The sequence below is a fragment of the Dermochelys coriacea genome, chromosome 3, assembly GCF_009764565.3.
Source record: "Dermochelys coriacea isolate rDerCor1 chromosome 3, rDerCor1.pri.v4, whole genome shotgun sequence".
Lineage (NCBI taxonomy): Eukaryota > Metazoa > Chordata > Testudines > Dermochelyidae > Dermochelys > Dermochelys coriacea.
In genome coordinates, this window is record NC_050070.1 from 57,776,367 (window position 1) to 58,929,799 (window position 1,153,433).

At 41.5% G+C, this 1,153,433-nt stretch overlaps 7 protein-coding genes and 7 long non-coding RNA genes across 24 annotated transcripts; 7 read left to right on the forward strand and 7 right to left on the reverse strand.

Annotated features, from left to right (window-relative positions):
• Positions 1-87,397: 87,397 nt before the first annotated feature.
• Positions 87,398-601,059, forward strand: KCNQ5 (potassium voltage-gated channel subfamily Q member 5). The gene is made up of 14 exons (XM_038397155.2): positions 87,398-89,860; positions 448,864-448,954; positions 489,665-489,791; positions 538,550-538,725; positions 539,987-540,112; positions 547,798-547,908; positions 552,986-553,081; positions 558,959-559,053; positions 561,342-561,368; positions 570,425-570,645; positions 578,459-578,567; positions 593,560-593,691; positions 594,952-595,078; positions 595,538-601,059. The coding sequence occupies exons 1-14, from the start codon at positions 89,499-89,501 to the stop codon at positions 596,483-596,485; spliced, it is 2,748 nt and encodes a 915-aa protein (XP_038253083.1). The 5' UTR covers positions 87,398-89,498; the 3' UTR covers positions 596,486-601,059.
• LOC122459271 lies at positions 224,353-249,599 on the reverse strand. Its single transcript, XR_006279832.1, has 3 exons — positions 249,588-249,599; positions 238,260-238,901; positions 224,353-224,394 (listed from the first exon to the last, which is right to left on the reverse strand). It is a non-coding gene; the product is annotated as an uncharacterized LOC122459271 (long non-coding RNA).
• LOC122459272 lies at positions 238,302-260,593 on the forward strand. Its single transcript, XR_006279833.1, has 3 exons — positions 238,302-238,446; positions 246,808-246,813; positions 260,581-260,593. It is a non-coding gene; the product is annotated as an uncharacterized LOC122459272 (long non-coding RNA).
• Positions 601,060-606,097: 5,038 nt separating the features above from the next.
• Positions 606,098-668,852, forward strand: DDX43 (DEAD-box helicase 43). 5 transcript variants are annotated; one of them, XM_043510509.1, is made up of 17 exons: positions 606,098-606,546; positions 608,210-608,265; positions 610,964-611,096; positions 613,383-613,535; positions 614,134-614,215; positions 617,198-617,354; positions 617,449-617,567; positions 617,918-618,028; positions 620,537-620,678; positions 624,741-624,841; positions 638,627-638,714; positions 641,352-641,479; positions 649,110-649,219; positions 649,974-650,112; positions 654,664-654,751; positions 667,789-667,930; positions 668,280-668,851. In XM_043510509.1, the coding sequence occupies exons 1-16, from the start codon at positions 606,165-606,167 to the stop codon at positions 667,900-667,902; spliced, it is 2,103 nt and encodes a 700-aa protein (XP_043366444.1). In that variant the 5' UTR covers positions 606,098-606,164; the 3' UTR covers positions 667,903-667,930; positions 668,280-668,851. The 5 variants fall into 5 exon arrangements, 3 of the variants coding, with proteins under 3 accessions (XP_043366444.1, XP_043366443.1, XP_038252108.1); XM_043510508.1 differs by having other exon boundaries at positions 667,789-667,926; XM_038396180.2 differs by having other exon boundaries at positions 613,386-613,535; positions 667,789-667,926; positions 668,280-668,850.
• A 1,812-nt stretch (positions 668,853-670,664) lies between these two features.
• CGAS (cyclic GMP-AMP synthase) lies at positions 670,665-691,971 on the reverse strand. The gene is made up of 5 exons (XM_038395837.2): positions 690,924-691,971; positions 682,916-683,138; positions 675,175-675,429; positions 673,149-673,251; positions 670,665-671,103 (listed from the first exon to the last, which is right to left on the reverse strand). Exons 1-5 carry the CDS (start codon positions 691,560-691,562, stop codon positions 670,749-670,751), a joined length of 1,575 nt encoding a protein of 524 aa, XP_038251765.1. The 5' UTR covers positions 691,563-691,971; the 3' UTR covers positions 670,665-670,748.
• A 1,941-nt stretch (positions 691,972-693,912) lies between these two features.
• Positions 693,913-706,380, forward strand: MTO1 (mitochondrial tRNA translation optimization 1). Of its 3 annotated transcripts, none has more exons than XM_038396737.2 (12): positions 693,913-694,570; positions 695,904-696,103; positions 696,968-697,085; positions 698,188-698,477; positions 699,032-699,144; positions 699,303-699,493; positions 699,807-699,937; positions 701,791-701,995; positions 702,076-702,247; positions 702,995-703,113; positions 703,623-703,780; positions 704,038-706,380. In XM_038396737.2, the coding sequence occupies exons 1-12, from the start codon at positions 694,375-694,377 to the stop codon at positions 704,221-704,223; spliced, it is 2,079 nt and encodes a 692-aa protein (XP_038252665.1). In that variant the 5' UTR covers positions 693,913-694,374; the 3' UTR covers positions 704,224-706,380. The 3 variants fall into 3 exon arrangements, with proteins under 3 accessions (XP_038252665.1, XP_043366445.1, XP_043366446.1); XM_043510510.1 differs by having other exon boundaries at positions 694,177-694,570; positions 699,270-699,493; XM_043510511.1 differs by lacking the exon at positions 693,913-694,570 and adding an exon at positions 694,630-695,103 and having other exon boundaries at positions 695,901-696,103; positions 699,270-699,493.
• LOC122459274 lies at positions 702,051-731,358 on the reverse strand. The gene is made up of 3 exons (XR_006279837.1): positions 731,348-731,358; positions 714,385-714,815; positions 702,051-702,065 (listed from the first exon to the last, which is right to left on the reverse strand). It is a non-coding gene; the product is annotated as an uncharacterized LOC122459274 (long non-coding RNA).
• LOC122459275 lies at positions 706,915-709,662 on the forward strand. Its single transcript, XR_006279839.1, has 3 exons — positions 706,915-708,197; positions 708,359-709,255; positions 709,512-709,662. It is a non-coding gene; the product is annotated as an uncharacterized LOC122459275 (long non-coding RNA).
• Positions 716,052-720,969, reverse strand: EEF1A1 (eukaryotic translation elongation factor 1 alpha 1). Its single transcript, XM_038394684.2, has 8 exons — positions 720,479-720,969; positions 719,460-719,649; positions 718,428-718,607; positions 718,032-718,328; positions 717,650-717,800; positions 717,207-717,463; positions 716,786-717,020; positions 716,052-716,450 (listed from the first exon to the last, which is right to left on the reverse strand). The coding sequence occupies exons 2-8, from the start codon at positions 719,601-719,603 to the stop codon at positions 716,326-716,328; spliced, it is 1,389 nt and encodes a 462-aa protein (XP_038250612.1). The 5' UTR covers positions 719,604-719,649; positions 720,479-720,969; the 3' UTR covers positions 716,052-716,325.
• LOC119853717 lies at positions 727,359-731,340 on the reverse strand. The gene is made up of 3 exons (XR_006279838.1): positions 730,761-731,340; positions 729,691-729,781; positions 727,359-727,889 (listed from the first exon to the last, which is right to left on the reverse strand). It is a non-coding gene; the product is annotated as an uncharacterized LOC119853717 (long non-coding RNA).
• Positions 731,359-744,321: 12,963 nt separating the features above from the next.
• LOC122459120 lies at positions 744,322-745,116 on the forward strand. The gene is made up of 2 exons (XR_006279587.1): positions 744,322-744,371; positions 745,038-745,116. It is a non-coding gene; the product is annotated as an uncharacterized LOC122459120 (long non-coding RNA).
• Positions 745,117-781,386: 36,270 nt separating this feature from the next.
• Positions 781,387-823,526, reverse strand: SLC17A5 (solute carrier family 17 member 5). 5 transcript variants are annotated; one of them, XM_038396699.2, is made up of 11 exons: positions 823,217-823,526; positions 813,248-813,444; positions 811,573-811,806; positions 810,851-810,938; positions 806,174-806,260; positions 804,260-804,378; positions 800,776-800,934; positions 795,241-795,373; positions 791,289-791,436; positions 785,148-785,238; positions 781,387-783,088 (listed from the first exon to the last, which is right to left on the reverse strand). In XM_038396699.2, the coding sequence occupies exons 1-11, from the start codon at positions 823,299-823,301 to the stop codon at positions 782,951-782,953; spliced, it is 1,479 nt and encodes a 492-aa protein (XP_038252627.1). In that variant the 5' UTR covers positions 823,302-823,526; the 3' UTR covers positions 781,387-782,950. The 5 variants fall into 5 exon arrangements, 4 of the variants coding, with proteins under 4 accessions (XP_038252627.1, XP_043366447.1, XP_043366448.1 ...); XM_043510512.1 differs by having other exon boundaries at positions 813,248-813,474; positions 823,217-823,345; XR_005292115.2 differs by lacking the exon at positions 781,387-783,088 and adding an exon at positions 785,726-786,040 and having other exon boundaries at positions 785,174-785,238; positions 823,217-823,404.
• LOC122459276 lies at positions 796,688-797,274 on the reverse strand. Its single transcript, XR_006279840.1, has 2 exons — positions 797,117-797,274; positions 796,688-796,931 (listed from the first exon to the last, which is right to left on the reverse strand). It is a non-coding gene; the product is annotated as an uncharacterized LOC122459276 (long non-coding RNA).
• A 52,891-nt stretch (positions 823,527-876,417) lies between the features above and the next one.
• On the forward strand, positions 876,418-1,016,285 carry CD109 (CD109 molecule). The gene is made up of 33 exons (XM_038397201.2): positions 876,418-876,802; positions 881,814-881,974; positions 916,728-916,756; positions 922,638-922,868; positions 922,986-923,111; positions 942,098-942,137; positions 943,187-943,271; positions 946,068-946,164; positions 947,406-947,544; positions 947,948-948,057; positions 950,259-950,498; positions 953,849-953,950; positions 954,052-954,114; positions 955,360-955,536; positions 957,546-957,698; positions 958,437-958,511; positions 959,078-959,138; positions 960,738-960,870; positions 966,968-967,085; positions 968,640-968,753; positions 969,339-969,557; positions 971,129-971,273; positions 972,143-972,319; positions 976,263-976,344; positions 981,266-981,494; positions 982,137-982,302; positions 983,163-983,353; positions 988,012-988,167; positions 988,256-988,321; positions 995,910-996,052; positions 1,001,724-1,001,880; positions 1,002,292-1,002,394; positions 1,010,665-1,016,285. Exons 1-33 carry the CDS (start codon positions 876,609-876,611, stop codon positions 1,010,868-1,010,870), a joined length of 4,488 nt encoding a protein of 1,495 aa, XP_038253129.1. The 5' UTR covers positions 876,418-876,608; the 3' UTR covers positions 1,010,871-1,016,285.
• Positions 1,016,286-1,153,433: the final 137,148 nt, after the last annotated feature.

Sequence of the window (1,153,433 nt, forward strand, 5' to 3'; positions counted from 1 at the left end):
CTGCGGAAGCGTACAGCACCCGGAGAAAGTTCACAAATCTGGGTCCGAAGCCAAATGCCTGCAGAGTGCTCAGGAGATACCCGTGATCCATCCTGTCGAACGCCTTCTCTTGATCTAAGGACAGGAGGGCGAACGACAGACCATCCCTACACCCAAGTTCCAATAGGTCCCGGACCAGATATAGGTTGTCGAAGATACTGCGGCCCGGGACGGTGTAGGTCTGGTCTGGGTGGACCACGTCCGCCAGCACGGACCCTAGCCTCAGGGAGATGGCTTTTGCCACGATTTTGTAGTCCGTGCTGAGGAGCGAGACGGGACGCCAATTTCGTAAATCGCGGAGGTCCCCCTTCTTCGGCAATAAGGCCAGCACGGCTCGCCTGCACGAAAGAGGGAGGACCCCGCTCTGCAAAGACTCGGCCCAGACGGTGACTAGGTCTGGGCCCAGGACGTCCCAGAACACGCGGTAGAACTCCACGGTCAGCCCGTCCATGCCCGGAGATTTATTGGTGGGCATGCGACGGAGGGCTTCCGAGAACTCGGCCAGAGTGAGAGGCAGCTCTAGCCGGTCTCGGTCGCCCACGCTGACCGTCGGGAGCTCCTCCCACAGCACTCTGCAAGCGTTAGGATCGGTCGGCTCCGGGGAGAAAAGGCTTGCGTAGAAGGCTCTCGCCCTCTCGCACATCTCCACCGGATCCGTGAGGGGGGTGCCATCCTCAGTCAGTAGGCAGATGATATGTTTCTTAGCCCCCCTCTTTTTTTCCAGGGCATAGAAGAAGCGGGAGCCGCAATCCATCTCCCGAAGGAGACGGATGCGGGATCGAACAAAGGCACCCCGGGCCCGATGGTCCTCGAGGCTCCGGAGCTCCTCCCGCTTCTCCCGGCACGCTCCGCAGAGGGGTGGATCCTCGGGGCTGGCGGCCAGACGCCTCTCCAGCTCTAAGACCTCCCGTTCCAACTGCTCTATCGCTGCATCCCTCCGTCGGCTGGTGCCCCGGGTGTAGTCACGGCAGAAGAGCCGGGCGCGCACCTTCCCTACGTCCCACCACCGCCGTGCCGAGGGAAAGGCACGCCGCTGCCCTCGCCAGGCCAGCCAGAACTCCCGGAAGGACGCCACGAAGCCCGCATCCTCCAGCAAGCTGTTGTTAAAATGCCAATAGGCCGGCCCCGGCCTCTCCGCGCAGAGGGAGGCTGTCACGGTGGCTATGTGATGGTCAGAAAATGGGGCCGGCCGGATGCTGGAGGAGTGGGCTCGTGTAAGATGAAAGCGTGATAAATAAATGCGGTCCAACCGGGAGTGGCGCGACCGATGGGCCTCCACCCGGACAAAGGTGAACGTGGAAGCGTCATCCGGGTGGTGGTCGCGCCAGACGTCCACCAGGGAGTGGTGTTCGACTATCTCCTGGAGGACGGCCACGGCGGCCTGGCTCTTCTCGGTTCCCGAGCGGTCCCGTTCCTCAAGGGTGATGTTAAAGTCCCCTCCCAGGACCAGGCACTCCTGAGGATCCAAGGTGCCGAGGAAGGCGGATGCCTGCTGATAGAATTGCAGCCGCTCCGGGCTCGCTGCTGGGGCATAGATGTTGACGAGGTTGACTACGAGCCCCTCCATTTGGACCCGGAGGTGCAGCAGGCGACCCGGCACAGCCTCGGCGACCCCCAGCACCTCGGGCCGTAGGTCGGGGGAGAACAGGGTCGCCACTCCACCCGTATGAACTGTGAGGTGGCTAAAGTAGACCCTGTCCCCCCAATCCAGCCGCCAGCTGTCTTCGGCGGTCGGATCCGTATGGGTCTCCTGCAGGAAAACCACAGAGTACCTCCCCTCTCGAAGGAAGGAGAGCACCTGGGACCTGCGGAGACCCATCTTACAGCCACGGGTGTTCAATGTTGCGATGGTAAAGGGTGCCATGAGGAGGGCTGGGGGGGATCCTCGCCGGCAGGGATGCTCGTGGCTCCCGGCGGGCCGCGTAGCAGTCCGTGACCCACCCCGTAGGTGAGTAAGGAGTCACGGAAGTGGCGGACCCGCTGGTAGGCCGCGGCGCCCTGTCTCCCGGTCCTTTTCCCCTCCCCCATGAGGGCCCTTGCGGCCCGGAGGATTTGATTAAAGTCCCCCCATCGCTGGAGGGCAAGCTGGACTTTGTTGCGGGAGCCACGGACGTCTTCTAGGAACTCCCGCAACTCCTCTCGCAGCGCATGGGGGGCTGGGGTTATGGTCTGGTTGCTTCCCGATGGGGCCCTTGGTACAGCCCCCTGGCCCAGCGGGACGGGCAGACAGGGTGCGGACCCCCGACGGGGCTCTTGATGGGTTGACCTGAATGCTGGGGTGATAGGGGGCGGCGGAGGGAGGATAGCAGCCCCTGGTGGGTCGGGACGGGCAAACACAAAGGCCATTCCCTGGGAGTCATCTGTTGGAAAGGGGAAGGAGACTGTCCCAGGGGTGGCAATAATATCTCGGGAGGTGGGCGGGAGAAGGGCAGGGGCAGGGGTAGAGGTGAGAGTCTGGGTCGGGAGAGGGCTCTCACCGATGCCGGGCGCAAGCTGTCTGGTGGATTTGGCAGCCACGGCATCAGGAGGTGGACTTTCTTCTGTAGGGTCCTCTCCCGGAAAGGAGGTCGAATGCTCCTCACCAGCGAGGGATGCCCCTGGTGACTCAGGTTCCAGCCGCGTGGCACTGGCCGTCGCCTCAACTGGCTCGGTGGCTCTCAGCAGGGTGCCTTCTGCAGCCGGGTTGATGGAGGAGTCCAGGGGCTCCTCGGAGGTGGGAGCAGAAGCAACGGTTAGGGGGAGGGAGTATGGGGAAAGGGGGGCTGGAAAGAAGTCGCCCAGATCGAGGCCCGCTGGCATAGGATCGTCCTCCCCCTGGGTGACCGGGGTCAGACCCAGGGCCTCGATCTCCTCATATATAGAGGGGAAATTATTTTCCGCTACCCCAGGATTCTCCCCGCCGGCACCTGACGCGATGGTTACTTTGGGGCACACTGGGGTTTCAGATGGTGCCTCGGGGGTCTTGGAGGGGAGGGACTCCCGTGGAGGGGAGATACCGCCTTCCAGTGCTGCCACGTCTTCCCCAGCCGGCTCTGGTGGATGGAACACACCCGTGGGTAGAGCGGAAGGCTCGGCATCGGTGCCCCCCTTCCTGGTCTTCCGGGGGGCCTCCGCGTCAGATGGGAGGAGCGGAGCTCGAGCCTTCCGCTTGCCCCGCTTCCCCTGGACTAAGGCCCAGCCCTCCATGGCATCATCCGGGGGCTGGCTAGCAGGGGTTGTGTCAGGGGGCAGAGGCGATGGCTCAGGGACTCGAGGGGGTAACGGTGGGGCAGCACAAGGGAGGGAAGATTCCCCTTGGGGCGGGCCCTCTCCCATACTTGGCGGTGTCCCTGCTGCACCCTCCTCCACAGGCCCCGCCAGATTGCAAACAGCGGGGGCGGGGTTCTCCCGCTCGGCTCGGCATAGTGCGGGGGGTGCCCCTTGGGCCTGAGCGGGAGCAATGGTGGACTGGGAAGGAGGAGGGGCAGTTTCGGGTGCCGGGCAGCCAGGGGCGTCGGCGATGATGGGGCCGGTGCCCTGCCGGGGCTCGGGTGTCCTGGATGCCCCTTCTTCCCGGGCAAGGGGGCAGTCCCTCCGGACGTGCCCCATCGCCCGGCAGAGGTAGCACCGGGCCTCCCCCGTGGAATAATGCACCCTGTAATGGGTCCCCTGGTAGGGGACTAGGAAGGACCCCTCGAGTGCCTCTCCGTCGCGCGCCGCCGGCGGCAGTTGAAGCTGCACTTGCCGGCGGAAGGAGAGGACGTGACGGAGGGTGGGGTCTTTGCAGCCCAACGGGAGAGGGCTGATGACAGAGATGGGCTTCCCCAAGGTAGAAAGGGCGGGTAACAGGGCGGCATTGGGGAGAAAGGGAGGGACGGAGGTCAGGACCAGGCGGACGCCCAGGTCCTCTAGCGGCTCTAAGGGGACGAACACGCCCCCCACCGCCAGGCCCTTCTCCACCGCCTCCTGGGCGGCGGCCTCCGATGCTAAGAAGAAGACGACCTTGCCATACATTTTGGAGGCCGCCACAATGGCCGTGGGCCCCACCACCCTCGCCAACGCCCGCACATAGGTCTCCACGTGGGGCGAGGCGGGCACCAGGAGGCAACGGACGCCGTGCTTCCTGGTCATGGTGGGAAAGGGGCCCCGGCCGCTATAGATGGTAGCGGAGGCGGTGGGCTGGAGAAATGATGTAGCGGCAGGCGGGGGGGCTGCCGCCACCTGGGCGTATGCTCTAGGGGCCGGGGGAGGGACACCTGCAGAGCTGGTGGAGGGAACAGCGGGGAGGGGCGCCCCAGCTGGAGATGGGGCCGGGGCATTGGGGGCAGCCCCTGCCATGGAGGGCCTGGTCTTTTTAGCGGGGCCCTTCCCCTTCTTCTTCCCCTGGCCCTTCCCGCCGGCTGGGAGGACTCCCCCCAAATCTGAGGGGGTGATAGACGTGGCAGCAGTGGAGGTCACCCCGGTGCCCGTCGCTGCTGGTGCCCCAGCGGGGGCGATGGCAGATGGTTTGGCAGCGGACGTAGAAGCTTGGGGGGGTGACAGAGGGGCAGGCGGGGGAGGGAGAGCTCAGGCTACTGGAGAGGTCTCACCCGTCTCATCCCCCGCCATCATGAGCAAGGAGGAAAGGGAGGACATTAAAAGGAGGAGGGGAGAGGGGAAGCAGGTCGACCACTCCTCCCCGCTAGGCTGCAGGCAGGGGAGGAGGGCGCCAAAAGGGGTGGGCTGGACGGGGGGCAATCAGGGGTTAGGGGTCAGTCACCGACACAAGGTGGAAATTCCGGCTCCTCTTGGTGCACTATGGGGGGGGGGGATTCAACAACATTGAAGGTGCAGTGAAGAGGGTTGCAACTGAAATGGGGAGTTGCACAAGCGCATGGGAGGGGGCATGGGCACACGGAGCGAGGGGCTAAGCGGTCTGGGGGTAGAACAGGGAAACCAAGGGGCTAGCTTCAGAGGCTGGGGCGGGGCAAACAAACAAAGGCTGCAGAAGGAAATGGGCGGGGCAGGCAAACAAACTGAAGCTAGTAAGGGGGGCTGGAGCAAAAGAGGAGGCAAAGCAAGTGGCAAATGGGGCAGGTAGTAAAAGGCAAAGCTGGGGGTTAGGCAGTCCGGGGGGGGGCACATGTGCCCATGTGCACTTGCACAAGTCTTTTTTAGCTTGCTGCTGCTTCTGGCCCAAATGGTGGAAATAGGGCGTGGCAAGCCAAGCAAGCAGCTGAGTCCAGAGGCAGGAGCTGAGGCAGATGGTATACAGCCAGTGGGGGTTGTGGAGGGGGCAGCGGTGGTGGTAATAGTGGTGGGGGTTGGGGGGGGGACACACAGATGGATCGGGGGGCAGCTCCACGCCACACCCCCCGTGTCCCTACAAACACAGTCAAAACCCCCACCACAAGAGCACAGTTTGAAAATTACTCAGTCTTAGGCCCCCTCCACGGTGGTCTGCAAAGTCTCTAGGTGCTGCCCCACTGGCAGATGATCCTCTTCTTCTCCTCCTCGGGCTTCAGCAGCTCCAGGCAGCGGCCTCTGCAGCAGCAGCAGCTCCAGGAACTCCAGGTTGTAGTCCAGGCAGGCAGAATGGACCCCTCTCAGGTGGTGGTGCTGGTGGTGGTGTCCACAACAGCAGTGGCTGGGGTCCCTCACTCCTCCTCTCTGAGGAGTGGGCTAGCAGCCCCCTCCCCACCCCAGGGCTGCAGTTGGAGCAGTAGCAGCACCCAAGAGTGGGGGGTCCAGCAGCCAAGTAGCAGAGAATGGGGGGTGTCTGGCCCAGCCAGGGGAGCAGCAGGGAGAGCTTAGGGCCTAGTAGCAGCTTCCCATCTCCCTCCAAGATGGAAGGCTATGGGAGAGCGGTGGGAGGGAGAGAGAGAGAGATTCGCTCCAGGCTAAACCAATCCCTGGTACCACGATAAGTAAAATGGCAACTGCTCCAGGTCAATTAAGACACCTGGGGCCAATTAAGAACTTTTGAGAAGGCAGGGAGAAGGCTAGGTTGATGGGGACACCTGAAGCCAATCAGACACTTGCTGAAACTAGTTAAAAGTCTCCCAGTTGGTTGGGTGGGTGTGGAGGTCAGGAGTTGTGGGAGGAAGTTGCACTGTTGGAGAGAGTGAGCAGGACACACCATATCGGACACAAGGAAGGAGGCCCTGAGGTAAGGGTGAAGTGGAGCCTGAAGAAGTGGGGGCTGCTATGGTTGCTGACCTTTTAGAATTAGCCCAGGGAATTGTACATGTCATGTTTCTAAAAGGTCAGCTACCATAGCTGATATTATCTAGAGCCCGGAGTAGAGGGTGGGCCTGGGCTCCTCACTTTGCCTTCTCCCCCCCCCCCAGTTAATCACTGAAACTGGGAGACAACAGCGACTGTGCAAGGAGAATAGCTTCTCCTCATCTCCCTCACTGGCTTATGATGAAAATGGCTCAGTAAACTGTGACCCCCCCCGTATCTAGAGAGAGACGGGTTACCTGGAGGGTCACAGTGAGCCTCTGAGGCTAGCAAAATTCACCAGGAAACGTGGGACTCACAGAAACAAGGACAGAGCTTTGTCACTAATATATATAGTATCACACACTTTGATTGGTCTAGTAATTTTTGTAACCACTCCTTGTACCGATTGTGAACTGTTCACAAGCTGGAAAGTATGCTAGTAAGCAAAGCAGCAGCTGCAAGCTTACCACACATTACTCTACTCTTCTTACTATTTCTTTACCTACTAACTACATGTTATTTACAAGGTCACTTGTGAGCTTATGCTTTGTTTATTGTTAATCTCTGTTCCTTACTTCTGTTTTTTTAAATTGTTTATGACAGGCCTATATACGTACACTTAAAATGCACCTCTTATCATGACTTGAATGCATGTTGCCTTTTCGGTATGGTCAGAAGGGAAAAGATGCACTTTTCTGTATTCCAGAATGTAATAAAGACCAACATTAATCAGTTCCCAGGTTTCAAATGTAGGTACCCAACATTAGACACTCAAATCCATATTTAAAAACTTAAGTCAACACAAGTGTCTAATATGAGTATTTGGGTGCCTAAAGATAGACATCTATGTCTGAAAATTAAGCCTTATAAAAAGGCAATATATTTCATCTAATTCTTATCTCCTCTTCAGGGAACATTATCCCACTGAAATCAATGTTTAGTTTATTTATCCTGTTATCATATACTGGGCATAATATCCCTACTGTCCAAATCTGAAAGCTCCTTTTGACTTTAGGTAAAAAAACAAACCATACATTATCTCAAAATCATTAAGTATTGTAATAATTCCCTTTTATATAGTAGCTGCTTTTCAGATAAAATATTCATAGAAAAATCATCCCTTTAAGTCCCTAATCTTCTTCATATATTAATGCATTGCTTTTTCACACAGCTAAGCATGATCTCCTCATGAATTCCACAGAATACTTTCTCATACTAGCAGCAAAGCAGAATGAAAAGTATAAAATATGAGAATTCAAAATACAATATCAATGATTAGACTAAACATAAAGGCCCAGCCACCTCCATGGTTTATTTCCATGGAAGTCAGTTGATTGTGGAGTTGCACCAAAAGGAATTTGACCTACATAGTCTCCAAAAATCACTTTTTATAGAATATTACATAATGAAAGCAAATTTACAGTAAATTCCCACCATCTTGGCTTAATTTCTTTTGAGCTGTAAATGGAAACATTAAATGCATAGGTTGGTAGCACATTAAATATTGTAACAGTCTACCATCTATATGTATTTGTTTAAGAGACTGTATTAAAGCACTCAAGAGCCCTTAAAATACCCACCTACCTCCCAAGGAGCATCTGAGATGTTTCCCTGACCTTGCATGGGGAGTTTGTGGTAGGGGCCCCACAACAGTCCCTACCACGACCACTGCTCTTTGGGGAGCCCTATCCCTTCCACAAACCGCCACTTCTTGCCCTCAGGAGGGCTCAGGACAACTCAGACCCTCCTCAACTGGGCAGAGGATTCAGAAGTGGTGAGGTGGGAGACAGTGGTGATAACACTTTTCAGAGAGACATTGGGTTGGCACCAGTGAGGTCCCCCCATCCCTCCTCCACGCACGCACAGAATCCTCAATTGGGGCAGTGTTGACAGGAATTCCCTGCCCCAGAGATGTGGTTTCAGAGTTAACTCATTGCGATAGATACACTGTTCAGCCTCCCGGGATACTGTTTCAGATTGTCTGCAGATCCAGGCAGACATCACTTCATTTTGCTGGTTATGCTTTAGTTACATTTTCAAGCTTTTTTTTGCAATTGTGAGGGCTACAATTTTTTTATTTTATTTATTTTTAATGAAACCTGAGGTTGACTTCAGGAGCAGGTGCCCCAGGTACAAGCCTATAGTACCTGTGCCTTCATTCAGCCCTGATAGTCTGCAGTATGTCACTTTACTAAAATATATCATTAAGCTAGGTTTCAGAGTGTGCATCTGATGAAGTGAGCTGTAGCTCACGAAAGCTGATGCTCAAATAAATTTGTTAGTCTCTAAGATGCCACAAGTACTCCTTTTCTTTTATCCTTAAGTTAGTTTTACCTATTCTGCTGTTTCAGATATGTTTAGCCTAAACACTTATAAGAAATATCATCTGATAGTTTTCATACTAGTTCCACTCAAGTATATAATAGTTTATCACACAGTCTATTTATTCTTTACTGGTTTCCTTAAAATATAGTTAAAAATGTAATTCCTTAAAATATATAATAAAGGAACATTAAAAATACACCCTATTAAATGGTCACCAAAACTACCTCTTATTATTCGTCTCATAATCGCAAAGAGAGAACTTGAAGTACACAACATGTGAATTCAGTTTCCCAAGAGGCTTTATCTCTGGAAACGCTTCAATATGTCTTCTTGACATCTATTTGGTAACAGCACTAGTGAGGCAGAAAAGAATTGATTTTTGTAAGAATATTAGAGGCTACAAGCACTCCTATCTTCCATTTTTTTGAGTAGTTCTTTTCTTAGTCTGCAAGTGGGTATGGTGTGTTAACATGATTTTGAGGGAAGTACTGGGAAGAATTTTATTTTAACAAATCTTTTCCCTATGGACTAATTCACCAAGGCATCTAAATCAATCAATCATATATCCTATGTCAGTATCTTTTTTTTTTCTTTCCTATACATAGCACCCACTTCAAAATACATTCTTTCTCAGATGACTAAAATCTGCAAGTCCTACTTTAATTTAAATTTAAAAAGCATGTGTGTGAACTTTTAAAATGCTAATCATTATATTTGTCATTCTGGGCTTGCAGCACTGGAAGACCATTACTAGAAGATTTAATGTAAGCTATTGTGATTTGATTTTGCACATCATCCAAACTCAAAACAAAGTGCATGGTAGGAGAAATGGTCTTATTCAACGCAGTTCATATTTCAAATGATTTCATTTATGCAAATATATACATATGAGTGTTCAAAGCCATATATGGTTTGAGACATTTAATGTTCTGATTGATTCTATCAGTAATATTGTCTACTAACAAAATGAAAGTCTATGAAATGTAGCATATGTGGTTTGATGCTAATTTTGTGTCCAGGGGCCTAATTAGAGTGTTCAGAAAATGTTTCTTAGATTCAGTCTCTGTACTTCTTGGTCCTGTTTGTGTCTTATGGGTCATGTCACAAACTGGAACTAGGGCAGTCTTGCCTAGTGGTCAATGCAAAAGCAGAGAAGTCTAGTGCTCAGAGCTGGAGTCAGAAGCCAGGAACAGCAGTAAAGGTCAGAGGTGGATACAGAGCCACAGGTCTGGAACTAGTAGTCAAGAACTGAGCAGGGCTGAAGGAGAGATCGCAGCTGCAGGCATATTACTGAGCAGCCAGAGATCAGATGTAGCTGTTGGGCTTAAAAGCAGACTTGCTAACTTCCTCAGCCAATTGGGTGGAGAGCTCAATCAGATGGCCCTGCTGTGCTCATAGGCTACGTGGACACTTGGCAGGTGCAGCTGCAAGTCGAGTCCTTGTTCCTGACAGCTGGCAGGGCAAATGTAAAAAGCTGGCAAATTGAAGGATTTAAGGGAATTGACTGGGTAGAAGAGAAGTTTGGATAATTACTAGATTTTTTTTTTTAAAAGAACAATTGCCTTTTCCTAATCACCCCTTTGGCCCAGCAGAACAAGCATCCAGAAGTGCTTGATGTTATGAAGATAGTCAGACAATGCAAGTCTATATGTAAATTTAAAAAAGAAAAGGAAAAGTGGTGCTGGAACAAAGAAAGCTACCCAGAGTTGTTCCGCACCCTCCCTCTCTCCCTTTTACCAAGTGATGCAGGGAGTACAGCTGGCAGCCCATGGGTCACTCTAGAAAATATTCTGCAAATCTTTTTTCTGCAGTGGTTCTCCACTTTCTCCACCCTAGTACCTCCCTTTATACACCACATGAAAGCCAATAATTCTTTGGGGTAGAAGAGCAGCTGTTGATTTGGAGTGCCCATTTCTTCATCTAGAACAGCAAAGAGGCATTCATTGTCTGCCTTTCAGTTTAAGGTCTTGCCTTTATTAAAATTCACAACATTAACAGCTCTACTCCCTGAGAAATGTGTGCACCTCCTCTCCACCATGCCAGGCTCATTCATGCCCCTGTCTCCTGGGACATATTAAGTCTGAGCAATTAAAGTCCCAGTCTGAAGGACTTGGCAAGGTCTGTTGGATGAAGGCAAGCACCCCATACCCATGCCCATCCCTCTTAGAGAATGGCAGGAGGTTTGCCAGAGTGAAAAGCTGCCTGCAAATCAAAATCCCTTCTCGTGCAACCATGGATGCAAATGTTCCAGTCTCTACTCTCATCCCTATTTTGAGCTGGAGAAAGGGAAAGGGGGAAGGCTGCAGGCAAAATTGCCTGAGAAGCTGCTGGTGTGGTTCCAGCAGGGAGACTGCTTCTGTACTTGTGAACTGCTTAAGGCTCGTCAAAATAGAGCTCCGATCCAACACATTGCGGCTAGTCTGTGCTAGTGGGACACATACTACCTAACCTTAATGCATCCCAGAGAGGTTGGTGGGGCGGAGATGAGAAGCTGTGAAGAGCTGTAGATGCAGGTGTCCCGGAGTCCCTGGGTGATGCTCTGGAACTGCTCCCTACAAAACCAATCAGGACTCTGGTGAAGTCTCCTCTTTGTGAGCAGACTGTCTGCAGGGCAAACACCTTCCATCTTCCTGGGTCTGACCTTGGAGCATTCAGCATCCTCCGCCCCTCCGTGCGTGCTTCCCACAGTGAGTCCGCCCAGGTGGGGTCCTGAGGAAGCCGGGGGGTCCTGCACCCCAACTTCTCAGTCAGACGTGACTCTTAGTCAGCCTTAGTCAGTCAGTAAAAAGAGGTTTATTAGATGACAGGAACATGGTCTAAAACGGAGCTTGTAGGTACAGAGAACAGGACCCCTCAGCCGGGTCCATTTTGGGGGGCAGTGAGCCAGACAACCACATCTGCACTTCACTCTACGTCCCCAGCCAGGCCCAATCTGACTCCCCCTCCAGCCCTTCCTCCTCTGGGCTTTGTCCCTTTCCCGGGCCAGGAGGGCACCAGATTCCTTTGTTCTCCAACCCTTTAGTTATCACCTTGCAGGGGGGAAGGGCCCAAGCCATCAGTTGCAAGGAGACAGAGTGTCGGCCATTTATGTACACTGGCCCTTTTCTCTGCAACAATTACACCCCCTTATTCCACCATCTAGAGACTTAAGAAATGAATAGGGGAAACTGAGGCACCCCTACAGTATTCAGAGGAAACATTACGATCAGTCCCACTTCGTCGCAGGACAAGTGGAGTTGTCAGGGAGCCAGGAAAACAGTAATGGAGAATGGAAGTAGCTGGTGGATGTTCGCCAATTTCATCTTTTCTTTTGTGCAGCAAATTTTGGTTGAGACAAATTAAGGGAGTTATTCGTTTTGTGTCCATGTGTTTATAATTTTAAAAAGGCTTGGGCGGGGGGGAACCCAACACAAACAAACCTATTTCATTTTCTTTAGCTAAAGGAAAATGAAACAACTTGAGACCCTTGGACAAAAAAAATCCCAAAAGATTACTTTAAAATTTCCCTGAAAAAGTTGGTAAATATTTTAACAAAAATTGTGAGAAATTAAACTGTCCTCTGAAGAGCTATTGTGTTAGATTTGAAATTTAAATTCAGATATTAAAGCATGAAAGCAATTAAAGCCAATACCTCTATAATTCCAATAAAGTGCTGCATAAGTTGTGTTAGTAACTGGTAAACAGTCTGTAACTAATAAACAAAGATAAAGCCTTCAGTGTCTTTACATGTAGTAATACTTTCATCTAATATGCAAGACAATCTTCTTTGATGTATGTTTCCAAGCCTATGATAACAGAGCATGCTCTTAAATACTTAGGAAAGATTCTCTGAATGACCCAGGTGAGTTACAGACTGTTTGCAAATCTCAAGACAGGCCTTTCAGAGAGGGGAAAGGGTGTGACCAGAACATAGAATATCAGGAGTGGAAGGGACCTCAGGAGATCATCTAGTCCAACCCCCTGCTCAAAACAGGACCAATCCCCAATATCTGCCCCAGATCCCTAAATGGCCCCTTCAAGGATTGAACTCACAACTCTGGGTTTACCAGGCTAATGCTCAAACCACTGAGCTATCCCTCCCTCTCAAAAGACTAGATATTCATAGAATATCAGGGTTGGAAGGGACCTCAGGAGGTCATCTAGTCCAACCCCTGCTTAAAGCAGGGCCAATCCCCAATTTTTGCCCTGGATCCCTAAATGGCCCCCTCAAGGATTGAACTCACAACCCTGTGTTTAGCAGGCCAATGCTCAAGCCACTGAGCTATCCCTCCCCCCATGATGCAGTCTGCTAATTCCCAGCTGGTAAATGATCATTTGGAGACAGTTGGCAGCTGGTGCGTTTGAAAACCACCCTCACAATGGCCTTTACATTCAAACAATTGGTGCTAACTTTGAACCAGATTTTAAACTGTTCATTTATTACTGGGGGAAAAAACTTCCCTCAGGTTTGGGGAGAAAGGGCTAATTTCTAATTTTCTGTTTGCTGTCCTAGCTCTTTGAGGTTAGTGGGCATTACAAAGATGCCATTTCAAAAACACAGGTTCTAAAGCTGATGGTAGAACTGGTGGAGCCATATAAAGAATATAGAATTTGTGCCAGTGTCCCTGCCTGTTTTGTGTGTGTGGGGGTGTGTGTGTGGTTTTTAAGCAACCTTTTGTTTCATAGCCTCCTCCAGTGGCCAACTGAAAGCCGTGAAATGCTCTTTCTCGGGCTCTCCCCATCTTGTGCTGAGGATGGTTTTCTCTCACTATGCTATCAACAGACTGAAAGGTTCAAACCATCAGTAAACAGCACTGCTTCATGGATCGTGGAATAGATCATCTGTGCATCAAACACATTCGGTTGCTGTGAAAGCAAACATCAGCCAGTGCTGATTCGACACTCTGATCATACATATTTTTTGAAGTTACTATCTCTGAAATGGATGTGGTCAAATGCACTACAGGATAGATCAGCCTGTGGTGATCTATAATAGTTATAAACAAAAATTCTTGAAAAAGCTATTTTCCCCTTAGCTCAGAAATAAGACAATTTATCCACTTTTATTTTTCGCCTCGCCTTTAACTAGACACCAAGCTAAAGGTGGGCATTGAGTTGACACTGAAGGAAAGCACCAATTTCTTTTTTGCTTTTGTCAGGCTGCTGCTTCTGTTCTCTGCACTCACTTTGGCCCTGAAATCACCAGAGATTAATGCTATGCACATTCTGTACTATACCAGTAGCAAGAGAGTGGTAGTAAATGCCAGGACTTTGATATCCTGAAAGCAGCTGGGGAGTAAGTCTTTAGACAGCAAAAGTGTTATCCTGGGTATAAAAGTGATCACTGCAATAAAGAGCCTTCAAGCTTGCCTATAAAGTTCCAAAAAGAAAAGGAGTACTTGTGGCACCTTAGAGACTAACAAATTTGTTTGAGCATAAGCTTTCGAGAGCTACAGCTCACTTCATCCGATGAAGCCGTCAGGAACAGTATCCCCGATAATGTCACGGCTAACCTGGTGGCTGAACTTTGACTTTGTCCTCACCCCTAACTATTTCACATTTGGGGACAATGTATACCTTCAAATCAGCGGCACTGCGATGGGTACCCGCATGGCCCCACAGTATGCCAACATTTTTATGGCTGACTTAGAACAACGCTTCCTCAGCTCTCGTCCCCTAATGCCCCTACTCTACTTGCGCTACATTGATGACATCTTCATCATCTGGACCCATGGAAAAGAAGCCCTTGAGGAATTCCACCATGATTTCAACAATTTCCATCCCACCATCAACCTCAGCCTGGACCAGTCCACACAAGAGATCCACTTCCTGGACACTACGGTGCTAATAAGCGATGGTCACATAAACACCACCCTATATCGGAAACCTACTGACCGCTATTCCTACCTACATGCCTCTAGCTTTCATCCAGATCGTACCACTCGATCCATTGTCTACAGCCAAGCGCTACGATATAACCGCATTTGCTCCAACCCCTCAGACAGAGACAAACACCTACAAGATCTCTATCATGCATTCCTACAACTACAGTACCCACCTGCTGAAGTGAAGAAACAGATTGACAGAGCCAGAAGAGTACCCAGAAGTCACCTACTACAGGACAGGCCCAACAAAGAAAACAACAGAACGCCACTAGCCATCACCTTCAGCCCCCAACTAAAACCTCTCCAACGCATCATCAAGGATCTACAACCTATCCTGAAGGACGACCCATCGCTCTCTCAGATCTTGGGAGACAGACCAGTCCTTGCTTACAGACCGCCCCCCAATCTGAAGCAAATACTCACCAGCAACCACACACCACACAACAGAACCACTAACCCAGGAACCTAGCCTTGCAACAAAGCCCATTGCCAACTCTGTCCACATATCTATTCAGGGGATACCCTCATAGGGCCTAATCACATCAGCCACACTATCAGAGGCTCATTCATCTGTGCATCTACCAATGTGATATATGCCATCATGTGCCAGCAATGCCCCTCTGCCATGTACATTGGCCAAACTGGACAGTCTCTACGTAAAAGAATGAATGGACACAAATCAGACGTCAAGAATTATAACATTCAAAAACCAGTTGGAGAACACTTCAATCTCTCTGGTCACTCGATCACAGACCTAAGAGTGGCTATCCTTCAACAAAAAAGCTTCAAAAACAGACTCCAACGAGAGACTGCTGAATTGGAATTAATTTGCAAACTGGATACAATTAACTTAGGCTTGAATAGAGACTGGGAATGGATGAGTCATTACACAAAGTAAAACTATTTCCCCATGGTATTTCTCCTCCCCACCCCACCCCCCACTGTTCCTCAGATATTCTTGTTAACTGCTGGAATTGGCCTACCTTGCTTGTCACCATGAAAGATTTTCCTCCTTCTCCCCTCCCCCCCGCTACTGGTGATGGCTTATCTTAAGTGAGATATGATAAACCCATTGTTTCATGTTCTCTGTGTGTGTATATAAATCTCTCCTCTGTTTTTTCCACCAAATGCATCCGATGAAGTGAGCTGTAGCTCACGAAAGCTTATGCTCTAATAAATTTGTTAGTCTCTAAGGTGCCACAAGTACTCCTTTTCTTTTTAAAAAATATGGGGGCACTCATAGAGTGTAATGTTGAGCTAAATGGATTTAGTTCCTTGATTCTATCACTTAGTATCAGGCATGATTAATCCTTTAATCATTCTTGTGGCTCTTCTTTGTACCCTCTCCAATTCATCAATATCCTTCTTCAATTATGGACACCAGAACTGGACACAATATTCCAATAGTGGTAGCACCAGTGCCAAATAAAGAGATAAAATAACCCCTCTACTTCTACTCAAGATTTCCCTTTTCTAAGAGTTCCTACACAGGCATATGTCAAAGATCCCATCCTTCTTTTTTCCTGGTCCAGTTTGAAAATTTCTGTCCTCCACCCCCCAATAATTGCATATTTGCTTTGCACCCACAAGAAGTAATGGTGGATACTAATCTGAAAACTTGCAGTGTTAACTGCCTGATTGCAGACATGAACAGTAGAAAGATTTGTATTGGCATATCCATTATGGGTGCACGTTTAGTGGCTGCAAACTGTACCTTTTAAAAAAAAAAAAATTGTCCAAAAAATGTTTCAGTAGGAGTTAAGTATCAGAGGGGTAGCTGTGTTAGTCTGTATCCACGAAAACAATGGGGAGTCTGGTGGCACCTTAAAGACGAACAAATTTATTTGGGCATAAGCTTTTTTTGGGTAAAAAACCCCCTCACTTCTTCAGATGCATTTTTTACCCATGAAAGCTTATGCCAAAATCTGTTGGTCTTTAAGGTGCTACCCGTCTCCTCATGTTTCAATAGGAGTTAGGCACCTAAGTGCTTTTGAAAAGCCCACCGAGTACTTAGATGTATACCTAAATACTTTTAAAAATATAGGCACTTTAGGCACTTGTGAGTCTTCCATTTAAAAAAAATAAATAGGCACTTTTGAAAACTTTACCGTAGACCTAAAGGCAGACTTTGTAACGTACCATATATAAATACTAAAGATAAGAAATTGGTTTTGGACTAATTTGTGGCTTTCTTTTGACATCTAGTTCAAAATCACGAATGTACAATTCAGAATATTTTTCAACTATCAATTTTGTACCTAGCATGTTTAAATTTCAGTGGGGGCTAAATTCTGCCCTTGAATGCACATACATACAACTTTCCTTGTCTCTAATGGGAATAATGTGTGTATGTGCGTATCTCTTCAAAGTCTTACCACCAGTTGTAATTGCCAATACCATCACATTTTGTGATTACCATGTCAAGAACTAGAACAAACCTCACATTCTGCAACAGAAAGAAATTCTTAAAGTTCTGTCTGTTTAGGATATTACTGACTCAGAGTAAAAGCCCAAATATCAAACCTGGGTGCCTAACATTAGGCACCTTCTCTCCTCCCTTCCAATTTATTTTTTATTATTATTATTTCTTTACGGGGAAAGCAGGATCTCCCAAATTCAACCCTTATTTTGGCTTCTGAGTTGGCAGGATGGAATGATACAGATTCCAGATGAGGAAGCTCGATATAATGAGTTTTCAAGGTAAACAGAAATCATGGTAATGTCAGTTTGGGACTAAATTAAAAACTCCTTTGCAGCCCTTTGAGATATGCGATTTCAGTGTTGGTGACATGGAACGGAGACAAGTCAGGGGCTAATAATTAGGAGTTAAAGCACTACTTGGAGACCAGTTCAAACTAACTCAGTTATTGTGTTACACTAGTGCAGGTAGACGCTTTTTTGTTAATATCTCTAAGTACAGTTTCTTTTTGTCAGCACAGACTGGAGAATTAAGGACAGGAAAAACACAGGAGTAGCGATGGGATTGCATGTTCCAAAATGAAAAAGTTCGGCAAGTAAAACAATATTGTAAAGGCAAGTAGAAAGTGTCCAGTTACAAGAACAGTTGAGAGGCAGACAAATAACAGGATATGGCTGGTAGAATAAATAGAAGGAGACAAGTCTTAAGGAGTTTCCATGACTCATTGCTGGGCTACGGTAACCAAAGCGGCACAGAAAAATTATTCAAAGGGATGTAAGGAAAATGGATGCAGAAGAAATAAAAAGGAGGATAAAAGCTTTGTAGGGCTGAAGAGACAGGGAAATGGATGAGCTGGAATGATGTCATGGAGAGATACCTTTCTTGGCCAGACATGTGGAAAATTGAGGCACATAGATTATAGTTCTGTTTATGATCCTTTGCCAGCAACTTCTTGTTTACAGCACTGAGGGTTAAGGAAAGATGACAGCTGTACCTTAATGTGACAGGAAACCTTATTTCGCAGTAAGTCTGGTTGGCCTGGCAAGGGGTCAGGTCTGGTAGAAATGGAGGCATGCAAAGGTTTTAAAAATCCAGTAGGCATGTGAAGAGAGCTGATTAGTTTCAGAAAATGAGATGGAAAAAAATCTCTTCTTTTCCAGCCCGTGACACAATAATGAGAGAGAGAGTTCTGTGAGAGATCAGTGCTAGACGTCCTTAAAAATATAAATTAAAATCAGCAACAAGGAAATCAGAGTATTTTAGGAAAGGATTTGTTTTTATTCTCACCAGGAGCAAAAGTCAGAATAAACCTGAGCCTACAGTAGCCATTTAAGTGAAATAGAACAATTTTCTGACTAAATAGATACCTTCATATTGCCATGGGGATATCTTGCACATTAAAAAGTAAAAGGAATGAACAGATAAGTATGGTAGATCCTGGCAGAACTCAAGATACAGTGTGTATCTTTAGAAATGATCTGTAAAGGATATACACAGGGGAAACAGTCCCAGCATTTCAGGATTCATCAGTAATGTGAGATGAGATTATTCTGGAAGTCAGATGAGGACAGAAGAAAACATTACCCTCGTTAATTTTAGAAACCCTGGGATTACTGGCTTTTGCAGTAAAGGAGCATTATTTAATGGGTATTCGAAAACTTTTATTAACTCATCCTCAATTATATTTATATTTTATTCCCTGGCCCAAATTCAGCCTTGGAGAGTGACCAGGTAGAACTTCCATTGAAGTCAGTACGAGTTGTGTGCTTACTCCAGGGCTGAATTTAGCTCTATGATTCCAGCTCTTAACTAGCTGAATCCCTTGCAAACTCAGGGCCAGATTGAGCCCTTGGTTTACCTGGCCAACAAAGCGAGGCCTCCCCAACCATCTTTTGTAGCTCTCTGGGCCCAGGTTCAGTGTAAAATTCACCAGCTCTGCTAAGGATAGTCCCCACTCAGCCAGTCTCCCTTTCCCAAGAAAAAATAGGAGGAAAGAGGATGAGGAGCAGGGAAAAATAGGTTGGTGCAAGAAAGCGAGGAAACTGGGGTTTCACAACTTACTGACAGTAACTTGCCAATCCCAGGCTTGCCCTCCACACTAGTCCTCGGCAGATCTCACTCACCCCTCTCTGGGGGCCCATCTATTCCCATGTTGCAGCGTGATGGTATCCTCCAGCCAAGTAGCATGTAAGGTCTGGGATGGGGGTTGGGTGGAAATCACTTGCCTTAAAATTAAATTTTTATAATATAATAAGTAAACTTAAGAAGACCTGGAACTAACCACATGCATATGCTGGCCACCATCATGTTCACTTTGCTTTTATATTGTATCCCCTTCCTCCATTCTTCATCTGCTTTCTCTTTTTAGTTTGTAAGTTTGCCCACTCCCTGCACCAAAAGATTTCTCTCCCAGATGGTTTAAGAGGCTTTCATGCCTCCTATACACTGATACAGGCAATGTGCAAAACAGTCTCCAGCTCGTATGTAGGGCCCTTTACAAGCTGTAGCATAGGGGCTGGGGTTGGGTGGATGCAAACATTGCTAAGCCTATCCTGAGCCCGTGCAGTTTGGCTTCTGAAAAATATACACTGACAGTGTGCTGGGTGTAATAAATGTTTTTTTTCTGTTTTTCTGAATTCAAAATCTGCTATTATTGCTCAGACTTTCTCGAAAGTGACATTCTTTGACAGAGACCAAGCATGAATAACTTTAGCCCAAAATTCCAGAATCCTATGGAAAGTTCTGCTTTGTATTTAAAACAGAGGGTTGCTCTCTTGTGAAAATGTTTACAACCTTAATTGTTTGAGCATTACCATGTACCTGATATAGAAATGTACCTTGTATATGAGATTTCAATAAACTTTAACTTCAGGTGCAGCAAAATGGAAATAAAGTAGAATTCTCAGGCCAGCCAAAGAATAAGCTGCTTAAAGAATATGTTCCTCATCCATCAAATAATAATAAAAAATACAATTAAATCCTTGCCTATCATAGACATTCCTATTGCTGTAAATAGATCTGCTTTATTAATATAAATATCTAACTCTTATAGTGCTTCAGTTGATCTCAAAGCACTTTACATGGAGGCAAGTATCCCTATTGCTGTTTGACAGATGAGGAAACTGAGAAAAAGGGCATGAAGTGACTTGTCCAAGGTCACCTGAATCTCAGTGGCAGAGTTGGGAATAGAGCCTAGTCTCCTGTGTACTAGTCCATTGATCTATCCACTAGGCCACATGGCAAATCCACTAAGCACCATGCCTTTAGCACCACATTATTAATGTTTTAGTTTTAGTAACAATCTGTATGCTGTTGGCTCTTGGGACCCCAAAGATTGAATTGGCAGCTGCAAGAAGAATGCTTTTTAATGGGTCATGCATTTAATATTTACATTAATAATTTGTATCCAGTCCTCACATTGAAGAATGCAATACTTATAATCCACTTTGCATTTGTTCACAGGGTTTTTGAGTTGAGGGTTTGCCTGCTGGAGTGATACAAAGGTATGTGAGAATACATCATTATTATTACTAATATTCATAATAGCATTTTCCATCCTAAAATCTAGGAACACTTTGCCAGTATTATAAATGGAGAAAGTGAGACACATGCAGGGCAATTGACTTGCCCAGCTCACACAGCAAACCAGTGGCAGAGCTGGGAAAAACTCTGCTTTCTTGAGTCCTGGTATTGTGTTCCAACCACTAGATGACACTGCCTTCCATTGTTTTTCTGGAGATGATGCAGATTAATGGACGACTAGCTACACATCTAATATGAAGCCATGACATATGCAAATTTGCAGTGAGCTTTTCCAAATCCTTTGTAGCTTGAGGTGAAGCTGTGAATCTGGCCCTGTGTTTTTTGTATGTTTAAAATCTGTTAAAACCATTGTGCCATGCAGAATCCACTCTATTCTTGGGCATAAATAACCTAATTTAATTTGTATTTTGACTTGTTAAGAGAACAAAAGTTAGACCCAAAAAATGGGAGGGGTTGTATTTGTAATGTTTCTATGGACCAAATAGTTAATGTTCCAAGACCTTCAAAATTATGGCTATTTGGAAGCTATGACCATATCAAATATAATGCCATACTAAATGCATGATAAACCTTGTATGTAGATAATTATTAATCTGTTTGTTTTGTTGAATGTTCTGGACTTCAAAAAAAATCCTATCACATGAAATTTTTAATGATTTTCATTAATTTTTGTTTACTATGAAAAGGTTTTATATTACATAAGTACACAGACTGCTATGAGTATAAAGTTTTTTTTAATTTAAAGCACTCTATTTTCTGTCATTTCTAGCTGTTAGTGGGTCTTATTTATGACTTTAATATAAATGTGTTCCTCTGTATATTTATCACTGTAATCTTGTTGAAACTTTTGATTTAAACCATAAGAAATCCCTGTCTGTGGAGGAATTATTTTGTATTGGAATTTTGTCTCTTGTTCTATATAATATTAAGCTGCAATTGTATATTAACATTCTCTCCACCTTTACAATCCTTACTGATAGCAGTGGAATTCCTGTATTGTTAAACTTTCACAATGTCTTGGCTTTCTGAAATTGCTCAGATCAGTTATAGCCTCTAATCTAGGGCCAGCCTTGGGGGCAAACAGGATGGCTGTCCTGGGCACCAACATTTGAGGGTGCCAAATCCTTGGTTCCCCCAGATGCAAATCCCCATTTCTGGTTTATAGTGCAACCATTTTTCTTGAAAACTTTTTTTTAAGTCTTTTTGGGGAAAGTGGAGCTGAAAATCTTTTCTGTCCTGAGCAGCAAAACACCTTAAGTTGGCCCTGCTCCAATCCTGCAAAGACTTATGCACATACTTAATATTACACACATTTTGTAATTCCATTGAAGTCAAAGGGTGAAATCCTGGCTCTGTTGAAGTTGATGGCAAAAAGAGTGACTTCAGTAGGCCCAAGGTTTCACCCAAAGCACATACAGTTTAACCCAAGTAAAAGAATCCGGGGCATAGATATTGAAGCCATTTTAAAAATCTATTTTAGTATTAGGAATATTTATCTGGGTCTTCACATTTGTTAAGCTACAATTTGTGTCACTTCAGATTTAATTTTCCATTTGTTCTTCATTCTTTTTGGAAACAAGTCATTTCTTTGGGGTCCTTTTTGTGACAAATTGTAGAATAATGCAGTAAAGAGTGGTAAAAGAGAATTTCCTGTACTATCTAGATAGCTCTGTCTCTCTGTTTTGGAATCTGGCCTTTTGGTGATCTTCCTGTGTCACTCCCTCTTCCTCCTACTGGGTAAATAGGTTGGAGGTAGGAATTATACCAGAAGAAGTATCCTTATTACCTTACCTTGGCCACTAATGATACAATTAATTTGAAAAGACTTTTTTATTATCCCTTCCACAGGGTTCAGTCGTGGTTCAGGACCATCTCTGGACATACATAGTTATAATTTGAAATAAAGCTATTCTAAACTCTGAAACTATTTATCAAGCCCATCATTTGACCTAATAACATGCCTAAAGTAAAACACGTCACCTTTTGAAATTAAGATTTTAATTCTGTTTGTTCGGAGGGAATTACTTCCCCTCTCCCCCAACATTGAGTGTTCACATGTCCTTTTAAAGCAGGTGGTCATCAGAGTTTTTGATGCAGACTGACTTGGCGTTTGTGTAACAGATTTCTGCTTCCCTTAATCTGTTGATGCATTATAACCATGACAGGCATGTAAAACATGGTCATCCAGATCTTGTGTAGTCATGTTAATAGGTATGATTCTGGGTTATTAACTTTAGAAATATTACTTTGGACTACTAGAAGAGGGGGGGGAAATCAGGAGTAATTCCAGAGAATTGGGAATGCTTCTAATCCCACCCCATTCCCAATTCTCTGGATTTACTCCTGATTTCCCCTCTCTCTCCTAATAGTAGGTGTGCTCCCAGCTGTTGGAGCCAGCAACAAGTAGGAGACGCCTTTTTGAAGCTCTTCTCTTGCTAGCACTTTCACACCAGTGTCAGGAAACTGGCAGGGCATCCGTAGGTCACGGTGGACATTTCAATGACAGATTTCCTGATGAAGCTGCAGGAGGAGGAGGCGGCAGCAAAGGAGAAGGAGTACCCTGGCATGGCAGACTCTCCCTGGTAAATGCTGCTCAGTACAACTGGCAACGCTGCCAATGCCCGTTACGTGGACAGCTGCTTCTGGCACAGTGTCAAAAACACAGAGTGGTGGGACCACATCCTCCTACAGACCTGGGATGACCAGCAATGGGTCCCAAACTTTCACATGAAGAAAACCACATTTCTGGAGCTTTGTGAGCAGCTTTCCCCCCATCTGCCAGCATAAAGAGACACAACTGACGTTACTCTTACTGGTCCAGAAGTGGGTTGCTATAACCGTCTGGAAGCTGACTACCCCGGACTACTACAGGTTCATTGCCAACCACTTTCAGGTTAGAAAGTCGACTGTGAGTAAAGTGGTGGCAGAAGTATCTGAGGCAACCACATGTGCGGTTTATCCCAAGGCGGTTGGCGTTAAAGATATTCTGGAGGTAATTGCTGACTGTGAGAGAATGGGGTTTCCTAACTGCACTGGGCCATTGATGGGACTCATGTGCCCATAGTTTTCCCTCCTCAAGGAGCACATAAAATGCAAAAGGTACCACTCCACTATTAGAGCAGGCCCTCATAGATCAGAGAGGCAGATTTATGAATCTCAGTGTGGGCTGTACTGAAAAAGTTCATGATGCCAGAGTTTTCACCACTTGGGAGTCTGCATTCATGGACAGGTTGATACACTATTCCCATCAAATGACATTGACAAAAATGGTGTTACTCTTATTCTGGGAGACCCCACATACTCCCTTTTGCCTTGGCTTATGAAACTGTACCCTGATTTTTCAGAGGCCCTGGCAAAAGAAGGTTTAATTACACCCTTTCAGAATGTGTAGAATGGTTCAATGTATTTTTGGCAGATTAAAATCACTTTGGAGATGTCTACAGATCTGTTTGGATGCCAGTATCAATGCTGTCTGCATTACTGTGGCTTGCTGAGCTCTACACAAGCTTTGTGAAGCCAGAGGTGAGCCATTTTCCCGCTTAATGGACCTAGGACAGCGAGGGGACTCTGGATCGGTACCCTCAGGCAAAAAGTGCAGCTACCACTGAGGGAGCTGATTGCATCTGGGCAGCAGAAGTCAGGTATGCTTTGTGTTCTCACATTATGGACCTATATGGCCCAATGGAAGAGGGAGAATAATACCAGTATGAATGTGCTTGTGGGAGGGGAGAAGTAGCTCACTAATTTTTTTTTAGGGGGTAGGGGCAGTGCTTGCGAGGAGTGTGGGTTTGATTGCCATGCCATTTAATTCTGAACGACATGATGAGTAATGAATCTGGTTGTTGAGGGGGGTCAACATGGGTTTACAGCTGGAAATTATTGAAATGTGAATTGCTATACCTAGTTAATTAGAGGAATACCATTTGCTTTCTAAGGCATAATTGCTCCTGAGCATGTGTTTAGCTTTATTATCTCAAATCATGATTATATTGTTACTGCATCACATCAAATAAACTTTCTTGAAAACATAACATGCTTTATTTGTAAACTGCTATTAAAATAGCACAACATTCACATTCTTGGGCAGGCCACCTGTATGACAAAACCACAAACCCATAAAAACGGGCAGGAAATAATTAATACCCAACACAATAGTTAATATCCCCACTGCTATATGTTCCCTGGCTACACGTTCTTCTCTCCTCACTTGGGAAGGGGAAAGTTGTTTCCACAGGAGTGGGGTGGAAGAATGGAGGCTGTATGGGGGTTCAGTTGCCCTGCCCAATCAGTCATGAGCCCTGAATGCTTGGGTTGCCCCGATATGGCGTTGAAGGTATGTTGCGGGCTGATCATGGCATAGTGTTGGACAGGAAGCGCGAGACGGTGCTCTTGCAGCCATTATGAACAGGAGTTGCTGAAACGGTTCTCTGAGCTTTGTTCTCTTCCCTTAGCCGCCGTTCCTGTACCAGGAACTGCTTTGCAAATGCCTATTCCCTCATTGAAACCTGTCCTCCACCTGGGCAGCGAGCCTCAGTGTTTTCTCCCTGCCTGTCAGTAGGCAGTCGTTCCAGTCTTTTGTCCCTCATTCTGGTACTAGATCTGCAGGTATGCCCTCTCAAGAACATCAACCATAACTTCATCACAGAAATGCTTCATTTTAGAACAGTCCATGAGGGTATGTTGGGCCAGGGATCAAGTACCTGAAGAACAGCAGGCAGTAGAGGTTGAGGGTTATTGTCTAAACTAGCTCAGTGGAGGAGCAAAGAATTAATTATTGTGGAATCCTGAGGACAAGGAAATGTTCCATTTCCAAAGTGAACCAACATGTATTGTGAAGGGGATGTTTTAGTCCTAACACTGTCTGTGGACACAAACTTGTTAATCGCAGTTACAGAAGTGCTGAGGTTAAAATATAACCTTTTTTCTGTTTCATAAACACTTCATAACTTATTGCCATATAGAGCATGGTATATAGATAGCACCCTCACTGCAAAAGGCTTTTCCTGTCATTTCAGCCCTGTCCCATTTTGGAAGACATAACTATCTTGGTGGCTGGAGGGAAACCGGCAGTGTATGCAGCTGACACATTCAAACAAATAGAGACCCAACAGCACATTAGTCCACTCTACTCACAAGTCAGCTATACGGGCAGGGTTGGAGGCCCTGGAAAATATGCCCTTCCCTGCAGTGTAACTGGCTATCTGGACTTCTGTTTGCAGCTATTAGCAATCAGGATTGGGTCAGAATCCATGGGGGAATTAACATGATGCTGTGTTAGTTCACACATGGCTTTCCCTATTATTGCTGCACGCAAACTCCCTGAAATTGGCCACTTTCCTCCACCCAATACAGTTCTTGGAAAAAACTGACACCCTGCTCATACTTTGGGGAAACGATTTTTGTGACCTGAAGACTGAATGGATTACCTCTAACTGAAATGGACTAGATTTGAAAATAGAAGACCGTTTACCAAACACACATACGCACTATTCACTGTTTACAGGCAGCTGCATAGACATAGAAGGAGTGATTACAGAGTGGCAAATTTCTTATTCCTAAAAGGAAAACATGAATGCCCCTAGCAAATATCTGTGACTTTACAGTTAAAATAACCTTTGACATCTGTATAGGAATGTTTGAAATTCAAGATCACCATGTTGAACTTCACATGGTGGGGGAGAAAGGGAGGGGTGATGCCAAGGCACTGTGATACAATCGGCCATTAGTGTCTATACGCTGGTAGCCAGGGCTTAGCATTTTCGCATTGCTGCTTACAGCAGAAATCCCTCCCATTACTGGTGACTACAATTTACAGTGTATTATTACAATCGGCTTCTTAGGTGGCTTCTGTCTCCACCATGTTTGCTGCAGTCTTGGCAGTGGGCTGCTTCTCAGGGGTGGGGGCTGATCAAACAGCTCTTCCAAGTAGGGGCTGAGAATTTGCTGTTGATTCTGATTCACCGTCTGCTCAGGGATCAGTTTCATAAACAGAGTCACTTCATGCTCCTCCCTAGGACTCTGCTTCTGGCTCTCATCAGTCCCCAGGCTGGATTCAGAGGCCAGCAGGGCACCATCCCAGCTGAGCATGTTGTCATGAAGCACAGGTGGCTCCGTGTTGTGTGCAGTGCCAAGAACCCGGTCAAAGCCCTCATAAAATGGGTATGTTGTTGGCGAGTTGCCTGAGCTGTGATTCTTGTCCCTAGCCTTCTGGTACTTTCTTTTCAGCCTCTTAATACACTTCCTGCTCTGATCACCTGTCTGGGAAGTCTGCAGAGCTGCCAGCTTTTTTGCTAGCTACTGGTACATGTGGGTGGTTGTTCCTGGTGCTTTTGCTCAAGTCCATAGTTTTATTGGTCTCACGCCAGAGATTCACCAAAATCTGGCTATGCTCCCATGACCAGGAAGCAGCTTCCTTTGCCAAAGTCTTGTTCGGGTCTGTCTCCATTGCAAACCCAGGAGGCTCTTTGACAGTGTGTTTTGCAGATCAGTGATCAGAAGAGAATGGGTTAACGCTGACCTGAGCTGCTCTGTTTGCCAAGGGGTGGGGGGTGGCTTTCATTTTCAAGAGTAGATTGGAGATTGTTGGAACAGAGAGGACTAAGGAAGTTGTCCCATGGAATTGTGGGATGCTTTGGGAAGACTACTGGGACATGAATCAAGCAGAGGTGTGTCTATACTGCAAAGCAATAGGGTTTGAACCCTGGGTCCTAGCTTGACTCATGCTCAGACCTTGCAGAGTCCTGGGACCATTAGTCCGAGCCCTGGTTAGCACAATTGCAGAGTAGACACAAGGGAGGGTTAGGCTTGATCCCAAGCTTAAGCATGGGCTTATGATGCAGTATAGACTTCCCCTAGTAGACTGTGAAGCATTCCTGCTTGTCATAATGGTGAAGCCTCTGTCAGTCTTCAAACAGTGACGTTTCCTGCTAATTGTAATCTAGTCCAGACAGAGATGACATGTAACTCTGGGGAGGCATGTGACTGACCCACACACAGCCTCTGGGCTGAGGAGAAGCAGCAGCAGAGCCAGGAGCACCAGAGCAGTAGTGAGTGCCTCAGTGAGCATCTCCTGGCAGCTGGGCTCCATAGGCAAGGGGTGGCTCCAGGGGATGGTGCCAGCCAGTGCCAGGCTCCTTCCAGGGAGAGGCAAGAGTACATCAGAGATCAGCTTGGAGCCGTGCCACCCACCCTGCCTGGGGAGCACCTGGCCATGCAGAGGTGACATGGCTCAAAAATCAGGGCAGGGAGGGCTTTTGGGCAACCAGCGCCCCAACTCCCATAGAGCGGAGATCCAGGGGCCTAAGTGGGCTGGGTGGCTCCCAACAGCTTCTGATCCATCAACTCCGGACAGGAGGAGATAGTTTTCAAACTGTGGGGGTGTCTCTCTGTAGGGGAGTGCAGCCACAGATTGAAAACCTGTGCTAAATGGAAGGCAGAAATATGGGGGGTTATATGCTCCTTTTCCCCCTGCCCCCCACTATGCATCATCTCATTAGTGTGATTGTTTCAAGCATTTCTTTGGTGTAAATTAATCATGATCAAACTTGCAGAAGACTCCAAATTGGAGAAGAAAGCAAACACATTGGCAGGCAGGGCCAAACCACAAAGTGACCTGGAGAAACCAGGGCATGTCGACTACATGAAACAAGGAGAGATTAAGCTACAATAAATAGAAAGATCTTTACCAAGGGAAGGAAATGAACAAAGATAGAGAACAGAAGGATGTAATCAAACAACCATAATCCCTTTACAAAAGTTCATTTTCACCTTGTGATCTTGCTGTCCTGCTATTACTTTCTCAAGTAACCAAGTTACTGCAGTGAAGTGTGCAATGAGAACTGGAAGATGCCTCACTAAATGTATCTATGGGGCTGGTCTAAACTTTCTGAAGTTTTGATGAAATTTTAGTGACCGCTTTCACTGAAACAATTTTGACAAAATAAAGAAAGGAGGGGACTACAGAGAAACTTTCATGAAACACTTTTATTTTAAGCAATAAAGGGACAGACATCTCTTCCTGAAACTTTAGTTATTTAATTCCCTCTTATACGTACAGTGTTTTGAATAAGAGCTGTGCTGATTACTATGAAACCCATGCTATCTAACATGGAAGTGGGTGTTAGAATAGAATAGTTTTTCTTGACAAGAAGCCCAAACTTATTAACAGATTTGCTGTGGCTGAGATATGCAGCTTTAGTATTTAACTCTGACTGCAGCAATCAAGATACCATCTAAGTAAAAACACATTTTCCCTCCCAGAGAATTTAGGAGATGAACAACTGCTCTCATTTATCTCATGATAAATACACTTGGAGTTATGAACAGACCAAATACCTTCTGTGAATAAAGTTCCATTTTCCAGAAAAACCATGGAAATTTCCTTAAAAAATCACCTACATAGAATTATATCTGTACAAGTTACCTGAATGACAAACTTTATAACTGAATTAGCAGCATATGAAGATTTATTTCAAGAGAAATTATTTAGTAGAATAAGCCCTATAGGCCTAGCCTTTTCTTGTTCACATTCTGACATTTATTTTCTGAAAAGATGTGTGTGACTAGCTTGCTTTCAGTCACTGCAAACCACAGCCACTGGAAGTTGTGGGGGGGGGGGGCCATGCCCGTGGAGTGAGTAAAAATGTCTCATGGTCCGCCAGCGGATTGCCCTGATGGGCCACGTGCCGAAGGTTGCCAACCCCTGACAACCTATAGTTGCCGACTATAAAATAATGAATGGTGTGGAGAAAGTGAATAAGGAAGTATTACTTACCCCTTCACATAACACAAGAAGCAAGTCGCCCAAAGTCAACAAAATGAATAGGTAGTAGGTTTAAAATAAACAAAAGAAAGTACTACATCACACAACTGCCAGTCAGCCTGTGGAACTCCTTGCCAGGGGATGTTGTGAGGGCCAAACTATAACTGAGTTTAAAAAAGAATTAGATAAATTCATGGCAGATAGGTCTATCAATGGCTATGAGCCAATGTGATCAGGGATGTTGTCAGAAGTGGGTCACAGTGCAATGAAGTTTGAGAACCCCTGGTCTAACCTGTTCTTAAAACTTCCAATGACAATTCCACATCTTCCTGAAGTAATTTGTTCCAGTGCTTAACGTCCCTTACAGTTAGGCTAGACATTAGGAAAACCTCCTATCTACGCTTACCTCCAGCAATCAATCCAACAGGGGTCGATTTACTGTGTCTAGTGAAGACGCGATAAATTGACTGCCAAGCGCTCTCCTGTTGACTCCGCTACTCCACCGGAGCAAGAAGCGCAGGCGGAGTCAATGGGGGAGCATCAGCAGTCGACTTACCCCAGTGAAGACACCATAGTAAGTAGATCTAAGTGCTTCGACAGCAGCTACATTATTAACCCTTCCTGCAATTTAAGTGCATTGCTTCTTGTCTTGTCATCAGTGGTTCCGGAGAACAATTTCACCCTCCTCTTTATAACAACCTTTTACATACTTCTTATCGTGCCCCTCCCCTCTCAATGTTCTCTTCTCCAGGTTAAACAAACACACTTTTTTCAGTCTTTCCTCAAAGGTCATCTTTTCTAAACCTTTAATCATTTTTGTTGCTCTCCTCTGGACTTTCTCCAATTTGTCCACATCTTTCCCAAAGTGTAGTGATCGGAACTCGACATAGTACACCAGGAAAGGCCGTATCATTTCTGAGTAGAGTGGAAGAATTATTTCTTGTACCTTACTTACAACTCTCCTGCTAATACATCCCAGAATATTTGTGTTTTTGCAAGAGTGTTACAGTGTTCACTCATATTTAGCTGTGATCCATTATAATCCCCTGATCCTTTTCTTCAGTACTCCTTCCTAGGCAATCATTTCTCATTTTCTATTTGTGCAATTGATTATGCTTTCCTAAGTGTAGTATATTGCATTTGTCCTTATTGTATTGCACCCTATTTATTTCAGACCATTTCTCCAGTTTGTCAAGATCATTTTGAATTCTAATCCTGTCCTCCAAAGCACTTGCAACCCCTCCCAATTAGCTATCGTCCACAAGCTTTATAAGTATATTCTCTATGCCATTGCCCAAATCATTTGTGAAGATATTGACTAGAACCGGCCCCAGGACAGATCCCTGCAGGACATTCCAGCTTAGTGGTAAACCATTAACTACTTTCTGCATATGGTTCTCCAATAAGTTGTACCTACTGTATACTAGATTAATCTAGGCCAACAGTTCTTAACCAGGGATCTGAGATCCGGGGGGCCTGTGAGCAGGTTTCAGGGGGTCTGTCAAACAGGGCTATCATTAGACTCACTGGGGTCCGGGGCAGAAAGCCAAAGCCCCGCCACCCCAAGCCCCACTGCCCCAAGCCCAGTCTCCCAGGGCTGAAGCTGAAGCCTGAGCAACTTAGTTTCACAGGGCCCCTTGTGGTGTGGAGCCCTGCGCAATTGCCCTGTTTGCTACCCCCTAATGCTGGCCCTGGCTTTTATATGCAGAAAAACAGTTGTTGTGGCACGGGGGGCCATGGAATTTTTATAGCATGTTGGTGGGGCCTCAGAAAAAAAAAAAGGGTGAGAACCCCTGGTCTAGGCTATATTGCCCTAGTTTGTATATGAGAGGGACATGTGAGAAACTGTCGAAAGACTCACTAAAATCAAGATATACCACATCTAGTGCTTCCTGCCCTATCAACAAGACTTGATACCTTGTCAAGGAAGGCTATTAGTCTGTTTTGACATGATTTGTTCTGGACGAAATCATATTCTCTGTTACTTATCTTAATATTTTCTAGTTGCTTACAAATTGATTGTTTGCTCCGTTATCTTTCCAGGTACTGAAGTTAAGCTGAGAGGTCTATAATTCCCTGGGTTGTCCTTATTCCCATTTTTATAGTTAGGTACTATATTTGCCCTTTTCCAGCCCTCTGGTATCTTTCCTGTCCTGCATGAGTTCTCAAAGGTGTTCACTAATGGCTCAGAGATCTCTTCAGCCAGTTTCTTAATGTTCTAGGATGTATTTTGTCAGGCCCTGCTGACTTGAAGACTTCTAACTTATCTAAGTAATTCTTAATTTGTTCTTTCCCTATTTTATTCTCAGATCCTACCCCATTTATATTGATATTGGTTGTATTAGTTGTCCAATTACCATTAAACTTTTTGGTGAAAACTAAAACCAAAAAAAAGACATTTAACACTTCAGCCACTGCTGCATTTTTTGCTGTTGTCTATCCCCCTTCCTTGAATAAGGGGCCTACTCTGTCCCTGGTCTTTCTTGTGCTTCTAGTGTGTTCGTAAAATGTTTTCTTTTTACCCTTTATGTCCATAGCTAGTTTAAACTAATTTTGTGCCTTGGCCTTTCTAGTTTTGTCCCTTCGTGCTTTTGTGTGGTTTTCTTTTAGTATTCATCCTTTGTAATTTGACCTAGTTTCCACTTCTTGTATGACTGTCTTTTTTGAGTTTTATGTCATTGAAGACCTTCTGGTTAAGCCAGGGTGATATCTTACCATCCTTCCTGTCTTTCCTATGCAGTGGGATAGTTTGCTCTTGCACCCTCAATAATGTCTCTTTGAAAAACTGCCAACTCTCCTGGACTCATTTTTCCCTTAGACTTGCTTCCCACCTACCAATTCTCTGAATTTGCTAAAGTCTGCCTTCTTGAAGTCCATTGTCTTTATTCTTCTGTTTTCCTTCCTATCATTCCTTAGAATCGTGAACTCTATTTCATAATCACTTTTCACCCAAGCTGCCTTCCACCTTCAAATTCTCAATCAGTTCCTCCCTATTTGTCAGAATCAAATTAGGTAAGTTCTTGGAGGATAGGTCCATCAATGTCTATTAGCCAGGATAGTCAGGGATGCAACCCCATACTCTGAGTGTCCCTAGCTTCTGATTGCCAGAAGCTGGGAACGGAGGACAGGGGATGAGTCACTTGAGGATTGTCCTGTTCTGTTCATTCTCTCTGAAGCACCTGGCACTTGCCACTGTTGGTAGACAGGCTACTGGGCTGGATGGACCATAGGTCTGACCCATTAAGGCAGTTCTTATGTTCTTAGAACATCGTCTCCTCTGGCTATTTTATCCACCTTCTGCAATAAAAAGTTGTCAACACTGCATTCCAAGAACTTGTTGGACAATCTGTGCCCTGCTCTATTATTATCTAAACCAATGTCTAGGTAGTTAAAATCCCCCATCACCACCAAGTCCTGTGCTTTGGATGATTTTGTTAGTTGCTTAAAAAAAGCCTCATCCACCTCTTCTTCCGCTTAGGTAGTCTATAGGGGACCCCTACCATGACATCACCCTTGATTTTTACCTTTTATCCTTACCCAGAGACTTTGAACAAATCTGCCTCTCTATTCTATCTCGACCTCAGGAAAAGTGTGCACATCTTTGATATACAAGGCAACACCTCCCTTTTTTCCCTGCCTGTCCTTCCTGAACAAGATGTACCCTTCTATATCAATAGTCCAGTCGTGAATTATCCCACCAGGTCTCTGAAATGCCAATTATGTCACAACTGTGATTATTCACTAGTATTTCTAGTTTTTCCTGTTTATTTCCCATACTGCTTACATTAGTATACAGATATTTAAGATGTTCATTAGATTTTCCCTCTATATTCCCTCTTGTCTCTCCTTTCTTCCTGCTCCTGCAGGTTATTATTAAACATTAAGATTGTTTTTCATTCTGCTGAGACTGCTTCTCATTACAGTTTTATGGATGTGGGAGGAGGGACTTTGGTCAACTGAGCTACATCAGTCGGACTAGCCCCCAGTGTAGAAAGCACTAGGTCAAAGTAAGAACTTCAGCATCAACCTACCTATCCCTCTCAGGGAGGTGGATAACTACAGCAATGGAAAAACCCTTCCTGTCGCTGTTGTGAGTGTCTACACTGAAGCACTGCAGCTGTGTTGCTGTAGCAGCTTAAGGGTAGACATAGTCTCAGGGTCTTTAGCATTTAGCTCTCCAAGAACAGGCCATCAACAGGGGATACAGTGCTTGGGAAAGAGAGTGGAAGTACCTATCAGGTTCACTAAGGCCCTGATCTTGCAGACATCTCATTGTTTAATTTTACACACATGAATAGTCCTACTGAGAGTACCCATGTGTAAAATTACTAATGCCTAAATGTTTGCAGCATTGGGGCCTTTGTGCTTGTTTAGAGTAGAAGAGCAGAAACTGTGGAAGTGGAGGAAAGTACACTGTGTTAAGCAAGTGAAAGAAAGACGCTATGTGATGCAAGCTTACCTCTAAGGCTAAGAAAACAAACCTGAGCCTTGACCAGTCTCAATCTGCTATTGCAATCTTGGAGCTTTTTTGAGCAGAGACTACCAAATCATGTATCAAATTGTCTCCAGATTTTGTCACTTGATGAAAGTTAGCACAAATACGTGTATGTGACTAGAGGAATCAGGCCACTAGTTTGTAGCATAGATGTAGCCTTGAAGATGAACCAAAAAAACACTTAAAGGTAAAGGGTATTCTACAAAGTCATAGTGCTACCTTGCTCTCAACACCTGCATTTTACTCGTGATAGAGGAAAAAAAATTATGTATGTCTGTGCCCTACAGAACCTGCATATTTAGTTTGAAATCTTTTTATACATCTAAATATTTAATTACCATTGAAAAACTGCCTAAGTTAGAGAATCTTTTAAAAGACTTAAATGTTTATGGTACTGTGAAAGGGTATAACAACCCCACACTGACCCAGCAAGGGCCAACAAGCTACTGTGGCCAACTCAGCCCTGCCCTACTACTTGCACTCACTGTCAGGTAATGAAGGGTCAGTTAAACAGGGAAGAGAACAGCTCAGTAGTGGGCTGACCAGGGAGGAGTAGAGATCTCCTATCGCCTGGGAAAGGACCCACCCTGAAATTCCGCAGAGACTGCTGACTACCAGAGTCCTCCAGAGGAAGATAGGTAGGCCTGGCACCAGGACTATTGAGCTTGTTTTGGGGACTATCTTTGCTTTACCACAAAAAGGGCAGTCTGTGTTCTCTGAGACAGGCTTATAGGACCTAAAGACTATTGGGCTCTTCTCTGCTGTCTAGGACAGGCCTAAGGAGACTGGCAGAGAATTCTGAGGTTGGCACGTGTCATCCCATTTGCAGGGCATTTCAGTAAGGAGGAATTGAAAATCTTGAGCCAGTTTTTTTTGGACTAGAATATACAAAGAGGTAGCAGACTTTTGTGCCTCTTGTCCTGAGTGCCAATGTGTTATCCCAAATGGAGTTTAAAAGACTCCTTTAGTCCCCTTCCTGTTGGTGGAAAACCTCTTTGAGAAGATAGGAGTGGACTCTGCAGGGCTTCTTGAGAAATATGCAGTTGGATACCTCTATATAATGGTAATTGTAGATTGTGATTCCCTTACAATGGTGTTCTCTACCTGGACCAGTCTTGCTTAACACAGCACCACATTCAGAGAGAGCCAGAGCAACCCTCACCCACTTCTCCAGAAAATGCATGAAGTGGCAAAGCAAGAACTCCATACCATGCTAGAGCTGGGCGATATTGAATAATCCTACCATGAGTGGTGCAACCCCATTATGTAGTTCCTAAATCAGATGGGACCACCAGTTTTGTATCAGTTTTCAAAAAGTAAATGCCATTTCCAAATTCAAAGCATATTTAATGCCCTGGGTAGATGAACTAATTGACTGACTGGCTGGGGGAAGCCATATAGATTATTATGCCAGACCTGACAAAGGGGTAGTGGCAGATTCCACACACACAAGTATCCTGTGAGAAGATGGCTTTTGCCATGCTATTTAGATTATACCATCTTCATATGATGCCTTTTGGCCTACCTGAGGTACCCATAACCTTCCAGTAACTGATGGATCAATTCCTACAGACCCATGGTGCATTTGCAGCTGCTTAAGTAGATGATGCCAATATTGATAGCCAAGACTGGGAGATCCACTTTAGTCATGTATTGGATGTCCTCTAGTTGCTGGTAGAGGCAAGACTGATGTCAAAATACAAAATCAGAAAGGAGGAAACTACCTATTTTGGGTACACATTAGGAGAGGGCAAAATTTGACTGCTCACAGACAAAGTGCAGGCCTTAAAAGCCTGCCATGCTCCAACAATGAAAAAATGGTTGCAAAATTTCATGGGGCTCACAGAGTATTATCGCCAGTTTGTACTGAGATTTTTCATGGTGGTAGCCCCCTTCACGGATCTGACCAAAGACAACATCCTAAGAAAAAACAGCTGATTCAATGTTTGGGAAAGAGCTTTCAGGTCATTAAAGCAGTGCCTGTGTGAGGAAATGATCCTGTATAGGCCAGAGTTCTCAAAATTATTTATTTTGAAAAATCAAAGCTGTGGAGGGCAGATTGGGAGCAGTGTTGTCCCGGGAGCTTCAGGGGGAGGAACATCCCAGTGCTATATATTAGGCCTGTTCCCAAGGTAACTTTTTTCATATGGCTTAGAACCAGCAATGTTGGCAGTACCTACAATCCATAAAGGACAGTTGTGTCAAAAGTGACTGAGCTGCCCACACTTGAAGAAATTGCCTGCAGGTAAGGCTGCTGTCCGTCTCCACTGGGGGTATCGTGGATTGGGGATCACTAGCTTTAGTGCTCGTCAGCTCCCTAAGCCTCTGTGTCCTTGTGATGACTGTGATGAGATTGCTTCCTGCTCCCTGTTCTTCTTTGTTTCCTGATTCCTGAACTCAATGTTCCATTTCCTGTGTGTGTCTGTGTATGTGTACATAGCATTGTGTGTCTGTGGTGTGACAGGGTCAGGGTCAGGCCAGATGGCTACAGGAGAGTGATAGAAGGTAGATATACCAGAATCAATTAGGACAGGTGGGCGAATCAGGGCACCTAGTTTTAAAAAGGACCTCGCTTCAGTTAGTGAGCAACTGGGTGCAAGAGGTGCGCAAGAAGCTGAGAGTGAGTAGGCGTACTCCTGGAGGACTGAGAAGTACAAGCATTATCAAACATCAGGAGGAAGGTCTGTGATGAGGACAAATAAGGTGTTGGGAGGAGGCCATGGGAAAGTAGCCCAGAGAGTTGTAACTGTCACACAGCTCTTACAGGAAACGCTATAGACAGCTGCAATCCACAGGGCACTGGGCTGGAACCCAGAGTAGAGGGCAGGCCCCGGTTCCCCCTAAGTCCCTAGTTGATATAAGAGGAGTTGATCTGAACTATCTCTGGCCTGTCCCTCGACCCATTAGGTGGGCCAGCAGAGACTGCGAGGATTGTTCTCCTCCTTTTCCCCATGCTGGCCAGTGATGAGTTTAGCCGAGTGAACGGCAGGTTTGTGCCACTAACAAAAGGAGCCAAACTGAGGACTGCCGTAAACTTCTGAGGCAAGCAAATCCACCAGAAAGCACAGAACCCACAAAGGCAGAGAAGGAATTTTGTCACAACGGGGCCTGCTGCTACATACCTGTCATCTGGATTGTTAGGTTTTGTTCAGACTGTTGCTGACTTAACTGGTTCATGCTTATTACATGTATTTGATTGACCATCTACCTGCATGTTTTGCTTTGATTTCCTTGTGTTTGGGGATTGCTGTTCTGGGATGCATCAGAACATGCCATTATGGTAATGAATGTTTCTATTTTGCAACCCATGCTGCCTGCACATCCTTTGGCTATTTGACTGGAATTGATATTTAAGATGGACTCCTAGAGCCCAAGTCCTCCTTTGATGTGGCTGTGCAGCATCTCAGTGAGTATTTTGGGACTGAACATTCTGTTCTGCTGAACAGGAAAATGTTTTTTGAAGCTGCCAGCAGCCCAAGGAAACTATACGGGAGTATGCATGTCATTTTCAGTGGTTGGCCCAGGACTGTGAATTTGGGAATGTTCTGATGATCATGCTCAAGGATATTTTTGTTATTGGCATAGCCAATGACCAGCTGGGTGAATGGTTACTGACTGAAGATGCTAAACTCTAACTTTTGATGCTGCAGTTGCTAAGAGTCAGTCTGAACCCTCTCAAATGACTTAGAGGGGTTCTATGTCTCAGACTGCTGCTATCTTTGTGCCTACCCCTAAACCTCAGCTGCTCCTCCTGCTTCCATCACTCAGTCATACAATGCTACCTACTCCCGTTCCCCAAACTCAGGAGCAGAAGTTGCCAGCTCCTCACTGTTTCCGCTGTGGTAGGTAGTCCAGGTCACTTGGTCAATTTTCCTGCCTGCCTGGCTAGACCTGCTATGTGTCAGGCTTGTGGGAAGGAAGGACACTTTTAGTTAGTCTGCCAAGGTATGCTGGCTCACAACAATGGGAGGCCAGAATTGCGTACCGTAAATGTGGAGCCACATGAGACTACCTACCAAGGACCCTGATGTTTCCTTTAATACACTCTTCTCATGTGTCAACAAAGTGCTGGAGCTGGTATACCATATTGTAGAAATTGATGGTGCACTGCTGAAGTGCATGGTGAATATGGGTGCTGAAGTTAACAATCTCCCCCTTCTGGGTTAGTTGTAAATCCTGGACATTTGGACAACTATAGTGGTTATAAAAGTTTGGGATTTGTATGCTTTGCAGACAGTGGGTGAAGATGTATGCTCTGTGCTTTACAAAGGCACAGCCTTGACAGCTAAGTTTTATATTGTGACAGGTACTGCTGTGAATGCTATTCCATTATTGTCCTATGATCAGTGCTTATTCTGCATGAACTCGGAGACACCATGGTGTCTCCAACAGTGATCATGTTCTGTCCCTGAGATATTGTACTCTCTGCAGTGGGATTCAAATGTCAAGCTCTTTACATTGCCTGCAGGTCCTGTTCCTCCTGCACTTATGGATAAGCTCCAAGCAGAATTGCCACACCTGAAAGATAAAGTTATCATCTGAGAGGTGGAGGGGCCTATGGACAGGGCCCACACACAGTGATTACAAGAAGAATGCACCCAGATTCTAGGGCACTTAATAAACGTGTGAAACATGATCCGTTTCAATTGCCAGCTTCAAAGAGGTGACATGCCAAATAAGTAGATCCCAGATTTTCTCTATTTTTGGATTACCAATCTGTTTATTGGCAAATACCTGTGGCTGAAAATTTGCAGTTGTTATTAACTTTCAGCACACACAACTCCCTTTTGGTTTAGTTTCTGCTCCTTGGGTATTTCAGAGAGTTCTCTCAGCTCCTGGATAATATCCAAGGCATATGTTTCTATTTGGATGACATTCTGATCTTTGCTAAGACCCTTCCTGAGCATAATGCTATTCTGGACCAGATGCTAACCCAACTCTAACAAGCTGGCATAAAGTTGAATGAGTCAAGTATGGTTTTGCCAAAGATGCTGTAGACTTTCTAGGGCATTCTCTGTTGGTCAGTCATGTGAAACTGATACCTGAACAGCTACAAGCTGTTGCTTCGCTACCATTACCCACTGATCATAGCAGTTTACATCCATTCCTTGGTCTAGTTCAATACATAGGTGGCCATGACCTGCCCATTTTAGTATCCTTGCCAAGCCGTTGTGGGATTTAACGAAGGGCCAGTTGGCTTGAACTAAAGAGGCAAAGAAGGGTTTTGAAACCCTGCATCAAGCCTTGTGTCAGGTCCAATCCTGTGCTTATTTTGATCCAAGGAAGCCAACAGTGATTCAGACCAATGAATGCAATTGAGGCCCGGGCACAGTTCCGCTCTAGGAAGGATGGCCAGTTGTATTTGCATCCCGTACTCTCACCCTGTTGGAAGCAAAAGTATTCCCAGATTGAGCTAGAATTCTTGGCAATGGTTTTTGCTATTGTACGTTCCAAAGTCTACATAGTGAGAAGCCATTTTACATTAGAAACTGATCATTTGCTTATTTTTGGCCTCTATCAGAAAGCCATTGACCTGCTCAATGTGAGGCTGTAGCATTTGCTTATTCAGTTGTAGCAGTGTGACTTCAATGTGGTACATATCAAAGGAACATGTAATTTATTTGCTAATGATCTTTTGAGAACTTCTGCTGGGTTGGTGCCCTCGTATGCAGAAATGGCAGAGTACATCAAATACTTTTTAGTAAAAGATATCTCAATTGACTTAAAGTGAACTACTGACTCCACCATAGGCAATGCGTAGGGAGGGAATGCGGGGTCAAGTCAAGATTTCTGCTTAGTCTGCCAGGATAAGGGAGAGAGGCTCTTTTCTTCTCCTGCCCCCCGCACACTCTGCCTCTCTCCCTGGTAGCCAGGCCCAGGCAGGAAGCAGAAGGGGCAGGACCAGCCGCTTTTCAAACTTGCCACTCCAGGTTGCTGTTCTGTGCAGTGCAGCATCTGCCTTCAAGAGCCTGGCTGTGGGGAGCAAGGGCCAAGTGAGCCAAAGTCCCTTCTCCTCCCCAGCATGTTTCCAGCTCATGCAGCCCCTGTCCCCAACAGCTGGGAGCAAGCCACTGCCTCCATCTCTCCATCTGGGCTCTTTCTCAGGCAGCTGCTGCGCTGCACAGAGCAGCAACCTGGAGCAGCGAGCTTCAGCTGGCCTAAGAAGCGACTCCATCCTGCTCCCCACCCTGGGGTGCCTGCCAGGGACAGGGACTGAACGTACCTAGGGGGAAGCGCAGTGGGAGAAGGACAGAGCCCTCTCACCCCCACCCCACAGGTAACTCTGGTAGGGTGGGGAGAGTGTGGTGGCCCTGGGCTGGGCACAGGGGGCGGGGGGCGTCACTGGGCAGAGGAGACACATGGGGTGGTCACATGTCCTCCCCTTTAGATTGAGCCCCCCGCCCAGTATCAGGAGAGCACAAGTCATAGACACCACTCTTCACAATGCTGAATTGTGCAACATACTTGCTGTCCAAGTGGATTAGACGACCCCAGTCTTTAAGAGAACTTTGTCTACATTCTAGAAAATTCGTTCCAAGCTCACAGTGAAGACACATGCTACTCAATACATCTTAGGCAGGAGCCAGGGTGATTGTTCCTACAGTGTTGCGACAAACAGTCTAGGATGTGGCTCATAAAGGACGTTTGGGAGTTACGAAGATGAAGAAACTCCTGTGTAGTTGTGATTGGCATGCATGGCTGTTTTTAGTGTCTAAGTATCATGTAAAGGCATGCTCAGCCTGCGTAGTGCATAGCACTACTACTCCTCCAGTCCCTTTGAAACTGGTAGTCGTAGATAAACAGTGGCAGAGAGTTGCAGTGGCAATTACTAAACCCTCAACTGCACTGCATGGCTACACACTAGTTTCAGACTATTACTCACGTTACCCCTTTGCATTCATAATTTCACATAGCACCTCAGTGGAGTTCATTTCTTGCCTAACCCTTTTATTTGCAATGTTTGGCCTACCAGAGAGCCTTGTTTCAGGTAATGGGACACCTTTTGTATCAAGAGAGTTTGAAGACTTTCTGACAATACTGGTACAGTACATTATAAATCTGCTGTGTACCATCCCAAAGGCAACAAGATGGTGGAGAGACTGCATGGGATTCTGAAGCAGACTGCAGCTCATATAAGAATGCCCATACTGGATCAGACTCATGGTCCATCTAGCCCAGTATCCTGCCTTCCAACTGTGGACAATGCCAGGTGCTTCAGAGGGAATGAACAGAACAGGTAATCATCAAGTGATCCATTCCCTGTCACCCATTCACAGCTTCTGGCAAAAACACTTCAGAGCATGGTTTTGCATATACTGGAGGAATATCAAGATAAACCCTTCCCTATTATATTGAGTCATAGTTTTATATATAAAATTCAGAGTACACCTCATGAAAGTACTGGGGAAACCCTCTTCAGCCAACCTAACTAGCTATGCTGACAGAAGAGATTCACTTCATTCCTTTGCCATCCTTGCAGCCAACCAATTTAACTAGCAAATATGTGATTTTTCGAGCAGTGTATCCATGCATTCTGTGCTGGACAAGCGGTGTATGTTAGGCAAGGGTCTGGAATAATTTTCGATACTCGTGGCATGAGCTAGTGGGCTGCAGGGTACAGAGTGTGGCAAGTATGTTTACTACAGAGAGAACATGTTGTTAACTGCTGACATATACTGCTTAAAAAAGGGGAACAGATAGGGAAGAGGACATTCCTTCTGTATATGATGACATCATATGGCCAGTTGGGGAAGTTGCACCACTGCAACAGCATCTACCCCAAACTGACCACCCTGGGATCACCTGGTGTCTCCAGCCAGGTACCACTGAGCTTTTGGGGAAAATAGAGGAAATTATTATGACTTTGGGGTATGGAGGAACCTTTCCTGCTTATTGCTTCCTGTTCGTGTGTGAGTATGTACATAGCATTGGCTGTGTACAGTTATTCAGGGCCTGCTACTACATACCTGCCATTTGGACTGTTGTGTGTTGGGTTTTTTTGTTTTTGGGGGTTTTTTTTCAGATTGTGTTGCTGACTTAACTTGTTCAAGATTATTACATGTTTTGATTGACCTGTGTGTCTTGCTTTGATTTTCTTGTATTTGGGGACTGCTATTCTGGGGTGCATCAGAGTTTAACAATCTTGGGGCCTTCTTGCTCAGGCTTATAGTGTCTGCCACGGAAGTAACTTGGGTCTCACTACAGCTGACAGTCTCCTGTGCCCCATTCCCTCCGCTGTGCTCAGCCTTCCAAGGATGAGGGTCCTGAGGTTAGGCCATCGCTGAACATGGGAGTCTGGGTGGGAGGCACCCCTTCGGCTGCCAAGCAATTTTCCGTGAGGCCTTCTGTATCTGCCTGGTCAGCATCTCTGTATCTATTCCCAGCCACTGACTGGGAGAACATGAATATATTGCTCAAGAGCAATATTCTCCACCACCTGCACCCCAGTTCACTTTTCCAGGGTTAGCCAGTAAAGCAATAACCCTTGAGGCACTGGGCTCCGCAGTGGGTGTCTTTCTCTCTGTAAGCACTGCCTATACGTCTCCAGGGAGATATCAAAATAGTCTAAAATGGCTGTCTTGACTTTCTGTTAACCTAGAGCATCCATGGGATCTAGCACCTACAGGCTGCCTGGGCCAATTGTCAGATATTGGTCTGCAAGTGTGGCCCAGTGATCCAGCAGCTACGCCACCAGAGTGGCCGCATGCTCAAATGTCTCCAAGAAGGCTTTAGAGTCATCTTCTAGACCCATCTTCATCAGCTTCACTAGGATCCCTGGTATCGGAACCCTGTCAGAAGACTCTGGCCCTAAGTTAGTAGCAGCTCCTGGAAGACTGTAAGAGAGCTGCCATTCTCCTGGACCAGGTGTTGTTGCTACCCTTAGTGTTGGATGGTCAGCCCTTGAATGAATTTCTGCTACTGTTGTTGTTGATGCTGAGACGCTTGCTGCTGGTGTTGTGTGATAGGCCTCACTGAGAGTACTTGACCGGCTGACCTGGTTATGAAGGAAAATGCTAAACCTAGAACAGGTCAAAATTTCGGGAAGAATTTCATTGTTGCATTGCATGGAATATTTTTGCTGGCTATCGGGAGAAGGACATTATTCCATACCTGCTGTAGGCTGGTATGCTGTAGGCAGCAGGTAAATCTAAGAAAGCTGCCCCAGTCTTCAGCTTTTGCTGCATTGTGTGCTGTTTAGGCTAATACTTGGTTGGTGCAGCTGCAGCCTGATCAGAAACCCATTTGTTCATTCTGTAACATTGTTTGTACAAGGGACACAATACTTCCCAGTAATAATCACTCCATGAGTTTGTATGATGTGCAGAGGAGTGATATGGGACATAACAATGAGGAATTACTCCTTGGCTTCCCAGGCCTGGCAGTGGCAATGACCATAGCCGCACACCAGATCCTTGAGATGAACCCTGTGGAATGGATATTAGAGATAAGTGCCACCAGCCATTTCTGTCCCTTGACTCCAAGGTATTTAAGAAATTCTAGAAAGACCCAATAAGGTCCTTCAGCTTTCATGAGTGAGAAGGCCTTGTTTGCCTTCTCAACAGGGAAGGGCAACTCTAGGGAGGATGAGGCAGATACTCAGCTGACTATTTGTTGGAGAGCTTGCACACTGCACTTTTGAGTTCACAAGGAGTTTTTGCTGGTGCTTTTAAGTTCATAAGGAGCATTCTTGCAATCACATCAGCTGAGACTTCAGGATTTTGATGTTTTCACTGGGTTTGCAGCCCCAAACTAATGCAATAATACCCATGCTTAGTGGCTGAAGAGAGCGAAGTCCAGAATTTCAACCATGTGGATCCATCTTTGACATTGCTCTAAATTCAGTGATGCTAGTAGGGGTGTTGCCGTGTTTGAGTCACCAGATGTTTGGTGCTCCTTTAATAGACTTTCTGTTTCTGGATTTCCAGCATGGGGTGTATCCATTTTGATTGCTGCAGGAACTGTTTTTTCTTGTGGCTATTCAGATGAGCCAGGCAAAACAACTGAAATTTTTGGGCCTCAGTGGAATTATGTCAATGGTGGCCTCAACTGTCACAGTGAATTCTCACCAGTTTGCCTTTCAGAAGTCACCAGTCAATGCTGACTGTGTGAAGAGTTACCAAGAATTGTTCTGGAGGCATTCTGAGGGATTCCTAACTGGTTTTTGCTGAAGAAGCAGAGAACAGATCTCTGTTCCAGCAGAGTGTCTTTTGCATCAGAAAGAAGGTATGTGTCTTTATGAGATGACTATTCCACAAGTGCCTCACCCACAGTATTTATTATACTATTATAACCCAACATCGTGTGGTGGCTATAGAAATAAATGACATATCTAGTCAGGTGAGAAGTTGTGGGTAATGGGGGAGAAGGGCAATCTGTTTTCAGTGGTTTATATGATTACTACCTTTTTGTCTTGATTATTCTTATTTAGATGGTGAGGATTCTGGAATTACTCCTGGTGTCTACCATGTTAGAATCCTTAATGCCTTCCTTGATGTAGTTGTCAAAGCCATGATGCTCGAGACTGTTGCAGGGAAACCCTTCCCAGGGTGCCTAATTGAGCCTGTGCTATAGTTTTTGCCTTGGACAATGAAGAAAAGTATTCAGTTTTCATTTCAATATAGGGCTAGGTTTGGGATTTTTTTTTTTTTAATTTCTGACCTAAACTTTGGTTTATTTAATTATTTATTTTATGGCATGGGATGACCCAGGCTTCAGTTTCAAGACCTGACTACTTCCTTACTTCAGACTTGTGTCTCAAATCAAATTATCTGAAAAAATGCTTGAGGGGACTACAAAATCTCTTTTCTTGCAAATAACTGCTGAAATATTATGAAAAATTGTGCTTACTGTCTCAAGTAATTGTACAAAAATCAATGGCTCCTTCTCACCGAAGATACAGAAATTACCAGAGGGTTTGGGTTTTGTTCTTTTTTTTTTTTCCCCTTTTGTTTTGATTGCATTCATTTCTTAGCACGGAAAGAAACCTGCATAATAAGCCTAACTACTAGGGCATTTTTGAATCCGTTATTATTTTGCCGAGTTCCTTGCATCCTTTGGGAGCCTAAATAGTGTCCAGTTCCAATTTATATCACAGCTGCATCATGTCAAATTAAACAGTACATTTCTTTGTTCTCCAGTAAGTTGAGTCTACAGGTTGGTTTGTTTGTCTTTTAATTTTTTTCACATTTAGGCATGTGGATGCCATAACTAATCTTCATTCCCTAATTTTAAAATTAAATTTGAAAAGCAATTTTCATAGTGGACCTAATTAGCAGATCACCTAGTGCAACCTGACACTACTTTTGGCAACTGGCTGTGTTTCTAAATCACTACAGGTAATAGCTGTCTCTCTATGTAAGGTTGTTTTTAACTTTAAATGGAGAAAGAGGATCCAGGTGAGGTAATTGCCTCCTTCAGTCAGGCACTCTGGATGGATTCACAATGAGGATTTTGGCACCTAACATCCACTACAGAGGCCTAAATTCAACATTTAGGCACCTCTGGCATTCCAAAATCCCTACTCAACTGCTGCCTAATCCTGTACTCACTGAAAGTCTCTAGGCACGTAAGGGTACATCTACACAACAAAAAAAGACCTGAGGCAGTGTGTCTCAGAGCTGGGTCAATTGACTTGGTCTCACGGGGTTGGTGCTCAAGGACTAAAAGAAGCAATGTAGGCATTCAGCCTTGCACTGGAGCCCAAGTCCAAGATAGTCCCTCATTGCCAGGTTTCAGAGCCCAGGTTCCAGCCCAAGCCCAAAGGTCTATACTGCTATTTTTAGCACTGCAGTGGGAGCCCAAGTCAGATGACCCAGGCTCTGAGACTCACTGCTGGGGGAGATGGGTTGTTTTTGTTTTGCTGTGTAGACATACAGTACGTTTCTGCTGTTAAAGTCCCCTAGGCACTTATATTTGGGCAGCTAGGTGCACATCCAGCTACCTCCTCAGTGGGATTCACAAACTAGGTGTTCCCCCATATCATCTTTTGGGCCCAATACTGTAGCATGCATTCCAAATGTCTCCTCCACATCAGGTAGGAGAAATTCAGCTCCAGCCTCCCACAGCTCAGGTGAGTGTCTTATCCACTGGGCTAAATGTTATAAGGGGAGGGTGGCACTACCTTTTTTTTGGTGTTCTTTTTAAAAGGGTTGACCTACTTTAGGTGCTGAACTCTAGGAAAGGGTTCATGGCTCTAAAAAAGGGTTTATGAATCCAACTGGAGATAAGTGAATTAATCTATACCAAAAGCATCCTCAATGGGATTTAATGCAGTTAAACAAATCCACTTCAAATTTATTCCTTCAGTTAATTCAGATTTTCTTGAGTGTTCCTGTTTAGAGAAGCTGTCCGAATTCAGAAGCAAATGCATTTTAGAGTCCTTCCATCACTAAGGTCCATATTCTGCAAATACTTACACATGTGTATAAATCTAAACATTTGAGTAGTTCCATTAAGGTCAGTGGAAATACTTATGTATGTCACTGTTTGCAGCATCAGTAACTGAGCTGTATTCTGCTAAGGAAGAAATAATGTAATTGATCTATACTCCCCTGAGGAAGATAGTTTGCTTTCTAAACAATAGGAAAAGCAGATATACTTCTAGAGGTTACCTACCAGGTTAGCCACTATTGAAGAGTGCTACGGGTATCTAGCTTTTGTCTTTGAAAAATCAGAAAATGATGTCTACAATACAATAGCATACGTCCACACCAACTTGATCTTACTAGCTAGTATGAATATGGGTCCACAAAGCTCCTCAAAATGTTTATAATGTATTGTAGTTTATTAAGTTATTCCTTAGAGTAATTTTATATTTTACCAGCTATAATCTGGAGGGCTAAATTTTCAGTTTGTGCAAATGCACTTTTTGAGTAGCAATATCTGTGCATGCAGTTGATTTTTGACATCTGAGTATTAAGATGTTAGTGCTCAGCCAATGTATGCATTTGTTTGTGTGCACCTAGTATATATGGCATGGATAGGTCTGGGAATTTTTATTGTCGAAATAAGACAGTGTGAGTTTTGTCTGAGTAAGGACTCAGTAAAGACCAAATGGCCCTTTGTTTTCTCAATATGCTCCAGAAATCCCATTGCTGGTACCCAGAACTACATGATAATGGCTTGAAATGTGAGTCTTTCTGCTTTTGTTCCAAAATAACAGACACAGGCTGAACGTCAGCTTGGAGACGCTTCTTATTCTGACCAGTGGAAAACACAGAATGATTTAAAATGTATTAATAAAAAAAATATAAACAAATTGAGATAACTCCCATGTTTTCCTTAGTTTCTGTTTATTATGAAGCACGTGGCCAATTTCTTTCCTTTCTCTATTTCTCCCAATAAGCTGGCTAAGTAAACATTTTTCTGACATTATTTATAATACGTGTACATAGGCAAGAACCAGGATCTCACATCAATAACTCATGTAACCTTTATGCACCAAAACAAAAAACATTTACAGAGCGTATGAAATGGTGTGTCGCTCTCTTTTGTGTGTGTGTGTGTGTGTGTGTGTGTGTGTGTGTGTATTGCTCAGGCATGTGTGGAACTCTAATTGGTGCACTTAACATGCTTTTACTGGTTTGAAAGTTTGTCTGGTTTGAGAGAGAATGGGGAGCAAATTGAAATAATAAGCCAATAAATACTTTCATACTGGTAGTTTGCCTGTTGTAATAGCATTGTCCTGAACCAGCTGTTGAGCAATTTTCCACACATAGTTCTGCCAGTGAAATTGAATCCTGATTTGCAGTAATCATTCTTCTCCAATTTCAAGTTTTACTGGAGCAGACAAAGTGAGAGAGGCTTATTCCGTGCCACTGCTTCCTCCTCCTCCTCATCATCAGCACTTCCCAGAGGGACGTGGTCTCCTTGCAGATTGAGTGTCACATGGCTTTCCTTCGTATACCTGCTTCAGAATTCATTGGTTTGCCATTCTAATATTTTCATTCCAAGAAAGCCTCAGAAACCAGATCTAAAGGCAGTTGCTGGATTTGGCTTCAAATATTCTTATTTCTGATCTTGTCCTGCCATTTGATATAGAGTAGCTGACAAGGATGACAAGAATTGAAAACATCAGTGGGTGCTCTGCAGCCTTCCTCAGCACCAGTGTTTCCCTTCCATACAATAGAATTGGTACAACCATAGTTCTATACATCCATGGCTTCATAGCAAGCTTGATGTCACAACATCCCCAGAGAGGCAGCTTAAAGGCCCAAAGCGTGGCAGCAGCAGCTGCTGCTATGAGTGTCCACATCTTTCATCTATGATGCTTCCCAAATATCTGACATTTGCCACCTGCTTGATGTCCGGTCTCATGCTAGCCATAATCTGGAGCTGGAGGCTGCCTGATGATAATGGTCAGGGACTTGGTGGTCAACAGTCATAGAAGTCTGAGTTCGCTGAAGAAGTACTGAACTTGACACTGATCATTGGCTTTTGCTGACAAAGGTGGACTGACATTAGTCCAATTCAACCAAAAGCTCTTATTACAACCACACTATCAGACGGCTTTTTGTTCTGAACTGCTTAAGGTCATTGAAGCATTAGAGACTGAGTGCTCATGCCCCTGTTATCTGACAAGGAATGATGTCGTTCCAGGTCATCCATGCTGATCACTGCTAACTCAATGATGAGGCCTCCGCTCTTCAAGCATCATCCATGATCAGTGAGGAGACTCGCATTGGGGTGGGAACTAGTTACAAGGCAAGTCTCCAAACACAAGTTTATTGATAGCAAAAGCAAAGACAATAGGTTTGTCATCTAGTCATTGTGTAAGAAAGATAAGGAATCTTGGTGGTTGACTCAGGCAACCAATTTAGAACAGGCTGCTGCCAGGCATGATCTCCACACACTCCATTCAACTTTGTTGTGTTTGCAGGAGAAGGTGTTTGTGGCACAGCCATCCCAATTCTTTATCAGCCAGTCTGCAGGATCATTTGCAAACTATGCCTAAGTGTAGCCAGTTCTAGGTTTGTTTGTTTATGTTGATATATGGGGAGTAGGATGCAATCAACAAAATAATTTTCTTGTGTTTTGTATAAACAAGGGATTTGAATCAAGATCTGCAGAGGTGAAAAGATGGGGTATTTTAAACCACTTCACTATTTGGGTGTGTCCAGACCCCTCTAAATTGAAATTTCTCTTAAGCATAACTACTAGTACAGTAAAAGAATAGAGAATGACAGGATACTGGAAAAGCAAAAATAAGAATGAGATTTAATATAAAGGGACTATGTATTTTAAAAATAAACTGCATCTATGATGAGTTGTAATTAAAATAATAGCTTACTTCCTACCATATTTTGCTTAAATCAGTACTCTTTGTTTCCAGTATTGTCCCAATGAACTTAGGCCCAATACTTCAAACTAGAGTATCCAAATCCATTTTTTCATTTGGCTGGATTTTCAGAGGAGTTGAGTACCTACCACCTCCCATAAAGTGAATGAAAATTAATCTTGTGTGTTTAAATTTGAACGTATTTGACTTAATTTTAGTCATCCATGCTGGAAAATGTTAGCCTTGTGTATCTGTGATACAGTGGGCTAGCATGTTCAATGGCTACCCAAAATGTTGATGATTGGTACCTCGCCTTCGTAGCAGCTAGATACTATGGTGCACAATGTCTTGTCTCTCTACATATATCTAGTGCTTTTCTGTATTATGGCCCACATCCTGAAATCTAGTGCATAGGCTGAATATTGGGCTGTGTTCTGGTAGCTCTGCAGGGGACATGAGGAAAATAATCCTTCCCCCAGGCTATGGAGTGGCTACAGAACTACCCTGCTGCTTACAGCTACAGCCCCAGAGCACTAATGTATTTTCTGGCTGGCGGGGAGGGACTAGAGGGGCAGAATAGAACGATCCACATTAGCAGTGAAACCTCCAATACTGACTTTCCCTATGCACGGAGCCCTCATATTAACTACCTGTTTGTTATATTAAATTAGACAATAAGCAGGTCATTTCTTCAGCTGATGGAACCATCAAGATTCGTTTACAGGACACATAAATATTAATCAAGTGGACCTTTATCTGGAATGCTGCACATCAGATTCTAGCATCGCCCACTGAAAGGAGCAAACAGCATAATTTTGTTTTAATGTGTGTCCAATCCACTTTTTTATCTATCTTTTTCTATTTTTTTTTAAATGGAATAATGTTTCATTTGGTAAGCTTATTTAAAAAAGTATCTATGCAATAAATGTTGTGTTAATGAGTGAGATTTTAAATGCTAGGAAAATTTAATTATTTGCATGGTAACTGAGTCACTTTGATTGCATGTGTGTAGTAGCACACGGTTAACAGCATTATACGTCAATACAAAATGTTACAAATTTTCAGTGGAAAAGAGTTGTATTAGCTATGAGAACCAGAACTCTGAATCCACTTCCTTTTGTGGTTTTAAATTCTTATTGTCAATGGAGCATTAATATAGATTTTTGCATTGAATCTCAGTATATTATGCAGTGAAGCCTATGGAGAATGCCACACTATTAGGCAACATTTTATATTATAAGCCTGACCTCCAGTGCAATGAGTAGAATTCTGCTCCACCTTTAGTAGAATACCACCTCCAGTAAGCAATCAGTTTTTGTTGGTTCCTTGAGTAATTGCTTGAGTGGATTTATTTATTTATAGGCTTAGGTATGGTGCTAAACGTGATGGCACTTGTCTTGCACTGAAAAATTTATCCTCTCACCAACCCTGGAAAGTGGGGAAGTATCATCCCCATTTTACAGATGGGGAACTGAGGCACAGAGATATCATGTGACTTGGCCAGAGTCCCACAGGAAGTCTATGGCAGAGTTACAAAGAGAACCCTTATCTTCTGCCAAGCCAGTGCCTTAGCAACAAGACCATCCATCACTATAGTATACACTCTGTAGCTGTGGTGCTCTGCCAAAGAAAGTCAATACCAGTTACATTTGCAAATCACCATTCTTCCATTACTTCACCATCACCTGAGCACCTCTTGCCTCTCCCCGGTCAAAGGAATACAGTTCTACTGTCCCCTGTACCAAAGCTTGATCTCTCCTAAGGTAACTTATTCCTCTACCTAAACTTGCCTTAATGACTCAACTTGCAAAGTCCTTCATTCTTTGCATATTCAGGGCCTCCCTGACATCTAAGGAAGTTTGAGACATGCAAATTTGAGCCCCTGTAAGCAAGGTATTGATATTTTTCCAGGTAACTCTCAAAGCTTGATGAGCTTTATTAAAATATGCTATAGATATTGGATAAGACAGAACAAAAGATTACATTACACAGTTAACTAAATTTCTTTTAGAAGTTTCTCTAGAATTATTGATATAATTTTTACATCTATGCCATGCCAAATAGAGCAGTTAATAACAGTAGACAGAACTAAGAGTTTGCAGAAAAAATTGAAATGATACCCAAAACAATAACTTATCCCTTCCAATAATTAGCTTAGATGCATGTTTTTTCCAATACAGAGCGTTTACTGACCTAATATAAAACTGTTTAATACCAATGCAAAACTCTCTTCATTACAACTTTGTAAAATCTGTGTCATTAAATGTTGTTAAACATACTATAGAGAAGAGCTACTCTTAGGCAGAACTAAGTAGTAACTGTTGTCATAAATTAATGTTTTCATATCATAGTAGAATATTGCTTACACTCCAGCTTAATCATTTTCTGCTCTGTGTGCCTTTACAAGGCATGGTGGTGCCTGTGAATAGGCACCATACCTGCTCCCATCCCCAGAGGCATTCTGTCTGTGGAGCACTAAGGGATATATGTTTGCAGCAGACTATACAGGTACTGACCTCTGCTCTCAGACTTACTACACATGGGTGAAATGATGCAGAAAGGGTGTGAAGACGCTTCCAATTAGAAGCACTAATATACACCCAGTCTTTCTATTCTGGAAGTGTTGCTGTCCTCTCACCCAGTGCACAAAGTTGGGGAGAGGAGCGGAAAAAGCTGGTTGGTTGTCCATATCTTTTTGCTCCACCCAGAGCCATCTAAGACCTGTTCCTCTTTATTTCACTTGTTTAGAATTCCTGCTTCCTTCTTTTACAAAGCTGAGTAAAATATAAAACTATTACTGAATGAAGTAAGACATCTCTTGACTACATATAATGTGTGATAAGAGGGAATCAAATGACATATTCTAATTGCATTGTTCAATGCATAAAAATGTGATCTGGACACTTGATCACTTTCTGCCAGGAAATATGGAAAGTCTGCGTCTCTGTCATCCCATATTAACTCGATTGTGGAAGACAGCAGGAGTCTGAAAGGCTGGTACTCATGCTCGTTGAAGGATTTTTTAAAAAAAGTGCATGTATAAGAAAAGTGTGCATCTAAACACTGCCACTTGCACATGTAGGTTCATGCAGATTTTAGAATCTATCAACTGTGTGCACTGATATCCATGCCTAAAATGTATTTGCACATACAAAATTATGTATGCATAAATGGAGGCCAGGCTGAGGCCCTTTGGAAAGGTGACAAAGGTAGTTGTCATGAAGTTCTGTATTGAACCTAAACAGATAAACCCTTTACTTAAAACCAAAATAATCCATAGAAATGGATCCATAGTAATGTATACTTATCTCTACGACTGACAGTTAAAATTGAATATGCTAATGAGGATTTTTGAAACCTGATTTCAAAGCTCTATAACAAGGAACTGAACTAATGGTTCCAGGAGACAAGAAAAGTTGTTCCACCAGGGAAACATGAGGAAATATGTGCAAGTATCTGTTCCACAATGGCTCAGCAGTTCTTTCTCATAGACATGCCCCAAAAGTGAGTGTGTCCATGCTGTATACTATGTTTCTTCTGGCTCCTTAGGGATTTATGCTGTCCATCATTACAGAGACTGTGTGAAGATCATAAATGGATGGATAATTTCCTGTGCACTATTGGGCTTGCCTACACTACACAGTTTTGTCGACACAAGTTACACCGATAATCAAAAACTGGTATAATTACTTTGCTTGCGCATGTTCACACAATGCTCCATCTGTCGGCAGAGCATGTCCACTGTTGGTGCTCTAGCACTGTGGGTAGCGATCCCACTGTACTACTCACCACCTTCTGCAACTAGGAGTTGTGGGAAGGTGGAATGGATCACAGTGCATCATGGGTGCAGGCTTAAAGTCCTATGATGAAGTTTTTTCCATCCCATCATTCCATGAGTTTCTGATTGTGTTTCACGGCATTTTCCAATGGCCCCTGTTTACTGAAGGGATGGATCCCGCACTACTCTCTATTGCTATGGTCACTATTATGAACACATCGCAGATGGTCATGCAGTATATCATGAACTCCCAGTCTGAACAGGAATCAGAGTTGCCTAACATGCTGTGTGCCATGGAAAGAAACAACACCAGAAACAACACTTTTTGTATTCACAGAACAGCTGTACACAGTGGTCTGTCTCTGTTGGGCTTGGGGAAACAAGCATTGAGTGGTGGGTTTGCATCATTATGCAGGTCTGGGATGATGAGAGTGGCTGCAGAACGTTCAGATGTGGAAAGCCACCTTCCTGGAACTTTGTGCTCCAGCCCTGCAATGCAAGAACACCCAAATGAGAGCTGCCCTCTCAGTGGAGAAGTACATGGCAACTGCAGATTGCTACTGGTCACTCATAAATAAGTTTAGAATTGAGAAGTCCACCATTGGGGCTGCGTTTAATGCAATTGTGCAGGACTATTAATCGTATCCTGCTATGAAGGACTGAGTCTTGGCAATGTCTGTGAACTAGTGGCTGGCTTTGCAACAATGGGATTCCCTAGCTGCGGCGGGGTGATAGATGGCATGCATTGTCCAATTTTGGCCCTGAACCATATTATGATGGAGTACATCAATAGAGAAGGGTTCTTCTGCATGGTATTGCATGTGCTTGTGGATCACCAGGGTCATTTCACTTACATCAACGCTGGGTGGTGAGGGAAGGCACATGAGTCATGCTTCTTGAGGAACACTGGCCTGTACAAAAAGCTGAAAGCAGAGACTTCGTTTACACACCAGAAGATTCCAGTGGGGGATGTTGAAAGGCCCACAGTGATCCTGGGAGACCCAGCATACCCTTTACTCCCACGGCTCATGAAGCCTTACACGGGAAACCTGGACAGCAGCAAGGCATGCTTCAATAGGCTGAGCAGGTACACAATGACCATAGAATGTGCCTTTGACAGATTAAAAGCACATGGGCACTGCCTTTATGGCAGGTTAGACCTAAATGTGGAAAATATACCCATGGTCATAACAGCCTGCTGTGCGCTCTATAATATTTGTGAGGCTAAGGATGAAAAGTTTCCTCTGGGGTGGATCGCCTGGTGGCTGATTTTGAGCAGCCAGAGACCAGGGCTATTAGAGGGGCACAATGTGAGGCTATTCAAATCAGGGAGGCTTTGAGGCAACAGTTTGACAATGAGCACCAGTAATGTGTCTTTCTATACAGCACTCTGCCATGCTTTGTTAACTTGCCGCCTTGATTGAAAATTGTGATGATTCCTGACGGGGATTTGTTAGTCAGCAAGTGATCTAATTGCCACTATGTATTTCTACCAGTAGCAACCACCATGTGCAGGAAATAAATAAAGATTGGGTATCATTAGAGGGTTTTTTAAAATTAAATACTGATTAACAACACACACAAAAAGCTTGGTGGGAAGAGAGATAAGAGTGCAGTGCATGTAGGCTCTCACATCTGTGTGTAAGTCCAGCTATCACTTTGGAAGCTGCCCAAATTTGGTGGAATGAACAGGATACTGAAACATTCCAGGAAGTTGCAAGGAATGCATAGGAGGAGTTTGGGGAGGGCGTGGAAAACAGTTCTGTATTAGCTGTAGGGAAGGGGGAGGTGAGCACACGTATTCTGCCTGGAGCATGATAAAGGACTTTAGCATCTCTGTTTGCTCCTCCATCACTTTTATCATCCGCTCCTGGCCCTTTAGAATATGCTCCTCAATCTCTTTTCTGTCCTGCCTGTCTATTTTAAATTTTTCCTTCGGGGTTCCTGTCCACTCCCTACACTCTTTTTTCCGGCCTCTGAGGATTGGACCACTTCTTGGAACATGTCCTCCTTGCTCCACCTTGGTCACTTCCTTATCTGGCAGAGGTGTAGGGGGTTCCCTTGAAGGCCACATCTGCAGAGGCACAAAAAACAATAAACAGAAGCATTATTGTTAGTCCACTCCCAACATTGAATCATTATAGTAAAATACACCTCTTTTTACATGCAAATCACTTGCTCACTTTCCCTTGGCAAGCGCACATTTCAATGAACACCCTAAACATGGTGAGTTCAGCCTGGGAAAGGAGGGCTGGCGCCAAGATGGGCCAAAGGATCTAGATGTTTTTTAAGAGGATCACTGCAGGCAACCGGGGACAATATTGTAAATTCTGCTACCATTTTCCAAAGGCGGGGGTCATTGAAGCAGAGATCTCACTCCTGAGGATAAGCAAGGATGCATCTCCTACAAATGTGAAGTTTCAGACCTGGACCCTATGCTATTCGCCTGTGTGCCATTTTTGTCCCTGTGCAAGTGATTGCTGATTGGCATGGGAAAGTTTCCTACAATGGGGGAAGAAGCAAAGCAGGTCTGCCGAAGAACTGTTGACAGAGGATTGGCATGTACCTTCAGGAAAGTTTCCTAGAGAGCTTTGTGGAGGATGCTCATGAAATCTCGGTGTGCATTAACACACTGTTCTGCCACACTGCTTAACTGCCTGGGGAATATGGAACACAGAAACACAGCTAGTCTTGTACATTTTATATCCCTTCACCCACTTCTAGAATATACAAATCAAAGGACAGTTCTACCTCATATAACCAAATAGCATCAACTAAAAAAGCTCATTTACCAGAGCTCTCCTGTCCTGCATCATGCACACCTGAGACAGACTTCTGGGACTGAATAAACCCTTCTGGAGTGGAAAAGAGTTCCTGCCTCACTGTTCTACCAGATGACCTTGACGTGTCCTCCACATCGTCCTCCAACTCATCCTCCTCAACCACGACATCGCCTACAGGGTTGAGTCCACAATCCGCCATCTCCAGCCCACACCACCAAAGTATCCACAGAGTTCTTGGCAGTGGAGGTGGGGTCACTGCCGAAGATGGCATCCAACTCCTTATAGAAGCAGCAGATCTTCAACACCACACTAGAGCGACCGTTTGCCTCCCTGGCCTTCTGATATGCCTTCCTCGTCTCCTTTATCTGCACATGGCGCTGATGCGTGTCCCGTTCATAGTCCTTATGCAACAAACCACAAGAAATCCTGTGGCTGGAGCAGAGCTAGGACTGCACAGCCACCTCTCCCGACAGTGCCAGGAGATCCACCAATTCACGTGTGCTCCATGTGGGAGAGCATTTGCTTTATGGAGCTGCCATAATCAGCTGGGTGAGATACGATGTGAGTTGTCCATGCCAAGCAAACAGGAAGTGGAATTTCAAAAATTCCTGGGCCTTTAAAGGGCGAGGGGCAGATGCCTGTGTACCTGGGTGCAGGACAGTGGAATTCAAACTGCTGACCACATTGGGCATTGTGGGATACCTCCTGAAGGCCATATTCAGCGACCTAACCAAGTGCAGTGTCTACACTAACATTTTGTTGATATAACTTTGCCACAAAAAGCTTGACGCCTTAGGTGATTTTATTTTGTCAGCAAAGCAGGAGAGTTTTATCAACAGAAGGCTCATTACAGTGTGTATACATCTACTGTTTTGTCAGCAAAACCTGACTTGTGTAGACAAGGCTTTAGTATGAGAAGGTTAAGCGAATGTGCTAATATATTTCAAATGAATATAATTCTTTTGGGCCTTAATTTTTAGTTACACTTAGGCCCCTTTACACCATTCTGGCAGCATAAAGGAGCCTAAATGTAACCGAGAATTCAGTAATTTAAGAAGGGGTTGTCTACATACAAACTTGGATGGGTTTAGTTTTTTGTTTTGTTTTTGTTTTAGGGTTGGAAGAGACCTCAGGAGGTCATCTAGTCCAATGCCCTAGTCAAAGCAGGACCAACTCCAACTAAATCATCCCAGCCAGGGCTTTGTCAAGACGGGCCTTAAAAATTTCTAAGAATGGAGATTCCAACTTAGGGTTAGGGTTAGGTAAGCCATTCCAGTGCTTCACCACCCTCCTAGTGAAATAGTTTTTCCTAATATCCAACCTAGACCACCCTCACTGCAACTTGAGACCATTGTTCCTTGTTCTGTCATCTGCCACCACTGAGAACAGCCTAGCTCCATCCTCTTTGGGAACCCCCCTTCAGGTAGTTGAACTAATCCATTGTGTAAACACTCTCATTTTGGCTTGAGTAGTTTATTTTGATTAAGTTTAATCCTGTTCCTAATCAACTTAAACTAAACCTAAAAGCTTGGTTTAAACCAAAGTAAGTGTCTAACCAACTGTATGCATCAGTTTAACTAAGGGTATAGCTACACTGGAGCCAGGGGTGTGACTGCAACACATGTAGATGTGCCCAAACTAGCTTAAATCTAGCTAGCATGAGTACCTTGCTGTGAAGCCTCATCCCATCAAGCTTCAGCATGAGCTAACTTCCTGAGTAAGTTCTGGTTGGGCTTGTTCATAGATCCCTGCAAATCTGCGAACGTCTGCATTATATCTGAGGATATTTGCATCTGTGGATGCGGATATCCGTGGACCGAGGATCGTGGATTGAATGTGGATACAAATTTTGTGTCTTGCAGGGTTCTACCTGGATAGCCCATGCTGCCTTGGCTTCACAGCAATTGATATTCACGCTAGCAAGATTAAATCTAACCCAGCTATGTTTACACATGCTGCAATGACACCTTCAATTGCAGTGCAGATATGCCTTAAATCAGTTTAAAATAACATCTAAAGTGGTGCAAATCTGCATGTAGACAAGTCCTGAGCAATAAGGCCCAGTTCCTCAACGCTATTTAGGCTTCTAACTTCCACTGATTTACACAAAGACGATCGATAAACAATGGCTAGCCAAAGTGACATATGTTCAGAGGAAAGATCCAAGGAGACTTGAATCAATTTAACTGTAGTTGACATTTAGGAGACTAAGGAATCAAAAGGTAGCTTTATCCATGAAAACTTTTTTTTAAGGCGGCATAAGCACATGACCTACTGCAAAAATGTGACTGATGACCAATGCACCCTGTAAAAGATATGGAGTCTTGTGATTGCATAGCCTAACACCTGTCAGAATTTTACTGCTCTGCTGTATTTATTTAAACTTCTCTTGTAGGAGTTTGCATGCTAATAAATAAAACATTACAATAATCAATTTGAGAGGATACAGCAATGAACCAGAAATTCTATGAATTATTTTCAGATGGGAAGTCAGTATACAATATAGAAAAGAAAAGTGAAGTGTTACTGAACCTTAGGAGAAATAAACAGAATAGTGCAGTCATGGTAACTGCTGCTACAGTACATCTTTTTTTTTGTTTTTGTTTTATGTAGCTGGGAGCTACATGCAGCAAACCTGCACCACTTTCCCACCAACACCCCTTCCTTTTGTTTCGTGATATGAATCATTATCAATACTCCTCTCCACGCTCAAGAGATCTGCTTCTGAAGCTCTTATCAATGGAGAAAAACATGTCATCTCTTGGTGAAAAATGTATTGGTCTCTAGCTGCTTAAAGCTCAACACTGCAAGACCTTTTGTCTTTTTTCTTCTAAAAAAAAAATCGAAGTCCCACTTGAGAGCAATGAGCCAATATATGACAGTACCATTACAAAAGAGTTCTAAATGTCAGCTACTCTGCTTCCTGGGACAAACTGCAAAAATTGAAGGGACCATGTAAAGGTACAAAAGACAACAAATAAATAGAAAGGATACGAGCTGATAAAAACAGTCACTAGCAAATAAATAGAGACAGACTTAATTTAAAAAAATGGCAGCTGAGGTGGTCTATTTTTCACCTATTCCCTGTCTCATTCATTAGAGGCATACATGCCGTACAGAAACCTTAGCTGAAAGAAAATGAGTCATAGTCATCCCTGATGTAATTCCACTGAAGTTAATAGGGACACAGCTGGGAACTGAATTTGGCTCAATGTGTCAAGTCCTAAGTACCTTAGTTTATTTAAATTGGTACTCAACTAATCTCCATTCTGCAATTCTATCCATAAACATTAATCCTCTTAATATATAATCATGTTAAGAAACTATTTAAAAACCCAGTTGAATAAAACTTAAATATTTTAAAACAACTTTAAAATATAATACAAAAAATGGCATCCAAAGGACATGTAATACCCAAAAAAGGAAAATATGGAAACAAAGCTATTGCACATACCATTTACCAATATAAGGTCAGTGGTGAGTAAACTTAATGTATAAATATATCATAGTAGAAATGAAATTTATTTCCTTCCAACAAACACAACTGATAACACTTTCAACATTCAATTATGTAGGAATCATCCTGTCAGTAATTAGAGAAGTAATTGCTTTAACATAATTTCAGTAATTTCATAATTTTATACTCTTTTATATGTGTGTTTTTATACCCTTCATCTCTAGGGATATTCTGTGTTTCAAAAAACATTTTGAAATCATTGTAGGAGTTGATTCACAAGTATTTAATCACAGTGCTAAACTATATTATCCAAATATAACAAGACCATGTTAATGTAATGTGTAAATACCATAAGTGAAACATAATCCAATAGCAGTAGTGATGGCAATTAAAGGAATGGACTTCCCAGAGAACATATGGATATGGAAATACTATTTATATTTTTTTCCTGATTGAGTGCATCCCTAAACAAGAGCACATTTATTAACAGAACCAAATTCTATGTGTGAATATAATAAAAATGATAAACAGCACACATTTTTAATATAATAATCCGTCCTGGATTTATTCTTTGATCAGTCAGTTGGAAAGTTTCATTTGAAAGGCTTGTGTTGCCATTGGTGGTTGAGTCTTATTTATTTTATTATCCTTGTCTGATCCTCATTTTCCCCAGGTGTGGGAAGGGAGCTCAAGGGCACTGCACAAAAACTCAGACAGTCTCTGTTGAGGAAGTGATTTCCTAGAGGTTACATTTTTCTGTAAACAAGTTGCCAAAAATGCAGCCAGAGTGGCCACTGCTGCAGTACAATGGGGTGCACTATCACGCACCAAGGATAAATAAAGAAGATGTTTCCTTGGCTGGTTGCTGAATGTTCTTAGTGCCACCTGCTGAATAAATTTGGCTATTGTAGTTCTTAGTTTTTAAAGGACGTTTGCAAAAATGGCAAGTCTTAGCCTAGCATGAGTCTAAAGAACTGCATGAAAGAAATAATTCAGTAATATAAGATCTGATTCTGTTCCCATTGAAGTCACTGACATAACTTCTACTGACTTCAGTTAGACCAGTGTTGGGCCTAAAATTCCTGGAACTTTGACATGATACTTATATGTTTCAGCTATCCTATGTAAACTGCATGGGGCAGGACTACACAACTGATCCCACTTCTGGTATTGTATAAAGAATAACTTGAAGGCTGTGGTATTTTTAATGTACAATGTCTCAGATATTGAAGTTCTAAATTAAGATAAAGTTATTATCCCCAGTATTGTCCCCTTTACTCTTCCACAGTACAGCTGTTTGTTCTATCACTTCTGCCCTTCCTCAACAATAGCTAATTTTAAAGTTGCATTTCCAAAGTCTTGACAGACAGACTAGTTAGTTCCCGAAGAGTTGTGTAACATAACATGCAGTATGCTGTAAATTTTTTTCCATTGCAAATCATATAGTTTTCAAAAAATTATACAAGAGGTAATAGTACATTGTGGAAAATATTTCTTGTAACTAAAGTAGTGCATTAAACCAAAATACCTTTGAAAGGTCTCTTGAGCCAGAAACAGTATACGAAATTAATGCAATATTTGACAAGCTAAGAAAATAAAATCTTTGCTCTGTAACCTGAATCAATGCTACTCAGAATCCTGTACGCCTGGGAGAATTCTATGCCACTGCGCAAGCACAGAATTAATGTCCCCTGTAGATTTTTTTTCACCACAGAATAATTGATTCTGACAGGGAGGCAAAGGGAAGCTGCAATTACACCTTTCACCAACCAGGGGCTGATGTGGCACCAGAAGAGAGGGCAGTAGGCTCACAGGTCACAGTAGCCAGCTATGGAGAGGAAGAGGGCAGACACTGCCTTCCTCACAGCACCCAGCTCATGATGCCAGGTGAGGAGGCCCGGAATGTGGGAGGATGGACAGAGTGGAACACCCGGGGCTACTGGGGGGGTCTCACAGACTATTAAGGGGGTGAACAGACTGGAGAAGGGGCACAGGAGCTAGTGGGGTGACAACATTGAGCCAGGGGCTGAATGGGAGGTGGGCAAACAGGGACAAATGGGGACACAGGGAGTGAGAGTGTAGGGACACATGGGGACAGGGGCAGCTATGCCTGGCTAAATGAGGATATAGGGACACATGGGAACAGGGAGAAGCAGGGGTTCAGGACCACATGGGGAGATGTTCAAATAAGCCTGGCTGAATGCAGAGTAGAGGTTCAGAGACACACTGGGACAGGAGCAGATGTGCCTGATTGAATGGGGTCAGCCAGAGTCTTCATGGGGTAGGCTCCCCAACTACCTAACAATCCCTCTCCCCCCAAAATAAAACTTCATACTTCTCCAACCCACACCCAACAACCCTTCAGGTTCACTCCCAGGCTTCTTCCCAGCAAATTACTTCCCACTCCCTCAACTCCTCCATTACCCCTGACTCCTCCGAGCCTTTGCAGTGCTTCTGAGGGGAGCAGGAAATATGTTTCTGTTGTGTAATTAAATGAATTATTACTCAACATTCTGTATTAATATGCCTTGAAAGGAATCTATTAGTCAAAAAACATTTCCTGAATCTTTTTTGTTATCTGTATTGTTACAGACATAATTCCTGATAGGAATTTTTAAATAAATTACCAAAATAATTGAAACCTGCATGATTATATTGTGTTATGTTGACAAATAAAATATGCAGAATTTTGCAGAATTTTAAAATATTGTGCACAAAATTTTTTTTTGGCATGGAATTCCCCCAGGAATAGTCCTGAATATGACTTGTGATACAGCATGGCTAGAGGGCAGCAGGAGAGTGTTAGAAGGCAGCCTTATTCCCTGTAGAGGGAAGAAACTTTGCTATAGATTAATTAAAGCCCTTGAAGCCAGTTAGAGCACCTGATAACCCCCCCCCCCCAACTTCAATCAGACAAGGGAAGGAGTTGAAGCAGAGTGGATTGGTGTTGAAACAGAGTGTAGCTTGGAGGAGTTGAAGCAGAGTGGATTGGTGTTGGAGCAGAGAACAATTTGGAGGGAAGCAGAGGAGAGTGCTGTGGTGAGCTTAGAAGACCAAGACCCTAGGTAAAGGGACACCTGGTTTGTGCAGAGGGAGGGCAGGAAGCCCCACAAGCTGAAGGGCAGGAGAGGGAAGTAGTCTAGGGGAAGGAACCGCTAGTTCAAGCGGTTTACTGCTATCCCTGGGCTGGGACCCGGGGTAGAGGCGGGCCCGGGTCCCTCCCTCTCCACTCCCCTCCTCTCGGACACTAGTGGGGCAGTTAATACCCAAGTTCAAGGGCAAGAAACGGTGCCCTGAACCCTCCTCAAGAAGAGAAAGCGCAAGATCCATCAAAGTAGTGCCAGCAATTTGCCACAGACTGTTCTTCTGAAGTTGCCATCATCAGCCTTGCAAGTGCTCACCTCTTTAGAAAGCAATGTGACTAGCTCCTCACCACTTAAACAAAATAAGAAGAAAAAGTCTTGTACTTTTCCTGCTTTGTTATTCAACATGTTCCACTGACTAGTTTATTGATCTTTTAGATTTGTATGATCCAAATGTCCTTCTGTATACTCAGACTCTCCTCTCAGTGGAGGGATCTTGGCTTGCCACTCAATGATGCGAGCATCCTTCATGTTGTCTAAAGGAGGGCTCTTAAGTATGCAGATATTCAAAAACCTCACAGAGCTGGCCTCCTTTTGTCGGGGTGAAAATAACTTAAAGGACTTACCGGTATGCAGGGCCATGATCCTGAGCAGGGGGCGGGGCCTCAACCAGAAGAGGCAGGGACTTTAAATCCCCAGGCCCTTAAAACCGTGATCCTGGGGCTCCTGGACTAGGGCTCTGGTGCAGATTTAAAGGTCCTGGGACCCCCACAGCTGCCAGGAGCTCGGGCCCTTTAAATCGCCGCTGAAGCCCCAGGGTTCCCGGCTGCTGCCATGACCCCGAGGCTCCGGCAGCAATTTAAAGGGCCCAAGGCTCTGGCTGTTGCTGCCTGGAGCCCAGGGCCCTTTTAAATTGGTGGCCTGGGAAAGCTGCCCACTGTGAGCTCTTGCCGGTATGGCATACCAGACCGGCTTACTTTCATCTCTGCCTTTTATTACCCTTTACAACATTTTATGGCTATAGCACTGTCTGCCACTGCTCTTCTCAAACCTTTATGAAAAGATGCCTATGGCTGAAATCAGCCCCTGTACAACCACATTGCCTTCCCCAAGGTTGCACTTACTTAAACCAGAGATGAATTTGCTTCCTACAATATCTGATATTTATCCATTACTAGTATTTTTAATGTGAGGTTGAATGTGGAGAGCAAAGGTTTGGGCTTTTGACACTGACAGCTATTAAGGGTTGTTAGTTTGTGTGTGTGCGTGCGCACGCGCATGTCGATGCGCACTCTGATGGCCCCAAAATTTAATAATCTTAAAAACTGGATGAAAGCTAGGCTTCATGGAACTCAGTGACAAAACTGCCATTGACTTCACTGGGGCCACAATTTCACTCATGATTCTTTAAAATTGAGTTTGTGTAGATATCCCATTCACAATGCAATAATCTTAAAATAGTTAATGATATTTTCTCCCCACCATTACATAATTCTGTACTTGTGACCAAAATGCATGTTCAGTCAAAATAATGCATTTGAGATTGTTGATCAGATACCTGTAATTGTTTTTCTTTTTGTATCTTTCTCATCCTTAATTGATAAATGTCTCTGTTGTTGTTGGGTTGGTTTGTTTGTTTTTTCCTTCATGTCACTGAAGGCACTAGCAGTTAAAGCAGCATAGTAATGACTCAGCATTCCTGCTCTACTACTGACTATAATAGTAGCCACTGGATACTGCCCCCTGCCAAAGATAGGGGTATAACCGTGTGTAATCCTGACTCAAATAGAGTCAGGAAATCTTAACAGCATTCCTGTGACACTTTTATTAGAGTGACCAAATCCCTTAAGGCCAAATCCTAGACCTCAGCGTTCAGCATAAATAGATGTACTATCTGTAAGCTTCTGTTTTTCTGCATCTATTTTTGGCAATTTTTGAGTTTTATGTAGATGTCCAAAAATCGGGGGGGGGCTGAGGCTTTCTCTTTGTATATGTTGTCAGTCCATTGCTGCTGATGACGATATTATTGCAATTATCATCTTTGGCTGCGCATATGACTCTGAAGTCCAAACCCTGATGCACAGAGTTGGCCGACCTGAGGGCATGGGAAGTCCATATCTATTATGTTTGATGATGCCGTTCTGTCGCACCTTTCACATGCAACCTGGAGACGATTTTGTCGATCCCACTCAAACCAGTTGCATGCTGACTTTGTCGGAGACTGCCAGTGAGTCCTGGTCTGAGCCATTTGCTTAAGTTCTTTGAGATTGATGCCAGCCCACTGAGGACTGCTCTTCAGGTCATCTTTGAAGTGCTTATACAGATGACCCTTCTTTCTTTTGGCTTGCCTCAGCTCCCCATAGAGGATCTGTTTTGGGAGGCAGTAGTCTTCCATTTTGACATGTCTGGTCCACCTAAGTTGTGCTGTCAGTAGCATTTCCTTGATGCTGGTTGTGTTTGCTCTCTCAAGGACCTTAATATTGGTCACTTTGTCTTGCCAATGAATGCTCATTGTTGAATGGAGGGAGTGCATGTGAAATTGCTCTAGCTGTTTAATTGCTCTAGCTGTGCCATCTAGAAAGAGTCCGTGTCTCAGATTCATTCAGGAAAGATGTTAGGACTTTGTATACACTGTAATGAATAATCTCTTTGTAACATTCCCTAGTGCGCTTTTAATGTAGTACTGTTTCAAACAGCACTATATTAAAGCTCACTAAGGACTCTTTAGTGCTCACAAGCAGGGTCTACACTGATGGCTAATGTGCAACACGTTAGTGCAGTGTAGAAAGTACACCCCTGTAGTCCGTATTATTGTTCTGTATATGCCCTTTTCTTTCCTGGGAGTGTTTTATCAGTGTTCATCAGTTAAAACCTAAAAACAGAAGCCCTAAATATGTGCACTGCAGGGATCACTGCAGGGTATGGGGGGAGCAAGAACCGAATACTTTTCCACAGCCACAAAGCAGCAGTGATTGTGCTCCCAGTCTCCTACATCGCCCCCCAAGCCTGTACATTACCATTGCAATGGTTGCATAGTCCCTAAATACTGCCTCAGTTTCCACTGGAGAATTTCCAAATCTGTAACTAGGCATTTTAGCGCCCAGGATGAGCAAGCATATTTGTGCCACCTACCAGAGGCAATGCATTGGGGGTGGGGGGGGGAAGGAGAGAGGTGGCATGCAGGGTCACATTCCCTCCCTCCCCCCTGAATTTTTGGTTGCGCCCCACCAACCCAGACAGGTTGGGTGGCCACTGAAGTGAGTTAGGGGATGGAGCTGGCCCTCCCTCCTTGACCCCTGCCACATGGAGCTAGCCCAACTGGCCCCTGCTGTCCCGCAAGCCAACTGTCAAGGAAAAAGACAGGCCCTGTCCCAAAGAGTTTACAATCTAAACAAGACAAAGAGTGGTGGCTCTTCAAACAGCAAATTTTACCTATGATAACTAGGCCTGGTTATTCAGTATCTCCAGTAGTTCTTCATACTTCTCTATATTTACTACAGAAATGCTTTGGTTACTGAAAATACTGACATTGGCTGCCAATGCTTGCTCTCGTTATCTAAGGCAATGGATGAGATTTTAAGAATCCTCCTCTAAGAGAAGATGTTAAGAACTGGGAATTCCAGAGCAGTCAATAACTTGTCATGTTTGTGTCCAGTTAATGCTCACAAAAGGTGAAATTCAGCTTGGCGCAGAGGCCCAGCAAAATGCCTCAGCACTGTTTAAGTCATCATTTTACATTACACAATTGCGGGGGGTGGTAGGGTGAATTGAGATCTTCAGCCAGTCTGAAAACTATATTTTTAATTTTCTTCCAGTTCTGAAAAACCTATCACCTTTCCCGACTGAGGGCTGAAACAACATTTCAACTTTCTCCACAGTGGCAATCTGTGAATAGCTGATTTAGGTCTTTGGGTTTTCTTGCAATTGCACCCTCTGCTCTGCTGGACCTTGCCAATCTTATCAACTGAGTGGGTATTGAAATATAGAAAATCCTCCTGCCTTAGGTACTTGAAGAACTTGATTCTGGTATGTGTTGCTACACTTACTACTTCTAGAAACAGAAAATGCTATAGATCAACAGAGCAGAGAGACAGCTGCGGTGCTCATGTGTGCCCACAAACCAAAACACAACTGGCTGGTCTAGTTTTAGGCGGTCTTTTCAGCAGCTGAAAACAATAGTAATGTGAAAGATTACACTGATAAGGAGGAACACAATAGAAAAAATTCTCAGCTCACTTGCACCAGTGGAGTAGTTACCCTGGATTCACAGCAGTGTAAAATGAGTCTAGGGCTAGGTCTTCAATAAGTAATTAATCCACTGTTTATGTTTTACATTTTAAATGGAATATGTATGCTTTGGCCATGGAAGATGATGAGGAGTAGCATACAGATTAGCTCTGGAAAAACAGAGGGATTCTTATCTATATGAATTTAATTAGGGAGAGACACATAAATGGAAAGAATGGTTTCTTCAATCAGACATCATAATTGAGTTGTATGTATACGTACCAAGACAATGTGTTTTGTGAAATGTTCCAAAACGTTCATCTGCAAGCTTTCAGCCATTTCTCATTTCTCGTCATGGAAGCATTTCGAGCAAAATTAATCAGGGTTCAACTCAAGGAATGTGGAATTATGAGGATAACTACTTCCAGCTGAATTATGGAGCAGCTGGAAATAAGTTTGTTGTTTTTATCATTCTCTATAATTATCTTCTAAGCCATCATTTTTTGTGAAAGGTATAGGAGTTCCACAATATGCACAATATGGAAAATCATATGGGAACTGGGCACTTTTAAATGCCTCACTTCTCCTCTCACCATTCCAGTGACAAGATAATTGGCTATGTAACCCATTAGCTATATATGCCATTTCCCCCTCTAGTGGCTAGTCTACACAGAGAATAAGAACCTACTCCTGCTACCAGGAGTTCTTTTAGCTTAAATGGTGGAGATGTGTGCTGTGGTGCTCAAGTCCAAGTTTACAATGCTACTGATGACCCATTCTGGAAGCTCTTAATGATAACTCTTTGTTTTCATTAAAAACATACCATCATATAGGGCTATATTCTCTTAGGTTGAGTAGTTCATTACGCTGTGAGTAGCCCTATTGAAACCAGTGGGATTATTTGCAGAGTAAACTACTCTACAGCATGACTATAGGAGGCAGAATCTGGCCCTTATTTCAATTAAACTATTTGAATGGCTTTAATATAAATTTTCTATCAATCGTAGACATAAAATGAGGCCAAGATTTTCAAAACTAATTTGAAAGTCTAAATGTTTGGGTGTCCCAAATGGAGACACCTTAAAGAGACCTGATTTTCAGATTGGGAGTGCTCAAAATGTTCTAAAAATCATGCCTTTATATGGCATCCCAAGTTGAGCACCCAAAAACTGAGGCATCAAAAATCACTGGTTCCTTCTGAAAAATCTTGAATCAGAAATGATGTGATTTTTATTGGGGGAAAAAAAGGTTAGTAACTAAGCCCCAAATATCTTTTCCCAAAGAAAAATCCGATGCCAGCTCTTGCCCAGACTGTAGGCATCAGATGAGCTCTGACAAATTCATAGCTGGAAACCAGACCAGATCACCCATATGTTTGTATTGTTCAAGATAGGAATTAGACTTATAACAATGTGTTTAGTCTCTATGGAAAGCTTGTAAGTGACTTCACGCATTAATTTCACTTATAATGTCTGTATCTCATGCTATAAGGTGATATATAATTTTTGTTTTTTAATTGTAAAAATGCTTGCTCTGAGCCTGTGAACCCAGTTAGGAGGAATGGTCCGCCGCCCATCAGGAAGGACAATCAAAACTAAACGTGCCCTTGTGGAACATCACAATACAAAGGTGTGGTTAACGGCCCTGTCAAACCCATGAAGGTGCTACATGTAAGAAAGCTCATCCCATCAGCTTGAATGCTGGAAGAAGGGGATAAAAGAGGAACAAGAACATTTTCTGTTTCTTTTTTGCTGTTTGGACTCTCACATGGCTGGATCTATGAAACAGAAGCAGATATGCCCAGGATCAACCTGGGTTAGCCCTCAAAGAGATTCAGTGCTGACAGATTACTACAATTCTGTCAGTTTTTGGAATCATAGACTGTAACTCATTTGTGCATATATGTTGCCTGTTTTAACCTGTAAATAACTCTCTCATTTATTTTTCCTAGTTAATAAATCCTTAGTTACTTTACTAGAGGATTGGCTACAAATGTTGTCTTTGGTGTGAGATCTAAGGTGACATGGGGGAAGTGACTGGTCTCTTGGGACTGGAAGCAACCTGAATCTTTTGTGATCTTTGGCAGATATAGCAACCATCTATCACTAATTCCATCTTGCCTTGGTGCCAAGATAGATGGGAATGCCCAAGGACACTGTCTGTGACTCCATGGTAAGACTGTTATAGTGCTTTAGGAGTTAACTTTTGTTACTGAGTTGGTGAAATCTAATTACAGAACATACCAGCAGTTTGGGGTGACTGCCCTGCTTTTTGACAGTCTGCCCTGAAGTCAGCACTTATGGTCATGAACCACTCCAGACAGCGTGATGGGGGAACTGTTGCAAAAAGTCTACCAGGTTCAAACCATCTGATATGGAAGGAAGGGGTTTGCAGCTCCACAAAGTAGGGGTGGAGAAAAGAAGCAGCATTGGCTTGCAAAGCCCACAAAACTGAAATATGTACAGGGAAGACAGAATACAACTGCATGACTCCTATGCCACTCCCAGAGATTGTTTTTGCATTGGTGCTAGCCTTAAGGGCACCTCTGCTAGTGGAATTGATCCAGCTATGTCTCCATGTGATGACTGGGGAAGGGAAGGGGTGTGCATGTGTGTGTATGTATTGTCTTTCTGCTTCCTGGTTTTGTTTCCTGCTTCCTGAATCCAGTGTTCCTGTTCCTATTTTTTTGGGGGGGGGTTGGGAAGCTGTGTCATTGAGTGCAGCCTTGGCCACCAAGCAGACACTGAGCATTGTGTGAAGCCATGCTTGGCCTGCACAATGCATAGAGCTACTGCTCTTCTAACCCCTTTGAAAGTGGTAGCTGTAGACAGCCCATGGCAGAGAATTGCAGTGGATACTACTGTTCCCTTGATTGCACTGCACAGCTACACGCTGTTGAGTGTTTTAGACGATTACTCACATTATCTCTCTGCATTCATAATTTCATAAGGCACCTCAATGGAGCTCATTTCTTGCCTAATCACCTTATTTGCTGTTTGGCCTACCAGAGAGCCTTGATTTAGGTAATGTACCTCTTGTATCAAGAGATTGATGACTTTCCGACAAGTATTCGTACAGTACACTATAAATCTGATGTATCCCATCTCCAAAGAAATGGGATAACAGAGAGACTGCATGGGACTCAGAAAAATTGTGTAGCTCATGTATTAAAGGAACATCAACATACATCCTTCCTTATTGCATTAAATCATGGTTTATATGATATCTGGAATACACCTTATGAAAGTACTGGAGAAACCCTATTCTATCAGCTCTTCAGATGACCTATGAGGACCACATTGTCTATGCTGACGAAAAAGTTCATCCTCCCCCTTCACCATCCTCGGACCTCACTGATGTGAGTGAATTATGTGAGTTTCAACAAATATATCCATGCAAGACTCCATGCATTTTATGCTGAACAAAGTGTGTACGTTAGGCATGGATCTGGAAGTGTTTTTTGACACTCATGGCATGATCTTGCGGGCTGCAGGGTTTGGAGTGTGGCGAGTATGTTTACTGCAGGTAGAAGTGGACGCTCTTACTGTGGATGATGTCAGTGGCCAACAGAAAAAGATGTGCCACAGCAACAGCATCCACCCCCTGAGCTGCATCAGAGGTCTAATCTACAGCCCTGGGATCCCATGGTGCCTCTGGCCAGGTACCACTGAACTTTTTGGGGAGAAGGGAAGAAAATTGTGATTGTATGTGTTGCCTTCCTCCTGCTCCCTGAACTCAGTGTACCAGTTTCTCAGCCGGAGGGACGGGGGTGCATGTGGGTGTACCATTGGATCTGTGCAGCTACTCGGGGCCTGCTGCTATGTATCTGCTATTCAGACTGTTGTAATATTTTGGTCACTGTAGCTAACTAACTGATCCATGGTTATTACATGTTTAAATTGACAATCTACCTGCATGTCTTGCTTCATTGGGAGGGGGATGTGGGGAAGATTGCTGTGCATCAGGGCATAACACTCTATTAGCTTCTTTCCCCATGTGTATGCATTGCCCCCTTTAGAAGATGCAGAGAGCAGTTATTTCTACAAATACACATTTTGCCACTCCTCCTCTGTCTCTGGGCTCCCCCTGCATATACACATCTCTCTCTCTCTCTCTGTCTGACCTACTCTACACTTACCCTCCCTCTTGTGTCTTGTCTTCCTTTCCCCTCACACACAACTTCCTCATCTAACTCTGTGCTCCTCCCCCACCTTTCCTTGGGCCTCTCTCTCACACCTTCCCATCTGTCTCTGGGCCATGCCATATATGCTGCCTTTCTCCATTTTCTCCTACCATGCACTTTTTCTGTTCCTCTTTCTGTGCCCCCACAGTTTCCTTTTCTCACTGCACACTCGCATACCTCACTGTCTTTCTCTGGGCCACTCGCTGTGCACCTCCCATCTCTATATTTTCCTTGTCTCTCTACTCTTCTCCTCTTTATTTACCCATACATTTCCCTCCTGTTTTTTTTTATTATCACAGACGTTTGCACATATACTCTTTAAATCCATGTGAGCATACCCATCACTTCCCCTCACGTACACCCTCCATCACATACAGAGGTATAGACTTCTTTCTCTGAGATTACAGACACACACACCTACAGGTACCTACAAGTAACTCTGGCCTCTGCCACTTCAGGAAGCAGCACCCATTTCCCTCTCTCCAACCTCCTAGGATATTTAAAAATCCTTTTTGACTAATAAGTTGTGTCTCAGACTATGGTGTATATGGAAACATAATAAAAGTAATAGCTGCCTTCCTCTTTATAGCTATTGCTATATTTTTAATAAAAGAGCTATCAAGTCTCTTACATATAAAACTGTAGGAAAGTCCTTTAAGGCTCCTTTCTGAATAAAATCTTTCCTCTATTAATAACTTATACCCAGTTCTTATTATTTGTATTTGCCTGTTACAGATTTCTGTCTCGTTGTTGCTATTGTCACAGCATTACTGTTACTTCTGTACACCTCTTACCCCTTGCTTTGTCTTCTCTCCTGACTGTTCATATCCTCCTGATAGGATGAGTTTTAAACAAAAGAGCTTGAGTATGAGATTTTCAAAAATAGGCAACTAAAGTTAGGCTCCTATAGACATATTTATGCACTATCACAGAGGAGAGTTCCCTCCTCCTGCACTCCTTGTTGCAAACCGTGCTCACATACTCCTGTAGCAATTTCAAAACCATGGTGCTTTATTTACAACATGCTATACAAGTGCTTGTTCTCCATAGCATACAGCTTTTCCCTTCACTCCAGACACTGCAGGAGGGGTAATAAGAGCTCTCATTTCCATGAAATCCTGAGCTTCTCGGCCCTACCCTCTAGCCTTCCACTCTCTCATCCCTTCCTAGCCTCTTGTCTTTAGTTAACCAAATGAATCACCTTAATTGGTTAATCACCTGGTGCTTAATCAATTTGGACCATGTGGGGACCCTTAAAAAGTGCACAGAGAGGTGAGTCAGCCTTAAGCTACCCATGCTTTGTTACAAGTGAGGCACCCAAAGAAGTCATATCCTTCTCAAAAGTACTAAGCACACAACAGCTGTTGATGAGGTCAATTCCTCATCCAATGAGATGTAAGCCTTCCAAGGGTCCTATTATCTCCTGCATTTTCACCACCTACCCTTCCCAGAGGGTATGAGTTATTGAAGTCAATGGGAGTTTTTCAGTGGGAGATAGCGGGCCCTAGATGTATAGGTCTTATTGGTTTCAAAGGGAATTTGAAATGAAAAGGACTTACAGAAAGTAGTCTTTATTATCATTTATAAAAATATAAACTGTCAAAATTTTAGTATTTTGATCCAATATTTTGTGATGAATGGGCTGCAATATATTACTTAGGGAATACAGGGAGGCATAGCTTGTGAAATTTCCAAAGGATAATGAATATTGGAAAGCTCTTTGAACAGGAAATGTGCTACAGAAAAGCTAAGTATTTTTCTTTTATTATTTATTAAAGGACCAACTGCAAAGCACTTGTTTCACAATTTCTATATTAGCATATGGCTGTAGAATATATTAATTTCTTGATTGAAAGTGGCTGAATGAGTCTGTTAATGTAGTACAATAATAATGAGGCATTAGAATAGGGCTCAAATGCAACATGAATAACTGATATTCATAATCTTGAGAATAGTGAATTAGTCTTTACCTCTGAAACTTTTTATAATCCTTTGGAAATACAGTTTTACAAGGGTGTAACTTGACTGAAATGAGGAGGATTACACTGTTTTATTAATTTAAATATTAACATCATGAACTTAGAAGTGTTTGCCAGCAACTCTTAGCAAAAGTATTTTTGAAGGCAGTAAAATGGTGAGTTGGGCCCAGATCCTCAAAGGTGTGTAAATCTTGGATTTAAGTACTTAAGTCCCAGTTTTAGGCTCTGCTGTGATCCTCAAGACTCCTATTTGGTTGCCACCTAAACTTTGCAAACCTAAACTCCCCCTTGGCACCTAAATTTCCTCTGTAAAATTTCCTTAGCTATGTTTCTGCTTCTGGGCAGGATCACTGTTTTCTCACTGGAGGCATCTGGGTGCCTATCTTCTTCCAAAACCCCAGTATGATCCCTGAACTGGGGGAATATAGACACTCCTCCACCTATTATACCTGCAGGAGCTAATACATCAGGTTGCCTCTAAGCATGCTTGCCAGATTGAGTCCTATTCAAAGTGGTGGTGGTGCCTATTTATAATTTTTAGCCCAGTGGCTAGAGTGCTCACCCAGCATGTGGGAGACACCTGTTCAATTTTCCTCTCTGTCTGAGGGAAAGGAAAGATTTGAATAGGGGTCTCCCATCTCTCAGGCAATTTCTCTAACTGTTGAGCTATGGGATATTCTGATATGGGTTTTCCTCAATCTGTCCTGCTGAAGCTGTTCCACTGTGTATAAATACTTACTTAAATAGTCACTTGGCCTGAAAAAGAATGACTATAGTCTGGTTATTAGGACACTCACATAGGAGGGGGAAGACCAGTGGTCCGGTCCAGTCCCCCTACTCCAGTCGCTATTTAATTAGTTACCATGATGGAAGAGCTGCAACAGGAGAGAGCGAGAGTATCCCCAGATCAGACCATCCCAAACTCAGTGGTCAGAGCACTCTCCTGAGACGCACTGGAGAAGAAGTGGGACCGCTTAACACTGAGGATGGAGTAGAGGTTAAGGATAATCTAGGCATGGCCCTATATGTAAATAAATACTTTGCCTCTGTTTTTAACTAGGCTAATGAGGAGCTTAGGGATAATGGTAGGATGACAAATGGGAATGAGGATATGGAGGTAGATATTACCACAACCGAGGTAGAAGCCAAACTTGAACATCTTAATGGGACTAAATGGGGGGGATAATCTTCATCCAAGAATATTAAAGGAACTGGCACATGAAATTGCAAGCCCATTAGCAAGAATTTTTAATCAATCTGTAAACTCAGGGGTTGTACTGTATGACTGGAGAATTGTTAACATAGTTCCTATTTTTAGGAAAGGTAAAAAGCTTGAGGATGACACAAAGCTGGGAGGTATTGCCAATACAGAGAAGGACAGGGATATCATACAGAAGATCTGGATGACCTTGTGAACTGGAGTAATAGTAATAGGATGAAATTTAATAATGAAAAGTGCAAGGTCATGCATTTAGGGATTAATAACAAGAATTTCTGTTAAACTGGGGACGCATTACTTGGAAGTAACAGAGGAGGAGGAGGACTTTGGAGTAATGGTCAATCACAGGATCGTCAAAAAAGCTAATGCGGTCTTGGGATGCATCAACCGAGGTATTTCCAGTAGAGATAAGGAGGTGTTAGTACCGTTATACAAGGCACTGGTGAGACCTCATCTGGAATATTGTGTGCAGTTTTGGTCTCCCCTGTTTAAGAAGGATGAATTCAAACTGGAACCGGGACAGAGAAGGGCTACTAGGATGATCTGAAGAAGGGAAAACCTGTCTTATGAAAGGAGACTCAATTAGCTTGGCTTGTTTAGCCTAACTAAAAGAAGGCTGAGAGGAGATATGATTGCTCTCTATAAATATGTCAGCGGGATAAATACCATGGAGGGAGAAGAATTATTTAAGCTCACTACCAATGTGGACACAAGAACAAATGGATATAAACTGGCCACCAGGAAGTTTAGACTTGAAGTTAGATGAAGGTTTCTAACCATCAGAGGAGTGAAGTTCTGGAACAGCCTTCCAAAGGAAGCAGTGGGGGCAAAAGACATATCTGGCTTCAAGACAAAGCTTGATAAGTTTATGAAGGAGATGATATGATGGGATAGCCTAATTTTGGCAATTAATTGATCTTCGACTATTAGCAGTAGAAATGCCCAATGGCCTGTGATGGGATGTTAGATGGAGTGGGATCTGAGTTACTACAGAGAATTCTTTCCTGGGTGTCTGGCTGGTGAGTCTTGCCCACATGCTCAGGGTTTAGCTGATTGCCATATTTGGGGTCGGGAAGGAATTTTCCCCCAGGGCAGATTGGCAGAGGCCCTGGGGGCTTTTTGCCTTCCTCTGCAGCGTGGGGCACAGGTCACTTGCTGGAGGATTCTGTGCACCTTGAAGTCTTTAAACCACGATTTGAGGACTTCAATAGCTCAGACGTAAGTTAGGGGTTTGTTACAGGAGTTGATGGGTGAGATTCCGTGGCCTGCATTGTGTAGGAGGTCAGACTAGACTATCATAATGGTCCTTTCTGACCTTAAAGTCTATGTGAGCTGTAGCTCACGAAAGCTTATGCTCTAATAAATTTGTTAGTCTCTAAGGTGCCACAAGTACTGCTTTTCTTTTTGCGAATACAGACTAACACGGCTGCTACTCTGAAACCTATGTTTCAGAACCTATGTTATGAAATCCTTTCTTCCCCTCAGGCGGGGGGGGGGGGATTGAACATGTCTCCCACATCCTGGATGAATGATCTGACCAAGGGGATAAAAGTTACTAGATATGCACCTCCTGCTCTAGCTATTTTGTGCTGAGTGTGGTAAGTGCCTTATTCTCACAGGAAGCTACTTAGGCACCTAAGCCATCTGACTCCAGGAAAGGAGTTCCCAGTTCTGGGTCAAAAGCAGAGATAGGCAGCTCCCTGCAGCCTCGACTTAGGCTCCCAACTCCATGATAGGGGAGGGGCTTAGCACACACACCTCTCACCAGCATCTCCCATAGGGTAGCTTAACTTGACTCCCCACCTAGCATTCTGTTCTCTTTATTATTTATTACTCCCCCAGTTGTTATTTACAAACTTTAACAGTGATGATTTTATGTTTTCTTCCAGGTCCTTGATAAAAATGTTAAATTAACCAAACAAAAAGTTGTGTGCTACTAAATCAAATACCTAAACAGAAGTGTAAGTATATTATGTCAACACTATTACCTTTATCAACCAAACCTCTACTTTCATTTTAAAAAAAAAAAAAAGTCAAGTTAGTTTGATGGGATCTATTTTCCATAAACCCATGTTGATTTACATTACATTCCCTTCTTTGATTCTTTATTAACTGAGTCTCATATCTGCTGTTCTATTATCTGAGATCAATGTCAGGCTAACAGGCCTATAATCACCTGGGTCATCTCATTTACCTTTTTTTGAAAATCAACAAAATATTGGCTTTCTTCCAGTCTTCTGGAACTTCTTATTGAAAATAAACATTAATGGGCTAGCAAACTCTTCAGACAGCTCTTTTAAATCTCTTGGATGCTAGTTATCTGGACCTGCTGATTCAATGATGTCTGATTTTAGTAGTTTCTGTTTAACATCCTCCAGAGATACTACTAGAATGGAAAGAGCATCATCATCACCATATGATGAGACTGTATCGTCTGTTTTTTCCCCCAAATACAGAAATATTTATTGAACATTTTTGCTTTGTGGATCCCAGTGTTGTTTCAGTGATTTTTCTAGTCACTTAAAAGTTAGGTATTATGATGCTCAGCATCTTCATAATAATTGTAATAAAGTGGTCCCCTATAAGTGTGAGCAGGCACTATGGCCAGTAAAACTTTGACCAGGTGATTTGGAACACATGTGGGGATAAAGTGGTCTCAGGCTGACTGTTAGTGTCTGGGTGTTTACAGGGGACTTTCTTTAATGGACCAGAACCAGGCGCCTTGTAGTGTCAAGCGGGACAAGGTTCCTCCCTCTCCCAATCAACCAGGTTGAGTCCTGGAAAAGAGGATGTCTGATTACCAATCTTTTCCCTCATAATAGGAGTGAGACTTCTGTCACACTTTGGGGTACAATCCATATTAGTGAGTGTCACCTCTTACCCTGAGTTCCTCACAATGGTTTGCGACTGTAGCTCTCTCCCTGGGAGGCTCTCAGTCAGCAACAAGAATGCAGGTCACATCCTGAGTGTCTGTGTGCTATGCAGCAAGCCCTGGTTCAGCAGCTCTGACCCAAGCACCCTGTCTGCAGCCCCACTCTCACTTCCACCATCCTTGGTTACAACCAACAAGGTGATCCCAACACACTTCCATCCCAGAGTTTTCCCAAACTATGTGCTCTGAAGTGTCCAGCCCTGTCCTGGACCACTCAGAGAAATAATACAGATCATTTGCTCCTCTAAAGACACAATGTACACAGTACCACTTTAACTTGAGTTTAGTAATGCTTTAATTCAAACACAACACAGTTTAAATTAAAAGTAAAAAGTTTCTTAACAAAAGAAAACAGGGTTTTAAATGCGACTGAAATGATTACAAACAAAAAAAAAGTGAAAAACACTTTCTAGTGATTAAAATCGTAACCTAGCAAGATACAGAATTTGTCCAAGATGGCTTTTCTCACCCACAGTCCAGAAAAATGACTGAATACCCCCACTCCTTGGGCCCTGGTGCTGGTTCTTTTGTTCTTTTAGGTGAAAGAGATAACTTGGGGTTTTCTGCCCCTTTCTTTCATAGTTCAGTGAACCTTTTGAAATGAAACTCTTCTGGAGTTTACCCCACAGCGTAAAGTTTATTCAAACTGATGAAATCTGGTGGTGAAGGAAGCTCCATGCTGTTGGTGTTGTCCCCTGCTGGGGTTTGCTATAATGAAAATTGTTCTCCCCCTGCTGTCCTGATGGTCCCATTTACTGCTTTTATATAGATTGAGGTAAGCCCACATTCCTTTGTTAAGGACACAATTATTTAACACTTTTACCGAGACAGTGCCATCTGGTCCTGAACATGTTCTAGTAATATAATTGTAACACTCTCCACCTCAAAGTAGCACTCTGGAACTCCATATTCACCATGGTGATATGATTATGATATGTTTTGTACAAAGTATATCTTGTGAGGTATCATTTTAAAAGTCTTGCCCTGTTGAACATTAATATCCTGTTGGATTGTATGTACTATCATGATGTTAATAAGTATTGCTATATGTGTTACTGAAATATGTTGTGAGGTTGGGAACAGCCACAACCAACCTTTCCATTACAACAAAGGAGTAGCCATCAATAGCCAGATGTTCATTAATGGCTCAAGAAAAGAAACCGCTATCCCAGAGACTCCCAAGAGAAGACACACATATGCAATGAAGACTGCTTGACCAACAGGGACTACCTGATCCTCCCTTTGCAGCAAGGATCTTTCCAGCAAGCTGGAAGAAAGTATAAAAGAGGGGAAGTGACATCATCACTTGGCTCCCCCCATCTCAACACCTGGAAAAATGTCTGGAAGACAAAGATTTTGAACTGGGGAAGGGTGGTCCCAGGTTGGTAGGTTGTCCCAGCCTGTGTATTGAGGAACTGTAACCTGCCTGTACCATCTGTCAGGGTAAAACATTGTTTGATTCAACTCTTGCTTAGACTAAAAGTTTAGGATTTAAATGTGTTTACTTTTCATTTTCTTAAGGTAACTATCTCTGACCTTTATGCCTACTACTTACTTAAAATCTACCTTTCTGTAGTTAATAAATCTGTTTTATATTTTACCTAAAACAGTGTGTTTTGGTTGAATTGCTTGGGAAATCTCAGCTCAGGTTAATAAGGGCTGTTGCATGTTCACTACTGTTTTGTTTGAGTGGCGAACTAGGTATTGAACTTACACTGACCAGGCTTCTGACCATTTCAAGCTGGTACCGTTCAGGGGTGCAAGGCTGGGGAGCTGAGGGCAATTGGCTGGAGCCTCTCTATTGATGGTTCATGAGTGACTGGAAAATCATTCATGTAAGTCAATTGGTGTGTCCCTACCTGTGGATGTCTGTAAGTGCAGTGGCTGTCAGAGGCTTGTAACTTGGCATTAGCATCACAGTGTGAAGGCTACCCCAGGCTGGTGGCTTTTGGAGGGCTCAGTGGTCCCACAGTCCAAATTGCACCTCGGAGACCCCATCACAATCATACAGGGGGAATTCATAACTTGACATATAATGTTGCTACATACACGTCACCATGATATTATTGACCTGCGAGTTATTAGTTCTTAAAATGATACCTCACAAGGCATATTTTGTACAAGATTATCACAGTAGTCTGAATATCAGGATGCTTTGGGCCACAACTTCCTCCTCAGGAAAGGAGGTCTGCCTGCTGACCTCTCTCGTTCCGCAGAGAAATAAAGAGTGAGAAGAAGTGGCCAGCTGAGAAAAAGTCAGATACAGGTGGACACCATGATTAATGGTCAAACAGTAGAGGCAGTAGAAGAATTCAGTTATCTGGGATCAGACATATCCAACCAAAAATGCTGTTCCAAAGACATTAGAAGAAGAGTAGGAATGGCTTGCTCAACTATGGCCTCCTTTAAGAGAACAATAGCACCTGAAAATGTATGAAGATTCAATTGGTGAAAAGCTTTATTTTGGATTAAGTGATTTATGGGTGTGAATCATGAGAAATTAATACTTTGGACAAGAAAAAAATAGAAGCCTTTGAGATGTGGTGGTGGCAAAGATTCTTGTGCATCTCCTGTATGGAAAAGAAGATGAATATGTTAGAAATCTTATTGGAAAGAAGCATACCCTAATGTCAGAAATCAACAGGTGCAAACTAATGTACTTTGGTCACATTAAGCATAAAGATGGAAATATCCTTGAGAACGTTATTATGGAAGGAATAGCGGCAGGTGGCAGGTCAGATTGGCAGGGGATGACCAGCAAGGAGATGAATAGAGGGCAGTTCACCAGATGGTCCTCTGCAGAGTGCTCTAAGATAGCAATGGTTAGGGAAGGCTTCCAAAAGTTCTGCTATGATGGCACCAATATTCAGACATGAATAAATGTATTTGACTTGCTTAATCATTCTTATTACTTGTCTTGAGGCCCTGTGGCTGGATCAGCTCCTTTTTGGTATTCTTGTTAAAATATTTATCTGCAAGTTTAACACATACCTCTCCTTGCCCAAGTGAAAGATAACTCCCTCAACCTCTAGCACTTCACATTTGTGCCTGAAGTTGTTGATAGTGAATAATGCCTCTCATGAAGTATTTATAAATCCCTGTGGAAGTGGATCCTACTGGAATGAAAGGTACTTCTTTGTTGCTGAGGTAAATCATTTTACTCTTTTATCCAAATGGAATCCAGAAATACCAATTAAGACAATATGCTATATAATTGACATGACTTTACTCTTAGTTACTTAATATCTTGTAATTGGAAGCACAACTAGTCCATATAATATGAACCTTTTTATTACCAAAAAAAAATGGAGATGTGTAAATTGTACCCTTCCACAGACCAAGATCTGTAATGTAGGCTGTACATAGTTGGGATAATGCAAGGTGGTCACAAAAACATGAGTTTATAATTTTGAAAGATTATCTTTTAGACATTTATACTAGAGCATAACATTGGATACTGGCCAGAACACACTAATATTTGAGTTCAAAACTTTCATGCTGGGACTAGGTATCATAATACCTGCAGTTACTCTTACAGTCTATGAGTTGTCCAGAGCAGCACAGTCATCCAACATTCATTCAAATATTCTTGTCTTCTCAGAAGTTATTTCAAGTAGCTCCTACTGTTAGATTTCATGGACTAACTTGGTATGCTTGAACTGCATACAACTCATCATTGCAGTTGTCATATAGTCTGAAGCTAAAATACCATGAGAATTTGTTGGTTTACAAATTTCGGCCCTCATCTTACATTGAGAACTACATGAGCACAGAGGTGGGCTTTATACTACAACTTTGAACAGTCTTACTTAAACCGAGGATGAGATATCTACATAATATAGGCTTTTTGCCAAACACTGCACAATTGGATGCATTTGAATGCTGTCTAATCATAGAATCACAGGACTAGAAGGGACCTCAAGAGTCCCCTGCTCTCATGGCAGGACTAAGTATCATTACACCATTCCTGACAGGTATATGACTAAGCTGCTCTTATAAATCTCCAATGATGGAGATTCCACAACCTCCCCAGGCAATTTATTCCAATGCTTAATTAGTTCGGAAGTTTTTCCTAACGTACGACCTAAACCTTTCTTGCTATAATTTAAGCCCATTGCTTCTTGTCGTATCCTCAGAGGTTAAGAAGAACAAATTTTCTCCCTCCTCCTTGTAACAACAACCTTTTATGTACTTGAAAACTGTTATCATGTCCTCTCTGTCTTCTCTTCTTCAGATTAAACAAACCCAATTTTTTCAATTTTCCCTCATAGGTCATGTTTTCTAGACCTTTAATCATGTTTGTTGATCTTCTCTAGACTTTTTCCAATTTGCTCACCTCTTTCCTGAAATGTGGTGCCCAGAAATGGACACAATACTTCAGCTGAGGCCCAATCAGCACAGAGTAGAGTGGAAGCATTACTTCTCGTGTCTTGCTTACACTCCTGCTAATACATCCTAGAATGATGTTCACCTTTTTTGCAACAGTGTTACGCTGTTGACTCATAAAAAGAAAAGGAGTACTTGTGGCACCTTAGAGACTAACAAATTTATTTGAGCATAAGCTTTTGTGAGCTACAGCTCACTTCATCGGATGCATTTGGTGGTTTAGCTTGTGGTACATTATCACCCCCAGATCCCTTTCCGCAATACTCCTTCCTCGGCAGTTTTTTTCCCATTTTGTATATGTACAACTGATTGTTCCTTCCTAAGTGAAGTACTTTGAATTAGTCCTTATTGAGTTTCATCCTATTTACTTCAGACCATTTTTCCAGTTTGTCCAGATCATTTTGAATTTTAATCCTATCCTCCAAAGCACATGCAACCTCTCCCAACTTGGTATCATCTGCAAACTTTATAAGTGTACTCTCTATGTCATTATTTAAATCATTGATGAAGATATTGAACAGACCCAGACCAGATCCCTGTGGGACCCCACTCATTATGCCCTTCCAGCATGACTGTGAACCACTGATAACTACTCTCTGGGAACAGTTTTCCAACCAGTTTTGCACCCACTTATAGTAGCTCCCTCTAGGTTGCATTTCCCTAGTTTGTTTATGAGAAAGTCACGTAAGACAGTATCAAAAGCTTTACTAAAGTCAAGATACACCACATCTACAACTTCCCCCTCTATCCACGAGGCTTATTATCCTGTCAAAGAAAGCAATCAGGTTGGTTTGACATGATTTGTTCATGACAAATGCATGCTGACTGTTACTTATCACATTATTATCTTCTAGATGTTTGCAAATTGATTGCTTAATTATTTGTTCCATTATCTTTCCGGGTGCAGAAATTAAGCTGACTGGGCTCTAATTACCCAGGTTGTCCTTATTTCCCTTTCTATAGATCGGCACTGTATTTGCCCTTTTCCAGTTTTCTGTAATCTCTCCTGTCTTCCATGACTTTTCAAAGATAATCGCTAATGGCTCAGATATCTCCTCAGTCCGCTCCTTGAGTATTCTAGGATGCATTTCATCAGGCCCTGGTGACTTGAAGACATCTAACTTTGTCTAAGTAATTTTTAACTTGTTCTTTCCCTATTTTAGCCTCTGATCCTAATTCATTTTCACTGTCATTCACTATGTTAGATGTCTAATCGCCACCAACCTTCTTGGAGAAAACCGAAACAAAGAAGTCATTAAGTACCTGCCATTTCCACATTTTTGGTTATTGTTTCCCCCCTCCCCCCTCGTTGAGTAACAGACCTACCCTGTCCTTGGTCTTCCTTTTTCTTCTAACATATTTGTAGAATGTTTTCTTGTTATCCTTTATGACTCCAGCTACTTTGATCTCGTTTTGTGCCTTGGCCTTTCTAATTTTGCCCCTACATTCTTGTGTTGTTTGTTTATATTCATCCTTTGTAATTTGACCTAGTTTCTACCTTTTGTAGGACTCTTTTTTTTTTATTTTTAGATTATTGAAGATCTCCTGGTTAACCCAGGGTGGTCTCTTGCCATACTTCCTATCTTTCCTACGCAGTGGGATAGTTTGCTCTTGTGCCCTTAATAATGTCTCTCTGAAAAACTGCCAACTGTCTTCAATTGTTTTTCCCCTTAGACTTGCTTCCCATGGGATCTTGCCTACTAACTCCCTGAGTTTGCTAAAGTCTGCTTTCTTGAAATCCATTGCCTTTATTTTGCTGTTCTCCCTCCTACCATTCCTTAGAATCATGAACTCTACCATTTCATGATCACTTTCACCCAAGCTGCTTTCCACTTTCAAATTCTCAACCAGTTCCTCCCTATTTGTCAAAATCAAATCTAGAGCAACCTCTCCCCTAATAGCTTTCTCCACCTCTGAAATAAAAAATTGTCTTCAATACATTCCAAGAGCTTGTGCCCTGCTGTGTTATTTTCCAAACAGATGTCTGGGTAATTGAAGTTCCCCATCACCACCAAGTCCTGTGCTTTGGATGATTTTGTTAGTTGTTTAAAAAAAAGTCTCACGCACCTCTTCTTCCTGGTTAGGTGGTCTGTAGTAGACTCCTACCATGAAATCACCTTGTTTTTTACCCCTTTTATCCTTACCCAGAGACTTTCAACAAGTCTGTCTCCTATTTCCATCTCAACCTCAGTTCAAGTGTGTACATTTTTAATATATAAGGCAACACCTCTTCCCTTTTTTCCCTGCCTGTCCTTCCTGAGCAAGCTGTACCCTTCTATACCAATATTCCAGTCATGCATATTTTCCCACCAAGTCTCTGTGATGCCAACTATGTCATAGTTGTGTTTATTTACTAGCATTTTGAGTTCTTCCTGCTTATTCCCCATTCTTCTCGCATTAGTATACAGACATTTAAGACCCTGATTTGATCCCCACCCCCACCCGTTAGGTCTTGTCTCTCCCTTATCCCTGCTCCCCATAAATGCTCTCCCAGTCCATGCTCCCCACCAAATTCTGACCCTTCTCCCAGGTCTCCATGTTTTTGACTTACCCGTGGGCTTTTGTCACCTGCCCCCTTCAAACCTAGTTTAAAACCTGCCTCACTAGGTTAGCCAGTCAGTATCCAAATATGCTCTTCCACTGCCTCCATGGGTGGACCCCATCTCTGCTTAGCAGTCCCTCTTCCTGGAGTCATCCACATGTCATGCCCTGAATGCCCATATTGTCCATCACATAGATAAGGAAGAATCAGATTAATAATTGTCTTTTTGTCCTACATGCTTTTTCTCAAAGCATTATTGGATCAAATAAGAATACTGGCAAAGCATGATCGTTCACATGAAATGCAAATAAAATATTCAACTCATCAGTACCCTACTGCATTTGTGTGCTTGACTTGCTATGCTTGTGTGACTTCATTTGAATAACTGGCCTAACTTTTTGCTGTTTCCCAACTATTTCTTATATAATACATAATTTTCAGTACCACTAGGGGGCACAGAATTATTACAATATTTCCTACTGGCTCACAAAAAGTTCATCAAGAACAGGACATTGTGTCTGCTAACTTTAACAGTTTTACTTTATTTCCCCAACTCTTAAGCCTGGATCCTGCAAATACTTATGCACATGCTTAATACTACTGCTGTAACTAGTCTCAATGAAATCAATCCAAATAACCACAGAAGTAAAATTAAGCACCTCCAAAACAGAATTTATCTCCAAGGACACACAGTGATGCAGTGGGATCTATGTGGTGGACATTGGGTGCAATCCACAAAGGTACTGAAGCACCTAAGTCCCATTTTTAAGGACCACTGCTATTGGCAATATACCCATTTGGCGGCTGTCTAACCCTGTAGGCATCTAAATTTACTCAGTTCCTAACTTACTGTCTCTGGGTGTATATGCTGCAGCCATAGGTGCCGACTCCATGTGGCTAGAGCACCCACAGAAAAAAAAATGGTGGGTGCTCAGCACCCACCAACAGACCCCCCCAATCAGCACCTCCCCCTCCCCCAGCGCCTCCCACGCAGTGATGATCAGCTGTTCAGTGGCATGCAGAAGGTGCTGGGGGGGAAGGAGTGAGAGCAGGGTGCTCTCGGGGAAGAGGGTGAGGCAGGTTGGGGTGGGACAATGGGGAAATGGGTGGAGTGGGGGCAGGGCCTGGTGGAGTACTCCCCAGCACATTAGAAAATCAGCGCCTGTGGCTGCAGCCTTACTGTAGGTATCTAGACACTTATTCCCTGCCAAAGGGTTAGTCTACACTAAAAGTACTACATTGGCACAAGTGAACGGATGCAGCTGCACTGCTGTAGCACCCCTGCTAAAGACATTCTGCTTTCTCCTGTTAGCATAATAAATCCACCTCCACCAGAGACAGCTATGTTGGCAGGAGAAGTTGTCCACACCAGCACTTAGGTCGGTATAACTTACATTGTTCAGGGGGGTGATTTATTCAGACCCCTGAGTGACATAAGTTATACTGAAGTGTACAAGGACCTGGCCTAACCCTCTGAGCGATTCACAAACTGGGGAAGATAGGTGGTAAGATGCTTAAGTCATGTGGGAGGCTTGATTTGGTAGGTGTGCTCAGAGGCCATCATCGAATTGGGCACCTCACTCAAGTTCCCACAAAACAGCTGAGGGGAGGGAGCAGGGAGAAGACCACCTCTCTTTATAACCATTAGCCTAGTACTCACCCAGGCTGTAGGAGCCGCTCTGTTCAAGTCCCCCCTTCTCCTGAGCAGGAGAAGAGATTTGAACAGGAAGCTGCTACCTTTCAGGTGAGTGCACTAGGCTACAGAGTTAATCTAACTCCTTCCCTGGCCCAACTAATACTCAATTATTTAAAATAGAACAATGTCAATAGGAGAGATTGAGGGAGCCACACATCAGAATATTCCATAGCGCAGTGGTTAGGGCACCCACCTGACTGGTGACAGATCCCTGCTCAAATCCCTTGTCCCCTCCCTCAGGAGGAGGAGGAGGACTTGAACCACAGGTCTCCCATGTCCTAGTGAATCTCCTAGCCAGTGGCTAGCCTTTACAAGAGAGGTATAGTTTTTCCCTTGGCTATCTTGGTTCAGGTCATGCAATTTGGGTTTTAGGCCACCTACCTTCCCCATTTTGTGCTCACAAACACCAATAGGCCCCTCCCTGCAACCTGAATTTAGGGACCAAACTCTGGGAGGGGGTGAGGCTTAGCACATAATCCTCTCAGTGGCAACTCACATGGGCTATCTTAAGCTGCTTCCTTACCTAGCATGCTGGCTTTCTAAATCTCAATTTAAGGCACCTATCTTTCCCCATTCCTTATATAGGAGCCTAGCTGTCTAATTTAGGCTTTGTGGATTGCAGTGTTCCTGTAATTTTCTATGACGTTCAGAGTCACAACACCTAATTCCCTTGTGGATCCCACCCCCTGTTCCTGCAGAGATATGACTGTACACTGAGGCTTTCTAGAATTTAGGGACCAACCCTGCCAACACTTTACTAATGTGAGTCAATGAGACTTATAACATGTATGAAGTTATGCGTAAGCGTTTACAGGATCAGGTCTTTAGTAACTTAACACTTATTTTACATACCCATTGCTAAATGGCACAAAGGGGATGAAAGAGGAAAATGAAATATTGTCTTAAACACTTGCATCAATGCAAAGGGGGAGTGCAAATAATTAGTAAATAGAGAACTTACTAAGCTCAATTTACAATTCAAATAGAGAGGAGTGAAATGAACTTGCAATTAATAAGTTGCATGAACTTTTTAACATTTATTTTAATTTGTGTGTGTGTTGTATTTCAGTGTATACAGTTTCTGCTCCCCTCTCAAGATCTGTGTTTCCACTATGTCTCACTTGTGTTTTTTAAAGTTCCTGTTTGCTTACAAGAGGAAATCTAGTGAAGAAATGAAGCAGATCAAATTCTCCGATTAAAGAGCTTTGGAGACATTTTGTAACACTAAATAAAATATTTGTTAGTTGCCTGTTCTTAACTTTAACCTTAAATTTCTCATAACTTATTTTAGCATCCATTTTGCTGTAATCTTCTAAACAGTTAAAAAAAACAACACAACAACCCCAAACTCTCAAACTTTAAACTGGCCTCCTAGATCTTACATGTTGATTTTCTTTGAAATATTTGATCAACTGAAAACAACTGTATTCTTGAAATATCAGTATCTGTGCTGAGTTTGCTGGTTATAATAGACAGCAGAAGTTTTTCATTATCTCAATATGAATTAGTCTTTCATATTAATTACTAAACTACCCTTATCTCATCGCAAAACACCACATCACCTAGTGGATAGGTAATCAAGCCCCACATTCTTTATAATTAATGGGATGGTGCAAAGCATAAATGCTCTGTCCAGCTTCCTGTTATTTTATCCTGCACATGTGAAATGATTTGTTTAATATGCTGCATCTTCTTTGGAGAAGTAAGGTAACATCCAAGGAAGCTGGTCATAACTAAGACCTTTTAACAGAAGGTTTGCTTAAGTAAAGACGGCAGGAGCAATCCCTCAATGATCTTTTAATTGCTTTGACATTAGTTAATTGTTCTCACGTGCACATAGCCTTTAACAGTATGTGGAACTAGTCAGTAAGGGCCTAAGTTTAGAGTTCCCAAACTAGTTAAAATCAGTGGAAACACATTTGAAAATTAGCCCTAAACAATTAGACTCCAGAGAGACTGCTTTCAGGAGACGCTTGATTAAGCATTTCTTAATTTAGGAACGAGACTTACCCGGGAATGCATGAATTTATTTTTGTTAGCATTTTTCTTAATGCAGTGTTAACAGAACAGTCCACAAGCAGAAAACCAACCCAACTATGGCAATTAATATTCAGCGACATGAACAAAGTGCCCATCAAAGCACTAAAAGAAGGTTATGGGGGTTAATGATTTGAACAGGTTTGAGACTAAACCCTAAAGGGGGGGGGGGAAGCCCTGTAAGCCAGGGGCGTTTCCGGTTGCACTGGAAGTAGGCAGAAAGCCCTGTGCCCATTCTTAAGGCACGTGTCACGGTGCCCTTTGGGGAACTATTTATTTTCCAAACAGCCTGCATGTGTCGAGGGCGGGCGGCGGACAGTTGACTTTAGGAAATGGATACGATGATGAGTTTTAGCTGCAGTATGCAAAGCAGCAGCAGGCTCGGCTTAAGAGGAAATGAGTAATGTCTTCTGGTTTACTACAGCAATACATGTGCTGCTTCAGAGAGAGAGAGGCCAAGCAGTGCCCTGGGGCTCTTGCAGATCCACACTGATCTAGCTTGTAGCCAGGATGACAAGCCCTGACCTCTCTCGGCGAGCAGATTTCCCCCCCCTCCCCCCGATCCCTGGGGCGGCCGGTGTCGGGTGACCGCCGGTCCTGAGCGACTCTCCTCGCCGGCCGGTGTGTTCAGTGCTGGGGGGGGAGAGGGGGGCCGTCACGTGGGACTCCTGCCGAGCGCACGTGGCTTCAGCCCTTCCCCGGAGCGCGTGGTGGCTATGTCTGGGCGAGAGGCGCTCCCGCAAGAGACGGCTACGGAGGGAGCCGCGGGCGCCGCGGCCGAGAGCACAGCTAATAAATAATAATGAGCCGCAGCCAGCTCGCGCAGCCGCCTGCGTGCGTGTGCGCGCCTCAGAGGCGAGGGACGCGGGGCAGGTTTTCTGCACACTCACCTTGATACGCTGGGAGAGGCCAGGAGCCAAACGCCCACCCTCGGCGAGGGGGGCTTTGTTTTCTCCCGTCCCGCTCGGCCGCCAAGCGCCGCCCAGCAATCTCCGCGCTCGCTGACTGACCGTCCTTTCTTTCGGGGGTGCGAGTCCCTGGCACTTGCTGGGAGTTTGCAAGCACGAGAGAGAAGGACTTTCTTTCCCTTCGGGCTTGGATTGACTCTCTTTCCTATTGGTTAATGCCCAGCGCCCCAATCAACGAGGACCCGCCAGGGCCGTTTATTAGGATCTGCAGCGTGGGGGATTATTTGAGACCTCAAACCTGAGACACATTTCTGTGTGTGTGTAGAGGTGTTTACTGTGTACATCGTGCCACGCTATGCGATTGGGCGGAGGAGGGAAATCTGAAAAGCTGTTGGGTACCTACCGAGGGAGGCTGCTTCAGCTGACAGCTCTCCCCTCCGGAGTCTCCCAGGAGCTGCTGCTTGGGAGACTTCAACTGTTTTATTACTTTCGCGGATTTAAATGGACATTTCCCGACAATGTCTATAATCTCCAGGAGCTGCGTGTAATCAGCCGTTTGCTGTTTTCACCACTACGGTCATTGCCCGGGCATGGTGGTGTTTACCATTGAAAAGTGGGCACGCTTTGGAGCATTTTTTCAAGGGATGTACAATTACTTGCTGACTTTCTCATGCATTTGGAATTAGAGCAACAGCTTGTTAGGTCGACTGAGGTCCCCGTGAGAGCAAAATGTACTGGCCAAGCCAAGGGCAGGCGCCCTCTATGTTAATTTCCCCCCTAAAGCTGCCCTGGCTTTACATTTTTTCTCACTTCCCTATATCCTAATAAACGAAGAGAGCTTCTCCCAAGAGATGCATTTCCCCTTCACTGCTTGATCCCCTGTTGGTCGGCTCGCTCGCTAGCACGTTGAGTGAGCTGGGCTGCTGAGAGACCATATTATTGCAGAGTTGTTGTTGGGTGTTTTGTTTTGTTTTTTTTTATTAAAGAAGGCTGAAGGGGCAGAAGAAGCCACTCCTGCCTTTTACGGGAAGGTGCGGGCACCACCAGGCTTGGGGAGCTGCTCAGGAGTCCCACCCTTTGTCTGGGGACCCGAGGGGCGAGTCGGGGGGTTTGGGGACCGCTGGGCTCCTTTCCTGCCAGAAGCTCGGGAGAAAGGACCCTGCTCGATCAAAGTGGCCCACACGGCTCCCCCTTTCCCGCTCCGCTTTGTTTCCCTCCTCCGGGGGCATCGTTTGGACACTGTGCCCCCCTCTCTCTTCTGCCTTCTCCCCTGCTCCGCAGGCCGCTTCCCTTCCGCCCCCGGGGAAGCTGATCGCGCGGCGGCTGCCCGCGCCCTGTTCCGGTGCTGCTCTTGCCCCGCTCTCGGCGCCCGGGGTGATGCCATGCCCCGCAAGCACAGCGGAGGAGACGAGGGCAGCTCCGCCGGGCTCCGGCTGAAGAGCAGCCGCGCGGGCAGCGGCATGAAGGATGTGGAGTCCGGCCGCAGCCGGGTGCTGCTGAACTCGGCCCCCAGAGGGGACGGCTTGCTGCTGCTGGGCACCGGCAGCGCCATCGGCCGCGGCGGCTCGCGGGAGAACCGGCGGGGAAAGCAAGGGGGAGCCCGGATGAGTCTGCTGGGGAAGCCGCTGTCGTACAACAGCAGCCAGAGCTGCCGGAGGAACGTCAAGTACCGGAGGCTGCAAAACTATCTGTACAACGTGCTGGAGAGACCCCGCAGCTGGGCGTTCATCTACCACGCGTTCGTGTGAGTACTGCCCCCCCCCCCCGCACCTGTCCCCGCCAGCCCGGCCGCCAGGCGCCTGCTCGCCCGGGCAGGGGGTGCGCGGCGAGGCGCGGAGCAGCGGGGCGGCCTGAGCGGTGGCACGGCCCCGCCCCGGCTCCTGGAGCATCTTCCAGGAGCGGGAGGGACGCGCGCGCGCGCCCGCCCGCCCGCAGCCTTTCTCCGGGGGTGGGAGGCAAAGCGGGGGAAAGCCCAGGTGGGGAGCGGGGCTTGTCGGCCGGTGGCAGCCCCCGGTGGAGGGCGGGGGGAGAGGGAGTGGCGCTCCCCAAAAACCCGCCAAAAAGTGACTCGCAAACGTCAGCGTTTGGGGTGGTCTGTGCACGCCGTAAGCAGCCCTCCCCGCCCCGCCCCCGCCCCTCCGTTTCAACGCGGTGACAGCAACCGGCCCAGGGAGCCGCTGCCAGGGGAGACGGGGAGCTCCGCGTGGGGTGGGGGGGGGGAGCGCGCGGCCCCCGGGGAAAGGCCCGCGCGGCCCCCGGGGAAAGGCCCGCGCGTTGGCCGGTCGTTTCTGCAAGGGACTGCGCTGGGGCTGGGCCGCCTGGGCCAGCCACCGGGCTCCTTGTCACTCGGACGGTGGGCCCCGGCAGCCAGCTGGCAAAGGCTGGTCTGGGCTCGCTCGTGGCGCTGTGGGAAGGTGGGAAAAGAGAGGCAGCCCCGACCTGACCCCGAAGCGGAAAATGCCCGACGAGGAGTTGATTGGAAGCAAATGCTGACTTTCCCCTTCGGGCCTTTACACCCTTTCCTTGGTGAAAGGCTTTGAATGCTGGTTTCCCACCGCGTCCATTCACGCGGTCGTGTAGCCAGGCTCTGACTACAGTTTCGTCCCGTTGGTTATTTTCAGATCCTTTTATACGTGCTGCTTCGCGGAAACTAAACAAAAAGCGGAGCTAAGGGAGGGAAAGAGGGCAGAGTGTTGGTGCACAGCTTTTCGACCGTTTTCGATCTGTTCTGAAATGTAAGTCTGCAGGTGCCTGCTCATGTCAGCGGCAGGAAGCGCCGAGCATCTGCTCGCAGATGCGGTTGTATCTGTTGCTTGGGAATTGGAATTCTTGGCTGCAATAACTTTAAAAGGACAGTGGGGCGATTGTAAAAGGCCAGGATGCAGAGATGGTTCATGAGCTACGCATGAACTCGGCTCTAGTCAGTTCTCTTTAATATCACCCTTGCACTTAAATATCCGAGTTTTTGATTCTTACAAACCAGGAATGATGTAGTTTAAGGTGTTTACTCCATTTAATTATTATTGCCCAGTTTCTCCTTTGCATCCTGCAGTGCGTTGTTTCCATCATTATGAATTCATTAGGTATTATAAGTAATCGCTTTGATCATTATGAACTCATTTAGTGTTTATGCAAATTGCATATGTATTTCCAGTTGAGTTCCATAGCAGCAGTAGTTAAAGGACATAGTGTTACTGATATGTTTTTATTGAAATGTTCAATATTTAGGATTAATTCCAAACTGATTCCTTTTAGTAATGATCATAAATTCATTTGAGACTTCCAAGAAGTTCCTTACTATTTCCCTTATAATTGGGCCTTTTTTAGGAAGCACTTAATAAATTATCTTGTTGTGTAGTCTTAATTTATGTTAATGTCATTTCAACTTGTACTAGCAAGTTACTCTTCTCTTTTGGATGTGTGTGCAGTGTACATAGGTTTAGTAGAGGATGTGACTAAAATGTTTCTTGTGATTCTAGAGGTTATCCTTCAAAGAGAATTCAGGTGTATCTTGAATTGGCTCCTTAAGACAGGGTGTTGCTTATGTGTTGTAGGCTTTAAAACCCTACTTTAAGCAACCTCTTTAAAGTATCCCCAGGGTTTCCAAAACAAATTAGTTCAATATTAGTCCTCTTTTATTGTTATGTATTCTGTCTGCATCCAAATACACTTCCCTACACCAAAGAGCATTCAGTCTAAAGACATAGTTTGTGAAGAAGTCATTGCAATACACCATAGTTCTAACCCCAGAAAGCTGCAGTAAACCAGATGACCTATGACTGACTAGTTAAGACTAGTCAAAGAAATGCTTTTTCTTAAAATATTGTGCTTTACATTTGTAAAAGTACAGAAAATTTATCTTTGATATTATAAATTTTGTGTGAGCATGAGTCACTATCTTTAATCATAGAAAACTAACATACTGCACAGGATAGAGCAAATGCAAGGTAGTTTGAATGGTAGTTCCAGTAATTTCATTGAAAAGATGATTATGTATAGTGAGCAAATGTCAGTTGTAACCCTTTCAGTAATAAAGCAACTATTTGTTAAAAGCTGTCTTTGGTAACCTATGATCAAGTAATGCTTTGTATCACACCAGCATGGGAATCCCCAAATCCTTCTTTAATAACAGTTTTCATAGCCATATAGAATATTTTGCCAAGAACCACTGCACTGTGATTAATGAGGTACTTCAGGGATAGATTTACTTAGTAGACCAAAATTGCTATAGACAAAAAACAACAGAAATGGGTTTGAAGTGACATTTCATTTAGTGAAAGATTGCTGTCAACAAAGTAGAACTACTTATTCCCCTCTAAATGGTTCATTATGAAAATCTACTGTGGTAGACTGAACTTTTGTTATTTTTAGTCATTTATTGGGTACATTTTGCTATTTGTGTTTTTAATAGGACATATTCTGGCATAGACAGTATTTTACCAATACTCTGAAAATCACTTAAATACTTGTTAGGACACTTCTTATTGCAGTCATCATGTAAATACCAAGAAATCATACTTTGGTACCCTTCTGTTTAATTTGGTAGCATAATGATAATTATTGATTAAAATAATGTTGACAGTATTAAACCTATAAAAATGAATTTCCAAACTGAGTGAAGTCATGACACAGCAACACTGTAAACAAGGAATATTTCCAGATGCCTTTAGATAATTGCCTGCATAGAATGAGTGCCAATTTTAGATTTTAATTACAAATGGCAATTCTGGCAACTGGAAATGCCAGCATAGTATCTTTTTATCTGTTCAAAGCTGTGTGAAGCATTTTGGAAACACTATTGTATTATAGGTTTCAGAGTAGCAGCCGTGTTAGTCTGTATTCGCAAAAAGAAAAGGAGTACTTGTGGCAACTTGGAGACTAACAAATGTATTAGTCTCTAAGGTGCCACAAGTACTCCTTTTCTTATTGTATTATAGAAGCACCTAGTAGTACCAATAGTTTAAGGATTTGTCAGTGTTTCTATTTTCACTCCCATTTTAATGAGCTTTTTAACTTGGCCATGTGAAGCTCCATTGGGTGAAAATTTGGCAAAGAGCTCATTACTTTGGATGCAATTTTTCTGTATAAATTATTTTTATCTATTGAGATTAAAAGAATATATACGGTTTTCAGTGTTTCAGATGCATCTTTTGAAACCATCTGATTGAACATAACTTCTTCTTGGCAAATTTTCTACATCGGTATTGTAATGTTAAAAATGACAAATCTTTTGGAAAAAAATGTGTAACAATCAAGTTGTTTACTTTTGAGATGCCTTTTTTGAGCTTTGTTAATGCATATCTACATTACCACGGAGTCTATTATTGCTGTTATAGTTGGGGGCTATAAATTGTTAAAGCTTATTTTCAGGAGAATATAACTGGATGTAAATATCACTCTGATCTGCAAGATGGCGTAACCACAAATTTTATTTCCTCCCCCAAATTTTTGGTTTTCTTAATTTTTTAGAATTCGAAGTTTGGTCAGTTGGGGTGGGGAGTTGCGGTATTTATAGGTGGCATTAGCTAATCAGGAACCAGTCCTGCAGTGGAACTTTCATGGAGTTTTTCCATGCAGAAGGACTTTAGATCAGGGTTTAATTTAATATTGTCCAATTTTATTGGAAATGGAAAAACTTTTGCCATTGTAAATAAAGGAGTAAGGGGAGCTAGCCATTTAGGAGCAGGTATAGTAAGTTAAATTTTAGAAATCAATGAGTCTGGTTATTTGTGTTTCATTCCTAGAGTTTTGTAATTTTACACAGAAAGGGTACCATCCTGTGACCTTCTACTGCTGGATTTAGTGTCTGTTATTGGGCAGAGACAGTCACTTAAATAGGATTATACTGGGTAGTAAGGGTTTGCCAGATCAGACCCACAAAGTATATGTTTCTTCACTTACATATTACTTGTGTGCATTTTATTAGTACTTTATGACATAGAGGTCCTAGGTAAAATCTAAAACCTGTATTGTAAGTCTAGGGAAAATTGCCTTTTGAATGGCCCAATCTTCAACTCTTAATAGTTTAGGAATAGTTCAAATATGAACATGGATAAAATCAGAATGTCCAATACTAATTGTGAGTAACGAGGCTGGCCTCATAAAATCATGCTGGTAAAATCTTCATATCACACCACCTAGTCATTTGTGTTTGTGCTAATATTTAACATACAAATACATTAACAACACTAACTTTTCTAAAAGTGTTTTCTCAGAAAGCCCCTAGGATCCTGATTCTTTTTTTTTTTATCAGTTTGTGCAGAAATACAGTGAACTGTTGTTTGTGTGGTATGCTACTGTAAGTGCTTCCAACATTAAAGCTGAATATTGCTCAAAACTGTCTTCATAACATATTATCTGCTTGTTTTGTTAAGGCGACTGTTGAGTACTGATTTAATGTTTATCAGTGACAATAAATATAATCCAACACATGAAGTTACTGTGGGGGAGATTTTTCAAAAGCACCTAACTGCCACTGAAAGTAAATGAGTGCCTAAATGTAATTTGTGCCTTTTGAAAACATTTCCTATATCTATTTTTATATATGGGTTACATATCTGAATGTCTTTACCAGAAATATTTGGAAATCTCTCTATGAATTTTAGAAGTGTGTGTGTGTGTGTGTGTGTGTTTAGTTGTCTTTCTGGTGAGCAGCTGGAGTGGCAGGGGGGAAGCTTTGCCCTTTGATATAATTATGGGTATGATGCAATTATTTGTATATATTTTTTAATTTGTTAACATTGTTTAATCTGTTGAGGTGCAAATATTCTATTTCTTATTAACTTGCTTGTGATATGGCAGTAGGGTTGCCAGGTGTCCGTTTTTTTGACCGGAACGCCTGGTCGAAAAGGGACCCTGGTGGCTCCGGTCAGCACTGCTGACCGGGCCATTGAAAGTCTGGTTAGCGCAGGGCCGGCAGGCTCCCTACTTGGCTCCGCGTGGCTCCCAGTAGCAGTGACATGCCCCTCCTGCTCCTAGGCATGGGGCGGCCATTGGGGATCCACATGCTGCCCCTGCCCCAAGTGCCAGCTCTGCAGCTCCCAGTGGCCAGAAACCATGGCCAATGGGAGCTGCGGGGGCAGCACACAGAGCCCCTGTGGCTGCCCCTGTGCCTAGAAGTCAGAGGGACGTGCTGGCCGCTTCCCAGGAGTCGCCTGAGGTACGCGCCGACCAGAGTCCGCACCCTGAACCCCCTCCCATGCCCTAACCCCATACCTCAGCCCTGAGCCCCCTCCCACACCCAAAATTCCTCCCAGAGCCTGCTCCCTGAACCCCCTCCCATGCCTGAACCCCCTGCCCCAGCCTTGGGCCTCCTCCTGCACACAAACTCCCTCTTGGAACCCACACCCCAACCCTCAGCCCTGAGCCCCCTCCCACACCCTGAACCCCTCATTTCTGGCCAGTGATAATTTTACCAGGAATTCTGTTCTTCCGGCTTTGTTCTCCAAACACGTTTGTTGTTTGAATATTTTTCTCAGATGTCTATTTAGTAGTGATTTCTATAGCTAATGACACTGATCAAATGTCAAATATCATGCCATTGATATTTAGGCAGAACTCCCCATTCTGATTATACATTGATGGCATGATATGGCCTAATATGTTTTGGAATTAGACATTATGCACTTCTCCAACTCTTTGGCTGTATCATTTCTCTGATGAACTTGTCACAAAATCTGGTAAATAGTATTTTATTTCTTTTTCTCCTCTTCTCATTGCTGTTTTACTTGTTGGAGTTCTCGTTTCCTTTTTTCTGATTTTGAAAGGTTCTAGGGAGGGACAGTGTTTGGATTAACTGTGGTGTTGCCTTATGTTAAAGTGATATAAATATTGTTGTATCAGCAATCAGAGGTGTACTTCAGGGCATACAATGAACATATGTGGCAATCCTCTGGCGCTTGTTTCAGTCCACTTCCAGGATCAGGGTTTGCATTTGTAAAGCAATGCAAATTTATGCAAAACTCAATTCTATCGGGAACTGAGGAGGTAAACAATGGAATCTCTATGACCTGTCCATATATGACCATATAACTTTCACCTAAATACAAGACAGAGATTTTTTTTCCTTCTATATAACAATAAAAAGGTAGAGGCATTTCAGCATAAATCTGCCATGGATATATTGTGCTGGGACCAAACTATACATAAGCATGAATGCACATACCTGGGCAAATTTGTTTTCAGTACTAGGATGTATAGTGTAATTTATATGTTAAATATTCATCCAACTTAAAAAGTGGTACACCAACAGTAATACCACAGCAATTAAAAATTGCCTTCGTATCATTTATTACCTATGATGATGGAAGAGAAGGAGCAGACAACAATGCTTCATTCCCCCTCTTCTCTATAGTGTTCCATGGGCAACACTTTTGCTGGAGAGCTACTGAAGACTCTGAAATTTTCAGGATGTTATGTGATGAAGGTTCTTATTACTTACACATCCAGAGAATAAATACAAGTGACTTTCACTTGCCCTCATTCAGTCTCTGATCCAGAGCTGGGCCTGATCCAGCTTAGTATGGGCCGATCATACATGTTATATCTTCAGCTTTATGGCTATGTAAGCTCCATAAGGCTACAGATGCTGGCTCCACAGCAAATGATTTATCCAGGGGAAACACTGGGTTGCCACAAAAAGCAGAACTTCTCCCCACCCTGTAGGGAAAAAAGAACAAAAAACATTCCTCCGGAAAGAGTTACTGAGAGTCCTGGACCTGAAAGACTGTGCAGATGAGCTGCATCCTGTTCGTTCCTTCACATGGGTGTGTACCCCGAAGGAATTATGAACCCTGCATGACCGCAGGAGAAAAGACAATTGTTTGGAATAGATTTTTAAAGTGAAGGTAATGCCTGGAAGTACAGTATGTCTCCCATCTCCATTTACTGAGAAGTGGGTCAGGTCTCATCTTGTGATTACTATTTTGCCAGGAGGAGTCCTTCTCCTCTCCCCCGTATTTGGTAAAGGCTGGGTGGAATGAAATATATGATCCATGAGAAAGGACAGCCATGAATGCCTAGTGTAGCATGGTATGCTGATTACAACTTGGAAGAAGGAGCAGCTGTGGTGGCTGCAGAGGCAGAGATGTTTTGGCTCAGTTCTGGGACAGCATTTGTGTGACACATTTTGACCAGTTTTGTAATTCTTTGTGAGCTAAAAACAATTTTTTTAAATATACTGGAAATGTAAATCCTCTATTTGAACAGGATTATCACTATGTCCTGGTGTACCTTCAACCTGGAGTGGAAAAATATGACTAGTTTATTAATATGCATCAGCATTAAATTACTGCTGTTGTTTTGGGTCTGAATTAAGTATTAATTTTCCAACAATAATGCAATGTGAATTATGTCTAACATAATTAAATTGGTGGCATTTTATGTTCAATATTTAATCATTACTGCTCTCAGTATTTGTTTTAATAATACTAATCATAATTAATATATTTTCTAGTATCTATGAAGTCAGTGAATTTTTCCACAAGAATGTCACTATAATGAAGATACATAGTTTATTATTAAAATAAGTAACATACCTTGTTTTTATATAAACACATTGAAAACAAGCGGAATAATTTCCTTTTAAATAATATAAGCCACCAAAGTGTCACAATAAACCTTCAAATATTAGCTCTCTGGGACTTAATGGGTAGTATCTTGCTGTATTTTAGTGACCCCTGACTAAGATGGGAGATATACTAGATGACTAAAGTTTAATCATGTCCTGATTTTACTCAGGTTCATGTTTTCATTACTGTATGTTTGGGGCCTGATTCTGCTCCACTGAAATTAAGCTTTATTAAAGCTTATGCTCTAATAAATTTGTTAGTCTCTAAGGTGCCACAAGTACTCCTTTTCTTTTTGCGAATACAGACTAACACGGCTGCTACTCTGAAAACTGAAATTAAGGGAGTTTTGCTATTAATGGGAACAGAACTGGGCTCTTCATATGTGGGTAAAAGAGCTGAGCTTTAAAAAACCCCAATATTATCTCATGGCAAACCTATACCATATAAATACAGCAGACCCAGTTTCAGTATCCCATTTTTCTAAACAAGACAAACATCTCTTTACAATATCAAATCTTTACTTTTCAGAGGGGAAATCTGTCCCTTGTGCAGACGATTGAAATAAGCAACAAACTGATTCTCCATATTATTTTCTTGAGTATTAATGTTAGTATGTCTGTCTAGATAACCTATCCGATAAAAGATTGCCTATGGGATTACCCCCACAGTTCAGTTAAGAAAGCAAATTCAGCATCTAAGCCAGAGTTCCTTCATCAACTGCAAAATGATCATAAAGCAGTTGCCTAGCTGAGGTCAGAAAAAGCTTCTTAACTCCCTTAAATGGCAGTCCAAAGGTTCTCTCACAGATTAGATGTATGGTCAAGCAATTTTGTCAACTTCCTGATAAGAGGTTGACTATTTGCTGGTGCTAACTGCCTGAGTACAGTATGGCCAACATTTTCAAACTTGGTGCCTAAGTTAAAACCTAAATTCATATTTGGATACTCCTAGTAGGCCCTTATTCAGTAAAACACTTAAGTATATCTGTAAGTGCTTTCTTGAATAAGGACTTCAAAATGTTGCCTAAATGCTTTTCTAAACAATTACATGATTTGCTGTAGCTCACGAAAGCTTATGCTCAAATAAATTTGTTAGTCTCTAAGATGCCACAAGTACTCCTTTTCTTTTTGCGGATACAGACTAACACGGCTGCTACTTTGAAACCAGTTTGAAATGTAAAGACATGAAAATTTGGATTTCAAGGCTTTCATTGACTTTTAATGACTTTATTGTAATCCTGCTTGATGTCATATTGTAGCAACACATCAGTGCTGATTCTCACATATGATGAAAGCAAGAGGGAAAAATACTTTCCTGGTTCAAGAGAATGAAAAAGTTGGCAATTATACAGTTCAGATACTCAAACTAGTGTACTAATAGGTTAGATAAGATAGTTTGGTAAGTTCCCTTCCTAGGTCAGATAGTCAGAACTACTCGTCCAAATCTAAATTCTTCTAGTACCTTAATTTTAATTTTTGTAGATTTTTTTTTTTAAAGTCACAGATCACTATGGTATCTGAGCACTACTAAAGAGAAGTAAATGCACAAATATCTCTTAAATAAATAAAAAAAAGCTTAAAGTTTTTGTTTACAATAAGATGGATATTTATTCATTCATTTAATTTTATTTCAAGTTAGAATAAATAATAAAATGCCACCCATTCACATGATCTAAGTGGCTTGCTGGTCATTTGAAATTACAAATCCAAAATGCAATATAATATGCCATACAGTCAACTTACCCGTTCTACTGAGCAGCAGCCTGTAACCAAATACTAACGTCCCTATGTATCTGCCTGCACTTCAGCCTCGTTAGATTTTCCTCAAAGTCTAGATGAAACAAATAAGCTTTACAGCCTGCCCTTAGAACATGTGCTCTCTGAAGGGTGCCCTGCTTACCAAGTGGGTGGCCGCCTTTCTGCACCAGTTCCAGCTTCCAAATTGATTCAAGATGTAGCCCCATGTGGAATGCATTGAAATAATCAAACCTTGAAGAGACAAAGGTATGGATGATGGAAGCAAGATCTGAATCCGAAAGAGAGAGCTGTCTGGACGGGCCTAGGTGGTAAAATGACCTTTTAACTGCAGCTGTCACCAGAACTTCTAAGGCTGGATTCCCACAGATCAAGGAAGGTGGGGGAAGTTGTCAGCAAGCTGTTCTGTGGAGAATAGACTGACAAGGACCCAGACACAGGTCCTGCAGGAGTGTCTGAAGCAGCTGGGGCCTTCCCGAAATTCCAGGGGATGGTAATCCAAAAGGAAGCCTAGCCATCCATATATCCTGTTTATTATTTTAAGATATTTTTCTTGCTTTGGTGCTAAATAAAAAATACTTTGGTTTAATAAGGTTGTTTGGTCACTGGGTACAACTGGTCATTGCTCCTGGAGGAAAGTGATCTGCAGGTGCCGAACTAAGTTGGACCTGCTGAGATACTTGTGATTAGTACTAGGGCCTGGACTGAGAATGAGAGAATCACTTGATTCCACCCCAACAGAGTGTACAGCTCGAGCCTGGAGCAGGAGGAGTTGCACTCAAAGAAATTAGGAGGGCTAAGAGGTGCTGTTTGCCTGGTGACCCTTTAATTCTCTCACATACATAAATGTCAGAAACTGTACAGACAACCACAGTTGGCTAGATCCTGTGAAATATTTGCCCATACAGAGCTGCTAAGTATATCAGTTCTGAGTTACTACTTTGTTGAGATTCAAGCCTTTGCCCTCTGTGAGGCACACTGCCAATTTTTCAAAGCCGTATAGTAGTTCTGTGGCAGTAAGAAATAGACTAAGAAGAGATAATATTTTTTTACTTGTGACCTAGGATAGATTTGGAACTCGGGTCTCCATAAATGAAAGCCCTGTATTTTACACAGTTTCCCAACTAGCCTATAGATGAGAAGGGATTCTTTTATTTAAAAAAATCCCCAAAACACAACAATAAACAAACTTTTGTAGGTCAGGCATGTTCAATCTATTGGTCCAGTTCTACATTGTAACACCACTACATTGTGCTTATTAATATAGACTTATCCATTTGTTTGTTTTATTTACAGTTTATGTAACTGTGTGTTTTCATTGCCAATTTAGTGTACTATGGAGCGATCTGAGGGAGATGGGAATGTGTGGACATTCAGCTGAAGGAACTGTGGCAAATCAAGAGAAAAGAAAAGTTCTTTTGAGGGCTTACCCTGTCTAATCTCAAGGTTCCCCTCACCAAGGGTCAATGCAAACAAGAGTCTCAACTGCCTTGTTTCAGGGCAAAACAACATAAGGTCTTGCAATCTTCCTTTTCTTCAGGAAAGATAAATCATGTAGCCCCTGCCCCCCTATTCCTGTGTTTGTTAAAATCAGATGCCTCTAACTTCTTAATCCTTCATGAAAGAGAAGTAGAAACATTTCAAGCCCCTCTTAACAGGCTTTAAATGAAGTCTGTGGTCCCTCCTCAAGTTTTTAACAAAGTCATCTGTGGACACCTGATTTCCCTTAACATGGCTGCTTGGCTGTTCTACCTCCAGCAACAGACTTCCTCTTTCTTTTATGTGTGCCATACAAATCTAATGCCGGCCCTGTGTGGTGAACCCCTTGAAACCTGCTCATTGCCCCCCAGACCTCTGGTTGAGAACCACTGCCATGCTCGATAGCTAAGAGGCTAATGAACCCCATCTGCTTCTGTGCCCTGCCAGTTAACCCTTGTCTCCTTTCATAGAATCCTGGATTGGAACCTCCAGGCTTCCTGATGAGGCCACCCTCGTGACTTTCCAGGGCCCCAAGTGAACAGTATACCCCATCACAGGGTAGAGGTGATGAGTAGACCTCTCGTTACAGTATTTCATATCCTGGAAGGTTGTAATAATGTCAGGATAGTGGAGTTTGCATTATTTTGGCCTTATAAATGGCTGTCTGTGGCATGTAAATATATTTAGGTTTATCTGAATAGTGAGCTATTTGGGCATTTGCAGAAAAAGAATATGTGGCTCTGTTTAATACTGGCATAAAAATGTGCTGTCTACTGAATCACCAGTACCTTTCTTCAGCACTTAGAAAAGGGAGAAATATTCTACAAAAGGAATTACAGAACATAATGGTAAAACACCAGTGATTTTACATGATATTCTCAGGTGGCTCAGCTTCTGAGCAGGAGGCATAGTTTGACCATAGCTATGGAAAAGAATATGGAATACCAGTAAATAAATGCACATGCATTTTTATTATGGTTTCTGCAGCATATTTCAATTGAAAGAGTATGATTTAATGTTTGGTTGATTCAGATATTAATAGTAAAGATATTTTTGGATCGAAAGATATTTACTGTGTATTAGTAGCAGGCCAAATCTTAAGGACATTTACTGGTTTTTGGTATTGGACTAAATCCTGAAGTCCTGACTCAGAATAAAACTTCCACTGATATAATAAGTAAGGTAAAGCATTTTTTTAATTCTTGGATTTACTGAGGGTTCTGAGTGTATGCAAAAGTAGTTTAAAACAAATTCTGATTGGATTTTTGCCAGCATTGTGTCATCCATTGCTGCCTATTTCAGTTTCACTTGTGCTACATAAACTTCAGGTCCACTGCATTTCTTAAAAAGGCAATCAAAAGGTGCCAGAATACACCTTGGATTGTATCTTTAGATTTTTACTTCAGCAGGCAGCAATAAATAAAATGGGTTACAAATGGGGAAATTATTTAAAAAAAAAATTACATTTACTGTTACAAAAGGAACCTAGAGTTTCCAAAATACTGTGCACTAAATATCTTACAAGTTATTTACTACATAACATTTTATCCATAAATGGAACAATGGAACAGATAGTTCTTTCTAAGGCATGGAAACCTGGATATGTTCCTAATCTAAAACCAACTGTAAATAAATCAGTTTTTCAAGAAACTCTTTGATATTTCAGTTTAGTTTGAAAGCTGTTCATGTATTATGTTCCAGCACTAATGCGATTCAGTGTCTAATAGCATAGTTTTTCATGATAAATACTGAAAATGAATTCTGAAAATGAATTCCACCATTTATGGTTTTATAGACCTCTATCGTATCCTCCCCCTTAGTTGTTTCTTCCCTAAATGGAACAGTCTGTCTTTTTAATCTCACCTCAGACTGAAGCTGTTCCATACCGCTAATAATTTTTGTTGCTCTTCTTTGTACTTTTTCCAATTCTAATATACCTTTTTTGAGATGGGGCAACCTGAACCGCACACAGCGTTCAAGATGTGGGCATGTCATAGTTTTATATAGAAGCATTATGATATGTTCTGTCTTATTATCTATCCCTTTGCTAATGGTTCCTAACATTCTCTTAGCTTTTTACACTGCTGCTGCACGTTGAGCTGATATTTTCCAGAGACTGTCCACAAAGACTCCAAGATCTCTTTCTTGAGTCATAACACACAATTTAGAGCCCATCATTTTGCATATACAATTGGTGTTATTTTTTCCAATGTGCATTACTTTGTGCACTTATCAACATTGAATTTCATCTGCCATTTTGTTGCCCAGTCACCCAGTTTAATCCCTTTGTAACTCTTTGGACTTAACTATTTTGTGTAATTATGTATCGTCTGCAAATGTTGCCCCCTCTCTGTTTACCCCCTTTTCCAGATCATTTATGAATATGTTGAACAGCACAGGTCCTAGTACACATCTTGGGGGGACTCAGCTATTTACTTCTCTCCACGGTGAAAACTGACCATTTATTCCTACCCTTTGTTTCCTATCTTTCAACCAGTTACTGATGCATGAGAGTACCTTCTCTCTTATCCCATTATTAAGTCAAAGTGTTCACTTCCTAATCCTGCAGTGTGCTGAGAACTTGCCACACGATGAGTTCCTCCACCCACACTGAAGCTGGCATAGCTGAAATTTAGTAAAAATGGTTGATGAATACATCAGGTTATGAACTGGGAATTTTTCCTTAGTGACCCATAATGAATGAGTGTACCAAATGTAAAGATATGAGCTCTGTTTTTAAAGTTGTGTTGCTTTAATTGGTACGTTGCTGTTACTTGAACAGTGATACATTCTTCTGAGAGTTTTTGAAGGGACCCCTCTCCACATAGTTATCTGTTGATGAGTAGAATGGCATTTCCAGTCAAGCTACTAAGATACTCAGATGGGGGTGGGAGGGGTTGTTTGAGGGAGGAGGGGAAAGGATTTTTAGAAATACTGAGCCATGGTCAGCCCGATTTTAAATGGACACAAATCCATTGACTTGGGGAGCAGAGGAAGAGAAACAGTTAAAAAATGTCTGAATCTTTAAACTTGAGATTATACAGTATATATACAGTAATATACACTTAGAAAAGTTTGTAAACTTTGGCTATGCAATATGAAAGTTACAGTATGAATGCTTGAAAATGTTAATGTGTACATTGTATATCACGAACTTTTCATTAGTGAATTTACTAGTGATGTGCATGCCTGGATAGTTCGTTTAAATGTATGTAGTAGAATTGTTGTTCAACTGAGCTGCTCTAAAAAGCATGAAGTTTTAAAATAGTCAACATCCGCCTGTTGCATACAGCTGTTAGACTATTTAAAATGTGAGTGCAATTAGTATCGTAAGTCATACGCTTTAAGGCCAGAAGCGACTACCAAGATCATCTAGTCTGGCCTCCAGTATAACACAGGCCACAGAACATCACTGAATTAATTCTTGCTTCAAGTCCTGTAGCTGTGGTTGACCTAAAGCATAACTTTTAGGAAAAGCATTCACTCTTGCTTTATAAATTTCTTGTGATGGTGAATTGTTCCAATGGTTGATTACCCTTACTGTTTTAAAAAAAAAAAATAAAAAAAAAATTGTGACCTATTTCTAGTCTGAATATGTCTATCCTCAACTGCTACCCATTGGATGTTATACATTTGTTTGTTAGACTGAAAAACCCTCTGTTATCAAAATTTTGTAATAAGAGCAAGTGCACAGTGGGGCCACTAGGAACTCACAGTGAGATTGGAATTCAAATCTTCCATATTCAAATTCAGGCCCCTATTACATGAAATAAAATCTACTTTTTGTTGTTAGCAATATGACACCCAGTTGAGCAGCTCTGATTCCATTCAGTAGCTGGTAGCGGTACACATAAGATAATTACTTACACTCTCTCAGACTAAACAAATCTTTTCTTTAATACTATGATGTCTGCACTAGTTCAAGTCTTGCTTCTGCTGAAACCAATATCACAACTCTGTGGCTACACAGAATAGTTATCTCTGTGCTTTTGGAACTTCGTGGCTGTAGTGAGGATAGAACTCAGATCTTCCAGCTGCAACAGTACTGGTTCCTGACATTTGACCTCAAGGAGAATCTTTTTCAACTGTTAGTAGCACAGGTCTTAAGAAACACAGGCACATTGTTCTTATTCTTGGTACACATTCTCACTAGCCACTTAAGTATAACATGTATATTTGAAATCAATAAAAATCTTAGCATTTGTCAAGGGTTACCACTTGGTTACTGCTGTCTTTTGATTTAAGAATACAGGAATATTGTGGTAAATTCAGATACCATTTGGTAACTTTTGGTAAATGCTCTTTTTGTTTTGTTTTAAATGGCAACCCCCAATAAATGCATAACATGTATAGGGCATAAATACCTATGTAGCTAGGAATCTATTGCATGGATGTCATTTGCTTTTACAGCTATGCAGTAAACTACAGGGTTATGTGATAAACTGTATTTTTTTGGCAACATTGAATACCTGCACTCTGCCCAATGATTCATCTTAGCCACAGTTATTTTTAACATTCCAAACTTCTCAGCCATTATTTAAACCAAACTAAACCAAATCCAACCCACCAACCGGAAAACAAACAACCAAAAAATCAAAACCAAAGTACAAAAACAAACAACAAAAATGAAAATAAAGAAAAGAACTTGGCTCTTGGTCACCAAAATATTTTCTTTGTCCCTGTAAAGGTAGTTCTTCTCCCTGAAAATCATTCCTATTCAAGGAATAGGATAGGCAATATTGAGTCCTGAACCTTGAAATGTTTAAGGTTTTTCCATTTTGTTCAAAAATCAGATCTAGAAACACTTATTTTTTCCCTTTGAAGAGCTGGGAATTCAGGATATCTAATGTTAGAGAGTATTTGTATTTAGCTTTTGCAGTTTGGGAGGCATCCAGTCTCTGACATGTTTTAAATTTGTGAGATCATTTTTAGAAGTTATATATTACTATCACTGCAAGACCTGAAGATGGTACTTAAAACAATTTGGTTTTACAGGTAGGTGGATGTGATATAGTGCCAATAAATAAAATGTAGTTTTCAAAATATTCAGGGCCATAGTCTGCACTTATTTAAATCTTTTGCAATCTACATAAACAATTTAAGTCATACTTAATAGAGTCAGCATGGAATTTGTCTCTCTTTATGTAGCATAAGCAAAATATATTATGATGAGGTCTAAAGAGTTTATCAGCCGTAGTTCGGAATGACCTGCATAATTAGTTTACAGCTTTCCCACTAATGAGCAAGCAACCTTCCCAAATTCATGTTAATGATACCTTTAGATTACCATGTATTATTTCCACCCCCCCCAACCCTTTGCCCTTTTTTGTAGCTATGTTGTACATAGTGAGAGACAGATGTTTTTAACTTAACCTTAACTGTCATTATTATTATATTATTATTCTCAACAGGTATTTTGTCAAAATGAAGTATTTATAGGGTTAAAAATGTGATTGATTATAACAGACTATATAGTAGGCCTCTCACTTTGGATAATGATATTTATTAAGATTGTGAAACAAAGCCTTTATCCTCACTTTATGCTTGATCCATTATTATGAAGTGTGGCTTGTTTTCTGACTGAATAAAATGAGTCCCCAAGTAGTGATTTGTGAAGATATTCATAACATTAATAAATAGAATTACTATTGTAAACTTATGTTTCCTGGTCAGGACCTCTTCCTTGTGTGAAGGTATGCTGATAAATGTTCCAACTGGTGTCTTTTTGTTTAATTTAACTGTAGCTGTTGTCTGTTTTGTGATCTGATTGTCTGGTTAAGTACACAAAAACTCTGAGTCATGTACACCTATTTCTGGATACCCTCAACATAATTAAATGCAGCCCTGCAGCATCACATTCTAAACAACTTTCCAGCCAAATAAAATGCAAGAAATACAATTGATATATTTCTAGTCCTAAAATAACTTCAGAGAAGATACAATCATGTCTAATTTTCCATTGTATAGTGTATTTTTAATTATGATGAACCTATGCTAAAGTTAACTAGAGATTAATGCATTTTCTTGCAGCTCCCTATTTCTAAATGATCAGAGAAGATTTCTTCTCTTTAATCTTTTTATCATGCATTTAGTTCCTATGAAAGAAAAAGAGCACTGGCACCTTAGAGACTAACAAATTTATTTGAGCATAAGCTTTCGTGAGCTACAGCTCACTTCATCGGATGCATTCGGTGGAAAATACAGTGGGGAGATTTATATACACACACAGAGAACACGAAACAATGGATTTTATCATACACACTATATGTCTGATGAAAGTTCTTGTTAACTGCTGGAAATGGCCCACCTTGATTATCACTACAAAACATTTTCTTCCTCCCCCCCCCCCCCTCCTTCCTGCTGATAATAGCTCATCTTAAGTGATCACTCTCCTTACAGTGTGTATGATAAAACCCATTGTTTCATGTTCTCTGTGTGTGTATATAAATCTCCCCACTGTATTTTCCACCGAATGCATCCAATGAAGTGAGCTGTAGCTCACGAAAGCTTATGCTCAAATAAATTTGTTAGTCTCTAAGGTGCCACAAGTACTCCTTTTCTTTTTTGCGAATACAGACTAACACGGCTGCTACTCTGAAACCTGTTAGTTCCTATGGAATGTATTCGATGGACATTCCTGGAAATCTGTATCCTATGTAACTACAGATCAGGTACAATATATGTATCTGCATACATTGTAAAATTTCATAAATTGGTTTGCCATTGTTCGCTAGCCCTCTCCTGAGGCCTCTAGAGGTGAAATAAACAGAACTATATATTGTGTGCTAATTAGTGACATTCGTGTTAGGTTTCTGATGTCCATTGGGAACAGGAACAAACGCATCAATTCATGTCCCATGGTGAGCCAGAGTGCAGTCAAAAATGGTAACAATTTTCTGTCTTTTTAATGACTGGATTTGAACTCATCAGCTAGATATGGAAATAGATTTATTTGACTATAAAAGTTTGAATAAAATATTCTGCACAGAGTGGAATTATATGATCTTACATTTTCCCTTCTTGACAAAGATTATATTGGATTCACTGGTAACTGCATTAAACTCTCTTAAGAACACAATCACTTTTGCATACATAATGGACCAAATTAATCTTGAATAATAATCAAGGGATTGATTGAATATAGAAGTGTGTTATAATATTTTGTTCCCTCAAAATGCAATAAATAGAGTAGAAATTTATTTATTTTCACATAACATGACATGCTTGTATACAGTAAACATCCTTCACATTTGTCTGTTGGAAAACCAGGCAGCTGAAGAACTTCAAGTTGTTTTAAATATATATATATATATAATTATGCAAACCTGTCAAAATTTTTATAGGTTATCATAAACCAAGAAGTCTCTTTTTAATCCTTTCCAGAATTGTTTTGTGAGATCTCCTGTTGTTTTCCCTTTCCCCTACTTTCAGAACTGATGCATTGCAGCAACTCCAACTTTGGATGAAAGAGGCTGGGCATGTTTCCCACCAGTGTCTGTCAAGGCAGTTCAGAACGTTAGGGAGTGGGAGGTATGGAGCTCAGTCTTAAATGCTGATCTCTTGCTTGGCCTCCTATTGTTCCATTAAACCTGACCTGTTAGTAAGAATTTGTTACTAATTTGTATAGTCTCTTCTGCTGTTTATAGAGGTGTAAATATTATGTTTGATTAGATAACTGTTAGGTTTGGAATTTCTCTCCTAGCACTTTCTGACGCATTATTCTCTCTCCCCTCTATTTTGAAAAACAATTTACTTTTAAATTGGGATGGTGTGTGAATCTGGGCTCTTTAATTGGTGGAGATTCCTTTTTCCTCACTAAAACTTGTCTGCATGTGAAATTGTCAATATAAAGCCCTGTCTACCTTAAAATTGCATAATTCTGCAACATAAACAGTAAGTTTCCTATTATATGAAAATGAACTACAGTACCTAGTTAAATAAAAATTTTATAAAAGTAAAAGGCACTTCATAATATCTGCTAAATACCAAGGAATACATCTTTAAGTTACCTAGAAAGGAAAATGAAGCAACACTGCAGACACAAGAGAATGCAAACCTACAGCTGACAGCTGGAATTCTGGGAAATATCTGTGGTGTTTTCGTTCTTTTTAAAGGGGAGGACATTTTTCTATTACATTGTATTATAAAACATCCCAAAACTTTACCAAATATGTTTTTTTACAGTATTGATATAAGAAATGAATCAAATGAACATTTATTTCTTGCTGTATTTATTTTGAAACTTTAATATTTCTTTTAACCTTGCCTTTCATTTCTCTCATTTGCTCCCTGCTTTTCACAGTGAACACATGTACGCTGCTCATTATGTGAATGTAGGCAGTACAGTATGGACCTGTTGAAGTAATTATTAGTATATACACAAGTTTATCCCCCTAATAAGTATTTGCCAAAAGAGGGTTTCAGTATTAAAGATAAGTAGTGTAAAAGAGGCTATTCTCAACTAGAGCTAGGCAGGAAATGATTTTCCTGCCCAGCAAAAAATTTTGAGATTTTGTTGAAACTTTCTCACATTCTGAATCCGTGCAAAAGGTCAAAATCTTCAAAATTTTTGCGAACAAGGGAAATGGCTCAGGTCAATCAAAATGTTTTGTTTCAATTTTTAACATTAAAAAAAATTCCCTAATTTCTAAATAAAAGTAACTTCAAAATGGACTTTTTCAAAATGGCAATGCAAAAAGTTTCAACTTCAAAACGTTTTTCAACATACTTTTGAGTTGAGAAATTTGTTGGAAATGCCCCCAAAAAGTCAATTTTAATTAATTGACATTTTCTAATGAAAAAACATTAAGTCAAAAAATCCCTGACCAGTTGTACTCTCAACCCATTTTCTATCCTTTCCCCCTTTCACTCTCTCTCACACACAACCAGCATTAGAAAACACTGATTAATCTTGCTAGAGAACCTATGCTCAAGATTTCCAGCCAAGTTTCCTTGCTGCATTTTTGTTCTAGCTCGCCATTTCAGAATAGGATTCACAAAAGGAGGTTGATTCTCAAGATTTGAGTGGTCATATTATTTTCTGAGGCAACAACACAGCTACTTAGCCTGAAAAGGGGGCCAGGCAGCACAAAACTGCATTAAGAATATTTTAAGTAATTCAAGAGAGAGGAGAAAGAGACAGAGACTGCAACTATTGGTAAGCACTGCTTAAGAGCAGCACAAGTTATTAAAGAGGCACTTGTGACAGGCACATTCAGCCCATACACACCTATTCTTTCCCAGAAGGGAAATTTCAATTTCGGTTGATTTTTTCTCAGGGCCAAATCTGAGAAAAGTTGAGAAGTGTTGAGTACCTGCTCTCCGCATTGAAGTCAGTAGGAGTTTCAGATGTTCAACAAGTGTTTGGCATCTGTTGGGGTCTGGCTGAGTGTGTGTTTTGTTAGTATTTTAAATTTATATTTCACTGTTTTTTTCTCTATTAGGGAGACAAGGTTCAAATCACAGTGCTCAATATACTGTACTTAATTATCATCCTTCATGTTGGCTGGCTGTATTGTGCAACACAACTTGCACTGCACACAAACGAGAAAAGGCTAGCTTTTGTTTTTGTTGTTATGAAGGGCTCTGTTCTGTTACAAAGGGCTGCATTCTGCTCTCTCATCCTCACAAACATATCACTAAATAGTGGGATAACATGCAACTGCAAACTTCTAAGCTAGCAGCAGACTTCCATACTGGCAGCCCCTGGTTATTGCTTTCCTATTAAAGGTGGCTTAGAATAGATCCTAGAAAAAGGGATGGTTTGACTAAAAATGAGATATTTAGCCCTGCATGTATTAGTTACAGTATTTGCAGATTCCTTGAAGCTTAACATATCTGAATAGTATTTCCTGAGTTCAGCATGTTCTCTTACTATACAATATGGAAATAAACAGTGCACATAACTCTTCCTATTAATTAGAATCTTTCTACCTTTTTAAACATCTTTAATGGAAACTTAAAGATCCAAATACAAAATCCAGCATTTGCGGAAATTCTGTGGATATCTGATATTCTCGGCACGGATTTGGGTGTCTGAATGTCATTCATACATATAGGCAAGTATTTTTAACCTGTGGTTGATACAATGTAAGATGAAACAGACATTTTGTTTTGAAAATAATCAAAGTATAACTCAAAGTTTCTATTGTGAGTTAGAAATATTTCTTTAGTTTATTTAAACATTTTAGAACTCCATATTTGAAAGAACATAAATGAAAGAGGCATGTTCCTCTGTGAAGAGAAGTTAATGTTACACTCTCATATTGCTTACTTTTTTGTCTCTCTTTCTTTGGTCTAAGACATGAAGTAACAGTCAAAAATCAAGCTTTTGATATGCTTTCCCCTTTCTGAGAGTTGGAATGATTGCTGCAACCCTAACTGCAAAATGTTGTAATACAAGACAAAATTAAACACAGTGAATATCTTTGGATCAAGTTAAAGCTGCATTTAGGACCCAGTTAACTCCAGTTTATTTGTTTTGTTCATGAACATAGGCATGTGGTAAGGTTACAGAAACCTTGCCCAAAGCTGTACAGACAGAACTAACACAAGATCATTGTTTGTTGTAAGTTGTGGTACCTGTTTGGCATGCATTTTTCTGAGATATTTAGGGTAATCGTATGTCAAGGTTCCTTCCCCATTCTGAACTCTAGGGTACAGATGTGGGGACCTGCATGAAAACCCCCTCAACTTATTTTTTCCAGCTTAGGTTAAACTTCCCCAAGGTACAAACTATTTTACCTTTTGCCCTTGGACTTTATTTCTGCCACCACCAAGCGTTTAACAAATATATAACAGGGAAAGAGCCTGCTTGGAAATGTCTTTCCCCCCAAAATCCTCCCCAAACTCTACACCCCCTTTCCTGGGGAAGGCTTGATTAAAAATCCTCACCTATTTGCATAGGTGAACACAGACCCAAACCCTTGGATCTTAAGAACAATGAAAAAGCAATCAGGTTCTTAAAAGAAGAAGTTTAATTGGAGAAAAAAAGTAAAAGAATCACTTCTGTAAAATCAGGATGGTAAATACCTTACAGGATAATCAGTTTCAAAACATAGAGAATCCCTCTAGGCAAAACCTTAAATTACAAAAAGACACAAAAACAGGAATATACATTCCATTCAGCACAGCTTATTTTGTCAGCCATTTAAACAAAACAGAATCTAACGCGTATCTAGCTAGATTACTTATTGAGTTCTAAGACTCCATTCCTTTTCTGTTCCCGGCAAAAGCAACACACAGACAGAGAGAACCTTTATTTCTCCCCACCTCCAGCTTTGAAAGTATCTTGTCTCCTCATTGGTCATTTTGGTCAGGTGCCAGCGAGGTTATCCTAGCTTCTTAACCCTTTCCAGGTGACAGGGTTTTTCCTCTGGCCAGGAGGGATTTTAAAGGTGTTTACTCTTCTCTTTATATTTATGACACCATATTTTCACAATACAGAAACACTTCTGTGGCATCATTTTCTATGTCACAACATACTCATTCAAAAGACATACAGCTTTTAAAACTGTGTTCTGATGTTATTGCCTGTTTCTGACTCAACAGTGGCATGTACATGTTTCTTGGACTGGAGAATTTTTTCCAGTAATTTAGGACTTGTCTACACTGTTCTGTATTTTGGACTACAGGTATCTGAATTGCAGCGCACACCAAAGAGTTGCATTCAAACTGCCCCATGAGGATGCTGCGGGTATGAACAAAAAGGTACCTAATTTGCTATAATGTTTGAAAGAGGAGTACATTTATGCAAACGAGGTACCTGTTAACTGGTGCCAGGAGTGTCCCCACGATGAAGCTAGAATGCAACTCTTTGGTGAGCTCTGCAGTTCACATGCCTGTCATCTGTACTATGGTGCAGTGTAGACCTAGGCTTAGTGTTCTGATTGAATTAATCATGAAATGCTGAACAAGGGTCATCAAGGTTCACTCTGAGCAAAAGAGCAGTTTTGATAGTGTCTAAGCTCCTTTTGAGATTTCTCTTTGCTTCAGACACTGTTAATCTTGCTGAACATTCATTCTACTGAGTTAACCAAGGAAATCTACTTGTAACAGCAACACATCTTGCATCAAGCTGGCCATAAATTCTGATTTGATGGAATTGAAATTTTTCAGGGGAATGTGTCTTTTAAAACTTTCAATGGAAAGCAGGCAGGCTTCCTCCTAGCCTACCCGGCTCCCCCTATCTCCACCTGCAGGGATGTCCAGCTCTTCTTCTGACCACCTGGCATGCTGATGAGCTGTTCAGCTCCCTGGGATGCCTACATCATGTTCCATTCTGTCGACTTAGTAAGCTGCCCTGCTTCCTGAATTGCCTGGGTTGACCAGCTTCCAGCCTGCCTGGTTGAAGGGCTTCCAGGCTGTACAACTTCCTGGGCTCCCTGCCCCACCCTCTGTCTGCATGGATTGCCCAGGTTCCTGGACAGCAAGGTGACCTGCTACATGGTCAGAAGGGAAGATAGGGTAGTCTGCCAGCCTGTGAGCTGGGCATCCCAACAGGCAAGAAGCAGGGGACTTCAGCGAGGATATTTTATTTGATGTTTCCAAAACACAGTATTATGATATTTCAGTCCCATGGGGGAAAAATACATTTTCAACTTGTTCTGGTATAGAAAAATATTTGAAAATGAGACCTTTTCATAGAATGGAAATTCTGTTTACTGGGCAGCTCTAATCTTGAACAAACATTCTGGAGTTATGTAAAAACCCAAATGTTTTGACTGAAAAGAAGTCTTTGATGTTTCAAGTACCTCTGCAGAAGTTCCAGGAAGATCATATTTAAAAACTGGGACTGACCCAGTAAAACTGGTTCATTTGGTCTTTGCAGAGTGTCTAGGCTTGATTGTATGTTATCTCTGAGCTCTGCTCAGACATGAGGGGACCACAAGAACTGCTTGGAGGTCTCTGGTCCTCTGCCCCCCAGCGCTAATGTAAGTTAAAACTTCAGTGGAAGAGATTAGAGACCTTAAGCCATGGGAAAATCAGGCATGGGGGGAGCTTAACTTTGTTACACCTCCTTCCCTCCTAGCTACTGGAATGCCCGTGACAGATCCCCCTTCCTCTCCTTATGTAGGGTGACCAGAAAGGTGGCCGAGGAGCTATCTGCCAAATTTCCATTAGTGGAGCATCCCCCAACACACAGGTAATTCTCAGTTGGCGCTATCTAGCTGTTTTAAGGATGCTTTGGACCTCTATTTTGTATACAATATATTTATAAATATATATCAAAGATCAGAAACTAGTGCTATGTCTCAGCACTGACATTTCTGGATTCCTCTTTGGTGTGTCTCACAGAGATCGGGATTTTTAAAAAAGCACCCAACTCCCATTGAAATTCACCTGTTACTTTGCAGTGTCTTTGAAAATCCCATGCAAGACAAATAGTGTTGTTCTGTTTGTAAAGGACCTCTTACTGATATGGTATGCAGGTTAATAGTTGTATCCAATGAGCAGATAAATGAGATTTCTATCATGCCAGCTATTGTAACTTAAATATAAGACATGCAATTCTCTTCCCATCATCCCACTTCTTAATAAACCAAACACATGCACACAAAGTAGCAGAGCAAGGTGAACATATTTGTTTTTATTTTTGGATCTTACAGTTAAACCAGGATCAGCTCCACCATCCTTGAAATCTGTTTCCTTATGTTTAGAGTCAGAGTTATAAAAAAGAAAAAGGTAAGATGGTGGGTGGGAAGAGGTATACAACCCCCAGTTTGGCCCTGAAGGGGCTAAAAGGCAATACTGGGTCCAGGTAGCTCCTTGCCCCAGACCTACTGAGCATGCAGTGGCTAGATGAGCTGGTTAAAAGAAGCCAAGGCAAAGGGTTGTGGACAGGCTGCGGGAGAGAGGAATCCTTCTCCAGGAAGCCAGAGAGAAGGTTGAGCCTAACAGGGAACACACAGCAGGTAAGGCCCACTGGTAGAGGCTTCTCCAGCCATACCCCATTTGCAAACTTGCAGGTCTGGAAGCTCTGCTCCTTTAGACTCTTTTGTTGTATGAAGAAAAGGAGTACTTGTGGCACCTTAGAGACTAACATTTTTTAGAGCATAAGCTTTCGTGAGCTACAGCTTACTTCATCGGATGCATTGAAGTGAGCTGTAGCTCACGAAAGCTTATGCTCTAATAAATTTGTTAGTTTCTAAGGTGCCACAAGTACTCCTTTTCTTTTTGCGAATACAGACTAACATGGCTGCTACTCTGAAACCTGTCATTTTGTTGTATGGTAATTGATTGTTTGGACTGTAGAGGCCATGCCTCAAACTGAAGGGATCTATAGGTAGGAAGTAGCTCAGGGAAGCAAGTCAGACTCTCTACAGAGAGGACCCGGCTGGTGTTGCTTCCCACAGGGCCCTGGTCTGGCGCCCAGTGAAGAGGGAGAGTTAGGGTCCCTCTACCACACCTTTCTAAGGGCCTAGACCCAGATGTAGGTGGAAAGCTGAAGGTTCCTGGCTTAGGGTCAGGAACAGGTACCCCTACTTCCATAACAGAGGCAAGGGGTTGGAAGCTGGATGCACTAACCACTCGGCTGGATGGCCCTCCGAGTGGTCCCTATCACAGTGGACTGAAGATTTAGTCTCTCCCCCCCCCCATATAAAAAGCACTAGATGTGAGTTAGAAATGTGATAACTGCATTAAAAAGGCAAATAAGATTCAAACTGTGTAGTGGAGGCATCATGTCACTGAGCATTGAGGTGATAGTCTGAGTCTGTATGGCACTACTGAGAATTCACTTAGTTTTGCCTGAGTAAGGAGTGCTGAATAAGGACCTAAAAGGGTGGCAAAGGTGGCATTATTTTTCTTGTACCATACTTGTGCATGATCCTTTATAAAGAAAAGGAGATCCTGACCCCAAAGAATTTACAGTCTAAAACACGGTGCAAATTAGAATATTTTAGAATCAGCTTGTCATTTAGGTTTCATCCAACTGAAATTTTGGATTAAATAGAAGATTTACTGTATAGGATACAGCATTGTTCTCTCTCCTTCCCCCTCTCCACCCCCTTTTTGTTCTACCCCAGCAGTCAAAGGAGGGGTGGGGATAGAGAGATGAGAAATCACTCCCTCTTCCCATTCTGGAGAAGTGCTGATATTATGTGATGATGATGTTGTGTGCATAGTTGTCAACATTTAGAAGCGTTATCTGGGGAAAATTCTCTAAATAAACTGTGTGCCTGCTAGGAGCAGGAAGTGAGTGAACATAGGGAAGCAGCCAAGAATGCAGAGCATAGTGTATTCTGTAGCTGCTATTGGGTGAGCTCAGACCTGTAGGATGATGGATGAACTATAGGAACGGGAGGCCCTGTGCCTCCCAAAAGCAGCTTAGCGAAGTCCCTGCTCTGAAAAAGCTTGGTAGAAGCCCCCCCATTTGAAACATTTAAAATTACTCTCCAGTGCTTTGCTGAATCTATGCAGTAAGGAACTACCTTACACTGGATGTGCTACGTAAATTAACGGGTATTTTCCACCCCCCACTATTAAATAAAAGAGTTAAAAACAGTAAAACAAAGACTGGGTAAAAATTTTCTCCTAAACATTAAGAGCCCAGCCTAATGAAAACAGAAGCTTCTTAATTTTGTGTGCCTTCGTTACTGAAATTTTTTTAAATGAAGTTTTACTTAGTCTAGAATGTGCATGGTGCCTTGTAATTTTGTATAGAATAAATGTTTGAGTGATTAATGTTTGCAAACTGGCTATGCTTTATACTGAGTGAAATTGTTTTGCTGGTGGAAGTTTGTCATATTTAATCTGCATGTTTTATTGTAAATTGCTTCGACTGCTTTTTTTATATAGCCCTGTATAAAGAAAATGTATCATTCTCTGCACAACAGTACGTAGTAATGTCTTTTCATGAGACTTTCAGCAGGGCTTTACAAATTATTTGAAATAAGTCTCCTTTATTATGAAACATTGGAGGTAAAGATGGGCCATACCAGAGATTTGGTTTTGAATCCCTGGCTTACAGGAAAATTATATACTTTAAAAAAAATTGTAATGTTCCATTTTCTCTTTCTAATTTGCAATTTTAATAATTTACAAAAACGGGAAGGGAATTTCTGTCTTGCTTATAGGGCTACCAGATGAAAAAATCCACCATCAATACTTCAGAAATACATAGGACAGCATGCTCAGAATCAGCATTCAGTATTACAAAAATACATATAAATACTAGTGATGGGAGGGCGCCTTTAAAAATTCAGAGCATCCAGATTTATAAATGTCCGATGGAGCACCCACAGTGGTTGAGTGTTTCTGAATGCATTGTACTTAACATGTTCGGTACGTAGTCTTCCATGACTACAGTAATTGAGTGTATGTACACAGTCATTCTGCCTGTATGTAGTTTAGGCCTCAGCCTAGCAGAGTATTTAAGCACATGGATATTTCCATTGACTTCCGCAGGACTGTTAAGATGCTTAAAGTTAGCACATACTTAAGTGCTTTGCGGATCATGCCCCAATCACATACATAACTGAAAGTGTGTGGGTGCAAGTGCTGGGTGGCTGAGAGAATTGGTGATGTGACTAAGAAGCTTTCCACTTCTGGGCTGCTTGTTGGAATCCAGCCCATTCAGTGACTGAAAGTTGTTACTATATGATGGTGGTGTGTTTGCCTGTAAGAGTTGGATGATTTCTGCCTTTGGACAGATGTCTACATCATTTAAAAAAAAAATCCCCCATTGTTGTCACTCATGGGCACCATTGCTGATATCTAAGCAGAGAGGCTAAGAACTTAATTTACATGGAGACTAAAATAGCTTTTCATCTTACAAATGGTCATTCTAGAGCTGAGGTTATTGGGAGGGTGCCGTATGGAAGCTTGTATTGGCACGACACATGCTATATTTGTTGTTTGCACAATCAGAGGTCCGCAGTTCTAGCAGTTTGGTTCAATTTACAATAAAAAGCAAAAACAAGCTCACATCCTCATTATGCCTGAGAGAAAACCCCAAGCTTGTGTCTTTAGTTTGCATACATTTTCCTCCTCCTTGTTTTCTACAGGTTACTATGGCCCTTTTAACAAGTCCTTTTGGGGTATTAAAGTGAATAAAGTAATGAGAAAGCATTCTTTTTAATTAAGATAATCATTTAAACATTGATGATTGCTTGAAGGATGTAAACAAATTCTGAAAAGCTAAAATGAGTGCCAAATCTGCATCAACTGAAAGTGGGCAAAGCAGTTTAAATCTTCACCTCTTTTTCATTTCTAAGAAAATTTGTAGTGTTAGACATTCTAGCATAACAGCAGAATGCCAACTGATTTCTATTAAAAATATTATTGTAGGTTTTTTACAAAATCTTTTATTCCAATTTATGTTTTTGCTGGCACTCAATAGGATATGGTTCATAACCCAGGCATAATCAGTTACACTCTGAAATTAGAAATGGGAACAAAGCCATTTTTCCACAAGTTACACAGTGACTGGTCTTTCTAAGTGCCAGCAAAAATGCAAATAATGGTTGTTTCCAAAGATGCTAAATAGAAGTGATAAGGGAGGTGAGGTAGTGATATTTGAAAATGTAGTTGTTATCTTGATTAGATTTTAAGAAGCCTCCTTTACAAATATATTATAAATAAATAAAAACTTGTAGAAATTAAACTTGCATTTAATGTTAGAAGTATTCACTATCTCCTTTAAATGTAATATAAAATATTTTCTGAAATAGTAAAAACATTTCAGGTATGAACCAAATATTAACTTTTTAAATATTGTTATTTCTTGCAGTTTTTAATTTTTGTGCAATTCTAAAATAAGTTAAGAACAGATAGTAAGGGTTGTAGTTATGAAAAAGTAATTGATTATTTCGGATTATGACAAGATCTCCTCCCCACAGTGGCACCTCCTCCTGGCCATCCTGGGGATCAGTTCAGCCAAGTGCTTTGCCCTCCTCAGCAGTCTCCCTACCTGTCGTCTTCTCTGTCTCCTAGGGTTGCCAATTTTCTAATTGCACAAAACCGAACACCCTAGCCCTGCCCCTTCCATGAGGTCCTGCCCCTGCTCTCTTCATTCCCCCTCTGTCAGTGGCTCACTCTCTCCCACCCTCACCTATCTTCACTGGGCTGGGGCAGGGGCTTGGGGTGTGGGAGAGGGTGAGGGCTTTGGGGTGGGGCCGAGGATGAGGGGTTCAGGATGTGGGAGGAGGCTCTGGGCTAGGGCAGGGCATTGAGGTGCGGGGGGGTGAGAACTCTGGGATGGGGCCAGATGAGGGCTTTGGGGTGCAGGAGGGGGGCTCCAGGTGTGGGCGGTGGGGCACAGAGGTGGGGCATGGGCTTAGCTTGCGCAGCTCCCGGGGTGTTGGGGGGGGCAAAATGGCAGGCTGCCTGCCTCTCCTGAGATCATGTTGGGTATGTGCCAGAAGCAGCCAGCAGGTCTGGTGCTAGTAGGTGGGGGGAGGGGAGAGGGACAGGAGGCTCTGTGTGCACTGTTCTCGCCTGCAGGCACTGCTTCCTCCTGGCCAATGGGAGTGCAGAGCCAGTGCTCGGGGTGGGGGCAGCACATGGAACCCCGTGCCCCCCCCCCGCCTAGGAGACGGATCTGCTGGCCACTTCTGTGGTGCAGCACGGTGCCCCAGGACAGGTAGGGACTAGCCTGCCTTAGTGCCGCAGCACCACCGACCAGACCTTTAACGGTCCAGTTGGCGGTGCTGATCAGAGCTGCCAGGATCCTTTTTCAACCTGGTGTTCCAGTCGAAAAACTGCACACCTGGTCACCTTCCTGTCTGCAGCCCCTCTCTCCTTCTTGGAGTGGCAGCTTCCGGTTGGTGGGTTGGCCCTCTGGCCAGGTCATTGTGTTCCTCCGCTTCTGGGAAAATCACAGTCCTTCCGGATCAGTTGTCCAGCTAATGCCGCCAACACCCTACTTGCTGGCAAGAGAACGCAGGCCCGCCCTCTACACTGGGTTCGAGCCCAGGGCCCCTATAACATGTAGCCAAGGCCTGGACTTGCTGTTGGTTCCCTTGGCTTTTTCATATCTAACTGGTTCCCCTCTCTCGTTGGGTTGGGTTGGGTTGGGTTGCCAGCCAGCCAGCCAGCCAGCCCACTCTCCCTCCTCAAGGAGTGACTGTGGACTCCTTCCCTGAAGCCCCTCCTCACACTTGCAGCTCCTGGGCTTTTTATAGGCCTCTCCAGTTCCTGCCCAGCTGTGTCTGCCTCTAATTAGTGGTCTCCTTGTAGCATATCTCTCTCTCCTCTACTGGCTGCTTAATTGGTCAATTAGGCTCGCCTGGCCTAATTTATCTTCTCTGGCCAGTGTGGAACATGCACCCCATCATAATAATGCACAATGTAAGTCCATACTTTCCCAAATGTTTTTTCTGAATAAAAAGTAGAGACAAGTGAGCTATATAAGAAGATGGAAAGGTGCATTCCTGTGTTGAATGTACTAGGTAAGCCCTCATCCTGCAAATACTTACACATGTGCTTAATTTTACTACCATATATTAGTTAATCATGTGCATTAGTGTTTGCAGGATCAGAGTCTTAGTGAAGAGTGTGCATTCAAAAGAAAATCCAGTTTATATTTTTCTTTAGTCTTCTCCACAACGAAATTAATGAGGGATTTAATTTTAAACAAAGAAAGTCTATTTTGATTCTGATGCAAGTTTTAAATGAGACAAAATAGGAAAACAATCCATTTCAGAATTGCATTTTTTTAAAAAAACTGATGAGAAATCATGTATTTAATGCATAGTTTATGAAAGATTATAGGTAAGTATTTGTATTATAAAACATTGATTGATTTGTTTCCCATAAATCTATTTTATTCTAATATACATAACCTTACTGTGTTTTTTATCTGTTTTGAAACATAGGAATGCTCAGGGTACAAAACTCAGTGGCCAACCATGTAAATGTTCCTCATATGAGTAGTCCCATTGAAGTCTTTAATGTAATTCTTGCATTTTAGATTATTTTTAGTCCATAGGACTACTTTCTTCACTAAGGCTTGTGGTCCTCGATTGAAAGCCCATTCAAGTCAATGGGAAGGCTCCCATGAATAGAAGATGAAAGATTGGGTCTTGTATTTTTTATTTTGGATGTGGATGATGCCGTTTCTTTAAAGGAGCTATGTTGGAACCACCATTATGTGACGACATTCTTTCCAGTACTCTGGATACATATTAAAATAGCATATTGCCTTTTAGAATATGAATATTCTATTAAAACAAGCATTGGGTCGCTTAATTCTCAGTGCAATAGAACCTCAGAGTTATGAACACCAAAGTTATGAACTGCTCATCAACCACACACCTCATTTGGAATCAGAGGTACACAATCAAGCAGCAGAACAGACCAGTCCTGGCCCTAGCTCTGGGAAGAGGGGGTACAGAAAGAGATAAAGGAGGTGCAAAGTAAAAAGTTTGGGGACCATTGGCTTTCAGCTCCTTCATTGTAAATGTTCCAGCACCACTAACTGCCATTGGATGTAGGGGAGACATCCATTCATGCTCCTCCTCCTGCACCTTTCTTTAGCATTCAACAGTGTTGACTATGAGATATTGTTGTCCCATCTGAGAAGTGGTAAGTGTCCATAGGAATATGCTAAAATGGTGTGAGCCCTTTCTTGAAGGGATATACCCCGATGGTGTTAATGAGGAAACTGCACATCTACCACTAGACCCTTCATTTGTAGAGTAACCCAAGGATCAATTCTCTATCCAGTCAAACTCAACATCTACATGCAGCCATTAGGAGAAAAGATGAGACAACTTGGATTGAAGTGCCAAGGATTATGCAGATGACACATCACTCTACTTATCCTTCACTACATATGACAACACCACTATCAGCAAGATGAATCAGTTCTTGGACAAAATCAGTGGATGGATGGACAACAGCTGGATTGAATCTGAAGAAGATGGAGTGGTAGAGGAACTATTGCTGGTTGGTAGAGGTAAGCACTTTGGAGAGTTAGGAGCTGTAATGCAGTCTCCTTTGGTTGATGGTGCACACCAATAAAAATTCAGTTCAGTCAGTAGAGTTTTCTTGGATTCCTCATGGATGCTAAACTTTCATATAGCAACATCCACAAATAACACTTTCTACTATCCATCCATGCTCGGCTAGGGAGACTCCTGGTGGACAATGAGCTGGCCTCAATAAATTATAATGCATGCCTTTGTCACATCCTGTCTGGACTTCAGCAATGCAATATATCTGGGCATAAAGCCATCAGTCCTTAAGAAACTCCAACAAGTACAGAACACAGCAGCATGTCTCCTCAGCAATGTGCACCACTACAAGGGCATAAGACCTGTCCTCTACACTCTTTGCTGGCTTTCCATAGAATATAAACTCAGTTTTTTAATCTTCAAGGCACTCAGTGGAGTGGGCCCAGGATATGTAAAAGATTACCAGGATCTTATATATATCCTGCTTTAGAATAAAGACTGTTTTCAACAACTTCACTCCTCTAGCATAATGGAGCTTTCTACCACAAAGATAAAGCTTATTTGTGTAAGAGCAAGAGCTTTCTTGGGGCCCAGTAAGAGAATGTGGAACAAGATCCTACGGGAATTAAAAACCAGCAGAAGCCTCATCATCCACTCCAAGTGCCAGGCACATTTCTTCAACCTTGCCTTCTCTAAAATAAACACATTAACACCTTGTACAGATAATTTATAATTAAAAACAAACACAACACAACCCCCCCACCAAACAAAACGCTACCTGTCTGCGTACACTATTTTCTCCCTCAAGCAGAATTTGAGACAGAATGAACCACACATAATGGATGTTAATCACATCACTTATTGGGTTACTGGAAGGCACCCATATACTATGCTGATGAGGGCAATATAAGAACCTGAACAGAGTAGTATATAAAAAAGTGCATATTGCTAAAATTACTGTTTGTCATAGCATTGTTATAACATTGAAAACCAGTTGCTTTTCACTCTAATAGTTTATTTTTATTTTACTTTTGATGTGCAGTACCACATGAAACTCTTGATTAAACAATTTTTGGCTCTCTCCAGTCCCTACTGAGAGAGTGGCCAATTGGAAGATTTGTTGGCTCTGCTTTGCTCCAGAAAACCCCAGAAAGAGATAATGCAGAACTTATTAGCACTCCATTACTCATCAGGGGATTCTGCTGTTTTGTGGGTGTTCAGTGTTGCTAGCTTGAGAGAGGATAGCAACTCAGAAAGGAATCTGTAGGCGAGAGGTAGGAAAACAGCAAGATGGCATCCAGCTGTTCGGGAACCACTGGGCTTCCCAAATAAAGGATATGCCCAAGCCTAAATTAAAACTGAATACAAAAGAAAGATAAACGAACCTCTTCTGAGGCCGGGAGCAGAGAAGAAAGGTTAGCTTCTGCTACTTTAATCATAGAAGAAAATTTACATTATGTAGTCAGAATGATTATGTAATTTTCCCATTCCTGCTGCTCCTCTTCTTTGCCCTGTCTCACCCACACCAGAAGGTTTGTCCCCCACTTTGGAAAATCTTCTGTCGATCTGGTAGTAGCTCCTCTGTGAGTATCCAGATCTATGGTTTAGGAGGAGACAAAGGTGAAAGGCTGACTGCTCTTCAAACTCATAGACCAAACAATAAAAACTAGTTCAGAACGAGTCTTCAGTAACTGGTATTATTGGATTGATGGGTTTTTCTTTTGGTGCTCTGGAATGCTTTTCTTCTTCCATTGGGACTGATTCTGTAGGGATGCAATTGGAGGCTTCCCTGGGATCACAACTCCTTCAAGGGACCACAGAGAACCAAATGGGGCTGGGAGAGTATTATGTAAGCAATGGACTTTTGAGCAAATGGTTCTGAGCTCAAGTAGATCTCGGAAATCCATGTGAATGGTATGGGAGCTGTGGATTTAGTGGATTGAACTCCGGTCTCCTACAGAAGAATGATGTTTCCTTATGTTGAAACTGATGGAATTTCTAGTCCCTTGCATAAGAATAATTGCCATAAGGTTGGGGGAGGGGGGCCCAATTATTCATACCTGAGAGTTAAATCTCATTGATATAATGTTTTTGCTCTCAAATATACTAAAGCAAATCAGTTAAGAGAATGCTGCAGGTTCCACTTATGCACTAGATCATGTATGCATGCATTCTTGGAATTCTTTATGAATATCTGCAAAGCATAAATCGGCAGGAGGAACACTCTTTGCAGAGGAAGCTTAGTTTCTGGCATGTTCATCAGTGGGGATTATGAATTCAAATTAGCAAATTTGCTTGTGAGGTTTGGGAGTGTTGTGAAGTGCATTATGAGTGGAGAGTATCAGATGGGTAGCCGTGTTAGTTTGTATCCACAAAAACAACGAGGAGTCTGGTGGCGCCTTAAAGACTAACAGATTTATTTGGGCATAAGCTTTCGTGGATTAAAAAAAAAACTCTTCTTCAGATGCATTCTTCCATGCATCTGAAGAAGTGGGTTTTTTACCCACGAAAGCTTATGCCCAAATAAATCTGTTAGCCTTTAAGGTGCCACCAGACTCCTTGTTTTTATGAGTACAGACAGACTGTTGCATAATATTGGTCTATAACCCATTTGTTTCCAATGCATACCTAGATATCAAATGCAAAGCACCCATTTAAAGATGAGTGTATAGCCTGTAATAATTCATATGTTTATATGGAGCAGTATTAGGTGGTCTTAGAAGAAACATAAAATAATGTGATACTATGCACTGCATTTTGTGATGTCCAAAATCTACTCGTGTTAAATTTATAGCAAATTTTCAGATTTATCTCTTTTGGCTGTATTTGGTCTTCTGGCACACTGGATTAAAGAAATTATTTCAGAATAGTCAAGAGTATCCCAGAAAGTTGAAGTGGATTTAAAGTCTTCACTTAAGTAATGACTAAAATCAGTTAAAGAAGTTTTGAACTGAGATCACAAATCTGACTCAAACCTCAAAATATGCCAAAATGTGACAAATACCAGTAAGAAAGAGAGAGCTAGTATAAATAAAAATATTAAGTATAATATAAATATAGCAGCTAGAATTGGTACTAAAGTAGAGAATCTTCTTCCTTCTTTTTTTAAGGTAGCAGATGTGTAAGTCATGGGCAGACATCATCTTGCATTTGGGAGAAATATTTGTTTGGTACTGATTGGCAAATAGCTTTTTTTTTTAAAAAAAAAAAAAAACAAACTACTTGAATGGTGATCAGCATTCCATAATACAGCTGTTCAGCATTCTGCATCTGAACTTCTTTGCTTGCTGGTGTGGGCCTCTTCCTGTAACCTCACCCAAATATGCACATTTCATGATAAAAGCTATTTCTTGATAGCAATAAAGTCAGTCTCTGATATCTTTGCTAGTCCTAGTAACATTTAAGATTTTTTGATATGTGGCATGCTACATTACGTGCCTGGAGTGCGTGGAAGGGTGTGTGTGTGTGTGTGTGTGAGAGAGAGAGAGAGAGAGAGAGAGAGAGATCTTTTTATGCTTTCAGAATATTTCCTCTTCCATTTTGTCTTATGCCATAAGAAAAGCCTTCATATATTGTGATCATGCTTTTAATATTAAAAGGTTGTGTAAATTCTACACCAAAAAGGAAATAAAATAATGTGTATGAACATGAAGCAAATAATCTGGCTAAAAATCTTCACCCAGAAGATTCATTATGTTTACCTCAATGTTTTTCAAATCATGCCTTCTACTTGCAGGACAGCATTATACTACTTATGCCCCAAATGAGACTACATTATGGGGTAGATAGGTATATTTGCACTTGGAACTACTGCATCCACTCTGGTGTTCACTACAGCTGCTTACTTGTTCCTAAAGCAAATTTTGTATGTTTAGTTATCTGCTGTCGTACAACAACCTCTCGTATCCTTGTCCTATTAAATTAGTTTGAACGTAATTGTTTTTCAGGAATGATTCCTCTTGGCAGTAATGTTTTTTTTTTCTTCCTCTTCTCAGTGTATGTATATATCTGTGTCCCTTTCAGCTCTTTATTTCCTCTTCTTTGGTCACTCTCTTAAACCCCCTCCTCCCCCATTGTCTGTTGACTAACTGATGCCCTTTTTCTCCCGTCTGTAACCTAATATCTTTTCTCACTACATCTCTTATTGTCTTCTCCTTCCTCCCCCCACCCCTTCTTCAGGCTCCTTGTAGCACTAGTAGACAATGACCAGGGCTGTGTAATCCCAACTTTAAGCCACCAGTGCCATGGGCACCATCCTCATAAATTTCTAACTGTCACAAAGAAACTCACACCATTATGGGCACACACTGTATTCCAGGCACCTAAAGCAGATGCATCTTAGAACTGAGTAGAAGTACAAAAATAATGGAGGTGATCCCAATACGTTTATTGTATTTGAGTTTATCTCATAATCTTTTGTTGGAGTCAGAGTTTGCAGAAGCTACCGAGATTGTTCTAGTTTTTTTTAAACTGTATTGTTTGATCACCATAAATATGTCAAACTCCAAATTAGGTAGTGAGGATTTAAGAGTCGCACAGTGCCTTTTTTGCTAACTAATGGGGTACCAAAATATTTTTGAAATACTGTAAATCAAGTTAGGATTTCCAGTAACACTTCAGAGGAAGTGGAGAGCATAATATATATATATTAATAGATATTAGATAAAATTAGTGGGACTTGCTTTGTTTTTCAAAACTCTTGTTTTATTTTTTCAGACAGTGTTCTGTGCAGCTGTGCAAACATGCTACCAGAAGTAGAGTACTGCCAGATTCACAAAAGTAGTGCTGACATCCTTCTTTATACAATAAAAACGACTGCTTCTAATTACTATTAAACACTGTTAAACTTACTGAGTTACTGAGAAGTGGTAATCCAAGGATACTATATAAATAAGACAGTGCAGAAAAGCAAAATAAGGTGTCATGATCTTGCTAATGTTACCCTTTATCGTTACAATAAACATCCAGAAATATGGCACTTATACAGAAATGCTATACATTGTACAGAGTCCTCATTTTTTCCTTAACAGAAAATAATGTGGTTCCAGTAAATAATATAAAGGCTGTACCTATTTAAAACAAAAAGACCCACAAACGCGCACACAGTGCGACACTGCACACACAATTCACACTCTGTGGACAGGATCAGAGACAGATCAAACTGTATGTAAGCGGGGGAGTAGTCCTGCTATTGTGGGGAACTTTCCTGGCTTCTGCACTACCCCGGTGAAGTGGGCTAGCAAAAGGATCTGAGTCCTCGCTCCCACTTCCTTTACCCAGTGGTCTCCCTGCCCTTGAGGACTCCCCTTCCACTCTCCTCTCTGGCAGAGTCCTCGTAACCCCAACAAGACTGGGCCCAGGATTCCTGGGGGGCTCGACCCCCAAACCTGCTGTGGTCACCTAGGACAGGGGCTAGGGTGTCCCCACTCTGGGATACTCTTTCTCCCTGGGCACTTCTCTGACCCAGTGACCATTACATACAAGTTAAAGCAAATGCAAGTTATTTAATCAACAATTAATTTTAAAAAGAATAAGGGAAAATGCGAAAGGTTAAAGGAAACACATCACCCCGCTCTGTGGCAGGGAACATCACAAACAGTGTCTCTGGAATGTCTGGGCAGTTCACAGTCTGCTCCTTGTAAGTCCCAGGCCTTCTTCTCAGGCCCTGGCTGTGCTGCAGGGATGCTATGGGTTGGACACTCGCTCTGGTGGTGACCACACGCTCTCAGGCTCTAAGTGGTAGGACCCTTCTTCCCAGTGTCGCCCCCACCCTGTCGGGGTTATGATCCACACCTGGCCTGCAGAGCCTCTTGCTGAGGTATCTCCCTGTGCTGGGCCTGCTGCCCAGGGTCCCCCCTCGGTCTCCCCAGCTGCTCACCGCACCCAGCTCCACCACTTTGTCTCTACACTGCAGCTGCTCTGCCTCCAGCTCCCTGGGCTGCTTCTTTGGCCCCTCTGGCTCTGATTGCTACAGCTCTGCTCCCAGGACAAGTCTGTTCTCTCTGGGCTGTGCCTCTAGCTTTGGGGCTGCAGCTCTGTTCCCAGGACAGGGTCTGCTCTCTCTGGGCTGCTTTTTTGGTCCCTCTGAATCTGGCACAGCTCTGCTCCCCAGCTTAGCTTGGGCCCCTGCTTTCTCCTTAGCTCAGCCCCACTCTGTCTGACCCAGGCAATTCCAGCTCACACAGAGGACGAGACCTCCCTGGCCTCCTGATTCCCTGATGAGCCTGCCCTCCCTGTCATTCAGGCTGACCTGGAGCATTGGCCTCTCCCCATTGTTCCTGGGGACTATCAGTCTCAGGGTCTTGGTTTCCCATAGACCCTTCCCCTTTTAGTACTGGGAGCTAGCCAACCAAAACACCCCCACTGAATGTTAGTAAGGGGGCAACAGTCCCCTTACATGTACATGACAAATACTATGTCACTTAATGCACGACTGGAAGGTTCTTGGATTGTATAGTGATGAAGGCACCGAAAGACCCCATGTAGAATAGAGTAAAACTGATGCACCTAAAACTACTACCTGTCCAAAAAAAAAAAAAAAAATAACCAACCCCTCACCTAAAAAGAAAAACTTGCCTATAGTGAGTAGAAACTTGCAAGGCTGCTGTAATATATATTTGTACTGGTATGCATAATAATTTTATATGCAACATGGGTGAGTTACAGTTGCTGTAGGAAATAAGTGTGAAACTACTGGGCCCAAGTGTGAGTAGAATAAGGCCTAGTAGTTTCACACTTATCGTTTTCTACAGCAACTTATAAGGAATAGTTGTATTGAAGTCAATGGTGCAGTACAGTTACACAGTGCAATACAGGTGTAAGCAAGATTAGAATTAGAACGGCTAACTGCCATCTCAGTGAGAAAGCTGCATCATTTTAGAATAAATTGTGCCTTTCTGACCCAGCTCTCAATAGCATGAGGCATGGGGGTGCCCTGTCCTAGCTGGAGCTCCCAGTGGCACTGTGCTTGGAGCAGAGTCTCCGGGAGCACAGGGGGAATGTCATTACTGCAGTACTACTTAAAAGGTTGTGGCATGTGATCTTCCTTGCGCACGGACAGTTCTATTGGCTGATGCAAACTGTTTGTGAGAGCATTGTTCCTTGGCCTGCCCCACTATATTTTGAAGAGGCCACTTTGGAACCTGGAGCAATTCTCTAACCTTGAAAAATGGGATTGTGTTTGACCAGTGTTCAAAATTTAAAAGAGAAAATCTAGATGTCACAATCACATTTCTGGTGTTTTTTTTTTCCAGTTTGAGATGTTATCTTTTGTAGGTTACCTGAGCAGTATCTCATCATAACTTATTTTACACCCTACTGAAACAGTAACTTCATAAATATAACTGTGTGGCAGGGAGAAAGAAGAGTGATTTATTAAAATTACCCAAAAGTGTCCATGTGCTTACCTGCAATCCTTAGGATGAGACTTGGTGCAACAGACGTCACATGAATAGGGTTGTGCCCACTTCCCTTCCTACAAATATTTCCCACTGTCTCTTGGAACTCTTTCCATTGCCAGATATGCATCTTGCTGTTTTTCAGGAAGGAGATAGAATGTAGTTGGAACATTTTCCACCATGCACAGAATTTTTCCTCCTCACAAAAGGAAGTCACAACACTGTAAAAACATACAGGATCTGGTCCTAAAGTTAAGTGATGACTTGAGACATGTTGTTTGATTTCTGTATTTTATAGCTGATCTAGGATTGTCTGTATCTTTACCATAATGAGTTATGTTTGAAGGATTTCATCATTAGAGATCAGATAGAGCCGTTTCACCACAGGGTATTATGTTCATCTTTGAGGATTACAAAGATGCTCCTTCCTGCATAATTAAACTTTATTAACCCATGCTGTCTTATGCATATTTGGAGCCAGACATTTTAAAATATAGATGACTCTGCAGGGTCAAAAGAAAAGGAGTACTTGTGGCACCTTAGAGACTAACAAATTTATTTGAGCATAAGCTTTCGTGAGCTACAGTGAGCTGTAGTGAGCTCAAATAAATTTGAGCATAAGCTCAATATTAGTCTGCAAATACAGACTAAAACGGCTGCTACTCTGAAATCTGAAGGGTCAGTAGTGCAAGTTTTTTAAAGAGTACAAGTTCTGTTCAGACGATGCACACTTTGATCCTGTGTACATGAATGAACAAGATTAAAGGAATACTGTCAAGCTATTACTAATAATGTGATTTACTTGCTCTTTTAAACCATTGTAAGAATGAAACTGCCATCCTTACTCCTTACTTTTCTTTACCCCTTCCATTTACCCAACTTGTTAATTTGCTGTTTGGTGCTGTGTTTCCTGATTGGTGTGTTTTTAATATGGTGACATCTGTGGCTCAATCAGTATGAATAATTTTTTGTTCTGGGAATCCAGAGTGCATCATTCTGTACATTTTTTTTTAATTTACTGGTTTTTGTATTCCCATAGAGCTGGCTTCTTGAAACTTTCCCCTTATTAACATCTACAGCTTATATTACCATATGAGAATAAGAATATTCCCTTGTTCTTTATAGATTTTTGGCTTATTTTGCTTGTGAGTTGCTTGTTGGCTAGTTTGTGGCTTGTAGCTTGTTGCTTCTTTTTTTTTTTTTTTTGATTGGCTCCTGGCAAGCAGGGGAAGGGGTGGCAAGCAGGGGCAAGGTGGGGAGAGAGTCGGGTGCACAGCAGGCCCACCACAGTCCCAGATTGCACGCTGTGGTGGGATCTAGTTACATAGAGTGTTGGAGTCCTTAGGGATTGGCTTGTTTTAGCCTTGTTTTGAAATGGAATTAGCTTGATTTTTGGTTTATTGTAAAAGACATGATGCTTGTTTGCTGCATGAAAGTTGGCCACTGTGATTGTTAGCAGAAACAGCAAGTTGTAAGTGACTATTGAAACTATTTGTAGAAAGCAAATTTTGAATTCATAATCATTAATTGCTACCTGTACTCCTGGGGAAGACCTCAGCGTATGATGGGGGATTTTAGGATTACCTGGCTTTTTCATACAGCCCATACTTTGTGGTTGGCTACCAGAGCCTGTGAAAGTGTTTTCTGATGGCATAAACCCAAGTGCTTTGCTTTGTAGGATGCTCTGATCCTGGAGCTAATGTGTTGATGTCACCTTATTAGTTCCTGGGGCATCTGGCAAAGCAAGGGATTTGGGGATTTATTGGTATGGGTTGCATCTCAAATATAAATACATAGTGGATGGGCTAGTAAGGTTAGTCAGATTTGTGAGCTAAACTTTCAGTTGCCATAACTAACTACTATATCCCCCAAACATATACATGTTTGTCTCAGTTTTCACTAAAGTCAGTTGTGGTTCTGTTTCTACTAAGATCCAAATTGTATCCTCTGATACAGTTTCTGAATGATATGTATTCAAGAATGAGTAGTATTCAAGGCAGGAAATTCTGTGCAAAAATTTTCAGCTACAGTATCAATAAACAAGGGTTCTCAGATAAGATGGTTTACATTTTATAATATTTTACATCTTTGTGTTTATAACAAAATATTAATTTGAAACAACAAATTTCATATAAACATTGGAGAATAATAATTATTCAGATAATTTCCAATTGTAAACCTTTAGTAGCAGGTGTGAGAGCATACTACAGAACAGTAATTTGACATGAATTTTATACATTGAACAAAAACTTAATTTAGTACCATTCATATTATTTTACACATGAATCAGAAGTCCAATTTCAATTAACAAAGCAGACAGGTGAAGGTACTGAGAGCTGCAAGGAAGAAAGATTACTTGTTACTAACATGAATCAATAAGTGAGCTCCCATGGAATTTAGACCTTAGTGAATTTTGGGAGATAAAATCACATATAGTTGAATTTAAGATAGTAGTAAGTAATTTTGTTTGTTTGTTCTTTTAACATAAACATGCTAGTAAATTAGATGAAAGGTAGACATTTGTATTTGTATTGGTTCTAATCTTTTTTAAACTGTAGAACATTTGTGTGTAATTTTCTTGGTGTAACTAAGACAAATATGTGTTTAATGTGCTAGTAGTTACAAGCCTGTTGTATCTTCTAGAATCACAGCTGGAAGAAGAATTAATTGTTTCATTTCAATCTTGATCAAACTTTTCAATACAAAACAAAAGTTAGTACTAAGAACTGGCATAAAACATTACTAAAACACAGTATAGTAAATCTGTAAAACTGAAGCAAAGGTATTTTTGTTGGTGTGGAGATTAAAAACAGCACTAAAACTGTTTAAAATAATTTCATTTAATTTATTATTAATATTTGAGTTACATGGTGTTTGTTTTCATTGTGAAGTTTCTAATAAATATTTTTGTTTAGAAGATTTTGTATGGTAGATAATTGCCCAGACTGCTTAACCCCCTACTCACACAAATAGACTTTACTACAGGAGGAGTCCCATTGAAGTCAATGAATAAATAAGTCATGTGAATAAGGACTATCTATTCATGCGAGTATGGATTTTCAGAATTTTTCCCTAATCCTTTGCAACTTTTAACTCAGAGAAGCGTTGCAGAAGTTTCCTTTGGGATGATAAGTTTACTCACATACAATATTGTGATTTCCTTATGTTGCAATGTCATCATTATCTTCAAATTGGTAAAGATACAGACATTCTAGGCTTTTGGGTTGCCATGGGTTTCTTAAATTGTACAGGAGTTTGTTTAGGAATTTTATAAATATTTGGTAAATAAATACAGGGATACAATAACGATTGGATTTTTAAATGGTCAGTCATGTTAAGAATGAGCTGAATTATATGTTTATGCTAAAGATAAATACAAACATACTGGAAATCCTAGCTCTGTGAGGTTATACGGGCATAGAATTTTAAAATCTCCTTTATGATTGCAGGGTAAATAAAAATAAAGCAGATCTTTAAAATGTAATTACTGTAAATGAGAGGAGCGTTACTTAGAAAGCTCTATTGAGAGACAGTATCTGACAATAAATTGAAAGCTTAGGGAAAGCATCAGGCTCTCTAGTTGATGAATTGGGGAAAATAAGATCTGTGGGAAAACCTGTGAAAGCTGAGTCTTGCTTTAATACTGATGACTAAAGGCTAGGCTTATTCATCAGGTGATAAATCAATGTGTAAGCAGAGTCAGGATGAGCTCTACCCTGACATCTGGTGGCGAGTCATGGTGGGTTGTGGAAAAGAACTTCAGGGGCTGATCTCATTTGCATAGGCACACCCACCCTGCCTAGATGGTCACTTTGGCTGCTGTAGGAGCCCCAGTTTCTCTGTTATTGGGGCAGGAATAAACTGTTATCCTGATTATGTGAATCAAGGACAGTGGAACTGTACTTGGCCTTTTGTTATGCTGGAGGGACTCACCATCAACTAAGCAGCACTCGCTATGCAAGGGTCATGGGTTCCAAAACCCAGTGAATGGAGAGAGGCTGGGGATAGGTATTAATACTTGGTGGAATGGGCCCCTTGGTGAGGGCCTTACATGCTAATTGCATTTCTTCCTCTCTCCATTGTGGAATATCAGAGCTAATTTTGATTCCATTAGGAGTCTAGTTACAGGCTGCTGAGCTGAATTCACTTTGGGCTAAAGGCAGCACTGAGGCTCCCTTACTACAAGCTGTTATCACAAAAGAGCTAAACTTACTAAGAGCTGAAATCACTGAGTGCTGTGTAGCGGGGGAGCCTGAAGATATATGGTGGAGCAGTTTGCGTGACGGTGAGCAGAGCAGAGTGGCTGGTGGAGCAGAGCAGTTTACGGGACGGCGAGCAGAGCAGTTTGCGGGGTGGCTGGTGGAGCAGAGCAGTTTGTTGGATGCTTGGAGTAGCTCATGGGGGCGACTGGCAGAGTGGAGCCCCATGGAGAGGTGGGGTAATCAGCTTTGGATCACATAAGATGCCCCTTAACCCCTTCCCCCATCTCCACCCAGGTTTGGAAGTAAAACTCTGTAGATACACTTTCGAACTCTGGGGCTGCCCTGACCAGGGACAGAGACTTTTGCGTTGTTGGACTTTTGGGTGATTTGGGGTTGCTGGACTCTAGAACCAAAGGGAAACAACACACCCCAATTTGCTTGGGGTGGGTTTTTGCCCACGAGTTGTGTTATGAATCCTGTTGGTGGTGTTTCCCCAGCATAATGCCACATTGTTTCTCTCTGTTGTTAAAAGGCTTTTTGCTACACTCAGATTATGTGCTTGCGAGAGGGGAAATATTGCCTCTTGGAGGCGCCCAGTGGGGGTGGTATATATTTGTCCGAGGTCACTGGGTGGGGGCTCGAGCCGGTTTTGCATTGCGTTATTGGAATGGAACCCCTAGATACTGAACCCGGCCCTTGTTGCTGCCAACTCTGACGGGCAGAAGGGTTACAAATGAAAGAGGTTATGCTGCCAGTAGGCCATTTTTTGTTTCGCTTTCGGGTTACCCTCTCACTCTTCTGTATTAGCAAACATAGAAATGTACAGGGGAAAGAGAGACAAATGTGGTTACCTTTAATTTAAGGATTGATGTGCACATTTATTTGAGATTGTATGAATGGTGTCATTCAGAAATTCTCATACTTTCTTTTAACTGTTCATTTCTTTAAATTTTAAATGCTTTAGTTTCATAACTCTAATGTTCCTTACTATGCATATGGTCCAATTTACCTGTCAATGTGCAGCATTAAGTTTAACAAGTTTGTTTAATTTCCTTTTCATTATAGTGGGGATGTAAAATATTAAATAGTTAACTAGTAAGCATTAGTCTTACCGGTTACCTCAGCTTAATCATTAACCCCAGCTGGCCAGCTGACCCCGAGCCCAGCCCCAGTCGGCCGGAGTGGCCCCAGCCCCGGGCCAGCCAGCCAACCCAAGCCCCAGCCACACCATAGAGGCATAGGGCTTATGTCAGCGGAGTTAGAGTCTGGGTAGACACTGGATTCTGTACATTGGGTGCTGTGCAGTCTTTGCTCTAAGCTGGGCTGCCGCCCAGGGTCCCAGTTTGGGCTGCCACCTGAGGTCCCCACTGAGAGCCCTGCTGAACCCCCCCCACCCGCTTCCCCCCACCTCCTCGGATCACTGCTCCGACCAGACTTCTGGTGTGGATCTCCCTGCCTGAGACGAGAAGCCCGAGGTGGCTCTCACCCCCTCCGGGCTCCGCCCCCCCGGGCTGGGAGTGGGAAGGCAAGACGCTCCAGGGGGCATCTGGGTTCCTGGGGGGGAGCTGCATGGAGTTACCCACACTGCTCCTCTTCAGTTGGTGGAAACGCTCCTGATGAGGACACACACCACCGATAAAAGGGTAGCGTGGACATCCACCACCGCATTAATTACTGTGGGGGCTGAAGTCAACCTAACATAGGTCGACTTATTTTGTAGTGTAGACATATTCTAATAGCAGGAGTGGCTGAAATTTAATATACTCCATTGTGATGAAATGTTACCACACATAAGGGGCCCTTAATGAGTGTGTAAAGAAGGTAGCATGCAAAGAGCTTGCATCCACTCTCTCCTGCAGGCTGGACACATTGTAGTTTGACTAGCACTAATCCTTTCTCAAAAGTGTGGTCGCACTGCATTGGCCAATAGGAGTTGGCGAAGCACGGAATTCCAAGTCAAAGGACGTTGCCCCAGAGATATGCAGTGCAGAGATATGCAGTAAAAAAAATTCCAGATACGGTTCTATTGCATCAAGGAAGCTGCCCTTTTTTTCTGGAGGCATTGTCTTTCATTTCCATACTTGAGGACTTGTCAGCAGTTTTATTTTTAAAGCCCTGTCTCAGAGGTTTATCCCTTGGTTGTAAAATTTTGCTTACACCTAAATATTTTGACTAAAATCCATTTTTGCTTTAAATAGCTTTTAAAGATGTTTGGTTCTTTTTAACCCTTTGGAGGTGGACAATACTGTGTTAAGTTATTAAATGGAATGCCAGGAGTTTGGATTCATTGCAGTTGCACATGTGTCTATGTTGGCACATATGCCAATAAATCTGATATACAAAGTTATGGTGTTAGCTTGGTGCCCCTTTTTGGTCTCTCTGAATGTGCCCCCTCAGGTGAGAAGCCTCTTGCCCTGACCCGTCTCAGTATGCAATCTTGTGATTATTCGTCTCTTAGATCAGGGCCTGGATACACTACCTTATGTGTAACAACTGCCTATCACTCTACAGGTCTGACAAGATTTCAAGCACCTATATTTCCTCCCTTCAGGAATCTGTGACGAATGAGATTGACCAACCCCTTCTTAACATGAAGTATTTTTATTTAGCATTTGGAATAAAGAATTTTAAAACAAACAGCCAACATGCATATTTAGTCTCATGTAATCTTAACTTAACCACTAACTAAATTTAAACAGGCTTTCCTCCTAAGATAGAGAAACAGGATTGAACCAACTTAAGTTCTCTTAGCAAAACCCAGATGCTCCTTTGTCTGTGGGGACTCTGTCTGGTAATCTATCTGACCCATCCTGTTCAAACTGGCTTCAGTGCTCCATGCAAGAATAGAATAGAGCCGATGAGGCCACTTGGTCTGTAAGCAGTTAGGAGACTATCAGCAAGGGCTTCCTCCCTCTATCCCCATGTGGCTAGGTTCTGCCACCCAAACAGACTGATTGGGTGAAATTTACATTACATGGAACAGAAACAACATACAAGTGACGGGTCCAGATACCATATTAATAATTATTAAAGTGCACTCTAACATTGGTTACAGAAGTGTACAGGGAATCACTTGGGATATGCTAAATGTAGCACAAAGTTTAAACTGTGAACCTGAATTTTTGTGGCTTTAAATCAAAACTTTAACGTAACTTGAGTGTGCATTTTTGTTATATAATATCCTTTTAACTTTTAGTGAAGCATGAATACTTCCCAAAAGGACAGTAATAGTCATTAAGGTTTATTGTGTAATTGTATAAAATACAGTTAGATGTGTTTAAAAATCACGCCAAAATAAACTATGCAACCTTAATAATGGTCTTTTAACAAAGTCAAGCATTCGGAAATTAGGAACTGTCAGAATTAATGTTGTCTGTGCAACCTTTATTTCCCATGTCCTGTGGATGCATTATGTTAGTCTTTAATTACATGACCATATGTTATTTTTTCCACATGCTCAGTGTGGATGGAGTCACTGGGGAATTCAGCTGTGGCTCGGTAGCAAGTCTACTTAGTTAAAATTGGGCAAATTTTCATGGGGACTGTCAAAGGCCTATCACACAGGCCACCCTATGCCAAATTTCAGGTCCCTACTCCAAAGCAAAGTTGGCAAAGTTATAAGTAAGGCTGCGAATCTTTCACGGAAGTCACAGATCCTGTGACTTTCTAGGACCTCCATGAAATCTGCAGCAGCTGGTGCGGCTGACCCTAGGGCCTCCTGAGCAGCTGGGGTGCTCCAGAGTCAGCCTCACTGGCAGCCCCAGGCAGCTGGTCCCAGTCACTGCTCCCGAGCAGTGGTCTGACAGCAGCAGCGATGGGGCCCTGGACAGTCCCCCTTCCAGAGCAGTGGTGGCAGCGGAGCCCTGGGACCTCCCCTTCCCCTCTCCCAGCCGCGGCAGAGCCCAGGAGCAGCAGCATTCCCCAGAACCCATCCACCAGAGCAGCAGTGTCCATGGGAGCACACCCCCCTCCCCCAGCACCTCAGATTTAGTTAGGGGTATTTTTAGTAAAATATGGATAGGTCATGGGCTGTGACTTTTTGGTTATTGCCCATGACCTGGTCCTGCTTTGAGCAGGGGATTGGACTAGATGATCTCCTGAGGTCTCTTCCGACCCTAATATTCTATGATTCATGACTTTTACTAAAAATACCCATGACTAAATTGTAGCCTTAGTTATAAGCAACTGAAAACAGGGGCTTATAATGGTAAGTGACACGCAACCTTAATAACAGATTAACAACGCAAGCCTCTGCTGCACAATGACCTTTTAAAACCACCATCTGCACATTTGCTGTCACATCTCCCGTTATGGTCTCATCCACCACACCAGGATGTTGAGAATGAATATCTGTTATAATTCCCAACCAGTCCCTCGCTGCTGATCCACAATTTGCCCGCTTGGTTTTGGCCTGCCCCATCGCCAATGGTCCCTGTTGAACAGGTTTTGGACCGGGCAAGGTCTCTTGCAGCCAACCAGTATCTCTGGGGCCTTCGTGACAGACCTTTGTGCAGCTGTGGCGCAACACAGACGATGATGCATCACGCCACTGAAGATGCCATCGCTTGGCTAGACGACTATGCACACAATAAATAAAACAACAACAGATGGTGTTACACGTCCCACTTAAAATACAGATCTACACTTAAAAATAAATTTGCAAAGTAACAGGTAGAGAAGAAATAGGGTATATGGCATTCTACAAATACAATAACTGAACACTGAAAGATATTTTTTGCAGCCATCTAATAATGGAAAACATGTAGATTGCACAGCCAGAGAAAACAGAAAATATCCAGTATTGCATAATGAGGACAATACAGCAACAAAACTCCTGAATACTAAGAGTCTGCCATAAACACAGAAAGAATGACTGACACAAGAGGTAATGAAATAGAAGGTAAGAGGCAGGTAGACTTTTCAATTTAAGTGAGAGGAAAGGGGCTTTCCTCCTTTTGGTATCACCTAAGTGATCATCTAGTTGTCCACGGAGCTGCCCCTTGTCCTGGTGCACATACTCATGTACTAGTGCCTACGTTGTACTACACAAAGGAACTCCATAGGTGAATTTGGTTTCTAGTCCACGATGGGAAAGAGAGTTTTCCATCATGGGTGGCGGGTATAATAGGCAAGGGTAAGCTGTTCCTGCCCTAGCACAGCTGCCCGTCCTGCCTGGCACCTGAGCCATGGTGCTCCCCTCCCCCCCGCCTCTTCCCCTCCCTGCTCTGACCCTTCTCGGAGCTCTGGCCAGCTGCTGCTGCCTGGTGAGTCTTCCTCCTTTCTTCCACCTCACCACCTTCAGAGGTCCCCACAGCTGCTGGCTGCATCCCTCATCCTCACCACCCCCATCCCCAAGGGGCGCAAGGTATGTGAGGATGCCAGCCACAGGCACGGAATGCGGAGACAAGGGGAGGGGATCTCCCCGAGTTAACTTTACACAAGAGAAAAAGCCTTCCAGAGACCTAGTAGCAGAGATCACTGAAACTGTTAAAGGGCCATTAAGGTGGAAATCAAAAAGAAAAGGAGTACTTGTGGCACCTTAGAGACTAACAAATTTATTAGAGCATAAGCTTTCGTGAGCTACAGCTCACTTCAGTGGAAATGAAGCCATTTAACAGGCATTTGCCAACGCCCAGGAAGCTTTTGGCCACATTCAGCTGGGTTTTATATTGTAGGAGAATGTGTTATTGGGGTTAAAAACTGTTTCCAAACGAACCATCAGTTATTCTCTGTACTCAGCAGAAGTATTTTTGACTAACCTCGCTCAAGGAGGAGCTGACATAGCCAGTGAGTTTATTTCTTGATCTAGTTGTATTATTCAAACCCAGTTTAAGTTAATGAGTCTGGCAGGAAATTGTGTGTGAAAGGTTAGTAAACTACTGCCTTAATGAAGCAGGCTGTCAATGATAAACACTTTTTCAAAAGGAGAGATTAGGCTTCAGCTTGGTGCAGGTAGCCTGGCTTTTCATCTCTCTCTATACAGTATACACCGAACTCCCTGCCATACAGAAGAGAATCCATCTGGCAATTGATCTATAGCTGTTGCCTATTCAGTTTCCTTGGGGAATGTTGTTAGTGTTTTAAGGTTTAAGGTGGGGGGGGTGTGGCAGCAGCAGGGTGAGGAGCTGAGCTGTAAGCCAGCTGTATGGCAGGTGGGGGGTGGTCTCGTGGCGGGTGGGGAAGGGGTCTGGCAGGGGGGATGACTAGGTGAGCAGCAGGTGGGCAAGGGAGGTGGTGAGTGGAGGGGGAATCTCTTGTGGGGGTGAAGAGGTGAGTGGTGAGTCAGCGGCAGGCGGGAGCGGAGTCTGGGGCAGAGTGTGTGTGTGTGTGGGGGGGGGAGCCTGTGGGCAGAAGAGGTGGGACAAGGAGCTAGCCTTCCCCTGGGGAAGTTTCACCCACCACCCATGCTTTCCCAGAAATAACTGGGAGATAATGAACCATCTTTCCATTTTAGTTGCTTAGCTTTTCTCTCTCTAAAAATACTATCTTGTTGCACACTTGTCTATATGCCAGCACTTATGACATAGTGAACAACAGGTTTCAGAGTAGCAGCTGTGTTAGTCTGTATTTGCAAAAAGAAAAGGAGTACTTGTGGCACCTTAGAGACTAAAAAATTTATTTGAGCATAAGCTTTCATGAGCTGCAGCTCTCTCACGAAAGCTTATGCTCAAATAAATTTGTTAGTCTCTAAGGTGCCACAAGTACTCCTTTTCTTTATAGTGAACAACAGTTGCAAATTTGCTGAACTGCAATTTTCCCCATTCTCCCATAACTGTAAGCCTGGGGCCAGGCTTTAAGACTCCCTTTTCCCCAAACTATGGCTTGATCTTACACTATCCTTGGCCTACTGTCCTCCATTGCACTGTTGTGGAAACTGAACTCCTCTACTAAGAGAGAGCACATGGGACTGTTGAGTTGCTGAGCTGGGGGCAAATAATTATAACTTGGGTCATGACTTGACTTGTCCATTAGCACTCAGACAGGTAGCTGAGAGGTAAGAGTCAGGGCTTGTCTACATTTAAAATACTGCAGCGATGCAGCTGCAGGGCTTCAGTGAAGATGTTACCTGTGCCGATAGGAGGAGTTCTCGCGTCGGTGTAGGTAATCCACCTCCTTAAGTGGCGGCTCTGTCTGTATTGGAAGTTAGGTCAGTTTTAGAGGTTCTGGAGCAATTTGTATAGTGGGTGTGCTGAGATCAATTAAACCAAATTGTAAACCCTGTATATGATGGAAACCACTTCAAGCCAAGATGTGCGGTAGCACCCCTAGTTCCAGCACCTATGGTTGGTTTAAATGTGTTACTCGGGGTGTGGATTTTTCACACCCCTGAGTGACGTAGTTATACTGACCTAATTTCCTAATGTAGACCACACCTTTGTCAGCTGGAATCCATTGCTCCAACCCCTTGCTGGTTGAAACACACTGATCCAAGTTTCACTACCTCCCTTCTGCTCATGTCAGCTTTTCTCTGTTTTTTTCCCCTGGACTGATATTACTTTTTGGCTTTGTATAAACATAAGAATGGCCATATTGGGTCAGACCAATAGTCCATCTAACCCAGTATTCTGTCTTCCGACAGTGGCCAATGCTTCCGACAGGTGCTTCAGAGGGAATGAACATAACAGGCATTCGTTGAGTGATCCATCCTGTCGTCTGCTCCCAGCTTCTGGCAAACAGAGGCTAGGGACATTCAGAACATGGTGTTACCATCCTGGATAATGGCTATTGATGGACCATCTTCCATGAACTTACCTAGTTCTTTTTTGAATCCTTTTATAATTTTGGCCTTCACAATATTCCCTGGCAACAAATTCCACAGGTTGACTGTGTATTGCGTGGAAAAAGTACTTCCTTCTGTTTGTTTTTAAATCTGCTGCCTATTAATTTCATTGGGTGACCTTTAGTTCTTGTGTTATATGAAGGAGTAAATAACATTTCCTTATTTACTTTCTCCACACCAGTCAAGATTTTATAGATGTCTATCGTGTTCCCTCTTAGTCGTCTCTTTCCAACTTGAAAAGTCCTAATCTTTGGGGCTTGGGGTGGAGGTTGACAGCTCATGACCCCCCCCCATGTAATAACCTCACAACCCCCTGAGGGGTCCCAACCCCCACTTTGAGAACCCCTGGTTTAACCTGTTCCCTGTCGAATTAAACTACTCTAAAACCAGAATAAGAGTACACACCCCTGTGTGGACAACTAATATAGCATCCACACAGAAATGTAATGGAATCAGTTTAAATGCACATTTTAGATTAAACTAGTACAGTTTTCTATGTCATAAACCCTTACCCTCTGCAAAAGGCTTCTCTTTTGTTCCTTTTCTCTGCTGAAAAGAAACTCCCTGGTCAGAGACTAGGTATTAAAAATAAATCTTTGTTCAGGTGCTCTATTAAAGCCTTATCATTGGGTTGATAGACTGTAGTATCTCAGAATAATTAGTTTATCATGCAAATTTGACATACAAATTTTAAGTTACTAAAAGCTCCAACACTGTACATTTTCCCTTAAAACAAGCCATTTTGATGTCCCCATAAAAAATTTCAAAGTAGGCAACTTCTCATGTTGACAGTAATATAATTATTCCTTAGAATACTAGCATAATTTTATAATGTGAGCCTAATATATGTATATAGGGATTTATATTGCCTCAAACCAGCTGCCAAATTTGTACCAACATTCATTTGTACAAACAAATAATAGAATTTTGTACGCAGTTGGGAACTGTGTGTAGACCTGGTAGCAAATCCAGTTTGCAGATGTAAACTGTGTTTTCACACAGATGATTTTGCACACACAAAAGGTGATCTCTAAAAATGTAGCACTATGTGTTTACTGTATGTTGTCCATCTCTAAAGGGCTTGAAAGGTTTAAACTTAAAAAAATATTAAAAAATTCTAGATTTGAGTTTAACTCTTTTAGGGTGTTGTTCAGTTTTGCACAGCCAGCCAATAAATAAACCCTGAAAATAAGATTTAAAAAAAAATAAAAAATGATGACATATATAGTGGCACAAAATAGAGCCTCCAAAATAAATAAATAGAACAGATGATAGCTTCAGTGCTAGTGTAAAAATGTATCTTATCTGGGGAGATGCATATTTGGAAGGCAGTATGCTTTGACTTGGCCAATTCAACTTATCAAGGCAAAACAGCATTATACTGAATGTTATTTGTGGCTCATATCATCAAGTACCCTGGATTTTGAACTCTTTATTGGTGCAGTTATTTTCAGATTCTGATGAAATGGAATCATTTAGAAGAACATTAGTAATCAAATTAAGGACCTGTCACCACTGAATATATCAATAGTACAAAATCTTAATATAGCATAACCAGCAATTTTATGTAGTACATAGGTTAAACTAAGTATACAATATTTTATTTTAAAATGCATCCATGTAACCATGATAAGTCTTTTGTTTCATGTACATTTACTATTTCAAAGCATGTACATTCTTACCTGCAGAAGATGGGGAAATACTATATAAAAACATGGAAAACCAAATACGTTTTCATGTTAACCTGCATTAGGAGATTAGGTGGGGTAGAAATGCACCATCTAAGGGAGAGGCTCCCAGACGTTTCTTATTGTCTACCCTTTCAGATCTACCAGCTGCATACCTCATTCTTCTTATCACTGTTACTTTGTGTGTTCTTATTAACACTACCTGTATTTAACCATCTGTCCATACTTCACTGTTAAATACAGATATAGTATGATATATACACAATAGAAAAAAAAAACCTGACTCAGTTCTGAGCTCAGTTAGACTGGACAGTTGCTGGGCAATTGAACTTGTGCTGCACAGTGATTGGAGGTGAGAGGTCTGTGTGTCAGCATCTTTGTGTATGTGTTCTCATTGGTACATCTTGAAGTAAATTAACATATTTTATATAACAAATTCCCACAGAGTTATAAAGCTTCAATTGAATACCCTATTATGAAAATGCATTAAATAAAATTATTAATAATAAAATCCACCATTACACAATATCTCCTGCAACCCCCCAGAGATACCTTGCGTACCGCAGGGGTTGCATACCTCAGTTTGGGAATCCCTGATCTAAGGGGTATTACTAGGGACATTGACTGAGATTTTGTTCTCAAAGATTTTAACACTTTCTGATTCACAAAGTTATATCCAATGTCCAAGTTTCAAAAGCTATCTTTTTCCTATATCATATTTATTTAATCAGATATTTCAACAACAATACAGTGCATCAAAGTCTGCCTTCAGTTATGAATCTAATCAACAGCAAACTTTGGTCCTTTGATGTCTTTTTATTTTTATATATGCTATAAGTTATATTTTTTTAGTTTTACAAAGGTGATGTAGTTTTTTGAAACAGAAGTAAAATGTTGAGACAGAACCCAAAAAATGTTATGTTCTTCTACAGAGAATGTTTCCTGTTTAGTTTACACTGAATGCTTTGGTTTTAAAAAAGCTTGAATTTTTCAAATTTAACTTAAAATGTTAAGTTGATACTATGCTTCAAAATAATAGTGACAACGATGAACCTAATAACAGAATATATATATTATTTTGGTAATGATAATAGCTAGAGGTACTGCATGTAGTCTCTAGAGAAAGATTTTAAAATGTGTTGACCGCAAACAAATGTATTAACATTAAATAATTTAAACCTATTCACATGAATCAAAATGATTCGGTGGCCAGCAAAGACAAGACATCACAATATATTCTATACCACAGAAATGTAAAGAGATGGGAATTTCCAGGAGACAGACATGTTTTTATGTCAAAAGAGAGTCCTAACATACAATAGAAGTGCCAGTAACACTGATCCTACAAAATTATTCTTTCACAGTCTTGCTGCGTGAGAAGGCTTTTGCCATTTTGGCATACTCTTTGCATAATAAATCTCCTGAACTAGTTGGCAAATTATCAAAAAACAATGTCCTTATGAGTTCAAAAAACTCACCAGATTATTTCTTTACTATGCTGTGAAGTTTTTCCATTACTAACAAATTAAGTATTAAAACCAAAACAACTTGAGTGGGGAGTACATTGTCCACATATTAAACTACATGTTTCCTTCAGAGCAAGCAGTAACAAGGATATTGTGTTATTGATTTTGTTTTTTCCTTGGTCAAATGAAAACTAAAGGACAAATAATATCACTTTCTACTGCAGTAACTAAGACGGCATGAATCTGATGTAAAAACAAATAAGAAATAACTTGGTAACTTATAAATAGGTCAGATTGCTGAAAGTGATCCCATTTCCCCCAAATCCATTATTATTAATTATTTATATTACAGTTGTGTTCTGAGGCCCCAGTCAGGGCTCTATTGTACTGTGTGCTATGCAAATATAAAAACAGAGGACAAATATAATATTATATTATTTTGCTTTCTTTTATTTCCCACAGATGTCTTAAATTGTAGATTGGTCTTTGACTTCATTTAGAGTGTAAGCTCCTCTGGAGAAAAGGTGGTGGATTTGTATGTATTTGTACAAAGCATGAAAGTGACTGAAATGGTTCAAATCTTGGGAAAAGTCTCTATCACTACTTACAAAGTAAATCAGATTTCGAGTCAAAAGCCTTGAGTGTCCCAAAGACATCGAATTGTTGCAATCCATAGTTCTCTAAAGTATTGTTCAGAGGTTCTTTGTTACCATTCTCAATTAAGTAGCATCCTGATCCTTTATGTGGGAACATGAAATTTGCTACATTACATTATTGTTGGTTCAATCTAATGTCCAGTTGTCTTGCCTCTAGCATTATTCAAAGTTTCTAAGCTAGAGAACTCCCCACCTTCAAAAATTTATTTGGTTGTGCAGCGTTGCAGTGAGGGTGAAGGGCTTTTATTGATTGATTGGTCGGTCCTTTTTTCATACTGTGTTTCTAAAAATATTCCAGTCAGTTTTGACAAATTAAGATAGATTTAGAACTGTAAAACATGTAGTAACTGTCTTGCAGAATTGAGTAAGCTGTCCTGTTCGCCTTCATTTTTGCAGGCCTGATTGATGCTATATGTCTCTGTGAGGTACATTTTGGGGGTAGAGGGGATAATTATTGCCATTGCTGTCAGTGATATAACAGAGCTTTTGATACACAGTATTCTGCTTACAATCAACTGAGTAAGATGTTATTTTTGGCGTTGTTTACGGAAAAAAAGACATTTTTGTGAAATTGTGGACAGTCTGTGTAGCAAAAAGATGAATAGTTTCTTGGAATTGTAACTTTGATCCTAGAGAAAAATAGGCAGAGGGAATACCTCTGCAATCTTATGACAGCCTGTGAAGGTGGTGCCAGGGTTTGAAAAACCAGGTTGCCATATGCAGCGTCTCACAGAACTTATTTCTTGGTGATGAATGAATGAATGAAGGGGGAAGAATGCCTGGTAATGCCATGCCATTAGTCTTCCTCTGAGGCTTTAAATTGTGCATCTTTATGTATTGTTCTTGATGGAAGGGAAAGTTTAAATCAAAATTATGACTTAATAGATGCCTGACCCAAATTTCTGAGGTATAGAAGATTTCACGCATGAAAACTTCCAGCACTAAGGGGAAATGGCTCATACACTGGTTGGATAGCCAACTAGTTCCCTGCAAGCAAGCAGCAGAAGGTTAAAAAAAGACAAGGGACAGCTAGGAACACCACAAAAGCCTTGCTGAGCAAATCCATATTAGTGGGCTATCAAGTTCAGAGTTCAATACAATTTAATTTAAAAAAAAAAATCAGCCAAAGAAAAACCAGAGGTGGTTACCTGGGCAGGTGGAGATAATATCAGAAACAAAGGTGTACCTGAACTGACACTAAACTGGGAGGAGAGGTAGACATGCTGGAGGGTAGGAATAGGATACAGAGGGACCTAGACAAATTAGAGAATTGGGCCAAAAGAAATCTGATGAGGTTCAACAAGGACAAGTGCAGAGTCCTGCACTTACGATGGAAGAATCCCATGCACCGCTACAGGCTAGGGACCGAATGGCTAGGCAGAAGTTCTGCAGAAAAGGACCAGAAAAGGAAAAGGGGTCACAGTGGACGAGACGCTGGATATGAGTCAACAGTGTGCCCTTGTTGCCAAGAAGGCTAATGGCATTTTGGGCTTTATAAGTAGGGGCATTGCCAGCAGATCAAGGGACGTGATCATTTCCCTCTATTCGACATTGGTGAGGCCTCATCTGGAGTAGTGTGTCCAGTTTTGGGCCCCACACTACAAGAAGGATGTGGAAAAATTGGAAAATGTCCAGCAGAGGGCAACAAAAATGATTAGGGGACAGGAACACATGACATATGAAGAGAGGCTGAGGGAACTGGGATTGGTTAGTTTGCTGAAGAGAAGAATGAGGGGGGATTTGATAGCTGCTTTCAACTACCTGAAAGGGGGTTCTAAAGAGGATGGATCTAGACTGTTCTCAGTGGTAGCAGATGACAGAACGAGGAGTAACGGTCTCAAGTTGCAGCAGGGGAGGTTTAGGTTGGATATTAGGAAAAACTTTTTCAATAGGAGGGTGGTGAAGCACTGGAATGTGTTACCTAGGGAGGTGGTGGAATCTCCTTCCTTAGAAGTTTTTAAGGTCAGGCTTGACAAAGCCCTGGCGGGGATGATTTAGTTGGGGATTGGTCCTGCTTTGAGCAGGGGGTTGGACTAGATGACCTTCTGAGGTCCCTTCCAACCCTGATATTCTATGAAGTAGAAGATAAAAGAAACATGTTATCTGTCTACAACCAGTGTCCTGTTGGCATGCTGACAATACTTTATCACAAGTAGCAAATAAAACTGGGCAAAGAGATACCCCTGTTTTGAATTTTTTGAAGTGTTGATCTTTTTTCAAAAATGGATTTTTTCGATTCCTTTCAACAAATCTCAAATGACAAAACAAATTAGCCTGCGTGCAGCATCTCATTTTGTCTCATTGCTAATAGATGTTTCTGGGAGTACATATGCTAGATCCCCTTATGTAGGATCCCCATTGAACAGAGTCTGGTTAAGGTCACTATGCTGATTTTCATAGTCCTTTATGGTGTTGGCTTAACTTCCTGTGAGATTGCCTCTCTTCGTGCAGTGGTGACTTCTTATATTCCACTGGAATACAATTCTATAAAAACAGGGAAGACTCTTATCCCCAGTAAGCAGATATTATACAGGAGACAAACCAAGACTGTGGAACTCAATGCCAGATGAAATAGGAATAACCACCATGCTCACAATGGTCAGAATGAAATGAAAACCTCATCTCTTCCACTTAGTTTAACCACAATGACCCTCTCAAACAAGTCAACATTCAAGCCTATATAAAAAGCAAAAAGTGAACCTAACAATTTTAAGCTTGTTCCTGCCAGCAAGATGGGAAGAGAGATTTTTGTGATTATTTCTTGTGGAAAGCACTCGGATATTGTGATGATGGGCAAACTTATAAATACCAGGACAGACGGAATGTGTAGCATTTGCAAAGTGCTTTACAGCATCAAAATGTGGACAAGTGTTACCTGAAATTAATTTTAGCACTTTGCACTGTAGCAAACTTGGCAACTAGGAATAAGCCTTTTGGTTAAGGCTGTGGGCAGTGAACATGGTGTCAAAACACTTTCTGAGTGGCTTTTCCCTAAGGTTGTTGATTGAACAATGCCAGAAACAAAATCTGTTGTGTCTTATTATAAGTCCAGCTTTCGGCAGCTTTTTTTTTCTTTGATTTTAAACTTCAGACATCTTCTAAAAATGGTAAATCCGAACAAGAGGATAGGAATAATTTCCATATCTCCATGTTTTCATTTCACTCACAATACAAATGACAAAGGTAATGGATGTTGCCCTCTCTGTAACACAGTTCAAATGTACGCATGGCAATGGGGTTGACTTCCTTATGATGAGGAAGGGAAGACAGCGAGAGTTCAGGTACAATTTATTTGCCTATTTGTTCCTTCCTTTAGCAGGTTGGCGTCTCAATAGTAATTCACGTGGATACTATAAACAGGTTTTAAAGCAATGGCAATACAGAATCTATTGACCAGCATCTAAAAAATGTTTTTAAAAGTGAAGCAGCAGGTCATTGCACAGAAATCAAATGCATGTGTCTGATGCTTGTGGAAAATGGATCTTACTAGGACAGAGGAGGAAGAGCAGCATACTCTTTTAATAATAAAATTCTTAGGGACAAATTTTGGCCTTACATGTTGGTCTCCCACTGACTTAAATGGGAGCTCCATGCATGGATCTGTAGCCAGAATTTGGATCTTCTGTATATTCCCTAAAAATATTTATATAAAACTTGTTCTATTTCATATTGTGACAAAGTTCCTCCTCTGCCTTGGTGGGTCCTGTGCTTATTGGTGGATTTTCTCGCCTCAGAGGTTCACAGCAGCCCTCAGTTTGGCCACATTCATGGCTCAAATCTGCCATTCACTCAGTTAGCCTCATCACTGGCCAGCATGGGGAAAGTAAGAAGAACAATTCCCACAGTCTCTGCCAATCCACCTAGTGGATCGGGGAACAGGCCAGAGACCTTCCCTTCTGGTGGAACCCACAGTCCAGTTCAACTCCTCCAGTATCTAGTAGGGGGATGAGGGAACCCAGGCCCGCCCTCTACTCTGGGTTCCAGCTCAGGGCCCTGTGGATTGCAGCTGTCTACAGTGGCTCCTGTAATAGCTGTGTGACAGCTACAACTCCCTGGGCTACTTCCCCATGGCCTCCTCCCAACACCTTCTTTATTCTCACCACAGGACCTTCTTCCTGATGTCTGATAATGCTTCTACTTCTCAGTTTTCCATTTGTACACCTTCTCACTCTCAGCTTCTTGCTCCCAGCTCCTTGCATGCACGCTGCAAACTGAACTGAGCTCCTTTTTAAAACCCAGGTGCCCTGATTAGCCTGCCTGTCTTAATTGATTCTAGCAGCTTCTTGATTGGCTGCAGGTGTTCTAATCAGCCTGTCTGCCTTCATTGTTTCCAGAAAGTTCCTGATTGTTCTGGAACCTTCCCTGTTACCTTACCCAGGGAAAAGGGACCTATTTAACCTGGGGCTAATATCTGCCTTCTATTACTCTCCTGTAGCCATCTGGCCCGACCCTGTCACAATATCCTATTCACAGAATGGAGTGAGTTAGTTACCTGTTACTCCATTTTCAGCAACTCTGACAATGACTTCAAGATAATGACCTTTAGATCTGTCTTTTAGGAAGTGTTGATGGGGTTGGTGAGGACAGGGGATCTTGTCTTAAGTGTGGTTTCTCATTAAAATTGAATCAAATTTGATACAAGGTTAAAAGTATCAGTTTTGGGCCTTGCCTTGCACCTGTAATGAGACTTACAAAGAGGTTTGTAAAGTAACAGTGGCATCTTCATTATGATGAAATGGATAATTATTAGTACAAGATAAATAATCAGTGGCCAAATGTATACAGATGCTTAAAAATAGCTTTGTGCTGTTAATCAGTAAGCATCTAAGAAAATAACATGTTCATAGTAAATCCTTTTCAGTTTACTACAAAAATGGAAATGTTATTACGAAATATGTTACTTTTGTTTTCTTCCTTGTCTTTTTCCCTCTTCCTGGTCACAAACAAGAAAAAATGTGTATGTGGATTTTTTTAATTAGTTTTTAAAGTGCATGTTTAGTGAGTGGCAATAGAAAAAACAACTCTAGACTGCAATTACTTACTGCAAATCACAAGTTGCTAGAAATACAGCTTACTAATTGGGGTACTAAAAAACCTGAAGGGGAAAAATCATGAAAATAAAAACGTCACATGTCCTCTGTGACTTGCTTATGAAAACAATAATGTACAACATGGTGTGTAGATATGATCTGATTCTGCTTCCATTGAAGTCAATGCCAAAACTCTAATGAAAGCAGGATCAAGCCCTGAATTGGTGTCGTACACCTTGAATGTGGGGTGAGGTGTAAGGTCAAAAGCTGTATTCCTCCAGCATCTAGAGTTATTTAATGTTTCTTGCTGAGAAGCATTGACCTATGCATGCATGGTCTGTAATTACAGCCCTTCTCAACCAATAAAACTTTCCCTCAGGACAAGCTAGTTAATAACTATACGACACATACATATGTGTGTCTATATATATTTATGTAGATTAATATAACAGTAATAAAAATCCTCTGTCCCTTTCCCAATAGCTTTTTTGAGAAATCCTTAAAAATGCAATCAATACAAAATTACAAATCCACCAGAATACGTTCACCAATGCAGCCAAAATCGACTAGTTAAAACACAAATCTTAAAAAGATATGATATAATCCAGTTTCCCCCCCAAAAAAAATTCCCAACCCTGTACTCCCCACAAAGTGAGAGCAATGTACATTAAGTGTAGTCTCTAGATAACCTGTATATAGTGTACCAATGAGAGTCAGAAGTCATTTTTGCGGGGTCCTATTGAATTAAAAGAAAATAATGTACTTATAATTTACATGTATTCTCTTAGAACAAATTATAATTTAACTTACATTTGAAGAAAATAGAAGGATTCAAAATGTAGGAACAGGTGTATTAATAGGATTTTATTAAAAAGAAAAGGAGTACTTGTGGCACCTTAGAGACTAACAAATTTATTAGAGCATAAGCTTTCGTGAGCTACAGCTCACTTCATCCGATGCATCCGATGAAGTGAGCTGTAGCTCACGAAAGCTTATGCTCTAATAAATTTGTTAGTCTCTAAGGTGCCACAAGTACTCCTTTTCTTTTTGCGAATACAGACTAACACAGCTGCTACTCTGAAACCTAGGATTTTATTAACTCTGATATTGTGTAATGGAGCAGCAAGTGTAGTCCAAGCAGAGTCAGAAGGACGGCACTGTGACCTTATAAAATTAGGATGGAAAGTGTTGAAAAAGTTTTTGAAGCAGCCATGCATATGGCAGACAGTAAAACCCAACTGATGGGCCACATGATGCATACAGCCCTGATTGTATCTCATGTTCTGTTTTGCACTTTTCACTCTCCTTTTTGTGCAATCTGTACTTTCTGTGCATACATAGCAGCTGCGATCTGCAGGTCATGTAGTTCTGAACCTCAGGGCAATGTCTTATTCCTTTTTTGACCTGCAGTCTGACACAAAAAAGCTGGGAAGACAGGACCAACATTTATTTTGATGTTTATTCTGCTTCAAGTCACAAGAACAGTTTGTCTACGCAAAATATTTAGAATGTACCCCAAAAATACTTCAGATATTATTTGGACACAATAATAAGAACAACATTGAGCCATATTCATTACATTACACATGCAATTTTTAAAGACTAATGTATCTTAATTCCCAGATTTTGGAATAGAATGTATGATTCTGCTATATAACAGTTGATACTTTTCTCTCCTGCCTCCCCAGGGCCTCTGATTATATGGTTTTTAAAATATAGCACTGTGCAGTTGAAGTTTAGATTAAAATTAAGACTTAGTTATTGAGAACATATTCAGATACAACATTTTAAAACGTACCTCTGAACTGTTAACTATCCATATTGTGACAGACCCAGTGGGGTACAGGAGTCTAGTAGAAGGCAAATATACTGGACACTGGATGAATAGTTTTCTATTCCCTGAGTGACCAGAGCAGGGGCTGCACTAAAGCAATCAGGAACCTGCTAGAACCAATTAAGACAGGCAAGCTAATTAAGACACCTGGAGCCAATTAAGAACATACTAGAATCAATTATGGCAGGCAGACTAATCAGGACACCTGGTTTAAAAAGGACCTCTCATCAGTTAGTGGAGGGCGTGCAGGGAGTGAGGTGTACTGCTGGAGGATTGAGGAGTACAAGTGTGATCAGGCCTTGGGAGGAAGATCCTGTGGTGAGGATAAAGAAGGTGCTAGGAGGAGGCCATGGTGAAGTAGCTCAGGGAGTTGTAACAGTAGCTGTCACACAGCTGATACAGGAGATGTAGATAGCTGCTATCCACAGGGCCCTGGGCTGGAACCCAGTGTAGAGGGTGAGCCCAGGTTCCTCCCCATCCCCCCAATTCCTGATCTGACACAGGAAGAGTTGACCTGGTCTGTGAGTAACACTGGAAGGGAAGGTCTAATTTGGAAAGGGATCTGGCCTGTCCCCGACTATGTGGGACAACAGAAACTGTGGAGATTGTTCTCCATTTCCCCCATGCTGGCCAGTGATGAGGTTAGCTGAGTGAACAGCAGGTTTGAGCGTCTAGCAGAAGCGGCCAAACTGAGGGCTGCTGTGAACCTCTGAGGTGAACAAATCCACCAAAAAAGTGCAGGACCCACCAAAGCAGAGGAGGAACTTTGTCACAATACATTGTCATTGCCTTCTTTTATGTCCCTCTTTTCACAGAGAATAGTAATTCCCCAGATAATTAATTTAATATGGCAAATGAATAGAACATGTTGGTTAATTTATTAAATCCATTTTTGCAAGCACATTGCTATTAAAAATAAAACTGTATTATTGCAACATTCAGGTTGCACAGTTAAAATCACATAGGGCTAAATTTTCCCTGGCGTTTGCTCAGACACACAGGGAAGGAAGGAAGAAAAGTAAGGCGTCCCTTGTACCTCTTACAGAGTCAAGCAAAGGCTGCTCACTGACTTCAGCTGTGGGCATGGCAGGGGAGAGCAAAGACTTTTGGCCCAATAGTCTGTCTGCAATAGTCTGTTTGGAGCATTTGATCCAATGTACAGTGGGGAGGAGAGTGAGCTGGATTGCTAGAAGGTGTGAAATAAGGCCAGGTCTACACTACAACCTATATCGGTATACCTATGTCACTCAGGGGTGTGAAAAATCCACCCCCCTGAACAACGTAAGTATACTGACCTAACCCAGGGCTGGCTCCAGGCACCAGCTTTCCAAGCAGGTGCTTGGGGCGGCAGTCCGTGTCCTGCGGCGGAAATTCGGCGGCAGCTCCACCATGGTGGCTTTTGGGCGGCAGCTCTGCCACTCTTCCGGGTGTGGCGGCAATTCGGTGGCGACTGCTTGAGGTGGCAAAATTGGTAGAGCTGCCCCTGGACCTAACCCACCATGTAGACAGCGCTTTGTTGATGGGAAAGCTTCTCCCATTGACATAGGTACCACCTCTTGTGGAAGTGGATTAACTATGCTGATGGGAGAAGCTCTCCTGCTTCAGTGGCACTGCTGTAGCACTGTATGTGAAGACAACAAGCCTTAAGGCTTGGTCTGTGCTAGAGACTTAGGTTGATGCAAGGCAGCTTACGTCGACCTAACTATGTAAGCGTCTACGCTAAAATTTCGCTCCTGCTGATGTAACTGCTCTGCTACGCTGACTTAATAACTCCACCTTCACGAGATTCATAGAGTCACTGTTGATGTGGTTAGGTCAATGCAGTGTCAATGTGGACATTGTGTTTCTTACATTGACACTTAGTGGCTTTCAGAAGCCTTCCCACAGTACCCGACGCTGACAGTACAGTTGATACAAGCGTTCCTGGTAAGGACGTGCAGCGCTGACAAAAGAAGCAAAGTGTAGATACGCACTGCGATGTAATTACTGTGGCAGCTGTATGCCGACATAAGTTAGGTCGATGTAATTTTGAAGTGTAGACATGTCCCAAGTAACCCCCTCCTGGCATAAGGGATAGCAGGGCAGAATAGTGCCTCTCTCTCTGTTTCTTCACAGAGCTCCTCCTGTGGCTGCACAGCCACATGCTGCTCCTTACTATGGGTTGAGCCTAGTGACTCAATCTAGTCCTAAATCAGGAAAAGCAAAAGTGAAGGTTCAAACAGCAATGCTGTTGTGTCACACACCCTGTATATTTTACAATATACCTTTAATAATATAAACAGTAGTAAACTTCAGAGTTAGCCAGAAAATGCAGGATATTGCATTTGTATTTCTTCATTAGCTGTAGGACAGAAGAACTCTAATATATGGCCAGATTCTTTTGCTGTTAATTATGTGCCTTACTCTATGAACAATCATGTTTTATTTCAGTAGGTGTATTGTGGGGCTAGACATTGCTCATTGTGAATGAGGGTGACAGAATTGGGCCCATAATACATTTTGTGTAAAGATTTCAAGGATCTTTCTCCCCAGATCTCTCCATGTTGGCTTGGTGCCTGTAAAAATTCACGGTCATAAACCAAAAAGTAGCCTTTTCGTGTAACTTTTGCTTAGGAACAGATTTTTTTCAGTCATGTGACGTAAAAAGAATTTTAAAAATACATATCTTGCTTTGTCAATTGAATTGTACAAATGAAAGTAGGTTGTGTATTGAACATTTAGAAAACTTAAGACCTGCATTTTGCTACTGCTTTGCAGTTGACCCTTCAGGCCTATTTTGCGTTACCAGATGAAAATAAGGTTTCCCTTCAAGTGGTCGTTGCCAAGGGCAACTGGCACTGACGCTAAAAGATGAATACTCTACCTACTTAGTATAATGCCTACTTTGTGAGCTAAATAAAGAGCTAAATTGCAGAGCAGGAAGTTGGATAAATGTGAAATATCAAGGGAGCAAAACCTAAGATTATTAAGGACCCAGAATTCAGAAAGGATTATTGTCAGTAACTGGATAGTTACTGGCTGGCATACAGATTCTAGGCGCAAATCTGTTGCTAGGCACTTTGCTGTCTTGGCCCTACTGTTCAAGACCTGCTCCAGTGAGTAGTGCCAACACAGTTTCTCTGTCTGTGTACTAAACAAGGCTGTGGAAGTTTGGCAAGAGAAAGGAAACCTTTCCTGCAGTAGTTCTTTTAGCTTCTGTAGTAGAAATGAGTGTTCAGGTTACAATCAATTTAGCTTCTGTGAGCTTGCAATTGATAGGGTCAGCTGTCACTGAGAGGTGTCATTGTGGTCACTCAGAATTTTCAGGTTAAGTTTATTACTAGTTTGTATAAAATTCTGCACCTAAAATTTATACCATGGAAAGCTCAACATTTCAATGGGTAAAAAAATCAGAAAGCAAGCTTAATCCCCTTTCAAAACAGAATAGCTAATTTTTGTACGTGGGAAAGCTCTTATTTGTGGTTCAGTGATAAAATGATTAATATGTGCAGAACTGTCATATGTCTGGGCAACAGGAAAGGAATCATGAGACAAGAATAATTTAATATCAAAAGAGAGAAAAGCTGCTGGTATATTACAAATTAGCTTGGCATGTTAAAAATTATTTTTAGTTAACCAAAAATAAACATTAATGGATACACTACACATGCCATACCTACAGTTAGATACATATGTGATCCAAGGACTGTTTCTTACATGACGTTGCTACAGGAAATATACCTGGAAGTGTGGCACATTTCTCCGTTAGTGATTCACCACATTGGGCAATCAGCTTGGTTTAATATAAGAGTGATCCAAAGCCCATTGAAGTCAGTAGGCATTTTTCAGTGACTTCATTAAGCTTTGCATTGATTCCAGTATGAAGACACAGAAATAATGCTTATAAGGGTAGTGCTTCGTATAGTGATATAATTCAAAATGGCTATGCAGAATGTATTGGAGGGTTGTTCAGGTACATATTTAGCTGTGAACGTATATTACCTAACATTTTCCAAAATAAGATATTTGTCATAAACGTTGTGTGTGTTTGCTTAGCTACTAAAGGACAGTTTTCCATGGTGGAGACAGTTGATTAGTCTCAGGCCACTGCTTGAAGCTATGAACTTTTATAACTTTTATGAAAAGAAGGATGTTGATGATTGAGCAAGGTTTCAGAGAAGAGCCACAATAATTATTAAAGGGTTGGAAAGCATGCCTTGTAGTGAGGAGCTCAATCTATTTCGCTTAACAAAGAGAAGGCTAAAGGGTGACTTGATTGCAATCACTAAGAACCTACATGGGGAATAAAAAATAATAATTGGTTCTTCAGTCTAGCAGGGAAAGGTATAAACATGATTCAATGACTGGAAGTTGAAGCCAGACAAAATCAGACAGGAAATGAGGTGTAAAATTTTTACAGTCAGGGTAATTAACCGTTGGAACAACTTACCAAGAGTTGTGGTGGTTTTTCCATCATTGGCAATTTCTAAATCAAGATTGGATGTTTTTCTAAAAAAAATCTCTAGTTCAAATGGGAATTACATTAAGAGAAAATATGGTGGCGGTCAGACTAGGTGATCACAGTGGACCATTCTGGCCTTATTTATGAAAACTGATGTAATATTAAAGTGTTCAGTCAATTCATTGGTGCTTTCTAATACAGAAACAGATATAACATACAATCACTAAATAAGACTGCTGGCCTGTCAGCCATTCCTATTAGCAAGGTGACAACTCAAAGAAAAAGCCATCTGTTGTATGTCAGCCATGGAGTAAAACAATAAATGACAGTCTGGTAACAGTGAAAGGCATGTCAGTTATGCTTCTAAACTTTGAATCTTAAGGCAATATAGAAGGCCATCCCTACATGCCATATAATTAAAGATGACCTGCAAGTTGTTTGCACAAAATTTCTTCTGCTGTAACACTATGGACTGAATAAACCCAACAGGTTAAGAGGAGTGATAAAAAGCTTTACCTGCTAACACTTTCAAACCTCAACTGCATGCTCCTGTGGACTTCCATGGTTGTTGTGAAATCACCAGCGTAGCATAAATAATCTTTAAGAGATGTCATGCATTATAGGATGAGCGCTTCTCAAAAGCAACGAAGGCCTATGTGAATATGCTGAAATTTCGTTCTGTGAATTTCACTAGCTATCCATTCATTTCAAAACATAATTCAAAATTCTGGTCTGAATCGATAACTCTTAACACATTGGGACCTGATTACCTTGAAATCCCACCTCTCCTATGCTCCACATAGTATAGTGCAGCTGGAGACAACCAGGTTCAGGTTATCTGGGGCAAAGCATTCTCAGAGGCAGGACCACAGCTCTGAACTTCTTGCCAGAAGAGATCAGAATGAGCCCGAGATAAGTACAACATGCAGTGCTTCAATGAGACTTTCCCCAGGATTGACAGCTGTCAATACATTTTTTAAAAATCTATTGACATTTTAAATTATCCTTGAACACACAAACGTATCCACCCAGGTGATAAAATTATTTGCAATGATAAAACAAAATTTTAAATGACTAGAATGTGTCTGATCCTTGATAGTAGATTGTAAATAGTCAATGTTCTGGGCTTGCTGAGCAGAATGATCTAAAATTATTGGAACTATTCAGAATTTTTCAATAGTTTGTGTAATACAAATGGAACTACTGTATTTGTACTGTATTTGGAGTTTTAAGTACTTCAGAAATGGATTTTTCATATATGCTAGAAATCTGATTTATTTTTATGTTAATTAAAAACTACTTTACAGGTGCACGCTTCTAACATAAAAGTGCCTTTTCCAAGTCAGGATTTCAAAATTAAGTCTTCACCTTCTTGAATTCCAGATGCCAAATTATTAATTGTTTTCGGAAGTCTCTACTTTTCTACTTTCAGCAAATTTTGATCTTACCTTGGAAAATAGTGATCTAATAAAACAAATTTCCCTGACAATACATAGATTTATCAAATGTATGGACATCTCATTAAATAATCTACCGAAATATCATGCATTTAAAAATGAGAAAAACAGAATAGTTGCACAGTGTCTTTCTGCAATGAAACATTTTTAACTTAGTCTTATTCTACTACACATTAAGCAAACTCTTGAACTATACAACATTTAACAGGATTCCCCTGTTTGGTGGGACTGTCCTTGTTCTAATGGGATTGTTAAGGGTTTGTAATGGATTGCAATTTCACATAATCATAAAAGTTTTTAATATATGTATAATGCAGTATATATATCTGGTGAAAATTATAACTATAAGGCCTGTTGTCTTACTGATTTTGATAATGCATTTTGGCTGTAGGGCTGCCAACTGTCTAATCACACAAACGCAAACACTTTGCCCCGCCCCACCCTGTCTGTTCCCTGAGACTACGCCTCATCTCTCAGGCCCCGCCCCACTCACTCCATCCCTCTGTTGCTCGCTCTCCCCCACCCTCACTCACTTTCACTGGGCTGGGGTAGGGGGTTGGGGTGCAGAAGGGGCGTGGGCTCTGGGCTGGGGCTGAGGGGTTTGGAGTGTAGGAGAGAGCTCCGGGATGAGCCTCGGGTAAGAGGGGGTGTGGGATGCAAGCTCTGGGAGGGAGTTTGGGTACTGGAAGGGGGCTCAAGCTGGGGCACGGGATTGGGGTGCAGGAGGGGTGAGCAGTGTGGGCTCTGGGAGGGAGTTTGGGTGCCGGAGGAAGCTCAGGGCTGGGGCAGGGGGTTGGGGTGCAGGAGGGGGTGAGGGATGCAGGCTCCGGCCAGGAGGCACATACCTCAGGCAGCTTCTGGTCGGTGGCGCAGCGGGACTAAGGTAGGTCTCCTGCCTGCCGTGGCCTTGCGTTACTCCCAGAAGCGACAGGCACATCCCTTAATATATTTGAAGACTATCGGGTCCCCCTGGAGTCATCTTTTCTAAATAAATTTTTTTTTAACCTTTCCTTGTAGGTTAGGTTTTCTAAACCTTTATCATTTTTGTTGCTCTCCTTTGGACTCTCTCCAGCTTGTTCACATCTTTTGTAAAATGTGGTTCTCAGAACTGGACACTGTACTCTAGTTGAGCTCTCAACAGTGTTAAGTAGAGCAGCATAATTACCTCCCATTTCTTGCATATGGTACTGCTGTTAATACACCCCAGAATGACCTTAGGCTTTTTCATAACCACCTCACACTGTTGACTCATATTCAAGTCATGATCCACTATAACTTCCTTTTCAGCAGCATTACTACCTAGCCAATTATTCCCCATTTTGTAGTTGTGCATTTGATTTTTCCTTCCTAAGTGTAGTCCTTTTGCACTTGTCTTTACTGAATTTCATCTTCTTGATTTTAGACCAGCTTTCCAATTTGTCAAGGTTATTTTGAATTCTAATCCTGTCCACCAATGTGCTTGCAACACTGCAGAGCTTGTCATCATCCACAGATTTTATAAGAATACTCTCTACGCTATTATCCAAGTCATGAATGAAAATATTCAATGTACTGAACCCAGAACTGAACACTGCAGTATCCCACTAGATATGCCCTACCAGTTTGACAGAGAAGCATTGAACTCTTTGAGTATGATCTTTCAATGAGTCGTGCACCCACCTTTCTAGTAATTTTATCTAGACCACAATTCCCTGGTTTGTTTAGGAGAATGTCGTGTGAGATAGTGTCAAAAGCTTTACTAAAATCAATGTCTATCATCTCTACTGCTTTCCTCCCATCCCCTATCTGCTAGACCAGTAAACTGTCTGAGAAAGAAATTAGATTGGTTTGGCATAATTTGTTCTTTCCAAATCCATGCTGTCTATTCTTTATAACCCTATTATCCTCCCAGGAGGTTGAAAATTGATTGTTTACTAGTTTGTTCTAGTCTCTTTCCAGATATTGATGTTATGCTAACAGGTCTATAATTCCCAAGGTCCTCTTTGTATTCCTTTTGAAAGACCGATACTACGTTTGCACCTCACCCATCCTCCATGATTTCTCAACAATAATTGCTAGAGGTTCTGAGATTGCTTCAGCTAGTTCCTGAAGACCCTGGGATGAATCTCATGAGGCCCTGACAACTTGAATACATCTAACTTATCTAAATCGTCTTTCTCCTGTTCTTTCCCTACTTTGGCTTGCATTCCTTTCCCCCTGTTGTTGTTGTTGTTGTTAATTGTGTTGAGTGTTTTGTCACCATTAACCATTTTTCGAGAAGACTGAAGCAAAACAGGCATTAAAAACCTCGGCCCTCTTTATACCATGAGTTATTAGCTCTCCTTTCCTGGTAAGTAGAGGACATACAGTTTCCTTCATCTTTCTCTTAATGTACTTAACGAACCAATTCTTATTGCCTTTTATGTCTCTGCTAGGTGTAACACATTTTGTGCTTTAGCCTTTCTGATTTTATCCCTACATGCTTCCTTAGCAATTTGTCCACATGTCCACTCTTTGCAGGATTCCTTTTTGATTTTCAGGTCATTAAAAAACTCTTGATAGAGCCATATTGACCTCTTACTATCCTTCTTATATTTCCTTTGCATCAGCATAGTTTGTAGTTGTGCCTTTAATATTGTCCCCTGGAGAAACTGCCAGCTCTCCTGAACTCCTGTATCCCTTAGATTTTCTTTTTCTGGGACCTTACCTACCAGCTCTGTGAGTTTGTCATTCCTTTTGAAATCCATTGTCTTTATTCTGCTGCTCTCACTCCTTTCCTTAGAATCATAAAATTTATTTCATGATCACTTTCACCCAAATGTCATCTTCTTCTTTCAGATTCTCAACCCATTCTTCCCTGTTGGTCTGAAACAAGTCTAAAATGGCTGTCCCCCATTATTTCCTCCACTTCCTGGAACAAAAGCTTTCCCCCTATGCATTCTAAGAACTTAATGGAAACTTTGTCTTTTGCTGTATTATTTTTCCAACAGATGTCTGGGTAGTCAAAGTACCCCATTACTACTAGGTGTTGTATTTGGGATATTTTTGTTTGTTCTAGAAATGCCTCATCCTCCACCTCTTCCTGATTTAGTGTTTTATAGTAGATTCCTACCATGATGTGACCTCTTCCCTCCCCCCTTTTATCTTTACCCAGAGACTTTCAACTGGTCTGCCTCTCACCTCCTTCTGTACCTCAGACCAAGTGTATATATTCTTAATGTATAATACAACGCCCTCCTCTCTTTTTTCTGACTGTCCTTCCTGAACAAGCTATACCCCTTTATACAGGTGTTCCAGTCGTAAGATTTATCCCACCTAGTCTCTGTGATGCCGATTCATAGATACTAAGGTCAGAAGGGATCATTATGATCATCTAGTCTGACCTCCTGCACAGCGCAGGCCACAGAATCTCACCCACCCACTCCTTCGAAAAACCTCACCTATGTCTGAGCTATTGAAATCCTCAAATCGTGGTTTAAAGACTTCAAGGAGCAGAGAATCGTCCATCAAGTGACCCATGCCCTGTGCTACAAGAGGAAGGCGAAAAACCTCCAGGGTCTCTTCCAATCTGCCCTGGAAGAAAATTCCTTCCCGACCCCAAATATGGCGATCAGCTAAACCCTTAGCATATGGGCAGCCAGATATTACAGAAAATTCTTTCCTGGGAACTCGGATCCCACCCATCTAATATCCCATCACAGGCCATTAGGCCTATATATCATGAATATTTAAAGATCAATTAATCACGTTATCGCATCATACCATCGCCTCCATAAATGTATTGAGTTTAATCTTAATGCCAAATAGGTCTTTTGCCCCCCACTGCTTCCCTTGAAAAGCTATTCCAAAACTTCACTCCTCTGATGGTTAGAAACCTTCGTCTAATTTCAAATCTAAACTTCCTGGTAGCCAGTTTATATTCATTTGTTCTTGTGTCCACATAGGTACTGAATTTAAATAATTCCTCTCCCTTTCCGGTATTTATCCCTCTGATATATTTATAGAGAGCAATCGTATCTCCCTTCAACCTTCTTTTAGTTAGGCTAAACAAGCCAAGCTCCTTGAGTCTTCTTTCATAAGACAAGTTTTCCATTCCTCGGATCATCCTAGTAGCCCTTCTCTGTACCTGTTCCAGTTTGAATTCATCCTTCTTAAACATGGGAGACCAGAACTGCACACATTATTCCAGGTGAAGTCTCACTCGTGCCTTGTACAATGGTACTAAAACCTCCTTATCCCTAGTGGAAATACCTCTCCTGATGCATCCCAGGACCGCATTAACTTTTTTCACAGCCATATCACATTGGCAGCTCATAATCATCCTATGATCAACCAATACTCCAAGGTCCTTCTCCTCCGTTACTTCTAATTGATGCGTCCCCAGCTTATAACTATAATTCTTATTAATCCCTAAATGCATAACCTTACACTTCTCACTATTAAATTTCATCCTATTACTATTACTCCAGTTTACAAGGTCATCAAGATCCTCCTGTATGATATCCTGGTCCTTCTCTAAATTGGCAATACCTCCCAGCTTTGTATCATCCGCAAACTTTATTAGCACACTCCCACTTTTTGTGCTGAGGTCAGTAATAAAAAGATTGGTCCCAAAACTGATCCTTGAGGAACTCCACTGGTAACCTTCCTCCAGCCTGACATTTGACCTTTCAGTAGGACCCGTTGTAGCCTCCCCTTTAATCAATTCCTTATCCACCTTTCAATGTTCATATTGATCCCCATCTTTTCCAATTTAACTAATAATTCCCCTTGTGGCATGGTATCAAATGCCTTACTGAAATCTAGGTAAATTAGATCCACTGCGTTTCCTTTGTCTAAAAAATCTGTTACTTTCTGAAAGAAGGAGATCAGGTTGGTTTGGCACGATCTACCTTTTGTAAAACCATGTTGTATTTTGTCCCATTTACCATTGACTTCAATGTCCTTAACTACTTTCTCCTTCAAAATTTTTTCCAAGACCTTGCATACTATAGATGTCAAATTAACAGGCCTGTGGTTACCTGGATCACTTTTTTCCCCTTTCTTAAAAATAGGTACTATGTTAGCAATTCTCCAATCATACAGTACAACTCCTGAGTTTACAGATTCATTAAAAATTCTTGCTAATGGGCTTCAATTTCAGGTGCCAATTCCTTTAATATTCTTGGATGAAGATTATCTGGGCCCCCCGATTTAGTCCCATTAAGCTGTTTGAGTTTTGCTTCTACATCAGATATGGTAATATCTACCTCCATATTCTCATTCCCGTTTGTCATGCTACCGTTATCCCTAAGATCCTCTTTAGCCTTATTAAAGACTGAGGCAAAGTATTTGTTTAGATATTGGGCCATGCCTCTTTAACCTCCACTCCATCCTCAGTGTTTAGCGGCCCCACTTCTTCTTTCTTAGTTTTCTCCTTATTTATATGGCTATAGAACCTTTTACTATTGGTTTTAATTCCCTTTGCAAGGTCCAACTCTACTCAACTTTTAGCCTGTCTCACTTTATCCCTACATGTTCTGACCTCAATTAGGTAGGTTTCCTTCCTGATCCCTCCCATCTTCCACTCCCTGTGGAAATGGGATTTCTGCTTCTTCTTAATCACCTCTCTAAGATGCTTGCTCATCCAGCTTGGTCTACAACTCCTTCCTATGAATTTTTTCCCCTTTCTTGGGATGCAGGCTTCCGATAGCTTCTGCAGCTTTGATTTAAAGTAATTCCAGGCCTCCTCTACCTTTAGATCCATAAGTTCTTCAATTCAATCCACTTCCCTAACCAATTTCCTTAATTTTTGAAAGTCAGCCCTTTTGAAATCAAAAACCCTAGTTGCAGATTTATTTTTGTTAATCCTTCCATTTAGTTTGAACTGAATTAGCTGATGATCACTTGAACCAAGATTATCCCCTACAACTATTTCTTCTACGAGGTCCTCGCTACTCACCAAAACCAAATCTAAAATGGCATCCCCTCTAGTCAGTTCAGCAACTACTTGATGAAGGAATCCATCAGCTATCACATCTAGGAAAATCTGAGCCCTATTATTATTAGTAGCACTGGTCCTCCAGTCTATATCTGGGAAGTTAAAGTCTCCCATGATCACGCAGTTTCCATTAGTATTTACTTTATTAAAAACATTTAAAAAGGGCTCTATCCATATCCAAATTAGATCCTGGTGGTCTATAGCACACCCCACGCACTATCCCAGGGGAGGCTGTAGTAGTTTTCTTCCCCAATGTAATTTTTGCCCAGACGGACTCTGTCTTATCCATTCCATTGCTTCTTATTTCTTTACATTCTACCTCATCATTGATATACAATGCTACTCCACCACCTTTACCTTCATTTCAGTCTTTTCTAAACAGCACACACCCTTCGATACCTGTAGTCCAGTCATGACTACTATTCCACCATGTTTCTGTTATCCCTATAATATCTGGTTTCACTTCCTGCACCAGTAGCTCTAGTTCCTCCATTTTATTACCTAAGCTCCTCGCACTGGTGTACAAACATCTTAATTTTTTCTTTTTGGCCTCACTCGCATTCTGTATTAGGTACAGTCATTCTACAGCCAGTATAATGTATTAGACTGGTATCATAATTTAGCATATGTACTAATACTGTCAGTTCTTCCTGTTTATTCTCCATACTCCTATAAACAAATCCAAAACTTTAAGTTGTTGAGCAGATACCACGACTGATTTCCTCTTGTTGCTCCTATGACCCTACTGTAATTTTCCATGTCCCCCCCTTCCAACACAGGTTGCCTTTTTTATGCTTGCCTCTGGGCTTTTGTCACTTGCCTCTATGAATCTAGTTTATAGCCCTCCTCACTAGGTTGGTGAGTTGAGCAAAGATGCTCTTTACTGTCTTGGTCAGATGGACCACATCACTTCAAGCAGACCTCCTTCCTGGAACAGCATGCTATGGTCAAGAAAGCCGATTGACACCATATATGCAACTATGCATTCATCTCCAGGTTGCACATGCCCCTACCTGGGCCCTTACTCTCAACTGGGAGGATGGATGAAAACACAACCTTGCTCCCAGGGCTCTGTAGTCACTGCTGATCTGATCAGGTAGTATCACTAGTGCCCACATCGATGAGCAGCATGAGATAGTGGTCAGAGGATTGGACCCTCTCTGTACTTGTTGGACATGGGTTCCAGGCAGGCAGCATGCCTCCTGGGACATCATGTCAAGTTGGCAGATGGATGCCTCTTCCCCCCACAGATGACAGTCACTGACCTCCACCACCCTACAACTTCTCCCCTTGGGTGTGGTTACTGTGAGCCTCCCAGATGTGGGGGACAGGTGATTCTTCCTCTTCAGCCACTGAGCGCTGCTCCTCATCACCTGTTGCCAGTACAGCATACCAGTTCTTGATGGTGATGGAGAGGTGACCTGGGAGAAGGAGCTCTGTCTACTGCCCAAGATGGCCTGCAGCCAGTCTCTTCCCCTTAGAGCAGCTAGTTCTCTTTCCTCCTCTGGTGCTGCTGTAGCCATCTGTAATTGGCTTGCATCCTATGCGCCAGATGTTTCCACATGTCTCCTGTTGATTTTGTCCCTTGTGCTCGTGGATGCTATGCAGATGAGCCGCTGCCTCCTGCAGCTCTTATCTGCTTCCCAAGGGTCTTGACCAACAGACACCTCTTAGACTGAGTGGTTCCCCCTGCCTGGCTTTTGTCAGTGGGGACATGCAGGCCACATTCCCAGCAAGTCAAGTACAAGACCTGGGTAGCAGTCTCCAGGGTCAGGATGCCTTTCTGGTGGGGGACACAGGTGCAGGCAGAGAAAAACCTAGCAATGGTGTTGGCTACACACCGCTTTTTTCCCATTGTGGGCTCTTCCTTGTAGAGTACCTGCAAGTTAAGGAAAGGAGAGGGGGGAAAAAGCACTCACTCTTACCTCATTGCATTCCTCTGCTGGCAAACTCAGCTGCTTTAACTCCCTTAATCTCCCAGCTGCCTTCGTATCACCAATCATGTGGTCCTTTAATATATTCATTTTATTATACCATCATGGCAATGACATTTTAGTTAACTGGAATACCTATTTCATCCTTAACATCTTTCTTTAGTCACCCATCACTTTCTGAAAAACTATTCTATGCTTGCTGAGAGAGTGGAACTCAGCTATATAATGTGCTTGCTTTGTTTGGTTGGTTTTTGGCAGAAGCATAATCTGTGTAGAAAAACACTGTGCCATCTGTTCATTGAGATTTGCCTGACTGCAATATGAAGGTTACATTGTGTTTTTTACTTTCACATCAGGTTGCTAACTATCAAGTTACAAGGCTGTTGCTTTATGGTATTGCTATAGAGAAGATTATCTGCATATGTGTCTAATGTTACAGGATGCTGAAATGTCAGCCACACTCCCTGTAATAACTTGATTGCTATTGTAACACTTTTTTTTCATTTCCTAAAGTATGAATTAACTGGCAAAAAACCAATTTGCATTAGCCTAAGAATATTTAGGTCCTAATTCTGCATATACTAATGAACGTGCTTAATTTTAAGACCGCAAGTATCTTCATTATGGATAAATATTTTTGGGGTCAGACCCCAAAATCATGAGATTATGTTGTGTGTTCTGATCTGTATTTTAATTTTTGAGCTACCCCTGCCTATCCCCTGTGCGTTTGGCAGTCAGTGTTGCTCACTCTCCCAAATGTATTGGATAAGATGATTTTTGGCATCTGCTGCAGGGACTCTTACCCCCACACCTGCTTGTCTCCTGCCCCGCAATTAATTCTTCTTCCAACCCCCATATCAATCCTGCCCCCTCTCCCAATACATTATTAGTTCTAACCCCAGCCTCACCTCTGCTCTTCTTTGGGTTCCTCTCCTCCTTTGCCAGGCCTAGTATTGCAGGAGAGAAGAGGAACTTCCCTGTCCCTGTTGCTCACAGGAGGGGAGGGGGCAGGAGAAAGCCCTTCCTGTAGCCGCTCTGATTGGTTGCTCAGCTCCAGGAGGCACACCAGGTAGGCATCAGTCAGTGAGATTTTCTCCCAGGCAAGGTTCAAATTTGCTAGAGGGCTGGCATTTCTCAGTCACTGCCAGAGGGTCTCCAGCCCAGGCCAAAATCCCATCACTTGTGAACAAATCATGAGAATTGGTATCGCTGATGAGCTATAAAGTCATCCAGCACCAGGTGGATAAAAACCAATGATTTTTTTAAAAAGAAATTTAAAAAATCAGATTTTTTTAATTTTAATCAGAATTTTTTGTTAAAAGGTTTTCTCCTCAAAAAACATATCTAAAGATAGAATTAAATTTATAATTCCTCTTCCATGATGAGATATCTTTGAGCTATAATGTATCTTAATTAAAACTATCGTATATATTCATGTAATGTTTAAGAAAAGTTTTGTAAATGAGTTCCAATAGTTCATGGATTACGGACCCAATCTTATGGGGTTCCACAAGCTTTTGTGTAGGTTATTTAGGTTAATCTTTCTATCTACCCAATGAGACTCAGTGATCAGTCTAGAAGATACCATCAGAAATGCTTAGTTTTGCAGTTCTCAAACTGTGGATTTGTGTCTCCAAGGGTAACATGCTTGTTAACAGGAAAATGTTTTAAAATAAATAAATATATAGAGGTGAGAAATAACAGACCTCAACTCTCTTGTCCCTCTGCAAATTTGTGCATACAGACTCAATCCCTTACCTCTCTCTAAAAGTGCAAAGTTTCAAAAAGTTCAATGAACAGAAGATTTTGGGGTTGGAATAGATCTGGACAAGGAGAAGAAGTCTGTAGATAAATGTGAGAAGCGAGGGACATATACTTTTTTGTTAAAATATTATGTTTGCTGTTGAAGAAAACAAATCCAGAATACTTTAACATTGTTGTTTTAGTTAAATAAAACAATTTAAATGTCTGTCTGGTGGTGATCTCCTCCTAATACAGCATGCAAGAAAATCCTCCAAATATTAATGATTAACCTGTTTATTTGGATAGTTCACCTCCCAATGACTTCATAAATATCTGCTTCAATTACCTTTGGTAAATGAAATAACCAAATAATCATTCATTTTCTGATATAGCTGTAAAACTCATCTGAAAAGTTTTCAAAATAAATCACTGTTTAAAAATGTATAGTGTGTACCTTCTAAAAATGAAGCCTACATCTGTGTCTGAGATGTGAAGAATATGTATTAAGGTTATAACAATCAACAAGACTGCACTTTTATGTAGAAAACCATGATTAAATCGAGTCTTCCTGACTAGTGATTTAAATCGATTTGATTTAAATCAAATCCACCCTGTCCAGCACACTGGAGGGGAGTGAGAGACAGGAAATAGAGCAGCTTTACTTCTAATCGCTATTTAATATTAGCACAAAAACAGGAGCCAGTAGTGGTTATGTGCTGGAAAAGGCTCTTGGAACCCATTGTTAAATGTCACCAGCAAGCTGAAGGAAGAGTAGAATTTAGTTCCCTGGTCTCTGATGGAATCTACCCCATTTGAATACTGTATAATCATTCCAGTAAAAAATGATGTACCCTTTGGCTTTTTGACGAGCAATATTTTTGCTTTTGGAATGCACTACTAGATTGTACCTTGGGACAGGTATTTTCAAAGTAATGTCCCAGCAGGAGAAGATACCCCAGACTTCCCTTTAATCTTTTTATATGTTCACCTCATGTTTCAAATGACAATACAAATGGAACACTGTTCTGTATTGTCAAAATACTCCAGGAATAAAATGTAAATAATTCTAGAAAATAGAATTTTCTTCCATCCACCTCCTCAAGAGGCAGTGGTTAGGTCAATCGAAGAATACTTCTGTCAATTTAGCGCTAACTACCTCAGGGGTTAGTTCAGCTTAACTGCATGTCTCAAGAGTGTGGATTTTTCACATCCCTGTGAGACAAAGCTTTGATGATGTAACTTTTCAGGGTAGACCAGCCTGGAGACTCAGCACTCCTTAACTCATTTCTGCATGTAGAAAGTAAATTGCATGTTTAACATTTTACCGGACTATACCTTCCATGATGATAAAAATGTTCTGGAAAAAGGAATTAAATGTTTTCACTACCTATATGATTTCTAAGAAAAATATATCATTTGGACTTGTGTTCCAATAATCAAAACAAATCCTGGCTGAAAATGGATCTGTGTATATCACGTGTGTCTAGTAGAGCTAGCCATGATGTAATCAGAAGGAAAAATAGTAGATTGTGCAAACTGTACATTTATTAAGCTATGAAGGAGAGCATTAGAGGATCCAGAAAGAACTCTGGAAAAAACTGCTTTACTTGAGCTAAACTATACCACTCTCCTAAGCACATGCATCAGGAACTGAGATCACTGTACAGAAAGGTTGTCAATAATGCATATAAAAAACATACAGCACAATTGAGAGCAAGCAACCACAAAATGCAGGTGTGGAGAAATCACATACCTACATGCAGAGGCAAGATGGCATATCCTGTGTCTGAGAGAGGATGCCAAAACTGGAAAAAAAAAAAAAAAAAAAACCCTAATAGTTTTTCAGCCTCGTGTAGATCTAAACTACAAAGCAATGCAAAGGAGAGTGTAAAACATTGCCCACACATGAACAAGGTATGCAGACAGCAAGATCAAACAAGTACTGATGAAGAAGTGTGTGTGTGTGTTCACTCTCAGCATTCATTTACAGAGGTGTCTTCAGTGCAGGCCTGGTCTGAGTAGCTGAGCTGGGAAAAGGCTTGGGCCAGGCTGTGTAAACCTAAACTGCTGTAGTCTCTGTGGAGATATCTGTACTATGCTGAGGTTGTGTACTCCACAGTGAACCCCTGCTTCAAGTTCTGCCCCAACCTTGAGCAGCTGAACTGTACTATTTCCATTTTGGGGTGGGACTAGACCTTGATACAATATTTTGAAGCCATCAATCTCTGTTCTGTCCTTAAAAAGAAAAGGAGTACTTGTGGCACCTTTGTGTTTTCCACTGAATGCATCCGATGAAGTGAAATGTAGCTCAGAAAAGCTTATGCTCTAATAAATTTGTTAGTCTCTAAGGTGTCACAAGTACTCCTTTTCTTTTTGCGAATACAGACTAACACGGCTGCTATTCTGAAACCTGTTCTATGCTTAGTTCTGCCTCAACACCCAAAATTGAAACCCTAGCGTAAACCTAATCCAGATCTCTTCCTTCCTGGATTCAAACACTGTCACTTTGGTTCATTTGTACTAATAGCCTTATAACCATTATAGCAAATTTCGGTGCCAGTATTAATGTGATAGCTGAATCAGATTTTCTGAATTTTCTTCATCCGCTTCGAGAACAGCGTAAAGATGTTTCTGTGTAATTCTCAAGGCAATAGAATTGCTGTGTTCTTCTGATAAAACTTTATGGCATCATTTGTGTCTTGTAATTTTGCTGGTTTCAGCCCTTTGCTCCAGAACAATTTGTTTCCTTATTTTTTAAAAAATTAACTGTAAAGGACACAATATTTCTGACAGTCTTTAGTCCTGCAATAACCTATAGTTCATGCAGATATGTTTTAAGTAACTATATAATCTGCTGCTGAACAAATTTCTCTTTGCCACCTCCTGTGTCATACAATACAGATGTTAGTGTGCATCTGCATTAACCTGTCTTGTTGGATTCCTTTGCATTACAAACTTATGTGGGAAAATATTGTTTCTACTAAATACTCTTTTAGGACTTGCTTGCGGAGGATGGTCTACCTTATGGCTGAAACAAGGGTATGTGGCTCAAGCTCTTTACTGCTTCAAAGTAAATTGGATTTATATTGCAAAATGCTCCTTTTCTTTCTGCTAGCTGTGTGTGTAATGCCATTAAGATGTTTGCATAATTATGCTTTAGTAATTCATTTTATGCTACAATAGTATGCTATTTTGTAACTTGTTGAGGTTTCTGGTAGCATCAACTCTATTTTAGAAGATATTTGAAAAGGAGCATCATCCCATAGCCAGTAGCCATATTACTTTGTTCTGTGATACAGTCAATTCCTACAAATTAATTAGATTTGACCCTGTTCAGTTCTTTGATTGGAGACTTTGATGAGAAACCAAGGAACAAGCTAGGCCTTGCAGGAAATAGTACTGATGAACCTGTAGGTGGCTTAGTTAATTAGTAAAGCTTTTATAAAAACTATGCATTAATATTACGTGTGTGAATGTAAGATCTGATCATTATCAGCTGTCTTTCTTTTCCAAAAGAAAAACAATTAGGCAAATTATACTCTGTTAACCTGGTGTAACATGTGAGTAGCTCTATTAGTAGCAATGGCATTACTCTTGATTTACACTTGTATATCTTGGAGCTGAATTTGGCCCACTAACTTTATTACATAGTCCTGCCTTGAGTGCAGGGTACTGGACTAGATGACCTACTGAGGGCTCTTCCAGTCCTACACTTCTATGATTGTATAGTAGGCAGAAGAAAAAAAGTTAGATTTCATGCAATGCAGAAGTTCTTCAGCACATACTGTGCATATTTCTGATTGAAGGTGGGAGAAGCATTCTTTTTCTTCTTATAGCCCTATCCTGTAGTTTTCTACAAGTACAGTATAGTTCTTTTTCTGGCATGAAGAGACCCAAGACCTGCATCTGGATTACTTGTTGGATCGGGTAAAAAGGATGTTTAATGTAGCAACCATTGCCCTCCCTGGAAAAAACTACCCTGTCACCTAAACAAAGCACCTGAGCTCTGCTAACCAAGTGGAACAGAACACTATTAATTGCTTCCATTATAGGTCTCAGGATTACAGCCACAATGATATTGCCAAATCCCAGAGCGTATACTGCTTTATTTATGCCAGAATTCAGACCTTGAACTGTGATCCGCTGAGATCTCACAAGTTATGTTAAGAGGTCTTCATAGAAAAATCATGTGGTGCAAAACTCACAAGTGTACTACTGTTGGTTATTCAATCGGTGGCTCTCTTTCCTATGGGGCAGCACTGAGACAAGTTCCTGACTACTTGTGGCACTTTTCACAAGTGTAGCTCAAGTTTTGCAGTTCAGATCCCAATTTGGATAATTATATTCTGTGAACTCAGTAGCTTGAGCTCAGAACTAAGAACCAGGAACTCTTGAATTCCAATCCAGTCTGGGGCACAGATGTCTGCTGTGCTCTTGGGCAAGCTGGTCTGCCTTAGCTTTCTCATGTACATTTCAGGAACTCCCCTTGGTGGGCTACCAAGTTAAGTTCCTGCTTTACCCCGTTCATAAAATTCTGCCCTCCATTCTCCCTTCCTCCCCATCTGCCTCCTACGTGGCCTCCTTAGGAATCCTTTGTGTCTCCTGGTGTACCCTGCTTCTTTCTCCGATTGCCTCCCAGCTGTTGCTACCAATTCAGTAGCCTTTTCATTCCTGAACGTTCTATACCCACCTGTAAATAATAATTATTAATCAGGAGTTGAAGGGGCAAAAGTTTAATAGCTTCCCCCACCCCCATATATGAACAAGTGAACAAATACATTTTACCACCTAATCCCATGCTCTAATTAAAGAAGCTTTCTAAAAGTCTGTATGTGGTTCCAAAGGCTGAGATACTCATGAGACAAAACAATAGGGCCCAGATACCTTCCATGGATAAATCATTCCCTTCCTTCACTGATGTTATGTGAACTCTGCTTCCTTTGGCTCCTCTCTGTCCCTGGCTGTTAGGGGAGATAGAGTTCCTGCTTTACTGGTTGTCTTCAGGCCCTGATTAAAAAGACTGCGTCTGCTTCCTAGACCTCGGGCGTCCACCAGTTCTTCTCACCCAGGGGATGTGTTAAGTCAGTAGTGTGTAGCAGATCTTTCTGGGTATGTCATAGCTGGCCCTTGTCAGCTGGCTTGGGCTGGCAGGGCTTGGGCTCCGATGATGTTTAATTGTGGTATAGAGAAAAAGTTACCAGGTTTTGGGGCGAAAATGGCAAGACATCTGCGTGGCTCATGTAATCCGCTGCAAATACTTGCACTGTGAAGTTCTTTGTTGTATTTTTATAGGCATAGCCCTACTTACTGGCTTATGCACACTGGTTACTCATTCTCAAAATAACACTACTATTGCAAGTCCTTTTAGGGTTCCCTGGATATTAACTATTTAAATTATCTGGCAAATACTAGTGGCTACTCTTTAGTATTCTGACAAACACCAAAAAAGTGGATTTGACACATCACTTATAATGCATCAGGAACTTTTTTGGACAAATCAGATCCTTCCTTATGTCTTCCTGGCCAACATATAAATGTATAGAAAAACCATGCAATACATGGTACTATTAAATTCCTCTGTGAAATGTAGTTCTGATTACTTTTCACAGGATGGGCAATGGCAGCGGTGGCCAAACTGTGGCTCTTTTACCGTTAAAGGGTGGCTCATGGAGCACGCCCCCCCCCATTCTCCACCTACTAGACTGGGAAGGGGGAGCTTGGGACCTCTGCCTTGCACCAGGGTGGTGGGATACAGGCTTCTGCCCAGCAGGGAGGGGGGTCTTGGGGCTTCAGCTCCACAGGATGTGCCTGAAGTCCTGAGCCCTGGTAGGTGTGCTCTGGCTCTTGAACTTTTGAGGATAGTTAGTTGTATGCAGCTTGGAGGGTCAGTAAGTTTGGCCACCCCTGGTCTATGGGATACTACACTGCATTAGGATTCTTTAACTTGTCAAGTATATCAGAACCTATTTTCCCAGATGTGATCACTTTGTTTTAACATGTGCATCAGGTAAACTTGTATTATATATTGACAGCAAAGTAAAGTTAATGGACTTGACTCCCTAGGCGAGCATTTTTACAACATGATATCTGTGCTAAATTGTGTGTTTTTAATTCTAGACAAATCACAGGTGGTCAAGTAATAATTTAGTAGGTCTAGAATATTCTGTAAATGTCTACTGCCCACATTACTACTTTACTGAAAACACACAACATTAAAGAAGATTTCTGACTTCTTTTTTTTTTGTTTTCTGTTTTTTATCAAAAAGTAATTTCAGAATCTAAACAGCACTAATTTTAGAAATTAAATGTATTTTGTCCTTTAGAGTTTGCAGTGAAAATCAATGGAATACTTTTATAATGTTACTAATATTGCAAGTATTGGGGATTTCCTGAAATCAATCATTTACAATAGAAATAAAAAAAATAAAATTTCAGCTGTTCCAGCAGTCTGGTGAAACCACAACTCATTGTCAGATGGGAATCCAATACTAAACTTAAACATGAGCTCCCAAAATAAAGAGCTGGGAATACTAAGGAGACAGCATGCTCAACTCAGACAGTCTAGTAGTGGCAAGGAATGCAATTGACAGATTTTAGGAGAGAACTACAGCAAATCTGCTTCTCTCAGAAAGATGTTTTCTATAATATTGATGTTTGAGAAAAATGAATAAACAGGAGATCCATTTGGAGGTCAGAGTAATAAAATAGTGTAGTTAGTTAAATTTTTCCAAAAGTAACATGTAGAATCTGAGAGTTGCCTTTACTTACTGTATGTTGTTAATATTCCCATAGCTGAAGGTAATAAATTAACTGAATCGTTCAGTAATACCACCAAAACATGGAAGGAGTGTAATTTACACAGAAAATATCCTTTCAGAATGAGGTTTAATTCTGTTCCCTATTTTTCTCTGCGGGCTGGTTTTTAATGGTGTTCATCCATGTATATGTGTATTTCCTACAATGTGACCTGCACTGGCAATGATTTTCAGATAGGCCTTCACTGTGGTAAATAGCCATGCACACTTTAATTTTCTTGCCAGATAACAACAATGCATAGTATACGTTGCCAAATCAGGGAAGAAAGCTGTTGATAAAGTGTATTGGGATGATGTGGGATATTATATCTAGCGTGCAAGAATGGGAAGAAAGTTATTTTGTTCTTGTATACGTGATCCTCTGTCATGGTTAAACATTTTCATAACATCCTGCAGTTTTACAGTAAGTGAGTTTAAGGGATTATTTCAGATAGAACTCAGTGGGGAACTGATAAAAGTAGTTTTGCTAAATGCTTTAAAGTTTTACAAAGTACTTCAATTGAATGTAAGATCATTTTATTTGCCTCTATCTCAGAGAAAAACAGTTGAAGTAAGGATAAATGTTTAAAGCACAAAGAAAAGCTAGTAAACATGTCTATGATCCCAATCCTGCTGAGATTTAAGCATGTGTTTTACTTTACACAGAGGGAGCAGTCCTATTGGTTAAAGTGGGATTGCTGCCTGTGTGTAAAATTATGTACACATATAGATCTTTGCAAGATCAAGGCCTAAAATAAGTCATAAATGAAAACAGTCAAATTCTGTAGAGTTAACTGTATAGTGACTAGACATGCATGAAAATGTAGATAATACAAATAGAGATGCAGAGGGTAATACTACCAGATAGCCAGGATCTTTTCAGAGATTCATGGGAGATGCCAAGCTGTATGAGGGTTTTTTTATCCTATAGAAGTTGTCTTTAAAATTTGTTTAGGTTATTAAAGAGACTATCAGCGTTAGAATATTCATTCTTAACAAATAGGTAATCCTGGGATTTATATTCACTGTGGAGATTTTGATTCAGTTTAGTAGGGACAGAGGGAGCTGTTGCTATCTTTCTGCAGCCTTTGCTGGTTGTCTTGTATTATAATTGAAACTCTGAATTTTTTTAGCTATGCATATTTTCATTTCCAGCTAAGTGATTTATTTACAGTCTTTAAACTGGAATTGCTGATACTGGTGGTCTGTATTTTTTGAGACATCCATTAAGTGAGAGTTGTCCCAGTTTACATGATATCCTGACAGCATACCAAATCTATCAATTTGCCATAGAAGCAGATTGACTGAGTTGGTAGGATTTTTTTGGTATAATGAGAGTGCCATCAGCATACATACTCCCATTTATATGTTTTTCTGTCATGCTTCTATTTTTTAAAATCTCTAGATGGTTGTTTTTCTTTGAAATACTTGACTACAATGGAGCTTGATTTTGGAAAGCAAAGATGGGGTGTACTGGATACTTTACATTTATTACTGGAGTGAATTGAAAATAATTAGTTGTGAAAGAAATTCAGTTATTTTGACAGACCGTAGTATTTTAATTTGCAATGCAAGGGTTTGATATTTCATACCAAACCCTGAAGAAGTCTTTAAAATACACTTACCATATTAATAGAGATTTCACACCATACATGTCATGCAGTGTTAGATATTTTACAATGAAATGTAAAATACACACCTGCTGAAGTGAAGAAATAGATTGACGGAGCCAGAAGAATACCCAGAAGTTACCTATTCCAGACAGGCCCAACAAAGAAAGTAACAGAACGCCACTAGCCGTCACCTTCAGCCCCCAGCTAAAACCTCTCTAGCACATCATCAAGGATCTACAACCTATCCTGAAAGACGATCCTTCACTCTCACAGATCTTGGGAGACAGGCCAGTCCTCGCTAACAGACAGCCCCCCAACCTGAAGCAAATACTCACCGGCAACCACGCAACAAAAACACGAACCCAGGAACCTATCCTTGTAACAAAGCCCGTTGCCAACTGTGTCCACATATCTATTCAAGGGACACCATCATAGGGCCGGAGTCCTTGTGGCACCTTAGAGACTAACAAATTTATTTGAGCATAAGCTTTCGTGAGCTACATCTCACTTCATCGGATGCATAGGACCTAATCACATCAGCCCACGCTATCAGAGGCTCGTTCACCTACACATCTACCAATATGATATATGCTATCATGTGCCAGCAATGTCCCTCTATCATGTACATTGGCCAAACTGGACAATATCTACGCAAAAGAATAAATGGACACAAAACAGATGTCAAGAATTATAACATTCAAAAACCAGTCGGAGAACACTTCAACCTCCCTGGTCACTCAATTTCAGACCTAAAAGTGGCAATTCTTCAACAAAAAAAACTTCAAAAACAGACTCCAACGAGAAACTGCAGAATTGGAATTATTTTGCAAACTGGACATCATTAAATTAGGCTTGAATAAAGACTGGGAGTGGATGGATCATTACACAAAGTAAAAACTATTTCCTCTGCTAATTTTCGCCCTACTGTTACTCACACTTTCTTGTCAACTGTTTGAAATGGGCCATCATGATTATCACTACAAAAGTTTTTTTTCCTGCTGATAATAGCCCACCTTAATTGATTAGTCTCGTTACAGCTGGTATGGCAACACCCATTTTTGCATGTTCTCTGTGTATTCCTACTGTATTTTCCACTGCATGCATCCGATGAAGTGGGTTTTAGCCCACGAAAGCTTATGCCCAAATAAATTTGTTAGTCTCTAAGGTGCCACAAGTCCTCCTTTTTTTTTTTTTTGCTGATACAGACTAATATGGCTACCATTCTGAAATGAAATGTTAGTTATGCTTGTGATAATTTATTAAATATAATTTGAGCTAAATTTTATCAAGATAACTCACATCAACATCATGAATTGACAAGGAAAGATTATAGCTAAAAGCCCTGCACCTGAAGATCTTGCATTGATCCCTAGAAGTCTGGAAATTTCATATGACTTCAGTGAACAACTTGGTTCATAGGTTATAAGGGGATTAGTAAATAAAGGAAACCAAGCTGGTACAATGACTTGTGTAGTTCAGTAGAACCTCAGAATTACAAACACCAGAGTTACAAACTGACCAGTCAACCACACACCTCATTTGGAACTGGAAGTGCACAATCGGGCAGCAACAGAGATGGGGGGAAAAAAGCAAATACAGTACAGTACTGTGTTAAATGTAAACTACTAAAAAAAAAAAAAAAAAAGGGGAAAGCAGCATTTTTCTTCTGCATAGTAAAGTTCCAAAGCTGTATTAAGTCAATGTTCAGTTGTGAACTTTTGAAAGAACCATAATGTTTTGTTCAGAGTTACGAACATTTTGGAGTTGAGAACAACCACTATTCCTGAGGTGTTCATAACTCTGAGGTTCTACTGTATATTAAAAGAGAATTTTTAAACTTTAAACCCCAGGCTGGATTCAGGAGACAGCAGGGCACTGTTCCAGCTAAGCATGTCATGAAGTACAGGGTGGCTCCATGGTGAGCGCAATGCACAGAAACCAGTAATAGCTATCATAAAATAGGCATGTTGTTGGCGAGTTGCCTGAAGTGAGGTTCTTATCCCTGCTCTTCCTGTAATCACTCTTTAGCCCAGGGATGGGAAACTTTTCTCTATCACAGGCCATTGACCCACAGAAAAAATTAATTGCGGGGTCACACAAGAAAAAGCAACTCAAATTAGATTTTTTTTTGAGAGAGAGAGAGAGAAATATAAAACATTCAACTCATCCACCTGCAGGGCGGGGGAGAGGCGCCGAGGCTCAGGGCTTCCTGCCTGCGGTGGGACAAGCCTGCACTTGCGGCTCTAGCCCCATGGGGGAGGGGGCACCTAGGCTCAGGCCTTCAGCCCCATAGGAGGGCACCTAGGCTTGGGGCCTCCTGCCTGTGGCAGAGCAAGCCAGTGCTCATGGCTCCAGCCCCATGGGGGGAGGTGCCAAGATTTGCCACGGGCTGGATTAAATTAAGCAATGGGATGGATCCAGACTGTGGGTCGTAGGTTCCCTACCCCGGCTTTAGCCTCTTAATATGCTTCCTGCACTGATCACCTATCTGGAAAACAGGTTCCACTAATTTGGGGAGTTTTTGTGGGCTGCAAGGAGTCTGTTTTTTGTTTTGCCCCATAGCCAAAAGCAATGCAGACTTCGTCAGCATCTAGGACTTTCACCACAGCCACTGATAGTGCCACAGTGTTTGTTTCTGTGGTTTTGATGGCTATTTTGTGGTGTCCTTAAGCAGTTACCTAGTTCTGGGTTCTAACTGATACAATATTTTGTTCATTGTACAGTTTTACTGGCAGAGAATTTGTAGGAAGCACATTCTTGTCAAAGCTGGCTGAAATCAAAAATGGCAAAATTTTGTAATTAAAAAATGAAAATTCTGTAGTTGGTGGAATTTTTTTAAATTGTTTAAAATTTCAAATTTTTCAAATTTGGAAAAAAGATTTTGTAACATTTCACGACCTTCTGTAATTATTTTATTCTATGAGTTTTAATGCCTACAGACAGCAGCACCACATCTTTCTCTAATTCAGGTTTTCTGGAAGGCAAGTGTCCTGAGCCACATTAACTATTTTACAGTTTCTAGTTGAAAACAGAAACACTTCTTCATCCAAAAGTGCACTAATGAGATTAATTGTGATAGCTAATAACAAATATGTCATTGAGAGAGGAGGTTGAGGGACAGGAGCTACAGTATTCAAGACTTACTAAAAGTGTGCTTTTCTTTCCCCCAATCTCAGTAGTTGGTTTCCACACACAGCAGAGACAGAATGACTATTGCTTGCCCTGGTCCAGCTGCCTCTACTGAGATTTAATCTACTACAGCTTTTAAAAATGTCCTTTTTGTTGTGCAGGAACAATGTATAAATTCCACTAAAACAAGATGTCCTACATGGATTTGTCCAGTACAATTGTAAACCAAGATCACATACTGTAACAGGTTTCTCTCAGAACCTTTTGACTAGTTTATGGTAACAGATATTTGAAGAAATCTTTATTTTTCAATTCATTTAAATACAGACCAGTAAAATATATTCTTTGGCCATTCTTCAAAATTATAATGTGTTAATAAAGGGTTAAAATATTCTGGTCAGTTATGATAAGTACATTTGATATGCAGCTAATCACAATATTTGTCCTAAAGTATCTTAATAACTGTGGGTCTATGGAGTCTACATTGAACAGATCTAAAATTAATTTGTCTAAACACCTTGATTCATAATATAACATAGTAAAGTTCATAGAGTCAGACACTGGTAACCTTCATCAAAGGTATTCTCAAACTTGCATAATAGGCCACAGGAATCAGTCCTTTGTCAAAACACATGTTAAACAATCTACCTACAACCTCTTGGGGACATTGTGGGACAAGGCTATTTTTGCTGCTATGTATGCAATATGCTGATGATACACAGTTCAATGTATCTTTCTCATGATGCAGATATAGTGTTGTCTCCCAGATATTTCAGTGCACAGAGAACAGCTGCTTCAAATTTGACCTTAGGAAATAACTGAAGTGATGTTAATTGGAAGAAGAAAAAGCTTTGAGGAAATGGTGAAATCCACCATCACTTTCCATTAAGGTCCTCTTACGTCTCATGGTTAAAATTTATAGTTTTGAAGTCGCACTGGATTCATTTCTGTCCCTGGACACTCAAAGAGCAGCAATTACAAGCAGTGCTTTCTTCTGTCTCCTGTTATCAAGAGAACTCAAATAAAAACTATTGCACAGTTGACCAATAAAATCCTTATGGCCAAAACTTTCAGATTTAGATACCTAAAGCTAAGCACCTACGTCCATATTTAAGCACCTAAAAGAGTGAGCAGACTGCTGATGCTGAGCACGCACAGTTCCTGCTGGAGTTAACAGAAATTGTGACTTTTCCGAAAATCAGGTCACTTATATAGAGCGCTCAATTAAAATTTTTAGTTGGTGGATTTCACAACTAAATTCCAACTAATTCCTCTTTCCTTCCCAGAAGGACACTTCTATGGAGACTGCTGACCCTAGATCTTGAAACAGTTTATGCAGCATTCTCTTCCTTATTTATTTGGAAATCCAAACTCCCAGCAGTTTGGATGTCTTTCCTGCTCTCAGACAGGATTCCTCCTCTCATCTTGAAGTGTTTTAATGGCAGAAATTAGGCCAGTTTTTCATTCTTCTTTAGGAGTAAAAGGGGTCCGACAAATCCTCCATACTCTTGTTCTTATAATGCTGAGTCTCTTGTTTCTGGCTAATGGAAGATTCATAGATTTCAAGGCCAGAAGGGACCATTATGATTATCTAGTTTGACCTCCTGTAGAGGAGAAATTTGTGATATTTTTGAAGGAGTTAACCTTTTTTCACATCACACTGTAATCTGTAAATAAAATGGAAACTGTATATGATTTAGTTTTGAAGCTTGGGTTAAGTAAAATTAGTCACTCACCACTTCTTTCATGTCTGATATTCTTAATCAAATCCATCCATCAAACCCCATTTAGAACAATAGGTGATTATTGTGAATGGTCATAAAAATGATTTAAGTACAAAGGAGATGAAGCTAGCTATTTTTTTTCTATACTGAACTGCTGTGAGAATACAGTCAGAATACCATTTTTTGGTCATTATCTAGCCTCTTAAAGAAACAACAATTTCACCCCGTAGGCAGTAATTTTTAATGTGAATTTTTGAATAAATAAGCTTGAAGATTCTTATATCAAAGTAATCGGCATATAAATTCATATATACTAAGGTCAGAAGGGACCATTCTGATCATCTAGTCTGACCTGCACAACGCAGGCCACAGAATCTCACCCACCCACGCCTACGAAAAAACTCACCTATGTCTAAGCTACTCAGTTACACTCCGAATATACTGTTTTCATAGATGAATAGAATTTAAGACCAGAAGGGATGGTTAGAGATCTTGTTTGACCTCCCATATATCATAGACTATTAAATTTTACTCATTTACATCTTTGTGAATCCTGGTGTTGGCTAAAGTTTATCTTCCAGAAAGATAAAGATCTGAAGATGTCAAGAGATGGAGAATTCATCATTTTCCTTAGTTGTTTGTTCCCCTGGTTAATCACCCTCGCTCTTAAAAAATTGTGCCTTATTTCTAATTTAAATGTGTCTGGCTTCAGATTCCAGCATTGATTCTTGTTATGCTATTCTCCACTGAATTGGAGAGCCCAATAGCACCTATTTTCTCCTGGAGAAGGTAATTGTACACCATAATCTTTTTGATAAACTATAAAAAGATCAAGCTCTTTAAATCTGTCATTGCAAGGAATTTTCTCCAGCCCTTAAATAGTTTTTGTGCCTGTTTTCTGTACTCTCTCATATTTTGCAACATCTTTTAAAGAATGTGGACATCAGAACTGGACACAGTATTCCAGCATCAATCTTACCAATGCCGTATACTGAGATAAATTCACCTCCCTACTCTTACTCATAATTAACTGTTTATACAGCCATGGATCACATTAGCCCTTTTTGCTCATGTTCAGTTTGTTTTTCCACTATGACCCCTAAATCTTTTTCAGTGTCACTGCTTCCCAGGATACCCTGCTAGTATGGCCTGTGTTCCTTGTTCCTAGATGTATGACTTTGCATTTGGCTGTATTGAGATGCATTTTGTTTGATTGGCCCCAGTTACCAAGCAATCCAGATCAGTCTATATGATTCTTTAACACGCTACCAATCTTTGTGTCATTTTAAAGGATTTTTAATCTCTTATAATATCACAAACTTGTTTTTTTAACTTATGGCTTTAATGTCAAGTGTACCTTCTGGTTTGATGTTACAAAACTGAACTGTATTATTCCAAGGTTATCTTCTCCCACTTGTGACAAAGTAGTAGTCTTTTTAATCACAAAGAAGCCCAGAACTGATTCAGTATCAATGCATTTAACACCTTCTTTCGTAACTCAAGGATTGCATCCACATCATGCAAGGAGTGTTCATGGAATATATTCAAGAACCACCATCTCTGCATGTAACCTTGGCCTATGCTAGCATTTGGTGTGCCTTTTGTAACCCACACACCTCCTGGGTGTGGTGTTCTTTCCCATCTACTGGCACCAAGACCACTTAGAGAGAGAGAGATGAATAAGTCTGTTTTACAGCCTTAGCTAAGGGCCATATGGCATTTAGCTCATGTGGTAGAGGCTCATATACTAAGCTCCAGAGGCTCCAGATTCGATTCTGCCTGCCAACAACTGTTGGTGTTACAACTTCATGAATGATTCTTACACCACTATAAGGAAGTATGTGAGCAGGACAATGAGGGGGAAAATTACAGGTACCTTTACCATACTAATTGGTTGCTTCAGCAGACACTTTTTTAAGTGATCATTAGAACTTATCATTGTTGCCATATTTTTTTATATTGGATTTTTAGCTCTAATAGGGGAGGAAACAATAATTGTACGAGAATATGAGAAAAGAAATTTGGGTCATAAGAAATGTTTAGAACCATCCAGGACATAGTAAAAACTTCAGATTACTTTCTAAATAAACTAAATTAAAATAAATTATTTGAGAATGCTCAGGTTCCTTTACTTTTGTAACCCTGAATCTCCTTGAATTAAATTGTATATTAACTTCATGATACATTACATAAAACAGGATACACTGGGCATCAATTTGAGCTAAAGTTTCTTGCAGTTCAAGAGTTCATCTAGATTACTGAACAACCTTGATGCACACTTTTATATAGCACTGGGAAACACAACTGAATCAATTAAGGTTTCATGTCATTTTTTTCTCAATTAGTTACCAATTTTTTAATATCCTGAGTTTTACATATAGTAGTTCTGCAAGAGATTAAACTTGATGGCTTGTTAAAGCCATGACTTAATGTTCAGATATGGGTACTTCATTAAATTGGTAGGTAAATAATAGAAGCTTTACTGATGAGCCACTTACAGTATAGACATCTTTTTATAACTTTCTTCTGGCCACACTTTGTTTGTTGAGTTACTAGCTGAATGCTTATACATTTATTAATGCAAAATGAACCATAAAAAGTTTGTGAAAGTAAGCTAGAATGTAATGTTTTATTATGTTTATTTTAATATTTAAAAAATGGAAATAACAGTCTGTGGAATTTTGGTAATTTTCAAGAAATGGACATGGACAGTCTTTTTAGTTTTCCAGCAACACAGTAACCATGTAGTGAAAAGAAAACATTAGAGGATGTTTCCATTTATGATATGAAATAAGTGAAGGGTTTTTTCCCCTCCCTTTACTTAAAAAGGAATTTTGTTGGCAAGAGCATTATAGTAACAATTGCTATAGTAATCACTTTGGCACATGTAGTTTTTACCAAGTATCCTACTAGGACCTTTGAAGGGAAAAGAGGACTGACTAGAGAGTCTTTGCAGGCATTAAATTGATTATGCCTTACTATGTGAATACTTAAATTTTCAGAAAGTTCCAATCCAATAAACCTTATATAATAGCAGATTCTCTCTCCCCCTCTCTTTTGTGGGTTATTTTCAGTATAAATAAAACAGGCATTGAGCACAGGTGCAATAGTTTAAGAATACTTGTTTTGGACAGGAAGCCATTCTGAGAGTGCAGTTTATTTCACCAGAAAGGCTTCTTTCCAAAGTCCTTTTATTTCCATTCACGTAAAAAGGTACAAACGATGAAAAAATGCCCTTTTACCTGGGGGTAGGGTGATCAGGTGTCCGGTTGTCGACTGGAGCCCCCAGTTGAAAAAGAATCCTGGCAGTTCTGCTGACTGGGCCATTGACTGTCCGGTTGTGGGCACCGTGCAGCGGGGCTGGCAGATTCCCTTCTAGCCGCCACGCCACTCCCAGGAAGTAGCCGGCATGTCCACACTCTGGCTCCTATGTGTAGGGACAGCCACGGGGGGTCCCACCCATCCTCTCCACCTCCCAGAGCTGCCACCCACATGTCCTTCACCCCTCACAGCCCATGTCAGGGTTCCTTCCCCTCTCTGAACTCTAGGGTACAGATGTGTGGACCTGCATGAAAGAACCCCTAAGCTTTTTCTTACTAGTTTAGGTTAAAAACTTCCCCAAGGTACAAACTTTGCCTTGTCCTTGAACAGTATGCTGCCACCACCAAGCGTTTTAAACAAAAAACAGGGAAAGAGACCACTTGGAGACATCTTCCCACAAAATATCCCCCCAAGACCTACACACCCCCTTTCCTGGGGAGGCTTGAGAATAATATCCTAACCAATTTGTTACAAAATTATTAAAGATCCAAACCCCTGGATCTTTGAAAAATGGAAAAATCAGTCAGGTTCTTAAAAGAAGGATTTTATTTAAAAAAAAAAAAAAAGGTAAAAATCATCTCCGTAAAATCAGGATGGAAAATACTTTACAGGGTATTTAAATTCAAAACACAGAAAATCCCCCTCTGGGCAAAACCTTAAAGTTACAAAAAACAGGAATAAACTTCCCTCTTAACACAAGAAAAATTCACATAAAACAAAAAATAAACTAATTTGCCTTGCCTGGTTTACCTATACTGGTTGCAATATTAAAGACTTGGATTAGGATAGGTTGGAGAAGACGGATTTCTGTCTGGCCTCTCTGTCCCAAAAAACAACACTTAAAGAGCACAAAACAAAAGCCTTCCCCCCTTCCCCAAGATTTGAAAGTATCTTGTCTCCTTATTGGTCCTTTGGGTCACGTGCCAGCCAGGTTAGCCTAGCTTCTTAACCCTTTACAGGTAACAGGATGTTGTCTCTGGCCAGGAGGGATTTTATAGCACTGTATACAGAAAGGTGTTACCCTTCCCTTTATATTTATGACAGCCCAGCATCCCTTTCACCTCCATACACTGCTGCACTCCCATTATGGCCCTATATACCCTTGTGCCCCCCACATCTTCATACAGCTGTAGCCTTCTGCCTCCCTCTGAATCCCCATCCACCCCACATACCTCCCACCCTTCCTCTCGCCTTCACTGATACCTCTCACCCCCACCCTGCTCTCAGGAGACACACACCACCCCGCATCTTTTCCCCTCCAGCCCACCCTCTTTCCTTTGTGTCTGGGTGTCTCTGTGTAGGAAAGTGTGGGCATGCATGCATTGTATGTGTGTAAGAGACTGTGTGTCTTTGTGTAGGGAGGTGCATGTATTGCCACGTGTGTGTATACCTGTGAGAATAAAATTTGCAGCCTAACTCTTTGACTTTAATGCCTTTTGCTGGCTTGTGTGCAAAAAAAAATGATGACATAAAATATGTGTGTATTCTTTTCATAACAAATTTTTGAAAGAGAAGGGAACTCAAAAAGAAATGTATTATTTCTTTAAAAGTGTATGTTGACTAGTAATTGCAGAAGAGCTAAAGTATCATACATTTCTCCTCACCTTTGTCTAGCTATATTATAAACTCTCTGTTGCAGACTCTCTCTTTTTATGTGTATGTCCAGCACCTATCACCCTGGAGCCTGAACTTAGTTGGAGTCTGTAGGCACTAAACAACAATTGTAATAATAAATAATGTGGATATATGTGTTTAGTATATGCTAGATGTGTACACATGAATTCACATATGTATCTGCATGTAGATATGGGAGTCAGTTTCTATAGATTTATTTATATAGGTATATGGACAGGTGTGCATTTCTGTGGTTGTGCTCTATGGATTTGTATTTGGGCTTCAGGAGTGGGCCTTTAATGGACCCATTGCAGCTGTGATAATTTGTGGTCCTAATTCCACACATAAAATTACAATAATTTTAATGAACGAAAAACATGGAGCTGGTTATGAAAAATGGGAAGAAGGGAGGGAAAGAATCATGAAAATCTTTTTGAAATGTCATTTTTTTTTAAAATGACCCTTTTTGACCATTTTGCTGCCAGCTCAAAATGACTCTCACACTTGTAACAAATAAAACCTGAAATTAGCATCATACATCTGTCAAAACAATAAATATGCCTGTTTGGGTCTTGCAGTGAAAATGAGCATGTGAGCGAGGTTGGGGGAAAGCAAGCGACAGAGGGAGGGGAAATGGAGTGAGCAGGGGTGGGGCAGTGGGTGAGGCAAGAGTGTTCAGTTTTCTTGAATTAGAAAGCTGGCAAACCTACCTGGGGATCGAACATTTTACACAGAGTGATCACGCCATATCTGACCTCTCAGTCCTTGTCCTCAAAGGAAATTTGCACAGTACCTTCAAAAGATGGGTTTAGGAGCTTAAATTCATAACTCTGCTAGACCCCAAAAATCAGGGACTCAATAGGGATATTGGTTTTATATCTCATTACAATGACCTATAAAACCACTAAGACTACGTCTACACTACAATTTAAGTCAGCAGAAATTGTCGCTCAGGGGTGTGAATAGACCACCCCTTGAGCAACCTAAGTTACACCGACATAAGCGCTCGTGTGTACAGCACTATGTTGGTTGGAGAGCAGTAGGCATGTAAACGTGCCCTAAATCTCCTCTGTCTTATGACTGCCTACTTCATTTTGAATGGTTTCTTGCAACATGTGTCAACTCCTTATGCCTAACAATCTGAGTATTTAGCTATGACACTCTGATTACCTTTCCCAGACCTGAAAAAGAGCTCTGTGAAGCTTGAAAGCTGGTCTCTTTCACTAACAAGTGTTAGTCCAATAAAAGATAATACCTCATGAACCTTGTCTCTCTAAAAGTTTTCAGCACAGTTCTGCTCTGTCCAATCAGTAATTTGCCACCTTGTAGTCCTTACCGTCCCATCAAAAAGATGAATACCCTGGAAACTGCAGCACTGCATTTGATAAACTTTGCTGTTGGATGTGTAGTTTCTAATAATTGAAAAATATTGAGCCTATTGTTGGAGTCCAATCTTAGACAGCACCTCGATCAAAGTCAGTGAATCAATTCTGGCTTTGTTTAAAAGTATCTTAAATCTTTGAAAATAGAAAAAATGTATGAATGAATTTTTGAGATTTTCCAGGGAAAGTTCATTTTGGGGACCAAACCAAGCATGGAAAATCTCAGCCCAAATGTTGCCTATATGAGAAAGTTATCTGCATTTGAAAACTGGGTTATAATGAAAGTTCCAACCAGTCACTTCCAGGTGGTCACTACGGATATGTCCACACTGTAATAAAAGACCTGAAACATGGCCATGGCTGACCCTGGTCAGCTGACTCAGGCTGCAGGGCTCCAGCTGCAGGGCTAAAAATTGCAGTGTAGAGATTTGGGCTTATGCTCAAGCAGAAGCCCAGGTTTTGAAACCCTGCAATGGGGGTTGGTTTCACAACCCAGGCTCCAGGCCAAGTGTGAATGTCTATGCCAGGGTTGGGCAAACTTTTTGGGCTGAGGACCACATCTGGATGGGGAAATTGTATGCAGGGCCAGGGCAGGGTGAGGGAGGGACTGCGGGGTGCAGGAACGTGTTCAGGGCAAGTGATTGGGGAAGAGGAGGGCTGTGAGGGGCATATGAGGGGGCTCGGAAGGGGGTTGGGGTGCAGGAGGGATGTGGAGTGCAGGAGGGGGCTCAGGGCAGGGGTGCAGGAGGGCTGCAGACTGCGGGAGAGAGCTCAGGGCAGGGGTTTGGGGTGCGGGATGCGATGGGGCTCGGGGCAGGGAGTTGGGGTACAGGAGGGATGCAGGGTGCAGCAGGGGGCTCAGTGCAGGGGGTTGGGGTGCAGGAGGGGTGTGGCAGGGAGTTGGGGTGCAGGGTGCAGCAGGGCAGGGAGTTGGGGGGTGGGGTGCAGGAGCGGTTCGGGCCCTGGGGTGGCAGCGGTGCACATCGGGGCCGGAGCCAGGGCAGGCTCCCTACATGCCTCCCCTGGCGCCACGCCACGCAGGGAAGTGGCCGGAACCATGTCCCTGCGCAGCGCAGGGGCGGGCACAGGGCTCTGCATGCTTCCCTTGCCACGTCTCCAGGTACCTACCCCGAAGCTCCCATTGGCCGCGGTTTCCCATTTCCGGCCAATGGGAGCTGCGGGGGGCCGTGCCTGGAGGCAAGGGCAACACATGGAGCCCTCTGCCCCCCTCGCCGGGGCCCTGCAGGCTGTAGTTTGCCCACCCCGGTCTATGCTGTAAATTTTAATCTCGTAGCGCCAGCCTAAGTCAACTGACTCGGGCTCTGAGAATCTATGAAACTATGTATGTATACAGAGATGATTGCGGTATTTATGATTTGGATGATATATTTAAGGAATTTGGATACAAATGCCAAAGAAATTGCTACTATTACAATGTAAAATACATTAGACTAATAATTACCTTCTATATACAAACTAGTATATGTTATTTTTTTAAGCCACAAGGCAGATGTCTTTCTGGTTGAGTAATGGAAAAATGAGGCTGACAAGTTCATTGCTGTTTGTACTGCCATTTCAATTTCAGATTGCAGCTGATGTATGTCAACAGTCCTTTCCAAGACTAGCTAATTTCTGTCACTGGGCAAATAACTGATAATGTTAAAACGGTTCAAAATAACATTTTGATTCCTCCCACGCCAATCATGTGCAGGAAGACCAAGGTCTCAGACTGCAAACCAAATGGAATGTTGCCATCACAGATATTGGTAAATAAAATTATTCTAAAACCAAAACTTCAGGAATAAGATTTAAAAAATAAGAAAAGGAAAACCAAAGAAAGAAACAGTGTGGTTAAGAAGAAAAGAATAGTAAAGAGAGTGGGCTAAATATATTCAGTGAGCCAGATAAAACTTTAAGAGTGATATACTGGAATGTACTCTTGATTTTACAGTTTGTACAAAAAAAGTTAAAGCTTATTATATAAAACACTATCCTACCAGTCAATGTTGTTGTTTTTCATTGTGGGCATGAAGAACTACTATTATTTTTTTAACCAGATGATAGCTGAAAAATGGATTTTAGGGCCTGGTCAAAGAATAATAGGTTTACCTCGTACATTGTATAGTACAGTATTTCAGATCAGAGAGTGAGAATTGGTTAGTACCTGTTTTTTTATACCAGAATAATATTAATTTTCACTTTTGTTCATTGTAACTTTTATGCATCCGTCTTACACCAGTCCTCATAAGCAGAACATCTTTTAGTGATGTTGCTTCATGCACAGAAAACAAAAAACTGGATAGTGATTCACTCTTATCTTACTCCAATCTATTACTCACCCTTTCTGTTAGTCTTTTTGTTTTCTCTCTTTCAGAAGCACATTTCATATGTTGCCATCACAGATATTGGTAAATAAAATTATTCTAAAACCAAAACTTCAGGAATAAGATTTAAAAAATAAGAAAAGGAAAACCAAAGAAAGAAACAGTGTGGTTAAGAAGAAAAGAATAGTAAAGAGAGTGGGCTAAATATATTCAGTGAGCCAGATAAAACTTTAAGAGTGATATACTGGAATGTACTCTTGATTTTACAGTTTGTACAAAAAAAGTTAAAGCTTATTATATAAAACACTATCCTACCAGTCAATGTTGTTTTTTTTCATTGTGGGCATGAAGAACTACTATTATTTTTTTAACCAGATGATAGCTGAAAAATGGATTTTAGGGCCTGGTCAAAGAATAATAGGTTTACCTCGTACATTGTATAGTACAGTATTTCAGATCAGAGAGTGAGAATTGGTTAGTACCTGTTTTTTTATACCAGAATAATATTAATTTTCACTTTTGTTCATTGTAACTTTTATGCATCCGTCTTACACCAGTCCTCATAAGCAGAACATCTTTTAGTGATGTTGCTTCATGCACAGAAAACAAAAAACTGGATAGTGATTCACTCTTATCTTACTCCAATCTATTACTCACCCTTTCTGTTAGTCTTTTTGTTTTCTCTCTTTCAGAAGCACATTTCATATGCACAGTATGGTGGCCCCAAACCTCTAGTGGACCTTGCTATTTCTGTCTTTTCCAAACATCTTACTATCTCAAAAAGGAAGAGCAGAAGCACACAGGAGAAAAACAGAAAAGGTCTGATTCTCCTCTCACTTGACCTGTTGTGAACAGCGGCTTTCATTAACATATAATATATAATATAATATAATTTATAATATAATAAATTCATTATAATAAACAGTGCCACTTTAGGGGTTTACAGCTGAAGGAAGGAATTACAGAATTGCCTTAAAATACTACTTACGGATCATTTTAATCACTCAGAAATAACATAAAAAAGCAATGAATTTATAGTAGCTCACTAGACCACTTCCTCATTACAGAGTATCACAAAAGACACAAAGAGCTTCCAAATTCATGGAATTCTAGAGGACAGTGCATGACAATGTGTGGAGCAGAATGTAGGTTAAAGTTACAACAATTGTTATCACAGCCCAGGGTTGAGTGGACCATTAAATATAAAACTAACAGTTATAAATAAGCATATCTCCTTGCTCCTTCCCTATATTTCTTTTCCATAACTTACCTTTTTTTTTGTTGCACTCAGCATTTGGTTTTTTGTTCCAGTGAAGCACTTAAAGGTGTCGTAAAGTCCCTCTTTTTTTTTTTTTTAAACCAAAGTGCTGATGTGGTTTGTAAACTACTTTCTAATTTGAAGTGTAGTGCATATATATATTCTACATATATATACACCATTTACTGTTTGATCCATATGTTTATATTCTGTTTGTGAATATGCATGAATACCAGGAAAAATACACTTATATTTTGGGGCAGAGTGCTTTTTCTTGTGTTTGTGCTGGTCACTTGCATGGCTAGTCAAAAATGACTGTTATCTTTTTTTTGAGCCATGTATGTTGAAGCAGAGCAAAAATACGTTCTCCTAAAAATCAGTTCAGCAATTTAGGCTTAATTTGGAATATTGGTCTTCCAAGATGGAAGAAAATAGAAATTGGGGAAAAAGGAATCTTTCACCTAATGTGAAATAGAGGAGATAGAAGAAACAGATGGGTAGAGTGAGTTATTTGCTTACCTGGGCTTGAGGGAAGTAAATGTTGTAGAGAGATTCCTAAGATATTATGCATTTGTCACAGCTAATGTCATACTATATAAATGGAAACCCTCTTTCTATATTCAAATACAAATTATGAAGTGTTTACTAATTTTTGACAGTAGTAATGATTATGATTAAATACGTGCCTTAAGATCACTTCAATATTTATCTGTACTGTAAGCAGAAAATACAGAACTTATTGCAAACATAAGTAATACCAAGTCTTTTGGATTGGTCTCAAAGCTTGGATGCTAAAATCAATCAGTCTTGTCCCTGATCTCATTCTGCTACTTCTCTTCAGATCCTTTGGATCAAAGATGACCGTGGGAAAGCTAGGTGGGGTGACTAGGTAGATTTTGTTGTTGTTGTTGTTGTTAAAAAACCTCTCTTCCATTAGTTCTCACAAACCCTCTTCCTGGTCCTCTGAGTGAGAAATGATAGAGACGCTCCAGCTGCAGTTCTTCTGCGCTGTGGTGAAAAAGACAAGGAAAGATGACTTACAAATCAAGGGTTCTTTTTGCTTAGGGATCGCTGGGTGGCATGGACCTTGTGTAGCAAGTTCTATGGTACCTACTCCGGGCCCTATTGCAGGGGGCATGTCCAGAGGTGTGGCTGGAGCATTGTGCACTCGTGGTCCTGGATCAGTGGAACAGCCTGTAGGGGCCACTGCAGGGAGCAAAGCCCCAAGGCTGTACAAATGTATGCCTGTAGGGGCCCCTAGGATCAGGGAAGTGCGAAGGTGGCAAAAGAGTGCCATCAGTGCCCTCTCCTCTGTTCTGTCCTGGCTACAACTGAGCTAGACCCTGGGATGCAGCCGTGCCTGTTAAATCACTTATTTTCCCTGGAAGACTCCCAATGTCTCTACTGTCTCCTGGGATCCCAACTGAGAGTTTTCCTCTCCCAGGGGAACAAGGAGACTTAAACAGGCAGTGGGGGTGAGGGTACCCACAAATACTACTGGGGTGAGATTCTGTGGTGTGCCTTTAAGAGATGGTTGGCCTGTCTAAGTCATAGCAGCCTCCCCACGTTATCCTATGGGCAGCAGCACTGCCAGGAATCTCCTGCCTGCTGCAGCCCTGCTCCAACAGACCTCTCTTGGCCCTTGCCCCCTTCCCCCCCATACACTGGGGCTTGTGAGGGGGGAGACTTGGGAGGCAGCACCGGCAGGGCTGGCAGCAGTGGCAGAGAAGGGCCAGGAGACAGTCTTTGTGATCCCAGCTCTTTGGGGACCCCTGAAACAGCCCCTAAAGACAGCTTCCCTCTGAAGGAATCAAGAGGCTCAGGGTGTCCAGGCACCTGATAAACTTTAAAAAAAGAAAAAAAAATCTGGGTATTTTTGGAGGATAGCTTCAGGTAGCTGAGTTTTTCACTACCCATCTAGTGTCTTCACTAATGCCGTGTAAAGGAGGAGAATAACTATACGCTTCATACTTCATGTTTCTATAAATACATCCAAATAGTATTTGCTTCTTTTATTGGTTCTAAATTGTGGTAATGGGCTTCTGGGGTGAATTAATCATTTTGATTTGTCTTTTCTTGGTTTGTATCTTTTATAGCAAGCTGTCTGTTACTTGAGAATCAAATGTTGCTTCATACTCTTCTAATGATACAATAATTTCTCTTGCATCCAATGAAGTGGGCTGTAGCTCACGAAAGCTTATGCTCAAATAAATTTGTTAGTCTCTAAGGTGCCACAAGTACTCCTTTTCTTTTTGCGAATAATTTCTCTAACACAGCTTTTTGGTCTGAGCCACATATGGTTATGGAAATTGTATGGCGGGCCATGAATGCTCATGAAATTCGGGATTGGGGTGTGGGAGGGGGTGAGGGCTCTGGCTGGGGGTATGGGCTTTGGGGTGGGGCCAGAAATGAGGAGTTCAGAGTGCTGGAAGGGGCTCTGGGCTGGGGCAGGGGGTTGGGATGTGGGAGGGTTCCGGCTGGAGGTGTGGGCTCTGGGGTGGGGTCAGGGATGAGGGGTTTGGAGTGTAGGTGGGGGCTGCAGACTGGGGGTGGAGCAGAGGGGTTCAGAGTATGAGAGGGGGCTCTGGGCTGAAGCAGGGGGTTGGGGTGTGGGAGGGGATATGGGCTGGAGGTGCGGGTTCTGGGTGGGGCCAGAAATGAGGGGTTCAGAGTGTGGGAGGGGGCTCTGGGCTGGGGCAGGGGATTGGGGAGTGGGGGACCGGGCTCCAGGCTGGGGCTGAGGGTTTGGAGTCTGTGTGTGGGGGGGGGGTGAGGGCTCTGGCTGTTGGTGCGGGCTCTGGGGTAGGGGGGGATGAGGGGTTTGGGGTGAAGGAGGGTACTGCGGACTGGGACTAAGAGGTTCAGAGGGCAGGAGGGGGATTAAGGCTGGGGCAGGGGGTTGGGCATGGGAGGAGGTCGGGGTGAAGGCCCTGGGTGGGTGGCGCTTACCTCAAGCAGCTCCCAGAAGCAGCGGAATGTCCCCCCTCTGGCTCCTGTGTGGAGGCATGGCACCAGCCAGGTGGCTCTGCATGCTGAACCTGTCCGCAGGTTCCAATGGGAGCTGCAGAGCCGGCAGTTGGGGTGGGGGCAGAGTGCAGAGCCCACTGGCTGAGCTTACACGTAGGAGCTGGAGGAGGGACATGCTGCTGCTTCCAGGAGCTGCGCAGAGCCACAGCACATGCGGAGTGGGGCAAGCTCCTGACCCCGCTCCCTGGCTAGAGCTCAAGGGATGGATTAAAAGGTCTGATGGGCCAGACGCGGGCCATAGTTTGCCCACCCCTGGCTTAAAGGCAGCTCAGTGTTACTCCTTTATAATTTTTAACTGTCATTAAAAAAATTGTCTTCTGGTTCTAGCAGTGAAAATGAACTATTTGGGTGTGCAATTATTTTACAGTAAATAGTTTATAGAATGTTACAGTTTTTTCACAGGACTGGTTAAATATACTGTTCAGTAGTTCTGCAGTTTCCTTTCCTTTCCTTTCTTAAAAACAAACACACACAAAATTAATAAACAAAGAATAGTGAATCTGAATCTCTTATTTTCGTCTCAATTTTGCAGGAAATCTGTTTATGAACTAGATTTGGAAGTCTGGAACCAATCAATCTTGAGGAGAAAAACAATAATTACATTCACTCTCAATTTATGGTGTGTATCTGCACTTTTCTTCATTAGAGTTTTTGAAAATTCAATTGCATTGAACCTAATTTTATGTGACAAGTAGCAGGATCATGCAGACAAAGAATGGAAGAAGTTTTAATTTGTGTAATCAAATAAATACTCCTTAACTTACCTGGAGCAAGCTACCAGAAATACACTACAGCTTTGTCTTTTTAACCACAAATAACTAACTTGCTAGAATTAAAAAGCCACTGCTACTGTGCTGTAAACACATTTTCTCACTGATTTTATAGTAGATTTAGAGCTATGGATCTTTCTTCTGCTACTAGTGCAACAAACTCATGATGTTAACTATTAGTGTTAGCGTGTTTTTTTGAGAATTGGAATTAAGGCTGTCTTAACCTTGTTGCTGAGGTGGTTATTCAGATATTGTGAGTCAGAATAATTTCATATAGTAGCATTTGCTCAGAATATATAGGACATGTAATAACACAAATTTTTATGTTTGGGATGGAAGTAGCTTATATTCTTAGACAAAAAGAGTTCTGAAGTAAAAGTTCCCATGCACACATGTTGCCTCCATCCTATTAATTGCTGTGGATCAATTTGTCCAATTACTGAATAAATAAGGGACCCATAAGTTAATGGATGTGTTATTTGTTGGCTTTTTCCTTTACAGTTATTTATTAAATGCACAGATGCAGATCTGTATTAAGGAAGGATTTCATATCTTCATGAATTTTACTCAATCTAAATATTGCCTTTGGGAATAACTATATTTCCTCTTACATTGCCATGGCTTAAATTCAAGGACATATTTAATATGTTATGGAAATCACAGTGTTTATCATTGACTTTATTTGGTACATGTTTAAACAGGAAAATCTCTGAGAAAGGTAAGTATTTTCCCTTAGAAAGTCCAAATAGCATGCTGGGTTTCTCTTCCTAATTAAGAGTTGAAGAAGAACCTGGTGGTCCTGTGGGTAGTGCTTTCCTTTACCATATGAGAGAGATGGATTTGATTTCTATTTTTTCCTGCACCTCATGGTCAGTCTCTTGTTCCCCAGGCTAGAAGCAGTACACTCAAACCCTACATGGTGAATGGTTTGTGTTGCTCTGCATCAGTCTCTGGCTGATGGAGAGGTATTGATGGATTCAGCAGTGTGCTGTTATTTTACATGTTTGCTTCAAGATAGTTTGGTAATGCTGTTATGAATAGCATAAAAGTCCTTAGGAGCTTGCACTCTTTAAAGAATGGGATAGTTTGGAGGAGCTGTTTGTTTGTTTGTTTTGTTTTGTAAAGGTCTAGAAGGGGCTGGATTGATCTGGTGTTCAGAACTGCATGGCTTAGTGGTTAGAGTAGCTTTTGGTCTGTCAGTGGATATTCTGTTGTTGGATATCTCCATGTATCATAACTTGGGAGATTTAAAGTGTTTATTTTCTGGCAATCTCATTTTCTGAACGGAATCCGTTAGAATATGTCTACTCCACTTTCATGATATTTTTGACACTTTAGAAAAGAATTGGGTGGGGACCTTTAATAAAGACCTATCTTATGATTCTGCAGCTGTTGGAATTCAAACATTTGCATCTTGGCTCTGCCCCGTGCTCTTGACATTTTCCAGAAAATTGTAAGTTTTGGAAGGTATTTAAGAGGGAGAAATTGCATTTTATTAAATGTAACCTTTCAAGAGCAGGTAATGATATTTCCACAGATTTTTCTTTCAAAATTGTTGTAGAAATGCATCTGTGTTGTGCTATTTTTATTTTTTTATTAGAAAAAAGTGGGTAAGGGCACAGTATTGTGTAGTTGTAGTTTAACACCAGATTTAGCTATGCTGTAGGATCATTGTGGATGAATAATAAATGACTCGTAAATGTTAAACAGATCTTAAAAATACAGTCATATACTTATTTTGAGATCCACTATTTATTGAATAAGATTCAAATCCTATCTTTCTTCCATGATGCAGAAGGCTGATTGGTGGGGGAACCCTGTGGTTTTACCATGCAAGAGTGGAAGGCTGCATATGGGAGGGACACACTTAGGGGTAAACTCCTACGTGCCTTGGAACTCAGTTCTGTGGAAGTAATTTGTTTGGCAGCGCACAGGAAATAATGGGAGAGTAGCCAAGGAAGGAGGAGAGCCTGAGGTTCTGCCATTGCGTGGATACTGTAGTCCTTCCTTACTGTTTTCTCTTGCCACTTCTTTCAGGTATTAGATTAATGTCCTAGGGAGCCATGTGCAACCGCGCTCCTTTCACATCTGTAGGAAGAGCTATGATTAGGAGTATCCATGCAGTGCTCATCATGATAGTGTTAGTTTGAGTGCGGGGGTTGAGGTGACTTTTGAAAAAGGAAAACAAATAGCACCTTCTTTTTAGAGAGGAAAGAGGAGTCTGGTTAACAACAGTTGTATTTAATTCTGAAATTCTACTGTCCATGAAAGAACTCTCTGAAGTGAACTACGGTTTCAAAGGGATGTGGCCAATATTGCACAGAGAATAACATTCCTCTTGTATCACAGGTGCAGAATGCACCGTGCAGTGATAAATTATAAATAGAGCTACTAATGCAGAGATAGTAATATCTACAGTCTGCACTTTCTAGCAAGGTATTCTTTACAGCAAAATAAATTGCAAATAAAGGGGGTTGTATGCAATGAGATAAATGGAACTGTGATCCTATGCCCTGTAGGGTGACTTTGTTAGAAATGCTATAGGCTTGTCAGAGCAAATGTGGTGAGGTTGAATTTTATTTTAAAATGGCATCCTTTGCTTTTACAGAATGTCATCAAAGAAATATGATACTTAAAGTAAGACAAATAGTTTTAATTGAATGGAAATGTGTGCATCAAAAGATATGCAGAGTTCCAGCAATTATTCATTATTCTGAGAGAAAATTGCAATACAATAGTATAATATATTGTAATTTAGTATCCCGTATCTTTTTTCTATTAATATCAATTTTGATATTTCATGTGAAGGGTTAATCTTTCACTCAGTGAAAAATATGTCAGTCCCATTAAGCTTAGGAGTCAAAAAGTGAATATTCTGCATAATTAGCTATTTAATGTAGTTTCCAGAAAACCTGGGAATTTTTGTTCTTAATGTTAAATGGTGCCAGACTACCCAGGTGATCCTAATGATATTATTTTCTGCACTATAAAGGAAGAATTACAGCACTTGATAGGCCAGAGAACTGTTAATGAGAGAGAGATAATTTCTTCTTTGTGTCACTGATTCAAATACTACCCAGGCCAATAGTAATGGAAAGTAACTATCATATTTCGGGTGGTCTGTATTAAGTGATTTGTTGGCCTCAGTTTTGTTCCTTGAGGACAGATATCCACATGACAGAAAACACCATTATAATAATAGTTGTTAGCTGTCTCAACAGAGAGGCTAAAGACTAGGCATGAAGACTAAATTACCCGTTCACCCCAGAGTTGGTCCAGCTAGGTTAGGATTGACGCAAAGAATGGGACAATGTGCAGAAGCTTGAACTTCCACTGTCTTATGGATAAATCTGTTTCTCACAGTTTTTTTACACTGTCACTCCTTTCATTTCAGTACAGACACTCCTTTTTTACACTGGTGCAAGTGACATGTGAATCCAGCTTATTGCCTTCAGGACTGCTAATTGAGAAAAATATTGCACTCTCTTATTGCTAAGGCATTTTCAAAAACCTTAGTCATCATTTCAATTATACGTTCCACACAGTTACTCTATATGTTTGGTCAGGTCTACTCTATACTTTTACATCAGTATGATTGCGTCACCTAGGGGTATGAAAAATCCACATCCCGGAGTGACGTAATTAAGCCTCTCCCCACCCCCCGGGTGTCGTCAGCTTTCCTGTTGATGTAGCTCGCCCACTGGTATAACTACCATCTCCTGTAAGGGTGGATTAATTACACTAAGGGGAGATGTTCTCTCACTGGCGTAGTAGCGTCTTTGCTAGAGCGCGACAGCAGCGCAGCTGCATCACTGCCACTTTTTAGGTGTAGCTCTCTCCTGTATGCCTCTTATGGGGAATGACTGTCATTGGTGCCCAAAACGACAGAAGACACAGCAATGTAACAACAATATAACAACTATTTAGTGCTGTCAACAGGCTTTAGTTAAAGGAAAATGATTACAAGAAAACTGACTTTATTTTCTGATAGACACCATTTTTCATTGTTTTTTAGAGATCAAGCTGAATCGTCAGAAATTGCAGAAAAAAAATCAGTCTTTGAAACTGAATATCTCTATTTTGTTCATTAGCATCTATCTCTAGTTCCATTTGAATGTTGAAAGAAAAAGTGTACAAATATAATGGATTTGTTGTATTATTATGGGCTAATGTTCAGGTTAGTCTACAGAGACTGTGTAACAATTCAAGGTTATCCAGAAAGACAGAACAGTTACTATTTCTTGAATTGAAATGAAATGACATAACTACATTTTGAAAATAAAGTTTTAATTTTAATTGGCTTTTCAGTCAGCTGCTGATGACCAATAAATTGTGGTGTTATACCTTTACTGTATTATACACTAGTTATTATAGGGGCTCAATGTTAGGATTGTTCAAACTGGAAGAAAAAGCATAACCAACTAATGAATGCAGGATTGGGCCTTAAACGTGCTAATCTGTTTTTTTTCCTCCCAAACTATCCCTATTTATAGCTTTCCAGTGTTGGCAAGTATGTAAATTGCAACATTATTATTCAAAAGTACACATGCTTAGTTATTTTTAATTTGTTTTCAAAGCCTAGAAAAGTACTTGGCATAGCACATCTTTGAAGCGTCTGCTCTGGAGTCTTTCATTAAGGGATATTTATGTAATTCTGACATAGTAAAATCAGAAAGCTGATTTTATTCCTTTTTGTTGTAGTTGAAATACTTTCTCCAAAGAGAGTGCTTCAACAGCTCCTTCCGTTTCCAGGCAGAAATATTGTTCTTTAACATCTCTTCTGCTGGGATCTTGTTTCTTATACACAGTAAGGCTATGTGTACACTACACAGTTATGTTGCCACAAGTTATGCAGACGATCATAAACTGCTATAATTAAATCGCTAGTGCGTGTTCACACAACACTCCTCGTGTTGGCGGAGCATGTCCACAGTTTGTGCTCTCGCATCAACAGAGAGAGCAGTGCACTGTGGGTAGCTATCCTACTGTGCAACTTGCCACCTTCTGTGGCTAGAAGTTGTGGGAATGGGGAATGGATTGCAGTGCATCATGGCTTCAGGCTCAGTGTCCCATGATGCAGTATTTTCTGTCCAGTCATTCCATGGGGTTCCGACTATGTTTTGCAGCATTTTTCAAGAACCCTGTAAACTGTGCGTCCGCCATTTCTGCCTGAAAGCATGGATCCTGAATTGATAGTCTTGTGATAAGTGTTATGAATACAATGTGACTGATCATGCAGTATTTCATGAGTTACTGTGTGCCATGGAAAGAAACAATTCCAGATTATTTTTAGCATTCACAGAGCAGCTGCACAAAGTGGACCATTGATTTTTGGATTGGGAAACAAGCACAAGTTATGGGATCGCATCATTATACAGGTTTGTGATGATGGCTGCAGAACTTTCGGATTTGGAAAGCCATCTTCCTGGAACTGTGTGATGCTCTCCCCTGCCTTGCGGTGCAAGGACACCAAATTGAGAGCTACCCTTTCGGTGGAGAAATGCATGGTGATCACTGTATGGAAGCTGGCAACTCCAGACTTCTACTGGTCAGTTGCAAATCAGTCTGGAGTTGGGAAGTTCACTGTGGGGATTGCGTTCATGCAAGTGTGCAGGGGCATTAATCGCATCCTACTACGAAGGATGGTTACTCTTGGAAATGTGTGTGAAATATTGGATGGCCTTGCAGCAATGGGAATCCCTAACTTCAACGGGGCGATAGATGGCATGCATATCCCTATTTTGGCCTTGGATATCTTGCGATGGAGTACATCACTAGAAAGGGGTACTTCTCTTTTTGGTCTTGCAGATGCTTGTGGATCACTGGGGTCATTTCACTGATGTCAACGCTGCGTGGTTAGGGCAGGTGTGTGACACACGCATCTTGAGGAACACTGGTCTGTACAGAAAGCTGCAAGCAGGGACTTATTTTCCAGACCAGAAGATTCTTGAAAGGCTCCTATAGCTGGGTGTAAGCCCAGCTATCATTGGGTAACCTGTCCAAAGGGGTGGAGTGAACAGGGTACTGCAACGGGCCTGGAAAATGCAAGGAATGTGTGGGTGGAGTTTGGGGAGGGCATGGCAAGCAGTTCTGTATGGGCTGGAAAGTGGGGTCGAGCATGCATGTGTTCTGCCTGCAGCACAATTAGGGACTTCAACATCTCTGTTTGCTCCTCCATCACTTTTAGCATCTGCTCCTGGCCCAGCTTCCTCTCCTGGCTATCTGTTTTTAATTTTTCATTAATTGACTCTCTCTGTGCCCTATGTTCTTGTTCATTTCCTCCTTGCTCTTCCTGAGTCACTTCCTTATCTGGCAGAGGTGCTTTGCTGATTTCTAGGGGGTTCCCCACATCTGCAGAAGCACAACAAATAATAAACAAAGCCCGGATTGTTAGTGCACTCACGGCATTGAATCCTAATAGTAAGATACAATTCTTCCTCACTATCCCTTGTGAAGCACAGAGCTCGGTGAATGCCCTAAACATGGTGAATTCAGTCAGGGGTGAGGATGGAGCTTTCAAGATGGGGCAAAAGATCTAGGTGTTTTTTTTTTTTAAGGCGATCACTGCAAGCAACAAGCGACAACATTGTAAATTCTTCCACCATTTTTCACAGGCAGGGGTCACTGAAGCCAATATCTTACTCTTGAGGGTATGCAAGGATGCATCTCCTGAATGTGTGCGGCTTTAGACCAGGTCCTTATGTTGCTCGCCTGTGTGCCGCTTTGGTCCCTGCATAAGTGATTGCACATTGGTGTGGGAAAGTTTCCTACAGCAGGGGAAGGAACAAAGCAGTTCTGCCAGGAACCTTTGGCAGAGGATTGGCAGGTACCTCTAGGAACGTTTCCTAGAGATCTCCGTGAAATCTCGGTGTCCATTAACACGCTTTTCCACAAGGCCCCCGCTGCATAGGGGAATGTGAAGCAGATGCAAACACAGCTAGTCTTGTACATTTCTATCCTTTAACCCACTTCCAACATATAACGAAGCAAAGGACAGCTCTACCTCGTGTAACAGAGCAGCATCAACTCAAAAAGATCATTTATTAGAGCTCCCCTCTCCTGCATCATGAGTGCCAGAGCCGGAGTGCTGCGACTGGCTTGAACCCTCTGGGGTTGAGAAGAGGTCCTGGCTCACCATGGTACCAGACGACCCTGTCACCTGTGTCATCTCATCCTCCACCTCCATTTCCTCATCCACACTTCATGATTAGGATTGAGTCTGCTGTTCACTGTCTACAGCCCGCCGATGTATCCATGGGGCTCTTGGTGGTAAAAGTGAGGTCGCCACAGCGGATGGCTTCCAGCTCCTTAGAGAAGTGTCATGTCTTCGATGCAGCACCAGAGTGACCGTTTAACTCCCTTGCCTTCTGGTATACCAGCCTTAACTCCTTGAGCTTCGCACAGTACTGCTGCGTGTCCAATTTGTAGCCCTTATCAAATATGCCATGAGATAAGGTATTGAAGTTCCTACAGCTGGAGTGGAGCTGGGACTGCACAGCCTCCTCTCCCCACAGTGCCAGCAGATCCAACAACACTGTTGTACTCCACATAGAAATCGTTTAAGTGCATAAAGCTGCCATGGTCAGCTGGAAAGATGTGATGTAAACAGTCAACTCTGAGTAAACAGGAAGTGGAATTTCAAAAATTCCTGGCCCTTTCGAGGCGGGAGGGGCAGATGTCTTTGTACCTGGTTGCCGGGCTGCAGAGTTTGAAATGCTGACCAGAGCAGTCAGGATGGGCATTGTGGGACACCACTTCTGGGAGCATAAGCAAGTGCAGTGTCTACACTGATACTGTGTCAATCTAACTTTGCTGCAAAAGCTCTGCACCTCTCATTGAGATGGTTTTATTTTGTCAGTGTAGCAGGAGAGTTAAATTGGTGGGAGGAGCATTGTAGTGTGTACACCTCCACTGTTTTGTCAGCGAAAGCTGACTTTTGTTGACAAAACTGTTTAGTGTAGACAAGGCCTAATATTCACATATATGAAGCCAGTAAATCATGGGGACAATCTTATAATAGTGCCACCAGTCTCCAGAAAGAACGCAGTGGAATGCAAGCAAACAGAATTAGTGTTTCCTCAATGTTCAGAGAAATCAGTTGCTCAAAATTCAGTACCATCCAAAAACTACAGTGAATGCTCAACTTCACCTCTATTGCTTTGTGCACACGCCTTTAAATATTGTCTCTCTTTATATATAGTTTGTCAAATAATACATGGTATTAAACAAACTGGAGTTTCCTACACAACCTTAGATATACTGCAGAAGAAAGCTGCTGATCACCATGCAGGATTGAGTCCATAAAACACAAATAAAAATGCAAATAAGTCTAGCAATACACCTTTTTAAACAGTTTTCCTCATATATTAGTTAGATGGATGTACTTACTTATCATAAAAAGAAAAGGAGTACTTGTGGCACCTTAGAGACTAACAAATTTATTAGAGCATAAGCTTTCGTGAGCTACAGCTCACTTCATCGGATGCATTTGGTGGAAAAAACAGAGGGGAGATTTATATACACACACAGAGAACATGAAACAATGGGTTTATCATACACACTGTAAGGAGAGTGATCACTTAAGATAAGCCATCACCAGCAGCAGGGGGGGAAAGGAAAAAAACCTTTCATGGTGACAAGCAAGGTAGGCTAATTCCAGCAGTTAACAAGAGGGGGGTGGGGTGGGAGGGAGACAGTATTTCTCCCTCCCACCCCACCCCCCACCGTTCCTCTGATATTCTTGTTAACTGCTGGAATTAGCCTACCTTGCTTGTCACCATGAAAGGTTTTCCTCCTTTTCCCCCACTGCTGCTGGTGATGGCTTATCTTAAGTGATCACTCTCCTTACAGTGTGTATGATAAACCCATTGTTTCATGTTCTCTGTGTGTGTGTGTGTGTGTGTGTGTGTGTGTGTGTATATAAATCTCTCCTCTGTTTTTTCCACCAAATGCATCCGATGAAGTGAGCTGTAGCTCATGAAAGGTTATGCTCTAATAAATTTGTTAGTATTTAAGGTGCCACAAGTACTCCTTTTCTTTTTGCGAATACAGACTAACACGGCTGCTACTCTAAAACCTTACTTATCATAAGTAGTAAGCTTTTACTGTTGGGGGGCATGGTCTTCCTGCCTTGTTACTAAACCCAGCACTCCCACTGAGGGAACTGCACAGAGTGAAAAATATATACAACTGGTCTGAATGTAGCATGCAAAAAAAATGGAGGAGCCTGGGTTTATCAAAAATATGACACTAAAAGGCTGTAGTTATCAATAGTTGTTCCCATACTGAAAGTGTAACCATATCCCCTTGAAATGGTTTTAAGAAACTGATTTACAAGCCAGAATCTAATACTGGTAAGCATCTAAATTTGAGGGCCAATTCCATACTTAATATGAAAAGGCTCAGCAGCCAACAATAGGAACTAGTTTCCCAATAAAATGAACTGAAAAAATCAAAAGTAGTTCTTCCTGATCCATGAGTTTTTACTTCTCTTTAGTAGATGACACTCCTAATAACCAGCTATTCATGGTTTAATTCTTGCAGGCAAAATTACATTGCCAATTAAAATATAGTAAAACAGATTACATGAAAAATATACTTTTTTCTACACCAGCCCAAAGTTTTCATCTTCTGATTCAGAAGTTTACTGGTTCCCATGACCCTCAGTGATACCATAACATCTGTGATTATACCACTGGAAATCACCTTCACCTTTCAAGACAGTAAAGGAGTACGATGATTAAGTGGCATGGACTCTCCTGAGAGAATGTTTTATAAAAGGAGAAAAGGACTCCAAAACATTTAAGCCTTATGTTTTTATTACTTTTTTTTGGGTAGGAAAACAGGAACCACCATTTTTTTTTTAGGGAACCATCTTCATATCTTATGTACTGATCTTAGAGTACTGATATAAGCATTACTTCAGAGAGAGATCTCCCAAATTTCTATCTGTATGGTGGTCGAGAAATGTCTTGATTTGCTGAGATTAAACATAGGTGCCTGTTTAGAATTTTGCAGACGACAGTCAGTAAATGTATTTAATCACAATGGCCTTTATTTTTAGAGTTGTTTGATTGACAGATAACTCTGCAATAATAATGCATACAAGAACTATCTTGATGCTCCAAGTAAAACAATGCTGAAGACAGTTATGAACTGAAGCATGATGTTCAATAAAACATAGTTGCCTGATAATTTTCTGGTGCTGACTGGTATTTCTTCAGATTGTCGTTCTATGATCCCAGTGCCATTTTTCCTTTAATTTCTTGTCTCTATTTTCTCTTTTCTCTTTGCTTTGGTTCTTTTTCTTTGAGTTTTCTTACAACAAAAAGCAGGGAACAAATGTGGAACATTTTCCAATGTGGTGGTGATGATGGATTTATACTGTATTTGTGTTTTTTCTCATTTCATTGTAACTGTTAATATTTTTTGTTTTCCTACCCAAAAAAAAGTAATAAAACCCCCAAACTTTGTCTTCCTTTGCCATAATTAAAATTCACTTCTTGCATAGTAATCCAATTGTATACAGTAAATGCAAACAAAAAATTAATGGAAACGATTGATAATATTTAACCATTAAAACAAACATAATATCTAACCCTTTCTCTTGTAAGTTATTTGTCATCTTTCTAACGTATGTTTTATTAATTTAATAGTTATTAATTATTTAAGTGCCAGTAGTGTTCTCTGTTCATGACACATAGAATCATAGAATATCAGGGTTGAAAGGGACCTCAGGAGGTCATCTAGTCCAACCCTTGCTCAAAGCAGGACCAATCCCTAACTAAATCATCCCCACCAGGGCTTTGTCAAGCCTGACCTTAAAAACTTTTAAGGAAGGAGATTCCACCAACTCCCTAGGTAACGCATTCCAGTGTTTCACCACCCTCCTAGTGAAAAAGTTTTTCCTAATATCCAACCTAAACCTCCCCCACTGCAACTTGAGACCATTACTCCTCGTTCTGTCATCTGCTACCACTGAAAAAAGTCTAGATCCATCCTCTTTGGAACCCCCTTCAGGTAGTTGAAAGCAGCTATCAAATCCCCCCTCATTCTTCTCTTCCGCAGACTAAACAATCCCAGTTCCCTCAGCCTCTCCTCATAAGTCATGTGTTCCAGTCCTCTAATCATTTTTGTTGCCCTCTGCTGGACGCTTTCCAATTTTTCCACATCCTTCTTGTAGTGTGGGGCCCAAAATTGAACACAGTACTCCAGATGAGGCCTCACCAATGTCGAATAGAGGGGAATGATCACATCCCTCGCTCTGCTGGCAATGCCCCTACTTATACATCCCAAAATGCCATTGGCCTTCTTGGCAACAAGGGCACACTGTTGACTCGTATCCAGCTTCTTGTTCACTGTAACTCCTAGGTCCTTTTCTGCAGAAGTGCTGTCTAGCCATTCGGTCCCTCGCCTGTAGTGGTGCATGGGATTCTTCCCTCCTAAGTGCAGGACTCTGTACTTGTCCTTGTTGAACCTCAACAGATTTCTTTTGGCCCAATCCTCCTTCTTCCCTTTTTTAAAGATGGGCACTACATTAGCCTTTTTCCAGTCATCCAGGCCTCCCCCGATCGCCATGAGCTCTGCAATCCACAGTGTGTTTTGTGGATATATTTGGAGTAGAAACTGGATTGAGGTAATAAACTCATGGTATGGTTTCACTATCTGGTGATAATTTTTAGACATTATCAACATGGATAGATTTGAATTGAACCAGAAGTTTAAAAAAGTTTAAGAAAATACTAGAGTGAATAACCTGAATAGACTAGAATTGAAAAGAGATAGTGGTGCAAATCCTGGGAGCCATCCAATCCTTGAAAGCTGTTTGAAGTTATGAATGTAAACAGACAATGGTGTAAGAGAAGGGAGAGGGGAACAAAGGAGAAGTATGTTAATTTTTATAATTCTCCAGAGGGGGCCAATCTCTTAACTTCAGCATAAGAGGGGCATTTTCATCGGTGTATTTCCAGTGACAAGTCTTAAAAGGCTATTAATAATGAAACTGTGGCTGTAGATGCTATTGCAAACATTATTTCATCTACAGCACTTCTGAAAACTTGATCATGGAGCTGAACTCCACATTTTCTTGATAAATCTTTCACAGAAAGTTATGCAGTAAAATGCTGGATTAACAGAAATGTGGCAAAAATGTATAATTCACATTCCTCATTAAATAATATTAACGTTACCTAAAGTAATAATGTTAATAAAATCTTAATACATTTTTAATATATGTGAACATAAGTAAAAGTCAGCAGAGCTTTGTTTCTCTGAAAGGAGCAAAGTGCTAAAATAATACCTCTTGCCCAAGCCAAAAGTAATGGTGTTTTTACTTCAGTCTACTTGGTGTTATGCTTATAATTTCAATAGTAAACCTTCATTTTCACATCCTGCTATGTATGTAATGAGTCAAGGAATGTTCCATCCCTACAGCATGCCAGCCCTGCCACCCTGTTCTTTCTTGCATGCTGATAATGCTAATAATGGGTGAATTTGTTTGGTGTATATCAGGGCAAGGAAAAAGAAAAGGAGGACTTGTGGCACCTTAGAGACTAAAAAATTTATTTGAGCATAAGCTTTCGTGAGCTACAGCTCACTTCATCGGATGCATTCAAAGGAAAGACCATTCTGTGTGAATCTTTCCCTTCCTGCATGGTGGGGTCTGCTGCCTCTGCAGCACCTTCAGCCTCCCCATTTGCCACGGGCTTTGAGGAGTTGGAGATCTACACAAGAGGAAGGTGCCTGTTGGGGGGCTAGGGTGAACACAAGGATTATGTGGGGGCAAGGCACCCCTCCCCTGCCACATAGACGTACAGAAGACCCGGGGTAAAGGTCATCCAAGAGTTAGTGCACTGTGCTACTATAGGGATGCTTCCAAAGCGCTTCTGTGCTTGGGAAACTTCCTTAACAGTGCAGTTCTGGGAGGTAGAGTCCCTGGTGGGGTAAAGGTAGAGTCCCTGGAAAAATCATGGAGCAGGTCCTCAAGGAATCAATTTTGAAGTGCTTGGAGGAGAGGAAGGTGATCAGGAACTGTCAACATGGATTCACCAAGGGCAAGTCATGCCTGACGAACCTGATTGCCTTCTATGATGGGATAAGTGGCTCTATGGATATGGGGAAAGCGGTGCATGTGATATACCTTGACTTTAGCAAAGCTTTTGATATGGTCTCCCATAGTATTCTTGCCAGCAAGTTAAAGTAGTATGAGTTGGCTGAATGGGCTATAAGGTGGATAGAAAACTAGCTAGATCGTCAGGCCCAATGTGTAGCGATCAATGGCTCGATGTCTAGTTGGCAGCCAATATCAAGCAGAGTGCCACAGGGGTTGGTATTGAGGCCGGTTTTGTTCAACATCTTCATTAATGATCTGGATGATGGGATGGAGTGCACCCTCAGCAAGTTCGCAATGACACTAAGCTTGCGGGAGAGGTAGATATGCTGGAGGGTAGAGATAGGGTCCAGAGTGACCTAGACAATTTGGAGGATTGGGCCAAAAGAAATCTGTTGACGTTCAACAAGGACAAGTGCAGAGTCCTGCACTTAGGACGGAAGAATCCCATGCGCTGCTATAGGCTGGGGACCGACTGGCTAAGCGGCAGTTCTGAAGGAAAGGACCCGGGGATTATAGTGGACGAGAAGCTGGATATGAGTCAACAGTGTGCCCTTGTTGCCAAGAAGGCTAATGCTGTATTGGGCTGCATTAGTAGGAGAATTGCTAGCAGATCGAGGAAAGTGATTATTCCTTTCTATTCGGCACTGGTGAGGCCACATTTGGAGTACTACTACATCCAGTTTTGGGTCCCCCACTACAGAAAGGATGTGGACAATTGGAGAAAGCCCAGTGGAGGGCAAAGAAAATTATTAGGGGCTGGGGCACATAATTTATGAGGAGAGGCTGAGGGAACTGGGCTTATGTAGTCTGCAGAAGAGAAGAGTGAGGTGGGATTTGATAGAAGCCTTCAACTACCTGAAGGGGTGGAGGGTTCCAAAGAGGATGGAGATAGGCTGTTCTCAGTGGTGGCAGATGACAGAACAAGGAGCAATGCTCTCAAGTTGCAGTGGGGGAGGTCTAGGTTGGGTATTAGGAAAAACTATTTTACTAGGAGGGCGGTGACACACTGGAATGGGTTACCTAGGGAGGTGATGGAATCTCCATCCTTAGAAGTTTTTAAGCTTGACAAAGCCTTGGCTGAGATGGTTTAGTTGCGGTTGGTCCTGCTTTGAGCAGGGGATGGACTAGATGACCTCCTGAGGTCTCTTCCAACCCTAATCTTCTATGATTCTATGCTATGATTCTCTATGATTTAGGAAATAATGTAGCTTCAGGGCAGGTACATTATTATGGAGCAAAAAGGGCACTTGGCGTTTGCATGGGGGGCTCTTGCCTCCTGCTGATTCCGCTCTCTTCCCAGGTGCTGTGGGGCATGGCAGTGTAACCTCTGGTGGTTCCACGAAAGAGGAGGTATCAAATACCGGTCCTGTGACAGAACAATCCTAGGAAATGCTCAACTAGGAGAGTTTTATGGGATTTGCCATCTCTGCAGAGCCTCTTCTATGGATGATTCTTGCAGGAAAGGCTGATCTAAGCACTAAAATAAGTTGTTTTTTTCCCTAAAAATACAGCAATAAGAGTATTTGTCTGGTTATAGACAGCCATGTTTTAAGGGGTCAGTGCTGTATTTCAAATTAGTAAGGCTTTTCTGTTGAAATATTGGTTACTGTGACAAACCAAGTGACATTAGATATGAAGTGCTTTTTAATGAATTTAGTATAGCAGAAGGATACTATAGTTGTATTATTGAAGTAATTTTGCTTTCAATATGATATTATGTTTTTGGGACTTAGAGGCAATTTTAAAGACAGAAATAAAAATACAGTACGGGGGCATCTGTTATTTTGGGAGAGTTAGTTTTCAAAAGTCTTGATCATGGCTGACTTCTTAGCCTGGTAAGTTTTCATGTTTTTTAAATCCCCTATTCCACCTTTCACTCTGCAAGTAACTTTCAAATTGCTATTATTTTTCCCATTTTGCCACAATATTCTCCAATTTTGTATTGTGTTTTGAACATACTAGGAGGATGCCACAATGCTCAGACGATTCACACTGTCCCGAATATTCTTCTGAAATTTTCATATTCTAAAATTAGCAACTACAGAAAGCAGTGATTGCATGAGCAGCATTTGGTGTATTTATAAAAAAAATAACTTTGAGTATTTTTGAAAGCACTCTGATATGTGTGACAGAAGAAAGTGTGTATTTAATTGTAGTTAAGAAACACTATTTAATTAGATTAGATATTGGGAAACCTAAAATTACCGCTCATTAATAAAAGGTTCTTGATAATTGCTTCTCTCATTTTTCACTCAGTGGCATTTCTCAGATGAGGTATAATTAATCACAGGATTACAAATATTTTTTTATTATGGTTGAAGTACAATTATTTTTATACCCAAATTTGGAAGTATTCAATAGCTTTATAGAAGAAAAACAGTAATATCGAACATTAGATATGAAATACAAAGTATCTTCAGCCCATTAAGACAATGTTGGACTTATTTTTCTTTATAGTTTTTTAAAATATTGAAATAACAATAAAAAGTATCATACATATTCCTACTAAATCTAGCAGGACTTGCGATTTTTTACAAATTTGGAGCCCCACAGAAGCCGTTCAGTTGACTGCAGTGAGAGTTGGATCAAGCCCATAGGAAGTACAGTTAAAAAATAAGACCAAATTCTGCTTTCATGATGTACCTGTGCAATATCATAGAAGTCAATAGAATTGCACAGGCTCAGATTAGGAGCAGAATTTTGTCTATAACCCATTTGATGTTATTGCCAAAGGTTCCAAATTGTTTGAATTAATTTATTGTTCAAATAAAAATGAAAAAGCAAGATTTTCAAAAGTGACTTGTGCCTTCGGGGCCGTCAGTTTTTGGGGACCCATCTTGAAACTCCTCAAAGGGGCCTGATTTTCAGAGGGTGAGTGTTCAACGTTTCTGAAAAGTAGGCCCTTTTCTAAGTCAGCCCAGGGAGGGAGGAAGCAACAGGGCGGCTGGCTGCTGACTGAGCTGCTCCTCCCCCCAGTCCCACCGCTGCAGCGTGATGCTTCTCCTTCCCTGCTGCTGGAGTCCCACCTGTTGCCTATGCCTCCAGCCCGTGACTCACCTCAGTGGGCCTCTGCAGAGCAGGCAGCAGTGCTGGGACTCCAGCAGCAGGGAAGGAGAAGCAGCAGGCTGCAGCTGTAGGAGTGAGGGGAGGAGGAACTCCACGGATAGCCAGCCGCCTTGCTGCCTCCTCCCTTCCCCGGGCTGGAGGGACATAGAGAGTGCCACTGCCATAGGAAGTTGCTGTCTCCTCGCTGCTGGGTGTCTCCGCCAGAGGGGGGCAGGTCATGCAAACCTTTCGTTTGTGTGTGTTTAACGTGCCCTTCCAAAAGTATTCAAATTTAAATTCCTACGCACACCCCTGGTCTGTATAACTCCTGTGTTTCTTACAGCAACTATTGGCTGTCTTGTCAATTTCACAGCTCTGCTGGACAAGACATCCTGGCTCCTGGTTCCCCAGCTGGGCTGCTGCCAAATCTCCGCTCCAACCCAGGCTGCCACACAGACTCTCGGCTTGGACTGCCTCCCAGGCTCCCCACTGGGAGCCCGGCTGCACTGAGGCTCCCGGTTCCTGGCTCTTGGTTCCCTGCCGCAAGCATGGCAGCCGACTGGATTCTAGACGTGGATCTCCCCACTGGAGACAAGAAGCCTGGGGTGGGGGGGGGGCACCTGGGCTCCCAGCAGGGAGCTGTGTGGAGCAGAGAGCCCTGGCTCAGCCTTTTACACTGTGGATTTTTCACATCCATGAGCAACGTAGTTATACCGAAGGGTGTAGTGTGGCCTAAGTTTCCCAGACCTGAGGAAGAGCTCTGTGTAAGCTCAGAAACTTGTCTCTCTCACCAATAGAGGTTGGCCCAATAAAAAATACCTTGTCTCTCTCATATCCTGGGACTGACTCAGCTACAGCAACACTGCATACAGGATATTGTCAGTCTGTCACAAAGTGCATCTAAACTGCAATTAAGGAATTGTTGACATGTAAACTAAAACAAAATGGCTCATTGATACATTTCATATTTCCCAATAGTATCTTACATTTCAAATATTCATGTTAGATGGAATCATGCTCCTGTTTTAATAAGACAAGTTTTATTGGAAAATACAGTAAATCCCTTTTACAAATACTTACTAGTTATTGTTATTCTGCTTGAAATTGAACAGCTATTTCTGAAAATACTTCTTTATAAGTTTCTTCAATGAAGGGGAGATAAGTTATTTGAATTAGGATTTACCTATGCGGTTTACATTTACATTCACATTTGCCACATTGTATTGATGTAAATCATGAGTTTCAGGTAGTTCACTGAAGGTAGAATGCTAGAGGCTCCTTTACCACTTCATTCTCTCGAGTCTCATTTTTCCATCAGAAACTTTGTTTTGCAACGGATTAATTTATAGACCTCTTCCTCTGATTGAGAAGGCAGATGAGTGGCAGTCTCCTCCAAAGCCAAGCCCACAGCTGACTGAGTTCGGAACAGTTGCCTATGTATCAATCAACCATCTTCCCCTAGAAATCTGTGTGGTTCACCAGTCTAAAGCACAAGTAGACGTGGAAGCAAGAGATACGTTTTTTAGAGTTGAGTAAATATTTTGTAACTATTTGATTAGATTTGTCTCTTTTTCAGCCTGTGGAATTACTAGGTACAGATAATTATTTCTTGACATTTTATATATTTATGTATGTTGTTTGAACTTTTTCTTTTGCAGTTCATTTTTAAACCTCTGTATTGATTGTGAATAGTTTATTGAGAGTATTCACTGTTTGAACTGTGCCAATTATTTGTGCTAGGTTAGATGTGTGATATGGTATTGTTCCCATCAATCAACTAAATGAGCACACAAGCCTCTCTGATACTAATATTTTTGCATACAAATGTAAAATACACTTTTTGCTAATATTTGTGCCAGACTCTCACAATTGCTGGAATGTTTGCAGAGAACACAAAGAGGGAAAACTTGACTGAAGTGAATTTAAAAAACTTTGAACCAATTCTTTGCACTGCTCACCTAGCCCTCTTATTCTCTGAGCCCAAGCCACTTACACTGCAGTACACAGAACTAGTGTCAAATTATTGGAGTGGCCAATTATGTGGGCTGGAATGCCTCAGTAAAAATCTTGCTCCAGACATTACATGGACATACCCATAGGACCACATCTCAGTCTGGTCTGACATGGCTTGGGTATTAAACTCCCATCCTGGAGTTAATAATAAAAATTATGAGAGCTCTCAAGCACAACAGCATGAATAGTGCTGCTATCATTAAAAGGAAACTGTGCTTGCTGCATTTAACACTCTTGTATTATTTCCACATTTTCAGTGCAAATTGAAAGAGCTAGAAAAAAATCTGCCATTGCAGATTAGAGTTTATCATCTTGCTTGCTTCACTTTGAACTCAGCTGAAATTGGACGTAACTTATCACCTGGTATGTTCATTTACTCTAGAAACTAAGTTAGGTAATGTCTGAGTAAATTAATGGACATTCTGACTTTGAATTCTGGGTCAGTCCAGGATTTAGAATTTAATTGTAAAATTCAGCTTGGATCTTGATTTTCATCCCACATCTCACAAACTTGGAAGGTCAGATGGTTTATCTTTGTGGTTTAAACCCATCTCTGTTCAAAGCCTACTCAGTTTTTCCCAAAACTTGTTGAGATTGTTTCTATGAACTATGGAATAGTGTTTTATATAAGCAATTGCTTTCTCTAGCATGTCTGTAGTTTAAAAAGCCATATAGTACCATCAAAAATACAGCGTTGGTCAGCAGTTAAAAATGTTAGTTACTTAGTCACTTTTTAAAAGTGTAAATGAAATTACAGAATTACTAACTAATGCATTAGATTTGTGATAGATTATGCCAACATATAGTTGTTAATATTGTTAATTGAAGATAGTGCTGTCTGCTGATAGGGGACTCCTTTTATCAATTATATCTGTGTGTCACTCACTCATTCATACCAAAAAACAAAGAATATCTGAATCCTAATTCCATGACATTGCAATCTGCATAGCAAAACGAACAAACAAAACAAAAAATTAGACAACATCAGTTGGTGACATGCTTACTATTAAATCTGTAACGTTTTTTATGGTTGGAATGCTATTGAGAAGTCTTGAAAAATAGGATAAGGTATAAGTGGTGGGAATAATGTTCCCACTATATTTGTATGGATCTTGCCAATCCACTCTGTAAGGGTAGGAGGAGAAAGAAGGAACACCTCAATTACCTCTGTTGCATTCTTCTCCCCTGGACTCTCCACTGCACACATCCTCCACTGGGATGTACCAGGAAGAGGGACAGGAACAGGAGGAGCGATCCTGATGGTGGATGATGTTCAGAGGGAACTCTTCAGAAGACTAAGTTTCTGTGGCCACTTAATAAAAGTCCTGAGGCCGTCTATGGCAGAGACCTGTATACATGGTCTCCATGCATATGCTTCTGGCGTCAAGTGGATCCCCTAAGATCCTGGGGTTTGAGCTGAACCAGGGGGAATGGGTGGGCTACCCATGTCCCATCCTGCGGCAGAATTTGGAGAAAACTGTGTGTGGGAGTTTCAGCTCCCGTTTGTCTTTTTTTAGGGTAGGAGGGCACAATCTAACCCAGAGTTCTTACAAAGACTTACAACTAAATATAACATTGGTGGTTTATGGAGGTAGCAGTGAATGTTTGTATGATGACACTTTCATTTGGGGTATTACTGCTGTAGCTATTGAAATGTTGTAAGCTTTCAGTTTGTTGTTGAATGAATCTATAAAGTATCATCAGACTCTCTTGGGTACTATCTTGTTAACTTGTGTGTCTAGACAGTATTTTTTAAAGGTTGCCTTCTGTTAGGCTTCCTGATGATTAATAAATATTAAAAGTGCAAAAAAAATTGAGGGGAAAAAAAAGTAATCATCAATATGACTTGAAGTGGCAGGATGTTAAAAAAAATATAATTTAGAAAATTCTTTTCTACTCAGTCTGAAGCACCGTTGTTTTAACAGGCCAATTTAGTTTTCTGGCCTGTCAGCTTAGAAAGAATGTTTGACCTTCCACTGACATATTTTAACCACTGGGTTGGTGGTAGCGACTGAAAATGTATTACCATCTCATGGGTATCCAGTGCCCTACATGGAATGAACTGATGCTCTCCATTGTTAACAGTAGACAAGTGTCTCCAACAAAAATGTCATTCTTTGCAGCATGAGCAGAGAGGTCAAGTGACCCCTCTGGCTACATATTGGAACTCCAGGTTTGGTTTGAGACATATTCATGGTGTGTTACTGGAAAGCTCTCAGCAATGCTGCCTCTGATGTACATATTCAGTACATAAATAGGAGACTTCATTCTTCAGAACTGTCAATTCAACACATGCCCACCATCAAATGTTACAGTGTAGCAGCATTTGTAAAGTGTTGCTTTGTTTGCACATACGTTTGCCACAAAACAGTAATATTTATGTTAATAGTCAAAAATAATCTTCAGCATACTCATATACACACTTTGGTTTTCTTCAGAGATATACAATGGGGGGAAATGGGTTTTCATGTGTGCAGTTTCAAAATCGGCATATTTAAGAAATACATTTACATTACTAATGCACACTTGGCACTTTCCCTCTCCTTCCTTGGTACCTTTTTTTGCCATTTTGTCTCCTATTTGGCCAAGCTAAAAGGTTTTGCTTTGACCCTTTCCAATTAGCTGATAATCTCTTGGGAGAGTAGGAAAGAGAAATGTCCCTTTACGTCCTTTTGGTTTTGATGTAGGATGACTGCTTCATTGTCACGGATATTCCTGTTTTTTAAATTGATTGAGGAATCAGAAAACAGTTGTGATAATAGTGCCCTTTGCTTTATTTTTAAATGTGACATAGCCCTTCAGAAAATTTAAGCCCCAGAAGAATAAGTCAAATTAACATACAGATCCCTACCTCTCTGTGGCCCATTGATTTTTTTTTTCTCTAGATGAGTAATCAAAATATTACCCATCTTCTTCTGGCTATATTCCCAGTATGGAGAAAGACAAGTATAACTCTTTCCTAGAAAGTTTAATGTGCTTAGAAACTCCAAAGCAAACACATTTAAACTAAAAGAAAAGGAGTACTTGTGGCACCTTAGAGACTAACAAATTTATTAGAGCATAAGCTTTCGTGAGCTACAGCTCACTTCATCGGATGCATTTGGTGGAAAAAACAGAGGAGAGATTTATATACACACACACAGAGAACATGAAACAATGGGTTTATCATACACACTGTAAGGAGAGTGATCACTTAAGATAAGCCATCACCAACAGCAGGGGGGGGAAAGGAGGAAAACCTTTCATGGTGACAAGCAGGTAGGCTAATTCCAGCAGTTAACAAGAATATCAGAGGAACAGTGGGGGGTGGGGTGGGAGGGAGAAATACCATGGGGAAATAGTTTTACTTTGTGTAATGACTCATCCATTCCCAGTCTCTATTCAAGCCTAAGTTAATTGTATCCAGTTTGCAAATTAATTCCAATTCAGCAGTCTCTCGTTGGAGTCTGTTTTTGAAGCTTTTTTGTTGAAGTATAGCCACTCTTAGGTCTGTGATCGAGTGACCAGAGAGATTGAAGTGTTCTCCAACTGGTTTTTGAATGTTATAATTCTTGACGTCTGATTTGTGTCCATTCATTCTTTTACGTAGAGACTGTCCAGTTTGGCCAATGTACATGGCAGAGGGGCATTGCTGGCACATGATGGCATATATCACATTGGTAGATGCGCAGGTGAACGAGCCTCTGATAGTGTGGCTGATGTGATTAGGCCCTATGATGGTATCCCCTGAATAGATATGTGGACAGAGTTGGCAACGGGCTTTGTTGCAAGGATAGGTTCCTGGGTTAGTGGTTCTGTTGTGTGGTGTGTGGTTGCTGGTGAGTATTTGCTTCAGATTGGGGGGCTGTCTGTAAGCAAGGACTGGTCTGTCTCCCAAGATCTGAGAGAGCGATGGCTCGTCCTTCAGGATAGGTTGTAGATCCTTGATGATGCGTTGGAGAGGTTTTAGTTGGGGGCTGAAGGTGATGGCTAGTGGCGTTCTGTTGTTTTCTTTGTTGGGCCTGTCCTGTAGTAGGTGACTTCTGGGTACTCTTCTGGCTCTGTCAATCTGTTTCTTCACTTCAGCGGGTGGGTATTGTAGTTGTAGGAATGCATGATAGAGATCTTGTAGGTGTTTGTCTCTGTCTGAGGGGTTGGAGCAAATGCGGTTATATCGTAGCGCTTGGCTGTAGACAATGGATCGAGTGGTATGATCTGGATGAAAGCTAGAGGCATGTAGGTAGGAATAGGGATACAATTGGATACAATTAACTACTCTGAAACATTTAAACTAGAATCCATAATTGAGATTTCTCCCACAATGAAATGTGGGAGCTGACATACAGTTCCTAATAACATTTTCTTTCAATTGATATAGCTATGCTTTTATACCTCATTACCTCAAAATAACAGCATGAAACATCAATTTAAACATCAGTTAGACTTCTGCTTAATTCGAGACTAATTCTAATTCCATCCATCTACAATCACTCTTTTGCTTAGCTTAATGTAGAAATGCATAATGGCATCCTTGGTAACTCATCAAATGTCTTATTTGCCATTGGAAATTTATAGAAAAGTACTGAAAAACAGAAATGATTATTCTAAACCTTTAGGTTACCACTTCTGTTCACAGCTTCTAGAATGGTTGTATATGCTAGCTACATGAGAATTTTATCTGTAAAGCTGTGCACATGAATTTTTACAGGTCAGGTATTTTCTCCTAATCTAGATGAAGATCCAAGAGAACAATGAGACCTACATTTTCAATAATTCCATGTCTTGAAATTTAGGCAGCTACTTGGGGAGGGAAATCAGCAGTTTTATTATTTACTTATTTATTATTATTCATCCACTTCATGGGTGATCTTATTGATGCAGATGCAGCTGTTGTCGGTTTCCTGTTGGTAATCGCAGTTTTGACAAGCATAGAGCAGGATTCTGTTTTCCTTGTCTTGCTTGGGATACAGCAGGTTGTTGCACTCCTAAGCTGGTGCAGTGATCTAGGAACTTTTACTTCTGCTGATGCAGTGAAGGAAGCATCTTGTGTTACTTTATGGTGATCTGCTCTGGCTGACAGCAGAACTGACAAGCTCCAAAGGTAGCCACGGTCAGCCCCACCTGTGGCAGAATTTAGTTCTTGGTATTAGTTTTAATAGGCTAAACAATCTCGTTAAGTCTAAGTAATATGCCCTTAATCATTATTTTATAAAATGATGTCATACAAAGCTACTATTGGTGTCAAAATTTGTTATGCTCTAAGTCACTGGCTGTCGACTTTTTTGGACTCAGGACCCATTTGTAAATGTTTGTGGCCTGTTACAATCCAGTAAATAGTCTGGGGGGACAGGCTCTGGGGCAGAGCATAATTAGGCATTTTAGTGCCTGGGGCGAGCAAGCATATTAGCTCCCCCTACCAGGGGCAGCATGCAGGGTCATGTGTCCCCCTCCAGACGTTTTGTCTCCCTCCTTCCCCCCCCCGATGGGCTGGGTGGCCTGCTGAGGTGAGTCAGGGGATGAAGATGAAGCTCCCTCCCAGACCCAGCCCTGCCATGTGGGGCTGCCTCGACCAAGCCCTGCCACGTGGGACTAGCCCAACTTAGCTCCAGTTAGTCCTGCTGCCCGGCTGTGCGGAGCTGGCCCAAGCCACCTGATATTGTCGGCCCTTGTCGCCCCGCGGCTTTGTGCCCTGGGCAGCTGCCCTGCTCACCCCGCCCTGGTTATGGCCCTACACTGGGATGGTTACAGTTGGATCCTGCCCCTGGGGGAGTTGGGTCTTTCCCAGCACTCACCCCACTTGCCCTATTGCAGATCATGTGCTGTGGGGATGGCTGGGCTTGGCTCTCACTCTGGGCATTGCAACCTCTGGGAATGCAGCACTGTTCAGATTTTGCCCTATCCTCTTGACTGGACCAAATTTGTGTGAGTGGTGTTGTGACCTGGCTCATGGGGTTGCAGTGCCACTCACTCATATTTTGCTTACTTGAACTCCCATCGTCATGATGGTTGGGCCAAACCTGAGTGGCTCTGGGACCCCAGAGGTTGCAGTGCCTGGAGCAGGGAGGCGAGCCCAGCCTGCCCCATGGGACAGAAGCCACAGGATCTGCCGTGCAACCATTTGAAACATTCTGGTGACCCAATTTTGGGTCCTGACCCAGGGGTTAGGAAACCCTGTTCTAAGTCATATATTTTGCTTCTTTGAGGGGAAAAATGTCTGGTAAAAATGAATTAAATGAAAGTTTCTTATGGAAGAAAAGTGGATATGCATTTCCAGATTTCAGAGTTTCCCAAGACAATCGATAGGACACTTTTTCTGTTAAAATATGTCATCTTACTTAAGCATCTTCTTGATGTGCATTCATAGATAGATACTAAGGTCAGAAGGGACCATTCTGATCATCTAGTCCGACCTCCTGCACAGCGCAGGCCACAGAATCTCACCCACCCACTCCTATGAAAAACCTCACCCATGTCTGAGCTGTTGAAGTCCTTAAATCATGGTTCAAAGACTTCAAGGAGTAGAGAAGCCTCTCTCAAGTCAACCATGCCCCATGCTACAGAGGAAGGCGAAAAACCTCCAGGGCCTCTCCAATCTGCCCTGGAGGAAAATTCCTTCCCGACCCCAAATATGGCAATCAGCTAAACCCTGAGCATATGGGCAAGATTCACCAGCCAGATACCCAGGAAAGAATTTTCTACAGTAACTCAGATCCCAATTTTGCATTGTTTTGATACAAAAGACAAAAATATAAAGCTATAAGTATTTTTCTGGGTCTTTAACATAACTGAGTGAAGATAGGAACAGAAAAAAAACCCTCTAAATGGATAATAGTCATACTGTTTTGCTGCCCTGTCAAATTAAAGATGATTTATATAACTAAATGACTGGAGTGTAGTTTTACTGTTCTGTAAGTCAGCCTTTGCTTAATTATACCAAGACTGGAAAGTCCATTAATAAAATCTGATTCTAATGTAAATAATGTATTGATTTTGATTAATGTTTTACATGGTTTGTTTTTTGTAGCGTTAATTCATAATTTCATGCATTTAGCCAGTGTACTTTAACATTTAAATTATTTAATAGGGTGCTCCCAGCTTTTAAATATATTTTTATAACCCCCATTCTACTTATCTCTGAAGTTGTTCTAACTATATTAAGGATATTAAGTTATTCTGTACATTATATCCAATTATATATACCAATTTGGCCCTACCAAATTCATGGTTCATTTTGGTTAATTTCACTGTCATAGGATTTTAAAAATTGTAAATTTCATGATTTCTGCTATTTAAATCTGAAATTTCAAGGTGGTGTAATTGTCGGGGTCCTGACCCAAAAAAGGAGTTGTCGGGGGGTCGCAATGTTATTGTAGGGGGGTTTGTGGTACTGCTACCCTAACTTCTGCACTGCTGCTGGCGGTACCACCGCATTCAGAGCTGAGCAGCTGGAGAGCAGCAACTGTTGGCTGGGAGCCCAGCTCTGAAGGCACAGCCACCGCCAGCAGCAGCACAGAAGTAAGGATGGTCTTTATGGTATTGCCACCCTTACTTCTGTGCTGCTGCCTGCACAACTCGTACCTTAGTCAGTAGCCGCCACTCTCCAGCTCTGAAGGCAGCAGCATTGTATGGTATTGCCACCCTTAACTTCTGCACTGCTGAAGACAGGGTGTTGCCTTCAAAGCTGGGCGCCCAGCCAACAGCCTCTACTCTCTGGCTGCCGAGCTCTGAAGGCAGTGCAGAAGTAAGGGTGACAATACTGTCACCTCCCCCTTAAAATAACCTTGTAACCCCCCCTGCAACTCCCTTTTGGATCAGGACTCCCAGTTGGAGAAACACTGGTCTCCCAAATCTGTATAGTATAGGGTAAAAGCACACAAAAGACCAGATGTCACTGGGGAAGATCAGATTTCATGGTCCATGATGCATTTTTCATGGCTGTGAATTTGGTAGGGCCCTAATTATATATCAATAGAACCATTAACATACTTAGAGCATTACAAGAAATACAAGTAAAACATGCTTTTTCAAACTCATTTAACTATTAATTAAAGGCTTTGAATTATCTGGACTCATTTGAAAGGGGATGCAAAGTACTAGGATAGAAGATAATAAAAAAGAATAGTGCATTTGAGAGGTTTGTAAAGAGTTCAGGTCCAATTTTAATTTATGTAGATAATAGAATGTCATAAGCAACTGCAGACTGAATGCTGTTGTACAGCATATTTAACAATTCAGAAGCCAAGTGCATTTTCATAAGATTCTTTCCATGTTCTTTTGAAAGTGAATGTCTACCCTCTATGGCAAGTCTATTAAAAAAATTATTATGCTCTTAGTTTCTGACAGCAGAAAAAAAACATGCCTTTTAATTCACAGGGGAGATAATTTGGAATGAAAAATCTCAGTAAAAGGAAAACATTGTTTTCATCTGGGTTAAGATTTTTCTTTTAAAAATTGTAAACCACTTGAAAAAAATGTTCATATTGTGTTGTATTATCTGAGTTTTCTTGCACACTTCTTATTCTTTGCATAAAATACAATATCTATACAAATGACATAGAAATATAGTGGACCCTCTACCTACTTTCATCTGTCAAACGTATCTGCTGTGTCCTAGCAGCAGCCCTTTCTCACCGGGCATTAACTATGGTTCTGTTGACTTTAGTGAAATCTCATTTAAACACTGTGGTATAAGAGAATGGTCCAGCAGTAGCCAAAGGATTCTTCTTTGAGTAGTGTCCCTATGGGTGCTCCACTGCAGGTGCATTTGCGCCCTTGCACTGCTGATTGGAGAACTTTGGTAGCAGTGTCTGTTCGGCCCACACATGCGCTGTCCCCTCCTCGTGGACTTCCATGAGGCTAACCAGCATGGGCAGGCAGACCCCCGTCAGTTCCTTCTCAACCACCCTTGGCTAGAGATGGAGTTATTAGCAGTCTGTTCATCGGATCGTTCTCTCTTTCTTAGCACGTCAGTAGTTAGTTAATCCTTTTCTCTTAGGGCTAGTCTACACTGGCAATGCTAAAGCGCTGCTTCGGCCGTGCTTTAATGTGTCTTGTGTGGTCGTGGGGCAGTGCTGGGAGCGCTCTCCCTGCTCTCTAAAAGAACCACCCCAATGAGGGGGATAGCTCACAGCGTTGGGAGCATGGTTCCCAGCGCTAGGGCACTGTTTACACTGGCACTTTACAATGCTGCAACTTGCTGCGCTTGGGGGGTGGTTTTTCACACCCCTGAGTGAGAAAGTTGCACCACTGTTAATTGCCAGTGTAGACAAGCCCTTAGTTGTACAGCTTTCTTTATTTTCTTTCCCCACACACACACACACACACACACACACACACACACACACACACAACTTTTTATTTTTCCCATTGCCTGGGATTGTCCCAGCATGGTGTATGTCTGGTTCACCGGACTTTAAAAAGTGCCTCTCATGCAAGGAGGCCATCCCTGTAGTGGATAAACATTCCCGCTGTATCCACTGCCTCCGGGAAAGCCGCATTCCCCATAAGTGTGGTCTCTGCCAACAATTCAAGCCCAGATCTTGGAAGGATAGGGAACTGAGACAAAAACTCCTCTTCAGCCTTCCCTGGACCTGCACCAGGAGTCATCCAGATAGCACAAATCTTTCCCACAACCCTCAACATCTAAGGACCTGGGTTTAAAAAAAAAACAGCTGCAGACCCCTCACATGAGGCTTCAAAACACAGAGCTGTGATTCCCCAGAGTGAACCCTGAGCTAGCCGAAAAAGATCACTAACACATTCAGTATCATCGGTACTGTCAGTACCGAGACAGTCCAAAGAGTACTCGGAGCTCATGAGGGTCTGAAGCATCACATGCCATTAATGCACCTAAAGACCTGATGGTCAAAGGCACAGAAGCAACATTAATGACTAATAAAAGCAAGGACAGAGATTATACCACCTCTAAAAAGATGCTGCCGATACAAGCAGTTCCATCTGCACTGTCAAAAGCGAGCCATCCAGCCTCAGAGTGCTTGGGATGGCCAAGATCCCTGATCCCTTCCATGCCACTGGCCCATAAACAACCACCATCAGTACTGGTTAGGTTGGCACTGTAGGAATTCAGACACTCTAGACATCTCACGGTATCTGACAAACCAAAGTCTCTCTTTCTCGGTATTGGGGATCCAGTACTGAGTTTACTTCGGACATGTGAATCTTCACTAGCACCATGTCATGCATCTCCATTCTCCAGTGGTGAATCAGGTAGCGAGCAGGAGGAAGTCATTTCTCACCACTTCTTCCACGCTCCTTACAATGTCCGCTATCAACCTGGGCCCCCTCAGTCATACCTTCCGCCTGTTCCTCAACCACTGTGGTATGGCCAACTATGGGTGCCACCCTTAGGACTTCTTCCACTGCCCAAGTGACCCTACTAGGATCCCTGGGCAGCATACAGACTCCATGCCTCCCAAGCATCCAGCGTGACCCACCATGAGTCCTTGAGGCACTCTCCCTCACCCACAGCATCCAGAGCCTCTGAACCTCCAGAGGAGATCATGTAGAAACAGGAGGGCAGATTCGAGGAGGAAGTTACACCACAGACCAATATCTCTTCCTCCTCCCTAGAGGAGACAGTGATGCCCCCTTCGCCATCCCTAGCCGATGACTTCAGGCTATTTCAAGATCTAGCTAAAAAAGTGGCAAACCTGCTGTGGGTACCCCTTGAGGAATTAAAACACACACATCGTAACCTTTTGGACATCTTGCACTCGTCTTCCTCCAGAATAGCCCTCCCCAACGAGGCCCTTCTGGACCCAGCCAAGCTTGTATGAAAACCCGGCATTAGTCACACCTAGCTGCAAATGAGCGGATAAGAAATATTACATCCCAGTTAAGGATACAGCAGTGGCCAACAGCAAGTGAGGTCCACCTCCTATGATAAGGATTGGAAATGCCTCAATCTATTCAGGACAATCTATTCCTCTGCCACTCTGCAATTCAGAGATGCAAACTATTAAGCTCTGCCAACAAAATATGACTACATCAATTACACCAAGCTTAATACTTTTATTGATCTGCTCCCAGAGTTGCACTGTGAACAGTTTTGAGCTATTGTTAGTGAGGGACAGCTGGTGGCCAAGACAGCACTCCAGTCATCGCTTAATCCAGCCAACACAGCAGCCCAGTCCATCTCTACAGTGGTGCTTAAGTGGCGAATGTTCTGGTTGCACCTCTGGCTTCCCTAAGGAATTGCAGACTACAGTAGAGAACCTTCCCTGCTAAGGCACCAAATTGTTCACCATGAAGACTGACTAGTCTCTCCATATGCTTAAAGACTCCAGGGCCACTCTCTCATCGTTAGGGATTTATATACCTAGAGAAAAAGAGATTATTTAGTCCACAACCTCAACATAAATCCCACACTCCGCATTTTCCAAATCACTGCTATTATGAGCCTCTCAGGAAAAAATCCAGATTTTCCAAACGGAAGCCATCAGGCCTCCAGTCTTCCTTGTCACAACCATCAAAACATGAGTTTTGACATCTTGGTCGGCGTGCTGACATACCCCTGCCCCCAACACCAACTGCAGCTGACCAACCCGTCACGCCCATTTGGGTACCACCTTGCTTTGTGCCCCAACAACTGGGAATGAATAACATCTGACTGATGGGTTCTGGAAATCATCCACATTGGCTACTCTATCCATTTCAACTCCCTCCACCCCAACACCATTACCCTTCCCTCTTCTGGAACTCTGCTCACGACAGTTTATTATGACAAGAAGTAGATCACCACCTCCGTCCAGGAGCCATAGAAACTGTACAACAACATCTGTGAGGTTTCTACTCTTGTCACAGGCACCGGCTTCCAATCTTCCCTGGATGTGCTCAGCCCCCAGCCCTGCCCTCACTACACCTCTTCCCTCAAGCCTCCACCCGCGCACCGCCTCTTCCTGCCCCTGGGTACACTATTCGAAGAAGAAGAAGAGGAAGTTACTCACCTTGTGCAGTAACGATGGCTCTTTGAGATGGGTGTCCCTATCGGTGCTCCACAACCCACCCTCCTCCTCTCTACTTCAGAGTTCTTGTCAGGGACTCTCTGATAGAAAAGGAACTGATGGGGGGGCAGGTGTGCCCACAGGTGCTGGTTAGCCTCATGGCAGAGCACGAGCCGGGGACAGTGCATGTGCAGGCCAAACAGACACTGCTACCAAAGTTCTCTGATTGGCAGTGCAGGAATTCAAATGCACCTAAGTTGAGGACCTATAGGGGGACACATCTTGAAGAACCAGTGTTACTGCACAAGATGAGTAACTTTCTCTTCACTAAACATTTAACTAAAATGTAGTAGGGGGAAGCTCTGGCTTGTGTTGTCCTTCAGTACAGCGGTATATACGTTGAATGAATACTTATATCGAAACCAAAAATAATTCCCCTCTTGTCTTCTGTGGTGCTGTGTTTTGCTCATCAGAAGCAATGATTTATGTGAGAACTAGAGCTGTGGTTGGTAGTGCCAATTTAGCCTGAAGAAGAGACAGACAGACAGCTGAGCTACATTAAAGTCCATACATTCTGTCTTACCGTTGGTTGTAAACTGTACATTGCCTTGTTTTCTAAAGTAATGTGTTATTAAAGGAGCTCTTCTATCAAGGGTTAGCAATAAACTTTTACCTCATTCAAATAAGTCCTTCATCTGACCAAAAAAATTTTTTTGGACATTCTAGAAGACTAGAAAAGAACATTTAACTGGTGATATGTAAATACGTAATCATCAGCTGGAAAACTCTGGGAAATGTGGTATAGCACCGAGAGTGTACTCTTGTAAGCAATGCAGATAATATTATGGGGTGGAGAAAACTGCATAATGGAAAGTTGAAACCATGTTCCGAGTCACTCCTGCACAACTCTTTTTTTCCCCCATGAGGTTTTGCAAACCCTTTCCAAAACGCCCTCTGCCAGATGGTGGCAAGTTGCACAAGGGGATAGCTACCCACAGTGCACTGCTTTCTGCATCAGTGCAAGCACTGCTAGTGAGGGTGGACACCGCCAATAAGAAGAGTGTAGTGTAGATATGGAAAAGTGATTAATTACTGCAGCGGCTGTACGTCGACATAACTTAGGTTGACTTAATTTTGTAGTGTAAAGATGATGGAAGAATTCTTCCATTGATTAGCGCTGTCTACACCAAGGGTTAGGTCACTATAGCTACATCTCCCAGGGGTGTATATTTTTCATAACCCTGAAAGATGTAGCTACACTGATGTAAATTCTGGGTGTAGATCAGGCCAATATCTTTTATTAGACCAACTTCTGTGGTTGAGAGAGACAAGCTTACACAGAGCTCTTCTTCTGGTCTGGGAAATATACTCAGAGCTAAATACAAGGCGGAACAGATTGTTTAGCATAAGTAGTTAACACATATTTCAAGAGACCATTCAAGATGAAGTGGCCTATTTAACCGTTCTCCAGTCATAGTGGGAAAAGGATAACAAAAATCTGGGGGAGAGGCTTAGTGGGTTATAGATTATTATAATAAGCCATAAATCCAGTGTGTCTATTCAGTCCATGAATTTTAGTATCTAGCAATGTTCTGGCTTAAATTCATAACTCAGAGGCCCTGAGCAAGCCGGGGACAAACAGAAGGGACTTAAAAGCTCTCCAGACAGAGAGGCATGGGAGAAGGAAGAGAAACATTTATTTGTTGGACTTGTGGGACTTTGAGTTTTATTTTGAGTTTGTTTTCTGTAAATAAACCTCCCAAGAAAAGGAGTATTATGACCACAGAAAATGTGTGTGGAGTCTGTGTAAAGGGCCCTAAAGAGTGGGAAACAGAGGCAGGGTGCTGCAGCGTGACCTCTAGCCATGAGGGGTGACTAAGGAGGCAGCAGACCCAGTTACATGGCCCTTTAATTTGTTAATCACCTTTCTTATCCCCATTTCGGTGCATATAACAAAAATGTTAACTTTTTGATGGCAAAGCAAGACAGAAAGAACATCGTGTTGTTTGATTGTCGTGACATGTTGCCTGCATCAGAATCTTGAAAGCAATTAATTGCTATTCTTTAAACTTGTATTGTGCCTATGTGGGGAAGGGAAAGGACATTCTTGGGAAAATATGTACTCTTGGTGGTACAAGTATTATCTCTGTGCTCTCATGACTGTTAATAAAAAATAACAATGGGCCTGATTCTCCTCTGCCTTCATCTTGCTTATGATTGTGCAAGTGAGTAGAAAGTGGATTACTACGTTGCATCTGATGAAGTGGGCTTTAGCCCACAAAAGCTTATGCTCAAATAAATTTGTTAGTCTTTAAGGTGCCACAAGTACTCCTCATTCTTAATGCTACCATTCTGACTGTTGTTAATTTCATGCCCACTTCACAGATGTAAATAACTATACATACAATATGCAAGGTAGTGGAGAATATTCATTTGCATATTCACTTAGGCAAAATGAGCGTAGAGTAGGTGTAAATTTCTACCACCCTTATAAGTGAGTGAAGGATTCTGATTTAGTATTTTTAAATCCTTTTTGTGTAACCATTTACACCAATATGTGCAGTTTGCTCATTGTAGAAACTCGTGCCTCTTATCCTTAGCTATCCTTTTTCTAACTCAGCTGTTCTACATGTATGGTATGTTTTAGTTAAGATAGCATTTAGTCCTAAAAGGCATGAATATATGAATACAAATATAATTAATTCAGAAAAAGAAAAGAGGATTCCAGGACCAGATTTATAAGAAGCATCTTAGAAACAACTTTAAAATGATCTCTTGGACAATACACTGGAGGAGGTGCGAGACAGGTGAGGGTGGGATTTCTTTTTGGGGGAAAGCATGGCGAGTTTTAATCCATATTGGGTAGACTGAATGTTGGGATGTGGTTAGGGAAGAGGGAAGGAGAAGTGCTGCTGCTTTGGTTTGTTTTGTAACTCTGTGACCCAAGGACTCTTGATGCCAATTGGCAGAGGATAAAGGAATACCTAAGTGTTACAGCGATCCCCTAAGTCTGATATCTACATATAAGTCCACAAAAGTATGTCATGCAAGGTCTCTCTAATGAACACCTGTGTCACGCCAGTAGTTGTAATCATTGCAAGATGTAGGTGCAGAAAATATGTGAAGAGTTATGTATAATAAAAAATATTGTGGAAGAAAAAGAACTCCACTCTCAATATGTTCTTTAGGTCTGAGAGTTAAGGCAGGTCACCAAAAGGTGATACACATACTCCTGTCGGGGGGAGGAGAGACACTTATCTCTCTCTGTGGCTGGTCATGTGCAAATTGAATATTGTATGGTTCACAGTGGATGCCCATTTACAGTCTGAGCAAAGTGCTAATACATAGATTGTGGGGACTGCAGGAAAAAACAAAAACAGTAAGGGTTATCCTGTTTAGGAGTAAGACAATGAACTTTTGGAACTATATTTGGGGCACAGATTAATCACCAGTTTTTCTTCGGTCTATGAGGACAAGCTTGCCAGCAGGCTTGATCTTATGAAGGGGAGGATTTCAGCCCACCTGGTTGAAAATCCTTGGGAAAGGACTTGGGGTAAGCTGTCTTGTAGAAGATAGGGGAATACTTTATGAGTTAAGTTTAGGCTCTGGAAAGCATGTTATGATTTTGTTTTATGTGCAACAATTTGTTTCCAATATTCTTACTATCACCTGACTCTCTGTTCTTTGATAATAAACATATTCTTGTTTTCATTTTATATATTATATATAAAAGTGCTGCGTGTTAAATAGAGCAGTGACCCTGACTTGAATCTTATAAACTGGTGTGAACTTTTAAAAACATCAAAACAGTTTACAAGTTTGGTTGATAAAGATAATCTCATCAAAGAGTAAAATCAAGTTTATTTGGCAGGGCTTAGTTTCCATGAAACCATGTTGACTGTCATTAGTTATTGTTATATACATTCATAATTTATTAATTGAGTTCTAGATCAGCTGCCCCATCATTTTTCCTGGGATCCATATCAGGCTAAAAGGCCTATAATTACCCGTGTCATCCTGTTTATTCTTTCAAAATATTTCCGCAATACCAGCTTTCTTCCAGTCTTCTTGAACTTCCCCAATTTTCCAATATTTATTTAAAAATTACATCAACAGCCCAGAGAACTCTTCCGGGATCCCAAGATTGCTTGCAAGTTTCTGTTTGCTGAATTCAAACATCTGAGAGGAACTCCTTGAAAACCATTCCCACTCATCCTCCACACTACTGCAACAGTGAATCCTCTCTACTTCCACAGTGAATTCCTAAGTAACTCCTTCCTCCTCAAACATTGGGGAAGGAAAAAGCTATTTGTGAGGAGTCTCTTCCTTGCTTGTGATAACTTCCAGTCCATTTTCACTGAAATTTCTCGAGCATGGGTTGAAATCCACAAGAACAATGAACTTTGAATCCAAACCTCAGTTTTGCCAAATAGTAAAGCTCTTTCAACTGGATTTTATTAACTAGAACTAGAGTTTTGAAAAATCAGTGTTTGTGAATCAGCGTGAATATTCAGCACAGCCATAGTTCTAACTCATTAAGGTACTGTTGAAATAGCATTACGCATTTTGCTCAGCGCAGCATTGACCCTGAGATGAACTGGGACCACAGCTCCTGGCGTGGGGATCTTATAGTGTTAAGTACAATGATTAGCTAAACTTACTGGAGACAAGGAATGAAAATAACTCTTTGTTCTTTGTTTTTTATAATTTCATGGTGATGGTGTCAAGATGTGTGTATGGACCTTTGTATGGAAGTAGGTGTTCAGGAGGGATTTAAATGAAGAAAGGGTGGATGCTGGCAAACTGAGATAGGGAGTTAGATACAGGTTTACATGCAGAATAAAATTTGGGACTGTGACAAGGTGCAGAAGCCCAACCTGATTGGTGGTAACCAGGGGGTTATTCTGTATTTGGACCTTTCATGGGTGTTCAGAAGTAAGTACCGCAGCGCTGCTGAGGACTGGAGGCCCTGTCATTTTCCCTGGGGATTAGGGCATTATGGGAAATGCTCTTAGAAAACCTCTTTGATATTGTAGGTGGAAGTGGAGTACTGTTTTTTGGGGGGAGGAAAAGTGCTTTGTCCATTGGTCACAGAGCTGGGTTCGATCTTGATCTGCACTTTTGGCTTTTTCTGTCTGTTACATAAATAGATGTTTTTCATCTTGTACCCCCATTGCATAGAAATAAAATTCAGAGCCAGCTGATCTGCTCTACCAGTTTATTTGGCTTTTAGTTGAGCATGTAAAATCTTGGGACTTGAAAGGAAAAAAGCACTAGAGTGCCATGATCAGACAGTGTTAAAAACAGAGATATCTCAAAGTATTCATTTACTTATAAAGCAAAGGTCCATTTGAAACATTTTTATATTTACAAAATAAATTCTGGCCCTGCTTCTGTCTGCTCTGCTGGGGGCAGAGATTGGGAATTGCTTCACAGACAGCTGAAGCTCCCTGAGTCATTCCATCTATGTAGCATTAAGGGCAGAATTGGGGATGGAAGCTGAAAATAGAAAAATTCAAACTGGAATATGCAACTTTTTAACAGTGAGGATCATTGGAACAGCTAACCCAGGATTAGATAGACTATAAGTGATTTTGTTTTGGCAACCTAGGTTATTTGAAAAAAGAAAAGGAGTACTTGTGGCACCTTAGAGACTAACAAATTTATTTGAGCATAAGCTTTTGTGAGCTAAAGCTCACTTCATTGGATGCATGTAGTGGAAAATACAGTGGGAAGATTTTATATACACAGAGAACATGAAACAATGGGTGTTACCATACAGACTGTAACAAGAATGATCAGGTAAGGTGAGCTATTACCAGCAGGAGAGCGGCGGCGGGGGGGGGGAGAAGGGGGAGTTAACCTTTTGTAGTGATAATCAAGGTGGGCCATTTCCAGCAGTTGACAAGAACATGTGAGGAACAGTGTGGCGGGGCTGGGGGGAGGGAATAAACATGGGGAAATAGTTTTACTCTGTGTAATGACCCATCCACTCCCAGTCTTTATTCAAGTATAAATTAATTGTATCCAGTTTGCAAATTAATTCCAATTCAGCAGTCTCTCGTTGGAGTCTGTTTTTGAAGTTTTTTTGTTGAAGAATAGCCACTTTTAGGTCTGCAATCAAGTGACCAAAGAGATTGAAGTGTTCTCCGACTGGTTTTTGTATGTTATAATTCTTGACGTCTGATGTGTGTCCATTTATTCTTTTACATAGAGACTGTCCAGTTTGGCCAATGTAGATGGCAGAGGGGCATTGCTGGCACATGATGGCATATATCGCATTGGTAGATGTGCAGGTGAACTAGCCTCTGATAGTGTGAGCTGATGTGATTAGGCCCTGTGATGGTGTCCCCTGAATAGATATGTGGACACAGTTGGCAACGGGCTTTGTTGCAAGGATAGGCTCCTGGGTTAGTTTTTTGTTGTGTGGTGTGTGGTTGCTGGTGAGTATTTGCTTCAGGTTGGGGGGCTGTCTGTAAGTGAGGACTGGCCTGTCTCCCAAGATCTGTGAGAGTGATAGGTCATCCTTCAGGATAGGTTGTAGATCCTTGATGATGCGTTGGAGAGGTTTTAGTTGGGGCCTGATGGTGATGGCTAGTGGTGTTTTGTTATTTTCTTTGTTGGGCTGTCCTGTAGTAGGTAACTTCTGGGTACTCTTCTGGCTCTGTCAATCTGTTTCTTCACTTCAGCAGGTGGGTATTGTAGTTGTAAGAACTCTTGATAGAGATCTTGTAGGTGTTTGTCTCTGTCTGAGGGGTTGTATCATAGAGGTTGGCTGCAGACAATGTATCGTGTGGTGTGGTCTGGATGACAGCTGGAGGCATGTAGGTAAGCATAGCGGTCAGTAGGTTTCCAGTATAGGGTGGTGTTTATGTGACCATCGCTTATTAGCACCATAGTGTCCAGGAAGTGGATCTCTTGTGTGGACTGGTCCAGGCTGAGGTTGATGGTAGGATGGAAATTGTTGAAATCATGGTGGAATTCCTCAAGGGCTTCTTTTCCATGGGTCCAGATGATGAAGATGTCATCAATGTAGTGCAAGTAGAGTAGGGGCATTAGGGGATGAGGTCTATGTGGTAACACCCATTGTTTCATGTTCTTTGTGTATATAAAATCTCCCCACTGCATTTTCTGCTACATGAATCCGATGAAGTGAGCTGTAGCTCACGAAAGCTTGTGCTCAAATAAATTGTTAGTCTCTAAGGTGCCACAAGTACTCCTTTTCTCTTTGTGGATATAGACTAACATGGTTGCTACTCTAAAGCTTGTAGGTTATTTGAGAAATTAAAACGAAGTTGCCATAGCACAGTTTTTACTCTGATAGTATAAAAATATAAAAATTGTTTTATCACTGAGATGGTGCACTTTCATGGTCCTTGTGAAATGTGTTAGATGTGGGAGGATAGCATATGCAAAGAAAGGTGTGAGGATCTTGGGTACAAGAGTTTAATATGCCTACTTGAAGAATAATTTACTCTTCCAAACAGTGGGATTATATCTGGACAAATTGTTAGGAGGAACCTGAACAATGACAATAACATATCATTCTGTCTTTTTCCCCTTCTTTATAAACATTAGGAGTGAAAAACTCCCATTGATTTTAATGGGGGCATGGTTTCCTCCTAGATATCTTAGGTACTGATATGATCCCCACTAGTATAGTATCTAAGATCCCCACAATCTTTCTTTCCTTGCAACAAACCCGCTCTGAGATACCCATTTTACAGACTTGACCAAGGTTGCACAGGGAATCTATTTCAGAGCAGGGAATTAAACGCAGGTCTCCAAGGTTCTAAGCTAGCACTCAAGCTCCTGACCCATCCCTCTGATCTGTGAATTAATACACAGGGATCTGTAATGAGTTGTATAAACTTTACACTTTGTGGGACAGGAAGGGGCTAATATCCTGGCCTGTAGACAGGAGCTGCCGTTAGAATCACCTCTTAATTTCTGCCATAAATGTCAGGATACTTCAGGAGAACAGAATAGTTTGGAGGACAACAGGATGTGAAAGGAAGAAGCAAAGGGTGGTGAACTGATGAAGAGATGACCTTTCTCTCTTACGCCTGAGAGCAGTACCCTGCTGAAGGGAAGAGAAGCCCTGCAATCCATGCAATCAGAGGGTACCCCAAGGCAGCAAGGGTGACTCTGTTACTTGTTCTTGTGATGACAAAGTGAAATGCAAACCGTGCCCAGCGTGACAACGCAGGGACCCAAACACTGCCCTGCATGGGGGGCAGTAACATTGGCAGGGGTCCCAGGATAGAGCTTTGCACCGTAGGACAAATGTCTCCACTGGAGAGAAGGAACATCAAGGTTTCCCTTTCAAGAGAAAAATATTCATTTCAGACTCGGAGAGACCAGAATTGCCCGGTCTGAGGTCTGCAGCTGGACAGTGCGACAAGGGGATTCCCTGGGGAAGGTCCATGGCAAACAACCATAGGATACTTTGATAGCTGTCCTACTGTCAAGGAGCCAGGGCCACTTTGCTTTCCTTTAATATTACAGACCTCAGAGGCTGCAGAGTAAAACAATGTATATTGATTAATGTAAAAACAGAAGATAATGAACTATAATGGTATGGTAAAACAAAAACTCGCTTCATGTTGGTGCTTAAGAGTATGACAGAGTCAGGCTTAATCATAGCAAACCAACATAAGTGGAAAGATGTGACTCGGAACCTGTCAGGCAAAGAACCATAGAAAAATAATAAAAGGCTGTATGAGGAGAATATAAACCTCTGGTACTTAAGAGAAGACCTGACGGAGAACAATAATGAAAAGAGGCATTTTTAAAAGCATGAAAACATCATAGGTCCTGACCTGAGCAGATCCCCAAAGATCTACTACTTTGGGAGAGATAGGGGTGGCAGAACCTCTCCTGCTCATTCCGTGAACAGGTAACTCTCCACATCTTCAAAGAAATTATTCCAAGGAAATTCCATCTAGCAAAACCCTTACGTGACTAATTCTTGTGTAGGAGATAATTCAGAAGGTTTAAGGCCAGAAGGGACCGTTAGATCATCTAATCTGATTTCCTGTATATCAACAGCCCATTAAATTTAACCCAGTTAGCTCTGTATTGAGCCTAATAACTTGTGTTTGATTAAAGCATAACTATGTTTGTTTAAAGCGTATCTTCCAGTGTTGGCTTAAAGACCTCAACAGTTGGAGAATCGACCATTTCCTTTGATAGTGTTCCAATGCTAAACTCACTCCGGGTTAAAAGTTTTTGCCTTATTTCTAATTTAAATTTGGCTGGCTTCAGCTTCCAGCCATTGGTTCCTGTTATGTCTTTCTGTACTATATTAAAGAGCGTTTTTGTGTCCAATGTATTATCTCCATGAAAGTTCACTGTAATTCAGTCACCTCTCAATCTTCTTTTTGATAGACTTCTTGAAATCTCTCACTGTAAGGCATTTTCTCAAGCACTCAAGAAATTTCTGTGGCACTATTTCTTTTCTGCACTGTTTCATATTTTTCAATATCCTTTTAAAAATGTTGAGACCAGACTTGTACATAGTATTCCAGTATTGGTTTCACCATTCCATATACAGAGGTGAAACCATCACCTTATTCCTATTCACTATCCCCATTTATTCTAGAGCTGGCTGAAACATGGAATTCCCATTCCATGGGAAATTCTGGAATCAAGATTATTTTAATCCAAATCGGAATGAAAAGTAAAACTTTCCTACAGAATGAAATTCTGAATTTTTTTTAAAGTATATTGAAATGATATTCCTTATTAGTCAAAATGAAAATGTTTTATCAACTATAATATATATTCAAAACATTATAAATCTATTCTGAAATGACATAGTTGAAATGTTTAAACTTTTATATTATAAATTAAAATATTTTTATTTTTATATTTTATAAATTGCTAATTGGTATTCTAATTGGTAAGTGATATTCTAATTGGTACTTGGTAGTCTAGTTGATAATTGTTTTGTAATTGGTGCCCTAACTTGTCTGGTAATTGGTGGTTGGTTTGCTCAAATGGTATTCTAACTGATCATTTGTAATTGTTTTTCTAATTGATAGCAGGTATTTGGTTTAGTAATTTCTTTGTAATTGGTAATTTCCTATAATAGTCTGTATAATGTAAAAAAATATAAAATAAAAGTAAAATAACAAAATGAAGGGAGTTGGCTAGCTGGGAAGCCAAGGAACCATGCTGTCCCTGAAAGTTTAGTCAGAATCCATGTGTTCTCGCAGAAAGATTCCATTCCATCAATCACCATTTTCTTGGGGAGAACTGTTCCTTTGGAAAATTTTTGACCATCCTTTATGCATTGCATAAACTTTTTGCCACAACATCACACTGGGAGCTCATGTTGAGTTGCTTGTCCATTATGATTCCTAAATCAGAGTCACAGTCTGCCAAGATACAGTCTACCATTCCATAGGTGCATGCAAACAATATATGTTTTAATACAGCTAAACATAAATGTATATACCATGAACAAAGAATGTCGGCCATACTTACAAAAATGGTAGATTCTATCCTGAGGGAAGCAGTGATTCTGAATATTTCGGGTTCATGGTGGATAATCATCTGAACATGAACTCTCAGTGACATGCTGTGGCCAACAGGGCAAATGGGTTACTTGGATGCATAAACAAGGGAATCTCGTATAGGAGTAGAGATTATTTTACCTCTATATTTGCTATTGGTTCAACTGCTGCCAGAATATTGTGTCTCAGTTCTGGTGTCCACAATTCAGGAAGGATATTGATAATTGGAGAGCAGGTTCAGAGAAGACTGCAAGAATGATTAGAAAAAAATGCCTTACAGTCATAGATTCAAGGAGCTCAGTCTATTTAGGTTAACAAAGAAACGGTTATGGATGACTTGATCACAGTCTATAAGTATCTGTATGGGGAGCAAATATTTGATAATCAGTTCTTCAATCTAGCAGACAAGTGTAACAGGATCCAGAAACTGAAGTTGACAAATTCAGACTGGAAATAAGGTGTACATTTTTAAGAGTGAAGGTAATTAACCATTGGCATAATTTACCAAGTGTTGTGGTGGATTTGCAGTCACTGACAATTTTTAAATCAAGATGAGATTTTTTTTAAAGATATGCTCTATTTCAAAATAAATTATTTTGGGGAAGTTCTGTGTTATACAGGAGTCAGACTAGATGATCACAATGGTGCCTTCTGACCTTGCTATGTTATTTCATGGGAAAACAGGAAGAGAGGCAGTTAACATTAGATATGCTCCTAATTCCTAAGCAGCCAGTGAAGTGAAAACAATTCATTTTGGTTCTTCCAAAATGAGACTTTTCTAGACAAATCTTCCCACCAAAAAAATTTGTGATTTTTGGCAGGTCATCCCAGTTTGGGATGAATTTTTTTCCCCAGAAATGTGAGCTTTTATACATTTTCTGGCCAGCTCTATCCTGAAAGAGCATTGTTACTGGTTATTTGCAGTGAGTATATCATATCAATCTATTAAACAGATTGCTGAAATCCAGCCAAGGAAACTGGATCCATGAGTTTCCTCTGTGGTGGAAGGAGAGGTGTAAGGAGGAGTTATTTATAAGTCCCACTCCAGGGAAGTAGAAAGTATAGTGCTTTGAAGAACCTTTTAGTTGCTAGTAATTAGAACTAACTAAAGAGATAGGTACAACTGCTACTCAGTGCTTGGATTGGTAAAGAAATTTTTGATTTAATATTAAAAACAACTAGTTGAAGATGAACACAAATCACTATTAAAAAAAATTTCCAAATAAATTTCCTGTATATGAATTAAAATGACAGAAGCTCTAGAAGCTTTTAAATTCTCCAAAAATAGCCCTAAGCCCAAAGATAGAGTAGCCAGAATTCCTGTTGAAAGCCTTTGGCAGGAGGCACTTGCACAAGTTATTGTTTAAACTTGCCCTGCTATACAACTGTGTCATCTTGTATGAGGAGGCTGGTTTTACTTTTTTAATTAAAAGATGGCATTCCTACGCCACGACCAAATTTCTCTGAAAGAAGAAAAAAAAGAAAAGAAAAAGAACACTTTACTTAACAGAAACTGAAACTAAAAAAATCTCCTGAGCAGTATGTCTATCTGACTTTTATCTCCAGTACCTCTCTCTATAGTGTCTAAGGTACACCTACACTTCCAGCAGCATGCAGAGGACAGACACTGCAGGTGTCTAGCAAAAGTATTAGTAGCAGCATAGATGGTGAGGAAGGGCTTAGGTGAGTAGAGTTGAGTGCCCTACACGCCTGAACACCCAAAGTATATATCCTACATCCTCTCTACATGCCCAAGCAGTGCCTTCCATGTCTCCACTGCTATTTGTAGCAGTGTAGTGCTCCGCTGCCTCCTGCTTGCCAGAGTCTTTCACTGTGGCATGTGACTATAGGTATAGCGCCTGTACTCTATATCAGTGGTTTTCAAACTTTTTTTCTGGCGACCCAGTTGAAGAAAATTGTTGATGCCCACGACCCAACGGAGCTGGAGATGAGGGGTTTGCAACGTGGGAGGGGCTCAGGACCGGGGTAGAAGGTTGGGATGCAGGGGTGAGGGCTGCAGGGTGGGGCTGGGGATGAGGGGTTTGGGGTGTAGAAGGGGGCTTCAGTTTTGGGGGAGGCTCAAGGCTAGGGCAGGGGGTTGGAGAGCAGGAGGGGGTCTGGGCTCGGGGTGCAGGCTCTGGGGTGGGGTTAGGGATGAGGGCTTTGGGGTGCAGGAAGGGGCTCTGTGCTTGGGGGGGGCTCAGGGCTGGGGCAGGGGATTGGGGGCGTGAGGTTGGGCCGCAGGCTTACCTCGGATGGCTCCCGGTCAGCGGGGGGCTGTGGGGGAGCCTAAGGCAGGGTTCCTATTTCTGATGCAAAGAGAAATTATAAAAGTCGGGGGGACACTAAGTTTGTGTACAACATTGGTAACTGTAGGACTAACATGAGTGATAGCCCTCAAATCGAAGGCCATTTGACAGGCATGAGTGCTCCCATACAGCTGAGGCCAGAGCTTTAAAGCTGCCCTCCTAAAGTGGTGACTATGGTTGCTCAACCTCCTGAAGAGTGAATCCCCTCATGAGCAGAGCCACTTCGGTGGGTGTTATGTTGTGTAGCCACAGCTTTTGCCCTGGGGAATTAATCTGTCCCTGTATCGATATATTTTGCATGCCTTATGTTTTAATATTCCTTTTTATTAAGGGGATATGACACTCATGGATGGTACAGTAATTGGTTTCCATAACAGTTTGATTAGTACATAATAAGAATTGCATAAAATGAATATCTTGTAATTACGTGGAAGCAAAATACCATCTGTGTTCTTCCTCTCTTTATCTTCAGTTTATTTTTAGACACCTCTTGCTAGATGATTCAGTAAGGCTTGTGTGTAGTTGCCCAGATTGCATATTATATGATGGTCAAAGTGAATGAGGTAATATATTTTATTGGACCAATTTTTCTGTTGGTGAGAGAAGCTTTCAGGCTTACTCTCTCTAATATCCTGGAACTGACATGGCTACAACACTGCATCCAATATTGCATGATGGTCAGATGCTAAACAGAATTAGTAAGTCAAGGTGGGTGAGGTAATATCTTTTGTTGGACCAACTTGTGGTGTTGGTGAGAAACAAAGTTTCGAGCTTACATAAAGCTCTTCTTTAGGTCTTCTTCGACCAGCCTGTTTGAACACACTAATTTTTTCAAAGTAAATGCTTTGGACCCTCAAAACACTCAGTTAAGAGCATCAAGGGAGCGCCAAGAGGCAGGGGCTGGGACAGGCAGTAGCTTGTCTTGCGGCGGACCGCCAGCTTGATCCCAAGATCCAACTACGAGCTTTTTAACTGCAGCAACTTTAATATATGCTATTGGAGCTGGAATTACCGCAGCTGCTGGCACCAGACTTGCCCTCCAATGGATCCTTGTTAAAGGATTTAAAGTGTACTCATTCCAATTACAGGGCCTCGAAAGAGTCTTGTATTGTTATTTTTTCGACACTACCTCCCCGGGTCAGGAGTGGGTAATTTGTGCACCTGCTGCCTTGCTTGGATGTGGTATCCGTTTCTCAGGCTCCTTCTCTGGAATCAAACCCTGATTCCCCGTTACCCGTGGGCACCATGGTAGGAACAGGAAGTACCATCGAAAGTTGATAGGGCAGAGATTTGAATACATCATAGCGGCCACTAGGGTGTAAAATTGGCCCGAGGTTATCTAGAGTCACCAAAGTGGCCGGGTGAGCCTAGGTTGGTTTTGGTCTGATAAATGTATGCATCCCCGGAGGTAGCACTCATCAGCATGTATTAGCTCTAGAAATACCACAGTTATCCAAGTAAGGGTTGGAGCAACCAAAGGAACCATAACTGATTTAATGATCCATTCGCAGTTTCACTATATAGGCCATGTGTACTTAGACATGCATGGCTTAATCTTTGAGAAAAACGTACGCTACTGGAAATGATTTAGTAAGGGGACATGCTGGATAACTCTCTGCAAAGACAGACATAATCCATTGATGCTAATGCAATTTACATTCTTATAAGGGGAGGTAAATGTACATGGGAGTATAATCCTTTTATATATTATATAAAGCCCCTGAACAAAAACCCAGACCTTCCTCCATTTTGTCAAGTATTGTACTATCTTTGGGGTACAAAGTGGTTTGATGAATTTAAAAAATCTTCATTGCTACTTTTGTGTTATCTCCTGTTTTGTGGCTACTTTACTTGAGTTAACAGAATAATAATTATGCTGTTTTAACAATATGGTCACTGATTGAATTACACTTCCCTCATATAATAGAAAAATTATCTGTAATAATAATCAGCTTTTTGTTTCCCAAAATGAAGAGTGTGGAATTATCTTCCTGCACTCCGCAACTCTGGTGGCAGAGTAAAGTGGTACTGCACTGTAGATGGACATTGATCATTACTATAGTATACAAGAAGCTAATATTTATGCCAGCAATCTCTTTTTGAAAAGGTGCAGTTTTTCTATTTTTAGAAAAAATGTTACAATTTTTTCCACAATCACTCTAAAATATATGTACAGTCTATTTGACTTTATGCAGATTTCCTTCAAAAGGCCTTCATAATTGCTTTCAAATGTTAGTAGAATGGGTGCAGACAGCACCAGCAATGTAGAAATTTTAATACAGTACCTAATACATTAGATTAAAGGTGTCAATCTCAGATATGCATCTTAAAGTAAGTATTATGGGGTAATACTTAGTTGTGACACATAAGTGGAAATCCTTGAGATTCTTCTATCACAGACCAAGTCTAGCACCCCCTCTTGGCCACTCACCAGATTGCTGAATCCCCATGTGCTTGAAAATACCTTAGATCTCAGTGGGTTGCAGCATTATTTCCTCCTTTGGTCTTTCTGGATCATTTCCTGGGCATTGATCCTCGTTCTGTTACCCCTTCACAGAAATAGAGCCCCACAGGCCCCCAGGACCAGCACTGACCCCCAAGAAACTCCAGTACATTATATACACCTTCTCTCAGAACTCCATCCAAAGGTTTGAGCCTTCTTGTTTACCTCTCCAAGTGACCACATTACGTGTAACATAAACACAAAAATACTTTGCACAAAATTCTTGCACCTTATTGATCTTTACTTAATCACATAAGAAATGCACAGATCCATACACACATGTCCCTACATTAGTTTCCTCACCCTACAGAGCATTCTTTGTGCAAGGGTTAGGGTGTTCTAGGGTCATCCAGGGATCTTCCAGTGCATGGCTTGAGTTCTGAAACACATAACTTCTTTCCTCAGCTTGCCTTCTGTGACCTCTGTGTCCTATCCCTTCCTCTCTCCTGCCCTAACTTCCTATAGGGCCCTCCAAGAATCCTATCCCTGTAAGTCTTCTTGAAAACCCTGCTTTGTCATGTTTATTGTGTTGCTTGTGGAACTGGAATCCCTTAGGATGCAGTTACTATTTTGTTCTCTCAGGTAAGGCCTATTCAGGTGATGATAATTCTTGATGATTCGATATTGTCTCTGGTCTGGCAGAGAAGTATTTCCAGGCTTCTAAACCATTGTCGATACACATAAATGGGGCAGCATTCATAAGTGGTACAGACAGATCCTCCAAATCATCACATCTCCCATACTCTACGTTGTGTATTACATCAGATCTGCACCACCCATAGGAGACGGCATACTACATTACACCGTTGATTATACCTGCACCTGGTAGTGAACAGTGCCTTAAGCTTCACAAGAAAATAAACAGTAGGGCTAGCAGCTTTTCCAACTGTGCATTGTTTGAACAATTTTATACAATGGCATTTTGTTCATATATAAAAGTGCACCTTTTATTTGGATTATTAATTTCTTATTGTTTTCACTACCGGGATAAATTGACCTAAATTACATTATTCCAGCTACATGAATAATGTAGCTCAAGTGGACGTAACTTAGGTCGACTTACCCAGGTGTCTTCACTGCGCTGCGTTGATGGGAGATGCTCTCTCATTCATTTACCTTACTCTTCTCGGGGAGCTGGAGTGCTGGAGTTTACCAGAGAGTGCTCTGCCGTCAATTTAGTAGGTCTTCACTAGACCTGCGAAATTGACACCATCTGTATCAATTGCAGCAGCATCGATCTCCCTGGTCGTGAAGACAAACCCTCAGGGTTGGAGTAAATGAAAGCTAATTCAGTACCATATTTAAGACCTGTTCTCTTACCATGAGCGTACATGCTTAAGCACAGTAATTGTCTCATTGAAGTCAATGGGACTATTGATGTGAATATTAATTGTTTTTATCGTTAGGTTCATCTATACATGGAATAAAAATAGGATGCAGAATGTACGGTCCTGGAGCTCCTTTCAGCTACAGACCTGAGTACACAATATTACATAATATAGCCGTTACATCCATCAGTTACACAATAGCATCAGTTACAAACTATTTAGAATTAGCTGAAATTTTGCATTTTTATTTTTCTTTTGTAATAAGAGTGCACTGAAAGTAGGCTACAGATACAAGCATAATTGCCAATGTATGCATACCTCATTTTTATTATGTACTTATAATGGATTTTTTTCAGTATAAATGAACAGCTTGTTTTTCTCTCAGAAACCACTTCATGCATTCTGGACCTAGGAAAACAACAGACCATACCATATTAAATCTTGTATAATCTTGTATAAACATTGTACTGTTTTGTTTGCCACAGAAAACAAGCTTAATATTTACCCACACTGAGGATATGTGGGCCTTGCTGGGATGAGGTATTATGAACATTATCACTACAGACAATTGAAAGAAACAGTGTAGGAGTCACAATTACAGGTTCAAGAACCTATTTTTCTTCTTTCTCCCACACACACTCATCTGTTGTCATATTCTCTTTCAATGGTTTGCAAATTCCCAGTGTTTTTCAGAATGTCCTTCGGTTAACTAGATTCATAACAACAACACAACATCTTTTATCATCATCCACTCAAACCTTCTTCACGAAATGGTACTGCAGTATTATTTACAGCTTAGATACATAGATGGGATTTAAGAACTGAAATGCTGATAGCCTCATGAATCAATACATGAAAGAAGAGCTTAAATCAGAGGATAAAGCAGCTGTAGGTTTTTAATTACTGGGGGTGGGGGGGAGGCCGGGGTGTTGGCAGTCCACTGCTGCTGCTGCTATTGTTGCAATTATCATCTTCAGCTGTGCATATGACTCTGAAGTCCGAACCCTGATGCACAGAGTTGAGGGCATGGGAAGTCCGTATCTGTGATGCAGATCCATGGTGCCTTTCACGTGCAGCCTGGAGATGATTTCTCCAATCCCACTCAAGTCTGTTTTATGCTGATCTTGTCAGAGACAGTCATTGAATCCTGTTCTGAGCCATTTACTCAAGTTCTTTGAGACGGATGCAAACCCACTGAAGACTGCTCTTCAGGTTATCTTTGAAGCGCTTATATGGATAACCCTTCTTTCTTTTTGTAGTGTAGACATACCCTAAAAGGAGAGAGAGGCACATTGCTCTCAGTTCAAGTATACCAGCAGCAGTGCAGCCCTCCAATTGTAGGGAAAATCCTGCTCTGCACCACGTGGAAGCATGCTTAGTGTGATGCTGTTTTGGGGAATTTACCTGCTAAAATCTAAGAAGTCTCTACTCAGCATGTGTGAAGTGTTATTTGTCAAAGGCTTTTAACTTGTCCAGATTTGTGTAGATTGTCACACAGACAGCAAAAGACACATCTCTGACACAAAGGCCACCCCCTACCAAATCTTAAGTCCCTGCTCCAAAACAGGGCTGTTCAAACAAAAAGTCACCACCAGTTTTTCATGTGGACAAAACAGTGTATTTTTCCCTAGCCTTGTTCTTGGAAATGGCTGAACTGTTTTGAACATTTTTCAAAACAATTCAGCATGGAGCAGACACCAGGCATGGAAAATTTCAACAAAAACAATTAAAGTATGGGAAAGCATAAGCAACTGAAAATAGAGTCTTATAATGGAAAATGTCAGGCAACCTTAACAATAGGCAGTGTTGCCAGCTCTGCCTATAATCAAGAATAGTGGCAACATGCCTGAATTCTGCTGCTTCTGTTATCTAACTTCTGTATAAAAGTACTGAGTTAAAACAAAAAATATGGGCTAAATTATCTGATTGTGTAATTCTAATGAGGTAAATTGTCTTGCGGTAGCAGAGAATTTGTCCTTGTTACTTCCAGTCTGCAAATCTAATGTACTAAATTGAATTTGCTTGCAAGGCAAAGTGGGCCTGAAAGTTGTCAACAGATTAATGATAATTCAGTGAGCACTTTTTTTCAAAAAGGGAAGCCAGTGAAATCATACGCAGAACACCTGTAAAATAATAGGGGCATGAATATATGTGAGAAATCTGTATATGGTATAATCATATGCAAGGAAATAAATCATAAACTGTAGGTGTTCAAATTAGGATTAAACCAAGCAACGACTTTGTGTTTCAATCAATCTAATGTCTACAACTAGACATTAGATACATGCAACCAATAAATGTAACAGAATAAGTGCCAAATTCTGTAACCTTACTTGAGCTGAGTACTCAGCTGTTTACTCAGATGAGTAGTTTCATTGCTAATTTATATGAGCATGGATTGCAGAATCTAGCCTAAAATATTAAAAAGGCCCCAGAATCAACAAAATTATTTTAATCTTTTCCAGGAGCCATAGCCATCCAGTGACCATGCCTGAAATCAAATTGAAATGTGTCATATCAACTATGATTACAATTATGGAGCAACAGGAGAGTCTTTTAAATTATACTGCTCTCTGTCTCTCTCGTCTCTCTTTTTTATTGGAATAGGAAATTAGAGACAGGATAATTCAACAACTCATCTAGTAAAACAGTCAAGAGGAACAGCTGCTAATTTGATTGAAATGGGAATGAAGCCAGAGGCCTGGAGCAGTTATTCTGGCAATCTCTATACTCTTCTCCACAAACTGCAGAAGAAGCCATGAATGGAGTGGTGACAAACCTCAAACCATTTGCAACATGAGATACAGTAACCAGTTAAAAATGAAAAGGAGTACTTGTGGCACCTTAGAGACTAACAAATTTATTAGAGCATAAGCTTTCGTGAGCTACAGCTCACTTCATCGGATGCATTTGGTGGAAAAAACAGAGGAGAGATTTATATACACACACACAGAGAACATGAAGCAATGGGTTTATCATACACTCTGTAAGGAGAGTGATCACTTAAGATAAGCCATCACCAGCAGCAGGGGGGGGAAAGGAGGAAAACCTTTCATGGTGACAAGCAGGTAGGCTAATTCCAGCAGTTAACAAAAATATCAGAGGAACAGTGGGGGGTGGGGTGGGAGGGAGAAATACCATGGGGAAATAGTTTTACTTTGTGTAATGCTTCATCCATTCCCAGTCTCTATTCAAGCCTAAGTTAATTGTATCCAGTTTGCATGAAGCACGAAATTTAAATCAATATTATTTTACTTTTTATTTGAAAGCAACAGTGAGGTTGGATGATGCATATAGCTTAGTAATAATTATTACAGGGTTAGAATAAAGCAGATTAAAGTTATGTTGGCAAATGTTATAAATTAGAAAGTGAAAGTAATGGTTTTCTGTTCATTAGACCTTTAAAAATCTGAAAATAACTTCACAAGTCTATTGACAAAAATTGGGTTTTCAGTTAAACAAAAGTTTTTGCAAAAATATCTGTTTTCTGTGGAATTTTTTTATATTTTTCCATTGAAAAACCAAACGCGCAAAGGACCAAAGCATTTCAGCCAAAACCTGAAACATTTTGATTTGGATATGCTGCCACAGTGTTCCATGGGAGCTGATTGGCCTCATGTTCCCATTGGACCAAAACTCCCTGGCCAGACTACATCTCCCGTGATGTACTCTGGTCAGGGACTTCCATGATGCATCATGTCTCCTCTTCAAGAGGGGAGACCATGATGCATCCGGAGATGCAGTCTGACCAGTGAGCCCAGCCTACAGAGGAGAATGGGAGCATGAGACACCTGGGCTGTAATACCCATGAGGCACTATGGCAGCATTTCTGAATTTAAATATTTAGGTTTTCAGCTAAAATTTTTCAGTATTAAAATTTTCACTGAAAAATCAAAATTTTCCATGGGGCAAGGGAGAAGGACCAATTTTCCAACCAGCTATAGTCATGATACATTGGGTTAGATTACACCTTGGCCTATGTGCTTATGTAGAGGCATAAAGCTGAGGAAGAAATAGCCTAACAGCTCTGGGCAGATTACCCAGGCTTGATTCCAAGTCTGCAGGGTTAATTGGGTGCTACTCACCGGCTACTTCTCCACCAGAGCAGGTCATCAGGGAATGAGTGGAATTTTTGGAAAAAGAAAAGGAGTACTTGTGGCACCTTAGAGACTAACAAATTTATTTGAGCATAAGCTTTCATGAGCTACAGCTCACTTCATCGCTCACGAAAGCTTATGCTCAAATAAATTTGTTAGTCTCTGCCACAAGTACTCCTTTTCTTTTTGCGGATACAGACTAACACGGCTGCTACTCTGAAACCTGGAATTTTGGGATTTACCTCCCAAAGCACTGGCCGGTGAGCGTGAGTTTGTGCTGGATAGGCCAGCAGCAAATTACAACTCCTATAGACAAGGAAGAGCAGGGAGAGAGCTGTGGCCCCTGGACCACATTTCCTTCCCTAGGATGCTCCTGGGGCAGCAAAGGAATGCATTGCCTCTTATTCTGGGCTGTGTTTGTGACACTATTTCAACCATTAACTTAAAATATTTAATGAGATTTCACATAACTTGATCCAAAAGTGAACGTGCATTCAGTTATTGGTAGAGATAATGGTATTCCAAATATTGGAATATTTTCTCCAATGGACAAGGTCAAACTTTAACTATATATATTATGGTTTACTTTTTACTTCGAAAACCCCAAGTAGAATTTGAGTTGGAACACAGGTTGTCTTTGAAAACCAGTAGCTTCCTCAGGGCAAATGCATTAGTACTTCATAAAGGGAAATACGTGAGAAATTGGGATGTCAGAAGTACCAGGTTAGAAAGAAGCTGGTTAGAAAAATAAAGCTTAATTAGTGTTAAAAATCTTTCAATCAAAGAAAAGTTATATATTATAGGTTTAAAAAATCATATCTTGCAAAGCTGTACATTTATTACAAAATTGTGAGTTATCTATAATAACTCCTTGATGTGAATGAGAATAAATATATTTTATTCTGGAGTATGGCATCATGATCTCTTTGACAAAAGAGCCAGTGTGGATATTAATATCCTGAATAATTAAAAGATTATGACAGGTTTCAGAGTAGCAGCCGTGTTAGTCTGTATCCGCAAAAAGAAAAGGAGGACTTGTGGCAGAGACTAACAAATTTATTTGAGCATAAGCTTTCGTGAGCTACAGCTCGCTTCATCGGATGCATTCAGTGGAAAATACAGTGCGGAGATTTATGTACACAGAGAACATGAAACAAAGGGTGTTACCATACACACTGTAATGAGAGTGATCAGGTAAGATGAGCTATTACCAGCAGGAGAACGGGGGCGGGGGGGAAACCTTTTGTAGTGATAATCAAGGTGGGCCATTTCCAGCAGTTGACAAGAACGAAACAGCACGGGGGGGGAGGGGAGAAATAAACATGGGGAAATAATTTTACTTTGTGTAATAACCCATCCACTCCCAGTCTGTATTCAAGCCTAAGTTAATTGTATCCAGTTTGCAAATATTTCCAATTCAGCAGTCTCTTGTTGGAGTCTGTTTTTGAAGTTTTTTTGTTGAAGAGTAGCCACTTTTAGGTCTGTAATTGAGTGACCAAAGAGATTGAAGTGTTCTCCGACTGGTTTTTGAATGATATAATTCTTGATGTCTGATCTGTGTCCATTTATTCTTTTACATAGAGATCTGTGAGAGTGATGGTTCATCCTTCAGCATAAATTGTAGATCCTTAATGATGCGTTGGAGAGGTTTTAATTGGGGGCTGAAGGTGATGGCTAGTGGCGTTCTGTTATATTCTTTGTTGGGCCTGTCCTGTAGTAGGTAACTTCTGGGTACTCTTCTGGCTCTGTCAATCTGTTTCTTCACTTCAGCAGGTGGATATTGTTGTTGTAAGAACGCTTCATAGAGATCTCCCCACAGTATGCCAACATTTTTATGGCTGACTTAGAATGCTTCCTCAGCTCTTGTCCCCTAATACCCCTACTCTACTTGCGCTACATTGATGACATCTTCATCATCTGGACCCATGGAAAAGACGCCCTTGAGGAATTCCATCATGATTTCAACAATTTCCATCCTACCATCAACCTCAGCCTGGACCAGTCCACACAAAAGATCTACTTCTTGGACATTACAGTGCTAATAAGCAATGGTCACATAAACACCACCCTATACTGGAAACCTACTGACCACTATGCCTACCTACATGCCTCCAGCTTTCATCCAGACCACACCACACGATCCATTGTCTACAGCCAACCTCTACGATGCAACTGCATTTGCTCCAACCCCTCAGATAGAGACAAACACCTACAAGATCTCTATCAAGCATTCTTACAACTACAATACCACCTGCTGAAGTGAAGAAACAGATTGACAGAAGAGTACCCAGAAGTTACCTACTACAGGACAGGCCCAACAAAGAAAATAACAGAACGCCACTAGCCATCACCTTTAGGCCCCAACTAAAACCTCTCCAACGCATCATCAAGGATCTACAACCTATCCTGAAGGACGACCCATCACTCTCACAGATCTTGGGAGACAGGCCAGTCCTTGCTTACAGACAGCCCCCCCAACCTGAAACAAATACTCACCAGCAACCACACACCACACAACAAAAAAATAACACAGGAGCCTATCCTTTCAACAAAGCCCGTTGCCAACTGTGTCCACATATCTATTCAGGGGACACCATCAGAGGGCCTAATCACATCAGCCGCCCCATCAGACGCTCGTTCACCTGCACATCTACCAATGTGATATATGCCATCATGTGCCAGCAATGCCCCTCTGCCATGTACATTGGTCAAACTGGACAGTGTCTACATAAAAGAATAAATGGACACACATCAGACATCAAGAATTATAACATTGAAAAACCAGTCGGAGAACACTTCAATCTCTCCGGTCACTCGATTACAGACCTGAGGGTGGCTATCCTTCAACAAAAAAACTTCAAAAACAGACTCCAACGAAAGACTGCTGAATTGGAATTAATTTGCAAACTGGATACAATTAACTTAGGCTTGAATAAAGACTGGGAGTGGATGGGTCATTACACAAAGTAAAACTGTTTCCCCATGTTTATTCCCACCCCACACACACACCCTCGCTGTTCCTCAGACGTTCTTGTCAACTGCTGGAAATGGCCCACCTTGATTATCACCACAAAAGGTTCCCCCGCCCCACCCCCTGCTCTCCTGCTGGTATTAGCTCACCTTACCTGATCACTCTGTATGGTAACACCCATTGTTTCATGTTCTCTGTGTATATAAAATCTCCCCTCTGTATTTTCCACTGAATGCATCCGAAGAAGTGAGCTGTAGCTCATGAAAGCTTATGCTCAAATAAATTTGTTAGTTTCTAAGCTGCCACAAGTACTCCTTTTCTTTTTAAAAGATTATGGAGATTCAAAAGAAGATTTTTTTTAAAGTAAGATTCAAAACAAGATTAGATCTGGAAAGTCACTGATTAAAAGACTAGAAACTGACAGTATACAAAAAACAGCTAAATCAATTCATTGTGACAGTTAACTCCTTTTATGGATTCAGATCAATTTCTAAGCTCATGAATGCAGGCATATAGGCATGTGTACACATGAGTGTAGATAGTGAATGTAGATTAAGGACCTAGTATAGAATAGAACGTACCCTTTAAAATTGGCATGTTTGGCAAATTATAGGATACGTTGCGAAAATGAAGTGAACATGTATCTTTGAGAATTTAATATATTAGAGGTCATTTCCAGCCTTATGAAAATCTACATCTTTCTTTATAGAATGAATTCAAGTAAAATTTACAATTACTTCTATTATATGTTCAAAGGCCCCAGTTAGAATCAGTGCCCCTTTAAATTCCTTGGGCTTTCTGCTGAGACTGCCAACACGAGTGTCAATTGTGGAAGTTTAGTGATGTGGGCATTTTCTACTAAATGCACTGAGTCCATAAACTCACTTCACAGAGGCACCAAAAACTGCTCATTCAGTAAAATATTAGTGACAACTTACTTGAGCTGGCATAGAACTGATGAGGCAATGATTATATTGTTGTACTACGTACACTATCTAGTTCCTTTGTAAATCTGAGGGAAAGTATTGCTCTGGGATTAGTAGTATTTCCAAATTAAAAACCGTCATGGTCAGTGTTTAATTCATATTGTACACAGGACTTCATGTGGGTCTACATTTATTTTTTGTAAAGTGCTTCAACTTGGCTTCTGAACATCAAATGTGATACCTAGTTATTTCTTCCTGGACATACATCAACCATTTTATGAATTTGGAATTGCATTAGCTGAAGTAGGTCCTTATTTGTTCTTATAGCGATTGTCTGGCACCATGTTCACAATGATTTCCTTATTGGCTGCATATGTGTGATGGCTCACTCAGTTTGGTTATTGCTTATAAAATTGGCTGTAGTTATTTTTACTATATTGGCTTTGTCAAGGTTCCTTCCCCACTCTGAACTCTAGGGTACAGATGTGGGGACCTGCATGAAAACCTCCTTAGCTTACTTTTACCAGCCTAGGTTAAAACTTCCCCAAGGTACTAACTATTTTACCCTTTGTCCTTGGACTTCCACTGCCACCACCAAACGTTTGACTGGGTTTACTGGGAAAACGTTGTTTGAGTACGTCTTTCCCCCCCAAAATCCTCACCAAAACCTTGCACCCCCCTGCCTGGGGAAGGCTTGATAAAAATCCTCAACAATTTGCATAAGTGATCACAGACCCAAACCCTTGGATCTTAAGAACAATGAAAAAAGCATTCAATTCCTTACAAGAAGAATTTTAATATAAGAAAAGGTAAAAAGAGTCACCTCTGTAAAATCAGGATGGTAAATACCTTACAGGGTAATTAGATTCAAAACATAGAGAATCCCTCTAGGCAAAACCTTAAGTTACAAGAAAGACGCAAAGACAAGAATATTCATTCTATTCAGCACAGTCTAATTTTTCAGCCATTTAAAGAAATCATAATCTAACACATATCTAGCTAGATTACTTACTAAATTCTAAGACTCCCTTCCTGTTCTGTCCCCGGCAAAAGCATCTCACAGACAGACCCTTTGTTTCTCCCTCCCTCCAGCTTTGAAAGTATCTTGTCTCCTCATTGGTCATTGTGGTCAGGTGCCAGCGAGGTTATCCTAGCTTCTTAACCCTTTACAGGTGAAAGGGTTTTTCCTCTGGCCAGGAGGGATTTTCAAGGTGTTTACCCTTCCCTTTATATTTATGACAGGCTTATGATATGCCTGTTTCAAATAGTAGTTTGCAAGCAAATTATGCACTTTTCTAAATCTGCTTACATTGGTCTGATCATGCCATTCTTTTTGAGATCCACCATAAAGAAAGATGACAGGCAGCTCTTTAAGGCATGCTTTTCAGACAAAGAGCAACTCTCAGAGGATCAGTGGATTGAAGCTGCCTGCAGTCCCTCTAATCACAAAGCCACAAAACTGAGACACCTGAAAGTTAAATCTGAAAATGTAGGACCTTATGCTCTTCTTGAGTGTCTGATACTCTTTTGGCTTGATTAGGTCTTGGTAAAGAGAAAAGGTATCTAGGAAGAGTGTGATCCAAAACCCATTGAAGCCAATGGAAGTCTTTCTATTGACTTCAATGGGCTTTTGATACAACCCTAAGTGACTTGAAACCTGAGACTTTTCAAATCCACAGTTTACATTTTAATACTTTATTGATTACATCAGATACAGTCCTTCCCAGGAGTACTCAAACAGCCCAAGAAAACTGCTCTAAAATGTTCAATAAACTTAATGTTAATTATTATGGACATTTGTTTTTTGTTTTGTTGCTTTTAAAACCTGTTAAAGGAACAAAACTGCCAACTAAAACTCCACTCTTTTCCATGTCTAATGCTTTTTTATATTTATTTTCCTCCTGTGTGTATGTAACTAATCAATTAAGGACATGCATCACTAGACTCCATAGTGTGACTTGTGTTCTTGGGGTCTTATAGTAAATTCTCTGAATTTGCAGTGATTCATATAATACACCTCATGTTAAAAGTGAATTAAACTGCAGAGTCTGACCTGATATTAATGACAAAATGGCATTTAGGGCAACAGAAAATTGATGTTTTTAATCAAAAAGCTCTAAATCTGAGGGGAAAATGTCTAACTCTTCTTTGAGTGACTGTTCATATCGATTCCAATTAGGTGTATGTGTGCCATGGGCACAGTCGTCGGAAAGTTTTTCCCCTAGCAGCACTTGTCAGGTCGGTTGTGGAGCCCGCTGGAGTGGCACCTTCATGGTGCTCAATATATGACCCTGCCAACCCGGTGCCTCCTCAGTTCCTTCTTACCACCAATGACGGTTGTTGGGACTGCAGTGACTTGCTTAGAAAACTCTCCTCGTTTTCCAAGCTTTCAGTTTAGTTTAGTTCACAGTCATTCCTAGCCTCATTAAGTTTAGTTTTAGTGTTTTCGGTTGTTACAGCAAATAGCTGTTGGGAGTGGGGGGGTTTCCCATTCACCCTGATCGCATTCCCCACTGGGACTCGGGGTAAGCCTGAGACCCAAGGGTTCAAACCCTGCAAGTCATGCAATGAGCCCATGCCAATGGGCAACCCCCACGATACTTTCTTAAGAGCATAAGTGCAGGCTTTGTAAAGGGTTTTGCCCCAGAACAAAAAAGGAGCAAGACTTTCACCTCAAGGAGCTCCTTAGACTGCAACCTACATCGGCATGGCAAGACCCGGCACCAAACTCATCAGTGAGCAGCGCCCCAGCGGCAGAGGTAGAAGCGGCATCGCGGAAGGACTCTGGGAGAGACTTGCAGCACCACCGCTCCCCAACACCAAAACCGACACGATCGACCCAGCACTAGTCCCATTCCCCGATGCAGAAGCGGCACCAGAAGCAGGGGAGGAGTGGATTTCTGACTCAGAGACCCACCCCTTTGGAGCCGGCTAATGGGGTGTGTCCCAGAGAGGAGCACCCAGGGCCAAAGACTTTGGAGCTGGCACTGTCGACTTTGGGCCCCGCAAGAGGGACTGTCAAGTCCGGTGCCGTTGGAATCCCTGAGCCAGGTCATTGAGAAGGTGGAATTGCCATTGACCCTAGACACCATTGAGGCTGTGAGGGACCTCATCACCATGACGGCATCGCAGTCCCTGGTCCTTTGAGTCAAGTCTCCTGTACCACACTGGTATCGCACTGTCTCGAGGCAAACTGGCAATGCTTCGTCCCTCAGCACTGCTCGGAATCCCAGCACCGCTTGGAGTCTCAGCGCCATTCGCAATCACGGCACCAGTTGGAGTCGCAGCACTGGTCAGACTCGTGGCACCGTTCCAGGTGGTGCCAGCGCTCCTGATTGCAACACCAATCCTCACCCTGATCCTGTCATGCAGCAGCTCCCACAGCCAGCACCAGTCATCCTGGCACCGGTCAGCATCCCCGCACAGACCCCAATCTCGGTACTGCTCCAGATGGCCGCACCACTCCAGATTGTAGCACTGTGCCCCAGACTCGTGGCACCGCTCCCCAGTCCAGCTCTGCTCAGCACCGCCCTGGCCATTGCGGTCCTGGGCCCCATCTTCAGACTCAGAGACAGGGTCTAGATACTCAGAGTGGGGCCAGCACTGGTCAGGCCATGAAAGGCCTGAAGTGGGTGCAGGGCCATGGCCTGCGCAGTGGCAGAGACCAGCACAGTGGCCATTTTGGACCCCGTGGGCGTACCACCAAGTCCAGGGCGTCCAATCCAAAGGTTTCTGTTCAGCTGCCTCTGTACCACAGGTGCCGGAGGCATCAGCCAGTCGCCCCACCCCTAGGAGTGCCGAGGAGGTACCCAGTTGCACTACCTCCCCTGGAACCAACCTCAGTTCCTGAGCCTGATCCAGGTGTGATTGGCCCCGACAGAAAGGTGGGACAGGAAGTCCCTGGAGGACCCTGTTCTCTCATTAGCCTCCTCCTCATCCTCCCTGGATGAGGTGGTTGCAGGCACCTCTGTCTCTGGACTGCCTCCCATGGACAGCCATGCCCACCAGGACCTCCTTTGCGGGGCGGCGTGAAATGTGGGCCTGCAGACTGAAGAGGTGGTGGAGTCGGAGGGCCCGATGGTTGACATCCTGGCCCCAGAAGGCCCATCGAGGGTGGCTCTACCTCTCATCAAGACTATACAGGCCAATCCTAAGATCATTTGGCAAACCCCAGCCTTCATCCCCCACACCGTGAAGGGTGTGGAGAGGAAGTATTTCGTCCCACCTAAGGGATACGAATACCTCTTCGCGCACCCGCAGCCTTGCTCATTGGTGATGGCTGCAGTAAATGGAAAGGAGAGGCAGGGACAACAAGCCCCAGCACCTAAGTCCAAGGACGCCAAAGCACCTAGATTTATTTGGGCGCAAAGTGTATTCCACTGGGGGACTGCAACTCAGGATTGCCAATCAGCAGGCAATTCTGGGTAGACACAGCTTCAACTCCTAGATCTTGATGCTCAAGTTTAAGGAGCTGGTGCCAACGGAGTCCAGGGAGGAGTTTGGAGCAATAGTGGAGGAGGGCAAGGCGGTAGCACAGACCTCTTTACAAGTCTCATTGGATGCTGCGGACTCAGGGGCGTGCACCTTGTCTCTGGTATCGCTATGACGCATAGCTCATGCCTGCAGGCCTCAGGACTCCCTCCCAAGGTTTAACAAACCATGCATAGCCTACTCCATTCACCTGGAAGCATCCTTTCTACCAGGAGTTCAGAACGGACTGGCGGACCACCTCAGCAAGTCCTTTCACAATCATGAGGGGTCCATCTGGCTGGATGTCATACACTTCATCTTCCAAAGGTGGGGGTTTCCCCAGGTCGACTTGTTTGCCACTCGACGCAACAGGAAGTGCCCAGTGTTCTGCTCCTTCCAGAAACACAGCCCAGGCTCAATCACGGATGCATTCCTGTTACCCTAGGGAGGCTACCTGTTGTACCTTTTCCCTGCCTTTCCCCTGTTCCCTCTCATGCACAAGGTCCTACTCAAGGTCCACAGAGAAGGGTCAGAGATAATTCTGGTGGCACCAGCATGGCCTCAACAACATTGGTACACCACACTCTTGGAACTGTCAGTGGACACTCTGATCATGTTTCCTCTCCTCTCCGACCTGATCACTCATGACTGTGGTCATCTTCATCACCTGACCTGCGGTCCCTCCACCTCACGGCTTGGAAGCTTCATGGCTGAACTCCATGGAGCTTCTGTGCTCAGAACAGGTAAGAGGGGTCCTAGTTGGCAGCAGCACATATCTGGCAAAGTGGAAAAGATTTACCTGTTGGTGTGACCAGTGTCATACACCCCCTCTTCAGACACCTATATCTCTCATATTAGAGTACCTTCTGCACCTGAAACAGCAAAACCTGGCAACATCCTCCATAAATGTACACTTTGCTGCTATCTCAGTTTTCCACCCGGGAGCGTCTGGACGCTCCGTCTTCGCCTACCCTATGGTTGGTTGGTTCCTCAAGGGTCTGAAATGGCTACATCCCCAGCTCAGACGGTCTGTCTCTGCATGGGACCTTAACCTGGTCCTCTCCAGGCTAATGGGGCCCCCATTTGAACCGCTGGCAACTTGCTCTCCTCTCTATCTGTTGTGGAAGGTAGACTTTCTGGTCGCCATTACATCAGCAAGGAGGGTGTCTGAGTTAAAGGCCCTCACCTCAGACCCACCTTATACGGTTTTCCACAGGGATAAGGTGCAACTCAAACCTCACCCCGGCCTTTCTTCCTAAGGTTGTGTCACACTTACACACTAGTCAGGATATTTTCCTCCCTGTTTTTTATCCTAAGCCTCATACCAGTAGCCGTGAGCAGAGGCTGCACTCTCTGGAAGTTTGGCAGGCACTAGCCTTCTGCATTGAGCACACTAAGCCATTCAGGCAGTCGAACCAGCTGTTTGTGGTGGTGGCAGACCTGATGAAAGGACTCCTGGTCTCATCTCAAAGAATATTTTCCAGGATCATGTCATGCATCCACATGTGCTACGAGCTGGCCAAAACACCTGCCCTGGCTCTTACGGCACACTCCACAAGGGCTCAGGCCTCATCGGCGGCATTCCTGGCCTAGGTCCCGATACAAGAAATCTAGGGCAGCAACTTGGTCTTTGGTACATACATTCACCTCTCATTATGCCATCATCCAGCATGCCAGAGATGATGCAGCTTTTGGCAGAATGGTGCTCCAATCAGCGATGCCATACTTCGACCCCACCGCCAAGGTGGGGCTTGGGAGTCATCTAATTGGAATCAATTTGAGCAATCACTCGAAGAAAAAACGGTTACTCACCTTCTTGTAACTCTTGTTCTTCGAGATGTGTTGCTCATATCCATTCCAAACCCACCCGCCTTCCCCTCTGTTGGAGTAACAAGAAGGCAAGAAGGAACTGAGGAGGTGCTGGGTTGGCAGGGTCATATATTGAGCGCCATGAAGGCGCCACTCCAGGGGGCTCCACAGCCCAACCTGAGGGGTGCTGCTAGGGGAAAAACTTTCCCACAACTGTGCACGCGGCGCGCACACACCTAATTGGAATGGATATGAGCAACACATCTAGAAGAACAACAGTTACAAGAATGTGAGTAACCATTTTTCCCCCTTTGTTTAATTAAATACTCTTATGGAATACCTTTGACTGAACTAATGCCTTTTAATTAGTGGTTTTTCAAAGTGGCTTAGTTAGTAGCAGATATTTTTAAGACTAAGCACTTATTTTATATTCATACAGCAAAGTTTTGAAATGAAATAGAGACTGTGATTTTAAGTATTCAGACCAGGAAAAATAATAATTCCATGGCATTTCTGTATCAAACAGCATGCATAGGTAATAACAAATTTTTGTACTTTGTTCCTTTCCTTTCTCAGGCATAAATGCTGACAATTTTTAGCATTAACATAAAATGATGTTTCTTATACAGCATTTACTTTTTAAAATGATTGCATCTGGGTGTGTAGCTAATAAATTGGTATTCTACTGTCTCCCTACAGTTTTGATAAGGTAAGAATATATCTCTGTATTTTCTTCAGAGGTTTACAACTCACCCATAAATACAGGCTCTAGGCTGAAGTCAGTACACAAGATCTCTGCCAAATCAAGGGTTTTGGAAGTTTTAAAAAATGCTGTCTGTTTTTCAGTTGGAAGGGCCCAATTCTGCTGAAAATAGCCACAATGTAGAAGCCCTAGAAGGCTCTCAGATCCAGACTCCTGACAAGATTATCCTTTTCAAAGGAATACTAAAGAAGCCCATAAAATATAAACCAGCTCTGTAGTCACAAGTTGAACTCTCACTTGGGAGTTTAAAAATGAATACATATGAGTTCCCAATGTCCTGTGCTGCTCTACTCTTTATCCGCAGGACTGTCAAACCTCTCTGTCTTTAGCTGTGAGGCAAGAGAGAATTAATTCTGTGGGAGGCTGGAGTAATTCACCTGGGCAGTCAGGATAACAGACTCAGAGTAATTCAGTCCTTTCATCAGCTGTTTTTCCTTAATTACCTAGGGACTGCTGCGAAGCAGGGTCCTACCGCTAGCCTTTCTGCTTCAGAAAGCCCCTATACTCCATGTTTATAATAATAGTTAGCAATTATATAGTGTTTATAGTTATATAAAACACTGTATAGTCATTAACTAATACTCACAATAACCCTGTGAGGTAAGTCGTATAATCCCCATTTTTCATACGGAAAAACTGTGAAAGAAAGGACAAAGGGCTTTTTTCAAGGCCACACAGCAAGTAGTAGAAGAGCCAGGATTAGAAAGGAGGACCTCCTGATTCCCAATCCCATGCTCATTCTTCCAGATGACACTGCCTTCTGGGAAAGTTTGTAGAAGGTCTCCACAGATGGAAATTGGGTTTGACATAATGAGACAAAGGAGATATGCTGGGATAACACAGAAGGGGATATTGTAAAATGCCTAATTTGTTTTTTGGTGGGTGTTAAAGATGAGCATTTCCCGTTCATATTCAGATACAAACTCAAAAATTAATAGCCTAAGAAATACACGGAGCTTTCCTGAGCCAGTAGTCATGGAGATTACATTTATTGGGTTGTTCTTAGAAATGCAGAAGAAATAAAAGTTTACTTGTCTTGGGTGCATTTTTATCCTTTGAGGCTATTAGAAGCAAAACTTTTCTCTTACTGCAAGGAAATGCAACAGTAATCACACCAAGGAAATCAAGAGATAAGCAAGTTACCAAGACTATGATAATAAGAACTGAATACTTTAATTATTAATTATAATATGTTTTATGAAAAATCATTTATTAATTACTATTATCTAAGCAGACAACCACTGAAGAAAACAACAGTATTTATTTTGAATAAATCCCAGTAGGAAATTGTTTAGCTTGTTTGCCTCTGTTGAAATGATTGATTTGCTATTCACATACAATAATGAAAAGAGTGAAATATTTGAGTTTGTTGGTCTTTGACTAAAACAAATCCTATGACCATATTACCATATTGTGAAAAACACATATGGTGGATTATACAAACTTCCAAAAAAATCAAGCGGCCAATATTTAAAATCCCTTGGGCTTCACAGCTTAATAGGTTTCCTAACTCATATGATGAGTGAGCTTGATGAAAATAGGCAGGAGACGGAACAATTAAAATTCTAAGTAAAATGCTTTTTAATAGGTAATTAATTCCATTTTTACTTATATAGAACTGAAATTCCACTACTCTTTCTGCTAAGTTATCTGTAAAACTCTAATTTGTGTCACTTGTTTTTTGTAACATTGGTGAGCCCAAACTTGCATCCCTTGTGGACTCACAGCTCCCAATGAAATTGATGGCAGATTTGAATGCACGTGGCATGCTAGGCCCTTGGAGCAATTTACACTTCAGAATGCAGTTTTGGCTTTCATTTTGTAGTAGTTATTGTTGCTAGATGCCATTAAAAGGAGTTCAGGATCCTATCTCAAAGAATCCTTAATAATAGCAATAAAAAAGTCAATGCATTTTATTATATTGCAGAGTCCATTGAACATGAAATATTCTGCTTGACTTAGTGAAAAAAATTTAGTATTTGTAATTTTATTTTAATACCATCTCAAGATTAACTAACAGCGCTTCAGGTCATTAAACCAATACTGTCACAAAAGTAATCATGATCAGAGTGCTTCTGATAGGGATACTATTAGAACAAATGGTTCTCATCTTTTAAAGGAAGACAAGTGCCGCCTTTCTAGAAATCATTTTTTAAGATGTCTACATTAATATCAAATATAAAAAAACTTTAATTGTTTTTGGGAGGTTAAATTGTACATTGCGGTTAAATTGATAGGTATTGGAATAGCAATTACACTTTACCTCCTGTGGCCAATGTCTTATATTAGAAGGTTGCTATTCAATAAATAAAGCTCTAAATTCTGTATACCTTTCCTGCCTGATGATGAAAATCCTTTTAGCTCCACGTTGAGAGAGAGATTAAATGGACTCCGTAATTGTTTGTATAACCCATACACCTCCTGGGTGTAGTGTTCTGTCTCATCTAGTGGCACCGAGACCACTGGGAGAGAGAGAAAGAGAGAGCATTAGCAAACAGCCAGCTGGCTTTTACCTCATGCGGTAGAGGCTCATTCACTGAGCTCCAGAAGTCTGGGGTTCGATCCCGCCCGACAATGACTGGGATCTGTCAGCATTACATTTGCATAGACTGTACTTTCATATCCTATTTATGGTGATTTTCTGCAATTTTCTGCACTTGCACAAATCTGGATGCACAATGATTGTTGAAACATTTTCAGATCTTACTGAGCTACATTTAGCAGATCAAATATCAAAGAGTAAGAAATTTTCTATTAATTTAAAACATGATAGGTAGGGCCCTACCAAATTCGCGGTCCATTTTGGTTAATTTCACGGTCATAGGATTTTAAAAATAGTAAATTTCATGATTTCAGCTACTTAAATCTGAAATTTCACATTGTTGTTATTGTAGGGGTCCTGACCCAAAAAGGAGTACTGGGAATCATAAGGTTATTATAGGCAGGGGTTGTGGTACTGCTACCCTTACTTCTGCTTCAGAGCTGGGCAGTTGGAGAGCGGTGGCTGCTGGCAGGGAGCCCAGCTCTGAAGGCAAAGCTACCGCCAGCAGCAGTGCAGAAGTAAGGATGGCCTGGTATGGTGTTGCCATCCTTACTTCTGTGCTGCTGCCTGCACAGCTTGATCCTCAGTCAGCAGCCGCCATTCTTCGGCTGCCCAACTCTGAAGGCATTAGTGCAGAAGTAAGGGTGGCAGTACCACGATCTCCTCTAAAATAACCTTGTGACCCCCTCCAATTCCCTTTTGGGTCAGGACCCCCAGTTTGAGAAATGCTGGTCTCCCCCGTGAAATATGTATAGCATAGAGTAAAAGCACACACAAGATTTCACGATCCATGACACGTTCTTCATGGTCCTGAATTTGGTAGGGCCCCAATAATAGGCCATATTCACGATAGACCATGTTAATTAAAAACCTGATAAGCCATGATGCAAGACATTCAGATTTGAGAACCCAAAGATTCTGGCACACTTACACTAAGTCAGAATTTGGTCCTATCATCTGTTTATAAAATGTTCTATTCTAGCACACTGTGCAGGTGGATTTAGTGTATTTTATTTGGAAGGAGGTACAAGTGCTGTACTATACAATGTTTTTTATTCCCGGTTATTGAACAAACTAAATTTTAGGGACTGACCGAGTGCTAACTGTAGCATAAACCTAAATGCAGTTCTGATATAAAACAGTGCATAATTTCTACAAGAGACATCCAGCCCAAATCAAAGGAATCTACAGTATCTGAGAACACCTTTGTGCACTATATACCCTTTAAAAATTTCTGCTTCGAAGTCCTCAGCTTCTCTTATCTTCTTCCAGAAACCTCTAACTAGAAACTGTTCTGTGTCTTTTGACCAGGAATGAATACATTTTATTTGGATGTAATTTTATTTCTCTAATACATTTTTAAGTTAACTTTTATTTTTATAAACTAAGGGAGTACAGAGGCGACTGCAACTAGAATCTCCCAAAACAAAGTGTTCCCTTCAAGCACACATTGATGTGAGAGTCTTGCATAAAGAAATCATTCACAGATGCATTGCTAAGCTAAAGTTCACTGAAATGACACTGTGCTACTGTAGCAGTTATATCCCACAGGCAAAACATTGTTTTCTTGGCAAAACGCTAAACAATTTCCCACTGATTCTGCTCTGTTGAAGATCAGTTCATAAGTGCTGTGTTTTTGAATAAGCAGAAAAGCTGGCATTTTGAGATGTTCCGCACCAGGTGGGATAATGTGCTTCCCTCAAACATCATTGAGTCTGGCACAGGTTACTTTCACTTAGACTTTTTCAAAATATTTTTGTTGATAATAAAACATGCTGTGATTATGAATTCTGTTTGTGAAAAGTTTGCACTGTATTGGGTTAAAATATAAGCTGGCCTCCATGTCTGTCTGTGTGACTAGTTACCATATGAGGAAGAGCACACATAAGAGAACACAGCATGAGAGAACTCTCCCATAGATGGGCGTTCATCCAGCCTGGTGACTGGATCAGAGAGAGATGCTGAGGATTGGGTGCTCCTTCCTCGAACCCCACGCTTTCTCTCTATTGGGTGTGTGGGCACAAGTTTTTGTGTGCCTGAACACTCAGATTTGCATGACCAGAACATGTAGTTAAACATCTAACTCCTTGGTTTACATTCACATGTGCTTGTATTTAAAAATCTTAGTGTGCAATTAACTTACTCTTGCAACTTGAGTGTGCAAGATTGTGGGCACAATTTAGAAACTGCTTTTGGGAATTTGGTTTCATAGGCTGGTATGAAAAAAGGAGGTTAAGTGATTTGAATGAATAAGTTTATTGTGGTTGTAATAATGAATAGTGGAGAATTTTTATTTCAGCTTTAAAGCTGAAAGACAATTCAGTATACTCTGTAATTTCTTTTAGAAAGCAACAAGGAGCTGAAATGTTTTCAAGTTTGAAAAACTTGAATGACATAAAAGTGCTATAGAAATATCAATAGTATCTCAGCTTGGAGAGAGATAGCAAGACATTCATACAGGAAAATCCATCAACGTTGTTTAGATTTTTTTGCTTTTCTGCAACATCAGTTGCTAGGCCTTAATATCGAACTGTAACTCTCATAATTCTTTAGTTTTGTGCATTTAAATTTCTATCCTCTACATTGCTTTAAAAAAACAGCAGGTTGTAATATGTACAAAAACATCACTGTTCCTATCATTTCTGATTAATTGACGCAACATATAAAACTGTAAGAGTATAGGCCCCAATCCAGCACTTCAGTACATGGCTAACTTTAAGCATGTGAGTAGTCCCATTGTAGTCTACCGAGATTTCCATTTATTTTAATGGGAGCTCTATGTACATGTGCGATAGTAGAATTTCACTCCCAAATGCTTTAAACTGTTTTTTTTTGGTACCTCTGAATATTTAATACATTTTGACAAAAGTCACAAATTTTAGCAAATGCAGGAAATAATCTGCTATGAGCATACATATTGCAGTACAAAATTCATATAAGATTATAGAAAATGATGTCTCCCTCAATCACAGTAAAGAAAATCAGCACTTAGAGACTACATTGATTGGAGTTATTAGTAAAACCTAAGAGAGAAAATAGTCATAGATTTCTTAGACTGCAGTTTACGTGTTCTATGTAAATGTTAGATTAGCCAGTTTAAGAGAAGCTCATTTCCCATTTCTGATTTCACACATCATCTGCTTTATCCTGGGTTTCTTTATACGTTTTTTTATGCTGACTTTAAAGAAAACACTCTGGACCAAATTCTAATATGGTATAAATTAATGTAGCTGCACTGAAATCTAGGGAGCTATTTTGACATGCTCTGCCCCTCAAAGTGCAGTGTTATGCTTTTTAGGGGTGATTTTATTACATTAAAGTATTAAAACAAATTGTAAAGCAGTTTTGTGAAATATTTTGTCAAAATGTTATGGTTCTCTTCAGGAAGTTTAAATATTAGTGAACATCAGGGCTGGCCTTACCATGAGGTGAACTGAGGCAGCTGCCTCAGGTGCCAGACTATGTGGGGAGGAGGCTGCCACTAGGACCCAGAGTGTAGAAAATTGTGTCTGCTGCTGGCGCATGTGTATTCTCTCTGCTCTAGATGCACAGAGATGGTGGAGTGCTGTGCTGGAGGAAGGCAGACACAAGAAACATAACAGGCAGGCAGGAGAAAAGGTGAGAGGGAATAACAGAAAGCAGCAGGAGCTGCAGGGAGAAAGAGGAGGACGAGCCTCTTATGTACCTCTCTAGCACCCCCCTGGAGCCTGGACTGATTAACACCAGCTTCTCGGGGAGCTTCTTGTTTCCTGCTGCTTCCCTGAACCCACGTGAGGAGAACAGGCAGTCAACTGAAGTAGTAGGAGCCAGTTAAGCCCTTAAGATGCTGATATCTTCCCTCACTCAGGCCCTGCTACCAGTCTGCTTATTTGTCCCCTTCAACTAAGTGTTGAGAGCCACTATAGCTGGCACAGAACAGCAGTCATGAGTGAAAGAAGAAAACGCCTCTCTGGGGCAACATTCAGAAAAAGCAAGCAAGCAAAGGAAGCTTTTCTATCTAAGCAGGAAGGAGCTTGAGATACATAGACTCAAATACCAAAAGGACTGAAGGTAAAAAATCCATTACAATCTACATACCACACAGAAAATTTGTTAGTCTCTAAGGTGCCACAAGTACTCCTTTTCTTTTTATAGACATAAATGTTCACGGTGAGCCTTCCGGCCCCAGTGAGGATGTGAGTGGTGAGGAGGTGCCTGATCTTCCAGTTAGTCAGAGTGCAGGTAACCTGGCAGCTACTGCAGCATCCATATGTCCATCTCAAATGGATGTAACCATGCACATTCCTGAAGAAAAGTGTAGATCAGAGAAGAGTGTGGTGGAGGCGCAAGAAACAGCTGCTGCTGAGTTTAGTTCCTTAAGTCTAGATGATCCAGGACTGTGGACCCACTTGAGCACTAGCCTAAGGGACTTCCTTGTACTGCATGGGCCACAACAAGTGAAAAACTTCATGTTCCCCAAAGACAATGAAAATAGAAGTTTCCATCCAACACATTACTGGCATGAAATCCCCAATGGTGACAAAGTGGAGAGGCCATGGCTTATGTACTCAAAACCCCAGAATGCTTCATCCTGTTTTTGTTTCAGACTCTTCCAATCTAATGTTCCAGCCACATTGGGTTCTACAGGAACAAAGAACTGGAAAAATCTGGCTAGAAATCTGGCATGCCATGGGAAGGCAGCAAATCACCAGAGAGCATTCCATAGGTGGAAAGAGCTTGAGATGAGACTAAGGTTAAAGGCCACCATAGATGATCAGCATCAAGAGAAGGTTGCATCAGAGTCTCTTTTACTGGCAAAATGTTCTGAAAAGACTCATTGCCATTGTGAGAATGCTTGCTACCCAAAACCTAGTACTGCATGGCACTTCAGATCAGCTGTATATGCCAAACAATAGAAACTTCCTTAAAATTGTGGAGCTGATGGCTGAGTTTGATGCTGTACTCCGGGAGCATCTAAGAAGAATCACCACCCCAAGAAATGTACACACACCACTACCTTTGAAAAACTATTCAAAATGAGATCATACAGTTACTGGCAACAAAAGTCAAACAGAAGATTGTGGCAAATCTGAAGTCAGCAAGATATTACTCTGTTATTCTGGGATTGGTCCTGCTTTGAGGAGGGGTTGGACTAGATGACCTCCTGAGGTCCCTTCCAACCCTGATGTTCTATGATTTTATGCACAACTGACATCAGTCATATGGAAGAAATGACTTTAATGGTGCGTTTTGTAATAACAACAGAAGCTAGTGAAAATGTCCCTGCAGTGGTGACTGTCAGAGAGCATTTTCTAGAATTTGTTGACATTGATGATACTACAGGAGCTGGTATGACAAATGTGCTTCTTAAAAAGCTGGAAGATATGGGAATTGCGATAGCTGACATGAGAGGTCAGGGCTACGATAACGATGCCAACATAAAAGGAAAGAACAGGGGAGTGCAGACACTGATCCGAGAGTTAAACTCTCAAGCTCTTTTTGTCCCATGTAGTTCTCGTTCATTGAATTTGGTGGTCAGTGATGCAGCATCAGCTTCTAGTGAGGCTGCTGAATTTTTTAATGTAATTCTAAGCATCTATGCATTTTTCTCTTCATCAACTTATTGATGGCAAATTTTGAAGCAACATCTGGGAGCATCCTCTCTGACACTGAACCCACAGAGTGCCACACGATGGGAAAGTCGAGTGGAGGCGATAAAGCCTCTCAAACACCAAATTGGGAAGATAGATGATGCCATAGTTGCCATTATGGAGGATAATGCTATGACAGGAACTATTTGTGGGAGAACAGTGGCAGAGGGAAATGGAATCATCAGAAACATACATAACTTCAAATTTCTGTGTGGCTTAGTGTTGTGGCATGACATACTGTTCGAAATAATTGTTGTAAGCAAGAGAGTCCAAGGTGTTGACCTTGATATATCTGGAGCAATGGAAAAACTGGACAAAGCAAAGGCATACTTACAGTCTTACCGGTCAGATAAGGGATTTCAAAACTTTCTGAAGAAGTTGGCAGAGGAACTTCACACTGAAGCTATTTTCCGACCCATTCAAGAATACAAGAGTCACCGAAAAAGAAGACATTTTGATTACGAGGCACGAGATAATTCCATAAGAGACTCCAAACAACAATTCAAAGTTGAATTCTTTAACCAGGTGCTAGATTGTGCTATACAGTCACTTGAAAAATGTTTCATGCAGCTCAAGGAACACAGCCGTATATTTGGGATGTTGTATGATATTCCCAAACTCCTCACTATACCTGAAGAAGACCTACACCAGCAATGCAGGGCACTAGAGACAGTTTTGACACATAATGACATGTGCGATATTGATGCGAGTGATTTAGGTGATGAACTTAAAGTCCTTTCAAGATACATTTCAGCCAGATCAACTCCAAAGGCTGTTCTGGAATATATGTGCACAAATAAGATGATCACCCTCTTTCCAAATGTTTTTGTTGCTCTGCGCATACTTCTAACACTTCCTGAAACAGTTGCCAGTGGAGAACGCAGCTTCTCCGAGCTGAAGTTAATAAAAACACATGTACGCTCCACAATGACACAGGAGAGGCTGGTCAGCCTTGCAACCATCTCAATAGAGCATGAGCTGGCCCAGACTGTGGACCTTCAGGAAACAGTTCAAATCTTTGCAACCAAGAAGACACGGAAAGCACCACTTTGATTATTCAAACAGATAAAAATGCCAGTGTTTAGTATGCAGACAAGAAAGTTACATTTGCTGTACAGGCATTTGAAAGTTAAGTGTTACTTAAAATTATTGAACAAGGCATTTTAAGTTGTTAATTCTCCTTTATTGGGGTAGGTTGCAGAGCAGTACCATGGGAGGAGTAGAACGGGAAGAAGGCAGAATTGAGACCTTTCAAAGCCCAAGCGAGGGAGCATGGGGGCATCATTTGAGCTCCCCGCCTCAGGTGCTTAAATGTTGTGGGCCAGCCCTGGTGAACATTCATCTTTAAGAACAATATTTCCTCTCAGATTTGAATTTCAGGTCTCATATTGGCATATGCATTTTGTATATTCTGCAGTTATTTTGTATGTGAAACGTTCAGTGATGTGAAAAGAAGTTATTATGCTTGCAACAATACAAAATAGGGAACAGAAAATTACTGTGCAGATAAGGAATCGAGAGTGGACATACGAGAACAAAATTTAGTGGCTTTAAATATGTTAAAGCTTGTGTTTTGCAGGAATGGTCTATGCTTCTATCAATTACCTTCTACTTTGACGCTAAGCAATTTATTAAAAGTTCCATCTTAGAAAGAAAAGCATGGTTGGAAAAAGAAAAAAGGGACTCCAGCTATGATTTTGCCATCTTTCACCAATGTAACTATGGGACAAAATACTTTGGAAAGTACTTGCTTTATGGTCATAAGGGTCATTGTAAGTACTTTTGTAGATAGAATTGTGACACTGCATTGCGGTAGAACACAAAATAATTTTATTTTTAATATTTTGGGTTCCTAGAAAAAAGCAGTTGATTTCAATGGGCCAGGATTTCATCCAAGGTCCTGCCTCAGGAATCTTGAAGTATAAAAAGAAAATCAACAGACAGAGAGCTAGAATGCAACAGAAGTGATGAGAGTATTTTAAAACAAAAAATATGGTCCAATCAAGAGAGTACTGAATATCACTATCTGCTCAGCTGCTTGTTCGTATTCCATTGCATTGTTGCTCAGAGTTGTTTATATTATGAACTCCTTAAGGCAGGGACTGCCTACCCTCACTTATCTGTTACATACCTAGCACTCTTCATGGACTGTATCTGTAATAACTCCACTTGCTACTCAAGGGGATAGTAGGAAATGAATAAATTACTGGTCAAAAAGGATGTTTCAGGGAAAAAGTCCCACTAAGCCTGTCCTGTGGTAGGGTTGCAGGTGTCTGGTTTTCGACCGGAACACCTGGTCAAAAAGGGACCTTAGTGACTCTGGTCAGCACCGCTGATCGGGCTGTTAAAAGTCCAGTGGGCAGCGTAGTGGGGCTAAGGCAGGCTCCCTGTCTGCCGTGGCACCGCACGACTTCCAGAAGCAGCAGCACGCCGAGACGCCTCTCTGGGACCTATGTGTGGCACCCAAGCACTGGCTCTGCAGCTCCCACTGGCCGGGAACTGGACCAATGGGAGCTGTGGGGGAGGCATCTGTAGATGGGACAGGGCACAGAGTCACCTGGCCGCACCTCTGCATAGGAGCCGGAGGAGGGACTGCTGCTGCTTCCAGGAGTTGCCTGAGGAAAGATCCACCCGGAGCCTGCCCCCTCATCCCCTCCCGCATCCCAACCTCGTCACCCAGCCCTGATCCCACCCTCTGAACCCCTCGGTCCCAGCCCGGAGCACCTGCTGCACCCCAAACCCCTCATCCCCAGCCCCACCCCAGAATCCGCCCCCCCAAGCTGGAGCCATCACCCTCCCATACACCCTAATCCCCACCCTAGCCCAGAGCCCCCTCTCACACTCCAAATCCCTCAGCCCCAGCCTGGAGCCCTCATCCCCCCTGCACCCCAACACCCTGTCTCAGCCCGGAGCCCCCTCCCACACCTTGAACCCTTCATTTCTGGCCCCACCCTGGAACCCGCACCCCCAGTCCATACTCCCACCCTCACCCCAACCTCCTGCCCCAGCCCAGTGAAAATGAGCAAGTAAGGATTGGGAGAGCGAGCGACGGCAGGTAGGAGTGGAGTGAATGGGGAGAGGGGCCTTGGAGAAGGGATGGGGCAGGGGTAGGACCTCGGTTATGGGGTGGGGAAAGGGTGTTCGGTTTTGTGTGAGTAAACAGTTGGCAACCCTATCCTGTGGTAATGTGAGTAATTGGACCACACTGCCAGAGGCTTCTGAGGGTACACGCTAAATCAGCACTACTCTTCCCTCTATAGTCATCTCATGGTCAATATCTGCCACTTTTGGGCCTGCAGGTTGACTACAGGGTCCCCACGCCAGAAGGGAAAGTGTGTGCCAATAACTCCTACACTCTAGCTTTCCACTGCAGGGGCCTCTTTGATCTCTCAATATTGTATTATTCCAAGTTAATATACCCTATAAGATATGTTACTGAAATACATAATTCATGTATGCTCAAAATATTTTGTATGATTTACATATTATGATTGGAACATGAGGTTCCAATTCTATATGTTTAATGCATTTTCAATAGACAATGCATTTCAAATAGACAATATTTATTTTCTGTATTTTTATATTAAATATATTTCTCCAGAATAAGGTCCTTTGTAGAGCTGATCTGGCAATTTTCTGATGAAACAATTTTTCATTGGAAAATGCCAATTTGTCAAAAACGAAATTTCTACTTTTTCTTCCAAAATGGAACAATTGTTTGTTTGTTTGGTTTTGTTTTTTGAGAATTTCAGAATTGTCCATGGAACAGAAATTCTAACTTTTGACCCGCTCTAGTCCTATGGTGTTTTAGGATTGCCTCTGACCCTGTGTGAGGTTTCTTTATTCAATAGCCTGAGCAGTAGGCATGGCTCCTATTTTGTAGAGTTGGTCAAAATTTTTCCAATAACGTGTTTGCATTGGAAATTTTATCAAAATGGAAACTTTCTGCAGGAATGTTGCAATTTCAACAACATTTCATTTCAGAAGAAAATTGAACCAAGTGTTGAAGTTTACATTATTTGCATGGAACATTTTGATTTTTTTGTTTAGAAATAAAAACTTTTTGTTTGGAAATGTGTTTATATTATAACATCATATTAAAAAGTCAGATTCAGAACAAAACCATTTGATTTGATCTAAACAGAACACTTGACCCATTTTTTTTTAAATTTCACGTCATGGAAAATTTCAGGTTTTTGTGTGTGTGTGTTTTCTTTCAATTCAGAATGAAAACATGAAATGGAAATTTTAGTTTTTCCAGCCCTGCTTTGATGCCTGTGAGTTTAGGGGCCTGCGAGATCTGATTACTGTGTCAGTGAGTTATTTTCCTCTGTAAAATGGGATGTGCAGAAGTAGTAGCTCATTACCCAAACTGTTCCAGCCTACCAGCCTGTTACTTTGTACATGCTGCACAACAGAATCTCAGTTTAGATTTACACCTGTGAAGTTATGCGATAAGCATGAATTAAACTTTCATCAGGTTTTGCATTTCCAAAAGAGAATTTGTCGTTAAGCTTTTTATCTTGATTTGAGGATTTGTGAATTTATTTGATTTTAGAGGCTGCTGTTATTATTTAATCTGTCCAGATTGTTTTATGTTCTTTAGCACTTGTTACAGTAGTAGAGTAATCAGAGTATAGTTGCTGGGTTCCACTTGCTCTGGAATAGGCACCTCATTAGATTGTCCCTAACTAAGCAAGTAATTAATGGGTTAAATTCAACCATAAGTTACACCGGGGTATCCGCATTTTAGTCAAAGGGTCTGCATTAGTGTAAATGCAAGAATAAGTTCGCTAGTGACTTTATTTCATGGCAGATTTGAAAAGAAAGTTACATGTAAGTGTGGGGAGTGGGGGAGTATGAGAAAAAGACTACAAGATAGAGAGAAGAGTGATGTAAGAAATATTTTCACAGGTTAGAGATGACCTTTAAGAAAGCTGAGACTCCACATATGGTATATTTCAAAATATCTATTCATTAAATATTTATTTAAATGTATAAAACTCATCTGTTAGGTGTTCATCTTGTGTCCTGGGTACTTGTATATTAAAATACACCTACAAAATACAATATCATGGACTGCTTATCCCACTTGGACACTTACATAAATATTAGAACTGGTCAAAACTCAGAATTTTCATTCCATGTGAAATTTCCCACAGAATGAAAGTTCTGAAAAAGATTTGTTTTAGAAATATTAAAATGACTATATTGAAATATTGTGTTTCCATAAGGCTAAAGCACTTCATTTCAATAAGGTTGAAATGCTTTTTTTTTTTTTACTTACTTACATAAGCATAAAGAAAAGGAGTACTTGTGGCACCTTAGAAACTAACAAATTTATTTGAGCATAAGCTTTCGTGAGCTACAGCTCACTTCATCGGATGCATTTGGTGGAAAATACAGAGAAATGCATCCGAAGAAGTGAGCTGTAGCTCACGAAAGCTTATGCTCACGTAAATTTGTTAGTCTCTAAGGTGCCACAAGTACTCCTTTTCTTTTTGCGAATACAGACTAACACGGCTGCTACTCTGAAACCTGTCATTACATAAGCATAAAAGTCAAAATGAAAAAGTTGAAAAGAAGCACTTCAACTTTTCACTGATTCAGCATTTTCTGATGGAAAGCTATTCTATAGGATTTTTTTTCACCAACTTTAATAAATATCCATCTGCTAATATGAGAAAAATAAACCCAACCTCCTCTAGGGCTCAGACCACTCTCTTTCCAAAGGCCTGGGAAAAGATGAGCTTTGCAGCACTCCTGAAAGGTTAACAAATCCAGGCTCTGGTATCCCAAGTAGAAGCGTAATTATAAAAGTTGAGATCCCCTCATGAATAATGTCATCCCACCAGCATGCTACTATTTCTAATGAGGGAGCATGAGAGTTTCCACCAATCTCAGTTGTAGCAGTCTGGCTAGGGGAGAGAGGCAATTCCTCAGGTAATGATACGCAAAACTGTTTAGGATTTTATAAGTTAAAACCAACACCTGAAACTCAGAAAGGTATTGGAAGCCAGTGCTTATCCTGGAGCACTAGTATGTTTTGCTTCCAATATCACCTCCACCCACCAATAAGTGGTCATCATATTATGCACTAGCTTTTGTTATCGAGTGGTCTCAGTTTGTATTGATCTTCACAATATGAGGCAAGACATGTTCTTTTGGTCAAACACTTGCTTTGTTTATACGTGGTTGGTTGAATTGATACGTGATGTCTTAATTTAAAGAAATGCTACATTTAATCTATGTAATGTGCCCAGAAATGAGAGGCACATCAAAATAAATAAATTCTAAAATGAATATATACACGCCTATGTTATTTCTATTTATGTATAATGTATGTTATCCACATGGCTTGTGATTGTCTTGTTGTAATGATTTAAATGAGTTGCATATTAAAAATTTCCTTGGAATGCATAACAAAATACTTAATCTCAAGAGTGAAATGCTTTAAATTAATCCAGAATGAGTTAGATGTACTCCTAAATGAATGAAGATGTAAGGACTGACATAAATATGATAGGTAAATAGTATAATGATATGGAAGTAATGTACATAATATATAAATATTGCAAGCATATGCATATAGTATAATTTATGTAGTTTGATAAATTCAATCTTAAATTATATAGCAGCTGTTCTATTCTATTGACAAAGAAATATTTGTAGTGCTTTAAAATGCAGCAAAAGCTAGACTGCAGACATATGGTAGATCAGCAGTTTAAACTACTTTATGAAACTGTTAGCACAGCTTACCCTATGAAGCACATTTTCAAAAAAGACATTAAAAATAGATTTCCTACACTGTGAAATATAAAATCATTTTTAAAACTTTGTAAAATATAAAAAAAATCCCAGACTTCCAGACGAGAACCATGTTCCAGTAGGGCATCATGGTAATGTAAATGATATCATACAATGGTGTCTGTTGGGGAATAAGAACAGGGCAGGAACATTTGAGGCTTGATTTCTCGAGTCTTAGAATAGGAAAAAAATTAAACCGATTAATAAATAAAACACTTGTTAGTTTTTCCATAGCAGTCAGAAGTTAGAGTGACTCTTTGGTTAAGGGAACACATATGCAGCATAGGGAGAAACATTATGAAAGCTTTCTGATACACAAACCCTTTCTCTTTTTGCCATTAGAGTGTGTGAGAGAATTCTAGGGCTAGAATGATAACCTGGACAATTCTGATAGGTGTGGCTTTTGGCATCATTCTGTTCCTGTTTACAGAAATGTTTGTCTCAGTTTAGTTTAGTATTTTTCCTAATTGTGTGTGTTGGTCTCCTTAGCTTTTCATTCTAGTAATACATTAATATGGACATGTGCCCATATATTGGTACATATATTGTTAATCATGCTGGGCAGCTAAATTATCATCCACCAGAAAACTGATACTGTAGGTATAGAAAAAGCACACGCTTCTACTCTTCCATAAGTGGGTTTTCCTTACTTATGAAAATGGTCACTTTTCAGCATTATGGAAATGTTCGTTCTGAATCTGATGGATGGACCTGAAGAATGAGCAGTTAACACACGAGGGCCTGATTCTCGATTGCACTAAGGTCATTGTACTCCATCCTGGTGGTATAAAACAGCTTTAAAGTAGAAATAAATTATATTTACAACTATTTCAAGGCCCCATTATGCTGTCATAGTGGTGTGAAGTGACCTTAGTGTAAATGAGAATCAGGCCCCCTGGTTTTCAGGTTCTCTTTTGACTCACCGCTGGACTTTAGGAGATGGAGCAATAATTTTATCATCATTATTTATCAATGGTTATTATCAGACTAGGAGGGTGTAGCTAGGGGCATGTCACAGGGGGTCAGTCCTGGCTCTGGTACTATTCAATATTTTCATTAATGACTGGGTAGAGAAGTAGAGAGCATGTCTATAACATTTGCAGATGACACCAATCTTGGAGGGATTGCAAGCACTTTGAAGGACAGGATTAGAATTCAAAAGGACCTTGACAAATTGGAAAATTGGTCTGAAATCAGCAAGATGAAATTAAATAAAGACAAGTGCAAAGTACTACAGTTAGGAGGGAAACGTCAAATGCCCAACTATAAAATGGTGAATAACTATCATGGTGGTAGTACTGCAGAAAAAGACTTGGGGGTTCTAGTGGATCACAAACTGAATATGAGTCAACAATGTGATGCAGTTGGGAAAAAGGCAAATATAATTCTGCTTATATTAACAGCAGTGTCCTATGTAAGACCTGTTCCATTCTATACAGCAATGGTGAGGCCTCAGCTGGAGTATTGTGTCCAGTTCTGGACACCACACTAGGAAAGATGTGGACAAATTGAAGAGAGTCTAAAGGTTTAGAAAAACCTGAGCTATGAGGTAGGTTAGAAAAGCTGATCAAGTTTAGTCTTGAGAAAGGAAGACTGAGGGGTACTGAAGATTACTGTCTTCAAATATGATAAGGGTGTTATAAAAAGAACAATGATCAATTATTCTCCATAGCCACTGAAATCTGCAGCAAAGGAGATTTAGATTCAATATTAGGAAAAAATTTCAACTACAAGTATAGTTAAGCTCTGTAATATGCTTCCAAGGGAGGTTGTGGAATCTACATCAAGGGAGGTTTATAAAAACAGGTTGGACAAATACCTGTCATAGATGGTCTAACTTTACTTGGTCCTGCCACTGCACAGGGGGCTGGACCCTACTTTTTTAGGTCCCTTCCAGCCCTACATTTCTACCATTCTCTATAGTAGTTAAAATGTTTCATCTGAATTAAGATCCGAATTTTTATTCCAAAAAATGAATCTGATTCATCCAGTCCCTCCCATATAGCCTCACTAAATTTCACATTACTATGTCATTGTTAAAATTTCCAATAACTATTAATTATTCAATAACGGCAAAATCCTGACACCTTTCTTTTGTGGGAATAAGAGATGCATGACTCCCATACTCCTGAATATGGAGACTTCCCACCAGTCTAATTCTGAGGTCATCAGCTCATATGGAAGCAGCATGCAGTAGATCAGGGGTTCTCAAACTTCATGGCACCGCAACCCCCTCTGACAACAAAAATTACTTCACAACCCCAGGAGGGGGGCACTGAAGCCTGTGTCCACCCCAGCCCCACCACTCTGGGCAGGGGGGCCAAAGCTGAAGCCCTCGGGTTTTGGCTTTGGCCATGGCCCTGGGCAGTGGGGCTCTGGCTTCAGCCCCGGACCCCATCAAGTCTAAGCCAGTCCTGGCAACCTCATTCAAAGGGGATCGTGACGCACTTTGGGGTTCTGACCCACAGTTTGAGAACTGCTGGAGTAAATCCATAGTTGAGACCCATAGAGCTGCTGAAGGGATTGGAAGCTCATGCAAATGAGGTCCAAGCTCCCTTCAGATATTTCATAACTGTTTATGCTGAGCAGGCTACACAGATACAACTGCAGTGCAGGTACTACTATGCCCCACAAGAGCAGATCGGGAGGAGAGATGAAGAACTGGGATTGGTAGGAGAGGAAAGAAAAGTGTTGTGGTTATTGCATTGTACTGGGACTCAGGAAATTTGGATGCAATTCTTAGCTCTGCCACAGCTTTCCTGTTTGACCATAGTCAAGTCACTTATCAGTCTTTGCCTCAGTTCTCAATCTGTACACTTCCCTACCTCTCACATGTGTTGTTTAGTACTCTTTTTTTGTTTTTAAGATAAGGGTTTTTTGAATTTTAAAGGCAAAGATTCCACCTGCTGCTAAGTCTAACAAATGCTTGGTGAGTTAATGTGTTTTATAGAGCCTCTGCAAATATAGGAAGGATAAGGGCCATGGAGAACTTAACTAATTAACTCCTATCTTTGTTTTGTTGTCACTAAGTGCATGAGAGGAGTTGTAGCAAGGGTTGTGGTCTAACTGAACAATCACCTGCTGAGATGATAGGCAAGATATCTCATTTACATTTGCTGGATCAAAATATTTTTCTTTCTACATTAAGACCAGAATTACATGCATGTACATCTGCCTTAAGTGTCAGAAGAAGTTAATCAAGACACAGAACAATATTAATTGAATATAACACAGTAATGAGCTGCAATTTTATTCTAGAGGTACAAATATTATATGCACAAGCAGGTACTGCAATAGGATTAAAGTGCCAGAGGGGCTAATACTAATACTGGATCTATTCAGCGGGCTGTAATGAGATTGTTCTCAGCCAGATAAGCTTTTGCAAAGACCCTGGATTACAAAGAGTGGATGTGTAGTATCAGTAGATTCTTTCAATTCACTGCTTCTCTGTGTCGTAGAGATACATACTAATCCTGATTTGTCGTTGAATAACTCGTAAAAAGCTGCTTGTCACATACCTTCAGTGAAGCCTTTGTAGAAGAGAGTGAATTTCTACATGTCTGCCCTCTTAAAGCCTTAATGTATTTCTAGGTATTTGAATAATGTGGTACCATGTGGCATTCTTTACTGAACACCGTTGTGGAAGAATATGTAGGTGATTTTTCACCCTAAATCTAATTTTCTTCAGAAGCTGTTACTTGATCTTCTTTCTACGTGGATCTCCATAACTGGAGGTTTGCAACCGTGGTAGACCATTCCGTATGATCCTTTGCTAATTTCTTTGTGGATGAACCATTCTTTTGATATACCCAGGATATCATGTCATCCATTCAAGATTTTCCTTTTTCTGCCTTGTGTTCTTCTGCCGTCATCTTTCCCTTCTAGTGCCCGTAAATGTGCATCGTGTGCTGAACCCCTTAAAATGTGCCCTGCAAATCGAATCTTTCTTCATAGGGACCTTATAATTCGTCCTCTACATGTATGTATGTATGTCTATAACTCACAGAGCTCTATTTTGTCTGGGGCAAGGGGTTGTAATGTGAATTTTTGAATGTGTTTTTATGAATAGGATATGGCACCTAGACTTGCAGATAGGTCCTTTTTGGGAAATCTGTATAAATAATAAATTAATATTCAGGACCAAATTTTGCCCTGACTTACATCCCATGCAACTTTATTGAAGCCACTGAAGTTCTGCATCAATTGGGATTCAGGGCAGAGTTTGATCTTGGATTTCACTAGGACAACAAGATAAAGGAGAAGAAGCTATGCATTACAAAGCTATAATGCTTTTCTGGTGACATTTATATACTACGTGTGGATTGTGAATTTTCTAGCAATCCCAGATGGAATTTGTTTGCAAAGGATACTTGTTTTAGTGCATGGATTTTAATCTTCCCTTCACTTCCTTCTCCTGTCACTACACCCTCTATCTTCCGTCTTCTCACACCTTCTCCACCTCTCGTACCTCACTGTTGTCTTCCTCCACCTCTTTGTGATTATTTTCCCTCCTCTATCTCCCCCTGACTTTCCTGTTCTCCTCTGCACACTTACAGTCTCCCATTTCCTCTCCTTAGATTCAACCCCCCTAGTTCTGACCTTGTTCTGCAGCTGCCACTTTTTAACTTAAAAATCTCAGGAAGTCTTTTTAATACTCACTTTTTTTTTTAATTTTCCTGCACACCAAAAAAAAAACTTTAATGTAAAGTTGGGGTTGTTTCAGTGATTAAATATTAATCTTTAATCAAACTGTGTGTCAAGAAGATAATTACAAAAAATCCTAAGCATTAAAATGTCTGGAAGACCATTAAGAATTCACTCATATTTGTAAGGTACAGCCCTGCATTGAGGTGATGTGACTCCACGTAGATACCAGGAACATTCAGCCTCAAGGAGGCAGATACAGAATGTCACCTAAAGTTCCCAGGAGCACAGAGGCAGTGTGATTCAGGAGTGTGGGATACTTTGCATCTCTGCATGCTGATGTTCTAAAGTGTCCCCACTGCCCCCTTTCCAGGGGAATAGGCAAGGATCAAGCTTTCTTCTGATCTCAGAGCATATAGCCTTCCAGTGTTGTACATTCCAAAGCAAGAATAGATTCAGCTATTACTGCTGTAAGTTACTTTGCATAAAAATCATTTCAGCTTCTATCAAGGAAAGCTATACATTTCTCTAAATTACAATGAAAAATTCCCACAGCTATTAACATTTAATAGAGACTATTATACCATCCAAAATCAAATTAACCTCTGTTTTTACAAATAAAATGCTATTTTACAATTAAAATGCACAGATTTATCACAACTAAAACTCCTGACTTTTAGTGATTTTACTCTTCAAAGGCATCTTTTTTGCTGTCCTGAATGATTTTCCCTTAATTGTGCTTACAAGTCTATTCTTACATTGAAATAAGCAATTTTTTGTCAGCAGGGACTGCTTTACAAGATGATCTGTTATACATTGTTTTTGTTGTTCTGGGAAACCTAAATGTGTCCTTGTTTTTAACCCTTAGCAAATTATATTTTATTAGATGCCTCTTAATTATCCCATTTGAACTGCAAACACGTAGAAGTAAGAAAGAAGACATGCAAGAAATATCAAGTAGATATCTCATAAATGTATAAACAGCTGACTTCATCACTTTTTAATGAGTGCAATCTTCTGATCATGTAATCATACTAGCTACAGTAATTGTGAATTAATCAGTAGGATACATTGAGTGCCAAAAGCCTGATGAATGAACTTGCCCTCTTTATTGAGTTTCAGTTGTCTAAGAGTTAATTCTTTTATTGTCCATTTGCAGGAAATGGTTATTTGCCTTATCATGTATAAAAGAAAAAATGCTGATTCTGTCGGCCTAGAGTTTCTAGAAAATGCATGATTGATGTTCTTCTCACTCCATCTCCTGATGGAAGTAACGGGTGATTCAATTTCCTTGGGAGACATAGTGACCCACTATCTAGCATAATTATTAAGCAGGAAGCTTTCTGCTTATCTCAGCCTTCTGGTATAGTCATTTCAAGACACAAGATAAATAGCTGGGGAGATTTTTGAAAGTGGGAGGGTTTTTACCTACACCCCAATTTGTTTGCTTACTACAGGTTTTGTGGGAACTTTTTCCTTTTTCACGGTCTGAGACCGTTTTTATTACTGTTTAGTGTAATTAATGCCAGATGATAGGACACTTGCCTAATTGAACAAAACAGTTCTGTGCTTTTAATATTTTTTTTGTTGTTTTTGGCCAGCCAGCTACAACAGACTGTTGTTGTTTTATCTACTGCAAACATCAGCTCAGATAACTGACAAGACCTACAGCATCTTAATAGACACTATCACTACAATCTTGCATTTTCATCATTTTTCTTTACTCCAGAAAACAGGAAAATATAACGCAGCATAGAAAGGTTTGTAGATATACACCCAATGGGAAAGTGTGTAAGAGACAGAATAATGAATATAGAATAGGGGTGGGTAAACCCAGACTCTTTCATGTTTGGTAATTAGCTACAAAATCGGTGAATCCTAAACCCATACTTGGTTGCAATACATTGCAATATAAACGTTGTGTAAACATCACATGTTGAATTGCCTTCCCAGTGAAACTTATGTTCCAGTGATGGACAGCAGGAGTCAAAAAAGGGGACGCAGCCAGACTTCTCCCCACAGGCTCCTGGAGCATGGGCCAGTCTTGACTAACTACTTCCCCTTGTAGCTGGCCCTCTTCTGTCAAAAGTGCTCTGAGGATTGGTTCATAGAGTCCAGATTCTCCGCTGGCAGCATTTCAGCATGATGTTCCAAGTCACAGTCTTCTGGAATCTGATCTATAGCACTTGGGATTTAGTTTTGCTGATGCAAACTCATCCATTTGGGTTAGTCTGTATATTTGGCATGACAATATAATCGATCCCTAAAGACCCAACGTGAAACAAACATTCAGGAGGTCATATTGTGATATCTAAATACTGATGGAAGTACTGTATTTGGTTTTTTATGAAAAATCAAGTTTTGATGTATTTACTATAGGTAGTTAAAAAAGAGCCATTCCCCATAAATCAATAGCATTATTATACAGAAAATAAATTGTAAACTATTATTTGCATTAGTGAACAATTTTGTACATTCATTTTAATGAGCATATGTGCCTTAAAATCTTCTTGACTCTCCACTTCCACCTAATCTGCCCCCCCCCACACTTTTTACTTCAAATGGCTAGTTTACTTTTGTTATAAATGGCATAGCATAATAAATGTGATTCTTATAAAATCATCTAAAACCTTTAAATAACTTGGCCATGGTGCTGATAACATAGAAAGCATGGACAAAAATATATGTACCTGTATGTCATTATTGAACCAATGACTGTAATCATGGGGATAAAAAATACAGCCCATTCTTATTTCATGGGATATGATCATTATATCATTCACTAATTCTACTCCCTCTCCAAAAAAATGGAGTTTGACTGGAGGAGCAGGCCTGCCGCTTCCTTCAAGTATCAGCAAGGGAACACTGCTCTAGCCCCTTCCTTCAGCTCTCCTTCCACTCACATAAATGTGAAATTAGTGTCAAAGGAAATTAAGGTACATTGGGTGAAATTGTGGCCCAACTGAAGTAAATGGCAACCCCCCGTTGACTTCAATAGGGTCATTATTTCACGCAATATGTTTGAAAATGGCAGTGCTTGAATGAAAGAAGTGATGTATCTTCTCAAAAAGTGGAAAGTTTCAAGACCTGCATATCAGTCCATCAAACACAAGGGGTTAGCTGCATGCCAGATGTTTCCTTAGTTCAAGATACTTCATACGCTTGCTGGAATGACCCATACAAAGCATCTCCATTAGTAGAAAGCTCTCTGCCTAGTTGTGATTTTACACATCTTGCATCCTACCAGAGATCTAAATATAAAATCCCTCACTCCGGGACACCACATGGATTTGTAGGACATACTAGAGGACTCTGTAGATCCATAAATGAATGAATGACATGCTTGTATGTATAGAGATTTTATTCCTTGTGATAGCTGTAATAATGCTAATTTTCATTTTATAAGCAAACTCATTCTAATTATTTAGCTCAAGCTTTTGATGTAAATTAGAAATATTCTTCTTTTCATTTTACTATTTCAGACCCTCATCTGCGAGAACACAGCTGAATGGCAATTGCTCATACAGCAATGTGTGAAGGGACTGCAGCATTTTGTAACATGTGGCATGCCACTGGTAGTGAATTGCAAAGCATGTCATACATTGATTTTTCTGCTCAGGCATGCATGCTGCAGACAAAATGCTTGACAATAAGAGACATGTCCCATGTCATGAACCTCTGCCACATTAACAAACAGCATAAGGACACTGGTGGCAGAAAATAATGCCATTACATATTACATGTAAATGTGCCATTTGTAACATCTTCAGGTCATATAAACATGTAAATGGTTAGAAAGCCATCTGATAAGGACTGGCCAAAACCAGGTAAAAAAACGTGTGGACATGGCTCTTAATTGAACATTCACTATAGTTTACAGAAACACGGAGATGCATTTTTCTGCTCAGACAAACAGTAACATGTGGGATACTCTCTGTTGCCATTATGGCACCCAGTGATACTGGTTTGGGTTGTTTTGTTTGTTTTGTTTTTATTTGTTTTCTCTAGCGCTTTCTCCCTCAACAAAATCCAGATGTTCAACCCTTTTCATTATGAACAGCTGGAAAATTTCACATACACTAATGACTCCAATGAACACAATGTACCTCTTCCAGAGAACAGCTGGTAAGTGGTATTTTTATAGGTATATGTCACATTTGCTGTTTGCCTCTGTTGTGATGGTTAATGATATTTGAATGTCTGGAGAAATAACTTTCCAATAAAAACCTTAGAGCACTACTTCATTATGCACTATATGCAATAAATGTTTACTAGAATTATATCTGAAGCTTACATATCATTTTAACATATTCTGCAGTAGTTAAATGATTTACTCTATATAACTCCCTTGTATAGAATTTGGCATGCAATGCATGCAAAAACCTTAGGGCACTACTTCATTATGCACTATATGCAATAAATGTTTACTAGAAGTATATCTGAAGCTTACATATCATTATAACATATTCTACAGTAGTTAAATGATTTACTCTATATAACTCCCTCATAAGAATTTGGCATGGTACATTATTGTTTTCTTATTCTGTAACACTGGCTGCTAGAAGTAATGTTATTGTAAACAGAACTTGATTGACTGAACAGTGTTATTAGTTGTTAGTACCATCTACTTATATATTCTTGACATTGGACAAGGAGTACTTAAATGTTAGAACATCTATTTTATACATTTTCAATTAAAGCTGAAGTTGTATGTCATCCCATAATGGGGAAAACACTAAAATGCTATAGGCCATGGGAGAGAGAATCACTTTTCATACATTCACGTTTTTTTCCCCCATCTACCTCTTTCTTTCCATCTTTTTATTACACTGAATGTAACATATTCCACTCCCTCGACGATGTTAAATTGAAACTGAATGTGTAAAATGCTGGGTATTTGTTCTGCATTCTTCATTCTGACAAGACGTGAGAGGAAGAAATAAAAGGAAAGGGAGAGATCCAACACCGTTTGATCAATTCTTGTATTTTGCCTCAAGTTGCATGTTTGTAAATAGTAACTTAAAAATGAAGCTTAGTGACTTATGAGGGAAACTCTTCAACCTTTATGGGCAGCTAGTTCACCTATTATCTTTGTGGTGTATGTTATTTTTTTTAAGGTTAATGCTTGTAGCAAATAGCTGGACATAATCTTTTTCTTTCCTGATGGGCACCCTTGTTCCTATCCGTAGGCTCTACAAAATGGAAATGTATTATACAATTATAGAAAGCAATGGACAAGTTCGCTTTCACTAATCCAGAGTCACTGGTGATTCCCAGTAACTAGCCAAATTTAAAATATGTATGAACACTGAGAGATCACTGACACAGAAATTTTCATTTGAGGACTGGAAATGAATCTAAATCTGTGATGATCTGATAATGACCCCTTTTTTATACTTAATGGGTGAGATTTTCAAATGTGCGTAAGTGATTTAGGAGCACGAATTTGACTGGAAATCAATGAGACTTGTGTTCCTACGTTAGTTAGGTGCTTTTGAAAACCTGTTTTTGTGTCACATACTGTTTCAACCATATGATTAATTCGTCCATGACTATTCAGACATTTCTACACAACTTTTACTATTTTTAAACACAAATGGCACCCAATGATTCTTCTTTAGTTTTAAAAATAATTACACTGTATAGCACTTAAGATATATAGCATGGATCATCTTCAGGTCGCTTTGCACACATAAACTAATTAATCTTCACATCACCACTGAGAGGCAGGTAACTAAGGACTTTTTATCCTCATTTTACGGAGGGGAAGTTGAAGCAGAGAAGTTAGGTGATCTTCCCAAAACCACAGAACAAATTAGTGTTAGAGCTATGCGTACGAGTCCCCAGATCTTAGTCCTATGCTCTAATAGTACATGTCCCTCTTGAACTCTCTCTTTAATCTGTTGCTCCTGTGAAACTGGAGTTAGGTAATGATTTTCAAACCAGTTATGGGTAGGAGTATTTTTAGATACACGTCTCTATCAGTTTTTCGGATTGAGACTCACGACATGTCAACATAATCTGATTTCATTATTCAGAAACTTTAATTTTTCCCTATTTTAGAAACTCTATTTCCTGTTTAGATTTTTCTTAGTTTTTGTTGGGTTTTTTAATTATTATCATATATGCAAACGTCTGTTAATGCTAACGCCATATTCACAGATGCTCTGCATCCATTTTGCACCACTCTAGCAATGCATGGTTCTCCTACAGTCAGTTTACTGAGCTGCTTGAATAGGAGAGTTCTCAGCACAGAGCAACTACAGTGACTCCTATGCTACTCTGTCCCAGGCCCCTGGTACAGGAGGCATGGCTGGTAGAAGGGGCTATGACCTGGATGTCCTCGATCTCTTGAGGCCTACTGGCAGTCAGTGCAATTTACAACAGCTTGCAGGATGATCTAATCTCAGCAAGGACCCAAATCAATGCTGAGCTGGCTGAAGACTGCAGGGCGGAAATGGCACCTTTGTATACCTGTCCTGCACTGCACTACATGCTCATCAGCCCCAGCTCAGGGTCTGGCCCTAAGAGTTCCACATGACTGTGACTGTTTGAGGTCCTAGGACTACTAATTTGTAACTGAGTAAAGAACCTGCTGATGAACTGAATCGGTGTATGGCAGTGGTCTCCAACCTTTTTACATCCAAGATCACTTTTTGAATTTAAGGGCAACCCAGGATCTACCCCACCCCTTCCCTGAAGCCCCGCCCCCTCACTCCATCCCCCCTCTCTCTGTCACTTGCTCTCACTTTCACTGAGTTGGGGTAGGGAGTTAGGGTTCGGGAGGGGGTACAGGCTCTGGGCTGGGGCTGAGGGGTTCACAGTGTGGGAGGGGGCTCTGGGCTGAGCCTGGAGCAGGGGTTGGGGTGCAGGAGGTGGTGAGGGGTGCAAGCTCTGGGAGGGAGTTTGGGTGCAGGAGGGGGCTCTAGGCTGGGGCAGAGTGTTGGGGTGCAGGAGGGGGTTTGGGGTGCTGGCTCTGAGAGGGGGCTCAGGGCTGGGGGTTGGGGTGTGGCCTCCCACTGGGCAGCACTTATCTCTGGCGGCTTCCGGTCGGTGGCGCAGAGTGGCTGTTAAGACAGGCTCCCTGCCTACCCCGGCCTCATGCCGCTTCCAGAAGGGGGCAATGAACCCCTGTGGCCCCAGGGAGCCTGGGGGGGCAGCATGTGGCTCCAAGCACTGCCCCTCTCTGCAAGCACCACCCCCTCAGCTCCCATTCCCGGCCAATGGGAGCTACAGGGGCGGTGCTTGCAGGCAGGAGCAGGCTGTGGAGAGAGATCCCTGCCCCTCCATCCCAGGGGCTACGCTGGGTGCTTCCAGGACAGGTAAGGAGCCTGTCTTAGTGGCAGCCGTGCTGTGCTGCCAGAGATTGCGATTGACTGGGAGATCCTCTAGGACCACAATCAACTGGTTGGTGACCACTGATGTATGGTATTGTTATTGGCACTTGTTTCAAGAGGAATATCCATATTTGCTATAGAGTAAGTCACTACTGAATTAAGAAAAAAAACACCTCACATCTCCTTTTTTGAATGATTCCCAGTTTACCAGCAGTAACATTTGAACTAGAGATCACATCCTAAAGTATAACCATGAATATATCACACTGCAGAATCTGCTCTGAAGCAGATAATATCTGTATCACATTACCTAATTCATTTGAAACTCATCTTATAAACTTTAGGTTTTATCCTGCAAAATGCTGAACACTCTGGCCCCAGTTCAGTAAAGCGCTTATCCATGTGCTTAACTTTAACCATGTGTATAGTCACATTTTATGTATGAAAATTTGATGGCACAATTAAGCTTACATTTATGTGCGCTGCTGGTTTGGGGCCAAAGTACTCAATATGTTGCAGGTCAGAGCCCTATAGTCGTAACATTGCTGCAAATTCCTTGTTACTTAAGGGAACAATTTCATTCACACAGTGTCGTATTCAGAGAAGATCTGTTAGTTAAGAGCCCCAGAGACCTGTGTCAAACCATTTCATTTAGTACAATAATCCAAATACTGCAAGTGACCCCACTTTAACAACATCTTGTATTTCTTTGTGAAAGGAAGAAGAAATGGGATTGTTTATAGATTTTTTAAGGCAATTGTATACCTCTTTCTTCAAGGGAAGGGAAGGACAAAGATCTCATTACTTGATGTATGCAATTGTTTGAGCACCTTGAGCATGAGAAGTGAAGTGTGCATTTCTTATTGGGAGTCATAATATTGTTACAGAGGGGAAAAAATGGAAAAATTATTTGTTTCTCCCTGTCCTCCTCTGTTAATAATAATTTTATTATTTAGCATTTGTTCTTTAGGGTCCTTTTCTGCTGGAGAAGCTTAGGAAATGTGAAATATTTGTTAAAAGGCTAATGAATAAGTACTGTCTAATTATTGACATAGAAAACAGAACTGTCATTGGGAAATTGTTTTAGCTTGTATAGATTCATATGCAGTAGCTGCACACTCCCAGATAAGTAATAAAATAACGCATATGATGCATGCCCTATATTTCTCAGGAGCAAGGGCCACAACATTTGAGGTCAAGTATCTTATAGCTTAATTCTGAGAACAAAGTACAATCTCTGCCTGTAATACAGCAGGTAGATATAGAAATTAAAAACAGAAAAGACCTTTTAAATAGAACTGGTGGAGAATTTTCTGATGAAATAGGTTTTTGTTGGAAAATACCAATTCATCAAAACCAAACTGTTGTGGAGAAACGTTTAGATTTCAACAAACCCCGCTTAGAAACCAGCCAGCTTTCCTCGCTGGCTGTTGGGGACTACCCTGAGAGTTGTAGACCCTGGGGATTCCAGAGCTTCTAGGCTTTCTGCTGTGGAGATGGGAGCCTAGAAATCCTGGGGTTGTTGTGGCTTCCAGGCTCTTTGCTGTGGAGACAGGAATCTTGGAGGAGGCTCCTGGCTCCTCATCAGTCAATTAGGGCTGATGGGAAATTGGAAGCCTTGGAGCTTGGGCTCCCAGGCTCAATTTCATTGTAGTTTTCTTAATGAAACATTTGGATTATTCCAAAACAAATGTTGTTTGGATTTTCTCTTCCATGGGCATTTTTATACACATCCTTCTTAAAAGGGATGATTTATTTTTCCCCCAGAATTTCCTGTGAATCAGAAATTTCTACATTCAACCAGTTCTACTTCTGAGTCTCCACACTCACCTACCTGCTTGCTTGGGGTGCATTCCCCACTGCTTTCTCGGGTCTTGTTTTAAATCTTACAAGCAATGGACCCCCCACCACCACCACCACTTCTCTTGGGATGCTATTCCACAGTTTGGTAGATTTCACTGTTCTCCTGATAGTCATCTTAAATGTATTTATTTACCCGTTCTTGCTTTCATCCTATTACTATTACCCTTTGCATCTCCCTAAACAATTGTTCTCCCTTTTTAATGTTCATGCATCAAATACTTGCTGCTGTTAATATATCATCTCTTAGTTGTTTAGCCAGACTAAACAGATTTAGCTCATTTTATCCTTCCTTGTAAGCATTCTCCCCAGACACTTGATCATATTTGTTGTTTTTCTCTGAATGCCCTGCAGTTGTGCACTGCTTTATTGTATTATTGTGCTTAGAGGTGAACACAGTATTCCAGCATCCAACAATTTATCTCACCAGCTTTGTATATAGAGGCTTTGTATATATCATCACCTCACTGGTCTTTGAGCCTCAAACTGATGAGTTTTTGTTTTATTTTATGCCATATAACACTTCACTTGCTGTCCACTGTCACCCCAAGTCTCTATTTTTGACATTGCTACTTTCAAAGTACTCGTGCCGTCTTCTTGTAAAATATGTGTTGTAATTTTTCATCTTAACTTGCCTTTCTCAATGTCAATCACCATTTTGTTGCTTTCTGCTGATGTCTCCAATGTCTCTTGCTCACTTTATGTTATTTCTCTGTCCTTGCTGCTCTTCACAATACCTTCCAATTTAGTAATAATCTGTGAAATTCATCAATGTACTTTTTATTTCTTCTTCCCGATCATTTATGATAGAGATGCCACAAGTTCACAACTTTTGTATATCAGTTATCTGCTGGCATATTGTTAGTCAGATATTACACACTAGTAACAAACCCAGTATTAATGGAGGTACAACTTGATCAGGCTACTAATGTTTTGATCTTGTTTTGATGACATGAATATTAACTATTCTGATGGATGACAGCTGCATACAGTTGTATGCTCACAGTCTTTTAGTCTTTTCTTTCTATGGCAGGTTCTTCATTTGGTTTTGTGCCAGGGATCTTGAATTTTTCAGTTCCTCAGCCACCAAAAAGCTGCAAAGTTATTAGTTTTGCTGAGCTATCCATCCTTGGCCTAGGAAAATAAAGAACGAATATGTATTCACCAGCTTTACTTATCATAGAGAAACCAGTGTTAATCATAGAATACTAACTCCAATGGTCCACTTATACCAAACTCTGACTCAGTCATGCAGCGGTACATTTCAGTACAGAAAACAAATGTATAATGGAGAAAAAGAGAGGAGAGTGGGAGTCAATGGGAATGAAGGGAAAGGAGAGAAAGTTAATGTTGTTCCTACATTGAAAATTGGATTTCTTTCAATATTTCCCATAAGCTAGGCACCAGAGTTTCTTCTTTTCCTTCTGAATTCATGTGGTGCAGTAGAAATCATTAAAAAACCATTCACCAGCTATTACTACCTGACATAGAAAGCTCTTATTTTAAATGCAAGTATAAACCTGGTAATTTCAGTGACACCCTGTGTAGTAACCATTGGCACATGCTGAGTTGTTAATGGTAAGTATCATATCTCCACCAGTCAGCTGATCAGACATTTTCATGTTTTTCTGTCCCTCCCTGCAACACTCTCTTGCTCTAATGCACTGAATATTTCCTTAGCAGTCTTAGCTCTGGAAATCTTATATGTTTTAGGAGAGAGCTATATACAGAACCCCAAGGGCTTTCAGAATATTGGTGATCTTGTAGAAATCAAATTTTCAAGATAGAAAAAAAAAAATCCTGTTCTTTCTTTTCTTCCTCCTTTCCCGCAGAATGTTGTCTCTTGTTTTTAAAAACAACAAAAAAATGGTGATAGTAGATGAACACAAATGATCATGACCTTTCTCTTTCAGCTCATTGCAAACACAGCCCCAGCAGTGTAGTCCAAGCTAATTTTTGTGACTCAATCCTGCTGAACCCTCAACACTGCTAAAATCATCACTCTCACTGATTTTTTCTTGAAGCTCTTCCCGCTAAGTAATGCTTCTGAGATACAGAGATTGCAGCTCACTGTAGCAGCGCTCCAGAATGTTAGCAGCTGGAGTCTTTATTGATGAGCAAATTAAGCATTCCCTCTCATAAAGGGGTGAATTGTTACCTGGAGAGAGAGAATTTTGTTATCTTACCTGGAAAAGGCAGGGAAGAGGAATGGTTAGCTGAAGTGCGCATTTCCTATTGGTTTCCAGCTGCCTGACTGATCAGAATAACTGAGAGGAAAAGAAAATAGCTACTGGGATTTAGTTAAGTTCTGGTAGCCTTGAAACTGGTAGCCAAGTGTTGCCACTATGCATATGGGATCAACTCCCACTCCCTTCCTCCACTATGCTGCGCCCAAGAAACAGCAGAACTGTGCTGCAGTTTGAGTTAGGATTTGGGGAGCCTGTGCACTGTAGGTCTCCCTGTGTGGTTCTCAGGTAAGCAGGGGTTGGCTGGGAGAAGAGCTGGGCAGGACCAGTGTACCTGTTACCACACTAGCAGCCTTTGACTCCTGTAAATGGAGCAGAGGGAAGAGAGAAGCAGTAGGGGATAGTTATAGCGTTAGGACTGCAACTGTGTCTGTGGAATGTAGCCTTCTTTCCCTCCCACCTAAACCCCTTGGACTAAGCTTGGTTACTGAGGCAGAAAGGTCCAGGGAGAAGATGTTAATTTGGTGAATCTAGGTAATATTTTAGACAAAGTATATTTAAATTACTGTTACATAAACCTGAGACAGTTTATTGGCTCCTTCATGTACTACTGGTAACTATCGCTGCATGAGTATTTATATAGCACATGGACAAATAAAATCCCTAGGCATCAGTGGGTATCAAATACAGTTTCGTTTAGCATGTTGATCTTTGCCCGTCTGTTAGATGAAATTGAAAATTTCTAAGTGGAATGGAAGCTTAATGGGAGTTGAGACATAAATATAAATCTGTCAGTATTCCTCATGAGAGCAAGAGTTTAATTTAACTTGGAAGGGATCTATATTTAAATAGATTTCATTGTGTTAGGATTAAAATTCCTTTAATAGGCAATTACAATTAATGGGGAGAATGGAGATGGAAAAAATCAGTTAACTTAAAGGGAAATCTTTAAGCAAAATTTGACCCAAAGTTCAGGTTTTGTATACAAAGCTTTACAAACCTAAGACTGCTTCCGTATTTTAAAAAAAATAATTTCAGTTAAAACTATGTTCAAATATACCTCTATAGTGTATTTGCAAATTTAACATTATAGCATTGTACTTGTGCATGAACATTGACTACAAACTGATTAAAAATGACTATTTTCATTGACCAAAAGAGAGAAATTAAAAGAGAACTCAAACAGCATAAATAGTGAAAAGTAACTAAGACTCATAAAATTCTTTTAGTTTTAATAATCAAAGGTGTCGGTAACACAGGTAAGTAAATGTTTTTTTTTAATATATTTTACCTAATGGTATTCATTTAGCACAGGATTTATTAAAAAAATATTTTTTCATTCTAGATTTACTTTGTAAAGCTCTTATATTTGAAATCCCTGGATACAGTTTGCAAGTGAAAGTTGAAGCATGATTTTTTAGAAAATAACTGTTTAGCCTAGTTTTACACCATTATATTTCTTCAATAAAATAATTTGAAAACTTATTTTATACAAACATTTGCACATCTTATTCTTTGGTACAACATCTGTAAAATAGTTTTAGCTCTTAACTCGTAAAGTCTAAAATAAAAATAAAAAGAAACTCATATCTGTAGGACCATTAATACTTAACGGAATTTCTTTGTCTCATTTGCACAGCTGTGAAAAAGGGTGGTGTTTTGATTTAGTTGGTATTTTATCTAAGTGGTAGTGTTGTATTGTATGCTGTGGCCAAAAGGTCTAATGTGATCCTTGGCTGTATAAAATGGGGACTATCAAGTAGGAGTAGAGAGGTTACATTACCTGTGTATTTGGCAGTGGTGTGATGGCTACTGGAATACTTTGTCCATTTCTGGTGCACACAATTCAAGAAGGATATTTGTAAATTGGAGAGAGTTCAGAGAAGAGCGATGAGATTGATTAAAGAATTAGAAAACATGCCGTACTGTGGCAGACTCAAGGAGCTCAGTCTATGTAGTTGTCAAAGAGAAGGTGTGATGGTCATGGAACTGCTATGTAATAATCTGTGACTGCTGAGATGTAATTATGTGACCTCATCCGGGAGGTAAAGTTACTGTGTAACTGGGATGGGTTATTAGAATTTCATGTATGATTGTGTATAGATCTAACTTATATATTATATTGGGGGTAGTGGAATGTTTTATTATATGCCTATAATCCTTTAATTCAGTGGGTCTGTGCATAAAGGCAAAACAATGGCTTCCCAGGTAAGGGCATGCAGGCATACACTTGAAAGAAAATGGCACACACTTCAGCTTCAGGGATCCTGTATTCTGTCTCCAACAGTTGCAAGCCTGGAGATCAAAAGAATACTAAACAGTCAGAGGAAGAAGGTGGGGAGGTGTCAATTGTCCGAAGCTGGAGAGAGAGAGAGAGTCTGATGGAGAAGAGAGATATTGCAGAGGAGTCTGGAGGAGCTTGGCCTTCCCAATTCCAGGGAATGTTAAGCTTTAGGGAAAAGCAGGCATGTATATAGACTGATTTATTGTTTTTAAGATATGTGTTCTCTGAAATGCTGTTCTAATAAATAATAATCTGATTTAAAAGGCTGTCTAGTTACTAAAAAGAAAAGGAGTACTTGTGGCACCTTAGAGACTAACAAATTTATTAGAGCATAAGCTTTTGTGAGGTACAGCTCACTTCATCGGATGCATTTGGTGGAAAAAACAGAGGGGAGATTTATATACACACACAGAGAACATGAAACAATGGGTTTATCATACACACTGTAAGGAGAGTGATCACTTAAGATAAGCCATCACCAGCAGCAGGGGGGGGGGAGGAGGAAAACCTTTCATGGTGACAAGCAAGGTAGGCTATCATGCATTCCTACAACTACAATACCCACCTGCTGAAGTGAAGAAACAGATTGACAGAGCCAGAAGAGTACCCAGAAGTCACCTACTACAGGACAGGCCCAACAAAGAAAATAACAGAACGCCACTAGCCATCACCTTCAGCCCCCAACTAAAACCTCTCCAACGCATCCTCAAGGATCTACAACCTATCCTGAAGGACGACCCATCACTCTCACAGATCTTGGGAGACAGGCCAGTCCTTGCTTACAGACAGCCCCCCAATCAGAAGCAAATACTCACCAGCAACCACACACCACACAACAGAACCACTAACCCAGGAACCTATCCTTGCAACAAAGCCCGTTGCCAACTCTGTCCACATATCTATTCAGGGGATACCATCATAGGGCCTAATCACATCAGCCACACTATCAGAGGCTCGTTCACCTGTGCATCTACAAATGTGATATATGCCATCATGTGCTAGCAATGCCCCTCTGCCATGTACATTGGCCAAACTGGACAGTCTCTACGTAAAAGAATGAATGGACACAAATCAGATGTCAAGAATTATAACATTCAAAAACCAGTTGGAGAACACTTCAATCTCTCTGGTCATTCAATTACAGACCTAAGAGTGGCTATCCTTCAACAAAAAAGCTTCAAAAACAGACTCCAACGAGAGACTGCTGAATTGGAATTAATTTGCAAACTGGATACAATTAACTTAGGCTTGAATAGAGACTGGGAATGGATGAGTCATTACACAAAGTAAAACTATTTCCCCATGGTATTTCTCCCCCCCACCCCACCCCCCACTGTTCCTCAGATATTCTTGTTAACTACTGGAAATAGCCTACCTTGCTTGTCACCATGAAAGGTTTTCCTCCTTTCCCCCCGCTGCTGCTGGTGATGGCTTATCTTAAGTGATCACTCTCCTTACAGTGTGTATGATAAACCCATTGTTTCATGTTCTCTGTGTGCGTATATCAATCTTCCTTCTGTTTTTTCCAACAAATGCATCCGATGAAGTGAGCTGTAGCTCACGAAAGCTTACGCTCTAATAAATTTGTTAGTCTCTAAGGTGCCACAAGTACTCCTTTTCTTTTTGCGAATACAGACTAACACGGCTGCTACTCTGAAACCTGTCTAGTTACTGGTTACCATTGTCGTTGCTTATACAGGGAACAGATTTGTAGGATCTAAGTCTAAGTCAGATCTGCTATAGTAATCACAGTTCATCACAGGGGACTAAAACCAGGTTCTGGCCTAACAGGGGGAGATTGTGTGATTCCAGCCCAAGAGAGGTGACAGCCAGAGGCTTGGGATGAAGCTCAAAGAGATAAGGCGGGGACAGAGATGCAGTGAGCCCGGTAACCATGACAGAAAGTGAATCTAAAAGGGCTGGAAATTGAAGCTAGACAAATTCAGACTAGAAATAAGGTGCAAATTTTAAAAAGTCAGTGTAACTGACCGTTGGAACAATTTACCAACAGATGTAGTAGAATTTCCATCACTGGAAATCTTTAAATCAAGATTGGATGTTTTTCAAAAGTTATGCTCTGGTTCAAACAGGAGTTAATTCTGGGGAATCCTATGGCCTGCATTATACAGGAAGTCAGGCTGCATGATCACAATGGTCCCTGCTAGCCTTATAATCTATAAAAAAATTTTGCAGAAACATATTAGATCAGAAATTCCTGAAGTGGGATGATGTGTGGATTGTTGGTGGTCCAGGTAGCACTTGCTGGTCTATGGAGAGCTCACTGGCCACATTCTGCTGGTTCTCCTCCTTGCTAAGAGGAAGAGAACAGATGGGAAGGGGAGATAGTAAAAAATGTAAAAACTTACTATAATTGACCCAATAAAGTTGTATGATTATGAATAGAGTGATTCGTACGATCACATATGAAGGATTCATTCTGTAAAACAATTTGTGAATTTTTGTAGATGTGTATATGTGTGTATTTGTCAGGGCTTAGAGTGTAGTTTGCCCTTTCAAGATAGGGGGTTAATTTATTATACAGTACAATAAGTATCTCTTCTCAGGAGAGTCTTTTAATTCCTGCTGCTCTTCATTTGCATCAGAAACAACAAGTAATTAGCAGTACACTTTTCGCTATTGATCTTCTGGGCAATGAGGCAACTCAGAGAGCAGTGACCTTCAGGAGAAGAAGAAAATAGGAATGTTGAAAAGAGCTAACCAACTGCACTGAGAGCTATATATTATAGAATGTAGAGGTAAATATATCAAGTCAAATCATCAGCTGTGCTCCTCGCCGTGCAGGACTGTTCCCAAGAATATATTTATTGTTGTTCAATCTATTTTTAAATGTCCAAGTGTTGGAACTTCCCCTTCCTCCCTTAAGAAAGGACTTGCAGAGATAGCAACGGTAACCAGGAAAAAGGCAATACCTACCGACAGTTAATACACTGGCATCTGAGTGAGAAATAATATAATTACAGTATCTCAGGTAAATGTCTTTATAAAGGTGACCCTGTACTTCTGTATCTTTCATTTGCATGAACAGAGCATCCTTTGGAGAGCCTAAGTTTAACTAATGTAGGAGTTGAAAGTTAGTTATTACAATTCACTAAATGAAAAATATCTGTCTGTGAGCACTTGAATGAATTGTATTCTGTATGTAGTCAGTTTCTTTTGAAATGTACCTTAGAAAGCTAAATAATCTGTAAACTTTAAGTCTGCAATGTTGTTTATGCATTTATTGCACTATAATTTAGCATTTGACTTCAATGGGACTGTGATAGGGCATACAAACCCCACCCCAGGAAGGAAGAGGCTAAGCACCAAGCATGCAACGCTTGGAGGAGGAGTCTAAAAGAAGAGTAGGCCAGCTCAGTTGAGGCAGATAGTAGAAGAGTGCAGATCTGTCCTCTTGGGAAGCAGTACTACAGGAGCTTTGTCTGCCTGAGACCTATCAATAGTGACCCTACCAAGCCTGCAAAGGAGGGACTGGGGATTGTCCCCAAAGATTGCTTTTGTGTTCAATTCTTTAACATAGCCTGTGGGAAAAGTAGGCTCTTGTAGGAAATGATCCAGAGAGGCAGGTGCATAGCACCCCAAGGTGCAGGAGATAGCTGCGCACCACTGGGCCTGGATAGGAGCCTGGTGGAGAGGATGGGCCCAGACTCCCCTACCAACCTTTAAAGAGGAGACAATGATAGAAGCCTATCCGTCGGCAGGGAACCTAGTTGGGGAAGACTCTGAAAGTCCAGACCCTGAGCTCAGGACTAAGCTCCAAAGTCCTGGCAGACATCAAATGACTTCCACGTTATTGGACTTCTGCATACCCCAAAAGGAGTGGACTGGAACACATGACCTGGCTGGAGGACCGAGTAACAGAAGGGCCAGATCACCACGGGATCAGGGCAGCTATCTACAGGGGCACCCAGGAAAGCTTGGGCTCCCGGGCTCAATTTCATTGCAAAATGTTATGAATTAAACATTTTGATTATTTCAGAACAAATGTCTGGATTTTCTCTTCCATAGGCAATTTAGAAATGTATACTCTTCCTTCTTAAAAGGAATGATTTTTTCCCCCCAGAATTTCCTGTGGAACATTAATTCCAATGTTTGACCATCTCTACTTCTGAGTCTCCTCACTCACCCACCTGCTTGCCCAAGCACATTTCCTACTGCTTTCTCAAATCTTCTTTTAACTCTTACAAGCAATACCCTCCTGCCACCACCACCACTTCTCTCGGGATGCTGTTCCACAGTTCTGTAGATTTTCCTGTTTTCCTGTTAGTCATCCTAATTTTATTTATTTACCTGTTCTTGATTTCACCTTATTACTATTATCCTTTGCACCTCCCTAAACAATTGTTCTCTCTTTTTAATGTGCACATGTCAAATACTTGTCGTTGTTAATATATCCTCTCTTAGTTGTTTAGCCAGACTATACAGATTTAGCTCATTTTATCCTTCCTTGTATGAAACTATGGGCTGAGCAGTGTGTGTTTTGTGGTGGTGATATTTAGTAAGTACAGAGAATTGATGTGCTTGCTCGGATGGGTCCTCTTTGGGCTTTCAGTAGAAAGTGATTGATATGCTGAGCTTCCCACACACTAAGATGAGAATAAATGTCTTCACATTCAAATAAATAGCAATTGTTACTTAAGAATGAGTGTCAGGAATTATTAAAGTTTAATGAACAGTTCTATTCCTGAATAACCCTTGCTCATACAAATAGCACCTATAAAGTGAAACTCTGGCTTGGCAGTATTTTACAATATGGCCTTGTGGCACCATCAATACAACTTTAATTATATTGCAAATAAATGTTTTGTTCTTTCTGCTCCTTTATTTCTGGCAAACTGTTATTGCTGGATGACTTCATCTTCTTACCATGTTTTCCACCAAGGTACCATTATTCATTCTGCTCTCCCTCTGGAATAGAGACACCAATCTGATTTTGAATGACTCTCTGGACTGCAGTGCCAATGTGATATGCCAGTTCAGCAGTTCAAAGGCACACAAATATGTAAAATGGAAAAAAAATAAGAATAAGAAAATAAGCAGCAACTTGGGAATCAGAGGCTGGTTCACTTAAACTAGCTTTTAGGAAAAAAGCTTTCGTAATTTCTTTGTAATTATCTCTATTTGCTGATTATGAATCTTAACATTTAGTTGCTGGCTTTTCTGACTAGTGGGGGGTGTACTGTGCAACAGAACATGACCTTTCTGTTTAGCAATTAGTGGCTTCTTAGGAAGCAGTTGATTCAATATAGGCAGCTTTCCGGAACAATATATTAAAAGTAGAAAAAAGTTTCTTACATTAAATTTTTAAATGTTTCATTTTTAAAGGACATTGCCAAGTTATTTCTTTTAGTTTTTTTAAAATATGTTCTCGGCATTTTAGTACTTTATTTGAGGCTTGAAAATAAAACCAAAAATATTCTACAGGCTTTGTCCTTATCCCTTTTTTTAATTTACTAGATAACAATAGTAGGTCATTTAATATATAATGTCATTTTTCTGCAACAATATCAAAGTTAAAGACAACTTCAGGACAGCTTACAATCAATTTTCAATCAAGTTGTCTTTGAACGTCAGTAACTCTCTGCTGAGAAATGTGTACATTCATTTTACAAAATACTGTTCATAAATATAAAAGTGCTACTAGGATGCCAGTGAATTGTTTAACTGCAGTTTGTGAATGAATGTAAATTGAAGCGAAGCAGATGATTTTCTGATGCAGTTGTGGGCAGCTTTGTTACAGAAATGAGCAAAAATAATTAACCTATATGACAGTGGCTTAATGAAACTGATACATTGGTCACATGTATACGTATTACATACAGCATTAGGGAAATGTTTAGTCACTGGTCATTTTTTTCTCTAAGACTAGATATTTATTAGCTCTCTTATTATAATTAGCCTTTTTTAAAGCAATAGAGAAAACCAGATAATTATCATATTCTAAATTTAGGCACCAGTCACTGTTAATGGATTATTAAGTAGTGAAAATTAGTGCATTTGTATCAGCCTTTTCACTTCAAAGGTTACAAGTGAATGTGTTATGAAAAATCCTGCAGAGAAAAATATCTGAAAAGCTGAATCATTTTGAATTAAGCCTGTGTTTAAAAACTCGTCAATGGAAAGTGTGACTAAATCCATTTTAAAGTGTGTGGGACAGCATTGATGTCAACGGAGTTGGACCTGTGTGTGGGCGTATGTGGTATTTCCTTCTAGTCTATCTGTGATCTTTAAAAGAGCAGCTGCTTGTCCATGTTAGCACAAGCCTAAATTATTCTTGTTTTAAAAGGAAAAGAATAAACTGAAATACCTTTGTATATTTTAAAATATTAATAAAATTCCTATGGTAGAGGCTTTTACCAATTAGAAGACTTGTCAGGGAGAGAGAGCTGCTGTTTGTGACATTGTCCCAACCAGACCTTCAAAGACGAATCAGTACTATGAGATTTGAATCTCATAAACTGTTATGATTCATAACCTCCGAGAAGGAGGTGGTTCCTGGTATCTCATTACAGCCCTGTAATAGAATGTCTCCATGGTCTGGCCAACCTGGCCTCCCTAGGACCTCTGCTCCGATGGCCCTGGCATTTGATGGTTGTCGAGAGATTCACATGGATCCCAGGACACCCATTGGCTTTGAGAACTGAACTATCTTCACATCCCCAAAACTCCCGATGAAATGGTTAAAAGGAAATTTCATGGGTAGGGCACTGTAGAGTTTCTTGTCCCCCTTGCAGTTTTTGCCTCTGTGTGTAGCAGCCTGGCCCTAAATTAATGTTCCACTTATATTTTAGCGGGAAGAGTTATGAGAGTTAACATAATAAGATCATTTCATAGTGTGGGTTAATAGTGTATGTGTCTTAAATGCTGCATGTGGTTTTTGTTTGGTTGGGGTTTTTGTTAATCCATATGAGATTATATTTCTGTGTTTATGTGAAGAAGTACGGAGAGGGAGGAGCTATTACATTTAAGCACATAACAGTTAAAAGAAACAATACATGAGTGAAACAATGAAAAAATAATTATGGTTCATCTATAAAGAAAAAACTGAGCTGCTACCTACTCTGAGGACATTCAAGATCTCATGGCACTTTATGGCTTTGTCTCAGTGTTCTTGGACAAGTTTTCCAAAACTACCCACTGTTGCGCAGAGTTCTATGTGCCAACTGACTTCTCCAGAGGGGATTGCATTTTTAAGAGTTGAAGAGCTTTGGGAGGAAAGGAAAGCCTGTCTGTCTGTGTCCATGACACTGTTATGCTGAGAGGTACTGGTGACTGGATGAATCACAACCTTTTTGAGATAGGGTGTGAATGCACCCTTCAATTAACATAACTGTCAGGATGAGTTAATCAGAAGCTCCTCCGCCCCAAGAATCTAAAACTGAAGGGGTTTGTGAACCCAACCAGGAGTTTGGACTGAGTAGGCAGGGTTTTTTTCTGTGTGTGTGTGTGTGTGTTATACACACACCTAAACACATATTATACTCTACATTTTAAAAATCCTTTATGTTTAATCTTGGCAGAATTTGATTTTTTTTATAGTTTTGATGGATAATGGTGGTTATTTTTAAACATTTACGTCTATTGTTGTATATTTGAATTTTCGGACTTGAGGGAAATTATATGGGGAGTGTAAGACAATAATTATTTAATTACAGTAGATGTTGAGATTCACAAAGTTAAAGCTTTGTAATCATTAAAATACAGATTGGCAGTGTCACATGTCCAAGTACACAAAGTAAATGGCCTTTAATCAACCTTTAATAAATTCTGACACATCATTCTTCTTACTTTGCCTATATGTAAATGTAGGTTATTTTTGATGGAAATAGTTTTTTGTTGGTTTGTGTGTGTGTGTGCAGTGAAATCGATGTTTATCATCGGTTACTGATAAAAATCGAATCCTTCCAAGACGATTTATATTCCAGCCAACAATTGCAAACACAAGTTATTTTATGGGATTTTAAAAAAATTACTAAGCACCAGATGTGCCAACCCCATGCTGTACTTTGTGTGAAGCAAATTACGAGTTAAGAGATAAAATGGAATTTTGAACATAACCATACTTGGCAGCTCAAAACTCATTGCTGAAAAACCCTCAGTCTCCTAAATAATACTGCACAGTGACAAAACCAACCATGTTTCATTGCATTTTCTCTTTGGATAAAATGCTATTGCCTGGCAATACTCAGTATTTAGGCTTCCCTTTTTCTACAGCCCTCCTATAGTGCAGTGCAGAATGAACAAGCATATACCACAGACTCCTCTTCAATCCAGAATGTGGGAAACTGATGCACAGCAGTGATGGCAGACTATGCAGGAGGAACTGTAGTGGTGAGTGGATGGGCTGTATAACATGATGCAGAGTGCTTTCTCATTCCTATAATTCACATGCCCAACAGTTATGATAGTAGCTCCTCCTGTTTACTAGAATTCTAGTCTTGTCTTTTTCTCTAGAGGTTCTTATACCATGCTCATCACCATAGTATCTGAGCATTTACAGTTCAGCTTTTTTTCAGTACTGCTATGCAATATGGAGGGTTAATGGCTGCTGTGTAGTAACCAGTTGTAACAAAGCCAAGAACACTGATAAATAGAGATAAATATGTTTACTGTGCATCACAGAGTTCATCGTTCCTTCTGCTCCTTTCCCCGTTATTCCCTTTTAGAACTCTCTGGGCTTTAGAGTTCTCTGGGCTTTTGTATTTCTATCCACTTGCTACCCAATTAATACTCAGTTCAGTTGCATGTGTCTGACTTTAAAGCCACTGCAGCTAACTGCATTGGCAACCACTACTTCGTATATGATTTGTCCCCCTGCCAGTTTAGTGTAATGTGTTGCTCACTCAAATAATGTACAAGATAACTCTTGCAGCTATTATGTGCAGCTAACTTCTATTGCAGTCAGTAATAGATTTATTTGTGTGTTTTAAAAATTGTGATGTTATCTTTTAAGAACCACTTCATTATACACATATACACTCATAGCCTTTTCCCTCCCATCGTTGATTTGCAGAATTTTCCTGTTTCTGATAGGTTTTATCCTAAGTTATATTTACCACATACTCAGTGTAGGAGTCCTATATCAAAGAAGTGACATATCAAAGAAGATACCTTAATATAATCATAGAGGCTTGAAGATCCAGATAGCTATACCCTTAGGTCTCATGTTTCCATATACCAAGGTCAGATGGTCCTTAGCATTTTAAATAAAAGATTCATAGATTTATAAATTCCAAAGCCAAAATGGACCATTGTGATCATCTAATGTGACCTCCCATATTACACATAGACCTCCCCACAAATAATTCCCTTTGAATAGAGCATATCCGTTTATTAAAAATCAATCTTGATTTAAAAATTACCAGTGATGGAGAATCCACCACAACCCGTGGTAAATTATTTCAATAGTTAATTACCCTCACTGTTAAAAACATGTCTTATTACCAATCTGAATTTGTCTAGTTTCAGAATGATAGGACTCTCCTATACTATGTGGCAGTTTGGAGGCATACTACGCACTCAGCACATCAACTCTGTTTCTTTTGAAAATGCATTATAAATTTGAATAGTAAAACAACATTGTTTTATTGAAATTAACCTGGAAGCCTATAAAACTGACTAGGGTCTGGTATCCTTTTGATACATTTATTTTTCTACCCATCCTCTAGAAATCTATAGCAAGGATATAGTTCTCTGTTACATGTTGTGGGCTATTTTACGTCACTGTTTACTGAAGCAAAATCCCCATTATTTTCAATGGAAGATTTTACTTTTATAACCCTAAACAATGATCAAAACACAAACAAAGAAAGCAAGGCTCTTCCACGTGACTGTACAACAGTAGAGAGACAGAAAAAGAGACAGGTTTCAGAGTAGCAGCAGTGTTAGTCTGTATTCGCAAAAAGAAAAGGAGTACTTGTGGCACCTTAGAGACTAACAAATGTATTAGAGCATAAGCTTTCGTGCATCCAATGAAGTGAGCTGTAGCTCACGAAAGCTTATGCTCTAATAAATTTGTTAGTCTCTAAGGTGCCACAAGTACTCCTTTTCTTTTTAAGAAAAAGAGATGTATTTTTCCTCTTACTGTAAGATAACTCTCCAATTAAGCAGAATGCAGTATTGTGAAAGGATAAGGGATAAAATTTTCAAAAGTAACTAAGTGACATTTTCAAACAGGATTTAGGCACTTTGGAGCCTAAGGACCAGATTTTCAAAAGTATTTCATTTCCTATAGATTCAGATAGGTGCCTAGAGGGATTTTCTAAAATGCCTCAGCAGGTTAGGTATCTAACAATGGGAGCTAGGTGCCTAACCTGCTTAGGTGCTTTTATAAATCCCAGTAAGCACCTGTCTGAATCTGTAGGTGTCTAAACACCTTTGAAAATCTGGCCTCTAGGCACTTTTCAAAGTTTTAGCTCATATCTTTTCCTGAAATTTGTGGTTGCTAGTTTATAAATCACCTTTCAGCCCACAGGATCCCAAAGCACTGTACTAGCTTCTATACTGTATGCACAAGGATCAATTCACCCACCATCAAAATGCAGTCACCCAAAATGGCAACTGTTTAATATGCTATACAACAAAGAGTGTCGGACATAAAAAGAAGAATCTCATCTCCAATTTAAACTACATTTGAAACATAGGTATGCAGAATGTAATTACCAATTTTTAAATTTGTCCAGATCATTAGGGTAAACACTTCTGTAGTACTCTTACTAACATGGGGTATTTCATGATTGCAAATGGTGAGGACATTTAAAAAAAAAATCCTCATCTGAAAGGTAAAACCATCAATAACTTCAACTCTGGATTGAAAGGGTGTGTAATTTATATTTTCCTCAACCTCAAGGGGATGAATCAAGCACATCAACTTCATTGAAATTACTCTGGATTCACTGAATGTGAGAGCAGATTTGGACCAGTATAAAAATAGAAGGTTGGTCACCAATCCTTAAGACTGAGCAGATTTTTGACAAGCGTCATACATATTTTTTCCCCAAAGAAAAAATTCCCTCCTCGTGGGAAATAAAAGTGAAGGAAATACTTAAAATCATATGGAAATATTAATTTAAAATGTTGATATTTAGGTAACAGCGGTGAAAAAAATTGATAAACTCAGCATATCAGTCTATCTGTAATAATCAGTATACAGTAATTAGTATGTAATCTTAAATGCTTTACCTACCAGTGGATTCAGATTATATATCTTAAAGTGAGTAACTCTGAGGCTAGACATGAAATGTACAGATGAGTGACAACATATTTATATAATAAAAACCAGCCTGACAGCACTGAAAATCAACACTGAACTCAAAGAAATGTTATCTGCTCAGCATAATATATTGAAATGTGATTGAAATATAATGATGTGAGAATTTTACATTTAAAAAAGAAGAAAATACCTTAATGAATTGATCACTAATGTTTGAGGAGTAAATGCATCCTATAAAAACTTCTTCCACAGGAATGGAAAAGTTCTCGGTCTGAGCTATGTTACTAAAATTGGGTCAAACCTTTTCCACCATCTGTTCCAGGAGGTTTTGTCATTGCAATTAGTGGGACTCCTTCTTTGTAGAAGCAGCAGTTTGGCACCCATACTGAAAATAGATTTCGTCACAATATAGCTCTACCATGGGAATCATTGGCTGGTGACTTGTTTAAAATTGGTGGGGGAAGGAAGGGCAGAAATAAGCCAGGTGTTGGTTTATGAATCAAAACTCCTTCAAAAAGTGGTTTAGTTTATCTTACAATGTTTATGTAATGAAAATCCGTATAATCATTACCCCTTCCAAAAAAAAGAAGGCATTTTGGAGTCTAAGGGTAAGATTTTCAAAGGTTGTAACACAGCCTAAAGGTGAAGATAGGCACCTGGTGGGACTCCACATAGGTCTAGCTATGCAGCATCACTTGCAAGACCAGTGTCTTAGTGCTGAGTTCTGTTCTAGAATCCTAGTCCGAACCATCTTGCCTTGGTCCTGGAGACAATTTTCTTCACTTCTCATTATCTTCTGCTAATCTATCTCCTCCATTTTTCCATGTTGCTTCCTGCCTGCTCTCCCCCGCCCCGATTGCCACTCATGACAACACAAAAAATAACAGATGAGTTAGAACAGACAAAAAAACAAAAACTGACAAACTATTTGCTCGTTTCACCATTTATATCAATGTGAAGCTGCAATATTGCATTCCTGCATTTCTGTGCTGTGAGAAGGCATAAATCAGCAACATTATCAAATCTATATATGTAGTCAGAGATGGTGTCACCCAGCACATACTGCTGGATTATGCTGGATGCAGAGGAAACCCAGAATAGTTAAATGCAAAGACACAAAAACCAGACCACTCCCCTGAGGTTGTCACACCCCGATGGCCCCCTCCTTCAAGGGGTCCCCTGGGGAAGGCAGATCAGCATTGTATATTGCTAACACTGTTGCAAGCATTGCAGGATATTTTGGGAAGGGTCAAAGGTGTGAGTGAGTGTGGAATGGAGGATTCCTTTGCAGGGCATGAGAGGCCAGGGTGAGGGGGAGACAGAAGAGAGCAGAGAACGGGTTAACTCCATGCTCCAGCTAGGCCCGAAGATAAGATGCTGACTCCAGCCAGCTCAAGGACACAGCACAGATCTGACACTCTGCTGCCTGCCAAGAAAGAGCAGGGCCTGGAATCCACTAGCAAGCCGTGAGAAAGGAAGATCAACTGAACAGACCTGCAGAGCCAGCCCATAACAAGCGAGACAAGTGAAGGCCAACATGGAGGAAAACAAAGAGGACAACAAAGTCTAGCCGGTGTGTTTTGGGAAAGTTATGGGGACCACAGAAAACCGGTTTAGACTGGCATGAAGAGCACCAGGAACAGAGGTCGTGGAATGGAATACCCCCAAAGGAGCCCAGGACTTAAAACCCTCTTGAGAGCTGGAGCAATTTGGAGATCACAGTGGACGCCAGATGACCTGGGCCCAGGACAGAACTCCCGTCCACCCTTCCCCCTCTTCTTCTTACGTTACACCCAGGCTTGGTCAGCTTTGGGTAGAGCATGTGTGAGTATGAAAGTGGGTTAGGGCTTGGCACACTAGCACTTTCTTCCTTTCTCTGAGTGACATGGGGAGCACCCATCACTGTTCGCTGTTGTTTTATTATTTTATCAATAAAGTTTTAAAACTTAGACACTTGGTATGTTTCCTCATCTCCCCGCCTCCTCCCCCCAATGATCCTCTGGCCTCAGCCTGATCACCTGATGCCTCAGGCAGATTGGTAACAGAAATATGTCACAAGGTAAGGGTACCAAGGTATCTTTTTATATGCTGTACAATGTACCCTGCAGTTGATTGCTCTATATTTCTCTTTGGGGTTTTCTGTGAGATTTCAATGCAGGATTTAAAAAATCAGGTTATCCTCCTGTATTAATCCTTTAAAAGCTTTTTCCTTTTTCCTTTGAGTTCCTTCTCATCCTCCACCACACAGCTATAGAAATAGACTGTAGGTATAATGTCTGTAGAAAAGATGGTGGGCTAGATGTGGCTGCTCAGATTTACAACAGTTGAAGATCTAGCTCAATATATTTATCACATATTAAAATTAATAATCAGAGTAATAGTAACCCCAGCTTCAATAATAGCAGTACCATACATTCCTGTACTGCAAAATCATGCACACTAGCCACTCCAACATTTCTGGAAGAGAGAAACCATTTTTGGTAGGTGCAGTGGAGTAGCTCAGAAAACTGAGAGCAGATCATCTGAGAATTCAGATAAATCACCATAGGTTCTCCCATCGCTGTGATAGGCAGCAGCTAGGTCAACTGAAGAATTTCAGTGTAGACAAGCCCTTGGAATGTGAACTAGACAGAGGTCCTGTTCTAGGAGATCAGTTGTCTTAAAAGCTATTTATCTGAAGGAGAATTTATCATGATTTCTATTACTCAGACCATATCTACGCTACAAAGTTAAGTCGACTTCATGTAAGCCTCTAATTCAAGCAAGTCGATCTTGCGTGCACACTACACTCGTGGTGGTGGAGTGCATCCTCACTAGCAAGGCTTGCATCAACGCATGGAGCGCTGCACTATGGGTAGCTATCCCACAGTGCACGTAGCTGAGAAGAATTTTGGGTTGGGCTTGCAGTGCCTTATGGGACCAAAACATCGATGTGGGAGTGTGATACAGCATGACCAGAAGGCAGCAGGAGAGTGATATACGAGAGATATGCAAGTCCCAGGATGAGGAGAAGCCTTATTCCCTGTAGAGGGAAGAAAGGTTTCTATAGAATAATTAAAAGCACCTGAAGCCAATTAGAGTACCTGAAGCTAGTCACCTAATAAAACGCCCCTGCTTCAATCAGCCTGGGGAAGGAGTTGGAGCAGAGTGGTTTTGAGTTGGAGCGGAGAGCAGTTTGAAGGAGTTGGAGCAGAATGGTTTGGAGTTGGAGCAGAGAGCAGTTTGAAGGAGTTGAAGTTGAGGAGAGTTTGGAGAAGTGCCGTGGCTGGCTAGAAGACCAAGACCCTGGTTAAAGAGACACCCGGCTTGTGCAGAGAGAGAGAAGGCAGGAAGCCCCGCAAGCTGAAGAGCAGGAGAGAGAAGTAGCCCAGGGGAAAGAAGCACTAGTTCAAGTGGTTTACCACTATCCCTAGGGCCCCTGGGCTGGGACCCGGAGTAGAGAGCAGGCCCGGGTCCCTCCCTCTCCACTACGCTTCTCTGGATTACTAGTGGGACAGTAGATACCCTAGTTCAGGGGCAGGAAACTGAACCCCGAATCCCCCTCCCAAGGAGAGGAAGTGTGGGACACATCATAATTGTATCGGCAATTTGCCAAACATAGTATCAGTAGTGTGATCTCCATGCTGGGAAATTAAACCAGGGTTAACCAAACCATCCCCTCCCCAAGATGGACGACGTGGTCAAGGCTCTAATACAAGCCACCGCAGCCCAGCAGAAGGCTACCTGGGTCCAAGCAACCGCCCAACAGGAGGCAACTCGGATGCAGTAGGAGACTAATCAGCTGTTGATGAATCAGGCTGCCCAGGGCCGAGCCCTGCTGCAAGAGCTAATGAACCAGATGAAGGCCCTTATGGTGCTGAACCTCAACTGCAACGGGACCCGAACCATACGGGCCAGCCACTGCCTACAGAAAATGACATGGGAGGATGATGTAGAGGTGTACCTCCTGGCATTTGAGAGAACAGCCCTGCGGGAGGCCTGGCCCTGAGATCAGTGGTCTGGTATGCTCGCCCCGTTCCTGTGTGGAGAGGCCTAGAAGGTTTACTATGATATGGCTGCAGAGACTGTGGAAGATTACCCTCAGCTGAAGGCAGAGATCCTGGCCACATCCGGAGTAACCACGGTGTTGCAAGCCCAGCGGTTTCATGAATGGCAGTATACAGAGGACAAGACACCCTGATCGCAATTGTTTGACCTGATCCACCTAACCCGGAAATGGCTGCGCCCTGAGACCCTCAGCTCTGAAAAAATGATGGAGCACTTGGTACTGTATTGGTATATGAGGGGGCTACCATCAGGCCTTTGGGCTTGGGTTGGCCAGAATGACCCCTTTACCTACGATAAGTTGGTCTCCCTCGTGGAAAGACAGCTGGCAGCCCATGAACTGTTCCAGAACCCAGGGAGTGAGACACGGCAAACCAGGAAGACAGCCCCAAACCCAAGGCCCCAGATTGTCGAGAATGACAGAAGAACCATAACTGGGAGGAAAGACACTGAGGAATGGCCTGAGCCCAAGAAGGGACCTGGGGGTTTGGGAAGAGAGGGCTGGGAGGGCCAAGCAAATAGCCCCAGGCAGAGGGCGGCAACCAGGATAAGGGGTCGGTTATGAGTGTGGGGAATTGGGGTATACAGCAGCCCAATGCCCAACAGGGAGGAGCCTATGCAGTGCAATCTGGGGGATCCTGGGGAACAATGTGGCCTGACTGGCCTGGTATGGGTCACAATGACCTCACATGGGTATACAAGATCAGTGAAGATGAATGGTATTGTGACCATAGCATTAGTAAGATTCCGGGAGTGCTGTTACACTGGTCTCAGGGAAGTTGGTGGGGCAAGACCAACTAACCGTGGCCAAAACCACAGGGGTAACGTGCGTTCATGGCACTGTAAATTTCTACCCCACAATCCCAGTATGGATTGAGATCCACGGAAACACTACCAGGGTAAATGCAGGAGTGGTCCCTAGGCTTCCCTACCAGGTCTTAAGTGGTACGGACTTCTCCGGGTTTGAGAATTTACTCCCCCCAGTACAGCCAGGGGAGGACAGCAATCCCCGGGCTGAGACGGAGGCAGCTACAGATAGCCTCACCCCAGTTTTTGCTGAATTTGTCCCAGAGCTATTTTCATCCCCTGGGAAACCCTGAAAGTCTAGGCGGGAAAAGAGGGCAGATAAAAGGTTAGGGACCAGGATTCTAGCAGAGAACCAGAAAGCCTCCCTTGTTGGTAAGCGAACCCGTTCAGGAGGCCAGGAGACAATTCAAGTCAGTGAGGACTCAGAGGCGATTCCTAGCCCAAGTAGGCCAAGCCAAGGGGCGAAGAAGAAATAGGTCCCATGGAGTTAGGTCAAATTGGTACCGCACGTGAGAATTTCGAACAGGACCAAGCCAATGACCCGCTATATGCGAATGTGAGGGAGGAGATAGTGGAAGTAAATGGCGTATCCATGGAAGGAAAGACCAAAGGCCCAAGGCCTTATTATGTGGTCAAATGTGATCTGTTGTACCGAATAGTGCAAATTTGAGGGGAAGAAGTAGAACAGCTCTTAGTCCCACGGAAACACAAGGGCAGTACTAAAGTTAACGCAGAGTCATTTATTTGGGGGACATGTAGGAGTAGACAAGACACTTGATAGAGTCCTAAGAAGATTTTATTGGCCAGGAATACACGTGGAGGTCCAATGCTATTGTACCTCCTGCCCAGAATGCCAGTTGCATAGCCCCCCGACCTCACTTGCAGGCCCCATTAGTACCTTTGTCTATTATTGAAGTCCCTTTCAAAAGCATAGCCATGGACCTAGTGGGCCTGCTGGAAATATCAGCATGGTGTCCCTGAAACGTAATAGTCATCCTTGAGTATGCCACACGAATGGCTTCTGGATTCCCTTTAAGAAACCCCACATCCAAGGCAATAGCAAAAGAACTACTCCAGGTTTTTGCCAGAGTGGGCATCCCCAAAGAGATCCTGACTGACCAAGGAACCCCTTTCATGTCGAAATTAATGAAGGACTTATGTACCCTGCTCCACATCCATGCCATATGGACCTCACTCTACCATCCACAAACAGATGGACAGGTCGAGCTATTTAACCTCACCCTTAGAGGTATGATACGGAAGGTGGTAGCACAGGACGGAAAAGACTGGGATACCCTTCTACCGTACCTAATGTTTGCAATACAGGAAGTCCCCCAGGCATCCACCAGTTTCTCTCCCTTTGAGATTCCACCCACGCGGAATATTAGATATCGCCAACGAGGACTGGGAAGAACAACCCAACCCAGGAAAGAATGTCATTGAGCATGTGAAACAGATGAGAGAGTGAATAGTTTGAGTAACCCCTATAGTACGAGAATCTTTGGAAAAAGCACAAGAGACCCAGCGGACATATTACAATCGCTGGGCGAAAGTATGGAAATTTCAGCCTGGAGAACGGGTGATGGTGCTAGTGCCAACAGTGGAAAGCAAACTCCTGGCCAGCTGGCATGGGCCATATGAGATAGTGGAAGCCATTGGGAAAGTGGACTATAAGGTCAGACAATCAGACCGCCGAAGACCAGAGCAGATTTACCACGTAAACTTACTGAAGCCCTGGCGTGACTGAGAGACATGCCTGATCATTCAGAGAGCTCCACCTCAGACGGACAACCCACAGGGGCAGGAGAGGATATCCCCTAAGTTAGCCCCAAAACAATGAACAGAGGTCATTGATATGATACAACGGAATCAAGGAACCAACATCATATTGTCACCAGGCCCGGAATAAGGGTGACGATAAGACCGTACCGGATACCGGAAGCTAAAAGAGAGGAAATTAGGACAGAAGTGAAGAAGATGTTGGAACTTGGGATTATTGAAGAATCGCACAGCCAGTGGTCCATACCTATCGTCCTAGTACCCAAGCCTGACAGCACCCTGAGGTTTTGCAACAACTTCCGGAAGTTGAATAAAGTATCCCAATTCGATGCCTATCCAATACCACGTGTTGACGAGCTAGTTGATTAGTTAGGCAAGGCCTGATACCTAACCACTCTGTACCAGACCAAAGGATATTGGCAAATTCCCCTGGCCAAGAATGCCAAGGAGAAGACTGCTTTCTCTACACCTGATGGCCTGTTCCAATCCACTCTCCTCCCTTTCGGACTCCATGGGACTCCATGTCCCAGTTCTCAGACAGTGTAATCCTCCGTGCTCTGAGTTCCATCTTGTCACGCTTGGAGGCGCGCCATTAACTCATTTAACATGTCCTCCCAAGTCTTTTTCTGCCTTCTAATCTGGGAAAGTCTCTGTCCCAGTGTTGAGGATGCAAGGTTTTAGCTGCAAGGAATGCAAAGCACAAGGGTACCATTGGCAGTGCACACATTCTGGTGCAAGGTTAATTTTTTTTTTTTATAAAAAAGACACCCCTCAATACACTTCAGTGCAAGTCACAACGTAATCACAGTGGCTGGCTATTGTAAGAGTCAGTTTGCTGCTCCAGCCACGGTGCGTAAGGCCACAAGGCATGGGCAAGAGGTCTTGTGCTGCTGCTTTTGTGAAGACATCCTTGGGATCACAGGTTGAAACTTGAGAAAAGCCCCCTTTCCCCCAGCAGGCTGGATGGTGCTTGAGGACAGTGTAAAGTCCCCCAAATAGGTTGTTTTTTACAAAAGCAGCACCAGGTTGAGGGGGAGGGGGGAGTGAGACAAACAGGAAGCCGCCACCCTTCCCTTTATTTTTTTTTAATGCTGCTTGCAATACATGGTGATACCTTCTAACCACAACCATGGCATGTGTGGGAAAGCGTGGTTGTGTAACCAAGATTTCACCAAATAGAGGGCGGATTACTTGTTGAATTGTTTGTGGTTTAAGGGCTAGCATTGAAAACTTCCTCTGTTTCCCCTAGGTGACCCTATGCGATATCACTCTCCTGAGGGTAACAGAGGCAGCAAGGGAACAGATGCTGCAAGTGTCTGGGTACAGACCTGATCCTTGTACTGCAATGCCATGTGCTGCAGTGATGCCAGCAGAGTTAATACTGGAGTAGCAGGGGAAAGTATCCTACCGTGGTGGATGAAATAAGGCAGCCTTCCCAGAAACCTTCTGCAAAGGATGGCAGAGTACCTCCATGAAAGCTTCCTAGAGATCTCCATGGAGGATTCGAGGGCCAACCCCATGCACATAAACAGTATTTCTCAGTGAGCACCCTTTGTGTAGCTGGAGTGGCCATCGATACCCACTACACCTACTTTTTTGTTCAGATTAAACATAAAAAATAGTAGCATGTAATCCCTACAGTTTGATTGGAAATGGGTACTCACCAGAGGTGCCTTTCCCAGCATCACGCTCCTCCACCAACTGATCCTATGAAGGGATGGGCTCCAGGGTTAAAAGCAGTTCTTGGCTGTCAGGGAGAATGGATCCTCCACTTGCCTGCCTCACATTCTCCTCCTCCTCCTCTTCATCAACAATGTCCTCTTGGTTGTTGCCTGAGGTCACCTGGGGCTCCTGGAAGGTATCCATGAATCATTTTGTGGTACTGGTGTGATCACCACCAAGAATCACATGCAGCTCCTCATAAAAGTGGCATGTCTGTGGGGCAGAACTAGAACGACTGTTCACCTCGCTTGTCTTCTTTATTTTTCTTTATTTCCAAAGCTCCTTTATTTTTACGCAGCACTGTCCCTGTGTAGTTCTTCTTCCCCAGGCCCCACGCAATCTTGGCATAGATGTCAACGTTTTTTCTGCTGGATTGGTGCTCTGCTAGCACAGACTCTTCTACCCACACAGGAATAAGATTTACCACCTCCTATGTACTCCATGCTGGAGCACTTTTGCGGCCTTGAATCTCTGTGATCAGCTGTGCTGGCGAGCTCTCCACGCTGATCAAACAGAAAATGAAAATTCCAAAGTTCCCGGTGCTTTAACAGGGGAGCAGCTGTTTCCTGTGTACTTGGCTGACTTGCAATGGAGTTGAAAGTGCTCTCCAGAGCAGTCACAGCAGAGCACTGGGGGACACCTCCGGGAGGCCAGTTCATTCAACTTACACAATGCAGTGTCTACACTATCCCCATGTCGACCCGTGGATGTTGACTCAAGTGCTATGCCTCTCACAGAGGTGGAGTACAGAAGTCGACTTTAAAGGCCAGTTAGGTTGGTGGAAGGGATTCGGTAGCGTAGACACATACATTATTAGATCGACTTAACACATCTTATGTTGACCTAAGTTTGTTGTGTAGATCAGGCCTCAGATAATGCTGGTTTTCTTACAAACCAAAAAATCATTACATCATCAAGATAGGTGAAAACTTTTGAGGTTGGATTCAAAGGAGGGAAAAGATGCAATAGTTTCTCTAGAAACGAGAAATAATCTAAAAATTTTAACCAGGGTCAAAGGTTCATAGCTCTATCTCAGATTTGCAATATTCAAAACAGATTTGAGTTTTCAGTACTCACTGCTTCAAGCAATTTAGGAGAGTGTACACTTCTACTTAATCTGCAGAGTCATGTTCTCAATCATCATAGAGAATTGGCTAACAAGAATCTTATGTTCTAATCCAAACCCTAATTTAAAGTTTTTCCCATATGGGCAGATTAATTCTATGTCTTCCTAGTTAAATAATATTTGACAATAATATTAAACATGTCAAAATCATGAGATGATAAAGTTAGAGGAATCCCCAGTAGTAATGATTCATCAACTCAGTGTCATTACTTGAATGTATGGTCTGTGAGATGTCTTTACATTGGAGCAGCTTTTCCTTCTCCAGCTGTATTCTTTAATTATACTTAGTCAATATATCCCTAGAATGGAGAACCCTGCACAGAAGGGTTTTTTATGCTACCTGAAATGTTGAATTATACTTAATATTATAGACCATTTATAAAGGATTATTAAATGATTAATACATATTTTAATAATTGTTAAAAGTTGTTATACATAATTATAGAGTCTAGTAGGAGCTGATGTGCTTATGGCTCATACACTATGCTCCTCATATCTGTAACATTCTAATAATCATTTATAAACTATATATGTTTCCTTAGTATAAAGTTTGTCTTTGCAAATTCATTTAATGCCATCACAGGATATGAGCCAGTAAAATTTTGCTTCTGTGAGTAGTACTAAATCAACAGAACAACTTATATCAGTTAAGTATTCAAAGGAACATGCATTTAGATGCCAAGATTACTTTCTTCTAGTAATTCACTTAAATTTCTTTGTTGCTAAAAATAGGGACAGAAGCACCAAAAGTGCAACAAATTTAGGCATCCATCCTTTAATGAAATCTGTTTAGGCTGACAGTAAGTATGAATCTCTTACAGGGGCCTTAATTATCCGTGGCACAAAATAGCCCAATATATTTAATCATGCATTCGGAGCTGTGTGAATAACTGATTCTTTGCTTCACTGGGGATTCTGGAAAAAAATAATTTTGGGTCAACCTGAAAGTAAAATTTTTAGTGAATTGAAAAGTTGAAGGGGAAAAAAATTGTTTCAGGTCAAATGAAACATTTCATTCAGTCCTGAAACAAAATGTTTTGCTTAGAGCATATTTTAAACGTTGTAGAAATAAAATTAATCAAAATTTTGAAAAAAGCATTACTTAAAACTAAAATGTTTCATTTTCAAAATGTCAGAACAAAATGTTTCTATTTTCCAAAAAAAAATTCCCAACACAAAAACAATTTAGCAAAACCAACCCATGAAACATTTTGGTATTACCAAATCTGCATTTTCCGCCAAAGAAATTTGGTTGAACGTTTTTGCCCAGATCTGCACACATTACGTTTCATACTCAATGGCTTGTGGTGGCACTGGTTATGTTCAGATGATTTTGTGAGCTAGTGAATGTCACAGCAGCAGGCTTCAGTGTGTCAGTCTTGATTATAAACTCTATTCTCAAATAGGTTTCGCACATTGAAAGCTGGTAGAACTAAGACAGTGAATCTTGCTCCTGGTCTCCACCTGCTTGGAACTGTGAAAATTTTTTAAATGATTTTAAAATGTGATTGATGTCAGAAGGTGATATGTTAAAAGACTTACTTGCCAGAGTTTATAGTTTATTTTCCTATTATTTTGTTTTTTAAATGATGGATTTTAAAATGACAGTAATACATTTCCAGATATGGCTCTATAATTACAAAAAAAATCATGTCCTCACCTCAAATTATGCAGTAGGGGCCCTTTGTCTACCTTAACGGAGAAGTTGAGTTGCCCCTTTAATTGCAAGGCTGGCTTTTCCCTTAAGGTGGTTACCCCTTAAGGAACCTCTCCTGCTTCCCCGACAGGAAGCAGTCAGCCTGACCAGGCTGATTGGGAGGGATAGGGGACTGGAAGAAGGGGGTGATATAAATACAACCAGGGCAGTTCAAGGAAAGCCCTCTTTAATCTGGACCAGGCTAGCAACTCCCACCCATGGAAGTAGTTAAAATTCCAGGTTTCATCAAGATCTACCGCAAACATAGCGCTCCTTTGTAGGGAGTTGGGAAGGAATTTTTCCCTCACGGTCAGATTGGCTGAGGCGAGGTTGATCTTGTTTGCCTTCCTTCAGATTGGGCACCCAAAATTAGTGGAATCTTTTGACCTTAATCTCTGTGCCTCAGGTTCCCATTTATAAAGTGAGGATAATATCCACTCATCTCATAGGGATGCTTTGAAGATAGATTAATTCTGTCTATTAATTCAGGGCAGAAAAGGTGGGGGAGTTGCATTGTATGTAAGAGAGCAGTATGACTGCTCAGAGCTCCAGTATGAAACTGCAGAAAAACCTGACAGTCTCTGGATTAAGTTTAGAAGTGTGAGCAACAAGGGTGATGTCGTGGTGAGAGTCTGCTATAGACCACCAGACCAGGGGGATGAGGTGGACGAGGTGTTCTTCCGGCACCTAATGGAAGTTACTAGATCGCAGGCCCTGGTTCTCATGGGAGACTATAATCACTCTGATATCTGCTGGGAGAGCAATACAGCAGTGCACAGACAATCCAGGAAGTTTTTGGAAAGTGTAGGGGACAATTTCCTGGTGCAAGTGCTGGAGGAACCAACTAGGGGCAGCGCTTTTCTTGACCTGCTCCTCACAAAATGGAAAGAATTAGTAGGGGAAGCAAAAGTGGATGGGAACCTGGGAGGCACTGACCATGAGATGGTCAAGTTCAGGATCCTGACACAAGGAAGAAAGGAGAGCAGCAGAATACGGACCCTGGACTTCAGAAAAGCAAACTTGGACAACCTCAGGGAACTGGTGGGAAGGATCCCCTGGGAGAATAACATGAGGGCTAAAGGAGTCCAGGAGAGCTGGCTGTATTTTAAAGAATCCTTATTGAGGTTTCAGGGACAAACCATCCCGATGTGTAGAAAGAATAGTAAATATGGCAGGCGACCAGCTTGGCTGAACAGTGAAATCCTTGCTGATCTTAAACACAAAAAAGAAGCTTACAAGAAGTGGAAGATTGGACAAATGACCAGGGAAGAGTGTAAAAATATTGCTTGGGCATGGAGGAGTGAAATCAGGAAGGCCCAATCACACCTGGAGTTGCAGCTAGCAAGAGATGTTAAAAGTAACAAGAAGGGTTTCTTCAGGTATGTTAGCAACAAGAAGAAAATCAAGAAAAGGGTGGGCCCCTTACTGAATGAGAGAGGCAACCTAGTGACAGAGGATGTGGAAAAAGCTAATGTACTCAATGCTTTTTTTGCCTCTGTCTTCACAAACAAGGTTAGCTCCCAGACTACTGCACTGGGCAGCACAGCATGGGGAGGAGGTGACCAGCCCTCTGTGGAGAAAAAAGTGGTTACTATTTAGTGGGACTATTTAGAAAAGCTGGATGAGCACAAGTCCATGGGGCCGGATGTGCTGCATCCGAGAGTGCTAAAGGAGTTGGTGGATGTGATTGCAGAGCCATTGGCCATTATCTTTGAAAACACATGGTGATCAGGGGAGGTCCCGGATGACTGGAAAAAGGCTAATGTAGTGCCCATCTTTAAAAAAGGGAAGAAGGAGGATCCTGGGAACTACAGGCCAGTCAGCCTCACCTCAGTCCCTGGAAAAATCATAGAGCAGGTCCTCAAGGAATCAATTCTGAAGCACTTAGAGGAGAGGAAAGTGATCAGGAACAGTCAGCATAGATTGACCAAGGGCAAGTCATGCCTGACTAATCTAATCGCCTTCTATGACGAGATAACTGGTTCTGTGGATGAGGGGAAAGTAGTGGACATGTTGTTCCTTGACTTTAGCAAAGCTTTTGACACAGTCTCCCACGGTATTCATGCCAGCAAGTTAAAGAAGTATGGGCTGGATGAATGGACTATAAGGTGAATAGAAAGCTGGCTAGATTGTCGGGCTCAATGGGTAGTGATCAATGGCTCTACGTCTAGTTGGCAGTCGGTATCAAGTGGAGTGCCCCAAGGGTTGGTCCTGGGGCTGGTTTTGTTCAATATCTTCATTAATGATCTGGAGGATGGTGTGGATTGCACCCTCATCAAGTTTGCAGATGACACTAAACTGGGAGGAGAGGTAGATACGCTGGAGGGTAGGGATCGGATACAGAGGGACCTAGACAAATTAGAAGATTGGGCCAAAAGAAATCTGATGATGTTCAACAAGGACAAGTGCAGAGTCCTGCACTTAGGAGGGAAGAATCCCATGCACCACTTCAGACTAAGGACTGAATGGCTAGGCATCAGTTCTGCAGAAAAGGACCTAGGGGTTACAGTGGATGAGAAGCTGGATATGAGTCAACAGTGTGCCCTTGTTGCCAAGAAGGCCAATGGCATTTTGGGATGTATAAGTAGAGGCATTGCCAGCAGATTGAGGCACGTGATCGTTCCCCTCAATTCGATATTGGTGAGGCCTCATCTGGAGTAGTGTGTCCAGTTTTGGGCCCCACACTACAAGAAGGATGTGGAAAAATTGGAAAACATCCAGCGGAGGGCAACAAAAGTGATTAGGGGACTGGAACACATGACTTATGAGGAGAGGCTGAGGAAACTGGGATAGTTTAGTCTGCGGAAGAGAAGAATGAGGGGGGATTTGATAGCTGCTTTCAACTACCTGAAGGGGGTTCCAAAGAGGATGGATCTAGACTTTTCTCAGTGGTAGCAGATGACAGAATGAGGAGTAATGGTCTCAAGTTGCAGTGAGGGAGGTTTAGGTTGGATATTAGGAAAAACTTTTTCACTAGGAGGGTGGTGAAGCATTGGAATGTGTACCTAGGGAGGTGGTGGAATCTCCTTCCTTAGAAGTTTTTAAGGTCAGGCTTGACAAAGCCCTGGCTGGGATGATTTAGTTGGGGATTGGTCCTGCTTTGAGCAGGGGTTGGACTAGATGACCTCCCGAGGTCTCTTCCAACCCTGATATTCTATGATTCTAATGTTTATGAAGCGCTCAGATACTCTAGTGATGACAGCCATAGAAAAGCCCATGATGAAACTAATAATTCTGTCTTCAGAGCAGCGTTTGAGTACTGTGCAGTAAAGATGGCTTGGGGCCACACACTGAACAATGGGAAGAAACCAAAATATTGAACAGCTGCTCATTAAGTGAGCACCATCTTTCCTGAGCCCTGATTAAATCAGGGGTCCTGTGGAAAAAATAGTATGTGATCATGTACCATAATGCACAAACAAAAGAGGATTGAAGTATGATTGCACAGGCACCTTCATTCCAGCATTTCCTAACTTTTGAATGCTTGACTTTGCAAAACGATTTGTGTGTGTGTATATTTTCACATATAATTCTAAAGGTATTGTACAAGCAGTCAAAATAAAAATGTAACTGTAAGCTGCTGTAGAAGATAGTGTTGGTTGGTGTTTTACGTATTATAGAATTATTTTGTATGATTTTAAATGTTATGTACATTGTCATCGTTTTCTAATTTTAACTAAACTAGACCTTTCCTCAAAAGATGACAATGTGCTGTAACAATCACATGGCCAGCAGTTGTAATTAAGGAAAGTCAACTCTGTGGCATAGCTTGTTATTTGTCTAGTGTGTTAATTAGAATAGAATTTCACAGTGAATGGGAGTAGTTGGCTCTCCTTAGAGTCTAACAGCTTTATATATCACCAGTCCTAATAAGCTGAGCAAATATGTTCCTTGTTCATTTGTAGTTAGCAAGTTACATGAGTATAATTCAGCAACCTGTACACTTTATAGTAGCACAACATGTATTTTTTCTTCTACAGATTTGAAAGGAACAGTCTTATGCCTAGACAGGTTGAGGAAGACTGTTTTTGTAACAACCTTAAAAAATATATTCTCTGTGTCCAGGAGAGTATGAGAACTGCTGTCAGATACACAGGGGCTGATTGTATATGCATTATGAACACCAGGGAAATGGATGTTAGGACATAAAAAAAGCCGTTAAGTTGTCATAAAGGAAGAAAAATTGGGAGTTATTAGTGGAGTAGCTATCACTACTGGGATAGTTAGTTGAAAGGCCAAATACAGCTTTGCTGTAGGTAGCTTAATAAAAACAGAGCTTCTGTTAAATAGGTATCACTAAACAATAAATTTGGCTATATCAATGTGATTGTTAAAAGTATTTAGCTTTGTTATGTCATTTAGCATAGTTACAGTTACACTGATTGATTTATTTATTTATTTGGTTTAGAACATCGTTCCTTTTAAATAGCTTTGGGTCTAGCAAATCCCTCATCTCTGGATCACCGAAATAGAAATATCAATATCTTTTTAATGTATAATTCATCAGAGGTTGCTAGTGCCTATACTTCTTTTTAGGAATGCAGACATTCCAAGTCATGTTTTTATACATTGTTTAGTAGCAGCTTCACTATTTTAATGACCAGCTCTTACCACGCCTTGCAAAACTAGGAAAACATGAAGAAAAAAGAGAACTCAAATGAACATATTTAAAATAACTTGAATATATTACCTTTGAATTCCTGCAAAAAAGGCACAATTCCTCAGTGAGGTAGTAATGCAATTAGATTACTGTAATTTTACTCTTTCTAAAATCTGGAAAGAAGTTGTTTCAGCTCTGACCTAGAAATCGAACATAAATCTAAAAACAGGAGCAAGCAGCCAGTGGAAGTGAAAGTGATGCTGTGATTCTTCGGAGTTCTGTGAAGATTTTAGTGCTACCAAATCTTAAACAAGAACCAAATGAACTAGATATTTTGTGTCCTAGGAAACAAATTTCTTCAACTTGGGTTCCACACAAGTAAGCAGCTCTAATCTGTTGGGAAAGGGATGGCTGTTTTGTTCCTCATCCTTGGCGAAATTGATGCACTTTTAATTCATGCAATGGTGCCCAGGTGTTTGGGAGATGAGTATTTTTTGGAATACATAATAAATTATAACAATAAATAACTTATTTGGACCTATGCATATGAATTCTATAAGACAAGAAATACCTTAAATCAGTGGTTCTCAAAGCCGGTCCGCCGCTTGTTCGGGGAAAGCCCCTGGCGGGCCGGACCGGTTTGTTTACCTGCCGTGTCCGCAGGTTTGGCCGATCACGGCTCCCACTGGCTGTGATTCACCACTCCAGGCCAATGGGGGCTGCGGGAAGGGCGACTGGCACGTACCTTGGCCCATGCCGCTTCCCGAAGCCCCCATTGGCCTGGAGTGGCAAACCGCAGCCAGTGGAAGCCATGATCGGCCAAACTTGCAGACGCAACAGGTAAACAAACCGGCCTGGCCCACCAGGGGCTTTCCTTGAACAAGCGGCGGACTGGCTTTGTGAACCACTGCCTTAAATAACAACAATAACTTCCCAGAACTGACTCAGCGTTCTCCACCAAGTACAGCGTGGCCAGATGGACTGTTTGCTAGAGACTGGCCTCCCACCAAAATACTTCAATGTTAAGTCAGATGCTGTGGCAATACCCAGCAGGTGGACAGTATTTTGAGCAACAGAAAGTCAAATACATTACAGGGATTGAATCATACCCACAGTTTTGGAAACACATGAAAGAATATCATCTGAATAGACTGTATGCTGCAGCAAATAAACAACCCTAACAAAGGGCCTGATCCAAAGTCCATTGAAGTCAATAGGAAGACTCCCATTGACTTGAGCAAGCAGTGGATCAGCCCCTAAATACACAAAAATGAAGACTCAAAAGCAAAAGCCATCAGTTGCTAGGCAGTAATGCACCTAGGACATATCCTCAGGAAAGAAGCTCCACCCCAATGACTTGCTCTGCCTTAATGAAGATGAAGCCCAGGTCTAAATAATCTTGTAGGAAACAACAATGTTCATTCCAGACCCAGTACCTTAAGACTGTGTTTCTCCTCCTCTTAGCAAACATGACTAAATCATCAAGATATAGCTTGGGTTTATAATTTTTGTGAACCACATCTTCAGCAAAGTTGACAGTTTCATCATTTTATTTCAAAGCAAAGCTTAAGCAAAGGACATCAGTTTTCTTGTAGTATTCTTTTTGTTCTACCACTGCTTTAGAAAGTGTACAACAGCAATACAGAGTTGAATGACAGAAGGAAGGTTTCAAGGCAGATCTCCTTATTTCTGATTTGGTTTGTCCAACTGGACTTTGTAGCATCATTATGGTTAATTAGCTCAAAACCAAACTGAGCTATATTTTCCCTCAGTGTTGTAAGTGTAACTTCCATTAACATGTAACTCAAAGAAGGTTCCAGAGATGCTATTTTAGTTTGATAGTTGTTAAGTGGAATGTGTAAGGGTAGCCAGGAATCTTGGTATTTTCATCAGATTCCAAGTTCACTTTAACTTTATATCATTTTCCAGCTGCAGTAAAAACATCAAATTATAATCTAAGAAATACTGCTGAATTAGGCACTTTATTTTGCTACTTGATTTAGAAAATGGTTTATGTTTTTATGTTTGCTCAGCTGTGAAGCTATAAAGTTATAATGGCCTTTTAACAGACCCATCTAACTAATTGACTAATAGGTTTCAGATGTCAGTATGAAAGCCCCAGACACAAAAATATGATCATATTGCCCTATTTTTAGTTTCAGTTAATGCCATCTGCCTGTGAAATAAAGAACTGACTTTAAAATTTTACTCCTAACATTCAAGGCTTTATATAGTTTGACTCCTGATTTCATTATGGATCATACCCAGAGTGATCTGCCCGCCTTTTATGCTTTCTTTATTCCCAAGGTTAGAGTGAATCATTGGCAAGGTCTCCTGTATTATATTCCCTTTTCTCTAAGACGTTAACTTCTGATGTCTAGGAGGTGAATTTGCTCTTGGCTTTTAAATAACAGTCTAAAACAAACTGGATGTGTTTTCAGTGGTGTCTCATTAAGTAATTTGTAATATTTTATTCATTGACAGCTTGATTTGTGAGATTCTATTGAACATGTTATTTCATATTATTGTAGAGCATTGTGTAGGCCTGAGGCATTGCAGAGAAAATTCATTAAGATTATCATTAGAATTTTCATTATGGTAGTAAATTAGATTAGAATTAATGATGCAGAGGGAACACCATTAGGGAGTCCACCTATTTTATAGGTCATTTATGCAAAACACGATTCTCCCCCTCCCCACTACATGCACAGGGTTTTCTGGAAGAGCAGAGTAGAAGAGTAAATTCGCCACTTTAATTCAGAAGTTGAGGTAAGAAAAAGAGCTGGAAAACCAGCCCTATAGGGTGGCCATAATATCAAATTGTTCTGGATATCCCTTCGTAGGAATCTGTTATTCCTGTGCATAACTCCTACTGTAGTACAATTTGAGCATGGTGTTTGTGCAATGCCAATTTCTGATTAGTCACAGTCACAACTGTGCCCCAACTTGGAGCAAATAGCCAGTTGGGACAGCATCACTGAAAAATTATGCAAACAAACAGGAATCTTTACTCTTGTGTTTAAATTCAGCAGGAATGTTTAGCACACCTTCGCCTCCCCCCCCCCCCCCCCCCCCCACTGCCCACCTCCTATCCTTAGTTGTCTGGAGCCATTTGTTACACCACAAAAACACACAGTTAAGAACTAGCAGCTTCTCATTACTGAATTAATAGCATGTATTGTATTCAAAGGTGAGCTTTTCTCTTAAAAGTTCTAATTTATCTCTTTACCACAAATCTCACTAAAGGCAGAAATACTGTTTTTCAATCAAAAGTCTCATTTTGTTGTCTTTTATAATTGTAAGGGTAAAAACAATGCCACCAATAGGAGGATACTAACAAGATAACGCTCTTCTAAATGTATACATATTAATTTAATTTATATATTACATAGAGAGAGAGATCACACAAATAAACTTTACTGAAATCTTTATTGCTGACATTTTCAATTATGGCTGTTACCAGTAGAGCATTGAAGTTAATTTTCAAACTGTGGGAACTGGCTTCTTTAAGAAAATACAAAGAGTTACAAATGTAAACCACATACATTCTAAGTATACCACTGAGGTGGGTCAAATAACTTGTCTGTACTGGAATATAAGCAGATAAGCCGAAACATTGTAATGGACATCTCTGTTCTCTGACACAGCTCAGCTGGTAGTTTTAGTAGTATATCGCAGGTTTCAGAGTAGCAGCCGTGTTAGTCTGTATCTTTTTGCGGATACAGACTAACAAGGCTGCTACTCTGAAACCTGTCATTATGTAAGGCACTGAATTTAGCCGTATGAAATGGAAATCCATCAACTTCATGAAAAAACTCGTGCAGGTACAGACAGACATCATCGTCCTTTCCAAATGCAAGCAGATGGACATCATACCAAAAGGACTAAAGGTAAAAAATCCATTACAATCTACATATCACACAGACTATGTTGAGAGATTGTGCCACACACTCTCAAAGAAACTGCGAAACCACCTGATCAACATCCTATATAGCAAACAGGGAAAGATTAAGAATGAGCTCTCAAAACTGAATACTCTCATAAAAAAAATCAACCTTCCACACAAACTTCCTCATGGATAGATTTTACAAAAAACTAAACAAGCAATTTACAACACAAACTTTGCTTCTTTACAAATGAAAAAGGACACTAAACTATCTAAACTGCTACATGCCACAAGGAGCCACAACAGTAGTTCCCTTAACCCACCCAACAATATTGGTAATCTTTCCAGCTATGCTCTTAGCCCGGCAGAAGAGTCTGTGCTATCTCGGGGCCTCTCCTTTTGTCCCTCCAGGCCCACAACATGATACAGTTCTGTGGTGACCTAGAATCCTACTTTTGACGTCTCCGACTCAAAGAATATTTCCAACACACCTCTGAACAACATACTAACCTACAGAATCCTTCCTATCAACACTACAAAAAGAAGGATTCTGCGTGGACTCCTCCTGAAGGTCGAAACAATAGACTGGACTTCTACATAGTTTTCTTCCATCGACGTGCACGGGCTGAAATTGTGGAAAAGCAGCATCACGTGCCCCATAACCTCAGCCGTGCTGAACACAACGCCATCAACAGCCTCAGGAACAACTCTGACATCATAATCAAAAAGGCTGACAAAGGAGGTGCTGTCGTCATCATGAATAAGTTGGAATATGAACAAGAGGCTGCTAGGCAGCTCTCTAACTCCACATTCTACAGGCCATTATCCTCTGATCCCACTGAGGATTACCAAAAGAAACTACACCATCTGCTCAAGAAGAAGTACTTCTGGGGTTTTTTTTAGTAGTATATGTATAGCTATGTGTACAGAAATAAAGGATGCTTCATTTTAGGGGTGACGAACTTGAATTCCTTATTGGGTCTGATTTTCAGCATTTGTATGTTCAGTGCTTTTCTGAAAATCAGAGCCCTTCAACATATCACAAGTTGAGGACCCCCAAACTGAGTCACCTCAAATCCCTAGTATTTTTAAAAATCTTGGTCTCTGACTATATACAATCTACTTTTTTCATGTAAATTGTTGTTTCTTACTATGTATATGGATGTTTTTTTCTCAGAGGGTCTCAAAAATGTAAATTAAAATGGCAAATTTAACCTAAGCAAGAGCAGACTAATAATCCCAAATTTACAGTTCAAATAGTGAAATATCTGATTCTGCTCTCCACCAATCCCTATCCTATTGAGCAGTGTCTTACCACACATGCTTGGCTCACATCATAACATATCTCAAAAAAACCCACATTTTCTTTTGATCAGATTGGAACAGTCCTTTTCTGCTTAATTTTTCATATTAAGTATGATAAAACCACTTGTCTTCAGTGTTAGATGCCAAAGCCTTGTCTATGTCCAAAGAGAAGTGTGCAGGATTTCCACTCAATTTGTTGTTCTAGAGTGGCAAATGAGACATTTTAAGAATGGCCTTATAATATCTCCATGCAAAGCATTGAAATGTACTGGCTTGGAGAGCTTTTCTGGTGAGCTCATCAGTGTAAGAGCTCAATTTGTTTAGTTCAAAGCCAACACAGCTCTTTTTAGTTTAATGTGAATGACCAGAAAAACAGACTGAGCAAATCAAGTGAGTCATGCTGGCAGAGGCTGAAATGATTGCAGGTATGCTAGGTTCATAAAGCTGGAGTGCCAGACTCTTCTACCATACAACGTTTTCTCTCTCCCCCTCAGCCATCCCCTGCACACAATTTCGAACTTAGCTATGTAAGCAGAATGGAAGATATTGCTAAAAAAACAAGGCAATATAAAGAGAATAAGAAAGGCCTTCCTTCCTAGATAACATGGTAACTTGGTTTACCAATAAAATCCTTTGGGGGGTCAGATAGGTCTGTGTTTTTCCCAAATTTCCAATTCAATATTTTAATAATTGTGATTTAGCTAAGTAATTTTTTACCTTATAAACCCCCCTATAGAAAAGGATTGTTAAGATTAACAGAATTAACATCATTATAAAGGTAACATTAATTATAAGGAAATCTGCTATGTGTAGGAAAGATATTCTTAACCTCGTCCTAAATTGCATCATGCCTCTGACACATCTAAATATATAAAGGGCCAGATTGTCAGCTGGTGTAAATGGTAGCAATTGATACTAGCTGTAGATATGGTCCTAGTTTATTTTGAATTCTGCTTGCAGTGCTTTCATTGGCTTGAACAATTAAAGAAACGTGTTTCCTTTGCAAAACTACAGCTCCATGAAGAATTAAGAAAGCCAGCCCAGTACACTAGAAATTATTTTTGCTTGACAAACTCTCAGAAGACTTCTAATAAAACATTTAAATACAGTAAACTGTGGGCTTGATACAGCTCCCACTGAATGTCACTGGCAAGATTTCCATTCCCTTCAATGGGAGTGGAATCAGGCCCATACTATAAATGCAAGTGCCACAATGACAGGAAATCAAACCTTTGGTAAGATGAGCTGAGGCACAAGTCTATATTAATCTACACACAAATTATACTTTGCACAGCAGTAAAGAGACTAAATTAACCTTACTGTTTCTGAACAAACATGTCTCCTAGTGTACTGGCTGTTGTGAAGGAAATAAGAGCTGTTAGAATTGTGCTTTGAGACATTAGTCATGTGAATTGGTAATTTGTTAGCGCTAAAGAATTTTTTTAAAAAATCCTTAGTCAGTAATTTAAAGTCTATTTTTATATTTAAAAGTCAATAAATGTCCATTACATTTTAGAGCAGTCTTATGATAAAGAGCTGTAATAATCATGATTAGCAGATGGCATTGCTCTCGTTACCGAACATAAGAATGTAAGAATGGCCATACTGGGTCAGACCAAAGGTCCATCCAACCCAGTATCCTGTCTACCGACGGAGGCCAATGCCACGTGCCCCAGAGGGAGTGAACCTAACGGGTAATGATCAAGTGATCTCTCTCCTGCCATCTATCTCCATCCTCTGACAAACAGAGGCTAGGGACACCATTCCTTACCCATCCTGGCTAATAGCCATTAATGGACTTAACCTCCATGAGTTTATCCAGTTGTCTTTTAAACCCTGTTATAGTCCTAGCCTTCACAACCTCCTCAGGCAAGGAGTTCCACAGGTTGACTGTGCGCTGAGTGAAGGAGAACTTCCATTTATTTGTTTTAAACCTGCTGCCCATTAATTTCATTTGGTGGCCCCTAGTTCTTACATTATGGGAACAAGTAAAGAACTTCTCCTTATTCACTTTCTCCACACCACTCATGATTTTATATACTTCTATCATAACCCCCCATAACCCCTCCTCTTTTCCAAGCTGAAAAGTCCTAGCCTCTTTAATCTCTCCTCATATGGGACCCGTTCCAAACCCTTAATCATTTTAGTTGCCCTTTTCTAATGCCAGTATATCTTTTTTGAGATGAGGGGACCACATCTGTACGCAGTATTCAAGATGTGGGCGTACCATGGATTTGTATAAGGGCAATAAGATATTCTCCATCTTATTCTCTATCCCTGTTTTAATGATTCCTAACATCCCGTTTGCTTTTTTGACTGCCGCTGCACACTGCGTGGACGTCTTCAGAAAACTATCCACGATGACTCCACAATCTTTCTCCTGATTAGTTGTAGCTAAATTAGCCCCCATCATATTGTATATGTAGCTGGAGTTATTTTTTCCAATGTGCATTACTTTACATTTATCCACATTAAATTTCATTTGCCATTTTGTTGCCCAATCACTTAGCTTTGTGAGATCTTTTTGAAGTTCTTCACAGTTTGCTTTGGTCTTAACTATCTTGAGCAGTTTAGTATCATCTGTAAACTTTGCCACCTCACTGTTTACCCCTTTCTCCAGATCATTTATGAATAAGTTGAATAGGATTGGTCCTAGGACTGACCCTTGGGGAACACCACTAGTTACCCCTCTCCATTTTGAAAATTTACCATTTATTCTACCCTTTGTTCCCTATCTTTTAACCAGTTCTCAATCCATGAAAGGATCTTCCCTATTATCCCATGACAACTTAATTTACATAAGAGCCTTTGGTGAGCCTTTACAAAGACTTTCTGGAAATCTAACTACACCATGTCCACTGGATCCCCCTTGTCCACATGTTTGTTGACCCCCGTCAGAGAATTCTTATAGATTAGTAAGACATGATCTCCCTTTACAGAAACCATGCACAACAATTTATGATGTTCTATGTGTCTGACAATTTTATTCTTTACTATTGTTTCAACTAATTTGCCCAGTACTGATGTTAGACTTACCAGTCTGTAATTGCCAGGATCCACCTCTAGAGCCCTTCTTAAATATTGGCATTACATTAGCTATCTTCCAGTCACTGGATACAGCAGCTGATTTAAAGGACAGGTTACAAACCATAGTTAATAGTTCTGCAATTTCACATTTGAGTTCTTTCAGAACTCTTGGGTGAATGCCATCTGGTCCCGGTGACTTGTTACTGTTAAGTTTCTCAATTAATTCCAAAGATTACTCACAAAGTAAGGATGGGGCTCTTATAGTTTTGTAATTAAATTTAATCCATTTTTTACAATGCATGTTTGGTGCATTTTCAGGAAGGTCAGTAATATTCACACTCTAACGTGGTTCTCTTTTTACAAAAGTACAATTGGTACAAGCAGTTTTTGGATAGGATTGCCAGGATCACCTTTCACCTCTCTAGAGCCCAGTTCCACAAGGTACTGACACATATGTTTAACTTTAAACACATGCTTATGTACCTTGCTTTAAATAAGCCAAACAAGAAACTGATCTTGCTCTTCTCAGTTAGAACTCTGCATACACACAATTATTTTTTGTTAATGTGGTGAGAGCAAGTTTGATTTAAACTAGTTTGCACCCACTGAGTAAGCTTTAGAGGAGTTTAATATTTTAAATAATTTTCTGGTGAAGCCTATGTGGCCCACAAAGGCAAAAGAGTAACATTTTTGAAAATTCCCTCATCCTCATTATCTTTTGCTTCCAGCTCAGAAATTCAAAGTCCCAGAGGTTCATTGAACTCTCAGTTCAGCCACGTACTAAAGCATATGCCTGATTTTAAGCACATGATTACTCTAATTGCAAAGCACATGAAATCAGTGCTTAAACTCAGGCATGTGCATAAGTAACTGGCTTATTCGTGGTTCTATAACAGTTATTCTCCTCCAGTCAATGAGCAGGAACAGTAAAATGTGCCCTACTTGACCTACCACATCTCACCTAGATAGCATTGTCAAATGTGAAGTATTTAATACTCATATCAAACTGTTCAAACTCAGTCCATGGAATTAAAAAATAAAAAATATTTACAGTGATTTATTTAGTCAGTTCTAAAATTTTCACTTTTTTTAAAAAAGAGCAAGTTGTTCCATAGTTAAAGTTTGGCATCGTTGGCAGGATTAGTTCGTTTTTAATTCGATATTGAATATTTTTTGTTGCCTTTTGGACTCTATTGTAAAGCTGCAGAAAAATAGAAAAGTACCCAGCTATAAAGTTCTTAATGGCCAAGAAATTCAGAAATCTCTCCTTTAAAGCTATGAGGTTTGGCTGAATTCAAAACAATAAAAAGAAGCAGTTCTTTCTGTTCTCCCAAGCATGCGTCACTGCAGACAACATACATATTAGTGTTATTAGCTTGAGTATTTAAATGATGAGCATAAAATAGCAAACCAGAGTGGAATGTAAAAATTCCCCTGAGTACTATTGCAGAGAATAAAGTATGTCGCAGATTACCATCTACAATAAGTCCTTTAAACTACAATTCCAAAGTATGTAGCATACATATTAGCCACATATCTTAAGATAATGGATCTTAATATGTTTACATTTTAAATACACCATGTTTTTGCATCAAACTTGCTGTAAATTTAACATTGGTGTTACCATTAAGATTCCAGATTTTGGAATAGAATACATGCGAGGGAGTCTGTTTTAAAAGATTAAGAACTGGAAAAACTGTTGCATTTGCCACTAAGGATAATTAGTAGCAGTGATTCTCATTGCAGTTAACTTTAAAACATGCGGGTGACATGCAGGCTGTGTTTGTGCTGTAAGAGGAGTAAGGTGGAAGAAAGTGTTCCCAGACAATTGTGACAATTAGCTAGAACATTACGTTACCATAGGTTCTATTATAAACATCATATTTCTCTTGTTTCAGAATTACGATAGACAGTTATAACATATGCTTGAATAGTCATTGATCCTTATAAAGGTAAAATTTACCAGTTTTCACCAGGATACCAATTGTCTTTCTCCGTCAGTGAAATTTTCCCACTGCAATTTTTTTATTTCTAATGGTAGTCTTCCTTGCATTCCTTCACAAATTACTTGAATAACCAATTGCTGACTTATTTCCTGGGCCTGAATATGGGCTAATGCTAAGGACATTTTCTTGTATTGATTCCATAGTCCCTGCTAAAAGTAACAAATCCTTTTCACCTTGCTGTTGCCATACTGGCAGTATTTTAGAAAATAATTGTTGCCCCATTCTAATTTTGACAAGGATGCACTGATGGGCTTTCCCAATTCTTGTATTGCAGCTGTAACATAACTTAGTTATGTTATTACAAAAAGTAATTTTCCCTCTGCTGATACTTACACCTTTTTGTCAACTATTGAGAATAGGCCACTTCCACCTTAATCGAATTGGCCTTGTTAGCACTGACCCCACCCCCACCCACTTGGTAAGGCAACTCCCATCTTTTCATGTGCTGTAATGTTTATACCTTCTTACTGTGTTTTTCAGTCCATGCATCTGATGAAGTGGGTTTCAGCCCACGAAAGCTTATGCCCAAATAAATGTGTCAATCTCTAAGGTGCCACAAGGACTCCTCATTGTTTTTGCTGATACAGATTAACACGTCTACCACTCTATAACTTAGTTTGTTTGCTATTACCTCTATGTTAGTAGCATTCAGTACCAGTTTTACCCAGAGCAGTTTTCAATACACCCTTTGGGAGCATTGTTGTTGGTTTTTTTATGCTACCCACCCCTCCTAGCTGTCAAGCAAATCCAATAATCTTCAGTAGTTCACATTGAGATAGTGTTAGGACAGCTATACTTTCACTAGACCTTTACAACTGTGTCTCTTTTCTTCCTCTTGTTCTGCTTTTATTAACTTTATCTGTGCCTATTTGTTAACCACAATATTGGACAGCTCCACACAACAAATGCTGGACCACACCAGGAGCTCCTTCTGTAGCTGACATGAATCAGTTTATCTTCCAGTAGCCACTGTCCTCTGAAGCCACTTAGGTAGTGGATTGTTTCTCTAATCTTGTCTGATTTCTGCTGTACTCGACCCTGCAATCTCAAGTGGTCTGCTGACATTTTCCTTCATTTGCATTCAGAATTGTGACCCTGAATTATGAATCAGATGTACTGTAATAGGAATGGTTCCTTGAAGTGGATTCAATCCAATTTATTTCTTGTTTGTCTTGGTCTGTGTAAATTTTTAGGGGAGGTGGGACTTTAATAAAATTAGAATTGAACCAAACCGTCCATCTCAGATACCTCAAATCTGAAGGGTCTTTGTGGCTCAGTCATTTCAGCAAAAATAATAACGTGAGAACTAACATCATGTGTATGTGTGCTTAACCAACAGCAAATGAAAACAATGAACATTTTGGGGAAAAAAGTCAAAACTTCATGGAAATCTTGTTCATTTCTGATAGCTGACAATGAAACTATAATATTTTTATTTTAGAGGCAAGGTGGGTGAGATAATATCTTTTACTGGACCAACTTCTGTTGGTGGAAAGGAGAAGCTTTCGAGTTTCACAGAGCTCTTGGTCAGGTCTGGAGAGGGTAACCAGAGTGTTCAAGCAAAATATGGATTGTTAAGTACAAGTGCTGTAGGGTTGTCAATTTACATCTCAAATTGTTAGTTTACTGACATTTTCTCTTTGGTATAATGCTATGCCTCTTTAATATGTCACCAATTAGGAACATGAACTAGCACTCAGCTGCTAATTTCAGCCCTCTCATCAAATTGCTGTATGATTTATTCAAATCCTAGCACATAATGTTGAGCAAGAAAGACTCATTAGATTCTCTTTTAACGTTCTGTGTACATCACAGTCTGTCACTTTTTTTTATCATCACACACTTGTTTCCACAACTCTAAAATTATTGTAACTGCAAGTGGTAGGAATAGACCGATTCAGTGAGTGTAAACTGTGCATCTGGGGAATAGCAGTGAAAATAGAATAAGCACTATCGGCAGCTTAGTTTTCTACGTGGCCTTTAAGGTTTTACTACATATCAAATGGAATTCAGCTCTTGTTGTAAACTCCCTAGGTGGACAGAGCACATCTAAAAATAACAGCTAATTTGCAGAACAGAAGAACATGTTGGTTATGTGAACCTTTAAAAAGTATTTACAGGTTTCAGCAAAATTGGGAAACAGTTTTCTGTATTTTAAACAATACATTTTGTTGCAAGAAAGGCCTCGGGGAAACTGCATCACTCTCTTCATTTTATTTTTACACAGAGTTGACTTAAACAGATTTTTAAACTTTGCAATGTAAATATTCTTTAAAAAAAACTGTACGTATGCAACATACACGAAGCAGCCCCTGGAGTTTTACACAGGCTTTGGGTGAATGGGGTTAGAAATCATGAAACAGATTTCCACCGTCATCCTTTGGATTTTGTCAGTAGAAATTCAGCTGTATGGAGCCTTCGGCTGGCGCTAAAAATGAAACAAAGGAAATTTAGTGTGTCTAAGTAATGCAGGATCAGGCCCCAAGTGGCAAAATTAGCCGAAACAGGAGGAGTGTTATTACAGTTATATGAGCTTAGCATGTTAGTCGTTTAAAGGTGAACACTTTCTGAGATGTCAAGAGAACTGAGGTTGTTGAGGACTGAATAACATTGTGGAAAGGAGCTTTGGAGAAATTGTGGATGATGCTCGGTAGTAAATTAAGATTTCATCACATAACTCCAGAGCTGCAAATAACTGATTTCTGAATATGAATCATGTTAGGCTGCAGAAACCATGAAAGCAACAGAATGGGATAATTATCTGTCACTTTAATTCTTTTGGCTAAATTGTTTCCCCCCCTACATGGAGTCACAGGAGGAAAACCACATAGAGGCCAAACACAATCGTTTCCACCACTGGGAATAACAAGGCAAGAAATATTAGCTTATTAGCGGAAGCTTGCTTTGTAATGTAACATTTCCAGACTGTTTCTGCATTCCAGGACAGCACCTATTATATTGCATAGGTGTCACGTGAGCGTCCTTTGGTATTCCCACACCTGTCATCTAGAAGTATTGCATTGCCACTTGGACTGTGCACCTTTCTCTCTCTCTCTCTCTCTTACTATAATCAAAAGGCTGACTTCAGCCAGTTCTTCCTTCAGTGGAACTGTCAGCTCCAACTGAAATGATATGAAAATAAACAGTGGCATCGTGAAATTGTTAACTGAAATATCTAAATTTAACTAAAATGTATAAATCACAATGAACATCAAATTGAAGGTATGCATATCATGCTCTTGAGACTCATACATAACTCCCATTAATTATAGTAGAATTATTATACACTTTTCATCAAGACATCATTCCCATAATTGTTTTATTTATGTATTGCAAGAAATGATATACAGTAAAACAACATACGTAATCCCTGTTGGATTATTTGCTTTCAGATTCTATTAATATTTAACATTATTCATGTAGGTTTCATTCCATTATTGTTTATTTTCTTTAGGAAACAAGCCTTCACAAAATGCACCTGAAACGTGTACATAGATTTAAGTAGTATGAGAGTACATTTTAATGATTTAATTTGATACTGGTGCATGGTGATTCTCCTGTGTGAGCTGAATTTTGTATTCCTTTTGAGAACTAAACAGGTTGACATTACTTGGAGTCTATGAATCAGAGGGTGGATCTTGAGATAACTACAGATTTAAGTTTCTGCTTTATGCATATGATTTATGTGGGCAGAGGAGGTTGTATCTTGACACGGCTGTATATTTACTTAGTACCTGAAGCACTCTTCATTGGCGGAACAATGGGAGGTGAAAGCTAACACTCCTTTAACAACAGTGGGGAAGGGATGAGAATGGATGCTGCAGTCTCAAGATCACATGGTTTGACATTTGGATTTCTAAGATAGATAGCTAGATAGATAGATATAATACACACACACAAAGGTGAGTTACTTGGAAATGAACTAACTGATCTCTGCACAGAACTGCAGTAAACTCTTCTTTCTCTGACTTCTCCAGAGGAAGGCAGGGGATCAGGATTTAAATGATAAAACTGACCCAAAAATGTCTCATAGAAAAGTTTCTTCTCAATGTATCTAACACTAATGCAAATACATTCTAGTTTTACATTACTGAGTTCTTGCACTGCCCCTATAGGCAAGGTCCCCAAAGGATGTAGGCTGGGAGAGCCCTAAGGCCCTGTTACAGTCATTAAGGTTATTTTTATCTTTCTCTGTAATAAAGCTTTCCAATAGCATAAATCATTCTTTCAGAGTAGCAGCCATGTTAGTCTGTATTCGCAAAAAGAAAAGGAGTACTTGTGGCACCTTAGAGACTAACAAATTTATTAGAGCATAAGCTTTCATGAGCTACAGGTCACTTCATCGGCTGCATATGCATCAAATAAATTTGTTAGTCTCTAAGGTGCCACAAGTATTCCTTTTCTTTTTATAAATCATTCTATTACTGTTTTTAGTAATATGGTTTCTGTGTGTTTCTTCTTTCATATACTGTATAATTTTGGATTATATAAACAGGGTCAATAAACACAATAACTATCATTCTGTTTGACTGCATCACATTTACAAGTGTATAGTGTCCATTCAGAAGATCCCTCAGAAACACATGACTCACAAGAAACTAATCTATTAGCTGTCCAGGTAGGACATAGGAGCTCCCAGAGCCTCGGGAAGCCAAATTGTCATTTCAGTTCAAAGTCAGAAGACTGTCCCAGAGAGGTGTCCTCCAAACTTCAGGCCATTTCAAATAAGTACTGTGATGGATCCATTGCAGCTAGAACAGCCAGAGCAGAAGATTGCGATGTTAGCCGTTAGATTTTGCTCAATTAGGCAAATCCAAAGCTTCAAGCAAATTTGGTTCAAAAATATGTTAATTGTTTTTTGCACAATCAAAAAATTATAAAAAATATAATATTAAAAAGGAGTCCAATTGCTTTTTCCCCCTGGAATCTTGGCAGCACTATTTTAAGCAGCACTGCATTTTCTTAAAGAAAAAGACTCTGAGTAAGCACTAACAGCATGCTAGGGCAGTGTAATTAACAGAAAGAATGGCTTCTGACTCATACCTCCTTTTCACAAAAATATTATGGCAATAACTAGAACTTGCTGCATTACAATTATTACACAATTATTCAATATAAAAGAATATATTCAGTTATAATTTTTGGAAGACCGAGATCTTGTGGATAAAATTCTGTTTAAACTATACATCCTCAGTGTCCTTTGAATCCCAGTAATCCATATCTCCAGCTCCATAGTGCATCTGCATGTATATGCTAAATATATTTACCATACAAGATTCTGGGGCACATTTTCCTAAGTGACACTCTGGCTGAGTACTTAAGCTTGATCGAGGAGGAAGAGCAGGAAAGGAAGAAGGAGGGTTGGCATGGTTCATAGTGCCCATTGGGATGGCAGCAAAGCCATCAAAAGAACTGTTGCAGGGTTAGCATCACCAGCAACCCCATTCCTTGATTTTTGTACATTTTAGGAATTTCCTTCTGAACCCCAGACCTAGTTCATGCCTAATGCAGGGAACATGTGACTGTTGAGAATGCTAACCCTGTTTCATTGAGTATGTCAGAACTGGTGAATTCCCCAAACACGAAGAGCCTTTTGTGGTCTCTTCTTTTCTTAGTCGTCTCTTTAGTTGTGCCAACTAAGATTTCACTGGGCTTTATCATCATTATTTCAGCATTCCATGAATCTGGAAATCTACATGTAACACTGGAAGAAAAGGATTAAACAGTAACTGGCCATGGGATAAGGGCTCACATAGTCACATGCTAGTCACATGAATTCAAGTGCTGAGAAGAGAGAGGCTCCAGAAAGGGGGCTTCTTCATTCACATCAAGAATGAAAAGTCTTCCATAGAACCAGAGACATTTTTCTCCCAGCACCTGGGGATTATGTTAGATTAAACTAGTGTCACCTGACTTGACTGGAGCTTCTTAGAGAAACAGTTGGAAACTGAGAAGGTCTGAGGGTTTAGAGAGAACCACGTTCTTGTTGTTTCTCATCATTCTGCAGAGGCCAGGACCTTCTAAATGAGATTTCAGAGAGATTGGGCTGTACATGGTAGTAAAGTATCATTGCCACCTCCTTCAGTAAGCAAGCTTCCTGTCACATTGCCAAAACCTTTTGGCTCTTTGCTAGTAATACATTTGCTGTGTGATTGGCTTATTGCATATATTTATTTTGTTTCTCAGTAAGCACAGTATAAATAAATTCCATCCTGTCTGTTGTTATGAGAGTGGTTTTTCAGGCCTCATTTCTAGCTGTTTTATAAGGGTGAGCATGGAACAGATGTAGGATTGGGGCATCTAGGAAAGGAGTTTGTGACAGTTGCCTTAAGATTATCTCAATAGATGTGCTACAAATCCAAGAGACACACAGATCTCAGAGATGACAGGGTAGTGACCCAGACATGACTATATTGTTGCTAGAGTGAACACAGAATTGCTTTCATGACTTAGCTTATTGATGTATAGGTGCTGAAAGACCAGATTCCAAACATCTCATCTCATCTTTTTATTCTTGTGTCCATAAAACGGCAAATAACTACAGCCATAATTAGGTACTTAGACATTCAAATGGTATGGATTGCAGGCACAAAACCAAAACCAAACAAGCCAAATAATTAGAAATATGAATTTCTGAAAATGATAGGTTGTTAAAAGATACGTCTAAAGACTGTCAGTACAATTCTTTTTCTGGAACTTATAAATCATCTTTAACAGTCAGGGGTCACAAACATTTCAATACCGCAGTCTCCTGCTCTTATCCAATCCTACTAGAGACCTTCTTTCACCTGAACAGAGACTTTTAAATTTTGAGGCAAATAGCAGCTATCAGTTTTACACCAACCCCTTAATTCTGGTCTGTTTTCTTTTACTACTAAGTACAAACACATATGCATTTAATTCAACTTTTCAGCTGCATCTGCGCTGGGCAACGAATGATAACAATGAAGATGAGAGGACTAAAAATCCACCAGGAAGATTGCCAACCATGTGCAATTTGGTGGCATTCTTCTGAATCAGCACTGAGCCGATGCACCAACATTGAAAGTCTATATGCAGCTCGCCGTGAAATATTTGGCCAAGAAGAATAACCAAGGTTACCCTTTGAATAGGTATCAGTATGGATCCCACTGAATGTATGCATGTATCTCATGCATGTGAGATCAGATTCTTTTGAATAGTAGTGTCCATCAGGCCTGCACATGAGCCCTGTGTCTCCTTGGATTCCCATACAGCATAGCCGCTGTAAACTTCCCTCAGTTCCCTCTTACTACCTGTGACCGAGAGACATAGTCCAGTAAGTGTCTGACCAGTTCTTAAGCTTTAGGTAAACCATCTACAAATCTTCTAAATCCTTTCAGAACTCTTCTGATGATCTTGATTTATGACCCCTATGATCATACCTGCCTGTCTGGACTGAGCATTGATGGTTAGATCCCCTGGTATAGGGCTCTGTAACATGGCAGACACAAAGACTGCAGACTTCAAGCTCTGTGCATCCTGCGATTGTCTAATCCCCTCAAAAGATGAATACAACAGGTATCTCTTCTGCCCCGGAGAGCCAAGTAAACCGAACACATTTGGTGTCCGTATCATATTCCACTGGGACTTGTCAGTTGTTAGATGCCAGACTGTAGCGCCATCTTCTGGAACAATTCAGGATCTTGCTAGTGAACAAGTCAGAATCATCCAGTGTCCTGTTTATCAGACAAGCTAGACACCAAATACTGGTGCAGAGAAGATGATGCTGAGAAAAGACCCAGCACTGATGCTCCCAGTGCTGAAGCTGACCCCAATATAAATAGCACTGAAACTGGCACCTACTCCTCTGGCAGGCCCAGTGTTGCTAAGAGAGCAAAGTGGATGTTTGCCACCCCCCAATGGAACTTCAAGGGGCTCCAAATTATTTTTAGAAAGATCCAAATTCATAGAAAGTTATCCAGTGTGAAGCAGTGGAAGAGCAGCAGATTGGCAAGTCTTCTCACCCTTTATATAAATTATAAATCTCAGAAAAATACTGACATGGTAGCCAAATTTTGCTTCTTTAAGCTTTTAAAATCCAAGATTTTCAAGATGTCTAACTATCCTGTGGAGTCTTGGAAGTTTTTTTTTAATAGTGATATCCAGGTCCCCCAAAATACCCACTTGCCCTACCCCCAAAACAGGGACCCTAGACCGAGCTGTGGTGTTGAAGTCTGGCACTGAAAGAGGCTGCTCGGAACACAGAGGCAGAGACTCCAGGAGGAGTTCAGCATCCTCTGATAAGGTCAGACAACATAAATCCTATAGAGATAGATCCACCAGGCTGCCCACACCCTGAGGGACTGGGGAGAACGAACAGGCTGCAGCATAAAGGACCCAACCAGCACCAACCCCAGTATTGCACCCCTTGGCATTGATACCTATCACAGAGGATGAGTCCAGGAGAGAACCAGAATAGTCATTGGTGCCAGAGTACCTACAAGTACCCGTTCAGACGCCAGTACTGGGAGTGCCATACACTTCAGTGCCACCCTTAGAGGAGATCTACTCATTCTCACCCTCTCTGGGGAGTACTTTCTCCTGTCTTCAAGTACAGAACCCTCCCTTCTGAGGTCTGTGGTGGCACCCAGAGAGATCTGCTGGCTTCCCTTACAGGGCTCTGCACCACACAGCTCAACCGAACTGGCACCAATCTGGCCAATAGTCCATCCCCCTCCAATATTCCACTAGTGCAGCACAAAGGTGGGGAATGGAAAAAGAGAAAGAAGCAGCTCTTCCTCCCCACACACACACATGCTGAAAGGAAAGGGGAGGAGGGAGAAGCAGGAGCATAAGAATCCTACCTGCCCCTGCTTGTGCTCTCATCACCCCACCTCCGCTGAGGGTGTCTCCACTGCTCCTGGCCCCATCGAACCTGCACCTAGGCTAATGAGGTAAGCACTTTCATTAGAGCAGAGATGTTAACCCTGGATTGTTATAAAATTCTAACTCAGATAAAATAGTTCAATAAAATTATCTTTTTAGGATTTCAGTTTAATAATTGGTTTCAGAGTAGCAGCCGTGTTAGTCTGTATTCGCAAAAAGAAAAGGAGTACTTGTGGTACCTTAGAGACTAACAAATTTATTAGAGCATAAGCTTTCGTGAGCTACAGCTCACTTCATCGGATGCATCCGATGAAATGAGCTGTAGCTCACGAAAGCTTATGCTCTAATAAATTTGTTAGTCTCTAAGGTGCCACAAGTACTCCTTTTCTTTTTAGTTTAATAATTATTACCCTTCACCTCCTGATTTACAGTTCTGTGTGGTGTTACTATGTACTGGTACACAGATGGCTGGTTTTCAGTGGCTGGTGAAGGTATCCATATTGATAGTTCGAATGTCACTTTAAGTTTGTACATTTTTATGGGATCTTTCAGGATAAAAGCTTCTCTATAGATGCAGTTGTTGTTATTAGGTTCAATCTAGAGGTTTTTATTTAATCATTATGTAGGCAAAACTCATTGCCCTCAATGAGAAAAGACTGGCATTTGGCCAATTATTATTTATCATCTCTACAGCCATGTCTCTCCTCCCAAGATCCGCGAGTCACATCTTCCCTCTGGAACCTGCCTCCTTGAGTGTGGGATTTCCAAAAGTGCTCGGGTCTAACTCTGCTCTCATGGGCATCCCTTGTTAAGTGTCAGATTGGAACTGTCCCTACAAGAGGATGCTGGGGACAAAGTGCCTTAGGTGTCGTCCCAGAGATCAACCACGATCATCGTGCGCAAGTGCTTCCAGCCCATATGGACTCTGAGCCAGGTTCTCAGCTAGTGTAAATCAAAGCAATTCCACTGACTACCCCACCTAAGAATCTGGTTCTGTAAGTCTAGTGCTGGCTGTAGGAAGGGAGGAAGCAACTGAGCATGCATGAGCCAGTACAGTATCTCACTTTCTTATTCTCTTTGCTTGACATCTTGTCTGCAGTGCTTCATTAATATATTTCGTAGGGCTGTCGATTAATCGCAGTTAACTCACGCGATTAACTCAAAAAAAAATTAATCGTGATTAAAAAAAGTAATCGCGATTAATAGCAGTTTTAATTGCACCAATAATAGATTACCAGTTGAAATTTATTGCATATTTTGGATGTTTTTCTACATTTTCGTATAATTTTGTATTCTGTGTTGTAATTGAAATCAGCATATATTATTTTTATTACAAATATTTGCACTGTAAAAATGATAGACAATAGAAATAATATTTTTCAATTCATCTCATACAAGTGCAGTCTCTTTGCTGTGAAAGAGCAACTTACAATTGTAGATTTTTTTGTTATATTTTGGTTTTTTGTTGCACTCAAAAACAAAACAGTGTAAAACTTCAGAGCTCTCAAGTCCACTCAGTCCTACTTCTTATTCAGCCAATTGCTAAGACAAACAACTTTGTTTACATTTACAGGAGATAATGCTGCCCTCTTCTTCTTGCTGGCACTCCAAGATATTTACTTTTCAGAAATGCTAAACATTCATATACTCCTTCATGCTTTGGCCACCATTCCAGAGGACATGCTTCCATACTGATGACGCTTGTTAAAAAAATGTGTTAATTAATTTGTGACTGAACTGCTTGCAGGAGAATTGTAAGTCCCTTACTATGTTTTACCATCATTCTGCCATATATTTCATGTTACAGCAGTCTCGGATGATGACCCAGCACATGTTGTTCATTTTAAGAACACTTTCACTGCAGATTGACAAACACAAAGAAGGTACCAATGTGAGATTTCTAAAGATAACTACAGCACTCGACCCAAGGTTTAAGAATCTGAAGTGCCTTCCAAAATCTAAGAGGGATGAGGTGTGAAACATGCTTTCAGAAGTCTTAAAATAGCAACAGTCTGATGTGGAAACTACAGAACCTGAACCACCAAAAAAGAAAATCAATCTTCTGCTGGTGGCATCTGACTCAGATAATGAAAATGAACTTGCATCAGTCCGCACTTCTTTGGATTGTTATCAAGCAGAACCCATCATCAGCAACAATGTGTGTCTCCTGGATTGGTAGTTGAAGCATGAAGGGACATATGAATCTTTAGCACATCTGGCTCATAAATATCTTGCAACGCCAGCTACAACAGTGCTATGAGAACATTCTCACTTTCAGGTGATATTGTAAACAAGAAGTGGGCAGCATTATCTCCTGCAAATGCAAACAAACTTTTATCTGAGCAATTGGCTGAACAAGGAGTAGGACTAAGTGGACTTGCAGGCTCTAAAATTTTACATTTTTTTTATGCAATTTTATTTTTGAATGCAATTTTTGTACATTTTTAAGTTCAACTTTCATGATAAAGAGATTGCATGACAGTACTTGTATTAGGTGAATTGAAAAATACTATTTCTTTTGTTTTTTTACAGTGCAAATACCTGTAATCAAAAATAAATATAAAGTGACCACTGTACACTTTATACTCTATTTTAATTGAAATCAATATATTTGAAAATATAGAAAACATCCAAAAATATTTAAATAAATGATATTTTATTATTGCTTAACAGTGCGATTAATCGCAATTAATTTTTTTAATCGCTTGACAGCCCTAATATTTTGTAAACTGATTTGTCCTCTGTGGGTGGGTGGTAGGTAGATAGTCATCTCTGTGATTTACATGGTTTGACATTAGTAAGTTTATTTTATGCTTCATAGATGGATGATAAGGAATCTATATACAAATCCCTACTGTTACAAGCCCAGGCCATTCTTATCACATTTTAATTGTATGTTGGCTAGAAAGAGTATACATCGGAAATTAGAGGTAGGAGAGTCTAATACACAGGTAATATGCTAGAGTTTAAAGATTTAGGAGTTGAGCTGAGTGATTTTTTTTTTTTTTGGTGAATAGTTTATTTGCTGAAAATGCAGTTTTGTTTGATCCAAAACTATTTGCAAATTCATGTCAAATTCACTGAATAGTTTCCACAGTTTGACTGAACCAAAATATCAAAACATTTTGGAAATGTTGAAACAATATTTTGTTTTGACTGACTTGACATTTTTCAGTCTAATTTTAGACAATTACCAAAAGCAATGGAGGACTGGATTCACAAACGAGGAGGAGAGAAGTGGCCTTCCCCTATGATCTTTTAGCCCAGTGCTTAGGGAGCTCATCTGATTTATGGGAGACTCAAGTTCAATTCCTACCTCTGCCTGATGTGGCAAAGGGATTTGAGTTTGGGTCTCCCACGTTGCAGGAGAGTGTCTAGCCACTGGGCCAGGAAATGATTTGGAGACATTTTTCTTAGTCTCTGTTTTTGAAACTCTTCAACTTTGTATAAAGGTTGAACTACAGGTGCTGACTTCCCAATGTGCTGAAGGGTGCTCGACCCCTGGATCTGCCCCAGGCCCTGCTCCCACTTCACCCCTTCCCCGAAGGCCCTACTCCCACCCGCCTCTTTCCAACCCTGCCCTGCCCCTACCCTCCCTCTTCCTGCCCCCGCTCCACCCCCACACCACCTCTTCCCTCCACATTCTACCCCCTCCCACAGAGTGGGCTGCATACTCTCTCCCCTCCCCCCAAGAGCTTCCTGCATGACATGAACAGCTGATTGTTGCAGCTGGGAGGCGTGAGGAGGGAGTGGCAGGCGCTGATCAGTGGGGCCTGCTGGTGGGCAGGAGGCACTGGGGGGGAGGGAGAAGTTCTCATAGGGGGCTGCTGGTGAGTGCTCAGCACTCCAGCCCCAAAGCCCCCACAGAGTCAGCGTTTATGGATTGAACAGTTTCAAAAGGAGACACTGAGAAAGCCCCATACCAGAATATCCCATAGCCCAGTGGCTAGGGCCCTTTTTTGCAATGTGGGAGATCTAAATTCAAACCCCTCCTCCATTTCTAGTAGCGTGAGAACTGAACCTCCATTTCCTATAAGCCCAGAAAGTGCCCTAACCACTGGGCTACAGCTTGTAAAGGAACTTCTTCTCCAATTAATTCTTTTTGACTTGTTGATTCATTGGAAATTTTTGGGTGGGGGTGTCATTTTTGGTTTCAACGTGAACCAAACTTTTTTTCTAATGTTTTCAGAATTGCCAGCGAACAGGAAACTATATTCTTTGCCCTGCTCAGGCTGGGAGGTCTGTGATCTAGAGATGCTGAGCTTTCCAAATGTACCTTTGAAATATTTGCATCAGGAACCAGTTCTCTAAGAGATATTTCATAGGACAGGGAGTTAGGAAACTTGGGTTCTAGTCTTGGCTCATCCAATAAGGTCACTGTATGACCTGGGATAAGTCACTTACTTTTTCTCTCTTTCTCTGTTTTCTCACTTATAAAAAAAGAGGAATGATACTTACTGAAAAATCCATCCATGAAACAAATCAACCTTCATAAAATCATAAATTAGTGAGGAGGGAGGATAAAATCAACAACAAAAAATCCCTACCCCAAGCAGACCTCTTATCCCACAAAGGACAGAGTGCCAGAGACTTAATGAAATCCGCTATGGCTTTTACATAGAAGGTGTTCGGATACTATGGTGATAGAGAACTGTATAGAGGCCTTAAAGGCATGTCTACACATCAATAAAAGACCTGCGGCATGGCTCTGGCTGGCGCAAGTCAGCTGATTTGGGCTCATGGAGCTCAGGCTGTGGGGATATAAAATTGCAGTATACACTTTTGGGCTCAGGCTGGAGCCCAGGCTTTGAGACCCTACCCACTAGCTGGGTCTCAGACCCCGGGCTCCAGCCTGACCCTGAACATCTACACAGCTATTTTTAGCTTCACAGCCCATGCCCCAGGAGCCCTAATCAGCTGCCCTAGTTTCTGAAACTTGGTGCCATGGGTTTTTCATTGCAATGTAGACATACCCTGAGATAGATTACTGTACCCTCCTTTGTAAAGCTCTATGGTATCTATGCATTAAAAGTACTAAAACAGCTAATGGCTTGTGCTGAATCCCCACAACTCCTATTGTAGACAATTTTCAGAGTAGCAGCCGTGTTAGTCTGTATTCGCAAAAAGAAAAGGAGTACTTGTGGCACCTTAGAGACTAACAAATTTATTAGAGCATAAGCTTTCGTGAGCTACAGCTCACTTCATCGGATGCATTTGGTGGAAAAAAAACCACCATGCATCCGATGAAGTGAGCTGTAGCTCACGAAAGCTTATGCTCTAATAAATTTGTTAGTCTCTAAGGTGCCACAAGTACTCCTTTTCTTATTGTAGACAATGGATCTGAGAGAGCAAACCCCTCTGAAAATCAGCCCAAAAGAAGTAGTACTATTATGGATATCCATATAGATTGCTTAATATTAGTAAGAAAGATCTTTATGATCTAGTGACAAGTGAATTGCTCCCTTCCTATTCATCCTCCATTTTCTCTACTTCTCTTATGTTTCTCATTGCCTTAATTTACTATAGCATGGTGAATTTATATTAGGAAACATTCATCATGCTTAATCTAAGTAATACTGAGTTAATGTATTTTTGATCTTCCTGAGGAGAAGCTCAGCTTTCTCTCAGTTCATACAGTTATAAATTTTTTATCTGTTCTGTCTGTAACGAAGACATGAATCGGTAGTTGTTTCTTATTACAGAATAAATACATTTCAATGACAAGGAACAATATTCCATGGAAATGTCTTAAAATAGAAGGACTTATTGCAAAGGATTATTATCCAGAGTTTAAAATGCATTTAGTTTACAAAACAAAGTAACATTTACTGACTATACCGTTTCTCAATTTTCCAAGTTATCAATATAGAGCAAAAAGAGCAACTCCACTGCTGTGATATTAATAACATAATATGAGCTTTGAGGATTTCATAGGAAGCCACATTTTGTTGTTCGTGCAAATTACAACTTTCAGCTAAACTGTTATCCCCATTTTGTTTGGGATGCGCAAAAACAGTGCCAAATACGCTGAGACTCTTATTCATTTATCTTTCTGTGGCAAAACTAATGAAGTTCCTGGCTTCCCTCCTGAGCAACCTTCTTTATTTTTGTGTTTTATAGGATAATCAAAGTAGCAAAATTGTTGCCAATGCAGCAAATACCATGTTTATAGTAAAAAGAAAAGGAGGACTTGTGGCACCTTAGAGACTAACAAATTTATTTGAGCATAAGCTTTCATGAGCTACAGCTCACTTCATCGGATGCATGTCTATTTTAAATTATTTTGTTTGTAAAATCATGCAGAGAATGTTCCTATGCTACATACAGAAGTTGCCCTATTAGTTCATTATCCTGTCTCTCACAGTGGCCAGCACCTGATTCTTCAGAGGAAGGTGCAGAAAACCTTGTAGTGGACAGCTCAGAAATAACTTGCCCATAGGGATTTTTTAAAAAAATCTCACTGATGAGTGGTAAGCTTCTGCCCTGAAACAAGAGGGTTGATATCCTTTCTAAAAAAAGGTTTATCCTGCCCAATGTAACGGTGGATGTTATCAGTATCCTCATAAATGCTGAAGCCTTTTTTGACTCCTATGAAGCTCTTAGCCTCAGTTATATCATGTGGCAATGAATTCCACAGATTAATTATGAATTATAGCCTTACTAGTGCCACAGACACAAAATGCCATATATCAGCTTTATTCCTGACTCAGGGGCATTTGAGTTCACAAGTATCTTTATCTTCATCTTTACCAAACAAAACAGCCCAGCTAATTCTGTTATTCATTTAAATCTTGTATCTTGGATATGTAGTCTTTTGGCTTACTATGAATGGGTGGAGACAGCAACAATGCTGATCTATGCACCGCATTTTCTGAAGGGCTTCATGTGTTTATTGTGCTGAAAATCAAATCCAGTTACATGTTCCTTTTCATAATGAAGCCACTTCATCACAATTCTGTTGGCTTCACTAAATTATATTACAAATGTGAATTATTTTTCATTCAAACTGTGGCTCAGTTAAAAGTTTTCTCTGATAAAAGATTTATAGTATGCTGTTTGTCATGAGATGAAAAATGTTACCAATAGAGAGTAAAATTACTTTCTGGAAGAAAATGTTTTAAAAAATAAAATCGTAAAAATATGTCATGGGCCCCTCTTGCACTAAAAGTTCTTTGTTTATTCTAGGCATTTTATAACACTGCCAGGTTATCTGGAGGTACAAAATGCACTAATGCTTTCATTAAATGGCTCCTAAACTATAGTCTGCCGGTGACCAGGGATCCACAAAGCACTTGCTTGTGGTGCTTAGAGAGTTGGCTGGTCACATGGTGCGAAGTCTCCTCCTTGTTTCCAACTGTTAAATCATATTAAAAGACATTAGAAATACATTAAATACTTTCCTAATATTACCTTCTGATGAAAACAACTGCTACAGGCATGGTATTTGACTGCTAGCGAGAGGGGACATAGTATACAGGATCATGAATGAGAGGGGAGGTGCCCACAAAAAAATCTCTTTATTAAAATGTGGCTCATGTTATAACAAGTGTGAGAACTCTTGTTCCAGTCAAACATTAGAGGTGATTGGGAATTTTCCAACGAAACAGGATTTAATCAGAAAATGCTGATTTGTCAAACCTGAAATGTTTTGCAGAAACATGTTGGGTTTGACGAACTTTCAGTGAACAACAGGCAGGAGTCTGATGGAAGCCTACCTGGTTCCAGCTCACTTGGTGGACTGCTGGAGACTCCAGGTATCAAGATCCATGGTTCTGGGGCACTCCTGTTATGCAGACTGCTCCAGGTCTCTAGGACTTCTCGGCTCCTTGACCTGGGGCTGAAAACCCTGAGAGTCCCATTCTGGTCAGTTTCATAGCTACTATTCAGTGGTGAGCTGCAGTGAAACTGACAAGAATCATATCAGTTCCAAAAAGCAGCTGCCAGGCATCCCAGGAATGTATTTCATTGGGAAATGCCATGTTTCAGTGTTTCAAAACTGTGTTATTTCAGAATCTCCAATTTATGGGAAATTTTGAAGAATTTGGTTTCCTACCAAATCCTGAAATCTTGAAATTTTCCACATACAGGAAATTCTGAGTTCAGCCAGTTCTCTGTAATATGCAAGTATTTATATTTGGCTACTGTTACAAAAAATATAAATCAAGATAAATAATTACCATAATGTTTGCTAAGCTTCATAAGGACATTAAACATACAAATGGATCCCTGATATATCTTTGGCTTTCTAGCCTTTGAAATGAAATGCATTCTGGTAATTTTTTAAATGGGTTTTATCTTGGAACAAGCATTTTTGATCCTTTTTGTGAATTTTTATATAAGGTTTTCATTACATAATCATTCACTTTAAATGCTGACAATATAAGGATAAAAACTTGCCAAAAAGCAATTGATGTTAATGGACCAAATTCTGTTTATCTGTTTTGTGGAGTGTAATTTAACTCAGAATATTTTTATAATTTTAGGGCCCAGTCCTGCATCCTTACTTTACTCATATAAAAATCTAAATTTATTTATTAGAAATTTTGTCTGAAAAAGGAAACCAAGACTAAGTCCTTTCTTTGCATTTTCCATATAGGCACAATTGTAGACTTGCAAACATCAAGCAAAAGTAGGTAAATATACATAGCACCTTTTGTTAATTTCAGTATTTTTATAATATATGACTGGACACATCATAAATAACGGTTAAAATATTAAATTCTTGACAATATTTTTTCCAACTTTTTTGTCTCCTCTTTATGAACTCAATACACAGATTTTATATTCACCAGAATATTAACAATTTATTTTGAAAAATAAGCAGACCTGTCTGTTGGGATTTACAATCCCAACTCATGTAACAACCTGTCAACAAAAGTTGGAGATTTATCTGAGTCCAGCATAATGTTCTATTCCTTATTAACCATACTGTTACAAAATGTTCTTGATATAAACTTAACTGATGGCTTTGGTTGTAATAATTTTGTTATCCAAAAAACTATATACATAATGAGGTCATATTCTGCCCTGAGATATATGCATGCAACTCCTATTGAAATCAGTGGGAGTTCTGAACACAGAACTGTGGAGCAGAAATTTCTCCTTGATCTCTAAACTATTTTTAACTAACTGGGGGAAAAAGCAGTAAACCAGCATTCCGAATCCTGAGGTTCTTACTCAGGATTTATTTTGTGTTTATGCAGATCAAACTTGCCTGCAAGTCCACAATAATTTACCTGAGAGAGGACAGAGTAAAACACTTGCTACTAGGTATTCATAGTGCTGGGATTACACTCAGTAATAGTTTACTAGATGGGTACATTTTAAAGTGATTTATGTGCCTAACCCTCCATTTTAAAAGTGATTTAGGCACTTAGGAGTCTAAGTCCCATAAAAATCATTTACGTGCCTAAGTCATTTTTTAAAATAGGGCTTAGACTCCTACGTTAGTTAGAATCTTTTTCAAATTTTACCCTACATCTGGTATTATGTACATGTGAGTATTTTAGCTATTATTTGTATTGGAGTAATGCCATTGTGCTAGATGCTACAGTCAAAAAACAATGTTCAGAATCATTGAAGGGGATAGATAATAAGAGAGAAAATATCATATTGCCTCTATATAAATCTATGGAATGCCCACATCTTAAATACTGCGTGCAGAAGTGGTTGCTCCGTCTCAAAAAAGTTACACTGGAATTGAAAAAGATACAGAAAGGGCAACCAAAATGATTGGGGGTATAGAACAGCTTCCATATGAGGCGAGATCAATAAGATTGGAACTTTTCAGCTTGGAAAAGAATACTAAGTGGGGATATGATAGAGGTCTATAAAATCATCATGGTGTGAAGACCGTAAATAAGGAAGTATTATTTACTCTTCAAAACACAAGAACCAGGGGTCACCAAATGAAATTAATAGGCAGCGGGTTTAGAACAAACAAAAGTAAGTATTTCTTCACACAGTGCACAATGAACCTGTGGAACTCTTTGCCAGAGGATGTTGTGAAGGCCAAGACTCCAAGAGGATTAATAAAAGAACTAGATAAATTCATGGAGGATAGGTATATGATGGCTATTAGCCAGGATTGGCAGGGATGGTGTCCCTAGCCTCTCTTTGCCAGAAGCTGGGAATGGGTGACAGGGAATGGATCCTTTTACCTTTTCTGTTCATTCCCTCTGGGGCATCTGGCATTGGCCACTGTCGAAAGATAGGATACTGGGCTAGATGGACCTTTGGTCTGACCCAGTATGGCCATTCTTATGTACATCTAAATAACATATAATCACACATTTAATGATTCAGGAGGAGGTGATCATTTAGTATATTAAATATTTTAGAATGTTTATTGTTGTTTTCCTTTGTTTCTTATCTGAATAATGTTGGGATGGGTGAGGAGGGACTCACCTGCGGAGCCTGCAGCTGCCTGATGCAGGTAGGAGGCGGCCCCGTCTGAGTAGGGGCTGATGTGGGTGATGACTTGGCATCTCCTTGCCTGCAGTAATTGGACTTTGGGTATCTGGTCAGTAGATCTGATCAGACACTGCTAGGTCCCATTTTCGATCAGACTAGCCAGTCAAAAACTAGGCACCTGGAAACCCTAGCAGAGAATCTTCTGCTGACTTTTTAAAAACATTTTTGGTTTGGAACTCATAGGCCTCGAGTCTGCAATGCATGTCTTGTGAGCACAGGGGCCTACCTTTAACTAACTCATTGCAGGATCAGCGCCATCATTTATAGGAACATATACATGCAAGCACTGTTTTGTGCCCACAATGAATTGCAGCTGCAAAATTGCAGTGCTATTATTTGTGCCTGAGAGTGCTGAGCTGAAAAGGCAGCTAATAATATTTTCAAATAATCTCTAAGAGAATTGAATGTGTTGATTTACCATTTTTACCATAAAAACTCTGGGAATAATGATAGAATGTAGATTATCTTCTCTCTTAATGCAGGAGGATACTCAGGTCACATACTCTGTATGCCACAGTCACTAAAAAGGATGAAATCTTGGCCTCAGTGAAGTCAATGGGAATTTTGTCATTGACTTCAATGGGGCCAGGACTTCACTCAAATTTCTTAAAAATCCATTAAATTCATGCCAGTCACCACTCCTGCAGTAATCTTAGATTGTCTGTAAAAGGGGCTGTCAGGTTAACTTTAGCAACAGTTGCCCTTTTTTGAGTGAGCTCCCACTGAGCAAGAAATCAGAGTGCTTTTAACTATTTTATACTTTAATTCATTTCACAACATTACAGATATGAAGCATGATTGTCGTTATTTGTATTAAAGTAGTGCCCAGAAGCTCTAACTGAGATCAGATTCAGAACCTCATTGCACAAACACACAAAAAATAATAGTCCCTGCCCCAAGGAGCTTACATTCTAGAAAAACAAAAGTGATGGGACTGTGTTGCTTTTTCTGCACTTGAATGTGAAGTACCTCAATCAAAGGGAAGCTGGAAAGCTGGTTGAATGGTTAAAACGCAGCAGAGGGAGTCAAGAGATCTAGGCTCTTTCTGGCTCTACTTCTTTCTTGCTGTGGGAATTAAGCAACTAGATTAAATTCTTTTTGCCTCAGTTTCCCCATTTGCAAAATGAGAGTCATACTTGTAAGGCTTAACTTATTAATGTTTATCAAATTGTGTTAAGATCATTAGATTCCTCACTAAATATGTTCAAAAGGGCACACATTCATGAACTACAGTGCAAATTTGGCTAGTTTAAAAAAACCAGCAAAAACCAATAGTAATAAAAACAACCCACAAGAGGAAAAGTACAAATCTCCCATCAAGAACCACATAAACAGACATTAATGAATTTTATTTTGTTAATGTTTCACTAAAAACAAAGGCACTTTTAAAATCAACAATAACCAATAAGGACTATAATATACCTTTCTGTTGTATAACTTTTTCTATACAACCAGTGAAGAGAATGAGATAAGTTAACACTCAAAGAAAGGGAGGCAAAAGGTTTTCAGAAGCATTTTGAAAGTAGTTGATGAGGCAGGAATCAAGGGCATGCCACTTGCAGTAACTGTGGCATGAATTCTGTCATATGCATATTTACATATACACTAAATCTTCACTCCTGTAATTATAATAGGTGGGCTTTTCCCTTGCACTGCTCAGCTGGAGGTTTCCTCACACCTGGGGTTACTTTCAAATTGTACTTTAAAAGATTTCTCTCTGAGGCTGTTTTTTCTTTACAATATAAAGAAGACAAAATCCATTTTGTTCAGCCGTAACAGCCATTTACTCAGAAGGCAAAGCAAAATTAAATTTCAAACAACAGTGAATTTAAAACCAAACCTAGAATAATTATTTTCTATTGTAAAAATAATAAAGGTTCTCTTCTCTGTGTTCTGGCTCTTTGAGATTCACAGTACTAGAGCTGTTGCCAGGAGACCATTCAAATGTCCATTGAAGTCAATGGAAAGATTTCTACTGACTGTAATGGGCATTGGATTAGGCCTGAAATCAACCATATATGCCAATCTAAGAGAACATCTGTCCTTAAATAAAAAAATTACACTGCAGTACTTCACTCAGTATTCTACATAAATATCTTATATGAACAAAACTACACATTACTTTTTGTGGTTTTACAGAATGATCGCATATTAAACATTGGCAATCAACTAATTCCTTCCATCCCTCACAGGATCCCTAGTAGGCCATGTCAGGGAAAGGATAAGTAGCCTCGAGTGACATCTACTAGAGCAGGGGTAGGCAACCTATGGCACGCACATATGTTCTCTGTGTGTGTATATAAATCTCCCCACTGTATTTTCCACCAAATGCATCCGATGAAGTGAGCTGTAGCTCACGAAAACTTATGCTCAAATAAATTTGTTAGTCTCTAAGGTGCCACAAGTACTCCTTTTCTTTTTACATACAACACTAGTTTAGTTATATTTTATAGACTTACAGAAAGAGACCTTCTAAAAACACTAAAATGTATTACTGGCATGCGAAACCTTAAATTAGAATGCATAAAATGAAGACTCGGCACACCACTTCTGAAAGCTTGCCAACCCCTGGGCTAGAGCTTAACTCGCAGCTTGACTCAGTTTTCTGATTTTAGAAATATGGCTTACCAGAGTAGTGCTGGGATTTCAGTAGTTAGTGTATTTTTAAACAAGGGAGGTATAGAAGGAAACAAATGTAATAAGTGTCTTGCCTGTGTGCTAAGTTCACTGTTTGTCAAAAATCCATTATCTGATGATTAATTAATAACAAAAGGCAGCGCTTCTGTGCCGTTTTATGGCTCCTGTGCTGCTGATTGTGAAATATAACACATAATACAGTGGGTTTGTGGGTAGTCTATTTTAGGACTGAATTATTTTGGTACATTTTTGCTGGTAAACACAAAGCTTCAGTGCAACCACTGAAATAAATGAGTGGGAAATTCCCCCCCACACACACACACACACTTTTTACTATACTTTTAATATTCTTTTCTGCATGACTTCAGCCTCATGCGTTTTCTCGTCCTAGCTCACTCCCGTAGCAGTTTCTCATGTAGTTGCATTTCCAACATAAAATATAAGAATCTTCTTCCCTTCTACCCTGTGCAATACTATTACGGTCATCAGTAGCAAGCCAAAAAAGAGAGAGAATCTTATGATTATTTCAGTCTTTCTAATTGCTGATTTAGGAACAAAAATGGTTGAATGTGCATTTCTAGTCTTAAAAATGACTGTAAAGTAGGTTTTGAGAACTCTGTATGTATTATCAATCAATCATATCACACTTGTTCAATTTACACGCAAAAGATGTTTATTTCTAACTGCCAGCCGTACACATGTGACCTAGAATCTGAAAGTCAAGCTGGATCTTTTCTATTACCATCAACTTCTCCAACATCTTTGAACCCTTGACTTATAAGGTCAATGGGAGTTCATGGGAGTAAGAGAGGACAGAATTTGGCCTGGCAATTTGGAACTCAGATAAAAAGAAATGTAACTTCTCTTGATGATGTGTATCCTGATAGAATTCAGCTCTCTGTCCCATGCCTGTATTGGCTATGCAGCAGTGAAAAGAGTGAAACAGGACTTGAGTTAGTGAGGATGTCACTCTGACTGTACAGAGGGAGCAGGTCTGTTGAGAAAAAAGGATGCAACAAAGGTTTGACAGAAGCTACAGACACAAACGTACAATATTTTCCATCGTCTCCTTTCTAACTATAACCCCTGTTTAAAAACATAGCAGATTATCTTATAGTGTATGTTGATCCTGTGCACTGAGAGCCCAAGTATCAAACAAGCAAAACAGCAGTTGTTCCAACAGAGGCAGAGAGCTCGGGAGTCCCTTGGGAGCCCAGGAGATTAGAAGCTGGGCCCATTAGAAATGGACTTTTCCTGGGTGAACCAAGCTGCCTGGTTCAGGCCCTCTCTATATATAGTATATAACAGCTTTTACTATCATGTTTTACAGAGAAGGAGAGAAAGATCAATGCAGTTCCTTCGACCCAGAGGTAGAGCTAAGAGATATTGCGCTGCAGGTTATAAATCTAAAGTTAAGAATTATTCTCAGGACACTAAGCATTTTAGAGACTAAGAGCATCATGATGGTGATTATTGATTGGAATTTCTGTGGAGCTTATTGAAGAATCTGAGCAGTTCACTATATTAAAAAATACATCCAAATGTCTCCACAAGGTAAAACTTCCTTGACTTCTTTTAAGCCAGTTTCTGCCATTGCTAAGTAATCACAGTATCACTTGGGAATACCCAACTCCCCAATTATATTGCAAGGTCTGAATAACATAGGTTCAAGAAAAACAGAAGGAAAATAATCATTAATATTGACAGCAGCATTTCTTTATTATACTTTGTACTGCAAAGAGAGTAGTAATAGTAATAGCTGATTGAAACAGACAGATCTGCATATAATCCATTGATTCAAAAAATAGGTTTTAAAACAGATGGTTTTTTAAAAACTTATTTTTTTTTACTGGAAGTAAGTTTGCTGTTGAGGGCTTTAATAGCAGTAGACCCTATGTTAAGCATACCTCTCAACTGTCACCCATTGTGTAAAATATCACATAATTCAGACAGTATTAAGAACATGTTCGCTGTTCTCGGTAGTCCTCTATGGCTAGAGATGTTTGCCTGTTGCAGCTGCTGTATGCTAATCCCAACTGACTGCATTTGCTATACAACTTACTTCTTGTGCTCTTGCTGCAAATATTGGGTTAACTGGCTGGTGCTGCTTTTCCAACACTTGCCTTGAGTGTTTACTCAGTGCTCTTCTTACTCTTAATGAGAGCAGCCGCTGTCACCATGGAGAGAGGAAGGAAAGATAGGGGTAGGGAAAGAAATATTAATGAGAAAGATGAAGGAAGAAAAAAGGGAAAGGTGAGACACGGTGGGGTAGGGAGGGAAGGAGATAACACCTAGAGATGGTGTGGGAGAAATGGCATCCTATAGACTGTCCCTCATTTCAGGGCTTACTGCCTCACTGCCACTAACTTTGAGAGTCTATGTCTCACATTGCAATGGGGGTTTGAAAGCTCCCTCCTTGCCCAGTCCATCAGTGTAGCCAGGAGTTTAAAATACACATCATCAGCTTGTTGGATGGTCAGTAAATAACCTTGTGGTTTTGGTTTTCTCAGGTTGCTAGACAATAAGATTGTTCATAGCCTGCACTTGTTCTTTCATTCACAGGTGGCCCTCATCTACATTAAGGTGTTGAGGAAAAATAATTATTTTCACTGCCACATACGGTGTTTCCAGACATCTTTGTCCAATCTGTATTGCTGTTGAGAGTTAGCCAGGTTAATCTATCCCTTTCTTAATGATTCCCAACATTCTGTTCACGGCAATCAAAAAAGCAAACAGAATGTTGGGAATCATTAAGAAAGGGATAGATAATAAGACAGAAAATATCATATTGCCTCTATATAAATCCATGGTATGCCCACATCTTGAAAACTGCATGCAGATGTGATCGCCCCATCTCAAAAAAGATATATTGGAATTGGAAAAGGTTCAGGGGAGAAGAGTAGGGGAGAAGTTTACAGATATTCAGCATCCTAAAATTTTTCTGATATATTATTATTTATTAAGCTATTTATTTGTCTTAATCAAAGATCATAGCCTTGCTGTGCTAGTCTCTGAACAAACAAGTAATATGACCATTATGCTACCACATAATGAGTTATTTTAGTCTAATCGGACAAAACGCAACAGGTGGATGAAAGAAATAGTGATGGGAGTAGGTATGAAGGAGAGGGCAGGGAGAAGAAGACAGTAACTGTACAAGTAGGATATTTTTCATAATAAGCAGGAACATTGACTCATTTTGTGGTCATACTAATAAGAATATGGCTGCGTGCCATTAAACGAGGATCTTTATAGAAGCCCAATTAAGTGTGAGTCTCTGTGGACTTTTCTCATATTTTGAATGACAAATATTTTGCATGAGGAAACTCCCTTCCCTTCTTAATGTCTTTTTCTTTTTTTATTAACCATCTGATCCCCATTACCATAATATCTGAGCACTTCACAAACATCAAGGACTTTAACATCACGTTACCCTGGTGTGCTAAGAAGATATTGTAATCCCCATTTTCTAGGTGTGGAACTGAGGCAGAGAGAGAGAAAGCTCATCAGTGAGTGTAAATTGTCATAGCCAGGAAATGAAACCAGCACTCAAGGGTCCCAGTCCAGGACCTTATTACCACACGATCACAATTCTTATGCTCAAATAAATTTGTTAGTCTCTAAGGTGCCACAAGTACCCCTGTTCTTTTTGCGGATACAGACTAACACGGCTGCTACTCTAATTCCTTTTTGGACCATCTTTCCTCCACTAATAACTTTGTTAAAAATAAGACAGCTGCATTTCCTTAAATTCCCTTGAAATTTAAGTCCTGTTCTACAATAGGAACTATGTCCAGAATTGTTGTGATTAGATAGTCTCTTCATCTGTATGTGCTATGATACCTTCATTTTCAAACTGGTCGCAAAAACTCCAGAACAGATGTGTCCTTTTCTTTTTTCTTTTTTTTTCTTCTTTTTTTGTAATGAAGTAGGGTCTGATCTGGAACATTTTTTCTTTAATAAACATAGTAAATCTCTCGATATTTAGTGTGCATGTACATTTAAATAACTGAATAAATGAAAGCAGGGACTTTGAGCACCAGCAGACAATTTATCAGTGAGTTATAAAGTAAATCCACAAATGTATTTTTCTCACATAATGCTTCTAAATATACCTGATTACAGAAACACACAAATTTATTCAAGCATAGTACATCCTCTGCTCATAGATTGTCAGCTATGCTGATAGATTTGGGTGTCCCATAGAAACAAACTTATTTCATTTCTAACCTAAAACACGTTAACACATAGGCTGCAAAGGTAAAATCCCAGTAGATCATTTCCTGCTTTTATTGTTGTACTTTCAAATTTTTTTTTAGATCTCTGCCCTGTATCTCTCTTAGAAGCACATCTCTCGGCCAAGTGTCATTGCAAGATATGTCACTCATGTTAGAGGAATCTACCCATGACACACGTTACTGTAAACTGATAATTTATTGCTGATGCATGAAATCAAAGTTAAAAAAATTTCCTTTAGTTAAAGAAACTACTCCAAGATTTCTCGTTTGCTGTTTTCTTTTTGGCTCCTTTTTGAATCTTTGTCAGACACATTATAAAGGCCAGTGACACATTGTAAGCCTGTCTAGTGTCAGGTCATCTTGGCTCTCCATGTGTCCATGTGCCTCACCCACCTGACAGCACTATTGGAGGGGTAAATTGTAAAACACAAAAGCTCAAGCCATTGCAGTTTTATTCCCTCAGTTTATTTCTCTGAGGTACCCACAATGGTTAACCCCTAACCACAATAAATCAGTACATGCAATTCCAGTTACCATAAATAAAAGCAATTCCAGTTACCATAGATAAAAGCAAAAGCTATAGATTGAAATGGAAAAAAAGAAAGAGAAAAGCTTAAAAATAAAAGTTTTGTGCCTGTAAACAGATTGGGCCTAAGTCTGATCTCACTTATCCTGATGTAAATCAGGTGAATTTAATGGAGTTGCAATGGTGTATAACAAACGTGAATGAGATCAGAACTGGATTCATTTAGTCTAATCAAGGAAAGATTAGTGGGATGTAAAAAAGGCTGCATTTGTGGTTAAAAAGGAATAAGAAGTCTTGGATTCTCTCCCAGACTTTACTATCAACTTTTATTTTGGCCTGGGCAACTCACTTAACCTCGCTGTGGTTCAGTGTCTTCATATGTTAAAAAGGGATAACACTTGCCTATTTCACAGAAAGCTAAATTCATTTGACATGAGGTCCTTACATGGACTTTCAAAGCGTAGTTATACATCAGTATGAGAAGTACAGTTAGCTAGGCTATAAGCTTATTTACATAGCATGGTTAAAGAAGGTGACACCTTACCTGTTAACACTCTTTGATTCAGCCAGGTGCTGTTAGGCTGGCTGTTATCCTTCCCATCTCTTTCTCTCTGGAAGGCCCTGTCATGTTCCAGAAAGATGTGTGACTTGCCTTAGATTCTGCTTCTTCCTCTGCAATCCTTGCTATATCCCTCTTTCCTCTGTAGCTTATATCCAGAATTCAGAGGTAGAGAGAGATGTAGATCTGCAGGAGCAATGGTCAATAGAAACCCACTGACTGTCTATGCCACATTTGGACCAAGCTACATTGCAAGCTATGGTAGATGATGAGGGGCTAGAAACTTCTATTGGCAGTTTAGAAGCTGATGTGTCAGGCTGTCATATTTAGTCAGATATGCCTATCAAGTTTATTATAATCCCAGATCAACAAAGTGCACCCTCACGTTTTTCTACTTCAGATCAGCACTCTTCACTTGGCAAAACCCTTTTCAGAAGTGTATCATTGCCAGGATTCATTAGTTACTTCCATGTTTAGTATAAACTACTATCACCTTTTCTTGCCTTTAACTTGTGTGGATGCAGGTAGTGGTTGTCTTGGGCAGCTAATTCAAATAATTGGTTACATCACGTTCCTTCACAAACAGGTTTTTTTTCATTTGTATTTTCTACTTTCCTCAGTGCATGCTGTAATATCTGATGTCCACAATTACCAGAAAGTTCCTTAAATCATTGAAACTTTATAGTGAGGTGCATATTTACCGATTTAATTAATCATGTCTGGATTCTGTGACTATCCACTCAGCACAGACCAGTCTCCAAAAGCACTGCCTCAGCATTCAATGGGCTCAGTCTAAAATCTGGGATTGGTTCACTTGGGACAGTCTCTTCTTGGTTATTCCAAAGTCCTGATGGGGAACATTACACAACACATACCTCTTTAAAAATTATTTATTTTTCTCTTCTGAGTAAGTGTGTGTGTGTGTGTGTATGTGTGTCTGGTTCTTTTATTTAATAAGCAAGGGGCTTTGGTTGTAAGTAGCGAGCATTAACCTAACACAATCTCCCCTCAACTGCTGCAGTGACTGGGACTTCTGGAGTAAGCAAATAGTCATAATGATAATGTATGTGGTGAGAATCTTTTCCAAGATGGAAAATAACCTGATTTTGAAATAATAATAGCTGAAGAGTTCAATAAATACATTGAACTAGAAACTTCAAATGATTACTTTTGCCAACATGGTGGCTGATACCACACTACATCCTTCTACAACACAGAGTTACAGGGCCCATATACAACATCTTTTTCTGTGCTGAAAGGGTTGGAGGCATCACAGAGCCTTAGTTGGCATTGAGGATTTCATCGATAGTCCTCTGTAGGTCTGGAGTCACGTCAGGGAAAGTGTGTGTGGACTGTGGCAAGAATTTGTGAGGGTTTGATGTAAAAGGCTTCCCTGGAGGAGGAATGCTTGTTATTGTCAATGTAATTGTCTTTCTGATAACACATTTCTTTTTTATTACTTTAATATGCACTAACTTAACTTGCAGCTTCCAAAAAACACAGCTGCGTTGCTCCAGTGTTGCCATGATATAGATTCCTAGAGTACAGCGGAAGTAATGGTGATTAACACTTTTTATGGAGCAAAATAAACATCTTTGATTTATAGGCAGGTGAAGTAAAAGATACTTCATGGTTTTGTGTTAAGTAGATAGTAATTACTATCAACAGTAATGAAATCAGACTGCAAAGTTCTGAGGTCAGGACTTAGGAGTCTGGCAAAGACCTGAATTTTATTAATGGAGGCACTGAATATACTGTTTGTTATTATAAATTATTTGAAGTAAGAATCAGTTCATCTAACTTTATATTCACACCCTTTTTTTTCCTACAAGGCCTTTAAGACAGTACTACTAAGAGTCAGTTTGACACATGAAACACTAAACTTCTGTCCTAATGGGCCACAAATGTGAAACTCTCACAAGGTGTCTTGTCACTGTAAATATTTATGGACAAACTACTTGATATCTTTTTCACTTCCGGTCCTCAATGTTTGTGAAGTGCTGCTTCATGCTATTATCCAGCTGCCTGTATTCCACTGCAAAAAGTTGGCTACACACCAGTGGTGGGTGAAGTGATTCCTGTATAATTTGTGAAGTGGTGTAGGATCCTTCTGGATAAGAGGTGTGCTATATCAATGTAAGATAGCATTGGGTATATTTATTACAGTGAAATGTGCTAATAATTAGAGATGGGTTCCAGGTGCAACATTTGGAACTAGAACTGGATTTTGAACACTTCAGAGCTCAGTCATACTTGGGTCTTTCAGTTTGATTCAGGCCTATTTTATTTATAAAAATCACCGATAAAGAAATAACGCACTTATAGGGATTAATTCAGTACTGCATATCCCAAACCATGGCATATAGCTCCTTATTAGACTGTTAAAAGAGTGGGGTTGATAAATTGTTTGTATTCATCAGTTTGCTTCTCCCTGTCAAACTCCCTATCTTGAGCATGAGTACTGAAGTTGTTTATCTATACAAAACTTTGTGGGGAGGGACTGGTGCTCAGGAGGTTCTAGAAGAGGTGACAATAAAAGACCCTTTGTTCCGGGACAACAACCCTGGATTCCAGTGAGCAAAAGAGAATCTGCAGGCCATCTGGCACTGAAGATCCTGGTCTCTGTTGTTATTCAAACTCAGTACACTACTTAGGCTTGATTTTGCTCCCAATGAAATCAATGTCAAAACACCATTGAATTCAGTGGTCACAGGACCTGGGCCCCATCATAGCAGTGGTAGAGCTAAGTGTCAAAGTTCACGTCTCGATCCAAACTTTTTCAAAGTTGGATACTGTTGGATCTAGAGTTCAGATTTGGGCCCATCTTGTAAATAAAAATATATGTTATAAAACATTGACTATAGATTGTATTCTTGCATTTGTTTTTTACTGTACTGTCTAGGGTTGCCAGGTGTCCGGTTTTCAACTGGAATGCCCAGTTGAAAAGAGTCCCTGGTGGCTCTGGTCAGCACCACTGACTGGGCCATTAAAAGTCCAGTCGGCGGCACAGTGGGGCTAAGGCAGGCTCCCTGCGTGCCCTGGCTCTGTGCAGCTCCCGGAAGCAGCAGCATGTCCCCCCTCTGGCTTCTAGGTGTCGGGGCAGCCAGGGGGCTCTGCGCACTGCCCCCACCCCCAGTGCTAGCTCCGCAACTTCCATTGGCAAGGAACCATGGCCAATGGGAGCTGTGGGGGCAGTGCCTGCGGTCGGGACAGTGCACAGAGCTGCCTGGCCTCTCCTCTACTTAGGAGCAGGAGTGGGGACATGCTGCTGCTTCTGGGAGCTGCTTGAGGTAAGTGCCACCTGGAGCCTGCACCCCTGACACCATCACCCCCATGCCCCAACCCCCTGCCCTAGCCCTGATCCTTCTCTTGCACCCCAAACCTCTTATTGCCAGCCCCACTCCAGAGCCCACACCCCCCAGCCGGAGCCCTCATTCTCCCTCCATGCCCCAACCCCCTGCCCCAGCCCTGATCCCCCTCTGAATCCCTCGGTCCAAGCCCATAGCACTCTCCTACACCCCAAACCCCTCACCCTCTCCACAATGTTCCCTCTAATTTTTGACAGTCCGTGTGCACAAAAAATTTCTTCTGTGCAAATTTTTGATAGGCCGTGTGCGCTAAAAATTTCTTCTGTGCAAATTGTTGTGCTTCTGTGCTAATTTTTGTGTGCACGGTGTTTCACCATGTGCGTGGGGTTTAGGATCTGTGTGCGCGCACACACACGCACAGCTTAAAGGGAACAGTGACCCCAACCCTCTGAGCCAGCCCGGTGAAAATGAGCAAGTGAGTGAGTGTGGAGAGAGCAAGCGACGGGGCGGGGGGGGTGGAGTGCATGGGGGCAGGGCCTTGGAGAAGGGGTGGGGCAAGGGTGGGGCCTTGGAGGAAGGGCGGGACAGGGCAAGTGTGCTCCCTTTTGTGCGAGTAGAAAGCTGGCAACTCTAGTACTGTCTACTGTACCTTTATATTGTATAGAATTAATGTAACAAAAAAAATAATCAGTTTCATTAGAATCATAGAATCATAGAATATCAGGGTTGGAAGGGACCCCAGAAGGTCATCTAGTCCAACCCCCTGCTCAAAGCAGGACCAAGTCCCAGTTAAATCATCCCAGCCAGGGCTTTGTCGAGCCTGACCTTAAAAACCTCTAAGGAAGGAGATTCTACCACCTCCCTAGGTAACGCATTCCAGTGTTTCACCACCCTCTTAGTGAAAAAGTTTTTCCTAATATCCAATCTAAACCTCCCCCATTGCAACTTGAGACCATTACTCCTCGTTCTGTCATCTGCTACCATTGAGAACAGTCTAGAGCCATCCTCTTTGAAACCCCCTTTCAGGTAGTGAAACCCCCTTTCAGGTAGTAATTAATATTAATAGTCATGCAGTTAGAGAAATGCATTGATCTGGTTATTTGAAATAATACCATAAAGGGTCAGTAATAGTTTTCATATCACAGTCTCCTCAAGTTAAGGGATTTTAAAAGTATTATTAGTAAGAAAGGTAAATCCTATGAATTCAGATATCACTTTTGTGCCTGTTAATCCATATTCTGTGCATAAGCAGATATGATTATTTAATTGGGCTGTCTATTATAAAGACTGCTTTTTATTGTAATCAGTATTGAATATGCAACAGAAAAAATTGACTAGGTGATGTAGATGTATCTATTGAAAAATAAAAACTCAGATTTATATCAATATGGAAACCTCATTCCAGCGATATTTTCCCACTGCACAGGGAAATAGTAGAACTGCTTACATGGTAATTCTGCTTCCAAAAATCAGATGTGATTTATTACTGAGCAGGACAGCACATGCAATGGCTTTAATAGGCTCAGTAATAATCTTATTGCATTTTCTTTTTAATCATGTTAGTAGTCATTTGAGCATTTAATTACATTTCCAGAGATTTTAATATGAGTACCAACGTTAGTTTATTACATTTAAATGAACCTGAAAAACTCAGATCATCTCTTTCCTTGTGCAGTTAAAATAGAATCTCACAGTTCTGACACCAGCTTTGACAATTATTAAAGTAATTATTATTACTGATTAAAGCTGTTTTCAGTATCACTGAGCATGTAAGCATAGAACCTAATGAAAATGTACAATACAAACCTTAAAAGAATTTTCAGTAGTTCCTCACTGTAAAATCTGAAAGGAGAACAGCATAAACCAAAAAAGTAGGGATATAATACAGTTTTCATTCAGTAATATTTATCCATCTGATAGATACTAGGGAACACATTTGATATAACTCTATTGGAGTCGGAAGTCAGTGGAATTGTTCCGGATGAATCTTGCTGAGAGTGTCTAAAATTAAGGTTCCTTCATGGTTTATTTAATTATCAGGATAAGAGATTTTAATCACAGAGACAAGGTGGGTGAGGGAATATCTTTTTTGGACCAACTTCTGTTGGTGAGAGAGACAAGCTTTCAAGCTTACACAGCGCTCTTTTTCAGGTCTTGAATAAGCTTACACTGACCTGAAGAAGAGCTCTGTGTAATCTTGAAAGATTGTCTCTCTTACCAACAGAAGTTGACCCAATAAAACATATTACCTCACCCTCTTGTCTCTATAATATCCTGGGTCCAACACAGCTACAACAACACTGCACACAACAATGGAAGATTTTAATCATCACACTTGTCAGGAATTCCTGTCTATTATTGGCTCTGTGTTTTTAAAAAGGTGCTTTTTCCTCTAGTTTAAGTTAATAAATGCACTATGGCTAAGCTCTAACTGAGAAATTCAGAGCCTTTTTTATCAAAGTATCAAACAAACAAATATGAATCCCACTGAATTTTCTATTTGGATGCTTCCGACTTTTCCAAAACAAAAATTCTCTCTAAGCTCTTGAATATGACCTTTGCTTAGTCTTAGTCTTGAATACCTGAAAATTAGGGACCGATGAACAGGTCTAAGTAAAATATGAACTGATCTGATACTCAATCTGAGTCTTAACCAAACCAATTTGAGGGTCAGAAAGGTATTTTATTTCATTTATTGGTGTCCTTGCACTTCCTGGTTCTGGCTGCAGTCTGAAGCAGAAGTTCTATAATATATCAAAAATGTTTGTTCTCCCTGCTTCTAGAAGTTGAGTTTGTTTGGATAAAATCCAGATAGACATTCATATTTATCCAAATGCAACCTCATGAATCTTTAGAGGTTCATGTAAACCTGCCATGGGACTTTGATTGTATTCTACTTGTGTATTCTATTTATTTTTTTTTAATCATCTTCACTATTTAAAAAAAGCAATTCGAAAACCTAGGGCTGTTTGCTCAGCTGATGTAAATTAATATAGCTCCATTAAAATCAATGAAATTTACATCAGCTGAGAATCTGACCCAGAATGTCTAAGGGGAAAATATAGACCTCGAGCCCTTTGAGTATAAAAAATGAATGTGTCATGGAAATGATAATCAATGACCATAAAGTCTAATGGGAGCCCTGGCAAACAGTGATGAAAGCAGTGTTGGTGAAAGACCATATGAAGCTGGCTACTAGCCATAAATAAAACATACCATAATAGATAGGCGAGAGCGAGTAGATATATAAAAAGGGAAATGGATTTGTAAAGCAAAGTTTTAAATTAATGAAAGACAATAATAAAATGTAGTCAAGATTAAATTTTCTGATTATTTTAACACACACCTGAGGCAATTCTCTCTTTCCTCAATACACCAGATCAGTTTGTATGCTTTCTGTGGTGTATGTGCTTTTACTGTTGCACGTCAGATAAAATATCCAAGCATAATTTCAAGGGCTTCATGTTTGTAATTGATACTGTACTGTAGTAAAATGACTATTATGTGTGTATCCCACTGTCTCCTGAATAAAATCAGTATGGATCAACTGTGTGTCATAGGCCGTATATGGCTAACTGCTGAAAGAGATTCTCATTTCCTGTAGGGTAAGTGGTAGAGACCTTATAGCACAGGAGGGTCTGAGTTTGATCTCTGATGCCACTGTGACACGCTGAATAGCCATTGTGTGCAGCACAGTATCCATGAGGTTAGAATTGGCCGTGGGTTTATCACAGTATGCTAATAACAACTGTTTGCAGGATTAGGACCCAATAGCAGCCTTGCAAAAAGTAAACTTCTAAAGGCAAGGGGCCCTGGATACATGACAGATTTGAGCTATCTAGAGGTCAGGTCCACCTTTCCTGGTTACTATTTTCTTCTACCCTTATCCCAGAAAGAAAACTCTTCTCCATGGCTGAAAACTGTAGACCCTCCCAGGTGTAAGAGAGTTTATGCAAATGGATGTGGGGCTTTTTAATTATTCTCAATTGTTTTGTGTGCAGTAGTGGCCAAAGGTCCCAATCAGAGTTCAGGCTCCATTGTAGTAAGCACTGAGAGTATGTCTACACTTGGAGCTGGGGAGGGTGTGTGATTCTCAGCTTGAGGGGACATACTTGTGGTAGCTCTCATTGAATAGCGCTAAAAATAGTAGGGTAGCTATGGCAGCCTGGGCAGCAGGTCAGGCTAGGCACCCAAATACATACCCACAGGGTCTGGACAGGTTTGTGCCAATGAGACATGTTTAATGCCAATGTCCCAGTCCATTAAAAATAATGCTCTTGAAATATATATTTGCCACTTCTGCTCTCCTTATCGCCCAATTTAAATGTTTAAAAGGCCAGTGCCACTTCAGATGCATGTACGGACTACACAAGAGTTTTGTTTACAAAAAGAGTTTAGCTTTGTGAGTGGAATGTAGGTAGCTTCAAGGCTAGTTTGTATCAGGAAACACCCTTTAAAACAGCCTGTACTTTCCCGCAGAAATCACAGATGGCCTCATTTTTAAATAGACCGAGGATGCAAATTCCTTCGAAATAAACAGAAGAGCCAAATATAATGGTGTCTAGGAAACCAGACAGTCTATCATCAGACGACACCCTCAGAGACAACACAAAATACCACCACACAACTGCCTGTAAATTATGGATTCAATATTATAGAGTCAGTTCCCCCTACTGGATTAATCTGTTTCTATCCATGGAGTCACATTTTTTATTTTTGTTGAATAATTAATGTATATTTTGAAATCTTGTTTCTGATTTGCTCAGTTTTTGCGTTGTGGAATATTTCTACTTAAGGGTTGTAAATTATTAAGCAAAGACATATTGTAGACACATTCTTAATCATTGGTTGTCACAGAGGGCTGGAATCTGCAAAGTGCATGTATAAGAGATCCTTGATAAAAGGGCAGTGAAGAGCACAAAAATTCTGTAACAACATAGAAGACACTGCATTATTTCACCAGTGGTGTATGTGTGCGTGGTGTTCAAAACTCTTGCCGTTCTACATTTTTTCTCAGTACCATCCCACCCCCTCACCCCCATCTCAGCCCAGGAGCATGGAGTCCATGGCAAGTCTTAAAATAAGGTGAAATGCTGCTATGTATAGGTGTACATACAGCTGCATATAGATGTGGCACAGGACTCAGCTTCAGGTAACCCAAAAAGGTAAAAAACAAAGAAAAAGAAACACACATTTCAGCTTGCCACTTCAGGTGCATGTACCTCTGTAAAGATCTTTTTCTTGTAAAGAACAAAACAGGAAACAGAGTTTGTCTCACTTCAGCTAGGGGGGATGGGACAATAGTTATTATAAAAGAATCTTGTAAGTGATGTAATACTTTTGGGTAAAATGATTCCAGTTCCTCTGTGCTTCCTAACCCAGTTTCCTTTCTGGGTTCTTTATATCTCTGCTCTAATGACCTCTTAGTTAACTCCTCCCTGCCTACCTCACTGAGGATAATGGATCCCCAAGTTCTTCATAATTCCTCAGGTAGCCCATGAGAAATACCGAAAGGTTCCCCTCCTCAGCAAAACCAAAAAAAAAAAAATTGTAGGCCAAGCTGTTTTGAAAGTATAATGAGCCAAGAAAACTTTCAGAAAAGTTTGAAAAATTCATTAAAATTGACCTTTTTTAAATTCTGTGATATTAGGGTGCCATTTCTGATTATTTTTCCCACACTTCCCAGGAAAATTCTACAGTAGGATGACATGCAGCATATGAAACATCGAGGGTAGAAGTTACTTTTTGGACAGGTTAGAGCATGGTTTGCAAGTCTGGTGTTTAATAGGAATATAGTTTTAACCTCAGCTATACAGTGGTGGTACATTTTAATAAGAAATATTTGCAAGATAAACTGTTTCCTTTAAGAAGATGTTTTGGGAACAGCCACTGCTGGTGATGGATAAAAATTAAAACCTAGTGAAGCAAAAAGTTTAGTCAGAAGAAATAACAGAACATTTTCACAAAGCTAAAACCATTCTGAGCCAAATCAGCCAAGAAGAAGAATTTAATCAGAAAGATATGAATTATAATTGGTAATCAGAAAGATATGAATGATAATTGGTAATTGTAAGAACCTAAGTAGATGCCCAAACAAACAGTTGAGGAAGAACACTTTGCTGGTTAAAAAACTAACCTGGTTTAGGGGGGGATGAAGGTAGCTATAAACATTAAAAAAAATGTTTAACAAATGGAAGAAAGGGGCAGTTGATAGTAATTAATATAAATCAGAAATTAGGAACTGTAGACATTTGAAAAGTAAAGCAAAAGATCACAAGGAGAATTCTCTGGCCATAAGAGCTAAGGACAAGAAGGAGGCGTTTTTAAAATATATTAGGAATAAAAGAATCCTGACAATGGTTTTGATCCATTATAGATGGAAATGGTAGAATTATCAATAATAATGCAGAAAAGGCAGAAGTGTTCAATAAATATTTCTGTTCTGTATTTGGAGAAAAACAGCTGATATAGTAAGGATAGCACTCTTTCCATTGCAATAGCATCTCTGGAGGATATTAAACAAGAGCGGCTAAAGTTAGACATTTGAAAATCAGCAGGCCCAGATAACTTACATGCAAGAGTTTTAAAAGAACTGGCTGAAGAGAAATTCTGGACCATTAATGTTGATTTTCAATAAGTCTTAGAGGACTGAGGAAATTCAGAAAACTAGAAGAAAGCTAATGTGTGCCAATTTTTTAAAAAGGTAAACAGGATGACATGGGTAATTATAAGCTTGTCAGCCTGATATCAATCCATAGCAAGATAATGGAGTGGCTGATATGAGACGTGATAAATAAAGAATGAAAGGAAGGTAATGTAACTAATACAAATCAACATAGGTTTCTGGAAAATAGATCCTGTCAAACTAACTTGATATTTGTATTAACTTACAAGTTTGCTTGATAAAGATAATAGTGTTGACATAATATACTTAGACTTCTGTAAGGCTTTTGACTTGTACCACATGATATTTTGATTAAAAAACTAGAATGATATAAAATTCGCACATTAAATAGATAAAAATGTGGCACATATTTATCTAAATAGATAAAAATTGGCTAAATGATAGGTCTCAAGATGTAATTATAAGTGGGGAATTGTCTCCAGTGGGATTCCACAGGGATCAGTTATTGTTCCTGTGCTTTTTAACTCCTTTACCGATGACCTGGAAGAAAATATAAAGTCATCACTGATAAAGTTTGCAGATGAAACAACAATTGGAAGAGTGGTAAATAATGAAGGAAACAGGTCACTGAATCAAAGTGATCAGGATTGCTTGGTAAATTGGGTGCAAGCAAACATATAGCTAAATGTATACATCTAGTAACAAAGGCCATACTTACAGACTGGGGGATTGTATCCTGGAAATCAATGACTGTGAAAAAGCTTTGGGGGTTGTGGTTCATAATCAGCTGACCACGAGCTCCCAGTGTCATGCTGTGGCCAAAAAAAGGCCAAAAAAGCTAATGAGATCCTGGGATGCATAAACAGTAGGAATAGAGCGGTTATTTTATTTCTGTATTTGGCACTGGTGCGACCACGGCTGGAATACTGTGTCCAGTTCTAGTGCCCACAATCCAAGAAGGCTATTAATAAATTCGAGAGGCTTCCATTGTCTGGAAGTTGAAGCTAGACAAATTCAGACTGGAAATAAGATGTAAATTTTTGATAGTGAGGGTAATTTTACCTTTGGAACAGTTTACCAACAGTGGTAGATTTTCCATTGATGACAATTTTTAAATCCAGATTGAATGTTTTTCAAAAAGCTATGCTCTAGGCATTATTTTAGGGAAATTTATGGGCTGTGTTTTACAGGAGGTCAGATTAGATGATCACAGTGGACCCTTCTGGCCTTGGAATGTATGTAATCTCTGAATCTATGAGGCAAGTTGATACCCTATTGTGAAAGTGTTTGTTGCTGTAAATGAGCACGGGGGAAGAGACAAGGAAATATTATTAGAACAGAAGTAGGGAATGATAAAGGAAGGAAGAATTTTCTGTATGTGTGAAAACAGTGATTAAGAGACTATTGGAATAGAGAGATGCCTGTGACTTTCAGCACAGCAAGTAATGAGTGAGTATGGAGAGATGATGAGGTAATATGAGGGACCATGAGGGAGATGACACTGCAGGAGACAAAACAGGCAATAAGACAAATCAAACCAAATAAATATCTACAATCACTGCTGGGGCTGAGGAACTGGAGCCGCCAAAAGGTAACTCATCCTATTCAAACTTCTGAACTGGCAACTGTAATCCTGTGCTGGAGAATCGGAGTTCAATGCGCATGATTGCATCAGAACACCATTCCACCTCCATCATCCATCCCAATCAGCTTTTGCCTCAGGCTCAAGCCAACTTCTTCCCCCATCTTCCTTCCTTCTAGCCCCCAAGTTCCTTTCTCATCTCAGCCTATAGCTTGCATGTTTGTCTCGATTCTCTTCTGTTTGTAGTTTTCAGCATCCTACATAATTCAATGAAACACCTTTAGATAAACCAAAAACATCACGAAAGCTTATGCTCAAATAAAATTGTTAGTCTCTAAGGTGCCACAAGTACTCCTTTTCTTTTTGAATACAGACTAACACGACTGCTACTCTGAAACCATTAACTGATATGTTACAGTAAAGGTAACAGTTTCATCAGATATTTGAAAGAGAAACCAAAATACTGTAGCAAAGGGCTATGTATTTGGTTTAAATTCAAAGTTGTATAAGTGGCATATTTGCAGGGAGGCTACAGTAATATAACAGGAAGTGCCTCCTTTGTAAAATGGCTTTGGGGTGTTTTTCAGAAATGTTGAATAATTTTTTGTGTAACAAATTAAAGCTAGAGTTCTAGTGAGTGAGACAGGAAAATAACGTAGTGCACATTGTAAAAGTTCTGGTAATTATCAGAAACTACCTTAAAAGCATGTCAAATGGAATGGAGTGGTAACTGAAAAATGACCTAGTCAATAGTAAATGCTTATGTGTCACAAACTGTGGGTATTTTGCTTCCAGTCTTCCCATAGGCTAAGGAGTCTTCAGTGTTCAGTAGGGTTTTCAGCTGTCTGCCTTCCACCAACTATCAGTCTCTGCACTGTGTGTGCGGAGCTCAGTCAATAGCACTTCAAGGCAGGAGTGTTGGCAACAGAGCAAAAATGGCCTGGATGGCACTGTGACAACTGTGGCAATTTCCTGTAATGTCTTTGGGAGATCTTACTGTATTAAGTTTAGGTAACATTCTGAACTAGAGATTGTATGTAATTCCATGGGGAAAGGTGACCACTGCTCCTCTAGGAATTACGAACAGTGAGGGATGATTAGGCAAATTCACTTAGGTTGTAACACCTCCAGAGAATTACCACCACTTGGAGAGAGGCTCACATATACTGATTCAAACTGGATTCTCCAGAGACCAACAGATGAAGAAAGGATTTTTGAATAAATAGCCTGAGTCTAAACTGATTCAGGGTCTTCTTTCTGATCCAACAAACAGGTGGAACCTTCTGTTTAAGGGGGGGCCTCAATCCTTCCTGGGAAGGGTTGGAAGGACTTTGGCCTCCTGAGGACACACAAGACTGATGGGTGACTTCTGTTAAGCTTTTACCATGCATATAGGAACTTTTATTGTTTTTATGTTTTCTCTAGAATGCTTTCACCTTGAGAATAACTGTACTTGCTGCTAAAGGGTTATGTGATGACTTATAACTGCTGGCAATTATGCTGTTCATAAAACTTTGATGAGAAAGCAAAGCACAGATGGTGGCCTGTTTAGGCAGTCTAGCTTCCTGGGAAAAACACTGAATAGGTAGGGAATTGCACAGCCTGGGAAAACCCTGGTTAGGAGGTAGAGATACAGACAGGTGATGGCTGTGGAGCTGGGCATGGAGAGGGGTGCCCTCAAAGGACCATGGAGGGGAATATAGGTGAAGTTGTCCTGAACTGTGACAGGCACAATCTTTTTCTTTATTTTTTAAGAAAGATTTAGGCTAACATTGAGGCTGTGCTGTGGCGGTGAGCAGGGAGTGGGATGAAGAGGTGGAGAGCCAAAATATTTGTGCTTCCTGAGGTTTGTGTGGCCAGAAGTGCTCTGCATTTCAAAGTAGATGTGGCTGAGGGGAAGGGGATGAACTTTGCCTCCTTCTACTAGCACCCTGGGGATCAGAGCAAGTGGGAGCAAGCAATGCACCTTTTGAAAATGGTTCAATACTTGCTGCTTCTGTGCATCCTTCTCCTACAGTCCCAGAAGCATTGTGCGTACCACCTTAGCATTCTACAACTGCCTGTAGCAACTGCTGTGCAACGCCTTCCACTCCCTGCTGCTATGGGTTGAAATGCCAAATTCTGGCCCTTATATTTTAAATGGGTATTTTAATCCTCTTTGTTATATTTAGGCCTTCTCTACACTAGAAAGTGTTTGCCAGTATAGCTATGCAGGTAGATCAGTGCCAGCAAATGCTCCAAATGGAGAGACAACTTACACCTCAAACAAAATAAGCTATGCCAGCAAGAAGACTTTTTTGCTCCTACTGTGTCTACACTGGGGCTTTTGCTGGCATAGCAACGTTTTTCATACTCCTACCCAATATACTTCTGAGAGTAAAACTTACGTGTAGACAAGGCATTAGTCCAGTTCCCCTAATATCATCAAGAATATCAGTTCATTTGTTCATGGACATTGCTAGCAAAAAGCGGTGTGTGTTAACGTGCATGAGTATCCGCAGGTGTCCACATCTGACAGAGGAAACCAAATTTGGTGAAGATTTCCATTTCAAGTTTCTAAGCTGTTTAATTATCTTCCAGTTGTGAACAATACCTTGAGGTGGTGGTTTGAATATTCTTGATGATCACTTGTAGCTAGAGGTAAGATAATGTGCTAAAATAAAGGTTGGTCTACAGGAGCACACTCAGAGAAATTAAAATGAATTAACTCAAGGAGTGACATGAAAGTGCATTAGTTAAAGCTCATTAAACCCCTGCATGTTTTCATTCAAAAGAAAAGTAGCATTAGTTCGCTGTGGCTTAGATTATTGGAGTACGCACACAGAGATATCATGTATTTCAAGTAATGTGCTCTCACTTCATATCTTTAGTTAATTTGTCTTAATTTTCCTAACTTCCCCTCCTCCCCCGCAGACATGCCAGAAGGGACAGAGAAATGCAGTTTTGCAGAGACTTCTACAGTTTCTTTCTCTCAGCCCTGGTCTACACTACAGAGTTAGGTCAATGCAGGCAACTTACATCGATCTAAATCTGAACTGTCTACACTAAAATGTCACTCCCACTATGCCGACTTAATAACTCCACTTCCGCGAGAGGCGTACACTTAGGTTGACGTAGTTAGATCAACGCAGTGTCAGTGTAGACACTGCATTGCTTATATCGACTGTTGCTGGCTTTCAGAAGCCATCCCACAATGCCCACACTGACAGTTAAATCACAGTGAGGATGTGCACCGCCGACACAAGGAGCATAGTGTGGACATTCAGAAGCAATTTAATTTCTGCAGTGGCTGTACTTCGACATAATTTAGGTCCACATAATTTTGTAATTTAGATATACCCTCAGTGCTGACAGGATGAAGAGGGAGTTAATTGAAATCAGGTTTTATTTTTGGTGAATTCAAACAATAGGCAACTTTTCTAAGGGCTTGTCGATAAGGGATAGACAGAAAAGTTAAGCCATATTTACTAAAAGTGTGAAATTAAAGGTTTCAGAGTAGCAGCCATGTTAGTCTGTATTCGCAAAAAGAAAAGGAGTACTTGTGGCACCTTAGAGACTAACAAATTTATTAGAGCATAAGCTTTCGTGAGCTACAGCTCACTTCATCGGATGCATTTGGTGGGAAAAAAAAATCACCAAATGCCCACCAAATGCATCCGATGAAGTGAGCTGTAGCTCACGAAAGCTTATGCTCTAATAAATTTGTTAGTCTCTAAGGTGCCACAAGTACTCCTTTTCTTTTTGTGAAATTAAAGTACATGAGTGAGGCTACTAAGTCTGTGTCTATGCTACAGAGATTTTACCAGCATAGCTGTATCAGCTGTATCACCATAGCTACGGTGGCATAACCCCTAGTATAGACACGGGTTTTTCCGTCAGTGTAGGAACACCACTTCCCGAACAAAGTTAGCGACGTCAGTGCAAGCATTATTCTATCAACATAGCTGCATCTGCACTGAGGGTTAGGTGGTACTTTTATAAATACAAACAATGGAAATAGAATAAATAGTAATTAGAGATGCTGGGGGAGTGGGGAAGGGAAGGGGAATTAGATTAATGATATTTTACTATGAATCCTGGTTTATTCTTCTAGGATGTTTCATGTTTGAGGAATACTGAGGAACACTGTGGCTGTACCACTTATTTCACCATGATGTTTTTCGTGTTGCTATGCTGACAGTTGTGCTGAAAGGTTGCAATGAATTAATGCTGTTTTTGGACAGAAATTTAAGGCAGTGCTCTGATCTAAGACTGTTCTATGAGCCTCATACATGGGTGCTTCATTTTTTCAAGTTGCAGTTCATTTTCCTCAAAGAGTAAATCACAAAACCAGTTTATTGCTAAAATGCTGAAAGAGCTATTTCATCACTAACTCTAATAATCACTACATGCTTTCTCACTCTTTGCTGATAACACCTTGGGTTTCCAATTAAGCCAACGAAAGATAATATTTGTTTGTGTTGTGTGATCTTTATCAGAACTTTGTATAAAGGGGAGGCTTATTTTAAAGAAGTCAAAAATAAATTTCATATAATTGTACAAACAAGTGTCCCTGCTTTCAGTTGTTTGAGAAAATAATTGGTCTTTGAGACAGAGAAATGCCTGAAGAATCCTGCTAAATAGGTTGCAGCTGATCATGCATCTTTGTTTAGATTATTTTACATGAAATGATAGGCACAGTGTTATGATAGCCACTGAGTTTGATGTATAATGTATAAGGATGTCACTGATAGCATGGTTTCATGGGATATGAGACCACTTGTTGAAGGAATCAGAGCCGTGCTTTATTATTCTTGCTTTAACAGGAAGGAAAATGTCAAAATAGCAGAAACTCTGGCTGCTAAGATATTAACAATACATTGTACAATCTGCTGTAGATTTTACAATAAAGTTAAACTTCTCGAAATGTCAATCATGCAGCTATAGTGCAGTGTGTTTTAAGTGTTAAGTGGAGTATTTTATGAGTCTCAAGAGCAAGTTTCAAGTTTTTGAACTCCATACTCTTATTTAATGATCCATTAGTCCCCTTCCTCCTTCTTCATAGCCTCCCTCGTCTTTCACCTCAAAAGTAGTGTAAAAAAAAAATCTGCAGGGAAGCAGTGCTGTAGTCCACAATAAAATAGTGTAATTGTCATTGTACAATGCTGTTGAAATGTCTTCTCAGAGAAAGATAGTCCAGCTAAAGAACCCATGGTAGCAGTTCCAACATGGTGGCATTCTACCTATGTTTGACTGTGTGTCTTAATAAACTATTAATCCCACATAATGCAGGAATAATAATTTATCTGGAAGAAAGAATGTTCTTGTGATTAGGACATTAGGGCTAGAAGTCAGGAAAACTGATTGTGGCACAGATAGCTATAGAACCAATCTTCTGTGTCACCTTGAGCAAGTACTTTAACCATTCCATGTCTCGGTTTCCTCATCTGTAAAATGGATCTACGGCTACCTACTTATTTCACAGAGTGGCTGATTTAAATCAATTACTGTCTGTAAAGCATGCCGTTTCAGCCACCTTGGCAGATGGTGGTTGATGTTGTACATGTTCCTTTTATGCAGAGCAACTAATCCTGTCATTCCAAAACTAAACTGATAATGACAGAAAATGTTAAAGTATAACTACTTTATGTATATTTTGTTTCCATAGTTGGATTTCTTCCTCTCTCTTTATTTATTATTATGTATTTCTAAAATCTTTGTGAGGTTGTTAGTATGGACTTTTCCTTTTTCCTTGTCAAGTGTTACACATGCATACTCTGCTATGGGAGAACTGATTATAGTGACCCTCCAGAGCCATGGTGTATATGAAGGTTACTATACTGTTATTTTTAACAGGTATCCTCATTCTGGACACTGAGATGAGCTTTTTCTTGTATTAGAAAAGAAAATTGACCAGTCAAAGTCCAAGGCCAAACTCTACTCTTGCTTACACTCAGTATTTATGAACTCAATGGGGTTACACTAGTGTCACTGAAAGCAAAGTTTAACTTGTTCCCATAGTGTAATCAGAGAATGCTATCCCATTGATAAAAAGCTTTATAAGTAGCTGAACCATTCTTCTTATAAATACACATTTCAAAATTTCAAATCTTGCATTCCTCACGATGGATTTCAAGCAATCCTGAAGAATACCTTCGCACAGCTGGATTTAATTAATCTTTTCAAATTGTCCTCACTGAAATTAAAAGGGCTTACTTGTGGAGGCCTACATAACTGGAGCTTTTGAAATTCAGAGAATTTCTGTGGGAATTTGAAGTGCATGTGAATAGAGTACAACATCAGGTTAATGTGGAATAAATAATCCATATTTCAGCAGTCAAAGGGGATGGGGAAAAGGGTTTTATTGCTATCATCACTAAATTCAACTAAATAATAGGATGAACTATTTGGATTTATTGCTGTAACTGGATATGGTATAGTGTAGGTGTAGATCAATTCAGCGTGATCTTACATATCTACTGCTTTTTTACTTTTAAAACCAAACTAATCGTAAATTTTGAATTACATGTATGGATGCTGTATTCATGGAAACATGTCTTCTATTCTTTCTATGCTGTGTAGAAAATGTAACTTTAACCTGGAGATCATAGAGACTGTACTAGATGTGAGTTAGTTATTACATAGGAAAATATGATCAAGGACTCAAATATAAGCCAGCATTTTTTAATGTTTCATGTTAAAAATAAAACAAGTGGGATAATGTAAGCTGAGGATCCAGAGACTATAAACAGCACAGATAATGAGTTCTGATAATATATAACAGTAAATCAGTGTAACTAGTAAGAAAGGGGTAAGAGAAAAGATTATAGACAGATGGGGCTTAATGGGTATCGTAAATATTGGAGGAAAACCAATAGGGGCATTTGAGGCATGGCAACATGCAAGTGAAATCAGATGATCCAGAGTGAGGCTGGGGAAAGGAAATAGAACTAACACAATAGCACTGAAGAAACAAGGGGGGAAAAGAGGAGAAAACAGGAGGAGGAGGAAAGAAGGGTTCACAAATTCTTTTCTTGGCCGGAACTGTGGAAAATGGAAGCACAAAGAATAGTTTTTGCTTAAGTGCAGTTTGTGATCTTCTGCCAGGATTGGTTACTTTCAGTGACGGTGGCTGAGAGAAAGTGACAGGTGAGGCTTATGTGAGGAAATCTACAAGGCAGCACACTTTTCAAGCTGCAACATGGCACTAGCCCAGGACTGGTATCACAGGAAACATGAGTGTAAAACGGCACTGACGAATACATTAACCACTGTCACTTTTCCTCCTTACCCTTGCCCCAACAAAAGGAAGTCAGATCATAAAAACTGTGAGCAAAAACAACCCCAGCAAAACAAAACTCGGGTTGAGTTAGAAATAAAAACCAGACACAAATAACAATATATTGTGTGTATATATAATAAAACATAAACTTTTCTCAAATGCCAAGCTACCCAGCATTTTCTGCATAGCTCCCTCTGCTTCATACCTAACACATCAAAAAAAAGCACCAAATTAAATGGAACTTCTTAAGAGGAAGCATCTGACAGATTTAGTTAAAAGCCTCTTCATAGAAGAATCGTAGTTAACCCCTTCCTTGCTGTCTCATTTCCCTGCAGTAATACTCTGAGGAATAGGAGTACTTGTGGCACCTTAGAAACTAACAAATTTATTTGAGCATAAGCTTTCGTGAGCTACAGCTCACTTCATCGGATGCATTCGGTGGAAAATACAGTGGGGAAATTTATATATATACACACACACAGAACATGAAACAATGGGTTTTATCATACACACTGTAAGGAGAGTGATCACTTAAGATGAGCCATCACCAGCAGGAGTGGCGGGGGAAGGAGGAAAACCTTTCATGGTGACAAGCAAGGTAGGCCATTTCCAGCAGTTAACAAGAACATCTGAGGAACGGTGCGGGGTGGGGGGGGAAAATAACATGGGGAAATAGTTTTACTTTGTGTAATGACTCAGCCACTCCCAGTCTCTATTAAAGCCTAAATTAATTGTATCCAGTTTACAAATTAATTCCAATTAAGCAGTCTCTCGCTGGAATCTGTTTTTGAAGTTTTTTTGTTGAAGGATAGCCACTCTCAGGTCTGTAATCGAGTGACCGGAGAGATTGAAGTGTTCTCCGACTGGTTTTTGAATGTTATAATTTTTGATGTCTGATTTGTGTCCATTTACGTACAGACTATCCAGTTTGACCAATGTACATGGCAGAGGGGCATTGCTGGCACATGATGGCATATATCACATTGGTAGAAACGCAGGTGAACAAGAATTATATACAGTATATACAGTAAATGGCTATAACAATGAGGAGTCCTTGTGGCACCTTAGAGACTAACACATTTATTTGGGCATAAGCTTTTGTGGGCTAAAACCCACTTCATCAGATACATGCAGTGAAAAATACAGTAAGTAGTATAAATATTACAGCACCTGAAAAGATTGGAGTTGCCTTACCAAGTGGGGGGTCAGTGCTAACAAGGCCAATTCAGTTAAGGTGGAAGTGGCCTATTCTCAAGAAGGGGTGACTATCAAGAGAGGGAAAAGTACTTTTGTAGTGTTAACAAGGCCAATGCAATCAAGGTGGATGTTGCCCATTTCCAACAGTTGACAAGAAGGTGTGAGTATCAGCAGAGGGAAAATTACTTTTTGTAGGTTTCAGAGTAGCAGCCATGTTAGTCTGTATTCGTAAAAAGAAAAGGAGTACTTGTGGCACCTTAGAGACTAACAAATTTATTTGAGCATAAGCTTTCGTGAGCTACAGCTCACTCACTTCACCGATGAAGTGAGCTGTAGCTCACGAAAGCTTATGCTCAAATAAATGTGTTAGTCTCTAAGGTGCCACAAGTACTCCTTTTCTTTTTACTTTTTGTAGAGACCCATCCTCTTCCAGTCTTTATTCAGGCCTAATTTGATGGTGTCCAGTTTGCAAATTAATTCCAGTTCTGCAGTTTCTCGTTGAAGTCTGTTTTTGATATTTTTTGGTTGAAGAATTGCCACTTTTAAGTGTAGTTATGTAATCCATCTGTGAAGTGATCAGGATTGGTTCTCCATTTTGAACAGTATAATAATTGTCCTCTGAGTAACAGATATTCAGGTGTTTCTCTGAGTGATATAAAGGAAATGCATTTGTATGCTATTCTAAGCAGGGGAATAGTCCCGCTATTGTGGGGAACTTTCCTGGCTTCTGCACTACCCCGGTGAAGTGGGCTAGCAAAAGGATCTGAGGCTTCACTCCCACTTCCTTTACCCAGTGGCCTCCCTGCCCTTGAGGACTCCCCTTCCACTCTCCTCTCTGGCAGAGTCCTCGTAAACCCAACAAGGCTGGGCCCAGGATTCCTGGGAGGCTCGATCCCCAACCCTGCTGTGGTCACCTAGGACAGGGGCTAGGGTGTCCCCACTCCGGGATACTCTTTCTCCCTGGGCACTTCTCTGACCCAATGACCATTACATACAAGTTAAAGCAAATGCAAGTTATTTAATCAACAATTAATTTTAAAAAGAATAAGGGAAAATGGGAAAGGCTAAAGGAAACACATCACCCCGCTCTGTGGCAGGGAACATCACAAATAGTGTCTCTGGAATGTCCGGGCAGTTCACAGTCTGCTCCTTGCAAGTCCCAGGCCTTCTTCTCAGGCCCTGGCTGTGCTGCAGGGATGCTGTGGGTTGGACACTTGCTCTGGTGGTGGCCACACACTCTCAGGCTCTAAGTGGTAGGACCCTTCTTCCCAGTGTCGCCCTGCCCTGTCGGGGTTATGATCCAAGCCTGGCCTGCAGAGCCCCTTGGCTAAGGCGTCTCCCTGTGCTGGGCCTGCTGCCCAGGGTCCCCCTTGGTCTCCCCAGCTCCAGACTGCTCCAGCCCCAGCTGCATCACTCTGTCTCTGCACTGCTGCTGCTCTGCCTCCAGCTCCCTGGGCTGCTTCTTTGGTCCCTCTGATTGCTACAGCTCTGTTCCCAGAACAGGTCTGCTCTGCAGGCTGCTTCTGTGACTCTGCTCCCAGCACTGACCTGCTTCGTGGGCTGCTTTTCTGGCCCCCTAGCTCTGGTTGCTGCAGCTCTCCTCCCAGGGCAAGTCTGCTCTCTCTGAGCTGTGCCTCTGGCTTTGGGGCTGCAGCTCTGTTCCCAGGACAGGGTCTGCTCTCTCTGGATCTGACGCAGCTCTGCTCCCCAGCTTAGCTTAGGCCCCTGCTTTCTTCTTTGCTCGGCCCCACTCTGTCTGACCCAGGCAATTCCAGCTCACACAGAGGATGGGACCTCCCTGGCCTCCTGATTAGCCTGCCCGCCCTGTCATTCAGGCTGACCTGGAGCATTGGCCTCTCCCCATTGTTCCTGGGGATTATCAGTCTCAGGGTCCTGGTTTCCCATAGACCCTTCCCCTTTTAGTACTGGGAGCTAGCTAACCAAAACACCCCCCACTGAATGTTAGTAAGGGGGCAACAGTCCCCTTACACTATTTTAGTTTTAGTGTTATCAAACGGTTGCTTGATTTTTATTCCCTCTTCCCCCTGGGCATCAGGAAGGCTTCTGCTTACTGCCATTTTTAGTGAGCTAGCGTGGGTACATCTATACAAGCTACAGATCACACCTGTGGCTGCAGGATAGACATAGCCTTATTCTGTGCGTAGCCTTGGGCAAGTCACTTAATTTCTCCACATCTCAGTTTCCTCACCTCTAAAACAGGATAAGCGATGCCTCACAGTGGGATTGAGTGAAGTAACAGCTGCAACATACTTATAGAATTTAAAGATATGAAGCCTTTGATCAATGCTAAATATTATTTCAGACATTTCTTATAGCAGGTATTCCCAGAAGAACAATGAAAATGTCATGTTTTCAACATGACTTCTACATGCTGTCTATGTACCTCTTTTATAGACATACCGAAGTTAGGGTTTCTTCATAGCTGCCAACATGTGGGCAAACCCTCACCTGTCATCCACTTTTGCTGTGTGGTTAAATCAAATGAAAGTGAAGGGAAAACTCTAGAGCTAAGGGAATTATTGATTGATTTATTTTTTTGTTGGTTTGGAGGCCAAAATGAAACAAACAAACAAAAATCAGGTCGAACAAAACATAGTCTTCTACCTAAGATGATTCCGTATTTTTTTCAGTGTGTGATGGTTTGCTTTTTTTAAAAAAAAACAATAAACAAAACTGGCTAAATTTCTAAATGAAACATTGTTTTGAAACAAATTCAAGAGAGTCAAAACAAACCATTTCAGCTTTTTATTCTCATTTTTTATTTGGCTGAAACTATTTGAGGAATCTGAACACAATTCTCAAATAGTTTTGGTTGCCCCAAAACTAAATATTTCAGTGAAATTACTGTTCAGCCAAAAAAATTTCACCCAGCTCTGTTCCATATTTCATTTAGGACAACAATATTTGATCTCAAGTTTGTTTTTCCATAAAGATTATGCACTAGTTCAACATTACGTCTCTGGCAGTTTTGCTGATGGCTTCTGTGTTTTGAAAGTATTGCTTGAGCATTATCCCCTTGATTTTGGCAGTTTACGGTCCTCCTGTCATTCTTCACTGCAGTGAGCAAATATGTAAGTGTTCTAATTGCCTAATTGAAACCAGCCAAAGATAGCATAAGTTATAGAGAAAAAAATGTAACAGTAAGCTGAAGTTTAGAGCCTCATGAATTATTATAGGTAATTTCTGTTATTAGAAGTTTAATATACTTGCCAACATTCTAATTAGAGATTGGCCGGAGGAGTTTAGAAAGTCTGGTAATTCAAAAATTGGGAGCTCAAGACTGAGATGGTGATGGTTGGTGTCATGACCCTGCAGTTCTTGAACCTGAGTCTGCAGAATTCCCAGTTGATTGTCACCACCCTGCTCCTACCCAGTGACTTGCTATTAACCAACTAAGTAGGAGAGACTGTGAAACCTGAAGTTACATCACAGAGGGCTTCCTTAGGCTTGACTGGAGGAACACCATGAGCTATGATTGGTCAGGGCTTCCTAAAGAGAGGCACAGGAAGTTGTCCACACAACAGGGCTCTACTTCGCTGTTATGTTGGGCCCTTCCTTCTTGCCCAACTCCTGATTCCTGCTTTCCTGACACTTGCTCCTGGTGTCAGACTCCAACTCAGACCCTTGGCTCAACTCTGACCCTTGGTTCCAGCCAGCCACCTACATCCCAACCCTGACAGTTTGGTATAGTAAAACAATTCAAGGGACTATGTCCTAGAGGCGTATTGGCTTGGTAAAAGTTTCTCCTTATTTCAGAAGCTAATTTTGCTAATCTTTAGGCTTGTCCAGACTATGGAAGTTCACTAGTGGGACAGGGGTGGGGGGAAACTCCTACAGGTTGTAACGCCGGTTCAGTAGACCCGAGGATAACCTTACAGTAGATCAGACTCTTTTAGATAGACTTGGTGACTTAATTTAGACTCGTTTTCACCAGGTTTAACTGGAACAATAAGTAAAATTGGATCAATTTGCCAGACCCTGGTCTACAATAGTGGATACCTCAGGTTCAGAGGTACCAATTTTTCTGGAAGTACTTCAGGTAGGGATCCATCCTTCTCAGCTAGGTCTTGATCATAGCACTATGGTCCCAACCCAACAAAGCACCTATTCACAGGCATACCTTTAGGCATGGCAATAGTCTCATGAAGATGAATGAGTCTTCAACACATCACAAGATTGAATTCCTAAGCACTAACTAAAATGCTAGGACCAGTGGCTTGGGTTTGGTGGGGTATTTTTTGTGCAGGGGAGAGGTTGTTTTGTTTTTGCTTTTCTCATGGTAAGGTCTCCAGTGTAGAGAAGGCTATAGAGAGTGGGAACTAATTTCTGAAATAAGGAAAAACCTCACTGAACCGAAATTCCACCAGGATATGTTCACACAAGTTGTGTGACTGCCCAGCCCAATGTGACTTGAATCTTCAGTGACATCCCAACATTCTTGGAAACAGTTTCAGTTTGTCTCTGGTTTAACAGAGTGGTAATAATGCAGCAGCGGTATCTGTAGAAAAAAAAAGCAGATACTCATATATCCTTGAAGTGCTTGCTATCCGCTGTTGGTAGTTGGTGGAGGGCAGATTGCAGAGTAAAAACAGAAAAAAAAAAATTTTAAAAACACAAAAATGTTGTTCCTGTGGAAGGGGTGTTGCTCTGCTTACTTACCTGTGTGCCTTTAAATGAAATTGGACATTGTGTCCTGTGTACACAACAAATAGCACAGAACAGCAATGATTGCAGTACTGTCTCTATGAATGGGCAGTGACTTTTCATTTCATACATCACTATTCATGGCCTGTCACCACATGGGCACTGACTCCGTGGATGCTCCGGGGCTGGAGCACCCACGGGGAAAAATGAGTGGGTGCTCTGCACCCATTGGCAGCCAAGCTACCCTCACCCCCTGCCCCACCTCTTCCTCCCCCCGACCACACTGCATCCCCACTCCTCCGCCTACCTCCCAGTGCTTCCCCCCCGGCCGCCACCAAACAGCTGCTTGGCAGCATGCTGGGAGGATGGGGAGGAGTGGGAACTTGACACCCTCAGGAGAAGAGGTGGGGAAGAGGCAGGGCCAGGGGGGGATTTGCGGAAGGAGTTGGAATGGGGGGGTAGGGGTGGGAAGAGGCAGGGGTCATATGGAAGGGGTGGAGTGGGGGCAGGGCTGGAGGTGGGGGGGGGTCGAGCATCCAGGGGAAAGTGGGGAAGTCAGTGCCTATGTGTCACCATGGATCCACAGAATCAGGAGCATATGTATCCCCAGTGCAATGTAAAGAAAAAACATTAATCAAAGCTTGAGCCTGTCTATATTTATCAGGGTATCATCACACCCTTAAATCTGTGTCAAGCCAGTATCCCTCCATTATTTATGTAGGACCCTACCTAACGGTTTTGCTATAAGTGGACAGTAACAATGCACATCTTGAAGTGGGCTACAGAAAGTGAGAGTGATTAGGAGTATGGAAGTGAAGTCATAATGGAGACTCTGGCACTAGAAAGGAGGCAGACTATTAATGGAGTAAGTGCATATGGACTCCTTTCTTCATCTCAATAACAGTTGTGACCAAATGTTGGCTAGTACTGGCTCACAGGCAAATACAGAATAGAACATCTGTACACCAGATACTTGCGTGTCTGTGTTCTGTTGCTGATCCAAATGAAGTAAATTCCACATATTAATTACTTTAGACTGTTGGGGAAGAGTCCATGAGAGAGAAACCAACTCTATATTCCCCAGCATAACTGGAAAACATTTGCTCACAGATAGTAGGTACAAATGGAAACATTAAACACCTGCTATGCTTCCCATGGCATTGAAAGCACTCACTATTTGTTTCCTTTTGTGATAATTATAATCTTAATTGATTAGGAGGGCACCTTAGTTCCGCTAACTCTATCCTTAAGTTACTAGAAACCTTCTATCAAAAATCTGCATCCCATATTATCCTCACACTGCTCAATGTGTTCAATATAAACTGTTTGTTTCAATTTTCTTCAACTATTGTCTGAGACTTTTTTCACTTGCATGATATGGCTATATAAAATAATGATCCTGAACACATACTTGGTCCATCCTCTGCCATTTTTCCAGCCATTTCTCTGTGTAGTGAACACTAACATTTTGGTTCTTTCTGGCTCCATCAGGCATGATTATCAAACTTAGTGCAGGAATCTTGATGGTTTCAAGACAGGTAATGACTGCCAGTCACTATTTTTAATTTCATTTTTTGGCATGGGAGCTTTTAAGGGGAACCCAACCTTGACTGCTTTCTATAGCACACGAGGCCAAAATATTTAAAGTGCAGCTTGTTCCCTGATGGAAAAAATTTTCAAAAACATTCCATTTAGAAACAATTCTGGCTCTACATCATGCATTTTCCATTTTTATCCTCTTGGGTTGTTATTTTTTCCCCTTCTCTTCTTGTCATGGAGATAGATTTTCTTTACGAGTTCATTTGCTCCTAGTGCTAATTCCTCACTTGAAGTTAAAGTCCTTTCAGTAATAACATTTTCACTGCAACCAGCAACAGTATTACAGCAAATTGTGCCTATTTTAAGAAGAGATAAGGATAAACAGCTAAAGCAAAGCATAAAACAAGATTCTATATCCTTAGCAATGAAAAATTCAGGAAGGAGAAACAAGACAGATTGATATGTAAGAGCATTACAGCTAGATCAGCACTGCTGTGATTGACGCAGCGGTGTCGATTTAGTGCGTCTGGTAAAGACCCGCTAAGTTGATGGCAGAGCGCTCTCCTGTTGCTCCTGTCCTAGCTCCCGAGAAGAATAAGGAAAGTTGGCGGGAGAGCATCTCCCATCAATACAGCATGGTGTAGACACTGTTGTAAGTCAATGCAAGTTACATCAACTTCAGTTACATAGCTTACGTAACTGAAGTAGCGTACCTTAGGTTGACTGACAGCTGTAGTGTAGACGAGTGGTTCTCAAAGCCGGTCCACCGCTTGTTCAGGGAAAGCCACTGGCGAGCTGGACTGGTTTGTTTACCTGCCACGTCCGCAGGTTCGTGGCTCCCACTGGCCGCAGTTCGCCACTTCAAGCCAATGAGAGCTGTGGGAAGGGCCAGTGGGAACCACAGCCAGTGGGAGCCATGATTGGCCGAACCTGCAGACATGGCAGGTAAACAAACCGGTCCGGCCAGCCAGGGCTTTCCCTGAACAAGCGGCGGACCGGCTTTGAGAACCACTCGTTTAGACCGACCCCAAGTGTAGTCATCATCTGCATCAGATACTATTTTATCCATCTGCATTCCTCAGTAGTGTAGTTCTGCTGGTGTTTTGTTATTTTTAAGTGACTCTCAAATTCCTTCTTAGTACCCAGAAAAGCAGATAACATCCTGTCTTCCTTTTAATACAGTGGGTACACAATCCCACTGTTTTGGAGCATAGGGCTGTCTTGAAAAGATTAACTAATTTTATTACACCAAGAAAACTATCAGTTTATGAATATCTGAACCACAGTAACAAATGTTTAAACTGTTTATAAAAAGAATTAGTCCAGCAGTGTTCAAGCTGGCTCACATTAAGTCCTGAGGAAAAAATCTTTTAATGAGAAGTTATTGTGGTGTTGGGGATCTGTGACATGCAGGAGGTCAGAATAGATGATCTGGTGGTACCTTCTTGCCTTAAACTCTATGGGCTAGTCTGCAGTGAAAAGTTACACTGGCACAGCTACATCTCTCAGGGTTGTGAAAAATCCAACCTGGAGATGTAGTTAAGCCGATTTAACTACCAGTGTAGACAGCACTAGGTCAAAGAAAGAATTCTTCTGTCAGCCTAGCTACTGTCTCTCAGGAGGTGAAATAACTACAGTGATGGGAGAACCCCTCCTGCTGCTGTAGTGTCTCCACTGAACTGTACCGTTTTTAAGTGTAGACATAGTCTATGATTATGAACTATGGCCATAATTCAAGTTTGGAAAGCATGATTAATGATCCTTCAATTGACTCATTTAAATTACATTAATAAAAATAATCTTGCGTAAGGATCAGCTGATACCAACAACGTAGCTACTAACCATAATAAATTCATTGGATCACATTCTGAATGCATCTCTCAACTCTGTTGTCAGTACTGTCCATTTATATGTGCAGCATAATGGAGCATGGGTAGAGGAGTCACAAAGAGGTGATTGTCATCCCAAAAAAGCTGCCTGGACATGCTGTATCCCAGGGGCTCTCATCAACTGTAGTGGTTAATTTTTTTTGAGAAATATTAACAAACTGCTTCAGAGTTTAAATTTTTTGTTTAAAACCACTAGCATAAGAAATAAAAGCTCTAGAAAGAGTTGAGCACTGGGACTCATTCCAGTGAGTGAATTTTATGGCTGCTTTAGTATGTTGTGAACCTCTGCTAGCTACATTGGGAAAACGCTAAACATCTTACAAACTAAGCATTCTTGCTGTAGTAATGTGTCAGAAATCTCTGGCCAGAATCCCACTGAGATTCTCACGCACTGCTGCTATGACAAATGAGTTTAAGGAAAGTTTCTACAAAGTCTGTCTTATTCACATCTTGCTTTTGCAAGTTAATTTTGGTTATATTTGCATTTTAGATGACCTGGTCTCAACCCCCACCCAATTGCCTCTCATATATATTTCTCTATAAAATATAGGGTTATGGGTGCTGGATTTACCTATGCCCTAGAATATCATGGGTTCAAAAGTTTGACTGAAATTCAAGCATTATCGAATTTGCATCCTACTTAGGAGAGGCTGTGCAAAAAGGAGAGAAGGAGGAGAAGGAATTTCTAATAAAAAAAATATAGTCACAAAACTTGAAACTCTGGCATGAAATTCATTGCATCAGATTTATGTATGCAAAATCAGATGCACGTATGCATAATTACATATGTGCATACATTAATAGCTTCAATGCCCAATAGTTGACTTGCCAACATGCCCATCAGATTTGTATAGAGGCTACCCTCTTTTTCCAGTTTAACTTTTGATGGGTGGTAGCACAGGACTCCCTTAAGATAAAAAGGGCTTTTTTGAGTAAAAATAGTCAAATTACTGTTCTTTACAAGTTCTTTACTAGGCTGACTCTTATCTATAGAAGATCCATGGGAACTATTTTTGTACATATATCTTGAAGAACATCAGTTTACTTTGTTGACCCTGTTTCATGCTAAAGTGTAGACATGTGATCTAAGGTACTATGGTAATGGGGGCTATTTAAATATCTGATGAGCACCTCACAGTCTTTTGTGTTATATTTATCCTCACAGTATCCATATGCAGTAATTACGCCCATTTTAAGGAAGGGAACAGATACAGAGAAACTAGGTGTCACAGCTGGGTCATGGGCAGCAAGACCTAGTGGTCAGAGCCAGAATCCACAGTCAGGAGTTGAGTCAGGATACCGGGAGATCAGAAGCAGGAGACAAACTTGGGATCAGAACCACAAATCAGAGGTCAGGAACTGAGCTGAGCCAAGTCAGGTTGGGATGCCTGGAAGTCAAGCTGAGGGGGTGGAAGAAGGGTGGATCCCAGGTGTTCGGACAGCTTCGTGTTCCTGTTGCTGGCTTACGTGAGGCCAGCAGGCCAATCAGCTGCTCTGGGACTCTGCCAATAGGATGTCAAACTGGGGCTGAGCTTCATGAGTCCTGGGTCAGCAGGTGGCTCTAGGCCGCCAAAGGGAGAGTTGTAGCATGGCTGCTGCTGTGGACTGGGTCAGTAAAATAAAAAAGCTAGTTAAGATAAGAGGGAAACACCTAGGAAACCATTTACTAAGAACTATTAGTAAGAACAATGGACAAGAGAAGGTGGAGTGTAAAGATGAAGTAAAAAGTAAAGTCAAAAGTGGACAGCACACGGAGAGAGCACGCGGTACAGGGATTGGTTCCTGAAAAGTAACCAAGCCAATCCCAAAACACGTAATGCAATGTATAGCGAATGCCATGGGATGTGTTAATGTATATAAAGGAAGGGGGATTCTGTGTAGCTTTGGATGTGTGGTATGGCCTGTATCCACCACCTACACTTGAGCCTGATAAACTCAAGTATAGTTTGATTGTATGGCAATAAAAAAAAAAATCTCAGTGGTGAGTTCGATGTCAAGCTGAGTGAGGGCTCAAAAAAACTAGTTCTGAGTTCCCAGACCTTTTATTTCAGTCACTTAAAACCCTGTTTTCTTCCAGAGGTGATCTGATTTTATTATTTTTTTTTAAGTATTTGGATAATAAACTTAAATTTCGATGCCTGCTGTAATATGAAGGGCCAGGTGATTGGCTCGAGTAAATTGGCATGGCCCCATGGACATCAGAATATGCCATTTTATATCAGTTGAGGATCTTGCCTCAAATCCCTCATGAGCATCCTGAAAAGAAAAATAAGATCCAATGAGTGTCTCCGATTGGGTGTATAACGATGCTGGTTCTGACGGGACCCAACTAAGACTACCAAGTCAGGACACATTGTTTAAAGTAGGGCAGTCATAGCCCAAGGCTGGGGTTTTTCCACCTCTAAGGCAAGGCAAACCAAACTAGCCCAACAGAGCAGACTTTGGTCTCACCCCACTGGCTAACCACAAGTCACACAAGCAATTTCCTTACACATGCCAGTTTCCCAGCATCTCCACCAGTGCCACTCATTATGTGGATAAATGGTTATGAAAACCAATACCCCAGTAAAAGAAAAAAGGTTCTCTCGATCCCAAAGGATCAAGCCCCAGACCCAGGTCAATATACAAATCAGATCTTACCCACAAATCAGCCAATCCTTTAGAATCTAAAATCTAAAGGTTTATTCATAAAAGGAAAGAAATATAGATGAGAGCTAGAATTGGTTAAATGGAATCAATTACATACAGTCATGACAAAGTTCTTGGTTCAGGCTTGCAGCAGTGATAGAATAAACTGCAGGTTCAAATCAAGTCTCTGGAGAACATCCACAGCTGGGATAGGTCATTCAGTCCTTTGTTCAAAGCTTCAGTGTAGCAGAGTCTCTCCAGAGGTAAGGAGCAGGATTGAAGACCAGATGGAGGAGCTGCAGCAGCTTTTTATATTCTCTTGCCATGTGGTCTCTGCTTTCTTTGTTCCAGAGACAAGCTGTCCAGCACATGGCAGGAAAAAAACTTAGAGTTCTGTCCATAGGCATGTCCCTACATACCTTGCTGAGTCATAAGGTAAGTCTGCCTTCTCTCAATGGGTCAATTGTATAGCTGATGGTCCTTAATAGGCCATCAAGCAGACTAGGCAGAGCTGACACCAACTTGTCTGGAATGTTCCCCAGAAGCATAGCACAAGTTTGAAATACAGACAGTATAGAGCCAATATTCATAACTTTAACTATAAAAATGATACACACATATAGACAGCATAATCATAACCAGCAAACCATAACCTTGTCTTAGACACCTCATTTGACCCCCTTTATACAAGATTTGATGCCACTACAGGACTTTGGTTGCAACAATGTTCTATACAGTCCCAGTTCAAGTCAATAACATCAGAGGGTGAAATTCACTTCAACATAAAATCCAAATAACCCTTACTCACACTGAGAAGGCTCCTCTCTATCTTGGGCTACTCCTGCTGCAGCAGCACCAGACCTCCCCTCCTCTGAAAAAAGGATACCTCCATCCAGTTTCTGCCCTGTCATCCACAAAAAAGCCCTGGATTAGCCACTCACTGATTAATTCAAACCAGTTTTTTTTTTATTCAGGGCAGGTACATTTAAACAGGATTGCAAAAGGGCGTGCTGCAGAGTAATTTGACTTTATAACATTCACATGAACGAAGTGGTGATAACTCTAACTTGTCTACTAGGAGAAATTCAAGCTTTTCAGTCTTGATTGCCATGGGAGAAATGGCATGTCATAGTGAAAGGAAAATTGTTCAATAAAAATCAAGCACCTTAGGTATAACCTCTGTATTAAAGAAACTATAATAGGTTCCAGGAAACCTGAGCTCCAATTTTTGAGCTTTGCGTTTTAATAATGCTTGACTTTCTACATTTATGCAAAAATAAACAGAGCATTAAAGAACATGTTCACTGTCCTCTAAACAGTAAATGCTGAGGTTTTAAGCTGCTTTTTGATGTCATTGATAATATGCAGAATCACTGTAGTGAAGACATCTGGCCAACGTATGGGAAACAGGTGCCAAATGGTATTTGAAATAAAGTTAGATGGTCCAATTTAAGTGTAATCTAATTGGCCATGTGTGTTTCTACATGGTAATACACATACTGCTTATGTTAATTGCTTTTAAGGTAATGAGTGTACCATTTAAATGATGTACAGAGATGCAGGTCTTGTGCTTCTGTTCAGTTCAGTTTGAAGTTGGGAAGTTCTTTACTTTCCCAGCAACTGCATGAATGATTGAATACATTTAAGTGAGTGAGTAAATCAGCTATTTGCTTATTTAAAATCATATCTGCTTGTTTCAAGCTGTGATATACTGTGCCTTAATAAAATCAAACTTTATGCATCTGATGATGGTAATTGGATCAAAGGTACATTTTTAATAGCTGTTTAGTGATCATTATTGGCTGGGTCATGGAGTCAATGACCTGATATTTGATGACTGACCTCTTTCATTTGAGTATACTGGGTAATAATTGACTCTAGTTTATTCCCTGTCTAGTGAAATTGATCTCTGCTTTCACATAGTCAAAGGTGGAATTGGCCCTTGTGCAAAAACATCTAGAATATATCTGTCCTGTTACTTTAAGTGTTCCCAGTGATGAAAAAGCATGTACAGTTTTAGTTATCACTTTTCCTATCGATTAAGAAAGTTCCGTGGTCTTAATACAAGGTTAAGAAAATGGAATGAATCAATCAGAACAGTAGAGACACTGCAGATTATATTGCATCTTCCCATTTTAATGTTCTTTGGGACTAAAAGATCTTATCTAGCTATATACTTATATGATCATCATAGTGTCTGAGTGCCACTAATGAGTTTATTCTCATATTACCCCCATTTTACAGATTGAGTTCAGTCATGGAAAGTGATTTATCCCAGGTGACACAGGAAGCTTGTGACAGTCAGAAGGTGAACTCAGATCACCAGAGTTGCAATCCAGTTATTTTAACCACAAAGCCATCCTTTCTTTTCTCTGAGATTATAAAAAGAAGTACATATGTTTGTGATGGCATGAAGGATATCAACTAGAAACTAAGAGAGGTTACAATTTTTCAGGTAAACAGCATTACTAGCAGCAGGAAGGTAAAAATGTAAATTTATTTTGTAAATTTAGTACAGACTATGGCTGTTAAAGTTGCTCAATAGTTTCTTTTCCACACCTTGTTTTCATTTTGTGACATTGTGGGGTGCAGCCAGACCAGTGAGGGGTTGTGTCACTGCCTGCCTTCAACCTGCGGTGCTCCATAATGCTTGCTGTCGTAGTTCCCTACCTGGGCCACTCACAAACAGCATGCAGGTCACACCCTGAGTGTCTGTATATAGCTACAGCCCTAGTCTAGCAAGTCTGACTCCAGCAGCTGTGGTTACTACCTGAAGGAGACTGCAATACACTCCCAGTCCTAAATTTTCCCCAAAAACGTGTGTTCTGCACTGTGTAGCTCTCTCCTTGACAGTTCAGGTATTAGAAGTCCGTTGCCTTTGTAAGGGGTCAATATTCAACAGTTCAGTTTAAACACAACACTGGATTAGTTTTGATTAAATAAAATAAAACAAGTGTATTTAACTACAAACAGATTTTAAGTCAGTACAAGTATAAAGTATTAAAGTCAGAAATTGTAACAAGAGATAAAAGATAAAACACTGTCTAGTAGCTAAAATTAAATCAACTAGATTGGTTCAAGGTAAAAGCCTTTGCACAGGTTCCTGGCAACATATCTGACCAGATTCTCAGATCAGGAACTCCCCCAAAGTTAAAGGGCTGGTTCCTTTGTCATCTTAGGTGGAAAAATAGAGAGGGGGAGAGAGAGAACTTGGGGTGTTTTGCTCCTCACTTTTATAGTCCAGTCACCCTTTGAAATGGTTTTTCCTGAGGGTTGCCCCTACATAAAGTTCCTTGTTTTGAGAATGGAAACATGGAGTCTTGTGGTAAAAGAGGTTTTATGTTGCTTGCTAAAATGCAAATTGGTCTGTTCCTGCCCCACCTTTTTGCCAAAGAATGGCCACTTGACCAATGATTGCCAATCAACTTGATTAGAGGCATCAGCTTGTCCTTTGTCTTTGAGAAACCGGTTACCCCCTCTTCAGGCTTGTTTTTTTTGTTTGTTTTGTTTTGTTTGTTTTTTAGAAAAAGATTTTTGAAAAATATTTTGGGAATGTTTGCACAGAGTCCCTTCAACTAGTTTTAAGTTATGGAAGATTAAATATACTCTTTCAACTGTAAAAAAAAATTCCCATGATAGGGCCTAATTCTGATCTCCCATCAGCGTTAGATTGACTTTAATGAGTTACTCCTGATTTTATGCTGGCCAAAGTGATATCAGAATCAGGCCCACACATTTTTAACAGGGCTACAGAAAAAAATGGCCAAAGCCCAGAAAGCATAACTGAGTGTTCTTCTTTGAGTAATGGTCCCTATATGGATTCCAAACATGGGAATGCATGCGCTGGAGCCAGAACAGTTTTGTAGTAGTAGTGGCCATGACCTGAACAAATGTCATGCATCATCCACATGCTGACATTTGAGGTTATAAGAGGCCACGCAGGTGGACACCATTCCACTTCCCTTTTACCATTGCATGGCCAGAGTCGGAATCCCTGTTCCTCAGTGCTCTTAGTCTTTCACCCCATTGACCCTCCTGCCATGTCAATCAAAACAGCCATTTTTACTCCCCCATTGAGACTTGTGAACCTCCTCCTACCCTTCCCATAGTGCCCATGTCATCTCTGGGGATTGTCTTGCCCTGTTCATCCACAATTGGGGAAAGATCACCACAGACCACTGGACATTCACCAGGGGTGCTCTATAGAATTCCTCTTGTTTCCCCCTTGTCACCCACCCTATGGTGGGCATTGAGATCTCTTCTGAGAAGAAGCAGACACCCTTTTCAGAAAGGTGCCATAGAGTGCGTCCTCCTCTGTTACCAGGGCTGCGGGTTTTATTTCCTGTATTTCCTTATTCTGAAAACAGGAGGCAATCTCCCCGCCCCCACCCCACCCATTCTGGACCTCCAATTACCCAACAGGTTCACACTAAAATTCAAGGAGTACATGTGGCACCTTAGAGACTAACAAATTTATTTGAGCATAAGCTTTCATGAGCTACAGCTCACTTCATCGGATGTAGCTCACGAAAGCTTATGCTCAAATAAATTTGTTAGTCTCTAAGGTGCCACAAGTACTCCTTTTCTTTTTGCGAATACAGACTAACACGGCTGCTACTCTGAAAACTAAAATTCAAGTTCCAGATGATCATGCTCCCCTCATTATCCTTTCCCTTCCCCCACAGAGCCTGGTTCACAGCTCTTGATATGAAAGATGGATATTTCCGCATCAACATTCACCCGGCTTATTGGAAATTTCTCCGTTTTACAGTTGGTCATTCCCATTATCAGTTCCATGTCCTCCTTCGGTATCGCCACCACTCCCCACGTATTCAAAAAGGTCTTCTCCATTGTCACAGCCTACATGCAATGCCTTGGCCATGCCATGTTTTCCTACCTGGATGATTGGCTCCTTGTTGTGATGTCACACAACCACCTCCTTTCAGCTATCCAGACCCTTCATGATCTCCTCACCAACCTGGGAATTTGTGTCAGAGGACAAGTCCCTACCCAGCAGTTATACTGATAGCCCCCTTTTGGCCTCACCAATATCAATTCACAGACCTCCTCCACCTCTCTGTTCTCCTTCCGACCTGCCTCTGCACCCACCCAGATCGCCTGACATAGGCACAGGGACACATAGGTGCTGACTTTTGCTTTTGCTCATAGGTGCTTTTGAAGAAGTGTGTGGAGGGGTGAGCTCACACCAAACTGCGCACTGAACACTGCTTGCTAATCCCCAGGATTTGCAATCCATATAGGGACTGTCATTCGAAAAAGAAGAGGAGGTTGCTTACTGTCACTGGAGGTTCTTCGAGATGTGTGGTCCCTATTTGGATTCCAATACCCACACTCCATCCCCTGTGGTACAGACTCCATTGCTTGCTAGTAAGAGAGATACTGAAGCAGCATCGACCCACATGGCCTCTTCTAATCTTGGAAGTGAGCATGAAGATGACGCACGATGCCCATGAAGGTCAACGGACACTACTACTGTAAAACTGTTATGGCTCCGGCACATGGCATGCATGCGCACCCACATTTGGAATCTAAATAGGGACGATGCATCTTAAAGAACCTCCAAGTACAATAAGTAATCTCCTCCTTTGTTAGGCGAATGCCTGCTTTGTTGGGTTGGAAGAGAATCACTCTATATGTATTCCATCAGTATCTGCTGAAAATTTAGCAGAGCTAGTATAGTCCCACCCCTATTGTGTCATAACTTCACATTCACTTTCTCTAGCTTGCACCTATCAGGAAGCTGCTAGGATATAATTTGAATGAGGAATATTATATCACTGAAACACACCCAACAAATTCCTCCATGAATATGACCCTCATCAAGAACAGGAAGTTACAGGTACAAAAACAAATTCTGGCTTTGATTATTTTGTTTTTCTCCAAGTATCCTACAAATTCTGATCTTACATTTCGAAATAGGTTCAGAACATTTCTCATTGTACAGAAATACCTATCATACTACAGCCCTATCCTGCAGAAAGTTATATATTAGCCAATCAGAAGCAACATTATAGGTGGCAATCTACCCTTCCAGTACCCTAAACACCTCAGTTAGATGCGCCCTTTATTCCTTAATTGGGATGACTTAAATATTAAATTATCAAGCACAGACACTTTTTTTCTTTAAAATAAACCTAGGCAGATATACGCAGCACTCTCCACCAGTGATCAGTGCAACATAATTGCAGAGTTTATATTCACGCAAGTCAAGAAATGCAAATATTAAAGTCCCATTAGCAATATTAATGTATCAGCAATGCAATGTATATTTAGTTTTCTGTCCTTTTTCTGCATAATATGAAGCTTACATACTTGCTTATTGGTTATATTATAAAATGTGTATCATAAAATATATAAAAAGGTGAATTCTTTAATCTGTTATTTAGCATGTGTCATTAAACAATATTGAGCAATCCATTTGTCTGCTTTAAGCACTTACTTGTTACTAGCTAGTCATTTATCTAAAATTCAAATGTGTATTAAAGGGAGCTGCTGTACAATCAAGATTGACTGAGATGAAAATTGTTTGTCAAGATTAACAATTTATATATATACATACATACATACATACATAATATAAAGTTGTGTTTATATATTTATATATTTATTTATTTATTTTAATTCACATCCAGTGTCCTGCTAATGCTACACAAAGCAGCCTTTAACAGTACAACACAGAAATAACATATTTGCTGAGTGCTTATCTGTCATGGAGCATAATTTCAATCACATTATAGATACAAGATAAAGAGAGAAAAATTTATCCTATTCCGTATAAGTTTTTATACCATGTTTATTGTAGTATCTGAGCACCTTCCAGTAGTACATTAAGCAATGTTACATGTTTATTCTCTCATCCTCTCCCCAGAGAGAGAATCGTGTTCAGTGGTGTGTCTTGTTTTGGCATAGATTTTTGTAAGTTGAAAAATATACCAGTTGCTATGTGTTTACATTAGAGCAGGCAAGGTCAAAGAAAGGTGCCTTGCACTTGAAGTAGGAAGTGGTGAAGTTTGTGATGGTCCTTGGATCCTGGGGGAGTTCATTCTGTCTCCCACACAAATGAGCTTTGCTCTTTATTGTTGAGAGTTCTGTTATGCCAGAGGAGCCCGTGTCTAAAAAATTACCTCACTCACCTTGTCTCTCAGATTTTTAAAGGCATTTAGCCACCTAGAGATGTCAATAGTTACAGTTTCAGCCAATTTATTGAAATCAATGGGATTTAGCACCTAGGTGCTTTTTAAAATCCCACTAGGCACTTGAATATATTTTGACACCTAAAGATGCAGTTAAAAATCTGGCCCTTAGGCACCTAAGTGCTTTTTTTGAAAAATGTATACATAAGTATTATTTTTTTCAAGAAGAGCAATGGAATAGGTTTATTTAGACCTTGTCCAGCTGGATGCTGCATCAATGTGCTTTCCAGTTAGTGAGCAGAGAAAGAGGAAGATTTAATGGCCTGTGAACATCAATATGTCTTCATTTCAAGGCAGAGCTAATAAAGGCAAGGATGCTTTGAGAATTTTTTAGCTACAAAATTTCTTTTTTAGAAACAAAAAAAGAAACTCTTAACAAAATGTGTGAAGCAGTCAAGAACTGCTCAAATATAAGAGTCAAGTATTCTAATCTGTTGTTGTGAGAAAGGAAGTGTATTACAGAGAAGATGGGAGCAAGGAAAGGGAAGATGAGGTGGAGAAGGAGAGAGAAACAGTGGTTTTGAGCATTGTAGCTCCCAGATAGTACCAAGCTATCTCACTATCCTGGTTATAAAATGTAACTTGAAAGGATTTTCATCAACACCTCCCAATATCTATGGTGCTCAAATAGGCGGTAAGTTAAATCAGCAGCTCTTTCAAAAATTTACATTTTAAGGAGAATTGCAAGGCCTTTAATAGGACTATGTAGTCTAAGGAACTTGGGCCAGATTCCTCACCAGTGTGAAATTACACTAGGGATGATTTGGACACCTAGAGAGCAGTTCTACTATGATAACGTAAAATTGGCACCTTCTTACTCAACAAGTAAATCTATTTGTGTATTCAGAGACCCATCTGCTCACTGTACTAACAAATAAGTTTTTACTGCCAGCATAGCTAAGAGCAAGCAAACTGGTGATTCTGTTCTATTTTGTGCATTATCAAGAGACCGGTTTGCTGCCAGTTGGATAATAGGGCTTCAAAGGCCATAACTTGGTGTTAGTGGTGCTCACCTACAAGATGAAAGGAACCCAGCTTACCTCTGAGGCCAGATTCCAGTTACAGCCATGGCATTTAGAAATAACAGAGCACCTTGGATTTGGAAACAGAAATGTAAGTGTGGAGCCCCACCCAGCTACTTTTATAACATCTTTTTCAAAGTAGAAGAGATGATTACAGTGTGGCACTGGGATAGTTAACATGGGATCACAAAAAACTGGAAAAGGTCCATTTATCTAATCTAAGCAGTAACAGGATGATGCATGGGCACAATTACATAGGTAACAAAATAAAGCTCTGGTTGATTTTCTAGGGGAGTGGAGGCATTTCATCTCATACCTTGGGACTTGGAAAATGTACTTTTGTAGAATCTATGAAAAATTTGACAGTGACTTGGACCTATTCAGCATGAAAAGTAACCGTATATAGTAATACAATAAAAAAAAACTACTGTTGTCTGTGCGAGACTAGTGGGGATAATGTTATAGTTATTGAACGTGACACAATTTTGAGTTACTTTTATATAAAAAAAATCTTAACCATATCATTTCATTCATTGTTTTTCTGGGTTTTATATTAACTAGCTACTAAGGAGCTGATTTTCTTGTCGTTGAAGTCAATGCAAGTTTGTCATAATTGGGAGCAGGATAGGGTCTTGAACTAAATATAGCAAGTTGGGACAAATTCTGCTCTGATTTATACATTCTGCAGGGCCAGCATCTGACTATTGTTCCTAAAAAGTCTGTTAAATGTTTAAAGAAATAGAGTGAAATTTTACAAATATATCAAAAGTTCAAGATCTAATCCATACTCATTAAAATAAATGATAGGTCTGGTTCAATCCCCTAATGTTTTGAAATTCAACAAACATCTGAAATATGATATGGATTATAGTTTATTTAATCATTTCTAAATTTACTTTAATTTGTGACAATAAAATGCAAAATAGCTGCTAGTTGGGTGAAATAATTATCCCAGTAGTAGATGAAGCCTGCTTACTATATACATATATGAGTACCAAGTTTTCTAGGCATATCTAATGATTTGAGCCTTTACCCAACTAGTTCATTCAAATAGTTCATTAACCTAATGGAACTATTTTATATGAGGAAAGGTTACAGAATCAGGCCCAGACATAGGACGTGTTTTTAAGAGTTCCATTAAAGAATGAAATGATATTTTCTATATTTAGTGGGATTTAAATCCAAGAAGTCTATCCCATTCTTTCCAAATGGTTTCATACATTAATATTATGAGACAGGCATATGAAAGTATTTGCTAAACTTCTGGGCAGCTTTATATTGATTCACAAATAGGTCCAAGTTCAGCCCTAATGCAAGCAGATAATACTTGTATCAAGGTCCAATTTGTCCTATAATCTTCTGGTGGTATGGTTTATTGTATCCTGCTCTAATTATTATTAATTAGTTAACCTTGGTTTGCTTACTACTAATATTCTTGAGTACAACCATATAAGGACTGATAGAGGCCCTTCTCTTTAGCTGCTTTAGGATAAAATTAGTATTGGATAAACCTCTTTTATATATGATACACTCTAAATGGCTGGCAAAGGAGGTATTTTAAAACCAGTATCAAAGAAATGGTTGTATTAATTGGTATGACCTGGGTCCTAGTGGGGAGCCAGCTGTGGTTATCAGTTAGGGTGAAGTGAAAAGAATGGGACAGACAATCCCCATAAAGCTGATGGATATTCCAATACTTAGATTCACCAAGCCAGAAGAAAACAGCTTCTTTATTACCTTACTGATTACTCAGAAGTCCAAACAACACAGTTCCCTTAAAGTGATCCAGCCTCAGGCCTCCATTCAGGGACCATGTCAAATATGATGATTTCTGAAAATTTTATTTCATCACATAAAATAAAAGACTCTACCAATCCCAAAGATCGGATACATTACCTCTTAGGTTAATGAATGTTTCAGATCTTACCTAAATACATGCTACAGCCAATTCTCATTAACTAAACTAAAATTTATTAAAAAATAAAAGAGAGAGAGTATGGTTAAAAGATCAATATACATACAGACTTGAGTTCAATTCATTGAGGTTCAGATTCACAGCAGAGATGAGATTTATATACACACACAGAGAACATGAAACAATGGGTTTATCATACACACTGTAAGGAGAGTGATCACTTAAGATAAGTTTCAGAGTAGCAGCCGTGTTAGTCTGTATTCGCGAAAGGAAAAGGAGTACCCGTGGCACCTTAGAGACTAACAGATTTATTAGAGCATAAGCTTTCGTGAGCTACAGCTCACTTCATCGGATGCATTGGTGGAAAAAGGAGAGGAGAGATTTATATATACACACACACACACACACACACACACACACAGAGAACATGAAACAATGGGTTTATCATACACACTGTAAGGAGAGTGATCACTTAAGATAAGCCATCACCAGCAGCAGGGGGGGGAAAGGAGGAAAACCTTTCATGGTGACAAGCAAGGTAGGCTAATTCCAGCAGTTAACAAGAATATCAGAGGAACAGTGGGGGGGGGGGGTGGGAGGGAGAAATACCATGGGGAAATAGTTTTACTTTGTGTAATGACTCATCCATTCCCAGTCTCTATTCAAGCCTAAGTTAATTGTATCCAGTTTGCAAATTAATTCCAATTCAGCAGTCTCTCGTTGGAGTCTGTTTTTGAAGCTTTTTTGTTGAAGGATAGCCACTCTTAGGTCTGTAATCGAGTGACCAGAGAGATTGAAGTGTTCTCCAACTGGTTTTTGAATGTTATAATTCTTGACGTCTGTGTCCATTCATTCTTTTATGTAGAGACTGTCCAGTTTGGCCAATGTACATGGCAGAGGGGCATTGCTGGCACATGATGGCATATATCACATTGGTAGATGCGCAGGTGAACGAGCCTCTGATAGTGTGGCTGATGTGATTAGGCCCTATGATGGTATCCCCTGAATAGATATGTCCCTGAGGAGGGAGTCTACATAGCCAGACAACCCTGCTGTCAGGGTGCCAATGCCTGAGATGATGGGGCGTCCAGGATTTCCAGGTTTATGGATCTTGGGTAGCAGATAGAATACCCCAGGTCGGCTATGTAGACTCCCTCCTCAGGCCCTTCGTTACCAGCACTCCCAGCTATCTTCGAGACACCACTGAGTTCCTGAGGAAACTACAGTCCATTGGTGATCTTCCTAAAAACACCATCCTAGCCACTATGGATGTAGAAGCCCTCTACACCAACATTCCACACAAAGATGGACTACAAGCCGTCAGGAACAGTATCCCCGATACTGTCACGGCTAACCTGGTGGCTGACCTTTGGGACTTTGTCCTGACCCATAACTATTTCACATTTGGTGACAATGTATACCTTCAAATCAGCGGCACTGCGATGGGTACCCGCATGGCCCCACAGTATGCCAACATTTTTATGGCTGACTTAGAACAACGCTTCCTCAGCTCTCGTCCCCTAATGCCCCTACTCTATTTGCGCTACATTGATGACATCTTCATCATCTGGACCCATGGAAAAGAAGCTCTTCAGGAATTCCACCACGATTTCAACAATTTCCATCCCACCATCAACCTCAGCCTGGACCAGTCCACACAAGAGATCCACTTCCTGGACACTACGGTGCTAATAAGCGATGGTCACATAAACACCACCCTACATCGGAAACCTACTGACCGCTATTCCTACCTACATGCCTCTAGCTTTCATCCAGATCATACCACTCGATCCATTGTCTACAGCCAAGCTCTATGATATAACCGCATTTGCTCCAACCCCTCAGACAGAGACAAACACCTACAAGATCTCTATCATGCATTCCTACAACTACAATACCCACCTGCTGAAGTGAAGAAACAGATTCACAGAGCCAGAAGAGTACCTAGAAGTCACCTACTACAGGACAGGCCCAACAAAGAAAACAACAGAACGCCACTAGCCATCACCTTCAGCCCCCAACTAAAACCTCTCCAACGCATCCTCAAGGATCTACAACCTATCCTGAAGGACGACCCATCACTCTCACAGGTCTTGGGAGACAGGCCAGTCCTTGCTTACAGACAGCCCCCCAATCTGAAGCAAATACTCACCAGCAACCACACACCACACAACAGAACCACTAACCCAGGAACCTATCCTTGCAACAAAGCCCGTTGCCAACTCTGTCCACATATCTATTCAGGGGATACCATCATAGGGCCTAATCACATCAGCCACACTATCAGAGGCTCGTTCACCTGCGCATCTACCAATGTGATATATGCCATCATGTGCCAGCAATGCCCCTCTGCCATGTACATTGGCCAAACTGGACAGTCTCTACGTAAAAGAATGAATGGACACAAATCAGACGTCAAGAATTATAACATTCAAAAACCAGTTGGAGAACACTTCAATCTCTCTGGTCACTCGATTACAGACCTAAGAGTGGCTATCCTTCAACAAAAAAGCTTCAAAAACAGACTCCAACGAGAGACTGCTGAATTGGAATTAATTTGCAAACTGGATACAATTAACTTAGGCTTGAATAGAGACTGGGAATGGATGAGTCATTACACAAAGTAAAACTATTTCCCTATGGTATTTCTCCCCCCCCCACCCCACCCCCCCCACTGTTCCTCTGATATTCTTGTTAACTGCTGGAATTAGCCTACCTTGCTTGTCACCATGTTAGGTTTTCCTCCTTCCCCCCCCTGCTGCTGGTGATGGCTTATCTTAAGTGATCACTCTCCTTACAGTGTGTATGATAAACCCATTGTTTCATGTTCTCTGTGTGTGTATATAAATCTCTCCTCTGTTTTTCCACCAAATGCATCCGATGAAGTGAGCTGTAGCTCACGAAAGCTTATGCTCTAATAAATTTGTTAGTCTCTAAGGTGCCACAAGTACTCCTTTTCTTTTTGCGAATACAGACTAACACGGCTGCTACTCTGAAACAGCAGAGATGGTGAGCTTTGTGGTTGCAAAGAGTTCCTTTAGAATTCAGTTCATAGGTCATAGTCCAACGTCCAAATATATTCAGTGCATACCAGCATAACTGGCGCCTCAGTCTTGCAACTCAAATGTCTCTGATAAGGCTAAGCAGATCTGAGATGACAGAATCAGGACGCAAGGATTTTTTATACAATTTCTTGTCTTCTGAAAAGTTGGAATTCCTCAGGGAACAAAAAGTAATTAGGATTACTTTGAAGGAGGTCCATCACTGGTACTTACGTATACAAATTAACATAAGGCCATTTGCTTGTTCCTCCACCATTCACAGTACATTTCAAAGAGAGATGAATACTGAGCTATCTGGTGTTTATAATTCATTTACTTGATAGGATGTTCTTTTGACCTCTGAATTATCAGAATAAAGCATAGACCAGGACTGTTGATTACATTGTTGATGCTACTCATACATATGTACATACACAAAAAATGCAAACATTATCTCCCCACATGTCTTCTGTAGGTTATTTATTTCGCAGGCTGTTTAACCCTTTCTAGCCATGCATCACAATTGGGTAACTCACGAAAGCTTATGCTCTAATAAATTTGTTAGTCTCTAAGGTGCCACAAGTACTCCTTTTCTTTTTGCGAATACAGACTAACACGGCTGCTACTCTGAAATTGGGTAACTGTTTCATGATTCGCAAAAAGAAAAGGAGTACTTGTGGCACCTTAGAGACTAACAAATTTATTAGAGCATAAGCTTTCGTGAGCTACAGCTCACTTCATCGGATGCATGACAATGAAGTGAGCTGTAGCTCACGAAAGCTTATGCTCAAATAAATTTGTTAGTCTCTAAGGTGCCACAAGTACTCCTTTTCTTTTTGCGAATACAGACTAACACGGCTGCTACTCTGAAATACATCTCATATGTTCAACATTATGCACAGTGAGCTGTTCACTTCAGTAGAACTATTCAATTTGTAAAGTTAAGCATGTGCACAAATCTTCAAGGTTTCAGGACTACAGAGTATAAATTTAATTCTTTATTAGCTCATTCCCATAGGTATTTTATGATTTCTCCTCCAGGCAAAAATACTAAACAGATCATGCAAAGAGAAGAATCTCCTAACCAAAAAAGAAAAGGAGTACTTGTGGCACCTTTTCTTTTTGCGAATACAGACTAACACGGCTGCTACTCTGACTCCTAACCAAAGTGACTGTGGAGATTATTTTCTAATGGGGCATTTGCTTGATGAAAAAATTATAACTTTAAGACTTAGACGTGGTCTTCCACAAGTAGGCAGGATTTGTTCTGGGGCTACATTTATGTTTATTTTTGTTTAGCTACTTTGAAATCATCTTAATTATTGGCTTATTCAATAAAGGCTTTTTACTACTTTAATTTCTATGATAAACATTCTCTTCATTAAAAAGAAAAGGAGGACTTGTGGCACCTTAGAGACTAACAAATTTATTTGAGCATTAGCTTTTGTAAGCTACAGCTCAGCTCACGAAAGCTTATGTTCTAATAAATTTGTTAGTCTCTAAGGTGCCACAAGGCCTCCTTTTCTTTTTGCGAATACAGACTAACACGGCTGCTACTCTGAAAAAAATTCTCTTCATTGTTTCATAACTGTATATGATAAACCTCAAATTAATGCTAAATAACTTAAAATAGGCCTTTGGTGCAGGTTTTGGTTTGTTCTAATAGGGAAAAAATATTACACTATATATAGAGTTGAGATAATTATGGGGGAGGGCATATAATCAGTAAAAGTGTTCTGAATTGGAAAGTGCTCTGGTTTGTATTTTATGAGATGTCATGGTCTAATTAAATGCAGAGCTGCTAAAGGAGAAACTGCCTAGCAGTGTTCCGAAGTCTCACAACTGTCAGGGGGCTCAGAGCACATAAGCAACTCTGAGCCATTAACAGAGGAGTTCCATAATAGTAGCTGCATAAGAATTCTCTTCTTAGGAGCCTTTTCTGCTTTTTGCAAAGACTTCTTCAATCTCTGTCTTGATTAAAAAGGATACCATCTGGAAAGAATTTCCATTTAATGTAGATTACACATGGATAAGGCTGAGATATTTAAATGTTGTCCCTTTAAATTTACCTGTCTCAGAAAAAGAAATAAATTACTTCACATCTCACTTTGAGAAAGATCATTTGAAGCCTAATTAGCATTCACAAGCATCTCAGCCAAGGAAGACAGAGATCCTCTGGGATGAGGGAAGAGGAATGTTAATGTGTGCTGGGATTAAAAAGAAAAAGATAAGTAAACGAACTTTAGTTTGAACCAGATCAAATCAAAAGGTTTGTTAGAAAATATGGAGAAGAAGCTATTGTTCTTGCAAGGGACAAGGATGGATGACACACAATTTCCTTCACGATAAAGGGCCCCTTACAATATTAGATGAAACTTGAATGGACAGTAGACCACAATGTTCTCATATGCACCTTTGCAAAGAGGTGAAAAAGAGGGTTTTTCTGTTCCTGTCAAAAATCTGAACTTTCAAAGATTAGAATACATGTATGGACTTGTATTCACTGACAAAATGGTTTTTATTGAAGGATAACTAGTGTGCATTAGCAATCCCCACTGTAAAAACAAACTGGAGACAAGAGACTGAAAGAACTGGTTGAGGTCAACCATTGGTGGGGTTATATGGCTACTTCAGAGTAAACAAGTGCTTATCTCCATGTAGGATATGTAGGATTTTACATGGAGATAATGATTGTGCATTTGTTATCTTGCTGTAAAGAAAATCACACACACATACTCCATTTGAAGTAGTGAAGACAAAGTCTGTGAGAGTATAACAAGAGTAATTGGCTCGGGGTTGACGCTCTGAGTCCCTGGAAATCTGATTGATAGACAGACTGACCAGCCCAAATGCTAATGTGAACATTTTTCATATTCTGTTTTCTCTGTGATGTAATTATAAGCTTACTCAGTAAAGAATATATGTTAGGCTTTCCCACCATTTACAAAAAGAAAAGGAGTACTTGTGGCACCTTAGAGACTAACAAATTTATTAGAGCATAAGCTTTCGTGAGCTACAGCTCACTTCATCGGATCCGATGAAGTGAGCTGTAGCTCACGAAAGCTAATGCTCTAATAAATTTGTTAGTCTCTAAGGTGCCACAAGTACTCCTTTTCTTTTTGCGAATACAGACTAACACGGCTGCTACTCTGAAACCCACCATTTACAGTAATTCTGATACGATTTTTTTCTCAGGGTTGTTCTAATAAGTCTTGTTTTCCTTATGTATGCAGCATAGTAGTAGCTGTGTTGGTCCGAGGATATTAAAGAGACAAGGTGGGTGAGGTAATATTTTTTTATTGGATCAACTTCTTTTGGTGAGAGAGACAAGCTGTTGAGCCACCCAGAGGTTGAAAGCTTATCTTTCTCACCAACAGAAGTTGGTCCAACAAAAGATATTACCTCACCCATCTTGTCTCTCATTTTCTTTATGACAATTGGGTCTCAAACTCTTTTGGGGAATCCAGAGCCACCCTGAAGAGTAAGAGAGCATCAGTCCCCAAGAGCAAAGTTAGAGTAATTGGACCAATTCAAGTTCAAGAGAGATTGTTTGCTCTCTCTGCTGCTGTTCACACTCTCAAGGGAGTTATCAGGCAGGTGTTACTGGGATGACAGTCATTTTTTCCAGTGTTTTTACAGTGCCTAGCACACTACAGTCTTGGTCTATGACTGTGGCCCCCAGATGCTACAATAATACAAACTATTAATACTACTGCATTGTATGGTTGGAAAGAGACTGAAATACCAAAATGTTTGTACGCTAACAATACACCTTCTCTTCACTAGAAATGCTGAATCATCTGCCCCCATATATTCAGGGAATCTGACCTACTTGATATCTCATTTGGTTTCCAACTTATTACAGCAGAATATGAGCCTTCTTAGTAAGCATGCTAGATCCAGGCATTAACAACTAATTTGTTTGTTTATGGACATTCCGATAAGGTGTTGTTATTACTTCAGTTCAACCCAAAAAAAGAAATTTTCCAAAACTTTTGGTGAATCAAAAATATCAGTGGACCTGAAATGAAATGTTTTTTTCAATTGAATATTTTTAACATTTAACAAATTTATAAAATTGAAGGAATTTCATTTCAAATAAGAATTTCAAAACATTTCATTTTGAAAATGTAAAAGTGAAACATTGATTTTTTTGGAATTGTTAGAGGGAGCATTCAACGTGAACAGTTCAGCCAAATCTACATGAATTTGCTAAGTGATGCCAAATCTGCATTTTTTACCAAAAAAAAAAAAAATATTTGGACGAAATACTTCACTCAGTCAGTTCTACCAATAAGATCTGGCAAAATTCAGGATTAGAACAAAACAAGTATAGAGCAAAATCTACAGTTTTTCTAGTGGCCCATTCAAGTAAAGTCTGATCTGCTTTGTAACCTGTATTGATAGATGTTCCTAAATTGTGTTCATTACCAAATCCAGTAATGTCTCATTCAAATTAAATTTCTAAAAAAGATTAATCTCTATTAAAGTTTAAAACAAATCTGACAAGATCTTTGGAGGACAGGATTACAATTCAAAATGATCTGGACAAACTGGAGAAATGGTTTGAAATAAATAGAATGAAATTCAATAAGTACAAATGCAAAGTACTCAACTTAGAAAGGAAAAATCAATTGCACAAATACAAAATGAGAAATGACTGCCTAGGAAAGAGTACTGTGGAAAATGATTTGGGGATTATAGTGGATCACAAACTAAACATGACTCAACAATATAATACTGTTGCAAAAAAAAGTGAATATCATTCTGGTATGTATTAACAGGAGTGTTGTAAGCAAGACATAAGAAGTAATTCTTCCATTCTATTCAGCACTCAAAAGGCCTACACTGGAGTATTGTGTCTAGTTCTCGGCACCACTCTTTGGGAACAATGTGGACAAATTGGAGAAAGTCCAGAGGAGAGTAACAAAAATAATTAAAGGTCTAAATAACATTACCTACATGGAAAGATTGAAAAAACTGTGTTTGCTTACTGTGGAGAAGAGAAGACTGAGAGGGCACATGATAACAGTCTTCAGATACGTAAAATCTTGTTATAAAGAGGAGGGTGATAAATTGTTCTCCTTAACCACTGACAGGACAAGAAGTAATGGTCTGAATTTGCAGCAAGGAAGATTTAGTTTAGACATTAGGAAAATCTTCCTAGAGTTAAGTACTGGAATAATTACCTAAGGTGGAAACTCCTGTCATTAGAGGTTTTTAAGAACAGATTCGACAAACACCTGTCGGGGGTGGTCTAGATAATACTTGGTCCCCTTCAATGCAGGGGACAGAACTATGTGATGTAAATGGAGGTCCCTTCCAGTCCTACATTTCTATGATTCAATGTTTCTAAGATTTCAGAGACTTATTTAAACAATCTCTTAAATGAAATAATCAAGAGTTAATTGAAAGAAAAATAGGTTTTAAATATTAACTGAAATAGTACAATTTAATAAAGAGAAAGCACATGCTGTTCTAAAGTTAGCATGCCTTGTTAATGAAAACCATTAACTGGGATGGAGAATGTCAACATAAGAAATGGTTAGCTAAAATAAATGAAGTGTCAGACTGACTTTTTTTTATTAGTTGTCAACAATCTTCCAACAACATTATTATAGAATTTAGCAACAATTTTCAAGTTCTTTGAAGTAAGCAAACAAATAGAAGTCTTATTAATACTTTGTAGTAACATCTGTAATTCATAGATTCATAGATACTAAGGTCAGAAGGGACCATTCTGATCATCTAGTCCGACCTCCTGCACAGCGCAGGCCACAGAATCTCACCCACCCACTCCTATGAAAAACCTCACCCATAATTATGTAAAGTAAGTCTCCAAAAAATGAATCATAGAATCGTAGGTCTGGAAGGGACCTTGAGAGGTCATCTAGTCCAGTCCCCTGCACTCATGGTGTGACTAAATATTATCTAGACTAGGGGTGGGCAAACTTTTTGGCCTGAGGTCCACATCTTGGTATGGAAATTGTATGGTGGGCCATGAATGCTCACAAAATTGGGGTTGGGTTGTAGGAGGGAGTGAAGGCTCTGGGGTGGGACCAGAAATGAGTTCAGGGTGTGGGAGTAGGCTCCGGGATGGAACGGGGTTGGGGTGCGGGAGGAGGTCAGGGGTGCAGGCTCCGGGCAGTGCTTACCTGAAGCAGCTCTGGAAGCAGCAGCATGTCCCTTCTTCAGCTCCTATGTGGAGGTGCAGCCAGGAGGCTCTGCACTCTGCCCTGTCCAATTGGCCACAGTTCCTGGCCAATGGGACCTGCGGGGTGGTGCTTGGGGTGGGGGCAGCACAGGGATCCCCCGGCTGCCCCTAAACATAGGAGCCGGAGGGAGGACATGCTGCTGCTTCCAGGAGCCTTGGCACATGTGTGCGGAGCAGCCTCCAGCCACGCTCTCTGGCTGGAGTGCGGGAGCAGGGCAAGTCCCAGACTCCACTCCCCAGCAGGAGCTCGAGGGCTGGTTTAAACTGGCTGGAGGGCCGGATGTGGCCCCCAGCTCATAGTTTGCCCACCTCTGATCTACACCATCCCTGACAGGTGTTTGTCTATCTAACCTGTTCTTAAAAATCTCTAGTGATGGAGATTTCACAACCTCTATAGGCAATTTATTCCAGTGCTTAACCACACTGACAGGAAGTTTTTCCTAATGTTCAACCTAAATCGCCCTTGCTGTAATTTAAGCCCATTGCTTCGTATCCTTTCCTCAGAGGTTAAGAGGAACATTTTCCCTCCTTCTTGTAACAACCTTTTATGTACTTGAAAACTGCTATCATGTCCCTTCTCAGCATAGGCAACTCGTCTGAGGAGCATGAAGGGCCAAGTGCCTCCCCCCAGCAGAGCCAGAAGGGAAGGGGCGGGGCACACCGCCTGGGACGCTGCCCGGTGCTGCACAGTGGCTGACTGGGAGAGCACCTGGCTGGGGCAGCAGCAGGCTGCCCTCTGGCCCAAGCTCAGCTTCTGGGGACAGTAGCCGAGTGAGCCAGAGCCCCCTACTGCTCCCCCGGCGGGTTCGTAGTCAGCCCCTGGCCCCACACAGACACACCCCTAGAACACCGACCAGGGGTATTCTATCTGCTACCCAAGATCCATAAACCTGGAAATCCTGGATGCCTCATCATCTCAGGCATTGGCACCCTGACAGAAGGAATGTCTGGCTATATAGAATCCCTCCTCAGGCCCTACGCAACCCGCACTCCCAGCTAGCTTCGAGACACCACTGACTTCCTGAGGAAACTACAATCCGTCTGTGATCTTCCTGAAAACACCATCCTAGCCACTATGGATGTAGAAGCCCTCTGCACCAAAATTCCACACAAAGATGGACTACAAGCCGTCAGGAACAGTATCCCCGATAATGTCACGGCTAACCTGGTGGCTGAACTTTGTTACTTGTCCTCACCCATAACTATTTCATATTTGGGGACAATTCAAATCAGCGGCACTGCGATGGGTACCCGCATGGCCCCACAGTATGCCAACATTTTTATGGTTGACTTAGAACAACGCTTCCTCAGCTCTCGTCCCCTAATGCCCCTACTCTACTTGCGCTACACTGATGACATCTTCATCATCTGGACCCATGGAAAAGAAGCCCTTGAGGAATTCCACCATGATTTCAACAATTTCCATCCCACCATCCAGCTCAGCCTGGACGAGTCCACACAGGAGATCCACTTCCTGGATACTATGGTGCTAATAAGCGATGGTCACATAAACACCACCCTATACCAGAAACCTACTGACTGCTATTCCTACCTACATGCCTCCAGCTTTCATCCAGACCAATCACATGATCCATTGTCTACAATCAAGCTCTACAATGCAACCTCATTTGCTCCAACCCCTCAGACAGAGACAAACGCCTACAAGATTTCTATCGAGTGTTCTTACAACTACAGTACCCACCTGCTGAAGTGAAGAAACAGATTGACAGAGCCAGAAGAGTACCCAGAAGTTACCTACTACAGGACAGGCCCAACAAAGAAAATAACAGAATGCCACTAGCCATCACCTTCAGCCTCCAACTAAAACTTCTCCGCACTATCAGAGGCTCGTTCACCTGCACATCTACCAATGTGATATATGCCATCATGTTCCAGCAATGCCCCTCTGCCATGTACATTGGCCAAACCGGACAGTCTCTACGTAAAAGAATAAATGGACACAAATCAGACGTCAAGAATTATAACATTCAAAAACCAGTCGGAGAACACTTCAGTCTCTCTGGTCATTTGATTACAGACCTAAAAGTCACAATATTACAACAAAAAAACTTTCAAAAACAGACTCCAACGAGAGACTGCTGAATTGGAATTAATTTGCAAATGGACACCATTAAATTCGGCTTGAATAAAGACTGGGAGTGCATGTGTCATTACACAAAGTATAACTATTTCCCCATGTTTATTTTTCCCCCCCTACCATTCCTCACACGTTCTTGTCAACTGCTGGAAATTGCCCACCTTGATTATCACTACAAAAGTTTTTTTTTTCTCTCCTGCTGGTATTAGCTCACTTTAACTGATCACTCTCGTTACAGTGTGTATGGTAACACCCATTGTTTCATGTTCTCCGTGAATATAAAATCTCCCCACTGTATTTTCCACTGAATGCATCCGATGAAGTGAGCTGTAGCTCTCGAAAGTTTATGCTCAAATAAATTTGTTAGTCTCTAAGGTGCCACAATTACTCTTGTTCTTGTCCCCAGAAGGCAACCCTGGGCAGGGAGCTGGCTGCCGCTGCTGCTCCTCCCCAGCCAGAATCTCTTGGAGCCAGCTGCTGCTGTGCACAGAGCATGCCGGGGGAGGAGGGGGCCTCCAACTCGCTCAGCCATTGTCCCAGAAGCCAAGCCTGGGTGGGAGGCAGCCCGCCAGCCTTGCAGCCAGGCGCTCTCCCAGGTAGCTACTGCACTGCACCAGGCAGTTTCCAGGAGCAACTCTGTCCCATTCCCTGTCTGGGTCTGGCTGCCAGGAAGAGCAGCCAAGTGTGCTGGGGGTGGGCAGAGGGAGCTGGGCAGCGAGAGGACAGAATCTGCCCCCCCCACACACACACACAGATAATGTCGCATGTGGAGAGCGAGGAAGAAACACGTGGGGAGGTCATGTGTCATCCCATTTTGCTGGTGCTCCCAGTATGGGGGGGGATACCAATCACCCATGACTCTCAGTCTTCTCTTCTTCAGACTAAACAAACCCAATTTTTTCAATCTTTCCTCATAGGTCATGTTTTCTAGACCTTTAATCATTTTTGTTGCTCTTCTCTGGACTTTCTCCAATTTGTCCACATCTTTCTTGAAATGTAGCATCCAGAATTGGACATGATACTACAGTTGAAGCCTAATCAATGCAAAGCAGAATGGAAGAATTACTTTTAATGTCCTGCTTACAACACTCCTGCAAAACATCCCAGAATTATGTTTGCTTTTGTTGCAACAGTATTACATGTATCACATTACCATTCCTTTGAATACTCTTATTTATTACTTCACAGCTCTCAAAATATTTTCTGAATAGTTGCAGAAAACTCTATTTTAATAAATCTGTGTTGAGGATTACCCACCAATCCTTTTAGTGTCTTATTGTGATCTTTCAGGATTTATAGCAGGGATCAGCAACCTTTGGCACCTTTGGCAGGGAAATCCACTGGCGGGCTGGGGCAGTTTGTTTACCTGCAGCGTCCGCAGGTTCGGCTGATTGCAGCCCCCACTGGCCGCGATTCGCCGTTCCAGGCCAATGGGGGCTGCGGAAAGCAGTGGCCTGCACATCCCTTGGCCATTGCCACTGCCCCTGATGGACCGTATGCCAAAGGTGGCCGATCCCTGATTTATAGGCACCAGTGTAACAAAACACATTGTAACGGGCTTAGTAGGACTCCCAATAGAGATTCCTCTTCCACTTCAATAAGATAATTTAATAAATTATATATTCATTTAAAAGTCTAAAATAGACTAACTCCGGGTCCAGAGTTGATTTGCTACATTATTTAGTTTTCATCTCTCTTTCTTTCCATTAACTACTTTCTGTATCATTCATTCATATATTCATTGACAAATTGATCTGTTTTGGAAATATTCTTAATATTTTAGATATATCATGTGCAGTAATTTCTTTGGCAAAAACTTGGTTAATGCAAAATTAAATTTGAGAATTTGAGTATTCATGCAGAAGTCAGGAGCTTGCCTCTTGGGAATGACGCTGGATGATTCTTCCGTAGGTGAGCCAGAAAAAGAAGATGTAAGGGGGCTGTGAGCCTGACATTAGAGCCATTCACTGGTTCAGATCCTTTCTGTTAATCAGATAGCGCACGTGTGGTGACAGCAAGGGTTAGATTAGTTTCCTCGGTAGGCAATGAATTGTATGGTGGAGTTAGCTCTCCTAATTCCACAGTGGTTGGAAGATGTCCTTTCTAGATTAGGTATCAAATTACCTTGGCATGCTGACATCCAAACTCTCAGTTTAAGGTTTGTTTAATTCAGTGTAAAAGCTTTACAGGCCTCCTTTAAAGTTTGGGATTAAGGGCCATTACTGCCTTGGAATTCAGAAGGCTGATATAAGCCTTAAATATTCAGTGCTGGAATATTAAAAGATGGTCAGAGTACTATGCCACTGTCACTTCTCCTCATCTCCCTTCCCTACTCTTTTCTTTCACCATTTCAGGAGGCATTGCCTTTAGATTGTAACTTGTAAAAATATATATGTATATTGTAATTTTGGCCAGGATTTATTTAAATTGGTGTTTTTTCTCATTTGTCCCTCAGCAACTAGCAAGTTATAAGAGGAGAAGGGAAAGTAGGAAACAGTAGGACGAGAACAGCAATGTGGAAGAGACCCTCTTCTGCATTCTTTTTCAGAAATTTGGGGAAGATAGTCCCCCATGCACTGACGCTTGAGGGGAGAAAGGGAAGTTAATTCTAGATTAATTACTTGTTTTGTTATAATGGACAGGGAATCTGATGGAGCCAAAAATTAAGAGTAGTTGACCGTACAGTGGGGACCTCAGGAGATGTCAATGAACTGGGCGGCTCCACAACTTGTATTTGTAAAGATGGGTTTTTTTCTTTTAATTTTGTTCATACAGTAGATACATTATTATCCCAGTACATAACTACATTTTGCTTACACCATTAAAAATTGAAATATACTAAATAAACCTATATTCAGCAATAATTGTTACCTAACTCGACCAGCATGCTAATATTCTACATCTTACTTATCAAATGTAAGGATAAATGCTACACTGTTATTTTCATGATAAAATAGTGAAGGTACCTTGGAACAAACATATACTTTGTTTTTGTTTGCTCAAGTTGCTGAGACACTATCACCATTATTAAAGAGATGAGAGCTGTAAACTGAGTATTGTTGGCTTGTGCATTAGCAGTTAAGCATACCACTTTGATTCCTTGTTAAAATTGGGCATAGTCCCTTAGATAAAAATATCCATTCTGCTGAACATAGTAAAAAATTCTAGATATTATCCTCTAAAATTAAAAATAAGTACCATATTGGAATTGCAATAAATGTCCAATTTTATATAATAGAGAGTGCATGATTTTATACTATAAAATAAATAGCAAAGATTCAATATTTAATTCTGCATTATGTATCATTGACATAAGTGGCCCATTTTTGCTCCCACTGAAGTCAGGAATTTTGCAATTTACTTGGTGAGACCTAGACTGGACCCTGCTGAATGTGTACGTAGGACTTGAATTGACATGCTACTTTGGAAAGCAAATATAATCTCAGTCATACAATGCACATTTTCTATTCAAATGCCAATTCTCAGTTCAGTACAGTTGGCTAAAGCAGTAGCTGCAGATGAGAGTGAGAGGATTAAGTGAAAGATCAATATTTTTTCCAAAGGGATTATTTGCCTTGAATGCAGAGCAATAAACTACTTAGGCCTCTGTATTATGTTTCATGTACTGTATTTACACAAAATGCAACATGGTAAATGTGATTCGATATTAATTGTACCACACTACCATCTTATTTTTTACTTTTTTGGAATGTGAGACTAGTATTCAGCATTAGTCCATTGAGGTAAGATACAATGAGTCTGGGAGAAAGGACGGAAAGGACTTTTTTGCCTTTGAGAGGACAGACTAGAGGCTTAGTTCTTTCTCCTTCTTGTGTATGGAATCTAGCGACACCAAAAACATGAGTATAAAACCATCTAAATGTTTTGCATGAACCTTTACCAGGGTGGCTGATAGAGAGAAACTTGGAATTTAATTTTGAACGTTTCATACAGGGCTATTTGAGATCCGTCTGTGATAAGGGCTGCATAAGTGAGAAGTGCTTTAATTATCAATAGCAATTAGGTTGTGTGTGTTTAAAGGAAGTAGTTTCATTGACAGTGGGTTTACTTTTTACACCTATTATCTGGCAGTTTAGATTACATGTATTTGTTTAACAAGCTCATGCTGACTGGAAAAGAGCAGCAGTTCTACAGTAACCAGTTAAGATAGGCAAAAACACTTCACAGCTGCTCCATTGGAAAAAAATGGCTAAGAAAGGGGTGTTTTCCCCTTTATTGTGGAAAAGAATCCACTTGGGATGGCATATGAACATTCGGGTCATCATGTTCTCAAGCTTTTTTCAATTATAGTTATTAAAACCTTTTTGCACGCTCCATGAATGAATTATTTGTTTTTAAATGTAAATACACTTTTGAGGTAATCACCTTGATGAGAACAGCTTTGATTGTTGAGAGAACAGCTTTGACCAGAGTATTTTGTTGGCTCGAATCTACCATGACAACTATGTACAGCAAAATGTGCCTTATTAAAAAGTACTGGCTCTCCAAAAAGGCTTAGTACAGAGAGAAGGTTTGGATGGTTGGCTCCACTAGTGCAGTAAAATCATGTCTGACATCTGTTTTATACAACTACATGAAGCTTGAAAATGAAGGGCAAGTCTGAGAATTAAAGCTGATAGAAACCTGCTGCCAATGTAGTGTGTGTGCTGGTGTAGTTTATTAATCTCGTCAGCTGTTATTATCTTTTATCTGGATCCTGTTAACTTAGGATTTGTATTTAACTCATGGAAAAGATCCGCTTTTGTTTTCTTTGTTTGGATATGAAAAGTCTTTTGGCGTGCATCTTCAAAGGCATTTAAATCAGTAGCATCATGGAAATTTGGCTATGATTTGAACACTTGAACAGCTATAAAAATTAGGTTAGCTTATTTTAACAAGCAATTGTTTCATAATTTTATATATATATAATTTTACCTTTTAGCCAACTTCTTTAATAATTTATAAAATAATTTCTCTCATTCTGAAGTCTATCAAAAGTCAATAATCATCAGTATTTGGTCTATAGTGTTTTATGGGTAATTTCAACAGTATATCTCAATTAGATACATAAACACTAAGCAGGAACATAATCCAAATATCGGATGCCAGAGAAAAACACCCACTTCTAACTGTCTGCACTGCACTTTGCTTAAGCTCCGTTTCTTAGCGAAAAATACAATAATAAAATATGCTGATGCAATACACCATGAATCAAAGAAACAAGTTTGTTCATCACATCCCCAGTTATTTGATCACATATACTTGATTCTTATTGTATTGTTGGATGATCTCCTCTCAGCCATGGACAATAGACAAATGTCAGTGCAGGTATGAAGGAGCAAAGGGAGTGAAGGAGCTGCCTGCAGGAGACTTGAAGCCTCAAGCAGGCTTGCTAACTGAGCCAACAAGAAGAAAAGGAGTACTTGTGGCACCTTAGAGACTAACAAATTTATTAGAGCATAAGCTTTCATGAGCTACATCGGATGCGTCCGATGAAGTGAGCTGTAGCTCACGAAAGCTTATGCTCTAATAAATTTGTTAGTCTCTAAGGTGCCACAAGTACTCCTTTTCTTTTTGCGAATACAGACTAACATGGCTGCTACTCTGAAACCTGAACCAACAAGAGACACTTCAACCAGCTTGTTCCTTATAAAGAGAGCTGAAGCAAGTCAGGGACCCTAGTCTGCTAGGGAGTCAACTACAGTATATTATTCGGATTATATAAGTATAAGACAGAAGCCAATGGAAAGACCTAAGAATGTGAATGACATGTTAAGACATTCATAACCTATTTAGAATTCAGGCACCTGCAGTCTGAATTAGGTAGAGCTAAAGGAAGGTACCTGAGCTGGCACCTTTTCACTCACCCAGGATCCGAGGTTCAGATTTTTGGGACTTTGCGTTTTACTTTTAAGTGTATTTTGTCTGAATAAATTCAGACGCCCATAAGGGTGTTGTGACTGGCTGAGCAAAGTGTTTGGAGTCTGTGTAAAAGGACCTGGAAGAGGGAGAAAAAAGAGCAGAGCAGAGGAGAGGGCCCACTGGCCACTGGGGAAGGGGGCACACAAGGAACAGCCAACGTATTTACAAAGAAACAGATCTGCTGGCTGCTTTTGACACTGTTGATTATGACCAACCTGAGGGGAGTAGAGAGAGGCCTTAAGTAGAGACCAGGCCTAAGTGTGTTTCTTTCTGCGAGGCCAGATAGTGTCATGATAAGTTTCTGCTCCCAGAGTTCTCACCTGTGGAGTCTCATTAGGTTTGATCTTGTCTGTGGTCTCTAGTGCCAGCATCACAATAAACATTCTCCTGCTGTCTCATCAAATGCAGATAGCACCATCTCGCAGCTCCTCTGGTGCCTGAAATAAGAACCTAGATATAGAACAAATGTTTTTAAACCTAGTCCAGATAGGACAAAAAAGATGTTGCCTGGAGGAGTCCAGATTGAAGGCATAACCATGATCTCTCTCAAAGGTACCTACCATCCAGCTGTGAAGATGGTGTGCAGTTTTGGAGTCTTACAGGACACCTTGCTGCTCCTGAATGCCCTCAGAACAGTAGCCAGAAATGTTATCTTCTTTAGCTGGGCAAGAGGCTGCACTCCCTCCCATCAGTAAGGACTTAGTCATAGTGATTAACAGGATCATAACCTCCAGCTTGACTAATGTAATGCTTTTGCCTAGGGAAAAAAACAGAGGCCACAAGAAAATTCCAACTCTTCATGCAGCTGCTTACTTTCTGAGTAGCACAGATCAGCAAGAGGACATCACTCCAGTGTTCTAGACCTTACAGTGCCCCTATTCTACAGTACTTCAAGGTCCTGTTAATCATCTACAAAGCCTTCCCAGGATGTTAAAGAACCATCAAGCTTTCCTTTCTGTTATAGCTCTCATCTAGAGACTCATTCTCTTGCTGTCTTCATTTCTGCAACCTCCTCCTCTGTGGCCTCCCTGACACTCACATTGTCCCCTGCTATACAAAATAAAAGACAAATATAGGTGCTGAGAACATCCACCCTCATCTTAGAAATCTTCCACTTGCTCACCCTTCATCAGAAATCAAGATAAAACCTTTTGTTCTCTCCTTCAAAACACTACATAACTCAGTCTCTGTATCCATAGCCACCTCATAAGCCCTCTCTCTCCACCCTGCCGGTATTGCCAGCCTTGATGCTCCATTTGTCCTCCATTAATTTTGTTTTAAAGTCATTATTCATAATGCTAGGCACTGACTTTGGCTGAGTTACTGAATAATCTTCCTTTATTTCATCTCTTTCAGTCCCTCTGTCATTCTGTGCCCGTGTCCAATTGTCTCAGGTCTGAAATTAGTTTTACAAGCTCTTCAGCAGTGGGATCATGTCCTCTTGTATTCTGGAAACATATTCTGGAGCTCTGTAAAATATTTTTTTTTATTACCTGTAGTGTGTGATACTTGCCGATATCACCATATTCTAGGCAGATAACGTGTGACTTTGATATGTGTTATCATATGTCAGGTTAACTGAGTGAGACCAACTTGACTTGAGTTTCCCAGACTTGAGAACTGCTGTTAGACTAAAAGGCGGATCCTGTGGTAGTCTAATGTTTTGGTTTTTTTTAATTGTACATTATGCACCTGTTACTGTTATGTATTGGTTTATCAAACTAGCAACGTAGGGCCCAAGTTAGGATCAGGGCCACATGATGTGTTTGCATCAGTTTCCTTCAGTTTAAGTTTTTAGGCTGTCTTTGTAAGGATATGTGCCAGGGCCCTTTTTATTTTTTAAGTGAAAACTGAGGTGGTTCTTTACATGGCCCAATTGCTGTCTCAGTTAACAAAGGGACTTGCACTATCCTCCTCCAAGCCATCTCCAGCTTATCAGTGCTTTTAAAATTTTGAGTGTTGCCATGCAAATTTCCTCTCCAAGATAATAGTCACAATGTTCTGGCAAATCAGGCCAATTTCCCACCTGCACTGTTTTACTCTCTTAATAACTTGGGTAGGAGCCAGTAAGATCAATGCATTTCTATGGCCCATTTTCTAATTAGCACTATTAAATGTTTTAGGATTCTGGATACAATTAGAGTTTTCTGATTGGCTGTTAATCATGAATATCTTGTCTAAGATGTCCAGTCTGTACACAGTTCCATAGTGCCTATGACGTGTGAAGCATTTTACAATTGTATGTAGAGAAATAGTCCCCATGCCAATGAGTTTACAATCCAATGCCCAACTTCTCTTCCATAATTTGACATAAAAATTCCATTTCTTAACACTGAAAAGATATGCTGAACAATACATTTTATTGCCCTTCTTCGAGGTTATGGTCACTTGACTTCTGACCAGTGTCAATGGTGTATCACTGTTCAAAACATTAGTTAAATAATGAATATATATATTTGAATATCATTACCACCCAGAATGTTGTGTTCAAGGGTAAGATTTTCAAAAGTGCCCATGTGACTTGATAGTCAATGGGACTCAGGCTCCAATAAAGTTATTTAGAGCCAAATATTTAAAGGTATTTACGTGCATAAAGATGTAAATAGGTGCCAAGCAGGATTTTCAAAATCCCATTAGGTGCTTATCTGCATCTTTAGGCACCTAAATATCTTTAAAAATTTGACCTTTTTGGCTTTGAAAATGTTTCCTTTAGTTCTTTAGCATGTTATGCAATCATCATAACAGGACATTTGGTTTCTGTTATAAAATCTGGTTCTGCAAGTTCTGTCTGCATAGAACTTCCCCTGACTGAGGTTTCCTTACACAGATGGGGCCCGTGTACACAAGTACTTGGTATTTCAAACTGCAGAGAATTCTCAGAAGAGAATAGAAACATTACTAAGGAAGTTGCTTCCCTTCTAAACAAAAGCTGATTAGTCCTGAGCTATCTTTAACTCAGTACCTGTGTTATTCATCCCAACTAACACAACAGACATGCTAACAGGAAGAAGGAAACATTTGGAGGAGCAGGCTGAGACTGTTCCCAGTCTGTGGAAGGCATTTGCTTTCTGATTATCAAGGTGTGTAGTATATAGTCTTTGGTTACTTTTGGTCACATCACTTCTTCTGGACTCACAAGGAACAACAGTGGTGTGAAATGCCTCCTTCCATATTTGGCTAGCCAAATGTTTGCATTTGTTCCTCTTGGATAAAAATCTGGCCCCTGATCTCTTCTTTTTTTCACCTCCAGGTTGGGTCAAGATTGTTGATGATTCAGTTTTTCATTATTGAAAATCAGATAAATCCAACTCTAGCAGAAGCCAATACAATTACAGCTCACATTATCTGGGAATGATTGAAGAAGCTACATGGAAGCTCCAGTCTAGAGATCTTTTGCATAAGATTTTATTATGTGGTGCCTAGTTTCCATGGTGATCTGCACATAGAAAAGAGACACAAAAGGTAGAAGTGATTAAATAATATCACTACAGAAAAAAGGAAAAATTATATCTTTGTTTTTATAAGTAAAGGGCTTTACTCTGCTGTTCTCAAAATAAGAACTAAAGCCAGTAAAGGTGCACCTATAGATTTTTTTTTTCCCTAAATTGATCTTTCAGCCCAGTGGCTGAAACAGAAAAAGTGTGGGAAGGTGTGGTGGAAAGCCACAAAGGTATATATTTTTTAAGATCGCTGATTATTGCATTTTTCATATTAAAAAAGCAAATAACGCCAACTCCATGCAGAAAACAATACAATTACAGGAATAAGAAAAGGAATACTTGTGACACCTTAGAGACTAACAAATTTATTAGAGCATAAGCTTTTGTGAACTACAGCTCGTTTCATCGTATGCATCCAATGAAGTGAGCTGTAGCTCATGAAAGCTTATGCTCTAATAAATTTGTTAGTCTCTAAGGTGCCACAAGTACTCCTTTTCTTTTTGCGAATACAGACTAACACGGCTGCTACTCTGAAACCTGTAATTACAGGAATAACATCCCAACAATGGGGCAGTGAAGTTTGGCCTGGAGAATGGTGGTTGTTACTAAACTGTGTCTCTCAGTAGCAAGTTTTCATCATCTAATACTGAAAGAAAAATGAAAACAATATTTTATGCCCCTTTTCGAATTTGCTGACAGTTCGAAAATATGCTAGTGTACACTAGACTACAGCTGCAGGTCAGAGGATGTGAGATGCCACGATGTATAGAATTTTGTAATGTTTCATAGTTTAAAATTCTGCTTGTGCTTAGCCTATGAATATGTATAAGACTTCCTGAACCTGTATTCCAAAGAAATGTAAAAGTTTTTCAAACTGAAGGGACACCGGCAACTTTTTAAAGCCCAAATTTCACATGCCCTATGTGAAATTTTCTGATTGGGATTGAAGGTGAAGATTCCCCTGGTGTTCATTTGTAACCAATTAGTGGGGAATAATGTTATCTTGAAAATAATATAAAGTCAAATTTTGACAGCCTAATTCAGTTTTTACTCAGTTCTGACTCAGGCAATATCAAAATCAATGCGAGATTGCTTGAGTAAGGACTGTGGGGGAAAATTGAATGCCATAAGAAATAGCCTATAGAAAGGCCAACAATTGAATGAGCCCAGAGAAGGAATTAGCTGCTCACTCACTAGATATGATATATCCAGGAAAAGGTTGAAACACACAGGATTTCCAAACCCAAGTGTTCAAAAAATCATGGGTCACACCTATAAAATGATGGGATTGTCTAAAAATCATGAGATTTAACAAATTAAAATTTTGAGGTTCATTTTATTTGCCTTTTGGGTTTTGAGCTTTTAGGACTCATAATATTAAGCTTTTCTTAGCAGCCAGGAAGGCCAGAAACTGACTTTCTTTTTTTAAATGAAATCTGAGATTCTCACATGTCTCCAGGAGTTCCAGTTTTAATTGAAACTCCAAACATTGCAGTACAATTGCAGAAGTTGGCAACAGTAAGGAGAAGCTTACACTACTACTGTCTTCACTTGATCTGACCTCTGGCTGTAAATCCAGCACCTTTCACAAACACCAAATTTGCTTCACAGAAAAAATAAATGTTAAGGGTGAAGTGCTTAAAGTGCATTGAAGTAAATGGCAAAACTTCCATTGACTTAAATGGGACACAGTTTCATTCTAAATATGTATATGAAGTGAGCTGTAGCTCACGAAAGCTTATGCTCAAATAAATTTGTTAGTCTCTAAGGTGCCACAAGTACTCCTTTTCTTTTTGTGAATACAGACTAACACGGCTGCTACTCTGAAACTTGCCTTTCTGTGCACCCTAACAAGCAGAGCATGTAAGCAAACCTGCACACCCAGGTTCTGTGTACCATAATACTGCATAGGGATGGATTTGCTTATATGCAGACACAAAAGGTATTCCTTTCCATGCTACACCAGTAGGATTGAAAAGGGGATAGCACTGATGAATCCATGCTGTGACAGATCTGACCATCACAGGCATCTGTTTGAGATTATTGGATCAACTTTATAAAGGTTATCTGTAACTTTTGTGTGTCAGGCTTTGGAAGCATGAAAACTTCAGTCTAGTATATTCAGATGTGCCAGATGCTATGGGCCTGCAGATTATTCACTGTATAGTTCCTAGCTCACTGGGTGGGTCTCCTGTGGCATGTGGGATGAGGGGATGACTAATGCTAAATCCCAATGCTCATTATGCAGATACAGAGTCTTTAAAGCTTCACCATGGCGGAAAGGGGCATTGGCTGGTTTTACCTGTCTCAGGAGTCCTGAGAACCAGTGGCCCAAAAGGCTATACAAAGGGTCAGCCAAACGCACTGAGAGGCTCTCGTTCTGTCTAGACAGAACCAACAGACATGAACCTTTAACCTAGAGGACAACGTCTGCTGAAGGGTCTGGAATCCCCCAGGGTCTTCACAGGAAGAATGTGGGACCTCTGGTTAGCTTAATTATGCTTCTAGTGTTTTGGCTGTTTTATTTACATGTAATGCTTTCGTCTTAAAATGAATGCATTATGCTTTGTGAAGGCTGTTTGGTCATTGGTAAACGACCCTCTTTATCCCCCGAGAAATAAAGCGAAACTGTGGGTCCTGAGCTGGGTCAGACCTGCTGGGATAATCAGTAAAGTTCAGGGGAGCTGCAGCCTAAACCACTGGTATGGAGGGATTGGGATTTGGTTCCCTGCCAAAGTGAGGTGACTGCTAGAGGTCTAAGACCGAAGGGGGCATCCCCTGAGCATTCACAAATGGGGTCAGAAGTGCAGCTACCCTGAAACTATGACACGTGCCTCTGTGCTTGATAGGAAAATAATCTTTAATGGAAGAGGTTGCATGGGCCTAAAAGGTTAAGTTTTCCTGTAACTCTTCTAGCATGAGTAAATGGAAAGGGTATTTCTGGTTGATTAACTAATACATAACACTTACAGTATCTTCATAGAAAAATATTCAAGGACCTACTTTAGTATGGACCATGCTGTGTCAGTTTTGGAAACATGGCTGTTGCTTCAGTCAAAAGTGAAATGCATCCAGCAGCTGATGAGTTACAAAACTAAACTGATCGCTTGTTTATCCAGATGTTACAAAATCTCTGATTTTCAGTTTTCCTTTTGTGGTGATTATTGCCTCAGCTATGTAAGCGTGGCTTCCAAACTGTGGTAATTATAAATGAGGGATAGAGTCTTTGGTGATACTAATGCAAAATATGCAAACAGCTTTGACTAAACATAGCTGAATTTAAGTGTTATGAAAACGTGAGCTTTATCTTTATGGACTCTAGTGCTGCATGGTTACAGTTTTCTCAAGTACAATTTACATTTATGATATTGTTTAAATGTATTTCATCCACACTATGACTTCCATGCATAAATGAATAAATTTTTTTAAAGCAAGCTATTTAAGGTATTTTGCACAAACTCAGGGTGCAAAGGCTATTTGCACATATGCATGTTGAGTTCCTGTTGACGTCACTGAGAGCTGGACATGTAGAAATTGGCACTAAAGACTTGATCTTGCAAAGGGGTAAGGTGCTGAGTATGAGGGAAATATTCAGCAGGCTACAAAATTCAATATGATGAAAGTATCATTATTTTGTACATTATGACCCAATTTCATTGTACAATACCAGATTGGGTAGCTCTATTTATATTAGATATTTTGCACTGCATGGAGCCCTCATAGGAATTGGACACTTCCCCTCATTTTCCCTAAGCACCAACAAAAAATGATCTTGGCTTCCTTTGATTGTGGCAAAGGACATAGTCTGGAAGCTATATACTTAGAAAGTATAATCCAAGGTTTGTCATTTTCCTCCCTCCTTTAGTTGACTATATTCTTTCAGATTGGGTTGAATTTTGACGTTTTTATTGTATTACACCCTGCAGCTATTTTGCTATTGCTTGACAACAACAGAATGTGCTTACGTTTAACCTAAAGACACGTTAAGGCCATGAAGCCATAGCCACAAAACATAATGCGTTCCCCTTATACAGAGAGCATGGGGAATATATACAATATGGAGAATCATGATAATGACTTAATAATAATGGTGCTTTGTCTAATGGTGACTATGTGTGTGGGATTTGTATCGGACTTTTGCCTGGGCTGCTTATAACATTGATATAATCTGCTTTTGTTAAGATACCTAGAAGCCTTCAGGCACTTTTATTTATTTGTTTCTTTGTTTATGTATGTATGTACTTATTTATTATGTACATGACCCAATTTGATGGAGAGTGTGTCTCGTTGCCTTGACATTACCAAGCATTGAAACTTTTTTCTTTGTGTTTTTTGCATAATCCAATGACTGAAGACATACAAAAAGTTATTGAAAGGTGCCCTACTTTTGAGATGTTTATTTCCAAAACACAAGGAAAATGTTTCTCTTATTTGTTTAGAAGCAAAATATATCACTATATTTTTGAAATTATCATTTATGCATGTAAGTCATAGTGTGCATTAGGGATGCACTTTGTGCTCTTATCCACATGTTATATTCACAAATTTTTTCAGTTGTAATATTAGAAAAATGGAGGCCCTCTGGTGGCCAAAATAATGTGCCAAATTTGTGTCTGTCATGATTCTACCCTTGGGGTAGACTAGAGTTCATTCTAGGTTTACTCTCCAAAAACCTGGTGGAGTTTCCTGGCCCTGGAGAGCCCAGTAGGGGACCAGACTGCTGTGGGGCAAAGTGGCCACTAGCTCCCTCATACCCAGGTCAATGTAGTGGTCAGCACACAAAAGGAGCAATTTGAGTGGAAAGGGACATAGCCATGTTGGGTGATTCAATGTTTTGAGGTTAAGGCATTGGACTAAAACTCAGGAGATCTGTGGTGGAGATGGCCATTGAACTCAGATTTCCTGTGACCTTGAGCTGAAACTCCTTGGCGTTTGTTTGTTACATTATAAATGCTTTTATCATTGAACCAGTCGATTACAGATTTGGATCCTTTTACCAAAGCAAAATTAAAATAATAACAAAAAAACTGAACCATTTAAAAAAATTAATGAATGGGAATGAAAGATATTTCAGATCATGATACATGATTTCAAGTGGTTTTTAATGGCAATTACTAAGGGCTTAATTGTGGCTCTTAGCCACTGCCTCATATTGTGAGTGGTCGCGTGCATGGAAATATTGTCCCTTGGGGGAGATGGTCCAGTGGTTAAGGCACTAGCCAAGAACTTCAGACACCTGGGTCCAATTCCCTGATCTGCCACAGATTTCCAGAGTGACCTTGGGCAAGTCACTTAAGGGTCAGATTTTTAAAGGTATTTAGTTACCTAAAGATTCATATAGGTGCCTAATGGGATTTTCAAAAAACATCTAGGTGCCTAATTGTATTTTACCCCTTCACACAACCTGTGGGTGGCTGTTTCAGCTGGGGTCACTAGAAGGGAGCAGTCCCAGTGTTCAGGGTGATGCAAAGTGGTAAAGGCTCCCTGTGCCCTGCCCCCTTCCCATGCAATGAGCATCCATAATCGAGCCCTACAGTATAAAGAGACGTTAATAAATATCAAATTGTGATGATATCAGTTTATGGTATATTTTTCTATACCATATTGAAGTATCATTATTTGTTTACAGTAGCAGCAGGAAAATGAGTTGACATGCATAAAGAGTCTACTAAAGGATCCCAAAACATGACACCAGCTGTGGCCCACCTCCTACAATACTGCATCATACAAACAATCCTCACAAATGCATGTGGTTCCATTGCCTTCAATAGGATTACTTTCATGAGGAAGGGCTGCACAATCGGGAGCTATATACATATAGCACCCTGAAAAGCCTCAAATTGAGCGGTAGGGGACAGCAACTAGCCAGTAAATAGTGTTATGCACAGCAATGGGTGGAGCAGAAACTTTAGCAAATTCACTGGAACAACCTCCAACTCTTATTAAATGTCCCACAGGTTCTTTAATTTCCATGCAGTGTAGACAGAACCAAAGTTTTTGTGTTCTCATCTGAGAGGACATGTCTGTACGTACAACCCTGCAGTGGTGCATCTGCACCAGTACAGCTGCGCTTTCTGCAGCGCGTCTGGTGAAGACGTTCTATGCTGACAGCATAAAAAAACCCACTTTCGCAAATGGCAGAAGCTATGGCAGCAGAAGCTCTCCCACCGACATAGCACTGTGCCAATGAGCATTTATGTCGGTGTAACTTATGTCAGTCCGGGGGTGGATTATTCACACCCCTGATCGACATAGGTTTTGCCGACATAGGCTGTAGTGTAGACATAGCCAAAGAAACTTGGGCACAGATCCAACTGAAGGACTTAGGTGCCTACTCCCTAACTTTATTATAATCTATTAATATAATTAAAATACAGAAAAAATAAGGAGTACATGTTTGTTGTCATGTTTTAAGACGACCAAACCACTGAACTGGTGGCTGTTGCTGGCTAAGCACATGGAACCAGAGCTTGTTGACGTGTTAAACCAGCTTTTGAGAGCAGTAACCTTTTCTGCAAGTACAGAATGAATATTATCCTCATTTTAGTTTATGCAGCTAGTTCATTTCAAGGACCCTCTTTCATTCAAAGAAGTCAATAGGGAGATGAAAAAAGCAGGAAAGCTGGTTTTCCTCTTCCAATCTATTAATAAAAACTAGGCGTGAGAAGGGAAGATTTACTGGCTCTAAAATCTTGAAGGCTATGATGACCAGAAACAATCAGTTCAATTAACTAACTAAAAATACTTCCTTTGTTTAGTAATTTGTTTGTTTTAAATGCTGCGACCAGTGTCCTAGCGGGGAGCCAGCTGTGGTCACTCAGTTCGGATGAACTGCAAAAAATGGGACAGCCAGACCCCAAAAAAGCTGGTGGATATTCAATACATAGATTTACCAAGCCAGCATAAAACAGCTTCTTTATTACCTGACTGGTTACTCAGAAGTCCAAACAACACAGTTCCCTTAAAGTGATCCAACCTCACTCCTCCATCCAGGTATCCATGTCAAATATGATGATTTCTAAAAATTTTATTTCATCATACACAAGAAAAGCTTCTACCAATGCCAAAGGATCAGACACATTACTCCCAGTTTAATGAATGTTTCAGATCTTACCCAAATACACGTTACAGTCAATTCTTGTTAACTAAACTAAAATTTATTAAAAAAACAAAAGAGAGAGAGTATGGTTAAAAGATCAACATACATACAGACTTGAGTTCAATTCATTGAGGTTCAGATTCACTGCAGAGATGGTGAGCTTTGTGGTTGCAAAGAGTTCCTTTAAAATTCAGTTCATAGGTCATAGTCCAATGTCCAAATATCATATTCAGGGCGTACCAGCATAATGGGGATCTCAGTCTTGCGACTCAAACTTCCCCTGATGAAGCCTTAGCAGATCTGAGATGACAGAATCAGGACGCAAGGATCTTTTATACAATTTCATGTCCTCTTTGACAAGTTGGGAATTCCTCAGGGAACAAAAAGTAATTAGGATGACTTTTGAAGGAGGTCCAACTGTTATACCAATAAAATAAAAACCAGCAGGATCTTATTAAAGGGGAAAAGGCAAAATGCCACATTTATTGTGAATACAGAAAGAATCATAGTAAGCAGTTAGTTATATCTATAACATTCCATTCAATTTCATATTTATTCACACATTCATTCATACACACACACACAGGTTCTGCAAGGTTGTTATCATAGTTACCAGTCTTAGAGTTACTCATGCCAACCCACTGGCCAGGTGGCCTGGACATGAGGAGGGAGCAGGGTCAGATGCTCATCCGATGCTCCTGGAAGTTGGTTTGCAGAATCAGACCCCAAAGTTCTCACTTTCTAGAGTCCATTTTTATAGGAATTTCTTCCTATGCCAGTCTATGGGAATTGCTTCATCATGCTGTTGCTGAATCAATCAGCAGATGGCACATTCCTGACAGCTCTGTGCTGCCAGATGTTATCTTGTTCTTTGGTTCTCCCATTCTTGAGGCTGCTGGGTGGATTCCAGTCTGCCCTCCGGAGGTCCTCTGGTTATTTCCACTTGATGCCTTCTTCAGCCGATGGACACTGGATTCTTAGGAAAAAGAAAAGGAGGACTTGTGGCACCTTAGAGACTAACAAATTTATTTGAGCATAAGCTTTTGTGAGCTACAGCTCACTTCATCAGATGCATCCAATCGGATGCACGAAAGCTTATGCTCAAATAAATTTGTTAGTCTCTAAGGTGCCAAAAGTACTCCTTTTCTTTTTGGAAATACAGACTAACACAGCTGCTACTCTGAAACCTGTTGTTACAAAGCATCGCTTTCAGTCTCTCTCTTTGTGTGAGTAGTTGTTGTTACAAAGAATTGCTTTGAGAACAGACACTGTCTTAGAATGTACTAATACAATTAGCAGCTTGCAAATTTCACATATAGAGGGAGAGAAACAAAACCAAGAGACCTCTTAATTAGTAATACCCTGGAATTTTAACTATGGGGAATCAAACTCGTTTGTGATTTTAATACAGAACTTCTTTAATATGATCCAACATAATAGCAGTAATTAGTTATATGAATTAACATAAAACCATTTGCTTGGTCCTCCCCATTCACAGATTATTTGCTATACATTTAAAAGAGATATGAATACCGAGATATCCCATGTTTACAATTCATTTAAATGCTAGGATCTTCTTTTGACCTCTAAATGATCAGAATAGGGCATAGACAGGGATTGTTGATTACATTGTTGACCCTACTCATACATATGTAAATAAACAAAAACACAAACATTATCTCCCCACATGTCTTCTGTGAGTTATTTATTTTGCAGGATGTTTAACCCTTTCTAACCATAGGTTTCAGAGTAGCAGCCGTGTTAGTCTGTATTCGCAAAAAGAAAGGAGTACCCGTGGCACCTTAGAGACTAACAAATTTATTAGAGCATAAGCTTTCGTGAGCTACAGCTCACTTCATCGGATGCATTTGGTGGAAAAAGCAGAGGAGAGATTTATATACACACACACAGAGAACATGAAACAATGGTTTATCATACACACTGTAAGGAGAGTGATCACTTAAGATAAGCCATCACCAGCAAATGCACAACATGTTTCATTTATTTTTGTATATTTCCATCATATTTATGAAATAAAACTACCTTAAACAAATTAAAATGCAGTTTTTGTGCATTTTAATTGAATCTGAAATTTCCTCCAAATACAGCTTGACATAAATCACAAGTAAAAGTTAGTCACCTGGTAAACAAGAAATGACTTATCCACCATTTTCTAATATAAAATGTAAAAATTAAAAATATGAATAAAGGCAAGCTATATAATTGCTTAAATAAACTGTATAGATATAATGTACCCTCCTAATTGGAAAAAGCACACCAAATTTAGTATAATAGCTATATTTAGTTGCAAAACAATATGTTTTAATGGTTACCAATGGGAATCAATCTTTCTTTAGGAAAATAATTGAAGTATAATATGAAACAGTTAAAATCAATTATTTAAATCAAGATTTCCTGCTTGCTCATTTTTAAATCATGATTAAAATAAATGATTTTAATCAGTCCACCCTGTGGGTTAATAAATGCCTCAAAGCTAGATGCTACAAATCCCTTTCAGAGTAGCAGCTGTGTTATTCTGTATCCGTAAAAAGAAAAGGAGTACTTGTGGCACCTTAGAGACTAACAAATTTATTAGAGCATAAGTTTTCGTGAGCTACAGCTCACTTCATCGGATGCATCTCTAAGGTGCCACAAGTACTCCTTTTCTTTTACAAAACCCTTTGTAGATTTTTGGGCATTGGTAATTGAAAAGACATCTCTGATAAAACTGCTAAAGTAAAAAGCACAGAGAAATGGCATTGATTCAACAATATTTCTCAAAAATGTGCACCTATTGTGACTCTTTCATATTCCATTCATTCTTAAGTACCATAGTCCTGGATTCCTGGCAGGCAGTGCAAACAGCTACAAGGTGAAATATTGGAAGATCAAAAGCATGTGCTTAGAGTGTCCCAAAGGACACAAATTGCATCTTGAGGGTGTTTGAGAAGCTCAAGGAAACAGCTGGAAAGGGCAGTCTCTCCTAATATCTAAAGTAACCACAACGAGTTCGATACTGTATTACAAACTGGTCCAGAACCTGTTTGCTACTCTAATCAGCATTTAATAAAATAACCCATTATCAGAACAGAATTGTTATTGCTGCTAAAGGAATGTGCAAATATACATGGCACGAGGAAACCAGACATGCTAGCAGAAGCTGACTTCCTCACAAACATTGAGTTGCAGCCTTCTTAGTCTGTATTCTCAAAAAGAAAAGGAGGACTTGTGCTACCTTAGAGACTAACAAATTTATCTGAGCATAAGCTTTCGTGAGCTACAGCTCACTTCATCGAATGCATTCAGTGGAAAATGCACTGTAAGGAGGGTGGGCGGGGAGGGGGCGAGGAACCTTTTATAGTGATAATCAAGGTGGGCAATTTGCAGCAGTTAACAAGAACGTCCTGAGGAACTGCGGGGGAGGGGGAATAAACATGCAGTTTATCCCTGACATGCAGTCCCTGCTGTTAGGTTTCAGAGTAGAAGCCGTGTTAGTCTGTATTCGCAAAAAGAAAAGGAGTATTTGTGGCACCTTAGTGACTAAAAGAAAAGGAGTACTTGTGGCACCTTACAGACTAACAAATGTATTTGAATTTGTTAGTCTCTAAGGTGCCACAAGTACTCCTTTTCTTTTTGCGAATACAGACTAACACGGCTGCTTCTCTGAAACCTGTCATTACTTACAGACTAACAAATTTATTTGAGCATAAGCTTTCTGTGTAAAGAAAAGATGCTACAGTTCTACATTGCAACCTGCAACAAGTACACAGATACTTGAGGTTGTACCTATTAACGTTTCACAGTTGCATGCTGGCAGAACTTTAGATTATATTGGCTAATGTAGAAGAAAATAAGGAAGAACATTAATGTATCCCCCCAAATTGCCTAGATTTTAAAATGAAAGTCTCTGCAAAACTGAGCATTTCTGTAGATGGGCTTTATGAACATTGCTGATTCTACAGGCTGCTTAGAGACTAACAAATTTATTAGAGCATAAGCTTCGTGAGCTTCATCGGATGAAGTGAGCTGTAGCTCACGAAAGCTTATGCTCTAATAAATTTGTTAGTCTCTAAGGTGCCACCGTACTCCTTTTCTTTTTGCGAATACAGACTAACACGGCTGCTACTCTGAAAACAGGCTGCTTGAAAGCAGTTTTGAACAGGGAGTGGCAGGGGGATGACTCAATGTGGGAAATGAGTGCTGTAAAATATTTAAGCCCCTTCATTTCAGTTTAAACTGATTTTTACAAAAAGTATTATTCAATTTTTTCTGATTTTCACCCTACCTTTGCATTATTCAAATATATAAAAAGCCCTTGTTTTATTAAAAAAAGAAAAGGAGTACTTGTGGCACGTTTAGAGACTAACAAATTTATTGAGCATAAGCTTTCGTGAGCTACAGCTCACTTCATTGAATGCATACCGATGAAGTGAGCTGTATCTCACAAAATGCTTATGCTCAAATAAATTTGTTAGTCTTTAAGGTGCCACAAGTACTCCTTTTCTTTTGCTAATACAGACTAACGCGGCTGCTACTCTGAAACTTGTTTTATTAGGAAAGCACAATACATGGCATGATATATATGTATTATATAATACTTTAGTCTGTGTGTATATGCAAAGCTGCCTGTTGAAGTAAGGCGATGTATAAGTCTAGAAAATACACACAATAAACAGGCACGCACGCAAACTCTGAAGTGTCTGGGCATCTGAACATACTGATGAACCTCATGCCTACCATGTACATATTCAAGCTGTTAGCAGATAATAGTTTAAAGATCTGACACACTAAAATGGGAAGAAAACAAAAACCTGTATCAGAATACATTCCAAAACACAAGAAAGTAATCGAAAGTTTTTTAAAAAAAACAGAAACTGGAGAAAAGGATGAAGTTGAGTGTATGCTCTGCAAATGGTGTGGCCCAATTATGAAATGTAAATATTTATAGGCTAATAGTTTCTAGAGTTACAACTGTTTATTCAAATGAAAAGTTTTATTTGGGAATTAGAGATATATTGTTTTCTTAAACTCAGAGGGTGGCATTGTGTTTTGAGTTTCTCTGTTAGTTCTGCAGCAAATCACATGGATTAATGGAATTCAAAGCATTAATCTATTGAATACCCCCCCCTCATCTTTCCATCCACCAAAATAAGCCCAGATATTAGCCAGAAAAATTAATAATAGTTTTTGCACTGATTTTCACCTGTTTTTGTAATTATGAAACCACTGATAAATTCCTGGGGAAAATTAAATACAATAAAGCTGAAAATGAAGGGCCCTAAATATCTCAACATTGTGGGGGTTTTGTCAGACAAGTACAAAATCATTAAAGATTGTATCATTTGCCATAATCATTTGAAGCTTGAGGACACTTAATTGTTCTGTATTTTGCCCATACATTCAGATGATAGGGGTAGTGAATACTTCTTTACAAAGTTGTTAAGATCACCTGGATAGTTTTATAAAATGGAAAAAGCAATATAACACCTATTCCAGAGAATAGGACCTTTTGTCTCACTTCTTAGCTATCTTCCTTCTTTTCTGTTTTTACCATAAGTAATATTAAATCAAAAGAAGAGAGGGTATAATACTGATTTGCTTGTCATGCACTGATTCTGTTTGGTATAATTAACTTTTATGCATTGATAAAAATGTTCAAAAAGGGGTAAAATCCTGCTCCTAATGAATGCTGAAAGTCCCCTTGACTTTTGCAATGATAAATATCTAGCTCTTATAACACCTGTCATCACTCATTTTCCAAATGTTTTAGAATGAAGCTAAGTATCATTATTCCCTTTTTACAGATGAGGAAACTGAGGCACAGAGTGGCAAAGTGATTTGCCCAAGGTCACTCACCAGGTCCGGGTTCCAGTCCCGTGCCTATCCACTAGGCTAGGATTTTACCAGAGATGCTACCTAACAGTCTAATCACCATTGATTTGCATTAGAAAACACAAATCACCTGAAAATAGTAGCTAACACCAACAGCTCCCCACCCCCCGCAAAAAAAATTGACCTACAGCACAAATCTTAGCCCCCTTCCCAGACCCTGGGAAACAGAAACTCATTACAGTGTATTGAAATATAGAATAGTCTTTTTATAACTCTCTGCTCTGGAGAATGAGGCTGAAGGTGAAGTCTGTTCCTGAATGAACAATGACAATTGGCTAATGGAACATAAAGGGTAAAGAAAGTAACTTTTCTGAAAAGCCCATACAGGTTACACTCTCTTGTGGCTGCTCCCTGCAGCAGTGACAAAATAGAAAGTGTCCTACTACACTGGAAGAAAGAGAGGGATGTGGTTTAAATTATGCCACAACTTTAGTCACTTAATATATCTAGGATTGCCTATCTATACATTTTAGAGTGCAGTCATCACCATTTCTACCTAATACTCAACCTGTCTCAGCCATGCTGTTGCTGGGCCCCAACACCCTCTCCTAGTATGACGGTTAAGAGGGCAATAAAAGGAAGGAGGTCAGCTCCCCACATAGGAGCCCTGACACCCCCTTCCTCAGCTTCTTTATGGAATACTTTCCTTTAAATCCTTTTCCAATCCATTTATCTGATAACTGTATCCCTTCCAAATGAGTACCTGCTCTGGAAATCTGCCATGAGTTTTACATACTAAGTTGTGAGGTTAGAACCTAACCCCTGCCTGGGTCCGAAACACACCCCACCTTGGGCAATCAGACAGTGAGGGGAAAATTGCTTCCCAGACCCCAAGGGGACAAAGGACAACTAGCATAATGCCTATGGCAGGTCATAAGGAAATTCGGTCCTTTTTCAGATTGGGTGGGTGGGTGCTGCCAGCCCAAACCAGGTAAAAGAGGGCTTCTCTGGGGCTGCACGTGGTATAAATTCCCTCCAATTCTTCTGGTCAGCAGAATGGGCCCTTCTCCCCTGACCTGTTCCAGCCACTTCCTGCTCTGACCCCCTCCATCCGGGGACATTTTCCTCCTCTTTCCCCCTCTGCTACCAGTTGCACAGGGAGCCCTTAAAGGTTAACAATGCCTTTTCTGCCAACCACTAGGCCAAGGACCCACCATACTGTTGTGGTGAGCGCATTTGTATTATCACTTAGTATGTTTAAAAAAATAAAGATATCTTAATGACACTATCAACAGAATGGGCATGTTTACTGTAGGGCAAGGTTAGATGCCGTGGTGACTGAGTATGTTATAAAGTCCCCCATACAGCATAAAGTACATAACTTTAAGCCAGGGCTGGCCTTACCATGAGGTGGACTGAGGCGGCCGCCCCAGATGGCAGAGTGTGGGGGGGCTGCCACTAGGACCCAGAGTGTAGAAAATTGTGTCTGCTGCTGGCGCATGTGTATTCTCTCTGCTCTAGATGCACAGAGATGGTGGAGTGCTGTGCTGAAGGAAGGCAGACACAAGAAACATAACAGGCAGGTAGGAGAAAAGGTGAGAGGGAATAACAGAAAGCAGCAGGAGCTGCAGGGAGAGAGAGGAGGACGAGCCTCTTATGTACCTCTCTAGCACCCCCCCTGGAGCCTGACTGATTAACACCAGCTTCTCGGGGAGCTTCTTGTTTCCTGCTGCTTCCCTGAACCCACCGTGAGGAGAACAGGCAGTCAACTGAAGTAGTAGGAGCCAGTTAAGCCCTTAAGATGCTGATATATTCCCTCACTCAGACCCTGCTACCAGCCTGCTTATTTGTCCCCTTCAACTAAGGGTTGAGAGCTACTATAGCTGGCACAGAACAAGCAGTCATGAGTGAAAGAAGAAAACGCTTCTCTGGGCAGCATTCAGAAAAAGAAAGCAAGCAAAGGAAGCTTTTCTATCTAAGCAGGAAGGAGCTTGGAGATACATAGACACAAATACCAAAAGGACTGAAGGTAAAAAATCCATTAAAATCTACATACCACACAGAGGACATCATACCAAAAGGACTGAAGGTAAAAAATCCATTACAATCTACATACCACACAGAAAATTTGTTAGTCTCTAAGGTGCCACAAGTACTCCTTTTCTTTTTATAGACACAAATGTTCACGGTGAGCCTTCCGGCCCCAGTGAGGATGTGAGTGGTGAGGAGATGCCTGATCTCCCAGTTAGTCAGAGTGCAGGTGACCTGGCAGCTACTGCAGCATCCATATGTCCATCTCAAATGGATGTAACTATGCACATTCCTGAAGAAAAGTGTAGATCAGAGAAGAGTGTGGTGGAGGCACAAGAAACAGCTGCTGCTGAGTTTAGTTCCTTAAGTCTAGATGATCCAGGACTTTGGACCCACTTGAGCACTAGCCTAAGGGACTTCCTTGTACTGCATGGGCCACAGCAAGTGAAAAACTTCATGTTCCCCAAAGACAATGAAAATAGAAGTTTCCATCCAACACATTACTGGCATGAAATCCCCAATGGTGACAAAGTGGAGAGGCCCTGGCTTATGTACTCAAAACCCAGAATGCTGCATCCTGCTTTTGTTGCAAACTCTTCCAGTCTAATGTTCCACATTGGGTTCTACAGGAACAAAGGACTGGAAAAATCTGGCTAGAAATCTGTCATGCCATGAGAAGGCAGCAACTCACCAGAGAGCATTCCATAGCTGGAAAGAGCCTGAGATGAGACTAAGGTTAAAGGTCACCATAGATGATCAGCATCAAGAGAAGATTGCATCAGAGTCTCTTTACTGGCAAAATGTTCTGAAAAGGCTCATTGTCATTGTGAGAATGCTTGCTACCCAAACCTAGCACTGCGTGGCACTTAAGATCAGCTGTATATGCCAAACAATGAAAACTTCCTTAAAATTGTGGAACTGATGGCTGAGTTTGATGGTGTACTCCAGGAGCATCTAAGAAGAGTCACCACCCAAGAAATGTACACGCACCACTACCTTGGAAAAATAATTCAAAATGAGATCATATAGTTACTGGCAACAAAAGTCAAACAGAAGATTGTGGCAGATCTGAAGTCAGCAAGATATTACTCTGTTATTCTGGACTGCACACATGACATCAGCCATACGGAACAAATGACTTTAATGGTGCGTTTTGTAACAACAACAGAACCTAGTGAAAATGTCCCTGCAATGGTGACTGTCAGAGAGCATTTTCTAGAATTTATTGACATTGATGATACTACAGGAGCTGGTATGACAAATGTGCTTCTTAAAAAGCTGGAAGATACGGGAATTGTGATAGCTGACATGAGAGGTCAGGGCTACGATAATGGTGCCAACACGAGAGGAAAGAATAGAGGACTGCAGACACGGATCCGAGAATTAAACCCTCGAGCTTTTTTTGTCCCATGCAGTTCTCATTCATTGAACTTGGTGGTCAGTGATGCAGCATCAGCTTCTAGTGAGGCTGCTGAATTTTTTTATGCAATTCTAAGCATCTATGTATTTTTCTCTGCATCAACTCATCAATGCAATATTTTGAAGCAACATCTGGGAACATCCTCTCTGACACTGAACCCACAGAGTGCCACACGATGGGAAAGTCGAGTGGAGGCGATAAAGCCTATCAAACACCAAATTGGGAAGATAGATGATGCCATAGTTGCCATTATGGAGGATAATGCTATGACAGGAACTGTTCATGAGAGAACAGTGACAGAGGGAAATGGAATCATCAGAAACATACATAACTTCAAATTTCTGTGTGGCTTAGTGTTGTAGCATGACGTACTGTTTGAAATAAATGCTGTAAGCAAGAGACTCCAAGGTGTTGACCTTGAAATATCTGGAGCAATGGAACAACTGGACAAAGCAAAGTCATACCTACAGTCTTACCAGTCAGATGAGGGATTTCAAAACATTCTGAAAAGTGCACAGAAGTTGGCAGAGGAACTTCACACTGAAGCTATTTTTTCACCCATTCAAGAATACAAGAGTCACCGAAAAAGAAGACATTTTGATTACGAGGCACGGGATAATCCCATAAGAGACTCCAAACAACAATTCAAAGTTGAATTCTTTAACCAGGGGCCAGATTGTGCAATACAGTCAGCTGAAGAACTTTCATGCAGCTCAAGGAACACAGCCGTATATTTGGGATGTTGTATGATATTCCGAAACTCCTCATTATACCTGAAGAAGACCTATACCAGCAATGCAGGGCACTAGGGACAGTGTTGACACAGGATGACATGCACGATATTGATGCAAGTGATTTAGGTGATGAACCGAAAGCCCTTTCATGATACATTTCAGCAGGATCAAATCTCAAGGCTGTTCTGGAATATATGTGCACAAATAAGATTACCACCCTCTTCAAATGCTTTTGTTGCTCTGCGCATACTTCTAACGCTTCCTGTAACAGTTGGCAGTGGAGAATGCAGCTTCTCCAAGCTGAAGTTAATAAAAACACATCTACGCTCCACAATGACACAGAAGAGGCTGGTCGGCCTTGCAACCATCTCAATAGAGCATGAGCTGGCCCAGATTGTGGACAATCAGCAGGAAGCCGTTCAAATCTTTGCAACCAAGAAGGCACGGAAAGCACCACTTTGATTATTCAAACAGATAAAAATGCCAGTGTTTAAGTATGCAGACAAGAAAAGTTTTTGTTCAGGCATTTGAAAGTTAGTGTTACTTAAAATTATTGAACAAGGTATTTTAAGTTTGTTAGTTCTCCTTTATTGGCGTAGGTAGCAGAGCAGTACCATGAGAGGAGTAGAACAGGAAAAAAGGCAGAATTGAGACCTTTCAGAGTTTTGGCCCAAGCGAGGGGAAATGGGGGCATCATTTGAGCTCCGCACCTCAGGTGCCAAAATGTTGTGGGCCAGCCCTGCTTAAGCCCATACTTATGTGTTCTGCTGAATTAAGGCCTATATAGGTTAGGGGCAGATCCTCAGCTGGTGTAATTTTCCCCGTAGATACATACCGATTCAAAGAACACAGTCTATAACGCTATTGCACTTGATGCAGCTGTTTCCTTCTGCTGTCTGAAATTCTTCTGCCGTAACAGCTTCTTAAGTGGGTGCCACTGCATAACATCAATAGATGGGGTTATACATTTCAATTAGCAGAAAATCAATTTAGATTCCTAAAAGACAAGACTACTGCTGTGGAATGTAACCAAACCCCTTGAGTGACTGTGTGACAATGGATTTTTAATACTAACAATTTAGTAAATTGGAAAATTATTCTATATTCCATTTATATCCATTTTTGCTATCAGAGAATTAGTGGAGAAATCATGCAAATTAAGAACAAGAGTTTCCTTGCACTGGCAACATTAATGGACAAATTCAATACTCCCCAACACAGGCCAAACTTCTATTTACCCAGTAGTAATTTTGCAGCAAGGGTTGGAACTGATTATTTGTTAAAATGAGAAAAATAAAACTATAGAAAGAAGACAGGCATCCTGGTACAATAGAGAAATTTTCAGTAACCATTTATTCTTCTATAAAGACTATGCCTTTATTCTGGCCCATTTCAATCCTTGAATTTTGTGGCTTCTTAGATTGATGCTGCTGCCGCCAAGAGGAATGGTGGGGCTGTAAAGTGTATTGGCCTTTTAAAAAACGCTATTGTCTTTACATTTTTAAAATCATTAATCAATGTACATTGTTTTGTTCAAAATTTCACCTGTATCCTCATTCTCCAGAGCAGAGTGTTTTAAAAATAGTATTCTGTATTTTATACTGAAAAGACGATGGATTGTCCCTTTCCTATTAAAGCTGTAGTGTAAAAGCAGCATAAAGTTCACAGATTAACTGGTGTTTGTCACTTTAAATGTGATTGTTGTATCAGTTTTATACCACCACTACTACAGCAATCATTTACCAGGATAAAGCAAAGTGAAGTACAATACACAATTTAAAACCAGTTATACTCTGGTTACAAGTCCTAAAATGTTTGGTTAAATTTGTTACTCAGTATTCAGATATGTTACTAAAGTTACACTGTTCAGCTAAAACAATGAAGTGGAATCCCTGTACTAGACTGTATTTCCCACTGAATCTTATATTGTCTTAATTATTATTAATTATTGTAACTTCTAGAAGTCCGAGCCATGGATCAGGACCCAGTTGTGCTAGGCAAACACAGAAAAACAGAACAAAAAAGTGGTCCCTACCCCATGGAACTTACAATCTAAATATATAACAAGAGAGAACAGGGAGATCTAGGTGAGGGAGTACAAGGACACAATGAGACAATATTGGTCAATACTGAGAGGCTGTGATCTCAGCACATGGGTGGCCTAACAATTGTCAAATTTTTTGTAGGCATCATGGCAGGAGAGAGATTTAAGGAGGAATTTGAAAGAGGATAATGAGGTAGATTTTCTCCCAAGCATGTGGGGCAGTATGGGAGAAAGCACAAAAGTAGTTGTGTTTTGCCCCAAGCAGAAACTCAGCATATGAGGATTCCTCTAGGAACCAGGTTTTTAAAATCAGTTTTCAATACAGCTGGCTTCCTTGTCTTAACTTAAACTAAGTTAAAAACAAAATTGAAATGTACTAGTTTTGACAGGGGTTTGTTGCAACCATTTCAGGTCAGACTTGAAATATCCTAGCTTGGTAGTGCTTCAAACCTGGATGGGGATTTGTGTGTAATAAAGACCTCTGACCCCTCCTTAACTGGTACCAAGTGTCTGCTGCATCCCTATAGACAGCAGAGGGAAAAGGGGTCCTCAATCCTAGGGCTAGTAGTAGGTCTATCGGAGAAGCCAAATACTGGAAATGTTGCAAAAGAGGTGTCTGCTTTGACTCCATCCACAGCCACGAGCATCCTGGCCACCTGAAACACAGGGCACCAGACATCTCACAGACAAGGAGCAGATGTATCTGTGTCTCCTACCGAGTAGCCACATGTCATGATCCCCCATGGCCTATTCAGGGTCCTCCAGTGTCCATTCATGCTGAGTGGGAGTCACTCCAAAAGTCTCATCTAGGTCAACATCTTTTCTGACTCTGCACAGCTACCATTGTCTCAGTACCTCTGCTTGGCCCTCTGCCATTGCTGGATCATGGGATGGGGGTAATAGAGACATAGGGTGAAATCCTGGCTCCATGAAGTCAGTGGCAAAACTCCCAATAACTTCACTGGGGTCAGGATTTGACTTATAAATTACCTGGAAGAGAATCCTTTGTCACTTCTGATGAACATAATGTATTATCAATGTGAGTGTGATTATTCCTTGGTCCCTTCTTGTTTCTTCTCCTTAAGCTTACAATTGTCAATGATAGTTACTGTGACACTATGCACCCTGGTATTCACACCCTACACACTACCGTAATAATCTTTATACAAAATATGCCTTTAAAAAATAACACCACACTGATTATTAATATTCTTGCATGATGTATGTATGTGACAGGTATTTAGTTATAATTCCAGCATGTGTTCCTAGCTCTTAAGTGTGTGAACCAAGGTAGGAGCTACAACAGCAAAGCATTGTGAGGCTCCCAAGGTTAGAGGGCAGGCACAGCCCCTCACAGGCTGGATTGCACCCCAAACTGACCAGAACGTGACTGTGGTGTCGTTATGTAGGATTTTTACACAGTTTGCTATTTTAATGGAGGTTTACCCTCTAAGCACTGGTGAAATAGTTTTAAGTGATTCTCAAATGCAAGGCTGAGAACAGTCAACAAAGGTTATAGTTTGATTATTTTCTGTTTGTTTATTTTGGGCAAGGGAAACAGAAGAAAAGGAAGTGTACAAATGAGTAAGAAGCAGAAAAGGTAGGAAGAGCAAAGAAGCAGTTGCTGAGCTCATGAAGCAGCATTAAAAGAGCTGTGAGCACAGTGTTGTCTGTCAGCAGCTGATCATAAGCAATTGGAACTAGTGGCCATGTTGTCCACATATGCCATAAGGCAGGATGGGGCACCTGCTCCAAACCTAGGGGCCAGAAGGGGTCCCTCTTTCTCCTACGGAGCACATGCAGGAGATCAAGCAGATGGTTCCTCAGACGATCCAGCAGAGGCAGTGGCAATGGTGAGAGATCCAGAGCTGTGGAGGCTGGAGTGGAAATGGCTATGGGTGGCAGGAAGACAGATAGAGCTGGAAGCCAGAGTGGGGCTGTAAAATGGCTGCGGGGTTCAGAGCTGCTGAATCAGGGCTGTCTAACACCCAGACATTCAGGGTGTGACCTGCATGCTGGAAGGCTGGTTGGGAGCAGCCCAGGTTGGGACCTACAGCAGCAAAGCATTGTGAGACACCCAGGGTTACAGGGACCAACCCCTCACTATTCTGAATTGCACCCCAGAATGTCACAGGGAACATGATCATATTTCCATATTAAATTGTAAAGCATAACATTCTGAGCTAGAAGTGAATTTAGCTGACAATCTACTTTTTATGTTTTCATGAAATTTGCAGTATACAAAAACAAGTAGAATGAACTAGTAAAAAATGTACATGTTTTTTAATCTGTTTCTCCTCGCAGTAGGCTGAGGGACAACATTAGTAGAGTTAGCTGAAAATGGAAAAGTCATTCTACAAAAAATGTCTCAATGAGGGCTATTAAAATTACTCACTGAGAGACTGGGGTAAAAGGTACAGTGGTGCAGCACCAGGCAAGAAAAAATCCCTATGGACTTTAAAAGTGAGTTAGCTGTCTAGGCAGAGAAGTGGTTCAGCCATACCCAAAGGTGTCTAATCATTTTAGTGAATGAACTGAGGCCAACATTTCCAGACTTGGGTAGTTAAATTTAGATACCTAAATCCATATTTTGTCACTTACGTAGCCTTAAAGACAGAACAGAGGTTTCCTTTTGAACTGAGCTCCCACAGATCACCTTGGAGACCAAGGCTAAATATAGATTTTGGTACCTAACTTTAGGAACTCCCATTTGAAAATGCTGGTCTGCATATTCACCTCCCTTTGGGTCTAGTACAGTGAAACATCTGGCAGTTTCCATAGATTTTAGGAGGCAATGGGTACAAAGTTACATGGAGTTCCATCAAACCTGGTTCCTAATGAAAATGGACATTGATTCTGGTATGTAAAAATTACAACACCCCTGTTCTTACTAGGCTTTTAGAAAGCAGCTACAGTCTGGAGGAAAAACACACACTTCCAAACAAGTGCATCCTAATGGGATGATTGAAACAACAGTTTCAAATGAAACCATTTGACTCAATCCAAAGAAATCTTTAAATACTCTCTCATTGTTTTGTTAAACATTTGGACATGGCAACATATGCCATTGAAGGCTAATTCCAAAAGGGTTTCCTTTAGCTATTGTACATGTTTGACAGAGAATGGTGTTTGCGCTTACTGTTCCCCGGAGAAATTTATCTTGGTGCTTTATTTTCTCTCTGTAGTGAACCAGATCATGAAATCTGCTGCCAGTAACACACACACTTTACTGGGTGTCTGAAGAGCTCTCCTGCTTTAGCCACTTTACTGCTTTACCTCTGTAGGCCAAATACAATAAGCTAATCCTGGAACACAGTCAGTTGGCAGACACTGACAGTTCATTTTCTCACTAAAAATATAACAAAAAAGATTGATTTAGGTCTACAAACATTTGTGTCACTGCTAATTTAAACCCTTTCATATCATGTGAATTGTTGTTCTGTTCTGTTCTGTTCTGATGTTTAGAGCAGTGAATGTACAATATATAAATTAACAAGGAAATATTGTCTGAATAAAATTGTATAGCAGAGCCTAACAAAACAAAAACAACTTTTCAAATCAGTTTAAGTTGATGAGTGTAATCAGCAGCAAAACCTCGTTTTTTGGCGGAAGTTTAATATTCTCAAAAGTTCTGTGTTTCTACAAAAGTTTACAGTTAATTAACCAGAAAACCAAGCTTCTAAAATAGTTTTGTCACAATTTTATTTTTTTCGTAACACACACAAAAAACATTTTGAGTGCCCTAGTATATGTATTTTCACACTTTAAGAGAGTTAAGAGCCCCATCCTATAGACCTTCCATGCACAAGCTCAGTGGGCTTTCCATACAGAGAGGGTGTGCAGAATCAGGTCCTTAAGGTTTTACACTCTTATAGTCCTGGAAAAGGTTAAAGAGCAAGTCATTTTAAATGAAAGTTTACAGGATAAATTTATGAGCCTTTTTCTAGGGGAGAGCGCTTATGGTCTACACAACTCTTGTCAAACAATTTTAACAAATTGTCATAACCTTTGTCATATCTCATTTTCTTGCATAAACAAGTCACATTGAAACTATAAATGATGGAAAATTTAATCCACATGGCTTGCATTATCAAAACTGTTAAACTGTATTATTTTCCACCGTGTCAGCAGTTGCATTATCTGTTTTAAAGAAACATTGAAAAGATTACTTTTTAAGGGAGATACCATAGGACCTGGGTAAATATCTCCCCCCTCCCAGGTCTGTACTAGTTGATGTTTTCACTTTCAGTTATTTCTGAATACCCTGGAGCTTGTTATTCCATATCATTATTAGAGACATTCTTTCAACTGACCTCAGGGAATTTACTAATCAGTGATATTACAAAGTGCAGTGGGACTCACTGGTACTGTTAAGATTCTCCCGTCATCCCTACGTTGACTGTGTACATTTGCTCCAGGATCTAATTTGGCTCCCAGCCTGAGAACATTATTTTTCCTATACACAAGCCAGTTGGGGAGTTTAATGGTGTGCATGTGAGGGGATGTATGCTTGTGTCTGTGCTTGCGTGCACACTCCTGTGTCTATATAAAATGAGAAATTTCAGGCCAGAAAAGAAATGGAATTCCTTATGAAAAGTAACTTCCTTAAATTATATAGAAGTTAAAGATGTTGAACTTTTTGCTGATACTGGCTTATCAAACTAGGGGTCAAATATTTGTATTTTAGCCATGTCTTCCCCACTGTTCTAGTTGCGTGTCTGTCCATCTCTTACTCTTCACCTGGCATGTTTTCTGGGATATTTGTTCAGACAAATGATCTGCTGCTCTAGCCCTGAAAATGCTCTTCTGTCTTATTCTCAGCATCACAGTACACTAAAGCCATAAACTAAAATTCCCCCCTCCCCTGCTGCCACCTTCTTGTCGGCATCAGTCCCAAACCCAATGGTCAAATGCAAAAAAATAAAAAAAAACTTATTAATGACTTCCTTCCTTCCAGTGTTTTTATTGGCTGTGTGAAAGGGATCCTGATATGCTCATTCATTGTAGAGGGAGATCATCCTATATATTTAATTTCAGAATTGTAGACACCAAGATCTCCATGTATGATTTAAAGCTGATTTTCTTGCATCTGCTGGTTGTCCAACATCCTCATATTTTTCAAGCTACTTGATACGGTGATCACTTATTAAGCTTCTTTTCATGATTTTTTTAGAAAGACCGTATTGTTCTAGTCCATGACACATCAGAGTCTGCAAATTAGTTTGTTTTCTCTGCTTACTTTTTTTTCATCTAGTCCAGACGGATCTTTAATAAATTAACTTTCAAGGATATTCTTTCCATTGCGGCGTGCAGTGAGGACGTGGTGCTTTGTATGGGTTATTTGCTCCAGGAGAATGAATGGCTGGTTGTGTTCCACGAGAGTGAGAGATTTAGGCTTCATGAATTCCATTATGATTGATTGTATCACCTTTGCTTTACTGTCTCCCAGTAGCCCTACATTTTTCCCCCATATTTCAAAAAGTAATTGTTAGGTTACAACAAAGCAGATTGAGAAGGAATTATAAAATATTCTTGATCTTATAGGCTGCCCATCCATTTGATATCTTGGACACGAGTTACTTTTGATTTGAAAACAACACAATGTATTAAAACTAAAAGCATTTATCTGAGCATTTTCCTTATACCCCAGTAAGACAGTTCCATGTCTACTTTAGACCCATAATATCAACTTCAGCAACAACAACTACATAAAATTAGCCATTTAGAATATCCATTTGGTAACGCCGTCTCCCAACCAGTCCCCAAAATAATAGTCTCACAATCTTGCGTGCATCATTCAACAGAGCCCTTGCTAAGTAACTGTGCAGCCTTTATCTTCCCTTACTGTTGTCTTGCTTATCCCTCACTATATCATGTGATCTCTGCATATGAGATGATAATTGGAACTGGGTTAGATGTGGCAAACTTATAGGGCCATATATTCAAACATTGTTGTCTGATCTGCTATTATACCATTTGCATGTGCACTAAATTAGTTATTGTGTAACTAAGGAGGTATGTATATGTGTAGTTATCCATCAGATGCCAGAAAGTGTGGGTTTTCTGCATCCAACAAATACCAAACCATATTTTAAAAGTGCCATTTGGAGGTTAATTCCTGCAAGATACTGAGCCCCTCCTCGGAAGCGCTCAGCACCCTTTGTTGACTTTGGTAGAAGCAGGTATTGGAGGCCCTCAACTCAGCACTTTGCAGGATTAGGTCCTAGGTATCCACATTTAAAAATCTGAATCATATACAGAATTGATCTAATAATTAATAGGTTCCTGGTTAGTTGGGTACTGAATACATATTACAAGGACAGAGGGAATTAAAATATATATATTTACAGGTGATAATTTAAGGTCTCATTTAAACCCTCAAAGAAAGGATATTCAGAATTAGGGCCAAAACTCCATTCTTCAATCCACTGGTTCAAACTCTGCTCTAAGTTACTTTTGTGTATTCTCTGAACAATGGAATTAGCTCTGAATTTATACTAATGTAACTGAGACCAGAATTTAACACTTTGTTATAGCTAAGAATTGCTGGCGTTTTCAAACTTTTGATCATCTTGCATACCACATACAATATGCAGCACCACCTAAGAAAATAGAGTGATTTAAAGATACAACCATGATTCTGAGTATCCTCACTTTTATAGGGTTTATATTAGACCCCGAATAATAATTTAACATAACTTTGGTGATCTAATTATCTAATTATGTCACTTTAACAGATATATTTTTATTATTTACAAAAGAGGTAGTAAAGCTGTTTACAGATGTTTTGTTTTCTGATTACTAAATTAGTACTAAATTATGTAGCGAATTAGCTTTTAAAGGTCTACACTGAGTACCTATTTCATTTATATGGTGATGTTACCTGGCTAACGTTTTAAGCATATTTTTAAGTTGAGCATGGTTGGATTTACAAACTACCAGTAAAATGTCAAGATAAAGTAGAGAGCTCTATTGAAAATTAGATAAATACCGAATTACTGGTTCCTAATTAGCCAACACAAAAAGTTTGAGAGCTGGCTTGAACAAATATGAACACATTTGAGATTGTTATCTTTCATAAGTTGGCCCTTTTTCCATTTAGTATGTACTTTCAGAAGAAAGGAAATAAAATGAAAGGGTCTACATCAAAACTTATTCTGCTGAAACAAAATGGAAGTTGCTGCTTTTGATAAAATACCACCCTATAGCTGTGGCTGAATAATTTTATGGTAACTTGCTGCCTAAGGCATATGTTTTACTGTCTGAAAGTAAATGCATGAGAGACTAGACCATCTGTTTCCTTCAGTTTGAATCAATATATGGTCCAGATTGAACCACTAGAGGCTGAATATAATTACAGTGCATTTTGGTGTGTCTGTCCTGCACCTGCAATAGCATTCTCTAGACTAACCTCGCTATTCCAGCTCCATGTATTTCAGAACACAATTCAAATACTGGCATCTGAAAGTTCCTTTTTCATCATATAAGGTGTACAAGATGATTGTTCAAATCCTCATGCAGATCCATTATTCTGTACTTAATCCATCAATGTAAAAATGGGGTATATCAATGCATAATAAATGAAAACAAGTTCTTATACATTCTGATTATTGCAGTGTTCTGAATACTTCTACCTTACCTGGCCTTAAAGCTGCTCTTTTGCTGTTTTCTGTTGTTGTGAACACTGCAAAGATTTCATCGGACATTCTGTCTAAGTTTCACGTAGGTAATGTATCATGGTCAGTGGAACTGGAGTCAAAGGACCCAGGTTCCCTGGAGGGACTGTTTATTGGACACCAGTGAAACAGGGAATGTAGGGACATTAGGCTGGTAGCAAGTCAGCCACATAGACAGAGCAGTGCACATCTGAGTCAGTAGTAAAGACTGGGTTGCCAGATGTCCAGTTTTCGACCAGAATGCTTGGTCGAAAAGGGAATCTGGCGGCTCCGGTCAGCACTGCCGACCGGGCTGATAAAAGTCCAGTCTGCAGTGCAGTGGGGATAAAGCAGACTCCCTGCCTGCCCTGGCTCTGCACGGCTCCTGGAAGCAGCCGGCATGTCTGGCTCCTAGGTGCAGGGGCCATTGGGGCTCCATGTGCTGCCCCCACCCCAAGTGCTGCCTCCGCAGCTTCCATTGGCCAGGAACTGAATCCAATGGGAGCTGTGGAGGCAGTGCCTCTGGATGCAGACAGCACACAGAGCCACCTGGCCACGCCTCCGCGTAGGAGCCAGACATGCCGGCCGCTTCTGGGAGCTGCCTGAGATAAATGTCCACCAGTGCCCGCACCCTGAGCCCCCTCCTACACACAAACTCCCTCTCGGAGCCCGCAGATGGAGATCACATCCTGTTACCATAAGTCCTTAGTCCATTTTATTTTGCCTTCCCTGACACGTCTTAGGCTTAGTGTAAGCAACTTATATTACTACATCTCTCAGGGTTGTAGAAAATCCATTCCCGTGAGAGACACAGTTATACTGACCTAACTAACACCTGGTGTAGATTACGCTATGTCAATGGGAGGGCTTCTCTTGTCAACATAGCTACCACCTCTTTGGGAGGTACCTACAACAGGAGAAGCCACTGCAGCTTTTAAGTGTAGACATTAGCAAAGAAAGCCATTAGCAAAGAGAGCCAATGCTTCCACAGCTCAAAGAATAGTCTTGTCAGCTACGGGATGTAATTACAGTTGGTTCACATTTCAGAACAGCAGCCGTGTTAGTCTGTATTCGCAAAAAGAAAAGGAGTACTTGTGGCACCTTAGAGACTAACAAATTTATTTGAGCATAAGCTTTCGTGAGCTACAGCTCACTTCATCGGATGCATTTGGTGGAACCGATGAAGTGAGCTGTAGCTCACGAAAGCTTATGCTCAAATAAATTTGTTAGTCTCCAAGGTGCCACAAGTACTCCTTTTGGTTCACATTGATATGCTTACTCAGGCAAAACTTCCATTGATATCAGTGGGACATTTATCTAAATAAAGACAGCAAGCAGGGCATGTGGTGGATTTTTGCCTCTTGAACATCACTCTCTGAAGGTTGAAATATATATCTGTTTATTGGTTTGGGGGTTTTGTATGGTGGCTGGAAAACTGCCTGCTGGCTGAGTGTGTGAAATGGGCTATTTTGTCCTTCTGCATGTCATAAAATTCTATTGCTTCGCAAATATTTGCTTTTTCTATACTTCAGAAAAGAGTTTATGTGCAGGTTCCTCCTGGAATTGATCTTCAGAGTGGAATTTGTTTTCATTGAGTGTATTAAATGCTATAAAAAGGTGTTTCCTCATATTTGATTAACAAACATGAAAAACATTTCAGCATGTATCATGCTTGAACACCAGGTTTTCTTAATATCAGTAAACACAGGACACAGTGTAGCAGAAGAGCAGTGAAGTGGTTAATTAAAAACAATTTTCAATATGAAAAGATGCGTAGTGTGATGTTATTGTTTATATCCTTCATCTCTATTACTTTAGAATGCCAGTATGTCTTGTATAGTCCAAAAAAGTCACATACCTGTGCCTATTCTCTCTAGAGTCCAAACAAACATGTACTTTCTTCCTTGGGTTTGGCTTTATTTGTAACTCAAACAACAATTAAAAAAATATATAAACCTAAGCTATCTGCTAAGCTTGGTTGTTCGCTCATTTTCCCAGTAGAACATCCTCTGTCCCAGGCCCTGTTTCTCTCTTCCCCTGAGAGAGGCTTTAAGCCCCCTCATGGCCTGGGGGAACTGACTGAATCTTCCTGCCTGTATAACTCAGTATTAATTGCACTGCATCTTCACTCAGGGTCACTGCTGACCTGAGAGCAGGATGAGTCAGCAAAGAAACCCTGCATTCATATGCAGGGTCCTTTTTCAGCGTGCTGCAGTACAATGTGATTGACAAATGTTCACAGAAGCGTGGGCTATCGATAGTATTGAGGTTGATCACTTAGCAAAACAGTATAAGCGCTAGTATGCGAAATGCCCAAATGTCTGTCATTTTAAATTATGGCTGTAGTGGCTGTAGCTAGTTTATGGTTGTATGAAGTGAACTGTTGTCTTGATGCATTTTTTAGGGCTTGTCTATGTGATGGGGGAGTGAGCTGCACAGGAGTGTGATTCCTAAAGTGCACTAACATGTTGTGCATTGATTGGTGTGCTTCAAGCACTGTTTCAAACAGCACTATGATAAAGTGCATTAGGGAACTTTTAGTGTGCTCCAGCAGGGTTAACGTGGACCAATTAGTGCAGAGCACATTAGTGCGCTTTAGAAATCACATCCCTACAGAGCACATTGCTGCAACGTGTGAACAAGTCCTTAGAGAACAGGTGTTCACATAACAAAAAATACCAGCCTAATTAACAGTCTTAGTAGCAAAGTAAGGATCACAGAGAATAAATTCCCTCATCATTCCTGGCAGAGGTCCCTGGGGCCAATGCTGACCCTTTCATGTACCGTATGTTTTAAGGAACACACCTGGAATATGCAAGAATTTCCTTAACTGTATACGTTCATTACATATATCTTGAGTAATAGATTTGTCCGTGCCTTGCACCATCTATGCATTCTCATTGATATCACAAATTAAAACACATAAGCTGGGTGTCACAGGGTGGACTGGGCCCTTTAAGAGGGAACTGGTCCAGCCCATCTGTGCCTCACTAACAGCATCTACAGGGGGCCTGATAGAGAGCTGCTGGTCTCTATAAAGAGCCAGAAGGGAACTGTAAATAGAGGGAGGAAACTTTGGCAGAGGCTGAGAGAGCTGCAATGAGCAAAAGGCTCCTTCAGGAGACCCTTGATCATGGGGAAAACTTTGGGCCTGGAAGCCAGAGAAAGCTGTAGATACAAAAACCCATAGTAAGAAGCTTGCAAGGAGTGGGACAGGGCTCTTTATGGAATCCTGAAACAACAGGGGAGCGGCAGAGTGGAGGTTTTGCCTGCTGATGTCTCGGAGCCAGACTCCAAGTAGGAGAGGCTGCTTGAATTATTTTGGGACTTTGAGGACAGTGTGAATTATTTTGAACTTTATTTTAATAAACCAGACCCCAAGAAGGGCTGTTTCTGTTGGACCTGTGAAAGGTTTTTGTGGGTTATTGAGGAGGCTGAGGGAAAACTGAGGCAGGGTGCAGCAGAGCCATCCCTGGCCATGGAGAGTGCTTGGGAGGCAGCTGGGCCCTGGTACATTGGTCAATCTGCAGAACACTGTACTGATGTTTTTACCAGTGCTGAACTAGTTCTGGATATAAATAGAGGGCTTGTGTTTCTAGTCCTGTCAATCTGGTAACTCATCTAGATTCCCTTGTTTTAACTGATAGGCTTAAAATCATACAATACACAAAGTGGAAACTGGTCATTTAAGAAAGTAATGTCCTAAAGTCTTTACAGTATTGCATTTGGACCATGTTCTCGAATTGCATCTGTACTTGAGGTTTGTTGCTTTAAACGAAAACATTTAATACAACAAAAAGTCACAAATCATCCATTTGCAGCAAAAGATCAGAAAATTACATGTTCAGTATATGTGAATATAGAATAACACGGGGACTACAGTGCTAAGCATAGTGGAAAAATACTCTTAATTCACAGCTACAGTTTAGCCTGTTGCTTGCCAAATATCTAGTAACTGTCATCAGAGTAAAAGGGGAAAGATGTTCCAGCAGCAGCTGCATCAGTAGTCAAGGCCAGGCCACTAGAGAAGGAGCAAAGGCTGCTTTGGTGATGAACAAACATTAAGAAGAGGAGATGTACATAGAAATGGAGAGGTAGACCACAAGAGGAAAATAAAGGTGGAAAGTTGACAACAGGAAGGGGAAGCTCAGGGCAGCAGTAACAGACTGTAACAAAGTGAAGGAGAAGTGCAGTTCCAACAAGGGGAAGGGAAGGGAAGTAAAAACAATACAGAAATGTAGAAAGCAACAGCCAGGGCGTATTCAAAGATGTACAGTTAGGCAAATTTCGAAGCGGAGGCTGTGAACTTGATTCTCCACTCACTCACATTAGGTTTATGCAGTGAGTGTAACTCAACTGATGAGCAGATACAACAGAGATGATAGCCAATGCCATATAAACATCTATACAGACAGATGTCTGGAAGAGTTCAATGACGTTATTCCTGATTACACTGCTTGGACGGAGAATCTGACCCTATAAATTCTACTGTGGGGCTACACAAACTACTTGAACTTTGCAAAAAGAAAAGGAGTACTTGTGGCACCTTAGAGACTAACAAATTTATTAGAGCATAAGCGTTCGTGAGCTACAGCTCACTTCATGTAGCTCACGAACGCTTATGCTCTAATAAATTTGTTAGTCTCTAAGGTGCCACAAGTACTCCTTTTCTTTTTGCGAATACAGACTAACACGGCTGCTACTCTGATACTTGAACTTTATTCTTCTGGTTTATTACTTACCCAGAACATCCAATAGAACTCCATCAGTCATATGCAAGGTAGTTGTAGCTGTGTCCATCCCAGGAAATTAGAGAAAGAAGGTGGGTGAGGTAATATCTTTTATTGGACCAATTTCTTTTGTCTCTCTTACTCAGAGAAGTTGGTCCAATGAAAGATATTACCTCACCCACCTTGTCTCTCCATGAATCATAGTTATGTTATTTATTCTGCTTATACAGAGCCAAAACCTGAAGTTCTTACTCTGTTAATAATCAGACCTTATTCAGGAAAAGCTCCATGGAAATTCTTATGGAATAGGGTCTGAGTGTTAACATAGTAAGGACTTCAGAATTTGACTCTTATTCAATATCTACTTAAAATGCAATACAAAATTTCATTATAGAAATACTAATACAACATTTTGCTTAAAAATACCAATTGCAAAGAAAAATATAGCAAATTATTTTTGTGAGTCAACAGTTTATAGAAAGACATCTTATTGTTTGGATACATTTTGTAGAGAGTTGTCTGCATCATTAAGATCATACTAGCTCACACATAATATATAATTAGCTTCTTGTACGTTAATTTCATATGACATATAACTCAAACATATACTCTACATTTATCTGTATCATCTGCAATAAAAAAAAATCTCAGAATACACTGCTGTTCAAAATCTCATAATGTGCAGTAAGCAGGGGCTGCCTATTTGTCCTCTAGAAATCCATGTCTTGGAAATGGCAATCCAAATTTCCCCTGCAATTTTGCCATCATTTTGTTATACTATTAAATGTAATCGTTTCCTTCCTTGAATCTTGGTCTGTGAATACTCAGCTCTGACTTGAATAGTCAACTTGTGGCCAAGATAGATCTTTCCTTTCTTTGACTGGAAAAATACTTAGTGAGGATTTTGCATCAGGTTTTATTTTCTCTTTTCAAAATGTGATAATTTTCAAAATGACACCTTACAGTCATAGAATCAGGGGATGTGCCCAGTTGCCATACATGGCAGTGAGACGCAGAGTCTGTGACTTTGTTCTCTTTGACCTACCTTAGGTGGCACTGGAGAAGTCTTGTGGCAAAAATCAAGGGATCTTTCAGATTATGGAAAAGCCTAATTGATAGTTGTTCTTCAAATCCCCTAAGACTAGTAGAGCTGTGTGAATAAATGATTTTTTTTTTTATTGAGACAGTGGCTGAACTGGAAAAAAATGTTTTGGTCAAACAAACAAAATGTTTGGTTTCTTTTGGGAGTGGTTTTTTAACTTACAAAAAATAAAAATAAAATGGAAGTAAAATTTGAAACAAAAAGTCATTTAGAATCAAAGTGGAAATATTCAGGTTAAAAAATGGTGAAACAAAATGTTTGACTTTTTCAGAATTACTTTTTTTGACCAGAACAGTTTGGCAAATTCAACCCACATTTTAAAAATATTTTGATCAACCCAAATCAGTGGGGGGGGGGGTTTCCCATAAAAAAACATTTTGTTCAAAAAAAATCACCCAGCATTAGACACTAATTTAGAATGGATATATTTCCCAGATTGGAGCACTAAGAGATAGCTCATGCATCTCATCGAGAAAGATTCTTGTGTTATTTCCTTTAATTCTATTACCCTTTATTATACTTCTGTTTAGAAACTTGTAAATTTATAATTACTGTATATAATTCTACCCAAATTCCTTTGTTACTTAACATAATATAGTGCCATTTTATTAAATGCTCCTATTTTTGAAATGCAGACTTGATGGACATATTTATTCACTGTTCTTAATTCTTTAATATTCTTTTCTTTTTCAGTTTTCTTCTTGTATTTGGTTGCTTGATTTTGTCAGTGTTTTCTACCATTCCTGAGCATGCAAAACTTTCCTCTCGTTGCCTCTTCATTCTGGTAAGTGAAATTTATGAATACAAGACAATTTCATAGCCACATTAAGTATGTTAAACTCTATCTCATTTTAGACAGAAATTTATGCTTTAAAAATTTTTTTTCATCAACAAGGTGAAAGAATCAAAATAGGCCCATCATAAACAAAAAATTGACAGGTTTTCCACTTTTTCCACTCAATGCATCCAGTGAAGTGAGCTGTAGCTCACAAAAGCTTATGCTCAGATAAATTTGTTAGTCTCTAAGGTGCCACAAGTACTCCTTTTTTTAAAAAAAAAATTGACAGGATGACCGTTTCCCTTGGTTATCCTTATTCTACATATGAAGTGTTAACAAACACTTGATTGTATCTTTGTTCTTCTCTTGAGAATTGCCATACTTCACTAATAGTTCTTCTGCAGCTTGGCTGATAAACCTTTGATACTGCTGTTGTCACTGAAAGTCAGTATGTGACAAGAGATACTGAGCTACTACAATCTATCTTTATATTTAAACAGGAAATAATTTTTGTACTTTAGATATTTTAGATAACCAATGTGTTAACTGTTGGTAAATACTGACTTTTTAATGACAGGGTAGGGTAGGGTAGAGTAGCTTCAGGACTTTCTCATTAAGTGCTTTTCTATTGTATTTTCCTCTTGTTTCCTTTTCCTTGTGATTTAAGTATAATGAATTTAATCTAGAAAACTGCTTAACATTATTATGATTGGTAAACTGGTGCAAGCAAATAATGTTTTAATATGTCCAAATGTAAAGTTATACATCTACAGACAAAGATTGTAGGCCATATTTACAAGATGGGAGACTCTATCCTGGAAAGCAATGATTTTGAAAAAGATTTGGGGGTGATGGTGGATAATCAGCTGAACTTGGGCTCCCAGTGCAATGCTATGGCCAAAAGGTCTAATATATGTATTGGATGCATAAACAGGTGACCCTGTTGTAAAAGTAGAGAGGTTATTTTATCTCTGTATTTGGCACTAGTGTGACGGCTGCTGGAATGTTGGGTTCAGTTCTGGTGTCCACAGTTCAAGAAGAATATTGATAAAACTGGAGAGGGTTCAGAGAAGAGCTACAAGAATGATGAAAGGATTAGAAAACAGACATACAGAGCAAAATCTATTTCGCTTAACAAAGAGAGGGTTAAGGGGATGACTTGATCACAGTCTGTAAAAACATACAGGGGAACATATAATTCATAAAGTGATCTTCAAACTAGCAGTTAAACATATAACAAGATTTAGTGGTTGGAAGCAGATGCTAGACAAATTCAGACTGGAAATAAGGCACACATTTTTGACAGTGGGGGTAATTAACTATTGGAACAACTTATCAAGTGTTGTGGTAGATTCTCCATTACTGGCAATTTTTAAATTAAGACAGACCATATCTTTTAGAAAAATATCCTATCTTAAACAAGCATCATTTTGAGAAAGTTCTAATGCCTGTGTTATACAGGAGGTCAAACTAGATTGTCACAATGTTCCCTTCTGGCCTCTAAACCCTTCTTGCTGGGCCAATGATAGCCAGTGGGAGTACACTGGTGTTCATTTAAAAAGTCAGCAGACATCACAGAGTTACCATGGTTATTTTGTATTCAAGAACACAGACATATTGCGGCATGTTAGGTGGGCTCCACTGCATGGCAACTGTTGACAAATGTCGACTTTTTGATGGCATTCACTGTATGTGCTCATTACTAATTCTCATCATAACAATTCTTAAGTAGTTAAGGAGCGGGCTGGCTAATTGATGCATGGTAATTTCCAATGCAGTTACTTTAGTGATTTCAGATATCCTCAAAAATCAGTTAATAATGATAGCATTCAGATCCTGTTCCCTTATTTACTGATTTGAGCAACACCATTGTAATGACAGGTTTCAGAGTAGCAGCCGTATTAGTCTGTATTCGCAAAAAGAAAAGGAGTACTTGTGGTACCTTAGAGACTAACTAATTTATTTGAGCATAAGCTTTCGTGAGCTACAGCTCGCATCCGATGAAGTGAGCTGTAGCTCACGAAAGCTTATGCTCTAATAAATTTGTTAGTCTCTAAGGTGCCACAAGTACTCCTTTTCTTTTTGCGAATACAGACTAACACGGCTGCTACTCTGAAACCTGTAATTATTCAACTACTCTTAAAACAGTCTCTGTTTGCAATGAGTTCACCCTGAAATGTGACTGTAGAACATCTTTGTGGGGTCCTACATTTACTCTCAGTGATCTGTTCAGGTGCAGTGAGATCTGCTCATAAGATTTAAGCATATAGGCCAGATCCTCACTGGTGTAAATCATTATAGATTCACTGATTTGGACTACTGTGTGTAACTGTCCAACCCTGCAACCCCTCCTATTGTTTCGGATTTTAGAGTCTAACCAAGTCTCTCTATCTCTCGTATGATCCTGAACAATTCAGAATGTAGAAATTAGGACATCTGTATATTAGAGTGATGAGCTTAATAGAAGTGGATGGATAATCTGTGAGGCATTAATACTCGTTGTAGTAGACTGATCCAACATTTCTATAGGTTTCAGAGTAGCAGCCGTGTTAGTCTGTATTCGCAAAAAGAAAAGGAGTACTTGTGGCACCTTAGAGACTAACAAATTTATTAGAGCATAAGCTTTCGTGAGCTACAGCTCACTTCATCAGATGCATTTGGTGGAAAAAACAGAGGAGAGATTTATATACACACACACAGAGAACATGAAACAATGGGTTTATCATACACACTGTAAGGAGAGTGATCACTTAAGATAAGCCATCACCCACAGCAGGGGGGGGAAAGGAGGAAAACCTTCCATGGTGACAAGCAGGTAGGCTAATTCCAGCAGTTAACAAGAATATCAGAGGAACAGTGGGGGGTGGGGTGGGGGGGAGAAATACCATGGGGAAATAGTTTTACTTTGTGTAATGACTCATCCATTCCCAGTCTCTATTCAAGCCTAAGTTAATTGTATCCAGTTTGCAAATTAATTCCAATTCAGCAGTCTCTCGTTGGAGTCTGTTTTTGAAGCTTTTTTGTTGAAGTATAGCCACTCTTAGGTCTGTGATCGAGTGACCAGAGAGATTGAAGTGTTCTCCAACTGGTTTTTGAATGTTATAATTCTTGACGTCTGATTTGTGTCCATTCATTCTTTTACGTAGAGACTGTCCAGTTTGGCCAATGTACATGGCAGAGGGGCATTGCTGGCACATGATGGCATATATCACATTGGTAGATGCGCAGGTGAACGAGCCTCTGATAGTGTGGCTGATGTGATTAGGCCCTATGATGGTATCCCCTGAATAGATATGTGGACAGAGTTGGCAACGGGCTTTGTTGCAAGGATAGGTTCCTGGGTTAGTGGTTCTGTTGTGTGGTGTGTGGTTGCTGGTGAGTATTTGCTTCAGATTGGGGGGCTGTCTGTAAGCAAGGACTGGTCTATCTCCCAAGATCTGTGAGAGTGATGGGTCGTCCTTCAGGATAGGTTGTAGATCCTTGATGATGCGTTGGAGAGGTTTTAGTTGGGGGCTGAAGGTGATGGCTAGTGGCGTTCTGTTGTTTTCTTTGTTGGGCCTGTCCTGTAGTAGGTGACTTCTGGGTACTCTTCTGGCTCTGTCAATCTGTTTCTTCACTTCAGCAGGTGGGTATTGTAGTTGTAGGAATGCATGATAGAGATCTTGTAGGTGTTTGTCTCTGTCTGAGGGGTTGGAACAAATGCGGTTATATCGTAGCGCTTGGCTGTAGACAATGGATCGAGTGGTATGATCTGGATGAAAGCTAGAGGCATGTAGGTAGGAATAGCGGTCAGTAGGTTTCCGATATAGGGTGGTGTTTATGTGACCATCGCTTATTAGCACCGTAGTGTCCAGGAAGTGGATCTCTTGTGTGGACTGGTCCAGGCTGAGGTTGATGGTGGGATGGAAATTGTTGAAATCATGGTGGAATTCCTCAAGAGCTTCTTTTCCATGGGTCCAGATGATGAAGATGTCATCAATGTAGCGCAAGTAGAGTAGGGGCATTAGGGGACGAGAGCTGAGGAAGCGTTGTTCTAAGTCAGCCATAAAAATGTTGGCATACTGTGGGGCCATGCGGGTACCCATCGCAGTGCCGCTGATTTGAAGGTATACATTGTCACCAAATGTGAAATAGTTATGGGTCAGGACAAAGTCACAAAGTTCTGCCACCAGGTTAGCCGTGACAGTATCGGGATACTGTTCCTGACGGCTTGTAGTCCATCTTTGTGTGGAATGTTGGTGTAGAGGGCTTCTACATCCATAGTGGCTAGGATGGTGTTTTTAGGAAGATCACCAATGGACTGTAGTTTCCTCAGGAAATCGGTGGTGTCTCGAAGATAGCTGGGAGTGCTGGTAACGAAGGGCCTGAGGAGGGAGTCTACATAGCCAGACAATCCTGCTGTCAGGGTGCCAATGCCTGAGATGATGGGGCGTCCAGGATTTCCAGGTTTATGGATCTTGGGTAGCAGATAGAATACCCCAGGTCGGGGCTCCAGGGGTGTGTCTGTGCGGATTTGTTCTTGTGCTTTTTCAGGGAGTTTCTTGAGCAAATGCTGTAGTTTCTTTTGGTAACTCTCAGTGGGATCAGAGGGTAATGGCTTGTAGAAAGTGGTGTTGGAGAGCTGCCTAGTAGCCTCTTGTTCATACTCCGACCTATTCATGATGACGACAGCACCTCCTTTGTCAGCCTTTTTGATTATGATGTCAGAGTTGTTTCTGAGGCTGTGGATGGCACTGTGTTCTGCATGGCTGAGGTTATGGGGTAAGCGATGCTGCTTTTCCACAATTTCCACTATTTCCCCATGGTATTTCTCCCCCCCTCCCCACCCCCCACTGTTCCTCTGATATTCTTGTTAACTGCTGGAATTAGCCTACCTGCTTGTCACCATGGAAGGTTTTCCTCCTTTCCCCCCCCTGCTGTGGGTGATGGCTTATCTTAAGTGATCACTCTCCTTACAGTGTGTATGATAAACCCATTGTTTCATGTTCTCTGTGTGTGTGTATATAAATCTCTCCTCTGTTTTTTCCACCAAATGCATCCGATGAAGTGAGCTGTAGCTCACGAAAGCTTATGCTCTAATAAATTTGTTAGTCTCTAAGGTGCCACAAGTACTCCTTTTCTTTTTGCGAACATTTCTATAGGCTATCCCTATGTGTTTGTAGAACCTGTTAGCAAGAATAGGTCCTGAGATGAGAAATTTTTACAGTTCCTGCTGTGGCTCTCTAATGGAGAAAGTATAAGGTCCAGGAGCAAACTGAAACTTAAACTAGTTCATTTCTGTTTGCTGGACCACATGTTCTTTCCTTCGTTTGCTGACTCATTAGTTAAAGTTAGCAAGTCTAGCAATGCAAATTTGCAACGACATAATAATACTACAATTCAACTCTAATGTTTCAGCAATCATTTTGATGACGTAAACACACTGATTGCGGTGTTTAGTGCCACCAATTCTCACAACCCCTTTACTTGTAATGATTCACACAGTTCTTGCAAATGTTCCGCTTACACAATTTACCACACAGTTATATTAAATATCAAAGAACTGTTTCTTTCGTTCTGAAGAGATACACCATCCCATATTTCTTTTCTAATGAAGTAAAGTACAATACTCTGTGGAGCTGCCTGCTGGAATTGCATGAACAAACTGTTTCATGCACTTATTCCAGATGGTATTGAAGAGCCACCCTAATTTGCTACCATAAAATAAAATCAGTAATGTTCCTCACACTTATATCTGTGGTTTTTGCCTTATTCTGCCTTTCACTGGCACCAGTTTTTTGTTTTGGTTTGGTTTGGTTTTTTTACTTAGTTTAGCTGCTACTAACAAGGTGAAAGAGAAGAGGTAAATGTAGGTAATCTTTTCTACACTGGCAAGTTTTGTCGCCAAAAACTGCCTTTTGGCGACAAAACAGCAAGAGCATACACACTACAATGGGACTTTTGTCACGAAAAATGCCCAGTTTTGGTGACAAAAAACTTCCACCCCTAACGAAAGACTTTTTGGTCTTTTTTTTCCCTCCCTTTATTGTCAACAAAGAGCCAGTGTAGACACTGCTGATTGTTTTGTCACAGAACTGGCTTCCGTCAGTATCCCACAATGCCTGCCCTGATTGCTCTGCTCGGTGTTTTGATCCCTGATGCCCTGCAGGCATATGCCCCTCCCCTTTCAAAGCTCTGGGAAGTAAATATGTGATGCTCCATTTGGGGAACAAACAAAGAGCAAATCATTGGAATGCTCCTGTCCTGCCCTGCATAGCAGCAGGAACATAGCAGCAGGCAGACTGCTGCTGCAGGGGGAGGGGACAGACGGCTGTGCTGCTTTGCCATTCCTCAGCATGGACAGCTCGCAGAGCTACTCATGATGCTGCTCTCGGCAGCTGAGAGGGCTGTGGGAAAACTGGGAGAGAATCCCAAGATGTGCAGCGATCAGTTCTTCCTTCCCACAACACTGCACTGTGGGATATGTACCCATGGTGCATTGTTCACCCTGTCGATGATGGTGTCCCCAATGTGGACATGATCTATCAACCAAGGGAGTAAGTGTGAACACCCTTTGGTGATTTTTGTTTTGTCGACTTTGGGGTGTTGACATAAGTTTTGTCAACAAAACTTGGTGAAGTAGAGAAGGCCCTAATCTCCACCTCCTCACTACAAGGGCCAGAGATACTAAGAGACTTGTCTTCTTTCCCACTCCTCCTACATGGCTGAGATGGTATGACTATCTGCTAGGCAGAGGTAAGAACAAGTTGACATCTATCACAGACAAGAAATAGCAAGAAGAACATTGCTATATACATTTACACTCTCTCTCTCTCTCTCTCTCTCTCTCTCTCTTTTAACTTGGGACTCCTGAAAACAGCAGCTGGGTTGGGTGGGCTGAAGATTTAAAACATCTCCACTGACATCAAGCTTCAAAAATTTTTCAAGAGAATTGAAAATCTAAAATACACAAGTCTCCCCAAACAGCTCTTATTTACTTAACTTTCTGGAAATAATAAGCCTAAACAAAGGAAAAGAAAGCATCAGACATCTCCTTATACTTCCTTATCACAATCATCCTTTAATCTCCTCTCTGTACACAGTTTATGGCACTTGGATCTGACTACTGATGTATTTCACACAGACAGTAGAATAAATTCTCCTCCAACATTAAAAAAGCCACAAGCAATTTAAGAATCCAACCAACACAGCAGGAAAATAATCCTTGGTGTATTACTAGTCTTCTACAAGCACAACAACTACTGGCACTGTATCAAATAGCAAAAGTTGAAGAAGTAAAACTGAGCATGAGAAGGCAAAAGTCAAGTCTTTTGGGGAAGCTAGCCAAGAAAATAAATTTGGCACAGAGAACTGTTCTCTCTCATCACCAAACTCTATATATTTTAAGAAATCTTACAACACACAGCAAGATTTTGTCACCGGTATTTGTAGAACTAGTGGTTGATTTTCTCTGTGAATGACTTTTCAGCTGAAAATGAAGTTTCCACTCTACAGCTGAACTACATCTCCCATGATACAATGCAGTCTCCCCTCTAATTGAGCAGTGTGGTGCATCATGGGAGTCACAAAGCTGTGGGGGCATCCTGGGAGATATAGTACAGCCAGGGAGGGCAATCCCTAGAGGACAATGGGGGCATCAGGCATCTGAACTACAACTACCTATGAGGCAATGTGCATTTTCAGGAAATGGAAGTTAATGTTGAACTTACTGGAAACTAAATGTTTTGGGTTAGTTCAACAAACCAAAATGAAATATTTCTATTCCAGAATATCAAAATGTTTTGATTGAAAATGTCAAAATGAAATGTTTAATAACTTCCACATCAAAATTTTGGAAAGTTTTATTCTGCCAAAAATTTCAGTATTTCAACTTTTATCCCAATTCTGGACAAAAACAAATGTTGAAATATCAAAATTTCTCATGCAATGGATATTCCAATTTGCACTCAGCTCTACTTATTCACTTTCATTAGTGCCTTCCTACAAGAGTAGTCCCATTCATGTCAACGAAGGGACTGAACAATCAGAGCAACAAAAATATTTTTTAGAAGTTTTAGTGAAAAATAATGTTGCAAAAATTGTAAATCTGTGTCTACGCACAAAAATATATATATAGGACCACTGCACTGAGTGCACCTCTGGATGAAATAGCATTTATAACAAGCTGTAATATAGAATTTATTACTTGTATTTATCTTCTTTCTGTGACCTGTGGTATATAACTAATACACCAACCATTATTAAACCATAATGTGATATTTAATCTGAATATTAAACTCTTAGCTCCCATTACGTTTCCTTTGCATGATAAAATAAGTCATCTTGTATTAGTGTTTTCATTCTATATGTACATATTGTTTGATTCTTTTGTTGTTGTTGTTGTTGTTGTTGTTATATAAGGCAAAATCATCTCTAACCCTAATGTGGCCATGCCAGGGCCTCATCCTGCCTCCCTGGGCACAGTACTGCTACATAGTTCACAGCTGTTAGTCCCCTGTAGAATGTAGCTTCTGCACTTTCACAGCTCCCCTTGCCCCCCGCCCCCCTGAGAGCCAGTGTGCAAAAGGAGGCAGATGTGTATTGTGATGTAGGCAGTCAAACTTAGTGATCAGGGCAGTGGTGGTCAGAGCAGGAGTTGGAAACAAACAGGGTTCAAAGCCAGAGACAGAGTCTGGTCTAAGCCAGAGTCAGTTGCCACTGGTGTGGGTACAGAAGCAGGGATCTGGAGCAAGGCAGATGGGCAGGAACTAGGAACAAGACAGAGGTTTGGAACAAGGCAGGAAGGCTGGGCTCAGGAGTTAGGTGAAAAGTCAGGGTCCAATGTAGTAACCAGCCCAGGATATTAACTACTTGCTCATACAACTTCTTGTGCCTCCTTCTGGCTTAAATAGTGAGTTTGAACCAATCAGAGAGGCCAGATATCTCCTCCAATAGTAGGTGGTGCCTTTGGTGAGCTCAGGTCAAATAGCTCAAACTCTCTACGGCTGCCAGCGAGCTGGTAGCTTCTCTTTGAGGACTGCCTGGGGATCAGGGGACATGGCTTTAGACCCACAATCCTTCACAGCAGAGAGCCAGGGCTCAACCCCCATTACACTCCTGTCACTGGAATGCGCTAGGCACAAATGGAGAAGTTACCTACCCTTCAGAACTACAGTAAGTTATTTACTCCACCAAAGTAAGAGCTGAGGAGGGGAAGAATTGTGAGCTGGAGTCATAATCCCTCCTCAGTGTTCCTTCTGGGATGGCACAATGATGGGCTGTCCCATATTCAGGGCTAAGCCTAAAGACAGCATCTACAGTCTCTGTCTGGAAGTGTTTGCAGTCTAACTTGTGTACTGGAAGTTTTAAATGAAGGTCAAATGTTACGCATAAGGCTAGAAAAAATTCCCCATTCTTACATGTTCAAAAAGACAAGCATCATTCCACAGGGCAAAGATAAAGATGGGCAGGAGAGCCAGGAGTCTTGTGTTTGGGCTCTTGCACTAACTTGAAATTACTTTACTTAACTTCCCTTTAGCAAAGAGCCTGATAATGCTCATTAATGAAGTAGAAAAGTCTTCTGACTTTAGCAAGGCTGAAATGATGTCCAGAAATAGTGCATCTGTTAAAGAGGAATGTAGGTAATTTTTTCAAGTTTGTATTTACTAACACTTTTTATTAGGATATTTCAAAAAAAATTTTATATAGCACATCACAAGCCTTCTCCTGTATTCCTTCCACATTTAAAATTCCTATCAATTTAGTTTGGAGTTACAGTACAAGAAATGCTAGCTTAGGCCTGTCTTTTGCATTGTTTGTCATACTTTACCTAACAGATATCCATCTGTTTTTTCCAGGTGGATCTGTATAAGAAATTAATTTGAATCTGTTTCTAGTAGTGTCTGTATTTTGCATTTACCACAAATTAGATGTATTTATACATCATACAATGTTAAAATTAGAGTCCCAAATTAAGATGCCATTCCTGCAAAGATTTATGTATGTGTATAACTTTGCAAATGTGAGTAGTCCCATTGATTTTAGTGGGGATACACATGTGCTTATGTGTTTGTAAGTTCGGGGCCTAAGAAAATTATTTTGTGTCCTAGACACAAATTCTCCAGGCAGAAATAGCTCCACGAGAGGTGAAAGGGAAGCTGGCAGATACAGGTTGTTTGAGGCCACCTTCTTCTCAGACCAAGGTCACTTTATGTCAGTCCTAAAGGAAAGCCAAGTAAATGCTTCTGATATTGTGGCTTATGCTATTAAATGCTAGTAGAGGTTGTTTGTCCATCATGGGAAAGTACAAAGAGGATGAGCATTGATTAAGTAATAGTAGAAACACTGACTACAAACTATTTAAGATGGAAGAGTGGGTAAAAGGGGAGAAGGATGGTATTACATATGAAAAATACCATTACCTGTTTTAGATTTATTGCCAGCTCAGAAGCAACGAATCTTGAATTGTTATAGATCAATGTGCTAACTGATAAAAACACAAGATGGGGTCTGTTACAGGCCACCAAATCTGCCAAGAAATCAGGATGAGTGGCTCTGTTAGTATCTATAATGTGCAGAAAGAAAACATGAATTATCATGGAAGTCTTCATCCTGCGGAACATACATTTGAGATCACATGTTGCCACTAGTAAAATGTCTTTGGACTTTCTAACAGGAAAGGTATTGTACAGAACATAGGGTAATTAAATATTAAACCTGTTTCTGACACATAAAGATGAAATCGATCCCTGGACTAAAAATTAATTGTCTGTATACAACCAAGGATGACTTAAACTGGTTGAAATTCACAATTTCCTGCACAACACAGATTCCAATATTTGCTTTTGTCACAAATTAGAGTGAAAAGTTGAAGATTCAAAGTTACCCGCAAAACAACATTTCTGAAAAAATGTTTTAGAAATATCAAAATATCAAAATGATTTGTTTTGATAAGGTTGGAGCACTGCATTTAACTTTATAATATGCTAGCCAAAATAAAACATTTTAACATTATTGAAATGAAGCATTTTGATAACTTTTTGTCAAAAATATTGAGGAAATCAACACACTCTTATGAAATGTTTAGATTTCAGCGAATTAGCATTTCCAGTGCAAAAAAATGTTCCATCAGAAAATTTTCAACCAGCTTTAATCCTGACTTCATTATAGCCATCCTATGCAAATAGAATACAGGCCCCATTATTAATATACAGACTTAAAAGGGCCGATTTCCCCAAATTAAAAATAATTAGACGCAATGTAGAGTAGGAGAAAAATAAACAGAGAAGTGTAAATAAAAATTTGGAGTTTCCTAAGGACACTCTAATAGATGCACCAAAAGCCACAATTCCTTAGTCATGACAAAAAGACTGCTTTGGGAAAAAAAAAAACTATCAGCCTGGTTAACAAGGGATGCAAAATCAGCAATTAATAAATAATAATAATAATTAAATAAATCCATATATAGAAAATAGAAAAAAGGGGAGGTTGATGGTGCAACATCATTGCTGTCAGTTGACAAAAGGGTCTGACTGAACAAATAACTGCTGTCTCAGACCTGACAAACTCACCACACTTAATACACTGCATTCATGATATTTTCCATAAAGGGTAGCATGCGAGGTCTCTATTGAAAGCTTGTAACTTGTCAATACTCATAATTAAGGCAAAGATTTATTTTTAGTATTTTTAACAGGTATTTTTAGTAAAATTATGGATAATAAACAAAAATTCATGGCCCATGACCTATCTATGACTTATACCATAAATACCCAACTAGATCTTAGGGGGAGAGCAGTACTGCTAGGGGGAGCCGGCAGGGCAGCTACTGACAGGGTGTCCTGGGGGGCATGCTGGTTGAGGATGGCCAGGCCCTGGGAGGCCTGCAGCTGAGGTGGGGGCCGCGTCCCAAGGCCGGTGGCATCAGCTGCTCAGGCTGTTCCCAGGGTCAGCCGCATTGGCCACTGCTCGGGCGGTCCCCAGGGCCACCTGAGCAGCTTGGATGGCCCTGGCATCATCACATTGGCCACTGTACAAGTCACAGAGGTCACGGAAAGTCACGGAATCTGTGACTTCTGTGACCTCTGTGACAGACACAGAGTCCTACTCATAATCATCACAAGGTGTGTACAGGTAATATTTAAGGAATAATGTAACTATGCTGAAAACTATGCCTTATGGTTTTGGAGTAGAAATTGGTCACCAGAGAATCATATGTCTCAGTGATGGGCCATTCAAGTGGGAGGGATCTGTTGCCCCTCCCTGATTCAGTTTATCACAGGGTGGAGAAAGACACTCTGCATCCATTTCACTGAGGAGACATCTTGCTGGGTAGGAGTGTTTCATAAAAGATTGGATCCAGGCTCCTGTGAAGCCAGCCAGCTCTACAACAGGCTGAACTTTGGTGTGGAAGTGGGGGACCTACTTTATTGGTAACTATCAATAAGTGTAGGCCCTAGTTATGTTTTATGATTTTATTTTGTATTGTAACCATTTGTTTCCATCACTCTTGCTTGTTTCTAGTGAAATCTCTGTTTTTTCTTAAATAAACGTAACATCACCAAGATAAGCCAAGTGACATCATTTGTACTGTTGGAATCAATCATTTGACAATAAATAGATGGTAGAAACAGAACACAGTATGGACTTGGACTTGGAGGTGTTATTCACGCACAAAGTAAAAAGTAATCAGACTTGTTGGAGTCCTGAATATCATTCTTGGTCACGCTCCTAATCACTTTCTTCCCAAAGCAGGAAGGAGTAGGAGTGTTGTGTGGGCAAGATGCATGTCCCTGAGAATGAAGGGACTGTCATGTGTTACGCAGCAGAAAATGTTCTAGCCATTCAAGGAGTGGTTTTGAGGGGAGATTTACCCTTCTTTGTCCAGACGGATGGTGGCCATAATATGAGGCTTTAAGGTGGTAATGGAAAGGGACAGAATCAGGTGGTACAGGTGGAAATATAAGGGTTCCAACTTGGATATAAATATTTCCTTGGAGGACAACAGGGTGTCACCTTTTAAAACTAACAATTGAAAAAAAATCCCTTTTAAGTAAAGCTGGCCAAAACTCAGGATTTCAACTTTGTAAGAAATTTTGGGTTTGTTCCAAATTAGAATGAACCCAAATTTCAAAATACAGACATTTCTCACAAACACTCTGAAATTTGGGTTCATTCCAATTTGGAACAAATCCAAATTTTCTCACGAACCAGGAATTCGGAAAAAAACCTTCATTTCAGAAACACCAACACACACCGGCATTGTGTTTCTGAAAGAAAATTTGCTCCCCAGAACTGGCAGCTGCTGGGTGAAATTGACATTCTTGTGAGACTAACAAGAATGTCAGTTTTACTCAGCAGCTCTGAAGCAGCCCCAAGATGAGGACTGTCCCAAGGTCAAGGACCCAGAGCTTCCATATCCATATACCCGGAGCTTCCAGACCCCTGGCCAGTGAGAAAAAAGACTACAGAAAATAAAATAGCAAAAACATGCCAAATAAGGCACAACATAAGTTATTTGAAAGTTTAGTATGAGCACAGAAAAAGTCCTGCATCCGGACAACATGCAGAAACAGAAATAAGCCTAGCCAGATAGCAAAGATATACAGACAAACCATGAAAACACACAGACAGACAGAATGCAGCAAAATCAATAAAAATAAGCTGTAAATCCAAAAGAATGGCTAATAAAAATGCATAAATGACATATATGTGTCTTACAAAATAGACAAGGCCATAAATGTCTGAAATACAGCAATCCAAAGAGATTATAAAGATCAGTGGATCTGACTAAAATCATGTAGTGAGAAACAAATTCCAGTCTTGAGAGAAAATGTGAACTGTTACGTGGGTGCAGAGGTAAAACAGCCAGCCAAGAAGTTATGATATAGCACATTGAGGGACACAAATCACACACAAAATACCTGACCTTATTAAAAGGGTATATGCCATAGAGTGTCAGAATAATGGTATCAGACCTGAACTAAACATGAATGAACTGATCTGTATAAAAATATGATCATAGGACATGGATGTATATACATTTGGGGGGTGGGGGATGCAAAGTCTGTTTTACATGACAGTCATAGTTAGGGCCCTACCGAATTCGTGGCCATGAAAAATGCGTCACAGACTGTGAAATCTGGTCTTTTGTTTACTTTTACCCTTTTACTTTTACTATATAGATTTCACAGGAGAGACCAAGGTTTCTCAAATTGGGGGTCCTGCCCCACAAGGGAGTTGCAAGCAGGGAGGTCACAAAGTTATTTTAGGGGGGGGTCACTGTATTGTTATCTTTACTTCTGCGCTGACTTCAAAGCTGAGCAGCTGGATAGCGGTGGCTGTTGGCCGGACACCCAGCTCTGAAGGCAGCGTTCCACCAGCAGCAGCACAGAAGTTAGGGTGGCAACACCATACCCTGCCTCCCTTACTTCTGCACTGCTGCTGGTGGTGGCTCTGCCTTCAGAGCTGTGCTCTCTGCCAGGAGCTGTCGCTCTCCAGCTGCCCAGCTCTGAAGACAGTGCCACTGCCAGCAGCAGCACAGAAGTAAGGGTAGCAGTACTGCAATGGGCTTGTGACCCCTCCCCAGCCCCGACAACTCCTTTTTGGGTCAGGACCCCTACAATTACAACACCTTGACTTTCAGATTTAAAAGTGAAATCATGAAATTTACAATTTTTAAAATCTATGACCATGAAATTGACCAAAATGGACCATGAATTTGGTAGGGCCCTACTCATAGTATTCCGTAAGCCTTGAAAAAGAGATGATAACTGCAAAACATGACAGCGGATGGCATCATTCATAGAGTAGAAGATCCAATAAACTGGGTTCATTCTTTAGTTATTGTAGAGGGAAAAAGGGGCAGTCAGCCTTTTCACTGACCCCAAGGAGTTGAACAAAAATATCCAAGGAACATTTCTTCTTGCCAACAAGTAACAAAAGTTTGAGATTACAGGAGCTAAATTCTTCAACAAACTAGATGTATTAGCAGTTTTTGGCAGTTTGCATAGAGAGAGCTCCAGTACTTGCTCTGTAAATTTACTGTTTGACAAATACTGCTTTCTTGAGAGTGCCTTTCTGAATATGTTTGGCACCAGAAGTATTTCACTGGACAGTATCCCAACTCCCAGATGCTAGAAGGTCTCACAGGAGTCAAGATGTACATTAATAATATGATAGTCTAGGGCAGTGGTTCTCAACTATTTTGGGCTCAGAACCCATTTGTAAATGTTTATGGTCTGTCATAACCCAATAAATAGTCTGGGATGGTTTTGTTGTCTGGTCCTGCCCGGCACTCACCTCACAGTGGCAGCTCCTGCAGCTCCTGAGCTTGGCTCTCAGCTCCAGGCACTGCAACCTCCAGGATTGCAGAGCTACTCAGGTTTGGCCCCGACCCCCGGCTAGACCAAATTTGTGTGAGTGGAGTTGCATCCTGGCTCATGAGATTGCAGTGCCACTCATTCAAATTTGGCCTACTTGGACTCCTGTCATCATGACAGTTGGCCAAACCTGAGTGGTCCTGGGACCCCAGAGATTACAGGGCCTGAACCAGGGAGGCAAGCCCAGTCAGCTCCGTGGGACAGGAGCCACAGGAGCTGCCATGGAACCCTTTGAAACATTTTGGTGACCCAATCTTGGATCCTGACCCAGAGGCTGGGAAACCCTGGTCTAAGGCAGCACTGCTAATATACATGAGGAATGATTGCAGAGAGCACTGAAAGAATAAAAACTTAAAACTGAACAAGGCAAATGTCATTTTCAAAACAAATGAAATCACCGAGCTAGGAGAGAAATTAACCACAAAGTAAATATGTCTGATATTTCTAAGATCCAGTCAATTCCAAACATGCTGAGACCCAAAGATTAAGAAAAAGAGATTGCAAGCATGTTGGGTTGTGTCTGTTGATTCAGACCTAAGTAAACTTCTTCACAAAGATACAGAATGGACTGTGGATACCAGAGCATGAAAGAAATTTAAAGGATTTAAAGCATGTACTGGCCTTGCCATCAGTGCCATATTTCTTTTGGACACAGTAAAAGAGATCAGACTCTCCACAAATGCGTCAAAAGAAGAGTTGGGAGCTGTACAGACACATAGGGCTGATTGTCTGCCTGTAGTATATGACTTCAGTGCTCTGACTGCAGAAAAAAAAATGTGTAAACAAATAATAAAAGAAAGCTCAGACTTGCATATATGGCTGTACAAAGCACCATGATTTTCTCTACTGTCATAATTTCAAAGCTGAAACACATAAACTACTGATTTTTTACTACATAAGGAAAGGAGATGGAGGAGTCCCATCGGATACTGAGATTACTTTGGAAAGAAGAAAATTATGATATCACAATGATCCCTTCTGGCCTTGGAATCTACTGATATGATCTTGGTCTGATGGACATCATCTTATTATTACATAGCACTGTTAAGAGCATCCGTTGTATTTCTCACATATTCCAGATCTCTTCTTCATGCAGTATAAGTAAATGTAAACATAATAAAAGCTATTATGTGCTGTGTCACTGGGAATATGGGATGAACTGGAAAGTGAAACAGTTAAGGATTCAGACAGCTGCAGCGGCACAGGAGCTAGCAAACAGAGCTGTAAACAGGGGAGTTTGAGTGGGAGTTCTGTTGGAGGAGAAGGTATTTGTACTTGGTTTTGTATTTTTAGTATTTGTGTGTGTGTGTGTGTGTGTGTGTGTAGAGGCTTGTAGGGGCTTTGTGCTGGGAGAGAAGCTGCACCCTGATTAGGGGGTGGGGCTTCTAACTAGAGGCCCTATAAAGGTAGCCAGCCAGTCAGGCAGCGGCACAGACAGCTACAGCGGCAGAGGAGCTAGCAAACAGAGTAGTAAACGGGAGTTTGAGTGGGAGTTCTGTTGGGGAGTTTGTATTGTGGTGCTTGTTTGGGGTTTGCTTTTGCTGGGGGGGTGTGCTCTTTTTGGTGTGGCTTGTGTTTCCCAGATTAACAGGATTTAGGTGGGAAGGCGATGAGAGATACGGAGGCAGCTGTGGGAGTGACTCCTGTAGTGGAAGACACAATGAGGATGACTGAATGTGGAAGCTGTGGTATGTACATGATCCTGGAGGGGGGAACCGGTAAGAGTTTTTTCTGCATGAAATGCCATCTGATAGAGCTGATGGAGGAAAAGACCCGAGGTTTGGAGATGCAGGTGGAAAGTCTCGTTGAGTTTAGGAAGGGGTTTGAGCAGATGATGGAGCAAAGATATGAGGTATCTGAAGGGAAAAGCTCAGACTCACAGATGGAAGCAGGGCTGGGGAATTTTGAGGGGAGACTGGGTGAGGAAAGTGGTCAGTGGAAGCATGTGACTAAAAGAACCAGGCAGAGGAAAAGACGGGCTAGTGAAGGAGTAATAGAGCTTAGGAACAGGTTTGCAGAGTTGGAAAATGAAGAAGGGGCTCAGCAGGTACTTGTTGAAGGTGGAAGGGGAAGGAAGAAGAGAAGAGAGGCTAGTCCTATAGGAAAAGCGGAAGAGTCAAGGGAGACTACACCAAGTATGAGCCCCAGGAGGATACAGGATGGGTTGAAGAAGATTATAAGGGAAAATAGGAATGGAAAGAATTTGCAGCCAGAGGGAACAGGGGAGAGACTGGAGAATAGCACCGTCACCAGGAAAAGGCAGGTCTATGTGATCGGGGACTCTTTATTGAGAAGAATAGACAGGCCTGTAACTAGAGCTGATCCTGAGAATAGAAGGGTGTGCTGTCTTCCGGGTGCTAAGATACGGGATGTAGACCTGAGGTTGAAAAGAATCCTAAAGGGAGCGGGAAAGAATCCCCTAATTATCCTTCATGTGGGAACAAATGATACGGCTAGATTCTCGCTGGAAAGTATTAAGGGAGACTATGCTAGGCTGGGGAAGACGCTTAAGGAAATTGAGGCTCAGGTGATCTTTAGCGGGATCCTTCCTGTTCCTAGAGAAGGGCAACAAAGGTGTGACAAGATTATGACTGTCAACAGATGGCTTAGGCAGTGGTGCTATAAGGAGGGCTTTGGGACGTATGGCCACTGGGAGGCATTCACAGAGAGAGGACAGTTCTCTCGGGATGGACTTCATCTGAGTAGGGAAGGAAATAGACTTCTAGGATCAAAGCTGGCACAACTGATAAAGAGAGCTTCAAACTAGGAATTAGGGGGAGATGGTTGGGAGATGTCCAGGTAATCTCCACGCCAGATTTTAGCATTGAGAGGGAAGAAGACGAAGTAAGAAAGGATACAGCCGTGGGTAGGAGAATGTATATAAGGAGCGAGGGCGGTGTGGATACTAGTCTAATAGGTTATACTGGGTGTAGAATGACTGTGCCTAATAGGGTACAAAATGTGAGCGAGGCCAAACAGCAAAAATTAAGATGTTTGTACACCAATGCGAGGAGCCTAGGTAACAAAATGGAGGAACTAGAGCTACTGGTGCAGGAAGTGAAACCAGATATTATAGGGATAAGAGAAATATGGTGGAATAGTAGTCATGACTGGACTACAGGTATTGAAGGGTATATGCTGTTTAGGAAAGACAGAAATAAAGATAAAAGTGGTGGAGTAGCATTGTATATCAATGATGAGGTAGAATGTAAAGAAATAAGAAGCGATACAATGGATTAGACAGAGTCCGTCTGGGCAAAAATTACATTGGGGAAGAAAACTAGTAAAGCCTCTCCTACGATAGTGCTTGGGGTGTGCTATAGACCTCCGGGATCTAATTTGGATATGGATAGAGCCCTTTTTAATGTTTTTAGTAAAGTAAATACTAATGGAAACTGCGTGATCATGGGAGACTTTAACTTCCCAGATACAGACTGGAGGACCAGTGCTAGTAATAATAATAGGGCTCAGATTTTCCTAGATGCGATAGCTGATGGATTCCTTCATCAAGTAGTTGCTGAACCAACTAGAAGGAATGCCATTTTAGATTTAATTTTGGTGAGTAGCGAGGACCTCATAGAAGAAATGGTTGTAGGGGACAATCTTGGCTCAAGTGATCATGAGCTAATTCAGTTCAAACTAAATGGAAGGATTAACAAAAATAAATCTGCAACTAGAGTTTTTGATTTCAAAAGGGCTGACTTTCAAAAATTAAGGAAATTAGTTAGGGAACTGGATTGGACTGAAGAATTTATGGATCTAAAGGTAGAGGATGCCTGGGATTACTTTAAATCAAAGCTGCAGAAGCTATCGGAAGCCTATATCCCAAGAAAGGGGAAAAAATTCATAGGAAGGAGTTGTAGACCAAGCTGGATGAGCAAGCATCTTAGAGAGGTGATTAAGAAGAAGCAGAAATCCCATTTCCACAGGGAGTAGAAGATGGGAGGGATCAGGAAGGAAACCTACCTAATTGAGGTCAGAACATGTAGGGATAAAGTGAGACAGGCTAAAAGTCGAGTCGAGTTGGACCTTGCAAAGGGAATTAAAACCAATAGTAAAAGGTTCTATAGCCATATAAATAAGGAGAAAACTAAGAAAGAAGAAGTGGGGCCGCTAAACACTGAGGATGGAGTGGAGGTTAAAGATAATCTAGGCATGGCCCAATATCTAAACAAATACTTTGCCTCAGTCTTTAATAAGGCTAAAGAGGATCTTGGGAATAATGGTAGCATGACAAATGGGAATGACGATATGGAGGTAGATATTACCATATCTGAGGTAGAAGCGAAACTCAGACAGCTTAATGGGACTAAATCGGGGGGCCCAGATAATCTTCATCCAAGAATATTAAAGGAATTGACACCTGAAATTGCAAGCCCATTAGCAAGAATTTTTAATGAATCTGTAAACTCAGGAGTAGTACCGAATGATTGGAGAATTGCTAATATAGTTCCTATTTTTAAGAAAGGAAAAAAAAAGTGATCCGGGTAACTACAGGCCAGTTAGTTTGACATCCGTAGTATGCAAGGTCCTGGAAAAAATTTTGAAGGAGAAATTAGTTAAGGACATTGAAGTCAATGGTAAATGGGACAAAATACAACATGGTTTTACAAAAGGTAGATCGTGCCAAACCAACCTAATCTCCTTTTTTGAAAAAGTAACAGATTTTTTAGCTAAAGGAAATGCAGTGGATCTAATTTACCTAGATTTCAGTAAGGCATTTGATACCGTGCCACATGGGTAATTATTGGTTAAATTGGAGAAGATGGGGATCAATATGAACATCAAAAGGTGGATAAGGAATTGGTTAAAGGGGAGACTGCAATGGGTCCTACTGAAAGGCGAACTGTCAGGTTGGAGGGAGGTTACCAGTGGAGTTCCTCAGGGATCGGTTTTGGGACCAATCTTATTTAATCTTTTTATTACTGACCTCGGCACAAAAAGTGGGAGTGTGCTAATAAAGTTTGCAGATGATACAAAGCTGGGAGGTATTGCCAATTTAGAGAAGGATCGGGATATTATACAGGAGGATCTAGATGACCTTGTAAACTGGAGTAATAGCAATAGGATGAAATTTAATAGTGAGAAGTGTAAGGTTATGCATTTAGGGATTAATAACAAGAATTTTAGTTATAAGTTGGGGACGCATCAATTAGAAGTAACGGAAGAGGAGAAGGACCTTGGAGTATTGGTTGATCATAGGATGACTATGAGCTGCCAATGTGATATGGCTGTGAAAAAAGCTAATGCGGTATTGGGATGCATCAGGAGAGACATTTCCAGTAGGGATAAGGAGGTTTTAGTACCATTATACAAGGCACTGGTGAGACCTCACCTAGAATACTTTGTGCAGTTCTGGTCTCCCATGTTTAAAAAGGATGAATTCAAACTGGAGCAGGTACAGAGAAAGGCTACTAGGATGATCCGAGGAATGGAAAACTTGTCTTATGAAACAGGTTTCAGAGTAGCAGCCGTGTTAGTCTGTATTCGCAAAAAGAAAAGGAGTACTTGTGGCACCTTAGAGACTAACAAATTTATTAGAGCATAAGCTTTCGTGAGCTACAGCTCACTTCATCGGATGCATTTGGTGGAAAAAGCAGAGGAGAGATTTATATACACACACACAGAGAACATGAAACAATGGGTTTATCATACACACTGTAAGGAGAGTGATCACTTAAGATGAGCCATCACCAGCAGCAGGGGGGGGAAGGAGGAAAACCTTTCATGGTGACAAGCAGGTAGGCTAATTCCAGCAGTTAACAAGAATATCAGAGGAACAGTGGGGGGTGGGGTGGGAGGGAGAAATACCATGGGGAAATAGTTTTACTTTGTGTAATGACTCATCCATTCCCAGTCTCTATTCAAGCCTAAGTTAATTGTATCCAGTTTGCAAATTAATTCCAATTCAGCAGTCTCTCGTTGGAGTCTGTTTTTGAAGCTTTTTTGTTGAAGTATAGCCACTCTTAGGTCTGTGATCGAGTGACCAGAGAGATTGAAGTGTTCTCCAACTGGTTTTTGAATGTTATAATTCTTGACATCTGATTTGTGTCCATTCATTCTTTTACGTAGAGACTGTCCAGTTTGGCCAATGTACATGGCAGAGGGGCATTGCTGGCACATGATGGCATATATCACATTGGTAGATGCACAGGTGAACGAGCCTCTGATGGTGTGGCTGATGTGATTAGGCCCTATGATGGTATCCCCTGAATAGATATGTGGACAGAGTTGGCAACGGGCTTTGTTGCAAGGATAGGTTCCTGGGTTAGTGGTTCTGTTGTGTGGTGTGTGGTTGCTGGTGAGTATTTGCTTCAGATTGGGGGGCTGTCTGTAAGCAAGGACTGGTCTGTCTCCCAAGATCTGAGAGAGCGATGGCTCGTCCTTCAGGATAGGTTGTAGATCCTTGATGATGCGTTGGAGGGGTTTTAGTTGGGGGCTGAAGGTGATGGCTAGTGGCGTTCTGTTGTTTTCTTTGTTGGGCCTGTCCTGTAGTAGGTGACTTCTGGGTACTCTTCTGGCTCTGTCAATCTGTTTCTTCACTTCAGCAGGTGGGTACTGTAGTTGTAGGAATGCATGATAGAGATCTTGTAGGTGTTTGTCTCTGTCTGAGGGGTTGGAGCAAATGCGGTTATATCGTAGCGCTTGGCTGTAGACAATGGATCGAGTGGTATGATCTGGATGAAAGCTAGAGGCATGTAGGTAGGAATAGCGGTCAGTAGGTTTCCGATATAGGGTGGTGTTTATGTGACCATCGCTTATTAGCACCGTAGTGTCCAGGAAGTGGATCTCTTGTGTGGACTGGTCCAGGCTGAGGTTGATGGTGGGATGGAAATTGTTGAAATCATGGTGGAATTCCTCAAGAGCTTCTTTTCCATGGGTCCAGATGATGAAGATGTCATCAATGTAGCGCAAGTAGAGTAGGGGCATTAGGGAACGAGAGCTGAGGAAGCGTTGTTCTAAGTCAGCCATAAAAATGTTGGCATACTGTGGGGCCATGCGGGTACCCATCGCAGTGCCGCTGATTTGAAGGTATACATTGTCACCAAATGTGAAATAGTTATGGGTCAGGACAAAGTATCCCCGATACTGTCACGGCTAACCTGGTGGCAGAACTTTGTGACTTTGTCCTGACCCATAACTATTTCACATTTGGTGACAATGTATACCTTCAAAGGTTTAGCCTAAGTAAAAGAAAAGTAAAAGAAAGTTGAGGGGAGATACGATTGCTCTCTATAAATATATCAGAGGGATAAATACAGGAGAGGGAGAGGAATTATTTAAGCTCAGTACCAATGTGGACACAAGAACAAATGGGTATAAACTGGCCACCAGGAAGTTTAGACTTGAAATCAGACGAAGGTTTCTAACCATCAGAGGAGTGAAGTTTTGGAATAGCCTTCCAAGGGAAGCAGTGGGGGCAAAAGATCTATCTGGTTTTAAGATTCTACTCGATAAGTTTATGGAGGAGATGGTATAATGGGATTTTGGTAAGTAATTGATCTTTAAATATTCAGGGTAAATAGGACTCATCCCCTGAGATGGGATATTAGATGGATGGGATCTGAGTTACCAAGGAAAGAATTTTCTGTAGTATCTGGCTGGTGAATCTTGCCCATATGCTCAGGGTTTAGCTGATTGCCATATTTGGGGTCGGGAAGGAATTTTCCTCCAGGGCAGATTGGAGAGGCTCTGGAGGTTTTTCGCCTTCCTCTGTAGCATGGGGCATGGGTGACTTGAGGGAGGCTTCTCTGCTCCTTGAAGTCTTTAAACCATGATTTAAGGACTTCAATAGTTCAGACATAGGTGAGGTTTTTTGTAGGAGTGGGTGGGTGAGATTCTGTGGCCTGTGCTGTGCAGGAGGTCAGACTAGATGATCAGAATGGTCCCTTCTGACCTTAATATCTGTGAATCTATCTATGAATTTATAAGGATGACACACCATATGCAGTAATACAACTGATAAGTAATGGATGGAGAAATCAGCACTTCCCACCTGCATGTTGCTAGTATTAAAGGGAGCTTTCAGTGATTTCAGGAGTAATCATGAACACTACAAAAAGTTGGAGAACACTTCTATCTCTCTGGTCACTCGATTACAGACCTAAGAGTGGCTATCCTTCAACAAAAAAGCTTCAAAAACAGACTCCAACAAGAGACTTCTGAATTGGAATTAATTTGCAAACTGGATACAATTAACTTAGGCTTGAATAGAGACTGGGAATGGATGAGTCATTACACAAAGTAAAACTATTTCCCCGTGTTATTTCTCCCCCCCACCCCACCCCCCACTGTTCCTCAGATATTCTTGTTAACTGCTGGAATTAGCCTACCTTGCTTATCACCATGAAAGGTTTTCCTCCTGCCCCCCTCTCCTCCCCCCCTCCCCCCGCTGCTGGTGAGGCTTATCTTAAGTGATCACTCTCCTTACAGTTTTCAGAGTAGCAGCCGTGTTAGTCTGTATTCGCAAAAAGAAAAGGAGTACTTGTGGCACCTTAGAGACTAACAAATTTATTAGAGCATAAGCTTTCGTGAGCTACAGCTCAGTGTGTATGATAAACCCATTGTTTCATGTTCTCTGTGTGTGTATATCAATCTCCCCTCTGTTTTTTCCACCACGTGCATCCGATGAAGTGAGCTGTAGCTCACGAAAGCTTATGCTCTAATAAATTTGTTAGTCTCTAAGGTGCCACAAGTACTCCTTTTCTTACTACAAAAATAGTAGTTCCATACCTACCAAAATCTGGGGGGGGAAGTAAATAGATTTTAAACTTGCATAAATTTAGGTATGTTTTTCGCATTTTCATAAAGTTACTTAAATTATATCCCGTAGTGTCTGATGGTGGTCCAGCTCCTCCCAAAACACACAAATGCCAAATAATTCTTCATCCTTCAGCCCTACAACTTTTGCAGCCCCCTGCCCCCCATCAGTCATTCTGCATACCTCCAACCCTACATCTACCCCTGCCTTCCAGCACATCGCAGCTCTGTCTGCAGCTCTAGAAGTTCTTTTTCTTCCTTGATCTCAGACCTGGGGATGGAAGCAGCTTCAGAGATTCTTCCCCCATTCCCCCCCCCCCCCTTTAGGCTGGTAGGAAGCACAAGAGCTCCAAGATCAAAAGGCTGAGCGCTCCAGCCCTTTGTGCAGAAAGGAGAAGGAGAGAGGTAGACGCCTGCTTCACATGTGGAGAGAGGGAGATGCCTCTCAGTGTAGGAGTACTTTTTGGTTGCAATTCTCTACAAACTGGAATAATGGTGAAAAACAGTCACTCAGAAGTGGAGTTCCCTTTAAACTGATGGGTTTTCCTCACAGACTCATAGGAAGGTTGGGAAATCCACAGTCAGTGGGGAAAACTCATAGCGTTGGCAGGTCTGTAGTCCCCACAGAGATAAGGAAAATGTTGTAAAGAATATAGTTAGGGCACCTACGAATGACTAAGTCAAAAGTGGAGCTGGAGAAATTTTATTCTGACCGGAGAGGAACAGTGATATTGATAGAATGGAGAGCAGCTGTGGACGTAATTGAAATACCAAAATACACATTGGAAACAATATCTGATAATGCATGGGACAAAATCAGAATTTATGTGTTTTGCTGGAAAAACATGATGATAATGCACTGTTTTAGCAACTTCCTATGAGTAGTGACACAGAAAGGTACCACAGCTTCAGCTATGATCTGGCATGTTAAATCCATTGTTGCTCATCATAGAAATCCAAGAATTGTAATAACAGACAATGGACCACAGGTCATGAACAAGGAATTCCTGAACTCAGCTGAAGCTTACAAATTTCATCAAAAGAGGTCCAGTCCTAGATACCATCAATAAAACAGACTAGCAGACTATGCAGTCTATGTAGCAAAGAACTTGCTAAAAATGATATAGGCATTTACAGTACATTCATCACTGAAGTATCTGACTCCTATGCAATTGAACCAGCAGGACCCTCCACAGACAAGGGTGGATACCAGAACCATGGTGGCTGAGAAGTGGGTTGTCTGGTGCTCTGTGCTCTGATTTGAGGAGGGAGGAAGGGATTCTGATCTTCCTTCATTACTGCTGGGGAACCTTATCTCAGGCCTGCTGCAAGAAATCATGATTTGGTTCACAGACTAAATACTTGATATAAATACAATGTAGTAAAAACAGTTATTAAATTTTCAAAGAAACAAAAGAAATACAGTATGTGTGTTAGGTGTCAGTATAGTGCTACTTGAGTCAAGATCACTGGCACTTAGGGGTCTACTTCTTGTGTGATACATGATTTGTGACACATTACCAGCTGATCTTATGCCATTTCAGTTAATTAGCACAAAAATATTAGAGAGATTGAGATATAAAAAATCCAATAGAGAACATATTCAGAGATCTATAGATAACAGCTGAAACTGAGCATGTACCTGGGATTTAAATGTTATTGCTAATAAAATTGTAGCAATATGTTAGAAATAGTTGTTTGGTAAGTAATTTGTCTTTAAATAATCCATCTATTAACACAAAATCAAGATGCAATATCTCAGTCATGATTTGAAAAAATAAACTTGTAAAAGAAGTGTGTCTATTATATAACTGATGGATGCACATTTTTGGCACCTATTTCCATGTTTATCAGATATTCAACTGGGAGCTGATTAAAAGTCTCCAATTTTTTTCCCATTAATAAGGTCTATTCTAGACTTTTTTTCAGATTTATGACTCTACATCTCCCACTATTAAAAAAATCAGTTGAATGGAATTCATTCTAGCTCTGAAACTCTGTGTGTGTATGTAATTTGTCTGCTTCTAAAATGCTACTTCCTAAAGTTGATGCAGGGATCATACTTACTATCCAAGTTATAACTTCACTTTGAATAGTAAAGTGCACACATTATATTACCTGTGTCCATTGATTTTAATCTGGAAATTGGACATTGTAGCAAAAGTGTTAAAATTATACAGCTCATAAATATTTGAAATAAACTTCTTTATTAAAAAAAGGAAAGCTGAAATCAATAAAAAAGTGGTAAAATAAATTATATCTGATATGGAGAAGAATGTCCTGTAAAGGGAAGTACATTTAAAATAATTACAGGAGACCACATCAGCAAAATAACATTAGCTAGCACTTAAATGGAAAATTAACCAATTTTTCTCATCTGAAAGGAAGTTCAGGACACGCGTCTCAAAAGCAGACATTCAAGCACTTGAAATGGGGCTGCAATTGGCTTTGTTTTATTTAACAGGACAGAAGCCGATGCTTAGCACTAGCACAGAAAGAAAAGGAGGACTTGTGGCACCTTAGAGACTAACAAATTTATTTGAACATAAGCTTTCGTGAGCTATAGCTCACTTCATCGGAGTGAGCTGTAGCTCACGAAAGCTTATGCTCAAATAAATTTGTTAGCCTCTAAGGTGCCACAAGTCCTCCTTTTCTTTTTGCAGATACAGACTAACACAGCTGCTACTTTGAAACCTGACACTAGCACAGAGATGGTCTTGAGTAATGCTTGTGGGTAGATAGGGGTGTTCCTAAGGTGTCAGATGCCGGGTAGTTTTATTCCAGAAATAACTAAAAATGTATAGTTTATAGAAAGAAGAAATGGGGACACTCCTTTAAGTATATTATTTTCCAAAGTCTGTAGTGAGATCTGTCTGTGTATCATAGCTAACTAAAACATTTTATAGATGGTCAAGGGAATTTTGTTTAAGGGTTGGTGAATCTTGTTTATTTTATCAAGGATAACATAAGCAGTTTATAAATGGGCAGCAGTAAGTGATGTTTGTGATAATTACCAGGTGAACAGCACATCTGGCCGCCCACCCTTACTATAGCAATGGAAAGGATTCTTCTGTTGCTGTAGGTAACCCACCTCCCCAAGCAGGGGTAGCTAGGTCAGCTGAAGAATTCTTCCATCAACTTAGTGCTATCTGCACTAGGGGTTAGGTCGGTTTAACTACATCACATGGGTGTGGATTTTTCACACCCTGAGAGATGTAACTATGCCAATGTTCAGTGTAGGCCAGCCCAAAGTTCTATGAAGTGACAATAGTATTAAACTTAGAAACATAAAGAAGCCATTCAAATGAAATAGTTTTTTATACACCCACTAGAAGGGACCAGGGCATAGGTAGTCTGGCCTAGTGTTCACAGCTGAGCTGGTGACCACACATCAAGGACACCAGAAAGACATTAGTCCATGAGCAGAGGTCAAAGGAATCACTAGACCTAGGTTCAATAAGCAAGAGTTGGGGTCAGAGTCTGGCTGGGGGCGGAGACTTGGGACCAGAGGTAGTACCAGGCTGGAATCTGGAGTCAGAGTCAGGCTGGGGTTGTACACTGCTGATCAGAAGACAAGATGTGGTCAGGAGTCACAGCAGGCCAGAAGTCCAGGGTACTTGACCAATCAGAAGGCTGCAGGGTACTGTCATTCTGGACCCTTTGGGCGGTACTTCCTGCAGTGCCCAGTCTCTGCAGTGTTCCCTGGATGTGGCTGGTGCCTGCCCTTCCAGTGGCAATGCGAGAATATCAACCATTATAGGCTCTCCAGATCTGGGTTCTAATCCCATGGATCCTTACTCACAAACTCACTTTAAGGTAGTGGTCCCCAAACTTTTCATGTCTCATCTCCCTTGCCTCTGTATGCACCCTCCCACCCCCCACCCCCGGGTGCTGTGGTTGGGAACCAGGGATGGGAGTGGAGCCGTGGTTCCCGGGGGGGTGGGGAATGTGGATGGGGTAAGAGGGCCAAGGCTGGGGGTGGGTCTGGGGCTGGGAGTGGAGTCAGAGCCAGGAGTGGAATTGTGGCCGGGGGCCGAGGCTTAGGGTAGGATTGGGGCTGGGTTGCAGTTGAGGCCAGCAGCCAAGGCTGTGGCCGGGTACGGAGCCGGGCCAGAGCCATGGGAAGATGCCAGGGCTGTAGCTGGGGGCATGCCAGGGTTGGGAGTGGAGCCACAGCTAGGAGGTGGGGCCGCTGCCAGGGGCAGGCCAGAGCAGAGCTGGGGGCAGAGCTGGGCTGCGTGGCACTCCCTCCCCCGCGGGGCCTGGCACAGGCCCCATCGTACCCCCCTCCCCTCGAATGTTTCTGTGCACCCCTCTGGGGGGCATGCCCCACAGATTGGGGACCACTGCTTTAAGGAATGGTTTTGAGACAGGCATATTAATGAATACTAAGAATCTTAAATTCAAAGTAATTCCCATTAGTTCGCTGTTTAGTTTGTTTCCTCTCGAGGACAATGCAATCGGTACAATTTAGTGCTAACATGAGAAGTGCCTAACAGTGTTTCAATATCCAATGAAAATTATTGCAAGAGCTGATTAAATGTAATTCCTTTGCAATGCTTTTCAAACATCATGTCACCAATGGTGCTGAAGTTTTGGTAGTGTCATGTGGCATAAGCAGTGTTGGCCTGGAAGAATGCTTCTTCTCAGTACCAGGTTTACAATGGTGCCAATGATGCTCTGGTGCTGGCCCCACACTCAGAAGGGGCCCTGGCACCTGCACTGTGGCCCTGCCCCCTCCCCTGATGCCCCACCCTACTCGGTCTCTTCCCCAAGGCTCCCGCTTGCTGCTCACTCCTCTCCACTCCCTCCCCCGCTGTGCAAACAGTGGGTGGGGCTTAAGGGGGGAAAGGCCGAGTGGGGGGTGAGGCCTTGGAGCAGAGCATGGACAGGGCCTCGTGGGGAAGAGGCCAAGCAGGGGCGGACCTCAGGCAGAGTGTGGCTGGAGCAGGGGGCAGGGCCACAGTCCAGGTGCTGGGATTTACAAAAGATTAATCTGGCCCTGCTTCTTCTTTTGGACTAGATGACCTTCTGGGGTCCCTTCCAACCCTGATATTCTATGATTCTTCTTGGTGCTGTTTTGTGGTTTCTTTTTTCTTTGCCTTTGTTGCTGTTTACTTACTTGGATGAGATGAGATTAACAGGCTCAGAAGAGATCAGAGTGCTGAGTTGGTATGTCAATTTAAAGAGAAAGACTTTTTTTCATCCATAGTCTCCGAAGGTGGAAGATGGACCTCTTTCATCAGAGGCTTAGCAGGATCCAAATATCAGCTGTTGTCACCCTTTCATTGGTTGAGTACGTTCATGGAAAGATCTTGGTAGCATCTTTAGCTCCTGAATATGCTCCTAATAATTCATATGCCACAGGATTGTAAATCTTCAACTTCATGATCTTCAGTGCCACTCACTTAAATTCGGCCCATGCCATGTGAGCACAGGCCTAGGATAGGAGTGATAGGAGCAGCTGGCATTGGGAATGCTGAGCCAGGAGTGGAGTCCTAGTGAGCGGCCAGGAAGGACTCAGGGGCAGTGGGTGAGAGCCTGGCATCGAGGATCTCATCATAAAAACAACTAAGCTAAGTGGGGAGTGTTGGGGGGCTGCAGGGTGAGGAATTGTGGGGACTGTGCAGGGGGAGGATGTTGGTGGGAGCGGGGCATGTTCGGGACTGTGGCCTATGGGGCTGAGATGTTTGGAGCTTCTGTGAATGAGAAGTATGTCAGGGCTCTTGGGATGTGCTGGGGAGGGGGGGCTGTCAGGGTAAGAGGGTGGCTGGTGGAGGGTTGTTGGGGTATATGTGGGGTGGCATGAGCATTAAGGGAGGTGTGCAGGATGAGGAATGTATGGGGTGGAGGCACTTTGCTGAACAGCCCCTATTCATGCCATACAGGGCTGGCAGCAGCTGGAGCAGAACTGGAGCGAGGTCGAGTGCTGCTCAGGTTTGGCCCAGTAGCCCCTTCATCATGACGGAGGGACGGCTGGGCCAAAAATGGGTGAAAGTGGGGAGCTCCCAATTTCCATAGTGCATAGGCCCCAAAATTCTTTAATCACCATTAAATGGTTACATTGATGTTTTGTGGATGTGATGTCATGAATTTGGCCTTATCCTGCAAACAGCTCCAGGTGGGCAGACCCTTGCCCCCTCCCAGAGCCTCACTGAAGTGACTGGGGCTTAACACCTTACTGAGGTGGTGAGCAACAGCTATGCTGTGTTCTTGCCACCTAATATATTTGTTCAAAAATGTACATATTGTAAATAAATCAGTAGTAGCCTGTGTCTGCATCCACTCATTTCCTTCCCACTAAGGAATGAAGAGACTTCTTAGGTGAAATTCTGAAATTGTCAGAATTTTTTTTCATTGACATCTGCAGGGCTAGGATTTCACCCATGGAGTTCAATTTTTTTGCTAAGTTTATTATTATTATTATTTATTTTATTATTTATTATAGCACTTAGGAGACTCAGTCATGGACCAGGACCCATTATGCTAGGTGCTGAACAAACAAAAGAACAAAGTGATGGCCCCTGCCCCAAGGAGCTTACAATCTAAGTATAAGACAAAACACAACAGATGGATACAGACAGATGGTGAAGCACAATACTGATGAGCACGCTAGGCAATGGTCTCAGCAAAGCAGCACCCTAACCGTTTCCAGTTTTTTGTTGGCATTACAGAAGATATTATTATTTCTAGTTGCACTGCCAGCCGCTCATCCCGATCGGGAATCCTTTATGCGAACTGCTGAAAAAACAGGTAGACACAGTCCTTTCTCACAAGAATAATTAGATAGTGTAACATCACAAATATTTAATCCTTTATTTACCATAACTGTTGTATAGAAATAGGGTATATATTAATCACTGAGCAATTGTTAACAAAAGGAGGAAATGACATCATAGAAAACCATATAGTAACACAATATAGTTTCGGTTATTAGAATTGATAGCACAAGAGTTGTACATTTAGATCAAAATGTATTAGGCTGGGAGGATTGGGGAACTGTTTCTATGATATTCCATTAACTGATGCATTAAAATTAGCATTTATTGTTAAAATTTCCGACGTTTCAGCATGAAGCACAGGCATACTTTTGCCTTGAACCAGAATTTCTATGTGAAATCTCTGATTTTCTAATACTTAACAATCCCTGAATCATTTTAATAGAAAATGTAGGGCATTATCACAGGAATTTAGCATGTGTTGAATACAAAGTAGTAGAAACAGTGCTTTTAACCTGAATTCCTCATATTGATTTGTGAAAATGAAATGACAAATAGATGCAAGACCTAAAGGCTTTAGGATATTATGAACAGATAAATGGATAACGAATATGTAAAAGAACAACTCACAAGGAAACAAGTAAGGCTTTATACTGTAAAGAATTGAATTAAAGGAAAAATATCCAAATAAGGCAGAGTTTTATACTTCACCTTGTTTGACACAAGTTGCAATTTGCATGAATTATAACGGTTAAGAAAAATGTCTCCAGAAAAAAATAACTGTTCTTAATATCATCTCTCTTCAATATTTAAAAGTATATGGATGACTTAACTGTAGTAACTTGGGACAGTAGAAACAAATATTAAACAAATATTAAGATATGAATATTTATATATTGAACTAATATCATGGCATCAGATTTTAAGTTGTGTTCCCCACTGCCAAGCAGATTCAGGGTTTGGGGCTGACCTGTGATCCAGAGGGAGGCCACCTGAAAATTCAGGTCTGGCATTTGGGCTTTCCTTTCCTCTGGGTGGCAGTTGTGACAGTATGGGAATATGTCTGTTTCAAATTAGGAATTTCATTGTGTTTTGTGGATGCCATTCTGTGTTTGTAATCTTCATTGTGGATGAAAGCATCCATTTTGTACTAAGAAAAGGAGTACTTGTGGCACCTTAGAGACTAACAAATGTATTAGAGCATAAGCTTGCGTGAGCTACAGCTCACTTCATCGGATGCATTTGGTGGAAAAAACAGAGGAGAGATTTATATACACACACACAGAGAACATGAAACAATGGGTTTATCATACACACTGTAAGGAGAGTGATCACTTAAGATAAGCCATCACCAGCAGCAGGGGGGGGAAAGGAGGAAAACCTTTCATGGTGACAAGCAAGGTAGGCTAATTCCAGCAGTTAACAAGAATATCAGAGGAACAGTGGGGGGTGGGGTGGGAGGGAGAAATACCATGGGGAAATAGTTTTACTTTGTGTAATGACTCATCCATTCCCAGTCTCTATTCAAGCCTAAATTAATTGTATCCAGTTTGCAAATTAATTCCAATTCAGCAGTCTCTCGTTGGAGTCTGTTTTTGAAGCCTTTTTGTTGAAGTATAGCCACTCTTAGGTCTGGGATCGAGTGATCAGAGAGATTGAAGTGTTCTCCAACTAGTTTTTGAATGTTATAATTACGTAGAGACTGTCCAGTTTGTCCAGTTTGACATGGCAGAGGGGCATTGCTGGCACATGATGGCATATATCACATTGGTAGATGCTCAGGTGAATGAGCCTCTGATAGTGTGGCTGATGTGATTAGGCCCTATGATGGTATCCCCTGAATAGATATGTGGAAAGAGTTGGCAATGGGCTTTGTTGCAAGGATAGGTTCCTGGGTTAGTGGTTCTGTTGTGTGGTGTGTGGTTGCTGGTGAGTATTTGCTTCAGATTGGGGGGCTGTCTGTAAGCAAGGACTGGTCTGTCTCCCAAGATCTGTGAGAGTGATGGGTCGTCCTTCAGGATAGGTTGTAGATCCTTGATGATGCGTTGGAGAGGTTTTAGTTGGGGGCTGAAGGTGATGGCTAGTGGCGTTCTGTTGTTTTCTTTGTTGGGCCTGTCCTGTAGTAGGTGACTTCTGGGTACTCTTCTGGCTCTGTCAATCTGTTTCTTCACTTCAGCAGGTGGGTATTGTAGTTGTAGGAATGCATGATAGAGATCTTGTAGGTGTTTGTCTCTGTCTGAGGGGTTGGAGCAAATGCGGTTATATCGTAGTGCTTGGCTGTAGACAATGGATCGAGTGGTATGATCTGGATGAAAGCTAGAGGCATGTAGGTAGGAATAGCGGTCAGTAGGTTTCCGATATAGGGTGGTGTTTATGTGACCATCGCTTATTAGCACCGTAGTGTCCAGGAAGTGGATCTCTTGTATGGACTGGTCCAGGCTGAGGTTGATGGTGGGATGGAAATTGTTGAAATCATGGTGGAATTCCTCAAGAGCTTCTTTTCAGAGAGGTGTTTCTCTACAAACTTTTGCCAGTTTGATGGGGTGTGATGAGGTGTGCTCCCTGACTGACATAGCTGTGCTGGCCAAAACCCCTAGCACAGACACAGTTATAATGGCAAAGTGTTGCACATGGCTAATCCAAAAGGGTCAAAGAGGATGTGGGGCATATTTGCCACTTATCCCTAAAGCAGTCAGCTGTAAAGGAGAAGTGCAGAGTGCACTCTCTTAAAGGAGAGATGCAGTAGCTGTTATCCTCTGGAACTCTGAAAGCCTTTGGATTGTTTGAGGCACAATGCCTCCCAGATTTTCAGAGATGGGGCAGCGCAGCATTCAGGGGTCAATGCATTAATGACACAATTTTATGTCATTCTGAAAAGAAGAACTATTAATTGTAGGACCCAATCCTGTACTCATCGCTCAGGAATCAGTAGAGCAGGGGTTTAGAAACTTCATTGCACCGCACCACCCATTCTGACAACAAAAATTACTACAGGACCCCAGGAAGGGGGACCGAAGCCTGAGCCCACTCAAGCCCTGCCACCGTGGGTGCGAGGGGGCAAAGCCAAATTCCTACCACCCCAGGCCGAGGGGCCAAAGCCCAAGGGCTTCAGCCCCAGGCAGGGGGCCTGTAACCTGAGCCCTGCTACCTAGGGCTGAAGCCCTCGGGCTGTACTTGGGCTTTGGCCCTAGGCCTTAGCAAGTCTAAGCCAGCCCTGGCAACCCCACTAAAACGGGGCCATGATCCACTTTGGGATCTTGACCCACAGTTTGAGAACCACTGCTAGAATTTTACCTGACAAGGGGTGCAGGGCATGGTCGTGGAACCAAGATAAACTGTTATGTTCTTCTTTTAATTGAGTGAGCAAACATTTCAACTTCCAATAAACTGTGAATCATAAAGCACTATTATTATTATTTTATTTGCATTACGCTAGCACCTAGCCATTATTATTTGGATGATGCCATTTATGTGTCATAGAAGTTTTACAGGTTACCAAACTGAAATTGCAGAAGCTGATGCAAAGTCATCGGGAATCAAAAATGTGAGGAAAAATTAGTTCTTTCTTTTTCTGGTAGCTTGAAAATAATAAATACATTTATTTTCAAGACTTTCTGGACCAGAGCTGGTGTAAATTGGCATAGCTCCATCTGACCCACTGGAGTTAAGCTGATTTACACCAACTGATAATCTGGCTCTATGTGTTTCCATTAATATAGAGATGCTGGTTTTATCTGATGTTTATATTAACATTTATTTCACAGAGCTATTTTGATAGATTCTGGTTCACTTTCTGAGTTCCTGAAAACCATTGGCACAGAGACCCCAATCTACAATGAGCTCTGTACAAACAGGGCCTATACCCATTAGATGCTCTATTGCAAATAATACCTTAGTTTAGTGCTCAACATAATATTATGAAACTTTATTTTAAGTACAGAAAATATGAGTAAAATAAGAGAAGAGCTATTGTTTTGAATGCAGATCTCTTGTATGCGATAGCTAGTGTAACTAATTAACCATGACTCTCTTATGACTGGGAAATATAACCCAGAATTTACAATATCAACATTTTTGCTTTCCGTAAATACTATCTGATTCTGTAAAATAATGGTCTGGAACCAAGGGAACCTGATGGCCACAGCAGGTATGCAGCAAATTAACCAAAGGTTATTTAGAGTTTTAATGAATAATTATATTAATTAATGCAGAAACTAAAATAGTTTTTAGCCATTTGAATGTTATATTAAGGGAAATTTCTTATCACAGAAAATCATCTGAGAAGCATGCTAATTTAATAACTAAGTACAGTTTGAATCCTAATTAGAGAGACAAAAACAAACAAAAGCACTAACAATATCTGTTACCCTGTTTGAGTTCATTAATTATCAGCCCAGTTCACTGAAGCCCTATATAACCTTTTGTTTATTTCATATTTGATCTGCTTTCCTGGGCCAGATATATTATATATGTGCAAGGGCTGCAAGACTGAAACACACATGCTTATCTCCTACTGATGTTAATGGGAATTTTGAATGTGAAAAAATGTCAGTTCAGATGGAGCTGATACTATTGTGTCCTGTTGAGCAGAATTAATGGCATTCCAGGAAGTAGTGAAGACTTTTTTCCCATCCAAATGATGTTTTATCAATTACTGGGGAAAACTTGGGCTTGGTTACTCACCCCCTCTACAAAAGGCTACCATTTGTAGTGTATATGTAGTCACGGGTGAAGTCTACCCTTTGAGTTCCTTAAAGAGGCCAGATTAAAGAACAGCGCAGTCTTATTCTGATTTACGTGTGTGTGTGTGTGTTGCTTAGAATGACATATTTACAATGCCTTTTAAAATGATATGAAGTCACTATAAGGAATCCAATAACTGTCCAAATTATTACGTACATTTCCAGTTATGTTTGGTCCTTGTGTCTCCATCACTGAGGGACAAAACAAAAAACCAACAATATTCAAGGTATTTAAAAGTCTGGATTTTGTTCTCATTTTTGTAGTAAGTAGGAATTTTCTGTAGGCTTATAGCTTCACCTGCTTTCATATATAAAATAAAAATCCTGAATTTCATTTGTTTTACACAGGAGTAACTCCATTGACCTCAGGGAAGTTAATCTAGGCTCACACTGGTATAAGAAAAATCAGAACCAGGTGAACGGTGTCTAAGTAGGTGAGCAGCCACACATAAAAAACATTTGTAAAGTATCCATATGAGTCTGATCCTGCTCTCTCTTGCCAAAAGTACCATTAATGTCAATGGTTTGGGAGGAGTAAGTAACTGGGTCCCAGAAGTCCTGACTAGACATCAGTAGGACAGAAAATGGAAAGGGAAATCTGAAATTCTATCTCCAGCTCCCTCAGTTGCTCCCTTGGTATTGAAGTACCTGTAGCGTTTAAAGTCTTCCAGTGGTTTAAGGCATCTTACAGTAGTAGCTCGTGCCAGCTGTAATAACTGGCACAAGCACTGGGTTTCATTCTTGACTCTGATTTTCCTGTCCTGTGGTCTAAGGCAGAATTTCAAATTTATTCAAGTGTAGTTTATGACCTATGAGCTTCTTATACCCTTTAAATGATGATTTTTTAAAAAATCTCATATAGAAATTGTTATAAATATAAAGGGAAGGGTAACCACCTTTCTGTGTACAGTGCTATAAAATAACATCCTAAAGGGTTAAGAAGCTCAGCTAACCTGGTGGGCACCTGACCCAAAGGACCAATAAGGGAACAAGATACTTTCAAATCTTGGGGGGAAAGGCTTTTGTTTGTGCTCTTTGTTTATGTGTTCTCTCCTGGGACTGAGAGAGGCCAGACAGAAATCCATCTTCTCCAACCCATCCTAATCCAAGTCTCCAATATTGCAACTAGTATAGGTAAGCCAGGCAAGGCGGATTATCTTTTGTTTTATGTGAATTTTCCCTGTGTTAAGAGGGAGGTTTATTCCTGTTTTCTGTAACTTTAAGGTTTTGCCCAGAGGGGGATCTTCTGTGTTTTGAATCTGAATACCCTATAAAGTATTTTCCATCCTGATTTTACAGAGATGATTTTTACCTTTCTTTTTTTTTAAATAAAATCCTTCTTTTAAGAACCTGACTGATTTTTCCATTATTCCAAGATCCAGGGATTTGGGTCTATGATAATTTTGTAACAAATTGGTTAGGATATTATTCTCAAGCCTCCCCATGAAAGGGGGCGTGCAGGGCTTGGGGGGATATTTTGAGGGAAGACATCTCCAAGTGGTCTCTTTCCCTGTTCTTTGTTTAAAATGCTTGGTGGTGGCAGCATACTGTTCAAGGACAAGGCAAAGTTTGTACCTTGGGGAAGTTTTTAACCTAAGCTGGTAAGAATAAGCTTAGGAGGTCTTTCATGTGGGTCTCCACATCTGTACCCTAGAGTTCAGAGTGGGGAAGGAACCCTGACAGAAATATAGGTTAAAAATGTGATTCTTCCAGTCATTTAGCTAAAGCATTGACTACTGGAGACCTGATCCTGCAAGGTAATAGGATCATTTGCCAAGTGGTTGCACTTAAAATTTATTTTATTTGTGAAAAATTCTACTGGTTTGAGAGAGATTCTCTATACTTAAATGGGCTATACTGCTAGAAATGGTGATATGTCTCAGAATAAAACTGAGATGTTTCAATTTAATGTATCCAATCTAAAAAAATTCATACTCTTGCGAAGAATGTCTGAAAGCAAATTCTTTATCTCTTTTACTCCCTTGACTTAAATATGCCCAAATGGATTTTTTTCTTCAAAGTGTGTGTGTAAAAGAGATAAATTGTGCTTTCTGACAGAAAAGACCTTGTACCACAGGACACCGTATATCACATACAAGATTTCAAGACACAATGAATTCCCTTACCCCACTCCCTCCACTTACTATAGCTATGAAAACACTGGGAACAGGAATTCCTAATGGTAATATTGGAAGTGAACTCTAAACAAAACGGGCAGTAACAGGCACCAGTGTGAAATTACATAAAGTTTAGTACACTTTATCTCATTCATTATATCAGCAATATATGCTATGAGTTTCAGCCAAATGGTTAATGCTGTAAAATAATACTTCCATATAGTATTCATGAATGAATTTCATTCTTGCCTATTCTAGCTCAGAAGCATTAGTGGGGCCCGGAACATTAAGGAGAGCATCTTTCTATGTGTATGAATCAGATTCAATACATGGGATCAAGAGATTATGACAGTTTCAGTGTGCTTCCCATGCATATGCATACCCCGTTTGCCATACAAACTAGTTTTGTAGTAATTCATTTAAAATGTGACTAGATTGTAATAAGCAAGAGATATTTAAGGGAATCAAGACAGTGACTGGAGATCTACCATATGCCCTTCCTTCCACCACTCCCAAAGAAAAAGTAAACTTCACCAAGGGAATCAAGTGTAAAATGACTAGATCCCTTCCATGAACACACACAAAGTTGGAAACCTCATCTGACCATAAGTAAGCTAGATTTAGCCATTTACAATATAAAAATGGTAGCTAAATAACTAAAATACTATTTCTCTAATTTTTCCAACCAGATTGTATTTCCTTTTTTCATTCTTGGCCAACAGGGAATTGACCTGTAGGGAATCTGCCACATGCTAAACCACTATTGAGAATTATTAGAAATAGGAAGTATTTTGCAATATAGTTAATGAATTGATTAAGCAAGAAAATTAATAAGGAACATAAATTCACTAGAGTACTGTGCGGTAATTCTGTCCATAGACTTACCTCAGTGCTTGCTGAAATAGTGTAATTAAAAACCCCACTAATCTATAATGTTAATTGTTCTTTGGATTTTCTTTAAAACAAAGCCATGCTGGGCCTTTTCTGTTACTGTGTTATGGATAAGGAAATCTTATCTTAGGTTTATATGTGATTTATGAATTTAAATACAAGGATTTACAAAGATGAAAAAGGAAGCTTCCAGAGGGGCTTGTAAGTACAGTTTAATAAATGTGATAAATTTAAATCAAACTGACACATCATTTTAAGAAGGGATTGCATCTTTGGAAAAATCTGTATGCAAGGATAGGCAAACACAGTACAGAATATATCAATATAAGGCCATTAATTATAAGTTAAGTGGGCATTATTACACACCACAAAACTATGTATGCCATTAGTTCATGTAAATGAGTCCTTGAGCTAACCATAGCTGCTGTCTGCAACTGACTTGCTTTCAGGAGTTTTAGGCTTTTATTGTGTGTTTAAAAAAAAAAAATATGAATGATTCCTGGAAAAAAATCAAAGGTAGGTCAACCCTTTTCCTGCAAATATTCCTCTGTTTAATTTATTTGTAATGCTTACTTACTGGTACCATGCTAGTCCTCATCCTGTAAAGATAACAAATTAATTGGTTGACATAGAACAGCTTTATTCTGGACAGAGAAATGTTGTCACCTGCCAAATAAAATATAATTTTCGTCCTTCGTTTCTTGATAAACTGCTTAATAAGTTCCTTCAAGTATTTTTCTCTTCCATTTGCAAGTTAACCAAACTCTCATTTAATCATTTTAAAACCAGTATACCATATCAATGACATTTTGGGAGTAAATCTAAATGAAGATTATAATACCATGCCTGTATTCAATGCACTATTTCACATCATGTCTTTGAATTCAAATCACTTTAAGAAATAGTGAGCCAAATTCTACTTAGTTAAACTCCATTGACTTCACTGGTTTAACTGAAAGCAGAATTTGGCCTTCCATATGTGCCGCAAATATAGGTTGAATCTTTTGAAATGTGTAGACCAGGAATTGGCAACCTTTGGCACACAGCCCGTCAGGGATATCTGCTGGTGGGCTGGGACAGTTTGTTTACCTGCAGCATCTGCAGGTTCGGCCGATCGCAGCTCCCACTGGCCGTGGTTCGCCGTTCCAGGCCCATGGGGGCTGCAGGAAGCGGTGTGGGCCGAGGGATATGTTGGCCGCCACTTCCTGCAGCCCCCATGGGCCTGGAACGGCGAACCGCGGCCAGCGGGATCTGTGATTGGCCGAACCTGCGGACGCTGCAGGTAAACAAACCGTTGCTGCCCACCAGTGGATATCCCTTATGGGTCCCGTGCCAAAGGTTGCCGATCCGTGGTGTAGACAATTGAAAGACAATTTCAACTTGAAAGTAAAGAAAACAAGGCCAGATTTTCAAAGGTTTTACACACACAGTTGTATGTGGAAAACTTGCACACAATTTGCACATACATTGACTGGGACACAAACTGTGTGTGCCATTGGCCAGTTCTCTTACCTGACTTTAATGAGAGCAGGAACCAGCCCTAAATCATAAGGACAATACTGCTAACACATGCTGCACCAGATGAGCACATGGGGGTTTTATCTTAGACTGGTACAGAATAAAACAGTGTTTCCTGAATTCCTGTGTGTGGCCTAAATTATTTCACATGCATATCATTACCATGGAGTAAAATGAGAATATACCCACCAGAATACTAAGCTTTCAAAATAAGAGCCCAGTTTTGAATATATATATTATTGGGTAACTTGTAAAATCACCTGGGGCCTGATTGTGGAACTTTGAAAGTCACTGAGAGTTTTGCCATTGACATTTATGGTGCAGGATTGGATACTTAATTCTTTCACATTAAATAGCTGACTTTAGAAGATATTTAGTGATGCACAGATCAGGACTGTGCCCTTAATAGGGACACTTTTGGGTGTTTGTATTTACTGTATGGACATGCAAGTTCTAGTATTTTGATGCCTTGCAGAAGCAGTTTGGTTTGATTCAGGAAAAGGAATACAGTTGCATTAGATGAATTGACTCGTCAGGCATAATTGTCAAGTATTTCTTGCTATTTTGTTTCTGGACCCTGCAACAGACATCTCTTATTTTCCCTTTCCAGGAGTTTGTCATGATTGTTGTGTTTGGTTTGGAATATATCATTCGTATCTGGTCAGCGGGCTGCTGTTGTCGCTACCGAGGATGGCAAGGAAGATTGCGATTTGCGAGGAAACCATTCTGTGTAATAGGTGAGTTTCCCAATTAATTTCAATGTAAATTCCAAAAGTTACAACCTAGCCATCACTTGTTGGCTGATTTCTTGCATGCACAATAACAGATTCAGTTTATTTACTTGATTTTACTGTAATTCTTTAAAAAATGTCTGATTTGGAACCAGCAGGTTGGTGCAATAGTGAACCTGTGTAACAGCAGGATCTCAGCTTCATTACCCTCATCCTCTGACTTCCTTGTTCTTTCCAATTGCTATTTGCACTCACTTGTGGCATCTCATTTCAAATTAGATTATAAACTCCTAGGGGCAGGAGACATATCGGCCTGAGTTTGTACAACACCTGGCACCAGGGGTCCCCAACCTGATTGCAGTAGCACCCAAAGGCCCCAATGCAAATAACAAATAATTTACTCAGAGGTGTATCATCTATAAAAGCATCATTATTAAGCACTTTACAGTAATTCCTGTAATTATCAGTTGTAGGGGCTGTTTTTCCAATAAATACAATAGAACTTGGAATCCCATATCCAAACCATGGTTAGCCAGATCTAATGTGACCTTAGGGAACAACATGTCCCCTGAGGCTTACTGCACAGTTGGCTAAAGAGGAAAGCATGGAGAGGAAGTTACCTGTTTCCCCAAGGCCAGTTAGAGGAGACAGAAGGGACTTGTGTGTAGAAACTCCACTCTCTCCTGTCTTCCCCAGGCAGCCTTTATTGGGGAAGCCAGCCCCTCAGACATTCCCTCTCCCTGCATTCAGCCATATGACTCCCCTGATTAATCAAACCCATGGGTATTTGCAGGTTTTTGGTACACTCAACTCTTTCTAGTAATCAAGGTTCTACTGTACATAATTCAAGATAACAGAACCAGACAGTTCAACACAGGTGGTTTATTAACGATAAAATAAGTCAAACATTTAAATAGCAGAAACATGTTTAACATCCCAGATTACTTGCTGCTGTCCTAGAACTCTTTGTTTGGAGATAGCCACAATTTGTTCAATCCAGCTTCAGTTTATCTTCAGTTTTGTTTCCTCCTACTGTGTGCAAGCTTTTCGCTGCTAACTAACTTCATTTTGGAGGTGTTAATTCCTTGCATAAAGGAAGTTCGTTAAGGGACACAGTCATGCTCAAAGTTACACATCCAAACCTACGTTACTTATGAACCTGTCAATAATTAAAGAAGGCCAGATTATGGCCCATTCTGGGCACTAGCCGAAGGGAATGAGAGGGGCATAAAGCACCCCATGTACCCTAACGCAGCTTCCAGTACCTGGTGGGTAGCATGCTCCACAGTGCTGCTGTGTCCCCGCCTGTGTGCCAATGAGCAGGAAGGAGTGAAGAGTGAATACAGCTTTGACTCCGACCCCTGGTGGTGTTATCTACACCAGTATATCAGGAAGCACATTCTGGCAGTCAGTCTCCCTTCTGGGCCATTCTAGGAGCAACACTGCAACATAGACTCCATTGCATGGGGCTAGGTCACAATCTAGACCAGAATTTTAAGCAATCGTTATATATTTTTCACTGTTTTCACTGGTTGTTTCTTGCTCTTTGCTTGTTTCTAACTATTAAAGTGGCCCCATTTGTTCCTATCTCTGCTTTTTCTCTTGGCCTATAGTATTCTCATGCTTCATGCCTCATGCTGCAGCATTTAAAAAACGAACTAATGGAAAAAAACATAAGGAATGCCTTTTTATTTGTTAGCATTTGTAAAATGTTTTTCCTGGGTGGGGACTCTAAATGTTGGGCCTAAATTATCTGACAGTATTGCTCTAAATACTTAGCAATTTTCCTTTATGGGTTATTTTATTTTTACTTTTTGAATCACTTGAAAACTAGCATTCTTTTCTTTTTTTTTTAATAGGTCTACTAATAATGGTGAGTCATATGACTTTATTAGCTGAACTCCCCATTAAAGTCAAAGTAGAGTTCCTCTAAAATTCCATGACTAGATTTGGCTTTTTGTTTTTTAATCCTTATTTACAGTTTATTCATTCTACTTCCCATTTCAATGTAATAGTGATATCTTTACAGCCAGGGTCTGTTTGCCCTTAATTTAACTTGCCTGTATATCCTCACCAGATCTAACTACTTTTGCAGTCAAACACAATTACTTAGGTCATTGGCCTAAGAGGTAGAAATAATAAATGTTCGGATTACCAAAAAGGTCAAGTTCAGAGAGCCTTTGTTTTGTTCAGATTTCATTAATGACCTATCAGTGTGTACTACTCACAACCAAAGGCCAATACTTACAATAATGAGCCTATGATGTCAGTAAATCTGACGTTAGTTTACAAACAACTCTGTGTGCTCCTTGAAAAGAAAAGATAATTCAGTACATGTTGTCCAGCTTTGCACCCTATTCACTGTCTCAGAGGATATGGGAAATAGAATTGTTATTCATCCTGGCTGTGTATTTTGTGTTAGATTGAGAGCTGCCTGATATCCCTTATTTTACCTAATTACTACTTGGCCAGTGTATCTCATCCACAGAGCACACAAGCGCTGACCCGTGTACTAGGCATATCAATTTGAAGCTGGAATTTCAGGACTGCAAAGGAATGTTGCCATGTTGTGTTGTAGAGGCCCACAGCAGTGAAGGGATCAAGGCCTTCACTTCCTAGCTTCTCTTTATTGGGCCCCAATGACTGTTGATTTAATATATGATCTGTCCTAATTTTTACATATCTGTCCTTTATTTAGAAGAATGATAATTTGGGTTCCAATACTATTTACATGGGTCTTTAATTTATCCTCTTCACTAAGGCAGTCAGACTGGTCAGATTGTGTCACTGAAGCGCAGAGTTGTGTATGAGGAAGTGCACAGCCATACAGCCCTTGGAAGAGCTTCCAAAAAGCAGCATGCCTCAGGAGGGAGAAATGCTCTCTGAAATTCTCCAGTATGCGAAGCCATACTGAATCAGACCAAAGGTCCATCTAGCCCAATATCCTGTCTTCCAGCAGTGACTAATGCCAGGTGCTTCAGAAAGAATGAACAGAACAGATAATCATCAAGTGGATCCATCCCTTGTTGCCCATTCCCAGCTTCTGGCAAACAGAGGCTAAGGACACCATCCCTGCCCGTCCTGGCTAATAGCTATTGATGGACCTATCCTCCATTAATTTATCTAGTTCTTCTTTGAACCCTGTTATAGTCTTGGCCTTCACAACACCTTCTGGCATAATTCCACAGTTGTGTTGTGTGTGAAGAAATACTTCCTTTTGTTCATTTTAAACCTGCTGCCTATTAATTTCATTTGGTTATGAGGAGTAAATAACACTTCCTTATTTACTTTCTCCACACTAGTCATGATTTTATAGATCTGTGTTTGTGCAGCACTTAGCACAATAGAGTTTTGTCCATGACTGGGGTTTGTAGGTGCTATTTCAATATTTAAAACAAGAAATGAGAATAATAGCAAAAAACTATCAATTCTGTTAGGCAATTCATTGACATCCCAAAACAAAAAGTGCACTTGAATGGCAAAAATACACTTCTTCCTTTAAAAAGGCATTGGCTTTGTAGCTAGCATAGGGAAGGATGGTGTAGTTATTAGAGCTGGGTGAAATGTTTTTTGGAAAAATAGTTTCCTTGTTGAAAAATGCAGTCAACCCAAAACTATTTGCAAATTTAATCCTATAAATTTCATCTGGGAAAAACTTTTCCAGGGCCAGATTCAGAGTCTGAGCATCCCCATCTCTCCTATAACCTTTAGCACAGTGATTAAGGCACTTGGGATGTGGAAGACCTCACATATTACAGGGTTAGAATGGAAAACCCTCATACATCCACATTATTATTTTTAAAGAACTTTCATGGACATTTTACAGAAACACATGGCTATAAAGCCACTCTGATATTGGAGTGTTTCAATTATTGGTCTAGCCATCACTGCTCTTAGAATCTGTCTCCAGTGTTTGTGGTCATTTGCTTCTGTGTTTGAGGTATGAAAATTATGTGTTCCATCACAATGTAACCATAGTCACACATATCACTTGATACATGGAGTGAGGAACAAGAAATTAATCACTCAAACTTATGGTCAAACTCAGAGATCTGCTTTGTACAATTTCCCAAACTTCTTGAGTTTCCACCAGTTTTCCTTCATTTCTTGGCCTTCCAGTGTGCCTAGTCCCATGAAATACTACCCTCTTCTAACTAGAGAAGTTACCATCTTATCAATGGATACTTTTGTAAGGACATTATTTATCCTTTAAATCTGCAATGCTCCTTCTAACCAGAAGTATCAGTAAAGTATTAATGGTCCAATGGATGCACCAGTAGCAAACATGCAAGCTATCTAGATCAGCTCCCACTTTGGTTTGGTGTTTGTCCTGATTTCCCAAGTCTGCTGAAGTATGTCTACAGTTGCTGGCACAGTAGTGTGACACAACTCACTGTGTTTGTAACCAGAATGAACTGGTTACTGAAAAGCATGCTTCCTATAGCATGAGAAGACAGCAAAGAGCTGACTACCCCAGCCAACCATCTTTCTCCTTGGTTTTTTTTTTTTTTTTTTACTCTTCAACAAATCCATATTAACCAGATAACTCAGGCAAGGGTGTTCAGACCCTGAGAAGTCTGTCCTGTGAGAATTACCATCTTGTGCTTTCTGGAGTCTTAGTACAGGCTGGAGTAGCTGGAAAACTGCTCCATGTTAGATCTTGTAGAAAATTAATCAAGGCCAGGAATAAAAGGCACCACTAAAAAACTTATCATTTGGTTCTATATAAGAATTTTGCTTTTGTACTCTCTTATTATGTCACCACCATCTCTCAGTAAATTGTTGCAGACAGCAGAGAGAAAATTTAATTCTTGAACTTGTGTTATACCAATAAAATAAAAACCAGCAGGATCTTATTAAAGGGAATAAGGCAAAATGCCACATTTGTTGTGAATACAGAAAGAAACATAGTAAGCATTTAGTTATAGCTATAACATTCCATTCAATTTCATATTTATTCACACATTCATTCATACACACACACACACACACACACACAGGTTCTGCAAGGTTGTTATCATAGTTACCAGTCTTAGAGTTGCTCATGCCAAGCCACTGGCCAGGTGGCCTGGACATGAGGAGGGAGCAGGGCCTTGTCAGATGCTCATCTTATGCTCCTGGAAGTTGGTTTGCAGAATCAGACCCCAAAGTTCTCACTTTCTAGAGTCCATTTTTATAGGAATTTCTTCCTATGCCAGTCTATGGGAATTGCTTCATCATGCTGTTGCTGAATCAATCAGCAGATGGCACATTCCTGACAGCTCCGTGCTGCCAGATGTTATCTTGTTCTTTGGTTCTCCCATCCTTGAGGCTGTTGGGTGGATTCTAGTCTGCTCTCCAGGGGTCTTCTGGTTGTTTCCACTTGATGCCTTCTTCGGCTGATCGACACTGGATTCTTAGGCTGGCATCTCCCTGATCATTCATTTATTATAAGCATCCATCCACATACATCCTCTATCTCTATTTTAATCACAATTGTTAACAAAGCGAGATGAATACAACAAAAGGGCAGAGAGTCTCTGTGTGCTGTTCCTGTTGTTACAAAGTATTGCTTTGAGTCTCTCTCTGTGTGAGTAGTTGTTGTTACAAAGTATTACTTTGAGAACAGACTCTGTCTTAGAATGTACTAACACAATTAGCAGCTTGCAAGTTTCACACAGAGAGGGAGAGAAACAGTAAAAATAAGAGACCAAAAACCAAGAGACCTCTTAGTTAGTAATACCCTGGAATTTAATCTATGGGGAATCAAACTCATTTGTGATTTTAATACAGAACTTCTTTAATATGATCCAGTATAACACTTGCATACACAAAAGTAATACTTAATGTATATGTCAGTAAGTGTGCGATTCATAGTAACTGACTGTCTACAAATACAGGGTATACTCTCGTATAATTTTTGTACAGAACTCTCATTATAATGCTCCTTCTAAAGCTGAAGTGATAGTTTCAGGCTTTTAGTTGGTTACCAATAAAGTTTTTAAGTTTGTAGGCAATCTTACTACCCTCCCAGTTCGCAAGGTGTCTTCTTTCTACGGATGGTGAGAGTCAGGGAATTGTGCAACTGGCAAGATAATTATATTCTGGCATCCTTTGCATCAACTGTGTGTCACTGAGCTTCCTCCCCAGCTGTCACCAGTGTCTCTAACAGCCCCTGAATCTGGAGTTGCAGTGTGTGATCTATCTAGCTCTTCCTTGAAGGACAGTTGTTCCTCAGTAGTTCTTATGAAACTATGATTGTGATAGTAGAGTTTTCCATTGAATCTGAATGCCCCAACCTTGTGCAAAGTCCAGATTTGAATCTGGGTTTTCAGCCCCTTGTTTGGGAACGTTTTGATCTAAGGTTTTGTTTTGAGCCCATTGTGACAGAATATACTCCTGTATTCACACCCTACACACCATTGTAATAATCTTTATACAAGGATGCCTTGTAAGGTATCATTTCAAAACTCATAATTTGCTGGTAAGTATTGTCCTGATAAAATATGTGTGGTAACATTGTATGTGAAGGTATAAGACTGCCCTGTATGGTGTATGTTCCTAACCCCACAGCCCTTCCCCAACAGAAGGCAAACAGGGCTGTCCTAATCATAGAATCATAGAATATCAGGGTTGGAAGGGACCCCAGAAGGTCATCTAGTCCAACCCCCTGCTCAAAGCAGGACCAAGTCCCAGTTAAATCATCCCAGCTAGGGCTTTGTCAAGCCTGACCTTAAAAACCTCTAAGGAAGGAGATTCTACCACCTCCCTAGGTAACGCATTCCAGTGTTTCACCACCCTCTTAGTGAAAAAGTTTTTCCTAATATCCAATCTAAACCTCCCCCATTGCAACTTGAGACCATTACTCCTCGTTCTGTCATCTGCTACCATTGAGAACAGTCTAGAGCCATCCTCTTTGAAACCCCCTTTCAGGTAGTTGAAAGCAGCTATCAAATCCCCCCTCATTCTTCTCTTCTGCAGACTAAACAATCCCAGCTCCCTCAGCCTCTCCTCATAAGTCATGTGCTCTAGACCCCTAATCATTTTCGTTGCCCTTCGTTGTACTCTTTCCAATTTATCCACATCCTTCCTGTAGTGTGGGGCCCAAAACTGGACACAGTACTCCAGATGAGGCCTCACCAGTGTCGAATAGAGGGGAACGATCACGTCCCTCGATCTGCTCGCTATGCCCCTACTTATACAACCCAAAATGCCATTGGCCTTCTTGGCAACAAGGGCACACTGCTGACTCATATCCAGCTTCTCGTCCACTGTCACCCCTAGGTCCTTTTCCGCAGAACTGCTGCCGAGCCATTCGGTCCCTAGTCTGTAGCGGTGCATTGGATTCTTCCATCCTAAGTGCAGGACCCTGCATTTATCCTTATTGAACCTCATTAGATTTCTTTTGGCCCAATCCTCCAATTTGTCTAGGTCCTTCTGTATCCTATCCCTCCCCTCCAGCGTATCTACCACTCCTCCCAGTTTAGTATCATCCGCAAATTTGCTGAGAGTGCAATCCACACCATCCTCCAGATCATTTATGAAGATATTGAACAAAACGGGCCCCAGGACCGACCCCTGGGGCACTCCACTTGACACCGGCTGCCAACTAGACATGGAGCCATTGATCACTACCCGTTGAGCCCGACAATCTAGCCAGCTTTCTACCCACCTTATAGTGCATTCATCCAGCCCATACTTCCTTAACTTGCTGACAAGAATGCTGTGGGAGACCGTGTCAAAAGCTTTGCTAAAGTCAAGAAACAATACATCCACTGCTTTCCCTTCATCCACAGAACCAGTAATCTCATCATAAAAGGCGATTAGATTAGTCAGGCATGACCTTCCCTTGGTGAATCCATGCTGACTGTTCCTGATCACTTTCCTCTCCTCTAAGTAATCAAAGGGGGGTGTGCTCTGCTTAATTTGCATGTAAGTATTAAACAGAGGCATCAAGCAGGAAAGGAAGATAAAGGAAGTTCATGCTTTCTGATGGTGTATTTCTCCAGTCCAGTAATGCTTTTCATGCATCTTTTAGTCCATTAGTAGTTTCCTTACAGCTGCTCCTACTTTATCACTAGACTAACTGTAGTACAATGAAAGTTATACAAGTTCAAATTCTGCTGATGTTTCAACTGTGCAAATTCCCAACAAGGAAACTTAAGTCCATTCTCCATAATCAGTCTCTTGGATGTCATGTTTGGCAAACCTTGCTTTGGAACATTCAGTGATAGCAGGGGCTATCGTGTGTTACAGGATCTATTTCTCATTAATCAAAGTAGTAATTACCATCACAGGATATTTTTGTCCACTATAAACAAATCTACATCTAGCTTGTTGCAAGGTCAGTTGGGGGTTTAATTTATTTATGAAATGATATGTTATGCACCCATCACCATGGTATTTAGGCACATTACATAGATTAAATGCAACTAGACAGTAAATCTACTGCCCTCAATAAACAGCATAAATAACCCCTTTCCTGTACTCCCTGAACTATGAATAGCCTAATTATGGTCCATAGTTAAGTATATGCTTAACCTAAGAGATGTGCCTTGCATTACATTCTAAAGGTTGGCAAAGTGGAGGTCTGGAAGGATCAAGCTTCACAGTTGGAGGCCAGCTGCTAAAAATGCCCTGTTATAAACTTCAATCAAACACATTCAGAGCCAAACCCTGTTCGCCTTCCTCCAGAAGTAGTCTAGTTATAGCCAACCAGATTACTCACTTGAGCAAAATGAACAGGATTTGTCCCTTAGTGACTGTTAGTGAAAGTGCCTCAGATGATCTCAGTTGGCACAGTGAGGGGCAGAGGAAGAGTGATGTTTTTTTAAGGTAAATAGGTCCCAAACCCGGTACGGCTTTTTTCACAAATGTTTACTGGCATCTCTTCATGTCTGGCAGTCCTGACAGAACAATTGTTTGGAGTGTGAAACAACTACCTACTCAGCAGGTAGCGGGCCTACTGGCAGACTAAGGGACTGCTTACTGTGTGTGAGTAAGGATGACAAAGTCTGGTCCTCTATTTTATGAAGCTACTTACCCACCATTCAAAGGAAATCTGTTTGATTGATACACTCCAGTTCCTGGTTACATCTTTTTGGCATAAGCTGAGATATCAGTAGTCACTTCTTTTTGGTGATCTGATTCTGCTCTGTGTATGTTCTTATAGCAGCCTCATCACCACAGTATCTCAGCACCTTCCAGTAGTACATTAGGTGACGTGATTAACATCTGTCACATGTGGTTCATTCTCCCTCTCTCATTCTCTTTCTGGGGAAAATTTTTCGTGGCATGTTTTGTTTTGGTAGGGTTACTGAGTGTTTATATTAGAGCAGGCAAGGTTGAAGAAGTACACTTTGCACTTTAAGTGGAAGGTGGTGAGGTTTGTAGTGGTAGTTAGCAGCTGTGGAAGTTAGTGCATTGGATGAGGTATACCATATGTTGAGACAGGCATGCGTAGAACCCACAGATCTTGAAAGGTGTGTTGCGTGGAATATTGATCATGATATTAGTGGAGATATCTCTGAAGGTTTTGCATCTTTTGTTATGGCAGGGTCCAATGCCACTTTGACTTGGTCTGTGGGGAGTTTGCTTCTGATCATGAGCTTGGCAACATTGTTGTTTGAAGGCCAGAAGAAGAGGTTTAGGAAATATTTCTTTCAGGATGTGGTCCCCATTGTGCATGCATTGCAATTGTTTAATAATGCCCTTTATGGATTCCAGTGTGGGATGGTGGGTGACAACTAGAAGTGTATGGTTGGAGGGTTCTTTTTCCATGTTGAAGCAGTTTCTCTCAGGATATTTGGCTGGCCAATTCCATTTTGTGATCTACTTGTCCGATGGATTGTCCTCGTTTGGTGAAAGTGGTTTTAAGTGTGTTAAGGTGTGTACCCCAGACTAGGTGTGTACCCCAGACTTTCTCTTCGGAGCATATACAGCTGAGTGCCTGGCTGTAGATAACAGATTTCTCGGTATGTTTGGGGTGGTTGTTGGATCTCTGAAGCTAAGTGTGGTGATCCATGGGCTTCTTTTAAATAGTTTTCTGTAGAGTTCCATTATTAAAGCTGAGCATGGTGTCCAGGAAGTTGATACTAGTATGGGAGTGTTCTAGAACTAGTGGTGTGGTTCTCAAAGCCGGTCCGCCGCTTGTTCAGGGAAAGCCCCTGGTGGGCCGGGCCAGTTTGTTTATCTGCCATATCCACAGGTTCGGCTGATCACGCGTGGCTCCCACTGGCTGCGGTTCCCCGCTCCAAGCCAATGGGGGCTATGGGATGGGAGTCCAGCACGTCCCGTGGCCCACACCACTTTCTGCAGCCCCCATTGGCCTGGAGTGGTGAACCGTGGCCAGTGGAAGCTGCGATCGGCCGAACCTGCGGACACAGCAGGTAAACAAACCAACCCAGCACGCCAGGGGCTTTTCCCAAACAAACAGTGGACCGGCTTTGAGAACCACTGTTCTAGAGAGAAGTTGTTGGATGGGTGGTGGTGGTTGAAGTTGTGGTGGAAATCTCTGAGGGAGTTTAGATCATCTTTCAAGAGAATGAAAATATCGTCAATATGTCTCAGATATATCATTGGTTTTGTGGTGAATTTGTCCAGAAATTCTTCTTTGACGTGGCCCATGAAGAGGATGGTTCCCCAATATGCCAGCCTCAGTATCTATGGCTGTTCCAATGGTTTGGACAAAGTGTTTGTTGTTGAATATAAGGATGTTATGGGTGAGGATGAAATGGATGAGTTTGGTGATGTATTTGAGGTGGATATCTGAGTGTTGTCCAATGTCTTGTAGATGTTTGAAGTAGGCAGCAATGTAAGGGATGTTGGTGTATAGGGAAGTGACATCCGTGATGCCAAGAATTGTATTCTGAGGGAGTTTGTTAATATTGCAGAGTTTCTGGAGTCGGTTGTGTCATATTTCAAAGATCTGCATAACCTGTGTGACTGATATTTGATTGTGGGGTCAACTGTGTAAGGCTTGGCAGAGTATCACCACTTATTTTTTCCCTGACCTCGACTTGCATTTCAAAAAATCCTCCTAACATCCAGACATTACACTGCACAGTTCTTGATCACGCAGAGCAGGGCTTCGTAACCTGTGCAGTATGACAGGCAGGTGGATGCAAGAGAGACCCCACTGGGTCACATTCCACTAGTAGAAAAACAAAATGCAGCAAAATCTTAAGGTTGCTAAAACCAAATGGGACCCAGGGTTAGGAAAGGAAGTAAATGATCTTTTATCTCCATCCCCCCTCCTGCTGCTGCTCTCTGCTTTTTCCCTGCCCCATCCATTTAAAAAGTGGCTTCTCTCCCCCACGCTTCCCTCCAGCACAGTGCTCAGTTGTAAGGTAAGTGGTACTTCATGAGGCCCTGGAGCTATCTTCACAGTTTCTTGAAGTGGTGCTGCCTCACAGTTGTGTGACCAAGGAGAGGAAAACAATCCCCATCCCTCACTCCATACCAGTCCCCCAGTCCAGCTACAGCATCTTCACCAACAACACTATATACAAGAACCACCACCTCCTATCTAGTACACCCAACTGTCTCCTAGCAACCCCACTACCCAGCCAGCACCCCTAGCATTCACTGGCTCCTGTGACCAACCCAACAGTAGTCTTATCAGTATCCACAGCCCCAACACCCCACACCTGGCACCCCCACAAAAAATAACCCACAGCTTCTTGCTAATACCCTAAACCCACAATCTTTTGTAGTTTTGGAGAGTGGATTAAGGCAAAAGAAATAGGTGGTTTGGGAGTCCTGGGTGAAGAATGGTTGGAACCTCCAACTGGGTCTCTTTCTGTACAGTATATATCTACAGTATATAATGACATCTGTGCCCCAGACCTCCTCTCCCCAGACACCTGCTCCCTCAAACACCATCCCCTTCATCCCTCTTCCCTGCTGTCCCCCAGAGACCTGCTTCCTGAATCTCTTCCCCGCTCTCCAGTCCCATTTATTGCACTTACCAACCAACTTCCATATTGAAGGCTGGTCATATTTTCCTACTCCGTTTTTCTATGTCTTAATAAGTTTGTAATCCAATAGATCTTGACATTTAATATATTTATAGTCTATTCCAGCAATATGAAGTTCACTCACTCCATTTAAAAAGGTTGAACAGATGACCCAGATAATTACAGGCATTTCAGCCTGACTTTGATCCTGGGAAAAATAATGGAACGGCTGATATGGGAATCAATTAATAAAGAATTAAAGGAGGGCAATATAGAAACGCCAGTCATCATGAGGTTTTGGAAAACAGATCCTGTCAAACTAACTTGATACCATTTTTGGTGAGATTACAAGTTTGGTAGAGAAAGTTAATAGTGTTGATGTAATATACTTAGACTTCTTTACGACATTTGATTTAGTACTGCACAATATTTTGATTGAAAAAACAGAATGATACAAAATTAACATGGCACACGTTAAATGGATTAAAAACTGGCTTACTGGTAGGTGTCTCTATCACTGTAAATGGGAAATCATCACTGAGCAGGGGTCTAGTGGGGTCTTTTGTGATAAATGGACCTAAAAATTTACCTTAAGCTCAACTGTGAAAAGTATGTGAAAATTCATAAGGTGTTACAATAACCTTTGCCTTTTTGCCTACCTAAGAATTAACCATACAAAACAGATCAGGGAAAGGAAACAAGAAATGTTAAAATAAAAGCCTTGTTTAATACTATACATTTCAAATGCTTTAACTGTTTTTTCCTTCTTTTCTATCTCTTTATTAAAAGGTTTATCTGCCATGGTACAATGCAGTCTGATGTCTCTATAGACCAAACTCCAGATCTTGTTTAACACTAAGGATATGTCTATACTACCCGCCAGATTGGCGGGCGATCGATCCAGTGGGGGTTGATTTATTGCATCTAGTCTAGGTGCGATAAATCGACCCCCGAGCACTCTCCCGTCGACTGTACTCCACTGGCACGAGAGGTGCAGGGGGAGTCAATGGGGGAGCAGCAGTTTTCGACTCACTGCAGTGAAGACACCACAGTGAGTAGATCTAAGTATGTCGACTTCAGTTACAGTATTCACGTAGCTGAAATTGCGTAATTTAGATCAATTCCGGCCCCCCTTCCCCACACAGTGTAGACCACACTTTAGGTTGGACAATGACTGGATTATGTTAACAACTTTGGCCCATATATTCAATCTAAATTAATACAACAGTTCTTGGCCCTATAACATTTTTATCAATGACCTGGAAGAAAACATAAAATCAAGTTTGCAGATGACAATGATTGCAGGAGTGGTTAATACGAAGAGACCAGGTCATTGATGCAGAGTGATCACTTGGTAAACGAGGCTCAAGCAAGCAATATGCCTTTTAATATGGGCAAATGGAAAGTAGTACTCGACAAAAAGAATGTAGGCCATACAAGTAGGGGACTCTATCCTGGGAAACAGATTTGGAATTCATGGTGGATAATCACCTGAATCTGAGCTGCCAATGTGATGTTGTGAGCAAAAGGGCTAATGTGATCCTTGGATGTGTAAACAGGGGAATATCAAATAGGACTAGGGAGGTTATATTACCTCTAATTGGCTCTAGTGTAAGTGCTACTGGAATACTCTGTCCAGTTCTGGTGTCCACAGTTCAAGAAGGATGTTAATAAATTGATGAGGTTTCAGAGAAGAGCCACAAGAGTGATTGACCGACTGAAAAACATGCCTTATTGGGAAAGAGTCAAGGTGCAAGATTTTTCATGCAAAAATCATGTGACAAATTTTCACGTCACTTTTTTAGATTTCAGACTGTGTTAGTTGCTTGTAATTGATAATAAAAGTCACGTGATATTAGTTCTGGTTCCCTGATTGGCTGGGACTCCATGGGTAGTTCACAGAAACCAGACTGGCTCACTTTTCTCAGAAGAGAGGTTGCTTTTGTGTGTTCTGTCTGAAACTGTCATGAAAAGCTGACTTAGGGCACAGCATATTTGCACTGAGCTTTTCCGTGTACAGGACCGGCTCTAGGCACCAGCAAAGCAAGCCTGTGCTTGGGGTGGCACAATTCCAGGGGCGGCATTCCGGCCCTCATTTTTTTTTTTTTTTTTTTTTTTGCTTGGGCAGTTGCGCTCTTGGAGCTTGGGGCAGCAAATTTTTTGCTTGGGTGGCAAAAAACCTAGAGCCGGCCCTGCCCGTGTAGTTCAGTTATGCACAGCATTAATATTTCTTGTAAAGTTTTATTTTATTCCTCTTGAAATCATAACATACTGGTCATAAGAATCAAGAATGCTTTGGTAAACAGATTCTGGTGGGAAGCAGGATGAATCTGCTGCAACACTAACATCCACCAACAGTAAAATAACCGTTATCCTAAAACTCATTGTCCTTGCCCAGCCTGCCCAAATTTGAATATGGAACCTGAGTGCATACAGGTTTCAGAGTAGCAGCCGTGTTAGTCTGTATTCGCAAAAAGAAAAGGAGTACTTGTGGCACCTTAGAGACTAACAAATTTATTAGAGCATAAGCGCTCACGAACGCTTATGCTCTAATAAATTTGTTAGTCTCTAAGGTGCCACAAGTACTTCTGAGTGCATACATTACACCTCTGCCTGACCTCATGAGTCTCCGTGTATATCCTGTGTGTGTGAGAAAGAGAAACACTGTCTCTTCATCCTTGTCTTCTTTCCACTAGCCAGTTTCAAACACTTCTCAGTAATACTCTATCCACTTTTTCCCTGAGATTTCGGTAAACAGCTCTGACACCACCCACTAGAAGGCAGCAGATACAGTTAAGTGGCCTGCCAATACTGCACATTTACATTGCCCATTAGTTTTTCTCCTTGTCTAATAGATTAATAATTCCCTTTAAAATGTAGATGAAAGTCTTTGAGAATTATCTGCTAGTCTACCTGATGCTACAAGGCAATCATGGCTTATTTCTTTGCTTCATTGCTTTGCTGCAGAAGGCTCTTTACACACTTTACCAGATAGCAATGATACATAGTCTTCTTCAGTTTCTGTGTTACAGACTGAGTCTATTCCAAAGATTTACTGCCGAAAGCCATAGATTCTGTCAGCTGTCTCAAAAGCCAGATTAAAGTACTACTTAAAGCACAGTGGTCTGTTATGGTAGGTGCATATGAATTTGATCAGATTAAATGTTTAGAGAACAATTAGTGGAAAAGACTAGTAATGCATGAATCCCTGAAGAGCTTCTACTTGAATCTAATCTTACTTTGAGAAAGCTTGCAAGAGTAAGGGCTGTCTTGAGTCAGCTATTAATGATGCAAAGATGCTTGCAATCAAGAATAAGGCCCTGCAGTTATAATTGCTCCGTTTCCTGATGGCGTAATCATAGAATTGTAAGACTGAAAGGGACCTCGAGAGGTCATCAAATCCAGTCCCCCGCACCCACGGCAGGACTAAATTAGACCATCCCTGACAAGTGTTTGTATAACCTGCTCTTAAAAGTTTTCAGTGATGGAGATTCCACAACCTCCCTAGGTAATTTATTCCAGGGCTTAACCACCCTGACAGTTAGGATTTTTTTCCTAATGTCCAACCAAAACCACCCTTGCTGCAATTTAAACCCATTGCTTCTTGTCTTATCCTCATAGGTTAATGAGAACAATTTTTCTCCCTCCTCCTTGTAACAACCTTTTATGTACACCTCTACCCCGATATAACACTGTCCTTGGAAGCCAAAAAATCTTATCACGTTATAGATGAAACTGCATTATATCGAACTTCCTTTGATCCACCGGAGCGCGCAGCCCTGCCTTCCCGGAGTGCTGCTTTACTGCGTTATATCTGAATTCATGTTATATTGGGTCGCATTATATCGGGGTAGAGGTGTACTTAAAAACTGTTATGTCCCTCTCTCAGTCTTCTCTTCTCCAGACTAAACAAACCCATTTTTTTTCAATCTCCCTCATAGGTCATGTTTTCTAGACCTTTAATCATTTTGTTGCTCTTCTCTGGACTTTCTCCAGTTTGTCCACATGTTTTCTGCTAGTATGTCCCAAAATGATGTGTGCTTTTTTTTTAAACAGTGTTACACTGTTGATTTATATTTAGCTTGTAATCTGCTATAACTCAGGCTACGTTTTAATCATGGGTATTTTTAGTAAAAGTCATGGACAGGTCATGGGTAGTAAACAAAAATTCTTCTTCAAGATGTGTTGCTCATGTCCATTCCATTCTAGGTGTGTGCATATCCACATGCACAGTGGTTGGAGATTTCTGCCTTAGCAGTATCGGTAGGGTTGGCTGCAATGCCCCCTTGAGTGTCGCGTTCATGCGTTGGTATATTAGGTGCCACCAATCCTATGGCCTCTTAGTTCCTTCTTACCGCCCATTACACTCATACGGTTGGTTGGAGTACTTTGTCTTGCAGATCACAAGAGCGTTAGTAGTTCTTTATAGCTTTTTTTTCTCTTATCTGTATATAGTTTGTAGGTAGGTAGTTAGTCTTTAGAAGAGTTAGGTTAGTGTATGTACAGTCCCGGATGGGACTTTGTCCCCGAGGAGTGCACACCCTGTTTGCCAGGCTTTCAGTCGTGCTCAACATGCAACAGGCTGATGCCTGTCAGTGATCCCCATGACAGCTGCCGTAAATCTTTGGGGGAATCCCATAAGAAATATGTGTCAGATCTGTAAAAACTTTTGACCTTGAACCCAGAAGGAGCGGGATTTCTGCTTGAGGGACCTCCTGATGGAGGCTGCACTTCGCCCTGTGTCAGAGCCTTCCACTGTGGACCCCACTGCCGGCATCGGGCTGCGCGCAGCACCATTCCCCTTTGTTGGTGACAAAGAAGCAGCAAAAGAAGAGGAGCCCTTTGGTACCAAAAGACAATGGGGCTTTGGGCAAAGGACCTATGTCAGGCCACTTTGGGGTTTTACAGAGATACTGCTGAGGGCAGAGCCCTCAGCCCGGCCAGGGATCCTCCCCTGACTCCAGGAAGTGGCAGGGGTCCCCGGCCTCTTCCAGGGCCATCAGTGCCCGAAGCAGCCCCTGTGGTAGAGAAGGAACTGATGATTCCAGGTTGCACATGCACTGCTTGAAGCACCAATGGCACATGAGGCAGATACTGTGTGTGCCCGACCTGTATGGGCACTGCTGCAAAACTCTCCGAGCAAAGGTGCAGGGACTCACCATCACCTGGAGTGGAGCATGCACAGGGACACGCATCTGGGAGAACCTCAGTTACTGCACAAGGTGAGTAACCTTCTCTTCTTGAGCTCTGCAGCAGCAGTAGCTTGCTGGCTCCTCAGTGCATAAACCTGTGGATTCTTTCTCCCTTGCTTGCCTTGCTTTTTTTGTGCTCTAGCCTAAACTCTGCCCTGCACTTGGCATTGTTCCAGTCTTCTCTGAGTCATGCTCCTGCCATCCCTGACTGCAGATAATCTGATTCTGAGCTTTGGCTCTGATTCCTGGCTCTGATTCTGCCTTCACTCCGGCATTCAGACTCTGACTTTGATTTTGATCTTCAGCTCTGGCTCCTGCTCTGACCTCTAGGCCTGACACTTGCTGATGGACTTGTTCAGCGCATACAAATAATTCAGTCTAGCCAGGGCCAAATTGCTAAATTCCAATAATATAAATCAATGTTTAATGCTCCCACTACAGGCCTTACTTTTGGCGAGAATAACATGTACATGCAAATAAAAATTCAACATTCATGTTTCAATTGTGATTTTCATCTCACTGAGGAATTATTCTGGAATGTGCTATGTGAAAAGTAAAAATGTCATTATTAGAAAATTGGGCAATATGGCATAGCAGTGTATGGCTATATGCAAATGAACACTCAGCATGCAATATTACTTCATGAACATATTAATGAGCTGTAGAAGCTGCTCCCTATATAGGGATTAAACTAGCTTCACACAATAAACCTGATTTTAAAAAAACAAAAAAATCACCTGACTTTCCCAAAAAGAAATCAGTCTCCTGAAGTTTTATATGCCATGACTCAAACAGTGGTAGAATTTTTTTTCCTGGAAACAGTCAATTATGGTGTCTAAAAACATTTCTGTCACTGACTTTTTGAAATTTTTCTGTTTTGGCTCATAATTTCTCCTGAATGACTTGGGCTACACAGTTCAAGTTTGTTTTACTTGGTTTTCCCTACTGAGAAGTGGCTTATAGGTTGGGGAAAGGGTTGTTTTGAGGTTGTTGGTTTTTATCTGTATTTCCCTCCAAAACAACTATATAATACAGTGTAATCAGCTTGTGATGGGGTGTGCCTAACCAGACTCTAAAATGTAGAACCGGTATTAACTAGGGGCACATTAGAGGTAGGAGATATGGAGGAGACACAAGAAAGATCTATTTCTTCTCAACCTGAAAATGACTCCAAATCCAGGCAGTTAGGAAGAGCTGGGAAATTGTAAATATATGCCATCATGTGCCAGCAATGCCCCTCTGCCATGTACATTGGCCAAACAGGACAGTCTCTATGCAAAAGAATAAATGGACACCAATCAGAGGTCAAGAATTATAACATTCAAAAACCAGTCGGAGAACACTTCAATCTCCCTGGTCACTCGATTACAGACCTAAAAGTGGCAATATTACTACAAAAAAACTTCAAAAACAGACTCCGAGAGACTGCTGAATTGGAATGAATTTGCAAACTGGACACCATTAAATTAGGCTTGAATAAAGACTGGGAGTGGATGTGTCATTACACAAAGTAAACGTTTATTTTTTCCCCCTACTGTTCCTCACACGTTCTTGTCAACTGCTGGAAATGGCCCATCTTGATTATCACTACAAAATGTTTTTGTTTTCCTCTCCTGCTGGTAATAGCTCACCTTAACTGATCGCTCTCGTTACAGTGTGTATGGTAACACTCATTGTTTCATGTTCTCTGTGTATTGTGATGGGGCAAGGCCAGATGGCTATAGAAAAGTAGTGGGAGATAGATATATTAGCTCCAGGCTAAATAAATCCCTGGTACCAGGTTAAGTGAAATGGCAGCTGCTCCAGGTCAATGAAGACACCTCGGGCCAATTAAGAACTTTCCAGAAGGCAGGGAGAAGGCTAGGTTGATTGGAACACCTGAATCCAATCAGGGGCTGGCTGAAACTAGTTAAAAGCCTCCCAGTCAGTCAGGTGGGGGTGCATGTCAGGAGCTGTGGGAAGAAGTTGTGCTGTTGGAGAGGCTGAGTAGTACACACCATATCAGGCACAAGGAAGGAGGCCCTGAGGTAAGGGTGAAGTGGAGCTTGAGGAAGTGAGGGCTGCTGTGGGGGAAGTAGCCCAGGGAATTGTACATGTCATGTTTCTGAAAGATCAGCTACCATAGCTGATACTATTAGGGTTCCTGGGCTGGAGCCCGGAGTAGAGGGTGGGCCCGGGCTCCCCCCCACCACCACCTTTGCCCCCTGTTTAATCACTGAGACTGGGAGACAACAGAGACTGTGCAAGGAAGGATAACTTCTCCTCACCTCCCTCGCTGGCTTATGATGAAAATGGCTCAGTAGACTGTGACCCTTGTCTCTAGAGAAAGAAGGGTTACGTGGAGGGTCACAGTGAGTCTTTGAGGCTAGCGAAATCCACCAGGAAACACGGGACCCATGGAGGCAAGGACAGAGCTTTGTCACAACTGGTGTCAGGAGTGGGACTTCGTTCACAGCGTGGCGGAAGAAAGAGTTTTTTTTTTTTTTTAAAAAAGTGCACTGGGGTTTTAGATTTTTTTGTTTGTTTGTTTGCTTTATACCACAATGGAGGAGGTGGTAAGAGCTCTGGTACAAGCCATGGCAGCTCAGCAGAAGGCCACCCAGGTACAGGCAATGGCACAACAGGAGTCTATGTGGCTACAGCAGGAAACCAATCAATTATTGATGAGTAAGGCGACCCAAGATCATGCCCTCTTGAGAGAGGTGGTGGACCAGCTGAAGATCCTCACTACCCAGGCCCGGGGGTCTGAAGGGACGCGAACCCTGAGGGCCACTGGTTGTCTGCCAAAGGTGACATCAGGAGATGACATAGAGGCATATCTCCTCTCATTCAAAAGGACTGCTCAGCATGAGGCGTGGCCCCAGGAGACCAAAATCCTTTCGAACAGATAGCCATGGATCTGGTAGGGCCCCTAGAGAAGACAGTTCGGGGCCACCAACATGTACTTGTTGTACTGGACTATGCAACCCGGTACCCGGAAGCTGTTCCCCTGCGCAACACAGCTTCCAAGACAATAGCTAAGGAGCTAGTACAGATCTTTGCCCGGATTGGGCTACCCAAGGAGATATTGACTGATCAAGGGGCACCTTTCCATGTGCAAGTTGATGAAAGATCTCTGTTCATTGCTCCATGTACAAGCCCTACGGACCTCTGTATACCACTCGCAAACAGTTGGCCTTGTGGAAAGGTTCAATAGGACCCTCAAGGCCATGATCAGTAAAGTGGTGAGCCGGGATGGGAAAGATTGGGATACCTTATTGCCTTACCTCATGTTCGCCATCCAGGAGGTTCCGCAAGCCTCCACGGGTTTCTCTCCATTCGAACTACTATATGGGCGCCATCCTCGGGACATATTAGATATAGCCAGAGAAGCCTGGGAAGAGGAGCCAAATCCTGGAAGGAACATAGTTGAGCATGTACTGCAGCTGAGAGATCGGATAGCCCGAGTTACGCCCATTGTACAGGAACACTTGGAGAGAGCACAGGAGACCCAATGAACCCATTATAACCACCAAGCGAAGCTTCGACGGTTCCAACCAGGGGATCGGGTGATGGTACTGGTGCTCACAGCAGAAAGTAAACTGTTGGCCCAGTGGCAGGGACCCTATGAAGTAATCGAAGCCATGGGAGAGGTGAACTATAAGGTGCGGCAGCCAGGCTGCCGGAAATCGGAGCAAATTTACCACATCAAAACCTTCTAAATTTACCACTTCTAAAACCTTGGCACGATCAAGAGGCGTGCTTAGTCATGCAGGAGACCCTTCCCCAGGAGGATAACTTACACGAGCAAGTGAGGATATCATCCGACATGACGCCGATCCAAAAGATCAAGGCAGCCGACATGATTAATCGCAACAGAGATGTGTTCTCTACAAAACCAGGGCGGACGACTGAGACCTATCACCATATCCGCACGATCCCCGGGGCCAAGGTAACATTGAGACCCTACCGAATCCCAGCAGCCAAAAGAGAGGAAATCAAGGCCGAAGTAAAGAAAATGTTAGAATTAGGGGTTATTGAAGAATCTTGCAATCAGTGGTCCAGGCAGGCTAAGCCTCACCTGACACAGGCTGTGGCCCCACCTATGTTGTGCCCCAATGCCTTGTCCTGAAGCTGGCTGGGGCTCAGGAGTGGGGCTGGGGCCAGTGGGGGAGGGAAGGGGTCAGGGTGGCGCTGGGGCCAGCAAAGTGGGAGGGGGGTCAGGCTGGCGGCGAGGCTTGGTGCTGGAGGGGGCTGGCATCTCAGCCCGGTGCTGGGGGGGGCAGCTGGTGGCACAGCATGGCACTAGGGCTGGTCTGGCACGGGGGGGGGCTGGCAACGGTGCTCAGAGGGCTGTCTGGGGTGGGCGGGCAGGGCTCCTCAGGCCACAGGTGGGGGGCACTTGGAGCTCTGACGGGTGGAGCCTCAGGCGATGGGGTGGGGGCTAGCCTCCCCAAAGGGGGTTCACTCATCACCCATGGCGCTGACTGATGGCTGTCACTGCATCCTTGGCTTGTGCCAGCAGCCCTGCCACCATGACAGAGGACGAGCGACACTGCCCCTACCGCCAATGAGTGCCCCTGCTGCAGATACTCCCCCTAGCGTTGCCAACTTTCTAATAGCACAACACTGAACATACTTGCCCCGCCCCTGCTCCACCCTGTTCCGCCCCTTCCCTAAGGCCCCGTTCCCCACTCACTCCATCCCCGCTCCCTCCATCGCTCGCTCTCCCCCATCCTCACTCACTTTCACTGTGCTGAAGCAGGGAGTTGGGGTGCGGGAGGGGGTGCATGCTCTGGGGTGGGGCCAGAAATATGGAGTTCAGGGTGTGAGAGGGGGCTCTGGGCTGGGGCAGGAGGCGGTGAGGGCTCCAACTGGGGGTGCAGGCTCTGGGGTGGGGCCGGGGATGAGGGATTTGGGATTCAAGTGGGGGCTCCAGGCTGGAGCTGAGGGGTTTAGAGTGCAGGAGTGGGGTTGGGGCAGAGGGTTGGGGTGCAGGATCTGGAAGGGAGTTAGGGTGCGGGAGAGGGTTCCGACCTGGGGCAGTGGCTTGGGGCACGGGAGAGGGTTTCGGGTGCGGGCTCCTGCTGGGCAGCGCTTACCTCAGGTGACTCCCAGTCGGCAGAGCAGTGGGGCTAAGGCTAGTTTCAGAGTAGCAGCCTTGTTAGTCTGTATTCACAAAAAGAAAAGGAGGACTTGTGGCACCTTAGAGACTAACAAATTTATTTGAGCATAAGCTTTCGTGAGCTACAGCTTCACTTCATCGGGCTAAGGCTGCCTCCCTGCCTGCCCTTGCTCCGTGCTGCTCGCGGAAGTGGCCCCTAGGTGGAGGCGTGTCCAGGCAGCTCTGCATGATGCGCACTGCCCGCATCCACAGACACCGCTCCCGCAACTCCCATTGACTGCAATTCCTGGCCAATGGAAGCTGCGGACTTGGCACTCAGGGCAGGTGCAGCGCGCAGAGCTTCCTTGATTGCACCTGTGCCTAGGGGCTGCAGCGATATGCTGGTCGCTTCTGGGAGCTGTGAGAAGCCATGGCAGACAGGGAGTCTGCCTTAGCCCAACTGCACCACCAACCGGACTTTTAATGGCCCGGTCAGAGGTGCTGACCGGAACCGTCAGGGTCCCTTTTCGATCAGGCATTCCGTTCAAAAACTGGATGACTGGCAACCCTAACTCGCCCTTCAGCTCCCCCTCCCTCCCCTTTCCCCCCTAGGTTCCCCTTCCCCAGATCCTCTTTTTGGGAACCTGAAATATGACAACCCTAGGTATGCGGAGGCATGGAGGAAGGTCATAACAAACTGGCAGGCACAGTGGATGCCAGGTAAAGTTTGCTGGCTGGGTTCTCTGGTCCATCATATTCATTTTATGTTCCTTGTGCGGTTGCAAAGTAAACATAAACCATCTGAAGATTCCCACATGAGAATTCTCACTGTGCAAGGGGAATTTCCCCTGATATAAAGCTAGCAGAGGTGGCATAGTTGCCTCTCTCTGCTCAAGGGGGAGCAAAGTGCTCAGCTTTGACACTCCATATTACTTTTTCTTTACAAAAATTCTTTACTTCTTTTTTTTTTTAATGGAATAGTTAACGGATCCAAACAATTCCCTACCATATAATATTTCATCACTCACTATAACTTCACCCAATTTACACCACCCACTCTGTCTTATGTTTGTCCCTGGTTTGTAAATATGCCCTCATGTGGGTGGCACAAAGTAGAGGGAGGAAAAGGGAAAGGACAATTCTTTGCATGCTCCCCATCTGCCCTGTGACAATCTAGCCCTGGGGTAGACAGGGTGCTGTTGAGCAAGGTGCCATTTTTACATAGTTACTTTTTAGAATACAACTTCACTTGTACTCTTGAGTTGCAACAATGCAAATAAAACTATTTTATAACAGATGTTGTCCCCCTTACAGTATGTTTACATCTCTGAACTCACTCCTGGGACCCTATCACAGTTTCCATCCAACTCAGTGGAGGGAATTGGGAGGTCACAGCATTGTAGTGTAACTAATCCCCCAAACACTTGCAATTTTATAACCCTTGGACTGATATCTTATCAGATTCCTATTGTTTCATGCATTTTTATTGGTCATGGCATGAAGATACTTTTGGCCAAACTATTTTTATGTTCCATTTTATTGACTTTCTCCTATTTTCTCGTTGCCAAAAATAAGTTTCTGTACTCAGTGACGAGCTAGTTCTCCAAATAGACCAGACGTGTCTACTTACAAATAATTGCCAGTCTAAAACAAACAAGTCTGTGTTTTCAGTGAATCACTCTGACTTTTTAAAATAACTTCGAGATCATAGTATCATCTATTTAGATGATTCCAAATACATTGATGATAAGGAAAAGAAAGGAAGAAGAGAACGCCAGATAGAACTTGTATTATTTGGTATTTTCACAGGAGTTTCTTAAGGCCAGCTTTGCACAGTTTAGGAGTATGGAAATCCAGAGTTCTGTGCAAATATCACTTTTATTGGCCTCCAAGTAACTGCAGTCAGTAATTAAAGTAGTCATTTGCCACCCTGGTAACACCCTCAAGACCACCTGGTGCCACACTCAAGACAACAGGATCAGTAAGATTAACAAAAGAATCTTCAGTTTCCAATCATAATTATACATTTTTACATGCCATCCCTTTTCTGTAATCCACTACCTCATAGCACCATTGTTCTGTTTTTCAATAGTAATAAACCTGCTCAGGTGTGAACATTTACTTTCCTCTCTGAGGATTATCTTGATTTCTAAGCCATTTCGCTTTCTTATTTCTGATAATACCATGTTATTTTGCACCTTGAACGAGACTGTAAAAGCAAGTTAAACCAATGATTCTTTTAATGACAATTAATATGGTTCCTATTCAGAGGGTGTTATATACTTGAGAACTCGGAGACCTTTTGGCTAGAGTGATGGCAACATCTGTGAATATCAAACAGCACCATGTATCAAAAGAATTTCCTGAAGGGATCCTGCCAATTACTTTTACTAAGAGGTGATGATTAATCATAACCTGTCTGGCATCTGAGCAGAGAGATCAGGTTCCTTAGCCAGGAGAAATGCTGTATGTAAACACTGCTGAAAGCAATTTTTGCTGGGACTCTAGAGCCTAAGTACTGTTCAGATATTTTTAGGAAATGCAAAATCAGGATATCTGAGTGTGCTTGGTTTTTATTTTGCAAAACTAGTGCCTGATCCTGCCAGGTTGCTGAGCACTTCCTGGGCGTGCTGAGCCCCCTTCACTCTCGGATTGGACAATCATGCTAAAATAGTATCATTTGGCAGATGACATTGAACTAAGTAGTTATGACACACTAATATTTAAGAATATCATATTTCATTGGGCGGTGCTTGAGGATCTTGAATTACTATGTCGCTCATAATTGATTTGTAAAAATCCAATTTGGGCCAGATTCGGTCACTGTAACTCATATTGAGGAGCACTGTATTCCACAAATAGTTCTACTCATTCCTATGGGAGTACTTACAGAGTAAGGTACGGTAAAGCACCTGGCATTGGCCACTGTCAGAAGACAGGATGTCTTTGGTCTGACCCAGCATGGCTGTTCTTATGTTCATCATAAGCATATCAGACTGTGGCCTTTAATTAAAGAACCAAGATTTTTTTTCAGTCCTGTAAAATTTGTGAGGTTTAGGATACTTTTAAAGATTCAAAATATTGAAAAAATTCCATCATTTGAGCTTAAAAAAAATTGAATGTTACCAGGAACTCCTGCCTAATATTGGACCAGATTCTGCTATCCTTACTGTATGAGACATCTCGTTGATTTAAGATGAGTGGGATTATTCACAGAGTAAGGTCCTGCCCAGTGTGATAAAAGCATCAGAATCTGCTTCTCTTTAAATCATTGCAATATATTATAGTGATTGGTTTTACTCTTCCCCTTTTTAAACTAATGTTTCTGCCAGTGAAGGGGACCAGTCAGGGGGGCCCTTATTTGAAGTTGAAAGCATTTTCATGGACAGCCATGGTTTGATGTTTCCCATTTTCTGACTTCCCAAGAAACGCTCAAGGAATAATGATACCATTGTGCCGTCTACTGAAAAGTTATGACTTTTTAAACTGCTTTGAAGCCCTGTTTTTTAGCTAGCCAAAAGAAGCAAAGAGCAAAATGCAGCTGGAATTCAGTGACTTACAAGGTTGTTTCAAAAGGCTTCTATTTGTGCAAGCATTTTTAAAGTATCTATGTGAACAGACCTCTTCTGTTAAAAATCTGAACACCCTAATACACATGCTTAGAACTCAAACTTCATTCTGATATACTGGTAGCGTGACCACCTCAGCGGTAAAACCAGGCATATCCTATAGTCATTAGGCCAGTTCCTATGATGGTGTAAATGAGTTATTTTACCCCAGTTTAGGATCTAGCTCATTAAATATATTTTAAGTGTTGTGCTCATGTATAGTGCTCTGTTAAATCTGTATTTAAAAAAACATTGTGCATTTGTCTGATAAAAACCCTAAATGCATGTATATGCAAATTAAGTGAAGCCCTCAGGTTGTGCATCTATCATAAACAAATTGGAGGGAGTTCTGAGAAGATCAGTGAAGATGAAGAGGGATTGACATGTGAGGAAAGATTAGAAAAACTAAAGACCAGATTCTGCCCCAAATTAAAACCCCATGCAACCTTGTGGACTTTGGAGATGTGAGAGGAGTTTTAAGTAAAGGTAGATTGTAGCCAAACTATAATATTTATTTAGGTCCAATGCACTGTGAAGGAAAGTATATAACTATCCTTATAGAGCTGAATGATGAATTGTATAAAATGTTAAAGTGAGAGAAATTGCACTGGGCACATGCAGACTTGCCAGTACAACAAATAGGCCCTTGGGTATCCATGTCTACTTGGCTCTCCTAATTGTTCATGGAGTCCAATAGCTTCTCCACAGAATCAAGATCCAAAACTATGTAGTGCTTTTCTTGGTGTGTATCTTTCAGTTTTACAGAGATTGAATTGTTGGTTCTGTTTGTTTGTTTGTTTGTTTGTTTGTTTGTTTGTTTGTTTGTTTGTTTGTTCTGGAGGAGAGATGACCAGAGTAAAAGAAAAACCTTCCTTTTGCCTTGTTTGTAGGCCCACATTTGATAAAAACAAACAGTGCTGAGCTTTTCCTGATCCCAAAGTTCCTGTTTTCCATTTACCAGCACTGTGTGTCTGTGTATCTCATCCATTAACTGCACAGATATGGGGTGAAAAAATTTGTGTCCAAGTGACTTAGGAGCCTATGTCCCATTTTCAGAAGTGACTTTAGGCACTTAGGCCCAGATTTTTAAAGGTATTTAGGCACCTAATTTCCATAGAAATAAATGGGTGTTAAGTGCCTAAATACCTTTAAAATCTAGGCTTTAGGAGCCCATGTTTCATTGAAAACCTTAAGTGTTCCTAAACCCTAGTCATAAATCCTAAGCCTTAGGACTTAGGCTTTTTAAATCACTTAGGTAAAATTTTCTGTAGTGCCTATGTTCTTTCACCCTCTAGGCACTGGCTTTTTAAGGGTTATCCATTTGGGCCCCTTTGGTTTTACAGGTGGACTTAAAGCTCAGGGAATCCTTTTTATAAAAACTGTAGCACATATTAACTTTCATTTTGTGTGTACATTTTGTAGTATCTTCTTTACACACCGTCTAATTTTAATAGTATTTAAAGAAACTATAATGCAATAGTAAAATACAGGGACAATATGTATTTTGTCTGTGTATCAGACTGATATCCTGTAATATCCTGAATACTGAATTAAGTTAAACCTTATTGAAATGGAGTTAATACCGTTGGGGTACCTTGTATTAGAAATGCAAATGTTTACGTACTATTGTGACATTGTATGGAAGCTCTCTAGCAGAAAGGCAAGATTAGTGCAATCTCTAGATGTTATGAGGAAGTTCAAAGGTCTTTGGCACAATATATGTGAATTACCAAGAAGTATCTTGAGGTGAGGGGAAAGCAAATTCTCCCCTATGAAGCCAACCTTGTGAAGATGTGCAGAGAGACCCAGTGTATACTAATTACCTGCTTCTGGAACCTCCAGATCAAAGACTCCTGATCTGTATAAAAGGGTGGGCTACATTTGTCATGCATGTGCTTGTTCTGAACTGAAGCTGTAATGAACTTGTAACCACAAAGAAACCCCTCACGGTGGATGACAAAGTGAAAGATTGCTCTGCCAGAGCCCATGATGGAGTTCAGGTGAACTCTGGTAAGCTTATTAGCATGCGTGTAGGTTCTTTTATTGTTTTATTGTTTGCTGTTTACCTTAAGAATGAAGTAGGCTTGCATAGAAAGAGCTGTGTGGTAATTTATATCGGTAGCAATCACTCTGTTATCAGACTCTGCAGAAAAAGCAAGGAGGTCTGTTTAGGCAGATTTTCTTTGCTGGGATTAACATAGTAAAGGCAGGGAACTGTTCAGCCTGGAAATACCGCAGTGATAAGAAAGGCAACAGCTGCGGAGCTGGAAGCCTGAGGGTGGGTCTCCTTGCTGGACACTGAAGGGGAAATACAGGTACAGTTGCTCTCAACTGTGACAGTCTGAATCCACTATGAACATCAAGCCAGGGCTGGAGTTAAAGCACCCAACCTCTCGCAGACTAATGTATCCCAAATGGATATATTAAGAGGAAAATAATCATAGTTCTTCATTTGTGATATGTTGAATAAATTATTTTGTGTAGAGCTGTCAAATAATTAAAAAAGATCATCGCAATTCATCACGAGGTTTAAAAAACGCTATTAATTGCAATTTTAATGACACTATTAAACGATAATAGAATACCATTTATTTAAATATTGATGTTTTCTACATTTTCAGATATATTGATTTCATTTACAACACAGAATACAAAGTGTACAGTGAAAAGAAAAGGAGGACTTGTGGCACCTTAGAGACTAACAAATTTATTTGAGCATTTGTGAGCTACAGTTCATCCGATGAAGTGAGCTGTAGCTCATGAAAGCTTATGCTCAAATAAATTTGTTAATCTCTAAGGTGCCACAAGTCCTCCTTTTCTTTTTGTGGATACAGACTAACACGGCTGCTACTCTGAAAAGTGTACAGTGCTCACTTTATATTATTATTATTATTACAAATACTTGCACTGTAAAAAAAAGATAAAAGAAATAGTATTTTTCAGTTCACCTCACAGAAGTACTGTAGTGCAATCTCTTTATTGTTAAAGTGCAACTTACAAATGTAGAATTATTTTTTTTACATAACTACACTCAAAAACCAAACAATGTCGATGCCTGGCTCTCTCAGGCAGAAGCAGCTCCATCCCACTCCCCACCCAGTTGCCAGGGAGAGCAGCCAAATGTGCGGCAGGGAGGCACAGGGAAAGGACAGAGAGCTCCCCTCCGCCCGCCCCGGCCCATCCCCACTGCAGATAACATGGGGCAGGGGAGTGCTGTGGCCCCAGGCTGGGCTCAGGGCAGAAGGGGTCACTGGGCAGGGGAGACATGTGGGGTGGTCATGTGTCCTCCCCTTTAGCTTGTGCCTCCCACTGGGGAGACACCAGTTGTCTGTGGGCGGGAGCAAGGCAGGAGCCAGAAGCAGAGCAGGAATCAGGAACAGGTTTGGACACAGGAAGCAGGGTCTAGTGCAGCCACAACAGAAAATCTCCTTGTTGCTCAGACAACTTCCTGTGCTTCCTCCTGGCTTAAATAGAGCGATTGGACCAATCGGTGAGCTGATCAGTCCTCCAATCAGGGCTCCTGTGGGTAGTACCTTGGCTGAGGCCTGTAGTCCTACTAGCTTCTAAGCACATCTGGTTTCTTCAGACATTGGGTGGAGGCCAAGATGTGCACCTGTTTTGGAACGCCCCGGTCTGGGTTCAAGACTGGGAATATCACAGTCTGCTTCACTGATAAACTGGAATTAAAATCAGGATTAGGAATTAAAATTAGGAGAACGTGGGAGAAGGGCATAACTTCCTTAATGCCTGGAACAGGCAGTCCCTTTTCCCCATACCCTCAACCCCCATATGAAGGGAGTGTGGTGGTGGGGTCCTAGCTATAGTTGTCAGACCAGGTTAAAGGGGGGCAAAGGGAATGTGGGCAACCCTCCCCCAGCTAGTGTAGATTTACAGAAGGGAGGTTGGCCTGCACTGGGTAAGTTGTTACTGGCTAGTTTCCTTGATGTGGTCAGTTAATAAAGTTGCAGCCTAGTTAAACCACATTCTTTTGCTGTCTTGTCTTGCCTGTTCTCCTACTCTGGAATAAATAGCTCCGTGGGCCTGTCATTGGGCAACTATGCATCACCCTCACTCACAGCAAATTAGCTGACAGTCTGTCCTCCATGTTTACCTATACATCTTTAAAAATATTATAAACAGGAATAATTTTAATGTAATGTGCCCAATAATTATTTCAGTGATCAAAAATGAATTAATAAGATGAAATGTGTTCTCTGTTCTATCCAGATAAAAAATAGAAGATGAACACAGCAAAACTCATATCAGTCCACCATGTCATTTTATTTGGAAGAATAAGATATTCTAACACATCAGTGGTGAACATGGGCAATAAGAATAGCTATCTGTTAAATTTCTGATATACCTGAAATGTGAGTAGTATCAAACAAGCATAGATAGCACAGACCTGACTGACACCAGCGCTACAGTTTAAGCATGCTCAAGTCAGGTGAGAGACAATCATTATCCATAGTTCCTGATCACATTTTCACACTCCTCCTGTAATTTGTAGTTAAAGAAAAAATGCATTAGTAGCATATCAGCTATTTTATTCTACACTCTAGAGACATGATTGCATTCATCCATTTCCTTGTTCTAGGCAGGTTCTTAAACTGCACCCATCAACATGATACCTTTGAAGCTTTTAGAATCTCACAGCATTCAAAGCATTCATAATAGAGACATTACAATGAAAAAGTCTTTCTAAGTAAACCAATCCATTAAGGTGATTTGCAATACCTCATTTTTTATTATTATGGAACTTTTAGTATTAAATAATCCACTATTATATTGTCACCATTTGAAGCACTTATAGTTTAGGTGTGCCAACAGCATTTTATTATAAACCCCTGTTTCCAGGAGTTCATAAATAAACTGTAAAAATTTGCTTTGGCCTGAACTGTGAAAAAGGCAGCCTGCAATCAGCTTACATCTGTTTGACTGTTAAATTCAGGTTGTCATATCTCACATGAGTAATTTGCTGTGTTTGCAGGTGGTTGGCATTGCTGGACCTCAATCACTCATCTCTACTTTCATGTTTCTATTTTAGAGGTTTGTGATAGTATTCCAGGTTTGCTGAGTCACACGTTTCCTGGGCTAATCTGTTGTATTTTTCAGCCTCCGATGTGTTAGTCATGGTTGTCAACTAACAGCATGCTGCTGTTTCCAGTGCCTAAAGCCATGTCTACCAAACCACTTACGTCAGCAAAACACACCCACGAGCAACATAAATTTTGCCAGCATAAGTAGCAATGTGCACAGCGCTATGTTGGCGGGAGAGCTTCTCCCACCGATATAGCTACCACTACTATTGAGGTGATTTTATTATGTCGACAGAAGAGGTCTCTCCTGTCTGCATAGCGTGGATACACAAGCGATCTTAGACCATCGTAGCTTCACTGGTATAGCTGTGCCACTGTAAGCTCGCTAGTGTAGACATAGCCTAAGATCTATCTTCATTTCAGCTCACTTTTCCATGAGATGTACTGGAGTCTCTACATCCAAAATGGAAGAACCCATTGTTTGAAATTAAATTTGAAATGATGTATTCAAAAGTTAATATTGCACAAGGGTTTTTAGGAGATTTATAATCTCTCTTGGAGCTCACACGGGAACACAATACGTGCAGGGAAAGTAAAATGGGAACATTTTCTAAAAAGCTGGCTAACCCCATCATCATATTTGAGGGGCATCTTGAAGTTTTGGATAAACAAATACATATGCAGGATATTGGCTGGAATGAAGCCTTGTGAAAAAAACTCCTGGAAGCAGACAAAGGATACCATCTATGTAAAACGTTAACTATAGTTACTGTAGAGAATGGAAGTACCTAATAGTAAACCAGGGAGCAATATAATTACAACCCTTTCTGGTATTTCAGTGCAAAATATAAGGATAAATCTTAGCTCCATTGAAGTAAATGGGAATTTTGCCATTGACTTCAAAGGAGTTGGGATTTTACCCATAATCCCTAAAGCAACTAGCGAAAAGACACAAGGCAACACAACCCTCTATCTGTTTTTTTCCTTCTGATCTAAGTTTCACTACTGAGAATAGGAGGAAAAACTTGGCAGAACTTTGTTAAATCTTTTAAGAAGAAAAAATCGAGGTGGAACAGAAAAAACAATTCAAGAAAATATTACTTCTCTTATTTAAATGGGAATAGTGGAGTGACGTGAGTACAAAACTGGAGTTAAGAGAGTGGAGAATGAGGCCTTTAGGTTTTAAGGGTTCTACTAACAAGCTTGACTACATGATAAAATTGTACTAGGTTAACGTAAGGTGTGATTTTTTTTTAAGGTGAGATAATTAAACCAGTGCAAAAGGCTGTGTGGGCACTCTTATTCCACTTTAAGTGCGAGTTATTTCTGAAACCCTGTTCCTGATTAACTTAATCGAGTGTGTGTCTATGCTACAGAGACTATACAACCTAGCTCTGTCGGCAAAGGGCCCTAGTGTAGACACAGCCTATACCAACAGGAGTTTTTCCTTTCGGTGTAGGAACACCAATACCACCTCCCTGAATGATGTTAACTATGTTGCATTCTTCCATCAACCCAACTGCATCTATACTGGGGGTTTTCTCGACATAATTATGTGCATCAACGGTGCATGTTTTTTCACACCCCTGACTGATGTAGCTATGTCGCTGTAACTTTTCAGTGTAGACCAAACCCTAGACTAAACTAAGCCTCGTTAAACTGAAATAGGAGTGGCTACATAGCCTTTTTCACCAGTATAACTCTGTAGGTTGAAAATCACACTTTAAGTTAAATCTGTGTGTAGATATGGCCTCAGTCTTTAGACAGAGTAATAATGGAGACTTCTCATGGCAGAAATGCCCATAGTGCAATTTGTACATGAATGTGATCTAATAAAAGACAAATTCTGTATGAATTTACTCACTGTTTTCAATTTGGTTGCTCATTTTGAATTTAATTTCACTGAAATCTGACTGTCCTGCCCAGAATCACAATGAGATTATTCATAATTTTACCTATTTCTATGGCATTTCATAGAATCATAGAATATTAGGGTTGGAAGAGACCTCAGGAGCTCATCTAGTCCAACCCCCTGCTCAAAGCAGCACCAATCCCAGCTAAATCATCCCAGCCAGGGCTTTGTCAAACTGGGCTTTAAAAACCTCTAAGGATGGAGATTCCACCACCTCCTTAGGTAACCCATTCCAGTGCTTCACCACCCTCCTCATGAAATAGTTTTTCCTAATGTCCAACCTAGACCTCCCGCACTGCAACTTGAGACCATTGCTTCTTGTTCTGTCATCTGTCACCACTGAGAACAGCCTAGCTCCATCCTCTTTGGAACCCTGCTTCAGATAGTTGAAGGCTGCTATCAAATTCCCCCGTCACTCTTCTCTTCTTCAAAGTAAATAAGCCATTTCCCTCAGCCTCTCCTTGTAAGTCATGTGCCCTAGCCCCCTAATCATTTTCGTTGCCTTCCGCTGGGCTCTCCAATTTGTCCACATCCTTTCTCTAGTGGGAGCCAAACTCGATGCAATACTCCAGATGTGGCCTCACCAGTGCCAAACAGAGGGGAATAATCACTTCCCTCGATCTGCAGGCAGTGCTCCTACTAATCCAGCCCAATATGCTGTTAGCCTTCTTGGCAACAAGGGCATGCTGTTGACTCATATCCAGCTTCCCGTCCACTGTAATCCCCAGGTCCTTTCCTGCAGAACTGCTGCTTATCCAGTCCGTCCCCAGCCTGTAGCAGTGCATGGGATTCTTCTGTCCTAAGTGCAGGACTCTGCACTTGTCCTTGTTGAACCTCCTCAGATTTCTTTTAGCCCAATTCTCCAATTTGTCTAGGTCACTCTGGAGCCTTTTCCTACTCTCCAGCATATCTGCCTCTCTCCCAATCTTAGTGTCATCTGCAAACTTGCTGAGGGTGCAATCCATCCCATTATCCAGATCATTAATGAAGGTGTTCAACAAAACTGGCCCCAGAACCAACCCCTGGGGCATTCTGCTTGACAGCGGCTGCCAACTAGACATCGAGACATTGATCATTACCAGTTGAGCATAATGATTAGCCAGCTTTCTATCCACCTTATAGTCCATTCATCCAATCCATACTTTTTTAACTTACTGGCAAGAATACTGTGGGAGCCCGTATCAAAAGCTTTGCTAAAGTCAAGATATATTACATCCACTGCTTTCTCCATATCCATAGAGCCAGTTATCTCATCATAGAAGGCAATCAGGTTGGTCAGGCATGACTTGCCCTTGGTGAATCCATTTTGTCTGTTCCTGATCACCTTCCTGTCCTCCAAGTACTTCAAAATGACTTCCTTGAGGACCTGCTCCATGATTTTTTCAGGGACTGAAGTGAGGCTGACCAGTCTGTAGTTCCCTGGATTTTTCTTCTTCCCTTTTTTAAAGATGGGCACTACATTTGGTTTTTTCCTGTGGTCCAGGACCTCCCCCGATCACCATGAGTTTTCAAAGATTATGGCCAATGGCTCTGCAATCACATCAGCCAACTCCCTCAGCACCCTCTGATGCATTAGATCCGGACCCATGGACTTGTGCATGTCCAGCTTTTCTAAATAGTCCTTAACCTGTCCTTTCACCACTGAGGGCTGCTCACCTCCTCCCCATACTGTGCTGCCCAGTGCAATAGTCTGGGAGCTGACCTTGTCTGTGAAGACCAAGGCAAAAAAAGCATTGAATACTTCAGCTTTTTCCACATCATCTGTCACTAGGTTGCCTTCCCCATTCAGTAAGGGTCCCACGCTTTTCCTGACCTTCTTATTACTAGCATACCTATAGAAACCCTTCTTCTTACCCTTCACATCCCTTGCTAGCTGCAACTCCAGTTGTGTTTTGGCTTTCCTGATTACACCCCTGCATGCTCGAGCAATATTTTTATATTCCTCCCTAGTCATCTGTCTTGTAAGCTTCCTTTTTGTGTTTAAGCTCACTGAAGATTTCTCTGTTAAGCCAAGCTGATCACCTGTCATATTTGCTATTCTTTCTGCACATTGGGATGGTTTGTTCCTGCGCCCTCAACAAGGCTTCTTTAAAATACAGCCAGCTCTCCTGACTGTATTGCACAGTTTAGCACCTGGTTAAAGAATTCAACTTTGAATTGTTGTTTGGGATCTCTTATGGGATTATCCCAGGCTTCGTAGTCAAAATGTCTTCTTTTTCGGTGACTCTTGTATTCTTGAATGGGTGGAAAAATAGCTTCAGTGTGAAGTTCCTCTGCCAACTTCTGTGCACTCTTCAGAATGTTTTGAAATTCCTCATCTGACTGATAAGACTGTAAGTATGACTTTGCTTTGTCCAGCTGTTCCATTGCTCCAGATATATCAAGGTCATCACCTTGAAGTCTCTTGCTTACAACATTTATTTCAAACAGTATGTCATGCCACAACTCTAAGCCACACAGAAATTTTTAGTTATGTATGTTTCTGGTGATTCCATTTCCCTCTGCCACTGTTCTCCCACAAATAGTTCCTGTCATAGCATTATCATCCATAATGGCAACTATGGCATCATCTATCTTCCCAATTTGGTGTTTGATAGGCTTTATCGCCTCCACTCGACTTTCCCATCATGTGGCACTCAGTGGGTTTAGTGTCAGAGAGGATGTTCCCAGATGTTGCTTCAAAATTTGCCATTGATGAGTTGATGCAGAAAAAAATACACAGATGCTTAGAATTACATTAAAAAATTCAGCAGCCTCACTAGAAGCTGATGCTGCATCACTGACCACCAAGTTCAATGAATGAGAGCTGCATGGGACAAAAAAAGCTCAAGGGTTTAACTCTTGGATCCGTGTCTGCACTCCTCTATTCTTTCCTCTCGTGTTGGCACCATTATCGTAGCCCTAACCTCTCATGTCAGCTATCGCAATTCCCATATCTTCCAGCTTTTTAAGAAGCACATTTGTCGTACCAGCTCCTGTAGTATCATCAATGTCAATAAATTCTAGAAAATGCTCTCTGACAGTTACCATTGCAGGGACATTTTCACTAGGTTCTGTTGTTGTTACAAAACGCACCATTAAAGTCATTTGTTCCATATGGCTGATGTCATGTGTGCATAGAATCATAGAATATCAAGGTTGGAAGGGACCTCAGGAGGTCATCTAGTCCAACCCCCTCCTCAAAGCAGGACCAATCCCAGAATAACAGAGTAATATCTTGCTGACTTCAGATTTGCCACAATCTTCTGTTTGACTTTTGTTGCCAGTAACTGTATGATCTCATTTTGAATTGTTTTTCCAAGATAGTGGTGTGTGTACATTTCTTGGGTGGTGACTCTTCTTAGATGCTCCTGGAGTACAGCATCAAACTCAGCCATCAGCTCCACAATTTTAAGGCAGTTTCCATTGTTTGGCACATACAGTTGATCTGAAGTGCCATGCAGTGGTAGGTTTTGGGTAGCAAACATTCTCACAATGGCAATGAGCCATTTTAGAATATTTTGCCAGTAAAGAGACTCTGATGCAACCTTCTCTTGATGCTGATCATCTCTGGTGGCCTTTAACCTTAGTCTCATCTCAAACTCTTTCCACCTATGGAATGCTGTCTGGTGAGTTGCTGCCTTCTCATGGCATGACAGATTTCTAGCCAGATTTTTCCAGTCCTTTGTTCCTGTAGAACCCAATGTGGCTGGAACATTAGACTGGAAGAGTTTGCAAAAAAACAGGATGCAGCAGTCTGGGTTTTTGAGTACATAAGCCATGGCCTCTCCACTTTGTCACCATTGGGGATTTCATGCCAGTAATGCATTGGATAGAAACTTCTATTTTCATTGTCTTTGTGGAAGTTTTTCATTTGCTGTGGCCCATGCAGTACAAGGAAGTCCCTCAGGCTATTGCTCAAGTGGGTCCACAGTCCTGGATCATCTAGACTTAAGGAACTAAACTCAGCAGCAGCTGTTTCTTGCACTTCCACCACATTCTTCTCTGATCTACACTTTTCTTCAGGAATGTGCATGATTACATCCATTTGAGATGGAGAAATGGATGCTGCAGTAGCTGCCAGATCACCTGCACTCTGACTAAGTGGAAGATCAGGCATCTCCTAACCACTCACATCCTCATTGGGGCCAGAAGGGACCATGAACATTTGGGTCTATGTATCTCAGGAGAGCTCCTTCCTGCTTTGCTTTCTTTTTTTTTCTGAATGCTGCCCCAGGGGGGCGTTCTCTTCTTTCACTCATGACTGCTGTTCTGTGCCAACTATAGTGGCTCTCAACACTCAGTTGAAGGCGACAAATAAGCAGGCTGGTAGCAGGGCCTGAATGAGCGAAGATATCAGTGTCTTAAAGCCTAACTGTCTCCTACTACTTCAGTTGACTGCCTGTTCTCCTCAAGTGGGTTCAGGGAAGCAGCAGGAAACAGGAAGCTCCCTGAGAAGCTGGTATTAATCAGTCCAGGCTCCTGAGGGTGCTAGAGAGGTACATAAGAGGCTCCTCCTCCTCTCTCTCCCTGCAGCTTCTGCAGCTTTCTGTTATTCCCTCTCACCTTTTCTCCTGCCTGCCTGTTATGTCTCTTGTGCCTGCCTTCCTCTAGCACAGCACTCCACCATCTCTGTGCATCTAGAGCAGAGAGAATACATATGCACCAGCAGCAGACACAATTTTCTACACTCTGGGTCCTAGTGGCGCCCCTCTACAGTCAGGCACCTGAGGTGGCCGCTTTAGTTTGCCTCATGGTAAGGCCAGCCCTGCTGTATGGAATGAAGGAAAGTTGACTTGCAGGCTGCATAATTAATGGCTGAGTGATGGGCAGATGTGGGAGTTGGTGGGAAAGCTGATGTGGGTGTTTGGGAGGTACATAATTGCTGGGCTCGGGGACAGGCAGATATGAGCCGGTGGGGCACAGAACTAATTAGCATTTGGGAAGAAGCTGAAAGCTCTGCACCGATAGGCAGGCAGCAAAAATCCCTGTAGTGAACACCAAAATCACCATACCCTAATGGTTTTGGAGAGCTATCAAGACATGAGGAGGAGCACAGGTTGTTAGAAAGTAAAAGACAGACCAAAAACCACAATATAAACGTTGTCCCCAAAATTGAGATATTTTTTAAAATCTCATCTTTTGGGGGGCATCTTACTTTCGATTTTTTTGAACTTTTGGGGTCAGCAATGCTGCACACTGTACCTTCTTAAAGGGTGCTAGAATGTCTTAGCAGAGCTCCACCTCCCAAAGGGACCTACTGGGTCATTGCTGTCCCAATCCAGGATAATGCACAATTGTGCCCTAAATGCACAGCAACATGAACATATTTTTGTACTCATCCAATGATATTCTTTGTTGAACATAGTTCGTTTGCCCCCACCTTTCCCTGCCTCTTAACACACTCCATCTCTTTTCCTGATCTCCATCACAATTTGTGATATCCTTCACATCTCCTTGAACTCAAGCACTCTTCCTCTGATCACTAGGTTCTTCTCCCAAACCTCAACAAGCTCTCTGCTTCCCAGATTTCTCTCATTCAACTGAAACAGGCCTTCTACTTTGTACCATGTTTCCTCTGAGGGGAATATTTCCTCTGACACCATATCTGCAGAGCTCTGGTCAGTTGTATCCAGCTCTTGTGAATTTGGGGGCTTATATTGTTCAGAGGTGCTCTAAGATGCATTGCCACACTCTGCCTTCTGCAAAGCTCTAGAACTTCTTGGAATTTTAGAGCAAAAGTGATCCAAGGAATGTAGTCAGTCCTGAGGAGACTGAAATGAACTGAGCAAAGGTAGGAAGCCTGTTGGCAATTGAGAAATGCTGTCCATGTTGTTTGTAATATAATAATGCTTTTCAATTTGGTTCCGTATGAGATTTGGGCTACTTCTTACTTTTGCTAAACTAATCCATGGTAATTATGTGGTCACTGGATGCATATATTTGGGAATGGATTAAACATATAGAGGGAGTGGGCCCTATACCATCCATACACGAAAAAATGTGTGGGGAAAGTTGGCAGTATATACAAAATATTGCAAGCAACGATACCTGGGACTGTTCTCCCCTTGACTTACTGGCTGTGCAAAAGGAACCAGGGCTAGCTCTTCAAAATTGTGCTATATATATATAATATATATACTGGTGGCGCTGAGGAAACTGGGACCATGCTTATAGATATAGGGGTTTACAATGAAAGAGTCTGTTTACTCTTCTCTGTATTCTTTGGAGCATGGTTCACTTTTAGGAGTTGTGCTGCCACTGGGTGCTGATACACAAACTCACAGAGCTGCAGAATAGAAGCTGTGCATAGGATTCTGTGTGAGTTAATGCTAAATGCAAAACTAATTGCTTCAACATAGCTTTTCTTAGTAAATTCTTAACATACACAGAGAGAGACAAACAACCTACTCACATGCATATAAATATACACACAAAACAAACCCCTTATAAACTACCCAAGCTATTTCTTCTGTAGGATGTGAAGGAAGAAAAATAGAGAAAGCTAATGTTAGTTATTTCTGTTTTAAAATACTCGGGAAGCACACTCAGATGCTACAATAATGAGTGGTATATAAGTCGCTAGATTGATAGACTGGAAGGGAGGGTAGCAAGTGTTATATCTGTCTTTAAAAAGGATGAACATGGAAACTGCAGACCAGGGAGCCTTACTACAGTACCAGAAAAAGGGGTAGAAGTGATCATTCAAAATAGAATAATAAAATACCTAGATAAACAAGATGATATTAGTGGCAAGGGGAAACTGCAAGGAGAGCCGTGCTTGAAAAGACTGGTACTGCTTCATTAGGAGTGGACACATGATAGAGGAATGGACTCTTCAAAGGAGAGTGGACACATGATAGAGGAATATAAACTAATGAATAAATGAAACTGGAAGATTACAAATTTAAAACTGAAAAAAGGAAATGTTTGTTTACATAATGCATAATTAATCTGTAAAAAGAAAAGGAGGACTTGTGGCACCTTGGAAACTAACAAATTTATTTGAGCATAAGCTTTCGTGAACTACAGCTCTCTTCATCGGATGCATTCAATGGAAAATACAGTGGGGAGATTTATATACATAGAGAACATGAAACAATGGGTGTTACCATACACACTGTAACGAGAGGGATCACTTAAGGTGAGCTATTACCAGCAGGAGAGCGGGGGTGAGGGGGGAGAGACTCAGCCACACTATCAGAGGCTCATTCACCTGCACGTCTACCAATTTGATATGTGCCAGCAATGCCCTCTGCCATGTGCATTGGTCAAACTGCACAGTCTCTACATAAAAGAATAAATGGACACAAATCAGACATCAAGAATTATAACATTCAAAAACCAGTTGGAAAACACTTCAGTTTCTTTGGTCACTCGATTACAGACCTAAAAGTGGCAATATTACAACAAAAAAACTTCAAAAACAGACTCCAACGAGAGACTGCTGAATTGGAATTAATTTACAAACTGGATACAATTAACTTAGACTTAATAGAGACTGGGAATGGATGGGTCATTACACAAAGTAAAACTATTTCCCCTTGTTTATTCCTCCCCCCTTCCCCCCCCCACTGTTCCTCAGACATTCTTGTCAACTGCTGGAAATGGTCCACCTTGATTATCACTACAAAAGGTTCCCCCCGCCCCCCCCGCTCTCCTGCTGGTAATAGCTCACCTTAAGTGATCACTCTCCTTACAGTGTGTATGGTAACACCCATTGTTTCATGTTCTCTATGTATCTAAATCTCCCCATTATATTTTCCACTGAATGCATCCGATGAAGTGAGCTGTAGCTCACAAAAGCTTATGCTCAAATAAATTTGTTAGTCTCTAAGGTGCCACAAGTACTCCTTTTCTTTTTGAGAATACAGACTAACATGGCTGCTACTCTGAAACTCGTCATAATTAATCTGTGGAATTCATTGCCACAAGATGGCACTGATGGAAAGAATTTAGTAGGGTTTTTAAAAATCGGTATTCCATACATGAGAACATCTGCAATTAGATACATCTACAAAAAAAAACCTCTTTTAAGGCACTTAAACCCTTATTTTTTCAGAAGGGATATAAACCCTCATAGCACAAGCCAGCCACTAAGTGAATGGGGGATGAGAAAGAAACTTCCCCATTGAGCACGTTATTCCATAATTATCCACTATGGGTTTCTTACTCCTTCCTCTGAAGCATCTGGTACTGGCCACAGGCAAAGATAGGATATGGGGTAAACAGACTTCTTGTTTGGCCTGGCATGGCAATTCATACATTCCTATACATAAATTTAATCTGAGAATCCCTATGGAGTTGGGGAATGATGCCCTTGATAGCAGCCATTCCTTTCATCTGCAGACCCCACCAGGGAGGGCCTTCTATTGGGTCAGAAAGTAGAGGGGAGAATGCTCGAAAACTGACACACACTTTTGTGTCTCTTCTTCCTAGAATCATTAGCTTCCCCTGAGTAAAGAATGCAAAATCTGGCCTGAGGTATATTTTGACTATATTAAATTAATGCAGGCTACCTCTTCTGGCCAATCATAACACTTCTAAATTCCCATGGCTGTGAACTAATGTCTGTTTAACATAGGGTCTGCCTTATGCTTTAAAGATACAATACAGAGTTCAAATCCTATTGGGAGCTGTGTTTTTAATATTTTTAAACTCCCGTCTTTCCTGTCAGTGCCGTATAGCTCACTGCATTTTCACCATTTAATTATCTGTTCCACGCCAAAATACTCTGGACCAAATTATGGCAGCTTCAGATCAGGTGCATTAGGGAATGGTCAGAGTTGGCTGGATGAGGGGAAGGATGGTCTCTAGTGGTTAGGACACTAAGCTAGGACAGGGGAGACATGGCTTCAATACCCTACTGTACTAGGAACTTTGGTCTTTGGCAAGTCACTTAGTCTCTCTTTGTCTCAGTTCCCCATTTGCAACATGGGGCTAATAGCATTTCCCTATTTCACAGAGGTATTGTGAGACTAAATATATACATTAAAGACTATAAGGCACTAGATTCCATCCTGAGGGGAGTTATATGGGTACTTCAGATAGACAGAGCACTGATAGTCTATTGCTGACACCTGCATAGAAAGCAGCCCTTATACTGCTGCCTTGTGCTCCCTTCCCACAAGGGAGCTACTGCTAGTACTCCAGATGAAGTGATGGAGTGACCATGGCTAAGCTCACACACAGCTGCTAGGCTGTGCTTGGGGGAGTACAAGCTACACTGTTTACAAACAAGTAGCAAGGGCCACTGGTGCGTATAACTGCCCCAATGTTGCTGAAGGTACTGTTCCTTCCTCTGGTGGAGAGACCTCAATATCAATATCAACAGAGAAATGATAGTTATAAAATTATCACTTTTTAAAAATATTAGGTCGTTGCAAACTTGTTTGTACCTTTACTGGGTATTATTCAGATATAGCTACAAGTATGTTATAGCCAGGGTGCTTGAGAATATAATAAAACCTGTGTATGTTTTAGTTATTTATGTTACAAAATGTTCAGGCTGATTAAAGAAATTGCAGGAGGTTTCTACTTTCTATCTCCCAAGGACGAGCAAATGTAAGGAAGATAACCCCTTCTTAGCCATGAAATCATGTTGATTACCCCAAAGAGTATTATACAAACTCCAAAAAGCTGCATTTTAAACTTTACTCTGTTTTCTTTTGTGCTGTGTTTAAAGATGTGTTGGTTATTGAAATTTTTACTTTGTACAAAATATCTAATAGAAGTTTAATTGCTATAACAAACAGATTGTAACTTTAAGGAGTGTGGGTCAATAAACAAACAAACCAAAAGAGTGTCTTATCTAGGCCAGGTTTCAGAGTAGCAGCCATGTTAGTCTGTATTCGCAAAAAGAAAAGAGTACTTGTGGCACCTTAGAGACTAACAAATTTATTTGAGCATAAGCTTTCGTGAGCTACAGCTCACTTCATCGGATGCATTTAGTGGACAGTCCACTGATACATCCAATAAATTTGTTAGTCTCTAAGGTGCCACAAGTACTCCTTTTCTTTTTATCTAGGCCAGCGCATCTCCCTTTATATAAGATACCAGTGTGGGACAAATGTGATCCTTATCTCAAGAAAACAAGCCATGTAAAACATTCTTGTTTTTGGAAAAAACCTGAATGTGTGCAAAAAAAAAAATGTGAGGATGTTCCTTATGCATGGTACCTCAAAAAGGAATGTAGGAATGTGTTATCAGAGCAATAAATCCAGGTGTTAAGGTGGGCTATACCACCTCCCCACACACACGTTTCCTCCCCTTACCCCTCCTCCCCCCAAATAACCTCTGCTTGTGTCTTTGAAATTCCAGAAAAACATGTTAGCTGGAAATGTTTTAAACATTTTGTTTCTTAAATGTTGAAATGGCAAATACCTTTGTGAAATGCTTACTTGCAAATACGTCAACTTAATGCAAAGCTCCAAATATAATTTCCTAATGTCACTGCTATGTAAAAGATAAAATGCTTTATGTACCAACATTGAATCTACTGAGCTTGCTAAACTTATTACTAATGTAAGAATCCATTTAGGGATATAATATTTATATTTATTGGGGAATTCATTATTTACTGGCAGTGCTCAAGCAATTCCCTCATCCAAATCAGGAAGACAAGAATCATCTTTCCAAAAATTGCATGTAGAATCAACACCTTTTTTAATAACTATTTAAGCTGAAGACTCTCTTTAAGAATGACTTAATTTTAAAAAGTCGGTTTTGAGAACTAAAAGTCTTTCTGTAAAGAACAAGAATGTTTAGTCTTTTTGAAAACAGAATTTCATTTCCTGTTGAAGTCTAGTTAAACTAAAGAAATATCTCAGAAATGTATTGAATAAAAAGAAGGTGTTAAAACTCTAACTTTAGAGATGTTCTGAGAATCTTCTGCCACAAAGACACAGGAAATGCAATCCTCAAGAAAGAATTAAAACTCCAACACATATGTGCATTAACAAACTGCATATTCTAAAGATGAAGAGGCACCTAAAGACAACCCACGATGATACTGAGCCAGTGAAAGAAGGACAGCAATCAACTTGAATTTAAAAAAGCCTGAAAGAGGTGTGTTTTATTGTAACTTCATGGAACGAGGAAGGAGAAGAATATAAAAAACTCTCAGGTAAGCTCCCCTCACACATACTCCCTACTACTCTGCTCAACGAACCCACAGCACTCATCGGCTTATCCTGCCCATCTCTACGGGCAAACTACCACAGAGAGCTAAGAAAACCAGAGAAGGCTCAGGAAGAAACCAACCCAAGGAAAACCTCTGTAAGACTTCAACATGAATTAGTGAGAGGAAGTTAACTAAGGCCATGTCTGTACATACAGCGCTGCAGCGATACCAATAGAGCTGAGCTGCTGCCGTGCATCTGGTGAAGATGCTCTGTGCCGACGGAAGAGAGCTCTCCCTTCAGCATAATAAAACCAGCTCCGCGAGCGGCAGAAGCAATGTCGCGAACATTGGTGTAACTTGCGTCACTCTGGGGAGGGGTGGTTCTGATGTGCCTCGGCTGCTGCTACCACTGCTACTGCACTAGCATCCGATGAAGTGAGCTGTAGCTCACGAAAGCTTATGCTCTAATAAATTTGTTAGTCTCTAAGGTGCCACGGGTACTCCTTTTCTTTTAGTGTGAGTATGTGTACGCAAATAGGGGTATCACATCCCGAGCTCACAGTATAGTCATAGCCTAAAACAGTGGAAGTCACAGCCCTGATTTGGTGATAAGAGAAGCAATTAGTAAGAGCTAGTCTACCGTTTCTTGTTTTTCTGGGGTAACTATTTTTAGTAATTTTTTAAATAAAATTGCTTGGAATCCAACAATTTAAAAATACCCCTTTCTATTCCATACTACTCATAGCTATTGCAGGCCATAATGCATCTAGCTGTCTCTGCTTGAACAGTGTTTCTTCTCCTCATCCTCTCTTAAGCATGGCACTGGCTCCAAGAGTTATAAACAAGCACACTACACTTAACAAAAAATTTTAAATCTTTGTTGTGAAGAAACAAACTCTTATGCAAAGTATTAACACTCGGCGTGCCGGAACTTTCCAGCTAAATGAATGCTTAGGAGGGCATTTATGCAACGAAGTTTATTTCTGTTTTTCTCCCAGGAAAATGTATATAAGGGGAGCTTGTATCCAGAAGCTCATTACTGCACAATTGCATCACATAGTATTTGCACACATAGGAAAATAAAATGTATATTTATAAGTCTAAATACTTCCATTTGACTCATGTAACTGAGAGGGTTCTGTTTTCTGTTACTGGTTTTTTTAATGCCTTTTCATAGAAATCATAGAATATCATAGAATCATAGAATATCAGGGTTGGAAGGGACCCCAGAAGGTCATCTAGTCCAACCCCTGCTCAAAGCAGGACCAAGTCCCAGTTAAATCATCCCAGCCAGGGCTTTGTCAAGCCTGACCTTAAAAACCTCTAAGGAAGGAGATTCTACCACCTCCCTAGGTAACGCATTCCAGTGTTTCACCACCCTCTTAGTGAAAAAGTTTTTCCTAATATCCAATCTAAACCTCCCCCATTGCAACTTGAGACCATTACTCCTCGTTCTGTCATCTGCTACCATTGAGAACAGTCTAGAGCCATCCTCTTTGAAACCCCCTTTCAGGTAGTTGAAAGCAGCTATCAAATCCCCCCTCATTCTTCTCTTCTGCAGACTAAACAATCCCAGCTCCCTCAGCCTCTCCTCATAAGTCATGTGCTCTAGACCCCTAATCATTTTCGTTGCCCTTCGTTGTACTCTTTCCAATTTATCCACATCCTTCCTGTAGTGTGGGGCCCAAAACTGGACACAGTACTCCAGATGAGGCCTCACCAGTGTCGAATAGAGGGGAACGATCACGTCCCTCGATCTGCTCGCTATGCCCCTACTTATACAACCCAAAATGCCATTGGCCTTCTTGGCAACAAGGGCACACTGCTGACTCATATCCAGCTTCTCGTCCACTGTCACCCCTAGGTCCTTTTCCGCAGAACTGCTGCCGAGCCATTCGGTCCCTAGTCTGTAGCGGTGCATTGGATTCTTCCATCCTAAGTGCAGGACCCTGCATTTATCCTTATTGAACCTCATTAGATTTCTTTTGGCCCAATCCTCCAATTTGTCTAGGTCCTTCTGTATCCTATCCCTCCCCTCCAGCGTATCTACCACTCCTCCCAGTTTAGTATCATCCGCAAATTTGCTGAGAGTGCAATCCACACCATCCTCCAGATCATTTATGAAGATATTGAACAAAACGGGCCCCAGGACCGACCCCTGGGGCACTCCACTTGACACCGGCTGCCAACTAGACATGGAGCCATTGATCACTACCCGTTGAGCCCGACAATCTAGCCAGCTTTCTACCCACCTTATAGTGCATTCATCCAGCCCATACTTCCTTAACTTGCTGACAAGAATGCTGTGGGAGACCGTGTCAAAAGCTTTGCTAAAGTCAAGAAACAATACATCCACTGCTTTCCCTTCATCCACAGAACCAGTAATCTCATCATAAAAGGCGATTAGATTAGTCAGGCATGACCTTCCCTTGGTGAATCCATGCTGACTGTTCCTGATCACTTTCCTCTCCTCTAAGTGCTTCAGGATTGATTCTTTGAGGACCTGCTCCATGATTTTTCCAGGGACTGAGGTTAGGCTGACCGGCCTGTAGTTCCCAGGATCCTCCTTCTTCCCTTTTTTAAAGATGGGCACTACATTAGCCTTTTTCCAGTCATCCGGGACTTCCCCCGTTCGCCACGAGTTTTCAAAGATAATGGCCAAGGGCTCTGCAATCACAGCCGCCAATTCCTTCAGCACTCTCGGATGCAATTCGTCCGGCCCCATGGACTTGTGCACGTCCAGCTTTTCTAAATAGTCCCTAACCACCTCTATCTCTACAGAGGGCTGGCCATCTCTTCCCCATTTTGTGTTGCCCAGCACAGCAGTCTGGGAGCTGACCTTGTTAGTGAAAACAGAGGCAAAAAAAGCATTGAGTACATTAGCTTTTTCCACATCCTCTGTCACTAGCTTGCCTCCCTCATTCAGTAAGGGGCCCACACTTTCCTTGGCTTTCTTCTTGTTGCCAACATACCTGAAGAAACCCTTCTTGTTACTCTTGACATCTCTTGCTAGCTGCAGCTCCAGGTGCGATTTGGCCCTCCTGATATCTTTCCTACATGCCCGAGCAATATTTTTATACTCTTCCCTGGTCATATGTCCAAGCTTCCACTTCTTGTAAGCTTCTTTTTTATGTTTAAGATCCGCTAGGATTTCACCATTAAGCCAAGCTGGTCGCCTGCCATATTTACTATTCTTTCGACTCATCGGGATGGTTTGTCCCTGTAACCTCAACAGGGATTCCTTGAAATACAGCCAGCTCTCCTGGACTCCCTTCCCTTTCATGTTAGTCCCCCAGGGGATCCTGGCCATCTGTTCCCTGAGGGAGTCAAAGTCTGCTTTCCTGAAGTCCAGGGTCCGTATCCTGCTGCTTACCGTTCTTCCCTGCGTCAGGATCCTGAACTCAACCAACTCATGGTCACTGCCTCCCAGATTCCCATCCACTTTTGCTTCCCCCACTAATTCTACCCGGTTTGTGAGCAGCAGGTCAAGAAAAGCGCTCCCCCTAGTTGGCTCCCCTAGCACTTGCACGAGGAAATTGTCCCCTACGCTTTCCAAAAACTTCCTGGATTGTCTATGCACCGCTGTATTGCTCTCCCAGCAGATATCAGGAAAATTAAAGTCACCCATGAGAATCAGGGCATGCGATCTAGTAGCTTCCGTGAGTTGCCGGAAGAAAGCCTCATCCACCTCATCCCCCTGGTCCGGTGGTCTATAGCAGACTCCCACCATGACATCACTCTTGTTGCACACACTTCTAAACTTAATCCAGAGACACTCAGGTTTTTCCACAGTTTCGTACCGGAGCTCTGAGCAGTCATACTGCTCCCTTACATACAGTGCTACTCCCCCACCTTTTCTGCCCTGCCTGTCCTTCCTGAACAGTTTATAACCATCCATGACTGTACTCCAGTCATGTGAGTTATCCCACCAAGTCTCTGTTATTCCAATCACGTCATAATTCCTTGACATCACCAGGACCTCCAGTTCTCCCTGCTTGTTTCCAAGGCTTTGTGCATTTGTATATAAGCACTTGAGATAACCTGTTGATCGCCCCTCATTCCCAGTATGAGGCAGGAGCCCTCCCCTCACAGACCTTCCTGCCTGTGCTTCCTCCCGGTATCCCGCTTTCCCACTTACCTCAGGGCTTTGGTCTCCTTCCCCCGGTGAACCTAGTTTAAAGCCCTCCTCACTAGGTTAGCCAGCCTGCTGGCAAAGATGTTCTTCCCTCTCTTCGTAAGATGGAGCCCGTCTCTGCCCAGCACTCCTCCTTCATGGAACACCATCCCATGGTCAAAGAATCCAAAGCCTTCTCTCCGACACCACCTGCGTAGCCATTCGTTGACCTCCACGATTCGACGGTCCCTACCCAGGCCTTTTCCTTCCACGGGGAGGATGGACGAGAACACCACTTGCGCCTCCAACTCCTTTATCCTTCTTCCCAGAGCCACATAGTCCGCAGTGATCCGCTCAAGGTCATTCTTGGCAGTATCTTGGCTATGGGGGAAAGCTCTAATAAATTTGTTAGTCTCTAAGGTGCCACAAGTACTCCTTTTCTTTTTGCAGTTTTAAACCATCAGATGATTTATACAGTTCTACACATAGGGCTTGAAAATACCTTCCACAGGGCGACTAGTTCCTTCCGTACTGCCTGCCTTATCAGTATGTGTTTTTAATATTTCTAATGTAGCTAATGATTTTCATCCTGAAGGGTCTCTATGCACTTTTTAGACTCTAGTCTTGATCCCACAGTCCTATCTCAGGCAAAATTCCCAGGGAATTGAATAGGAGTAAGGACTCCTCTTTATGCACAACTCCCTTCACTCAGCATATGTATGTCTACGTTCATGATCACTTTATGTACATTAATATATTCTGTAATGTATTTCTTTCAGACACCATTGTTCTCATCGCTTCAATAGCAGTTGTTTCTGCAAAAACTCAGGGTAACATTTTTGCAACATCAGCACTGAGAAGTCTTCGTTTCCTACAGATCCTTCGTATGGTGCGCATGGACCGAAGAGGAGGGACTTGGAAATTATTAGGTTCAGTAGTTTATGCACATAGCAAGGTAACTGTCATGGCAGTTTATTTCATTTAATTCTTCAGTGGGATTCAACAAAACTCTATGAATCAACATCACCTCATATATCTATCAGATTCCAGTGAATACCTAAAACTTCCTAAAGTAATGTTGGCTATGTAATGCATTATCAAAAATACATCTTTTCATGTTCATTCAGGTTTTTGAAAATATGCTAAAAATATTGGCCCTGATTCACCACCAGTTGGATGCTGGTGTAATTCCATTGAAAGCAGTGGAGTTACACAAGTGTCAAACTGAACTGGGAAATCAGGCCCATTGTTCAGGCTGGCCAGAGAACAAGAATTCTTTTTCATGAAAAAATATGAGATTCCACACTGGAATGAAAATGAAGCCTTTCAAAAAAAAAACGAGAGAGAGAAGAGAGAAAGAGATCCACCCCACAATAGAATAGCCCCGTAGTGGATATTTGATTCCAAAATACAGGACACTACCACATAAAGTAAAAGAGAATCTCTAATTAACTGCAGTAGCATTAAAGCATATAATCTCTGGGTGTCACTCACTAGATAGTGGGTAGCATATTTGAAAAAATGTCAGAATATGTGACCAGCTAGCAGAGGGAAGGGGTAAGTACACACATTAGCCATTTCATTGCCTACTCCCTTCATTTAGACAAAGCTCCTGAGCTCTATACTTGTTTACAACTTTGAGATCCATGTAGTATAGTTAATGACCATGAAGTCAGTTTGTTGATACAATCACAGGCATGAGCTCTTCAGAAAGAGATAGTGTAAATGAAAGAAAAATATCCCTCTGGCACAACAAATATTTAATGATTTATATTAAGTGAAACAGCTCCAACAGGAAAGACTGAGAAGGAATGACATCGTAGCCCACTGGTTGTGGCCCTCACCTGGGATGTGGGACACCCAGCTTCAAGTCTCTCCTCCAAATCACACTGAGCAGGAGCTTCAGCCTCAGGCTCCAACATCCCAGATAAGTGCCCTAATCACAAGTCTATTGGCTGTTCTGTGTTAGCTCTTTTCCCATCTTGGACCTGAGAAACCTTTTAGATGAATCAGCATTTTCCAACATTCGGTTGAAAAATTCCCAATCACTTCTACCCATTGTTTAGAGATAATTTATGTGAACTGAGAAGGATTTGATTTTTAACTGCTAAAATGCCAAAAGAATATGGACTGTTTAATTATTTTTTCTTCAAATGCCACTCTACTTTATGTTTAATCTTTTTAATACAGATTGATATTTATTTTCTTTTATCTAGGAATTAATCACAGCCTGGTACATAGGATTTTTAGTACTCATCTTTTCCTCTTTCCTTGTCTATCTGGTGGAAAAAGATGCAAATACTCAGTTTTCTACATATGCAGATGCTCTCTGGTGGGGCACAGTAAGTATAGAATGATCAGTTGAACTATTTAACTAATACTGTAGAATATTTTGTATTACATGAATGCACATATTAAAAGATGTAAACTTATAGTGGTTCTGAGTATCCTAGTGCTTGTGTCTTGAATAGGAATGTGCATCTGTGAAAAATGAGTGTGAATGCTACCCTTATATCCTAATTTGGTAGCATTTTTACACCCGCTTTACACAGATGTAAAGCCCCGATCCAGCAAGACCTTTAAGCACATGCTTAACTTCAAACTTCAGTGCAGCTGCATTGTTGAAGTCCATCGGACTTGAGAACATGCTTGTATGCTTTGCTGAAAGAGATAGGATTATTCACGTGCTTAAAAGTAATCATGTGCTTAAGTGCTTTGCCAAACCGGGGATTAAGTAACTATACGTGGTATAAGAAAATGGAGAATCAGTTCTAGATGTTTGACATTTATTCAGATTTCTCCTTTTTGATCTTGAAATCTAGTTAAAAATCTCACCAGAACAAACTTTCTTACAAGATTCTGAGTTTTTCTGTTTTCAGTGGGAATACAAATACTATGCAAATAGTGAGATAGATCCTTGGTCCATGCTCAACTGCACTGTTCTGCTCAGATAACTGGAAGGCTGCCCTAATAGGGAAGCTGCTTATTAACCTCTTGTAGGTGTATCCCCCTCTAGGGGATAAAGCAGCACTCCTATTCCCATAGGTTTCAGAGTAGCAGCCGTGTTAGTCTGTATTCGCAAAAAGAAAAGGAGTACTTGTGGCACCTTAGAGACTAACAAATTTATTAGAGCATAAGCTTTCGTGAGCTACAGCTCACTTCATCGGATGCATCCGATGAAGTGAGCTGTAGCTCACGAAAGCTTATGCTCTAATAAATTTGTTAGTCTCTAAGGTGCCACAAGTACTCCTTTTCTTTTTCCTATTCCCATAGTAGAACACCTTGTGCTCCAGTAATCCCAGCCAGTCAGTGGTGCCATTAGTATCACCATAATTTAGAGCATCGCTTAGGCTGACTAAGGGAAGCCTGGGGGGCTGAACCAGCCTCTGGCATGCTCCATGATCAGAGGACTAAAAAGGTAACTTCCCCACCTCTGGTGTTGCGCTGACAGGAACTCAACCGGACCCAAGTCTGTCTTGTGCTTCGACTCACAGACTAGTCAAAACCTGAACTTGCTTAGAGAAACAACGAAAACCAAAAAAAATTCCCAGACACTTCTGAACCCAAAAAGAATATGCATTTGGGGGTTTGTTTACTTTTTGGGCAAAAGGTAGGTTTCCCAAACCTTTTTATTTGAACCAGTTCACTCATTCTTAGGCCATAGGTTACCCTTCCTCCCCAAGGGTTGTATTTTTGAACGATCAGTGAGTAGAATTGTGAGCTGGGAACATGCAGAACCCAAAGTATCTGTTGGTTGCACAGAAACAGTTATAAAAAATACAGAAGTATTTTGCATGATGAGACTTGTTTTAAAATGTCAAGAAAAAATGTCTCATAAAATATTTAATATTGGATCCTTTAATCCTAATGCAGTTAAGAGTCCAATTGACTTAAAGTTAAACCATCATATCAAACACTGCTCTCAGTTACACTAATGTAAATTGCTCTGGGTTTACTGCACTGTAACTGAGAGCGGAATGGCCTGAAGTCAGAAAGAGTTCTGACTGCTTCACAATAGCAGGATCAAGTTCATAGTTGAACAGTGGGGCTTTGACAAAGTCAGGCCTTGACCCTGTAGTCAAATCCACAGATCCAAGCAGATTTAACTGCATGAACAAAAGCTTAATTTTATAATTTGCTTCTCCCCTTCTTGATATTTTAGAAGGAAAAGCCTTGCTAGGGAGCAATCATTTTATAAAATGGTGGCCTAAAATACTTTGCATACAGTGAAAATGAATATGTATGACTCATAGGTCAGATAATTTGTGCAAACTGAGAAAACAGGAATTTTTTCTTGCTATCAACAGGAAAACAAATTATAATCAAAAACCTGAAAACATTTTTTTTTACTCTTTAATTAACCTGAATTCATTTAAATTCTTAATATATTCAGGTGCATAAAATTACTGAAAATCAGCATATCCCCCTAATTCGTTATTTTTGTTGTTTCCCTCTTAATAATGATAATTGCTGTATTATCTGTAAAACAGTATGTGGGAAATGTAGTCTTGCTTGTTCTGATTGCCAGAATAACCCACATGCAGATTCTGAAAAGGTCAGATCACATGACATTCTAGGGGGCGTCAACCCTTAGTCTCATTGATTTGTTTATTTGCAACAATTATTCTAATTTACATTCCACTGTATACATCAAGTCCCAGAGTGGTTTTGTGATGTTCCAGTTTAAAAAAAAAAGGGGGGGACTAGCCATGAATCATCTTCTGAAGTTCCAGGCTTCTAGAAACACTCATAATGCCTTCTCATCATAACCAGTATGCTGTAATTAATTGACACTAGCACACTCATTCAATCAAATTATCTAAGGGCCATATCCTGCCATCATTCCATATGTGATACTCTTATTGAGGTCAATGGGAGTTTTTCACTGAAATCAAAGGCAGGATATGATCTGTTAGTTTAAATACATCTAGATTTCCAATCTGCAACTCTAACATAACATAAATGCCATCAATGTGTATTTTCTTATGGCTGAAGCTCCCACAGTTCTGGTTTATGTATGCCAACCAAATTAATAGAGAAGCAAGGTGGGTGAGGTAATATCTTTTATTGGACCAACTTCTTCTGGTGAGAGAGACAAGCCTTTGAACTACGTAGAGCTCTTCTTCAGGACTTAGACCTTACCCACCTAGTTTCTCTAATATCCTGGGACCAGCGTGGCTACAACAACATTGCATACAAACAAGATCAATGGGTGCCATGCAGGGCTCAAATAGCAAGAATACTTGTAGAGGATGGAAAATTAATTAAATAAAATAATTATTTTACTAGACCATATATAATGTGGGAACAGGAAGGGAGAGCATTCCTTGGCTTAAATATTTGTTATTCAAGCCCCTAGCACTTCAGTGCTGTACAAAAGTGTGTGCTTTTTGCAATTATCATATATAGTAATTTGTTTTACCTGAAAACATAATTTAGTATGGTGTAAAAAAGATACTTGTATAGCTGGCATCTTTTCAGAGTTTCTCTCAGTAATATTGTCTTTTCCTTTTCTAATAGTACATTGTAATTACAATAAAATAATGAAATATCTACAACAACTATGTGAATACCAAATGAATTAATCATGGATAATATTATTACAATGGATATGAAATACTGATGATAAGTTTCCCATTCAACGCTATCAGAACTTGAACAAATTTAATTCTTTCAATTAACCTCATAGTACGTGGAGATTCAAAAGGGAATTATTTATTAAGAAACGTATAAATGCATCTGATTAAAGAACAAACTATTGGAATGTTAATTAAACAGAAAGGAACTTCTGTCCTTCGGACTCTTGCTTTAATATGGTCCTGTTTTTTCTTCAGATAAATTCTGTGCTGAGTGATTGCTCTTCTCTCCAGAGGGCTTTCAGGTGTGAAGATTCATAGAGCTCAAAGTTTGTCTAACTTTTTGGGAAGACTTTTACCCTACAATGTCATTAACATGCAGACAACACTAAATTCGACATCTCCTTTTCCGCAGCCCAACTGGAGACATCTCCTCGTTCTCCAGTTTCTGGCAGAGACAGGAAAATTGATGAAAGCCAGTTGATTTAGGCTCAATGCTGAAAAAAGAGGTTGATGCTGATTGGCAGGGGGAAGCACTTTGAGGAATTAGCAAAGTCAGTAATCATTCTGCCAGTGGAAGGCATCTACGGACCTTTTGTCAAAAGGGTTTAGAAGCCTCGTAGCTGCTCCTGGCTTCCCATATGGCAACAGTCATTTGTCAGGCCAAGAAGCCATTCCTTTTGGAGGTAGACCCCATCACAGGCATGCTAACATTACTATGGGTCACTCTCCCAGAGGCTAGCCTTGACAGCCACTTGAATATTTCAGGTTTCAGAGTAGCAGCCGTGTTAGTCTGTATCTGCAAAAAGAACAGGAGTACTTTTGACCTTAGAGACTAACAAATGTATTAGAGCAAATTTATTTCAGCTAGTGTAGTGAATGACTGCTTCCTTTTTAGCTAGCCTGCCTTTCTCTAAGACATCACACCTGTGCTTTGTCCTCAACAATGGAAGCAGTCAAGGTACTGCTTACTACCTACGAGCCCTAAATAGCTTACATCCCATTTACTTAAGAAACTATTTCACCACCTTTGCCCAGTGATGACCTCTGCATTGAGCTGCACTGCTTTGGCCACCTTTCCCAAGAGTGACCTTTGAGAGAATAGCAGGCATTTTCCTTGGAAATTCTCTTCTGCCAGACAACTGTCTAAGCCTGAACTTGGCCATATTTAGAACATTAAGTAAAATAGTTCTTTTTGTCCAAGCTTTCCACTAATCACAAGCTCTGGAATCCTTGGCATTTAGCCTACTGTTGTCCATCTTACCCTTTAAAATTAACTTTGTTCTGTTGTGGATGTGAGCCGTTCAGTGTTCCATTTGGAGTTAGTAAACCCACTTGGTCCATAGGTGGGTGAAAGTCACTCTACCTGCCTAAAGCTGCAGTATTCATTCTTCTATGCAGGGGATGTACAGGGAGGCAAAATTCCCCCACCCCAATCCAGTCCCAGGATGCAGTAGCAGTCTCTCTCACACTCCTTTGCCAGGGGTTTTATTCCAGTCTGTGGGCAGGAATAGCACCACAACCCTTTCGTGCTGGTTTGCTGGGGTACTGGAACACTGTAAATAGGTACCTGTGACCCCTCCTTTGGCCAGAGCTCCAAAGTAACTTTTTGTGGCAGGGTATGGAGAACTGGCATGGAGGCCATTTCCCTGGCAGGTGGAAACCCGTCCCCCATACAGCCCCTGATACAGAGGTGCTGTCGCAAGACATTCTGCACTGGAATGAACTCTTCCCAGAGTGAGGAACAGGTCTCTTCTGGAAATGATTTCTGTGATCTATTAACTCTGATGGGTATTAAACAATCTTTTCCTGATAATGTGCCCTACAGTGCAAATCTGTTCCTCATGCTCCATCCTTAAGATACTACAAACTTTTGGCTTGTTCTGCCTTTGAGACATCTTAATAAACTGCATTAGACAATGGGGCAACATTTGGGATACATACTGTAGTCAGAGGTGGCATGAATTCATTGAGAGGTGGTAGCAGCTGATTTGCACAGGCAGAGCCTTCCAGCACATCCTGAGCACTGTCATGATCTGTATTTGTGATACATGACAGCGACCCTGGTCTCTACAATACAACTTTTTCTGCGTATATACACTGTCTCTGATTACCCTTTCACATGAAGGGGAGTTCTGAAGAGTGTTTTACAAATGCCATCTTTCTTCACTTATACTATCCTCATACATGCCCGAGCTGATATTACCTGATGATTTGAGCTACTTCTTAGTAGTGTAACAAGGATAGCTCACTCCAAAGCTGAGTGCTACAACTAGGTGCAGTCGGCTCTGGGCTGAGTCTCATGGAGCCATAATACACGTTTTTACTTTAATTTTGACTTTCCCTATGCAATCTTTGCTTTCAGAAAAGCTATAGCCAATGATCAGTGTTGACGTGACAAATTCCTCTGAAGTCATTGGGACACTAATGCCAGGTTGACACTAAAAACTTAGCTTGACTGAGCGCTGCAGCCATGTTTCTGCCATGTTTCTAGTGAAGAAACATCTCCGGTGCTTTTTTACACAGCCTTGTTGCAGTTAGTTAGTTGCAGTTAGTTTTTAGTGCATCTTTTCATCCTGTGTGCTTGGAGTTTTTATACTGCAACAGATGACTCAGCTCTAATTGTCCAAATGTGATCATAGAAAATATAACTTTTTTCTGCACTTCCTTTGACCTTGTCCTTATCTATGAACTTATACTTCTTTTTTCATCACTGGAATATTAAATCTTTGCATTGTAGTCTTTGGCACACATGTAGTCTGTTGTGCAAATTCCTGCAGTGTATTCCTGATTGTTACACTAAATGAATGGTACAATTACATGCGCACAAAAAAATGACAATGCCATCTGTATGATTTCCACCTGCTCAGATCCACTTATAACATCTTCATTGTCAGAGACAACGCATAAATCTCGATGGGGCGGGGGACACTGACCCAGGCATTGCCTCTGGGCTGAGGAGCAGCAGCAGAACAAGAAGTGCCAGGGCTGTGGCAAGCGAGCGCCTCAGGGAGCATGTCATGGCAGCCAGGCTCCACAGGCAGGGTCCGGCTCCAGAATGCATCACCAGCTGGCGCCAGGCTCCTTTGCAGGAGAGGCCCAAGTGTTATACCAATAAAATAAAAACCAGCAGGATCTTATTAAAGGGGAAAAGGCAAAATGTCACATTTATTGTGAATACCAAAAGAATCATAATAAGCAGTTAGTTATAGCTATAACATTCCATTCAATTTCATATTTATTCACACATTCATTCATACACACACACACACACACAGGTTCTGCAAGGTTGTTATCATAGTTACCAGTCTTAGAGTTGCTCATGCCAAGCCACTGGCCAAGTGGCCTGGACATGAGGAGGGAGCAGGGCCTTGTCAGATGCTCATCTTATGCTCCTGGAAGTTGGTTTGCAGAATCAGACCCCAAAGTTCTCACTTTCTAGAGTCCATTTTTATAGGAATTTCTTCCTATGCCAGTCTATGGGAATTGCTTCATCATGCTGTTGCTGAATCAATCAGCAGATGGCACATTCCTGACAGCTCCGTGCTGCCAGATGTTATCTTGTTCTTTGGTTCTCCCATCCTTGAGGCTGTTGGGTGGATTCCAGTCTGCCCTCCGGAGGTCCTCTGGTTATTTCCTCAGCCGATGGACACTGGATTCTTAGGCTGGCACCTCCCTGATCATACAGTTATTATCCACACCAAGCATCCATCCACATACATCCTCTATCTCTATTTTAATCACAATTGTTAACAAAGCGAGATGAATACAACAAAAGGGCGGGGAGTCTCTGGGTGCTGTTTCTGTTGTTACAGAGTATTGCTTTGAGTCTCTCTCTGTGTGAGTAGTTGTTGTTACAAAGAATTGCTTTGAGAACAGACTCTGTCTTAGAATGTACTAACACAATTAGCAGCTTGTAAGTTTCACACAGAGAGGGAGAGAAACAGTACCAAAAACCAAGAGACCTCTTAATTAGTAATACCGTGGAATTTAAACTATGGGGAATCAAACTCATTTGTGATTTTAATACAGAACTTATTTAATATGATCCAACACAAGCAGGCCAGGTGGCTCCCACCAGCTTCCGATCCACTGGCTCTTGGAAGGAGGTGATGGTTTTTAAACTGGAGGGGACGGGGGGTGATCTCCAATTTGAAAACCTCTGTGCTTAATGGAAGGCAGAAATCTGGGGGGGCACATGACCCCTCATGCCCCCCCCGATCCCCTCTGTTCATTGTTACAAAGTTATTTATATCCATTTATTTAAATAATGTTTTTCCTTTACAGATGTGTTCTAAAATAGAAGATTGTGTTATAAGAGCAACATTTAGATTTTCATGTGTCTTAGTGAATGATTATTTACTGGAAAAGTTCTTGCATACTGTGTATCTGATCTGTAGCTTTTCTCTCAGGTACTTCTATTGCACATGGTATTTATTCATTGCTTTTAGATCACATTGACAACAATTGGCTATGGAGACAAAACTCCTCTTACTTGGCTTGGAAGGCTGCTTTCTGCTGGGTTTGCTCTACTTGGAATTTCTTTCTTTGCACTACCTGCTGTGAGTATCTTTACAAAAATAAAAAAAAGGTAATAGGAACTTCAATAACTCCTAAGGCTGACATGATGTGAGAAGCTGCATGAAGCTTTCAGCATAAAGAGTCATTGTTTGAATATGTAAAGCTCCTTCACTAATGTTCAAACTTTTCTCAAGTGCCTTTTCATAGAGTAAGGAAATCTGATCATGCAGTTGGATCATCTACATAAAGCCCCTTTTTCTGTGGTGTTAGCCTGGAACACTGGGTTATTATGACTCCAATGTTTCTAAAACTGTACAGTTACTCACTTATGAGCTAGTAAGTCAGATATGGCCTTCTATTACCTAACCACAGAGTTTAAGTAGTACATTATTCAGTTAAAAACAAGTATAGGCCCATATGGTCAGTTTTGAAGCAGAATTCTACATTGGTTTAATTTATTCACTGTCAAAACTGATGGGATGATATGGCCCAAATGAAAGTGTCATTGCAAAGACTTATCATTGTATTTGTGTGGGGGTTTGGCCTGAACAAAAATGGAAAATATCTTTTTTCCAGGATTTACTCCTGTTGCATTTTGAAAGACAGAAATTCCTCTCTCTGCCTGTGAATTGTGCCTCATACCCTAGCAATACATTTCTCTCAGGGTTTTGAAATGATGGAGCAGATATGTTCTTCTGGATTTATTGCAGTTGGAAAAATTAGGACATTGCGAGTGGATGGTCTACAATGACCATGTAAGATCTATCAATTGACTGCAGTAGAATGCATTAAATCACACAGAAGCTGTATACCATACTGGACACACAGGCTCCAAGCTGCTTTTTATCCATTGTGTCCAAGGATTCGAACTGGCTCGTTTTCCTCTTGTCTTGTTCTATTTCCCTTAACCCGAAATAAGAAAAAGAAAATAATAAACGATATGCTTGTACTTTGCTCACTCATATTTGAATCTGTCATATAGGAGATCCAGCATTTAACATACAGCTTCCAGCTTAGACGCTGCCCCTCATTTTTCGTAAAAACTTGAGTTTCAAGTCTCCTTTTTTAAGGGCTCCCCACCTCCCCCTCTTCCCCCCCCCCCCTTTTCTCCTTGCATGGCGACTCTCAGTTATTTAGGGTGGGGAAATTTGAGCTGGGATGTCTTAATGTTTTGCCATTAACTCTACTGGCCCATCATTTGTCTTTTCCTGGGTTGTACCATGCTAGGTGCTTGGAGCTAGTCTCATCGAGTGGGGAGGCAGCCTCCCCCTGCCTGGCTGACTACTACCTTGTGATAGACTCATAGATTTGTCAGAAGGGACCATCATGATCATCTAGTCCAGTGGTTCTCAATCTGTGGGTCGGGACCACAAAGTGCATTGTGATCCTGTTTTAATGGGGTCGCCAGGGCTGGCATTAGATTTGCTTGGGCCCAGGGCTGAAGCCTAAGCCCCACCATCTGGGGCTGAAGCCAAAGTCTAAGGGGAAGAGCCCTGGGCAGCAGGGCTTAGGTTACAGGCCCCCACACCTGGGGCTGAAGTCCTTGAGCTTTTGCTTTGTCCGCCGCCACTGCCCCAGGTGGTGGGGCTTGGGCTTTGGCCCTCCACCCAAGGTGGCGGGGCTTAGGCAGGCTCTGGCTTTGGTCCCTCCTCCTGGGGCCATGTAATAATTTTTGTTGTCAGAAGGGGGCCACGGTGCAATGAAGTTTGAGAACCCCTGATCTAGTCTGACCTCCTGCACGTTGCAGGCCACAGAACCTCACCCACCCACTTCTGTAATAGACCCCTAACCTCCGGCTCAGTTACTGAAGTCCTCAAATCATGATTTAAAGACTTCAAATTACAGAGAATTTTAGATAGAGCTGGATGTTGCAGCACAAATTATCAGCACAGTTTTATAGCTGCAGAAACACATAAATTCATAACCACAGTCTGTATGCGTATCTCACAATGACGATCAAGTTCAGAATATTACAAGTTTTCATAGAAGGCCTTACTTGACATACCTTTATACACAATAACATTGCACAACCAGTTGATTCAATTACTTACTTTGGGGGTTCTGCACCCTGTTCTCCCCTGAGGGTGTCTGGCCCCTGATTGTAATAGAAGTTCACTCTGTTAAATGAAAAAATACAACTATTTTTATCCCATAAATGACTACTTGATAAGAAAGACACAAGAGCTTATGAGATTTACAGACATTAAAGGAACATTAATGGAAATGAGAATAATCTAATGAGTACTGGAAGTGGTAGAAATATCATAACATTTAAAGTGTGTATACAAATGGTGCATTTAATAAGCTTGGATCCAAAGGGCACATTTACTTCCTCTTGTATTAAACCTATCACTGTACATATGAAACATCAATATTTAAAAATTTATTTATTCACTAACATATAGATCATTAAAAAAATTATTTTAATTGGAATTAGAATAGTTTTATATTTAACCATATAGACTGACCAACATTAAAAAATCAGCATTTACCAACAACATTGCAGCATCTGTGATTCCACAGTTATTTTCTTTGTTTAAATACGGTAACTCCTCACTTAACGTTGTAGTTATGTTCCTGAAAAATGCGACTTTAAGCGAAATGATGTTAAGCAAATCCAATTTCCCCATAAAAATTAATGTAAATAGAGGGGGTTAGGTTCCAGGGACATTTTTTTTGTCAGACAAAAGACTATATTATATATATAGAGAGAGAGAGAGTATTTTGTCTACATGTCTTTTGTCTATATATATACACACACACAGTATAAGTCTTTTGTCTATAGTCTTTTGTCTATATATATATATGTATATATACACACAGTATAAGTTTTAAACAAACAATTTAATATTGTACACAGCTATGATGATTGGTTTCATAGTAGCAGCCGTGTTAGTCTGTATTCGCAAAAAGAAAAGGAGTACTTGTGGCACCTTAGAGACTAACAAATTTATTAGAGCATAAGCTTTCGTGAGCTACAGCTCACTTCATCGGATGCATTTGGTGGAAAACCAAATGCTATGATGATTGTGAAACTTGGTTGAGGTGGTGAAGTCAGAGGGTGGGATATTTCCGAGGGAATGCCTACTGCTCGATGATGAGCTAGCAATTGGTTGAGCCCTCAAGGGTTAACTCGTTGTTAATGTAGGCTCACTCTACAAGGCAGCAGGAATGGAGTGAGGGGAGACAGCATGGCAGACAGAGACAGAGACACACACCCTGTGTGAGAGAGAGAGATGTGCATTTCCTCTTTAAGTACGCTGACCCCACTCTTAGGTATATTGCCTTGTTAAGTTAATCAGCAAGCTGAGACCGCAGCTGCTGCCAGGAAGCTCCCTTCATCCTGAGCCCTGTCGTGTGTCCCCCCTGCTCTATGGAAGATGGGGTAAGCAGGGTGCAGGAGCTGGGGGGAGGGGGACACCCTGACATTAGCCCCCCGCTCCCCCCAACCCCTGCACAGCAAGCAGGAGTCTCGGGGAGCAGCTCCAAGGCAGAGGGCAGGAGCAGCACACGGCAGTGGGGGGAGGGACAGCTGAACTGCTGGCAATTGATAGCCTGCTGGGCGGATGCCACACAGGGAACTTAGGGGAGTGGGGAGCTGATGGGGGCTGCTGGTCTACCCTGGTTCCAAGCCCCCACCAGCTAGCTGCAACGGGCTGCTCTTCCCGCAAGCAGTGGATAAAGCAGGCAGCTGCCAAACGACGTTATAGGGGAGCATTGCACAACTTTAAACGAGCATGTTCCCTAATTGATCAGTGACGTAACAACGAAACAACATTAACCGGGACAACTTTAAGTGAGGAGTTACTGTACAGTACAGAGCAATACTGCACTATCTCAGATATTACAGTGGAATACCTATTGGCAAATGTTGACATCAATGGTACCCACTGTATTTGAATCAATGTAATATATAATTATCCCTAGCAGAAAACATACTCTTAGAGATGACTAGGGAGTAGGATATTTATATCTGAAGATGAGTATCTGAAAAATGAATACAGCCTTAAAGTAAATATCAGAAAATGTATTCCTCATGTCATATCCATGTAGCCATTCATTTTCTTCATGAGCAACATTTGTGTTTAGTCAGACTATGGAGAAATATATTAAGATGTGTGTATCTTTCATGGATTTTCTTTTATTTTTCTTGCATAAGAGTCAAGTGGAATCTTTCCTCCTTATAATGCAAAATTATTCAGCGGAATAACACCTCTTGCAGAAGCTTAGCAAGCTAGCATCTTTGCACTTTTGGCCTGTTCAGCAGAAGAATGAATAGTCTTACCCTCTAAAAAGCCAAAAGTGGTAAAGATTTAATTATTAACTTTCTTTCAAACCCGGTATTCCCAACTCCAAATGTTCAAAAATCATGAGTCAGGCTTTCCAAAAATCACAAGACTGGCTTTATAATCATGAGATTATGTAAAAATAATAGATTTTGTGCTCTTTTTATTTACCTTCTGCTTTTTGAGCCTTTAGGGTGCACTGGGCTCACAATTTGAAGCTTTTTCCACAGCCACGAGAACTAGAAACTTACTTTTTCATTAAGAATGAAGGCTGAAATCATCATATATCCACTTGACTCCAGGAGCTGGGGCTTTAAGGAAAACAATAATTATCATGGGACTCAAGACAAAATCATGAGAGTTGGCAACACTGCAAACTACATAGAATTAATACTACAGATTAATTAGTTAAACTGAAAAACTTGGTGTATACAAGCTATTTTTGAATTTTCTAAATTCAAAAGTTACAACACAGGGTTGTGACTATAAGTGAAGTATATACATGATTGTTTGGCTGCCTACACAGATACCTTATTTGGAATATCAGTAGCACACCATAGCCTATAGCATCGAAGCCATTCATAACACTGCAAATGTTATTTCTTATGTAGGGATTCTCATGTCTTACAGTGAATGGACATTGTCTATTGTGAAACTTTTGTACTGTAGTAAATGTGGTTGTTTGAAATAATCAGACAAAACAATTCCTATTGTGAATGGTGGTGCTTTATTTTTTATCATCCTCAAAATAACTTCATAGCTGATGTATTTAAATTATTTTTTACAATTACCTTCCTAATGATAAAAACTTTTGTGTTATATTTTACTCTAGGGCATTCTTGGCTCAGGCTTTGCACTAAAAGTACAAGAACAGCACCGTCAGAAACATTTTGAGAAAAGAAGGAATCCAGCTGCCAGTTTAATTCAGGTAAATATCAAAACAGTGAGAGGATTAAAATAGATTACTATCTGCTTGTTAAGTAAATTTTACTTCCTGTATTATGCAAAGTTCTGCAGAAATATTGTTTAATTGCCACAATTTGAACATTTTGTTAAAATGAACTGTGTTCAATAAACACCATGCATTTGCTGAATGTTATATTCAGCTTTTCAGTGCATGGTTGATGCGTTGTTGAATTTCAGATTAATATCCATGCCAAAATGGCCAGGCAAGGATGCAAATTATGTGCAGTCCTGCTTGACATTTGATTATATAAATTAGTTGGGAAAACAGGTTTGATCAGTAAAGGACAGGATTAAGAGCTACACAGCACTCTGGCCCATATTCAATTACTTTTCAATACTAGAGAGTTCACAGTGCTGAGATGAATAATACATTCCTTTAAAATGTAGAGTTTCCTGTCCAGAAAATTGCTTTCAGTATCACCCAATCTAGGAGCTGGAAATATGGAATTGAATAGTTCAGTGTCTTGAAATGATGAGCATCTTTTCACCTGTTGTATTGAGGTGAAAATGCAGATCAATGTTTTAAGAGATAATTTTTGAGTATATTGGATCATTTAAACTGTAATTTTGTACAATTATTTTAACTTTCTGATCATAGTGGATTGAAATGCTTGCTGATGACTCTCATACCGGAGGTCTCTATCTCTAAACATACGAAAAAAAGAAAGAATGAAATCAGTTTCCTACTGAACTTTATTGTATTTGATGTACTGGACTGAAATGCAGATATCATCTTTATTTACTTGTTTTGGAAAACAACTCTTTTAAATGTGTGCCATATATTGTCTTTTTTCATACTGCTGTGGCAAGTGAAAACAAAGAACCTGAGCAGTTCATATAACATTGTTTCGCTAAGCTCAAAACGATGACAAAGATACCTTTGGAATGTTCAGGCAGTTAATAAATTATTAATTGACAGCATAAATAAGTACTTTGTCGTTCCTTTTGCACCTGCTGTAGGATGAGTGAAACTCTCCAAGATATATACATTCTGATTGCATTCTTTGATGAGATTACAAGTTTGGTTGATCAAGGTAACTGCATAGAAGTAATATACTTAAACTTTTGTAAGGCATCTGACTTAGTACCGATGACTAGGGCCAGGTCATGGACGGACAGCCTAGTGGCTAGAACCAGTGTCAGACATCAGGAATCGGAGTTGGGAGGGATCAATCTTAGGTTAGGAGCTAGGAGTCAGCATCAGGAGTGGAGGCTAAGTCAGGAACCAGGAGTCAGAAGGAGGAGACAAAGCCAAGTCAGAAACCAGATGTCAGAGGTAGAAGGTAAAGCCAAGATCAGGAACCAGGGATCAGAAGCAGAAGACACGCCTACCCAGAAACCTGGTATCAGAGCCAGGAGGAAAAGCCAAGGTCAGGAATCAGAGAGTAGAAGCAGGATGAGGAAGCAGGGTCTGTAGCAGCAGTTGGCTGGGGTTCTACATAATTGCAGAGACAAACTTACTGAGTAAAGTAACATAAGACAGTACATCTTAACAAAAAAGCATTTGTGAATCAGAATAGTCACATTAAAGAGAAAATAATAAACACTACTCATCCCCAGCAGATGTTACTTAATATGTCTAGACCAATTGGGAATGTCCTTCCAATCATACCCTCTGTGGGGGGATGTCCTGTGATGTGTGTGTGTCCATGACGCTCATGACCTGCTGAGTGTTTTCACTACCAGAGCTGTTACATGGTGGCAAGGAAATGGTTGCTGCCCAGGGAATTTGCAAGCCTAGGTTCTAGATCTGCTGCTCTTAAAATCACCTCCCTGCCCAAGAGCACATATGTAGTATCACCTGCCCTGGCTTTTTGGGGGTTGCCTTTGTGAAAAGCCTCTATAAGTTGGGAGCTTGTACATGGTGGGCTGGTTCCCAGGACTGCTCCTTGGGGCCATATCCCTCCCAGTTCACAAAGTCCCAGCTTGATCCTGGAATCCAGTATGGTCAGGACTAGGTGTTCTTCATAGTGCTGGACATGGGTGGCAGAGGTGGTTGCGTTCAGCCCAGAAATGAGCCATTCTGTGAATGGCTTCAAAAGAGAGATTGGAAAACAGGGTGTATTTTGAGTGACCTCGGCAGGCAGAGTTTAATGGTGGCAGGGTTAATTAGTTGGTGGATCTGAAATGGTCCAAGATATCAGTGATCTAATTTATGGGGTGGTCTGGTGTGGAGATGTTTGGTTGTGAGCCAAACCTTCTGGCCTACCTTGAATTCCGGGCCATGCTGTCTCCAGTGATCCCCATGTTGCTTGTAAGCATCTGCCATGGGCTCCACTCACCGTCTCCTCCTGCCGCTCTGGGGATTAGCTCCTTTCAGGTGCTGCGCCCTCCTCTGGCAGTCTGTCCACCTGTCTCTGCAATGCCAGGTGCTCCTTCATGACATAGCTCTCAGGTCACTATGCATGTTTCTCCCTTCCAGTGTGTCACAGTCTTTAGAAGCAAACTGTCCCAGGCAGTCCACTCTCCACTGCCGGGTCTGTGCCACTTCCCCAGAGGCTGGTAGGAGAACCTGGGCCTCATAGTCATAACTTCAGATACACTAAGAGTTTGGTTAGGGAATGTTATCTCAATCAAGACCTCCAGGGGCTGCATGTCATATGGTGTGTGTGGGCTCATGAGTTGACTTTTGTTTTTCCCAGTGACCCCAGCTTTTCCCTCCACACTCAGCCTTTTCCCCCAAGGCCCCACCCCACTCTGCCTCTTCCCTTGCCCGCTCCACCCGCTCCCCAAGTGCCTACTGTCCACTCCTCTCTGCCCCCACCCCAAGGCTCCTCCCCCACGCACCACTCACTCTTCTCTGCCCCGAGACCCCGCCTGCCCACTGCTGACTTCTCTCCACCCCCAAGACTCTCCTGCCACTTGCTCCTCTCTGCCCCTTCCCCCGAGTGCTTCCCACCCATTCCTCTGCCTCCTCCCCCGAGGCCCCCCTGCCCACCACTCACTCCTTTCTGCCCCCTCCTGCCTGAAGGGTGGGTAATGGGGGAGGAGACGGAGAAGAGTGAGTGGTGCAGACCTTGGGGCAAGAGGCAGAGTGGGGGTTGGAAGAGGCACAACACAGGTGGGGCACAGTCCATGGGTGCTGAGCACCCCTATTTTTTTTATCCGTGGGTGGTTGAGCCTCAGAGCACACATGAAGTCAGTGCCTATGTGTGTGGTGCCTCTGACTCATGACCTGCCAAGTATTTCTGCTGCTAGCTGGTGGCATAGGGACAGTTGCTGTCCTGGGAGCCTGCAGGCTCAGGTTCTGGACCTGCTGCTCCTAATACAACAATATTCTAATTAAAGGATTAGCACTATACAGTATCAATAAGGCACCCGTTAAATGGATGAAGGACTGGCTAACTGACGGATCTCAAAAAGTAGTTGTCAGTGGAGAATCACGCTGAATGCGGATATTTCTAGAGCCGTTCCACAGGGATCAGCACTAGGCCTGACACTATTCAACATTTTCATCAATGATCTGGACGTAAATATAAAATTACAGCAGATAAGATTGGTGGATGACACAAAAGTTGGTAGAGTGGTAAATATTGATGAGGAAGAGGAAGTCATATAGCGTAGGCTGGACTTTTTTGGTAAAATGGGCCCATTCAAACAAAATGTGTTTTAATGCAGCCAAATGCAAATATTCATCTATGAAGAATAAATGCAGGCCATACTTGTAGAATGGGGACTGTATCCCGGAAAACAGTGACTCTGAAAAGGACTTAGTGAACAAGTAACCCAGTGTGATTCTATGGCAAAAAGGGATAATGTGGTCCTTGGATTTTACCTCTGTATACAGTAATGGTGAGAATGGTACTGGAATAATGCATCCAATTCTGGTGTCCACATTTTAACAAGGATACTGATAAATTGCAGAGAATGAGGAAAATAGTCATAAAAATTATTCAAGCATTAGAGATAATGCTTTACAGTAAGAGACTCAGTCTGTTTAGTTTATCAGAAAGAAGACTGAGAGGTGACTTGATTGCAGCGTATAAGTCAGGGGTGCCAGAATAGGGGAGGTTTCCGGCGGCCTTGGTCCTCCCACTTCTTATGGCCGTGATTTCCGCATCCTCCTTGAGAGAATCGCAGACTTAATAATAAGGTATTCAAAAGCTCTATTTATTTTTTCACACATTCAGTAACAATAAAAAATGCACATTTGCAACTGAATAGCTGCAAAACCTGTTGTTAGTTTCAAGAGCCCTGATTTTTCAAGTGTGATGGCATTGGAATTAGCATTCAGATCCTCCCCTGTCATGCCCTGATGTAGTAATTCACACATATGCAAAGCAGGTGTGAAATGCTACCAAAGGAAAATGGTAGCATGTTACACCTATTTTGCATTCTCTTCACACAGATGTAAATCATTAGATGGGATGCAGAATAGTGGAGAATCAGGCTTAATATTTCTATTCTTTCATTCCAGTTGGTACTAAATATGTCCAGGCAAAGGGCATTGAAAGGACTATATAGACATAGATTCTAAGCTAGTGTAAATTGGTGTCTCTCTATTGATGTCAGTGAAGACCTGGCCCATATTAGTATGGTATGACAGTACATATTGGAAATGATGGAACAATATCCAGGAAACCTTTTAACCTAACTGGCTAGATCCTCAGCTTGTGTAAGCTGGTGAAGGCAAGGTAGCTACAATTTAACTACACCACCTTATACCAGATAAAGGTCTGGCTCACCATTTTTGTCCAATTATAAATCTGAAAGTTGAAAATACTTTTGATACTGTATATTTACTTTCCACCCTCCAAATTATTTGTTTCGTAGCTTTATATAGTCAAAAATGCCTGAGCCAAGGAGAATATTCTACCTTTCCTCTTAATTTTTTTGTGGTTGGTTTTCATTATCATTTGCAAACTATATTATGACTAGAGCTGGGTGAATATTTTTCAGAGAAAAGTCAAACAAAACTATTTGCACATTTGGATTGAATTGGGCAAATAGTTTCAGCAGAATGAAAAATGAAAAAAATTGGAAAAAGTCTCAATGGTTCATTTTGATATTTTCAAAACAAAACATTTTGACTTTTAATTTTGAAACAAGGTTTCATTTCTGTATTTAACTAGGTTTGTTTAAAAAATATTTTAAAGGTTAAAAAACACCCAAAACAAAACATTCCCCTCGCCCCCCCCCAAAATATCAGGTTGAATGATTGGGGGAGGGGGGTTGTTTTGGTGAGAAAAACTGAAAAAACTACATGAATTTTTGAACCTGAAACAATTTTTTCCTCATTTTTCAGTTTGGCCCCAAACCAAAAAAAAAAAAAATTATTTGGTGAGCTCTAATTCTTACACCCTTCTTACTTCAGTCTGCAACTTTGTGAAAGTTTCTCCCGTGGGATTTTTACAAATAAATCACTGCACTGCTTACTATGCACCTTCTGTTTACTGGTTGTATTGTGATATTTACCCAGAGATTATTAGCCATATTTTACTATGTCCTGATTAGCAATTTTTGTTAGATTTTGTTGGTATTAATGTTTATTTAGACAGCCTAACAGGTAATGTTCTTGGTTTGAAAAAAGTCCAGACTTTCCATAATCAATATGGTGGCATTTTCATTTCACATATTGTTGGTTCCTTTGTGCTTTTCTATTGTTTCCTCATACCAGGCTGCTTGGCGGTTTTATTCCACTGATTCCAGCCGAACAAACCTGACAGCCACCTGGCGATATTATGAAAGTATTCTTCCACCCCTCAGGCATGTATCAGTGCTATGAATGATAAAAAAAAGCCATGACTTGTATTGGTTTACTAATCTGCTTTTCAATTTTTGTTTCATCCCCTGCTCCCTCTTGCCTTGTTTTTCTTTTTATCATATATCCTGCACGTAGTGTGTATGGCGTAGTTATGCGGCTGATGAGAAATCGGTTTCCATTGCTACCTGGAAGCCTCATTTGAAGGCCTTGCATACCTGCAGCCCTACAAAGTAGGTACAAATATGGCAGCTGGTGCTGTTCTTGATGTCTGTTCAAGCTTATAGAAAATTAGTATTTCTGTTTGGTTTGTCTCTCTCTCTCTCTCTCTCTTTCTCACTAATTCCTTTCATTAAGGTCTCAACTAACAAATCTGGCCAGTATTATAGAGACTCCAAACACAGTGAGGATAAATAGAATCCATTTCCATTTATCTATGAAATATTACTGTGCTAAAGTATTCAAAGCATTTTCTTACAAACCCTCATCTGTCAAGGTTAATATTTTACTCGTATCCATGCACTGTACCAGCTATGTTTTAACTGTAATCAATACACACATTAATAATCACAGCCTCCATTTCCAAGTCACACTAATTCATCCTACTTCTGTAGTAAAGACGTGTTACTATTTATAGGGCTCATACCTATTGGTTTCCATACAACATGCTTTCTTCATAATTCAGCGAATGGTGCTTACTGATTGACTGAAGAACTAGCAGCTACCGTCGATCTTGGAATTTGGGATTATGTACCAGCTCCTCAACTGTAAATGTAGTGTAAATCAGATTAGCTTCACTTAAGTCAATGGAGCTGTGCCACACAGCTCAGGATCAGGCCCATAGAATTTTTGAGATCAGAATCAGATAAATTTGGAAGCTCATGTAATCATTTATCCACTACAAGCATTTCCTATTTCTCTAATTATATTGCTTTATACATAAACTACATTTCTCTGAGTAGAAATTTAAATTTCTCTTTGTTATCCTTATTAATCTTTTTAAATCAGCATGTTTACTTTTCCAGTGGCAAATCCTCTGTAGGGGAGCATAGGCAATATAATTAATGCAGGTTTCAGAGTAGCAGCCGTGTTAGTCTGTATTCGCAAAAAGAAAAGGAGTACTTTTTATTTATTATATTTATTAATAAATTTGTTAGTCTCTAAGGTGCCACAAGAACTCCTTTTCTTTTTATAATTAATGCAGTGACTACTCTTTATTCTCATGGGCAGTATTATTCTACATTGCACTGTGAGGCTTTAGAAACATCTGTGCTTCCAAAGTGGCAAAGAACTTTATGACATTCCACCTCTTGGGAATGTAGCCTTTAGTTATAACTTCAGATATACTAAGAGTTTAGTTAGGTGATATTATGTCCTTGGATATACACACATGTAATCAATAGAATAAAACCATGTATTGTACCTCTAATGTAAGAATTTGGCCAATAGAGAGTACACTGATGTCACAACCTGGATGAAAATTCTCAGTGCTTTGGCAGAAATTCACCCTTTAAGAGGAATGGTCCAAGATTGTTCCGTAGCTCTGAAAAAATTTAACACAAGGCAGTATGTCACTGCCCCAAATGTGGGGCATATACTTTGGAATGGAGGGTACTAAGTACAGCTTTGAAAGATACACAATGATAACCTTGCATGAAAGGTGTAATAGAAGTCCTAAGTATTATTATTGTTGTTGTTGTTATGGCCAGTGCAAGAGACCAGCTGTTCATCTCAAACGTGTGATGAACACCCACGCAACCGTAAAGAGAAGATTATGTGCCAGATAAATTTAGCCAAAAAGGGTTGGCTGACTACAGAAAGCTGATCTGTGAATTTCAAAGAGTTGAGAAGAACTGAGCCATAAGTGATCCATTACCACAAGTATTCATCCTGAATACTTCAAACTAAAAGTAGCTTTCAGATTAAAAGTTATCACAGAATTCACAAATATTGATTTTAATAAATGTGAAATTTTGTTTGAGACAAATAGATATTCAGGTATAGGGCAACTTTTGCATAGATGAATTAATATGAAGCTATATAAATAAGCTATATCCTATCTGAAATAGTCTAGAATACAATTATAGCTCAAGAAAAATAAAGTATAATAATCATTTTAAATAAATCCATTGCTGTGCTATCACAGTCCTAATTAAATCAAACATGTTTCATTACTGCAGATAACTTTATCAAATAAAAAGTCTACAGCTTTCTGTTATATATGTGTCACCAATGCATTTTGCCTAAGTAAGTGCTTTGCCAACTCAGTCTGCAGTGATATGTATTAAGCAAGTTATGCATGTATTAAGGTGACTGAGAAGTTTATTTTTCAGAAATATTGTAGTTCTGAATGTTGCTTGAATGTTTTGTGCTTGCACTATAACCTGTGTATTTCACATTAATTTAATTAACACATCCATTTACAATTTAGCATTTATCTAACACCATCTGTAATTGAGTATTAATAATTACTATCTGCATAACAAATTTGTTTTTTCTCCCCATACCCTGACACCTGAAGGAAAGAACAAGGGGAAACATCTAACAGGTTTGTGGTTTATCTATTTGTTATATATTTTTAAATCTCCAAATTTTATAACGGGGTTTTGAATGTCTTTTGTACAATAGGTTCAAAATAGGTTGGCTAACACAAAGTTGTAATAGTTGGAAAATCATTTCTGTAAACTTTTATTACTATTGTCTGAAATCTCATTTTTATTTGTCCTACATTAGCAGCCTAATTTAGCAAAAAAATGCCTTTTTGTCTCTATTTTCCCATGGGAAAGTCTAGGGGACCACTAATCTTCATAGCCGCAGAGCACACCCTTATTCTGAGGGAAGATCCCAGCTCTACTTTACATTACAGCAGAATAATGACTTAAGCATTCTCTCCAGTTCAGAGTCTGTGCACCAGATTCTGTCATAAGATAAATGGGCACAACTCCCATTGATTTTGGTGAAGGTTGTAGGTGCATCTTTGAATCTGGCCTTCTAATTTCAGAGAATCCATCATCATTCTAACACCAAGGAGGGATCTTCCCTGGCTTAGTTGTATGTCAGTCAGAAGACACAACCTGTAAATACTGCTCTTCCCCTTACTGGCAGCTCAGATCCAGAGAGCAGAGTCAGAAAAGGGCCAAGTGGCTGGAAGAGTAACTAGAGTATCAGTGGTTCTCAACCTGCGGCCCAGTCAGCACAGAGTTGTGGCCCATGTGACATCTTCAGGGCCAGAGAGGTAGCATTGGCTCTGGCCCACATAACACATTGCAGGCCACATATGTGACTCACAGTGGTAAATAGGTTGAGAACCACTGAACTACACCATCCCAAAAACTAGTGTTCAGGAGTCAATTCTCCAGTACAACAGTGATCAAGGAAGGAATGGTGGAGCTTATCTCACCAGCTGCATGACACCCAAAAACATTTTTTTAAAAGAAATAAAATATAGTCCAGAGCCAAACCAGCCCACAATTGCAGCTGCACATGGGACATATTACAGTCCTGTAACACTTATGGGCTGTGGAGCCACATTTGAGGAGTTTGGACATCCCAATAGTCTAAAACATTAAAGTTAAGTGAACTTGTTTACATCTCCCTAGTGGGCCTGCAACTTGCTACTTGTCCTTCTCGCTTTTGAAGCTACGGTATTCTGATTCTTCTCTTGATGTGCATGTAACTCGTATTAACATTACACACATACCTCTTGAGGTTCCTAGATCCATTCTAAGATATCCATTACATTCACTTTATTTAGTCTGTCTTTCACATATAACCAGCTTGATATTGTTGTCAAACTTGTGTCTTTTCATATATAAATATATTCCCTCATTGAGCCCGCTAACAATTTACTCTTTTTACACTGAACAGTATAACGTGTGATCAAAACTTTACAAATACTATTCATACTTCCTTTTTCTTTTAACAACAGTGCTCAAAAACTGATTTCAGATTTTATAGAAAGCTGTTTGTAGATGTGATTGGTCATTGCTTTGAGCAGGGGGTTGAACTAGATGACCTCTTGAGGTCCCTTCCAACCCTGATATTCTATAATTCTATTACTTATCCCCTTACATTATTTTCTCAAAAAGAATGATTTAGACAAAAGAGAAGGGAATTATTCCCACCTTGACAGGTGAGCATATATACACACAGTTCCCTTTACCATAAATAGAAATTACACATATAAATTCCTGAACATCAAGATGATAGTATATCCTATGATTAAGATAATGGTTCATATTTTTAAAGTAGTCTAGGGGATTTAACCATATATCTTCAATGACTTTTCATTGAATTAATACTAATGGAAGATGTGTGGCCATATCCCCTTTGAAAATCTCAACCAATATTTTCTGTTACTCCTGTATATTGAATAGGAATCAAAATGCACTTTTTTGCATGGCATTAAAACACTTTGCAACCGCTAATACACAATAGCATGTTAAAATTGAATTTTCCCAAGGAAAAAGAAATACAATTGAAAAGTTTTAAAGATTATCAATCATTTTTAATTTTTAACTGATATCTTTGACTTTAGTGTAAACCTGCTGACCATTCAGTGCCTTTTTAAGTGAAGTTAAGTATAGTGTTGTTGTCAGTGGCTGTTAATAGTTCCTACAGTGTTGTATGGCTGTATGTTTACATCAATTAAAAAATATGTAATGAATGTAGTCTTTTGCATTAAATATGTAAATGCAATGTTCTGCAATGCACTTTCTAAAGTTAACTATCTTCTAGTCTTTAACTTCTTTTTACTGTGATGCTTAGTGACTTGCATGTGATGCTATGTGAACTAAATAAATGGTGTCTTTATATTAAAATGTGTTTGTATTCGCAGTGCATTGAATTGCTTTGTGAACATGCTTTTTCTTCTTAATTCTGTTTTAATAAAACAAACAAGAAATGTTTATCCATTTATCTGGAAATTATTTTAATTTCTTGCCTATAAAAATGAATTTTGGACATTTTATAATATTTTTTATTCATTAACTTCTATTTGGACCTAGAACTTTTCAATGTGTGGCTAAGTTGTCACTCTGTGTTTGGAGGATAGAACTGAGCCTTTGAGCTGTACATGAACATTAATTTTGCTAACAAAATGCACAACAGTTTATATTTAGTATTTCTAAATATTATATAGAGGTGCTGTTTTATTTTTTCTCTTTTATAAAATTAGACTGTATTTTTCTCGTATTTTCTTTGGTGTAAACTAGATTATTCTGTAAATCATTGTTAGAATTCTGCAAGCCATTTTAAATCTGAATTTATTCATCATGAGTGAAATTCACCCCTGTGCAGAGGACCAGCATAAGGTCAGTGCAGAACATTTCACTTAAGCCCTATCTATATTCAGACCTTCCAGGAGCCTCAAGTTGTGCATAGGCCTTGGGATGATTCTCTCTGCAGGAAAGTAAATTTCACCCAAGTAGTGTAGTTTTTTAATATCCTTTTAAATAGAAGTACTAAATAGTGGGCCTGATCCTCCACCCATTACTCTAGCACTACTCTCCATTACAGGCCATGGGAGTTTTGCCTGCATAGGAGTTCAAGAAAAGACCTATTATTCTACTCATTTTGATTGGTTCTTTCAAATGTATTATATTTTGGAATCTCCATATACAATATTGTATTTGTTTCTCATAGCAGATTTAAAATTAAATGATTACCTTGTTTATTATCTTTGCCTCCACCATTGTGAAAAAAGAACGGTCAGTAATCTGGAACCTGTCTTGGCTTATATGGAAAACCTAACTCCTTTCCTAGTAGTGGAATGCTTAGTAATACCATCCTCTATTTCCCCTCACTCCTAGTAAGCTTTGTAGTAATAAACAGAAGCTCTTCAGGATGTACAGCTCTCGGAAACATAGGTATCCAGCATCCTATCTATTCCCATGATATTTGAGAATGCCACTAACATCAGGTGCATGATCAGTTTACCTCCCCTTCTTAGTGCTTTACAATTTCTTACTTCTCCTAGGGTCCTTTCTTGATTTTTTTTAAGTGCTTGTAATTTTCCCTGTTGCTTGTTGCCTGCAGTGCTGTATTAATATAATGGCAATAAAGTGTTGTATATTATAGTATAGTGTGTCAGCACCTCAAAATTCGTTCAGTTGACAACTGCAGAGTGCAGCACGCATTGGCTTTTCTAAGCCTGGGTAACCTCTTCTGCCTGAGACTTGAACTTTTGGAATGTTTGATCCTATAAAGAGCTAAACAGTTCTTGGATATTTGGATAACTCCATTTTCCTAAATCCAAGAGGATTATTGCAACAGCGGAGGCTGTGTTCCCATGTCAAATAAATGTTAATTAGTGGGGAATACTAAGGTATCTCATGCTAGGCTAGTTCAATAACTTCAATTTACAGTTGCTACTGAGAAGAATTCCCTTGGAGACAGTGCCTGAATCAGTGCATTATCTACAGTGTACAGGACTGCATGCTAAAACAATGGTTTGCTTCAACTGGACTCTGTTGACTTTTTTATCTCTTGCCAAACATGGTAATTTCTAGTTTATGAATCTCAGGGGAGAATCCTCTGCTCTAGGCCAAAAACTTGCTACATCAATTTTTTTAAAGTTTTTTTTAATGATTTCAAAAAGTCATTATAATCCCAGACTGAAATTATAAAGTGAGCAAAAATATAGTTTCTATTTGTCTAGAGACTAATTTGAAATAAATGCACTATTTTTCAACACCATTCACAAAAAGCTTCAAATGTATTCTTTTAAAATTCCATTACTACATTGAAATCTAAACTAAAATTACTTCCTTGTAATTCTTGCCTATGCTCATAGAAGGTGTGAGGTATAACATCACCATTCTTGGGTTCACACTTCTAGCATGAGGCTGGTGGAGAAGACTTACATCTTAAACTTCTAGGGCTGGATTATCAAATACACGTGTGTGACTCAGTTTGATTTCAATAGGTGTCATGTGCACCCAGTTGGAGTAATCGGGCTCCTAAAGTAATTTGGTCCACTAGAGAATATTGCTCACTATCCCTCCAATGAAGCCACAGTGACCCCTAGTGTGTCTTCCCCCCCCCCAGCAGTTCCTTCATAAGCAAAGGATAGAAAATAAAAAATTTGGGAAAACTAAAAGGAGTACAAAGCCCTGTGCAAGAGAACATGTGTATGTTGACTAGCGGGGTGGAGGACTAAGTGGGTGAGATGTTATAACTAATGCCTTCAGAGTACAAAAATTAAAGAGAAGTCATTTTCTTTTTTCCAAAGATTCCAGTTGTAACTGATCCCTACTCTTAGGGGAGGTCTACATTACCGCTTAAGGGCTTGTCTTCACTACGGGGGTAATTCGACCTAAGTTACGCTATTCCAGCTACATGAAAAACGTAGCTGGAGTCAACATAGGTCGACTTATCCCAATGCCTTCACTGCGCTGTGTCGATGGGAGACACTCTCCAGTCGACTTACCTTAATCTTCTTGGGGAGCTGGAGTACTGGGGTCGACCGAAGAGTGCTGTGCTGTCAATTTAGCGGGTCTTCACTAGACTTGCTAAATCGACACCCGCTGCATCAATAGCAGCAGTGTTGATCTCCCCATAGTGAAGACCAGCCCTGAGTCAATCTAATTTATGTTACTCAGAGGTATGAAAAAGTCCTCCCCCTGAGCAATGCAAGTTTTGCGCTGTCCATACCAGCACTATGTTGGCAGGAGACACTCTTCTGCCAACATAGCTTATGCTTCTCACCAAGGTGCCATCAGCATAACACATCTTCACCAGACATGATACCGTGGTGAAGCTGCATCAGTAGCGCTGTAGTGTAGGCTTGCCTTCCAAGACTTTAAAGCTCCAGCACTATAGCTATAGAAATATACAGAATTCTGCAACAGGCAGCAAAAGAACACAGTAGGTCCAAGAAGATTATCATTGTCAAAGTCAACAAATAGAAAGGCATAAAAGATTAAACAGATAAAATATAAGCAACAAAGAACAGAATCATCCCCCCAAAAAGAACAGAATTGCTATACGGTAGGGATAGTGGGGCTCATTCAGGTTCTGTACACTTGGGCCCTGATTCAAAAGACCACACCTCTTCAGGAAAGCACTTAACCATTTTGCTTCCCTGAATCAGTGCCTTAAAGCTTTTGCCTTCTGGGTCAGCATTCAGGTTGGAGTTACAAGAACCCTTGCGTGGCGGCTAAGAGGGCCCTCAAGTGTTAATCCCAGAAAACTGACAAGTCCACAGCAATGTGTGAGCACACGCCACAGTCTACCCCGTCCAATTTCATGCTGTCATGTTTGTCTCTACTGGACATTAACAGGATGGCTTTCATTCAAAGCAATACATCCATGACATCTTTTTAAAAGATGAGAGAAAAGAGATTTGTATTAGTACAAATGAGTTGATTTAGCAGCAGTAATATGTACTTTTCATCTAATTTTATTTTTGCTTGCATTTACTGGGGTAATAAAATATAGTCCTTATCAATCCTTGTTATGGCTACCTTATCAATTTTCCAATCGGTTAAATTAATGTAAGACAAAGTGACATCTCCAGAAAGTTTTTACTTTATAGGATTTCTCTAGAAAATAATCATTTGATTTTCTTGCTTGAGAAATAATTAATTTTTTTTATCTCTGATACAGCAAATACAATATATGGGGAGCACATGTATAGATATAGTACCCATAATAAGAAATACATTTGCATTATGTAATTCATGCACACTAGTGTGAATGCATTGTAGTGTGGCTATTAAATGACTGCCTCCTAGATTACATTCTCATGACAGATTATAAACAAAAGTTACTGAGAGCTGAACTGAGCCTTGAACTGTAACTGTTACTGTAAAACAACCCTTAGAACTTGCTTTTCTTTCAGATTATAGGTTCTGAGGGTCTTTTGTATTCAATACACTACAGGATTTATTGTTCCAGGTGTGATTAATATTTTGCAATGGAAAGAGATGACATTTCCAGTATCATCCCATGTTTGTTTCAAAAATTGCTTACTTTGGGCAAGGGGAGAAAAGGATTAGATTGAGAAATTACAGAAACAAGTATTTTTTAAAGGGATATAACATGCCATATTTGTCTAATGAAGATCTTCCTACTGATGTGATGTTTCATAGCATTCTTGAAACTGACCTCATTATAAGCCGCTCAGCATGTGCTTTGCTTGCCGCCTACTGCCTCTCAGTCAGTCTCAGCTGTATGAGACATAGTATGATGCATGGACAAAGAGTGTATGATTATCTGAAAATTTCATAACCTCAGAAGATCATGTGATTCCATTTCATATAGTTACATATGAGAACTTTGTCTTTTCAGAATATAGTTTGTTAAGCAGGTAAACATGGAACAGTACATTTTAATATTTCTTTTTATTTGCAAAATACATTTCTGTTCAAAACGCTTCTTTTTAGTTTCTTATAGTAAAACACAGGGACCATGAGAGAAGCAGAACAGGCTGCATCTCAATGTAATGAACAACAAGCAGATAGTCTTTGCCATGACCCCCGAAAAGATTTATTGCCACTGGAACACAATGTCCCTTTTGCTAGAGTCAATACATTCACAAGAGGCTCTCCTAAGCGTGGCCTGTCATGGATTCACAGGGTCTGGTCTATGCCCCAGGCTTTAACTGGTCTCGTGAGGAATATCCCATTAGTGTGCTGGACTCCAAGGATCCCTATTGTTCCACAGGGACTGGCCAATGGCCTCCACAACTCCAAAACTAGGCCTTCAAGCCCCACCAATCCCTGTATCTCGATGGCTACCTGCTGCAATCCAGCCGAGCCAGGCTCCTGCAAGATACTTTCCCCCTGCTTCAGGGCACAGTGCTCTTCAATAAATATCTGCAACAGCACTAGGCAGATTTTTCAAAATAAAGTAACAATTTATTAGTGACCTGGAATACAGAGGCTGAAAGTCTGGGTTGTCCTGAGAGAGGCAGAATTAGGATAGGTTTCACACTGGGGGAAGACAAGCTTTTGCCATGCCCTATTTCCCTAAAGTGTCCTCCCATCTCCTCTGCCCCGTTCCCTTTGTCTCTCAGTCCCCAGTGAGCTTCCCTGTGTCTGTGAACCCTGCTTTTCTTCACTCAAACACCTAACACCTTTGTGTCTTTGTTCTCCAGACACAGCCATGCTGTGTTCACACGTTCAGCTACTTCTGCAGGTAGGAGTAAATCTTTGGTTGTTGAGATTCCCTTACCTCAGGAGGATCTTCCATTCATCTGGGTTGATTCCAGCCTAATTCCTAATGGCGCATTCCTACTACCCCAGACAGCTACACAGCCCAAACACTTCATACCTCCTGCTCAATTCCAGGAAAAAGCAATTTAACCCCTCTATATCCAATAGGTAACAATAGAAAGTCAGATGGGGACACACACATTGTTCATAAAAATATTACAGAAAATTCCCACATTTGTTATGTAGCCACAATACAATTGTGTCTGTCAATCCCTTCCCTTGCAAGAATAGGATCATTGTGCAGGAAAATTTTCTCCTAGTATAGATTATTGAACTTAATCATGTAGATACAACACATCTTCATGCCTCCAAACTGCATGCACAGGTTCAAAGTGGATTACTCCATTCCGTCTCCTATTTGTGTCCCATATGTAAGATAGTGACAATGAATAGTGCAAATTATAAATAAATAAATATGGAAAAGTGTTACACAAAACAGCCCGAGTGAGCAAATTAAGTACATTACATAACATATACAAACATGAGCAAAGCTGGATTGTACATTCTGTAAATTAGGGGCTCCCAAAATCTTACCCATGAGTAAGTAGAAGGGAAAAGTCACAGGTGACTGAAGAAAAGCATTCTTCCTGTAGCTCTCCCAATATACAGGTCATCTTAGATCAAGCAGTCACAATCACTAGCATGTCCAGGCTATTTCAGCTGACTGGTTCTAAAGTACCATCTCCTAGTGGCTGTTCCAGCTGATCAGTTCCCAGCTCAAAGACAGAAAATTACTTTATTAAACATACAGTATAATATCACATTTTTGTGAATCAGCCATCACATCAATAACATTTCTGGGGGGGGGTGTTCATTTTGGTTTTTGTCTTGTCCAAATGATTGCTGTAACAAAGAATTTTAAATTTATGTGATCATTAATAATATGTATGAAATGTTGGAAAATGTCATGTCTTGAAAATGCATGAACATAACAATAACATTAATCTTGCCTGTTTAAAAAACAAACACTACATGGCATGCAGAAATAATAGAACAATTTGTCTTGTTTATCTGTAGAGATGATCAGAAATGCACTGATCTGGGCTGTCTTACATGGAAATATATTTGTAATCATCTAAAATTAAGTCCTAACCTTAAAAGTATGTCTGTAAGGTTAAACCATTATTACTGGATTACATTTTGTTAGATTTACTATCATTGCAATCACTATACACTCTCAATGATAATGTCTTTATAGAATTATACTTATTTCAAATGAGCATTATCCCAATGAATGAATATATTCCATGAAAGTGAAACACTGGTTAAAAATCTACATTGTGCTTTCTTTAGTTGCTGGAAATAAATATATCTACATGTCTATCACATTACAAAGGAAACTGGAATGAATTAAATATGAAATAATATATATTTCTCTCTTTCACAGCCAGAAGTTAAGTTTTAAAGAGCGGGTACGGATGGCTAGCCCAAGAGGCCAGAGTATTAAGAGCAGGCAGGCATCAGTTGGAGATCGACGGTCACCAGGTACTGATGTTACTGCAGAGAGCAGTCCAACCAAAGTGCAAAAGAGCTGGAGCTTCAATGACCGAACCCGTTTCAGACCTTCACTGCGTCTGAAGAGTTCTCAGCCAAAACCAGTGGCAGATGGTAAGATATTTTTCATGTGTATTTTCCATTATACCTTGTCCCTATCTCCCCTTTGCCACAAAGCGGCAGACTTCCACGACCATCCATTCTCTACAATTCTAGGAAATCACTGCAGATACTCGAGTTTGGAGAAGGGGGGTACTGGAAAACTGGCTTCCCAACTAGGTTAGAGTTCAAGCTGTAGTGCTTTTTCTGTGGTATACTGTTTGGTGGTGGTGCTAGTGGTGAGTTTGTGTCACTGGGCAGAGGAGGGAGATGTACTAGTAGATGCTTTAACTTTCCATTTCCTTATTTTTGTGGTTTTATCTTAGGCAAATTATGCATAGACCAACCTTAACAGATAATAGATAAACAAGATCATGGTTTTGTGTAAGGACATTGTGAAGTGTCAGAATTTCCGACAGAATGGAGATTCCAAGTTTTGTTCACATTGGCTCCTGTTTTAGGGAAGATATAGGAGAGCCATAGGACCTGAGGTTATGCCTCTCCCCTTCTCCTTCAACCAGCTAAGCACTTTCACAAAAATCTTGTTTTTTCACTAATGTAACTCTCACTTCATCAAAGATCTTCCTCTATGATGTCGCATCAACAGGGACCCAGTGGCCCCTCTAGTCAGGGATAACCAAGGATGTGGAGACCAGATGCAATGCTAGAGGACTAAGATAGCCAGGGAGCCTAGTGACAGCCAAGAATAGGGAGAGTCAAGCAACTTATAACCTATCAAAGTTCAACTTGAAATATAATCAATTTCAAAAAGTGAGTTAAAAGTAGTTTTTGGTATTACAGTTACCTGAGTGTTCCCTGGCAATTTTAGGTTTATACAATCACATTTTCCTATTATATAAAGATTTGACTTCCCCCTGAAGGCCCACATGTAAACAATAGAATAGGGGAATACAAGGGAAGCAGCAAAATTGACTGTACACAAAGTGCTGTCAACTGCAAAAAGGAAACCAATTGACAAAAATAGAGACGTTGCTAATCTCTTTTCATGACAGTAATCATGTATGCAACTTCTAATAATTGTGGATAATAAAAAAAAATCAGACAAGAGTGTGATTTAGCTAAATGCATCCCTTTAAGAGCACATATTAGCATATACATAGAACTGAAATACACCGTAGACCACAACTAAGAGCCTCCTACTCCACATACCTATTCAGGAAATGCCTCACTAAATAATCAGGGTTAGCAACATTCCCTGAAGGGCTGAAAACAAAACAAGCAGATCATCTGTGGATCAGCAATCCAGAGTCTAGGGTCCTCCTCTGAGAATCCTCAGATGTACAAATCTTGAGACTTTCAGCTTAGGGGTTGAGCACCCATGGCTGATCTCAACGGCTATGAGAGAACAATGGAACAGAAAGTGGTCTGTAAGATACAAACCAGTAAGGTCTTTATAGGTAAAAAAAATCAATACCATGACCTGCACCTCGACATAAACTGACAACCAATGCAGTTTGCTGAGCACAATTGTAATATTCCTTTTAATTTTTACCACTTATTTTGTACTCCTATCTTTCATTCTCTCGCCCCATCACATTGAGGAATTCATTTCCTTTTTACCAGCTCCCCATGCTCATCGAACAAACTATACAAACATTGCCATATATTTTCCCCTAGACATACTATAACTTATAGTCTTGAAGCATCATCAAATAAGTAGGAACTTCCCGTGCAGTCTTTGTTTTTAGGGAAAAGATGCCATAATTGCATCTGTAGGAATCTCTACTCATAAAAACTAAATATAGTTTATAATTCTTTACAATACACTTAAATACTTTCCAGTTCCTCAGGGTAATCGCAGATTGTATGCATGTAAGCAGTTTCCAGCTGCACATCCACCATTATGTAAAAAAGCCAACATATATGTCCATTTCTCTTCTGTGACAGAAGGAGCAACAGCTTTAAATGACTCCAGCTCTTCGGTAAAGTTGCCACTGTAGGACTCAGTCCAGCAACCTCTGGGATCAGTGTCATCAAACTGATGTCCAGCTTGCTTACTACTTATAGGCAACACTTAGCAACCTCACACAGTACATTCTGCAGCCTCGCTTTTATCCCTCAGATATGTACTACCAACCTTGGTGTGTTCAAAATTTTTCCTCACTTGCTATGGATTCCATAGTTATTAAATGCTGTCTCAAGGTGGATGTTCAATAGACTGTGTATAAATTGCATGTTTAGCTTAGAGCATTTTTTCTTCTTACTGAATGGAACTACAGCATTTTATTTGTTGTAGTAATGTATTCTTACCTCCCAGGTGTCAGGTCACTACCTCAGTTTCCTTCCTTAAGATGATCTTCCACTGGCTATTTGGCTGGGTGACTGTGGTACTTTGGCCCTCCAACCAAAGCAAAAATCCTCCCTTTCTGGGATAAACAAACATCCAAACACAAAACACCACACATATTTGACCCTCCTTGAGCCAGGCCTTTTGCCACTTATTAGTGTAGGAACTCAGTGGTCCATTTCTTGTATCACAGTTCATCTCTTTTGACTTAAGGCAGGTACCAGTGATTGACTGACCTCCCCAGGCTAAGGAATTTCTTCATCCTTCCAGGACCAAACAACTCAATAGTCCTTTCCTACCTTGCTCTTCCATCCTTAACACAGGAGAGTGAAAAGGGCTTCCTCCCACCTTTTCTTGTAAGCTCTAGCCTGGCATCGCTAGCTAAAGGCAGGTGCTAACAGGCCTCCAGCCCACTCCACTAGTGCATTGCTTCAGGCCTTTCCTTCACTTGCACATCTGAATCTTCATCCCCTTACTGCTGGACTCACAAACAGTCTCTGATTCTACTGAAAATCTTATTCCTCATAGGAATGGGAAGTTCTTTTCTCTCCTGCCTCATCAGGCCTTGAACAACTTACCCTTCCCTGTCTTTCCTGTCTCTTCACAGACCCTTTCCACAGACTCTCCAGGGCTGCTTCCCCAGCACTCCTGGTGGAAAGCCCTACTCCAGGTCTTGTTGCGTCTCTGGTTTCTGAAGAACAGGACTTATTCCCCTTCTCTCTACTGCCTTCTCAGCAGGGGTTGGTCTAAATTACCCTTTCTCCCATTCTGAGATGAAAGTAGGAACAGGGTGTAGCCATCTATAAGGACCAACACACCCTGTTACATTGTATTCCACCATTTTATGCTTTTGAGCCTTTGCAGGAGATATTTAACATTCTCTGTAACCTAAAGACGTTGTGCAGTTTATTGAATAAAACATCAAAGTGTTCAACACTTGAGAAATTACAGACGTATTTCATTTGATTAATTGAAAAGGCCTCTCCAAGGAAATAGTTGATTTCTATTCTTATCTCTAAACTTAACTGCAGAAAGTTATACTCACATGAACTCTCTGCACTTCTGTTCCCCTGAGAGTACTTACATTGAATCCTCAGGGTGAGTAGATTATAAAAATCATGGAAAGAATGCAAATGTATACTTCATCCCCCATATATTTAGTTATTACCATAAAATTTATGTATTGTAAAAATGACAGCTTTTTCTTTCAATAACACACAGATCTTGCCCTCATCTAGAGTTCATTTGATCAGGGGCAGGTCCTTAGTTTAGTTGTTTTTAAGCCCTCATTAGTTAGCAATTACTGGTTAAGAGTTAAGCCATTTGGTGTCTTTAGTCTCCTTACTGGATTTCTATGATCTAATACCTTGGGATAAAAAGCTGTAGTGCTGTTAGCAATATGTTAATTGATGTCAGTCAATAGGGTAATATTTCTGTGATTGTTTAAACTGATAACATATCTCCTGTCATTTTCATGTAGTTTACACTGTAATTAATTAGTAAGATCTTCTAAAACATAATCCACCATTCTAATTTGAATTCTATGCACCAGATCTTCTTCTGCTGTTAATGAGCATAGCTCCATTGATTTTGATAGAGTTATTTCAATTTACATCAACTGATGGTCTGGCCCTATGATTCTGTCATTCAATGTGTATTTCTACAATACATATTGAGGGTCTAATTGTGCAAAATTTACTCATATAGGTGAGTACTCAGTGACTTCAAATGTTTAGTAATATGAGTAAGGGTTGCACAATTGGGCTCTGAGAGAGAGAGAGAGAGCACGAATGCAATGTGATGTGGTACAAAGGTTTTACATAAATGAATTTCAGATGACCACATACTCATGAGTGGTGAAGCCATGAACTGAGTGCCCATTAAGCCATTATACCACACTACATGGCATGTATTCTGCATATGCCAAATACAGTACTATTTTAGGAATGCTTTAGAATTTTAAAAAATGTTGTTGGTACTGTCCTTCATAACCTTCTGCATTTAAAGCCAAGTACCCTCATTACCATTACCCAGCAGCTGGAGTCTCTGCTTTTTTAATAGAAAGGGAAAGGGAGCCAAGCCCAGGATCAAGCTGGCCCTAGTGGGGTGAGTGCTTGCGGGAGTGAAGTCATTGCTGCTGCTAACCCTGACCAAAACTGGGCATTTGGGCTGAAGACTCTCCAGTGGTGATCTCTGTCCCCACCCCCAAGAACAAGGGGTTTGGAATTTCAGAGCTCACATCAACAGAGAGGTTTTGTGGACAGAGTACAACAAATGATGTAGTCAAAGATACATGATATTTCCCCCATAGCTCTTCACTTTATCACATAGCCTGCACTTTCTTACATGGCTATACTTTAACATGTGTGCTGTTTACATAGGTATGAGATATGTTTGTGTGTATAGCTATATTGATACATATCAGTTAGATAGAGATTTTTAAAATTTTAGAATTTTAAAAGTTAAAAAGAATCAAAACAAAATCATCCTTCTTTCTTACTCTCCTTTTATGGTGAGTTAATAACAGATCAGTTAGTGATTCACTGTTATGATGTGATCAGCATTTTTAACTGTAGAATTATGGTGTATATAATTAACTGTTTTTAGAAAAACTTCTGATTCTGCTATCATCACTCAGCGTGGAGGAACTACTTTTAATTAAGTTTTGGGAGCCATTCCATGAAATATTGCCAGTATTTCTACAGAGCATTTTTCGGAAGTTTAATAGCAACTAAAGCTAACTGATAATTATTAGATGGGAATCTTTATGCAATGTTCATTATACACACAGAATTTTGAATTTTAGGATCATGCATTAATTATTTGATAACCAATAAAAATGAGGCTTCTTATCTTAAAGAAATATTGCCTAAGACCCTCCCCTTAAAGGGAGTTAGGCATTTACAAGGAGGTACCTCCCTCTACTAGGATTCATAGCTGTGAACTATCTGCTGGAGTTAAGCAATGAAGCAATGTCAGTTTTACTGTAGCCAAAGTACATTGCTAAACAACTGAATGCACATATGGCATTTGGAAAATATAAATCAAAACCAAAGCATAACTTGTACACCAAACCATATGACATACAGTTATGAACTCATGCATTTTTATTTGCAATTTGTGGGATTTCACAACATAATTTTATCCCATATATCTCTGCATAATCATAAATGGCAGTGAAATTTATAAATGGAATGCATACATGTCCATAAAATTCCACTGGAAAGTTAATCAGAGCATAAACGTTTATTTCATTGGGAATGCAAATTGGAAAATTTTCCAAATTCTTCTTAATACATGCTCCCCAAACTTTTTTTGGACACAGCAGCAAAATGAGGACAGACATATGCATGGGATTACAATTTTGTTAAACTTTAACATGAGGGAGGGGCTCTACCTTCCCATCACCTATATTCTCCTATACCAGGCACTTAATTGGTTCCAATGTGGGGATTACAGAGCTCCTTACCAGAGAACCCATTAACTGGCCCAGGATTACAGGGCTTGTTACCCATAACTAGCATCAGGTTTACAGGGCTACTTAACATATAACTCAAACACGGGGTGGCTCTCCTCAGTTTACACCCCAGGACTCAGCTCTGAGTCCTAGCACCCTCTTCCCGCCCTTCCCCCGCAAAGGGGACAGAGGGTGCAGCAGGGTGGGGCCTCGGTCCGCAAGTGCTACAAGGTCTGACCTCTGCCCATGAAGCCCACAAGGACTCACCCTATCATATGAGCCCAAGGCTCATCACCAAAATCCCAGGTCTTTTACCTCTGGGAACCATTCATTTTATTCTCTTAACTGCACTGGAAACCAGCGGCAATTTCTGACAAATAAACTCCACCACCCAAGTACCTTAGTTAGGTACTAAGCGTGTTCCTACTCAGACCACTGTGGGTTGAAGGTGCTGTGAGGAAGGCAAAAAACTTCCTGGTCCTTTGCCAATTGGCCCATGGGAGAAAAATTCCCTCCTGATCCCATAAAGAGGCGATTGTTTAGACCTGCAGTATCTGTCAGGCCAGGTTCCCATTCCTAGTTCAGGTGGGTAAGGTGGGCAGCTGGAACGGAGCCAAAAAAGGCTCCACAAGGCCCCTGCACTGGCTAAATCCTGGGAGCTGGGAATGGTGGCCAATCAGTACCCTTCTCCCCCAATTTGGCCAATGAGTGCCAGAGACTCCCCGGGGAGGAGCTACTTATTGTCCATTGGCAAACGTTTCCCTTCCTTGCTACTGTGACCGTTTCCCTTTCACCAACAGCCCCATCAATTTCTCCCACCCACTGATGTGGGTGGGTGGCATTTCCAAGTCTCTAAGTATTATAAAGAAATATGCATATTTCTCATATAAATCAAACAAGGTTTATAGCTTTTCCTTGCAGCATTATTGACATATTGTATTGAGCTCCTACCATACTAAGGGAAACTCCTGCCAATGGAAATATTAGAAAGAAAGAAGACAATTTATTAAGAAAAGTGCCTCCTTTTGCATGTTGGCTTAAACTTACAAGAACTTTTTGTTGTGTATCTATAAATACATTTTGAAGATATTTGTGTCTGTGAACTGCCTGGAGAACTTCACAGATTGCATGAGTCTCATTCAACACCAGATTTATGCAGATTTTTCTTTGCAATGTTCCACTAAAGGAGCTCTTTCATTAATTAAGCTACACTTAGAACAAGGTCCAAGAATTGTATAATAGAGGCCACTATTTAGAAATGCACTTTATTTTAAACTGCAGAAGCCAGAATCTCCTCTTTCAGTGGTTTTATACAGTTGTAATTTTATTGACTTCAACCGTTACTCCTGATTTACACCAGTGTAAGTGAGAAGAATCAGATTTTTAGTGAAAATACCACTAGAATAAAGAAAGACTTATTTAGTATTGTATTTAGGGATAAGCCAGGAGATTCCAGAAATGGGGGAAGTTATTGGAAAGAATAAATCAGGGACAAAAGTGTGAAACACCTGGAAAGTTCAGCATTATGTATGGTTTTCAGTTATTATTTTAATTATTAGTAGCTTTGGTGAACTTAAAATAATATAGCAGGATAATTACATAGTTAAAACTAATTAATAATTTTGTCAGGATTTATGGTGCTATATAAATAATAACTAATAATTCATCATTACAGTATCAGTGTCTTTTATCTATATTGTGGTTCTGCCAGTTTCTATTATCTTGTTGCTTCTTTTTAAACTAGAGAACATGATGTGATATACTCAGATGCCACGCAGACCTGCATTAAAAAGGAATTGGTATTACAGTATCTATTTGGACAATACAATCCTGCACTAGCAGGGAGATCGACTGATGATCTAATAGGTCTCAGGCCTTTTTCTGTCTCTAATTACTAAAAATCTGTTTTCCTCTTTGCTTTTAGTTGAGACTAGACAGCAGAACTTGGTTTCCTTAGTGTAGTTTTATTTCCCAATATAGACAGCATGAGAGAAAAGCTACCTAAATGTACAAGGGTATTGTCTTGAAGTGCTTGTTATTTAGCTTGCAAATGTATCCTGTAGCTGACACCACTCTTGGAACAGACGATGTTTATGTTGAGAGAGGATGCCAATGTGATGTATCAGTAGAAGATCTCACGCCAGCACTTAAAACCATCATTAGAGCTATCAGGTGGGTGAAAAATACTTAGTGAAGAAATATTTGGAGAGCTCTATTATTGACTGTTGAAATTATTGTATGGCTATGTTTTTACATCACTAGTAAACATGCTAGTATAATTTCTCTCCCCACTGCTATTCAGCAGTATGCCTACTAGAAGCTGAAATATTTCCATAGCTCTAAGTTATCCTCTTTTCAACATTTCAAAAACATATTATACAATATGGGGCTCATTTGAATGGGAAGAGAAAGAGAAAAGTGAAGCTTGATTTACAATATACGTTCTGTAATTCATAATACACTCAACATACAGATGCAGATTTACTGAATGTATGTCACCAGGCCTGGAAAAGGTATAATATTTCTCACTTTGCAGTGCTGTAGCTCTGTTGGTCCCAGAATATGAGAGAGTTAAGGGTGGGTGACATAATATATTTCATTGGACGAACTTCTGTTGGTGAGAGAGACAAGGTTTCGAGCTAACAGAAAAGAAGAGTTCTGTGTAGCTCGAAAGCTTGTTTATTCCACCAGCGGTAGTTGGTCCAATAAAATATATGACCTCGTCCACCTTGTGTGTCTAATATTTCTCACTGTCAAATTGACATTGTGTATTGAATTTGCTTACTCCCAAATCTTTCTGCAGTAGCGTATATTTTTATGATATGAGTTTCTTCTGGTGAGTTCAGAACAGCTATATTCCTGCAGCTAAGGAGAGCCTTGTCAATGATAATTCATTGTTATGTTATGACTCCAACAGTTTTAAACTAATCTCAGTTTCTGTCTCCTTTATCAAAGTGGAAAGCTGCACAAAATTACTTAAAGGGAAATATGTTCATGTAATGGTGAGTTTGGGAAGAAAAGAAACTGACCTAAATACCAGTAGCCACATTTTGATATCATGCTCACACCTTACTTCTCAGGTAGCCCCATTAATTTCAGTAATAGTATCAGAAACTGGCCCTAAAGAAACGTATATAGCCCATGTTAACTAAGTGTGGGCCTTTGGCCTCCTCGAGTAGCTGGACGATGTATGAGATTTATAGTCTTCAAACTAAAAGGCCTGATCCTTTCACTCAAGCAGTAGAGACTCATGCATTTAGATCCTGAAATTCAATCACTGCAGATTCCCCAACTATGAGCACAGTTACACTCACACAGAACTTCATACTTCCTTTATCAAATCAATTTTTATAGACAAGCACTGCCACTGAAAGACGAATTATTGGGGAAAATGCTATCATGAACTGACTGCAGTGTTTCTGAACAATGCACAGAGCTTATAATTTACTATAAAACATGCTTCAGTCAATGTAAGAAGTGGACAAAAATTAAGTAGGATACCATAATTGATTTTATTTCACTCACTCTGTCATCACCAAGTTGCAATAGTTACATGAATACTTTTCAGATATTTTGGAAATTGGAAGTATTTTTCCTACAGATTGTATTATTTCATGTGGTATTAGTAGAAAAAAATTTCTATAGTGGGACAAAACTGTATATCACACTAACCTTCCAATGTGTGACTGACTGATCTCTATTATCTAAGTATTATTTACATGTGAATACATAGAGACAATCACATCCCTGAATGACTGCTCCCACAGCTCCCATCTTATGCATCTTCATGGCAGAATCTATCACTTTAGAGAAGAACAACCTCTGGCAGCAGAAGAGAGCCACTGCTGTGTTTCAAAAGGCTATCCTCAGAAAGACAAAGTCACACCTCAAGTTTGTGCCCAAACTGCTGTAAAATGACAAAAAAATTAAATTTGTTTTAAAATCCTCCAGAAGTTTTATCCAAATGGGAGAGGTAGTGCTGGTGTGCTGCAGAGGCAGTGGCAGCTGCATCTCTGGAGACAGAAAGGACTAATGTGTTCTTCAGTGAAAGGCTCTTAGCCTACGCCCATTGCTCACAGGTCTGACTGCCTCTAAGTAGCAAGGGAGACTGAAGACTCTCTCAGTGGATCTGTTCAATAACAGTTCAAGCAAATCGGGCTCTCTTGAAAGTCATATACTTGAACTTTTTGGCTACAAGGGCCACGGCTTCCTCTGTCCCACTTCTTCCAAGCTCCTATGCCAGGCCAGCTGAGGGAGGGAGTTACATGGGAAGACCGTGAAAGTTCTCCATAATGGTTGTATGTGTTTGAGGAGAGTGTAAGGGCAATAGTGAATTAAGAGAAATGGTGCCATATGCCTCAGTCAGGGCCAAAATAAAGGAATCGGCATCTTGATTCCCCAGAGGATCAAGCTCTCACCATGGAGCTCTCAGTCAGCACGAAGCAGCTGATAATCCATACCAAGCATCAGCAGAGCAAGAGTATTACACATATAACTAATATTTCAACCTGCGCATGGTGTACTAGGCACCCTGTGGTGGCAGGATGGACTGTATTATCTGAACCAGTCCTGGATCCCTGGACAGCAATTAGTCATTAGTATCCTGCACTGAGAGACCTGCAGGCTTGACAGAAAGCACTGCAGTTTTTAGCTATAGCCATTAACTCACATTTACCAAGCATGAAAAATAGCGTCAAAAGGAGAAACTAATACAAATTTTTACCATATAGTACAACACATCTGATTGTTTCCTGTCAGTGAGAGCAACTAGGCTGTGTAATATTGTCCCAATGGAAATGGTGGGATTCCTACATTTCTTAGGACTTATAAAATCAGCACTAAGAAATACACAGTAGAGAATAACTATGCAGTGTGGCAGTAAAGTAAACTAGCTGACCTAGGAGGTCTTTTCTATCTCTAACTGCTGTATGTTTTCATACATACATTTTCATTTGGTGTTAATATGAAATCCAAATAACGTAGCTAAACGTCATGCAAACTTGTAAATTCCAGAGCTGACTAGTTATGTATTGAAAACATAGGGATATATATTAGATGGCAAAAGCAGGAAAACATGATTAATCATTTATGAAATTGGTTTAATTTTCTTTAAACTTCATCTTTTGGAATTATTAATTATATTTGAAATAATTTATATTAATATGGGAAATCACCAAACACCAATTTAACAATAAATTCCTTTATTAAATCCAGAGGATACTTTATGCAATTTCTCTAAACATGCCTAACTAATAAGCAGTAACAAAACATTTATAGGCATTTGATCAAGATACTTACAAACTGGCTAACCCCAAGGGTGCTCAGATCCATATTGGTCAACTCCAGCATAATCAGGCAGGTATTAGCAATGATCCCTTTAAGAATTTACTTTTTATACCCTTAAACAAACACGTGATGTCATTGCTAATTACTGACTTCAGCTAAAAACCAATTTGAGATAATTCACCCTTATTTCCAGTCTTAATCTCAATAAGATTTACAACCTCCTTTGTTCCCAAGGCCTTTCATTTCTTATCTTCTCCCCCATTCCTTGCTTACCAGCAGAACAGTGAGAAGATTTGGGCATGTTTCTTTTAAGACGTTCTTTGTCTTGTTACTGCAGTTCTTTATTTTATTAGCTACTTTTGAAACCACACAGCCTTCCCACACTGCAAGTAATGCTACTTATTATTCTCATGGTCTTCTTTTACTTCCTGATTGGGGCCTTCTTTACAAACACACATATTGATCCTTAACCAATTGTAAGCTAACTTTAATTCTTTAATTTTATGCTTACCCATTTATGAATTTGGTTTAATTTCATTTTCTTTAAACTCCATCTATGCTATAGTTTGAAATGTATTTCTTTTTTACTATCCATTAGAACTTTGTCCCATGGTGTTCTGTTTCAGATTCCTGTCTATTTTAAACCATAACATACTATTTCCCCCACCCCTACATGGTTCTAGAGCAGAGATGGGCAAACTATGGCCCTCAGGCCACATCTGGGCCTGTCTGTCCAGGACTGTCCTGCCCAGCCCTTGAGCTGCTGGCCGGGGAGGCTAGCCCCCAGCCCCTCCACTGCTGTCCCCCTCCCCGACAGCCTCAGCTCGCCGTGCCGCCAGCACTCTGGGCAGCGGGACTACAAGCTCCTTCCGGGCAGCACAGCTGCAAGAGCTGCCAGCCTACCCAGGTGCTCTAGACTGCGCGGCGATGTGGCTGGCTCTGGCCGGGCGGCGTGGCTGCCAGTCCCAGTGCTCTGAGCAGCATGGTAAGGGGGCAGGGAGCAGGGGGGTTGGATAAGGGGCAGGAGGTCCCAGGGGGCAGTCAGGGGACACGGAGCGGTTGGATGGGGCAGAGGTTCTGGGGGGCGGTGGTCAGGGGACGGGGAACAGGGGAGATTGGATAGGCATGGGAGTCCTGGGGGGCCTGTCGGGGGTCTGGGTGTGGATAGGGACGGGGCAGTCAGGGGACAGGGAACGGGGAGTGTGGATAGCGGGTGGGGTCCAGGGGGAGCAGTTAGAAGCGGGAGGGTCCCAGGAGGGGGCAGTCGGGGGACAAGGAGCAGGGGGGTTAGATGGGTCGTGGGTTCTGAGGGGGGCAGTCAGGGGATGGGAAATGGGAGGGGGCGGATAGGGGCCAGGCTGTTTGGGGAGGCACAGCCTCAGTTTCAGAACCCCGATGTGGCCCTCAGGCCAGAAAGTTTGCTCACCCATTCTAGAGTCTCAGACAGACTGTTTAGGCATATATAAAAAGACTGCCTGGGAGAAAAGATGATTTCTGGCTGCTGGAGATAGAGCAGGTTAGTATTCTAGGGAGGAGTCAGTGTTGCCCCAATCTACCTACACCTTGAACACCCCTCCTTCCGTGGCTTGCATTTCCCACATGATCTGCCTCCCTGCTACTAGTTCCTGACCTCTTCTGCAGGCAGAAAACCAGGAGGGGTTGCTGAGGCCAGGGATGGGAAAAAAAAAGTCATGGAACCAGCAGGGTAGAAGAGCACTGTGGTAGAGCCAACATCCTGGGCAAGCATCATGGGGCTGCTGAATTGCTGGAAGTGGTGAGGCATGTTTTCACACTCAGCAGTGTAGTTGTGGTCGTCTTGTTTAGTTCAGAGAAAAGCAATCTTCCTGGACTGTAATCTTCAAAGCAGGGACTATGTCATGATGCCTCTCAGACTAGGGCTCCAGTCCTTTTTGAGGCTTCTTCGTGCTATGGCAATTTAAACATTTTAAAAAATAATGACGTAAGAGTGTCAGAATCACTAAAGGAACTGACAATGCATTTGCTCAGCTCCAGACTCAGTAAACAGCACAATGACTAGAGCCCTGCGTGGATACAAAATTTGTACCTGCAGCCAATCTGCAAAAATGGTCTGTGGATATTTGCAGATTTGTAGGCTCTACTAATGACAAGCGTACTTGTACATAACACTATAATTGGCAGCAGGAATGGGGAGGAAAATGAAGGGAAATAAATACAAAACAAATGGGAAGCAAAACTTTGTACAAGAAGAATCTTCATGTCCCTGTAATCCTGATTTTTTCGGCTCTTGCATTTGATGTTATTGACATGAGGTGATGGTGCTAATATTGTTCTGTTTGGGCATTGCTCATACAAAACTTGTCTGAGCTTCAGGAGGAGTTTAGCCTCAGTAAAAATGCAGAGCAAGTCGTGTAGAGATTCTTGGGGTGTAAATGACGTAGTTTCATACAAAAGTGTCTGAAATCATTTGGAGCTCAATTCAATACAAAATAATTTAGCTTCTGCTTTCTGCTGGATGATGAATTGGGCCATTATTTACAAATAATTCTTATGGTAAAGTTGCCTTACACCAGTTGTTTTATTAGATTAGTTTAGGATACAGGGTATCATTCATCACATTATATTTAAATTATATTAAAATGACCCTGTTATATTTAATACAGTGACTCTGAGGAAAAGAGCCTTTCAGCTAGACAGGGGACTGAACTATTTTGTTCGTTTTTGTTTGTTTTACTTTCTACTTAGTATGTATGCTTGACTGTATGTAAACTGGTCTACTCAGTTTACATATAGTCAAGGTTTATGGTGAGTCTTTTTTGCCCTCTTGTGGTACAAATAGAAAACAAGCACTAAGCTAAAAGAAAAGGAGTACTTGTGGCACCTTAGCGACTAACAAATTTATTTGAGCATAAGCTTTCGTGAGCTACAGCTCACTTCATCAAATAAATTTGTTAGTCTCTAAGGTGCCACAAGTACTCCTTTTCTTTTTGCGAATACAGACTAACACGGCTGCTACTCTGAAGCACTAAGCCGTACTTATTAGTGTGCCCTGTTGTGTGCTTTAAGGCCCAATTCTTCAAATACTTTAGCATATGAGTAACTTAACTTGTGGGAGCATGCAAGTAAAGTCACCCAATGTGTAAGTGTTTGCAGTATCAGACCCTTAGTTTGTACCACACGTGAACACACAAAAATAGTTTAACATTTTGATTTTTAAAACTAACAAATACAAAGTAAATTCAAAGTTTTTGGATTTGTGACATAATTCTTTTATTTTGAAAAAAGTCCATAAAATTGCTATCATTAACCATAATGGGTGTTTACATTTATTAAAATCTATTATATAAATAGTTATTTCAGGACTTTTTAAAAGAAACAGATTGACTTATTTTTTAATTGAGAATTACTGATTAAATAGAATTTAACAACTCCAAAGGAACTCCTCAGTTCCATCATTTAAATAATCCCTGCGGTTTTATGTTTCATAGTAACTGACAGGTTTTAATAACATCATTCTTTTTACTTCTTTATTATTTGTATAGCTCATGTATCTCCTTCCCCTCCTCCCTCCTGTAGGATATTTTACATGTTTTCTTGGAATCCAGAAGAAAACTTCACACATCTGAGGGACAAGGGAATAAGGGCCTGATCCAAAGCCTATTGAAATTAGTGGGAAAATTACCATTGACTTCAATGAGCTCTGGATCCAGGCCCTAAATACTGATATTTTTGAGAACAGGACTCTACTGAAATTGACCCATTAAGAGCAGGTGCAATTACTATACAACTTCATGTCTGGAAAGAAATGGAAACAATCATCAAGGGTAGAATTTTTCAAAGTAATGAGTGTTAGCCTAATTCTGTTCCAACTGAAGTCAATGAAAAACCTTTAGGCTCAGAGGACTCCTAGGTTCAGAGGACGCAAGAAAAAAAGACCCTTGTTACATTAGGAAACATAGATACATTAAAAGAGATTCTCCCCAAAAAGCTAGAATCATCCTGAGTTCCAAAACAACACAGTCCCTTGGTCAAGCAAGGAAAAATGTTAAAACGGCCTTGAATAACCAAAGCCCTGGTCTATATAACAACTTACTGCTTCCAGACAAGGTGCTGATCTACAGTTCAGATTTTTGTGTATGCTGATTAACCAGGTTTATGGCCCGATAATGAAAACTGACCTTCTGCCTCAATTTTCTTGTACATGCCATCCCATAGTAGGAAATTGGATTTTTTCCCATATAATGTACTACTTCCCTTGCTCCACACTTCCTGTTTAGTCTCATATAGCACTTCATGAGGAGTGTGCATGGCAATTATGTACGGTTACCAAAAAAAAGAAAAAAGAAAAAAAGAACAACCATATTTTCTCCTAAATAAACCACCTTTGTAATGCAAGTTGTTTTGGAACAAGTCACATTAATTTTTTCTTCATAACCTGAACAAAGAACTGGATACATAGGGATTAGATGTTCTATCAGATTTTTAGGAATAGAACATATTGGAGTCATTTGACAACTATGTGAAAAAATTCCATTTCAAATATTTTCCCTACTTCAGGTTCCTCCATGTTAGAAATGACAGTGAGATATATTAGCTTGTGGAATTAGTCTCCCAGTGGAAATTTGTCCCTTTGCATATTAAAAACTACATTTCCACTGTGCAACATAGAGATTAATCCTGAACTGGCAGGGAGATGGAAGAGTTGTTCTAATAAGTCTCTTCCGTTTCTAGACTCTATGACCAAGATTATGTTTCATCCATTGTATCAGTGACACTCCACCTTATCTGAATTCACCATTTAACTTAATACTTACAATAATGCGACAAATCAAGAAACTAAGCCTTGTGAGAAAAGATCAATACTACTTAAAATAACAGGTTTATACATAATCAAAAGGTGTCCATTATAAATTTCAACTCTGACTGCATACTTTTTATAATAATGTGGTAAAGAAATAATACAAAGTACAGTTTTCATGAAATTCCATTTAAAGTAATACTAATCTCTAGTTATCACAGAGTGATAACCATGGCTTTTTATCTTCTTGTTGGCTGTCTTGCAGGTTAATTATGTAGTATAATAAAAATTAAATTAGCTAATGTTATAGCATGAAATATTAGGATTAAGGATGGTGTGATGAGATATATAAACCCCACACGGGTGAGTAAGGGGTTTGCCAGGCGGCCCTGCACAGCCACACCTGCAGGGCCTGCACAAGCTGGAGGCAGTGCTTTAAAAAGGGGAGAAGAGCTCTTCAGAGCAGGGCAGTGGAAGGGAGCAGACTGCTGCGCGGATGGGAAAGTACTGTCCAGGAGCCCATTGCCTGAGACTTGACAACACAGACCTATGCAAACCCACATAGGAGAGGCAAGTGACTGAGCAAGCAGGTCAGAGACTTGATTGGAGTAATTTATTCTGGGGAGCTAAAAGGGGCTGGGGACAGGAAGTTGTCCGTGGAGAGCAGTTTAGCACCCCAGATTGGAGCCTGGTGGAGAGAGCAGGCCCAGGAGCCCCACCCACCCCAAGAGGACACTACAACACTAGGAATCTTCATCTAGATGAGAGACCAGCTGAAAAAGGGTTTGTTGACTGTTCAAGGGCCCAGCCCTGCTGACCCTCAAAAAATATCAGGGCTAAAGGGGGGACTGAAAACCATTGGGGCCAGAGCACTGAAGGACCGGACTGTGCTTTCAATGGGGAAGACGCTCTGCTAAAACCCCACCTGACCACTAGGCAACACTGTTGGCGATTGTGCACATTCTACAGATGGGCCAACAGTTTTGTGCTCCCTACCTGCTTACTTGCACTAGAGTGTAGATCTTTCCAAGTTATGACTAGTGTCTTCCTTTTACCTCTCTTCAACCCAAAGCAGTATGGCCAAACTTTTCAGACTCCCAAATATGCTGAGCTTCCACAACTCCCATTTAAATCAATGGAAGTTACAGGAGCTCACATCACCTTTGAAAAATCTGATCACTTTTATTTAGGTGCCTAAAGATATATTCAAAATCTTTAGCCTGTATTTCTTCACATTTATGATTTAACACAAAATTTCCTGTTCTTAAAAAATACCCATTGAACATCTGATTGCCACACAAATTACACAAAATTGTGCAAAATGGTCTTTATGTGAAATTTACATTTCATCATTAATTACTTGCTGTTGAATGGCACTTTTGATTGCTTTGCGGTAAAATCCAACAGCCATATCTCACAATCCTTATTCAACCATAACTCCCATTGATTTCAATTGGGAAAATGTCATAATTGTACCTGAATGAGAACTGTGCCTCAGTCAAATCTCTGGACTGTAGTGTTTGGTCCCAAAGCAGCAAAAGAAGAATTAAAAAAGGAGAATACTGCCCTGCATGACGAGACACTGTTAATCTACAAATGAAAAATTAATGAGAAACAAATTGGATGCACAATTAAAGATACTTACAAAATGGGAAGTGTGATACTGTACTTATAAGGAACACAAGAAAGTGAATACTTTAAATTAATTATTATGTTTTTATCCTCCTCCCCCTAAAATCAGTGGTAAGTTTGCTGCTGACTTTAGTGGGAGCAGAATCAAGGCCTTTCAACTGCATGCAAAATTGTTTGGTTTGATTCAAATTGTCATTCATAGAGCCATCCACAGCTATATATTTATCTTTAGGTATTAGAGAGACAAGGCAGGTGAGGTAATATATTTTATTGGATCAACTTGTGTTGGTGTGAGAGACAGGCATTCGAACCACACAGAGCTTTCTCCACTGTGGCTCGAAAGCTTGTCTCTCTCACCAACAAAGCTGGTCCAGTAAAAGATATTACCTCACCCACCTTGTCTCTCTAATATGCTGGGACCAACTTGGCTACAACTACACTGCATATATGTCTAGGTATAGCTACCTAGATATAGATGGATATAACTTACTATTTTCTCAGTAGAAAATAAAAGCACACCCCTTTAATGTGCACAGATTTGTTTATATAAAGGAGAGTACAATTAGCATGGCAATTTTTATCATTTAAGTTATTCAGCACTGGAGTGCGTTAGATTAAAATTATACACATATAACTAGGAGGACATTTGCTAACAAAATGTGAAACTTTGAAAGGAATCAATCTACCAACAAAATGAAACTTATGACTTGTTGAGATTTAGCTATGAAAATTCCCTCAACATTAAGATCCTGGTGCAAGAAGTTGCTGAAGCACAAGCCTAACTTTCGCAAAAAGAAAGGAGTACTTGTGGCACCTTAGAGACTAACAAATTTATTAGAGCATAAGCTTTCGTGAGCTACAGCTCACTTCATCGGATGCAGACTAACACGGCTGCTACTCTGAAGCCTAACTTTGAGGACCTGAGCAGCCTCATTGACCTCAATGAGACTCGTCACCATGTTTAAGTACCTTGCTGAACTTGCACCTAACAGAAGAGCACACTTTGATGAGCACACATTTATAACTTTAAACAAGCTATTTAAAATCCCATGTAACATGTCTTTAACATGACAATTCTACACTTGCAAAATGCTGATTTCAGTGGAATTGTGCTTATAAACTCCACGAATCACCTTGAAAAAGAAGGGTTTTGTTGAGTGTAACTCAGGAGTTCAGAAGAAAATATCATCAGCTTAACTTAGGCCTTGTCTACACTACCAAGCTTTGACGACAAAAGTGATGTCGACACTCAAAAATCTGCATAATAAAAATCGGAATGTCATGTTCACACTCACTCCTTCTGTCGGCAGAGTGCGTCCACAGTTGGGGCACTATCATTGACAGTGTGAGCAATGGACTGTGGGTACCTATCCCACAGTCCAGCTCGACACCTTCTGTCACTAGGTGTTGTGGGAAGGCAGAGCGGATTGCAGCACATCTTAGAACTTGGGCTCAATGTCCCGTGATGCATTGCTTTCTGTCCCAGCACTCCATGGGCTTCCAGCTTTCTTTTGTGGCATTTTTCAATGGCCCTTCTTTGCTGTGCACCCCGGTATCTTTGTGAGAATGGATGGATCCTGCACTGCTCTCCTATTCTCTGTTAGCTGTCATGAAGACATTGCAGATGGCAGTGCAGTTAATCGCGAAGTTCCTAACTGAAGAAGCTCCCAGTTGAGTGACATGCTGTGTGATATGGCTAGGAGCAACTTTAGATTGTGTTTGGCATTCACAGAACAGCTGCATAGGGTAGATAGTCACTTTTGGGCTCGGGAAACAAGCATTGAATGGTGGGATCGTATCATCATGCAGATGTGGGATATTGAGCAGTGGCTAAAGAACTTTCGGATGTGGAAAGCCACCTTCCTGGAACTGTGTGCAGAGCTCACCCCAGCACTAAGGGACAAGGACACCACAGTGAGAGCTGCTCTATTGGTAGAGAAGCATGTAGCAATCACTGTGTGGAAGCTGACGACTCCAGTCGGCTGCGAATAAATTTGGAATTGGGAAGTCGACTGTTGGGTCTGCGTTAATGCAAGTGTGCAGAATAATTAATTGAATCCTGCTATGAAGGACCGTGACTCTGGGAAATGTATATGAAATAGTGGACAACTTTGCAGAAATGGGTTTCCCTAACTGTGGAGGGGCGATGGATGGCAAAATTTTGGCACTAGACCACCTTGCGAAGGTGTACATCAATAGGAAAGAGGTACTTCTCCATAGTATTGCAGGCACTTGTGGCTCACCGTGGGCGTTTCGCTGACATCAACATGGGATGGTCCGGGAAGGTGCATGACGCACGCATCCTCAGGAACACTGGCCTGTATAGAAAGCTACAAGTGGGGACTTTCTTTCCAAACCAGAAGATTACAGTGATCCTGGGAGATCCGGTGTATTCCTTACAGCTGTGGCTCATGAAACCTTACATGGAAAATCTGGACAGTAGTAAGGAGCAGTTCGACAACAGGCTGTGTAGATGCTGGATGACAGTGGAATGTGCCTTTGGCAGATTAAAGGTGCACTGGCAATGTCTTTATGGCAGATTAGACCTTAATGAGAATAATATTCCCACGCTGATAGCTGCATATTGTACATTGCATAATCTTTGCGAAGCTTTGAGTGGTGAAAGGTTTGAGTGGAGTGTGGAGGTAGAGCGCTTGGCTGCTGATTTTGAGCAGCCAGATACAAGGGCTATCAGAGGAGCCAGAGGGGACCAATTCAGATCAGGGAGGCTTTGAGGCAACACTTTGAAAATGAGAACCAGTAATGTCTATCTCTGTGATTGGTGCTGCAATGTTACATTACATGTAGTTTTCCTAGGAAGTAATGGTGATATCTGGGGCCTTACATTCCAGCAAGCACATGAATAAACTGCTTGTGTACGTATTGGTATTGCCTGCTATCTCAATTTGTAGAAAACAAATAAAGATGAGCAGGGCTTTGCAGCTGTGCTCCAGCTCCGCTCCAGTTCCAGGCAAAAACCTGCAGCTCTACTGCTCCGGAGCTGCTCCACGGGCTCCGCTCCAAAGTCCTGAAGATGAGTTACCACTCAAAAATTTTGCTTTTATTGCACAAGAAACAACACATCCAAACACCCAAAGATGCTTGGTGGGAAAGAAGGTACCAGGGAAGGGCAGATTTTCAGAGCTGTATGTAGGTCCAGCTATCATTATGAAAGTTGTCTGAAGAGGTGGAACGAAGGGGAAACCGAGAAGTTCCAGAAAGTGGACTGTGTGGGCGGAGTTTGGGAGGGGACATAGAAAAGAGTTCTGAATGTGCTGCAGGGGAGGGTAGGTACTGATCTACTCAGTCTGCAGCATTATTAAGGACTTCAGCTTCTGCATTTACTCCTGAATTACTTTAATCAACCGCTCAGTAGCGTTCTTAAACTCCTGATTTTCTTTTCTGGCCTGCCTTTCGGCTTCCACCACTCCTTGTGTTCCCTTTTCCCTGCATTGGAGGAGTGACTCCTTTTGGTGGTTCTCAGCCAGGTTTATCAGTAACACAGTTTTCCAGCCGAGTCACACTGTCCATATTAACTAGCACAAACTCCTTCCAGGGTATACAGTCCACCGGGGCCTATCTCAGTACTCCTCTCTCTCTAGACCTCCTTTCACTTTGGTCTCTAAGTAGTCCAGCCCTGGTATGGGACTGTATCTCCAGGGCTTCCTCACTGAAGACACCATCTTCCTGCAGCCCTCCCCAGGCTCAGTCCCTACTCAGTCCCAACAACCAGCCAGGAGCTCCCTCAATGCTCCCCCTGTCTCTGCTAGCAAACCATCCATAGCCCTGCTGCTCTTCCAGGCATCCAGGCCTGCAGTCCTTTTTTCTCCTGCTCCAAGCAGTAACTGACTACTGCTCTGCAGCTCCTTTTATATGGCCCTCCAGGGCCCTGATTGGCTGCTTCTCCTGCAGCTACTCTAGCCTGCATGGAGGACCTCTCCACTGCTCCTTCCCTGGAATGGGTGTGGTAGAACTGTGAGGCCTCTAGCAGGAAGCCTTTGAACCTAGTCCATCCCATCACATGAGAGTACATCTGCTACATGCTTGTGGCTTCCGCCCTACTCCCTATGTTGCTTGCCTGTGTGCCACTTTGGTCCCTGCACAAGTGATTGCTGAATCGCACGGGAAAGTTTCCTACAATGGGGAAGGAACAAAGTTGCTCTGCCAAGGAATCTTCTGCAGAGGATTACGAAGTTCCTCTAGAAAACTTTCCTGGACATCTCTCTGGAGGATTCCTGTGAGATCTCGGCGTGCATCAACACCCTGTTCCGCCATACTGATTAGCTACACAGAGAAACGTCCAGCTCACAGAAACACAGCCAGCTTTCTACATTTCTATACCCTGAACCCACCTCCACACTACACAAACCACAGCCACTTACCAGCTGTCTCCTCTTCTGCTTCTTGCTCACCGAAGAGCAACTGCTGAGACTGGCTAGACACCTTTGGAGTGGTGAACAGTTCCTGGATGCCTGCCTCACTGGGTGACTCTGCCAGAAGCTCCACATCATTTTCTAACTCCACCTCTTCATCAATGACTTTGTCCTTTGGATTAGGTCCTCTTTCCACTGCCTCCAGGCCCACCGCAGTATCCAGCGGGGCCCTTGGCAGTGGAGGTGGGGTCACCACCGAGGGTAGCGTTCAGCTCCTTATAGAACCAGTAGGTCTTAGGTGCAGCATCGGAGCGACCGTTTGTCTCCCTCGCCTTATGGTATGCCTGCCTCAGCTCTTTTATCTTTGCTCTGCACTGCAGTGCATCCCGATCACAGCCCTTTTCGCACAAGCCTCGAGAAATGTGCCTGTAGATATCCCAATTCCTACGACTCAAGTGCAGCTGGGACTGCACAGCCTCCTCTCCCCATATACTGAGCAGATCCAACAGCTCCGCAGTGGTCCAAGCAAGAGAGCGTTTGCTGCGATTACCTGCCATGGTCGCCTGGGAAGATGCAATGAGACCTCTCCATGCCAAGCAAACAGGAAATGGAATTTCAAAAATTCCGGGGGCTTCTAAGAGGGAGGGGTGGATGGCTGTTTATCTGACTGCAGGGCAGTGGAGTTCAAACTGCTGATCAGAGTGATCATGATGAGCATTGTGGGACACCTCCCGGAGGCCAATTAAAGCAATAAAATCAAGCGTGGTGTCTACACTGGCACTTTGTTGACAAAAATTTAGAGGAAAAAGACTTGTCTCTCATTGGGGTGGTTGTATTTTGTCACCAAAGCACAGCATTTTTGCCACCAAAAGTCGCATCGCAGTGTGTACATATTCATTGTTTTGTTGACAAAAGCTGCATTTTGTCGACAAAACTTTGTAGTGTAGACAAGGCCTTAGTTTAGTTTAGCTGATTTAACACTAAGCTGTCAATATTATGAAAAGATAGACAGAGCTAACATTTGAATCAGTATTGATGACTTTATTGTTTTACAAAAATGTATAAGGATTAATCTGGAAAAATGTTTCTTCCACAGAATCATGAAATTTCATGTTGCAAAGAGAAAGTTTAAAGAGACGTTACGTCCATATGATGTAAAAGATGTAATTGAACAGTATTCAGCTGGTCACCTTGATATGTTGTGCAGAATAAAAAGTCTTCAGTCCCGGTAAGGAAAGAATAATCCTTCATCATTGACGATCCTTCCTGTATAAAAATACCTTGAGCTATTTTGTCATTTAGCACCAGAAGAATTGTGTGTCTTTTACATTACCAATTTTTTTGGCCCAAGTTCCACCTGTGCTGCAGCTTAGTCTTCCGTTTTGTGAATGCAGTTAGCCCTGCAATTAAATTTTTTAAGTGCACTCATAAACTGATGGAATATTTAATACAGTGACTGTTTGAAAACTGTTTTCCAATCCCTTATAGTCTCATTGAAGTTAATAGAAGCTGAGGGCCCTTAGCACCACAATGGCCCGAATCCTATATTTTAATATTCTGGACTCCATACAGTAATAAACTGACACGTCCATGATACATATATATCCCTCCTTATATTTGCATTTGGGAAGCATTTCCCAGATTTAGAAGCCCAAGCTCTCTGTGCCCAACCTTTCCAATGCAGAGTTTTGCAGTTCCCTCCACCTCTGGTTCCTATATACTGTATGCCAGTTGGCCACTATGAAATGACATCTGAAGAACACCCGGAGGGCTCAATACCGCTCATTGGTTATCAGAGATATTGATTTATTTCAGTGAGCACTAATTATATATATATAATTCAAAGCCTATTGCCCTTATTGCTGAATATTACTTTTTTTAAACCTTCTCTTAAGCAACTTTCCCCTGCTTCATGTCACTAGTTTAGAGTAAGAGCACACATTACAATAAATCTCTCCATACCACTCTCAACACCTACTTATTTTTTAAAAATTCTATGTTGTGCTGGTTTAATACAGATAAAACTAAGCATGAGATATAAATGGTGGGCCCCATCCTTTAAACACTTCTGTTCATATTTGACCAATCGGACTACTAATGGTAGTAAGCAATGTACCCAGTAGTAAGTGTTTGGAGGACTGAGCCAATAACTTGAGACTAAACTATCGCTCACAAATATGTATCTATTATCATTTATTTATATGTGTAACAGATCTCACAACTAACAGTAAATATCACTTCATTGCCATTTAGCTTCACATTTTGCTCTCCCCAGATGCTTTAAACATCATTCCACACTCTTTTATAGTATTTTGTGAACTTTGATTACTATTATTTTAACAAAAATAAATCCATCCTTTTTCTTAGGCATTTTTCAGAAACTGTTAAATAGTTGTTGTAATTGTAATTTTCAATAGATGTGAACAGTGGATACTGCCACAATTTCACCATTTTCAGGAATCATTATAGTCTCCAATTTCTTTCACAGCGTTGACCAGATTCTTGGAAAAGGACAAATCACAACAGATAAGAAAAATCGAGAAAAGAATACTGCAGAGAATGAGACAACTGATGACCTTAGTATGTTAGGGCGTGTAGTCAAGGTGGAGAAGCAGGTAAAGTGACTGTATGAAACCATGATTTTGTTTTATTGCTTATAACTTTCTGTAATTAATAATGGATTTTTTCAATTTTTAACAATTTAGCAAAATAACTTTATCTGGTGTCTGCACTATTCTAAATATTGAAGTAAAGTAAAAGACACACAATTATATTACATTAAATGTATTTTGTATAAAGAAATGGAGAAACATACACTACTGAAATCTGCACCGTTTAATAGCTAAAGCACTAACTTGATCATGAAGCATCTGTAAATACACTGCTTTTAATAGCTTTCTTTTTTTGATGAGTAGCGTTTTTATACAGAGAAACACACATTTCCCTTATATGCAGATTGTTCCTTTTTATCTTTTACATTTTCTCTTTGCTTAGATTCTAGAGAGGCTCTAGGGAGGCAAATATTTTTAAATAATATTTTGAACTTACTTTAACCTTTTTTCCCCAATCTGCAGGTACAATCCATAGAGTCAAAACTGGACAGCCTGTTAGATATTTATCAACAGGTCTTAAGGAAAGGATCTGCATCAGCGCTTACTTTGGCTTCATTTCAAATGCCATCTTTTGAATGTGACCAGACCTCCGATTATCAAAGTCCTGTAGACAGCAAAGATTTATCTAGTTCTGCACAAACTAGTGGATGTGTATCCAGATCAGCTAGTGCCAACATGCCTCGTGGCCTACAGCTTATACTGACACCAAATGAATTTAGCACTCAGGCTTACTGTGCTTTTAGTCCAACTATGCATAGTCAAGCAACACAGGTGCCAAATGATGGACCTGCAACAATAATAACTAATAATACATCAAACCAAATAAACCAGGCAACTAAGCCAACAACACCAACAACATTACAAATACCACCTTTCTCCTCAGTCAAGCATGCCAACTGGCCTGAGCCTCTTCATATTATTCCTGCGACCACACAGGAAAATATTTCTGATGTCACCGCTTGCCTTGTTGCTTTAAAGGATAATGGAAAAGTTGCACAGCCCAAAGTGACAAAGGATCTTTCATGGAGAAAAAGCCTTGATACAGAAGGGGAACCCTTGGTCCCAGTTAAACCAGTAGTGCAAATGGATTTAGGAAAATCTTTATCTGTACAAAATCTTATACAATCATCTGAAGAACTGAATGTACAGATTGCTGGGAATGACTCCAGTGGCTCAAGAGGGAGCCAAGAAGTGTACTCCAAATGGAGGGAGTCAAAATTATTTATAACAGATGAAGAGTTGGAAGCAGAGACAAAAACAGAGGCTTTTGAAAGCATCTCTCGCTCATTAGTGGAAACAACTCTCTCTACTGACTCTCTAAGGACTGGAATATCAAGATCATCTCAAAGCATTTGCAAGCCAGGGGACAGTACAGATGCACTCAGCTTGCCTCATGTCAAACTTAAATAACAATTTATGGGTTTTCTTCATTGGCTGAGTAATTCCTTTAGTCATACATATCATAGCATGAACTCTTTTGAAAGCCTTTTTAATAAAATAAAATTGCAAGAATCAGGAAGAATCTGAAAGGCAGTTGTATGAGCCCGTATCTTCTAGTTGCATGAAAATGCATGCTTAAGTGACAGCTAAAATTCAGATTTATACCTAATGTACATCACTTTTATGTAGTACAGTAGGTGTAAATAATGAGTAATCTACAAAGTTAATACTGCAGACTGTATCAGAAAGCAAAGGTCTGAGCATTTAGAAATAGTGTTGTTTCTACAGTACAGAAGTAAAAATGTAAGATTTAAAGCACTTTGCTTCTGGATTAATTAAAAATACATATGTCCTGAATTAGACAATAGTTTATGTTTACAACAAAAACATTATCTACAGCTGCTAGCAAGGTACCAAGGAAACCAGTAATATGGGACTAGAAATGGCTGCTAGTTGCAAGATATACACATTAACTCATCATTAATCAGTTATTTTAACACTCTCAGCTTTAGAATGTTAATTTCTGTAACATTTTTGGTGATTTAGTGCTCTGGCAAAGTACTTTGCACACCACTTTCAGGTTGTTCTTTATGATAAGAACCTCCTTTTGCTCTGAAATGTATAAATTCAAAGGATAAGGGCTGGCATTAGAGATGGATAATCTGGACTACTGCACCAAAAATTCAGGGGCAGCTTTCCTTACCCCAAACTTGCTAATATCATTGACATGCCCTTCCCGTGGATCTGAAGCATTCTGGAAATAGAATCAGCAGGAGAGGAGAGGGTGTTATCTTTATTGTAAAGGCAGTTCTTCTTTCTGCCCTGAAGATGGCACCAGGCTTCACAATTGCACACTGATACTCCATGATAGTGTGTCAGAAGTCTGTGAAGAAAGTGAATCTGGTATTGAAAGCAGAGGGAAAAACAAAGGGGATAAGGGAAGAGAGAGACTACAGAAGGGGTGACGAGGGGGAAAAGAGAGACAATACGATAAGCAAAGGAAAATATGAATTTGGAGAAGAAAAAAAGGGATGGGGAAAAAATGAAAAATAACAGCAGGGAGGCAAGGACAGTGAAAAAGGTCTTTAAAATTCCAGCCTGTTAGTTCCAGACAGCTAGTGTTTCTTCCAAAAAGCCATGTAAGGAATTAGGAAATGGGAGAGGTAATAGAGACAAACAGCTGAATTGCCCAAATTGAAGAAGACTGAATTTTTAAAAACGAGAGGACGAGGAGGAGAGAGGGAAAGGAGTCACATTCTTATTAGCTCTATGCCATTTTACAAAGGTGCCAAGAAAGGACCCTCAGACTCCTTCCCCATACCATCTCCCACCTAGTTTAGGGATTCAAAACCTGCAGCATATTGAGCATTCTCCCCTGAGACCTCCTCTTGCTCTCAGAGCCTTTCTACGTTTCACTTCTGCAGAGGTGCAGTAGCAGTACTAGTGCCTACCTATTGGTCCTTACCAGGGCTTTGCCATGGAACCCTGTAGGAGCCTCCACCCTTCCCCACTGAACAAGATTTCTATTTGTTGTATCCTCCCAAATTACAGCTGACAGGTACCACTGACTCATGGGCAACCTATTCTGGGCTTGGCCACCTCTAGCAACAAGAACTCCAAATGTACGGAAGTGCCAGTTCCAGTTCACTCAGAGCACTGTTTCATCAAAGCCCAGCCCTGCTGAGGATTTATTATATATCAAAAATGTCACAGCAGTCTTAATCATGGCTAAATGCTGTAGATTGTATTGTGAAGGACTTGAACTGTTTACTATGAATCCACTGTAATTTCTGCCTCAATATTACTTTTACAAAAGTATTCCTGGATGTTACATGATAACCTTATTATGTGAAAGTACATGCATACTGTAGAGTGTATATATTGTGTCAGTGATACAGGATCTATGGATGATAAGCTACATTCTATGGTTTGTGCCAGAACAAAGCCCACCTGGTAAATTCTGAAAGATGTCTTGAAGCACAATTAGCTATCACTGATTTGCCATCGCATTCATCCTTTTATACATCCTTCATGTGCAGCCTGATCATATTAAAGCCGAATTGCGAAGATATTTTTGTGATGATAAATAGGTTTTTCAACATCTAAGAACAGAATATTGACTTATTTGAATGTCTGCAGTTTGTCCATCCAAATCTGTAAATTTAAAGTATTGTACAATATCTAAAAACGATATCATTTTTAGGATTTTCTTTTCTTTTTTCCTAATTTTTTATGGTGCCTTTCTTGCCATTTATATAAAATCTCATAATGTTGTAGATGTAAGTCTGTACTTAGGTCTGATGTAGGGGCAAGAGCTTGGGCACAGGACAGCTAACAAATGTGTCAGTAATTAGACTCGCCTCCCCTTTTTCGTTAAATGTGAAAACAACAGCATCCTGAATTGGGCCCTGACCTTGCAACTGCATCTGCTTGAGCAGACCTTTGCATCCACATTGAGCCTTACTGTGAAATCAGGGAGGTTCCACATGGGCACAGGCTCTGCCTGCACAGATGCAGTTGCAGAATCAGGATCTTGATTTTTACTCGCTGAACTTGGTATTTTTGGCTTAAATGACATACCTGAGTTCTCCTCATTTTAAATTAATTTATTTAATACAATTCTGTGCACATAAATGAATTCTATAAATTATATATGAAAATGTAAATGTCTTTACAAAGATCATATAAATCAGGAAGACCTTATCTTTTTTTAAGTTGAAATTACTGATTTTTTTTTATTGTCACCATTACATCCTTCTTTTTGTAGCTACAGTTCTTATCTTATAGGAATTTTTTAACATTATATTGATGGAAAATTGCAAGAATAATTAATGAATCTGTGGAGATCTGGAAAGGGTTTATTATGTGTTTTTACAAAGTGAGCTGTTCTGACCTTTCCTCACCAGGAGTTTCCTGTGTCCACAGTATACCTTTAATTACACTATAAGGACCAAGCCTGCTCCCACTGAAATCAGTATCAATAATTTGTTGATGTCAGTGGGAACAGCATTTGGCCTTAAGGGTCTTGTCCTCAACTACTTACTAAGTCAAAGCTCCCATTTTAGTCAATAAGAGTTTTACATGAGTAGGCAATAAGGACCAAATTCTGCCCTAATATACACTCCATTGGAGGATTGTGCAGGGTGTCAAACAGGACAGAATCTGGCTCTAAGTAAGGGTTTAAGGACTGGGACTTAAACAAATAACTGTTTTCTGATCAGCACGTTTGTTGTACTTGATTGAAGAGAGAACTTAAAAGAATAGTTTTTGATGATTATTTGTTTTACAAACTCTATATACTCCTGGCTTATGTGATCTATACTTTTTATTTCAGTATGGATATAGTGTTTTAGCCTAGGGTTCAAGATTGCAAAGATCATACACTTTTATTCACATGCCCACAGCTGTTACATGTGTTTTTGAGATAATCCTGCTTAAATGACTGCTCTCATTACAGTCTGCTGATAGGTAATTCACCTACTCTTCTGTGATAAGTCAAGTCATACTGAATTATTGCTGTATTGAGGAACACCTGATATACAGTACTATTTATGGGTCTGGGCCTGCAGTTCTTACTCAAGCAAAAATCCCATGGACTTCAGCAAGACCTCTGCCTGAGTCAGGAGTCCAGATTCAAACCCTTATTTTGTTGGGCATCTGTATAAAGTGAAAATGATAATATTCCAGTTATTTCCTGAGGAAACTAATGCTTAGCTGAATTAACCCATATGTCACATTGACTACATAAAAAGTAACGCACAAAATAGTAAGATAAAAAGGAATGAAAAGAAGGGAAATTTTTAAAAAGCACAGAGAAAAGTAGGTCAGTAAGAAAACAGAACAAAGCAGAAAAATAAAATGTAGAGCAAAGGAATGAAAAAAGTGATTAAACATCTGAGGACAAATTCATCCCTGTGTGGCTCCACTGACTTCAGCATAAATGGGCCAAATTCATCCTTCTTTGGTGTAATGAGGCTTAACTCCATTGATCTCAATGGGATTACACCCACCTACACCAGGAGTAAACTTGTCCCACTGGGACAATTTTTGTCCTGACTCATACCTTGTGCAATCCCATGGAGTTCAGAAGGATTGAAGGAGGTGTACGTCCAAAGAGAATTTGGCCGTCATATTTCTGCTTCTCATTTTTTTCCAAGCATGTTAATCAATTTAGTTCAAATGAATTGCAACATCAAATAAATTGCTATAATTATCCAAAAAGGTGAATCGGTTTTTAAATCTAAACCAACCCCTGGAATGTCAAAGGAAGCATATGAGAGGTTTTCATTAATTCAGATACATATGGGACACTTCCATAGGCACCAAACATCATCTGCTATTGAATGTGTTCTGAGACATTTCTGCTAGCCAATATGGGAGGGAGCAGTGTTAAAATATCAGTTTTATAATGGTTATGGAAAGTATAAGGGACACTTCCACTAATATTGCAATGGCTTTAGCCATTACATTATAATACAATGTTAATTGTAACTTCATGACAAAGGTAAATCCATTTTGTTGTTAATAAACCTGGTTATAAAGTAGCTACTATGTATACTTGAAGATTTTTGTTTGTTAGTTGATTTTTTGTTTTGTTTTTGATTAAAGATTAATATTGGTGTTGCATATGAATACAGCTCAGGCAGGACTGGGCAGAATTGTGCACCTGAAAAATTCCCATGATGTGCTCATTTTTTTCTTTAACGTTTTATATGACTTTGATTCAACTTGACCAAGGTATCACAAAACAAGTTTATTTGACCAAAAAGCCCATACAACGTAGGCCAGTGTAACACCTTCTAATGATTTCTAATGATGGTTTACTTAAACCCGCTTCACCTTCACAGAATACGAACCCTCTACGAAAGTGATTTTGGAAGATATTAAGAATAGTGCTAAGGCATTTCAAACAATAGTTGCTGCACTCAGTTTTCATTTTGACCAGTGATTAACCAGGGATTTTTGAGGCGAGGGGAAACCGTAGTTCTTATACACCTGTGTGGGACTAAACACGCCAGGAAGCAGGATTTTTAGGAGGAGGCCACCAGCAGAACTGCATCTAGTGCTGTGCTATCAATTTATATGGCCTGGATCAGGACTTCTGTTCTGCCCACAGAAACCGACATGGGTGAATCCCTGCTCCCATGTGGAACGCTACTGAAGTCAATTTTCAGACTTTGAGACTAAGTATATAAATATATGGGGCCTGATTATCCCCTGTGTGGCATTTTGCGTAATCATTAACATCTGTGCAAAGGGAGCAGAAAACGTTATCATTCTGATTTGGTAGCATTTTATACCCACTTTGCACAGATATCAATGACTACACAAGATACAAGGGAAGGAGAATCCAGCTGCAGATATTTTACTATTTTTCTTTGCATAATTGTTCCATAATTTCATGAAGAGTTTTAATTTAAATTAATCAATTTCCTCCTATATTTTATGAAATTATTTAGTGATTTTTACTGTAACACGGGGACTACAAAACTTGAAGTAAAGTCCTTTATGATAAATGTAAAAATATAAGGGCCAAGTTGCCTCCCCTGAATACCTTTCATTTATACTCCTAAATCATGAACTTTTAGAAGAACAGTATCTTTTACCATACTCTGTCCCGTTAGGATTAGATTCTGTCTCAACCTTATGTGGGTACACAGGGGAAAGGGTGAATGTGCAAGGAGATACACACAGTTTGTACAGCCAGGCACATGGTGCCCCAAAGGAAGTTGGGAGGGGGCAGAAGAAGACAGGGTAAATTGCTTCCCTCATGCAGCACTTGCTGTAGATCAGGCTGGCTATACAAGGATAGTAACCTGCACCCATAAATAGCTGCATACCTATTTTCCCCTTCATGCCAGGGAGTTCAGAATGCCCTTTGGGGCAGTGCTGCTCCATTCTGCCTGTAGTGCAGGGCTGTGTCTACAAGGCACATTTAAACCCTCAAATACTTAGCAGATTTGACTGAAAGGTTTGTAATACTGTGTCTGTTTTAGTACAATGGGCCAAATCAAAATCTTCATTACATTAATGTGAAAGTATCAGGGTTATAGTTTAAGATTAAGACAACCCTCCAAAACTCCTATTAAAACATACTAGTCTGACTAAAAATTCAGCAGCCTGACAAAAGTAATCAGGTCTACCTCCATCCCCAAGTCTATTCAGTTTTCTGTTCCCTTTTCTTCAGTGATCCATTTCCAGTCTCCTCTCCCCAAGTCTATCAGTTCTCCGCTCCTTATTCCTGCATCCCTGTGCTGCTCATCGGAGAACTTTGGTAGCTGTATCAGTCTAGCTCGCGCATTGCTCCCCGCCTGCCACGAGGCTAGCCAGCGTGTGCCGGCAATCCTTCCTCAGCTCCTTCTCTACCACAGAGTCAGCTACTAGAACTCTGAAGTATAGGTACTCCTGGTGGAATTCTGTGCCAAAAAATTAAAAATTATGTGCATAATATTTTAAAATTCTGCAAAATTGTGCATATTTTATTTGTCAAAACAACACAATATAATCACACCAGTTTCAATTATTTTTGGTAATTTATTTCAAAATACCTGTCAGCAAGTATGTCTGTAACAATACAGACAACAAAAAAGATTCAGGAAATGTTTTTTGACAAGTAGATTCCTTATTGGGCATATTAATACAGAACTCTGAGTAATACTTCATTTAAACTACAATACAGAACCATATTTCCCACACCCCTCAGAAGCAGTGTAAAGACTTGGGGGAGTCAAGGGTAACGGAGGAGCTGAGGGAGAGAGAAGTAAATTGCTCGGAAAGAGCCTGCGTGTGAACTTGGAAGGTTGATGGGTATGGGTGGGAAAAGTATGGAACAGGTTTTTTGGTAGGTGGGAAGGGATTGTTAGGGAGCTTCCCCCATGCAGACCCTGGCTGACCCCTATCCTCTCCCAGTCAGTCAGGCACATCTGCCCCTATCCCCATGTGTCTCTGTGCCCCCACCCAGCCACCCCCTATCCCTATGTAGCTCTGCACCCCCCCCGTTTCTGTGCCCCCACCCAGCCACTCCCCTGTCTCTATGTCTCCCTATACACCCTCCCCATGTGTCTCTGCACCTCCCTCCCCCGTGGCCGTGTCTTCACTTCCATTCAGGGCCTGCCCCAGTCTGTACTCCCCCACTACCCCTTATGAGCCCGTCTGACCTCCCCCCCCAAAGCACTGTATGCTATCTGTCTCCTCATAGCCCAACTCCTGACCTGGCCACAGGCACTGTGAAGAAGGCAGTCTTTCTCTTCCTTAGCTGCAGCTTTGTTCTATCATCACAGCACCCTATGGTGAGCAAAAGGTGGAACTGCAGAAGTTATTTTCTGCTGAGAGCTGCTGCTGTTCTTGCACCACAGCACCCTCTGGTGGGCAAAAGGCAGAATTGCAGCAACATTTGGCAGAAGCTTTTTTCTGCAAAAAAAAATTGGAAATCTGAAGAGCTCATTAATTATGCATGCAGTATTCCCCCAGGAATATATAGGGGAGGAGGGTGGGCCATGGCACCCATAGGGACACACATATCAAAGAATCAGTGTTACTGCACAAAGCGAGTAACTTCTTCCTTGCTGCTCCATAACCCCGAACAGTCTCCTCTACACCATTCTGTGGATATCTGCTCAGCTCTTTTCTGATCCTGCCCTCCTGTCAAACTCTATTTCCAGTGCTAAAGGCTTCTGCTACTTTTAACTACTGCTTCTGAGAGTGACAGAGCAGAGAAAGGAGGAAGAAGAGGGGATGGGAACTAGAGAATCTGCCTTCTACATGGCATGTTTAGAGAGAACTCTGGGGAACACCTGGGAGACGGAAGAAACAGGTGACAGAGAGGCTCTGGAGGAGTAGCTAGTAGGCGTCTCATACATTTGAAGCCGTCTCATACATTTGAAGCCAACCTCTCCCTGCAGCCATCTCCAACTTGGAGAGGGAGATTCTCTCTGACGTTCTTTCCTCCTAGAGCATCCCAGTTGCTGTGAAGACTACATCTTTCCAGGCCTCCTGTCTGTAGTGATGGTTGTTTGTTTCTTTGCTACTCTACTCCCTCTTAGCTTTCTGGTTGGTGCAACAAGAGTATTTCTGCCATTCTACCTTCTCCCCAGCCCTGACCGGGAAATAGATTCAGTGCTTGAAGTTGCTGTTGATCATAGCCTTCTCCGGGTGCAAAAGAATGACATTTATGTAATTCTTCTGTTTCTCTGCTAACCACAGGAATCTGAATATCAGCCAGTTTTGATTGTTTTCACTGCTGGTTTTCACTGCATTGTCACTGGTGGAAGCTCCAAGTGTGGCAGCAGAGATGAGTGAATCTGTCTGAGGATTTGGGAAGACAGCACTGCATAGACTTAGCCTTGTTTGCATTTGGAAAGCTAATGGCAATCATTCAAGCTAAAAACATACTTTTTTTCTTAATGAAAGCTTTTGTTCAGCAGAAAGCAACGGCACTCACCTGGGACATATTTGCCCTGGACATACGTGAGACTGGATTTTGTCAACCCTGATGAGCCTAGTGTTACGAGTAAGCATTGAATATGGATAAGGGTAAATCAGACGCTAAAGGTAGGTTCAAGCAAGGAATACATTATTTATTTATTTATTTGTATTACTGTAGTGCCCAGGAGCCTGAGTATGGAATAGGATCTCACTGAGGCATTACGATAAAAATATGTATTTAAACTGCTCCCTAATGTCCCACACTTCTCTGCTGTGCCAAACAGAAGTTCAAATCTGACCAAAAGTTAGTAGTTACAGCAGTAGGGGTTTTTTGGCATAGGAACGTAGCTGGTTGTTTTTGGGGGGATACTTCCGAACTGAGAATTGGGCTGATGCCACCCAATTCATTTCAAATAACAAATGCACCACTATACGAGCAGCACCTGGCAGCCTGTACAGACCCAGACATTAAATGAACATGCAGTGTACCTTGCTTAGCGACCGACCACACAGCATGTTCTGTGGGGAATGTCACAAACAGTGGCTGTGGCACAAACGGGACTCCTATAAATTAACGCCTGACACGACATGGGGCTTCATGCGTTGTGACTGCACAGAACAGAGCAATTTCCCATCCAGCAGCCATGGGGCATGCACGTTGCTCTTCAGGCGCGATGCAGATTTGCTGCTTGGCGACTACACGGCCTGTGCGTGACACTCCACAGTTAGAGATTGGGTGGCGCAGACCCAGCTCCTCAAATGCGATGTGCTAGCAGCAAGGGCTCGGCTGCCAGTCGCACCTGGCCCACGGACCTACCGGGGATACTCACTCTCCTTAGCCCGCGGTAATGACTGTGGTCAGCCTCACCCCTCTCGCAGGCTGCTGGGACGTTCCGGGCTCTCACCTGTGGGAGTCTCACTTGAAGGCAAAACCCGCAGGAAGGACGAGGCGAGGCCGGGCCGGGCCGGGCCGGGCCCCAGGGCGTGGCCCCCTCCCCCCGGCGGAACGCCCGCCGCTTCCAGAGGCCAATGGACAATCCCTCAGAGGCCCAGGCAAACCAGCCAATCATTTCATAGAGGCGAAATGCTGTGGCCAATCAGAGCGCTTCCCGGCCTAAAGCTGTTGGGAGGGGCTCTGCAGGCGCGTGTTGACAGTTGGAGAGCACGCGCCAGGCAGCGCGAGCCCGACAGGCCGCTACTGGTTCGCGGGGCACCCGGCGCTGCCATGTCGGACTGGGAAGCGGACAGCGACGAGGAGTCCCGCCCCGGGCGCCGGCCGCCAGGCCCCCCGCTGCCGGAGTGGCAGCCGGCGGTGGCCCCCGCCCAGGGCCGGAGGAGCCCAGCGTCCCCGGTGGGCGGCGGAGGGCGAAGCGGAGTCACGGGGCCCTGTGCTAAGGGCCAGGAGAAGAGGCCGGTCCGGAGGGGCAGCGGCTCCCAGGGCGGCTGGGGGAGGCTGGAGGGTTCGCGGCCGTTCCTGTTGCACGCCCCCCGGGATCCCTGGCTGTCGGGCCCCCTGGAATATCGGCCCCGCGGCCCCCCCAAGGATCGGGGCTTGGGGGGGCCGCTCTGCTTCCACCTGGACAACGCCATGATCGGGCCCGTCATAGGTAACTACTGGGCCCTGCAGTGGCACTGGTAGACCCGAGTCCTTCCCGAGCGGGGCGAGCCTAGGAGGCGTGCCAGGGTGGTGGGTGACATAGGCATAGTTTGATTTCTGTACCTGTAGGGGACAGAGGCGACGTGAGGGACTTGTGCCCCCTCCCCTGATTTGTCTCCCATTTAGAGTAGAGGTTTTCAAATTGTACGGTGTGATCCCCCCCCTCCAGGGCTCATGGAGGAACATGGGGGGGGGGGGGGCGAGTGGCAAAGGCAGGCAGCTCGGGCCAGCCTCACGTGGGGAGGGAGCAGCACCCTCACCTCGCTGAGACCCACTGTGCAGGATGCAGCCGATGAAGTGAGCTGTAGCTCACGAAAGCTTATGCTCAAATAAATTTGTTAGTCTCTAAGGTGCTACAAGTCCTCCTTTTTCTTTTTGCGAATACAGACTAACACGGCTGCTACTCTGAAACCTGTGCAGGACTGGCTTAGTGTTCCTGCGTGCGCACGCAGTTTGAAAACCTCTGTGCTAAATGGAAGGCAGAAACCTGGAGAAGGGTGGCACATAACCCTGCATACCCACCCATGTGTTGCCCTTGGTTGGGGGTGGGGTACACTCCCTTTGCCCTCCCAATCTCCACCCCTGCCAGATGAGCTCAATGCACTTAATGGGCTGTAGAGGCGGAGGGTGTTGATGGGGGCTGGGTGTGGTACCTGCTTGGTCTCTTAGATCTCTAGTTGGCCCTTGTCCCTGCTGAGGTAGGGGGCCACACACATTCTGCATTGCCTTTCTCCCCAATGAATGCATGGTAGCCTGGGGAGACCAGGCTGTGTGCATGGCAGCTACTTGCCTGATTTCCCATTTGATCACCTTGAGGACACGATGGCTTGCGTGCCTGGCAGGGGTGAAAGTAACTTAGAAGTCTTATCGGTGTGGAGACTTGGGCGGAAAGGGCAGGGCTTGGTGTCAGCCTCCCCCAGCCAGCCCTACAGTGCCACCTGGGGCTCCGGCGGTGATTTAAAGGGCCTAGGGCTCTGTCTGCTGCCGCGGTGGCTGGGAGCCCTGGGCCCTTTTAAATTGCTGGGCCCTAGGGCAGCTGCCCCTTTTGAACCCCCTCGGTGGCCCAGAAGGAGGAAGGGGCAACAACGTTAAAGGGCTTCCATGGCAGCACTTTATCATTGGATGTGTACAGCCATGGCAGCCACTTCTTACTGGTACACTGTACCGACCCACTTTCACCTCTGCTGCCTGGGAGGGGTCCACTACAAAAGGTTTGCTCAGGCTCTGTTGGCCAACCCAGTGGCTGTGTGAGCATGCCTTTTATCTAGAAGAGTGGGAGATGGGGACAAAATTTTGCTGGCTAGGGAAGGAACCTGAAGTGTCTCCCTGGTACCATGATTTCTCAGTGGGTCCCCCTCCCCACTCCACGTGCACTTTTTTCTGTCTTGATTTTGAATGATCACAAATAAGCCATCTGGTTTTTTTCTGTGTTTTCAAGCCACGATTTCTTGTTAAATGCTCTACCATTTTGAAGAAATAAAAGGATTTCTTATTTGATGACAGTCTAATAAATGATAAAGAAATGATCAGCAATAGTTTATTTCCAATTCTTGGCAGAAGTTGGTCTGTGGTCGAGATTTGTATAATATCTACAAATTTGCATTTTGTAACAGGTCGGGCTGGAACTAAAATTAGAGAACTTGAGGATTCTTCCGGTTCTAAAATACAGGTAAAGTGCACTACGTTTTGTCAAGAGCTTTTTGCTCAGTGCTCTCTCCAGGTCTTGCCACTTCTCTTTCTATATATTCTAGTGATTGCTCCCTGATATGAGAGATTCTCTCCTTTCATCTGTCATTTCTTTATCTTGAGTTTGCATGTGATGCCTTTACATTACTCCTAGTCCCTGTATGCATGGAGAGTAACTAAACAGAACTAAGATGTGAACATACAGTTTGCTTAGGGTGTAACACAACAGTTTGGTGATGTAGAGTTTTCTTTTTTAAAAAAAAAATGGTAAGAACATAGAAAATTTTCCTTTTTTTGTTTTTTAAATGTAACACAGGGGCTCAGAGCAAAAAAGATACTTAGGTGCCAACCTAAACCCCAGATTTAAGCACCTAAATGCTAGATTTGTCTGCACTGCAATCCACAGAACTCCCACCAAATCCTGTAGGTGCCTAAATGGCTCACTTGGCACTTAAGTTTTCAATGTAAAAGCTCCCTAGGTGCCTATGTTTCATCCTCTGGACATGCATACTGCTGCCTCCCTCTAGGTGTCTGGGTGCCTGTCTCCCACTCAAGCCCCAGAGTGATTCAGATAGGCATTCAGGCTGCCTAAGCTGAGTGCAAGGCCACATCCGGTAGGTATGCCTAGAGGCTGCCTACTGGATCAGATTCCATTCAAAATTTGTTGGGAGACGGAATAGAGGGTAGTGGTGCTACCTTATAACTTTTAGCCCAGTGGTTAGGGCACTTGCATGGAATGTGGGAGGCAAAGCTTCAGTTCTTCCCTCTTTGTTAGAGGTGGAGAAAGGATTTGATCAGGGGTCTCTGACACTCTCAGGGAAGTGCTCTAACCACTGAGCTATGGGATATTCTGATGTGGGGCTTACTGGAGCTGTTTCACTATGGATAAATAACAAAAGTGCTTGGAGCAAGGGGACTGGACTCTGGGTCTTCCACCTTCCAGATGCGTGTTCTAACCACCAGACTATAGAGACATTCCATCTTTCTGTCCCTCATCTAATGGCTGTTCCACTGTGAATAAAAAGTAACAGACATTGGGCCAGAGAGTTAGAATGACTCCGTAGGCTGGTGATTAGGGCACCAACCTGGGAAGTGAAATACCGTGGGTCCGGTCACTCATTATCCTGTCTTTGTTTATGCACAAGGCAGGCACCTAGGCTTGGTCTACATACTTGGGTATAATTATATCAGTTGTGTGCGAAAAATCCGCATCCCTGAGCAATGTAGTTGTACTAGCCTTAATCCCCTCCCCCGCCCCGTGTAGAGCGCTTCTCCCACTGACATACCTACTGCCTTTTGCGGAGATGGTGTTAGGGAGAGTTCTCTGAGAGACTTTGAGTGTAGGTACATGCACAAGTAGGCCAATGTAAGCTGCCTTGCATTGATCTAACAGTGTAGTGTAACCGTGTAGACCAGGTTATAGGAATACCGAGCTAAGGCTGCAGGGCAGTTATATCAACCTAACCCCTGATGTATCATAGAATATCAGGATTGGAAGAGACCTCAGGAGGTCATCTGGTCCAACTCCCTGCTCAAAGCAGGACCAATCCCCAGTTTTTGCCCCAGATCCCTAAATGGCCCCTCATAGATTGAACTCACAACCCTGGGTTTAGCAGGCCAATGCTCAAACCACTGAGCTATCCCTCCCCCGCAAACATATGTGGACATATCCTTATGTCAGTGGTTCCGCAAACTTTAACAAACTGTGAACCCCTTTCACTAAAATGTCAAGTCTTGCGAACCCCCTCCTAAAAATATTTTCAAGGATTTTTCTCCTGTTCCTGAATATAAATTCTAAAAGTAGTGATCTTGGAAATATGTTTTGTGACATGCTTATTACACACTATTTATTAATAATTATTACTACATTATGAAAGCGGCAACACTCCTCCAAGATCTCACTTTTGTAGCTTGTATCACTTTGAATAAGCCTGTTATAAGACAAGGCTCCTGTGCTTCATCAAGAAGTATCAAATGTGAAACGGCATGAAGGTATTTAAGAAGCCAACTCAAATCGTTCCTCCTACATGAGCATTCAGGTCTTGAGCGGTCCAGGCAAACAGCGCACTTTACAACAAAGCTTAAACTTTTCATAATAATTTTAAAAACAGTGCTAGCTGCCTATTTAATTTTAAAAACAGCAAAAAATATCCACCTCCTTTTCCATTTCTTATAAGGAGTCTTGAAGTTTAAATCTCCTCAATGTGATAGATATGCTTGCTTTGATCTACTTAGCTCTTGGAAGTCCAGGGGCTCTGGGCTGCTGGCCCTGTGCTGTCCGGGGTTCCTAGGGGCAGCTCTGTCCGCCGTTAGGGAATTTTTCCCCAAAACCCCCTGTAAGATTTCATGAACCCCCATGGTTCATGAACACCAGTTTGGGAACCACTGCCTTAAGTGTCTACATACTCTTAGGCATTTAGCTCTCCCCATTCATTGTATATGGAAGCTGATGCACTTAACAGTGGCTTTGTGGATTGCAGTGTTCTTGTGACTTTTCTAGGTGCCCCAAAATTAGGCATTATGATGTCTAAGTCCTTTTGGGTAGCCCACTGTAGGGCTTCTGTTAGGCAGAGAAATTATGAGACTGCATAAAGAAGAAATCAAGGAGTGGGATACCTGTGTATATTCTAGTATATGAAGCTTGTGCTATATAAAAATTTAATTAGGCTTTCTAAATTTAGGTTATAAGGGGAGCATATGAAGCTGAAGTAAAGATTTTTGGTAGTAATGATACACAGAACAAAGCCAAAATGTTGATAGATGATCTTGTTAAGAGGTATGGCCAAAATTACCCTGGAGACAGGACTGAAAAAGGTAAGAAATTTACAGTGGGGGAATTTTTGGGACTTGTGTCCTCTTATAAATTTGACTTGTTCTTAACACTTTAAAATGTACAATATACCTCTGTATATATGCTGTACCACAGAGAGAGAACTTTTGTTAAAAAACAGGAGATTTCTAAAATTTCTAAAGTTGCTTCAGGAGAATACCACACCCAAATCCTTAAAAACAAAGAAATAGAAGAGGATACATATACCACTTGCACTGACAGACTTAATACTCCTCTGTAAATGCATCCCATGTGCCTCCAAATGCGTCAAAACAATATACATCATGTTACTCACTTTATTGAACTACAGCTCTGATCTCAACATACCCTATAATTTGCCTGTTTACTGATGCTTAACAGAAATTTATTTTTCTCATGAAGAGAGTAAGAGGTCTGTTAAGTTTCCACACAATGAAGCGTGGAATGTAATGAATATTGTTACTGTATATGTTGTAAGGAAACATAATCAATTGCTACATTTTCTGTTCTAACATTTTGCTTATGTTGTCTGTTATTATTTGTTTGGTCTATTTGTATTGAAAGCCCTTTGGGGCAAGGACCATGTATGTCTTCAGATCTGGACTGAGGCACTAAAAGGGAAGAAAGGAATTAAACTCAGAACTGAGAGTTAGGTTCCACATTTCCAAGAAAGGAGGAATGGAGCATGGAGTGTACCACTGTGGTGGTAGGGGCAGCTGTGAGATGCCTAGCATGGTGGACTAGCAGGTATCTTTGAGGAAGGAGCAAAGCTGCAGCTAGGAATACTCAATAGTGGATTTCTTAATATACTTTTTGAATGTATCATAGCTAAGGGGGAACTGAAAGCTGCTGTTCAGATGCACAAACATCCCAGAGCAGCATGAGAATGAGGCACACCACTACATTTTCTCCTATGCTGTCCCAGTTTATCATTGGGACTCACTTAATCACTGTCATCACATGAAATATGTATTGCCTTTGTGTCATGGTTAAAGCTGCTTTCTGAGATATTCAAATTTAATGAATCTTAATGTACTATCTATGCATTTGGTATGTGTGACTTAACTGTTATATTATCTTGTGCTGTAGAAATACCCCCTTCTCTCCTTACAGTTGTTGAAAATAGTTTTCTGCTTGATCCTTGGGGCTCTAAGAATTTACCTCCCATTTTCCCCCAGTTTACACCCAGTCCCTGAAGAACCCATATCACAGCAAGCCTTCCTTCTAGTTGAGAGAACTGCTTGGAGTTCCCTTTAGAACAGGGGTCTCAAACTCAGTTTACCTTAGGGCCAGTGCCAGTCCTCAAATCCTCCCAGTGGGCCAATAATATCACTGAAGTTGGTGTTCACACCACCTCCCAGCCTGTTTCCCACCCTTTTCCCTTGCTCTCTTGGCCTCCGACTGCCCCGGCTGACTCTGCCTGGTGACTAGTGACACTGCCTCTGTGGCTAACTCTGTCCAGCAACTAGTGATGGTACTTCTGTCCCTCTCCCCAGCCAATGGGAGCTGCGGGGGGGCAGTGCTTGCAGCAGACATCAGGCCATGTGGCTGCATGGGTCTCTCCTCTCTGGCAACAGCAGGGATAGGGAACCACTTGCAGGGAGCCGAGCTGCCCGATGTGAATGACACATTGCCAAGTGCAACCCCTGGGAAGGTCCCAGGAGCAGCAGGATGGAGCAACTCTGGGGAGAGGAGCATGTGAATCTCTCCTCCCCGATCTCACCCCACCCCCAGCCGGCAGTCATGAGGGCCAGATGAAAAACTTTTTTAAAAGTTTACACGGGCCGCAATGGGGAGGTTCTCAGGCTGCAGATGGCCCGCGGGCCGGGACTTTGAGACCCCTGATTTAGAACCTGTCAGTACTGCTCCTAAGTAGCCAGAAATTGCTGGAAGCACTCTTTGTTCTCTCCTTTTCACAACAGTGCAGCCACACAGTTTTTGTAGATCTTTCTGGTCTATAATAAGACTGGATCCGGAGATCAGATCTCCCTCGGGCGGAGGGATAGCTCAGTGGTTTGAACATTAGCCTGCTAAACCCAGGGTTGTGAGTTCAATCCTTGAGGGGGCCATTTGGGATGAAGGCAAAAATTGGGGATTGGCCCTGCTTTGAGCAAGGGGTTGGACTAGATGACCTCCTGAGGTCCCTTCCAACCCCGCTATTCTATGATCAAATCAGGCTTCTAACGGTAAGTCCCAAGAAAGAACTTTCTATTTAAACATAACATCTCCTTAGAATTCAAAATGTGAAAGGTTTTGTTTGTTAAAAATAAAGCATAGCTACTGTTTCCCAACAGGTTCCCTCCAGCCCAAGGATCTTGGCGCTAGTTATTCCACTGAAAGCCATCATGATCTTGTCAAGTCTGGAAATGGCCCACAGAAATCAGTAATTAACTGGGCATCTCTTCGAGAAAATAAAGCTAAATATGAAGCTATGAAGTGGGCTGGTTAGTATACAGGCTTTGAAAAAGTCTGGTGTGCTTATCTTAAATATAAAGTCTTGATAGCCTGTTACAGATTTTTAAAATGCAGAATAGAAAAATGTTAGATCATGTGTTGAAATGAATGTATATTTTTCATTGTCTGAATTATTAATTCCTGGTAGACTCTTACTTTCTTTAGATTCAATTAAATATAACTGCTTAAGCATTGTAATTTTCTGAAGTATAACTGTCTGCATCATATTATCTCTGTTAGAGGAATAATTCCGATTAGCTAGACTAAAAATTTGCTGAGGTGGTTTATTTAATACTTTAAAAATGATGGGTTTTATCTCTTCCTCAGCTTTGTTGTTTACATGCTTCCGACAAGGAATCCTCACACTATTTATTATAATTTTCTTAGTAGGGAGTGATGTGAGGATTCACAATGTTATGTGGGTTTTGGGCTCTTCCATCTTAAATCTTGATCATAATTTTGGCAGGCTTCTACCAGTAACTGTTTCTGTTTTAAACTATATATTTTAATTCTGAATAAGCACATCTCTCACCAATTTGGAAAATGTAATTTTTTTAACAGCTTGCTTTTTTTTCTTAATTGTTTAAGATTTGCCTCCAATCGAGAGAAAATTTTACAAAGAATCACCCAAGATTGCTTCCATGCCACAAGAAGAAGTGGAGAAGTGGCGGTAAGATGTTTGTATACGTAACTGCTTGTTTTGGAATTGGAATGGTAAATTCTTTTATTGTTACACAGGGGTTGTATAAATGTTAACCTTTTCTTTTTATTAACAGTTTTGTAGATTTTTATTTGGGCTGTAGCCAGGGTGGATTGATTTTTAAATCAAAGCGATTTAAGTCATCAATTTTAATCATGATTTAAATCAGCAAGCAGGAATCCTTGATTTAAATATCAGTTTTCATTATGTTTTCCATTGTTTGTGCGCATCAGTTATTTTCATGAAGAAAGATCAGTTCTCACTGGTTGGTAACCATTAAAATATATTTTTGCTAAATTTGGTGCTGCTTTTTGCTAACCAGGAGGAAACACTATATTTTTACGCACTTAAGCAATTATATAGTTTATCTTATATTTATTCTGATTCTTAATTTTTACACTTACTATGTTGGAGAATGACAAATGAGGTGTTTTTTATTATCTGGATTAATTTTTTACTAATTTGTGTCAAGCTCTATTTGGCTGGAAATTATTATTCAATTAAAATGCACAAAAACAAATTTTTATCTTTTTTATTAAATAAAACTACCTTCAATATGTTTGATATGTAAGAAAAAAGTTGAGCATTGGCCTGTTAAACCGAGGGTTGTAAGTTCAATCCTCAAGGGGGCCATTTAGGGATCTGGGCAAAAATTGGGGATTGGCCCTGCTTTGAGCAGGGGGTTGGACTAGATGATCTCCTGAGGTCCCTTCCAACCCTGATATTCTATGATTCTCTATGATTCTATGTTTTTTGCATTTAAAACTCGTTTATTAAACAAAAGTATTATCTGTAGTTAGTGAATTGAATTAATTGTCTCTGATCACCAGGTCCTTCAAAAATTTTAGAATTAGCTCATTCTCTGACCCATAGCTTTTATTCATAGATTGGAAGACAAAAACAAAATTTCCTATTTTTTTTTCCTATTTTTCAACTCCCAGTTGGGTTCTTTACTTATCTCATTGAACTGAACTGAACTGGACTGAAATTAAGAAAACTGTCTCTCAGCACATGCAGAAGAGGTTACTGCTGTCAAAAGCTGATTGAGAATGTCGTCAAGCTCTGGAAGCAAGTGCTTAGCAGTCTCTTCCACCAGTCAGAAGTTTGATTTTCTTTAAAACTTGGCAGCAAATGAACTGCTTAATACTTTTTGTTTAATTTAAATGATTTTAATACCTCATAGTAAGTTTAGGCCTTAACATAGGTTGTCAATTACAATTTTAATTTTAAATAGGTTTCTTTTATTTAAAAAAACCCTTTATTTAATTTAAATTTAAAAAATATCCAATTTTTTAAATTAAATCGTTGATTTTTATCCAACGTGGGTTGAGCATTAGGCAAGCAGACATTGCTTTTTCACTCTGGTAGCAAATGGTGACTGTAATCTCTGTAAAAGGCAAATGGCCACAGTCTTTTCTTTTCTTTTTTTTTTTTCCCCTTAAATGTCAGAATCTTTCCTTTTGTATTACAAAAAGATGGTATTGGCAGTGTAGTTGGTGCACAAAACCCTTCAGTGTGTCTACCCACTGGAATTGAGCATATTGTGAGATAGTGGATTGGAGTTCATTAACTCCTTCAAGCTATAATCTTCTGAACATTGTGTCCATCTTTAAATGCTTCCTGAACTCTCCTTTCTTCATTGAAGCCTTACTCAAACATCTTCCAAGCAATTAGAACTTTGATTTCCACTGCCATCCTACCCTGTCCTTGCCCGTAGATTCTGGTAAGTACCAACCTGGTTAATCACTAAATTCCAGTCACTTTGAATCAAGTACACAGAGCATCCTACTTTTCAATCACCTCATGTTGACTCTAGTATTCTCTCTCCAGTAGTAGTAACGGATCTTGCAACCCTCCCTTGCTGCCCTGGCTGCTATCATTTTTCCATGTGTGGTGCCCCAGCAGCTTTATCAGTGTCTCTAACCATATGTCTCTCTTAAGAAATATAACATGTAATCTGAACTGGGATTCTAGTTGTTGTCTTTTGGCAGTATATGCGCATGCTTCTACTTGCCACTTTTCCATGCTGTATGGAACTTTTCATAGGATCAGAAAAGAGAATGTATGGAACAACAACTATGAGCAAGTAAAAATATTCTGTAGTGTTTCCTTTTCTTCTTCCCATCTTGTATATGCTTAGCTATAATTAATAATTCTGTAATTTTATTCATCTCCTTTTTAAATATGTATAAATGAGGGAAAGGGGGAGATTGAAAGTGATTTTCTTTTCCTCCTCTCTGGTTGAAGCAAAGATGTTGGTTGAATGGAATCTTGTATTTAGGCTGAAGAGAAGAAAAAACTAAGACAAACCATTGGTACATACTTCTTAAAAAATAACAGCTTTAAATATCTCAGTGCTCAAGTGTGCTGTAAAGCCTGTTAAAGTAGGTTGCATATCCGTAGAAACCTTAGACCTTTCTGTTTGTTAATATGGCATAGGTTGTTCTATTATGTTTTTGTTTTACTTTAAATTTGTGACCTTTGTGGTTGTTTTGTTCGTACGGAGTGCTATGGACCCACACTGTCACAACCACTATTCTGGTGAAGGCCTAGATAGGATGCCATTTAAAACTAGTTAGTGGCACTCTCCAATGACTTTTGGATTGCAATAGGGTACGAATATTCTCAGCAAATGTATAGTTCATTCAGGTAGAGGCAGTCCAGGTCAGATGTATGGCCAGGGTGCATAGTCATTATCCATTTAGAGCATCTAATTGTGGAGGGGAGTATCTAAAAGTGAAGGTGAGAGCTGAAGGATGTGGAAGGGTGTCTCCCAAGTAACACCCTTTGTGAACATAAGAGTGGTCATGGCTGTCTTTTTCCCAAGAAACCTGTACTCCTTTCTTTTAGACCACACCGTTTTTTCTCAATTTCTAGAATATTTTTCTGTTTTGGTTTAAAAATTATTTGATTTTTCAAGCTACTACATCAATATTTTTAAATTCTATACAGAAAAGAAAATAATAATATCATTTGTGATGACTTGAAAGAAGGTGAGAAGCGCCATGTTCCCAATCCTGTTTGTAAATTTGAAGATGCATTTAAATATTATCCTGATGTTATGGCAAATATCAGAAAAGTTGGCTTTGAGAATCCTACACCAATTCAGGTACTGTGTGCTATCAGTTCTGGTAAGTTTTTTTTTATATTTTAAAGAGAAATTTGCAATCCATATGTTAAGCACTTGTATTGCTTTATTTCAGTCACAGGCTTGGCCAATCATACTTCAAGGAATTGATCTCATTGGCATAGCACAGACTGGTACTGGGAAGACGTTAGCTTATTTAATGCCAGGATTCATTCATTTGGATTCACAACCAATGTAAGGGCTTGATGGAGTAAAACTTTTTGAGTTTTGTATTGCCTCACTAAGTTTTGGGGTGTTTTTTTTTTTTGTTTTTGTTTTTTTTAAACTCTTAATTGGCATTAAAACACAACTTGAAAAAGAGTCCAATCAATAGTTCTAAAATTAACTGTATTGGTTTCAGAAACTGTTAGCCCTGATCTGTCTGAATAACACAATGTAGTAGTATATTGAGAAACTCTATAGCAATATTACATTAAAATATTTTAATATCTAATGTGGGTGTACTCAATATCATGTTTTTCTGTAGCTTCATGGAACTACTGTATAAAGCATTTATTTAAATTTTGTTTAATTCTTTCTTGAAGCCCAAAAGATCAGCGTGGTGGGCCAGGTATGTTGGTCCTCGCTCCCACTCGAGAACTAGCTCTTCAAGTGGAGGCAGAGTGCTCAAAGTATACATACAAAGGAATTAAAAGGTAATCTTTATTCTCACCAGTTTCTTAATATTAAAGACACAAGTGTTGGCAGAAATCTTGTATTACAGCAAGTCCTGTCACTTAAAAGCTAAAGCGTTATAACAAATACAAAAAAACTGAATTATCCTATAGCCTTTAAAATATCTGGTATTCTATTTGTTCTGTCAATAGAAGGCAGCATACATGCTGTTCACTTTGTTTGGGCCATAGATTGCCTTCTACGATGAAATAACTGGCTCTGTGGGGAAAGCGATGGATGTGATATACCTTGATTTAAGCAAAGCTTTTGTTACGGTCTTCAACACTATTCTTGTTAGCAAGTTAAAGTAGTGTGGATTGGATGAAAGGACTAGATCATCAGGCTCAACAGGTAGTGATCAATGGCTCGATGTCTAGTTGGTATCAGAGTGCCCCAAGGGTCAGTCCCGGAGCCAGTTTTGTTCAACATCTTCATTAATTATCTGGATGATGGGATAGATTGCACCATCAGCAACTCCGTGGATGACACTAAGCTGGGGGGAGAAGTAGATATGCTGGAAGGGAAGAATAGGATCCAGAGTGATCTAGACAAATTGGAGGATTGAGCCAAAAGAAATCTGTTGAGGTTCAACAAGGACAAGTGCAGAGTCCTGCACTTAGGACGGAAGAATCCCATGCACAGCTACAGGCTGGGGACCGACTGGCTAAGCGGCAGTTCTGCAGAAAAGGACGTGGGGATTACAGTGAACAAAAAGCTGGATATGAATCAGTGTGCCCTGGTTGCCAAGAAGGCGAACAGCATATTGGGTTGCATTAGTAGGAGCAGCAGATCGAGGAAAGTGATTATTCCCCTCTATTTGGCATTGGTGAGGCCAGAACTGGAGTATTGCATACAGTTTTGGTCCCCCCACTACAGAAAGGATGTGGACCAATTGGAGAGAGTCCAGCGGAGGGCAATGAAAATGATTAGGGGGCTGGAGCTCATGACTTGTGAGGAGAAGCTGAGGAAACTCAGCTTAGTTAGTCTGTAGAAGAGAAGAGTGAGGGAGGATTTGATAGCACCCTTCAATTACCTAAAGTGGGGTTCCAAAGAGGATGGAGCTAGGCTGTTCTCAGTGGTGGCAGATGGCACAACAAGGAGCAATGGTCTCAAGTTGCTGTGGGGGAGGTCTAGGTTGGATATGAGGAAAAACTATTTCTCTAGGAGGGTGGTGAAGCACTGGAATGAGTTAGCCAGGGAGGGAGGTGGTGGAATCTCCATCCTTAGAGGTTTTTAAGGCCCAGCTTGACAAAGCCCTGGCTGGGATGATTTATTGGAGTTGGTCCTGCTTTGAGCAGGGTGTTGGACTAGATGACCTCCTGAGGTCTCTTCCAGCCCTAATCTTCTATGATTCTATTTCTGCCATATTCTTCATTATGAAGTCACTAAATAGGACTATTTGTCTTTTCCTCTGGGCTCCCTTTCAGTACTTTGTGAATAATTGAGCTTCCCATTGATTGACCCTCTTTCTCCTGTGTATTCTGAGGGCAAGATATTTTGTCGTTGGTGTAAAGTCTAAAGAGGTCCTTAATTTGTACCTTTGATATTTATGGCTTTTCTTTCTGGCTCCAGTCTTTGAGGCCATATTTCTCCATCTTTCTTAATTTTCTTCCTTTATCCAGTCTGTGTCTTCAGCTTGCTATCAGTTATTCTCTCTTGACCGCCTTTGTACCTCTTAGTAGTTCTCAATTGGCATTCAGGCTCCACCACCTGTTCCTCCAGAAGTGAAACAAAATTATAATTATTTCATTTATTCTTCACAAAATTCTCTTATAAAATAGGATATTGTGCATTCTCCACATTCCATCAGTAGTTCTTCTTTATTGCAGTTTACTTCAGAATGTCTTCTCACATGTTGAAATGTGTGAATGCTAAGGTGCTGTGGTACCCGAAGAATTCTAATTCCCTTGTTCGCTGCTAGGTTAACTTTTTAAATGTTACATATTTCCTTCTTTGATAATACTTCTATGTACTGTAATAGGTGGTCACATAACTTGTGCCCATGCCTAAAATCCTTTTTCATAACTACTCCGTGGTCTTTTGTCATTGGTTTGGCCTACAGCTGCCTCTTGGGGTTTTTTTATATGTACTTTTAACAAATCATTCGGCTTCTCTCTATGCTTGTCTGGATATGAGATGAGAAACTGAAGCAGCACATTCAGTGACAAATTGTTAGGGATGTGGTGTAATGTAGTCAGCTTCTCAGTGACAATTTTATTGTTAAAACTTGTGTCCTGCTTAGTGTATCTGAACTTAAAAAACATTAATTGTGGCAGATAATGTAAAATAACATATTTATTTAAAGTAGAAAATTTAAATAAATCATTTGTGCTTTTTGATCTATTCTGTGACTGTAATCTTTCCTCTTGATAGCTTAATACAAAAAACCTCTTAAATATTATTGGACAATGTGATGGTATTTTCAATTTTGAAAGATTGATTTTAATGAACTATACTCAACTTCTGGAAAACTTTTTTTTTTTTATTAGTATTTGCATATATGGTGGTGGGGACCGAAAAGGACAGATAAACATGGTAACCAAAGGTGTGGATATTGTTATTGCTACTCCTGGTAGACTGAATGACCTTCAAATGAACAACTTCATAAATCTGAAGAGCATAACCTACTTGGCAAGTAGTCAACATTGAAAAGTAATTGAGATAGAAGTGGATTAATCTGAAGCAAATCTTTGGTTTGTTTTTTGGTTTTTTTAATAATTAAATTTTAATTGAATTGAGGTTTGTTTGTTTTTTAAGGCTAAAATCTGAATATCTTAAGTACTGTTAACTGAGTATCTCTGCTGAAGACACTGACACCACCCTGGGAAAACTAGACTCCTGGTACATGTAGTCAGTTTTCATAAAATGGAAAATAGCTTGTGGCTCACGTTTCTAAAGGTCACCTTGAAGAAAAGCTTTCTTTAGATAGCTGTTGTTATGTAATAGTATCATGTACCGAAAGCCGTAAGTCTTCCTGGCCATTTTTTTTTTTTTTTTTTTTACAAGTAGCGAGCTACTGGTCTGACTTCAGGACATAAAGTTAAGTAAGAAATTTGTTAATTACTTAAGTGCATAATGTCCTTATTACCCTTTACTTTTTGAACAGTCATCTTTTTAATACTATAGATCAGTGGTTCTCAACCTATTTACCATTGTGGGCTGCATATGCAGCTCTCTCTGTTACATGGGTTGCATCACACAATACATATACTACCTGTATGGCCCTGAGGATGTCACATGGGCCAGAGCTGTGTGCTGATTGGGCCGCAGGTTAAGAACCACTCCTATAAGTACTCTGTTCTCTCATGTTTACAAATTGTCAGTGGCCTTTTAACCTTAGGACACTGGTTAATCACCAAGAGGGATAATAGTTTAAACTGGCCCTTTCTCAGGTGAATCCTATGAAGTACTTTAATGAGTAAACTAGGACTGGTAAGAAGATGCAGTCCTGAGCACCTGGTAAAGTATCATAGCATGCCTCCCCTGATGCCAGTACCTGCCTATACTCCAGTTTTAGAAATAATAATGGACTTGCAGACCCCAAATATGTAAGGATGGTAATAGACAGCAAAGAGACGGACGAGCATCACCAGGATTTTTGACCAGCTGAGAAAGAGAATAGTAGTGGAACTAGAGAGTAGCCTTATTTTATTGGAAAATAGGAACGAAGGCGCCTGCTTGGGGGAAGAGAAGTCGTCCTGGAGAAGGTTTTTGTTTATTTTTTGTTTTTTTTCTCTCTCCTTTCTGTAGTAAAGAAAAGAATTGCTAGTTTTTAGTGCATTAACAGCTAAATATTGTATTCAGCCTCATGCACTTTCGCTGTCATTAGAAAATAAAGGATGTGGTGCTGGCTAGAAATAGGACAAAGGCTATACATGCTGAAAATAACTTGATAGTTACGTTAAATGTTAACCAAAAGGCCTTAACCATCATCTTCCTGAATCGCATACAAAAGGAGAAAATGGTTCTCCTTGAACTTCAGTTGTCAGTCCAGACACTTAGGTATAGTTCCACTTTTCCAGTAGATGGGAGACATGCACAGAGGACTGAATTTTGAAAGTGGTCAACTTTTTTTAGTAGACTGACTTTTTTCTTCCAGAAGTGCTGCACACACACTCTACTTCAGTCTATAAGTATCTAAAGTTGGACCTAAAACTGAGATCATGTTTTAAAATTTTCATCTGTGTATTTGTCCTCTTCTCTCCCTCTTCGCCCCCTCCCCACCCCACTATGTGTAAGAGCAGGGGTAGCCAACCTGATCCTGAGAAGGGGCCAGAATTTGCCAATGTACATTGCCAGAGAGAGACAGTAATATGTCAGCAGCTCCCCATCACTGCTCCCAACTCCCCAGTGCCTCCCACCCACCAGCAGCCCCACCAATCAGCGTCTCCCCCCTTCCCGATTTAGAGACATATCATGAGAATGATTAGGAACATCAAAGAAACTTCTAGAGAAAAGACAAAAAGAGGACATAAAAGTATACAGATTAGTTAATTACCTTCCCTGTTCAATTCAAGTGCTCCTATTTACCCTCTCCCAGAATACAAGAACAAGGAAACGTATAGTAAAATAGAAGAGAGCCAAATTTAAAACTGATAAAAGTTGAGACTTCTCACACTGTGACCAACTGGCCTGTGAAACTCTTCCATAAGGTATAACTTCGACAAAGATCTTTGTCGTATTCAAAGAAGGAATGGACCTTTATATGGATAGAAAGAATGTCCAGAGTGAATGGTGTAGTGAATATTAAAGTTTTGGAAGTGATATTAAATCTTATGCTTAAGGGAATAAACAGATATCCAACTGTTGGGGGTTTGGAAGAAACATTAACAGGGGGCTGGTTATCCTATCTGGGAGATGGGATACTGACCTTAGGCAGACCACTGGTTTGATCCAGTATGGCCATTCATATGTTCTCTCCCCTCCCTCCAGCTACCGGAATAGTTCATTTCCTAGCCAAGGAAGTATCTTCTCTCCTATCAGGAAGGACACTCTCACATACAAAGCGCTAGCTGCTCTGTATAAGCCACAATAGAGATTCTAGCCTTTACATATTCCGATGGAGTGTATAATTAACGAAGAACAACCTTAATTAAGTCTTTTGGACGTGAAGGGTTAATCAGAAGATTGAATTCCCTTCCTCAATCTCTCAAAAGAGGGATTATTATGTTCATACTTATGTTTCAGGGAATTACAATGGCACTGCAGTTTTGATGAGTCACAACTGACTAGGACATCCAAAAAAAGGAGAAAACAGGGATGAAGATAATCAAGGGGATGGCCAGAAAATCTCTGATCTTCCAATATAAGAGAAGACAGAACTTGGCCTTTTAAAAAAAAAAAAAAATTACCTCTATAACTGACCCTATAACTCAAACCTGAAAATTAAAGGACGAAAGTCCAGTGGACCTGGTTCTGGTTGGCTTAATATTTTTAAATTTGTATAGGATTCTGAAATTCTCAGTTATGCCTACATGTCAGAATGGAGAGGATCATGAGTGGGACTCAGATTACAAAACCCTTCCAATGAATTGAAAATCTTGTGACCTCTTTCTAAGAAAGGTATTTTAAAAGCAAGTAGTTATGTAGATGAAGTCACTTCTCAGTGGGCCAAACTAATTCCAATTCCCATGGTAGTGGGTGTATCCCTAAAGGACCTTAGTTCAGTGCAACGCTTAAAAAACCCATCAGGTCTCTGTTTCCAGAGCAGATTAGATGGTTAAGGGTCAGGAGATTATAAAATCTTTCCAAGTCTTTGAAAGTCAAAGATATCCAATGAGCACTTACCCTATCTGCCCTGTGTAGGATCATCAGTTTCACTTGTGTGTGGCAGAAGATCTCTAGGGCTCAAACAATGGTCAGCTAGCCATATGTCCAAGGTGTAAGGCCTCTTTGTTTGTTTTTCTGTGAGGAATCACACCTAACTTCAACCTCCAAGTACCATTCTTTCACTGTAATTAGGATATTACTTTGTAACCTTGACTCATTTCAGATGACATGGTTTGACCATTGTTTGGCCATTATGAGTTCTGACTCAGACTTCAGCCTCCAAAACTATTAATTTTTCAGGAGTACTAGGAAGGATCAGGTGATGATCAAGTGCACTTTACCTAGCAGTTAAGAGAAGGCTGAGCTCTGAGAACTGATAGGCCCCTTGCAAATGTTGTGATATGTCTTTCTGCTCATAGTGAAGGACAAAATTAGTATTTCTGGACTGGCCTAGAAAAGCTCTAACAAGTAAAATAGGAAACTTCACTTCAAAGTTTCTGAAGAAATCCTCTCGATTGAAATAGTTGCAGGGTTGTTGTTTTTTCTGTTTTCTGTTATAGTCAAAACTTCTATTTTAATTTATATGCCAAACAAATTTGGGGAAGGCAAGTGAAAACTATTCAAAATCCTGGTGTTCTCTGGCTTTTGTTCTTGGGGGTATGGATAAAAGCATTTTTCTCAGAGAATTTTCCTGTCTAGAAGTATACCAGGTTTTCCCCTTCATCAAGGAGTAGCACCAGAAACAATTTAGATGGTGAAAACTCGAAAAGGAGTTAATAGTTTCTGGAATGGAAATGAGTAGATTCTAAAATGGGTTTTAAGGGTTGAGTGAGAAATACTGTACCTCTTAAGGAAAGTCTGCTGTGTAGTGTCTTGCTGAAAACTTAACTAAAGAATCATAGGCACTAACCTTGTTTTGCACAGGTTTTAGATGAAGCTGATAGGATGTTGGATATGGGATTTGAACCTCAAATAATGAAGATCTTACTAGATGTACGCCCTGACAGACAAACAGTCATGACTAGGTATGTAAATGTTTTCAATAGTTTAGAATTAAAGTTGGTGTCATTGTAAACTTGTATAGTTATACTTAGTTTTAACGGTTCATGTTAGCACTTTATAATATAAAGCTCCTAAATTACTGTGCTCATATTTATGGGACAGTGGATACCTGCTATAATCATTTTGATTTATCCTCTTGATGTCAAATAGTTTACTTTTTATTGAATTCAGTTTCATGAGAATTTTCAGATACTCTTGGATACTGACTAGTTGGATAACAATTGGTAACTACTTGCGTCTTAGACTTCAGACACAGACTTAATAGATTGAAGAACTCCCATAGGACTGTCTGTCCAGCTTAATCAGGGATAAATCTTAGAGTGAAGAATTTGAGAGTATTTAAAGAAAGCCTGCACATTTTGGATTTTTTTAACTTATGTATGTATGTCTGTCTCTGTCTCCAGGTAGGCTAGGAGAGACATTCAATACACTAGTAATGTGAAATTTTAATTTTTTTATCTGTTTGTTTTTGCAAGCTTGTGATGCACATATCCACTGCAGATTGCCAGCTGCTGCTCAGTGTGTATACGAGTATGCACTGTGCTTATATCCGTCTCCCCTACCCCTTAGCTATCCCAATGATCTTCAGTGGTCAGTCTCATTCTTCTCCAATATTTGACTTTAGTAAATATTTTATCATGTAGGGCACTAATGCAGAATCTTTTTAACACAGAGGATTTCATGGTAACCTAACAAGATTCCAAAAGCTGTAAATAATTTTACATAGAATTTAGTCAGTAAAAAATAATAGTGCTGTAAGTATGCACCGCATCACTGAATGTATACTTTGGGGGCTTCAGGGGAAGGCATATCAACGGGAAGACTGGCACTGCTTTGAAACCAAATTCTTGATGTCTGACTTAGAAGTGGTTGTGCACATAATGAAATGGAGACTTACCATTGTTCAGTGTGTGGCATTTTGATTTATTCCAGTGCATAGATCTTTTTCATAAATAAGTACTTCAGAGAAGATCTTTTGTATAACTAAATAAGTCACGTGGAAAGCATTTATAGAAATTCATTGTTTCCTTCATGACATTTGGACTGAAACTTAGTAAATTAGTTGGTTCTAACTGAATCTGACATCTCTTTGGGGTCAGGTGAAAAATGGGTCTGCAAGTAACTTAAAACTCTTGTGTTTACCTTGAAAGTCTCTTAGCTGAAGCTCAAACTTTAAAGATTTTTGATCCTTGCACTCTAAATAGAACTGTCACTCACTTTTTGAGAACTCTGGTATTGAGTGAGATGGAATAAATGGGCCAAAGGTGTTAACATAATCCTGTCACTGTCCAACACTAAACAGTGGGGTTTGGTATACAGTCTGCTTAGTACCATGGCACAAACACCATTAAAAATCTTTTCAACCTTTTATTAAAGATACAGAAAAGAAAGAAAAACAGTTAACGTAATTGAAATGTAAAACATTAAGGCTTTTATTTTAACATCCTTTTTTCCCTTTAGCTGGAGAGAGTTTTAGAAGGAAAACAACTCCTTGTTTGATAGTCTCTTGGATGGTGGTAACTATACTTTTGGAGAAAAGAAAAAGTTAGCTGAGATGAGCTAGAGCTGCCATTGCTATTAAAGTCTAACCTCGTTTCATTCCAGGTGGTTGGGATTCAGCTGGATTCAGTAGAGATGGTGGTGATACCTGAGTCCTCTCTGTCCTGGTCTGGTCAGGACATCTCTCAGTATCAGGGTGATGAAGGCCTAGGTCCCATGAGATGATAGGGATGGCAGCCATGATGGTGACTGTTCTTACGCCCATTGCTGCTGGAATCTCGGATCATCTTAGCTAGCAACAAGAGCTTTCTATTCTCTGCTTCTTATGCCCTGGGTCTGCTCTTGCTCTGTTGCTTAACAGCAGAGAGAGCACAAACTTGACAAAAACATGGATGTTTCCTACATTGCACAACACATCCACTGGGTCTCAACTAGTTTCAGTTGTTATATCCAATTTGCTTGGATATTTCAGCTAGGATGAGTTGGGAGTAAACTAAATGTTGTTAAAATTATTAATGTTACATGCTGGGGTGACTACCTGGTGAGAGAAATGAAGGTAGTTTACACTTGTGTTAAAGCATTTGTTTTCACCTAGAGTATATCCTATCTGAAGAAAACCTTTTGATTAGCAAAGTTTTTCTTTGCAGTCATTGGAAGAAACCATTCTTAAGTAAAATTTAAATTCTCCAAAACTGAAATACCACCAGAGGGCCACAGAAAACATTGGACTGCTTACCCAGAAGTTGTGCACTACAGCCTTAGGGTATAAAGCAGGGGTGTGCAAACTTTTTGGCCCAAGGGCCACATCTGGGAATAAAAGTTGTATGGCGGGCCATGAATACTCACAAAATTGGTTTTGGAGTGAGGGCTCGGGGTGGGGTTGGGAATGTAGGAAGGTGTTCTGTCCTGGGACTGATAGGGACCCGAGAGAGGCGTCAGGGCTGGGGTTGGAGTGCAGGAAGGGGTGCAGGCTCCAGGTGGTGTTTACCTCAAGCGGCTCCCAGAAGTAGCAGCATGTCCCTTTTCCAGGTCCTATGCAGAGGCACAGCCAGGCAGCTCTGCACGCTGCTCTATCCGCAGGCACCGCCCCCGCAGCTCCCATTGGCTGCTGTTCCCGGCCAATGTGAGCTGCTGCGGCACCTCTTGGGGTGGGGGCATGGTGCAGAGTGGAACCCCCTGGCTGCCCGTATGTGTAGGAGCCAGAGAGGGGCCATGCTGCTGCTTCTGACAGCCATGTGGAGTAGCCCCTGACCGCACGCTCCCCAGTGGGAGTTTGAGGGCCAGATTAAAATGGCCTGCAGGCCGTATCTGTCCCACAGGCCATAGTTTGTCCACCCCGGTATAAAGTAGTAAGTGTCATTGAAGAAACTGGATTTTCCTATACACAGCCTCGCCTTTCCAGCAGTCTTCAGTTGAGACTGTGATATCCTTAAGAGTGTGTGTACAAGGACATCACATTGAGTAGGAACTGACAATCTGCAGCATATATGTGCTTGTTATTTTTGTGTTCTGGAGGTTTATCAATAGGTAATTAAATGAATGTCCTCTTAACCTTGTTGTTGAGACAATTCTAGAATTCTAGTATTAAGTACTGAATGAATTTCTAAAGTGATCCAAGAATCCAGTTTCTGCATAAAAAAATTTGGGATATCAAAATTTGTTGATAGGGTTTGGGGGAAGTCAGAGGGTGGGGAACAGGAGGGTTGAGTGGGTGCAGGGGTTCCAGGGGCAGCCAGGAAGGAGAGGAGGGGTTGGATGGGGTGGCGGGGTGTAGTCAAGGGTGGGGGTTCCCGGGACAGTCAGGGGACAGGGAGAAGGGGGGCAGTCAGGAAGGAGAGGGGGCATTGAATGGGGCAGTTAGGGGCGGGGGGTCCAGGACCGCGCAGGGGACAGAGAGCAGGAGGGGTGGATGGGGCAGAAGTCCTGGGAGGGCCATCAGGGAACCCAGGGGGTTGTATGGGGCAGGAGGCGAAAAGCAAAGGGGGTCGGATAGGGGGCCGGGCCATGCCTGGCTGTTCGGGGAGGCACAGCCTCCCCTAACCGGCCCTCCATACAATTTCTGAAACCTGATGCGGCCCTCAGGCGAAAAAGTTTGCCCGCCCCTGTTCTGGATGTTTTGTCCCTATGGGTGCTCCACTACTTGCACTCCCCTTCCCCTCTATTTAGAGTTCTTGCTGCTGGAATTCATGACTGAGAATGAATTGGAGCAATGGCAAGTCTGCCTCTCCCTATATACTCTCAGTCCTGAGCATAAGGATGAGTAGGGCATGGGTGCAGCCCCATGGACTGCTGACAGAAATCTGATTGAAAGCACCTGGTCAAAATGGAGCACCCCAGGGACAAAATATCTCTAATTCCAGTTACTGTACGGGTTAGTAACCACTTCATATAGATTGGAATATGGTTTTAGAGTGAAATTTTACTTCATTTCTTGAAGTTGTGGGCAAAGATTCAAATCATGTGTGCGCAAGAGGGGTTTGGAGCAAGGGTATTAACTATACTTCATTACAACTTTTAGCATGTTTATAAAATAGAATGAACTTTTGCAACCTCTGTCTGTTTCCCCAGCTGCATTCTAAAAATTGTACTTCATGGAGGTGTTGGAAAATATTTAATGTTTTAAAATGACTTTGCAGATGTAAAGAGGTTTATGAAAGATGATTGCATAGTACATAATACATTTCCTAACAGGATGCAGGATTATCAGGGATATAGTTCAAAATACATCGGAGTGAATTATTTTGTCTCTCAAGTGTTGGTATAAATCTTATTTTATATATTTACATTACTATGAATATCAGTCTGAACCTTTCAGGCTCTAACCATCAAACCCCTGGTTCTGTGAATTCTTGCCATTGCATGGCACACCATAACTAGCCACAGGAGGATAACCCTAGTTTAGGAGAATCCTCTGATGTAGAGCCAGCATGACTGCTTCTGTGTTATCCCACTGTCTGTGGCTAGCCAAGGTTTGTGAAAGGGAGAATGGGGACATGGCTGGGATTTTTCTTTTGCCTCAGAAATCTTTAGATAATGTAGTAACACCTTAAGGCTGTTAACAGCCTGTATACTTTAGTGAGACAAGATGGATGAGGTAATATCTATTATTGTACCATAAATACCTAGGTCAGAAGGAACCATTCTGATCATCCAGTCTGCCCTCCTGCACAACGCAGGCCACAGAATCTCACCCACCCACTCCTGCGAAAATAGCTCACCTATGTCTGAGCTATTGAAGTCCTCAAATTGTGGTTTTAAAGACTTCAAGGAGCAGAGAATCCTCCATCAAGTGACCCGTGTCCCTCTTCCAACCTGCCCTGGAGGAAAATTCCTTCCTGACCCCAAATATGGCGATCAGCTAAACCCTGAGGGATAGCTCAGTGGTTTGAGCATTGGCCTGCTAAACCCAGGGCTGTGAGTTCAATCCTTGAGGGGGCCATTTAGGGATCGGGGCAAAAACTGGATTGGTCCTGCTTTGAGCTGGGGGTTGGACTAGATGACCTCCTGAGGTCCCTTCCAACCCTGATATTCTATGATTTGCTGAGCATATGGGCAAGATTCACCAGCCAGATACTACAGAATACTTTCCTGGGTAACTCAGATCCCACCCATCTAAAATCCCATCACAGGCCATTAGGCCTATTTACTATGAATATTTAAATATCAATTAATTACCAAAATCACATTATCCCTCATACCATCTCCTCCATAAACTTACTGAGTTTAATCTTAAAGCCAGATAGATCTTTTGCCCCCACTGCTTCCCTTGGAATGCTGTTCCAAAACTTCACTCCTCGGATGGTTAGAAACCTTCGTCTAATTTCAAGTCTAAACTTCCTGGTGGCCAGTTTATACCCATTTGTTCTTGTGTCCACACTGGTACTGAGCTTAAATAATTCCTCTCCCTCTCCGGTATTTATCCCTCTGATATATGTATAGAGAGCAATCATATCTCCCCTCAACCTTCTTTTAGTTAGGCTAAACAAGCCAAGCTCCTTGAGTCTCCTTTCATAAGACAAGTTTTCCATTCCTCGGCTCATCCTAGTAGCCCTTCTCTGTACCTGTTCCAGTTTGAATTCATCCTTTTTAAACATGGAAGACCAGAACCTTGTATAACAGTACTAAAACCTCCTTATCCGTACCGGAAATACCTCTCCTGATGCATCCCAAGACCGCATTAGCTTTTTTCACAGCCATATCACATTGGCGGCTCATAGTCATCCTATGATCAACCAATACTCCAAGGTCCTTCTCCTCCGTTACTTCTAATTGATGCATCTCCAGCTTATAACTAAAATTCTTATTATTAATCCCTAATGCATAACCTTACACTTCTCACTATTAAATTTCATCCTATTGCTATTACTCCAGTTTACAAGGTCATCCAGATCCTCCTGTATGATATCCCGGTCCTTCTCTAAATTGGCAATACCTCCCAGCTTTGTATCATCCGCAGACTTTATTAGCACACTCCCACTTTTTGTGCCGAGGTCAGTAATAAAAAGATTAAATAAGATTGGTCCCAAAACTGATCCCTGAGGAACTCCACTGGTAACCTACCTCCAGCTTGACAGTTGATCTTTCAGTAGGACCCATTGTAGTCTCCCCTTCAACCAATTCCTTATCCACCTTTTAATGTCCATATTGATTCCCATCTTTTCCAATTTAACTAATAATTCCCCATGTGGCACGGTATCAAATGCCTTACTGAAATCTAGGTAAATTAGATCCACTGCGTTTTCCTTTGTCTAAAAAATCTGTTACTTTCTCAAAGGAGATCAGGTTGGTTTGGACATGATCTACTTTTGTAAAACCATGTTGTATTTTGTCCCATTTACCATTAACTTCAATGTCCTTAACTACTTTCTCCTTCAAAATTTTTTCCAGGACCTTGCATACTACAGATGTCAAACTAACAGGCCTATAGTTACCCGGATCACTTTTTTTTTCCTTTCTTAAAAATAGAACTATGTTAGCAATTCTCCAATCATACGGTACAACTCCTGAGTTTACAGATTCATTAAAAATTCTTGCCAATGGGCTTGCAATTTCGGGATGCCAATTCCTTTAATATTCTTGGATGAAGATTATCTGGGCCCCCCGATTTAGTCCCATTAAGCTATTTGAGTTTTGTTTCTACCTCAGATATGGTAATATCTACCTCCATATCCTCTTTCCCTTTTGTCATGCTACCATTATCCCTAAGATCCTCTTTAGCCTTATTAAAGACTGAGGCAAAGTATTTGTTTAGATATTGGGCCATGCCTAGATTATCCTTAACCTCCGCTCCATCCTCAGTGTTTAGCAGTCCCACTTCTTCCTTCTTTTTCTTCTTATTTGTATGGCTATAGAACCTTTTACTATTGGTTTTAATTCCCTTTGCAAGGTCCAACTCTACTTGACTTTTAGCCTGTCTCACTTTATCCCTACATGTTCTGACCTCAATAAAGTAGCTTTCCTTGCTGATCGCTCCCATCTTCCACTCCCTGTAAGCTTTCTGCTTTTTCTTAATCCTCTCTCTGAGATGCTTGCTCATCCAGTTTGGTCTACAACTCCTGCCTATGAATTTTTTCCTCTTTCTTGGGATGCGGGCTTCCGATAGCTTCTGCAACTTTGATTTAAAGTAATCCCAGGCCTCCTCTACCTTTAGATCCATAAATTCTTCAGTCCAATCCACTTCCCTAACTAATTTGCTTAATTTTTGAAAGTCAGCCCTTTTGAAATCAAAAACCCTAGTTGCAGATTTATTTTTGTTAATCCTTCTGTTCAGTTTGAACTGAATTAGCTCATGATCACGTGAACCAAGATTCCCCTACAACCATTTCTTCTACGAGGTCCTCACTACTCTCCAAAACCAAATCTAAAATGGCATCCCCTCTAGTCGGTTCAGCAACTACTTGATGAAGGAATCCATCAGCTATCGCATCTAGGAAAATCTGAGCCCTATTATTATTACTAGCACTGGTCCTCCAGTCTATATCTGGGAAGTTAGTCTCCCATAATCACGCGGTTTCCATTAGTATTTATTAAAAACATTAAAAAGGGCTCTATCCATATCCATATTAGATCCTGGCGGCCTATAGCACACCCCAAGCACTGTCCCAGGGGAGACTCCACTAGTTTTCTTCCCCAATGTAATTTTTGCCCAGACGGACTCTGTCTTATCCGTTGCATCACTTCTTATTTCTTTACATTCTACCTCATCATTGATATACAATGCTACTGCACTACCTTTACCTTTATTTCGGTCTTTCCTATAGAGCACATACTCTTCAATACCTGTAGTCCAGTCATTACTACTATTCCACCATGTTTCTGTTATCCCTATAATATCTGGTTTCACTTCCTGCACCAGTATCTCTAGTTCCTCCATTTTGTTACCTAGGCTCCTCGCATTGGTGTACAAACATCTTAATATTTTCTGTTTGGCCTCGCTCACATTTTGTACCCTATTAGGCATGGTCATTCTACAACCAGTATAACCTATTAGACTGGTATCCACACTGCCCTTCCTCCTTATATACATTCTCCTACCCACGGCTATATCCTTTCTTACTTCGTTTTCTTCCCTCTCAATGCTAAAATCCGGTGTGGAGATTACCTGGACATCATGTTCTTCTGTTGGTGAGAGCAACAAGCTTACACAGAGCTGCTCTTCAGACATTACCTCACCTATCACATGTCTCCAATATCCTAGAACTAACACAGCTATCACACTGCATACAACATGTGTACTTTAGTATAATCCTCAAGTGCTCTGATGTATTCTGGGTGCCCAGAAAAGTGCAAATTTGGCTAAGGATTTGGGAGTTCAGAGCCACTTTTACAGACTGACCCCTCTTCTCCCCCGGAGCGCTGTTGTGCACTGCTCAGTCATAGCCGAAGTGCTGGGCCTACTAGTGGACACATGCAAAATTCAGAACACATGTTTCTTGCTACGAGTACAGGCAAGTATGTAGTTATACTACTGAAAAACATACTTGCAGTTCATAGATGGAGTGATAAGCCAGAAGGAAACGCTGTGATCATCTGGTTTGACCTTATGAATAACACTGGCTGTATACCTGTCCCAAAATAATTCCTAAAGCACACCTTTTAGAGAGAGATTAAATCTTAATTTAAAAATTGTCAGTAATGGAGAATCCACCATGACCATTGCTAAATTGATACAATGATTAATTACTCTCACTGTGAAAAATGTACATTTTCTTTCCAGTCTGAATTTGTCTAGCTTCAGCTACCAGCCATTGGATCATGTTATACCTTTCTCTGTTAGATTGAGGAGACCAGTATTAAACATCTGGAAATTCCCTGGTGTCCAAGATTTCTTGAAAATCAACCTTGTTCTTCGAGTGATGGTCCCTGTTGTATTCTGCTATGGGTTATGTATGCATACCATACATCCGGAGCCAGAATTTGAAAGTATCATTCATTGGTCTGCACTTGCACCGTTGCTCCTCTTATTCCTCCAACAGTGGAGGTAAAGGACAGGATGGTCTGACCACCTCTCCAATTCCTTCTCATCACTGCATGGTTCAGCTTGGAACCTTTAGTGTCTGCAGCTTTGACTTAATTCTACAGAACAAGAATCATCTAATTGTAAAGAGTGTAATAGTTTAGCATTAGATTAGTCTCCTGGGGGAACAACCCCTCCCCCCCCCATGCCTCATTTGGGTACCGGACTGTGCCCATGACTCCAGGCTTCAGACTCTGCTTCTTGCCTGTGATCCTTCTCGGTCAGTGACACCGGTCCCTCACAGGAGTTATTTGAGGAGCAGGAGGCCAACCACCAAACACATATTTCGTCCTCATCTCCAGTCGAGGTGGTTATGCCTCCACCACCTTCCATAGCTGATGACTTCTGTCAATTTCAAGACCTCATAAAGTGGGTAGCTGACACTCTCTTCAGGTTCCACTCAGAGGTCAAGGATTCACAGCATAAACTGTTGCATCTCTTGCAGTCAGCAACAACTCCAGGATGGCCTTACCCATTAATGAGGCATTACACTATCTGAGCCAATTCGCGTACTGTTCCACCAACATGTAAATGGTTCCCCCTAAAGACTCTAGGGGTTTTTGTGGTAAATGAGTGGATAAGCAGCACTTGTCCAATTCTACCCCATATGATAAAAAAACTAAAGACTGGACCTTTCTAGATGGACGTGAAGACTGAACTATCAGGATCATGGCCAAATATAATTTTACAAACTATAGTAGATTTAACTGCCTTTATTGAACATCTGCCACAGGAACATAGGGAGCAATTCCAGTTCATCTCTTCAGAGTACCAATTATTGGCCAGAACTGATCTTCAGGCGTCCTTGGAATCTGTAGACGCTACTGCCAGGTACATCTCTAGTTTCTCAGAGACTATCGACAAGTCCTTGTACGCATTGACAGACTCTAGGGCTCCTTTGAGATCCCTGGACATATACATACCTACGATAAGAGAAGATTTAGTATGTCACCAGCTGCCCAGAGACTGCATTCTGCTAAATTCTCTGAATTCCAAAGATCCACCAAAACCCCTAGAAAGAGACACACTCCTGAGAGAGATAGAGAGGGCCACTCACCTGCCCTCCACGACAACCCAATCATCTTCAAAGCAACAGTGTTGATGGCTTGGTCAAGGTTCATATCATCCCACATCTCTGGTTTTACAGCTGTGTCCATTTGCTCACCTCCCCACGTTTTGAGTACGCCTTTTCCCATTTCCAACATGATTGGCGTGGGATCCCTACAGACAAGTGGGTCATAGACGTCACAACAGGCTATACCGTCCATTTTACATCAGTCTCTCCCTTCCGGACCCCTTCTCTATCCCTCTTAACGGACTCATCTTCTAAGCCTTTGAGACAAAAAGTGAATATTCTCTTTGATTAGGAATGACAGAACTGGTCCTACTCCTCACAAGGGCAAAGGGTTTTACTCAAGATATTTCCTTGTGCCAAAGAAGGACAGAGTGTGGAGACGGATCTTGTATCTAAGACAAGTTTATAAAGTCTCAAATTTACAATGATGACTCTGGCACCTATAATTCCTTCACTGGAGGAAGGGGATTGGTTTTCAGCCCTCAACCTACAATATTCCTATTTCCAAATAAAGATACACCCATCCTGCAGGAAATACCTACATGTCAGTATAGGCCAGGATCATTTCCAATACCAAGTGCTTCCCTTCAGCCTTTCTTTAACCCTAACGGTGTTCTCAAAGGTCCTTACCTGAAACAAGAAGTGATCCTAGTCTTCCTGTACCTTCACAACTAACTTCTCAAGGAACATTCCTGCAAAGTAGTCCTGTCTTCCACCCAGGCAACCTTTGCTCTGTACTAGGAGTTGGATCTTCAGCTAAAGGTAAAAAAAATCCATGTTAACTCCTTGTATGGAAGATACAGTTTATAGGAGCATCACTGATAGCCAGGGCCTACCATACCTTTAGACTCTTAACTTTGTCAAGTCTGGTACGTGCAATTCAGGAGATCTCTTGGACCACAATTAGGAACTGTCTTCAGCTCTGGAGACCCATGGCAGCTTGCACCTTTGCAACTGATCACACAAGACTATACCTCCTCTGCTTCCAGGGTTGGTTCAGAATAATCTGTTCTTCAAGTGATGATCCCATTGTATTCCACACATGGGCGCACGTGCGCTGAGTTGGGAAGTTTTTCTCCAAGCAGCGTCCGTTGACCCGTATATGCTCAGTTTGTCTCCTTGTGCTCCTGACCGAGGGTATATTGGGGTGGTGCGGGTCGATGTCACTCCAGTTCCCTCTTACCGTCTCATGGCCTGAGTCAAAACCCCTATTTTTCCTTCACTCTGATTTCGATAAGAGGAGTGGTTGTTTACTTGTGTAAATTGTTTTTCATAGGTTAGTACGGACCCTCCCCCAGTTCAGGGGGACAACCCTCTCTATCGAGGGACTATTCACAGGATCCCAGGCATCAAGAACTGTCTTCTGCCTTCATTCCTTTTTCATCAGCATTGACCATCAACGGTGCCTATACTGTCTTGGTGAAGTGCAGCATCTGTAAGTCCTTCCCACTCAGAACTAGAGACCTGTGAGCTCCAACTCCACAGGTTCCTTAGGGAGAGGCAGTAAGGCCCTGGATGCACTCTGATCCTGGCCAGGGAGATACCCCCCACGCCCACTTTATAGCAGCCTCTATTGACCAGTAGTGTCCCTCTGAGCATGAGCTATGGTACGGAGCTGCTAGCATTGAAGGCCCACAACGAGAGTTGTAAACACTCATAGGCATAAGACCAGATCCCCGCATCAGACTAGTCATATAGACACATTCCCTCTCTCAGCCATGCCAGGTTGGATAAGATGTTGCTTGTGGATCCAGCAGAACCACCACCAAAGGTCCCTCGGCTGAAGGGTAAGGTAAAGAAGAAGCGGGATCCATCCCTATCACCCGATGACCTTGATACCGGGGATACGTAGAGCTTCCCTCTTCAACTTCAGTTCTGGATGCTCTGTTGCTGCTGCCGCCTCACCAAAATGCAAACCAGTTGGCTCTGACTACTGAACCAAGTACCTCTGGAGTCTCAGTGAGCACCCCACAGACTCCAGGACGTACGGAGATGTTCCTGACATCGGAGGATGTTCCTGCCATACCTATTGTCAAGGTTCCTTCCCCACTCTGAACTCTAGGGTACAGATGAGGGGACCTGTATGAAAAACCCCCTAAGCTTATTTTTACCAGCTTAGGTTTAAAACTTCCCCAGGGTACAGACTATTTTACCTTTTTGTCCCTGGACTTTATTGCTGCCACCACCAAGCGTCTAACAAAATATAACCAGGAAAGAGCCCACTTGGAAATGTTTCCCCCCAGAATCCCCCCAAACCCTATACCCCCTTTCCTGGGGAAGGTTTGATAAAAATCCTCACCACTTTGCATAGGTGAACACAGACCCAAACCCTTGGATCTTAAGAACAAGGAAAAAGCAATCAGGTTCTTTAAAAAAGAATTTTAATTGAAGAAAAAGTAAAAGAATCACCTCTGTAAAATCAGGATGGTAAATACCATACAGGGTAATCAGATTCAAAACATAGAGAATCCCTCTAGGCAAAACCTTAAGTTACAAAAAGACACAAACAGGAATATACATTCCATTCAACACAACTTATTTTATCAGCCATTTAAACAAAACCAAATCTAACACACATCTAACTAGATTGCTTATTAACCCTTTACAGGAGTTCTGACCTGCATTCCTACTCTGGTCCCGGCAAAAGACAACACACAGAGACAGAGAGAACCCTTTGTCTCCCCCCCCTCCGCCCCAGCTTTGAAAGTATCTTGTCTCCTCATTGGTCATTTTGGTCGGGTGCCAGCGAGGTTATCTTTAGCTTCTTAACCCTTTACAGTTGAAAGGGTTTTTCCTCTGGCCAGGAGGGATTTAAAAGTGGTTAGCCTTCCCTTTATATTTGACACCTACAGTCTCTGCTCCTCTCAGGCCTGTCTATTCTCCAAGACATCCCCACACATGAGGATGAACTGCTGATCTTGTTGTACACCTTCCCCATTCATTGGTTGGGGCCCACTATTTCAGACAGAACCATAGTCCGACTCAGAGTCCTAGGACAGATAGCCAACATCTCTGCCACCGCACAGGAGCCTGGACGGACAACCAAGGCACCGTTATCCACCTATCATCTATAATGTTTAGAAATTCCAAGAATGTTTTAGTTCTGGCAGCACGAGACCTACAGCATATGTCACTCAAATTGAAGTCCCTCATGATCACACAGTGTTTTTCTTCCTGCATATTGTAGATAAGCATGTAAGGAAGTGTTCATTTTCCCTAGTGTGATTTTTGTGGTCTGTAGCAGACACCAGCTAGTACCCCATCTTGTGTTTTGTCTGTTAGGACATTGATCCAGAAGCCTTCAAAGTAACTTTCTTCCGAGTTATCAGTAATTCAGAAACAGGTAATGCCATTTTTGACAGAGTGCCACTCCTCCTCCCCTTTTGCCCTTTCAGTCCTTCCTAAATAAATTATAACCATTGATTTTTAACATTTCAGTTTTATAAATCATCCCATCAGGTTTCAGTAATACCAACTGGATTGAATTTATGCTCATAAATGAGCAATTCCAATTTTTCTTGTTAAGGTTAGTACATATGCATGACAGCTATTGTGGGTATAAGACTTTGCTGGAATGTATTGGGGTGTGGGATGGATGAGAGGAGTGTATTGGAGACCTCTTGCCTTTTAAAATGTGTTTTTCTTCCCTCCCACCAGTGCTACTTGGCCAGATGGTGTTCGCCGCCTTGCAAAATCGTATTTGAAAGATCCTATGATTGTATATGTTGGCACTCTTGATTTAGCGGTAGGCTGGTAGATTTTTTTTAAAATCACATTACTCCTTGTAGTTGCACATAACTTTGAATGTTTTGGAACATTCAAATAATACTTTATTTAGTTAAAAGCATAACCCAGTCTGGTCTTTCACAACATCCTCCAAGTAAGCAGAAATCAGTGGTATTTTAAAAGCTTCAGTAAAAGCCCAGAATGTATCTTAGAACTGTAAATAGAAAAGAACTTTGTTATAAGATTATAATGAGACATGCCAAAGAGCATTTAGTCTCAGCTTTGGTAATGGACAAAGGATTAAATAAATCTTATGAATTTTATAAATTTAAAATATATATTTTAAAATATAAATTTTATAAAGGATTCGTTTGGTTAATAATAATGTATTTCTCCACCCATAAGCGGATGACTTCAATAGTAAATATTTCATCCAAATCTACCTAATGGCCAAGGGCCCATGTATAATGTTATGTAGCCACACATTTCTATGTAATTGCCCTTTTTGATTATGCGATATAATTTTCATCCAGAATTGAAGGTTTTGTGTTTAAAAAAAAATTCAAGCTCTTTTGGTTACAGAAATAACCTTTAAAACATGAAACGGATGTAAATGCATTGCTCGGAGTATACAGACAACCTGTCATAGTTCTCAGAGGTGTAAAGTTCCCCCCTTATCTCTATTTTTGTATTGACTTTGAAACCTAACAAATGTAAAAGTCAACTTACCGTTTTAGCAGAAACATCAAACTGGAGTATTTAGACTTATTTGGATGTAGCATCAGATATTAGGTGGGGTGAAATGCATTCAAGGTTTGATTTGGGAGAACAAGGAAGAAATTCATATACCACCTCCCTAAATGTAAAGTTACCCTCTGCCCCTGCCAAAAAGCAAGAGGGAAAGATGTACTACTATTTCCCCAGTATGGAAACCTCAACTGGATGCCTTAAATAAATTAATTAATTAAATAAAAATCCCATCGTTTCCTGATGCCAAACGATTCATTACCCCTTGTATAGTTGCTATATCTTCCAAAAGCTTCTACAATGCACTTTTAATTTTTGGACTGACTGGTTGTAGATTGAAATAACATTGTACTGAAACGTAGCAGCAAATGTTTGGGGTTTTTTTACTCCTGTTTTATAACTTCACTATAACTAATGAGAAATTTGTTCAAACGCATTTTACTCACAATTTTATACAGCATGGGTGTTCTGAAATTTATCAAATAGTGTATATGCTGTTTCACCCCTGCTTCAGCCTGCATGGAATCGTGCCATAAAGAAATTAGTATTTCTCTTTCACAACCAGATTTGTTATTCTGACAATGAACTTTATGTTCTTTAGATCAGACATTAGGCAGGACCTGGATATTTTATCCATCAGAACAAGACTTGGTTCAGTTCTTTATGTGGTTCCACTAGTTCCCTCCTGCTTCCAGGCAGTTTTTTCCGCCCTCTTCCTTTTACAATGCAAAAAAGCTGTCTTCGTCAGTGGTCTACCAACTTTGTTTTAATGATTGAAGCTCCCTTTAATCTTTTAGAAGTTCAACAAAGGCAGCTCACAATGTCTGATCTCCGTGTAGCAGATTTTGCTCTCCAGTTACCATGTAAATATCATAATAGCACAGTCATAGAGTAAAAGGGGGGGGGAAAGGATTGTCAATAAACCTTTATAATAAAGTAAGTTAATTTTGTATTACGACTTGGCTACCTTCCAGTTTGTTGGCCTTTCCCCATTCTCTGTCATAGTTGTAGTTGTTAATTAGTATGTCATGCCTACTGGCACCCAAACAAGATTGGGACTTGCATGTGCTCGTCACTATGCAAATACATAGTAAGAAAAATCCCTGCTTCAAAGAGCTTAGAATCCAAAGAGCTAATACAGAGAAAGGGAGAAAGTATTTTCACTGCCAGTTTACAAACAGAGAACTGAAGCACAGAGTTTGTGACTGTAAACTTGTGGACTAATTCACTAGCCCAATGAGATCATGCTCCAAACAACTTCACTAGTTCAGTTCCTCTGCTCAGGACTTTTCTTAACTTAGAAAAAGACTTAAAACAAAGCACTGAAAAGATCTCAAAGCTCCTAGGGTGTTCACTTAGCCTTTGTCTTAGGGATTCACAACCTTCCATAGCTGAGGCTTCATAACAGCCAGCTCCTGCTCTTTGCAGATGTCTCCTATTCTGGACCTTCTTTCTGATAAATGCAGAGATATCCCTCCAGGGTCCTTCCTTTACCCTGTGTCTCTCCTGTCTGGTCTTTTGCTGAAGGAGCAGGAATTCCCTATATGAAATTTCCTGTAGCGTACATGACTAGGGTGAAGTATGTGACCTGTAACTATAGCTCCTAGTTTTACAGGGCCCATGGCTGTAACTGGCTCAGTAGCATGTGCCTGCCCTCTGAAGCTTACAGTTAACTTGCTTCTTCCCAGTTCTGCTCAGAGAAGAATAAGCAAACTTATCTTTCTAGCGTTTGACATAGTCTATTTTCCTATGAAGTGAATATTTAAGATTCTCTCCTGATATCATTTATTGACACAATCAAGTATATCAGTTTTGAAGTCTGTGGCCTGAGGTATTGTAATGTGAGAATGAATTAACTGGAGTGAAATGATTTTGTTTTTACTTAACATCATTTTTTCATATTTCACAGGCAGTAAATACAGTTGAGCAGAAAGTTATTATTATCCCAGAAGAAGAAAAGAGAGCTTTCACACGCTACTTCATTGATACTATGAAGCCTAAAGATAAAGTCATCATATTTGTGGGAAAGAAACTTACGTATGTAATTGTTTAACCAATATTACATTTGTTTAGTTTGCTATCAACTCATTATTTAGAAATTAATCTGTTATTCTCAGATCAAAGTTACTAACTAGGACACTCTTAATTACTTTCAACCACATTGTAGTGTTAGTATTGACTTGCTGTATTTCCTCAGCACTATACATGACCATTACATTTTATGCAAGTTCTCTAGTATCATAAAACTAATATGCATTGGAATGTGACTGCACTGTTTAACTTAAAACGGGCTTTAAGATTTTCTGTACTAAGCATGTTAAAATTAAAGACAAATGAGATGTTTTGAAATTATTGAAATGAAACATTTTGATTGATTGACCTGATTTGAATTTTTATTTATTTATTGGACTATCAGTTCATGAAAATTTGAGATTTTGACTTTGTCCCATTTTGGATGGCGAACATTTTCGAAAACTCTTGTGAGACAGGAAAACAGTTTCCAACTTGATCATCTTCCCCAATACTGTCAAAAAGAAAGCTGGAAGAGTCATATTTGTGACAGTGCCTCAGTACTCCCTTCAAAGCCTGATCTGCACTATGGTTCAGCTGTCCCACTTGATGTACGTTCTTTGGCGCTGGCAATCACGTGCCAGTTGAGCTTGGTTACCAATCCTTCTGTATCAGCGTCAGCTACATCCACACTGTTGGCATTGCAACAGAGTGCCTCATTGGCACTTATCCCTCCAGTACTGTTGCCTTTGGCACCACCTTCCTTGATGCATACAACCTTGGAACCATTTACATTTACATCTTCTAGAAACTTGGCTAATTACACCTGAACCAGAAGCTCCTCTTCTCAACATGAGACTGATAACATCTGCAAGACCTATATCAGTATTGGAACCAAGGGCACTAAAGATGAAAAGTGTACTAAATTAACCTACAGAGTCACTGGTATCCATATTTCATGGAATATGATCTCAGCCTAACTTTTTCAGCAATCAGCCTCTTTTCTCAAAGAAGTTTACTCTTCTACTTCTTCCGTTTCAGGGGATAGTAGGAACCCTTCTTTCTGAGTTGACACAATCTATAAGTGGGAGCCTTAGAAGGGGACCTCAGGACACTCTTCTACCTACAGTAAGACACAAATTGGTCTGGGTCCAAACTGCCTAGATCCTTTCATCTTGGCCTTATGTACCATATCCCTATGGTGTGCAGACCTGGCCTTATTGGCCACCCTGGAATCCTTGAGCTCAATTTCCAGGACCTGATACAGATTGTTTTCCCCCACACACACACACACACTTCATCTAGGCGTAAATTGACCACTTTGGCTAGGTCTCCAAGAATGATGCAGACCCCTCAGCAGGGTGAAGCTCTCAAACTGGGGGGAGGGATAGCTCAGTGGTTTGAGCATTGGCCTGCTAAACCCAGGGTTGTGAGTTCAATCCTTGAGGGGGCCATTTAGAGATCTGGGGGGGAAAAATGGGGATTGGTCCTGCTTTGAGCAGGACTAGATGACCTCCTAAGGTCCCTTCCAACCCTGATATTCTGTGATTCATACAGAGTGGTGGTGATCATCAGGAGGAGTATTCACTTCCTCATGCATCTATGGTAATTTGCTAGATGAAGTTGTACTGTCTGATGATGGTGACTTTGAGGCCTTTCTAGGTATCTTGAAACTAATGGCAGACACCTTTTAGAGATCCCTTTAGCAATTGTCCAAGAAAACTCATGGAAATGGGCATCTTGTACCCTGTGATTCTTGGCAGATAAGTTATGCCCCATAATGAGGGAATCTTTAAGATTGCCAATTATCTGTGACAGATCCTGGCCTCTATCTCTTCCATTCCTAAAAGAGCAGACTCAAGACTCCAAAGAGGCTTGAGTGTGGATGTGTTTTGCACTCATCCCATTCCAGGATCTCTCGTATTGGTTGTAATATAAGAGAGAACACAACCTGGTCCTCCTAACTCAATACCTAAAAGTTTGACAGTGTTGCAAACATCTCTTCTTAGTAAAATTCCATTAAAACTTTAGAAACTACAGAATAGTTACTTATGAACATTTTGGCATGTAAGGATCAAAGGAATGTTGTAGTGAACTGGTAATTCAAAAAAAGTGATCATAGCTAATGGAACAAGAGAAAAATAAGTTCTTCAAGTGATGTCCCTTTGAGTGCTCCACTGTAAGTGTGGCAGCACCCGCTGTGGCTGGGATCGGAGCTCTTCACCAACACATGCACACGTCCCCTCTCTGACACTGTACGCAGAACGTACATATAGCACTGTAAGATCCGACCGCCCCCAGTTCCTTCTCTGTCTTTGGTATAGGACAGAATCCGCTAGCAGAGCCCACTTTTCCTAAGGTTCTTCTTTGAGTGGTTGCTCATGTCCATTCAACTTAGGTGTGTGTGCTCGCCACATGCACCAGTGCCAGAAGCTTTTTCCTTAGCAGTATCCATAGGGGACTGGCTCTGGCTCCCCTGGAGTGGTGTGCATATGCCATGGCATATAGGACGCTGCCTGCCTGCACCCCTCAGTTACCTCTTGCTGCCAGTGAGAGTGCAAGGAACTGTTGCTGCTTCAGCTAGAGCTGTTGCTGCTTATTCATTCAAATTCATTTACCTCTTGTATATTATTGTATATAGTTTCCCTCTAGGTTTAGTTTATTTTCTGCTATTTAGAGACTTAGTAGGTCCCGAATGGGACTTCTCTTCAGGATGGGGCATGGTCTGGTCCCTAGGCTTTAAGCCCTGTGATCACTGTAAAAGGCCCATGCCCATTAGCGATCCACATAAGTTGTTTATGGAGCTTGGGCGAAGGTCACATTAGTGATAAGTGCAGAATTTGCAAGTCCTTCAAGCCCAGGATGAAGAAGGAGCATGATATTAGCTTGAAAGTGAGCGTGACTTTTGCTTGAAAGTGCTCCTTATGGAGTCTTCCCTTACCCCGATGCTGGAACAGCTCTCTGATTCGGTGCTGAGCACCGTGAACTCAGTGCGTAGTGCCCCACCGGTACAGTCTGCAAGCAGACACGAGTCCCCAGCCAAGAAGCCCAAGAAGACAGGGTGAGGGAAGATCTCCAGCTTCCTGCAAGGGAAAGGATAAATCTGGGGTGGACCAAGGCACTGTCTCGGGCACCTCTTCACCCCCTTTGGGATCTCGGGCTAAGGTCACGCGGCGTAGCCCAGCCCACTTCCCAGATAGCAACAGAGGTCCTTGTCTGCTATGAGTGCTGTCCATGCTGGAGGCCCTACAAGCAGCACAAGAGATTATGTCCCTCCCGGTGCCACCCACTCCAGCCCCTGTAGGGTCCCAGTGACTGGGTAAACCAGTGTTTGGACCACCACAGTCCTCTCTCCTATGGCAATGCTCCCCATTGTGGGGAACGTCTTGCCAGCGGCTGCCCTCTTGCAGCCAACACGCTTCTGACCGTGACAGGCAGAAGCTTCACAGCCCCATCTGGTCTCCGGACCTCGGACAAGGGCAGAGAGACTCGGGCTCTAGCTTGGGTTTGGAACGAGGTTCCCTAGCTGCAGGACAAGCTCTGGCATCTATGTTGCAGGATACAGGATGACATCACAGCCAGCCCCGTGGTCTCAGACTCCGTGGTGGGCATCATGGTACCCATGGAACTGATGGGGATTGACTCAGCCCTCCCAGGATGCCTGTTCAGTATCCAGAGCTTCGGAGAGACCATAGATGCGTCCTCCGGTTCATGATAGGTCCCAACCGCTATCAGTTTGCGGTCCTTCGGTTTGGCCTAGCGACAGCACCACGGGTATTTACCAAGTGCACGTTGGTGATGGCAGCTTACCTCGGACATCGGGGTATCCAGATCTACCCATACCTTGATGACTGGCTAGTCAAAGGCAACTCTGGGTCCATGGGGACGTCGCGGTGCTGCTGGCCATGTGATGTCACCTCAGCCTGTTGGTGAATAACACAAAATTCACATTAGTTCCTGTACAGAGGATAGAGTTCATTGGAGTGGTGCTCAACTCAATCTCTGGCAGAGTGTTCCTGCTGCTGGAGAGGTTCAGGGCATTAGCGGATCTCATCGCAGAAGTCTCTGCGTTTCCCCTGACCATGGCCAGGGTTTGCCTGCACCTCCTAGGTCACACGGTGGCATGTATGTATGTAGTGCACCATGTCAGGCTCCGGATGCAACTCCTGCAGCAATGGCTGGTGACTGTCTACTCCCAGTCCAGGCAACACCTGGAAAAGGTCATCACCATTCCCGCAACAATATTCACCTCACTCTGATGGTGGTCCAACCCCAGGAATGTCCTGGAAGGAGTCCCCTTCAACAGCCCTTCCCACTCGGCCGAGTTTGTCTCGGACGCCTCGGATCTCAGTTGGGGGGCACACCTCGATCTCCAAAGCCTGGGTACATGGTCCCCGGAAGAGATGACGTTACACATAAACGTCAAAGAGCTCAGGGCAGTCCACAGGGCATGCGCAGTCTTCCTTCCTCACCTCTCATCAGAGTCTTAACGGACAACACAGCCTCAATGTTCTATATCAACAGACGGAGGAACTCAATCCTCGGCCCTATGCCAAGAGGCACTCCGTCTTTGGGATTTCTGCATCCACCACAGAATCCATCTAGAAGCATGTCACCTCCCGGGGATCAAGAACACGTTGGCGGATCAGCTAAGCAGGGACTTCTCCTCTCACCACGAGTGGGCGCTCCACCTAGAGGTAGCCTGCGCAATCTTCCCACTGGGCAGCTGAATGGGGCATTTCCCCCTTGTATTCTTCAGTCCAGTTGATTTTTGGATTACCTGCTTCATCTGAAGGACCAAGGCCTTACACACTCTTCCATCAGAGTGCATTTGATGCACCAGTACCAAAGCTACAATTCTGAAGGTGTGGTCAAGGCCCCGAGAAGCTTTCCGTTGTTCCAGTCATCCCCACCATGTCTGCCATTCCAAAAGTTTGGCGACTGACTAGCTCCATTTTTCCCATTTTAGTCTCATCACCTCAGACAAGTGGGTTCTAGAGATAGGAAGGGGATGGAGTATCCTTCCTTGACTATCTGTCCCATCCTACCACCTTCCCTCTTCAGGGACCCCTCTCACAAGTCTATTCTATGGGGAAAAATAAGTCCTCTTCTGCAACTGGGAACCATAGCACTGGTCCCTCCCCAGCACATGGGACAGGGTTTCTACTCTCACTATTTCTGGATTCAGAAGAAGTCAGGCAGCTGGCATCCCATACTGGATCTTCGCAATCTAAACACATTCCCCCAAGGACACCAAGGGCAGAGCAGTCCTAACTGCCTCTGTTATTTCACCAATACAGAAAGAAACTAAACCTATTTTGAAAGCAGGTTGTTTGTTCTTCTGCCTCCAGGTTTGCATAGCAAATTGCTATTGAAGTACAATTACCTCTGATGACTGGGGCTCCTAAACCCTACTGTAATACCAGTAATAGGAATACATTTCTTTATAAAAGCTGAATAAACAAAACTCAGTAGAATCTTTCTTTATAGTAAAGGTACAAAGAATAAGTGATGAGAATGCAATGAATACAGGCAACTTAAGTTACACATGTATGTGGCTCTAACAGCATCCCAATGTAACGGCTTGTCTGAACTGGCAATTCACAGTGCTACAACTTTCTCGTTCGGGGTGTGAAAAAACTCCCCCCTGAGCACAGCAAGTTTCAGTGCTGTAAAGCACCAGAGTAAACAGTGCACCAGTGCTGGGAGCTGCGCCTCTCTTGGAGGTGGGGTTTTTTAGAGCGATGGCAGCGCTTTAGCATTGCCAGTGTAGACTAGCCTAAAGAGGGCAGGGGGCTCTCTGGTATCTGGTAGTGAGTTTCAGCTGGCCTAACCAGTTCAGTGGGCCCCAGTTCATTAATGTCATAAACTGTATCTGATATGTGTCATGTAAGGTATCGTTGTTAGGTTTTCCAACACACTGATCATTAATATTCTTGCCTGATGTACATATGGTAAATGCCCAAGGGACAATACAAATGTGAAGGAAATGTGGAACTAAAATGTGTTTTACTAGACAATTCTTGGAGTGGGTAAACAGGTTTCTCCCAGACAAGACAGGCCCACATTTCCAAATTTCTGATTCTGATATAGAATCAGATCTCTTCATTAGCAGGTAGCATTTTAGAGCTGAAACCATTTCATTGAAAGCAAGTTCTGTTATAAGTGGAAGTCTGTGGTTTCTATTTATACAGAAAGTAAAGGTGTGTGGCAGTGCATACAGCACTTTCAGTTCATAAATAATGACTTGTAATAAGATTAAAAGTATTGTTTTTCCTGAATTCTGTGGGAAGGTATTTTGGGATGAGAAATATTCTCTGACCAGGGCTTTCTATTTGGGGAAAAAGCCTCTGCACCTGCCTCCTTCCCAGATTTAAAAGTTAGTGAAATCTGTCCAGCTGATGTATGTGGGATGAGTGTACATAAAACAGATTTTTCAGTAATAGAACACTTTCTTAATGTGTGTGCCATTGAAGTAGAGCTACACTCCTGGACTGGTAGGGAAAACACCCCTTGCCAGTGAGTTCTCTTAACTATAAGGAGTACTTGTGGCACCTTACAGACTAACAAATTTATTTGAGCATAAGCTTTCATGAGCTACAGCTCACTTCATCGGATGCATCCGATGAAGTGAGCTGTAGCTCACGAAAGCTTATGCTCAAATAAATTTGTTAGTCTGTAAGGTGCCACAAGTACTCCTTTTCTTTTTGCGAATACAGACTAACACGACTGCTACTCTGAAACCTCTCTTAACTATGTTCACTTGGAATTGAGTTATTGGAAATATGAAACTGTTTGATCCCCAGGAGGAATATCCCAATAGTTATCCTTCAAATACAGAGGAAAAAAGATAGCTTCTGTTAAATATTCTAAATACTTTGAAACATTTTCCAATATTTAACAAGTTAGTAAGCTGAAGCTGAAAGTAGCAAGACCTTCACAATACGTATTCATGAAGTACATTGTAGAAAGAATATTAGTGTACACTCTGATCCAAAGAAGCATTTTCTACCATTAAAGGATCAGGGAATCCATTAAATGGTGTGCATGCATGCCAAAAGTGTGAGAAATCTTGAAATTGTATCTGCTTGTTTTTAGTATGCTCTTGAGCTACTAAAGGTGTGAAGTAGGCTTCATTATTTTTTTCTTTTCACACATTCTCTAAAGGTGATCCCAAGGAAGGATAGTCTTGTGGGTAAGCCATTGAATTGGAGTTCTGTTGTGGTTCTGCAACAGACTTCCTATGTAGTCCCTAAATCTCTGTACCTCAGTTCTAGCCCTCTAAAATAGATGCAGTTCTTTTCTGTCTTGCAGGAGTATTGTAAGGATAAATCCATAAATACATGGGAGGCTTTCAAATGCTACTGTGATAGGGACCATACGAGTATCTACAGTCATCTCTAGTTCATCTCCCAGGCTGCCCCTCAAAACTTAGGCAACATCTCTGACTTGAATGAGTATACTGATATTGACATTTGAAAGAGTTCATCAAATGCACATTTGCTTAGGGGTGCTCATTTCCAGTGCTGTCACAAAGTCTCCTCTTAACTAGAGCAGACTTTTGTCTGAGGTAGTTATGAACAGAAGCATTCCTATTTGCTAATGGTTCATTCCTCATATAGTTAAAGTATTTAAAGGTACCTTTATCTAACTTTAGGGCTGATGACTTATCAAGTGATTTTAGTCTCCAGGGAATTCCAGTTCAGTCTCTTCATGGCAACAGAGAACAGTGTGATCGAGTACAAGCTTTGGATGACTTCAAGAAAGGCAAGTATTGCCCTTGAATGCTATTCTCTTGAGCCTGGCAATTTCAGTCTGTACTTTTAATATCCACACCAGTAGCATAATAGTTTTTGTAACAGAGCAGTTAAGAGTAAAATAACTTCAATGTTAAATGTGTGGGAGTAAGACCCAGAGTATTTTTAATTGTATTAATGTACCAAATACTAGCACTAGAAAAACATGGTAAGGAAGAGGAGATAAGTTATTGCTTTATCCATTAAAAATTGAAATGACCATGAGTGAAAATGAGATGACAGTTTAAAGTACTGCTGACTTCTCTCTTGTATTTTGGAATTTAAAAAAACAAAACTGTATTTTGTTAGACTGAAAGGTATATGAGTATGAAATGTTTGTTGTTGGGCGGTGGTTTTCGTGTAGTAAAACCCACCTGGTCCATGATTGTGTCCTGCTAAGGAGAATGGCATTAAGATGAAGGCTAGTCCAGTCATTGGGATGCTAATTTGAGACCTGGACGATCTGGGTTCAATTTGCTGATCAACTAGATTTCTTATGTGACTTTCGGCAAGTCTTTCTGTGCCTCAGCTCCCCATCTATAAAATACTAGTAATAGGAATTACTTTCATCACTTCGTGCTGAGAGGCTAAGTACACTGGATTGTGTGGTGCTCCAATACTAGGATAATGGGGGGCCATATAAGCATTGAAGGTGGATAGATTGTGTATTGTACATTAGCAAGATAAAAGACCAATGTATATTTTTCCATACATGCTTATTGCAGGAAGAGTGAGAATACTGATAGCTACAGATTTAGCATCCCGTGGGCTTGATGTACAAGATATTACTCATGTTTTCAATTTTGATTTCCCTCGGAACATTGAAGAGTACGTTCATAGAGTGGGTCGTACTGGACGAGCCGGGTAAGTGGTTTTTCAACGTATCAACTGAATTCTCTTTCATCTTTTAAAAATGACAGTAAAGCTTGCTACTTAGGATTACTCATTACATTTTTATTTAATGTATATTTTTAATATATGGTTTCTAAGATGTTAGAGCAACAGATAATATAAATCTTAGTGCTGATGCAATGTGAGATCAACAGTAAATGATGCTTCCAGAGTATGATGTGTATACCAAGATACATTTCAAATATTAATGTTCCATTTCTGGCATTGTGTGTTCTGAAATCAATTAGCAAAAGGCACATCAGGGATTGGCGTGAGGTTGGTAATTACTTGGGTTATGAACAAGAAATGAAAATGGGTTTAAACCTGAGTAGTCATATTTTGGAAGATGTTCTAGATTAATATTTCCTTGTCTTAAAACTATTCTACATTATAAACTACAGTATAAAATTCTCAGTCAGCTCCCTAGGAATTCAATCAACAAACACACTTTGAATGTCAAGAGTTTCACCTTAGTACAGTCATGCAGCTTGTTGGCTTCAAAGAGAGAGATTTGAATGCCAGATTAACTCCAGAAATGTAACAAAACAAATAAAATGCTGAAAAAACACAGTTTCTATATAGTCTTCTGTCAGCATCTGGTAATACATGTTGTTTGTCATAAAAAGACTGCAGCTAGTTTCTGACTACTTCTTAGCCTTGATCCATAAAAAGCGTGCCCATAGTGCCTGTAAAACAAGTGCCATTTAATCACTACAGTGTAATAACTTAAGTTCATAGGGAAAATCTCTCTCCATTAAAGATATAATTGTGGTTTTGAAGTATGCTTAAAATTAAGATGTCAGTTGTTCTTACTGCAAATGATACTCCTGGGGGAATTCTGCACATCTGCGGATGTGCAGAATTCCTCTGTCTCGCATAATTTTTTATTTTCTCGCTAAAAAAACATTTTGCCTAAATCCTGCAGTTCTGCCTTTTTCCCACCAGAGGCTGCTGTGGCAAGAGAACAGCCAGCTGCATTCATGCTGGCTGTTCTAGTGCCACAGCTGCCTCTGGTGGACAAAAAGCAGAACTGCAGCATTTCTTAGGCAAAATATATTTTACGTGGGAAAATACAAAATTCTATTCCCAGTGCTGCAGAATTCCCCCAGGAGTAGAAGTTCATCACAGCACCCTGCCTGCGGAGCCAGGTTAGGGCAGAGTGGGGCACACAGAGCTGCTGGGGAATCACAGACTGGGGTTCAGAATGGCTAGTGGGAGGGACAGACTGGAGCATGGTCTCAGGAGCTAGTGGGGTGACAGTGTTGAGCTTGGGGATGGGGAAGGGCAGTTGCAGAGACCCATGGGGAGGAGGGGTGCAGGGACAGGGGCAGACATGCCTGACTGAATGGGAGAGGCTTGGGGTTAACCAGGGTCTGCATGAGGGAAACTTCCCAACACCCTAACAATCCCACACACACACCCCCAAAGAAAAACCTGCCACCCATACCCAACGCCCGCCAGGTTCACTCCTAGGCTCCTTCCCTCTCCCTCAAGTCCTCCATTACTTCTGACTCCCCCAAGCCTTTGCACTGCTTTTCACAGGTGCAGGAAATACAGTTCTATATTGTAATTTAAATGAATTATACAAAGTTCTGTATTAATATGCCTAGCAAGGAATCTGTTTGTCAAAAAAAATTACCAGAATTTTTTTTGCTCTGTATTGTTAGACATACTTGCTGACAAATATTTTGAAACAAATTACCAAAATAATTGAAACTAGCATGATTATATAATTTTACAGAATTTTCAAATATTTTAGTGTAGAATTTTTAATTTTTTGGTGCAGAATTCCCCCAGGAGTAAAATGAAAGATCACAGAGTAAGTATTTGTCTCCATAGTAAACTGGGAGATGGAATTTGAGAACATAATTATTTCTGAACTTCTTGCTGGTAGTTGTAGCTATTGTGCTCCAGTTTCATGACGGTCACTGGCAGGGCAGTGGGTTCTAAACCTGTTCCCATTCTGCCTTAATCAAATAATAATGAAGGGGGAGAGAGAGAGGGAGGGAGACACGCACACACCGACTGACCCCCCACCCCCCGGGGTGGTGACCCTCATTGTGGCAGGCAGTTTGGGGAAACAGTTGAACAGGTGCTGCAAACAGCCAAATCCAAGGAGCCTAAAGAGGCTTAAAAGTCTAGAAGATGGACAAATGATTCCATTATATAAGAATGAACTCAGCAGTTCCCATTACATGACCTCTCTTTCATGTGTATTGCTTCCCCAGACAGCACGGAGGACGCCATTTAAAAACGGCATCCTCCATGCAGTGTGACCTCATGCACACTGTACGTGCAAGGTCACGCCACATAGAGGATGTTATTTAGCTCTGCAAAATGGCACTCTCCACACAGTGTGACCTCACGCACATACACAGTGTGTGAGATCACACTATGGAGGATGCCATTTTGCGGAGCTAAAAACATCCTCTATGCGGCATGATCCTTGCATGTATGGGTCTTGCTGTGCGGAGGGTGCCATTTTGCAAAACTGCAACCTCTGCATACTTGGGTTTGCCGCAACCTCGTCTGCTGATGGAGTTACTTAACTTGGGGTTGTGATCCACAGTTTGGGAACTTCCGATTTAACAAAAAGGAACAGCAGCTGCTAATGAAGATGCTTTACTGAGGCAACATAAGACAGATGCAGGTTGCCTAAGAAGGCTGTACTGAGCCTCTAATGGGATGGAGCTTTGTTGATGGGCGTTTTCCTAATGCTTCTATATTAGTATGTATCTTGGATTTTATTCTAGGGAGTTCATTTTAATGTATTGTACAGATTTGTTCTTTTAAAATAAATATATATTCCATATCTGTATCTCTTTATATATGGAAATTGCACTGCTTTTAAGCTATTAATGTATGTGGTTACAGTATTTCAGTGTCAGAAAAAACACTTTACTATGTAAACTTCATCCTTTTTAAAGTAGTATTAAGCAGAACAAGAACTGACTGTACAGACTTTCATATTGATTTTCATACTTCAAATTTCATAAATGACATTTTCCAGCAATAAGAGGAAGTAAAAAAGTTTGAAAGTGGTTAATGTGTCTTGCAGCACGGTCCTGTGGATGAGACATGGACTAGGAATCATGGGACCAGATTTCTGAATTTTAGTTCTGAAATTCAGTTGCTCTTTAACGTACAGCAAGTCGCATAACCTTTGTGCCTACATTTTCCTATTTGTAAAATGGTGATCTGGTTATGTAAACTGCTGTTAGATCTACAGATGAAACACATAAGTGGTTAGTAGTAAGAGTGTCTACGGAACATTTAATGCAGCACTGGTCTTCTTGCAAATTTGTTTCTTATGGACAATACATAAGAATATAAAACATCTGATAACTCATTTGTGCCTAATGTGGATGAGACTTAGCAGTGAGCTCGTTAAATGTATATATGTTTCTGCTCTATACAGCCAAATCCAGGAAATCTAAAGAGGTTTGAAAGTCTAGAAGCTGGACAGAGGATTCAGCCACAGATTGCCAAATCTGATTGCATAGCTACAAACTTTTTTCAAAAAAATGTACCAATCCATTACAGTTGCTGGAGAGGAGTAACTATGAAGCTAGAAAACATTTTTTAGGATCTACAGGTGAAGCAGAGCGAAGTCCAGTCTCTTCCTAGCCCAGGCAATGTGACAGTAAATGTCTGCTTCGAATTTTTATGCACAAGATTTCCATTCTGTGAGGAAAAAACATACAGGAGACACATGGGCCAAATTCTGAAAACCAGTGACCAGCAGCATGAGAACGCACCAATCACTGGTAGTGCCTTGAAGCTATTGTAAATTGCTTAGAGAAGTTGTCTGCTCTCTTCTTTGGCTTCAGGCCAGTAGAGAGGTTACTCTATCAAGTAATAGCTCTGACAGGAGCAGGACAGAGGCTGGGTTATAGTACCCGTGTTTATGGTTTATTACCATGTTTCACCCCTGCGATTGTCACTAAACGTATCATTTTCCCCAATAGATTATTCCTACTTCTGACTAGAATCATTCGTTGGGAGAAGAGAAGAGATCGTTTCAGGCTAGACAGAATACAAACACACAGGCTGCTTTTGCAATGTGTGCATTCACCCAACCACTTGTGGGTCCATTTTGTGCTTTTCTGAGTTTGGCTTAATGTGCTCAATGTTTAGTTTTCTGGAATACTTCAGATTACTCTTTGTTAGTGTTGTACTAAATGTTAACCTTTTTCAAAGTGGTCCATTTTAGATATGGACCTACCATATTCAGAAATGAATTGTAGAAAACTGATTTAACATGAATGATTTAAGTACCAGGCCTAAAGATGTTAATAGGGCAGCAGTAAATCAGTTTACGTAATAAAAGCAACATCATTGAGGAGTCTAGCCTTTTCCACCAGTTCTGTTAATGAAAACTTAATTTATAAATTGCAGACTTATTTCTGAAATCTCAATACTCTGACTTTCTCCTCTCCTTGGACAAGTTTAGCTTCTTATCCCTATGCTGGTAGGAAGTGTCCAACTCTTCTCTTGAAGAGTAAGAATGTATTTTTCTCTTAGACGCACAGGGGAGGCTGTAACGCTTGTCACTAGGAATGACTGGAGGATTGCATCTGAGCTGATCAGCATTCTTGAACGAGCAAATCAAGTAAGAATATTTACCTTAGCATGGCAAGGTGTACATAGTTCTCAGTTGTTTAAATATCACTAAATACCATTTGAAATGGTATTTTTAGCATGAGGGAGAAGCTTACCGAGAAGCCCATTCTTAACCGTATCATCTGTAGTTTCACTGGGAAAATTGGGAGTTTGGGCCCTCCAGCCTTCAAAAAAAAAAAAAAAAATCCTCAAATTGGACATTCTGGCAGTGGTACTTTATCTCAGTTGTAAAAAGAGAAGCCAGAAGACAGGCTGTTGCCATTCAGTATGGCAGAGTCTGCCTAACTTCAATTAAGCCCTACAGCTGAGCAGTGAAAAGGGACTGTACAAGAGAGTGGACTGGGTTTTCCAAAAAGCATCTGTTGACGTGATTGTCCATATGTAATCCACTCTGGGTATGCATGTGTCCTGTCTTTTGGCCAGCAGCATCCACTGGGGCCATGCAGTCACCCTGAGTGTCCTCCTATTCAGTTCACAAGCTGAAAGGGTGGAGCGGACTTAGCTGTCCCTAATTTTCTTCTTATTACTTGTGGCTCTGAGACAAAACCTTGGCAATGTCCAGGCCTCAATGCATTTGTGTAAACTGTTTTCCTTGTAGGTACTTGTAAATATGTGTGCAAGAATTAGGATTATAGTACAGTGAGGAATATTGGGTATAATTATTTTTCTTCTTCAAGGGAAAATATTTTCCCTTGGTACAGGGAATTACTCATAACTGAACCAAGTCTCCTGACTTTAAAACCTGCCCCTCCTCCCTCATGCTGCTTAATGATGGCCACACAAGATGCTTATTTTGTCTCAGAGAAAGGACATAGATCTGATAAGTTTTCCATCTGTAGTCTTCTTCAAAAAGGACCAGAAGTTGAGAGGCTCACCTCAAACTCCCTTTTAGATTGTTCTGTAGCCTGCCTTAGATTTGTGCAAGCAAAGAAACCTCCCTGCCCCTTCCACCCCAAAAAACTCACCCTAGGTCCAGAAGTGCTCTCTAGTAAAGCTTTAGATCAACAGCTGAGCCCCATCCTCCAAGAGAATCCTGGCTGTGGACTCTGGTAGGATTGCTTAGATCCCCAAGTAAACTTTGGATGGGGTAGAAAGGATCATCACTTCTCTGGGAAGCATAAAGGTAGATCACCTGCTGCGGAGCTTAGTAAAGTGGTTGAAATTGCCTTACTACTCCCAGTCTAAGGGGGCTTCATTGCCTGGATCAGGTAGTGCTGGACCCCCAAGGGAGCAGTGCTGGACCCCCAAGGGAGCAGTGCTGGACCCTTGGCACCATCTTTGGGTGGTACAGAGACTGCAGTACTGATGATTCATTTGGTACCAATCACATCAGCAGAGTTCATTCTGGTGCTATAACCCCCTTCTCCACTTCTCAAGGCAATGTATTTTGAACTGAGATCATTTGCAGTAGTGGGAGACGGTCAAGTATCAGCTGAACCAGATTTCAGAGTAGCAGCCGTGTTAGTCTGTATTCGCAAAAAGAAAAGGAGTACTTGTGGCACCTTAGAGACTAACAAATTTATTAGAGCATAAGCTGAACCAGAGTCACTGTTGCTGTCCTTGGTCCTGAATGTCTCCTTTACAGTGCCAGCTACCACCACTGCTATGGTTCTGAGTACCTCTTCGACACAGGTTGAGCCACATTTGGGGGTTGATCCTAAGACCCCCCCAAACAGGTTAACCCCTCTTCTGGATGAGGAGTGCTTTGTCTCTTTGTCTCTGATTCAAATCAAAATAAAGAATAATATACTGATTATTCCCTGAGGTCATATTCATATGATCCTCAAAACTCAGATTTGAGAGCTCTGTCAAGATCTAGGGATTACAGAGACAGGCAGTCTTTTTTGGTGACATCCACCTTGGCTCTGGGCTTTTTCCTCTATAACAGACTGCTGGTTCTACTGGAATGCCTGGGGATTACAACAACTGGGACAACCTGCATCTGCACCTGCTCCAGAATTAGGTCCATTTCTCCTGTACTATCTTAAGGTATTGTTTCTCAAACTGCACAGCAACACACTGAGCACCTACCAAAGATATCAAAAGAAAAGTATCCTTCCATGGGTGTTCAGTCTGTCTGTGGCCGCTGCTTCTTCATCATGAGATGAGGCAATGATTCCTTCAGCTCCCTCTCAACCAATTACAAAAGTTTCAGGACTTGGTCCACCATATAGAAAATTGAATAGAAACTCCTGTGGAGGTAGTACTGGAGAACTCCTGCAAGCTCTTAGATATACTCCATGCGTAGTCGCCAGGGATTACCTATCAATGAAGCCTTGTTGGAACTGGCAGAGGACATCTGGGATATTCAAGCATCAGTTGCACTGACATCTAAGAAGGCAGATAAACTGTTTTAGATACTCTCAGAAGGAAGATTGTATACATAATACCTTGTGTACCAGGTTCACTTTCTTGTCATGGTGGCCAATGAGAGAAATAAAAAGTAGCAACCAAAAATTACACCAAAAGGCAGGAGGCTAAAGTGTCTCTAATTACTGATCAGTTAGCCTGCAATTAAAAATTGCTATTACCCTTTGTCAGTAAGATACAATTACTTGAACTGGTCCAAGTTCTTAGACTTTGCTAATAACGTTCTTCAGGAGAGCAAGAAAAAGTGAAAAATTTTCTGAGGGGCAGTTGGTAGTGCTAACCTCTTTCCAGGCCACTTTTTAGATGCCATCAATACAACGGCTAGATCCTACTCTGGTAGGATTGTTTAGATCTCCAAGTAAACTTTGGATGGGGTAGAAAGGATCATCACTTCTCTGGGAGGCATAAAGGTAGATCACCTGCTGCAGACCTGAGTAAAGTGGTTGAAATGGCCTTACTACTCCCAGTCTAAGGGGGCTTCATTGCCTGGATCAGGTACTGCTGGACCCCCAAGGGAGCAGTGTTGGACCCCCAAGGGAGCAGTGCTGGACCCTTGGCACTATCTTTGGGTGCTACAGAGACTGCAGTACTGATGATTCATTCATGACAACTTCTGACACCATAAGGATAGAATCCTAACTATGGTCTTTGACATTGCATGGTTGGGGGGGTGCAGACAGCAATTAAAGATCTCCTTTTCAAAGACTTGGCACTCTTCATCACAAATGCAGCTGTTGCTCTGCATTTTAGAATCCCAGCCCAGGCTCCAGTTGCTAGGCGTATACACACCAGCAGCTAGAGGAAATAGAGAAGACCTCAATCTTATACCACACAAAGATCATGGCTGAGCTTCTTTTTCGGGCAGAGATGCTTGGAATCTCGGAGGAAGAGACATCTTCCAGAAAAGGAGACCTTCAGCCTCTACATACCCTGAACCTGATCTTCATCCTGGATATAAAGGACATTACAGTTTAGCCACAATCTTGGACAGAGCATCACCTGATTAAGGCCATGGTCAGAGACTTACCAGCATCCAGGCAATAAGAAAGACAAATGATCCTGATTCGACTACAAAATCTTGTGGACTCCAAATTCTAAAGCAATAGTCCCCAAACTTTTCATGGTCATGCCCCCCTTAACCCTCTCCACACCCTTCCGGGGGCCAGGAGCAGGACCACAGCTCCTAAGGGGGGGCACAGACAGGAATAAGGGGGCTGACGCGGCTGCAGCTGGCATGGGTCTGGGGCTGAGAACTGAGCAGTGGCTGGGGGGTGGGACTGGGGCCAAGAATGGACCTGCAGCTGGGGGCTGGAAGTGGGGCCAAGGCTCCGGTTGGGGGGGCCAAGGCTGGTACTGGGAGTGGAGCCAGGGTTACAGCTGGGGCCGGAGTAGAGTTGGGGATATGGAACAGGGCTGGGTGACGCTCTCACCCTGTCTCTCATGGGAGCTGGCCTGGGCCCCTCCATTTCCCCCCCCAACATTCCTCCATTTCCCCCCTAAGGAGGCACACCCCACATTTTGGGGACCTATATTATAAAGCTTGGTGAGGGGCAACAGCACCCCATGCACAGGAAGAGGAACTGAGCATTTGATGAATCATTACTAAGGCTAAAATTTAGTCACAGCAGTCACGGATTCCGTTACTACTTCGGCGTCAACTGTCAGGCGCTGAAGCCAGGGCTGGAGGCGAGACTGCGCGCCCCTGTACTGCAACTGGGGCTGGAACCAGGATGGTGCGCCCCTGCCCCGCAGCTTGCAGCCAGCTTGAGCGGGGGGCTCTGTGCCCCCCTGCTGGAGCTGTGCTCCCCACCATGGCAGAGACTCTGCCTGTCAATCTTCCCTTCCTCCCCCCAATGGGACTTCAGCTGTCATTCCTCCCCCTTACCTAGCCCTGCCCCTCCCCCCATTTATTTTTAGTAAAAGTTGCAGACAGGCCACAGGCTCCTGTAAACATTTGTTTATTCCCCATGACCTGTCATGACTTTTGCTAAAAATAACTGTGACAATATATTAGTCTTAATCGTTGTTGTTCTGTGCTGGTCTTGGCCATTGACACACTGGCCCACACAGATGTTCCTGGGTTTTCAGACGCCCTGCACTGGATGAAGAGAAAGAGGCAGAAACTTGAGCACCGATGGTGGAAAACAAATGCTGATTCCAACTGGATGAAATATAACATTCTTAAAGCTTATTGAGGCTATATTAGAGGCCAAAAGAACCTTCATATCAGCCTCCACTGAGGTTTCCAAAACCTACCCCAAAATGGTAAATCACTTCATCAATCCTAAATGCCTACAGTCTGCATCAGAGCCAAGCAACAATTGTTGCAAAGAACTATCATCTGAATTTCCAGAGAAGATCTCTCACATTTAGGAATCCTTCTCAAACAGCATGGATCCATTCTGCCTGCACCCGTCCACCAACAAACATCCCAGTTATATTCCCAGAGTTCATTACACTCAGTCTTCAAGAAGTTCTAGGTACGCTAGAGAAGTCCCAACCCAAGATTTGTGAATGCCAACCTCCTAGCCTTGAGAGAGAGAGTCATGAACAGCTGGTACCACTCTTGTCTAAAAGTGCTAACACCTCATTCAGAGATGCTCTTCTTTCATACGCGCAATAATCAGAACAACACTGAAGAAACCCACTCTGGATATTTCAGTCCTTGCCAACGATCACCAAGTGTCAAACCTCCCATTCGAGAGCAAGCTCATAGAGAAACTGGCAAAAGGCCAACTACAAGCTCATGTAACTGAAGTTAACATTCTAGATACATCCGTGTGGATTAAGGCCAGGACATGAAACTCAGACATATTAGCACTAATGGATGATCTGCTGTCAGTGGACAGACATGCATTCTCATCCTGGACTTCTCTACAGCATAGTCTCACCTGGGAGTCGTGGCAGGAGTCCAGGATAATGCACTAAGATGGTTTGAGTCCTTCCTGGAGGGACACACCCAAGAATTAGTAATGCTTCTCCACCACTAAACCCTTCACTTATACGGTTCTAGAAGGATCAATGCTCTTTCCTGTCCTTTTCATCATCTACATTTTTCTACTAGGTGAACTGGTCAGACATCAACTTAAGTGCCATCAATATTCAGATGAAACACCACTCTACTTATCCTTCACAACATGAACATACCACTACAAACAAGATGGCTCAGTGCTTGGATGAGGAATACCTGGATGAAGCTGAACCTGGGCAGAACAGAGATGATGCTGGTGGACAGAGGAAAGTATTTTGAGATGTTTGCAGTATAGTGCAGTCCCTTTGATTGAAGGTTCAGATTATTAATTGGTCAGTTCAGTCTATATTCTAATTCAGTGGTTACCAACTGGTTGATCTAGAGGATCTCCCAGTCAATCATGATCTCCGGCGGGGTGATGGGGCTGCCACTAAGACAGGCTCCCTGCCTGCCCCAATCCCATGCCACTCCCAGAAGCGGACAGCAAGCCCCAGGGGCGGAGGGGAAGGGATCTTCCTCTGCACACTGCTCTTGCCTGCAAGCACCGCCCCCACAGCTCCCATTGGCTAGGAACAGGGAGCTGTGCCCAAAGGGAGCTGAGGGGGCAGTGCTTGAAGAGAGGGGCTTGAAGAGAGCGCATAGAGCCACATGCCACCTGCCCTCCCTGCTTTCAGGAGCTGCTGGGGCGCATTGGCCCCTTCCAGGACCGGCACGGGGCCGGGGTAGGCAGGGAGCCTGCCTTAGTGGTAGACATGCTACGCTGCCAACCGGGAGCCGCCGGAGGCAAGTGCTGCTTGGCGGAAGGCTGCACCCCACTCCTGGAGCCAGCACCCCAGATCCCCTCCTGCACCAACTCTCTGCCCCAATCCTGACCCCCCCCTCCCAGATCCAGCACCCACACCCCCTCCTCCACTCCAACCTCCTGTCCCAGCCTGGAGCCCACTCCTGCATCCAAACTCCCTCCCAGAGCTTGCATCCCTACCCCTTGCCCCAGGGTCAGCCCAGAGCCCCCTCCCACACTGGGAACCCCTTGGCCCCAGCCTGCACCCCCTCCCAAACCCCTACTTCAGCCTGATGAAAGTGAATGAGGGTGAGGGGGAGCGAGTGACAGAGGCGGGGGGAATGGAGTGAGTGGGGCAGGACTTTGGGGAAGGGGCAGGAGGTTGCCCTTAAATTCAAAAAGTGATCCTTGCATGCAAAGCTGGATGTGCTTCAGTTCTGTCAGTTTGTTGATGTTTGGCCTCAGTGACTGAGCAGTTGAAACTTTCAGGATTGCAGCAAGGTGTGCATCAGATAGTTCTGTTGGATGTTTTGACTTGTATTCATTGGGGTGGGGGGAAGTAATGCTGCCTCCATGGCTGACTCTGCCCGGCAACTAATGATGATTCCTCCATGGCTGACTGTGCCCGGCAACTAGTGATGTTATCTCTGTCCCTCTCCCCTAGCCAATGGGATCTGTGGGGGGCGGCGCCTGTAGTTGAGATTGCTGCCAGCATGTCTGCCTGCATCTCTCCTCCACAGGCTGCAGTGGGGAGGTTCTCAGACCCCAGATGGCCCGCAGGCTGGGATTTTGAGACCCATGATCTAAGACATCTTTCAAGGGTGGTATCAACTGTCATTAAACCTGTTTTCGAGAATCACTAATGAGAAGTGTCTTGGATTCTGTTTGAGGGGAGGCCTAAGTACAAGGTTTCGTGTCAGACATATTCTTTAATCCATGGTCTCCAGAATGATGATGATTTAGACGGTATTGAGAAAGATCCCATACATCTGACAGCTAAGACTAAGATTTAGTCATGGGTATTTTAGTAAAAGTTATGGACAGGTCACAGGCACTAAACAAAAATTCACGGCCCGTGACCAGTCTAGACTTGTACTATCTATCCCTCACTAAATCTTGGGTGCTCTGGGGGGGAGGGTTGGGGCCGCCTGAGCTGCTCAAGTGGCCCTGAGGTCAGTGGCACTGGCGGTTGCAGAAGTCACGGATCTCAGAAAGTTACAGAATTCATGACTTCCGTGATAGACTCGCAGCCTTACTGATAGCACCCACCTGGCTAAGACTGTTTTTAATATTCAGAACTCAGTCTTATCAGCTCACCCTCCAAAATCCTTACCACCTTTTCTGTTGGACTTAATCTCTCAGGATAATGGAAACTTCCTGCTTCTGGATCCAGCCTCCCTCCACCTCACAGCTGGGATGTTAGCTGGATAAAGGACACTGAGAGATCACAGAATTATAGAATATCAGGGTTGGAAGGGGAGACTCAGGAGGTCATCTATATCCATCCCCCTGCTCAAAGCAGGACCAGTCCCCAACTAAATCATCCCAGCCAGGGCTTTGTCAAGCCTGATCTTAAAAACCTCAAAGGAAGGAGATTCCACCACCTCCCTAGGTAACGCATTCCAGTGCTTCACCACCCTCCTATTGAAAAAGTTTTTCCTAATATCCAACCTAAACCTCCCCCACTGCAACTTGAGACCATTACTCCTCGTTCTGTCATCTGCTCCCACTGAGAACAGTCCAGATCCATCCTCTTTGGAACCCCCTTTCAGGTAGTTGAAAGCAGCTATCAGATCCCCTCTCATTCTTCTTTTCCGCAGACTAAACAATCCCAGATCCCTCAGTTCTCCTCATAAATCATGTGTTCCAGTCCCCTAATCATTTTTGTTGCCCTCTGCTGGACGCTTTCCAATTTTTTCATATCCTTCTTGTAGTGTGGTGCCCAAAACTGGACACACTACTCCAGATGAGGCCTCACCATTGTCGAATAGAGGGGAACGATCACGTCCCTCAATCTCCTGGCAATGCCCCTACTTATACATCCCAAAATGCAATTGGCCTCCTTGGCAACAAGGGCACACTGTTGACTCATATCCAGCTTCTTGTCCACTGTAACCCCTAGGTCCTTTTCTGCAGAAGTGCTGTCTAGCCATTCGGTCCCTAGTCTGTAGCAGTGCATGGGATTCTTCCGTCCGAAGTACAGGACTCTGCATTTGTCTTTGTTGAACCTCATCAGATTTCTTTTGGCCCAATCCTCTAATTTGTCTAGGTCCATCTATATCCTATCCCTACCCTCCAGCATATCTACCTCTCCTCCCAGTTTAGTGTCATCTGCAAACTTGCTGAGGGTGCAATCCATGCCATCCTCCAAATCATTTAATGAAGATATTGAACAAAACCGGCCCCAGGACCGACTCTTGGAACACTCCACTTGATACCGGCTGCCAACTAGACATGGAGCCATTGATCACTACCCATTGAACCCGACAATCTAGCCACCTTTCTATCCACCTTATAGTCCATTCATCCAGCCCATATTTCTTTAACTTGCTGTCAAGAACGCTGTGGGAGACAGCATCAAAGGCTTTGCTAAAGTCAAGGAATAACACGTCCACTGCTTTCCCCTCATCCATAGAGCCAGTTATCTCGTCATAGAAGGCAATTAGATTAGTCAGGCATGACTTGTCCTTGGTGAATCCATGCTGACTGATCTTGATCACTTTCCTCTCCTCTAAGTGCTTCAGAATTGATTCCTTAAGGACCTGCTCCATGATTTTTCTAGGGGCTGAGGTGAGGCTGACTGGCCTGTAGTTCCCCGGATCCTCCTTCTCTTTTTTAAAGATGGGCACTACATTAGCATTTTTCCAGTCATCCAGGACCTCCCCCGATTGCCATGAGTTTTCAAAGATAATGGCCAATGGCTGTGCAATCGCATCTGCCAACTCCTTTAGTACTCTCTGATGCAGTGCATCCAGCCCATGGACTCTGGTCTCTGGATGTTCAGAACACTTTAATTCAAAGTAGAAATGATTCCACCAGCTCAACATACACAACCAAGTGGAAGAGATTCATTATTTGGGCTGAGCAGTGCCATTTATTTCCTATTAATACACAATTTTCAGCTACCTGAACTACTTGCTGAATTTAATGAGTTTGGGACTGCCTGTTAGTTTCATTCATGTTCACTTGGCAGCCATATCAACATATGTTCTCCCACTCAAACATTCAGAACCCCAGTTTTCTCCCACCTTGCAGTGGATCATGTTTCTTTCCCCTTCTCAGAGTTCCTCCTCCTTCCTGGAATATTGATGTTGTCCTAGCGGGTTCAATAGGGCCCCTTGTTTGTGTCCCCAGGCAACTTGTTTGTGTCCCCTGACTACACATGTCCAGGAAAACAACCATCTTCATAGTAGTTGCATCAGCTCAAAGAATTGGGAAAATACAGGCATTTATGCAGGCCTCATTCCACCCAAAATCACCTTTAGCTCCTATCCCATATTTTTGCATAAAATAGTCTTAGATTTTCATTTGAAGCAAATGATTCATTTGCTGGTGACTTTCCTTACACCATATTCTAATCGGGGGGGAGGGTGAGAGAAAATACTCTGGATGGCCTCAGCTTTATTTTATCTTCATAGGACTAAGTCATTTAGAGTCTTGGAGAGACTCTTTGTAGCATTTGTGGACAGGTCAAAAGGAAGGCTGTATCAATGTAGAGGTGGTTATCTAAATGGATGTCTAATCTCATTAAAATCTGTTATGAGTGGTTAATTTAGATCTCCGAGAACAGACTAGGACACATTCCAGTAAGGCTTAAGTAGCTTTTGTGGCTTCCTTGAGAAGTGTACCCATGTCATAAATATGCAGGGCAGCTATGTAGAGTTGAGTCCATGCTTACAAAACATATTCCATGGTAGAAACATCAAGTTCTTCTTCGGCTGCTTGCTTATGTCTATTCCATTGTAGGTGTGTGCATGTCCATGTGCACAGTTGTTGGAGACTTTTGTCTTAGTGGTATCCATAGGGTTGGCTGTGGTGCCCTCTGGAGTGCCACGCTTATGCATCAGTATATCAGGTGCCACCGGCCCTATGCCCTCTCAGTTCCTTCTTACTGTCCATGATGATTGGTCACTGCACCTCTCCCTTGCCTCGCAAGTGGTCAGCAGTTTCTTTCCCTTTTGACTTCACTTGGCCTGTCAGTCTTTTCAGCCCCACTTATAAGGCAAAGTGGTTCAAGTCCTGACGGACAACACCACCACAATGTTTTATATCAACAGGTAAGGTGGAGCCAGGTCATCAGCCCTCTGCCTGGAAGCCCTCTGGCTTTGGGATTTCTGTGTGCAACATGCCATTCATCTGATGGCAGCACACCTCTCTGGAACCAGGAATGTATTAGCTGCTCGCCTCAGCAGAGCCTTCTTGTCTCACTATGGATGGTCACTCCACCCCAAGGTGGTCAATGGGATTTTTCAAAAGTGGGGATCTCCCTGGATGGACTTGTTCGTGACTCACCAGAATAGGAAATGTCATCTGTTCTGCTCATTTTGGGGGAACGAAAGGCGCTCCTTGTCGGACGCATTCCTACTCCCGTGATTGGGGACTCCGATGTATGCTTTCCCACCAGTGCCGATGCTGCACAAAGTCCTCACGAAGATCAAGCAGGACGAAGCCAAGGTAATCCTGATAGCCCCGGCTTGGCCTCACCAACACTGGTTTGGCACGCTGATGGACCTGTTGGTAGCAACCCGATGCAGTTGCCCCTCTGGCCGGATCTCCTGTCCCAGAATCACGGCAGGCTCCTGCACCCAAATCCACCACTGCTGCACCTAACAGCTTGGTTGCTGCATGCTTAGCTGCTGAAGAACAGGAGTGGTTGTCCCGTGTCCAGCAGATTCTACTGGGTAGTAGAAAGCCCTCCATTAGAGCAACCTACTTGGCCTAATGGAACGGTTCACGTGCTGGGTCTCGGCCCACAGGGTGAGGCCTGAGCAGGCCTTGCTACAGTAGATCGTGACTATGTTATGCATCTCACACTCAAGGGCTTGTCCCTTTCATCAATTAAGGTCCATTTGGCCACCATATCAGCCTTTCACCCTCTGTTCCAGGGCAGGTCAGTCTTCACTCGTAACATGATGGGCCGGTTCTTAAAATGTCTGGAGCGGCTCTACCTCCAAATCCGGGACCCAGTCCCTCTGTGGGACCTGAATCTGGTGCTTGCACGGCTCATGAAAGCCCCCTTCGAGCCCCTAGTGTCCTGTTCCCTTCTTCTGCTCACCTAGAATGGGATCAACATGAACAAGCACTTGAAGAAAAAACAGTTACCTACCTTTCGTAACTGTTGTTCTTCAAGATGTGTTGCTCATGTCCTTTCCAATAATGCCCTCTTGCCCCTCTGTCAGAGTTGCTGGCAAGAAAGAACTGAGAGGGCATAGGGCCGGCAGCGCCTGATATACCAGCCCATGAGTGTGGCACTCCAGAGGGTGCCATAGCCAACCCTATGGATGCTGTTAAAGCAGAAGTCTCCAACAGCTGTGCACGTGGGCATGCACACTCATAGAATGGAGTGGACATGAGCAACACATCTCAAAGAACAGTTACAAAAGGTAGGTAAAAAGAAAAGGAGTACTTGTGGCACCTTAGAGACTAACAAATTTATTTGAGCATAAAGGTAGGTAACCATTTTATCTGATGCTGCTTCTGGCAGAGCAGTGTTATGTTTCTTTAAGTAGACTCCAATCACCTGTCTGTCTTCAGCTCATTGTTTTGAGACACCAAAAGTGGAATATATATATGGAGTACTCGAAGAAAGTCATCTTTCTTCAAAGAAGAAACTTGAGTTCTTCGAGACGTGGTGGTATATATATTTCACTACCTGCCCTCTTTCCCCTCTACAATGGTGTCTTCCATTTCTTAAAACAAAACAAACCAAAAGACCTTAAAAACAATGTCCACTTGAAAATGAAAAATCAACCATTTCATATTCTGAAGATATTGAAATGGGACACTCAGAGGTGATTAGAATTTTTCCCTTTTTTCTCACAAACAAAATTTTAGTGAAATTAACACTGTTTTACAAAGCATTTTAGTTTAGCCAGACTTGCCTTTTTCTGACCGAAAACTTCCATCAAAGATGTGAACCATTTTCATTCATGTAGGGCAAAATGTATTGTGGATAGGAAAGCTAAGATTTCTTCTATCCTGCAATTGCATCAGAATGAGGTGGTTGATCTTCACTAAATAAAAATACTAAACTGTGGTGTTTCTTTTCTAACAATTTGAATTCTTGGTCTTTTCATAACCAAAATTCAGTGAACTCTAACTTGGTTGTCTGATACTAAGGCTTACTTGGATGAAAAATCCTAAGAGAATTCCAGTCACCTTAAAAACAACATTTTAAGAACTAAACATGTGCAGATGAGGAATTAAAAATTTAAAATTGAAGGTGTAAAATTTGGATGCAGAAATGGAGTAAACAGCATAAAATTCAAGTAGATTATTTAGTGCCAGATTTTAATCTACTTGAATTTTATGTCCTTTTCCCATAATTTTTTCTCAGGAGTTTTTAACTCAAAGACAGAAGTCTTTGAAAGACATCATAGGATTTTTTAGTTGACAATATCGTATTGGTTCATCTACGTATACGAGAAATCCAGTGAGAAAGCACCAAAGAATTTATCACTCAAGCTGCACAAGATTTTTCCTAATTTTTTTTTAAGTAAAAAGATATCTTCCGTAGGCTTTTTCTTGTTGGTGTGCTGATAAAGTATTCAGCTGCAAAGTCGTAAGAGTAATAGAAAACATTCTGGATAAATACTTATTTGTTGACTTCATGGGCATATGACTGCAAAGCTTAGAGAATCACTTAGAATAAACTTTCTCCATAACATACCTTTCTAATTATCAGGCAGTTCCCGAAGAGCTTATTTCAATGGCAGAAAGATTCAAGCAATTTCAGATGAAAAAAGAAATCGAAAAGGATTTAGGAAGACCTCGTGGAAAGTCCCAGAAAGGTTTTTAATTGCCTGGGAGATATTTAAGCAACGCAAGTAAATTCTTATAATAATAGTAATATAGATTTGAATTTAGGGCCAATTTTTTCAAGTATGTGTACTTTTGTCTTGTCTTGTACACACTAATTAGGTCTGTGGACTTTTTGAAAATATGGTTCTCCTTACATTTAACTATGTGTTGCTATATTTAGACGTCACTCTCAGTTATTTTTTAATCCACACTTAAGGGGGGGGGGAAGTGTGTGTCAAGGTTAGTCATTGCAATGACATAATTTTTTAAAATTGTAAAAATGCCGAGAAAATTAAGATTCTGCTTTTAATTTGACAAACTGCAGAAATTTTTAATATACAAGAATTTAAAAATTAACTTTTCCCTTATTTTCAGGGAATCAGATTGGTGCATACACCCAATGCTTGTCAACATTGTTCCAAAATAACTTTCATGCCGGATGTTACCACCATTTATGTCTGTGGAGTGCAAGGAGGATGTTACATCTCTAGTTTGGGACAGATAAGGCCTGGAATACTGATGGGTGTCTTCTTTCAATTTTGGAAAATTAAGCATATTCTTACAGTAATAGCTGAATCTCTTATCAATCAGTTGTCTACTAAAAATCTCTGAACTAATATTTCATCAAGTCTGTCATACTAAGTGGATGGAAACCTAACCAAATGATTAACGGTACACAAATTTTGTGAGGCCTGAACCTTTTCTTCTAATAAGGTTATATGCTTTCTATTTTGATTCTTCTGGGCCTCTTAATTTCTTTTACATTAAGCTTATATACAAAACTCCTGTTGACTTCAGTAGGGCTAAGATTTCAGCTTTCATATTTATTTTGATGTTTTGCCCTTTTTTTAAGAGAATAAAGGAATACAGTTTTGTACAGCACTGAAGTTTTCAAATGCTGTAAGATTTTGGCATTTGCTAAATAAAAAACTTGAAAATGTAATAGCTTTTCCACTGGCTGAACCTTTCTTATGTGCTCTTGTTTCATGGAGTCTTTTCAAGAAAGAAGAATCAAGTGAAGTTCTGTCTGAAGAGATATAATAGATAGTCTGTTGTTGTGACTGCTTATATTCTGACTTTCAAAAATTAAAGTGCAACTATAGTCGTTATCACTTAAAAGCAGGATCAGTAAAAAGTATAATTATCCTTAAGCACATTTCTGTTTTGGAATATTCAGTACTCAAGTATCCAACAAAATACCTCAACGTGAGCAAAGTAATGGATGAAAGAAAATCAGAACTATGATTTTGTTTTTTTGCAAGCTATTATGCAGTGTTGCCTCTTTGGGATAAATATAGAGGTAAGTTATGATTGTTGTCCGTAAATACATATGGAGGATACTCAGCAGTGAGGGAGAAGAGCTATTTAAGCTGATGGACAGTGTTGGCACAAGTACAAACTGGCAATGGATAAAAACAGATTGGAAATTAAGGTTTCTAACCATCAGAAGAACGAGGTACAGGAACAACCTTCTGGTAAGAGTAGTGGGGGCAAACAACCTAGCAAGTTTTAAGATGGAACTTATTAGTGGGGAGATTGGACTCAATGATCCAGGAGGTCATTTCCACTCCTGTGTCCTATATACTCGTATTTATGTGGCTGTAAAACATTTATACCTCCTATACACAGGCCTATTCATGGGTTGCAAATGCCGAAGCCACATGGGTACATACAGCATGCAATCAAACTGCAGGATGTAAATGTGTTTAGCACTTGGGTGCACATGTCTTTGCACTGGATTCCAAAATATAAAGTGGCTATAATTACTGTTGTACTGTGATAGCACTAGCATTGCTAACTGCTTTTGTCACTAGATTGCTGTGTTACTAGTGTTCATCAGTGCTATCCGGATCGGCCTGCATTCTTCCACTTTCTGACCTCAAACACTGTTTCCATCAACTCCATGTTATATAATTATACTTAATAGTTATAGTCCTTTGTACTTACAAATCTATGGAAGCAAATCTTTGGAGCATCTCTGAAAATACATAGATAAAGGCAGTTAGTTGGAGGAGTCTATATCAAAGTCAGTAACCAACTTCTGTCAGCCACTGATGATTGTCCTTCACATAAAGGCAGCCTTAATAATCTGTTCTGTTTATACTGGTGCAACTCCATTGACTTCAGAACTGCACCAGTATAACTAGGAGTATAATATGGCCATTTTTCTGTTTACCTGTCATTGTTCTGCATCAAATCTGTATTTTGTTTTAACTACTGAATCACTTCTGCCTTCTTAGAAGCATAGACCTTGTCTATAGTATGTGGCACTGTGCACTGCAGTGGGCATAATTTGTAAAGCGCACTGTTTTGCACACTAACTGATCCACGTAGACCCTGTTGGTGCACACTAAAAGCTCCCTAGCACTTTAGTGTAGAACTGTATTGTGTTAAAGTGAATGAGGGAGCTTTTATTGTACACTAGCAGGGACTATGCAGACTAGTTAATGTGTAACATGGAAGTGCACTTGAGAAATCACATCCCCATAGTATGCATTGCTGCACTGTGTAGATAAGCGCATAGAAGTGAGAGCAGGAAAGAATGGATTATAGATATTTTTCCCGCCCCCTCCTACCTCCCGCCCCCGAAAGTAGTCTGGCACCAATCAGACTTGAAATTGTGAAAAAACTTGTCCTGTTTTCCCTTCTCTTCTACCACAAAGTAGCATAATTTAATTTAAATTATTTAAATGCAAGTCTCATTTATTGTCCATGATTACTTTACCACCACTTTTCAAAGCACCCGAAATTCCCAAGGAATAACTTCAAATGTTGATTCTTTATTAGATATCCTGATTTATAAAATATAAAGGAAAATTCTGAAAAGCACAATAGAATATTTCCTTAATTCTGCAGTTCAAATATTGGAAATCTATTGTTTATTTCATATTTAATTTCCTTTGAAAGGAAATCACTGCTTGCCTTATCAATCAGTTGTCTACTAAAAAGGTTATGTGTAGGAATAAAAAAGTGTGGAAGGTATGCGTTGTCGAGGCAATCCAGAAAGTAATCCAAAAAATTTTGAAAACAGCTCTCAAGGTCTGTGAACAGCCATTGTTTGTCATCTGGCCAAAGGACACATGCTTGGAAAAAGGCAGTTTTGGCATGGTAGGAACAGAATTTGTCCAGCCCCCGTCTGTTTCCATGTTTTGTTTTAAGCTGATCCAGAAGATGCTTCAGAAGTTTCAGACAGTTTTTCCTGTTGAACAATAAGATTTTATTACTGGGAAATGCCTTGTGTATGCTAAATAAGTGTTTCTGGAAATGATGTTAGACTACAGAATATTTTGCTTTTGTGAGGCATTTGATGCTGACCCCCTAACCAGTGGGATAAAGATATTATTTTGCCAATAATATTTTCTTATGAAGTATGAAAACCCATTGCATTTTTGTAGGCCAGATTCATCCCAGGATTACATTAGCTTTTCCACAGGGCTCCCAAGATGGAAGGACTGCATCCAAGGGAAGTTTCAGTGATGCATTATAATAGAAACTTCCTTCCACTGAGAGCCATCATAACCCAGAAACTGAGTAGTGTTGGCCAGTCATATGCTTCATTTAGTGCACTCCACAGCAGTTACCACCAGTGGGCAGTTTTGGAGACTGCTGCAAGTTAAAGCTGCCCTTTTCTGACAAACTGATATACCACTGCCTTCCCTCAGACAGAAGGAGCCAATGGGTATGGGAAGGTGCAATTTACATGTGCTTGCACCAAAAATAGTGAATCTGGCCCAATTCATAAAACAATTTTTGAAATTACTGTTGTAGCCAAAAATAAAATGATTCTCCTAATAATTTGACATCTTATGTGTCAAATCTAGAGAACTGACAAACACGAAGTAGACTCTCAAGGAGTTAGCTTTGTCTTTATATGCACACCTACTTGATGAGACTCTTTTCTCTGTTCCCTATGCTTAGAATTATTAATGAAATTCAGAAGGGTTCATGATTTTGTAAAACTACAGAATGCAAAATGGATTATCTGTCAAAAATAAATTCCTTAAATAATCTGTTTAAAACACCAAATGAATCTTCATGTATTTTCCCCTCCCCACCCCCCACAACATACTTGTTAATGAATTGCCTCAAATAGCTAACTTATTTAGTGTCCAAATCTAGTGTGTGTATATATAGTGAATCACAGAATATCAGGATTGGAAGGGACCTCAGGAGGTCTTCTAGTCCAACCCCCTGCTCAAAGCAGGACCAATCCCCAACTAAATCATCCAACCTGGGCTTTGTCAAACCTGACCTTGAAAACCTCTCAGGAAGGATATTCCGCCACCTCCCTAGGTAACCCATTCCAGTGCTTCACCACCCTCCTAGTGAAAAAGTTTTTCCTAACATCCAACCTAAACCTTCCCCACTGCAACTTGAGACCATTATTCCTTGTTCTATCATCTGGTACCACTGAGAACAGTCTAGATCCATCCTATCTGGAATCCCCCTTCAGGTAGTTGAAAGCAGCTATCAAATCCCCCCATTCTTCTCTTCTGCGGACTAAACAATCCCAGTTCCTTCAGCCTCTCCTCATAAGTCATGTGCTCCAGCCCCCTAATCATTTTTGTTGCCCTCCTCTGGACTCTCCAATTTTTCTACATCAATCTCGTAGTGTGGTGCCCAAAACTGGACACAGTACTCCAGATGAGGCCTCACCAATGTCAAATAGAGGGGAATGATCACGTCCCTTGATCTGCTGGCAATGCCACTACTTATACAGCCCAAAATACCGTTAGCCTACTTGGCAACAAGGGCACACTGTTTGACTCATATCCAGCTTCTCGTCCACAGTGGCGAAATTCCTAATGGCTGAGTCAATAGACTTCCCAATCTAACAAACTGGGGCTAACTTTTTTTTATCAGACTTAGGAAGTGTGAGGAGGAATTGTTTTGGGGTTTTTTTTGACAGATTTCATCTGTTTGCTTTATAATGCTAAAATGAAAAGTGAATTTGTGATGTAGTATGCCCTCATCTTCCTTAGACTTCAATGGAAGCCAGACATACTCAGCACTGCACAAGATTGTATTTATTTGCCTACAACAGAAGGGTGTTATGAGGATTAGGTGATATGCATTAAGTGTTTTTCAAATAAAAAGGCTTCATAGAGGCTCACTATTATTCCTGAGTATGGGTTCTTGTTCTCTCAAATCACAGATTAAATTATAAATTTAGAAAACTAACACACTTGCTAGACTGATATAGTGGCTAAAAGAGACTTTAAAAAAGACATACGAAGTACTAACCTACAACACTTTACTCCCTTAGATTCACAACATGTCTTTGTGTTGCCATGGTTCTTTATCATGTCCTTTTCAATGTGTGAGAAAGAGAGTCGCCAGGTGTCTTCTAAATATGTATTAAAAGAATACAAACATTTTATTAACACTTTTACCCATTTAGAATATGAGTCTTACCCAGTTTCTGTAGCTAAAGAAAAGTCATCCTGAAGTGAATTTATTTGGACATGTCTGCATTTTTTTTTTTACTTTAAAAATATCAGTTTAATAATCTAATCCACAAAATGCTAAAATCCCCTAATTGTATGTTTTTTGCATGATGTTCCTACAAGACAGAGTTATGGTTGTCTGGATACCTTAACTGCATTTCCATACCTAAATATGTTTTGGATTTCCTTGAAGTGTAAACTTAACTCTTAATTTCCTGGGTTTATAATGCATAGTTTTGGGATAATTACAACACCCCAGGAAGTCTTCCATCTTTAAAATTACTTGAAATGTACTTTCAATCTTAAAACAATTTTTTGTTTTGGGATAAGCCAATTGTGGTAGTGTTTGGCATAACTTTTATTTTTAAGACTTTTTTCACTGTCTATTGATTGTGACATGATCTTGTTTTAGAAGTATGTCTCTGTTACTCTCGCAATAGTACCCTGTTATCCACACATTCAGGCATTCAGTTTGAGTAAATTAACACCCATGAAGAATTAAATAGGCTTAAGCCGTATTATTTTTATAGCTCCAAAACATGGCTATATGCTTCCCACCCAATTATCGATCAGCTTTCTGCCCCATGAAGCACATAGTCACTGTTTTAAATTTAATTTTCCTATTACAGGAGATCAACATGACAAAATAATACTACTCTCAAATAGCATTAGGTGAAATCCGTACTAAGCTTTTTTAAAAAAAATTCTGTAGCAAAGCCTTTCTTTAGCATAACACTTTCTTTTGCTGAAATATAATAGAAAAAAATGTCAGTTTCCCCCTAGATGTACTCTACTGCCACAGATCATGATTGTGACAGCCAAGTTAAATAAAAATAATGGTAATGGTGCACTTATGAAGACCTGTCCTTGATGGGGAAATCTAGTAAATTGCCCTGACAATGCAAAACATTGAGGTTTTACATGTATTTTTGTGTAGACTAAATCACCCAACTTCACATACAGAAACTCATTTTGATCTATTTGTGCAAAAGCATACTTTCTTTCATTCTCAATAGGTTTCTATTGTATAACCGAAAAAGGTGGCAAAAATACCTCTACGTGGCCATGGTTGGTAAGTTCTAATGTTCTAATGTTGGAGGGTCTATCTCAAATTACTTCATTGTCAGACACATTGATGCGAGTTTCAGAGTAGGAACGGTCTTTGTACAGAGTCTCCACAATACAAATAATAGCACAAGTTTAATAATTCAAAGATAGGGTTTTCTTAGATGATGGTTCTGATCCAGATGTAGCCACGTACAAGACAGACTAAGAATAACAAGGAGTCCGGTGGCACCTTAAAGACTAACAGATTGATTTGGGCTAAGCTTTCATGGGTAAAAAACCCACTTCTTCAGATGACTGGAGTGAAAATTATGAATACAGGCCATAAATATATATTGGCACATGAAGAGAAGGGAGTTACCTTACAAGTGGAGAACCAATGTTGAAGGCCAATTCAATCAGGGTGGGTGTGATCTACTCCCAATAATTGATGAGGAGGTATCAATACCAAGAGAGAGAAAATTGCTTTTGTGGTGAGCCAGCCACTCCCAATCCCTATTTAAACCCAAATTGATGGTGTTAAGTTTGCAAATGAATTGTAGCTCTGCAGTTTCTCTTTGAAGTCTGTTACTGAAGTTTTTTTGTTGAAGGATGGCTAATAAAAACAAACGTAGCTCTGCTGACTAACAAAAACAAAAAGTAATACGTAGTTTCCCCTTATAACAGTTGGGTAATTACTAGTTGAGCAGAAGACCCCTCTCACATTTTAAAAAAAAAAAAAAAAAAAGGTTAGTTCGTATTCAAAATAAAAACAATACCTTTTAGCACTCTTCCATCCTTGGCATGTTTGGGTACTAGGTATATTGGCTTCCATTTATATTCTTGTTTGACTTTGCTTCCTAGCCATTTTTCAATTTTTAGACCATCTTGTGTACTGGCAGGCCAGCTTTGACTCCGAACTTCCAAAGCCAGGATTATATCCACTGATATCTCCATTGGAGGATTCCCAATGCGAAGTGTTATTGCAGGGCTTCCAGCCTTTTTTTTATCCACAGTCACTTTCATTTCTGTTCCTATCAAAAAAGCAATGACTTTTCTTCAATAACCTTAACTTTTTAATATTGGAGGAAACCATTTTTGAATGTTTTTTGTTTATTTAACTAGAATTTGCAGCTATATCATGTCATATACAAAGCTTCAGTCATTGACCATTAGAGAATATATGAGGAGACTAAGTATTTTTAAATCAGTTTTGTATAATGCAAATAGCTTTTTTTTTTTTTTAAAGGTATGTGCAGAAAATTGACCAAGTAAACAAAGGAAGATGCATGAAACTACTTAGAACTCCCTGAGGGACAAATAATTACAAGTTTCCCCCATTGAGAGAAAATAACCAAGCCATTTTTGTAAGTAGTTTACGTAAAATCTTAACATAAGATTTCAGTATCTGACTAGCTGCATTAATATGCTACCATGTAATGAAAAGAAAGTGCCTTTCTAATATAACTGAAATTAAGGTGCTTTGGAGAGATCTTGTATTTGCAGCGAGTACTGATTCTAAAAATGGAATGTTCTTGTGGTGTTTAGGAATATTTTTGTGTGAATACATTAGACCCATAGAACCCAATGTATTTTTATATTTAATATTGTAAATGTTAGTTGTTCACAATTTTCAACATACATAGCTGTTAGCTAAAGGGGACTGTATTTTCTCACTTAGAGTATATTGTTAGTGTTAAATTTGACAATTTATTTCCAAAACAAATGTAACTTTAGTGCCCTCGTGGCTAAGATGGAGTTTGCTCTGCAGGCAGCTCTGGCCAAGAGACGACGCGTGCAAGAATGCAGCAGGAAAATTCCTTCCACCCCAGGGGCACCTGTTCCAAACCCCCCAGAGTGAACACGCACACCCCCACAGGAAAAGTACAATGGATATAACAAAGGGAGATATTTACAGAGGGATGAGAGGAGGAAAACAACAAGGGAAAATGTAAGGGGAGTAGTAGAACAGGGTTGCATCCAAACCAAGGCCCCACAGGCCCCGTGGTAGCACAGTCTGAAAGGGCAGACTGAGCAATGTGTCTGCACGAAGAGTTCAGGAGGCCTGAGCAGAGTTCCAGTCCAATGCCGAGTCTTGGGTGCTCCTGGTCATCTTCGGCGGCAGTGAACTTTCCTTCCAACAACCCCTCTGGTGCCCTCTTCTGCCACGCTCTGCAAAGCCACACAGAGCGACAACTCCCCACTTAATTAACTAGCGGCCTCCCTCCTTATTCCCAATGCAGAGTCACAAGCCCTAGTACTCGCAGCCCTGGGCAGCAGTGATACTAGGTCCAGTTCCAGCCTGTCCTTCTTGGGCAATTCCTCCCTGGCACCGTGCTTCTCCTGGCTCCTGTCCTGGGGTGTCCCCGATCGGCCACCCTGTACTTCCCAGGCTTCAGGCAGGTTCTCTTCCCTTCACTTTGTCCAGGACCTCCAGCTGCAGCCCTTCTCTCCCTGGGCTCCAGAGCTACACCCCCAAGTTTCCCTCCTTTCTCTCACTGCTCCCCCTCCCCAGTAGGAAGAAGATGTAAAGGGGCCATGCTCTCTAAACCCCAAGGGGTTACACAAATAAAACATTTAATGAATGAAGGCCATTTTCTTCCCTAATTTCTGCATAACCCCCCTGCTGACATCAATGGGCATTCCATTGTGTATAGTGCTTACTTTATATCTTGGTCTACACACCATAATTCAACATAGATTCAGCCCTCTTTTCCATGTGAGTATCACCCCCTGATTACAGCACCATATTCTTGAGCAAAAAATACTACACTGAAACGCAAGACACTGAATTTTTCACAAGATCCACACTCACTGACCTGGTCAATTAGGAACAAGGTTATTTGAACAGTTTAATGCTGACGTAAAAGAACCTCAGACGTCAAAAAACATATTAGTCATTTCAGCGCTACAACAAGCAGTCTCTGGAGTTGTTGTTTTACAAACTTTTAAGTTTGAATGTTTCTATCACCTGCTGGAAGAAAATACTGCTTTGTTTTAAGAGAGGCGGGATAAGTTTAGAAACTACAGAAAGCTTACTTCCAGTAAAAATGTAAGAACACTTGGAATTAAGCAGAAGAAATTGAGTCAGTATATGGGATAAGGATTTTTTCAAATACTTCTGCAAACTTGTTTAAGCCATCTGTTGTTTTCATAATGTGACTGGCCTGAATTAAACTCTAATTTGTTTTATCACTATGCGTTGAGGTCAAATTTAGCAGCGTTAAATCGATTTAAATCGTTTAGCAGCGTTAAATCATCCACATGACGAAGCCCTTTTTTTCGACTTAAAGGGCTCTTAAAATCTATTTCCTTACTCCACCCCCAACAAGGGGATTAGCGCTGAAATCTGTTTTGCTGGGTCGAATTCGGGGTACTGTGGATGCAATTAGATGGTATTGCCTCCGGGAGCTATCCCAGAGTGCTCCATTGTGACCGCTCTGGACAGCACTCTCAACTCGGATGCACTGACCAGGTAGACAGGAAAAGGCCCGCAAACTTTTGAATTTCAGTTTCCTGTTTGGGCAGTGTGACAAGCTCCAGGTGACCATGCAGAGCTCATCAGCAGAGGTGACCAGGATGGAGTCCCAGAATCGCAAAAGAGCTCCAGCATGGACCGAACGGGAGGTACGGGATCTGATCACTGTATGGGGAGAGGAATCCGTGCTATCCGAACTACATTCCAGTTTTCGAAATGCCAAAACATTTGTGAAAATCTCCTAGGGCATGAAGGACAGAGGCCATAACAGGGACCCAAAGCAGTGCCGCGTGAAACTTAAGGATCTGAGGCAAGCCTACCAGAAAACCAGAGAGGCGAACGGCCGCTCCGGGTCGGAGCCCCAAACATGCTGCTTCTATGATGAGCTGTATGCCATTTTAGGGGGTTCAGCCACCACTACCCCAGCCGTGTTGTTTGACTCCTTCAATAGAGATGGAGGCAACACGGAAGCAGGTTTTGGGGACGAGGAAAACTATGGTGAGGAGGCTGTAGATAGCTCACAGCAAACAAGTGGAGAAACCGGTTTTCCCGACAGCCAGGAACTGTTTCTCACCCTGGACCTGGAGCCAGTACCCCCCGAATCCACCCAATGCTGCCTCCTGGACCCACGAGGTGGAGAAGGGACCTCTGGTGAGTGTACCTTTTTAAAATACTATACAAGGTTTAAAAGTCAGCATGTTTAATGATTAATTTGCCCTGGCATTCGTGGCTCTCCTGGATATACTCCCAAAGCCTTTGCAAAAGGTTTCTGGGGAGGGCAGCCTTATTCCATCCACCATGGTAGGACACTTTACCACTCCTGGCCAGTAGCACATACTCGGGAATCATTGTAGAACATTGCAGTGTATCTTTGCTGGCGTTCAAACAACATCCGTTCTTTATCTCTCTGTATTATCCTCAGGAGAGTGATATCATTCATGGTCACCTGGTTGAAATAGGGTGCTTTTCTTAAGGGGACATTCAGAGGTGCCCGTTCCTGCTGGGCTGTTTGCCTATGGCTGAACAGAAATGTTCCCCGCTGTTAGCCACGCAGTGGGGTAGAGGCAAAATGCGACCTTGTAACGAAAGCACATGTACTATGTATGTATGTATGTAATGTTAACAGCAAGGTTTACCGTGAAAGAGTGTACCCATTGTTCTATAAAATGTGTCTTTTCAAATACCACTGTCCCTTTTTTTTCTCCACCTTGCATGTGTTTCAAGGATCACAGGATCTTCTCCTTCCCAGAGGCTAGCAAAGATTAGACGGCAAAAAAAAACGCACTCGCGATGAAATGTTCTCTGAGCTCATGCTGTCCTCCCACACTGACAGAGCACAGACGAATGCATGGAAGCAGACAATGTCAGAGTGCAGGAAAGCACAAAATGACCGGGAGGAGAGGTGGCGGGCTGAAGAGAGTAAGTGGCGGGCTGAAGAGAGGGCTGAAGCTGAAAGGTGGTGGCAGTGTGATGAGAGGAGGCAGGATTCAATGCTGAGGCTGCTGGAAGATCAAACTAATATGCTCCAGCGTATGGCTGAACTGCAGGAAAGGCAGCAGGAGCACAGACTGCCGCTACAGCCCCTGTGTAAACAACTGCCCTCCTCCCCAAGTTCCATAGCCTCCTCACCCAGATGCACAAGAACGCGGTAGGGGGCCTCCGGCCACCCAGCCACTCCACCCCAGAGGATTGCCCAAGTAACAGAAGGCTGGCATTCAATAAGTTTTAAACTTTTAAAGTGCTGTGTGGTCTTGTCCTTCCCTCCTCCACCACCCCTCCTGGGCTACCTTGGTAATTATCCCCCTATTTGTGTGATGAATTAATAAAGAATGCATGAATGTGAAGAAACAATGACTTTATTGCCTCTGCAAGCGGTGATTGAAGGGAGGTGGGGAGGGTGATTTGCTTACAGTGAAGTAGAGTGAACCAAGGGGTGGGAGGTTTCATCAAGGAAAAACAAATAGAACTTTTACATCGTAGCCTGGCCAGTCATGAAACTGGTTTTCAAAGCGTCTCTGATGCGCAGCGCACCGCCCCCTCATGTGCTCTTCTAACCGCCCTGGTGTCTGGCTGTGCGTATCCAGCAGCCAGGCGATTTGCCTCAACCTCCCATCACCCCATAAATGTCTCCCTCTTACTCTCACAGATATTGTGGAGCGCACAGCAAGCACTAATAACAGTGGGAATATTGGTTTCGCGGAGGTCTAACAGAGTCAGTAAACTGCGCCAGCGCGCTTTTAAATGTCCAAATGCATATTCTACCACCATTCTGCACTTGCTCTGCCTGTAGCTGAACAGCTCCTGACTACTGTCCAGGCTGCCTATGTATGGCTTCATGAGCCATGGCATTAATGGGTAGGCTGGGTCCCCAAGGATAACTATCGGCATTTCAGCATCCCCAATGGCTATTTTCTGGTCTGGGAAGAAAGTCCCTTCCTGCAGCTTTTGAAACAGACCAGAGTTCCTGAAGATGTGAGCACCATGTACCTTTCCCGGCCATCCCATGCTGATGTTGGTGAAACATCCCTTGTGATCCACCAGTGCTTGCAGCACTATTGAAAAGTACCCCTTGTGGTTTATGTACTCGCTGGCTTGATGCTCCAGTGCCAAGATAGGGATATGGGTTCCGTCTATGGCCCCACCGCAGTGAGGGAATCCCATTGCAGCAGAGCCATCCACTATGACCTGCACATTTCCCAGGGTCACTACCCTTGATATCAGCAGATCTTTGATTGCGTTGGCTACTTGCATTACAGCAGCCCACACAGTAGATTTGCCCACTCCAAATTGATTCCCGACGGACCGGTAGCTGTCTGGCGTTGCAAGCTTCCACAGGGCTATTGCCACTCGCTTCTCAACTGTGAGGGCTGCTTTCATCTTTGGTATTCTTGCGCCTCAGGGCAGGGGAAAGCAAGTCACAAAGTTCCATGAAAGTGCCCTTACACATGCAAAAGTTTCACAGCCACTGGGAATCATCCCAGACCTGCAACACTGTGGTTCCACCAGTCTGTGCTTGTTTCCCGAGCCCAGAATTGGCGTTCCACTGCATGAACCTGCCCCATTAGCACCATGATCCCACATTGGCAGGGCCCGTGCTTTGAGAGAAGTCTGTGTCCATGTTCTCATCACTCTCGTCACTGTGCTGACATCGCCTACTCGCCCAGTTTCGCTTTGCCAGGTTCTGGCACTGCATATACTGCTGGATAATGCGTGTGGTGTTTAATGTGCTCCTAATTGCCAAAGTCATCTGAGCGGGCTCCATGCTTGCCGTGGTATGGCGTCCGCACAGAAAAAAGGTGCGGAACGATTGTCTGCTGTTGCCCTGACAGAGGGAGGGGCGATTGACGACATGGCTTACAGGGAATTAAAATCAACAAAGGGGGTGGCTTTGCGAGAAATTGAAAGGCCCCCTCAAGGATAGAACTCAAAACTGGGTTTAGCAGTATGTTTATATCACAGAGGGAGGGAGGAGAAAATGAATACAAAACAAATCTGCTTTATTTCTTGTTTTGAGCCACTTCATCTCTCTTTATACATCATGCTGGCAGCAGACTGTGCAGTACGACTGCTAGCCATCTTCACTTCCTGGGTGCCCAGCAGAAGACGGTGCAATATGACTACTGGCCATCGTCTTCTGCTAGCTGCAGATTAAAAGACAGTGCACTACTGGTAGGACTCAATCGCCATGAGACGAAACAAGGGAAATGACCTGACTGAGTCACTCCCATGTTTGCCCAGGTGCCCGGTTAAAAGGGCACCCAGGACTACGTCGACGACAGCTACCAGTCATACTGTACTGTCTGCTGCCAAAAGGCAATAAACTGCTGCTGTGTAGCAATGCAGTGCCATGTCTGCAAGCACCCAGGAGACATACGGTAACGGTTAGCTGAGCGGACTCCATGCTTGCCGTGGTATGGCATCTGCACAGGTAACTCACAAAAAAAGGCGCAAAACGATCGTCTGCCCTTGCTTTTACGGAGGGAGGGAGGGAACGGGGGCTGACGATACGTACCCAGAACCACCCGCGACAATGTTTTAACCCCATCAGGTACTGGGATTTCTATCCAAAATTCAAATGGGCAGTGGAGACTGCGGGAACTGTGGGATAGCTACCAACAGTGCAAAGCTCTGGAAGTCGACGGTTGCCTCAGTACTGTGGACACAGTCTGCCGACTACATGCACTTAGAGCATTTGTGTGGGGACACACACACTTGACTGTATAAAAACGCTTTCTACAAAACCAACTTCTATAAATTCGACCTAATTTCGTAGTGTAGACATACCCTTAGAGAGTGACTGTATTTGGGGGAAATATTAGAACTTAAACACTTATTTTTAAGTCTCCACATTTCCAGAGTTCTTTAAGCAGACTCTATTGAGGAGTTGTACTATACAAAATATTGTACAGAAAGTTTTCTTGAGTTAATACAATTGTTACAGTCCAAGTTATACCTAGAAACTGTATTTTCTGTACAGCTAGTTAGGACAACATACTTTTAAAAAGAACTATTTCATTGAGACAAGATAAGGAATGAGTGGTTTGCCACAGAAGCATTAGTTAAAAATTCTTATTAAACTTTTGAAGCTCGGGAGGAATAGCAAAAATGAAGGGAAAAATATATAGCTACTTTTTAGTCTCTCTTGCTGGAGGCTCAACACCAAGACCTTTGCACAAGGTCATGTTGAATGAGTTAGGTGGCAGATGTATACATGGTTTTAGACCATACCCTGAATGTCCTTCGTTTCAATTTGCAAAAACAGCTTGCTGCATAAGAATGGAGTCAGGCAGAACCCTTCCACTCTACACTCTGTGTAGTGAATCAGGCCCTGTATGTCTGTGGTTGCTCTTCTCTTGTTGCTCTTGCAACAAGAAAAAGCTCAGACGTATAGGTTTTTCTAGCATTTTGTGCTCGCATCTATGAAGGCACTGCTGAGAAGAACATAAGTTGTATGTACAAAACTACTTACAGTGATTTATATGTACAGACATTAATGTGAACATAATACTTGTAAGTGAAAATATTATCAACTGAATACTTACTTGTCATGCTCTTTACAATTTCTTTAATAATGTTCCTCATGGCAAAAAGCATCTTACAGGCTGCTAATGTTCCATCTTCCTGTATAAATTTGTCCAAATTGTTTCCTTGAGGATTTCTTTTAAGTCTCACATAATAAAAGGCACCAGAGCCATCACATTGTTCCAGTTCAACTCTAGGAGCTGGCATTGTAAACATGATATCGAACTCATTTGGTGCAGAAATCTGTGAATCACAGAAATACAATGCTTACTGAGTTTTGTTATTACAGGTAAAGTTTTAGCCTGCATTTCCATTATAAATACCTCTGAACTTTATTCTCCCATCCACTTCCATGTGCAGTGATGAGGGGAACAAATGTATGGTAATTTGCAGTAAATTAAGACCAGGGAACCCTCAACAGCAGAAAGACAATACAACCCTGTCAGGCAGATACTCTTATCAACTCTTACTGGAAGTTTTATTTTTGGATGGCAGTAGAGTAGAAGTGATTTAATCATTCTGTTACAGAGTGGGGTAAGCAACACATTTCATAGTGAAACTAGAACAACTTGCACAACATGGATATAAAAGTCTAAGTGTAGCAAGAGACAGACCCACATTATGCTGCTCAATTCTCCCTCCCTCTTATTGAAGTTAGTAGTAATTGTTCCTCACATAGGTACTTACAGACTGTAATCAAGTCACCCCTAAACCTTTGCTTTAAGATAAATAGATCCATCAAGCTCAATTGCTGAGGCATGTTCTTCTAATCCTTTAATCATTCCTATGGTTCTCCTCTGAACCCTCTTCAATGTATCAACATTCTTGAATTCTGATAACATCTAAGCAGGGGTCTCAAACTCCTGGCCCGTGGACCACCTGCAGCCCGAGAACCTCCCCAATGTGGCCCGCAGGGCTCCAGGAATTTTGGGGCCGGGTCTCTCCCTTAGCCCCGCTTGCTGCTCCCATGCTTCCCCCGGGCTATTTACAATGGCCCATGCACCACCGGCAGCGCAGCACAGTTGAGCGGCTTTCTGTGTCTGTCGGCCCCGGGGTGGGGCGGAGCTGTGCCTCCACATGCTACCCCCGTCCCGAGCACCCCTGCGGCCAATGGGAAGCTGTGAGGGCTGTGCCTGGGGGGGCAACAGCACATGGAGGCCCCCGGCCCACCCCACCTTGGAGCCCCAGGTAAGCGCCGCACTCCCTGATCCCTTCCCCACATACCCCCTTCCACCCCCAAACTCCCTACCAGAGCCTGCACCCCCCCACACACCCTTCTGCCCCAAACTCCCTCCCAGAGCCTGCACCCCTCTCCCCCTCAAAGCCTCTAACCCTACCCCCTCCTTGTGCACCCTCACCCCTGCCCCAGCCCAGAGCCTGCATCCAGCACACAAACTCCATCCAGGAGCCTGCACTCCAGACCTCCTCCCCTACCCAAACTCCCTCCCAGAGCCTGCATCCCAATCCCTTAACACAGATCTCCACCTCGCGCTACTTGCTGAAATGGGACCTCAATTATGGGGAGTGGCTGGAGAGGGGCTTTGACCTGGTCTTGGGGTTTTCCCACCCTTTGGCACACCCCACAAGAACGGACATGGGTAGAAACATCCTTGCCCATTCCCTCCCAGTGGAATGACCTCCCCAAATGGTCTTTGGTCCTGTTCACCCCAGCATGGCCACTAGGGTGATCGTGGGCTAAGCGCAAGAGCTTTTCCCGGTACTTAGTTGGAATTACCAACTGTCTCTGAGGATGCCAGACTTCCTGGGGCCCACCAGAAATAGTTTCCTTGTATAAAAGTCCTCTTTCGACAACAAACCGGGATCGACTAGAAGAGCTGAGAGGCAGTGGGTTGCTCCGTGCTGCCGTCCAAGCTCCCTGGAGGCTTTCATCTGCTTCCTGTTCAGCCTGGAACTGTTCCCTTGATTCTGGAGACATCAGTTCTTCACTGGATTGTGGACTTGGGCTCGGTTCCTCTTGAAGCGATGCAGGTGATGGAGCTGTTTCCGTTGACTGTTAAACACTCTCCGCTGGTACACTATGTGGTATTTCAGGCTCTGGCTGAGCCTCTTGTGTAGGGATATCTGGTGCTGCTGCCAGTGCAGGCTCGGTGGTGTCCTCTGGTGTTGAAGTTGTTGTAGACGGGTTTGCCAGTGCTAGACTCAGTGCTGGCAATGGTTCTGGTGCTGGTTGCTTTGCCAGTTCCGCTTCTGGGACTGGCTTTGGCTGGGTCTCTGGGACTGGATCCACTACGGCTGTTGCAATCGTTGGCAGGGGATCCGGTTCCACCACCTCTGTCTGGGTCTCTGATAACACAGACGGGGCCCTGGTGGAAGGCTCAGAAACAGGGAGAGGTGTGAAAGCTTGCTTAGTCTGGCTGCGGGTGACCATTCCCACACTCTTGGCTAGCTTCATATAGTTGGCCAAATCTTCCCCCAGCAGCATGGGAATGGGATAATCATCATAGACTGCAAAAGTCCACATTCTTGACCAGCCTTTGTACTGGACAGACAACTTAGCTGTAGGTAAGTTTAAAGATTTTTACATGAATGGTTGAATCGTCACTTGGGCCTCTAGATTGATGAATTTGGGGTCCACTAAGAATTGGTGAATAGCTGACACCTGTGCTCCAGTGTCCCTCCATGCTGTAACCTTCTTCCCACCCACACTCAGAGTTTTCCTTCGCTCTGAGGGTACCTGGGAGGCATCTGGGCCTGAGGACCTTGGGTGTGATTCCAGTGTAATGAACTGCAGTCTATTGGAGTTCTTGGGGCAGTTGGCCTTCACATGCCCCAGCTCATTACATTTAAAACATCGCCCAGCTGACTGGTCACTGGGGCGAGGTGGGTTGCTGGAGAATGGTGTGGTGGGACAATAAGGTGTCTGGGTTTTTCCTTGGGATGTAGGTGGAGCTTTGGATTGCCCCCGGTGACAGGGATTTGTTTCGGGTTGCCCCTTCTGATATTCACTCCAACTGCTACTATTTTTTTTCTTTTCTGCCACCTCCACCCATTTGGCTCCAATCTCCCCTGCCTCGATTACAATTTTGGGCTTCCCAACTAGGATGTATCTTTCTATTTCCTCAGGAACACCCTCTAAGAATTGCTCCATTTGCATTAGGAAGGGCAACTCTTCTGGAGATTTAACACTTGCTCTGATATCCAGGCATCCCAATGTTTCACAATGTGGTAGGCATGTCAGGTAAATGACATGTCTGGTTTCCACCTTAGGGCTCTGAACTGCCGACGGGCATGCTCGGGTGTTAGCCCCATTCCGATTCTGGCCTTGTTTTTAAAAAGTTCATAACTGTTCATGTACTCCTTAGGCATTTCAGCCGCCACCTCTGCTAAGGGTCCACTGAGCTGCGGCCTCAGCTCTACCATGTACTGATCTGTAGGGATGCTGAACCCAAGGCAGGCCCTTTCAAAGTTTTCTAAGAAGGCCTCGGTATCATCGCCTGCCTTGTAAGTGGGGAACTTTCTGGGATGGGAAGCGGTACCTGGAGAAGGATTGCTAGGGGTGTCTGCTATATTCTGCTTAGCCATTGCCATCTCTAATGCCAGTGCATGCTTCCTCTCTTTTTCCCTCTCCTCCTCAGCATGCTTCCTCTCTTTTTTCTTTCTCCTCCATAGCTCTCTTATGAGCAGCCTCTTTGGCTTTCTCTTCTCTTTCAGCAGCATCTTTCTCAAGTTGTTTTAATTCGATCAGTCTCTTATGTTCCTTTTCTTTCTCTTGTGCTTTGAATCTGGCTAATTCCAGTTTTTTCTGGACATCACTTTCTGTCATCTAGCCTTTTTGTGTTTAACCTAGCTATACCCGAGAGTTAGAAAGAAAAAAACTACCCAGCTTGTGAATTCCTTTCCTACTGTAACTTGACCCCTCTGCCTACAGGCAGAGGAAAAAAAAACTTTAACTGCTCTCAGCAAAAACCTGTTTCCAAGCAGCCAAAAGGAAAGAAAAATTAGTCCTTTTAAAATCCTGCTGTGCTTTTAGTTCAAAAATGATCCCATCGCTCTGCCACCATGTCAGAGTTCCTTCCCACCTCTGAACTCTGAGGTACAGATGTGGGGACCCACATGAAAGACCCCCTAAGCTTAGGTTAAAACTTCCCCAAGGCACAGATTCCCTTCTTGCCTTGGGATCGCTGCCACCACCAAGTGATTTAACAATCATGGAAAGGACCACTTGGAGTCCTATTCCCCCAAACCTATACACCCCTTGAGAATAATATCCTAACCAATTGGTTACAAAATGATCAAAGAACCAAACCCCTGGGTCTTGGAACAATGGAAAAATCAGTCAGGTTCTTAAAAAGAAGCAGGATTTTATTTAAAGAGAAAAAGGTAAAATAATCACCTCTGTAAACTTAGGCTGGTAGTTAACCTTACAGAGTAGCAGAAAATTCAAAGAGCACAGAGGAACCCCCTCTAGCCTTAGTTTCAAAGTTAAAACAAAACAGGGATAAACCTCCCTCTAGCAAAGGGAAAATTCACAAGTTGAGAAAACAAAGGTAAACTAATATGCCTTGCCTGGCTGTTTACTTACAAGTTTGAAATATGAGAGACTTGTTCAGGAAGATTTGGAGAACGTGGATTGATGTCCGGTCCCTCTTCGTCCCAAGAGCGAACGGCACAGGAAAACAAAGAACCCAAAACAAAACCTCTTCTGCCGCCCCAGATTTGAAAGTATCTTTTGTCCCCATTGGTTCCTTTGGTCAGGTGCCAACCAGGTTACTTGAGCTTCTTAATCCCTTATAGGTAAGGAGGAATTTAGGCTACCTCTATGGTTATGACACCCCTGATCTACAGAGTTGAACTGTCCTAGTGCAATGCGGAACATCTTACTGCACAGCAGAAAGCCACCACCCAGACTAATCTACGGAGTCAAATGGAGAAAGTTTTCAGGATGGGCCACATAGTATCTGCTATAGACTATCTATTGTCCTTAAAACACTGCAGCCTCTCAATACAGGTGCACCTGATGGCAATATCCTCTCATCACCTTCCAGTCCAGGAATATGCAGTCTTCTTAAGCCCTCTGGGATCAAAGTTCCTTAAGGAGCTTCCTCCCAGTTTGGGAATCCTCTTTGTTGTGGGTCCTTAATCTGGTGCTGTCAAGCCTGATTTCTTTGGGAAGGGGCATTTGAACTCCTGGCCACCTCTTTTCTATCATTTGTCAGTGAAAACTGCCTTCCTTATGGCCATCATATTGACTAGAAAAATTGCGTAGATTCAGGCTCTGAGAGGGGCTATCATGTACAATTTTCCAACAGGACAGTCACCTTTAGGCCTCACCCCAAGTTGGGACCCTCTTTCCAGATGATGATATGATATCCTCTCACACTGAGGATACCTCTCTGGAAGAGGGAACTCCGGTTATTAGGAAGAGACAGGTAAGTTATGGGGGATTCGATCATTAAAAACATAGCTGGGTTTTTGATGACTGGGAGAACCGCATGGCGATTTGCCTGCCTGGTGTGAAAGTTGCAGCTCTCTCAAGACATCTAGATAGACTTATGTGTAGTGCTGGGGAGAAGCTAGTGGTCATGGTACATGTAGGTACCAATGACACAGGGAAGATAGGCGAGAGGTCCTGGCATCCAAATTTAGGCTGCTAGATAAGAGGCTGAAGTTCAGAACCTTTATGCACTTTGGAAAACATAATCCCAAAAATGCATAAAAACTGATGGGATCTAAATTGGCTGTTCCCATTCAAGAAAGAGATCTTGGAATCATTAGGGATAGTTCTCTGAAAACATCCACTCAATGTGCAGCGGCAGTAAAAAAACAAAAACAAAAATAAACAATGTTGGGAATCATTAAGAAAGAGATAGAGGCAATATGATACTATCTAAATCCATGGTATGCTCACAATTTGAATACTGTGTGCAGATCAGATGTGGTCACTCCATCTCAAAAAAGATATATTGGAATTGGAAAAGGTTCAGAAAAGGGCACCATAAATTATTAGGGGTATGGAACAGCTTCTGTATAAGGAGAGATTAGTAAGACTGGGACTTTTCAGCTTTGAAAAGAAATGACTAAAGGGAGATATGATAGAGGTCTGTAAAATCATGACTGGTGTGGACAAAGTAAATAAGGAAGTGTTATTTACTCCTTCTCATAACACAAGAACTAGGGGTCACCAAATGAAATCAATAGGCAGTAGATTTAAAACAAAAGGAAGTATTTCTTCACACAATGCACAGTCAACCTTGGAACGCTTTGCCGAGGATGTTGTGAAGGTCAAGACTATAACAGGGTTCAAAAAAGAACTAGATAAGTTCATGGAGATAGGTCCATCAATGGTTATTAGCCAGGATGGGCAGGGATGGGAGCCCTAGCCTCTGTTTGCCAGAAGCTGGGAATGGGTGACAGGGGATTGATCACTTGGTTATTACCTGTTCTGTTCATTCCCTCTGGGGAACCTGGAATTGGCCACTGTAGGAAGACAGGATACTGGACTAGATGGACCTTTGGTCTGACCCAGTATGGCTGTTCTTATGTCTTCTGAAATTCACACCCCAAGACAAGTGAGACTCCATACCCTGGATGTTGTAAGAACATGCTTTTTATTTAGACAGGACTAAACCGTTTGGATACACACATACACAGGCTGTTTGTGGTGTATGCTGGAAGAATTAAGGGGTAACTACTGTCAGCTCAGACTGTGTTAAAACTTGTTATCCCCAGCCATGAAGGATCCATCTCGACATGTTAGAGTTTACTCTACTTGTCCCCACGACCCAGGCTTTCTCATATATAAAGACTATCCACAATGATCAATACCCCTATTACCTGCAACCTGGATAATTGTAACTGACTGTATCTATAGTTGAACATCAGAACAATGTAAAGGCTTCAGCTAGTGCAAACCACAGCTATCAGCTGCCTGCATGTTTTAGGTACCATGAGCAAATCAAGCCTGTGCTACAGTTTTTCCACGTGCTCCCAGTCTAAATTGACTAATGGAGCAGGTCTCAGCTACATTATCTTCATCTATATGAACCATCAGGACAACTATGTTCCTCTAGAACCATTAATGCAGAGCACAAACTGTATGAGATCTGAAGCTGTCTTTTAATCAACAGGAACTAATTCAACAAACTTCCTGAAGAAATTAGAGTAAACCAGTTTGAATATCTTTTGTAAAATCTGGAAAATTTTATTAAGGAGGAAAGCCTCCCCATCCCTATAACAAAACTGTTTTTACAACATCAATCTCCCTCCCTCCCAACTAGCCCCCACGAGTGTCGCCTAGATTATTCAGGGTGCCTGGAGTAAAGCAATTTCAGGGGCCCCTTCCATAAAAAAAAGTTGCTTTGTATAGTATATTGCCCTGGGGAAAATTGCCCCACTTGCCCCCCCCCCGGGACAGTTCTGGCCTCCATTATCCCTGTAACTCCAAAGGGAGAAAAACCAGATTTCATGAAACCTGTTAGGAACCTGGGCCTATTCAAATTTATGGTCATGATCACCAATACAAAATGCATAGCTAGAAGGAATATAATTATTCCTGCAGCCCCTGGAGGAGGGGGAACAGAGGGCTCCGCAAGCTGCCCTCACCTGCAGGTACCTTCTCCCTGCAGTTCCCAGTGGCCAGAAATGGGACGTGTCGCTGCCACCCCGGAGCCGCTCCAGGTAAGCAGTGCCCGCCGGAGCCCGCACCCCGAACCTCTCTTGCACCCTGCATCCTAACTTCCTGCCCTGAGCCCCGTCCTGCACCCCAACCTCCTGCCCTGAGCCCCCTCCAGCACTCCTCCCTGCACCCCGAGCCCCCTCGTACACCCTGCCCCCCGCCCTTGCCCTGAGCTCTTTCCTGCACACCGCACTCCCCCCCACACACTCCCCACTCTCTCCCACAACCCAACCCCCTGCCCCAGCCCTACCTTCATAGCCCTGCATGCAATTTCTCCACCCAGCTGTGGCCCTCGGGCCAAAAAGCTTGCCTCCCCCCCCCCCCCGCTCGATCCTACATTAATAGTGTCCGCTGGAGATGAAGTGCTTAAGCCCCGGCCCCTTTCTCCTCACCTTGACATGCTCGTAGTAGCTACCGGTGCCCAGAATGTCAACGGAGCAGAAACTGCTCTCCCGGGCTCTGATCGCTGACACCAGCGCGCGGATGAGCTGGTTCACACGCTCCGAGGCCTCCGACGTGTCCTGCCGGCCCAGGCTCAGCGTCTTCAGCACATCCCTGAGCGGCCGGGCTCCCACTGCACCCGACTTGACACCGCCGCTGCTCTCTGCCCTCGTGCAGCAGGAGGCAGCTACAGCGGGCGGCTCCCTGGAGGCGGACGCTTTTGGTCTAGGGCCAGCGCCCCTCTCTCTGCGGGCAGAGCCCTTCCTAGTGAGCACGGCTCCCTGCCTACTGGGGACAGCGTTGCCCTCTCCCGGGGCAGAGCCCTTGCCTTTGGGGACACATCCCCGCTCGCTGAGAGCCGGTCCGTTCGCGGCGCGGGATCTGGCAGATGTGGCGCCATGCGGGTCGATGGGCGGAGGGGAGTCTCTGGGGTTGGGGGCTTTGGCACGCTCACCAGCAGCCCCAGCGCTCCCCCCGCCCCGGGCCGGGGGCCTGGCGCGCTGGCGCCGGGGGGGCTCAGGAGCGCTGCTCTGACTCGCTCCCTTGCTCGAGCCCCTCGCTCGCCTAGCCCCAGCGCACTGGTCCCCCATGGCTCAGCGCGCACCGCCTCCCGCGGGCTCCGAGGCGCCAAGCGCGAACCCAGGCTCAGGCAAGTTCCCTTCCGAGACCGGGGCGCGCCGCTGGAGAAACGAAACTCAGCGCGGGGCACGACCCTGTTCCCGCCACGGGCTGCTGGGCACAGCGGCACCGCCCACGCCACAACCGCGGGGCGAGGTGGGGTGAGGCGAGTTATGCAAACGCCGGCGGCCGGGGCACAGCGGAGCCCAAGGCAGCGGGTCAGCCAACTCTGGCGGCTCCAGTCAGCATTGTTGACCGGGCAGTTAAACGTCCGGTCGGCCTCTCCTAGCGGGGCACGCAGGGTCCCTGCCCAGCTCCGCGCGGCTCCCAGGAAGCGGCTGGCATCTCCCTCTGGCTCCTAGGCTTAGGGGTGGCCACGGGGACTCCGGGCTGCTCCCTCTCCCCACACCCCCCCCCTCCAGCGCAGGCTCTGCAGCTCCCATTGGCTGCAAACCGTGGCCAATGGGAGCTGTGGGGGCAGCGCACAAGGCCGCCTGGCTGAGCCTCAGCCTAGGAGCCTCCTGGAGGCCGCTTTCTGGGAGCTGCCTGAGGTACGGGCAACCGGGAGCCCACACCCTGAACCCTTCCCATGGGGAGAGAGCTCTCCCAGTGCTGTACAAAAACCACCCCCACAAGCAAAGTAGCTACCAGCGCTCAAACTCCCATCGCTCAGGGGGGTGTTTTTTCACTGCCCTGAGCGAGAAAGTTTCAGCGCTGTAAAGTGGCAATGTAGACAAGGCCTAAATCTCCCTTGTTGCAATTTAAGTCCACTACTTCTTGTCCCGTCCTCAGTGGATAAGGAAAACGATTGATCACATTCCTCTTTATAACAACATTTTAGGTACTTGAAAACTGTTATCATGTCCCCTCCCCCACACCTCAGTCTTCTCCAGGCTAAACAATCCCAATTTTTTCAATCTTTCCTCACAGGTTATATTTTCTTGACCTTTCATCATTTTTGTTATTCTCTCTGGATTTTCTCCAATATGTTCACATCTTTCCTGACATGTGGTGCCCAGAACTGGACATAATACCAGTTGAGGCCTTATAAGTGCAACTGTCCACCACCCTTGCCTTCTGGTATGCCTGCTGCAGTTCCTTGATTTTCACATGGCACTGCTGCATGTCTCTGGTGTAGCCCTTCTCCCCCATGCCCTGTGCACTGTCTGCCTTTCTACGGCTGGATCGGAGCTGTGCCTGCACAGCCTCTTCTCCCCACAGACTAAGAAGCTCCGCCACCTCTTGTGTACTCCAGGCAATAGCACATTTACACCATGATCAGTTGGGCAGGTGAGCTCTTGGAAATTTAAAAGTTCCCAGTCCTTTAACAGGGAGGTGTTTCCTGTCTACCTTGCTGCTGTAAAGCGGAGTTGAAAACGTTTACCAGAATGGTCACCGTGGAGCATTGTGGGACGCTTCCTGGAGGCCAGTTAGGGCGACATAAGCAACGCAGTGACTATACTGCTTCTAAGTCAACCCAAACAACATGAAATTAAGCACTACACCTCTTATGAAGGTGGAGTAATTAATTCGATGTAGCAGGCAAGTTACGGTGATGGGACCTGGTAGTGTAGATACAGACTGTTGTTAGCTCAACATAAGCTGCCTTATGTGGACGTAACTCCATAGCGTACACTAGGCCACAGTGAGGAGAAGGCCTGAGTAAAGGTCTCTGGACTAGGATCAGAAGGCAATATACCCATCTGTTTGTGCTGAAGTAGAGAAGTGCACATTTTGTTCTGAAAACACGATCGCTATGCCTAACAGTGACAACAGGGCAGGGGAGGCTGCAGGAGGAGCAGTGGTAGAGTTTCCGCCCAATAGCTTGCATTCAGAAATACTGCAAATACCAGGTTTCAGAGTAGCAGCCCTGTTAGTCTGCATTCGCAAAAAGAAAAGGAGGACTTGTGGCACCTTAGAGACTAACAAATTTATTAGAGCATAAGCTTTCGTGAGCTACAGCTCACGAAAGCTTATGCTCTAATAAATTTGTTAGTCTCTAAGGTGCCACAAATATTGCAAATACCGTTTGCAATGCTTTACGCTACTTTCAGTGTTTTGCATACACTAAGCTCTTGTCTACTGTAGCCCCCACCATTTCTCATCTGCTCGGGAAAGAGGCCAGCAAAGAACAAAGCAACAGCTTCCCCCAGGACTCGGCAGAGAGCAGCCCCGCGGCTGAATTCTCTACAGCGCTTTTCTAAATTACAAAACCGCCTGGCTCTGTTTGTGTGCCCATGGAACACAGACACACGCACCACCCCCGGGGGCAGCGCGGGGCGGGCGCCTCCCCCCCGCGCCCGGGACAGGCGAGCCCATAGCGACCCCTGGGCCTCACGCTGGGAGCTCGCGACGGGGCAGCAACGAAGACGGGCCACTGACGTCACTTACGGCCAGCAGGGCGGCCGCGGCGTGGCGAGGGGGCGGGGCTCGGCTCTACGCCCTCTCCGGGGGCCGCGCGCAGACGGGGCGGGGCACGTGACTCGCAGCCTCAGCAATTCCGCGGCGCGGCGGGTGGGGAGGGGGGGAAACCGCGCTGCCGCTTCCTTCAGTCCTCTAGCGCCGACGAGACTCGGCGGCGGCCACCTTCCAGGGGCGGGCTCAGGAGACCGCAGACATGGCGGCGCCCAGAGGGCGCGTGGAATGCCGGGCCCCCGGTTCACTCTTCCGCTGACCCCGGGGCCTGCCGCCTCCCAGCCCGCGGCGTGACTGCGGGGAAGCCCCGTCCCTCCCCTCCCCTCCCACCCCACCAGCGGCTGCTCCCGAGCTCTCAGAGCCGCCCCCATGTTCCTGCTCCGCCGCCGCCGCGCGCTGCCGCCCGCCCCGCTGCCCTGGGGCCGCCGCGCGGGGAGCGAGGGCGCCGCGCCTCGCTGGGATGTCGTCGTTATCGGCGGGGGCCATGCCGGCACGGAGGCGGCGGCAGCGGCGGCTCGGAGCGGGGTCCGGACGCTGCTCGTCACGCACAAGGCCGACACCATCGGTAACCGCGTCCCCCGGAGCCCGTCAGCCGCCCGCGCTGCGCTGCGACCCGCCCCCCCTCCCGTTCGTCGCGTGGGCTCCCGGGCAGCGCCCGGCGGATCGTAGGGAGCCTAAAGGGTCACGGCCACCGAGCCGGGGAGAGCGTTCCTGGCCACCGGTGCTGCGGAAGAGCTGAGCACGTCTAGGGTCCAGCAGGACTCGTCTATTGCAAGCCCTAGGTCTGGTTTACACGTAAAAGTTAGATCGACATAGCTGCATCGCTTGGGGGTGGAAAATTCACACCCTGAGTGCAGTAGCTAGCCTGATCTATGCCCTCCTTGCCCTCTCCTTCCTCCCCCCCAGACGCTCCAAGGTGGGAGAAAGATGAGAGAAAGAATGCTTCTGTAAACTAGCTACCACTGCTTGTGAGGTGGAGTTCCTACAGCATTGGAAAACCCCCCTTCCATCGGTCTAGGATGTGTCTACTCTGTGCTGCTATAATGGCATAGCTACAGCGCTGTAGCACTCATAATGTAGATGTGGCCATAATCACAAGAGAGAGATGATTTTCCTCGCTCTGAGATGTCCCTCTTATGTCCTTCACTCAACTAGAATTACTTCCATTTTAGGGACAGACAGGTCTACACTTAAAATGCTGCACTGGCACAGCTGAACTGATGCAGCTGTGCCACTGCAATGCTAATATGAAGACACTCCTACTCTGACGGAAGAGAGCTCTCCTGTCGGCATAGTTAATTTAGCTCCCCAAGAGATGGCAGTTATGTTAAGAAGGGAAGCTTTCTGTTGACAGTGCTGTCTACACCGGCCCAGGGGAGGGAGTTTGGTATAACAACATTGCACATGGGGTGTGGATTTTTCACACCCCTGAGCAACACAGTTATCCCAATGTAAAGCTGTAGTGTAGACCAGACATCAAGTTGAGTGTCTAGCTAGCTAGCTGACATTGAAATACTGTCCTTCGCTTGAAGCTTGAGTGACTACATTGTCTTGCTATGATGTGTATGAGAAACAGCTGAGCTTCACCAGCATACTTGTGGTGCACACAGTCTGTTTCCCCTAGTAGCTTTGCATGTGTGACAGAACCCGGTGGATTCTATGGCCACACTGTGATATGTAACTAACCTTTTAGTAGTTTCTGTGTTGTCTCATGAGAAGCAGCGTAGATGTGTAGACTGAGTATGAGGCTAGGAGCCAAGATCACTGGTCTAATGGCTAGTTCTGTTACTGTGGCCTTGAGCTGCCTTCTTGTTAAACAGTAGTAATAAATGCTAGGGTTCAGAAAGTACAAGGCTGCCATTCGCTGATGATAAAAGGCTCTCTTGTGTTTTATCCAGGGCAAATGTCATGTAACCCTTCCTTCGGTGGCATTGGAAAGGGGCATCTCATGAGGGAGGTAGATGCCCTAGATGGGCTGTGTGCTCGGATCTGTGATCAGTCTGGAGTTCATTACAAGGTGCTAAACCGGTGTAAGGGGCCTGCTGTGTGGGGTCTCCGAGCCCAGATTGATAGGAAACTCTATAAAGAAAACATGCAGGTGAGAATGACATGGCAGGGAGAGAAGAGAAGTGATGGGGTAAAATGGGACGGGGAATTTCTGACTGGGTCAAGGGAAATGGGAGAGAAGTAAAACCTGGTTCTAATTAGAGAAACAAATAGCCCACGATGGTTCTGGTGTCCACATTTTTTAAAGGATGTTGAAAAATTGAGAGGGTGCAGATAAAAGACAAAACTCATTTGAGGCTAGAAACAGTGTCTTACAATGTGAGACTGAAAGAGCTCAATTTGTTTAGCTTATCAAAAACAATCTAGAGGCAACTTAATTATGGTATATAAGTAGCTTTGTGGGGAGAAAATACTAGGTTCTAAAGGGCTCTTCAATCTAGCGGAGAAAGACATGACAAGAACCAGCGGCTGGAAACTGAAACCCATTTGGAAATAAGGCACAGGTTTTTAACAGTGAACATTAACCACTAGGAAATGGGAAATGGTGGATTCTCCATCTCTTAAGTCTTCAAGACTGGAAGCCTTTCTGCAAGATGCTTTTGTCAAACACAAGTTATTGAGCTCAATACGGGGTAACTGGCCTGTGTTGTACAGGAGCTCAGAGTAGATCTAATTGTTCCTTCTGGCCTTAAAATCTATTAGTGCTTCATTTTCATTTAATAAATCCCGAAGAGTGCAGTAATTGGATGTCCTGGATAGCGAGTTAGATCACCTGTGAAATGACCTGATGACAGAGTTGGAAAGCAATGGGGTGAAGGAAAGGAAGCTCTATGTATCCAGGAGGGAGGCTGTTGCTGAATGTTTTGGGGAAGTGGTTCTGAGATGTTGTTTTGAGGGGAGGGCGGGCCCATCTTAGTGATGTATGGACACTCAATGCTTTCTTCTTTCATGGCAGAAAGAAATCCTTAACACTCCACTGCTGACTGTTCATGAGGCATCTGTGGAGGATCTTCTCCTGATGGAACCAGAGTCAGACCGTCCTGGGAAATGCCAAGTCAGTGGGGTCATTCTAGGTACATACTGGAAGCTCAAGGTGCTTCACTGGGTTGGTTATGTCTTGGTCCTGAGCGGGACCATGAGAGTAAATATGTCTGGTTCCTCAAGCTGATTTATGCTCGAAGGCTGGACTGGTAAAAGGATAAGGAGTCTTTCGTTAATCTGGTTTAGGTTGAGTATGAGCGAAACAAACCAGCCATCACAGTGGTGGGTGTGAGAACTGGGTGATTTGGGGAACAGATTTACAAAGGTTTATCTGTAGACCAGTCATTCAAAATATGTCCCAGACTATATGAGAAGTTTTTGTTGGGTTAATCAGGTGTGCCGAAGACAAATTCGTTTTCCTCTAATAAGTGTTTGACTTGTGAAAAAGAGTATATCTTTCTTAGTACATTGTCTAGTGAGTATTATCCACATTACAGCCATCACCATCACACCAACTGACTCCCTTGCTGACAATCTCATCAAGATGAAGAAATGCATGGAACTGGTCCCTAGAAGTGAGCTTTTCAGGGTAGCCATCAGGCATGAGAGAAGTGTAGAAGAAATTGTTCATAATTCTTATTTTGTGGCTATCTGGTTGTCATCCTGTCTCGGTAGAAGAACTTCAGCCACCATTGCTGCCAGACCAACACCTTTCCCCAGTAGTAACATGAAAATAAGCAGCTTTGCACTGATGAGACCTTTTACTTTAAGTTTCATGTTTGTAAGTTCTTGTATTTCCTCTGTCACTTTACTGATGAGGGCCTAAAATCTGTGGATAAAATTTTCTTCCCATCAGAAAGAAATTCTAAGCATTCAAGGACCCTCCAGCTGTCTTTGTCATCAGTTCTTGGTGTGGAAGGAGAGGGTAGAGTCATTGAAATTTGGGTCCGCAACTTATTGGGCTTTGTTCTGGTCACTGGCACTCGCTCTTGTCCCCTCAGATGAGGATGAGACAGAGTACTGGGAATGTTAAACTGCACCTGGTTTTGTGTCTCCATGAGTTTTCTCTGTATTGACAAGAGGCGCACATAAATTCAGTGGAGAATGTAGGCTGGTGGTAGGTAACAGCTCCAGAAACATCAAGAGCTTGTTAATATGAAATGTGCTTATTTCTATAAACTGACTCTATTCCAGGGGATGGAAGCAGAGTCCACGCTGGGAGTGTCATCTTGACTACAGGCACGTTTCTGAGGGGGGTGGTCTTCATCGGATTAAAGATGCATCCCGCTGGGCGATTAGGGGATCAGCCCTCCGTTGGGCTGGCTCAGACCTTGGAGAAACTGGGATTTGCTGTGGGGAGGCTGAAGACTGGGACCCCACCTCGACTGGCCAAAGACTCTATTGACTTCAGTGTTCTGGAGAGACACATGGCTGACAACCCTCCTGTGCCATTCAGCTTCCTCAGTGAGGCTGTGTGGATCAAGGTGGGATGGAATGCTGATAATACACATGCAGTTGGGGTGAGCTGGGAAAGTGCTCTCAGGGTGATCCCTATACCGCTGTGATCAGCACCATCAAGGCAGTGTGTGGGTGGGGTCTGCTGGCTGAGGAAGTAGTCTTGTTAGTGTTTGACCCATGCAATCAGAGGGTGTCCAGTTACTTCACCTTGATGGCTCAGAATTCTGCTTCTCTGAGGCATCAGCTCTTAGATAGGAAGGCTAAGGCCAGCTGGAATGCCATGGACCTCCACCCCATATCCATCCCCTTCCTTGGGATATCTGTGCTGTAATTGGGTAGTGTATTGATTAGAGCAGAGAACATGGTTTCAAGGCTCCCGGGTTATACTACTCGCTGCCACTGACTTACTCTTCAGCTTATTTAACATCACTGAACATCTGTGCTATGGGGATGACAATGCTACCCCCCTTTCAATGCTATTATGTTTATAGAACTTTTTGAGGTCTTTAGATAAAAAGTGCTAAATAAGTGAAAAGTAGTATTGTTGGATTAAATCCAAATGATTCTTGACCTCTGTCAGCCAGGAGATCAGCTCTCATGCTACCGGACTCTCACCAATGCCAAAGTGGAGCAAATCATCCACGATAGCCTTCACCTGAACAACCATGTACGGGAGACAACAAGAGGGCCCCGGTGAGTATGGGGCATCCTGGAGAGATCTTTCTGTAGTGATCTGACAGTGTATCTGAAGTCCTCTGGGTCTCGCTTGTGTAACTTCGGGGAGGGCTGTTCTGAGAGAGTGCTTCTCTCCATGTCAGCGCCCATGTTGTGATGGCTATTCCCTGTTCCAGATACTGTCCCTCGCTTGAATCCAAAGTTCTGCGCTTTCCAAACCGCATTCATCAGCTGTGGCTGGAGCCTGAGGGTCTGGATTCCAATGTCATCTACCCCCAAGGGTTGTCAATGACTCTGCCGCCGGAGCTCCAGGAGCAGGTGATTGCGTGCATCCGTGGCTTGGAGAAAGCCAAGATGATGCAGCCAGGTGAGTGAGGGCTAGATCACTCCAACCAGTATGAGCTGGCCCTTTCCAGACCACCTTTCCACTGAAGGGGGTGGAGGGGAGTCTACATTGCAAAGGCATCTGGAAATGTGACTGTACTCCTACTGTACCCAGAGGCTGAGGGTGTGAAAAAACCTACATGCCCTTGACTTGGGGGTGAGTGGGGAGGTGTTATATCATGCTGGGCTGTCGGTGGGAATTCTGACACCTTTATTCTGTGGAATAGGGTTGGGGTGTTTGAATTTCTTCCCCTGATGACTGACTGACTTTTGTTTGTCTGGTTTGCTTGTAATAGGCTATGGGGTTCAGTATGACTTTCTGGACCCCCGTCAGCTCAGTGCTTCCCTTGAGTCTCGTCTTGTTCAGAGACTCTTCTTTGCAGGACAGATAAATGGCACCACGGGCTATGAAGAAGCTGCAGCCCAGGTGAGCAGATCTGGAAGTGCATGCTCCACACTCAAAAGGGGAATGGATATAACTTGAAAGGCCTTCTCTGAACTAGCAAGCCTGATAGATGTAATTCACCTCCAGTGCAGCCCCCAATGGCAGTAACAGTGTAGTCCTGACGGGAACAGCTTTGCCACTGTGCCATCCAACACTAATCTCAGGGCATGGCTACACTTGCAGATACAGAGTACTGTGAGTTAAACCAGCCCTCGGAGAGCGCAGTAGGGAAAGCGCTGCTGTGTGTTCACACTGTCAGCTGCAAGCGCGCTGGCGTGGCCACATTAGCAGCTCTTGCAACACCACAGAGAGCAGTGCATTGTGGTAGCTATCCCAGCATGCAAGTGGCTGCAACTTGCTTTTCAAATGGGGGTGGGGTGGGGTGGAGTGTGTTGTGTGTAGGTGGGGGGAGAGAGAGTTTGTTTTGGGGGGCTGAGAGCATGTCAGCATGCTGTCTTGTAAGTTCAGACAGCACCAGACCCCCTCCCCCCACCTGTCGGAAATGGAGCTTTGAAAGGGCATATCCGCATTCCTACATCTGATTCCAAAACAATGACAAGAGTGGCCACTTGACTTCAGGGAATATGGGACGTTTCCGTAGCCAGTCACAGTGCAGTAATGCAACACCTCGTTCACACTGACGCCTGGGCGTTTCAGCCGAGGCGCAGCAAGCATTATTCTCCTCATGGAGGTGGATTACCAGGAGCGCTCCAGCTGCAAAGTCAGGCGCTCTAAGTGCCTTGCCACTGTGGACGGGTCGGCAGTTAGGGCGCCCGGGGCAGTTTTAATGCGCTCTAACTTGCAAGTGTAGCCAAGCCCGCAGCCTGCCTGCATCCTGCCTGCATTTTGGCTTCTACCTTGATTACCACTGCTGGAGTCGCACAGTGATGCATTACAGCTGCAAAGTCTGTTAGTGTAGACACAGCCAAATGGGCAGTGTGGAGATTGCACTCCTGATGGGCATGACTGGGAGCACGTGTGAAAAGTCTCCAATGGCTGTATTGACTGAAGGTGTCTTAGAATTCTAACCCCATCAGCAACTGCAGCACTGGACAGTGAGGGGAGAAGCTCTGAGTAAAAAACAAAACAAAAACCCCACAAACTAGTGGTACCGAACAGCACTGCAAACCATATAGGTACTATGTCAGACAGTGGCTGCCTTGTCGCTCTTCTCCTTCCTGCAAGTGATCCCAGTGCTGTTCCCACGGGGCACTGTTCCCACTGGGCATTGCCTGAGTTGTGGATATGATCTGGGATTATGTGCACATGGCTGTCAGAGCATTCAGCAGCAAAGGCCCTGCTATTCTGAGGGACAGCTTTCCTACAACTTCATTTTTAAAAATACCAAGGAATCCTAATGTCAGCCCAAGAGGCTAGTTTTCTGGTGCCCAGGTCTGATTATTGGTAGCAAGGACTAAAGCAGCTGGAAGAGCTGCAGGAAAAAAAAAAATGCATCTCAGGGGACAGACGGACATACAGGCAGGTAGGATCATGTTGCTCACCAGTGAGCCCCTCTGAATTGATTAAGTAGCAGTGATGATTAGCTCCAAGCAGTCTGCCTAGCATTCAGGCTGAAAGATAGTCACCACGACACACTGCTTTCAGGTGGAGGAGAACAAGGAGGGGATCCTCAGAGCTCTGGAGGGGATGTGGAGAGCCTCTTCTTTTCCAGTGTGGGAATAAAACCAAAAGGATCACAGACCATCACGCACCTCATGTGACAGGAGTGTGCTACACAGACCTAATGGCTTGTATTTGGCCACATGTGTGGATCAGGGAAGTACCATTGTGCTGGTTTCGCAGCAGCTCCTGTGACCATTTTTGCTTTCTGTCAGGGAGTGATTGCTGGGATCAACGCTGGCCTGCGTGTCAGTGGCAAGCCCCCTTTTATCATTAGCCGTACAGAGGGCTACATCGGAGTCTTGATTGATGATCTCACCACCCTGGGCACCAATGAACCATACCGCATGTTCACCAGCCGAGTGGAATTCCGCATGTCTCTGCGGCCCGATAACGCAGACAGCAGGCTTACCCTCCGAGGTAGGCAGTCACTTCTCCTGGTGATGTTCACAGCCCTGTCTGTGCACCCTCTCTCGCTCACACGAGCTCTCTCTCTGAAGGTTTTGAGGAAGCTGGCTGTGTGTCCCAACAGCGATACGCACAAGCATCTCAGATGAAGGCTGCTATAGAGGAGGCAATAGCAGTGCTAAAATCTCTTCAGTTCACCGCCACCAAGTGGTCCAGGCTGGTTCCAGAGGCTCCCATAAGCACCAATCGAAGCTCACTTGCCAGGTAAAGGCTACAGCTGATCCTTTCTTGTCTGTCCAGTGTGTACTTCTGCAGAAGACGCCTTTCTTTTTCTCTCCTCTGCTTTCTAAAACTCCGTTAGTAAATCTAATTTTGTGGAGGTGGTGTGGTGGCAGACTGACAGCCTGTTTTAGTCACAGAAGAGGTATAGCACTGGCTGTGGCAAAGTAGCACTTTCTATGCAATGTGCCTCGGCCCTGCTCTGGAGCATCTATTTCCTGGTTGTTTGAAGGTACTCCACTCTTTAGTTCTGGTCAGCCCTTGGCCTCTCTACTGAGACCCCTGATAAGGGAGGTGATGGTTGGACGATGTGGATCTAGGAACTAGACTACCACCAACTCATTTCAGCTAGGCCAGATGGTAGCAGTTCTTGGTCACAGTGGCCCTAGTCCCTCCATCTCTCGTAGTCTCCCCTCTCTTTACCTTCCCTTTTGTTGTTTTTCAGGTCAATACCTGAAAACTTCCTCGCTAGGTACTTTCCAGTTTCAAGGTTCCTCAGATGCCATTATCTAGCCACCTTCTCCCTATTTGCCTACCCAAATGTGCCCTCCTCTCAGCAAAGAGGTGCTCTCCCTTACTCATCTGATGGTGGCAGGAAAAGGGAATAGGTTCTGTGATCATTCATGTCTGAACTGTCCTTCCAAAGCTAAATTCAGTGGCTCTCGCTAGGAACAGCTGTTAACCTGTTCTGGGTAATTCGCTGGCCTTGCTACCATGTTCTTGTTTTCACAGTGCCCTAGACATCCTTCAATATCCAGAGGTCACCATGAAACTTTTGGCAAGAGCTATCCCAGAGCCCCTGAGAAAGTTTGCTGAATGCAGAGAACTAGCAGAGAGGCTGAAAATAGAAGGTATTAGGAGTCTGCTAGTCCTCCGTAACCAGATCAGTGGTGAATGAGCACAGAGCAGAAACCCCAGTCATCTCTGCATGGACCTGAGTGGGGAAAGAACTATTGTCACCAGAGCACCAGACCCATTCATCTCTGGCCCCCAACCCTCCCCTGGAGAAGCCCCTATTCTCCTCCTTTTGGGGTACGAGAGGAATTGTCTCATTGTTCATTCTGTCCTGTTTTTTCCCCACCATACCGCTCCACCAATGGCTTGCAAGCTGCCCCAGAGGACCAGCCTCTCCTCAGGGGAGAGAAACATTGTCTGTGTTTATTCATTCCCACTGCAAGCTGACTTGGTGAAACTTTCCAAAGCACCTACAGGTGTTAAACTCCCTAGTCCCTGTCAGTTAGAGGCTTAATTCTCTTTGAAAATCCTACCCAGAAGTCCTAGTTCTGGGGGTAAGAGCGCCTGTGCTGTAAATGTATTGTATCTTCATTATTTTCTGTGTCCCCCACAACTCCCACTGCAGCTGTTTATGAATGGCATGTAGCCAGCCAGCAGCAGGAAATAGAGGAAGTACGTCGAGATGAAGCTCTCCAGCTGCCAGAGGACCTAGATTACTTTGCCATTGATGCATCATTGTCCCAGGAAGTGCGAGAGAAACTAGACTCCAAGCGGCCCCAGACGGTGAGGCACTGGGTCAGGGATGGAAATGCAACAGTGATGGAATCCCATCTAAGCACCAAATGCTTCCATATCTGTCCAAGGGACTCTTTGTACGGGTGTCTAAATGTGTATATGCTGGCGGGGAAGAGGAGGACTAAATACTGGGTGTGTCATGTCTCTATTTTGGAATTGGACATCATTGTCTGGAATAAGGCTCATTGGAAAGCTTCAGAGACTCGGGTATTCTCCAGTTGATCTGTTACTGTTTCTCTCTACAGATCGGAGCAGTCAGCCGCATTCCTGGGATTACACCAGCCGCCATTGTTAACCTGCTGAGATTTGTGAAGACCAATCAGCAAAGGACAGAGCACATAGAGCACTCTAGGATTGGCAGACCCTTACCAGAGGGAAATACGCTTGGGAAGAGTAAATTTCAGAACTCAAGCTTGAGCTGTGCTTCATGAGGAGGAACCAGAAAATGGCTTTGTTAAAATGCCTTCACGAAGGAGAGTACAGTCATTACAGTATAGAGATGAGTATGCTACACCTAAAGCCAAAAACCATTGTAGCTCTTTTCTGTGGCTTATGTCATCAGTTTAATCTGAAGTCAGCCTAACCGTGAGATTTTGTAGAGTGACCAGGAGTCTAAGTAGCTCATCAATGTGTCATGCTCCTCTTGAGTTAAAATAAAATGATGGTGGGGATATCGGTCAACCAAACACCTATTAAAAAGCATTGCTGAAAAAACATCCTTTCTACCCAAGGTGTTGACTAAGGAGGAACATATCGCCCTGTTGAGCAGTGAGCAGCATGAGATGCTAGTGAGAACTAGAAAGCCAAGAGCCCAGTTACTCTCTGCTTATTGTCTTCAGTAGGACTTGGATTTGTCCCCAGCTCTGCAGTGGCTGGTGCTGCCTTTGTTTTAATGTGATTTCAGCCAGCTGGAAACATTCCTGGTTATGGAAAGAATTTATAAATACTTACCATATAGTAACTTTTTAATGGGCTGAGGGTAATGTTAAGATACAACCCCCTGCGCCTCAAATTTTAAAATTAACTTTGGAAGGTAACTCAGTTGGGAGGGCTGCCTTCCAATCTGATCATGAAGAAAAGTTAACTTTCAATTTAGATGAACCTTTAGGTTCTTTCTTTCTTTTTCAGAAGCCATTAACTCGTACCCAGCATATAACGTGAGAAATGGTTACCATAGAACACAGTAGGATGGGAAGATTTAATGTTTGGTTGTACTTGATTGATTATTATTACTAAGAAAAGTTATACTGCAGAATGGCACTTTCACTCAAACTTGCTCATTTTAGTGACAAAAATAAGCACTCTATCCTTGTTAGCCCCACAGAGTCAACAGAGCTAAGGCTGTGGGACCTGGAGTCTGTTTCTTCTTACGCACCATCAACCGAGCTGTGTATTAATTTCCTGTCAGTTATACCTGTACAACCCAGCGAGACAATGAGTTTGCATGGGCATCACTGAAGGACTGATTTGACTTTTAATACTGGTGGGCAGGCATGAGAAAGAAAGAACCCAGGTTTACTCTGCCCCTAGGTTGAGTTTGCAGGGCTGGTATTTAGGAGAAAAAACATCTTTTTACTTTGTAAATATGAGACAAACGCACAATCCCTACTGCCATTTTTGTAGGCATCTTTCAGAGCAGAACAACATTTCTAGGCCACATGAACAGCTTTGGAGTGACTGCTCTTTTATCTGTGTTTGGCTTCTCAGGAAACTGAATGGAGTTGCCAGGCCTCTGTCATAAGCCTGAATTCACTGATGTCAAAACAATAGCATAAATGTGTCTTTTTGCCTGTTTGAAAACATAGAGTTAGATCTTACTTATTGCAAAAACTAAATGCTGGGCATGGAGAATATATTTATAATGTTGTTTTGGGGGATTGCAATTAGTTTTAGAATGCTGCAACACACACTTCTAATGGATAAACATAGCTTAATATACCCATTATCCATGGAACATAATACAGAATTAATAGTGCTATAGAGAAGCATGTGAGAGGAACTGAATGTAAACAATGATTTCCTGTATGCCAGTCCACTTAGTTGTTTTAGCATACAAGTCTTGGAAGGGCATAAATAGTCTCTAACAAAAAACAGTTAGCACAGGTATATATTCTGTGATGGAACTGACTTTGCAGGACGTTTCTGGCTGTAGGGTTAAAAAAGCTCCATGATAAAAAGATTGCCTTTTCCAAAACAAAAACAAAAAATCCTGAATTTTAAGCAATTATCTTAGGGATTGATTATCAACCCTTGGAATTAACCAGGATATCTGTGCCTGTGGGGATGAGGAGAAGTCTGAAATGGCATTTCCTTTCAAGTATGAAAGCAGTGAGTGAGCAGGCTTACCAAACTATCCTTAGTATCCAGTGCTCTGCCAGCTCTTGGAAGGAGACTCACCCCTCTGTTGCCACAAAGAGGTGGAAAAAGGTAAGATGCACTGTCCTAGGTAATATGAAGAAACTCCTAGGTCTCTCCTAAACTCCAGCTATCCAGTGGTGGGATAGTCAGTCTGCATCACAGATATTTTACTCTGATATTAACAACTCAAAATAGTAGCATGTAATAAAGTTCATCATAGGTGTACCTCACTTAAAAGCTGAGATTGACATTTCCTTCAAACTTACTGTAGCTTTTAAAAAGATTAAATGTGAGCAAATGCAAACAAACATATGAAAAACCAAATATTGCAGCTTTGTTGCAGCTGACCCAGGGGCTTGTATGAGTTTTATAAGGGTTCAGATCCCACTGCAGACTGAGATTGTGTTTTATACTTAACCTGTAAACAGTTCAGGGTAGAGACTGTCTCTCACTATCTATATGTACAGTGCCTAGCCCAATGGGGGTCCCTATCTCTAAATTTTTATTCTATATTATTGCAACCTCAGTTGGTGAGGATAGGCCAGTGTGGCCTGGATATCCTTTATAAAGACCAGAAGTCCAGTAGTTAGGGCACTAGTCTGGGGGACTTTATGACATTAAGCTGGGGGGAGAGAGAAATACGCTGGAGGGTAGGGATAGGGTCCAGAGTGACCTAGACAAATTGGAGGATTGGGCCAAAAGAAATCTGATGAAGTTAAACAAGGACAAGTGCAGAGGCCTGCACTTAGGACAGAAGAATCCCATGCACTGGTACAGGCTGGGGACCGACTGGCTGAAAAGGACCTGGGGATTACAGTAATTACCTATCTCACAGAAGTGTTGTGAAGCTAGGTAAAGACTGTGAGGTGCTCAGCAATTATGGTAATGAAAGGAGGCACAGAAGTACTTGAGAGAGGTGACAAAATACCCAACCATTCACTGATTTAAATGAAGTAGTGTCTACACAGTGCCAGAGAATACACCAGCAATAGTGACTGACTATAATCTACACATTAATTAATGCATGACAGCTGGGGTCACAGAGGCATGGAAGAGGTTGTGTGCATGGAATCAAAGGCTGAATTTGGAAGCGAGGTGAGCAGGCAACCTTCGTTAGAAAACCAGTAATCTAAGATCTGCTCCGATGAAGTGAGCTGTAGCTCACGAAAGCTTATGCTCTAATAAATTTGTTAGTCTCTAAGGTGCCACAAGTACTCCTTTTCTTTCTAAGATCTGCTATTGTCGACACTGTAATCCGTATGTTTAGTAATAGAATGAAATTACATTAGAAATGGGTTTTAGGTACTAGGAATATCCCTTATACTGTGTCACAAAAATAGGGAGTGAAGAGGCTTGAATCCTGTCTGCACTAGGATTGGGTGAAAACCTGGGTGCTCTGCAGTTGAGTATTTTTATACAGAATCTGAATCTTTAATTCAAAATGATTTACTACTGTAAACACACTTTCTAAATGCTTTTCCTAAGCCAGTGTAGAGTGGCTCTTGATCTAACATTGCAGGGAATGTTTGTTTCCCTTCCAGCAGTCAGTCAGTCATGTCAGAGCAGATCCTTGTCCTCTCCATTTACAGTAAGAGCCAAGTCAGGGGACAGGAGTGCACTAGTAGGGTTTGTGTGGGTTAGTATTTTGGACAACCCAACTGTAGATTGGCCCTTAGTTCTCAATGGTTTGGAAGGTTCAGAGGTTTCTGCACCCCTACTTGTAAGACTGCTGTTCAGTGCATAATCCTGGCATGTATCTCTTTGAACTTCATTGTTATAATACTAGTTTCAATCTCGTTTGAAAGTCTTTGAGTTTTAACCTTTTGTTGTTTAAGTTGCATACTGTACTCTCAGCACTTACAGAAATTGACCAGAAACTAGATTGACCTGAAACCAAAGGGCTTTGTTGTTGACTTCATTGGCACTATACCAATTTACACCAGCTGAGTTTTGCTGTGAGGTGGTTCGCTGGGGAAGGAACACGTCAGTTCCCTGCTACTGCTCTTTTTAATCAGCAGTTTAGCTAGAGCTATTTTAAAGTTCAAAGGTTTCAGAGTAGCAGCTGTGTTAGTCTGTATTCGCCCCTCTGTTTTTTCCACCAAATGCATCCGATGAAGTGAGCTGTAGCTCACGAAAGTTTATGCTCAAATAAATTTGTTAGTCTCTAAGGTGCCACAAGTACTCCTTTTCTTTTTTTAAAGTTCAAAGGAACTCCTTTTGATATCTTTGCCCTCTCTCTTTTTTGTTGTTCCTGTCAGACATCATTTGCTTCTGAGTTCTTTCTTGTTAGGAGTCATTCAGTAAGAGAATCCTTTGTATCCCCTTCCTTCAATAGAGTACATATTAAGGGCAAACTACTGCTACAAAGGCAAACAAGAATGTTTGCCAGTAAAATAGTTCGGGAACAGAAGAGGTGAGATGGACTATAATGCTATAGCATGGAGCTCCTAGATTTTCTTATGGAATGCAGACAATTCAGTTTTGCAGAAGAAAATTGGAACTTCCGGGCAAAGATGTTGCCCCAAACTGAATCTGGGATAGTTTGATGGTAAAAGAAAGGGGGGAGACATCGACAAAGTGGCAGGTACCGTGGCCTATCAAGGTAATCTGGCAACGAAGGTCGTGCACAGCTTTGATGTTTTCTCATGCCTGTAACTGTTGAAACAACAGTTCAGCTATGAAGGAGATGCTGCCCTTTCAACAAGGCTGTTTTCTCTGTTCCTGTCTACGCTGCTGCAGCATGCTCTAGTGTGGGAAGAGGGTGAAGAAACTTCTAAGCTAGAGCCGTTAGCCAAGATTTCCAAAGGTCACTAGTGATTTAGGTGCGTAACATGCTAGTAATTATACATATGGAGTCTTTTGGCCTAGCTGTGTGCTTTTGGGTTAGTTTGCTCCGAAATGTCCGTAAGATAGCAGAAGGAGAAGCTGCTATTCCGCATTCCACGTTTTATTACACACACGGCTAGCGAATGCATTCTCGCTGCAAGGTCCTGGCCGCCCTTTGTTCTGCAGCAATATGCTGTCTGTTTCACAAAGCTCTGAGATGTGCCACTGGGTGGAGCTGAATAACCACTTTGCTGTCCGAGCAGGAGCAATAGCTTCAAAGTCTTACTCTGCATTTGGCCAGTGATTCCTGGTGTAACTAATGGCAGCTGTGTAGGGAACCAGGCTTGACTGGTAACAGATTCTAACCCAGAACGCTCAAAAAAAATCCCTCGTTTGAGAGTCTTTGAGTTTTAACCTTTTGTTGTTTAAGTTGCATACTTAAACTCTCAGCACTTGTAGAAATTGACTTGAAACCAAAGGGCATTGCAATCTCATCTGTTTTTTGTGGCGCACTTAATGAGAGACCATGTACAAGTGATTTATTTTTTAACATGGTTTTAACCATGTCACCCTCCTATGGGCTTGCTAAGAAAACTTTGTTTAAACAAATGTATTATAAGCAGGGACTAGAGGCTGTCAAAATGGATTATTTTGGGTAAATATTTTAATAATTAAAAACAGGAATTGGGGAACTGGTTAACATCAGATGATAGCTATTCAGAAATGCAGATGGGAACAGCAAGACTCCTTGGCATTGATTAGTTTGTTTAAGGCAGAGGTGGCAGTGATGGTGAGGAACAAAGGGGGCAAGATCATTCAGAAAATAATCACTGGCCTTCTGAGAAGGCAACGTCTAACTGGCGCAGCTTAGCCAAGCAACAGACTTCTTGTTAGTTCTTATGCCTCCTGCATGCAGTGGAGGATTAACTACTGGGCCGATCAGCCCCATACCCAGGGGCCCCTGCCAACTGATCCTGCCCCACAGCCTCCGACCCTGGCAGAAGCCACAGCATGGGGGATGAAGCCCCAGCGCCCTGACCCACTCTCTGGCAGAAGCGCCAGACTGTTGTGGGGGATGCAAGAAGCCCCAGTGCCCTGACCCTAGTTCCCCACAGAAGCATGAGGGGGCAGGGGTAGGGGAAGAACTCCCCACCCCCCTCACACCTGGCTCTACGCTGCAGCCCTAGGAGTAGAGGAGCTTCTCTGGTCTTAGGGCTGTGGTGGGGGGGGAACAGAAAGGCACAAAAGGGATTGTGGGATTGGGAGGGTGAGAATGAGGGGGGGAACCCTGGGTGGAACAGGGGTGAGCTGGGGGGGAAGGGGGCAGAAAGGGGTGGAACTGGGGGGGCTGCAGGCAAAGGGGGTAGCCCCCCCACTTCACTTGCTCTGGCCAAAGGCCCCAGGAAACCTTGCTCTGCCTCTGCCTGCATGGTGGAGACACGTGTCACGGCCATATACATGTCACCATATACATCTTGGTGCCAGAGGAAAGTGAGGGCTGAGAGGTAGCTTCCTAGACACACACAATGAGGCATGGCAAATGTGAAGAGATCACAGTGTAGTCTTTCTACCACCTACTAACGGTACCAGCTTTTTGCTCAAGGAGGCAGAACCATATCTCACCCCCTCCCTTTAGCAGGGCTCCAGCCTTTAGCCACCATTCAGCGCTGTGCCTGTTTGGCGTGAGGTTTTCTTTCCAGGCCTGAGATCAGTTTCCTTGCCCTGCATTTGACTCCTCCTTTATGCATTACATGTGTGTCCATCCCCCGCGAGGGCAGTCTTGCCAATGGGGCAGTGGCTCTGTGATGTGTCTGAGCCTGTGTTAACCCTGTGGTAGAAGGCCACTGGTAATGGATAGGCCCCCTCGGCTGCAATCGTCTGACGCATGGAGGATTCAAGACAAGCTTTTTCTTATTCTTGCTCCTCCCATAAAGTCTCCCAGGTCTCACGCAGACAAAGCGGCTTGCCTCCCCCTATGCAAGGTTTGTCATCCTTACAGCTTCTTGGCTGCCTGCAGGTATGTGGGCCCAGTTTCACGGGGCCTGCTTCTATTCAGTAGCCCAGAATGCAAGCCAAAGGGCTAATGCTTAGCTGAGGGGTTCTGTGACCCAACCTCAGGCTGCCTCACAAGTAGCAGGACCCCCAGTTAACAGTCCACGGACGCACCCAGGATAGGAGCGGGAGGGTCTGCAAAACCAGATGTCACCTTTCCCAGCAAAATGATTTTTAATTAGCTGGCTGGCGAAAAGGCTCCAGGGGTCACGCCCATGTTAATGCTTCCACCTGCTCACTTGGAGGAGAACAGACATGCTCGTGAGAAGCGACAAAGGAGGAAAGAAAGGGCACAACAGTCCAGTCAACAACTACTGTACGTCTCCTCCAAGTTTACACCTATCGCTTGTGTGGAAAAATCTGCAAGGCACGAATTGGGCTCCTCAGCCTCCTCAGACCCCCCACCAATGAACCCCTTGGCAGACATCATCCTCACATCAAGGGATAGCCAAAGAATATAACTTCCCTCATTTACCATCCATCAGCAAAAGATGACACCTTTATATGTTCAGCCAGTGGCCAAGCCCATCAGCAGATAGGTTAGCTGGCCTTTGGAAGGTTACATCTCCCCTCCATCTTACTTGGATCTTACAGTTGCGAGCTTATTCTGTAGCCTAGCCTATTATGGTAAGGCAGCCGCTTTCAAAGTTTTGCGCTGAGCACCCTCCCTGCTCTAGATTTCAGGGTGGAGGCAGGCACAGGAGAGATGGTCCCTGGGGAAGAGCCAGTACTAGGTGCAGAAGATACCAGGCGTGAACATCAGCATGGCCATGGCGGCTGCTGACACTGACCCACAGCGGCACCTCTACCACTGTGGTGAGTTGCGTTAGAGGTGGTGCTCCCTCCCCAAGCTACTTGGCGTCACCACTCGCCACCCCTGAACTTTTTGCTGTGACCCTCTGCCCCACAGTTAGAAAACCTCTGCTGTAAGAACTATATTGGGAAAAAGTTAATCTGAGCCTTTGTCTGTAACAGTGGGGGGCAACCTGCGGCCCATCAGGCTAATCCGCTGGCAGGCTGCGAGACAATTTGTTTACATTGACTGTCCACAGGCACGGCTACCTGTAGCTCCCAGTGGCCTCGGTTCGCCGTTCCTGGCCAATGGGCGCTGTGGAACGCGGCAGCCAGCCACTTCCCGCAGCTCCCATTGGCCGAGAATGGTCACTGGGAGCTCCAGACAGTCAATGTAAACAAACTGTCTCACAGCCCGCCAGTGGATTACCCTGACTGGCTGCAGGTTGCCCCCCAGTGGGCTATACACAAACTTGCACTACTTTAATTATGCTGGTTTGGTTAAATTGGAATTCATCCCTGAGTAAAAGATTATTTCAGTTTAACAGTGGTTTATTTTGGTTTAGTGCCTAACTGAATTAAACTCAACTTTTTTCAGTTTAAACCAGACTTACTTTAGCCTTTCACTAAAATCTGTTTCATACAACACCTTCAGTTAAATAGCTGCAGGTCAGCCCTAACAAAGGTCATTGCTAGTTGCCTGCCATAAGTGGAGAGAAATTTAAAGAACCCTTAACTGATCAGTATCCCAAGTTTTCTAACAATGACCTGTTTTCCCATTTTTGGTGCTTCTGCCGACATTAGTTAAAACTGTTTCATCAGGTTATGGTAGTTAGGGAGGTACCAGCCTGAGGTTCAACATTCTTGATCCATAGCTTTGGTGATTTTAAAAAACTATTTACATTTTTATGTTTGTTTTTCTATTAAAAACTAGACATCTAGGATGTGCAACAGAAATTAAAAAGAGCACTAGATCTCCTAACTTGATCTCTAGTTTCACTCTTCCAATGTAGGTCAGTATCCAAGGGTTACTTACTACTCTGACCATTCCAAGTTGAAATAAATTTGATAGGGGGATGCTACCACTTTCTCCATAGGCTATTGTAATAATGTTTACAATTTAAGTAGGGTTATCAAAGCATTGCACACAAACAAATCTCAAATACTGTGTGATAATTTGAATATTAAGTTATTTAGATAAATGACAGTGTGACAACTGGGAAGAACACATTTTGGGAAATAAAGAATCAGAGATCAGATGCAGTTCTCAGCTATGGAATTTATTAGAAAGTTGACTTCAGTAGTCTAAGCCCAAAATTTTGCTTATAAAATCAGAGATATGCTTTTACATATGTTCATAGATTTCTAAAAAAGTGTCCCCCACAGCAGTGTATTAGATCATAAAAACCAGAAAGCAAAACTAGCCTAGATACACTGTCAAAGCTGAAAGTGCTCAAAAATAAAGTCCCAGCATAAATGGTGAAAAGTTAAACTGTAAATTGTTTTTAATAATCAAAGGTGATGTTTTAGTAACCCAGGCACAGACTTAGCTCTGAATTCTCCTCTCACAAGTCTTTGCATTTCTCACATGCTGCAACATTCTTTCTATTTGAGGGAAATGACTTTTATTTCAGAATTTACAGACCATGTGAAAATAGCATCCTAAAAAGTTCCACCGCAAGCATCCATCTCTCTGCCCTCCTTCTCTGCCAATTGTTCATCAGCTAGCTACATCTAATCTGCCAGCAACTGCTAGGCTGCAAACTAAATCTGTTGGCAGTGTTTTTGCCTCTACAGAAACTTTTGATGTTGAATCACCTCCTTCCCACAAACTCATTTCCAAGCCCCTATGCAGCAAGGACTCAGTTTAAGACAGTACCCTGCAGATTTTAAGAGCAAGGTTTGCAATGGAAAACTCAGCTTGGTGGAAAGTAAGGAGCTTTCAACATGTAGAGAAAGGTGAGCGGTCAACAAAGTGACATGCTGTATCTGTAATGACAGGTTTCAGAGTAGCAGCCATGTTAGTCTGTATTTGCAAAAAGAAAAGGAGTACTTGTGGCACCTTAGTTTTTGTTAGTCTCTAAGGTGCCACAAGTACTCCTTTTTGTTTTGCCATATCTGTACTTTGTCCTAAAGTGGTATCAATGCAAAACCAGCAGCTACACCCTGAAGGCTAGTTGATAGGAATTTGTAGTATGCATATGTAAGATCTTCCCTCAGGTCACATGATTTTGTAGACTTATCTTTAAAGAGAGTTCACTGGAGCTGTGGTAGTTTTACTAGGCTTTTCATTCTAATTGAACAGGATGCTATTTCTACCAACAGCAGTATTTTTCTTTTATTGAATTAGTGACAATTCCTAATGTGGCATGGTTGGAGGACAATTTTATTTTAGCCAGAACTTGCACTGCCATATCTTTTTAGATATAGCAACAGCTTATGGGAAATGTATATGCTATGTGATAATTTTAACCAATGATCTTCCAGCAATGTAGCTATTGCTAATAAACCTTTAAACTCAGACATTGAAAATGGACATACTTCCATTATTCCTTTTTAAATACTACCATCTTCCTGAGGAAATAGATTACTCACCTCTGCAATGTAAAGCTCACCCCACCCCCAGTGAATCAAAGATGAAACAGTTGATGTTAGGCAGAAGAAACGGGGTTAAGACAAAAAGGTATGAAGAGTTTGGTATTATCCAGGAAATATATCTAAGGTGTGAAACTAATTGTTTAACAATTAGATTAATGAGGGATGGGTGAGGAAAATGAAGTCAGTACAGAAAAACAGTAGCCTTTCACTATCTACAGTGGCCCTTCCCATCACATTTCAAGTGGTCTGTAAGTGAAGGAAAAAAGGTTATGTTGCAGCTGAAAAAATATGGTGCACTGGTCTGACTAAAGTTGGTGCTAGTTTTATTTTTATAAGCAATACTAACCATTCAGCCACCAAGTTTAATAATCTTTGCTACCTTGAAGCTGTAGAAAGACTAAGAAAGATTGATATACTTATCTTGCATCATTGTGCAACTGAAACCTCTTGATTAACTTGCATTGTCTGTACTTGTCTACTTTACAGGCCTCTGACAAAGTCATTGTAACTCTAATCTCATTGCCAGTTTTATTTCATACAGCAAAAAAAAAAAAATCTTGCTGGGAATGGATTATACAGCTACTAGTTATTTTTTCTGATCCCATCACAGCTCCAGTAATCCTTTTCTTTTGTTACAGTTCAAGCCCCAGCCTTATTTAAAGTATAGATGTGCCTTCAAATATTTAAGTTAGTTCTTATGCATTTTAGTCACTTGTTTTAAAACTAAGTACTAGTTTAGTCATGAATAAATGTGGAGAGTAAGATTTTGCAAGTAGTGGTTTTCAGTTTTTATGCCAAACTTCAGAATCTTAATTAACTTGAATTCTATTGGGAAAAAATTTAAACTAGTGTCACCTTAGATGTGTAACAGGCTCTCAGCCTGAAGTTAAATTGCAGGACATTATGATTTCAAAGCAATGTCTACGACTTACTTATGCTCTAGATTCCAAGTATTTAGTCTATGGTACTAAAATTAAAATATTCTTATCTTCCATTTCTTGGAAATTTAACAGAATTTTAAAATTTAAGCAACTTTAATGTCATTTACACAGGCTGATTTCAGCAGCAAAATTTAGGTAAGTTTACTGCAGCTTTCAGACTTAACACCGCTAGTCATCTGGAATACATCGGTCATTTAGTAATTTGAATTCTCTTAAGTAAATGCATGAATGTACTGTTCACACCTATCCATTTAAGTTATGGACAAACTAGAAAACAAAGTGGAAATTGAGCTCAAGTGTGTGCAAGATGTCCCAACTAATCTAATGGTGTTTAGACAAAACAAAATTTACCCTTTGAGGTTAACTGTCACCTTCCTCAGTCAAAAAAAATTTGTTTATGATCATATTGTAGAATGCACCACTCTGCAATACATTACTGCATCCGATTTGTGCAGTGCAGCGCAGCAGGTATCTTCAGGTCAATAAGCAAGTCTTTAAGGATGTGTAAAATGATTAAAAAATTTTGAAAAACTGAATCCCACTGTACTGTTTGGGACTTCAAAAGATGCATTTTTTATTTCTGCTTTGCAGTTCATCTTTAACTCACCCAAATATAAAATTGAATTTTACTCTAATAATTTGGATATATAGTTTTCCTATACAGTCAACATTAATCCAAAGAACACAGAAACTTAGCATTAAACTGTTTTTAATGGTCTCAAATTTTGTGACAGATTTTTGGTCAAGTTGTTTCCATTAAAAAATTTACTGGTTTAAAAACTAATAACTTAAACTGCCACGAAACAAATGGTCCACAAACATTCCTTTCCTTCTGAAGCTTTTACGATGCATTGTAATCATTAACCAGTCTTTTACTATTAAACTTAAATGGCCAATTGAGACAAACAGTTCTGAGACCGTTCTTCCACCGATTAAAACTGAGGTGGCAGCTGATGTACAGAATTTTCATTTAGCCTTCTGAGCCTTCTGGGCAGACTTTGTGACCTTGCCAGCTCCAGCAGCTTTCTTATCCACTGCCTTGATGACACCAACAGCAACAGTCTGTCTCATGTCACGCACAGCGAAACGACCTGGAAACAAAATGATATTTTATAATTTTGTATGAGAGTATACAGATACACACCCTGAATGAGGCAACTTCTGCACAATACCACACAGGACATGGCAGGAAGTAAAAATGTAAAACAAACTGCAAATGAAATTGGAAGTATCTGAACGTAAACTGGAATTTGGCCTCCACCCATTTTAAAAGGGTTATGGAGCACTGTGCAAAGTCTTATAGCAAGCTTAAAGTGTCAATGACACCTAAGTAAAGTGGATGCCACCCAAGAAAGACAGATTTCTAAAAGAGCATGGCACTAACATACCATGAATGTACAAGTAGTCATTTTAGAGGACCACTTACCCAGAGGAGGGTAGTCAGAGAAGCTCTCGACACACATGGGTTTGCCTGGGATCATGTCAACGATGGCAGCATCTCCAGATTTCAGGAATTTGGGACCATCTTCCAATTTCTTACCAGAACGACGATCGATCTTCTCTTTCAGTTCAGCAAATTTGCAAGCAATGTGAGCAGTGTGGCAATCCAGCACAGGAGCATAACCAGCACTAATTTGGCCAGGGTGGTTCAGGATGATGACCTATAAGTATTGGGAAAAAAAAAAAAGTAAACTTTCCCAGCATAACTTGTTGGGTTAAGCTGTTTAAAAAAAAAAACAGTAATTATCTTCTAGAGAACTTCAAAGTATTTACTCCAAACAAGATGAGCCAATATTTGTATCAAACAACAACTATGTTTCAAAGATCTTCAAATGGTTCTGAAGTACCTGGGCAGTGAAGCCAGCAGCTTCCATTGGGGGGTCATTCTTGCTGTCACCAGCAACATTACCACGGCGAACATCTTTCACAGACACGTTCTTGACATTGAAGCCAACATTGTCACCAGGCAGAGCTTCACTCAAAGCTTCATGATGCATCTCAACAGATTTTACTTCAGTTGTTACGTTGACAGGTGCAAATGTTACCACCATGCCTGGCTTCAGGATGCCAGTTTCCACACGACCAACTGGAACAGTACCAATACCTGAAAAGAAAAGAAGCAACTCTAGGTTACTCCTTCCAATTTAAGGAGTTATACAAAGAGGTATGACACTTATATTGGCATTTCTGCTTTAAAAAGGTATAGACTATCACTGTCAATCTGAGTGTTTTAGTTTAAAAAGCTTACTAATGGAGAAAAGTTACAGAACTATTCACAAAAAATACTTACCACCAATTTTGTAGACATCTTGCAGAGGCAAACGCAGAGGCTTGTCAGTTGGACGAGTTGGTGGCAGTATACTATCCAAAGCTTCTAGCAGGGTAGTTCCACTGGCATTGCCATCTTTACGGGTAACCTTCCATCCCTTAAACCAGGGCATCTAAAAAAGCAGCACAAATGTAACTTGTATTTGTCCTTATTAATACATCCCAGTATTTCTAAACACATTTCCTCCTTGATATCTTAAGGTAATTTGTGAAACATGAAACCCAATTTGATCTGAGTTTTAAACAGCTATAAACTCCATTCAAATGCATTGCTTCTTAATACTGACAATTCAGTCAGGCAGTCCCTCCAATTTAATTCTGATATACAAGATAAACAAACTTACATTAGAGCTAGGCTCCAACATATTGTCTCCATTCCAACCAGAAATTGGTACAAAAGCTACGGTGTCTGGGTTGTAGCCAATTTTCTTAATGTAAGTGCTGACTTCTTTGACAATTTCATCATATCTCTTCTGGCTGTATGGTGCCTCAGTGGAATCCATCTTGTTCACACCAACAATCAGCTGTTTTACACCCAGTGTGTAGGCCAGAAGGGCATGTTCACGAGTCTGCCCATTCTTTGAGATACCAGCTTCAAACTCACCAACACCAGCAGCAACAATAAGGACAGCACAGTCAGCCTTTGGGGGAAAAAAGGCTCATTAGTTTCTTTTGCATGGACCGCAAATATAGGTCAGAAAACACTAAAATTCTCAACTGAATTCATAATGTTTACATACTTGGGAGGTGCCAGTAATCATGTTTTTGATGAAATCTCTGTGTCCAGGAGCATCAATGATGGTGACATAGTATTTGCTTGTTTCAAATTTCCACAAAGAAATGTCAATTGTGATACCACGCTCACGCTCAGCCTTCAGCTTGTCCAAAACCCAGGCATATTTGAAGGAACCTTTGCCCATCTACAGGCGATTAAAAAAGTGTAACATTAGTATATTTTGCACTTTCTAAATGACAGTTTAGAACAATTCATATGCTAGTGAACAGAGGAAAATTTCTAAAATAGTACTACCTTCTGTTGCAGCTAGTTTTCTGTAATGCTAATACAGCTTTGGCTTGAACACATTTGGCACAACTGGTGAGAGATTCCATCTCTTCTCAGTTATTTAACCTCATGACACTTTAGCTTTCAGTCTGTTAATTATATCTAACAGATCTTTTAAAGTTAGACCTTGCAAAGACAAGCCCTCATATCAAGTGTCTGCTTCAAGTTGTTTTCATACCACTAATCTCTTCCACATCTAGAAGATGTGCTATTCACCCACAGGCAATTTTTATAACTAGTATAATGTCACTCAAAGTATTTTTTTTATTGAAATGAAGTCTCTTTACTACATAGAAATGAAAGTACACCGATGAACATATGAAGCAGGCACAGGCAGAAACAAATGTTTTGCAACTTGATATAGGAAAAGCCATGTATTCCTCTACCATTAGTGAAAAACCTGAATGCAGCAGCTGCTTACACAGAAGCATTTAGCACTGCCTGTGCGACTGAACACCCAGTCGGAGGCTGAGAACTCTGAAAACCCCTGCTGTTATTGAAGTCTCTGGATAAATCAGGTATTTTCTCCCTGTCCTGACAGATGGGTGTCGTTCTACTGTCTGCAGAGTAGTTGAAAAGCGCGGCTTAAGTAAGTTGGTATTTCACCAACAGTGGCCTGGAGTAACCAAACCAGAGCCTCCATTTTGCACTTAAACCAGGCTACTGGGCTAATTAAATCTTTCGGGGGGGAGGGGGGCAGCGAAGGTACCTCCGCAGCTTCCTTCTCGAACTTCTCGATGGTCCTCTTGTCGATGCCCCCGCACTTGTAGATGAGGTGCCCGGTGGTGGTGGACTTGCCGGAGTCGACATGGCCGATGACGACGATGTTGATGTGGGTTTTCTCCTTGCCCATGATGGGTGGCTCGCGGCGTCCGGCTCTTTCGTTACAAACTCAAGACCTAGAGAGAAGAAAACATGGCAGGGATCAGCCCGGGTTAGGGCCTCGCTACCGGGGGGCGGCGCCCGCCCCAGGGCGGGGCGGCCTCGAGACCGTGACTAGGCCCAGGCGGTACTCGAGGGCCACGGCTCCGCCCACCGCGGGGGGGCTCCACACACGAGAAGCGCTTCCCCCCCCCCACCACCACCGCCGCCGCCGCCGCCGCCTCGGTCCCCCGCGGGCTCGAGGCGCTGCCATGCGGCCGGAGCGCGCAGAGCCGGGGCCGGGCGCAGCTCCTTTGTGCAACTAACACTCCGCCCGGCCCGCCGCGTCCACCATTTTGTGGAGCCCGCGGAGGAGGAGAGAGAGAGAGAGAGAGGAAGCGGCCATCTTCGCTGAGCGGGCGGCGGGGAATGGCAGCGGCCCTGCACCGGGGAGCGCGGCCCTATTCCCCACCCCGCCCCCAGTGCCGCGCCGCCGGCCAGCCGGCGCTACCAGGCCGTGGGGAGGAGGGACAGTCCCCCCAGAGTGGCGCGGGGAGGGGGGTTTCCAAGGCGCCGCATGTAGCTGCCCCTCCCCTCCCCTCCCCGGGGCCCAGATCCCGCACACAAGGGGCAGCGCGAGGGACACGTCGCCATTTTGGGGGGCGCTCTTCCCCCCCCCCTCGCCGGTCCGAGCTCCTCCCTCCCCCCCCCCGCCGCCGCCGCCGCCGCCAGCCCCGGACCCTCGCACGCGCCGCAGCTTCCCCGCGCGGGGCCGCATTCGCCCACCCTGACCCTCGGGCCCGACTGTTCCAGCCACATGGGCCCGCCCCTCCCCCACCAGGCCTGGGCCACGCGGCCGGCTCTCACCTGCGAGGCGTCGGCAAACCCGTTGCGAAAAAGAGCGACAACGTGAGCCGCTGCGCTTATATATCCTGCGCGGGGGCGGGGCGTGCGGGACACGTCACCGCTCCAGCGTTTAACTCGCTCCTCCCCGCCGCTACCACCGCCCCTAGCATCGGGCCCGGTAGGGAGCGGGGACAAAGTGCTCTGCTCGCCCCGAAACGGGGGAGGCGCTGCCGCCCCAGCCCCGCTACCGACTGCAGGAGGGGCCATCCCCCGCGCTGCACCGCTGGGTCTCCCCTCGGGAAGTTTGGTGACGGCCCCTCCCGCCTGCCCAGAGAGCGGACCCCGGCCTTCGTCTGAATCGCGGCCGCCCCTCCCGTCCCGGCCGGCGCTGGGTGTCGCTCGCTCGCTCCGGGCCCGGCCCCGGCCCTGGGGGCAGCGGCAGAGTCACCGCCGCGGGGGTGCAGAGCTAGAGCTCTCTGGCCCTCCCATCCGATCCCCATACGCTGCCCCTTGTCCCCTCTGCCCATCCCCCACCCTCTTCCCCTTGATCCCCGCCCCTCCCCCACATCGCCACACATCGTGTGGCCCCCTGTGCCCATCCCCCCCCACTGCCCCCTGTACCTGTCCCTCCCCCTACAGCCGGCCCCCTTGCATCTCTTCCATACAGCCACATAGCTGCCCCTCCCCCACACTGCCCTTCCCCCATACAGCCGCACACCCTCACCCCAGCCCGTCCCTGGGCACTCTGCCTCTCCCCATCCAGCCCTGCTCCCTGCCCCCACCCCACCCCCTTCCTCAGCAAGCCTGTCACTTTCGCACACCACACAAACTCATGGACCCTTTTGCTTGCAGGAGCTCAGTCCTCTTGTCTAGTCACCATAGATGGTGCCTTTCCCCTTAAAACGTTCTCCATTTCTCCTACCCAGCTTGTGTATGTACAACCTACCCCTCATCTCCCACCTTCCTTAAGTTCCCTCCTACTGCTCCATCCCCCCTAAACTGCCCTATGCCCTGAGCTACCCACACACCTGTCCCCATCCCAGATATAATTCCTGGTCCGTGTCAATCCTGTCATTTCCTCCCATGTTTTCAAGTCCCCTTCACCACCACCTGTGCATCTCTATCATTCTTTCTTTACACATCTGATGCAAACACCATATGCCTTTAGTCCCCTATGCACCTGTGTACACCTTCTTCTCCCCCACAAGCTCACCCAAACTGCCTCCGACCTCTCCCAAGTGCTCAGAGAGCAGGAAGTGAATTTTTGTTCTCTGTAAGCCAATGCCAGCTGTTTGGCCCACAGAGAGTAACCCTCAGTCTAGGCCAGGCAGGCACACTTCACTTACTGGTAACTGGTTTTGTCCCCAGTCGTTCATTGTGGCTGTGCTAGCAGAATGTTACTCATTTGGAAAACAGTGAACAACTTGGTTTAAATGGGCTATCTTGAGTTTAAAGTGTGATTCTCCTCTGAAAAGCATTTCTGTAAAAGGAGAAACAAGGTAGGTAAAGTAATTTTATTTTATTGGATCAACTTCTGTTGGTGAAAGAGAGACAAGCTTTCAAGCTTACACATGCTTACCAACAGAAGTTGGTCCAATAAGAGATATTATCTCTTTTCTCTACTATCCTGGGTCCAACATGGCAACCACAACATTTCTATAAAAGGACATTTTAAGGTTCCATGTTAATCGAAATGCATCCGATGAAGTGAGCTGTAGCTCACGAAAGCTTATGCTCTAATAAATTTGTTAGTCTCTAAGGTGCCACAAGTACTCCTTTTCTTTTTGCGAATACAGACTAACACGGCTGCTACTCTGAAAATTGGCTCTCTGTATCACATGTGCTTACTGTAGAGCTTGTCAGCATTTGAAAGGTAATTTGGATTAAGGGAAGGTGTAAAATTTAAAACCCAATTTCTGAGTATATCCATGCATGCACATGCTTACTCCAGAATAAGTGTGCCTTGTTTCTGGTTAGTGCATGAATTGAGCTAAACTGGAATTTCAGAAATTCAAGTGTCCATGTGTGGAATTACTCTTTCAAAATAGTAATTTCTGAACAACTCCATGTGTAGACAGGCTCTTACAAATGAAGGGATTTTTTTTCTTATCAGTTTCCCCTCATTCAGAGTCAAGCTGGGCTTTTTTCATGCATCACTATCAGTAATAAGATTTTGTAGACAACATTCTCCTCTGTGGTGCTGCATCTAAGTCATTCTCTTCAATGGAGTTCCACAGGTGCAATTTAACTGGAACTTAGCAGGACCCCGTATATAATAATCAAGAGAACTGTTTACTAACTCTCTCTTAGCTACCAAGGCATTTAAACCACTTTACCAAGGTATCTGAGCATCTAGATGTTACAAATTTGCAATGCTACCTGGAGCAAAGATTTAATTTGCTCACTAAAATGAACTGATGTGACCGAATACTCATCAGGTCTGCTCCCCATGTTTAATGTAGGGTCATTTTTACATACCCACTCTTTAGAGTGGAACTTTGCTCTAATATGGTTGTGAAAGCTGTTCAAAAGTGTTCTTATTACCCCAGGGAATCAGATGATACACTTCACAGTATATGGAATGCAGAGACTGATGTACCTTGCATTATAATATGGATTCCCTGCCCACAAAAGTAAAGCAGATTAGAAATTAGCAGAGCACATGTTGAAATAAAGGTGCTGATTGAATACTATACACAACCCTAATAAGCCTCATGTCATTGAGGACATTCAACAAATGGATAGTTAAGGTTTTGGGTAATCACAGGAATTTTCAATATACTTGTAGACATTAAAAGACATATCCATATTTTGGATGATAGATTTTTAGATGATTGAGTTGCGTGGTATATGTAAAGGAGTATATTTGAATAATTACAGTTTAGTTTAATAAAACTGAGGTGTATAACATTGGATTATCCCATACTCAGGGGTATGCAGTCATTAGAACTGGATTTGTGATCACTGAGGTTATGACCAATGTATATATTTTGGTGCGTGTTGTACTAAAACACTGTATTTAATTAGTTTGGAAACACACTGTTCAACATCATAATGTTGGTGCTGTGCTCAGTTGTGTTTGGAATGACCACAATGCATGGATCTTCAGAAGATTGCTCATGTCCACACTAAAAGATCATTTTCTAAACAACTCTGGCGAAGGGGGTAAAACAACTAGGCTTTCTCCATACTTGTCTTTGTTTTTCCTTAAGATTTCCCACGGTTGTCACCATCAGTTCAGTTCCACAAGGGCTTGAAACTGCGAGAGCGCTAACATAAACAGTTACTGTCTAGATGCCTGTAGCTAAAAAGCCAATCTCCAAGTGGGGCTAGAGGACATGGTGGTTAAAAATACCATTAGCAAGTCTACACTAGAGTTCCTCCCATTACTACCTCCGGTGGAAATTCTATGAAAAAAAAACATAGGCTAAGATTTTTCAAAAATGAGTGTTTAAAGTCCATAGTTAGGCACCCAAATAAGTGACAATTTTCAAAAGTAGCCAGCACTGGGTAGTCCCACATAGTGTTGGCTCAAATAATTAAATTTCAAGAAAGCCTTTTTTCTACACAAGCCAAATAATAGACAATATTTTCTGAACACTCTCAATCATCAGTCTGGAGATGAGAGGCCTCCTCTGTCCCCCAAGTCATGCCGTACCTAAAATTTTACAATTGTTGTAATTTCAAGTGGTCTCTTATTCTTCTTATGCCATGTGGAACTAAGGGTATGTCTAAGGGAACCAAGGGTATGGCAGGATTACATCGCTGGCAGTTACATCGCCGCTCAGAGAGCACTGAAGGGAAACTGCTGTTGTGTGTTCACACTGCCAGCTGCCTGCGCAATAGCGTGTTCATACTTGGAGCACTTGCAGTATTCGGAGCGGTGCACTCTGGGCAGCTATCCCACAGAACATCTCTTCCTCTTCTGCCACTAAGAGTTGTAGGAAGGCAGAGCAGGTCGCAGGGCAACCTGGGTCCTGTCCCAAATCCCTGTGATGCATTGCTTCACATCCCAGCAATCCCTGTACTTCCATCTGCACTTGGCGCCATCTTTCAATGGTTTGTGTACTGTACGCTCTACCTCTTCCGTCTGCAGGAATGGATCCCGAACTGTTGACCAATATGTTGCTTGCTCTGACTAACATGTCACGAATAGCAGTGGAGTTATTCCTTAAACTACAAAGGCAAGAGGAGTTTGACATTCATCTGACCACGTGCAGTAGCTACGACACGAGGTTGCTTGTGGCATTCATGGAGGTGCTGACCACAGTGGAACGCAGCTTTTGGGCTCGGGCAACAAGCACTGAGTGGTGGGATCACATCGTCATGCACGTCTGGGATGACGAGCAGTGGCTGCAGAACTTGCAGAGGAAAGCCACATTCATGGGACTGTGTGATGAGTTTGCCCCAGCCCTACAGTGTAAGGACACGAGAATGAGAACTACTCTGCCACTGGAGAAGCATGTGTTGATTGCACTGTGGAAGCTGGCTACTCCAGACTGCTACTGATCAGTTGCTAACGAGTTCAGACTGGGGAAGTCGACGGTTGGACTCATGTTGATGGAAGTGTACAGGATCATTAATTGCATTCTGCTCCGAAAGGCTGCGACGCTGGGAAATGTGTGTGACATTGTGCATGGCTTTGCACAAATGGGCTTCCCTAACTGCGGAGAGGCGATAGATGGCATGCATATTCCAATTCTGGCACTAGACCATATAGCCACTGAGTACATTAATTGAAAGGGGTATTTCTCTATGGTTCTCCAGGCGCTTGTGGATCACCATGGGTGTTTCATGGACATTAATGCAGGCTGGTCCGGAAATGTGCATGAGGCATGCATCTTTCAGAACACTGGCCTGTTCAGGAAGCTGAAAGCAGGGACTTTGTTCTCACACTAGAAGATCACCACAGGAGAAGTCAAAATGCCCATTGTGATCCCCTTTAATGCCATGGCTTTTGAAGCCATACATGGGGCACCTTGAGAGCAGCCAGGAGTGGTTCAACAACAGGCTGAGCAAGTGCAGAATGGCTGTGGAGTGTGCTTTGGCCGTTCAAAGGCCCACTGGAGCTGCCTATATGGGAGGCCGGACCTGGCAGATGACAATATTTCTATGCTTATAGCCATGTGCTGCATGCGCCACAATATTTGTGAAGGGAAGGGTGAAAGCTTCACTCAGGGCTTGACCGCTGAGGTGCAGCACCTAGAGGCTGAATTTGAACAGTCAGAGACCAGAGCTATTAGAGAGGCATAGCGCAGGGCCATAAGGATCAGGGATGCCTTGAGGCAGCAATTTGAAGCTGAAAGCCACTAATATTTGTTGCTATCCTCGGGAATGCAGTGCTTGTAACGGTAGGAGGTGATTGTGATTGGTGCAGATGATGCATTATGAAGGTTTAAGAAAATTGCATGTTGCCTCTTTAATCCTCCTTAGTTCTTCTTGGCCGCTTTCTAATTCTGTGCAGCCGTTCAGCCAGAGATAACAAAGAGGGAGGCTGGGCTCCCAAGGTCATATCTGTGAAGCCAAAACGCAACATTTTACAGAAGCAGTATTGTTTGCACCACACAGACCACTGATTCAGTGATTTAAAACACAGCCACTATTCGCATACCTGTCACTAACTGGCTGAGAAGCACACATGAGCCACAAGACCCACAAAATAGTAAGTAACCACAACGGCAGAGAAAAATCAGCGTTCCAGGACCACACTGTACACTGGGCACATGGCTCTGGGGGAGAGCCATACTGTCTTATAATCATTACTATCCCCAGATTTTCCACAGGCAGTGTTCATTATGGAAGATATCTCGCTGCTCAGAGTGAGCAGGGAATCAAGGGAGCATCTTCTCTGAGACTGCAGCTTTTGCCTTGGCCCTTATGCAGCTCGCCTGTGTGCAGCAATGGTTCCCGCCCCCTCCCCAGTGGCAGCAGAGTGGTGTGGGAAAGTTACCCTTAATGGGGCAAGAACAAAGCAGCTCTGCTAAAGAACCTGTGGCAGCGGATTGCCCAGTATCTCCAGGAGAGTTTAGTGGAGATCTCTGAGGCAGATTCCCGTGAAGTGAGGGAGTCAATCAACACCCTGTTCCGCAGTTCAGACTAGGCATGTGGTGGTATGCACATCATAGAGACAAAAGCATGCTTTCTGCAATCCCTGTGCCCTCAACAACTAGCTTCAGCGATTCCTAAAATCAAAGACACATACCAGGGGCCTCCTCTCCTGTTCACCAGGCTCTGACAGCTGTGACCAGCTAGCCTCCTCTGGGGTAGAGAAGAGCTCCTGGCTGCATGCATCCTCTGGCCTCTGAGATCCCCATCCCCCTCCACATTCTTATCCAAAATTTCCTGCTCCTGGCTTGGTCCACTCTCGACTTGCAGGCAAGCCACCGAAGTAACCACAGTGGCCTTCACAGTGGAGGTGAGGTCACTGCGAAGTATCGCATTCCGCTCACTGTAGAAAAACTGGCAGCTCATGGGCACAGCACTGGATCGGTTGTTTGCCTCCTATGCCTCGTGGTCAATGTTCCCTCTAATTTTTGACAGGCTGTGTGCGCAAAAAATTACTTATGTGCAAATTGTGCTTCTGTGCAAATTTTTGCACACGCTTAGAGGGAACAGTGCTTGTGGTAGGCATTCCGCAGCTTCTTCACTTTGACCCTGCACTGCAGTGTGTCCCCGTCTTGGCCCCTTTCTGTAGTGCATTGTGAAATCTGTCCACAGGTATCATAATCCCTACAGCTGGAATGTGGCTTGGACTGGACAGTCTCCTCTCCCAAATGCTGATGAGGTCCAGCAGCTCGGGATTGCTCCAAGCGGAGGATTGCCTGGTGCATGGAGCAAGTATGGCCACCTGGAAAGATGCTCTGAGACCACTGCATGCATCACTGAACAAACAGGAAAGGGACTTGCAAAATTCCCAAAGAATTTAAGGGGTGGGGCTGATGGTTGGTCACCTGAAGGGAGGGCAGTAGAGTTCAAACTGATGACCGGAGAGGCGAGAATAGGCATTGTGGGACACCTACTAGAGGCCAGTCGCAGCGCTGTAATCGACTGGGGGTCTACACTGGCACCACAGCACTGTATCCCCAGCAGAGAAAGCTGTATGCCTCTCATCGGGGTGCTTTATTTACAGCACTTCAGCTGCACAGTTTCTGCACACTAAGTGGCTTGGCAGCATGTACACCTCGGGAGTTACACCACAGAAAGCTGCTTTACTGCGCAGAAACTTGCCAATGTAGACAAGGCTTGTGTGTCTCAGCATTCAGGTTGATGGCAGAGATGGCTGAGAAAGATGAAAGGTGGGAAATAGAAGGTTCCATGAACACAGAGAATGAACGTAGCTAGATTCTGGGTCTTCTAGGAGCAGTTTATTGCAAGCTGCTCACTGTGCAACATCCAGTCACGTTCTGCAATCTCTTCATGTCAGTTTTCTCATCTGAAATAATAGGGATAACATTAGTCAAATGCTACTATATATAATGAAAGTGCAAAGTATTCTTATAGTCTAACCATTCAGGTCTGGCCATTCAAATATTCACAATCCCTCATTCAAAATCCTTCTTCCTCCACTAATTGATCGTGCTAAAAAGAAACTTCTGTGGGCAGGTTATTTCATAATTATCTACCACAGGCTTTCTTGCACCTTCCTCTGAAGTAGATGGTACTTGCCATTGTCAGTGGACTAGTTGGACTTCTGAGCTGATCCAGTATGGCAATATACATTTTTAATGAAAAGATACAGAAAGTTTACACACTGCAATATTTCTTCATGACTGGCCCTACCAGGAACCTAATAAGGAAGTTTGTCAGCAATGAACAAGAAGATATTGATCAACACATTTTAAATGAAACTAAACTGTTTAACTCCCTTCTGTTCAGTTTCCCATATTGTTTCTTACTCCTAGGTGAAATTTGTTCAGGAAAGACAGTTGCAGCAGACAATGATTTGCCATTGCTTTAGCATTGGGGTGTGAAGGCAGGAGAAATTAAGGTGACCACCTTCTTTTCAAACAAATGAAAAACTATCAAAACACATCATCTCATTTTAAGGGACCCCTTTGCTGCCACCTCCACCCCTATTCTTAATATTAAAAAAAAAAAAAACAAAAAAAAACAAGAGAAAGTGTCTCCTAGGTTGGTTGATATGGGATGTGTGACATTAGGCACCAAAAGGGGGATGGAACATCTGTTGTGACACTAACATCTTGGCCCTCCGAACTCCCCACCCCACTACTTCTTCCAGACTTCCTCTTTCAACTCTCTTCTGATTCCCCTGCCAGTTGCTTTGGGTGAACAGTGAAAAGAGCTACAGAAAGCTGGGAGAGGAAAAAGGGGTCAGCTGATCTGGATTATTTGTAGATAGGATTTCCTGACTCCATTCCAGAAGCAAATAACTGCCACTTGGTTTCCATGGTGGGTCATAAAAGCAGTCTGTTTTCCCTCCCCCCCCCGAGCAGTCCTGCATTTCCTTACCTAAAACTTCTGAGAAGGATCAGGATTTATTTCTTTTCCTAGGACAAGATTAAAGGTATGTCTACACTACAGAGCCTATAATTGGCATAGCCCTACAGTATAGATGCAGCCTATACCAACAGAAGGGCTTTTTCTGTCAGTGTACTAGGAACACCACCTCTCTAAACAAAGTTAGCTGTGTCAGTGGGAGTCCTCTTCTGTTGACAAAGCTGCATCTACACAGGGGCATTGTGGGTGGGTTTGTTCAGACATCAACATGATCTCCTCTCTGCCGGATACTGCTGCAATCTCCCTCCCCTCTAATAAAAAGATCATAGGATGGGGCAGATTTGCTTATCCAATATAAATTAAACATGCACCACCTCCTGACATATTTGTGCCACTGAGAAGTTGTGCAAACAGGATCATTGCCACATTCTCTACAGAACAGGGAGCACTATGCTGTAAGATAAACAAACCCCCTTGAGAATGCTCTCAGACAGACCAATTGTGCTCCTTAATACAGATGCAATGATCCTCAGCATGGAAATAGGAAAATGTTGTTCAATCCATACCCTGATGAGCATGTATTTGTCTGCAGTTGCTCCACACATCAGAATTTAAGAAAAGCCTTCATTATCTTAGGAACCCCACAGGAATGGCAAAAATCAAAGCAGCCTTATCACAGTGGATGCAGTTGTAGGGGTATAGTACATTTTAGTTTGGTGGACGTTTCTTCTAATGTTACAAAAAAATACAAAAGGTGATTGACATTTTATACACACACCTTCAAAGTTACATCAAGACAGGCCAAAGTTCCAAAGGGCATTTGTTAAGGTAATCTCTTGTCCCTCCTTTTTGCAACTGCCACTGAATCTTTAGTAGGATAAGAGAAACAAGCATAAGAAACAAAAAGTTTAAAATCTGAGCTTAGATGTTTAAGCGTCTAAAACAGTGGTGGGCAACCTGCGGCCCATGGACTGCACGCAGCCCGTCAGGGTAATCTGCTGGCAGGCCACCAGACAGTTTGTTTACATTTGCATGGCTGCCCGCAGCTCCTAGTGGCCGCAGTTCGCCATTCCCGGCCAATGGGAGCTTAGGGAAGTGGTGTGGACCACAGGGATGTTCTGGACGCTGCTTCCCACAGCTTCCATTGACTGGGCACGGTGAACCGTGGCTACTGGGAGCTGTGGGCGGCTGTGCAAATATAAACAAGCTGTTTGGTGGTCTGCTAGCAGATTACCCTGACGGGTCACAAGTTGCCCACAGTTGGTCTAAAATGTACTAAAATGCAAGAAATCAGATTTACAAAAATCTGGACTAATACTATATTCTATTTATAGGTCAAAAATTTATCTTGGCCAAGAGAACCATTGAATGCATTGATAACCCTGATAAATTAGTTCTCAAATTATGTCAACTGTGAGGTGTAAAACAGCTCACAAAAGAGGATATTGTTAGGGATAAAACCTTCATGATTTACATGGATTGAATTATTTTCTGGCCTATTCACTTGAGTAATCTGAGTAAGAAATCAGTGAAAGCTGAATATAAGAAAGCTCAGAAATATTCCAAGATTCATATCAATGTAAGAGAGGGAAATTCAGTTTGAACAGAAGCTACTTGAAGGCAACAACAAATATTTTTCTATTTGTCACTTTTAAAGGTGACCTGCAAATGGGGGGGTGGGGGTGGGGGAAGCTTGTGCTCTATTTTCTTCTTCATGCTGTACAGAGAAGGCCTTGAAGTGTTACCGTCTCTGTGTGTGGTACATACACAAATATACATATATGTACACACAGTCTAGAGACCCTGGTCACAGTGAGAAAGCTTTCACTTCATGTCCAATACTCACAATGCAGTCTTCCAGGACTCCAATGGAGCTGAACTGCCTGTGATTCCTTCTGGCTGCAGCTTCCTTTGGCTCCCATTTGGGGGAGAAAGAATAGGGAAAATTAGTAGAAAAGTTAATACAGCATTCACAATAGGGATGAGGGGAATTATTTAAAGAAACATGCCCAACCCACTTTCAGCAATTTTCCCATTTGGTGGGAGCAGTTAATTGCAGCGCTCACTGTTCCACACCCATAACTATTCTTAGATGACTTTAAGCATCTATATTAGAAGTTCATTCACAAAAAACCCCAAACCAAACAAAAAGCCCCCCACTAATGCAGCAAAGCACTTAAGCAAGTGTGACTCTAAGCACATGAGTAATGTCCACTGAAGTCAATGACACTGCTCATATTCTTATGAGCATATGCCTACTGTACGGGGGCTATAAAACAGTAGAGTAGCATTGTGCTGCAAAGATCTTTGCACTCCAACCTTACTGTAAGTTTCTCCAACTCAGACAGACCCAGCATGAAACTCACTGCAAGCTGTAGTGTTTCATTTTTTAAAAAATATTAAAAAGATTACAGGCCAGAATTTGATTCTAACATGTAAGTGAAGTTCACATAATTTTTGATGGGTTTGCCCCAATTAAATGCATCCAGTGTGTGTGTGTAAAAATATTTTACACTGTTCTGGCCAAAATTAAAGGAATTTTTAAAGTTTGAAAGCATGCTTTTCCCAAAAGTTAAATGATTTTAAAATATTTTTTATTTAATATTGTACATAATTGACTAAACTAAGAAGGGAAAAAAAGTCAAAAGCACACTAAATAAAAACCTGTAAGGCAGATTTGGAAAATATTAAATTAACTCACTGATTTATAGGAGGGAAAGAGAAGTGTAAAAGGTTGGTAATTTCCATGTTCTCAAAAAAAAATATATACAAAAAAGCAGGGATAATTTAAATACAGTTCAATTATTTCTCAGAATGTTAATAGTACATATCATACCACAGAGGTAAAAAATAAATTCAGTCATCAAATAATCATCTAAGAGCACATGTAATATGGGGAGAGAAAAATGGATCATGTCCCTGAAATGAAATTCTGTGCCTTTTCTAAGCCAAAACATAACACACTTTATTGTTAACAGAGGCAAAGGTTGAATCTGGGTCAAGAGGGTAATGGTTGGTCAGAAAGTTGAACACCATTTCTAGGCTTTACTTTCAAAGAAATCTGAAAAAGCTTTATTAAAGATGATTTAAAGACAGGTTTTTTGTAAATTTAGTATAAAAACAAACAGGAAAGTGTTTCCAATACACTAATCTTTCAGTTCCCTCTATCCATCTGATAACACGAGTTAAAAAGACAATCGACAAAAATTCTAATTGACAATGAAACTAAGCATTATCTTTAAACAGGTGCAAAAGATTTACGTGATCTACTTTCACAAATGGAACCCTTTTCCTCCTGTAGTGGACATTGTAGGTAGAAATTGGCATCTTCCCTTCCAAGTCAACCAGTCTGAGTTTGCTGACAGGAATTTTCACAAACCAGAATATTTGAAGCAAGTGTGAATTTGGATTGCAAACAGTTCGTTTTCAATCTTTCAAGGGATAATCAGTAACTTTTGTTTCACATTGGGCAAAAAACCTCTGGTTTATTTCTCTCTATAGCCGTGTATAAATCAAACATCTCCAAGTGTTATATCAAAATTATAAAGGCAGTTGTATTAGGAGCAATAAAGGCATTTTGAACTAGAAGTCATATTCCTGCAGACAGCAACAACTTCTGCAATATAGCTGAAGGTCTGTGGACTTCATGGGAAATATCTTTTTAACTATGGACCTGCCTGAATGAGTAAATAGTAGTCTCTCCAGTTACGTGAATGGCAGTTGTATCATGCCCTATTTAAGAAGGGCAGCTGCCACTCAAAACAGAAAGGGCTATTTCATAAAACACTGGTGACAGAAGGCAATGTACACATAGAAGACGACTCAGAAATTGCTTTGTGTACAAGGGCAGCCAGCAATTGTTACCCCATAGGTTTTGATAGGCATACTTATGTTTTCTGGATGTTACTGGATGTTTTCCGGCCAAATGGGGTACCAGAATGGAAGGAAAGAATGAATTATAATCTTCATAGCTATAAAGTTGTTAAGGCTGCGGTGCTTTGATAGCTCTTATGTGACTCTGAATCTGCCAGTGGATAAATCAATGAACTTTAAAACTAATTCTGAGCATTGGCTGAAGCTCTGGAATGAGCAGCAGAACACATTTTGTAAAGGTAGCTTTGAAGCCGCTCCCTGGGACATCTGCAGAAGGTTTAGAAACACATGCAATGTATTACCAGCACTACTTTGGATGACCTTTGTGTTCTGGAGCATCATCATATGGACAATTGCTTGGGCAAGACTAGAGGTGGAGATGAGCAGTTCTCATCTTGCATCATTTAACTGAGACTAGTATGAACAGAAGTAGTACAGAATTACACAGAAGGTGGTTTTCTACATACAAATTATAAAACATCCAACCATCCCAGAAAGGAGATAATGAGCGGATATGCAATATGTCCAGTCTAAGGCACCCCAAAATGTTTGCCTCCTGCTCAACATGCATCTAAAATCCATCTAAGCACTTATATGGCCCAAATCACTGTGGTGTGCACTCACAAACATTAATGGTTCATCCCCTCTCACACTACCCCTAATCTTCGTAATAGATGAAGTGAATTGCACACAGTCACACAGGAAACCTGTGGCAGAGTCAGAAACCAAACCCACATCTCAGGAGTCCCTGTCCAGTGCCCTAACCACAAAAACATCCTCTCTAATTTTTGTTAGCTGCATTTTTTCAATTACAGAAAATATTTTATTTTAGAATGTTAGCTCTTTGGGACAGGGACCTTGTATTGCATGTCTACAAAGTACCTTGCACACTTACAGCACTGCACATGACATGTTATGAAACTGATAACAATTAAGTGGGTTTTGCCATCCCTCTCTCTCTCCCCCGACACTCTTATTAAAGTCTCTCAGCTACTTTTGGATCTTCCATTGCCCAAAGCACTAGCAGATCTTCCCTATGAAGGACTCCATCCTGCAAATATTTTTGTAATTGGTAGTTTCAGGCAAATGAGTAGCATCACAGAAGTCAATGGAACTATTCACATGAGTGAGGTTATTCCTGTGTGCAAATAGCCTCAGGATGAGATGTTAAGTGATGAACACTGGCAGGTGTTGACAAGACTAATTCCTTTGTCTATAAACCTGACTAGTAAAAGTTACTGCAAAGTTTTAAACCTTATTTATTAAGTAAGAGATGAATGTGTAGAATTACTTTCTTGGCAGGCTGTCTTTAAACATCTAGTTTATTCCTTGATAGAGTGAAGAGATTTTGGAGTATCACTTTGTTAAATCCAGTTTGATCTCCAAAGCAGTGAGATTTTATTTTGCAAGAACAGTTAGTCCTCCATTGTGCACCTGCAAGAGTGCATGTGTAAGGTATACTCATGTGCACAGTATAAGAGAACACAGATAAATCTTAGAAAATGTTCCTGTGTTCTGGAAACCTGTGGAGTATTTGACATTTTACAAGAGATCTTTCATTTCATTTCATTTCCTATCAGATCAACCATTTTTATTTAAAGTGACATTGTCAACCTGAGGTGACGGGTCAGAGGGAGTCATGGGCGGCGGGGGGCTGCCCCCTGCCCAGATTTGCTGCTTGGCTTGGTGTGAGCATGCATCCGATGAAGTGAGCTGTAGCTCACGAAAGCTTATGCTCAAATACATTTGTTAGTCTCTAAGGTGCCACAAGTCCTCCTTTTCTTTTTGTGAATACAGACTAACATGGCTGCTACTCTGAAACTTTACCATGCTCAGTAACACTGCTGAAGCCAGCTACCCTCACTCTATCCCCCTCCCCCAACTGTTGGCAGGCATGGGTTGTCTCTGCTGTCAATATATCTAGACCAAATATTTGACTGACCTTAAAATTTAAAATCAGGCTAGTCGTCCTCCTCCCCCCGACCAGTTCCTGCAGTTACACTTTTAAATTCATGCGTGTCATTGTAAAATAAAGCAATTGATTTTCTATAAAATCCCCCCCAACTCTAAACACATTAAATCATCAGACACACACCAAAAGATAAAGATGAATTCACATATTCTGTTATCCTCAGCATTCCTCTCCCCCCACCCCACCAAAAAAATTACCATACTCCATTCCACCATATATATAAAAATGGCATAAGTTTAGGGTCCATCCAGTACACACTTATGCTCTTAAATTTTACACATGGCAAATCCCTTTGAAGTTAACAGGGCCACTCACATGCATAAGGGCAAATACAGTCTTCACAGGCTCAGGGCCTCAGTGAACTGTATTTATCCAATCTCTGTATTGCCAGAGGTTCCCCTTAAACTAAAATATTTACATACAGGAGGGGGTAAGTGTTAGTAGAGACTGAGAATGGCTAAGCTTGCATTAAAATATAACTAATACTGCATATTCAAGTCAGAAATGTATTTTAATTTGTTCATTCCTAGGAGAAATTCCAAACTTCACACAAATGGATGAACTGTTATACCATTTCCTCTTGTCCCTTAAAGGTATATATCTTTGGAAACTGCACATCCTAATGAACTGTGTTTATCAAATGTATGTATCTTTTAATAGACTCATTGGGGCTATGCAAGTATCAAGAGATTAGATAAAGAGAACTTGCTTCTGCCAACTGGTTTAATTTAACATTGTTAAATAATTTAAGCTACTTTAAAAAACTGATTTTGTTAGCTGTTTAGCATTGTGCTACTGTGGACGGGATTCATCTAAAGGTCCTTTCTCTGAACAAAGGACTAGAAATTACATTTTAAAATGACTTCTAGGATGTTGCAGATCTGGTCAAAATGGCAGACACACCCAAGTTATGAGGAAATACTCAAGACTAGGCCAAGTGAGTTGAAGTAATGTGGAGTGATACTTATGGGAAAGAACCAACAACTTATAATTTTTAGATGCAAAGTTGGGAGGCAACACAAAATAAAGCCTCCTCAAAATATTTTTGTAAAATATTTTCAAATAAGTCCTCAATTTTTTTTCCAAAGCACTTTAAGGTTAAATAACTTTGCTTTGGTGCATATAATTTTATACATTGGCCATGTACAGTACCAACAATGCTATATGTATTCACCAGTTTGGGCTCATCCTTGACAGATATACTAAGAAAAAAGTAATTTCTAGAAAATTAGAGTCAGATTTCCAGATGTGCTGAGCTCTTGTAAATCCTGTTGAGGGCTGTGGAAACTGTACATGTCCAATGCCTCTAGAAACCAGGCCCTTAATCACAGAAACATAGGACTGCAAGGGACCTTGATAGGTCATTTAGTCCAGTCCCCTGCAGTGAGGCAGTACTAAGTATTATCTAGGCCATCCCTGACAGGTGTTTGTCTAACCAGTTCTTAAAAATCTCCAATGATGGAGACTCCACAACCTCCCTAGGCAATTTATTCCAGTACTTAACTAACCTGACAGTTAGGACGTATTTCTATGTCTAACTTAATGTCTAACTTAAATCTCCCTTGCAACAATTTAAGCCTATTGCTTCTTGTCCTATCCTTAGTTGTTAAGGAGAACAATTTATCACCCTTCTGTTTATAACAACCTTTTATGTACTTGAAACCTGTTTTCATGTCTCCCCTCAGTTTTCTCTTCTCTACACTAAAGAAAAACCAGTTTTTTCAATCTTTCCTCATAGCAGAGCCGTAACTATTATTAAACTTGATAAGTTTATGTTAAACTCGATAAGTTTATGGAGGAGATGGTATGATGGGATAACATGATTTTGGTAATTAATTGATCTTTAAATATTCATGGTAAATAGGCCCAATGGCCTGTGATGGGATGTTAGATGGGGTGAGATCTGAGTTACTACAGAAAATTCTTTCCTGGGTATCTGGCTGGTGAATCTTGCCCATATGGTCAAGGTTCAGTTGATCGCCAAATTTGGGGTCAGGAAGGAATTTTCCTCCAGGGCAGATTGGAAGAGGCCCTGGAGGTTTTTTGCCTTCCTCTGTAGCATGAGGCACGGGTCACTTGCTGGAGGATTCTCTGCACCTTGAAGTCTTTAAACCATGATTTGAGGACTTCAATGGCTCAGACATAGGTGGGAGGTTTATTGCAGAACTGGGTGGGTGAGATTCTATGGCCTGCATTGTGCAGGAGGTCAGACTAGATGATCATAATGGTCCCTTCTGACCTTTATATCTATGAATCTATGAATCTATGAAACTAGGTATTTTAGAGGTGAGGTGAGCAAGTGTACGTGCACCCACTACCATTTTTTTCATCATCCCATTCAGAGGCAACACACAACTATTGATAGTGGGGTAGGGGGCACAATTTAAAGGTTCTGGGAAGGGCATATTTCCACCCCATGGAGGTTTTAAAACTGTGTGGAGCAAGCTTCTGGGAGGGTACGGAGGAACATTCGGGGTTGGGGGAACCCCTCCCGGAGGTGCTCAGGGAGGGAGGGCAACCTCCACCCCCTGACTCACCATAGTGAGCCACCCAGCGTGTCTGGGTGTATGTGGGGGGGGCACAACCAAAATATCTGGGGGGCATGTGACCCCAGATGGGTCCCCACATTGCTGGCCTCACCCTATTTTTCCACCCCCCATCGGCTTTGTGTGCTGGGAGGCTGCCCTGCTTACTCCGCCCTGGTTACAGCTCTGCCTCATAGGTTATATTTTCTAGACCTTTAATAATTTTTGTTGCTCCCCTCTGAAATTTCTCCATTTTTTCCACATCTTTTCCAAAGTGTGGTGCCCAGAGCTGGACAAAGTACTCCACGCCTTACCATTGCTGAATAGAGTGGAAGAATAACTTCTTGTGTCTTGCTTACAACACTCCTGCTAATATGACCCAGAATGTGTTTGCTTTTTTTGGCAACAGTATTACATTGTTGATCCATATTTAGTTTTTCATGCACTATAGCCCCCAGAGCCTTTTCTGAAGTACTCCTTCCTAGGCAGTCATTTCCCATTTTGTATTTGTGCAATTGATTATTCCTGCCAAAGTGTAGTATTTTGCATTTGTCCTTACTGAATTGCATCCAACTTATTTTCCCCTCCCAGCTTGGTACCATCTGCAAACTTTATAAGTGTACTCTCTATGCTATTATCCAAATCATCTATGAAGATATTGAATAGAACCAAATTCAGATTAGACCTCTGTGGGACCCCTCAATATGCCCTTCTAGCTTGATTGCAAACCATTGGTAACTACTCTGAGTACAATTGTTTTCAATCAATTGTATACCCATTTAATACGTTTGTCTAGGCTGTATTTCCCTATTTTGTTTATGACAAGGTCTCGAGAGACAGTAGCAAAAGCCTTACTAAAGTTGAGATGTGCTATATCTACTGCTTCCCTTCTATTCACAAGGCTTATTCCCCAAATAACCCAAGAAGGATATTAGGTTGATTTGACATAATTTGTTCTTGATGAATACTGTTACTTATCACTGTAATATCTTCTAGGTACTTACAAATTGATTATTTGATTATTTGCTCCATTATCTTTCTGGGTACCGAAGTTAAGCTGAGTGGTATATAATTCCCTGGGTTTTCCTACCCCATTTACACTGATGTTCACCATATTAGTTGTCTTTTTGGTGAAAACAAACAAAAGGGGCACTTAACACTTTACCTATTGCTATGTTTTCTGTTCATATTTTTCCATCTTCATTGAGTAATGGGCCTACCTTGCTTTTCTTCTTGCTTCTAATGTATTTGTAAATATTAATGCTTTAGCAACACATATTTGAAGAACCATTTCCTTTTTTTATCCAATATATTGTTGGAGCCAATGAAAGCTAATAATACTTTTAGGCAAAAGATCCCTTCAGATGTTGGCAGCGTACAAGAAAAGCAGATTTTCTATAAACTATGTTTTTCTATTTACTTGAACACAAAACAATGGACTGAACAGAGACTAATTTTTAATGAGTCATAAGAAAACCATGTCTTATAGCAATCTTCCATTTACCATAACCACATGTAAAGCAAATGTTAAATATGGGACCATCTACCACCATAGCTAACCGTACTATTACATACAGAACAATTTAACCATATTTTAACATTGCATCAAAAAAGTTCATTAAAATAATGTTATGGTTGCAAAGTAAAGCACTTAGAAATGAAATGCCAGAATTAAAGTTGCCTGTGCAATCTTAATTCTGCCCCTTTGAGAGCATGCATTATGGTACAGCCTTTAATTACATGATCACATACTATTATTCCACAAAAAGAAAAGGAGTACTTGTGGCACCTTGGAGACTAACAAATTTATTAGAGCATTTATTATGGATGCATCCAATGAAGTGAGCTGTAGCTCACGAAAGCTTATGCTCTAAGTCTCTAAGGTGCCACAAGTACTCTTTTTCTTTTTGCGAATACAGACTAACACGGCTGCTACTATGAAACCTATTATTCCACAGGACCCCTACTTCTGTCTGAGGCAGGTACCCAGTATAATACGTTTCATGGTTAAAGTTTGGCAACTGAAAACAAGATCTTATAGTGGGAAGTGTCAGGCAATCTTAACTATGGACAGCATTACCAGCTCTGCATATAATCAGTTAGTTTTGACAGCTGCAGAACTAATGTTAAATCTTTGGAAAACATCCAACTATGAAGTTTCCCTGACAAACTTGCCTATTTAAAGAATGACATTACTGTGTTGGGGAAACATGTAACAACACAGTTAGTCCCCACACTGTTTTACAATATGGTTTAGTCTCCCTTGAATGAACTGGACCAAATCATGCTCTAATCACGGTACAGCCTGGTCAGAAGTGCAAGTATCTACAGAATTGCAACATAATACAGTATTCCTCCCATCCCCATAACATAGCTAAGATCAAAGAGTGTCATAACACAATATGGGTACTAATATGACTATTTTTTGTCATCTAGCAGCACTAGGGTTGCCAGGCATCCGGTTCTTGACTGAAATGCCCAGTCGGAAAGGGACCTTGGCGGCTCCAGTCAGCACCTCTGACCATGCCATTAAAAGTCCTGTTGGTCACAGCAGTCAGCTCTGCATGGCTCTTGGAGGCAGCAACATGTCCCTCCGACTCATAGGCACAGGGGCTGCCGTGGGGCTCCATACACTGCCCCTGCCCGTAGCACAGGCGCTTCCCCAAGTGCCAATGCTGCAGCTCCCATTAGCCGTGGTTCCTGGTCAATGGGAGCTGCGGGGGCAGCACCTGTGGATAAGGCAGTGAGCAGAACTCCCTGGCCATCCCTGCACCTAGGAACCAGAGGGACATGTTGCCACTTCCGGGAGCTGCCTGAGGTAAGTGCAGCCCAGAGCCCACATGGTGAACCCCCTCCCATGCTCCAACCCCCTGCCCCAGCCCTGAGCCACCCCGCAACCAAACTCCCTCCCGGAGCTCACACCCCCTCCTGCACTCCAACTCCATGCTCCAAACCTGATCCCCCTCCTCCCTCACCCAAACTCCTTCCCAGAGCCTGCACTCCCTCCTGCAAAGCAAACCCCTTGGCCCCAGCCCAGTGCCCCCTCCCACACTCCAAACACTTCATTCCCACCCGCCCCCAGAGCCTACACCCCAGCTGGAGCCCTCATAAGAACTGCTATACTGGGCCAGACCAAAGGTCCATCTAGCTCAGTATCCAGTCTTCCGAAATATGTAAGGGCAGGGACTATCTAAATAGACCAGAAAAAGGACACAAGGGGAAACAGAGGCACAGAAAACGACTCATCCAAGGTCCTAAAGCAGATTGGTGGTGGAGCTGGGACAACAATCCATATCTCCTGACTGCTAGTCCAATACCATATCCACTGATCCATGCCTCATCTATCAAATTATGGCTGTAGGTCGCCATGTGGCATTGTGCAGACGGCTTGTGCAGATGAGAGTCTTTTTCATTGTATTTAAATGTGGCTAATGAATATGGTTCCAGTTAACCCAGCCCTTGCAAGCTTGGCTAAAGCATAATCAAGTTAAAATACAATGCATGAAACTAGGACCACAGTGGCTAATCAAACTGTTAAGAAACTGGTTTGGCACAAATTGTGTTTAAACAGTTCCTAATTCGGGTAAAAATCTTAGTGTGTACGTTTCACTTCTACTGTATATGTTTAAGCACTATTGCCGAGTCTCTCTGCACATACGTTTTGAAGATTATTCACACTTGCTAAGCAAAGTCAGCATTAGTCTGCTTCATGACATACACTGTAGGAACTGGGGACTGCATGTGAATCGCATGTGTTAGAATGGTGATCCTTTACATCCTATGGTTATGTCACAGTGAAAGTCTTACAGTTGAAACCAAGGTGCTGACATTTTGGGGCTATGGAGGTAGGGTACATTACAAACAAAAGTGGATTGAATAAGTCAAGAAGGAAGCCATTCTGTTTCTACTTGAGATAAACGGCTTCTGTTAAGTCATTGACACAGAGAATTAAAGATCAGATATTTTATTATGCTAATGGGATTGCCAGGGCTGCCATGGAGACAAAAAAAACTAGACTGCTAGATCAGCTGAACATTTATGTACTTTAGGAGGTTAGTAAATTCATTTTCCATACAGTCTATCAATGCCAGAATAAGGAAATCTATTAAGAGCAGAATGAAAATGTGTGTTGATAGCCTCACATTTAACCTCAGCTCCGTCACACAGTGCCTAATACATTAAAGCTCTTGGCCTTCTCCCCACACCACACCACTTCTGCTGCCAGACATTTCAGAAGGGGAAGCAAAGTGACAGTGGCAAAGGCCCAAGCTTTCCAAGAGAGATGAGTAATTTTGGGTGTCTCAATTTTTCGGCATCCAATTTGAGAGACCATGAAGGGGCCCAAAGCCCAGATAAATATGTTATTTGCGTGGCAAGTCTACTTGAAGTTAAAAATTACCTGTTCCCAGTTACGTGCTCCTTTATGAGACACCTTTGTAATTATTCAAGGTAGGTGTTGCAAGATTGAGAAGAAAAAAAAAACATCACAGGAACAGCATTGTGCTCCATAAATTCTAAGTTAGGTGCTTAGGCTCCCTGTACAATGAATGAGGAGAGATGGACACCTTAAAATGCGATCCACAAAGCTCGTATGTTATTGGTGAGGTGCCTAAGCTAGCCAATGGGAGATGCTGACCAGAGGAGTCTGGGCTAACCCCCACCCCCTCACAGAGATAGGTACCTGGCTCTGTTTGTGATCAATGAACCAAGGGAAGAGGCATTGACAGCTACATAAGTTGCATGTGGAGCCCCAAACAAACAGCTGGAGAGGCAGCAGCCTCCCTTACAACCTTTAGCTTAGCCCAGTGGTTTTTTTCAGCCCGTAATCCACAGACCGTGGTGCTCCACAGACTCTTTCTAAAATTTCCAAAGGGATCCTCACCTCCATATGAATTTTTTTAGGGGTCTGCAAATGTAAAAAGGTTGAAAACTACTGGTCAGGACACTCACCCAGGATGCAGGAGACCCCCAGTTCAAATCCCCACTACTCTGGAATGGGAGAAGGGATCTGAACAGAGATCTACAGTCTCTCAGGTGAGTACCCCAACCACTCAGGAATAGAGCCATTCTAACTCTCTCTGGCAGAATTGCAATGTGCGTGCCATCTATCGCCCCACCGCAGTTACGGAAGCCCATTTGTGCAAAGCCAGCCACAATTTTACGCACATTGCCCAGAGTGACAGTCTTTCAGAGCAGGATGCGATAAATGGCCCTGCACACTTCCGTCAACATGAGTCCAACAATCGACTTTCCCACTCCGAACTGGTTAGCAACTGATCAGTAGCAGTCTGGAGTAGTCAGCTTCCACAGTGCAATCACCACACGCTTCTCCAATGGCACGGCAGTTCTCATTCTCATGTCTTTGCGTCGCAGGGCTGGGGCAAACTCATCACACAGTCCCATGAATGTGGCTTTCCTCATCTGAAAGTTCTGCAGCCACTGCTCGTCATCCCAGACGTGCATGACGATGTGATCCCACCACTCAGTGCTCGTTTCCTGAGCCCAAAAGCTGCATTCCACTGTGGTCAGCACCTTTGTGAATGCCACAAGCAATCTCATGTCATAGCTACTACCAGGCCAGATCAATGTCGAACTCCTTTTGCCTTTGTAGTTTAAGGATTAACTCCACTGCTATTCGTGACATGTTAGTCAGACCGAGCAGCACGCTGGTCAACAGTTCAGGATCCATTCCTGCAGACTGAAGAGGTAGAACGTACAGTACACAAACCATTGAAAGATGGCGCCAAATGCAGATGGAAGCACAGGGATTGCTGGGATGCAAAGCAATGCATCACAGGGCATTGCAACAGGACTGAGGATGCCCCGTGACCCCCTCCGCCTTCCCACAACTCTTAGCGGCAGAAGAGAAAGAGATGCTCTATGGGATAGTTGCCCAGAGTGCTGCGTTCTGAATACCGCTGTAGGTGCCGCAAGTCTGAACATGCTATTGCGCAGACAGCTGACAGTGTGAACACACTACAGTGATTTCCCTTCAGCGCTTTCTCAGCGGTGTTGTAACTCTGCCAATGCAGACATACGCTAAGCAAGTATGTTAAACTAAACAAGTACAAGGTACTCTTGTTCTGGAATAAGAGTGTCCACACATGAAGTTATTCGGAAATAGCTGTTCCTGAATAACTCCATGTGTAGACAAGCACTTAGGGCTTGGCTTCACTTGTGAGTTACGGCACAATAAAGGAGCCCCGGGCGCGCTAGTTCACTATCCATCCACACTGGCAAGGCACGTAGAGCACTCTGACTCTGCAGCTACGGCGCTGCTGGTACTCCACTTCAGTGAGTGGAATAACATTTGGTGCGCCCCTGCTGGAGCGCCGCAGCACCAGTGTGGACGCCCTGGTCCTATAGGGCGCTCTGATCGGCCTCCAGAAGTATCCCACAATGCCTGTTCTAGCCACTCTGGTCATCACTTTGAACTCTAATGCCCTGCCCTCAGGTGCCCAACCGTCAGACCCACCCTTTAAATTCTCTGGGAATTTTGAAAATCCCCTTCCTGTTTGCTCAGCCAGGTGTGGTGTGCTCTCAGCAAATCTTTCCAGGTGACTGCCTCCACACGCCAGGCAATCCCCAGTGTGGAGCAATGGCGAGGTGCTGGACTTCATCAATGTTTGCGGGGAGGAAGCTGTCCAGTCCCAGCTGCACTCCAGCCGTAGGAATTACGATACCTTCAGGCATATATCAAGGGACATGATGGAAAGGGGCCATGTCCGGGACGCACTGCAGAGCAGGATTAAAGTGAAGGAGCTGCAGAATGCCTACCGCAAAGCCCGCGAGGCAAACAGCCATTTTGGTGCTGCCCCTGTGACCTGCTGTTTCTACAAAGAGCTCGACTTGGTACTTGGGGCCGACCCCACCTCCACTCCGAGTACCACCATGGACACTTCAGAGCCCAGTTCAACAATGCAGGAGGAGGAGGAGGAGCAAAGCGGGAGCGAGGGTGCTGAGGTGGAGGAAGACACCCCGGACTCCCTAGATGCATGCAGCCAGGAGCTGTTCTCACGTCAGGAGGAAGGTAGCCAGTCACGGAGGCCGGTGCTTGGGGAAGGACAAACACCAGAGAAGGTTCCCGGTAAGTGGCTTTTATTTTGGGAAAGAAGTTATTCGGTGCGGGCTCTTGGGGTGAGGAGGGTTAGGGCTGCATGCATGCCTAGATGCGGAATAGGGTGTTGATGTGCTCTCTCACATCATGGTAATCGGCCTCAGTGATCTCTTCAAAGGTCTCATCCAGAACTTGGGCAATGTGCTTGCGCAGGTTTCTCGGGAGAGCCACTGTGTTCCTTGTCCCAGTAAGGCTAACTTGTCCATGCCACCGTGCCGTGAGGGGCGGGGGGGACCATTGCTGCACACAGGCAAGTTGCATATGGGCCAGGGTAGAATCCGCATTGCAGTAGAAGACCCTCTCTTGCTTTCCAGGTCACCCTCAGCAGCGAGATATCTTCCAGGATGAACTCCTGTGGAAAATGTGGGGACAGTGTTCAGTATAGGGCCCCCTGCCGCTGTTGGCTCTCCCCAAGGCACAGAAACCCAGAGGACAGTACAGCCATAAACAATCAGTCACGCTTAACCCTGTGCTTACTCACCATTTTGGGGCTCCTGTGGGTTATGTGCGCTTGCTTTGGGACAGGCAAATTATGCTATTTTGTAGACTGTGCTTGCCCTTAAGTATGGGGGAATCACTGCTCTGTCTGGTGTGAACTATACTGCCTCTGTTAAGTGTTGCATTTTGCTTTTACAGATGCAACCTTGAAATCTTAGCCATCTGTGTTATCACCGGCTGAAAGACTCCAAAGAATCAGAAAGAGGCCATGTAGAAGTAAGGAAGACATGTTGCATGAAGTAATGCAGCATTCAAGTATTGAAAATCGAAAAATGCAGGAGTGGCGTGACAGTGAAAGGAGGATCTGCCAGCAGAATGAGGAGTGCCGGCACAAAAGTGCGGTGCTCCGGCAGCAAAGCACGGATCGGGGATAAGCATAATGGAACGCCAAGCAGACTCAGTCCAGGTGCTCGTAGTCATGCAGGCAGAACATTACCACGTCCGACCCCTCTGCAGTCCTTGTCCCAAAACTCTTTCCCTTGTGTCCCCATGTCACCTCCAACCCACTTTCCCCAACATCCGGGTTCTTACCACCACCAGCTGCCTCCAACACCTGTAGCTTCACCACCCAGCCCTGAAAACTATGACCCTTACCCACTGCACTAAACCCCCATCACAATGCAGTATAGCCATCCTGAAGTGCAGCACTCATTGCACAGCACTCCAGACAGGAAGGCTGAGTATGATAACAGGACATACGCAAATCTGTGATTGTACTGTTCCCCACCCTACCCCCTTGCCCTTTCTGTTTCCCAAGCAGTTGTGTTTCTTTTCAATAAATGGATTTTTTGGCTTTGAAAACATTCTTTATTATTCCATAAAGTAAAAGATACCTTAGCCCAGGAAAGAAATAGGCGCTGCAAGTCAGCGTAGCAAACACAGATTCCTGCTAACATTGGAACCACTGCACTTCACTCCCATGCAGGGCACCAGACATTACTGGTGGCTTTCAGCCTCAAATTGCTTCCTCAAGGCATCCCTAATCCTTGCAGCCCCGCACTGGGCCCCTCTAATAGCCCCGTTCTCTGGCTGTTCAAATTCAGCCTCCCGGTGTTGAACCTCCAATTTCCATGCCTGAGTGAATCATTCACTTTTCCCTTCACAAATGTTATGGAGGGTACAGCACATGGATATAACCATGGGGATGCTATCATCGGTCAGGTCCAGCTTCCCATACAGAGAGCACCAGCGGCCCTTTAAACAGACAAAAACACACTACACAGTCATTCTGCAGTGGCTCAGCCTGTTGTTGAACCGCTCCTCACTGCTGTCAAGTCTCCCTGTGTAGGGTTTCATGAGCCACAGCATTAAAGGGTAAGCGGGGTCTGCAAGGATCACAATGGGCATTTCGACTTCCCCTACAGCGATCTTCTGGTCTGGGGAAAAAGTCCCAGCTCGCAGCTTCCTGAACAGGCCAGTGTTCCGAAAGATGCATATATCATGCACCTTTCTGGGCCAGCCTGTGTTAATGTCAATGAAACGCCCACAGTGATCCCCAAGCGCCTGAAGAACCATAGAGAAATACCCCTTCCGATTAATGTACTCGGAGGCTAGGTGGGCTGGTGCCAGAATTGGAAAATGCGTGCCATCTATCGTCCCTCCGCAGTTAGGGAAACCCATTTGTTCAAAGCCAGCCATAATGTCATGCACATTACCCGGAGTCACAGTTCTGAGCAGGATGCGATTAATGGCCCTGCAAACTTGCATCAACACAATTCTAACGGTCAACTTCCCCACTCCAAACTGGCTAGCGACCAATCGGAAGCTGTCTGGAGCTGCCAGCTTCCAGATTGCAATAGCCACCTGCTTCTCCACCATCAGGGCAGCTCTCAATCGCGTGTCCTTGCACTGCAGGGTGGGGGGCGAGCTCCTCACACAGTCCCATGAAAGTGGCTTTTCTCATACGAAAGTTCTGCAGCCACTGCTTGTCATCCCAGACTTGCATGACAATGTGATCCCACCACTCAGTGCTTATTTCCCAAGCCCAAAAGCAGCGTTCCACAGTGGTGAGCATGTCCGTGAATGCCACAAGCAAACTCGTGTCATATGTATTACTCAAGTCGATATCATTGTCGGAGCCCTCAAATTAAGGAATAATTTGACTGCCAAACATGACGTGCTGGCAAGACTCGTCAGCATCCTCCTCAGCAGTTCCCGCAGACCGAAAGGGAAGACAGAGCACGCAGTACAAAAAACACAGGGATTGCTGGGATGTGAACCAATGCATCACGGGGCATTGGGACAGGACCCAGAATGCCCTGCACCCCCTGCCCCCTTCCTACAAGCCATAGTGCCAGAATGGGAAGAGGTGCTCTCTGGGATAGCTGCCCATAATGCACCGCTTCCAATGCCGCTGCAAATGTGACCACACCAGCATGCTTGTTCCTGTCAGCGTGGGCAGACTGCAGCGCTTTTCTTACTGAGCTCTCCAAAGGCGGGTTTAACTCAAAGCGCTCTACATCTGCAAGTGTAACCATGCCCTAAGATTGATGAATAGTCGAAAATATAGGTGAAAGAGATTGGGAAAAAAACCTGTTTCTGAAGACTTAAAAGGGACTTTGTTATACCAATAAAATAAAAACCAGCAGGATCTTATTAAAGGGGAAAAGGCAAAATACCACATTTATTGTGAATACAGAAAGAATCATAGTAAGCAGTTAGTTATAGCTATAACATTCCATTCAATTTCATATTTATTCACACATTCATTCATACACACACACACACACACACACACACACACACACACACACACACACACAGGTTCTGCAAGGTTGCTATCATAGTTACCAGCCTTAGAGTTGCTCATGCCAAGCCACTGGCCAGGTGGCCTGGACATGAGGAGGGAGCAGGGCCTTGTCAGATGCACATCTGATGCTGCTGGAAGTTGGTTTGCAGAATCAGACCCCAAAGTTCTCACTTTCTAGAGTCCATTTTTATAGGACTATAGCCAGTCTATGGGAATTGCTTCATCATGCTGTTGCTGAATCAATCAGCAGATGGCACATTCGTGACAGTTCCGTGCTGCCAGATGTTATCTTGTTCTTTGGTTCTCCCATTCTTGAGGCTGTTGGGTGGATTCCAGTCTGCCCTCTGGGGGTCCTCTGGTTTTTTCCACTTGACGCCTTCTTTAGCCGATGGACACTGGATTCTTAGGTTGGCACCTCCCTGATCATTCAGTTATTATCCACACCAAGCATCCATCCACATACATCCTCTATCTCTATTTTAACCACAATTGTTAACAAAGCGAGATGAATACAACAAAAGGGCGGGGAGTCTCTGGGTTCTGTTCTGTTGTTACAGAGTATTGCTTTGAGTCTCTGTGAGAGTAGTTGTTACAAAGAATTGCTTTGAGAACAGACTCTGTCTTAGAATGTACTAACACAATTAGCAGCTTGCAAGTTTCACACATAGAGGAAGAGAAACAGTACCAAAAACTAAGAGACCTCTTAATTAGTAATACCCTGGAACTTAAACTATGGGGAATCAAACTCATTTGTGATTTTTATACAGAACTTCTTTAATATGATCCAACAACTTTATTACCTTGACCTTTGGGAAAACACAAGATCCATACATTATATTGATTCTTGAGATTTTCAGCTCAGTTGTTGAGTGATTTATTCTTCATTATTAAACTGTTAAGCGGGTTTAATAGGGGTTTAAATCAGACAGTATGTGCAGGTGTGCACAAGCTTCCCATATAACTCTTCCCGGATTAACAGCTGTTTCCAAGTCCTCCTTTCTTATCTGAACTACTCCTATAAAGATGTGTTTTGGGGAGTTGTGAATTACAGAGTTAGAAGAGGGAAATATGTTACGTGTAAGCTACTTGATGGGAGCGTCTTAGACTGTCAATCCCTGGTAAATGCCCCAGTATGATCAAAAGCCAGTGACTAGGAAAAATAGGTCAAGGAATGTGTTTGTGTGGACACTCATTGATGCTGAACTTCTTTCAATGTTTCTATAGCTCACCTATGCTGGAGAGAATAGTGCTGGGGGGGGCAGCTTGCCCACACATTCCATTTTAAAAGGAAAAAGGGCTTGCTCATAGCTTGTCTCTACTACACGTCCCAAGTCAGCATGGGAAATAGAATTCCTGCCTAGAGGTGGCCATTTTAGTAAGCTTGCTCTTCTGGAGCAGGATAGAGAATGGGGAAGAGACCAGGGATCGCTATAGGTTACTTTACTACAACCTCTTATTTCCCAGCTTAGTGGACCAGCCACCAGATCTTCTGCTGCTATAAACTGACATAACTTCATTTACTTCAGTATTGCTAAATCCGCTGACGACATGGCCCCAGGCATTCAAAGAGTGACCAACCACCAATGCACGTCCGAGAGAGGTAAAGAGGAGGGGAAGTTGAGGAATAATCACTACAGTATAATTTATTAGTGGTAAACTGTTCTGTGGCTTTGCCTGAATATTTTTGGTGTGTGTATGTTACAACATTCTCCTGTCTCATTCTGGTGGATACATTTTGTGGTGAAATAAACATTGATATTTTATTTTACCACTTTCTATGGAAATCATAAAGGGACCCCAAAATACGGATACTCCATGCACCCCTTATTCACTGTAAAGCATGTCCAAGGAACTCATCAGAAAGATACGTGCATTCACTCTGCACAATGACAGACTGCAGTGAACGTGTACAGAAGTTTGCTGGGTGGAGTCAGACTGGTTGATTTTTCTCAATAATGCATTCTCAGACCCCCGAAGTGCATTTTAAAACAAATGTTTAAATCTCTTGCCTCTCATGCTGTTAAGTGATAATTAGGGCTGTTGATTAATTGCAATTAACTCATGCGATTAACTCAAAAAATTAACTGCGATTAAAAAAATTAATTGCAATTAATCACACTGTTAAACAATAGAATACCTTTTGAAATTTATTAAATATTTTTGGATGTTTTTCTAGATTTTCAAATATATTGATTTCTATTGCAACACAGAATACAAAGTGTACAGTGCTCACTTTATATTATTTTTGCATTACAAATATTTGCATTGTAAAAATGATAGACAAAAGAAATAGTATTTTTCAATTCACCTCATACAAGTACAGTAGTGCAATCTCTATCGTGAAAGTGTAATTTACAAATGTAGATTTTTTTTGTTACATAACTGCACTCAAAAACAAAACAATGTAAAACTTTAGAGTCTACAAGTCCACTCAATCCTACTTCTTGTTCAGCCAATCACTAAGACAAACAAGTTTGTTTACATTTACGGGAGATACTGTTGGCTGCTTCTTATTTACAATGTCACCTGAAAGTGAGAACAGGCTTTCACATGGGACTTTTGTAGCTGGTGTTGCAAGGCATTTATGTGACAGATATGCTAAACATTCATGCCCCTTCATGCTTTGGCCACCATTCTGGAGGACATGCTTCCATGCTGATGATGTTCATTTAAAAAAAAAAAAAAAGAAGTGTGTTAGTTAAATTTGTGACTGAACTCCTTGGGGGAGGATTGTATGGCCCCTGCTCTGTTTTACCCGCATTCTGCCACATATTTCATGTTATAGGAGTCTCTGATGATGATCCAGCATGTTGTTTGATTTACAAACACTGTCACTGTAGATTTGACAAAACGCAAAGAAGGTACCAATGTGAGATTTCTAAAAATAGCTACAGCACTCAACCCAAGGTTTAAGAATCCGAAATGCCTTCCAAAATCTGAGAGGGATAAGGTGTGGAGCATGCTTTCAGAAGTCTTAAAAGAGCAACACTCTGATGCGGAAACTACAGAACCCGAACCACCAAAAGGAAAATCAACCTTCTGCTGGTGGCATCTGACTCAGATGATGAAAATGAACATGCATTGGTCTGCTCTGCTTTGGATTGTTATCGAGTAGAACCTGTCATCATCAGGGATTCTGGAATGGTGGTTGAAGCATGAAGGGACATATGAATCTTTAGCACATCTGGCATGTAAATATCTTGCAACGCCAGTTACAACAGTGCCATGACAGGTTTCAGAGTAGCAGCCGTGTTAGTCTGTATTCGCAAAAAGAAAAGGAGTACTTGTGGCACCTTAGAGACTAACAAATTTATTAGAGCATAAGCTTTCGTGAGCTACAGCTAAATAGCATCCGATGAAGTGAGCTGTAGCTCACGAAAGCTTATGCTCTAATAAATTTGTTAGTCTCTAAGGTGCCACAAGTACTCCTTTTCTTTTAACAGTGCCATGAGAATGCCTATTCTCACTTTTAGGTGACATTGTAAACAAGAAGCAGGAACCATTATCTCCTGCAAATATAACCAAACTTGTTTGTCTGAAGTAGGACTGAATGGACTGGTAGGCTCTAAAGTTTTACATTATTTTATTTTTGAATGCAGTTATATTTTTGTACATAATTCAACATTAGTAAGTTCAACTTTCATGATAGAGATTGCATTACAGTACTTGTATTAGGTAAATTGAAATATACTGTTCCTTGTTTTTTTACAGTGCAAATATTTGTATTAAAAATAAATGGAAAGTGAGCACTATACACTTTGTATTCTGTGTTGTAATTGAAATCAATATATTTGAAAAATGTAGAAAACATCCAAAATATTTAAATAAATGGTATTCTATTATTGTTTAACAGTGTGATTAATCGCAATTAATATTTTTAATCGTTTGACAGCCCTAGTGATAATTTAACCAAGTGATTAACCTTTTCCTTCCAGGAAAGTCTGGTAAGGAAACACTATACCAAGCAGCTTGCTCAACTCCAATATTACCTCTTAGCTTCATTCAACCTGTCTTGAGGCTGTGGCACTGTATAACATTCAATCTGTCAGTCGAATTCTGTTGCATTTCCACTGCCTGCCTGCCACCTGCACCACTTTGGTAACCATGGTTACCTCCTCAAGCCATTTGCAAACATCTAGGAGGATGCTTGAAAATGGGAAAGAATTCAGAGAACCATTGTGGGAACAGTTCAAGGTCTGGAAAACATGCCTTACAGTGACTTGAGGTGCTCAATCCATCTAACTTACTAAAGAGAAGATTAAGAGGTAACCCAGTTATAGGGTACATCTATGCTACAGAGGCACAGCTATAACACTGCAGCTTCACAGAAAAATTTTTCACAGCCCTGAGTGACGTAGCTAGGTTGACTTAAGTTTTAGGTATAGATCAGACCATGGTCTATAGGAACCTACACAGGCAGACTGTAACCTATACTAGAAGAATCTCATCTAGAGACAAAAGGATAAGAAGATCCAAAGACTTGAAGTAGAAGCTAGAATCATTGAAACCCGAAATAAGGGCCAAGTTTTTAACAGTGAGTAATTAACCATTCCAACAGTTATCGAGGGAAGTGACAGCTTTTCCATCATTTGGAGTTTTTAAATCAGGAATGAATCTCTTTCTAAAAGTCATGCCATAGTTCATCCGGAAGTTTTTGAGCTTGAAGCAGGAATTCCTGGGAGAAATTCAATGGCCTGCATTCCGCAGGACATTAGACTAGAGGATCATAGTGGCTCCTTCTGACCTAAAAACTAAAAAAGACAGCTTATACAGCAGCATGGGGTTCCTCTATACTATTAGTGACTTTCGTGTTATTGCAGCATGTTATAAATTCATAAAAACGAAAGTTACTAATAGTATAGAGAAACCCCATGCTGCTGTATAAGCTGTCTTGCCCTCGCATGCACCCCATTTTTGGCCACATAATGCAGCAGCAATATCTCCCCAGCATGTAACACTATTCAGAATCAAAAAAATTGACTCTACACAAAACTTAAGTTGTGGAAGGGAACCACAGTTATTCTGTTTCAAGCTCTAGCAAAGGAAAGGTTAGGACTGTACTTTAGAAGGGGGAGAGGAGATGAGGAAAAGTCTGTGCCAGGAGCAGGTTATTCCACAGTTGTCTATTATGAAGTTCCTTGCATCTTCCTCTGAAGCATCTGGTACTGATCACTCTGAAGAAAGGGATACTGGACTAGATGGACAACTAAAATAATACATAATAACTCATCTGGCAATTTCTATGTTCCTAAATGAGGATCAAAAGTGTGTTCACAACAACATGTGTGATTTCCCACAGAAGGTAGTAAATAAGTATGGCTGTTGGCAAAGTGTTTTGAACTGTTAAATAATGTAGCCTCATGGGGGTGGATTCACATATACTACTTGCCTCCCTGGTCTATTTGGTTTTAATACTTGTGGAAAATAACAGCCATGATTGTGTGGAGGAATGGCACTTCAGAAGTTAAAAGCCTGTATTAAAGGTTACAAAAAGTAGACTTCAGCTGCTTTAAACTGTGATATCATGTGAGTCAGCTCCATGGCATTCAAGCGGAATTCAAGAATGAATGTCAGCCAAGACTGACATGCCAAACTGTCAGACTCTGCCAAGCTCTAATGTGACAGATATAGAGGATTTAGAAGTTGGGTGAAGGAGGAAGTGGGAGAAATGAGCAGTGCTGTGACAGACACGGAATCGTTACACAAATCAAACATGTCCAAGGACAGTAGTTTAGAAAGAGGCCAGCTGATAATAAACTGCCTAGTGAGTCATGTGTTATTACCCTCTACTGGCTGGAATTGGAATTATTCCGCTGTGAATAGAACTAATACTGCTACCTAGAATCAAGGCTCTACTTTAGCGTAAATTGTAGGTACAGCAGGAGGTTATAAGTTCTATCCTTGTTGGATACTCAAATGTGACATTTTTTCCAGCAAAGTGACAGCTGAAGTCCTAAAGCAATCATAGCTTTAAGCTCCTTAATGCATATTGTTGAAGCTACTGAGGTACAAATAATTAGTAATCAAAGTTAATACTTTGTTCCAGTACTAGCACAATTATTTTTAAAGGTGACTGCAAATGGTTAGGATTAGAATTGATTGAATTATTTTAGTCAAAGCTCCCCCCGCCTGCTAATTAAAACAGGACTTTTTTTTTTTTTTTGAGGTTAGAGGTTCCATTGAAAGGAATGGCAACTGAAAAATTTCATCTTGTGTGCTGTAAGTTTTCAGTAAAACCAAAAACTTTTACCAGATGGGCCAAAATGTTTTGCTTGCTGAAAAATGTTTCATTTTTGGATGAAAACAAGATGTTGACAAAATTTCAGCAAAAACTCTTTTATAAAGCTTTCGTCAAAATTGTTCGCGCGGGGAGGGAGGAAACAACATTTCCTGATCAGCTCCATTTAAGATCAGAGAGCACATTGAAACTTTTAAAAAAATACAATGTACCAAAGTGTCAAATACATTTAGAAATTTTAAGTTACACAAATCTCTAGACTGATTTAGGAACATAAAATATTTAAACTTTAGACATGTTTTACAGTTCAGCATTAAGCCCACAGATTGCACTATTTTTCTATTACATATGCACTCAAATTAGAATGGTTCTTTGGTGCAAAAAAAGAGGACAAATCTGATACAGCAAGTGAATACTTTGATAGAAAATATTACCCTACATCAGTGGTCTCCAACCTTTTTATGCCCAAGATCACTTTTTGAATTTAAGGGCAATCCAGAATCTCCCCCACCACTTCCCTGAGGCCCCGCCCCTTCCCCAAAGCCCCGCCCCACTCACTCCATCCCCCTTTCTCTGTCACTCACTCTCCCCCACCCTCACTCACTTTCACCGGGATGGGGAAGGAGGTTGGGGTTCGGGAGGGGGTGCGGGCTCTGGGCTGGGGCTGAGGGGTTCATAGTGTGGGAGGGGGCACTGGGCTGAGCCTGGGGCAGGGGGAGAGGTGCAGGAGGGGTGAGAGGTGCAAGCTCTGGGAGGGAGTTTGGGTGCAGGAGGAGGCGCTAGGCTGGGGCAGAGTATTGGGGTGCAGGAGGGGGTGAAGGTTCTGGGAGGGGGATCAGGGCTGGGGCTTGGGGTCGAGGAGGGGGTTCAGGGTGCTGGATCCATGAGGGGGCTTAGGGCTGGGGTTCAGCCTCCTGCCGGGCAGCACTTACCTATGGCAGCTCCCAGCCCCTGGTGCAGCGTGGCTGCCTCTAGGACAGGCTCCCTACCTACTCTGGCCCCACGCCACTCCCGGAAGGGGCCAACATGCCCCTAAGGCCAGAGGCGAGCAGCATGTGGCTCCGCACGCGGCCCCTCTCTGCAAGCACTGCTCCAGCATCTCCCATTAGCCACAACTTCCCATTCCCGGCCAATGGGAGCTGTGGGGGCAGTGCTTGCAGGCAGGAGCTGCGCACAGAGGGAGACCCCTGTCACCTGCCCCTGGGGCCGCAGAGCATGCTGGCTGCTTCCGAGAGTGGCATGGGGCTGGAGCAGGCAGGGAGCCTGTCTTAGCAGCAGCCCTGCTGCACCACCGGAGATTGTGATCAACTGAGAGATCCTCTAGGCTCGACCAGTGGATTGCGATTGACCAGTTGGTAACCACTGCCCTACATACTATTTTAAATACTTTACACTTTGTGGAAGTAGATAAAGGGAATTTGGATGCAGGCCTCTGAAATGAGCAGGAGTCAGGCTAACTCTAGCTTTAATAACGCGAGATTTGTAGAAGCGGGGATAGTGCAAAGCGAGTAGGAAAAGAACTGTGAAAGAGGCTGTTGTGACCTTGTATTAGATAAGAATAGAATGTAGACTATAAGAGAAATTGGTGAGAAAAATAAGATATCATGAAGGAATATGAATAAACAATATGCAGCTGTTGCTTATTATTGTCTGTAATAAAGGTATAAATGCTTGTTCTAATTGTTTATCTTTTGAGAGACCTGCCTAGGTGGGGAAAACCCTGTGTCCTAGTGCACTCTCTCCCTTTGTGCAATTGCTTGAGATAATAAAGTGTATCTGACTTGCTGCACCCAACCTGAGAGTGAGAACTGTGTTTCTCTCCGACAACTTCATCACTAAATTCAACATTTCAGAGTAACAAAAGCTGATCTGAAGGGAAATAGCTTATATTTAATTTGTAGGCTACTTTCTGCATTCACAAACATTTACTTCATAGTGCTGTACAGAGAGTCACAGTAGCCTAGATATGCTTTAACTCCTAAATAAGATAGAGAAGTGGAAACTGTTTCTCATTTGCCATCATCATATAAAGAGGGGAGAAACTTTCTGGGCAGCAGTGTTGGCCAGTAATAGCTCAGAATAAAGACAGTCCCAATGAAGTACTCTGTAGAGTGTTTTCAGGATTAATTTTTTGAGGTGAAACTAGTTGCAAAGATAATTATAAACTGTTTTACATAGTATTCCTTTGATGGGGTGAAATAAATCTATCAACCACCATCTCCCCCAACCATTGACACCACATTCAATAAAAGTTGTAGTAGGTGATTCCTATTTTCAACTACGGGGCAGGAGCTGTTGTATATACATCACCCAGTGTCACTTGTCTTGATATTGGCTATATCTCCCAGGATTAGTATAGTGTGACAACTGTAAGCCAATACAAAGAGGAAAGATAGCAGAATTAAAAAAAGTGAAAAGCGACAGTGCTATTTGGGGTGTGTTTTGTTTGCGTTTTTTCTTAAACAGTAAAGGCTTGTCTACACTACAGGTTATGTTCTGTCACTCCGGGGTGTCAATAAGCCACCCTTCTGAGCGACGCAAGTTACACTGACCTAAGCATCACTGAGGACAGCGCTATTGTCGAAGAGCTCTCTCCCATCGGCATAGAGCGTCTTCACCAGACACACTACAGTGGCGCAGCTGCATTGGTGTAGTGCAGACTAGCCCTAAAACTGTCTCAAGGATGATAGGTTTGGCTGAATTTCCACTGTATTGAGCCTTCAGTTACTCTTATAGTTTGCAAAAAAGGGATCTCTTAGCAACAGATTACATACTGTGAACTACTTAATTTAATGAATATAATTTACTGTGTAAATTCTGCAGGGCAGAAACACATCTTCTTTGCTTATAAAACATGGGACAAAGGGAAAGGGGAAAAAAGTGATCTGGGGAACTACAATCCTGTTAGATTGACCTCAATTTAGAACAAATTTGGAAGAAAAAGTCACTAAGGACAGAGGAAAATGGGAATTGGAATAAAATGCAACATGGTTTTACAAAAGATAGATCATGCCAGACCAACCTGATCTCTTTCTTTGAGAAGATAACTGATTTTTTTAGACAAAGGAAATGCAGTAGATCTAATCTACTGGATTTCAGTAAGGCATCTGATAAAGTTTTACATGGGAAACTATTAGTGAAAATGGATAAAATGGGGATTAATATGAGAATTGAAAGGTGGACAATGAACTAGTTAAAGGGGCGACTGCCATGGGTCATACTGTCAGGCTGGAAGGAGGTTTCTAGTGAAGTTCCTCAAGGATCAGTCTTGGGATCAATCTTATTTAACATTTTTCTTAATGACTTTGGCACAAAAAGCGGGAGTGTGCTAATAAAATTTTTGGAGGAAAAGGTGGGAGGTATTGCTAATACAGAGGAAGATCAGAGTATCATACAAGAAGAGCTGGACACCTTGAAAACTGAAGTAATAAAAATTTAATAGTGGAAAGTCATGCCCTTAGGGATTAACAACAAGAATTTTTGCTACAGACTGGGGACATACCAGTTGGAAGTGACAGAGGAGTAGAAAGACCTAGATGTATTGGTTGGTCACAGGATGACTATGAACCGCCAGTGTGATGCGACCATGAAAAAGGCTAATGCAGTCCTAGGATACATCAGGCACGGTATTTCCAGTAGAGATAAGGAATTTTTAGTACCATTATACAAGGCACTGGTGAGACCTCATCTGGAATACTTTGTGCAACTCTGGTTTCCTTGTTTAAGAAAGACTATTTCAAACTGGGACAGGTACAGAGAAGGGCTACTAGGATGAGCAGACAAATGCAAAACCTACCTTATGAGAGGAAACTCATGGAGTGTGGCTTGTTTAGCTTAACCAAACAAAGCCTGAGGGAAGATATGATTGCTCTCTATAAATACATCAGAGGGATAGATGCCACAGAGTGAGAGGAGTTACAGGAACTACTCACTTAAAGTCGTCCAGGTTAATGTTGTTTTGTTGCTGATCAGTTAGGGAACATGCTCATTTAAAGTTGTGCAATGCTCTCTTCTAAGGTCCTTTGGCAGCCACCTGCTTTGTCCCCTGCTTGCTGGAAGAGCAGCCCCTTGCAGCTAGCTGGTGAGTGGTTGGAACCAAGGTGGACTGGCAGCCCCCTATCAGCTCCCCGCTCCCCTAAGTTCCCTGTGCAGCAGCTGCCCAGCAGGCTATCGATTGCTGGCAGTTCAGCTGTCCCTCCCCCACTGCCATGTACTGCTCCTGCCCTCTGCCTTGGAGCTGCTCCCCGAGACTCCTGCTTCCTGTGCGGGGTGGGGGGAGGAAGGGGAAGAAGAGGGGGGCTAATGTCAGGATGTCCCCCTCCTCCTGCACCCCTCTTACTCATCTTCCATAGACCAGGGGGGACACAGGGAGGGAGGGAGCGGTCTGGTCTCAGCTTGCTGATCTAATTAACAAGGTCATGTACTTCTGACCCCATTCTTCATACTTAAAGGGAAAATGCCCATCTCTATCTCTCAAACACACACAGGGCGTGTGTCTCTGTCTCTGTCTGCCCTCCCTCCTTTCCTGCTGCCTTGTAGAGTGTGAGAGTTAACCCTTAGAGGGCTCAGCCAATTGCTAGTTCATCTTTGAGCAGTAAGGCATTCCCTGGGAAATATCCCACCCTCTGACTCCTCCACCTCAACCAAGCTTCACAATCATCATCACTGGTTTCAGAGTAGCAGCAGTGTTAGTCTGTATCCGTAAAAAGAAAAGGAGTACTTGTGGCACCTTAGAGACTAACAAATTTATTAGAGCACAAGCTTTTGTGAGCTACAACTCACTTCATCAGATGCATACAGTGGAAAATATAGTGGGGAGATTTTATATACACAGAGAACATGAAACAATGGGTGTTACCATACAGACTGTAACAAGAGTGATCAGGAAAGGTGAGCTATTACCAGCAGGAGAGCGGGGGAGGGGGAGAACCTTTTGTAGTGATAATCAAGGTGGGCCATTTCCAGCAGTTGACAAAAACAGTAGGAGGGGAAATAAACAAGGAGAAATAGTTTTACTTTGTGTAATGACACATCCACTCCCAGTCTTTATTCAAGCCTAAGTTAATTGTATCGAGTTTGCAAATTAATTCCAATTCAGCAGTCTCTCCTTGGAATCTATTTTTGAAGCCTTTTTGTTAAAGAATTGCCACTTTTAGGTTTGTAATCGAGTGACCAAAGAGATTGAAGTGTTCTCCGACTGGTTTTTGAATGTTATAATTCTTGACGTCTGATGTGTGTCCATTTATTCTTTTACATAGAGACTATCCATTTTGGCCAATGTAGATGGCAGAGGGGCATTGCTGGCACATGATGGCATATATCACATTGGTAGATGTGCAGGTGAACAAGCCTCTGATAGTGTGGCTGATGTGATTAGGTCCTATGATGGTGTCCCCTGAATAGGCAACGGGTTTTTTTGCAAGGATAGGTTCCTGGGTTAGTGGTTCTGTTGTGTGGTGTGTGGTTGCTGGTGAGTATTTGCTTCAGGTTGGGGGGCTATCTGTAAGCAAGGACTGGCCTGTCTCCTCAGATCTGTGCGAGTGATGGGTCATCCTTCAGGATAGGTTGTAGATCCTTGATGATGCATTGAAGAGGTTTTAGTTGGGAGCTGAAGGAGATGGCTAGTGGCGTTCTGTTATTTTCTTTGTTGGGCCTGTCCTGTAGTAGGTGACTTCTGGGTACTCTTCTGGCTCTGTCAATCTGTTTCTTCACTTCAGCAGGTGGGTATTGTAGTTGTAAGAACGCTTGATAGAGAACTTGTAGGTGTTTGTCTCTGTCTGAGGGGTTGGAGCAAATATGGTTGTATCGTAGAGTTTGGCTGTAGACAATGGATCGTGTGGTCTGGATGAAAGCTGGAGGCATATAAGTAAGTACAGTGGTCAGTAGGTTTCTGGTATAGGGTGGTGTTTATGCGACCATCGCTTATGAGCATCGTAGTGTCCAGGAAGTGGATCTCTTGTGTGGACTGGTCCAGGCTGAGGTTGATTGTGGGATGGAAATTGTTGAAATCATGGTGGAAATCCTCAAGGGCTTCTTTTCCATGGGTCCAGATGATGAAGATGTCATCAATGCAGCACAAGTAGAGTAGGGGCATTAGGGGACGAAAGCTGAGGAAGCGTTGTTCTAAGTCAGCCATAAAAATGTTGGCATACTGTGGGGCCATTCGGGTACCCATCGCAGTGCCGCTGATTTAAAGGTATACATTGTCCCCAAATGTGAAATATTTCAGAGTAGCAGCCATGTTAGTCTGTATTCGCAAAAAGAAAAGGCACCTTAGAGACTAACAAATTTATTTGAGCATAAGCTTTCATGAGCTACAGCTCACTTCATCGGATGCATTTGGTGGAAAAAATGTGAAATAGTTATGGTTGAGGACAAAGTCACAAAGTTCAGCCATCAGGTTTGCCGTGACGTTATCGGGGATACTGTTCCTGATGGCTTGTAGTCCATCTTTGTGTGGAATGTTGGTGTAGAGGGCTTCTACATCCATAGTGGCTAGGATGGTGTTTTCAGGAAGATCACCGATGGATTGTAGTTTCCTCAGGAAGTCAGTGGTGTTTCGAAGATAGCTGGGAGTGCTGGTAGCATAGGGCCTGAGGAGGAAGTCTACATAGCCAGACAATCCTGTTGTCAGGGTGCCAATGCCTGAGATGATGTGGCATCCAGGATTTCCAGGTTTATGGATCTTGGGTAGCAGATTGAATACCCCTGGTCGGAGTTCTAAGGCGTGTCTGTGTGGATTTGTTCTTGTGCTTCTTCAGGGAGTTCCTTGAGCAGATGATGTAGTTTCTTTTGGTAACCTTCAGTGGGATCAGAGGGTAATGGCTTGTAGAAAGTGGTGTTGGAGAGCTACCTAGCAGCCTCCTGTTCATATTTCAACGTATTCATGATGACGACAGCACCTCCTTTGTCAGCCTTTTTGATTATGAGGTCAGAGTTATTTCTGAGGCTGTGGATGGCATTGTGTTCTGCACGGCTGAGGTTATGGGGCAAGTAATGTTGCTTTCCCACAATTTCAGCCCGTGCACATCAGCATCATCACTGTGTACCAATATTAAATTGTTTGTTCAAAACGTATACTGTGTATGTATATTATGACAAAGTTCCTGCTCTACCTTGGTGAGTCTTGCGCTTATTGGCAGATTTGCTCTCCTGGGAACTTCACAGCAGCCCTCAGCTTGGCTGTTTTTCTGAATTCATAGTCCAGGTCGACTCCTCCTGTGTCTGACCAGGAGTTGGGAGGATTTGGGGGGAACCCGGGCCCGTCCTCTACTCCGGGTTCCAGCCCAGGGCGCGGTGGAATGCAGCTGTCTAGAGTGCATCCTGGAACAGCTGTGTGACAGCTACAACTCCCTGGGTTACTTCCCCATGGCCTCCTCCCAACACCTTCTTTATCCTCACCATAGGACCTTCCTCCTGGTGTCTGGTAATGCTTGTACACCTCAGTCCTCCAACAGTCTGCGTTCTCACTCTCAGCTCCTAGTGCCTCTTGCTCCCAGCTCCTCACACGCACACCACAAACTGAGAGAGCTCCTTTTTAAAACCCAGGTGCCCTGATTAGCCTACCTTAATTGATTCTAGCAGCTTCTTGATTGGCTGCAGGTGTTCTAATCAGCCTGTCTTAATTGTCTCCAGAAGGTTCCTGATTGTTCTGGAACCTTTCCTGTTACCTTACCCAGGAAAAGGGACCTACTTAGCCTGGGGCTAATATATCTGCCTTTTATTACTCTCCTATAGCCATCTGGCCCGACCCTGTCACTATATATATATATATATATATATATATATATATATAATTAGTCTTTTGTCTGTGAAAAAAATTTCCCTGGAACCTAACCCCCTCATTTACATTGTCTTATGGGGAAATTGGATTCACTTAACATCGTTTCGCTTAAAGTTAAAGTTGCATTATTCAGGAACATAACTACAACATTAAGTGAGGAGTTCCTGTATTTAAGGTAAGTGTCAGTGTGGACACAAGAACAAATGGCTAGAAACTGTCCATCAACAAGTTTAGCTTTGAAATAAGACAAAGGTTTTCTAACCATCAGAGTAATGAAATTCTGGAACAGCTTTCCAAGGGGAGCAGTAGAAGCAAAAAACCTTACTGGCTTCAAGACTGAGCATGATAAATTTATGGAGGGGATGGTGTGACAAGACTGTCATTATATAAAGTAAAACTATTTCCCCATGTTTATTCCCCCCCCACCCCCGACTGTCCCTCACATGTTCTTGTCAACTGCTGGAAATGGCCCACCTTGATTATCACTACAAAAAGTCCCCCCCCGCTCTCCTGCTGGTAATAGTTCACCTTACCTGATCACTCTTGTTACAGTCTGTATGGTAACACCCATTGTTTCATGTTCTCTGTGTGTGTATATAAATCTCCCCACTGTATTTTCCACCAAATGCATCCGATGAAGTGAGCTGTAGCTCATGAAAGCTTATGCTCAAATAAATTTGTTAGTCTCTAAGGTGCCACAAGTACTCATTTTCTTTTTATAATCTTTACTGTTACCCTGTGCTCACACCCTCATCTTGTCCTTTGACTGTTATCTCTTTGAGGCAGGGACCTTCTGTTATATCCCTTTATAGTGCCTAGCACAATGGGGCTGGGACTTACAAGCACTACCACAATACAAATAAATAACAATAGGGAGTAGAGAGTTGGACCTTTGAATTTATTGGTGCCAAAATGCAACATAATCATAGTGATGTCCAATGGTTAGGGTATTCACCTGAGACATGGGAAACCCCTGTTCAAATCCCTTCTTCTCCTCCTCAGGCGGAGGGGGGGAAATTGAACCAGGATCTTCTACATCCTGGGCGAATTCCCTAGCCACTGGGCTAAAGGTTATGAGGGATAGCTCTGGTGCCACCATCTCTTCCTCCTCTCCTCCTCATCACCCCGGGGGCTGTTTTATGTCGAGTTTGGTGCACATGGCCACTGATCTGGCAAGAAATAGTTTCGACAAGAAACCCAAAAAGTGGCTGTGGCTCCCATGTGGAGATAGAGGGAAAATCCAGCCTGGAAGGAGACACCTAACACCCTGAAAGAGGTGGGGCTTAGGACAGACCTCTTTTCTCAGCATCTGCTATTGGTTAGTTTATGCAGCTGGCCACTTAGCAGGCTGGCTTTTGTAAATCCCATTCTAAGATGCCTATCCCTCCTTCCCACCCCCTGGCATTGTATGGGGGTGGGGAGGGGGAAGGTGTCTAGGTACTAACCCAGGCTTTGTGGATTCCACTGGGTGACTAGATGCCTAAGAGCTTGTCTGCATGTGCTACTATAGCATTTCAAAGCTGCTGCTGCCCTGCTGTAGCACTTCACTATCTGCAGTGATGGGAGCTTTCTCTCATCAACATGGGTAATCCACCTCCCTGAGAGGTGGTAGCTAGGTCAATGAAAGAATTCTTCCGTTGACCTAGAACTGTCCACGCAGGGACAGTGGTTGGCTTAACTGTGTAACTCTGGGATTTTTAACACCCCCAGAGTGATATAACTGGGTCAATATAATTTTAAAGGCTGTTCTACACTGGAAAGTTAGGTTGGCAATGGTGAGCATTGCAATGCTTAAATCCCTTTGAGAATCCTGGCCCAGGGAATTGGGTATTCTGGGGTGTGGCCCTCTCAAGATCTCCTGTTGAAGCTGTTCCACTCTGTCATTAATAACATATATATTGGAGCAAGGATTTGAACCAGACTTTCCACATCCCAGGTGCATGCCCTAATTACTGGGCTATAGTGTCACTCGCTCCCCCTGCCCCGCCCAATGAATATTTAATTATTCATACAAAATAGAGCAGCTTCAACAGGAGAGATTCCCCCCTCCCTCCCACTCCCCAACATTTAAAACCCTGGTGTGGTTAGGGCACACACCTGGGAGGTGAGTTTGAGTCCTTGCTCCAAATCAGGCAGAGCAGAATTTGTACCTGGGTCTCCTACATGCCAGGTGAGTACCCCAACCACTGGGCTATTGGCTATAATGGAGTTCATTATGGGACAGCTCTTACTCCAGTTTTTCACAAGAAAGGGCTGACCTGGCTTAGTGGCCTAATTCCAGGAGATGGTTTACAGCTGAGAAACCCAAGCAGAGGGAGGTGCCACCCTCCAGCCAGTCAATCAGGGACCTTGTAACTCTCCCCATACAACACACGGGGAGCCGGCCTAACTCTGAGGAAGGAATTTCACTAGACTGCAGGGCACCTAAGAGTTAAGCATTTTAAATGCTGAGCTTTGCAATACATAAGCCCCTTTGTGAATCTAGCCCTAAGTCCCACTACATTTCACTTAGGGGCTTTTGAAAGTGTTACCCACAGGCTATAAGGTGTTTGTATACAGAATTATAGAATAATAAGAGTAGGCTTTGGGGTCGCAAAGAGACAGAGCTAATAATTTATGTATCCATGAAGCAATACATTCATTGTCTTTGAAGAAGGTATTAATTATATCAGCTACTACCCAACCACATCATCCCCTTTTCTTTTAAAAGTCTCTCCTTTCTCCATGATTAGTCTCTCTCTGTGTCATAGGAGATAGGTTGATATGCAAGGCCAATAGAGAATCTTGGCAAGAAAATTCTATCCCCATCCTCAAACACACACACCAGAGGTTGAAGAGTGAAAGAAAGAGGGGACAAGGCAATCAATTCTGAGACATGAAAATTAAGACTGTCCTTAGTTAAAGATTAAGCCTGTCCTTATGTTCACTTAACCTCTGAAGACCTCATGCAATAATTTCAATGAAACTGACCAAAGAACATACTAAACTTTTACAATAACCAGATTGGTATGGTTATAGCAAGTCTCCTAGCAGGGCTATTGTCTGAGGTCTAAAAGGAAACAATTTGGATACAAAGTATTCAATATACTTCACAAGCAATGGTTGGCTGTGTAAGTCTTATCCCCATTTTTAGTTTCCTTACCTTACTGGAGTGCATTGTCCAGACAGCTACATTTTGAGGCCCAACAATAGTGCCTAAAATAAGCTGGAGAGTCACTGCATGGAAGAATATAGCAGTGATGGCTCTGGACAACCACCACCAGGATCTTCAGGGCTACTTTAAAATACAATGTGAAAATGCCTATTAAAACACATGGCACTTCAAAGCCTTGTCTATTACAGGGAAATTTTGCAATAATTTCACAGTCGTACTCATACCACTCCAGCTCCTCCAGTGTAAGCAACATTACAAATGCTGGCCTTACAAGCACTGTCATCTAAATGTGCTCAGCGCAGGTCTAACAGACTCAGTGCTTTAAACAATACCAGTTAGGGTGACCAAATGTCCCGATTTTATAGATACAGTCCTGATATTTGGGGGTCTGTCTTATGTAGGTGTCCAACACACCCCAAACCCTTTCCTGATGTTTCACACTTGCTGTCTGGTCACCCTAATGACAGCAGTTAGTGGCTCATTTATGCAAGGGCTACCAGAATTGTCAACTCCAGTAGAGTTGAACCAGTATTAGCTACAGTGGGAAATCCCTGCAAATTTTTCCCAGTGTGAACAAGGGAAATGCTTTTCATAGCACAAAGAGGGAGTGAGCCATAGAGTAGAGGGATGTGTTTGTGATTAAAACTGTAAGACTGGTAACAGTAAGAACTGGGGTCTTATTCCAGATGACCATAGACTTCCTAAATGTCCTTGGGCAAGCCACCCATCTTCACTTCAGTTTTCAGATGAGGATAATGATATCTATCTCACACTAACTGTTACTGTTTGTAAAGTGTTATGAAAGCACTGTGTTATTTTCAACTTCAAAACTACAGGAGCCTGTGAGGTAGACACATACCATTCTTGTTTGAAATATGGGAAGACAAAAGGCAGAGAGGCTAGTGACTCTACCAAAGCCACAAAATCAGTGTGAAAACTGGGATTGGAACTAAGAAATTTCTTGCTCCTAGTCTATGCTCTGAATACACCTCTCTTCAAACCAGTGCACAATTTGAAAGTGTTTGGTTGCATGTGATTGTACTGAAATCTCTGCTTAATGGAGACTAATAACTGCACATATGATAATGAAGTATAATCCATTTAACAGGGACAGACATTGTCTTTAGACTGATCAATTCTCCAACAGAATGAATAGCAAGTATTTCTGCTAATTCAATACAGAATTAACACAAGTTTTGTTTAACAGGGATGCATTGAACCAATGCCAAGGGGTTAAGAGGCACGTAACCAGTTATTAAAGAGGTATATCTTTCTAAACTCTGTATATTACTACAGAAGCTGCTAGAGATCAGAGGAATAAACAAGGTGAAAGGCAGTGACTATTATAATATCAGCATGTTATTCAGTACAATTTTTACGTCCTTTTAAATATTTTTTATATTTAAGGGCATCTATTTAGAAACCTTCCCTCCCACCCATCACCATGGTATTTGAATATCTCCCAGACATTAATGTATTTATTTTCATATTACAAGTGGGGAACTGAGGCACAGAGACAACAAGGACATACAATACCAGAATTGAACACAGGTCTCCTGAGACCTAGTCCAGTGCTTTAACGACAAGAAAATCCTTCCACCTCTTTATGAAAAAGGGCAACAGCTTGACTCACCATCCACTAGCGTATGTCAATTAAGACGACTCTACTGTATTGCCAAGTGTACCATGATAGCAAGAAGTTGTCACCAAAGTGCTCACTACCTTGCATCCACATCATCTCTCCTTGGGCAAAGACAGAATAAATTGATCTTTTGTGTAGGGGAACTCTGGATGAGCCAGCAAAGCAACTCCATAGCAATTACTACAGCTCATTGTCATCAATAGCCTCTGCAGACAGTGTCCCTCCCTAAAGCAGGGTCTGGAGGATTTGGCTAGTGGCTCCACCAAGTTAGACTTTCTTAGGACCATCCTCCCTGAGGCACCACTCCATAACATGCAGGCGGGCTGCAGCTCTCCACATGCAGGCTCTCCTACCTCAATCCACTCAACAGACCTGAACCACTTCCACTTCAGCTACCTTACAGCACCCAGGCACTCACAGCGCAGGCTTCCAGGGATATGACTAAACCTTGGCAATGAAATATTGGATCATGATTTATAATTGAGTAATAGTCACTGTCCACACACAGCTCTGCCCCAAAGAGCTCACCTTCTTTGGAAAGTGAACCCCTTTACTAGTCCAGCGACTAACAGGGGCACTACACCATTCTTGTTTCTCTTCCAATAAACAAAATTCCCAGTGGATAAAATAAGCAGACCCCATAGTATAGCAGCTGAGGTTATAAATGAAGCATTTGTAGAAGTGCAGAACATTCACCTTCTTTTGTTAATTTGCAGTCTATATGGAACACAGAAGTGGTTATCACATTTGTCAAGTACATACAAGCTACAGATTTCAGAGTAGCAGCCATGTTAGTCTGTATTCGCAAAAAGAAGAGGAGTACTTGTGGCACCTTAGAGACTAACAAATTTATTAGAGCATAAGCTTTCGTGAGCTACAGCTCACTTCATCGGATGCTGTAGCTCACCAAAGCTTATGCTCTAATAAATTTGTTAGTCTCTAAGGTGCCACAAGTACTCCTTTTCTTACTCACAAAAAGAAATATTTAGAGAGTAGGGCACGACTTGACATAATTAAAGCGGCCCAAATCTGCCCCTGGAGTAATGAGAAATTGGTTATTTACTAGAATCCAATTTCCTCTTTGTTTACCTCAAGTCTATGTCACATTTTGCATAGGTTGTTTGTTGTTTGTTTTTGTTTTTGCTTGGCTAGAAAAGTACATAGCTTAAAAAAGAGTTACACTCACAAAAAGGTTTCAGAGTAGCAGCCGTGTTAGTCTGTATTCGCAAAAAGAAAAGGATTACTGATGGCACCTTAGAGACTAACAAATTTATTTGAGCATAAGCTTTCATGAGCTACAGATCTCACAAAAGCTTATGCTCAAATAAATTTGTTAGTCTCTAAGGTGCCACAAGTACTCCTTTTCTTTTTACAAGCTACAGAGTGATAGAACCTTTTTTATTTGGCTAAGAAAACTGAATAACCAGACTTTCTGAACACCAGTCTTTTCCATTAGGAAAAAAAAAAGAACGCAGAGCAATGCGGGAAGCATGGGCTGCCAGAAAGTCATTAATTTCAGTGAATGTGCGATCAAAGGGAGAAGATATAAAAATAGAGCCAGCTGCAGGTGTGGTGGCATGAAGTTTCTCAAATTAGTAGCTCTGTCCAGATTGACTGATAGCAGGTGTGATCACTGGGACTAGATAGCAAAAGAAGATGAAATGAGATAAATATACAAGAGAAACTCATTCCTCAGCTCTTGAATTCAGAAATCTACACAAACTCCCCAAACAACTCATCATGCATTTTGAAGGAGTACTTGTGGCACCTTAGAGACTAACAAATTTATTTGAGCATAAGCTTTTGTGAGCTACAGCTCACTTCATCCGATGCATGCATGTTAGTCTCTAAGGTGCCACAAGTACTCCTTTTCTTTTTGCGGATACAGACTAACACGGCTGCTACTCTGAAACCTGTCATTATGCATTGTGTAGGTGGTTTCTACATTGGGAGCAATTCATCCTACAGTCCGTGTAATGCACACTCTCACCTGTGTCCTTTTTTCCCTCCTTGTTAATGAGAAAGTTCAGTCTACCACAACTGTACTTGTTTTTTTCTAAACCTCCTTGCCTTTGATCTCCGAACTTCATGATGAAGTCTGCACCCAGTATGCAGGCAATCTGCTCCAGAGGCTGCCCCTCAGGACATTGCCTTTATAAACCTGTCTTTAAAAAAGAAAACCTAGTACAATTCTCATCTGCAACTGTGAGAGTCATTATACAGGTACCTTTTGCTAAAAAGTTGCTCCACATACTTAAATATTTGTCTTTTTCAAAGTATCGAGCAGGACTAGACTATATTAGGGATTCAATAGCTGCCAATTTCTCTCTCTCTCTCTTTTTTTTAAACAACATCATACCAGTATCTTCACTAATGCATCTTCTTTTGCTCAACTACAAAGAGCGTGAAGTCATTTTAACTTTGATACTTCAAATGGAATTGCAAACTGTCACAATTTTTGTTGGGAAGACAGTGTCTGGTGGTTTGAACCGGGGGTCTACTTCCAGCTCAGCCACTGACTTAGTTTCAAGCATGTCTTTTTGTGTCTGTGTGCCTCAGCACTGTAAAATGGCTTTGGGATTCAGCTTTTGTGGTACACAGTTTTCCAAGTTGTAGAGCCCTTGAGTGTCCATACTTAGCATAGCTCTGAAAAAGTGGAAGGCTTCTAACCGTTTTCATTGCACAGACTATCTTCAGAACCTGAACTGATGGCTGAAACCAGAAATGTACATGCCTCTTGACAATTAGGAACTGGTCACAGTCCTTCCTAAAGCTTTTGGGGGTAAGGAACCAGGAGCTACTGATCCACCATTTTGTTGGGCTGTGTTTGCATTTAGAGGGGCATTAAATAATCATATTAGCCTTCCCAAAACTCCAGAGGCCAGCCTTGCTAGTTAGGGTATGCCTACAATGCAGTAAGACACCCGCAGTTGGCCCATGCCAGCCAGTTGACTCAGGCTCACAGAGCTTGGGCTAACGGGCTCTTTAATTAACATAAGAGTAGCCATACTGGGTCAGACCAAAGGTCCATGTAGCCCAGTATCCTGTCTTCTGACAGCAGCTAATGTCAGGTGCCCCAGCCGGAATGAACCAAACAGGCAATCACCAAGTGATCCATCCCCTGCCGCCCACTCCCAGCCTGCGCCTGCTCAAGTTGCAGCCCAAGCTTGGGGACATTCACCCTTTGCGGGGTCCTGGAGTCCAAGCTCCAGCCTGAGCCCAAATATCTACACTGCAATTAAACAGCCCCTTCACCCAAGCCTGAGTCAGCTGGCAGGTGTCAGATTGCAGTGTAGACATACCCTAATACTTCCCTTCCTAACAGAGGTGAGGTCAGACTGGATGCTTGTAACTTGCTTAAGACCTGCAGACAGAAAGCACTAGATAAGCATAAAGCATGGCTATTCATGCTTTATTATCACACCATTAATAAGAGTTATACTTTACCAACCACTAAATTCCTGGTCACCACCTTACTCAGAGAATCAAGTAGCATTTAGTCAAACCCTTTGCAGGCCAAGCTTGAGGATTTTTATCAAGTCTTACATAGCCTTTTCCCCTTTGATCTTGAAGGAAGGGGTGTTAAAATTCAGCCTGAAGCCATTATGCTTTAAAACTTAACAGTGTAAGGTGCTAATCATGCAGTGTGCCACATGTGGGTGCAGGGGACCTCCCAAGGAGAGGATTGAGACCTGTTTGGAAAGGTCTTGAACATTCTTTTAAGGATAGCACTGAAATCAAAATCAAGTGCTGTTATGGTGCTATACACATCATGAGCTACAACTAATAATACGTTGTTATTATTGAACTAATGTATTATCTGCTCGGCTGGTTCATTTTGACTCAGATCCAAAAATCCTTTAATGGATCAGTGTTTTAACAGCCCTTGTAATTAGGTCCAAGTGTTCTGCACCTTGAATAACTGTGTGCCTTAAATTCCTATAATACTCCACTGTATATTTTCGTCCTTGCCTCTGAGAGTCTATCAGAACATAATGGCATTCTGAGGCAGGGGGAGGGGGCACTGAATGTACTGCAAGCTTTTCTATATAGCATGAGGGGGCCTGCCAACTCTCTCTATTGTTCCACAGGCATGCACCAGCTCAGCAATGTGTTTTCAGTCATTCTAAATCCCTTCCTTTGTGTTTTCCAGCGAACAGGGGCAGCGGCTCTAAACAGTAACCTCCTTGCCTAGTGCATTGAGACAAAGAAATGTACAACTACATAGTTATGACTCATGACTCAGCTAAAAAGATATGAATCAAAGGGACCGCTCCTGAGAGAAACAGGAGCTGCACATTAACCATGATATCTGGAAAACCCCCACTCTTGTTTGATTCCTGAATCATACATTATGATTCAGAAGAGTTCAAACAGGCGGGGGGTAAGCAGGGGGATTTGCAAAGAGATTGTTTTGCTCTCCGTAGAAAAGCATCTGCCCTTGTAAAAGTGTGTTTATTCAGCATACCTAAGTTGCACATGGTCTGAAATAGTTCATCTTTGAAGCCTAGATAGAAATGACGTACTTTCATGGAGCAGAAACAGACACAGGGCCTAGTTTTGACTTGTGTTTGGCATGTTTGTGTTTTTCCAATAGATCCTCAGTCAGAAGTGAAGCCAGCTGCTCCTTATAATTAAAAGTCAGCGATTCAAACTGGATGTTGGTGGTTTGACCACTTGCCTAACAGAGTTGGCATTTCAATGGCCAAAAGGAAGTTTTGAAGTTAGCATCCTATGAAGGAGTGTGGGTGGGAAACCACTGTTCAGTGGCTTTGTGGTTTCAGTCTGTTCTTATGGAGATGAAACAAGACTGATGTGCATTGATTTTCTATTTTTGCAACTAGAAGGTACTTTAAGCACTTGTAGAATGAAAATGATGAACCTGCAGAATGTAGCCTACATCCGCAAAAAATATTGGTTTTGATTGTATCTTAATCTGAGCTAACAGCATTTTATGCCATTTTTGCCTCTCCATGACTCTCATAAAACCAAGATGATTTTTTCAAGGAGTGAGGAATGGAGCAGTTTCTGGCAGCATACTGCTAGCTTGCTTACTGATATTGTTATTGCTATCAGTACTGCAAACATTCAAAAACCATGAGATGCCTAAAAATCATGAGCTTTTTAAAACTAACATTTGGGCCTTTTATTTTTCTGGCTTCTTTGATTTTTGAACCATTAAAGTGATAAAAACTGGACAGGGACTCAGAATACCCGGTTTCTATTCTACTGGCCTGCTGAGTGACCTTGGGCAAGTCACCCAGTGCTCTGTGCCTCAGTTTCCCCATCTGTAAAATGTGTTTCATAAGGTGGCCCTCCTTAGTAAAGTGCTTTGAGCTCTACCGATGAACAGCACTCTGTAAGAGCTAGGTGATATTATATCATTATTATTAATTATTTTCTTCACAATCACAAGGGCTAGAAACTTTTTTTTAAATGAAAACTGATATACTCAGATAATCCAAGGATTCCAGGCACTGGGACTTTAAGAAAAATACCAAATATCATGATAGTTACAATATAACTGCAAGAAGTGGCAAAATTATTGTTGTATGTGATATTTTATCTGAAACCTGATAAAGAGCAAAGCCTGACAGTTCTGATTTTGCAAGCACTTAACCACATGAATAAATGCATCTACATGAGCAACCCCATAGGAGTCAATGGCTAAGCAAGTGGGCAAGGGGCTTGCCTACATGAGAAGGTTGCACAGGTTTAAGCTAATGCATGATTTTAAACTGATTTAATTAAACTGGTGCAAATCCCTTTGTGGACAGTCTTATTTCAGTTTAAGAGAGTCTTATGCAGTTTAATTTACGTTGCTTTGGAGCAGGCTTAAACTAAAACAAAAATGCCTCTTTGAAACTGATGCGGGGTGTGCACCAAGTAAACTACATTCAAATAAAAACTGATTTAAGTTAAACTGATGCAACTTTCCTGTTTAGACAAGGCCTAGGACTCAAGAGGTCTGGGTTTGATTTCCAGCTCTGCCATAATTTCTGATGTGACCTTTCCTCCCGGCGCTGGAGTAGTTAAGCCAATGGGACTGCTCTCTTCCATTGGCTTAGAGCGGTTACATTAGAGAGCTTATAGTGGTGCAGCTGCATCAGTTCAGTGTAGCCATGCCCTTATTTTTTGTGAAGTGCTCTGAGGTGTGGGAGGAGGCTGCACAAGTAGCTAGAGAGACTGACTTACCTACAGCTGATGATCTTTAAAGCACTTTGCAACCACTGAGTCATACCTGTCCTTCCATAGTTGAGACAGGCAAGGTGGGTGAGGTAATAACTTTTATTGGACCAACTTCTGTTGGTGAGAGAGGCAAGCTTACACAGAGCTCTTCTTCAGGTCAGCATAAGCTCGAAAGCTGGTCTCTTTCACCAACACAAGTTGGTCCAGTAAAAGACCTCATCCACCTTGTCTCTCTAATATCCTGGGACCAACACGACTGCAACAACACTACAGACTTCCATATATTTGATGGTTACCATCACCCCCTGTGAATATTTCTCTACATTTGACCCTTTTCTACTGATATTTCTTCAGTTCTCTATTGGCACTTGTACATTTCCTGTGCTTAATTTCTCCGCTCCCCCACCAGAAGTATTCAGCAATCCCATCTGCTACGTAATCATATAGCTGAAAGCAATTGCTTGACATATTTTAGTCTCCCACTCTTTACCCATAGAGTTTTTTTTTTTAACAGAAACAGGGTTTTTTGTAGCTCGTATAACCATGAATGGAATATTAATAAAGATTATGTAAAAATACCCACATTATGTAACTAAACTTCATGATACAAAAGCCAAAAAATACTAAGAAAAATATTCTGGACAGTGAGTTATGCAATTTCATGAACATTTCCAAAGGATATATAGAACAAATTACAGACTGTGAGAGTCTCTTTTTAGTCTAAACCAGGGGTGGGAAAACTTTTTGGCCTGAGGGCCGTATCAGGGTTGCAAAAATGTATGGAGGGCCGGGTAGGGAAGGCTGTGCCTCCCCAAACAGCCTGGGCCTCACCCCCTATCCGCCCCCTCCCACTTCTTGCTCCCGACTGCCCCCCTCAGAACCCTCCACCCATCCAACACCCCCTGCTCTTTGTCCCCTGACTTTCCCTCCTGGGACCCCATCCCCTACCCAACCCCCCCATTCCCTGTCCCCTGACTGCCCCGAACCCTATCCACACCCCTGACAGACTCCCCTGGACTCCCACACCTATCCAATCCCCCTTGTTCCCTGTCCCCTGATCACGCCCCACCCCCCCACAGAACTTCCACCCTATCCAACCGCCTCCCCCCCAAACCTCCACCCTTTATCCAACCGCCCCCTGCTCCCTGTCCCTGACTGTCCCCTGGGACCTCCTGCCCCTTATCTAACCCTCCAGCCCCCTTACCATGCTGCTCAGAGCAGCACGTCAGGGAGCCGTGGCCACGCTGCCCAGAGGGCTGCCCACGTGGCGGTATGATTGTGGGGTGGGGGGGCACAGCTGGGGAGGGGCTGGGGGCTAGCCTCCCCGGCCTGGAGCTCAAGGGCCAGGCAGGACGGTCCCGCAGGCTGCAGTTTGCCCACCTTTGGTCTAAACCCTCAGTTGTGTGGACAGGCAGTCCATATGCAGAACTCCACTGGCTTTTATGGGACTCTGGGTGCACATAAGGGTCTGCCCACTGGTGGATCAGGGCCTAAATGTACAAAAACTGTTACTGACAGTAGTGTTGAGTGACATAGACTTGAGGTAAACGAAGAGGAAATTGGATTCTAGTAAATAACCAATTTCTCATTACTCCAGGGGCGGATTTGGGCCGCTTTAATTATGTCAAGTCGTGCCCTACTCTCTAAATATTTCTTTTTGTGAGTAAGAAAAGGAGTACTTGTGGCACCTTAGAGACTAACAAATTTATTAGAGCATAAGTTTTTGTGAGCTACAGCATCCGATGAAGTGAGTTGTAGCTCACGAAAGCTTATGCTCTAATAAATTTGTTAGTCTCTAAGGTGCCACAAGTACTCCTTTTCTTTTTGCGAATACAGACTAACACGGCTGCTACTCTGAAACCTTTTTGTGAGTGTAACTCTTTTTTAAGCTATGTACTTTTCTAGCCAAGCAAAAACAAAAACAAACAACCTATGCAAAATGTACTGCACATGTAACTTTGAAAGGGTTTGGCCATGGTCAGATAAAAACCAAATTTTACTTGAAGAATTCTTTCTGTACCAAATTTCAATTTTTACTCCTAGCCATTTTTCCTTTAGAGCTGTTCAAAAAACGATTTTTTTTAAATAATGCAAAAAGGAGGTTGTTTTTTTAACTCCTTTTACTCAAAATAGCTGAAGTGTTTTTGCTTAATCTTTCAAAGCAAAACAAAAAAAGCACCATTAGATCGCTTAGACAGTTTTGAGTAAGAATGGCAGAATGAGGCCTGGAATTCAAACCAGTACTCAAAAGCTCAAATGTGCTTCATTTCATTTCCCTTTTAAATCCGCAGTTTATAAACAGAGTTCACCATAGCAGCAATTATTTGCCCATTGTCCTTTAGGATGTGAACTGTAGCACAGCAAGAAAGGAAACATTTAGTAATCATTGGCTTATCACTTAAAGCAGGATTGTCCCTTAGCCTCACACCTTTACATGCATGGGTAAGCCCCCATGCTCCTCCTTACACCCCACATAGACTTTGGGGCTGGGCTTGCAGAGGTAAGTAGGCACTATTAACTGATCCCTAATCACTGATCACTAATCCCTGGGGGTGTGAGGGGGATGGGGAATGAGCAAAGTCCTAGTTCTGCCCAACAGGCATTGGCCAGTGGAGCTGAGACAGCAGGGGAAGGTTAGTGATTTGCTTCTGGAGCAGATGAGCTGGCTGAAGCCTTTGATGGAACCAGATTCTATTGGAATGCAGTTCTACCAAAACAGAAATCCTTCATGACATTGGGTTGCTTGGGCCAGAATTTCATTTTGGCAGGAAACCCCCCCCACCCCCAAATTCCAACAATGTTCCCTTTCATCATTGTTGGAACAAAGGTTTGTAGTGTTTTGTAATTGACTTCTCAATTGTTTTATTGTCGCTTCTATTATATAGAACAGACTTAAAAAAAAAAGTCAAAATCAAAACAAAACCTATTTTTTTAAATTTCCTTTGCCGAGATTTTAAATATTTTTAGTTTTTGTTCCAATTTGGCTAAGCTAAATTTCAAAACCTTTCCCAAAACGGAACTTATATCCTTTGCCGAGTTCCAGTCAGCAGCAAATTACCATCCTGTGGAGGAAGGTGGGGGTAAGAAGGAAATTCTGGCTTTGGAAACCACACTTCATTTCCAGAGATGCTCTGGAGGTGATACAGAAAGCTCCGATGCTAGGCATATTCCAGCAGCCCAGTTCCACCCATACATCTAATAGGAGCTGCAGCTACCATTAAAGCTAAGGTCACAGGCTTGCATTAACCCTGCTTTCAGTAACTCACACCTACTTGATTTTTCACAGTTCAGGCTGAAGTTTTCCAGGCTTGGACACTGCCAGTGTGCATGTTTTTTGTGCGCATTCACTTATGTGAAAATTTAAGCAAACTATCCAGGAATTTTTAAGTTCCAGAAGAGTAAGGGGGAAAATATGTTTCTCATTATAAAGTAATTCTTATGACTTTTTTTTAAGCAGCCCTTCTGTTGAAATAGCTGGAGATAAACAATTGAAATTCACTATGGAACTAATTCTCCCAATGAAATTTGATTGTATCGAGTTACAACCCTTTGAAGATTGAATTAGCCAAGTGTGTAGGAGGGTTAGCGGGGGGGGGGGGGGAGGGAGGGATGTTACCAAGTGTTGTATTAGATCTGACCCTTTGTTTTAAACATGATAAAGAGCTAATTTTTTCATCTCTCATTCCTGTACCTAGAGTTGTGTAAAACACCTCTGACAATTGTAAACTCTTTGAGACAGGGAATGCATCTCACTATAGAATTACATTTTATTCCATAAGGGTATTTGCCTGCAAGGAAGAATGAAGATTCCTTCACAATCCTAGTCCATCAGCAAACTAGTACATTGATATTGCACACAGCGTACACAGATATATGTACTTAGTACATTACATACAAACAAGCAAATAAATATTGATATAATCCACACTAAATTCAGTGCCAGCGACAAGGCCTTCAGTGAGCATTGTTTGAAGCAAACTACTTTAAGTGAGGGGCTAATGCAATCAGTTGCCTCTAAGCTCTTTTCTTCTCAAACTTCCTTATTCTTTGGCTGTTTGATTCTTACAAGATGTTAATTTTTAACACTATGACAAATCAAACCCAGGTCAATTATTGGGGTTATAATTTTTTATTTAATGGAGAAGGCTAAGTAGTGTTTCATCATTTTAGTTTTAAATTAAATCTGAGAGTACTTTGTACATAGCACCATGTAAATCAGGAAAGTTAACCTCTTCCGTAACAATCAAAACAATCTTTGGCGTTAATAAACGATGTATGGTATATTAAATAGCCTGGTTACACTAAGGCTATGTCTACACTACCACTTTATGTCAGCAAAAACTTATGTCGCCCAGGGGGTGTGAAAAAACAAACAAACCACCCCTCTGAGCAATGTAAGTTTTGTACAAGAGGCAGTGTGCACAGCACTATGTGGGTGGGAGAGCTTCTCCTGATGACATAGCTACCGCCACTCATGGTGGTGGTTTTATGATGTCAAAGGGAGAATTCTCTCCCAGAGTGGCTACACGAGCAATCTTATAGAGGCACAGCTGCATCGGTACAGCTGTGCTGCTGTAAGCTCGCTAGTGTAGACATGGCCTAAGAAAGCAATGACATTCCAACTTAAGTCTGCCATGCACCCATCTTCTCTTCCTTCTGTGGCTTTTTAAAGTAAAGTGTTTTGTACAGTCTGAGCCTACTGAGGCTGAACACCAGCTTGTAATGTTTTACTGAGACATCACACAAGCTGAGTAGAATTAGGCCAGCAGAGGTCGAGGCTGGGAGAATTCCAGAAAAAGCCCCTGAAAGCTGTTCAGAGTGGTGCGGCTGAGGCAGATAAGACTGTGCCTCGGGGAAGGGACTGTCTGTTGTTTGTGTTTGCATGGTGCCTAACACAAAGGGACCCAGGCACTATTGCAATGTAACTGATAAACAATAACATTATTGCTATGCTAGAGCATTAGTTCAAAGAAGAATGTGTTGCTCAAAATGCCATCTCTAGGGCAGTTTTTCTGTAATAGAAAGCCTTCAGCCAAAGCACCGGCAGCTGTTGCAAAGTCTCCAGTGCCTTTTGTTAAGATAAAAAGAAAAGGAGTACTTGTGGCACCTTAGAGACTAAAATTTATTTGAGCATAAGCTTTTGTGAGCTACAGCTCACTTCATCGGATGCATTTGGTGGAAAATACAGTGGGGAGATTTATATATACACACACACACACACACACACAGAACATGAAACAATGGGTTTTATCATACACACTGTAAAGAGAAAAGGAGTACTTGTGGCACCTTAGAGACTAAAATTTATTTGAGCATAAGCTTTTGTGAGCTACAGCTCACTTCATCGGATGCATTTGGTGGAAAATACAGTGGGGAGATTTATACACACACACACACACACACAGAGAGAACATGAAACAATGGGTTTTATCATACACACTGTAGAGAGAAAAGGAGTACTTGTGGCACCTTAGAGACTAAAATTTATTAGAGCATAAGCTTTCATGAGCTACAGCTCACTTCATCGGATGCATTTGGTGGAAAAAACAGAGGAGAGATTTATATACACACACACAGTTCTCTGTGTGTGTGTGTGTATATAAATCTCTCCTCTGTTTTTTCCACCAAATGCATCCGATGAAGTGAGCTGTAGCTCACGAAAGCTTATGCTCTAATAAATTTGTTAGTCTCTAAGGTGCCACAAGTACTCCTTTTCTTTTTGCGAATACAGACTAACACGGCTGCTACTCTGAAAACTGTAAAGAGAGTGATCACCTAAGATGAACCATTGCCAGCAGCGGAGGGGAGGGGGGGAAAGGAGGAAAACCTTTCATGGTGACAAGCAAGGTAGGCCATTTCCAGCAGTTAACAAGAACATCTAAGGAACAGTGGGGGGTGGGGTGGGGGGGGAAATAACATAGGGAAATAGTTTTACTTTGTGTAATGACTCATCCATTCCCAGTCTCTATTCAAGCCTAAGTTAATTGTATCCAGTTTGCAAATTAATTCCAATTCAGCAGTCTCTCGTTGGAGTCTGTTTTTGAAGCTTTTTTGTTGAAGTATAGCCACTCTTAGGTCTGTGATCGAGTGACCAGAGAGATTGAAGTGTTCTCCAACTGGTTTTTGAATGTTATGATTCTTGACGTCTGATTTGTGTCCATTTATTCTTTTACGTAGAGACTGTCCAGTTTGACCAATGTACATGGCAGAGGGGCATTGCTGGCACATGATGGCATATATCACATTGGTAGATGCGCAGGTGAACGAGTCTCTGATAGCGTGGCTGATGTGATTAGGCCATATGATGGTGTCCCCTGAATAGATATGTGGACACAGTTGGCAACGGGCTTTGTTGCAAGGATAGGTTCCTGGGTCAGTGGTTCTGTTGTGTGGTGTGTGGTTGCTGGTGAGTATTTGCTTCAGGTTGGGGGGCTGTCTGTAAGCAAGGACTGGCCTGTCTCCCAAGATCTGTGAGAGCGATGGGTCGTCCTTCGAAGGTGTATGCCTGTGGAACCACACATGTAAAGGTAGCCTGATTTAGGTCACAATATCCAGGTCTTGTTTCACATTTTATTCCCTTCATGACAAGTTCTGAAAATAGTTAGATGTCAATTAGACTCAATTACCAATTATGCAGGGTGGAAACAAACCATTCCAGCAACTATTCCAGGATGGGAAGGAAAAAATCTCTTGAGAATAGGAGCTACAGGGTGTTTGACAGTAACAGTTCAGCTCCTAGGAAAGTGATCAGCTCAGATCCTGGTGACTAGGTACTAGGGGAAGACTGCAGTAAGGTGTGACACAGGGAAGCACAGAACACCATTACTTATATTAAAAATAGAAGTTGACAAAATGAAGTAAGGAACCAGTTACGCAGGATAAGGAAAAAAATGAATAAATACAAAATAAAAAAAAATACAATTTTTTTAAAACTAATTCTTAATTTTGGGTGTTCAACTTGAAACTTCTTAACAGGCACTTTCTGAAAAATCAAGACCCTTTAAGGTATCAAGCTGGGCACCCAAAACATTCTGAAACAATACAAGGAAGCAAGTAAACAGATAAATAGAGAAGGGAGAGCGAGCAGCAGCATGGTAAAAAGGCAGAAGGGCAATAATTATTTAAATTATTTTTGATATTTTAATATAGTTTTTCTATTCTATGGGCTTGAACCTACAAAATAAAGTTAAGCATATGCTGCAATGCTTTGCTGGATTGGGACCAGAGTGCTTAACGTCTTGTGGATCAAACTCTATCATCAAATGTTATGATTGCTTCAGAATAAGGACCCCAGCTAGCCTTGGTCTGCTTTCTAGAAATAAACTTGAGGACCTACTATAATTTTTCTGTCCCTGCTTTCCAGCCAATCTTTTCACTTCAAAATTAATGGAACACAGAGCACCTGTGTCAATTATGCATGAGATTAGAAGAACAAAATAGGTATGAAAACCAGAAATTCCAAGACTCCTCAGTCTGGCCTGGATAACTCAAATAGAATATATTCCATCATGTGCCAGCAATGCCCCTCTGCCATGTACATTGGCCAAGCCGCACAGTCTCTACGTAAAAGAATAAATGGACACAAATCAGATGTCAAGAATTATAACATTCAAAAACCAGTTGGAGAACACTTCAATCTCTCTGGTCACTCGATTACAGACCTAAAAGTCACAATATTACCACAAAAAAAGCTTCAAAAACAGACTCCAGTGAGAGACTGCTGAATTGGAATTAATTTGCAAATTGGACACCATCAAATTAGGCTTGAATAAAGACTGGGAGTGGATGTGTCATTACACAAAGTAAAACTATTTCCCCATGTTTATTCTCCCCACTGTTCCTCACACATTCTTGTCAACTGCGGGAAATGGCCCATCTTGACTATCACTACAAAAGGTTTTTTTCCCTCTCCTGCTGGTAATAGCTCACCTTAACTGATCACTCTCATTATTGTGTGTATGGTAACACCCATTGTTTCATGTTCTCTGTGTATATAAAATCTTCCTACTGTATTTTCCACTGCATGCATCTGATGAAGTGGATTTTATCCCACGAAACCTTGTGCTCAAATAAATTTGTTAGTCTCTAAGGTGCCACAAGTACTCCTGTTCTTTTTGCGGATACAGACTAACACGGCTGCTATTCTGAAACCTGTCAAATAGAATCAGTGACATTGGATCTATTTAATGTTTACTGTCTTAACTCACAGATAAAAACAATCAAAATAATGTTCTGATTCCATTTCTCTTCTGGAAATTCAATGTTAGAGGTCACCAAGATGCCAGACTGACAACACTGGAATCTAAAACTCTGTCTACAGAACAGTTGTCAATTAAAAAAAAAAAAAAAAAAAAAGTAGTGGCCATGCAAGCCTCTCATCATCCTGCTGCACCTCTGACCTGGAGCATGGTCCCGAGGTGATAGGGGAAGAGGCTAGTTCAGTCTACGTCCAAACAATTCTTTGGACTATTTGGCACCATTTTTGCCAAGACCAGTAAAAAGCCCAATTGCTTTGTGAACACAAACGAAGCTACCCCTTTTCATACAGACAGTACTCACCTATCTCTGCTAGATTTGAAACTGCTGCAGCAGTTAGGGGTTCAGAAACCCATTCACAATCCCCTAATCCATTCATCACCCACAGTTGGTACATTCTCTGTTTAACTGGAGGATCACTTCCCAAAAATTAGAATTGTATCATTTCCAACAACAGTCACATGTGCAAATATAAATTCCATATGAATCTGGCACCATTTATTGTAGAAACAAATTGATGATACAGCACAGCTTTAACATACTTCTATAGTAAGACAACATGACACTTCAACGCAGGGGAAAACACAAAGGTTCTTAAAGTTGGTAAAGAGAGGCAGTAGCCATTTCCTAGAAATGAAGTCAGCCAGACTCCCCTGGAGCACCAGTAGGCAGGTGTGCCAGGCTTCTCTTTTTGTATTGGTGATAGGTGGAAAAAATAAAGCAAAGTGTCCTTCGCCAACATGCTCCAATCCAGGAATCTTTGGAAAAGAGATTTACCTGTTCTACATGGTGAATACTCTAAGTGGGGTCCCTCTGATTTCCAATCACCAATTCCTTCTAGACTATAATTTTCACTCATAAGTGGGTTTAATCAGGTGTGTAGCATCCAAGTGTACATTTATAGTAAAAGAATGCTCCAAGTGTGAATTCTGTACTAACATCACAATTCTCTCAGGTTCAGAACAGCAAGCGCCTGGGGCAACTTCCAAAAATGAAGTTGCACTGGTTCTTTCCCCAATATCACCAATTTTTAACCTGTGAACAGGGCTAGAGTAACTGTAGGAGAACTAAAAAGTATTATCCTTATTCTCTGCACTGTCCTCATTTTAGTACATTTCTACTGGCAAATTTACAACATTAGCAGAAGAATTTGAGAGTTCCTTTGCTTTGAATGCTTATTGTCATGAAGAAAAAAAAAGGTTGACAGATTGAAAATCATTTTAATACACACACCCAGCCATTCCGTTTCTAGTACAATCTTCACATTGCTTAGAATTCAAACCATAGCAACGAACTCCTTTGTTGAAGCATAGGACACTGAATGTATGGTATGTCAATATCTTACCCCACTGAGGAGGGAGCAGAAGGACTCCTTCTGTCTGTTTATCTCATATGTAAGCTGCTTGTTGTAAATTTGCTCTCTAATTACTCTGTATTAATTGTGAAGCCATGTTCTTGAACATGGAACATTTACATATTGCAAATGTATGTAGTAGAACAGAGCCCTATAACACCAATTAAAATATTGGTAAAATGAAAAATTAAAATATAATAAAAACCTCTAGAAAACCAGGAAGTTCCTGGATATTAAAATTGTAGAAGCATGTCAACTTCATCATAAAAATTAAAAAAAGGTTCCTTATTACATACCATTCCTCCTCCTCCCAACACCACACACAATCCCTTCTTTCTCCTGTGCCCTGTCAACGATAGAAGACATCTTCCTACCCGTTTTAATTCAGAAAATATTAAGAGGTGGCAGAAAATGGTGCCCAGCACATTGATTTAAAATTCTAGGTTTTAGATCAAGTATCTGATAAAGTCTTAGCACAAGGCTATTCTACTAGAGCTAAGTAGTTTCTTGTTACAGAAATAACATACATGCATTGTCAAGTGACTTCCAGTACAAACAGTACACAGATAAAATGGTTAAACTGAAAAGCTTTTGTAGCTTTCAGGGCATCAATATGAAAGGCACTTTTCAGGTCACATGACTTTAGTACAGTGATTCAGTATAGCCTTGATATCTCAATAACTCCTTCAGTTTCTATGCAAGTGGCAGCCACTGAGTGCCCAGTCCTGCACTTCTCCACTGCCAAATAATGCAAAGAAAATTGCTCCAAATAAGTTAATAGAAGCAGCAATATAGAAAACAGTCTGCCATTCTCCCACAGTATTCTGCCAAGAGAAAAAAAATAAAAGCAATCAGTTTACAGCGTCATATCTTAGAATGAAGAGTTGCTAAAAAGACATACTCTTTCTTGTCAAATGAAAATTCTCACAGTGCAGTTTCACGTCGACATCAAAAGCATTACAAATACAAAAGGTCAACTTAAATAGCAGTAGGAGTCAAATGCATTTTAAAACGATGCAATTTAACATTGCGATAAGGGCTGTTCCACCCAGTTTGTTATTTAACAAAGTGAGAAAGTCCAAATATGGTTGTCTCAAAATTGTATTTGGGCTAAACCAATGCATGGAGAATGAACCTAATGGAAAGGACTACTCAGTTTTCAGAGCAGCACAAATCTTTCCTGTGCTTTATGGGTAATCAGTTTGATTATTTGTTACTATATTACTGTTCCAGCCATGGGTTTTACATAAACATTTCAGCCCTGGATTGATTTTGGCTCACAGAGAAGTTTACTATTGGCAGTGAAGGGATGTCACTGAAACCAGGATGAAGGTTGGTAGTCTAAAAAAAGTGTAAGATGCATTAATGGCATTGGCTAATACTTTTCTAAAAAATAAAAATAAATTCTGAGGTTTACATATATGTAAACGTTTTAAGGTTAAAAAGCCATTTTTAAAATTGCAGGTGACTATTCAATCAAGCTTGCAAAGTGTCTTTACTGGTAAAGAAAGGAAAAGGGTAGCTGAATGACACTGTATTAACACCAGACTAAACAGTATAAGAGAATTTTTGTTAAGCTGTCTAGACAAAGCTGATCTGTTTGGACCCACAGCATTAAATAATACTTCAGTGTTTTTCAAAGCAACAGTTGGAGCAATTTATTACTAGGTTACTCAATTCACCAATTGTACTAGTAAAGTCACTCATCCCACTTGCTCTCCCTAAAGTATTCTTAAATAATTCTGTCAATAACTCTAAAAGAAAAGCATTTTGGTTATGTACAGTAAAAGCTTTGTTATCCGGCACGTTGGGGGAATGGGAGGTGCCGGTAAGTGAAAAATTCCGGTTAACTAAGAGGGAGGGAGTTTGGGTGTGGGAGGGGGCTCTGGGAAGGGAGTTGGGGTGCGGGAGGGGTTTCAGGGTGCTGGATCAGGGCAGCGCTCACCTCGGGCGGCTCCCCGCAAGCAGCAACAAGTCCCTGTATTCCTAGGCGGAGGTGCAATTAGGCAGCTCAGCATGTTGCCTCCACCTGCAGGTGCCGCCCCCCAGTTGTGGAGCCAGGTCAGTGTGCAGAGCTACTTAACCACGCCTCTGCCTAGAAGCAGCAGGGACATGTCGCCACTTCCAGGGAGCTGCGTGGAGCCAGATAGGGAGCCTACCAGCTTTGCGCTAACTGGACAGTAAACCGGACTTTCAATATAGATCAGAAATGCCAGTTTATAGAGCTTTTCGGCTGGTAAGGTGCCAGATGATACAGCTTTTACTGTACATGATTGTTTCTCATTTTATGACTAAGTAGTGCTGGGAATAAAAAGTCTCAGACTGGGTATCTAATTCAAGTCTCTGAGGAACTGTAAAGTATTTTATAATACACACTAAAATCCCAGGATACACATTACAAATAAATACAATTGAAAGGAGTTCTTCCCTTGTTTACCTGACAAGTTTTTAATTCAGGATTCAAACACCATCATTCTTCCATAAATAACCAAGGCAGTGTTCACCTGCTAATACGTGTTAAAACTATAATGGCCTTGTCCACACTAGGATTTTACCATGATAGTTATTCACGTGTTAGCTAACTCGTGGTAAAATACACCCACCTTTTTTTTTTTCCCTCAGTGAAGGCAAGACCTATGCCACTGACAGCCAAATACCTAAAGCCCTATGTGGCTCTTTGAAATACAACCTCACGTTTTACTGCCAGTATAACTGCCACTAAAATAAAAGCCAGAGCATAGAGCTTTATCACAACTTAAGAGTAAGACTAGCATATACATCACGTTTTATCCTTATATAAAACAGCATCTCAGAATGGAGAATGTCCATTAGAAGAGGGCATATGAAATTTTATCAGTGAAACAAACAAACAAGTAGTCTTACATGATGAGTCAGGCTTTTTGCAATGACTGGCCCCACCATTCCTGGGATAGTTGCAAATGAATTTGTGATTCCGAGCAGGATCCCAGCATACCTGTAGAAGAAATTGTTCACACTGCTTATTAACTTATTCCTGTATTTGGTGAAACTGCTTGATAAAGGAGCCAAACCACCTTCAGCTGTAGTCTCGTCAGACCACATGAGCTAAACAAAGCCAAGACAAGTTAGTACTTGTGCAGGAATGGCTCCAATTTATTTATTTTAAGAGCAACTCAGTGTCACCTTAAAATGAGTTCCTGGTTTACATGCTTCATGTTATAGGGTTGCCACCTGTCGGCTAGGCCAAAACCAGTGAACTGCCGAGAGTCTCACCCAGCCTCTTACACCAAGCCATGCCTTCTTTGGTAAGCCCCAACCAGTTTGTCTAGGATGGATCCATTGGAGAGGTGAGGAGAAAAAGGGGATGGAAGGTGGAGGTGGGTAGTGTGTGGCAGCATGACAGGGTGATGTGTGGGATAGACAAAGACGACCCAGATGCCATTGCTAATAAGATAGGAGGCATTAAGGACTTCTCCATTTACCTTTTACTTCAAAGCATAAGTTCCACCAACACAGGGCTTTAGAACACATGCTCCATCTGTTCCCTTCAGATTTGTATGGGTTGTGGCTATAGCATACAAATGGCAGGTGGGTTTACCTAAGACCATCCATGTTTCTGGTTGCCACACCCACTTTTGCAGGTCCACTTGCAGACATTTGGATCTCTCTGGGATCCCAAGGTGTTCTGTTCTCAACACACACACACACACACCCCAGTCTTACTTAGATGACGACTTGCTCTTTAAGCTCGAGAAACTCACTTAACCTCTTTGAGCCTCAGTTTCTCCTCCCTGTGCCTGTAAAATGAATATATTTATCACTTATAGGGATATTGCAAGGCATATGGACATCATGCTTGCAAAATGCTCTACCAGTGCAGAACATTAAAGCAAGTCATTGGCAGAGGTGAGACTAGAACTAAAAATTGTAATCTTCCAGTTCAGAGCCCAGGGATTACAGAAGCAGAAAGGAGTAACGGCAAAATTTGCAGGCTGGATTTGCTGCCCCCAGAAGCCATATAAAAATCACTAACTGAGGTCAGCCATGAGCTAATAAAAGGGAAAGGAGATATTCCTAATAGCTGTATTGGTTTAACTCATCGTTTAACATAATGGGATGAAATCCTGGCCCCCCAGAGTAGAATGGCAGAATTCCTGTTGGTTTAGTATTTCACCCAATGGAACCTATAGCCTTCCTGAAGAGATATGTGCAGCTCTGGCATTTTACTTACTGAAATAGGAGAATCCAGAAGGAATCTCACACTGGAGATAAAAGGCGATGATGCATATGTACAATCAGGGGGTTTGGAATAATTTTTATAGTGGGGGTGCTGACAGCCATTGAACCAAACTGTAAACCCTCTATATAATGGAAACCACTTCAAGCTGGGCGGTGGGTGCAGCACCTCCCCCTCGCCCCTGCCACCCTTGTTCCAGCACCTATGCGTACAATCAGATGGGATTAGCTCTGTGTGTGTGCGCTCGTGTGCGTGCGCGAGAGAGTCTGTGTTCTGAATAAAGCATTTACAAGGGAGCTACAAATTCAAGCATCGAGCCTAATGGATGATTTTTATTTAAAGTCAACACACTTACCAAGCCTTATTAAGACAGTGCACTGTATTTTACTTTAAACTTTGAAATTTTGACTAAAGCGATACTTATTTCTTTTAAACAAGGTATGTATTTATACTCTTTTGGCAACTTGAAAGTGCATAAAAATTAATATGACATTCAGCTTCAGAGAGCCCAAGTGTAAAATCCTCTAGGGGCAGATAAGTGTATATACCAACACACTATGAAGCCCTTAATGGACCTACACGCAGCATTTCTTCCTTAAAACATTTAAGCACTGCAACAATATTAATATGCACTTTCAGAGCTCATTTAGGCCCCATTTGCAATTCATTCCTGGTTACTTGTCTTTCATTTTTAGCGTTTCTGACATAGATTGTGTACTTGATAACACACAGTCTGATGCAGATAACCATGGTGCAACTCTCTGTACAATGTAAAGAATCCTGCATGAAACAGAAAGCGAAATATGACAAATCTGCAAAGCAAGACAGTCCAAACATTGACTAAGATCTTCTATAACATAGTAGGGGATACACGAATACAGTGGACTCACTGATTAAGTAAGGGGCAGAATGAGGAGACAATGCAAGATACATGATGTGTTCAGCACATCAGAGAGCCAGGGGAACAATATGAGGGATCTATGATGAGTCAGATATTAAGAATAATCATCATTAAGGAAATATATTACTGTCATTGGCTGAATTAGCCAACATTTCAGGAAAGAAGCCAGAAGTGAATATATTTTCTCCCACACAGATAATTTTGCTCCTTCCCCAATAATTTCAAATGTTTACAACATAATGGGAAGACACACACCTACATATTTATATTATAATTCATGTTTTCTACTTGGGTGTGAAGATTTTTGTTCATTTATGGAAATAGTTCCTGCAACTTAAATTTATTATACAAATTCCTGCTGTGACATGTTACAATTTTTTTGAATAGCGAAAGGCCCTTATGGTAATAGCCAGCAAGCTCATCACTATGTTCTTTTACATGCCCACAGTAATGCCCTAGTTCATTTTCTCCCCTTTCAGTGGCGGGTGTCTGCCTCAGTCTGAAGGTTTTTTGGGAAGATTTCAGTCAAAATGGTTCAGCTGTTTCCAAGCATGACTTATTTTTCCTGGGTCTCATTTTGAGCATGTCAAAAAATTTTGCAACCTTTGAATCTTTGAAAAGTGCTAGGACTTCCCTGCTTTGGAGCAGGGTATTTAAATGTGAGCAAGAGAGAGAAAGCACAGTGATGGTGGTGCTGTTGCTTCTGGAATGATCATTTTGTCACCCCTAGGAATATCTGCCCAAATATAACCTTTGGGTAAAAAGAGCAGTTTTCACGTGCTCACTAAAGACTTCTTAGATAGCAGCTAAATTTCCTGAAAATTCCTATCTACACTGGGCATTCTCAGCAGGACGGGAAGTAGGGTGAAAAGTGGGACTGAGTGGGCAAAGACACCTGGAATGGAGAGTCCAAAGAACTGAGAATAGGATGCGCTAGGCAAAAAGACTGGGAACAGAAGCCCGAGGAATGGAGACTGGGGCTGGCTAGGTGAGGAAGTGAGAATGGGACAAGAATTCAGGGGTAGAAAGAGACAGGACAGGTTGGAGGGGATAGGGTGAAAGGGGTCATGCTTGGGGGAAAATGAACAGAAGATTTTACCATTAGTAAATCTACCAAGATTGTACCATTAGTACCACTCCCTCCACTGTGCCTAGAATGGAACCCATGATATCCTAAGTCTGATAATTCCCCCACTCCCAGAAAATATACATGAAACTCACTGACATCCCCCTCTAGTGCTGGTTATCCAAAGGATGACAATCTACTATTACTCTCTGTTACGCCATTAGTTCAAGTGGCAGATACCTGTGTGATTGATCTAACAGTTCCAATCCTGCTGCTGGCCCATGTGGGGGTCAATATGATGGTACTTAAGTTTTAAAAAAAGCAGACTGGAAAAAAAACCCAGGAAGTTATACATACAAAAGCTACGTTTAAAAACATTAAATTGCCAAGTCAAACACTCAAAAGTTAGACAAAGCCAGAATTAAGAACGTCCATGTAACCTTAATTCGGCCCCCTTGTGTGTATGCATTATAATTCAGTCTTTCGTTATCTGATTACATAATATTTTTTTGCAAAGGACTTCTGCCTTATTCACTGCACAGGATGGACCTGCTCTGGGGATGAATCAGGGTTGGGTAGGGAAGGAGATTGGTCTCCAGGATCCCAGCCTCACTTGTTGCAGAAATTGGAAGGTGTGTAGTGACTGAGGCAGAGGATTGCAGAAACAGAAAGAATGGCTCACGGTTAAGGCAATTAAATGCTGCACTGGATACATGGATTCTATCCCTGCCTCTGCCACAGAGTACCTATGTGATGCTGGGCAAGTCACTTAAGCTAAACTTTCCACACTGTCACTCACTGTGATTTTAGTTCTTTATTTTCTGGGTATCCCTGGGGTCTGATCTACAGAAGTGCTGTGCACTCACATGGAAGTCAACAGGAATTGTGCTCTCCATGTAGAAAATACTATAAAATGACAAATTCTTTGAAAAATCAGATTTTAGGTATCTCTAATTGGGTACCCAAATTTTTTAAATACTTTCTCTCTCTGTGCCTCAGTTCTCCATCTGAAAAATGGAGTAATATCATGCCCTTACCTCACAGGAGTGTTGTGAAGATAAAGTAATTAGCGAATGTGGAAAAACTCAGAAACTATAGTGATGAGCACCACAGAAAAGCCCATGAGGAAATTAAATCTCCTCTTTGGAGCAGGGTTTGAATTGTGTGCTGAATATAAGTCCTGAGATCTGAAGAGTGGGGACAAAACAAAATATTGAATAGCTGCTCATTAAGTGAGCACTGTCCAATATGTGGAATTAATGAGGCAGGGGTCCTGTGGAAAAGATAGTATAGTCTTTAATTACATGATCACATATAATACAAGGGGCCTGCACTATGGCTGTATAGGCAACCTTAATTCTGTCACTGCCTTACTTTGCAATCCTAGTATTTTTTAATGTAGTTTTTTGGTGTATTTTTAATTTATTTATTTATTTATCGAGAGAGCCTGCCAGCCATCTAGAAAGATGGTGGTGTAAGAGTGTGCTCCTCAGTCTAGTTCTCCTTTGTTCATAATTCACTTCTCTCCAAGAGGTTTACACCAAATCTTTGACGTAAGAAAGCAGAGAGCATCACTGAAATCTTTCTCCAATGGTAAACTTTGGAGCTGGTTTGAGTTCAACGTGTAGCCCAGAATCTTGCACATCGCCTGATTTCCTTTTGAACACTTAGATTACTCTTTTGTTTAAAAAGAAGGAAATTTCAAGCATTTTTTTTTTTTAATCTTGACCGCCTCTCTGACAATTAATTCTCCACTTTGGGAAGACAGGTAAATTGCATCTTTGAAGAACAACAGTAATACCACCTTAAAGATTCATTATACGGCCTACTGGAATCAGCCATGACTTTTCAATAGATCCATGCATATAGTCTTTATAAACATGCATAGCTGAGGATGAACCCAACAGAGTCTAAGTCTCACCCTGCTGCTAAGTTAAAAGAAGGCAAAAGCATGGGGAAACACAAAACAAAAAACCCCATACAAACAAACAACAACAACTGTGCAATAGATTGTCAGCGAGGAAATTCCTTCCTGACATCTGCAAATAATCAGATGGTGCAAAGGAAGCAGAAACCACCCACAAGTCCCCAGTGTGGGGAATCCCCAGAGGGGACAGAATTGATAGAGCTGACTGTTAAATGAGTGGTGGAAGGCTGGCTACCATCACAAAGGTTGGGGTGGGAGAGTGACCAGAATCTGGCTATGGTTCCTATGGCAGACATGGGAATAGAAACTAAAACTACCAGAATCCCAGTATAGTGCTCAAATCATTAATCCACAGCTCCCTGAAGCTGGGGGATCACAGACAGCTAGCACAAGCTAGAGCAGCCCATTCTGCTTTGCTGTGCCCAGGGGCCTTGCACAGCAGAGACTCTACCCTGATAAGTGTTGAAATCTTGTACTTCGCTAGTGTCCTGTGTACGAGGGTAAATCAATCACAGAGCTGAATATTTCTCCAACTGGTCATTATTCTGTATTTATGTGGACATCTAAAGAGTACAGATAAATCTTTTAGGAAGGAGAGAGAGATCTGCCGGGCTCTGGTCTTGTACAAGGCACAGAAACACAGATTAGAATCTAGCCTTCTCTTTTGAAAAATTGCACCATTACTGAAAAATAATTGTACGTAAGGATTGATCTGCTCATAGCCAGCGACTACATACTGCCTGCTTATGGCACAGTAACATCTGACCAATTTATACAGCATGTTTTTCAAAAAGGTTATAACGCTTCACCATTATTAACATTTAAATGGAACACACCACTCAGCTTTAGTGTTAATTCATGTTGAAGATCATCAAAATGTCATCTGTATTAAAACTAGCTTTAGCAATACTTACGACGGTGCTATGTCAAGGTGGTTGATGCCAAAACCAGATGTACAAAAGCCTCCTAGTGTTGTTGATATGGTTAGGAATGCAACAGCCAATGTGTAGTCACAGCCTATGAATCCAGCTGCTACTAAAAATACTGCAGGTCCAATCATTCCTAAAAAACAACAACATCATTTAGAAGCCTCCAGACACTTACCACCACAGAGATGCTTAACTGTTATTTATCATAAAAAGAACCTAAAACTAAGTTATGTATTTATGTGTATTTTCTATATTACTACTGCCACCTAGTGCACAAAACATAGCATGGTACTTTTTAAATTAAAATGGAGATTTGCAATTTTATGGCTCCATTAGAAGAGAATCCTGGATGTCTGTGCTGCATGAGCCCACTGAAGTCCATACTGGTGGCAGATAGGAGAGCAAGCTTTAATTGGATGAAAGGTCATCAGAAAGTAACTGATACTTATCAGCCTAGTCTTATCAGATCAGGTCAATTTTATGTATGTACTTTGATAAAATTAACAGAGGCTGCAATAGCAGATAAAATCGGGCAAGACTAGAGCTGTGTGAATTATATGTAATGAATAAGTTATTCAAATTGAACATTTTTTTCTTTTGATGAACTGATCCTGACTTCTGCATGTATTCATTATCTGTAATTGTGTAAACAGATGATTTGACCAACTTTCAGCCTGTGGGTGTTTGTCAGCTGTTTAGTTTGACTGTCCACTATCAGAATTGGTCACTTAAGTCACATGGTATTGTTTCTGCTGCCTCAGGGGTGACAAACCTTTTAAGACAGGAGAATAATGAACAACAAAAAAGTGAATAATAAATACTGATGTTTGGGCACAAATACCCTCATTCAAATGCAAATATAGGTCTTCATGTGGAGAACAGCCATTCCCCAATCATCTGAGTGACCAAAAATCCATTTGCATGAATATTTGCAAATAGGAAATAAGGGTGGGTATAAGTGAACCAAACCACCATTTGAATTCAAAGGGACATCTGCAAATACTTTCTGGTCTTCAAAAAGAAAAAAGGAGTACTTGTGGCACCTTAGAGACTAACAAATTTATTTGAGCATAAGCTTTCGTGAGCTACAGCTCACTACATCGGATGCTCTGTAGCTCATGAAAGCCTATGCTCAAATAAATTTGTTAGTCTCTAAGGTGCCACAAGTACTCCTTTTCTTTTTGCGAATACAGATTAACATGGCTGCTACTCTTGATTTCTGGTCTTCAAGCAACTCTATGTGTAATTAGTCAAAATAGTCTGAGCTTTACAAAACCATCAGATACCAAGGAGAAACCAATGAAGTGAGCTGTAGCTCAGGAAAGCTTATGCTCAAATAAATTTGTTAGTCTCTAAGGCGCCACAAGTACTCCTTTTCTTTTTGCGAATACAGACTAACACGGCTGCTACTCAAACAAGGAGGAACAAGAGATTATGAATTCTGTAGTGGGATTCAGACATTATATTATCTGTAAGTACACTCTAATGGAACAGCTTGCTATTACAAGACATTACTTTAGATAGTCAGTTTCAAATGATGACCCCATATGTTCCTCAAAAGTGTTAGCTTCAGAACATTTTGATGCAGTATTTTGTCATAGCTCTTTCCAATGGGCTTTTTACAATAGGCAACTTCTGGAGCATGCACCCAAATCACAAGTTTCTGGATTTATGTGAGTTTTGCCAATGTACCCATATGCCACAACACTTGGATACTGAAAAGATGGCAGGCAGTTGTAAAAAAGTTAAAACGTATACTCTGCTGATACAGTTGGAAACTACGAATACTTCCTTGTCCTCTTTACCACAGATAGATGCGGTTGCATAAAAGGATGAAGACGTCTTTTTAGCTTGAAAAAGACATCATACATATCTTGTTAAGGAGTCTTAGGGAAAGCAGAGAATTTCTTTTTAAAATGCGTCATTTCTGGATTTTTCATTTTGAGTTTTGCTGGCCTGGATTTCAAAATGTCCTGTCAGAATTTTTACCCCTTCCTCAGCTTCGTTAATTAGCTGTTTTCTCTCTAATTTACAGGCACATACAAAAATTGCAACAATTACAGATTTTCTTGGGCCTGGGTGACTAAAATCAGCCAGGTTCCGCAACCTGGAAAATACCAAGATTAGTCTGTGACAATCACTTCATAACATATTATAAAGTGCACTGAATTACAGATAGTAATTTACGAGTCTACGGGCTTATCTACACTTACAGCACTGCAGCGTCGCAGCTTAGCTTAGTGAAGATGCTACTGTGGAAGTACATAAAGGGAATTTGGATGCAGGCCTCTGAAATGAGCAGAAGTCAGGCTAACTCTAGCTTTAATAACGTGAGATTTGTAGAAGTGGGGATTGTGCGAAGTGAGTGGGAAAAGAACTGTGAGAGAAGCTGTTGTGACCTTGTATTAGATAAGAACAGAATGTAGATTACAAGAGAAATTGGTGAGAAAAATAAGATATCATGAAGGAATATGTATAAACAATATGCAGCTGTTGCTCATTATTGTCTGTAATAAAGGTATAAATGCTTGCTCCAATTGTTTATCTTTAGAGAGACCTGCCTAGGTGGGGGAAACCCTGTGTCCTAGTGCACTCTCTCCCTCTGTTCAATTGCTTGAGAAAATAAAGTGTATCTGACCTGCTGCACCCAACCTAAGAGTGAGAACTGTGTTTTTCTGTCACACTACCTATGGACACTCCACCTTCCCGAGAGGCAATAGCTATGTCGATGGGAGAGGCCCTCCCATCAACATAGTGCTGTCTAACCAGGAGTTCGGTTAGTGAAACTGCATAACTCAGGGGTGTGGATTTTGCATACGCAGGAGCAACGTAGTTATACTGACGCAAGTTCATACTGTAGACCAGGGTTAAGGGCATGTCTTCACTAGTGAGCTCTCCCAGCGCTATAAAAACCCCCCACCTCCATGAGGGGAACAGTTCCCAGTGCTGGTGCACTGTCTACACTGGCACTGTACAGGACTGAAACTTGCAGCACCCAAGGGGGTGTTTTTTCACAGCTCTGAGTGAGAAAATTACAGTGCTGTAAAGTGCCAGTGTAGACAAGCCCTTAGTCTCACTGACTTTTAATGACTCCCTCAGTCACTTAGGTGACTTTGAAAATTTCACCCTTTGATGCGAGCACTGTAAAAGAAATTTCTACTCCAGCGGAATCTGTTTTTCTGAGAAATCAGAAGACAAAAGTTGCTTTAAATAGATATGTTCATCTTTGCTTGTTAGAGGACAACATAGTGGAACGGTAAACTTTTTTCCCCAGAAGATATTTCAGTGCAGATCAGTGGAAAAAAACCAGCAGGTTTATTATTTAGAAAAAAAGGTCTGACATTTAATTTCTTCAGTCATGTATATATAATGTATCCTCAACAGCGCGGCAGACAACTGTTTAGAAGATTTCTAAACTTAAAATGTGCCAAAACCACTTCTTAACCCATCTGTTGCTGGGACAATAAGCACATCCAGTAGTTGGAGGAATTTGTAAAAACATTTGCAGCTCACCATTTTAGAGCAGAGTCAGAATTTAAAATAGGAAGAGGGATTTTTATTTTAAAACTAGACAGAAAAAGATAAGGCAAACCAAGCTAAAATGGCCAATGTATGATTAGTGCATATCAAACCAGTCAAACTAAAGACACAAAGGTCCAAAGGAACCATAGTAAATAGTACAATACTGATATTTTGTCCAGCAAACACATACATACATTTTGGTAAAGCTGCTGCATGCGTCCTGCAACTCTCGGAAATCACCATGATTACCAGCACTGAGGAACAGCACCCCACCCCAAACACACATATACTTGGACTGACAGCAGACCATCTGTAAGGAGTCAAACTCCTGATACCTACGGTATCCCTAACTAGGCACCATTAAGTGTTCTAAACTGAAGAAAAAGCATGCACATTATTCACCTAATTTACCTACCTATTAGGGTAAATGTTTTGCGCACACACACAGTGGACAAGTTCTGTTTTTCCCTTAAGTAATCAGCAATTTGACCAGACATGATTATACACAGCCAACATCCAAAATAAGGCAGTGCAGATAACAATCCATTCTGGAGAGGAGAAAAAAGGTGGTTAAATTAAAATACTGAAACAAACATAAAATATTCTGAAAAAGCACTTGTGCTGCAGTGCTTAAGAAGATACTTAGCTCTACTAAATACATCAAGTGAACCAACAGGATAGCCATCTGTTCTTTCATAAGACAATCAGATATCTGGTGATAAGGTAGGCAGGTCATTACATTTTTTACACAATTTTATTACATTTTAGAACGTATCAGGGCATGAATACTGCTCAGAGGCCACCACATAAAGTCAGTCTGATAAATATTCCGTTTAACGAAAATGGGCTTGGAAATAATTGTCAGATGAAAGCCAACAATTCAATTTAAAGGACAAAAGAAAAAAAAAGTAGAAAAACTCTATATAATCAGGTTAACATACACCAAATGGCCAAGTAACAATTCTTAAGGCTAACAAAAATTTTGAAAGTGATATTAAACCTCATGGTTCAGAGTTTAATCCAATATCTAACTATTAGAGATCCAGTTGAGACCTAATGTAGGCGGGTCAGATTATCCCAAATCTGCAAATTGTGGGGTTTTTTATCCAGTATGGCAATTCCTACATCCCTACATGCCCTTACAGTGTTGCCACTAAACCAACTGCAACACACAGATACTGACTTCCACAGAAGCAGGATTAGGTCCTTAGTATGCCCTTGTACTATTCCAAGTGGTTCATCTGATGTAGGAAATCTAAACTTCTGAACTGTGTTATATGGGTCCCAAATTAACCCAACCTTTTTGCCTTTTCATTTAACTTGACAGCTGATTATCTGTAGTGGCAGGGTAATTTGCAAGTATCTGACCTACTTAAAGAAGTGTTTGGATGTCCACTGGATGGGGTACATCTCTTAGCATAAAAATATTGTTATATTACTCATTAAATGTAAAATAAACCAGGGAACAAGAAAAACTTCTGTATGACATTTAATTTTAAATCAGAGCTTATTGCTATATTTGAAAACTAAAGCACAAGTCTCATCCCAACAAGATTCCTCCAAATCAACACTCAAAGATGGTGCCCATTGTTTTTTAAACTTCTGCTTTTAAGAGCAGCAATAAGTAAAAACACCTAAAATCAAGAGATAGTCTCAGCAATAAAGATCCCCCTTTGAAATGCCTTTCAAATATCTAATCAGTATTTTAACAAATTCCCTTTTAATTAGTCGGACAACTAATCTGATACTGGAATAGTGTTGACACTATGTGGCAGCTTTGCATTTTAAATGTTAATGTAATTCCCAACTGAAAGTGTGGCAATAGGCTAAAACGACACTCTGATGCAAGTGATTTAAAAAAAAAAAAAAGTCAAAACATGTGGCAGTCTGAAGTCAATTTGCGTTAAAAATGCCAGGGATACAGGAAAGCTGCACTCAACACAATAAAACTTACTAACATTTAAGCAACAGTTTTATACAAAGTAGCAAAATTCAAGGCTGTGGTGGCAGACACCTCTGTCATGGGCTTGTTTGAACAGCTTCTGAGTCCTCTGATCCAACCGCCTGTGTTAAATAGGAAGGACACTAAGCTATGCTTTCCAAGCTCTTATTTAACTCTAAAAAAAGAAAAGGAGTACTTGTGGCACCTTAGAGACTAAAATTTATTTGAGCATAAGCTTTCGTGAGCTACAGCTCACTTCATCGGATGCATCGGAGGCCTTGTGGAGTACATCCACAAGTACTCCTTTTCTTTTTGCGAATACAGACTAACACGGCTGCTACTCTGAAACCTTATTTAACTCTGAGCACTTCTGAATTTGTTCCCTGCCTACTTCTCCTGGCAAACTATTTCAACAGTGATGCTGGAACTTTCTTCTTAATATAAGCATCACAGTCAAGTGGCTTGGGCACCTGCCTAGGAATCAGGACACCTGGGTGCTGAGCTCAGTCACTGACCTACTGCATGAATATGGGCAAGCCGCTTCACCTGTTTCCTTGGTCTGTCTCATCTGTTTAGATTCTGAGAGAGATTTTTCAAAGGTGCTTGGCTCCCACTTGTGGCTTTGAAAATTTTCCCTCTGTAAACAAAGTAGGCCTCAATCACAGTTGGAACCTTTAGGTGCTACAGTAATACAAAAAAATGAAATCTAAATCAGGGGTTCTCAACCTTTTTCTTTCTGAGGCCCCCCACAACATGCTATAAAAACTCATTTTCTGCATATAAAAGCCAGGGCCGATGTTAGGGGGTAGCAAGTAGGGCAATTGCATGGCGCCACATGCCACAGGGGGCCCCGCAAAACTAAGCTGCTCAGGCTTTGCCTTCAGCCCCAGATGACGGGACTCAGGACCCTGGGCTTCAATGAAATGCGGTGGGGGTTTGACTTTCTACCCTGGGTTCCAGCAAGTCTAACACTGGCCCTGCCTGGCAGCCCCCAAGGGGTCCTGGACCCCTGGTTGAGAACCACTGATCTAAATTATATTTTCCTTTTGTTCAACTTCAGCCAGTCAATCTTGTTTTAAGATGTGTCTAATGCTGTTTTCCCTCTCATATAACCCTCATTTAGGTATTTACACAGCATAAGCATGTTTCCCCCTTTCAGGATAAATAATTTCAATTACTTTATCATTTTATCTTATGTCCTGTCATTATATTCCTGAATTATGCTACTTTTTGGACTTCAACTGGGCTGTAGCACAACTAAATCCTACATTGCAACAATGGTTTGTATTCTACTTCTCCTGAGAAGAAGGAAAAAAGGAAAAGGAATACTATGTTTTAAAAGGGATCCCATCAGATTAAAAAAAAGTTACCTAGATTTCAAAGAAAAGAGTTAAAACTAATTTAAGATTGTAAGAACAGCCATACTGGGTCAGACTAATGGTCCACCTAGCTTTGTATCTCGTCTTCCAACAGTGGTCAATGCCAGGTGCTTCAGAAGGAATGAACAGTTTCAAATTTAATAATTTTATTAAGATGATGTTGAAGTAAAAAAACGGTACAGAGTTTAAGCATAAAAGTTTCTGGTTATCAGGGAATAAAGTATAGATTATCAAGGGGTGCGAAATTAGGTTTAGGAATGGGTGGCGTTAGGAATATATAATCTGCAATCTCCCCGATTGGGGGTAAAAGTTTAATGGGTCAAAGTACAGACATTGAGATATGGGGGTATGCTGTCCATATAATGGCTATGTTCAGGTGTGGAGTATAATGAGTGGATACGATGATGAGGATGGATTTACCCTCATTTGGTAGGATTTAATGTTCAGCGAGTTTATGGTTCCAGTTCATATGGTCCAATGGAAAAAGTCTCTCAGTCCTTTTCCCATAGTTGATGCACGATGTCATACCGGCTCACGCCTCCTGGTACTGTTGGTGACTGGTGATGTGTTCGATGTAGATGTCCCTAGACCATTGGATGGTGTCCGAGACCATGAGGCGCCGCATGAGCCGTGCGTAGCGTCGACTGATCTCACAGGTCCGCAGGTTGGAGGGGACTCTGCCGATCCGTTTCTTTGTTGCATCATGGAGGGCCGTTTGCTGCGATGATCCTTACCATGGCGTTGGGACACGTCAGCAGGCGGAAGGCATGGGTGATCACCCCAATGTCATACAGGTCACCCATGCGGTGTCACACAGGCACCCATGCATGCCTGTGGGCGATGTAGACCAGCTCATTGCTGGCTCTCTGGGGAAGGAACAGCCACTTCACCAGCTGCTGGACGATCTTGTCTGCCTTGTTGAGGGTTACCTTCGCCACAGCGGATCCCCTTAGGACGAACGAGATGTGGGGGATCAGGAAGGCGTTTATCTTCTGCCATGGTGCTAGAAGGGAGGCGTCAATCTTGGCGGCATCCTGCAAGATCTCCTGGATGGTGTCCTTGGGTGTCTGCTGGACATGGAAACCCATTGGCATGCTGAGGTGCTGGTACGCCTGCCCCTCTGCCAGGGGGATGACGGGCTTGCCCTGGATCGGGAACCCTGTCGTCTGCACCGAGTCCCTTTTTGCTATACCTGCACACCAACCTCCCCTCCCTTTTCTTTTTTTTGGTTTTACCACTTCTCTCCTTTTTTTTTTGTTGCCAGGTGGAATACCCATCAACCCCTCTTCCACACACACCTACACATCTGCCACCTAACCAAACCAAAAAAAACCCAATCCCACCTCAAAGAGAAACGGAGTATGCTGGGGAAACTATGAAACTGACTGCACATAAAGCACTAACAAATACACAACAAAAATAAGCTCAAAAGAATTCAGAGAATGTATTTTCCCACCTAATCTTTCAATTAGAGTAATCTTAGACGTTCTAGTAACAGGTAAAAAATTCCAACAGAAAAAGGGATTTGGTAGTAGGTGCCTAGGGCCCTACCAAATTCACAGTTCATTTTGGTCAATTTCACAGTCATAGGATTTTAAAAATCATAAATTTCATGATTTCAGCTATTTAAACCCAAAATTTCACAGTGTTGTAATTGTAGGATCCTGACCCAAAAAAAGAGATGTTATGGGGTCCACAAGGTTATTGTAGTGGGGGTTGAGGTACTGCTGCTGGCGGCAGCGTTGCCTTCAGAGCTGGGTAGCTGGAGAGCGGCGACTGCTGGCCAGTAGCCCAGCTCTGAAGACCGTGCAGAAATAAGGGTGGCAATACCGCAACACCCTGAAATACCCTTGCGGCCTCCTTGCATCTCCCTTTTGGGTCAGGATCCCCAACTTGAGAAACATTGGTCTCCCCTGAGAAATCTGTATAGTATAGGGTAAAAGCACACAAGAGACTAGATTTCACAGGGGAGGGGGGATGACCAGATTCCATGGTCTGTGACGTCGTTTTTCATAGCCATGAATTTAGAAGGGCCCTAGAGATGCCCCTTTAACCAAGTCGCTTGGCACAGAAAATATTACAGTGTAGATAGGATCTCAGATGTAACTATTTAGTCCCGGAGATAAACGTTTTATTAGCTGATACTTCACTATTTTTAACTGCACTTGTAGCCTCCTCTTTTTCCTCAAATTCATGTCACTTTCAGTACACTGATTCTTCCTTCCTCTGTCAGGGCTAAGAAATCATGAGAAGTATTTATTTAGGAATTCTATTTGCTTCCCTTCCCTGTTCCACTGTGCTCCTACGTTGTCCTTTTCTTAAAAAAAACCAAACCAAAACAAAAAAAATTCTTTGACAGAATGCAAACAAAAACAAAAAGAACAGTGGAGAGAGTGTGCAATTAAGCAACGTTAGTAGCTATGGAATGATTTAATGGACATCAGCAGGAAAAATTCAGTGTGTGGAGACTAGCGATGACATGTCAATGACAATCTTGGGTAGAATCCAAGCTTCCCGACTGAGTACCCTGTTCTAAACACTAGACCGTATCACCACTCTACTACACAGAGGAAAACTAAGTCAAGAACTATAACAGGAAATGGATTGGAATATTTTGGTTTTAGCTCACCTCTTGTGCATCAAACCGCAAAATCTCCTTCATATATGTAGGCAATAGTGTGAGAAGAGTGTAGAAAGTCCAGTTATAAGAAAAGTGTGCCACAACAATAGCCCAGAGTGGAAGGGATTTCAGCATGGGTTCCCATGGTACAGACTTCTGAGTAGAAAGCTGGGAAAATGGAGGGAAATAATCAGGACAACTCCTAGGAATATTTATTCTAGACATTTTGACCCTTACCTAAATCTGATTATTTTGCATTCTGAAGAGCACATTCAAAGTCAGCCCAAATCCTTAGATGTGTGTTCTTTATTGCTAATTATAGTAACTGAACTAAACAAAACTTGACAAATTAGGAAGCAAACGGAAAGTCAGAAATCTATTATGGAGTCAATTATTATGCCATATTTTTTGCCTTTTTATTTAAAAAGCTATTGCAGCTGAAACTCTACTGAAACCAATAATAAAAAAGTGGGTTTATTCCCTCAATTACTTTGGAATGTAGGTATAACATTATCTGATTAAACTATAACCACAGATTGTTGCTACCACTGTTATACAATTGCAACAAATCTTGTACAAAACATGGCATGTAAGCTGTCTATGGAGACATTATGATTCACTGAATAGGATTATGCTATTTGTATGCATGTATCATTTTTGTAGCTGAAGTTAGGAATATTAACTATGTACCTGTATTTCTAAGGTGTTTGCTTCTGGGTAAAACCAATAAGGTGTTTAGCCAGCACACTGTGAAGGAACTATTCAAGTAGAATGGCCATTAAAGAACACTTAACTTACAATAGAAGACGTCTATTTACTCTTAATGGACTTTCCCCGCTACCACTAAGCGGGGGGGGGGAGGGGGGGAGAGGAGAGGGATAGCTCAGTGGTTTGAGCATTGGCCTGCTAAACCCACGGTTGTGAGTTCAATCCTTGAGGGGGCCATTTAGGGATCTGGGGCAAAAATTGGGAATTGGTCCTGCTCTGAGCTGGGGGTTGGACTAGATGACCTCCTGAGGTCCCTTCCAACCTTGATATTCTATGATAAGAAGTCATGCATGGACATGTAACTTGCTCATGTGACTCCAAACTCCATCTTTTACCTGTAATTTTCCACAGTAAGAACAACAAGATTCTCTTTCCTTGAGAGAAGATATAAAAGGTGCTGGAAACATCTCCATTTTGCCCCTTTCCTGCTCAAGCCTCTGGACTATGGACTTATACAAATGGGAACATTCTAACCAAGGGACTGAGGTCCTTCCAATGATTTGGAAGCAACCAGAGACTTGACTTAAGCCAGCAGTTTATACTATCACTGCTATAAGCCTGAACCAAGAACTTCGAAATTATTGTATGTATTTGATTCCTTTAACCAATTTTAACTCTCACCTTTCCTTCTTTTTATAAATAAACCTTTAGATTTTAGATACTAAAGGATTGGCAAAAGTGTGATTATTGGTTAAGATCTGAGTTGTATATTGACCTGGGTGCCTGGCTGGTCCTTTGGGATCAGAAGAACCTTTTATTTGATTAAACTGGTTTTAAGTCATCTTTAAGTTTAGTGTTTTTGGTGGTGATACAAGGATTGGCATGCGTAAGGAAACTGCTTTTCTGACTTCTTGTTAGCCAGTGTGGTGAAATAGAAGTTTACTTTTGTTGCTGGTTTGGTATATCTTATGGGAGAATAACTACCAGTTTTGGGGTGTGTCTGCCCTATTTCTCAGCAGTTTGTCCTGAATTTGGTATTCTCAGTTTTGACCCATGAAGGCATGGCAAAACTCTTATTTTTTTCCCTGTGTTCAGGCTTCATTGAAAAAGCACTAAAAACATATAGGACAAGAAAAAATGTTCCTCTATTTGGTATGTTGCAAACGGACAATGATTTCAAGTAGTTTTGGAATCAGAATTTTTTTCTGAAAGTTTGTCCTCCTGCAACAACTTAATTACTCCCTCCTTACTACTATCAACAATTAGGGACTTAAAATCACTCCTCAAACACATGTGAACAGAATCTCTCCTATTCTGAGATCTTGAGCATTGAGAGCACCATAGACTCTCAACAGATAATGCTTGTATGTCTTGTAGTTAATAATCATTTGAGTCCACTCATGTTCTGAATTATGTAAGTGTTCCTGTATGCACGCAAATCACTTATCAAAATGTGACATTATATGCCAACAGGCCAAACGAAGTTTTTTTTAAAAATTCCAAACATTGTGATTCCCACATCTCAGTTTTATGATTTGCAAATAAGAGCTCAACTTTTTTTTTTTAAACTCCATACTTTAGTATGAAGTATTTTGTCAAAGTATCTTTTATGCAAAATTAGACACAGACGCAAAATCAATTTCTAGAGTCTGCATTTCCCAATTACTCTCCTTTAATTATGTTGTAGGAGCAGCAGTGATCTGTATGACTATGTTTTGTATAACCTCTATGCTCAAAAGGTCTGTTACATTCCCCCCACTTTTGTCTCCTCTCCCTCTTTGAATACCTGTGAAGTGGCTTTTCCTCCTCCCCCTCTCTCCTGAAATGCTTGTGGGATAAATGGGCTGCTTCAGAAGAGCTCCAAGGTAGACAAGGTGTCTGGGACTCTAATTAGGCAGTGATCACACGCCCATTGCATGGACACTGCCTAAGGTGGAGCATGACCAACAGGATGCGGCCAAGTCATCTCTAGTTGCAGGCCATGAGGAGCAGGTCCTTAAAAGAGGAAGTGGCCATGTGCTCAAGAGTGCACTCATAAGCTCGTACCTCCCGTGAAGGCCCTTCGCCCGGACCGCCTGGCGAGTAGTCCACTGTGTTGCATTCCATCATGCCTTGGGAAGACTTACCTTCATCACACCATCCATTGCTGCACTGTGGAACACTTACCTTGAAGGATCCTGACATCTCCAGTTTTGTGCCTGTCCTGGGAGCGTGAGTATGAGAGTGTGAGTGTGACCCCCCCCCACCCTTTTATTTTGAGCTTAGCTATCAGAATAATAAACGTGCTGCTTTCTGCCAAACCCTAGTGGGTCATTAGTCCTCCCTAAGTTTACTAGCTGGCCCAATTTTGGGTAACAAATTATACATACCCTACACTGTCCAGGCAGAAAAAGGTATGTTGTAATGCAAATCAATGCATTAACAGGAGACCCACGTTGCTAGAAAATTTGGATGGCACGCACCCGTGTATGTGGTCATACTGCATTCACCTTTTGGGGATATTTAAAAAATTAACATGCATTCATATTACTTTTTGATTAAACATATTCAAGGGTAAACTTGCTTTTTTTTTTTGTTTCTTCTTCCAGGTATCTCTCTTTTCATGACTAATGATTGTTTCTCACTGATCTAACAGTCCAATATCTTAACATCCTTTGTTTTATTTGACTTTTTAAATTTTTATTAACGTTTATTCAGTTGCTTCAGATTAAGAATGTTGATCTAAACATCAATTTTTCTTTCAACGTTATGGCAGGTCTTGAAAAGCTGCATCAAAGCTACATACCTGATCTTTGAGGGAAGAAAGAATATATTCCCTTTCAGTGGGAGAGATTCTTCTGTGAGTTTCTGGAGTATCATTCGCCAACCCGATCCAGAAGAGGAACCAGAATACTCCAAGTGCACCTTCCATTGAAAATAAATAAAAGCTGCACATTAAATTGAAGAAAGCCCTCAGGTACTACACAGATACAAACACTCAGAACCACAAAGCGGGGAAATGATTCTCAAGCAAATAAAAATGGTATTAGACTATCTGGGCCAAACTCTACCCTCATACCAACAGTCCCTCAGCTGTAGGTGAGGACAGAGAATGGACCTTAACATTTAGTGTGATCAAAGATTCATATGAATGACCTAGTATGGAGACATCTTCAAAGTGACCTTATTTGCAATAATGGTAAATAATGAATCTGTCAGTCCACTACATGGAACAGCTACAGGACAAGGTATCTGGATGACACAGGAAGGAAGTAACATATACATAAGAAATTTTAATCTAAAAAATACAGAAGATGCACAGTTATGAAAAGCCCAAGTGATAGTATACCTATTTTTTAAATATAAAAATAGTAAACTTGGGTTGTGTTAAAAAATGTTATTTAACAACAGTAATAAAAACTACATTATAAACTATGGAAAACAGTTTCTGCGGTGGAATACCAGATCACAGCAGTACTGTTCAGTTGTATTTGTTTTTATACAATAAAAATGGTCTTCTCTTTCCACTAGTTCAGGGGTTCTCAAACTGGGGATCGGGACCTCTTAGGGTTGTGAGGTTATTACATGGTGGGTTGCGAGCTGTCATTGGTGAGTCTCCACCCCAAGCTCCAGGATTTATAATGGTATTAAATATATAAAAAAGTGTTTTTAATTCATAAGGGGTGGTTGCACTTAGAGGCTTGCTATGTGAAAGATGTCTCCAGTACAAAAGTTTGAAAACCACTGCACTAGTTTATTCACGTTTTGTTTTGCTTGGAGGTTAGGGTTGGTGTTGTTTTCTAGGAACATGAAATCAGGAGTCGTTTAATACTTCGTAATTTATTCCTGGTCTCCTCTCCCAAATATAAGGTAGATTTGGAAGTAGGACAGATGCAGGGGAAGGTTTGTTGAAAGCAGCAGTTGAACCTGTGGTGGTCATCTCAAATACATTCTCTCTTTCCTTGAGGTGTGTGCACTGAGCTGCTATCAGCTTTTAGGATGTGATTCTCAATAAGATGACTACATTCCACTTTTCAAGGCATTCTTTAGTGAATCCCTAGCTCAACTCCTGTGGCTTTGCTAGTGAAACACAGTTTCACATTGTAAATGGAGAACACATGCAAGTTACTTTTGAGAAGGTCTTCAGCTAAAAAGAGCATGTTCTAGGGATCAAAGTTAACTCAATTTCACACAGCAAACAAGAAATTAAAGTCCTAGGTTTTTCTAAATTGATCGACATCAGACTATTTGTTGGGTAACAGCATTTAGCTCAATTTAAGGATAAATTTGCTTTCTGAAGGCATAGTTACAGCCTCCTACAGGAATTTATTTGTATTAAAGGCAGCAGTTTCTTTGAAAAATCAAGCAACAAGGGAAGCAATGTTTTAATGTTTTGCAAAGCCTGGATCAGAATAAAAATGTGTTTAGAAGCTTTGAAACAATAAGCCTTATATTTCTCCTGGGAAACATAATATATATAATTATATTTTCCCTCAGGAAGTCCTTGTGAATCACTGTTCTTGTAAAGCAGGGGAAGTGCCTCTAGATTTCCCATGACAGAAAATGTCACTGCATCAGCAGCTTCAGAATATGGACAAGCACATCTTTAGAAGTATTTGATCACTTATTTGTAATCCTAAAGTAAGAGGTGTCACAGAAATAGAAAAGGAAATCTTCACTAGAGGAGTACGGTTGGAATTTAAAAAGCCCAAATACTTACCAAATATGTAGAATACATAAATCCAGTTCATGTAGTAGCAAATTAAGCCAGACAATGGAAGAGACACAACTGTTCCTAACTGTGCACCTAGAAGAAAACAGTTTGTTTTTCAATTTACCAAATACACATGTAAGTGGCACATGGATTGATCCAAGAAAACATACAATGGCTGGAATTACCAGTCAGATTTTGTTGTTGCTGTACTGATTTACCAAAAGGAAGTTTGCAGATAAATATTTTCACTACCACTAGAGGGCTGTCATTTCAGCTACTGTAACTGATTCAATAGAATGAAAAAATGGAATTGTAAAGACTCATAACATTCAACACTACCAATGAAAGACCTATGAAAGAGTGAGAAATACAGGTGAGTTCTTGGCCAACACTGATCTCTGATAAACTGGCAGGCTCCGAATGTGAAATGGAGGCATACTAAAAACACAGTTTGACTCTGAAAAGTGACAGCATACAAAGGCACTTTTCTTAGTCAAAGATCTGTTCCCTACAAATCTTCTGAGTCACATCTACTGATTCCCCCACTCAGTTTTTACTGCTCTTAACTGCTGATAGCTGTGCTGCCTTTGTTTGCCTATGAATGTGAAAGCTGGATAGTATTCCCATAATCAACAGAACAGTTAACTAGGTTCCATTTGTAGGGCCACCGTCTGCTCTCAGTTATGCAAGGCAAATCCTATTAACCTCAGTAGGATTGTGTAGGTAACAGAAGAATTTCATGTGCAAAGCTATTACTGGTAATGCTTCATGAGCAGGAAAGAACCTTTCTTGACTTTCCAATCCAAGATGCAGGTCAAAGAGACGGCAATTAGGGGGGAAAAAAAGCCATCATAGTACTTGTAAACTAAGGAAATCTAACCTGGGAATCATTTAAACACAATCAGTACAGAACCTCAAAATGTCATTTTACAAAATCACTTTCCAAACCTAGTCTGAAACCAGCAGATATCATTGTGTTGATCTGTTGGTCAGACAGGTTCAAAAAGTAAGAACAGATTAAGGTGTCCGAACTGTGTTCTGGCTGAAACAGGGCAATATTAAGAGATCACGTTCACATTGGGAGAAAGCGTCAGCCACAAATTGGCTAATTAAACAAAACACAACATTCACATAAAACACACATCAAAATAATACTTCCATGGATATTTAAATGTGAACTATATCTTACTTTAACATTAAGTGTTGACAAAAGAAAATGAGCCCAAAAATCACAAGACTGCCAAGAATGAAAATATGAACAAAGAAGAAAATAGATTGTTCTCTGAATTTACATTTAAGGTGTCTTATCCAGCATCATTCCTGCCCACTGAACAGGGTTTGCAATTGCTAGACTGATTCTCCTCTCATTTATACACCTTGCTTATGCCACTGTAACTTTGTTAACTTCTTTGGACTCTATCGACTCTCAAAAATTCTCTCTTTTTACTATTCCCTGTGACTATCTTTCCTCCTTGGTTCCTGAATGTTTTAGTTTATTTACTATACAGCGTCTTTGCGGCAGTAATTTGTTGCATCATTGTATATAACACAACTCTGTTACAGGTTTCAGAGTAGCAGCCGTGTTAGTCTGTATTCGCAAAAAGAAAAGGAGTACTTGTGGCACCTTAGAGACTAACAAATTTATTAGAGCATAAGCTTTCGTGAGCTACAGCTCACTTCATCGGATGCATTTGGTGGAAAAAACAGAGGAGAGATTTATATACACACACACAGAGAACATGAAACAATGGGTTTATCATACACACTGTAAGGAGAGTGATCACTTAAGATAAGCCATCACCAACAGCAGGGGGGGGAAGGAGGAAAACCTTTCATGGTGACAAGCAGGTAGGCTAATTCCAGCAGTTAACAAGAATATCAGAGGAACAGTGGGGGGTGGGGTGGGAGGGAGAAATACCATGGGGAAATAGTTTTACTTTGTGTAATGACTCATCCATTCCCAGTCTCTATTCAAGCCTAAGTTAATTGTATCCAGTTTGCAAATTAATTCCAATTCAGCAGTCTCTCGTTGGAGTCTGTTTTTGAAGCTTTTTTGTTGAAGTATAGCCACTCTTAGGTCTGTGATCGAGTGACCAGAGAGATTGAAGTGTTCTCCAACTGGTTTTTGAATGTTATAATTCTTGACGTCTGATTTGTGTCCATTCATTCTTTTACGTAGAGACTGTCCAGTTTGGCCAATGTACATGGCAGAGGGGCATTGCTGGCACATGATGGCATATATCACATTGGTAGATGCACAGGTGAACGAGCCTCTGATGGTGTGGCTGATGTGATTAGGCCCTATGATGGTATCCCCTGAATAGATATGTGGACAGAGTTGGCAACGGGCTTTGTTGCAAGGATAGGTTCCTGGGTTAGTGGTTCTGTTGTGTGGTGTGTGGTTGCTGGTGAGTATTTGCTTCAGATTGGGGGGCTGTCTGTAAGCAAGGACTGGTCTGTCTCCCAAGATCTGAGAGAGCGATGGCTCGTCCTTCAGGATAGGTTGTAGATCCTTGATGATGCGTTGGAGGGGTTTTAGTTGGGGGCTGAAGGTGATGGCTAGTGGCGTTCTGTTGTTTTCTTTGTTGGGCCTGTCCTGTAGTAGGTGACTTCTGGGTACTCTTCTGGCTCTGTCAATCTGTTTCTTCACTTCAGCAGGTGGGTACTGTAGTTGTAGGAATGCATGATAGAGATCTTGTAGGTGTTTGTCTCTGTCTGAGGGGTTGGAGCAAATGCGGTTATATCGTAGCGCTTGGCTGTAGACAATGGATCGAGTGGTATGATCTGGATGAAAGCTAGAGGCATGTAGGTAGGAATAGTGGTCAGTAGGTTTCCGATATAGGGTGGTGTTTATGTGACCATCACTTATTAGCACCGTAGTGTCCAGGAAGTGGATCTCTTGTGTGGACTGGTCCAGGCTGAGGTTGATGGTGGGATGGAAATTGTTGAAATCATGGTGGAATTCCTCAAGAGCTTCTTTTCCATGGGTCCAGATGATGAAGATGTCATCAATGTAGCGCAAGTAGAGTAGGGGCATTAGGGAACGAGAGCTGAGGAAGCGTTGTTCTAAGTCAGCCATAAAAATGTTGGCATACTGTGGGGCCATGCGGGTACCCATCGCAGTGCCGCTGATTTGAAGGTATACATTGTCACCAAATGTGAAATAGTTATGGGTCAGGACAAAGTCACAAAGTTCTGCCACCAGGTTAGCCGTGACAGTATCGGGGATACTGTTCCTGACGGCTTGTAGTCCATCTTTGTGTGGAATGTTGGTGTAGAGGGCTTCTACATCCATAGTGGCTAGGATGGTGTTTTTAGGAAGATCACCAATGGACTGTAGTTTCCTCAGGAAATCGGTGGTGTCTCGAAGATAGCTGGGAGTGCTGGTAACGAAGGGCCGGAGGAGGGAGTCTACATAGCCAGACAATCCTGCTGTCAGGGTGCCAATGCCTGAGATGATGGGGCGTCCAGGATTTCCAGGTTTATGGATCTTGGGTAGCAGATAGAATACCCCAGGTCCTGGCTCCAGGGGTGTGTCTGTGCGGATTTGTTCTTGTGCTTTTTCAGGGAGTTTCTTGAGCAAATGCTGTAGTTTCTTTTGGTAACTCTCAGTGGGATCAGAGGGTAATGGCTTGTAGAAAGTGGTGTTGCCAACTCTGTCCACATATCTATTCAGGGGATACCATCATAGGGCCTAATCACATCAGCCACACCATCAGAGGCTCGTTCACCTGTGCATCTACCAATGTGATATATGCCATCATGTGCCAGCAATGCCCCTCTGCCATGTACATTGGCCAAACTGGACAGTCTCTACGTAAAAGAATGAATGGACACAAATCAGACGTCAAGAATTATAACATTCAAAAACCAGTTGGAGAACACTTCAATCTCTCTGGTCACTCGATCACAGACCTAAGAGTGGCTATACTTCAACAAAAAAGCTTCAAAAACAGACTCCAACGAGAGACTGCTGAATTGGAATTAATTTGCAAACTGGATACAATTAACTTAGGCTTGAATAGAGACTGGGAATGGATGAGTCATTACACAAAGTAAAACTATTTCCCCATGGTATTTCTCCCTCCCACCCCACCCCCCACTGTTCCTCTGATATTCTTGTTAACTGCTGGAATTAGCCTACCTGCTTGTCACCATGAAAGGTTTTCCTCCTTCCCCCCCCTGCTGTTGGTGATGGCTTATCTTAAGTGATCACTCTCCTTACAGTGTGTATGATAAACCCATTGTTTCATGTTCTCTGTGTGTGTGTGTATATAAATCTCTCCTCTGTTTTTTCCACCAAATGCATCCGATGAAGTGAGCTGTAGCTCACGAAAGCTTATGCTCTAATAAATTTGTTAGTCTCTAAGGTGCCACAAGTACTCCTTTTCTTTTTGCGAACTCTGTTACAATGTTTTAGGACCACAGAGACAAGTTGTACTGCACTGTACTTTCATGTGTGGAGAAAATGTAAGGAGAGTCTTTACCTTGTTATTATGGGCTATTTTCTTAAGTCATTATCCTGAAGACACATTTGAGAACAAACACTGAAAGAGTAAACAATAGCTTGCATAATGAGGGTAAATTATGTTTTTAACTAGATACAAGAATAGTTTTTAAAAGTGTTAATTGATAACAGGCTTATAAATGTTTCGTCTATCTGGACATTTCATTCTCTTTCACCTGCATACGAAATGCTAAGGAGCTTGCTGCGTTCCAGTGGTGGAGCCCAAGACGACCACATGGCATGCATAGCAGGAAAGGTGACACCCTGGAAAACAATTTTTTATTCTGTTGAAATATACGGTAATTCCAGAATTATCTACTCAAACTTTCATGTGCCAATTAAATCATATACTTCAGAACAGCAGCACAACCTATTAGTCTCATGAATCAACGAGAAGCTGTTTTGACAAAAAATGCACATGGCCAGTTAGGCAGAATTAAGCTTTTGCTTGTGAATATGCCTTGTGCATGAAGAGAATGCAAAAGTACAAATAAAATAATTCTCTTTATAACTAACTCTTGGTTTCCCATATGCTAGACAGGGGTTCTCAAACTTCATTGTACCGCAACCCCCTTCTGCCAACAAAAATTACTATGCAACCACAGAAGGAGGGGACCGAAGCCTAAGTCCGCCAAAGCCCTGCCACTCGGGCAGTGGGGCCAAATCCAAATCCCAATAGTTTCAGCCCGAGGCAGGGGGCCCATAACCTGAAGCTCTTGGGCTTCGGCCCTGGGCAGCAGGGCTCAGGCTTCAGCCCCCAGCAAGCCAGCCCTGGGGACCCCATTAAAACAGGGTCCTGACCCACAGTTTGAAAACTGCTGTGCTAGAAGAACAATACTATTTTGATACAGGAAATGACTAATTTGGATTAAGGGTAATACAAGACAATTTGGTGTACCTCTCCGAGCCCCTCCAAGGCTCTGACTGCTATGAGATATCCAACCCCCAAGTCTGCCGCCAAGGGAGTGAACAGAGTGAAGACAGCGGTACCCAGGATGCCAAACCCCAGCAACAGCTTCCCTCCTATTTTACGTGCAAAATATCCACCAGGAATCTGAGTAATGATGTAGCCGTAGAAAAAGGAACCAAGAATCCATCCTTGAGTATCCGCATCCCAAGAATACTTTTTCCCCTGAGGAAGGAAAAAAGAAAAGGGCTTAACTAACATTCTTTCTGCATCATGCAATACTTAATATCAGCAAAGAATGTAATTAAACTATGGTTCATTATTTAGTCCTGATGGCTAAACTTTGAGGGTTTCACTGCATTTCATCTTGGCCTTTACTCACTTGGCCTTTGCTTAGGCAGACAGTTTTTGGAATAGACATAGCCTGATGCAAGCCAAAATGCAAAGAGATAGAAGGAAAGGAAAGTAGAGGTGAGACAAAAAGATTATATGGGGTAGGACAAGCAGCAGATAGAAAAGCAGACAAATGTATATGGGAGCAGCAAGGTTATGCAAAGGAGAATGTTACGAGTCCATTAAATTCAAGAAGAGATAGGGCTGCACTAGTGTGTGTGTGTGAGAGAGATCAGAGTAACGGGATGGGTAGACAGTGGTTTTGGAGAGCATGAGACATAAAAGTTCTGAATCATCATTAATTATTTCTGAGAATCCAAGTGTACGTCAGACACTTCAAAGAAACAAGGAGGGATCTGGTCCCTGCCCCAAACAGCTACTGGTCTAAATTCAGACACGACTTAACAAGCAAGTCCTAAATGAGTCAAAAAGGTGAGTCAGGATGAGTTTTACACTAATAAGATGCACAGTTGTCAGTTAAGACATGCACACATTTTCATGGGCCCTCAACTTTTTTTGTTTTTTTAAATCATCAACTCATTTCTCATAGGAAATATGACAAAGTTTCTAGGAAGAGCTTCAGTGAAGAGAGATGGTTTGGCAAATCAGTGTTCCGGGGAGAATGGAAGAAAAGCAGAGATATGGAAAAGAGTAGGAAATAGAAAGGAAAAGTCAATGTGTTTGTTAGAAATAGATCAGGGAAGATAGTTTCAAAGGTCCGAGAGAGGGAAGCAAAGAAAGAGGATGGATATGAAGGACCAACCAGAATTGTGAGAGAGATCACAAGTGAAGAGATAAAGAATATTATGTATGCAGTAAAGATGTAAGGAAACTTGTTCCTCTCATTAAAACAAAATTTCATATCAAGTCAAGACTATGAAAAACAGATGTAGCTTAATAATATGGCAGAGACACTGAGTTCTCAATTGCTCTGATGCAGATACAACAGGAAATGTCCACTTCACATACACAATTCAGAGCGAGTCATATTAGACCTACAAGGTCAGTGTAGCCATTTTGCTAAGTATAGTTTACAAAGGATATAATATAGTCTGTCCTTTAGGACAGCATAACATTATTCACCTAAGGTCTCAGAATAGTTCTAAAAGAGCCAATCTATATTCTGAGAAGGTCTGCTGGTAAAAAAAACAAAAACAAAACAGTGCACCCCTCCTCTACTGTTAATAGAGCAGTTAAACATGAAACATGAAACTCAATCGCAGCATGCTGTTGAAAATATCACATATTTTAGAAAACATATATTAAATCCTACCGTTGTATTCCGAGGTATGTTTAGGGCAGAAGAATGTTCTGGACACACTTTGGAAGTTGTATTGTTTGCTAAACTTGTATTAGGTTCTACCATGTCTACAAGAGCAACGCTTAGATTCACACGTAATGCATACAACAGGAAGAATCCAAAAAAGGCCAGTAATGCTAAATTGTAGCGAGCAGAGCAGCATGTAGGCACTGAAATAAAAGATTTTTAAAAGTTATTTGCTGCAAAAAAGAATAAAAAGCATTTAGTAATGATAACTTAGATATTTATATATAAAAAGTGAGAAAACACGTTTATTTACCCTGAAAAACATATTTTAGTTATTGAGTGACCGAGTGGGAGTGGGAAAAAAAGTTTTTGATTTAGTTCCCTGCTGATATGCAAACCATACAAGCGTAGCAACTCTCCCACACATAGTGGCAGTTAAGAGCATATATACCTATTGGTCAAAGGGCTGATCCTCAACCGTAAATGTCGTGCAAGGTTTTTACAAATGGGATTTAGCAGTATGGTTACAAAGGTTTCAAGAGGTCTTCTGAAACATGGTTATTCAAACTGAAACTTCACAATAAAAAAAAACAAGATTAGTGGCAAGTATGCTATACACTTGAAAAATGTGTGCAGTACCCTGCTTCTCTTTGTGACTTAAGAGATACTCCTGAAGTGATGCTACAGAATGGCCACCATGGGGTTCCATGTTTGTCACATCTCTATAGCTTCCAGGACAAATTTTGCTCTGGATGTTACTCTGTAACAAGGTGAGATTTCTAACTCTCCAATGAACTCAGCCTTGGATCTGAAGTCAAGCAGGTTCTGCCTTTCACCAGGACTAATATAGATTCTGTAGAGAACACGGCATCGTCAACAAAATTGAAAATGTGACCCATGAAAGTCCCACTCACGTTCTCAATGCTGATGGGAATGAAGAGCAGTAAAAATGTATCTTTTGGATCAGTAAAGTGAAAAGATCTGATAGCTACCCATGGAAAAAAAAAATCTTATCCTCTCCTTTACAGCTAGAGAGATATCTCCAGCAGCTCAAATTGTGCAACCCCTATACACCCAGCATCAGATAAAATAATTTTTTGGCTATGTACACTATGGAAATTGGGGACCACTCACCTTCCTTAAGCCAGACAGATATGCCTGGGAGAATTCTGAGCTACTGCGTGCACACACAATTAATGAGCTGTGCATATTTTTATTTTTTGTGCAGAAAAAAGTTTCTGCTGAAATGTTGATGCAGTTCCGCCTTATGCCCACCTGAGGGCATTGTGGTGATAGAACACAGTAGCAACTCCTGGCCAGCTAGGGAAGAGAAAGGTGCTGTGATGAAGGCAGGCTCTGTCAGGCCACGTCAAGAGATAGGGGCTATGGGGAGACAGACAGCATTGGGTGCTGGGGGGTGTCAGACAGGGGCTTATAAGGGCTAGTGTGGGAGGACAGACTGGTACAGGGGCTGAATGGGAATGGAAGCGCAGGGCCATATTGTGACGGAGCAAGGGGTGCAGAGCTACATAACGACAGGAGAGTGGCTAAGTGGGGGCACAGAGACACATGGGGAGAAGTGGAGGGGGTACAGGGATGGTTGAGTAGGGGCACAGAAGTACATGGAGATGGGGGGCTGTCTGAGTGGGGGTGGAGGGACACGTGGACAAGTGGTACAAGGACACATGGAGGTGCAGGAACACATGGGGACAGGGACAGATGTGCCTGACTGAATGGGAGAGGCTAAGGGTCAGCCAGCAAGGGGAAAGCTCCCTAACAATCCCTCCCCACCCTCCATAAAAACCTGTTCCCTATTTTTCCCACCCATATCCAACAACCCTACAAGTTCACACCCGAGGGTCCCTCCCAGCAATTTACTTCCCCCTCCCTCCGCTCCTCTGTTATCCCTGACTTCTCCAAGCCTCTGCACTGCTTCTGAGGGGTGCAGGAAATACCGCTCTGGTATTGAGGTTTAAATGAATTATTACTCAGAGTTGTGTATTAATATGCCTAATAAGGAATCTATTTGTCAAAAAAATTTCCTGAATCTTTTTTATTGTTTGTATTGTTAGACATACTTGCTGACAGATATTTTGAAATAAATGACCAAAAATAATTGAAACTAGTGTGATTATACTGTGTTATTTTGACAAATAAAATATGCAGAGTTTTAAAATAGCATGCAGAATTTTTAATTTTTGGGCAGCACAGAATTCCCCCAGGAGAAGACAGACCAAAAGATATACAGTTATAAACACGAGAACATTTCCAATTATTAGTTATAAAATTGAATACTTTAAAATATTATATGAAATATATTTTATTACATTAAATATATTCTAATAAAGCTAGAATATTTAATTTCAAGATACATGGTAATTTGATTTTTAAAATAAATCTAATATTCACTCTCTCATTTTGTTCTGAGAAACATTTGCTAAGTAAGCTAATTGCCTGGGTGTACTTATGAAACCTGACTTAGAAATGAACTTGACCAAGTCCAGCTGGCTTCCTAGCTCTAGTGAAAAGGGTTCCTGATGAAAGCAGAACTTGCTGGAGACCATACAAATCAGAAAACAGCAAGTGCATTAGATATCTGAGCCAGAGATGCTTTGCTGCCTTTTGAAAAATAGGCAGGGCTAAGAGAGGAACTTTACCAGCTCCTAAGGGAAAGGGGCACTGAGTCTGGGATGGATCTAGATATAAATTTGAGCTGAATCAAGGGACTGATGCTGAGACACCGATTCCAGCATTTGGCATCAGCAGCCAAGTGAACAGGAAAGCTGGTTCTTGTCTCCCTGGGAAGATTGGTGGACTTGGGTACCATGATGGCCAACTACCAGGACACTGAAGAGGACACCATGGCTCTGATGGTTCATGACACTAATACCACCAATAGGTAGCAGAATGAGCCAAAGATGAGTTGAACCCCAGAAAGGATCCTGAGAAGCCAGGCCTCTCCCAGAAGCCCCACTTCACCCTGATCCCTCTCTTCCCCATCCAGGGGTCCCCCCCTTCCCCAACACTTCTCTTCCCAGTAATCCCACCACAACCATCAGCCAGAGCCCCTCTTTTCCCTCCCAGGTTACCCACCACCACCAGCAGCCTGACCTGCCAGTTTTTTTTTTTTTTTTTTCATTTGTAGCTTACAAATTTAAAAAAAAATCACCAGCACCCCTGGGCCAAAATAAATCTGATGAGGTTCAACAAGGACAAGTGCAGAGTCCTGCACTTAGGATGGAAGAATCCCATGCACCGCTACAGACTAGGAACCGAGTGGGTAGGTAGCAGTTCTGCAGAAAAGGACCTAGGGGTTACAGTGGACGAAAAGCTGGATGAGAGTCAACAGTGTGCCCTTGTTGCCAAAAAGCCTAACAGCATTTTGGGCTGTATAAGTAGGAACACTGCCAGCAGATCGAGGGACGTGATCATTCCCCTCTATTCGGCATCGGTGAGGGCCTCATGTGGAGTACTATGTCCAGTTTTGGGAACCACACTACAAGAAGGACGTGGAAAAAGTGGAAAGCATCCTGCTGAGGGCAACAAAAATGATTAGGGGGCTGGAGCACATGACTTATGAGGAAAGGCTGAGGGAACTGGGATTATTTAAAATGAGGAGTACTTGTGGCACCTTAGAGACTAACAAATTTATTTGGGCATAAGCTTTTGTGGGCTAAAACCCACTTCATCGGGTTTTCTTTTTCTTCTATAGGTGCCTATTACTTCCCACCCCGTCCCATTTTCTCACAGTTGCTATCTGGTCACCCTACTAAAAGCAAATACTGAATCTTTGGAGTTGGCCCTACACCTAACTCCTGGCTATTCAAGCTATACTCCAATCTGTATTTTCCCAATTTGTCTTTTATTTTAAGGTGAAAGCAATACCTGTTCTACTTAGTTTGATTCCCGAACATGGAAAAGTTGTAGTAAGAGAAATAAGATTTTAAGACTCCAGATAATGCAACAAAAATAACCTCTCAATTTATGAGCCAGACAACTACAGTAATGACAGTGCTAGAAATAAAACAGCTGATAAATGCTGAGATAAAAGACAAGAATGAATACAATTTAAAGTATTCCCAGGACAAGAAAACACATTCAAACAAGTATTTTTTTTTTAATAAGAAATCTAGAAGAGATAACATTTGTGAAAGACTGAATTATGGACCAATTAAAAACATATCTGATACAGGGTAGAATTTATTCTTAACATTTATTCTAAGATATACATCTTTAAAAGTAAGTTGAACTTGCGCCTTCTGCCAAAATCACTAACATTCAAAAGCATGGCCATTAGACCAGAACATGGACTAATCAATCATAGAGAGAATGGTAAGTAGAGGTAAGAGTTGAAAAATCAACTGTTGTGTGGCTAGACCAGAGGTGGGCAAACTACGGCCCATGGGACCGTCCTGCCTGGTCCTTGAGCTCCTGTACAGGGAGGCTAGCCCCCAGCCCCACTCCTGCTGTTGCCCCTCCCCTGCAGCCTCAGCTCGACACTCCTGCCAGGCAGCGTGGCTGGCTCCGGTTGGGCGGCATAGCTGCAAGCTCTTGCTGCTCTGAGCGACATGGTAAGGAGGGGGCGCGGAGTGAGACAGTTGGATAAGGGGCAGACGGTCCCAGGGGGCAGTTGGATGGGGCAGAGATGGGGGGGTGCAGTCAGGGGATGGGGAGCAGGTGGGTGTGGATAGGGGTCGGGGCGGTCAGGGGCAAGGAGGGGTTGGATAGGGGTGGGGTGTGGTTAGTGGTCAGGGCAGTCAAGGGACAGGGAGCGGGGGGGCTTAGATAGGGGCTGGGGTCTTGGAGGGTGGTTGGGGTGGGGGTTCCAGGAGGAGGCAGTCAGGGGACAAGGAGCAGGGGGGGTTGGATGGGTCGGAGGTTTTCGGGGGCGGCAGTCAGAGGGCAGGAAGTGGGAGCCAGGCTGTTTGGGGAGGCACAGCCTTCCCCACCCGGCCCGCTATACAGTTTTGCAACCCTGATGTGGCCCTAGGGCCAAAAAGTTTGCCCACCCCGGGCTAGACCTTCAAACCAACATTTGCAGAATCAAAGGTAATAGAGGAAGAACTGGAACTGCACACCTGCTTACTCAAAAACAATGGATTACAGTAGCGAATAACTAAAATTATACAATGAACAGGACACAAGGAGAAAATAATCTTCTCTGCAGACATACCAGAATGTACACTGCTTCGTGGGAAGCATTTAGTATTATAAGACAGGCTTATCAAAGAAATCTGGAAACACACCAGGGAAATATATTGCTACTTTGCTAGAGGAATCTGAACTGATGCCCAGTGTTTATAGATAGAAGTTTCAAGGAGTTAAATAAATAAATAAGGATTATGCTGAATTTGTAAAAGGTTGTAGGACAATGGGTGGCTAAGTCTGGAGCTAATGGAAATTTTATCAACAGTGCACATGAAATGTAAGTGTAGACTGATGACCACCACCTCAAAATGCTGTGCCAGGGAATACTGATCACTTCTTTTTTCTGCATATATTAAAAATTTAAATGCAAAAGAAAAAACTAAAACTTCAGTGCAAAAGATAAACACAGGTCAATCTTTACTAGGATGTGATCATTCTGAAAATCTTATTTTTAAACAGTATTTGAAAGAGACGCATCTCATTTTTAAGTGAAATCAAGGGGTACAATTGAGATGTATTGGGGACTTAAAAAATAATTCTTCAGGAAGTCCTCAGTGTGCAAAACTAGTCAAGCCACTTAATCCTCTCTCAAATTGCTTTGGAAGCAATAGGTCCTTAATATAAATTGATTGATCATGACAGTTTCCAAAGAATGAGTACAATTGTGACCAAATCCGTTTAGACATCATGGTTAATAGAAAGGTTAAACAAATGATAGTAATGGAAGCTTCACATTTTTATGATCTAACACTCCCTTGGAAATGTAGGTTAATTGGAATTTCTATTACTCTTCCTTTAGAAATAAAGTCTGGAAAATGAATGCACTATACAAAACTCAAAGAAATCAAGATGAGGGAACCTAATAAACATATGACTTCACCATACAGTTTTAAGTTGTAAACTTCTCACCATATATTTTGCTTAACATATAGATCAATAGGTAGATGCATTATTTGAGAATGCTTGATCAGGTAGCTTGATCAGACAGGTAGTCTGTCATAAACATACAGCTAAGGGTAGCATAAAATCCCTCCTTTACCTGTAAAGGGTTAAGAAGCTCAGATAACCTAGTTGGCACCTGACCAAAAGGACCAATAAGGGGAGAAGATACTTTCAAATCTGTGGGGGAAGGTTTATGTTTTGTGTTTCTTTATGTTCTCTCGGGGTCAGTGAGGAACCAGGGCAGAGAAAATACATCTCCTAAAGCCACACCCGAACTAAGCATCTAAGATTACAAATTGTAAGTAATAGGAAGGAAAGGCGTTAGATTATCTTTTGTTTTAGCTTGTGAATTTTCCCAGTGCTAAGAGGGAGGTTTATCCCTGTTTTTTGTAACTTTAAAGTTTTGCCTAGAAGGGAATCCTCTGTGTTTTGAATCTGATTACCCTGTAAAGTTACCTTCCATCCTGATTTTACAGAGGCGCTTCTTTACTTTTTTTCTTTATAATTAAGTTCTGTTTTTTTAAGAATCTGATTGGTATTTAGTGTCCTAAAAACCCAAGGGTCTGGTCTGTGCTCACCTGGTTTACCTATTTGGTTGGTAGATTATTCTCAAGCCTCCCCAGGAAAGGGGGCAAAAAGGTTGCGGGGGGGGAGGAGGGGGATATTTTAGGGAAACAGGAACTCCAAGCGGTCCTTTTCCTGAATCTTTGTTTAACTCACTTGGTGGAGGCAGCAGTACCCATCCAAGGACAAGAAAGGATTCATGCCTTGGGGAAGTTTTTAACCTAAGCTGGTAGAAATAAGCTTAGGGGGTCTTTCATGCGAGTCCCCACATCTGTACCCCAGAGTTCAGAGTGGGGAGGGAACCCTGACTCAAAGCACAGGAAGCTCAAGACTTAAATCACACTCTCCTTCCATCTTTTAAAATGATTACGAAGAGGAAGAATTTAAAATGATTACGAAGAGGAAGAAGGCCACTGCAGGGTCCAACGCAGTCAGATACAAGGTTCAATTCCTTACCTTGAACAGTGCCTTCAGCTCCTACTTCTGTTGTTTTCAAAAACATGCTTTCCTGTCTTTTGGTTAGAACTGTAAATAGTCTGCCCCCTCCCCCCTCTTTCTTTTTCTTTTTTTTAGAGAAAGTCTGTACTGAAAGTTCCCTGACACTGTAATTTTGCAGTTTAAGGATGTGTTGTTGTCTTGCATTTGTTCTTGTGGGTGAGGTGAGCCACTCAAACTAGAGCATGGCACATTGTGCAAGCTTAAGAACGTATTGCTTTAACAACTGACAAATAAAAAGCCACAGTGTCTGGCGCTCCCATGAATGCCATCATGCCTTCTTCCACACGCCCCTTATGGGTGGAGTCCTCCCCCCCCCGCTTGTTCCCCAAAAGCTGTAAAGAAAGTACCAATCCTCCTTACAACTAACTTCTACCATGACTCCTGTGGAACACTGTCAGCTGATAATAGTTTAGGCAGAAACAGATTGACAGAGCCAGAAGAGTACCCAGAAGTCACCTACTACAGGACAGGCCCAACAAAGAAAACAACAGAACTCCACTAGCCATCACCTTCAGCCCCCAACTAAAACCTCTCCAACGCATCATCAAGGATCTACAACCTATCCTGAAGGACGACCCATCACTCTCACAGATCTTGGGAGACAGGCCAGTCCTTGCTTACAGACAGCCCCCCAATCTGAAGCAAATACTCACCAGCAACCACACACCACACAACAGAACCACTAACCCAGGAACCTATCCTTGCAACAAAGTGCGTTGCCAACTCTGTCCACATATCTATTCAGGGGATACCATCATAGGGCCTAATCACATCAGCCACACTATCAGAGGCTCGTTCACCTGCGCATCTACCAATGTGATATATGCCATCATGTGCCAGCAATGCCCCTCTGCCATGTACATTGGCCAAACTGGACAGTCTCTACGTAAAAGAATGAATGGACACAAATCAGACGTCAAGAATTATAACATTCAAAAACCAGTTGGAGAACACTTCAATCTCTCTGGTCACTCGATCACAGACCTAAGAGTGGCTATCCTTCAACAAAAAAGCTTCAAAAACAGACTCCAACGAGAGACTGCTGAATTGGAATTAATTTGCAAACTGGATACAATTAACTTAGGCTTGAATAGAGACTGGGAAGGGATGAGTCATTACACAAAGTAAAACTATTTCCCCATGAAGAAAAGGAGTACTTGTGGCACCTTAGAGACTAACAAATTTATTAGAGCATAAGCTTTCGTGAGCTACAGCTCACTTCATCGGATGCATTTCCCCATGGTATTTCTCCCCCCCACCCCACCCCCCACTGTTCCTCTGATATTCTTGTTAACTGCTGGAATTAGCCTACCTTGCTTGTCACCATGAAAGGTTTTCCTCCTTTCCCCCCCCCTGCTGCTGGTGATGGCTTATCTTAAGTGATCACTCTCCTTACAGTGTGTGTGATAAACCCATTGTTTCATGTTCTCTGTGTGTGTGTATATAAATCTCCCCTCTGTTTTTTCCACCAAATGCATCCGATGAAGTGAGCTGTAGCTCACGAAAGCTTATGCTCTAATAAATTTGTTAGTCTCTAAGGTACCACAAGTACTCCTTTTCTGACTGCTCATTTGTCTCTATTAGTAAGCAAACCAATGTCCCCACCTATACATTTACTTTGTACCTACAGGGTTGTTTACACAGTTCAGCTATTAAAAGACATGGTTGTATTAGTATTACTATAACTATTTAAAAAAATCCTTTAGTTTTAAAATCAAAGATATTTAAAAATGTTCAAACCTGAAACACTGATTTTTGTCAAAACTAAACATTTTGTTCAACCCCAAACAATTCTTCTTCCACTTTCTGAAACTGCCAACAAACTGAAAAATCTTTTCCCCCAGTCCTGTTACCTTCCTCTTCTCTTGAAATCTATTTGCTCACTTTTCCCACCAGTTAGTGTTTAGGTCACAACCTGGTCCTACAAAGACTTGCGCACATGCTTAACTTTAAATCAACAGGCCCACCCTTGTACTTAAAATTATGCACATGTGTAAATCTTTACAGGATATGGGTCCAAGACTACAGGCTTTGGGGAAGAGACTGTTTTGAACCATATACTTGTACGATGCATAACACAAAGGCTAGGGCCTCTAGTGTGCTATGGGAATAATCATTTTAAATAAAAATGAGAAATAATAATGAGAGTGCTGCTCAGAGGGTCAAAACTGATTGGTTTCTCCGACCTCATTCTTTAAAATGACCTGTGTTTTAGGGTTTCCTTTGCCCTATTGATTTTTCGTCACCTGTATGCACAGCTCACGATACAATGCTCCCATAGCAACTAGTTAACAGTGCATAAAGGCCCACAGATTCAGATGAAGATTAAGATAGCGAGTGGAGAAATGCTCAAGCCATCGCAAAGATTTGGGAGGGGGCGGGATATTTCAGTTCCCTGACAGTGGCTTCGAGCAGCCGTCTGCTGGGACGCCGCGTGATCCAGGATGGTCCCCGTGACCAGCCGCGCCGCCGAGGGAAGGTTTAGAAGAGGAGCCCCGCTCCGCAAAGACACCTGAGCCGGGCACGGCGCCTCGCACGGGGGGCGGGGAGAGGGGGACAGGGCACCCCGGCAGCGGTTCTGGGGGGGGCCGGCACAGCAGACTCAGAGGGACCGCTCGGTCCCTGCCAGGAGAGCTGGGCTCCCAGCCCCGCTGGGCCACGCTGCTCCCGCAGCCAGAGCCTTGCCGGGGCGCTCCGGCCCCCCGCCCGCCCGCCCGCCCCATGGCAACGCGGGGGGGGGGGGCGCCTCACACGCTGCCCCGCCCGGGCTCACCCCGGCCCCGCGCTGCGCCCGGGGCAGCTGCTGGCCCATGCGGCGCTCACCTGTGCCGGGCTGGGACTCGCCCAGCAGCGGGGTGCGGTCCGCCCCGTCTTCGGGCTCCGCCTCGCGGCCCGCCGGGGCCCGCATCGCGCCCAGCGTCAGCCCGCCCGTAGCCACCGCGAAGTGGACCCACGTCCCGGCCAGGGCTCTGCAGCCAGAGGGGGCCCAGGGCCGGGCGGAGGCCACGTGACTGAAGCCGGGCGGAAGCTGCCTCCTCGGCGGCGCCGCCTGACTCTGAGCGAGCCTTCAGCCGCCATCTTTGGTGCTGGCAGCGACTCAGGGTGGGGGAGGTTGCGGGCTCCCACAGTCTCTCTCTTTAGGCGGGATTTTGCTGCATCCGTCTCACTCGCACCGTTTGCAAGTCTCTCATCTTCAGGCCCACGTGAAAGGGGGGGGAGGGGGGGGACGGGAGAGAGGGGGATCAGGCTGAAACTTCCAAGACACCCCTCTGTTTACATGCACATGGGGACCCAAATCCCAGCCCCTTCTGAGCTGTGGGCATGGATCACAGTTTCCCGACCTGAGTTCAGTTGTAGACAGACATTTAACTTCTCTATTTTATTGCTTTGGAGTCATAAATAACTAAAATGCCTAATTCAAGGAAATAAAGGACAACCATGTGAAAACTAATAGACAAAATTTACTTGGAAGAGATGCTTCTCATTTAGACCTCAATTCCCATAATTTATATCCACTAAGCAGCTACTGGGAAGCATTTCCTCCAGCAAAATAAACAGTAGCAGTATTTAGCTTTCCCAACTTTGTCAAAAATAGTCTGTTATATTTTTCTTGTCCCAAACTGATACATTCATTTTGCATTAGGTTTGATAAGTACAGTTAGGGAGCGTTGAATTGTGGAGGTAAGTGCGTGGTTACGCAGGTGGTGTCGGAGAGAGGACTTCGTATTCCTAGACCATGGGAGGTTCTTCTGGGAAGAAGGATTGCTAGGAAGAGATGCAAAAAGAAAAGGAGTACTTGTGGCACCTTAGAGACTAACAAATTTATTTGCGCATAGGCTTTCATGAGCTACAGAGCATCCGATGTAGTGAGCTGTAGCTCACGAAAGCTTATGCTCTAATAAATCTGTTAGTCTCTAAAGTGCCACAAGTACTCCTTTTCTTTTTGCGAATACAGACTAACACGGCTGCTACTCTGAAACCTAGGAAGAGATGGGATCTCTGCTAACGAAGAGAGGGAAGAGTATCTTTTCAGGCAGGCTTGCTAACCTAGTGAGGGGGGCTTTAAACTAGGTTCGCCAGGGATGGTGACCTAAGCCCTGAGGTAAGTGGGGAAGTGAGACACCAGGAAGAAACACAAGGAGGAAGGTCAACAGGGGAGACCTCCTGATTCATACTGAGAAAACAGGGCAATCGGCTAGTTATCTTAGGTGCATGTACATGAACGCAAGAAGCCTAGGAAACAAGCAGGAAGAATTGGAAGTCCTGGCACAGTCAAAGAACTATAGATTCATAGATACTAAGGTCAGAAGGGACCATTCTGATCATCTAGTCCGACTTCCTGCACAGCGCAGGCCACAGAATCTCACCCACCCTCTCCTACAAAAAACCTCACCTATGTCTGAGCTATTGAAGTCCTTAAATCATGGTTTAAAGACTTCAAGGAGCAGAGAAGCCTCCCTCAAGTCACCCATGCCCCATGCTACAGAGGAAGGTGAAAAACCTCCAGAGCCTCTCCAATCTGCCCTGGAGGAAAATTCCTTCCCGACCCCAAATATGGCGATCAGCTAAACCCTGAGCATATGGGCAAGATTCACCAGCCAGATACTACAGAAAATTCTTTCCTGGGTAACTCAGATCCCATCCATCTAATATCCCATCTCAGGGGATTAGGCCTATTTACCCTGAATATTTAAAGATCAATTACTTACCAAAATCCCATTATCCCATCATACCATCTCCTCCATAAACTTATCAAGTAGAATCTTAAAACCAGATAGATCTTTTGCCCCCACTGCTTCCCTTGGAAGGCTATTCCAAAACTTCACTCCTCTGATGGTTAGAAACCTTCATCTAATTTCAAGTCTAAACTTCCTGGTGGCCAGTTTATACCCATTTGTTCTTGTGTCCACATTGGTGCTGAGCTGAAATAATTCCTCTCCCTCTCCTGTATTTATCCCTCTGATATATTTATAGAGAGCAATCATATCTTCCCTCAACCTTCTTTTACTTAGGCTAAACAAGCCAAGCTCCTTAAGTCTCCTTTCATAAGACAAGTTTTCCATTCCTCGGATCATCCTAGTAGCCCTTCTCTGTACCTGCTCCAGTTTGAATTCATCCTTTTTAAACATGGGAGACCAGAACTGCACACAGTATTCTAGGTGAGGTCTCACCAGTGCCTTGTATAATGGTACTAAAACCTCCTTATCCCTACTGGAAATGCCTCTCCTGATGCATCCCAAAACTGCATTAGCTTTTTTCACAGCCATATCACATTGGCAGCTCATAGTCATCCTATGATCAACCAATACTCCAAGGTCCTTCTCCTCTTCCGTTACTTCTAATTGATGCATCCCCAGCTTATAACTAAAATTCTTATTATTAATCCCTAAATGCATAACCTTACACTTCTCACTATTAAATTTCATCCTATTACTATTACTCCAGTTTACAAGGTCATCCAGATCCTCCTGTATAATATCCCGATCCTTCTCTGAATTGGCAATACCTCCCAGCTTTGTATCATTTGCAAACTTTATTAGCACACTCCCACTTTTTGTGCCAAGGTCAGTAATAAAAAGATTAAATAAGATTGGTCCCCAAACCGATCCCTGAGGAACTCCACTGGTAACCTACCTCCCTCCAACCGGACAGTTCGCCTTTCAGTAGGACCCATTGCAGTCTCCCCTTTAGCCAATTCCTTATCCACCTTTTGATGTTCATATTGATCCCCATCTTCTCCAATTTAACTAATAATTCCCCATGTGGCACGGTGTCAAATGCCTTACTGAAATCTAGGTAAATTAGATCCACTGCATTTTCTTTATCTAAAAAATCTGTTACTTTTTCAAAAAAGGAGATTAGGTTGGTTTGGCACGATCTACCTTTTGTAAAACCATTTTGTATTTTGTCCCATTTACCATTGACTTCAATGTCCTTAACTAATTTCTCCTTCAAAATTTTTTCCAGGACCTTGCATACTACAGATGTCAAACTAACTGGCCTATAGTTACCCGGATCACTTTTTTTTCCTTTCTTAAAAATAGGAACTATATTAGCAATTCAGTACAACTCCTGAGTTTACAGATTCATTAAAAATTCTTGCTAATGGGCTTGCAATTTCAGGTGCCAATTCCTTTAATATTCTTGGATGAAGATTATCTGGGCCCCCCGATTTAGTCCCATTAAGCTGTTTCAGTTTTGCTTCTACCTCAGATATGGTAATATCTACCTCCATATCCTCATTCCCATTTGTCATGCTACCATTATCCCTAAGATCCTCTTTAGCCTTATTAAAGACTGAGGCAAAGTATTTGTTTAGATATTGGGCCATGCCTAGATTATCTTTAACCTCCACTCCATCCTCAGTGTTTAGTGGCCCCACTTCTTCTTTCTTAGTTTTCTTCTTATTTATATGGCTATAGAACCTTTTACTATTGGTTTTAATTCTTTTGCAAGGTCCAACTCTACTCGACTTTTAGCCTGTCTCACTTTATCCCTTACATGTTCTGACCTCAATTAGGTAGCTTTCCTTGCTGATCTCTCCCATCTTCCACTCCCTGTATGCTTTCTGCTTCTTCTTAATCACCTCTCTAAGATGCTTGCTCATCCAGCTTGGTCTACAACTCCTTCCTATGAATTTTTTCCCCTTTCTTGGGATACAGGCTTCCAATAGCTTCTGCAGCTTTGATTTAAAGTAATCCCAGGCCTCCTCTACCTTTAGATCCATAAATTCTTCAGTCCAATCCACTTCCCTAACTAATTTCCTTAATTTCTGAAAGTCAGCCCTTTTGAAATTAAAAACTCTAGTTGCAGATTTATTTTTGTTAATCCTTCCATTTAGGAAGGACTGAACTGAATTAGCTCATGATCACTTGAGCCAAGATTGTCCCCTACAACCATTTCTTCTATGAGGTCCTCACTACTCACCAAAATTAAATCAACCAATCAATCAATTAATTAATTAATTAAGTAAATTAATTAACTATGATGTGATTGGAATAATAGAGATTTGGTGGGGTAGTTCACGACTGGAGCACTGTCATGGATGGGTACAAACTGTTCAGGAAGGACAGCCAGGGGAGGAAAGGTGGAGGAGTTGCGCTGTATGTAAGTGAGCAGTATGATTGCTCAGAGCTCCAATATGAAACTGGAGAAAAGCCTGTTGAGAGTCTTTTGGTTAAGTTTAGAAGCAAGAACAAGAAGGGTGATGTCGTGGTGGGTATGTGCTATAGACCACCACACCAGATCAGGAGGATGAGATAGATGAGGCTTTCTTCAGACAATTAACTGAAGTTTCCAGAACATAGGCCCTGGTTTTAATGGAGGACTTCAATCACCCTGACATCTGCTGGGAGAGCAATACAGCAGTGCACAGACAATCCAGGAAGTTCTTGGAGAGTGTTGGGGACAATGTCCTGGTGCAACTACTGGAGGAATCAATCAGGGGCCATTCTCCTTTTGACCTGCTGCTTACAAACAGGGAAAAATTGGTAGGGGAAGCAGAATTGGGTGGCAACCTGGGCAGCAGTGACCGTGAAATGGTTGAGTTCAGGATCCTTACAAAAGGAAGAGAGGAGAGTAGCAAAATACGGACTCTGGACTTCAGAAAAGCAGACTTTGACTCTCTCAGGGAACTGTTGGGCAGGATCCCCTGGGAGGCTAATATGAGGGGGTAAGGAGTCCAGGAGAGCTGGCTGTATTTTAAAGAAGCCTTATTGAGGGTGCAGGAACAAACCATCCTGATGTACAGAAAGATTAGAAAATATGGCAGGCTACCAGCTTGGCTTAACAGAGAAATCTTTGGTGAGCTTAAACACAAAAAGGAAGTTTAGAAGAAGTGGAAACTTGGACAGATGACTAGGGAGGAGTAGAAAAATATTGCTCAAGCATGCAGGGGTGTAATCAGGAAGGCCAAAACACAACTGGAGTTGCAGCTAGCTAGGGATGTGAAGGGTAACAAAAAGGGTTTCTATAGGTATGTTAGCAATAAGAAAAAGGTCAGGGAAAGTGTGGGACCCTTAATGAATGGGGGAGACAACGTAGTGACAGATGATGTGGAAAAAGCTGAAGTACTCAATGCTTTTTTTTTTGCCTTGGTCTTCACAGACGAGGTCAGCTCCCACACTGCTGTCCTGGGCAACACAGTATGGGGAGGAGGTGACCAGCCCTCAGTAGTGAAAGAACAGGTTAAGAACTATTTAGAAAAGCTGGACATGAACAAATCCATGGGTCCAGATCTAATGCATCCGAGGGTGCCTAGGGAATTGGCTGATATGATTGCAGAGCCATTGGCCATTTTCTTTGAAAACTTGTGGTGATACGGGGAGGTCCCGGGCGACTGGAAAAAGGCAAATATAGCGCCCATCTTTAAAAAAGGGAAGAAGAAGAACTGGGGAACTACAGACTGGTCAGCTCACCTCTGTCCCTGGAAAAATCATGGAGCAGGTCCTCAAGGAAACCATTTTGAAATAGTTGGAGGAGAGGAAGGTGATCAGGAACAGTCAACATGGATTAACCAAGAGCAAGTAATGCCTGTCCAACCTGATTGCCTTCTATGATGAGATAACTGGCTCTGTGGATATGGGGAAAGTTGTGGACGTGATAAATCTTGACTTTAGCAAAGCTTTTGATATGATCTCCCCACAGTATTCTTGCCAGCAAGTTAAAAAAGTATGGATTGGATGAACGGTGGATATAAGGTGGATAGAAAGCTGGCTAGATTGTTGGGCTCAACGGGTAGTGATCAATGGCTCCATGTCTAGTTGGCAGCCGGTATCAAGCGGAGTGCCCCAGGGGTTGGTTCTGGGGCTGGTTTTGTTCAACGTCTTTATTAATGATCTCGACGATAGGATATATTGCACCCTCAGCAAGTTTGAGGATGACACTAAACTAGGGAGAGGGGTAGATACGCTGGAGGGAAGGGATAGGGTCCAGAATGGCCTAGACAAATTGGAGGATTGGGCCAAACAGAAGAATCCCATGCATCGCTTTAGGCTGCAGTTCTGCAGAAAAGGACCTGGGGATTACAGTGTATGAGGAGCTGGACATGAGATAGCAGTGTGCCCTTGTTGCCAAGAAGGCCAATGGCATATTGGGCTGCATTAGTAGGAGCATTGTCAGCAGATCGAAGGAAGTGATCATTCCCCTCTATTTGGCACTGGTGAGGCCACATCTGGAGTATTGCGTCCAGGTTTGGGCCCCCCACTACAGAAAGGATGTGGACAAATTGGAGAGAGTCCAGCGGAAGGTAACAAAAATGATCGGGGGCTGGGGCACATGACTTACGAGGAGAGACTGAGAGAACTGGGCTTGTTTAGTCTGCAGAAGAGAAGAGTGAGGGGGGATTTGATAGCAGCCTTCAACTACCTGAAGTGGGGTTCCAAAGAGGATGGCGCTTGGCTGTTCTCAGTGGTGGCAGATGACAGAACAAGGAGTAATGGTCTCCAGTTGCAGTGGGGGAGGTTTAGGTTGGATATTAGGAAAGATTATTTCACTAGGAGGGTGGTGAAGCACTGGAATGGCTTACCTAGGGAGGTGGTGGAATCTCCATTCCCAAGGTTTTTAAGGCCTGGCTTGACAAAGCCCTGGCTGGGATGATTTAGTTGGTGTTAGTCCTGCTTTGAGCAGGGGTTTGGACTAGATGACCTCCTGAGGTCTTTTCCAACCCTAATCTTTTTATGATTACCTTTGTGGTACCAGCCTTAATAGCTTCCACATGATCTCGCAACATGGCCTGGTCTACACTAGGAATTTACATCAGTATAGTTATGTTGCTCAGGGGTGTGAAAAGTCCACCTCCCCAGGAGACACAGCTATACTGACCTAACCTCCGGTATAGACAGAATTCTTTTGTTGACCTAGTTACCACCTCTCGGGGGGAGATGGCTTACCAACTTTAATGGGAGAACTGCTCTCCAGTCAGGATAAGTAGTGTCTATACTTAAAATGCTACAGTGGTGCAGCTGCAGCGTTTTAAGTATAGACATACTGGTTTGGTCTACATTACAAACGTATATTGGTATAACTACGTTGCCCAGGGATGTGGAAAATCTACACCCCTGAGTGATATAGTTTTACCAACCTAACCCCCGGTGTAGACAGTGCTATGTTGACAAAAGGGGTTCTCCAGTCAACATAACTACCGCCTCTCAGGGAGGTGGAGTACCTGTGCCAACAGGAGAAGCTCTCCTATTGGTGTAGGTAGCCTCTTCACTAAGCACTGCAGCTGTGCTGCTGCAGTGCTGTAAGTGTAGATAAGCCTATCTTTTTATATCTTGCAAGTAATTCAAATAAATCTAAAAAAATTACCATTATGAGAATTGCTGTTTCTCATCTGAACCTTTCAAACTAACCACCTCTCACCTAAGTACAACAAAATATCCAAGTGATTATATAAAATATTGCACCACATGTCCTTCTGCATCTGATAGCAGGTTTCCAAACCTGTCAATTGTGCAACCCTTTTCCAATTATTATGCAAGTTACATCCTGCAAGCAATTGCCTCCATGTGTTCCTTTGAACATTAATGTGCAAGTATGCCAACACAAAAGTGGAAAGAGATAGTGACCCAAGTGTTATGGTTTGCAAAGACAGATCAGGAATTTGGATATAAAAGCAAACAAGTTAAGCTGAACATGGAGGCAAGAGCTGAACTGTATTTTAACTAAGATCGCTAGTGTAACTCCCCATCAGGAATTTTGACAAAGAACCATGATTTTAATACTTGCCTTCTGTTGCGTTTGTGAAACTAAAGTCTTGTTCTAAATTAATAGTAGGGCCATGTCTGCACTAGAGAGCTTACAGTGGCACAGCTGTACCAATGCAGCTGCACCGCTATAAGATCTCTCATGTAGCTGCTCTATGCCGATGGGAGAGAGCTCTCCCATCAACATAATTAAACCACCTCAACGAGCAGCAGCAGCTATGTTGGCGGGAGATGCTCTACTGCCAACATAGTGCTGTCCACACCAGTGCTTCTGTTGGTGTGACTTTTATGTTGCTCAGGGGGATGTTTTTTTCACACCCCAAGTGACATAAGTTATACCGACGAAAGTCACAGACATAGCCTTAGATTGTTTTCTAGCAAAAAAACAGAAAACAGAATCCATCATTTGTGGTCTGGTAGCCACAAAGTCAAAATTCTGCCACATACTTTCAATAGTTGAACCATTTTCAGCATCCACATCCATGACAATTGCACTAGCACCCAACAAACAACTCTGTCCTGGAATCAGAGACGCCAGGACCCAACAATTCAGCACCAAGCTTTGTGCCAGAATCAGATTTTGGCACCCAACAAGACTGGCAAACCCAAATCAACATCCTCACTTGCTAAGGAAGGCTCAGAAGTGTGAGTAGCAGAACCATCTGCAGGTTGTTCACTAGGAACATGGTCACATTTCTCACGTTTCAAGAAACTTTGTAGATCACTCACATTTTTCTGATCCTGTTTTTCACAGGCTTGCTGCAGCTTGCACTTTTGAGCACCACTCATGTGCATGTGCTTGTAGGCACTCAGGGTGGAAGTCACAGTTGACTACAAGAATTCACCTACCAAGTTCTTCACAAATGATTCTGAGATATGGAATGACTGTGGTAGCATGTGGAAGAACTAACTAATAAGTCCTGGAAACTGAGAGAAATCAGATGAAAGATCATAATATCTCTGTGAAATTGAGAGCTATAGCCAGTGCTTAAAGTGGGGAGGCCACGTGTGGTAGAGTGGTGGACCCCCCGATTATTTTTTTTTAAGCTCATGAAGGGTTGCTGAAGCCCATACAGAGCTTCTTCTAGAGCAGCTGCCTCATACAACTCCCTTGGCTCCTGCTCCACCACCCACTCATTGGCCCATCTCCCAGCACATAGGGAATGGGTGATGCCTGTGGAGCAGCAGAGGTAGCGGCTCGGAGTGGGGTGGGGGCACAGTGCAGCCTATAAGCTGGGCAGGGGCCGGTAGAAGCTGCAGGGGACATTTACCCTCCTGTGACAGCTGCCCAGCACCATGAGACAATCTCTGAGCCAGGTCCTGAGCAAGGCGAGCATGGACAAGGCCAGCACAGAGGGACGGAACTGGGAGACCAAAGACAGGGTTGCCAACAATCCTTAATTACAAGGGATGTCCCTTATGTCTTCATCTCCGTACAACAAGACCAGGAGTTGCTGAGTGCTGCAAAAGCAGCAAGAAATACACCCTGGCGAATGTAGGTGAGTACTCCTTTTTGGTATTTATTATTAGTATTATTATTAATAATAATGATAATAATAGTATTGGGAGAATGAGTGGGGCAGGGGTGCTAAGAAAACAGTCCCTTATTTTTGAAACACAATGTTGGCCACCCTAACTGGCACTAGGTTTGCCAACTTTCTACTCGCACAAAACTGAACACCCTTGCCTGCCCCTGCCCCGCCCCTCCTCCAAGGCCCCACCCCCTCTCACTCTATCCCCCCCATCACTTGGCTGGGGGTATGGACTGTGGTGTGGAGCCAGGGATGAGGGATTTGGGGTGCAGGAGGGGGCTCCGGGCTGGGTCTGAGGAGTTGGAAGGTGGGAGGGGGCTCTGGGATGGGGCTGAGGGGTTTGGAGTGCAGGAGGAGGCTCTGGGCTGGGGGTGCAGGCTCTGGGGTGGGGCTGGGGATGAAATGTTTGGGATGTAGGAGGGTGCTCGGACTGGGACCGAGGGGTTTGGAGGGCGGGAGGGGGCTCTGGGCTGGGGCAGGCTGTGGGGTGTGAGGGCTCTGGCTGGGGGCGCAGGCTCTGGGGTAGGGCTAGGGATGGGGGGTTTGGAATGTTCCATGCTGGGACCGAGTGGTTTTGAGAGGGGTCTGGGCTGGGGCAGGGGGTTGAGGTGCGGGGTGGTTTGAGGGCTCTGGCTGGGCATGCAGACTTTGGGGTGGGGCTTGGGATGAGGTGTTTGGGGTGTAGGAGGGTGCTCTGGGCTGGGATTGAGGGGTTCAGAGGTGTCATAAATATAAAGGGAAGGGTAACCACCTTTCTGTGTACAGTGCTATAAAATCCCTCCTGGCCAGAGGCAACATCCTGTTACCTGTAAAGGGTTAAGAAGCTATGGTAACCTAGCTGGCACCTGACCCAAAATGACCAATGAGAGGACAAGATACTTTCAAATCTGGAGGGGGAAGGGGACAAAGGGTTGGTTTATCTGTGTGATGCTTTTGCCGGGAACAGATCAGGAATGCGGTAAGTAATCTAGCTAGAAATGCGTTAGATTTCCTTTTGTTTAATGGCTGGTAAAACAAGCTGTGCTGGATGGAATGTATATTCCTGTTTTTGTGTCTTTTTGTAACTTAAGGTTTTGCCTAGAGGGATTCTCTGTGTTTTTAATCTGATTACCCTGTAAGGTATTTACCATCCTGATTTTACAGAGGTGATTATTTTACTTTTTCTTCTATTAAAATTCTTCTTTTAAGAACCTGATTGATTTTTCATTGTTCTTAAGATCCAAGGGTTTGGGTCTGTGTTCACCTGTACAATTTGGTGAGGATTCTTATCAAGCCTTCCCCAGGAAAGGGATGGACGGCTTGGGGGGACATTTTGGGGGAAGACATCTCCAAGTGGGCTCTTTCCCTGTTCTTTGTTTAAAACGCTTGGTGGTGGCAGCATACGGTTCAAGGACAAGGCAAAGTTTGTACCTTAGGGAAGTTTTTAACCTAAGCTGGTAAGAATAAGCTTAGAGGGTCTTTCATGCAGGTCCCCACATCTGTACGCTAGAGTTCAGAGTGGGAAAGGAACCTTGACAGGAGGGCAGGAGGAGGATCAAGGCTGGGGCTGGGGCATGGGGTTTGGACCCGGCAGGGGGTCAGGGGTGCAGGCTCCGGGCGGCGCTTACCTCAAGCAGCTTCCGGAAGCAGTCAGCATGTCTGCCCTTCGGCTCCTATGCAGAGACGTGGCCAGGTGGCTCTGCATGCTGCCCCATCCACAGGCGCCCCCACAGCTCCCATTGGCCGCAGTTCCCAGCCAATGGGAACTGCGGTAGCTGTGCTTGGGCCGTGGGCAGAGCCCCATGGCTGCCAGTATGTGTAGAAGCTGGAGGGGGGGACATGCCGACTGCTTCCCGGGAGCTGTGTGGCATGGAGGCTAGCAGGGAGCCTGCCAGCTCCACTGCACAGCGCTGCCAACTGGACAGTCAGCCCAGTCAGTGGTGCTGACCGGAGCACCAGGATCCCTTTTTGATCGGGTGTTCCGGTTGAAAACCAGACACCTGGTCACCCTACCTGGCACAGGCCCCAGGGACTCAGAGAGACCCCCTTTCCCATCCTAGGGTGACCAGATGCTAAATACAAAATATCGGGACCACCACAGGAGGAGCGCCTTTTCAATTGTTACACTCACCCGGCATGTTCAGTAGCAGGAAATAAATCTCGCCACCAAAGATTTAAGTACCCACTGCCGAAATACCACCAAAGTCCGTCAGCAACTGAAGGACCCGCCGCCGAAATGCCACCAGAGTGTCGGGTGAGTGTAACAATTAAAAACGCGTCCCCTGCCTATCACCGCCGCCTAAGGGGGGGGAAAGAAAAGATGCACCTGAAACAAAATATCAGGACAAATGGCGTCCTGACCGTACTTCAGGACAAACTGCTCAATATCAGAACAATCCCAATTTTATCGGGACATCTGGTCACCCTACCCCATCCCCACTGTCACTGTGCCTCCAGTCCCAGAGAGACTCCAGCCTCACTGAATCTCACTGCAGCCCCATCTGCAACGAGAGACTCCGCTGTTTTGGGGTGGATATCAATGACATCTATAAAGCACTAAGCAAGGCTGCTGAATACATCATTCAGGGTACTAAGTGGGAGCTCCCAAATGCTCCATTTGTGGCACTACATAGAGAAGGCTAGGGCCCCATGACAGAAGGAAATAGCGAGAAATAAACCTCCCCTCCAAAAGGGTCCTGTATGGGCCCAGGCCTTGTTCCACTGGAACCGTTTGAACATCCCTTAGCACAGCCCTGCTGTTGCCTGAAATCTCCTTCCATGGGTTTGGGGAAAGGCAGGTCAACTCCCACCTTCCTCCTTCTGTGGCAGCCTCTTCTAGTAGCCTACTCTTCTCTAGTAGCCTCTACTAACCCCCCCACCCGCATACCTTTTGAGTCAGAGCTTGGCTGCACTAAGGAATGTGTTTTGTAGATAGAGCTCTCAACATGGTATTTCAAAAATAAGGGACTGTTTTCTTAGCATTCCTGCCCTGCCCCACCTCTCCTCCCAATATTAATTATTATTATTATCTTCATTATTATTATTGATACTCGCCTACCCTCACCAGGGTGTATTTCTTGCTGCTTTTTTGCACTCCTGATCTTGTAGTACAGAGATGAAGAAATAAAGACGTTCCTTCATGTTGGCAACATGGATGCATGATTCCCACATTTGGGGAGGCTGGGCCTGAGAGCCAGAAGCACCTAGAAGTGTGTGGGGGGGGGGCCACCGGCGCCTGGACTGTGGCCCGATCCCCTGCTCCGCCCCAAGACCCGCCTTCGCTTACCCGTCCTGAGCTTCCCCTGCCGATGCCTATGCCTCTCTGCCTCTCAGGGGGCAGGAGGGGGTGGGGCTGTGGGGGGAAAGGGGTGGAGAAGTGCGAGTGGTGGGCAGGGAGTGGCTCTTGGGGGAAGAGGCAGAGCAGGGACGGGAAGAGGAGCAGCGTGGGTGGGGCCACGGGGTAAAAACGGGACCCAGGAATGGGACCTCGAGGCGGAGCCTGGGTGGGGCCATGGCCTTGGCACCCTTTCGGTGGTGGCACACCAAAGGGAGGAGTTCTGCATCCTGTTTGGGGAGGCTTAGCCTCCCCTGGCCTATTATATCCACTGCCCATGGTTGGCAACCCAATGGTAGAGGTACCTGATGCCTTGTTCAGCTCTGAAAGATCTAATTGGGTGAGAAAGGTTCTTTATATCTCCTTCTGCTCAGAACAAGCTCACAGTCTAATGGGGCCTCAGTAGGCCAAGTCCTTTTAATCCTCCCCAAAAGGAGTGGGGCCCTCTGTGGACTAGGGTGTCCTTTCCGTTTGCTGGATCAGGAAGAAGGCCCCAAGTCAGTTTAAAATCCAAGCTTTTATCCAAAAGTCTTTTCTTTGTCTGTTAGTATCTGGAGAATCCAGTTTGAGCTAATATATGCATATCTCCCTCCAGGAGTGGAGGGCTGCAAAAGCTAATAATGGAGAAAGTTCATTACATACAATGCACCAACATGCACACAACTGCATTTTTAATACAACATACCCCAAAGGTATTAACCCTAATTCAATAAAATGTACAGTATTTTAATTCCATAGGTTTGTTCAAGATATTACAGGATATTGTCAGTCTGTCTCATCTGCCCCTACAGAAGTGACCAGTATCCTAGGGGAACCCACTGATTTATTGCCTGGACAGATTTATTCCCTTAATGTCAGTTTTGCCATTACTTTTCACAGTTTCACATTTCATCTGTTCAGAAAACAAATCTCCTGCTAGGAAACTCTTTAAAACTCTGTACTGAATTGTTCAACAAACATCCTGTAAAAAAAGTTCTTTAGAACCTGTGGAGCTGAGCTTTCACACGCCTTTTCTTACCCTTGTTACCCAAAACCTCAGGGTGTAAACTTGAGACTTAATTCTCCAACTTCCACCTTCCACCTGCCTTTCTAGGCAGTGTGTATGGTATCCTGTGGTTCCCCAATGTGTCTGTTGCCTCAAGTCTGGATTGAGATTCCCCATTCCCCCAGGAGTTACAAGCAGCCTTTCTTTGTTCCAAAGAGAGAAATATCAGGGCTGCCTCCCTGTGCATCGGCTCTCAACCACACACTGCTTTTCACAGCAGAAGAGTCAGGCAAGGGAGAGTCTTCAAGCCTCCCACATAGCCAAATTCCTCTCTCTGCTCCATGTCCCCTGAGGTCAGCACCCAGGGACTCTGTTGGTCTAACCTCAGGTTGTCTGGGGGAGGAGTATTGATCCCCACCCCATTGGGCTGGCCTTTTGTTCCCCACACACAGAGTCAAGGTGAGCAAAATTCCCTCTTCATAAGAACATAAGTATGGCCATACTGGTCAGACCAAAGGTCAATCTAGCCCAGTATCCTGTCTTCCGACAGTGGCCAATGCCAGGTGCCCCACAGGGAATGAACAGAACAGGTAATAACCAAGTGATCCATTCCCTGTCGCCCATTCCCAGCTTTTGGCAAACAGAGGCTAGGGATACCATCCCTGCCCATCCTGGCTAATAGCCGGTGATAGACCTTCCTCCATGAACTTACCCAATTCTTTTTTGAACCCTGTTATAGTTTTGGTCTTCCCAACATCCTCTGGCAAAGAGTTCCAGAGGTTAACTGTGTGTTGTGTGAAGAAATACTTCCTTTTGTTTGTTTTAAACCTGCTGCCTATTATTTAATTAAGTGATCCCTAGTTCTTGTGTTATGAGGGGTAAATAACACTTCCTTATTTACTTTCTCCACATCAGTCATGATTTTATAGACCTCTATCATATCCCCCCTTAGTCGTTTCTTTTCCAAGCTGAAAAGTCTCAGTGTTATTAATCTCTCCTCATATGGAAGCTGTTCCACGCCCCTAATAATTTTTGTTGCCCTTTTCTGAACTTTTTCCAATTCCAATATATCTTTTTTGAGATGAGACAACCACATCTGCATGCAGTATTCAAGATGTGGGCATATCATGAATTTATATAGAGGCAGTATGATATTTTCTGTCTTATTATTTATTCCTTTCCTAATGATTCCCAACATTCTGTTAGCTAACTTTCTGTTAGCTGTCATCTTTCCATGTCTCTCTTTTTGCTATTCTTTTCTGCAGAAAGACTATTGAGACTTTTTTCGCTGTGCTTTTTATTCTACAGTACTTGCTTATACTGCTGTTGACACTTACACCATACATATCATAGTTAAGGGCAACTGCACTTGTATTTCCCTTCAGTGATTAAGCAGGGGCACCCAACTCTTGGCTTCTAGCTCCCCAACTGTTGCCTTTCTGGGTGGAGACCCACCTCTCTCTCTCTCTCCTTCCTGACCAGGCCCTGTGCACTTAGGGCTGGAAAGGTGAGAAACATTTCAAACATCTTTATTGTGCAGAGGGAAGATGAGAGAGATTCAATTTCTGTCAATTTGAGAGATTCAATTTCTAGATTTAATATTTATTCACTCTTGGCCAGATCCTACAGTCCTTACCCAGCCAAAACTCCCAGTGAAATAGGAATTTTGCCTGAGTAAAGGGCCTGGGAGTAGGCCCTATAATAGCAAACTTTAAACAACTGCTTACAATCTTATTACCTCATGTGAAAATGTCCTCACAGAGAGCCATAGACATGTCACCCTTTAAATCTGGCTTATGTCATCTGACAGAGTTTGGTCTCTCCACATTTCTCAGATGGTCTTGTGTCATTGACCATGGCCATAGCCCAACAATTACATTTGCCTGTTGCAGCTGACGGCTTGAGCCTCAATAACAAACCACATACATATAAATCCTGCAGAACCCCCAAACCAAAATAGCTGTTTTAAGAACCTTTGTTTAAAATGATGTGTTAGATTGATGAGCCATACTATGGTCTCTAGTCTGTGAACGTACCCAGCACTCGCATGGGTTGCCATTGAAGTCATGGAATTCTGTCGTAGGGATCTGAACTAGCACAGCAATTTACAGGATTGGGGCCTCTAACTGCCACAAGACATATGACTGTTGTAGCTTCTTGCTATAATGTCACTTATCCAGAGATAGTTGCAGGTAAAGCTCCTCTGTGTTGGTTCAAACAACTTAAAGCAACTCTCCATATTTAAGAGCTAGATTCTGCCATCTTTACTCTCAGTGAGTAGTACCTTATGCAAGTAATCACACTGAAATCACTCGGACTATGTACACTATAAATTACTATTCCACATGAGTAAAGGTGGCATAATCTGGTGCTGTCATTTCTTTCGTTTTGTAGAGCTGTAGGCTTGATCCTGAAAATTTTTTAGCCTTTACAGCTCCCACTGAAGACCATGGGCAAAATACATCAATGGCATAAACCTGCACAATTCAATTGATTTCAGTGTATTTATTCCAGGAGTGTATATAGCTCAATGGGAGTTGTGAGTGATCAATACTTCAGAAAATTAGGCTCTTTGTGAACACTGAAATATGTATGCAAATATGAGAGTAATCCTTATTGATGAAAAACCTCTGACTATTAAGATTTAAATTTCAGGGGTAGACAAAAAACACCATACACCAACACAACCCAAAAAACCTTTTAGTGGACTGTGCCCAAAACCTCTCAGGCTTTAAAAAAATCTGACCTGAGCAAGTCACTTTGTTTGCCAAAGTTGCACAATTTCAAATGGATAAGAAAATAGCATGAGATCATGAAAGTGCATGAGCCACACTTCTCCCCTTTGGAAGCAAAAAAAAAGCTTGCTCAGAAACCTGTGGCAGATTGCAAAAGGAAGCTGATGAGATCACATCTGTTCTTCTGTGCCCTTTGCAAGGCTGGAGTGCTGCTGAGTCAGACTAGTGACCCCACTGGTAATCCTTTTAGAACATCCTGCTTTCCTGGCTGCCCAATGCCCTTATCTTCATAGCTTTGTAAAAAATAACTGTCTGGAAGAGCTGCAGCACGAGCAAGTACAGGGTTAAATCAGAACAATCCTGATATTGCTGCCAACTGCATCATCACATACGAAGTTGAGCTTGCAAGTGTCAGTAGAATGACAACAGTTCTGTTCCACATTGGTGTTAGAGTACTTGTGGCACCTTAGAGACTAACAAATTTATTAGAGCATAAGCTTTCGTGAGCTACAGCTCACAGGTCACGAAAGCTTATGCTCTAATAAATTTGTTAGTCTCTAAGGTGCCACAAGTACTCCTTTTCTTTTTGCGAATACAGACTAACACGGCTGCTACTCTGAAACCTGTCATTGGTGTTAGGGTAGTCCAAGAGCATGAAGCAAACGAGAAACAGATTTGGGATTTGTTCTAGATCTTGTGCTTAGGACAGGAGGAGCAATTGTATTTCTATAGTTATAGAATCCTTCCTGTCAGTTTATTTAGGGAGACCAATGACCATATTACCAAGGCATTAGACTGGGGTTCTCAAACTGGGGGTCGGGACCCCTCAGGGCGTTGCGACGTTATTACCTGGGGGGTCGCGAGCTGTCAGCCTCCACCGAAAACCCCGCTTTGCAGCCAGCATTTATAATGGGGTTAAATGTATAAAAAAGTGTTTTTAATTTATAAGAGAGGGGTCACACTCAGAGGCTTGCTATGTGAAAGGGGTCACGAGAACAAAAGTTTGAGAACTACTGCATTAGTGCTGTTGATTGTGCCTGTCTCAAGGCATGCCTGACCTGTAGCACCCCCTAATGACAGAGTGCTGCAAGGGGCCTTCTCAGAAAAGGGACTCCACCCAGCCCAGTAGCCTGTAAGACAAAGGTGGGCAAACTACAGCCCGCAGGCCACATCCAGCCCGCGAGACCGCCCTGTCCGGCCCTTGAGCTCCTGGCTGGGGAGGCTAGCCCCCAGCCCCACCCCTGCTGTCCCCCTCCCCTGCAGTCACGCTGCTACGCGGACAGCACAGCTGGCTCCGTCAGGGCAGCGGGGCTGTGAGCTCCTGTCACTCTGAGCGGCATGGTAAGGGGGCAGTGGTGGCGCGCACATGGCAGCGGGGTTGGGTAGAGGAGCTGGGGGGCAGTCAGGGGACAGGGAGCAGGGGGTTGTTGGATGGGGTGGAGGTTCTGGGGTGGGGTGGTCAGGGAACGGGGGTGTGTGTGTGTGTGGATAGGGCGTGGGAGTCCCGGGGGGTGTGGATAGGGGTCGGGGCAGTTGGGGACAGGGAGCAGGGAGGGTGGGATAGTGGGTGGAGTTCCAGGGGGCCTCTCAGGGAGTGGGAGTGTGGATAGGGGTCGGGGGCAATAAGGGGATAGGGAGCGTGGGAGTTGGATGGGGGTGCGGTACCAGGGCCTGTCAGGGGTAGGGGGTGTGGATAGAGGTCAGGGGGACAGGAGCAGGGGGGGTTGGATAGGTATGGGAGACCTGGGGGGCCTGTCAGGGGATGGGGATGTGGATAGGGGTCAGGGGACAGGGAGCAGGGGGAGTTGGATGGGGTGGAATCCCGGGGGGCACTTAGGGGCGGTGGGTGCTGGGAGGGGGCGGTCAGGGGACAAGGAGTGGCGGGGGTGTTGGATGGGTTGGAGGTTCTGAGGGGGGCAGTCACGGGGCAGGAAGTGGGTGGGGGTAGATAGGGGCAGGGGCCAGGCTGTTCGGGGGGCACAGCCTTCCCTACCTGGGCCTGCATACAGTTTCGCACCCCGATGTGGCCCTCAGGCCAAAAAGTTTGCCCACCCTGGGGTAAGACAAAATTCCCTTGCTGGGGTTGTACTTTAATAAATACAGATAAACTGGGAAAAAAAAGGTTTCAGAGTAGCAGCCGTGTTAGTCTGTATTCGCAAAAAGAAAAGGAGTACCCGTGGCACCTTAGAGACTAACAAATTTATTAGAGCATAAGCTTTCGTGAGCTACAGCTCACTAGTGAAAGCTCACGAAAGCTTATGCTCTAATAAATTTGTTAGTCTCTAAGGTGCCACGGGTACTCCTTTTCTTTTTGGAAAAAAAAAACATCTCTTCCCTTGGGCTCAAGAGCTGCACAGCTCTCATCCTCAGAGCCTTTTGTTTCTGGAGCTCCTCTTAGTTTACAGAGCTTCTCTTTCTGTGAGGAGCAGCTTCACCCTTCAGCTGAGCCCCAATGCCTTTTAGCAGGCCCAGGGGCTTGTTACTCAATTAGCTGCCTAAATAACCTCCTTCCCCTTAAGTTAGCTCAACATGGGTAGATTGAGCCCAGACACTCCTTAAAGGGGCCAGCAACCTGTGACAATTCCACATTGTTGCCTTAGTATGCACTTGTGTATAGTGCTCATCTCCTGAGTAAGAACAAGTTATGAACACACCATATCAGTGACCCGTAAAGGCTACCCATTTGCTTCTGGATGCAGTTCAAAATATTGGTAATGCTCTAAAAAGCACTAAAAGGTCCAGGACCCAGCTATATGACCCCACTATGTGCATTCATTGCAGTTGAGACTGACTTCTTTTCTGTTGTGAGTTACTTGAGTTGAACTCTTCAGGAGCAGTGGCAGGGCATTCCCATTAGCGCTCTTACTAGTGGTCTGCCAGAACCTGAGTTTGATGAGTTTAAGGTCAGAGTACAAGACTTTTATCTGGGTAGGTATTTGGTTAACTCATGAATAATCACTACAGCTATTTACATGACATATTAACACTTTTCTTTATTATTGAAGACCACTAATTATTATTGGACCACTGGGTTGGGCATCATTTACATACACAAATATGTAAATATAATAGTATCACACAAAATCTGTTAAACTTGTGTGCCAGTTAAGAAAATAAATTCAAAGACTGTGGGAAGGTTTCTATTCTATTCAGATTCTTATACACCTCTAGCCCGATATAATGCAACACAATATAACACGAATTCGGATATAACGCGGTAAAGCAGTGCTCCCGGGGGGGCGGGGCTGTACGCTCCGGTGGATCAAAGCAAGTTCAATATAACGCGATTTCACCTATAACGCAGTAGGATATTTTGGCTCCCGAGGACCGCGTTATATCGGGGTAGAGGTGTACTGCCTTCATCACCATAGTATGTGACTGCTCTCCAGTAATGGATTAAGCAACATGACTAACATCTATCTCCCATGTATGTGTAACCCACACACCTTCTGGGTGTGGTGTTCTGTCCCATTTAGTGGCACCAAAACCACTTAGAGAGAGTTAAATGAGTCTGCTCTACAGTCTTAGTTAAGAAGCAGTTGGCTTTTAGCTCATGTAGCAGACTCATGTATTTAGCTCTAGAGGTCCCAAGTTCAATCCTGCCTGGGGTCTGCTGGTGTTACGTATGCAGTGTCATAGCCGTGTCAGTCTCAGGATATTAGAGAGACAAGAAGGGTGAAGTGATATCTTTTATTGGACCAACTTCTGTTGGTGAGAGGGACAGGCTTTTTAGCCACATAGAGCTCCGTGTCAATCTCAGGATATTAGAGAGACAAGGTGGGTGAAGTGATATCTTTTATTGGACCAACTTCTGTTGGTGAGAGGGACAGGCATTTTAGCCACATAGAGCTCTTCTTCAGGTCTTCTGTCATCCCTTGTTAGGTACACCTGGATCCATTGTTGGCACAAGATATTTTAGTTTCTACATTTTTCTATCTATTTCTTTGTCATGCTGTGAAGATTATTTAACATCATTCATATTCAAGGTTTCCTATCACAATTGCATTGTACTTCTACATAAAAAGAAAAGGAGTACTTGTGGCACCTTAGAGACTAACGAATTTATTTGAGCATAAGCTTTCGTGAGCTACAGCTCACAGGTCACGAAAGCTTATGCTCAAATAAATTTGTTAGTCTCTAAGGTGCCACAAGTACTCCTTTTCTTTTTGTGAATACAGACTAATACAGCTGCTAATCTGAAACCTGACATAAAAAGACACTTTATTGACATACCTTAGATAGAGCAGCAGGTGGCACTGTTTCATTTAAAGTTCTAATTGGAAAAAAGAATTGCATATTTGAGTCTTTCCTGGGCCAGAGAAAGCATGTGAAATTGTTGCTGTGTTGTCTTGTATCCTGTTGGTCTCACCTTAAGAAGAGCTCTGTGCAGCTGTGTAGTTACACATCATGAACAAGGCTCCATTGCATAGATCTGTCATAGGCAGATGAGTGCTTGTTTTCCTTTTAAAAAAACATGTTAAGCACTGCTTGTTTTAACTACAGTATATTGTACAGATGGTGCGGAAGTGGGTAAAATTTCAACTTCAGGCCAGGGAGGATGTCTTATCAGGGACAAACAGTGCCAATTTAATTCACAAATTGTATATAGTACTGTAATAGCTTTCTCTCAGGCTCTGGAGTTTTATGGGGATATGATTTTAAATGGTCTGTCTCTTAGGATTTTTCATGTATCCCCAAGTCTCTTTATTTTGATCTTCAGGCACTCATATTACAGAATAGTCATGTTTACTATGTCCTTAGAGAGAGCTTAACTTTTGGGGTCAGATTTAATCAAGGAAAACTGAGGAAAGGGACAGGAAAACATTATGTATTTAAATAAAGTTCAAAACTTATGACTTCTCAGTAATGGAAACAGCCAGACATCTCAGAAGAACGAGATAATTAGTGAAAAGATATGAGACCAAATAAAGATTAGTATATCTGCTAGTAAGACTATTTAAATGTACCTCATGTTAGGACGATTATACAGTTTTGCTGATTAGACACACAGTTACCTCTTTTGCATGGGGGGTGGGGAGGAGAAGAGTCAAGATAGTAAGATAATTAGGAGAACAAAAGCAGTTATGAGCAGGGCTGAATTTCCAAGTGGGCACAGCAAGCACATGCCTAGGGTTGCCGGTGTACTCAAAAGTTGCCAAGTATGTGATTCTAGCCCAATTGGGCTATTTTTAGCTGTCAGTTGCCAGGTTTTTTTTTTTTTTAGCAGTTGCAAGTTGCAGTATTTGGGACTATTTTGCTGCCCTGTGGCTGCTGGCCTCACTGCGTGGGAGTTCTTGTGAGGGAGGAAGCCTCCTGATCTGCCCCCCCCCGAGATTTCCCACATGCTGTTTGTCTCACGTTGTGCCCTCGTCCCATTAGGTGACATTTGCAGCACGCGCAGAACTCTTGTCTGAGGGAGGCAGTTTTTTTTCCCTGCAGAAAATGTGCTGCACTTCTGCCTTTTTCCCCACCAGAGGCTACTGTGGTGCCAGAACAGCCTGAGCTGGCTGAGGCTGACTTCTGTGGCGGGCAGTGGCAAACAGGTAGCCGGCGGGTGCATTTTTTCCTCAAGTGAAAAAATCACAGCAGCCTTCTTGGAGCTAGGTTAGGAGGCAAAATGGGTCATGCAGGGCTGATGGGGGGCCACATGGGAACGTGGGAGGTGGGGCGCTGAAGATGCTGTGCCTAGGGCGTGTAAGGTGTAAATCCAGCCCTGGTTAGGAGGCATGTTCCCTATGTAGGTGCCAGCAGTCCCTATGCTCCAACAGTGATGCTGGGGTTAAGGGGAAGGAAGAGCAGAGGCAATCAAAAGGAGAGCAGAGTCTGAAAGCAATTGTCCAGTGTAGCCTGCTCCCATCAGAAAGCAGCATACAAAATATTACTAAATCATGCGTAAGGTAATACTGACCAAGTTAGAATTGGCTTATGTGACTCTGGCAGTACAATGTGTTTTCCAGCTGTCTGGAGGCATTCTGTCTGCTCCAGATGACTCAGGGCTCCCTATCACCATAGATTTTGCTGCTTGTGGATTTAAGCTGGGAAGGGAGAGGATGCCCCCTCTCTCTGCTCTTTGATCACAGATGCACAGGGCTCCTGTGGATTCCGGGTCAATGCTGTCTTCTATAAAGTTCGGAGGCAGAGTCACCTGGTCCTTCCAAAAGCTTGTTAGAAGCAAGCCTGTCTCACAAGTTATGTGGCCATCATGGTGTGCCTCCTTTTTTGTGCTTCATGTACCCTCTCCAGCTCATTTTAATGGCATTCCTTGCATTCCTTTCATGCAGGGAGTGGCAGTAATGTTAGTGGCATTGCTTGGGGCATCAGAAAGCTTGGGAAAGAGCCCCCTGCCCTTACCCCAGTCAGCAATGGATGGGGGATAGGGGAACATACATGGCACCCTCTCCAAGATGGTGCAGCAGCAGTGTTCCCCTGGGGTCCCTGGAGACATTGTGCTACCTGAAGCACCACACCTTCAGGAGTTACCACTGAAGAACGGTATCTCCTAACTATCTCCAATGCATTAGTGCCTTATTTGAACCTACCACGTAACACCCATGTCACTGCAAGTCTTTGGCAAAACAAAATAAGAGTAAATCTCAGTAGAATACATTGTATTATAATTAAACAAGAGTGTGAGGGTGGTTGGGCAGGGGGGCAGTCCTGCGAGTTCTGGAGCACTGACGTGCTGCTGAGCTCCTGACAAGGTATCTGAATAGATTTTCTCTTGCTTCTTGCTCTCTGATGGGAGCTGGGATAGGAAAGTGAAGATGCCAAGGACTGAAAATGCCCAACAACAAGTTGCAGCTGCCACTTAAGGACACGTATTTTGCTCCTAAAAAAGCAGCTCTGCTGAAGGTGGAATCTTCAGTGGGAGTGGCTGTTGCTATTTTGAATTCTCTCAGTTGAGAAATAATTCTGTTTGATCTCAGAAAAGCTGTTATGTAGAGTATGGCCATAGTGCAGAAGAGGTGAGATTCTGTTTCTGCTATTGCTAAGAAGAATCCTTTTTGCAGAGACTACAGGAGGATGCATAAAAGATAACACTCTAAATCTGCCCCACAGGCCAGGATGGCACATCTAACTATCTCAAAGAAGACAAAACAACGCTGTTTATGAAGGATTAACTTGTGAATTAGGAATCTAAGCAATGTTTCACCCCTAGACAATGCTGAATCCAGGAAACTTGAAGTCCTAATGCAGTGGTGGTCAGGATCTCAAACTGGCTGGAGGAATGGAAACCTTTTTCTTTAATCTCTACCAAGAGACTTCCAGGGAGAAAGTTTTCAGATCTGAAAATTCTATAATCATCTGCAAGAGTCTAGCAAGCAGAAATAATGGTCTTTCAATTGTAAAAGAGATTACTCATTTGATGATTTATTTCAACACTGGGATTTATCCTGAACATTCTGCATTTTTAATCAAGAGATGTAATGGCTTTTACAACAGAAGCAATCTCAGGCCCTCTCACAGGTCCAGAGAGGCCCAGGCCACTTCTAGCTTTTGAGGCCCCCTAGCCATAATAAAAATAAAAAATGACAACACATGGTCTATTCTTGTGCCATCAGAACCAATATATTTTTATTAATAATTATGAACATTTTAAACTCTTTAATATGACAATATCTATATCAGTTAACCCCAAAATTATGTCTTTTACCAAATCACATTTCTTATTTGCTTAAATTTGCAGCTCTAAACTGAGAGAGTGTGTCACATTTTGGTCGGATAGGGATGCACATAAAAACCAGTTGCAAAACTTATCAAATGCCAAAAAATTAACAAGTGTCTAAATTTGAGGACCCCTTGGAGCTTGAGGCCCAGGCCAAATGGCCCTTCTGGCCCTGCCTCTGATTGGCCCTGGCTAGACTTACAATTCCAGTTTAGCATATTGCACTCAGAACTTAACCATGGTTTCTGGTAATAATATTTATCTCTTGTATAGCACTTTCGTCCATAGATTTCAAACCACTTTGCTAATGTAGACAATTATCACCCCCTTTTTACAGACGGAAAAACAGATAGATAAGTAACTGACCTGCTCAAGGTTACACAGCAAGCCTCTGGATAAAACCCACCCTTCTTGACTTTCAGTCCAGTGTTCTATCCACTAGACCACATTAGAGTCAGAGAGATTTTTTGGGAAGCCATGAGGAAGTTAGAATTCATTTCAGAATCACTGCTTGAAAGTTTAGCCTTTGACACAGCCTAATACATGAACTCTGCTGGGAATGTTTTTACTTAGACCTGTGGTTCAGTATTACTTCATCCAGCATCAGAGCCTGCCACTGCCTCAGGTGACATCTTTTCAGAGGCAAACAAAGTGGTCACAACCGGTGCTTTGCAGTGACTTTGGTTTACTAACAAAGGGAACAATTTAACTCAGAACTAGAGATTACCAGCCTCCTTATACTGGTCAGCAGTCCACTAAGCCCCTCATGGGCTCCTAATTCCCTTCTAAATGTTTTTGCTCCACCCCTCAGTGCAGGTAGTTCCAGCCAGGTCTTTCTCTCTAACTGATAGAGAGAGCTTCTTCCCCTGTCCTTCTTCACTCCAGGTACCATCTGGATTCCCCACACATTTCTGTCCTTCGTCCCCTTGTTTCAGGTCATCAGGGTCCAGGTTTCTCTCCAGTCTGCAGAGCCCACTCTGAGGGAAACTGTGGCAGTCAAATGCCAGGTTTTGGACATTTCCTAGCCCCTGGGCTCCCTCTCATTCTGAGAGCAGACTCCATCTCATGGAAGAGCCCGCCCAGGCTATAATGTGACATCTGGTCACCTAACTCAACCACAGGCTAGACCTAGGCCTAAACCCAAATCCAACTCCTGGGAGTTGGTAACTTGTCACAAAAGGTGCTGAGCCGAACCCATTTTAAAAAGCCAACTTTCCCTCCCCAACAGAGGGTCCTTAGCTTTGTTCCCACTCTTTTGTATCTTGATAAGATTTGCATTATCTTAAGTTTCCTTTGTTTAAAAATTTTTTACGATTACACTGATAATTATGTTTAGATGATTATTTATTTGCTTTATATACCTGTAGAACTTAAGATGGCACTTTTGTAATACAGGTGCATTGGGAGAGAGACTGTGGATCTGATTTTGACTTCACTTACACCAGTGTAAATCAGGAATAACTCCTGAAGTAAGTTGAGTTACCCTACAATGAAACAGATGTGAGAGCAGAATCAGCCTCCCAATTTTTTTTTTTAAGCAAGTAGGTATTTGAGCAATCAATTTAATTTTAGTAGAGCAGAGCGAAGAACTGATTTTTTGGTTTGCTGGCAAATGCAAAAAATTGAAAAAGTTTTTGGTTCCAGTCAAACTGAAAGTGAAACATTCTGGAATATTTCAGCAAATTGACCAACAACTTTTGCAAAGCTGTTCCATGTATAAATAATTAAATCACCAGTGGACTTGAACTTGGGCCTCCCAACTCAGTGCCCTACTCATCAGGCTGTTGAGTTATTCACACTCAATTACTATTACACTGAATATTCAGATATTTTATACCAAGTGAAATTGCTTCAACAGCAGAAATTGAGAGGGCCCTGCCCCGGAATATCCTATAGCTCAGTGGCTATGGCATTAACTTGAGAGGCAGAAGACCTATGTTACACTCTATGTTCTACATCAGCTAAAGGTAGGAATTGAACCCATTTCTCTTACATTGAGGTGAATGTTTTAACTGCGGGGCTAAAGTTGGGGGATGACCACCTCCTCCAGCCATTTTCTGAATATCTGGAAAATCCCCTTGTGAATGACACCCTCTTCCCCAATTTTTTTTGGCTGAAACTATTTGGCAAATTAGTGTAAAATTTGCCAATAGTTTTGGGTCTACTGAAGCTGCATATTTTGTCAAATAAATGATTTGTCTGAAAAATTTCACCCACCTCTAGATTTCAGGGAAACAAAATTGATTTTGCTGTAGTAGAACTTAATAGCATTGACTCCTAATCTGAAATTTTTGCATAGTATTTGACTCTTTTCTTTCTTTTGCCATGTTGGCCAACCCACAAGGGTTTAGGCCATTGGTGGACCTGTGCCACAAAGACGATATTGTCCTGCTTAGCTATAGTCTGAGGTAGATTTATAAGATTAGTATTCTCCCACAGTAGCTGTAAACTCTCATTAATAATAATTTTCCTGTCTTTACTATAGTGGGTCACGGCTTTAAATTTTTCATTTAGGATTTTTTTTCTCTGAGAAGTTGACTAGAATGTGACTGTTCAGTGACTCCTTACAAGTCAGATTTGAATGAAGGTTGCTCAAATATAATCTTCTTTTCCCTTTCCCCATTTATGTTCTACTATTATATAAAGGTTCCCAGGCAGGATTTAATAATGAACAATGCTACGTATTGTTTATTTGATGTTTGGATTTTCTTCAGTAACCTTGTGAGAGAAGATTTATGTTCTGTTTATCTCTCATTGGGGCAACAGCTTCAAAACTCTAAATTTGAAAGAGCAACAATATATGCTGAGGACAAAATCTGTGGATGCGATGACTGACAGGAGTGGGTAATAAAACAACCAGTTCAGGATCAATCATAGCAGGTCCCAGGATACTAGCCAAGGTAATCAGAAATCCATGGCTTGCAAGGCTAAGGATAGAGGGGCAAAGAGTATCAGGAACAAAAGAAATCAATATAACAATGTTATAGACCTGTTACTAGCTGGAGATGGCAAAATTGTTAAGGATGCAGAATGGGCTGATGTGTTCAATAAATTTCTGTTCTGCATTTGAGAGAAGCAGGATGATGCATTCTTACCATATGAGGATGATGAAATACTATACAATCCTTTAGTAACAAAGTAGGATGTTAAATATCATCTGTCAAGGATAAACATTTTAAAATCCACAGGCCTGGATAACTTGCACCCATGAGTCCTGAAAAGAGTGGTTGAGGAGATTTCTGGTTCACTGATATTAATTTTTAATAATTCTAGGAATAATAGGAAAATTCCAGAAGATGGGAAGAGTGCTAACGACGTGCTAATATTAAAAAAAGGCAAGCAGGATGACCTGGGTAATTATAGGCCAATTAGCCTGACATCCATCTCAGGGAAAATACTGGAAAGCTGATAAGAGATTAAGCCAATAAAGAATTAAAGGACAGGAATATAATACCAGTCAACATGGTTTTATGGAAAATAGGCCTTGTCCAACAAACCTGATTTCATATTTTTGATGGAGATTATAATTTTGGTTGATAAAGGTAACTGCATAGATGTAATGTATTTAGACTTTGTAAGGCATTTGACTTAGCATCACATGTATTCTGATTAAACAATGAGCACTATACAATATCAAGAGAGCCCATATTAAATGGATCAAGAACTGGCTAATTGATAGATCTCAAAAAGTAGTTGTCAATAGGGAATCATCACTAATTGGGGGTGTTTATGGTGGGGTTCCTCAGGGATTGGTTTTAGGCCTGATACTATTCCAGGTTTTAATCAATGGTCTGAAATACAAAATCATGGCTGATAAAATTTGCAGATGACACAAAGATTGATGAAATGATAAATAATGATGCAGATAGGCCAGTCATATAGTGTAATCTGAATCACTTAGTAAACTGGACCCATTCAAACAAAATGCATATAAGTACAGCCAAATGCCAGGTCACATCTTTAGGAACAATGAATGCAGGCCATACCTACAGAATGGGGGACTGCATCCTAGAAAGCAGCAATTCTGAAAAGGATTTAGGTATAATCCTGGAGAAGCAACTGAATGTGAACTCCCAGTGTAATGTTGGGCAAAAAGGGCTACTGAGATTCTTGGATAGATAAACACGGTAGTAGTGAGTAGAAGCAGAAAGGTGATTTTACCACTGTATACAGCGACATTTTGGACAGTGGACATGTTGCTGTCCACATTTTAAAAAGGATGTTGAAAAGCTGGAGAGGATGCAGAAGAGAGCCACACAAATGATTCGAGGGCTAGACAAAATGCCTTCCTGTAAGAGACTTAATTTGTTTAGTTTACCAAAAAGAAGATTGAGAGAACACATTATTATAGTGTATTAGTATCTTTATGCGGACAACATATTGGGTACAAAAGAGCTTGTAGAAGAGTGGACTCATGGCTGGGTGTGGCATCACTGTCCTTTCTAGGAACCTCTGCTGATGGTGATCTGCCTCTTCTTGAGAATCATCCTTGTAGTCAGGTCACACTTCCTCCCCACCCCACCCCAACCTTTCAGGGTAAAAAAGTCCAGTCAAAACAAATGTCCAACTTCTGCATCCTGTGTGCCTCCCTCAATTCTGGTCTTAGTGGTTTTGTACACCCCTTTCTCAGGGCTTCCAGTAATCCATATCCCCTTCTCAGGGGCTTCATGCCACCTTACCAATGGCTGGTAGGGGAACCCAGGCTCACCCTCTACAATGGGTTCCAGTCCAAGGACCTAGGACAGACAGTCAAGACTCACTCCATCAGACTCCTTGCTGTCACCACGCTTGACTACTTTTTACTAAACCTAGAAGAGCAACTACAAAGTTCTTCTCTATGTCACCCTTCTGCTCCCAACATCCTCTGTTTATAATATCACCTGGCCCCTTTCCAGATGGGTTGCATCATTAATTAGGCCTGGCCCATCATCCAGGAGCTCTCTACTTCTGTTTACCCTTTGTCAACATGTGTGGGGTATACCTCATCATAAGGCTCTTTAGTCTACGGTACGAAACTGTGGAAAAACCTGAGTGTCTCTGGATTAAGTTTAGAAGTGTGTGCAACAAGAGTGATGTCATGGTGGGAGTCTGCTATAGACCACCGGACCAGGGGGATGAGGTGGATGAGGCTTTCTTCCGGCAACTCACGGAAGCTACTAGATCGCATGCCCTGATTCTCATGGGTGACTTTAATTTTCCTGATATCTGCTGGGAGAGCAATACAGCGGTGCATAGACAATCCAGGAAGTTTTTGGAAAGCGTAGGGGACAATTTCTTGGTGCAAGTGCTAGGGGAGCCAACTAGGGGGAGCGCTTTTCTTGACCTGCTGCTCACAAACCGGGTAGAATTAGTGGGGGAAGCAAAAGTGGATGGGAATCTGGGAGGCAGTGACCATGAGTTGGTTGAGTTCAGGATCCTGACGCAGGGAAGAAAGGTAAGCAGCAGGATACGGACCCTGGACTTCAGGAAAGCAGACTTTGACTCCCTCAGGGAACAGATGGCCAGGATCCCCTGGGGGACTAACATGAAAGGGAAGGGAGTCCAGGAGAGCTGGCTGTATTTCAAGGAATCCCTGTTGAGGTTACAGGGACAAACCATCCCGATGAGTCGAAAGAATAGTAAATATGGCAGGCGACCAGCTTGGCTTAATGGTGAAATCCTAGCGGATCTTAAACATAAAAAAGAAGCTTACAAGAAGTGGAAGGTTGGACATATGACCAGGGAAGAGTATAAAAATATTGCTCGGGCATGTAGGAAAGATATCAGGAGGGCCAAATCGCACCTGGAGCTGAAGCTAGCAAGAGATGTCAAGAGTAACAAGAAGGGTTTCTTCAGGTATGTTGGCAACAAGAAGAAAGCCAAGGAAAGTGTGGGCCCCTTACTGAATGAGGGAGGCAAGCTAGTGACAGAGGATGTGGAAAAAGCTAATGTACTCAATGCTTTTTTTGCCTCTGTTTTCACTAACAAGGTCAGCTCCCAGACTGCTGTGCTGGGCATCACAAAATGGGGAAGAGATGGCCAGCCCTCTGTAGAGATAGAGGTGGTTAGGGACTATTTAGAAAAGCTGGACGGGCACAAGTCCATGGGGCCGGACGAATTGCATCCGAGAGTGCTGAGGGAATTGGCGGCTGTGATTGCAGAGCCCTTGGCCATTATCTTTGAAAACTCGTGGCGAACGGGGGAAGTCCCGGATGACTGGAAAAAGGCTAATGTAGTGCCCATCTTTAAAAAAGGGAAGAAGGAGGATCCTGGGAACTACAGGCCGGTCAGCCTCACCTCAGTCCCTGGAAAAATCATGGAGCAGGTCGTCAAAGAATCAATCCTGAAGCACTTAGAGGAGAGGAAAGTGATCAGGAACAGTCAGCATGGATTCACCAAGGGAAGGTCATGCCTGACTAATCTAATCGCCTTTTATGATGAGATTACTGGTTCTGTGGATGAAGGGAAAGCAGTGGATGTATTGTTTCTTGACTTTAGCAAAGCTTTTGACACGGTCTCCCACAGCATTCTTGTCAGCAAGTTAAGGAAGTATGGGCTGGATGAATGCACTATAAGGTGGGTAGAAAGCTGGCTAGATTGTCGGGCTCAACGGGTAGTGATCAATGGCTCCATGTCTAGTTGGCAGCCGGTGTCAAGTGGAGTGCCCCAGGGGTCGGTCCTGGGGCCCGTTTTGTTCAATATCTTCATAAATGATCTGGAGGATGGTGTGGATTGCACTCTCAGCAAATTTGCAGATGATACTAAACTGGGAGGAGTGGTAGATACGCTGGAGGGGAGGGATAGGATACAGAAGGACCTAGACAAATTGGAGGATTGGGCCAAAAGAAATCTAATGAGGTTCAATAAGGATAAATGCAGGGTCCTGCACTTAGGATGGAAGAATCCAATGCACCGCTACAGACTAGGGACCGAATGGCTCGGCAGCAGTTCTGCGGAAAAGGACCTAGGGGTGACAGTGGACGAGAAGCTGGATATGAGTCAGCAGTGTGCCCTTGTTGCCAAGAAGGCCAATGGCATTTTGGGTTGTATAAGTAGGGGCATAGCGAGCAGATCGAGGGACGTGATCGTTCCCCTCTATTCGACACTGGTGAGGCCTCATCTGGAGTACTGTGTCCAGTTTTGGGCCCCACACTACAGGAAGGATGTGGATAAATTGGAAAGAGTACAACGAAGGGCAACAAAAATGATTAGGGGTCTAGAGCACATGACTTATGAGGAGAGGCTGAGGGAGCTGGGATTGTTTAGTCTGCAGAAGAGAAGAATGAGGGGGGATTTGATAGCTGCTTTCAACTACCTGAAAGGGGGTTTCAAAGAGGATGGCTCTAGACTGTTCTCAATGGTAGCAGATGACAGAACGAGGAGTAATGGTCTCAAGTTGCAATGGGGGAGGTTTAGATTGGATATTAGGAAAAACTTTTTCACTAAGAGGGTGGTGAAACACTGGAATGCGTTACCTAGGGAGGTGGTAGAATCTCCTTCCTTAGAGGTTTTTAAGGTCAGGCTTGACAAAGCCCTGGCTGGGATGATTTAACTGGGACTTGGTCCTGCTTTGAGCAGGGGGTTGGACTAGATGACCTTCTGGGGTCCCTTCCAACCCTGATATTCTATGATTCTATGATTCTATGATTCTAGCAGAGAAAGGCATAAGAAGAGCCAATAGCTGGAAGTTAAAGCTGACAATTCAAATTAGAAATAAGACACACATTTTTAACAGTGACCGTAATTAACCACTGGGACAAACCACCAAGTGAAGTGGTGGATTCTCCATCTCTTGTTGTCTTCAGATCAAGACTACATACATTTCTGGAAGATATGCTTTAACCAAACACAAGTTATTGGGCTCAATACAGGGGACACTGTGTGAAATTCTACAGCCTGTATTACACAGCAGGTTAGACTAGATGATGTAATGGCATCTTCTGGCCTTAAACTCTGTGAATCTCTGAAACAAATCCATTAGAAAGCTGCTGTTGAGTAGGGAGGCCATGATCACATATCCACACAGAGGAATGTGTTGCACAAAGGTCAGAGCCAGATTCTAGTCACAAGTAAACATACCAGGGCCAGCTGCCAAGATGGGAAGGGATGGGCTGACACTGCTCTGAAACAGACTGTTACTCTTCTGCTTTTCTCCTGCTTGGATGCTCTGGGAACGGGCTGGTTGAAAAATTTCTGTGGAAACTTTTTCAGTGAATTATTGGGTTTTCAATGTAATTTTTTTTTTTTTTTTTTTTTTTTGCTGTGTCTGATTCCTTAGAAAACTTTCAATTTATTGTCAGAAAACTGAACATTTTTGGCAGAAAATTGGTTGCCCCAAACTGAATTTTGTTGGTATTTTGAGTTTTTGATTTTTAAACAAAAAGCTGATTTATTTTTGTGAAACAATCTCCTCATTTTCCAAACAGCTATATTCTGTAATCAAGGGACAATGGTATGTGTCCAGGCCAGGCTGATGTGATAGTGAATCAGGCTGATGTGATCAGGAATTCAGGCACAGTTGTGACCTACTCCCTTCCATTCCATATGGCCTTTCATCTTGACAATCTTGTAAATGACATGTAAGTGTCCATACAGCTCCTGCCCCTTAAGGTGTCCCTTACAGTCCCTGTTATGTCCAAAATGGCTGTTGCACCCAGAAAACAATGACACAGTCACAAAAAGCAAACTATATCTATTTATTTTAGTCAGAAACCTCCCTAGACAAGTAATCATTAGTTTTCCCTGCCTTTTCTGAGATTTAATTATCACCTCTTCCTGTCTACGGGAAGGGAGGGTGGGCGAGTCCATTTTAAGAGAAGAGTTAGATTTTGGTGGTTCAATCAGGAGTAAATGTATCACAATCCAGGTCACCAATTGAAGGATATAATTTCTAAATAAACTAGGCTCTACACTAGTGTCATTGTAGGTAATCCATTCAAACAGCAAATATCTGTTCCATTGTGAGGAACTCCAGAGTGATGGCCACTTTGACCAACTTGGGTAGATAATAGATTCTGTTTCGCTGGCTTGCCAAATCCTGTTGTAACACATCATAGAGGACAGGGCCGGTGCAACCACTAGGCGAACTAGGTGGTAGCCTAGGGCGCCAAGTGCTTGGGGGTGGCCAAAAGTGCACTCCGGGGAGGCAGTGGAGCAGAGGTGAGCTGGGGAAGAGGGGTGCGGGGAGGGCCGCCGGCAGTAACTAATGGGGGGTGGGGGCTGGGTGGTGCACAGGGGAACCACTCCCCGCCCCAGCTCACCCCTGCTCTGCCTCCTCTTCTGAGTGCACCACCCCGCTCTGCTTCTCTCCCTCCAAGGCTTGCGTGCCAAACAGCTGATTGGCGCTGCAAGCCTGGGAGGTGGGAGAAGCGGCGGCGGCGGTGTGCTCGGGGAGGAGGCGGAGCAGAGGTGAGCTGGGGCGGGGAGTTGCCGCACGGCTCCCCAGGCCGAGGAGAGATGCTGCATGGCTTCCCGAGAGGCGAGGGGGCAGCGGGGAGCTGCCGCAGGGGGTGCGCCCCAGGGTGGAGGGAAGCTGCCACAGTGGGGGCGCTTCAGGGCGGAGGGAGGGTGGCGGGGAGCTGCCCCAGGGGGGCGCTTGAGGTTGGAGGCGGGTGGCGGGGAGCTGCCACAGGGGCGGCACCTCAGGGCGGAGGCGGGGTGCAAGGTGGAAGTTTCGCCTAGGGTGCAAAACATCCTTGCACTGGCTCTGATAGAGGATGTCATAAATATAAAGGGAAGGGTAACTACCTTTCTGTATACAGTGTTATAAAATCCCTCCTGGCCAGAGGCAACATCCTGTTACCTGTAAAGGGTTAAGAAGCTCAGCTAACCTGACTGGCACCTGACCCAAGGGACCAATAAGGAGACAAGATACTTTCAAATCTTGGGGGAGGGGGGAAGGCTTTTGTTCTGTGCTCTTGCTTTACGGAGTTGATCTCTCTTGGGACCGAGAGAGGCCAGACAGAAATCCATCTTCTCCAACCCATCCTAATCCAAGTCTCCAGTATTGCAACCAGTATAGGTAAACCAGGCAAGGCGGATTAGTTTTTCTTTTGTTTTATGAATTTTCCCTGTGTTAAGAGGGAGGTTTATTCCTGTTTTCTGTAACTTTAAGGTTTTGCCCAGAGGGTGATCTTCTGTGTTTTGAATCTGAATGCCCTGTAAAGTATTTTCCATCCTGATTTTACAGAGATGATTTTTACCTTTTTTTTTTTTTTTTTTTTAAATAAAATCCTTCTTTTAGGAACCTGACTGATTTTTCCATTGTTCCAAGATCCAGGGGTTTGGATCTTTGATGATTTTGTAACAAATTGGTTAAGATATTATTCTCAAGCCTCCCCAGGAAAGGGGGTGTGTAGGGCTTGGGGGGATATTTTGGGGGAAGACGTCTCCAAGTGATCTCTTTCCCTGTTCTTTGTTTAAAACGCTTGGTGGTGGCAGCATACTGTTCAAGGACAAGGCAAAGTTTGTACCTTGGGGAAGTTTTTAACCTAATCTGGTAAGAATATGCCTAGGGGTCTTTCATGCGGGTCCCCACATCTGTACCCTAGAGTTCAGAGTGGGGAAGGAACCCTGACATGGTGGCAGAGCGGTGGGATCATTTTGAACCAGAGATCATTTTGAACCAAAAGCACAGACCTGAAGAGGTTTTTTTTAAGCTGAGAGCAGCTAGAGGGTTTTCTGTCTATTTGCCTGGAGACAGAGGTGTTAGTTTTTTTATAAACAGGATTTTTCTTTTTTGAGCTGGAGTTTTCTCTATCTAAAGGCAGGGTAGTTAACCTCCTGCAGGGAAATTCACAAGTTTTTTTTCCCCCCCTAACTCTCAGGTGTAGCTAGAGTTAAGCACAAGAAAGCAGGAAAATGACTACCAGTAAAGCAGCTAATAAACTAGAGCTGGCCAGATTCGAAGCTGAAGAGAAACAAAAAGAGCATGATAGACAGATGGCCTTAAGGCACTTGGCTGTGGAGGCAGAAAAAGCCAGGGTGGAGGCAGAGGAAGCTGCCCACAAGAGAGTTATGGAGGAGAAAGAAAAAGAGAGGAAGCATGCACTGGAGATGGAGAAGGCAAGGGCTCAGTGGAATATACCAACCAACCCTAGCAATCCTTCTCCAGGTACCTCTTCCCATCCCAGAAATTTCCCCACCTACAAGGCAGGCGACGATACCGAGGCCTTCTTAGAAAACTTCGAAAGGGCCTGCCTTGGGTATAGCATCTCTACAGACCAATACATGGTAGAGCTGAGGCCGCAGCTTAGTGGACCCTTAGCTGAGGTGGTGGCTGAAATGCCTAAGGAACACATGAACAGTTATGAACTTTTTAAAACCCAGGTGAGAGTCAGAATGGGGCTAACACCTGAGCATTCCCGTCGGCAGTTCAGAGCCCTAAGGTGGAAAACAGATGTGTCATTTACCCGACATGCCTACCACATTGTGAAACATTGGGATGCCTGGATATCAGGAGCAAGTGTTAAATCTCCAGAAGAGTTGCCCTTCTTAATGCAAATGGAGCAGTTTTTAGAGGGTGTTCCTGAGGAAATAGAAAGGTACATCCTAGATGGGAAACCCAAAACTGTAATCGAGGCAGGGGAGATTGGAGCTAAATGGGTTGAGGTGGCAGAAAGGAAAAAAAACTAGTAGCAGTTGGGATGAATATCAGAAGGGGCAACCTGAAACAAAACTCTATCACAGGGGGCAACCTAAGACCCCACCTACATCTCAAGGAAAACCCAAGAACTTTTCGTCCCACCACACCATTGTCCAGCAACCCACCTCGTCCCAGTGACCAGTTAACTGGGTGATGTTTTAAATGTAATGAGCTGGAGCATGTGAAGGCCAACTGCCCCAAGAACCCCAACAGATTACAGTTCATTGCACCGGGGTCACACCAAAGGTCCTCAGGCCCAGATGTCTCCCAGATACTCTTAGAGCAAAGGGAAACTGTGAGTGTGGGCAGGAAGAAGGTTACAGCGTGGAGGGACACTGGAGCACTGGTGTCAGCTATCATCAATCCTTAGTGGATCCCAACTTAATCAACCCAGAGGCCCAAGTGATGATTCAACCTTTAGGTCCAACTCTTTTGATTTGCCTACAGCCAAGTTGCCTGTCCAGTACAAAGGCTGGTCAGGAATGTGGACTTTTGCAGTCTATGATGATTATCCCATTCCCATGCTGCTGGGGGAAGATTTGGCCAATCATTGAAGCTGGCCAAGAAGGTGGGAATGGTCACCCGCAGCCAGACTAAGCAAGCTTCCACACCTATCCCTGTTCCTGAGCCTTCCACCTGGGCCTCGTCTGTGTTACCAGAGAACCAGATGGAGGTGGTGGAACTGGATTCCCTGCCAATGACTGCAACGGCCATAGTTGATCCAGTCCCAGAGACCCAGCCAAAGCCAGTCCCTGAATCAAAATTGGTGAAGCAACCAGCACCAGAATCATTGCCAGCACTGAGACCAGTGCTTGCAACCCCGTCTACAGCTCCAACACCAGACAGCACCACCAAGCCTGCACTGGCAGCAGCAGCAGATGACCCTACACAAGAGGCTGAGCTAGAGCGTGAAATACCCCATAGTGCACCAGCGGAGAGTGGTTCACCATCAAAAGAAACAGTCACAGCCCCATCACCTGCATCACTTTCAGAGGGACGAAGCCCAGATCCACAATCCAGTGAGGAACTGATGTCTTCAGCATCAAGGGAACAGGAAGCAGATGAAAGCCTCCAGAAAGCTTGGACAGAGGCACGGAGCAACCCACCGCCTCTCAACTCTTCTAATCGATCCTGGTTTGTTGTAGAAAGAGGACTTTTATACAAGGAAATTCTTTCTGGTGGGTACCAGGAAAACTGGCATCCTCAGAGACAGTTGGTAGTTCCAACTAAGTACCGGGAAAAGCTCTTGAGCTTAGCCCACGATCATTCTAGTGGCCATGCTGGGGTGAACAGGACCAAAGACCGTTTGGGGAGGTCATTCCACTGGGAGGGAATGGGCAAGAATGTTTCTGCCTATGTCCAATCTTGTGAGGTATGCCAAAGAGTGGGAAAACCCCAAAACCAGGTCAAAGCCCCTCTCCAGCCACTCCCCATCATTGAGGTTCCATTTCAGTGAGTAGCTGTGGATATTCTGGGTCCTTTTCCGAAAAAGACACCCAGAGGAAAGCAGTACATACTGACTTTCATGGATTTTGCCACTCGATGGCCAGAAGCAGTAGCTCTAAGCAACACCAGGGCTAAAAGTGTGTGCCAGGCACTAACAGACATTTTTGCCAGGATAGGTTGGCCTTCCGACATCCTTAAAGATGCAGGAACTAATTTCCTGGCAGGAACTATGGAAAGCCTTTGGGAAGCTCATGGGGTAAATCACTTGGTTGCCACCCCTTACCACCAAATGGCCTGGTGGAGAAGTTTAATGGAACTTCGGGGGCTTTATGATATGTAAGTTCATAAATGAGTACTCCAGTGATTGGGACCTAGTGTTGCAGCAGTTGCTCTTTGCCTACAGAGCTGTACCACATCCCATTTTAGGGTTTTCACCATTTGAACTTGTATATGGCTGCGAGGTTAAGGGGCCATTACAGTTGGTGAAGCAGCAATGGGAGGGATTTACACCTTCTCCAGGAACTAACATTCTGGATTTTGTAACCAACCTACAAAACATTCTCCAAACCTCTTTAGCCCTTGCTAAAGAAAACCTAAAGGATGCTCAAAAAGAGCAAAAAGCCTGGGATGATAAACATGCCAGAGAGCGTTCCTTCAAAGTAGGGGACCAGGTCTTGGTCTTAAGGGTGCTCCAGGCCCATAAAATGGAAGCATCGTGGGAAGGGCCATTCACGGTCCAAGAGCACCTGGGAGCTGTTAATTATCTCATAGCATTCCCCACCTCCAACCGAAAGCCTAAAGTGTACCATATTAATTCTCTAAAGCCCTTTTATTCCAGAGAATTAAAGGTTTATCAGTTTACAGCCCAGGGAGGAGATGACACTAAGTGCCCTGAAGGTGTCTACTGTGAAGGGAAAAGTGCTGGTGCATTGAAGAGGTGACCCTCTCCATGACCCTTGGGTGTATGCAGCGACAGCAGATCAAGGAGCTGTGCACTAGCTATGCGCCAACATTCTCAGCCACCCCAGGACTGACTGAGTGCATACCACTCCATTGACACAGGGAATGCTCACCCAATTAGGGCCCAACCTTACCGGGTGGCTCCTCAAGCTAAAACTGCTATAGAACAGGAGATCCGGGATATGCTTCACATGGGTGTAATCCACCCCTCTGGCAGTGCATGGGCATCTCCAGTGGTTCTAGTTCCCAAACCAGATGGGGAGATACATTTTTGCGTGGACTACCATAAGCTAAATGCTGTAACTCGCCCAGACAACTATCCAATGCCACGCACAGATGAATTATTGGAGAAACTGGGACAGGCCCAGTTCATCTCTACCTTGGACTTAATCAAGGGGTATTGGCAAGTACTGCTAGATGAATCTGCCAAGGAAAGGACAGCCTTCACCACACATGTCGGGCTGTATGAATTTATTGTACTCCCTTTCAGGCTGCGGAATGCACCCGCCACCTTCCAAAGACTTGTAGATGGTCTCCTAGTGGGATTGGGAGAATATGCCGTCGCCTACCTTGCTGATGTGGCCATATTTTCGGATTCCTGGGCAGAATACCTGGAACATTTACAAAAAGTCTTTGAGCGCAAAAGGGAGGCAGGACTAACTGTTAAGGCTAAGAAGTGTCAAATAGGCCTCAACCCTGAGTGACTTACCTTGGACACCAGATTTGTCAAGGAACTATCAATCCCCTACAGGCCAAAGTGGATGCTATCCAAAAGTGGCCTGTCCCAAAATCAAAGAAACAGGTCCAATCCTTCTTAGGCTTGGCCGGATATTACAAGCGATTTGTACTGCAATTCAGCCACCACACTGACGGACCTAACCCAAAAGAAACAGCCAAATGCAGTTCAGTGGACTGAGGAGTGTCAGAAGGCCTTTAACCAGCTTAAAGCGACAGTCATGTCTGACCCTGTGCTAAGGGCCCCAGACTTTGACAAACCATTCCTAGTAACCACAGATGCGTCCGAGTGTGGTGTGGGAGCAGTCTTAATTCAGGAAGGACTGAATCAAGAGTTCCATCCTGTCGTGTTTCTCAGCAAGAAGCTGTCTGAGAGCTAAAGCCACTGGTCAATCAGTGAAAAGGAATGTTATGCCATTGTGTACATGCTAGAAAAGCTACGCCCATATGTTTGGGGATGGCGTTTCCACTTGCAAACCAACCATGCTGCGCTACAGTGGCTTCATACCACCAAGGGAAATAACAAAAAAACTTATTCAGTGGAGTTTAGCTCTCCAAGATTTTGATTTCGACATACAACACATCTTAGGAGCTTCTAACAAAGTGGCTGATGCACTCTCCTGTGAAAGTTTCTCAGAATCAACTGGTCCAAATCGTCCTTAAGATGTGGGAAATATTGTTAGTCTTTATACAGTGAGCAGTATATTTAGAGATGCATGTGTCTTATTAACTCTGTTTTCTCCTAGAGCTTCAGGAAGAAATCACAGCCAGTGTTTCACCTTATCAGTGATTTGGGGGGCGTGTCATAAAAATAAAGGGAAGGGTAACTACCTTTCTGTATACAGTGCTACAAAATCCCTCCTGGCCAGAAGCAAAACCCTTTCACCTGTAAAGGGTTAAGAAGCTCAGCTAACCTGGCTGACCTGACCCAAAGGACCAATAAGGGGACAAGATACTTTCAAATCCTGGGGGAAGGAAGATTTTTGTTTTGTGCTCTTTGTTTACGGGGTTGATCTCTCTTGGGACTGAGAGAGGCCAGACAGAAATCCATCTTCTCTAACCCATCCTAATCCAAGTCTCCAATATTGCAACCAGTATAGGTAAGCCAGGCAAGGCGGATTAGTTCATCTTTTGTTTTATGTGAATTTTCCCTGTGTTAAGAGGAAGGTTTATTCCTGTTTTCTGTAACTTTAAGGTTTTGCCCAGAGGGGGATCTTCTGTGTTTTGAATCTGAATACCCAGTAAAGTATTTTCCATCCTGATTTTACAGAGATGATTTTTACCTTTTTTTTTTTAAATAAAATCCTTCTTTTAGGAACCTGACTGATTTTTCCATTGTTCCAAGATCCAGGGGTTTGGATCTTTGATGATTTTGTAACGAATTGGTTAAGATATTATTCTCGAGCCTCCCCAGGAAAGGAGGTGTGTAGGGCTTGGGGGGATATTTTGGGGGAAGACATCTCCAAGTGATCTCTTTCCCTGTTCTTTGTTTAAAATGCTTGGTAGTGGCAGCATACTGTTCAAGGACAAGGCAAAATTTGTACCTTGGGGAAGTTTTTAACCTAAGCTGGTAAGAATAAGCCTAGGAGGTCTTTCATGAGGGTCCCCACATCTGTACCCTAGAGTTCAGAGTGCGGAAGGAATCCTGACAGAGGAGCAGAATATTTGGAGTTGATTTAGTACCTGTGGATTACTATTTTCTGTGTCAGAAAACTCCAGAGGCATTATAGACCGTGCTGTCAGGATGTGGGCTCACTCTCTCTGGCTTACCTGGCCTCTAGGCACATGTCTGGGAGCTTAACCTTTTTCTTTCCTCTGCTTTCTTCTTTACCTGTAGTTTACTCATGGTCCAGATAAATGGTGGTTACTATTGAATATAGACAGAGGATGTATATTTCTTTCCTCCTGAAATGGGGTTAGATCAACCAGACTTCTGGAGTCTATAGTTATGTTCCTTACTATTTTGGAAATACAGCATGTTACAATGTCCCAGCTGTGCTTTACTTATGCTCACGGCAGTACTAGTAGACTTTAATCTTAATAATAATAAATTCAACAATGACCACATTAATATTTGAATGGCTGAAGTAATTATTATGGCTTTTGTTTTCTCTGCTCCAGACACTAGACACTTTGAGAGTGGAAGAACATAATTACCTATTTTGTGCACCAATGCATAACATATGGATAGTATGCCTTGATCTGAATGGATCAAGCTATGAAGTAATACAATGACACATACATCTATTTATTTAATTGTGGATGTTTTGGGAAAAATTACAAGTCAAAAATGTTGTATGTTTGTAATACCAATAATCCTACAGGAACTGAGTTTTTATAATTCAGTTAATTTCACTGGAGTTCTGAGCTTTCCCAGCTATCTGATCAGAAAATGCTTGAGTCATGTAGGCTATTACAAACTGATTCACCTAAACTAAAATATAATGTCAGCACCTCTCTCAGAGAGCCTCCCATTCAGGGCCTCCCTTCTTCAGAACCTAATAAATGTATTTTGGTGGGGAAATGCAGATACTAATAGAAGGGGTTGCACTTGTTCAGTACAAGTATAACCCTTGTTGTGCTAGGCAATACTACGTGCAGGTATGTGGGGAGTGGGTTTATGGATTGGGGTGGTATTGATCTGCTTTATGTCATTTTTTTGTATAATGGGAGCTAGATACAATGTCAGCCCTTACTGGTATCAAAGCACAGCATGTCAGAGTCTGTGCTGCACCTGGTATGGCAGCCCAACATAATGCCTATGCCAGGCAATTCTCCCCTGATCCTTTATGGGCTTTTAATGGCCCATAAAGGGTCCAGACTGGGAAGCAGAATCTCCCAACCGGTGCCAACCTCTATCCTGCTCCTCTGACTCTCCATGTTTCACTAAACCAACTCTAGCAACCTTCAGAAAATCCTGTTTGTCTCTTTCTCTCATGTGTATGTACCTGGGAATCGTTACCCTGAAAACTGTCAATTTTAAGATGTAGAGACTGTCAAGCAACCCGTGAGGGCCTGCTGCTTTGGGCAGCTGAGCCTGCACCACTTTATTTAGAAAATTCTGTTTGGCTGCCTATCACCTAGATTATACCCCCAACTAGACACTTGAAGTATGTTTACACTGCAATTAGACACCTGCAGCTGGCCTGTGCCATCTGACTTGGGCTCTGGGCTATTTAATTGCAGTGTCAACATTCAGGTTCAGGCTGTAGCCGGAGTTCTGGGACCCTCCCACGTTGCACGGTCCGAGAGCCTGGGCTCCAGCCTGAGCCTACACCACAAATAAACAGCCCCTTAGCTAAGGCCCCATGAGCCCAAAGCAGCTGGCATGGACCAGCCCCAGGTTTTTAGTTGCAGCTTTGGTGTACTCAAGCCCCAGGGCATTCAGAAAACTTGTGTGCTCTCAGTAACCATCTTTCAGAATTCCTAGCTGCCCCTTTCCTGCTTGCAGCCTTAGATATACGGCAAAATGACTATTAGCACACACAGACATTTTAAAATTTTGGCATTAACCTCTCTACCTCAGTTCACCTATTTGTGAAATGTGGGTCTTAATACTTACCTGCCTTTATAAAATGCTTTGAGATTATGGATGAAAACTACTGTAAGTGATCGGTACTATCACATGGATGTCTGACTTATGTTTATGGAACTTTTTGCCTGAAGAGATCAAATTAAGCCCGAGCCTGCCTGTAATTAGGTCTAGATTGCTTTTTCAGGAGAGCCTTTCCTCCAGGAATGGTACCTGTGAACAATAACCAAAAGTCATCTCCCACCTATTAATTATAAATGAATAAACCTCAAACCCAAATTCAAACATTCAATCTGATGGAGAGTAATAGCATCATTTTTTTTTAAGGACTCTGATCCTTCTTAATTTTGTAAGGTAGTATGTGCTTTAGAAATATCACATATAATAGATAGGTTTCAGAGTAGCAGCCGTGTTAGTCTGTATTCGCAAAAAGAAAAGGAGTACTTGTGGCACCTTAGAGTGCAGACAGCTACCTTGCTTGTCACCATGAAAGGTTTTCCTCCTCCCCCCCACCCCCCGCTGCTGGTGATGGCTTATCTTAAGTGATCACTCTCCTTACAGTGTGTATGATAAACCCATTGTTTCATGTTCTCTGTGTGTGTATATAAATCTCCCCTCTGTTTTTTCCACCAAATGCATCCGATGAAGTGAGCTGTAGCTCACGAAAGCTTATGCTCTAATAAATTTGTTAGTCTCTAAAGTGCCAAAAGTACTCCTTTTCTTTTTGTGAATACAGACTAACAAGGCTGCTACTCTGAAACCTGTCATTATGCAAGGCACTGAATTTAGCCATATAGAGTGGAAATCTGTCAACTTCATGAAAAAACTCGTACAGATACAGACAGCTACCTTGCTTGTCGCCATGAAAAGTTTTCCTCCTTTTCCCCCCTGCTCCTGGTGATGGCTTATCTTAAGTGATCACTCTCCTTACAGTGTGTATGATAAACCCATTGTTTCATGTTCTCTGTGTGTGTATATAAATCTCCCCTCTGTTTTTTCCACCAAATGCATCCGATGAAGTGAGCTGTAGCTCACGAAAGCTTATGCTCTAATAAATTTGTTAGTCTCTAAAGTGCCAAAAGTACTCCTTTTCTTTTTGTGAATACAGACTAACAAGGCTGCTACTCTGAAACCTGTCATTATGCAAGGCACTGAATTTAGCCATATAGAGTGGAAATCTGTCAACTTCATGAAAAAACTCGTACAGATACAGACAGCTACCTTGCTTGTCGCCATGAAAAGTTTTCCTCCTTTTCCCCCCTGCTCCTGGTGATGGCTTATCTTAAGTGATCACTCTCCTTACAGTGTGTATGATAAACCCATTGTTTCATGTTCTCTGTGTGTGTATATAAATCTCCCCTCTGTTTTTTCCACCAAATGCATCCGATGAAGTGAGCTGTAGCTCACGAAAGCTTATGCTCTAATAAATTTGTTAGTCTCTAAAGTGCCACAAGTACTCCTTTTCTTTTTGTGAATACAGACTAACACGGCTGCTACTCTGAAACCTGTCATTATGCAAGGCACTGAATTTAGCCGTATAGAGTGGAAATCTGTCAACTTCATGAAAAAACTCGTACAGATACAGACAGCTACCTTGCTTTTCGCCATGAAAGGTTTTCCTCCTTTTCCCCCCTGCTCCTGGTGATGGCTTATCTTAAGTGATCACTCTCCTTACAGTGTGTATGATAAACCCATTGTTTCATGTTCTCTGTGTGTGTATATAAATCTCCCCTCTGTTTTTTCCACCAAATGCATCCGATGAAGTGAGCTGTAGCTCACGAAACCTTATGCTCTAATAAATTTGTTAGTCTCTAAGGTGCCACAAGTACTCCTTTTCTTTTTATATAATAGATAGTTAGCTAACGAGTTACACCTGGCCGTACTATGTTATAAGGACATATTGAGCTGTCTTGTAGAACTTCCCATATTTCTGGATGAAATAATCTAATAAATAGGCTTGGCAGAAATTGATTTTTTTAAAATAATTTTGATAGATAATATATTTATTTTTAAGCATTTTTTCAAGTTTTATTGATTTAAATTTTCACAGTTGTGCATAATTCCAGGTTTATAAGCATTTTTTCTGTTTTTATCAATCAATATTTTTACAATTGCAGGAAATTTTGGAGTGGTCAGACAAAAGAGGGGTCCAACAAAAACTATTTAATGATAGTAAATGTTGAGATTCAAAAAAGTTAAAGCTTTATAACCATTGAAATACAAGTTGTCATCATCACATGTCAAAATAGTCAAAGCAAATATCCTTAAATCAAATTCTAATAACTTATCCAGAGCATTTTTCTTTCTTTGCCTATCTGTAAATTTTGATTATGGAAATATTTTTTCATCAGTTTGTGTGTGTACAGTGAAATAGACATTGACCAACTTTTAGTGATAAACATCTAATCCTTCCAAATCTAAGTAATTGTTAGAGAAACATGTTTTCATAAAAAATGTTTCTGCCAGTTTTTTAATGTATTTAATTGAAAATGAAGTAGTAACATATGAATGCATGTACTGCAAAAGGTAATAATGTCTTTTATGACATTATTGAAATGTTGGCTTTCAAAGTTTCTTTTTAACACTGAAATTTAAATGAACACTTTAATTGTGGGATAAAGTTTGAAATCATTGAATTCTCAGAGAAGTCACATTCTTTATGATGAATCAATACTAATGCACACTAAAGAGTTTAATGAAAGTGGACTTTTCTTGGCTCTTTCTATGGTGTTCACAACAAAAGAGGGAATAAATGATCTTATGTAAACCACTACAACAAAGGGAACAGAACTTAAGCTAAAATTAAAAGATTAATATAACTTGGGGTAAATGGAATTTTATAAAGTACAATTGAAAGGAAATAAAAATAAACAAATACTTTGTTGTTGTTTCATGAATAAATTTCAATGGAGCAATTTTTTATGACAACCTGGTGCCATTAGTAAAATCTCCTAAAATTTCTCACCCTGATAAAAATAGTACACTTTTATATGTTTTAATATTCCACTGTTGGAACAATTAAATATTTTGCAAACAGAATAAAATGGTAAACTCATATAAAATGCACTTTAAACTTTTATTTTGCTAAATAGTTTTAATATATTCCTAGATTAAAAGGCCAGAAGAGACCACTGTGATCATATAGTCTGACCTCCTACATAGCACAGGCCAAGAGCTTCCCTGATCTATCTCATTCCCTTTAATAGAACCCAAACCTTTGAACACAGAACACAATACTTCTACTGGTTCAGTAATTTTGGTTAATGCCTAATCAACCTAAATTCAGCTTCCAAAGTTAATTTTCCTCATAAAATCAGGATGGTTGGCAGTTATGCCAAGTGTATTGACCATTTAAATACTTACAATATTTCACTTTTGCTGGCATTTCCCCCAGAAATTCTAACCGGTGTGGCAAACATGTTTTCAGAATTACTGTACTGTGTTCAAACTTAAATTGTTTTATTTCAGCTTCTACTATTTTACAGAAAAATAGATGTTCCTGCCATACTATCTAGAAGCTCCATTCTAGTCTTTGCACCATAGCAATTCAGCTTTAACAAGTATTATGGCTGTTGATGTTCACAAACCTTACTCATGCCATTGATGTCAATTGGACTGCTTGCCTGAGGAAAGTGAGCAGCATTTGGTTCGCAAGATGTATTCATTTAAATCCACAGGTTTTTCAGTTTCTACAATTTTTTTCAGGTTCTTGAGGATGTGGAAGACTAACAGTAAATGGTTCAGCTGGCTGCTAATGAAGCTGTTACATATGGACTGTCTGCTATGAGGGATATATCAGAAGTGTGTAAATCTTTAGGTCTGCGGTGTGTATCCAATTCCAGAACACAAAAACAAACAGAAATGGATTTTTCCACTGGTTTTGCTGGCTGGCAATCCCACTGCTCTGAATGCGGTGATGACTTCTTATACGTCACAAATGCAACCCTTAGTGTATCCACTTTGTTGGGCTGAAACATCTGAGGATTATTAAATCCTTTCATGTTGAATGCTATGCTTTCAAAATTATTCTAAAAAGACAGAGTTCTGGCCCAGGACAACTTTCATCAGAGAGTGATCTCAGTAACTTACTGTGCAGTGCCCAGCTTCTAGCTGCATGCACAAATTAATCTCTAAGGTGTTGCTAGGAGCCAAGCATTTAAAATGGGCTTACAGACTGAGACTTTTCCAAATGGGTATTTCTATGATCTTGAAAACTATACCCCAGCTAAGACATTTTTCTTGGGTGAACACAAATCTCTTAGCAGTTTAATAATACCATTATACAGTTATGTCGGATTATTGCCATGAGAACTGTTAGCACAGTAGAAGTTTTCACAGAAGCCAAGTCTATATGACACACTTACTTCGGTATAACTTCATCACCAGAAGCACTACAGTGGTGCCGCTGCATCGGTATAGCTGCACCCATGCACGTTTGTAGTGTAGACCTGCCCAGAGTAAACGAGGCTGCTCTCATTTAAGTGGATGCAGAACTGGCTAGTCAACCCACAGCAAGATTTACTTTAGCACTGGTTAGGATGTTTGAGTTAAAACCTAGGTTCCCACTTAAGGTTTAACTTGACCAGTTTAGCACAAGCTTTCCTTTGACTAGAGTTTTTGAAAATGTTAGATTGATTTAGATCAGGATAACTAATGCCTTATCTATACTACAAAATTAAGTTGACCTAAGTTAGGTCGACGTACAGGCCATGTCCACACTATTCCCCCTGTGTCAGTGGTGCGTATCCTCTGCAGGAGCTTCCATCGACTTAATTGTGCTGACAGCCAACAGGCAAAGTAAGTAATGCAGACACTTCATTACCAACAGGCAATGTAAGTAATGCAGACAGTGCATCGCCCTAACTATTCCTGTCATGGAGGTGCAGTTATTAGGTCAGTGTAGTGGGCAACTTACTCCGACAAAAGCAACATTGTAATGTAGACACTTACAGAGTTAGGTCTACATAAGCTGCCTTACATCAATCTAACTCTCTAGCGTATAAGCATAATACAATTCAACAACACACCTTTAAATCCTAGTCTAAACAAAACCTAACTGCGAGGTAAAAATAGACATGCCCGATGAGGGAGTATAGAGGAACCTGACAGTGCTCTAATTTAGCGAGTCTCAAATGTGTCTACCAGGGGCTTTTTATGCAGCCACGACAGCCTCCTGCAGCCCCGCCCTCCCGGTTGCTCCTGGATGCACCATCCTGCACCGCCTCTGGAGATAGGTGGGGCACAATGCTGCAGCAGCAAGGTGAGTTCTCAATCCACCTTTGGGGGTTGTGGGGCTCAGGCTTAATCCCTGGGTTGGTTGGACTGCAGGCTACAGCAGTGGGACTTTGGGTGCCGACCCCCAGCTCTGCAGCAGCAGGGCTCACCACCCTTCCCATCGCACCAGGCCGCCCACTGCATCTCCCTCGGAGACCCCCATCCAAGGCTTAATTTGTCCTGGGGCTTGCTGAGAAAAGTGATATTAACAAAGATGCAAGTATTACTTTTCACAGCACACTTAGTAGCTAACTGGGAGGCTGCAATAAGTGATATTAACAAACATACAGTTATCACTTATCACGGACTCCCAGCTAGCTGCTAAGTGTGCTGCGAAGTGATATTAACAAACATACAAATGTTACTTTTCACAGCATTATTTTTATTACTGAGTCAGCAAACCCCCCCAAAAACCCTACATAAATAATTTACAATGATTTGAATATGTATATTCATTTTTCCTAAAGTTAATTAAGTATTTTAGGAAAAAGTGTCAGTGTGGCCATGAGCAAGAGTTGGTGGCCACACTCTGAGATTTGTTGCGATAAACCTTGGCAACTTATTCTTACCTGCAGCAGAAGTTAAGCCTAACAGAACACATAGTTTTGTACCTCATTAGCATAAAGGGGACAGTGGTTCAGCCCTAGTGTCCTGGACTTGTTCATTTTCCACCACATATCCCGAATCATTTTTGCCATGTGCACTTGCAGATAAGGGAGTGAATGCACAGGAGGTTTGCGACTTATTGCTGATCTGTATGGAAGACTATGCTTAGGGACAGATTTTCAGGTGAACTCCGCTCTATTTAGCCACCAAAACAGGAGCCAGGTTTTCAAAAGAACCAGCAAGCATGTCAGGCACTGAGGTTTTTTTGCAAATCCAAGAAAGTGTCACAATGGGACTGAGGACTTTTGAAAATCAGGCCCTTATTTAGGTGCCTAAATAAAAGATAAGCAATTGAAAAGCTCCCAATGGAGCTTAAACTTAGGCACATGCTTAAATCTCCTGCTGAATCAGGGCCTTCAATTCCCAGCTACTGATGGGCAGCTCTAGTACATTTGACTTTTAATAATGCAAACCCATGGTGAAAGATAACTTACTTATCTACAGTTGTCCCACCTGTAAAATCTGGATAATGATAGTGACCTCCTTTGTAAAGTGCTTTGAAGTCTACCGATGAAAAGCCCTGTATAAATGCTAGGTATTATTATTACTACAGTGGACCAGATCTTCATCTCCAATATGGAGTGGTGCAAAGGGCCCATGAAGCTGTCCTACATAGGTACCTCAACTTGGTGGAAACGTAGTTTAGAGTTGGTATAGGAATACATAGTAGGTGTGTGCCCAAGGAAGTGTGTGTGGGCAGAGAACAGTGCTCCAGAGGTCCTCAGATGATAAAATAATAAATAAGAGACTATTATATTTAACAGTTATATTGCAATATACCTAAAGTTCAACCAGGTCAGGCCAATGCTACCAATCTGTGCTGATTAGGCCTCAACTAGAACATTGTGTCCAATTCTGGGTGCCACATTTCAGGAAAGATGTAGACAAACTGGAGAAAGTCCAGAGGAGATCAACAAAAACAATTAAAGATCTAGAAAACATGACTTACGAGGAGAGATTGAAAAAACTGGATTTGTTTAGTCTGGAAAAGGGAAGACTGAGGGGGGACATAACAACAGTTTTCAAGTACATAAAATGTTGTTACAAGGAGGGAGAAAAATTGTTCTTCTTAACCTCTGAGGATAGGACAAGAAGCAATGGGCTTAAATTGCAGCAAGAGAGGTTTAGGTTGGACATCAGGAAAAACTTCCTGTCAGTGTGGTTAAGCACTGGAATAAATTGCTTAGGGAGGTTGTAGAATCTCCATCATTGGAGATTTTTAAGAGCAGGTAGACAAACACCTGTCAGGGATGGTCTAATAATGCTTAGTCCTGCCATGAGTGCAGGGGACTGGACTAGATGCCCTCTCGAGGTCCCTTCCAGTCAGTGGTGCAAGTAGAAATCATTTCTTGCTAGTACTGCACTCATGGGAGGGACACAAGGGGGGGCATGTGATCTCCCCACGTGACCCTGCATGTGACTCCAGCCCAGGGCCCCACCTTCTGCCAAGTGAAGGGAAATCTGTTCTCACTGTGAAAGATGGTGTTTGGAGTCACATGGGCAAGTTACATGTCCATCACCTCCACCCATATTCTAGTTAGAATGTTCACAGGAAAAGTCCATTAAGTGTAGACAGGCTTTTTCCAGGGTCCATTGTTAATGGGGCATTCAACTTGACTTGTCCCTTCATGTGCTAGCTAAATACCTTGTGGGTATTACCACAGGAGCAAACGTAATAAACATAGCTAATATTCATAACTTCAGATACCAAGATGATACACGCATAAAAATAGCATAAACATAAGTACCAGCTATTTCACGTATATGACTATTCCCAAAAGAGATTCTGAAAAATCACACCACGTACCTGAGACCCTATGTGCCAGCACCATGCCCCACTAGAGTTTTGTTATCTGTTATGTAACAACAGAGCGGGAGCCAGTGACATAACTCAGTTTAGCCTAAAAGGGCAAGGTTAATTTTTAGCTGTTCAAGTGTGACTGAGACTTTAGTCAGTGAGGGCATACTGGCTGGCACTCATTCAGGTTAATGGGCTTCAGTGTTCCTTTGCAGTTAACTTTTTTAATGTTCATAAACCTGATGTGTGCTGAGGTGGTTTAAAGCATAACACAAGTCTTTAGGTTTGCAAACCTGTGAACCTCTGTTTCCTAGAGATTTTATTATTTATTTATTTATGCTGGTCATAATGTGGGAGGGTATTCTCTCCGCCCTCTGCTCATGAGGTTATGTATGTGTCTTGTAATACTCTTCTGAACACCAGCTGGAAGGATTTTTTTTTTCAGTAAGTGTGGAATGATTCTTTTCTCTTAGAAGGCAAGTAATTTTTTCAGGTACACACTGATTGACACGGACAACAATTGGTGCTGTCAAACTTTCTTCAAATTCCATAGAAAATTAAGTTTAACTATATTTTCCAGTACAGTGATGAAATGGGGGTTTGTATATACAAACATCAACATGCTTAACTACTCACTTTTCCCCCAAATATGTAGTATTTCTGTTTGTTTATATGGACTATGGGAGTTGGGTGATGAGCCATTTCAGCATATATATGACTTATTAAAAGACAAATTTTAAGTAGAACTGTATTCTAAACTGCATTATGGTATAGCACCCAAACCTTGCATTTCAATGGGAGATTCAACTTCCTTTATAGGAACAAAACAGACTCCTGAAACTCTTACCACAAAAGTGGTCCATAGTCATGCAAACAGTCCCATTGTCTTCAATGGGATTGATCAAGGGTTTACAGGACTAGGTTACACGTTTTCTAAATTGTTCTGGATGAAACTGACAATGCCTGAGCTGTCAAATCAGAAGGAGGTTCATTCGAATAAAGGTGGGTGATAAGTCTTAGCTCCATTGCTAAGAAGAGGAACCTATTTTCAGCAAAGTTCTTGGCAGATTCCTGAGGCAGCTGGTTTAAGGTCATCAGTGTCCGGCATTATAATCTTCACTTTAGTTCTCTCACCCTCAAAGCTGGAAAATGAGGCATTTGTTTTCTTTGTTTTTTTTCTGCTCCAGTTCCAGTTATCAAAATGCATGTTAGATTAGTTTGGCAACAAAGAAGAATTCTATGTACACTGGGGACAACATCTGATACCTGCGAGGCTGCAGAACTGGGCTGACATCAGAATCCAAACATCCTCTGGTCAGTGCAAGCAGAGGCATTTCTCTAATGATTTGGACTTGATGTGATGCAGTATGAATGTCATGGATAATTCAGACCAATGGGAAGAAACAGAATCAAAAACACTGTTTAAACATCTTCTGTCCCCCCTCCCTTCCCCTCTTGAGAACTCCTGACCAAGTAACAGCACAATACATATGCTAACAAACTTAAAGCCTTTGTTTACGTTTATTAGCATATATATTGTGCTGTTATAAAGAATAAATGCCCTTCCTTGCCATGTTCTGCTTCTTTAAGGAGCAGAGCCCAGCCCCACGCCTCGAGGGGAGGGGGGAAGGGGGCTAGTCCCAAGTCTTTCTGGTACCCATACCTGCTAAAAATCTCTTGCCGGTACTACGTACTGGAGGATACTGCCCTACTTGCGATACTGCTTTCAGTTGTATGATTCTATGAATCAGCACAAGTTAGACTAGCCCTAAAGTGGCTCTAATTGGTGCAAAGGGCCCCACTGTCCCCATGGCCAGATCCAGGAGCGGGGGTGGGAATGTGGAAGGATGACTTCCAATTACTTTGGATCCCACTTGAATCCTGTGCTAAGTACCGCTGGGCTGGACCGGAGTGGAGCCAAGCCCAATTCACAGCTTCCCAAATAAGCCAAGTGAAGTTGCCAGTCCCAGGTGTCTATTTAACACATCGATCATGATTATTTTTGGTTCTGACATTCACGCTGGAGTGTAGGAGAATACCGCGAATACTGGTTTTGTTTCAGAAAGGGCAAGAGGTGGGAACTGTAGATCAGAACACGGCCCCTGAGAATAGCCCTGTCTGGAGAGAGAGCGTGAGAGATTGAGCTCATCTATATCTGACACATGCATTTAGGAAACGCCCCTGCGAGATGCCTATTTGGTTGCCCGCCCTCTGAAAGTCTGACTCGCAGTCTAGGACAAGGATTACATGTTTTCCAGTCGGCCCAGTTTCTTTCAAGCTTGAACTCGTCTTTAACGAGGGGGGGCGGGCGCTGCTTAGATAGGCACTGTGGAGAGGTGGGGCTGGCTAGCAGGGGCAGCCTGGTGGTGTTTCAGAGTAGCAGCCGGGTTAGTCTGTATTCGCAGAAAGAAAAGGGGGACTTGTGGCACCTGAGCGACTCACACATTTATCTGAGCGGTTTCAGAGTAGCAGCCGGGTTAGTCTGTATTCGCAAAAAGAAAAGGAGGACTTGTGGCACCTTAGAGACTAACAAATTGATTAGAGCATAAGCTTTCGTGAGCTACAGCTCACTTCATCGGATGCATTTGGTGGAAAAAACTGATTAGAGCATAAGCTTTCGTGAGCTACAGCTCACTTCATCGGATGCATTTGGTGGAAAAAACTGATTAGAGCATAAGCTTTCGTGAGCTACAGCTCACTTCATCGGATGCATTTGGTGGAAAAAACTGATTAGAGCATAAGCTTTCGTGAGCTACAGCTCACTTCATCGGATGCATTTGGTGGAAAAAACATGTTTTTTTCCACCAAATGCATCCGATGAAGTGAGCTGTAGCTCACGAAAGCTTATGCTCTAATCAATTTGTTAGTCTCTAAGGTGCCACAAGTCCTCCTGTTCTTTTCATGGAGACGAGCGCACTTTGGCCGGCAGGTTTCAGAGTAGCAGATGTATTAGTCTGTATTCGCAAAAAGAAAAGGAGGACTTGTGGCACCTTAGAGACTAACACATTTATTAGAGCATAAGCTTTCGTGAGCTACAGCTCAAACGCGCCACCTCCCTTCCCCGCGCTCCGCAGCCGCCCCTGCTGGCAGGGAAGGGCCAGAGGCCGTGGCCTGGGGGGGCGGGGGGAGCGGGCCTGTCTATTTTGGAGCCCGCAGCCGGGAGGAAGGTTGGGAAGAGCCCCGCGGAGAGCGGGCGGGAGGGGTGCGGCCGCACTAAGGAGCGTCTTTCACTCCCCGAGCGGGCATGCCCCTCCCTGCGGCCGGCTCCGGCGGGACGCGAGCTCGGGGCGGAGGCAAGCAGCACCCCGCGAGCCGCTTTGCACGCTCCCGGAGCAGGATGCTGGTCCCCGGCCGGGCTGCAGCGAGCGGCTCCGCTCCGCTCTCCTTCCTTCGTCTCGTCTCGTGTCTCCTGGCAGCATCGGCTGCCGCCGAGGCGGGGTATGGACGAGGGCGAGCCGCGGGGGGCGGGAAGAGGGGGGGGGGCTGGCCGGAGGCAAGGCGCAGTGCGTGCGGTGCCCCGCTCAGGCCTGAACGCGGTTGCTGCGGCGGCCGGATCCTCCCGTTTCCAGTGGAACAGGATCGGGGCCTCAGGCCGCCGAAAGCGATGGGCGGGCATTGGCCTCAGCGGCGGCCCGCTGACAGGTTCCCTCCCAGGAGGATCACAGCACTGCACATAAATGGAGCAAACTTTGTAGCCAGCTGCTTGCCCACTCCGATGCACGGGTGCATTTCCCATGCACGGCGCGTAACGTTAATGTCCCCCCCGCCCCCCGGAGGCAGTGAGTCATGGGTAGGAGGAACCAGAGAAATCCCTCTGCTTTTCTGTGCTAGGGAAGGGCGCTTTATTGCATCCGATGAAGTGAGCTGTAGCTCACGAAAGCTTATGCTCTAATAAATTTGTTAGTCTCTAAGGTGCCACAAGTCCTCCTTTTCTTTTCTCCCAGCTAGGGAATGCGTTTTTAGATCTCCTCTGTGTTTTACGTGATTTGCCCTCTCCCATGCTAAATATGTTGTGGCACAAAATTACCTGAGCCTGCCCCATTGAGATGGGTGTGCAGCTTCCCCTGTTTTCTTTCTTGTTTATTTTCTAGGAGTTTCACAGACTAACCACAGCTTTTAGGTGCTTCTTTGGGATTCAAGTTGCATTTTTTTAAGCTTCGGGTCTTAGCCTTCTCCCACTGAAGTCGGTGGAGGAAGATGAGGCACAAACAGGCTCTGATCCTGCAGGTTCCTTTGTACGGGTGGACCTCCTGTGCCCACCTAAGGTTCCATTGACATTAATGGGTCTCTGCACTGGCATTGAGGTTTGCCTGCATGGAATAATTTCTATGTTACCAGAAATTAATTTGTAAGTTTGCTTCCGGACTTGATTCCCATTTTGGTACGTAGCAAAGAATGAATAAGTTAAACTGGACATTGGCACTGACACTACCCTATCAGTAAAGTATCTACAGTGTAATTTCCCTCTATTAGACGGAGGTGAAATGATTGGGCTTGTACAGTAATGCTGTTATGCTTATAAGCAGCACACAGAATCTTTTAAAAGGGGATAAGGCAATACGCTGCATGTATTGAGAGTACCATTTATGCATTAATATCAGCATATCCTTCCATTCACCGCCAAGGTTCTGCAGGTGGATCTTATAGTTACCAGTCCTTAGTGTTGCTCAGTCAGTTCCAGTGGCCAGCTGAAACTGCACACAAGGGAGGGGAGCTGGGTCTCTGTTAAGTGCATTCACAGCTCCAATGTTGATGCAGAACAAACCCAAAGTCCCATGGCAACACACTCTTCTTTTATAGTAAGTTCCCATACAAACCTATGGACCTTGCTGTGTCACACCAGAGCTGTCAATCATGAGGTATTCAAAGTTGTTCTTAATCAGCATTATTTTGAGTTGGTACCAGGAGTATCTGCAGCTGTTTCTTATCTCGTTCCTCTGGCTCAACTCCTTATCTTGTCCTTGGGGTGTATGCCTTTGCTTTAGGGTCGTCAATCTGCTATCTAATAAAGTTTGTGCCTCTTGACCATCCAGCCCAGTTGTCTTTTTTCAGTTAATTACTATCACACACACACACACACACACCAGTAAATGAGGCAATAATTACAGCCATAAAACTTCTATCCTTCTAAGAACAATCATTAACACAATCTGCAAAGAATAAACTCAGAACTATTTCTTCTTACTAATTCAAGGCTAGCAAAATGGAGTATAAAACAAAATAAGCAAAATGGAGTACAATTGACTTGAGGCAATTTCTCCCCATTAGGCTTTTGGCCTACATATGTTTGTATAAGCCTCTGCCTCAACATACAGTAGGGTGAACATAAGAATAGCCATAATGGGTCAGACCAAAGGTCTGTCTAGCTCAGTATCAATGCCAAGTGCCCCAGAGGAAATGAACAGAACAGGTAATCATCAAGTGATCCATCCCAGGTCGCTCATTCCCAGCTTCTGGCAAAAGAGGCTAGGGACACCATCCCTTCCTCTATCCTGGCTAATAGCCATTGATGGACCTATCCTCCATTAATTTATCTAGATCTTTTTGAACCCTATTATAGTCTTGGCCTTCACAACATTCTCTGGTAAGGAGTTCCACAGGTTGACTGTGCGTTGTGTTAAAAAATACTTCCTTTGTTTGTTTTAAACCTGCTGCCTATTAATTTCATTTGGTGACTCCTAGTTCGTGCGTTATGAGAAGGAGTAAACAGCAGTTCCTTATTTACTTTCTCCATACCAGTCATGATTTTATAGACCTCTATCATATTCCCCTTTAGTCATCTCTTTTTCAAGCTGAAAAGTCCCAGTTTTATTAATTGTTCCTCATATGGCAGCTGTTCCATACCCCAATCATTTTTGTTGCCCTTTTCTAAACCTTTTCGAATTCCAATACATCTTTTTTGAGATGGGGCGACCACATCTGCATGCAGTATTCAAGATGTGAGTGTACCATGGATTTATATAGAGGCAATATGATATTTTCTGTCTTATTGTTATCTCTTTCTTAATGATTTCCAACATTCTGTTTGCTTTTTTGACTGCCGCTGCATATTGTGTGGATGTTTTCAGAGAACTATCCACAATGACTCCAAGATCTCTTTCTTGAGTGGTAACAGCTAATTTAGACCCCATCATTTTATATGTGTAGTTGGGATTATGTTTTCCAATGTGCATTACTTTGCATTTATCAACATTGAATTTCATCTGCCATTTTGTTGCTTAGTCACTCAGTTTTGAGAGATCCTTTTGTAGCTCTTTGCAGTCTGCTGGGGACTTAACTATCTTGAATAATTTTGTATCATCTGCAAATTTTGCCACCTCAATATTTACCCCCTTTTCCAGATCATTTATGAATATGTTAGACAGGAATGGGCCCAGTACAGACCCCTGGGGACACCACTAGTTACCTCTCTCCATTCTGAAAAATGATCATTTATTCCGACCCTTTGGTTCCTATCTTTTAACCAATTATCAATCCATGAGAGAACCTTCCCTCTTATTCCATGACTGCTTACTTTGCTTAAGAACCTTTGGCGAGGGACCTTGTCAAAGGCTTTCTGAAAATCTAAATTCACTATATCCACTGGATCCCCCTTGTCCATGTACTTGTTGACCAACCCCCCCTTCCCAAAGAATTCTAGTAGATTGGTGAGGCATGATTTCCCTTTACAAAAACTATGTTGACTATTTCCCAACAAATTATGTTCATCTATGTGTTTGACAGTTTTGGTCTTTACTATAGTTTCAACCGGTTTGCCCGGTACTGAAGTCAGGTTTACCAGCCTGTAATTGCGAGGGTCACCTCTGGAGCCCTTTTTAAAAATTGGCATCGCATTAGCTATCCTCCAGTCATTTGGTACAGAAGCTGATTTAAATGATAGGTTACAGATGACAGTTAGTAGTCCTGCAATTTTACATTTGAGTTCCTTCAGAACTCTTGGGTGAATACCATCTGGTCTCGGTGACTTATTACTGTTTAGTTTATCAGTTTGTTCCCAAACCTCCTCTAATGACACCTCAATCTGGGACAGTTCCTCAGATTTGTCACCTAAAAAGAATGGCTCAGGTTTGGGAGTCTCCCTCACATCCTCAACTGTGAAGACCGATGCAAAGAATTCATTTAGTTTCTCCGCAATGGCTGTATTGTCCTTGATTGCTCCCTTAGTATCTCGATTGTCCAATAGCCCCACTGGTTGTTTAGCAGGCTTCCTGCTTCTGATGTACTTAACATTTTTTTTGCTATTACTTTTTGAGTCTTTGGCTAACTGTTCTTCAAATTTTTTTTTGGCCTTCCTAATTATATTTTTACACTTCATTTTCCGGAGTTTATGCTTCTTTCTATTTTCCGCATTAGGATTTAACTTCCACTTTTTAAAGGATATCTTTTTGCGTCTCATTGCTTCTTTTACTTTGTTGTTTCGCCATGGTGGCTCTTTTTTGGTTCTCTTACTATGTTTTTCAATTTGGGGTATACATTTAAGTTAAGCCTCTATTAAATGTATTTAAATAAAATCTATTTAAAAAGTTTCCATGCAGCTTGCAGGGATTTTACTTTTGGTGCTGTACCTTTTAATTTCTGTTTAACAAACCTCCTCATTTTTGTGTAGTCCCCTTTCTGAAATTAAATGCTACAGTGTTGGGCCGCTGTGGTGTTTTCCCCGCCACAGGGATGTTAAATTTAATTATATTATGGTCACTATTACCAAGCGGTCCAGCTATATTCACCTCTTGGACCTGATTCAGTGCTCCACTTAGGACTAAATCAAGAATTTCCTCTTCTCTTGGGGGTTCCAGGACTAGCTGCTCCAAGAAGCAGTCATTTAAGTTGTCAAGAAACTTCCTCTCTGCATCCCGTCCTGAGGTGATTTGTACCCAGTCAATATGGGGATAGTTGAAATCCCCCATTATTATTGAGTTTTTTATTTTAATAGCCTCTCTAATCTCACTGAGCATGTCACAGTCACTATCACCATCCTGGTCAGGTGGTTGGTAAAACATCCCTACTGCTATATTCTTATTATTCCAGCATGGAATTACTATCCATAGAGATTCTATGGTACAGTTTGGTTCATTTAAGATTTTTAGTTCATTTGATTCTATGCTTTTTTCCCACATATAGTGCCACTCCCCCACCAACACGACCTGTTCTGTCCTTCCAATATATTTTGTACCCTGGTATTACTGTGTCTCATTGTCTATCCTCATTCCACCGAGTTTCTTTGATGCCTGTTATATCAATATCCTCATTTAATACGAGGCACACTAGTTCACCCATCTTGTTATTTAGACTTCTAGCATTGGTATATAAGAACAATAGGGTGTGTGTGTAACAGCAGAAATATAGAATTTGTCACCAACATAGTTATTGCCTTTTGTAAAACAAGATTATTAAATACCAGACTGTGATGAGTAGATTTGATTTACTCCTCTTCCCCTTTTATGTTTTCCAGACCCACATTTCTGGTGACAGGTCCCCGGAACATTAGGCCTGGTGCAAATGTGACAATTGGGGTAGCTCTGCTGACAGACAGCCTTCCACAAGTCACAGTGAGAGGTGAAGTACTCAGAGGGAATGACACCGTGCTACATGGGGAAGTTACCTTTGAAAAAGGTGAGTTGGCAGGAACAGCCTAGAGCAGTGGGTCTCAACCTTTCCAGACTACTGTACCCCTTTCAGGAAAATGGTTTTTCTTGCATACCCCAAGTTTCACCTCACTTAAAAACTACTTGCTTACAAAATCAGACATAAAAATACAAAAGTGTATTACTGAACTATTACTGAAAAATTGCTTACTTTCTCATTTTGTCTGTATGAAATTTTAGTTTGTACTGACTTCGCTAGTGCTTTTTAAGTAGCCTGTTGTAAAACTAGGCAAATATCTAGATGAGTTGATGTACCCCCTGGAAGACCTCTGCGTAACCACAGAGATACACATACCCCTGGTTGAGAATCACTGGCCTAGAGAGATTTACATGAAGATTATTCTTCCCCTCCTCCCCGAAATATCAAGGCTGTTAAAAATACATTAAAACATGAATTTTATTGGACTTGTTTTACCAAGCATGGTCAATCAAAGAAGAAAAATCCTATTTCCATCTAAATATAGTTAAAGGTAGAACTGTTTGCTGAATAGTTAATGGTTTGTATGTGTGTGCACCCATTAATTCATTATAAGCACTTTGAAAATAATATGTGTAGTAGGGGAGTGTCATATGGTACCTGTGTGGATCTTTAAAGGACTCTGGACACTAGGGCCACATGAGTCCAATACAGAAACCCTCTCTCTTTCCTGTGTTTATTGGAAGGATTCAGAGACCAGGCAGGAGCATGTGAAGTGTCAAAGCCACTCATAAAGCAACCAAGCCCCATTGCTTTATATATATTAGGCAGACTGAGAAAAAGTGTGGGGCCAGTGTGGGGAGGAAGCTGCCATGATCACATAATGAGGTGGCTATCACTCAGAAGACTAGAGTGAGAAGGTCTCTCTTTGTTTTGAGGCTATGGCCCAGAGTCTGAGCTGTATGGCTCAAGGGGTGAAGGCCACCTTTGTGATCCCTGAATTCTAGTGCTGGCTGATGACTGCTCCTGTTTATGTTGTAAGTTTAGAGTAGTTTGAGAGCTACTGTAATGTATGCTCAGGTGGCTATAGCCAATGCTGGCAAGTCTGGCAGCTAGGAATAGCTGGAGCACTGAGGTGCTTCATACCTTGGATCTGCTCCAAAAGAGTGTTATTATTGTTAAATTGCCCACCTTTGGGCCCCGATCCCAAAGTTAATTGAAGTCAGTGAAAGGGCTCCCATTGATTTCAGTGGGCTTTGGATCAGGACCTTGAAGATGTAGAACAGAGCACATATTCACTAGAAAATAGGCTGAACACCCCAAACTCATTCCACGAGAGGGTGGATGAGAATAGCTGCCACAAACATAGAAGGCCCCATTCCACTATGAAGTTCCCAAATCATCCAAACCATTCCCCAAGATCATTTTGCTTAAAACTATAGCCCTGATCTCCTCTTATTTCAAAACTTTCCCACACACTATAATATAACATAGATATGAACCCATGCTGAGTAAAACTTTGTCATATGACATCATCACACAGAACTACACAGTATAATGATGGGCAGTGGGATGTTTCAGTTTGGGTAATAGGAGGCTGACTATTTTTTCCCCTCTCTTCACTGGAAAAATCAGTTCAGGGAACGTATAAGTGTGCAGTAATGATTTATGAGGCCACAATTGAAAGTATGAATTTGTCTACCTTCAACAGAGACCTCATCCAGCTATAAATTGTTGGACGTGAAGCTAACATGGCTTTTAGAAAAGATTTGTTGGACACTTAACAATACAGATGTTTGTATAACACTGTATAGTTATATTAACACAGTAAATCATTCTATTTTAATAAATAGATGGCAAGTGTTGAAATAACAGATGATACACACAGAAAGTGTTTAAGACAGTTCAGCACTTTCTAGATTGCTTTTAAACTTGTTACAACAGCTCATTTCCCCTCCTCATCTTGTCTGAGGCTGAATATTCTTGGGCTCACAGTGCCCCTTCAGATGCTCTGCTATTTGGTTCCTGGAAGGAAAATAGAATGCACATTTATTGTAAAAGCTGTTCTCTTCTTCCCTTCCTTTCTCTTTTAATTTCTCAGCCTATATACTTCCTCTGTCTCTGTTTCTCTTGACAGCAAGTCTAGCTTGCCTGGTATGGGCTGTTATTGTTTACACTTTGTTTAATGCCTAAGAGGGCACCAGGTAATTTACCGACATATGATCAGACCAGTTCCTGCCCCGAAGAACTTATAATATGTGGACCTGATTGTGCAATGTGCTAACGTCAATGGGAGCTGTGAGTGCTCAGATTCAGGCTCTAAACAGACAGCATATTGTTACTCTTTTTTGACCTGAGCAGCTAGCCATAGTTCAGGGTCTAGCAGGTTGTTCCAGTTAGGAGGAGAAATTGATGATAGTATCTGTTTGATGCAATTCTGTTTATTTACAGAGAATGTACAAAGTCCTATTTCCCTGAACATAGGGCTTCTCCCAAGGCCACACCATTCACTCACACCCACCCACAAAATATCTCTGGTAAAAAAATATCCACTGGAACCCTCCAGGCATATGATGCTAATTTTTGGGCAGACTCCATTCTGCCTTGTTTTAGATTAGGCGACTTAATGTCTCTTGCAGCTATCTTAAATGAAGGGTGCATTCACACCTATCAATTTCAACGAGGTTTGAACCCAACTCATAGCAACTTAACTTAGATATATTTAACTCAACTCATATATATATTTTTAAGATATGATCTAATTCAAACAGGAATTATTTTGGGGAAGTTATATGGCTTGTGTGAACAGGAAATCAGCTTAGGTGACCCTTCTGGCCTTGGAATCTATGCATCTATAACAATACCACATAGAGAGGAGTGGGGAAAAGATTTAACACAACACTTAAAAATTGTCTATTTAACTTTAACCCTAGCTTATATACCCTCTGTTTCTTATCGGTTTTTATATTTTTCCTGATTTTCTGTTTGATACATGGAAAGGCAAAGAACCAGGCACTGGAGATAAAGGGTTGAGAAAGTGGCAAGGCCAGAAGCAAGCAAGCAAACAGTACCAAGCTCTTGCTCTCACAGCAGGGCTTGTTGGGAATTGGAGGAGTTCTGTCCTGGTAGCACAGAAGACTATAAGTACTGCCAAATTCATGGTCCATTTTGGTCAATTTCAAAGTCATAGGATTTTAAAAATTGTCAATTTTATGCTTTTAGATGTTTACATCTGAAATTTCACAGTCTTGTAACTGTGGGGGTTCTGACCCAAAAGGGGGAAATGGGGTGGGGGTTGTGGGATTGCCACCCTTAGTTCTGCATTGCTGCTAGTGGGGGCATCAGCACAGAAGTGAGGGTTGCAGGGTATGGGGGGTTGTCGCTTTTGAGGTGGGGGTGGGGTAAACCTTACAGATGGGCAACTGCCAAGGATCCCATGATCGGGGGGCTGCTGTGGTCCCCTCCCACAGCCTGCGCAAGGTCCTTTTAACCCCTGAGCACTGGGCCCAGAGCTGGGGAGGGACAGGGCTAGGGGTGCTCAAGCTGGGGGCTCCTACTGTGCACCTACTGGGTCCAGCTGCTAGTCCCAGTCGGGCTGTGTAGGGACAGGACTTTCTCTTCCCCCGCAGGGGCTGTTCTTGGGGCCGGGTCAGACCCCCCAACCCCTAAGAGCCTCCCCTGGCTGCTCTAACTTCAGCTCAGCTCTGAAGGCAGCACAGAAGTAAGGGCAGCACGCTGGAAGCTGGAAACTGCAGTAGGAAGCTCCACAACTGCTGACTGGGAGCCCAGCTCTGAAGGCAGCACATCCGCGGAGCTTCCTGCAGCTGGGAGAAGAGGAAATCCTGTCCCTGCCCAGCCTGGCCAGGACTAGCAGCTGGAGCCCAGCCAACGGTAGACCCCCCCACAATAGCCAGATTTCATGGGGGATGATCGAATTTCACAGTCTATGACATTTTTTTCATGGCTGTAAATTTGGTAGGGCCTTAACTATAAGTATGGAACTACTGTGACTCAGAGATAAATAGCCTATCAGATTAAAACTTTAACTCTTTAACTACCTGCTGAACAGCAAAACAATCTAGTGTTAAACTATGTCACGGTCGAATATAGTGGCCTGAAATTGTTGCTTCTGTTAGTGGTGTTGACACATTGGATCATGCCAACTGGCTGATGTGGTGACATCATTTTGAGATATACTGTTTCTACAGTGCTGTTACCTACAGTGATAGGCTGGCAGCTGTTGATATGCTACCCAGGGAAAGGACAAGTATTGGTGAGGTACCTGAAGCTATTAACCATAATATGTATCCCACAACCTGGGAGTGGTTCTCCACTTATTCATCAGTGCAATGTAATCTGAAGGCCCCAGTTCAGCAAGGTGCTTAAGCATGTGCTTAACTTTAAATGTGTGAGTAAAAGTTAAGCATGTGCTCAAATGATTTGGGCCTCAAAGTACTTAAGCATATGCTTAACTTTAAGCATAAACTTAATAAGTATATTTCTAAGTACTTTGCTTAATCAGGGCCTCAGTTGGCATGAGAATTTGTTCCTTATTTAACATAACTCTTACTTTATGTAAGAAATAGAATAGAGTTGTCTATTCTCTAACAGTTGACAAGTTTGCAGTTTTAAATACGTTATAATTAAAATTTTGATTCCTTAGGGAGTTTTGAGATGAGACATGAGATAAATACTGTTGCAGTATGACTAGGTTCACATCTTTGCCTTGCTTACTAAATAATGTAACAAATGAAACAGACATATACTGATGACACGCTGGTCTGTGGTCCATGCTGAGAGACAATACAGAAGTGCTGATTACCTGAGCCTGGGTTCATGTACCAGAAGCAAAATATCAGACTCTGATGCAGCAAGCGAGATTATTTAGAAGTGATGCTTTGGTTTGGAGACCTACCTTCCTGGTATTGGGGTAGAAAGGGACACAATGAATATGTCTGCAAGTAGAAACACATGTCTAGAGGAAAAACTTATATGAGTAAACAGGACAAAAACATGCCCCGGGACATGGGAAGAGAAAGAGCTTGTATTTTCTGCAGTAAAACTAAGAAGAATATAGAAAGAATAGCTCTGGAGAAGCATGCACATCCTCACGACATTAGGGCCTTGCTACAGGTTCTGGGTAACACCATTATTAGAAGAACCTTCACGTTGAATGGAAGTGAATATAGAAGCGTCAGTATTGCTTATATCAGAAAAGGCATATCTTCCAATCTACATGAATTGCTCTGACATTCATAGGAGAGCCACTGACAATGATGGGGACTATAGACATGCAGGTTAAACTCCATAGATAGAGAGCTCCAGTGTCTCTGATTATGGTCTTTATTCCCATACATGAGAAGCCAGTGATGGATCAAAAAGATCCAGCTGAATTAGCAAAAAGCTTGATGGAGAAAAGTAAAGCCATCTAGCTACAGTATTAAAGGAACATGCTTTGGTTTTCAAAGGAGAAATGGAGAGCATGTAATATTTCACTGTAAAAGCTATCCAATAAGCTGGGCAGCCCACCCGAATGTTACAAGGAGAGCATGAGTTTGCCATATGCCATCAGACCATCAAAACAGATCTGGAAAGTCTAGTCAAGACAGGAGTTGTGTCATGCATAGACAATGAGCAACTGCCATTGTTCCAGCGCTTAAGTTAAAAGAGAATTTGGGGCGGTTTCAAAGTGACTCTAAATCCAGTCTTATGTGCAGAACAATATCCTTCCTCGTAGTTAACATTTATTTGATTCTTTACCAGGCAAAAGGTTATTGAAATTGAGTCCTGCCAAGCTTACTTACAAATGCAGTTGGAAGAAAAAATCCCAGGGGAATGCTAACAATAGCAGTGCCTAATGAGTTTTACTGACCTAAATAAGTTTTTCAAAACGTAAGCTCAACAGAAATGCTCCCATTAATTAAAGAAGAAAATAAAAAGAAAATAAAAAGTCAACTGGAAACAAAAACATTCTCTTGCAGGGTTTGCCATCTACACATTGCAATACGTTCTAGTGCATGAGAACTGTTGTGATAATTGGGCCTACAAATTGTGAGCTCAACTGTAACAAATATATGTAAGTTAATAAGAGGTCACAATTGCCTACAACAGGAATTGGCAACTTTTGACATGAGTCCCATCAGGGTAATCTGCTGGTAGGCCGCTTGATATTTTGTTTATGTTGACCATCCGCAGGCATGGCCCCCCGCAGTTCCCGGTGGCTGCAGTTCGGTGTTCCCAGCCAACTGTTTTTTCCCTTCTTTTCTTTATCTTTAATAAAAGATTAAAAAAATTAATGGTGTGTTTGCCATGATACTAAGCAGTCCAAGACCACTGTATACCAAATTCTGGACCTTGTTTAACAATTTTTCGTGTTGGACAATGACTGGCTTATGCTAACACCTGGGCCCCTATAGTCCGTCTAAATTAAAACAACAGAGCCTGATTATGAAATTGATTTTAAGCTAGAGTGAAAACCAACAGTCTGTTTTCATTATATGTGCAATACTGAATGATGTGAAAAAAGTCAACATACAGCATAAGTATGGAAAGAAAATTAAGTTTTAAAAATACTTTTACTTGTAATAACATATGTTAGAATTTAAGGAAACTGTAAAAACATTTTGATTCATAAAATATGACTTAGGTTAAGCTTTATTTCTTTGAGCCAAAATGAAGTAGAGTTGCTTTATTGACAGAAGATCATACAAAATACTGGGGGTCTAAATTAGATGTTATACCTCAAGAAAGAGATCTTGGAGTCATTGTGGGTAGGTCTTTGAAAACATCTGCTCAATGTGCAGCGGCAGTCAAAAAAGCTAACAATATTAGGAACCATTAGGAAAGGTATAGATAATAAGACAGAAAATATCATAATGCCACTGTATAAATCCATGGTATGTCCACACGTTGAATACTACATACACGTCTGGTTGCCCCATCTCAAAAAAGATATATTAGAATTGGAAAAAGTACAGAGAAGGGCAACAAAAACAATTTGGGGGTACGGAACAGCTTCTCTATGGGGAGAGGTTAAAAAGATGGGGACTGTTCAACTTAGAAAAGAGATGACTAAGGGGGGATATGATAGAGTTTTATAAAATTATGACTGGTGTGGAGAAAGTGAATAAGTAAGTGTCATTTACTTCTTTGCCTGACACAAGAACAAAGGGGGTCACCAAATGAAATTAATAGGCAATAGGTTTAAAACAAACAAAAGGAAGTACTTCACACAACACACAGTCAATCCATAGAACTTGTTGCCAGGGGATGTTGTGAAGGCCAAAATTGTAGCTGGGTTCAAAAACTAATTAGATAAGTTCATGGAGGACAGGTCCATTGGAGGACATTAGCCAAGATGGTCAGGGATGCAACCCCATACTCTGGGTGTCCCTAAATTTCTGACTGCCAGAAGCTGGGATACGATGATGATAAAGGATGGATCACTGAATAAATTTACCGGTTCTGTTCATTCCCTCTTGGAGCATCTGGCACCGGTCAACTGTTGGAAGACAGGATACTGGGCTAGATGGACCACTGGTCTGATCCAGTGTGGTCATTCTTATAATCTGGTTGAAAATAGCTTTCATTATTTGTATGCATTAACTGTAAATTTCTTGGAATAGTAAATTAATTTATATGCATTGATTGTACATCCCCTCTGTAGTGAAAGAAACAACTGTTAATAGAATTAACTTTGAACTAGCGAGCTGTACAAATTATCTTCCAAACGAATATTTGCTAAACATGACAGAGGCTGTGAGAATGACTAACAAGCTCAGACAAGTACAATGATCATCCATGTCAATACTTGAAAAATAGTTCTTGCTAGGAGTTGTTTTGCATACTTAACAATATGGTCTGACGTGACACAGTGGAAAACACTGATGAATGGTAAGTTGTAAAAAAACAATTTAGTAAGGATGAAAATACTAGATATGCTGAATCCCTTATGTTAACATAAACATATCACAATGTTTCTTTCAAGTATAGCTAATATTCTTCAGCTGTGCCAAGTGACTCATTGGTGGTTGCAGAGGATATACTTGAAAATCTGAAATGTGGTTGCTATGAAATTGTGAGGCAACTGCATCTGGGTAGGGCAACGTGAGACTCATACATCTTCAGTTCTCTGAGTGACTGTGGTTTAAAACAAAAATAGAGCAGGCGAGAAGTATTTCCAACTCTTTAAGAAAAAAAGTATTACAGGATTGTACAGTTGTTGAACACCCTAAAGCTAAATGATAATGGACTGTGATGAGTTTTTTGCAGAAAGACAGGGGTAACATTCCTGTGCAGTACTCCAACTGTGCAGTGCAATTAGAATAACTTCTACAATGCAGTCATGGATAAAGGGCAGGTAGCTTAGAATCACAGGAAAGCAGGGCAGGAAGGGACCTCAAGGTATCATCTAATTCAGCCCCCCGTGCTGAGGCAGGACCAAATATACCTAGACCATGGCTGACAGGTGCTTAACTTCTTTTTAAAACTTGCAATGACTGGGATTCCACAACCTCCCTTGGTAATCTATTCCAGAACTTAACTACCCTTATAGTTAGAAAAAATTTCCTAATATTTAACCTAAATCTCTCTTGCTACAGCCCATTAGTTATTATTCTGCCTTCTGTGGGCATGGAGAACAATTGATCATTGTCCTCTTTTAACAGCCTTTAACATCTTTGAAACCTGTTATTAGGTCCCCTTCTCAGTCTTCTTTTCTCAAAACTAAAGTACCCAGGTTTCTTAATTTTCCCTTAGTCAGTGCAGAGGGACCCCAGTGAGAGACACTATCAGAATCTAGCCTGGAAACCTGCAAGCCGCTGTTTGAACAGAGACTAGATTGGAGAGGGCACTCCAGGCACCAGGCCTGAAGAGACCTAACCCTCGACTGGATCGCCCAGGGGCTAAAATAAGAACCACTATCGCTCACTTTGAACTATATCTCTGTATCTAGGGTATTTGCAACATTTACACCTCTGTATCTAGGGTATTTGCAACATTTCTTGGCAGCCCTGGTAAAATAACCTTTTCCTTAGCCATAAGTCTGTGTGGTTACTGGGACCCGCCAGGGCTAGCTGCGTACAAGACCTAGCTGCTGAAGCATGTACAATGCTTGCCTCCAAGTCATGGTACGCTTGGCATGCTACTGACACCTAAGGGGTTGGTGTACTCCAGCACTGAGCAGCTGCAATAATTACACAGTTAATGCACTCCCAAGGTGCTGCACCATTGCTTCCCTGGTTTGCTTCCTGCCAGACCACTTCTCTCCAAGGAGAAAGGAGAACATTAAACAAAATAAATCAAGGTAAATCTCACATCTTCTGATCGTTCAGACATCTTGTGTCCTCAGCAACCCCAATAGTCAGAAGTCCCAGGCAGGTACTAGTGTACCTCCAAGGAGGTACTAGTGTAGGTCTGTTCAGTTCCACTGGCTGCCAGCAGCTGTATAGTCTTAAGAAGGTGATGTTTGGGGCTTCAAAGGGAAGAGACCTGTATATGACTGAGAAGTATCCAATCACACATGACTCTGTCCAGGCTGGCAACCTATCCTCACTCCCTGGCCTAACATACACCCTTGGTAACAGTTACATAGTCCTACAAGTGTTACTAGGATGTTGTCTTAGACTATCGGAAAGGGAACTGACTAGCTATAGAACAGTGGTTCCCAAACTTGTTCCACTGCTTGTGCAGGGACAGCCCCGGATCAGTTTGTTTACCTGCCGTGTCCGCAAGTTCGGCTGATCACGGCTCCCACTGGCCACGGTTCACCGCTCCAGGCCAATGGGGGCTGCGGGAAGCGGTGAGGGCCAAGGGACGTGCTGGCTGCCCTTCCTGCAGCCCCCATTGGCCTAGAGCAGTGAACCGTGGCCAGTGGGAGCTGCGATCGGCCGAACCTGCGGACGCAGCAGGTAAACAAACTGGTCCGGCCCACCAGGGGCTTTCCCTGAACAAGCGGTGGACCGGTTTTGAGAACCACTGCTATAGAGGATGTCAGCTATGGCAGAAGGGATTATGATGTGGCACAACCACTAGCATGGTAACAGGTAACAGCACTCATTTATAGGGCTTTCCAATAGCTCTGTAACCAGCATCACCACCTCCACACCCACCCTTGGCGAACACACAATACCCACTGGAATTACTACACTTCCCACGCTGGGTTGACATCAGCCACACTGTATATTTCAGGCCCAGCATATTCACAGACTTGGGCATTTTGACTGAGCTGCTGCAGTTGAGCTGTTTGATTCTAGTAAACTGGCCATTGGCCCATGCAGATGAGGTGAGAATGGATCCCATCATTATCCTGTGTGATGTCCTTCATGGCTCTGTCTAATGAGAGAGAAAATAGCAGAATTCTGAAGTCAGCTTGTTTCTAACCTGTTATTCACACTCTGAGACTGGAGTAGTTACTGCTAATTCCTGCTACTTCTGCTGCACCCTCATTTGTTCTAGTCATGAATGTGGAACTGCAACTTCTTTTCTGCCTAAACCTTCTCTTTTTATCTGACTCATGACGAGATCCCCTAGGCAGCACACGCCGGCTGTGCAGCTCGTGCTGCAGCCATGTGCTGAATGTAGAGTTGCTTTTACTGTCTATTGAGAGACACACTGCTTGGAAGCACAGTACATTTGCACTCCCTCAGGAGATGCATAGGGATTTTGCCAGCATGTTTCAATATTGCAATGGAAAAATCTGTGGCTTCTTGAGATTAATTGCACCGTATATTTCCCCTGGAGGTACAGGATTAGTGGTTGGGCAAAACAGGCAGGAGACAGATCTGTCCACTTACATCCTGAAGTGTTAGGTGCTATAGAAATACCTAGACAGCTAGCAAATCATCAGAAAACCTAGGGAACTTCAAACATACATGGGTGTCCTTGATGCCTTTGTGAGACTCCTAGAACCACACCCAGCATTTGGTAGCATGACTGACTTCCATGCCCTACTGCCATTGGCTGCTTACTTGTGGAGGCATCCATGTGACCTATTCAGGTAGGGTTAAAGTGTGCCTATCAGGAGATGCTAGTGATTCAGCCATGATGCATTCCAGTTTTGATTAAGCATTTGCATGGGGAAATGTGGTATATGATGGGTGATCCCTAACTGCTTCCCCCCATTTCCCATTTGGTATCCCACAGATATGCTGTGAATATGTCATGCTGTTGTGTGAGAGGTGCTTATTTCCTGTGGGCAGGAAATTGCTTAGTCTTTGTTGACCTGTATAAAGCGTTCCCAGTATTTTTTTAAACGCATCTCTAGATTATTATATGGCATCACCTCTGTAGTGTCTGAGCGCCTTCCAAATAATTCAACAAGACCAATACAAAAGAAAACACTTGTCTCACCACCTTTAAGAGGAAACTTGAATAAATATTTGGATACTTTGCTTTTTTAAGGAGTGAGTTTAAGGAGTGAGTTGACTTGTCTAGACTGGAAATGTACCCATCACAGCCATCAGTGCCAACCACCTGTGTAGCTGCACCAGAGCAAATCATGAACAGGCTAAGCTGCAATTCGTACTCGTGCATTTTATTCCAGTTTCAAGCAGTGGTAACTGCATCAGTACAAAGAACAGCAAATAGCATCTTTCCGTGTCTATGCTAGGGGTTCACACTAGTGTAGCTAAATTGATGGCTGGTCACCAGTGCCTGAAATCCTTGGAGATAAGGCCTGAGTTCAAGTTTGTACATGTTTGTCTAGTCATTGACAGAAAAGTGAGTCAAGGAAGTGAGTTTTGCACCCAGGTTTGAAAGCGATGAGAGCTGTGGTGATTCCTGTCTCTTTCAGGAGTGAGTTCCATAGTCTACGTCCAAACGTCAAGAAACTACTGTTTCCGGTGCCAATAGGCCATCCTCTGTAAATTGACAGTTTCATTATTTCAGTGGGACGTGGATATGGAGGAATGTAATGCACAGGGAGGGCCAATCCTGCAGCAACCTGCATGAAACTTTTAGTACCATTATACAAGGCACTGGTGAGACCTCACCTAGAATACTGTGTGCAGTTCTGGTCTCCCATGTTTAAAAAGGATGAATTCAAACTGGAGCAGGTACAGAGAAGGGCTACTAGGATGATCCGAGGAATGGAAAACTTGTCTTATAAAAGGAGACTTAAGGAGCTTGGCTTGTTTAGCCTAACTAAAGAAGGCTGAGAGAAGATATGATTGCTCTCTATAAATATATCAGAGGGATAAATACAGGAGAGGGAGAAAGAAAAGGAGTACCCGTGGCACCTTAGAGACTAACAAATTTATTAGAGCATAAGGAAAACCTTTCATGGTGACAAGCAAGGTAGGCTAATTCCAGCAGTTAACAAGAATATCAGAGGAACAGTGGGGGTGGGGGGTGGGGTGGGAGAGAGAAATACCATGGGGAAATAGTTTTACTTTGTGTAATGACTCATCCATTCCCAGTCTCTATTCAAGCCTAAGTTAATTGTATCCAGTTTGCAAATTAATTCCAATTCAGCAGTCTCTCGTTGGAGTCTGTTTTTGAAGCTTTTTTGTTGAAGGATAGCCACTCTTAGGTCTGTGATCGAGTGACCAGAGAGATTGAAGTGTTCTCCAACTGGTTTTTGAATGTTATAATTCTTGACGTCTGATTTGTGTCCATTCATTCTTTTACGTAGAGACTGTCCAGTTTGGCCAATGTACATGGCAGAGGGGCATTGCTGGCACATGATGGCATATATCACATTGGTAGATGCGCAGGTGAACGAGCCTCTGATAGTGTGGCTGATGTGATTAGGCCCTATGATGGTATCCCCTGAATAGATATGTGGACAGAGTTGGCAACGGGCTTTGTTGCAAGGATAGGTTCCAGGGTTAGTGGTTCTGTTGTGTGGTGTGTGGTTGCTGGTGAGTATTTGCTTCAGATTGGGGGGCTGTCTGTAAGCAAGGACTGGTCTGTCTCCCAAGATCTGTGAGAGTGATGGGTCGTCCTTCAGGATAGGTTGTAGATCCTTGATGATGCGTTGGAGAGGTTTTAGTTGGGGGCTGAAGGTGATGGCTAGTGGCGTTCTGTTGTTTTCTTTGTTGGGCCTGTCCTGTAGTAGGTGACTTCTGGGTACTCTTCTGGCTCTGTCAATCTGTTTCTTCACTTCAGCAGGTTGGAAATATTCCTTGAGTCTGAGACGTCGAAAATAGGATTCTAGGTCACCACAGAACTGTATCATGTTCGTGGGGGTGGAGGGGCAAAAGGAGAGGCCCCGAGATAGGACAGATTCTTCTGCTGGGCTAAGAGTATAGTTGGATAGATTAACAATATTGCTGGGTGGGTTACAGGAACCATTGTTATGGCCCCTTGTGGCATATAGTAGTTTAGATAGCTTAGTGTCCTTTTTCTTTTGTAGAGAAGCAAAGTGTGTTTTGTAAATGGCTTGTCTAGTTTTTGTAAAGTCCAGCCACGAGGACGTTTGTGTGAAAGGTTGGTTCTTTATGAGAGTATCCAGTTTTGAGAGCTCATTCTTAATCTTTCCCTGTTTGCTGTAGAGGATGTTGATCAGGTGGTTCCGCAGTTTCTTTGAGAGTGTGTGGCACAATTATTTAAGCTCAGCACCAATGCGGACACAAGAACAAATGGGTATAAACTGGCCACCAGGAAGTTTAGACTTGTAATTAGACGAAGGTTTCTAACCATGAGAGGAGTGAAGTTTTGGAATAGCCTTCCAAGGGAAGCAGTGGGGGCAAAAGATCTATCTGGTTTTAAGATTCTACTCGATAAGTTTATGGAGGAGATGGTATGATGGGATAATGTGATTTTGGTAAGTAATTGATCTTTAAATATTCAGGGTAAATAGGACTAATCCCCTGAGATGGGATATTAGATGGGTTGGATCTGAGTTACCCAAGAAAGAATTTTCTGTAGTATCTGGCTGGTGAATCTTGCCCATATGCTCAGGGTTTAGCTGATCGTCATATTTGGGGTCGGGAAGGAGTTTTCCTCCAGAGCAGATTAGAGAGGCCCTGGAGGTTTTTCGCCTTCCTCTGTTGCACGGGTCACGGGTCACTTGATGGAGGCTTCTCTGCTCCTTGAAGTCTTTAAACCATGATTTGAGGACTTCAATAGCTCAAACATAGGTGAGGTTTTTCGTAGGAGTGGGTGGGTGAGATTCTGTGGCCTGCGTTGTGCAGGAGGTCAGACTAGATGATCAGAATGGTCCCTTCTGACCTTAGTATCTATGAATCTATGAAACTTGGAGGGAGAAGCACAGGTGGTAGGAGGGAAGAGTTTGGAGGAAGAGGCACTAGGCAGCCAGGGAAAGAATTCTCTGTAGTAATTCAGCTCCCTCTCCATCTAGTGCCCCATCCCTGGCCACTGAGGATGTTTGCTACTAGCAGTCACAGATTGGCCATATGCCACTGTAGGCATCTCATCATACCATCTGCTCCATAAACTTATCAAGCTCAGTCTTGAAGCCAGTTAGGTTTTTTGTCCGCACTGCTCCCCTTGGAAAGCTGTTCCAGAACTTCACTCCTCTGATGGTCAGAAACCTTTGTCTAATTTCAAGTCTAAACTTGTTGATGGATTTATATCCATTTGTTCTTGTGTTCACATTGGTGTTTAAATTAAATAACTGTTCTCCCTCCCTGATATTTATCTGTCTGATGTATTTATAGAGAGCAATCATATCTCCCCTCAGCCTTCTTTTGATTAGGCTAAAAAAGCAAAGATCTTTGAGATATTCCATTTCTCTGATCATCCTTGTAGCCCTTCTCTGTACTTGTTCCAGTTTGAATGAATCTTTCTTAAACATGGGAGACTAGAATTGCACACAGTATTCCAGATGAGGTCTCACCAGTGCCTTGTATAATGTTACTAACACTTCACTGTTTCTACTAGAAATATTTCGCCTCATGCATCCTAGGACTCATTAGCCCTTTTTCACGGCTGCATCACATTAGCAGCTCATAGTCATCCTGTGATCAACCAATATATCCAGATCTTTCTTCTCCTCTGTCATTTACAACTGATAAGTTCCCATTTTATAGCAAAAATTCTTCTTGTTAGTCCCTATGAGCATGACTTTGCACTATTAAATTTCATCTCATTTCTATTACTCCAGTTTTCAAGGTCATCCAGATCTTCTTGTATGATATTGGCAATACCTCCCAACTTTGTGTCATACACAAATTTTATTAGCACACTCACACTTTTTGTGCCAAGGTCATGAATGAAAATGTTAAATAAGATTGGTCCAAAGACCGATCTCTGAGGAACTCCACTTGTAACCTCCCTCCAGCCTGATAGTTTACCTTTCAATGTGACTCACTGTAGTCTCCTCCTTAACCAGTTCCTTATCCACCTTTCAAGTCTCGGATTATTCCCCATCTTCTCCATTTTAACTAATAATTTCCCATATGGACCTGTATCGAATGCCTTACTGAAATGCAGGTAGATTAGGTCTACTGTATTTCCTTTGTCTAAAAAAATCAGTTATCTTCTCACAGAAAGAGATCAGGTTGGTCTGGCATGATCTAACTTTTGTAAAACCATGTTGTATTTTATCCCAGTTATTGTTTACTTCTAAGTCCTTAACTATTTTCTCTTTCAAAATTTGTTCTAATACCTTGTATACAATTGAGGTCAAACTAACAGGCCTGTACTTTCCCAGATCAGTTCTTTTCCCTTTCTTAAAAAATAGGTACTATATTAGCAATTCTCAAGTCATAGGGTACGAACCCCGAGTTTATGAATTCCTTAAAAATCCTTGTTACTGGGCTTGCAATTTCATGTGCGGGTTCCTTTAATATTCTTGGATTGAGATTATCTGCCCCTCCTCTCCCCCAGTTTTGTCCCATTAAGCTATTTGAGTTTGACTTCTACTTCGGATGTGGTAATTTCTACTTTGATATCCTCATTTCCATTAGCCACTGTGCCTGTACCCCCAAGCTCCTCATTACACTTATTAAAAATGGAGGCAAAGTATTCATGTAGGTGTTGGGCCATTCCTTGATGGTCTTTAATCTCCACCCCATCCTCATTGCTTAGTGGTCCCACTTCTTTCCTTGTTTTCTTTTTATTCATATGGCTATCAAACCTTTTACTGTTGATTTTAATTTCCTTTGCAAGGTCCAACTTTGGTTGACTTTTGCAAATTCTTACCTTTTCACTACATTTTCTGACTTCCAGGAGGTAGCTTTCCTTTGCTGATCCTTCCTATCTTCCATTCCTTGTAGGCTTTCTGCTTTCTCTTAATAACCTGTTGGAGAGGCTTGCTCATCCAGTTTGGTCTGCAACTCTTCCCTACATTTTTCCCCCTCTTGTTTGAGATACAGGCTTCAGATAGCTTCTGCAACTTTGACTTAAAGTAATTCCAAGCCTCCTTCACATTCAGATCCTTGAGTTCCTCAGTCCAGTCCACTTCCCTGACTAATCCCCTTAATCTTTTAAAGTTTGCTCTTTTGAAATCAAGGACCCTAACTGCAGACCTTTGTTTCTTTATCCTTCCATTTAGTTTAAATGAATTAGCTCATGACCACTCGAACCAAGGCTGTCCTCTACAACCAGTTCTTCTATGAGATCCTCGCTACTTAACAATACTAAATTTAAAATAGCATAACCTCTTGTTGGTTGCTGACTATTTGGTGAAGAAATCTGTCAAGTATCACATCCAGGAATATCTGGGCCTGCCATTTTTAGTAGCACCAGTCCTCCAATCTATACCTGGGAAATTAAAGTCTCCCATAATCACACAATTCCTAATAGAATGTATTTAATCAAAAATATTAAAGATATGGTCTCCATATTAGAAGTCTCTATCCATATCCAAATCAGATCCTGGGGTCTGTAGTAGATCCCAAGCACTATCCTTGCAGAGCCTCTGGGGCTTGGGTCCAGTGTGTTAATTCTTCCATGACTTAACCCCAGTGGCAGAAAACACAACGCTATAGTTATGTTGTATAAGCCCAGTACGATTTCAGTTACTATATAGGATAAGAATTTTAATATACTTTAAATAAAACCACAAAATCAACATATAAAAATAATTTTCTAGGTTTTCTTTCACAATGGAAAATTAATTTCCTTTTTGTGAATATTTTAGCCCCTGCTCTTAGTTTAGGCTGTGGAATCTTTATAGGGGATTTGTTTATCTTTGTCATAGCAACTGATGAGCATTCTTTCAACGAGGTGACAATAACAGTAATATAGGTTTTGTGGAAATACAAAAACCAGGAGAACTTTGCAGAACAAATTTTCTTGGTTTCTCTGGTATTAAGCTGCTTTGAAACATGCTGTTCAGGAAAAAGGGTTTTCATCTATTACTTTGAAGAAAAAACTTGTAAATATGTCATGAACAAGCATATGTAAACACAGCTGCCAAAAGAAAGAAATGAAGTAATTTCAATCATTTCAACCTGCAGGCATCCTAAGTTTTCTTTTCCCTAACAGGATAAAGAACAGATGAGGAAAGCTAGTAGGGAAGGTTGAGGGGAGAGACTATTTTTAGCAACACCTTCCAAATTAACATGAATATAAGGCCAGCTCTTTAGCTGGTATATAGATTAGCTATTCACTTCAGTGGTGGTACACTAATTCATGCTAGCTGAAGTTCTGTTCCATTGGGCCAAATCATGAAGTCCTTAATGAGGTTGCCATGCCCCCTTTTAGGCGAGACAAAATAGTTACAGGAGTGTTCTATATCTGTATATATGTAAATAGGTAACTAATAACGCAGAGGCAACATGGTGGTGGGGGGCAGTGAGGTCACAGATTTCTGCAGAGTCTGTCCCATAGGGCAGTGGGGATAGGCAAGTACTTGGGTTGCCTCTTGCCGGGAGGCCCAGCAGCGAGTAGCTAGTGATTTCCCTGGTGGCGGCTCTCACCATGTGTCTGTGCAGTGCAGGGAGGGAGAAAGCAGCCAGGTACCTGGCTGCGGGCAGAGTCCCCCCACAGCTACATGGGGCTGCTTCTCCTTCCCTGCTGCTGGAGTGCCAGCACTTCCCGCTGCCTACTTTTCAGACTTCGCTGGGATGAATGCCCTGTGCCTTTCCCCGGGCAGAGGCCACTCTCCCGCTCCTACAGCAGGGGCTCTGCTCAGGGCCTCGCACTGCATCGGACTTGCCCTGCCTTCCGTTTAGCTTCTAACATGAGTCAGGATGGAGGTGGCTCTCTCTTCCGGAGCCCCACTGCATGGGGCTGGTCCAAGCTGCCTGGTGTCACCCACCCCAGCTTTCTGGTGTAGCTTGCTCCTACAAATGCTCCTCCACACCCTCCTCAGTTCTAGAACCAGAGGCAACGTGTGCTGCGGTCACATGCCCCCCCACTACCAAGGGTTATGTGTCGCCTCTGTATAAGGTGCCAATTAGAGGTGAGCAAAAATGGGAATTTCCATCCCATGAGAAATGTCGATATCTCAACATTTGTGTTCATCCAAAATAGGGACGAAAAGTTAAAATATCAAAATTTTTCATGGAACAAAAAATAAAAAAAAAATTGCATTCAGAAATGATGAAATGTTTTCTTTCTGCATTTCCAGTCAAAACAAAATAGTTTGATTTTCCCAAATAATAATGTTTAGCTTCCATTTGTTAGCTGACCTAAAATGCTTTGTTTCAAGTCAGTTCAACACTAAACTGTAGTGTCCTATTGTGGTGCATTGCCTCATGAGAGCTGTAATTTGGGTTGCCTGATGCCCCTATTTTCCCTATTGACCATGCACCCATGATGCACCCACCAGGCGATGCAGCGTGCCATTCAGTCAGAGCAAAGACTGATATATCCTGGGAGAGGTAGTCTGGCCAGGGAGCCAGGCTCATAGGAGATAATGGAGTCCTGAACTACAGCTCCCATGTAGCAATGTGACATCAGAGGGAAATGGGGTTTAATGCTGAACTGAGCTGAAGTGAAAAATGGACAATTTTAATTGAGCAGAAACTGCATTTTCTGTAAGAAAAACATTCTGACAGAAAATTCCCAACCAGCTCTAGTGCCAGTAGTTGGGGCTCAAGAATAGGTAACATAGGCTCCTGGGTTCGGTAGGACCATGTAACAGGATGCACCTCCGCTCCTGTCTTCTTGCCCAATGGAAACTGCGCAGATTCCCTTAGTTGTACATTCACAGTACCATTTATTTTGGCTCTCCGTCAGGACCTGAGGGGAACAGAGGTCTTCCTTCAGTGAGGCCTCTGTGTGATTGAGCTCAGCTAGCCTTTTTCCACCTTCCCCCCCCCTTCCTCTTGGCATTTCTTGTGCCTCTTTGTCAGTTTTGGGCTGATGGGTAATTTGCTCTTTATCCTACCCAGCTCAGCAGCCTGATTATGTAATTATTTTTATCATCTTTTTCTGGGGAACTAGTTGGCATCTAAGTCATCAGAGTGCAGAGCTCACCCGTTAATTCGCTGCATTTGTCACAGACCAATAAAACTTGTTGAAGTGCACTAAAAATGACTTTACATCAGCGCTAACAGAAACCCCATGAGGTTCCTCCTAATTCTCCTCCTAAGAACAAGAAGGTTGCCCACCCCATTCTGCCCTACAGACATGGCAGGGTGTTAAAAGCTGCCAGCAGTAAGGGACAGCTGCATGTAGACCTTTCTGTTCCATATTGCTACCCCTCCACTTTGCCCCCAACCTCCCTGCCATCTTGTATCAGCTGATGTGGGAACATGCTGCCAAGTACTCTCCGGAATGCTGATGCCTCAGAATTCATGGAAGAGAGGGGGATCTTGTACCGCTTACTAAAGACAATGGGCCTGATTTTTCACACCCTCATTTGTACATTGTGTACATTAGCATGGTAGCATTTTATATACCTTTTGTACAGGTGTAAGTGACTGCACAAGGTGCAAGGCACTGGAGAATCAGCCCACCGCCTGTGGTAATGTGCACTGTTTTGCCTTACAGGTTTGGGTGTCCGTGAGTTTTGGCTCTACCCTGTTTACAGCACGAAGTCCTCAGTTTTTAGTCATTATTACTTTTACAGAACTTTCCTTGGCTTCAATCAGAGATTTGATTGAGTAAGAGATTTAAGATTTGGCCACGGAAAATGCTGATATCTCTAGTTATACTCCATAGTTGCATAAAGGACCAGGTCTTCAACTGGTATAAACTGGCATAGCTCTATTAGAAATATGCTGATTTACACCTGGTGAGAATCTGGCCCAAAATGTTCAAGCCCTTGGAGGAATCACACTAATCTTTTAAAGCCAGAAATAAAGCAATCTTATGTGTCTGCAGCAAAATTCTATTGCAGTTTCATATCAAAGCAGTGGCTGCGGGATTGGTATTTACTCTGTCTGCAGAATTTTGTTAATTAATTAAATACAATTTTGTCTACAAGCAAAGCTTTGAAAAAATGTGTAATACATGTTTTAGCAGCATACTAGCATAAAGAAGAACTTTTGAATCATAATCTCAATTGACAGGTTTCAGAGTAGCAGCCGTGTTAGTCTGTATTCGCAAAAAGAAAAGGAGTACTTGTGGCACCTTATAGACTAACAAATTTATTAGAGCATAAGCTTTCGTGAGCTACAGCTCACTTCATCGGATGCATTTGGTGGAAATGCATCCGATGAAGTGAGCTGTAGCTCACGAAAGCTTATGCTCTAATAAATTTGTTAGTCTCTAAGGTGTCACAAGTACTCCTTTTCTTTTTAATCTCAATTGAGAAAGTCCTTAGCTCATTCAGGATGAAATTTGGCTGGAGTTTGAAGGGATTACTCTTAGAGCAGTGAGAATGTGGGAAAACCTTCTTGGCAAGGCAGCTCACATTAACATTTAAAAGTAAAGTCTCAAACTTGGCTGTGTTAAGTTCCTAACAAGATCATTATGCAGTGATCAGAATATAAATGTGACCTAATGCCACACATGGTTTATTTATGGTTTTGACTTGGAAAAATTTGAAGTTAACATTTTCAGTTTTATTCCTTATGGTAGGGGGGAACAGTGGATAGTAGGGTAATGGTCCTGGTAGTAAAAACTCCTGAGCAATGGATACAGTAGAGAACTTTTACAAAAATAACTCACACTGTTGCTAACACCAGTTCAGCTGCACCATTGTTAGCAATGCTTCTGATTGTTGTGTGGATGGATTGGCAGGGTCAAGTCAGTTACACCTGCTTAATGAGACTAATCAACATAGCGCTGAAAATAGGTTCTGGAGCCAGGGAGCCATCTTCAGTAGGGCTCTCAGAATGCCAACACCAGTGCAGATGAAATGGTGTTAGTAACAGTAAGGATTTATTTGTTTAAATTCCTTAGTGTAGACAATGTTCCACTGTAGTTTCTGCTTCTAGCTCTGACACTGACTTGATGTGACCTTCAGTGAATCACTTACCATCTTGTATTTCAGGTAAAACATATGTAAAGTGGGTGTAATAATGAGGCTTAATTAATTAATGTTTATAAAGCCCTTTGAGATTCTTGTAAAAGGTGCTAAATACAAAGCATTATTATCATAATGTATGTATTTGGGCATGTTACGGAGAAGCATTGTCCTTGCTGACTGCAGGCAATGCTATGCTACCTGTCAAATCACAACGAGTCACTCGCATACAGAGACAGGAGTGAGTTGTAAGGACAGAGACAGAAGATACAGCTAGGCTACCTTACAGCCGTTTACTTTATAAATTATTTCTTGTTGTTAGTTAAATACATATATTATTCTAAAACCTGCCTCAGTCATCACTCAAATACCAGAGTTCCTTTTAAAAAATCCCTCTTGGTTTACTGATAAGTCTTTTCCTTATGCCACTCTGGGAGAACCAGGTTTCCTGTAGATAAGCTTATATTGCTCTTAATGGAGTTGCATGGGTAATGTCAGGAATAGATCAACAGAGAGGCACAGTGAATGAGGTAATATCTTTTATTGGACCAACTCCTGTTGGTGAGAGAGAGAAGATTTCAAGAGGAATATATCATTGATCAGAAGAGAGGCTGCCCACTGACATGTCAAGTACTTTGAAGGACTCCCTGAAGTTCCTCCCATATATGGCAATCAAGGAGAATGGTAAGCTTCCAGCTGTGGTGAGGTGGGCCAGAATGCTAAAACGCTGTGCTTGGCAGTTGCCAAAGAGAAGAAAAATATTTATTTGCTTATTGCCTGGAACTCCTGAAGCCTCTGTGGCTGTGAAAACTAAGAGGTCTGGGGAGCATCTGTGTGTCAGCGGCTGCATAAACTACTTCTCAGCTGATGAGAACTCCTAGAGACATTAAGAAACAAAGGTTGTCACGCTAAAGGTAGAACAAACACAACACTGAGAGAACTTCTAAGTTGCTTGAGGCCAAATTCTACCCACAGATGTATATAAGCAGCTACCATTAAAACCTGGGTGCTTCTGAAGACTTGGCTTTTGGAATGTGTTTCTCTGCAAGAAGGCCTGGTGGTTATGAGTCATGTGGCTGAACCCATGTTTAAATTCTAACGGGTGGCATATACTAGGTAGGGATTTTCCTTTGCCCATCCCAGATCAGCTGAGTTATTCTGGTTTTACCTCATTTAAAAATAAAAAAAAGAATCAGGAGAATTAATGCTATATCTTTATATATTGGACTTGGGTGAACATTTGATTGTTTTTTTCATTTTGTCCAGGAACTCAGTAAGGAGAAAACTTAATTTTTGAAATATAAGGAAGCACAATCCTTAAGTACTTACTTCTGGCAAAATTCCCATTGATATTAGAAGCAGATTTGCCTGAGTAAAGACTTTAGGACCTGAATTTATGTTTCAGGAGGGAGAAGAAACAAGTACAATTGAGAGTCAAATTATGTTTTTTTCCTTCTCATGAATGATCACCACGGGTAATAAAGGTTCTTCAGGCCAAATTAAGCCATTAGCTATGTCCATGAAACAACACTGTTCTAAAATTATGCCTTTGGGACATAAGTGCTTCAAACCCACTGTCTTTAATAAATTTACACAGGTGTACCTGAATAGAATTTAGTGAACAATTCTGTTGATGTACATGAAAATGTTATCCATTTCTCCCTCTCTCTTTAAGTGATGTAACTTGTGCAGTGCTAATAGGAAAAAAGTACTAAAAACTTACTTTTGTCACTATAATCAGCCCATATGACTCAATACACACAGGATGCACATGTTTTGAAGGAGGTACCAGTTTTATGAAGCTGTGTTTTCAGTGTTCTTACCAAAGAACAAGCAGATGCCCAATGAAATTGATATTCAACACATTTAAAACTGATAAAAGAAACAATATGGAACTCAATGCTACAATATATATTGAGCCCAAGAGCCTCGCAGGATTTATAAAACAATTGAATGCTTATATGGATCACAAGAATATTCATAGTCACATTATATAGGAAAATGTTTTAAAAATAGATGGATATAAACCTACTGTTTCAGAGCTCATGCCAACCACTAACTCACGGAGATTAGGAAGAAACTTTCGCTCTGGGCAGGTTATTCTGTAGTTGTCCACTACAGGGTTTTTCACATCTTCCTCTGAAAGATCTGGTACTAGCTACTGTCAGATAGGATACTGGATTAGATGGATTTCTGGTCTGATCCAGTGTGGCAATTCCTATGTTCCACTTTCTTTCTAAATGAAAAGAGTAAGAATATGTGAAATGTATTTTAATGGGATTATTCTGGCTATTTGATTTTTAACTGAAATCAATCAGAAATATACTATGTCTGATGGAACTAATTCTCCTGAGAAATAAATTGAGTAAAATTATACAGTATTACAACTACTTTCTCTAGTGAATGGAGCCTGTTTTAGTACCATATGTCTATGGATCACATCATTATCTTTATAACAATAGTAAGTATTGACATAGGTATGTAAACCATACTGTGCCTTGATTAGTTTTAGTTACATTAACTAACTTACGTTTAGTTACATCAACATCATTCTTTTGGCAGATTCATGGTCTGGTTTCCAAACAGTCCATCCAGATTATTAGGGTCCCTCAAACAAGGTCTTGACTTTAAATGTATATAAGTACTAAAATATTGCATGAGTTTATTTTCAAAACTGGACTTCCATCTAGTATATAAAGAGAATGCACAAGGCTTTTTGTAATGTAATGGGGGATGAGTTCAACCATGACCTTAGAAACTGGGTTTCCTAGATTGCTGGATATCAGAGTTATGAAAAGCATGTAATTGGTCTTTTGAAAGAAGGGAGGAGAGAATATATATTAAATATATATTTCATAATTTTGATAACAAAGAGGAAACGATCTTTAATCTATTAACTTCTTATGGCCCTTAATGGCAAATTTACTGTGTTTGTTGGATCAGGTTATAATAGGTCTATCAGTGCTTCTAAATGAATATGCCTATGTGATGGGGTGCCTTGTGTCAAGCTAGGGTGTCCCCGTCAGCCCAGTGCGGGGTTGGTGCACCCCATCATCAGAGTCCCTGCATTAAGTGGGTGATTTCAACCAAGTGGGTCCTGGCCCCTGACGGGGTCACTTAGACAAATAGCCTGTAGTCTCTGGGTGGGCAAAACAAACAAACAGTCTGGATCTGTGAAGCCTCTTGCTGGGGCAAAACGAACAACCAGTCTGGAGCTCTGCAGTCTCCTGGGTGGGGCAGGCAGCAACACTTGGGGAATTAGCCCCCTGGGAGGGGCAAAGCAATAAGCAGATTGCAGCCCCAGGGCGGGGCAAAGTAAACAAAATCTATGGCTTGCAACCTCCTGGCTAGGGCAGGCAGTTGCCCTGGGGGAATTAGCCCTCTGGGCAGGGCAAAATATCAATCATTCTATGGCCCCTGGGTGGGGCAAAACAAACAAACAGTCTATAGGCCTTTCTACCCTCTGAGCTGGGACATAGAATAGGCAGCAGCTTCCTCAGCAGGCGGTGGCTTGGCTTCCCTGGCAGTATCTGCAGTCAGCGAGTCACCTGGAGTGTAGTCTGGGTCTTCAGGCTCTACTGCCAGGAACGTTGCAGGAACCAGCATGGTACGTCCTTCCTCCTCCATTGCCCCTCAACTGAGCTGTGCAGCCTCCTTTTATCTGGCTTTTCCACCTGGAGCATGTGCAGCAGGGGAAAGAGGGCATGGCCACCTGGGCCCACAATGATTAGTCTGCCCCTGGAGGCCCCAGTGCGGAGTTGGTACACCCCATCACAGCCTATCATATATAATCTCCCAACCATACTATAAAGTGGAATAGTCTTGTTTGCATACACATTACTAAATTGTGTTATAACCATATTACTGCATTATGTTATAGACAACTGCATATCACAATTTAGTAACATGTTTTGGTCCCAATTACAAGGCAAGACTAGACCCTGTTATAACACAGATGGGGACTATCGTTTTATAACACAATCTGTGAACAAATAGATTTGAATGTGTAGACAGGTCCATAAGGGCCTGATCCTGTTCCCATTGAAATCTGTGAGAGATCTATTACTGACTTTAATTGAAGAAAAATCAGGAAGTAAGTAATGTAAGTGGATCAATACTAGCACCAATGTTCTTTGAATTCCCCACATGTTCCCATTGTTTTCTAACTGATTTACGCTGGGAACCAGAAATGATCACTCTGTGGTCACATTGCGATTACCTGACCTTTTTCAATCAAATTAAGTAAAAGATTAGGTACTAAGCAGAATTTTGCATAGATTAGAATTTGGCTTTCAATAGAAATTTCCTGTCAAGAGAGGAACATTTTATGGTTAAGATGATGGGCTAGGAACTCAGGAGGAGTTGGCTTCAGTTCCTGGCTTTGCCACAGACTTTCTTTTTGGCCTTAGAAGAGTTCCTCAGTTCCTCATCTGTAAAAATTCAGACAATACTTTCATACTTCACTGGGTGTTGTGAGGACAATATCACTATTATTTGCGAGGCCCTCAGATATTATGTGACAGGGCCCACATGACCGATGGGTGCATAACAAAAAAGTAGAGAATATTTTTGATTGTGGATTTTTTTTCCTTACTATGTAGATCACTTCATTTCTAATATGATTTTATTCCTTTCATAAGCAGTGTTGATATGAGAATAGGATGATATCTCAATTTATTGCAGTAAGGTCAATGTCTCGATAAGGTAAATATTTACTTTTTTAGACTAACCACTGCAACCTTGGATGAGATGAGGAAGGGCCTTACATTTGAAAACATACAGAAATGAAAAAAGTAGAAATCTAGAAAATATAAAGACATCATTTCCAGGGATAATTAGATCTTTTTCTTAATAGAGGTTTAGCCTACTCTGATGTCTGAATAACAGGCATTGCTCCTGCTAAGAACAGTGTAGGCAGAATGTAAGACTTTGGGCGTGCCCATGCATGTGCATGGGCAAAGTGTGAGTGAGAGAGAGCACACTTATTTTGGGAGGAACTTTTGGTTGGGATTTTCAAAGTAGTGAAGGATATTTAGCCCCACATCTTCCATTAATTTGAATGGGTTAAATCTATTGCACTGCTTGGAAAATTTAAAACGTTGTCTGAGTTGCAAATTCAATTGAAAATTCAGAGTCAGACCAGATATGGACTTGGACAGGCTGTGAAAATATTTCAGTATATTTGTACACGTTATAAAATGCTAACTTATAAAGGAAAAATTATCCACTGAAGAAATAACAATTAGGATGGTTCATATGATGCAGTTAAATTTATTGTTATGGAGGGAGTCATTAGAAGGTGCTGTCACACATAAGGGATTTTCAGTTTTTGAAGAAATACGGTATTGGTGTTAATATTGTGTTGTAGAGTCTTTTGATCTTAGCAAGATAGTTTGATCTCAGGCTTGATCTCTCTAAGTTGGTGCAGAGTTACTTCTTGGGAAGTGGGGATTAGTGTTTGGGTTGAGAATTCTGTAAGAGGAGATTGCCTGCATGCTGTTAGTGACCATCTCAGTTCAAGGACTGGTGTAAATCATAGAATCATAGGACTGGAAGGGACCTCGAGAGGTCATCTAGTCCAGTCCCCTGCACTCCTGGCAGGACTAAGTATTATCTAGACCATCCCTGACAGGTGTTTGTCTAACATGCTCTTAAAAATCTCCAAGGATGGAGATTCCACAATCTTCCTAGGCAATTTATTCCAGTGCTTAACCACCCTGATAGTTAGGAATTTTTTCCTAATGTCCATCCTAAACCTCCCTTGCTGCAATTTAAGCCCATTGTTTCTTGTCCTATCCTCAGAGGTTAAGAACAACAATTTTTCTCCCTCCTCCTTGTAATAACCTTTTATGTACTTGAAAAATTTTATCCTGTCCCCCCGCAGTCTTCTCTTTTCCAGACTAAACAAGCCCAATTTTTTTCAATCTTCCCTAATAGGTCATGTTTTCTAGACCTTTGATAATTTTTGTTGCTCTCCTCTGGACTTTCTCCAATTTGTCCACATCTTTCCTGAATGTGGTGCCTAGAATTGGACACAATATTCCAGTTGATGCCTAATCAGTGTGGAGTAGAGTGGAAGAATTAATTCTTGTGTCTTGCTTACAACACTTCTGCTAATATCCCAGAATGATGTTCGCTTTTTTTGCAATAGTGTTACACTCTTGACTCATATTTAGCTTGTGGACCACTATGACCCCCAGATCCCTTTCTGCAGTACTCCTTCCTAGGCAGTCATTTCCCATTTTGTATGTGTGCAACTGATTGTTCCTTCCTAAGTGGAGTACTTTGCATTTGTTCTTATTAAATTTCCTCCTATTTACTTCAGACCATTTCTCCAGTTTGTCCTAGATCATTTTGAATTATAATCCTATCCTCCAAAGCACTTGCAACCCCTCCCAGCTTGGTATCATCCTCAAATTTTATAAGTGTACTCTCTATGCCATTTTCTAAATCATTGATGAAGATATTGAACTGATCCCTGCAGGGCCCCACTCGTTATGCCCTTCCAGCATGTCTGTGAACCCCTGATAACTACTCTCTGGGAACTGTTTTCCAACCAGTTTTGCACCCACCTTATAGTAGCTCCATCTAGGTTGCATTTCCCTAGTTTGTTTATGAGTAGGTCATGCAAGACAGTATCAAAAGCTTTACTAAAATCAAAATATACCACGTTTACCATTTCCCCCCATCTACAAGGCTTGTTACCCTGTCAAAGAAAGCTATCAGGTTGGTTTGACATGATTTGTTCTTGACAAATCCGTGCTGACTGTTACTTATCACCTTACTATCTTCTAGATGTTTGCAGATTATTTGCTCCATTACCTTTCTGCTATAGAAGTTAAGATGACTGGTCTGTAATTCCCGGGTTGTCCTTATTTCCCTTTTTATAGATTGGCATGATATTTTCCCATTTCCAGTCTTCCATGACTTTTCAAAGATAATCACTAATGGCTCAGATATCTCCTCAGTCAGCTCCTTGAGTATTCTAGGATGCATTTTATCAGGCCCTGGTGGCTTGAAGACATCTAATATGTCTAAGTAATTTTTAACTTGTTCTTTCCCTATTTTAGCCTCTGATCCTACCTCATTTTCACCGACATTCACTATGTTAGATGTCCAGTCACCACCAACCTTCTTGGTGAAAACTGAAACGAAGTCATTTAGCACTTCTGCCATTTCCATATTTTCTGTTTTTGTTCCCTCTCCCACCCCCCACTGAGTAATGGGCATACCTTGTCCTCTTGCTTCTAATGTATATGTAGAATGTTTTCTTGTTACCCTTTATTTCTCTAGATAGTTTGATCTTGTTTTGTGCCTTGGCCTTTCTAATACTTGTATTATTTGTTTATATTAATCCTTTGTAATTTGACCTAGTTTCCACTTTTTGTAGGACTCTTGTTTTATTTTTAGATCATTGAAGATCTTCTGGTTAAGCCAGGGTGGTCACTTTCCATACTTCCTATCTTTCCTATGCAGTGGGATAATTTGGTCTTGTGCCCTTAATAATGTCTCTTTGAAAAACTGCCAACTGTCTTCATATGTTTTTCTACTTAGACTTGCTTCCCATGGGATCTTACCTACTTAACTCCATGAGTTTGCTAAAATCTGGCTTCTTGAAATCGTTATCTTTATTCTGCTGTTCTCCCTCCTACCATTCCTTAGAATGTGCAAATAAAACTAATTACACTAAGAAAATGACCAGACTCCACAGCAGTGATTTCTCCTCCTGTTCAAAAATGACCTGCAGATTCAACATCTTCTCCCACTCAGCAAAGGGGCGACGTTACTTTAGCACTGCATAAGAGTAAAGTAAACAGTTGATTAATATTCCATAGTTTGTGTGGCCCTGTAAACAGCCTCATTCAGGCTTCTTCAACCATACATCAAAAACAAAGAGCACTGCGGGGCAGGTCTGTGTGGCTACCACCTGGCTGAGAGTAGAAGCCTGGAGGACACTAGGTTTTAGAATGCTACAATGTTAATGTTACAACTCAGGATATGTGTACATTGAAAACACTGCAGTGTGTGGGGAGGTGAAAGCTCTGGCTGGGGGTGGGGGCCGGGGATAAGGGGTTTGGGGTGCAGAAGGTGGCTCCAGGCTGGGTCAGGGATGAGGGGTTTGGGGTGCAGAAGGTAGGTCTGGGCTAGGCCAGGGTGTTGGGGTGTGTGGGGAGGTGAAAGCTCCAGCTGGGGGTGGGGCTGGGGATGAGGGGTTTGGAGCGCGGGAGGGGACTCTAGGCTAGGCCAGAGGGGTTGGGGTGTGGGGTGTGTGTGAGGGTTCCGGCTGGGGGTGGGGCGGGGGATGAGGGATTTGGGTTGCAGGAGGTGGTTCTGGGCTGGGCCAGGGGGTTGAGGTGCAGAGGGGTACAGGGTCCCTGTGGCGCTTACCGTGGCTCCGAGGAAGTGGCCGCCAGGTCCCTTTAGCCTCTAGGTGCATGGGTGGCCAGGCAGCTCTGTATGGCGTGCGCTGCCTTAGCCCCCACAGGCACCGCCCCCCACAGCGCCCATTGGTCGTGGTTCCCGGCCAATGGGAGCTGCAGGGGGCAGTACTTAATGCGGGGGGGGGCAGTGTGTGGAGCCTCCCAGCCCCTGGCTGCCCCTGCCTAGTGGCTGCAGGGACTGTGGCCTCTTCTGGGAGCAGTGAGGAGCCAGGGCAGGTAGGGAGCCTGCCCTAGCCCTGGGACCCTGCTGTGCCGCCGACTGGACAATGGCATGGTCGGCAGTGTCGACCGGAGCCACCAGGGTCCCTTTTGACTGGGCATTCCGTCCTTTCCTGGACTAGATGACCTCTCCAGGTTCCTTCTAGTTCTACACTTTTATGATTCTAATGCCAAAGCTGTCTTCAGCTTTGCAAAGTGTAGTGGGATATGGTGAATGGAATTGTGGGAAGAGCATAATGCATTAATTTAGTATAACTTCCAACACTTTAGGTATGTAATGTATATTATATTAATACCATGCATGTAATACCTATTAATGTGGTGTTTACTATGCCTTACACATGGTAGGAATGTAGGCTGACTAAATGAAACATGTGCGATCTTATTTCTTGGAAGACAGGAGTACGGGGGATAAATTAATTAGCAGGCTGAAAATGGAATATTTGTGCTAAGATAAGTAAATGGATTAGTAAGCTAAGAGGCAGAGCTGTACAGAGCATGCTGTACAGGGATTGGTTCCTACAAAGTAACCAAGCCAATCACAAAATGTGTTATGCAGTGTATAGTTAATGCAATGAGATGTGTAAATGTATATGGAAGGGAGAGGTTTGCTGTGTAACTTTGGATGTTTGCAATGCCCTACCCTCTGCCCCCGCCCCCCCATGCTTTAGTCTAATCAGCTCAGAGTAGCTTTGCTGTATGCCAAACAAAGAAAACTGAGTGATGAGACTGGAGTCAAACTGCATTCTTGGGGAACTGAGTGGAAGAGGTCTCAGGGAGACCCCAACACACACATGTACTGGCTGGCAACATGAACGCCAAACGTTTTGGAAGCTCAGTGTTTCACTTCAGGTCATATTTGTTAAGTGTTTCTTTTCTAGCATGCATGAAATATTTCAGTACATTTCTTCATGCACTAGAAGTAAAAATAGAATCTCTGCTAAAACAGAAGTATCTCTCTGTAGGTACGTGTGTGTGCGTGTGTGTGTATACACAAAAATGTCTTTTATTTTATCAGTGCACAAAAGCAGAATTTTAGAAGTTTAGTTCTCAATTAGCCACATCTGGCTGGTACATTTGGAACATCTCAGTACATCCATTTATACAATGTGTCCTCATCATCCACAGGCCTCAAACCTGGGTCCACAGGAGAAGCCATGATCCAACCCTTGACTTGGCAGCCTGCTGACAACTGCTTACTCATGAAGCCAAGCCCCAGGTTGAGGCTCTATCCCAGAGGTCCTATTGGCAGCTGATTGGCCACTGGCTGTAGTTAAGCCAGCAGCAGGAACATGAAGCTGTCCAAACAACTGTTATCCAACCTGCTCCCACTCCCCTTGCTTGACTTCCTGGCATCCCGACCTGGCTTGACTCCTGGTGCTGACTTGTGGTTCTGATCTCGTTTGTTTCCTGCCTCTGACCCCCTGGTATACTGAGCAGCCTGACTTTAGTTACTGACTTTTGGTTCTAATCCCAAGTTTGTTTCCTGCTTCTGATGTCCCAGTATCCTGACCCAGCTGACTCTCAACTCCTGTCTTGTGAATGAGGGCTCTGACTGAGGGCTCTGGGTCTGACCACTAGGCCTGGTTGCTCACGACCCAGCTGTGACATAGTGTTGGTGTGGTGGTTTAGGTTCTTATATGGCACCCATCACCATGGCATCTAAGTTATCTAAAAGTATCCTATGAGTACTGGATTTGACCATCACTAGAAGGAGATTGTCCACCAATTGACACTTGTCATTCAACAATAGCTCATTTTCAGTGATATCAAAGGCAGCTGAGAGATTACCTTGGACATTTGATTTTTGTCCACCAGAAGGAAATCAGTAGTAAGACCAGTGCAGACTTCATACCATACCTGGGCCTAAAACCTGACTGACAAGGATCCAGGAAATGCCAGAGTGGCTTCATCTCCATCTTTTCTATAACTCTGTCAAATAAAGAGAAGACCACAGAGAGGATAATAATCGGTTAAAACGCAACACCAAGAGATTGGCCAATAATCGCTATCCTTTAGATTGTAAACTATTTGGGGGAGGGATTCTCTTATTTTTAGCACAATTTATGCATTGTACAGTTCTAAATAAATCATAGCAGTCCTGTTTGGTATCAGGGTGCATGTTTACTTATACTTGGAGGGATACATCCAAAAATTACTTAAGGGAAAAGTCAATTGCAATTTCTTCCCTGTTACTGGTGAGGAAACATTGGTGCAGATTTCTGCTACATGTACCTTGTAATGCACAGGTGAATTAACTGGTCTTAAGTCATTTATTTTATTAGAAAAAAGTAGTTCTGGTAAGATCATTTTAAGCATAAGTTAATTGTGTCCTTACCTTAAATAACTTTCAGCTTTTGCAGCTGTTTAGTCACTAGGGAGGGGTTGTCTCCATGTGCCTTTGTGCATCTGTCAACTAAATCAGAGATCTAAATGAAAAATCTAGCATTCAGAAGAATTTTGTGCATTTGGGACACTCCCTAGAGAACTGGGTGTAACAAACACATGAATGGACTAGAATGAAATATTGCATGTTCATCTTTGACAGATATAATCCTGCTCCAGTGTAAGAATAAGGCCTTTGTCTGCAGCCATATTGTAAGGCCTAAAGCCTAAGGCCTTCGTTTGCAGCCAGATTAAAAGAGCAGCCGAGCAGCAGCCTTTAGCTGAGGCAAGCAGGAAGTCACATCCTCACATTCCATCTAAATTACATGAAAACAATGTAATATCAGGCTGTTAAGAAGGAGACCCCATCAAAATAGCACCCACTATCACCAGATAAAGAAACAGATCTTAAGATGGCTAAAGAAAATTTAGTTTAATAGCATTCTGTCTGGCAAGAAATCACTTATCAAGAGTTGTGGTTGTGAAATCCTCATTTCTTTATTGTTTTGTCATTATGGTCCCCATTTCCCTATTGTTTGTCTGTATGATCTCTGTCTGATTCTTTAACTGTTTCTGTCTGTTACCTAATTAATTTTCCTAGGTGTAAATTAATTAAGGTGGTGGGGTAGGATTGGTTAGAGAATTTTGTTACAGTATGTTAGCATTGGTTAGTAAAATTTTAGCATAATGATTGGTTAAGGTATAGTTATATAAACTGGGTCCAAAAGAAAGTTCTTTGGGAACCAATTCTAGGACACAGCCCCAAAGATCAGAGCTGCCAGACCTGCCAATGACACCATGCAGAAACTGGAGTCCCCTAGATGGACTTGATCCTGACTGGCCAGCAGGGAAAAGTTAATCTGTTTTATTGGGAGTGGTGAGCATTGTATGTGTAGCGTGTGCCTTCTCTTTTTGGTGATTGTTAATATATAGAGGTTATGTAGGATATTACTGTGTAAGGCTCTTTCACTGGTAAAAATCCCCGCAAATAAGTACAGTTTTGCTTTACATAATGTGAATAGAACTGGGGCTACCCACACAAAATTCTCTGAGGAGTCCTTGTGGCACCTTAGAGACTAACAAATTTATTTGGGCATAAGCTTTCATGGGCTTTTCCTAGCCCACAAAAGCTTATGACCAAATAAATGTGTTAGTCTCTAAGGTGCCACAAGTACTCCTCATTGTTTTTGCTGATACAGACTAACACGGCTACCATGCTGAAACAAAATTCTCTGTTACTTAAACACTAGGGGCACCCACCTTTACCCAGTTCCTAGAGCTCAAGGCGTAACGCTCTTAATTTAGGCAACCATCCTTACCCCGTTCCTAGGGCTCAGGCATAACCTTACGCTCTAGGGCACCCACCCTTACCCTGTCCCTAGGGCTCAGGTGTAACCATTGTCAATTTAGGCATCCACCCTCATCTTTCTGTGGGCTCAAGCATAACCTTACACTCTGCAGGGTCTAAGGCCATTATTAGGACTGAGCTCTTTAGCTTTGCAAAAGATGTGTCGTGAGTTAGTTTCACTATGGGTTCAGTTGAATTAAATGCTTGGAAGTGATTCTTCTATCCAAGAGAGAGCTCACCAGTATAGAAAGCATTTAAAACACTTTTATAATGGAACTAATGAAGTGCACTAAACATTTGGCACAACATCAAGGGTGAGATTTTGTGCTGTCTCTTAGACCACCCCTATGCCTGTCCCTACTAATAGCTGTTCAATTTTTCAAATTTTCCAAAATGATACATAAGAACTAAATAAAGGAGTGAAGCATTTGGAAGAAAGAATATTAGTCCATAGCTGTTGGTGTGCTAGAGCAGTGGTCAGGACATCTGGAGAGAAGAGATGGGGTTACATGCCACCTTTCTGCTCTCTTGGTCCTGGGACCTACCAGGGCCTGAACTTGCCTTGGCACAAAGCTGTTCTAACTTGCAATAGTTGATATAGGCCCCCAAGGAGCTGCTTTACTGGCCAGTGCATGGTTTTGTGGTTTTGCCCCTTCAAGCTCTGACACATCTTCTCCCCAGCCTGGAATGCCACCTATTCCAGGTCAGGAACTGCAGGAATGTGAATGCTCTGTGAGGATTGTTAGTTAATTGTTGCTGAGGATGCAAGTCACCAAGAGCTACAATCTTTTTAATGGTTTCAGAGTAGCAGCCGTGTTAGTCTGTATTCGCAAAAAGAAAAGGAGTACTTGTGGCACCTTAGAGACTAACAAATTTATTAGAGCATAAGCTTTCGTGAGCTACAGCTCACTTCATCGGATGCATTTGGTGGAAAAAAACCACCACTCTATTTTTTTCCACCAAATGCATCCGATGAAGTGAGCTGTAGCTCACGAAAGCTTATGCTCTAATAAATTTGTTAGTCTCTAAGGTGCCACAAGTACTCCTTTTCTTTTTGCGAATCTTTTTAATGTTGATGTTTTTGATAAAATGAGACTTGCTGGCAGAACTTTATTTTATTTTTCTCTTCCCTTCTTAATTTAGGTTCCTTTGGAACTCTTGTTCTTCCAGCAGTAAGTATTTTTTTCTGGTACTACTTGACTTTCATAGCAAATGTTTGTGTTGGATAACTGCAGTCTCTCAATGCTTCTTTTATTGACTTAGGTGATGACATGATATATTTTAGTGTTGTGCAAGATGCAAATTATTTTCATACTCATGGAGTGGATGCCCCAGCTGACCAGTGAGCCAGGGAGATCCCGTTCCAAATGTTTTTGTAGCTTATTATAGAATAATTGAAGAGTTTAGAAGGCAAGTCCCAGCATCATCTGGCATAGGACTCTAACATCTGAACAGCATTTACACTGATTAGTTTATGATTGGTAGACATTATTCTTCCCAACACACTGTGAATGCTAGGTGAATAGTGCCAAAACCCCCATCCATAAATATTAGATCAAAATTTTAAACAATTTTACATTGATTGTGTTCATACACAATACTCTGTTGAAATTACATTCTCTAGCAAACAAATTTTCCAACTTCAAACAATATATTAGTCAGATATTGCAGAATGTATGTGGAAAGTGCATTCTGAATTTGTAATCATAAGTATTCACATTGGAAACCTGATTTTAAGAGCTATGCTATCCTATCAAGGAACACATTTTACCAAGGGCTAGTTTTCAAAGTTTCTGAGCATCAGCAACTCCAAATGAAGTCAATGGGAGATGCAGATGCTAAGCATCTTTGATATTCAGACCCCAAATAACATGAATATTCAATCAAAACAACTGAATGTGACTGACAAATATCAAATATTTGAGGCAACACTCACAGTTAACAGTTTGTGAATTGTGAGAAATTCATAGGTTGCAATATATTTGCACAAAACATTCATTCAGTAAACAGACTAAGAATGGAAGCCCATTCATGGATACTTCATGAACAGAAAAGAGTTTAATTCACTGGCTATGTTAATTGTTATGAATTATTATCTCACTTCTTAAAGAGCCATTATATCTCCTCAAACCACTCCCATCTTAAATCCTGTTATTTCCCACAAGCTTTGAAAGGAGGAAGATGCTGTGATTACTAACGTATTTTAATACATAGTGAATAGCCACATAAAAAGAGAGGAAAACTGATTTTGAGCCAGATTCTAGCCTGTGAAAAGGTGGATTTGTGATGCTTCACTGCTACAAAGCAGCCTTAAAGCTGTCCTAACAGGCCAGTGGGAGTCTTTCCTGGCGGGGAAATCCCTACAGCAACTCTAGGGCACCCTTCCAAGCTCTATTGTGGAAGCCTGTGCTTTGTTAGGGGGAGATATGAGTGTGACCAGTGCATTCTTCAGTTCCTGGTGATCCCCACCCACCGTAGTGGCCTCTAGGGGATTAGTACAAGCTTGCACAATTTAGAGCAGCCCTGAAGCTGGGCTAATTTGTGATGAAGACTGAAATTGTGTACTGGCCAGTTCCAGGAAGTGTTAGATCTAAAGGTGGCTCTGATACATCCAAGGAGTCTGTAGAGTTCAGCTTGTATTGTCTTTAATTACTATCTGAAGCTATGATAACTAAGGCTAAGATTTTGTCATGGTTATTTTTAGTAAAAGTCCTGGACAGATCATGGGCAATAAACAAAAATTCATGGAGCCTGTGACCTGTTCATGACTTTACTAAAAAATAACCAGGGGGGCAGGGCTAGATAGCGGGAGGACTGGAGTCCCATGCAGGGACTGACAGGCTGAGCTTGGCTCCAGTGGCTGCAGTGGGTGACGCAGCCACGCGGGACACACAGCCCACGCTCCAGAGCTGGCCGCAGCTGTGGGATGGGTGTGCAGACCTGACTGAAGCTCCTGCCAAGCCCTGGCCACAGCCAGAGAGGGATGCACAGCCCTGGGAAGCCACAAGAGGGATGTGTGGCCCTAGCTGCAGCCCCACCAAGCCCGGGACGCTGTGGGACTAGGGCACACGGCCCCAGCTGAAGCCCCTGGTGGAAGTTGCGGGGCTGAGGCACACGGCCGTGGCTGCAGACCCCGCCAAGCTCGGGACACTACGGGGCTAGGGCTCACGGCCTTGGCAGAAGCCGCCGGGCAGGGGCACATAGCCCTGGCTACAGCCCTTGGTGGTAGTCGTGGGGCTAGGGTGCATGGCTTCAGCTGTGGCACGTGGCCCTGGCTGCAGCCCCCGGTAGAAGCCACAAGGCTGGGGCTGCAGGGTCCTGGTTCCAGCTAGCCTCAGTTGCAGCTAGCCTCAGTTGCAGCTAGCCTCAGTTGTCCGGCCTATGTTCCTGAAGTATAGAAGTCACAGAGGTCTGGTAAAGTCACAGAATCCGTGACTGCTTTGACCTCTGTGTCTAAGTTGTAGCATTAATGTTAACTAATTCATTCTTTTGAGGGGAGAATTTTTTTTTTTCATTAGCATGGCTACAGTAGTCAACCATATTACCTACAGTGTAATTGTCTGGTAATACAATCTACATAATGTGTTACTGTGAGTTACTATTTTTGGTCGTCATATTTTCTGAAAGAAACAGTAACTTCATGGGCTGAGGTGAGAGCTCATGACAGTAACTGATGTGGTTTACAGCTGTACTTCTTTTATTCATAGCCCAGCTATTGTTGTTACTGTTATTGTTAAGAAAAAGAAAGTGAGGACAAGATACCATTTGTGAGTGAGAATGATTTTTGTCATGGCTGAGGGAGGAGAGAGTCATGAAAAAAAGATGGAGAGTGTAAGTGGGAAAGCACATAATAAGCTCCTACTGGACATCACCCAAGAGTTAAGTAACTCCCATTTGGTCAGGAAATACCCTTTTTAGAGTAGTTTTTTATGGAGCTGAGGAGTTGGAGTCAATGGCTACCATTATTTTAGCAGTGACTTCCTGAGCTTGTGGTCTCTGTCAGATGAGAAATGTGAGCAAGGACTCAAGTTACTTTTAGCAAAACAGTTATGCGACCTCATTTTCCTATTGCTGACTTTACAAGCCTGATAATTTCTGACATAAGCATCAAGAAGGATGAAATAGCCAGGGAAGTGACAGGAAGAAAAAAATGTTTTTTTTTTCAGGATTTGTTAGTATTATTGGGAAATCAAAAAGTGATAGAGTAACCCATTTTGGCTGCCATTATTAATAATAATAAAATCTATGAAAAATATATTTGGGAACTGCAAATAATCAATGTGTATTTTTCAGTTAAAAAAAAATCAAACTAAATCCTTGCAAGTGTGCTTATATAATAATCGTTAGAAGTGTTTTCAATTGCTATGATAAAAAGGAGCAAGCTCTTTGTTTGTTTTATCCATTGTTTTGAATGCTCTGAATATTTCTTGGACTTTTTCTTAGGGGATCTTGCCTGTTTCCACAATTAATACCATATCATTAAATATATTAAAATGTTCATAAATTTAACTTAATTTTTTTTTACATATTGAGCCAATTTTTTGATAAAAGTTATAAGTGGGGCTGTGTCCCTTTAGTTAACATTTTCTAGAATATTTGTCCATGAAATGTGAGAGGCTTAGAAGACATGAATCATATGTTCTTGGCAGTGTGTCTACTAAAAACTCCAGTTTTTTTAAAAAAGCACCAAGTTTAGTGTGGCCTTCCTCTTCAGAGATGTAGTTTGGTAAGTCCTAATTTGAATGATGGTCTTGGTTTCTGTGATAAATGTGCATTTGGCATAGGAAACAAAGATATAACTAGAGCGAGCAAAGAGTACAATAGAACCTCAGAGTTACGAACACCAGAACTACGAACTGACCAGTCAACCACACACCTCATTTAGAACTGGAAGTACACAACCAGGCGGCAACAGCAGAAAGAGACTAAGAGAAATACAGTACAGTACTGTGTTAAATGTAAACTACTGAAAAAAAAGGGGGAAAGCAGCATTTTTCTTCTGCATAGTAAAGTTTCAAAGCTGTATTACATCAATGTTCAGTTGTAAACTTTTGAAAGAACAACCATAATGTTTTGTTTAGAGTTACCAATATTTCAGAGTTACAAACAACCTCCATTCCTGAGGTGTTCATAATTCTGAGGTTCTACTGTATATTTTAAGATATTTTCCTTCATGCTGAACTCCTGATTTTCACTTTTTTTACTTGCTTATATAAATAGAAAATTTACAAAGGAGAATAAAAATTATTGATTTCTGTGTGCATACATGTATAGATACACATTCTGTATAGACATATGATTTAATCTATATGGTCATTGTATGGCATTTTCCCCACCCTGGAAATTCCATTCATTCATATGACCTTAAAACAAATTTTAAAAGCAAGAGAGAGTTTATTTACAGAATATGGTACGATATTTTTCAGTGCTGGGCCTGGTGAATTACCAGATGCAATTCTCATTACCAGTTTGAAATACTTAATTTCCTGTATGTTTTACTGAAAAATGTCAACCTATTGCGTTTAAATTGATTTGATTTCAGAGGATTTACTCCATTTACTAACTGCAAACAGAAGGCCATGTCACACCATAAGTTGGTTTTGTTTTTTTTTTTAGCAGAAATCATCTGGGTGTTTTGTTTAAAAATCTGATGGCACAACAGGACCCAGAATTTGGGTTAGCATGGATCAAGAATCCACAGTACCCGAGGCTCATTCATTATGTACCAGTGCCTCATTCAGGGTGAAACTTCCCTGTGTACCACCTGACTCTCTACTCAGGCCCTGCATAAGACATGCATACTTGCTAGATACTGCTGAAAGGATTTCTGCACTGAACCTGCATAGAAAGCTATGATGGCGGCCAGTTGGGGGTGGAGCCTGGAGATTCACATTTATTATTGTTTTTTCCTTAAAGTATTGGGGGAAGGGGGATAATTATTTTGAAAAGTATTATTAGAAAAATTATAGTGTGTGCGCTACGTATGAACTTTTAAGCCACTGTAACATGGCCAAATCAAGCCCAATTTTCCCTGAAAGGCACTCTTCCCAGGGTGATGGCTCAGTTCCTCAATGGTATTTAAGTGCCTAATCCCCCTCCCCATCCAATCCGGCATACTCTCCTTATCAGGCCTTTTGTTCAAACTTTCCAGGAAAATTCATTAGCAGACAGTGACCAAGTCGGGAAAATTTCGGCCCCCAAAGTGAAAATTGCGGAAATTGCTAAGCAATTGAACTAAAAAAAAAGAGAGTGGGGCAAGTTAAGTGGAAATGCGTAGGCAACTTTAACTATAAATTTTTCTCAGTGCTGCAGCTATATATGTACATACATAGAAAGCCTCCTGCCTGCATTTTGGTTGAGTCTGATTATAGGCAGGAATAAGAAGAAAAGATTTCAGAAAAGCACATCTGAATGCAAGTTCTCAGACAACTAGCGGGTAATTGTGGGAATGACACTTTTAGAGTCAGACTCCTAGCTACCAAGTGCAATGTTTCTTCAGCCTGCTGGAGATGTCTATGGAAAATTATGGATGTTGGTTCCATAACAGGCCAAACAGGAGATAGGTTGGCTTGTTATGGAAGTCCAGCAATCAACTCTGCATCCTTTGGGGAGGAATGGTAGGCTGCTCATCACTATCACTTCAGGATTTTGCTCACAAGGGAAAAGTACCTCTGTGCAATCAGAAGTAGTCCAAGTGGCTGTATATCCCAGGCAGTCTGCAGAGCTACTTACTGAGGAGGTTTCTTTCTGCTGGAGTGAGCCATTTGTTGCAGATTTCTCCAAAATGATATATTTAAAGGCCAAACTAGCTGGGTGGAAATGTACCTAGCAAGCACTATCTGAAAACAGGAGTCCTCTCAGAGAAGTACATATTCACAAGAATGGTACAGTTTTCACACTGAAAACATATTTCTCTTTTCATGAACTAAATCAGTTGACCTGCTCCTAAAGGTGTCAGGGTGTACAAGACATGTCTTTATGAAACAAGCTTACCCTTCATGTTTACAAACTGCAGTACATGAGACTGTAACAGAGATACTCTTTTTCTTTCAGCTGCCTTTGAACAGCAGGGCTGGCAGTTATGAGTTACTGGTGAAAGGCCATGCCGAGGGCCGGCTGTTATTCTCTAACAGCACCAGCCTGTTATTTGAGCACAAGAGTATCTCTGTCTTCATCCAGACTGACAAGTCTCTATATAAACCAGGCCAAGAAGTCAAGTTTCGGGTTGTCACTGTTGATCCTGATCTCAAACCCTTCAAAACTTCTCTAAGCATATACATCCGGGTGAGTACACATTGGAAATCTAGCAATAAACTGGAATCAGGTTGACATTTGAATTTCCAGTCAAGTCATGCTCCTGAGTAGGCTCACATTTAACGTGCAGCATGGGTTTTACTTTAGGACCCTCGAGGGAATTTGATTCAGCAGTGGTTGTCAGAGAAAGGTGATTTGGGTGTGGTTTCCAGAAGATTTCAATTATCAACAAGCCCTCTGCTTGGAGACTGGTCAATACAAGTACAAGTCAATGTGAGTATTAACACTGTTGAATTGTATAGAAGGTAAGTTCCTCCTGCCAGACAGTGAAATTCCCCACAGTTTAAGAATGAAATCTACGTTTGCAATGATGAGACAAAACAGAAACAAGTATAAGCCCTGATCCTACAATGAAGCTAAGCCCTCTTGAAGTCAATGTGGGTCTGCCTGTACAGAGCTCATTGCAGGACTGAGGCTATAGGCTGGGATAACTAACAAAACCTAGGTAAAGGTTTTAATAGTATATGATTTTGTAGCAAACTAGAATTCTAGACATTCTAAATTAAGGTGCATATTTCATCCTGAGCTTTGAGTTTTGGTTTTAACAGTTAACGTTACAACTTAAATGTTGTTTAAATTTTTTTTAATAAATATTCCTTTATGAAAGAAAAAAGTCATGGAAGGTTACAAGCAGACTATTCTGGTGTCTTGAGAAGAGTCACACTTAGATTTATTAATGACAGGCAAGTTTACAAAAAATCAACATGGTATGCAGCCAATCACTGGCTCAAGAGGCCATAGAATTAAACACTGGAGCTGTAATTTTAAAAAGGGCTGGATAGTTTTATTACAGCAGAACCTCAGTAATTTACACTAGTGATTGGGAGAGCCATTAAAAATGGCTGAGTTATGCACAATAACAAATAAGTGAGTAATAAAGCAATGGTAAGGCATCACTAAACTTTGGTTAGTTGGTAAATTGTAATTTATAGTAGTTTCTAACTGTTTACAATATTCCATGGGATACCAGTAAACGTAATGTATATTTTGTAAATGTACATGTCATAGAGGTTAATAATGATTGCTCTAAAAGTGTACAGTTTTGTGGTCACATTTCCAAAATTGCCTCTAATATGGCTCACAGAAATTCAGCTTCATGTTTCCTATCCAGTTTGGGCTTGCAAATTATTGCTTGTGTACATACAAATTCAGGGCCTGCTCCAAAGCCCAATGAAGTCAATAGAAAGGCTCCCATTCACCTAAATGAGGCTGGGGATGGGGGTTGGGGGCACAAGTTTAAAAACTGGTTTGAAAGTGCGTAATTTTAGTTTTAGTTTGCTGTTCACAAAACTTTAGAAATTCATATAGTCTGAAGTGGGCGATAGTAGCAGTCAGATGCGTTTAAGGATCCGATTTTGCAAACATTTACTACTGAGTATGGTGTTCCCTACTGTTAGTAGATCCACTGAAATCAGGATCGTAAGCACTGCTCTCAGTAGCAATGATTCTGGGCTGGGCCTTTGGTTTGTAACTGTCTATGAGGGAGAAAATAAAAAACAAAGTTGGAAAAGCTCCTTATTGGAAAGGAAAAAAGAAAAATTCCTTAGCTTCTGTTTTGACTAATGTGATAGCTCCAAGAGAACAGAGGAAAAGCCATAAAGGGGAGGTGAGTTCTTGTCAGATTATAAGAACTTGTTCTGCAACAGGTAAGCCACCCAACACATATTACAAGATGTGAATAAATCTCAGTAAAAATGTAGTGTTCCCAAAAACCTGAAGTTTTGAAACTTAGGAATCTATAGCAAAGTTCAGGGAAAGCATATACTGCTTGGAGCTTCACACATAGGGCTTAGCATGGCACTGGATACAAACATAATATGAAAAAGAGAATCAGATCACATATTGCTGCAGAGAGAAAATTAGGACACGATTAGTGTCATCCCAATGACTGACAGCAGTTCACAAAGCAAATTAGCACAAAACATACGCAACTTGCTTAGCCAATTAAGCTTTAGGGACTGTATAAGTCTGAGCAAGAAGGGGTATTTCAGTGAGCCACAAATGTCAGGTCAGTCTTGAAAGACAGTGGCTGTGGCTTGGTAAAGCCTGAGCCATTTCGCTCATTGTGCTCGTATCTTGGAGACAACACAACACAAACCTCAGATTTAAGCATGTGTATTATTTTCCATAATAATTCTCTTTTCCCTTCTGGCTCTCATGCATGCTCAGATTTGAGCTTCACACTGTACATTAATAGAATATTTTGCAGCATTTCTGTGTGAGGGAGCCCATGCTCACATACTATGGAAATGTCTTATGTTGATGAGGGTCTTATGTTTTCAGAACACTAAATATCAATGAATATACTTCCGAATTTGTATAGGAAGAAGGGAATTATCATACTGGATCCATCCAGTGGACTATCTCATCCAATATTTTGTCTCTGACAGCAGCCAATAGCATATGCTTCAGAGGACTGATCAGGAAACCCTGCAGAAGACAATGGTAGAGTAACTTGCCTCCAGGAAAAGTTTCTTCTTGACTCCATTAGTTAGGAGTTGGCTTATGCCCTGAAGCAAGAGAGTTCATTTTCCTTTCCAAAACTCTTGGGGCCAGATTCTGACCCCCTTATGCTAAGTAACACCTTGCTCCTGAAATGCTCTCATTAATTTCCATGGCATCACTCCAGGAGTAAGGTACTAATCAAACAGAGTAAGGATATCAGAATCTGGTCTTAAAAATACTTTATTACTATAACTCTGGATGTTCCTCTTGGATAAAATTTTCAAAAGTGCTTAAGTCACTTAGGAGCTTAAGTCCCATTGACTTTCAGTGGAATTTAGGCTCCTAAATCTTTTGAAAATTTTACCTGTTATCCCTATAATTATAGAATCATAGAAGTTAGCTGCAATAAAAACCTTTGAAGGTATCTAATTCAGGAGTTCCAAAAAGTTTTCATAGTGTGGACCACATTTAAATACAGTGATTGTCTTGCTGCAGACCACCAGCAAGTGCCTTCATGGATTATCAGAGGTCTGTGGAACATACCATCCCCTGCCAATGCAGGATTGGTCCCTGTACTATATTTTCTGGTGCTTTGTCCAGTTTGTTGTTAGAAGTCCCAAAATCCAAGGCATCCATAACTTTCCTTGCAGACTATTGAACAATCTGATAGGTCTCACTGCTTAGGAAAAATTTGCTGTTATTCAGGCTAAATATTCTCTTTATTCTCTTGCTCATCCCCCTTGTTCTTATACACTTATTTGTGCCACCCCAAATCTGTGCCACCTCTTCCTAGAGTCAACAGCTTTCACATGTAAGATGGTTATCATGCCTCCCTCTGCTCCAACTCTGTCCCTGGCCAGCCAATGTCCTGCTCCCACCTGCCTCCTGTGTGGTATTGTGCCCCAAGTCAGCATGGAGCTGTATTCCACACTATACAGAGGGTACATAGATACTAAGGTCAGAAGGGACCATTCTGATCATCTAGTCTGACCTCCTGCACAACGCAGGCCACAGAATCTCACCCACCCATTCCTGCGAAAAACCTCAGCTATGTCTGAGCTATTGAAGTCTTCAAATTGTGGTTTAAAGACTTCAAGGAGCAGAGAATCCTCCATCAAGTGACCTGTGCCCCATGTTACAGAGGAAGGCAAAAAACCTCAAGGGCCTCTTCCAGTCTGCCCTGGAGGAAAATTCCTTCCCGACCCCAAATGTGGCGATCAGCTAAACCCTGAGCATATGGGCAAGATTCACCAGCCAGATACTACAGAAAATTCTTTCCTGGATGACTCAGATCCCACCCATCTAATATCCCATCACAGGCCATTAGGCCTATTTACCCTGAATATTTAAAGATCAATTAATTACCAAAATCACGTTATCCCATCATACCATCTCCTCCATAAACTTATCGAGTTTAATCTTAAAGCCAGATAGATCTTTTGCCCCCACTGCTTCCCTTGGAAGGCTATTCCAAAACTTCACTCCTCTGATGGTTAGAAACCTTTCAAGTCTAATTTCAAGTCTAAACTTCCTGGTGGCCAGTTTATACCCATTTGTTCTTGTGTCCACATTGGTACTGAGCTTAAATAATTCCTCTCCCTCTCCTGTATTTATCCCTCTGATATATTTATAGAGAGCAATCATATCTTCCCTCAGCCTTCTTTAGTTAGGCTAAACAAGCCAAGCTCCTTAAGTCTCCTTTCATAAGACAAGTTTTCCATTCCTCGGCTCATCCTAGTAGCCCTTCTCTGTATCTGTTCCAGTTTGAATTAATCCTTTTTAAACATGGGAGACCAGAACTGCACACAGTATTCTAGGTGAGGTCTCACCAGTGCCTTGTGTAACGGTACTAAAACCTCCTTATCCCTACTGGAAATACCTCTCCTGTTGCATCCCAAGACTGCATTAGCTTTTTTCATGGCCATATCACATTGGCGGCTCATAGTCATCCTATGATCAACCAATACTCCAAGGTCCTTCTCCTCCTCCGTTACTTCTAATTGATGCGTCCCCAGCTTATAACTAAAATTCTTATTATTAATCCCTAAATGCATAACCTTACACTTCTCACTATTAAATTTCATCCTATTACTATTACTCCAGTTTACAAGGTCATCCAGATCCTCCTGTATGATATCCCGGTCCTTCTCTAAATTGGCAGTACCTCTCAGCTTTGTATCATCTGCGAACTTTATTAGCACACTCCCACTTTTGGTGCCGAGGTAAGTAATAAAAAGATTAAATAAGATTGGTCCCAAAACTGATCCCTGAGGAACTCCACTGGTAACCTCCCTCCAGCCTGAGAGTTGAACTTTCAGTAGGACCCATTGTAGTCTCCCCTTTAACCAATTTCTTATCCACCTTTCAATGTTCATATTGATCCCCATCTTTTCCAATTTAACTAATAATTCCCCATGTGGCACGGTATCAAACGCCTTACTGAAATCTAGGTAAATTAGATCCACTGCGTTTCCTTTGTCTAAAAAATCTGTTACTTTCTCAAAGAAGGAGATCAGGTTGGTTTGGCACGATCTTTCTTTTGTAAAACCATGTTGTATTTTGTCCCATTTACCATTGACTTCAATGTCCTTAACTATTTTCTTCTTCAAAATTTTTTCCAAGACCTTGCATACCACAGATGTCAAACTAACAGGCCTGTAGTTACCCGGATCACTTTTTTTCCCTTTCTTAAAAATAGGAACTATATTAGCAATTCTCCAATCATACAGTACAACTCCTGAATTTACAGATTCATTAAAAATTCTTGCTAATGGGCTTGCAATTTCGGGTGCCAATTCCTTTAATATTCTTGGATGAAGATTATCTGGGCCCCCCGATTTAGTCCCATTAAGCTGTTTGAGTTTCGCTTCTGCCTCAGATATGGTAATATCTACCTCCATATCCTCATTCCCATTTGTCATGCTACCATTATCCCTAAGATCCTCTTTAGCCTTATTAAAGACTGAGGGAAAGTATTTGTTTAGATATTAGGCTATGCCTAGATTATCCTTAACCTCCACTCCATCCTCAGTGTTTAGCAGTCCCACTTCTTCCTTCTTTTTTTTCTTCTTATTTATATGGCTATAGAACCTTTTACTATTGATTTTAATTCCCTTTGCAAGGTCCAACTCTACTTGACTTTTAGCCTGTCTCACTTTATCCCTACATGTTCTGACCTCAATAAGGAAGCTTTCTTCGCTGATCCCTCCCATCTTCCACTCCCTGTATGCTTTCTGCTTTTTCTTAATCACCTCTCTGAGATGCTTGCTCATCCAGCTTGGACGACAACTCCTGCCTATGAATTTTTTCCCCTGTCTTAGGATGCAGGCTTCTGATAGCTTCTGCAGCTTTGATTTAAAGTAATCCCAGGCCTCCTCTACCTTTAGATCCATAAGTTCTTCAATTCAATCCACTTCAAATTCAATCCAATTCAAACCACTAACTAATTTCCTTAATTTTTGAAATTCAGCCCTTTTGAAATCAAAAACCCTAGTTGCAGATTTATTTTTGTTAATCCTTCTGTTCAGTTTGAACTGAATTAGCTCATGATCACTTGAACCAAGATTATCCCCTACAGCCATTTCTTCTACGAGGTCCTCACTACTCACCAAAACCAAATCTAAAATGGCATCCCCTCTAGTCGGTTCAACAACTACTTGATGAAGGAATCCATCAGCTATCACATCTAGGAAAATCTGAGCCCTATTATTATTAGTAGCACTAGTCCTCCAGTCTATATCTGGGAAGTTAAAGTCTCCCATGATTACGCAGTTTCCATTAGTATTTACTTTATTAAAACATTAAAAAGAGCTCTATCCATATCCAAATTAGATCCTGGCGGTCTATAGCACACCCCAAGCACTATCCTAGGGGAGGCTCTACTAGTTTTCTTCCCCAATATAATTTTTGCCCAGACAGACTCTGTCTTATCCATTGCATCACTTCTTATTTCTTTACATTCTACCCCAAATTGATATACAATGCTACTCCACCACTTTTACCTTTATTTCTGTCTTTCCTAAACAGCACATACCCTTCAACATCTGTAGTCCAGTCATGACTACTATTCCACCATGTTTCTGTTATCCCTATAATATCTGGTTTCACTTCCTTCACCAGTAGCTCTAGTTCCTCCATTTTGTTACCCAGGCTCCTTGCATTGGTGTACAAACATCTTAATTTTTGCTGTTTGGCCTTGCTCACATTTTGTACCCTATTAGGCACGGTCATTCTACAGCCAGTATAACCTATTAGATTGGTATCCACACTGCCCTTCCTCCTTATATACATTCTCCTACCCACGGCTGTATCCTTTCTTACTTCATTTTCTTCCCTCTCAATGCTAAAATCTGGCGTGGAGATTACCTGGACATCTCCCAACCATCTCCCCCAAATTCCTAATTTAAAGTTCTCTTAATCAGTTGTGCCAGCTTTGATCCTAGAAGTCTATTTCCTTCTCTACTCAGATGAAGTCCATCCCGAGAGAACTGTACTCTGTCCATGAATGCCTCCCAGTGGCCATACATCCCAAAGCCCTCCTGCCTAAGCCATCTGTTGATAGTCATAATCTTGTCACACCTTTATTGCCCTTCTCTAGGAACAGGCAGAATCCCACTAAAGATCACCTGAGCCTCGATTTCCTTAAGCGTCTTCCCCAGCCTAGCATAGTCTCCCTTAATATTTTCCAGCGAGAATCTAGCCGTATCATTTGTTCCCACATGAAGGATAATTAGGGGATTCTTTCCTGCTCCCTTTAGGATCCTTTTCAACCTCAGGTCTACATCCCGTATCTTAGCACCTGGAAGACAGCACACCCTTCTATTCTCTGGATCAGCTCTGGTTATAGGTCTGTCTAGTCTTCTCAATAAAGAGTCCCCGATCACAGAGACCTGCCTTTTCCTGGTGACGGTGCTATTCTCCAGTCTTTCCCCTGTTCCCTCTGGCTGCAAGTTCTTTCCATTCCTATTCTCCCTTATAATCCTCTTCAACCCATCCTGTATCCTCCTGCGGCTCATATTTGGTGTAGTCTCCCTTGACTCTTCGCCTTTTCCTATAGAACTAGCCACTCTTCTCTTCTTCCTTGCCCTTCCACCTTCAGCGACTACCTGCTGAGGCCCTTCTTCATTTTCCGGCTCTGCAAACCTGTTCCTGAGCTCTATTTCTCCTTCACTAGCCCGTCTTTTCCTCTGTCTGGTTCTTTTAGTCACATGCTTCCACTGACCACTTTCCTCACCCAGTCTCCCCTCAAAATTCCCCAGCCCTGCTTCCATCTGTAAGTCTGAGCTTTTCTCTTCAGATACCTCATATCTTTGCTCCATCATCTGCTCAAACCCCTTCCTAAATTCAACCAGACTTTCCACCTGCATCTCCAAACCTCGTATCTTTTCCTCCATCAGCTCTATCAGATGGCATTTCATGCAGAAAAAACTCTTACCAGATCCCCCCTCCAGGATCATGTACATACCGCAGCTTCCACATCCAGTCATCCTCATTGTGTCTTCCACTACAGGAGTCACTCCCAGTGCTGCCTCCGTATCTGTCATAGCCTTCCCACCTAAGTCCTGTTAATCTGGGAAACACAAACCACACCAAAGCATCACCCCCCACAGCAAAAACAAACCCCAAACAAGCACCACAATACAAACTCCCCTCGCAAACTCCCACTCACACTCCCCTGTCTCTGTTTGCTGGCTCCTCTGCCGCTGCAGCTGTCTTTTGTATGGCTCCCATGGAGATTCCACCCTAGTGCAATGGAACTGCTCTGATTTGGCTACAGATGATGGAGCTGGATTTGCCTCAAGAAGAAGAGGTCCTTTGCATCGAAATGTTCAAAGAAAAAAATTGTTTTATCTATTTATATGTAAAGTTATACAAATTCACTAGCTATCCTTCCAAGCAGGGTTACACAGAACTTATATGTACCATTAGGGAAAACTTAGTTGCTGCAGGATATAGAGATTGGCTCAAATGGTAAGATCTGAATACTGATCATGATCAGAACTTTCCCAGAATTCTAGGATGTTCAGATTTGGGTTTTAGTTTGGCCTGTTGTACACATAAAGGCCTTTTGCAACATTCAGATCAGGATTGATATTTGGATCTGGTTGGCAAGGAGCTGAGACTGGGATCCATCCCCCCACTCCAATCCCGCTGTCAGAGCAGGGCCCCCTCACACTCCGAGCCCTCTGCTGGGGCAGGCCCGCTCATACTCTCATCTCCCTGCCGATAGTCTCAGCTCTTCACCAGCCAGCACTGCTGCGTCTCCCCTGGCCCTGCAGGGTCTGCCGTGGGCTGGGCTGGGCAAGGCCTCCTAATCTCTGTGTTGTCAGTGCTACCTCTTCTCCCTGCTGGCTGCACAGACCTGTGGCCTGGGTCAGAGCTGGGCTGGACTAGCCAGCACCATATGGGTCATCCATGTGTTCAGCTGGTTCTTGATGTTCATTCAGGTGCCATTCGGCACGCTGGCCATCGATGAGACATTTTTTCCCCAGCCTGCACCCCCTCCTCCCCTGGATAGATTTAGTCTATCACCGCCCCATACCCCACTGCTCTGGGATGGGACTGGCCAGCTAACCACCCACAAGTAGCTGCATCCTCAGCAGGCAGGTGAAAATGGAGATGCCTGCTTCCGCCTCCCTGCTGTTGGAATAATCATGGTATTGGGCTAATTTCATTATTTCTGCACAGTCCATGAAATTTTGATTTTCATAGGTCCCTATTAATACGACTCTGCATGACTTCAGGGATTCAACCCCTAGCAGCTTCCAGTGCAGGATTGGGAGCTTCTACAGTACACCTTTAAGAAAATATATGCTTCATAATTAAAATAAAAACAAAAATGATTCTTTACAAAATCATAAAATGTTACTCTAGTCTAGATAAATGCTGGATAGTAAGTTGCAATGCAAAAGAAGTAGAGTTTTTTAAAAAAATGTTGCCCACTAGATGTCAGTATAACCAAGAAAAAGCCTTAATAGAAAACTAGGATAAAAGCACTGAAACCTGCATGCTTTAGAGTAGCAGCTGTTTTAGTCTGTATTCGCAAAAACAAAAGGAGTACTTGTGGCACCTTAGAGACTAACAAATTTATTAGAGCATAAGCTTTCGTGAGCTACAGATGAAGTGAGCTGTAGCTCACGAAAGCTTATGCTCTAATAAATTTGTTAGTCTCTAAGGTGCCACAAGTACTCCTTTTCTTTCTGCATGCTTTAGGCATTGCAACAGAAAAGTCCTATGATGTTCTTTGCACTAATGCAGGGCTTTAGCATTATTTCTCCTTGACAGCAGAGACAAAATTTTAAGTGTACATTCTATTTCCACAGGGGGAAACAATATACAAATTTGTAGTATTCTGTATTCATTTACTAATAGTGCTGACTGAAAATTTTTCAACAAAGTGTTTTTCTGCGGAAAATGCTGTTTTATTGAAACAGCTTCTGTGGGAACCTGACAATTCTGATGAAATTTTGTTTAGAAAAAATCAAAATGAAGTGTTCGTTAAAATTGAAACATTCCATTCCAATAAGGTTAAAACCGAACATTTCAACCATATCAAAAAAGCTTAGTTTCTATTTTTTCTAAATGAAATGTTGTCAAAAACAACATGTTCCCATGGAAATTTTTGATTTCAATGAAATGATTGAATTTAAATTAAATGGAAGGGTAATCAAAACCAGTTAGTTAATTATGGTTTTTGATTTCTAAAGGACAGACTTTGGGAAATTAAAGAAATTAGTTAAAGAAATCAATTAGACTGAAGAGTTCAAGGACTTAAATGTGAACGAGGCTTGGAATTTCTTCAAATCAGTTATACAAAAACTATCGGAAAATTTGCACCCTCAGCAATAGGAAAAAATTTGTAGGGAAGGGCTCCATACCCAGCTGGATGAATAATCACCTAAAATTTTTTTTAAAAGGAGTAAGCAGAGCACCTATGAGGAATGGAAGAAGGGGATGATTCACAAAAAAGCTACATTGTGTAGGTTAGAAAATGTAGGAATAAAGTGAAAAAGGCTAAAAGTCAAGCTGAATTAACTCTTGCCAAGGAAATTAAAATAAATAATAGTTTTTTTAGTTATGTAAATAAAAAGAGAATACGGAAGGATGAGGATGGGCCATTGGCCAGTGTAGATGGGAAGGAGATTAAAGATAGTCTAGGTATTGTCCAAAACCTAGATGAATACTTTGCCTTGGTAGTCAGTAAGGATGATTATGAAACATGTGCATTAAGGCAGTATGGCTGGTGGAATGGGTGTCTAGAAATGGAAATTAGCACATTCGAGGTGGAAGAAAAACTTTCAGTTCAATGCGCTCAAATTGGGAGGTTGAGTCATTTCTATCCCAGAATACTGAAAGAATTGGCACATAAGATTGCTAGTCTGGTAGCAAGGATTTTTAATAAATCTATCTATTCATGGGTAGTACCATATGACTGGAGAATAACTAACGTTGTACCTACATTTAAGAAAAAGAAGAAAAGTGATCCGGGCAATTACAGAGCCATTAGTCTGACCTCAGCAGTATGCAAGGTTTTAGAACAAATTGTGAAGGAACAAATAATTAAATTCAGAGAGGTAAATGGTAAAGGCGATGTATGCAACATGGATTTACCAGAGGTAAATCATGTCAGGTTAACTTGATTTCCTTCTTTGAGAAAATAACTGATTTTTTTAGATAAAGGAACTGCATGCAGTAAATTTAATATACTTGGACTTCAGTAAAGCATTTGACACAATACCACATGGGAAATTATTAATTAAATTAGGGAAGATGGGGATCAGTACAAGCATTGTAAGGTAAATAAGGAACTGGCTAAAGGGGAGAAGGCAACGGGTTGCGCTGAAAGGTGAATTATCATGTTGGAGGAAGGTTACTAGTGGAGTTCCTCAACGATCCGTTTTGGGACCAATCTAAGTCAATATTTTTATTAAAGACCATGGCACAAAAAGTAGGAGTGTGCTAATGAAGTTTGCTCATGATACACAGTTGGGAAGCATCATCAGTACAGAGGAGGATCAGAATATTATACTGGAAGATCTGAATGACCTTGAAGACTGGAGTCACAGCAATGGGGTGAAATTCAATAGTACAAAAGTACAAAGTAATGCACTTAGGGTTTAATAATAAGAATTTCTGCCACAAACCAGGGGCTCATCAGTTGCAAGTGGCAGAGGAGAAGAGAGACCTGGGTGTGTGGGTTGATCACAGGATGACTACAGGCCACCACTCTGATGTGGCTGTGAAAAAGACAAATGTGATACTAGGATGTATCAGGTGAGACATTTCCGGTAGATAGAGAAGCATTAATGCCATTGGACAAGGCACTGGTAGACCTCGTTTGGAATACTGGGTACAATTCTGGGCATGCATGTTCAAGAAAGATAATTTAAACCTGAACGAGCAGCTAGGATGATCAGGGGAATGGAGGGCCTGTCTTATGAGAGGAGACAGGAAGAGCTTGGCTTGTTTAGTCAAGCAAAAAGAAGGCTGAGAGGGGATATGGCTAAAGGACAACGTTGGCACAAGAATAAATGGATATAAACTGGCCATGAACAAATTCAGGCTGGAAATTAGAAGATGGTTTCTAATCATTAGAGAGAGAGGGATGAGGTTCTGTAATAGCCTCCCAATAGGAGTTGTGGGGGCAAACAACTGAATTAGTTTTAAGGGAGAGCTGGACAGATTTATGAGTGCAATTGTATGATGAGGTTGCTTGTGATGGTAAGGGTCAGGGCTCAGCAGTCCTGGGGCTCACTTCTGGATTATGTTTTGTGTTCCTAAACCTCATGCTTCAGGGTTTCAGTCAGCCACTGGCGGGGATCTTAAAGGGCTTTCTCTCCCCTCCCCCAGTATATTCTGGGAGGGTTTATTTTTTATCTCCTTCCTTTGAAGCATCGGGGATGGCCAGGGGTGGTGATAAGACATTGGGTAGGGATAAGGCCAGGGCTATGAGGTGTCTCTGAGTATTCTCTCAGATGCTTGGCTGGCTGGTTCTTACTCACATGCTCAGGGTCCCTAACTCATCCCTGGATGTGGGCTTGGGAAGGAATTTCCCCCCCAAGGCAGACTGGCAGTAACATTGTTTTTTTCTCCCCTTCCCCTGCATTGTGTGGGTATGGGTCACTTGCCAGGATTATCTGGGAATATCTCACTTAATCTTTCCCCAGCGATTGTAGGGGCCTCATTCCCTTCTATTGTTTGCCAGTGGCACATAACAATCTGGTTTCCTGTGGGCTGTAATACTTTGGTCTAATTTTGGTTGCTGGGTTTAATGTGCTGGTACTGAGTGGTGTTGGTGACCTTGATATACAGGAGGGCAGACTAGATAATCTGGTGGTCCCTTCTGGCCACAAATGCTATGAAATGGCATTTTCCAACTGAAAAAACTTTTCAAACAGCTAGGCATTCTACTGTGTTTTGTTGTAGGCTCCTGTATGCCTCACAGTTTGTATAATTACATTAATCTGGCTTCAGTATCTACAGTCTGAAGCCCTTATGATAGATATTACATTGCTGTCAAATTACTCATGTTTCCCTACATTTCTTCTAAGTTTTTCATGCCAAAATCTATCAAGAAATTAATTAATCACTTAGATTTCACTTTAGTCCTGCAGTCCTGTCTTCTCTCATAGGTGTTCAGATCCTCTACCATGTCCTGTACCCTAGATGTTTCTGTGTATGTTATTAATTAGCATTATTATTTTGTTCTAATTATCTTTGGTTAATGTTTGATTTAGGAAAGAGGGGTGGGAGTGTGGTGCCACAATAGCTAATTGAGTTAGTGGATACTGATCTGTGTGAAAAGACTAATCTTTATTTCCCAGCCCCACTCAGGTAGTATGGGTCAAGAATCTGTACAAGGATATGGAATGGGAATGCCAAAACCAAAATTTTAAAAAATATAATAATCCATGTCCCATTTAAGAAGGCCTCCAAACTGATTCCACCTGGCAGAGAGCCTAGATCTCTTATTGTCATTAGGAGGCAAGCAGGCTTTCTTCCTTTCTCTTAGGTGTCAGGTTGGGGAAGGAGCATCTTATTGAAGTTCATAAGGCCCTTACCTCAGTGCCAGCAAACATACAATCAGAAGAACGAAAGTCTCTAGGTTCAGATCAGGCTGGTGCCTGATGGAATCTGCATGCTATAGCTGCCAGCATTATTGTTATTGTTTACCACCACTGCTGCCCCTCCCCTTTACAAAAATTACCCCTTAGAGTAGAGATTTTCAGACTTCAAGACCAAGCCTACTGTATCTAAGACACAAAAGTACTCGGTGCCCAATCTTCATGATTTTAATCAATGTAGTTCTAATGGATTCTTGTTTTGACACTATACTTTTAATTGACACTTGTACCATCTCATTGTGGGCTGCACATTCCTAGTGCAACATATACTACAATTTGAGAATTGCTGATTGAGAGCAAAGCTCACGTGTACTTGACTTCTCTTCCTCCTTCCCTCTCACTATCACTCTCTCCTTACATCTTATCTCAAGATTAGATTATAAATTCTCAGGACATTTACTAAGAGTTATCACATAATGGTTTCTGAAGTACAACAATTGTTACTCAGAGCAGGATTGTAACTGTAGTAATTCACTTTTTACTTTTGGTAAATGCTAAGTTTTAAATGGTGACCGGAGCACCAGAAAATTGGAGAAAGGCAAGTGTTAAAAAAGAAGAATGTTTTTGACATTTATTTCCCCACAATTCTAACTTCTATCTCAAGGAAAACAATGGAACACAAACATGAACAGTAGTGAGAAGCATGAATTAAAAAAACCAACCACATTTTTATGGGAACAGAATAAAAAATGTAGCGGAAAGCCATAGATGTAATATTTGGATATCAGGAAAGCATTTGAAATACTGTCTTATGAAATCATGTTCTCACTTATTTCAACCTAAATAAGATATGCGCTCTATAATAGATAGAAAACGAGCTGAGTGACCACAAAATAAGGATTAGGATAAACAGCAAAATATTGAGTTGAAAGGAGGTGATTAGCAGGGAACTGTAGGGTTCTGTATTAGGTCCTGTCCTATTAAATAAGATATGAATGAACTAGAAGAGTGAGCAGACATAATGTTAATGACATTTGGAGATATTACTGAATTGAAAGGAGATGCAGACACTACAGATAATAGAAAAGGACCTACTAATATTTAGAAAAAACCTGTAAACTGTAAGGTGCTATTTCCCTATCCAATCCAAACAGCTCAGCCCTCCTGAGTCTGGTTTAACACAACTACTACAGTCTCAAAGTAAAGTCACCACTACTATACTCTGGTGCACAACATGCAGAGTGACATCCTGACACCACTGAAATCAGTATCAAAACTCCCATTGATTTCAGAGGAGCCAGGATTTAACCCACAGTACTTATAGGACTGTGGGTTATCTCCTTCCAGCCTGAAGCTTTTCCTTAGGGTTCCACAGAGAATGCCTTACCAGTAAACAGATCTCTTCTAATCCCTAGCTTCCTCTATCCCAGGGGTGTACCCTTATATCAGGTAGGCTAGCATCAGCTGCAGCAGTCAGCTCTAATTTATTTAACCTCTCTTTAGCCAGGTCGTTACTTGCTAACACTGCCAGCCTATTGCAGGCAGAGAATAACAAAATAGAATTCAACTTTGAATTATATTTTCCCACATGTATCAGCTTGCACGTTTTCCAGCAAAACACAGCTATGCAATGAAGAAGGAAAAATCTGGAAAGTTGTCATGCTGAAAGATAAGTAGGGATGACAGTTGGTAGTGCTTCACTACTATGATTGTTTTGTTATTTATTTGTATTATAATAGAGCTTAGAATCTAGGGCCCCATTGTTCAAGGCACACTATAAATATATGTCAAAAGAGACAGTCCTTGCCGTGAACAATTTACAAGATATGAGCCTGCAATATGGTATGGTAGGGAAAAAAAAGCCAATGTAGTTTTGGTTGCATGCACAAAGCAAGCAGTTTTGGGTCAGGGAAGTAATAATTTCTCTCTGTAGCCATGCTGAGAGTACACCTGGAATATTGTGTTTATTTTTGTACATCTGATTAATAGAAACAAATTAAATGGGAAGGAATTCAAAGAAGAGTTAAAAATATCCCTAGTGGGCTGGATGGAATTCTTTAGTCAGTAGGTTTGGAGTTGGAAAGAAGATTATACTTGCATTTACTAAGTAATATATATTTAAAGGGCATAAACATCAAAAAGGAATAGAAATTATTTAGCATAGTTTTTGGCGTTTTAGCTAGAAGTAAGGTAGTAAGATTCAGAGAAAATGGATGTGATTATGAGGAAAATTTCCTGACAGTATGATTTATTAGTTTACGAAATAGTTTCCTAAGGAAAGTGATGGAAGTCCCTTTGCATGGCATATTTAAAACTAGATTGGACAAATCACTGGTAAATGCACACTAGGGAACAATCCATTTTGACAGACAGATGGACTAGATGACCTAGTAGGATCTTTTTCATTCCATGATTCTATGAATCTTTGACTTTTTGATATTGCTGCCAGGGAAGTTGTCAACTTAAAGAAATTGCTGCCAAAAGCTCTAAACTCACTTTAATCTATGTCTTCTGCTGCTAGCAGGGACAAGTAACTCTTTCAGTCCCAGACTGGTGCAATGGAGTGCTTATTTCAAGAAAACTTATTTCAAGAAGGAAAATACCTCCCCTTTCCCGGCTATAAAAGCAGTGAACTGCTAATGCTTAGCTCAGCAAAATGGACTGTTTATAGGTAAAATTTAATTTAATTCCTAGAATAGGTTTACGCCTTTAATAAGCATCAGGCATACAGTAAAATGCAGTATCTGTCATTTCTTTAAGATACCTAATACTGTGGAAATTGTAGGCCGTGATAGCACCTTTTCAAACATACATGGAGTGTTAGGGCATGGCTACACTTGCAGAGGTAGAGCGCTTTGAGTTAAACCAGCCTTCGGAGAGTGTGGTAGGGAAAGCACTGCAGTCTGTCCACACTGACAGCTTCAAGCGCACTGGCGTAGCCACATTTGTGGCACTTGCAGCGGTATTGGGAGCGGTGCATTGTGGGCAGCTATCTCAGCATGCAAGTGACTGCAACGTGCTTTTCAAATGGGGGAGGTGAGGTGGAGTGTGTTGTGTGTATGTGGGGGGAGAGAGGGTGGGTTTTCAGGGGACTGAGAGCATGCTGTCTTGTAAGTTCAAATAGCAGCAGACCCCCTTCGCCTCCCGCCTCTCTCTCACACACCCAGCATTCCACACTAATGGCTTGCTTTGTCTCGGAGCAGATAAGCAGCCGGCTGTCAGAAACGGAGCTTTCAAAGGGCATATCTGCATTCCTGCAGTGATTCAAAAACAATGACAGGAGTGGCCACTTGACTTAAGGGGATTATGGGACATTTCTGGAGGCTGATCAGAGTGTAGTAATGCAACACCTTGTTCACACTGTACTGCGGTGCTCCAGCGGGGGCGCAGCAAACATTATTCCACTCGCCGAGGTGGAGTACCAGCAGCGCTGTAGCTGTGGAGTCAGAGCGCTCTACGTGCCTTGCCAGTGTGGATGGGTAGTGAGCTAGTGCGCCCAGGGCTCCTTTATTGCGCTGTAACTCGCAAATGTAGCCAAGTCCTTAGTAAAGTATAAGGCAGCTATTCCACTGGTCATTGCTCTCAGATTTATTGCTCAGAATTCAGACAATCTGAGTTTACCTTGTGCTAGAGATAAGTCGCTAGGAAAAGTAAGTATTTATATATAAAGATACATCAGAAGCTTGCTCCTTGCTGGGGCTTGGTTTTATTAACAAAGAAATTAACAATAAGATAACATGATTTCACCTGGAATCTATTAAGCAGTAGGAATGTAAGACCTTTAAATCAGGCCCCTTCCACCCAGCCCAGATCAGACTTTCCACGTGGAGTCCTGTAAACTGTTGGGGGTGAGACTTTTAATTCTCCCCTCCCCTGCCATACTTAGCATTTGAGACTTTTGGGGTGGCCACTCCATTGTGGCCCAATATCTTCACCCATATTCCATCAGTCAGTGAGGATTTAATGAACTACTTCTAGATGAATGCAGGAACTCATATAGCTGTTGGGACCACAGCTCCGTTCAGTCCAGATCTGACCTTCCCTTCTAGATTCCACCAAATGGCAAGGGCTGTGGAATCCATTCAGATAGGCTCCAACTCCCACTAAGCTTCAGAATCTTTGAGACTGATTCTTGAGATTTCATATAAGGCAACAACATTCTCTTGAAATCTTACTTCAAAGCCATCAAAGCCAAGCCATGGACAATTAGTTGGGCAGAACAAATACCTACATTTGTTTTACATTTTCAGATGAACTCTGGCATTACAAGTGTATATTAACCAATAGCTTGTTGGTATACTTTTGCTTCAGATAAGACAAATTGGGACTATTTCATTTCACACATCATGTTTTAAGCCTCTTTTCCACAATAGCATCTGCTTATTGGCTCTGGAAAGCGGAATGATCAGTGAGATCCAGGATACCAGACATATTAACTTAGCAATTGTCTTAATGTTTCTTTAACTGATCTGTTGTTTATCACCAAAGAATGCTCATTAATATATCCCATATGGTTTAGAAAGGAGCAAACAGAAATATGAGTGATTAATGCATCTGCTTTGAAAGAAAGTTTAATCCACGTGTTTGTTTGCAGGTCATCCTGAACTTTATAGACTGTAAGTCACCATCAGTAAATCAGCAGTCAGACCATTGCAATGTTGGCAGTGTCTTTTAGTGTAACAATGCACAAGTTAAAAGTTCCATCAAGGGTTATGTGCACAAAGAGGCAACAGACCGATTGTACTATTAGGTGCAATGACTTTCATTTTAGATGAAGAGAACAATAGAATAAATGAAATCAAAAGTAAAGTCTCAGAGAGAGAGCACAGATTGTGTGTCTCTTTGGACAGTCTGCCCTAGTCTCTGAGAACAAAAATGGCTTTTGATTTCTGAATACTAGAATAGAAGTTTAAAAGTGCAGTGCACAGAAAACCGAAACATTATAGTCACATAGCTAAATGTGCCACATAAGGGTTACTTTTTTAAACTGTGATCCTGGAGAAAATCAGGATGCAACGGAAGGAATTAGAAAGACAGAAAATAGAAAGGAGAGGCCTTGAGCAATTTTATATATTGTATAGAAAACTTAGTTCTTCCATCCATTTGTTTTAATCCAATAAACAAAAGTAATTGAGCTAAGTTCAGCCCTGATGTATCTCCGTTGAAGCCAGTGGAGATGTAAAATGATACTGGTCTATTTAGTAAAGCGCTTTGTGATCTAAAATATGAACAGTGCTATACAAGAGCTAAGTATTATTATTTATTAAGGAAACTAAGCAGTTCAGGACACACAGGGCTAACAGAATCTTGCAGATTACTAAATTAATGAAGAACTTTAAGATTACTTGTCTGTCTTGTCTTAGATTTACATTATAAACTCTTTGGGGCAGGGATCATCTTTTCATTGTGTGTATTTACAGTATGTAGCATAATGGAGCTTGTGATCCTTGACTGGTGGTCTCTCTGGTAAATAAATAAATATTACTTATCCTCACTGACATTATAAATCAATATTTGGTTCTTTGTTATGTCATTATTTAAAATGACATAATTTCAATGATTATAACTTAACTTGTAAGCTGAAATCTTGCTTTCTTTTGACTTGAATGAGTGTGGGACTGGGTCAGAGTAGATATAATGAACCAAATAATCTAAGCACAATTTTATATACCTTGTTTTGTTTTTCTATAGGATCAAACTCATTATCAAAGATTTACTGTGATGGAATATGGTAAGTGTGGTCCATGTGCTTTCAGAGACAGAAAATTGTAATCCTTCTTTTCTGGGAATGGGAAAGTATTATATTGTGTAAAGACGATAACGGAGCCCAGATACTACATTGATGGGTGTCTTTTTTAAGTGCACATCACAATAATCCCCATACTTCAAATTGATTCCTGTGGAAGAGCGTTATTCGATTCTTCAGGTATCAGTATCTGGCATTAAACACTTGGAGATAAACAATTACTTGGTGACATATGGACATGAAACCCCACTTGCATCTCCTACCTCTCTGAAACTGACCCACAACTTGCAGGATCAGGATGTCATTTAGTAGTTTAATCAATGATATTTTGGATAAAAATTGGAAAAGTGGTAGAAAAAACAGTGAGGACTTCAGTTTGTCAGTATCTCACCAACAGCAATTAGAGGATATAGATTGTGTGGGATGTTCCCTGCTTATCTGAATGCACGATTCCTGCTCTGTGCTCTGAACAAAGGCAATAACTCCAACTGAAGTCACTGCTAATATGCCGCGAGGAGGCATTCTTAACTTTGAAATGATGATCAGTGTGAACTGAACTAGAGCAAATGAAACCCTATCATCTGTGTAGTCTTTTAAGTTCACTGATAGTACTGTAAAGACTGAATTGATGAGTAGTTTTTTTTTCAGGTCTGACCTGAGAGAGAAAGGAATGATACCTTAGTTCTCAGTCTGCAAGTGTATTTGCACAAATGGACCTCCATGTCTGCTTGAGACTCATCAAAGTCAGTTTGGCTCTGTATGGGTGCAGCAGTCTGTGTGTGGTTCTCAGTGCAGGATCAGCCTTAGATGCACACCAGTTATGGTTCAAAAAATGTGTCCTACCTGATGTCCTTTAGGAAGCTGTAGTAATGCAATCTGTATTACAGTGAAATCACTCGTCCATCAGAGTGATGGGAGAATCCATCATCATTACACTGAAATACCCCATTACTTAAAAAATTGATACTTGCTCTCCTGAGTATGAATTTAATACTTCTGATATGTTTTAATGTTAGCTTTTGATTTTTTTGTAGTGTTACCAAAATTTGAAGTTACTCTTACAACATCATTATATTATCCTTTGAAAGACAAGGACTTTACTGGTATTGTCACTGCAAAGTAAGTAAATCATAAATTTATACAACTCTCTCACTGGATTAATACAATTCATATATATTCATGTTACTTTATGTTATAAAGTAGTTATAAATCAATCATAATATGGATTTTAAAAGGTGACAAATGAGTGTTTCATCCCATTTCTAATTTAGATATTATTATTTATTGAACATGAGAGTGTGCTTAGTGTGGCACAAACATGGTGTATGACCAGAGAATTTAGAATCTGCTTTTAAAAATGGCAGATTACTTCTCCTAAAGTGGTGGGAAAAGGAGATTAAAGGAGGAATAATATTCATGTATAGCTTCATTTTGTTTGAAACAGTTCAGTCTGGATTTCAAGAGAACTGAAATTGCAAGTGAAGAGGGAGGAACTGAAATGTAATTAACATTTGTAAAGCATTTTGAAATTCTTAGATGCATGTTGCTACAGTAGTGCTAAGTATTGTCACTATTAAAGGTTTATAAATATTTGTTAATTGCAGCTGATTTTCTTTCATTTGCTTTAGAGCATTTAGCAGTGTTTGTTGTTGTTATTCATTATTTTAAATCTGTTACAGTCCACTGTTCGACAGCCCAGGACAGTTATGCACTGTGACAGGCTCTTTCACTGATCTGTGATAGTGTTACTGGGCTGTGGGAGTGAAAATAAGATCTAGTTTTCCCATCCCTCTTAAAAACCCTCATACCAAAACATCCCAAATAGAGTTTTCTGTAATTCCAAAAGGCAGATGAACTAGAGAGTCCATGAAGTTTACAAGGGACTTTGCTGTTGCCAATCTATGTTACATGGAAGGCACTCGTATGGAGATGAGTGGACTTAGAAACCCATAAAATAGATGGCTAAGATACTTTGATGTCTAGAATTTGCCAGTGTGAGTCGGGGTTCAGTGTTATGTGTATAGGTTTACTTAACTCTTCCATTTAGCCGTGATAGAATGGTTACAGTTGTGACTGATGGTTGCAAGGCAGACAGGTTTGGATGTCAGAGGATTCTGTGAATTCTGAAGTTTTCAGGTCCTAGCTGTATACTGGGCATGGCTTCCAGTATCCAGTGATATTTTTATGATAATTCAAGTAAACTGTCTTTGGAAAAAAAGCATTGAGATTTACACTGTCTTCAGATTTGTCAGGTTTTTTTATCATCTTTGTAAATTACCAGATTGAGATATGAAAGACACAGGGATGTTGCCCAATGACTTTGTCATTTCTAGGCTTCATTATAGCGAAGGGTACGTTTATGTTACGGAGCTCATGGAAGTCATGAAATCCGTGCAGGACTGCAGGACTCTGGAGCCGGCAGCCAGCTCTGTCAGGGCTCCAACGGCAGCCGACAGCAGCAACAGGGGGCCCCCTGCAATGTTCCAGCAACAGGAACAGACTCCTGAGGGGGCCTTCCTCAGGGTTCCAGCCACGAGTGACAGTCTTGCAGGGGGGATGCTTTGGGCAAGCAGCTGGGGGTGTCCCGTTTTCTCTTTGGGAAATATGGTCACCCTGCAGTTCCCAGTTGCTGTGGGTGGAGGTCCCCCCCCCCACACCAGCAGCTTCCAGCTTCCACAGTGGTGGGGGAAATCAGGGAGCTGCAGCAGTAGAAGTCACAGAGAGGTCATGGCTTCTGTGAATTTTTGTTTATTTCTTGTGACCTGTCTGTGACTTTTACTAAAAATAATCATGACAAAATCTTAGCCTTAATTATAGCTGATTAATGTAACTCGTATTTTTAGGTCTTCCAGCCTGTCCTCTAAAAGACTGCAGTTGCTGCAGACTGTTGTTGTGAAAGTTTTTCCTGGAATTAGGATATTTGATGATATTTTCCCAGTGTCTCTGTTTTAAAATCTCTGTAACAGTTGCCAGTGTAATTCCTTATTGATCGTACAGTACTTAAAGTGCTTACTTGCAGACTTACTAATAATATTGGCCCAGAGTCACTCTTTGATTTGCTCTTTTTAATTTCCCTTGCGGTTGTTTGAGGTCTGAATCTGATGAGCTATTGTTTTTTCTTAAACATAATCTGGAAGCATTTGCGGAAAAGCAGTTCAGTATCTGTGCTTCACAATACTTGAACTAAGCTTCCCAATGACATTCAGAAACCTGAATTTGTTCTAGCTTTCAGATTAAAATTGAAAAGACTTGTTTACTGTTTTTAATTATGTTTGCATTTTAGGATGCCTGGGGACTTTTTTGGAAGAATGCTAGATCAATTTATTACTTTATGGTTACTTTTCCAGGCATATATTATAAATTGGGGTCTCCTTCTTTATTAGCTCCATCTAGTAAGATTAGTGCAATCCTCAAAGGGCACACAAGATCCTCCCTCTCAGCCTTTAAACTCTACAGCACTAAAATTGTGCAACATTCACATTTTGTTCAATAGAATTTTAAAAGTTTGACATTTTCTTATTTCTTGTGGGTTAATGTCATAATTATTATGAAATGATGAAATGTAAAAAGTCTGACTAATTGTTTTTCTGTAGTTATTTTGATATTGATTGGTCTCAGATTGTACAGCACCTTGCTATGGATGAAAAATGTTTTATTATAATAATAATGGACTTCCAAGTGGCTGTGGGGGAAAAGGGCAGTACTTTCCACTTCTGTGCACATCCCCCACTCACAATTTGGGGGCTCATGCCCTTGATGAATTTCAGCTGATGCCAGTTTTAATCATTTCAAAGTACTGTAGGTTTATTTAATCCCTCAGATACATTTTTTTATTTATTCTTCGGTCTTGTAAATTCTTCAGAAATCCAAAGCCATGTGATAATGGTTCATATGATCTCTCTTGTCATGTTTCAGGTATACTTATGGAAAGCCAGTGAGAGGAAGTGTAACAGTCACTTGCATTCCTGTGTCCTATTGGGGGAGCAAGAGAAATGTTACTAAAACATTGGAGGTGAGTCTTTGTTGACAATTTGTAGAGTCCTTATGAACGTAAGAACTTTGCTTCTGCATCCACTTCACTGCCAAGATGAACTATTGGAATAAACCCTCATCAACAATTATCAACACACATTCTGCTCCACTGGGAATCTTTTCTTCTGTTGCCTCCTGTTTGTTGCTCACACACTGCTCTTTGTTGATTCTCCTGTTCTTTCTCATAAACCACTCCAGGCCTTTTTTTATATCACCCTCTGTACTTGAAGCATCTTTCCTGACCCTGAGCCAATCATCCACATTCTCCTTCACACCTTTCATCTAAACTCATTTCTTCCTGTTACTCATCCATTGCTGGTGCCCATACCTGCCTGTTTTTCTCCCAACATTTTAATGCATTCAATAAATTGAAAAGAAAAAGCCAACAGAAACTCCCTCACCCTTATATAGACTAACAAGATGTACGTATCTTGTCTCAATTATGTTATGTGCAGCAGCCAGCACATTGAGGCCTCAGTCATAATCCTACAGCTGGGTACTACCAAACAGATATTAATAACTAATAAGTATATCCCACAGTCTTTCACCATTGTAACCTTTGTCATTCTGTTAATCTCTGCTCACTTTTTGTTTACTGTAATCTCTCACTATGCTATGTCTCAGTAGGTGCTCAGTACTTTATTCATAGATTTTAAGGCAAGAAGGGATCATTATGATAATCTAGCCTGACCTCTTGTGTAACATGGCCCAAGTATTTGACCTAGTAATTCTTGCATCAGGCCCATATCTTGCGGCTGACCTAGGTCATATATTTTAGAAAGACATCCAATCTTGATTTAAAGACTTCACGTGATGGAGAATTAACCACATCCTTTTACAGGATCATATTCTCCAATTCTTAGCTTCTTGGGCAGGGACTTGTCATTTCTATTTCACTATAGAACACCATGCACTAATAATCTGGCAGTGTATAGATAATGAATATTCATAATAAAACATCAAAATTTGCCAGGATCAGACCCTATTGTCGCTTACAGCTAAAAGACTTTTATTGTTGAAATAAGAATGATGATTACGAAAACAAAGTGTTAATATCTTCATTCATGAACTGTAATTGTAGTTTTTTATTGAGGGTACTATCCAATTTAACTAGAAATAATGTATAAAAAAGTTGTTTTGATTTTAAGTGCCTTTAGTTTTGATGACTCCATTGGAAAAAATCCAGTCAAACAAATTAAGATCTTTGTTTTCTCGTTATAGATAAATGGATCTGTGAACTTCACTTTTAATTACTTAGAGTTTGAAAACTTAACTACTGTCCAACATGCACGGTATCAGCGTGATATAGTTTACAGAGGACCAACAGAAATTATAGCTGTAGTTACAGAATCACTTACAGGTATGTTACTTACTATGTGATGTTGCTATAGAAAACAAACGATGGACCCATATGCTAGCAGTTTGTTTATATGCAGAAGGGCTCGAAAAGCTGTAACCTTCAAATCATGGGAGAGAGTAGGGAGGATGGCAAATGTGTGGAATGGAGGTATGTAACTCATGGAAGTACTGTGCAGCCTCAGGGATCTGGTGCTGCAGGAAAGGGTACCAGTGCGTATGCCTGGATTGTCAGGGCACTGGAGTCCCCAGTGGGAAGCATAGTGACAACAGTAGAAATGGAGGTGATTGGAATTAATGATTGAAATAAAGAGAGTTTCCTCAGTATCGTGAAGAGCTGGGAGAAGCCTCTCAGAAGGATTATACATGAAATCATGTCTTTTGAACACTCATGATTACTCCAACAGGAATCACGCAGAATGCAAGCACCACTGTATTTCCAAAGCAGAATGACTACATCATTGACTTTTCTGACTATGCTAGAGCTCTAAAGCCTTCTCTGAACTTCACAGCTACTGTAAGTTCTTCTATTTAATTATGGTTTGTTCATCAAGATAGTTCTTGTGTCAGAAAAATAATCAGTGTTCCTTTTATGGTTCTGCTTAGCTTAAAAATGTCTGCTGAGTGTTAGGGGGAATTTACAGATTTATTCTAAGGACATCTCTTATTTCATTGTGTTCATGCCAGCAATTTTAGCATGAGTGTCATTTGCACTAGAAAATTATAAAATAATAGGAAATGTTGTAGAATGGACATTGGCTCAGGTATGTGGAATATATTTGGAGATGGTTGGTGAAGGCTCTTGAGGAAAAGAGATTTTTCACAGAGTCTTTAGGATTTGCATCAGGGCTGATTATTTTCCATTTTGATACCTATTTTTTTGTTCAGTCAGAACACTCTATAGCTAGTCTGGATTTTTTAAATAACTCTGTTAGCTAATGAATCTTGTGTTTTTACTAACATACACTTATTACTTAGCTTATTACTTAGCTGTTTTATAGAATCTTACAAAACTTATTTATCCAAACACCTCCTTATGTAAAATCCTCTGGTTTCTGAAATTGGGTTATGTCCTCTGTGTTTTTCCTTTATCTAAAACCCTGTCATCTAACTAAATCTCATGTTCCCAATTCTAGACAGATAAAAGGATTTCTACTCTATGACAATGTCAGCATTTAACAGGCAACCACAATTGCACCATGTAAAAGGGAAACACTTTAAAGCTTGTTGAAATGAGCCAAGTGAAATTTTTTGTTGCTGAAGCTGTGTAAAACTTGGATCCAGATAGATAAATGGCAAGTGCTGAATATGAGCATTCATAGCAGACCAGCCTAACCTCACCATTTAGCTGAAGACTATGGCCTCACAATAGGTGTCTTTGGCTTTTGGTTCTTCTCCCTTCCCTTACCATCCTCTCAGTTTGCTCCCAGCCCTCACCCACTTTATCCTCCAAAGCAAGGCACAGAGGGAGGTATTGGAGGAAGCTGGTAGCAGTGCTGAGCAGCTGACAAGTGAAGAGGGAGATTGTCAGCTATCCACACAAAAGGGGCAGCTACTGATAAGTGGAGCTCTGAATATGAGTTACACACAGAGGAAGGCAAATTAATGGACTGAGGGATGACGGAGAATTAACAGTGTAGTGGGAGGGAGAGAGATGAATTGTATGTGTGTGGGGGATGAATTTATGGAGTGTGGGATGGAGAGGAGACTGGATATGCTATGGGGAAGGGATTGATGGAATGTGAGAACTGATATAATCTGTGAAGGTAACTGTGGGATTTGAAGTGGAGAAGTTGTATACTGGGGAGTGCTCATTTTGGGACTTGATGCAAATTTTGTGCAGTTTCTTTTCCTCTGGCTTTTTGATGAGCCCATGTCTGAATCAGTTCTGTTCCTCCTACACGTGACTTAGACATTGGACTAACCCTTGTTGCTACTGGGGCTCAATGTGCATACTTAGCAGCAGGGTGCTGCAGTGGTTTCACAAGAACACTAGTAATCTTCACAGTTGGAAAGGGGAAGGTTTCCCATCATGCCTGCTTTGTCTTGCTTCCCATTCCATTTACCAGTCAGAGTCAGTATCGTAGAATCGTAGAAACACCAGAAGGGACCTAGAGAAGTCCTCTAGTCCAAGCCCCTGTGCTGAGGCAGAAACAAGTAAACCTAGACCATCCCTGATAGATGTTTGTCCAAACTGTTCTTACAATGCTCCAGTGATGGGGATTCTACAACCACCCTTGGAAGCCTATTCCAGAGCTTAACTACCCTCACAGTTAGAACCGTTTCCTAATATCTAACCTAAATCTCCCTTGCTTCAGATTAAGCCCATTACTTTTTGTCCTATCTTCAGTGGACATGGAGGACAATGATCACTATAGCAGCCCATAATATATTTGAAGACTGTTATCAGGTCCCCTCTAAGTCTTTTTTTTTCTCAAGACTAAACATGACCAGTTTTTTAACCTTTCCTCATGGTCAGGTTTTTTCAACCTTTTATCATTTTTTGTTCTCTTCTCTGGACACTCCCTATGTGAAGTTTCAGACCTGGAATTTGACTTATGGAGTTGAGGTGTCCTGATAGACATATTACAAACCTGAAGATAATTGCTGTTTAAAAATATAATCATGTCATAAAAACAAATATATGGTTACATCTTATGAATCCTGAATTTATGTTGTAGCCTGTTTTATGAACACTTCCTTGTTTTTTGTTATTAGCTAAAAGTAACGCGTTCTGACAAAAATCAGCTGACGGCCGAAGAGAGACAAAATTATGTCACAATCACTTCAGAACAGTCAGACACTGTTCCTCACCACGCTGTGTTCTCTATGTACAAAAATGGAGCAGTGCAGCAGAGAAATGAGACAGTGCATATTCTAAATTACACTGTCCCAGAAAATGGAATCATTCACCTTGAGGTCCCGGTTCTGACTAATACGATGAATCTGCTTATTAAGGTATTGTTTACATCATGAAAACTCAAAGCATTAATCCAGCACAGTTCAAAGAATGAGACTGTAGTGGCTTTTCAACAGTACATTGCCTCTGACTTATGCAACAGCTTGTATGGGGAGCAATTATTTATTGTTTGTATTACAGTAGCACCTAGGCTATTGTCCAAGACACCACATACACAGCGAGAGAGAGTGCCTGACACTAAGTATACAAGACAGACAATAATAGGAAAGGAAATAGAGGCACAGAAAGGTGAAATGGTTCACCCAGTGTCTCACACTAGGTCAGTGGCAGAACCAGAAATAGAAGCCAGGTCTTCTGTTGTGTAGGCTACTGCCTTATCCACTCGAATGTGCTGTCAGAATTCTGGTCTTAGAATCATAGAATCATAGAATATCAGGGTTGGAAGGGACCCCAGAAGGTCATCTAGTCCAACCCCTGCTCAAAGCAGGACCAAGTCCCAGTTAAATCATCCTAGCCAGGGCTTTGTCAAGCCTGACCTTGAAAACCTCTAAGGAAGGAGATTCTACCACCTCCCTAGGTAACGCATTCCAGTGTTTCACCACCCTCTTAGTGAAAAAGTTTTTCCTAATATCCAATCTAAACCTCCCCCATTGCAACTTGAGACCATTACTCCTCGTTCTGTCATCTGCTACCATTGAGAACAGTCTAGAGCCATCCTCTTTGAAACCCCCTTTCAGGTAGTTGAAAGCAGCTATCAAATCCCCCCTCATTCTTCTCTTCTGCAGACTAAACAATCCCAGCTCCCTCAGCCTCTCCTCGTAAGTCATGTGCTCTAGACCCCTAATCATTTTTGTTGCCCTTCGCTGTACTCTTTCCAATTTATCCACATCCTTCTTGTAGTGTGGGGCCCAAAACTGGACACAGTACTCCAGATGAGGCCTCACCAGTGTCGAATAGAGGGGAACGATCACGTCCCTCGATCTGCTCGCTATGCCCCTACTTATACATCCCAAAATGCCATTGGCCTTCTTGGCAACAAGGGCACACTGCTGACTCATATCCAGCTTCTCGTCCACTGTCACCCCTAGGTCCTTTTCCGCAGAACTGCTGCCGAGCCATTCGGTCCCTAGTCTGTAGCGGTGCATTGGATTCTTCCATCCTAAGTGCAGGACCCTGCACTTATCCTTACTGAACCTCATTAGATTTCTTTTGGCCCAATCTTCCAATTTGTCTAGGTCCTTCTGTATCCTATCCCTCCCCTCCAGCGTATCTACCACTCCTCCCAGTTTAGTATCATCCGCAAATTTGCTGAGAGTGCAATCCACACCATCCTCCAGATCATTTATGAAGATATTGAACAAAACGGGCCCCAGGACCGACCCCTGGGGCACTCCACTTGACACCGGCTGCCAACTAGACATGGAGCCATTGATCACTACCCGTTGAGCCCGACAATCTAGCCAGCTTTCTACCCACCTTATAGTGCATTCATCCAGCCCATACTTCCTTAACTTGCTGACAAGAATGCTGTGGGAGACCGTGTCAAAAGCTTTGCTAAAGTCAAGAAACAATACATCCACTGCTTTCCCTTCATCCACAGAACCAGTAATCTCATCATAAAAGGCGATTAGATTAGTCAGGCATGACCTTCCCTTGGTGAATCCATGCTGACTGTTCCTGATCACTTTCCTCTCCTCTAAGTGCTTCAGGATTGATTCTTTGAGGACCTGCTCCATGATTTTTCCAGGGACTGAGGTTAGGCTGACCGGCCTGTAGTTCCCAGGATCCTCCTTCTTCCCTTTTTTAAAGATGGGCACTACATTAGCCTTTTTCCAGTCATCCGGGACTTCCCCCGTTCGCCACGAGTTTTCAAAGATAATGGCCAAGGGCTCTGCAATCACAGCCGCCAATTCCTTCAGCACTCTCGGATGCAATTCGTCCGGCCCCATGGACTTGTGCACGTCCAGCTTTTCTAAATAGTCCCTAACCACCTCTATCTCTACAGAGGGCTGGCCATCTCTTCCCCATTTTGTGTTGCCCAGCACAGCAGTCTGGGAGCTGACCTTGTTAGTGAAAACAGAGGCAAAAAAAGCATTGAGTACATTAGCTTTTTCCACATCCTCTGTCACTAGCTTGCCTCCCTCATTCAGTAAGGGGCCCACACTTTCCTTCATATGGGAGCTTGAAGATATTGGTGATTAGCCCTAGAGGAAGAAGAGGGAAGGTATAAATCTACTTGTACATCAGGTGATTCCCTGTCTGTTTGTTTGCATAGCTCATTTGATGAAGGGCACAGTGAATGCTATCCCCCCTGAGGAGGGTAAGGGAGAACAGAGTGTTAAAATAAGAAGTGGGATTAATATTCAGATCAAGGCCATGTGTAGTGACAAGCTTCTGAGATCTTTGGAAAATTGTGATTGTACTTGGTTTGAGTTTGAGCTATCTCACCAGCTGTTGCTTTTCTAGATGAAATTCATGGGGCCAGGTTCTGCTCTAAATCATACCACTGTAAATCTAGAATAACTTTATTGGCTTCAGTAGAGTTACTCTGGATTTTATACCAGTAGAACTGCATGGAAACAGGCCACAATGAGAATAACTGTAGTTGATATAAACTAATGGGAGATATGACCAACCAAGGAATTACTAATGTTATTACTGATAGTGCTTTAAGAAAACCTGAAAACTGATCAGCACTCAATTGCTTATTGAATCATTGCTTTAAGTAACATGACATATATGAGTATTATGAGAATGGCAACCACATGGCCCTGAATGTCCTTTTTCAAGGGCCTTTCTAGGGTCCCTGCAGTTTTGGTGAAAAAAAAAAAAGGTGTTATGTAAAACCTGACTGTCTGGTCAGAGACTGTGGGCAGCTGGACTGATGAGAATGACAGCACGTATGGGAATCAGGGATCAACGCATCTCAGGCCAGTTTCATGTTGCCACTTTCCCCTTCCCACCGCATCAGGTAGGTTGTCCCCAAAAACCAGGAATCTCCCAGTTTCTTAAGGTTATTCCTGGCTTGCAGTAAGGTTGTCAAAAAATCTTTCCGCTGTTTTGTAAACTTGCTTCAGAGCTGCGCCGAGCTCTGCTGAGCTACTATAGAAAGGGAAGAGGCACCTTCACACCCTCTCTTTAATCTGCCAAGCCAGTCCCAGGTGTACCTTCCTGCCCAGGCTCTTCGCCATGAATTTACCCATCCCCATGCCTCATGTCTTGGTTTTTCACTTTGATAATCTGGCCACCCTAACTGTGTTGAAACCATATGTATGGAATATATATAACATTTTCAGTCTGTGTCATACAGTATATAATGATAGTATATACATGAGCATTAAATAAATTTTATAATTCTAGCAACAGCCTTTTTTTTATTGTCTTACAGGCTAGTTTTCTTAATAGTGAAACTAACATAGCAATTCACGGTATATTCAACTCCCCCAGCATGACTTACCTCCAGATAAAAAAACCAAGACAAGATGTAAAGGTAACACATGTTCATATGAAGCTATACTTGCCAATAAAACATTACTGTCAGGTATTCATCATGGACACCTATTTATTCCTATCATCATGTTATTTCTCTAGGTTGGGATTCCTTTTGAGCTGAGTGTTGCAAGCAACAAGCTAATAAAGGAGATCAGTTATCTGGTAACGTACCAATATTACATGTGATATGACTTGAGGTGATTGTTACCAACCCGAGATAAATTCAAATGAGTAAAAAAATGTGGTTAACTATTTGAGAGATTTGATTATTATTGATTTGCTCGGTAAAAACAGTTGATCCAATCCTTACTTTGTATTTGCTCAGTCCTTACTCAGAGGGAGCTCCACTGTCTGCCCCCTTGGAGCTGTATGGGAGAGGCTGCTCTGCCATTCTTTTAAAGGGAGGAGTGTGTTCCCCTCTATGTCAGGCCAGCTCTGTTAGCTGATGAGCCTTAGGAGCAGTGCCAGCTCTCATCAATTAGATTGTGCCCATCTACTGGGCAGGGGTGCATTTCCAACCCTTTCACCCCAAGAATCCACATGGGGTCACAGCACATTCTAACCCCCTGATGATCAAGATGCTTGGTGTTAGATGCATAGATTTCTATTAACAGCAAGCTGACCAAGTGTGACCTTAGCATCTCACATTTGACCTGAAATAGAAAAAATAGATTTGTGCTCTTTTTTATAATGTAAGAGAAGGCTACTTTTTTAAAAAAAATGAACAGTTAGGAAGTCTGGTGGTTCTCCTTGTTTTTTATGTCTTAGGAATAAGAGGAATGTTAAGTATGGTCTTTCCTTGGTTTTGTTGGGATTGGAAGTCTGAAATGTTTATTCGATGAGCTTTCCCAGCACTGAAATGAGGAATGGTGTTGAAACATTAACAAACAGCGCTTTTCCTCCAAATGTTTATAGGGAAACTGTTTGTAGTGTTAAAAGAGATGGTCAAAAAACAGGGGGGAAATGTCACAATTTTTTAAAAATTTCTCCCACTTTTTTGAAAACATTTGAAAATTTTCTACTAGCTCTAGATGTCACAAACAAACAGCCCCCCTCCATGTTTCAATCTGTCTAGTTAAAATTACCTCCCTTCTTAATTAGATTTCAGTTGTTTGATATCTGCAATGTCACAATCCTATTATTTCCCCAGTTGTCCGGAGAGTCTTCTAGAAACAAAGGCTAGTCAAGACGTGAGTTTCTAATGTAAAACAATCCATTTGCCCTCTCCTCCATATTCCCCCTCAAAAGCCAACCAACCTTTTCAGGCCTTCTCCAAAAAAGGGCACAAATAACCTTCCATAGAAAATATGAGCTGTTTTTAAAATTTATTGCAAAACTAGGGACAATTTGTGATTGTAATACAACTAGTATCTTATTATAACTTGGACATTTTATTTTCCCTTTCAGGTGGTAGCTAAAGAACAGATTGTGGCTGTAGGCACAGAAGTTTTGACAACGTTCACTTTAAAGCCAGAAAATTCCTGGGCTCCTGTGGCGTGTATAAGTATCTTTTATATTGATGAGAATGGGGAAGTTGTAAATGATGCCCTGACTCTGCCAATTCAGCCTGTTCTTGAAAACAAGGTAGTAAATCAAAGACTGAGTTTGAGATGACTTTCTTTATGTGTCTTACATACCAAGTAATAGTTCAGAATGGAAGATTTGCTGATAAAAAAATCCTCCTCAATGTAAGCCTGATACAAAGCTCACTGAATTTAGTGGAAAACTCGCACTGACTTCACTGGCAGTTGGTTCAGGCCATAAGTGAAAGACTGTTGGAGGAGACTTTGGGAAGATACTGGTATCATAGTAAACCAGGAGAGAGTTGCTTCAACTATGATTCCCCCAGAACTGGACTAGAGAAAGATTCAGAAGGGCCCTACTCAGAACATAAAAGTGTTGTCCTCTCAGAGGAGCAATACTCCCAGCTCTGATATGAATCTGGAAGGCAGAAAACAGAATGGAAGGAACATGTTTCTGCTGTGTGGAGAGGAACCAAACTGTGGAAAGGCTGCATAGAGGGACTGTTTCCCCCACGCCCCCCATGAAACATGAGTACTGCCAGTTCTCTTTGTGGCGATACAGAAGTGGCATTTGGGACAAGGTTGGCCAGTGGAAATTTTTCTCCTGTTCAATGGAGTCAAAGGCGTTATGGCTAAAAGGGCTAACGTGATCCTTGGATGCATGAACAGGGGAAACTTGAGTAGGAGTAGGGAGGATATTGTACCTCTGTATTTGGCATTGATGCAACCACTGCTAGAATACTGCATCCAGTTCTGTTGTCCAGAATTCAAGAAGGATGTTGTAGAGGGGTCAGAGAAGAGCTATGGGAATGATTAAAAGATTAGAAAACATGCCTCATAGAAGCTCAATATATTTAGCTTATAAAAAGAAGGTTTAGGGGTGACTTAATTACAATCTGTAAACACCTACATGGGGAACAAATATCTGATAATGGGCTCTTCAATGTAGAAGATAAAGGTAGGATACAATCCAATGGCTGGAAATTGAAGCCAGACAAATTCATACCTGAAATAAGGTGTACATTTTTAACAGTGAGGGTAATTAACCATTGGAACAATTTATCAAGAGTTATAATAGTTTATCCAACACTGGCAATTTTAAAATTACGATTGGATGGTTTTCTCAAAGATATGCCTTCAGAATTATTTTGAGGACGTTCTATGCCCTGTGTTATAGATGATCACAATAGTCCCTTCTGGCCTTGGAACCTATGAATATGCTGAACAGTTTTATTTGGAACCGGGACTCAGGTGGAAATTGATCTGGCTCGTGCTTGTAAATTGGTTAGCTATTCTCCATTCTCTTCACAATGCTATCCCATCCTTGGGAGCTGAACATTGTTTGAGGTGTTATAAACAGGTTGTGTGGCAAGGTGGTCAGAAAGCTGCAGTTCATACCCTACATGTGACACATTCCTGCTGTGTTGCATATCTGTTTTCTTAAAAGTTCAATAAATTAAAAATAACAATAAAGAAAGGTAATGTAGCTGAGAGCTAAAACTCAGAAGTTTAAGATCAGAAATAGGAGAAGATATTTGTAACAAGAAAGCATATAGAGCCTTATCCAGCTCCATTGAAGTCAATGGGAGTCTTTCCATTGACTTCAGTGGTGCTGTATTAGGCTTCTAGTGAAGATTACAGTATACTTTATATTACAGAGATAGGTTTGCAAGAACAGGCCCTTTGAGTAAGGACTAGCATGGGTTTGTGGGAACAGGCCAAAATAGAAGTATCTGATTAAAGTGCAATTTAAAGATGAGAAAACCAGGCAATCTTAAATACATAGATAATGGAAAATTGGGAAGATGAATTAATGGGAATTAAATATTAGCCTAATGGTTTCAGCCACTGAAAACTTCAGATTTGGATTCGAAGGTGTCTGAGGGTTAAGGGAGCAGCATGTAAACCCTTAGCGCCTTCCAAGAGTGGGTGGGAATCATGCCTTCCCCAGCCAAACCAGATTCTCAGCCACAACTAATTAAAATAAAAAGCTCATGATTGAAAGCTCTTGGCTGACCCTGAAATATTAATATGTAATTTAAATCAACATCATTTTCTTCTTTTTCTTAGATCAAAATATCTTGGAATAAAGATAAAGTCAATCCATCTGAGAAAGTCTCCCTTAAAATCAGTGTAACTGAACCCAGTTCTGTAATTGGACTTTCAGTTGTTGACAAAAGTACAAAGCTCCTTGGAGAAAGTAGTGACATTACAGAAGACAGTGTAAGTAAAAGAAAAAAGCTTTGTAAACAGTGTATTTCTGAAAAGTATAAAGTTATGGAAATGTAACAGTTTTTATGTATTATTTTATATAGATATAAATAGATAGGTATAGAATGTAACTTTGGGACTGATCTTGCAACCTTTACTTGTGTGAACAATTCTTACTCATTCAAGTAGTCTATCAACATTAGTGAGCTGCTTATGAATATACTATTTGTAAGATGAGCCACTTTATTTGGAATTATACTTGTTCTGTCCTGTAAATTTTCATTCCTTAGATATGCTAGCGGACTAATATTCCAATCAGCATTTCATCTTTTTCCAATATTTTTGAACTTTGTCCATCAAACTGCTCACAGTCAAATCATTTTTCTTTTAGAAACAAATAACATAGTAAAGCTCTTCTTCACACATGTCCACCATTTCCCACAGCTCCCATTGGCCAGGAACGGCGAATCGTGGCCACTGGGAGCTGCAGGGGGCCATGTCTGCGGATGGTCAACGTCTGCAAAATGTCTTACGGCCCGCAATCAGCTTACCCTGATGGGCTGCAGGTCGCCCACCACTGGTGTAAGCCATTATTGCCTCCCCATTTATATGGTAACTCCACTTTTCCAGAGGCAAGAGATCTACTATTTGAGGGATAACTCTGCAAATTAACATCCTGTATAGTACATTTTATTTAAAGAATTGCACTCTGCTTTCACAATTTGCATTCTTTTATTTTTCTTTTCTTAGGTGCTCCATGAACTACATTTGTACAACACAGTACAATATTTTGACTCAGTCAGAAGTCCTCTCAGTGTCTTTCAGGTATCATTTTTAAATCTAGAAGTTGGATTTTTTTCTCTTTAATTGCACATACTCTGCAGAAGGAAAATATATTAAATACTCCTTGTAAAGCTGAAAACTGCAGACAATCCACTGTTTTGATAGTTTCTACTGTGTTCGTCAAGAGAGCATCAAGTTGTTTTGAGGGAGAATTTAATTTTGTTTTACAGAAGTCTAAAAATGAAAGTATTCACAGAATTTTAATAGATAATAGTGAAATTCATCACTATGTGCCCATTTCAAAATGAAAGCATGCAGATGAACTATCAGTCCACTGAAGTCTTTGTACTTAATTCTTTTTTTCTTTAAGCTAAAACGTCATGCCACCCTAACTGATGTCTGATGGTGTGGTAAGGATTCAAAGTCAGAAAATAGCATTTGTTGTGCCATGCATTTGACTTGCTAAAAATTGACTTTCATTTTATTTTAAATTGAGTTTAATTTTAAAAGAAAGAAAGACATTTAAAAGGAATGAAAGAAACAAAAAATAAGATAGTGAGTACTTTACATGTCCTGTACTGAAATATACTGTATGTTTTTTAATCCAGAAATGCAACCTTTGGGTATTGACTGATGCAATCCTTCCAGAAGACAAGAATAACATTCTCTGTAAGTAATAAAAATTGACATAACCAAACCATTGCTATCTGCTAGGTCCAGGAGAGTTAAAGATAAAAGAAACAGGGCCAAATTCTGGTTGGTTACACCAAGAAAAACCCAGAGTCACTCCACAGAAGTCATAGACTTACCTGTATGTAAGATGGTATAATATGGGAGAATTTAGCCTACATGTTTTATCTTTTATTTGAATCACTTTTTTTAACAGCGTGTATTTTGCATATTTGTCAGGATTACATTGTTGTCTGAGGTGACAAAAGATCCATCGGGGCTTGAAGACAAATTCCTGAAATAGATATTTCAAATACAGACCCTTCCTCCACAGATGGAGAGGGTCCCTTTGCAGTGGAACCAATGTGGTTCAGCTGTGCAGCTTGGGTGACTAGATTTGTATGCAATGTACTGGAGGTGAGTTGCACTCTGCATGAACTCATTGCATCGAGCCTGCAGGGCTACTACACAGATCCTTTCACCCTCTGTCTTATATGTGTGGGTACATAAGACCTTCATATGACTGAATAATCTCTGCGGAGCATCTCTGCAGCTACTTTACAATCTAGGGAGAAGAATTCCTCTCATTTACGCTGCACCCAGCCCGGCTAAATCAGATTCTGGGCTCAAGATTAAACCTTAAAAGACTGATCCTGCAAATTCTTACTCACATGAGCAGTCTTAACCGCTGTGACAAGGCCCATTGACTTCATCCCTAATGACTACCCTCATGAATAGGTGTTTGCAGGACTGCACCCTAAGATTCTTGGAGAGTTTGGGGTATAAATATGGGGTAACACTTTCATAAGAACTTAAATCAATTAATGGGACTTAGGCTCCTAATCAACGTAGGTGCTTTTGAACATGGGACTTAGGCTTGTTTGCATTTTTTCCCCATGAACTCTATGGTTTCTGTCCATGCTACTGCTGTCTTGACACGAAGTGGCTGAAAGGGGCCTCGACCTGAGAGGTGCTTTGTGTTTTCAACTCTCATTGAGTTATACAGCAATGGCTCAGCACCCCTACTATAGTTATGTTCATACTATATGGAGTATATGTATACCCCTAAAGAGGCCATCTAGGGTATGTCTACACAGCATTTGGAAGTAAATGGGAGTGAGCCCCCCACCTTGGGTTGATAGACTTGGGCTAGTGAAGCTCACAGTAGTGCTCTAAACAGCACTTTGAGGTTGTGGCTTGGGTGGAGCTTGAGGTCTGAAGCCCACCTTCCTCCCTAGCCTTCAGAGCCTGAGCTCCAGCCAGAGTTGCAACTTCAAAGTCCTGTCTACAGCTACATTTAGAATGTAGCACAAGACCTGCTAGCCCAAGTCTGATGACCTATCTGGGAGGCTTGCTCCTTTTTGCTCCAAAACGCTGTATAGACAGAGACCTGCCAAACTTAAATTTTGTGTGCAGTGCTTTTATGTTTAAGTGAAAATAACAGTGCTATAACACTAAATTCAATTCAGAAATACCATGTGTATGGTTACCAAACTTCTTGTGGGTTTGTAAATAATGATACATGAAACAAGGTGCTAATTTGATTTTGTTTTGCTATGTAGAGTTTTCTGATATGTGACGCTATTTTTTATTTTGTAGATGATGAGATGATACCCTATAGTGCAGATTTTGATGACTATCTAGGTACTGCAGGTGGATTTCCTGCTTTCAGTAGTCCACGTATAAGGAAAAATTTCCCGGAGACTTGGCTTTGGATTGATACCAATACTAGGTAAACACTTAGAGATTTTTACACTTGCTCTGGATTTCTGACACACTTTAATTATTTTCCAGGGGCATGTTGCACTATTACATTTTAAATAGTATTCTGCATTGATCCCTATTACTATTTATGACAGGTTTCAGAGTAGCAGCCGTGTTAGTCTGTATTCGCAAAAAGAAAAGGAGTACTTGTGGCACCTTAGAGACTAACAAATTTATTAGAGCATAAGCTTTCGTGAGCTACAGCTCACTTCATCGGATGCATTTGGTGGAAAAAACAGAGGGGAGATTGATATACACACACAGAGAACATGAAACAATGGGTTTAGCTCTCGAAAGCTTATGTTCTAATAAATTTGTTAGTGTCTAAGGTGCCACAAGTACTCCTTTTCTTTTTGCGAATACAGACTAACACGGCTGCTACTCTGAAACCTGTCATTATGCAAGGCAAGGAATTTAGCCGTATGGAGTGGAAATCTGTCAACTTCATGAAAAAACTCGTACAGATACAGACAGACATCATCTTCCTCTCCAAATGCAAACAGATGGACATCATACCGAAAGGACTGAAGGTAAAAAATCCATTACAATCTACATACCACACAGACTATGCTGACAGCTTTTGCCACACACTCTCAAAGAAACTGCGGAACTACCTGATCAACATCCTCTACAGCAAACAGGGAAAGATTAAGAATTAGCTCTCAAAACTGGATACTCTCATAAAGAACCAACCTTCCACACAAACTTCCTCGTGGCTGGACTTTACAAAAACTAGACAAGCCATTTACAACACACACTTTGCTTCTCTACAAAAGAAAAAGGACACTAAGCTATCTAAACTACTACATGCCACAAGGGGCCACAACAGTGGTTCCCGTAACCCACCCAGCAATATTGTTAATCTATCCAACTATACTCTTAGGACAGATTCTTCTGCTGGGCTATCTCGGGGCCTCTCCTTTTGCCCCTCCAGCCCCATGAACATGATACAGTTCTGTGGTGACCTAGAATCCTATTTTCGATGTCTCTGACTCAAGGAATATTTCCAGCACACCTCTGACCAACATATTAACCCACAGAGACCTTCCTACCAACACTACAAAAAGAAGGATTCTGGGTGGACTTCTCCTGAAGGTCGAAACAGCAGCCTGGACTTCTACATAGAGTTCTTCCGCCAACGTGCACGAGCTGAAATTGTGGAAAAGCAGCATCGCTTGCTCCATAGCCTGAGCCATGCAGAACACAATGCCATCCACAGCCTCAGAAACAACTCTGACATCATAATCAAAAAGGCTGACAAAGGAGGTGCTGTCGTCATCATGACTAGGTCGGAATATGAACAAGAGTCTTCTAGGCAGCTCTGTAATACCACTTTCTACAAGCCATTACCCTCTGATCCCACTGAGAGTTACCAAAAGAAACTACAGCATTTGCTCAAGAAACTTCCTGAAAAAGCACAAGAACAAATCCTCACAGACACACCCCTAGAACCCCGACCTGGGGTATTCTATCTGCTACCCAAGATCCATAAACCTGGAAATCCTGGACGCCCCATCATCTCAGGCATTGGCACCCTGACAGCAGGATTGTCTTGCTATGTAGACTCCCTCCTCAGGCCCTACGTTACCAGCACTCCCAGCTATCTTCGAGTCACCACTGACTTACTGAGGAAACTACAGTCCATTGGTGATCTTCCTAAAAACACCATCCTAGCCACTATGGATGTGAAAGCCCTCTACATCAACATTCCACACAAAGATGGACTACAAACCATCAGGAACAGTATCCCCGATAATGTCACGGCTAACCTGGTGGCTGAACTTTGTGACTTTGTCCTCACCCATAACTATTTCACATTTGGGGACAATGTATACCTTCAAATCAGCAGCACTGAGATGGGTACCCGCATGGCCCCACGGTATGCCAACATTTTTATGGCTGACTTAGAACAACGCTTCCTCAGCTCTCGTCCCCTAATGCCCCTACTCTACTTGCATTACATTGATGACATCTTCATCATCTGGACCCATGGAAAAGAAGCCCTTGAGGAATTCCACCATGATTTCAACAATTTCCATTCCACCATCAACCTCAGCCTGGACCAGTCCACGCAAGAGATCCACTTCCTGGACACTACGGTGCTAATAAACGATGGTCACATAAACACCACCCTATATCGGAAACCTACTGACCGCCATTCCTACCTACATGCCTCTAGCTTTCATCCAGATCATACCACACGATCCATTGTCTACAGCCAAGCTCTATGATATAACCGCATTTGCTCCACCCCCTCAGACAGAGACAAACACCTACAAGATCTCTATCATGCATTCCTACAACTACAATACCCACCTGCTGAAGTGAAGAAACAGATTGACAGAACCAGAAGAGTACCCAGAAGTCACCTACTACAGGACAGGCCCAACAAAGAAAATAACAGAACGCCACTAGCCATCACCTTCAGCCCCCAACTAACACCTCTCCAACGCATCATCAAGGATCTACAACCTATCCTAAAGGACGACCCATCACTCTCACAGATCTTGGGAGACAGGCCAGTCCTTGCTTACAGACAGCCCCCCAATCTGAAGCAAATACTCACCAGCAACCACACACCACACACCAGAACCACTAACCCAGGAACCTATCCTTGCAACAAAGCCCGTTGCCAACTGTGTCCACATATCTATTCAGGGGACACCATCATATGGCCTAATCACATCAGCCACACTATCAGAGGCTCGTTCACCTGCGCATCTACCAATGTGATATATGCCATCATGTGCCAGCAATGCCCCTCTGCCATGTACATTGGTCAAACTGGACAGTCTCTACGTAAAAGAATGAATGGACACAAATCAGACGTCAAGAATTATAACATTCAAAAACCAGTTGGAGAACACTTCAGTCTCTCTGGTCACTCGATTACAGACCTAAGAGTGGCTATCCTTCAACAAAAAAGCTTCAAAAACAGTCTCCAATGAGAGACTGCTGAATTGGAATTAATTTGCAAACTGGATACAATTAACTTAGGCTTGAATAGAGACTGGGAATGGATGAGTCATTACACAAAGTAAAACTATTTCCCCATGTTATTTCTCCCCCCCACCCCATCCCCCACTGTTCCTCAGATATTCTTGTTAACTGCTGGAAATAGCCTACCTTGCTTGTCACCATGAAAGGTTTTCCTCCTTTCCCCCCCCTGCTGCTGGTAATGGCTTATCTTAAGTGATCACTCTCTTTACAGTGTGTATGATAAACCCATTGTTTCATGTTCTCTGTGTGTGTATATCAGTCTCCCCTCTGTTTTTTCCACCAAATGCATCCGATGAAGTGAGCTGTAGCTCACGAAAGCTTATGCTCTAATAAATTTGTTAGTCTCTAAGGTGCCACAAGTACTCCTTTTCTTATTACTATTTATATTACAGTACCACCTAGAGGCAGTAACTAAGATTGGAGGTCCACTGTGCTAGGCATTGTACAAATACATTTTAAGAGACAATCTTTGCTTGAAGAGCTTACAATGTAAATGAACAACACAGAGAAAGGGTGGGGAAAGGGAAGTAGTATTATGTCCCTTATACAGATGGGTAAATGAGGCAAAGGGAGATTAGATGATTTACCTCTGGTGACTCTGTATTTTAAAAAATCCTATTGAGGTTGCAAGAACAAACCATCCCGATGTGTAGAAAGAATAGTAAATATGGCAGGCGACTAACTTGGCTTAACGGTGAAATCCTTGCTGATCTTAAACACAAAAAAGAAGCTTACAAGAAGTGGAAGATTGGACAAATGACCAGGGAGGAGTATAAAAATATTGCTCAGGCATGCAGGAGTTAAATCAGGAAGGCCATATCACACTTAGAGTTGCAGCTAGCTAGGGATGTTAAGAGTAACAAGAAGGGTTTCTACAGGTATGTTAGCAACAAGAAGAAGGTCAGGGAAAGTGTGGGTCCCTTACTGAATGAGGGAGGCAACCTAGTGACAGAGGATGTGAAAAAAGCTAATGTACTCATTGCTTTTTTTGCCTCTGTCTATACCAACAAGGTCAGCTCCCAGACTACTGCACTGGGTAGCACAGTATGGGGAGGAGGTGATCAGCCCTCTGTGGAGAAAGAAGTGGTTCAGGACTATTTAGAAAAGTTGGACGAGCACAAGTCCATGGGGCCAGATGCACTGCATCTGAGGTTGCTAAAGGAGTTGGCGGATGTGATTGCAGAGCCATTGGCCATTATCTTTGAAAATTCATGGCGATTGGGGGAGGTCCCGGATGACTGGAAAAAGGCTAATGTAGTGCCCATCTTTAAAAAAGGGAAGAAGGAGGATCCTGGGAACTACAGGCCAGTCACCTCAATCCCTGGAAAAATCATGGAGCAGGTCCTCAAGGAATCAATTTTGAAGCACTTAGAGGAGAGGACAGTAATCAAGAACAGTCAGCATGGATTCACCAAGGGCAAGGGCAAGTTAGTCATGCCTAACTAACCTAATTGCCGTCTATGACGAGATAACTGGCTCTGTGAATGAGGGGAAAGCAGTGTTATTCCTTGACTTTAGCAAAGCTTTTGACACTGTCTCCCACAGTATTCTTGCCAGCAAGTTAAAGAAGTATGGGCTCGATGAATGGACTATAAGGTGGATAGAATGCTGGCTAGGTCATCGGGCTCAATGGGTAGTGATCAATGGCTCGATGTCTAGTTGGCAGCCGGTATCAAGCTGAGTGCCCCAAGGGTCAGTCCTGGGGCTGGTTTTGTTCAATATCTTCATTAATGATCTGAAGAATGGCGTGAATTGCATCTTCAGGAAGTTTGCAGATGACACTAAACTGGGAGGAGTGGTAGATACGCTGGAGAGTAGGAATAGGATACAGAGGGATCTAGACAAATTAGAAGATTGGGCCAAAAATAATCTGATGAGGTTCAACAAGGACAAGTGCAGAGTCCTGCACTTAGGACGGAAGAATCCCATGCACTGCTACAGACTAGGGACCCAATGGCTACGCAGCAGTTCTACAGAAAAGGACCTAGGGGTTACAGTGGACAAGAAGCTGGATATAAGTAACAGTGTGCCCTTGTTGCCAAGAAGGCTAATGGCATTTTGGGCTGTATAAGTAGGGGCATTGCCAGCAGATCGAGTAATATGATCATTCCCCTCTATTCAACATTGTTGAGGCCTCATCTGGAGTATAGTTTTGGACCCCACACTACAAGAAGGATGTGGAAAAATTGGAAAGCGTCCAATGGAGGGTAACAAAAATGATTAGGGGGCTGGAGCACATGACTTATGAGGAGAGGCTGAGGGAACTGGGATTGTTTAGTCTGCAAAAGAGAAGAGTGAGGGGGGATTTGATAGCTGCTTTCAACTACCTGAAAGGGGGTTCCAAAGAGGGTGGATCTAGACTGTTCTCAGTGGTAGCAGATGACAGAACAAGGAGTAATGGTCTCAAGTTGCAGTGGGGGAGGATAAGGTTGGATATTAGGAAAAACTGAAGCACTGGAATGGGTTACCAAGGGAGCTAGTGGAATCTCCTTCCTTAGATATTTTTAAGGTCAGGCTTGACAAAGCCCTGGCTGGGATGATTTAGTTGGGTCCTGCTTTGAGCGGGGGTTGGACTAGATGACCTCCTGAGGTCCCTTCCAACCCTGATATTCTACATTTCTATGATTCTATGACACTAAAATCTGTGGTAGATGCAGAAATTAAATCCTACTTTACTGAGCCCTAGTCCAGTGTCTTAACCACGAGACAATCTAAAATTGCTAAATTGGTGACACAGTCTGACCCGTATTGTGCTTCAATACATGACAGTCATTTAACTAAGCATTAGTATGAGGAGCTTTAGGAAAACAGCTGACATCTGGAGGGTATTTCTTTAGAATATAGAGGGATTTATTGTCTTAAAGTGATTATTTTTTAATTCACCATTTAATTATTACTTTGGGGCCTAACAAAAACATTTTTACAGAAAGTTTGGAGAAGAAAAAAAGGTAAACAATAATCTTTCCAGTTAAGAATTCAGACTACATTTATGATCTGTCTTAAACATTTTATTAACTGAGCATTAAATTAATGCTTTTGAAATTTGGATGTGTTTTTCTCGTTAGATCCAGCAGAGACACAACAATGGAAGTTACAGTACCTGATACCATCACTTCTTGGGTAGCCAGTGCTTTTGTAATATCTGAAAACCTTGGACTTGGAATTACGACTGCTCCTGTTGAGGTAACATAGTACAATATAGTTCCAGTTTATGTTAGTGGTAACACCCCAGTTTATTATTTTCAGTTTTATATTGTAACAAGAACAGTAGCAACCTGATTATTTTAATAAGGAAAACAAGACTCATTTAAATACAATCAAATTTTAAGCAGAACTGCACACTGAAATCAGTGGAGAGGTCTCTTTTAAAATCTATGGTACCATATCCCTTCTTCTCCTGTACACATAAATAACTTTAATACTGCAGAATTATATACAGTGATTCTGTGCCTTTGGGCGTCTGTCTTTTTTGGAATATAAGTGCATCTGCTTGTTGCCTCCTTTCATTTCTTTATATCACAGCTTTAGTTTAAAAATGTTGTATTTTCAAAAATGTACCCAATATAGATAAATCTTAAAAATACAAACCCCAAATTACAGCACTTGCAGAAAGCAATACATAAAGAAGAAAAAATAGATTATTAGATGAGCCCATTATTTTGCTTTCTAATATATTCTTCCCCATTGGCATAAAGATAGTGCCATGTAGAGACAAGTTTTTAAATCATCCATTGCTTAAGCATCCAAAACAGTTGAAAGTCATTATTTAACAGGATCCCAAATGATGGGAAAGGTCAAAGCTTTCAAACCTGGATGTCTGAAATTAGACTTTTAAATCATTCTAGGCACCTAAGATATGAAAATGCCAAGAACCCAGCTACTCCCATGTGAACAGGGCTAGAGGATATGTCTACATTGCAGTAAAACACCTGTGGCTGGTCTGAGCCAAGACTCCAACCTTAGCCTGACCATCTACACTGCAATTTAATAGCCCTGCAACATGAGTCCGGGAGCCCAAGTCAGCTGACAGGTGTTTTATTGCAGTGTAAACATACCCAGAGAGTCCTCGGAAGAAGGCATTTGCTATTGTACTAATAGTTGCTTTGGCTCATGCTTCAATCCTATCATATTACTAGGGCTTCTGTTTTTCAGGATTTGTTCATTTCATTTTTGAGGCTTATTTTTAGCAGTTTTTGAGTTCTATATAGATGTCTAAAAACGGGTTTTTTGGGGCTCTCTCTTTGTGTTGTACTGAGTAATCTTTTTGTAATGTTCCCTAGTGTGCTGTAGTGTCACACTGTTTCAAACAGCACTATGTTAAAGCTCACTAGAAAATCTTTAGTGTGCATCAGCATGATCCACACAGACCAATTAATGTGCAACACATTAGTGTGTTTTAGAAATCATGCCTCTGTAGTCCACATTACTGCCCTACATAGACAAGCCGTTAACTACAAGTAACTGTTTCTGGTGTTTGTCTGGTGATTTTTGGATAAACACTATTTTCATTTTTTAATTGGATGTTTTATTGGTGTTTATTGGTTAAAACCAAAAATCAGAAACCCTGCATATTACCTAATGCTAATTGTCCAATATAAGTAAACTTGTTCTCTAGTCCAGGTTTACCAATGGGAAAGTCTAATTAGAACAGATCTGAATCTAAACTGTCTGTAGCCAATTTAATAGCTAATATATGACCACCAGGGTTCACTGTTGTATAATGATTTTGTTTTCCAGTTAGAAGCTTTTCAACACTTTTTCATTTCCTTGAACCTTCCTTACTCGGTTACCAGAGGAGAGCAATTTATTTTGGAAGTAAACATCTTCAATTATTTGAAAGAAGCAATTGAGGTAAATACAGCCAAACTCTTTTTTGTTAGTATTTTTTCCTTACCATTTTGCTACGCTCTGAAGTTTGTCAGCTCTTCTAGAGGAACCCTTTAATATATGAACTATATGCTACAGGAATCAGGAAAATCTAGTTTCCTACATGTAAATCATTGCACCCAAATTAGTCAGATGGACTATTTGTCTTTGGCTTCCTCTGAATGGGATTGGTCAGAAATAGGATACTGGGTTTGATGGTTGGATCTGGTATGACATATAGTGTTTTCTTGAGCCCTTCCATTTGGTGAATGGCAGTCCCTGTGAAGTTCTGAGTATCTTCAGCTCCCATCGACTTCCAGTTCTTTTTTTTTCTTCTTTTCCTCTTGTCCATTTTCTTGCTCTGATTCTTGGATGTTGCCCAGACACTGTAAGACTTATACATACTATAGTGATCATATCTCCTTGAGATCCTTACTGTTTCTTCAGTGATAAATGATACAACTAAGACATATTTTTAAATACACACAGAAAATGACATTTTATAAAAGGGAGTTCCTAAGATTAACACCCTTTTTCCAGTTAAAAATATTAATTGCAATCTTTTTATAGGTTATGGTGACTCTTGACCTCAGTGACACATTTGAAATTCTTATTACATCCAATGAAATAAATGCTACAGGAAACCAGCAATCTGTGTTGGTACCAAGTGAAGATGCAAAGACTGTTAATTTCCCAATCAAACCAAAACAGATGGGAGAGATTCCTATTAAAGTGGCAGCAATATCACCCACTGCTTCTGATGCCATCCTCCAGAAAGTATTAGTGAAGGTAAATATTCAAAGGCGTAGGTCATGTCAAGCATTCAGAGATGGTATCCCCTTAAACAGGAGAATGTTGTGAAAAGGCAGACCAATGGAATATTTATTTATCTGCGTTTTGACTTGAAACTTTCAGAATGGGTGAATGTTAGCAGAAAGTTTATCTTTTAAAGAACTCCTTCCTTAACGTGCTTTAGACTGCCTTTTAAGAAATATAAACAAAAATATAGCTAAATTTGACATAGTTGACTTTATTTCAACAGAGCTTTAACGTGACAAATTCTGTATTCTGGGAGGGGGAGAAAGTTAGCCAAAAAGTTATTCATAAATAAAATAAAGGAACTAAAATTCTCATCCAAATTCTGTGTGTTTTACACCAGTGTGACTATTTAAGTGAGGTATAGGTGCCCAATCCTATATCACTTGCTCAAACAAGTTATTTTCACTCGCAAGAGTAGTCCCTTTAAATTCAGTGAAATTTAGTAAGGGTTCAGGCTTGGGCTCTAAGGGTGAAATTTACCCCTATATAGAGGACAAACACATCATCCTCTAAACAGACTTGTGCTGGCACGGTCTAAGGATATGTCTACATCGCAGCTGGGAGCCAGCCAGGCAGCCAAGATAGACAGACTTGTGCTAGCTCAAGCAGACTAGCATGCTAAAAATAGCAGTCTGGATGTTCCAGTATGGGAAGTGGCTGGAACTAGCCACTTGAGTCTGGGCCTGCCTGATCCCCTGGGTCTAAGCTCAGGTCTCTAGCCCGTGACACCAGTCATGCTGCAACATGCACATTGCCATTTTTAGTGCAGCAGCTTGAGCAGAGGTAGCGCGAGTCTGTTTGGGAGTCATGCTTGCAGCTGCAGTGTAGACGTACCTGAAGGTACTTATATGGCCCCCATTACTGTCGTGTCTGAGCACCCTGCAATCCTTAATGTATTTATCTTCACAACACCCTGAGAGGTAGGGAAATACTATTATCCCCATTTTACAGGTGGGGAACTGAGGCACAGAGAGACTAGACAACTTGCCCAAGGTCACACAGGAAGTCTGTAGTGGAGTAAGGACTTGAACCTGTTTCTGTGGCCATCTCCCTAACTATTGGACCATCCTTCCTCCCACCACTTTGCCCTCTCCACAGGGGTGAATTTCTCCCCCCGAGAACAAAATTTTGTTCTTTGAGCATTACAGTTTTGCATGTTGTGTGAAAGAACACACCTTTGTCTTAGAATGCTCTGCTTCATGGTTCTGATCCAAAACCCATTGAAGTTAATGGAAAGATTCTTACTGACTGGAGTGGACTTTGTATCAGGCCCTGTATATTATTGTTTGTTATTAACAATTCATCTTGATAAGCCATTACTACAGATGAAAGTGCCTGCTGTTTTAAAGAAACACACACATGTGCATCAGCTCAGATGAGTCAATACTCCTTGCTGTGTTAGCAAATAAGAGAAATAATTTGTTAGCAGCAGTTTAGATCTTGTGGTCTGACAAACACTTTTATACTAGCACAAAGAGAAATTTAAAGACAGCACGTAAAGTGTTGGAGATTAAAGTGATCCTTTTTGTTTATTTTGATAGGCTGAGGGGCTGGAACAGTATTATTCACAGACACGTCTTTTAGATTTGACTGGGTCTAACCCACCAACTGTATCAGAAACTTTGGATTTCACCTTCCCTCCTGATGTAGTAAGTGGCAGTGAAAGAGTGCAAGTCACTGTTATTGGTAAGGATTATTTTATCCTATTTACACCTTCATTTATTTTTTAGCAACCTCTTACTCTTTTCCACACTGTAAATATAAAACTGTCTGCTGGGTTTGTGTTGGATTTACATTCAACTCACATAGCTTCCAAGATGTGGTACAGCGTAACACTGTGTCATTACAACTGCTTTTGAGAAGCTCGTCTACCCAATTCCCCTACCGAACTATCTGACGGGTTCTCCATATAGCAGAGTTCTTTCTTGGGCCCAGGTCTGCTCTCCTGCCTCACATGGTTAATCTCACTGAAATCAGTGGGGAGGTTAGTGTGAGTAAAGTGAACAAGATTTGGTCCTAGGTGGTTGCTGATTTGTGGTTTTAATGACACTGTGTTTATACTCATATTGGCTTAATTGTAATGTTAGATTGTTGGGATGGATACTGCCCTGATTAACTCCCAAAATCCTCTCCCATCATTCATTGGGCTAAGAATGAGATTTCTTTGGAGACTGTTTAAGACAGAGGAATTTGAATCTTACTTGGATATTTATGATAGTGTTTTCATCATGTAGGGGGCTCTTTCATATGGTTAGAGATTCAGTCTTTAATAAGGAAGCTCTAGGCCAGTATAATTCTGGGACAGAAATTGCAAATGTGTACAATTAATGAAACATGGCCCAGGGTGGGAGGTTCTATTTTGTTTTTGAAAACAGTGACTGCTGAGCAATTTGAAATCTTAGAATAAGTCCCTGGGCAGATAGGTGAGTAGGCAGTGGGCAGATGAGATGGCTAAAGGGGACATGAAAAATGTAACATATCACATGCTTCCACAGTATATCCTCTATGTGGTATGCATACATTTATATGCACTGACCTTTAATTTTATCTTTCAGGTGATATTCTTGGGCCTTCTATCAATGGCTTGGAATCACTGATTAAGATGCCTTATGGCTGTGGTGAACAGAACATGATAAATTTTGCTCCTAATATTTATGTTTTGGAATACCTGACTAACACAAGGCAATTGAAGGAAGATATTAAACTGAAGGCTACATCATTTATGAGAGAAGGTCTGTTTAGATTTAAAAAAAAAATCATACAGAAAATACTTTTCAGAGTAGCAGCCGTGTTAGTCTGTATTCGCAAAAAGAAAAGGAGTACTTGTGGCACCTTAGAGACTAACAAATTTATTAGAGCATAAGCTTTCGTGAGCTACAGCTCACTTCATCGGATGCATTTGGTGGAAAAAACAGAGGAGAGATTTATATACACACACACAGAGAACATGAAACAATGGGTTTATCATACACACTGTAAGGAGAGTGATCACTTAAGATAAGCCATCACCCACAGCAGGGGGGGGAAAAGAGGAAAACCTTCCATGGTGACAAGCAGGTAGGCTAACTCCATACTTCAACAAAAAAGCTTCAAAAACAGACTCCAACGAGAGACTGCTGAATTGGAATTAATTTGCAAACTGGATACAATTAACTTAGGCTTGAATAGAGACTGGGAATGGATGAGTCATTACACAAAGTAAAACTATTTCCCCATGGTATTTCTCCCCCCCCACCCCACCCCCCACTGTTCCTCTGATATTCTTGTTAACTGCTGGATTAGCCTACCTGCTTGTCACCATGGAAGGTTTTCCTCCTTTCCCCCCCCTGCTGTGGGTGATGGCTTATCTTAAGTGATCACTCTCCTTACAGTGTGTATGATAAACCCATTGTTTCATGTTCTCTGTGTGTGTGTATATAAATCTCTCCTCTGTTTTTTCCACCAAATGCATCCGATGAAGTGAGCTGTAGCTCACGAAAGCTTATGCTCTAATAAATTTGTTAGTCTCTAAGGTGCCACAAGTACTCCTTTTCTTTTTTAGAAAATACTTTATTTGTGGCCCTGCATTGGGAATTTGATTCACCATTCTTTTGATGATGTGTGAGCTAGATGAGAAGCCCACTTATTTGTAGCTGTGTTGGTTCTCCAGGGCTGACAATACTAAAAAGTCAGACAATTTGTCCCTAAAGTAAGATCTGCTAAGTATGAAGATGCCATTTGTATATAGTAACTATCCAGGGTAAAATTGCTCTGTAAAAGGTGATCCATATCATCATTCTTGGAACTGGTTATCTCTTGCCAGTAAAACAGCACAATCTGAATATTTCTGACTGCTCCTTGCATTATAAAGGGTTGCAAGTTAGTTAGAAAATACAATGGACCAGATTAATCCCCGAGAGAACTCCTTTGACTAAAGTAGATACCAGGTCTAAATTTGACCTAGCTTCCTACACTGATCTCACACTAGAGGGAGAAATAGCCCTGCGAATATTAATATTCTCAATGGTGTAGTTTCCAGGAGTTCTTCTTGGCCTGATTACTAGACTTTGGTCACCCCAGAGCTACACAGCAGAGTTTGTCAGAAGTTTTCTTTCCTGCAGAAAGTTTAGAAGACAGTCTTTTGTTTGTTTTTTGTTTTCAGCAACATTTTTCATGGACATTTTTTTTGGTTTTTTTTTGTTTTTTTTTTAAATCGAAAACTGAAAAATTTTAGCTGAAAACCAATCATTTTAATTTGGAAATGCTGCTGCAGTGAAAGTTATACTCTGGGTGCCTCATGCCTCCATTCTGCTCTAAGGATCAGGCTACAGCTCCTAGGATGCACCACAGTATCCTCTCTTGTTTAGCCATTGTAACACATGGGAGATGTAGTCTGCCTGGGGAACCTGGCTATAGAGGATAATGGGAACATTATCCCATTATCCCACTACAGCTCCCATAAGGCATTGTGATGGCATTTCTAAATGTAATTTTTTTTTTTTGGTTTTGGCCAAAATTCTGTGGTTTTCCAGTGTTCAGTTTTTCGATGAAAAGTTGAAAGTTTTCCATGGAAAGTATACTTTTCACAATAAATTTTGTTTTCTTAAAAACCCAATTTTCTGTCAAACAAAAGTTACACTGAAAATTTTCAACCAGCTCTACTACATAGTTTGGTTGCAGGGGAAGGGGGGGAAAGAGAGACAGCTGTTATTTTAACAGTTATTCTCAAGTTTGTAAGCAATTTCCTGAAGTGCTCTAAAAAAACTCCAAAAAAAAAAGGCACTCTTATAGTGGAATAAGAGTGTCCACAGGAGGGGTTAAGAGAAAAGGAGGCACTGTTATACCCATTTTACAGATGGGATAATGGAGGTTAAATGATTTCCTGAAGGTCATACAGTAAGTCAGTGGGCAGGCTGTGATCCAAAACACAGCAGTAATGTTTAAGTAATCTGTAAGATTGTAGAACACCACTGGAGAACACTGCAGTATTCCATAACTGTAGTTTTCTTTTCTGGTTATTAAAATTGTGCTGTTTGTATTATAGTTTTCTAACTATATCATACTTGACTAGCTCATCAAGCATGTATTCAAGCTGATAGTCGGATCCCAACAAAACTGCTATATGTATCCAGACCTCTGTATACAATATACATTGTCACAGTGCCATTGAAAGAACTGTGCCAGTCCACTGTATTCTTTGCAAAACCCTGGAAGATATTTGCAGCAGTGACAATAATATTTTTCCATTAATTCAACATATTTTTATTAATCTTACTTTAATAATAGATATTATTATTGATATGGCTATACAGACAGTCAGGATGGGGTTTTTCATAGTGTTCTTAGCATGTGAAATCTAGACAAAAGGTTTCAGAGACATTAAAGAGTCAGTGGAGAAGCAAAACAGTTCAACTAAAAGACTCATTTCATTTTAAAAAAATCTATGTAAATTGATTTTGCACTGCAGTTAAAAATATGAAGAAAAGGATGTTGTATTGCTATTAGTTGTCGTGATGGGACACTAAACTCAGTAAGTGGTTGATATCAAACTATACCTGAGGTTTTTTTAAAGATACATATTATCAACAAAAAGACATACATATGTCAAACACCAGGAAATATCTCGGAAAACCTAGGGATATCTTTTAAGCAGAGCCTTCCTCTAAAGCAGCAGTTCTCATCCAAGGTCCTGGGGCCTCCGGGGGCGGGGGGACAGCAAGCAGATTTCAGGAGGTCCGCCAAGCAGAACTGCATTAGACTCAGTGGGTCCCAGGGCAGAAAGCCTAACCTCCCCGCTCTGGGCTGAAGCCTGAGGCTCTGAGCCCCGCTACCTGGGGCTGAAGCCACAGCCTGAGTACCTTAGCTTTGCAGAGCCCCCGGGCTTGGGGCCCCAAGCAATTGCCCTGCTTGCTACGCTCTAACGCTGGTCGTGGCTTTTATATGCAGAAAAACAGTTGTTATGGCTCAGGTGGGCCATAGAGATTTTATAGCATATTGCGGGGGCCTCGGAAAGGGAAAGATTGAGAATCTCTGTTCTAATGCACTTCTCTTCATGGCTGGCTGGTCACCGCTGAACCATGTCATTGGAGGGCCACCCTTGCAGGGGAACTTTTTCCAGCAAGCTTTTCTGACAGCTAGCTGGTCCTTTAAATTTGGCAGAGATGAGTAGCTGCAACTCTAACGTAGCTATTTGGCAGCTGTAACTACTTTTTGCTGCATCTTCTGCCTTTCTAGCTGGTACGTATTTTCCTTTCTGCTTTCCCTTTTTCCTATTATTCAGAAGATGGTACATCTCACTATGCCTTGAATTCATTCTTATGCTTAGGTACTGCAGCGGTGGAGTTATGTGAAAATGTACAGTTGTGTACTGATCTGACGTCCCTTGGTTACAGGAGGGTTAAAGATGGAGTGGGAGCTATGCACCTCAATTTCCATAAACAGATCCTTAATGTGATTGCAACCTAGTTTTTGGGTTTTTTTTAATTCTCTCACTCATATTTACTCCTGCACATTTGGCAGAAATATTTTGAAACATGAGATTTAAAATCTCCATAAATATACTCTGCTGGAGCAATCTTACTTCTCTTTCTCCACTGTCTGAAAGCTCCTTTACCATAGCCCCCCAGAAAGAAATTCCAGTTTGGATCTACTCAGGAGTAATTTATACAATACCTCTCTTTGCTTTGGTCTCTTCAGGCTACCAAAGAGAGCTTCTCTACCAAAGGGATGATGGCTCTTTCAGTGCCTTTGGAAACAGTGACTCCTCTGGAAGCACATGGTAAGTAATTTTGCCAGAAAAAGAAAATATTCAGTTTGGAATTTTGTCAAATATTTGCATAATTCATTGGGAATAAAACGTTTGTGAAACCGGTAAAAATGCCCAGATATGGCTGCAGTCTGGTTTTCTGTATATCTTTAGGCCAACTTGTAAGATTCTCTAAGACACAAGGTGGGTGAGGTAATATCTTTTACTGGTGAAAGAGACAAGATTTTGAGCTTACACAGAATTTACTGTCATTTTAGCTTAGATGATCTAAGGCCATTATTAGGACAGAGGTTTTTAGCTTCACAAAAGATGCGTAGTGAGTCACTTTCACCATGGGATTTGTTGAATGAAATGCTTGCAGGTGATTCTTCTATCCCAGAGAATAACTCACTAGAACAGAAAACATTTTATAATGGAACCAATGAAGTACACTGCACATTTGGCAGCTAGACACAACACAAAGGGTGAAATTTTGTACTGTGAAACCCACAGTCTCCTCGGCCTTTAAGCCACCATTGCGTCCTCTCAATTCTGCTTTGGGGTCAGAGAAACTCCCAGCATAATTTAGGGAGCTATTTTAAATTATGGCAGACCTGGCTGGGCTGACACTGAGGAGTTCTTTGGTAATCACAACTATTCAGAATGGCTGTAATGCTGGGTGCCATAGTGCCACCCTCTTCCAATCCCAATACGTGCCATACTCCAGGGCCGTGGTTCTCAACCTATTTATCGTTGCGGGCTGCCAGGTGGGGTGGCCAGGCAGCTGGGAACCCATACCCTGCTGCATGGCCTGGTGGCCTTTAGCACACATCTGAGCTGCAGCTGTGTCCTAATTGGGATACATACGGCCTGCAGCCCGCGTGTTGAGAATCGCTGCTCCAGGGCTTGTGAGGGGCACTGCAGCCTGTTGCTGTCCTTCACTGTCCCTTTGCTTGGGGGAGTGTGTGCGTGTGTGGGGGAGGGTCACCCCAGCAGGATGAAGTGCTTTTAGGATGCCTGTTTGCTCCTGTAGCAGTATATGAGGACTGGAGCAGGAGAGAGAATCCCTCCCAAAGTCTTGTGGTGTTAAAGATAATTTCATGCTATTACAGAAAATAGGGATAGCTCTGAGCATTGCTCTGTCCATGCTCAGCAAATAAATGATAGCTGTACTGTTGAGCCACTCATCAGCCCTGAAGCTGTTCAAATACATTTAGGATTATTTATCATCAAAGTTCTGAACATCTTTTAAATCTTTCTTTACTGAAGGCCCATTGGATGAATTTTATGAATTCTCTCCGAGGGTGAAATTAGAGGGCCAGCACAAGGGTTATGCCCCACTCTGAACAGGTCCCCCTGTCAGCTCGTGGAGACCCCAGCTGGTAAGCCCTCTGGGCAAACCGAACAGCACACACAGTTCACCAGGGTACCTTCACCAAGTGTCTTTATTATTGTCTTCTGCCTTGTGTTTCAGGTCTCACCAACATAGCAGCAGTTCCAGCTCCCTGGCTCAGCCTTTTATACTACTTGTCTTCTCCCAGCTATCCAGCCAGTGAACTAATTATCACATTTGCTCATCAGGCTCTCCATAGGTGCAAGTGATTTCTTCTCCACCTTCCAAACCTGCTCCTACTCTGAGTGGTTGTTATAAGTGATCCAGGTGCTAGCTTCCAAAAGTTCTCTTTATAGCTGCTAATGGCACCATGTCACACACCTCCCCCTTTATTTCTCCTAGCTTAGCTAGGGCTCCTTTTCCAGTTTTCTCCCTGACATGTTTCATCTTCCTTATGGTGGTGATTGCCTCTGCCTCATTGCCTCTGGAGTTCTCTTAGACTGATTTTCTGTGAGCCAGCTGCGAGGATTCTCCATTCTCTATCCACAGAATGAGAACTCCTTTGTGGGGGTGTACCCCACAATTCCATTTCATCCCACAGGTCATCGCAACAGGGATGAACCCACAGACTTTGGCCCTGGATCTGTCCCATCCTTTGTAGAGCATTCTCAGTCATCCTCCCCCACCAGCACCCCACTTTCTGATGGCCTCTCCTCCCCCTTAGGTGTTAAACTCTCAGGGGTCTTCCCTTTCTCTGGGGTACATTGGGTTCACCTCCCACTCTTTCTTTGGGTTTCCTTGTACAGGTGACCTCTGCTCCTCCATCCCCTTTTCCTACTTTTTCTCTACTCCAGTATTTTCTACCTTGGTCCCATTTTCTTGGCTTGTTGGTTTCCACCTAAGGTTTACTCTTATACACCATTGGGCCTGGGGTCCCCTTTTTCCTGCCATCCAATGAGGTTCCTTCCCCTGGGCCTTTCTTCTCCTACTTAAATGGATTGGGTTCCAATGCATCCCTAGGACCACAGGATGGGGCAAAGTTCCCCCTACCCCTTTTCCATCAGAACTTCTCATGTACCTCTAATGGGACTAGCACCCCCAGATAAGTTTTTTTTTCTCCTCATGTGTGCACTCTATGCCTAGAGCATTCCCCTCCCGAACCCACTGTGATTTAACTAGCCTGCTCTGCCAGAGCGAGCAATCAGCTGCTGAATCAATAATACCCATCTCTTGTCTTTGGCTAACTCTTACAGGAATTGTTTTTACTCCCTTCTGAGAGCTTCAGAACACCCCAGTCCAGCATCAATATTCCTCCATTCCAAACACAGACATTCCTTTTCCATCTCATTGGCAGCAGGTGATATCCTGGCTGGCTAAAATGGCCTTCCTTTCATCCTGTCTTGCACCTGCAGGTCTTACTGCCTGAGCGGTCTCACATTATTACCCCCTTCTCCAACTTGTGTTGGACATGCTGCTTTTTTTGAAAATCTGCTTCAACACACTCCTCATCCAGTTTTACCACTGCCTCCATTGTCTTTAGTTGGAATGCATCCGATGAAGTGAGCTGTAGTTCACGAAAGCTTATGCTCAAATAAATTTGTTAGTCTCTAAGGTGCCACAAGTACTCCTTTTCTTTTTGTCTTTGGTTGGTGTCGCTTCACCCAGACTTGAGTGGTATCCAGGAGGTTCTGCAAAAACTGCTCTAATATCACACCTCCATTACCACTTCTACATCTTGCCCCTTTGGCCTTCTGAGTGACTGTTCTTAGCCCTACCTCATAAATCCACCTGGCCATCCTAAATTTCTGTCTGTATCTTTCGGCTGACAAGCCTACCTGATCCTGCATCGCTGCTTATAATACCTCATAATTCTTGGCCTGCTCTTTGCCCAATGCCATATAAATTGCTTGGGCTTCTCCTGTCAGATATGGTGCTAACTGTAGGCCCCTAATCCTTTATCCCAGCTGCACCAGTAGCAATTCTTTCAGAAGTCAGTAAGACTTCATTGGGATCATCCTTGGGGCCCATTTTACAGTGTCCCAGCCCCCTGATTTCCATGCCTTGTGGCAGGACTTGTCATAGTTTGTACTAACTGTTGCTATACCTGAAACACTCAGTGTTGCTCCGCTTGCCATCCCAGCAGAGCTTGTTGCTTTGTCTACTGAAATGCCTGCTACATCCTCTGCTTCTCGTTTTGTTGCTCAGCCACTGCATTAGCACCTCCATTTTCCCCCCAGATTCAGTCTATCCTCATATAGGTTGCCTCTCAACCTTCCTGGCTCTGGCTGATCAGCAGATCCCAGACAAGACCCTGTTTGTAAACAGGTGTCTTCAGCACTTGGAAGCCCTGGCTGGTAACTCATCTGAACAAGCTAAACAGCACACACAGTCCATTAGGTGTCTTTTTTTTAATTATTATTTTCTGTCTTGTGCTCCAGGTGTCTTATACCACCAACACAGCAGCAATTGGACTTAGATAAAGCCAGAGCCTCTCTCTATCGTGCTCCATGGCTCAGCCTTTTATACTGCTTGCCTTTTTCTCCAAGATATCCAACAGGGGAGCTAAATACGTCATTAGCTCATCAGATCCTCTACAGGTGTGAGTGAGCCATCTCACCTACCAAACCCACTCGTGCTCTAATCACACCCTGTACCCTGCCTGCTAGGGTGCTGACTTCTAAATGCTCTCTTGATAGCTGCTAACAGCAGCCTATCCCATCCACTTAGATCCCAGTTATCTCTTGAGGTCTTAAGTGGGATTGAAGTGGTACATAGGGCTTGTTCTAGCCCTCTTCATGGGACTGAATTTCCTCTTGAAGTGCTCGGATACTAAGATGATGAGCTCTGTAAAAATACCTTGATAGACTGATAGTGACTGCTCCATGCAGCTCATCTAACTCATCTAAATAAGAATGATTTAAATTACTGGCCTGATTCAAAACTCTCTGAAGTCAGTTAGAGTCTTTTCACTGATTTCAGTGAGCTTTGGATCAGGCTTAATATTGAGAGAATGGAGAAAATAAGATTCTCTGCATGGTGCTATCAAGACTGTGTACCTTGGTACATAAATAGTGCAGTATTAGGATGTACATATGGCATAAGAAGAGGTCAATCAAAAGTTTCAAAATGTTCACAGTTAAGCCACAGAAGGTTGTTCTGACGTTATGATTCTGTGGGATGTTATGATTCTGTGTGTCTTGTTAAAATCACATTTATTGCTGTTCTACTTCATATAATATAGTTATAAAGTTCCTTGACAAATTTAGGCCCCAATCCTGCAAACATGTACACACATTTAATTTATGAGCAACAGCTGACTAAAAGTTAGCATGTGCTGGCAGAATTGGAGCCTCTAATCTGTGTTTAGGTTTGAAATGCTGAAGATATAGAAAGTGTTTGTTTTATGGACAGGAAAAATAATTATATTTCTTTGCCAATTAGTGGTTCTTAGCTGTTTCTTGCCGATTAATGCTCACTCTTCAGGGCATGTGTCTTCCTCTGTATTTGGAAAGTGTTTAGCACACTTAGGGCACTACAGCCGTCTGAATAATAAAACATGTTTAATAGAAGAAGCTGTAATATATCATTAATTCTTTGTATTTGGTTAACCTTTCCCCCAAGGTTATCAGCTTTTGTATTACGATGTTTCCTGCAAGCTCGTCCGTTCATAGATATTGATCCATATGTACTGAAGAAAACAGCTGATTGGATTGTCAAACATCAGCAGTCGAATGGTGAATTCTGGGAACCTGGAAGAGTGATACACAGTGAACTTCAAGGAGGCAGTAGTAGCCCAATCACTCTCACAGCTTACATTATGTCAGCTTTATTTGGGTACCAAAATGATGAGGTATTAGAATACTTTGGTATTGCTTGTAGTTAATAAAATACCTCCTAAATTATCCCAATAATTCTTAATCATTTTGCAGTTTTTAAAGAAGTTGAGGGATATCATAATAAAGATAATAACATATGATTTGGTTAAACTTTGCTACACTTTGGCCTGATGGCATCCTTCCTGTCTACTGGTAGTAAGGAGTTGTGTTAAAACTGAGGAACATCTAGTCTCAGTGGGCCTTTCCAAAAGCTTAACAAAGTTGGGGGGGGAGAGGCAAATATATTGTAGCTGAGGCCCCAGATCCTGCACAGCAGATAAGCATGTGCTTAACTTTAAGGGTGTGAGCAGTCCCATTGACTTCAACAGGAGTGCTCACATGTTTCAAATTAAGTAAGTGCTTTGTTGGCTGAGGCCTTAATGCCTCTATGACTGTGACTCTGCCATGTCTGCTTCCATGTCTGTGACTCTGAAAGAGATGTTTTATATTTTCTTTTATATTAAAAATGTTATTTCTCTTCCTTCATACATATTTCTTATAAATTCTAATATTGCAATTTAATATTGCTGTTGCCTACATTCATTCTTTTGTTAACTTCTTTTTTAAATTCTTGGTAGTATTAAATTAACATCTTTCAATACAATCTTTATTCCCAGAATGCCCTTGCTGTAGCAAATGCTGCAAACTTCTTGGAAACTAAATTAGAAGAAGGAATTTCAGATAACTATACGCTGACACTTGTGACATATGCATTGTCATTGGCAAAGAGTATAAAAGCAAAGGATGCCCTGGATGTTCTAAACCAGAGATCAGAACAGCAAGGTACTGTAAGAAGCTCTTTATGCAGTAGTATGAATGGATTTTCTTCCAATTTAAAAAAAAGAAATCACTGTTTGGCTGCATACAGACATCGGTTGCTGTATAGGGATCTATTTAGAATAGAATAGAACCCTAAAGAGCAATAATCCTGATGAAAACTATATGCAAGTGAATAGAGTATGTTATGAAGGTGGGGTTTCAACCTTAATGACAGTGTTCACTTGTGTGCAGTGTGATTATATTATTGCAAAACATGAGCTTGCTGCCATCCCACCTTGTTATGAGTGCCCGTCAGATCTCGCTAGCTCAACAGGGTCAGCCAGGTCAATTATTCTGATGATAAGCCTCAAAGGAGCCTAGCCCAGCAAATTCTTACTACCAAGCATAATGCTTACTACTATGGTCAGTCTCATTCACTTCAGTGGGATTCTTTCTGGTACTAAGTGATGAAGTGAGCTGTACCTCACAAAAGCTTATGCTCAAATAAATTTGTTAGTCTCTAAGGTGCCACAAGTACTCCTTTTCTTTATGCGTCTTTAGTAAGTGTTCTCTGAATTGGGTCCTTCTATAATTATACATAAAGGGCAGATCCAAAATCCTTTGAAGTCAGTAGGACTTCATTCATTGTGTGGACTCTGGTGGGTTTTGTATCCGGCGTTCAGCCCCAGTTCAGTAAAGCATTTAAACACATGACCAAGTCCATCTCTAACCAGCCAAGCATTTAAACACATGCTTAATGTGAACCATGTTCTGAAGTGCCTTGCTGGATCCTATAGGTAAACATAAATAGGCAGGTTTTTCCTCAACTATTGAGCATTTATTCATGTCTTCGGCTCTGACATCAGTGATGATCTCTCTTCCAGGAGACATTCGATTCTGGACGTCTCCAGCCCCTCAACTGTCTGACTCATGGCAGCCACGCTCCGTAGACATTGAGCTTTCAGCTTATGCTCTACTCTCTCACTTTCAGCAAGACAGACTATCCGAGGGGATCCCTATTATGAAATGGTTAAGCCAGCAAAGAAACCATCTTGGAGGTTATTCATCGACTCAGGTCAGACAGTAACCTTTAGAAGCATTATTGATGCTTTGCTATATATAAATGTACTTTCCAAATTGACGTGGCAGCCCACATGTTTAAAGGTGTTTAGGTGATGGTGCAATTAGCATTGTAATGCCAAAGTCTGATTATCAAAAGTGTTATAGGCACTTAGAGGCCTAAATGCCAATGATAGCCAATGGGATTTAGACTGAAGTGCCTACATCACTTTTTAAAATGAGTCTTAAGCTCCTCAGTTAGGCACTGCAATGCTGAGAGTGGCAACCTTTAAACATCTGGGCCTTTGCTTCCAATTTTTTTAAATGTTTCTATAGCATATATTGATTTTTTTCTTATTCTGTAACAAAGAGTTCTCATTAAGCACATACTTAAATTCTCTGCTGGATTAGGTCTTAAACACAGACTATATATTTTATCCAATAAACGTATTAAACAAAGAAAAAGAAGAGGATATTGTGCTGCATTCTGCATCTCACACCATATCTGCACCCTACTTCGTTGGTAACATCTTTGAGATCTCTCTTTTTTGGTCTCTGTAGTGTTTCCCTATTTCACAGGGTTGTTGTGAGTCTGACCTCAGTTAAAGTGTTTGGGGCCCTCAGATGGAAGATGTTCTCTAAATGCAAGAGGTCATTATTAGGCCAGGTCACTCCTCCTGCTAAGAAAGCCACAGAGGAGAGTTGCAGGGAGATGTGGGAGAGCCCATGGAGGCTCCCCTTCTAGGGTTTCCTCTGTATTCCTCTTAGGGGTAGAGGTGAAATTTGCCCACTGTACAGTGAGAAGGGGTTGGCCCTTGAATGTTGCTGCTATCAGGAGATCCAGGGGATGCACAGGGCCATACATGCAGTATCCCTGCACTGGCTCTGCACTGGTTCTGAGGACTGTTGTGCCCCTCCTTTCAGCTCTGGGACAGTGTGATTCTGCCTGTGGCTGCCCCACAGAAAATAGGGGTTCCCAGCATGGAGATGCTGCAGAAAAGTATGGCATCCAATGGCTTTTGCTGTCCAGCAGATTCCTCAGGGTTTGTGGGAGAATGATGAATGTCTACCCTGGCCTTGCTCCTGATGCTTCCTCCCTTAGTCTTCCCCTCTCTGTGTGTGGGACCTTGGACCCTTGGACAGGGTATCTGTGGAAACAGGCCAGAGGAGATGGTGCCAGGTAATCAGCTGACCCTACCTTCTGCACTGGCTGGGCTCACTTTAGGTATAAATCAATGTAACATGGTCTGGCCCTTTATTGTTTTTATTAATTACTAGCAACAATAAGGGACATTTCACACTAGTGCATCTGCAAACTCTCTTTGAAAATTGTTACTGTTTTTGGAGTCAATGAATAGTCATGAAGAATAGCCAGGTGTTGTCAAATTACAGTTGTTCTGAATGGCATCTGTAGTACATCCCCAGTATTGTCAGAATTTCTGAATCCCCAGTAAATATGGAAGATCTTCTCTACCTCTAGCAGGTATCCATTTTACTGATACCACATCACCCAAGTTGTGTTGGTATCCAACAGGATCTATATAGTACTTGAGAATGCATTAGTTTAAGCTAGCTGTTTATTGTAAAATGTGGTCTCTGTTAAATGAAGAATAAATTTGTGAAACCAGTACAGTTTCCCTGGCATTCCAGGTTGTTCTTTGTAATACATTACTTCTATTATTATTAATTGAAGAGACTGATTAAAGCAATATCTCAGTTGCAAATAGCTTTCAGATTATTTTCCAGATGGTATTTTTATTCTGGAGTTTGAAAATCTAGTAGCATGTCACTGTAGTACCATCATGGTGAAGCTCACCAATGAATTTAATCCATCCCTTTAGCCACTGTTTCTCACAATAAAGGCTAGATTAATCTATTTTAATTTTGACATTTCTCCAAAGAAAATAATGTCTTTATAGCTTGCTCTTACTTAACTTTTGTGTGTGACCCCAAAGCATCTTTGTTACATTTAAAGAGTGAATTATTTTATATTAGCTAGAGTATTTCCCTGACTTGTAAGAGATTTCCATATTGGGGAGTTTGCGTCATTATCAAACAAGGAGGTTAGACAGGTGTTGGCTGTCTGAGTCATACTTTTCTAACTTGAACTATCATAAACTACTTTCTAATTTGTATGTCTGCAATATATAAAATATGATCTGAATGTTTTATTTTAAAATGTTTTTAATTTGTGTGTGTGTGTGCATGTTTAAAGAGTAGTGTGGACAATTATAAAGGAATAATGCTCAATTCAACCAAAGAATAATATATTTATAACATCCCACATGGACATCATGCTCCAGTTTGATATATGAATTGCTGAAATTCTGTTAAGGGATTAATATTCTCTTCTACTATTTTCTCTAGCCATTTGCTTACAAGTAACCTCAAATATTTCATATCCTTGTTGTTCAATCTGCATGGCACCACAATAACAGTTTATCCATGTTGACATGACGGCTTGTTAGATTACCAGTGTGTTTGCAGTTGCATTCAGGATGGAGTTTATGGGCTTGATCGTCTAGTCCTTAATACGATGTACAGTTCCATTCACTTCAGTTATGATAGAGGTCTTGTAAGATCTGGCCTTCAATCAGTAGGTCCAAAACACCTGAAATTTGAGTAGAGTGGGGGCAGTTTTTTGTTATTGATTGCTCTTCTACTATAAAGGGACCATCATCTTTAAGTATGAGACAGGGTTCTTGTAGGGTAAATCTTGGCTCTCTCCTGAGAAATGTCTGCCCATTGCAACTACCATTGATTTTCCCCTGTAGTCCACAATTTGCATCTTCTCTACCATACCATTTCATCTAAGTCCTCAGGCTGGAATTCCAAGTGCTAGTGATTCAGTCCTCTGATAACTTTGGCAACTTTGCCACTCAGTCTGAATTTTCCAGATTTTAAGGAATCAGTGAAGTAAATAATTTGAGAACACAGCGAGGAGCAAAAAAGATAGAGATTTTTGATTGACTAGTCAGCAAGTACTATTATATTTATGACTGGCACAGTCAGAGTTGCATTGTTAATGAATGTTTGCTGTCATATAACAAATTTCCTATTACTAGAAGGTGACCTAAGATTGAATAATTAAAACCTCTGTGTGCCAAACCCACAGGGCCCAGTGTTTCTATTACCAACAGCTAAGAATAAACAATAAATCAAATAACTGAATTATGAAAAGGTCAAAGAAATACAGCTCATCACCATATTTTTCAGAATATGAGTTATTAAAATTCAGATAATCATAACACAATTATAATGAGAACAGGACATTACAGTTCATGAATCTGTTATTGTTGCAATAATTGCAAAGAGAATAGCAAATGCTTTAAGCTTAATCCATTCTCTGACAATGTAAAGACTCAATTAAGTTGTTGTCTTGTTCAGCTCCCATACTAAACTCAAGAGGTCCAAATGTCCAAAAACTGCCTTTTAATTTAGGGCTACAATTTTGCACACCCGGATATTTTGCACCTGCAAAAAAGGAGAATTTGTGTGCCTGCAGAATGCTGTTGCACAAACACATACTGTGTTTAGTGGGTTCAGATGATTGCAGAAAATGTTGGGAGCAAAAGGTCTTTAGAAGCTGGGTATAGAAGCTGAGGGGAATCCTCTGAAAAGTTGGCTGTAATGCTGGGCAAAAATTATTTTTACTTTTTTTTTTACATCTGCAGTGTCTCAAAGGTACAGTTTTTTTGTTCCCGATCGAGCTGCTGTGGAAAAATGCTGCAGAATGTCTGATATTTACAGTTATTTCTAGTTAGGCCAGATTGTGGCTGGCTCATTGCCTTTCTTCCTTAACTTGTCCTCCTTGGCCAACACCTTTATAAAAGTGAGATCTTGGCTTAAAACTCCACAGACCTCCATGGCATCTACAAATAAAACTCAAGCTGCAGTCCAGAGACAGCCCCAGAAGAAAGTTCCAGAAGTTTCTGGGGCTGCATTTCGTTTACTATGACCCCCTTGCTCTGATGGGAGTGAAGCCTTTCAGTAGAGCTGTGATGCCAGAGAACATGGCAGGGGAGCACCAGGGACCAACAATCCGAGCAGAGATACAGGATCTCTACATGGATGATCCTGGCTATCTGCATATCTCAGGGGATCTGGAGTTAGGGGGAAATCCCAACCTCCATGACAAAATGATGTGGCAGTAACTGTGAGGTAATCCTCACAGGACTTTCCTCTTTCCTGGGTTTACTATCGGAGGGAGTGATCTGGCCCTGAGTAAGGACTTTGGCATGTGGCCCATTGTGATTATCACTATTATCTTATTTTATCTGTGGAGGAAACAGTAGTAATATTCCATCAGAAATGGTTGTTATTACCAAACTGTCAGCTGGATGGACAATGCAGTCTGCACAGTAAGGGTCAGGAAGCCCCAATTATCTAAGACCTTGCCTACATATGACTTACCTGAATTAGTTAAGAACTGATTATTTTATTAAATTGATGCAACCCTTATGAATATACTCTGAAATCAGGTTAAGTGTGTCCATGCTAAGAGGTCTCATTTAATTTTTGCGGATACAGACTAACACGGCTGCTATTCTGAAACCTGTCATTAATTTAATGCAACTTTTGTGTATAGACAAAGTTTAACTGATACTGGTGTTCACCTAGTTTGCAGACTTTTTGTATTATATTTAATACAAAAGCATTTGTTTCTCTCAACAGGACACCGTCGTGGCCCTGCAAGCCTTGAGTATATTCGCAGCTCTCATTACTTCCAGAAAAACAGGAATTGATATAACAGTGACTGGACCTAGTCTGGAAGCTCCAGTAACGTTTTCCATTGATACTCAAAACCGTTTTCTTCTTCAGACCAAAGAGGTACTGTAGAAAATGAGGAAGAATTCTAATCAGTCCTGTCACTTGAAGATATTTTTAATAAGTTTAAATCACCATGTCATTCTTTCAGATTGCACCTATGCAACCGATGGCCATTTCAGTTTCAGCAGAGGGTGTTGGGTTTGCCATCTTTCAGGTACGCAGGAAGATATTTTATACTTTCTCCTTTTTTTAAGATCCCTTTTTAAATGTGTTTTTTGAAGAAAGAATGTTAATAGGAAATTTCATAAAACTAGATCAATAAGAAGAAGAATCTTGTATTTATATGAGAAGAGACAAGGCAGATGAGGTAATACTTGTCTCTCTCATCAACAGAAGTTGGTTCACTCACCTTGTCTCTCTCATATCCTGGGACAATATGACTGCACAAAACAACTTGTATTTATATAGCACCTTAAATGAATTCCAAGGCACTCTACTAATTGCCAAAATGATGTGGGTCAAATTCTGTGCAGACTTTTCCTCTGCACAATCACTGAAGCCAGTGTGATTGGATAAGTTGTAAATCAGTGCAGAACATGGGTACACTCTTAGTAATGTATAGATTACCTTTCCCACTTCTGAACTGTCACAGTTGTTTAAATGCTGTTTAGGGCAGAAAGGGAAGAAGGTCAAGTTCTCTTTAGCAGGATTTAGCCATTTTGTGCTACTCTGATAACACAAAGAGGCCAGAATCTGCTTGCAATCTGCCAGTAGGGAATGCTTTGCACCAACCACCCGTATCCCAGTATAAGGGAAATATGGGGGATGTTACCAGATGTGCCCGTTACTTTGGGGTATGCTCATTTATTAGGATTACTCTTCGGGGTGTGTGTGCGTTCTGTAATTCTATTAATGTACTGCTTATGTCACTTATGTGTTCATATGGAGCTCTACTCCTTCCTTCTGCAAGTCCCCTCCCAATGGAGCTATCCTGCAGTACCTAGGTTCCCCAGGACTGGGTTCCTCCAGCCATAGAACTAGATGAATATGCACACACATACGCGTGCACACACACACACTAACAGAGCAAGTCTGAGCAGACAGGGTCAATCAGGACTCTCAAGCTGATCCCCTCATATGTCCCTGTACTCAATGGGCTGGGTTAAGCAGCACCTTCAAGCTGTCATCCTTATGTGCCCCTGGTCTCAATAGGCAGGGCTGAGCAGCACTTTCAGCTGCCCCCCTCTGATGTGCCATAGGTTTAACACATCACAATCCCACTTTCATGTTACAATTGTACTGGTAGTAACCCACTTGATGAGTAAATCCCACAGTATTTTTGGGCACTACAGGGATCTTTAGCTTAGGCCAAAGAAGCATTGCTGCAGAGCAAATGGGTGAAGCTAAAAACACAAAAGAGTAAAGTTCAGAGAGAGTGAGAGAGAAGCAGCCAGCTTAACCATAAAAGTTATTTATTGAATGATAGTGATAACTACACAAGGAGAGCCTAAACCAACAAAACATACATTATTAAAGGTTAATACCTGAGGTAGAAAGGAAAACAGAGAGAGAGAGAGAGAGAGAGAAAGAAGGGGATCTCACCATTCTCTGAAGCTTGAACTGGTCAGGGTTCCCAGGTGATGGTGGTAGCTCAGGGCCCTAAGGGCAGGAGACAGGCAGAGCCTGTCTAACCCATAGATCTAAGCACTTACTTGGGTATAGGTATCAGAGTAGCAGCCGTGTTAGTCTGTATTCGCAAAAAGAAAAGCAGTACTTGTGGCACCTTAGAGACTAACAAATTTATTAGAGCATAAGTTTTCGTGAGCTACAGCTCACTTCATCGAATGCATCCGATGAAGTGAGCTGTAGCTCACGAAAACTTATGCTCTAATAAATTTGTTAGTCTCTAAGGTGCCACAAGTACTGCTTTTCTTTTTGGGTATAGGTAGAACACTTACTTGGGTATAGGTAGGGGTTTTTGTAGAGAAAATACAATGGTTCAAGGGAGAACACTAGATTTGTTTATGGGTAAACTGATGACTTAAGGGTTTTCTTTAGGCTAGACAATAGGAACTGATCACTCTTGGCTATGGGTGATGTTTTCTTCCAGGGAGCTCACAATGCAATTAGGTTGCTTCAGTATTTTGGATATCGATCTAGGATTTATTACTAGAATTGGTCTGATAATTTCTGAGCTGGGTGTGTGCAGGCGTAGGTTCATTAACGTCTGGAGCAGAGATTCCCATGATGCAGTGCATCCCTGCTTTTCTGATCTCAGAGTTCAGTGCGATTCTCTGTTCTCCATTCTGTATGCAAATTGAGATGTCTCCCTGTCCCATCTTCCATGCAGATGAGGCTAGGGGAGTTGTCTCTGTCTTCCATTCTGTATGCTAATGGAGATGTCTTAATCTTGTCACCCTTGTCAGGAGGGGTCTAGGTGTGTCTCCCAATGCCCCTCGCTACTCTCTGCAAGCCTTTTCTCTGATCGGTTTTGGTTCAAGAAAAGACAGGTAGTGGTGGGGGGTGTCTTTCATGAGTCAGACAGGCTAGATGCTGTGCCCTGGTTCCCCAAAAACACAGAGCTGACTGGTGTCAGGGAGGAGGAGGGAAAGAAAAGAAGTGAAAGAAGTATAGCAGAACTTCATTTTGCCAAACCTCTGCTGGGATCTAGAGGACCTTATGGTATGAATTCAGGCAGCCCTAACTTAATTTTTGTCTGCTGTGTCTCAAACTAGGGCTGGCACTGATTGGTCCTCAGAGGGACCAGTAACTGGCTCCCTTATGCTTCTCAGTTTCCTAGCTTGCAGAGCTCAGCTGCTGAAGGGAATCTTGTTCATTATGTTCAGTGAAATTTGAGAAGAAATTTATGTAGGGAAAAGTAGGAATATAGGAATTGCCATTCTGAATCAGGCCTCCCATCCATCTAGTCCAATATCCTATATGACGGTAGTCACTGCGAGATGCTTCAGAGGAAGAAGCAAGAAACCCTATAGCAGACAGTATGGAAAAGCTAGATCTTATCTAGCATGGGGATTAAGCTCATTCTTCTTTATTTAAAAATATAGATCATTGTATATCTGGTAGTTATAGCCTGTTTTACCACAATGCTGTAAAAGGCTCCCAACATTACTATGCCTACTCAGGGAAAATTGAGCTTAATCTATCCTTGCCATAAGTTTTAAGTCAGAAAAAATTCCAATTCCAGTTTCTTATAGTCTGTTTGATCTTCTCTTCGATGTCCTGACACATCTGGGAGACCAGGAAAGAGAACTGAGAGCTTGTTCTTTAAAATGATAAATATACATATGGATAAATGACATTCACAAAGAAATTTGCATGACTGGACGTTACCAATGAACAGCAATTAAAGGTATATATGTTGTTCATTCAGCATCAAGCTGCAATGCCTGCAGACTCATAAATCATCAGTCTTTTTTATGCATTGACATAAATGCTAGTTGTGTTTACAACAAAGTTCCAATATGTTAGAGAATAATTTTAGATTCCACACAGTGGGCCAAGATGAGAATGAATATCTCAGTGGGGCAACATTTGCTCATCCATCATATCAAAAGGGCTGAGGGAGGGGAACTTAGCTGGGATGGTTTCCAAAAGCAATGATACTACTTAACCTTCACCATTAATGAGAAATACTGTATAATATACATTTTTAATAGACTACCACGAGATCTAAGGTTCAAAAACCAAACAGATGTACAAAGGTCTACACTACTAGATCCAGTTCATCTGCTTCATCTAGATCATGGATTCTCAACTTTTTTCTTTCTCAGGCCCCCCCAACATGATATAAATACTCCACGGCCCACCTGTGTCACAACAACTGGTTTTCTGCATGTAAAAGCTAGGGCCAGCGTTAGGAGGTAGAGAGCAGGGCAATTGCCTGGGGCCCCAAGCCACAGGGTTCCCACAAAGCTAAGTTGCTCAGGTTTTGGCTTCAGCCCCAGGTGATGGGGCTCAGGTCCTGGGTTTCAGGCCCATGTGGTGGGACTTTAGCTTTCTGCCCTGGGTCCCAGTGAGTCTAACTCTGGCCCTGCTTGGCGGACCCCCTGAAACCTGCTCGCGGCTCCCCAGGGGGCCTTGGACCCCTGGTTGAGAACCACTGATCTAAATCAGACTTAGGTTGTATTTCTTCTTATAGCTTAGAGACAGAGATGCCACAATTTTATCCTTATCTTCTTGCAGCTTGGCAGAGCAAAGACAAGGCATTGGAGTAAGGCATTTCATCCAATAAAACTATTCCTACGCGGGACCACCTCTTTCCTCCTGCTTTCCTTGGTGGGGCTGCTTTTCAGGAAGGAGCTCTGATATTGTTCAAATCAGATTTCTCTTTTCCCCAGCTGCAAGCAAGATCTGGAGCTTGTCTGCTAAATCAGATAGCATATGACAGCATGATTGTATTTCTTCAGCAGGGTTCCACTGTCCTACACGTTATCAGAGAGCAGTAGTCAGACACTCTATTCCGCGGATCTGACTTTACCTCCAGATGTAGCATGTCGCACACTGATTCATTTAAATACCAGAAAGTACCATACCATCTCCTGTTGGGATCTCAAGGACTGACCATTATTGGAAGAGCTTTAGTTCTCCACAAGATAGATTCTTAGAAAAACCTGTGTAATTCTTGATGACTCTGCTTGATACTTTATAACCTTCTCTGACATTGGTTTCAGTGGGCTGTAAATGAGTTTCAGCTGCCTCTACTCCAAACCCTCTAGGTTGCCATGAAAATTGCAGAGGCCGACATTTTTCTTGTAGTCTCTTGGTCTTGCAGTTGATAAACTTGCACAACAAGCTATTGCCCTGGCTTGGAGAGGAGCAAGATTAGTCCATCCCTATAATTTGAAAAGGAAGGTAGTTCTGGCCTGGTTTGGGCAGACGGTGTCCATGTCCTAAAGAAATTTATCTTTCCTCTCCTTAAGCCTTTTGGACAAAGGGCCAGATCCCTAGTTGATGTAAATCAGCCTATCTCAATTGAAATGGAGCCACAGCGATTTATACCAGCTGAGGATCTGGGCTGAGATGTTCATTTTCCCAACATGTTTTCACCAAGGATAATAATTAAAAGAGAGAAAATGCTGCAAATATTTCCTTCAACAAATGTCCTCAGCCAAATACATGTTTGTTATGGTGATAGTTTTAAGAATAAGAAAGGGAGAGGAAGTTGTCCTTGGCTGTATGGAGATCTTCAAAATAACTCACATATTTTTGGATGTGATACCATTGAAGTTATTTTCTTAAAGTTCTTTTGGATGCAAAATATTAAATTTCAATTTCCTCTCCCTGCCCCTCTCTGGTATTCCCCTGTGTTATAAGAAGAGTGGACAAGTCTGCCTTTAACTGATTCTCTGCTACTTAGTTAGGCTGCACCAAGGAAGGTGGCTTCAGTTAACCTTTTTATATTAAGAACTGTTTCCATTCCTGTGCGAACCTCCCCTCACCCATGAGAAGGGAGGAAGGGAAAGTCAGACCTTAGCAGCAGTAACTCATTCCAGTAAAATGTTTGCTAATTGACCTGTTCAGTATGTTGCTTCAGATGTCCATGTGCTGGTGGTAAATTCTCATGAATTTGTTTTTCCTGGCAAAAGCTAAAACAACATTGTTCCTGTGATGAAAAATTGCTGTATGGGTTCCAGCTTGATTATACCAAACTTACAACATGTCTCCAATAAACTGACCACTCTGTCCTCTGTGTTATTCCTGAACTTGTTCAGTTGCCTCGGGATACATTGTTGTTCAAGATAAGTTTTCATTTCAGAGCCAGTGGTGTTTTGCCATCTTTGTGGTGTCTTTATTGAATCATCTCTGTACTTGAGTGCTAAATTCAGAGGTGCTATACAGAGTGACAGGAGTAAACATCTGCAAGTAGGAGTACATGGTATAACTTACAAGAAGGGGTCAGAAGATAGAGCAGGAAAAGCAGCTCACAGAAAATTAAAGGCCCCTCTGCTTGTGCTGACTTACTTGTACGACGCTTTGTGGTACCTTTGAATTTAGACTAACATCTTTTCTTTCATTGTCTGGCATCATGCTAAATGATTGTATGGCAATGGAGTACAATTTCCTACATCCTCTCCTATTGTACTATTGTAGTGAGGGGATATAGTGATGTTGGCAATTAGTTGTATTTGAAAAGATGAACCAACTCTGCTATTTTTATATAATAAGCAGAAAGTAAAGTTCTTTTTGCTGTTCCCAGAGATTTATCTACAAGGCTAAGAAGACAGGGAGAGCGTATCGGTTTATATATGAAAACTATCTAAAAGGAAGGTGGGGTATAATCACAAGTCTTTCCTTTTGTTGGGTATAATCACAAGTCTGTCAAACCAATGTTTATTAGCACTTAATAGTAGAAGTTTTCTCACCATCTTGTAGCTGTTTTTGTTGTCTTAGGAATTTCAAAGTTGAGCTTTTCATTGTACCAAGTGCTTTTCTCCCTGAGGTGCTGAATTATAAACTCTTCCTCTGGTCCCTTTCCAGATACCTTGTCCTGCCAACCATGCTGGTGTACTGTGTTTTGGTGGGAAGATATTGCCATTATAAATCAATATCACATGGCAAGGTTCTCAGTCTTAAGGCATCTGACATTTATGTCTAACTCTCAGCAACTTCTAAATGCTTTGTGTCTGGCATGTTTGGTTCTCTATGCCACGCCAGCCACTTCCATTCCTTGGTGAATGTTCTCTAATGACTGTCACCTGAAAGTGCTCATGGTCATTTAATCCTGACCTCAGCATCTTTGGTTTGGCTGTTCACATTTATACTTTCCTAAAATGTTGTGATAATCAGATCATCACCTGATTAGTCAGACCTTCCTGAAGAAATTCTTGTTCTACAACCCTTCTCCAGCTGTTTCAAGCTGCTGGTGCACATCTCCTACACTAACCACATCAGGAATCCTCTGCAGTGGTATCCAGTGTATGGGTTTCTTTTATATGTATACCACTGTCCTCTGCTAGGCACACTGTCACATTTCCTTGTGTAGCTCATCTGGCAGAGGCCTGCATTTGTTGAACTGGCAGGTGAAGGCTCAGTTACTGATATTTCTGGTTTGTGTTTAGCTGATGGCTGTCATGGTGTCTTTTTATTAATGAATTAGCTGTTGTGATAAATTGGTCCTTATTAAGGTTTAAATAAATATCTCTCTCTATTATACTGAGCTTAGAGTAAAATGCTAACCATCATCTATTTTAAATGTAGAATTGCTAAAATATATCACACATAGGATCAAGGTAAATTCCGTAAATAAAACTACTTTGTGAGTAAAAATTCCTATTTGCTCTCCTTCCATATTCCCAGGTACGTGACTGTTTTTACTAACTCTGTTAGTGTCATTCTCCAGAGTTTTCTTTCCTTACATTTCAGAATTGACAGGAAATATCTGCAGCAGTGCACGTTATCAAACGGTAGAAGCTAGTTAGAAAATTCCTACGTTTCACAGAACTCACACATTTTCCTCAGTCAGGCCCTGCTAAGGTCTTAGTGGATGGCACTGTATCATAAGACATTCAGAGTGTTGCACTTGTAGTTTTCTGACACTTCCTGTATTCCTTTGAATATCACATAATGATTTGTCAACAAAAAGTATTCAGTGGCTACTGATGGCTGACATTGGACCACAAACAGAAAATTTTGAGAATCCAAATTTTAGACAATCACTACACTTAATATGATCTGTTCTCTAGAGTTCTACCATTATAGACTTTGAGATCAAGCCAACCGTCTTACTGAATTCATTTTTGCTATACAGACTTCATCTATGTTTTGTGTTTGTACTCCCGTAGCTCAACATTATTTACAATGTGAAACATTCAGTCACTGGTAGAAGGCGCAGATCTGTCCAAAGTCAAGAAGCTTTTGACTTAGATGTTGTCGTAAAAGATGACAAAAATGACATAAACCATTTTACCGTAAATGTATGTACAAGGTAAGTAACTCATTTGGTGCTTCTGCTGATCTGTACGGTATTGATACTATTTAAGAGGAGTGAAGTACTGTATGTATTTTTTAATGCCTGTGATTTAGATTTATATCTACTACAGAACAAATTAATGACTTCATAGAAGAGACCAATTATTAAATTCAGAAGCAAATATTTAAACGAACAAAGAGATATCTTATTAGATCTGGTTTCAGAGTCGCAGCCGTGTTAGTCTGTATTCGCAAAAAAGAAAAGGAGTACTTGTGGCACCTTAGAGACTAACAAATTCATTTGAGCATAAGCTTTCGTGAGCTACAGCTCGCTTCATCGGATGAAGTGAGCTGTAGCTCACGAAAGCTTATGCTCAAATAAATTTGTTAGTCTCTAAGGTGCCACAAGTACTCCTGTTCTTATTAGATCTGAACAGATTATTAATTAACGTAATTATAAAAAGCAAAGCTGCCATTTGTCATCTCATTTTTTCGAAGTATGAGGGTTACATAAAGGTTAGAGATATATGGAAGTGTTTATATGCACAATAATATCATTTGAAGTTTCAAAGGTTTCTGGTTATCTGTGCTGCTCAGTGATAGAAGATCTGCAGGTTTTATCTCCAAGCAATTTGTGAATAAGTAGAGCTGATGCAGAACATTTTTGACGGAATGAAATTTCGTCACAATATGCTGTTTTGTTGAAACTGAAACATTTTGTGGCGATTGGTTTTGAGAAAAACTTCGTTAGGTGTGGGGAGAACAAGGCTGTCATATTCTGTAGCCTGGTATGTCTGAGACCCAAGTTCAAGTCCCTACTCTGCCTGATTCAGAGTGATCTGCGATGAAAAACCTTTCTGCTCTGAGTCAGACAGAGCAAGGACTTAAACCCAGGTCTCCCACATCACAGGCCAGTGCCCTAAACACCAGGCTGTAGAGCATGACTGACACACACACAACCCCCTGCCATTTCTCATATTGAAAAGTGCTCCGGTTTCTGTATGAAAATAGACATTGTTCTTGCAAAAACAATCAAAAGGTTTTGTTTTCATTCCAACATGGAACAAAGGGTACCAGTTGTGATAGTGTTTTTTGTGATGTGAATACATGTCCACTAGAAGTGAACTGAGATAATCAAAATCACTTCCTATAAGCCACTGAACAGCCATAGGATATTATTAGCTTTTATATTTGGGTTAGGAGTAAACAGGTGGCATAGAACCTCCATATCTCATTAGTTACCTCTGAGGCATCCAGTCAGACAAGAGAATTGTGTTCTTAATTCTTTTGCTGGCTTTCTTTGTTACTTGGCATGACATTGAATATATATATTAAAGGGAAGCATTTAAAGAAAACATCTTTCTGTAGCAGTTTTCTCATTAGACACATCCTGTTGTGGTTAAAGAGCACTGGATACTTCACAGAAAACCCTGAAGGACACTGTGCTTGTATATTATATATTTACATTTTTCCCTTCTTTCTGTGCTTTACTACCAAGGACACTGGGAGAAAAACAATCTTTAAGCGCTTATCTGTTCCTGTTGAATATTTCCTCCCTTGAAATCGCAGCTCCCTTGTGACATTATAATCATTTCCATTTCCACCTTTGCAAACCATCACATTGTTCACACTGCTTATTTTTTATACCCCTTCTCCGTACACCCTTTGTATGTTATTTACTTTAACTGTAAACTCTTCAGGACAATGTCTGTGTGTCACTCTGTTTGTACAGATTTCAGAGTAGCAGCCGTGTTAGTCTGTATTCGCAAAAAGAAAAGGAGTACTTGTGGCACCTTAGAGACTAACAAATTTATTTGAGCATAAGCTTTCATGAGCTACAGCTCACTTCATCGGATGCATTCAGTGGAAAATACTGTTTGTACAGTGCCTAGCACAGTTGGAACTTCTTGCTTCACCATAATACAAATAATAATACGTGTGTATATATAGATATAGATATAGATATATATAGCCAGATATGAGGTCAGTGCATAGTAGATTGACTTCATTGGGTAATAACCAACAGGAGCATATAAATCTTGAAAACAAAAGTCCTGATTACATGTATATGTCTCTGGTAATAACCCCAGTGATACAGGAGGGGGTCAGGGACACTGCAGTGTATAAGCAGAGCTGTCTGTAAACAGAATGTTTTTCAAAGTTTTCTGTGAAGTGAACTCCCGCACAAATTGTAGGCACTTCAGTGACAAATTCTGTGCTAAGTTACACCACGGGCTTGGGGGTAATCTTAGCTGCATGTCCCCATTTTCTTTCACTGGCTGAGATATCTGATTCAGAGCTTTTGACCAATGATATAGCCTGGAAGGACCCCATCTCTCTCCTCTTCTGCAATGCTGAGAGGCACTGCCACTTTTGACATCTTTCTCTGTGCAGCCACTTCAGAATGGTACATGGTCATTCAGTACCAATCTCCATCAGTCTGGAGCCTAAGGTGGTCCACATGAGTCCTGATGATTCTGTGCTGATGCACCTTGGGCAGGATTTGACCCTTACAGAAACAGAAGTGTGCCTGGATCTGATAATCAGACGGTTTTTCTCTGATTAATGGGACACGGTTCATGCCAGGTGTACTGAATGCCTAAATAATTTTACTGTTAGTCATTTTGGAATCCATATAACATGATGTGATTTTCCATTTCAGCATAATCTAGAAATCATAGAAAGATGTAGGTTGTTAGTTCAGGAGAATTCCTAAGATATGGACTCGTTTGAGTAGTTATGGGTATGCATCTTTGGTCAATGGCTGCAAACACTTCAAAGTTTTTTCCAATATCAGCCAGCAGAAATTCTGTATTACTTCAGCCAGCTCTTGAGCAGACTTTGGCCAAAAGCACTAGGTTAACAGAATAACATTTGCCCACCATGTGTCATCTGCATACTGTTGACCTTTGAGCCTGTGATGTCTCACAAAATCTCCTAGTGGAAATTGTGCGAGGCTGACAATATCCTGCAACCTCCTGAATGAACCACACAGAATTAAGTTAAACCTTATTGAATTAGGTTCAAAAATTTTGGGGTCTATTTTACTCAAAATGCTACTGTGTCTATTATTGTGGCACTGTATGTAACTCCTCAAGGAGGAGAGAGATGCTAATGTAATTCTTTCAGTTATCAGACTCTTTGAAGCTATCTTCTGGAGAGGTGCCCAAATATTCATTCAAATTAGATTTCCCAGGGACCAAGAGACAAAGAAAGGATTTTTGGATAAATAGCATGGTTTTACACAGGCTCATTGCCTTCTTCCTGATCCAGCAAACGGACAGGACCCGTGGTCCACAGAGGGCCCCAATCCTTAGGGAATGGTTGGCAGGACTGGGCCCACAGAAGCTCCATAAGACTGGGTGCTTGTTCAGAGCTGAAGCGGAGATGAACGGGTAACACAAGGAAACCCTGCGGGTGGGGTGTTGAAGGACTGCTCTTGCCAGAGTCCATGTTAGTGCTGGGGTGATCTCTGGTAAACTTTATTAGCATGCGTGTAGATTCTTCCATGGTTTGTAAAATGTTTTCTGTGTAGACCTTTGGCCTTAAAAATAAAATAGGCTGCATAGAAAAAGCTGTGTGGTAAATATAACTATGGGCAGTCTCACTGTTAACCATCCCTGAATAGACAGCAAGCAGGCCTGCTTGGGCAGCTTGCCTCTGCTGGGAATAACACAGTGATGGCAGGGAACTGTTCAGCCTGGAGATCCCCAGGTCCAAAAGGAAAGAGAACTGTGATTCCACTCAAGAGGCGTGATGGAAGCCTGAGATTGGGTGCCCTTGTTGGACCATAGAAGGGGAATACAGGTGCAGCTGCCCTGAACTGTGACAGCGGCGTGATGGATTTTTGGTTAGAAAACTTGCAGGATTGGTAGAGGAGCATGTGCTGTTGTTGCTAATTCTGGACGGCCTGGCCTCTGCATGCAGAGGGATTTCTACTGTCTCTAAGGAATAGGAAGGCATGCTCCATTAGCTCTACTCACTCTGCCCTCTGTGCTTACTGCTACATATGCTTGATGTCTGTACTCATTTGCTGCCCTCTGCTGTATGGTGCAGAGGGGAGCTACAGTTCCTAGACTGCTGGAGGAATGATCTCATAACCCAGAGTTCCAGCCCAGGGTCTCCTTAATTCAGTTAAGAGACAAGTTTTTCTTTTCACTTCTTTCCTTCTATCACTTGCCATTTTCTTAGCTGTGTATATGTGTGCGTGTCTGTGTGTGTGTGTGTGTGTTTTTAAGGGGTCATGTTGCAGAGGAGACAATAGCTGGGACTATTCCCTGCCTCTCTCTGTTTTTTTGGAGGAAGGCACATGTGTAATTGTTAGGGGGTAGATCTGACTCACTTTTGGGGGGAGTACCAGGTTGTTTAGGTTGCCCATTGTTATTTTAGTGGTACCCAGGCTAGTTAGATGGCTTGAATGTTTCTATATCCTCTCAGCTGTAATTATAAACAGAGACCTAATTACATCCAGTTCAGATTCAGTTATTTGTTTTCAATAGCAGCTACTTTGGCACAGTGCCTCATACAACAGATGGTTTCATCTGTTTCTAATCTCATGAGCTAACCGAAGTCAGCAGTGGTGCTGTATTTCTTTCAAAGTCATATCTGTGTTCAATCAGCCATGCTGTCAGGCTTAATAGCATTGCTTTGAAAAGGAAGTCTTCCCCTTCTCTAAACCCATCCAAATCTACAAAGAAATAGTTTTATTCAATTACTTTCAACTACTGTCAGGCATTCAAAATGCAGATTAGAGACATGTTCCATCCTCGATAACAATGGTGGTTTAGCCTCAGTGCCAAGGAAACAGCCTGTGCCACCTACTTTATTTAAAGAAGCAATCTTGGCTGGGCATGTAGAAGAGAAAGCCATACATATATTTTGATAGTTCCATTGTGTACCACGGTATGTTAGACTCCTGCTGTAGAGAAACGTTTTCACGTCCACCATGTGATACTCAAACTGGCAGAAGATGCTATAATAAGCAATATTTGGGGGGAAATGGAAAAATTCAACTTGCTAAACTTTCTCTTTCCAAAACCAGATGGCTAATATGGAATGAACATTTTAAAATTGTATTGAAGGTTGGAGAGGTAATCAAGTGATTCCATTACGTGAATTATGGACCCTTATTGGAGAAATATGGAGCAAGTTCAATAGACTCTTCAATCTATATATTTACACAAAAATACCAGAAAATGGTAGCACCAAGTGATATAGTTTTAGAATCCCAGCAATGTACAATCTGGTTTTTCTTGTAGGCCTCCTTTCAAATTTGCACATAATTATATTACTACTCTGCATTTTTGGGGCCCATGTCTACTCTTACTGCAGCCAATGGCAAAACTCCTTTTGGCTTCAGTGGGATCAGAATTAGGCTCCTGCAAATTGCAAATAATTGCAATACTTTTCTTTGCTCAGAGGTTAATCTACTTCTTGGCCATGTGTTTGAGGTTGCTAGGGGAAATTGAGATATAAATGTTTGTCTAAATTGTTAATTTTCAGAGTATGTTAAATGATTCGCTTAAAACCTTAGAAATTCAACATCTCAAACATATCATCTTTCCTTCATTTCCCAAATACTATACTTTCTATATTATAATGTGGAATGTAAATAGCAGAGCATTTTATTTTAATGTTAGAATATTTGATTTCTGTTAAAAGTTTTCCTGTCTCCATTTTTTTAAAAGGTACTTGGGGTCCAGTGCATCTTCCAAGAGTGGTATGGCCCTCATGGAGGTTGATTTACTTAGTGGCTTCTCTGTATCACCAGATTTCATTTCATTAGATGATCCCGTTAAGAAGGTGGAAAAGGACAATGGGAAAGTCAACCTATACTTAGACTCTGTAAGTTAAAAAAACAAGAACATCCATTTGTAATGGCAGGTGCTAAAGTCAACTCACCAGCTATTTGATTTAAATTCAGAAGGACACCTTTATAAAAATCATATCTTTTAGGGAGTCAGTATGGCTAAACCGTTACTCACAACACTGTTGTCAATGGGACTACATGTGTAGGTAAGGACTACTTAGATCAGTATGGGTTTGCTGGATTAGCCCTTAGTAAATTGTTTGCTTACTTAAATGGTCTGTGATTTGGCTAAGTTTCCACTAAAGAGATCAGTTTAATGACCTAAATTCAGATTCTGGTCTTTAGAGGTGAGTTTTAGACCATTAGCCAACCATCTAGTCCCCATCCCTTCCCTCACAACACCCTATCTAGAATTCTCTGAATGTATTTTTTTTGTATTTTTCTAGCTAAATGAAACACAGGTTTGTGTGGATATTCCTGCTGTGAGAGACTTCAAAGTAGCAAATACTCAAAGTGCCTCCGTGACTATAGTGGATTACTATGAACCTAGTAAGTGTCAGTCATTCTTGATAGATCACTGTGATTCACAAGCTCAAATATGCAATTATTGTATTCATGAAAGCAGAGAAGATGTGAAGAGCAGGAAAAGCCACTTGATACTTTACAAATGCTATACGTTACTCTCCAGTAATCTGCAAATGTGTCAAGAGTTATAATGAATTACTATTAACTCTTTTATTCTTAATGGAGCAGTTCTCAGCTGGTGTAGATCAGCATAACCCTATTGAAGCCAATTTATATCAGCTGAGAATCTGGCCTAGTGTGTTTTCAAAATTACCAAAATGAAGTATGAACTCTGGTGTGGTTCAGTTACCAAGTTAATGATTATCTTCAAGTGGCCCTTCCATCTGTTTCTTATTTAAATACAGAGTTCCTTAGAGGAGAGGGTGCCAGTATTTTGATTTCAATAGTTATGTAAAAAAGATGTACATGCAGAAATATTTCTCAGGTTCTGTTTGAGGTGTGGCATGTGTTTTGACAAAATTCAGCAATGAATAAAACTCTTGGGTAAAGTTGGAGGCTGTGGGGAATCATGTGGATGGGTGAGATGTGGGGTGGGGGGGAAGAGATTATCATAGAATCATAGAATCATAGAATATCAGGGTTGGAAGGGACCCCAGAAGGTCATCTAGTCCAACCCCCTGCTCAAAGCAGGACCAAGTCCCAGTTAAATCATCCTAGCCAGGGCTTTGTCAAGCCTGACCTTAAAAACCTCTAAGGAAGGAGATTCTACCACCTCCCTAGGTAACGCATTCCAGTGTTTCACCACCCTCTTAGTGAAAAAGTTTTTCCTAATATCCAATCTAAACCTCCCCCATTGCAACTTGAGACCATTACTCCTCGTTCTGTCATCTGCTACCATTGAGAACAGTCTAGAGCCATCCTCTTTGAAACCCCCTTTCAGGTAGTTGAAAGCAGCTATCAAATCCCCCCTCATTCTTCTCTTCTGCAGACTAAACAATCCCAGCTCCCTCAGCCTCTCCTCATAAGTCATGTGCTCTAGACCCCTAATCATTTTTGTTGCCCTTCGCTGTACTCTTTCCAATTTATCCACATCCTTCTTGTAGTGTGGAGCCCAAAACTGGACACAGTACTCCAGATGAGGCCTCACCAGTGTCGAATAGAGGGGAACGATCACGTCCCTCGATCTGCTCGCTATGCCCCTACTTATACATCCCAAAATGCCATTGGCCTTCTTGGCAACAAGGGCACACTGCTGACTCATATCCAGCTTCTCGTCCACTGTCACCCCTAGGTCCTTTTCCGCAGAACTGCTGCCGAGCCATTCGGTCCCTAGTCTGTAGCGGTGCATTGGATTCTTCCATCCTAAGTGCAGGACCCTGCACTTATCCTTATTGAACCTCATTAGATTTCTTTTGGCCCAATCTTCCAATTTGTCTAGGTCCTTCTGTATCCTATCCCTCCCCTCCAGCGTATCTACCACTCCTCCCAGTTTAGTATCATCCGCAAATTTGCTGAGAGTGCAATCCACACCATCCTCCAGATCATTTATGAAGATATTGAACAAAACGGGCCCCAGGACCGACCCCTGGGGCACTCCACTTGACACCGGCTGCCAACTAGACATGGAGCCATTGATCACTACCCGTTGAGCCCGACAATCTAGCCAGCTTTCTACCCACCTTATAGTGCATTCATCCAGCCCATACTTCCTTAACTTGCTGACAAGAATGCTGTGGGAGACCGTGTCAAAAGCTTTGCTAAAGTCAAGAAACAATACATCCACTGCTTTCCCTTCATCCACAGAACCAGTAATCTCATCATAAAAGGCGATTAGATTAGTCAGGCATGACCTTCCCTTGGTGAATCCATGCTGACTGTTCCTGATCACTTTCCTCTCCTCTAAGTGCTTCAGGATTGATTCTTTGACGACCTGCTCCATGATTTTTCCAGGGACTGAGGTGAGGCTGACCGGCCTGTAGTTCCCAGGATCCTCCTTCTTCCCTTTTTTAAAGATGGGCACTACATTAGCCTTTTTCCAGTCATCCGGGACTTCCCCCGTTCGCCACGAGTTTTCAAAGATAATGGCCAAGGGCTCTGCAATCACAGCCGCCAATTCCCTCAGCACTCTCGGATGCAATTCGTCCGGCCCCATGGACTTGTGCACGTCCAGCTTTTCTAAATAGTCCCTAACCACCTCTATCTCTACAGAGGGCTGGCCATCTCTTCCCCATTTTGTGATGCCCAGCACAGCAGTCTGGGAGCTGACCTTGTTAGTGAAAACAGAGGCAAAAAAAGCATTGAGTACATTAGCTTTTTCCACATCCTCTGTCACTAGCTTGCCTCCCTCATTCAGTAAGGGGCCCACACTTTCCTTGGCTTTCTTCTTGTTGCCAACATACCTGAAGAAACCCTTCTTGTTACTCTTGACATCTCTTGCTAGCTGCAGCTCCAGGTGCGATTTGGCCCTCCTGATATCTTTCCTACATGCCCGAGCAATATTTTTATACTCTTCCCTGGTCATATGTCCAACCTTCCACTTCTTGTAAGCTTCTTTTTTATGTTTAAGATCCGCTAGGATTTCACCATTAAGCCAAGCTGGTCGCCTGCCATATTTACTATTCTTTCGACTCATCGGGATGGTTTGTCCCTGTAACCTCAACAGGGATTCCTTGAAATACAGCCAGCTCTCCTGGACTCCCTTCCCTTTCATGTTAGTCCCCCAGGGGATCCTGGCCATCTGTTCCCTGAGGGAGTCAAAGTCTGCTTTCCTGAAGTCCAGGGTCCGTATCCTGCTGCTTACCTTTCTTCCCTGCGTCAGGATCCTGAACTCAACCAACTCATGGTCACTGCCTCCCAGATTCCCATCCACTTTTGCTTCCCCCACTAATTCTACCCGGTTTGTGAGCAGCAGGTCAAGGAAAGCGCTCCCCCTAGTTGGCTCCCCTAGCACTTGCACCAGGAAATTGTCCCCTACGCTTTCCAAAAACTTCCTGGATTGTCTATGCACCGCTGTATTGCTCTCCCAGCAGATATCAGGAAAATTAAAGTCACCCATGAGAATCAGGGCATGCGATCTAGTAGCTTCCGTGAGTTGCCGGAAGAAAGCCTCATCCACCTCATCCCCCTGGTCCGGTGGTCTATAGCAGACTCCCACCATGACATCACTCTTGTTGCACACACTTCTAAACTTAATCCAGAGACACTCAGGTTTTTCCACAGTTTCGTACCGGAGCTCTGAGCAGTCATACTGCTCCCTTACATACAGTGCTACTCCCCCACCTTTTCTGCCCTGCCTGTCCTTCCTGAACAGTTTATAACCATCCATGACTGTACTCCAGTCATGTGAGTTATCCCACCAAGTCTCTGTTATTCCAATCACGTCATAATTCCTTGACATCACCAGGACCTCCAGTTCTCCCTGCTTGTTTCCAAGGCTTTGTGCATTTGTATATAAGCACTTGAGATAACCTGTTGATCGCCCCTCATTCCCAGTATGAGGCAGGAGCCCTCCCCTCACAGACATTCCTGCCTGTGCTTCCTCCCGGTATCCCGCTTTCCCACTTACCTCAGGGCTTTGGTCTCCTTCCCCCGGTGAACCTAGTTTAAAGCCCTCCTCACTAGGTTAGCCAGCCTGCTGGCAAAGATGTTCTTCCCTCTCTTCGTAAGATGGAGCCCGTCTCTGCCCAGCACTCCTCCTTCATGGAACACCATCCCATGGTCAAAGAATCCAAAGCCTTCTCTCCGACACCACCTGCGTAGCCATTCGTTGACCTCCACGATTCGACGGTCCCTACCCAGGCCTTTTCCTTCCACGGGGAGGATGGACGAGAACACCACTTGCGCCTCCAACTCCTTTATCCTTCTTCCCAGAGCCACGTAGTCCGCAGTGATCCGCTCAAGGTCATTCTTGGCAGTATCATTGGTGCCCACGTGGAGAAGCAGGAAGGGGTAGCGATCCGAGGGCTTGATGAGTCTCGGCAGTCTCTCCGTCACATCACGAATCTTAGCCCCTGGCAAGCAGCAGACTTCTCGGTTTTCCCGGTCAGGGCGGCAGATAGATGACTCAGTCCCCCGGAGGAGAGAGTCCCCGACCACCACCACTCGCCTTCTCCTCTTGGGAGTGGTGGTCGTGGAACCCCCAACCTCAGGACATCGCATCTCATGCCTCCCAACCAGCGGAGTCTCCTTCTGCTTTCTCCCCCCAGACATATCATCTGGTCCACTCTCCGCATTGGTACCTGTGGAGAGAACATGAAAGCGGTTAGTTACCTGTGTCTGTGTTACTGGAACCCGGACATTCCGCTTACCTCTTCTGGAGGACACATGTTGCCAAGCTTCTTCACTGGCCTCTTGGCTCCTCTGTGCAAACTGCTCTATATCTTTAGAGCTTTGTGCCCCTAGAAGGCTATCCTGAGTTTGGTCCAGAAAATCCTCAGTCTCTCGTATACAACGCAGGGTCGTTACCTGTTGCTCCAGACCTTCAATCTTCTCTTCCAATATGGAGACCAGCTTGCACTTTGTACAGACAAAGTCGCTTCTGTCCTGTGGAAGAAAGACAAACATGGCACATCCAGTGCAGGTCACAACAGCTGAACCCCCCCCTTCCATATCACCTACCTACTATGAGCTTCCTCAGAGACGTTGGCAAGATGTAAGCCTCACTGGGCTCACTCCAGGCGAACTCCCAGGCAAACTCCTGCTGTGAGCTGCTCTGCTGTCCCCGCTGCTCAGCTGGTTCGCGAGGCTCTGGCTATTTTTAAACAGCCAGGCTTCCCTGACGCAAACACACAGACACCCTAATGCCCGCCCCCTGCAGGCTAGCAGCCAATCAGACACTCACTCAGGCTCTCTCCCTGCCCTCCCAGCAAACACACGCTCGGATACTTCCTCAGCAAGCAAACACACACACTCGGATACTTACCAGTCCCAGGCAAACTCCTGCTGTGAGCTGCTCTGCTATTATGATAGGCCAGAGAAAATGGCAGAGGGCTGAGTCCTCCTATTGTAAACTGACCTAAACTTTAATAAAGATTTGAGTTGTATACAGTTTTTATTGTCCATCCCTTAGTAGACCCAGAGGAAATCGAAATACTCCATGGCAGAGTATTCTTTTACAAAGTACTCTATCTGGATGGAGGTAATTAATTCAGCCTATATTAAATAAATAAAATCAAATCATAGGGATCAAAATTAAAATGAGGAAATGGCAGAAGTAATTAATTTATCCTGGCAATCTAAAGAGTGTTTAAGTCCTAAGGTGTTAATTAACACACTGTAACAATTTGCATGACATGAATACATAATAGCTGGAATCTGTGGCCCAACTCCTGCAGTCCTTACTTTGGTGAAATTTCCATTAACCTTCAGGACTGACTGAGTTCTACCTGATTTAGCCTTTTATGTGTAACACTGATGATGAGCTAATCTCCAAAAATGACCTAGTGAATGTTTATTTTTGAATTTACAATGCATAAATAAATCGTAGACTTATAGAAATGTAGGGCTGAAAGAGAACTCAACAGGATGTCAAGTCCACTCCCCCACCCATGCTGGGGAAGGATTAAGTATGTCTAGATCACCCCTGACAGGTGTTTGTCTAACCTATTCTTAAACCCCTCCAATAACAGTGATTTCAAAACTTCTCTAGGTAACCTGTTCCAGTGCTTAACTATCCTTAGAGTTAGAACGTTTTCCCTAATATGTAATCTAAATCGCCGTTGCTGCAAACTAAGCTGATTACTTCTTGTTCTACCCTTAGTGAACATGGAGAGCATGATCACCGTTCTCTTTATAACAATCTTCTATATATTTGAATACTGTTATGTTCATCTCAGCTTTCTCTTCTGTAGACTAAACATACCCAATTCTTTCAACCTTTCCTCATAGGTCAGATTTTTCTAAAACTTTTATAATTTTTGCTCTCCTCTGGACTCTCTCCAATTTATTCACATCTTTCTTAAAGTGTGGTGCCCAAAACTGGACACAGTATTCCAGCTGAGGACTCACCAGTGCTCAGTGGAACAATTGCCTTCTGTGTCTTATGGATGTCACTCTTGCTAATACATCCCAGAATAACATTAGCCTTTTTTGCCACATATCACACAGTTGACACATATTCAATTTGCGATCCACTATCACCTCCGTATCCTTTTCAGCAGAACTGTGGCCTAGTCAGTTATTCCTTATTTTATATTTGTGCATTTGATTTTCCTTCCTAAGTGCAATGCTTTGCACTTGTATTTACTGATTTCAGACAAATTCTACAATTTATGAAAATCATTTTGAATTCTAATCCTGTTCTCTAAAGTGCTTGCAACCCCTCCCTTCTTGGTGTCATCTGCAAATTTCATAAGCATACTCTCCATTCTGTCCTCCGAGTTGTTAATGGAAATATTACAGACCAGAGCCCTGCAGGACCCCACTTGATATGACTTCCCAGTTTGACAGCATACCACTGATAATTGCTCTTTGAGTATGGTCTTTCAGCCAGCTGTGTGCCCACCTTATACTGATTTCATCTACACCATATTTTCCTAGGTTACTTATGTGAATGTCATGTGGGACTATGTCAAAAACCTTGCCAAAACCAAAATGTATCATGTCTACTGCTGCCCTCCTATGTGGTAACCCTGTCAAAGAAAGAAATTAGGTTGATTTGCCATGATTTGTTCTTGACAAGTCCATGTTGGCTGTCACTTTGCTTATTATCCTCTAGGTTTGAACACACTGATTGTTTAACAAAGCATCACTTAGTGTCGTAAAAAGTGAAGGTATAATGTACAAAAATATCTTGTACTGTTGTATAAAAACTACAATATAAACCAAACATACTCCACAGTTATAACCCTAAATAAAGAAAAAGATGGCTTCACATATTATTTTAGAAGCAGGCCATTCTGAGTTCTATGTAGGATATAACCAATATAAATTAGAGAAGCAGCAATTTTGCCAATGCATGTGATTACAGTCAAAGTAATATTGTCCATGATGTTCATTAATCAAGTATCATAGACAGTACAATAGCCTCTGTGCCAGGACTCTCCCCATGCTGTGTTAATAAGCAGAGTTCCATTCCATATGACATATGCCAGGTGCTTTAGTGCATTAAGTGCTCTGGAATTTTCTATTCTCACCCACAGTTGCTGAGAGAAAAAAGTTGAATGTGCATATTGGTTGTAAGGGTGTGAGCAGAACTGTGTCTAATCTGATTAACTGTCTCTATGCCAGGGTTCTGGTGAGGAGTTTGGAGAGCTCTTATCTCCTGGGCGTGTTAAGCAATGTTTTATCTATAGCTGGCCATGACATTACATTTCCTTTCTGCAAAAAATTTTTTTTTTGAGGCTTTGGAAAAATTTCCATCCTGAATCAGGATGAAAAGACAAAACCATTGCATTTTTTGCAGACACGAAATCCTGCAGCATTTCACTTCAGAATTACCAAGTACAGCAGGTACGGTTTTCTGTCTTCAAAGCAAAATGTGTGCCTCGGGCTCCCCGGGAGACCTGTGAGACCTGGCTCTGGTGGGCTTCAAAGGAGCCTGGGAACCCTGGCTCCCAAGCTCCCCATCACATGGGTTGCAGCCTGGCAGCCCAGCAGGAGAGCTGCCAAGGAGCCAGGGAGCTTGGGAGCTGGGGTCCCGGGGCTTCCAGGCTCCTGCTTGTGAGCTCAGTGGCCTGCTAGGTGGGTTGCCTAGGAATCAACATTTTCTGGCAGAATGTTTCAATGTTGACAAATTGGCATTTTCCAGTGGAAGAATAGTCAGAAGATTTCCAATCAGCCCTAGTTTTCTCTGTGACTGTGGACACTTGAACATGTGCAATTCAAACTACCTTTTTGTAAGGGTTTGTGCAAGTACGTTGCAAAAACTTCAGGGATGGCAGAAAGTGAACATAAAAAGGGGCAAAGATTCATGTCTAAATTTGAGCAAATACAAGGAATTTTTGCAGTATTTGCCCCAGTCTGCATTAGTGTTTGGTCCCTATGAAGTTAAATAATCTCTTTGCTATTATTGTTTGTAGCTGCAATATACAGCTGTAAGTTATTATTTTTTTCTGAAGCATTGGCCAACTGCTGGTGATGGATTTGAATTAAAAGTATTGTTTTCCTCTTTCATTCTAGATTCCACTAGTAGTCATAGCATTTCAGTGGCTTGGTTCATCCCAAGTATTTATTTTAAGAAAGAAACCTGAACAAAATATCTCAAACGGCTATGAAAATGCAGGCTAAATATTTGTTTGTTTGACAATGATTTCCATTAAGATCAGAAGCTGATGCTTACTAACCTCTTTGGACAGGGAGAAGAGCAATGAGAAGCTACAATTCAGAAGTGATGCAAGGCTTGACATCTTGTGTCTTCTGTGAAAATGACTGCAGTCTTTGCAAAAGAGATATGGACTCCAGTGATGGCTCTCCAGGAATGCACCAGCACTTTTCAGCGATTTCCCTGTTCTGCTTATTATTTGTGATCCAGGCAGACTTGCTGCAGAGTTGGATGGTGTAAGAAGACACGTTTATGTAGCACTTCTGAGATTTCCATAAATCACCCAAAGAAAGTTTTATATTAATAAGGGCTGAAGCATCACCCAGAGATATCAGAGAGTAGCCTCCCATTGTGTTCAGTAGGAGCAGTATTGGGCCCATAGGCTAACTCGCTGGGTCAGAAAAATGTTGTGTGTTTCTACTGGACAAATTTAACAAATTCTTAAATGCTTTTTTTTCATGCTATAGTTATTTACATTTTCTAAAGAAATACAGAATTAGATTAAGTGAGAAAACAATTAAGACTAACTTTCTATTATCCAAATGTTCTTTTTCTCCTTTCAGCATTATTTTTGTTTTGTTTACTGTTTTTGGACGGGTGTTAAACATTAAGGAATAATGTTAGTTTCTGGAATTATTCAGAAAAATTATCTACCCCTTTGATTTGACTTTCAGTAAGCATAACTGTGGGTTTGTATCAGTACCCTGCTCAGTTCTGTTCTGCACACCTAAGGCTACTTAACATTGATACTGAACTCCATTGTACAAGTTCATGATTGGACAATTGGAAAAGTAAATGGAGCTATCTACAAAGCAGTTATGGGAGCCAGGAAGTGATGCGTTCACAAATGGCTGATAATCAAAAAAACCATCAAATCTTTTTATCATGGCAAAGAAGTGAGCTTTTGCCAGTTTGTAAGTTACATATTTTTTAAAAATAAGCTGTTCAAAGGTTTCAGACTTTTTTAATACTCTTTACATTGAAAGATGGCTTTGATTCTTACAGTGAAATTTGGCAAGCAGGGACTCTACCCTGGGACTTTATTTCTGAATATCCTAAAAAAAAAAAAAATAAACACAACTTCCCTCCTCATAATGAATGATCTAGCCATTGAACTCTGGGAAATGGCAAAGAAATGTGATTGCTACACAGGTGCTGACTGGCAAACCTGTGAATAGCAGCAAGAGTCCAGGATCAAAGTTGGCTTGACCCAGTTCTGGTGTCCTTGAGCCTTGTAGAAAAGCCACTCTGGAGGACCTCTGTTACAGGAAGCATTGGCCAACCAAACAGGGGTGCTCGGGCCTGTGTTCCTTATGTTAACGATACAGGCATCCTTAGCCAGCAACAGCTATGCAAAGAAACACCTGCTGCTGCACAGTTTTACGATCTGATCTTGCAAACCATAACTCCCATTATTGACTGCAGGAAGGGCTTGTAGGAATAGATTAAGTGGAGTGAGTGTGTGTGTGTGTGTGTATGCTTATCTTCAAGCATATAAGCCCATGCTTCAGTACTTTACTAGATTGGGACTCCAGAGAGGGGGGGTAGGAGCTCCTTATTTCAGATTATGGACCTGCATTTAGGCCTAAATCTGCACTCCATACTCAGGTAGAATTCAATGTGTAGTCTTTGAAAGTTCTGCCAGAGTTGGACGATAGGATAGGGAGCTGTTTCTGCTTTTGCTATGACTGTGAGCACCTGTTTGTTGGATAGTTATGCCCCCATCCCATCCTTACCAAAATTGTCCATAGTATTTAATTTGACTGTTTTTTTTTAAAGCAACCAAAATGATAACAGTTACTATAAATACAGAGCAACTGCAGTTGTGACAGAAATAGAGACAAGACAAAATTTTAAAGTTACGGCTATTATTTGCCCTTCATACACACTCTTGTGTATTAAGTCTCTGTGTGTGTAATTAATTGACAGAATCATTTTGACTTTCTTGAGTATTGTTTTCATCCAACTTTGCTATTGCTTAAAATGTATATATTTTTGTAATATTTTTTAAAGAAAAGGGATTAGTTCAGAGCCGCATTGTGTGGAGGGATATAAGGATTTTCTGAACAGGGTGTTACCTGTTGAGAGTTTCTTTAAAATCAAAATGTAGCTTAGGAATATTCAAAAATTGCCTAAAGCCTGTGTATGTGTGTATATATATATATATAGAGAGAGAGAGAGTTAACTTTTTACAATTTTTCATAAATGTGGGGTGTCATTTTGGGTCTGATCCAATGCCCATTGTAGTCAGTGTGTGCCTTCCCATTGATTTTGATGTGTGTTGTATCCGGGTCACTGAGTAGTTGAATAGTATTTTACTCTGAGCTGGATTGTGTCTCACTTGTACCTTACCCATTGAAATCAATGAGGCTCCTTCTGAGTACAATACCATGCTCCTGGATAAAGGTCTGGAATCTGTGAGAAGTTCCATTGTTTAGTGGGGCCCAAAATTAATAGGAAACCAAGACCCTGGAATAAATATTCTTCTGCTTCCTATGCCTACCAAGTCCAGTTTATCAGTCAGCTCTTTGGTCCCATGTATAGAGCATGGGCAGTCACAGATAGTGTATGCTGTGGAAGTTATTTTTGCACTTTGTATTGGAAGATACTGACTTGGTGAACTTCAAGAACACTTCTTCTTTCACCTCACAATCTGGTTCTGGTGGGCAGCCATTGGGTCTGTTGACATGTCATGTTCCTCAGATTTAATCTAAATTTCCACTACACAGAGCCTGCTACTTTTGGCTTGTACTGTACATAAAGCTATCAAGAGGAAAATTGATATGTGGTTAGTATTATGAGAAAGAGGCTTGTTTTCCAGTGGAAATGTACTGGAGATGAATTACTACTTTCTATCAGAAGATGGTGGGGAAAAAAACCCTGAATTTTTTGCAGTGAATCGTAGCTTCCCAAATACTCTCCAGAAACACAGGTTCAGATTGCTTTTGTCTAATTTTTTTTGCTGTGTAGCTTGTATTAGTGTTCACTTAACTTTGTTTTCTCAGAAACTACGCATGTTTTAAACAGTTCTTGGCTATCTAATGAACAACACTAAGAAGCATCAGTCATGCACATTCTGTCATGAAAAGTGTCAAGATCAGTATATGAACAGTCCTTTTTTATGTACAGCAGGGACATCATTAAAAAAATCCAAATCTGTCTCCACACTAAAGCATATTGGTGGGGGCATGAACATGCACAACATGTAACTTGCCCTGTAAAACAGAATATTGACTCTGAGGGATCTTTAATCTGTACACTCCATTGACAAGAATGATATCACCACATTGCTTTTAATTCATAGCTAATGCCTTTAGTTTTGTATCAGAGTCATGGGATAATTTTGTAAGTATTCCTATTTTGTATTTTATATTTGCAGTGGATGAATCTGAGGCAGTCACAGTAGTGGACTCTCTTGAAGAGCACTGTTAAGACAATGCTTTTGAACAGGAGTCCTGTTGTGTGTTGTCTGACGGTTGCTGTGCGTTTGAAAAACATTGCGTGTTTCAGTATTCTTTGAAGCTCCCAGAAGTGACCATACAATGTATTTAAAACATTTGGGGCCAAATTCTACCCTCACTTTCATCCATACAATCTCACTGTAAGCAATGAAGCTGCATGGTGATAGCTGAGGGAAGATTTTGGACCCATATGTTCAAAATATTGTATGTATCTCATATAGAAGGCTTGTATATGTTGGATTATATCATTGTAGAGTCAACTGGGCAATGTTTCCTCTTAGCTGTGAGTACTTTATAATGACTATACATGGACTGTGGAGTTTGCCCACGGGGGCAGTTCAACTGCCAGGGCTCCCAGCCAGGACCCCTCTGTCACTACAGGGACTACAGTTTGTCAGACTCCGCCATACAAACATCTGTAATACACCTTAGAGAGAGATCTAGCTGAAAGGTACAGTTTTGAAAAGCACCTAACTATCACTGACTTCCAGTGGTACTTGGGCTCCTAAGTGACTTTTGAAAATGGAGTTTATGCACCTCAGTCATTTTTAGACACTTTTCAGAATGCCATAACCCATTGACCTGAATGGATTTAAACAGGTCCAGGGACTCTGTATGTGTATACGGTGTAACTACAGTACAGTGTAGGAAGAATAGTCTGTTAAGAATATGTAATATATTAATAGCTTTAATTTGCAGAATTCGTAAAATGAGAGCTACATTTGTAAAGGGTTGACTGTATGAAAGACTAAAGTCACTAAGGTTATTGGCTACTTTGCTCCCTTTTCCATCTCAAACTCTGAGGAGAGAGGTCAAGTTCACTCTTATTGTATTTTGCTTAATTGGGCCATCATAATAGTTTATCCTTTTCTAATGTGGCCCTTACATTTTCTATAGATACATTCTCCCTTTATACAGGGTTTATACTGTTTATGTTTTTCTCCTGCCTGTTTTGGAACATGGTAGAAGAATATTATTAACTACAGCATTATGGAAAAGTACTATAGAATTTAAAAGAAAACAATGACCTTTGTATAATCATTTTGAAGCTATAGAATTTAATAGAGAATTATATCCCTGTTAAAGAATTTATATAGGATGGGCCAAAAACATATGGAAAGGATTTTACTTGCTAGTCAATTGAATTCTGTAGATTTATATTTTCTATAGAAGCCTATTGTTTTAATCCATATTAAATTACATAGCACTTACCCATAATCCTGCTTTCAAGGTTTTCAAGGACGATATGTCCCTAGTAATTTATGGATGAGAATACAACAGCAGTTATTGTCTACTTGATCCATTCTCTTGTTAGTTCCCCCCTGGGTAAAAAAGTTATTAGGCTCCATATGTTTGATTTCAACAGTACTTCTTAGAGCAAGTTTATTTGGATTTTGTATGCCATTTTGCAACATCATTGCACTAATATTTTATGCAATGAATTTTGATAGCCTTAGTGTATCTGACCATTCCAAATATCATATTCTTTCTTGTTGTCACTATTTGATTTCTGATGTGTAAAGTGTTAATTTGTAACTGTACTGTATAGTACTATATATGTATAACCAGAGATGCTGAATGAAGAATTCTCTTTAGCTTTACATAATGCATTTGTTTCTGTATTTCTTGGTAAGATCACAAAATCTTAATGAACAATGCTCAGCTCTCATGTCAGGCATTTTTTTATGGATCAGTTTTTATTGTGGTTTTTAATATTTTAGATGAGTTTGATGCTAATGTAAATAAGGAACTATAAAAACACTGGCTAAAGAACAGCATAGTATAGGCAGATATACACAACGTTTCTTCCCTACTACTTGTAATCTGGTCCTGGTCTATTGCATCTCAACTGATTTAGGTATGAGGCCATAGCCAATTGTTCCAGAACTCTTGTTGCTTTGAGATATGGGCAAGTATCTGCTTTGATCTAGACTGAGGTCATGTGCATATTTTCACTTCTAATCAAATCATAGATTTCTAAAACAAAATCTTTGCTTTTTTAAACTATTGTGCAGACTGCGGCCAATTGGTTTTTGAAATGTATAAGTTCTTTATGGTGTTTATGTTTATGTTATGGGATTAAATATAGACTAGTCTATGTAAGAATTTTAGAGATTAAAATTGCTTTATTTTTATTCAGATACAAATTATGATGCCCATTGGAAATTCTATTAAAGAGTACATTAATTTTTGACAAGTTGTTTGCCTAGTTATTCTAACCAAAGAAATTCTGCTATGGTGACATAATTCAACAATGATGTGATCATGCTCACACTGAAATTAGTGGGAGTGTTGCCATTGTTTTCAACAGAAACAGATCCATATGGAGTTCACTGCATGTGGGTCTAAGTTCTAATAATGAGCCCCATGAATGATACTGTTTCTTTGAGTAGGTGCAAGGATCTTCCCATGCAGAGTTTATTGCAGGACTGGGGCTTATGCTGGCAGCAAGGGAACACAATACAATCCTTACACTGTACTACAGTGTTTTATGAAATAATAATAGAATTAATTCAGCTGATTTTTCAGATTTCCCATGCTTTAGAAAACTTTTTTCCCAAGGGGAATTACAACCAGCTTGAAAGCAGTCCTTAGTTTTGAAAGTAGTTAAAACTTCAAGTTGTTAAACTTGAGCTGTCCTGGAAGTAAAAATCAATGAATCCACCAGATCAGTTCAAAGCTTTCAAAAACACAGTGCTGGTTTTAAAACAATATATTATCTGGAGCTTTAACTGGGATAATTAACAACTTACGAAAAACATATTTACCATCAGATGGCAGTAGATGATTAGAGAAACTCAGAATATGTGAAAATTATTTCTTGCATTTTCATTCCATGTGTATAAATGTTGCAGGGCTGAAGATATTTTCATCCACTATGAGAAGATTAATAATAAAATAATTAAAATACTGTGCTTAATCCTTTCCCCATATGTTTTTTAGTTCTGTTCTTATCCTTAACACATAACTTATGCTTACAAATTTGTTTCTTATAACAGAGAGAAACATCCCCAGAGTGGTAGTTGGTTTCGTAGTTTTCAGTTTTCTAAAAATATTTTTTTCTCAAACCCAAGAGAATTGTCTTTACAGTATTTTTCTATCTTTCTAATGCCAAATGTCTGCCTTTTGAGTCCTCCCTCCCCCAAATGCCTAAATGTTCCTCATTACTAGTACTTTGGGAAGTAAACAGTGGTAATTTTTAAGGTCAATGAGAACTTTAGCAGACAGTGATCTTAGAATTTGTGGAATGTTTATAAAAACAGTGGATACCATATTTATGCGTTAAAGTACATGCTCTGCAAATCATCTTTTTCCTGTTTTAGTTTGTGTACCTGTAATTTTGATTTTGTTCTCTGTCTGTGTTGTACTGCTTTGATCCTAGCATGAACAGAATAGTCTAATGACTACTGCAACATGTAGGACAAAGAACTAACTGATCAACTACAGTTTATGGGCAATGGGAGATGAGCACATATAATTAAAGGCAATTGCTAACCCTATGCCATCAACACACCATTGGATTCCAACTTGTTGCCATTCTATTCAGAGCCAAAGACTAGCATTCAAAAGCTGTTCCTTTTAGTACTGCATTTGATCTTCTTGTTATCAAGCAACACATACTGTGTGGGCACAAGAACTTAGAATGTGCAGACCTGCATCTACCACAAAGTAGTTTGGGTAAGATTCCGTGTGGCACTTGTAAGATGGAGGAAGAGGTGGAAGAGCTAAACTGACTTAAAGGTTGTGAATACACTGCAATTAAACACTCGCGGCTGGCCCACATCAGCAGACTTGGGCTCGTGGGGCTGTAAAACTGCTGCGTAGACATTATGGCTCAGGCTGGAGCCTGGGCTTTGGGGCCCCGTGGGCATTCAATTGCAGTGTGGACAAACTCTGGAGTGGCTCCCGGTATAGCTTAGACCAAGGGTCTCAAACACACAGCCCATGGGGTTATTTCCTGTGGCCCGCCAAATTCCCTGCACCCCTTCCACCCCCCCGGAGTTATTTCCTGTGGGCCGCCAAGCTCCCTCCACCCCGCTCCTCTGCCTATCTCCAGGCGCTTCCCCCCACTAAACAGCTGTTTGGCGGCGCTTAGTGCTTTCAAGGAGGAGGGGGGAGGAGCAGGGAGCCACGCGCTCAGGGGAGGAGGTGGAGAAGAGGCAAGGCAGGGGTGAGGATTTGGGGAAGGGGTTGGAATAGGGGCAGGGTGGAGGTGGAGTTGGGGCAGGGACTTTGGGGAAGGGGTTGGAATCAGGGCGGTGAAGGGTGAGAAGAGGCAGGGGAGGGGCAGGGCCTCATGGAAGGAGTGGAATGGGGGTGGGGCTGGGGGCAGGCTTTTGTACCTTTATATGAAAAGGTGTCAGTGATGCAGCCCTCGGGCCAATGTACTAGTCCTCATGTGGCCCTTGTGGTGATTGGAGGTTGAGATCCCTGGCTTAGACAGCCCTGAGGGACAGTATAAATTATGGCAGCCTCCCTGGATTGACCTCGGGTCCGAGGGCTGCCTGGAATCTCTGCATAGCTGCATGCTGTGGCCCTGGCCCTTGACGTGCCCCTCCCACCCCCGGCCTTGACAATGGTATGACCTCACAGCGGAGCTTACCTGGGGATCTAAGGAGGCAGACTTATGGCTGTCTTCTACAATGCCTACCCCAGAGAAATCTTCCTCTTAGCCTTCAGAAGCAGGAAACTTGAGCCATGTAAACAGGCTGTAGCTATCAAAACAGCCATAGTGGGCATGTTCTTATTTAATGTTTTTCTTTCCCCAGTTGCTGTATGCAAGACTCACAAAATAGGGGCTAAAACAGTGAAACGGATTATACATAAAAAACCCTGTCAAATGCACAATTAAAGGAACTAAGAAAATAGAGTGAATTTTTCATAGAATCACAGAAATGAAGGGCTGGAAGGGACCTTGAGAAATCATCAAGTCCAGCCCCCTACACTGAGGCAGGACTTTCATAGAGATGTGCTCTAATTCAACCACACGTTACTGGGTTTGATCATACCATCAAGCGAATCATAATTAATTACAGCAAATTTTATTAAATGGATATTAAACCTCATGCGTCAAATAAATCTCTGACGAACAGAGATCAGGAGAAAATCTAACATGCGGGGGAAGATTGTTTCTGTACCTTCCTCTGAAGCATCTGGTACTGGCCACTATCAGAGATAGTGGGCTCCATGGACCTTGAGTCTGATCCAAAATGGCAAAGCTTATGTTTTTATACTGCAGAAATTACTGAGTGAAATTGTCTGGCCTGGGTTGTGCAGCAAGTCAACTTAGCTGATCATAACTGTCCCTTCTGTCCTTAAAGTCTATGACAATAGAGGACAATTCTGCAGGAAAAAAGACTGAATAGCCCACAAGTTTTTTTTTTCTCAGTCCCTCTGATTCCATGATATTTGGGTATGATTCTATTGGTCCAGGCCAGAGCCAGCATTTGATCAAACAGTTGCAATATGGAATAGATTTATTTAAATACAGAACTTGCTTTGTGTTTATATTCCTGCTTGCAATTTACATTTTGTTTCTAATTTGTATCTTGTATTTTACATACAGCATACTGCATTTGGAATCTAGTTTTTTTCCTCATTTGGTTTCAGTTTGTTTAACTCACCTATGAAGTCTATATTGTTGATTTTTTAGTTCCTTCCAAGTTTGCCTTCAAGCATTTTTTATTCTAGCTAACTGTAGTTCTGTTATTACACCTCATTTCACACCTGTGCCAGATAACTATACCTACTTCATAGATGGGCAAACTGAGGTAAAGAAAGATGACCCAGGTGAGAGAAGAGAGAGAGAGAAAGAGAGAGACAGTGTGGCAGGGCCAAAATAGAACCTCAGATGCCTTATATCAGACTTTAACCATTAGACTTCACTGCTTTCCATTGTAAAGCGCAATTATATTTGTGAAAGATGCCCTAAAAATCTAGAGCAGCTGTTGCTTCTCAGGTTGCTGCTCGAGAACAAGGAGTATTGTGTCTAATGTGCCTGGCCATTGCACAGTGCAGAAGTGGGGAAGGAGGGTATAAGGAGCCAGGCAGAATTAAAGTCCCTTTGAGTAAAAGGATTGCACTGCGGCTCTGACCATCCCAGAGAAAGTAAGGAGAGCGTGGAGGCTTAGCCTCATCCCCTCTGGCCAGTATTGGTGGTTGGCTGCAGAAGGGAGATGTGTGCTGCACACACTTTTAATTCCCCTGTAAGCATTTGAGCTATTGCTCACATTGCACCCCAGCAAGATCTGCGAGAAGGCATCGCTGCACCATCCCCCTTGCAGGCCTGTACCTTCAAGTCATATTCTGGCCCTTTGGCTTTGTTTTTGTTGACGAGCTTGTGGTTTAAAATAAGTGCCTGTGATTGCTGCAGGAGCCAATACAAAAGCCCTGTTTTATTCAGCCAGCATGCCAGCTTTCTGCAGCCATTTTTGATATTTTTTCAACCAGCACTCTGGGTTTGTAAACAAGCCTGCATCTGTATGAGGCTCAGAATGACTAACCCTGTTTATATGGTTCTAATTCAATAATAAATTACCCTTTCTGTTTTTAAATTTGTCTGTGTTTTTCTTGTCCCCTTTCCTCTTAATGGACTTTCCAGCTCGAAAAATACCAGTCTAATTAGACAGATAAAATTGAAAACAATGTATGTTTTTCTTCAGAAATATGTGTTCATCACATTGGTAAACAGGCACTCTCTCCGCTCCCCTTCCTAGCCTATTAAAGTTAAGCATATACTTATGTGTTTCCTTGTACTGGAGGGAGGGAGAGATGCTAATTAATTTACATCCTATGAAACTGCTGTAAATCTCATATTTACAATTACTGGGCCTCTACTTCATAGTTAGGACACATTACTGGCAGTATCTCTGTACCATTCTGTAACACTTTCATGTGATTTCACAGCCTGCTTTAAAAGTAACTCACAGCCCTAAACTGTTAACTCTGAGACCAGTGATTGAGTACTTTGTAGAGAGCTGTGTTTATTTCAGAAAGTGTAACTCTAAATATCTGTGGTTGGAATACTCAGATCAAACAACGTTTTCCTGGTGTCATATGTCCTTTTTTTCCTGGAACTGAGTGTGCATCAAGGGAGAGAGAATGTGATTTAATATATGGGGCACTTGTACAGGAGAAAGCAATCTACAGATTGCTTCATATGGTAGTATATCACCAAAACTCTCAGCTGATATATGACCAGGTTAAGTTAAGTGGCATATCGATATATATCCTTTAGGCCACAATTTTTTTTTACCGTTATTAAAAACTCAATACAGCTGTCATAACCTGGATTGAACACAGATATACAGACTAAAACAGGAAAGCTCCACCAATATAAATAAATAATTCCACTTCACTGCACCTCCTCGGTGGGATATTCTTTTGGAAAGGCATACATCCTGTAGTGTAGATCTTTTGACAGGTTACTAATAAAGTTGCATTGCACTGCAGTTATTCTGACAAACCAATTCTCAAACAACCTGTCCAGCAATCTTTCCCCAAGTACCTAGTGTAAAAGAGTCGCTAAGGTCTGTAGACAGTGTGTTTTAATATTCTCCAGAGTCTGCTTCTATTTTTAAAAAAATTGTCACTTTTTGTTATGGGGACAGAGAAATGTTTCAAAATGACTAGAATATAACTGATACAATGATGTCTACTTGAGTTTGAGAGAGCTTGAAGCAATGACTTTGGCATCTGAACAGCCCATTCATTTCAAGTGGGGTTAACTTATATATTAATAATGATACTTTAAATGTCAACACTTTCACTGATCACCCCCACTTGTAAGAAAGTGGGGTCCAGAAGAGATCTGTTCTTGTCTATCAGGAATATTTTTCCATATAAGCAGTTACTGTAATTGCCACAAAGATTGTTTGACTGCAAATTGGAGGGGAGATGATCTATATGGCCATGAATAGGAGGTGAGATGAATATTCCACAACATAAGCACTCTGTTTAAATGGGATCCACATTAAGAAAAAGTTCGTAGGACTCTTCAAATTTCCCCAAAAATGGGCCAGCTTTTGCTCTGCCATCTATCTGTCCATCCCTACTGAAGTCCTTTTGATTGCATATTTATTAACTGGGTGCGTTATGCCATTTATGTTCATGACTTATCATTTATTTATTAGAACAAAAAACAACCATAATAGATCAGATCAATAGTCCATCTAGCACAATATTCTGTCTCTGACAGTGGCCAGTGCCAGATGCTTCAGAGGGAATGAACGGAACACAGTAATTTTGAGTGATTCCCTGTCATTTAGTCCAATCTTCTGGTTTAGTCCAGGAAGTCTAAAGAATGGGATTGCATCTCTAGCCATTGGTGAACCTATCTTCTATTAACTTATATAATTTTTTTTGAACCCAGTGTATTTTTGGCCTTCACAATATCCCCTGGCAATAAGTGCCATGGGTTGATGATGTATTGTGTAAAGAAATGCTTCCTTATGTTTGTTTTAAACCTGCTGCCTATAAATTTCATTGGGTGACCCTTAGTTCTTTTGTTTTGTGAAGGGGTAAATAACACTTCCCTATTTACTTTCTCCACAGCATAGATAGACCTCGATCATATCCCCACTTAGTTATATCTTTTCTAAGATGAACAGTCCCCAGGCTTCTTAATCTCTTCTTTTATGGAAACTGTTCCATAACCCTAATAATTTATGTTGCCCTTCTCAGAACCTGTTCCAATTCTAATATATCTTTTTTGAGATGAGGCTACCAGAACTGCACACAGTTTTCAAGATGTGGGCTTACTATGGTTTTACATAGTAGCATTATGAGATTTTCTATTTTGCTATCTATCCCTTTCCTAATGATTCCTAACACTTTGTTAGCTTTTTTGACTGTTGCTGCACACTGAGTGCATGTTTTCAGGGAGCTATCCATGATGACTCTGAGATCTCTTTCTTGAGTGGTAACAGCTAATTTAGATCCCATCATTTTGAATATATAGTTGGCGTTATGTTTTCCAATGTGGATTATTTTGCACTTATCAATATTGAATTTCATCTGCCATTTTTTTACCCCATTAATTGAGATCTATTTGTAACTCTTTGCAATCAGTTTTGGATTTAACAGATAGATCTCAGCTGTTAATTTAATGCTGAGGAGACATGTTTACATAATTTAGCCTATTTTCCTTGATGGAACTTCCAATCACTGAATAATGTTAGCTTCCGTTATGGAAGTTTTACATCTTCCTAGAAGGCATTTGGTACCAGCTGCTTTTAAGCAGTGCTCAAAGTAAGCCCACAGGTTTTTTTTTTAAATGGAAAATAAGGCATAAAATTCATCTGAAGAGGTGATGGATTTTATTTAGAAGATACTTTTTGATTTTGCTTCAGCGGTTCCCGGGGTGACCATCTATATATGGAGGAGTTTGAGTGTAATTTTGGCAAGATGATGTATCGGGATCTTCACCCACTATCCACTGTGGTAATGATTTTATTCATCTATAGGTCAGACAGAAATCTTCCAATCAATATTCTTCTTGATCCATGACACCTTTTTCATCTGTTACAACTTCCAGATTATACCAAATCAAATTTATTTAGGTGATGACCACTCTCAGGTCTGAAGATCTTTGTTCCTTTATCATCCAAATACATACATGCCTCACACCCAATCCTGTACCCTGAAAATAGGCCTGGAATAATCATTGCTATTTAGGACAGAAAGGGCATTAACTGCTGAGGAGGAAAATGGAACATTGTGCATCTGGTAACCAAGAAATTAAGGAGTTAAGGAAAAGGGCCTGATTTTGTTCTGATTCACAACTTTACACCAGTGGAGCTTCACCGACTTCAGTTGCAGTACTTCTGGTGTACACTGGTGTGAAAGGAGGATCAGGTTCAGAGACACTTTATGCAAGAGGATAGATATCTTACCGAGAAATGCTTATTAAAAATCTGGTTAAAAGGGTAGGGATAGTAATATGTGGACATGTGGAAGTAATGTACTGAAAAATCTCTGTGGTTTTGCATGAGGAAAAAGATGGCAGCCACACCTAGCTCAGCAGGGTATTAATGAAGCCATAAGTTTTACAGTACATTGTGTTCTCAGATTCAATATCAGGGGATATAATAATAAATTTATTGCCATAATATGCCATAATAAAGGTGTAGTCTGTCATAATAAAGTGTGAGCTAAAATAGCTTAAAATAGCAGTGAAGATGTGGCAACTTGGGTTATCAGCTCAACCTCAGGCTTCCTTATAAACTTGAACCCAAACTGCTAACCAGCAATAAATCCTGAGTTACTTTGTTTTCACGGCTATTTTAACTTGAGTTAGCTAAAGTGGGATAGCTCAGTCTTTCCAGACGACTGTACGTCTTTCAGAAGTCTGATTTGTCTTGCGTATCCCCAAGTTTCATCTCACTTAAAAAACACTTGCTTACTAATTCAAACATAAAAATAAAAAGAAGGTGTCATGGCACCCTATTACTGAAAAATTGCTTATTTTTTCATTTTTACCATACAGCTGTAAAGTAAATCAATTGGAATATAAATATTATACTTACATTTCGGTGTATACTATATAGAGCAGTATAAGCAAGTCATTGTCTGTATGAAATTTTAGTTAGTACTGACTTTGCTAGGGCTTTTTACGTAGCCTGTTGTAAAACTAGGCAAATATCTAGATAAGATGATGTACCTCCTGGTTGAGAACCTTTAGGTTAGCTAACCCGAGTTAAGAACAGCCCTTTTTTGGGGGGGGGGGCAGTGAAAACACACTCTCAGAGTATGTATAACTGAGCTGTCATGTAATTTTCATTTTATATTTTGTAATTTGATTTCAGATATGATTTTAAATTCATTGTAATGGTAATTCTATCAAAGAGGAATGAGCTGATTGACTTTTAGCTGAGCGTCATGATTAATGGGTCTTCCTCTTCACATCCAGCTTAAGACTATTGTTTCTTCTAGTTTATGATTAATTGGATTTCAGTGAAACTTGGAAAAATAAAAAGCATGCAAATTTTTTTATCATTAGCATGACATTAAATTATGTTGAGGGTTGACTGAACATACCAGTGAGTTGTAAAGAGTTTTGCAAGGAATAAGTATGCCATTGAACATTTTGCTCATTCCAGTCATAAATGGGTGCTGGATTTTTTATGAGTTTTTCCAGTGTTTTCCTGTACATAAAGAGCAGCCACATACTATCAGTCTGAATTAATTTTATTATGGGATATAGGAAACAAAAAAGAATAAATGTAAGGTTCTAGGACAGAGTACACTGTATGTAGCTTCAGTAATATGATGCATCAACTGTGAATCACAAAATGGCACCTTTAACTTGGATAGGTTTAGAAATTTAGAGGCAATACACTGAAAAAAATCATAGTTAAAGAGCTACATACACCACTTCTTTTTTCCCCATTTTTAATCTTTTTTCAGTTCTTCATTTCAAACAGTGACAGTATCCATATAACATTACAAAAATAGAAGTGCAGTGACGTTAATGAATACACAGCACCAATGCTGCTCTTCATGTGTCAACTTTGTTTCCAGGGTTGCTTTGTTTCTGTTTTTTAAGTCAGCAGATATCAGTTGTCCAAATGTCTGGGGTTCATCAGTTAATGAGATTCACTTTTCATATAGTACATTATTTTTCTGGTTTAGTCTAGAAAAGGAATTTGTTTAAGTATTTAGGCCTAGAAAAATCAGTGTAATTCCTCATTTTTCTTTCAGATTTACTTTCTTCTTGCGGACAGTCTCAGGGTTTCTCTATTTCTGTATTGGTGACTCACCAGGACAGAGTACCTATTTCTCAGCTACTCCCCAAAGACGCTGTTTTCTTCTTTTTCATTTATTGAGGAGCGACGTGATAGCATCTATTCACTCCTGTATACCGACCCATAGAATGAAACAAACAATAAAGTATTTTCTATCGTAGTTTGCTTCTGTTTGGGGCCTGATACACGAGTGTATCTTATGAATATTGATCTGGTAGGTGATCACATATTTGAATGTTCTTCTAAGATGGAAAAATGCCACAAATGTTATTGCCTGAATTCTCAAGCACTCTGGGAGCACCATTAAAAAATCAGTATCAGCCATAGTTATAGTGCCACATTTCTGAGATTACTACAGTTTCCCCTAAACCAACAATGGAAATATCTACTTTTGTGGTAACTGTTGGCAAATGATCAGTTTCTAATGGCTTGTACTATATATATTGTCCCCAATTTAAAGATGGTGAAAATGAGGCACAAAGAAGTAAAATGATTTGTACAGGGTGGCACACAAATCTGTATCAATTTGGGGATAAAACCCAACTCCCAATCCTGTGCTCCAGACCAATATTTGTCTCTATCCCATGCATATGTTGTATTATCTATCAACAGTGTTCTCTGGAAACTGGTATCATAGAAAGTATTATGTCTGTTAAAAAAACAAACCCATATATCTGCAACACTCATATTAGTTTATTGGGTTTCTCATTGCATCATACATTTGGGTCTTGGAAGTTTGAGAGCTGTATGATATATGTTTAAGCCTATAAAGATTGAAGATGTCAATGGTCTTTGCTACAGGAACAAAACATGAGGCTATATTTAAAGGAGACATACAAATCCTAAATCTCTTGTGATTTGCGCTGATTAAGTGTTAAGTAACCGGGTAAAGCTGGTTTAAATGAAAGGCGAATCAGGGCCAAGGTTCCCAAGGTAAATGAGTTTTGGTTCTTTAAATCATTATTGGACCAGATTTCCAAACACTGGTTTCCAAACACAGTATTGAAAAATGATCTAATCATTACTGAGAGCGCCTGACTGGAACGTATCAGAAATCTTATAAGAAATGTGCCTGAGGGCATAACCTGAACCAAACAGAATTTCTGAATCTTTCAATGTTCACCCATTCTAATGAATATTTGTGTGCAATTTAAATTTGTGCAGCCTTCTTCTGAGTTATATAAACATACACCAGATGCCACGTTCTCAGGCTACATCTAGGGCCAAGCCAAATCTCATCGTAGGCTGTTGTAAAGTTCAGTTCCCCATCATGCCCTTTTAAACAGGTTTGAATGATCTCTTGGGGCCTTGCTGGTTATATTTGTGCTGTTAGATTACAGTCTGCAGAATTAACCACTCAGAATACAGACAGACTGCACAGTGGGTATTCTCTTTAGTGACTTTCAGCTACATGCCAAACTTTGTCATTAGTAAGCGTTCTGCATGCCCACTTTTTGTTCTTCCTCCCTAACAACTCAAGATTTTTCAAGATTTATTTTTCAAGAGTAAAACTGGAGGATTAGTATATACAACAATAGAAAAATAATATAGTATATACTGTGCACAAATGGCAATAATCAAAAACAAGCTTGTGGTCACTAAGTCACCCATTTCCAGGAAGTGTTAAAGGAGCACTCAGGGAAGACAAGGCCATTGCAAAGAAGTTAAATGAATTATTTGCATTAGTCTTCACTGCAGAGGATATGGGGGAGATACCCTCATCAGATCTATTCTTTTTGGACAACAAATCTGAAGTACTGTTCCAATCTGATGGGTCAATAGAAGAATTTTTAGAACACAGTGATAAACTAAACAGTAATAAGTCACCAGGACCAAATGGTATTCACTCAAGAATTCTGAAGGAACTCAAATATGAAATTAAAGAGCTACTAACTGTAGTATGCAACCTACCACTGAAAACAGCCTCTGTACCAGATGACTGGAAGGTAGCTAATGCAATGCTGATTTTTAAAAAGGGCTCCAGAGGCAATCCTGGCAATTACAGGTTGGTTAGCCTAAATTCAGTAGTAAGAAAATTGGTAGAAACTATAGTAAAGAACAGAACTATTAGACACATAATTAAACATGATTTATTGGGATAAGTCAACATGATTTTTGTAAAGGGAAGCAGGCCTCACCAATCTATTAAAATTCTTTGAGGGGGTGAACAAGCATGTGAATAAGGATGATCCTGTCAACATAGTGTACTTGGATTTTCAGAATGCCTTTGACAAGGTCCCTCATCAAAGGCTTTTAAGGAAAGTAAGTAGCTAGGATAGGAGGGAAGGTCCTCTCATGGATCAGCAACAGGTTACAAGATAGGAAACAAAGAGTAGGAATAAATGACCAGTTTCCAAAATTGAGAGTGGTTAATAGCAGGGTCCCCCCAGGCTCTGTACTGGGACCAGTGCTGTTCAATATTTTCATTAATGATCTGAAAAGAGGATGAGCAGTAAGGCAGAAACGTTTGCAGACAATATAAAATTATTCAAGATAGCTAAGTCCAAAGCAGAGTGTGAAGAGCTACAAGGGGATCTTACAAAACTGGGTGACTGGGCAAAAAAATGGCAAATGAAATTCAATGTTGATAAGTGCAAAGTAATGCACACTGGAAAAAATAATCCCAGTTATACATATACAATGATGGGTTTAAATAAGCTATTACCACCCAAGAGATGTAGGAGTCATCATAGATAGTTCTCTGAAAACTTCTGCTCAATGTGCAGCAGTGGTGTAAAAGGCTAACAGTATGTTAGGAACTATTAGAAAAGGGATAGAAAATAAGACAGAAAATATCATAATGACACTAGATAAATTCATGGTACATCCACACCTTGAATACTGCATGCAATTCTGTTCATCCCATCTCAAAAAGAATATAGTGGAACTGGAAAAGTTTCAGAGAAGGGCAACAAACATGATGAAAGGTGTGGAACAGCTTCCATATGAGGAAACACTAAAAGATAGGGCTGTTTAGGGTAGAAAAGAGACAACTAAATAGGGATCTGATAGAAGTCTACAAAATCATGAGTGGCGAGGAAAAAGTGAATAGGGAAGTGTTATTTATGCCAACACAGAATACAAAAAACAGAGGTCACCTGATGAAATTAACAGGCAGAAGGTTTAATAAAAACAAGAGGATGCATTTTTTCACAGAACACACAACTAACCTGTGGAACTCATTGCCATGGGATGCTGTGGTGGCCAAAAGTATAACTGGGTTCAGAAAGGAACTGGATAAGGTCAGGGAGGATAAGTCCGTCAATGTATATTAGCCAAGATGTTTAGAGATGCATCCCCATGCGTGGGGCAACCCTAAACCTCTGGCTAACAGAAGCTAGGAGTGTAAGATGGGGTGGATCATCCCATAATAGCCCTATTCTGTACACTCCCCATGAAGCTCTGGTTTGGGCCATTGTTGGAGACAGGATACTGTCAAGATGGACCATTGTCCGACCCAGTATGGTATTATGTTCTTATGAAGTAAGAGCAGATTTCTGCTTTTCAAAGCTGTTGTTCTAATGTTTTACCAATGTATCATTTATCATTTCATCAGATGTACCATGAAGTCAGATTCTGTCCTCTATCTGTGTGCAAGCCGTACTGCATTCATTGGCACTGATCATGTGTCCAAGGGCAGAATTCAGCCCACAATGTGGAAGTACGGAGCATTACTATGGTCCCTATTAAGTGTAGATATTTGATAACACAGCCCATTATTAAAGCTGCCCGTTATACTTCCTATTATAAGACCCTGTTTTCAGTTGTTTATAACTTTGCCAATCTTTAAACATGTGGCCTGACATTTTCTATGCTGGGTATCTGGTGACTGTTTCTTTGAGAAGGCTGGGAATGATTGGGGAAGAAGACTTGAACTGGGAGCCAGAGGAGAAGCTGGGACTCAAGGCTGGTGAGGAAAATTAGAAGGAGACACTGGGTGTCAGTTGGTGGTTGGGAGGGGGAACACTGAGATCAGATGATGAGCTGCTGGGATGGGGAGACTGGCCTGAGCTGTTAGCTTTGAAGGTTTTATCTCCTCCCCAGCCAACCTGCAAAACTAGTTTTGTCCCAAAGGGCCAAAGCCTGGGAATACAGAAAAACAAGCAGGGGCTGCTCGAGACAACCTGCCACCCCAGCCAAAACATCAGTGTACTGCCCCTCTGCTCTAGAATAGAGATTCTCAACCGGTGTGAGGGGTGGTCTGTTGGGCTTTCAGGAGTGGCCCGGTGAGGTGAGCCTTCTGATGATTTGATGGTCATGACGGAAGTGGGGAGACCAAGTGCCATGTTGCAACACCACTCGCTCAAGTTTGGGCTGGCCCCATTATGACAGGAGGTGGCCCCCAAGCCAAATTTGAGTGAGTAGTGTTATGATTGGGGTTGCAGCGACACTCAGGTTTGACCCAGCCACCCCTATTTGCTCAGAGCTAGAATGGCCCCTGAGAACAAAATAAATTCTGGTAGTTTAAAAAGGGGGAATTGTTGGGGGAGTCAGACAGACAAAAAGGGAGCAGGAGGTGCAGCTTGGCAGCTCCAAATTGCCTCTGGGTTCAGACAATAGCTCTGAATGCATTCCGTGTTGGACATATCCAGGGCTTACCTTGCCACTCATTAATTACATGTACTATGGCTGCATGGCAAGAGGTCACCTTTTTCTTTTAATTATGAGAATGACAATAAAACATGCAAATAAATGTTTGCGTATGGCATTCTACAACCTAAAATAACAGCACCCAAATAAGAATGAGCCACGGATTGCCTTACAATTATGTTTGAAATCAACACTATATTCTCAGACACCGCAGCCATTTCTCTCAAGAAGAAAGCCAATGATGTGGTAGCAAATGAGACACATGGGACAAAAAACTACTGTACTATCCTGGAACAGCCCCATTGACCTCAATGGCATTGTACTAACATACTGGAAAGGAGATTTTAGCCAAAGTATTAGGTGTTTGAAGTCAGGGTTTGGTTTGTCTTACCATACATTTCATTAAGGATGCATGCAGTGTAAGTCTAGGCAGTATAATTTGCTTTATACATATACATTAAATACAGTGTCCCTATTATTATGCACAGATCCCCAGTCCATATATGATATGGTACTCTAGAGGCTCAATCATAATTCACATTATTATGTGGTGCCCTCTCATAAAAATTTCAAAATAATTGACAGGACGATTTCTTATTCCATAATCCAGGGAAGGTGGGTTTATTTTTCTGCCACAGCTATTATGAATGACAACCAAGACACACAACAAATCCACTGTACAAATTGTTCAAAGCAGAACCATCCACAACTCAAACACAAAATGGATGAATGGTAAAACTGTACTAAAGTGGTCCTAATCAAATTGTTCATCAGCTTCTTCATCTACCGAAGTCCTTGTCAGAAGGTCTAGTGCAATTACAAGGAACAGATTAATAACATTTATCATGTACCAAATAGGACAGCTGCTGTGTACCCACTAAGTATGAATGAATGGTCACTTATTTCATAAAGCAAACGCTAGAGAGAGACAGAGCAAAGATAGAGTCCCTGGACTAACATCTCCAGGTAAACCCTTTAGCTCCTGAATCTTTCAATGTTCACCCATTCTAATGAATATTTGTGTGCAATTTAAATTTGTGCAGCCTTTTCTGGGTCTCTGAAAAGGTCAGTCCATAAGTCAGAATGGGAAGTGAGGATACTCAGCGCCTTGCTGAGGTTGTGTATAATCAGCTCCTGTTAATAGCCATTTCCAGATCATGCAAAAGAGAGAGGAAGTATACAATTTAGAATATTCTGTGGCTGGGTTGAACCGCATCTAAGCATAAAGGCCATTCTTGCTGAGCACATCAGCATACTTACACACTGACGGCAATAGCTGTATTGAAAGCTTTGGGTCCTCTGCAAGTTACCAGTAGTAATATATATCCATATCTGTGAGGCTTTTACATCACCACAGCAGTTTGTTGTTTTTGTGTTCCTAAGCTCGCAGCTGCATGGATAAACACTGACTGTACCCTTAAGATTGTTCCGAGCCCACATGAGTGAAATGAAATGACAGATGGTTCTGGGTTCTATATTATGGCTGAAGCTCCAATGAGCTTTGATGAGGTGTGGGAACTCATCAATTACTTTTTTTTATTTTCACTGTTCTGGGATGCAGATGCCCTTGAAAGAAACATAAGCTAGAGAACATGCCAGACGAGTTACTGCACTGGAGCCATTTTAACCTTCTGAAAGCTGGGAAATGTTTGAATACATACATTTTTAAAAAACATCAGGTTTGATTATTCATTTTAATTTTCTGTGGAAAATAGCAATCTGCCCACTTCGTAGGTAAAAGAGTGTCTACAAAGCCAGCCTTGGGATTTCTTTGCTAGTCCTGGGAAACATTTTAAACTGAGGAAGACATTCCCAAATGTGGGTGCATGAAGCAAACACCTGGATGCACAACGCCTGATTTAGGTATGTATCTTTCAGAATTTAGACTGACATTTTTCAGATGAGTGAAGCTCCATAGAAGCCTGACTTCAGGTCCCCTTTTCTGAAAATCCTGAGTCAGTGAGAGCTATATGTGTTCTGCTCCTTTGAAAGTTAGCCCACTGCTAAACAGCTGCTTAAACAAGGCTTAGCAGTCTAACTTTACATGCTCAAGTTTGAAAAGTTTAGACAATAATCATGGCCCATACAAGAATTTAGACATAAGTGATTGATATAGCATAAAATGAGCCCTTAAAGAATCTGGCAGCCAGATTCCAAAAGTTTTTGTCAGCTTTCCCCTGATTCCAACAAATAGCACGATGCAAATCTATTTTTAGTCAGTGGAGCAGCGTTCTTGATTTTATCTGGCCATTACCTGGGGATAGTTGGAGTGGTTAGTTAGTTGTTTGTATGAGCTCAACATATGGGAATTTAAGCACAGCAGATAAAGGACGCAGAAGGTTTCATTTATAAAAGATGATGTTAGATTTCCCTTTTATGACTTACAGCTGAGTAAATGAAACTGGTGTACTGCAATGTTTTGTGAATGATGCAGATGATCAAGAAGAGGTGTAGGTGTGGTTAGTAATTGAACATGTTGCTTCTTCGCTTTGATATGAAATTTCACTTAGATCCACAGACCTCATGATGTGATACTTCTTCCCAAGTGATGCCAGCACATTCAGTATCCTCCGTCACGGTCTTCTACTAGCTTTTCCATGCCTTACTTGCTGTCTCTTTCCTCCCTTGGGTACCCAATACAACGTTTGTTTAGCATGTCTCCCATCTTCCATGCAGTGTACATGTCCAAACCACCTAAGCCTTCTTTCCTCGATGATATTTTCTATCATATCATATTTTTTCTGTCACTTCCCTCGTTCTTACACTTATTCCGTGAAATGTGTAGTATTGTCCTCAACCATCTGTTATGAGCAGCCTCCATTTTCTTTTTTGTTAGCCACTGCCAATGGCCAAGTCTCTGCTTCATACAACAGCATGCTCTGTACAATCACATGGTATAACCTGATTGTACAGAGACTTCAGTTTGGTGGGGAGCTCTCTGCTTGACCAGATGTTGTTCAATCTTCCAAAAGGGGTAATTGCTTTTCCTACTCTTATATGAATATCTTTATTGCAGTCACCTTTAGATGTGATCACTGGCAGAACTCTTCTACATGTTCAATATCTTTTGCATCCACGTACACCTTTGCATCAGTTATCCAGTTTCCTACCTTCCTAATCTCTTTTACTTTTTCATTTACTTTCAATCCAGTTTTCACAGCTTCCTGTTTTACTTCTGATGTAAGGGCAATCATTACAGCAATGTCTTCAGCAAAGGCAAGGTCACGTAATTCATCTCTGCTAACCCATTGTACACCATACACGATGTCTTTTGTTGCTTCATTAGCCAGTCTGTTATTAATGCAAAGAGGGTTGGTGATAACACATACCCTTGTCTAACTCCAGTCATAGAATCTCTCCACTCACTCAGGTCTGTATCTGATCTTACTGAACATCTACGTCCTTAATATGTAGGTGTAGAGTGAATGACAAATGGCACTTGCGTGGGCTCTATATATCTCAGGATGTGGTACCATACATTATATTATTATTATTCATTTGTATTACAGTAGTACCTAAGAGTCCCAGTGAGGGACCATGATCTCCATTATGCTAGGTGCTGTACAAACACAGAACAAAAAGATGGTCCCCACCCAAAGAAACACCCCTCTGAGCACTGCAAGTTTCAGTGTTGTAAAGTGCCAGTATAGACAGTGCATCAGCGCTGGTAGGTAGTCCCATCATGGAGGTGGTTTTTTTATAGCGCTGGGAGAGCTCTCTCCGAGCCCTGGTGCTGTGACTACACAGCCACATTAAAGTGCTGCCGCGGCAGTGCTTTAACGTTGCTAGTGAAGACATACCCATAAGATTAGAGACTACAGACAGACTGATGGGGGAGTATAAGGAAACAATGCAATAAGTACGAGACAGTCAAATTATGCATTTTGATTTCTAGTATGTACCTTTAAGGTGGGAAACAGAGTTACAAGTCCACCCAATTTCGGCTTAATTAATTTGTACCTTCATTTTTAAAATTTGTAAAATCATTGTTACATAGTTTCTGAACATATATTTATGCCAGACAATAACAGATAAGAGGGAACAGGTAGGATTACCAAGTTCTGGGGAAGCTCTTCTTCACTGTATGAGGGTCAGTTTAGCTTTTGTCTTTGATGGGGTCTTTCAGTCTTGTTCCTTTAGTTTCAGATTTGGAATTTCTCTGAGTTAGCCCCTTTCTTCACTGGGTTTTATACCTTTTCATATTACATATTCATTAGCCTTTTTCCAATCAATGTTAAGCATTGTGTGTTACATAACCTGTAGAGTCCAAATTTGCAAACTTTAATTTACATAACATTTGCTGTCTACATTGTTTTTATGTCATTATGTCTTCATGTTACCTTACCCCTGTTTTTACCAATGTGGGGATTTTTAGCATGATGTGCTGTGTATTTTATTATACTAATTAACTTCCTCTTAGCTCAATCCTCCAGTACAATAACAAAACATCACCTCCGTCCTGTTGGTTTTAAGCGTTATTTAAATTAGTCTATATAAAAAGAAAGATTGGTAAGAGAACACTCGTGTCAGGCAACAGGTAGGCCAAAGCCTGGCATAAGTATTATCCCTTCCAAACTCATTCACTATCCATAATTATGAACTATTAGATTAAAATAACAAAATCCTTATTTTTAACAATCAACAATTCCTCATCTTTATATTTCAGTATCAAAATTCAGTATGTATGTATCATGTCTACCAGCCTAAATTATTCATTAACCTTTATTTTTTTATTTGAGCAGGAGTGTAATGGGGAACATCATGACCTTTATGGTCAACATTTCTTATCTTCTCCAAATTTCACGGAATTTTTTGCTCAAACTTTAGCATCATGCTTGTAAATTATTAAAAAGCCTTGTCAGTAATTTTGCCTGTTACATTTTTGAGGTGCTTTTTTAGTTTAGGGTCTTGGTATTCATTTGTTCTGCAACATGTCTATCATAAGCTCCAAGAGTACATAACAATTCAGGGCCAGATTCACCAGCGTGATGCATTCATAAACCTTTCTTAAGGTTTTCTTTTCTTACTGCCTGGTTAAACTGGGTCTATGGCTGTTTTACACTGCTGGAGCAGTGCAAAGCAACTGGAATGAATCTGGCCCTCAGTATTTAAAAACACATAGAAGAATATTCAAATTGACTTGAATTAGGCCCTTAGAGGATGGGAATCATCCCTCAGGAAGGAATCATCTTGGACTTAAATATGGTTTAAGTTTGTAAATGGTCATGAATGTTTGGGTTATAGTCTGTCAGGTTGTTTATTTTTAAATTCTTTTCTTCCTTTGTTATGTTCCTTTGTCCATGTAACTGAATTAATTCTGTAAATAATAATTAAATATATATTCAAAAAGGAACATTGTCCGATAGGAGAAGTTTCATCTTACTCATTTTTTCTAAGGAAAATAATATACTTTTAATTTAATAACATGGTAAAAGATCTGCAGCTGTATTCATTGTGCCTTTTAATAAGCTGATTAAATAAAATGGCTACTCTTCCATTTAGCTCTCCTCCCTTTTCAGATCCACCTTCTGTGAGGAGAACTGTTCAGTGGAAAAGCAAGACACAAAACAAAGAAATGAAAGAAATTAAAAACACCCAAAAATTGTTGGCTCTGTTTCCTGTTCAGCAAATACTGTGTGTGCAGCTCATATATAGAATGGATTACCATTAGCTTTTGGCATCATTCTGCTATGCAAAATGTAATTCAGAAACAGACTAGGGCCAAGAGAACTATTTGGGGAAAAAGAGAGAGAGGATTCCAGGATTTAATAACATTGGAACACCTAAATCAAACCTGAATGTCATTAAAGTTTCCGAGTTTCTGTCAGTGTTGTACACTTCCTCCAGTGGTTTAATACTTGACTTTTCAAAGCATTGGGAGGGATAGTAAAGCAGCTCCATTCAGAGTCAATTCCAAGGAGCTCCCAGGCACACATACTGCCGACTACTGTATTAATGCCAGCAGTTTTATACCTTCAGGAGATTGACTTCATTGCAGAGGCTTGGGAAACAGTGTGTGTTTTGGGGCTGGGAAAATCTTTATGTCAGCCAACTATACTGGGAAATGTGTTGGTCTGGATGAAGAGTACATCTGGTTATAAGTGAGAAAGCTCTATGTAAAACTGACTATTTATTCAAAATTCTGTATCCACTGCTTTTATTGTATCTGATTGTGACCCTAAGAGCCCCTTAATCGCAACTGGTAAAGGGCCCACCATACTGTAACACATACCAAGTCTGACAGCCTTGTTACCCCCAGCACTCTGTTGTTATAATATGTATCTATAAGGTGTTCTGTAAGGTATCATTTGTAAACTGATAACACACTGGTCCTGAAAATTATTGTCTGGGTTGGGTATAAAGAGTTATGGATGTGTGCTGGAAATAGGTTCTTAAAATATGTTTAGGAAGCAGTGCATACATTCAGCCTGACCATGCCTCGAGAAAGGAATATGAATTTGCCTGTCTGACTGGCTTAATTACAGGCAGAGGACAATGAAAGTACATTTACATACAAGGTAAACAAAGCCATCGAGCTAATAAGTGGAGGAGACAACTTAGTAAGTACTCTGCGGTCAGAGCCTACAGCCTAGGCTGCTTTCCTGGATCTTGAGGCAAAGACAATGAATTTTGGGTAATATAAGGGGAGCAAAAAGATACGGGGAACAGCACTCTCTGAGTCTGTGAAAGTTGGATCCTCTTGGCGGGAGCTGTTGATAACTTTCTGTAAGTGAGAAACTGTTTTAGGCAAAAATAGAAGTTGGGAGAATTAAGTTTCATTCACCAGAAAGTGCTTTATTTTGTTTGTAACCATATCTTGTCTCTTTTTCTCTTTCTCAGTACCACTTAAATCTCTGGTCTTCATTAACAAGATTATTTTTAGTAAAACTAAATCAGTGTGGCATAGTAAAGTGAAGTGTGAGTCTTTGGCTAAGTTAACAGGTTGGAATGTGCACTGTTTCTTTGGAGGCAGTGAACTTAATAATTTTTGGAAATGTCACAGTGAGAGGGACTGGATGCTGAGGAGAGACTCTCTGGGGAACTTGGGAACTGGGGTTTGCTTGCTGTTACCTGCAAGACAAGATTTAGACTGTCAGAGTCTTGAGGAGTTTGCTGGTGAGGTAGTCAGATTGTTGTATCAGGGAGCTGACACACTGTCTAATCTCCAGCAAAGCTCTCCCTTGCTCAGGCTGGGTAACACACAGTGGCTCACAGGTCTGCGTGTCCTGAACAGAATATTGTTCTGGTACTAACAGGTATTATTTTCTGATGTCCATTTCAGACAGTGCTGGTTTATCATGTGAAATCACTGGATAGACTGATGGATCAAGTATTCAAACTGAGCGTGTGTTTGTAATGAAAACATAAGCAAGATGTGTTATATAATTTTGTTATGCACATGCAGTGTGCATACTTTACACCTACAGTTTAGACAAATGCTTATTATACACGGTGACACAAGACAGGTGGAGAGGTTTCAAAATTGGATTCAAATTGTTAATTTGGACTCAAGGTAAATAAAGCTGATCCTAGTGCAGTCTAGGCAGATTTGTCCCTAGTATTAGTGAAATGCAGCCAATTTCCTGACGGAATTTTTAGAGCTTCAGATCTCTCTCTCTCTCTCTCCACCTTTGATGCTGAGCCTGAACTTTCAAATGCAACTAGTGTTAAAAGGTTTCCATTTTGGACAATATTTCACTGCGTTACATTTCTTTGTTATGTCATCATATAGTACTTTATGACAATGATTTCATTCTGTAAAAGCTGTACATTGTTATAAAGTTAGTGAAAATATCAGAAAATGCATAAATTGTAGAACTTTTGGTTTTATTGGTTATCAGCAGAAGGTTGGAAATTTTAATAATAAAGTTCAGGTTTGATTAAAACATTCCAGAATCATTGAGCTGTGATCATTTTTCCTAAATGATTATCCTGGCCTGAGTTAATAAAACTCTTAAATCCAATATTAATTCAGTTTTGAAGCATCTTGAGGAAGTTTGGGTTAACCCTTTGGGTGGGGTGGGAGGCCTCTTTAAGTGTCTCTCAACCCCTCTGATACTTCTGTCAGAAAAGAAGGACATGGGTTATTTTTATTATGGAAGTTCTTTGAGCCCCCAGTTGAGGTCAGAGCTCCATTGTGGTAGGCATAGCAAGAGACAGTCTCTGACTCTTAAGAGACAAGACAGTCAAAGGGTGGGAGAAAGGGAATATTTTGCCAATTGGGAACTAAAGGACAGAGCGGTTAAGGCTTTGTCTACCTTTGGGCTTTTGGTTTCAAACCAGGGTAAAACTGCATCAGTACAACTCACTTTTTACACTGGTACAATACATGTACACTGGGGGTTTGCACCACTGCAAAATACCCCAGTATAGACAGACACAGTTTAAGTGATTTGCCCAAGGTCACAGCTGGGAATTGAAATCCATCTCGCAGATTCACTATGCAGTGTCTTAACCAGAAGACCATCTTTTCTTTCAAATGTTTAGAAATACTTTTTTGTTTTAACTCAGGATCGGCCAAAACAGAAATCCAGGCTCCAAGCTTTGGATAGATTTGCATTCAGATCTGGATCTTAAATTTACAGCACCTCTCTAGTTTTCACCAATATTTTAAATAGTTTCTAAAGGAGGGACCCTCCCTGAGGGGACTGAAGAGAAGCTGTCTTCTGTAAACATTACATTAATCTTCTGGGAAAACAAGAAAACAGATAAAGGATATAATCTTCAAAACAATGGACTTTTATGCAAGTTTGATTATAGATAAATTTGATTTATCCCCATATATGGAAAGGACCATATTCCTCCCACTTCTCTGCTGGCTGATATTGAAGAAATTTCTTTATCTGATGTGGAGATAGTGTTTTGCGATGAGCACTCTGCCCAATACATCAAAGGCCTACTCCTTTGCGTAATGCTAAACAAACGAATAGGCTTACTGACTTCAGTGGAAGACAGGGAAATAACAACATGGGGAGACTAAACAAAGGCCTAGAAGAAATCCTAGAACTTGAGAAAGGTGAAGAGCAGATTTCACTCTGGACAATGTGTTACAGATCTTTGATGTGTTCAGCAGTAGTACAGTGATAAAGTGAAACCTAAGCTAGACAGTTGTCCCCTGCATATGTCCTGTCATTCTGCAAGGTGCTCCTAGTCTATTACATTAACCATGCTTATTACAGTAATGCCTAAGGACCCTTTAAGAATGGGGTCCTATTGTGCTAGGTACTGTACAAACACAGAGTAGTAAATGGTCCCAGCCCCAAAGAGTTTACAATCTAAATAGACAGGATAAACACAGAGTAGGGAAAGAGGTATAACAAGCAGTGTGCATAAGATGATGACAACAAAAGACATGTTAATTTCATAATTTTGCAGGGAGTTACATAGGAGAGGATATTATTGTTTAGTATTATTTGTATCTTCTTATTGGGTATTCTTAAAAAAATCACTTGCAGGCTGAGATAACTATGACTTGTTTGGGAATATACGTCAATGGAAGATGGCTAATGAGGAAAAACATGCCAATAATAGTCTATCAAGATGTTTTCTATAGGATAATGCTAAACATTCAGTCAGAGACGGTGACACCATCAGCCAATGGTTTGCAGTGACATTGGAGTAGGACAAGGGTGTATTATGTTCCCTCTATTGTTTGCACTGTTTATTGACTATGTAATGAGGAAAGAAACTGCAGAGAGCAACCACAGAATTTTATGGACAAACGATAAATGACAATCTGATGACCTCGTTTTTGGTTATGACATTGTCCTGCTTAGTTCAACACATCAGTTAGTGGAAGAAAAGACTCAGTTTTTGGCAGGCACCACAAAAGAAGTTTGTTCATTAACAAAGGGAAGACAAAATATATATAGCTATCAATGTCTTCAAAGCAACCATAAGAGTAGATGGAGAAATACTAGAAGAAGTACATTATTTTAACTACCTAGGGAGTGAGATGTGCATTGACAGTGACTCCCTGCTAGATGCCGAGCAATGAATATCAAAAGCAGCAAATAGAAAAGGAGTACTTGTGGCACCTTAGAGACTAATTTAGTCTCTAAGGTGCCACAAGTACTCCTTTTCTTTTTGCGGATACAGACTAACACATCTGCTCTCTAAAAGCAGCAAATAACTTTAATAAACTTGAAAAGATTTGGAAAAGTAGCATGATTGTCACTGACAAAAACAATTAATTTTTAACACTGGTGTCATATCTGTCCTTTATAGAGCAAAGTTATAGAAATCTATAACTGAAATTGATAAGATGATTAACTAATTCCAAAATAAGTGCCTGCAAAAGATCTTCAGAGTTCACTGGAAAGGGTTTCTTGGAACATCAGAAATTCTAAGGAGAGCAAACCAACTTAAAGCAGCAGATACGGTAAGAAGATAATGATCAGCCTATTTACGACATGTTTTAAGGATGCTACCAACCTGACTTCCACATCAAAGGATAATATGGACATCACCTGAAAAGAGAACCTAGTGAGCAACCTAGAGAAACAAGCTAATTCCATCAGCATGACATTCAGAAGCCTGAATAGGCCAGCATAAGACCGAAATAAATTGCAGAATCTAGTGGACACCCTGTGCACCTAAGGGTGCAGGAGAATAAAGAAAAGAAAATAGGATGTTTTCAAAAGTATTCAGTAAGAAGAAATGACCAATAAAAAAGTGTAGTTGGTGTCTGGGCACCTAACTAGGAACAATAAACAAGTAGTTGCCCCAAAGAGTAGGGATGATATCACATATGCAGACTAACTACTCTTTATAAATCACGTCGGTAGTTTTCTGGCTCCCTCTTTGTGACACTAGTTCCACAGCACAAAAAGTGAGTTCTATAATATCAGACACCAGAGAAATATGTGAAAATTTCTGCTTCACACATTTGGGAAGGAATAAAATGTCTTGATAATTGCTTACATAGAAGCTCTCTGATTTTGGAGATATCAAAATCCACCTCCTCAAAGCCTACAGTGCCAAAAGCATTGATGGTGCTTATTTGTTCTCAGGATCAGGCCCTCTGTGCCTATGTAATTGGCACAGTGAACCCCTCAACCGACATAGCATCATTGATTCAAGTTAATGGTGCTATGCCAATTCACAGCAACTGTGCAGCTGGCCCTAAGTGTTAGTTGGTTACCACCATTAACTATCTAGTTCAAATATCTAATGAGCTCTGGTAGCAAAGCCAATAAAGCTTGGAAGTGGTGCTTCATGGTTAGCAACAGCTTTTCTTTTGTCCTTAAAAACCTCAAGGAAATTAAATTAAAAAAGATTAACACAAGTATTACGTTAAGATTGCAAGAGCAAGCACTTTAATTCAGGTAAAATTGTAGATTCTGATGAAAAACAATTGTCAATAAGGTTGCTGCTGAAGAATCAGCTACTTGTTTGCTGGATTAGTTTTGTGCCCTTATACACAGACACTGAATTCCCTTGTGCTGTGCAGCAGACACCCAAGCCAATGACTCATGGACATGTTAAGATTCCTTGGTTCATGTTTCAAGGCTGGTCCTAAGGAGTTAGCTAAGGAAATTTGGCTCCAGCTTGTATTTTCTTAGGCAAAGCAGAATCTCTCACTTATCCCTGCATCATTATTTATCATTTGTTAAGTGCTGAAAATGCACATGCCACCATATAAGATAGTCTCTACTGTGAGGCGCCTATAGATTAAAACATAGACCCAGGCAGGATAGTATGTACTGGAAAATAAAAGCTAGCAACTCACTTCTTTTGGTCAAGGCAACCATGAAGTAATCAAGAATGTTTAAATATAATGGCAGTGGCAGCAAATATCATGCTTGAATGCCGATGACTATATTTCAGGCTTCTGTACAGAGATTTGATTATAGAAGTGGTTTGTAGTTTTGAAGCACAAACTAAACTGTTAACATTACTATATTATTTCAGCCAAACACCCTCTTTCTTACTTTTTCTTACCGAATTTGAAATTTATCTCTACCCTCACAACAGAAAGTCTTTGCCTCACAGATTTTTTTTTAAAGAGCATCTAGCAATAAAACTTGCACAACAGATCAACTGGTCCTAGCATGTTAAATATCAGACCTTCCTCATTTGTCATTTAACCAAGCAAACAGTACTTCCTCCAAGGGAAGATGCAGCTAAATGCTACTGTACTTGAAGGTTTGATTCTGAAAGGTGCTGAGCACCCCAAACTGCAAGCAACATCAGCTGAACGAGAACTCAGAACCTTGCAGGGTGGGACTCTTGTAGAGTAAACTTTTGATCTGTGCCACTGCAGAACAATCTGAACTATTTGCAGGCTGGTTCAGTGATGTGCTGGATGTAGAAGACAGCTGTTGTGCTGCCCTTTAGGTCTATATACATGTCTGTCATTTTTTCCTGCCTCGTTGGTGTCATGCTACCTGTCTAGAGTAGCAAGATGATAAAGCATTAGGTCTTCATGAAGATATTACAATTTTCATTCTGTAAAGGTGGTAACTTTTCTTTGCTGAATTACTGAGTAGCTAGACTAGCTTGGGTTGCTGTGGAGAAAACCCAGGGCTGGTATGGAGCAAAGGTTCATTTCTCTCACTTTGGCCTTTTATTGCTTAAGAATTGCTGGACCAAACCCTTACATTGCCCTCATGTAAAAATTTAAAAAGCTACCAGTCAGACAGGTGGAAGACAGCAGCAATCTGCCATGGTTAGAAAGGGAGCTTTTTTCTTCCTTTTAGATCTCTTATTGCATTTAATATTGGAATTGCATTACAATGCACACGATAGTTAGAACCACACATGCTGTCACGTTCTTGTCAAAAATATATTATATACGAGTTGTGGAAGAGAGACAGTTATAAGCTTCAGATTGAGGGAGAAATGCTGGTGTGTTGATTCCTGGGGGAGTGAAGGTTAATAAAAGAGTCTAATTCCCCTTGTGTGTAAATACATTTACTAGCTACTACGTAAGTATGACACCTGCAAGATTGAAAAGCACCAGTTTTGCCTGAGGCTACTGGCCCATTTCTAACTGAGACCTTTCGATCTATGGACTTGTAAATAATCTAAAGGTAAAAGACAGCTGATGAATGTTCTAAGCGCTTGTTAATACATTTCAGAATGAAAATCAGAGCCCCTCTTCTGTGAGCCAAGGGTAGGTTTCATTGCCACCACCTCAGTCCCACACTCTTAATCCACATAAAGCCAGAGTACTTAGGTTAAATTAATTTTATCTTAATGAGGGCAATTTCTCCCTCTCCTCTTTTGTAGCTATTCTCTGTGTACTGACACAACCAGAATATTATTGCCATCTACTCTACATTGCTCCAGGAAGCATATATTTATTCCCATTAATATTTCCTTATACACTGTTTCCTTCAACATTTTTATCTTCTCAGTTCCTGTTTTCTGCCAGTCTTTTCAGTGTCTCTTTCAGTAACAACTGGGTGTATATTCTTAGCTTTGAGGAGGCCAGCACAGGATTGCTCCCTCCTATATTCCCCAGTGCTTTATCCTGTCTAACTTTAAATGACTAAGTATTGGGGCTTCTACCACTTCTTTGTGAGAACATTCTGGTGTCAAACAAATGTCACTGTTCAGAAATTATGCTTTTCCTTAAAGGAATTAGTTATTTCTTGAATCTACCCTACATGGTCAGTGTTATTTTTAAGAACAAATCTTCTGGCCTACCTCCAACATTTTGTATATTTTTTCTTTCCCTTTCTCTCTTTTCTTTCAATTTCACAATGTGGACCCTGTCTTCTTTAAAATATAATCTGAAAACACACTTTTATTTATCTCTCTTGGCATAGTTATTTAACTGGGTAAATGATTTTGGAATACAGTGAATGTGAAAGATTCTGTGCACAATAAAACTACTGAATTGTAATAATTTGTTTGGTGGCCCATATCTCCATTTTATTTTGATCCATTTGGATACAGTTTTCACCTTTCTTTGGTCTTCCTCATTTTGTCATCTTTAAATTTGTATTTCTTGGTTCATGATCTTTAGGCATAGCCAGTCTTAGCATTTTTGGGGTAGGCCGATGAAACAGTTTCCTTCTCCACCAACAAAAACAACTTCTGTACACTGAAATCAGACTGCAATGCAGAGATGTGACTTTAGGATTTTGGGAACGGTCAACAAGATGATTATTTGTTTCTCCTCCATCCCACAGCTCATATGACTCATTTTATATAAAGAGGAGCCGTGGATTGTTGTGTTGTCACCAGCAACCTCTGCTGTAGAAGGAAAGGAGCCCAGCTAATGGTGCATAGTTGCCAATTTTGAAAAATGTTCTTCAATAATTTTCTCTCCGACATTGTTCTACTGTTTGCGCCACTTATTCTAATACTTAGCAGCTATTCAGGTCTTTTCAAACATTAATCTACACAACATCCCGATGGGGCTAATGACTGTTAACCCCACTTTACAAAGGGGGAAAGCAAAGCAGAAAGATCAAGGCTTAAAGGGGAAATTAAGGGAAGGTCTACATTATGGGACTAAATCAACCTAAGTTACGCAACTCCAACTACGTGACTAATGTAGCTGGAGTCGATGTAGCTTAGGTCGACGTATTGCGGTGTCTACACCACGCTGGGTTGATGGGAGAAACTCTCCTGTTGACTTACCTTATGCTTCTTGTTCCAGTGGAATAACTGGAGTCAATGAGAGAGCGATCTTCGGTCGATTTAACAGGTCTTCACTAGACCCGCTAAATCGACCTCTGGTGGATCGATCGCCACAACATTGATCCACGGTAAATGTAGAAATAATGACAGGTTTCAGAGTAGCAGCCGTGTTAGTCTGTATTCGCAAAAAGAAAAGGAGTACTTGTGGCACCTTAGAGACTAACAAATTTATTTGAGCATAAACTTTCGTGAGCTACAGCTCACTTCATTGGATGCATTCAGTGGAAAATACAGTGGGGAGATTTATATACATAGAGAACATGAAACAATGGGTGCTACCATATACACTGTAACCAGAGTGATCACTTAAGGTGAGCTATTACCAGCAGGAGATGGGGGGGAACCTTTTGTAGTGATAATCAAGGTGGGCCATTTCCAGCAGTTGACAAGAACGTCTGAGGAACAGTGGGGGGTGGGGGTGGGGGTGGGATAAACATGGGGAAATAGTTTTACTTTGTGTAATGACCCATCCACTCCCAGTCTCTATTCAAGCCTCAAGTTCTTGTCAACTGCTGGAAATGCCCCAACTTGATTATCACTACAAAAGGTGCCCCCCCCCCGCCACTCTCCTGCTGGTAATAGCTCACCTTAAGTGATCACTCTGGTTACAATGTGTATGATAACATCCATTGTTTCATGTTCTCTATGTATATAAATCTCCCCACTGTATTTTCCACTGAATGCATCCAATGAAGTGAGCTGTAGCTCACGAAAGCTTATGCTCAAATAAATTTGTTAGTCTCTAAGGTGCCACAAATACTCCTTTTCTTTTTGTAGAAATCCTGTAAGTTACAAATGGGAGTTAGATGCCCTGCTGGCTTTCAGTGGGAGCTGTGCGCCTCCCATTGGTGCCTTTTAAATCTCTTGCTAAGTTTACAGTGCCCACTCATTTTGCATGCCCAGAATTCAAGAATTCAAGACCAGAATTTCAGGGGTACTGAGCACCTGCAGCTCCCATGGACTTCTTCTAGGAGTCAGAAAGGAACTTGCGGTGGCCCCAAGGCAATCCAGGCAGGCCTAGCAAGGGGTTGTGCACCAGCTTAAGGGAAAGGGACAAACTTGCCCTTAATCAGGATAAGACTGAGAAGCTGTTGATAGGTTGAGGGAAGCAACCTGAAGAGATCACAGCAATTTATCAGCCACTCTGAGAAAGGATGTTCACCTACCAATTGCTTTACAAGTTGGCAAGTGGGGGTCTTGTTGGGTGCACAGCTGCAGAAAGATGACTAGACAGCTCTGGTGGTTAGGATTGCTCATTTCTGTTTACTTCTAGCCAGCAAGTTCTGCCCTTTGTTTTCAGATGTGACTGTACTTTTCATTATCAATACCACCAGATTAGATTACTTCAAATGAGCTTTATATGGAACTGCACCTTACAGCTATTGAGAAGGCTGCTGCAGAATATGGCTGCATGTTTGTTAACTGAAGTCTCTTAACAGAGCACAATACACTGGTGGTTTGACGACTGTATTGGCTGCCCTTTGGTTTCTGAGTAGAGCACAGGTTGTTGGATTTGCTCCAGAAGGTCCTAAATAGAATCTTCCTACCTGAATGACTGTCTCTCTCTCCTGGTGCCGTATTGCTGCAGTTGTAATCAATTAAGGTGTTGGAGCTGGAGCCCTATTGTTTTAAAAGAGACAAGGTTGCAGAAAGGGCATTTTCCATGAGGGGCCCTTGATTATGTAACTCCCCTCCTTGCTCCAAGATAGCCCATGTGTATTGACCTTAAGGGCATGCTGTAATACCTATCTATTTTTCCCCGGGATTGGTTAGTGGACATAGAGTGGGAGCTGCATTGCTCCATTTTTTCCTCACCTGTTGTGCATGCATTTCAGTTTTACTAATTTCCCGTCTTCCCTGTCTGATGCAGACTTTCAAGCAGAAACATTAATGGAAAGATTCCAACAGAACTCTCGTAGTTTTTTCCATTGAAATGGCATTTTATATTTTTAAAGATGTTTTAAATAAACATGATTATTAATAAAGATAGTCCACAAATTAAAAACATAAGACATTTTTGAAGAATGAGTAAGTACCATCCACCCCATGAAACATTTTCCCTTCTGCTTTATCCCTGCACTGTTCTATCTGGTTGTTGCATGCATAGCTCTAATACTTGATTCTTACCATTTATATCTATTATGCCATTATTTGACAGTGACAATTAAAAATGCATTCTTTTCTTGGTTTAAGAATCTGAAGTTATGTAGGTTTAGCATAGCAACTAAACTGCTAATACATTTAATGAAGTAGAAAAAATTACAAAGCTTCATTTGAACAAGTGACTTCCTATTAATGTAGCTTTTTTAAATAAACAACTTTTTATGTGAAATCCTAACCCCACTGCAGTCAGTGGATGTTTAGCCACTGACTTCAAAAGGGCCAGTTGTTCACCCTCAGTGTGTATATTACTCTTAATGGGTCCAAAATCCCGACTGTGGATACTTTCAAGCAACTCCAATTAGAACACATGGGAGTTGTACGTGCCTATTTGAGGGCATAACTGGCCCAGTGTGGACATGTAATATTTACTAACACCAATAGTAGCAAGAGCAGAAGCCTGATTTGCATATATTCCAAAGCCATAAGTGACCATACTGATCATCTAATCTGACCTCCTGTGTAACTCAGATCATAGAACTACCTCAAAATAATTCCTGTTTGAACTAGATCATATCTTTTTTTAAATGATCCAAACTTTGGTTTTAAAATTACCAGTGAAGGAGAAACCATCAGAAGTGCTGAGAACCCACATCTCCATTTTCACCTTATTTATTTTGATTTATACAAACTCTGAGAAAAGAGCACCCATCTAATGCTGAGTGCCCTTGACTAACACCAAAATATACTAAAATACACAGGCCCATTATTCCCCCAGATCAACTCAAATATTCAGCAACAGCATAAATATGGCTGAAATGAATTCATGCCACACAACTCCAAGAGTCCCCCACTAGCACTAAACAGTCCTATCCCATACCCATCTCCTCATAGGCAAGGAAGAAAGCTGAGCCTTGCAGTGAATCTCAGAGGCTAACAATTTAGACTGTTATAGACTTGGGAGGAAAATGAGTCTTGAGCCCTATATGGCCTGGAACATGCCTAACCAAGATATTGCCTTTCTCCCCGTGACATACTGCCAGAGTTGGCATTAGCAGTGGTACCTGCTCAGAAGCCCCATTGGTACATGAAAGTGGGGCAGCTTAACATCAGACAAGAAACCAACAGGCAGCCAGTGCAGATCGTAGAGCACAGGTTTGGTATGTTCCAGGAGAGAAGCACTGCTGAAGAAGCAGGATGCTGAATTCTGCATCAGCTGCAGTTTCTGAGTCCATTTAAAATGGAGCCCTAAGTGGATAACATTGCAGTAGCCTAATCTCCAGATGACAAAGGCACAAAGGACAGTTGCCAGATCCACATCCAAAAGAAATGGGTTCAACCTCCTAGCCATCCACAGGGGAAAAAAAGATATTTGGCTGTAGCTGTTACTTGATCATCTAGTAGCAGCCAGAGGTCTAACCAGACCCCCTAGACTGCAAACCCAATCAACAAAGGATGGGCAAACACCTGTAATAAAAATGGCAGAAATAACCATAATAACCCTGCAACCAACAACATCAGCTAGTCTCAGCCAGTTCACCCTCATCCATGTGCCTACAAATGGAGTCATGCAACTGACAATTCCCACCAGGTCAGAGGAGATACAGATATGGAGGAGTTGGTAATCAGCATATTGAAGTCAGTTCACACCATGCATCCTCGCTAATCTTCCCAGTGGCCCCATAAACAGTTGAAGCCATTGGGAGTTGCAGTTCTCTGCACCTCTGAATCTCAGGAATGATGGGAGAAAGCTTGGCTCTGTTGAAATCAATGGCAAAAGTCGCATTGACTTCAAAGGAATCTTGATTGCTCCCTATATGTATACATCCAGGGAGAATGGTAGTGATGAGCAAACCCTGAGAGATTTTATATTGATTAGGATCCACATTTTTTAAGCTAATGTTGGTTTTGCCTGAGAAAGGACTGCACGAATTAGTAGCTAAGCTCTTGTGGGTGAACACAGCAACATAACATATATGAAAAGCACATCCTTTAATTATGAGTAGCAAAGCCACAAATGAGCAATGTAGGTTGCTCCAAATGAGCGGCAATAGAATCTGTAGCCCTTACCATGAGTAAAAAATGAGTGACCTGCAGCGGTGGTTCTGAAATATGGCCTCAATGCAGACAGCGGTAGTCAGTCACTTTCTGTTTGAAATCTAACATTCTTAGATTATATTGCCTCAAAGCTATCTCATAAACCCAATGTATCAAGGCTGCTTGGTAAGTAGGGCAGGGAGAAGTGAGCATATAACTCCTGTACTCCAGTCTCTCCCTGGCTGCCTTTTCTCTTCTAGGTGATATTTAAGATAATAATGGTGCTTTATAAAAGCCTAAATACCTTGGGACTCAGCAGTTCCTGCAATTGCCTCTCCTTCTGCAGCTGTTGCACTTGGCTGGAGCACTTTAGCTGTCTGTCCCCAGAGTTGAACTCTAGGTGTTGGGTGCTATTTCTGGTAGACAGCTCTCTTCTTTGGAACTTGATCCTACTTAAGGTGTGGCCAAAGCCAGAGTTTTACAGCATTCGGCCATGACACATCTGCTTAGTCTGGAATTTTAATCAACAGAGGATTTCTTTTCAATGTCTATAGGATGTAGGGATGTTAAATTTTGTGTAGCCATATTAGCCCTTTGTAAGTAAATAAAAAATAAAAATAAAAAAAAATTGCTCTTGTATAATTTTTACAGGCACTTTAAACTTAATAATTAGGTACTATATGGATAATGTGCCATGGGGTCTACATGTATGACAAAATACCATGCAAATCACACTTCTTTTTGGGTATTTTGCTTTAACAAAAAGCAACTGAAAGAATTGTCCTGCTTTTTGCCTATAAATTTGTTCATAAATAGGGCACCTATTTTTAGTGTTAAGCGTTATGGAGGACTAATTCTAGGCAAAACTAAAAATATGCTTCCTGTGTTTGGTATTTTCAAGGCAATAATGCTGGATTCCCCATCTTGAACTCTCTTATTTGCATTGACTATTTTCTCAGGGATTTAGCAAGAAACTGTACCAACTGCAACATTTGTGTATCCAGAGTATTTGCCCTCTTTTTCCAAGCCTTTAGAAAGATCCTTTCCCATTTGATCCCTGTGGGAGTGATTACTGGAAACTTATAAAGTAATAAAGGGGCTTGTGTTTAAGCATCTACAACATTTGCCTTTGGGCTTGTGGTCACCTGGCACACTGCCCATTGGTTAAATGGTATGGATTTACATCAATCAAAACAATCCAAAGTGATGGCTGTTATTCACACCATTTAAAGGTCCCTATTAGCTTCTAATCTGCAAATCTTGGTATGACATTGATTTCTGCACTAAGCTCTCTTTGCAAATGTGTCCTCAGAATGTTCACATTTAGCACTGTGAGAGAGGAAAAGAGCACACAGACAGTAGCCTCACTTAACCTGTGTACTACCCATCAGTCAGTTTTAATAAGGCCTCCAGTGATGGCAAAATATTTTTACTCTCGGTCTGCAGAAATAATTAGAATGCCCTGCTTTTGTAGGAATGGGAGCCAAGCAGCAAAGACAATCTGTCTTTGAATACAATGAAATGCGAGCTTCCTACTCTGAAGGCTACAGTGAAATTCCAAAGATGAAAATTTAAGTGCAAATGGACTGTCTGGTGTAGCGGGTGGCCTGGAATGCTGGAGAGCTTTCCAGCCTGTACTGATCAGTTTTAGACATTCACTGACTTCGTCCAAGAGAATGCTAGGTCTGGTACATTTAAAGGATATTTGTGACCAAGCTTTTTAGGACCACTAGTATTTTTCATTATAACATAATTGCTGGTAATAATAATAGGTGCAAATTCAAACTGGTATAATACTATGCCTGGAATGAACAGGACAAATGAGTCACATAATGAAAAGCCAAGAAAATTGAGGTGTCCCCAATGTGTGTGGGACATCATATGAAAAAGCTGGTCTCTCTATCATATTTACTTACATTTTCAAATAAACTTAGGATCCAGATCTTTTTCACTTGTGCCTTCCTTTCACTGAGAAAGAAATTCTACAGTTGCTCTGAGTTAGGGGCTGAGCACCTGGTACCCTCCTGCCTAGCTCATTGCAACCCTTTGTTCAGTCTAGCAGCTTTACCACAGCCAAATTCTCCTCAGCTACAGGGGTGTGAAGAATTGGTCCCAAACCGTTTTTTCCCTGGGTTCAAATAAATGAAGCAACAAATGCACAGCAGGCATTGAAAAATATCACACGGTATGGCTTGCAGGAGAGAAGAGTGAATGATCCACAATACTTTGTGTATGCATCCGATGAAGTGAGCTGTAGCTTATGCTCAAATAAATTTGTTAGTCTCTAAGGTGCCACAAGCACTCCTTTTCTTTTTGCAAATACTTTCTGTGAATATTTACTCAAATTTTAAGTGAATTCAATTTGGCCATGCATAAGTTGCTTTTGGATTCACTTTCCAGAAACATTTGAATTACTGAGTTATACTTTGGTAAATAGAAAAGGAGGACTTGTGGCACCTTAGAGACTAACAAATTTATTTGAGCATAAGCTTTTGTGAGCTACAGCTCACTTCATTGTATGCATCGGGTGGAAAATACAGTGGGGAGATTTATATACACAGAGAACATGAAACAATGGGTATTACCATACACACTGTAACCAGACAGATCACTTAAGGTGAGCTATTACCGGCAGAAGAGCGGGGGAGGGGGGGAAACCTTTTGTAGTGATAATCAAGGTGGGCCATTTCCAGCAGTTGACAAGAGCATCTGAGGAACGGGGGGTGGGGGACTGGGGGGGGGAATAAACATGGGGAAATAGTTTTACTTTGTGTAATGACCCATCCACTCCCAGTCTCTATTCAAGCCTAAGTTAATTGTATCCAGTTTGCAAATTAATTCCATTTCAGCAGTCTCTCGTTGGAGTCTGTTTTTGAAGTTTTTTTTGTTGAAGTATTGCCACTTTTAGGTCTGTAATCGAGTGACCAGAGAGATTGAAGTGTTCTCCAACTGGTTTTTGAATGTTATAATTCTTGATGTCTGATTTGTGTCCATTTATTCTTTTACGTAGAGACTGTCCAGTTTGACCAATGTACATGGCAGAGGGGCATTGCTGGCACATGATGGCATATATCACATTGGTAGATGTGCAGGTGAACGAGCCTCTGATGGTGTGGCTGATGTGATTAGGCCCTATGATGGTGTCCCCTGAATAGATATGTGGACACAGTTGGCAATGGGCTTTGTTGCAAGGATAGGTTCCTGGGTTAGTGGTTCTGTTGTGTGGTGTGTGGTTGCTGGTGAATATTTGCTTCAGGTTGGGGGGCTGTCTGTAAGCAAGGACTGGCCTGTCTCCCAAGATCTGTGAGAGTGATGGGTTGTCCTTCAGGATAGGTTGTAGATCCTTGATGATGTGTTGGAGAGGTTTTAGTTGGGGGCTGAAGGTGATGGCTAGTGGCGTTCTGTTATTTTCTTTGTTAGGCCTGTCCTGTAGTAGGTGACTTCTGGTTACTCTTCTGACTCTGTCAATCTGTTTCTTCACTTCAGCAGGTGGGTATTGTAGTTGTAAGAATGCTTGATAGAGATCTTGTAGGTGTTTGTCTCTGTCTGAAGGGTTGGAGCAAATGCGGTTGTATCATAGAGCTTGGCTGTAGACAATGGATCGTGTGGTGTGATCTGGATGAAAGCTAGAGGTACGTAGGTAAGTATAGTGGTCAGTAGGTTTCTGGTGTAGGGTGGTGTTTATGTGACCATCGCTTATTAGCACCGTAGTGTCCAGGAAGTGGATCTCTTGTGTGGACTTGTCCAAGCTGAAGTTGATGGTGGGATGGAAATTGTTGAAATCATGGTGGAATTCCTCAAGGGCTTCTTTTCCATGGGTCCAGATGAGGAAGAATTTGTCAATGTAGTGCAAGTAGAGTAGGGGCATTAGGGACAAGACCTGAGGAAGCATTGTTCTAAGTCAGCCATAAAAATATTGGCATATTGTGGGGCCATACGGGTACCCATAGCAGTGCAGCTGATTTGAAGGTATACATTGTCCCCAAATGTGAAATAGTTATGGGTGAGGACAAAGTCACAAAGTTCAGCCACCAGGTTTGCCGTGACATTATCAGGGATACTGTTCCTGACGGCTTGTAGTCCATCTTTGTGTGGAATGTTGGTGTAGAGGGCTTCTACATCCATAGTGGCCAGGATGGTGTTTTCAGGAAGATCACAGATGGATTATAGTTTCCTCAGGAAGTCAGTGGTATCTCGAAGCTAGCTGGGAGTGCTGATAGCGTAGGGCCTGAGGAGGGAGTCTACATAGCCAGACAATCCTGCTGTCAGGGTGCCAATGCCTGAGATGATGGGGTGTCCAGGATTTTCAGGTTTATGGATCTTGGGTAGCAGATAGAATACCCCAGGTCGGGGTTCCAGGGGTGTGTCTGTGCGGATTTGTTCTTGTGCTTTTTCAGGGAGTTTCTTGAGCAAACGGTGTAGTTTCTTTTGGTAACCCTCAGTGGGATCAGAGGGTAATGGCTTGTAGAAACCTCCCCAACGCATCATCAAGGATCTACAACCTATCCTGAAGGATGACCCATCATTCTCACAGATCTTGGGAGACAGGCCAGTCCTTGTTTACAGACAGCCCCCCAATCTGAAGCAAATACTCACCAGCAACCACACACCACACAACAGAACCACTAACCCAGGAACCTATCCTTGCAACAAAGCCCATTGCCAACTGTGTCCACATATCTATTCAGGGGACACCATCATAGGGCCTAATCACATCAGCCACACCATCAGAGGCTCATTCACCTGCACATCTACCAATGTGATATATGCCATCATGTGCCAGCAATGCCCCTCTGCCATGTACATTGGTCAAACTGGACAGTTTCTACATAAAAGAATAAATGGACACAAATCAGACGTCAAGAATTATAACATTCAAAAACCAGTTGAAGAACACTTCAATCTCTCTGGTCACTCGATTACAGACCTAAAAGTGGCAATACTTCAACAAAAAAACTTCAAAAACAGACTCCAGCGAGAGACTGCTGAATTGGAATTAATTTGCAAACTGGATACAATTAACTTAGGCTTGAATAGAGACTGGGAGTGGATGGGTCATTACACAAAGTAAAACTATTTCCTCATGTTTATCCCCCCTCCCCCGCACTGTTCCTCAGACATTCTTGTCAACTGCTGGAAATGGCCCACCTTGATTATCACTATAAAGGTGCCCCCCCCACCCTCCCCGCTCTCCTACTGGTAATAGCTCACCTTAAGTGATCACTCTGGTTACAGTGTGCATGGTAATATCCATTGTTTCATATTCTCTGTGTATATAAATCTCCCCACTGTATTTTCCACTGAATGCATCCGACGAAGTGAGCTGTAGCTCACGAAAGCTTATGCTCAAATAAATTTGTTAGTCTCTAAGGTGCCACAAGTCCTCCTTTTCTTTTTGCGAATACAGACTAACATGGCGGCTGCTCTGAAAACTGTGGTAAATGTTCATGTATTTGTTTACCAATGAATTTGTTTCTGTGCTCACCTAAAATCAGGAAACAGAAACAATATCACATAATGACTTATCTGGCCACCAAAATTTATCTTGAATTCAAAATATCCAGAATCATGCTGTCAAATGTCAAATATTAGTTGAATAAATTTGAAAAATAATATTTTTTGAAGAAAAAAAGATGTGCTTAGTGATATTCCACAGCCTGAAAGAGAAGCTAAATTCATAATATAAATTATATGTTACAAATTATTCACTCTGGGATTTTATACACCATAATATTTGAGTATAGCTCTATTGCTCAGATTTACTGGGCAGATGAGTAATGGGAAGTAAGATCTTTTTTATAATCCATACTGCAACTATGTTACTCGTTTAAAATAGATTTCAGAGTAGCAGCCGTGTTAGTCTGTATTCGCAAAAAGAAAAGGAGTACTTGTGGCACCTTAGAGACTAACAAATTTATTAGAGCATAAGCTTTCGTGAGCTACAGCTCACTTCATCGGATGCGATGAAGTGAGCTGTAGCTCACGAAAGCTTATGCTCTAATAAATTTGTTAGTCTCTAAGGTTTAAAATAGAGATACTATAGGAGTCAAACTGAAAGTTTCAGAGGGCAAAAAAGAATTGGTGAATCAGGGCTTTCCTGTACATCCTATTCACCCAGAGCAGTACAAAACTAGCTACAACCATTTGTAAACACCATTGTGGCTTGTAGGTTTCACTGACCAGTGTGTGGACAGGGATTGTCCTTCCTTTAATTGTGTTATAAAACTATGCACAGACTACTCCTACTAATTTGCACTTCTATAAAGCCTCACAGTGTTTCACCAGCATTAACTCTTTGCCACAGTTTTGGCTTAATTCATTAAAGTGGTATTGCCCCAGTCTGAGAAATGGAGGCACAGAAATGAATGACTTACCTAAGGTCACACAGCAAATTGTGTGATCGAGCCAATACTAGAATCTTAATTCCCTAACTCTCATTCCTGGACCTGAACCACTATAGAGTCTGCTTCCTTTCTCAAGCCTAGACTTCAGTGTGGTTTTACATTTTCATAAGAATGCCTCTCCACCCTACTAATTCTTGTCCACAGACCTCACGGAAACCATGTCAGAATCCAGCTAGCAACAACCATGTTTTAACATAGTTACAGTTAGCATGGTTCTTCTAATCCCGCTGTGAACAAGGCTGTAGATTCCATATTGTAACTGATGAAGTGAGCTGTAGCTCACGAAAGCTTATGCTCAAATAAATTTGTTAGTCTCTAGGGTGCCACAAGTACTCTTTTTCTTTTTTGCGAATACAGACTAACATGGCTGCTACTCTGCAACAAGGGATATGTATGCTAAGTAGGGCTTATAGATATAAAAAGTTTTTACTGCAATTAACAACTTCAGCGTCACCAGCATGACTGAACTTCCTACTAAACCCCTCAGATCAGATACAACAACATAATGGACAACAATTTAATGCTCAGGGCTTGGCTAAATGGCCCCACAGTTTGGATTACTGTGTGAATTTCACAGACATAGTTGCCAGTGGAATTCAGCCTGAAAGCCTGTCTCTAAAGTGTAGTTGCACTGAACAGTTTACAGGAAATGTGAACACTAGCACATAAAAATCATTGTAGTCTCACATGAAAAATGAGGGTTTATCCCTTGCTGTGCATATTAGGCTTGTGTCCATCTTGCTTTGCTTCTTCTCTCAGATTATTGTAGTCAGGTGCGGGAGAAAGACATGGCTGACATAATCACTGAGCTCTCTGGGATGGTCTGGCTTTAAAGCAGTCGGGTAAAAAGAGCACAGGAAGTGGCATTTGGCTCAGAAGAAACACAGGGAGTGGTTGGATTTTTCCTTTCAATCTTTTTGTGATTAGGAAAATCACTAGTGGGAAACTGCGGCTGGAAGAGGAAGGTGGAAGAAGAAAAGAGAACTTTGTAAAGCAAATGCATTTATCACCCTGGGGATGGGAATGTGCAACTCGGAAGGGGAGAGCAAAAGGAAAAGATGACTTTAATTAGAAATGGATTTATTAAATCATGGCTCAAAGGGAGACACAGTGCCTGGGAAGGAAATGTGCAGCTGTGAGCAGACTGGCAATAGACATTGGGAATTTTTATTTTAATATATTTTTCTTGGGTCTCAAAAGAGAGACCCAGTTGATGAGGGGACGTTAAACAGAAAATAATAGATTTTAGGGTCTGTCACTTTTAACACTACTATTGGAAGATACACTGGGTAAGAAGAAAAGCTTGTTTGAAGGTGGAGTGTTGTGTGAGTCCAAATAAGGGAGGCCCCTAGACGTTGGCACACAGAGTGATGATAACGATGGAGCAGGACAAGGCATGAGGATCCCAGCAGAATGTGGAATGCTTCAACTGCTCTGCAACCTGGGTAGAGGGAGAAGTCCTTCCCTCCTGCCCCTGCAGGACATAACACAGTACAATGGTTAACTCAGGATGTGTGCTGCTGACCAGGACTTGGACAATAGTGTTTTACATTAACTACTGTAATTAAGCTCACAAACCTGCTGAAATCTCTATATTGGAAATCGCACCACTCAGCAATTGGTTTAATTGAACTGATGCTAGCCATGGTTTACCTAAGTAAAGACAAACAATGGTTAGCACTGCCATCATCAGGCAATCTCTGTTCAGAGCGGAGGTTAACTATCATTAGCTGAACTCCCATTGAGCTTACATAGTATAATGAGACTGGTTTACAAAAGAGAAGTGGTAACAGAAAGCTATAGGGTGTGAATGTCACTAGTATAGCTGGTTGCAAAATGGAGCTTTTTCCATCGAAAAATTTGACAAAAATGAAAAAAAAACATCCTTTGTTGAAGAAATGAAAAGGAAAAGCTGTTTGGCTTTCAATCAAAAAAATTTGTATGAAAACTGAAAAAAAAAATTCATGCTAGGATTTTTGGTTTTCTGACCAAAAAAGTAGGAAAGTAGATAATTTCCATAATTTTTTTTGTTTAGTTCAAAATCCAATTTTCCATTGAAAAAGAGTTGAGATGGAAAATATTGGCCGGATTTCATCACAATTTTCCTTAGGAATATCATATCCACTAGAAGAAAAGGAGTACTTGTGGCACCTTAAAGACTAACAAATTGCCACAAGTACTCCTTTTCTTTTTGCGAATACAGACTAACACGGCTGCTACTCTGAAACATATCCACTAGGTGTCAGCATTTTGCCATATAATGAAAAAAAGAAAACCCAGGAATTTCATCAGCAGTTTTCCAGGATGGGGATATTTCCACTTGAGCTGTCTTCAGTCACAAATGCTGCCAATAATGCCTTAATTTCTATAAAATTCCTCAGCTCTAGCTTTCCAGAGTTTTTCAAAGCGATTGCAACACATTCTATGGAATATGCCAGCCAAATATTTTTCCACTACATCTAGCCCCAGACTGACCTTCAATTCACCAGATCTTCAACAACTTTTAAATAAATGTCTTACTAATATACAAGGAGGTTTTAACAAAAGCAGTTTATGATATTACTTCTTCTCTAATCACAGAGAGAAGGAATTTGTACAGGATCTTATTTAGCAGAGGTACACGTGTACCTTATAAAACTGTTCTAAGATTTTGACATACTTGGAATGAATCTTCATTCTTTCTCAAATCAGCAGTTGAATGATGATGATATACTCTGTATGCTCTGTTGTTGTAGCTATGTTGGTACCAGGATATTAGAGAGACAAGGTGGGTTAGGTAATATCGTTTATTGGATCACCGTCTATTAGTTAGCGAAAGCTTGACTCGCTCATCAATAGAAGTTGGTCCAAAAAAAAGTATTACCTCACCTACCTTGTCTCTGATGGTATAGTCTGTGAAACAGACCATTTAAGGGGAGTATTTTGAGATGATCTTGTACTTGTCAGTGGTTTTATTTGACTTGTAGATGCCCCTAGAAATGCAAAAAACGCATTAGTGGAAAATGTGTGTGGAAAATTATATTCTTGCCAGTAATTACATTTGGGACTGAATTCTCTGTTGCTGTTAATTGGCATAGATCCATTGACCTACCTACATAGACTAGTAGAGAATTAGCCCTATGCCTCTAACTGTCAGTATACTTTCTGTGTGGCTAGATATATTAATTTCCTTCACAGTTTATTTCATTTGTTTCTCACTTGTGTTTGCCAGCAGCACCCTTTGTATTCAAAGAAAAATGTAGAGAGCTTTTACCTCCTTGTACTGGACATTGCGGAATAGATCATTTAGGTCCCAGTTCAGCAAGGTAATTAAATACATTACTAACTTTAACCTCATTTTTCAATGGGATTATTCACATACTTTCCTTGGTGATGTAGAGCCTTAAAGTATTTTTGTGTCTAGATTCCATTCCACATATGCATGTAACTATCTGTGACACTAATAAAAATAATCCATTACAACATATAGGTCCAGTGGGTTTTCTGTAAGTATATACATAAAATTTCCATCTATCTAGGCTCCATGGCAGCACAAATTCATATTCCACCAAGGACAAATCAGCTCTTAACATTTCTGAGCTACATAAGCTGAGTAAAAATATTCAGTGTAGAACACATAGGTAGTTGTGTAAGGTCCAGTCATCATGGTCCAGGCAAGTTCCCTATAGTCAATCAAGATTCAGTCCTATTCACAGAAAACAGTGTTAATAGACTACAAAGATGGTTGGTACATTTTTAGGAGGAGGCATCCCTTTCTGTATCTTCAATTTGAGCCATGAATTTTGCCTTTGAATTGCAGGTGCACATCTGAGTATTTTTACCTTTAGGTGCCTGATTGCAGCTTCAAACCAGGAAATCAGAGGTGCAGAAACTCATATCTGAGATTTCAATTTATTATTCAAAAAAGGAAATCCAGGCACAAATTTTGTGGATGCAAATTTGGCCTGCAAAAAGAATGTTTGGACTTCAGCCTTCCTGAAATCCCCTTACAGGGAAGGCCAGTGCAAATCCATAACCATATAAAGATATACCTTTAGTCTGCAGAGGGAATGCATTTCAGGTCCTTAGATTTGTCAGACATTCTGTCATTCTTCATATTATTGAAGTATCGGGAGATGTATACAAAGGATGGGGTCACTGATTATGTGACCCCAGGGCATGCAGATAACCACAGAAGCCCAAGAAATTACTATTGCTGAAGCCCTGGCAAGCTACTGTGACTATTCTATGCACATTAAACCGCTTCCCTATTGCCAAGAGATTTGGTTGGCACAAAGGAGGTTGTGTAAAGAGGAAGATCATACACTTTGAGTCAGTTAATAGACTGAGCTTCTCTGTGCAGACGGCAACTCATTGACAATAAAATTTTTAGTAATTAAATGCAAGGAGCCTTCTACACACAGCTCACTAAGATGGAGCTTAAAGAAGGCAGCAGCAATGGCTCAGAAGAAAGAACTACCTAAACACGTTGTAACTTGTGAGTACTAATTCTAGACATATTTGTCTTTCATTTATGAGTCTTGCTTTGCACATAGGGTCTATTTCACAGGTGTACTGTGTTCGAGACAGCAGAGATCAAAATAAATTAGATAAAACTGCCTATCGAGGTTTAACACACGATGTTCACTGGAAGACCTTTGGTCTTCTCCAGTTATTATAAGATAGAACATATTTGTATTTAAAGGGGAGGTATTTCCACTTGGAAGCTGCCATAATTTAATTTGTTCTAAACTACCACTTACCTTCAAGCCATCATTGTCTCCCCCCACATGGCATTTTCCCTATAATTGCAGCAGCTCATATGTATTGTAACCTCACAAAAAGAGGTTATTAGTTGTTTAGGGCCCATGAACATTTGACTGGTGGTTGCTGTTGACTATATTTCTCAGTTCTTGAAACAGAGAATTAGAATGTTCAAGCAGTTAAAACAGTGTGTACTGTACAGTGGGAAAAAATCTACTGTACATGTGTCCTTATTCTGTTGCATGACCATAACACCAGAAAACTTTCACTCCTTATGTCTGTGGGATCAGACCTCAATGAGTTGGAAGCTTATAGCAGCTTTGGCTTCAGAAGTTTCTGCTACATCTGGAAGCAAGTTTCCCTTTAGTCAGCCAGCAAGGTTAGGCTTTGGATGTGGAGTCATCTGGGATCAGAATTTCTTGACACAAGAACACTGGGTTCTTCAATGTCTTGTTCAAGAATGTATTGCTGCCATCCAAATAATTATTAATAAATTTGGCTCTAGGGTTGGGAATTAGAAAAAAAATGACCTTTTTCTAGAAAACTTTATTATTATAATACATTATTTCCCCACTTAATCATACATTGATTTTCACTTCCCTGGGGAAACCAGCTAGTAGACATGCTATAAATATAACCCTATTCTGTCTGTCAGTTTTATGACATATTGTGCTGACCTCTTTCATGTGGACTCCTCCTTGACATGGTGGGAATACTTGTATGCTTGCTTCAATGACCCTGAAAACTATGTTAAAAGGAGTTTTAACTCTTGGTAGGATCAACGAATTTGGACAGGTCAAGGAGTAGGATCAAACAGAAAGAAGCCCACTGCTTCCTCAGGTTGGGGGTTGAGTGATAGGCCAACAACCTATTCTCGAAAAAAGGGTGATGTTATAGAAACACAACAAGATAGCTGTTCTGACAAAGAGTATGTCACTATAATGGACTGTGGCTTGGCAGGAAGTGAAGATTCATCCCTGAATTATCACTGAGGTTGAGCCTGCTTAAGCTTGAAAGGACATTTAGATCAACTCTCTAGGACGTCAAAGCATAAGGAGAAGCTGACATTGGAAATGACCACAATATATGTATGATTGAAGGTCAAACTTAAGAAAAACAAAAGCCCCCAGAGCACCAAGAAAATTGCCAGCAAAAGGCTAACAGACAAGACTTTATAACAGCAATTTCAAACTAAACAGAGGAACAGATTAGACCTACCACAAGAAGTCAACATTGATATGGCATGGTCTTTTCTATGTGACAATATCATAGATGCAGCAATAACTGTTGTTGGCTTCCAGACAAACAAACCTAAAGTCTGGATAAATGAAGGTATGTGTAACTGTGTGAAAAAAAGGAAAGAAGCCAAATCAAACATCAGCTCTCCAAAAACACCTCCAGAAAAAGCAGCAAAAATTGATATAAAATAAAGGACAAGCCAGTAAAAAGCAGAGTGAGAAGAGACACAGAAATACATGGATAACATCACCAAAGAAGGTGAAGTGGCTGCTGAAAGAGGTGATAGTAAAACATGCTATCAACTCAACAAGGTTCTAACTGGCAAGATTGCACCAGCCAAAGGATCTGTTAAGGATAAACAAGCAAAGATCTAAACAACAGAAAAAAGAACAAAGAGAGTGATGGATGGAAGCACTTTTAAGAGGAGCTAAATAGAGCATCCCAAGAAACTAATGACTTTGACAAAGGTAAAAAACTCTCAAAATTAGGCTTGGTCAACACCTGAAAGTTATAGTGGCATAGCTACATTGCTCTGGGGTTTGAAAAACCACACCCGACTGATTAGCCATGCTGACACACTCAGCAGTGTAGCGGCAGCTATGTCAATGGAAGAGTGCTTCTGTCAATGGCTACATCTATACTACAGCTGGCATCGACGCTCTGAGATCGATCCACCGGCGGTTGATTTAGTGGGTCTAGTGAAGACATAACTAACATTATCAGGGGAGGTTGTGTTCCTACACCATCAGAAAAAACCCTTGTGTTAGTGTAGGCTGCATCTACACAACAGGGCCTTGTGGGATAGCTGTGCTGGTGTAATTTCCATAGTGGAGACATACCCTATTGTAACATCTCACATCACAAAGAAGTGAAAGATGTAATAAAACAGCTGGGAAAGCTGTAGGTGAACAAGTCACCCAGGAAATGTTGGAAGCTTGTGATCATCAGAGCATCAATTCAATCACCAAACTCTTCAACAAAATATGAATCAGGAGAAGCCTCCTGGGCAATTGGAAAATGGCACTGTAGTCAAAATACAAAAGCAAGGTGACCTAAGCAACTGCAATAAATGACAAATGATACACTTCTTTCAGTGATCAGCAAAGTTTTCTGCAGTATCATCTTATAGAGAATAAAGGAAGCAGTTGGGGTGAAGCTAAGGGAAAAGCAGGCTGGATTTTGATCAGGAAGATTGTGTGTTGTCCAGGTTTCCAGCCTAAGAATAATCATGAAAAAGAAGCTCTAATAGCAAAAAACACTCTTCATAAACATCATTGATTTTAAGAAAACATTTGACAGCCTCCAACACAATTCACTCTGGAATATTTTGAAATGTTATGGTATGGCAACAAAAATAATCAACATCATCAAAGCTTTATATCAAGATGCAGCTTGCACAGTTAAATTGAATGTAGACACCAGCAAATGGTTTAATATAGACCCTGCTGTCAAACAAGGATGCATTCTGTCACATTGCCATGACTTCATTATTAGAAAAAGTATAGATGGATGAAAAGCAGGCATTACATGGCTCAGCAGTACACTAAAAGATTTAAATTTTGCTGACAACATAGCTCTTCTAAGTGACAGTTCAACCAACATGCAAGCAAAGAATGAAAGACTGTCCAACATCAAACAAAACAGGGGTTAATAACTAGTTGTGAAAAAAAAAAACTCCAGCAACTCCCAACTCAAGCATTACCTTAGCAGGCAAAGAAACACCAGAAATGAGTCAATTCACATACTCTGGTAGTAATGGTGCAAGCCATTAGGGGTATCCGGAAGAAAATAAAGGCATGAACTAGAAAGGCGGCAGCTGCAGTTACCAGCTTAAAATCTACAATCTACTACAAATCTTCAACTAATTATTTGTACCTTGAAAGCAGGAAATCCACTAAAGGTATAGACAGATGTCTAAATGCTTTCAAAACAAATGCCTCAGGAAAATACTAGGTATTAAATGGAATGAATTTTTAACAAATGCTGAGATTCACCAGAGTTCAGCAACTGCTTATCTCCAAAATTATCCAGAAAAGAAGATGCAAATATCAGCACCCTAGAACAGAGTGGGGAAGTTGAATAATATTAGCTTGTGCTTTGCCTAGCTTTAATCAGTACTTACTCATTTCTCAGTTTCCAGAGCACCAAATCCAACAAATTTCAAATTTTGGTGGCCAAAATTAGACTAAACTAATTCCACAAGTAATAAAATGGAGCGTGATACCAGCTGGCTCCACGCAGTAAGCTGATGGCTTTGTGTGCAGTAAATTTCCTAGATATATCCTGCTTAATGCACTGAATATAAAATGAGGGTTTTTTCATTTTTCATGTCTGTAACACAGTGAGCAATCCAGTCCATGATTACTTAATCTGGGTCAGGATTCTTGCATAAACTGCATTCCTGAGTCTTCAGTTCAGAGCCAAGGAGCTGCAGACTCTGTGTGTCCAGTGTCCTAAATTAAGGAGAGCCATTGTGTTTACTGCTCGGGAGTCTTGTCTCTTCTCCATTATGAGGAACTGAGGAACTGTGAAATATGACTATATTGTGGCCCCACTGGAGCCAATGGGAATTTTGCCACTGACTTTGACAGGACTAGAGTATGTCCCTGACTGATTGTGAAATGTACAAAACAGACACTCCTGAGACCAAGTGACAGGTTTAGCTTCCTTACCAGGATGCCTCAACCCTAAGAAAGCTCATTTATATAGAGGGGAGAGGGCAGTTCAATTTTCATGTCCATTCTATCTTTTTCTCTATTGAGACTGTCAGTATGGAATCGAAAGTAACAGAAATGGTGGTGGTTTCTGTAACATGGACATTTGTCCATTAGGAACTTGGTCTAAGGCTTCGTCTACACTATGAACTAGTGGCGTGACTCCTTTGCTTGTAGACACATACTCTCAGTAGCTCAGTGACAGCTAGTGTGATTATAAATAGGAGTATAGCCATGGCAGCATGGGCAGTGAGTACATACCCATGGGACTGAGGCAGGTTTGTTCTGAGCATGGCTAAGTTGTGCCACCACTACCCATGCTACCTTGGCTATACCACTATTTATCCTCGCACTAGCTCTCATTGAGCTAGTGCAGCGATTCTCAAATTTTAGCAACCCAAGGACCCCCATTTTGATTTAGGCCCTGCCCGCTCTCTACCCCTTCCCCCAAGGCCCCACCTTGTCCCACCTCTTCCTGCCCCCCATTCAATCCATCCCCCTTCCCTCCATCACTCGCTCTCCCCCACCTTCACTCACTTTCACTAGGGGTTTGGGGAGCAGGAGGGAGTGTGGGCTCTGGGAGGGAGTTTGGGTATGTGGGGTTGGGGCTGGGGCAGGGGGTTGGGGTGCAGGAGGTGGTGAGGGGTGCGGGATCTGGCTGAGCGGCACTTACCTTGGGCAGCTCCTGAAAGTGACCAGTATGTCTCTCTGGCAGTGGCTCCAAGGTGGAGGTGGGGTCGGGGGGTCTCCGTGCTCTGCCCCTGCCTGAAGGCATTGCCCCCACAGCTCCCATTGGCCAATGGGAGCTGTGGAATTGGCGTTCGGGGAGGAGGCAGCCCGTGGACACCCCCGCAACCGGGGGCCACAGGAATGTGCTGGCCGCTTCCGGGAGCAGTTCAGAGCCAGGGCAGGTTGGGAGCCTGCCTTAGCCCCACTGTGCCATCAGACTTTTAGCACCTAAAGTCTCCTGATTTGGCTTCAGAAGCCACGAGGATCCCCAAGGGCCCACTGACTCCAGTTTGAGAAATGCTGAACTAGCCTGAGTATATGTAGAAAAGCTGGGAATCACATCTCTAGCTCAAAGTGTAGATGTAGCCTAAAACTGACTCATTCCTCATAAGATATTGAAAGAAGTTAATGAAAGGCTAAATTGGGCTCTTTTGATAATTAGATCCAAGCAAAATTAAATTTGCCCTCTCTTTGAAAAATTGTGTTTTGTCAGAATTCAGAACTATGAAGTCTTAGAATTTCTGCCAGCAACAATGGCTTCTTCCTTTGAACATGGTAACATTTTCACAAAGACATTTTTTTCAGTGATGCTTATTTGCCCCACACATAAAGAATGCATATCACTTTCATTAAGCTGGTGAACTATTTGGAGGTGAAACCACAATATTTTTCAAATTGTTTTCTTTTTGCTGCTTTTTCCATGTTTAAGGATATTATGATACATCTTTATATTATAATTAGATTTCCATACTTTATTAAACAACTTACTTATTACTCAGTGTTATCTTCTCATCTGTACCAATCACCAAGCTGCAATATTGCAATTTTCAGCTCTCATAGACTCATAGACTTTAGAGTCAGAAGGAAGCATAGTAATCATCTAGTCTGACCTCTTACACATTGCAGGCCACAGAACCTCACCCACCCACTCCTGTAATAGATCCCTAACCTTTGGCTGAGTTACTGAAGTCCTCAAATCATGGTTTAAAGACTTCACGTTACAAAGAATTCACCATTTGCACTAGTTTAAACATGCAAGTGACGTGCCCCATGCTGCAGAGGAAGGCGAAAAACTTCCAGGGTCTCTGCCAGTCTGACCTGGGGGAAAATTCCAAATATAGTGATCAGTTAGACCCTGAGCATGTAGGCAAGACCCACCAGGCAGATACCTGGGAAAGAATTCTCTGTAGTAACTCATAGCCCTCCCCATCTAGTACTCCATCTCTGGCCATTGTGGGTTTTTGCTACTGGCAGTCGCTGATGGGCCACATGCCATTGTAGGCAGTCCCGTCATACCGTCCCCTCCATAAATTTATCAAGCTCAGTCTTGAAGCCAGCTAAGTTTCATTGCAAGACTGGGTGAAAGCCCAAAGAACTACAAATATAGGCAAGCAAGCACCAAATTGATTCCCTTATGCAGCTTTTAGAGTGATGAAGCTGTGCTGGCCAAATGCACAAAATACACTTTTCCAAGGATTTTCCATAAAACATTTCCTTAATTTACTGACCCCTTTCTGGTAGTTTACAGCAGCCAAACCTAACATTATAGAAAAGAGAGCTGACTGTAAAGGTGAGAGAATTACAGAGTCTGGGAGTTTCCTTTAGGTTTAGGAATTTGTTCTTGATTTTTTGCCAGTTTCCAGGTTAACCGCAAGATAAACTGATACATGTTCAAATGGCTTATGTAAAATGTCTCAGTACCAAGGGGAAATTTTTCTGACATGCTGTGAAACTGTTCTGGTTTTCTATTTTATGTCCTAATCATGTATAGTAAATATTGTTAAAAGAATGACACCTGTGGGAGATCAGTTTAGAAAATAATTGCTACAAATAATAACTTGAGGCAACAGAGCGAGAGGATGGATGGGAATGTCCAATACTAGAGAAAGGATATTTCTTTAGACATACACTACACAGCTATATTGCTACATTAAAAAAAAATCCTTTGCTATTTGGTCACTAGGTGACACTATTGACTTAAATTTTAGCTACTGAAACAGATGTTATCTGGCAGAAAAGATTTTATTTCATAATTGTTATTCAAGGTTCACTCCTCTCTGTCATATACACTACTGCTCTTACCATATGAGCTTTGCCTGAACGCTGTATTCAGACTGTCCTATCATTTTACTCTAGTAGACTGTGCCTGCTAGATCCCTGCTGCACTAACTAGAATTACAATAAAATAATCAGTCTGGATTCTGTTGTGCCAAACATTAAGTCTTGGTGTTTTCTTGGGACCAGTGATTTAATAACACGTTCTGTTGCTCTAACTAGTACCAAACATGTTGCCCCCTGGGCTGATCCACTTATGAGTTGGAAGTACAAGACCAACACAAAATCACTTTCTCTACTCACTTTGGAGGCTGCCTAAGATACTGATGCCAAATATAGTATACTGGAGAGACAGAAAGCATTGGACACATGTCCAAATGATCAGAGACCTGTGCAGTGTGTTCTAACTGTAACAAAACATCTCATTAACACTGAAAAGAGGTGTCGGCCCTATTTCTGTTGCTAAAAATGGCTGAGGCACTAGTGTCTTGCCTCTCAGGTAGAGCTTTGTGAGATCTATGGTGATATTTCTCAAGCCTCAGTTCATAACAACCTCTTATGCACATTCACAAACTGCTCATTTTAGACTGATACAGTCAGAACTGATCATGGGTGAGACTTTCAAAAGTGCCTCAATAACCATGGGCACAATTCCATCCCATGTTTTTAGAATTCACTAGTGTTGACTCTTGGGGAAGGCTTTCAGGAGCTGTTTCAGCAGGGATTCCTTGTCTCTTTAGGCATACAGTATAACGAGTGCAGCCCTTGCCCCTAATTGAAAATCTCTCTCCCCTGATGTTATAAAAGAACACCATAGGCTAAATCCCCAGCTGCAGGAGATCCTTCATGGAATTTCAGAGATTTCATTTCATACAGCTAGGGCCAGAAGGGACCATTAGATCATCTAGTCTGACCTTAAATTAAGCCAGCTGAATTTACAACAGCTGAAGATCTGGCTCCGTGACTGTTCCCATACATTGCTGCTTGTCTGAAGCCTTTAAAAATGATCTTTATGAGGATTGGAAGTTGTCTCCAGCCCTGATATTAATGTAATTTATAGGGCTGGGGAGAGGAGCTCAGTTATATTTTATTTTTCAATGTATATTTTCAGTGGCAGCTTTTTTCCGCAGATGAGGCTTAATGTTGATCTGCCAGTTTGTTGGTTAGAGGCAAGTATTTATTCAGGATTTGTATGGGATAGGCATTTATACATGTACTTTATGCTCTGGATTTATGTATTTTAACAATGTGTCAGAATGGAAACTATATAACAGTAAATAAGTGACTTGAATAATTGGGATTTATAATAAATTGAGTATAAATGATTTGGCTGATGTTGCTTTTATGAACCCACAAAGCAAAATGGAGCAGTGGTGGGAGTAACCTTTTAAATCAGATGCAGATATTAGGGCTATTTTTCTGACTGTGTTCAGTTATATATATATATGGTCTTTTTATCCTGATCCTGAAAAGGTGAATCAGGTGGAGGTTGATTCTCCTTTATTATGGCCTGGCTACTCAGAACACCTTAGAATTTGTGACAATTGAATTTCCATTAAGTTCCGTGTATGTACATGTAACCATTAACCTAAGCTTGGACTCTTCATTTAAACTTCATTCTTTTTCAATAAAAATATTAGTGTGACTAAACAGTCACAGTCCCCCTAAATTTGTCTAGCTGCATGATTCGAAATACAAACATTACAGAAGGGTTTGCTTATCCAAGAGGAAAAGTAGAAATCTCATCCCTGAAAAGGAAAAGCTCTTTCATTCAGAGGCTATCAATAAAAATTTTGCATTATCAGACACCGAAGAATGCTTAGGCTTGGTCTGCTACTCAGAATGTGATTGAATCAGCCTTAAGCAACAAAATGGACAACTGCCCTGAGAAATCACTGACTTTTTGAATATTGGAATTTTGAACTTACAAGACCTTACATGGATGGTCAAGTGAAGGCTGAACACCAAACACAACCCCAGGTGTTTATCCCTCAGCTGTCCTTTATCTTAATACGGAAGTCAGGTTGGCTTCGATTTGCACTTTTTTCTGCAGACTTGCTACATCAATCAGCCATCTGGCAAACGGCCATTGCGGTTACTTCATTTGGCCAATATCTGAATGTCCCTATGTCCTCTGATTACTACAGAAGGGTTGTGACAGCTATATCACACATTCTGGGAAAAGGCAATGGGGTGAAATCTAAGAAGAAATGTTCATGGCTTTAAAAAAAAAGTACATCTTTCAGTGCTTCCACCTAATTCCAGTTATGGAAAAAAATAGTAAGGTGCTGAATGAGAGAATTTCTCTCTGGGAAAATTTCTCACAAAAGGTAAGGAGGCTGATATGTCTAGTAAGACGTCTGAATCAATGAGTCTGACAAACGCTCATCCCTATTGTAACTGAATTTGTTGTTTCTTATTGCCATTTATTTTTCAAAGAAAAATCATTCACCATCAGTGACTCCCCTGGTGTCTGCAAAAATGTTCTGCTGTTTTATCTAAATTACCAGAGATGAAGGGAAACATTTAAAAATTGCACATTTACTGAAAATCCTTTGAATTAGTCTCTTTTATAATACAAGCAGCATGTGATTTCTATTTGATATATAGTCCTGTCTTACATGAGATCTAAACCACAATGAATTCTACAAACAGAAGCTTTTTTGATACAAAATATTTTAAAGCAAATTGACACAGCCTATGACAATCATGCAAGACATTTTGCCCTTCCCTCCCAAGTATCTCGATGTCCTAGATAAAAATGTTTTTCAAGACGAAGAATTGTTGACATTTTAGGGCCTGATCTTGCACCATTAAAGTTAATGGGAACTTTTCCATTGACTCCACTGGGCACACAGTCAGACTGTTAGCCATTTTATTATAAAACACTATCCAAATACTGAGGGTCCCATTAAAATCTTGATATTTATTATCTGAGGTAGCTAAATTAACCACATTATTAATAGCAATCTCCATTTTAAGTATAATTTATGCTTCACACACCACAGTGCAGAAGAAGATTTTAATAACATTGACTGTATAAGGTTACTTCACAGACCTTATGCTAGTCTTCCTGGGTTAACTGTAATAATTATAGGCATTTTTTCTAAGCTATGGAATATATTTCAGAACTGTGCAGTGGCTTAGATCATGTCACTGATGCAGGGGAATCCAGGCCAGGGTAGGGATGGTTAAGTAATGTCAAAAATTGAATCACAAATATATTAATGAAAAAACAGCTCAGATTTGATTCACTGGTGTTCATGAAGTCAGAGTTTTCTGAATTTGCAAATATTTGATTGGCCACTGATACTGATTAAGGTTTTGCAGGTTTCTATTAGAAGTGCATTTTTCATTGCCATTTGTGATTTGTTATTTTATTTTTAAAGAGTTTTAGTAAACTAGTTAAAAACAAGAAAATGACCAACTTCTAACTCACAAACTGAATATCAATATAGGATGCTACACAATTACTTGCAGACTGCCAGTTCTTCAGTTGTCTTATTTATTCAGTATTTTCAAATACCCAACATGGTGTATTTGCAAAGCAAGGGACTGGTTCACAAATGGCTTGTTAGATTCAAAATCTCACAGTTTCCCTGAATTTCATTCAGCTAGTACTACCTTAGATTTCCTGCTTCCTTGACTAGTGCATCTACTCCAGGGATATGAGCAAAAGCTTTTCACTTCGGCTGCTTAATGTAAGGGGACTGTTGCCCCCTTACTAACATTCAGTGGAAGTGTTTTAGTTGCTAGCTCCCAGTACTCAAAGGGGAAGGGTCGATGGGGAATCAGGACCCTGAGACCGACAGTCCCCAGGAACAATGGGGAGAGGCCAATGCTCCAGGTCAGCCTGAATGACAGGGCGGGCAGGCTAATCAGGGAATCAGGAGGCCAGGGAGGTCCCATCCTCTGTGTGAGCTGGAATTGCCTGGGTCAGACAGAGTGGGGCCGAGCTAAGGAGAAAGCAGGGTCGCAAGCTGAGCTGGGGAGCAGAGCTGCGTCAGATCCAGAGAGAGCAGACCCTGTCCTGGGAGCAGAGCTGCAGCCCCAAAGCCAGAGGCACAGCCCAGAGAGAGCAGACTTGCCCTGGGAGGAGAGCTGCAGCAACCAGAGCCAGAGGGGCCAGAAAAGCAGCCCACGAAGCAGGTCGGTGCTGGGAGCAGTCACAGAAGCAGCCTGCAGAGCAGACTTGTCGTGGGAGCAGAGCTGTAGCAATCAGAGCCAGAAGGGCCAAAGAAGCAGCCCAGGGAGCTGGAGGCAGAGCAGCAGTGTGCAGCAGAGACAGAGTGGTGCAACTGGGGCTGGAGCAGTCTGGAGCTGGGTGCGATGAGCAAATGGGGAGACCGAGGAGGATCTCGGGCCCAAAACAGGGCAGTGGGCCCAAAACAGGGAGATGCCTCAGCCAAGGGGCTGTGCAGGCCAGGTGTGGATCATAACCCCGATAGAGCGGGGGCGACACTGGGAAGAAGGGTCCTACCACTTAGAGCCTGAGAGCGTGTGGCCACCACCAAAGCGAGTGTCCAACCCACAGCATCCCTGCAGCACAGCCAGCGCCTGAGAAGAAGGCCTGGGACTTACAAGGAGCAGACTGTGAACTGCCCGGACATTCCAGAGACACTGTTTGTGATGTTCCCTGCCACAGAGCGGGGTGATGTGTTTCCTTTAACCTTTCGCATTTTCCCTTATACTTTTTAAAATTAATTGTTGATTAAATAACTTGCATTTGCTTTAAATTGTATGTAATGGTCAGTGGGTCAGAGAAGTGCCCAGTGCAGAGAGAGTACCCAGGAGTAGGGACACCCTAGCTCCTGTCCTAGGTGACCACAGCAGGGTTGGGGGTCGAGCCCCCCAGGAATCCTTGTTGGGTTTACGAGGACTCTGCCAGACAGGAGAGTGGAAGGGGAGTCCTCAAGGGCAGGGAGGCCACTGGGTAAAGGAAGTGGGAGCGAGGCCTCAGATCCTTTCGCTAGCCCACTTCACCGGGGTAGTGCAGAAGCCAGGAAAGTTCCCCACAATAGCGGGTCTATTCTCCCACTTACATTTATCTTTAGCTTATAAGAAACCATCTTCAAAGGATGGAGTTTTTGGGACAAGGTAGAAGAATTAAAGGATAGGATGGTGTTTAGCATTCATTTTTATTTTCTCTTTCATTTAACAATCTCAGAGAACTATACAAACATTAATCAAGTCTGTCTATACATATGTGAAGGCGGTTAGGTCACAGTTTACTAGCGTTTTAAAGATGGGAAAATAGGCACAAGAAGCGTCTTGCCTAACGTCACAAAGCAAGCTAGGCTCAGATCCCAGAATCTCTGATTCCCATTTCTCTGCTCAATCCACTAGACAACCAATAACACTTGTCCACATGAAAACAAAAGGTTTTTAATCATAAGGAACTTTGTACAGAAGAGACAAAAGTAGCTTTTCTACTTCTTCTATTAAGTCTCTTGCAAGCAGAACCAAGTTTCTGCCTGAAGTAAGAGGAATTTAGCTAAATCTATGGCAGACAAAATAATAAATCCGGTCTGATACAAAAAGACATTAATTTAAATTTTAGTCCCACATAAGTAAATACAATTTGGCATTCAGCCCCCTGAGACTGATCTGATTGAGCAGTGCTCTTTCACTCTCTCTTTTTTTTTTTCCACCAAATGCATCCGATGAAGTGAGCTGTAGCTCACGAAAGCTTATGCTCTAATAAATTTGTTAGTCTCTAAGGTGCTACAAGTACTCCTTTTCTTTTCACTCTCTAGAGTGTCAGAAATCCTGCAACAGAAGCCTTGAGAGCATAGCTCTGCCACAGCAAAGATCTAGGCCCCAGCTGTTAGCCACCATACGCCCTGCCAGTGCCATTACGAAATTAACTCATATCACCCCCACTAAAATGACAGTTTCTGATTCAGACAAGTCACCATAAATGCTGCTGATTTGATTTGTTAGTGTGGGATGCAGCTTCGTTTTCAGTATTCATTGATTGACTCAAGTCTCATGAAAAAAATTGAAAGCCATGAGTGCATGATTCTGAATAGCTACAAGGAAAGTGTCCAGAAAGTGTCATCTGGTAGTTACTAGTTCTATTTATCTGACTTCTATTGAGAACAATCTTAAGTAAATTAACTGGGTAAATGATTACAAAAATTACATTAATTTCAATATTACACTCTGCTCTCAGAGACACGTCTCAACGTATTCAATCATCAGTACTTGTATGATGTACCACAGTGTGTTTGATTATGGGATATTGAGTGTAGTGGCAGAACATTGGTATGAGGAAAGTTATGTCATAATATTTACTATCCAAATACAATAGCTCATCCAGGACTTTTAAACAGGCATAAGCAATAATGTGTTGTTATGGTACTGATTTATCACGTCTGCCAGTTTTAGAGTGTTTAATAAATACTTATTTCCATTTTTTACCTAATGATGAAAAATAAGAGATGTTAGCAGGAGGCTGAAAAGCTGCATATTAATAAATAAGGGATATGGTGGTAATAAATGCATCCTCTATTGATTATAGGCTACTCTTTTCAATTAAAATTGCCCAGTAAATACTATTTTTGCACCCTAAACAATGCTGCAGTATTTAAAAGTCAGAGCTGGCCAAAGGAAGTGAATACATTGCTGGCAACAACACTAAAAGCTACTGCTGCCTAAAGCTATGGCTGGATTGCTGTCAGCTTGAAAAGAATATTACTGCATGAACTGTACTAAGTAAAAAGAAAAGGAGTACTTGTGGCACCTTAGAGACTAACAAATTTATTAGAGCATAAGCTTTCGTGAGCTACAGCTCACTTCATCGGAAGTGAGCTGTAGCTCACGAAAGCTTATGCTCTAATAAATTTGTTAGTCTCTAAGGTGCCACAAGTACTCCTTTTCTTTTTGCGAATACAGACTAACACGGCTGCTACTCTGAAACCTGTACTAAGTAAAACTCACATCTCAAGATATTCAGTTCAAGATCTGCTACTTTTAGAAGACAAAACACAATACAGCATTTCATGCATTCTGAGATCCTTGTAGACATAACACGTGCAAGTAATGAAACAAATATAAAACAGAGTGAATATCAATGGGTTAAAAGAATATTGCAAGGTCCATCTAGTATTTCCCATTTCTTTGTCTCTTGTCTTATGCTTAACCCTTATTTTCTCCTGTAATTAAGAATGTAATCTTGTACTCTCTATCTAAAAAAATCTTACTTCTGTGGTTTTGTAAACTAATATTGACTTCATGATTTGTTAGGTATAGCATTAAGATCCCAATCCAGCATAAGCACATGCTTAACTTCAAGCGTGTGAGTAGCTCCACTGAAGTCAAGTACAGAAATGTTTGCTTGAATAAAGACCTGCTTAATGTGTATAACTAAGAACCATTTTGTCCTCTTCTGTGTGTGGCAAGACCTATGTCCTTTAGCTGTTAAGTATCTTTTTCTTCATGACCCTTTGCACGTGTCTAAAAGAGTGTCAATTTCAGTGTTATCTATCTAGTTCTGTCTATTTGTCCAGGAGATTCTAAAATAGGATTCCTGCAGCAAGGGCCAGACAAACCTATTCTGAAAAAAATAAAAGACCCTTCTGAGACCTTCACACATTTAGATTTAACTTAAACCAAACTTTAAGGTTGTGAAATGTCTCCTAGGGGCTTTTCATTTCTGTAAAAATAATTTTTCATCCTTAGGTAAAAATACATAGCCAGAGCTTGAAAAACTAAAAGATTCTATGAGAAAGAATGTTCCTGAGAGATTTCTAGTCTAATTTCACAGTTTCTAGCAGTTTGGACATTTCCGATTCTTATCCAAAATTAATTGCAACTTTTGGATGCTTAAACAAACTGAACCCAACCTTTCTGAGATTTGGCCATGCCTACCAACACCATCATCATTTGTAAGTTAAATACAAGGGCTCCTCACTGCACAATATGAAAGGAAACAAAACCATAAGCAGAGTGGGCCGTAAAGAGAGGGAAATGCTTAGCCAAGCCTTTGTGCTGCTCACTTTCTAAAAGTACTGAGGAAAGATTCTCTGCTCCAGTGAGGCCATTTGCTCTGTGTAAGCAGTGAAAAGTGTCATTGCACTGTCTAAAGACAGCTGGTGGAGACTTGTCCCCTGAGCAGAGGAACTCTTGCTGGTGGAGAACTTGCAGGGGCAGCGTTATTACTTACTTTGTCAACAGCTCTCCTACTCCTGGTAAGGGTAAGGAGCAGCTCTAACCCATGCTGGGGCTAGGGCAGCCCTCAATCACTGAGCTGCAGCAAGCTGTCTGCAGGCCCCCTTTCTCTGAGCAGAGCCTGGATGGAGTGAAGAGTCAAGGCCTTGATCTGTCCCAGTTAACACAAAAATGTTTTATTCTGGGTGAATAAAATGTGATAGCCTGAGGTAATCTTTTTAGTCGTGGCCTTAGCTGGCCAGTAGTGTAGGAGGACTGTGATGAGACTCCAAGGACAGAACTGATTTCCCCAATGATCAGGGCCGGCTCTAGGCACAAGCAAAACAAGCAGGTGCTTGGGATGGCACATTGCTGGGGCGGCATTCTGGCGCCGGCCATGCTGCCCCGAGAAATGTGCCCCAGCCTGCCTCTGCTCTGCCTCCGCCGCTCTGCTTCTCCCCCCTCCCTCCTAGGCTTGCGGCGCGTGAAACAGCTGTTTGGCGTGGCAAGCCTGGGAGGGAAGAGAAGCCGAACGGCGGTGCACTTGGGGGAGGCGGCGGTGGTAGAGCAGAAGTGAGCTGGAGTGGGGAGTGGTTCCTCTACCCCCCTGTTACTTCCTGCCCTCCCCCTCACCTCCGCTCCGCCTGCTCTCCTGAACGCACTGCCTCTCCCTCACCTGAGAAGGAGGGGGGAGAAAGGGAGTGGTGGCGTGTTCAGGGGAGCAGGTGGAGCGGAAGTGAGCTAGGGCGGGGTGTTGTGGGGGGGGGAGCTGCAGGAACCAATGGGGGGGGAAATGCGGCATGCCCGGGGTCGAAGGCGGGGCCGGGGATTTTGGGAAGGGGTTGGAGTTGGGGTGGAGCTGGGGGCGCGGGGCACAAAAAAAAAAGCAGGGGCGGCCAAAAATATTTTTTCTTGGGGCAGCAAAAATCCTAGAGCTAACCCTGGTCCAATGATATTCCCTTACATAAGACATTTATGGATTTGTTGGTTCAGACAAGTGTTAGGAACCTGAATGCTAAATGGATTAGTAGCCGGACATAGTTTGGCATGAGTTACAATGAAGTAATAATATTTTAGGCTTTCAGATGATGTCATAACACATGGTTTGATTGGAGCAGATTAAAAGTTTTCAGAAGTCCTAAGTTGCTTTTCTGAGTTGGATACAGTTCAAGACAGCTATAAGATTCACTGCCCTTTATTAAATAGGGCTATTTACAGCTTTTTTTTTTTAAAAAAAAGAAGCCTGAAACACGATAGCAGTAGGCACAAAGACGATCAAGTGACACATTAGGAAAAGGCTCATCAGTAAGTGTCCTGCTCATCAATATGAAATGGGTCATGTGTTAAACAGAACAGCACGTAAGTCATGACTTCTCCCAAATTCGGCCATAGATCTATTGTGTTTACTGGCACTTGACTGGAGTGAAGCTATGCTAATTTACACCAGCTGAGCATCTGACCTTTTGTCTTCTGTAAGAAACCAGAATGACCATTCATCTACTTCCATTCCCAATGCATGATAAAGATTCTTGGCTGGTGTACATCAGCCGGGGGATGGACCACAATTTTTTAAAAAAGTGCTTACATTAAAATATTACAAAGCCAAGAAGAGTTATTAACTGTTGGGCAAAATTCTTGAGCAGTGCTCACTATGATTAAAACTTGTAGGGTGAGATTTTCAAAAGTGTTCATTCTTGCCCTATCTCGTCTACCACTAAGGTGAATGAGAATTTTAGCTTAAATTCATGAGAGACTATAGTGCACTTTACAAAACATAGAAAGGTCTCAAGATTTAATGGCCTTTCCCCCGTTAAATGTCAATGACAGAATAGTGAATTTTCCAACATTTGACACTCAATAAAATAAATATAAAAGATGGGACAATACAAAGTCATTGATTACCACCAGTCGAGAATATGGGCTTCAAAATGGCATCTGTGAATAAACCCTCTGCGGCAGAGTTGAATTTAATAGCCACCCAGATAGATTTTCTCAGAGGCTATATTTTCAATCTGACATTCTGTCTCCAACAACCACAAAAATTCAAATGGAATGTTACATAATGTATTTTCCCAGAGGAGAATTATAAAATTTGTGTCAGCATAAAGTCATTATTTTAAATGGCTTTTTAAAAACAGGGAGAAGATTTGATTCTCATTAAGGGCTAATTGGCTGCTAAATTTGATTTTTAAAAATGGAGGTGTTTGCATTATAGTGTGCAAGTGCTAAAAATTTGAAAATCATATAGAATGTATTAAACTTCATTCATCTAACTTAAAACTGGTTGCCCCAAATTTTTGCATGGGTGTTCAAAAACATACATTACATCCATGAGACCATGATTATAACTTACAGTGACTGGAATATAAGAACGGCCATAGTGGGTCAGACCAAAGGTCCGTCTAACCCAGTGTCCTGTCTTCCAAAAATGGCCAATGCCAGGTGCTTCAGAAGGAATGAATAGAAAAGGGCAGTTATCAAGTGATCCATCCCCTGTCATCCAGTCCTAGCTTCTGGCAGTCAGAGGTTTAGGGATACCCACAGCATGGGCTGATCATCTGGGCTAATAGCCATTGGTTGGCCTAACCTCCATGAATCTGCTACACATTCTTATGGTTTCATAGTGTACATATTACCAACAGTTTGCCTTTTTAGTTTAATTCATTGGCTGATTCTCAGTGGAATTAAAGTCTTATAATCATCCTATGCCTCTGCACCATCATTTGTATATATTGCTGCCCTGTGGACAGACTATCAGTTATGGAGTTTAGTTACAGTTCAAGAGTACATTTAGATTCACAAATACACTATGCTGTTTCTGCTCAGTACAAACAGAACTTTTCTCCAGCTCCTTGCAGCACAGTATGGTGTCTGGCAAAAATGACACAGCATATTTGAATGGGCTCATTGTATCTGACTGCTAACAGCATTTCCCTACATGATTTATTTATAGATGATAACAGACAGAGGCTGAACTGTGTAATGAAGTAGATCACTTGGCCTCTTGTAAACAATTTCCTCTTTCCTAAGAGACAATGTTGAAGAATTACTGGTTGTTACCCCAGAAACTGGGAGCAGCTCTGGACAACCCCTGAAGACATGTAAAGCTACCAGCTTCCATGGGCAGAGCCGAAAACAGGGTGCACCCCTCACTTCTCAGCATCTTCCCATATGTTGTCATCTAACATAAATCATTGCCATAGACTACAAAGAAAAACTATGAATGGTTCTCTTAGAAGATGCTGAGCTGAGGCCAAGTACAAATGGATCACGACTGCCTTATTTGTAAGCAACACAAATGACTGCTTGGGGCCTCATAATTTTGGCTCCACATGTACAAGGCAATGCCAGAGCTGACCTGACTTCCCTACTCAGGGAAGGGTGGTAGAGAGACAGAACAGGAGACAACTCACAGCCCAATTCATACTTCTGTCAATATTCTTATTTGGGGTTCACCAAAGTCTAAGTTCAGAGAGATGGGTACATACCTGTTTTTTTATAGAAGACAGGTAGTCCATATAGCATAGTTATAGGCAGAACTCTCTTACTTTGTAGACTTTTTTCACATGGACAAGCTAATTTTAACAGCATTATAACAACATGATGAGACATTTGAAAGCCTTCAGGTTCACTAAATTTCTTGCAGTGAAGTTTTTTAGTTTGCCTTCGAACCCAAATATTTCATAAAGGTTGCTCTGCTTAAAATGAGCTATTTTTCAGTTCCCTTATCTTTCCATCTCACTCATTTAGAAACATTGACAAGATGCCTTGGCCCCAAGTTTGAATTTCCCTCCATCTAATTTCTTATAGATATTAATGATTTCACACATATGTTTCTCTCTCAGATCAGTCACTAAAGCAGTGATTGATTGGAGAGAGGAAATGTGATTTTTAAATGACTCACTGAGGGAATGAAAAGAGACCTAGTCTGTCCATCCTGACCAGTCTCTTTAAAAGGGCTTTTTGAGACTCCGGCCTCATTCCCACTTTTGGTGACTGTCACCCTCTCTGTTTCACGTACCAGTGCTGGAAGGTGCAACTTTTGACCTCACTGGGATTTGAGAGTGATCAGCACTACAAGTTTTGCCAGTGTAACTCTGGGATCATCACTTGAGTCCTAGAAAAGACATTTGACAAATAGTAGCGCCAGATAAATGCCAATGATACCGATTAGCTCAGAAAGCATTGAGAGGCTCCTTTATGAAAGAGGTAAACAGTTGACCGTCTTTCATTCTCATTAATCCAATTCTATGTCCTTAGTGCTTTGAAACAAGCATCGAAAGATATTTATACCAATTGTGGTTCATCGTTGCTACAGCAGTTATTACTCATGGGAAAAATGTCTGCATATGTTCACATGAAACTCATCTCTACTATAATTTAAATTTCTGAATAGGAATGTAACCCTCTGATACAAGCAGCAGTGATTGTGATTACTGTGTAGTTATAAGAATTGGCTGTTTCTCAACATAGTATGTTTTTCTGTGGTAACTTCCACAAAGTAAGTGTAACTATAGCTTGTAATTTGAAAAATTACTTATTCAGTCCATTACTACCCTGGAAATCATGAACACATTACCCAGGCAAGCGTTCAAATCTGTGTCTTTCCAACAGGTCTTTGTTTGATAAATTGAGGGGAAATCATGTTGACCACTGATTTTATTTTTAAAAGGACAATGCCTCCATTTTTCTTAGCTTATCAGCTATAAGATAAGACTCTTCTCAGCAATTGAAAACAGGCCACTTGTTACTTTGTCAAAAATTATCAATTTTCATCCAGTTAGCCACTGCCAACAGAATTAAAATTCTGACTGTAAAGGATCAAATTTCAGCCAGTTTCATAAGTATAAATCCAGAGTAACTCCAAATGCAGTTCTTTTCAAACACATATGAGAAATGCCTCTTGCCTTTTAAACTGAAAGATTATTGCAAAAAAGGTCCAGTTTTCCTGTAGGTACGATTTAAATTCACAGATAATATATAATAATAATAATATGTGCATAATTTTGCTGTTGAAGAGAAAAAGGCAGAAAGGGAATCACATGACAAATTCCAATTACATAGTTTAATGCACTTCTGGAAGGTGCTCAGATACTAAACATGGTATAAGAATTTGAATAGAACAGAATAGAGACAAACAAGAAATCTAGTCTTCTAACTTGTAGAATCACTCGAATTCTGTTCTCATAAATCTTGTTGTAAATCCAGAATAACTCCATTGAATTCAGTGCAGTTATTCTGGGTTTATAGTACATAACTGAGTGCAGAACCTGGCATTTTAATTCCAAAAAAAATAGAGACAAATCCATAATACAACTTTTCCCCTCCAGTTTTTTCATTTTTATTTTTTTGATTGGGAAAACCAGCTCTTCTCTATACATTCTTTCTGAGTCTAAATAAGTTATTTTTATGACACTGGCAAATGCTGTTTCTGTGACAATAGATTTTCTCCACCTTCTGTTTGTCTGACTTTTGTCAGCTCACCTCTCAACTTCCTTAATAGTTTCTGTCTCCTATCCTGTAGCCTATCACATACTAACTCCAAGATGTGTAGCTGCCCATATGGTCTTTTTCACCTTCCATCCATTGTTTCTCTTCAGGTTATTTTTAGAGCTGGTTAGCAATTTTTTGTCAAAACTGTTGTTTTCTTTGTAAATGCTTATTCATCAAAACTGTTTGTATTCCTCAATAAAAAAACATTTGAAAAAAAGTTTTGCAATTGTGAAAACATTTTTTTTTTACATTTTAAAAATGCGAAATTCTGGTTTCTAGTTCAAAATGACTTTTTATTTAGAAATATAAGCTAATTATAGTAAAACATAATTAATTAAAATGGTTGAAATTGAAACAAAATGTTTCAAAATTATTGAAACAAAAGGTTTTGACTGATCCAAACCATTTTTTTCCTGGAGTTTTGGTTCATGAAATTTTTACTTTTTGTCCCAATTCAGGACAGGGCTTTTTTTCTGATATGTCATGAAATAGGAAAATTGTTTCGTGCCCAGCACTAGGTATTCTTTCCTTTCTTTCTGCCCTAAGTACTCCAGTATAGTATGGAATTTGGTCAATTTCACTTTCTCTGAAGTGCTCTATTTGAGTCAGATTAATTTCAAAATAACTTAGTAAATCTCCCCAATCTTCACAACAGGTTTTTTTAAAAGTAGAAAAGGCAACACAAGTTCAGCTCTACATAACCCATTGGTCAGTGTGTAATGCCTTCTCCTCTGTGCTAGTCCTCAGAGGCTATCAATCTTCTATGACTCTTTAGCTCAAGCTGTGGTAATTCATGCTTTTAGCTCTGGAGGTACCTAGTTCAATCTCCAGTGTGTTAGCAAGATGGCAACTGAGTCACATAGAGTGTGTTATCAGAATTTCTAGAATAGAGTTAACCATTAGCCCTGGCTGTTTAAGCATCACAAGAGCTTAAAAGTTTAGTTAAAGATAAAGCAAGTATGGCAATAAGTTTCAAAACAAATCTGTCAGATTTCTCAGTGAGACTTAAAGGAAAGAGAGCTATTATTTTATTTGAAATAAAAGGCTAAAACGTTGGAAAAATGATTTTTTTTAATGAAAGGGCTTTTTCCTGTATGATAAAGGATGATGATTTGAATGATCTGAATTCATAAACTTAGCTGGCATCTGAAGAACTACAGGGACTATGGGCCAGATCTTAAGTCAATGGAAAGACCCTCATTGATTTCAATGGACTTTAGATCAGGCCCTATATACTTTGTGCTTTCCTCTGAATTCTAACTCGAATTTATTTGGATATAGTTAAGTTTTGGAACTTGCTAGTAGCAAACTTGGAGAAAAATATCTAAACAAAGGTTTTTCTGTCTTTTTAATAAGCGTTTCTCCGGAATATAATTGAACAGCATTCTGTCTGTTACTCTGCTTCATACCATCATGCCCTATCCAGATCTTAATAACTAGTTTACATCTTGGAGACTATAGTTGAGTAATCCAAAAATAAAATGAAAGTTATCAAGATTAAGATAAACAAGCTGAAGGCAATCTGGCAATATGATAAAGAACTGACTTAATTGTATGGAATGACCAAGCAGATGAAAGGGGAAACCCAAAAAAGGGTGAACACAGATGAAAACTATAAGAAATGATGTCTTTGTTCATTCTGTTGTTAGAATGACCACTCATTGTAACTTGGGTATCCTTTGGAAAATGGGTTCCTGCAAACACATTAAATAAATATTTGTAACTGATCAACCTTAAAAGCAATGATGGAATAATGGGCTCCTTCTTGGCCTAGGATAATTTATCAGTGAGAATGCAGGTAAAGCCACTGAATAATCTTGATTGTTACTAGAAACCATCTTGGAAAAGCTTGGTTGAAGGCGCCTTTGACAACAGTAGTCTGTCATGAGCTTCATATCATCATTCAAGGCCTTGTCAATTCCTGAGAAGGACTGAGCTTGGTAGCTGCAGCTGATGTCATTGGCATAGATAAACTTGCATGAAAGTGTAGCTGTCAGGTTGTTGAGGTACACATTGAAGAGTAATCGGTGAAAGAACTGAGCCTTGAGGAAGGCCATAGATCTGAAACTTCTGAGAGCTACACCAGTTGCCTAGGTGTACTCTAAACCGGCGGTTTTGGAGAAAGAGCTCTACTACTTTGATCACCCAACATGGGGCAACTCGAGAGAGTTTAAACAAAAAGCCTCTGTGCCAAACTGTCATACATGGTGGTCAAATCCAAAAAGACAGCTCCCATCTTTACATTTTGTTGAAAACTGCTGTCATACTGCCAGCCAAGATCTATAAGAATAGTGACCTGCTTTTGTGTGCAGATCTCTTCAACCACCTGCCAGCTCACCTGTCTTCTAGATGCCCTTTATTGTCATTTATGCCACCACAGGAAGTGATGGTGGAATCTGTTTGGCACAATGAGTCATCAGTGACGACAGTCATTAATCACTCTCTCACCACTGACACAACCATCTGTCCACAAGGTTTTGATTTTCCAAGGCTCCTGTGGTCACCTCTGAACCAGTTTTGAACAGGACAGGGCAACTGTGTCGCCAGTCTCTTTAAATGGGATTTCTCTAATGACCCACAATGCAGCTTTGGTCAACTTCAGACTATGTTGCATATCATTGTCGATTGCCCACTGACTTATTTCAAAAGCAGGCTACTGACTGCCCACCTGGCTGATGATGATGCCATCAAATGGCTGGGCACCCTGTGTGCACGCTGATATGTATTGTTACTCGGGGAATAATTGAACTCCATTCAGATCAGACAATAAACTTGAGTCTGAGATTTACTTGCGCCTGCCACACAGTTGAAGAGTGTCGTACTGCAGCCAAGTAGCAGACAGGAGATTAGGGCTCCTCTGTTCTTCCTCCTCTTAGCCCACTTGCGATCATGAAAGTAGCTGCTCCAGAAATATGAGCAGGGAAATATCATCTCACAGCCTGCAGCAGCAGCCTGACTACTTTCACTTCATCTGCCCCTCTCTGCCTCACACTTCTGCCAGGTGCACATTTGTCGGAGCTGAAACTGGCCCCTGTTGGACCAGAGACTGCAAATGAATTGAGAGGCCACCTATAAAAGCCTCCAGCCCCATTGAAGAACCACTCCTCCAACACCAGGATACTATATCATAGAGGCTTCATGTGTGCCTTCTACATTTTTTTTAATCATAAACAAACTGCATCTCACCACTACTAAATGACTGATTTGCAGAACACCATTAAGACAGCATATTTTTGCAACTAGACATGTAAATGGTTGATACTGTGGGCTACAGAGATAGAGAGATTATGGAAGATATTACAAGAGGGTCAGGATTATGTTTAATAATGATGATAGATCTGACCTTGTGAACCTTCCTGTGTAAATTTCTGCTGTAATTCTCTGAAAAACATATTCTGGGAATCAAATGGAGAAATATGCTATGAAGGGGATGGGCTGAGAGCAGGAGTTGCAGCAATAGAAGATCTATAGTTTATTGTGATTTTGACATCATATCTGATAAATATCAGATATAAACAGATTGTCAAAATGTGCCAAGCCTCTAGTAACAGTATACAGATTACCACTTGGGAGCACAAGCGTTCCTAGGAATTTATGAGCTTGTAAAACCTTAAGGCTTAATCTAGGCATTGTATTGCGCCACATAACTCCGTGAATCTTTCCCTGTTTTGGTTTTCATAACTATCTGACAATTGTAGAGGAAGATTATCAGATAAGTTTATGGAGACATGGCCATTCTTATTATCTTTATATGTTCACACATTTGTTTTTAGTATAGCACTCATCCTCCTTTTTATACCCTCTTGTCCCTCCTTGGGATTATCACTCTTCTTTCATGTCTAAATGTAGGGCTTTTTACTGCAAATATTACCACTGGGGTTATTCATGGTAGTAAGCAGTATGCCCACTAGTAAATGGTTTTTTTTAATAGTCTTAATAGAATTTATGATAAAAATATGAGTCTCCATAGATGTAAACATTTGTGGTCACCATTTTCCTTTTTCCAGCATTTCGTCAGGGATGAACTCTAGTCTCTGCTCATATGTATAGCTCAGCCCTTGCTTTGGCTGCTCTGACTTGTGCTGCTGGGCCTGACTGCAAGGATTGGGAGGAAATCCAGGCCTCACTGATGGCAACAAGTTCATTGACTTAGTGGGGCCAAGATTTCACTCAAAGGGTTTAGAAAGGTGCCATAAAACTGTCTCCGCTTAAGGTGACCATATTTTCTAACTTATATGTGATATTTTTAGGGCCATGAAATTCTCAAGTATGCTTTTTAAAATGTGTGTGGCTGTCACTACCACCAGCTCTTGACTTAGGAGGGAGAATTTTTTTCCAAGTAACTTAGTATCTAAATGAGTTTATCATGGAATATGGAACAAGGGGTTAGATTTCTGGGGTGCTGGAACTTGAGGTGTGGGGGTATAGCAACTCCCCCGGTCTTGAAGTAATAATAGCAACCAAAGTCATGTCTTCCAACTTATACAGGGGTTAGAGTTTTGTTCAATGGCTTTCAGCAGCCTCTTCTTAAAAATTGTTTGAGTGCTCCTCCACCTGGAGCAAAAGAATAACTTTGACATTCTCTACACTCATTGACTTTTCTCTTTACTCACACTGTTCATTTCTCTGAACTCATTCCACTGGTCTGCTTGTTCCTGGTAAACACAGACAAATTGGGGCCAATCAGTGTACTTGAGCTGCAGCAGGAAAACATTAAATACACCAGCACAGCAGTTAGACACAAGTGAGAGCAAATTCCAAGGTTTTGATGTTGAATCTGTTGGCTGACGATGTGGCAGTCTGGATAGACTAGCCAATGCTGTGGACATATGAGGAAGGTGCGGCTGTATCCAAGATCAATACCTAGAGTTGCACTGAGACAACAGGAAATTAGTGAAGGAGGACATAGTCTTATCTGAACATTTTCCTGATTTCATTATTAGGGGTACAGTGATATCCTAAGTAGAAGTTTGTAAGAATCAAAATTGATTTATTTTCTTCTCTTCCATGGAAAGATTCTTTTGTGTATGATTCAAGTACACCTGCTGCATTCTGCAATATTTACAAACATCAGACCACCAGCTGGAATGGTGCAGAGTGACTTCAAATCATAGCTGCTGATGGTTTCAGTGTTTTATTTAGCTTTTCTTTATTTAAAAGAAATCTATGCTCAATGAGCAGAACAAGAATTCTGAAGTTTGTTTTGAAGAACCCACTTGCATCAAAAGCCTCCATTGCAATCCCCAGTCATTCATGTTGTCAGCACAATATTTCATATTCAAATTCCAATGGCCAAAATGATATTTTATTTGTATTGTTTTCCCACAAATCATGGCCATAATGGGGAAAATGTCACATTAATGTTTTGATCCCAAGAAAGGCTGTTATGGGGAAGCATCATGTTTACATTCATAATACAAGCTATTAATTTATATTATTTTACTTATGGATGAAATGAAATAGGGTAACAGTATGAGATGTAAAGCTAAATTGATTGTGTTAACATGATTACGTTTACCATTTTACAAACACACTACAGAATTATTTTTAATAATGAGTTAGAGTGAAGCAGATTTTAGAAAATATATGAATAATTTTATCATATTAAGATTGCCAGTAATCAATTATCTGATCTTCCTGGCATTCTGACTTTAGAATTTTACTGACCACACTTCTAACTGCATTGGGCAAATTGTGCAGTAAGACAGAGGTATCTGCTGTGAAGTTTTTATAGTATGTAAATGACAGCAGTTAAATTACTTTGGGGGGGGGAGGACGGATAACGAACACCATAACAACTTTGTACAAAACCTTTATTGTATCATTCTGTTCGTGTAAGCAATGTGCTAATGAACTATCTAAGTAAATGAAACATATGCATCAATATGTAAAACTCCTGGGAATGGATCTGTTAACTAGCATCTGATGATACTTATGAAGTACTTTTAAATCTGTGAAATGTGCAAAATAGCTCCACAGTTCATTTAGTCTGTATATTGTTTATCCAGTTTAATGCTAGTGAGCTTATGTGCATACCCATATATTATTTCTCTGTATTTCTTATGAAAATAAATTTTCTATTGTGGTCTGTACAAAGCCATAAAGGCTATATACGTATCACTTTCTGCTGCACAAGGTGGTTAATGCTTCATTTAATTGTCCTCACTCATTTACACTTCCATATGCTAGAGCAGTACTTTTAAAATATATTTCTGTACATTTTGTAATATATGTTCATAAATAGTCCTTGAATCAGTACCCACACATTTCCTTGAATCAGTACCCACACATCGCCCTTTGTCTAATGCATCCTAGAAAGCCAATATTCGGTGTGTGTCGGAAGCCTATTACAGGAGCAATTGAATTTCACATATGAAAAGCAAAGATAATCTCCACTGTATTCATGTAAAAGTTATATGCTGGTTTCTGTAGCTCAGTGGAATAGAGAGGGATAGCAAATGTGCACCGGTTTTTTCCAATGCTCACAGGAGCTCAGGTGTTACTGATCAGTCTGGACAGTGCATACTCCCTTAAAACAATTCTCAGCATAAGTGAAATACCACCCATTTTTTTTCAAATAACAATAAATTTCACTAGATGTATAACAGAATCTCGGAATGACTTATTTTCAGTCAGACTCAGGGGATAAAGCACCAGCTCATTTTATATGATGAACCTTTAAGCCCCCCCCCCCCCCAAAAAGAGATTTGTACGCACTCACATTTAGTTATGGAAAGGAATTTACAATTCCACATAAATCCCCCGAACACTGGACAAACTTTCTCTGGAGATGGGGGTGTAATGGAAACAATCCAGGTATGACTCTTCACTGCTTCTGTGGTTGTGAAGAAGCAGCACTATAATAGCATCACTTTCTGGATCTCCATGTAGACAGCAACCTAGGCTGGGCAATGTCCCTCCAGCTGTCCCTCTCAGTTCTCCTGACCTTCAGAAACCAGTGAGGATGCTCGTGCTGTTCACACTAAACAGCAGGAAGGAATTAAAGGGACAGGCATATAATACTGAGCAGTTAAAATAAACTGCTGATAACCAACACATTCATGGGTTCCACTGACACCAGGAATAGTGCTCACAGGACCAAAAACAACAAACGGAAAGTGGTTGAAGCCATGTTGAGAATGTTTGTTAGTACCTGCTGAGCCTAAGACTCTCCCCATTAATATATGATGAACCAAAGCGAGAATCATGTCTAAATGTATAGACCTATGACATACATCACTGTGCAGAGGCATTATTACTATAGCCGAGCTCTTCACATTGACAGTCTATATGGCTGTCAATGGTCGATAACATTTCAAGGATTGAGTTATAAGCAGTAAAATTAAGCCCAAACACCAATGCTGCTTTATCAATGTGTTGGGGTGAGCTGTAGAGCACTCTTGTTCCAGGATGCTATTAAAAGGTAATTAGATGTGCTGATAGTCAACTTTACAAATTCTAGCACATGCTTGGATGGGGGTATGGAGTTTATATTAATTTGCTCCTGAGAGTGAATAATGCTGAGATGTAGTGACCTACCAGTGGCATTATGATGATGCAGTCCACTCCTCTACATTTTGTTTTGTTGGTTAGGGTTTTTAGTCAGTGCTTCGCATTGACTGGCTGTCACCTTTTCTGACCTGTACGGAAGCAATAGATGGTGTAAATTCTTGTGTGTCAGGATTGTACGAGGCATATTTCTCTCGAACGACAACAGTTTTTACTTCTGCAGGCTTTTAAAAGCTTGCTGGGTACAGGAAATATGTTTCAAGATTTACAACTCTTTTTCTCTCATGCTTTTGTACTTGTACATGCTACCTGCCCCTTTTGAAAGAGAATTCTGTGCAGTGACCGGAGCAGCTGATATGGTGCTGTTAGTGGCTGTCCCTTCTTGGATGAACTCCAGCAATTCAGCAACCAGTGATTCAGCTCTGGCAGTCTGGTTGTCTGGTCCTGATTCCCATCCAGTAAATTCCGTGATAGTCTTTCCATTGATTTCAGTGAGTGCTGCAATGGGTGCACAGAAGGGATCTCTCTGTAGTTGGGGTGAAAGGTTGTGCTGAACCCTAATGATGCTGAGTATGTGGGGAGCTGGTTCAGCCTGCCAATCTGCACTGGGTATCTTCAGCCTTCCAGCTGGATTTCTGTGTTGCACAAGTGTGCTTGTGTTGCCACTGGTGATCATGTGACTGGCATGGCCATGGCATGTTAGCATGTCAGTTTCTCAAAGCAAGGTTTACCGGATCTCTCCTCATTGCTCTATTTAAAGGCAAATGAAACAATCTATCAACATTGTGGCTTTACCTGCTGAGCATGTACCATCAGTAAACTATAGCAGTGGTTTTGAATTCCCATGCTGAGTCTATTTTCTATAACTGCTTCCGAATTGAAAGAGACGTTGGCACTTAGAGAAAACAGTAAGTGAGAACAGTAGATGGTATCTCTACATATATTCGCAGCTGGATCTTAAAGTTTGCCTATTTTGGATATGAGTCAACAGTGTGCCCTTGTTGCCAAGAAGGCTAATGGCATATTGGGCTGCATTAGTAGGAGCATTGCCAGCAGATTGAGGGAAGTGATTATTCCCCTCTATTCGGCACTAGTGAGATCACATCTGGAGTATTGTGTCCAGTTTTGGGCCCCCCACTACAGAAAAGATGTGGACAAATTGGAGAGAGTCCCGTGGAGGGCAACAAAAATGATTAGGGGGCTGGGGCACATGACTTAAGAGGAGAGGAAGAGGGAACTGGTCTTATTTAGTCTTCAGAAGAGAAGAGTGAGGGGGGATTTGATAGTAGCCTTCAACTACCTGAAGGGGGGTTTCAAAGAGGATGGAGCTAGGCTGTTCAAAGTGTTGGCAGATGACAGAACAAGAACCAATGGTCTCAAGTTGTTGTGTGGGAGGTTTAGGTTGGATATTAGGAAACATTATTTCACTAGGAGGGTGATGAAGCACTGGAATGGCTTACCTAGGGAGGTGGTGGAATCTCCATCCTTAGAGGTTTTTAAGGTCTGACTTGACAGAGCCCTGGCTGGGATGATTTAGTTAGGGTTGGTACTGCTTTGAGCAGGGGGTTCGATTAGATGACCTTGTGAGCTTTTTTCCAACCCTAATCTTCCATGATTCTAGGTTTCTGTGTCCACTCAAGTGAGAGCAGTATTCACAGTACACTATTCTGAGTCTGAGTTACATCAAGTATTACTGTATGGTTTACAAAGGCCTGCAGGTAACAAAAGAGTGTACATCAAAACACCAATGGCATTGTCACATTTCCTTTCCCCTCAATAAGTCTCAATGGTTTATGCGAAACTCTCTACTACTACAGGTAGAGTCCAGATTAAGGTTTATAAACCTGGATGGAATCTCCATAAAGAGAAGAGGATACAACTTTTTGATTTACTGATGAGGATTTTTATTAGGGAATGAATTTGGAAAAGAAAGAAGAGTTGGGAAGGTGGGATATCAAATCTCATACACAACATTAAAAGATGCAGACTTTCAGAGTAGGAAGAAATCAAACAGAGGCAATCTAATTTAATTGTGAGGGGCTATTATGGAATGGAAGTAGGTAACATTCTGGAGGGCAAAAATAAAAAGGGATTTGGGATTTGGATTTATACATTGCAAAACCATCACACATAATCAGTATGAGGGGCAGTCTCTGCTCCAGAGAGGCCAAGTACTGGAATAGTAAAATGAAAAAAAAAAACAGTGTAAAATATAACCGTTGCCCCAAATCTTATTGCATTCAAGCTTTGGGGTGTTTGAAATCAGGGTCCAAGTTTTGTGGTTTGTGCCAATTTCTAATAAAAATACATTGCTGTTTTGGCTACAGGCATGCTGTAGAGGTATTATTATAAGACCTTCAGACAAAATAGCACTAAATTCCATTATCTACACTGAGGATCTTTCCCCTCCACTTCAGACCTCTATTGTGTGTTTCACTTTCCTTCTGGGTACAGATCTTCAGTTGACGTCATTGGGAATTCAGTTTGCAGAATATTCAATACAAGCCTGCACTGTGGATCAGAGAAAATTTTACTCAGAGCATTCAAAATATCAAGCACAGCTGGGGATCATTTCCTTTCCTAAACAAACATCACAACCTGATCTGACTCTCAGATCCTGTAAAATTCCATGTCTTCAGACATTCATCTTTAAGTAATGTATTAAGGAAAGTAGTATAAAAATGCTGGAAGTAAGAGCCCTTTGGGGAGAAAGATGAACCAGCTAGACATTTTTGTGCAGTTTGGTAATCCAGCCACTCCTATTTTCATATTTTTGGTACATCTAAAAGTAGTCAACATTCTTCTTAAGCACCCAGGCAACAACAGAAACAACATGTGAGAACCTATATTACTCTATCAATTAAAAAAATCAGGAGTTTTATTCTAACCTGCATACAGTACCTCTGTGTATTTGTGTGTATTTCAAGCTTTTTGAGGGCTGGGGTAATGACTATTTCTATGTCTGTATGGAATCTTGCACAGGGCCAGAAAGTGATTAGGGTCTCTGGGTGCAACAAGAATAATAGATAATCAAAATAAGCGGCAGTTCTTGGCCTAAAGACTATCTTGTAGCAATGAATCCCACGAGTCAATTAAAATTATTTAAATATTAGATGGGCATATTTCTTGTTTTAATAAGAGGCCTGAATGAATCTAGCCAGCCGACAAGATCTGTGAAAGGTGATACTTGAGCTAGGCCTTTAAACCTTTTAAAGAGGCTATTAATCATTGTTAAAGGGTTTTTGTATCCTCAGTGGCCCATTTCTTAGAGAAAGCAGAAAGTCAAACCCTATTATGTGTGAAGGTAACTGGGGAAAACTGGTTGGAAAGCAGAGGTAGTAGCCATGTATTGTGGGGCTTGATTACAGGCAATCTCTAGATACTGCTAGTAGAGTTGTTTATAGACACAATGTGGTGCTGACAAGTTGACCATAAGAACAGCTATACTGGGTCAGACCAATGATCCAGCTAGCCCAGTATCCTGTCTTCCAACATTAGCCAGTGCCAGGTGCTTCAGAGGGAATGATCAGAACAGGTAATCATCAAGTGATCCATCCCCTGTCGCCCATTCCCAGCTTCTGGCAAAGAGAGACTAGGGACGCTACTGCTGCCCAATTGGTTTAGACTTTAAATCTCCCGTGCCCAGTGGTACATGAGGCAACTAATTTTTTCCACTGGTGTCTGTCCACAGGAAGACATTTGACTCCATCATAAGGTTTCTCCATAATGATAGTATCCTTTCAATGTCCTGCAATAGGTGTGTCTTTGTCCTTCATGCCTTCTCTTCCCTCCAGATGGAATGCAACCGAAGCATACCTTTGTGCTTCTGCCTCAGAATAGCCTGATGACATGGCCAAACCACCATAGCCATTTAGAGGGGGTTTGATTTCATGAGATATAAGTTCTTCACTTTTCTGTTTTCTCTATCGCAAATCAATGCCTTATTAATTTAACTTTTGAAAAGTGTAAATCTAACTATATTAAGTAAACTTTCTTTTGCTTTAATTATATTTTCTCTCTGTTTTTAATAAATTTTTTAATTTATTGTTGTCTCAGTAGTTTTATGCAGATATCCCTGAGACCACGAGAACTCCCTAATCTCGAAAGGAGAGAAGCTAAAGGTTAAAGAGTTTCTGGAACCTACATCACCGTGACCTCAGGTATTGGTCCAGGGGTGTAGACAAAGGCTGCAATGGATGAACAGTCTGAGAAGCCATTGACTTTCAATGGGATTTAGGCTCCTAAATCATGTAGGCATTTTTGAAAAATGTTCTCTTAATGTATCTGTAACTCTCTTTAATGCAGTTTAGGAACTTGAAATAAGTGGGAGCCAGCATCACGTGATCAGCCAGTTCTCCATGGACTACCAGCATGTGCTTTGCACATCACAGTTTGGGAACATCTGCTCCATGCCTTTCAATTACTTTGTATATTTCTAGCTTGTCCTCTCTCATTTATCTCCTCTCTAAATGTAACAGCCCCAATCTTTTCCATCTCTCATATACACAGACATATACACACCAGATCCCAGGTTCATTTTTCCCTCTAAACTTACTGGGTAAAGTCATATTTAAAAAATTGTTATACCTTTGTTTTATTGCCTGGCAAATCTGTAGATTATTGCACATACTAAGCTTTATACATTTTATAATTTGCTAAGATACCGTGTTGCAGTGGCACATTCCATTAACATTTCTATAACATTTCTAGAACATGTTCTAACATTTACTATTACCATCTGTAGAGAGGTTAGTCAGGGCTTCCCTCTCTCAGGGGCGGTGGGGAACCACACTGCCTCACTAAACTTGGGAAGATGTCTTGTGGGGAATTAGTTCAGCCGCGGGAATCTTCCTCTGTGGCCTTTGTGAGGGCAGAAATAAACACAACAAGCCCAGGTCCTAGGTCAGGGCAGGGCAATGGTGAGTCAGGCGCTCAGGCAGGAGCTGAGCAATAACTGTATATAAGCAGGTTTCAGAGTAGCAGCCGTGTTAGTCTGTATCCGCAAAAAGAAAAGGGGGACTCGTGGCACCTTAGAGACTAACGAATTTATTTGAGCATAAGCTTTCGTGAGCATCTGATGAAGTGAGCTGTAGCTCACGAAAGCTTATGCTCAAATAAATTCGTTAGTCTCTAAGGTGCCACAAGTCCCCCTTTTCTTTTTGAGTATGTAAGTAGTAAGCCCAAGCCCTTGGCTCCGAAGGGTCTGGGAGAGGGGGAGACTGCCACCCGTGAGTTGGGTGGCAGAGGGGATGCAGGCCCTCCCACTCCCCTGTGTCCCAGCCCGGAGCCCTAGCAGCGGCAGAAGGCCCACTACTGCATCAGTGGGGATCCTGGCCGCAACACACTGACATAGGCTCTGGCAGTGCTGCAGCCAGACTACGGTCGGCTGCCCCCGGGCTACTTCCAGACTCCCCCTCTTGAGGTACCTGGGTCAGGGTGGTGTCCTAAGGGTGGTCCAGCACCATGGGTTCCTCGGCATAGCTGGCGAGGGGCAGGCTCAGCAACTCCTCGAGACAGCTGGCTCGGGGGCAGGCTCGGCAACTCCTCCAGTAGCTGGAGCAAAGCAGATCTGTCCAGTCTTTGGGTTTACTGCAGGCTGCTGGGGTTTCCCAATCGCGAGCTAGGCCGGCAACATTTGGCCTTCCCGGTGGCTGCTCTTCTAGTGAGCTCTGGGGTCGGGCCTTTATACTTCCTGTGCCACGCCTGACCCTCTGGGGGGACGTGCTCAGAGCTCCCTGGCTCCGCTCACTCTGGTGTCTGCAGGGACTCATCTCTCTCTGGGTCGGCGGGGAACCACACCGCCTCACTACACCACCTTTCCCCCCATGTTTCGATAAGTGTGATAAAACTGATTTTTTTTGTTGAGCAATAACTGTGTAAAATATTGCCCTTGGAATAGAAGAGCTTTCAGCTTCTGGCATTCTATAACAATTTTAGTGACAGAGCTACATTACTTTTACTTTGAAGACTTGTTGCTTTATGTTATGAGTTTAATTTTCAAATGTGACTGCTTACGTTAGCCTGTATGGTATGTATCTGGGCACGTCAGTGTCATTTCAACAAATATGTGGAGTTAGGGGCTCTGATTTAGGCATCCCATGTTGAAAATTGGACTCTGCAGTACATATGGAAAAGGCTTTCCAAACGAGTGGGGGCCAACCGACTTCTTGTGAAGAATGAAATTCTTACACATGGTGTGTGGAGTCAGACACTAATACCTCAGCCGAGTACTCCCTCTATAGGAATGGAGTCATATAGACAGTTGAAGTGGGTAATGGATATCCAGACTCAACAGCTGCTATATCATTTTGGTAAGCAAGTTGCAACAAGTAATTGTAAATCATCAACAGAAGCCGCATGAACTGCAGAGGTGCAACTTCTACCCTGGTTCTGGCAGTATGTATTTCCTGCAAGTGTCCAAGAAGTTGGTTTATGTTTTATTGTTTCATCCTTTGGAAGCAATAGGTTTGCTTCAGTTTTCATTGAGAGAAATGTAATGACTATGTTAGTTGTGAATATCCTTCTTGTCATCTTGTGTCATAATACTACTACTGAAATGGCACTTTGGGATTTAATATACTCAGCACTAGCAGAACATCCTAGTAAAATGTAATAAAATGAAAAATCTCCCCCTTTCTGACAAAAGTGAAATCTTGGAAAAAATTCCCTTGAAGACTGATATGCTTTCCCTATTTGGATTTGAACAGAACATCAGTAAATACATCTCCACCTATTTTGAAAGTGAGTGATGGGATTAAAAATAACAAAAATGTAAGATTCATAGTGTGCTCTCTGCTGAAATTATCATGGTTGGCCACTGAAAATGTGTTTCCAGCTGGGAGAAGCTTTGGATAATGCTTCTCAATGTTCTCCCACCACTTCCCCACACAGGGCTCTGATGTTTTTCATGGACAGCAAGGGACTGAAAATCACTCAAAGACATCTAAATAAAACATTTGGGCTGGGATTCATGGAATTATTCATCCACCTCCAACAGATCAGTGGAACTTTAAAGTTTAATACATACAGCTGATGTTTACTAAACCTCCAAAGGATGACATTATATGACCCACAGCCTTTTGGGTTCCGGAACACATTTGGGACCAATGGAAGGTCATTACTGACATTAAGCAGCTGGGCCTGTTGTTTTGAGAGTTTGTGGTCTGTGAGCACTAAGATAAACAGCAGCTCAGCAGAGTTCTACTAAAAAATAAATAGGATGCATGTTATCCCCAGCTTTTGAACAATTAGCAATTATACCATCATGCTTAACATGCACTTTACTACTACAGTTTCATAAATTCAGACCACCAGAAGGCCTTGATCTGTGGGAACTTGGTGTTAATCCAGGAGCGGGGAAGAATACTTGGTTAAAATAACTATTCCATGATTTGGATAAGCAGCAAATATTTCCTCATAAGGGACAAATATGAATGACCAGTTTTTACAAGAACTCTTGGACCAAGGGTGTAGTACGGGACCAGCTCTACTTGGAGAGTTTCAAGTATCATGTGTTGTAACTTCAAAGACCCCTCTGTCACTGAAAATTACTTTAAAGATGGCAACATATTTAAATATGTACAAAAATAATCAACAGGAATTTTTGATATAACATTTTCATCAAAGGCCCCCAGTCACATGCCTCTGAGTAAAGGCGCTCTTTGCTGAGCCAGCAGTGCTCTGGCCTTAAGCAGGAGATATGTATCTATTGGAGCCTTGTGCAGGCTCTCCAGAGGATAAAGCTGGTGCCAAATTTGAGTGGGTCTGAAATCTGCAAACTTATTGATCATTTACCAGAAATGTGGAAAGTTTGCAGGGCTGACTATGTACGCATTAGGGTTGACTGCACAGCTGATGAAATTAAAATGTTTGCTATGAAAATGTTTCAGCCTTTCACTTGAATAAATTATGAGATTAAATAAATGAGACCTACACAATGCCAATCTGAGAGCAGAGTTGGATGTCAAAGGAGTTACTTCAGATTCTTACTCATGTAGCTGAAAGCTGATTTGGCCCTTTGTTATTTCCAAACAAATGATGATAACATGTACTCTGCTGCATTTTACTGTACTAGGAAACCTATTATGGCTGTCCTAAAGGTCTTTAAGCACAATTGATGCAGAGCTGTGCCAAAAACCTGAACAACAGAACTGACCAAATTCCTTAAAGTATATGGGTTCCACTATCAGACTTCACTACACAGAACTCACAAAACAATTATCCTGGCAGTTTTACTATGTATTAGTGATTTTCCTAATTGACTTTCTTTATTTTCTGCTCTGTTGAGCCAGGAACCCACACACCAGATAACAGCCACAGGGTGGAGGATTTGTAAGAATTTACTATAGAGAAGCAATTCCAAAATAGAGTCATTTTACCAAAGTAAGAAGGAGCATTTTGTCTCTTTGAATAGGAAGAGAAATGTTTAGAGAGAAGCAGAAAGCCTACAAGGACTCTTCCCCTACATACATACTATCATGGCACTTTTCTTTGTGTTTGCTTTATATAGTTCTCCAAATCCTCAGCTGGTGTAAATCAGCACAGCTCCATTGACTTCAATAGAGCTGTTCCAGCTTACTCCAGCTGAGGATCTGCTCCAGCTCCTTTTGTTTAGAAGTTGGATATCACTGTTAGTGCACCTTGAATTTTTTTCGCCTATTGTTAATATGGGAACATGTCATGCCAATGGTAGACGATATGAAAAAAATACTAGTGATTTTCTCAATATGCCTGTTCTTCCCCTGAGAAAGGAAATTATACACACTCTTACCATTACACAGTGAGTGGGACTCCTCACACTCCATAAAAAGCTGAGCACATTTGTAAGGGTTTTTCTACCCAGGGAAGTTAGTTCGCAGTAAGCTAGGGCGGGAATTTAAAATGTACTAGCTACTCTGCACCAGCTCCTTGTGTGGACAATCCTACTGTGCACTAGTAGTGTCCTGGTATGATTTAGCTTATTGCATTTTGGAAGTGCATCATGGGTACACCTACACTGCAATAAAAGACCCATGACAGGGCTGAAGCTGGCCCTGATCAGCTGACTTGGGCTCATGGGCTTGGGCTGGGCTAATGTAGATGTTTGGGCTTGGGCTGGAGCCCAGGCTCTGAAACCCTGTAATGTCTACACTGCTATTTTTGCCCTTGCAGCCCAAATCCTGCAAACCTGAGCCAATTGACGCAGGCTCTGAGACTCGACACCACAGGTAGAGGCACCCTAAGGCACTTTTAGGGTTTGTCTACATAGTGTATTGATCTTCACCACCTGGGTGTAATTCTAGTGCACACTAGCGTATCGTGCACTAACTAGCTTTTGTGGACCCTGCTGGTATGCACTAAAAGTTCCCTAGTGCACATTAAAGTTCCCTAGTGCATGCCAGAAGGTTCCAAATGGGCAAGTTAGTATGTGACTGTCACCGTGCCTCCCAGGGTCACAACTGAGAATACCAAATTCAGGACAAACTGCTGAGAAATAGGGAAGATACACCCCAAAACTGGCAGTTGTTCTTCCTTAAGATATCCCACACCAGCAACAAAAGTAAACCTCTGTTTCACCACAATGGCTGACAAGAAGTCAAAAGAGCAGTTTCCTTAGGTATTGCAGTCCTTGCATCACCACCATAAACACTAGACTTAGAGGTCAGTGGTTCTTTAAAACCAATTTAATCAAATAAAAGGTTCTTCTGGCCCAAAGGACCAGCCACATACCCAGGTCAATATACAGCTTAGGTCTTATCCAATAATCATGCTGTTGCCAATTCATTAGTATCTAAAATCTAAAGGTTTATTTATAAAAAGAAAGAAAGAAAGGTGAGAGTTAAAATTATTTAAAGGAATCAGATACATACAGTGAACATGCAGAGTTCTTGGTTCAGGCTTATAACAGTGATGGAATAAACTGCTGGCTTAAGTCAAGTCTCTAGTTGTTTCCAAATCATTGGAAGGTCCTCAGTCCCTTGGTTAGAATGTTCCCATTAGTATAAGACCATAGTCCAGAGCAGGAAAGGGGCTTGAATAAGAAAGAGGCAAAATGAAGGTGTTTCCAGCGCTTTTTATAGTTTCTGCCATGTGGAGGGAAATCCATTGTTTCAAACAAAGCCCTCAGCACAGCTAGTGGAAAATTACAGGTAAAAGATGGAGTTTGGAATCTCAGGATCAAGTTACATGTCCATGCATGACTTCGCTTAGTCATAGCAGGAAATTCCATTAAGAGTAGATAGGCATCTTCTATTGTGAGTTAAGTTCTTTAATGGGCCAATCTATTTGAATAGTTCCTTCACAATGTGCTGGCTAAACACCTTGTTGGTGTTACCCAGAAGCAAACACCTTAGAAATACAGGCACGTAGTTAATACTCCTAACTTCATCTACAAAGATGACACATGCATACAAATAGCATAACCATATTCAGCAAATCATAACCTTTGCGTAGACATCTTGCATGCCACATTTTGCACAAGATTAGTTGCAATTATATAACAACAGTAGCAACAATGCTCTACATGGTCATAGTTTAATCAGTTAACATCACAGTGACATGCTAGTGTGCCCTAGAATTTACAACACTTGTGTGGATTAATTCACCATGTAGATAAGCTTTTAGTACACAGAAGAGTATCTCCAGAGGGAGTTAGTGTGGAGTAGCTAGTACGCACCAGCTACTGAGAGCTTTTTCTCATGTAGACAAGCCCTAACTCTTTGCAGGATAGAGCCTAAATGAAAGTATCTTTTCAAGCAAATCCCCTGGAAAGATAAGTATTTGCATTTTCACTGCTTGTAGTCACAGCTGTACATCAACTTACACATTTTTGCTTGTAAGGTTTTCTGAGTAGTACTCTCTGTTTCTTACTTTTTGTAGTTGAATCTCTAATTTAGAACTATAAAAATTCTTTAGTGGCAGTGTTTTAAATGCTACATTAGTGATATAATGTCCAAAACCAAACTATGTTTTAAAAGCTGAGACTAAATAAAAGCTTAACTTAGAGGGGACTCCAGGTTACAGATTTTCTTTTAGCCAACTTTTAATAGGGGTTGCATAAAGCACTTAAAGTGTTTTCCCCCTGAAACTGTGGTATCTAGTCTTAGCCAAGTAAGAAGAGCATTTTTAATAAAGGCAGCACGATTCTCTAATTAGACAAAAGGGAAATGAAGGTCAAATACAGATTCAAAAAGAACAGAGCCCAGTTCCCTGACACCTTGTGGGTAGAAGAGGATCTGTTATGTGCAAAAGGAGAAAATGAAGTGAGAAATGCCCCCACTCTCTACATAGCTTCGGTTCTGTTACTGTGTAACTATTGTGGAAAGGGAGCTGCGTGGTAGGGAAGGAGAACATACCTCCCAACTGTCTTTGTCCCCCTGCTAGTGGTTGGCCCATATAAGAGGTTTAAGAGTCCAATACTATCTCCAAATTAAGAAATGTGTTCCTCTAAATCAAGCAGTAGAGGGTTGTTACTTTAGATCAAGGGGTTCCCAGAACCTGACAGATGAATCAGAGGTTTGTAGCAGTATCACAACCCCAGACTTTAGTGTTGAAACTGGGTGTTTTAGTAAAAAGTGGGCAAGATCACAGCTGCATTGTGGCTAGGTGGAGCCTCTACTAGGGAGCAACTTTACCACCAGCAGAAATCTAAATTGTGACTAGACGCTTGATCAAAAACCCTCTGAAGCATTCAGAGGTATGTCTAAATCAGGTCTGGGACTAACAATTTAGATATCTATATGCCTAAGTCCTGATCCAAAGGCCAATGAAATCTAAGGATATATTTCAATGGTCTTTGGATCAGGCCCTAGGCACATAGAAATTCAAATTAGTAGAACTGGTCAAGAATCAAACATACCTGTAGACACATTACCCTCCTGGACCCCTGTGTACAGATTTCAAAAATATAAGGCAACTAGTGGTGTGTGTAGTGGTTATAATTTATCTACTGCACCTTTAAATGTCTAGAAGTCTGTTCTCTGCTGGAGGCAGCATTCATTCATTTCTGATGTGGCCTACAAAACAGAGGGGAGACTCTCTGCTTTCATTGTTGGTTTTCTTAATGTAAAATAACAATTTGGACTCACAATCAGTATGGAAAATAAATAGTTTCCAGCCATTCAAGCACTGGATCCTCTTATGCTTTTGTCTGCCAGATTAAAGAGCTCTCTGCTGTCAGAAAAAGTGTCCCCATATAGACACATATGGACCATGATCAAGTCACCTCTTAGTCTTTTTATTGGACAGGCTAAATAGATTAGCTTCTTATGTCTTTCATTGTAAGATACATTTTCCAGACCTTGAAACTTATTTATATCTCTTTGATGTACCCTTTCCAATTTATCAATATCCTTTTTAAAATATGGACACCAGAAATGGCCACACTATTCCAGTAAACATAGAATCATAGAACTGTAGGGCTGGAAGGGACCTTGAGAGTTCATCTACTCCAGCCCCCTGTGCAGAGGTGGGACCAATATACCTACACCATCCCTAATAGGTGTTTCTCTAACCTGTTCTTAAAAACCTTCATCGATGGGGATTCCACAAATTACCTTGGAAGCCTATTCAAGTACTTAACTATTCCTATAATTAGGGATAATTAGAAAGCTTTTCCTAATATCTAACCTAAATCTCCTTTGTAGCTGATTATCCTAGCTTCTTATCCTATTTTCAGTGGACATGGAAAACAATACATCACCATCCTCTTTAAAACACCCCTTAACATATTTGAAAGCTGTTATCAGGTCCCCACACCCTCAGTCTTCTTTTCTCTGGACTAAACATGCCCAGTTTTTTAAACTTTCCTCCTGTGTCAGGTTTTCTAAACCTTTTATCATTTTTGTTGTTCTCCTCTGGGTTCTCTCCAATTTGTCTATATCTTTTCTAAAGTGTGGTGGCCAAAACTGGACACAGTACTCCAGCTCAGACCTTACTAATGTCATGTAGAGTGAGACAATTACCTCATGTGTCTTATGTCACAGTTTAGGGCAACTGTGCCTGTATTCTCTCTCTATGGTCCAGCAAGAGCACTCACTCTCAGGTTTCCAGCTTCCTAGCTGTAGCTTTTGTTGGCTGCAGACTTGTCTCTCTCTCCCGTGTGATTGGAGTATTTCCAGGCTGACCAGTTCCCTGTCTTTACTATGTTATTCCTAGCAAAAGACAGCCTGCTTAAGCAGACCTGCTTCGCTTCTCTCCTCAGAGATGGTACACACTGTAATTGCTACAGTTATACATTATCACACTTTCTAAGCAAACCTATTTTATTCTTGAGGTAAAAGCATTACAGAAAAAACCTGAAAAACAATAAAAGAACCTACTCATATGCTAATAAGCTTACCAGAGATCACCCCAGCTGCACCAGGCGCTCTGGCAGATGATTAACCTATCAAACTCCAGAAAGTGGTCTCTTTTGTGGTCAAAAGTTCATAACAGCTTCAGATCAGAAGTATCATACACCCTATGGGACCTCAGTAGCCTAAATCCTTCCAACCCTTCCCTAAGGATTGTGGGACTCTAGAGGTCCTGCACAGTTGATGGATCAGGAGGAAGGCTTGAGTCAGATAAACTCAGGTGATTTATCCCAATGTCCTTTCTTTGTCTGTTGGTCTTTAGAGAATCCAGTTTGAACCTTTGAAGAGACCATGAGTGAGTAATCAGACAGACAATGGGGCCCTTCCCTAGAGCAAAGCTTCAGATGGATGATAACCAGAGGAATTACATTATCATCCCTTTCCTAGAAAAGTTACAAGCAACTTCACAATAACACTAACAATTGCGTTTTGAATACAATGGGCTTCAAAGATATTAAAATTAATTCAATAACATTTAATTGAATTCAGTAAGGCTTATCCAGGATATTGTCATATTTATTACATCTTACATATGACATTCCTGGTAATATATCCCAGAATGATATTAGCTTTATTTGTAACTGCATCATATTGTTGGCTCATATTCAATTGTGATCTGCTATGCCCCCAGGTTCCTTTCAGCAGTACTACTGCCTAGCCTGCTATTCCCATTTGTGCATTTGAGTTTTCCTTCTTAAGTGTGGTACTTAGCAATGCAAAGGTTTCATCAATGCTATATACAGAGATAACTCCACATCCCTACTCCTACTTGATATTCATAAAGATCACATTAGCCCTTAGCTACAGCATCGCACTGTGAAGTCTTATTTTAGTTTGAATTTTTCTGACATCAGCTATAGGCATTGGATTATGTTAAAGCTTTGTCCTCCAGTTACATGAGGAGGTTCTAAATGTTATACCAGTAAAATAAAAACCAGCAGGATCTTATTAAAGGGGAAAAGGCAAAATACCACATTTATTGTGAATACAGAAAAAATCCTAGTAAGCAGTTAGTTATAGCTATAACATTCCATTCAATTTCATATTTATTCTTACATTCATTCATACACACACACACACACAGGTTCTGCAAGGTTGTTATCATAGTTACCAGCCTTAGAGTTGTTCATGCCAAGCCACTGGCCAGGTGGCCTGGACATGAGGAGGGAGCAGGGCCTTGTCAGATGCTCGTCTGATGCTTCTGGAAGTTGGTTTGCAGAATCAGACCCCAAAGTTCTCACTTTCTAGAGTCCACTTTTATAGGAATTTCTTCCTATGCCAGTCTATGGGAATTGCTTCATCATGCTGTTGCTGAATCAATCAGCAGATGGCACATTCCTGACAGTTCCATGCTGCCAGATGTTATCTTGTTCTTTGATTCTCCCATTCTTGAGGCTGTTGGGTGGATTCCAGTCTGCTCTCCGAGGGTCCTCCAGTTATTTCCACTTGACGCCTTCTTCAGCCGATGGACACTGGATTCTTAGGCTGGCACCTCCCTGATCATTCAGTTATTATCCACACCAAGCATCCATCCACATACATCCTCTATCTCTATTTTAATCACAATTGTTAACAAAGTGAGATGAATACAACAAAAGGGCGGGAAGTCTCTGGGTGCTGTTTCTGTTGTTACAGAGTATTGCTTTGAGTCTCTCTCTGTGTGAGTAGTTGTTGTTACAAAGAATTGCTTTGAGAACAGACTCTGTCTTAGAATGTACTAACACAATTAGCAGCTTGCAAGTTTCACACAGAGAGGGAGAGAAACAGTACCAAAAACCAAGAGACCTCTTAATTAGTAATACCGTGGAATTTAAACTATGGGGAATCAAACTCATTTGTGATTTTAATACAGAACTTCTTTAATATGATCCAACAATTTCAGTCTGAATTTTTCTGACATCAGCTCTAGGCATTGGATTATGTTAAAGCTTTGTCCTCTAGTTACATGAGGAGGTTTGGAAATAGGGTATCTGATTTTGGAAAAAGCATTGACAGGCCTGGAAGAGAAAGACCTTAAAATTCAGTGGCGGTCTTTGCATGTAGTTTGTGAAAAATTAAGACTCTCCTGTTTGGAAGATGTTCTATAAATATAAAATGTTATTACATTATTTTGAAATGGTGTTATGTCTTTCTGACTGATGGTGCATTCACACTTATCTAAGACTGACATTCTACATTGCTTTGTGCACTGTTTAATAACATTCTGTGTATATTTAAAGCAACTTGGATTGCCATAACCATGTCAATTGCAGGCACTAAGTTCAGTGAGACAATGCAAGGCTTCTGTCAGTAGTGTGGCCTTGGAAATACAAACACCACCCACTGAGACTGAATAGATCACTAGAGGAAACAGCTGCATAGAAGAAATTCATGCAAATTGCAGGACACATTACAAAGATGAAGCTAATTGGAAACCTTTTCTTGACTGCCTCAAATACACTTCTTGAAGAACAGGAATAAAATCCAAATATGCTATATAAATTAAATATGATAGCATCTTTTATGCACTCACTCTCTCCAATCTACCTACCTGCTTTCTCTTTTTAGGGGAAGTGCGGACTCACACTCAAAAAACAGCCAAAGAAAAGCTTTATTTATTTGTAACTAGTAACTAGTATATACATATAAACACATGGTACTTCTCCAGTGCCTTCCATTAAAGGATCTCCAAAATGTTTTTCAAACATTAATTTATTAAAACTCACAACACACCTGTGTGGTAGGTAAGTTTCATTATCATTACTTCTGCAGCTGGGGAAATGGAGACACCAAGAGCTCAAGTGATATCCCAGGACCTAGAGGGAGAACCGTGTTTATGGGAGAACCAGGAATCTTCTAACACTTTGACTTTAACCATGAGACTATTGTATTCCTCCGAAGGAATGACAAGGATACAATTTTAGTAGCCAGTATAATATAGTAGCTGAACAATTCAAAACACAGGAAAAAAATAAAATAAAAACAACAAAATGAATAAAAGCAGCAGCCAGTGAAGAGACATTTGTCAAGGTATGAACGGTAATGTAAACAGATTGCTTTTCTGAAATCTGTTTTTGCAAGTTGCTTCCACTGATCCAGGCTATACAGTAGGGGTAGAATGAGATGGGATAAGAAGTGGCTAGGAAAGCCAGCTAGTGAAGGGTCATATTAACTGAGGAGTTTGTTGGGCCAAGGCAACAGTAAGTGAGGAACAATATCCAGCAGTCCAAAAGAGAGAGAGACAGAAGAAATAAACAGATGATCTTTCATATTCTTGTTCTAGTTTTGGTTTAATTTGATATGGGTCACTGCATGGCATTCTGAAATGGCATAAGTGGGAACTATTGCTACATTTCTGAATGTAGTGCCAGATATCTAGGGAGCCTACACGGGCTGGATCAGGGTCAATGGCTTTGCTTTCTGGACAAAGATGGTGCAGGCCGGAAGGCAACAGATTCTCCACTGCTGCACACCTTGTGTAGTCATATACATCTATGCAAAGTGAGTGCAAATGGTATGTGAGATGTTACCACATTGATCAGCAAGTGTTTCATAGCCAATTAGCACTCAAAATACACAGGTGTAAATGACTAGAGAAGGTACCAGTCAATAGAGAATTAGTCTTTGCCTAAGGTTGAAAAACTTAATCTGGCATTGATCTGGTATAAATAGCCACAGGCTTCTTCGCATTAGCAAGACCATAGAAAATGTGTATGTAAATAGCTTGTGACTCTCTTTATGTATATAGTGTGCTAGTTATTTCAACCACAAGACTTTTTCCCTCCTATGTTTAACTTTGGGTGAGCTGAAGTGCACATGGAAGAGTGTGGGAGGGAATTTAAATCTCCGTCACATCTCTGGCTTCTGGTACAGCAGACAAAACATCATCTTCACACTAAGACTGTTTCACATAAATATAGTATTTCCATCTCCTTTCTTGAATTTTAAAACTACTAGAGATAATCAGATTGATTCCAGACAATCCGGGGACAGATATGATTTACAGCTCTGCTCCAGCATCCCAGGGGTATCGGGCCACGTCTGGATAAGTTTGAATTTTAGTAATATTGTCATTTACTGTTGACTGAAAAAATTAGACTAGATTCTTGTGTTAAAACAATAGCTACTGGGAAAATACAGTGGTTATTTTTTATAACACTTTGTAACAATGTTAACTTCCCATTCTAAATGATTATGTATCCATCATTTTATAGCATGTCTATTATTGTGGCATCTGTTTCTCTGCAGACACTAAGCCAAGAAATAGTGTAAATATCAGTGGTAGTCATCCTGGCAATGATCTTTGTGGTCATTTAATTGAAATCAAATAATTAAAAGCATCCAGTGTGCATCACAGTTCTGCATTCACCAGTGAGGAAAATAACACAATAGAAAGCAACACCTTCATAAAAGAAAAGCCTGCCCCATACGGTAGTCTAAGAAAAACATTTGGCCAGTACCAGGATAGCAAGTAAATAACAAGACACAAGTGGATGGGCAGCCACTTTTTAAATATTGTTTAGGTCTGCAAGGGATGTGGTTATTTGGTTGATGACTGAAAATGTGGGGGTGAAGGTGGGGAAAACACTTTTCATAAAGTTAATCTTCTTATTTTTGGCTACTAATAATGACAGTAGGATATGAAGTCTCTGTCTTTTCATAGGCCTGCTTTTCATAGAGCTGGTGGCTTCTTTGGATCATATCCTAGTCTGATCTAAAGATCTGCCATTGGTTTCATTAGCACCAGGATTTAGCCATTTATGGCTAGATTTTTAAAGACATTTAGGCAATTAACTCCCACATATAAATGGTAAAATATATTGATTTCTTCCTCTGGTTTAAAAGATGAGCTAAAAAGCTGAGGTGGTTTATTATTGTATCTGATGGGCTCATTCATCTATCACTCCATGAACAAATTTATGCTGGAAATTAGAAGATGGTTTCTAACTTGCAGATGAGTGAGGTTCTGGAACAGCCTTACACCAGGAGTTGAGGGGGGGGGGACAAACAACTTAATTCAATTTAAGAGAGAGATGGACAAATTTCTGATTGTGATTGTATAATGGGATTACTTGTGATGGCAGGGGGCAGGATTGTACAGTCCTGGGACTCACTTCTGGTTTATGTCTTATGGTCCTAAAAACTTGTGCTTCAAGGTTTCACAGCCAGCCACCTGCAGGGGTCAAGAAGGGGTTCCCTCCTCTGCCCAGTGTATTTTTTTGTCTTCTTTCTCTGAAACATTGAAGATGGCTACAGCTGGAGATGGGACATTGATGGGGTGGACCAGGGGCTCCGAGGAGGCACCAAGCATTCTGTCTCTCAGGTGTTTGGTTGGCTGGTTCTTCTCATGTGCTCAGGGTTTAACTGATGTGGGGTCAGGAAGGAATTTTCCCCTGGGTCAGATTGGCACAGACCTCAGGGATTTTTTGCCTTCCTCTCCAGTGTGTAGATCCAAGTCACTTGCCAGGATTATCTAGGTATCTCTCACTTAATCATTTCCCTGCCATTGTGGGGGCCTTGGGCACTGGGGCACCTTGGTCTCTCCTATTCTTTGCTGTGGCACATAAGAATATAATCTCCTGGGGGCTGTAATACTTTGGTCTCATTTTCAGTTAGTGTGTAGGTGCTGGGTGGTATTAGGGCATGTGATACACTGACGGTCATACTAGATGATCTGCTGCTTCCTTCTGGCCTTAAACTCTAGGACTGTGTTTCATGGTATAAGAATCTATTCTCATTTGTCCTATTGCCAGCATCACTTAGCTTCTCTTTGTGGTACTCTCCACCATATCACTCAAGAGAAACTTGAGTGTACTCTACGAGACATCCTTGATGGCACATCTTCAGTTGTAGCAAATCAGGGGAGAGGACACAAAGGATAAAATCTATACTGGTTTCTGAATATGATAGTAAAAGGTCAGGACAATGTGGAAAAACACACACTATTAGAATATATTAAATATGGTAGATTACAATTAAGGCAGGGAGATAAATTGAGAAAAGCAAGGATATTTTCAGCCCATATGCTACTGTTACTCACCTCCTGAGTGCTAAGCCATGGCAACATGACATACAAGAACATAAGTGATCCATCTCCATGCCCAGCTTCTGGCAAACAGAGGATAGGGACAATAGCTAATAGCCACTGATGAACCTTCCTGCATGAATTTATCTAGTTCTTTTTTCAACCATGTTTTAATCTTGGCCTTCACAACATCCTCTGGCAAAGAATTCCACAGGTTGACTGTAGTTATATAGAGTAAATTATCCAACTACTCCATAACCCAAAAAACCTACAGAGTTTCAAAATGCTGATGTAACTAGTCATCCTACAGTTTCTGTAGGTGGAGAGAGAAATATTTAGAGTACTAATAGTGCAATGCATTTGTTAATAACTACCAAGCAGCAAATTCACTGCTGGTGTGTCACTGAATTCAGTGGAAGTGTATCCTCTTACATCAACAGTGAATTTGGCCCTGAGTATACATAATGTATGAAGATGACCTGCTGCAATGCCAGAGGATGATTAATGTTATTTAAGGTGAACTCTGCATGACTTCTTCAGATGAAAAGAGTGCATTTAACATCATTATTGATGAAAGACCATGTCTGAATATCACCATGAATTTTATCCTCTGAAGGCACTTTGCTGTGGAGACCATACATTTGGTTGAGTAGCTCTCTGAGTCCTATTATTTGAAAGAACCACTGTTAACATGACCAAAGTATTCACGCTGTACAGGAATTGATTACCTCACATCCACCCCTCCTGCTTTTGTGGCACTTCCAAACCCATCTGATGCAGGGAGAGAGTCAGGCAGCTATTGAAAAATGAACCTTTTTCATGGCTGCTACTCTGAAACCTGTACTTACTTTGACATAGTCTCAGTTCTGGGAAACTGTACCTGTATTTTCCCTCAGTGGTCCAGCAAGGGCACCCACTTTCAGGCTTCCATGCCCCTCCCCCGCTGTTGCCCCTCCAAGGTTGGGGACACATGTTCCTTTCCCTTCTGATCTGGATATTTCTAGGATGCACAGTTCCCTGCCCATACTATGTTATTCCCAGCAAAAGACAGGCTGCCCAAGCAGAACCTGCTTACTTTCTCTTTAGAGACAGTTAATAGGTGCAATTGCTACAGATATAAATTACCACCCAGTACTTCTTATGAAGCTTATTTTAGTCTTAAGGTAAAAAGCATTACACAGTAAACATGAAAAACAATAGAAGAACCTACACTCATGCTGATAAGCTTACCAGAGTTAGCCTCCGCCCTAACATGGATTCCGGCAGGGGCAGTCCTTCAACATCCCCACCCAAGGGGATTCCTTATGGTTACAAGTTCATAACAGCTTCAGCTCAGAACAAGTTCCCTCATAACACATTTAGTTCACCCTTTATCCAGTTCAGGGGTCTCTGAGCTGAGTTTCTAGGACCAGGTAATTAATAGAAAGTGGATTTTCCTCCACAGGCTATAGCTTGAAAAGAGAAGATTTGAAGTCAGTCATTTGTATTCCCCAGGTACTAAAGTCCTTTGAAATTCCTTATACCTTCCAGAGAGTGCATTAGTCAGGCCTGGCCTACACTAAAAAGTTAGGTCATCCAGCTACGTCACTTGGGAGTGTGAAAAATCGCATGATATAGTTAAGCTGACTTAACTTCCAGGTTTCAGAGTAGCAGCCGTGTTAGTCTGTATTCACAAAAAGAAAAGGAGTACTTGTGGCACCTTAGAGACTAACAAATTTATTTGAGCATAAGTTTTCGTGAACTACAGCTCAGTTCATCGGATGCATCCGATGAAGTGAGCTGTAGCTCACGAAAGCTTATGCTCAAATAAATTTGTTAGTCTCTAAGGTGCCACAAGTACTCCTTTTCTTTTAACTCCCAGTGTAGATCAGTGGAAGAATTCTTCTGTTGACTTGGCTACTGCTTAGAGGGGAGATAGATTTACTAGAGGGAACTCTTCCTATTGGCATTGATAGTGTCTACACTGAAAGTGCTACAGCTGCAGTTGTGCCACTGTCGCGTTTCAAATGTAGACAAGTCCACAATGTCCGAGAGAAGGTACATACATACAATTCCACAATAACACATACACAATTGAATTTTAATACAATGGACCTTGATAATGTCAATCATAATGCAATAAAGTTTAACTACATTAATAAAGTTCATTCCGGATATTATCAGTCTCTCCCAAACACAATCAGACTCAATGGAAAAAACACATTTCTACTATCTGCTACATATATCTTCAAGAAAAATGCTTTTTTTTGCGATTGCATTTGCTGTTCCTCAGAAACATTCTTGTTTTCCATTCATTTGAAGGGAGAGTCCTTAAAAACTGATGAAAAGAAACATATATTGTCCTGCAAGAGTAAGGGAGCTAAAATATCCTTGCAGTTACACCGTAGTACACGTTAGTACAGATGGCAATTAGCTCTAACCAACAGAACTGCCAAGGAATTCAAAGAGAAAAACATGGGAGTTCTCAAATTATATTTGACTTCCCTAATTATATAAGAATATTTGCAAATGCTTGGTTACCACATTAGTTTCTATCTGTTAGTAAAGTGTTTTGTGATACATCATATAACATTTCTGAAAACAAAGAAACTGCATAGATGTGAAATTGAATTACAAATTTATTTAAGCTTTTAAACAGATAACAATCAAATGAACTCTGCTGTTAATCCAGGCAATGCTTTAAAAATCATCCCTAAGGCATCTGCCATATCTTAAATCATTTTAAATGTTTTTAGAGTGTCTTCTAAGAGTGGCCTGGCATATTCTTCCATATTTGAAAACGTGTAGTCATTGCCAATTTTACAATATGCAATTTCCAAGACTTTTCTCATTTCTTAAAATGACAATTGTAATAATGTGGTAACGATGTAGTTGTATTCAGATCTCCCAGGAAAGGGGTATTTTTCTCTTGTGTTGATGGAGGAATCTGAGTTAACAGGTCATAAGGGGAGGCTCTGCCTTTAAAAAGGTGCTTAACAAAATCTCCTCTTTTCATCACAATTTCTCCAACACTTATCCCCGTTTGGTGTATTTTTTAACCAGAGGTACCATTGGTACTAGGTCTGAGGTACCATTGAAAGAGTATCAAAGACATTTTCTTTTATTGTACTATTGCTGGTCCTCTTTTTCACATCACAGCCCATTCCTATGGGGTAATTTGTCTATCCAAATCCTTTCCCCCCTGTGTCAAATACAGACATTTCTGTGTTAGGAAAGATGTCTGCAAAGATTGATATAAATTACATATAATTTTTTTCAGAGTAGCAGCCGTGTTAGTCTGTATTCGCAAAAAGAAAAGGAGTACTTGTGGCACCTTAGAGACTAACGTCTCTAAGGTGCCACAAGTACTCCTTTTCTTTATATAATTTTTTGTTTCCTAGTTGACTAGAAGCTCTCTCTTCTATTAAAGTAACCTTTCTGTGTAGAATGACAATGCTAGAAAGTTGAGAAACACAATGCCTAACTTGAAGATACTGCTACAAAGGGAGAGAGGCCAAAGTTGCTTTAGATTTTTAAATAAGTTAGAACAATATTTTATTTCTAATGTTTATATGGCCATGACCTGTAAACCTTTTAAAACTTCCTAAATAAACAGCATATTTTATATATTGATGATAATGAAGATCTTTCCCTTTCTAGGTCATCAATATCATGCAGGATTCAAGACACAGACTTATAAATGCACCTGAAGTGTGACACAATAGTCACTGAAGTGGCCTGTGAAGACTACAATCTAAGTACATGACAAGATGTACCATTTCTGTTCAGCAGAGATGGGCTAAAAATTGAAAATATTTTTCATAAAATTAAAAACAAACAAACAAACAAACAAACCCCCAAACAATCCAAAACACAACAAAAACCATTGTCCATCTTTTCTTTGTTTTGTCAAAATTATTTTCAACAATAATTTTCTAACCAGTTTTTCAATGCAGGAGAAAGATTTGAGTCATGAAGACATATATTGAATGATATGTAGTGGTCAAAATACTAAGGTGTTAGGCTGTATAAAGTAGGATCACATAGGGTATTATAGAAATATTTATAGTTATTAATAATTATTTGTATTATTGGATTGCCTAGGAGCCCTAGTCATGAATGAGGACCCTTTTGTGCTAATGCTGTATAAACAGACAACAAAACAACAGTAATGGTATTATCCTGTATAAATACCTTGCACATCCTCACCGTGAATAGTGAGCCAGCTCCTCAATCAGTGTAAATTGGCCAGAAGCAAATGGAACTAAGCTGCTCTACACTATGTTAGGATTTGGCCTTGACTGTTCCATTTTGATCATGTCAAAAGGGTATCCAAAAAGTTTGGATGACTATCTGAAGCTTGTGGTTTTAGAAAGTAGGCTGGCAAGATCACGAGTTCAGACTCCCTCATGAGAATTCTTGTATTTCTGTGCTGCCATTTCTAGTCCTCCCCACCCTCAAAAAACAAAACAAACAAACAAAAAAAACCCAACAAATTTTGAGGCGGGTAAAAGAAAAATACCAAGCTGCATGGAACCTCAGAAAAGTTTTGCTGTGGTTTGGTTGTAGTGTTGGGTGAAGGTTCAGCAGTGCTTCTTCTATAAGAACTCATTTGTTACTAATTATTTGTATTGCAGTAGCACCTAACAAACCTAGTCTCTGATTGAGGCCCCACTGTGCTACATATATATTCATGTAAGAAAAAGACAGTCCCTGCCCCAAAGTGACTACAATCTAAGTACATGACAAGATGCACCAAGTGAATGCAACAAATGGATGGGGGGTGGACCACAGGATTTGTTCATCCATTTGTTATCTCCATTTACGGGGATTTATGCAGACAAATCCCATAATGCCTAATGCATATAAATATCCACTAATAAAAACAGGACTATCTCAAAAGATAGTCCCTCTTTTCTGAAGCTTTTCAACAATATGCTGCTGCTTGGATCAGTAAGACTTCTTCACAATGAAACTTCAAAGCATCACAAAAAGTTTCTTGCAGTACTTTATATGTCATTTTGAATTCTGACTGTAGGGAATGATACCCATATGAGAATTGCTCTTCATTTTTAAATAGCTTGACAAAAACATTTGAACCCATAGTATTAGAAAAGCCATTACAATTTTCTGTACATTCTTACTCAACTTCTTATAAATCTCACATTCAACATACTTAATGCTAAGGACTTTCCAAAGTTGCAGCCTCCAACCAAAAACTACATGTTACTAAACTAAACGTTCTTGCCTAGAGCAACAATAGCTACAGGCAAATTGTTTCAATCATAAATCACACAGCAGGACACAATACAATCTTTTAAACTAAAGGCAAAAAATGCCAGCATGATGATAAGAAATCCCATTGAACAGATGGCTAACTTATCTTGGGAAAACTCAGGTTGAGGCTCAAAGGAAGGGGAGAGAGCTCTGGACATTGTAGTTGTTAAAATCAATTGTGATGCCAGTTTTATTTTATTTCCTCATTATGTTTAAAATTAATTGCAGTCCTTTGTAACTGAGATTAAACAAATAAGAAAAACAAAGAGATCAGAGCTGGATCTTTAAAACCACAGAAGAGTTACACATTTAATACAAAACATGTATTAATAACAAAACAAAACAAAACGCAGAGCAGGAGTCTTATTTTAAAATAACCATCTGATAACATTTCATTTTAAGTGTAAACAAGTAAATCTGAGAGCAATAAAAATGCAATTATAATCTAAGATTTTAAATGGCCATTTGCAGTATATTAATTGGTGCAATATATTACAGAGAAAAATACAAAATGAGCTCTTTGTATAATCCCTGATCTCATAAGAATCAATAGCACTCATAAATACTCTTGTACTTTTCATTACTAAAGTGTGATGAGAAGTTGGCTTGCTGCTCATGACTGCATCCCTTTTCATTAAATAGCACAATGTCAAATGCTTTTGTGAAAATTACTCTTACTATTTTTACTTTACCATTAGCAAATAATAAATAGTAAAAGTTACATGTAAATTCCAATAATTACAACAAATCTCACTTTTCGTAGTGCCATTCATCTGAGAGGATCCTAAAATGAATCATCTGCAGATGATGGGATTGACTATGAATCCCTTATGTCCTGTATGATTAAGTCCCACTCAGAATGTGAGTCAAAAATTGAGAACATACATGTGCAAGAGTAGTTGAAAGCATCCCCAAGCAAAGTGACCCTAGGATGTGTATCACCTATGGTAATTCCTGAGAGTAAGGTATTTTCATAGAAATGTCTCTAGGAGTCTGAAAGGGCAAGCAGGTCAGTAACAAACCACAGACCATGTGATACAGTAAAAGTGTTGGCTGCATTGTATTTTCTCTAGTTATGGAAGTCTTTACCCTCTTTGAGTCTGGAATTGGCTGGGATTATCACATTTTATTTTCTTGGATTGCTAAACAGCTCAGAACAATGAAAAGGAAAGATTTGCATGAACTTTGCTTCATTTATCTCACTTTCAGTTACTGTAATGTAATTTATTTTTTATAATGCAATCACTCCTTGTTTTGTGCAGACTACAAACCAATGAACTTTAGTTTGATTCTATTCAATAACCCTAATGTTAACTGTATTATGTTCGTGGGCGTGGAGGGGCAAAAGGAGAGGCCCCGAGATAGGACAGATTCTTCTGCTGGGCTAAGAGTATAGTTGGATAGATTAACAATATTGCTGGGTGTGTTACGGGAACCATTGTTGTGGCCCCTTGTGGCATGTAGTAGTTTAGATAGCTTAGTGTCCTTTTTCTTTTGTAGAGAAGCAAAGTGTGTGTTGTAAATGGCTTGTCTAGTTTTTGTAAAGTCCAGCCACGAGGAAGTTTGTGTGGAAGGTTGGTTCTTTATGAGAGTATCCAGTTTTGAGAGCTCATTCTTAATCTTTCCCTGTTTGCTGTAGAGGATGTTGATCAGGTGGTTCCGCAGTTTCTTTGAGAGTGTGTGGCACTGAAGCAAATACTCACCAGCAACCACACACCACACAACAGAACCACTAACCCAGGAACCTATCCTTGCAACAAAGCCCATTGCCAACTCTGTCCACATATCTATTCAGGGGATACCATCATAGGGCCTAATCACATCAGCCACACTATCAGAGGCTCGTTCACCTGCGCATCTACCAATGTGATATATGCCATCATGTGCCAGCAATGCCCCTCTGCCATGTACATTGGCCAAACTGGACAGTCTCTACGTAAAAGAATGAATGGACACAAATCAGACGTCAAGAATTATAACATTCAAAAACCAGTTGGAGAACACTTCAATCTCTCTGGTCACTCGATTACAGACCTAAGAGTAGCTATCCTTCAACAAAAAAGCTTCAAAAACAGACTCCAACGAGAGACTGCTGAATTGGAATTAATTTGCAAACTGGATACAATTAACTTAGGCTTCAATTGGGAATGGATGAGACATTACACAAAGTAAAACTATTTCCCCATGTTATTTCTCCACCTCACTCCGTACTGTTCCTCAGATATTCTTGTTAACTGCTGGAATTAGCCTACCTTGCTTGTCACCATGAAAGGTTTTCCTCCCCCCACCCCCGCTGCTGGTGATGGCTTATCTTAAGTGATCACTCTCCTTACAGTGTGTATGATAAACCCATTGTTTCATGTTCTCTGTGTGTGTATATAAATCTCCCCTCTGTTTTTTCCACCAAATGCATCCGATGAAGTGAGCTGTAGCTCATGAAAGCTTATGCTCTAATAAATTTGTTAGTCTCTAAGGTGCCACAAGTACTCCTTTTCTTTTTGCGAATACAGACTAACACGGCTGCTACTATGAAACCACCAGAGTTGACTAGTATAAGAAAAACCTTCACGGGAGCAAACATCAACTACAGAGCAAGTTATTTAAGCTTACAAAGCCATTTGGCTTCAATAGAGCTCTGCTAAGAACTTGGCCCTCAGATTTCTGGAAACTATAGAGATGACAAGCCTTTTTAAAATGAACTTTTACACTGTTTTGTACACCCCCCCAATACATAGTCTTTTAAAAATATATCTATTATCCCTTTATAGACACATTTCTGTTTTAGCTGGCAGTTTTGTGCCTTCGTGTATGACTGGGTTGTAATCATATGACAACAAAGAAATGAGGAGTAAGTGACCGCTTACCTACAGTACAATTTTGCATTGATAAGGGAAAAGAGGCTACAGCGAAGGGCAACAACATGAGCACAGATGCTGGGGGTGAAGAAAAGGGCTGGTTGTACAACCTGGGCAGCAAAAGGGAACTCAGCAGAAGCCCTGTGTGTGTGTTTATCTGAGAGTGATGGCAATGGAGAAAGAGATAAATTCTCACCTCCTCTCTCTAGGTAAATACTTATCTTGTCCTTTTCCTAAGGAAATGTCCTTGCATGGGAAGCAATTAAGCATCTAGCTACCTTGCTGAGATCTTTGGAGTTGTAAACAAGGTGCAGAGACAAATCACATAAAAATAATCCCACAAGATTAAGTTCAGCATCTCATTCTGGCAATGAAAGAATCTGAACAATTTCAATGAAGAAATAATAAAACCTCACTGATAATCCTTGATATCTCATCCAGTTAATAAGTGTTACATAATGGCATCCCAATGGCACTTGGGTTGAAAATTATGCAACTCTGCTGGCTAAGTGTAATATTTTGTTTGAATTTGTTGCTGTATTGTGTCATCATGGTAAGTATCATATCGACCCAGTCCTCTGTGAGGGCAATTAGTACTAGATGTCTCCTGGGATACACAGAACAATTCAAAAATTGTTTTAGCCACTACTTTGTTTACAAAATAGGGAAGTATTCTCTAAAATTTTGGTTCCAAAATTGCAATGTGGTACCATCATAGTTTTCTTTAACTGCAACAAATAAAATCCTGTTTGATATTTAATCATCAACTCAGGAAACTAGACCTTTTATAGGGGCTCAGGAAACCTCTTTTTGGAAGCTATTAATCATGCTTAATATATCAAAATGTTTTGGATTTGGATTTGGATTGTAGGACAACTGGGATGTCTGAAGTCCAATAATTTGTTCTTGGGCACTTACTTTTTAAAGTCAACTATATCCCAGATTGTGAGAGGAATAGCTTACATGGGAATACAGACCGATATTAAATTTAAAATGTAGATTTCAAGTGGGTTTCTTACTGATGGGCTTCAAAGCTTCCTCTATCAAGATGAAGATTCTAGAAGATCCCTCTTTGACTTCTAGCCCAGAGAGAGATTGAGACTGAGCTAGACCTGGGAGCTGGAGGGCCAGGTTGTGTAATGCCTAAATAAATTGAACCCCAGGAGGGAAATGTTTTAAACTATCTTTGGAGTGGCAGTGTGCAGTTCTTAAAGGGCTATTGAAGGAGGTAACAGGCAGAGTGCTGCAGAGTGACCTTTTGCCATCAGGGGGGCCGAGAAGGTGACTGAGCCTGTTACAGGCCTGATTTTCATTAAGTTCTGAGCACCTGCATTGCCAGCTGACCTCAGAGAGGTGCATGCAATCAGCACCTCTGAAAATCAGTCTCAGTACAAGTATTTATCTTCCTGAAAGATAAGCTGGAAAACACAATGGTGGAAAACACAATCATAAAGTCATGGCCTGAGTTTTCAGAGGTGTGGAACAGCTGCAGTGACTTAGTACAGAGCTCTGAGTTCTTGGCACCTTGGCAACTTCTTTTGCAAAGCCAAATGGATGGGTGATGCAGGAGCTTGGTATGCTGGTTCTTTGTCAAATGAGGGCACCCTATACTGGGGAAATTCTTAGCTGAGTAGAAAAGATGACTTTCTAGTTACTTTGCACTATTCAGATTCTGCAAAAGGGCCAGAAAGCAACCAAGAATCTGGCCCAAAATGTCTTCCCGCTACTTCAGTACAGTGAGTATATCAGTTCTATTAGCCCATATTTTGAAATGCATAATTGCACAACTAGTTGTGTAGGAGACTTAGGTATGTAGCCAGAGGGAGGGCTATGGTGTTAAGAGCACCACCCCATCACAATGGACCACTGGGCTGACAGAAAGTTTGGCCATTCTTCCTTTTCTCCTCCTCTTCAGTTTTTGCTTCTATTTTTAAGAAGCTTTTCCTCTGTGAGTTGAAAAGTGACTTTCAGCTAACACTAATACTGTCAGCCTGTAGTTTCATACATTTGTTTTGATGACTGTTTTTTCAACCCTCAGGGTAATCCCCCTACAGTATTTATCTATGCACTACAGCACTCAGTGTATATCTATACTCTCTACTCAGTGAAAAGCTAAGATGACTGTAGTGACATATGTCACTGTGGGATACATGCTTCAGACTTATTTTAATGAGAATTTAAGATAGAATTGGTAAATAATAATCATGAGCTAGTTTGTTTTTAGCATTTCAATTGATACCACATATCCTATAAACAGTTAAAATTTTATATCACATCCACCAGATATTACCAGCAGCTGTGTTATTTCCATTCACCAAACTATTTTTTTTTAATCCCATGAGCCAATTTACTTGTAGTTTGTAATGTAATGTAATGTAAATGTAATTTACTAGCACTAAACTGGAGCCTTCTCAGAGCTATGGCTAACACAATATTAATCAACTATGCATTACTCACATGTAGCACTTCTAGGCTAATATGTTGTTGCTCTGAAGTGAAGAGGTCTTTGATAACTCACAAAGTCACCATTAATCAAAATGATAAATGAGGCTGGCTGTTTTCAGACAAAAAATGTGAAAGTCAAAGTTAAACATGAGGAAGGCAGTGGTGGAGAGAGAGAAGAGAGGTTAACAACATACATGGGACATTCCCTCTCTTGTGTAAAATGTTTATGTTAAGAGGAACTGGAGTTTTACTTTATGCATAAACTGTCATGGATTGTAATGCTATGAGATGATCTGAGCTTCTAAAGAATTTGCACAAACCATTTGCAAAGAATCACCAAACCCACACTCGAGAGTATGGAAAGAATTTCTTCAGACTTCAGCAAACTGAGATCCTTCTCATTCATGACCCTAAAGGTTCTGTAACCTTAGTGAAAATTGCACCCATTTTTCTCAATGCATAATGCTGGATTTTTATATCAGGCTCTTCTTGTGGAGGAATAAAATATAGTGTTTTATTAATAAGGGTTCCCTGTGTATCTCTTTCTACTATAAAGTAATCTCAAAATATGTTGAATTTTTGCTCTTTACATAACAGGAAAAGCATGAAGAAACCAGGCAGGCAAAGCTGGGTTTCCAATAGCAATGTTTATGAACTATACACAAATACGCAAGACTTAACTATATACAATCTGCTGCTTTGCCTGGTTGCTGGTGTTCTGAAAACAGACCACCACTTGAGGACTCAATAACTATTAAAGGGACACAGATCTTTTCCTACACACTATAGTAAAGCTGGGTGAAGTTCAGTGCTTTCTGTTTGCTGATGGCTAAATAATGCAGGTGACTGCTTTAAGATAGTTAATTAATCATACAAAAAGAAAAATTTGCCATAATCTCTTTCTTTGTACTTTTTGAGGCAAAGGCAGACGAATAAAGTCTGTAAGTGAACTAGTTTTTAATAATTTTGGTTGTGTAAAATACCACAATTATAGGCTAATTCAATTAAACAGAAGTCCATGTGAACATTCCTTAATTTCTTTTGGGTTTGCATCCCTGTTTTGCTTTGTGCTTGGGATTGGTTTAAACTCAAAGCCACAGAGTAAATTTGGTCACGCTTTCTAGCATACTCAGAAGAGGGCTCCCCGGCCAGCAAGCCAAAATCTTCAGACAGATTCTTTGAATATTAGCTTGATCCTGAGTAAGTAATGTAAAGTTTAATATGTTAATATTTTGTTGTAATTTTGCCTTCATAAAAAGTTAAAAAACCTTGAACTATAGACCTTTGTTGTAGGGGCTGCAAACAGCTTGCAACTGCCAGGATTGTCCATGGAGCCTTTAAAAAAATAGTGTTACATTAGCTAGCTCATCTGGTACAGAGATTGATTTAAGCAATAGGTTACGTGCCACAGTTAGTAGTTCTGCAGTTTAATGGCTGAATTCCTTCAGAACTCTTGGGTGAATTGCATCTGGACATGGTGACTTATTACTGTTTAATTTATTAGTTAGTTCCAAAACCTTCTCTATGACACCTCAGTCTGGGACAGTTCCTTAGACTTGTCGCTTAAAAGAATGGCTGCAGTGCAGGAATTCTCTGCAATGAAGACCAATGAAAATAATTCATTTAGATTCTTTTCGACTGCCTTGTCTTCCATGAGTGCTCCTTTACCATCTTGATGATCCAGTGGCCCCACTGATTGTTTGGCAGGCTTCCCTCTTCTGGTGTGCTTAAAATATTTTGCAGTTAGTTTTTGCGTCTTTTACTTGTTGCTCTTCAGATTCTTTTTTGGCCTGACTAATTATACTTTTACACTTAACTTGCCAGAGTTTATGTTCCCTTCTATTTTTCTCACTAGGATTTGACTTCCAATTTTTAAAGGATGGATTTTTAAACAGGATTTTCTTCCTCTATCTGCCTCTTTTATTCTGTTGTTTAGCCATGGTGGCATTTTTGGTTCTCCTACTTTTTTTTTTAAATTTGGGATATACATATAGTTTGAGCCACTATTATAGTATTTTTAAAAAGTTTCCATGCAGCCTGCAGGCATTTCACTCTTGTAACTGTTCCTTTTAATTTCCATTTACCTAGCCTCCTCATTTTTGTGTAGTTCCCCTTTTTGAAGTTAAATGCTACTGTGGTGGGCTTCTTTGGTATTTCCCCCCGTAAGGATGTTACATTTAATTACATTGAATTTGCTGTTACCAAGTGGTTCAGCTATATTCACCTCTTGGACCAGATCCCATGAGCAGAGGGACATTTTCCCTTTGGAACAAGTAGTGCTTGTAGGTTTCATGGTCTGGAGAAGGGTAATTCCTGTCTGTCTGCAATAACAATCACATTTTCCTGACAAGGCTTTTCTAACAGTTTTCAAATAGCTGTACTTAGTGGATGTTTGTTAAAAAAAAAACCCTTTAAACGTCTCTGAGCTTTCAGTAAGGGTTAATGTACAGAATAGGGCCAAAAAGGATTGCCAGTACTAGATGAACACAAGTAACAAATAAATTAAAGTTAACATTCACAGAATCATAGAAATGTAGGATGATGTGGAATTAATAAGTTAAAAAGATAGACAGTTTAATGCTTAGCAGAAACTGATAATTTGTTCTGGGATTAGGGGGACAATTTAATTTATGTTTTTTCCCTTCTCCAATGGCACAAGAAGATTTTAAATTGATGGTCAAGTGCAGCCAGGCCAACTCTCACCTCCTCCTTAATCCTTAAGCTTGTTTGTTTGCCTGACAGTAACTCACTGGTGGCATATCTTAAGGGGAGAGGTCATCTGTGTCTTTGCCTCTCAGTTGGGAATTGAGGCTCCAGAAATCCCTCACTTCACCACCTCTCTGAAGATTGAAGGATACTTCTTTTTTTGGTGGGGGCTGGTGTGACATAGAGGCTCATTTGCAATGGGGATGAACAGTTAGGTGGCAAATTGTGCAGATAATAGAAAATTGAAGATAGCTAACTCCAAAGCTGACTGTGGAGAGGTAAAAAGGGATCTCACTAAACTGGGTGACTAGGGAACAAATGGACAGTTCTCTGAAAACATCTGCTCCATGTGCAGGAGCAGACAAAAAAGCTAACATTGTCAGGAACTATTAGGATAGGTATAGACAATAAGACAAAATATCATGTCACTATCTAAAGCCATGGTACACCCACAACTTTAATATTGTGTGCAGTATCTCCATCCCATCACCCCATTTCCAAAAAGATATATTAGAAATGGAAAAGGTACAGAGAAGCGCAACAAAAATTATTAGGAGGATGAAACAGCTTCTATATCAGGTGAGATTAAAAGACTGGGACTGTTGATCTTAGAAAAGAGATGACTAAGGGGGAAAAATTATATGAAATCATGAATGGTGTGGAGAAAGTGAATAGGGAAGTATTATTTATCCCTTCACATAATATAAGAACTAGGGTCATCTGATGAAAATAATAGGCAGCAGGTTTAAAACAAACAGCAGGAAGTACTTCCTTACACAGTGGACAGTCAATCTGTGGAACTCATTGCCAGGAGATACTGTGAAGGCCAAAAGTATATCTGGGTTCAAAAACTAATTAGATAAGTTAATGGATGATAGGTCCATCAATGGCTACTGGCCAAGATGTTCAGGGATGCAACCTCATGTGCTGGGTGTCCCTAAACTTCTGACTGCCAGAAGCTGGGACTGAATGACAGGATGTATCATTCGAAATTGCCCTGTTCTGTTCATTCCTTCTGAAGCATCTGCCACCAGCCACTATCAGAAGACCCAATATGGCCATTCTCACGATCTTATATTCCCTGTTCTTTGCAAACAACTCACACCTCAAACCTGATAAACTCACTACACATGTCTTTCAGGGTATTTCTCCACAAAGAATCACATGAAAGATATCTACAAAAAGCTCATAACTTGTCAAAATTCATAATAATTGAAGGATGTATGCATAGGTAATATTTAAGGAATACTGTATTTATAAGGAAGGTATGCTTTATGGACTTGGACTAAAATTAGTAACCATCGGAGAACATGTCTCAGTGGTGTTCCATTCAAGCAGGAGTTGTCACCCCACCCTGGATAACTAAAGATGCAATTCACAGCTCAATTATCTAGTCTTGCTCCATCCCAAGACTTTCTATGGAAGAACATCAGAGACACCTGTGAGCAATCACAATCTCTTGGAGGTAAAATAAGAACATTACAACAGACAGAGAATCACCCTGCCTTTGAATAAAGACAAAAGGCTGTTTCAGTATTATACAGGGTGGAGAAAGGCACCTTTCACTGAGGAGATAACTTGAGGAGAAGGTATTCTCATGAAAAAAATTGGATCCTGTTTCCTGTGAAGCCAGCCAGCTCTGCAACAGACTGATTTTTTGGGGGTGGGGGTGGGGGGAGGGAACACCATAATTAATTAGGTAGGAAAGGTAATTATGAAGTGTAGACCCAGGTTCATGGATTTACCAAGAATAAATGATGCCAAACCAGCTTGATTTCCTTCTTTATCAGGATAACTGGTTTGGTGGATGGGGGAATGCAGTGGACAGAGTATATCTGGAGTTCAGCAAGGCTTCTGACATGACGTTCTGATAAGTAAACTCAAGAAATGCAGGCTTGGTGGAACTACCATTAAGTGGATACATAATTGGTTATACAATTGCAAACAAAGAGTAACTATTAATGGAATGATGTCAGATTGGAGGGAGATCTCAAGTGGGGTTCTGACAGGGATCTGTTCTGGGTCCAGTGTTGTTTAAAATCTTCATTAATGACTTTGATATAGAGAGCTTACTGATCAAATTTTCAGATAGCACAAATCTGGGGGGTGGGTGGTTGTCAACACTTTGGAGGATAGAGCTAAAATTTTGAGGGATCTTGATGAGTTGGAGAACTGGGCGATAGACAACAAAATGAAATCCAGCAAAGACAAATGTAAGGTCCTACAACTTAGGGAAGAAAAACCAAATGCACAAATACAGAATGGGGGATGACTGGCTTAGCAGCAGCACTGCTGAGAAGGATCTGGGAGTTGTGGTGGATCACAACCTCAACATGAGTCAGCAATGTGATGCTGTTGCAAAAAAAGCAAATGCAATTTTAAGTTGCATTAACAAAGGCATATCATGCAAGTAACTGGAGGTGATAACACCACCCTATTCAGGGCTGGTTAGGCCTCAGAGGTGGAATACTGTGTCCAATTTTGGTCACCAATATAGAAAGGATGTGGAGAAACTAGAAAGGATCTAGAGGTGAGCAACAAAGATGATCAAAAGGATGGAATGCAAGCTATATGAGCAAAGGCTGAAGGAACTTGGTATATTTAGTTTGGAAAAGAGGAGATTGAAGGGAGACATGATACTCTTCAAATACTGGAAAAACTACCATAAAAAAGATGGAGAAAAATTGTTCTTTCTTGCCACAGAGATCAGGACTAGAAGCAATAGGTTCAAACTACAGCAGAGCAGATTTCGATTAAATCTCAGGAAAAACTTCCGAACTTTAGGAACAGTAGGACAATAGAACTGATCTTCTATGGAGGCTCCTTCGATGGAGGTTTTCAAAGGGAGACTGGATAACCATCTGTTTTGGATGGCTTAGACACAACAAATCCTGAATCTTGGGAGGGGGTTAGACTAGATGACCCCTTGTGGTCCCTTCTAACTCTGTGATTCTATGGTTCGAGTTTTAATTTTGTATTGTAACCATTGTTTCCACAACTCTCTCTTTTTTCTAGTTAACTCTCCATTTCATCTTATATAAAATTTCTTTTTTTAATTACAGGTGTTGTGTGTTATACAGGAGTGGGGATTTAAGATAAAACTAGTAAACTGAGGGTACATTGCTCCTTTCGGGACAGAAGATCTGGGACTTCTGTGAGTAGCCAATGTCAAGAGCTGAATATCACAGAAAAATGCTTCAAAGGGACTCAGGATGGGATGCACCTATTGTAAAGACTACCTCTTGGTAGAGGCAGGGAGTAATGAGGTGATTCACAGTCCTGGGTACCTTGAGAACTATTACATATGGTCTATGTGAAATAATCCATTTGTTTTCTAAACAAGAAGGTTGATTTATATAAAGATAAAATTGTAGAACAAAATAATTGGTTTGCATAACATATCTCATTTAGATATTCAGTGGGTTCCCAGGTTAGTTAAAGAACTCAGTGGGCTCCTCTTAGCTTAGCTACAGAATCAAGAAAATCTTACATCTCTTGGTCCGTTCCCTTCACTGTCCATCCCATCTGGTCAGTAGCCTCTCCCTACTCTGCCACAGGGTTCTTCCACACATAACTCAGGCTTCTATTTTTCAAGTAAAAAGGGTTTTTCCAGTTCAGTATTGTCCCAGACAGCCTCTCTCTTTCTCAAGTAGTCCTCTGAAGGGAAACTCACACAATAGGTGTTGGTAAACTTTAGCATTCCCCCATCATGCTGGAGATTGTTTAGGGAACAGGAGAAAGTCTGGGCCTAGGGGATGCTAAAGAGCCTCCTTTCAAATGCTTAGCTCTGTCTGCTGAGACAGGAAGTTTCCCTGCTAAGAGAGCCCCATATTATGTCTGTGATTGGGATAATTTTCTGATATACATAACTCAGTTTCACCCCTATGATTATGCCCCACATTAAATATCTCTTAGAGATGGATATCAGGCTCTCTGTCAGGCTAGAAGTGACAGAGCTGTTATCAGACTGGTCCAAGACTGGCCCTGTACTACTGTGTAACGAAAGTAGAGCTATCTGTACCTTATAAAGTCACTGTCCTGGAGATGGGAAGAAAAACTCCCCCTCATGGGGGAGTAATATTTATGGCCCCAATCTTGCAAAGATTTATGCATATGCTCAACTTTAAGCAAATTATTAGTTCCACAAGAGCCTCAACTCAATGGAACAACTCACATGCTTCAATGTTAAGTATACGTCTTTTTGCTGGATCTGGGTCTAAGTGACAATGACCTAGGTGAGGAGTTCCCAAATTTTACTAATGGTATTTCACTGGCTGGCCTCATAGTTGACTTTTCTGATTTCCAGATGTGGCTGCCAGTGTCTAGGCTCTTCATTGCAAGGAAGAGCCTGGAGCATTGGGAACAAAATGGATGAGCAGCTCTAACTGCCTTTACCGAGGTCATTGCTACATAAGATGAGGAAGAAAGGGAACTGTGAGGGAGTGCAGCTACCAGTCATAAGTGGGAGTGGATGTGGGGGCAAACATCAAGAGAATCAAAGCATAAGGCAATATGTCCAGGGAGCAGCAGTAAGAAGAAAACCAGATGGCTGGGTAGCATGTCCCAGGAAGCAAGTTGAAGCGGCAAGAAAGCAAATGTCTGGCTTGGGAAGTTGCTGTGAAGAGGAGCAGCTGGTAAGATGCACGTTCAGGAAGCTGGAGGAGAGAGAAGAATAGAATAGATGGATGGGGGAAAGAACAAAGAAAACCAAAAGCCATACAGTATGATTTCCTTTTTTCAAGAAGGACATAACACATTGCACTAAATACAGGAAAAAATACAACAATTCTTTCCTGATCTCACATGTCCAGATCAGCATATGCTAAAGTCACCCTGGGGGTTTGCCATAAATGGGAGGTGAGGTGGGCTGCATGATCTAAATTGGTAACAATCTCTCTATTAAAAAGGGGGTCCACATTATGAAAAAGTTAGGTAACTTCTGCAACAGGTAACGTGCTAATACGTCTTAGAGATAATGACATAGCTGTGCTTTTTAAAGTATGCGTGTGCTGTGCATACACAGAGATTTTTACCCTAATACATTGTCTTTCATATTTAGTCCCTCCAAAGGGCCTACAAGTGGGAGTTCCAAAAATATCTTAAAGCAAGTATCAGAACACACCTACTGAGAGGCAGCCCTCTTCAGGAAGCCTTATGAGTGTAGTTTAAAATAAAAAGTGGTACAGTCTCTTGCACAAGATAATGGGGCTTTTTGGTCTGTTTGTTAAACTTTTCAAATTCTACAGATCTTAATATTTTAACTTTTTGGGTCACATGAGTACAGAACACAAAAGACTGTTTGCTAGTGTCTCAGGCCCCCTACCATTTCTGAGAGCCCCACAGCAAGATCTGTTTTAGAGGGGGAGAGGGTCATTTAGTACCAGAAGCATTCTACAACCCCTTGATTTACCTACTCTCTGTCCTATCAGTGGCTCTTTTCACATCCCTCCCTGATGGACCAAGCAGCTCTGAAGACTCCAGTTTCTCTGCACTCGTCTAACTAATTACCAAATATTTTTCTTTATCATTTATAATAATAATGAGACAGTTTTATTTCTTAATACAATTTAAATATTTTACTTTTGCTTCAGATCTACATCACTAGCTAATCAGAACAAAGCTCTTGTGGAGATAAATTAGACAGCCCATCCAAGAGCTGTTAAATGACAGTCCCCACATGTTGGCTGTCTAGATACGGAGATTGCGGCATGTTATCTTGGAGACCACATACATTTCTAACTCTAAACCCTGAAACATCTGTTGGAAGAGTAAAGCATCTTCTACTGGCTTTAGAAATAGCAAGAGCAGCATTTAGCTAGGCAGAGATGCAAAGGACCTCTTGTCTGGAGAAAACAGTCCAGAGGTGCAAAGGGAAAATGAATAGTGTGTAGTATGTAGGGGAAAAGATACACTGGTCTCAGAAAGCTGGTTAATTATGGAATATTTAGCAATTTGGGTACAATGTGATTTATAGTGCAGTATAGATTTATATTTCTATACACTGTGCTATGCCCTCCCATTCCCTTTAACTTTGCTTTTTCTGTATTTTTTTTTACAGTTAATTAATATTTTAGGGGCTAGTTCTTCCCACCTCAGCATGGTAAAATCCTCTCAGAAAAGGGTCATTTAGGGGAGAAAATCCCAGAAAGCATGGAAGAAACCTCTGTATACTCCCAGAGGCATACTTAATCTTCCCTCAGTGTATGGGGATAGCCTAGGTGACCTCTTGTCATCCCTTCCATCCCTACACTTCTGTGATTCTTCTGTTAGAGGGTTCCTCCCTCACCAGAATGAGTTAGTGGTCTAGGCCAGTGGCTCTGAACCAGGGGTATGTGTACCCCTGGGGGTACTCAGAGGTCCTCTAGGGTGTATTCAACTAATCTAGATCAGTGTTTCTCGACCTGGGGCTTGCAGCCCCTCAGGTGGTCATGGGACTGGTTTAGGGGGGTTGCAAATGCAGGGCTGGAGTTAAGAAGTGGCAAGTAGGGTAGTTGTCCGGGGCTCCCCACCACAGGGAGAGCTAAGTTACATGCTTCAGTCCAGGCAGCAGGGTTTGGGCTCCAGCCCTCGATGGCAGGGCTTGGGCTTCAGACAAGGCTCATAAGTGAAAAAAAGGCTCCATGTCACATGGAAATGTAAGTACAATACTTATATTCCAATGGGTTTATTTTATAATTATATGGTAAAAATGAGAAAGTCAGCAATTTTTCAGTAATAGTGTGCTGTGATACTTTTTAATTTTTATGTCTGATTTTGTAAACAACTAGTTCTTAAGTGAGGTGAAACCGGGGGCACTCAAGACAAATCAGACTCCTGAAAGGGGTACAGTCCTCAGGAAAGATTGAGAACCACTGGTCTAAGCCATAAACCCTGTGGATTCCACATAATCTGCTGGAAGTGAGATCCATCTGTATGTAGATACTATGCCTCTTTACAGGTACTGGAGCCCTTGAGTCATTCTTTCTCAGTGCAATCACACCACCAGCTTCTCCCCTGGCTGCCCCTGAGACCTTGCCTAAAGGAGGGTTCCTCACTGCAGAGGTGGTTTGCAGGAAAGGTGAGCAGTGTTGCCAATTCACAATTTTTTTCTTGGGTGTTATGATATTTGCAAATTTACTGATTTTCTTAAAGCAGTATCTCCAGGAATCATGTGAGGTTCTCAGCTTTCATGAAAAGAGGAAGTTTGCAGCCCTCATGGTTGTGGAGGAAAGCCTTACTGTGACCTGAGTGCAACCTGAGAAGGTTCAAAAATCAGAAGGTAAACATTTTTTTATTTTAAATCTCATTTGTTAGCCAATCTCATGATAGTGTCTCATGTGGAGTAAGATACTACTCAAGGGGAGTAGTAAGGGTGGCAGAATCTGCCTTTAAGGTCAGAACAATACACGTTACAACGATCTTTTTAATACCCAAGGCTCTAGCATTCTTATTCTAAATTCTCCCAACACTTCATTTATCAACTATAAACATTAATCAACATAGTATTGATACGTCTCAGGAAAGGTAAAAAGAGAAAGTTCATTGTCCTTTTAGCTTGAGCCTCCATATTCTATGTCGTCCATTGAACATAGGTTTTCCTAGTAGCCCTTTGTATGTACCACCCGGCTAGATAGGAGAGGAAAACAGTTTATATATTTTAAAAAATAAATCAACATGGTTATGAAAAATATTTCCAAAAACACAAACAAAAATAGCAGCACTAATGATTTCAGGAAAAAAGAAAGTGGGAAAAGATTACAAGCATTGTCAATGGTTCTGGAGTTGCCAAAGAAATAAAACAGATAGCCTTTGAAGTCACACTATCTTAGAAGCATGCACAGTGACAATGTTAGTCAGACAGGTGAAGATTCTCCTCTACTTTTCTTCCTAGTTTACACCAAAAAAGACAGGGACTGACAGATATCTTAACAGAAGGAAATGATAGGAGAAAAGTTGTCATCAGCATATAAGCTGTTTTGATATTTTGTTGGCAGTATACAGTTTTAAATATGTTCAATTAAGTATTGTATCACCAACCATTAGCATACAGTTTGACATTAGAATTAAAGTATTTGTAGTGATAGCAGTTTGAATTTAAAAAGCATACTAGAGTAAGTGAGGGTAACTGTTTTGTAACTACCAATAGCTCTAAGTTTCTCTGGCTGTTGTATTTACCCACATTTTTTACTCAGCTGCTTGGAGTAAAACAATCCTTTCTGGAAATTTCTTTATGTAAAATAATTGTAAACCAATAAATGGAAAACAATGTTTTCTAAACAGATCCATGCCATTAAAAAGTCTCAACAATGAGGGGAAATGGGCTCACTCAGCTTGTAAGATTAAACTCGTAACTCATTACCTTTCAAAATGTTAATAAAAGTTTTGATCAAAGCCATATGTTAGTAGCTGCAACTGATAACTGGTTTCTTTTCAAGAGCAGTAAAAGTGCTATGGCTCATTAGCAAATCTGCTTTCCTTTGATTTAATTCTCAATGTTAAACCTTCCAAGTGTTCCTGGAATGCATACTTTTTTAAATCTTGTTTTTAAATATTACTTATATTTATGGGTTTGTGAATGTTCACTGAATAATTTTGGTGTCCTTTGAACGAAGATAGTTACTATACCTGTAAGAGTAAATATTAAACACATTTTTCTACTTAGCTCACTCTCAAAGTAATAGCTCATGTGCTAGCTCAGAACCTATGTAGTTACTAGAGCTGCTCAGGCAGATTCAAACCCAGGTCAATGGGAGTTAGGTGCCTAAATACCTCTGAGGATCTGGACTACAGGGATTACCCTGATCCAAAAATGTGTTAATGAACCAATGCCATGGGTTAGATTCGCTATATTGGAGGGGTAAGTATGTTCCTTTTGCCCTTTGCACTACAAACCTGCACAGCAGGTTCCAAATAACCATTTTTGCAAACTATATACAACTTGGGCCCACCTACATATATACACTGCTACTCTGACAGGGTTCTGGTGGCTTCAACATAGATCATGAGCACTACTAGAGGGCTTACAGACTATTTAAAGGGATACTACCCAATACACTGCAGTGGGCACTTATTTATTATTGACAAGTTTTCAAACTCCTCACAGGCATAACTATGTTTGGAAATCCTGAATGTCTTGTGAATTCTATCAAAACCTGATCTCAGTTGTGGTCTCCAGGATCTATTGTACAGTAAATACATGAAGAAATACAAAACCCATAGACAGGTTTCAGAGTAGCAGCCGTGCTAGTCTGTATTCGCAAAAAGAAAAGCAGTACTTGTGGCACCTTGGAGACTAACAAATTTATTAGAGCATAAGCTTTCGTGAGCTACAGCTCACTTCCGATGAATTGCATCCGATGAAGTGAGCTGTAGCTCACGAAAACTTATGCTCTAATAAATTTGTTAGTCTCTAAGGTGCCACAAGTACTGCTTTTCTTTTTGCGAAAACCCATAGCTGTTCCCTTACATTTATGTAGTAGTTTTTGTAGTGTAGGTGGCACACATACCCCAAGATAAAACTCAAAACACCACTTCCTTGAAGTCACTTATTTTAATGTCATGCCATCCACAATGTACAAGGTGTATACTCTTAATTATGGCATCATGCTGCAAAGCTGGGAAGTAATCTGATTTGTGGCTTCTTCAATAACTACAAAAGCACTAATGCAAAATAATTTGCAACCTATTACATTGTGAGGCAATCTAGCTGCTCTGGGTGGCCTGCGGATTGAATCTCATAAACTTCTCTGTATGCCACACTCTGCTCCAATTATCGTGTTGCACATTAATCTTATCAAACCCAGAAGGATGTATTTTATGGTGAATCTGAGGAGTGCAGATTACATTGCATACATTAGAGTACAGTTTGCATTCCTGAGGACAGCCTATACTTGGGTCCTAAATCAAGGCCTCATAAAACAGCATATGGAAAGGAAATCCACTTATCTGTCATACTAGTGACTAAACTGCAGTTAAATGTGTCATATTGTAGATATGAAAGGCTTGGGCTACAGACTACTTTTGTGGCACACTTTACAGTCTGCTTTTAAAGCATGTACTGCTATGCTGGAGTGTCATTTAATCAACGACACAAATCAACTAATCCACAGAAGCTTTTAATGTCAATAAAATAACTGATTGTAGTAAGTGGCTAAGGAAATCAAGAACTGTTGTAGAGCACAGGGAGTGACAGAGGCACAATGAATGTCGCTTGCATTAACTTGTAACACTCCAACCCCTATGGGTAACAGTGACTAACCTCTTTATAAGTGTTTTGCTGTGGGATGAGAGATCTGAGATTAATTTTGGGTGAACCACGGATGGCAACAAGGTCAATATTTGCCATTTTCTGTTCATATAAATTCTGTTTGTCTAAGTATTTATGTGCCCTCATCACGATAGGATCCGAGCACCCTTACAATCATTAATTGATTTTATCCTCACACCACCCTTGTGGTGTAGGGAAGTATTTATCTCCATTTATTTCCATGAGGAACTGAGGCACAGGTAGACTAAATTGCCATACTGGATCAGACCTGTGTTATATCTATCCTAATAACCCTTCTCTACTAGTGAGAAGTTCTAGATGCTTTAGAGGAAAGTACAAGAACCCCACCAAAGGCAGACATAGGACAACCCCCCCCCCCGAACCAAAAAGTCTCATTCTAATCACTCTCAGTAAAAAATGTGTTAAGTCCTGAAAGACAAGGTTTTACATCCCTTTCAACATCTTTTGTTTTTAAAACATTAACTATAAAAATTCTGGATATTCTTGTAATCCATATAAATTTCCACTCACTCTTTCCAGTATGGGGATAAGAAAGCACAAGGTATATTTCACTTTCAAAACACTGACAGATCAGGGAAGGAGAGACCAAATGCAAAAGAAGTAACCTACATCTCTGGAGTCAGTGGTCATGCTTAAATAAACACAGCACCTTAAAATTTATAGATGCATAACAACCTTCCAAAAACTGGTCCCCTCCCATCCCAGAGAAATTCTAGCTCTTAACTCAGTGTACACCCGTAGAAAAAACAGCTTCCTAAAGTCTGCTTTTTATAGCTCCTGGGTTTCCTCCCCAAAAGCACAATTATCCACATCTGAATCCAGGAACACACTCACCCTTCTCCCCACACCCCTTAATTGAACTGCCTGCAGGCAGACACCTGTTAAAAGGTTCTCTGGTCAGAGAGTGGGTTAGTTTAACCCTTGCTCTGCCAGCTGTGTGGTGAAGTCTCTAGACTACAGATCTACTGCAAGATGAAGTCATATTCCTCTGTTTGTGATTCTTTTATTGCAGTAATAATCAATATAACAAATGTTGTTATCCTAAACAGAGGAAGATGACTTCAGGTTGGGGACGGGGTGTTGGTGTGGGGAGAAGGGTAGGTGAAGCAGATGAGCCCTTAAAAACAAAGATTCTGTTTTTCATGCAAATATCTTTACTAACAGTGAAGTGGGGAGAATAAAAATACAGATATATGACATGAGTGGAACTATATCAAAATGCAAAATGTCATTTTTTTCAATACAGTCTCAGTAAGTCTTGGAAGTTTAGGGTTGAACAGCCTGAGGTAACTTTGCAAGGTGGTGCTTAGAATTTTAGCTGCTCAATACTTACTGGAGTTAGAATCCAAATGTCTTAGCAGTAGTTCTATTCAATATTTTGGTATTTAGTATTATATTACTAGGAATCATCCAAAAATTCTTTGGTGATTTATAAGTTTTCGACACAAACACAGTGTTATTTTCTCTGAGTCAGTACAACTGTCCATTCCTATGACAACTAGGGATATATACAGATTTATGATTATGAAACAGGGAGTCTCACAAAATATTGGACAGTCTTCTCATAATCACTGTATCAATCCCATTATTGTTTTCTTGGATGTGCTACTTGCTGAGTCAAAATATGAAGCAGAGTAATTGTAACTGTAGAGTAAACAGTGTTTCAAAGGTAAGCTGTAAAGGGTAGGTGGTTGAAAAAAGATGTAGATATACCGGTCACACTTGAGAAACTTGCCCCATGGTACCTTCTGTTAAATGCTACACATCAGGTTGTGAGGGATTTTGTTTTATGCAAAGATACAAGTTTTGTCTTTCAATTTTTTCCCGTTTGTATTTCCCCATTTTAAGGAGATTGTGACATTGTTGCATCCCATATACAGCTGCTGTACAGATGAGACTAACACAACCCCTCTTGCTCCTTTCTAATATTAAAAAATCTTTCATGTCTGAGGGATCTGCCCCCTCAGGTTGCTTGCTGCAGGCCTTGGTTCCTTTCCTGCAGGTTGGGTGAGGTGTGTTTGTCTGGAAGGTGATACTGGAAAAGTGCTTTATTGGCAATGGAATCATATATCCAATGTATCAGTTTACACTGTGCTTTGTATCCATTTTGCATATTTTTGTTTTATGCTTATTCCCTATTGCATTGATAGTTTTACCATGCCTTAGGGTAGTATTTATTAAAGAGGATACTCTATAGCTTACTGAAGAGGAGAGGTTAGAAGCTGACAAAGAGCAGGTAGGAATGGAAGAGAAACAGGCACCGACTCTGTGGGTGCTCCAGGGCTGGCACACCCATGGGAAAAAAAATAGTGGGTACTCATCACCCACCAGCCACCCACCAATCAGCTATTCGGCAGTGGGGTGGAGGTGTTGGGGGAAAGGGGTTGAACAGGGCCGGAGGAGGCGAGCCTTGGGGGAAGGGGCAGAGTGGGGGTGGTGCCTCAGGGGAGAGTGGGAGAGTTGGTGTCTCTGAACAGCCAAATGAAAAAGAGTCCCATTCCGGTCACATCACAGGAAGGCAGATAACTAGATATTGAGAAAATTTGTAAGTGCTTGTATAGACATGATAGAAGTCTAAATACTAAGATGGATGAACTTGGTAGTAAATGAGGATATTGATATAATAGGCATCTGTCAACTGCTCTTGGTGAAGTCTCTCCAGCTTTCTCCTAACTGGTTCCCTTCAATTTCTTACAACTAGATCAGTTCATAAACTCTTAACCTAAATGGAGTCTATTAGCCCTTAAACTCCTTGTCAGTTTCTTAGAAGCAGCCTGACATAGGGCTGTTGCCCCTCTGATATCCCAGGCTTTCCTTCTTGGCTCTCCCTCCTTTATAGCGGACCTGTGGGTACATGTTTCCATGACGGGCAGTTCTGGCAGCTGTTCGGGAGTGTGGTCAGCCGTACTGCATGTAAGATGGGAAGCCTAATGCCAGGCAGATTGGTTGAAACTATAATAAAGAACAAAATTATCAGATGTTGGGGAAGAGTCAACATGGCTTTTGTAAAAAGAAATCATACCTCATCAATTTATTAAAATTATTTGAGGGGGTTAACATGGGCAAGGGTGAAGTGGGTTTTAGCCCACCAAAGCTTATGCCCAAATAAATTTGTTAGTCTCCAAGGTGCCACAAGAACTCCTTGTTTTTCCAGTTGATACAGTGTACTTGTACTTTCAGAAAGCCTTTGAGAAGATCCCACACCAAAGGCTCTTAAACAAAGCAGGCAGTTATGGAATAAAAGGGAAGGTCCTTTTATGGCTCAGTAACTGGTCAAAGATAAGTAGGAATAAATGGCTGGTATTCACAATGGAAAGTGGTAAATAGTGGGGACCCCCAGGATCTGTAATGGGACCTGTGCTGCTCAAAAATATTCATAAATGATTTGGAAAAGGTGATAAACAGTGAAGTGGTAAAATTTGCACATGATACTAAATTGCTTAAGATAGGTAAGTCCAAAGCTGACTGGAAACTGAACAAAGTGTCACTAAACTGGGTGGCTGGATAACACAATGGCAGATGATATTCAATGCTAAATGCAAAATAATGCACATTGGAAAAACTAATCCCAACTATACATACAAAATGATGGGGTCTAAATAAACTGTTCCCACTCAAGAAAGAGATCTTGGAGTCATTATGGATAGTTCCCTGAAAACATCTGTTCAATGTGCAGCAGCAGTCAAATAAGTTAACATAATGTTAGGAACCATTAGGAAAGGGATAGATAATAAGACAGAAAATATCATACTGCCACTCTGTAAATCTATGGAATGGCCACAGCTTGAATACTGCTTGTAGTTCTGATGGCCTCATCTCAGAAAAGAGATATTAGAATTGGAAAAAGTACAGAGAAGGGTAACAAAACTGATTAGGGGTAAGGAACAGCTTCCATAAAAGGAGGGAGTAAAAAAACTGGGACTGTTGAGCTTGGAAAAGAGACCACTCAGAAGGGATGTGATAGAGGTTTATAAAATCATGACTGGTGTGAAGAACCGAATAGGGAACTCTTAGTTACCCTTTCACACACTACAACAACCCACGGTCACTCAATGAAATTAATAGGCAGCAAGTTTAAAACAAACCTACAGGGGATGTTGTGAAGGCCAAAAGCATGCCTAGGTTCAACAAAGAATTAGATAAGTTAATGGAGGATAGGACCATCAAAGGCTATTAGACAAGATGGTCAGGGACACAAGCCTATGCTCTGGGTTCCCCTAACTGCAAGAAACTAGGACTGGATGATAGGGGATGGATCACTTGATAATTGTGTCATAGATGTTGGAATTGGGAATATGGCAGCACCCCCCGTCTTTAAGTGGTTTCCATCATATACAGGGTTTACAGTTGGTTCAATGGCTCTCAGCACTTCCACTATACAAATTATACATTGCACTATTCTGTTCATTCCCTCTGAAGCATCTGGCAATGGCTACTGTCAGAAGACAGGATACTGGATTGGATGGACCTTTGGTATGACCCAACATAGCCATTCTTATGTTCTTTTGATGTATAATACAGACCTTCCTGCCTTACTCTGCCTGCCCTTCCTGAACAAGCTAAATCCCTCTATGCCCATATTTCAGTCATGAGACTTATCCCATCAAGTCTCTGTGAGACCAATTCAGTCATAATTTAGCTTATGTCCTGCAGGGCTGGCTCTAGGATGAGCAAAACAAGCAGATGCTTGGGGCGGCACATTTCTAGGGGCAGCATTCCAGCACCGGCCATGCTGCCCCTAGAAATGTGCCCCCACTCCCCCAGCTCGCCTCTGCTCTGCCTCCACCTGCTCACCTGAGCACGCTGCTGCCGCTCTGCTTCTCCCCCCTCCCTCCCAGGCTTGCCGCGCACCAAACAGCTGTTTTGCACGGCAAGCCTGGGAGGGAAGGAGGAGAAACCGAGCAGCAGCGCAGTCGGGGGAGGCGGTGGTGGTGGAGCGGAGGTGAGCTGGGGTGGGGAGTGGTTCCTCTACCTCGCCCCGTTACTTCCTGTGCTCCCCCCCCACCATCGCTCACCTCCACTCCGCCTGCTCCCCTGAACATGCTGCCTCTCCTTTACCAAATTTTGAGGTAGATACAAGATTTTTTTAATAATTATTGGAAGCTTGCCAAATTTAAGTTTATAATACAAATTCCAGTGCAACCTTAACTATGGAGCATTCTAACCCCTTTCCCCTTCCTGCACAAATTTATCTTTAGGAGGTCCCAGGCAGCTCCTGGAGATTCTTTTTTCTTCCTCCCTCTCCCTCACCCCTAGGAGGCTCTTTTCATCATTTCATGCTGTTCCCAGGCCTCAAGGAGGGTGACCTGTGGATGCAGTACTGGAAGACAAATCAATGGTTACACAGCCAGCAGGAGCAGTTGCTCCCCAGATGGCTACAAGGACTGTTCCTTCAGCACACAGTGTAGCTCTGATTGTCTGCATTTTCACAGAAGGTGAGGTGGAATATAGGGAAGAGCAACCTATTCATGGGGTTTTCCCCTCAGATGCTTGTTGGGTCTGAAAACTCATACTGTTGGCAGGTCTTGATGATTTTTTCATTCATTGTTGGAGACAGTTCCATTCACAATGTAAAAAAATATTTAAGATTAACATCTACTCTGTGCAATGCCATTGATTTAAATGATGGAAAAGTTAAATTAAATTTTGAAATATAGGGTCAGATCTTCAACTGGCATGAATCAGTGTAGCTCCACTTAAATCAATGATTACACCACCTGAGGGTCTGGCCCATTATGACTTTCAAGGAGAAACCTCTCTAGAGCTTTGATCTAAAGCCCAATTAAGTCAGCAGGCATCTTTCCGTTAATGTCAATGGCTTTTGAATCAGACATCAAATGCTTAATCTTAATCTTCATTTAAAAATAAAGTACAGGTAACCTTAGAAGCAAGTACAAACAGACAAATATTTATAAAAAGGCACATCCAAAAAATTAAACTTCAAATAAGATTTAAAACCAGAAACAGATTCAAATCTTTAACAACTTTAGGCAATGAATTCCAGGGATTAGCACCATTGTACCAAAATGTGCTCTCTCTAGATGAAATTTGTTTTTTTTTGGTATATGCATAGCTGTGTCAAAATTTCATAAATCAAAATATATAACTTTTTTTTGCTTCTTTTCTGAAAGGCAAGAAAATAATCACTCTTCATTTGTGCAGTTTGGATGCTGTTTGCCTTAAGTGAACACAAAGGTCTTTATCAGCTCTCAGTGAGAGCTAAGGATTAAGAGGTGAATGCCCCCTGTTTGGATATGTGTTTTACTTACATTCTTACCCATGTGATCAGCAATTATGAGACAGCGTAACAAAAGAGGTGGATATGAGACGCTGTTCATATGGGAATCACGAGGAAAGATCAAGAGAGTGACTAGTACAGTGAGTATACCACAATAAAGAATTTATGAATATACTTGCAATTAGAACCCACTGATTCCATTTGCTAGTATTTGTGACCCCTTTTATTCACCTATTCACAAACATTGAGATGGGCAAGTGTTTATTCACAGGAATGTTTGTGGAAAGCCAAAGTGTCATGGTTACTAGCAAAAATAACTCCTTGTGAGACTATTTGTTATGGAAGTGCTTTCATGGACATTTTGGGAAGTTCTTTTTATTATACACACAAGATTTCCTGAACTACAAACATAGGACAAATTATTGAAAAGCTTGATCTATTTATGGGCAACTCATGGACAGAAAAAGTGACTCCTCTCACTTATGAAAGGTAAGTTCAACCAATCAGGGCACAGACAAAAAAGGCATAGGAATGAAGTGACCAATCACATGACATGGATGGCAACTCAAGAGTAAATATTCAGAGCAATTCACAAACTAGTAAAAAATTCTGATCTGATTATAAAAAAAACAATTAATTAAAATGTTTGATGGTGTGTTCTATTCTGTAAGTCCTACCTTAGATAAGAACTGATCATGTGAATTGTGAGTGAAGTTTATGAACATGTTATACCAAATGATTTGAGAATAAAAAAGGAAGCTAAATTTTGAGAAGTCACTGTGTTTGGGCATTCATAGGCATCTGAGGCCAAATTCAGTTGAAGAAGCTTCAATGTCATTGAGGTCACTGGCTTTGAAGAAGGGAAAAATGGGTCTGTTCTTGCTTTACATTATTATTTACACTTTGAATAGACTGTATGTTCAGGTTTGGGGAAAGAGCAAATTATTCCGGTTTTGCTATCATTTAAATTTTCTTGCCATTTAGAAGAATGAATCCAGACATAACAAAAGAAAGAATCATGGTGCAAACTATCTATAGCAATCACATGCACTGTGCCAAATCATGCTTTCAGTTGCATGTGTCAGCCCCACTGAAGTCAATAGCACTGTTTGGCATAGAAGTACTCATTTGTTATGCAATTACATTCACACAGTTCAGAATATAACTGCAAATCCAATGTGAGGGAGACTTTTCACTGTTTCCTTTACTACATCAACTACTTGCAGATGTTTTCACTGAACCTTTAACCTTTTGTCAGACAGCAGTACTACTGGTGCTGCCAGCCTTTGCCCCAATTAATTGCTCATTTGACATTATTAAGCAAAGGGTGACTCAGAGAATAAGGGAGAAAATGGAGTACCCTGTAATATTAGAGGGGGACATGGTGGTGAAACGATGCAGCCTCTGGCAGGACACTAGGGGGGAGGGATAGCTCAGTGGTTTGAGCATTAGCTTGCTAAACCCAGGGTTGTGAGTTCAATCCCTGAGGGGGCCATTTGGGGCAAAAATTGGGGATTGGTCCTGCTTTGAGCAGGGGGTTGGACTAGATGATCTCCTGAGGTCCCTTCCAACCCTGATATTCTATGATTTACTGAGGGTATGTCTACACTAAGAAATTTAGGTCAAATTTATAGAAGTCGGTTTTGTAGAAAGCGTTTTTATACAGTCGATTATGTGTGTCCCCACACAAATGCTCTAAGTGCATGTAGTCGGCGGAGTGTGTCCACAGTACCAAGGCAACCATCGAGTTCCAGAGCGTTGCACTGTGGGTGGCTATCCCACAGTTCCCGCAGTCTCCGCTGCCCATTTGAATTCTGGGTAGAAATCCCAGTGCCTGATGGGGCTAAAACATTGTCGCGGCTGGTTCTGGGTACATATCGTCAGGCCCCCCGTTCCCTCCCTCCCTCCGTAAAAGCAAGGGCAGACGATCGTTTTGCGCCTTTTTTTGTGAGTTACCTGTGCAGATGCCATACCACGGCAAGCATGGAGCCCGCTCAGCTAACCATCACCGTATGTATCCTGGGTGCTGGCAGATGTGGTACTGCATTGCTACACAGCAGCAGTTTATTGCCTTTTGGCAGCAGACAGTGCAGTATGACTGGTAGCCATTGTCGACGTAGTCCTGGGTGCCCTTTTAACCGGGCGCCTGGGCAAACATGGGAGTGACTCAGCCAGGTCATTTCCCTTATTTTGTCTCATGGCAATTGAGTCCTACTGGCAGTGCACTGTCTTTTAATCTGCAGCTAGCAGAAGATGATGGCCAGTAGTCATACTGCACCGTCTTCTTCTGCCGAGCACCCAGGAGGTGATGATGGCTAGTGGTAGTACTGCACAGTCTGCTGCCAGCAAGATGTATAAAGCTAGATGAAGTGGCTCAAAACAAGAAATAGAGCAGATTTGGTTTGTATTTATTTTCTCCTCCCTCTGTGAAATCAACGGCCTGCTAAACCCAGTTTTGAGTTCTATCCTTGAGGTTTTGAGTTCTATCCTTGAGGGGGCCATTCAGTTTCTCGCAAAGCCACCCCCTTTGTTGATTTTAATTCCCTGTAAGCCAACCCTGTAAGCCATGTCGTCAGTCACCCCTCCATCTGTCAGGGAAATGGCAGACAATCGTTCTGCATCTTTTTTCTGTGCAGATGCCATGCCATGGCAAGCATGGAGCCTGCTCAGATGACTTTGGCAATTAGGAGCACATTAAACACCACACGCATTATCCAGCAGTATATGCAGCACCAGAACCCGGCAAAGCGATACCGGGTGAGTAGGCAACGTCAGCGCGGTGACACGAGTGATGAGGACATAGACACAGACTTCTCTCAAAGCACAGGCCCTGACAATGTGGGCATCATGGTGCTAATCGGGCAGGCTCATGTGGTGGAATGCCGATTCTGGGCCTGGGAAAAAAGCACAGACTGGTGGGACCACATAGTGTTGCAGGTCTGGGACGATTCTCAGTGGCTGCGAAACTTTTGCATGCGTAAGGACACTTTCATGGAACTTTGTGACTTGCTTTCCCTTGCCCTGAGGCGCAAGAATACCAAGATGAGAGCAGCCCTCACAGTTGAGAAGCGAGTGGCAATAGCCCTGTGGAAGCTTGCAACACCAGACAGCTACCGGTCAGTTGGGAATCAGTTTGGAGTGGGCAAATCTACTGTGGGGGCTGCTGTGATGCAAGTAGCCAACGCAATCAAAGATCTGCTGATATCAAGGATAGTGACCCTGGGAAATGTGCAGGTCATAGTGGATGGCTTTGCTGCAGTGGGATTCCCTAACTGTGGTGGGGCTATAGACGGAACCCATATCCCTATCTTGGCACTGGAGCACCAAGCCGGCGAGCACATAAACCGCAAGGGGTACTTTTCAATAGTGCTGCAAGCACTGGTGGATCACAAGGGACGTTTCAGCAACATCAATATGGGATGGCCTGGAAAGGTACATGACGCTTGCATCTTCAGGAACTCTGGTCTGTTTCAAAAGCTGCAGGAAGGGACTTTCTTCCCAGACCAGAAAATAACTGTTGGAGATGTTGAAATGCCTATAGTTATCCTTGGAGACCCAGCCTATCCATTAATGCCATGGCTCATGAAGCAATACGCAGGCAGCCTGGACAGTAGTCAGGAGCTGTTCAACTACAGGCTGAGCAAGTGCAGAATGGTGGTAGAATGTGCATTTGGATGTTTAAAAGTACACCGGCGCAGTTTACTGACTCGGTTATACCTCATCGAAATCAATATTCCCACTGTTATTACTGCTTGCTGTGTGCTCCACAATATCTGTGAGAGTAAGGGGGAGATGTTTATGGTGGGATGGGAGATTGAGGCAAATCGCCTGGCTGCTGGTTACGCACAGCCAGACACCAGAGTGGTTAGAAGAGCCCAGGAGGGCGCGGTGCGCATCAGAGAAGCTTTGAAAACCAGTTTCATGACTAGCCAGGCTATAGTGTGAAAGTTCTGTTTGTTTCTCCTTGTTTCTCCTTCTCATTCTCCTTGTTTCTCTCCCGCCCCTTGGTTCATTCTACTTCCCTGGAAGCTAACCACCCTTCTCTCCTCCCTTCGATCACTGCTTGCAGAGGCAATAAAGTCATTGTTGCTTCACATTCATGCATTCTTTATTAATTCATCACACAAATAGGGGGATAACTACCAAGGTAGCCCAGGAGGGGTGGTGGAGGAGGGAAGTACAAGGCCACACAGCACTTTAAATGTTTAAAACTTTAAAACTTATTGAATGCCAGCCTTCTGTTGCTTGGGCAATCCTCTGGGGTGGAGTGGCTGGGTGGCCGGAGGCCCCCCCACCACGTTCTTGTGTGTCTGGGTGAGGAGGCTATGGAACTTGGGGAGGAGGGTGGTTGGTTACACTGGGGCTGTAGCGGCGGTCTGTGCTCCTGCTGCCTTTCCTACAGCTCAACCATATGCTTGAGCATATTAGTTTGATCCTCCAGCAGCCTCAGCATTGAGTCTTGCCTCCTCTCATCATGCTGCTGCCACCTTTCAGCTTCAGCCCTCTCTTCAGTCCACCACTTACTCTCTTCAGCCCGCCACCTCTCCTCCCGGTCATTTTGTGCTTTCCTGCACTCTGACATTGTCTGCCTCCGTGCATTCATCTGTGCTTTGTCAGTGTGGGAGGACAGCATGAGCTCAGAGAACATTTCATCGCAAGTGCATTTTTTTCGCCTTCTAATCTTCGCTAACCTCTGGGAAGGAGAAGATCCTGTGATCCTTGAAACACATGCAGCTGGTGGAGAAAAATAAAGGGACAGTGGTATTTTAAAAGACACATTTTATAGAACAATGGGTACACTCTTTCATGGTAAATCTTGCTGTTAACATTACATACATAGCACATGTGCTTTCGTTCCAAGGTCGCATTTTGCCTCCCCGCAGCGCATGGCTAGTCTCTTCCCCCTTCCCCGTGGCTAACAGCGGGGAACATTTCTGTTCAGCCACAGGCAAACAGCCCAGCAGGAACGGGCACCTCTGAATGTCCCCTTAAGAAAAGCCTGCTATTTCAACCAGGTGACCATGAATGATATCACTCTCCTGAGGATAACACAGAGAGATAAAGAACGGATGTTGTTTGAATGCCAGCAAACATACACTGAAATGCTTTGTTCTGCAATGATTCCCAAGTACATGCCACTGGCCTGGAGTGGTAAAGTGTCCTACCATGGTGGATGGAATAAGGCTGCCCTCCCCAGAAACCTTTTGCAAAGGCTTTGGGAGTATATCCAGGAGAGCCACGAATGCCAGGGCAAATTAATCATTAAACATGCTTGCTTTTAAACCATGTATAGTATTTTACACTCACCAGAGGTCCCTTCTCTGCCTGGCGGGTCTGGGAGGCAGCCTTGGGTGGGTTCAGGAGGTACTGGCTCCAGGTCCAGGGTGAGAAACAGTTCCTGGCTGTTGGAAAAACCAGTTTCTCCGCTTGCTTGCTGTGAGCTATCATCTTCCTCGTCCCCTTGTCCACTGCTTCCATGTTGCCTCCATCTCCATTGAAGGAGTCAAACAACACAGCTGGGGTAGTGGTGGCTGAACCCCCTAAAATGGCATGCAGCTCATCATAGAAGCAGCATGTTTTGGGCTCTGACCCAGAGCGGCCGTTCGCCTCTCTGGTTTTCTGGTAGGCTTGCCTCAGCTCCTTAAGTTTCATGCGGCACTGCTTCGGGTCCCTGTTATGGCCTCTGTCCTTCATGCCCTTGGAGATTTTGACAAATGTTTTGGCATTTCAAAAACTGGAACGTAGTTCTGATAGCACAGATTCCTCTCCCCATACAGCGATCAGATCCTGTACCTCCCATTCGGTCCATGCTGGAGCTCTTTTGAGATTCTGGGATTCCATCATGGTCACCTCTGTGATGAGCTCTGTATGGTCACCTGCACCTTGCCATGCTGGCCAAACAGGAAATTGAAATTCAAAATTCGCGGGCCTTTGCCTGTCTACCTGGCCAGTGCATCTGAGTTGAGAGTGCTGTCCAGCACGGTCACAAAGGAGCACTCTGGGATAGCTCCTGGAGGCCAATACCATCTAATTGCGTCCACAGTACCCCAAATTCGACCCAGCAAGGCCGATTTCAGCGCTAATCCCCTTGTCGGGAGTTGAGTAAGGAAATCGATTTTAAGAGCCCTTTAAGTTGAAAAAAGGGCTTTGTCGTGTGGACGATTTAATGCTGCTAAATGATTTAAATCGATTTAACGCTGCTAAATTTGACCTCAACTCCTAGTGTAGACCAGGGCTGAGAGTATCAATTCAGGACAAATTGCTTAGAGCAGGGCAGTCACAGCCCAAAGCTGGGTGTCCTTTAGTACAAAGGCACACCAAACCAACCAACAGAGAGGACTTCAGTTTTACCCCACTGGCTAACCAGAAGTCATACAAGCAATTCCCTTAGACACTCCAGTTTCCCAGTACACCACCAGCGCCACTCCTTATGAGGAGGAATGGTTTTGAAAACCAGCACCTCAGTAAAAGAAAAAAGGTTCTCCTGATCCCAAAGGATCAAGCCCCAAACCTAGGTCAATATACAAGTGTTTCTTGATTGGGCACTTAATCTGAAGAGTCCCTTCTAAATAAGCTGGCCAAATGCTTCACTGTTGCTACTTAGAATCAAACACATTGAGATACAAGTACATAGCCAATATTTATAACTTCAAATATAAAAATGCATACAGATAGCATAATCATAACCAGCAAATTACAATCTTTTCATAGACACTTTACTGGACCTCCTTTGTACAAGATTTGGTGCAACTATAGGGCCTTGGTTGCAACAATGATCTATACGGTCACTGTTCATGTCAATAACGTCACAGGTGGGAAGAGATATTCCTGAGGCTGCCATTATGCCATACTGTGCTGCAAGCACTACTGTCTCTTATCCTTTTATAGGTGAGGTGTAGTAGATTGGTTTTGACTTGTTCACTTCTGCCTGACACTCTTCTCGTTCTAATGTAACCAGTTTTTTTTCCTGTGCACACTTTTCTTGCATAATGGAAACATAAAAAGTTCCCCCTCAGTTCATTCATTGAGTGTTTGATCCAAAACTCAACAACATTAATGTGAGCAATTCCATTGAACTCAATGGGATTTAGACTGTGTCCTGAAAGCAATTGGACAAACTATTGTTCTAATTATCTTTGGATTTTTCTCCTGTCACACAGCAAGTACACCTCCCTTGCCAGATTCTCCTTTTGATATCAGTGAATGCTGATGATAAATTGCCTGATCATTTGCCATTAAATTCAACAGCAAAAACTCTCATAGACATCAGAGGTGTAGGAGGTACACAGGTGGATAACAGTCAGTAAAATGCAGTGTTTCATTGACAAAGTATGTTTGTGTCTATTATGAGGAAGTATGTGGAATTGCATAAATCACTTCTATCTTGTATGAAAAATTCCAGTTGGAACTTTGTTTTAATGTTGCTATCATATATTCTTGCCAGTTTCCTGTTGCATGTATGTTATTGGCAAAATTATATAGAGCTTCAGATTAAATAAACTATTATTTTTATTGGTTTCTCTTATTGAACTGTTTCTTTTGATGCAATACCCAGAGTTGGCATAGTTAGTTGCTGAAATAAATTCATATTAATTTTGTTCTTTACTGGCATCTTATCAGTGCTGATTTCAGCTGTTAACAGTCAAGTTGATGCTGCTTTCACTGCACCCCGCAGACATTAACGTTAAGAATTATGACCGACTGGTGTTTTTATATGGAGAACTAACTGTTAACAAAGTGAAGTACATCATAGTGAAAAAGACAATTTGATTATTATGGAAATACATTGTGTAATACTAGATTCATTCATTCGAGATTATTTAATATATTTTCCAAGTATTAGTGCACTATAAAAATTCTTGCATAATGACAGGTTTCAGAGTAGCAGCAGTCTGTATTTGATGCATCTGATGAAGTGAGCTGTAGCTCACTAAAGCTTATGCTCAAATAAATGTTAGTCTCTAAGGTGCCACAAGTACTCCTTTTCTTTTTATAAAAATTCTGTATATCAAAGTTTCTCTTATCAAAAATGTCCCTCCAAAAGTAGTAAAAATAATGGACAAAGGGACATAAGTTTAGAAACAAGTGTCTTGGCCTTGAATTATACTGTCTGTTTCATGGTTTCTGTGTCTATTCCTGTAGGAGTGTGTCATAGTTTCTGTTAGAAAGTGTAAAAGAAAACTGAGCAGATTATGTCAGCACAGACAAGGTGGCTCCTTGCAGCAGATATTAAATAATGGCTAGACTTAAAAACTGATGTGAAATGAGACACTTAAAAATAAATTTGGCTAAATTGATGGAAGATGGGATTTGGTATTTAAAAGTTACTCATCTCGCTATTTTGTGGGGGAAGGAGAAGTGGAGAAAATGGTCCTCCTCTGTTCAAAAATCAATTTCAAATTCAAAATCAGCCCATAAATCATTTGGAGAGTTGATAAAATAATAGTAATAGGCTTATTTTGGCAGAAACATGGTTGTTAACATGCTGGCTTCTTTCTGATGTTCTCTTGCAATATGCGTATGGGGACGTTGGGTCGATGTCACGTCACTATATCTGCATACAAGAAATGAACAAAAAAGAATCTCTCTGTTTATTAGTCACCTGACATTACATAAACTCACAGCTTTGGAGTTTTGGAAAGACAGGCATTCTTCAGAACTGAGAAATATTAAAACAACATAGGCCAAATTATGCTATCAGATATGCAAGTGTAAATCTGGGATACTGCCACTGACTTTGGTGGGGATACTTTGGATTTACACCAGTGACTGAGAGTAGAACTTGGCTCTGTGTGTCCCCTCTCCTGATGTCGGTGAAAAGTGTGGTCTTCATCTAGATACACAAAATAATCATAGGAATATGCACATATGGATACTTCCTTCGTTTTTTTAGTTGCTAGAGTGAAGATATGCAGACTGAAATCTAGCCTGATACAAGGATGGGGGCCCTCTTTGATGCACCTGCTGAGAGTGGCTGTCTACAGACAGTAGTACACTATTCACATTAACACTTGCATTTCAGACCTGTCTTCCATGCAAGGATCTCAGTTGCCTCTTGTGATATGTCAATGTGCTGTAAATTAGATAAGTCGCAGAAATGGTTGTCATGCTTTGTTTTGAAAAGTCTCTGTAGTAATGTGTCAGTCAGGCTAGAGCAGAACAGCCTATGACATAATCTTGGTGTCAGTGTTAAATGATTAATGATAACCAAACTCAAGACTTGGCTGTCTGCACCTTTAAACTAATAAACACAAAAGGGGACTGTTCAATCACAATGTTTAAACTGAAGACCTGACCTGGCCCTGGAGTCCTGGGCTACTACTGAGGAGTTCTTCTGTGTCCTGCTCACTCAAGACTGTCCTTCAATGAAAGCAGGTAAGCCTTTTTAAGTGGCCTCCGGGCTCCTTATTGATCAGTGTCTCTCCCTGGCCCTTCTCAGCCTCTGGAGGACTAAATCTCATTGGTAGTGTAGCGTAAGCAGGTGTTCTGTAAGCAAAGGGTGCCAGGGCACCATTGCCTCCAGAAAAGGGCAGAGACGGCCTGATAGAGCCTGTCAGAAGCCTGTACACTGTGGGTTCTAAATTTTGACCAGCACCTTAATTTTTTTAGCTAAAACTTAATTGTTTTATTGCAGTGTATTGATTGGAACATACAAAGCTTTACAAGCACAATAAAGTTTTGCCAGTCTTCTTTGTTAATGTCATTTTGAGAATTTTTTTTCTTTTATAATATACAGAACAATCATCTAGTTGCAAAGCCACATCCAGACCTAAATCTCTGAGAATTAGATTTCTTTTTGCAGACAAAATTCCACATCCTGGTGTTACTTTCTGGTTGTTTGCTTGCTCTAATGCAAGGATATCCTGGATGTCTGGCTGTATTATTTTTTTGGCTTGATAATACCGTAGATAGTGTGCTTTAAAAGAATGCAGAGGTGACGCTTACAATCTTCAGAACCATATACATATGTTTCTATAGCTCATTGCTACTGTGGGATAGGTTCTGGGAGAGAAGGGAGCCTTTTGTGACTAGAATAACTGAAATGAAAGCAACTGCACTTAAAAAAAAAAGAAACTGGGATATGAAAAGAAGATTTTCAAAGGAAGATTAAGGGAGTTAGGCACCCAAATCCATGAACTTTCAATATCACTTGGGTGCCTAACTTCCTTAGGTTCCTTTTAAAATCTCAGCCTAAATGCGGAAAAACAAAAATAAACAGAGAGAAGGAGAGAAGAGGAAGAAAAATAACTATTTAGGGCCAAATGTTGCCATTGGACAGCTGTATGCAACTCCCATTGACTTAAAACGTAGGGTGTATTGTCTCAGAGAGAAAAAAGGATTAATACGAAGGTCTATAACAGAACATAGATTTGCAAAAGGTATGAGTTGGTATAAGAAATCCCAGACCTTTTCAGTTTTAGAAGTTCATAAAACATAAAGCATCTCTGTATTCTCCCTTTCCCAACTGCCTAGCATCCATAACTAAACAATTACTTTCCAGTCCAGCAAAACACTTAGCAGGTATGTAATTCAAAGCATGTGAGTAACCACATGGAAGTAAATGCACTATTTAGGTGGTTAAATTTATGCCCATGCTAAAATGCTTTACTGGATTGGGGCCATTTTAGAAGAGACAATCAAAAGGAGTAGGTAATACTTAAGATCTCTTTTGCCCCAGTTTATCCTAAGCCGACAAACAGACATTCAGTAATTTATTGTCTATGTGGGTATTTCCACCTTCATTTTTCTATTATTTTTCCAATAGGTGGAGAATTGGGATAGCCTGACTTAATGATGCTGACTTCACTAACACTAAAAGAAAAGGAGTACTTGTGGCACCTTAGAGACTAACAAATTTATTAGAGCATAAGCTTTCGTGAGCTACAGCTCACTTCATCGGATGCATTTGGTGGAAAAAACAGAGGAGAGATTTATATACACACACACAGAGAACATGAAACAATGGGTTTATCATACACACTGTAAGGAGAGTGATCACTTAAGATAAGCCATCACCAACAGCAGGGGGGGGAAGGAGGAAAACCTTTCATGGTGACAAGCAGGTAGGCTAATTCCAGCAGTTAACAAGAATATCAGAGGAACAGTGGGGGGGGGGGGGGGAGGGAGAAATACCATGGGGAAATAGTTTTACTTTGTGTAATGACTCATCCATTCCCAGTCTCTATTCAAGCCTAATAGAGACTGGGAATGGATGAGTCATTACACAAAGTAAAACTATTTCCCCATGGTATTTCTCCCTCCCACCCCCCCCCCCACTGTTCCTCTGATATTCTTGTTAACTGCTGGAATTAGCCTACCTGCTTGTCACCATGAAAGGTTTTCCTCCTTCCCCCCCCTGCTGTTGGTGATGGCTTATCTTAAGTGATCACTCTCCTTACAGTGTGTATGATAAACCCATTGTTTCATGTTCTCTGTGTGTGTGCATATAAATCTCTCCTCTGTTTTTTCCACCAAATGCATCCGATGAAGTGAGCTGTAGCTCACGAAAGCTTATGCTCTAATAAATTTGTTAGTCTCTAAGGTGCCACAAGTACTCCTTTTCTTTTTGCGAATACAGACTAACACGGCTGCTACTCTGAAACCTGTGATTTCACTAACACTGACTTCTTTTGTGGCAATGAACAATGGTTTGAAGATGTAAAACAGATGTTCCTGCAAGATCCATTCGGCAGAATGAAGAATAGAGCTCAAGCTGATGTCATTGTGGATGATGTATTCAGGGATAGCTACTTTCTTAAGGAGAATATGCTTAATCATATAATAGACATGTGGTTTATATAATACCTTTCATGAGCTGTTGACATGAAAGGACATTATTGTTCTGAAATCTGGAAATCTTCTTTTGGGCTTTTCAGCATTTGGTTGTTGGATGCACATCTTGAATTCGGTACCCTGTCAAAACAATCCCTCCATGACAATGGGTGAAACCACATGTGAGTGAGCTCAGAGTCCCAGAGTGATTTTTGTTCAGTTGTGGCATTGTTCATAGTCTGAGGAGACCCTCTGGGAAGAGCCAAACAGTAACCAGATATTGTTTTTTAATTCTCTGTCTTTTTGTGAGAAATTAGCTATTTTTCCTAGTGTGCATTGCCAGTCTTGGGGATAGTGGTAGGATAGAAGTGATAATCCCGGGCCAAGAAAGAAGTCTAGAAATAACTTTCCTTAGACCTGTAGTGGTGTCTGTGCAAAATGAACAATTGTTTGGCGTATTGTCCACTTGCTATTGATATAATATATGATTGTAATGCTCTTTTGCTCTGACTGTATGACATACTTAATGACTAAGCTATTAGAAATTTGAGGTCCAGCACTGGTGAAGAAGAATTTTCCACCTAGCAGGAAATATTGCAGTTCAGTATTCTCCTAGAAATGTTGGAAACAAAATATAGCACCATACATTGGAGTATTTTCCTGTTTATAGCTAGTGTGGTTTAATATCTATTTTTCTATTTCATTTTTTTGCAATAAAATATGTATTTTCCTATCAATATAGACATTACATTCTTGATTGAAGGTAATAATTGTGGTGGTGGTAATGATCAACATGTAGTGAAATCATGCTATATGGCTATATTATAGCAGAAGAAGGAGAAGTTGCTGAGCTCCTTCCTCCTTGGTCCTGTCTTCCCTTTGAATACAAAATGCATCGTGCTGTCATTCACCCGCTAGATTAGGGGATATAAAAAGAAACAGAGCTTTACATTTTACTTGAAAGATTATGCTTAAAATGTACCCTTATAACTGTATGTATTGTAGTTGTAGCCATGTCGGTCCCAGGAAATTAGAGAGACAAGGTGGGCGAGGGAATATCTTTTATTGGACCAACTTCTGTTGGTGAGAGGGACAAGCTTTTGAGCCACACAGAGCTCTTCTTCAGATCTGGGAAAGGAACACCCATCACCCCAGCAAAATGCAAAGTGGAATGGATAGTTTAGATCACACAGAAAAGGAATATCCTGTACAAGAAGAAAGCAGGAGGGAAAAGACAGAAGTCAATGTTTTCTTGAATCAATCTGATCTTGAAAGAAAGTCCAAGAGTAGAATAGCTGAGAGAATGGATTCCTTTTGTTGAGTCCACAGTTGCTGAACCCACCTACTCAGAAGCCACAAAGACTTGCCTCACCTCCTTTTATGTAAAATGACTTCCTGCCATTCTAATGTAAGATACATCTCAGAATGTAACATTTTTAAAAGACATGAAAATATAGGCATCTCTACTCTTAATAATGTTTAGAATTTGATTTCTTAAATCTTTATTTCATAGAATGAATATACAGATAATAAGTACATCTACACAATTATATAAAGGATAAAACATTTATTAAAGTTTCACATTTGGATCAGTTATTTTATTGTGTCCATTCTGAATTAGTACAGTGTATATAGTATCTTAGACATTTTACAGTAACTAACAATGGTGCTTTTCATATTTTTTTGTTGAAAAAAAATTCAAAATGTGAAGGTCCAAGTTTTATTCTAATTTACACATGCACTACTCCATTGAAACTAAAATGGTGTGTGGAAATCAATGGATTAGCATGTGTGTGACAATGAGGGCATCACTTATGCATGGGAAAAACTCCCTGACAAAATCTGAACAGTCATTACCTTTGTCCTCCTTCAAATATTTCTTTAAAGCTCGCCTCTGCCATGATGCCTACAAAACCCAGCCTGCTAATCATGGCTAGCCAAGTGAGAAGTTTTGAATATTCCTCTTTCCCTTCTTCCATTTTCCTATTCCTTTTCTTTGTACTGCTAACCCCCATTATTAAAAAGTAAACCAAAAATAATCATCATCCAAAACTCTACAATCCATGTACATAAGAATGCTCAGCCAATTCTTCACCAGATTAATTTCTTTGTATGTCCTATTCCCATATCCTCCCACCCTTTCTTTGTTTGTGTCCTTAGCTTGTAAGCCCTTCAGAGCAGCGATTGTCTCTTTTCTATGTTTGCACAATGCCTAAAACAATGAGGGGCACCACAATAATAGCTGAATTTCATCCAAAATGTAGATGCTGAATGTATGTACAGTATAGCCTAAATTTACAAAATATTGTTATTGTTAATACAATGTAAGAGAAGCTTTCTCTACTTCCTGCTAACTCTAAACAAATGTTTCTGAATTTCTTTAATAAGAACTGCTATCCAACCAATTCAACCCCTTATTCTGGCAGCTCTCAAAGAAATACTACCACAAAATTTAGCAATGCACTTTAATTTCAAAGCTTCAGTTGCATCTCCAGATGGAACTGCCAAGTTATCGACTCCTTTATAATTTAGTTTTTGAAGTCTCAATTTCTCCTTGAAAATTTATGTATTAACTTATTATCCAACAATCAGTAAGTAACAATGGGCTCTTTTTACAGTATTTTAAACTCTAAATAATGTTTATTTTTATTGTTTTACATCCACATATTCTCTCACGGCTGTCAAAGTTTCCTGAGTTGTATTATTTCCAGTTAGTTTTCTGTCTTAAACCACTCAGTCAATCAATCTTATTCACTTTGACTATATCTCACAGTTCTCTAGATTAAAAAATATTGGAGCTGCACAGTACATTCTGGATTAGTGCTGAACCATTTTGAGAGATGTGATTCTTAATGTATAAAACTTGCCAGAGCATATTCCCTCAAGTGTTGAATTCTATATACATCCTACAGGTTAAATTGATTGTCCTACAGCAGCAGCATAGGACTAAACATATAATATTCATGACTAACATATGAATTAAAAAATGAACTCAGTTTTTTTTAATTACTTTTTTTCTAACCTCCTCTTATACAGCAGAATTCACTTTACAGCACAGGGCCTTTCAAATACTGCTGCACCCTCAGGAGAGCTCATTTGCACAATCTTTTGCCAACACCAACTTCTCCATCAGTGGTTTAATCCATTTTACTCCATTCACAGCATGCATGTCTCAGAGGAAGTTTTCCTGCATCTGTATTGTCAGCTTGGATGAGCCATGCCAGCTCATAGACCAAAATAGCAGAGGCATGGGAACATTTTTTTGTAGCGTCAAACATAAATCATAATTTGCCAACTGTAAAATTTTATTGTAAGAAAATGCACACTGGGCAATATGGGCAAAGCATTTAATTTACATTACATCTGTTGGCCCATGTACCTAGTAGCATGCTGTTCTTATATAGTTGCACTCACATATCATTCTGCATTTTTAGTTAATGCAGAAAAACAGCATAACAACCTTCAAATACATAAAAGGTTGTTACAAGGAGGAGGGAGAAAAATTATTCTCCTTAACCTCTGGGGACTGGACTAGAAGCAATGGGCTTAAATTGCAGCAAGGGAGGTTTCGGTTGGACATTAGGAAAAAATTCCCAACTGTCAGAGTGGTTAAGTGCTGGAATAAATTGCTCAGGGAGGTTATGGAAGCTCCATCATTGTAGATTTTTAAGAGCAGGTTAGACAAATACTTCTCAGGGATGGTCCAAATAATACTTAGTCCTGCCATGAATGCCGGGGACTGAACTAGATGACCCCTCGAGATCCCTTCCAGACCTATGATTCTATGAAAAACAGCCATGACAATATTTTGATATGAAATGAATATTAAATTTAACTGGGCCATGGGACATAGAGGAATAATTATGTTATGTATCGGGGACTTGTGCTGGTTGGTATAATGGGAGAGTTCTGGACTGTAATCTTGGGGGGATGCAGCGAAAGATACTAGTATCATAGCTACTATTGCAAGTCATAGGTGCAGAGTCACAGGATTGCTGATGAATGCCATTGTGGGAAGAGAGCTCCAAATAACCTAAAGAAATGATGCAACAGTTACCATCTTATTTACTTGTCAAAAGTATCTCCTGCTTGACCTCTCATTCTGTGCCACAGTCTCATTCCACTGCTCCGCAGCTGGCACTCTGACCTGTAAATACATTCATCAACCTCCTTTTTCTTAGGCAAGAAATCTTTGAGACTCAGGGCTTGTCTTCACTACTGGGGAGATCGGTGCTGCTGCAATCGTTGCAGTGGATGTCTATTTAGCGGGCCTAGCAAAGATCCGGTAAATTGATGGCAGAGTGC

What these genes read in the sequence shown, in the direction of transcription:
- KCNQ5 (XM_038397155.2), top strand. Translation starts at nt 89,499, where the DNA reads ATGCCCCGCAAGCACAGCGGAGGAGACGAGGGCAGCTCCGCCGGGCTC. An exon ending in CTTTCTTTGCACTACCTGCT is followed by an intron (nt 547,909 to 552,985) that starts GTGAGTATCTTT and finishes ATTTTACTCTAG; the next exon opens with GGCATTCTTGGCTCAGGCTT. An exon ending in CATACCTGCAGCCCTACAAA is followed by an intron (nt 559,054 to 561,341) that starts GTAGGTACAAAT and finishes TGACACCTGAAG; the next exon opens with GAAAGAACAAGGGGAAACAT.
- DDX43 (XM_043510509.1), top strand. Translation starts at nt 606,165, where the DNA reads ATGTCGGACTGGGAAGCGGACAGCGACGAGGAGTCCCGCCCCGGGCGC. An exon ending in TGAAGAGCATAACCTACTTG is followed by an intron (nt 620,679 to 624,740) that starts GCAAGTAGTCAA and finishes TGTTTTGCACAG; the next exon opens with GTTTTAGATGAAGCTGATAG. An exon ending in GGTCGTACTGGACGAGCCGG is followed by an intron (nt 650,113 to 654,663) that starts GTAAGTGGTTTT and finishes TTTTTCTCTTAG; the next exon opens with ACGCACAGGGGAGGCTGTAA.
- CGAS (XM_038395837.2), bottom strand. Translation starts at nt 691,562, where the DNA reads ATGGGGGACCAGTGCGCTGGGGCTAGGCGAGCGAGGGGCTCGAGCAAG. An exon ending in GCTACTACGAGCATGTCAAG is followed by an intron (nt 683,139 to 690,923) that starts GTGAGGAGAAAG and finishes TGTGATTCACAG; the next exon opens with ATTTCTGCACCAAATGAGTT. An exon ending in AAGGGAGTAAAGTGTTGTAG is followed by an intron (nt 671,104 to 673,148) that starts GTTAGTACTTCG and finishes ATTGTTCAACAG; the next exon opens with GAAAAACTGTCTGAAACTTC.
- MTO1 (XM_043510510.1), top strand. Translation starts at nt 694,375, where the DNA reads ATGTTCCTGCTCCGCCGCCGCCGCGCGCTGCCGCCCGCCCCGCTGCCC. An exon ending in GAGACAACAAGAGGGCCCCG is followed by an intron (nt 699,145 to 699,269) that starts GTGAGTATGGGG and finishes TCTCCATGTCAG; the next exon opens with CGCCCATGTTGTGATGGCTA. An exon ending in AATCGAAGCTCACTTGCCAG is followed by an intron (nt 702,248 to 702,994) that starts GTAAAGGCTACA and finishes TTGTTTTCACAG; the next exon opens with TGCCCTAGACATCCTTCAAT.
- EEF1A1 (XM_038394684.2), bottom strand. Translation starts at nt 719,603, where the DNA reads ATGGGCAAGGAGAAAACCCACATCAACATCGTCGTCATCGGCCATGTC. An exon ending in TGATTACTGGCACCTCCCAA is followed by an intron (nt 718,329 to 718,427) that starts GTATGTAAACAT and finishes TTTCCCCCAAAG; the next exon opens with GCTGACTGTGCTGTCCTTAT. An exon ending in CTGCTGGCTTCACTGCCCAG is followed by an intron (nt 717,021 to 717,206) that starts GTACTTCAGAAC and finishes CAATACTTATAG; the next exon opens with GTCATCATCCTGAACCACCC.
- SLC17A5 (XM_038396699.2), bottom strand. Translation starts at nt 823,301, where the DNA reads ATGCGGGCCCCGGCGGGCCGCGAGGCGGAGCCCGAAGACGGGGCGGAC. An exon ending in TGCGGTTTGATGCACAAGAG is followed by an intron (nt 795,374 to 800,775) that starts GTGAGCTAAAAC and finishes TCTCCTCTCCAG; the next exon opens with AATGGATTGTTATCTGCACT. An exon ending in CAAAACATTTACCCTAATAG is followed by an intron (nt 791,437 to 795,240) that starts GTAGGTAAATTA and finishes GTTGTTTTTTAG; the next exon opens with GAATGATTGGACCTGCAGTA.
- CD109 (XM_038397201.2), top strand. Translation starts at nt 876,609, where the DNA reads ATGCCCCTCCCTGCGGCCGGCTCCGGCGGGACGCGAGCTCGGGGCGGA. An exon ending in ACTGGTATTGTCACTGCAAA is followed by an intron (nt 943,272 to 946,067) that starts GTAAGTAAATCA and finishes GTCATGTTTCAG; the next exon opens with GTATACTTATGGAAAGCCAG. An exon ending in AGCCTGTTCTTGAAAACAAG is followed by an intron (nt 955,537 to 957,545) that starts GTAGTAAATCAA and finishes TCTTTTTCTTAG; the next exon opens with ATCAAAATATCTTGGAATAA.